This window comes from Phalacrocorax carbo, chromosome 2 (assembly GCF_963921805.1).
Source record: "Phalacrocorax carbo chromosome 2, bPhaCar2.1, whole genome shotgun sequence".
Classification (NCBI taxonomy): domain Eukaryota; kingdom Metazoa; phylum Chordata; class Aves; order Suliformes; family Phalacrocoracidae; genus Phalacrocorax; species Phalacrocorax carbo.
The window spans coordinates 17,690,494-18,843,926 of NC_087514.1; the positions used below are offsets into that span (position 1 = coordinate 17,690,494).

Here is a 1,153,433-nt window from a genome sequence, read left to right on the forward strand (position 1 = left end):
CTATAATGAGAAGCTCTTAATAGCATACTGCATTATAATTAGCTGTTTATAACTGAACCTGAAGAAAAAAAAAAAAAAGGAAAAATTCATTTCACAGGTTTAAATGAAACTAAACTGATCTGTAAATTAATTAGAAATCATTGAGAAGTTTAAATAGCCATAACCAGAAATTGTTTTCCATAAATTATGTGAATAGTTTGTTTAAAAAATTTCATAGCTATCACCCTTCAAACAATTACTTCCCATTGTCCAAAAATTTTAGCTGTTTTTTATCTTGATTTTTTTGACTGCAATGTTTTTAGTTAAAATGTAAACTCATATTTACAAATGTAAAATATCAACCTATGTGAAAACTCATAATCTTTAATCTTTAATGATATTTCTTTTATTTTGTTTCCATAATTCATTAATTATATCACACATTCCCATGGTAGCTTTGGCTATGATGAATCAGCATCTTTACAAAACTTTTGGAAATTCTTAACCAACCTTTACTCAGTAGCACCATTCAAATTTAATGACAACTCATATTAAATCACAGTAGGTAAGGTAATAAGCACATTATGTCATCAGCTAATACATTTAATTTCAAATAGCTTCAGTTTATGATGCGTCAATTGAGGCTTTACGTGGTTTCTCTGTGGAACAGGGGTTTGACAGTGAGTAATGCCTTTACGTTGTGTAGTAATGTAAAATGTTCAGAGTATTTGTATCCATTTTAGGCAACTACCCATGATATATCAATTGACACTGGTGTTCTAATACAGCTCATTCCTGTCAGACTCTTAATCCTACCTGTCTGGAATGAAAAAAACATTTAAGAAAAAATATTCATCATTATGCTGGCTCATGCTACAGTTAATATTAGAGTGAGGAATCGTAACCATGTGCTGCAGCCTGAGCATTATGTGTTAGTCATCATCCTTGATCAATGTTTTGAAGCTTTACTGCTGATGGAAGGGATGGAAAGCAATTACTTAGCATTACCATTGAGGTGTTATTCAAAGTCCATCTTGTTTCTCATTCTATTTCTTCTTTTGATCTAGAAAAGAACAAGTTTTATTACATCTGATATCCTTTTACGTTGTGAAAATCACTGTTTTTTCATTTACTCAAAAGCTGATAATAAAAGTGCCTTTGTTACTCAGTGCATTGTGTGAGTTATAGGTATAACAAAGAGAAGACTGTATGTTGATTTTAGGTATATGTTTGAAAACAGTGAAGACACTTTTACCTCTTTATATTAAGCAAAAGAAAAAAACAAACTAAACCCACTTTTTATCATCCTGTCATAAAGATCTTGCTGAACCTCAGTAAGAGAATATAAAGGACAGTAGCAGAATCAGTTCAGAAAGCCCTTTCAGGTTTTCATCTGAATTATAACGAACTATTTCAATAAAAGTGTTTTCCTTTAATAGTTGTTTCTACTGTTCCCTGCCATTGAGACACTTTCATCCTTGACATAACAGGTCCTTACCTTTACAGAAAATTAGTTATACCTACTGTGTATAAATTTCCTCCTCCATAAAATTAGGTGTGTTGACATTCAGTGGTATTCAATATCAATATTGGTTGGGTTTTTTACCTCCCCACAGCTCATATAGATTGAAATTACCAGCACACATTTGATCGTTCTTCATTGTTCTGCTGTTTTGAGATGTAGCTATCTTTTCATTACTGCTTTGGCTACTGTTTTGTGTCACATGCTTTGATCATGTTTTTGGGTTTTTTTAGTTCATTTTCACTCTATTCTGCAATTCTACATTATTTCAAACACCCTTTTCCCTCTAAAATTTCCATTTTTGTGACTTCTAGAAAAATGTTGACATTCACACCCTGGAGAGTCTGTCATGCATTGTGAGATTTGGTGCAGTGAAATCCTTCCCTCCCACCCCACTCCCATACACAAAAGCGAGGGAAAAGAAAGGCAGCATGGCTTCTGTGATGAACTTCACTTTGTCAAGAACAGAAGGAAAAATTATGAAAGGACCATAAAGGAGACACATTATTGGTAGGTGTCTAAGGCCAAAAGTGACCATTACAGAGGACTCAACTGTCAGCACTGTTAAAAAGTCATTCCTGTTCTGAGCACCATATCTTCCTGCCCATATCAAAGCCAAAATTATTCCTCAGACAGTATGATAAATCTCTTCAGCTCTGTCAACAGTGAGTGCATATTTCTAAGAGCCTTGAGATTTTGCTTCTGCTCAGAGTTAGATGCGGGACCTTTTCTAGCAATCTAAAGCCTCCAGATTTCCTCTGTGCTGTGTCCCTTAGAGCTGAGATAATTCTCATGAGAGAGAATCATAATGAGAGTTTAGGAGAAATTACTATTTCCAATATTCAGGCAGTCTTCATAACTCAAATGTACTCATTTTTTGTGTCTTCCTTTCTGTCCCCTAAGGTGGAAGGAAGGTGAATCTAAATCTGTCTGATTTAGTGACTATTTTTCCTAGGGTTTTTTGAGTACACTGGTTGATATAACAAAGTAACATGAATCCTTTTTGAAGAAATTTCAAAAGCTATTTTTGAAACTAGTAAGAAATCTGAGCCTGGTAGTTCTATGAGATAATGATAAGACTTAAAAAAAAAGTTTTCAAGAATATAGCACATGTATCTGAGGCCTATGACTAGAAGAGAATAACCTTTAGTAGACTGTCACAACTTGTTCTGCAAAATTAAGAAACTTGATAATTTGCCTACAGATTAACCAGACAAGAGTAAAACATTTCCTGTCACTCTCTTCAATCAGTATTTGCCTTCACAGATACCACAGAACTACTTTCCTAAAAATCCTTGTTTGTCCGTATGTCCAAAACTGCAGCAGGCAAACACATCAGTCCATGATGGAAGGATGGCAGAAAGCAACAACAACAACAAGTCAGTTAAAAACTTACTAAGATTTTATCTTTAAAATATTTTCAATACATTCAGCTGTGAAAAGAGAATAATGTAGAGATGGACACTGTCCTGTTCTGTTGTCTCCATATTCTAGGAAGCCTGAGAAAGCTGAGATTTCCTTTGTTCCAGCTTACACATTTTGCATCCCTTTCCCTATTTAATTTTCATTACTTTTGAACAGGAGAAGGGCAGGAATGTCATGGAATTGGCTTTAAAGACATGCAGATTATTACTCCAGTATCCCACTGTAATCAACAGATAATTGTCTAGAGGTAGGTGGCAGTGCCACGGTTCTTGATGAATGAGACTAAATTAAGTCCCTACCTTTAGATGAGTATTCCAGGATCTAGATCCCAAGCAGAGAAATAGGTGGTTAAGATCCATGAGTGGGGAATTCCAGAAAGACACCTTTGCTTAATATTTCACCTTGATTAACTTAGTGTTATTTGTAATTAAATGTACAATATAGTCCTTTCAAAGCATGTTGTCCTCACCATTTATTAGGTTTTATTTATTTATTAGTTAAGGATTTTTTAAGTCTGTCTGTCTGTCACCTAAATTAGACTTCTGACCTTAAATTCTCTTTACTACAGATTTGTCAGCTGTCTCACTGGATGGACAAAATAATTAAAGTGCAGTCCTTTCTACGATGTTTTTCAAGATTAGTTTGATAGGTGATATTATTTCAACATGCTTTTTCATGGCATACCTTTTTTTTCTGAAAATATTTTGACATGTCAAGCTCTCTTTTTCTGTGAGCATACTTAGGTTATTTCATGAACGTTAAGGGACCTTTTACTCAGCTGAGAAAGTCAGAGGAGCAGAGGGTTATAAACATTATTTTTCAAGCTAGAAGAGCTGAGTCTCACTGATGCTAAAAACACACTCAATCACTTTCCTACTCTGAGGTACTTCATGTCTTTGGAAAAAAATATGTAAGATGGATCATATTTAAAGTTCCGTACAACCTCAGATGAAAAAGTTTTACTTGCACATACTATTCTAAGAACCTTATTTGCAAAACTGTATAAAACCATATTGTACTTCTCAATGAGCTACAAAGCTCAAAGCTCATACATTAGAACCTATATGCTGTAGTTTCTTTGAAAACGTTAATGTGATTTACAAATATACATCACCTGAGTTCCACATTTTCTTTATAAAGGAATATATTCAGATGCAAGATTTAAAAGAAATTATTTCTTTCCTCAGAAAGTCTCAAAAATGAGATTTCTATTATAAAAATTAAGCCACTCAAAACGGGAAACCATCATTTGCATAATTTCTTCCATATTCCTGAAGCTGAAAAGACTAACAGTGAGGAGCTTCATCCTTGTTTAAAAGATACTAAGTTACTGACAGGATTCAAATACAAAAATGCAGGAATGTACAGACCATGGAAATGTTGTAACAGAAAAATGAAAAAGACAAGAAAAGTAGTCCTTTAAAAAGTTTGTGTCAAGGAGTTAAGACTGTTTTTTAAAGAGAAAGTTAAACAATAAGTAATCATGAGAAAAAGATCAGGTGGAATATCCTTTTAAATTGTAAAAATCTACTGTTCACATGTGCTGTGTTAAAAACAGTGACAGTAATGAAACCAAACAAGAAAAATACAATTAGAACTAACAATATAGTGATATATTGGAACTATTATATAGTTATACAAAAAACAGGGTATAGATTTAAAAAAAAAGAGGATACATTTATTTCTGAAATGTAATTAATATTACTGAAAATACCAAAAAAAAAAGCAGTAAGTGTGTGTGTTTAAAAGAATACAGCTTAATTTTAAATATGCAGTTTAGGCATGGACATTCAGCAGAGGATGATTGGAAGTGGTTAAAAAATATGAATGACAGTTCTAAAGTTTATGTGGGTTAACATACAATGTAATTGTAAGAAAAGTTTCATTACCATTTTTAAAGGTTTTCTAATATATACAAAACCCCTATACCAGTTATGATTATGCACAAATTTTAGATGAGACACCAAATAAGCTTAATAAATTTGTGCAAGAATACTTGTTAGACTCCTATTTTAAAAATCCATGCTAGGGAGTTAAACCTTGAGTGTTTTCTAGTTTTATTTTGACTGTTTGTTGTCTGGGTCAGCTTTACATAATCCTTGCTCTTCTAGTCATGGAGACTAGGTGGCAGGCAAAATAGTTTTCAAAATGATAAGAGAAAGGTCCATAAATTTGTTTATTAACTCTATAAATGTTTCAAAAAGAAACAGTAAAGTAAAAGCAAAAAATTCCTAAAAATAAATTGACCATGGTAAAACAAAGGCAAAAATACCTAGAAATAAATTTACCAATTGTCATATTATGCAGATGATTGAGTTAGCTTTAAGCAAGCCAGTTTGGATCATGGAAGCAAAATACTCTACCCTGGGCTCCACACTGCTTTAGCAAGCCTACTATAAATGTGTTAGCTAGTTCTGGTATTTCTGACTTAATTTTAAGATGTTCATTCTCAATCTGGATATATTCCTTGTGCCAGTCTACCCTTGGGCAGGTTATCACCTGCCCATCATCCCATGCCATGTCCTGGCCCTATCCCAGTTACCTCTCTCACTGCTCTCACATTAGTTTCATATCTGAAGAAAAAAGTGAGAAGGACAGATTAGAGGCAGTTTAATTCATTTATTCAATAATTATATATATAACAAAAAGCCAAATATTCATTAACTGGAAAGTAATAAATACTGTTACCTCCCAGACTGATGGAACATTTATGAAGGAAAATAACAACAGTACCAAAACATATGGAACTGAAGTTGTGTCTTACAGGAAAATGAGGCACACATTTCAATCACTGTTTTACTGAATGCCATTTCTGCTTGCGTCTAAGGGGTGGTTATATCTCTGAAAACAACACTGTTCACCCTCAGTGAGAAATAAATCACTTTCCCTGAATGGAAGTCTGATCCTTTCAAGTGTGGGACATATTTTCAGTGAGAACAAGATAAATTTCAGCAAAACTGATTATCTTATGAAATTCCCTTGTTGGGCCAAGAATATAATGAGATGTCATCTTTTATCTAAGTAGCAACATTAAGAGCTGATTCATGAGTTCTAATTTACAGCTAATTGCATTTCTGATCCAAATACTGTCTCTAGTTATACACTTGAAAACATGCTGAATAAGACTGTCATTAACTAAAGATGATATATGTTGATGTTCAAATACATTGACAGAATCTGAGTTGTAATACTTCAGTTAAACTTTATTAGGTTAGAAAACCAAGTTTTTAATATATTTTCAAAGTGACAATTTACTTTTATCACTGTCTTATAAACATGGAGTATGACTAGATAGCCCTACAAAAATGTAAGTTTTATACGCCTTCATTAATGCCTTAGATGTTGGTTAACTTTAAACATCAATTTAAATTATATTTCATTATTGGTACAACAAATAATGACTTTCCATTTAAAATGAATTGTTAACATGTCTCTCTACCTTTCCAGTCCTACTTTCTGAAAACTATCATACTTTTTCTAAATCTATGTGAGTTAAAATATCATAATTTTAAATTATTTTGTTCAAATGAAGAAAGGTAACCAGTAACTGCTGTGTGAAATATCAATTACAATCTATCTATTTATTTCAAAGTATGATAATGTTAAATAACAATATCTACATAGAGTAAGTTGGAATAAACATCTTCATTAAAACAAAAAGGGTAAGGTTTTCCATGTGTGAAGTGTCACTTATTTTTAATCTGTGAAGCTTAAAAACCTTTTTTTTTTTTTAAACTCATGTCTTTTTAATACTTGTGCCAGAATGACTATGCAAGTTAAGAACAAGAGAGCAAACGCTTGGAAAAAAGGCACCTGGATGATGCTCAGAGAGGAATGTCAAATGACAGCAAATGTGTCCAAGTTCCACCAGCTGCTGCTGCAGCATTGCTGGAGTGCTGCTGTCCTAGGGAAGAGGTGTTGCCAACCACATCTGGAAAAGGCTGAGAGAGTAAAGAATACCCTGCCTAACAATATTTTGCAGTAAATCTCTGTTCCCAACCAATATGTCCTATTTCTATAACTTCTATATTTTTAATGCAAATAATAAAATAAATAAATCTGTCATCTACGTATGCCAAGACCATACATCAGTGAAAACATCCATTTGCTTTACAATATAGTTGAGAAAGCGTTGTCATACAAGAACAGCTACATAGTCTCTTAAAAGTAAGTTCCAGTCAAAATATGGCTGAGAACTATTGTGGGTGATAAATTGCAGTCAACCCCATAAAGCAAAATGCAATTCTGATTCTATGGATAAATATCCAACTTCTCAAGTTTATTGATCTCACACTGCACACAGGAACAAGCGAGACAACACTAGCAACCCATTTTTAACAGAAAGGTTTCAGAGGAATGAAATTACTTTCTATGGGGAAACAATGTAGCAGAAATCTACTAATTTCTTACTTCATCTCTTTTGCTTGTTGAGTCTAAGACTCAATATTCCACAACTGTTGGTAGAATTATAAGCATACTGGTACTCTAGACAAATCAGAGAATTAATGAAGGGAGAGGTCCTATGAAAAAATAGTTTAATTTCATATTTTTTTCTAAAAACTACTTTTAGACTCCAAAGGATTCTACCAGCTCCTGCAGATTATACAGTGAATTTATTAATAGGACTGGATATGCATAAGTTTTCATATTGGATGTACTGTACGGGGGTGCTGTTTTGCAGTTTCATTTGGGCCAACAAGTCTTTAGTCAAAAATGTTGTCTTTCTTTTAATAATTTACATTTCTGTGGTTTGAATGGTATTCAAAAAGGATGTTAAGCTACTTTAACGCATCCTTAGGAGGGCAACCAAGCTAGTGACTGTGCTGGAAGGAATGTCCTATGAGGAGCAGCCAAGGACTTTTGGCTTATGTAGTTTGGAGAGGAGGCTGAGGGGTGACTTCATTGCTCTTTACAGTTTCCTGAGCAGGAAGGGTGTTGTTCTCTTCTCTCTGGTATCCAGTGATAGGATGCATGGGAATGGTTCAAAGCTGTGCCAGGGAAGGTTCAGGCTTGACATGAGGAAACATTTCTTTACCAAGAGGGTGGTCAAACACTGGAACAAGCTTTCTAGAGAGGTGGTTGATGCCTCATGCTTGCCAGTGTTTAAGAGGCATTTGGCCAATGTCCTTAACAACATGCTTAACCTTTGGTCAGCCCTGAATTGGTCAGGCAGTTGGACCAGATGATCTTTGTATGTCCCTTCTAACTGGAACGATTCTATTCTATTCTATTCTATTCTATTCTATTCTATTCTATTCTATTCTATTCTATTCTATTCTATTTTTTGAGATAGATATGCCATTCTCTTAGCTTCAGAAAAGGTCTTAAATGATTAATCACACATAAGCTCTAAGGTCCAAAACTAGAAATCATAAAAAAGAACTGTTATCATTCATTCATTCATTCTTTCATCATTATTTTTAAGGTTTTTTTCATAAATTTAGAGGCTTGACTCATGACGTTCTAAATTTTGGCCTTGGAAATAGTTTTAAACTGTCTTTCAGAACACTAGACTCATGTTCTTTTCCTGAATTTTAGTTGAAAATTCCTAATTTTGGGCTAATTTTGACCCAAGTGTTTGATATGCCTTAATTCATCCAGATATTCAGCCAAATACCCTGCAAACACTTGTCCAGTGTTGCTCTCTGGAATTCTATGGATCAAGGTTTCTCAGATCACAATGGCCTTCCCTCCTGGGCGCTTGATCACTGGGCTGCATCACAGTGACTGTGTTCCTTAATAGTTCCTCCAAACAGCATTGTTTGCATTTTCTAAGGTGTTAGGAAATTCTTCTTAGTGATGATCCTTTGTTCTCTATACAACTGTTGCAGTAGGAATTACCTAAAGTAGATTAGTCTGTTAATAAAATTTTCTACTATCCTACAAACAAGTACAACAATTTAGTTTTCTTCTTTTTATTAAAGACAAAACTCTTAAAGATTTAGAGAAAGTACTTTAGTGAATACTCTTGTATAATCTAGTTTTATACATAGCTACTCTGAGCCAAGTTTTTAAACAAAAGGCATTATTTTGTTGATGATCTGTTTATTGCTTTTGTTTGTTTTTTACTGTCACCCTATCTGTTCCTGCAGAATTATCCTCTTGATCTACAGCTTGTTTGCCTTGATTAAGTCTTTTTAATATGCTAGGATGTGTGGCCCTACAGCTTAGATACTTTTTTTTCAGTAGTGTAAGTTGCCAGCTGAAATTCTGTCTTTAAATGCTTTCTTCTGGGAAGTGCTTGGATGCTTTTAAGCAAACTTCATCACATAAAAGAAATCTGTAGTAAAAAGAGTGACTTCTCTCAGCAGGAAATGCAATTTCCAAAGACATAAAGCATAGGAGATGCCTACATTCAACTATGTATTATGACAAAGAATTTGGTTTCAAGCAGCAGGAGTATCTCTGAGCTATAAGCAATCACAAGGTTCTTTGAAACTGGAGAATATGCAATCTGTCTTTTGCTGGAGATATATTTAAGAAGTGATTAGGCTTCTTTGTAAAAAAGGATAGATGAAACAATGGCTGCAACCACATAAAAAGTGAACACAGTGCAAATCCAGTCAAAAAGTATATGGAAGAAAAAAGTTCAAGTAGAATGTTGTATTAAAAATAATGGAGTTGGATATGTCTGGATGTGGGGGCAATGAAAAAACATCAAGAGAAGTACAGAGGCAAGTAGAGAAGAAAAATAAGATGAGAAAGTCCACAGTGTTCTGGGGGAAATTAAAAGATAGATCTGGTTCTCAATCCAGGAAGATTATTTTGGTTTCCATTATGCTACATGGTCTGAAGAACTGAATTTTGTAGTTTTTATGTGTATAACAAGGACTGTGTCAAACATATTTCATCATTAATTTCTTCCTTGATTCAAAGAGTGTTTCAAGCAGACATTTATACTAATGAAATAAACAGAACCAAGTGCTGTACTAGCTCAAAAACTGGTGAACTGCCACTCTTATGGTTTAATTGTTAGGGCTCTCACTCACATGATTTAGCCCATGCCAAATGCCAATCTCCTGGACAATGCCTGAGCATGGCTCAGGATAATAATGGGCCAAAGGATAGGCAGCATGAATGAAGATACTTTGTTTTACCATGGAAGAGAATATTACCATTTGGAGGTGAATTAGGCTGGATCGCTTGCTTTCTTACTAACAAACAGGGCCTAGCCCCTTTATTTACTGGAGGAGATGTAGTCTATGAGCCTTCATAGCAGTTAGCTGAAACTGGGCATTATGTTACTTATAAATATCTAAAGGGTGGGTGTCAGGGTGATGGGACTAGGCTCTTTTCAATAGTGCCCAACGACAAGGCCAAGGGGCAATGGGCACAAGTTGGAACACAGGAAGTTCCAGTTAAACAGGAGGAAAAACTCCTTTCCTGTGCGGGTGCCAGAGCAGTGGAACAGGCTGCCCAGGGAGGTTGTGGAGTCTCCTTCCCTGGAGACATTCAAAACCCACCTGGATGCGTTCCTGTGCCCCCTGCTCTGGGTGTCCCTGCTCAAGCAGGGGCGTTGGACAGGATGATCTCCAGAGGTCCCTTCCAACTTCTACCATCCTATGACTCTGTGATTCTGTTACATAAAAGGCTGATGTTGCACAGCACCAACCATTTATAGCTTAAACAGTGAAACAGTCTTCTCCCAAACTGTTGATACTGCATATTTACTGGATGGAAACAACCCTCAAGGTTTCAAATACTAATTAGCTGATTAAGTCAACTTTTAAATGCACACCTCTGACAACTGTGTAATTCATGTACTATTCTGCTAGTTCTATTAGAACAGCATTTAATTTCAAGACTTACACAAGTTTTAAAGGAATGATTGGATACTGTAATAAATGTAGTTCCACAGATTAAAAAAGGAGAGAAAAAAATCCCAAACAAATGTTTTTTCCTGTGAGTTCAGTTGTTCTCAACATATTCTTTCTTACACTTGAGTTTAAGGCTGTTTTACGCTGTTTTATTCCCAAAAGAAATCAAATCAATGTTACTTTATAGCAAACAATACATTTGACTTAAAACTATATGCAGAATACAGCACATTTTGTTCCAAAGAGATGCCAGATAAATGAGTGTCATTGTTATGATTGTGGACTTGTCATGCAAGAAGTTCTTAGTCCTACCTTAGAGTATTAAGTCAATCACCTTTTTAGTTTTCCCCTGACATGACAGTCTAATGACCACTCTCACATTTTATTGTAATCCATCATTACTAATATTTCTCATGTCACAAATATTAAATATTTTGCACCCAAAACATTTTTGACTGGCAATTTTTGAGTCAAAAAAATGCATAGGTCCTCTCCTGAAGAATGTAGGGAAAAGAATGATATCACAGAAGAGCAAGCTGAAAAATGCAGTAAGCTCTTGCCTAACTAGATAAATGCTTTTCCTAAATTTAAGTTCTTGAAATGTCCCTTTTTACATTCATCACTCTGCTATATAGAGCTGCCTTGCAATTAGATTTTCTTAGTCGCATGACCAGAAGAGATCAGCTGTCCCCAGTAAAGCTTTATATATCAGAAATTCTGGTGATGACTTCAGTAAAACTTGGAAATCCTGTTGATATTTTTTGCATATATTGTGCTGTGAAAACCAAAGTTCTTACAAACAAGCAGTTATTGTCTGGCATCACAGTAAGTCCATTTTTTCCCAGAAATGCTCAATGGAAATTCTATAGATGCATTGTCCAGAATTTTGTGTAAAGAGTTAAATATGACTCTTCCCAGAAACATCAGATCTACCGATCACATGGAGAACAAGTGTAAAGTGCATTCACAAATATCCCCACCAGAAGTAGGAGAGGCCTAGTCATATCAGCCTCTTGTCCAGTTATCCTCATTTCCAGTTCCCTTTTATATACATCTCTCAATATTATATCCTTCTAGTCTTTTTTGATGAGTTAAATAAATAGTAAGTTAGATCTATAAAGTTGGTCTAGTTGACAAAAACACTTAGCAAATGTCTAGAAGGCAAATAGATAGTAGAGGTACTAATTTTTTAGTCACATTCTTCATTAGATTACTAGGTAGCGTCTAATCACAAAGAAAGCACAGAACTGTTACGAAGTTCCATGCAAGCTTTAAAATGTCTGGCATGTATAACAGTGAATGTCTCTTTCTCTCTTTGTTTTTTCTTTTTGACAAAGCACAGACAGTTTAAATGACATGCTTCTGACTCTATAGGAATTCAGGAGTTCAGGGAGGCAACTGAAGGCAACCTATGCCCTTAGCAAGATGAACTCTTTAGACAGTAAAGCAGCATCTCTCTTAAACTGGAAGGCAGTACTGTTTCTTTTAAGCATATTCCTAGTTTGCCCAGATGTCCTATAAATAATTGAAAAAGAACCCTTAAATTTGTATAATAAGGGACTGCGTACAAGCAGGATGTACTGTGCTGGAAATTAATAGAAAATGTCATGCAGTTCAGCATCTTATGCAGTACAAGTTCTGACAAGCTGAAAATTCTTGCAGCCTGGCACACAAGTCAGGCAATAAGCACAGATTTCAAGTCATAACACTTATTTGATATCAAATAAGACATCAGTTTGTGTTTCTTGTTTGACAGTTGAGGTTCTGAGCGTCTGGTTAAGGCCTCTGAAACAGGTCCATGGAATATATGCAGTTAGATCCCTGGAAAAGAGAATTCCAACTTTACATTAATGTGTTAGCCAGGGAGAGGTCTATAATTCAGTCAGCATTAGCATTTCAGGGCAGCAAGGGTTGTAGGCACCTAAGGTTGGGGTTTTTTACAGGTATTTTTTTTTAAATGAAGAGAGGCATTAAACATTTAGGTGTTTCAGTTCTGCTGTTACCTTCAGACAAAGATTAAAGAAGATTTCAAAGTCCCAAGAGAGTTATGATATGAACTGAACACACTTAAAATATATTGAATTGAAAAAAAAAAGCACATTAAGTATGGTTTCTTTCATTAACATTACAGGCTAGAAAAACACTACTGTCTATGTGAACATAAAGCACCACATAAAGTGGGAGACTGGACTTTAGCTTTCACCCCTTTCTTTAGGTGTCTCAAGCTATCGTGGTTCAGCCCCAGTCAGCAACTAAACACCACACAGCCGCTCGCTTCCCCCCTCCACCCTTGTGGGATGGGGAAGAGAATCGGAAGAGCAAAAGCAAAAAAACAAAATTTTGGGTTGAGATAAGAACAGTTTAATGATTAAAACAAAATAATAATGCTAATAATAATGATTATGATAATAGTAAAAATAATGATAATATGATAAAAAGGAAAAGGGAAAAAGGTAAAAAACCAAAAACACAAATGATACAACCGCTCACTACCCACAAACCAACGCTGCTGGTCCCCAAGTCACGATTGCTGCCTCCCTCCCCCGGCCAGCCCCTCCCAGTTAACATACTGGGCATGTCGTTACATGATATGGAATATCCCTTTGGCCAGTTTGAATCCACTTTCTTAGCTGTGCCCCCTCCCCTCCCCTCCCGGCTTCTTGTGCACCCAGCAGAGCATGGGAAGCTGGAAAAGTCCTTGACCAGTACAAGCACTGCCCAGCAACAACCAAAACATCGGTGTGTTATCAACATTGTTTTCATACCAAGTCCAAAGCACAGCACTATCCCAGCTGCAGTGAAGAAAAATAACACTATCCCAGCTAAAACCATAACACAAGCCCATAGTTTTCACTTCTTACATCAGTCTCCTAACTATATACTCCTTCCTATTCCTTCTGGGCAAGGAACAATGAAGAAATAAGCAAAAGACTAGCTCTTTAGCTCAATGACTATCCTGCAGTTCCTTTTGGTGTGGCTTAGTATGTAATTGGTTTTGGTTCTGATCCTTTACTGACTCAAATGTATGCTCAGTTCTGGGTTCAGGACCAGAATGTAAATATAACTGCTAGAAGAGAGCCATAAATATTATTATATATCCCTGGGTTGCTACTTCTTTGCTATTCTGTTAGGCTCATTGCCTCATTGGTATCAACTATCCTAGGCAAATCCCAGCAGAGTTTTTTGTTCTTATTATTCTTTCCTTTGCCACAGCCTGGTGGAAAAGGCATTTGTTTTGGCAAGAGTTTCAGGTAGAGTGAGAAATCAAGCTTGCAACTAACATTTCTGATGAGTAACTAGTGCAAGTTCACTGATCAGACTGCTAGAACACTGAATCACCTTTCCAGGATACCTCTCTCTATCCTTTGACTGCTTTTATAATCTAAACAGCTAGCATAGACACTCTAAATCACTCAGTCATGGGTAAATATTTGCATTTTAGGACTTCCTAAATTGGTGATCCTTATGTAGCAATAGGATTGACAGTAATAGATTCATTTCAGAAGCATAGTCACAACCAAATATATAAATAAGATTGTATGAATATAGCTGAACATAACAGCTATAAGCCAGATAGTATCAAAGATCAAGACAGTATGAAAATCAGAATTGGTATTTGAAGGCTAGACAGAAACATGTCAGATAAAGCTGTGACAGGGACCTCTAAAAGACCTTGCTTAGATATGAATTCTGACTACTTAGCATTTGGAAGAAGTTCCTGAACTGTTCCTGATAGAATGAATAGAACAAGAAAAAAACATATAGAGTGGGAGGAGATTACAGAGAAATAATATAGAGATATGATAGTGTGAAGGAAACACACAAAGAAGTAGGTGGAAAGATGTACACACACACACGCGCACACACAATATTATGTGCTTGTTAATCCCTGTGAAGTGTTAATGTAACGTCAAATGGAATTAATGTCATACATGCAGTATGAAAGAATTACCAGGCTCAGTTTTCAAGCACAGATTCCTAAATATAACTTCTTAACTGTACTTAGGCATAAATCTACCATAAGTGTTGGTTATAAATTAGCATTGACTAACTAAAATATGCATTTGGATACCTAAAATAAAAAAAGGTTGAAGTAATATTTTAAATTCAGTCATAGAGAATTATAGGCATTTGATTCCACATGCAATGTCAATGGAGTATGATCTGTATTTTGAATAAATTTTACTTAAAATAAAATACAGCTATTTGGAGCTTACATTAGAAGGTGTCAGTAAAAGCATTGACTAAGAATATCTCACCCATCCTCATTCATTCTAATTATCTTCAGTTCCTTAAAAAAAAAAGAAAATAAAGAAGATGAACATGAAGGATCACTATAAATTGTAGACACTAATAGAGTTTCTTATGCTACAACTAATTGCAAATAATTATTATAAAGTTACAATGTCACAATGAAGGTTTATGAAAAAGAAACCTTAGGGTAAAACCAAGCATGACTGCAATGGCCCTATGACTTCTGATGTTGTCAGAATGGTGCTCTGCATTGGCTTTAATTTTATTTTTTTCAAAGTCAAAGAAAACATATTAAACATCTGTATTGTCTCATCTGAATTACCAAGGAACTTCACTTAGCTGAGAAATTTTTTTTTCCAGTGCAAAGGTTTCATCTTTGCACCTCAGTGAAAACCTTTGAATTTATCTACTGTGTAATCAATATGAGAGGAAACAAAAGACTGCTGTTTCTAAACTGAAACTACTGCATGCTATTGCATTAAAAATTAGTCTAATTCTCATCTGAAAGTGGTGCAGTTATCCATTTACAGTATATTTGATGCTATAAATGTTATAGATATGCTCTAAATGTATGTTTTGTATGTTAACGTTCTATATATTACTGCCACTGAAGCAGAATTGTAAGCACCTAGAACGCTGTGTGAGCAAGGGACTTGTGCGCAATGTGTTTGAAAAAATAGTACATGACACATCCTGGCTCAGTTACAACAATACCAATACCACTTGAAAGATCTTGAAGTGGTGGGGAATTCGCAACATCTCATCGCAGCCCTAAGGGCACAGCCCTAAGGGCCTTAACAGCCTCACCTGGGTCCCTCACCTACCTCTGCACATAGACCTAGGTCCTCATTTCATCTCAGCTCCAGGACCATCAGTCCCTGCCCCAAAAATACAGTAGAAATGCCAGTTTGCAGGCCCATCCCTGTCCCCTGGATATACCACTCAGCCCTATGATTTGGCCTCCTCCATCTGTCCCTAATCCTTTCTCCTTATGCTCCCAGGTGAGGTCTTAGAGGGACTCTGGACCTAGTTCTTCGCTTCTATTGTTGATGGACCCTCTTACCTGTCTTCAGCTCTTGCCCCGATGTTTAGTCCTTGCAAGACTGTTCCCTATTAGCAAGGGCACAGCCTGCACAGGGACAGCCTTGGCTCCTGGATCGCCATTCCTTTGGATCCTCACTGCTCCCTGGCATTCCACTACTAAAAATGTTTACCTTATATGTAGTCTGAATTCCTCTAGCTTCAGATTTTTGATACCAGCTTTCGCTATGCTGTAGTCAGCTAAACTATCTTCTTTTCTATTATAAGCAGCTACAGATCATGATCCAGTCACTGTTTAAACTTCTTTTGGATAAAATATTAGCAGGGTTCCTGGAACTTTAATTACTTTTCTAGCAGTTTCCTGAAGCCTATTTATTACCCTGACATCATTTTATATAAACATACTGTAAAGTAATAGATTTTTTGTATTTGTATTTTTCTACTTATAAATTAACCTCTTTTTTTTTGTTTATGTTTACAATTCCAGATTGCTTAGAGTGTAAGCAAGCCCTAAATGTAGGTTAAATAGACATAGGCATCTTTCAGAAACATAGGTTATGGCCATTGCACTCTTGACGAACAGTATCCCTAAGCACCATGAGCAGTACATACAGTACGGTTCCCCTCTCTGCTTTTCATAGGACCATCTCATGGATACCCAGCAAATTTCACAAACACAGCATTGCTCTCATAGGTGAGGCCTCCTCTGATCAGGGACTTCTGTCCTTTACCTGGTGTTAACAGTCTGAACCAAAAAAGAGAGAAATTAATTCTCTGTTTCTCTTCTCTACCTATAAAATATAACACATATTTATGCAGTATGATGCTCATAAAAATAATAGACACAGTCTTAAAGGTCCGTAACCTAAAATAGAGAAAGAAGAAAAGGAATATAAAGGTGATCAAGGAAAATGTGTTAGGATGCAAGCATATGGTTATTTCATATAGAAATACCAATAGCAAACAAGAAGACAGGGGAAGGGTGCACAAAGGTTATATTATCTCAAACATTGCATTGATAATCTGGCAAAAGCACATTTCAGACCACTTCACCAGCTTGCTTAACAAATGAATTACCAGTCATACACTCTTAACAAAATTGTCAAGGTGGGAAGAGAGCTTTGGAGATTGTCTAGTCCGTTCCCATGCTCAGAGCAGGTAGGATCAGCTAAGGTGGGTTGCCTAGGGCTGTGTTGCTGGGTTTTGAATAACTCCAAGGATGGAGACTCCACAACCACTCTGGGCAACCTGCTGCAGTGTTTGTTTTTACTGTTTCCTTTAAGTAATAAAGCAGAAGTCGATAAATAGAAGTAGATTTTATTTTGTCTCTTATGGGTTTATTTTAATTGAAAAACCACTCATTGCTACAGTTTTTTTGGTACCACCTGACACAAAATGTTAAGGTTCTTGCTAAGGTTTGAATTTTGCTTATGGCTATAGATGTGTGAGCACGATTGTTGGAGGACTTTGCCAGAAAAAAACTCTGAAAACCTTTTCCAATGACATTGTAAGAATGAAAAACACTGTTGTTTCTCCTGCAACTACAGACACAGGGTGCTGGTGATGCATTGACTGTTACTAATATTTTAGAATCTGTACTAAGCTAGCAACCAAAGTATGATGCTAGAGGGCACACTTGCTAAAAACATCATATTTCACATGAGGCATAAAACATTAAACCTATGATTGTAAATGTCTCAGATTTGTGCTGACATTAAGAGCATTTAAAAAAAAATTTTGCAAAATGCTTTAACTTATTCTATTGAAAATTTTCCTTTCCATCTTTTTGCTAGGTTTCTGAAATCCTAGAGTATTTAGATGACACCTTTATTAACTGAAATTCTAATCTTATTTAAGATCATTAAGATTGCCTTACAAGTAGCACTGGTAGTACTCTGTTATAATCCAGAATAAAGCATATATGCTCAGTTCAGAGAAAAGGAATCTCTCATAGTTGACCAATGCAGGTGCAAAGGTTGTCCTGTGCATTCATACTGAATGTTTTCTCTGAAGTGCATCAATACAAGCATGCTCCTCACTCATGTGAGAACCTTAGCCCTTATGTGGTTCTTTTATTTAATCAAATTATGTAAATTATAAATCTTTTCTGTAGAAAAGATTCTCTCCCACTGAACACACGAGGAACTGTGGGGAGTCACTACAGACCAAGGCACTGAAGGACTTGGCAGTGCCTAGCAGGCATGATACTACACCTGGCAGAAGTAGCACTTTGCAGCGGGGGTGGAGAGTGAGATGGACCAATTTGTCATACTGTAAATCATCAGCTTAGGTGACAAATTTAAGAGGAGAGGAGGGACACATTAGGAACAGCTGTGAAGGAGTTCTGTCTGCAGCTCAAAGAGCACAGAAGTGGTAATAGGATAAAGAAAAAAGCTGATGAGAAGTAATAGTTTCACATAAAAATAAAAAATGGAAAGAAATAATATCAGTGGGCTTCACTGTGATTAACTGTAACTAAGAATTCTGTTATATATAATTGTTACCATCATCATCATCATTACTGAAAAAAGGCAGGAGAAAGGGAACAGTGAACTGATAGCAGCAAGATGATGTAAAGGTATGCTAACAAATGTAATGTTCACCACTGTGGTGTTGGGGGTCTTTGTGAGCCTTGACCTTTCTGATAATTTATATGGTGTTATCAGTTTAATTTGAAAGAATTTGTGGAAATAATTTTATTAAATAATTTCTAAAAACTTGTCTAAATATGTCCAGTAAGGGCAGAGCTCTTCTCTGTTTGTAACTACTAATGGCAGGAATAGAAATTACTCTATTCATTTTAACCAGAAACATTGGTCAGATCCACAACTCTGTAAAGTCAATAGAAAGTCTCATTAATTTTAATAAGAATTGGACAAAAACTATGAGCTGTCAGCATTTGTTTGTTAAAAGACAAAAAATTACATGTGATGTTATTTGGCATACTTCCCCTGAAATCATCTGGCTTAGTTGCCTAGAAGTTGCCAAGCATGCCCTCCTTGGTATTATTTGTTACTCTGAAAAATTCTCCATAACCTGATAAAGATACAGAAAATTTATCCCTTTCTTCCCTTCCTAACATCCCCCTTTACATTCTAAGTGCCAGTCCCCTTTTCCTTTATATTATCTAATTCATTAATATAATTATTATGTGATTTTTGTCTTGAAGTTTCTTCTTCTGGACTTTAGAGAATATGAAAGGTTTGTTTGCTCAATCTTTTTTTTCTCCCCCCTTCCACCGATTTACATTATTTATGTAAAAGCTATTACCTTCTTCTACACACTCTGTCTCACTTTTACCCATAGACCTTCATGGCTTTTACAAAAGCAGTATCGAAAATTAGAACACTGGTTATATGACTACCTGCTGCAGATCAGGTGAAAAAACAAAGGGTATATTTGTCAGTGACCATTAGTACTACCCTGCTGATCAAATCATCACACATTTTTGCCTGGTTTTACTCCTCATGCATCTACAGTGTATGTCTTTAAGATAATAATAATAATTACAGAAATAAAATTTTACAAATTTTGAATTTTTGATATGGTTTCACTTTGCTAGTTATTTCCATGGAGAAAGAAAATATTTAAAGTTGGGGAAATCTAATCACCAAAATATATGTCAGAAATCCATTCTCCAATACATTCCTTTCATTATTTCTGGAGAAATAATGTAACAATTCTTGATTTATTGCTGATATTGTGGATGTTACACATTCTCTGTAAACAGTGTAATGATAAGTGAGAACTAATTTGATCTACTAATATGGCTTAATCTTTTTTTCTTTTATTTTATTAGGGTCATAATTTGACTGTAATTATAAAAAAAACCAAGATGAACCAAAGTTAGTGTAAACAAATAGGCAAATTTATTTAAAGATTCAGACAGGTGAAATACAAAATACTGACTAAATGCAGTAAAATTTCATGTATTGCAAAGGAGAAAATAAATAATTAAATACCCTACATTTTACCAAACCTTTGTAAAGGAATATCACACTAACATTGTGGATTTTTCCATTAAACGGAGTACAAAGATTTTTATTTCAAATGTAAAATGCAATGTCACTTATAAAAGAGGAATATCATCCTTTATTACCCTCAACACTAAGTGGACCTGACAAGAAATTAGTTACTTCATTTAAGAGAAGTAATGAGTGGTCAGCCAGCGTAGTTCTGATAAGTTGTATCATAGCATACAGTTTTTTGAGGATGAGGCTTCATATATAAAGATGTTTATCCATGGGGAAAGTGAGATTAGGATACAGATGTCTCCTGTCTGTCTCCGTATTTTAAGATGGAAAATAAATTCCTGAGCTGGATCCTCATGCTGTCATTCTACTCTCAATTACAGTTTTTACTGTGGAATTCCCTTTCCTTCCCTTCTTAAATAAAAACCTTCTCTCTCTTTTTTTTTTTTTTTTTTTTTTTTTGAGTGTAAAAGCCATAAAAACACTACCTACTTCAATGAAAACTGAAGCCAAGGTTTATGTTCTGGGAGATCAAACAGACCCCTCAGAGACCAATGCTTTGAACCCTGATATCACAATTTACATCTTGGTTTTGGCTTTGGTTTTAAGGGTCTTGACATTTCTGACATTCAACACATCTGCACTGAATTATGACAGAAACTGATCCATAACCAAAACTAAAAGCACATGACAATCATTTATTGTCTTTTTTCCCAGTCCATCTTTACATGGACTTCAACAATAAAAGCAGCAGCATTTGTTGCATATGGCCATAGATACATGTACCACTTATTAAAAAAGGCTATTTGTGGGCAGTAAAACATGACAGTGACATTTGAAAATCCTCAGTAAAGGCAATTTGGTTTATGCCATATCTATATGTGGTATAGCCTTTGATTATGCTTTGATTAAAGTGAAATAAACACCCTTTATCTTCATGGCTTTTGATCAGTTTTAGTACTAGTATAGAGATAAAAATCTTATATTCTTTTGTGTGAGGAAAACTTGAATTTATGTGAGTGCTATGTATCTATGTGCCATATGAAGTCACTCTGTTGTAGTTTTTGTTTTTTATGATGGCAGATTTTACCAGCATTTTATAGATTCAATGAGAAAGGCGTCTTACTTAGGGAAGTCCCATGAATTTTTCAAAATGGAATCTACAAAGCTCAATAGAATGATGCAGCTATCATATTAAAGGCAAGAACAGTGCCATTGTAAGCCAGGAAAATGGTGGTAAAACATGCCTGTAATTTGCATGTTTTAATAGAATCATAAAATGGTTCCTGTTGGAAGGGACCTTTAAAGATTATCTAGTCCAACCCTCCCTCCTGTGGGTAGGGACATCTTTCATTCAATCAGGTTGCTCAAAGCCCCATCCAACCTGACTTCGCACATTTCCAATAATGGGGCATCCACAATTTCTCTGGGCAATTTTTTCCAGTGTCTCACCACCCTCACCATAAAAAATTTCTTCCTTTCGTCCAATTCAAACCTACACTCTTTCAGTTTAAACTCATTGCTCCTTATCCTGTCACTGGAGGCCCTGGTAAAAGGTCCCTCTCCATCTTTCTCATACCTCCCTTTTTATATTGAACTCCCCTTTATTTAGAGAGCTGCAACATAAACATAAATGCAAAACAGGTTTTGCTGATTAGTCTAACAACTAGTGCAGTTCACAGTCGATAATAAATCCACAGCATAGTTTTGCAGAGATATGATTCCAGGCTTATGTTTATGATTCTACTATCCTCCAATGTCCACCACTTCCACACAAAGCACAGAAGGTTTACACCTCAGAAATTAATAGGTAAATCACTGCTGTTAAAGAGAAAATGTGAATCAGATAAAAACAAGAAAGTCAGTCTTTAAGTTTTATTTCAAGAATGTTTGGTTCAGAGTTCTCCACAATGGACAGAATGTGGGTGTCTGAAGAATTCAATTAAAAAGAAAAAAAAAAAAAGAACTGAAATTTACTTTTTTCTTTTTTTTCCCCCAGAAGAAAAGAAGAGAAAGAACAAAAAAACCCCATAATGTAACAGAAAAATATCCTTAGACTGCAAGTCACATCAACTATCTGTTTTACACAAAGAGCACAGAATGTCTTCATACTCACATTTTGTTTTAAGCTGATGGAATTTATGGCTGATTAACTGTTTTCCCAAGGAAAAGGTTTGTAGAAGTACTCTATAATGTGAATCTCAAGAAGTCTATTGACCCTATTTGTTCTACTCTAATAGGGCAATCTTAGTCATAATATCCAAGAATCTATCAATTTAGAATATAATTTTTACCTCATATTAACTAGCAAAGACTAAGATAAACTTTGTGTATTATTAGAAAAGTAATGCTAAATGGTATAGAACAGTAATTACTAGAAGAATAACACTAGAAGACAACTTATTAATAAACATACCAAGTTGGATGCATTAATAAAAGAACTATGCATCTATTTATTTATTTACTTATTTACTTATTTGTATATTAATATCAGATTATACATATATATAAAATATGTTAATATCAGATTTTGTAGTTTAGAATTGTTTCTAGGAAACTATTCTTCAAATTTATTCTTTGCTAAAATTGAAATAGTCTCAAAAAAATTGATGAAGTCTAGCAAATCAGAAAAATAAAGTTACATCCCTTATAAACTCTCTAAATTGAAGGTATTCAGTTTAGGATTTCTAAGGTGCTGACCTCCAAAAGAAGTGTTTCATATCTGTCAATAACAATGTTTGTAATAGAAATACAACATTCTGAAAAAAGTGTATATTAAAAACTTAATTATTTAATGAAAGACTTTTAACATTGGAAAAAGAAGAGATTAACGTCTAGTTCAGCTATCTTTAATCCGGATGGGTACCTAATCAGTAAGCCTAGTATTATTTTTTAGTAATCCTGAACATATTGAAGATTACTTGCCAGATTATGCAAAAAATATAAAAGCAGAAACTATTTGAATTTATTAAAAGATTTACTCTGGCATTATACCAGTTTACCAGAAGATAAATTAGCAAATTTTTCTGTTCTTTCCCTAAATCATACTGGTTTTCAGCTCTCTTTCAGTCTTTTGGAGGTTTCATTAATTCTGATTAAGTTGCACCTGAATTTGGCATTTACTGTATATACTTTGCATACTATGTACAGTGTGGCTGCTGTGATCCTGAATGTACTTAGGCCAATAGGCATAACTGTCATGCTACTGAGGACACGAGTGGCACCAGGGACACAGACAGCACAGAGGTGAACAGGTCTCCAATCTGCAAGGGGCAGCCCATGCCTCAGACTGTGTCTCTGCTGCACCATAATCTACTGTATTAGGGACAACGTGCAGCACACAGTAGTTGCTGCTACTCTATATAGTACGGCTGAAATGTGGACCCTCGTCGTAACTTTGTTGGTGGTAGGTGCAAGAGAAGTTCAGGATGGGCTCCCTGCGAAGTATTGTCAGGACCCCTTCTTACACTCACTAATTCTTTACTCAGCCAAGGCAGCAAAAATAACCTTGTGCTGGTTTTGATTGTTCAACTGAACAACAGAAGTAGTGGTAGTGCTCTTCAGTTGATATGGATGTGGCTGATTAATCTTCACGTCTTGTCAGAAAATTACAAAAATGTAGATGTACATTACTTTTGATAGACTTCTCACTTGGAATTTTTTTAAAATTTTATGGAGTTGGAATAAGCAGTGTTACATACACTAGAACTAATGACAGAGTTCTTGAAAGTGCCTGTATTTGGGCCTTGAAACATTAAGTAATATTTTAGGTTTGGGGGGGGGGGGGGTTGGTGTTTTGTGGTTTTTGGTTTTTTTTTTATCTGTGCTTAGTTGTTCTCACTTTAGTGCATTTATCAGTTTCTGTTCATGCTGAACCAGATTTATGTGTATAAATTTTGAAGAAACAAGTCTTAGAATAAGCTTTCACACTGAATAATTGGATTTAAAATACAAAATAAAGAATCCAGACTGTTTAATTTATCCAAGATAAATTTTTTTTAAAAAAAAAAGTACTAACAATTTACACCCTGTTTTAGGAGACACAAATGAAGTCGATTTGTAGGTGCTAACTACTGAAAAAATATTGAACATCAGAGGAAAAAAATCAATCAAAAAAAAGAATTATCTTCAATATTTCTCATTCTAAACATTATATGAATTATTATTTTGAACACTGCTGATTTAACATTCATTCTGTTTTCAAATTTGTGTACTTTATTAGTACAATATTGAAACTAAGTAGTTCATATTCTTTGGTATGTAGCTACTGCTTTTCATTTGACTTATGACTAAACATTTCCAACTGGCAGAGGCAAGAATATCTGTGCCTTGAAATACTTGAATAGCATTTTTGTCTTCTATGTTACCTTTGTGACATTAGTTTCTCATAATCAGTTGAACACTCTACTGAGTTTAATTAACTCCTGATGTTCAGGCTCTTTGAGAAGTAGATTCCCACAGTTTTTTTGAAATATTTAAAGAGAATAGGTTACCAACACAAGTTAGCTATAATATATACGAGTCATATTTATTCTTGCAGAATAACTTGAAAGGGACTTTGCTTATGTCAAAATTGCCAGAAAACAGCTAGAGTCTGCAGAAGAATCATGCCCTAGAATTGTTAGTTACAATTCCTCTTTACTATATTTATATCATATTTTTCAAAAAAACCTATTTTTTTTAATACAAGAAGAAGTGAAACAATTTCTTGCATTTTTGAATGTATGGTCCGCCTACTGCCTTTTTCTTAACAAAGAAATGACAGAGGAGCACTGAAAACCATATGAAAAGTATTCTAAATTAACTGATAAGTCCTTATAAAACAAAATTATAAATACAGATTTATAAGAAGCTCTGCAAAGTTACATCTGCATCTTGAATACAAAGTTATTTGCATATTAAATTTTAGGCAGAAGAAATTATCAGTAGCCAAGATATCAAACCCCAAAGAAATAGCCTATAAAGGAAATTCAGGAAGAATTGTAACTATGAAAGCACTAATGCTATGGCTGGAATAAATTAATTAGAAATAATATCTCCGTTATTTCTCCAGTTATGTTATAAAGCTATTAATATCTTCACTGCCCACATCCCTCCATTTTTGACTGATTACAATTTAAATGTCTGAGCTAGATATTATTGTACTTAAAATTTTTGTAAAGATTGAGTAGACTGACAAGTGTTAAGTAGTAGCAATAAGCATTTCAGAGATGCAGGGGAAGCATTGTGTTCAATAGCCAGATACCAAAACTGCAGTCTACAGAATTGACCTAATTAATCTTTTTAGACTGGCTAAACCCCACTGTTACTTCAGTCTTTTTAGTGCAATGATTAATGCATCTGCTTCTTAACACAAGCATCTAAATAATGATACAAACCTATAAACAAGATACTATGAGGAAAGCTAGAGTAAGCCTTAAAGATGTCCTTTACTTCATATTGATCTGTCTGTTAGAAAACACATAAACAGAGGACAGTTTACTCCTAAACAGAAGTGAGTGTGAGTTTACAAATAATAATGTATATATCTGAGATACATATATATAAAATGAATGTGTGTGTAAATACGTGTGTTTGTGTACTTATTGACTCAGCTCAGAAGATGTGTCCGTATCACCATATTCTTCTAAATTAACATGGATTTTCTTAAAGTGTTCTATGCTACTGTGTAATGCAAGTATGACTGTACAGTGATAAGAAAAAAGTAATTTGCATGTAGAAGGACAGTGAATTGATATTTGGTAGTAAAGACTCACAATTTAAACTGACTTGCTCCAGTCATGCAACGAGGCAGCTGGTACTTTTCTTCCTTTTGTTTACCCATAAAATGTTTTCATCTATGGTTCATTACTTTTATACTCACAAGCTAGGTTACATTAATTAATTTAAATGTCATTTTTAGAGGATTTACTCTCATAGTTCTAGGGATAGTTTATTTATGGTGGTTTTCCTTTTGGTTTTGGAATAGACATTGTGCTATCTCATCATTTAAAAATCCATTGATTAATATCAAATTCAGCATCTAGGGTGACAGATGTAAATAATAAGTAGGGATATTCAAATTATAAAAAATAGTTTGCTTATTAGAACTTATCTCAGTGAAAATGAAAAATATTTCACTTAAAACATTTTGTAAATACATATACATGTCCTCATACATCTGTAAATGTTATCAAATATTTGTATGTATTCTGACTAATAAATGGAGCACTATACTGTATATAATTTTTTTAATACATTTATATATTTTGCAGTTGTTATCAGTCCAACAAAGGAATAGTAATCTGTAGGGAAAAAAAAGTCACCCAAAACAAACAAAAGCATCAGGAATGCTTCCCACATGCTGGGTACATTAAATTCTTAGCTTCTGAAAGCAGGGTTACTTCAAAAATGCTAGAAAATATGGAATAAAAACAAGCTCATTGCAACTGATGATCATAGAATCAAATAACAGTTTGGGTGGGAAGGGACCTTTAAAGTTTATCTACTCCAACCCCCCTGCAGTGAGCAGGAACATCTTCAACTAGATCAGGTTGCTCAGAGCCCTGTCCAACCTGACCGTGACTGTTTCCAGGGATGGGGCATCTACCACCTCTCTGAGAAACCTGTTCCAGTGTTTCACCACCCTTGTTGTAAAGAATTTTTTCCTTATATCTAGTCTCAATCTACCCTCTTTTATTTCAAAACCATTACCCCTTGTCCTGTCACTACAGGCCCTATAAGAAGTCTGCCCCCACCTTTAAATATTGAAAGTGCACAATAAGTTCTCCCTGCAGCTTCCTCTTCTCCAGGCTGGACAACCCCAGCTCCCTCAGCCTTTTCTCATAGGAGATGTGTTCCGTGCCTCTGATCATTCTCATGGCCTCCTCTGGACCTGCTCTACTAGGCTCATGTCTTCCTTGCACTGGAGACCCCACAGCTGGATGCAGCAGCCCAGGTCGTGTCTCACCTGAGCAGAAAGCAGGAGCAGAATCAATTCCCCCAACCTGCTGGCCATGCTTCTTTTGACACAGCCTATGATATGATTGGCTTTCTGGGTTGTGAGTGCACATTGCTGGCTCATGTCTAATTCTTCATCCAGCAATACCTCCACAGGGCTGTTCTCAATCCATTCATCCCCAAGTCTGTATTGATACTGGAGATTGTCCTGTCCCAGGTGTAGGACCTTGCACTTGACCTTGTTAAGCTTCATGAGGTTCACATGAAACCGCTTCTCAAGCTTGTCCAGGTCCCTCTGGATGGCATCCTGTCCCTCAGTTGAATCAACCACACTACTCGGTGTCATCTGCAAAATTCCTGAAGGTGTACTCAATCCTATTATGTCATTAATATAGATATTGAACAGTATTCATCCCAGTATGAACCCCTGAGGGACACCACCTGTTACTCGTATTTATTTGAACATTTTGCTGTTGACTTTAACTCTTTGGATGCAGCTATCCAGCCAATTCCTTATCCACTGAATAGTACACCCATCAAATCCCTATGCCTCCAGTTTAGCAACAAGGATATTGTGTGGGACTGTGTCTAAGGCCTTACAAAAGTCAAGACAGATGACATCAGTTACTTTTCCCTTACCCACCAATGCAGTCACTCCATGGTAGAAGGCCACCAGATTAGTCAGGCCTATCATTTTATGATAACAAATGGTGAGTCCTTCTGCAGCTATTGGTCATCTTGGCTAGAAGACAGTCATGTAAACATCCTTCACCTACTCTTTTCTACTCAGTGGAGTAAAAGTCCACTTCATATGTCAGGATCAATCACCAAAATGGGTCTGCAAAGTATGTCATAGAGACGTCTTGGCTGGAAAGAGTGCTATTCAGTTGGATAATTAGATAACATGTAGAGAATTCATTTTTTGTTAGGTGTTATTCCCACTGTTCTGCCATTTTTCCTGTGTATTGTGTGATAGAGCTATATGTGTATTTCCAGTTTTTCACTGAGTATAGTGGTTTGCTACACAGCTTACCCACGGTTCTGCAAGCGTAACCCTGTATCTCATGCTTGACCTGCCTGCTATTGTAAACTGAGTCACATAGATTTTTGTAGTGCCTCCATCCTCTGATATATTTTGTTCTGTACTCTATCATATTGTATTCAGCTGATGCAATACACTTAGGGCATGGATACATAAGTAAAGGGTTACAAAAATATTCAATATCCATGAGTTAGATCACACTAGATTGTATTTACTCAATTCTACCAGATTGTGTTGATGATGTTTCAAGCAAACTTACCTTTATATTTCCAAAACTACTTAAAAATGAACAGACAGAGAAATGGAACAGAGGGGAAAAAAAAGATTAAATGTATGCTGAAAATTAAAGAAAGGCTTTAGTATTATTTCTGTGATTTTAAATCTAACTCCTGTGTGGTTCCAATGCCCTCCATTATTATATTTTTAATATATTTATCAACATCTATATGCTCCTTTGGAAGCACCCTGCCAACAAATTAAGAAGACTTCTATAACAAAACTTACCTATGAGCAAGTTGACACTATCATAGTCAAAAAAGGTTGGGTGTAGTTTCTTTTGGACAAAAATCCCAGACATCATTTATTCTCAAAGGTATATTTACCATTTTATATGAAATATTAAGCTTTCATAACATCTGGTGATAACACTACAACAGAACCTGACTGCATAATTTATATCCGTTAACTGTACTGATTTTCACTATATTTTCTCACCTTTATCCTCATTATGCTTCCTTCTCTCATCTTTCATCCTGAAATAGTTGACTTGGGTTTTATGGTATCTGGGAAAGGCTTTAATCCTTTTCTTTCCTCCCACCCTTTTCTTTCTCACCTTTATTTTTTTACCTTCCAACTTTTACCTCCCACCTTTCTGTTCATGATATGTGTGCCATTTATCAATTGCAAAATAATAACAAATCTATTCTTGTGTTAGTATAAACATTTGTGTCTCTGGCTTGCTATTGCACAGGTTTATGTTTCAAGTTCTAGCACAAAATAATGTTTCTGAAGATTTATATAGTTTATGCATCACGAGAGAAGTCTGAATTGGCTGGCTGGTGATGTCAAGCTCAATTACTGATATCCTCTCACACAGATTGCTCTTCATAGACATTATACATGTCTAATGATGTCTACACTGTCATGAATAATATGCCTAATCTCAGTTTAAAGGATGCTTGACCTCAGCTTTGCCCTAATAATATTACTTTTCATTTTACTCATTTATATAACACTTCTCATACCAAGCATTGAGAAACGGTTTAATTTTCAGGGGCTGCCCTTCCAGCATCAAGCTACAATACTTCCTACCTTGCCAATGGCTAGGAATCGCTTGATTAGTGATACTTTCTAACTGAGCTATGACATTTTATCTTCAATTATTAAATATGCTATCATGAACCCTCCTCTAGGACCACAGGTATAAATGACTTTCATAAACTTATGTATGGAAATATATGAATGCTTATGTATAAATATAAATATTTAATGTTGTATGGTGGAATTCTGTTAGCAAGTGGTTGCATATATGGACAGGCTTGGAAATAGGCTGGGGTTCAATATAGAAAGAAATAAGGGAACAAATACTATTATCTCTGACTGTGAAAGACTGTTTACTTGTGTACTGTGTAACAATTTTTCCTGGGTATTTAGTCAGACTCCAGGCTACTTTGGACAGGGATATTTTTTTACTCTCCATTTGTACACTGATTATCATGATGCCTCTTTCCTATGGCACTGTACTCCCAGTAAATCATAGAAACAACAACAGATTCTTAAAAACGTTCTCATTCCCTCAAATGCAAATTATTATAATGAAGTTGATTACTTCTTAAAAAAAAAAAAAGTAATCACAATAGTATAAATAATTTATTTCCCTATTACTAGAAATAGTTCCACTCATCTGTTTTATAACCAAGAATATAGACTATGATAATAAGACCAGATTGTGTGATTGGACAACATGAGGTGTCTGAAATATTTCCTGATTTACTCTGTAAGGATTCTGACAGAACTTTATCATAGTTTTGGAGTTATGTCCTCAGAATTGGATAGGAGTACAAACAGAAGTATTCAGCAAGAAATTATATGTGGAATAGGCAAGACAACAAAGAGAGAGAAATATGGGCAGACAAAAAGGAAAAGTTAAGTGAAATTATAATATTCTAAGAAAAAAAAAGCAATAGAAGTCATGAGTCAGACCCATACAACTTGGAAACAGTCACAGGAAAAAGGACAGGATTGTAGTATTCCTTTTGTAATACAGCAGTATTTGGTTTTCTGAGAAGAAGTAAAGAATACAAAAGATGGTAAAATACTGAGATATAAGAAAAAGGAATGGAAAAATTAGAATCCAACAGGAAATAATATGGAAGTTACTATAAAAGTAAAGTTAATAATCCAAGGAATTATTACAATCTAACAGTAGATTTTACTATTTTGCTTATGTTCCTGCAATTCTCTACAGTATATAGACAAGGGAAGAGAACTTGGGCATGAGGCCTGAGAAGAAACCATGGGACTCTGGCAGATCCTGAAAGACTGGTCTCCTGGATGAAGATTCCCTGGAAGGGAATCTGACGCTGTCTATTATAAGACAGAATTTGAGGCTACAATTGCAGCTCTTTTTTCTTTTCCTTTCCATACTGTTGACATTTATAGCATATTCTATTCAGTTTACCTTTTAAATAAATTTGGATTAGGAAGATATTTCCTGCAAAAATACTCTTTATTAATATAGTTCACTATAATATCAACAGAACTAAGCCGTATTTTAAGGCATAGCTTTATCTATTTTGTAGTACAGTAGGAGAAATATAAATCATAAATTTGCTGACTCCAGAAGAATTAAAATTTATGGAAAAAGATATTCTTTCCTACTTACATAATAATTGTCTTATTGAATCATACAAAAAAAACACAACTGGTATGAGAAAAGGGAACAAAACTTGTAAAAAAAAGCTTATTATAAGAGCTAGACAACAATATGTTGCATAAAAGGGAAAAAGACTACCTTGCAAAACTAATAAAAACTAGCTTCTCTTTTGAAATTGAGCAGCTCAGTATTAATTATTCTTTAAATTAATTTATGTAATTTTTCTCTGTCTCTTGATAACTCCAGATAAGATCTTCTCAACTATTAATATGTTGGAGGCAAACAGAACTCCTGACTAATTTTCACTAAGTCCTCAAGTAAAATTGCACTCAGTGACTAAGTATCCTCCACAAACCATTATTCTCTTTCTTTCCTGAAAGCTATTGGAAAAATAATAACAGTATTTTCCTTCCTTGATCTGTCAGGGAAATGCTCATGGTAACTGAAATTCTGTTTTGACTAAAATAATACTACTGTTGTCATAATTTGTACATAAAGCTCACATAAGAAATAGTATATAAGTCAATATTTTATCATTACAAATTTAAAGATGGGAAACAGAGTTAGAGAAATTGAAAACTGAGTCACAATATAATGAAATCGGACACACTAACCAAAGACATATAAGTCAAAATTAGAAAGGGGATTAAAATACAGTAAAACCTTGTTTTCCAAACAATAATATTGTGTGGATTATTATATACAGATTTAACCACTCTGTTTACATGGATAATATAATGTGCATGTCATTATTTGCATAACTGACATATTGCAAATTTAGTTTTATTTAAATATTCTCAAACACACTTTGAAAATCTGACAATGTACAGAACAGGCAAGTCCCAGTTCTATTACAACAGGGACACACTATGATCTTTCTATGTTCAGATAAATCTTAAATTCAGTGTAAGAAGAATTGCCCATCGACTCTCTTGCAAGTGTTCATTCATTTCTAAATAGAGTCTGTTCTGAAGACTTCTGAAATGTTTATTTGAACAATATAGTTCACTGACTGTCTAGTCTTGTACACAAAAAATCTGATTTAATTCTGAAAGCAACCTGGATTGTTTGATTATTAGACTAAACTAACAATATGATCTTGAATTCACGTGGCCTTGTAATGACCATTGCAGCTACTAACGTTTAGTCACCATAAAACTTATTTTAATTCCCACCATCCTTGTTATTTTATGTTGAGGACTAGTGAAAAACCTAAGAATAAAATTTACAAGAAACAGTATGCTAAATAAGAAGCCACAGGCACCAGTAGCTACAGCTTCAATGTTTATATATATAAGAAAGTAGTTATGCATCTCATTCCTCAGCACTTCAATATGACTTAAGCACCCCCACTTCATCTAGTCATTAGCCATTTCTTATCTACATATCTCCTCTGTGGTACCTTTGTGTTACACCCACATGAGTATGTGAACAGCTTCACAAAAATGAACTGGGACAGTGAGTTGACTTGACAAATAGCACAGCAAAATACAATTAGTCTCCATAGAATTTTTCCTGCTTTTTGGTTTGTGCAATTTATAGCCAGTTCCATGCTATAAAGCCTGAGAAATCCCAAAATACCATATAGTATGGGCATTAGAGAAGGTTTATGTGTAACATGAGCCCATGTTTCTTCAGACAAATAAAGGATATGAGTTTTTATTCTCCATGTTCCAGCCAAGTACTCTTTTATTCCATAGAGTGGGAGATGACAGGTATGAATTCCTCTCAGAAGCTCCTTTCTAAATTGTTTTTCTCCATTTGCTTTGGGTTTTTCAGTAAACCCCTGACTCTTAGAAGGAGGTTCTCTACCTCCTTATCACTTTAGGCCAACCCCAAAATAACCTCTTTTCCTACTGACATAGCAACAACAGCATTCTCAATCCATTTGCCTCTCTCAAAAGGAAACAGGTTTTTTTGTTTGGTTGGTTGGTTTTGGTAATTGCTACGTATAATATGTAGCCATATTGAAGCAAAATTATTGTTATCTGGCCACCCAGAATTGCCATCTTTGACAAATGTAAAGATGTGTTGTACTTATTCAAACAGTAATATTTACTGTTTAATGATTCTAAGTGTTATAGGGTTTAACAAGGAAAAAGACTGATTGCTGAAAATCTATACTCCTGTTACGAGACCACAGTGAAAACTAAAACTTCTTACATTCAAATATTTATTCTGCTGAAGTACTGTCTGTATAAAGTAAGCAAGTTTTGATCCCCACATTATTTTAAATAGTTTTATCTCCATAGTAAGATAAGCCAGTCCCATCAGCTATAAATAAATTATTTTGTCTCCAAGTGAACAAAATTAACAAGTAGGCAAAAAAGTAAACAGGAAGAAAAAGAGAAAGCTCAACATTTAAGTCATTCCTCAAGAACAAGATGCACATTCACCTCTGCTTCATATGAGGTTCACCTGCAGTAGAAGGATACCTTTTTTCTTACCAGTATTATGCACAGAATCAACCTGAAGATTCACATATCCCATGTTAGAAGTTGTTGGACTGGGTAGTCTGATAGAGAGGCTGCTGTGGCTTCTTATTCCCAGAATCCAGCCAGTAACAAGGGTGAGCATGTGCCCCCCAACAGGAACACACACACACCCTGGTACGCACACACAGCCTGCCACACATACACACACCTTGCATGCACGCAACTGGCTGCACAGATAACACAGAGTAAACAGTGTTTTACCAGCATTCTCATTAACATGAGAAGCACAGACTCCTGGTCTCCACAGGAACAGGGTTCAGGAAAGTCTGCCAGTAGGATATATGAGTACCTGCACTATGGATCCCTATCACAGCCTTTTGGTCTTGGTCAGACAATTGGTCTCTGCTCCATTTCATATGCATCACTTGAATCTTTGTCTGATAGTCAGGTCAAACTGGGGCCTTTTATAAACATTCATGTTTTGTTTCCAAGCAATGTCTCCTTTGAACTAACATTTGAGAGTTTCTATCTCTGCTTGAAAACCTTCCAGAGTAGTAAGAAATGCTCCCTAACATACAACCTCAAGTGCATGTATACCAATGCATGTAGTCTGGGCAACAAACAGGAGGAACTGGAGCTCCGTGCCCAGTCTAAAAGTTATGTCATAAGAATCACAGAAACTTGGTGGGAAAACTTACATGACCGGAAGACCACAATGGATGGCTACAAACTCTTTCGGAAAGATAGGAATGGGAAGAAGAGGAGGTGGAGTTGCACTTTATGTAAAAGAGAAATATGAGTGTATGGAGGTAAGCTATGGAGACCACAAAAGTTCTATCAAATGCCTTTAGATCAAGATTAGAGGGCTTGTCACCTACCTGTTACTGACCTCCCAATCAGGATAACAAAGCTGACAAAACCGTACATTGGCTGCTCAAGGAAGTCTTGGGACAACAGAACCTGGTCCTCATGGGTAACTTCAATAACCCAGACATCTGTTGAGAAAACAACACAGTGATGCATGTTGTCCATCAGGTTCCTGGAATGCATTGAGGACTGTGTCCTGCTACAGATGCTAGACATGCTGACTAGGAAAAGTGCATTATTAGATTTGCTTTTCACAAACTGAGAAGGCTTACTTGACAACATAACTACCAATGGTACCCTTGGATACAGTGCTCAAAACATTATGGAGTTTAAGACCCTGCTGAGCACTAAAGAACAGTAGCAGGAGAAAGACCCTGCATTTTAGAAGAACCAACTTCAAAATACTCAGAACTCAACAGTGAGGGATTCCATGGCAAACATCCAAGGAAGGCAAAGGAGCATGTGAGTAGTGGGAGTTATTCAAGAACAGCCTCCTGGAAGCACAAAAACAGTCCATCCCCTACAAAGAAAAAGGAAGAAGGCAGAACAGGAGATCACCCCAGCTTAGTAATGAACTTTTTGGCGTACTTAAAAGGAAAAAGTAAGCATTCTGGCTGTGGGAAGGCAGCCAAATACCTAATGAGGCCTACAAGAACCTTACTGGCTAGGGCATGCAAAGTTGCAGTCAGGAAGGTAAATGCTCAGCTAGAACTGAAAGTGAGTAAAGCTGTCAAGAAAACAAGGAATGGATCTTCAGATATATGAGCAGTAAGCTGAAGCACAGAGAAGGCATAGGACCATTGCTAAACAGGGCAGGGAAAATAGTAATACTGCTGACAAGGCAGAAATTCTCATTACCTTCTTTGTCTGTCTTTACCGGTGTAGCTGGACCCCAGATCACAGACTCCAGTAGCTCCAACAATGCTTTTTTAAATCCACCAGTAGTGGAAGAAGGGCTGGTCTACTGCCTCTTGCAAGGACTCAACCCACATATAAATCTGTAGGCCTGGAAAGAATCCATCCCAGGGTGTTAAGAGAAGTAGCTGACGTTGTTGCAAGGCCACTGTTTACAATATTTGAAAAGTCATGGTGATCAGGGGATATCCCTGATGACTGGAAGAGGGCAAATGTCATACTCATCTACAAGAAAGGCCCAAAAAAGGACCCAGGAATCTACAGGCCCATTAGTCTTATTTCAATCCCTGCAGAAGTAATGGAACAAGTCCTCCTAGAAACTTGTACAGGCTTAGTGAAGCAGGTGATTTGGAAAAGGCAGCACAGATTTACCAATGGCAAACCATGCCAGCCTGATTGTCATCTACAACAAAAAAAAATTTCTCTCAACACGAGGAGTGCAGTGGATGCTGTTTACCTGGACTTCAGTAGAGCATTCAACACCATTTTCCACAGCCGCCTTCTGGGCAAACTGCAAGATACAGCTTGGATGGGTGGTCTGTGAGATGTGTAGGGAATTGGCTAGCAGGCCACGCTCAGAGGGTCGTGATCAATGGTTTTTAGTCAGGCTGGCAGCCTGTCACAAGTGGGGTTCCCCAGGGATCAATACAGGGCCCCACACTGTTCAACTTCTTCATAAATGATCTGGATGATGGGATTGAAAGCACCCTCACCGAGTTTGTTGATGACACTAAAGTGGGTGTTGAAGGGGGCATGTCAGAAAGGAGAGCTGTCTTACAGAGACCTGGACAGGCTGGAAGAATGGGCTAGCTAGAACTGTATGAAGTTTAAGACAAGTGCAAGGTCCTGCACATGAGAAGGAATAACCAAAGACCCCAGTACTGGCTAAGCTCCGCATGGCTGGGTAGCAGTCTTGCTGAAACAGACATACTAGCAGAGATGAAGATGTGAACATGCCACTTTAGTCAGAAATTGTCAGGCTGCACCTGAAGTACTGTGTCCATTTCTGGTCCCCACAATTCAAAAAAGATGCAGACAGACTGGGGAATCCACCCTATGAGGAACAACAGAAGGTATTAGGTCTTTTCTCCTTGGAGAGGAGAAGGCTTAGGGGGGTCTTCATAACACTGATCTTGTATGTAAAGAATGGTTACAAAGAGGAGTCTCTCTCTTCACAAGAAGCCACATAGAGAAGACTGGGGGCAATGGGTACAAGTTGTACCAGGAGAGGTTTAATCTTGATATACGGAAGAAACTTCTCACAGTGAGAACAATCAATGACTGAAACCACCTTCCCATGGACATGGTAGAGTCCCCATCGCTGGAGGTTTTCAAGACACTTTTGTCAGGATGCCAGATAATCTCATCTAGGCTCCCTTTCCCACAAAAGGTTGGACCAGGTGATCTTTTGACATCCCTTCCAGCCTGGGCTGTTCTATGATTCTATGATGTTGAATTAATTGATAAAACTTTGATTTCTGCTAAAATAATTTAGTATATTAAAATTGTATATCTATATTTATAAAGACTGATTTTTTTATTTATATGAAGATAAATTTGGGATCATCACAAATCAAAATTATACTGTGATTCTTAATGAAGGCTTGTTAAATATAGTCTTTAGGAAAAAAAAAATATTCTGCTATGCTTTGTCAAAACAAAGATTCAGTCTTAGTACAATTATCCTGCACACACCAGGTATATTAATTTTTCACATAAGCTACCAAAACCTTATTGTCTTCATCTTTAAAAATAATAAAATCTGCCCGCATAATCCAATGGTTAGCCTCTACTCTAGGACAGATCTGCTGATGATATGAATCAGCTCTAGTCAACACTTATGCATTTTGCTTTCTTTATTCACAGAAATTTATGTTTAAAACTTCAGAAACATCAGTTATAGACCATAATGCATGTATTGCATACCCCACTACATGAGCTATAAGGCATAATACTGGGGCAGGAAAGAATACTGGATTTTGATCCAATGTCTACAAGTTTGATTACATATTTTGGCAAAAACTTATTAAAAGTAGCAAGAATATTGAGATTATTTGAAGACCACATTTTATTTTTGAAAGATAGTTTTTTTGCATTGTTCTCCACAACCCTTAATCAATTTCTCAAAATTTTTGCTGAATTGTCATTTGTTAAAGATAATTTAATTTAAAAATTTAATAAGAAAATTTCAGATAATATTCCTAAAACTTTGACTAAGAATGTCTTGAAAAGCAATAGTAAAAAAGTGTAAGAAACAGAAAATATTTGCAGTATTAACATATTTGTGTAAAAATATATCTTGAAAAAATTATTTGTATTATGTATTTGATTTACATTATTCCTCATCATATCTGAATTTTAATTATCTTTATTCATCAACATATATCACATCATGTTAGATTATATTTGAATCTTTTTTCAGTTATCATTCTGATTTTAATTTACTCATAGCGGAAAAAATGTTATATATTAAAACTACATTTCTGAAGAAAAGAGTTGCTTACAAATTAGCCTATAAACATGTCTCCTCTAACCAGTTTGAATGGTACTGTATTTTGATGTGAAATAAATACCGTATTGACTTCTTACTGAAATCTCTGAGTTCACTCAAGATTCATGAGTCATAGCTTTACAAAACAACTTTCTGAGAACTAACAAAAGCAACTTAATAATAATGTACTGTAAAAACATGGAAATCTTCCAGACCAGTTTTCCAAGCTGTCAAAGGCTTAATTTGTTGCAAATAAAAATTGAGGTGAATGACAAATACAATGTTTTCCCATCTTTATAAAGTACTTTCAGTGATATTAAAACTCAAACAGAACTGAGTGCTTGATATCCTGATACATTTATTTTCCTCAATGTTTTAGCCCAGTGGATTTTTAGGACATGAACAGATCAGGAAATGTATTTAATATATGGAAAAATATACAAAGTATTCAATAAACAGAAGTATCTATTATATGATTAGCTGACTAGTTTAAGCCTAGATCTATAGGCACGGGAAAGAGCTGGGAACATAGAGAGGGCAGCTTATTATAGCTATCCAGCTGTGCCTCGCTTTTATTAAATAGTGTTCCATTAGCACCTCATCATTAGCACCCTGGTCATGCCAGGGTCAGTCTGGGTTGCCCTTCCCATGAAAATGTAAAAATGTATATCTGTGTTATGTGCACAGTAAAGGAATCAGTACATCCCCTAAGGGGGGTGTTAGGGAACCAACACAGCCAGGCACGTTGGATAGTGCCATGGTCTGTGTCAACTCAGCTTTAGATATCCATTCAAGGAAAAAACAGTTATCTCCCCAGTGGGTCTCTCTCCATCAGTCATAGGCATATGGTTTCATTAGATATATAACTTTTAGATAATCTAAGTTTTAGGTGAGCTGAATATTACTTTTAAGCTAACTGACTCCAAAACATTTTAAGATAAGCTTTCTTAAGAAAATGGGCTTTATGCAGATACATTATTGAGATGTTAGGAGTCCTCTGCAGTTGTTTGTCCCATGTTTCTCGGTCTGCAGAGATCCATCAATATTGTATCATACTGGTGATATTGATCAAAAGATTAAGAGGCTCTGAGGAAATAAATTAACATGTTTTACAATGCTAACAGCTATTGCATATGTATAATGTAGTATATGACTATTCTGGATTAATATACAATATTGCAGAAAACTCAGCTACCCAGTGAGAAGTAGTAACAACAGATGCGGAGAATGAATTTAGTCACTGAACTGCAGAACATGGGAATTTTAATCCAGCTTCAGCTGAAACATCTCAAAAACCTTAAGGACCTATTAACTATGGATTTAATACTTATGCCTACATAATACATTTTTCTAAGTAGGACATTTTTTTCTCTGTATAAAGCATAACTTGATCCTGATGGAACACTGTGGCTTTACTCAACATATGAAATTTTAATGACAAAAACACGATTCACAAATTAGACATCTATGCAGATCTACATGATTTATGCATTGAATTATTTCTGTGTAACACAGAAAGGACAAGTAGGTCCTTTTGACCTAAATTTGACTATGATTTGGCTGTTTTAGCCATGACCTAATTTAGAGCTGTCTCAGGCATGTTTATAAAATACTCAGCATTTAGACCATATGGTGTAGTTAGAGGCACAAAGCATCATTTGAACCTTCCCTAGAATTAGACTTCAAACTCTTTGTAGTGTTAAAATTAAAACCTAACTTTTGAATTTAGTAAATACTATGTAACATACGTGTAATCCTAAAAGCTCCTCACAATGCAATCCAGCATTAAAGCTTTAAATTATCTGTAAAAAAGTCCATCTATTTCTGATCTCTATAAATAACGTTGTTCATGGAAGCAGTAGACTGTTGCTTCTTTATTTATGTCTGAGTAATTAACTGTCCGTATAACCCTGGAAGTCAAAAAATGACCACATATCCTCACATAAATTTGCATGCACAAAGGAACAAAGAATCACAGGCCTGATGGGAATCTGAGGAGATTATCCAATCTTTTCTACTGCCTCCGGCAGGACAATCTATTATGTCATACATAGACTATATAGATTTAGAACTTTTGACACACTTTTTAATCCGCTCTCAGAGATCCAGTGAGAAGTATCCAACTCATGTCTAAGTAGGATTTTAGTTCTTTGTGCTTACAGATCCCTGCAAAACCCCATCATTTTGGCAGTGAATTAAGCACTTCAACATAGGCACAATTTCCATGCCAGATTTGCTAGGATTGCATCTTTAGGCTTTTCCATTAAAATATTTTTCTCGGCTTTCTTAGTACTATCATGATGCACAATGTCAAAAGGTTTTAAAAGTCAAGTTAAATGGGTCTACTACTTCTCTCTACAAGACTTATTATCCTACTGCAGAAGAAAATGAGGTTGTTCTGAGGTGATCAATGGAGCACAGTCTGGATGGAGGCCTGTCACTAGTGCTGTTCTCCAGGGGTCTCTGCTGGGTCCAGTCCTGTTCAACATATTAATCAATGACCTGGATGATGGGATATAATCATAGAATCATAGAATCATTAAGGTTGGAAAAGACCCTTACGATCATTGAGTCCAGCCACTAACCTATCACTGTCAAGTCCACCACTAAACCATATCCTCAAGCACCACGTCTACCCTTCTTTTAAATACCTCCAGAGATGGAGACTCCACCACCTCCCTGGGCAGCCTGTTCCAGTGCCTGACAACCCTTTCGGTGAAGAAGCTTTTCCTAATATCCAATCTAAACTTCCCCAGGCACAGCTTGAGGCCATCTCCTCTCATCCTATCGCTTGTTACTACGGAGAAGAGTCAGACCCCCGCCTCACTATAACCTCCTTTCAGGTAGTGGTAGAGAGCAATAGGGTCTCCCCTCAGCCTCCTCTTCTCCAGATTAAACAACCCCAGCTCCCTCAGCAGATCCTCATAAGACTTGTTCTCTAGACCCTTCACCAATTTCGTTGCCTTTCTTTGGGCACGCTCCAGCACCTTGATCTCCTTCTTGTAGTGAGGGGCCCAAAACTGCACACAGTACTCGAGGGGCGGCCTCACCAGTGCTGAGTACAGGGGCACGATCACCTCCCTGCTCCTGCTGGCCACACTGCTCCTGATACAAGCCAGGATGCTGTTGGCCTTCTTGGCCACCTGAGCACACTGCTGGCTCATGTTCAGGCATCTGTCAACCAACACCTCCAGGTCCTTCTCCGCCAGGCATCTCTCCAGCCACTCGTCCCCAAGCTTGTAGTGTTGCATGGGGTTCTTGTGACCCAAGTGCAGGACCCAGTACTTGGCCTTGTTGAATCTCATACTGTTGGCTCTGGCCCAACAGGTCCAGGTCCAGGTCCAGGCCCAGCCTGTCCAGGTCCCTCTGTAGAGCCTTTCTACCCTCGAGCAGATCAACACTTCCACCCAGCTTGGTGTCATCTGCAAACTTACTGAGGGTGCACTCAATCCCCTCATCCAGATCATCAAGGAAGATATTGAACAGGACTGACCCTAACACTGAGCCCTGGGGAACACCTCTCGTGACTGGCCACCAATTGGATTTGACTCCATTCACCACCAACCTCTGGGCTCGGCCGTCCAGCTGGTTTTTAACCCAGCACAGAATGCACTTGTCCAAGCCGTGAGCAGCCAGCTTCTCCAGGAGAATGCTGTGGGAGACAGTGTCAAAGGCCTTACTAAAGTCCAGGTGGACAACATCCTCTTCCCTTCCTCCACTAAGCGGGTCACCTTATGATAGAAGACAACCAGGTTAGTGAGGCAGGACCTCCCTTTCATAAATCCATGCTGGCTGAGCCCGATCCTCTGGGTGTCCCACAAGTGCTGTGTAATGGCATTCAAGATGATCTGCTCCATGACCTTTCCCAGCACCGAGGTCAGGCTGACAGGCCTGTAGTTCCCCAGATCCTCCTTCCGACCCTTCTTGTAGAGGGACATCACATTCACTCTTTTCCAGTCATCTGGGTTCTCCCTGGTTGACCAGGACTGCTGGTAAATGATGGACAGTGGCTTGGCGAGCTCCTCTGCCAGCTCCCTCAGTATCCTCAGGTGGATCCCATCTGGCCCCATGGACTTGTGAACATCCAGGTGAAGGAGCAGGTCGGTGACTGCCACCTCTTCAACAACTGGGACTTCATTCTGCATACTATCTCCATCTCCCAGCACAGGGGCCTGACAGCCCTGAGGATGACCAGTCTGACTATTAAAGACTGAGGCAAAGAAAGCATTAAGTACTTCAGCCTTCTGCTTATCTTTCGTGGCAAGGTTACCTTCCACATCCAACAAAGGAGGGAGATTCTCCCTGGCCCTCCTTTTGTCACTGATGTATTTATAAATACATTTTTTGTTATCTTCAATGGTGGCGGCCAGTTTAAGTTCCAGCTGGGCCTTCACCTTCCTCATCTTTCCCCTGCATAACCTCACAACATCCTTGTAGTCCTCCTGAGTCACCTGCTCCTTCTTCCAAAGGCAGTAAGCTCTTTTTTTCTTGAGTTCCAGACAAATCTCCCTATTCAGGCAAGCTGTTCTTCTCCCCCACCTGCACATGGGGACAGCCTGCTCCTGCACCTTTGAGACTTCCTTCTTTAATAACATCCAGACTTCCTGGACTCCTTTCCCCTTCAGGACTGCTTCCTGAGGGAATCTGTTAACCAGACTTCTTAACAATCCAGAGTCTGCCCTTCTGAAGTTCAGGGTAGTGGTTTTGCTGACCCTCTTCCTTATTTCTCCAAGAATCAAAAACTCTATCATGTCGTGGTCACTGAGCCCAAGACAGCCTCCAGCCACCACATCACCCACCAAGCCTTCTCTGTTCGTAAACAGCAGGTCCAGGGGGGAACCTTCCCGGTCGGCTCACTTACCAGCTGCATCAGGAAGTTATCTCCCACACACTCCAGGAACCTCTGAGACTGCTTTCTCTCTGTTGTGTTGTATTTCCAGCAGATATCTGGTAAGTTGAAGTCTCCCATGAGAACAAGGGCTAGAGATTGAGCGACTTCAGCCAACTGCTTGTAGAGTACTTCATCTGTCTCCTCATCCTGGTTGGGTGGTCTATAACAGACTCCCACCAGGATGCCTGCCTTACTGGCCTGCCCCCTGATCCTTACCCATAAGCACTCAGCCTTATCATTACCATCGTTGAGTTCTAGACAGTCAAATCACTCTCTAACATACAAGGCTACCCCTCCACCTCTCCTTCCTTGCCTGTCCCTTCCTCAGCAAGTTCGCTGATGACACCAAGCTGGGAGGAGTGGCTGATACACCAGCAGGCTGTGCTGCCATCCAACAAGACTCGGACAGGCTGGAGAGCTGGGCTGAGGGGAACCTCATGAAATTCAACAAGAGCAAGTGCAAGGTCCTGCACCTGGGGAGGAACAACCCCATGCACCAGTACAGGCTGGGGGCTGAACTACTGGAAAGCAGCTCCCCTGAGAAGGACCTGGGAGTGCTGGTGGACAGCAAGCTGGACCTGAGTCAGCAATGTGCCCTTGTGGCCAAGAAGGCCCACAATATCCTGGGATGCATTAAAAGGAGTGTGGCCAGCAGGTCGAAGGAGGTTATCCACCCCCTCTACTCTGCCCTTGTGAGACCACATGTGGAGTATTGTGTCCAGTTTTGGGCCCCCCAGTTTAAGAAGGATGTGGAACTGCTTGGGCAAGTCCGTCGGAGATTGATAAATTCTCAAAATAACTACTATTTGTGCTCTGATTTCTCCAGTCAATTCTTTAACTACACAGAATGAAAAACATCCATCTTACAATATGAAAACACCTAACTTAAATAAGTAGCCTCTAGCCTGTTCTTGATTTGTTCAAGGCTGAAATATTCTTTTGCTGTTGGTTTTAACTACATTTACTTCTACATTGCAGCTGGTATTTTAGTCAAGAATTATAGAAAAAGATTACTATGGATGCTGACCTTTTTAGTATCATCTGCCAGTGTTTTTCTACTCTGATAATAGTGGAGCCATTATTAGTAAACCAACTTTTTCACTCTCTGTATGCCTTCTTTTTTTTGCAGTCAGTTAAAAGTCAGCCCAGTGATCTGTTACTGTATTTTGGGAGGCATTAATGCATTTGAACACATGTAAGTGTCTATTATGACTATGCTGTACAGTAAATGTAATAAAATAAATAATCCTAGAATGCAGTTCAGCACATCCTAAACCTCAGCAGACAGTACCAGTTTCCTTCTACTTCTAAGGAGAGCACTTAGAATTACCAGATCACAGGCAATGGTCTCTATAGCTAATGAGGTTGCTCACAAAAAGCCTGATTCATATGATCTTCCAGGTTTACTGGTCTATGTGGACTCCTATAATGTTAATGACCCTTATCCTTTTGCCCTTGAATCATTACCCAGAACCTTTCAGAAAGCTCCATTTACAGTCTCAGTGTCAGAATTCGTTCTTTATATTAGAAGGCCGAGCTAGTCCCTCTTCAGTTGCCTTGCTTTTCTAGCAAACTATCCCCCATTATATTTGTATTCTGGTCAGGTGAATTATTTTAAACAGTCTGAGACATTCCAGTTTAATAATGAAATGCATATTAATCAACTATACTTACTCTAAGTTGCATCGGATTGTACCAATCCTGCACAGGACTACAAAATATGGCCACACTGCCATGTCCAGGGACAAGACATCCAGCTGCCTGAACACACTTTTGTACGAAATTTTGAAGGGATAAACCCCCCCCATGCTTGTTTTGGCTGGAATGGAGCTAATTTTCTTCATAGAAACTAGTATGAGGCTATGTGTTGGATGTTGTATAAGAATAATGTTGATAACACACTGTTTTAGGTGTTGCTAAGTAGCACTTACACAGAGTTAAGGTCTTTTCAGCTTCTCGTCCTTTACCAACAGAGAAGGCTGGAGATACACAAGATGCTAGGAGGGGACACAGCCTGTGAGTTTACTCACTTTACCCTTCTGATTCTCTCCCCCACCCCACCAGTGGGGGGTGAGCGAGCAGCTATGTTGGGCTTGGTTGCTGGTTGGGGTTAAACCATGACAAAGAATGAGACCTGTAGGTATAAGGGACCTGCACTAAATGTGAAGTGAATAGTCTCCTCAGGAAGCTCCCTGAGAGCTGGAGAGACTGCAGTTCATAAAATAATTTTAACTGTTGCTAAATAGTTGCTTACACAGGGTCAAGGACTTTTTCAGCTCCCCATGCTTAGCTGGGTGCACAAGAAGCTGGGAGGGGCAGGGCCATGGCTGGGGCGGCTGACCCCAACTGGCCCATGGCAGGTTCATTCCATACCACGTGACACCATGACCAGTATATGAAGGGGGGGCAGTTGCAGCTCGGGGGCGGCGGCGGGGCGGTGGGCGGTGAGCAGCTGCGTCGCAGGCGGTTTGTTTTGGCGGTTCATCCCCCCTCCCCTCCCTTCCCTTCCCCCCTCCCCCGGGGCTTTGCGCCTCTCGTTCTCCTTTCCATTGCATTTCTGTTGTTGTTTCTTTTAATTTTAATTATTAAACTGTTCTTATCCCAACCCACGAGCGTTACCCTTCTGATTCTCTCCCCCATCTACCGGTGGGGGAGTGAGCGAGCGGCTGTGTGGGGCTGAGCTGCCGCTAAACCACGACACTATTAAACTGTCTTTGTCTCAGTCCATGAGTTTTCTCACTTTTACCCTTTTGATACTTTCACCCACCCACCAGGGGAGGACTGAGTGAGCAGCTGCGTGGTGCTTAGATGGCATATGGGGCTAAACAAGGACAATCCCATACTGGTGGTTTTTCAGCAATAGCTCAGTGGCCGACAAAAAGTGTCTCAGATGGAAAATCATTGAACAACACATCAATGAATGACATTGCTTCAAAGCCATCATGTTTGTATGATGTTATGATGGTAAGAATCTGGAAACCATAGTTCTCCAAAGACATTTTAATATTCTTAATTATAGCAGTTGTAATTTATTGTTCAATGTATCAGTTTCATCTCATTTGAGTTTTCCTACAAACCACTCAGAAAGTTTAATTTATTTGGCTTTTTTCTATGCAAATTGATATGCAAAAATGTAATAGAAGATTTGTAAATGTCCTACTCCAAGCATTATTTTGACTTCTTTGTCATTCCAAATGTCTCTAAATTGTGTGGTGTCAGCTGATTATATGTAAACCATCACAATCCTCTAATGGCTTTTACTTTCTTTGTCTAGGCTGCCCTTTATATTATTTCCCCACGTAATTTATGTAAGAAAAAAGATGGTCTTCCACCTTCCAATCGCAGAAGACCATATAAATTCTTTTTCCTTACTGGAAGGAAAAATCAAGAAGACTGGGACAGAGATGGACTTGAATGCAATTACCTCCCCACTTTGCAGGTTTGACTTATTTCTGTTTGGTTCCAGTACTGACACCATAGAATATTGGTTGTGTTATTCCTGATCCTAATATGGTTTGACACCTCTGATCTACAGATTGCCAAATCTTTCTTAAGCATGAGCCTTATGACGTCTTGCATTTGTTTGTGGTTTTTTTCTTTAAAATTCAGCTGGGGGGAAAATTATTATAGAATCTCAATATGCATTTAAATTAATAGTAAAGTATACTTCACGATTGCACAGGAAAAGATGGAGATGATGAAATCTAAACACTCATAAGAAGAGTCAAACAGAAAGAGCTTCATTGCATGATCACTAAGTGAATGCCATGACTGTTCCAGTTCTGAAATATTCAGGTTTGACTCCAATCTGTTGTCTCTATTTGTATTCCCAGAAAATATGTATGAAATAAAAAATAAATAATGCCTAGGAAGCATGACAAACTTATTGATATTTTTTAAGAAAAGAAAAATCAATCCCCCCCACAACAACAAAACAAACAAAACCCCAAACAATTTAAAAGCAACTTATGAAATTAATTCCACACAGCATGCTACTGTTAAATTTAGAATAGACAGATTAAATAGAATATTTTATCTGAATAAATCAAATACAAGCAAAAGTTAAAAACATTTTCTCAAAGAGAATGTGGTTTTGGAGAAGTAATCTGGGTATTCATAGATTAATTGTTTCTACAAACACCAATCACAACTGAACCTAAGGCTCCCTTGGCTTCATTGGTGAGTGATCTCTGGTGTGAGGACCCTCTTTCATTTCAGTTTGATTATTCCAGTGTATAAGCACTGCACAATAACCCCTACTGTTTCTATCTGAATAATATTTTTGAAATAAAGATTGCACTTGCAACCAGAAATTAACACCCTCAGCTTCCTGTAATATATTGCCTTGTAAAAATTTTGTCAGGGTCACTTGCAGAATTAAAAGTATGGTTTAAGTATCAGGTTCCTCTTAAAGTTAGCTAATAATGATCACCAGCTCCAGATACAAGCCAGAGTGTGTTTTAAAACTAAGAACAACCTATGGAAAAAGAGAAAATGGAAGGAGGGAAAAAATGAATACAAAATTAATAAAAAAAACCAACCCCAACCCCAATAACAACATTAACTCAACTGTATATTGATATTCCTATCAATAAGTAAGCAGTAAGTCAGCAGTAAGCAAATGTTCTACAGCATACTGGTGATTTTTTTACCTTAAACTCTCCACTGACACTATAAATATTTTCTAAACAAGTATCCCTTACTCATCTTATTGTGCCCTACCATTTGCCCTCTGATACTTCTCATTCATGACTAGTGAATGGTTACTGAATGGTTAGTGTCATAAAATGGTTGTCAGTGGCTAGTTGTCATAGAAATGAGGAATATTTTTATGCAGATTCATCCTCAGGCTCTATTGAAAATGGAGCCAGGAAAAAGAAAACCACCTTATTTTTTAACTTCTTACAAAACCAATATTTCTAATTATTTTTCAGTGTCTTCACAAAATCTTAGTCATTTTATTCCTCAAGCTGCTTGGAAAAACAGGTTTTTAAAAAATATATTCATATCTGTTTCTGTCACTTGTGACTTTGGTGAAAAGCTTCTATAATACCTAATTTGGATAATGGATGCAAACAATAAATTCCTTTGTTCCACTGAAAAACAAATACAAATGGAGTCCCTGAGAAAAGTCTTGGTACAAATTAGTCTGTAGTCCCAAGAAAGTAAGAGCTCTAAATTTCTCCCAGTAGCCCATATACTTGCTTTCATATGCATTCAAGTAGCAAAGGGCACATGACTGAAGTTTTGGTTATAATGAATTTATTATCCATGGTACATTAAGTACGACATTTCTTTTTATTCAAATTACACAGATAATTTTATATGTTCTACACCTAATACCTATGAATTATAACTAGCACAAATAAAGTTTGCACTGGCACAAGTGTGTGCTTTATTTGCACAAAGGTTTCTTCCCCTCACAATCATACCGGAGTTAAATAAGTGAAATAATAGTCTAAAGTTAAACAAAATAGCTGTGATGACATGCCTGGAAAGTAATTGGACATAGAGTTCAAAATTCTGTGAAATAAAAGAAAAGTCCTATTAATTTTGTTGTTGCTTTATCCTGAATCCTCTTTAAAATTAAAAAAGCACTTGCAGGCATAGCTTTTCCTTTTGAAACGTTCTATTGCTAACAACTCCCAAGGAAAATCTTGATTGTATACCTGGTTCAATCAGTGTCAGATACATGAATACATACATTTCTCTCTTTTGTGCATTGTGTTTGATATACTGTGTTGGATTTCTGTAGGGAGATAAATGTTCATGACTCACTTCCAAATATGTTTTAGCAAACTGTTTGGGACATCTGCTAGTAATATAAACCTAATAGGGCTCCAGAGATCACTGCTGAAAAGTTACTCACATTTCAACCTAAAATGATCATTACGCACACGTTTTTTGTATTTATACAAGAAACTTATACAAGAACATTTGTACAAAGACCTTACACAAGAATGTTTCAACTTTTGCAGCAGATTATTTTTTCTGATGGGAGCCAAGATTTTTCACAACATTTGATAACATTTTTGTATTATTTCAACATCTCTTCAGTAGAAATGTGTCGTGTGAGCCAAAGTAGCTAAGCATCTTGATGTGCTGCATATGTCACTGCTTGTGAAATTCGTTTGATAAATCTATTCTTCTCTGGTGTGTGGAACAGGTCTCTATATACAGAAAGCAGAGAGTATAAAAAGATTTATTATATGCTGCAAAATTACCTAGACATTCACATTTTCTAATGCTGAAAATTTCTAATTCACCCTGGTAACTGAAAATAATGATGGGGAGAGATTACCAAAAAGACCCTCTCATTTTCTCATCTTCCTTAGGAAAATGTGGTATGTGTGATGGTATTACATTTCCAGTGGAAGAGCAGTAAAAACTGAACCAAATGAAAGAAATAACTTTTCTTTTCTTGGAGAGCAACCAAACAAGAGTCCTGAGTATAATAATATGGGCAGAGTGATAGCCGTGGAAGATGATATAAATAACGCTTCCTCTCCTCCCTCATTTGTCTTATCTTTGCCATCTTCTCCTGCAAAGGAAAGGGCAGAAGTAAACCTGTTATAAAGTTGTGGTGAACCTTTGCATTCATATTTAACAGCCAGTCCTTAAAGGCAAGTAAGCTGGCTATATAAACACAATCAAAAAACCTGTAGATCAAATGCTAAGTACAGTTCCCTTTAATGGCAATGCTTACACAGACAACAGTTCAGTATGAGACATGAGAGGAAATGACCTCAAGTTGTGCCAGGGTAGGTTTAGATTGGATATTATGAAAAATTTCTTCACCCAAGGGATTATCAAGCATTGGAACAGGCTTCCCAGGGAAGTGGTGGAGTCTCCATCCCTGGAGGTATTTAAAAGACATGTAGAAGCGGTGCTTAGGGATATGGTTTAGTGGTGGACTTGGCAGTGCTAGGTTTACCGTTGGTCTCAATGATCTTAAAGGTCTCTTCCAACCTGACTGATTCTATGATGCTATGAGTGATCAATCTGCAAATGAGTTTCTCAGGTATGTTGCTAATCACTCATCTATTTTCTGTTGGAGTCTCTTGTAGTCTTCTATAGAATTTACAGACAGCTCTGCCTATACTGTCATGTATAGGTTCTTTCATTAGGGTGTGACACAACTCTCTATATAACAAGTCATTTCCAAGAACAGCCTTAGAGCCTCCTGAACTTTCAACATCTCTGCTAATACTTTTAGGGTGGGAGAAGTCCAAGCAACGTCAGATGTGACTGCTACAGTCTTGTGATAATTTAGTCACATACATTCTTATTCCAAATCTATCGATAATTGTCTCTGCACAATAGAGCTCAGAAACATCTGTGTGTGTATATATATATATGTATGTTTAACATATATGGTATAGGACCATAATATAGTACGATAGTACAATATGTGTATAGCAATTTTATAACTGTAATATTGACATGCATTTAATTTATAACCATGTATTTACATGAGTTGCAACTTAGTCCTTTTCCAGATGTAAGTGTTGCATGTACATTGCCAAAACAAATCCTTATTCCACTAAAACTTAGTGGTAGTACCAGACACCGGTTTCAAAAAAAAATGCATTGTACATGGCTACAGTGTCATACATTGTTACTAGAGGCACAGTGGAAAATAATTTTGCATTATTTATTTACTGGTAGTCTTGAACAGTGAGGTAAGCATCCTCAGAGGAAAAAAAAACAAGATAGTTCTATTTCCTTGGTACAAAAACATTCTTCTTGTTCTTGCAAGACTAGAGGATAGCTTCCCAAGGAAAATGTCTAACCTTCTTGAAATGACATATATATTCAGGAACTTTCTACATCAATCATAAATGCTTACTCTACTTAGGGACTGGTAGACGCCTCCTGAAGTGTCTACCCAGGAACAAAAAGTACAGAGTGCTTTTCTTCCATATTTTTCAAACTGATTAAAGTCAAAGACTAAAGCAAACATAAATATGCTAATGCAGCCACTAGTTCTGCAATTAATTTTAGGCACCATCTTGCTACACTTATTTCATTATCCCAAATGACATTTTATTCACTTAGTCACAATTATACTGCAGGAAAATTGTAACTGCTGATAACATAACTTAGAATGGAAAGACATAGAGCATCACACATTTCCACCTATCAACAATCAACTATTGTTGAGGCTTTTTCCACAACATTAAATGCAAAATCTTTAGTTCCTAAATTGTATAATATGCTTAGTCTTTGCAACATGGCACATTTGCATATTGAAATGGATGGAAAATAAGAATAATGAACCTTGCTGGGAAATCTGAATACAAAGAATAAGGAAAAAAAAAGTTTAAACTCCTTTATTCTGTTAGTCCTTTCAGGATGTAGCTTATGGATAAAATCTTTTGCTCGTGACAAGCTAGTTAACTGCATGGGTTTCAGTAGACATTTAGACATGTCTAGATTAGTGTCCAAAAATTTCCGTTACAATGCTAAGCCTCCATTCACCCTCTGTGTTTTGTTGGCAATTTTGGACAGGGATTTCCATTTAGCCCTTTTCCAGCTGTTTCAAGGGTCCATTTCTGCATAGGCTCCAATATAATTTTCAGCTTTTAAGGTCTAATTTTTTCTGCATACCACTACCTATTTTTATTCCAGAATGGTCTTTAGAGGCAACAGAGTACTCTTTGTCTCCTCATGATCCAAAACTACAAACAACATAAGCATAATGCTAGAAAGAAGAAAAAAAACCCAAACCAAACCAACAAACAAATAAAAACCCCCAACTTGAAGAGGGGTTCTATTCAGCTAAAATATCCAGTCAATTCAGCCCTCTTTATTTAATTTGCCAACACCTAAACATTCTGGTAATTTGAAAGTATGTCAGCCGTTGCACATTTTCTGTGCAAATCTTTAAATGAACTACTCACAATCTATAAAGTTATGGTGACTCTTAAGAATGTAGACTCCTTTCTCCACCTCCTCGCATTAGATATCTACTTCTTAGTACAAAACTGCATTTTCAACACTTCAGTAAATGACCTGGTTGCTGGGCTCCCACAGCTCTTACTGAAGCCAAGGTTAGTTACGTTTTACATTGTCCTATTTCTTTCTCCAGTACATTTACATGGCAATGCTACAACTTTATGATCGTTAATAACAGTTACAACTATGCAAGCTTACATAATTACAATAAAATCGTATGCTTCAGGACATAAATTGATAATCCATGGGAGTCAGGAAAGGACTTTTCTTCTCTCATTATGGCATTAAACAATGGACAGGTGCTTTATGGTGGTTTTTGGTGTTATTTGAAGCATCAAGTACAGGTAGCTGCTTATGGAAGCAGAATGCCAGAGTAGGTTTAATAAAGACAATAATCCAACATTGCCTCTTTTATATTCTCATAAAATCTCACCCATTATGTCTTTTATTGTGACAAATATTGATATTATGATGAACACATAGGTCATTTTTATTTTGTAGTTCTTTTGCAAAAAGCATACTCCATGGTGTTTCCACTAGTCATTTGGCAATATATTTTTGTTGTTATAAGTAAAAGCCCTGTGATTAATTCTGGAAGCAAAACTTAAAATGAAATATGATAAGTTGCTGGGAAATAATGAAAGTAAAAGTATTAACTAAATGCACATGATTTCAAACTGGCCCCCAAAAACATGTTCCAAAGACATGTTTTCCTATATTCCATTTCCCTTAGTTCAGAGGAAGCGAAGAAGCAGGAAACAAAAGAAAATAATCCAATAAAAATAATGCAAAAATGACTACAAAAACCATGACAAAATGAGAGACCAATAAAATAAACACACCTTAGATGAAGTTCACCAGTTCCATTTATGATCTGTTTCCTGTGAGGACTGGCTATTTATTAATTCTTCTTATTCTAAAAAAAAATAAATTCTAAACTGTTGATACTGTGGAAGACAAAACAAAACACTTTTATCAATTTTAAATTAATAAACTTATTGATTTGTATTGTTTCTAAATTAATTATCCTACAATATTACTCCACGGTTTTGCCAGATGGTCAGTGAAATCAAGATCTAAGTTCAAATAGGTAGATTTTCCTCTAAGAACTAACATTATTTACTTAAATCTCCAGCCACAAGCTTTCAAATCACTAACTACATTCTCCTAATATCCTTAGTATTTAACCCTCCCCACCTCTCTCCCTTGGGATAAATGCCTAATTGTCTCCACCAATTACAGAGGAATCTGAGGCTACACTTACCCTTTGGGAATATCTTCTTAGATTCTTAACTTTGTTATAAAGCCAGGTGGGGTGAATTCTGATTCTGTATATGAAACAAGGAAAACTTCATTAAAGAATGAAACACATCATTATTGCATATAGATCCATAATACATAAAACTTTTGTGTCTTGGAAAGGGAGAAGATGAGGAAACTGTGACCCTGGTTCCCTAGGAGCTGGCATGAATATCCGGTAGATAAACAGTCCAGTACCAGACCATTTACCTCTCTCCCATTCAGAACATTGTTCTCATATCACAGTTTGGTATTCAGTTCTCAAATGGGGAAAGTATTCATCCTAACAGTCTCAGGTCTCTTGGGAAATGTTACCTAGTGCCATCATCATTCTCTGTCTTCAACGTGTTATAATTTCAATTTCATGTAATGCTTGAAATATAAAGGTATAATGAGAGTTTGCTTAATTTCACTGACCTATCCAAGCACCCAGATCCCAAATTTCTCTGATACATTAGCTGTATCATTGTTACCAAGGTTATCTCTAACAGCCCTTTCCACTCCTTTTTTTTTTTTTTTTTTGTTTCACCTCAGGCCACCTACACTGGAAAATCTGAGTTTGCAAAAAGTAATAGTGCTTTGGAAAATTAGAGGAATTCCTGGTCAAAAACATGTGCAAATGAAGTTCAGTTCATAGCTCTATTTTATGTTCCTCTCACATAAACAGAGGACAGGGGTTTCTTTCTCTCTGAAGCTCTGTCCATCTGTGTTCTTTGCTAAATTAATTAGGCAAACAAAACTGTCTGGGCCATTGTTCCAGTGGACTTACGGATGGGAATAATCTTCCTTGTTCTTTAAAACTTGAGAACATAGATACGGTTAATTGACAAACCTGTACACTCAAATATCCATAGCAGAAATAGTAAAATCAAGATAAAGCTATAGTGCCATGAGACCTCGATAATTAGTCATACACAGTCCACAGAACCTGAGTCTGAAATGTTACATATTCATAAAGCCCAGTTTGCAATAATTCTATGAAGATAAAATCAACCTTTTTTCAGACAGGCTTGAGAACTTCACACTGCACTCACTAGTACTGAACATAGGAAAAAGGATTAATTTCTCAACAAAAATTAAAAAATTACTAAATTCTGGCCAGGGTGAAGACATTTCGTTTTGACAGGGTCTCATGTGGATACTTTTAGGCTGTATTCTACATGAAGGGGGTGTGTATGCATGTACAAAAGAGTAGCATTCAGATTAAATTGGGGATGTAGATTTTCACTGGATCTAAATCTGTTCACTTGGTCTTAAATTACTCTGCTTGAAGTTGGAGCAGGATCCTGATTCAGTTTTCACAACTAAACTGCAAACATAAATCTGAACACACTCTAAATGCAGGAACAGTCTTTGTGGCTTAGGCATATCATTGCTTTAAAAAACAGAAAAATTCATCCTCAGAACACAGAATATAAAAACACAGTATCTGTGAGAGTTGCTCACAGAGAAATCTTTTATATTAAAAAGTCCCTTCAGAATAAAATCTGGAAGACTGAATGGTAGAAAGCATAAGGATTCTCTTTTGCATGTTGTTTAATTACGCATTCCTCAAGCCAGCAAATATCACTATTTTCTTTAGGATGTGATCTGCAATGCAATCTATGCTAATCCAAGAAAGCTACTGGTGCAGCTCTTTAAGGCATGACTACAGAAATATTTTCTGAATTCAGAAAATCTGAGATGGAAATCATACACAGCTGGAACCTCTAGAGGTTTAATGATGAGTTTATTTTGTTAGGAGGTATTGCTACATGCTTTATATTTTCATTTACTATTATTTTTTAAAGTCAAAGACTCGCACGCACTGATGCAAGCCCATCTCAAGAAGACTGTGCAACATCTTCAGCTATCAAATTCATAAAGATGCTTATAGATTTGTCATTACACTCACATATTTTTTACAACATTTATTGCTACATAGATGTCCCATCTGTTTTCAGTCCCTGTGAACACTAATAGCACCTTATGCCTGGAACTCTGACAAATTCAGAGGCCAAATAGTTCCCCAGAAAGGTTCCCCCATTGCAAATAAAAATGAGAAAAGGAATAATGCTGCAAATATCTGAGCTATAGCTCAGCTGGGGGATACAGTCTCCTTTTGGGATTACAAAACATTTTTTTTGCCAAAGACAATAAAAGCTGGAAAACAGTAATTGTTATAGATATGAAGATACATGTTATGCACTGGGGTTTCGATACAAATACTTTAAGAAGAACTAAAACTGACTGAAAGGTAATCAAATCTTTGCAATAACAAATCATTTTAGCAGGAAGTTTCTAACGTACAGTCGTAAAGTCTTGCAATTCAGTGAGAGAAAATATAAATAGAGGGTAAAGAAAGTTTAAAGACTTTTTGGTAAAACCAAAATACTATCACAATCAACTTGGAAAAGTACAAATAAGTATGTATAAATAAAGACTGTTGAGAAGAAAAATTATCCCATCCAGCTGAAGTAAAAAATGGCAAATGTCATTTCCAACATAACATGGCTGCAATTGAATATACGGTAAATATTCTATAGAAAAATATTTTAAATTCAACACAGTTGTTCATTCATGTATTGCAATCTATTGATAATTGAAATAACCTGTGCTGGGAGTTGGTCCAGTGAGTTTCCACACATTAATACACTGTCAACAGTATAATCAAGTAATGAAATGCAGTCTTCTGGACTTACCATAGCAGACTGCGGAACTATGGAGGGACCCAGCTGTCAGTGTAATATTAATCATCAAATATTTTTTGTTTCTTTTTACACTGGTGTATCCTGCAAATTAAAAAAATACTATTTTATAACTATTCCATCTATTTCGTAGGAGTCATGTGGTCACATAATAGGCATCAGGCATAAATTTAATAGGAAACAGGCTAGACTGTTACCCAGTTCTTCTAATTCTACTGCCATTCTTGACCTCTTCTCTGTGTATTGCAGAGGGAAACAGTAGAAGAATAAAGAATTATTCTTGTTCTGTGTAGTATCCTCTAGAATAGAAAGAGATCCCTCAGTGTTACCTCATTGCAAATTATTATTCTTAAACATAAAATTGAGTTGATCTCCGATGTCTTTTGAAATCTGTCTTATGAAAACAAAATATAATGAACATAGGGATTTTTAAGTTCTTTAATAGCCATCATTCAAATGTAATAAAGATAGTTGTATTTAAATGTAATATTTGATAATTCCATTATTTTTGTGATGTCTTAAAGAAAACCACCAAATACACAAACCAGCACTTTTTTTTTACTTTATTTTCCTTGCGTATGATAAACACTGATTTTTTTTTTCTTTATTCAGATACATGTATAACTTCACTAAAGTCTCATTCTTTGTTAACTACAAAAACTACAGAGTTTTATTAAGGAAATCAGTCTTATGGAAAACTGTCCAATATCAACATTATAATTTTTTTATTTTATAGTTTGAGGAAATAAAAAATACAATAATTTTCATACTAAAAAGTGGAATTTTTTCCTACAAAAATCTGCAGAATGTGAAGGCAATAAGAATCTAATATCCTACTGTCTTCAGTTATCAGAGGTGCATTTTAAAATAAAATATTCTGCACTCTAATAGCACTGAAGCATCACCTTTCTGTAAGTGGGTATCTTTAATAGATATATTGAAATAATTTGAAGTCAGTAAAAGGACTCTCATTTTCTTTAGTGACTTAGGATCCAGCTCAAAACCATTTATTTCCGCCATTTCATTTTTTCTCCCATTTTACATATCCAGTGTAACTGCAGAACGTGATTGATTTCAGCAAACAGTAGTCTTTAAAAATGTTAGGTGTTTAGGATGCTTCTAGATTCATTTAAGACATCTGTCTAGGATATATATTGCAGAATGATTGGAGGTGCTTGCCTTTTGCCCCTTAGTACTGATGAAGCCTAGATAGGTATATATTGCTAGATTTGTGACAATAAAATTGTATTAAATTAATCCCAATCTGTCCATTTTAAGGTCTTCAGCATAAAAATTTAGAGACTACATATCAAGATCCCCTAAACATGCATCCCAAATTTTGGATTTCCTATGCTAGCACTGAACTATTGAATGTGTAATCTAGTGTACATGCTAAAAAAGTACCTTAATATTTCTAAGGATGGCCTTTTGATTAACATGCTAGACAGAGACTCAAGCTATCCTTACATTCACAGACAGATCCACTGAACAGGAAGAGTCTACTGTTGGTCTTCTGTTTTTAAAGCAGAATATTTTGAAATTATTTCCCTTCCCTCTTTCAATTTCTTTTAACACAGAGCTCCTTACAAATTCAAATCCTTTGGCTTGCGGCATTTTCATTAGTGCCTATTAAATTAGAACTATTCGCACTTGCTCATATAGTATCATGAATAGCTGTATTGTCATGTCCTCTGCTTTTTCAGATATAATTTTAAAATTATGATAAAATGTCTACATTTATTCATTAAAATTAGGATAAAAGTCTTTCTGTTATTAAAACACATAGCTAATGTACCTCAGTTCTGTAGCAATATGTGTCTTTTTTCCCCCCTTTAGTTTTTTCAAAGCCATAAAGTGTAATGCTTTTTTTTCTGGAATCACAGTAGCAAGTTGCAAATGATGTATGAAATGAAAAAATCCCAGTCCAGTAGGGGAAAAAAAAAGGGGGGGAAGGAAAAAAATACTAGAATAAGCTAGGACACTTAAAAGTACATCCAAAGTCCATTGTAGTCACAGAAAGCACAGAAAGACTCTTATTAACCTCTGCAGACTTTGGATGCAGTGATGCTAGATGGCTTATTTGAAGGAATGTCTTTTTTAGCTCTTCTGTCAGACTTCTTTCCTTGTATCTTTAAAGCTCCTTCCAGTCAAACAGCTGTAATATCGATGTTTCTTCAGACCATATATTTCAAATTCCCTGCATATACTTGAAATATATAAACAACAAACTTTCACAGAAGAACAACAGAATTGTAGAAAAGTCCAGGTTAGAAAGGAATTCTGGGATCACATGTTCACCTTTCTGCTGAAAGGATACATTAAAATAGGTCATCCATGGCTGTGTCAAACAGTTTTGAATACATTGAGTGGGCAATTTTTTTTTTTTTTTGCAATATTAATTATTCCCAGAGGAAAGATTATGTTTCTTACATCCAGATGGAATTTCCCACAAAGAAACTTTGTGTGTTGTCCTTCCATCATGCATTCTTGACAAGGAAGTATCTCTGTTTCTGCAGTAATGGCCTTTGAGGTGCTGGAAGACTGCAGTTAGACACACTTGCCCCCTCTCCATGCTGGTTGAACTTAATTTCTTCAGTATTTCCATGCACCAAGTTACCATGCATCAGAGAGATCAGAGACTGGGCCCTTTCCAATTTTTCAGTCTTTCCCTCACTTAAACTAGAGTAACCACAGCTGGGCATGTTATTCCAGGTGTAGCCCAAGAAGTACTAAGTAAAGTGGACTAATTACGCACCTTTATCTGCTGGATTTGCTCTTACAGATGCAGCCCAAGACTTGATTTACGGTCCTTACCGACCTACTGCACTGCTAACTGATGTTCATCTTCCTGTCCACCAGAACCCCAGAGGTTTCAGCAGGACTATGCCTCGGTCTGTATTGCCACTGGAGATTATTTCATCCCCTATGCAGTACCTTCCACTTATCTTTTTTAAAACCTTATACAACTCTGGCTAGCCCAATCTGCCAGCCCACTGAGGTGTCTCCATATAGTGGCTCTTCTAGTGCCACTAGTATTCTGTAATGTACTTTTATTGGGCTACAAACACATAGAGTAATCCTAAGTAATGATCAGGAAATCTTGATTTTTTCCAGACTGCCTTAGATTCTCTTCCACAAAATACCAATTACTTGCACAGGTAAATGGATTGTAAAACATTTGACATAGAACTGTTGTTGCCCTGTAAATATAGTATTGCTAGCCACAGTGACTAAGTTAACTGTTCAGGGTCTCAGGAATAAAAATTTTCTGGGCTGATATTGGTCTGCCTAGAGCTTTGGTTTAGCTTGTTTTATTGTAACAACTGTCTAACCATCAGTGGAAAACTGCCTAATTCAGCCTAGCTCTAGCTGTATTTTCTGCAATTATTATGCCTCTTGTTGCTCTAGCTGTATTTTCTGCAATTATTATGCCTCTTGTTGCAATAATTTCGATAAATTTCTGTAAGTAATAGATCTTAATAGCAAGATGTTTTTTTAGGACCCTAGAATAAAAATGCAATATAGAAAAGTACAAGTGTAAGATGACAGCATAGGACTTGAAAGCGTGTAGGATAATGTCACAAATGCAGATTTGTGAATATGACCAACTACACCACCAAATTGTCTCATATACAACATTGTATATCCTGCTGACTACACCAAATTGTCTCAAATACATATTTGTGGATCCTGCCAACTACACCAAATTGTCAGGAATATGATTTGTTACATGGCTTTGGTTAGCAATTTAAGATTTACTAATAATTAATATTTGAGATAGATCACAGTAATAGGTTGTATACTTTTTGACAGCATCAGCCAGTTTAAAACAGCAATTTGATGGAATCTGTTTCAGTCAACGTAGTGATTTAGTTAAAGATTCGAGAATGGCAAGGTTCACTCTATTGCTTACATAGAAGAAGTACACAAAGGAAAATTCAGTTATGCTTAAGTTAGAATGATTCACCGAGGGATTGTGGATGCAGGAGATAAGGAGGACCCTCCTACTGAGTCATGAGGTTCAGAATAGACCCCCTTGCTTTCTAAACTGCTTTCAGAGAGAAGTCTAGGTGCAGCTAGGTCCAATCTTGGTTTCAGATGTGGTCAATGGTTTATGTGAATAGGGATAATATATATGTATGTATAGTCAAATTGCACACACACACACACACACACACTGAAATTAACCTGTGATTAAAATTTCCCTTTCCATGAGTTTCACGAATTACTCACTTTTATGCACTATCATTCATCAGCACATGGCTGGTGAACCTCACAAAGTCAGGCCTTTGATTCCTCATGAAACCATCAGCAGACAATGCTTCAATCTTCACAAAATCTACACTGAGAGGTGTCCCAGCCCAGGGGGAGATACAGGGTCACACAGCCTGCTGTGGTCCTGGAGAGCTCAGAAGGCCTCCCTCTTGGTTCGCTATTTATAGGATTGAGATAATAGAATCATAGAATCATAGAATCGTTAAGGTTGGAAAAGACCCTTAAGATCATTGAGTCCAACCACTAACCTATCACTGCCAAGTCCACCACTAAACCATATCCTCAAGCACCACATCTACCCTTCTTTTAAATACCTCCAGGGATGGAGACTCCACCACCTCCCTGGGCAGCCTGTTCCAATGCCTGACAACCCTTTTGGTGAAGAAGTTTTTCCTAATATCCAACTTAAATTTCCCCTGGCACAGCTTGAGGCCATTTCCTCTTGTCCTATTGCTTGTTACTAGATGATTGGTTTTGGTCAATATTTTACATTCTGGCCACAATTCTATCAGGGAGCAGATGGGCCAGGAGTGGACAGAGATTGCCTGGCACCCAAGTCATTGTAACCAAGATAACAGCAAGATAGGGCGTATCCTGGGATCTCAGAGTGGCCGGGGGGGGGGGGGGGCTGCACCACCACAGATAATACCTGAGACTCCAAGAACGAAACATATAAAAAATTATCAAACTCTTTGTCAATAATGGGATACAGTCTTGAGAGCTACATAAAACTAGTTTTATGTATATCAAAGTGAACAAAGGAAAGGTGTCCTTTATTCTACTCTACTTCCACTAAAGATTTGCCCTATTCTTCCTACTTTCTATACACCTACTTCTTGCCTGAAAGTAGAAGTAAATGATCTAGCAAAAGCAAAAAGAAAAAAAAAAAAGAGAGAGGGAAAAAATATCATCTCCTTCATTTATTCATGGGTCAAACTAAGTTTTCTTTCAAATCTTTCCTTATCTTTAATACAAAAGAATGTTTTGTACCAGTTCAGCTATATGACTAACAAGAGCCAGCTGGCTGCGGAATAGGATAGCTGGTCTTTTTATTGCTAAAGAAGCCGAAGAAGAGCCTCTCCTTTGCAGTATTTTTTTTTCAGTTTGAGTTAGTTACTGGGAAGTCCTAGGCAATATTGAAAATAAGAGTGGCAAAGGGACATCCACATTAAAATGCTACAACATTAATGCTGGATCACAGAGCGGATATGTCATTAAGCTGGCTACTTTTTCTTTTGGGTTGAAACACAGTTTAACAGCTTTTATTTTGTAGAACAAACTTGCTTCACAAAGGTACACAATAAACAGAATTCTGGGATTCCAGTTTTCAAAAAGCAATTGCATCAAATGTTATTGATATATGTCGTGACTTGCTATCTTTCAAAATGTGAGATATAATCATCCTCAGATTTCCTTTTCTTTTTTTCTTATTACAATTAGAGCTTGTATGTCCAGACTTCCCTACAAGGTACCATACCTTATCTATCATGGACTTAGACTGTAAAGGAACAAACACATTAAAAAGTTAGAAAAGAGGACTAAAGCAACAAACTATAACCCTAATTTTTAAGACATGAGTCATAATTTTAAAAGATGGCTTATTAAAGTCAGGTTCCTAATTTTATGTTTAAGTCAAATTAATAAGATCTTCTAAAAGTTTTATTTTCAGGAACTCTTATCACCTAAATAGGTGTTAAAAACATGCCTTTATATGGATTTTAAGACTTTCGTTTTAATTTGGTTAAGATGTGCAAAGCAACAATGTGTAAAATGAGTACACATGGATTTTTGTTCCCTGTACATCTTATGTGCAAGGTGTTTCAAATTACAAAGCCAGTGGGTTAATTTAGGTAACTGAGAAGTTTGTTTGTTTGTTTGTTCGTCTGTTTGTTTGTTTATTTGTTTGTTTGTTTATTTGTTTATGACAGCTGCTTTTCCTACCTTGGTTATAGATAAGGCTGTGACCTGACATGGATTTCTTTTGGCCACAGTTCAAGTAGTAAGCAACCTCCGAACCATTCACACAGCCTTCCCTCTGTACCACCAAATGTGCTGGTAGGATTTTTTGAGGGCTCTAGATTTGCCAGGTGAAGGAACTGGTTTCATGAAAATTATTTGGGGAGGAAGGAAAAAGGGAAACAAAAAGTGTTTTTAAATTTAGCTGTTTCCCTAATCTGATCCCCACAGAGAGCTGTATCAGTGGAAATAACTGGGGCGAGAAGTACCCTGGCAGCTGTAGGTGGCAGAAATTGTGCTGGTTAAAGAAATCTGTGTCAAACCATACCCTCATCGTAAAAGGTTCAGGCCTTTGTGGAGGCCAATTGATTGCTTACTTCTCTTGATATTTCAGTCTTCTAACAGAGGACTGTATACTATAACCTTTACTTGGGCTAAGTAGTAGTTATTAACCCAAGCTTTCATACTGAAGTGCCATTGAAGTCAGTGGGAATCTTTACGTCAGTAAATGACACATGAGTGTGTTAAGGATTATGGCACTGGACTCTTCCATTTGTTCATAAGCTGCTCAGTCAGTTGACATTTCTGGCATATAAATGCCTCTGGATCTCAGGGTTTTGCTTTGTTTTCAATTACTAAACACATTCATGTAGATAGATCTAAGACAAACAAAATTAAAAGAAAATGTGAACGAGCCAGTGAGTCATTCACCTTACCCCGTCAGCAGTACTAGAAATAATAAACATTAGTATTAAATGGAAATTGCACTAGGAGTCATCAAGTAGTATAAGACATCTATCTACTTATTTTAAAGAACACATTATCTTTACAGTGGTCCCCTCAAAGGAAAGGGAATACTCAAGAAGGGCTCCTCCGGAATCACACAAGAAGACAGTGTAAGGTTTACTCTGAATGAGACATTTTAAGAATGAGACTTCTTAAGATATGAACAGTAGAATCTTAATGAGTTCAAATGTTTTTTATCATACAATAATGAAACATTTTAAACTTTCCTAGTGCTTTAGATTATTTCACTTCCATGACCAGAAGATAGATTAATTTAAGCAGATGACTAACTTTTATTGACTTAAAACTGGGAAGAAGTGCTGAATGCTTACCTATTGCAGTTACCGGTCATTAAATAGGGATTGATGGAAGATTTCAAGGCACTTTCCATAGCCAATAGCTTAGCCTTACTCAGCTGCCTCATAGACTTGATTCACTTTTTCACTCTATCTTATCACATAAAGATAACAAGAACATTATTTTTTCAAGAATCCTCTGTTCCACTTACGGGGGGGGGGGGGGGGGGGGGGGGCGGAACCACAATAATACTGACCACATCCTTAGAGCTGTCCATTTGAGACTTTTGCTGGATATTGTTGACAATTTATGGTGAATGAACCATTCTTAGAGGTAAATTCCTGATGGTTTAACCTGAATCGTCTTTCCTGAAGTTCTGATCAGTTATTAATCAGATTCATGTAGTCCTGGAAAACAGATCTGGTATGCATCAGAGCCACTAGAAGAGGAGAAGGAGAATGGCAAGAAAGATGCAAGCAAGAAAGGGCAAAGACAAAGAAGATGAAGGGCTGTAATGATGTGGGAAATAAACTCTAGGAGTGAAAAGGTAATGTTTGTATATGAAAAATAGTCTTAGAAATTGAGTATCAAATACAATAATATTTTAATAAATCTATTATTAAGCTTATTATTTAGCCTAGAAATTAAAGACTACTGAAAATATATTAGCAGTGTCTCAGTGACAATGATGTGGTGGAAGAATATAAATGGGAAGGAAGGATGGATGAAAAGGATGCAAAAATTAATTATAAACTTCAGGTTTTCACAAAATAACGTATATGACTAGGTTATCTATCACAGCAGATGAATCAAGGAGCAGGAGATCTTTCCCAGTTAGATACTCTGATGAACTGAGTAGAGAAGAGAACATGAACAAAATATGAACAGAAAGACCAAGGTCCCATAACCAATCTTGAAACAAGCTTATGTGTCTTATTAGGCTGGAAATCTCATTGCACCAGACATTCTGTATCTGTGCAAGAATGAAAATTATTAGATTAGATGAAAGAGAATAATGTTATTTCTTTTCCTACTTTAACATTACTTAAATGACAGGAAAAAAAGCTGAATTACAGTTCAGGTTGTAATTGAGGGCCATATGTGCCTTTGAATAGGTTGTAAATAATTATGGGAATCACAACACCATTCAAAAAGCATAGGAGGAAAAATTACACTGAATTTTATGAGCTTTTTAATAAGATTTTGAAAAATGTTAGATTTTCCAGAACATTTGGAATAAGATTTTGTCACTTTAGTTTTCTACCATCACAGGATCCATAATACTCCTGTAATGTCTGTAGATAGCATGGATGTTTAAATTACTTGCAAAGCCCATACATGTAAGAGATCAAATGTACTTGCTATTTAAAGCCTGAGTTCATGAGTTCGGGGACAAGGATATAACTCTTACACATATTTGTCAGCAAACCCTGTTGCACATTTCCATAGGTCCCTTTTCTTGCATTTCAATTTAAAAACATTTTTCTTTGAAAATTAAATGGATTTTTTTTTTTTTTTGACGGTGGTGAGAAAGAAGTCTCTGGGTTCTTCTGATATACACATAAGTTACATATTTCTCAGAAAAGTATCACCAGTAGAACAGGTTCAACTGCTGTATTTAATCTATTATGAAAATAATACAATTTATTTTGTTTTTTTTTCCTAAGCACCAGATGTCAGGAACAGTTGAGTTTCTAAAGAAGTCTCTCACAGTTTCTATTTGTCCTGGGACATAACAACCAGTCTGATCCTCTAACCCGAGTCTGATCCCGCTCATCCTGAGGACAAGCACACTGTTACAGAATACAGTGGGAGGCAAGAGATGAAACACAGGTATGAGGAAGGCAGAAAAACAAAACCAGGCTAGATCACAGAGGCATTAGTTAATTAAAGAAGTGCTAAGATTTCAGAGAAACCTTGCATTTGAGGCAGAGCAACCTGAGACTCCAGCACAGGAATCCTCCAGGACAGGCAGAAGGGAGCGGGGTTTGCTGCTCTCTAGTCTTGTAGCTTGCGCTGTATTGCCAGTAGTCGTTCATTAAGTCCTCTCAGCAGTCCTCTCCTACTTCATTCTTCACTAAGATGAGGTCTCTATCAGTTCTTCATCACAGGATGCAAAGGATAGTAATCTATAATTCACTTATTTCCCTTTTATCAACTGCAGTTTCTCCGGTTCTCAGGGAGCTCGCTATGGTGCTGAGGAGACCAATCACTCCAATCTATCGCAGGACCCTTATACCTACGGGTCTCAGTCTTTGTCATGGTTTAGCCCCAGTCAGCAACTAAGACCCACGCAGCTGCTCACTCTCGCCCCCCCGGTGGGGTGTGGGAGAGAATCAGAAGGGTAAAAGTGAGAAAACTGGGCTAGGATAAAGACAGTTTAACAGGTAAAGCAAAAGCTGCACACACAAGCAAAACAAAACAAGGAATTCATTCACTCCTTCCCATGGACAGACAGGTGTTTAACCATCTCCAGGAAAGCAGGGCTCCATCACGCATAATGGTTACTTCAGAGGCAAGTGCCATCACTCCAAATGTTGCCCCCCTTCCTTCTTCCCACAGGTGTATGTGCTGAGCATGATGCCATATGCTATGGAATATCCCTTTGGCACAGTTTGGGCTGTGCCCCCTCCCCTCCCAGCTTCTTGTGCACCCAGCTGAGCATAGGAAGCTGAAAAAGTCCTTGACCAGCGTAAGCACTCCTTAGCAACAACTAAAACATTAGTATGTTATCATCATCATTCTCATACTAAATCCAAAACACAGAACCACACCAGCCACTAGGAAGGAAATTAACTTTATCGCAGCCGAAACCACGAGTCTTATTCTGAATGAACACTACTAAAACTAGTAAAATGTTTGTCAGAGTAAAACTTGTTGTATTCAGAAAGAAAGTTAGGATTTGGCTCACTTTTAGCTCTTCAGAAATTAACTCTAAGCAGAATTGAAGAGAGACATGAATTCAGAAAAACAATGAAGATCAATACAGGAGACCTTTCTCACTTTACAGCATCATAGGCAAAAATTGACAGCTGAAATGAAGTCAGTTCTTACCTGCAATCACCAGGGCAATTAAGACAAGGCTTCAGAAATTGAAACAATATGTTTCTAACAACCATAAATACATTTCCTTAGAAGGAGATTAAAATAGAGAATTCCAGCAACTTCAAGAGATATTTTAGTTTGTTTATGGGCAGCAAGTGATAAAATAAGAAAATATGATCACTGTATAACTGAAAAAGACAAGTATGGTGAGACAGATACCCTTTCTGATCTTTAAAGTATTCTCTGTTTGAATACACTGCAGTGAATTTATGGAACCGATAAAATGATCTGGTTTATCCAAATGACTCATGGATTCAGATAATTTTTATTTTGCTTATTAAGATGGAAGTTTTATTAGAATTTAATGATACATTTATTTTGATTAATGTCTATAAATATTGTAGCAAAGACCATACGAATTGGTAAAAAAGTACCATTTTCAGTATAGATTTGCTTAGTGCTTAAGAGCAAGTCATGCTATGTTGGGAATAGGAGATATTAAGTTTCTGGTGAGCTACTATGCAATGATTGATTGTACTTTCATAAAGTGAACCCAATTTACCTGCGGTGCTAAGATTACTTACTTAGTTATTTACTTAGTATCTTTTGTTGATTGAAACTGCTTGCAGTTATTGCTGCCAATATACAAACCTGTTGTTTAAACCTGAAAATCTAAACACTATATTTCTGATAAGAATTTTATCACCAGTTCCTCTATTCTGAGTTTATGTTTGCGTATATTTGTTAGTTTCTTTTTTAAGGAATGAAGCTCGTTTCTGTGTGAAAACTTTAACAGATTCATATTTAGAAAGGATACTTCATTAGATTTCTAAGTGGACCAACAGAGCAAATGAGTAAGATGGATTTTGATCCAGTATTAATCTTGATCTTGATCATATGCAAAAAGAAATGTACAAAAGCATGTGGCTTAAAGTTCTTATTTTGCTACTTGTATATATTAGAAGTAATTAATTACACAGCACAGCACCACCAGCATTTGTATCCTAAAAATATTCAGCGATAATGTAACATGTGAGTGCTAAGTTTTAGAAAGTTATTCGAGTCTTGAAAGCAAAAATAGCTTTATTCAAGACCCACCACTGAGAAGAGACCATATTAAGATAAATTAAGTGAAAATTCATTATATAGAAAATTCCAATCGTCTTCCTATCTATTCATTTTCATCTCCAAATACACAATTCTCCATACTTCATTTCCTTTAGATGCAACTCACTACCAGGTGAGTTTCACTTTCACAGTATACCATGTATCATCACAGCAGTACTATGGAGTTGGCAGTATCATTATATTCAGTTTGCAGACAAAGAGACAGAGAAGGATAAATGATTAACTGCAAGACAGAAGAAAGGTCTATGACAAAAAAGACTTTGAAAGTTGGTGTCCAAAATGCTACACTTCTATTAGGGAAGACTTCATAAACTGAAAGCAAAACTTTTATCCAGTTATCAAAAATTATAGTCTCTTCAATTCAATAGTATGCTCAGAAGCCTAGAAGTTATACCAAAGCTTAATTTGCTTATTAACCTATGAACTAAATGCATCAAAACTAATATTTTTAAATTTAAAGGAAGACCTCTCTCTTTCATTCTTTTTAATAATAATACTTTTAATAATTTTTTCCATGACCAATTGAAGAATATTCACAGGTTGCTTCAGGTATTTGACTGTAAAGATTCCTCAATTTTTCATGCATTAAGAAATATATAAAAACTTCTTTGCTTGAAACTGGAAAATAATCATTGAAACTACACTAAGGAAAAAAAAAAGGAAAAAGAAAAAGAAATGCTGCTGCATGGAATAAGGTGAAATTAAGAAAATATAAACAGTTTAAGCTACAAAACAACCCAGATATCACCTAAGAGAAAGAAGAAAACACTTCAACAAAAATAGAGATGAGAATGTGGATGTTTTAAAAGGATTTCACTTGGTGGAATTTGCCATCATGAAAATCAATATAAGATACAAGCTGAGTTTTATTTGGTTTCATTTAGCATTGAATAACCATTGAAAAGCGGATGTGAAAATACAATCTGAAAGCCAAGCCACCTGCTAAAAATCAAATAACCTGTTGTAGTACCATCATCAAGAACTATAACAGCCCTGCAGATAAAAAGAAAAGAAACATAAGGGTGTTAAGAGATAGAAATGAAAGATAAAGCAGTCTGGATATTTTCATAACAATAAGACACTGCAAAACACACAAAACCAATACACCATTCCAGGACCAAGAGTCAAAGAAAGAAAGGAGTATTTCCAAAATGAAAAAGGGAAAGTTTGTATATGCTACTCTACAACATGCCTTATAAAACACATAGGCAATAGCTATAAATAGTTATATTGCAGATGTCACCAAGTTGGGGGGGAGTGTTGATCTGCTCGAGGGTAGAAAGGCTCTACAGAGGCTTGAACTGATGGGCCTAGGTCAATTTTATAAGGTTTAACAAGCCCAAGTGCCGGGTCCTGCACTTGGGTCACAACAACCCCATGCAACGCTACAGGCTTGGGGAGGAGTGGCTGGAGAGCTGCCCAGCAGAAAAGAACCTGGGGGTGCTGGTTGACAGCCAGCTGAACATGAGCCAGCAGTGTGCCCAGGTGGCCAAGAAGGCCAATGGCATCCTGGCTTGTATCAGGAATAGTGTGGCCAGCAGGAGCAGGGAGGTGATCGTGCCCCTGTACTCGGCACTGGTGAGGCCGCACCTCGAGTACTGTGTTCAGTTTTGGGCCCCTCACTACAAGAAGGATATTGAGGTGCTGGAGCGTGTCTAGAGAAGGGCAATGAAGATGGTGAAGGGTCTGGAGAGCAGGTCCTATGAGGAGTGGCTGAGAGAACTGGGACTGTTTAGTCCGGAGAAGAGGAGGCTGAGGGGGGATGTTATTGCTCTCTACAACTACCTGAAAGGAGGTTATAGCGAGGTGGGGGTCTGACTCTTCTCCCTAGTAGCAAGCAATAAGATAAGAGGAGATGGCCTCAAACTGCGTCACGGGAGGTTTAGATTGGATATTAGGAAAAATTTCTTTACTGAAAGAGTGGTCAGGCATTGGAACAGGCTGCCCAGAGAGGTAGTGGAGTCTCCATCCCTGGAGGTATTTAAAAGATGTAGACGTGGCACTTCAGGGCATGGTTTAGTAAGCATAGTAGTGCTGGGTTGACAGTTGGACTTGATGATTCTAGAGGTATTTTCCAACCTTAATAATACTACGGTTTTATATCAACAAGACTTACTCCAATTCAAGTTTTGAATCTCAATTCCCTTTCTCCTTTTTCCCATAAAGATTATAATTACTTAAAATCCAAGTTCTGAATGCTAGACCATTATAGACAGAGCTTTGCTAAACTCAGATATATAGACAGACCTATCCTAATCAGCATTCAGACCATTGTACATTCTGTAACCATTTTGTAGATAAGTAAACATAGTATATGAGAGCCATTTATCTGGCATTCAGCATGAAAGCTGAACAGAGGAAAAAATCACTAAAAAAGAACACACAGCAAGCAACAACTTCCCCCCACCCTCAATAAACAATTCAGAAAATAAAATCCTGCGCAGTCATAACACCACTTTTTATTCTGTTCCTAGTAAAGCTCTGGGGTTGCATAAATTTTCTATAGCTTTGTCTTAGCTTGATGTTGAACTTTTTTTCTGATTTTGGTATTCCTGACTTTTTGGAGTTTTGACAGCCACCATATTTTAGTCCTAGACTTTAGGGTGCTCCGATTTTCTTACTGGAGTAATTACTTATTTCTTCATTCATAAAAGACATAGACTCTTGAGATGCTTGCACCTTATACAAATATTTTAACTGGACATGTAATTAATTACTCAGTAGTCCTTTTAGATATACTAAATAGTGTAAATTTCATTAATCATATTGCTCATAATTGCCTCTACCAATTAGGACAATCAAACTAGGAGATATACAAATATCAACAAGTAGACACTCCAGGCTTTAAAGACCTCACAGAGTGAATTCGTATATCAGGGACAGGCTAAAAGAGAGGCACCAAATGCACACAGAAAAAAAAAACAACCCTCACTGAATCCGTTGTCATTTGTTCTGCTATGAAATTTTTCCATCTGTGTTGATTGTTTTCTCCACATTAGCCATCCACCAGCTGTCAACTGAGGAGAACAGTTGTTCCCCCACTCAACTTTGGGAGGGAACTTTTAGGACTATTTTACTATTAATTGGGACTTTTTAGTATTAGTTGGGACTTTTCCCAGGTAATCTGCTGATTATATTTCTTCTTAAGAAGGCAAATATGACAAAACCAACTAACAGAAATGACTGGTGTTATTTCTGACTTTCACAGCTTACAGTACAACAGAATTAAGACAATTCAGCTTTAGGCTAGAATAAGGCAGAGCACAAATCTAGAGCTTAATTCAGAGATTAGTCCAGTTCTTTAGATGTTTTAATTCAAAGTATCAAAAACTCAGTCCCAACAACTGTTGTATACTTATTTCATGATTGGAAAGTAGTAAATTAAGACTAAATCTTCCTTATTTTTGTAGATTTTAGAAAGACACTGATAAATCTGTTTGATGTATTAAGCATTGAAAAAAACAGAATAATCACTTAAAAGTTCATGTCAAATAATTGATCAATATTTTCTTTTTCTCATTTGAAAAAAAAATAATGTGTTGCATTCAAAATCTTGTTATGGGCATCAAAAGAACACATTTCATTTGAGAAGCCAATAATTTATTCTTAGTCAATTGAAACAATGCTAACAGTCTAATCAAATCATGACAATTATAAAACCACAACAGAGAATCACAGCAAGTCATCAAAGTCCTAAGCTGTCTGCTGGCAATTTGTCAGTGGAGGTCCTCCAGGTTGGTCTATGTGCCCTGTTGTTCAATGATTCCCATTTATTCAGATTTTCTATCCCCTTTGTTAACTTTAAAAATTATTTTACCTTGAACACCACCAGGTGTGATCTGTGGTTTGTGGTTTCTATTTGCAGACTAGGACTTTTTAGCTTTATAGCCCAGTAAATACATAATTAACATTGTTATTAACAAGCTGTGTACTGACTTTGTGGGGCCTCAGGACTGAGGCTTGCAAAGTTTACTTTGTCCGAATTTGCTTCAACCTGCCTGGAGCTTTGTTTTTATTTTATTTACCTGTAACAGCAACTTTTCTGATGACTGGGACTATGCCAAATTCATTTTACTTACATTTGTATAGTGTAGCTGTAGTTTTTATATAGATATGAGTACAAGCATGGGATGGTGAGACAAAGAACACACGCTCCAGACCTCAGTGCTATAAACAACTCAGAGAAATGCAGACATGAGAGCTGTTTTTAGGTTTTGTCCATAAAGAGAACAAAGCAAAAGTAAACAATACACATAAAATATGTGTAATATGGTTGCAGACCACTGAAGAAAGATCAAACTGCAAAGTGGATTTAACAAAGACCAAAAAATAGCCCTAGGCAAATCCTGGAGAGAGGAAGAGGAAGAAACCATCATAATTAACACCATACTCCTCTAGATGAAGGACTTAGGATGCTGATGATTTGCCATACCCCACTCCAGATTAAAGCCATTTACCTCAGGATACAGAGGAGCAGTAGAAAGATAGGCATAACTCCAGAAAAAAAGCTAGGTACTTGGATGTATGTATAACAGTTTAAACTGTGTTATAACAGAGATTTTTTTTTTCTATAATAGTAGTACACTTAATTTTCTTTTTCTGTAATAACTAAATCTGGGCTAATAAAAATCCTTTGATTAGACTGTTAAGATTTCAGCTGTATGAACGATAATTTTTTGGCTGCATATATAAATTGGCTGCCCATAATAATATTTCAGTACTAGGGAATATCCTCCTGTATCATTCTGTGTCCAGTCATCCATGCCTCTTTTTATTCATAGACCATTTAATCTGCACAGAATAACTACTTGTTATCACTATAAACTAAAGCAAAATTTTTAAAAGTTACCTGAACACTAGACAACTGCTAACATATCTAAGACAAGATAAAATAATTCAGGTCAAGACAAGCACAAACAAGTCCTGAGTCTACAAAACCTGGGACTCTCTACTTGTAATAGCAATAACCATATTTACTGGGCTACAGAAAATGATTGGGTAAAGTGAAAAAAACGCAGAAGGAGAGACGGATTAGTAGAGAAATGGGAGAGCAGGGGTGAAGGGTGTTAGGAATAGGTGTACTGTGAGGGTGAGAAGAAACAGTGAAGAGGCCTGGAAGTAGCTATGACAGGAGACTGGTTTTAGTGCACTAAACACCACGATTACTTCAAAATACAGTTAAAGAAGTCAGTGAAGAAGATGACACCATTTTTCATTCTGAACTTGCAGTCTTCAAGTGAGTGTATCCAAGTTGCTGTCTTCATAACTGTCACCTTTGCCATTTTAGGAAAACTTATCATTTACTAGCCTACTTATCACTGTTTTATATAAAAGATCTATTTGCTGGAATATGAGCTAGTCACAACTAAAGTGAGAGTGAGAGTTTAATTCTTTTTTTCCCCACAGTGTGTAACATGTCCTGGACTGAGGTTTTGATTCAGGTGGATTCCTTGCATCCCTCCAAAGAGAAGCAATTCAAGGTAAGCAAACTGAAATAATAAATGTCAAGGTGACCAATTAATTCTTAGCCATATGAAGAACACTGATTCTCCAAAGGCTGTAGAAATGTCTAGGTTTTTTTCAAATCTGTATGTTAAAAGGATATTTGCATCATAGTAAAATCTACCTAAATGAATGCTGGCTTTCCTGCACTTTTTAAGTGTAGCTCAATATACAAAACAACTCCTAGCTAACACTGGGAGCTGAGCACTCCTTTTCCATTCCAGTGAAGAAACATATAGTTCTTTGAAGTGATAAATCATTTCATATCTACTCGGAAGAACTTCACAACCTGTCCCAACTTAATTTAAAAAAACAATATAAAGAGCCAACTGTAGGTCCAAATACTGAAATTGATGTGTCACCAGAAGAGAAAGTTAATGAAGGCAAGATACCACTAAAAGGATTCCAGATGTTACCAATGAATATTAAAGGCCCAGGCCTGACATCGTTGAGACTTACATCAGCTTTTTATCAGCTGAGGGTCTAACTATGAACTGTAAAGCATCATGGGGCCAGATTCAGCCTACCAATATTATCTGAGATGGAACAACACGTAAAAGTAGTCTCCTAGCTCCAGCAGGATCTCCTAAGTGAGGCAGCCACGCTCCTTCCACATCTGATCAACAAGATCTTTTGGAGAAGTTACTTTTCTCCACTGGCACATATCTCCACCTGCATTTCCAAATGATGTATCAACTAACAAAACCAGGCAACAGAAAACATGAGTTCCACCAAAATACTTTATCAGGAATAGATGCCAAGTACTTTTCTGAGCAGACAGGACCAGTAGTGCAAATTTAAAATTCTTTCACACAGCAACCTAGTAGAAATAGTACCTTAAGTACTTAGCAGAATTGAGACATCAAGTCTTGCCCATCCTGAAAAGTCTTAAACCCATAGCTCTGCATTCTGAGAAAGTGTCTTATTCTGACTCATTCATGAATGTCTCTCAGTTTTCACTTTGTGAACTTCCAAACTTTAGAGCAGCTGGGGGCTGAGCTCCTAGCTTTCCTGATGAAAAGGCGACACTTTTTAGTAACCAAATGCAGCATTACAGAAGTCATACAGAGAATAAGCAAAAAGAAGCCCAATTGCTTTATGACAAGGTATCTGCTGAGATTTAAGATCCTTCTTTTCTGGTCACCATTCCAAATAGCAATCATACATTTTATCCAATTGCCTTTAAATGTTCAGACTCACAGTCCCTCCCACCTCCTCACCCATGTAGTTAAGTGACATTGCAGCTCAATAAGGCATCCATTTTTCGAAGGCAAAAATCAAGTTTCCTGGTCTTAATCAGTTAAATAAGAATTTGCATGGAAATATTAAATCCTAGATATAATAATATAACAAATAGAACAGCACAATCAAGAGCAAATTAATGTTGCCCATTCCAGGATTTATTCCAGCTGACACTGCTCATTGCATTTGTCCCAAATTCACAAATTTCATTGCTTAACCCTATTTTTTTTATATTGAGCATATTGTTTAACCCTTTTTTTGATTGACCATGATAATCATGTACCTAATTACAAATAAAAATGATAAGAATAAAATAAAAATATTGTACGTTTTATTTGGATTATAATTTGTTGTTGGGTTTGAGTGGGTTTTTTTACAATGTTCCCTATAAATTTAAGGACTTATTTTGGCATATGTGAGTATATTTATAAAATGTCACTTACTTTGTATAAAGAAATGTTAGATTAAAGATTAGGCAACAATATGGAAAAGGAATTATCTTTTTTCATTATAATTATCAATTAAAGAGGCTGTAGTATAGCGCTATTTTTCAAAGGGTGACATGCTTATATTCCAATACTCTTAATATAACATTTTGAACAAATTCTATATCATGCACTCAATGAACAATTTAAACTACTCAATCTATATTTGCCTTTTCACATAACTGGAATGTGCACAATCCATTAAATTGTTTTTTTATTTCTTGGAATTCTTTTGTGTTTAAAGACATGAATTTAATTTTCTTGTCTTCCAGCTACTGAAATTACATTGAACATCCCAAACTCAAAGCACAGTTTGGGTGGGGGATTTTGAGTCGGGTTTTGCATTTTAGAGGTGACTTCTTGGTGACCTCAAGGTGATCTAGTTCTGTTCCTATTAGAGCTGGTTGTAATTCTGAATCAGCACTATCCTAAGAAGACACAATCAGTCTGTAACTACGGAGTCATTCACATCCCTGCATTGCCTGGTTAGAATGAGGAACCTTGAACCTCAGCATCTCAAATCAATGTAGGAAACAGCAGGCATATTTTTCAAATACTTGGCCCTATTCAGTTCAATAGTATATACCTAAATCCCATAACCTAGCCATGGGTTTCTCTTCTTCATTTAGTGATTACATTCTACTGAACAGGAAAAAAGACAGATAGCAGGACAAATCAGTATCCAAAGGGTCGAAGCAATCAAAAGGTATTTAATGAATTAATCTTCAAGATTTTGTTAATGTGAGAAGGCAAGATAATAAGACTTGATCTAAATGTTTTCAGTTATTCCAAGGTTTTCTTCAGCTTCATTTTTTCATGAGCCTGATTTTTTTCCTTCTGAAATTAAAAATTTCTCTTAATTTTATTTTACTCAAAATCAGTCTGCTTCTCTGAAGAGCTTTTGTCTTGACAAGCTTGTATTTTCTAAGAGAATATATTTCTTTATTATAATAATATCTACTTATGACACCTATGTCTACTAACTCTAATTCTAAATGCGTGACTGCAATCTTCTGCTTGAAATGCCATCTTCTTTATCAGGATGAAGTTTTTGATCAGGGATCAGGGTCCGGAAGGAACAGAGCTGAAAGAAATAACCACCTTTTAGGGCTTAAAACATCAATAAAGAGTCTCTACACTAAAATATTGATTGTTCAGACAACAGAAGAGACTTTTAATGGAAAAAAGACACATATTAAAACTGAATCTAAAATGTTCTTTTAGAATAACCATGTGACTGTTATTCTTGGAACCATGGCATAATAGTCTTCAGCACTTCAAGGCAATTTTATTAGACTATACGATAGAATTCTGTGTGCAAACAGACTAAAAGCTGATAATCTATCTAACATTAATTCCTCATTCCAATGAAGCAGCTTTCAACACTTTCAAAGAAATTGAAAGATTTACTTATACAAAAACACCAGCAGCAAAAGTTATTCTGATTTCAGCACAAGTTCCATGGATTGAATATTTTAGGATTATGTCCTAAAAGCTAGATTAAATATTCAATAACTTTTACTTACTCCAGTAGCTTTTTTCAGGCTAATGTCTTTATCAAACTATATTTAATGCTGAGCTCAGCATGGTGGTCTGTAAAAACAGATTGTTTCCTCTTCTAATTAGATTTTCATTTGCATCAAAAGAGTATCCTTGATTAGAAGCATTTGCAGCTTAATTTTTATGACAGCGTTCTGTGAAATCATAATCATTTTCCCAGCAATAATTTGTGATATCAGAAACAGAAGATTATTAATTCAAGTAGAGATGATGAGCTGGTAAGATCCTGTCTTCATTCAAGGTTCTTGGCCATATGGAAAATAAGCAAATGGGTTATATAAAACTGCACAGCATCAGTAGATACGGCACTGAGAACTCTGAAGACCGATGTTTATCTCCAGAGCAGGTGTCATTACTTTTAGCTTCTCGCACACAGACATACCAGTAGGTGTTTCGGCCTTGTTTTGGAAGAAGCACATCTGAGAGAGAGTGAGAAGGTTGCTGATATTCTTTGTTCACCAGGAAGGGTTGACACAGAGGCCAGTTATTGTAGGAGAATGACATAGCTTCTTCTGAAAAACATTTGATGAATCACTCTATAGCTTGAGAAAAGAAAAGCTTATATAATTTATTGGGAGAGATATATCAAAACACTTTTATCTAGAAATTCTAATTTGCTGCAGTACAGATGTATCTTAAAACTCTTTAGAGACTGCTTTGTTTATAAACAATAGAACCATTTTATTTAATCTCTTCTTTTAAAAAAACTTTTCATCTTCCTTCACACATTTATCAGCCACCTTAAATGTAAATGGGATCTTTATTTTTTAACAGCTCATCTGTTCAGCCTGAATTTGTAATCATCTGTCTGTGGTAATATAAAATGTTGCTGTAGATTGTAGTTTTGAACTAACTTATACATTTTTCACTGTTAAAATATATTTTCATTGTAGCACCTGGATTCTGGAATTTTGACCCTTTTTTGATAAAAAGTTTTGTTTAATTTTGTTTACCTTTGAGGGCATCTTGTAAGACAAAGGTGTTTCCAGAAGTTCCCAAGGAGTAAATTAATTACGTTAGCAAAGGTCTCAAAGTATATCATACTGCATCAAATGCCTAGCATTATTATAATCCATGAATCATATCACGATTTTCACAAAAACAGATCCTGTAACTAATTAAATCAGGACCTACACTCATTTGTACTTGTTCATTTGTACTCTGATTTTAAAAAGTAGTATTTCCATCAGAATTACAGATCCACCACATTTCATAAAAGTGTGACTACCCAAGGAGGGCCAAGCATAAAATCTTTAAAGTATGGAATATTTCCTGTTCATAAAACCGTACGGGCACACAAGCAAAGGCAATCAATTTATGGCAGCTTTGCAAGTCACTGTTCATCAGGTGAGTTACAACAGACCATACGTGCACACTTAGCTCACCCTAACTTGTGGGGTAAAATGCATTAGTTTAAACCAATTTCATCAGGGTATAAATTTTACCTTACCTTTTGGCACAGTTAAGATGACATGTAGTCCATTGCAGTGATACAGCAGCTGTCTGCTATCTTGTTGGAAGACTATAACTCAGTCTGGATTGATCCAGATAAAGCTTTTAAACTATCAGGTTTGCCTTCTGTAAAAGGTAATTTTTATTGATCTCAGTGATTGAATACGATAAATCTTTCAAAATCTTTCTATCTTTCAAAAACACCCAGCCCTTATTCAGAGAGTCAGAAAGAAGCTTTACTGTTTTTCACTAATTTCATTGATTTAATTGCATTCTCCTTTTATCAAAAATGTGCATTTTATTTCTAATTTCACTAGATTTTAAAATTTCAAACTTATTAATTCTTCTTATACCTTTATCTGTCAGCTAAAAAAGCCCAATAAATCACTGAAATTTTCTGTACATTAAGATACTTATACATCATTTTTAGTTTCTTTGAATACTGCCTTGTGATACGTGTAATTTCTACAATAATATCAGCCTCAGTGAAGGAAATCACTATCAGAAATATCTTGAATTCATCTTTCAGATCTGCATTTGTGTTATACAATCTTCAGCTCTCTTCATCATCGTTAACTATTTTTGATATGTTACTAAATACTGGCTACAAACATCAACCTGCTACAGCATCATTCTAAACACAGCGTCACAGTACAACAGTGAAGACAGACATCTATGCACTGCTTTTCCAATATATTTATAACTTGCAAGCTTTTCCACAAACAAGGAACATGACTACACAGTTTCCTTTTCTTCCTGTCCTCATTTTTTCTGTTTTCCTACTTTTGGAATTAACAGGATCTTGTCATATGCTGTTTCAAAGCAGATTATGAATACAGCTACTAGTGAAATGATATGGAACTATATCTTCTGTTGCTTTTACCTGTTACACCTGGCACACCTAATATGAGCTTTCAGATTCCATAATAATACAAATAACAGCAGATATTAATTATTCTAGGCACACTAATTAACTTGAGATTTTTCACCTTGTCAGATTTCTCTTAAAATATTATAATATACTAGCCTACCCCTATTTTCAGGCCAGGATTTTACAATTAATCAGAATAAGCAGAATTTTATTCCCAAATTACTAATACAAACAAAAGTATCAATATGGACTTGTAAGCAATATTGCATTGTTCCTGAATTCCATGAAATTCTTTCCAAGTTGAATAAAAACAGCTTCATTTCTTTGTGATATTCCATTGCCTAAAACACAAGTTTCCACAGTAAATTGAAGATGGTAAAAATGCACATAGCACATACAAATATGGTTTTTATTATAAACAAATTATGTGTGAGTTCAGAGAACTGCCTGTCTGAGGACTGTAACCAAAGAACAACTGCTGTTCTCTCCTACAGCCAGCTCTTCCAGGCAGTTAAGTGTCTTGTTAATGCTTGCTTAATCTCTGTTTATTGCGACTGTGCCTCCTCCCAGGATGATAGCAATGGACTGACTATGTATAAACACCATGTTACTTTTCTTCCACTGTACAGCATATATTTACATTCAGCTCAATAAATGTTTATATACTTAATAAAATTGTATGTTGGCACATACTTAAGAAAAAGCATGTTATAAGACATGAGAACTCTTCCTACAGCAAAAGAACAAGTGTACAACAGGTAGATAACTTCCATGCTTTGCTGAGATACAGTGAAGTCTAATATCAGTTGCTTCAAGATAAGTTCACTGCTTCACTAATTATTACTTATGTTTTTTCATTGCCCTATACACTGGACAGTAACCAATAAAGAAAACTGTAGCATCAGGGTGTCATTTTACTGACTTGTGAGCTTTCAGAGCATTATTGAATATTTAAAATTTAGACTATTTTATACTTTAGATACTCGATGTATCTGTGAATTGCTTTATTATAAACAAAGTAAATTATTTAGCAGAGTATCTAGAGTTTTGAAAACGTTTTTTGTAACAGCCTTGCCTTACAGTGTCAAGAGACTTATGTAAAGATAAGTGTTACTAGAGAAAGAGTCTGGTACCACCATTATTTTTTAAAAAAATTTAATGTTTTTAGGCATCACACTGAATAAATCAACCAAAAGAAAAATCAATGTTAGTTCTTCCCCTTACAAGTTCCTGTGATATTTTCAGGAACTGTGAGAATATACAAAATTGTGTGATTATATAAAACACCTGGATACCTAAATATTAATGCCATCACATATCTTTGTATTAAATACTAATATAACAGACCTCTAAAGATTCTATAGGGAGACTGATGACCTGCAAGTAGGCATGAGCTATATGATATTACAGGGATTTCTTTTTTTTACAGAAGTTGAGAGTTGTGGGTTGAAATTATTTCTGAAATTGAGCTTGGAAAGTAGTGAACAGTCTATCCCTAATACCATTCAAATCAAATGACATTCATGATATGCACTGGTTTCAGCTGAAAGCTAAGCACATACTTAAGTGTCCTATTGAGTTGAACAAGACTACTCAGTATAACACAAATGACACTTACCACATCACATAATTCATCTTTTTGTAATACAGAGGAGAACTATAATATTGGAGCATTGGCAGTCATTAACTGAAAACAATTTCAAGATACTCTGAGGAATAGGTTATGGAAGTTACATAAGAGATCTTCCTTTAGGATTCTGCAAAACACACATGCCTTAGAAAAAAGATGATTAGGTGTAAGATAAGTAGAATCAATAGTACAATAAGCCTTGCAACAATATCAGGTTTTTTGTTTGAAAGAAATTACTCAGAAAATAAAAATATAAACATCAAAGATAATATTTCTAATTAAAAAAGCACCTCAAACTCAAATATTTTATAAATTTCTGTGTATTTAGAGGTAATTTTTTAGTATTTTGAAATTTTATCAGTTGAGTGGTTCCTAGCAAAGAAAATTTCCTAATACTAATGACCATAAGAACATGGTAATTGGTTCTTTTGCATGAAAACTGTAGACTATATTATTTGTATGAATTGATAACCTTTCTTAAAAGTTTCAGTCAGCCATTCACACAGTCCTTATACACACAGCAAATTCATTAGCCAAACTACCCACAGATGAAGCAATAACAGGGAAAAATTAATCAATGGTGTATGAAGTATCAATTTGTTCATCTGAAATGTTCAGCAAAGAAAGAAAAGATATTCAGTGACATCAGGCTATTTAAGCAAACAATCCACAAACACAGATTACAGATTTTTTTCTCTGCAGATAACAATTCCTCCTGTTTTACTTAACAAACTTTTTCTTATAGGAACTATTAACCTTAAAAAAGAGAAAATCGTAGACAAACTGAAAGGTCTTTATACAGAGACTGTATATTGATTCAATTCACAGAACATGCTGCTAGCAAACAGACACTCCAAAGGTAACTGGTTTCATGCTTATATTTTTAATGTCCTTAGAGCTACTGGAGGTTACCAGCTGTGACCTTTAATTACAGTACTTCTGCCTGGATTTCTGAAAAAAAACCAGTTATTTATTTAAAGGCTGTCCCTACAATTATACTGTCTTGCATCAGACTTATTAGCTGTATGGATCATTTCCTCATGCAGTAGAAGGACTCCTTTTAATTTAAAACTTATTGGCTAGTTTGAAAGTCATTTAAACAAATAATAATTTATTATATTCCTTTTCATGCAGGTTAGTCTATTGATTTCATAAACTACTCCCAAAGACCTGGCTAAGCAGGCCATCAAGAAAGGACTAAGGAGGTATATTTCCACAGAGCCTTTAAGAAAGCTGTTGAATTAAACATGTTCCAGCAGTAAAAGAAGTAGATAATGTAGTGGTTGGACAGAGATCACCGTTCAAGGAGTTTCTTGGTTTTCAAGGAAGAAAACTTAATCTCCCTCTTGACTTTTTATTAAGTGGATGTCTCTTTTTACTAGAACTCATATATGTATATACTTGTGTACAATGTAGTATATCTGATATCAAACAACACTTGACCTATATGAATTACAGATGCAGGAAGAAAAATAAGCAATCAGTTGATTAGTTTCACATGTGTGTGTGCAAAGAAATCAGATGTATCTCAGTTTCATCTAAAGAGTGAAAATACTTTTTTTCAGTGAAATTTGTATCATATTCACTAAGTTTTGAAAAAAAAACATAACAAGGTACTATAAGGTAAACTTCTTCAGTTATACAAACCTTTATAAAAAGAAATATCCCTTTGATAAAAAGTTACCATATTAGTAGTTCTATGATTTATGTCTGGTAGCATTAGAGAATGTAATCTATGCTTTCCTTACAATTATTCTGTTATGCTTCAGCTAACAATATTATGAGCCTGAAGTATAACTTTACTAGGTACCCATGTAGAATTAGTTCCATATAAAACATATCGATCGATCAAAGATGTACTCCTGGAAAACACACAGTTGACTGAGTTGGCCATATTAAGTGTGCTAATTAATATTTTCTTTCCTGTAACCTCGTGAATCTGTGTTTGTACTCCCCAGATAAAGAAAAAAGGTCAGTTAGCATTTGATCTGAGTCAGAAAAAGAAATCAAGTGGATGTCAGAAATATTCAAAAGGCATCTTCAAACTATTTAAAAGGACCATTTTATATTCCAGATTTTTGATGAGTGATTCATATTTTTAAGCTGAACAACAAACATCCATCATCTTTGCAACAGGAAGTCTTTGAGCTCCTAGCTGAAATTTCTCATTGAAGAAATATTTTGCAGTTAAAGAACTTGGGAACTTAGATGTTACTCCTTTTTAAACACTTTCCAGAGGTGAAAATATGGGCTTAGTAGCACCTACTTATGTGAAAAAGTTTTCATGAGAAATTTATCAAATAAAAGAAAATATATCAGCTGCCCAACGAAAATCTTCTAAATCTCCTGCATTTGGCAAGCCACAAGGTGTTACTGAAGATACAGACATTTTACAGAAGAAATACAATTCTTCAGTCTTCAAATAAAACTTGAAAAACTGTAATCGTATTATAATATTATAATAATATTGCTTATTAGCTCAGAACTGCCAATGTACTTACCAGCATAAGGACCTGAAATTAATCCACTTCATGTGCATAACATGGGGTAAATCTATCTTAAAAAGGTAAGGGAATGTGAAGATTTTTCCCTACTAAGCAATGCTTCTTATCTTTCCATTTTCTGCCTTTCTTCATGGCCTTTTCGAAGTTTTCATTCTTCAATTTCACTTTCTTTTGGCTTTATTTTCTTTTGATCCTATTAACTAACCCTAAAGAGTTCTATGACATCTCTACCTCCCTATTGAACTTCAAAAATTTAAACCATTTATCAGCCTACACCTTGATTACTTCTTTTAGTTTCCCGCATCTATTTCTTTGGTTTCTCTTCTCCAATTGCACAGTAAATTTTTAAAGAGAAACAGGATTTTTTCCCCACTGTTCTATGATAAAGAACATTTGCATGATCTTGATGAGGTCTTCAGTTACGAACCTAAGATAAATAACAGAATTCACAATAATATTAAGAATATGAACCTAAATCCCCTTTGTGTAATTTCCTCTGCTTTCAGTTTATGAGCTTCATATACTGTGCCAAGCAAAATTTACAATATATCCTACAGGACAAAGATAATTCTTTTACTTACATGAGTAAGATGAAGGCAAAGTAAACTACTTCAGTCATAGCAGGTAATGAGAAAGCACCTATTGCTCTGCATTTTAGATGGCATGATATGGCATGGTGTACCATGTTGTTCGGGCTTTTTTAAATATCTTGCATTCTTGTTGCAGTGGGCTAAAATGAATTAGGTACAAATAAATAAATAGAACCCTTGGACTTAAATAGTAATTTATTATTAATTATTGAATGGACCTTGAATAAATGTCTTCTCTCAGGGATATATATATCTACAACTAGGTATATATGTACATACATAGAGACCTTCATAGGTTTACATATACCTACACATCTGTTTGGGGTAGCAGCCTTTTTGCTATTCCAGACTCTAAAGTTCTGTAGGCATATTTCAATGAATTTAGGTAATTAGCTTTTAAATCTCATTAAAAAACCCACAGTGGTATTCTGAAGACATCAGAATGGAATTCTGGTTCCATTCTAGCAATAACACTGGTCTCTTTAGTGAGTGATATTTTTAGGAAAGGAGTGAGGATGGTTCTTTCCTCAGGGTATTATTGATGAAATGAGCTCTAAGATGCCTAGTTGTTAGTGTTACTTTAGCATCAGCAGGTAGAATCCATCCCACATAGATAAAAAGAACAAAAAGTATTAATTTACTTATGTGGTTCTCCGGGATGCTCTGAGAGAGCTTTTCAACTATATGCTCCATTTCTGCATAGAAATTCATGCATTTCATTAGACCATTGCTATAACTGCAATCCTATTGAAAATCTCAGCTATTGTGAAGGACAGATATTTTACCTTTAGCTCAGTAATGTTTTACCTTTAGCCCCTGTAATATTTCTTAATTGCTTCACAGTTAGGTCTCAGCAACTAATATGTCTTTATTCTGTTAGTGTTACATTGTTCCCTAGTTTAATCTCATAAAGATAATTTCACAATTCCTCTGATCAGTGGGTATGAGTAGCTTCTGTATTTAGATATTGTTTCTCAAGTGCTGCAAAAGCTTACACTCAGCTGACATTCATTACCTGATATAATATTATGTTAATTTTTAATGACAAATCAATGGAAGCACAAACCGCTATGCAGTCTAGAAACTAGTAGATTTGTCTGAATTCTCAGTCACTACTTCTGTAAAAGGGACATATAAAAAAATTTCTATTCAAGAAACAGAGCAAAGGGCTATCATGAAATCTACATTTAAAGAAAACTCTGTTGAACTCACTTTCCTATCTAACACAAATGTAAATCCTTCTAAAACACATTTGCTCGTGCTAAATTAGCAACGTTTCCCACAGCTACCATTCCTACATAAGATATCATCTGAATCCTGAACTACTGAATTTAGCATTTCAGTAAATTCAATCAGGTTGTGTTATAGCAGATAAATTATTAAAAACAATGGAAAAATAGATTGTAGTAAAAACCCAGCATTCATGGAGAAAAGCAGAAACAGCTAATGTTGTTTTCTGAAAATTTGGGAGTAATTTAAGAATTTAAAATATGCCTTACTAAAAACCTTTATGGGTGTTGTGGTTTAACCCCAGCTGAGAGCTAAGCACCACACATCTGCTCTCTCAGTCCCTGCCAGTGGGATGGGGGAGAGAATCAGAAAGGGTAAAAGTGAGAAAACTAATGGACTGAGACAAAGACAGTTTAATAGGTAAAGCAAAAGCCTCACACACAAGCAGAGCAAACCAAGGAATTCATTCACTACTTCCCACGGGCAGGCAGGTGCTCAGCCGTCCCCAGGACAGCAGGGCTCCATCACACATAACCGTTACTTGGGAACACAAACCCCATCACTCCAAACATATCCCCCCCTTGTTCTTTCCCCAGCTTTTTATTGTTGAGTGTGACATCATACGGTATGGAATATCCCATTGGTCAGTTGGGGTCAGCTGTCCTGGCTGTGACCCCTCCCAGCTTCATGTGCAGCCCCAGCCTAACGACTGGTGGGGTTGTGTGAGAAGCAGAAAAAGCCTTGACACTATGTAAGCCCTGCTCAGCAATGGGTTAAACATCCCTGTGTTATCAACACTCTTTTGTGCAAACTTCAAGTAGCTTTGAGTTATTCCCATGAGTCCTGGCACTGTGTATCAGAGAGAAGAGATCAGCACCTCCCTCTCCACTTCACCTCCTCAGGAAGCTGTAGAGAACAATGAGGTTGCCCTTCAGCCTTCTTATTTCTAAATTAGATAATCACAGAGTCCTCAGCCTCTCCTCATACAAATGCCTTCGATCCTTTTCACCAGCTTTGTTGCCTTCCCCTGGACACATTAAAGTACCTTAATATCCTTGTTCAGCCCTGAAGTGGACTAGATGATCATTGTAGGTCCCCTCCAACCGAAATCCCTCTTCTCTTCTCTTCTCTTCTCTTCTCTCCTCTCCTCTCCTCTCCTCTCCTCTCCTCTCCTCTCCTCTCCTCTCCTCTCCTCTCCTCTCCTCTCCTCTCCTCTCCTCTCCTCTCCTCTCCTCTCCTCTCCTCTCCTCTCCTCTCCTCTCCTCTCCTCTCCTCTCCTCTCCTCTCCTCTCCTCTCCTCTCCTCTCCTCTCCTCTCCTCTCCTCTCCTCTCCTCTCCTCTCCTCTCCTCTCCTCTCCTCTCCTCTCCTCTCCTCTCCTCTCCTCTCCTCTCCTCTCCTCTCCTCTCCTCTCCTCTCCTCTCCTCTCCTCTCCTCTCCTCTCCTCTCCTCTCCTCTCCTCTCCTCTCCTCTCCTCTCCTCTCCTCTCCTCTCCTCTCCTCTCCTCTCCTCTCCTCTCCTCTCCTCTCCTCTCCTCTCCTCTCCTCTCCTCTCCTCTCCTCTCCTCTCCTCTCCTCTCCTCTCCTCTCCTCTCCTCTCCTCTCCTCTCCTCTCCTCTCCTCTCCTCTCCTCTCCTCTCCTCTCCTCTCCTCTCCTCTCCTCTCCTCTCCTCTCCTCTCCTCTCCTCTCCTCTCCTCTCCTCTCCTCTCCTCTCCTCTCCTCTCCTCTCCTCTCCTCTCCTCTCCTCTCCTCTCCTCTCCCCTCCCCTCCCCTCCCCTCCCCTCCCCTCCCCTCCCCTCCCCTCCCCTCCCCTCCCCTCCCCTCCCCTCCCCTCCCCTCCCCTCCCCTCCCCTCCCCTCCCCTCCCCTCCCCTCCCCTCCCCTCCCCTCCCCTCCCCTCCCCTCTCCCTCCCCTCCCCTCCCCTCCCCTCCCCTCCCCTCCCCTCCCCTCCCCTCCCCTCCCCTCCCCTCCCCTCCCCTCCCCTCCCCTCCCCTCTCCTCTCCTCTCCTCTCCTCCCCTCTCCTCTCCTCTCCTCTCCTCTCCTCTCCTCTCCTCTCCTCTCCTCTCCTCTCCTCTCCTCTCCTCTCCTCTCCTCTCCTCTCCTCTCCTCTCCTCTCCTCTCTCCTCAAAGTTAAAGTCACAAATGAGCTGTGAAAGTTTTACCCTGTGGCTGATGTTGTTTTGTATCCTGTATGAAAACAGCCAATTGCTGTGTTTAATAGAGGAGCTGCACAGCTTGGTTTCAGTAGGAAAAGGGGATGTGATGGTAATAGCAGAAATGAGCTATTTTTACAATTTGGAAGTGTCATTGTTTGCCTCATTGGGCTTTTGGCACAGATCCAAATGTTCTAAGTTTGAAAATGACCAACCTTTCCACCACACCAGTGTAACCACTGCTCACTTGTTTTTCAAAGCTTGTGTTACCTCCATGGTGGTCTATTGGCACCATCCATCCCAACCTATGGCTTTGGTTCCACTTTGGCTTTCCTCCAGGCTGCGGCTGCCAAAATCATTCCCATTCACACCTTGGAAAAGAATTTGTGTCCAGCCAGATCAAGCCCCTGATCCTCCTCACTGCATGGCCTCACAGACATTAGCTCTGGCACAGAGAGGGGACCTAATGGTTCTGTTAATATAGAGGTGGTCTCTGGGATGCAGGGTGGGTTTCTGCCATGGTTTGAGAGAAGAGTAACAGCACTAGGTTTGTCCTTGAAGCTAAGTGGCAGAGGATGTGTCAGGGACACCCAGGAGTTGTGCCCAGTGCATGGCCACCATGGGCAGGGACAGCTTGCTGGACCTCCTGGGCACAGGGACTGGCGCAAGGCCAGCATCCCAAAGGCCTTCCTCCAAAGGATGCTGGGCAGAAGCAGCAGGCAGGGCTTCAGTGGGCAGGGCTGCAGAGGACCCATCACCTCCATGTCACAGTGCCACCACCTGCAAAGCAGCAGTCACAGTGCCCCAGGGCAGGATAAAGGGAGCATCCTCCTGTGTCCCACTGTCAGCCTGCAGCCAGCCCATCTTTGCCATCAGGACAGGGCTGGCCCAGGGGCAGCCTGAAGACATCCAAGAGTAACTTCCTGAGGAGCCAGTGGAATTACTTGGAGGGGGCTGAGGGAGGAAGACTGGAGGCAGAACAAGGCCGCTGGAGGTTCTCTGCTGCAAAGCCATCTCCCAAAGGGGCAACATTCAAAGCTCCTCTGATGGACTGAAATCCTCTCAGCCTTTGGGGAACAGATGCCAGCTTCTCAAGAGAGGATAAGAACCACTAACACCTGGAGGTGCCCGAGGCTATCAGGCCTTTTCAGCTAGATAACAGTGGCAAGACTACAGGAATGCCCTCCTGAGGAGCATTTGAGGGGCACTACAGTGCTTACCATCATCCCCTGCAGAGCCAGGAGGAGCAGCCATAAGAAATGGGGTGCAGAGATGTTGCAAGGAGTCCCAGAGCTTTGGAGCACCAACTGATGTGCTGCCAGGCTCAAGAAGGATTCTTGTCCCCAAAGTCAATCTGGCTGGGGGCATTTTGCTGCTCTTGGAATCTCCTTACACAGCTTCAGGTTGAAGGAAAGGAGGGGTTGGGCATCTTCTGGGAGGTGTGACCAGCCTGTGGAACAAGGAGGCAGGTCTTGTTTAGATGCTCAGGGAATAGCTGATTGACAGCTCTGGGGTCAGGAAGGAATTTTCACCTGGGTCAGATTGGCACTGGTCCCTGGGGGTGTTTTCGCCTTCCTCTGCAGCACTGAATACATATGCTTGTTAGGACTCCTCTGGTCCATTTTAGCTAGGTTACTGCCTACTGCTCATGCGTAATGAAGTAGCCTCTCGTGCCCTGTAGCTAGGGTAAGGAAGGCTTTTCCTTCCCCCCATGGTGGGCCAGCAGCAGTCTCCAGGGCTTTTTTGCCTTCCTCTTCCTCACTGAGCACAGCCCTTTGCCAGGGCCTCTCTGGGCCATTTTGGTTGGGTGCTTGCTGCTCATGCTCCACAAAGGTGTCCCTCATGCCCCACATCTGTATCTGGGGGGAGGAAACTTTCTTTGCCCCCAGGGGAGTCTGGCAACAGTCCCATGTTTTTTTTTCTCTTCCTCAGTAGCACTGAGCACAGCACCTTCTCAGGGGTCCTCTGGTCCATTTTGGCTGGGTTCTTGCCTGCTGTTCTTGCACCACTTCTGCTCTGGCTCTCTCTGGCTCTCTTTCCCATTGCAAGTTTGTAGCAGGAGCAAGCACTGGTCTTCCCTCGGCTCCATTTCTGTTCTTGCTTGTGCAAAACATCCCGTGCTTGGACGGACTCCAGGCTTGCTGCACCATCAGGAGCTGCCACTTTTCAGCTCTCTCTCCGCATGCAATACAAGCTCAGGGCAGGCACGAGAGCACTTCTCAGGCATCACTGGCCAAGAAGCACAATAAAGCAGGTTTTTGAAGGCAAAAAATATGATTGTCGTTGATATGTGTCATACTTTCAAAAATACTACACACCTCTTCTTTTGTGTGTGGTCAGTCCTGATCCTTATTCTTCAAGATCTCACTCTTCAGGAAACAGGGACTCTTGGCCTGTATTCTGCTGCTGCTTTCTCTAGCTCTGTGACTTGCCTTTGCCAGACAGCAAGGGATATTTTTTCAAGCTAAACAGAAGAATGCATCAGCCTGCTCCTGGCTACACACGTGCATTGTGTTAATGCTTGTGAATATTGGCTCTGAATCAGATTCAGAAAAATAAATAAAATAAAATAAAATAAAATAAAATAAAATAAAATAAAATAAAATAAAATAAAATAAAATAAAATAAAATAAAATAAAATAAAATAAAATAAAATAAAATAAAATAAAATAAAACAAAACTTTCCACTTGTAACCTTTGTGATACATGTCTTTGAAAGTGTTTTTGGAGCTGAAACACTCCTGGCATTGCAGGCAAACAACTCTCATCATTATTTGGCTCATGGTGAGCAGGGACTAGACTAGAATAGAATAGAGTAGTTTTGCTATGTTATGTCTATAGTTATGCATGACAAGCTATGACCTAGGTCTGAGGGTTCCATCCAGGACAGCAGCTATCTGCAGTGCAGGTCACAGGCCCATCAAGGAGATAGGTCAGAGATGAGAACACCTGCAACATAGCTCACGCAGAGGCTGAAACATCCCTGTATTATCAACACTGTTTTTAGCACAAATCCAAAATTTAGCCCCATACAACCTACTCTGAAGAAAATTAACTGTATCCCAACCAAAACCAGCACAATGAGGAATGAAATGGTTGCTTGTTATTAATATCCCCTTGAAAATATAACTTCTTAATATTATTTTATATTGTACTGAAAGTCTACAGAATACTTTAATTAATTCAGTTTCTGCTAGTGTGAACAGTATTTTTTGTAAGAACTTTATCTGAGAGACAAATTGTATTTCTACTTGTATCTTCCTTCATCAATTTTTTCTTTTGTCAAGCCAATATAGATCATGCTGAAATTCTGTTGTCTGTGGCAGTCTCTGAGGACAAAACTAGTGAGAAACAGACCTCTCATCAACCCGGAGAAACAGCAGGTGAAAACACACTTTTGACCATTTTATTTGAGTTCTAGTTCTGTCTTTGTGTTGTAGAAGGAAAAATGTACATTCACTGTCCCCTCTAGAGCTCAATATATAGAAAACTTAATGAGTCAGCAACAGTTGCTCTTTTTTCTGCACATGCTGAATAGAGGTGTAAGACAGGAGAGTTTTTAAAAATTCACACTCTACAGTGAAACAAACTCTCATCATTCAAAAATGACCATGGCAATGAGAAACTGCAGTATGAAATGAACTCTGTGGCATCCAGTTCAGAGATTAAGAAACTGGTGGGATACACACAGGTTCAAAAGCCAGCCCAGCATGAAAAAGAGCAAAGATCCAAAGCTCAGATCTTTTCTGAGAAAGTTAACAAAACGTAATTATTCGCCACTGGATTTTTTTTTCCTCTGATTTTCATTAGAACTTTCTATGAATTCTTTCCCAAATAAATTTCTGTGAAAAGCTGAATACTATACATACAACTTTAGTTACTGTTTACCATCATTTTCCGTTGAAAATATGTCTCATTCATTCTTCTTCAATTTAAAATGAGAATTGAATGACCTTTTATTACAGATAAGTAAGTCCGTTATATAATATGGATGCACAACTATTTCTTCAGTATACGTGTCTACATAATCATTGCAGAAACCAACTAAGAAAAATGGATTGTCATGATCAAGTTACGTCAGCGTAACATGACAGACAGAAGAGTTTCAATGAATAGTTTCATCTTTCTGATGTGTTGGATATGACATCTTTGAGAACTTCAAATCATTGTACCCTCTGTGGCAAAATGAGTTTGATTGATGTTTTCTTTGGTAACAAGAATAATGCATTAAAAGGTTCAATGAGTTTATAAACCCTTTTAAGGCTGAGATTATAGCAGTAAGGTTGGCAGAGTCCTTCTACATTTTTAATTAGAAGTACATTTAGCCATAACAATATACCTTCTGCTCAAATGCAGTATTTAGGGCTCTAACTAGCATCTATAAATTAATGTTAAAATACAGTAGCACAATCTTGACTGTTGCTGTATGCAAGAATGTGTATATTTATAACAGGGGAAATTAATTTTGTGCTTGTACTTCAGGATTAATTCATTTAGCACATACTATATATTTTCAATTTATTTATTTATACTTTATTACATTTATACTATCATTGGTTAGAATGACAAAGTATGAATTGTTTTTGAAAGTCTTTTAAAATACGTACTAGAGAAAACACTTTTTCAACTTTTTTTTTTAAACTTGATTATATATAATATAGGTCTAGCTTTGACTCTGCTGGGGTCATATTGATTTATATTATTTATCTAGTAAAGTTAAGTATCTTAACTAAATTAGTATGATACCATCTTAATTTAAGGATGTACATTTCTTTGTATGTTTTGAAGCCTTGCAGTAAGTAGTAAACAACAGTTGAATACTGAGAATCCAGATTTTTATACACTCAATATGAGGATGCTACAGGACAAACATATGTACCTATGGTAAAAGAAATCTTATGAATGTCATTTCAGATTGCAAAGTCTGTCAATTAGCAAAGAGAATAAAAAAACCCAGGGCACTAGCACTTTCTATTAGTTATTGAAGAATAACTTTGTAATGAAGAACAGAACAGTGAAATCATTCTTATATAGAATAAGTTAATTCCTGATACAAAAATACTCATCTATGCAATACATATCATAGAAATTCTATGATATGAAAGAAGGTTTGAGCATAACTTAATAGACCTTAGGAAGCATTTTTAATTTTCTGTAGACATTTTGCCCTGTTGAATTTTTTTTATGATGTGTAATACTCCTTCATTCTGATAATTTTTCACAAAAAAGGTCATTTTCCTTTCCTTTTTAGCTGTAACTGAATTACTGTACACAAAAATGTATGAAATTTCACCTGCGTTTTAAGACCCTTGAAGATCATAACTTGATCCAGAAATGCTAGCTGAATTCTGAGTCTGTGTCTGTAATAGATTTGAGTGACCACTACTGTCATGGAAATAATTGTTTATGTGGCTTTTATTTCTTAGACATATGCTCTGGTAAGTTATTCAGTAATATACATCTCATTAAAATCTACACTTAGGAACTGCAAGTAATGGATAATTTGAATTTTATTACATAGAAATGTTTTTAGTATTTTGCTATTTTAGAAAGCTCTCCCTAAATGACCATCAGTCTCACACTTAGCTAAAAAAGACACATACTAAGCTTTACAATGATGGCTTCAGGCATTTAAAGCAGACTTTTCCTTGGGTCCCTTGTAGAAGCCCTTTTCCTTTTTTCCCCTTTTCCTTTAAACCGTTTGAAATGAATTTACCACTGATGAAAAGATGAATTGTGATAGTCATGGAAAGTGAGTTTTGTCTCTGCTTACAGCAAGTATATAAAGACACTAAAAATCATGTAAATTTTAAAGCAAAGAATTTACCCAATTATCTCATTTCATATGTCAGTGTTTAATGACTTCAGTGATGCTCATTTAAAGTTTCCCCTTTCTTCTTGCTTTTTTCCCAAGTATGGAAGTAGAAAGATCCCTTGTTAATTAGACTCCACAGGTCCCACCATTTATGCATCTAATGATATCTACTTCAAATCCACTGAGGAATTTATGGTCCCTTTGAATTTGACATTTCCTTTCAATTTTCTGCTTAACCAACTTGCTAGGTTCATATCAGTAGAACCTTCAGAAATACTGATAATATTTGCAACCAACACAAAACTTGAAAATTTTATGTCTTTGGTTCTTCTTTCCCGTCCTAACTCAAAAGAGCAAATTCTGCATTTTTCCTTGCTGTGGTCTTTCTACTTTTCACTAAGCATCACAGTCAGACACAAAAGGCTTTGTACGGATTCATTAAGGGGCAAAGAGGTGTTCCAGGTCCAAATTGGAGGGCAAGAAAACATTATGGAGGGATACAGTGGGGTGAAATAATCATTCTTCATTCTACAAAGTGATACAAAGCCAGTCCATGATTACTATCTGCTGCCCTAAAGTTGAAACAGAGCATAGATATACCCTAAACTTCATCCGTAACATAACCTCTTCAATCCTGTCCCCATGATCAGGAAAAAAGTTAATTAATTCCTTGCTCAAAGGCAAACAAGGATTAAATCAAATGAAGAAATAATTAACAAACCAAACCCCTCATCTGGAATTAAATGTCACCTTCAGCTTCTCCTGGAAAATAGTACAGGTATCCAGAAGCATATGTGCCCTTCAGTGAGGACTGTAACAAATTATCTCAACTTTTCTGTGATTCAGAACTCCTATTTTCATCACACTAATTTATTAAATACTTTTATTACTTATTTTGTCTGTGTTCTCTCATTCCCTATCCCATGTGTGAGTGCTGCACAGCACATGAGTGGCAGCAACTGGAGAAGAAGCTGCGGGCCAGAAGGCCCATAAGCATATGTCCCAACCACTGAAGATACCAGGTTGTGTTTATCTTTCCCCAGTGAATTTAATCCTGGATGTGCGTGTGTATGTGTCATTCATTAGCAAACCTCAAGCTGTACTAACTGGCAAGCAGGAGACTAGCATGGAGTGGCACAAGGTCTGAGCCAGGGGATGGGTGAGCACCCTACAGTCCAGGAACAGATATTAGGTAGACTTAGGTCTTGTGCTAATATATGAGGGATCTGTGACTCTGTGGGTACAAGATCAGTGTGAGACAAGTGTTCAAGTGCATGCATCAAGCTGGACTAGTTGGCTAATAGGAGGAGACCTGCATACTGGGTAAGGGGCCCAGGGTCTAGTCATAGGTATTAGATGGACTAAGAGTCCACACTGACATTCAAGGGATCTGTGATTTTGCGTATGTTTGTGAATCTACAAAGTGAGGGTGTGTGTGAGTTTTCAATTCAGTCCTGATCATCCAGAGAGGAGGAGCAGGACTGCACTGCTTTGTGTGACTGTTGTTGGTGTTCACGGGGCTGCTGCTAAAGGCAGTGCCCTGTCTGTGGCAGTCTGCGTGGCCAGCCATGTTAGACTCCTCTACCTGTGTGTGTGTGCACATGCATGTCTCTCTAGGACACGGGTTCAGCCTCCCTACCTGCCAAACCTGCAAAGAGACACAAAGGCATCCATGGGAATGGGGTGGAGAGACACGTGGGTCCCCAGGCTGCACCTGACTGGGCTTCAGCAACCACAAAGAAACCCCAGTCCTGGAATCCACAGGCTTCAGCAACTCGTAACTTCCTCAACATGTTCACTTTTACTACCCCTGAATTAGATATGTTAGTTTTGATTTGATTTGCTTTCAACAGCTTTTACACATATCCATTAAAAACACAAAACAACATTATTTTCAGCTGACATATCTTTTTCACAGGAGCCCAGCATCTGATGTACAAGATCAGAGATCCATTTAATCTAATTTTCAAACACTTTGTGCAGTGCTAGGTGCTTCAGTGAGATGCTATGAAAGCTGTCATGTTGAATGGTTCTGTTAAAAAAATCCTTATTTTATAGATTATTTAATTATGGATCTAGGATTTTCTGAGGACTGGTGAAAAAAGAGAACTCAGCATTAAGCGTGGGACAAGAAAGGTGCCCTTCTGAGTAAGAAGCATCCACAAGTTGAACAGCTGCTGCTTCAATGAATGTTACCAGCAAGAAAGAGAGTTTCCACATCTTTCCTGACAGCATGGGGAAGAGGTGATAGCAGCAATGAGGAGTCCACTAGTCTGGATAAGAAAGCAAGAGGCGGAGACACTCTCAGACCTGAAAGGATCCAGACATGGAAGTAATATCTGCAGAAGATTAGGTGTCTGATGGGGCAAAACATAGTGCTCTGCTCATGCTCAGTGTTTAATATCCAGCTTTTAGGTTATTCCAATGGAATATGTGTATATATGTATATGTGCACATATATAATATGTATATGTATGTATCAGTTAATTAAGAGATTGCTGTGATAAAGTGTTTAGAAGACTGACAAATCAGGTCAGTTTTAAGCTTTAAAACCAAACTTTACTAAATTTATTCATTAACAACATATTTTGTGCTAATAATTAGTTCTTGCATGTTACTGATCATCATCACTAGATATACAAAACTGTCAGTCAGTAACACTAATATGCTACATTAGTTATGAGTATACAACACCCTGGAGCTCATGGTGACACCATTGTCTACGATCCTTGGTCATTCTCAGTTGCAGAGGTTAAAGTGATCAAGTCTGAGAGATTTTGATGAGAGAATTTAGAACTGAAGGGGGTTTGTTTTCTTTCTTCTCCATATTTCCACCATGTTTGCTCTTTTTATGCTATTTGGTCCTCCCAAGGGGAACCAGGGATCTCATCTGCTCCCAGTACTGCTTATATTGCTTATATTGCCTTTCTTTTTTTTGTCCTGCAAGTCATGCTTCTGTATATTCCCCAAATTGCCCTGCATGCAACAGAATCACAGAATGGCTGAGGTTGGAAGGTACCTCTGGAGGCCATCTACTCCAACCCCCTTGGTCAATCAGGGCCACCTACTACAAGCTACCCAGGACCGTGTCTAGATGTTTTTTTAATATCTCCAGGGGTGGAGACTTCACAACCTCCCTGGGCAACCTATGCCAGTGCTCGGGCAACCTGTGCCTGAGCTCAGGCACCCTCAGAGTGGAAGTGTTTCCTGATGTTCAGAGGGAACCTCCTGTGTTTCTGTTTGTGCCCGTTGGCTCTGGTCTTGTCACTGGACACCACTGGAAAGAGCCTGGCTCCATTCTTTTTGCACCCTCCTTTCAGGTATTTATACACATTAATATGATCTCCCCTGAGCCTTCTCTTCTCCAGGCTGAATAGTCCCAGCTCTCTCAGCCTTTCTTCACAGGGAAGATGCTCCAGTCCCTTAATCATCCTTGTGGCTCTTCATTGGACTCTCTCTGGTACGCTCATGTCTCTCCTGTACTGGGGAACCCAGAACTGGACATGGTACTCCAGGTGTGGCCTCACCAGCACTGAATACAGGGGAAGGATCACTCCTCAGCCTGCTGGTAACACTCCTAATGTAGTCCAAGATGCCATTCACCTTCTTTGCCACAAGGGTACATTGCTGGCTTCTGTTCAACTTGGTGTCCACCATGACGCCCAGGGCCTTTTCTGCAACACTGCTTTCCAGATGGTCTGCCCTCAGCATATATTGGTGTATGGGGTTGTTCTTCCCCAGGTGCAGGACTTTACACTTTTTGTTGAACTACATGAGTTTTATCCACATCAGCAAGTTGAATCAACTTGCCTTATGATCAGATAAACATGAAAAAATGCACAAGAAAAAAAGACTGAAGCAAGAAATGGAAAAGCACTAAAGGACAGAGGGGAAATAGACCTCACCATTCAATTGTGACAAGTTATTAGTTCAGTTCTGCCATAATGTGAAAGTGTGTTTTGCATCAACATAACAAAAAGGATGGGTGAGGCACAGAAACTGTCCAAAACTGCTTAAACAGTGCTGTCAGATATGCAGCAATGGTTTGAAAAAGTATTTTTGTTTTCAAATTCAAAAAAATCCAGAAAACCTGGACAAGCATAGGAAATTTAGGACCAATTTTGGGGTAGGTTCCTAAAATTTATAGTTCTCCTTCCCAGAAAGCTCAAATTAATCACAAATTATCCTTTCCTTACAGTTGCTCTATACATAATAAAACAGGTAATAAAACACTGACAACATAGGTTGATATGACAACCCTTCCCCAAAGCACAGAACAGCCTACCTCTGCCTCTGCAGTGTGTCCTGAAAGTAATATTCCTCTCTCTTCAAACACCAAGAATAAATACATTGCGTTTCCTGAAATCACTATGCTTGCCGCATAGAGGTTTTTGGCAAAATATGCACATGACATGGAATTCCATTATTCCAGACACAATGCTCTTGATAAGCATGTTAAAGCCACTGCACAGCACAATGTCAACATACTGCACACAAACAGTGATATGAAATCACCTACAAAGAAGAAAGCAACATGTGAAAACCTTGAAAACCTTCCTGAACAAATCTGTAGAGAGAAAAAGGGTAGGCCTAAAGAAAAAGTACACATCAGCTGAAAAAAGGGCAGGTAGTTATTTATGCAGTATTTGTACAGTCCTTTTGCCTTCCACAGTAACTCTAAGCCATGCTAACTCTCCCATTACATATAGGTTTGTAACAAGTTAAGTTTCAGCTTCCCTTTGCTTACGTAAAGACTGCTATATGGTCTTAATATTTGTGCACATCAACAGTTCATTCACCCAGTGTGGTGCTTTGTGATAACCACCACTAAAACCACACTGACGATAGGTCTTATTTTTAGCAATATTCATTTGGAGGCAGTGCAGGTTCTCAAAAAAAAATTAAAATCCTAACACTTCAGAAACAAGCCAGTTATTCTGCATGATGTTGTTACTTTATAATCGTGCTAGATTACCTCAGCAGCATTGCTGAACCACTGAAACACACCCTTTGTTTTCCCTTCCTTTTATAAGAACATTCCCTGTCAAGACATTTGCAGCAATAGTCAGTCTCGCTACTGCTAGTTTTTTAGAACTATCAAAGAAGTAGAGGGACAAATAAAAAGCAAATTTAAAAAGTTTGTTATCAAGCTCAATTATAAATGGAGCTTTAACATAATTTCAGGGTTTTTTTTTAAATTTTTACACAACCATCATTATAATATTTTAGTTCTTAGAAATAACATTAAATGACATTTATAAAGGAAATACATAGAAGGAAATATTACAGACGTTGACACTGATCAAAAGACTTGTGAACCATGACTCAAGACTGGAACAGAGAAATTACACATATTGCAGCTGGGTGTATTAAGTGAAGTTCTTCGTTATTATGGCCCCAATTTGACAATATGTTTATAGCGTACACATCTTCATTAGAACTATTCAGATCCTGGAAATCCAGTGCATATTTGATGCACATCTTTTCACAGAATCACAAAATCACAGGTTGGAAGGGACCTCAGGGATCATCTAGTCCAGCCTTTCTAGGAAGAGCACAGTCTAGACAAGATGGCCCAGCACCCTGTCCAGAAAACTCTTGAAGGTGTCCAACGTGGCCGAGTCAACCACTTCCCTGGGGAGATTATTCCAATGGTTGACTGTCCTCACTGTGAAAAATTTTCCTCTCGTGTCCAATCGGAATCTCCCCAGGAGCAACTTGTGTCCATTCCCCCTTGTCCTCTCCACGGGACTCCTTGTGAAAAGGGAGTCTCCGTCTTCTTTGTAGCTACCCCTGAAGTACTGGTACATGGTGATGAGATCCCCTCTGAGCCTCCTTTCCTCAAGGCTGAACAAACCCAGTTCTCCCAGCCTATTCTCATATGGCAGGCTTCCCAATCCTTTGATCACCTTGGTGGCCCTTCTCTGGACCCTTTCCAGCCTGTCCACATCCTTTTTCGTATAGCGGGGACCAGAACTGTATGCAGTGCTCCAGGTGTGGCCTGACAAGCGCTGAGTAGAGTGGGATAATGACTTCTTTCTCTCTGCTGGTGATGCTCTTCTTGATGCAACCCAGCATCCTGTTGGCCTTCTTGGCCGCAGCAGCACACTGTTAGCTCATGTTGAGCTTCCTGTCCACCAGGACCCCCAGGTCCCTTTCCACAGAACTGCTCTCCAGCCAGGTGGATCCCAGTCTGTGCTGCACTCCCAGATTATGTTTTCCCGGGTGCATGATCTTACACTTCTCATTGTTGAACTTCATAAGGTTCTTGCTGGCCCACTCTGCCAGCCTATCCAGATCTCCCTGCAGAGCAGCTCTCCCTTCTGGAGTGTCCACTTCGCCACTCAATTTGGTGTCATCAGCAAACTTCATCAGGCTACACTTGATGGTGTTATCCAGATCACCTATAGAGATATTGAATAACATTGGGCCCAATATTGATCCCTGGGGGACTCCACTAGTGACAGGTTGCCACTTGGAAAAGGAGCTATTTACCACCACCCTTTGGGTGTGGCCTGTCAGCCAGTTCCCCACCCACTGCACAGACCACTTGTCTAGGCCATAACACATCAATTTCTCCAGGAGGAGGCTGTGGGGGACCATATCAAAAGCCTTGGAGAAGTCCAGGTAGACAATGCCCACTGCCCGCCCCATGTCAATCAGGCAAGTCACTTGGTCATAGAAGGCCACCAGGTTTGTCAAGTACAATCTGCCTTTAGTGAAGCCATGTTGGCTTCTCCCAATCACGTGCTTCATTTGACTTGCGATGGCCCTCAGGAGGATTCATTCCATAACTTTCCCAGGGATTGAAGTAAGGCTGATGGGCCTAGAGTTACCGGGATCCTCCTTCGAGCCCTTCTTGTAGATAGGGGTAACATTTGCCTTCCTCCAGTCCTCTGGGACATCCCCTGTTCCCCACAACTTCTCAGAGATTATGGACAGTGGCCTTGCAATGATGTCAGCCAGCTCTCTCAACACCCTTGGGTGGATGGCGTCAGGGCCCACAAATTTGTAAGGGTTAGGGTCCTGCAGTAATTCATGGACTAACTCTTCCTTCGCTGATGGTGGGTCGGTGTTTCGATCAACTGGGAATTTCGTTCCCAAAGCCTGGGACCCGGCAGCGCTGGTAAAGATAGAGGTGAAGAAAGTGCTGAGGACCTCTTCCTTTTCACCTTCGTTGGTGATTGACTCCTTTTCCATTTAACATCAGGCCTATGTTTTCCTTCTTTTTCTGCTTATGGTTGACATGTCTGAAGAAAACTTTCTTGTTATTTTTGACATCTACAGCCAGTTTCAATTCAAGCTGGGCTTTTGCTTTTCTAACTGCATCTCTGCACTCTCTGGCTGTGCCCTTGTAGCTCTCGACAGATAATCCTCCACTTCTACATTTCTGGTGTGCTTCACTTTTGGATTTGAGTAGACCCAGGAGGTCATGGTTGAGCCATGGGGGCCCCTTGCTCCGCTTACTTCCTTTTCCTTTGTAGGGGATAAATTGGCTTTGTGCTTCCAATAGAGAGTTCTTGAAGAATTCCCACCACTCACTAGCTCCTTTGTCTTCCATGGAAGCTTCCCATCAAATCCCTCCCAAGTGAGCCCTGAGTGAACTGGAGTTTGCTCTTCTAAAACCAAGAACCCTTGTCTTAGAGCTGACCTTCAGCACACTCAGCAGGATCCCGAACAATATTGTGGTCACTGCAGCCAAGGCTATCGCTAACTGAGATATTACAAAGCAGGCTTTCTCAGTTTGTGAATAGCAAGTCCAGCAGCGCCTCCTTCCTGGTTGGCACGTCTATCATTTGTATCAGGAAACAGTCCTCTATACATTCCAGGAACTTCATGGATGACATGTGAGCTGCCATATTGTTCTTCCAGCAGATGTCTGGGTAGTTGAAGTCACCCATCAGGACCAGGTTCTGTTGGCCAGAAGCTTGCTTTAGTGCCCAAAATATTGCTTCGTCGGCTTCATCACCATGGTTAGGAGGTCAATAGCAGATGCCCACTGTGAGGTCCTGCTTGGAGATTTCCTCTTTGACTTTAAACCAGGGGCATTCGATAGAGCAGCTGCAATCACCATTGTTGACTTCGATACATTCAAGGTTTTCCTTAATGTAGAGTGCAACTCCTCCACCTCTTCTACCTTGCCTGCCTTCACGAAAGAGCTTGTAACCATCCATTGCGATCTCCCAGTCATTTGATTTGTCCCACCATGTTTCAGTTACTCCTATGATGTCATACCCTTCTGAGTGGGCACGGAGCTCCAGTTCCTCCTGTTTGTTACCTAGACTGCATGCATTTGTATACATACACTTGAGGTGTTTACTCTTTTGTTTCACCTCTTGGGAGACAGCTAAAGAACCTTTATCACCACACTTCTTGGCCTGACTTACTCGTTGGACGTGCTGGTGTGAGTGTTTTCACAACAGATCCCACCCCCAAGTCCTTCAATTTAAAGCCCGCCTCGCCAAATTAGCCAGCCTACTGCTGAAGATTCCCTTACCCCTTTTAGACAGATGGATTCCATCCCTTCCTAGCATGTTGTCGGCATTGAAGAACACCCCATTGTCATAAAAGCCAAACCCCTCACGGTGGCCCTAACCATGTAGCCAGGAGTTGATGTACATTATGCGCCTGTTTCTGGCTGCTCCCCTCCTTCGAACTGGCAAAATGGAAGAGAAGATCACTTGGGCACCAATGTTTTTCACTTGCTTCCCCAGGGCTCGAAAGTCTTCCTTGATTTTACCCAGGTTGTGGCTCTCGGTGTCGTTTATACCTACATGAAATAGTAAGAGTGTATAGTAGTCTGTTTTCCTGATGAGTTGTGGCACCCTCTCAGCAACGCCTTGGACCTTGGCTCCTGGGAGGCAGCACACCTCTCGTGTCTCCCTGTCAGGTCGGCAGATGGGTGCCTCTCTACCCTTCAGCAGAGAGTCACCCACCACGAGCACTCGTTACTTTTTATGATGTCCACTGTGTGTTGCTGGTACAGTTTCCCCTTGCAGGGGACTTTGCAGACCTTGCTCATGGGTGTCCTCAGTCAATAAGGCTTCATATCTGTTTCTGATTGTGATGGTGGAGGGTGCAGGCTGATGTGGAATCCTGCTCTTGTGAGTCACCAGGGTCCACGGTGCCTCATTCTCGGCGGTGTCTGCCACAGGAACATGATTCTGAAGCCACCTGCCTATCTCTGCCTCAGCTCCTCTAATACTGTGCAGCCCCTTAACCGTTTCCTGCAGTTCAGCCACCTGACATAACAGGTCGTCAACCTGTGCACACCTCGTGCAGGTGCTTACCTTTTCATCAGGAGAGGTGTTTGGGCATTTGCCACAACCCACTGCCTGTACTGATGTGTCCTTTCTTACCAGACCCGTCTGGGTGGATGCGTCCGACATCTCGGGGGCTTTCGCTGAACGAACAGCAGGTTTAGTTCTGAGGCGAGTGCCCACCATTTCGCAGGGACAAGAGCACTTGCCTGAGCTGTGGTGTCCCTCCTGCTTGCCCTGCCTGCGCGAGCTGCAGCACAAACTGCCACGCTGCGCCACGCCCTGTTTGTCCGTCCTCTTCGCGTGCTCCTGGTCACTCGCGCTCCCTGGGGGACGTTTAAATCTCCCGCCGTTGCTTTTGGCAACGGCCCACGCCGCATCAGCTGCGCGTCAGCCTCGCTCGCGAGAGCTGCCGGCTCCTGATGGGTCACTCTGCTCACCCCCGGGCTTCGCAGGTATGAAGAACCGCTTTGCCTGCCCCGATCTAGCGCTGAGCCACGGGACTCGCCCTTGCCATCGCTGAGCTCCTCGCCGACTTGAAACAGCAGCCTGTAACTACATACATCTTTGAGCCTTTGATGACCATGTTACGCACATACTTTGTGAAGTGCTCACGCATTGCGTCTAGTCCTCCCATCACAGCATTACAAAATAAATACGCATTCACGCTGGTTACCTTAATTTAGTACCCTTATATTTGGGTTTAAAGCAAGTTAATACTCATTAGCGCATGTGCAGTTTCTAGTTGGCATATGCCTCTGCTTTGGCTACAAGGTATATGGCACCAAGAGGAGTTATTTAAGCCTTGAGTTTGAAGTCTTAGTTCCAGGCAAAATCCCTAAAGACATTTAGGAATTCACTAATCAGATGGACAACAGCCAGCCCTCTGAGCGCAGCGTTTCCTGAATTAGTAAATACAGAATGACGAAGAAATGTGTCAGGAGCTTACACACCTGATTGTCAGATAAAGGGAAATTATTTTATTATACAAGGATTATCAACCTAGAATTCTCTCCTGGACCTTGGTTCTTAAATCATTTATTTAAGAAACACAGCTGAGTCATTTATTCCAAAGGCTGCCTGGAAGGAATTGTGCTTAGTAAAAATCTCAGGAGCAGACAGCTTGCCAGGATTTGGAAGTCAGACTGGATGCTCAGTAGAGGAGGCATACTACCTGGAAAGTATGGACAATGATCAAAGGAGAAAAACATGCTTCATCCCCTTGAGAAAGGCTTATGAATAAGGATTCAATGATTAATGCATTATCTTAGGAGAATAGAAACATGTGTCTAGTCCTAGTAAGTATGACTTAAAACCCTTGTTAAACAGCCATTACAGAAAGTAAAATTTAGTAAGTTCCAACTTCTTTGCTGTATCCAGAAAAATTTTCTTTTCTCTAATATTTTTTCCACTCTGTATTTACCCTGTTTCCATTAAATTCTATGTATAATAATGTGAGTAGAGATGGACATGAGGGCCATTATAAACAGTTAATGTGAAATGGCATAATTTTATTTATGTCAGTTAAGAAACATCTACATACAGTAGCTGAGGAAAACTTTTAAAAAGGTATATTTTCCTCTATATGTAATAAATTTTGATATTTTCATGTTAAATAAATATGTAGAATAGAATAGAATAGAATAGAATAGAATAGAATAGAATAGAATAGAATAGAATAGAATAGAATAGAATAGAATAGAATAGAATAGAATAGGAACAGACTATTTCAGTTGGAAGGGACCTACAATGATCTAGTACAACTGCCTGACCAGTACAGGGGTTACCAAAAGATAAAGCACATTGTTAGTAAGGGCATTGGCCAAATGACTCTTAAACACTGACAGGTTTGGGCATTGGCTACCTCTCAAGGAAGCTTCTTCCAGTGTTTGTAAATGTTTCCTAATGTCAATCATGAACCTGCCCTGTTGCAGCCTTGAACCATTTCCATGTGTCCTATCACCAGATACCAGGGAGAAGAGGTCAGCACCGTCCCTCTCTGCTTCCCCTCCTCAGGAAGCTGTAGAGAGCAATGAGGCCACTCCTCAGCCTCCTTCTCTCCAAACTAGAGAAACCCATAGGCCTTAGCCACTGACATCCTTCTTAAATTGTGGGGCCCAGAACTGCACACAGCTACACCAACGCTGAATACAGCAGGATAATCACCTCTTTTGACCTGTTGGTTATGCTGTATTTGATTGACCCCAGGATGAGGTTTGCCCTCCTGGCTGCCGGGGCACACTGCTGCCTCATATTGAGCCTGCTGTCGACCATCACCCCCGGATCCCTTTCTGCAGGGCTGCTCTCCAGCCACTCCTCTACCAATTTATACTTCTGCCCAGCACTACTCCATCCCACATGCAGGATCCGGCATTTCAACTTGTTAAATTTCATCCCATTAACTAAGGTCCAGTGCTCCAATTTATCTAGATCCCTCTGCAAGGCCTCTTGTCCCTCAAGAGAGTCAATGGCACCTCCCAGTTTGCTGTCATCAGCAAAGTTGTTAACGGTGTCATCAACTCCTGCATCCACACCACTCATAAATATATTGAACAGAACTGGCCCTAGAACTGAACCGTAAGGAACACTGTTGGTGACTGGTCACCAGCCAGATGTAGCCCCATTCATGACAACCCCTTGAGCCCTGTCATTCAGCCAGTTCTTCACCCAGCGCTCACTCTGTGAACCCACTCATCCCACATCTGGACAGCTTGTCTAGAAGGATGCTGTGAGGGGCAGTGTCAAAAGCCTTACTAAAACCCAGAAAAACCACATCCACCACCTTCCCTTCATCCAGTAGGTCCATGACTTTATCATAGAAGGCTATCAAATTAGTTAGACAGGACTTTCCCTTTGTGAATCCAGGTTGACTCTGCCTGATGATTCCATTGTTCTTTAAATGCCTTTCAGTAGCACCGGTCATAATCTTCTCCATAGTTTGTCCAGGAACTGAGGTTAGACTAACTGGTCTGTAGTTCCATGAGTCTTCCGTCATGCCCTTTTTGTATACTGGAATCACATTGGCTGCCTTCCAGTCAGCAGGGACCTTCCCAGAGTCACAAGGCCTTTGGTAGATGGTTGAGAGAGGTCCTGCTCTAAAATCCACTAGCTCCTTCAGTGCTCTGACATGAAACCCATCAGGCCCCATGGACTCCCAGACATTCAACTGATACAGCCGGTCCCTTACAATTTCAGTGTCCACTGATGGAAAGTCCCTGTTCCTGCAGTCGTGGTCCTCCAACTCAGAGTACCGGGCAGCCCAAGGTCTATCAGTATTATTAAAGACTGAGGCAAAAACCACACTGAATGCTTCTGCTTTTTCTTCATCCTTATTAGTCAGATGACCCCCTTCAACAAGTATCAGTCCAATGTTTTCTTTAAACGTCCTCTTGCTACTAACACACTTTAAAAAGCCCTTCTTGTTATCTGACACCACACTGGCCAGTTTCAACTGTAACTGAGCTTTCGCCTTTCATGTTTTCCCCCTCATATGTGAACCACAGCTCTCTAATCTTCCTGCCAAGCCTGACCTTGCTTCCAGAGGTCATACAATTTCTTTCTCCTCCTGAGCTCAATGAGGAGTTCCCTATTCAGCCAAGTCGGTCTTCTACCCCACCTTCTTGCTTTATTATACTATGCATTAATTATATTGAAAAACTATACAGACTTCACGTAGTAAATATTGTATTTGCTATTTATTTTCCATCTTATTCTAGACATATTCCAACATTTTACTTTGATGAAACCGAATGAATTATTTTCAGGTTCTTTTCAAATATTAACATTATTTCCAACATATTTTCTTGAAATAATTCTGAAATATCTAGAATTATATTGAACTTGCTCCATTTAATGATTGTAGAGCTACTAAAGATTCTTTTAGTCACCTGAGTTCATTGCAATTTTTTCAACATATTCAATATTCAGGGATCTCATTATTTTCTTTACTTGTAGCCATTCAATGTTTCTAGTGCAAATCTTATTTCTCCTTTAGTATGAAATATTTTTATGCCACTTATTGTATCTCTAAAATACTTTTGCCAGAGGCTATTAGGATTGCAGACAAGAAACTGCTGGCTTATAAATGAAACAATTTTCTTAAAAAGACAAATAGACTGAGATGCATACAGTCATGCATTCAGTAAGATACACTACAGTCCATTTTTCTTTGTTTCTATAATAATGACAAACACATATATGGATAGACACTATGCCTGAAATAAAAAATGTAGCTGATTACTGTTTCAGAAATGTAGCTAACATCTTCATAGGAAAGTGGAAATCCTAAAGCAGTAAAAATACATCAGAAGAAAAAATAAGAGCAACTTGATGATAGAAATTGTTTATAAATGATAAATAGGCACAGTATGGAAAATAAAAAATTAGTGTGTCTGGATATTAATACTATACTTTCTATTTTTTGAAGTACTTTATTCTTCATAACTTAAATTGCAGGATGTAAAACAATAGTTCTCGTCCATTAATGAGAATGGGTAATGTTATACATTCTGTATTTTCATGTAAAAAACAATAATCACAGAACAGTTCTAGAATCAAAAGTTGTGTACATACCATGCCAACAAATTTTTCTACCCATCAAAACAATAAATAGCAAGAAGGAGAACATGTGAGAGCATCAAACTAAGTAAATTATAGATGTAGAATGCTGAAAAATCCACCCCGCCATCTGAAATGAAGACAAGGGTACTGACCAGCAAACTGTCAACAGGTGACAGGTCCCAGTTATCTTCATATCTCTCCATTTTTGCACATTTGTTCCTTCCCAAACCACCTTGATCCCTCCATTTCCCCACCTTTGGTTGCTCCCCTAACATCCCATAATAAGCCTTGCAGAATCCCAGAATGCTCTGCCCCTGCATCCCACACTGAACGCCATCCTCCAGGGCAGGGAGCCCCCAGTCTGTGTAGTGTGCTGGAGAACTGCCCCCAGGCACTCACAGTGCTGGGTCTCACTGGATGCTCTCCTCACTGGATGCTCTCCTGGGACAGCCCTGGGGAGGTCGGGGCAGGGGCTCATGTCTCTACACTCGAAAATGAGAATCGGATGAGGGAGAGAATGTTTATATTTTTGGGAGGCTAGGCAGGCGCAGAGCCCCAGTGTTGGTGTGTCTGTGAAAGGGCTGTGTATGTGGGTGAGCTTTTTATCGCATACCTTCATGCAGGTCAGCTCAGATCTACATTTCAAGCTGCACAAAAAAAATTATAGCATTACCACTAATTACTTTTAGTTCATCATTCTCTACGTGATATATGATGCCCCTACAGAAAAAGAAGCAAAGGACAGAGATGGTTGTGAAATGCTATTCAAAATCAGCAGCGATATACTCTTGCTGTAATACTGCACTTCGCTAAACAGAAGAAGGGATTCAAACATTGTGTATCATTTGCGAGTGGAATACAGAGCAACATAGATAGGAAAAGGGTCTAGCTATCTTCATGCATATCAAGTATCTAGCTGAAACAAAACAGTCTGAAACTAGTCCAATAATCTTTTCCACCCGTTTTCTTTAACCCCCTCCAGCTTCTGATTAATGTCTAACATTAAATAACACAAAGAAAAGTCTGAAATATTTTACTAGGCTACCTTGAACACTTTAAGACAAATTAATAATGCAGCCATGAATCAAAATTAAATGTCTCAGCTGTGATATCTGTGTTCATCAGATACATTGAAGTTCCATTTTTGCCGGTCTTTTCTTCAAGATTAAAAACTGCAAACACCAAAATTACCTAACCTATCCATGCTTTAATAACCTCAGCATATGGCATCTAAAAGCCATCATGATACTTTAGTTACATACCCAGAAATAAGTCTCTAAACCAGGTTATCAGTTCTGTCTGCAATGTCAACAGTGTCTATACTTAACAAGATTTTATTAAAGAATATATATCAGACAGATAGAATGCCAGTCTTCTTTAGAGGTATGAATTGCTTATAAATGTTCATTATATAACTTGCAATCTGAAATTAGAGTCAAGGTTACCAGTATTTTACAGGTTTAGTTTTTCTACAGCTCTGTGCACAGAATTCCCGTTCAAGCCAAAGAGAATCCTTCATGCAGAATAACAGCAAAACACAGGCCTTCTAGATTTGTTTTCCTGCAGATGCCAGAGGATTTATATATGTAAGTTCTGTAAGTATCATCAAGAATAATTAATTATTAATTTTATATCTACAGTGCTTATCTTCCCTAACATTCTAAGAACCACATAAAGACATTAAAAACATTAAACATTAAACAATGCAACAGATAATACAGACAAAAAACAGTCACATAAATAATTAAAACAAAATCTGAGATACAGTAGAAACCTTTTTTCTATAAACTGTTCTTTTCACCTCCTGGCTAACAAACAGAAGTTTACTGAGAAAATCTGCACTCACCAGTGAGAATGCGGTTTAGATTTTCTCAATGAAGAATTATAGTACCTACATTGCATCTGATTATCACTGAATAGCAGTTAAATAACTGACATGTTTAATATACATTTACTATGTCTCAATCTAATGCAAACAGGAAAGTGGAATTTGGAACGATGTTTTAATCTCCCCCCACCAGCTCACCCACCTTCCTACCTACACAATCTACTAAAATAACAAAAACTTTTTTATTCTGATTTCAGCACCTCACCACCCTTTGCTGATTGCTTTTCCTTTACATACTACAGTAGTACTATTATGACAGAAGAATAGTATTTGATGCAATTCTAGACATTTCTCTTTTATTTATTACTTCAGTGACAAACAATAGCAACTTCCTGACACACTTCTTTCCCCCAATATTTACCTGTCGCTACCTTTTGTTCCACTGACACTGCATGCAGCCATTCCCTGTTACGGAATTTCCCTTTTTTATGTCCATGGTATACGGAACTCCAGGAGATAATCTGTCTGTAAGTATATACTAAATAATTGTATTTGTTGCAACAATCCCATTCAATATCTTTTCTAAACTTTTGCCATTCAGGCGTCCCTTTGGCAAGCTTTCACTGCACAATGTTGCACTGTATCATATGCATGAGCTTGTTGGGAGCTACTTACATATCTCAACAAAGCACTGCATTTAGCAGAATAAACTATAACATTTTGGTCATGGATCAAAGGTCCTAAACAGCCATATCTAAGGGGTAATACAGCTAGTGTTCAAAGAGCTATTTGAATGTACACCACAATTATTAAAGACAGAGGAATCAAGAACTAAATTCTGCACAAGCTGACTGCCTAGCACATCTTAGTAAGCCTGGCCTCACTGCAGATACCATGTAAAAAGTCATTCTGCCTGTGTAAAGAAGTCAGACACTTCTGATTTTCACACACCCTATAGGATTTCCAAATAATCAAACTCAAAGTCTGCTGACCAGAGATAGGAGAACTTTACAGTGGTGGCAGCTTTTGCTGAGAATGTCAGTTGTCTTAATCCCAGACAAACACAACTACGCACCACGATCATCTTGACTGATCATGACTAATACATTAAAAATAAATTTAGTCACTAAGATATGCAAAATCTGGTAGCAGTAGACCAAAACTAATTCCTTGAATTCCACTTGAAAACTAAGTGTTATATAGTACAATATCTAAATCAGGAAATGTTGCATAAAATAGAATTGCATTCTCTTTCTTGTCTCCAAACAGATTTCAGATGTGGCCTCTAGCAAAATGAAAGGAACATTTAATAGGGAGATAACAAAATCACAACTAATTGTGATAATGAAACATATGATCTCTGTCTCCCTGTGAACAGTGCATCTGAAAGAAGTAGTCCTTTTTTTCTTTATTTGGGGGTGTAAGTGAGGACTTTTGACTGTTGCTGCTGTCTGGTTTTACTGAAAAGATATTTTGTGCTAGAGGCAGCTTAGAACCTGATTTATGAAAACTTAAGTTAAAAAGTAGTCAACAGGAGGTAGGTGTTATGACACCTTTCCCCTCCAGCTATTTCCATCACTGTATTTGCTTTACTGCATCTTTGTTTGGGTTGTATTATACTTGATCTTCATACTACGGCTGTATCCTGTACTGTGACTACATGGCAGTAACATCAGCACATGGTAGCACCCTAACATTTGTGGAGTGATCCCTGCCTCACTCTTTCCCATCCAAACCTTATTATCTGTTTCACACCAGTAAAACTATACTACTCTGAGTAAAGAGAGGTAAGGAGTAAAGTACCACCTACCTGGAGAGGGCACAATAGTGTCTTTCTTTTTGAGACCTCCTCTGAAGGTCCCCAACACATGTTGAAAAGCTTAAGTGAGAAAATGGAAGTTTGGGAGTATATTTGTAACACTCTGCTGTTCTCAAGGTAAGAGAAGAATGTTAGGGCTCACCGACAGATGAGCAGGCAGTTCAGGGTCATGGTTAAGTCTAACATAATCATATTTGAGTTTATAACCAGTTGGACTAAGTTACGGGAATTCAGAAAATTCTGCATTCTGCATTAGGTCAGGATGTTAAAAATAATTATGCGATATGAGTGAATGAGATTTGTATCCTAAGTCAAATACATATTTTTATATCTCACTGCCTATATGCTTTACACATGCCTACATACGCTGTCTGTGGTTGCAAGCATTGTGTATCATATTATTCACAGTGTTATTTGTCACAGAAGACCCCACTGCATTTTTTAAAGCAAAGCAATCAGTCTGTCTACAATTGGAGTGAAGTTACCCGGGGGTGAAATGTAGGAGCTATTTAACAAAATACAGCTACCTTACACAAAAGTATATGACAGCAAATGAAGAATAACAAATGCAGTTGAAAACGTAGGAGGAATTTGTAATGTAATTATCAAAACGTATATTTGATCTGCCTTGGCAAAGTGAACAGGGGACTGAAGGGGAGAAATCGAATACCAATAGTAGTACATTATTCCACAGAACTATTCTGGTATATTCATTTCTTTGAGATTCTGAGGCAAGAATGGAGTGTCCGCTTACAGATACTATAAGGCATCACAGCATAGTTTACCTTATGAAGCACCCAACAATAGTAGCACAAAGGAGCACCATCACTGTCAGGTCTCTGATACACGTTTTCCACTAGCATTGCTGACATTCATGTGCCTGACAGGTCGGTCATTTAAGTACCTGCCCATTTCTGATTTCAACACATTTTAAAATTCTTGGGAGTATTTAATCATAGTGATTGACTTAATGGTCCTTGCCAAGTCACTTTCATCCTTGACTGGTACCCAAATGATCAATAAGCTTGACCATGCCAAAAGAGGGGAAAAAGAGAGAAAGAAGGAGAGAGGAAGAAGATAAAAAACGAGGGCAAGAAAGAGAAAGAATGAGGGAGAGAAAGGAAGAGAAAGAACAAGATTAATGGAGGAGGAAAAAAGTGAGAGAGCAAAATAAAGAAAGAGAGAATGGAAGAGAATGAGGGGAAGACAGAAGGGTAGGGAAGAAGAGAAAGAGAGAAGGAGGGGAGACAGAAAGGGAGAGAAGGAGGGAAGGAAAAGTAAGAGGAGGAGGACAGTATATGAATAGGAAACATATAGCATAATCTACACCTTGAATCCAGAATCATTCGAAAGGTTATGGGATGCTAGTATTTAACAACAAAACAAACACAATAAAAATGCAACATCACAATGTTTGAGGATTGGGGTGGGGCGTGTTCTGTAAAGAAATTCAAATAAATCCCTAGCATTAATACTAACAAATGTGCCTAAAATTTGCCTTAGCACCTGAAGTACTATTTTTAAAATGCGTCCAATTTAGTTGGAAACCTAAGGGTCTTTAAAAATTACTAGGAATTTGGCCACAAAAATTCCTTGGGCATCCCATTTTTAACTGTAAGTATTTCTTCATTCACATTTAACATCTAACTGATGAGACAAAATTTCATTTTCAGAAATAACACAGATAACTCACAGTGTAAATCAAACAGATGTCAAACAGACATGACTTCTAACAGCATCAAAATAAGCCTCCCAAACAAGTTAGGTATTGAAGTACTGAGCAATGCAATGCATGAACTAGAAATAATAAGTCTAGGTCTTCAATATCTATTTCTTGTCCTCTATAAATAATAAAGTATTTACTTGAGGGAGATTTGGGTTCCAGAGCTGGAAAGTGGGGGAATAAGGGCAGAACTTTATTACAAGCACATTAAAAAGCTGAATACTAGAAGTGAGGCCATTCTGAAAGCACAAGTCTCCCTTCAGTTTTGAAATGCTGATTCCAGTTACAGTTATCTGCATACATACATGTATAAATGTACACACATGTATAAAGTAAAGAGAGGTATATTGGGATTCTTTTAACAAATATAGTAGGCAGGTTCTGAACAGAGTGACTTTCACCTATCCCACATTACCTAAAACAGGGACCGCTGAAATTTTGTCAAAAACTTGATCCTAATGTGGCACTGCCCTTAACATCAGCACAGGGCTTGTATGGCTTGTGAGATCACATTCCCGAGCTGCTGCAGAGGTCGCAAACAAGCCCACCAAGTTTCAATTACAACACTCCCTCTCCAAGACTTATGAGTCTGCAAGAGAGGGCTGTAGACAGTACATGAGGCTGTGAAATATATGCCTTTGCTTCTCCCTGGTAAACAAACCTGTATGGATCCGATGGGGCTGGTTACTGTCAGCACTTGCAGCTGAAGATATTCTTTCCTCATGCCAGCTACATGCAGTCTTAAGCTACAGAGACAAGTTCAGCCAGCCATATGCAGGGCCACACTGTGCTAAATGCTGTTGGCCTCACTAAAACAGGGCACAGTTGTAAGTAAAGGTGGAAGGAAAGCACGTACTGCTCACCCCTGCACCCACATGGGAGCAGACTCGTAGCCATGCAAACTTCTTTTGCATTGTGCATGATGAATCATTATCTTTCCAGATTCCTTCAGTACTATTTTATATGATATTGTGGTACTACTGCATACATATACGTATAATTTTTATATATATAAATATATGTTCATACAAATTCACATATGCACCTACACATATATGGAAAGCCTCACATCACATCCACACCTCTGTTGAAAACAGTTCCAGGACACACCTTTCCACAAAAGCACTCCATGCACATACAAAACCCATACACACTGTTCAACATGGGGAGATGCAAAACCCTGTGCAGACATACCTGCAAAGATCCATGCTACGTGACCACCTGCCTGCCAAGATTTCCCAGCTCATACACTCGTGTATGCTGGCACTTCAGATTATACCCGTGCACTCACACACATGCACATGCCCATTTGCACCGTATGCACATCCACATAAAAATGTACATGTGCAAACCGATATGAATGAGCACATAAACACACTTGTGCAAGACAAAAGCATGCGCAAACACAGAGGCACACACACACTGACATATGTAAGGACACGTGCTCACTCACACAAAACACACGTACACGCAGAAATAGATCCATGCACTCTCACATACACACACATTTGCATGCACACGTACATACAGACATGTGCGCACACACACACGCACAGAATCACACAAGCGCACAGATGCACGCACAGGAATACACAGGCACACACTCACAAACACAATAACACACCACACGCACATACATGTGCAGGCACACCTGCACCCGCGTTCCACATGATGGCACGTGGATGCACAAAAACACACCCACGCACTTGCACAGACACATGGACACGTGCAAACACAGGCGCAAACACGCACCCAAACACACACCCACCCACACAAAAACCCCTCAATGCATGCACCAACGCAAGCAGGCCCTCGCGGGCGCACTCGCGCCATGGGGACAGTTAACCACACGCGCATGTACGCGCATACACCCCCTTGCGCACAGAAATGCACCGCCACCCCCCACACCCCTTGAACGAACACCTCCACACACCCACTCACGTGCACGCCCCCGCACGCCCCCGCACCGCAGGCACTGCTTTCCCGCCCCCTCCGCACGCTCCCCCCAGCGGAGGGAACCGCCGCCCCGCGCACCTTGCGCGGTAGTTGCGCCGGGCAGAGGAGGGAAGCCGAACGCGCGGGTCCGGAGCCCCGCAAGGCCCGGTCGCTGCCGGTTCCCGCAGCCCTGCCCGGCACCTCCCTTTCCCCCCCTCAGCCGGGGCTCCCCCCGCGCAGCTCCGCGCAGCGCCCCCCCCCACACCGCCCCCGCCCCACCGCCCCCGCCCCCGCCCCCGCGCAGCGGAGCGGAGCGGCCCCGGCGCGGCCGCTAGGTGGCGCCAGCGCTCTTCCTGGCGGAGCCGCGGGCGCGCCGCCCCCCGCCCCCCGCCCGGCCCGGAGGGAGCTGCGCCCCCCCGCCAGCTGCGCGGGGCTGCGCGGGGCTGCGGGGGCACCTGTGCCCCCCCCACCCCACCCTCCCCCCAGAGCGGCAAAACGCCCCCTCAGCTGCGGGCACGGCTGCGGCTTCGGGGAGCGGGGCTGTGCCCCCCCGCCGCCGCCCCGCTCCCGCGGAGACTGGCCCGTAATTAATGCCTCCGCGCTGAGAAATTAGCCCGCAAATCCCCTCGGAGACGCACATGCTCCCGTGCGTGCGTGTGTGTGTGAGTGTGGCGGTGGTGACGATGGCAGCCCCGAGCACCGCACGTGAATCATTAATACCGAGGCTCTGATTGTTTTTGCGAGCGGCGGCAGGATGGCTGAGCCCCGCCGGGTTAGCGGCCGGAGGCTCCTCCGGGGGGCTGCGGAGACCTCGCCACTGTATTATTTCCCGAGCCGTTTTCCTAGGCAGAACTGATCCTCCTGGGGAAACAGGGGGGCGGGGGGTGGTGGGGGTGGTGGGGGGAATCTCAATTGCAAATACTGTTTGGAGTTTATTCGAGAGAGTGTCTGAGCTTTAAGATGCTCTTCCGTGGCTCCTGGTGGATGGTGTAACGAGCCAGGATTGTGGTGGGTTTCGGCTGTGCAGGGAGTTGGGGTAGCGGGGGGGGGTGGGGGGAAAGAAAAGACAGGATCGAGAGTAGCTGAGACTTTGTGCCCCCGTTGGAGAGATGGTTGAGTCCTCGTCAAGGTTGCTGTGGTATCCCAGAAACACCATTCACTCCGAGCTGTGACCGCGCACCATCAACAGCAACAACTCCGCTGCGCTTGGCCAAGGAATAGGAATTAGGAGCTCTCAAGAATAATATGAAAGGGATCTGCAGAGGGGAAATCCGTGCAAAGGAATCGAAATTAGCAGACTTTTGGGAAAGGGGATGTACTAAATGTGGCCGGCTGGACTTCGTCCTGATGAAGAAAATGGAGATTAAAAGTGGATTTACATTTTGGAACCTCGTCTTTTTATTGATGGTTTCGTGTGTGAAAGGTAGGGTAGTATTTGAGGGATATATTTTTAGGTGTCCGTTTGCTTTCGGTCAGGGCGTTGCAAGCTCTCGCTTTATACCAAGGTGTATTTAAAAATGTATTTATCTCTTATTTTATATTTTTACCCTGGGTACTTTGGAATGGAAAGATATAAATGATTGCTAAAGCGGGGAGGAAAGAAGGAGTTGATTCAGAGCTCTCTTCGGAAATAGAAAATGTATTTGCTTGCCAGGCTTGGCGTTCAATGCAGTGACTGAGCTGGGGCTCAATAAATATTCTTGCAGTATGCTCAAACGGAGACGTGAGTTGGTTCATATAGCCTCTAACTAGTGTATATCCAAGCAAACCCCACCGGGTGACTTTTTTTTAAGGTGATGATGAGGGTAGTGTGGGGGGAATTACCTACATTTCTGGTTTTCGGTCGAGCAACGGGCTCTTTGCGGGAATGCCTGTATCGATGCACTTATTAGTTTAACCCGTTGCGTGGGGAAAGTTACGGAGGAGCCGAGCGTGTGCGTAGCAGTCTCACCGCCGAAATGCGCTTCACGCTCAGCTGTTTGTATGCATGCAGGGCTCCCTGGCTGTCGAAAAGGTACGTTAGCGATTCAGCCTTGAAGGCATGGTCTGTCGCTGGGTGCAAAGATCGACACCTTTTCTCTTCCCTCCTTTGATCCCTTTTCCCTGATGTATGTGAGGTTTTTGGGTTGGGTGGGTTTTTTTTTCCTTCTTTTTTTTTTTTTTTTTGTCTCCTTTTTCGGGGCAGGAGCTATTTTGCTTTCTTCCTGCTTCTGTATTCATGAAATGAGAGCAAAAGGAAGCCTCTAGTTAGCGGCATAAATATCTCCGCTAAGTCTGTGCTTGCAGACAGTTAAAGAAAATGATACACACCGAGAAAAGAAGAAATATGTGGCTTGAATAATGTGCACCTTCTAAATTGCACAGGCATCGCTAAAAGGTGAAGTGCTGATCCCATCACGCGTGCCTTCAGTAAAAGGATCTATTCTGCAACTCCCCACAGTCGGCTGCCTACCCGAAATAATCTCCCCTTGTTTGTGGCCAGTGATTAATTTCTGATTAATCATCCTTTTATCCCCATCCCCATCCCTCCTCCCGCCACACTCATACACTGGCAGAATATTTAGTAGACATTATCGATCCACTCCGAGTTTTTAGACTTGGTTATCGCCTACAGAGGTTGCCTGCACGGGTGGGAAGGAGGTGTGTTGCGGGGTGGGGGGTGGGGGGGGACATTCAAAGGCGTGCCTTCCCAGGCTGGCTCTGCCTTGGATGAAACAGTTTATTGTAGAGCTTTGCAGCTGCTTGTCCCCCCATTTGCATCGCGTGAAAAAGATAATCCGTGTTTCACAGAGGGGATGTCGAGGGCTTCTACCTCATCCCGCGTTATCCCGGCACGGGGGATCCGAGGGGAAGGGGCTCGCCCATGATGTTAGTGCACATTTTAATTACAAGCAGCTTCGCTCTGCGTCTGTCGCCGCGAGCTGCTCCCCGCGCTTTGCCCCGTTCCGGAGAAGGTCTGCCACCAAGACCAGCCCGGGGCTTTCGGGGCATTTCTTTTCCCCGGTTCCGTCCCCTGTCATTAACGCGTCCTCCGCGCCGGGTGCGACCGTCTGCAAGCCAGGGCTCGCAGCCTGCCGGGCGCGCCGCGCAGCGGGCGCGGTGCGGAGGCGCTGGGGCGAACGGGCGGCTCCGGAGCTGCTGCCGAAGCAGCTGCTGCTTTGTGAGCACGAGTCGCGGGGCGGCAGCATCCTACAGAATTAAAGACTCGGGCGGTTCTCCCCGCGTTGCGATGGCCGCGGGAGCCGTGCAAGTTTCCACAGCACCTGTTGAGAGGCCGCTTCGCTTGTCCTTGTGGGGGAGGGAAGGGAAAAACACTGGATACCGAGGGCAAAAGCTGGGATGAAGCACCTAAATCAGCCCAAGAAAAAGAGAAAAAACGGGTTTTGCAAAACGGGCCCTTTCTCTCCCTGCCCACGTACAGTCCCAGAGAAGGGCTGTGAAGCAGTTTCGTCTCTATTGTTAGGGCCTGAGCTTCCCAGGTGCTGACCCTGGCACTTTCTATAGACTTCCGTCGGACTGGGGGTGTCCTCCCAGCAACTGCGAGTCTGGAAGGTCAGGTTTTACATCCTAGATGCGGGCACCCTTAGGCAGCCAAGCTCTATAGAGCTGGCTTAGACTCACTGCAGCACTGCATCTATTCTGGGCATTTATATTTAGTTCTCTCCTCACTCCCTTGAATGAATACATTTTACCTTGATTTACATTCCGATTGTGTCAGCAAAGCTTCTGCTCCCAGAAACTTTGGCAGAGGCAAACAATGAATGAATACCTGCCCATTTAAAACATTCCAGATGTTGGCAACAAGGTGACTCCCCAGATCCTGCATCTGCTCTGCCATTGCCTGGCAAGGCCTTTTCACCACACCCCACCTCTGAAAGCTCTAGCCCACACTATTCCTTGGTTAATCACTTCTACTTAATAGTCCAGCACCACATCATAACATGCAAACTGTTGCCAAGGTTCCTGTCATCCAGACCACTTCCACAACTTTGCTTGATATCTGCCTCAGGCCCTTCCTACTTTTGTCATCATCTTGTTACCATTTCTCCAGTCTTGATCCACAGCTGTTCCACTGTCACAGGTATCAAACTATCCCAGCGTGCCTACAGAGCCATGTTCATATCTGATTAATTATGCTTTCATTGTATATATCCATATAGACAGAAAAAAATATTAATGTTTATCTATAAATTTGTGTCTCTTCGCAACCTTGCAACAATACCCGTGCAGGGTTAGAGAAGGGAGAAGAAAGAAGGGGGAAATGGCAGGAAGGAAATCGTCAGAACTGCTGGGGAAGGGGTGATAGTAAGAGCTGAAGTAAACAGGAAATGTACCTTCTTCCATGAAAACTGCTTACACACAATGGATCAATCTCCAACAAAATCTTCCTTGGACAGACATGGAGTAAAGAAGCAAAGAAATGGCACTACTGGAAAGTGAGAGAAACAAGCAAACAAACAAAACCCAACAAATAACCCCCAACAAATAACCCCCACAACTCAAACCTTAGAAAATGCCAGGCAGGGTCATTCCTGGCCAGCTGTAGGGCTTGATGGATGCTGTGATCTTCCCTTTACACGTGGAAACACCTAGGAAAGCTCTTTCTCCTTCTCTCCCACCCTCTCACGGGACAAATGAGAAGCACTATTTAGGGACGAGAGGTACAAACTAAGCTTAGAGGAGCAGCAAGTGGAAAGCTCCACCGTCCAACTCCCTTACAGAAAGGGGAGGAAACAGGATTCAAGAAAAGATAAATTAAAAGTCAAATCCATGGCAGTTCTTTTATATGCAAAAATGAAACAAGCAGCAGCAGCGAGATTTGCCTCTTGGAATTTTGGAGAGAAATCATTGATACCTGCACCCCTTTGGTTTGGCACCTCGTCCACTAAAAAAAAAATAAATAATGAAAATGCTTGTGGTCTGTTTGTGGAAGCAAACCAGAGAGGAAATCAAGAGAAATGACCAGAGACCACAAGACTCCTCCATCTCTTCTGTTTAGCTGTAGCTCCGAGACAGAGAACATAGAGCACCAAGGTCTGCTCTTTTGTCTGCCTGGCTAAAATGAAGCATTGCCTCTGCTCTTGTTCCTCTGCTCCTCTGTTGCAGTTGTGACAAGCGGAACAAGGGCAGCTTTGAAAAGAAAAGGGAGATGAAGCAGTAAGATTTTAAACGGCCCATTGACAGAAGACGTGATGAGAAAATGGAAAGGATTTCCATTTCCAGTGATGGGTACCTGGCATGTGGGAATATTTAGCAGGGACAAAGCGTGCCCTGCTTCTTTCTGCCACCTCTGCAGCCCCCCTTCTCCCCCATTCCTACCTCAACCCCGCTCCCTTCAGGCTCCGCCAGCCCCTCCCTACGGCTTCGTTCCCAGTCATTTGACTTATGGGGTTACTGGCGGATGGCTTTCCTCGGTGGGGCACGGGTGGGGCGCACCGAGGTGCTCGCTGCGGCCCCGAAACGCAAACGCTTGGGCGAGTAACAGTAGGTTCAGGTTGCCTCATTTCTAGGTGGTCGCTGCCGCTGCTGCACCTTCGTGTGTGTGTGCGGTGTGTGCCCGCACGCAGGGGCGCAGGGGAGCGTTGTCCTTCCTTTTCAACTCCCCCGCACACGCTCAGCTCCTATATGGTGCCGCTTTCCCATAAGCTCCTGTGGATCACACGGAGCTTCTGCTCCGTGGACTGCGCACAGCATCTAAACGATTTTTTCAAGCTACACGGCTCTGCAGGGTTGCAGACAAAGTTACCCTCCCTCACCCCCGCCCTTCTCCTTCGGTTCAGGGCTGAAACAAGGCTCCGCTATGCCCTCCACTTAGCGCACGGCTCCTCCTCCCCCTCTTCTGCAGGGTGGAAATGAAGAAACACACAACCCCTCTCAGCAGCATCAGCAGGGACCGCTTCTCCCTCCCCTGGCCGGCGGCACTAGGGACCCGCAAAGGGCACAGAGGAACGTCGCCTGCAGTCTCCGCTTGCTCACCGAGAGTAGCAGCAGCCGCCCGGCGGAGCCGGCAGGGAGCGACGTAGCCCGCCGGCAGCCTCTGCCCGCACCGCACCGCACCGCACCGCACCGCACCGCACCGCACCGCACCGCACCGGCGGCACCACCGGCACCGGCCTCCGCAGCCCCCCGAGGCGGCCGCGCCGCCACGCAGTCCTTGATACAGTCCTCCTTCGCTAGGCTTTGCTTTCTTTAGCTCGGTGACTCCTGAAAGTCTTTTGTTTGCAAGTCTGCGACAGCATTAGGGTGGTTTGGTTGGTTGGTTTTTAACACGCGGGAATAGTCCCTCACTCACAAAGCCTGAAGAGGGACAGGTTGTATCTTCAGCTCTGTTATCAACATCTCGACTTGGAAGCACCAGCCCATGAGATCTAAAGAACTCTGTGGATGTGCTTTCAAATCCCTCCTTTTCCAAAACTCCTGTACAATAAATATAGTAGAAACTTATAGCTTACTTGGGTTCTGTTTGTTTGTGGTTTGTTGTTTGTTTTTTTTTTAAAGTAGAAACAAGTCAAGTACGATCAATTGCCCATCCAGCTTACTGCTCTTTATCTCCAACCATGACTATTAGCAGCAGTGTAGGGAAAGAGATGAGAAATGCAGCAAGTACAGAGTAACAAGAGTAACAAGCATACCATCCTGGATTTCAGCAGCAGTTTTGGGTCCTCCCAAGCCAGAGAATGCTTTTGGAACATCATATTTAAAGAGGCATGGACATGCCTGGCTCTGCCTATTTGTCTATTCTCTCTCCTCTCCTCTCCTCTCCTCTCCTCTCCTCTCCTCTCCTCTCCTCTCCTCTCCTCTCCTCTCCTCTCCTCTCCTCTCCTCTCCTCTCCTCTCCTCTCCCCTCCCCTCCCCTCCCCTCCCCTCCCCTCCCCTCCCCTCCCCTTCCCTCCCCTTCCCTTCCCTTCCCTCCCCTTCCCTTCCCTTCCCTTCCCTTCCCTTCCCTTCCCTTCCCTTCCCTTCCCTTCCCTTCCCTTCCCTTCCCTTCCCTTCCCTTCCCTTCCCTTCCCTTCCCTTCCCTTCCCTTCCCTTCCCTTCCCTTCCCTTCCCTTCCCTTCCCTTCCCTTCCCTTCCCTTCCCTTCCCTTCCCTTCCCTTCCCTTCCCTTCCCTTCCCTTCCCTTCCCTTCCCTTCCCTTCCCTTCCCTTCCCTTCCCTTCCCTTCCCCCTTCCCTTCTCCCTTCTCTTTCCCAAGTTCCATACCATTGCATTCATATGCATCCTCTGTCCTGCATCTATCTGAAAGTACTGAATAGTATGGAAGCTTGTAATAAAATTAGCTGTATTATACCCAATGTTGTTGATATGCTACATAGGTTAACCCCCAAAATTTGCAATTTGTAACCATCTAGTAAATAGAGAGAAAACCACAAATTTGTTTAGAGAAATTTTAAAATATTTTGCTATATTGTGTGATTTTAACGTCCTTTCAGAGAAAAGATAATGAAGAATAATGTAGCCTTGTATCCCGCCATTTTTAAAAACAGGTGTCTTGGACATTATCTGATTTTCAGAGGTATTGAGCATTTCCAATTCCATGTGGCTCCAGTAGGAGCCTGGGGAACTAGTTAGCACCTGTGAAGCAAGGTCAAGCGAGTCCATCATTATGATGCTGGGACAGAGAGACACTGTAAGTCAAAGGACAACATCTATAAAAAACCATACAATTATATGTAAAATGTTAATTCTATAGAATCTGATAAATTGGAACCAGTAGAAATAAAGGCTTTATGATCTGCTGCAAAAAATTGTTTTCCCTTCTCTACTTAGAAAAAGTTTCAATTCTAATTCAATGGGGTTGTGACATCTCCAACAACTTCTTGGTGATGAGTGCCATTCAGCTTGTATTTCTGGACGTAATGTTTGAGGTTGGAATGATACAACAAAGCCTTTGTGGGAAAGTAGTTTACCAGGTTACTCCAAAGCAATCTCCCAGGAAAGAACAGTCAGAGAACAAACCATTTGGTCTAAGGTGTTGGGTTTTATTTAGATCCCTATAATTTTAAGGGAGATTTTACTGCATGAGATATTTGAAGAAGCAATATTTAAGTAACAAATCAGAGGCATATGATAAAAGTAGTTGTTACAAGGCTATAAAACTTACCTCTCCACTTTGAATAATTTTCATGCTAAAGTTTATTGAAAAATTCCAGAATTCTTATGAGCTTTAAACATGTGCCTTTCAAACAACTTCACAGACAAATATTTCCTTCTTAATGAAATTGTACAATTTCTCTATAAACCAGAGAGAATCTTTGCATTTATCAAAAATTTAAGGGCAATATTTAGCAATTATCTTGGATCTAAATACAAGGGTGCATGCTATGTAACATACGGGATGTCACCTGCCTCTTGAAAAAAAAAGCCTAGTAGTACTAGGAAATGTTGAATATCTGCTTTCCAGTATCCAGCTTTTCTTTTGGAAAATGGAGTGGACAAGGATATCAGACTATGGCAAAGACTTTTAAAAATAAACGTACACACAGAGACACACCATGTTTTTGTAGATGTTTTTGTAGATGTTTATATTTAGTTGTTGACTTTTCCGGGGCAGGTTTGCATTCATGGTCTCACTGCCGTGTTCTTACAGATCATGTAAGATTTACTATGGCTCCGTAATCCTGGCATTACAAGTGCTGAATACCATTGTAAATGTCAAAGAAGGAAATGGTGGAAATCCATCATGTCCTTCCCAGTGTCTGAAATGTTAGAAGGATAAGTTTATAGATTTAGAAACAGTGTTACCCAGAGAGAAAGAGCCTCAAAGTATTGGGGAATGACATACAAGGGATTCCACTGGGACCGGCACTCTCATAGAATGGTATTGTCAAAGACCAAGGTGAGATGTAACCAGCACAGGCGTAGAGAGGGACTGCCCATTTTCCCTCAGATTCTACAAAATGCATCATAGCATCATGTATCATATTCATATTGTATCATGGAAATAAGGTCAATAACAGTAAGTAGCTTAACCACAGACGGATTCATGGGGTGATGAATTCTCACCTCCCAAAGTCTGCAAATAACAGAGATTATATTTGCAATAGGACTAAAGGAATCTGGAGGCAGAAATGACTGAGTAATTATTTCGATTATACAGATGATGAATCACTTCTTCTGACCTTGAATTTTGTTTTATCTGTTTCCCATATCTACAACTCTTATTAGCCTTATATCTTTATGCATTGTAACTTGTTTGATTTCATTCTCATGGAATTGTGTATACACATATGTGTGCATATACTTATATAATATGCACATGCAGAAATTATATCCATATATTTGGTTATGTTATGAAGAAATGCAGCATACTTGAAAAGTATGTATTTCCTAAGTAATTAACTACCTCTTAATTTATTGTGTATTCCCAATCTCAGAAGTTCTACTATAATACATAACTGAATTCACTAACAAAACAAAAGTGTAAGTAGCGATAGCTAGCAACTGTTAGGAGGAAAGCTTGATGAAAAGAAAAAACACTAGTTACTGAAAACACTAATGAAAACCGATCCCAGCACAATAAGAATTAACAGATACAACTATTTATTCCCACTCATTTAGCAAAGTTTTACAAAATATTATTTCTATAAAATGTTTTTTAGCAGAATGAAAACCACTAATCACCTTTCAAATACAGAAAAAATATTTCTGTGCTATTTTCTGTTTTATTTTTACAGTGCTATTATCATTTAAAGAGGCTGACATATCACATCTCAGAGGTGGCTGTATTTCAGTGGCAGTTAAAATGATCCCTCTGTGATTATTATCATCTTATAGAACTCTCTTCAGATCCAGCAAGTGGATATCTGCAAGTGTAGTTTGGAGTCCTTAGCTAAAATGAGCTACATAAATGCCGAGTATGGATATTCTTCTCCTTTCAACATCGCATTGAGGTGGAGATACTTGAATTACAAAGCCTTTCCTCCATTATTTAATCTGATCCAGAAGGAAAACTTCACATTCTACTATAGTTAGCTTTCTTGATTGTTGTGCAATTTTCTTTGGGAACCAAAGCTTAGTCTAATTAAAACTAATCTTTTAAAAGTCTATACTAAAAATCACATTTTTGCTTCTGTATATCAGCTTTGATACAAAGGTGAATGGAAGTTATAAAACCAGATATAAAATGAGCTTCTAAACTGCCTGTTGTTGAGCCCTTTGAAGGTAACAGGACAGTCCAGAATAGGGCCTTTGAGAGTAGATTTACCTCTGCTTCTTTTCATACTGTGTTTTGAATTTCAGTTTTCTGTACATATATTTAATTTGACTTGGAAATATGAATTGTAACAGAAGCCATGTATTTCACAATGCACCAGAAATTTTCAGTAGAAGTGCTCTTTGAAAAACTCACATTGCATTATCAACCTAAAGATTAGAAAAGTAAATTGTTTATGATTCTCTTTAAGGAAAATATATTCTGTATTTGGATACAGTCAGAAAATGCTCTGTCTACATTTTATTGACGATCATGTCAGCACTTCTGGGGATCAGTCCACTAGATTCAATGTAATGGCAGCATGCTAACACAATGTCAGCTGTAGTCCTTAAAACCACAGAGTACTCATGCTTTTTGTCAGGGCATATGCTGAATTACAGCTAATTTACAACCTGGTTTCAAAATTCCTTATTAAATATTTTTCCTCCAGTAAAACATTTTGGAATTTGCAGAAGGCTGGTAATAGCTGCAGAGGAACTGGGAGGAACTGGGGAAATAGATTTCAGTTTAGAATGCTTTCAGATTTAATTATTGAAGTAATTTGGTTTTACTTTTATTGGATTATCATATACTCCAGATATGTAGTTACATCCAAAAATGCTGCATTTGCTAGCAAAACATAAATAGGGAATTTTCCACATTTATTTTATTGTATTTATCTTCTGCTAGCACGTTCTTTGTATTTGCCACAATCTCAGAATCTAAAAACGTAATATACTGAGCCAAAATCACAAGAACTAAATTATACTAGAAAACAAGGGTCTGAAGCCTGACTTTTGGAAAGCCTACCTGATTAACCAAAGGTGGAGAGAAGAAAAGAATAGGTCTTTGGACACCTCACATACTCAAATCAATCAGCTCTGCGGTAAAAAATGCTTTTCTCATGCATCTCCAGGTGCATGTGGGAACACAGACATGCACTCGTATGCAAGCGTGTGTGTGCGTGCCAGCACTTCTGGTAGCAGGCATCTGTAGCTGTGTGCTCGATCAAGAACCTGTGCTTAATTCATGACTATGCTCATCTTGTGTGTTTTGCCTTGAATACGTCTATGCTAACTGACACTTGTGCTTTAATCATATGATCACTGCTACTGACTTTAGCAATGCTTGTTGCACGACATGGCAGTTTTAGTGACCACAAGAGAAGAAATGCGTATAATTCATAATGAAAAGGCAAGTTAATGTCTCAAAAAAGTTTAGAGCAATATAGTGCTCACAAAAGTGCTTATCTGATTAGAAAATTTTCATCAGTCTAATGTATTGAAGTAACGTGATACAAATTGTATTTTATCAAATGAATGTTCTAGCAATACCCATGGCAACAATCCTTCGTTCTTAGGACTATTACTAAAATGGCTAAGATTTTTACAGCATTCACATTATTTGCTAAATATGAAATCCTTTCATATGAAACTACTAAAGTATTTCCTCTTCAATTAGACCATTCAATAAAGGGTCCTGAAACTGACAAAAAAAATCAACATTTTACATATGATGGGCTTGAAAAACATCCTCTTACAGCAGATAGAGGAGAACTGACTGCTCAGTCCTCAGTTTCTTGGTGCGATCTTCAACTTTAAAACAAATAGGAACATCGTTACCTACTCCTTTCCACATTACTATTCAGCATATCTACCACTTTAATTCAGAATTATTCTTTTCAATAGCTGCTCCTTTCTGCAAGCTCGTTTGAAGGGGGGGACAATCATTTCCCTCACACAATTCACATAGTTATTAGCTTCAGAGACTTTGATAATATCACCTCTTTACCCTTTATTTCAATCTTGGCAACTCCTTCCTGGGAAAATAAAATACCTCTGACATTTGGGAGAGTATTTCTTCAGAGGTTTTTATAGATTCTATTTAATGAACTTTAATATATCCTAAATGCAGCCATATTCTCCTTATAGCAATTATAGACATCTTCTAATAATGTGAATGTTATTAGCCTTCTTCAGTGGCCCAATTTTCTGCCCAAGTACTTCAGCATTCTTGAGAAAGTTTAATTTTCAGCCCCTTTCTGTAGAAAGAAAAATAGCATAGACATGAGACTAGCAATAGCATTTCTGTGTTTTTCACAGAGGATACAGTGCCGACAGAACCTCCCTTCTCATGCAAGGATAACAAGTTTCCCCTGACAAATAGGTGAGATTATATATTTTATCGACATTTTCATTGTCAGCAGTGGAAAGTTGCACCAATCAACCATATCAGACACAATGATTTTTGTAAACATGCTGACAAACTTATGCTTCTCAAAGCTATTTATCTGAAATATCAATGAACAACACAATCAATGTTTAATATAGAATGAGTTCAACAGCATTGGTGACTCCTGCATGCCTGCCTCCATAACTTTCCTAAGGATATGCTTCCAAAATTTCTAAATCTCTCTAGTACTACAATTGCAGATCACTGAAATTTGTGAGTTTCTACACTAATTTCAGCTAGTTTTAAATTAAACTACCCATAAAAAAAACCCCACCCCACTCTCCTAAGCTCTATCTATATATTTTTACTACACTTAAATTTTAGCTCATCAGCTAGCTTCTGTTACTCTTCCCAATTTATCCATCCTCCTCTGCACTTCTGGGCTCCTTTCCCAAAATCTCTTCCCACTCCCCAAGTACCACTGGAGAAGTCCCAAAACTGTAAAGCCTGCAGTAAAATATAGAAAGTTCTCTTCAGTGTCTATGTTATTTGTAAAGTCCTTTTGTGGCGCAAAGTAATACCCAAGTAAGGGTAATCTATTAGGAAATAAAATATCCTCCCAGCCTATGGTCATAGATTAGACTTACTAAATTTTTCAGGATGTTCTTTGGATTTTAAATCATCTGGAAGAAGGCAAAATTAGAAGAATGGAGAATTATTATTGCTTGGTAACCAAAATAATAACTCTTCACACCCGACCAAGAAACTTCAAAACACATTATTAAAAAAGGTCAAAACCTAAAAGTTACTTGAAGATAAAAGTCTTACTTGCATAAAAATAAGCACTATAGAATCAGATGCTTAAAATTTGGATACATGGTATATTTTGGAAATCCAAGATGTATCTTCTGTGTTTTTCAAGCTTCAATATATGCAATGAAACCGTAGAATATTGTAGATTAATTTTAAAAAAATAAAAATAGAGAAGGCTAAAAGAAATCACATAGGGTAAAACATGGCTAGATTTATAGGGATTCTGTTACTCACTTGTTCCAACATTGACTTTGAACATTTCAATAAAATCAGGAGAGTTTGCTATGTATCTGACTTGTGAAAGGTACTGTTCCAAATTGCTCCCTTGGGGGCCTCTTGTACTGGTCACCTCTTTGAAATCCACTGACAGCTGAGTTAACACAAATGTCTAATCTAAAGAGCCAGAGTGTGCCACAGATATTAGCTAAGGAGAGAATCTGCTCAGCAGAATGTCTGTAACTATTAAGAAGACATGAATTGTCTGCTAGAATTTAGGGTAAGTCTGAAGTAATTATAAGGAAAATGGATAATTTATTAAAAAATGTAGTACACTATACAATGACCATTGAATCAATGTTAAGAATTTGCAGATAGTTCTGAAGATATAGCTGTACTTTAATGCTGAGATGTTTTCTGAAGAATATTTTCTTTATTCTTAGAAGTGGGTGGGTTGTTTTGTTTTGTTGTTTTGTTTTTTCATTATTAACCCAGTACACAGTGTCCTGTAGGTGAGCATCATCTGGCCAATGTGATTTGGATATATTTAGTTGATCAGTTGTTTTCTTCTCATCTGCATCCTCCATGCTTCATTTGCACAAAGTTTATTTGCACCATATCTTTTGTACCATACCTTTTTGTGCTTTTAATTCACAGACTGCTTGGGGCTAGGTTCCTATTCTTTGTCTGGCACACTTGGATGACTGTGCATTTTTTTGAGAAAATGTATCACTGATTTTTCCTGTGTGCCTCTCTCTTATCAATATTTTAAATATGCCCATTATGTACTAGAATACCCATATTTTACAATCGCAGTGTCTTTTTTTTCTACCTGACTTAATGCTATTTCTCTATCTCATTTCTGTTGACAGCTCAATTAATGTTTCTAACAGTGTTTCTATATCATTTTGCTTGGTGGCTCTAAGTCTTTCCATTCAAAGCTTCTTACTTCTCAAATGAGAACTGTATTGTTGAACAAGAGTGATCATCCATTCAATTATAACCTTACTGAAATATTTACCAGTAGATTATTTTAGAGCTTCTCCCCACTGAAATGAAAAGATTTGTCATTGACTTTTAGCAGAATGGAGCAGATTGTTATAGCGAACAAACTACTCCCTTTCAATACAGAGGAGTTTATTTAGGATGACGCTCTGCAAAAGTGTTCATACCATGCATGGGACTAAACTGATGAAACTGGAAAACTCTAACAGTTGAACTCCATCAGATTGTTTTGGCCAGTACCCTAAAATCGTATTAGAGCTAGTGGGCTAAGTAACTGACACTCTTAAAAACCTTACAGGCTTTGGTCCATTTCTGTTCACTGTCTTACGGTGGTAGTTAAGTGACTCCTATAAAAAATGTTTCAGACTTTAAGGTTAATACCGTGTTTCATTATAGGTTTTGAATCCTACTCTAACTGAACGTTCATTTATAAAGAGGTCAGGAGGAAGACTAAAGTTGCAAGATAAGCAGAAATTCTAAATTCCATTCTAAAGTCTAAAGTAAATAATTTCAAAACTTTAGAAGAAAATGAATCAACAGTTTATTAACCAATCACATTTTTTAAAACTGTGATTTGGTCTAGAAGTTGGCAGAAACACATGAGAAACCCTGAGAGTTTAAAGTTTCTGGCTGATCTCTAAATCAAAAACAGCTGAGTAGATTTAAATATTTTGTGTAAACAAATTTGCATCCAGGCTGCTAATCTGCATGCCAGCTTTCAGTTTGACATTTTCTGGAATGATAGAAAAATGCTAAGCCCTTAATGCTAAATGGAGTTCATAATGGAAATGCTGACAGACCCGTAATTACCTGTATTGTGATTCTGCTGAAAGCTTCTTTATCTGTCTAATCTTTCACAATGGAGTTAAATATATAAATTCTTGAAAGAAAGAAAAAAATTAACTTTATGTTGGAAATGCTGAACTGTAGCAATGCTATACTTTCTTCCAGACATCCACTTATGGAGGCAGCAGTGACAAAAAAGTTATTTGAAGAAAGGCGTAACAATTTTTGTGGAACTGTAATAGCAGTCAGTGATGCTTAAAAGTATAACTTAACCTTAATCTTCTTTAATATCACTCTGCCCTTCTTGACATGTGGCAATCAGGACTCCAGGCAGTGCTTGAGATATGGGTACATCGAGGTTTTCTGTAGGGGGTAAGTTCACTTTGTCTTACTCTCTTTGACTTACTCTTTCTGGTAATACTTAATATTCAGAGAGGAGGGGATTAACTGCCATGGAACACGAAGTTGATGATTTCAGAGGAATGTCAGTGACAACTCTGAGATAAAAACTTTAAGTTCCAAGTTCAGCATCATGGAGGTACCATTTAGGTATATCTTACTATATGCATATAATCTCTGAAACTCACCTACTTATGAATTTGGACACCCATTCATTTTATGAGGACATTCTGGAGTTCCTCAGCATTGGTGCGTTATTTGATTACCCAAAGGATCTTAAAATCATCGTCAGTCTTGCAAATTCTACTGCATACTCCTTACTCCTTTGGGAATGGAGAAGCAGAGGAAAACTGATCCCACCACCAGTCCTAGGGCAACCCCACTTTTGATTCTTCCTCATCTAAGCAAGTGACCATTAAGTCCTACTCTGCTTCTTACCCTTTAACTAGCTTTAAGTTCATAAAAGCAACTTTCTGTCTGTCCTGTGGTAACTTATTTTTTCTACTAACCTTTGGTGAGGAGCCTTGTCAAAGGTTTCTTGTACATTGACAGTGACTAAATTTAAAAAGATTAGTTATTCTGATTAATGGATCTGTACCCAGAATTCCCTTTTCCTGGATAACACCTTTAATCAAAGACATTTAGTGGGAGTAAAGTTGTGCCTGTCTCACACTTCTTTCCATAAGCTTGAATACAAAACTATAGATCCAGAAGAAGACAGTGGACAAGAGCTCTTGCCACTCTGCCGTATGGAAAAGATTAGTTCAACCTCTTCAAGTGTTTGGAAGAGATGTTGAAGACCCAAGCATAAAGGCCCAATACAAATAGTCAGGCTTTTAATCACAGGTTCACAGAGGTACCTAAATGAAATAAAAGTGCAGGCCTATGGACAGAGTTTTAGAGTGAGAGCTCCTTATTGGCAGCCCACAGAAATCCCAGCCCTTAACACATTAGCTGCTGTAAATGCTAGCAGTTAAATTCTCTCATACATGAAGTATTTGGAACATAGTACCTAATCTACATTTCTAAAGCCCAGTCTTGGACCTCCTATCTTATGGTTTAGCCATTGAAAGAAGGGTAAGAATCCATCTCAGCTCTGCAACTTCTGACTTATAAGGACCCAACCTCACTAGATCAAGCCCCAAATCACTGGAGAAGAGGGCTTTCTGTATATGTTACATTCTCAGTTACGCAGAAGAGCCATAAATATTTTGTGGGCTGATCAGAATGCTTTTCATGGTACTTCTGAGGTAGAATGACATTGCTTAGTACTTTAATAACAGACATAAAAAGTATATTTCTGGAGTTGTAGGAAATGGTGGTGATTCTGTTGGAAGCACTTTTCTTTCTAGAATTTGAACTGAACTACTATTCAACAAAGTGTTAGAGACACTGAGCTGTTGCAGCTGCCATGTTTCAGATGAGATGTTGCTGGCATGTCTGGTCCTGAAAGACTGCATGGTATTTTTCACAGAATATTGTTATTAGCCTTCATCTTCTGGCTAAATTCCAGTTTGGATAATTACAGTCTGCTACCTAAATTCTCTAAACACAGCATGTTAAATAACCTTCTATACTTCCTTTCCTAATCTTCTGAGGGGCATTTCTGAGATTTATTAAAACTTAATCTAAAAGGTAACTGCTTCTAAATGTGAGGGGAAAGTGACTGTTTTAGAAGGTGTGTTGAATACTGAATGCTCAGTGATAAATTAGAGTTGCATTGGTGGCGCTTGCCTTATAGGAAGAGTTCCTTAGACTGTACAAAACCAAAAGGAAACAACCTCCTTATCAAGATGGTTGCAATTTAATTTAGAGTTGGTGGAAACATTTTACATAAACAATACAATATGTTCTACACAAGAAGATGAGTATGACCCTGGAGAAATCTACACAGAAGATTTAGAAAATTTAAAAGATTTTGAAAGTTTAAGTAAAGGTTTCTTATTCAAGATGAGGGATAAATACACATAACTGTAGTACACAGGAGAATGTAGAAAAATGTAAAGCTGTGCAAAACCTTGAATTTTGATGAGATATGAAAAGAATCAAAGGGGCAAAAATTGGTCAGTTGGACCAGTCATGAAGCCAAGTCTCAGTTTTGCAATAAATGGATGAAAAGGAAAAATTTCAGATATAGAACATTTTGCTAAGCACATATTAGTTCAGTCCTTTGTTTCAGTGTGAAAAGAGAAGAAGAGTAGAAAAATAATAAGGGAAGGGAAGGGAAGGGAAGGGAAGGGAAGGGAAGGGAAGGGAAGGGAAGGGAAGGAGAAGAGAAGAGAAGGGAAGGAGAAGAGAAGAGAAGAGAAGAGAAGAGAAGAGAAGAGAAGAGAAGAGAAGAGAAGAGAAGAGAAGAGAAGAGAAGAGAAGAGAAGAGAAGAGAAGAGAAGAGAAGAGAAGAGAAGAGAAGAGAAGAGAAGAGAAGAGAAGAGAAGAGAAGAGAAGAGAAGAGAAGAGAAGAGAGAAAGAAAAGAAAAGAAAAGAAAAGAAAAGAAAAGAAAAGAAAAGAAAAAAGAAAAGAAAAGAAAAGAAAAGAAAAGAAAAGAAAAGAAAAGAAAAGAAAAGAAAAGAAAAGAAAAGAAAAGAAAAGAAAAGAAAAGAAAAGAAAAGAAAAGAAAAGAAAAGAAAAGAAAAGAAAAGAAAAGAAAAGAAAAGAAAAGAAAAGAAAAGAAAAGAAAAGAAAAGAAAAAAGAAAAAAAAAGAAATGAAAAAGAATTGAATTTATGTTCATTATTAATCACATTATTATTCAAAGTTTTTTTTGAATACTGATAATTATTGGACTAGTTTAAGGATATTTTATTGAGCTTCAGTGCATCATTCCACCCAAAACTGGTGCTTACTCCTCCCTCTCTGCCCATGGTAGCAACATTCACAAAAGTAAGAAAGAGGTAGGAAGCAAAGGGACTCCACAGAAATGGATTAATCCCCAAAAGCTGCTCTAACGTTCAGTATTTCCAACTTTTCTCTGTGCTTGTTGACACAGCTCTGTTAAATTAGAAATCCTCTCCTCTGTCATGTCTTGCAGTCTTATGTGCTTCCCACGGAATGCCCACTATCAAGTCAGAAGAAGATTTTTGCTATGCGTGAAGAAAGGACAGTAACATTGATATTTTTGTTCATGATTTTTCCACCATGTGTTTTGCAAAGTCTGTACAGGCTCATGGGAAAACTTTATTTTTGTAGGTTTTTACACAGAAGGATCAACATACTTAATGCAAGCTCATAACAATTCCATGGCTGCCTGTACTTTTTGGCATTATTTTAGTTCAAGACAAAAACATAATACTACTCACATACTCACTCCTGTCAGCTTAAACTACATCTAAGCTCAGTCCTACCTGCTTAAAAAGACCACAATACCAAGAGCATTTTACATAATGTTATGTGTATTAGCTGTTCGTAGGGTTGATGCATGTCTGGATTGAATGAAAGCAGGGTTTCTGTTTATAGTCCTATAAGAAATAATTTAAATCTGATTTAAGAAAGCAGTGATGTTACAGTGCAATGTTTGTCTTGATCATAATCTCCAAGCTTGAGGATTTCTATATTTGATGACACAGAAGCAGAGACCTTCTGGCCTGGTTATCATTATGACTTCCTGTTGCCAAAAACTGCATTAACTGCTATTTTGGAGTGTCCTCCATACAGTATTTTCATTAGCTTAGTTTCTTATTTGAATATAAAATTAATAAATATAAGTGTAATAAAATATGCACAGCTCCAAACAAAATAACTGCATTCTTGTAGGTAATGATCAGGAGAAAAACAGAATAAGTTAATTTCTCTGCTAAACAGCTCCATTATTTGTGGGTTAGTAAAACCTCAGGTACTCTGGTTTGCAATTTACTACTAAATTGCAACAAAAAATATCAGGATATACATTGTAGTTCAAAATGTACTTTGAAGTCTTCAGTTCCTTACAGTTGTATAAAAAATTGGCTTCAAGGGAATTCCTACTGTCTTCTGCCAGAGAAAAAAAAAAAAACAAAAATAAAATCTTGAAGTTAGTGGGTCAGTATCATCTCGCAGCCAACCATATCCTGGGCTGCATCAAAAGCAGCGCGGTCAGCAGGGCGAGGGGGGTGATTCTGCCCCTCTGCTCTGCTCTGGTGAGACCCCACCTGCAGGGCTGCGTCCAGCTCTGGAGCCCTCAGCACAGGAGAGACATGGACCTGCTGGAGCGGGTCCAGAGGAGGGCCACAAAACTGATCGGAGGGCTGGAGCACCTCTGCTGTGAGGACAGGCTGAGAGTGTTGGGGTTTTTCAGCCTGGAGAAGAGAAGGCTGCGGGGGGACCTTATTGCAGCCTTCCAGTACTTAAAGGGGGACTATAGGAAGGATGGGGGCAACCTCTTTAGCAAGGCCTGTTGTGACAGGACAAGGGGTAATGATTTTAAGCTAAAGGAGAGTAGATTTAGACTGGATATAAGGAAGAAATTTTTTACAATGAGGGTGGTGAAACACTGGCACAGGTCGCCCAGAGAGGTGGTAGATGCCCCATCCCTAGAAATATTCCAGGTCATGTTGGACGGGGCTCTGAGCAACCTGATCTACTTGAAGATGTCCCTGGTCACTGCAGAGGGGCTGGACTAGGTGACCTTTAAAGGTCCCTTCCAACGCAAACCATTCTATGATTCTATGGTTCTATGATCTGCTTTAATTACTTTAAATAGATGGAATAAATGAAAAATTATTAATTAAAAAACTATTTATATGCCCTTTCTAGGATTATTATTGCCAGATTTTTTTTTTCATTTACATAAACAGCAAAGTAAAAAAGAGCACGTAGTATCATCTCATATCTGCACATTAGGAAACAAAAGTGGGTTTTTTAAATAAGTGTTCTGAGAAACTGGATGGGTCCAAATCCAGTGAAGACAGCACAAAAAAATCTGAAGTTTAAGGTCAAACTGTGTTGAAAGATTTATTCCCAAGCTTCCAAATATTTCTCCTTTTTTATCATTGTGTTTCATTAATACACGCTGTTAAGAAGGGCAACTAAGCTTCTGGGAATTAGATTTTTTACTAGGAGAAAAAAAACTCTTCAGACAAACTCTCCAGTAATGCTTAATTTCTACCACCATCAATGACATTTAAGTGTAGATCTTACTGATTTTTCAGTATTGGGGCTATGAATCTGTTAGTGTACTATTTGGGAATGAGACTGCAATATTTTCAAAATTGCCAGAGTAAGAGTTCTTTCATACCTGGAAGAGATACTTTTTCTGAGAATTATCCCACTGTCACATTTGTATTACTTTTAATTTTGCATTTATATATGGGTTATTTCTGATTTTCAGCTTGGTAATATGCCATGTCTTGCATCTGAAAAAAAACATTTCCCTGCTGTCTAGTGGAGTGAATAATCTTACCTAAAATGCTGAAAGGTAGAAAAAATTAAAACCACAACTGAACAACTGTATCAACATTGCCATTTAGACTTTGCATCTGCTCAGTGTCTCGTACTTACAAGCTTACTGACCATCTGTGTTAGCCTCTGAAACTTTCTCTGTCTCCATGCAGTTCACAGAATATCACAATACATCCAAGTATTGAAGTTACAAGTGTTAAAATAATTTACTTCCTACAATCCATCAGCACATCTCAGCTGAGACACAGCAAGTACTAGAACGGCTGTTACACACTATGAAATAAACACATGAGCATGTGTGTTTCCTCTTTCACCTACTCCCAGCTGTAAACTCAGTCTTTTTGTGTTTTTCTTTTCTTATTTATGTCAGTTCCTAAAAAAGGTTTCACTTTGGGAAAATAGAAGGGAAAAAGGGAATATTACCCTAGGGCTTCTCATGCTACAGATTTCAGACTCATACAAATTTGAGAAAGTACATTCTACATTTGCAAAAATAATAAGAAAAAGTAATCATTACTTGTTTCTGTATTTTGAGAAAAATATACTCTAGGTTACTAAACTGCAACTGAATTAAGGAACCTAGTTTTGGCTTTGAAATATTACTTCTCCTCCCCAGTGCAGTTCAGACACCTGGGTATAGGAACTTCTTATGCAACCTCACCAAAATCAATTTTTGTTACTGTTTCCATCATAATCCTTGTGGTAGGTTTTTGTTTGGTTGGTTCATTGTTTCATTCTTATTTGAGAAGAGAGTTGGGGATTCTTTTGATCTCAGCACAATTCCGAGCTTTCACAAGCAACGGATGACTTTCCCTGTCGGGAGTGAGAAAGGAGGCAACAAGAGCCAAACGATACTTGTGTGTGCATTTAGGGCAACATGTTCTTGCCTGACTCTGGGGACGCTGCTCCACAGAGACAGATAAAGGACAGCTTGAGTATGACTTTGTAATACACTTTGTGATCCTTTGGGTTAAAAGTTGCTACTTCCATGCAAATGTTACTTCAACAGCAAGCCATACGATTCTTTTAGGTATCCTCTTGTTTTCTCCCCTCAGCTGGGAGGTTTATTTGGTGGTGAGCCAGCCTAGCTGCTCACCTGTATAGAGCAAGCGGACCTGCAGGGAACACTGGATGCTCCTTGGCAGAGCACAAAGCAGCCATGCAGAGTGGAGCATCCGCTGTGTTAAGTAGGCCGTTTCCCACTGTATTGTAACAATTTCACACTATGTTATATTGTGAGCCTTAAATGATTGAATGTTCGCTTTGAACATTCAAAGGTTTCCTACTATGCTAGCTCACTGTTATTCCTTTTTACATTGCCTTGTGGCAAATTAGCAGAATATAGTGTAAGAAAAGGAAGATCATCAGCATCTTATTTGCATACAAACATCATATTATTTTCAAATTATCCTCTTTATGCATCTCATTTTCCTAGGATGTTTTTTGCAGCCAGTATGAAGTTTGCCCATTTTATCTGTATTCTCCTAATAACGTTTTGTTGTGTAACAACAGATTTTTTTTTCTTCTCCTTTTATTCCCTCCCTGACTATAAGAGCTAAATTACACAATGGTAAGAACATCAACAATATTTCACTATTAAATTTTACCAATTTATACCAAGCTAGTCAGAAAAGTTAAGACAAAAGTGATACTAACTTTCAACAAAAATGTAACTCTTCACTTTCTCACTGCACAGAAAATGTTTGAGGGTGGCTTCAGCATTTTTATTGTCATCACTTTGCCTAAAATTTATAGCAAATTTCTCAGGCTCATAATGCCTTTGGCAACACCCCCTGTGCTTTCCCCTCCACTAGAGAAGAACAAGAAAATGCAGTTATGATGAAGGCCAGTTTCCCTAGCAGCCGGCTTCCTTACTGTAGTATCTTCATGGGCCTCTTTGGCTCATGGCCGTTACTGTATTGTGCTTGCGTTGTATGAAATCATTTGTACTTTGAGAGACATGTGAATGATAAGGGAATGGGAGGTGATTTTTCTAAGAGGAACATAATGAAAGAAAGCTAAACTATGTACAGTTACAAGTGCCTTCATTATTGACAATGTCTGAACTGCAGACATGCTGAGACATAATGGGGAATCAGAGCTTCAGGGAGCCATCTGTAGATCTCAATGCAGAATCATTCAACCCAGCAAAGTTAAAGCAGAAGGAGGTCTATTTTGAGGTTTTTTTCAGCTGGAAGAAGATTTTCTAAGGAAGTTTACAGCAGAATAAATAGATTTTCATTCTACCTCAGTTCTGCCTTATCTTGAGCAACTTTCTTTAAGCAGTGACCCGTTTTTCATGCAGTATATAGTATTAATATTATACCTCTGACAGAGAAAATGTTAATGTATTTCCTGAAGGACACTTTGATTGCAGCTTTTGAAAATAGGGAAATATGTAATTATGACATTTCTTAACTTATATATTCTTGAGTTTACTACCTGAAAAATATCTCAGGTAGCCTGTGTTATGAGTATTTCTAATGGGAAGTGTTGGAACCTTACTGTGTTAACAGTGAGAAAAAGTTAAAACTATCTTTGAAGCAGAGTATTTGTCCATTGCTTCATACAAGTTCATGTCAGATTAGCAAGGACCTAAAATATGTACAGAAACAAAATGAAATAGTTTTTAATGAAACAATTACCTCACACGTTATACATGACCTAACTACTCTAAGGTGAGTCGTTAAAGAAATTAGTATAACAATCAGATTTAGTTACCATTTGCTCAGCCATTTTAATAGGGAGGAAACAGAGAAAAAAAATAATTAAATAAATAAAAGATCCTATGGCAAGTCTTTAAACCACAGTATCTCACAAAGATTACCATACATACCACACTGTTTCTGGATTACACGGAGTTCCTTGTGCTGCCAAATACTGAAACAAACAGTACTATACTGCAACATTGTACTTAGTATTAATCCAAAGCTCATTGGGCCCATTGTGGACTTCACACGGCTTCGGGTCCATAGCAGTAGCTAAAATTAAGCAAAATAGACTTTACAGATATGAGTAATGAAATAGGTAAATACAGCACTAATTATTTAGAGCTATAAGACACAGAAATATTTCCTTTTCATTGCTAAGAAGAAATTACAATGTATGATATTATAATCACAGTTTGACATTCAAAATAAGCCACAAAGGTTCCTATGTTTGAACAGGTAGAAGGGGATATAGGTGTGTAGGGGAGGTGACACCCAGGCATCTGATCTGTCCAGTGATTTGGTTTGTTTTTATTCTAAAATACAACTCTGTTCTCTTTACCACTGATCAGGGACAGTATGTTTAAAAGCTGCACTTCATACAATGTCAGCTAGTAAATAATGGCACTGTTTTGAGGTAGAACTGTGTTAGTAAAGAAACAGCATCTTTCACATAATACTAGTTTTCTAATAATCTCCAGCACAGCTAACATTTTCTTGGAGGATTTTTGTAATGCTCCTTGGACAGAAAAACCATGATAGTCCTTTCTAGTTAGTAGAAGTTGAAGTACGTTTAAAAAGCTTTCATATTGACTATGAGGATTTTAATTGTCCTTGTCTTTTCAGTCTCTGTCAATATGCTAGCTCTCACGTACATTTATACTATTAGTAGGATGTAAAATGTTTTGTAGTAATTAAGACTCAGGCAGTTTTCTCAGTGGTTTCTCTTAATCATATTTTCTGTTTCAAAGTGATTTATTAGAAACTGGGATTATTTGTTAGATTCACTCTCTTAATAATAGCTGCCTTACCTTATCCCTTTCTTTCCCTTACTTTCAAATACAGACAATGCAATGATACAAAGATGCTGTCATATGAACCCCTTATCCAAAAGTCCACTAAGAGAATATGAAGTGAGAGTAAAATACAAATGTAGTATATATTAAGCAGAACTGGTAAGAAGACAAAAGAAATAAAGAAGTTCCCAGAGCAAATTCTAGAGACAGCTGATCCATATTGATTAGACATAGTCTGTGCTGTTGTGATTCTGAGTATTTATGATTTTTTAACTCTATTATGCATTGCACTTTGAATTATCTTCTAGCACACAATTTATTTCATCAGTATATTAAGTCTATGCAAAATCTTCAGTCTTCAGCAGTACCACACATTAATTTCACACATGTCTTTCAATGCCACTTATAGACACCTTTCGGTCTGCTAGTCCTAGGTGTTTTAAGTAGACTCGGCTGATTTTCGGTTACATGATGGACATTCTGTTTATCAAGCTCTAACCTATCATTTATCAGTATCATACTTAGGACACTTTCTAGTTCTATGAACAGTTATAATATATTTTTACTGTTTTTCAGGCATTTAAAGGGTTGCTTTGATCTGTTCAGTTGCTAGCGAGAAAAGAGGATAGCCAATTCAGGACAAACAAACAAACAAAAAAAGCAGAGACAAAGATGTGCCTTGAAATTAAACACATACAGGTAGTGACTTTTTAATATAAAATACCTTTGTTACTTACAAGATATCTGACAGATACATAATGCACCAGAAATAAATAAGAAAAGGAAAAGGAAAATATTTAGAGCTAAAATATGTTAATCTAATATGTGAATACATGTAAATTGATAAAAAGTACAGGGTATCTAATACAGTGAGTAGACCAGCTCATTTAACATGAGGTCTTGCGCACAAGTTTAGTTTCTTTTTGTTTTTTTTTTTTGTTTGTTTGCTTGCTTTGGGGTTTTGTTTGTTTGTTTGTTTTAGTCTTTGGGATTCTTTCAACTCCTCAAGCCTTTTTGCAATGCATTTAATCCTTTTTGTCACAGTCTTTAAACCACCTTTAATTCTGCATCATCACTTCTGGTACAGGCTGGGCACTGCTGTGTGCAATTTTATAGATAAGACTGCACCATTAATATTATGTAACGGCATTTCTTAATGATCTTTCTTACATATTGATATACCACCCAATGCTTTAGTATCTGGCAGTGCTATAGTCTTTAATGCATGTTTCCTTATACCAATGTCATGACGGAATACTATTACCTATTACCTTGCTTGCAGATGGAAAGTCTTTCTGAAAGTCAGTTATGGGCTAGATTTTTTTAAGGGTACTTAGGTACCTAATGACCCAGGCAAGTTCCTAGCAGAACTGACAGAAGCCTAAATGTCTAAGTCCCATTATTTCAATAGGTATTAGGTACTACATATTTCAAAATCATGATGTGGCCTATCTGGATTTCCAGACCCTAAATAACTTTCAAAAATCCTAAAGAATTTTTAAAATGTTCCAAGTGACTTCACAAAGTTACAGAAGTCTTTGACCAAGCAGAAAGCTGAAGCCATTTCTCCAGATTCCAGGACACTTCTGTTAACATTGGGGCCATGATAAAACCTCTTTATACTCTTTATATGAGTAAATGTAAAATACTAGTCACATTACCTTGCATATCTTACTATATAAAAGGGAATAAACTCCAAGAGGTTTTTCTATGTTATTATAAATTGCTATTTTTTCCTAATAAAATATTAGTTTGCATACCACTTTTCAGTACTTATGTGCCATCAGTCTAAAATAATCAGACTAGTGCAATAAGTCATAAAATGGAAGTGACACAAATCTCTAATTTTGATGTGTTACTTTTTCTGAAAAACTTTAAAATCATCCCCTTTACTATGTTAAAATTTAAATGAAGCTAGTCATCAGTGACATACAGTCAAAACCATCGGAAAAAGATATATACAATGAATGCATATGAGAATTATTTGTATTGACTAAAGTATACAAATAACTGTATTTCCATAACATATGTGCAAGATCTGTAAAATAAGTCTAGTAAAAAGGGAATTCATATCACCTGTTTTAACATGCTCTGTGAATGATCCGTTTTTTAGATGATGCTTTGCTATAATTTCTCCAAACCTGGTACCTGTCAGGCAGCTGGTGAGCTGAGACCTCCACGCATTATGGTGATTAACACCATCTCATTATTTCCTTGTGTTCTCTAGTCTGCATGCACTTGTGCTAGCCTATTTTTGTTCAGACTGAAGTCTTTTCAAATCAAAATCTGTGTCTTTCCTATCTCTATGCAGCATGTAGCACAACATACACCTTGTATATGTCAATATTTCAGTAGTATTATCAGATAATAATGGTGGAAGCTATGCACTTAGTTAATTCAGTGGGTCTAATTACCTACTACTTGGTGCTTTTGAAAAGCACAGTTGCTATAAATGATACCAAATCATAATTTTGCATTTTAAATGTCAATAGAAATTTATGTCAATTTTTCAAAGACATTCATGACAAAAGGAGATTGACAGAGATGAATAATCAAACCTCATCTCTGTGGAGTTCTTGGCTTAGAAACAAACTGGACTTCAAAAGTTTTTAATCTCTTAAGCATGTTTCAATAGACTGGCTAATGATTAATCAAAATGCATGCAACAATAATCTACCTAATTAACGTCAAAGTTGGTTGGGTTTTTGTTGTTTTTTTTATATTAAAGTCTAAAGTGGAAAATCTTTCTCTTGAATGTCAGAAGCAACTTCATAATTTAAATGGAACTTCCTCATGTTTTAATCAATTATCAATCTGTAATGAAGAAAAATTTGACAGTTTCTTAAAGGATTTTTTCCTAGCATGAATTAATGAACAATGAATTCTCACAATATAGACAGGTATTCAGTAAAAATATGCCTACGAATCTGTAAATAATCTGATCTTTTCTCAGTTATGCATTGGCAAGGTCTGTATTTCTGTCCACATTGTATTTAATACAAATGGAACATGTATCTTTGCCAGACATCAATGGTAATTTTGACATCTGCACCCTGAACTTCCTTCCCTGGGCTACAGAAGAATACAACTACCTACACAATACACTGAAATGTGTAGAAATCTCAGAAAAAAATTGGCCAAACTTTTCTTCCTTCTTGGAAACCATTTAAGTCTCTATGTAAAGGGGCCAGTGAAACAGCCAGTATGGAATGATCACTGGTGTAATAAAAAAATAAAGAAATTATTTATTATTGTTTCTCCACTACATTGCTATTGTTTAGTCATGAATAGGTGTGTAAGATACTAATTATTTTTTAGCGCCATCTTTTAAATGTTCTTATAACCATTTTGCAGTGATAAAAGGGCTGCAAGGTTATAGAAAATCAGACCAGATGCACAGTAACAGAGACTGAGGCTCCAGTGTTTGTCTTGAAGTTTCAAAATTCTCAGGTGTATGTAAACATTCTATCCTGATATGTAGCTGTTATAGCCATTACAGGTTCAAACAAACATAAAATTTAAATTATCTTCTTTTTCTGAGGTTTGGAGATTTTAGTCTGTGTTTTCTATTGGCCAACAGCTATCATAAGCCTCAAGGCAGGAAATTCTACTTACAACTTTACAGCCATCTTTTGTTTTGATGTATAACTCAAGAGACACAGAAAGAAAAATTAATGAAGTGATTGTTAGTGCCTGAATCAAGAACATTTTATGGCTTGTATTCTTGATCTTCCCTTCTCTCCCAATGAATATTACTTTCTATTTTTTAATCTTCTCTTTCTAGACAGCAACAGAATGACTACAAATGGAGGACTGGAGAATGTCCAGGAACCATAGTCTAGTATTAGGAAAATCTAGAAGACAACTGAATTCCCTCAGGCAGAATAGAGAATTTCTGAACCAGGAAGAATACTATAATTGCAAGTTTCATTGAAGTGTTTCTGCTTGATTTTTGTTCTCTGGGAGGTTTTTAAAAACAGTAAGAGGAACAGAATGTTAGGTTCACTTGGTGTATTTAGGGTAAAATTGTGACCCTCGTAGTATTTTATAAAAGACCTTGTCTATTAGATATGTTTTGAGAATGCCCACTAGTTGTTCTAAAGATGTGAGCAAAGGGATGGCCTTGATCCTGTTTGGGTCAAGCCCAGGCTAAGTATCAGATAGGTACTCAGCGTCTCAGTCCCACCCATATTGAAGCACAGCAAGGCATGTTCGGAGAGGATTTTAGGCACCCAAGGAACTTTTACATAAAATACTGAGTAACTTGGAGTGTATTTTCTTCCCCAAATAAGACATCAGTGGAAAAGGAGATTCCTGGATCGTAATTTTCATAGATATAAAATTTATGTACCCAAATCCCACTTTATCCATCAGTGAGGAACACACTGGAAGATAGGCAATATCTTACAACATAAATCCAGTGTTTAGTGTGGATGGGTAGCTTAGATGTCCATTCCATCTCTTCCTAATATTGTCCTATCTTGCAGAGTGTTATTTATATGACTTGTTCGGATTTACATAAAAAATTTCACTTGGCAGCTTCAAAAGTATTAAGCAAGAATAACAAAACCAAAGCCAGAGCAGTGTCATGACTGATGCTGATTCACACCAGGTGTTCATCTGCCTCTTTTGGAGCTCCACACAGATCTTTTTTTGAATATCTACTTTTTATTACTCTTGGCTAAAGGAACCCAGGCTTTTTAAGGTCATTTCAGACAAAGTTCTTTTTTATGGTGGTCAAGCAGACTTAGGAGGTTTCACATTTAAGATTCTCAGATCTTTAGAGGTACTTTGACTCCAATTCCAGTTGCTTCAGTGGCTTTACAAGTAATTTATTTAATCTCCAGCTTAGTGTAGCACTTCTGTATTTCCCAATACTTTCTAAAAATAACTGTAAGTGAAAGGAATATCTGGCTAATGTCAATGCTCATCCAATAGACAGAGCACATCATAGACATGTGATTATGCTACATATCTTTATGATCTATCACTGTGTGTTTGGTGGATTGGTAGGTTGGAGGACTGGAAAAACTTTTATTTAATTTTATTTAGTTTTTTACTAAGTCAAAAGAGCAGGTACTGGAGATATGTCTTAATAACAAAGAAAAATGTTTGAATTAAAATACCTTGGCTTAAAATTCTTACATTGGGAATTGTTTGAATAACCAGGATTAAACAAATATTGCTGAATAATATATGGTTTATTCCAGGAATTACATTATGTCTTCTCTCAGTTCACTGGATAGATATTTAAAGAAGTGTGTGGATCTTATTTTCATGTGGGTGTCCACCCCTTCCTTCCCCCTGGCTTTGTAAATTCCCAAAGTATGAATGCATCAGAAGTAATTCACTGGCCGTGCATGAAATGGCTACAGGCAAAAAAACAGTAACTGCTCTGTTTCTCATAGCTGAGTTCAAGCCAATGCAACTCTTTGTGCTTTTAGGGATTAAACCTTCTCTATTTTGTGCTACAACGTCTGCAGAAAAACTTGGCATGCACATGGACTTTCTTTATCATCTATATTGCTGGGAGAGAGAGCTGCTTTCATTTACTGTACACGACTGCTGAAACTAAACCAGCTGGACCTTGTTTTGGTGTGGGTTTGGTTTTGGGGTTGGTGGGTTGTTTTTTTCTGTGGTTTCTTTTTTGTTTTGTTTTGTTTTGTTTCAAAGGAGAAATGCTCACAACAATAATACTAAAATAATATTTCAGTGTTCTAGAAGTGGTGGATACAGTTACTTTGCCTTATTGTTAATGCATTTTGCTAATGGAAAGTCAGCCTCTCACCTCTTCAGTCTATTCCTTTTTGCAGGCTTCTGGCATTTATCCTTCATTTGCTAGTTCACTTCATAAAGTTGACAACTCTAAAAATCTTTTTTTGTAGGTCTAATCTGTATGACATGAATACAACATGTGAATTCTGAATTGCATCAATTTCATCATATATAAAACATTCTTTTTACAAGCTATACATAGCTTTATGCTTATGTAATACTTTTAAAGCATAGTATATTGTAAAATAAATGCTCAAACCTTTATGTAAGATTCAATAATTTATTGCTACAGCTTCACCTTTACTGAAAAAATATTTTGTAAGTAGAGAAAATTCCTTTTCAATCCCTGAAGACATATCATAGAGACCAACTAATATTTGCAAAGGATTCTATGATCCTGAGCTGAAGTTCTAGGAAAAATTATTAAATATCTATACTCTCTGCTACATAATACCTATCTGTATGTTCTTACTTCTATGTCTGATCCTGCACACACAAATTTAATTTCATTTACATTGAAATAATCCTATTAACTCTTTCCTGTTCTTTTCCTGTTGAACGGAATGGCAAAACTCCCACAGGACTTGAAGGGCAAGACAAGTTTCTCAATATACAAATTTAATTGTGTGGCTAGATTCAATTACATGGGTATCACAGAACAAACAACATTTACTTTCTCCCTTACTACTGTTGTCTTCCCCTGCTTCTTTCCAGAGGCCATCTAAAAAAAGCAAATGTTGTAAGCTAGAGCAGAGCTGTTTGACTCTGTCTGTGTGTAGCTTGTGTTTAACTTAGGTAAAAGCTTAGATTGCCTCCAGCACATGTATTTTTTCAACAATTCTGAAGTCATTTCAGCCAGACTTTATAGATTTCACAGAGATCAACTTGCAGCCTGCACATCCACTTTTACAAAGCACTTATTATAAAAAGCAGGAAAAATGTGCATGCGATGAATACATATGTATAGAAGGATTGGTTTTGCCTTCAGAAATTAGCTGACATAGTAGACAAAAGTGCTGATGAAGTAAGCATTGAGTTAGAATAATTTTTGTATATCCATCAATTATATAATAGTACATTTGAGTTGATGTTTTAGTTATTATACCATAGAACACTTCAGTGTTACATGCTATAACACATTTTCCAGAGACTATTTCCTGAATATTTTAGAGCAAATGGAATTCCAAGTGGAGAAAAATATCCAATTTCTTTTCTTGTTATTTTTTTTAGAAGATGATTTTTGAAGCTTATTAGGTACAGTGGAGATATAAAAATCACTTGAAAGTACAAAGAAATGAAAAAAGAGGAGAAAAACAAAGGAAAGCATAGATATTCAGCACAAACAAATATTAACCTTTTATAGGTTATATACCTTGCTCCCAGTTGGTGGCAGAAAGTGTCTTCAATAGCCTTACGCATAAAGCTGAAGTTACGTGAAAATAAATGATAGTTCAGCACACACTTAAAATTAGGCAATTAAATTTAAGCACTTCCTTAACTCACAGGTTTTTTTTTCCTTCTTTTTCCAGAAGTTTCTCAGATATTATCGTATGAAACGTCACTGGGCAACAGATAGCTGTTACTCTGTTTTCTACTCACATGGTAGAAGAAATGTCAAAGAAATTGAATAATTTTGCTATAGATAGGATTTGCATGACAGCTGATGTGAAATCAATCTTTATAATAGACATTCACTTTCTGATTGAACTACTAGGCAAAAGATGTTTTGTGTATTATATTTTTTAATCTGAAGCAAAGAAACTTTTGAATGGTTTTAAATGGGTGTGTGGATTTGAGGTTTGCTTTGGTTTTTGGTTTTTGGTTTGGTTTTTTTTTACATTGCTGGAAAATGAGTGTGCTTTTGCAAGCCTCTGTTGTGTGATTTGGAATCTGTCAGTGATAAGGTTTTCCCACCCTAGTTCCATTGCAATAATTTTAAATATCCAACCTACTATTTTTTTATTGGTAAATTTGCAATGAATGCATCAGGGTTCCCAGCATTTTCTCTAACCTCTCAAAGCTCCACTTATTTCCAAGAAGTGGAAATACAACCTTTTGGTTGTAAACTGCCATTCTATAGGCCATAATGCACTCATTAATTCTCCAACACTGTTTATCACTACTCAGAATTGACCCTTCCAAATTATTTTGAAAACCAGAGTGCATTTTCAGGCATAGTGTATTGGATCTTTTCTCTCTTTCACTCATGACCTGCTCCTGTGTGACTCATACTTTATTTAAATATGCCTTTGGTTTTCATAACATCTCACTGACTTCCATTGTTGGAAATCAAACTGACTCATTAGAGCAAAACCTAACCATTCATTTCACTGAAAACTCAGCCAAAAGGGTGACTGAAAAATGCAGGCTACTTGCTTATGGGAACAAGCTAGGTTATAGACGACAGGGCTGGGTTTTTTCTTTTTTAAAAAAGTTTTAATTGCTTAATAATGGATGCAAAATGAATATGTAGATAGTGTGCTGCTTTTTTAAGGTGTATACGTTTTCACTTGGCAAAATATAGGGCGTGAGATTTTGAAAGCCTTCAGTATTGACCTAATCTAGTGACAGTGGCTGCAAAAGAAGGGATTTAGGGATTTCTGTCAGCCCTGATGTTGAAAGTCCTGCTCCTCCTGTTTAGTAGTACTTATCACTTTTTATTGTTTTATGAATACAAAGTTTCATATAAACATATAAACAACTTAAGGGAAAAAGCCATGACTTTGGAGTAACAATGTTAAACATTTGATTAGTGCCAAGAGTAAGTGACATAAGAAACTACAGTTTCAGACAAACCCTTATAATCCTGAAAGTGCTGCATATCTATTTAAGTTAAATTGCCTATACTGAATGAGGATGAGTAAGTTAACAGGGCTTTGAGGGGGACAAACAGAAAAGGTGCTTGACTGACACAAATGCAGGTTTATTCTGATCATTGTTTTTATAACCAGTAACTTCTGCAGATGTATCTTTTTTAAATAAAACTTTTATGCTGTGATTTCAATGATTTAAATAAAAGGTATAAAACCTTTAAATCACTTATTAAGCAGACCTAGGCCACCATATTTCCCTTATGTATTCTTGTGCTGTGTCATAAAATATGCATTTTAAATGAGATCATTAAAAAGTACGTTATGAAATTTGGATTTGAAAACCCTTTAAACTGATAAAAAAATAACTACCATGCTAATAAGAGCTTGTCTGGATTTATCTCTCCAACTTAACTTTCATACCACTCTCCAGTGGCCTGTCAGTGGGATTTATTTCCCTCTTCGTTCTCTCAGTGAAAGTACTTGAACAGCATGAAAGCCAGGTAACCTAGTCTTTCATAAAAAGACCTTCAGATTATTACAGAAATTTGGGCAGGGAGGAGCTCTAGATTAATTTTCTGTATCCTTTTCAGCATTTTGAAACATTTTAAAATCATGAGCTCCAAACAGAGAGCCTGAAAGTAAGTCTTGGGATTTCAAGTGTTCAGGGAATACTGAGCGTGACAGCGAGCACAGGGAGGGAGCAACAATGGTGAACTGCCTGAGTGTGGTTCTGCTACATTTTCACTGTTTCTGAAAATTGTAAGCAGAATCCTTTATGGAACAGGCCCTTTTAGAATGAATTCCATCTTATCTCTTGTTCTTGTACTTCTTGGTAGTTAATACCTATCCTGTATACACGTTTTTTCCCCATTTGTGGCTTATTTTGGATACTCTAATCAAAACTGGAGAATATCCACTGCACTAAATGCATTAACACACCCAATATTTCTACTGCTGACAGGTCCAGTGTAAGGACGGATGGGCTTGGGAAGTGGCTGCTCCAGGTCACACTAATGTGGATAGGATGGAGAAGTTTGAATAGCTGCTTTTGTGTAGAAAACTAAAATCATGTAGCTTCCAGAAAATTCAATCTCTCTAAAACTGTAGCATTCACTTTAAAAATGTTCCTGTCTTTCTTTAATTATCTCTTTGTATGTGCTGCTTTCTGTCTGTGCTTCTCCTTATCAACTTTTCCCAAAAGGTAGTGAGCGTTTTTCTCACCTTTCTTTCTTAGACAAGTTTCATCCACAGTGGGATGATTTATTTCAGAGTGCTTATACAATTTTGCAAAGGTGAAGATACTTAAGCTTTGGCTTAAATCTGTGTTGTAAAAGTGACCTTGCCAAAGACTGCTGTGGAGCAACTGCAAGCAGAGTTGCCTCTGTGTGTGCCAGGGCAAACTGTCAAGGGAAGAAAGGGAAAGCTGCAGGAAATGGGGAGAGAAGTGTTGGCATTGCCTAAAACAGAGCTTTCAGATTTGTTTTACGTGACAAATGCTTACATCTTCTAATTTAGGTCTGTTATTTATTTATTTATTCTTACATGGAAATTAAATAAAGAATGACTCATAAATGTCATTTGAGTAAAACAATATATAAAAAGATATTCTGGTTATCAATATAAACTTGGAAGTCTAGATAAGAATGAAAATTTATAATAATTTGATTATCTTTCTGACTCTCAGAATAATTTGTAAAATTTTTATTAGATGGAAATCAAAACCAAAAAGAAGTGCAAAATCTGGTCCAGTTATGGTGTGAGAATAAGGAAGGAAGACGCAAGAAGAAGGAAATCAAATATAGTGGGCCCTGCATTAAATTCACGCTTTCCCCTGATAGAACTGGTTATTAATCTTTCTGTCTTGGAAATAAAAAGGTTCTTCACATTCCACTAATCCCCCAGCTCTGCTTTATGAGCCAGATATTTGTCCTACTGGTTTGTCATGTATGCAACGGTGCTGCAAGCAGCACACAAATTACTTGCTAAGGTCAATGACATTGCTAATTTCTTCTTACTTAGGGAACCCATCAGTGACCAGCTTAATTAAGTGCAAGTTGGATTCTACTCTTATGCAAATACTGCTGATAGATTACTTGAACTATAGTAAGAGAAAGAAGAGAAATAGCCCACTAGAAGCTCTATGTGCTATTTTGCTCTCTTTGCCTCTGGTAACAAAGTTGGGTGATACATTTTAGTAAGTAAAGATAGGACTTGTCCCAGGGCACATGAAGCACAACTGTAGTGGCCTGTTTCTTTATTTTAAATACAGATTTTATTTTTTGTTTTCTTCATTAGTATTTTTTTTTTCAGATAAGTGTAGCTAAGACTGAAATTTAAACCAAAGGGATTACCCCTGAAGAAAACTGTGTGCTTAAGATGTGCTTAACACACTGGCCTTGATCTAAGCCTTCAGGGTATATTCAAGTATGCTATATGAAGATAAAATCCATCTGCTAGGCTAAATTCCGTTATTCAAGCCTATGCATTAGGGCTTCCCCAAAGCCAAGCGCATTCTGTACCAGCTTTTTAAGGCAGGTTTTGCTGCCTACTCATAACTACAGTTTCAATCCATACTTATTCTCAATAAATGAGATCTGCGAAAGAGCTGTAAAGGAGGAGGCTCTACCACACCTACAGTAGTGTTCACATTCCTTAATAAGAGTTGAGATGGAGGATAGTCTGTGTCTCAATTTGCCTGCTAGCTGTACAAAAGCACCAGTAGGGAGGTGTGCCAGGTTCCCTGCACTCTCTTATTCAGACAGCAGGGGCTTACATTTGAAGACTGTTTTCTATGAAAACAAGCTCTTAACAGTTGTATTGCTTTCCTCTGTCCCACTCTAATCAGTTTTGCACTTCTTGTACAATTTTAACAAACTACAACATATGGCTGGAGGTTGAAGAGATTTACATATCTGTAGGCTTTGTGAAAATAAGTAAAGAGAAGAAACCCTAAATAGTACTTTTCCATTCTATGCCAGTAGAAAGTTTAAAGATAAATCAGCTAGACTACCGGACAATAGAAAACCCACCCAGATGAGTGAATGAATTGGTTCTGGAGAAAAAACAGTTGCTATCAGGCCTTAGAATTTGCAAGATAATATAACTACAAAATAGTCTTCACAGACCAGACTTCATAAATCTGCTGCTTATGGAATTGTTAGATCTTATTTCATTTTTGACTGCTTAAAATTTTTCTAGTTTTGAAATATGCTTTTTTGCAGTATAGAATTGTATCATTGTTTCCAGCACCCATCTCATTTACACTTAAAAATCAATAACAATCTAAGAATCTCTGAAAATTAGCCATTGATTTAAGCAACTGGTTTTAGCTGTCTCATTTGCATATATTGTCCATGTGGCTACTTTTAAGACCAAAGTTTCAATGGCTTAACTGAGTAAATATTAAAATGTAATTGGTAAAATGGATGTCAAATCATTACATCTATAAAACTTACTGTCACTTATAATGATCTTAAGTAATAATTATTTAACAATAAGTTTTTAAATAGGAACTAAAAAATAACCAGTTCTGTCTAAACTTTGTGGTCTTTTCTGCTACCTATTCACTATGATTTATTTCCCTGATACTTTCTAATATTTTGAAGTCATAAAAGGAAACAAAGGTTCCTTTCACTCTTGGAATGCCTTCATATTCACGCAGGTGGTGTTTGTTTCTGATTGCCAATATACACTCTATCAGCATTAATGTGACCAGGATATATATTTCAGAAGATTGTTACTGTTGCTGCTGCAACTCATTTCACCTCCATTATGGAAACTTATTAATGCCATTAAGAGGCCTTTGTTCTGTATTCAGATAACTCACAGTCTGGATAAAATGTTGCAGCTTTACACATAGCAATATCCTTGACATAGCCGCAGAGCTGATATAAGTTAATGTAATTGTTTGTGTGCAAGACCCTCGGTACTGACCTCAGAGACATCAAATTCTTCCTTTAGTAACATTCATATAAATTAGGAATAGGTCCATTGATTCCAATTACTCAGTATTTACAGTGAGATGAAACTGAGAATATAATTTGGTCTATAGATCTAAATTTAACCTTGACACAAACACACCTAGTCCCTATCTACTTGAATGAAACAGTTAGGGAATTCAGAGATCATACTGGTAAGTGGAGAACAGTGATATCTTGAAAGGGTAAAAGACAGAAAAAGTAGCTGAATAGCCATTTTAAATCAGAGAAATCACAGTTTCTTCCCCCCAACAACAGAAAAAAAAACAAAACCAAACCAAAACAGCCAACCCCAAACCTTCTACTTTCAACGTTCCTCATCTCTTACCAGAAGTAGCTGTATTTAGAGACACCCTTTTGGGTCACTGTGGTGCAGTATGGATTACTCTTAATTTTGTCTTAGTGAAGAACTATTCTAAATGATGTACTTAGGAGTCCAGTTTCAGCTACTTTACTCCATGCAAAGAGAAGAGTTAAGCCTGTAGTCTGTTAGGACAGACTAAAAATTCATTCAAATAGCTGTTATTCTTAACATGGGGTTTTGGTATTTATAGTGAATAGTACTGTAAGCCTGAAAAAATATCTAGAAAAATGGGATTATGAAGAGATGGCTAAAGTGCAGGTTGAGGGATACATGTGACATATAGTGTAGGAAACAAAACTGATGCTGTTTTTCACCCATTTATGTGGACTGAAAATAAATCTTTATCAGATTTTTATATTTAATTAGGCTATAATAACTAGTCTTATAAAATATCAAGCTTTTTCCATGAAAAGAATCCATGTATTTGCTTATGCCTGCAAAGAACCATGTAGTTCACAATGCTCTATAAATAACGATATTGGATGTTTCTTGAGCGTCAACCTTGACTGTTTCAGCTGACTAAAACTGAAAGTTTATTTTAAAGTCTACAGCATTCTCCATAGAAATTATTTTTATGCCTCTTGCTTTCAAAATACATTTTATTCTCTGTTCCATAAATAACAGTTCCTTGTGGTTTGGATATAATGATGTTTGCTAAAATTTCCTGTAGGTGGTAAATATTTTCCCATTTTCTATACCTGTCATTAAACTGTATTCCCTGTCCAGAAAATAACAAAAGATGATAGCACGAAGTACCTATCTGGGTCATCACAATTAAATTGTATAGAAATAGATAAAAGAAAACTTAAAAGAAAATTGGTTCCTTTCCTCTACAGAGACTTGTTCCTCCAGGGTTTCCTAAAGATGGGTATCTTTAATCTTTAAAACCAGACACTGTGGTGAAACTATGTCCTAGAATAAAAATAATTTTGTACAGTAAATACATTTTGGAAAACTGAGTATGCAGCTGTCATATTCTCCATGAAAATCTCAGCATGGAAAGTTATTTCCTTCTCTGATGCTGAGACCACTTCTGCATGCACACCAAGCCTTCTGACTGGGAGATTGAACTTGTGCTGGACAATCTGGGGTGTTTTTTTCCTAATATAAGGATATTACTGATTGATTATTTCATAACCACTGATGCATTTAGCTTTGTAATAATCATCTTTAAAGTAAAAACAGAATAAGTTTTTAAAGATAGAGAGGTGTCAGGTGTGCATCTAGTAATAATTTCAACAGTGGATAAACAATTCAGTTACTGCTTTGTCTGCATCAGCAGATGCCTAGCCCTCAATTCAAAGGTCTACCAAATATGACGTAGACCATAAGAAACAAGTGGTAGAAAATTCACTTTTAATTCTTAGTTTCAGGCTGAATGACCTGTGTTATCCAGGCATCATGATATCAAAATCATTGAGCGCTCTGATTTTTATGTGGTTCTGATAAGCATTTTCACTGGTATTGATGTTGCTAACCCTGTTATATGGATGCAGAAGTACTACCAGTTTTACAGTCAGGTATTTAATCTTGAAGAAATACATTTTGTATATCCTAATGTTGTGACATTTGACCTTACAAAAGCATGTCAAATTCAGATTAATTAAATTTGTGCTTTTATATTTACACAGTCCCTTAGATGTTTAAGGAAATCCCTTTGCCTCCCTCAGATTTTATCATCGCTGTATACCTGTCATAAACAGAATACTGTGAACAGAATTCCTAGCATTTTGCATGGCTTCTTGAATCAGGAGGGGCTGAAAACTTGGAACAAAAAATTGGTACAGGACATCAGAGAACATTAGATTGCTTTCTTATGTTGATGTTGTTTTCAGGGCTGAATGAATATAAAAGGCAAGACTTTCCTAGTTTATAGGTGATATGTTGATAACAAGTAGCTGGGGCCATATACATATATGCACTGCCTTCAACATAATTTAATTTGTAAGTTTTACCAGCTAAACTTGGGGATGAAACATGGGACTGTCTTATAATGCATTGATTTCATTCTCTATGTGAAGTAATCCAATATCAGAACTCTAATGTCAGTCATCTCTCCCAATGCAAATCACCAAGAAAATTAATTCTGGATGTGCTCACTAGTCCTCAAAACTAACTGAATTTTAATGGGACATGAAAATGAGCATATTAGAACAGAGTAGACTTTTGGCCCACCACTGAACCTTGGAAGTAACAAAACCCTGAGAGGAAACCTGAGAAACAATACCGGAGGCATGTATGGATACAGTGGAAAAGATTTCTCTTCAGAGTTGTACAGCAAGGTTATAAACTAAGCATCATTTTCATTATTCATCCACAAGGTCAATGATTAGAGATAAGTAACCTTCACACTACTGCTTAATCTGCAGATACCATTACGAAGAATTTTCCCATGAGTATCTACTAAATATGTGAAGGATAGATCTATTGCACACAAAGTCTTGAAGCAATCTACAACTTAGGCGTTTAATTACTGGGGAGTTAAAATAGAAAAATGTCCGCGGAGAAGGAATACCTTGTTCAAAAAAACCTACATGGCAAGATACTTTTACTTCTCTTTCATAACCACAGAATTTGTTTGTTAAGTTTTTCAGGTGCTATGGCAATTTATGACTCAATGTGATAAGAACTCAGAACAACACTCTACTGCTGAGATATTTCCCTCACTGATTTTAATGACCACCCTCATCAAGCACTTACCATAATCATGTGGAAGGTAGAACTGTTTTATAAACTATGAAAAACAGAGTATCTCTAATATATATAGTCAGGGGCTATGGGATACAGATGTTCCAGTGCTTACAGTGTCCTGACAGCGTGTGTTTGGTATAGGCAAGGAAAATTAATCTTAATTAGACAAGGAATTTAAAAAAATACTATATTCTTATTGACATCAACTTTAATTGGAAATTACATGAGCCATTTAAAAGACAAATTAGGTAAGCAAAATAATATAATATTATGTCATCAGGTATTAATGAAATGAAGGGGTAAATATCTGTGTAGTTCATGTATCTATGAGTCCTCTTGGTCTTTTAACAGTTCTTCCTTGAGCTGGACTCCATTATAATTTTTGTATTTTTCTTGATTGGTTTCAATGAAATAGAGTTTTTCAATATAAAGCAATTCTGTCACCCAAAATAATTTGGACTATTAGAGACAGAAAATCAGAATGAAGATAGCAAAGTAGGAGCAAACTTACACTTCTAAATAAATTCAGTTTATCTTGGGTATACTTAAAATAAATCTTATAAATTCTGCAGTAACTAGCAACAGAAGTGTTTATTAGGGACAGTGATTATAATGATCCATGAAAAGAACTGAAACATTCTGTAAAACAAATGGTTTACACATACAGTGTTCTATTACTATTATACATGATGTATTTTTTTCCTATACCTTCCCTAAGAGATTTGTTTTTCCAACCAACACAGCTTCTTTCTGTTGAGAGATTCTTGAAACTACATTTTCATAGTGTTAAAGGCAGTGAGTTCATACATTGCATCTTTTCTGAATGTCTGTCTTATGTTAAAATCAGATCTTTCCCCTGGTACAAAGTAATTGGAAATAAAATCCATTGAGAACTACTAAACACAAAGGGATATGTCTTAACTTCATAAATTTCCAGAATATACCAAGGAAGTTTTACTGCTCATATTCTTCTCCAAGAATTAAATTTACTAACATAGCATGCAGGAGGTAGACCAATCTAATTTTTACTATGCTTCATTATTAGGACTTTATAGCAATGTGAGGAAAATAACACTTTTTAACAAATGTGTATGATTTCTAAAGAGCAAAATAACATAGGTGTAACATGATTCATGCCCCAGGATTATTTATGATGGTAAGAAAACTTGCATATTTTCCTGTAATAAAAAAAAGGCTGAGATGAGAACCTAAGGTACCACTTCCTAAGAAAATAATTACTGTAGAAACATAAGTTGTTGTAAAGGAGTCCATGCAAGGCCCATTCAAGGAATTAACTCATGTTTGCCCAATGTAAACCTGAGAGGATGAATACACTTATGTGAACTTGTTATGCAGAACTTTTGCTTTTGAACAATGTGTTGTTATTAAATCACTAGCTGCAGAGGGCTCATAAATCTAGGAAGGATAGTTGGTAGCCATTTTGTATTCTGTGCTGAAATTGGTGAACGCCTGATATTCTTCTTTTAGCCCTTAGGTGATTTCCTTCTGTTCTTCAGCAAAGATTCTGATGGTGCAAGCATCTTAATAAAATAAAATTGTGTGGTTTTTTCTATGTTTCTTTGTGAGAAGAGGTGAATGTATGTGAACTGATGTGCAGAGACTTCTTTTGTGTTCTTTGGTACTATAACCTGACAGAGCTAATGAAGACAAATAGTTTAATTCAGCAGCTCTGCATCTGTTGGGTTTTGTTTTTTAACTCATTCACAGCTCTTTGTGGTCTTGTTTTGAATTCGGATGCATATAGAAATACTATGTGCATAGTGTTATTTCCTTCATATTCTTTATTCTATTAGGAAGGTTCCCGCTTCTTACGCTTTTCTCTTCACTGTTTTGGTGGGTTATATAGGAAGCAAGATAGCAAGTAACACTGCTTTCTAATTCTTTAATTTCGTGTTGAGTTTGGTTTGGGATAACATACTGACAAACAGTTTTCAAAAGGTTTTGGCTTTGTTTTGTGACTTTGTGTCATAGTAGGAATTAAAGCATAAGTCAGAAATATGTGAAAATGCATTTTCTCTCTTCTAAAACATTGAGATAGAATAATGATTTCAAGCAACCCTTATGGAGGTACATAGCTTCTTCCACAAACTGTTAGCAAAACCAACTGGTTTTTTAAATTCTAAAAGGCTCAAGAAATTATATAAAGTTCTGTGGAAAGTTTAGGCTACATTATGGTTTACATATATTTATCCTAAGATAAGGAATTGACATCAACTTAGTATGGGCAGAAGAAGGTTAGAGATTAATTACCATTTACAAAACAATTCCCAGCTAAATGTGTAATAAAATTGTCATTTAAAGTGAAAAACAGTAGTAAGGATCATTAGATCTAATTTAAATGATTAAAAGTTGTTGTTAAACCTTAACCAGTCATACAAAGGTCTTTTTACCACCCTATATGGAAAGAAATAGTAGTAGAGGGCAGCCCATACGGTCCTCCTGAGATGTTAATCTGAAGACAAGATGAAGAAGTGTGTAGAGGTGCCCTTTTGCCTCCTTTGTGTATTAACAAAACATAGAATGGCTAACGCAGGCTTAGAAGCACAAATTTTAGATGCCTAAATCAGGTCAGAAAATCCCATCCAGCATAATTAGTGGAAAACACATACTGCCACTTTGTTTAATCTTTCACAGCAGAAATTTCTGGTCCCTTCTGAGGTGCTGTTTTGGGGTTTTTAAAAATATAATCAAGTATGAAAAGAATCTCCTCATAAGAAAACAGGTCTTACAGAGCAAATAGTTTGAAGTCAATGATAATACAGAACTTCAACACTTAGGACACAGACTTAAGTTTCATTTTAGATCTTTTTTAATTATTTGGTTATTCAATGGCCTGTGAGTCAAATAAGATTAACAGTTAAACCACTTCGTAAAATGCATTTGATGGAATGCATATGAACATCCATATAGTTTATGACTGTCATAAATGATTGCTATGACCTGTCATGTAAGTCTTGGCAGGGAGATGGAGGAATTAGCATGGAAGCTGTTGTTTTGCTGGGGATTACTCTGCCTTCCTTACATCCCCTACAGACATTAACATTTATGTTATATTTAAAATCCATGGATCTTATAATCTCTTTGGATTTCGTAATATGGAGAAAACTGGTCTTAAAAATATCATCACACTGCATAGTGGGAACTGTAGCTCAGCTGTTTCATTTGCTTATTCTCCTCCAGAAATGAAGCTTCCTTGCTGGACTGAGGTAGTAAAGTCACTGATCTTACTACCAACATATCTGTAGTAATGACTCAGTAGTGCATTAAAGCACTTAATGCAGAGCTGATATACAGCTGTACTGTGAAAAAAAATTATGCACTTTTATTATATAAACAGCGTTTCTTGTTTTTTTAAAGGAAATATATGACACATACTGTTTGTATGAAATCTCTTATATTTGTGCTGTTGCTCATTAATCATAATAAAGAATATACTTCTGTCATGGTTTAGCCCCAGTCAGCAACCAAGCACCACACAGCCGCTTGCTCACTCCCCCCTGGTGGGATGTGGGAGAGAATCAGAAGTGTAAAAGTGAGGCAACTCATGGGCTGAAATAAAGACAGTTTAACAGGTAAAGCAAAAGCCTCACACACAACCAAAGCAAAACAAGGAATTAATTCACTCCTTCCCATGGGCAGGCAGGTGCTCAGCCATCCCCAGGAAAGCAGGGCTCCATCACACGTAATGGTTACTTGGGAAGAAAAACACCATCACTCCAAATGTCATGTGTCCCCCCCCCTTCCTTCTTCTTCCCCCATCTTTATATACTGAGCATGACGTCATATAGTGTGGGATATCCCTTTGGTCAGTTTGGGTCAGCTGTCCCGGCTGCGTCCCCTCCCAGCTTCTTGTGCACCCGGCAGAGCACGGGGAGCTGGAAAAGTCCTTGACCAGTGTAAGTGCTACTTAGCAACAGTTAAAACATCTCCACATTATCAACACTGTTTTTAGCACAAATCCAAAACATAGCCCAATACTGGCTACTATGAAGAAAATTTAACTCTATCCCAGCCGAAATCAGGACAAATAGTTAGTTAGATGGAAAGGCAAAGAAAAATATTATCCATGGAAAGCAAAGGATCCTAGGTAATAAACACACTTCATTTTAAAAACATTCTGGGCGTGCATATTTGAATTAGATTCTTAAACATCTAGTGAAACAGTACCAAAACGATTTGATGTCTGAAAGCTAGTCGTTCAAACACAGACACCTTTGCTTTAGGAGAAGAAAATGACAGCTTTGTAAGATTTTCTGAAATGTCTCTACACTGCTTAACAAATTAAGCTTACAGAGACCTAGACCTAGCAAAGCTTTTGTCAGTATTTGATAAAGCAATTGTATTTCGTAAACCTTAAATTCATCATGAAGATTAACAATAATTCAACAGAAAAAAACATATGTCTAGTACTAGTGTGGTATTTCAGGATAGGGCAATGTTCTCAATTATTTCTTCTCCCAGAATGGATTGAAAATGGCTTTTAGAGGCTACTTCTCAACCATCTGCTTTAAAGAGAATGAAAAGGAATATAGTCCCCTCTCTTCCACTCAGCTCACAAATGTAGTTACTGGGCTCAAATAGGTGCTCATACTGCCCTGTCTGAAATGCAGTACAGTAAGGGTACATTTAGATAGATTCTTGAACCTAATTAGCACTGGGATAATTAAAAAACAACCCAAAAGTAAATTAAAAAAAAAGATCCAAATAAAAAACCAAACCACCAACCACAAAGCCACATTTTTTTGAAAGCTTCAGCAATGCCAGGAAAAGATGATCTTGAATGAAGTGGTAGAAAAGTTTTGTTTCCTTTAGGACCTCAAAATACTCAAGACTATTGTATTATTATGTTGTGGTTGCTTGCATAAGGGAAAAGATAGATGTTATCTCTATCTCCAGTGTATGACTCTCTGTAGAGGCCATCTGGTCCTTAAGATTCTGGATGTCAGTCTGATGTAGTACATTGTGTATTTATATTTGCACATATGTCCCAGTAAAGTCAGGATAGCAGCATATTCTAAAGCTATGTGAGATAGTGTTCACATCTGACCAGCCCATAGGGCTATCTTATGCTACTGTTAATTTATATTTTAGAGAATTAATCTAAAGATGCAAAAGATAAAACATTTTCTGACAAGTAGCTAATGCTTTCCTTATTTTTGAGAATGGGACAAGGACACTTGTGTCACCTGGACAAATATGGACATTTTTATAGTTTCCAGTTTAGAGTTGCTCCAAAACGGGTTACATGTATTTGAAGATGTAAATCTCATCCTTCAGTTAATCATGATACTGCAACATTATGGAAAACATTGTCATATTAATATTATTTTCTTTTATATTCTGGAAAAGTAAAGTGTAAATGCAGAGTTAAATGCATAACTATTGCACTAAACTGAAAGCAACACTGGATTAATCCAGCTCCATTTGCAAATATAGTGGGAAAAACTTCCTGAACATATTAAAGTACAAATTGCTGCTTGTGTCCATAGCTAGTATTAAACAAACAAGCAATCAAACAAACAAACAAAAAAACCCAAAAAACTTGTTCAATACTTTCACAGACCTTTTTTCTAAGATATACCATCAATATATTTCTTTTATATCTAGAAGTCATTTCAATGTTTTCCTTGAAATTTCTATTTTGATACTTCACTAATTATATGGGTAAAAATGCCTTGATGATATTCTAATATCTTTTTGCACTTCTGCTTCAGTGCTGTAACTCATACTTTGTTAACACATTGTTTGTTTGGCACACCTTTTCAACAGCTGCCAATCTCAACTCCTGCCAAGTCAGCCATGTAATGTAATATGTGATTGCAAATCTATGATCATACAGTAGTTCATTCTGAAAAAAAAAATGTTAAGAAATAAAGTTCTGTTTCAATCACCCTGATCCATACAAAATTTTAGCAAAGTAAGTTACTTAGATAACATATCAGTTGGCAGAAGTTATATGGTCCATACTGTATCATATTTCAAAGAATCACCAAACTACAGAATGGTTGAGGTTGGAGGTGACCTCCAGAAGTCATCTATTCCAACCCCTTACTCAAGCAGGGCCACCTAGAGCAGATTGCCTAGGACTATGTCCAGGTAGCTTTTGAATGTCTCCAAGGATGGAGACTCCATAACCTCCCTGCGTAACCTGTGGCACTGGTCAGTCATGCTTACACTGAAAAAAGTGTTTATTGGTGTTCAGACCGAACCTTCTGTGTTTCCGTTTGTGCCCATTGTCTCTTGTCCTGTCACTGGACACCACTGAAAAGAGTGTGGCTCCATCCTCGTTACATCCTCCTTTCGGGTATTTGTACACATTGATAAGCTCTCTGCTGAGCCTTCTCTTCTCCAGGCTAAACAGGGCCAGCATTCTGAGCCTTTCCTCACAGGAGAGATGCTCCAAGTCCCTTAATCATCTTCATGACCCTTTGTTGGACTCTCTCTGCTTTGTCAATGTCTCTTTTGCACAGAAGAGCCGAGAACTGGAAACAACATTCTAGGTGTGGCTTCACCAGTGCTGAGTAGAGGGGAAAGATCACCTCCCTCAACCTGCTGGCAACACTTCACCTAATACAGCTCAGGGGGCTACTGGCCTTCTTTGCTGCAAGCATACATTACTGGCACATGGTCAGCTTCGTGTTAACCAGGACCTCGGCCAAGCTGCTTTCTGTCAAGCCACTTTCCACCTGGGTGGTCCTTACCATGTACTGGTGGCTTGGGAGTGTTTTTCCAGGGATAGGGCTCTACACTTTCTTTTGTTGAACTTCATGAGGTTCCTGTTGGCTCATTTCTTTGGCCTGACAAGGTTCCTTTGGATGGCAGCACGACCCTTTGGTGTATCAGCTGCTCCTCCCAATTTCGTGTCATCTGCAGACATGTTGAGGGTATGTATACTCTAAGCCATCATCCAGATCATTAATGAAGATGTTAAAGAGGCTAGTACCCAGTATTGACCCCTGGGGTGACTCACTAGTTACAGGCTTCCAACTGGACTTCATGCCACTGATCACCACCCTGTGGGCCCAGCCATTCCGCCAGTTTACAATTCACCTCCCTGTCTGCTCATTTAGCCTGTACTTCACTGTCTTATCTATGAGGATTGTATGGGAAAGAGAAGTATTTCATGAGTACTTTTCAATGAGAAGACTGTACTGTAGAAAATAAACTCACTATATTGTATTTTTTTTCGTAATGCATAAAGAAGAAAATAAATAATTATGGCTCCTACCAACCATCAACTATAAAATAGAATGAAGTTGAAACTATCCTTTATCTCTATTGGAGGTCTGTTTAAGAACTATAATGGGAACTTTGCCTATGCCATTAATTTCCAGATGCATGCTTTTACTAGTGTGGTGATAAAGGTTTCTTAGCTGTCTCCCAAGAGGTGAAACAAAAGAGTAAACACCTCAAGTGTATGTACACAAATGCATGTAGTCTAGGTAACAAACAGGAGGAACTGGAGCTCTGTTCCCACTCAGAAGGGTATGACATCATAGGAGTAACTGAAACATGGTGGGACAAATCAAACGACTGGGGGATCGCAATGGATGGTTACAAGCTCTTTTGTGAAGGCAGGCAAGGTAGAAGAGGTGGAGGAGTTGCACTCTACATTAAGGAAAACCTTGAATGTATCGAAGTCAACAATGGTGACTGCAGCTGCTCTATCGAATGCCCCTGGTTTAAAGTCAAAGAGGAAATCTCCAAGCAGGACCTCACAGTGGGCATCTGCTATCGACCTCCTAACCATGGTGATAAAGCCAACGAAGCAATAGTTTTGGGCACTAAAGCAAGCTTCTGGCCAACAGAACCTGGTCCTGATGGGTGACTTCAACTACCCAGACATCTGCTGGAAGAACAATATGGCAGCTCACATGTCATCCATGAAGTTCCTGGAATGTATAGAGGACTGTTTCCTGATACAAATGATAGACGTGCCAACCAGGAAGGAGGCACTGCTGGACTTGCTATTCACAAACCGAGAAAGCCTGCTTTGTAATATCTCAGTTAGCGATAGCCTTGGCTGCAGCGACCACAATATTGTTCGGGATCCTGCTGAGTGTGCTGAAGGTCAGCTCTAAGACAAGGGTTCTTGGTTTTAGAAGAGCAAACTCCAGTTCACTCAGGGCTCACTTGGGAGGGATTTGATGGGAAGCTTCCATGGAAGACAAAGGAGCTAGTGAGTGGTGGGAATTCTTCAAGAACTCTCTATTGGAAGCACAAAGCCAATTTATCCCCTACAAAGGAAAAGGAAGTAAGCAGAGCAAGGGGCCCCCATGGCTCAGCTCAAATCCAAAAGTGAAACACCAGAAATGTAGAAGTGGAGGTTTATCGGTCAACAGCTACAAGGGCATTGCCAGAACGTGCAGAGATGCAGTTTGAAAAGCAAAAGCCCAGCTTGAATTGAAGCTGGCTGTAGATGTCAAAAATAACAAGAAAGTTTTCTTCAGACATGTCAACCATAAGCAGAAAAAGAAGGAAAACATAGGCCTGATGTTAAATGGAAAAGGAGTCAATCACCAACGAAGGTGAAAAGGAAGAGGTCCTCAGCACTTTCTTCACCTCTGTCTTTACCAGCGCTGCCGGGTCCCAGGCTTTGGGAACGAAATTCCCAGTTGATCGAAACACCGACCCACCATCAGCGAAGGAAGAGTTAGTCCATGAATTACTGCAGGACCCTAACCCTTACAAATTTGTGGGCCCTGACGCCATCCACCCAAGGGTGTTGAGAGAGCTGGCTGACATCATTGCAAGGCCACTGTCCATAATCTCTGAGAAGTTGTGGGGAACAGGGGATGTCCCAGAGGACTGGAGGAAGGCAAATGTTACCCCTATCTACAAGAAGGGCTCGAGGGAGGATCCCGGTAACTCTAGGCCCATCAGCCTTACTTCAATCCCTGGGAAAGTTATGGAATGAATCCTCCTGGGGGCCATCGCAAGTCAAATGAAGCACGTGATTGGGAAAAGCCAACACGGCTTCACTAAAGGCAGATCGTGCTTGACAAACCTGGTGGCCTTCTATGACCAAGTGACTTGCCTGGTTGACATGGGGCGGGCAGTGGGCATTGTCTACCTGGACTTCTCCAAGGCTTTTGATATGGTCCCCCACAGCCTCCTCCTGGAGAAATTGATGTGTTATGGCCTAGACAAGTGGTCTGTGCAGCAGGTGGGGAACTGGCTGACAGGCCACACCCAAAGGGTGGTGGTAAATAGCTCCTTTCCAAGTGGCAACGTGTCACTAGTGGAGTCCCCCAGGGATCAATATTGGGCCCAATGTTATTCAGTATCTTTATAGGTGATCTGGATAACGGCATCAAGTGTAGCCTGATGAAGGTTGCTGATGGCATCAAGTTGAGTGGGGAAGTAGACACTCCAGAAGGGAGAGCTGCTCTGCAGGGAGATCTGGATAGGCTGGCGGAGTGGGCCAGCAAGAACCTTATGAAGCCCAGTGAGGACAAGTGTAAGGTCATGCAACTGGGAAAACATAACCCGGGAGTGCAGCACAGACTGGGATCCACCTGGCTGGAGAGCAGTTCTGTGGAAAGGGACCTGGGGGTCCTGGTGGACAGGAAGCTCACCATGAGCGAACAGTGTGCTGCTGCGGCCAAGAAGGCCAACAGGATGCTGGGTTGCATCAAGAAGGGCATCACCAGCAGAGAGAAAGAAATAATTATCCTGCTCTACTCAGCGCTTGTCAGGCCACACCTGGAGTCCTGTGTACAGTTCTGGTCCCCGCTATATAAAAAGGATGCGGACAGGCTGGATGGGGTCCAGAGAAGGGCCACCAAGATGATCAAAGGACTCGGAAGCCTGCCATGAGTATAGGCTGAGAGAACCAGGTTTGTTCAGCCTTGAGAAAAGGAGGCTCAGAGGGGATCTCATCACTGTGTACCAGTACTTCAGGGGTAGCTACAAAGAAGATGGAGACTCCCTTTTTACATGGAGTCCCATGGAGAGGACAAGGGGGAATGGACACAAATTGCTCTTGGGGAGATTCTGATTGGACACGAGAGGAAAATTTTTCACACTGAGGACAGTCAACCATTGGAATAATCTCCCCAGGGAAGTGGTTGACTCGGCCACATTGAACACCTTTAAGAGTTGTCTGGACAGGGTGCTGGGCCATCTTGTCTAGACTGTGCTCTTCCTAGAAAGGTTGGACTAGATGATCCGTGAGGTCCCTTCCAACCTGTGATTCTGTGATTAATTTCTAGATGCATGCTTTTACTAGTTCCTTCTTGAAAATTCTTGATAACTGTAGTCAAATTGTTTTCCAGTCCTTCAAGAAAGCATTTAGAAAATCAGAATTTACTTTTCAGTGCAGTGAAATCACAAAAAATAATTTATCACCAAAAGATAAAAACGTTAGTGATCATTTCTGTCTGAAAACATTACCCTAGTCAGTTAATGACATCTTGCTTTTTAAGGGAAATGTTTTCAAGATTACTTGTTATTTCTTTGTATATTTATATTTCCTGCTAATGATCCTAGAAGTTGTCAATAAACAGAAAGATAATAGATGGCAGAGGAATTTTAGGGTTTAATAGAAAGATAGTAAACACCTTGTAGTAAATATTAACATCTTCAACAGAATTGTGTGTATCTTTTTGCACTCTATCACAATCCAGGAGTAAAAGCATGTTCCATATCTTTTAGGCTCCCTCTGTTAGTTTTATACTAAGGAGCTAAATACAACAGATGCAAAACAGAGAAAAGATATCCAAGTCTGTGTGAATGCAGTTAAAAATACCCAGACATCTTTAATTTATGGAATCCCAAGCAGATGGTAGAATATGTTTACTGAACTCTTGTCTCTTTTTCTCTAAAGAACTAGAAGCTTTAAATATCACACCACGTTTCAGAATTTGGCAGTGAGGATGTGAGTTTTCTGTGGTTTCTTCTTCTTTTTTTAAAGTCCTAATAAGATGTTCTTAAATTTGGAACACTGTTAAGATTTGTGATAGCTACAAATCTGACTCAAATTACTGATTTGAGATCTCTATGTGAAAAAATTATTTTTAAAAATTATATGACAGAGAAAATTTTTGACTTACTGTTTTCAGTGTCTGTACTAATATTTGATTTAGGAATTATAATTTAACACTGTCAGAATTAAGCTGCTTTGAAGGCCAAAGTTACAATTACATAATGTAATTTGTTTTCTTGTATAATAGGATCATAATACGATGATTTCATTATCTTTGCACATAAGGACAATGTGTTTTTTTGTCTTAAGCATATCTTCCAGATAGACATTCTTTCCTTCATTGAGACAGCAAAAGATAGGACCACACCCTGCAGTCACTGATCATTTATTTCAGTCACTTATTAAAGATCCTCTTAAAAGTTTTCTCTCTTTTTTCTTCAGTTCAGTCAACATGGCTTTAATATTGCTTTATTTTTTGTTGTTATTATTTCTCTACTTATGTAAATTCTTGATCATAAATGAATTTCAGAAATGAAATAACAGAATTTAGGTGATTTAGGAAGAGTCGTAGAAAAAATCAGAGCTACTGTTACCACATATCAGTAAGTGATATGACATATCAGACACTAGATATCAGATGTAGTCTGTACCTGCATGTAGCTTCAAGTTCATGTGGTTATTTTAGTGATATGTTTGGTAATATACCTGTTTGAGGACTATTCAATAGCACTGCTCCACATACCTAGATAACTATTAAAAATTGTGTCATGTTTTCACATCCTCCCATGTAGTCATGCACCTGTTTTGAATTATTCTGAGAACTTATTTGATGTTCAGAAAATCCAAATTACCTAAAATTTTTTATTCTCTCAATCTTCAAGATAATGGAGCATTCACTGTTGGCCTTCTGCATGACGTTGTCAGGTTTTGCGAAGCGTTTAGATGCAATATGTGTTAAAGTCTGTGTGTACAACCTGTGTGAATCTAACTGAAAAGACCAAATTGCACTCTAGATCTTCTGAATACTTCTTTACCAAAGTGTTTGGCTGTAAGAGCTTCCTTAGAAGCCTGACTAAATTAGAGGCGGGCAGAGAGCAAGCAGTGGCTGGGGCAGTGTGCAAGGAGGAAGCAGCAAGCAGTTTCTCATGAGAGCATTCTTCAGAATTGTTTCTCTGAAGAAATTCTTGAAGCACAGTCTCCAGATGAAAGAGGAAAAATAGGGTTTTGGTCTCTACATTTTTATGGGCTTTCTAATGGATTCTGAAGGAACAGGCAAACTACACATGAAACTGCTGTAGTTACCTACGTACCCAAGACTCAAAGTGAAACTCCTGCCTATTTTATGATTCATGTTTCAGAAATTGTGTGGGTATCACTGACTTCAGATTTTTTCTTCCTTGTCTGAATATAGAAAATGTCATGACAGTGAATGATAACAGAAAGGATTCTCATGCAAGCAACTCTATATACTGTGTTCTGAATGACAGCTATAGTAGCGATTCAGGAATGGCTAACCCTCCAAGGTTGAGTAAGGAATGTATGTGCATGTGTATGTGTATATACCCCATTTTATATATAAAAAATGTGGGGAACTGTATGAAAGTTGAATTTGATCTACTAAATCTGCAGTGTTTGCATTCAGGAAGTATAACCTTAATAAAGAGGAAGATTACATTTAAGTATGTAACACCTGACCATCCAATTTGGCAGCAGAGAAGAAAACTGGGTGGTTTGCGGAGGCAGGTTACAAGCATATGTAGAAGTGCAAATCTGCACATTTAGGATAGAGATATATATTTGAATATGTGCTTTCATATATAAGTTATTGTAATCTCTTTAAAGACTTCATTTTTTCTCATACACTCCTAAAATTTGCATTTTTTTATTTCACAAGTGTTTTTTACAATAATTTTTTATTTATTAATCATATTTTATTGATTCTTTAGGAAGTTTTCAGACCTTCTAATTGCCTAGAGTAACATCAAATATGTATAAACATAAATAGTGTTATAAATAATACTTGACATTCTTGACATATATCATTTAATTTCTCCCTTTGAACAATAGCCTCTCAGACACTGACATTCTAAGTTTGTGAAACATTAGTGCTGCTCTGTGGAAAGTCCTAAATAATGGTTTTGAAAAAAGTGAAGGTGTGAAGTGTATATATATATTTAAAAGGAAATGATGAAATGGCTCTCTTGAAAAATCTTAATGTGAGTGTGGTGTTAATTGTCCCCTTGAATGTTCCATTAAGCATAAGGATGAGAATTCACATCTTTTATTTATATTAAGCACTTGTACTACCCTTTTGAGATTGATAGTTATAAACATTTGAACTGCACACACAATTAAATCTTTTTTTTTAAAATTGACTGTTCTGGAACTCCAGTCTTGATTCTCAAAAATGTCTGAATCTAAATGTCAACAATCTGACTAAAAATAAGGTAGGGGAATGAGAATTGTGGTTAAGAAAAGTAGGTTTTCAGCTGTGACCACTTGTGACAAAGACATCTGAAACTTAACCCTTAATTCTCCGTTCCTCCGTTTCATCCAGTGACTTACTAAGAGAAGCATAACTTTTTATTAAGACACTAGCTATACAAAGGAACAAAATCACTTTACAGCCTAGAAGGTATCACTCGGTGATTTTAGGATATGAAAATGTTTTGGTTAAACAACCTGTATCATATTCTTTCTGGAGGAACCAAAACACTTTCCTGTGCTTATAAATTACTTCTTAGAAATGCTTTGTTTTAGAAGAATCAAAGTGGGGAAGTTAGTTGGTCAAGGGCATTTAATTCCTTGTCCCTAGCTTGCGTATTTCTTACACAAGGGTTTTGACCAGAACCGTTGGAATTTGTTTCAGATAAGCTAAAATGACAATAACTTTGTTTAAGAACAGTTTACCTCCACAGGTGGATAAGTTATGGATTCTCTTATTTGCTTTTAAATACATCAGTCTGTAATTCTGACGTATCTGTTATACACACATTGTCTTTCTGGTCCTGAGACCGTAGGAGCTGGAGCTGTAATAGCTATACAAATATATTTTCTAAAGCTTTTTGTTGTTGTTGTACTTTAACCTTGCTCCTTAATGCACAAATCTTCAACAAGACAAGAAAATGGATCTAGTCAACTACTTATCTTCCTTGCTTAATAGTACCAGGTTGTTCCTTAAAATAGTCATACAAGGGGAAAGGAAGGAAGCAACCTCTGCAACCTGATCATCTGGCTGATTACGAAACTTCACATAAGCCTTTTCTGATTTCCACATGAAAGGAAGCACTTTCAAAATGGGAAACAATATTAAAGCAGTTGAAGAAAAAACAAAGTGGAATGCTAAAACTAGAACTCCAACTCTATTGTGAATAGTATGTCTACGTATACGTGTGGATGGTGCTTTGAACTTGTAAACTTGCACACTATGCTTCAAAATCAAGCCAGCAGACTGCCAAACCTCAACTCTGTAGGACAAAGATCCTCCTAAATGCTGACTTTGTCTTTGAAACTGTATTTTCATTTTTCATATCAGTTCCTGAATAATGAAGCTAACTAAACATCCTCTTTTTTTTTCTCTGAAGATTTTAAGAAAAAACCATTGCAAACCTACCATGTAATTAAGCGAATTGAACATTTTTATACTAGGATTTACACTATGTTAGAAGAATTGTAATTGGTTGGTTTCTAATTTTTTTTTTTTAATTGTGATTACATCAAAGTCTGCAATAAGGAGTGTTTTCTTGCTGTGGGACATTATATATATACTTATATTTAAATATATGAGGATATAGCCATAGCCTAACATGCAGATATAGTTCTGACAGCAAGGAATGTAACATCAAATAAAAAAATATTTTCTATGAGACTAAAGTAAATTCAGCAACTATATACCAAATTTTGGATTTAAATGGTCTGGAAAACATTTGAGGAGAAGGTGGAAAAAGGAGGTGGTCAGGACTGCTAGCAGTCAACCCAAGGTAATTTGAAAGAGGCAAAAAACACTGTGGAGGTCAGCAGAGAATTTGAGGTGTGATTACTAGGGGTAAATCACACCTGACCAATCTAACTGTCTTCTATGATAAAATGATGGGTCTGCAGAAGAGACAGCAGTGGATGTGATTTATCTTGACTTTAACAAGACTTGTGACACTATTATCCACAGTTAAACATTATAATCTGAATGGGTGGAAAACCATATGGGTGAAAACTGCTTGGATGATTGGGCTCAGAAAACAGTGGTTAATGGGTTGGACTCTGTCTGGAGGCCGATAACAAGTGGAGGGTCCAGGACCTGTCTTATTTAAGATATTTATCAATAACTGGGAGAAGGCTGTGGAGTTCGCTCTCACCAACTTTCTCGGTGACACAAATAAATGTAAAAATTAATACTTATTAAAACCTCCTTTAAAATGCTGTACCTCACTACACAAACTAAATGACTTAGGAAAGATATATGGGAAAGAAGAGAAAGAATTAACCTGAATGTCAGGTTAATTCAGTAATCTATTATAAAATACAGCAAAATAAGTGTTCAGAAAGATATAGTGTCTGCAAAAAGATTAGCACAGTACAGCTATATCTCATAGGTCATTCTTTGTTTAATTTAATGGGAACGTAGGAGGAATATATCTCTAGAATTCAATTTCAAATGATCAAGTTTTGGAAATGTGAATAAGACCTAAATAAAATTGTCTTCTAAATAACTAGTTAACCATCTGAATATATGACTTAATTTTCCAAGTTGGGAACACTCAGAATTTCACACTGAATGTGCAGATAAACTTCAAAAAGTGTCTGATCTTTCTCTATGTGTTTTTAAAAATTCAGTAGGAGCTGCCCAATATTTCTTATTCTGTAAATTAACTATGTACAGAGGAAATCAGACCAGTCACTTGGGGATAAATACCGTATGAAAATGGTACCTTTAATTCCATTCAGGGATGATGAACGCCTTTCCTTCAACTTCCATTTTCTTAGTTATTTATCATATGAAATCCACGTCTGTTTCACTCATCTATCAGCACATCTGTTTATACAGTCCTTGATTTAAGAGCCTTATGAACTTTTATGAACCAAAACCTGCTTCTGACTGGACTCAGTGCGTAGTTTTTCAGTGGAAAATTTCAGTACGAAAGTGTTTTTAATGGAGGAGAAAACCAAAGCAAGGTGTGTTGGCAGATATCACAAAAGTAGTGATTAGAAAGGCTGCTAGTTTTGAGGTTTAATCTACTATGCTGTCGTAAGTAGGGCAACACAGAATTAAATGACTTTTTTTTTTTAATACCAATGTAATTTTTTTGGTAAGTTTCATGCATTTAACTAGGACAAAATAAAACCAGATCTCTCCACTATCATCTGATTTATTATGCCAGAAAGCACCGAGGTTTAACTATACATGGATTTACTAACTTGGGTGTCAGTTCTTGATAAAATTAGATGGTATCATATAATTTCCTAGTAATAATTGCCAAGTAGGTTACAGAAGCATTTAGGTTGGAAAAGACCTTTAAGATCATCGAGTTATATTACACTCAAGCACTTATTTCATTATTATGAATGCACGTGAACTGAAGGAGTTTAGAAACTGCATATATTACTGTAATGTTAAGCTGCTTGTAAAATTGTCTGTAAAAACACCAAAAGAAGCAGGAGCAAAGGTTAGCACTGCAAGTAGACTAGCCCAAACCTAATAGAAAGTAAAATACTTTCAGTTCATAATTCAGCAAATTCTTTTTAATGGAGAAATTATGTTTCATTTCTACTTTAGTTAGGAATGTAACAGTCAATAAAATGGAGATCAGGGTGCAGGAGATCCAAGTAAAAGTTCCTGTTTTCCTTTTTCTTGTCTTATTCTTGTCCTTATGTTCCTATTTTCAGCTCAAGCTTGTTCTCTTCCAAATGGAAATATTGTTAGAAATGTAGATTTTACAGGATGTTCAGAAAAATTATTCCTGCCCAGGTCTTGTAACAAGTCAAAAAAAAAAAAAAAAGCACTGAGGATTCAGGATTACTCTGAACAAAATATTATTTATCTATTCATATAAGTTATTTATATAGACAACTTTTTAAGATCATGTTGCCCATTGTTAAATTTTCTTTCAGTCTTCATCTTCAGTTATTCTAGATCTTTCTAGACAACTTCTCTTGACTAAATAGTAAGCTGAAAATATGGCTAGAACCCCCAAAGCTGACAGCTCTTCTCCCCATTTTGTGCACAAAGTGTAGGACAGAGACATTTGAGCTCGTGGGATGCCACAGAAGTTGCATAGCAACGGGTGCGAGAAGCATCTCATCTCTGCTGACTGTCAGACTCCCAGGACAGCAGAGGAAGTGTTTCAGAGGTTGCAGCTCCAGATCTCTTAGACTCTTTAACCTTTCCTGTTTAAAAGAAGAATTTATTTTTAAACAACACTGGATAAGCATGCATGGCTTTTCAGGTTCCACTGAGACAAGGAGAGTCAAACAAGAGTATTAATGCAACTTTTCATTAAAAGCTTTTTCTTCTTCCTTGAACTATCATAGAATCAAGATAAGTATGGGAGAAAATATATGAAAGAAACTATAATATTATACTGCCCATTAACAGCATTGTGCTACAATTAATTTTTGTCAGTGATAGGCAAACATCATTCTTTGTATTTTCGTGCATCAGTGTATCCTTTGTTATGCAATGAGGGCAGTAAGAGATGCATGATACACAGAGAATAAAGAAAGTCAGGAGGATTGGCAGTAAAAGGTGACCATGAAAAAAGTTGCAGTTAGGCTAGATAACACTGGTCAGTAAGTGGGTGGTACTTCCCTTTATTAAAAATTCTAATATTTTAATTTCAGGATTTTCATACTTTATAAAGTAGAAGTGGGACTTTACAAAGGATTTTAATTTCTTTACAAAGAAAACGTGAGTCCCAATAACATTTCACACTTCTATTACTGTTCCTTTAGAAGATTATAAAGCCCTTTAACAACACTAAGCAACAAAGCTTTGTGACAAATTGCTCCCGCATATAAACAAAAAACAAGTATGGCTCCGCAGAGAAGTAATTAGGACAAACTGGCACACTACTTAGATTGGAAATCATCATAGAATAAGACTGCCTTTTTAAGCCTCTAAAGAGCTTGAAGTGATAAATTAATTTGTCAATGAAAAGTAGACACCTTCTGCATTAAGCTGAGTGAGGATTTTCAGGATCAGAAGTTTGGATTTAGATGCCTAAAATCCACATACATTCTCTGTGATCCAGAGTCCTTAACGATGCTACATAAGTGGCTTAAAACAAACTTTCAAGGCAGTCAACAGTTGTGTGTTTGTCAGTAACTGATCCAAGGTCCCAGAGTCTGAGTTTTAAAGAGAACTAAGATTTACCGTTCCAGTGGAGGCCAGCAGTAATGCGCTTATGAACTTACAAAAGATTGTACAGTGCAAAGTAGTGTAAAAAATTTGATGTGTCTAAATACAAACTTTGTAATGACTTTTGGATTTGAAGACTATGTGCTTAAATTTTCCTCCTGTAAACTATATTACCTAATCTAGCATGGATATTTTTTGGTGAAGGCATGTAATCATTTTTGGTTACTGGAAACTTGCAGAGCAGTTAGTCTACCTGAGGCACATACACTTTATGGCAATGCCGAAATCATCTCTGCCATTTCACATGCAGGCTTTGTTTTTGTTATTTTTATATTGTTTTACCATAGTATAAAATAAAATACTAATTCTGAATGTTCATGTCTGACCTTTGCTTAGGAAGAATGACACGTAATTCAAGAGGTAGTCAATTTGTTATGATCCCTGTAGAACAAAGGCTACCCAACTGAGAATGGTGTCTTAGCAGTTGGAAATTACTGGTTTTGAACTTCTGCTGAGCAGACACAATTAGGATCCTCATATCCCAAGATGAGAAAATTAATTTCCATGCCTGTAAGCAAAAATAGTGCCAAGTGCTAGAAGTACCCCAAAGCACAAAGACTCCAAGGCATGCTTACACAGATATACAAAGCCAGGGATGCATTACATTAACTGCATGAAAGTAGTCTGTTAAATACATGGAGTGCAATACATTAGCAACATTCTTGCCCATATAATGTTGTTATATGCTTTAAAGACCTATATTAAATACAATACATAAAAAGCTAATTAAGAGAGAGACATTCTGCTAAATATATTAGCATTGACATTCAGAAATTGTTTTGGAGTAAATACTGTGATTTTAGAACCTGCTTCCATTTTGGGAAGGAACACAAATTTGGAAGATCCAGTTTTCATAAAATCCATTGAATAAACTCAAATACATTATTAAATTATTTCCTTTTTTTTTTTTAATTTTAAAGTACAGTCCATATTCACCTATGGCATGGAATATAAAAGTAGCTATACTATTATAAATATAAAAATGTTCCGTAAAGTTGATCAATTGATCTTTGTTGAAACATTTTTATTGCCAACATGTTTTACCACATCACAGGAAATATAAAAGAAGAATAAAATTCAGTTCTATAGCAAGGAACTTCCCATATGTAACTATAGATTGTCCCAAAGGGCCTGCTGTATACTACCTTTACTAATGTCTAATGAAAGGAATCTCTTCAGACTATTAAAAAAATCTCACAATATGTATCTGGCAGTAAATAAATTCACACCTTTGTTCCTATTAAATAAAAGTTTAGATTTCTTAATATTTTAATGTCAAGCTTGAAGCTTATTGAATTTTCAATATAAAAGTTGGGCCCACAGAAATTTATCCATAAAAATTAAGTTACATACATGTTTATGGACTTAGATTTTTAAAAGTTTCCAGTATTACCTTTCCTAGCCTAAGATAATTTAGCAGCAGTGATCTTTAATATTTGGCGGTGGTACTTCTTTTCCAAATAGTAGCAGGAAAAGAAAGACAAGAAAAAATACTTAGCCTGTGCTTTGTGGAACTAACAATTTAAATATGTAAGACTGAAAGAAAAATTATTATGATGCTATTTCTGTACATAGGATACTGAGTCACAAAAATGTAATTAAGATCATAAGATTGCATAAAAAGTGATGGAATAAGAACTGAAAGTAAACCTTAAAGAATTCTCTGTGATTCCCATATTACTAAATCCTTCCATTCATAATATTTTCTCCTGTGCTTAGTCCTCTACCTTTCTTATCCTTGCTTCTAGTCATAGCACTTACTTTATTCTTATCTTTCTTAACTTGTTTTCATATTTGTTGTCCTTTTGTCCACTTCTGTAGCTGCTGACAATTCTGTAATTGCACCCACACACAGTATGTACTTGGCATGTAATAAGTATACATGTAGTATGTAGTGTATGACTAACTGCTCACATTTCCTAGCATTTAATGACTAGAATAATTCTAAAAATAATGTAGCGCATTTGAGCCAGCCAGAATTAATATTTTAGGGTAAAATAAAGGAGTAAAATACACTTTTTTTGTTTTCCTTTTGATTTTTTGTCATAATTTAGATCTTAAACATACATAAGAAATATTAATTATTCTTAAAAACCCTTGCAATCTTTACAATCTGTCCATGTAAAGTCAAAGCTGCCGTGATTTCAGTGGAACCACTCAATATGATTAGGAATAAAAGAGTCTGAGGTCCATACTGAAACCCCTTTTCATAAAATCCTTGTTTATTACATTCTAGCACTTGCTGTATATAGATAAATAAGTATGACAGCTTAGTTTATATTATTTAAATATATCTAAGTTTGCAAGTTAAAGAACCTATAGTACCAGAACAATTTCTAAAAGTCTGTATGCATTTACCGATCAGTTTTGGTTTTCAGTTAAAAAAAAAGATTAGAGAAAATAATATGCAGTACAGAATACCTGCACACAATTTTCATATACTGTTTATCAGTAAACATTGGAATTAAGCTTTGTCTTCAAAGGAAAATCAGAAGAAAAGCACTAATTTGTTTGATATTTTGAACTACTGAGATTCAAACTCATTATAGGGTTCTAGCTGAAATTACACAGTCATGTTTCTCAGAAACTTTCTTTTACACTGAATCAAGAGTGCAGTATAGCTAACGATATTTGCAAGTGTGCAGTAACAGCGTCCTTCTCTGGTACTTACGTGCCCTTTCCCTCTTGTCCCTTGCTATGTGACGAGAGAATTTGTCCTCTGCACTTGCCTAGACCTCAAAACTAGATTCTACACATGGAGACTTATGTCTGGAAATATTCTGACCTTTGATGTTAACCTGCTTGGCTGACCAATGCAGCTCCTTATTGCTACCAAAATGATTTTTTCCAGAGCTGGGTATGATGTAATTCAATAATATTAATTCTTCTTAGCAGATGTAACAGAGAAGGAATGACATGAGGGCCTTAATCGGTAGAAGTCTCCAAGGAACAGATCTGTTCTCAAACCTTGTGTATTACACAGTGAGTGTTGTTGTAGTTTTAAAGCCATAAGAATTTATTAAGTCCCAGTCAGGAAAGAGACTGTGATAGGAGCAGGAGAGAAAATAATTCTGGTGTTTTGAACCCTTCTAACTTTTTCAGACATCTGAGTAAGATTTGTGACATTTCCATATTTCTGTAACCCATAAGTCTGTAATATTTTAACTTTGGGAATGCTTACAGATTAGTCAATTTAGAATGGCTAATTACAAATTATTTGGCTAATATGTGATCATGTGGATGATAGAAGTTATTGATGTCATCTCAGAGAGTGTGCCTATGAGCTGTGAAAAATATTACTGTTGCTACTGCTCAGTTTATGCTGGCTGAGGCAAATGTGAGAATACTTCACTGAGAATTAATACGACACTGCATTTTTGCCATGCATCTGAAAGCCAGCAGATGGAGTGTTTCAGTTATGCTGATGAATATAGTTATTCTCAATTTCATCAGAACAGCTGATACCTAACCCTTGCATCGCAGCAGTTACATTTTGCCTTTTAAGCAACCAAATACTTAAAAGCTTTGAGATGCAAAGCAATTGTAAAGCAAACCATCTTACATTTACAAATATTATTTCTGTGTTGTTATTATTATTAACTGTGAATGCAGTTCTGTATCAAGTATACTTTCTACACATTGACAAGATTTAAGCTGGTTTATGTAAATGTGATGCAGACAATCTTGTCCCTTGCAAAAATGTTTCTTTCTAATTCTACAGCATCCTTTCTGGAATGGACTATCTTGTTTGCTTCTCATATGATTTTTTTTTCAATTCACATCATATTCAGTGTGCTCTATTCATAGCCTTTTGTACTCTTGATTATTTTAGGATAGATCATCCATGTGTTACCCAACAGAAAATATTATTTATTTAATTTCTAGAGACTAAAATATGCTTTACCTTAAAGTATAGAATATAGTAAAATTTAGTAATGCAGTATAACAATACAATGGGCAAAATTTAATCTTTGTCCTTCTATTTGTCCCACCTGCAATTCAAAAAATAATTTGTACATTAGAAATGAATCACACTATGGATCCTTTCAGTAACTAGGCTTAGACACTCAGACATCCCCCGCAGCTGACACTGCACACGCTCTGGTCTGTCCAGTCACTGTCCTCACAGACACATGGATGTCTCACCCCTGGTCCACCCCAGCTGCAGCATTCAGACCCCAAACACAGACATGCATGAGGTATAGAGAGTCTCACCCAGGAAAGAGTTAGAGATGGAATTTAATGAAAAGACAGGACAGATGGCACTGACCAGGCACAGGGCATGGCCAGACCAGCATATGACCAGCAAAATGCTTACAGGCGACTAGTTCCCTTTATCTTCTTATGTCTCCAGTTTTACACATTTGTTCCTTCCCACACCATCTTGGTCCTTCCTTTCCACGCCTTTGATTCCTCTTTGATTCAATAACAAGTGTTGCACAATCCCAGAATGTTTTCCTAGGGCGATTCAGGGCAGGGACTCAAGTATCTGACTGGGGTACTGAGATTTCTGCTCCTTTGTGTGTGTGGAGACAAGACAGTTATATAAGCTAACACTATGCTTAGAAAATCAGCACAGGGGTAAGCAAATCTGGCCACAAAATACTTATTTTTTCCAGGAAGATGTAAGATTTTGAAATGGCATTTTGTTCTTAATTGGAACATTATGAACATTTCCTTTTAAAGCAAGAAAACCTAGAAAGGCTGATTAATAACCAATGAGATCATAATAGCCATAACTCGGAAATTACTTCCCTGTTAGGAATGGGACACATTTTAAAGGCAAATTCAGTCCTTTCTGGAGGGTGTTCAAAATAAGAATGGAGTTGGACTAACATTTTAATTTTGCATTTCTGCTAGATTTTTCAGTAAAACTGAGAATAACAGCAAAAGTCCTAAATATCCCATAAAGTGTTTTATAAAGTTCAGAATGGCTAAACAATAGCAGAGAAGCTACATGGGAAACCAACAGAGCCACATGAGATAGTTGTGTGTTTCCAAAGCAGATATTTGATTTAATGAATTATTGCTAAAGTGGAAAGGAACATGGAATGGTATTTTTAAAGAAACATCATATGAGCGGAAATTTTCTTTATGGATATAGTACAATAGTTAAAAATGAGTCTTGCCCAGACTGAAGTCACACTTGCAAACTTGTGTAAATTACATTTTTAGAACTACTGAAGAGAGAAAAATGTTTTTCAGAACTAATAGAAAATGTTCAAGACTTTGTATATCATAGTATGCAAAAAATTCCTAAATTTGGAAAATGCAGGATTATTTCCATCAGCTGTTAAGATATCTCTTCTATGAGAAATTAAAATGGAAATCTCTGTTATTTCCATAATTCCTTTCATTCATAATTAATGAGGCATTACCATCATAAGCAAAAAGATTTTGGGAGCGAGATCAATGAATTCTAAATGTTCAAAGATGACTCTGCTATTTTCTTTAAGGAATATTTAAATGTTTTAAATAATTTGCATATTTAGGAAAAAAAAGTCTATCAGCATCAAGGAATTGATACTTTAAAAATCCTTTTGTATTCTTTAGATGAGACTGCTAATGCAGTCTAAATGGTGCGGAATGGTGAGAAAGCTTGGCTTTAGTAAGTAGTTGACATTTGATTAATGTTTAAAATCTTCAGATTTTGTTCATTGTACCTCTTACGGAATAAAACTTCCTGTGTGGAAAATTATATCTCTAACTTGCAGGTCATAAACTCATAAAAATAAAGTACTGATGCTACTCTGTCATGATATGTGCCTGAATTTTTATGAAGAAAAACCAATAATAAATATTGTAGGAAACAATTCCTTCAGAAATGCAAAAGCTACCTATTACCTTAAAATTGAAAGTAAGCTTGAAAACTTAACCATGAAAGAGTGCTTTTTTTTGTTGTTGTTTGGGAGAAAGGGGGTTTTGTGTGTGTTTTTTTTCATCTGGGAGGAAAATGTAGGTTCTTCCAAATTAAAAACATAGGGCTGTCTTTTTTTTAAGCTCCTGGGCCTGTTTAAACTTTTGAACTTATCAGAAAAAAATGCAAGTGCTTGGTGGCATTAATCCCTCATTGCCCCACAAAAAACTCCACCTTCCAAACAAATAAAGACTGGATCTTTTTAGAGGAGTTAGTGTATAAAGGCAAAAAGTCCCTTCCAACCTTAGTTATTAATGAGAGAAAGAATTAAGTTAATGAATAATTTTCCTTATCTGAGTAACAGTAATTTTATTTGAAGGAACAATTCTGTCAATAAATATTGTATGCAACACTGAGCAGAAATATTTTTGCAACACAATTTCTAACATGTCAGATTTTTTTTCTCTGATTTTCTACTGATATTTTTTTGTATAATTTATTGTATTTACTGCATTCACAATGTAATCCATAAAAACAAAACTCTGCTGTTCCATCTCAATAAACATTTTGAAAATTAATATTGATGACACAATATTGTAAGTGACATATCAAGCCTAACACTACTGAGCTTACTGAAAAGATTTTCACATTCAGTTTTGAATTGAAGTGCTGCACCTGGTCTTGAGTTAAAATAAGTAAATATACTAATAGTGTAAGAAAAAGCATGATGAATAACAATGTTGATGTCCATTGTTTTTTTGTTTGAAAATCTGAGCTGGCTATCTTTATCATGGTTCATTGGTGGAGTTACTTGGAGAAAAAGAAAAAAAAAGAAATGTATTTCTATTCTACAGGAGCTTCAAGTCAATTGTTTTTTCCTCTCTCTTTCAAACCAGAGGAGTTGTGGAAAGATAATACTGACAGCAGGTTCACAATCCAGTTCAAAGTTATTCATACCGAAAAGGTCAAATCTTACCCATTTTGAAAATAAGTGCTTTTGAAAAAAGCATGTTAGACCTCATCAAGATTTTACAGGAAGGGAAAATATTGTTATAGCATAACATTTTATTTTCTCACATACGTTTATGAGAATCTTGATGCAGTCAGAGGTACAAGTTTTCCTATTATTTCACCAATGGCAGAAGTTCTTTCCCCTATTCTTTATTTCCTTCCTGCATGAGATGCCATCAGTGAAAATCTATACTGTTTCATCGGGAGGCACTATATGCATTGGTAAGGAAAGAGAAGGCACCTGTGTGTTTATACAGGAAAGTAATCTAGAAAAATATAGATCAATGTATTTGGTTAAAAAAAAGAAATCACAACCCAAAAAACCAACACAACATTTGCTAAGAAAAAATAAATCTGAAAGAAATGAATGCTGCAGATCTTAAAATGACAGTGACAGCCATCAAAGTGAGTCTGTATTCTGGTATGGTGGTGTGTTATCCTTTTAATATAGAGCAGAAATATAGGATAAATATAGGAGAAATGTATATAAACTGGTAGTTTATTCCATCATTTTCCTCTGAGTTGATTAGCAAGAAAATATACAGTGATTCAGATATTTTTTATGTAGTCACAATAGGTATGTTCCATTTATTATTTGGACTGTATAATTTCATACTTTCATACTCGTTATCATTGTGTAGTTGGGAAAGGAAAGAATAAAACAAGGAAAGGTCGTCTTTGGAGCACTTTGTGATGGAGCTAAATTCTTCCTGTTCCAAAAGGCTTTTGTAGGATGCTGTAGGTTTAAGAAAGGAAGATATTTCTGAAGAAAGGGCTTTAGCATCCTTTTTAATCTTAGAAATGATAGAACTAGGGAAATTATACCAGGAGACAAAATTCAGTGGCTGTAATTTCATAATCACATAATGTAGTTGTAGGTATTAACATCTGGAACATGACTGCTTGTATGGCTATGTAATGTAGTTGTGGAAATTACTTTCTTTTCTTTAAGATATATTATCTTGCATTTTTACTAAATTCAAGTACTAAGTATTTTCTTGTGGGAACAACTTTGGAACACACTGGTTAAGTTCAATGTGCTTTCGGACCTTTAAAATGTATAATTATCTTTTCTTAATATTGCAGAATTAGGCAAAATAATAATTCCAGAGCATCTTATCTGAATTGTCTGACCTATCATTTAATCACTCCTTCATTTTATATATCCCATTTTATTTATCACTCTTAAATTACCTTCTTTCATTCAGTCTCACATAGTCTCTACACTTTTTTTTTCTGGGTTGGTTTTTTTTTTTACTGTATTCTTTCTGTTTATGAATGCAGTTGAACAGTTATCAGCTGTCATACTATTGTAACTTGTTCGGCTTAATTGGATTTATTCCAATCCATGCCAGAGGAGGGTGTGATTTAGTACTACAGAGGAAGAAATTTCAGGTAAATTAATTCAAAATAACAGCATTACATAAATTTTGTAGGATCACCCATTTTTAAAATTTTTAAAATTTTAGATCATTGGTTCAGTATAGTTGGGATTTTACTGAGATAAACAAAAAGATGTCCAGGTTGTCTTCTGGGTTTTTTCCATTAAATTTAAACCTGTTACTTTTCATTTAGAAGTGTGTTCAATGAAATGGAGCTATGTTCCTTTTCACCCACTGTCTTTTTCTCAAATGCTTTCTTATAGTCCGTATGAACGTCCTCCTGGACTTTTCTGTCTTTGAATCTCTCAAATGATTTCATCACTGCAAAATTCTGGTACTTCTTCCTTTACCCTCTTCTGAAATCATTAACCATTTAAAATAAATTAAAAAAAAATATAAAAGAGTTGGAGTACAGAGTGTTCTTTCTCTCCATTCTTAATACTCCACAACTCACAGTCTAAAGGCAGGCAAACTTTCTAAGGTATTCGGTGTTCATAGGTTTTGGCTTGTTCATAGATGCTGCCATAATAAACATGATTCGTAATGTACTTCTACTAACCTCCTTAATCCCATCTATACCAACATATTATCTTTCACCCTGATTTGCTGTTCAATTTACTGTCTTTAAAATGTTTTTGTGAAAGACTTTGTCCAAAGCTTTTTAGGCATTTAGATAAGTTATACCTAGGGTTTCTCCTCTGTGACACTATTTTAATGACTCTGTAGTCTTCAGACAAAATTTGGTTTTGTTTTTCTTATAGTCCAGGTTGTGTTAACTTGCTTCATTGACACTATCTGCATAGTGCTGTTCTGAATACCATGAGTTTCATGATTGTTTTCATCAGTTTTCCAAAAACTGAAGTAGGAACAGCCCTTTAGTTATCAGTTTTACTTAGCAGTCTTGCCAGAATGATAATGCTATCTAATTCACTGCATCTTAACTGTCAGTTTAATTTGAAAATTAAAAATAACAGAGGCTCTTATACCAATCGGTCTGCAAAACAAACAAACTGAATAATATATGACTATTTTTGTTTGCTTTCTGTTTCTGAAAGTGAAGGTGTGGGGTGAGGGGCATGGAAGTTATCCAGTGAGCCTGTTTTGAATGGAGGTCTTCCAAATCTAGTGGGTGTTCCAAATGCTATTAAAGTCCTTACATCCAAACCCTGTAAAACTGCAACACAAGGCCTCCTCCTTGTCCCGTCTCATTCTAAATATATTTTAATTGCAAGAATGAAACAAATATTTTACAGTGCATTTTGTACTGCAGTAAAAGAGAACAAAAATATTAGAGGGAGAAAAGAAAAATACATTTCATTCAGAAGCTTTCTGTTGCTTTTGCAGTTAGGACTTTTCTGCCCTTTATCTTGGAAATTATTTTTTTTTTAAAATGAGATACAGATGTTTGAAGGGCAATGCACTTTATAGATACCACTGTGTAGAGCTGTAGTGGCTTTCATTCTCTTTTTTTTTTTTTTCTAAGTCTAGATCTTCAGGCAGTATGGTTGTCTTAGCTTAAAGTCAATGTAGCTGTGTCATTCTGTAATCCTTTAGGTCTGATCCTCATGAATTAATGGTATGATATATGAACTCCTTCTTCTAACTTTTTAGATAAATGTTTTGCCATAATGAATCCCCCAAAACATTAAGTTAGAGAAAATTAAAGAGAAAAGTGGCCAGGGATGTCATAATTTGTGAACTCAGTAACAGCTCAGTGTAAATCTGTAAGTGTTCTTTCATCTTTCTTGAGCTCATTAGCTCTAATAATCTTCCTCATTCTGGGTCACTCATTGAAGTGTAAAACTTACAGGGATATGATTATATTTACCTGTTGTCAAGACTTCATTTTTTTTTTTTGACATCTAGGGACTGATGAGAAGGGTAACTGTAGCTAGTGTTTCTGCACTATTCCTTAGGTATTTTGCAATTCTTGTAACTTAGCCAGACAGAATATTCCAGCATGCTTCTCTACAATATCTCAATGTCATCTTCCCCTGTAGCAGATAATGCAAGCCACAGAATGGTTACTAGCTTAAGTAGGCAATAAATTCCCATAACATGAAGTTTAAAAGACAGAACAAGAGATGTTTTCTCTGATTATATGTTTTAAAAGCAATTACTGTTGACAATCAATTAATATTTTCTTTTCTCTTATTCCTAAAACTACTTATCTCCACTTCTTTCATTTTACACAGTAATCTGAAGAAAAGTTAAAGAACTAGTGTTTAAACAAATTGTCAAAAAAATGCAGAAAAAAACTTGAAGCAGAAAAAAAAGCAGTATACAGTTTATTACAATGAAGACTTGAGTAAGAAAAGAATGCACGCAGAAGCTAGAAGCAACTACTGAAAAAAACCCAAAAACGGAGTAACTGAATGAAGCAAATATTTAATGAAACAAAATAAAGTAGCAAAAATCAAAACAGATAAGCTTAACAAGACATTAATATAGTGTCCATCATACAATGATAAAAATATAGTAGTGTTTACAATTTTACCCTTACGTGGGAATTTTAGTATTTGGCATCCTAAATAAAATCAGTTATGAAAAGTAAGGATATAGTGAGGCTTTCAATTACTTTTATAATTTAATTTTAATTTTTCTTGTATTGCTACTTAGTACATTAATATAACTAAAAGAGACTATTTGTGAAACAATACTTGTGAAAGGAATGCATTTTAATGATGGCACAAATTGGTTGCTGTGTTATTTGAAAACCTGAGATGTATTTAGTTTTAAGTACAGTCGTTCACACTCAGAAGGAAATCTGTTAAGCAGGCTGGAGTTACCTGATATTTTTTCCAAAGTATGGGTTTATAATACTGGGGCCTTCAATGTTTATGGATTTTAAATGAAAACAAAATCTATACCTTATATCTTTATGAAAACAGAAGCTTTAATTTTTTGTGAATTGTAAGAAACAAGTTGTTTTGATTTACTCCTGCTTACAGGAAAAAATCAGTTCATATTTCATAGAGGCATGAATAACTCTTTAAACAGATTATTTCAATTATTCTTGCAGTTTATGACTTTGCATGGGGCCATTAACCCTATGAACATTTAGGATTACAGATTTACATAAGCAAAATATTAATCAAATCTACACACAAAGCAGGACAGAATATCTCATGTTGAGAATACGCTTAACTGTTTTGCTGAATAGGACCATCTAGGAAGAGGCTACCCACAATTAATGATTGGTCTTTTGTGACAAAATATAGTAAAAAAGAAAAAATAAAAAAATTTTATGAAGTGTTGATAGGGAATGAAGAGCAAAAAAAAGGAAGAAAGCTAAATCTACTCATTTTCCCTATTTTGACTGTAATTTTGAAATATACCTCAATGTTATTAAATTATACATTTCATTAGATGGATAGGGTTGGGTTTTTTAATTTTATTTTTACAATTTCTGCTGGACTCTCACAGAGTTGTTGTGAAGTTGTTTTGTGAATAGAATCCAAAAGTGAAAAAAGGAAATATGATCAAAGAGTGTCTCTCACATTTTCTAAATGAGATCTAAAATATATTGATTATTCATGTAAATAACACTTGGATTCTTATTAGGAGCTGACTTATTCTCAGCATTTCTGAATATTAGAACACATCCTTAGGTATCTAATCTCCTATTTCAAAGTATAGCTAATGGATGGGTTTAATGTGGTGTTTGATACGTTAAGTCCAGTGTCACTTAAATAAAATTAAATCACAATTAAAATTAATTCTATTGCCTCGTTAAGTTCTTATAAACATTTTTCAAACAATTACAAATGCAGTGTACTGAAGCATGATTCTTTCCAAAGGTACCCTCTTGGTGTGGTGCCCATGATTTGTTTTGTTTTTGAAGTACTGAGAAGTCCTCTCAGAATTTTCTTATTGCACATATGCTGAACTTGCAGAGAGCTTTAACAAACTTCTAAGCTTTGAAAACAGTCACAGAATCCAGGCATAGAGATATTCAGCTTCTTTAAATTGAGATCTGCTATCTTGAAGCTTTCTGATGAGTTCTAAGAGTTACACTATTAATCAACCCAAATCATTATAACCACGTTTAGCCTTGATATACCACTTCATATTACATATTCAAAGAGCCCTTCCAATATAACAATTACACTGTCTTAGTAGCATACAATTATAGCCTAGCAATTTGGATTTTTGAATGCACTGAGCAGCGGTTATATTCCACCCCCCCCCACATAAATCGTATGTAGTTTGTCGCAGTAATTCAACAAAGTCAACACATCCTTTACATCCAAGAAATAACTGCTATTTTTTAAAAGTTATTAGGTTCACTGGGCATTGATTTCAGCTTATTACACTACATTAATAACCTAGTCACATCCCTCAAATTACAAAAAAACTAAATTACTTTTTGTTTGAAAATTCTGTAATTTCCATGCAGACTGGGTGAATTATTTGTACTGGGTGTGGATTCCATTTTCATTTCACTGCACTAATAACATAATCATCTTAATTATAGAGATAGTAAATAAGAGAGAAAAGAATATACCACTCCTCACTCCTGTAGAAACTTCTATTGGCACACTAAGCACTAATTAAGTTTCATTATTGCATCACATTTTGCACATATACAGAAGTTTTGTAACAAGAAGAAGATATTTTGTGTGGAGAAGAGGAAGACAGAGGGTTACTGTTAAGATGTTTTTTCACTGCATACTATTCTTGCTTTCTAGCCCTTGTTCAAATGCTCATGGTTGTTCCCTTAAAGCTGTTGCTGTTGCTCACTGATGTAATATGAGCTCGGGCACTCTGGAAAGAAACCCAGTATTCGTTTGCACCAACTGCAGAGCTGATAAAATTTTCATTGTGTTTCTCTTGAAGAGCTGGTTAAGCAGTGTTGCTGTTACACACTGTTATCTCCCTCTTCGCTGTCCTCTCTCCATCACCTCCACCCTGTGCACATAAGTCTGACTTTATCATTTGAGACTCTGTCCTGGGATTACCTGCATTTGCCTCTCCTACAGCGGGAGAGAGCAGGTGAGCAGCCTACTTACCTTCTGCACCCCTTGGGTCTGGGAGGAACTGTTACAGGGAGAAGGAGATGAAAAAACCAGCGTGATGCTCCTGCTGTTACCAACAAGGTGTGATGGCTTCAGTTAGCACTGATGGAAAATGCTGACAGATTTCTCCTTGCAATGCTGGCCATCTTGCATTCCTCTGTTCATACTATAGTGATGGCAGCAATGATGGCAACTCTGTTGTAATGTGCACGTAGGAAATGGAGGCTGGATGTTAAGTGAGGTGCCCTGCTTAGGCCCTCATCTACTTCAGTAAAGGCAGAGGAAAAGAAAGTACTGTGAACCTTACAAGTGTAATTGCAAGTAAATACTGAGGATTCTAAGCAATTGCCCACTTTTGCCTGATTTTACTTCTGTCCTTGACTTGCTTGGGAAGAAAATAGGCTTTAACATAATAATTAGAAAAGACTAAATGGCAGGTGTGTCTTAGGCAGGATTCCTTCACTTGACATTAGGCACCTGCAGAGCAGGTGTCTAACCTAATCTAGGTATTTAAATCTGTTATAGCCAACAGAGACTATATGGAGTCAGTTTATTTGATTGCAGTCTGATGTACATGACTAAACACCACCAAATCTATTGTCCGGCACTCCACTGATAATAACAGGAGCCTTGCTGTTAGGACATTGTAAACACCCACATTTAATCGGATTCTGCTCTTTGTATCCCATTTGTAAGCAGACGAAAGAAGAATAAATGTCAGTACTGGAACATAAAGATGACTTAAAACTTTGGACTGCATTTAGCAGTCAGAAGACTCTGAACTCACTGGCAGAGGAGTCACTGGATATACAGTTAAGGCTGGAAAACAAATCTGTGTTTCCAGAAAAATATTACAGAGGTTCGCAAATTTGGCTTTGATCTTAAGTAACAACTTAAATGACAATATGAAGCCGACTTGCAAGTAACCTATGCCCAGAACTCTGCATGAGACACAAACTGGGAGAACACAGAGAATGAGGACCTGAAACTGAGTTTTGTATAACCCAGTAATTACTGTGAACAGCTAGCTATTATATGGGATGTCACGTTTAGTTAGACCAGAAGTTCATGTTGGCATTAAGAAACCTTAATAAAAATCTATTTTTATACACTTTCAAAGAAAATTTGATTTAACAGATTTTTATTATATGGCAAAAACAAAAATTAGGAGTTATACCCAAACATTCCAATTGATTCTGCTTCCAACTGAACAGTCAACAATCTCTAAACAGTGTCACACAAAGCGCTCACATCTGAGACAGACTTTTTGATATGATTAAAGCTTTTTGCTTCTGATGCATTCTTTTACCATGCCTCACTTCTCGTACTTTTTTTTTTTACCAAAACTCAATCCAAATTCCATGTTCTTGCCTCAGAATGAGCATGATGAAACAATATACTAACCATTTGTAGTATGATTCTTTTTGTCAGCTAGAGGGATCAAACGATGTTGTTTCTCTTGTAACCTAGGGACTAAAGACAGATCTTAACATATAGTCCCCTGGTAGCAAACAAAATTGCCACGTGTCCTTAAGGTTTCTACCAGTATTGTGACCGGTGTGCTCAGTACACCGAGATTTTCCTCAAAACTGTTGTGACAAAATGTTCATAACCTTTGAAGGAAGTGTCTCCAGGTTCTTCTGGAAGGACTTGTATTGCAGTCCTTTTTAGATTCTCTGATTCCCATTTTCTGCAAGAGGTAAATATTTTAATCTTGATATATAACAACACAAAGCCACTCTCTGACTTCCTAAACTACTAGAAAAGTCTTCCTTCTTATGAAGAACTCCTAAACCTTATGTTTATGAGACTGAGCATTTCTTTATCGCAGTGATCAGCTTGGAGTATTAGAAAGAATATTCTGGTTTCCTAGACAAGTATTATACATATGTGCTTTGCCTGTCTTAGTATCTATCTATCAGTCTATCTGTCTTGATACATTTACACACATGCGTATATACTGAAATCAAATGTTTTCATAATGCTTCCCATGAAAGAGGCTGTCTCAGTATTAGTCTTTGCTCTGTTATCAGCAGACATTTTCAATTACTCCAAAGAAACAGGGAATCAGTAACCAACAACACAGTAACATGTCTTTGGTTTAGGAAAAAGAAGATTTATAAAAGCAAGCTCCTTAATATTTATACTAAGGTGCCAAGAGGATCAAATGCTTATTTTTTTTTAACGCTAAAATAAAAATCAAAGTACACAGTATTAAAAGACTTACAAAGAAGTACCTCCCATCTGAAAACTTTGTTAGGTAAGACATTGCTATTAACTAACATTTAATAAACAGAATACAACTGATTCAACATAAAAAAGTCACAAAGGTCTCTCTTCTTGTTTGGAATTGAACAATCTTTAATACTCTACTGAGATTCTTTACTACTGAGAATGTTTCAATGCAATAGAATTTGTTTCAAAGTAATAGCTTTCCTGTTAGAGCTAGTTTATCATGTCAGAAGGGATGATTATTCATGATAAGCCAGCGGCACTATTACCAGCAATTTTTTAGAAATGGCGGATACTGATTAATTTCAGAAATATTAGCTACTGAAAGGAGACATCAGTACTGCAGAATGGATGAGACACGTGGAGGAACAGTTGCCAAAAGGTGAAATAAGCTAAAACCAGGGAGCACATCAATTAAAGATGTAAAGTCACACAATTTAATAGAAAATTATGTGTTTTGCTTACTTGATAAGAAGAGACATAGGTCTCTGCTGAGTATTAATGTCTAGGAGGGAGACACTGAATGTGCAAACCTGTGCCTTGGGCTACTATGTAACAAATCATCATTAAGTCTCAAGAGATAATTAGTCAATTTTTTTTTTGTGCTGATATAAGATGAAACCCAAGAAAAAAGACTCAGACCACACATCTATGTTTTCCCACACATAATGTGTTTGCATGGGAATAGTAATAGTGTATGCAAGTGTCATTTATGAATACTTAATACCTAGTACATTAACTAGAGTCTGTCCTAATTCCAATCAGTAGATACTGCAAAAAGCAAGTGATACTCCAAATTCCCTTGTCCCATGCAAATGAACATGAAGACATCTATCCAACAACAAAATCTCAGTATTTGCTAGAATAATTTATTAAAATAAAATAACTGTCCTTTCAAACAGTTTTACATGCCAAGTTAAACTACACCATCCAAGTCAGCACTGTTTACTTAAATATTTTTGCTTCCCATTTCTATAGCTTCAGTGCTGTACTGTTTGTCTTTATTGGTTTTCTTTCTATCATTGAACATTATTATATATTCCTTTTCTACACAAATTCTTCAGTCTGGCTTTTCACATAACCTTTTCACCTAACCTTGTTCTGCACCCCAAGTTCAGGTGATCCAGAATTTTTGGTTAGAAGATGTTGACTGGAATATGGAAAAAGGTAACCAGTCAGTTCTTGAGAACAAATGGTTTTTACTTTGATGCTGGGAAGAGTAGCTGGGTTTTTGTTTGTTTCTCTGTTATTTTCAAGGGAGGAGGTAAAAGAAGACACCAGTGATACCATAAATATTTATTCCTCTTTCCCCTTTCTGCAAATGGCCACAATATAGCTCCAGGTTTTAACTAGCCAGGCAGAGAGAAAATTCCACTTTTCTTGATGGTGATGACTCTGTGTGGTGATTTTTATCTCATTTGGTAGACTGGCAAAATCAGCTGGGGTGGATGAATCAGTTAATATGCTCTCCCTTGCCCTTCGTTCTGTAATTCACTGTCATAGTAAGGACAGCTGCCCAGGGAAACCGCTCATCAGCTGAAATTTAAAACCTAGTTATTCACATAAGCTCCCAAAGTTGTACCATAATACTCTGGGCTCCTCCTTGACAGCCTGGGGTATGCAGTTCATCTGGCTGCCTCTACAATGAAGCAGGTTGGCTCTGGAAAGGACCAGAATAAATATATAGAGTAATAACAATATCTTGAATGGTCTTGAGAATATTGGGGCCAAAATAAAATCTGAAATAGCACTTGATTATATTGCTTGGCTCTATAACTATTTAGCATCATTATGTCTATTAGACATTCAAAAAAATTAGAGCAGTTCAAGAAGCTATCAGTGCCAGAGGGTTGAACACATTTGTACACATTTGTTGTATTATTATCAGCAGTTTTAACACTTTTCCTAGGAAATTTTTCATGACTTTGCAGTGTTTTCCAGTGTACAGAAAAGTAAATCTTCTGTTTTTCTTTTTAGTCAATTATTTTATTTGTTAAATACTACATATTTTAGAGTCATACCCTCCAGTGGTGATGTTTTCTTTTTAAATGGAAATAATTAGTGGAAATTATTGTAATATAAACAATATTGATAATACTAAAGTTATTGGGTTTGTGATATCAATAAATGAGTTCTCCTTAAAAAAATCTTACAGGTTGAGATATCTCAGTGACTAAAGATGCTCTTCTTTTTAACTTATTTTTGATCTTGTTCCAGTGTATAGTGCCTCAACTTACTACTGAAATTTATATTCCGGTTTAAGTTAACAAAAATACATTTATGAAACTTAGAACAAAATACATGGCAAATACTGCAAATTCAGAAAGATACAATTGGAATCCATTCAAAATTAAAAAGTAAGCAGAACTGAAAATATCTGAAAAATTACCTTTGCATTCAGACACAAGAAAGCATTGAAAAAATCATAACAGTCTCTAGATTTAAAGATAAGGATTTTTTTTTAGAGTGAAGTGCTGCTTCAATCAAAAATTATTTTTTTTTAGAAAGTTTATGAGTAATTGAAGAGAGAATTAATTTCTGTTTTTTTTTTTTAAAAAGACCTATACTAGTTCTTGAGGAAATCCTATTACAACATACAATATTTTAAGAAGTGGACATAAAACTTTCTTCTTCAAAAGTTTTTACTGACTAAACTTTCTGATTGGTCTAGTGTTCTTTATGTCTGGAGGTTTTGGTGTGTTTCATTTTAGAAAAATCCTGGATACCTCAGTACAGACACTTCAGTTTCATAATGCACCATTAATATCACAAACATATTTACCACAAATAAAAGTTAAAAAAAAAATAAAATCTGAGATTCTTAACTCATAAAATTGGTCTTCAAACAGAAAAATCTGTAGAAATATAATGCTTTAATATCTACCATTGACAATCTTTAGTTTCCAAGATGTTTAAACTGTTCTCCCTTTATTTTTAAAACTGTGTCCGAAACTGTCCCACAGTGTCAAACCTTTTATGAGTTCTCTTGACCTCTCTGCATTCACTTGACACTTCTATAGTCTGTGGCTCTTTGATTTTTACCCACCTTCAGAAAAGCTGTATTTGCTAATACATTTACTAAAGGGGTTGAGATCCCACCTATTTAATTCAAAACTGTCTTCTATTTAACGCAAAGGGTTTTGTCATTGTTTGGAATACATCAAAGACTATAGTTGGTTTTTCCAACTGCTGCTTCCTTTAATTCTGAACACATATTTAATTTTTCTGCCCTCAGGTAGTTTAGGCTGGTGTAGAGTGCATTTGGTACAACAGTCCAAACACCATAGTAATGGTCTCACAGGTAGCTATTGACATCAGGTTTTATAAATGTTTCACTCAGAAGCATGAAACATTAGTCAGATAATTTTTTTCTTCCCAAGTTTGTAGCAGTTTCAAAAGTCTGAATTTCCGTGTGGTCTAAAGCAAGAAGATTTTGTGTTGTGTTTTAAAAATGACATCTCTTCTGAAGGTAATCCCTGTGAGTGAATGAAAATACTTTCTAGGTTGTTTACATCTGAAGCAATCTAAGCTGCCATAGAAGGTTGTTATTTTTTGAAAGAAGGGAACAGAATATAGGAAGACGGTCTGCTGTAGTATACAGTAAATACTGAGCTGTTCCTCTGTTCAGTTTCTATTGGCAGAAAGTTAAAACAGAGCCTTAATTCTGTCCTGATTTTCCAAGCACTGAGTCTTCAAAGTCTTTTCTAATCTTGTTGAATCCACTTCAAACAAACATCATATTTATTTGATAATGTTTATTTCCTATCTGAATGCTTACTGGAACTTCTTTCATTATTCCGGGTTTCCTTCCCCCTTCTCCCCCCATCCTTTTTTGAGGTTGACTAAATCTATGATGTTTTAGAAGGATTATGGAAACTGTTTTTTTCTTTCTCTAAAGCTATATACTAATTTAACAAGTTACTTAGATTTGCAATAGCCTGTTCTCTGTCACTTATCTGAAAGTGCTGCAAGATTTCAAACTACCAGATGTAATATACTGTAATTGTGGTTTTCTTTACTTTTTTTCCCCCACTACATTAAGTCCCTGTGTAAATCTCATTAGAGAGGTCCATAACCCAAGTCCTAGATTCTAATGAACCAGCTATATAATGACAGATGCTTAGTGTGTATGCCAATGGGCTTTAAATTTAAGGAATTCAAGTCAGCATTATATTGACTATTCTGCTATTACACTACAATTAGTGTGAAAACTGTAATTAAGGTTTATGGACATTTGAACTTTAATTTAAAAGTGTAGTACTAAATGTATCTTAATTTATTCAGAAGGTAATTTTGTTTTAACCTTTTTTTTTTTTCCAGAGGATATTTATTTGCTTATATTCCACTAGTGCCAAGAGCGAAGACTCTTGAAACACCTATTGCATGACTGTTTCCCTTATTTAGAGAATTCTGATACTTACCAATTCACAGTGTAGTTAATTAATTATTCCACTGTGGACAACTTAATTTACTTTTTTTCCCTCCAAATATAACTTTTTCAAACCTTATTATCTATTTAGATGCTAGAGACATAGAGACCTGTACTTTGCAGCAAAATCTTTTCTCCATCAACATTTAGAATATAATAAGAAATAAATACAACAGTAACAAAGTTTTAGAAGCAATATATTGCATGGATTCAACTAAATGATAAACTGCTTCCGAAGTTTTAGTTTGACCTGCTACTGCAGTGGTTGTATCTTGCCACTGTCTTCCATGCTGTTCACATGGTAAGGGCTGACTACTTATGACCATATTTTAATGAAAAGCAAATTTTGCTCTAAGGAGTGCTATTTGAAAATCAATTAAGAGGTCTATGCAAATTAAGACTTGTTATTTCTAAAAGAACAGAAATGCTTCAAAATGCTGTTGGCAGTTCGTAGTATTCTGGGTGTGGTCTTCTGTGTCATTTTGACCTGTTAAGAGATGGCTCTAAGCTAAATTAAAAAATATGCCAATTTAATTATGAAATTAAGAGTGTCTCAGATCGCACACTATACCAAAAAGACAACAAATGAAGTACAGTACAAAACCTTTGGACATGTGGTTGGCTTTGCAGAAAAGGGAACAGTGAAGAGGAAATGTAAAAGAAATATAACTCTTTCAACTGATCTTTACAGTGGAATCTCTGTTCATATATTTTCTGCAGAGTAAATTTCCCATGTAATCAAACACAAAATCTGCATCAATTCATTTCAGCCATGCCTTTGATATGATGTTCACTTAAGGGTTGCCAGGAAGATTCTGGATCAATTTCTGGTTGTACGCTGGTTTCTTTCCACTTTGCAAGTGGAAGAGAAAGAAAAGCAAAGAAAAATACTGCAGGAAGGGTAGGTAGAAGAAGAAAAAAGAGTGCAGGCTTAGAATGTTAATGATGGCACTTTTCACAATTAGTTCACCTAAAATGAGGAAGTTGTAGCTCAGAATGTTTATTCTTAAACACAGGAGAGAGAAGCAGAGTGGACAAATGCAACTGAGACCAGAAATTCTATTGAAATGCAAATACTCTTTAAAAACCCCAAACACCTTTAATATCTATCTACAATGTCCCCAAACATAAGAAATCTGATTCCCCTGCAAGCCTGGCAGTGCTAGCATGTGTGAGGAGTATCAAATATGGCAGGCTTTCAATCCCAGAGAAGATTTTTAATTTGTTCTGTGATGAGATTCTAAATGTCCTCTCTTGTTTTTATGTCTAGTTCAATTGCCCAGATGTTTGTCACATCTGAGAGATTACCCTTCTCTGGCTGCATGAGCAAGGAGGCGGTTATTTTGGAACAGATGATCCCTTGTCTATAAGGCATTTGAGATATTACATGAGGAATAGGAGAGAAGTATGGAAACACTTTAGAAGGAAAGTTAATTACATATTGGGGATAAAGACTTCAGTGTATTTCAGCTGACTTTGTTGAAACCAGACTTTCATCCGTGGCTGTCGTAGCAATGCATTTAAAATAGAAGCAGAAGGCTATTCCCTGTCAAAGAGCTATGTATAAACCAAAGTAATTAAGTGCCTAAGGGTAAGGGAAAAAACCCTGAAATATTCCAGTGAAAGTGATAATATTCTTCTGTTGAATGACTTACACGGTGGTAGATTACATCCTTTTTAAAGTTCCTCAAAGACTGGCAACACTACTGAAGTTGAAGCCTTTCCATTTTCAGATATAGGAAATGACTTAACAGTTGTTTTGCTGTAGAACAAGAAATACACAAAAAGACAATAAATATTTATTTCAATATCTGTAAAATTTTTATGGGTAATTTTGTTAAATGAGATCCAGTTTTTTATTTTACCGCCTTGTCATTTTAAGCCTTCTGCTCCTCAGGATGTATTCTATGTGAACATGAGCATTCCTGCTGTTTTTCAGACCTTATATTTCTTAAAAGAAGAAATATGCTCAATGCTGGCATGAGGGGGCAGAATCTCTTGTCCCTCTACCAGTTTTCACAGCTGAGACAACCAGAAGAAAACACTAAATTATTTTGGAACCTCTTTCAGAAAAGGTGGCTGAAACAGACATAAGAAATTACTCTTTGGAGGAAAAACAGTACTTCCATACAATTCTTCAAGTGCAGTGATAAATCCTTTAGAGCGATAGCTTCTTTTTTTGACTGGTATTCTGCACCAGTTCCACTGAACTTACTATAGTGTTTCCAGCCAGCCCTACCAAATGATTGGAAAAGTAATTTTGGCACCTTTTTATAGTTTATGCAAGGGCAAGATAATCTATCTTACCCAATTATTTGCAAAGAAGTATAACTATCTTTTCCCATAAACTTAAAATAATCCAAATAATCAATAGAGTCTTAAAACAATCTTCTTTTGAACAATTAATAATGTCTCATTATTGGCACAATTTCCAGTAGGCTGTGCAGAGAATAAGCATTCAAATATCTTGTTTGTGAAAGCAAATATTTTTAAGGACAGTTCAGTTAAAAAAATCCTAAAATTCTTGGAACCCATAAGATCTGATTTTCATAGAGGCACTACAATGGTGTTCTTACATTGTGTACTTCACAAACAAGATTTTTGTGTTTTTTACAAGGCTTTATTAGGCATGTCTGGAACTTCTCTAGACTAAAGAAAACATTGCAAAACTGAGGAAATAAGCATTATATGTAAAAAAAAGAACGACTGACAAAATAGAAAGCTAAAAAACCCATATACACAGAGATAGACAAAACCACAACAGAAGAAGTTATCATTACTTTGGGAACTTAGAAAAGAAGGAAATGACATAACTAACCCGTGGGGGGTTTTTTGTTTGGTTGGTTTGCTTTTTTTGTTGATGTTGTTTTGGTTTTTTTTTTAATGGTCAGCTGAAATACTAAATGTAGATTTTGCTCAGTGGGTAGAATGCTCATTGTAAAAGCTGCTGCTGGAGCTGAGATGGAAGTGAGAAGAATTCTTTGAGTATTGGGTTAAATGGTAATGGAGGTTTATTTGAATACAAGACAGGCAATTCTGAAACAGCAACAGCTCTAAAGCCTTGTAGCTGGTATGGATTCCTACCCTTCTGTGAGCTGCTACACAGGTGCAGCATACTTCTGTGCTGGTGCGCTGTGGTGCAGGGTTGCCGCTGGTGTGTGCGTGCCGAGCACAGGAGGAAAATGAGACTAAGAACCAGGGGTTTATAATGTTGTGGTGGGAAGGGACACCAGGGAGTGCCCTTAGTGTAAAAGTCACTAGTCACACCTGTTGTGAAAGCACAGTAGAGAAAGAAAGAAGTATGCAAGTTGTTGGACATTTGAGGAAGGAGGTGAAAAAGGTGGAGAGTGGGAAGGAACTAAATCCACTGCATTAAAGGAGGAAATGGAAAAGCATAAATGGAAGAGACCTAAGACATGATGAGACGAGATGAGATAAAAAGGTAAATTTCAAAGACAGTCCAAAGTAAAATACAGTCGTTACACCTTATGAGGTCTTCCCCTTCTCCATTTTGTAAATGTGCTCAAATCTTGGTGTAAGGCATGTCAGAACAATTAAAATGACAGCAAATCTGAGATGGTTAGAAAGAAAGACTATATATTTTCCAAAACCTGGAACAATTGATAGGAGGAAGGACAGGGTTCACAAAATAGGGAAGGGATCAAATCACTATGAAATCTATCACTGTAGCATTCCAATAGGTTACATGAAGTGCTAAAACCAGATGTGAGAGTATAACATGAAACTACAAAAGCAAGAGGTTTCACAAACAGGACTATAGAGGAGAGTAAGAAAAGAAGAAGGATGAACACACAGGCACCATAAAACCTAAGGTTATGATAACTCAAGTCAACAGAAAGAGAATCTAGCACAACAGAAGAGAATTAGGAGAACAATTATTCTTGATTTATGGTCATCATTAAAATTAACTGGTCCTTGCTGAAAAGACAGTCAGATGATCAAAGATCACAAATAGAAAAAGGTGTTGCAGAAACATGCAAAGAGCAGGAGAGACAAGTGAGTAAAGTTGATGTATTCTGAATGGAAAAGGACCGCCATCTAGGGGGAAAAGAACCATTTGTCAAATAGGTAGATGGAACAAAAAAAAGGAAATGTACATGGATGACTTGGCTAAGTGTCATGGTTTAACCCCAGCCAGCAACTAAGCACCGCACAGCCACTTGCTCCCTTCCCCGCAGTGGAATGGGGGAGAAAATTGGAAGAGTAAAACTGAAAAAACTCATGGGTTGAGATAAGAACAGTTTAAGAACTGAAATAAAATAAAGTCAAATAGTAGTAGTAGAAGTAGTAGCAATAATAATAACAACAACAACAATACCACACAAAGCAAGTGATGGACGATGCAATTTCTTACCGCCCACTGACTGATGCCCAGCCCAGCCCCAAACAGCAGACACTGGCCCCTGGCCAACTTCCCCCATCTTTTATACTGAGCATGACGTCACATGATATGGAATAACCCTTTGGCCATTTTGGATCAGCTGTCCTGGCTGTGCCCCCTCCCCTTCTGGCTTCTTGTGCCCCTGGCAGAACATGGGAAGCTGGAAAGTCCTTGACGTAGAGTAAGCACTACTTAGCAACAACTAAAACGTCGGTGTGTTATCAACATTATTCTCATACTAAATCCAAACTAGAGTACTATACCAGCTACTAGGAAGAAAATTGACTCTATCCCAGCCAAAACCAGGACACTAAGAAGTACTTTAAGGTAAAATTTACTGTGCTTTAAGATGGGTGCAAGTGAAAGTGATGAAAGAAGATTGTGATGTAAGAAAAAATACAGAAGAAAAAAGCACCATGCAAACAACTCATCTTCCATTTTCTCAGTTTTCTCTTAAGTAAATGACAGCAATTATTAAATACCTCTTTAAAAGGAAATACACAAGCAACTTAGAAATGTGTGAGTGTGTTAATCAATGCACAGTATAATTATGGTGATGACTGCTGTTAAAGAATACATTAAACAAAGGAGATTAAAGAAAAGGTGCGGAGTACTTGAAAGGTGAGAGGTGTGGGAATATGTTAATAAACAGTATGATTGAATGGTCAGGAGGAAAAGAAAAAGCAAAAGACAATCTTGTAGTGTACTGAGTAAGTATAGTTGTGGGACATCCAAGGGCAAGGGGTATGGATATGGCATTAAGTATTACTTGCTTTGTTAAAAGCCAATGAAAGTTGAATAAATAGATTAAGTAAGGATAGGTGTTAATGATGCTTACTGTAATCCCACAATGAATCAGAGGATGACTGAAATCAGGAAGAGAGGTAGTGGTTTATGATTTCAAGACATATATATCCATGTAAAATTGATGAGAAATAAACATCTGAATTTTAAAATCTGGTAGAAAACAATACAATGGAAACTTTGACTCATACTATTAAGAGAATATCACCAGTCATGGTGTTCATCTTCACACTTACTTGAACAAGTATTTTTCTTTTCTAGTCTAACTTCAAGCTTTTCAAAATTCTCTATCTCTTGTTTTGAATCAAACCTCTAATGAAGAACAGTTTGCAAGTAAATTCTGTTTTGCATGCAAGTTCTGAAATCTAGATGAAAAAGATAACAGTATGTTTTACTAGTTTTTTCAGCATGAATTTGCCTCGTGAAAATAAATGTCTTGTCTTCAACATTTGATCAGACCAGTCAGTTAAAGCATGTTGTCTATTTTGAATGTAACCATGTTGGTCTGCCAAGGTGAAAAGCATTACAGAATGGATTAACATATGAAAGTAGAGATTAAAGTGCATGTTGTATGGATTCTGTTGCCATGATATTTTTTTATTTTACAGACTAAAAGAGTAAACCTATCAAAATCAAACTTAATTGTTTACTTTTTCTATTCTTGGAATTAAAAATGTATCTTCTGGCACATGCATAGCTGTCTTATATTTTGCTAGTCATTGTTGAAAAGTACCCAAGTTATATCATCTTGCAGCATATGAATAATTCTCTTTTGTTACAGTTTGAATATTGAGTAAAAGGAGTAAGTGGAACTTTTATGTGTCATGGAAGTTTATATTTCATATATATTTGTATGGATAGGAACAATTATTGGATCCAATATGAAACATTATGTTCCTTAATAAGTACTGTATCATCTCCTAAGGCACTTTCTAATTTTTTTGGCTGGGTTCTTTTTGTTTTGGAAAAGTATAATTTTATTTTGGTCACAGAAGACCTATTATTTGAGTTTTTCTCTATAGCTTGCATTGAATTAACAGAATAGTACATATGTAATTAATAGCTATCCCAACTCAGATACAGCAGCCGTGACACAGGTTCTGAATTATGAAGCTCTATTATGACACTGAGCCAAAGTTCACACTCTGTTTTCCACACTTGGTCTGGAGAGATGCATAGAAATTAACAGTACATCCTATTTAATTTTCAAGTCTCTCTAAGTTTTTTCTCTAATTCAGTTGAAGTAGGCATCAGCAAGAGATTTATAGGAAAAACTAAATCGATAAATATATGCACACTTTGCTATTTTAAAATTCTTATTCCAGTGACTGTATTTGGCGGGAAGTGCTAGTTTTCTAGGATGAAGATCTTATGAGGAGTAAATAGTTTAGTTTTATAAAGTGGCTTGCACAGAAACTGTATTCCAAATGATTTTTAAAGTGCTAAATAAAACAGCTAAGCTTAGATAATAAATAATAACACATAAAGGAGATTTTAAAATAGTTTGAGTATGCAGAGATGCAGAAAGAAATAAAACAGACCTCTAGCAATGAAAGTTGATAACAAATGAAAATATGTAGGCACTGATATGAAAATAAATTCTCTAATGTCAGATGAGGCAAGCAAAGTCCTAATTACTTTCCAGGAGGATCTTCCATTCCCTCTCCGTCCTAAACATCTATGATATGCTATTTGTAGTAAAGAGTAATCACACTTCATAAGAGGCATCTTTTCTCATCATTGGAGATAAATATGAAAAAGCCAAGATAAAAATATTGGATGCTTCCCTCTTCTGTTGTCAAGAAAAGTTACTTTACAGTGTAGCAATACAAAGTGTAAAATCTTAAGAGAGTTCTGTGTGGTACATCAGAGAAAGGGGTTTCTGCACATTTAAATGCTCAACATGAAGACAAGCTTGTGAATGTGCCGCAAAGATGATTTAATGAGCTCAAATATATACATATGTGCATAATTAAAGAGTCAGCATCTGGTTGGTTTGTCTGTAGTTTGTTATGAAATGTGTATCGTGTTTCTCTGAAAGAGCATGCTGAGCATTTTATGCTTTCTCTCTCAGTTGATGAAATGTGCCTGCTAGGGCTTGCTCTGAGCACACTTGAGGAAAAGAATTTTCAGGGGTGCAAAAGACAAAGCAGGAAAACCGATCTAATATTTAAGGATCACAGAATCACAGGATGGTAGGGGTTGGAAGGGATCTCTGGAGATTGTCTTGTCCAACCCCCCTGCTTGAGCAGGCACACCCAGAGCAGGGGGCACAGGAACGCGTCCAAGTGGGGTTTGAATGTCTCCAGGGAAGGAGACTCCACAGCCTCCCTGGGCAGCCTGTTCCACTGCTCTGGCACCCTCACAGGAAAGATTATTTTTCTCATATTGATGTGGAACTTCCTGTGTTCCAACTTGTGCCCATTGCCCCTTGTCCTGTCATTGGGCACTATTGAAAAGAGTCTAGACCCATTGTTCTGACACCCACCCTTTAGATATTTAAAGGTATTTATTAAATGCCCCCTCAGTCTTCTCTTCTGCAGGCTGAACAAACCCAAGTGTCTCAGCCTTAATAAGAGAAGAAAGCCTGGAGATAGGTTGTAGTGGAGAACTACAGTCAGACTGCAAAGCTGGTAGAAAGGAAAAATATATCCTAAGGACCTAAAGGAGGTAGGAACAGCTGTAACTGAGCATTAGAACTGAAAGCAAGAGTATAGAAAAGGACCTGCCCTGCCAGGACACAGTGACTCGGGGGTGATCTTTTTATAATTATTCTTTTTTTCTACTTTTTTTCTCAGAAAATATATTTTCTATATAAAAAGTAAATTGACCTCCTCTGTTATTCATGCTGCCCCTCCCAGCAAATATGTTGGGGATGGGCAAGAGGCTAGGAGGGGACACAGCCCAGACAGCTGACCCCAACCGACAAAAGGGATATTCCATACCATATGATATCATGCTCAATGATAAAAGCTGAGGGAGAGAAGGAGGAAGGGGGATGTTCAGAGTTATGGCGTTTGCCTTCCCAAGTAACTGTTACATGTGAAGGAGCCCTGTTTTCCTGGAAATGACTGAACACTTGCCTGCTAAAGTAGCCAATGAATTTTTTATTCTGCTTTGTTTATGTGTTCAGCTTTTGCTTAACCTATTAAACTGCCTTTACCTCAACCAACGAATTTTCTCTCAACCTTCCCAATTCTCTCCCCATCCCACTGAGGGAGAGTGAGCGAGTGGCTGTATGGGAGGGGACAGCTTAGCTGACTGCTGGGGTTAAACCACAACACCCACTTAGGGACAGTCAAAACACGTAAACTGTTAATCTTAATATTTTATTTAGATATAGAAAATCTTACTAAGTTCTATCTGGTTACAAATACACAATGCAGTTATATACATCAGATAATATAATGATGCAACAGATGGCTATTTCACATTGAGTCTTTAAGTACACAGCTTTCATAAACCAAAATTATTGATTGGAAAAAATTTGCTCATAATAAATAGCCTTTCAGCCTCTATCAATCCCAAAATCTGGTGAGGAGCAGCAGAAGTTAATAGATATAATCTGTATCACACCTGTACCAAAAGAAGATTCATTTATTTTGGTCTGGCTGCTTCTCTTCCTTTTTACAAAAAAAGGGAATTGATGTACACACTTTGCCTCATAGCTGACCAAATTTAACCATAAATGTTGTTTATACATATTTATTTTCAAAGAAGCTACCATATGTCTTTACATAAACAGTATGGAAAACACATTTGTTAGGTGGGTGGGGTTGTTTTGCATTAAGCAGCCAGGATTTGTATTAAAACATGGTCTTTACCTTTCTAAAGACAGAACTTGTAAAGAAGTATTTTGATAATCTTTTAGAAATCATTAATTCCAATGATGTATTTTATTGACGGTTGATATAAAAATGGATTGCTAACTTTTGTTTCCTTGGGTTTTTTTTAGGATTTATTTATACCTGTGGTGGAACTTTAAAAGGACTTAACGGCACTATAGAAAGCCCTGGTTTCCCGTATGGATATCCAAATGGTGCAAACTGTACATGGGTTATAATAGCAGAAGAAAGAAACAGAATACAGATCGTCTTTCAGTCTTTTGCTCTAGAAGAAGAATATGATTATTTGTCATTATATGATGGGCATCCTCATCCTGCAAACTTTAGGACAAGGTAAAGAATAAACATTATTAAAAAGTAACTTGTTTACATATCTTAGAAATACCCGAGAAAATAGTTAAATCTAATGTTTTTAACTTATGGATTCTTTCTTATTTAGACTTTAAGGTGCACTTTCCTTAATTAATCATAAATATCTTAAAATTAAAAAAAAAAAATTCTGTGCTTTAATTCTAAAATAAGTGCTAAAATTAATCTAGCCTTCATATAAAACTTGTCTCAAAAAATATAATTAATTAAGAAGCATATGAGCATAGATAAATGAAGGTAAAGTGAATATGAGATTGTGGAGGTCTCAGTTTGCATGATCTAGTAGAGGTGGAACTTTTGTAATCTTTGCCAATCTTTCAAGAGAGATCAGAAGAAGGTAATGTATTTAAGACAGAAAGAATAGGTATTTTTTCTGCATTTGTATATAAATATCTTTTAACACAAAGGGATAACAAGAGTGAAAAAAAACAGTTTGAAAAATCAAGAGCGTGAAGGGTCACAGAACATTTTTTATCAGTGTCTACTTCAGAGTTCTGGAAGGTTGAAGCTTGAGGGATACATGATAATTCTGCAATAGCAACGAATATGTGGTTCATACATTTGTTAGTTATATTTATCATCTATCTTGACTTCTGTAAACCAAGTTGTCATCTAACCAGACTTTTGTAAGACCTTTGACATGGACCCACACAACATCATTGTTGCTAAATAGGAGAGGTATGGCTTTGATGGGTGGACTATTGGATGAATAAGGAATTGGCTGGATGGCCACAACCAAAGAGTTGCAGTCAGTGGCTTAATGTCCAAATGGAGATCAGTAACAAGCAGTGTCCCTCAGGGATCCATACTGGGACCAATACTATTCAATATCTTTGTTAATGACATGGACAGTGGGATTGAGTGCACCCTCAGCAAGTTTGCAGAAGACACCAAGCTGAGTGGTGCTGTTGATTCACTTGAGGGAAGGGTTGCCATCCAGAAGGATATTGACAGGCTTGAGGAGTGGGCCTGTGAGAATCTCATGAGGTTTAATGAGGTCAAGTGCAAGGACATGCACCTGGGTCAGGGCAATCCCCAGCATCAGTATAGATTGGGGGATGAATGGATTGAGAGCAGCCCAGTGGAGAAGGACTTGGGGATGTCTGTGGATGAAAAACTGGAAATGAGCCAGCAGTGTGAACTTGCAGCCCAGAAAGACAATCGTATCCTGGGCTGCATCAAAAGAAACATGGTGAGCAGGTTGCAGGACATGACTTTTCCCCTCTGCTTTGTTCTTGTGAGAACCCATCTGGAGTACTGTGTCCAATTCTGGGGTCCTCAGCACAAGAAAGACATGGACCTGTCAAAATGGGTCTAGAGGAGGACCATGAAAATTATCAGAGGGCTGAAATGCCTCTTCTATGAAGAAAGACTGAGAGAGTTGGGGCTCTTCAGCCTGGAGAAGGCTCTGGGGAGACCTTATTGTGGCCTTTCAATATTTAAAGGTGCTCATAAGAAAGATGGAGAGAGACTTTTTACCCAGGCCTGGTAAAGCCCCTGACCAAGGGGCAACATTTTCAATATGAAAGAGGGTAGATTTACATTAGATATGAGGAAGAAATTTTTTACAATGAGGGTGGTGAAACACTGGCACAGTTTACCCAGAGAAGCTGTGAATGTTCTGTCACTGGAAGTGTTCAAGGTCAGGTGGGATGGGGCCCTGAGTAACCTGACTTAGTGAAAGGTATCCCTGCCCATGATAGAGGGATTGGAACTAGATGACCTTTAAAGGTCCCTTCCAACCCAAACCATTCTATGAGTCTATGCTTCTATGATACTGTGAAGAAGAATGTAATGTATATTCCTAATCAGGGAACATCCAGTTTAATTTTATTTTGCATGGGGCTGGTCCAATAAAGGGAAGAGTTTTCATAATATTATATGGCAAGTGTTGATTCCCTTTAATAATATTTATTTTATTTAGCTATTGTGTAACAATTCAGCATCTGTCCACTATAAAGAAACTGTAACATGTTACTAGAAGGAAATTAGAACAGTAAAATTCTTCATCTCGTATCTGTGCAGGATGTGAATTCTGTTTGTCAAATGAGTAATACGGTAGGTTGACCCTGGCTGGAATGCAGGTGTACACCAAAGCTGCTCTATCACTCCTCCTCAGCTAGACAGGGGAGAGAAAATATAATGAAAGGCTTATGGGACAAGATAAGAACAGGGAGATCACTCAGCAATTACTGTTACGGGCAAAACAGACTCAACTTGGGGAAATTTAATTTAATTTATTATTAATCAAATCGGACTAGGTAATAAGAAAATAAAAACTTAAGCTTAAAGTGCCTTCCCACCAACCCTACTTTCTTCCCAGACTTAACTTTACTTGTGAATTCTTTACCTCCTTCCCCCAAAGAGGCGCAGGAGGAGAGGGAATGGGGGTTGTGGTCAGTTCATCACACGCCGCTTCTGCTGCTCCTTCCTCCTCAGGGGGAGGACTCCTCACACTCTTCCCCTGCTCCAGCGTGGGGTCCCTCCCATGGGAGACAGTTCTCCATGAACTTCTCCAATGTGAGTCCTTCCCACAGGCTGCAGTTCTTCATGAACAGCTCCAGCATGGGTGCCTCCCACAGGGTCACAGGTCCTGCCAGAAAACCTGCTCCAGCATGGTTTCCTCTCTCCATGGGTCTGCAAGTTCTGCCAGGAGCCTGATCCAGCATGGGCTTCCCATGGGGTCATGGCTTCCTTCAGGCACATCCACCTGCTCTGGTGTGGGGTCCTCCATGAGCTGCTGGTGGATATCTGCTCCACTGTTAACCTCCATGGGCTGCAGAGGGACAGCCTGCCTCACCATGGTCTTCACCACAGGCTGCAGGGGAATCTCTGCTCTGGTGCCTGGAGCACCTCCTCCCTGTTCTTCTTCACTGACCTTGGTGTCTGCAGGGTTGTTCCTTTCACATATTTTCACTCCTCTCTCTGCTGCTGTTGGTGTTGCCCAGCAGATATGGAGAAAAGAATCTCTAATTAAATTGTTTTTCTTTGTATTTCTGTGTTTACATTTGTATTTCCAGGTTCATGAATGTTTGTGTGCTATTCTGATAGCAGCTACAGGAAAGAGGGGCCCCATACATAAAAGATTTGTGGGTTGTCTTTTACAAGAAAAAACAACATGTATTTTTTCTTCTTTTTTGCCGTTACCTTAAAAGACAAAATTTATGCAGAGGAGTCCAAAAAGGCCCTCACTGTCAGTCAAGAATTCTCTTGGTGAATCCACTTTAAATCATAATCTCAAAGAGTATGTGAACCATGTGCTGCACAAGTGCAAAAGAAATAAACAATTATTACGCTTAGGAACTTATGGTTCTTACCAACTTACAGTTTTAATAAGCATCAGAGAAAACAGGTGAAGGAAGCTAGGAAGATAGAAGAGGAAAATAATATCTTGCAAAGGCAGAATTTTTTTCTTTGTATGTCATGATCAAGCTACTGAGAAGGTTTATATATATTTGTGTGCATGTGTATGTTCATATCTATGTATATCTACCTGTACACATAATATATATAGATATCTATCTACATACATAGATACATGCATGCAGGATTCTTTTTGTATTAAACTCAGCTTTCAAAGTTGGAGCTTTGGGTTACATTTTTTTAAAATGTCAGTATATTGAGAAGAAAGTCAAGGAAGTCTGGCATGCTCAAAAATTTTGCCATTGTGATTTTAGGATGCTACTACATTCTGGTGAGGAAAAGGATAAGGAGTTGTGTAGAAGAGAATAGAATAAGTTGGCATTTAAAAAGGAAAGGTGATTAAGCCTCAATATCGGTGTTGAAATAGACTACTTTTGCAAGAATTACAAGGTCTTGCTGGGCCAGCGTGTGGATTCAGTAGAAATATTATACACATTTGTGTGCACGGAGAATTGGCTTTTAAATTATGAAAGTGTGATAGTGAAATTATGAAAGCTTTACTAAATCTTTCATGGTGACGTTTATTTTCTCAGATTGCTGTAGCAAGTATTAAGGTGATGCTTCCTAGAGTCTTCTTTTTGCAAAAGATTTTACTTAAATAAGTAAAGTTTTACAGTTGCTTGTGGAAACTTTCTCTCTAGGATGACAGTGGATTTTATCAATTTACTTTGTGACATTAATGAAAGTGTAACGAGATTACACAAGTCACCCTCCCCTTAATTTTGTAACAGACAAAAATGTTTTCAGGGGACTACACAGGTGTATTTATAAAATATATAACTGAACAGCTAAAAAATTGTCTCAGACAAGGTCACTCTAATTCTTTTTCTACTTCAATATTTTGATTGAAAGAGGTTTCTGTATGGCTGAAAAAGATTTTGCATTTGGGCTATTAGTGAAGCTCATGACCTCTGATTCCATCGTTATCCAGTTTTGTACTTCCTTGTTTAATTGTTCTCAAAATTGAATCTTGTTGAAATTTGCGGTCATTGACTGTCTTCAGTGAACGCCTAACAGCCTTAACTGGTTTAGATGCCTTAAATAACAGCTAAAAAGTAACAAATGGAAAAGAAGCCGTTCAGATATGGCCATTACAGAAAGCGTACAGTCATTATTACAGTTTCAACTTGTGTTACTGTGTATGCTTGATTTAGCATACTTAATATGCTAGATCTTTGCCTCAAACTATGAATAGAGAAAATATAGAATAGCTTAAAGCTGTGAACTAAATGCAAAAAAAATTACTAACTTTCCATAAATCATATTTGTAATCACCTACAAAAAGATCTTTTTGCAGAAAGATAGTATTACTTAAAGTATTTGAGCCAGGTTTTCAGCAAAATTTTGTACTTGGGAGTCTTTCTGGGTCATGTCATAGAAACTGCCTATTTTTAGGACTTTCTTGTTGCCCTCCCTGTTCATCTTCATGACTTTTGTGTAGCCTTTCTTTCACACTTACACATCTAGCTCCCTCAAAAAAAAAGAGAAACCCAAAAAAACCCCACCAAACCACAACAGGGTTTGGTTTTCTATAATTACTTTTGAATTGCAACTTTGAATACACCTTATTTTGGAAAGTAGCTAATACTTCTGACTGCTTTTCTAAGTTTTGTATTTTCACATAGAACGCCTGTTCCATTTTTTAAAAATTTCTGCTTTTCATATAATTTTTGTGTGTTGCTAGATGAATCGTTTCAGCCAAGCTTTTTGAAGATGCATATCAATAATATGTTTTCAATATTCTGGGTGCCCAGCTTGAGAAACAAGAGTTTTGTTCGCATTAGTGATAAGAATTGTTACTTTTAAATTAAGTTAATGGGAGGTATGATTTAAACTGATAAAACATCACATAAATCAGCTGCTTTGCAAAAGCCAGTTGGAATCATCTGATGATACCTCTTACATGTTATGAAAATATTTTTAGTATAACTTGTAAATAACTCCCTGTAGTAGCTTAGTACTACTGCCATATATTAGGGAGTGGCAGGAGCAGGGCTGGTCCATGAGGGCCACAAGTCAGGAGCCAAGGGTGACCCTGCTCACACTGTGTTCTCATTGACAGGCAGAATCCTGCAGGGGCTGCACATGGAGGACAGAGCCAGGGACTGCTAACAGGGTCCATCAACAGCACCCTACACAGCAAGTGATGAACCAGGTCCAAAGAGGGCAGCTGTGAGGAAAAATAAACATGGACAGCTAAGCTCCCCACAGAGTAGGGCGAAGAGGCTCATACTGCAGGCAGGGACAAGAACAGAACTGTAGTAAGGTCTGGATGCCTCAGGGTGCACTGAAATGGAGTCCCAGGACCCATGGGCAGTGGTGGGCAGGAGTCCCAGCTGAGGCTGCTCAGGGCCAGGAAGGTCTATTGGTTTCCTCAGAGTCCTGACAATGCATAGAAAAAATCTGTGAGAAATTTATTTAATGCTTACCTTTAAAGCAAGATTTAGATTATAATTCAAAACAAAGTATGGGACTAACTATATGAATTATTCATTGGGTACTCTTCACGTCACTTCTTGAATAGTCATATGGAAACCACAATTAATTTTAAACAGCACTATTATTGGCAGTGGTACGGTGCCTATGTAGGTGAGTGAGAGAATGGCAACCTCAATTCTGACATTTCCTTGCAAGTATTTTACTTTACAACTTGGATAATATTTTGTTTTCCACTTTTTAATAAGAAATTTCATAGGATAACGCATAATATACTATCAGTAAATACCAAAGAGTATGTTTGGTTTGTTGTTCTTTTTTTTAGAGTAAGGTGCTTAGAATTGAAGACTGCTTTTAAAAGAGATTTCATACTCAACAGTTTTCTAAAATATATTTTTTTGCTCTAAATAGTTACTCCAACTTGCAGTGTGATATTAGAAATAGCTTCAAATAAATGAATAATAACTTGTGATTATATACCCAAGCTCTGTTCACAGTTCCAACGGAATATATTTTCCAAAATTACCAGTACCTAACTAGTTAATTGACTTGACATTTAAATATTCATCACAAAATTAACATTGCATCAAAATCAATGAAACCAATTCAGATCTGTTTTAAATACAGGAAAAAAATGCATACCTGCTGCACTTGTACTGGCATAAACTGAATAATTCAATCCAGTATATTTCTGTCTCCTTGTGTTGACTAAAAGAACCTTTCATATATTTATGTTCAGGAAGCAATTTTGTAGTAGCCGAAACTATATATTTTCTAATGTTAAAAATAAAATTATTTAGAAAATTACAAGTCTACCAGAATGTTCTGGTAAAAAAACACCAGAAAATTTCACTATGTGTGGTCTTCAAAAGGACAGACATGGAAAGACTCACTGTCAGCAAAAAGGTGTAATCATTTTCTGCCAGGTGTTCATTTGTTTGCATGACTGAAAAGAATTATGAATGTGTTTGTCTAAAAATCATGAGAAGTGGAGGTGTGACAAACTGTCACAAACTGGAATTTCTGAACACTTAATAAATATATATTTTGCATGTGTTTGAGAGCTTGCAAGACCAGCATGTATCTGCAGAGATATTTTTAAATGTTGATACGGTCACTGCATGCAAAGATTTAATTGAATGAATTAACAGCTTTTCTCTACCTACTCATGGTTACTTTCCTCTCAGGAAATTTGAATGGAAGGAAGCTTTAACATTCTCAGTGTTTAAATGGTGAGCTAATACTCATCTGTTCTGATCTCTTGCCTTTAAGCAAAGTGAATCATCCTTTCATCTTCATTCCCTGCTGAGGCTAACAAGAATCAAATGTACAGGTTACCTGATTAGTGCTTCTGAGCTGCATAGGAGAAATTCGCTGCAATTTTGGGACACATCCACTGCTCCTTCTCTATCAATGAATTGCTTTCTCCTATAACATCTGATTCCCTGAGTAGGCCTCAATTTTTAACATTTACTCCCCAACCACTTAAAGGGAAAAGAAGTTTTCAAAAGATTAATAAGTAGATCTTTAAGATTTCAGGACATTCCTAGTGTTGAATGTAATTGGGTATGCTCACCTTAGTACTTCCAAAAGTTTGAATTTGGTACAAAACAAACAAAGTCATACTTTGATAATCGTACTGCAAACTACTCAAAAAAGAAATAGTTATCACATAACAGAGGAATAAGTTCAAAACTAAACTTAGATAAAACTAAAATGCTTTATTTTTTTTATTCCATATCATAAGGAATAACAGATATTGCTGCACTTAGAATGGCTGGTACTGTCTATCCAACTGATGAACAGCAGACAAAATAGTTGGGAGTAGAAATACATAAAATTACAACAAATCCTTAATATCAATTAATATTAAATATCATTAGAGTTGCAGGCAGGTGAGATGGCTGCTTACTTGCCTTGAGACTGAAGTTATGTTAACCGAAAAGGGCATGGAGCACTCGGACATGCCAGGACAAGAAGGCAAACTGGCTGCTCTGACCATGCCATAGGAGTTGGACTTGCTTTGGTGGTCAAGAGGACCACAGTAGGAGCAGGCTGAATGCTTTCCCCAGCTGGTAAGGGAACACCCACATAGATGAGTTGAGCACCTTGCTGTCACCCCATCAGTGCCTGCTCCTGGCCTGATAGCATTGTCAGATAACAGTCTCTCCTTCATAAATGTGCCAGGTATTACTGACAACATAATCAAACATTGTGTTTTAGCTCAAAACCAGTCAAAAATTTAAGGTATACTTTCTCTGAATAATTTATTTTGATTTTACAGTGTCAAAATGCTAGCATCATCCATTTTTTTTCTACATCTAAAATTTTATGTAAAAACATTCAGGGCATGGGATAAATTAAAACAAAACAAATCAAACAACAAAAAACCCCAGAGTAAAATCAACAACACTTTACTCATTTTATTATTTTTTTTTTTGTACATAAAATTAAATAGCACTAAGTAAATTACTAACAATTACCAATTTAAAAAAAAATTTATTTCTGGAAGACTAGATTTTGCCTATAAAACTTTCTATTTTTATAGTGGAATAATTATAATTTAGATCTTACATGTGCTAAATTGTCAAAATTATCTTACAGACATTTTATGAGGAAGGAAGGCTAGCAAAAGAATTAATGTTGGCAATAACAGATCTTCCAGCGTCCTCATTCAATAGATCTGCTATTTTTTCCATTTCTTATTCTAACTATGCTGAATATGTGTTTTTCCTTTTAACAGAGAGAAGTCTGGGTCAAACAGGCAGCAATTAGGCTATGCTGCTAGCATTAGTGCAACCTCCAGCTTGTTACATGTCACCTAATGTCACCCTGGTAGCTACAGTAATCTTTTCTTCTGACTCAGACTCTTTCCTTCTTCTGGTCCTTAAAACTTTAACCTTAATTCTTTTTGAAGGTTTATATCTATGTTACATCCATTACTATCTCCCAGCCAGACTTGTTACCTTATTTTTTTCGGGAAACTATTATGCTATTATTTGTTAGCCAGTGCTCCAATCTTTCTCGTATGAACTCATCAAAACCAGAAGACAAACAAAGCCCCACATTTTTATCTTGCTTTTGTCTCCTTCTTCCTCCACTTCTGCTACGTCAGGGTTTCCACTTACTGAATTTCCCAACTTTAAGACTTGTTTTACTTGCTTTTTCCTTTCCCACTTTCTATGTCTTTAGGTGATCTACAGTACTACAAGATGTAGTACAGGGTGCCCAGAGCTAGTGCAGATGTCTTGTCTGGTCAAAATGCCACAATGGTGTGTTGATTCTCCTTGTTGAATCCAAGCTTTGTTGTATGTAGCTTCATTTTACTTCATGCATGTGTACCGTTTTGTTCTTTGTACGTTCTTATATGAACAGTGCCTTGTTTACTTACACCATATAAAGACCCTTCTGAGTATTGTTATAATTTGGCTTATATTATTGCCATTACAAATCCTGTTATTAGTTACCCTCCAAGTTAGTTTTGTACCTTTCTTCTACTGTCATAACCATACTCAAAGTAGCAGACTCAGTACTAATAAAATAAAGAAAAACTGGCAACTCTGTGAAGTTCTATATTAAATCTGATGGAACAAAGTCTCTGACTATTTGGTTATTAAGCCTTTAAGACATGTCAGAGTGGAACATCTGCAGTCATTCAGGTCTTCATTCGCAACTAACGTTGACAACTGAAAATGTACAAAGCTTCCTTTTTCACTTTCCTGTTTAAGTGGTTTTTGAATATTGATGGAGACCAAGAGTTGTTGGTATGGAGACAATGGACCATTTACTGAACCTCAAAAAGTTTCCATTATCATCAGAGGTAACTGTAGCTCTTTGAGGTTTTTTTCTTTGCTCAGACTGTTTATTATGCCCTAAGTACATGTAGTTTTCTTCTCTTGTCACTGTTCACTTTCTGTCCAAATTGGCAACCAGAGCAGAAACTGTGAGCTAATTAGGATCAAATTAAGGATTCAGCACTTTGGAAACACCTTCAAACCGCTGATCACTGAGCCATTGATTTTTCTTTCAGCTGATTCACTGTTCTCTAGCTTTCTTCACTGTTTGCATGAAAAGAGAAGAAAGAAAGGAATTTCACTTGAGAATTTAGGGACCAATGAACAAAACCAAATGAAATGACACTCTTCCCTTCAAAGAAAGAGAAAATAAAAAGGTATAAGTCCTAGTCAAAGAGCAATTAAGAGATAAGGAACTAGAAGGAAAAAAAAAAAAACACCAAACATCAATGCAGACTGAAGGAGGGAAAAAATGGCAAGTAAAAAAAAGAAGATGACAGCAAACCAACAATCAAAGTGGAAAATGATGAGATACACAACAGAACTGAATGAATCTAAACAATAAAATTTTCAGTGAATGAACAACAAAAATAAATACAGCAAAGGTGTAAACAGAAGATATGTAAAATGATGAAAATGTACTGAACATGGGTAGGGACACACAGCAATAAATACAGCAAAGCTTGTAGAGAAGAGAAACAAAGACAATTGAAAAAACTGTACCAGAATTTAATGTTAAATAGCTATTCAGCTCTGAGAGATGTGTTCTGAGCAGGCAAGACATTTAAACTGAAATTTCTTTTTTTTTTTAATCTGAAAAGCTTGCTTTATGAAGAAAATACATTGAAGCAATAAAATGCTTGGCACTGTGACTAAAAACACAAAGCTGAAAGAACGCTATCTCACATCAATCATGCTATACACTTGGGAATATTCTGATAATGACGTTAAATTTCTAGATACACATGGAGACTGAAAGGTAGAAAATTAAAACTGATAAAAGAAAGTGTTTGTCAAGACCAGGTGCAACCAATCTCTTGAACTTATGCTCACATTATTGTGAAGAAGTCAAGATTTTAAGAGGTTAGGAAAAAATGGTTAGACATTCATTTAGCTAGCAAGGAAGTTAAGTTAAATGGTTAGGATTTAAAACCCAAACCAAAACCAGCAAACAAACAAAAAAATTAATAATTATTTGAAGGTGGAAGTGACCTTCTTCTAACTGAGCTTAGGAAGAGACTTTCCCATTATAAGCCTCCCATGGGATATCTTTCTCTAAGTAACTGGGATGGCCTGTTTGGCTACTTTGAAATAGCTGATGGATATTGGACTAGCTTTTTTACTGGACTTCTTATGTCATACAAGAAAGACTTCTTTTACAGCTGCTAAGAATTATTATCTTCTTTGGTAAAGCTGGTAGCTAGCATTATACAGATGAAGACTGCATATACCAGTTTTATGGGGAGATGAGTGTGGTCATCTCTGAGAACCAGGTCTGCTAAATATTAGTTATTCATTTTTCATTGCATTGCTAAATTGTTTTATGAGATTTGAAACAGTCTAGAAAACAAAGTTGATTTTTGTTGTGGAGACCGCTTATATACGACACACATATATGACATTATACTACAACATGCCAGCACAGACTGTAGCCATTAGTCTTCCACCTATGTTTCAGCTTTAAAAGCAGGAAGAATGATAGTTCACAATAATAATCTTGTCCCAGAAAGTTATAGTCTATGGGAAGGACTCATTCTATTACAGGAGTGTCTGACTGTTAGACTTGCTTACATGGCAGAAAGGTAACTCTTAAACTGGTTGTTAAATTCACCTTTTATTGTTGCAATTGACAATATCAATAAATATACCTCATGAGGTTGATAATTGAATCAGAACATATCTAGAACAGCCATATACTATTACTAAACTAAACTCCAAATGTCTAGTTCCTACATGAATAGGCTTTTTCTATTGTTTTTGAAGAATGGCATGATCATTTTATTTTAAATGTTATGTCTGCAGACAGCCAAAATGAATAGATGAGTATTTCTGCAAATATATATGTATGTTTGTGTGCACATTAACATCATTTCTCTCTGTCTCTCTAATATTTGTCTTAAACTGTGAATGTGATAGCTTATTACTGAAAAGTCGCTCCTACGGGTTACATTTCATTGCACAGCTTGAAGTGAATATTTTATTATTCAAATTATTTATGCTAACATAAAATATGTTATATTTTATTTTACCTAAGTACAAGTTAATGTCAACAGAATATTAGAAAATCCTGAATCTGTTGAGATGGAAGAGTGGCTTTTCCTAAAAAAATAAATAAAATTTAAAAAACACCAAAAAAAGCCAAAAAAACCCAAACAAAAAACCACCCAAAACCCCAGAGAGTCTTTTTTTGTTAGTAGTATCAAAAAAATTATGTCCAAATCTGCTCTCAGTTCCTCTGTAGTCAGTGCAAGTCTTCTGGACTTAAATGTAGTGACATAAATAGTTATGCATAAATGTGTTTTTCATTAGAATTTACACATTTAGTCATGAATGTTTGTAATTTTCTGATATGGTATTGACCAAATTACATTACTTCAATGTGCTTCCATTTTTGCATTGTAAAACACATACACTACATATCTGCTTTTCAATATGTACAGGAAACTTAGCTTGATAACACACATAAAAAAAGACAGAAGTAATTTTGTTAATTAAATATTGCTTCCTTATAATATGAAATGAACTGTGCATAGAGAGAAATGTGTATTTTATCCCGTTTTAAACAATATTAGAAGTTCTAAGATAAAACATATTTGCTTTTCTTGCTCACACTTTAAAGTCACTTTCTGTACATCTGCCATACTAAAACTATATAAGTAGTCTAAGTTTTAACTGAGTCTTGCTAGCAGAGAATCCTTATCTCCTTCAGATCTTTTCTAATACTATAAAAAAGGAATATTTTCTTGGACAAATGCTATTCATTCTTATCTATGGCCTGCAAGAAACCAATAAAGACATCTATTGCTAAAGTCTGCAGATCACCTTTCTCAAATAGTCTTTTGCAAGGTGATTACAGTTGTTGATGAGAACACCTCCTTATAGTAACAAGCATCTATGTAAAAAGAATGGAGTTTTTATTTTTGGGTGGAATATTGGGTGTTGGAAAAAGTGAAATGAAAAGGGCTTGGTGTGATGACTAATAAACACTAAGTATGAAAATGAGGAATGTTGTGAGGAGGTAGCATATAGCTAGCTAGCGAGACAGACAGACAAAAAGCATCTTTGATATATGTTTTTTATTACACCATTTTTTGAAAAAAAAAGAGAAACTTTAATAAGCAACGAGTAAGATATGATAGGAATGAGAAGAGATAGATGCTATAAAGGGTATAGCAGACCTATGCAAACTCCCAAATGGAACTCTACATACACAAAAGTGGCAAAGCCCTGAGTGAAAACAGCTGTACTTCTAGGGTATTTCTGTTCTGTAAATGTTCATATACTCATATACTGCAGTATTTCAGTTGTCATTTAGAAAGTAGCTGTTCATAAATTGCAAAAATACTTGTACAGTTTGAAGGCAACAGTAAATATTAAAGAACACAATTTTCAAATTGTAACCAGTGACAGAATATTTCTCCTATGGCAAAGTCTAGAATTAAGTGAAAGTATAGGTTTTTGAAACTTTAAACTAAGTAATTTCTTAGGTTACTGTCTTCATAGGAAGCATGTAGTATGGTACTTGATAATCCAGCTCTATAAATATAACCTGGATGAAAAAGGTTGTCACAGTGACATGCTAATCAAGGTAATTACCTCTCATAGGCGTTTGATTATTAATAATTGCAAAAATATTCTTTGCCTAGTCCCAGTGTCATTGTAAATATGTTATAGAGGACCATGTGAAAATGAATCATGGCTGTAAGAGTTTCTGTTAATTATTTTTATTTCTTCTGTGATTTCAAGTGGTTATAGGGAATATAAATATATTTAAATATAGAATTGGAAAAATATTTAAAGTAAAAAATCATCACAAAATGCTCCATGCCAAGCAAAAAATTAGGAAAATCAAGTAAAACTCTTGACTGGCCAAAGTACGGAACTCAGAGGTATGAAAAATAATATTAGTCACTATGTAAGCAACTTAAAGTAGATTTTTTTCTGCAATAAAATACTATTAAAATTATTATAAGAAAGGCACTGTTTTTCCACATATAAATACTATATACTTTTCTCATTCTCTGGGTGTGTATTATAAATTCTGTAATTATGGTTACAGATAGGGCAAAAATTTAAAATGGAGATATTGCTCTTCTTTACAGTTAAAATGGAAAACAATGGATTTGACTAGGCTCTCCTATGAAAAATAAGCTCTGAATGTATTTGTACCTTCATCTTTTCACAATATTGCTTTCACTGTCAAATTATTGTCTATAATTTATGTCTCATTCCATTCCATTCCACATTCCTTAGTAAAATTATTTTATCGGTCTCTGTCCTACCTTTCTAAGCCCACTCTAACTATCCTCCCATAGTTTTGTCTTTTACTTTACCATTTGCTATTTATAGCTTCTATCTGTGAAATTACCACTTTTGAAAATCATTTTTTTAAGATCTCACTTGTGCATTTATTGTTGTCATGGGTAAGTTGCATTTCACCTCTACACTGATGTCTTCTGGAATACCTATATATGCTTATTATACCTATTGGGGAAAAAATACCCCTAAAACTGAAGAGCTCTGTACTTTTACATGCGAACAAGTCTGCTTCAGATAGGGGCTGTTTTCCAGAGGTCCTTTGTGCGGTCCTTGTGTGAAATGCAAGTAAAAGCTTGGTTTTCAATTACTTAACAAATGTAGATCCTGTTTATTTCAATAGGAATGTTTGGATATGGTTTGTAGAGGAACTAAAGGTGTGACTCAAAGCCCATGGAAACTGGTGGGAAGATGCTGATTGGTTACAATGGGTTTTGTATGAAATCCACTGACAATCTGTGGTGTAAGGGTGATAAAGGTATATAAAAAGTCATGATGGGAATGATACATGTATTTTTCAAAATTTATTTTACATCTTTGTTTGCTAATTTTGGAAAGATTTCTCCTTTGTTAAATCAGTTAAGGGAAGATTTCCAAAACATACCTGACACACTTCTGTTACATCATACTGGATTTTAAATGTTTCACTGTCTTTCATGTAACAAAAAATCCTTTCATAATTACTATTTTTTCTTTTCATTTCATATGATAGGAGGTGTTTGAAGAGAGCAGTAAACTATTTTGAAAAATTACACTTAATTACTGAAATAATTTTTTTAAAAATGTGGAACTTAATATATGTGGAGAGTTTTCTTCTTCCTAGAAAGGCTCCTTTTTGTTTTTCTGGGGATGGAAAGGGGAAAAAAAACTACACATGAATTGATTGTCTGTAGGGGAAGGAGAAAAATTGTAAAGGAAAATCTATATTTTCCAAGTCCAAATTTTTAATTTAGATGTTTCTCCCTTGGAAGAAGGACCTTATTTTCTATTTTAAAATCAAATATGGTTTTCGTAAAAATGCTTTTTACTTTCCTGCTAGAAATTTTGCTACAGCACTTTAGTTATAATGTTCAATTTGGAATTAAATACTTAACTGCTATGAGACTGAAAATGACATGTTTATATTCTTTCTGCTTACGTAGCATACACATTCTGCTAATGTAATAGGTACATTAATTTACAACCCTTTCCTGGTTTTGTAAAGATTGCTATAGGGTCTCATTTATGGCTTGATGGAATAAATAGTGTCTCCAGTGTCACAACATTTCCTCCAGAACTGCCTGTCTCAGAATTTCAGATCTGTAGTTGAAAAATATTTTCCATTATATCCTGGCTTTCTTCTCCTCCACTTTGTGTTTTATTTGGTTGTCTCTGTTGCCCTATGTTTTAATTTTTTTTTCCTATGTTCTGAATCCCTTTCTTTCCCATGTAACTATGAAGTTTTACTGCTTCTCTACACATCCCATCAAGGGCATTTTAGAATGGATATGGGAAACTGAGAGATTAATTTCTCACTGCAGTGGTCAAAAATAAAACCTTTACACATAACTCTTTCTCCACTGCAGTGGATTCAGGCTTTGCCTTGAACCACCATGTGCTCCAGGTGTCTCCACAGAAAGATAGCAATACTCAATGTTGGAGGAGAGACACCTTCTTCTAGCATCCTTCATTTGATCTCTGCTGCATACTCAGTTTATATTTTCTCCTTTAAAGTAAACAGAGGTCTGTGAGAAAAGTAGGTTGCTTTTGACTGTAGTAGAAGTTTTCTGGAAGAGAAGGAATGAAATAAAGTTAATGGATTTTTATATTTTATAGCAATTGCTGTCTGTTTTCCAGCTAGTTTAGCTGATTCATTTAAAAGATTCATTCTATTTGTTGCTGTTATTCAATGATGACTTTAAAAGTTAAGGCAGTGAGTTTTTGTATTAAAAGCATAGATTCTGAAATATATTCAGATAGCTTTTCCTCCTTCACATGTTCTGCTACTACAACTTTATCTCTGTACCAGAACAGAAATATCATGTGTGGTGATAATGTCACAAGCATTTTGCTCATGGTTGAATTCCAAAACTCCACAGAATATTCAGTATAAGTTGAAGCTGTTCTGGAACTTCCTGGCACCTACAACAGTGATAAGCAAAATATGGCATCTCTCCTTTCCATATTGTGCTATTTTCACACATTAAGGCAAAGTTACTAAAGAGAGTTGAGCTCATCTAAAAGCTTGTTGTCACTTACAGAAGCAAATCCAGCTCCCATATTCCTCTGACTTTGGCTGTGTGATCCTTCTCTTCACTTCCATTCGCCCCGGCACTTGTCAGGCATATCCCTTTGTGGATATGCTTCCCTTTGCTAACTGAATTGACTTAGGTTTATTTTTAACGGATTAGCTCTTCATCAGGGTGGTTAAATGAACGAATTTACAGAGAAGTGTGCAAATCACTAGAACCAGTGTGAACTCAGTGTCAGAACTGTGTGAAAACTGGAAGGAGCTGGCTCCCCTCCTTTGGTGTTTACAGAGCTCTAAGATCTGCTAAAATGTACTGTACATCTTTACCCAGCTTTAAGAAGATGAGGAGAATAAACTTTGTTGTCATAATGTTCTAGCTGCTAGAGGCTTAAAATATGTACTGCTTGCTTCATTGTTTTATTAATTCTTGTTACTTTAAGGACTAGAATGTTTTCAATTGCTCTAAAAGCAACTGTTTTGATAAGTTTTGTTGTGATCAGTTTTTCTATCCAAGAAGCAGGCAAATCCTCACCCTAGAGATTTTTAAAGACTATTTGATTTGTATGGTAGTCTGGTTCTTCTTACTTACCATTTGAAGTTGTTCTTGCTATTTTTTATGTATTAAAATAAATTGAATGTTATAAGAAAGATAGATAATTATTTATAAAATTTGCTTTATTTCTGATGCTAAAAAAAAGTGGAGAGTTGTATAATAAGTGTTTCACACTAGTAATGGATGGTGGCAGTTTTTAGAAACATGCTTTGTAAAGAATATAATGATTGTGCCAGAACCTGATGAGTAATTTATTGTTTAGTTCAAAGCAGCTGTTCAATTAAAAATGTTCAGCCTTAACCTATGATCATTATTTTAAAATAATAGATCGTGTGAGCAGTTTTGCATTTTGATAGGGAAAAATTATCATTTGACAAAAATAAATTAGTTCATAAATCATATGTTGATCTGTTAATGAATAAAGTATAAGATATTTTTATTAACATTTTCAGTGGGAGCAAAAATTGAACCCAGTCAGTCACTTCTGCTCAATCTTTTGCTTTGTTTTACAGGCTATTAAGGCAAAATCTATTTACTTATTTTAAACTGATTGAATAGACATATAAAAAGTGTAAGAGTTACACCTATTCATATTCAAAATGGAATTCTTTTAAAGAAGCTTTTACATTCCTTACTTTCTTCCTAATTCAATGGGTAAGTAACTGCTTCCTTGGCAGGAAAATTGGAAGATCAAACATCAGTTGAATTTTACCACAACGCTGCAGATCAAGCTTGCTATACTCTCAGCTGCAATTCAACTCCCTTAGTAAATTTTCAACATGTACATGTGCATAAGCACATGCACACCAAAAATTTAAACATTAATTGAGTTCAGACTTTATTGTCTATTACTCAGTAGGGAAGTATTCTCCCTTTCCAATACACTTTTGACATTTCAAAAATGTTTGTTCTGAACTGGTGTGTAAAACAGAACATTAAAGGTTGTGGCAGGTTGACCTTGGCTGGCTACCAGATGCCTACCCAGCCACCCCATCACTGTCCCTCAACAACAGGACAGCAAGAGAAAATAAGATAAAAAACCTCCTGGGTCAAGATAAAAATGGGGAGAGATTACTTACCAATTACTGTCACCAGCAAAACAGACTCACCCTGGGGAAAACTAATTTAATTAACTGCCAGTTAAGAAGAGGGTTGCATGGTGAGAAACAAAGACAAAAACTAAAACACCTACCCCCCATCCCCACCCTCTTCTTCCCAGGCTCAACTTCACTCCATTATTATCTCTTCTACCTTACCCCTCCCTGAGCAGCACTGGGGAGATGGGGAATGTGGGCTTGTGCTTGGTCAATAACAGTTCCTCTCTGCTGCTCCTTTCTCCTCACGCTTTCCCTTGCTCCAACCCAAGTCCTCCATGGTTTTCTCCAGTGGGGGTCCTCTCCATGGGCTGCAATTACTTTAGGGAATAACCACCTGCTCTTTTGTGTGGTCCTCCATGGGCTACAGTGTGGAGAAGTGCTCTAGCATGGTCCTCCATGGGCTGCAGGAGAATCTCTGCTATATTTCCTGAAGCAGCACCATCACCACCATCACCACCACCACCACCACCACCTCTACCTCCTCCTTCTCTTTCTCCTTCACCTCCTCCTCCTCCTCCTCCTCCTTCTTCTTCTTCTTCTTCTCCTCCTCCTCCTCCTCCTCCTTCTCCTCTTCCAACATTAGTGTTCTTCACATTTTTTACCCTCACTCCTCACACATGTGCAGCATTTTGCCCCTTCTTAAATATGTTTTCACAGAGGTTCCTCCACTCTTGGTTTAATAAAAGAACCAGTTCAACAAGGTAATTGAACTTCATCCTATCAGTTTTAATTTGTCATTTTTAAATTTCATAGAATCATTTCTGTTAATATGAAAGAATTAATAGCTTTTCTTTAAATTAGTTGTTTTTCATTTAAAGTCTAGCAGAACACTAGCAAAAAGAGCATGATGCTTGAATATTTGAGGACTATCGGAGAATATATACTGGGTCAATGGAAAAATTTTAAGGAGGAATGATTAAAAAGAAATCTGTTGCAATTTTAATTATGCTGGACTATTTTACTTTCTAATATAATGCTGGAAAAGTAGTTAGAACATATCTGTAAAAAGACAGAAATGCAAAGTGTAAGTAATTATTTTTCCCTCCAAAATTTATTAATAAGTGAGTAGTGCCTTGATTTTCATCACCAGCGATTGTGCAATTGAATTAATCAGAAATGGAGCATATTTGATCCTCTCTTGGATTAGCTACTATTGCTTCTAGACTTTTTAGCCTTTGACATTCTTGGAACTTGCTGTTCAGACATGGTCTGTTCTGCTACTGTTGTGGTTTAACTCCAGCTGGCAACTAAGCACTACACAGTCACTCACTCACTCCCCTCTGGTGGGATGGGGGAGAGAATCAGAAGAGTAGAAGTGAGAAAACTCGTGGGTTGAGATAAAGACAGTTTAATAAGTAAAGCTAAAGCCATGTGTGCAAGCAAAACAAGTAATTTATTTACTACTTCCACTACAAAATCACTACAACTCACTACAGACATTCAAAGTCATGTTGGACGGGGCTCTGAGCAACCTGATCTAGTTGAAGATGTCCCTGCTCACTGCAGAGGGGTTGGACTAGATGACCTCTAAAGGTCCCTTCCAACCTAAACCATCTTGTGTTTCTATGATTTTATTTATATTAAGGCCTGTGAGAAAGAACTGTCTCTCTACAGAGATCAGGACTTTTAAAACAAGTCTGATTCCTGGTTTCTTGTTCTTTAGACCTGTTCCTTCACTGGGAGAACAGCACTTTTCAACTTTGGGTTGTTTTGTGAGAATAAGCACGTTAGAATTACAAGGTTCTGTCTCCTGTGGTATTTGTGGTCACTTAGGCACATTACTTAGATGAAGTGAAAGAGGTTATTATCACATAGAATAATTTGAATCTGACATAGTGTGTCTCATGGACAATTAAGGATTAGATCTGAGTGCCCAGGAGGCTGGACCATTCTCCAACCCTGTAGATTTTCAGGACTTAGCTATATAAAGACCCGAGCAACCCAGTCTGACCTCAAACCTGACCCTGCTTTTAGCAAGAGTCTGTGTCGTGGTTCAGCCTCAGCTGGCACCTGAACACCACGCAGCCGCTCGCTCACCCCCCCCCCCACCCCTGTGGGATGGGGAAGAGAATCGGACGAGCAAAAGAACTTGTGGGTTGAGATAAGCACAGTTTAATAACTACAATAGAATAATGATGATAAATGATTATGATAATAATGACAGTAAGGTTAATATAATAAAAGGGAAAAGGGAGGAAAGGGAAAACAGGGAACAAAAACGCAGAAACACGAACGATACAACCGCTCACCACCCGCCGACCGACGCTGCCCGTCCCCGAGCCGCGATTGCTCCCTCCCTCCCCCGGCCAGCCCCTCCCAGGTAGCATACTGGGCATGACGTTACATGATATGGAATATCCCTTTGGTCAGTTTGAATCCACTCTCTTAGCTGTGCCCCCTCCCCTCCCGGCTTCTTGTGCACCCAGCAGAGCATGGGAAGCTAGACATGTCCTTGACTAGTATCAGCGCTGCCCAGCAACAGCCTAAACATCTGTGTGTTATCTCAACAGGTTTTTTTCCATGCTAATTTCAAAGCACAGCACTATACCAGCTAGAGTGAAGAAAATTAACTCTATTGCAGCTGAAACCATGACAGTATCCACCCCTTATTCCATATCATTGACATCATGCTCAGGTCCCATACTATTCAGTACAACTTCAATAATCCTTATCCATCTTCTTACCCTTTAACAATATATATATACAGATTTTCATTTATCATTCCACTAGTTTATGGAACACCCCTGTAGAATGCCTGTAAAATGTCCATTGAGTTCATTTAGTCCATGACTTTGGATTTCATCTCTTGTAAGGGTCCTTCGGTGCGGCGGTGTGCGTGGGGTCAGGTTGTTGCATGTCAGTCCTTGTTCCATCACCGCTGCACTGGTAGTTCGTGTTCTCTCACTGCTGCACTTTGCTCGGTTCCATTGAAAGTTCATTTGCTATTATCATTAATTGGGAGATTCCCACCATGATAACAGTCCACTGATGCAACCATAGTAGTGATGACATACAACATCATATTACAATTAACAGCATATTATTCAGTTCATTGGCTGTTTTCACCCAGAATTAAATCCCCCTGGGGTACACACCGAACTCCTCCATCCTCCCGCATCACCCACCAAGTGCACCCAGGTCCTCGAGCAAACGCAATCCCACGAGTGGGTTTGCCTCTGCTGGAAGCAGGAATAACCCAGACTGTCTTGCCCAGCATATTTTTTATGTGCACTACAGGGACTCTATCCCCTTCCACAGTACGTAAGGATTCTGATTGGGCCGGGCCAGCTCGCCTGGCAGATCCCCTTGTGTTGACTAACCAGGTGGCTTTTGCTAAATGTGTATCCCAGTGTTTAAATGTTCCACCCCCCATTGCTCTCAGTGTCATCTTTAATAGTCCATTGTATCTTTCGATTTTCCCAGAGGCTGGTGCGTGATAGGGGATGTGATACACCCACTCAATGCCGTGCTCTTTGGCCCAGGTGTCTATAAGGTTGTTTCGGAAATGAGTCCCATTATCTGACTCAATTCTCTCTGGGGTGCCATGTCGCCACAGGACTTGTTTTTCGAGACCCAGGATAGTGTTCCGGGCAGTGGCGTGGGGGACAGGATATGTTTCCAGCCAGCCGGTGGTTGCTTCTACCATGGTGAGAACATGGCGCTTGCCTTGGCGGGTCTGTGGGAGTGTGATATAGTCAATTTGCCAGGCCTCCCCATATTTATATTTCAGCCATCGTCCCCCATACCACAGAGGCTTTACCCGCTTCGCTTGCTTGATTGCAGCACATGTTTCACATTCGTGGATAACCTGCGCAATAACGTCCATGGTCAAGTCCACCCCTCGATCACGAGCCCACCTGTATGTTGCATCTCTCCCTTGATGGCCTGAGGTGTCATGGGCCCACCGAGCTAGAAATAGTTCACCCTTATGCTGCCAGTCCAGATCCACCTCAGCCACTTCAATCTTGGCCGCCTGATCCACCTGCTGGTTGTTTCGATGTTCTTCAGTGGCCCGACTCTTGGGGACGTGAGCATCCACATGCCGTACCTTTACAACCAGGTTCTCTACCCGGGCAGCAATATCTTGCCACAGTGCGGCAGCCCAGATGGGTTTGCCTCTGCGCTGCCAGTTGCTTTGCTTCCACTGCTGTAGCCAGCCCCACAGGGCATTTGCCACCATCCAGGAATCAGTATAGAGATAGAGCACTGGCCACTTTTCCCGTTCAGCGATGTCTAAGGCCAGCTGGATGGCCTTTACTTCTGCAAACTGGCTCGATTCACCTTCTCCTTCAGCAGTTTCTGCTACTTGTCGTGTAGGACTCCATACAGCAGCCTTCCATCTCCGGTGCTTTCCCACAAGGCGACAGGACCCATCAGTAAACAGGGCATATTGCTTCTCATCTTCTGGCAGTGTGTTATACAGTGGGGCTTCTTCAGCACGTGCCACCTCCTCCTCTGGTGATATTCCAAAATCTTTGCCTTCTGGCCAGTCCATAATCACTTCCAAGATTCCTGGGCGACTGGGGTTTCCTACTCGAGCCCGCTGGGTGATCAGTGCAACCCATTTACTCCACGTAGCATCAGTTGCATGGTGTGTAGAGGGGACATTTCCTTTGAACATCCAGCCCAGCACTGGCAGTCGGGGTGCCAGGAGCAACTGTGCTTCAGTACCAACCACTTCTGAAGCAGCTCGAACCCCTTCATATGCTGCCAATATCTCTTTTTCAGTTGGAGTATAGCGGGCTTCGGACCCTCTGTATCCCCGACTCCAAAACCCTAGGGGTCGACCTCGGGTCTCCCCTGGTGCTTTCTGCCAGAGGCTCCAGGTAGGGCCATTCTCCCCGGCTGCGGTGTAGAGCACATTTTTAATATCTTGTCCTGCCCGGACTGGCCCAAGAGCTACTGCATGAACTATTTCCCGTTTAATCTGTTCAAAGGCTTGTTGTTGTTCAGGGCCCCATTTGAAATCATTCTTTTTCCGGGTCACTTGATGGAGGGGGCTTACGATCAGGCTGTAGTGTGGAATATGCATTCTCCAAAAACCCACAACGCCCAAGAAAGCTTGTGTTTCCTTTTTGCTGGTTGGTGGAGACATGGCTGTTATTTTGTTGATCACATCCATGGGGATCTGACGACGACCATCTTGCCATTTGATTCCTAAGAACTGGATTTCTCGTGCAGGTCCCTTAACTTTACTTTGTTTTATGGCGAAACCAGCTTTCAGGAGGATTTGAACTATTTCCTTCCCTTTCTCAAAAACTTCTTCTGCTGTATTGCCCCACACGATGATGTCATCAATGTATTGTAGGTGTTCGGGAGCTCCACCTTGTTCCAAAGCATTATGGATCAGTCCATGGCAAATGGTAGGGCTGTGTTTCCACCCCTGGGGCAGTCGATTCCAGGTGTACTGGACCCCCCTCCAAGTAAAAGCAAACTGTGGCCTGCACTCTGCTGCCAGAGGGATTGAGAAGAATGCATTAGCGATATCGATTGTGGCATACCACTTGGCTGCCTTGGACTCCAGTTCATATTGAAGTTCTAGCATGTCTGGCACAGCAGCACTCAACGGTGGAGTGACTTCATTCAGGCCACGATAGTCTACCGTTAGCCTCCACTCTCCATTAGACTTCCGGACTGGCCATATGGGACTGTTAAAGGGTGAGTGGGTTTTACTGATGACTCCCTGGCTCTCCAGTCGACGAATGAGCCCGTGGATAGGGATCAGAGAGTCTCTGTTGGTGCGATATTGCCGTCGGTGCACTGTTGTGGTGGCGATCGGCACCTGTTGTTCTTTGACCTTCAGCAACCCCACCACAGAAGGGTCCTTCGAGAGGCCAGGCAAAGTAGACAGCTGTTTAATTTCCGCCGTCTCCAAGGCAGCTACACCAAAAGCCCACTTGTAACCTTTTGGGTCCTTGAAATACCCTCTCCTGAGATAGTCTATGCCAAGGATGCACGGAGCCTCGGGGCCAGTCACAATGGGGTGCTTCTGCCACTCATTGCCAGTTAGGCTCACTTCGGCCTCCAATACAGTTAGCTCTTGGGATCCCCCTGTCACTCCAGCAATGCTGATGGGTTCCGCCCCTATATAGTTTGATGGCATTAAGGTACACTGTGCACCGGTGTCCACTAAAGCTCTATATTCCTGTGGGTCAGATGTGCCAGGCCATCGGATCCACACAGTCCAGTAAACCCGGTTATCCCTTTCCTCCACCTGGCTGGAGGCAGGGCCCCCCTAGTCCTGATCATAGTATTCATCACTCACTTCCGGTAGATATGAATCACGGGTGTCTCTGTTAAGATCAGTCAGGCCATCAGCACTTCTGCTCCTCTGCCTAGAGAATTGCTTACGGGAAACTGGGGCAGCAGCTCTCCTGGAGAAACTTCCCTGAGTAATTGTTCTCCCTTGCAGCTCACGTACCCGTGCCTCTAAGGCTGAGGTAGGTTTTCCATCCCACTTCTTCATGTCCTCTCCGTGATCACGCAGGTAAAACCATAGGGTGCCCCGTCGTGTGTATCCCTTCTCTTGAGCCAAGGGACGATTACTCCTAATGGCTGAGATACTGGTCCGTACTGGTGGGGAGTAGGACATATCTTCTTTGAGTTGCTGGAACTCTCGGGACAGTTTCTCAACAGCAGAGACGAGCGAGGAAGAGAGATTCGCTTCATATTCCCGGAGTCTATCAATCAACTCAGCCACCGTTGGTGTCTCGTCATCTTTCCAGGACATCACTGCCAATGAGTTTGCATACGAGGATGGTGCGCTCCGTACAAACTTCCGCCACATGGGTCGTGTGCACTCGGCTTCATCTGGATCTTTGGAGGACCGTTGATCGTCCAGGTCACCATAAACCACCTCAAGCACGGCTAATTCCCTTAGATGCTGAACGCCTTTCTCCATGGTCGTCCATTTTCCTAGGCGAAATACAATATCTTCTTTGAAGGGATACCTCTCTCTCACCGCGGCCAGGAGCCGCCTCCAGAGGCTGAGGGCTTGTGTTCCTTTTCCAATTGCTTTATCAATGCCCCCTTCCCTAGAGAGGGATCCCAGTTGTTTGGCTTCCTTCCCCTCTAATTCCAAACTACTGGCCCCATTATCCCAGCATCGGAGCAGCCAGGTGATAACGTGCTCACCTGAATGACGCCCGAAATCTTTCCGTATATCCCGCAACTCACTCAAGGATAGAGATCGGGTAGTTTCCGTTTCTTGTACACATGGTTCCTCCTCCTCCTCCTCTTCTCGTGATGGCCCTGGTTCATCGTAATCTCTTTCTAAACGAGTTGACTTTCTCTTCCATGATTTCTTCTTGCGTATAGGGGCGACTGATACTGGCACAGGTTGGTCCTCTGGTTCAGCTGCAACGCTTGGCACTGGGGTTTGAGTAGCTGCAGTGCCTGTCGTGGGGGTTTGAGTGGCCGCCGTGCTCATCACCGGGGTTGGAGCAGCTGCAGTATCTGTTGCAATGGGTTGGGTGGCCGCCGTGCTCATCACCGGGGTTGGAGCAGCTGCAGTATCTGTCGCAACGGGTTGGGTGGCCGCCGTGCTCGTCACCGGGGTTGGAGTAACTGCATTCTCTGTTGCGGCGGGTTGGGTGGCCGCCGTGCTCATCACCGGGGTTGGAGTAGCTGCAGTCTCTGTCGCGGCAGGTTGGGTGGCCACAGTGCTCATCACCGGGGTTGGAGTAACTGCAGTCTCTGTCACGGCGGTTTGGGTGGCCGCAGTGCTTGTCGCTGGGGTTGGAGTAGCTGCAGTGTCTGTCGTGAGGGTTTGGGTGGCCGCAGTACTTGTCACGGGGGTCGGAGTAGTTCCTTTCTCTTTCCCTTGGGGGTACTGAATAGTGTTAAATAGGGCTCGATAGGCATAAGCCAGACCCCAGCACATGGCAGTGATCTGTATGTCTCTGGAATTGCCAGGGTGACAACATATTTCCTCCAAATGTTCTACTAATTTTTCAGGATTCTGCACTTGTTCAGGGGTGAAGTCCCACACCATGGGGGGTGCCCACCGTCTTAGGCATTTGCCCATACTTTCCCACATACCCTGCCACGCATAGCTATCAAGCCTTGGGACAGATCTCTGGATTATATTCTTAACTTGCTTACTAACCTTAGACAGATCTGATACCACTTGCCAAAGCAATATCAACAGATGTATCTTAACTACACAAGGATGTTCAAGATACTGAAAAGTTGTTGTAAGGAGGGAGGAGACATTACATAAGATATTAGCTACGGTGCCATTCTGTATTTCCTCCATAAAAAACTCCTCAGAGGAGGAGGTATAATTGCTAATTGCCTCCATGAGGTGGTAGCTGTAGTACAGTAACGGCTTCCATGCAAAACCTAAATAACTGATAACAGTCAAGGCCAGTGTTTTAATAACAAGTCTCCTAGGCAAAATATCTCTAATCACTGCAGAGCACAGCCAGCTGACAGAACCAACAGCAAGTTTTAACATGTACTTTACAATCAGCATGGTAAAGACTGGACAAGCTAATACTGCGAGCAGATTAATCAATGCTGTGACCAGCAACTGTTATTATCTCAAACCCTTCTCGCCCCACGTTGGGCGCCAAAAATAGACTGTCGTGGTTCAGCCTCAGCTGGCACCTGAACACCACGCAGCCGCTCGCTCACCCCCCCCCCCCACCCCTGTGGGATGGGGAAGAGAATCGGACGAGCAAAAGAACTTGTGGGTTGAGATAAGCACAGTTTAATAACTACAATAGAATAATGATGATAAATGATTATGATAATAATGACAGTAAGGTTAATATAATAAAAGGGAAAAGGGAGGAAAGGGAAAACAGGGAACAAAAACGCAGAAACACGAACGATACAACCGCTCACCACCCGCCGACCGACGCTGCCCGTCCCCGAGCCGCGATTGCTCCCTCCCTCCCCCGGCCAGCCCCTCCCAGGTAGCATACTGGGCATGACGTTACATGATATGGAATATCCCTTTGGTCAGTTTGAATCCACTCTCTTAGCTGTGCCCCCTCCCCTCCCGGCTTCTTGTGCACCCAGCAGAGCATGGGAAGCTAGACATGTCCTTGACTAGTATCAGCGCTGCCCAGCAACAGCCTAAACATCTGTGTGTTATCTCAACAGGTTTTTTTCCATGCTAATTTCAAAGCACAGCACTATACCAGCTAGAGTGAAGAAAATTAACTCTATTGCAGCTGAAACCATGACAGTCTGGAATAGAAACCTCCTGAGGTCCCTTCCAACCTGAATTATCCTGTTAACTTGTGTCGTGGAATGAGTATTTTGGGATATCCAGGCAACCTTTTTACAGTAACTTTGCCATGTAGTTTTCATATTTTCAATAGGACAAGTTTTTCTGTTCATTTATTTGGTAAAATTCATGGGAAAGTCAAAACAAGGGTGAAAAAAAAAATCTCCTTTCTCTTGTGGCATTCATCTTTCTAGTTCACAGTGGACACTGTGAGAGTAAAAGATGCTAAAATGATTAGAGCTGAATCTCAAGCATTAGGCTGTGGAATTTTATACAGAAGTCTGATAGCATGAGATATACTTCAGACTGAATGATCTATATGACTTGTGTATGGAATATGGACTATTCAATTTCAGGGAAGGAGGAGAAGTATTGGGTTAGTATGTTCTGGGCGGCTTTATAGGTGCATGGTCTTATTCCAAAGCAAATATATATACAGATAGATAGATAGATAACAGTTGTAGGTAATTTTATTTTTTAAAGTAATTTAATTTCTTAACTACTGCATAAACATAAAAGCACCACTGATGTTTAAATAATGTATTTAATGTCAATGATGTAATCAAAGATCTTAGTAGTGAAATGCATACTTCAATTTTAAAAAGCATATTACCTTGTCTTTCCTAGCTTTTCTGTTGACTGCCCCTAATGACTGACAGCTACTGCTAGTTAACTAGTTTTCAGTGATTTTGGAACTTTCTACTTGTAGATGCTTAGTCTGCTGTTCAGAGATCAGAGGTGCTTACATGACTGATGGATTATTATGGAAGAGACACAAGAAAAAAGAAGACCACAAAACAGACTGAAAGGGAAACAGATGAGAGATTTTGCATTGTCATGAAACAGGGCAACCAGAAGTATGCTAACAGGGAGATATGCAATTTCAACGTGGCTGGCAGAATCTGGGATGTTAAATTGGACACACTGAACATTTAAAATTCATGCTTTATTAAGTTATCATGTTTTCTCTTTGATATCTCACTACTCACTACCCAAAATAAGAAAATGCACGTGACATGTACAAGTAAGGGGGTAGGGCCCTCAGAAACAAATATTTGATGAGTATTAGAAGACCAAACAAAAAAACTGTTTCCAGAAAAAACACTGAAGGAACCTTTTATTTCAGTCAACCAGATACTGAACACAAAAAATGCAGTAGCAAATTGGGTGAGAAGAGCATGCTTTTATTTTATAAAACAGCCCTTTACATTACTGAAAAAAAGTATAAGGATGGGGTCATAGAACTTCTCCACATATGACACAGATTCCTTCAAAACTGGTCTCTCAGCTGGAAACAGAGATCCTTTAGTCACTTCATTTGTATATTGGGAAACTTTCTGCACTTGCATCCTGAGTGCTTAGAGACATCTGAGGACTCAAATAAAATCTGTCTTATTTTGACAAGAAATTTTAACAAATAAAAATACAACAATGAATATAATGGTTGTTATTACTAATCCACTTACTATACTACTAACACTCATACGTCAAGTAACTAATTATTACAGAAAAATTTTATTGATAATACAGTTAAAATTGTACAGAAACTTCCCAGAACCTACCTCTTTTCTCTGGTGGTGTTCTTAACTTTCTGATGTCCCTCTGGATCCTCAACAGCTTTGGGTTTCCTCAGGAGGATGAAGATGGCACCAGGGGGTAGTTATGGCAAGCAACCAGCACAATGAATTCTTTGCCAGAGAGTGTAATGTTGATGATGGAGATTTTCTTGTCCTCAGTCTTGGGTCTACTTGGGGTTATTTATACACACATCTTTAATCATATCTCATTTGCCCTTTTCTCTGGCTCCCAGTTACCAAGTGTTTCTGTTCTCCATTCTTATACATTGAGGTGATTACAAAAACATTGTCAGATTCACATGTTACTAAAACTACTTTACAAAGCATCATAATTTTGCATGTAAATAATATGTAAATTCTAAATACATATTAAGTCTCCACATGATGTATCATCGTTAATTTCCTCATATTTACTACCAGACTTCCAGAATTTCTGTTGACAAGAAGCTTTTTCAGGAAGAACGTCTGATCTGCCTAATGTAGAAGAGCTGAATGAATAAAAATATCTGTCTGCCTTTTCCTACACTCCCAGAATTATCTGTAGTCTTTGGGTATCCACCCAGCTAATTCCATACTTCACATTCACAACTTAAAAGCCTCCTAAGTGGACACATAGTGTGTCCATTTCCTGTGGGTGTAAGGAACCTGACAAGCTTGCTAAAACACCAGCAAGAAGAAAGCAAACAAAAGCATTAACATGCAGTGTATTAATTTACAAATTCGTATCACTGTTGTATGACGGATAGCACTCTGTAGCTGAACTGCAGCATCTCAATCAAATATTCCAGCAGAACATTACAATTCAAAATTTCATTTTTTTAAAAGCTGAGACAGACAGAAATGTATTTCCTTCTCAGACTTCTGTAGACATTGTCTTTTAGTTCCCATGGTTTCGCACCACAGGAGCCAGTATCAGCTGCTTATGGGATCTCTTTATGTACTTCAGGGAACACTAAATGAGCCAATTCCAAAATCAAAAAGGGAAAGAGGATAAGGACTGAGTGAATGAAAATCCCACTAAGAAAAACAAAAAACCCACCTGTCCTAGTATAAATTTCTTCTGCCAAAGTGGTAGATTATGAAGGGGTGATTGAAGTGCCTAACATAACATGTAGCCACATCTAGAATCCCTAAAGGATCCTGTCTGGCCTCCAGCTCTCCAGGGTCTCATGTTGGGCCAATGTCATACCTACCAGCCCTGCGCTGATGTCTCAAGTACCTCACGGTGTCTAAAACAGCACTAGAGAGACACCTGAATCACTCCATTAGGTATTTTAAATCTGAAAAAAAGTTAGTGCAAATGGAATGAACTATGCAAATGGAATGTAAGAGAGAAAATTACTGTAGATAAAAAAACCTCAGCTACTACAGGAAATTTGAATTTTAAATGCGCTTAATATGCAGATGATACCAGTTTCAGGAGATGGCTGGTTGTTTTACATAAGTGTCCCACCTATAAGTTTTGCTTTTATTTTGGTACTCTCTTTAAGTTGGCCATTTAGTTGTGACTGGTCTGAATAAGTGACAATCAGACCTATGCACATATATTATATTACAGGTATTTTGCTGCTTACCTGATATCTCTCTCCTGCAGTAATTATGTAATTGCTATGTTTCATTTTAAATGGCAAAGGAAGCTATTCTAGCTAACATTTACGACTTTTTGTAGTGTGTTACATACAAATGAGACTTAAGCTTTGAGGTCAATGTACTGTAGTACCCAGCTGTTCATGGTTTAACCACAGCTGGCAACTAAGCATCATACAGCCACTCGCTCGCTCACCCCTGGTGGGATGGGGGAGAGAATCAGAAGTGTAAAAGTAAGAAAACTCATTGGTTGAGATAAAGACAGTTTAGTAAGTAAAGCAAAAGCTGCGCACACAAGCAAAGCAAACAAGGAATTAATTCACCCCTTCCCATGGGCAGGCAGGTGCTCAGCCACCTCCAGGAAAGCAGGGCTCCATCACGTATAACAGTACTTGGGAACATAAAAAGACATAACTTTAAACATCCCCATCCTTCCTACTTCTTCCCCCAGCTTTATATGCTGAGCATGACATCATATGCTGTGTGATATTCCTTTGGTCAGTTGGGGTCAGCTGTCCTAGCTGCGTCGCCTCCCGAATTCTTGTGCCCTCCCAGGCTTCTCGCTGGTGGGGTGAGAAGCAGAAAAGGCCTTGACTCTGTGTAAGCCCTACTCAGCTATAACTAAAATACTCCTGTATTTTCAACACTGTTTTCAGCACAAATCCAAATCATAGCCCCATACTAGCTACCATGAAGAAAATTAACTCAAAACTGGCATGCCAATGAATAATACTCAAGTATTAGGTTACTTCAAATATGTGACCAAATTATATTATATTCCCTTTTGAAAAACTCAGATATTTTACCAAGTGATATTCACATGTTGTAATGGTATTACTTATTAAAAATTATAATTAATTTTTCATCCACTAAGCCACAAATAAAACCTCTGTGCATTTTCATATAAATTTAAGTGTAGCCACCAAATTAAAGAAATAAGCTGAATCTTTCTGAGTAAATTCAGGATAAAGATGGTGATAAAAGGCACACCTCTGAAAGCTAAATGGTATCAAATGGCTTTAATAATGATCTGGTTTGCATGAGGAGCTGTAATGCTTGCCACATTAGTAACTTATATGCTCATTTTAAAAATCTCATACCCACCTAAGCTGTGCATATGTATCACTCATAAAATTAAATAATTTGGGATAAATGTGTATTTCTTCTCTGCTGGATAAGTGTTTATACCCACAATTCCCTCAAATCATTGAGTAGCTAAATAGATACCAGCTAGGCCTGCTGTGTGCTGCAAATTAAAGTTTTATTCAAATTATTGGCTTGCTTTTATGTTAAGTCAGCTTACTTTCAAGTGGTGATACTTATTAATGAATGAATGTATTTATTGGTTTATGAATAAGCTAATGGGAAAATTGCACTGATATTGACTTTTCAAAGGATTATGCATATGCCTATTTGGGAGAGGAAAGCATTTTATTAATTTGTTTTATTGCTAGAAAAAATTATATTCCCCTAATAAAATAAAAAATGCATTTCTGAAATCCTAAATATTCTGTAAATATTTTTCCCTCTTTGCATATTAGTATGAATTCTTTAATCTAGTCTAGCTGTAATGGCATTATTCATGAAGATGTCAATGACAAAACAAAGAATAAGCTTCTTGATACACACATTAATGACTGCATATACATAGATCTGTGTATACACCCTTTTAAGTGTCATTGCTACTTTTGTTCACTTTTTTAAATTTTCTGGTCATAATGCTGTGAGTAATATTATCTTATCATCTGGCTTTCATACCTGTCATGACTGTAGCCAATAGCATACATTGGCTATTGCAGTGTCTTAAAAATGGTTTAAGTAAGGGCATAGGGTAATGAATGAATATTCCCTGGAAAAAAAGAGACAAGCTGGTGTGGGTTATTTTTTGCCAAGGATGCTTAAGAAAAAAACAACAATATAACACCGATTAATTCAGAGTATCTGTTAAGAACACCAAGTAGACAGTCATCTGAAAGAAATATAAAACTTTTTAGGATCGCCACAGCAAATAAGTCTCATGATAAATCACTGGTACACTACATAAAACTCATCTAAAGGTATCTTAACATTAACAATAAAGAAAACATTAAAATAAATGCTAATATTGCAATTAAAATATTTTTTCAGAAAATCATTTCCTGACCTTTTGATTTCTGGGCTTCTCATCACTCTCTGTCCTTCCTTCTGATGAGACTAGAAATACTCATAATGGCAGGACATTTCAGTTCATCTGGGAACAAGACTGAGGCTGAATTTCAGTAAAAGGAATGGGAAAGCTATTAAAGCAACATTAAACACCATTGGTACTTGCAGTACTTATATCAAGCAAAATTAAAAATATATAGGTTGGATATTAGTAAAAGGTTCTTCACCCAGAGGGTGGTGGAGCCCTGGAACAGGCTCCCCAGGGAGGCAGCCACGGCACCAAGCCTGACGATATTCAAGAAGCACTTGGACAACACTCCCAGAGATATGGTGTGAATTTGGGTTTGTCCTGTGCAGGGACAGGGGTTGGACTTGATGATCCTTGTGGGTCCCTTCCAGCTCAGGGCATTCTATGATTTTACCTTTTCTTCCATTAAACAATATCAGAGTTTACATCCTTTTTTTTTTTAAGTGTCCCTAAGACCAATCTACGGATTAGGTTTTCTCGAATCCTATAAAGATGTATTGCAAATCAAATACCTCTGTGAATCTTATCTAATATACAGGTGTTTTACTGTGGGTGTTTAATGAAGTACCAGAGAGTTTTGGAAGTTGTTTGTGCATGTGTACACTAAATTTTGTATTTCACATGTAACAGTAAATCAAAACATGATCGTGAATGTAAATATGAAAAAAAAAAAATTTATTCTGAGAATGGAAAGGGAAAAGGTAAATCTTGAGCAACCTGGACCAACTCTCATGTTAAGCCTACTTTGAGTAGGAGGTTGGACTATCTGACGTCCACAGGTCACTTCTGACCTAAATTTTTCTATAAATCTAAATGGAAAGTAATATGTAAAAATAGGGCTCAGCTACAAACATATGAAAACAATTTAATGTTAATCAGTAATAAAATAAATCATCTTAATCTACTACACAATTTGCTACACATGGCTAACTGGGTCCTAAATGTATGTCTAGTATAGTGGTATACATAGCTAAACTATGCAGCTTGTTCTTTACATATTTTTGACAGGTAGATACTATGGGTTTTGTTGTTCTGGTATGAACCTTGATGAGGTTACTCTCCTAGAACAGCAAAATTAAGTGTTACTATATGCATGTCAAATGAAAAGAATGTGTAGATCTGAGTATCGGTAGAACATATCAACAGTGCTATGGGTATACAAAAATTGTCCTTTCATCTGTCTCAAACATAGCAGTTTTAATAAAACAAAACAAAGCCAACCAACAAAACAAAACAAAACAAACCCTAGCAACCCTGTAACTCCTTGTGGAGAGCTATCTTTATGGATGTATGATTTCACAATCATGCTTTTTGGGTTTCCTGTTTGAGCTGAAAGCCGAAATTTCTTCTCTGAGGCTAAAGTACATAGTGAAAATAATCTTAAATTCTCTCATTAAAGTGAATCATGGTCCCCCTTCTTTCATCATAGTGCTGCATAAAATTAATCCACTACAAATTTTAACAGAAGTCTGTGTAAAATATATAACGCAATAGATGTTTGAATGTAACCCTAAATAGGGTAAATTGGCTGGTGGTTCATGTTTTTCTTTTTTACCTATTGATAATCTAGACCATTTTTAAAGGCCAGTTTCTATAGCTTACTATCATCTCTACTAAGTACAGCTTTCTCAAACCAATGTACCTTACCTGGTTTGGTGTCCATGAAAGCCACTAAAATTTTATATTGATTCTTTAAACTATCATATAAAAATCACTTTATCAAGTCATATAAACTATATACTTTTAAGTCAGTTGCCCTCTCCATGATGAAATACTTTTTGGAACATCAACCTGTCACACAGTTTTATTCTTCATAAATTAACCATGAGTTGTTCTTTCTGGTGTCTTAGGTTAACAGGATTTCATCTTCCTCCACCTGTGACAAGTACAAAATCTGTATTTTCGCTGCGCTTGACAAGTGACTTTGCAGTTAGTGCTCACGGATTTAAAGTTTACTATGAAGGTAAGACATTCTTAACAAAAGATTCAGGATTTTTTCTCTGATCTCTACATAGTAAAACTAAATGTCCCACAAAAATGTATACAAATACACATCTAAGATATGCTTATTCAAATTACTGCCAAAACGTTGCTAATTACTCTTGATTTTCACTAGGTAGTTGAGTTTATATCTGCAAGTTTTATGCATGTGTTCCTTCTCATACTTTTGATAGGAGAAATGCTGACTCAGTTCTCTGAAGTGACATAAAACTACTTCCCCATTGCAGTTTTCACAACTGTCTACAGTTTTCTCACAGATACTGAAGTAAATGAGCTGGCACATGTATTCCTGAAGACATAATAATGTATGTATGTTCCAGGAAGAATCTGGTTTATGATCAAGATCACTTTAGTAATTTTTGAAGAGTTGGCATATATTATCCATCCATTTTTAAAAATGAATTTCTTGGCATTGGGACTATGAACTCTTACATGTAGTTATAGGATATAAAGTAGGAACTTTTCTTTTTCTCCTTTTCTCCCCCCCCCCCCCCCCCCTTTTTTTTAAATTGATGTAGAGACACTTGATCTTTCTGCTTCCATTAAGTACCTCTGTCAGCAAGCCAGGAGCTGTAGTAAACGGCCTGGAGAAGCTCTGAGGCCATCGTTGTACCCTGCTCAGTTCCACCTACAACAGAAACTAATCTTGGAGAAAGTAACTAGCTGAGTAACCCCTTGATAGCTAGGAAAAGATCTGAAAACTGGTAACGCAATGAAGGGCTGCCATAGAAATACAGTCCAGGATCACTCTGCGGTTAAATGTATTCAGCCATTGGTATAGTTTACCTTCAGGTACAATGCATTAGAATGATACTTCATATAAAAATTCCCTCCTATATGTACTTATGTAAAGATATTAAACGAAAAATGCAAGAGAATTTTCAGCCCTTTCCTGTCCCTTGAGTTATTATAGAAAATAAATTAGGCAATTACACACACCCTTTTTTCTGTCTTGCGCACAATCGAGGTAATTTACAAAATAGAAATTCAAGCTATGTGTAACTGGGTTTGGCTGGATTATAGCTTTTAACAGCTGTAGCCTGTTAATTCAAGCTAAGTGTAACAATTGTTGGTTACATTATAGCTACTCTGTAGTCTGTTAATTTTTCAAGACTTCAGTAACTTTGTTCAGCAGCAGTGTTACAACAAAAATGTATATAGAAAGGTACTATGCAATTCCCATGGATTTTTAACTATGCAAAATATAGTATATACTTCTCATATGCATATAAGGAAGATATGTAGCATTTTGTGTCATTAATTCAGTGCCATAAACTGGAAAATTCAAATTCACTATATATGGTATCAGCTTCTGTCCTTAAATATTTTTTGCTAAGAGGTTTTGCACTACTCATGCTAACAGATGGTGTACAATGCATTTTAGCTATAATAGAGAATGATTAAACCTGAAATGGAAGAACACCAGTAGAGCTCAGTTTGCACATACGACTGATTCCTCACATAGTTCCTTTCTAGGCTAAAATAACATGCTGGTTAATAGAACTCAAGCTCCTAAATCACTGACAAGTGTTTTACCTTCAAACACAGAAATCAGCATTTTAGAACAAAACATAAACCTGTTACCTTGAACTCGATACTAATCTGTTTTGAACCTGAGGCTTTATTTCGTGAATTCAGGAATATTGAAAGAAGTTAGGGTAGACCCTGGAGTTTTAGTTGACTGGAGTCTCCCTTCCCACAGCCAGATCTATTTTTTAAGAGCTGCATCAAGGCAGCTTCATTCAGTGAGAATTTTTCTTTCAGTTTCCATTTTTCTGACTGCCTATGAAGCTACCTGTCTTTATACCCAGCTAGCAAAGAAATGAAAACTTGTTACATTACATTCATTTCATGCATCATTCCTTGATGTGAGAGAATAGACATATTTAAATGATAATCACATCAGGGAAATCTCCATTTCTGTTCTTGCAATCTTTGTGAATGTGTATAACCCTGCAATCAACATTTTCAGATCTGGTTCTACCTAGTATCCAATTTTCAAAAATTTTGATTGCCCAGTAGCTCCTTTTTAGCTTCCTGATGAAACATCTGCATACTTAGCACCCCCAAATATCAGACCACATACTTAAGTGCTTCATTATGGATTTGTAATTTGAAACCTAAGATAGAAATCATTAGCAACCTATCATTGCAATAAAGAAAAATGATAGAGATAGCATGAGAGGGCAGGATAAGCAGCAGAGATATGTATCTGAAAGGATTAGATCCAGGTGTGATTTGAAAAAAAAAAAAGGAACATACCTTTCATAATCACTGATCATTTAAAATAGTTTTCTTTGAAATATTTGGAAATAGAGGGGGAAAAAAAACAACAACATGAAAAACAAGAAAAAAAAAAAAAACGAAATGCCCAAGTAAACAAAGCCCACCAACATCCTTTATTCTGACCTCCCATCCTCCTTGACATATTTGCAGTTGAGCTGAAAGTTGAGAAGAAACTCCAGTGTGTCTGGCAGAATCTGTAGGAATTATGAATCTACTGTGGACTTTCTTGATCATAACATAGAGGAACATATTAATTTCCTGGTCTCCTGAGAATAAAAACGTGTATGAAGAGATATAAAATTATATCATCAGTAGAACTACTATGCTGGGCCATCATATGTAAGCCCCTGCAATTACATCCAGTCCAACTAAGTATCAACAAGCAACAGAAGTACCCACTCTGGTCTCCTACCATCAATATCATAAGCCTTAGTCTGTACCCTCCATCCCTCCATCCTTCTCTTGTTCTCTCCTTCTTTCTCTCCTCACCTTTCTTTCCTCAGTATCAAGTGGCCTGTTTGGGTTAGCGTCGGTACCATTGTGCACATACTTCTTTATATTCAGTTTCTCTATTATTTGGGAAAGACCACATCTGAGAATTAGACCTACTTACATGGCACAATACCCCTGCATAAAAAGGATTTCATGAGAGAAAACTGAAACAGATGACTCAAAAGAAAAAGACTTCATTTACAGTGACAACAGAAAATAGGGAGATGAACTGAAAATTAAGGAGAGATTTTAAGAAAAAAATCTTGAGCTACAATAATGACCAGCAGTCATTTTATCACTGTCTAGCAACACAGCTTTGCTGACTGGAGTGAGAAACGGTGGAGTTACAAGTCTGCTGATTCCATGCCTGTATTTTTCTGGAGAGGTTTCTGGAATCTTTTCTTTTTTTTTTTTAGAAGCTTTCAAGGTCTGTTTAACATGTATAAGTATTAACATTTGGAGGAGAAATGCTATAGTTAATCCCATATTTGACAATTTAGACCAAGTCACGGTGTAGCTGTGTCCTTTTTATTTTATTTCTGATAAGATTATTTTGGTTTTGGAATAGAAGAATTTGATGCACTTTCCCATTTCCTGTTGTCCTGAGATACATAAACAGCTTTATTCATTAAGAGCACAGGAGGGGAAATACAGCTGCTGAGAAAAAAAGCAACATAGCAGCTTGGCCAATACAGCAAGGGGCTTCAGTAAACCTAATCCTGCTTTGAACAGTGCTTCCTTTTGTTCTTACTGGGTTATTTTACAGCTATTAAACAGGTAGCTGACTTTGTTAAAATCGTTGACTTCATTAACAAAATTACTGCTAGAATTTACAGCAATCTTTATTCAAGGTAAATATGACAGACATTTTTGTGCTATCTTATTGATCATGGGGAAGGAAAAAAGAACATAATAAACAGATTATTCTGATAGTGAAAACTCAGAATGCCCTGCAGATGAATCAGAAATATTTATAGTAGTGTTCTGAAATATAATTTTATCTGTTTTGTACTGCTACACATCTTTTAAAGCTGAATTCTAAAACTGAATTATTAGACACTATAAATAATGAAATGGTCTTCATGTTTGTACTGGAGTGGTGCTACAGGAATTCAGCAATTCTGTTGAAATGCTTTTGAGAGGAGTTTGAGAACAATGTTAAAAATTTCAAGACTGATCTCATCTTTATGGATAATGGGGGAGCAGGAAAGAAGGGAGCAGATGGTGTTTATTAACAGAATAGGATTTCCATCTAGTGACTTCTAGGGACCTATCATGCATTTCTTTCAGCAATATTAAGAAAAATTCATAGCTGATGTACAGGAGCATGTAGATCAGAAATACTAGTAGGACTCTGCCAGGATACGGATACTAAACATAATTTTGGCAGTTGGTATAAAGCTGGAGAATGTGAACAAATAAAATAATCTATTTTTATCACTCCTGCATTTCAGAATTAAGAAATGTGGTTACACATCATCTAAATCTTGGACTTAGGTAAGGTTCATGAAGTACTAGCTATATTAAGCTAATAATATCACTACTAACTTAATATAAAAAATTAAAGGAGTACTAACGAATTATTTTTTGATGTTAGAGTGGTCTCTCTAAAAGGTCCATTCAGAAAGTGATTGCCAGGTTGGACTTGTAAAAAACACAGACTTTAAGCCGTAAAATTGTCACCCGGCTTGCCACCTGACAGTTACTACAGGCTTTTTATATTTTTTTTATTTTCAGATTTTGCCACAGTTATTTTGGGTATGGTTTCTCTCTGTCATAAGATTGCTTCAGCAGGCCCTTAATAAAAATTGTATTAAATTGAGTTTGCCTAGTGTTTCTGATAGAAAAGTCCACAAAGAAAAGAGGAGAATAATTAAATGAGAATGCTTAAATTATCTAAATAAATGTGTTCATGATGGAAACTCCTATTTTTAAACTCAAACATACTAAAACTAACAAGGAAACATACTAAAAATAAGAAAGCAATCTAAATTCTGAAATTTTATTTCCATTCATCCTGTTGAATAACAATTAAAAAAAATGTGCTGGAGTTTCTTTCTTTTGGCTGAATGTATGAGTATCTGCCAGGTTGTCTAGGATGTCATATAAAATTATCTAGCATACCCTTCTGGTCTTAGAATGCTAACTTTGGACAGAAAACACCCCAACAATACTTGTTCATAGACTTGTATCTACTATCCACAGCACGCGATGCAGAAATAAAATGGGTGTATATTCAGGGAAATAGAAAACATGAATGATGCTTATCAGGCTTTGACTTAATTGTACCATTCTTCAAGATAGTCATTAATGCGGTAGGTAGTTCTGAACTCCCTTGGTATAGAGAAGGCACAGGGAAAGTTATTATTTGCAATATTTTAAAATTAATTTAGTAAATTAAGGGGAATTATCAAATCATGAGCAAATCATGAGAAAGAATAAATAAACATGTAAGCTATAAGATATTGTGCTAGGTCATGTTGTGAAGTGATTTTTTATATTGATGTGCTGGCAGTGTAACTCCACTAAGAGAAGTAAAGTTACATAAATTTTACACTGTGATTAACAATAGCAGAATATTATCCTGCTTTTGATCATATTGTTGATACTTCAGCATCAATCCAGACAAGCAAAGAAAAAGAAGAAATCCACCCTATTAAAAGTTTCAAAGTACCTCAGATATTTTATCTGGTAAAACTATAAATTAATATTCCTTCCCATGTATCACACAGATTTATTGTCACATGACATCTTCCTAGCCAATGCCTTTTACAATCATAAAAAAATTTCCAAAATGCGCTCTGTCAGTTAATACTTAACATTGCCACTAAATAAAATAATTATTGGCTGGGAAAATACTTTTTTTCTTCCAGTTGACCCAGTGTATCCTGTGTGTCACAATACATCGTTGCCTCAGAACTAACACGCTAATCCTAATGCCAGAAGTACTTGTAATGCTGTCGCACAGAAGGGAATCGCTCTATGAAATCAATACCAGGTTGCCTTGATGCTTATTAATTTTAAATATTGTACCTATATGTTACATTGTTCCCACCATTCCTGTATAGATCCAGAGACAGTACAGAAAAATAGGCCTGTGGATTTAATATGTTTAATTTTTGTTACGTTTCACACAATTTTCTTGATACTGCAATCACTAGTTCAGCTTTGGCTAAAGAATAACTTCTGGAAACAAAATCAGTTGTTGAAGACATCAAGATTTGAGAAAGCTATCACTTTCTATGATTCCACTGATCACTCTGCCTCACTTAGAAGTAAGACTTTTTAACTCTGATGTTTAAACTTCCAGTCACTTGCTCTCGTTCTGCTTTTATGTGCAATATTACAGAGCCCTTAGTATTAACATCTGTTAGTTCTTATGCTAGGCTCTTAAGTACTGCAGTAAAATCACACACTTCAGAGTATTCTTTCTCTTTAATACAGGCTTTTAAAGTCTTAACATAATGTATATTTTTCCAAATCACAATCATTTTTTGGTACTATTCTTCTGCATTTTCATCATTTTGTGTGTTGTGATGTCTGTGTGAAAAATGGGTCTGGTCAGTATGCTCGTCTGGCTGAGCCCACCACCTACCTGATCACCACAGTCTGTCCTATATTGTCACTAAATCATGTTTTAACTCTCAATGCAATCTCACTGTCTACCTTGTGAGGGCTTCAAGGACTGAGTGCCAGCCACTGGAGTCAAACTGGGAGTCTAGGTGCCCCTGGCCTGTGGTATTAGCTACTGGAGAGAGAGGGGTCTCAATGCCACATACTGGAGTGGGTGCAGGGTCTCAACTGCCACTCACTGGGGTGGGAACAGTGTCTGTCCCTAAAACCAGCTACAGGGAGGAACTGGCTTGAGTGAAGCAAGTGAGGGGCTCAACGCCAGTGGCTGTAGCAAGTCACGTGCCTGCTGCTGGCAGGTTGTGGAGGGAAGATGTCTGTATCTTCTCCAAACTGGGTGTACATGTGTCATTCACCAGCACACTTCCAGCTGGACTGCCCAGCAGGTAGGATGTTCTGGATCTGGGATGAGGTATCAGGTGGGTGCAGGGTCCATGCTGGACAAGTGTGTGAGTGCTGTGTGCTTGCTAGTGAGCATCAAGCTGGACCAGCCAGCAAGTAGGGGACCCATGGGACAGGTAAGAAGGCCTGGGATCTGGGCAGGTGTGCAGGGTGGACAGAGGGGTCATGCTAGTACTTGAAGGATCCGTGAATGTACACGTGCTTGTGAACCCAGATAGTCTTGTGTATATGCCTGCAAGAGTAACCTCCTGTGTCTGCCAGACAAGGAGGGGATTTGGCTGCTGGTGCTTGTGTTTTATGTGAGTCCTGTAGGTAGGTGCTGTTGAAAGCAGCACCTTGTCTGTGGCAGTCTGTAGCCAGTCATGTTGGTCTCCTGTATGTGACTGTGTGTTTCTCTGGGATACATGCTCAGCTGCACAACTGGTTAAACCTGCAAATGGGAAAGCATCAGAAAGGCCCATTGGCCGAAGTCAGACACCACCAGGTCTCGAGGTGTCCCAGGCTGGCCTTCTATGGCTGGGCAAGAGAAACCTCCAGACTCCCGATCTGCTGGAAGCAGTGGCCACTTAATCCCTTCACATCCTTAAATGTTATTTGGGTTTATCAAGCATAATTTGCCCTTGGTAAGTCTGTGTTGATTACTCTCAACTACCTTCATCCTTCAGGTGCTGGAAAATGGATTACAAAAGTGTGATGGCTCCTTCCGGGAAATGAGGGAAGGGCTACTAGTTTATAGTACTTGTGGTGGTCCTTTTTGCTTTTATTAGGACAAGTGTACCACTAGTCTGTCTAGGCATGAGGAACTACAACTGACTGCTATAATTTTTCATGGATTACAGACAGCAGCTTTTTAGTCATGGTGGGACCCTTGGGTGAATCTATGAATGTGACTGTAGTTCTTTACATAACCCCTCACTTACTGCACACCTAGAGCTGACTGCCTCTCTCCTTCCCAACTGTACTGATACATAAAGAGGTTTCTTCTTATGAAGAATGTTCACAAAGTGCGTTGAGTTCTTTGGTCTTTTCCATGTTGTCCATTGTTGTCTTCTCCACTAACCCATGTATCTGCATTTTTCCCTGTCCTTCTTTTTGCTACTAGCATACTTGTAGAATCCCTTTTTATAACCCATAACACCCTTCACTAGTGTTAATGCCCCTTGGACTTTAGCCTTCTTCATTTTGTCCCTAAGTACTGAAGCAACACTTCTGCACTCCTTTCATTGTCTATCATTTTTCCAGTTTGGGTTGGTTGTTTTTTTTTTTTTTTTTTTTGTCTGTACTTCTCTGCATTTTAGTCCATTAAGAAGCTCCCCAGTTAGCTTCATGAATAATTTGCCAAAGTTTGCTTCCTCTTAAAAAAGTTGGTTGTCTTTTAAAAAAAATCAGCTGTCTCTCTGGCCGCCCTTCCTTCTCATAATTGCTTCCCAGGAGATTCTGACTAACAAATAAATCTAAATGTGATGTCTTAAAGACTAATGTCCCAATTTTACTATTTACTTCCCAGCCTTCCTTCTAATCCTGGTCTCAATTTTCTTCTCTTCTACTCTGTAGTTAAGTCCCTGCCCCCCAAATAAGACTATTTTTAAAGGCCCTCCTTCTGAAGGTAAGCAAGTCAGCTTGAGGTTATGTTCTTCTTGGCCTTCATCAGGTGGGTTAATTTCTTCTCAGCAGTCCTAAATCATCTTCAGATGAGGTACCATGATTGAGGAGGCGAAACCCTTGAAGAAAACACCAATTTTTCATCTAGATATTGGTCTGCTGGATGCGCTTGCTCAGAACCAGAGCTTTTCTCCTAACCAGGAGGACTGAGAGGGATACCAACACCATCTGGGATCATATTCCCCTCACTCTTCCCCTCAGAATCCCATACCAATCCTTGATCTGCATAAGGTTTCCCTAGGCCATGTTATTACCACTCACATGGGTCAATAGCATGAAGTAGCAGCTGTGAAGCTGAACAAACAGCAATTGCTCTGTGAAACTATGGGTCTGGGCTCCAGGCACCAAACACACTGTCCAAAACTATAGATCTGGCTTGCAGGCAGGGGACTGTGCCACGCAGGAGAGAGTATCTAACCAATAGTGCATCGCAAAGGCTCAGTGTGGGTGGCTGTGTCACTTTATTACCAGTAAGCAAAAATGCAGTTAAAGTCTGTTCCTGCTGCCAAGAATTTGCCATCCTATTTTAGAAAGAATATGTGATAAATCATTCTAGATAGACTTCTCTTCCTTGTTCTTTCATTTGCAAAATAACATATCATTTGTAGGAAAAAAGCTCATGTGCATGTGCTTGATTATAGACCTAGTGTTTTATTCTACCGTAACTACCAGTTGGACTTTAGTTGTTTTCTGTTGGGTGCTAAATTTCCTTTGATAAATCTTAAAAAATAATTAGAGATTGATTGATTAGAAAGCCACAGAACCATGAATAATTTTGTTCCAGGCAAAATGAATGGAAATATATTCATTTGTTTTAACACCTGTAAAAAAGTAATTATTTGAAAGTTAAAAAAAACAACAACATATCATTTCTTTTGCCTTAAGAAATATTTAATTATTGGAAGAAAAAATATCTCTCCCTTAGTCTTGAAAAAAATCTAGTTACTATTTAAATGTTCTGTTTAATTTATTTCTTTCACAATAATGCTGTTAAATAAGCTATATTTGTCAACCTATGGTACTGTAATTTATCATTTTGATACATGCCTCATATTGAATTTTAACTAAGACAGTGATTAATTTGAGATCTTAATTATATGCCAGCCTTACTTTAATTTTTTTTCTTACATTTTCAATGTAATTTTCCATGAAAAAAAATTAATATACACTGCAAGGCTTGAAAGAAATTTCCCAAGAGATTCTAAGGTTTTCTTTGTGAACTTATATTCTTCAGCTGCTGGACTGTCATATTATTAAAATAAGTACAATACCCTGACAAAAGCAAATCTTAAGGCAATCTAATTTAGGATTAACATTTTGATCTCATGTCTAGAGAAGCAGTGATAACTGGAATCCAATGGAGTTGGAAGAGTATTTTCTAGGAACTAATATACTCCTCATTAAAGTATCAAATTAAAAGCAGCTCCATGTTTATAAGCAGTTGCTTCCTTCATGTTTTTCCTAAGTTACAGCTCAATGAAATTTTGAAGCTATAATACACAATAGCAGACTTTGAAATATCCATAAAGTTAATAAAAATAGAGCTACTGATAGGCCACACTTATACCTCTAGAACTATATGGCTGAATCTTGGATTTGATTTGTGTTAACTTTGATATAACTTCTGTATCAATAATACCAAAATACACAGATCTCCAAGAACAGGTTTAGTATGCTCAGCATGCAATCTTCAAAACTCTTCAAAAGTCAGTAGGAAACTCTACAAGTGGAGAGGTCATGATGACAACATGCCTTTCAATAATAGAGAACTTTAGCCTAAGAGCAGACTCATTTTGTCATCTGAACAGATTTTCAAAGTTTGCCAGTTTTTCGTGAGTTATAGTTCATATATGGACACTTAGATCCATAATAAAATATTCATACTGTTAAGCATTCAGTAGCTCCCACTAAGCTCAATACACATTATGTGACACATGAAATACTTGGGAATAGGAGAACATTTTTTAGGTTTGTAAATTAAGCATCCAGTTATGTCAGTATCCAGAACAAAACTACTGCAACCATGTAGCCACTATTCTAATGACTGTTTTATTTTAACAGGAAGAGAGGAGTAATTGCTTACTCAGCACTGGAATCTTCTGCCTTTTAAAATCAAATAAAATTTGTTTTATTTTGGAAGATATTTGCTTTTTTATCAATTCTTAGCAGACAATTTCTCATTAGCCAATGAGGTCACTCAAGAAAACCTCAGTGTAATTTTAGGCAGCTTTGAGAATGGGTGGGTAATGCCGTGAACTAGATGGTTAGTCGCAAGCCTTACAAATTGGGGAAAAAAAAAAAAAAAAAAAAAAAAAAAGGTAAAATAATTGGAAAACAATTGTATCTACAAGTAAATATTAGTCTTCTGGCTGGAGAAGCCATTGTCCTTTGGTAATTCTGTTCTTCTAAAGATGAATCCCTACATGAACAACATAAAGGAAAAAAAAACATTCCTTTGTTAGATGGTTGGCAGCAGGCCACTAAAATCCCACAGACCATAAGTTGCATGTTACAGCTAAAAATTAATTAGCTATGCTGCTTATCTAAGTTCTACACTATAGAGGTAGTTGCAAAAGTTGTCCCAAAATATTGACACAACTTTAGACCTTCTTTTTTTAAATGCAGCTCTATGTTAGAAATGCTTTAAAACTCCAAAGCTAGCCTATTTCTTTTAAAACAAGAGGTTTATCCTAAGGGAAAATAATAATGATTTTTTTAAATAAATTTTTTGATCTAAAAGTCTAGAAGTTTACATACATGAAAAATATCAGTTCCTTATATTTGGGACATTTTAAAAAATTTCTGAAATAATGACAATGGAATCATTAAAAAGTTCATAAAAATATCAGCTCAAGTTTTGGTGCAGAATTCTTATACCTCCTTTTCTATTGGTTTTCATCTTACATTCTGTAGTTTCCCTGCAGCATCTGAGGTGGGTATGGAGAAAGTGAACAGACCTAATATCAGAAAGCAATCCTACTGCTTCCATATGAAAAAATAGAGGACTAAGAGACTTCCTTACATATTTATTGTATGATTAAAGAAGAAATTAAAGCATTAGGATCCCAAAGACTTATTTATTTATTTTATTTAGCATGTGTGTTGCTTTTTCCTTACTGTTCTTTCGGTGTGCCTCTAAGGAATAAGTGATCTTAGTTTTTTCCGGATCAGATATCATTGCCACTTATAGCATTCAATTCCTAGCCTCTCTAAAGAGATAGTCAGCACTGATGCACTTAGTGGCAGTTGTAAAGCTGACTTTGTGACGAAGATATGCATCATCTGGTAAATTATCTGAAACCACAGGCTAAGAAAATGCTATTAAACCATGTCTTCTCAACATGACCGTCCATGTCTGGGTCTGAATTGATGATGTAGAAATGAAAGGCTGTGCTGTACACTTGTTCCTTTCAGCACCCTGTCTCTCTACTTTACTACTTATTAGTAAGTAGACATATGACAAGAATAAGATGTTTGTAGACAAGTAGTGTAAAATAACAACATGCTATGTCATCTTTAATTACACTGTATCATTGCTCAATTCTGTACTTGTCACAAAAGCCCTTATTGCAAGCAATAAGAATGTGTTATTCTGGATATGAAGCAATTTCATATGGAAAAATTTTCTACTTCCATCCACAATTCTGCTATTGTCACATCTACAATACATTCAAACTTCATATGTTTCTGAGGTGTAATGAAATACAGACTCCTTTTATCTCAGCCTTTTCCAAGGCTCTGCAGTCACTTGAATGGGTATTTTCCTAAAGCCTTCTTTATCAATTAAATTTATTTATTTACTATTCATAGAATATCTTTTAAAGTACAGTATTAAATAATTTTCAATAAACCCAGGAAAAGTTGCTCAAAACCACGGAGTTAATTGGACAAAAGAAATCAGAAGAAGAAATGTTTGGAAGATGATAATAGAAAAGGAAACAGAAGCTAAGCATTGATAAAGCAGATTTGGTTGTAACTGCGAAACGGTACAAAGACTCATATAGCACAGGAGTTACTCACATTGGTGTTGGTGGGCAATGTATTTCAATTCTGACCAATGGACAAAGACAAATAAGCACAGTATTAGAGAAGTTTTCAGAGGGGTAACCATCAGCTTGGTGATATTAACCCAGAACTAGAGTGCAGGCAAAGGAATTGAAACAGGAGTGATTACTTGAATTTTAGTATTAAATGTCATTATTACTTTTGAGGTACTACAGACTTGGTCCCCAGCCTCATGTTCGTTTCTCCCTTCCTGTTTGCTCACTGTAGCGCTCACAAAGCTATGTAAGGAACCAGATCAGGGAATTAGTATGGATGAAAACATATAATTTTGTTGCTTTGTATTGTTCCCTCATCTTTTTCTCTGGTCCAGCCTGCTGCATGGCTCACAAATGCTAACAGCAACCCCAGGCATGAATGAGATACCTACAGCTGATGGTGTGAAAAAACATTGCTCCTTTGACAACAACTCATTTACCTTAATTTAAAACATTAATCAAACTGCATCATCATGCAACACATGTAATGCAGACTGACAATAGGAGAGCATAACAGTCTTACAGTTGTAAATTCTCTCATCACTTGTCTGCGTTTCTATTTCGTAAAGCCTGCCAGCAGATTTACTGAGTACACAAAACTGATTCTTGCTGCTTGAAGAAAATACATCACAGTATCTTGGATTCCCAAGATTGTTCTGAGTTGCAAATGCTCCAAGGAGCAAATTTGTCATATTTGGATTTAGGTTTTGCATGAAGGTATTATGCAGTGTGCCGGTTATAGTCATTTGAATCCAGTTTGACCACTATACAGACTTGAAATGATAAATTAAAAAAAGAAAAAAAAAATCCCCAAATTAAATATGTATTACAGATTGAAAATAGTTAGAAAAGAGAAACTTAATTTAAGAAATTACAATCTTAACATACACATAGCCCTAATTTTTTTCTTAGGCTGCTTTAATTACCCCTGAGATTTAGGTCTTCTTTTTCCAACCTCTCCCCTGAACCTCTTTGATTCTCACGTTGGTTTTCCCATGTGAGGTATTTCAGACTATACTTTCACTGTTCCCTTCTAAGTGATGAAGTTCTTTTCTCTTCATCTGTCTCCACATTTTAGAACTCCATTTGAGTTCATTTATTTGATAGACAACATGTCCTGAATTTATGATGATCATGATATGCATCAGTCTTCACCTCCAGTACTACATGTGGCATAAATGCTAATGAAAGAAAAAGGATACTGCCCTATTTTCTGGGACTGGTTTCCTTTCTTGGGAGATTTTTAAATTTTCCTTTTAATTTCTATTACATTCTTCCCTTAGTTTATTCCTTTAAGCCAAGCACATTATCTTGTAGGTAACATTTTAAAGACTGCTAAATCAGTTTATAAATCCTATCACATGTGAGGGATTAGGTGGTTGAGATTTTCCAACACATATTACAGTACTGATGTCAATATCCTGTATTGACATTGCAGACTTCCTGTATAATAGAGGGCAGAAAGAAACAATTTCAGAGTGCCATCATCATCACATTTCTTTTCCCACTACTGGCTATAAAGAAAGCATAAAAGTCTAGTACACATAGGTGTATAGATAAGACATACCTAGCCAAAGCTGTTACATACAGGTGGTTTTTTTTTTCTCCTTTGACAGAATATATGACATACTACTATGGAAATGACAATATTAGCATTTTTCACCCTGTCACCTAGAAATTTCCATCCATTTACAGGCCCCTATTGTCACATGAGTGGCGATGACATAGTAGAAAACATAAATACTTGCGGCACTATTGCTGTTCCTGCCTTCAGGTCACATCTAATGTCTTACAAGCCAATGAACATCACATTGACTCCATAAGGCACCTGGGACATTCCACTGGTGGGACTGCTGAAGGGTCACAGCAGTATTTCAATTGTATTTACCTTTTCCTCATCAGAGCACTAGGATGAGTCAAAGACTCTTCCATACTGCTACTCACAACCAATTTATCTGATCATTTCACATGTTATTTGCCTGTGGATTTTTCATGTGATTTTAGCCTGTTTGCAATGAAGGCAAGACTAGATTTTAGCATATTTTTGAATTTGTCCACTGTTTGAAAATCTGAAGATAGGAAATTTGTTATTCATAGAATTTGCTTGGGTTTGCCCTAGATTTAATGATATGGCCTATAGATCTGACCTGAGTCTCCATTCCTGATCAAAATTAAGACTTCACCACAGTTCATCTGATTCGTTGCCTCCTTTTTTGACTTAGAGTGTAACTGAATTAATTTAAAAATATATAAATTAGTTTTGTTCATAGATCTTTTGCAAACAGAAAAAAAAAAAAGGAAAAATTCAGTAAGCTGGTGATTAATTTTTCCCTATACTATTTAAGAATCATAGAATCATGGAATATCTCAAGTTGGAAGGGACCTATAAAGATCATCGACTCCAACTCCCTGCTTCTTGCGGGACTAACTAAAATTAAACCATATGACTAAGGGTGTTGTCCAGATGCTTCTTGAACTCTGACAGGCTTGGTGTTGTGACAGGTTCCCTGGGGAGCCTGTTCCAGTGACCAACCACCTTCCCAGTGAAGAACCTTTTCTTAATGTCCAACCTGAACTCCCCCTGATGTGGCTTCATTCCATTGCCTTGAGTCTTATCGCTGGTCACCAGAGAGAGGAGATCAGCACCTCCCTTTCATCTGCCCCCCTTCTCTTCTCTGAGATGAACAAACCAAGTGACCTCAGCTGCTCCTTGTTAAACTTGCCCTTGAGACCTTTCACCACCTTTGTCGCCCTCCTCTGGACACACTCTAATAGTTTTATGTCCTTCTTATACTGCACACAGTGCTTGAGGTGGGGCCACACCAGTGCAGTGTAGGTTGAGACAATCCCCTCCCTCAATCGGCTAGCTAGGCTGTGTCTGGTGCACCCCAGGACATGGTTCGCCCTTTTGGCTGCTAGGGCACACTGTTGACTCATATTCAACCTGACATCGACCCAAATTTACAGTTCTCTTTCCATGGTGCAAAATGCAAAGTGCAAAGCCAAAGTGACTCCAGTTTACTTCCTTTTTTTTTTTGTGTGTGTGTAATATATATTGTTAATTGTGCTTACACAATTTTAAGAATAAAAATTTAAGATTAACATTGCTTTGCATTTCATACAGAAATTACACAGAATTCTAAGGATGGTTATCAACTGATTTTAATCTCAAATTAAATAATACAGAAGGAATAGGTTTCATTCCTTCTTTTTCACAGAAACAAGGAAATTCAACACAGGAAAAATATTATCTTTAGGATCAATCTAAAGTGACTAATTAAATGCAACATACTGGACATCTACTCAAAGTCACTTGGTTTTTATTCTGCAGCAATAATTCAGTCTGTTTGTTATTCTTTGCTGCTACATACAGATGATCAAACAGTAGATTTGTTAAAGGGCAATACCATTAGAGTTTTGAAGCAAATCAAATATTTTATTTCAAGGCCTGGGCTACAGACCCTTCTTGTCTTTCCATTAAATATCATAAGATACTTGTAGTGTTGATTTTCACATCACAGAGAAGGTCACCTTCAGGGAAAAGTAAACCAACAGTTTTCTATGATTCCAGTCAAACTCCTTTGAATATTTTTCTTTTTTTTAAACTGTCATAGATGTGCTATGCTGTCTGTTAAAAGAAAATGATGTATCAGTAACTCTTGTTCATTTCATGTCGTTCCTTTCGGCCTAAAATCATCTTTTCTGTTATTGGGTTATTTTGAGAAAACACCAATTCTGTTCTTGTAATAGAATAAAGGTAAAAGTCTCAACTACTTGTACATGAGTCAACAGTGCACCCTGGAAGCAATGGTAGCTAATAGCATGCTGGGCTGCATCAACAGAAGTGTAGTCAGTAAATTGAGGGAAGCAATTATTTCACTTTCCTCAGCTCTTAAATCTGGAATACTGCATCCAATACTGGATCCTTAGTACAAGAAAGAGGCTGATTGATAAATTGTAGCAAGTTCAGGGAAGGGCCATCATGGAGCACTTGCCCTGTTGAGGAAAGGCTAAGGAAGATGCGATTCTTTGGCCTGGAGAAGAGATGGCTGGGGACAGGAAGGTGTCAGAGCATTCTTCAAATACTTATAAGAGGCCTAGTGAGAAGGGTCTGCATTGAGGTGAATGGCAAGACAGACATCCTAACCAAAACAAAAAGATTGCCCAGAGTAGCTGTGGATGCTCCCTTCTGAGGTCTGATCTCCTACTTGACCCTGCTTTGAGCAGGCGGTTGGACTACAACCCTCCTGAGGTCCCTCCAATCTGAATTATTTTATGATTCTATACTAAGTAACTCAAGAAAGTAACCAAAAGTAATAATTTATGTTTCCTAGTTTAATGTGAAAATTGTATGTGTATTCCTGAAGGGTTTATTTCCCTGTAAATACAGACAGATTTTGGAATGATCTTGAGGTACATCCAATTAAATATAATTTTATTGTCAGAGAACAGCAAGGGCTGGAAGACAAGGAACAAGAGACTGAGGGTCACTACACAGAGACTGTGCCCTCTTCAATATGGGAGGCAGAGCCGGGGGCTGGTAACAAGGTCCGTTGATAGCCATGGCCACCTGGCAAACAATGGACCAGGGCCAGGGTGCATCCAGGGAGCAAAAAATAAATGAGGCCAGGGCCAGGCTGAAGACAGTGTGCAATCATAGGGCTGAGAGTCCTTGCAAAGCTAAGCTCCCTACAGCGTAGGGACAAGGGGTCCATCCAGCAGACAGCTGGAGACCAGTATTCCTACAGTGGTGCTGTGGCAGGGGACTGACAGCCCCAGGCTGAGCTGAAATGGGACTCCTAGGACCACGGGCAGGGATGAGGGTCCCAGGTGAGGCTGGTCAGAGCTAGTAAGGTCTATTGCTATTTTCAGGGCCTTGATATTTATTCTGCCTCATGTTATTCAAAGATATTTGTACTTAGTGTACATATGCTGAGTCCTTTTTTGAACTGTGATAGGATAGCTGCAACAGTGAGCAGACCCTGCAGTTTCACTAGTTATCTTGTTCATGAAATCTATAAGTAAGCACACATGCTCTGTTGATCTTCACTACATCATTCATTCTTTGTATTCCTGAACTGATAGGTCAGAAATACTCCCATGTGAAGTTCCACAGGACTGTAATTTTAATATTTGTAACCAGGTGGCCTCTACCTTCAAAATACCTCATAAAGCATCATGAAGGAGTGTTTATACAACTAGATTAAGGCATGTAGTTTAGCTTAGAACATTTAAGTTGACCTCAAAATTGCCCTCTGAAAATGAACTATTTTTTTCCCACTGGTTTCATGGAAAATATTATCTCTTAACTTTGAGAACTAAAATAGGAATCTGATTGTGGACGCCTCAATTATGTTGTTGTTTCAGTAGAAAACTTGTCAAAAGAGATCAGTGAATATTGTTGCTGTAAGAGTGATCCTCAGAAAACCAATCAAAAAAACCCTTTATTTGGACATGCTCAGCTCTGAGACTTAAAAGTTTATGAAACTGTTTAGTTTGCTTCTTCATTGCATGGCATAATATTAAGCATAGAAAAGTATACATAGATACTATGTAGCATTTCAGTCAGAGTATTATTGCAGTATGGTAAGTTTCTGGTTATTAAGGCATCTTCTAAATTTGATGCAATAGATATTGAGTGCAAGCAAAACTCATCATATTGTTATTGACAGTGACTTTCATATTCTTTTTACAAATGTACCGCTTTGTCATCTGGTGAAATAAAATTAAGTGAATTATATTTCAGATATTTTAAAATTGTCATCAAATTATATGTCATTCTTCAAAGATGCGTAAACCACATTTCCCACTCCTGAAAGGTTTGCAAGTTGAACATGCTTCAGACCATACACAAGACAAAGGGATGAGAGACTGTATTTCTCCTTCAACTTCATTAACCTAGATTAAATGCCTAAGTTACATTGCCACTACAGAATACCTTCCTGAATGTTCATTCCTTCTGGAGCAGCATAAGTAATTAAATTTGTTAAATTCCATTAATTAAAGCTGCATAAATTCAATACAGAGAACTATTTGCATATTGTTTGCTAATTTTTCTGGCCAACTACCAGCTCTGAAAAACATAAATGTGGTTTAAGTGGTTACTACTTGTAATAATTACTTATTATTGCAATAAAGGACTTGTGCCTTATTCTGTTTAAACACTATTATCTTTATCCTGTGGCGTGTTAGTTCCTTAAATAGATGGCTCATTCTTTTAACTTTTCTGGTAAGTGTTCATCTGTTTATTGCAACAAATTATTGAGAGCTTATTGGCAGAACTTATTCATCTGTGACCTGTTGTTTGCTAAACAGAAGAGTTTTAAAAAGAAAAAGAAAAAAAAATTAGTATATAGTATAACGTAACCCTCAGTTTAGAGATTGGATTTAGTTTTTAACCTTAACTTTTCCTTTTCCTTTTTTAAAAAATTTTATTTATTTATTAATGGTCAACCATTCTGTGATTTACCTGGAGCCAAACTTATGTTATATTATCACTGATATGTTTCAAGTGAGAAAGTCTCTGAAACTCATAGTACTGTTACTAGAAAATCTACTTAAATATTATAGAGACCTAATTTTTAAGAGCATGACTTCACAATCTGAACCATGAAAGTAAAGAGGTTGTCAGAAAGATTGAAAGATGACAAAAGGGAACAATATCTGGTCTTATAAAAAAACCTCAGCTAGTGAGAGAGTTGTCATTGAACTGAGACTTCATGAAAAACTGAGCAGTTCAGAAAGATAATTGGATTATTGTGAACTTGAAAGAGTGCTGAAAAGGTAATAGGAATAAAAGAGGTCTATAGATTGTAGAAAAAAAGAACTCTTCAGTTGATTTGTTTAAATTTTAAAATAGAAAAGGGGAATTTAGATCTTAGATGAGTAACTCACCTTCTAAATGAGGCTAAACATATGGAAGAGTAAAAATAATCTCTCATATTACCAGAGGCAGTAGCTGAATAGATTTGCAGTCTATAAAAGGTACCTGTCAGCAGGTTGGGAATTCCTTGTATTGATTAGAAAACTCCTTCTTAAAGAGAAGACCTAAATTTAAATTGCCACCCTACATGGAAACTTAGCTAAATTCAAACTGCGCACTTATTCAAGGTCTAGACTATGTGAACCTGTTAATTAACTTGCTACCAGATACTCTGTAGTGGGTATCTTTCAATCTAGATTGTTGCAGCTGTTCCACTTGTATGGACAATTAGGTATTTATTTCACCAGGGATTTCAGTCTCTCCTATTCCAGGTGATTATTCAAAGAATCTATAAAGTTCACATCCTTTCCCAGCAAATTTGTAGCACCCAGTTAGGTGCTATTCTTCTTTTTTTTTTTTCAGCTTTACTTTAAAATGCAGAAAATTATTTTCTTATTCACAATTTTGATATTAAGAATATTATTTTTCCAGCAATATGGTTTTTGAGTCTGTTCTGAGTTTCTTGTAATGAATTTTAAAAATATGCTGTTAAAAGTCCGTGACAGAAAAGCATTAATTCATAGGATCTGAGTAACATTACAAATGAATAATTAAATCCTTTCTATATTTCAATAATTCAGCTTATCTTAGTAAGAAAACACAACATACTTATTGTGTTACACAAAAACCTTTTTTATAGAGCAGTAAAAATAATTGGCTGTATTGTAAATAAATCTTTTTGCCCTCCTTTAATTTAATTCCTTAAATGTATTTTTAAAATTTATTTATTTAAATTCCTTAAAACAGCAAAATTTAACAATGCAGACCTACTGGGGGATCAAATCAACAGATAAAAATAAAAATAGTAAGTGCAACATGATAAATCATAGTAAGAGAAAGGTGAAGATAATATAACTAAATATTTGCATTTATAATTTCATTCTGTTGCATACTGTTATGATCTATTGATGATAGGTTCACTCTACTGAAATACAAGTTTCATACTAGTATATATTTATGTTCATGTATTTTTCCTTCATCCAAAGAAACCAAGTACCACCTAAAATACCCTGGCTTCTCATATCAGGAGCAAAGGCAAGATTCAGAATTTGTATGGAGTCCCAGGCCTTATAAAAGTATATCTGGGTACTACACTGGGTCTTATCTCCCACACAGCATTGCTGGTATGATTTTTGAGAAGGAGGAGCCCTGGTAGTGATTTCCATTAAAGCTTGCTCCTGTTGTATCAAACAGCAGCAAAACAGTAGCTAACTTGGAGGTTGTTCTCAACCCCAGAACTCTGCCAGCACATTGCTGAGGAAGAACTCTTAGCCAATACTAACAGCTCCTGATGGTTTTTTTTTCTGAAATGACCCTTTCAAATAAAGCATCTTCACAGAATTTTATTGGAAAGTAAAAGAGGAAAATAAAAGGCACAGTCCAATTAGCCATCATATTTGTTGCATTTTGGAAGCAATGTTAAACTAAAACAACCTTAGTCATTGATGTCTCCTTCCACAGTTTCACTCCATTTTTTCAGACCTGTATGTTACTGGTGATTGCAATTTTACAGCAGCTTGACATGGATTAGATCAGTACTTTTTACTGCTCAGTATTTAACTTTTTCCTGAGACTGCTAAACTGTTACAAGCATGGTGACAACTGCCAGCTCTCTTACCTTATGCACTGTAACTTATTTCCCTACTTTGTCATTAACATAATGCTGGTGTGGTGTCCTGAGACAGCAAATGGGAAAAAAACTAAATGCTACTATATCATATTATTTTAAGAACATAAAAACTTATTTCATTTTAATTCTGTTATAAATGCAGTATTTAAATATTTTAATAAGCAACACAACATTCTAATGAATTAATCAATATACCCATATTCAGATATGTTTTCTTTTAAATAAAGCACTCATTTTTAATCTAGACAATTTCTCTGTTGTGATAGAATTTGCTCTTTTATTTTCTTTGTAGATATTTAATTAAGTTTTGAGAATATTGAAGCTAATTTCTTATCAGCTAAGGAAAGTGAATTTTAAAAAAGTAACTTTTGCAAAAGAAATGTTCACTACATTCATTAAATTCTCACTGAATTCTGTTAATGCTTCATATGTTCTCTTTAAAGTAGATCTATTTTAGTCTAGTATTTCCTCTCCTGGAGTTTTATGAATAAATAGGAAAGGCAAAAGTGAACAAGTGGTATTTGGCTACACTGACAGATAAAAACTTAAAAATGATAAAATGAAATAGTCATTAAAACCTTCATGGCTTTTTCTTTTCAGATATTCTTTTCAAAATTCTTTTCTGAATTCCAGCTTCAAAAGCCAATAGAGCCTGAGAGAAACCCACTGTTGAGGCTAAAAAATTAGCAAGATTAGAAAAAAAAACACCCATATGTCTACACAGACATCCCCACCTCCATCTCAAGTCTGTATAGACCAGGTGGGTCCAAGGACACTGTAGTATTTCATTTCAGAAACAGTGATATTTTAAAAATAATCTCTACAGGGTCTGTAACTGCCAGCTTGGCTGCCACAGAAAATCTAGAGGATTCTAGGTCACTTCTCTGCTGTGAACTGTTGAACAGAAACTTTGAATTAAAAATGTTTCTTGTCAGCATTTCTGCTGCCTTCAACATAATAACAGCAGTGAAACTGATAAGACAGTTTTTAAATTGTAAAGGAGGAACTGTGCAGGCCCTTTCAGTTTCCAAGTGCCAAGAGTCCCAGGCCTTTGGCTCAAGGCCAGACTGGAAGCTTGTATTTTTATTTTCTATAATCTGCTCGTGTGGATGGCAGAGGACCTGTGATATCTGGGAGCATTTACTCAAGCTGACAAACTCCAATAGAAGTGGACTTGTGAAAGTGATAGTGAGCTACGAGTAGTCTTTAAAATCTTTGCCCAACCTCTACTTTTGTGAAAAGCAGGCTTTGAGCTAGTATGCCCTTCCTATCCTTTCCACTAGTACAGTGTGGTTTGGATTGCATGGAGAACTTGGGGTAGTAATTAGGATGCATCAAATAAAGCTTTCTAATACAGTAGCAAGGTAGAAATATAAATATAGTCGGTGTGCAAAGCAAGTTCCTTTTCAGGATAAGAATTCATTTAGGATAGGCGTGGCTGGAATAGCCTCTTTGGAAAGGTGGCTAGAAAGGAATTCTACATATTTACTTGATGTATTGAATCATACATTACATATATATTTATATAAACAATATATATAAAAATGTAATTTACTTATTAGTCAATACAGTGATGGACACTTTGATAGGATGTTATTAGTACAATGAATTTTAAGCAAGCTGGGGGAGTGGTATGTCATATTTTAGCAGAAAAATATGCCAGATAAAGCTGAAACAAAAATACAGAAAATGAAGAGTAAATAAACTTATATGCTGCATGTATTCTATATTCTGTTTGCCCTGCTTCTGGTTTACAGGATTTTTCTTTTTTGCTATGTCTGGACACCAATCAAACTCTGCCGGTAGGTTATGGCATAGCTGCCTGAAAACTGCAAGTGAGGGCAAGGGTAAAATCTTCACTCTAACTTGGAATGACTGACCACAAGTTAGGATGACCAAATGATACCTTTTGTTTGGATGGAAAAAGTATGTCAGAATATTCAGCAGTCAGTATCATGGAAACAAAACTTTGTTTTTATACCTCAAATTATCCGTCCTTTCACAGAATACCAAAAGCAAGGAAATATCCCTCAATGCAAAGTGGCAGCTTCACAGAGCAGCCTTCCAAAGGGTCACAGAACTTCTTGCCCTTGATGTATTTGTGCAGCTCCCAATTACATTAACAGTGATTCCCAGAGTCTCCTACATGGAATCCTCTCTCAAAGAATGCCTTTCTTCCATCCACACCACATCTTCTTGCAACTGCGCCAAAATTAAACATAAAACAGTAATCCCAGCTTGAGCTTTGTGAGAATAGTTCCAGGGTTTTTAATTAACAAGGATCCTGATTAGAACAGATGGGAAGTCATTTGTGCAATACTCACTGAATCACTTCAGATGTGTATATACTAGTAAACCAAATATGTCTATAGAATGGGTGCAAACCCTAGCAGATGATGATCTCTGCCATTTAATTGTCAGAATATTTATTCCCCAGCAGGTTTTCTGCTTGTATCAATTAGTGCCTTGACACAATTCCCAGGTATGATGTGGGGGATTACATGTATGGATGAGGCCATCATGGTTTGGGAAAAATATTAGGACACAAGGATTTTAGCTATTCCTTGCCACTGGCTCTCAGGGGCAGAGAATGGTTGCTGAGCTATGTCGTTACTACCATATATGTAGCCTCAACCGCCCAGGTGACATATGGATAAAAAGAACACTTTGTGCATAATTTTACCAGCTAGCTAGTTCTGTATGTTCCCATGCTCAACAACCATATCTATGAACTATTTTTCCTTGGCACTCAGCTTTTCCATTGTATAATATGTAGAGATAAGATATGGATTGTAAATTTTCAGAATTTACCTTGGAAGATGGGTATTAAGAATTTAGATAAGGCAGCACAGGATTTGGCAACTTTTTGACTCTTAGATCATAATTGGATTTTTCCTCAAAAACATTCCAGAGACAACTAGTTCATTTCAAAATGATGGCAGGAAAAAGGAAAAATCTTTTTTACTATGGTTTGGTAGTACTGGAAAAAACAATCATTTCAAGGCACAGAGTGTTGGACAGGAGCTAAAGTATCATTTATCTTACGATGAAGGGCTTTCAAGAATTAGTTTCATGATTCAGGAACAGTCCTTAAGCAGTTAGGAAAGGTGCATCTTTATTCTGGGAAAAGTGAGGCGGTACATGGCCAGCTGAGAAAAAGAGCCCTTTTAAAGAGAAAGATTTTTAAGCATGTGGTACTTTGGTATATTTGAAAGTGCTTTCTGATTCATAAAGTTAATTAATATGTTTCTATGTCATTAGAAAGCTTTGCTTTGTCTGTTAAGTTTCACATGATATCCATTAAAAATAGAAGAATAAACAATTGCTGTTGTAGTGTCACAAATCTGTTGAATGCTGCTTAATAATCTTCATTTAATGAAATCATCGCTACTAGTGAATGAATAATGCTTTGAGATAACCATAATTGTTTAATAAATAATCCCTTTAATTTCAAAATTTGTGTTGTTATGTATAAAGCTACCAGATGGCATCTTAAAATACATCTAACTCTGTTGATCCGAGGTTTAAAAAAAACAGGTTTTAAGATTTTTGTGGCATGTCACTCTAACCTTAGACTGATTTCTCAAGTCATTTAAAAGATTACTGTTCTGGTGGATACATAAAAAGAAGGAAAGTAAAAACCGAAAGAGGGAATGAATGGGATGAGGATTAATTAGATGCTAACTGCCGAGAAATAACTGAATATTATATTAAGATACTACCTCATTTTAATCTATAAAATATATCAGGCAAAATTTGGCTTAATTAGAAATTGATATAAATGCAAAATATTCCACCAGTCAGTGATGCTGTTGATATTAAATTAACCTATGCCTGGGAGCAATCGCCCCAATTTGAAATCAAAAGATCTACATTATTTCAAATTTACTGCAGCATTGACGAGATCTTCATTTTACTGTTTAACATTATGAATAATATTAATATTATGCAGCATATTGCAATCAGTGCTTTGAAATATATAAAGATCTGCATGATCACTAATATTGCAAATCTCTGACATTGCAGAAAATGAAGGAAAAATTAAAGAAAGAGTAAGTTTGCACATTAGCACACCATGGTACCATCATTTCTCCCGCCACCAAAATTACTTTTCGTCATGAAAACATCACAAAATACCAGCAAATATAACCCACTTATCCTTCCTCTGCTTCTTGCAGGAAAGAAGACATTATTACTTCTTTCAGTCCTGCATTTAGAGAAAGTAGATCCTGACTGCCTCTTTCATGCCTCTGAGTGTAATTTAGGAACTTTCTGCGTAGTAGAAATAACTGCTAATTAAAAAAAAAAGGACTAACCCTAATTAACATCAAAGAAAAAGACAGAAATGCAGACTATAGTAGTATACTGAAGAGATTCAGTTCTGTTGCTCCCACATCCAGGCCTTCTTCTGCTGTCATCCTATTTTATGTCCTATTAAATATGCTTAGAACCTGGAAACATTTGCATGCAAGTGTAGAAATAGCCCATGCACCAATAAAAATACACTGTGTCCTCAAAATCTCATTCTGTTGCTTGTAGAAACCTTCATGTCTGTGGCAGCAGGATGGATAGCAAGCTGCAGTGAATGAAGCGGGCCGATGATAGTGAGAGAACTATCATCAAGCTTTTGTATGTCTCAATTTATATGCAAAACCTCTGTAGTCTCCCAGATTGCTGCTAGAAGACATTTTTGCAGTAATTCTCCTTAGTAGTAATTTTTCTTTAGAGATAGCACTAAATTACGGTATTGCTAAATTATTGTTATAATCTAGCAATGACAAACTTTTATAAGAAAAATAGAAGTGGAAAACAGATTCCAAGGAAATCTTTAAAAATTTCACAACACCATCACACCAATGCCAATATTAAATCCAATATCCTGTCCAATTACAGTATGAGTGATTTATTCTGCTGACCTATTTTGAAATAAAATATATTCATTTCCTAACCCAAGACACAATGCCCTGGTAATGTACTTCATTTTAAATACTATGTTTTATCACTGATTTCAGGACATTACCCCAAGTTAAAACATTTGGGAAACAGACAATACATATATATCAGCTTAATGAAAAACTGTTTAATTAATTACTTAATCCAAAACTGTATATAAGTAGTGCACCATACAGTATAAAGTGTTTTCAAAGGAACAATTAAATAATATTTCCAGGATGACAAAGCACTAGATTTTGACCAAAAAAAATGTTTTTGAAAGCAAGACTATTGAAAGCCAAAATGCAGAGGAAAGCTAAACCCCAGGTAAACTCTGAATTGAGTAAAAAGTACCTCTGAATTCCAGGAAGATGTAATTACCAATACAAACACCAAAAAGCCTTTAACAAACTAAAAGCTACTTAATTTCACCAGGTAAATATTCTTCAAAAGAAAATCAAGTTAAAATAATTTGATTTTAATCAAAATAGTATTCTCTTTATGAAATTGGCAAAGTCATAGATAAGAAATATTTTATGTAATTAAAAATTTGAGATAATCATACATCAGTGCATGGAGCATATATTGATAAAGGTAATTAATAGTGCAGGCTCTTATCTGAATATATTTCATGCAGGTGTTATATTTAAATGATTAATTGAATCTACTTGCCATAGTGTGTCTGATTACTTCCAAACAGTTCGCTTTGTGGAATGCTTCTTCAGTTGCAGGTGATTTTTTAAAAAGAATTTGTTCAGGTTATTTGTAGTTTTTGTATTTACCTTGAGGAATAGCTTTCCTCCAAAATATTGCACAGTGGGCTACTTAGCATTATTTAGATGTATTTAATAAAGGTGCCTGTTATTTTCTGTTGTTTATGATGTTAAACAGTTTAAACTGAATTTTTTCCATTTTCCAATTTTTTAAATTTTGTGAGAAAAGTTTTTCTTCCTGTCTGAACACTTTGAAATATTTTACTTGCTTTATACACTTTCAAAGAAAATCTTTAAAATTTGACAAGGTAATGTTTGTGCCTTTTACTACCTTGTCTAACTATGGCTATCATACTGAAAAATTGTAGATAGCTCAAGGTTAGTGAGACTGCCTAGGAAACAGGCAAAAGCTTTAATCTCTCATAGACTGTGGTTATGAAAAGGCCCATGTCACCTCCAGATCTCCTACTGTTGCCAGACAAGTACTGCGCCTTTTCAAACTATTGAAATAAAATGTCTATGTTTTTATTATGAAGGCTTTTCACTGCTCCTCCCAGCTGAGTTACACCTAACACTGGAACTGAGATGAGGGGACCTGTGTCTCCTCTGGTCCCAAGGATTCTGCTACTGGCACCAGGTGAAGGACACATTTCTCCAGAGCAGCCATGACACAGTGCAAGGACTACACCTGTTCTGACTGTGAGGTAGCACTTCTGGAGTAAAGGAGGATGCTGTTGCAGAAACTCATTCTTCTCACTTACAGAAGCTGGAAGATGATTCATAAAATGAGAAGGAATGGAATAATAAGCTTATTTTGACAGATTTTCTGAAAATTATATTTTTTCCCTGCCATTCGCAACGTCTTCGTGTTTCATGTAGCTTAAAAATAATTTCTTTTTTCATAATTCTATTGTTTTATTGAAAATTATTAAATTAATGCCTAATGTGCAAAACTTATAATTAAATAAAAATTTTACTTTTCCTTCAGTAATTTTTGTTGCCACCTATAAAATCATTAGATACTAAAATATCTGCCACATTTTCAAAGGCAGGTGGGTAACACCTGTCACCTACTTATTGTACAATTATCACTATAGATCTTAACCAGTCATTAAATAATCAGCATCCTCCTTGATAAATTAAGATATCAAAGGTCTTTTAGGAAAAATCCACTATGTGAACACTCCAGACATGCTTATAATTGTGTCACCATCCTCTATTGTATATCTTGGAAACTGTGTCTCAGATAATTTAAAAACATCTAAAATGACCTGAAGCTAGTGTGGTTTTCATAGTGGAAAATAGAGAACAAAAAAAAAAAAAAAAAGAAGGAGCTGATATGAACATATATGGATGCATGGTTTTGTTTCATAAATCAGATTTTTTGTAATTGTTCTTTTTACAGATGATACCTTCTTGGAAAAAGTTCTAGATGGTTAACGATGAAAAGGAAATCTTGTGTTGTGAAGCATGTCTGTTATATACTCCATATACTATGTACGCATATTCCAGTTGTTAAGGGTAGGGCAATGAAGACAGTCTTAAACTGGAAGAAGTCAGGATCCCATGAATTAAAGAATTTTAATTTGTAGAAATACGAAAAAGATATTAATTACTTTGTTAAATGAAGACGATGTAATTACCAACAGGTCTTTCAAAAGGGTTAGGTATTAACCAGGACTAAAATTTATAGAACGGATCCATTAATGATCAGGAGTGAGTGATCTTTAGGAAAAGTTTTTACTAGGAAATGAAGTGATGTAGTTTGATTTCTTGAACATGTTATGAGGATTGCTATGTATCTGAGGTTGCCTTGACATCCATTTCTACCCCCTTGTTAAAAACTTGCCCTTTAGTCCAATTCTGAGGTGAAAAAGACCACTTCAGTGTCATCTGATACTCTGACATTTACAAATTGAAAATAGTTGTAGTTATAAACAATAACTGGAATTTCTGGGCACTGCTGATAGTCGGAATTCAAGTTCTGGCTATGAGCCAGAGAACTTTAATGCTGAAAACAGCACTGACTTTTGAAGAGCAAGCAGATTGTCATGCAGTTGATCAATTGTTGATGCAGGGATCCATCTTAGGGCCAGTACTCTTTAATCTCTTTGTGAATGACTTGGATGCAGGACTGGAAGGAATAGTAATTAAGTCTGCTGATGACACAAAATTGGGAGGAACTGTTGACACTCTCGAGGGAAGAGGGGCCCTGCAGCAAGATCTGGACAGACTGGAGAGCTGGGCAATCACCAAGTGTATGAAGTTTAACAAGGGCAAGCTCTGGATTTTGCACCTGGGGCACGGCAACCCTGGATGTACACACAGACTGGGGAAGGAGAGGCTGGAGAGCAGCTCTGCAGAGAGGGACCTGGGGGTTCTGGTCGATGACAAGTTGAACATGAGCCAACGGTGTGCCCTGGCAGCCAAGAGGGCCAACCATGCCCTGGGGTGCATCAGGCCCTGCGCTGCAGCCGGGCGAGGGAGGGGATTGTCCCGCTCTGCTCTGCGCTGGTGCGGCCTCACCTCGAGTGCTGTGTGCAGTGTTGGGCGCCACAGGACATTACGGATATAAAGCTACTAGAGAGTGTCCAGAGGAGGGTCACGAAGTTTGTGAAGGGTTTAGAGGAGCAACCATATAAGGAGCAGCTAAAGTCACTTGGTTTGTTCAGCCGAAAGAAGAGGAGGCAGAGGGCAGCTCATGGTCTGCAGCTTCCTCACAAGGGCAGGAGGAGGGGCAGGCGCTGATCTTTTGTCTCTGGTGACCAACAATAGGACCTGAGGGAATGGCAGGAAGATGTGCCAGGGGAGGGTTAGGTTGGATATTAGGAAAAGGTTCTTAAAGTTTCTTCACCCAGAGGGTGGTGGAGCCCTGGAACAGGCTCCCCAGGGAGGTAGTCATGGCACCAAGCCTGAAGCCCTTGGACAACCCCCTCAGAGATATGATACGAATTTTGGAGTTGTGCAGGGACAGCAGTCGCACTTGGTCCTTGCAGGTATCTTTCAACTCTGGGCATTCTATGATTCTGTGATGATGAGAAATTCTTGAGGGAATCTGTATATTGTTTTCCATTTTTATCACCATCACCAGACTGATCTTAGTATAGACTGAAGTAGAAAGCAGTGCAGAGAAATTAATATACTTTTCCAAGACAAACGATTATAACAAAATTTGGCTCTGCATAACCGAAAGCACATTTGACTTGTCTATTTCCAGAAAACGAACTATGCCTAAGATATTTTCTCTTATCTTTAAGTTCAAAATAAGTATCTAAATACAATCTCTGTAAACAAATACATAGAAATACAAGAAATAATAATAGTAATAAGAAGAGGAACAACAACAGCAACAACAACAATAGTTTTATTTCTTCATTCAGTCATAAAACTCTTCATCACCAAGAACAGTAATTGCTTAGTCATCTGTAGCGTGAATATCTATTCACATAGTTAAGGTTTTGTTCAAACACAGCTAAATAACTCAGAAGTTTTACTAACTAAGTAATCCCATGAATTGTAATATTGTAGGAGAGGCCTTTGCAATGTAACAATGCAAATAATATCACCCTTCATGAAACAGCTGCTAAGGAGAGTTGTAACTCCTGATTTTAGTAAATCATTATGTTTTTCGAAATCTCTTTTGTTTCACAAAGCAAGTGAAAAAATTGTAAACAAGAAAGTATTTTTATTCCCTACTCTCAATCTAATTTTCAGTGTGTTACAGAATGAAAGTACGACAGTTAGCCCTGAAGCTTTCTCAATTGTACTGAAAAATGTTTTTTAAAACTTTAAATGAGGTGATCACAATATAAATTTGACATGCTAATCTCCAGTTTATCTCTAGTTCATAGAACTTTGTAGAGAGAATTTAAGCTTTACTATCTTTTTATGGTATTCAATTCTATCATAACTGTAAATTTTATACTTAAATTCTCTTGTAAAACTAACATAGGAAACTAGAAATACACATACTGATTCCAGTTAAGAGATATACTTTTTTTCTTATGATGTCCCAGCATATTCCCAGAATCTGTGTGCAAAGGTTGCTAATATGAGAGAAGGCAGAGCATTACAGGACTTATTTAAGTGAGAGATTTAAAATGGACCAACTTGCTGCAGAAACAGAGAGACATAAAAGTATACCCAAAAGTTTCAGCTTATATAAACACACTAATATAACTAAGAGTTAATAACTCAGTTTTCATTTTTCTTAATATAACAAGTATGTAGAGGAAAGAAAACATGCTGTAATGAAGACTTGCCTGGTTTTCCTTGAAACAAGGTAGGCACTGTAGAAATCACATCAACACTATAGTCCTGTCAAGGTAGTGTCATATGTCTGTTAATAAATATTTGATTTGGCATAATTGATAAAGAAGAACAGTTTTCAGGATATCCAGATGCTCATATAATAATATGTATTAGTTGAGCCATCATTAACATCCAGAGAGTTCACTGCCAAAATTATCACAACTGAATGCTGGGTTGAGCATTCAGTGTGCTGACACCCAAACTAAGAAGTCTGGACATCCATAAATTTCCTTGCCCCCCACTCCACCTTTTTGTTCCCTTACAGCTTTCTATTTACATTTAGCCAGCACATTAATACAGTAAACATCTGATGACCAAGTTAACATTAATTGCAAAAGTGCTCCAATTGGCACAAACGTGTGATGAAAATAGACTTTTTAACTGAATGAAAACACATATATCAAAACTTGTTGAGAAACAAATTTTTAAAAAATGTATCTTTCTCCTCATTTTTCTTGTCCACCTCTGTTTTGTAGGGGAAAAAGTAGAGGAAATAAAACTGAAATGCTCATCAGTTCATTAATGTCTTTCCACCAAAAATGGAAAATTAATGCCAAAACCATTTTTTGTCCATCAATTGACATTTATAAATTTTTTTCTCCTTATACATTAAAGTAGAATTCTATATCACATGATTGAACATGTCAGATATAGACCTGAGGATACATTTCTGCATATTGCTTATCATTTCACACTGTGCTAACAGCCTACTTGTATAACATATATTTCTTTGACACTTTAGCTCTTCTAACATACCAATCTGTCACTCTTTAAAGAAGTTTTGTGAAGATCTCTATAAGATATATGATCTTTCAGTGAGTTAGAAACACAATGAACATTTCATAAGCTATGTTAAACAGTGATTTGTGCAGGACTGCAGCAGGATATTAAACTTATCTTTTCTTAGAACATTTTTCTCTTTCTCAGTAAAAGCAGAGAATATTGAAAGTATTTAAAAGTAGAAGCTGTAGGGGTGTTGTTCAAGTAGTTCCCAATATATAAACACCAGTAAGTTCAAAGACATGGATGGCATGACTCTTTCAGTATTAACCTGTCTTATAGAGATGGCCAGAGAAACAGTGGCCTCCACAGATGTTTAAAGAGAAGTTAATTTAAATCTTGAGTTATTTTAATAATAAACCTTTCTCTAACCTCAAATTATGACCACTTCTACTCATTCCAATAACAGAGCAGCAAAGAAAGGAATGACCTACCGAAGGTAACCTGAACTGATTGCGATAAAAGTAGCTGTTATTCTGGCTTCTAACATAATTTGAGGGAAGACAGACTATATGAGTTCAAGATTTTATTGGTTAAAAAGGAGACTTTGAAGGAAGAAAATTAATATGCCTATGTTACATGAATTACTTTGCAGACGCTTTCCATCACTGTACCTATAAAATAAGATTAAATGCCTTTTACTGCTTATGTCTCAAACATAGTTATTTTGACGCAGGAATAACAAAGGCAACTGTTCTCTGCTCCTTCAGGACTCAGACAAGAAATTGCAAATAGCTCTTTCTGATTTTAAAAACTCGGAAAAAAAGGATACCCTAATAGTCCATAGACCAGAGTCAATAGTGTACTGAATCATGTGCATTACTATATTAATTACTCTTTCACTATTAGAAAGAAAAAATATATAATTAAGCACTTTTCACCAAGCCCCACAAAGGACAGCTTATATAAAGCAGTTCCCCCTATGCCAAGCGATAGCTTGCTTATAGAAGAACATTGGTACACATTCAACTTGAAAGCTCTTTCTTTATTCAGATATTTTAAATCATTCCTGCATAAGGAAATCATATGTCTCATCAGAAAATACACTACTTTGATTCTTCCATGCTTGAGAATTCTGAAAATATTTTCCCAAATGTGCCAGGGAACTTGCCTCCAGCATAAGGCAAAGCACATAAATTTTGAGGCTTGAGAAATGCACAAGCCCATGCAATGAAGGTGATAATAGAATGCTGAATCCCAACACTAATGTTAATTCTTGCAAAAGGAAAATGATAGCATAATGGTGAAATAAAATAACAATTGCAGATAGCTGCTTCTAAAGTGAAGGACATCCAGGAATACTTACTCAAGTGAAACAGAAAGGTGGAATAGATGGGAAAAGCAGACTTAATGCTTTTGTGTTTGGACTAAAATGTGCTTTTCCTTCCATGTGGAAAACTGACTGATTTAAAAGGTACAATATTGTGGGTGCACAGCTCAGCACTGAGTTATAAACCAAAGTTTTATGGAGTATAAGTTATTCAAAGGTCTTGTGCTTGCTCTTGATGAATGGCCTATTGCAGATGTTTATTTATTCACATTATTATCCATTAATTTGATCACATTGTCTTTCCTGGTTAATGAATCATCATGTAAGTAGTTTGGACAAGACCAGTAATGTTGTATCAGTTCACCTTAGGCAGCAGAGTCATTAGGCCATAATGCAATTCAGCACTGTGAAATTACGAGGGTAAGTACCATTAAAAGCAGAATCATACATATATCTTTGATCCAGTATTTTTAAATATTTTTAAGTCTGGACATTTTTTATTTAACATTTGTATTATATCGGAGATTAATATTAACCAAAGAGACCTTTTCTAATAAAAAGGACTTAATTAGGTAGCCATCTACTTCAGACCTTAAAAGTATGATTGTGGTTGGAAAAAATGACTCTGAGAATAACAATTTATTATGCAAGATCTGCACTTCTGATATATTTTGAGTCATGTCATAAACACTTAGAAAAGTGAGTAAAATAATACAGTTTTTTTACTATTAGTTGTACACTTTTAATTATAAACTTTATCTTGCTTAATATATCAACAGTGTTTCAGTTACATTGTGGATGCAGGATCCTCGAGTACAATTTGATGTACTTTTGAAGGGATTACACTTCCATCCTGATATGGAGTGGCGATTTTGTTTCAGCATTTTGATAAAAATATTTTGATTCACAATAAGACATGTTGTATTTGTGAATGTAATATTTTTACTTTCCATTAATCTATAAATTTACACTCTTGTGAGTATGAATATATATTAATGACAGCAATGCGATATAACTGAATAAGCTGTATCATATCCTAGGTAGTCTGAGAGACGTGCTGGTGCATCATGAAACATTAATGAAAATACTTTAAAAGGAAGCTTATTTTAAGGATTTTGAATTTCACCTGATGTGCTGAGACCTTGAGACACATAAAAGGATACAGTTTGTGTTTTCTAAAGATGTTCTGTTAAAAGGATATAAGAACATTCAGAAAGTAATTACAGCAATCTAGTCTTGACTAAACAAAGGCACTAACTACTACATATCCTACCTATTGAGCAGTCGTGTCAACCTGACAGTTGAGATGCAGTACAAAATATAAAAAAGAAAAAACCTCTGAAGATTCTGGTAATGTCCTTATGAAATCCCAGAAGGTGGATTATGACCCTTTGCCATCAAATATATCAAAGGGACCTTAATACTATCGAGAAATGGTGGTACTGGAAAAAGAATTGTGATATAGATTTTGGAGGGGGAAATTTCCTTTTCTAAAGGAAAATTCTAAACCATAAAACTTTCTAAATTAAACTAAATTAATGAATTAAGTCCCACCTTCCTTCTGTCAAAATGGTTAAATGAAAAACACTTAGAAAACAAATACAGGGATATAACTCTAACTTTGTAAACATGTTTTCTGTAAACAATGTTCTAAAGGAATCCTTCATGCCATCAATAACAGTGAAAACCAGACTGAAATTTCACTGTAAGAGACAGCATGTCCTTTGAGAAACAGAAGCAGGTAGTCAATGAAGTGATCCAGTTGCATCAAACATTTTTACTGGTAACAGGGCATTACAATGTCTCTTAATAGCAATTCTATATATAAACATAAACATACCAACACATACTCTGCCAGGTCATACAACAGTTCTGAATGTTTCAAGTGCCACCTAGTGCCCAGTTCTCATGTGTCAAAGTCCTTTTCGCAAGGAGAAAACAGATTTTCTTTGTGCCCTTTTATGCCACTATTTAATGATATGTCCACGACACATCCCGTATGCACATCTTATCATTTAAATCCAGTTTTAAACCCTGTAATCCACTGTAGCAGAAATAATTATTCTTTTTAAAAAAAAAAAAAAAATAGAAGTTCTCTGCCTTCAGTATTAAGACACAATTTGTGAAGAAGGCCTGTGGTGAGGAAACCTTGGTCAGTAAGTCAGACATGAGACATGGTTGATTAGCCATGGACATGTGCCTGTATCCTCAGACTATATACTAGTCAGTTCGGATGACCTTTGCCTACAGGAAGCTGGAAGAGATGTTGCATAATTTCTTTTTAAGACTAGCCAGTCTCTAGTTCATAATCATTTAAACCATAAATCTTTCAGATTAACCTTTATAACAGTTTAAGAGTCAATTCACTAATTTGCAATGCCTATCAGTGCTAAGTCTCCTTAAGAAGTTCCAGTACTCTTCCATAAAATGTGTTTTATTTCATTCTGTGCTCTGCTTTCAGTATTCTTATCATCTTGAATATAAAGCCTATACATCTTCCTAATATTTGTGTTATGTCTTGCAAAATGGAACCCCAATTTCAGTGGGAACCTAGATGTGACAGTATATGAAACAAATAAAATTAATGACATTTATTTCAACTATGTATCTATTCTTGTCTGTGAAATTTGTGTGGAGACACTCTCTATATGACACCACACAACTTGTTTGTGCTATGACATCCTCCTTCAGTGGGTAAACTGCCTTCTTCTAAATTCATTTAGCTTTCTATATCTTTGGTTACTGTAAATTCTCCAGGTAAGGACAGCCACTGAGGAAAAATGTAACATTTATAAAGTACCTATCGAAGGCAAAATAAAGTGAGGCATTTAGGCAACAGTGGAATAAAAAGAAACAATTCTATGAATATTCCTTACCATAACATATCCTGACCTCCATCAAAAGCAGCACGGCCAGCAGGGTGAGGGAGGTGATTTTGCCCTCTACTCCACCCTGGTGAGACCCCACCTGCAGGGCTGCGCCCAGCTCTGGAGCCCTCAGCACAGGAGAGACATGGACCTGTTGGAGCGGGTCCAGAGGAGGGCCACAGAAATGATCCGAGGGCTGGAGCACCTCTGCTGTGAGGACAGGCTGAGAGAGTTGGGGTTGTTCAGCCTGGAGAAGGCTGTGGGGAGACCTTATTGCAGCCTTTCAGTACTTAAAGGGGGACTATAGGAAAGACGAGGGCAATCTCTTTGTCAAGGCATGCTGTGACAGGACAAGGGATAATAATTTTAAACTAAAGAAGGGTAGATTTAGACTGGATACAAGGAGAAAAAATTTTACAGTGAGGGTGGTGAAACACTGGCCCAGGCTGCCCAGAGAGGCTGTGGAGGCCCCATCCCTAGAAATGTTCCGGGTCATGTTGGACGGGGCTCTGAGCAACCTGATCTAGTTGAAGATGTCCCTGCTCACTGCGGGGGGGTTGGACTAGGTGACCTCTAAATTTTCCTTTCAGCCCAAACTGTTCTATGATTCTATGATAACAATTCAGAAAATGAAAAAAAATATCTTTTGTATAAAAGTTATAGTAAGAAATACATATTGCAGAAAGAATAACAATATGGTATCGGTTTTAGGATTATTTTTTATTTTAGCTTGTCCTAAAATAATCTTTGCTCTGTAATTGCAACAGCCTCTTCTGAGCTGGCTACAGAATACAGCTGTGCCAAAAAAAATGCTCTGCAGTCTAAATGGAACAATCCTGTTATGACTCATATAAGAATATATCTGCCCAGGTATTGCATGACAGACAGGGTGCATCTGTCTGGGCTTCATCCACCTTGGAAGCTGAACAACCACATGTGGCAGATACAGTACCTCAGACTTTGGACTATACTGATAGGGTTGAATACTTTCAGAACAATGTGGATGGAGTAACCTCTGTCACACTAGCAACTCTACACCCATTCCAAAACTTCATGTAGTCTCCAATGTTCTTTCTCAGTCCATGCAATATGTGAATCTACCTTCCAGCCATACTTGGGTTTAACTGGTGCCCTCACCATCTGTACAGGAATTTACTGCAGGTAAAACTTTAACCAAAGTCAAGTGGAATTCGGTAAAGTCGAACAAGGGTGGCTAGTGCTGTTAACTGTACAGCTCTCCTAGTTAATTATTCAGTCTTTACATTTTTGTCATTCCCTTCAGGTAACACTTCAGAAGTGTGCCTGATGGGGAAATGTCAGATTTAACCATATCTACTGAAGTTATAGTCGTCTTTCTGTTGATTTCACTTGGTGCTGTATTATGTTGTCATATGATAAAATTAGTGACTGCCATTGTCTGTTTGTATGGTCTTTCAGCTCTCTAGTCCTGTTCTGTGTTTTTGACTGATTTAAACTGATATTCCAAATAGCGTATTGCATGTGAAGGGAAGGTATTGCAAACCCTGGACCATTTCTTGTACTACATTTGTCATGCTTGCTGTATCAATGTTTCTACAGTACTACAGTTATCACATGGTTCCTTCACATATCCTGAGGGTTTTTTGCTGTACTTCTTGTTGTTGTTATAAATAGAAACATTCTTGTATTACTTGCAAAGAAGGTAAATGCAATGATTCTTTCAATGTACTTAGAACCAAAATCAAACTCAGTATAAATATCTACATTTAAAGTTCCCTCAAGACACAGTTTTAAAAAACACCCTTATACTATTCAGTTGCTTTACTTCAGATAATCAAGTTCCTCCGTCATTGTTTGGCATGGAAATCATTTCAAAGGGAAGATAAAAGGAAAATTATGTAATTCATTAAAAAATAGGTAAGAAACTCTACAATATAATTAGCTGTATTATCATTAGTGAACAGTAGAGACCCTCAGTGAAGTTACTATTACAGAGATATTTGTCAATCAGGAAAGAGCAATTAAGAACAGGAGAAGAAAAAACATGCTTTACCGTGTTTTCCTTTAGGAAAAAAATAATTATTTCTCACACTTCCTCTTGCCTACCTATTTATAAATAGATACCAGAATATGACAGTCTCTTCTGATTCACCCACATAAAATGCAGAAAGCAAAAGAAAAACTTCAGAGAAGTTTTGGTTGTTAGACAAAATTATTTCTATTACTGCTGTAAACAAATGTGAATTTCAGAAGAGTGATTCTTCATTCTGCACTCATATCTTGAGGTCAGACATCTATTGGAATCAAGGAATAACCACATTTATTGATTAATTGCTATAAAGGACAGACCGGGATTTTGGGGGAGCAGATTTTAAAATTTAATTTCTGTTTTAATAAATCTGTATTGTTCATGATAGATCCTTGAAAACATTAATTTATAGTTTATTTCTTTGCTTTCTGAACCATACATATCTGTGTAGTTAAATTGCCACTTTAGATATTAAGTTTTTCATTTTTTCTTTCACTTCACTGATACTGCCTACTCCAAATTTTTGTTGTGGTTTCCCTCACATAGTAAACTCAAATGGGACAGGTATGTATATGGGCATTTCAATACATGTGTAGGAAGACAATGGTATTTCAATACTAATCAGTTAATTCTTCTTTTAGATCTAAATCTAGATCATGCTTACTCATATATGCAATGTAAATGAGGACAGAATGGAAAATAAAGTAAGCAAAATATACATTTTGGAAAGAAAGCAAAATATTCTGGGGTAGAAACTATGTAAGTAACTAACTACCTAAGTTACTTTTTTAGTTTATAAAACCTTTGGAAAAATATGTGCAACTAGAATAAACCATTATAAGATTTGATATAGGTGAATTTTGGACAACTGAATTTCAGGCTATTTCATATTGTTACAAATGTATCATCTTTCCTATTATTTTGGGACCCTTGGAATGTATAGCGCTTTTTATATCCACACACATACTACATGCAGCACTTCTGAAATCAGTCTTGAGCTGTCAATACCAAAGCATTCTTGCCTGTCAATAAGGCAAACTACATAAGCATTGTTCTTCCAAGGGATATTAGTGTACAGCCATATTCTAGTATTTCCAGTTACACCAAGTCCTGCTCCAAAAGACAACTGGAGTGGTCCTTAGAACAGTGTATTCCCTGGAACATACTCAGGTTTGTCTGGCAAAGGAGTTGTTGTAGACGTGAGTGAACAAGCAGTCTAGGACTAGTGCCATGCATGAATACAAGGAGATACCCACACTGACAGTGTAGGGATACGAGTAATGTTCAATTTCAAAAGTAATAAATGAAATAGATGTTAGCCTCTATTGGGATATTTCATAGGTTTTTCAATGACTGAGTACTCATGAAGATATATGTTTAATATTGACAGTTTCTCACTTTAGATTACAAAAAATGGGATCATAATGATTTGTAATAACTGTGAACAAAAACTGTGATAAAGTTATAACCCTTAAAAAAAAAAAAAAATTATTTATGTTCCTGAAGTGCTAATATCAGATTTAGTGTGTGAAGAACATTAATCTTCAGCAGAGAAAATATAAATAGCTTCCACTGATCTAAATGCAATGCAATGATGCAATAAATGATTTTTTTTTAAACTGGAATAATTGCAAATATTTGTTCTGGATATTTGGACATCAAATGATAAATTTCATGCTTAAACAGTTTAGGGAGTACAGGAGCTACCCTTGATTTTATAAATAACATAAAAGAAAAATTCTTGACTTAAAACGGGGAAAAAAAGAAAGTAAACTTGAAATTTTTATATCTGGTTAAGATTGGTTTCTCCTTGAGTGAATGCTGAGAAAGAGTCTCAATTTCTGCAAGCCTTGTTTCTGAAAGTAGTGTCACAAAGAAATTATATTTAATGTTATTTAATTTGAATAGCTTATTAATTAGTATTTATAAGTGGTTGAATTTCTGCTAATTAAACTCTTCAAAGGAGTGTGTCCATTCCTGCTACGCAGAACTCTCTGAGGCATATTTTACCCACAGCCTTTGAACATAATTTCCATTGACATTAATACAAATTAATGAAATAGAAACTTATTGAAAAGCATTGAAGAGTATTTTAATCTTGGTGGTTTACTATCTTGTACAAAAAAAGAGGACAAATAAGTTCATATGTACCTCGCTTGCAGGTAGAATATTGACTTTAAAAAGCATTTTGGTTTTGCACAAGAAAACAATGCACATGATTTCAGAGATAACTGACAATTAAATCTAGGACAAAAAACCTCTTACCTGGAGAGAGAGTGAAACAATTAGGAAAGCCTGCTTTAAAAAGGAGATTAACAACAATACACAATAAAAATGTAAAAAAGTAGGATGGTGTAAAAAATACAATTATGCTTATTTTCAGAGTACATGAACAAGGAAAAGTTCAACCAAATTACAACATGGTTAATTTAAAAGGAAATACTTTTTCATGCTTCATATCATTACTGACTATCAGAATGTCACTGAAGACAAGAATCTGCACAGAGCTGAACAAAAATTACAATCTTGTTTGGCAACTGCTGTGTTCCCTGACAGATGACAATCTCAAGGTAACAATCTGTAGCTTTAAATGGCAGGGAGTTGGTAGTACAGTGTCAGAATCAGTTTGAAAATAGATGCTAGACACTGAAGAAGACTAATGCAGTTACTTGGTGAATTTCACATCCACCCCCACCCCCCCACCCCCCCAAAAAAAAGCACCTGTATATGTTCAAAATGAAAATACTCACAGAAGAAACTAACTCATTTTAAATTGCACAATTTATTTTCTACTTTATTATCTAGAATCAGGAACAAAATGACTTGAAGGGTTAGAAGTAGTAACATACTCACTAGCAACTTTCATAAAAATAAAAAGCTCATGGAAAATGCCAAATAGTCTTTTTAGACAAGTCATGTAGTATTGCAACTGGAAAATGAGTTCTAGTTTAGAAGGAGGGTGATTTTTAATTAGTACTTTAAAATATAATTTCATAAGAATATATTGCCTCTGTGTGTAATTCTTGATGAGACAGCAGTAAGGGTAAAGCAAGCAATTTTAGGCAGTGACTGTTAAAGGCATCACTAATCTTTATATTCTTCATTTCAAAGGGCAGAGAAACTTTTTGTGACCTTTTTACAGAGCACTAAGAAATACAGGCCTTTGAAAGATTTAATCTTCTTGGAGAAGCCAAATATAAAAACACTGTGTACAGGCAGACTTTTCAAGTTAGTATGATTCATAAGATAACCAAAATACACGGGATAATACTCTTACCTTTCTTTTGCCATGCTATGATGATACACGATAACTGGGGTGGCCTTGAAAAACTTTTAAGTGGAATCCCTTTGAACAAATATGCAGGAGTCAACTGCAGCATTACTTTCTTTTGTAAAGCTTGCAAGAAGATTTGAGGACGGGAGTTTTGTTGGAGGACAGAACACTTAGCTTGATAAAGAAATAGTAAGAATATCAACCATCTAGGTGAGCTTTGAAGTGACCAAGATGAGACTTGCTACCTTCTTACTTCTGTGCTGCATCCTTGTGCAAGGCAATGAAAGTCAAATCCAGTTCCACAGGGTTTATTATGTAAGAGAAAGAAAGCAATATCAGCAATGACATAAGAAACTAATCTGCATATTTAACATATTCATATCAACACATGACAGGTACAGCAAGTCTTGCAGATGAACACATTTTTAGAATATATTTTACATATATCATGTATATGTATAGAAAGGTATAGCATATATAGCATATATATATGAGTACCAGATTCTTCCTTTTAATAACTGCTACATAGGTTTTTTTTCATGACTGGTATCAGAAATCTAGTAATATATCCTAGTTCCTCGTACTTCTTGGCATGGAAGTTTGACAATGTAGTGTACCTCATAAATCATATTGCTTATTTTGATAACGATCTATACCTTATTTCTTTAATTGAAACTTACTATAACAGTTCAAATTATTTTTCCATGCTATATTTAAATACGTTTTAGAGCAAACAAAAGAGAATCAAAGAACAATCAAAAGGGACTTCAGGGCACTGGGGGGATTGACTGAAGGATCAGGAGCACAAGCAGTGTTTTCCTCAATCCCATCAATGGTAGGGAAGAATAATACTGAAAGGAATAGGAAAATTCATCTGATTAACACATGGCTCAGAGGCTGGTGCCATCAGTGGCATTTTGTTTTTTTTTTATCATGGGGAGGTTTACATGACAACGGGCCTGCTGGCAACAGTTCACCCATCTCAAAAGGGGAAAAGGATTCTTGCAAATGAGTTGGTGGGGCTATTGAGAGGATTTTAAACTTGGTTGAAAGGGGAAGGAGATGTAGCCAGGCCCACCAGAAAGGAGCCTAGGGGTGGCATGCCAGGCTTAGGGGTGAAACTAATAGCCCAGCTCAAGTGCATCTACGCCATTGCAAGCAGCAAGGGCTACAAACAGGAGGAGCTGGAAGCCATTGTGCAGTGGGATAGCTATGACTTAGCTGCCATCACAGAGACATGGTGCTCTTCAGAAGTGGACATCTTGGGCTTAGCGACCATGATATGATTGAGTTCTCAATTCTTGGCGAAGTAACAAGAGTGGTCAGCGAAACCACTATGATAGACTTCCGGAGGGACAACTTTGGCCTGTTCAGGGAACTGGTTGGGAGAGTCCCTCGGCAAGACGTCCTGAAGGGCAAAGGAGCCCAGGAAGGCTGAACATTCTTGAAGAAGGAAGTCCTGCAGGTGCAGGAGCAGGCTGTCCCCAAGTGCCGCAAGACAAACCGGCAGGGAAGATGAGCAGCCTGGCTGAACAGGAAGTTTTTGCTGGCACTCAGGAAAAAAAGGAGAGTCTACTGTTTTTGGAAGAATGGGCAGGCAACACAAGAAGAGTGCAGAGACCTCATTAGGCAAGGAAAAGCCCAGCTAAAACTCAACCTGGCCACTGTTGTAACGCATAACATAAAACAGGTTTGCAAATACTTTAGCAACAAAAAGAGAACCAAAGAGAATCTCCATCCTCTATTGGACGTGGAGGGGAATATTGTCACTGAGGATGAGGAAAAGGATGAGGTACTAAACGACTTCTTTGCCTCTCTCTTTAATAGTCAGACCAGTTATCCCCAAGGTATTTAGCCCCCTGAGCTGGAAGAAGGGACGGATAGCAAAATAAATCCCCCCTAATCCAGGAGGAAGCAGTTTCCAACCTGCTGCTCCACCTGGACACTTACAAGTCTATGGGGCTGGATGGGATCCACCCAAGAGTACTGAGGGAGCTGGCAGAAGAGCTTGCCAAGGTACTCTCCATCATTTACCAGCAGTCCTCTTTAACAGGAGAGGTCCCAGAAAACTGGAGGCTTGCTGATGTGACACCCATCTACAAAAAGGGCCAGAAGGAGGATGTGGTGAACTACAAGCCTGTCAGCTTGACCTTGGTACCCTGGAAGATTATGGAGTGATATGTCTTGAGTGAGCTCACCAAGCATGCGCAGGACAACCAGGCAATCAGGCCCAGGCACCATGGGTTCATGAAAGGCAGGTCCTGCCTGACCAACCTGATCTCCTTCTATGAGCAGGTGACCTGCCTAGTGGATGAGGGAAAGGCTGTGGATGTTGTCTACCTGGACTTTAGTAAAGCCTTTGACACTGTCTCCCACAGCATCCTCCTAGAGAAGCTGGTGGCAAATGTCTTGGACTGGTGTACTCTCTGCTGGATGAAAAACTGGCTGGAATGTGAGCCCAGAGAGTTGTGGTCAATAGAGCTAAATCCAGTTGGCAGCTGGTCATGAGCAGGGTTCTCCAGATCTCAGTGTTGGGGACAGTTCTGTTTAATATCTTTATCAGTGATCTGGATCAGGGGTTTGAGTACACCTTCAGTAGGTTTGCAGATGACACGAAGTCAGGCAGGAGTGTTGATCTGCTTGAGGGTAGGAAGGCTCTGCAGAGGGACCTGGACAGGCTTGATCAATGACCGAGGCCAACTGCATGATGTTAAACATGGCCAAGAGTCAGGTCCTGCACTTTGGTCATAACTACCCCATACAATGCTACAGGCTTGGGGAGGAGTGGCTGGAGAGCTGCCTGGTGTAAAAGGACCTGGGGGTGTTGGCTGACAGCCAGCTGAACATGAGCCAGCAGTGTGCCCAGGCGGCCAAGAAGGCTAACAGCATCCTGGCTTGTATCAGGAATAGTATGGCCAGCAGGAGCAGGGAGGTGATTGTGCCTCTGTACTTGGCACTGGAGAGGTGACACCTCGAATACTGTGTTCAGTCTTGTGCCCCTCACTACAAGAAGGACACTGAGTTGCGGAAGCATTTCCAGAGAAAGGCAGTGAAGCTGGTGAAGGGTTGGGAGAACAAGTCTTATGAGAAGAGGTTGAGAGAACTGGGACTGTTTAGCCTGGAGAAGAGGAACCTGAGGGGAGACCTTATTGCTCTCTACAACTACCTGAAAGGAGGTTGTAGCGAGGTGGGTTTTGGTCTCTTCTCCCAAGTTACTAGCTATAGGATGAGAGGAAACCACCTCAAGCCGCATCAGGGGAGGTTTAGACTAGATATTAGAAAAAATTCTTCACTGAAAGAGTGGTGAGGCATTGGAAGAGGCTGCCCATAGAGGTGGTGGAGTTCAAAAAATATGTAGACGTGGCATTTCAGGGCATAGTTTAGGAGGCATGGTGGTGTTGGGTTGACTGTTGGACTTGATGATCCTAGGGATCTTTTCCAACCTTAATGATTCTATGATTCTATGTTTATATATATATGTATATATATATTTGCGTGTGCCTCTGTACACACTGTCATGCGCACGTCAGGGATGCAGAAGAATAATTTAGTTATATGGAACTCAGGAAAAGCAATTAAGACAGTACCTGTATACCCTTCTGTTCTTCAATCTTGTTTTTTTACCTTGTAGATTAGGGAAATTTGCTAGGAATCTAAATACAGGTTTACTTTATTTGCCTCTTCCGTATTAACATTGGTCTGGTAAGTACACTTGGTACAAGCTTTGAAGAGCTCAGGATGAGTTTGTGAAACCTTTTTTGCTCACACTTGTACAAAATGTTTCTTTTTATGTCTATTAACTGAAATACTTCAGCAGTTAATAATTGGAAATGTTTTAATGAAGATATTTATGATGCTGAAACATCAGTCAAAAGGGTACACAGTTGGGGTGTGAGTACCACCTAGTAAAACTGAACTCTAATTAATGTCCTCAGAGATCAAACTAACAGCAGAACCATGACTTATTTTGGATTCTCAGTGGTTTAAAGCTCTTCATCAGGGTAGAAATCATCCAGATCTATGGTATTCCATATGGGTAAATTAACCAATCCTTTTCTCAGAAATCAGTTACCCACAGTATCTCATCCTTTTGCCTCATTATCTAAAATCTATTAAATTAATTCAACAGCTTCCTGGTCATGCTCAGGCTTGTATTTCTTAAAACCTTCTCCTAGTGTTCTCTCTTCAGTACTTTTATTTATTCTTTCAAATTTTGGTTGATTCAAATCTAATGTCTATTATGTCTGTATTACAGTTTTGTTTGTTTTGCATTTGTATAACTGAAGAGTCAGAAATATACCAAGTTCCTTTGTTTCCTCTTCCTATGTGATGGGTTCTTTGCTATCAATTAAGAAAAATACATGAATATAGGAAAAATCTATAGCTGAAGTTTAAGGAAACTTTGTGTTCATTTTCATATGATGTTCTACCTTTGGATATGTGAGTACATAAGCAAATACTTAATAGGCTAAGTCAGTAATGGATTTTCAGTGCGAAGAGTTGTACAATATCCATGAAAACATACTCCGTCTAAAGTTGCAATAATTTGTGTTCCATATTCTTCAGCAAAATGCAATATTGATTCATAAAAACATTATAAGTAGTAATAGATATGTCTTCTCCAGAATTACAGAGTAGTTCCTGTGGCAATCCAGGAGTTCCACCAAAGGGTATCTTATATGGTACAAGATTTGATGTTGGTGACAAAATCCGATACAGCTGTGTAACTGGATATATTTTGGATGGCCACCCTCAGCTTACTTGCATAGCTAACTCTGTGAATACGGCATCGTGGGACTTCCCTGTTCCTATCTGTAGAGGTAAGAGAGATGCTACAATAATGTTCTTGACTATATACCTTATATTAGTATGAACAACTTTAAACCTCTGCTTTAACTATTAACTTTTAGTCTATGAATAAAGAAAGAAAAGCCTTTTTAAATATTTTGGTGTCTTGCTCACATATATGTTTTATCAGCCTATGCACCTACTAATTTTTAAGTCAATATCCTCTTAAAATTATATTTCTGATTATTTTAAAACATATGTAGTGAAATAAGAGCTAAAAACCTAGTAAGAAGTAGGATATAATATCTGTGTTCAACAGGTTTGCAACTATGGGAATGTAATTTTGGGATCCATTAATACTTCCAAAGGACTGACCTTTGGTCAAGTATTAATATGGAGCAAACAGAAGTTTGAAACTACCAAAACAATTGAGTTTGAGGGACTTCCCCTCATTCTCAGTCAGATTTGATATCTTAAGGTTTCTGTTTAGGATATCCCTTGTATTCTAACAAATATTGTAAGTAAAATACTTTTCCCTTGCTCACATTAGAAATATAGCAGTAGGAGAAAATCCTGTTTTATGGGTAAATCTTATTTTCTGAGACTACTAGAAAGAAATTATGTTTGCAAAGTAATGAAAGGAGCTAAGCTCATAAAATGGAGAAACTATCACTGCTATACACAAACAAATACAATAAAGATAGTATTTTGATGAAACACTGTTATATCAGGCAAGCTTGAGATCCTTTTCTGGATTCACAGGTTAACTTTACAGAATATAACATTTATATTTATTTTTAAAAAATTATGCAGTCTTGGAGGGGCTACAAAAAACGTTCTAAATAAAATTAGCATTCTGATAAATTTCTGATTAAAAAAAGAAAAAAACACAAAAATTCAGTTGGGTTAAAACCTTGTTAACCAATACCACAAAAAGGTCGTGGGAAATCTGTATCTTTGGAAATACCATTCTATTGTTTCCTATTCTTGGCTTAGAGATATTTAATATGTTTATCCATGATTTTGATGAAAATACAAAGTTATTAGTAATAATTCTATTTTATAGTAAAATTATTTATACCTCCTAAATCTTCCTCTCCTACTTTCCAGAAAAATGCGAGCTGATAATTAAGTAGATACACAATCAAGGCATAAATCCAAATTTTGTTTATGGATATGATCATGAAAAAGATTGGATTAAAATGTGTTAACTTGCATAAAACTTACATTTGTAACAAAGTAGAAGGTTAATGGACTTCACTGTAGACCATTGTTCAAATTCTTGATCTGCCAATTTTGAAATGAAATGGCATAAAAAATTGTACTCTTGAATTACGAAGACGAGAGACTTGAACCTGATGTTTCCACTTGCCAGTCAGTCATCACAGTCATGGTGTTACACATGCTTTCTTTTGATACATTTTTCAGTAGAACTTTGGATAGATTTTGATTTAATTCCAAGGGTATGTGAAAATACACAGTGTAAATTTAAATTTGAATGATAACTTCCCAAAGTAGTCCTGTGGTTAAATATGAATCTAGTGTGTAAGCAGAAGACTATCACATAAGAATATGAAAAACATATTTCTTTTTATTCATTATTAGAGAGGTCATTATCTGAATAGTGTCACTTTAGGGCAGAATACAGTTGACAAATTGGAAAGGATTCAGAAAAAGAGGAAACAAGTTCTGTTAGGTCTCAAAATTGTCATTTTGTTTGGAGACTGAAGGAACTAAAACTTTTCAGTGTACATGAAAGAGGATGAAGAGGTGACTTAACTTACTGAAGAAACTCATGCAGAAAGGAAACATTTCTTGGAGAAGACAGTGCTCTAATCAATAGCGGGGAAGAATCTAAGGGGTAAAAGTTTGACAGATAAAAAAAAAAATAATCCCAAAGTACACATTTTAATAGTAGTGGCTATGAATTACTGAAATATAACCTAAGAATGTGACAAATTATTGATTTTAGTTTTAACATCAGGCATAATGGCTTAAAGGCTTAATACACTAAATTACTGTTAAGGTGGTTTTGGTCTATGTTTGATAAAAAATTTAACTAATTATTTTCAATAGTTCCTTCTATGAGTCTGTGTTTAATATCAAAACCATCTAACTTTACATTTAATACAGAGACCTTTGTGGTTCCATTCTAATGAATTTGTCCTAATTTTGTCTAATGCAATTATCCAACACAGAATTCTGCAGAAGGTTGCTAAAGGTGATTACCCACTAATGAGCTTCTTATCTCTTTCTCCCTGTTTGCCATGGAGACTCTCTTTGATTAAACACTCATCTTTAAAGAGTTCCTCTGATAAATGTCTTACTGTTCCCTACCAATGGTCATTACATCTAAAACAGAATCCTGAGACAAACAAGCGAAGTGGTGTGTAATTTTGAGACTACATGTGTAAGAATTAATTTTTCTCAACACTAAACATCTTGACCTCTGGTTTCTGGTAGATGGCCAGGTCTCTTACAGGCATGCATATACTAGCTGTTCATTTTAATCTAATTAGTATGATTGGGAAAATACAGAGTATTTCAATGCCATGACCTAGGAAATGTCATTGTCTTATTTGTTAGAAAAGAGCCCCCAAACCAGCATAAAAGTATACTTTATTGAATACTATTTGGGTTTGTTTGTTTGTTTGTTTTTACCTGTAGAAAATAAACTGAAAAAACCCTCTGAACTTACATCATGCTTAGATGTCAGTGGAGTTAAGCTCACAGTTGTCTTTAGATCATCTTCATGTAAATGTCATTGTCATCTGCCTCTTGTAATTCAGAACAAGTAAATTTGGAGAGGTTTTTCTTAGATGATTCCTTCTACATTGCCTTCACTTTGAAGACATCAGAAGGAGGCCATGCTTGTGTTTTAGCAATGTAATTCTTATGGGCTGATGTCTCAATGAGGAAAATTTCACTGGAATCAACAGTGTTTCATATTGCCTCAAGCATCCACACATGAGACCCTTTTACACGACTGTGATTTAAATTTGGTGCATAACACTGATATTTGTATTTTTTTAAGTTACATATTTTTTGGCCAGATTTCATTCCTGAAGAAGAGTTATTCCTCAGATGGCTTCCTTTTTCTTTACTAGTCTCCATAGGATTGTATTGCAACATCAGTGAACATACCTAACAATTGCTTTATTTCGTACCCTGCTTCTCAGTGAACATAGTTCAAATGCACAAAGTTTTTCGCTTGTCTTTTACATGTTCTGATATTCATTAAAATACTGTGGTTTTTATTACATTTACTAGAAGTACAAAAATACCTTAATTAAAACTAAATTGGATTTATTGTGTTGTGGTCAATTACGTTGTGCACAACCCATGACTAGTTTTTCAATAAAGTCTTCTTCCCTGGCAAATTAATTTTGACAAGGTAGTTTTCAACAGTGAAACATGACAGCAGCTTTATCATTGTTGTGGTTTAATCCCAGCTGGCAACAAAGCGCCGTGCAGCTGCTCACTCACTCCCCACCTAGTGGGATAGGGGAGAGAATCAGAAGAATAAAAGTGAGGCAAATCTTGGGTTGAAATAAAGGCAGTTTAATAGGTAAAACAAATGCCACGCATGCAAACAAAGCAAAACAAGGAATTCATTCACCACTTCCCATGGTCAAGCAGTTGTTCAGCCATCTCCAGGAAAGCAGGGCTCCATCACATGTAACTGTTACTTGGGAAAATAAATGCCATCACTCTGAATGTCCCCCCCCTTCCTTCTCCTTACCCCAGCTTTATATTCTGAGCATGGTCATGATATGACCATGTGTCATGGTTTTAGCTGGGATAGTGCTGTGTTTTTGACTTAGTATGAAAACAGTGTTGATAACACACAGATGTTTTGGTTGTTGCTGGGCAGTGCTTGTACTGGTCAAGGACTTTTCCAGCTTGTCATGCTCTGCCGGGTGCACAAGAAGCTGGGAGGGGAGGGGGCACAGCCAAGAGAGTGGATTCAGACTGGCTAAAGGGATATTCCGTATCATATGACATCATGCCCAGAATGTTAACTGGGGGGAGCTGGCCGGCAAGGGAGGCAGCGGTTACGGCTTGGGGACTGGCAACATCGGTTGGCGGTTGATGAGTGGTTTTATTGCTTGTGTGGTATTTTCTTTTTATTATATTATACTTATTGTTATTGTTATAATAATTATTGTTATCATTACTATTTTATTTTAATTATTAAACTGTTATTATCTCAACCCAAGAGTTTTTTTGCTTTTGCCCTTCTGAGTCTCTCCCCCATCCCACAGGGATGGGGGGAGTGACCAAGCAGCTGCGTGGTGTTTAGTTGCCAACTGGGGCTAAACCATGAAACCATGTCATATGGTGTGGAATATCCCTTCGGTCACTTGGGGTCAGCTGTCCTGGCTGTGTCCCCTCCCAACTTCTTGTGCACCCCCAGCCCACTCGCTGCTCAGGGAGTGTGAGAAGCAGAAAAGGCCTTGATTCTCCATAAGCACCGCTCAGCAATAACAAAATCATCTCTGCATTATCAACACTGTTTCCAGCACAAATCCAAACCATAGCCCCATACAAGCTACTCTGAAGAAAATTAACTCTATCCCAGCCAAAGCCAGCACAATCATATCACCTATTCATGAGATAATGTTGCAGCTTGTAATTTCTTCATACTGCAACAAGCCAGGAATAATTTATTGAGGTTAATAAATAAGGTTATATTTATAGTTAATATTGCCATCTATAAAAATTATAAAAATTAGACACTTTCAAAATCAAGGAATTATTCTGCCTTCTATATTTTTAAAGCTTTTCCTATTCCAGGGTAAAATGGCTGTTGTAAGAACCTTCATTCTAAAACTCTTTTTTTTTTTTTTAGAATCAGAAATTTCAAAAAGAGAGTATAGTTTTATTTGTATTCCTAGAACTTCTATTAAAATATTTTCACTATTGCCTGTACAGATAGCTACAAAGTATTTGCCACTATAAAACTTCTGTTTATATTTTTAAAAAGAGGCTTTGTTTTTCCACTTGTTTGAATTGAAATGCGTTTTGGTCAGATAAGTGCACAACGCACTGACTGTAGGTACTTTTTTTACATGGAAAAATGCATTTCTGCTTTTTTGATTATTTGTCTGGGAGGATATTGAGTTATTTTTCCATATTTTGTCATGACATGTAAAAGACTGAAGAGGTTGTTACAAAATTCCATGTCTGGGAATCCTGCTATTCCCCTGCAACTTATATATAAGTACATGTAAATATATGTGTATTTCTACCTATCTGTATAGAGGTACACTTAACTTCTTTTTCTTTAGTGGATTTATTCTAAATGAACTGGATTGAGATATTTATAAGCTCATATTTTAAAAAGTGATCTACCAAATGTCAAACTGAGCATTAGAATATTCAGCTCCACACTCAAGTATTTTGCTGTTTCCTGTGTGCAGAAATCACTGGAGAGGAAAATTTGTTAATTGCAAGTCACTGGTATAATTCTGTAACTACATAGATAGTCTATCTATGACTATCATATTTCAACAACATGAGGTAAGATTTAGGTCAGATAAAACAGAGAGTTAAAGTACTGCACTTGATGCCATGCAATGCATTAACTAGTGGAACTGACAATATATGCAGAGGAAAACAAAGTGCACTTACTTAAAAGCAGGAATAAATTACATCTAATGGGGAATGAGCAATTTTTTGTCTGAAGCCAGTTCTTATATACAAACAGTTATCACTGATTATTTTTGGGAAAAGTCCCAGTATAGCTGTGCAAAACCGGATTAAAAACATGTTGAATTATTTAAAATGAAAAAGAAAACCAACAAAAATATTGTGTAGAATGATGTATTTTTATATAAGATATGAGGATGATCTTGACACTAGTGAATGAACAATTTTTCAGATATTTTTCCACAGATCCTTTCAGTACATTATAAATTAATGGTTTAGAATGGTGTAGTGGTTTAGCCGGCAGCTCAGCCCCACACAGCCGCTCGCTCACTCCCCCACCGGTAGATGGGGGAGAGAATCAGAAGGGTAACGCTCGTGGGCTGGGATAAGAACAGTTTAATAATTAAAATTAAAAGAAACAACAACAGAAATGCGATGTAAAGGAGAACAACAAGAGGCGCAAAGCCCCAGGCGAGGGGGGAAGGGAAGGGAGGGGAGAGGGGGAACGAAACACCGAAACGAACCGCCCACAACGCAGCCGCTCGCCACCCGCCGACCCGACGCAGCCCCCGAGCCGCAACTGCCCCCCCTTCATATACTGGTCATGGTGTCACACGGTATGGGATGAACCTGCCATGGGCCAGTCGGGGTCAGCCACCCCCGCCATGGCCCCGCCCCTCCCAGCCCCCATCCCCCCCACCACGCGGCAGAGCGCGGGAAGCTGGAAAGGTAGCCGACCCCCACAGTGAGGAGAATTAACTCCTTCTCAGTCAAAACCAGCACAAATGGCCAACATTTTTATCGTTGGTACATTATAAAACATAAATGGTCTACAAACGGTAATCATGCTCCCCTGAAATCAGAGAAGTCAAGATTTGGGGGAGGGGGGGAGAAATGATGAAAAATGTCTACTGTTTTATTGAAATAGTGTAATATAAATGTTGTGTGTTTTCAGGTAGAATACTGTGTGCTTTCAAGCAGGGCCCTGAAGCTCGGCAAAATAATACCCTGAATGACATTTTCTTCTGATAAAAATTTACCTTTTGTTGCTTTGAATTTTTGCAATAAAAGGACTTTATGAGTTCTTTATTTTAGTTATCTTTAAAATGTGCAATTTTTAAGACCAGTAGAATAAAACTTTTACCTCTACAAAAAGCATTGAAATTGCTCTCTAGTATACCCTCTCATACTATCTTTTCACATTACATTAGTGCTATTCTCAGGGTAAGATCTTTTTCTCATTATCAGGGTGAATATTCTCATTATCACATAGACAGTGTTCTTAAGTGGACAAATATATCTGAGCCTGAAGAATAGGAAATCCCAACATGAATTTTGGCATGTGATCAAACCCATGGATTTCTTATTATGCAAAGCAGTGGTGAAACTTTACTGAATTATTTGAAGTTACTCTAAGTCATTATTGATGTGTTGTGAACCAGGAAATTGGTACAGGAATGTAAATGTTTATTATATTAGAATTATCTTATATTCCTAACATTAATACTAAAATATACTAGTTTTACTGTGCTCATAATAACAATATTAGTATTATTAATATATATAATGTCTGTTAAATGGAACTCACTGAAAATATGCAAGCAATAATAACAATATAACATAGTACACATTCCTTAGAAAACATTATTCGTGAGAGTTCTGACTGGTTTTAATACATTAGATTCTTGTCCAAAATCCATGTATTATGATATTATGGTAATTTACGATAACGTTGGCCACATAACTAAGTATTTACATTGGGTGGAAAACTGGAAGCACCCATTGTGCTCGCCTGTGAAAACTTACTGTGTGCAATGATGTGTTACTGTAGTAGTGTGACACTTTAAAAAAAATTACTGAATTTTAGAAAACAAGCTCAGTATGGAAACTTTTTTAACAAAAAAGAAGATAATTTTATTAGCTTTTTGTGTTGTTTTTTTTTTTTTTAATCAGGATTTAAATGTTCAAAGGGTGATTAAGAGATATGCAAAAGATCAGGATAGAGTTAACAGCTTATGAAGCAATTCAAAATATCTTAAAATGTTTTCCTTACTTGTCCTTTCATTAGAAATGTATATATCCAAGTCAGAATATTCATCAGACCATCAGAATCACACTTTAATTTGGTTTACATAGTTTGGCTTTGCACATCCCCAGGGTATTACAGTAGTTCCTATCAGTAGTGAGAAGACCCGTCCTAAAATCCATTAGAAATTAACATTAGTGGTGGGCAAGCCCTCCACTGGTGTGTTATAGTCCAGAATAAAAAGGTATTTGGATCAAAGCAATTAGCATTCCTCAGCGCAGTAACCATCATAATTTGGAAAACAGGCCTCTCAAATTACATCTCCAGACTGTATATAGAGAACTAGGGAAAGCAGCAGAACTGAACTGTTTCTAAGTAAATTAAATTATATTTATAAGAAGAAAGAAAGTTTATGTAATTATTGCAGAAAGGGAAAAGTAAAATACTGGTTTAGGCTGATAATTGACAACAATTTGAATAGTTTGATTTGGTAATACGTACAGTGCGGTCATCAAAGCACAATCCTAGAGAGGTGTTAATTCCAGCAAAGCCCCAGTCTTTCACATGTGATTTAAAACTAATTTCTGATCAAGGTTATTTGTTAGAAACCCCTAAAGACTATTTTAAGAGGAGAGGTGTTAAATGTGTACCTCTAGCTTGATGCCAATTTAGGCTAGTATATTCTGCTTATGGCAGGTAATAGTTTCCCTATAATATCTGACATTCTTCTTAGGATCATTTTCGATGTGCCATTCCTGGATAAATCATTTATAGTGATAAATTAACATAAATATCATTTGGAAAATAATTTTAGTTACTTTGAAAGTAAGTACTGGTAAATCCCACGTTCATCAACTCAATTTACAAAGTTGCTTAATCCAAAAAGTTTTTGCTACCATGGGTTTTTAAATAGACGAGCATATTTTCCTCAGATTATTGAAATTATGGATTGATTAAAATTTTTTGATCTCTCAATTTCTGCCTGAAATTAGAACTTACCTGGGTATAAATGGAAATTGTGAAATTATTATTCAGGATTTAAGTAACACTTTGCAAATTTTGGTTGATAACTCAGGTGTAACTACATCCGGAAAGCAGAAGTTATAACAAATTATTTTTCTGAGAAGTCTTTAAAGCCCTTCAAATATTACTCCAAGGGAACAGCTGATTACCAGTAGTGTTTTTTGCAGGCGAGAGATTTCATTGCTAAAATTCTAGCATGACTTTTTAACATTCTTCAAGACTGCATCTTTATTAACCTAAAGAATGATTATTGATTTGCCTATAGAACATGAATCTTGCTCTTCAGCATTAATTAATCTTCTTGTTCTCATCATTGGCAGGAGTGTTGCTGGTTTATTTAAATATTGAGAGAGCATTGACATTAAGACAACATTGTCTCCATCTTGTGAGATGGATTTCAGATCTGTAGCCTGTTTTTAGAAATAATATTTTAAATTGTCCACTGACGGAGTCTGGAGATAGTTCAGTTGTGTTACAAAAATAAATTTAGAATTTCAGAAAATTTAGTGTTCTTTTTATTCAGCTCTGCAAAGTCAGAAGTTAAAAACAATCTGCTCTGAATAGTGTTGATGCTGGAAGGGTGCTTAAATGTAACAGAAGCCGTAGCAGGGTTTCGCTACATGTATATGAAAGCTTCCATTGTATTTCAGGTGGCCAAGAAAGGCCCAACAGCACAGACTTAATCTCTTACAGAACTGACTGTATAGGGGTAGGGGTGTGTGTGTCTGTATATATATATATATATATATATATATATATATGTATGAAGTCTGCTTTGTTAACTCATTCATCTTTTATGATAACCTTCTGAGTTTTGTTCAGGAGGAAACCTTTGATAGTAGATCTATACAAATTCAGCACATAACATTCATTTCACATTTCAGTCAATTAGTGGAGCTGACCTTATCTCATCAGAACAGAGCAGTTTATGGGCAAAATTTCTCTTTGCTGCTCTGCATCATAAAGTTGAATCTGGTTTCTTCTAAGACTGGTAAGGCATAAAAAATTTTAACTGTGAGAACTTAGAATCACTAGTTTCTTATCTATTTAAACTTCCTAATCCCAATACTCTTAACATGAGCTGGTATTTTACACTTCAGAGAAAGAAACTTTTTGCTGTGAAATTAATTCTTTGCATGTCACAGTTCCATCTTTTCTTTCATTTTGAATGTTTGGTGCTATGTCCCAACATTATATACATTGTATATTTTCTGTAAATTTTTTCCCATATCATTGTATGTATGTATATTTCAATTTTTGTATATATGTCTAAGAATGTTAAAAAACTCTTTGAAGTATAATTTTAAAAATTATAGTCTTTGTTTTTGAGGCTGCTAGTTTCTAGTTTTCTTGAGTAAACCATGAGGAAAAGAGAAACCTTGTTCAATATCGATACTTCATACAAAGTAATCAAGTTGAAAAGTAAACAGTTTTCAACTAGGAGCCATGGGAAACAGGTATTTTACCCACACTTAAGTCAGGTAGCAGTGGACAGTGGTCAAAAACAAAGAGTGCAGAATGATGGGAATATGGGAGACTTCAGGAATGATAAAGCAGGGTGAAGGGACGTCCCGACATCTGCTTCAAGTCAGCCTGGGACACAAGCAGGAGGAACTGGAGTTCTACATGCGGTCACAGAACAGTGATGGTCTTGGAGGGAGACATGGTGGGACTGCTCACATGGCTGGTGTGGTAAAGGATGAATACTAACTCCTCAGGACAGTCAGGCAGAGAAGATGGTATGGTAGCCTCTGTGTGAAGGAGCAGCCTGGATGTATGGATTTGCGGTTGGGGATGCAAAATCATTGAGAGCTGGTAGATCAGGATGAGAGAACAACACAGCAATGAGAGAACTCGCACTAAGATTCTGTTACACACCACTGGATAAGGCTGAGGAAACGTGTGAATTGTTCTTTAACCAGCTCGAGGAATTCTCTAATTCACAGACTGTGGTTCTTATGAGACTTTATCCTTCCTGATATTTGTTGAAACGGTAATATGGCAGGATGCAAACAGTAAAGATTTCAGAATATCTTAAAGAATCCATAACCATGTTCCACAGCAAGATTTATTTCCAGTGGGTATTTGATAGTCCTTTAAAACTAAAAATGTTCCCATTTTCCAAAGGCAGTGGTTTTACATATTTTACTTTTAATATCATTATAAAGATTTTTTATCTTTTATTCCACATAAATTTTTCTTCCTAAAATTTAAGCATGCTATCTTTTTTCCTGTATACATCTTTGTACCTGTGCACATTAGAAACCAATTATTTTCTTCTTTGCAACTTCCTTTTACTTGGTTAGTTTTGGTCTTTTCTTCTTTAACTATAGTAATGCTAATGCACTCTTACTTCACAACTTCTTAGACCATTAGCAATTTTTGTTCATTTCCTCTAGATTGTTTTTAATTTATCCATGTTTTCCTTTAAAGTGTTGGACCCCAATTAGCAAAAAGTGCATAAGAATTTTTGTGATTCATTGATCACAGCTCACAGTTACAGCATACTCTATGCTACTCTCTCAGGTGCTGGTGTGTCCAGTTATTCAACTAGTTAGTCTATAGCGGTTATTTTAATTCTTGTTCCACCTTTAAAATATTGTTCTTGGGCTTAAATAACATTTTTAATAAAGAATGTTTCCTTTATTAGCTTTGGTTTTGGTTTTGGTTTTGTCTTTTGGTGTTTTTCTGGTTGGTGTATTTTGGGTTTGTAGTTGGTGGTGGTTTTTTGGTTGTTTTTTCTTTAGGTTTGTTTTTTTTTTTGTGGCTTTTGTGTTTTGTTCTTTTTTTTTTTTTGTCAGAATGGATTCATTGTTGAAGTCCAGGTAGATGGGCAAAGCTTTTGTCTTTCTGTATTGCCCATTGAACAAAGCACTTGTGGTAAGGCACAAATAAAAGGTCTCCAGAAGCTCTAGACAAATCTGGCCAATGTCCCAGAATAGATTATGTTTATTTACGGCAATCTATAGATCTCAAGGCTGGCCAAAAATACAGTGCCAGATTCCAGTTTTCTAACTCTATGAAGAAAAAAAAAAGTGCACCCATGTATGGGAATAATGTTGTAGTTTACCTCTTCATTTACTACTATTTAATGCAAACACTGAAAAAGAAATATTTGGAGACTTAGTCCTTTTGCAGCTTTGGACATTAAGTAAAACTGCTGAGGCACTGTTTACCTGATTTCAGACTGAAAGTATAATGAAAATTACTTTCTATATATATCTGTTCATCTGAACAGGATTAGAAAAAGCAGAGATTTATGAATAACAATAATGGTCATAACTTCAAAAACAGACTATTTTGGGAATTTTGCTCTCATTGGGGATGAAAGTTCAAAGGGCTTCTGTCACTTATCCAGGTCATGGGGACATCATCCATACACCAAGGATTTTATAAAGTGTTCAGTTTCTATCATATCTAGGAACATCAAAGATTAAAGTCAAATTTTATAATCATTAACGAACACTAGCACTCTAGGAACCTGGAAGGATCAAATTAAGATGTCTGATAGTCACTGAGCTAAGGTTTATCACTCATAAATGGTACAGCAAATAGATTAACAGTACTGCTTCACTAAAGAGAGAAAGCAAAAGAATGAACAGCAGAATAATCAATAACTGGCTGCTATGGATGCTCAAAGTACAAAAATGACAGTTCTCTTTTCTCATCCCCTGATGATGCAATTGCTAGGACAGTCAGTTCTTTTCATGCAACATGCAGTTATGTGTCACCTATACTATAGGATTAATAATTCCAGGATGCTGCCATCTTCCTTGTTTAATTGCAAAGCCTCATTGAAGGTGCAGCTAAGTCAGCAAAGTAACTTGTCAACCTTTGCTCTTTCTACCTGTTCCAGGCAGCCACGCTTGCTCTAGAGTTATTCTGGTATTTCTAGGCATATGGTTGCTCCATTATCCACCTTTCTGGTCACTGCAGGTCTTTAAGTAAGCTTGAATTGTGTAAGAAAAACAAGTATATATAACAGCTATATGTGTATATGTAGAAAAATCCCTACTATTAAAAAAGACCTCTTAAAAGGGACCTTGATCCCTCACCTTGCAAATTTATGACTTGTTTTCTGAGTCTGTAAACTCTTGCCTTAAATTAAGATCAGCCACTGCATGCCTCACACTCAGGCATAGTCTGATGGCTCTTCTGGGTACTATTTTTCATGTTATTACTGGTACAACATTTTCTTTATTACAGCCTTGGGGTTTTTATTTTTTAATATAAATGTACTCAACTATAATCAAAAAGCAAAATATAAATTCAACATATGGTAGACCTATTCATGGTCCCTTTCATTTAGACTTCCTTCTGTCAACCATATATCAAGAGAGGAAGATCCTCCCCTTTTGATCCTGTTTCATCTGGAGCTGCCTGGAAGAGTGGCTGAATATTTCAGTCATATAGAGTTAACTTTTTTAAAAAAAAAAAAAACCAGCAAGTTGTGTTTCTTTTCTCTTGCAAATGGCCTTATGATCATCAGATGAAAGATACTATGTTACATGTTTTTGTGAAATATGAGGGACACAACCACTTTAATATCATTCTGTTCTTTTTAATTCTGTAGGTACCAATTAAATGGCATTTCCTTCTCTGTGCTAAGGATAATTCTCCTAAATTAAAACAAAAAAGAAGTTCCCCTCCAAACTTCCTTAATGGTGTAGCTGTTTGTATGCAATATTGCACTTTGTTCATTAGCAAAAAAAGGAAAACAAAACAACCACCCCAGTGATTTTTAATTTTTTTCTTTATTTCAGTCCCAATAATGATACATTTTTCTATTCATCAAAAAAAACCACAACTTGATAATCCAGGCATTCCTTTTACATACATGTAATAATTTCCCACTATTATTTAAAAATTGTAGTTATCAAGGCAGCCAGAGTGTACTTCATGCTTCTTGGGTTGTATTTCAGATGTTTCAGGATGACAATTTAACTCATTCGTTTTATTTAAGAGTACAGAAACAGCAAGTAAGACCAAGCTTTTCTAGGCTTTGGAAAGTTTAGGATAGTTTTCGAACAACTTGCTGTGGTGAGTCCATCCATTCAAAACTTCACAGAAGCACAGGTGTTCATGAACTTTGCAAGCAGACTATTTCTATTCTTGAGTACGATTTTTCCTCTACATCCCTAGGCACTTCTATTTGAAAATAATACCACCATATTACAGGTAAGCAATGTAGTGTGTATGAGTTTAAATTCCTGTAAAATTTAACTAAGTAGTTTCCTCAGACAGGCCTTGATTTTTATATCTATTTTTACAGTGTTAAAGAACTAAAAAGAGACTAAGGAAATGGATTTCAAATATCTCAGAATCTAAGAAATGTAACTGTAATGCATTTTAACCAAACCCTTTCTACATTTTCAGGCTTTCTTTTTCTTTTTAAGGAAGGTAATATTAAAAACCTGGGACACTGAATGGACTTTTTTCTTAGTTCATAGACCAGAAAATAATATTTGAACTCATTGGATTAGTACTGTGTAATGGATTTGCATTGGAAAAATGTATCTATGACTTTTTAGAATGTAATTTCCATATTTTGGATCATCTGTTGAAGCACGTGACGTTGTTCTTGGAGGTTTTTTGTTTTCAGTAGGAGTCAGGCTAGCCAATAACTATGTTGCTTAGCAACATACTGGTTCTTTCAGTTTCCTGTAATTATTAAGAACAGTGGTACCATATGCCTAACATGGTATCTGATTTTTCCTCTGAATTGTGATTCCTCTTAGAGCATGCATGTAACTACATAAGGGAATATTTATGTTTGTGAACAAGCTTTCTGCTGATTGTTTTTTAGTTTTGGCTGCTGACACTTTCTGTATGATTGCTTATCAAACACATTTTGAATAGAACACAAGCCATTAGTAGAATAGCTACTAGCTATAAAAATGTAAAATCCTGCAGCATACATATCAGTTAAAGGCAGCTTAAGGTGAAATGCCTGTATAACACAGATATGTTGAGATGGGAAGGAGACATAACTCAGGAGAATTTCTTTGCCTCAGTGCTTTGGAGCAGAGATTTATCCTTCTGATTTATCCTGCAAGAAACTTTTTGTGATAGTGCATAAGTACTGTAAAGCCTTGCTGTCTGTGCTCAATTGTGACCTCAGGCTGTCCTCCAGGCAAGGCAAATTCATCTGAAGGTGCTGGTGAAGCTGAAGGTGGGTAGGTGGTTGGGGAGAAAGTCAACTTCTATTGAGCAAATGGGTTGATTTGAATTAGAATTTGTTGTGGACCAAATAAGGAACTAAGGAAGCTACATGGTGGCTTGTCTTGCACAGTAATGCCTTTTGAAAGGCTGTACAGAAACCTTATTCAAGAATAAGGACAGGGAATAGAGTGATGTGGATGAAAAAAACTTTAATAATGTTAGATCAAAAGAAAAGAGATTAATATAAAATGCATATAACTGATGGCAATACTTATAAAACTGCAAAGGATATACGAAGTAAAAAAAGACAGGGAACTTGGATGTCGAAAGATAATATAATGCACTGCTGAATGAGAGTTCTTCCAGTGAACTTAATCGTGATGGTAAAAGGCAAAAAAATACAGAACAGCAGGAGCAGGCAGGACTAAAGATGTGAAGGATGATGCTGTGACAGAGGTACTGTACTAGAAGAAGGAAATAAGAAGAGCGTAAGAATTTTGGAAAGTGAAGATTTTATCTAGGAAATTCACTATCTGACTTCCAATTTAGTATAAATCTGAGTTAATTTTATATGTTGGATCCATATTCCCTTTTTCCCCTCCTAGCTTTTACAGAATCCCTAAGATGAAAAGCAAATGTAAATCCTGGATGCTGTGCATCTGCACATAAATCTGTCTTTCAGAACTGTAGTTTTTGGACATTTGTTCTATCAAATTTTCTGCCTCTCATAACTCTGGAGGTATCCACAAGAAATGCAAAACCATTGCTTTAAGTCTCATAAGCTAATGTCAATTTACAAAAGGTATTTCTTCAACAGCACAAGCTAATTCTTAGATTCCAGATATGATTTCTGGGTTTTATCAGTGACTGAAATTATTTTTCAGTTTTTCCAATCCCTCTTTACTGTAAAAACTACAGGTTAACCTGGTTTTGTAGTATCTTCTTCAGTCCATGAAAGCACATTGGTGTTTACGTGGCTTGTTTCTCCATTATGAATACTAACTTCTGCTGACTACCTAGAATCTTGGATATATTGCTCAGCCAAAGATTCATATATGCCTAGAAGAACCAGCAAAAAGGGTCATATATCCTGAAGTGCTAAGCATTACACTGCACATTAATTCTGTTTGTTTTTTGCTATTGCATATAGACTTGCAACCATCCTAATTCCAGTTATTTTTGGATTAAATTTGTTTGTGTCTCATGTCTACCATGCTATTTGCAAGACTATCTGCCATTTTGAACAAGGATGCTATAATGATCTTGCTATTAGCCAAATAATTTTCTCTCAGACATAAATTCCAGTACTGCATATTATCTGCTTTGTGCCAGCACTATGGAGATGGTTTACAGACATTAGTGATTCTGTAGCCCTCTAGTCCCAGAATAAATTAATGTATAATCTGAACATTGTCAGCTCAGGAGCTGGCAGGCTTGGTAGACTCTGCTGCATTTCAGCTGTTTCCTGGCTAGGCTAGCACATGGAAAGTCCAATTGAGAGATTTTCTAAATATGCACAAATAATTACAATAAAAGCTCCCTTTTCTGTCATTCCCAGTATTTCACTCTTCCAATCTTTCTAAAGAACAATCTTTCTTCTTAATCGTTGTACCATCATTTGCATAACAGTCTGAAAGATCTATGACCCACATCAAGAAGTTGCTAGTAAAGAGCTTTGCCATCAATAGGTAGATACATTATGAGCAATAGCTTGAAATCTATCAGCAACTCCTGGAATGTAAACTGAACAGGTGTATTTCTCAACAGTGTTCAGTTACCTCTGGTAGAAAAGAGCTTTCAGTTAGTGGATCAGTATTACACACGCTTACAGAAAAATATTTAAAAACTGAAGGTATAAATATAAGCATTAAAAACTAACAAACGAACAAGCAAACTTCCTTAAGTTAATGACGCCTGTCATATAACTTGTAAAGTCAGGAAAGAAAATTAAATTCTGGAAAAAAAAGACATTCTTCTTTTGAGTTGTGGTGTGTCCCCTTGAGTGCTCTATTTATTTAGGGACTTCCAAAGACAAACTGTTCATGTCTAAGTAAAACATTTGTCATAGATACCCCCAAAGATTTCATGCTGTTAAACTACCATTTCAGCTTCATATGAAAATCTAAAGCAAACCAAAATAGCAAATGAAGGTAAATGAACTGATTAAATCACAGACAGTTTAACAGGTAGGTGAACAGTCAACACATAATTTTGAAGGTCTTGTAGCAGCCCCCCCAGAGGCTGCAAATCTTGGTGCAGTTTCTTTTGTAACACTATAGATGATTAAAAATTCAGAAAACAACTGACTATTTCTGTGTTGAGAAGGACCTGGGAGTGCTGGTGGACAACAAGCTGACCATGAGCCAGCAATGTGCCCTTGTGGCCAAGAAGGCCCACAATATCCTGGGCTGCCTTAAAAGGATTGTGGCCAGCAGGTCGAGAGAGGTTGTCCTCCCCCTCTACTCTGCCCTAGTGAGGCCACAGCTGGAATACTGTGTCCAGTTTTGGACCCTCCAGTTTAATAAGGATGTGGAACTGCTTGAGCAAGTCCAGTGGAGAGCTACCAAGATGATCAGGGGACTGGAGCATCTCCCTTATGAGGAAAGGCTGAGACATTTGGGTTTGTTCAGCCTGGAGGAGAGAAGACTGAGGGGCGATTTCATCAATACCTATAAATATCTAAAGGGTGGGTATCAAGAGGATGAGGCTGGACTCTTTCCAGTGGTGCCCAGTGACAGGACAAGGGGCAATGGGCACAAGTTGGAACACAGGAAGTTCCACCTCAATATGAGAAAAAACTCCTTCCCTGTGCGGGTGCCAGAGCAGTGGCACAGGCTGCCCAGGGAGGCTGTGGAGTCTCCTTCCCTGGAGACATTCAAACCCTGCCTGGATGCAGCCCTGTGCCCCCTGCTCTGGGTGTGCCTGCTCAAGCAGGGGGGTTGGACAAGATGATCTCCTGAGGTCCCTTCCAACCCCTACCATCCTGTGACTTAATGTGAACAAATATTTGACAAGGAAAGCAGAACTGTGCAAGTTGAAGCCTTTTGTAGAATCTGGAAATGAGGAGCACATAAAGACTGTTTTCTAGAGCTAGCTAATGAGGACAAGTATGAAAGTCCATCTAAGAATCAGACTGAAGTACAGGCTGCCCCAAATAAAGCAAGAAACTCAGGACAATCCTGTCTTAAGATATAGGCATCAGGCAATTATTTGCAAGTGCCTGAAGAGCCGCTATGTGCTGTGTTTCAGGACCCAGCTCCACTGACAGCAGTTCTAGGTTCAGGGTATGAGGGGTTTTTTTCATATATGAAGCAAGTGTAACATTTTGTACATGCGTATGTGCTTTTTTCTTCTACTAAATATGCATATAAATGCATAAACATAAACGCATTCTCACTAAGCTTCTGTACAGAAAGAAATGCTGCTTTGTTTGTGTTAAATGGCTGGGTTAAATTCAGCTTGAGTAGATTTAGGAGGCTTTTTACAAGGTCATTTAGAATATTGTGTACTATATTGCTTCTTAAAATTTGGATTGTTTTCTATGTATATTATTAAATTTATTATTGTACTGTGTACTACTCTGGCAATATAAGTGCGGTATTAAGTGAAGAGTTATACTTAAAAACATAAAAAACAAGTTATTGCTAGGCAGTTAGGAAGTCTTGCATTATTTGATCAGCAGTTCCCTAGGGGATTCTATCCAACACACTGGAGTATTTCCGAGGAAACAACAACCCTATAAAAGCCTCCAAGAAGTCCTGTCTTTCTCCAGGTTCTCCCCCTTTCCCCCTCTTTTCTAGCTAGTTTGTATTGTATGTTTCATTTCAAATGGTTCAATAAATGGAAGAATTTCATCCCCTTATTACATGGAAAATATTGCCTTCCATAATAAGGTCTGAAATTCTGTGGACCAAATGTTCTATCCTTGTGTTGCTCTCCTAATTTTAGGCAGTTTTACTTTCGTGGGAATATGGCTATTCATTCATAAGTTAGCCACACTATTTGTGAGCTAAGAAGATTTAAGCTATCTATGGGGGACACCTTCTCAAATTATGTGAACAATTAAACAGCAAATAGATTCCTTAGGAAGGCTAAGGAATCTCCATTATTTGGGGGGGGGGGGTGTATTAGTCTTTCTTCAGAAATATGCGAATTAGTGGGGGTTTGTATAATTTGCAACCGCTTAAAATTTTCTAATGGAGGCAACTACCCTTTTTTAGGACACAGACTTACTTTTCTTAGTTAATGTCTTAAGAAGTGGAGTCATTGTTCCATGATCAAAGCTCAAAACCCACTCATGATTAATTTCTCATTATTATTCTTTAAAACATAGTTGTCATCTTCTTTGTTTTGAAGGGTTTATTTGTTTGTCTGTCTGGTTTTAGTAAGCCAATGCCTTTTTAAAAAGTTCACATTCATGGTTCCCAGGTATAAGTTCACTCTGGACAGACGATCTATATAGCTATTAAACATTTTCTGCTCTGTTTCAGCCCTGTTCAGTACATTTCCAAAATTACACTTAGAACTGTATTTGTAAATGCTGAGTCAGTTTAGGAATTAAGATCATAATGAGATACAAAGTTTAGAATACTTTCAATAAGTTTTTTTTTTTTTAATTTTCCAGTTTGTGTCAAATGAACTTCACTGTGGGTAGATGTGAAAGTAGTTATTTCAAAGTCCTCATTGTCACCAAGCTCACTAGCCTTGGCAGATCCAGAATTTGTGAATAAATTCTTGCAAATTGAGAGAATGGAGCCAGATTCATACAAGATATAAACACAAGTAAAAGGTTTATAAGTACCAAAATGTGAAAAAAAAATTGTTTGCGCATTATTTCTTGATGGCGTAGTATTATTGCTATTAAAGACAGTGGGAACGAGTGAAAGAAAAATTAAGCAGCGTGAAAACCAAAGACTGAAGGTGAAGGAGGAAAAGTGACCAAGACTGCTATTTTTCTGTCATACTTCTTTTTCTAGTGGCTCTAAAAATCAAACAAGAAAACAAAACACACAAAGAAAACAAACAAACAAAAACCACACCACCAACAACAAAAAACCCCAAACCAAACAGAATCAAACCAACCAACCCAATTTCACTACCATGGCATGTGACTTGCATCAGATTACTAACTTCTTTATTCTCTCTGAATTTCCGTAGTTCTTAAAGAGTACTAACAGTCAGAGTGTGGTGTTTTTGTCTTGGACTGAAATGTTCGCATTTAAACATTTCTGCTGGGCTCTGAACGATGTGTGTGCAATTGGGATGTTTGCTGGCAACTGCAGAGAAATCACACTTGCAAAGAATATTGTTTAGCTGAGAAAATATTTTAATGAAAGATTCATTCAACAGGATAGAAGTAAATACATTGTTAAGTCTACCTTTGTAATGGAAATACAGCTGTGTTATCTTAGGAATAGAAGTATCATATTCTGTTACAGGATTTATGAAAAATAAGAGTTTAAGGAAGTCTGCTTGTTTTGCATGGCTTTTTGCATTTCTCAAATGTGCCTTTCTTCTAATGACAATTCATTCTCATATTAATTAATTCACATAACCACTGCTTAATATTTTTAATTCATTTTATGAGACTTCTTGAAATGTTTAGAAGTTAGGAAGTTAGGAAGTTAAGAAGGCTTCCTTCTACCACCTTCATTATAGAATTCTACATGTCTATTAGTTGTCTGGGCTACATTTAAGGCCACAAAGGAGAACAAAGCAGTTATGGTCTTTCAAATATTCACTGCTAAAATAAATCATAGAATCATGACATCACATAGTTTGGAAGGGGCCTTTGAAGATCTCTAGTCCAAACTTCTGCTCAAAGCAAGCTCAACTACAAGAAGTTGTTTGGGGTCATGTCTAGTTGAGCTTTGAATATACCCAAGGTGGAGACTCTGGACTCGCTGGACCTCTGTTCCAGTGTCTGACCTCACTCATGGAAAATTTCTTCCTCTTTATATTGAATCAGAATTTCCCACATTCCAGCTTGTCTTCATTCTCTCTTGTCCTTTCAGTATGCACTAGTTAGAAGGAATTGGCTCCATTTTCTCTGTACCTTCCCATTAGGTAGTTGAAGACAACAGTAAATCTCCCCCAAATATTCTCTTCTCCAACCTGAACAGATCCAGTTCTTTCAACTTCTCATGCCATGGACTCCAGACCCCAAATCACCTTGGCAGCCCTCAGCTTGGCTCAGTCCAATATGCTTATGCCTTATCTGTAAGGGACTTTTAAATCAGATATGGTGCACCTTAAAAATGCCTGTTTCTCATAAATGATGATGAAAAGAGATGAGTAGCTCAAATATAGAAGTCTACTATGTGTGTATATCAAAAGTTAGGTGAGATGTCCAGTTCTGTATGTTAAGTGGATTCTGCAAATGCAAAGAGAAAGAAACTGCTGGAAAAATCTATTCCAAAGTACCAGACTAAGAAGAAGGAGAAGCATGGGAGAAGAAAAGAGGTAGTAGGCTAGAAGAATCTGAGAAATGGAATAGACAATTCTGGCACTGTTAATGGGAAAAAACCCCATGACTGAAAGATGGGACAGAAGATAAAAGAATATCTAAAAATTTACAGTGACTGTAGGGTATTGATAAAAGGACCAAAAGAGAAGGTCAAAGCTGACATACTGATGAGGGAATGGAGAAGGTGTGTAAAAGGACACAAATATATACAACTGGAAACAATCTGAAATTTTTCTAGAGCAATGGCTACTTGTATTTTATCTTGCATGTATAGGAATCTGCTTTGAAAAAAACCCAAACTTTTGAATATAAACTGTATATGTCTACACTTTCTTTTTTCTTTTTTCCCTGTCAAACAACACATGACCATACTGGGATGCTTCTGTGTTTCATTTGCTATAACCATTGGTGTGTGTTCTGCCAAAAATGGTACATTCCCCTTTGCTAAATTCAGTTAAAGATTTTCAGTGCGGCAAGAGGCAAAATATGAAAATTATCTTGTCCACAAACCAACAGTCTGATGGCAAGCAATCTAATTGTATCAGAGAGGCTTGTAAGCATTTGTTGATTATAGAATAGTATGTTCATAAAAAGAAAGTAAAAATATCCAGCAAGATAAACTTCATAAATCTGTTTCATTTTTAATGAACAAATATTATATATTTGATAGAGAATTCTGACAATAGTCATATATTTTTCATCTGTGTCCTTCAAATAATATTCATAAAGATAAAACAAAAGTACTGAGTATATTATTTATATATCACACTATATAAGTATAGATAATATTGATTTATAAAAACTTCTATATTAATATAAAAACTATTTATGACTTTATTTATGTATCCATGATCTTGTGATATTATTTCTGAGGTAAATTAATTCATTCATATTTTTGAAGTGGCATGCCAAAGGTTGAGAATTGCACTTTTGATTTTTCACAAGTTCTAATATTTTAAAAGCTTAACTTCTTAATCTTAATTTTTAATAATTTCTGCAGAAGTGTATGAAATTCTGAATCAGAGAATGGGGTAGGAAAAAAGTAGAACATGGTTCCAAAATAGTAGTCACCCTCATTTAGCTGAGGTTATTGTAGAATGACAGAAATATAACCACTTATAGAAACAACTTAGGTTTAGACTATGAGAAAAATTAATTAACAGAGTTGAGAATATCAAGGATTTTTCAACATTTAAAATATAAAGTAAGAAAATTTCTTAGTTCTATTCAGCCACAGCTGTGGTGGTAGCTAGCTGTAACACAAAAAATGTAATAAAAATATCGAGCAACAGAACTTACAAATCTAGGCTCTTTGGTGCTTCCCCTTCTGTGGATTTTTACTGCCTAATAGTATGATTGTATTCACACTCCAGTATTTTCTGCAATGGGAGCAGTAATTTATCTCTATCCAGCTGCCTATTTTCATGAAAATCTTAGCAATGTTTTTCAAAATGTGTCTTTACTGCAAATTTGATTAAAGTTAGGCTATAGATCCAAAAGCTGCTGAGGTGGGAAGAAGCCAAGCTGAAATTCTTAGTGTTTGTATAATCAATTCAGCACTGAGTTCCAACAACACAGTCTTGGGATTCTCTTACATCTTGCTATACAAGTAATCATATGTGCCATGTTCTCCTAAGCATAATGTTTAACTCATATGACAAAAATTTATACTGTTGTTAAATTATTTAACTTTCAGGTAGTCTGTGTTGTAATGTAAGGAATGTGTTTTTCTTTGATTCTAATTGTTACACTGTCATCATGATGAAATGCATGCATTTTATTACTGTGTAATTACATTGTGTGAGTTGAGAATTGTCACTTAATACAAATATTCTGGCTGCCAATGGGTTGTATGCCTGTTCTCAGTCAATTTTTTTTTTCTTGTTGATTTTCTTTGCTGTTTCTGCACTGAAGATGCCCAGAAACATAACTGGAATTTACATTGTATCATCATTGATATTAAAACCCAATTCATTATAGAATTAACCTTTTAAAATTCTTTTGATATCAAATTTAGCATGCTAACCTAGGGTGCTTTTTCCTCATGTACCTCTAAATACCTTTACTGAATAAAAATCTTGCTTCAGTAAATCCTGTGTAATGCCAAGTCCAGACGGAGTTGCAAAATCTATCCATCAGTACACATACCATCATCTTCATAAATAATATGATCTAGCAAGTATTGAATAAGCATTGTTGCAACTAAATATATAATTCTGTCCTCAGGTATATATCAGGGAGTTGCAGTTTGTTGTAATGGAGTATTTAGAAAACTGACAAACCAGTTCTGGACTTTAAAACTGAGTTTTACTAAATCCAAATATTAATAGCACACTTTGTGCAAACAGTGTTCAATATTAGTCTTGAAAACATATCCTTGCCAGTCAGTCTTATGGAACGGTCAGGACATTGGTTTGTAGTTACTTGTGCTTATCTTATCTTGCAACTTTTTTTTACTTGGAATCCTCCTATGTACATCTTCAAACGTCTTTGCCCCTTTGGTGATCATGCTGCTCACATACTTCTCAAAAATGCTTATGTATTGTGTCTCGCTATAGCATCACAACGTCACAAAAATACATATGTACTACTGGTTATGCTGTTATATTGGTTACACTGTTTCAATGCACTTGTATTGGTGTTCAAGGTAAGTGAATATTTATTATATCCTGATTAATGTACTTTTAATTTACACATATCATAGACCTCTGCTCTAGCTCCAGGAGTCAGAGGGAAAAAAAATGAAAAAAGGTATTCTAGCTCTCTCACTGACTTCTCGTCTTGTTTTTCCTTTGTTTGTTGAGTTTTTTTCTTCCCTTTCCTCCTGCCACCTTCACTTATTAAACTGTCTTTTGAACCACAAGCTTTCTCACTTTTGCCCTTCCAATCCTCTCCCCTATCCTTCTATGGGTGAGTGAGTGAGAGAGCAACGGGGTGAGGGCTGACCTGCCAGCTGGGATCAACCCACCACTCCTGGTTAGGTCAGTGAAAGTTTGGAATCTGATGGTTTTATTGATGTAATCTGTAAAGCTCATTTGGTTTTAATGGGTGCAAAATAAAACCTGAGATGTATATGGCCATCAATGCCAAAAGAACATGTATCAGCAGCATGTGTAGCACATATCCTGTTCAAGGATGAATAGGGGAATAAAGGATGAATACGGCAATAAAAAGAAGCTTTTTCAGAATTCAGAGTGTTTTTCTGTGTTCTCTCAGAAAGGTGATTTACTACAAGGTCTGTCACCAGGGACTTTGGAATTTTAACTCTGAGATTGATACCGCTCTAGATGCTTGCTCTTCAGCTCAGCTCTATTCCAGTCTGGGAAGTACCTGTAGCAACTGCAGTCATGCAGTTACATATAGAGTGCTGTGACCCTTAATATCAATAAGAGTATTGCAACGTCCTCATTTAAAGACACCATTGGAAAGATGCATGTTATTTTTTATTTTTTATTAGCTCAGTTCTGCTGTCATTGCATTTTTACAAGGTCATTATTCCATGTTTTGGCATATATTTAGGTCCTGGTAACTGAAATTTTGTAATTTTTTAGTAACTGGTGACAAGCTGCTGAAAAAAAAAAAGATAAACACTTGGACTATGATCCAACCACTTTCTATGTTTGAAGTAAAGTAGTAATATGGACACCAAGTTGGGTTTTTAGGTTGACTATTACACATGGACTGTAATATTCCATGAAAAATTCTATAATGATTTTGGGCACATATCTTTAATGCTTTGGATTCCTATCATAAACCAGAATAGCTCTGAAGATGCCATTACTACCTGTTGAGTAAATTATGTGTGAAATAAGAAGGATGTATAATGTAGACCTGAATGGCTCTTAAAAAGAACTTTTTCGATTGTGATGAAGGAACAAAATGCACAGATATAAAGAACACGTCTGTATGTGTATGTGTGTGCATCTACTGTGCAATTTGGCATGGAGGGAAAGGAACACCAAAAAGTATAACTTGCCAGAGCTCAATGTTTTAAGCAGAACAACTCATGGACGGATGTGTTAGGGTAAAGCTTCTATCTTACTCATGTAGACTTGCACCATGATCACCACTCCAGAGAGAACATCAGTTAAGCCCAGGGAAGGTAATGCTTGCTCCAGCCAGTCTCAGTACTGATGCTCATGCACAATGGCTCAGCTTCAACACAGACAGTTCCACTGCAGGGACTTTGCTTCTATGTGATTTCAGACGTCTGTGTTCAAATGTTTCCATCAGATCTCTACAGACAAGGGTCTTTGTGGTTAGTCCGATCAGTTCACAATGACCCATGCTATACACCTTTCCAACAGTTTCTAGTATTGTTCTCCTGACAGCTGTTGATTTGTGGCCCATGACAAAGCTTGTTACATTTAATTCTTATTTACACTATCCTGTTTGCCATGGCTGACCACAGTTTGCACTGGACTCAGTTCTCTACCTAGGCGAGGTGTTATGGTTTTAGCTGGGATAGAGTTTTCTTCACTGTAGCTAGCCTTGTGCTGTGCTTTGGACATAGTATGAAAACAATGTTGATAACACACAGATGTTTTAATTGTTGATGGGCAGTGCTTGTACTAGTCAAGGACATTTCCAGCTTCCCAGGCTCTGCCAGGTGCACAAGGAGCCGGGGGGAAGGGTGCACAGCTAAGAGAGCAGATTCAAACTGGCCAAAGGGATATTCCATATCATGTAACGTCATGCCCAGTGTGTTACCTGGGAGGGGCTGGCTGGGGGGGGAGCAATTGCAGCTCAGAGAGCAACAGTGTCAGCCGGCCGGTGGTGAGTGGTTTCATCACTTGTTTGGATTTTTGTTTTGTCTTCCTCCCGAGGGTTAATCTTTTTTGTCTCTCTCTCATTATTTTCTTTTTTTATTATATTACTATTATTATTATTATTACTGTTTTAATTATTAAACTGTCTTATCTCAACCCAAGAGTTTTCTTACTTTGGCCCTTCCAATTCTTTCCACCATCCCACAGAGGTGGGGGGAGTGAGCAGCTGTGTGGTATTTAGTTGCTGACTGGGGCTAAACCACAACATGAGAGCATAATATTTCCACGTCACAGAATCACAGAAACAGACAGTGGCTGATGCTGGAAGCCACCTCTGGATATAACCTAGTCCAAGGCCTCTGCTCAAAGCAAGGCCACCTGGAGTGGGGTGCTCAGGACCATGTCCAGCTGGGTTTTTAGTATGTGTAAGGACAGAGACCCCACAACCTCCCTGGTCAACCTGTTCAATCAGCTGACAGTGGAAAAAAGATATTATGTTTAAAGTGTATTTCTTCTATTTCAGCTTGTGCCAAATTATCTCTTATTCTTTCACTTGATACCACTGAAAAGAGCCTGGCTCCATCTTCTTAAATCTCCCATCAAGTATCTATGCACATTGATAAGATCCCTCTTGAACCTTCTCTATGCCAGGTTGAACACTCCCAGCTCTCTCAGATTCTCCCCATATGTCAGGTACTCCAGTCCCTTAATCATCTTTGTGGATCTTTGCTGGATTCTATCTGATATACCCATATCTCTCATACTGAGGGGCACAGCACTGGACACCGTACTCCAGATGTGAGGTGGCATGCCTCTAGCTGGACTTTATGCCACATCATACACTTCACAAGCCTCTGAGCCCAGCTTTTCAGTCAGTTTTCTATACACCTCACTGACTCTTTATCTACCCCATACTTTGTCACTTTTTCTATGAGGTTGTTATGGAAGACAATGTTAAAAGATTTGCTAAAGTGAACATAATATTTGTGTGTCATGGTTTAATCCCAAACAGCAACTAAGCACCACACAGCTGCTCTCTCAGTCCCCCTGCAGTGGAATGGGAGAGAGAATTGGAAGAGTAAAAGTGAAAAAAACTCATGGGTTGAGATAAAGACAGTTTAATAAGTAAAGCAAAAGCCAAGCACACAAACAAAGCAAAATAAGCAATTCATTCACTACTTCCCATCTGGAGACAGGCATGTGTTCAGCCATCGCCAGGAAAGCAGGGCTCCATCACGCATAATGGTTACTTGGGAAGACAGATGCCATAAATCCAAATGTCCCCCTCTTCTTTTTTCTTCCCCCAGCTTTATAAGCTGAGCATGACATCATATGGTATGGAATATCCCTTTGGTCAGTTAGGGTCAGCTGTCCTGGCTGTGTCCCATCACAACTTCTTGCCTAGTCACTGGTGGGGTGGTGTGAGAAGCAGAAAAGGCCTTGACTCTCTTTAGGCACTGCTCAGCAATAATCAAAACATCCATGTATTATGGACAGTGTTTTCAGCACAAATCCAAAGCATAGTCCCATAATAGCTACTATGAAGAAAATTAGTTCTATCCCAGCCAAAAGCAGCACACCATGGCTCTTCCCTCATCTATCATGTCAGTAAAATCATTGTAGACGTTTATCTAATTGACTCAGTATTTCTCCTTACCTTAACAAATCAATGCTGACTTCTTCCAATTACCTTTTTGTCCTTCATATATTTCAAAATTATTTTCAGAAGGGTTGGTTCTGTTACCTTCCCACTGTTCAAGGTGGGGATGAACAGCGTGTAGCTCCTTGAGTACCCTCTCTTGCCCTTCTTGATGATAGGAGTGTCTTACACTTTCTTCCAGTTGTCAAGAACCTACCCACATTCACCACAACCTTTCAGTGATAATTGACAGTGGCATCACAGTAACATTGGCCAGCTCGTGGGTGCATCCCACCAGATCCTGTAGACATACGTACGCCCTGTTTGTTTAAATGTTCCCTAGATTGATCATCTAGCACAAGGGTAATTACTGCTTGCTCCAGACTTTTCCACTTGTCTGGAATCCCTGAAGGCAAGGGTTACTGAGGCAAAAAAGGCATTGAGTACTTTGGCCTCTACCATGCCCTTTGTCACAAAGACCCCCTGCCCCATTAGCAGAAAGCTCCCATTTTCCCTAGTCCTCCTTTCGCTGCTGATACACTGTAGAAGATATAACACACCTGTGTTTGGAATTTGTCATCAGTGAACTGCATCAAACTTGTGGATTACCTGTGATCTCTGTGTTGTCTGTCCAGCAGATCTCAGGGTGGTGCAAGTCCCTAAGTGGACCAGGGCCTGAAAATGCGAAGCTTCTTCCAGTTGTTTGAAGAAGGCCTCATCTACTACTGCCCCCATCATCTACCCAGTCATTCCTACTTTAAAGCTGTCCTCACCAGCTTGACCAGCCTGTTGGCAAAGACACTTTTGCCTCACCTCTTGGATCCCATCTGTTCCAAGCAGTTCTCAGTCTTCAGAGATGGTCCCATTGCTATAAAAGTTGAATGCCCATTGCCTGCACCTGCTGTTTTTGACTAGTTGTGTGACACACTTGTTGACCAACTTGTGTTGGGGACACTTGCTGTGTGACACACTCCTTGACCAACAGGATTCATTCACCCCCCTCACACACTTTACCCTTACTGGCAGGACTGACGATTAAACCACCTGAGCCCCCATGCCCTTGACTCTCACCCCAGGGTTGTACAGCTATGCTTGATATTTTCCAGGTCTCCCCTTGTAGTATTAGGGCCTGCATGGAAGACCCTCAGCAGTGTCTGAGATCTGACAAGCATCAAACCTCCCTAGATGACAGGTCAGCAGGCAGAGGCTTCCATCCCCTACAACAGGGAGTCTCCTTCTACTGTCTTTTGCCACTTACTCCTGGTTCTGCTGCAGAGCTCAGGCTCAGCTGTCTCAAGTGCTTTGTTGGACACAGTTCCCAGCACTCATCTGCTACCAGGGCACTGACCTGCTCTGTAGCTGCAGGAGGAACAGGAGCTGCCCTCCTGGTCTCCAGCCTTCATCATCATGGAGTCTTCATTTCTTGTGGTACTAAAAAGTTAATGGAAGCAGCAAAGTTAATGAGTTTTCTCTGCATTCATTAGGTGATTTAGACTACTATCTACCATTAAATCACTAATCAGATGAAAAATAATTTATTGTCTGCATATACACTGTGTGCTTCTTTTCTCCCACAAGACTTTAAGTGTAACAATAAAACCATCCAGTGGTAGGATAAGATATGAGTGGCAGAGGCTTTTGGATACAGGAAGGAGATATATTCAACTTCTACTTGAAAAACTTCTTTATACATCCCTCAAGCAGAACACTGAAACTCTCATTTCTAAATGCTTCTGTGGTGTAAAAATCTTTTCCTTCAAGTTCTGATTTTAGTTTGCCAAATTTGAATGTGTCTGTGAACTTTTCAAATGCAAGCAGACTTAAGTTTGATAAATTTTGGCAAACAAGATAACAGAGCTGCCAAAGCAGTCATGTAAATTGGCTGAGAAAATGTCTTCAGAAGAGGTTAAGTCCTGTTTCTCTCTTCTGGTGATGCAGTAGGCAAAGATCACATTCAGAAGTTCTGAATTTTAAGGTCTGTACATAATTAAGCAACTACAGAAATCTTGACTCCAGAATCTTGAAAACATTTATTATCCTCAGCCATTTTATGGTGGGATAAAAGGCAGATTCTTTTAGATATAGAACATTACATGAGTATAGAGAGCACAAATGTGCCACAGAAATTTTGCTTCCTGGTTTCCATGGTCCTCAGTAAGAATACACCTTGTTGTTTAGCTGTTTTATAAACCTAAATATACAGAATTGTACATTTTAGAAAGATATTTTGATTAACATTTGCATTTTTCTTCAGATCATAAAAGTAAATTATTTTAAGATGCACACTTTTTGTAATGCAGCTGTCATGAGGCCAGAAGGATCAAAGGACTAGACAATGAAAATTATGAGAGACACTTATTCCACTAAGGTCTTACACTGAATGTGATGTAGAAAATTAATAAGAGTAGATTGCATGGTGGTTTACATAAAAAGATATTCAAGTGTTCTCATTCCACAATTTTTATATCAAAGATAAAAATGATGGAAGATGTATATACTGCAATCCTTTCTCCATTGGATGGTATAAAACTTAAAGTCGATGCATTTGTTCTGAGGAAAAAACACAAGTTTTAAATATCAGGGCAGAAGAGTTGAAAATAAAGACAAGGTTTTGTTTTGGTTTTGGTTTTGGTTTTGGTTTTTTTTGTTGTTGTTGTTGTTGTTGTTTTTGGTTTTTTGTTTTTTTTGTTTTTTTTTCCTGATTGTGCTCTGGATATTCTACTAGATTATGTTCAAAGAAGTTTAAAAAATAGTAAGTTCATTCAGACAATACACATTCCTTTTTTTTTTTTTTTTTGTTTCCTATCTCTAAGCTAGCATAGTAAGGATAGGAGAACTTATATTGGGACCCAAGGAGGTCATCAAATCCAACACACCTATCAAATCTGACTTTAAAGGAAGATACATTTGCTTAGGGTTTTGTTCAGCTCACTTTTGCAAATCTCCAAGGATGGAAGTTCCACAACCTTTCCAGGTAACCTGATATCACAATCAAACTCTCAAATAGCATTTTTTATTATTATTCCTGATGTCTAAATGGTATATCCTAATTTAGAGTTTGTGACCATTATCTCTTGTCTTTTTGCTGTGCACCCTGGAAAAAAGTCACACTCCATCTTTTCCATAGCCTCCTTTTAGGTAGTAAAAGATTAGATTTCTATCCAAATAAGTCAAAATTACTGAAAACTTTAAAACTATATTTTCCTTAGTGTATATTTAAATATATTTTTCTCTCTGAATCTGCTTCCCAAATAGTATAAATCTTATGAATGATATTTAAAATAAAGAAGTTTTTTTTTTGCAAACATAATAAACGTCCTTTACAGCAGTATCTCATAAGTATAAATACTTATTTAAAGACACATTGTTACACTTACATCATTATGGGTGAAAAGGTGGCATACCTTGTATATAACTAAAGCCAAGAATTTATTGCTAGTATAATGTAAATCTTAACAGTTTAATTATTATTAGTCTGGACCTAATTATTTCAGAAAATGAAAGAATAATAATGCACTTGGAATTGGTATACAATGGCTTGAGAATGTTACGACAGTGCCCACAGTGAAATAAGCCTGCAAATAAACCTTCCAACTCACAAATTTCAGTGCCATGGCATCAGCTAAGGATTTGGTCCCATCTTATGGATTTGGTTGCAGGCTAGACAAAAAAATCATACTGTACCTATTGTTCAGGTTTTAACACATCCATATTTGTCCCATAACTCTTATGTGTGTTAGGACACTTAAGTCAGAATGTTTAAAAAGAAGACACGTTTTACTGTTTGTTCAGAGTCTTAGACTCTTTTCACCAAGATGTACACAGGTATGAATGAAGCTGCCTAAAGTAGCAGTATGGCTGTACTAGGTGTCCTCTACAGATGACTACAGAAAAGGAGATACTTCCTGTGGACAAACCTCATACTGATTATAGGGAGAGATTTCAGGTTTCATTCTTATCTCTAAATTCAAAGGAAGTATAAAGTGATTGTTCTTAGCTTAAGTGTCTCTGTTCAGTAAAGGCATGTTCTGTACCCAAGATAGTAAGGATTTATGAAGGTGTGTGTATTTCTTTGATTAAGTCTTATCTTTTTGCTTATGCATATCTCTAATGTATGAATTATTGATGGTTTGAGATGCTTTGATGTCTGTTTTTGAGGTAAGTCACAAAAGACCAACTCATAAGATTTAAGTGTTGCCAGATGACAGTGGTTAAAAAGTGTCCATAAAAGAGTTTTGTCAAATATTCCTGTCTTATTCTATATTCAGGGATTTCTGAGAAATAATAAAACTTTCTAACAGGTACCTGTAATCTTAACCATAAATTGATTTTTAGGCAACATTACAAATTCTACAATATTCTAATCAGGTATTATTAATAAATGAATTTAAAATTAGAAAATCGGTAGCATGATGTATCTGATAAGAAAACAGACATTAGTAATTTTTTTTCTTTCCTTTGCCTGAAAAATTAACTAAATTAATTTCTGCTTTCCTCTGTATTTCATTTTTAATGAATTAACTCTTAAGCCCTCTGTGCCTCAGCTACTCAAACAGTAAACATCAGACTTGAGAACGATGAAATCTGAATCAATATCTTCATTTAACACTGTAGAACTGTTAAGCTTTATTGTTTCACAAAGCAGTTTGAAACTTTGATCAGCAAGAAATCTTTTCCTTTTAATTTTTTTCTGTTATGTTCCTTTAAGGAAGGCCTGTCCAAATATTTTAAATTGCCTTGGTTTTTTGTAAGCAGTAAAAGCACCAACCCATGCCCAACATTCATTTTTATGTGAGAAAAAAATATATTTAATTCTCTTGCTGGAAAACAGCAGTAAAGAAACAGTTGGCTGATGTACAGACTAGTAGGATATCTTGCTTTGTTAAACACACTGTGAGTTAATCCATCAAATTTCAAGTCTTAGTCTGGAATAACAGAAATTTTTTTTAAAATGAACACCTATGTACATTTTTAACCAAACACCTTCTAATATTTTCCAAAAATATAGGTAAGAGTTCAGCAGACTGCACACCTTTCATGTTTTTTTTGTAAAAAAACCCAACTATTGCCCTTATGTGCCAAGGTTTTTCCAGCATTAACATTTTTCCTTCCTTCTCTATAGATAAAATAATAAATGAGATCACTGTGCAGTGTTAACTAGAAAACAGTTACTTTTCCTATCAATAACCCTTCAGAAGAGTTCAGCTGAGCTAAAACACACCCAAAAAAAAATGCTTCCTGAGGATCTCACTGAACTTTAATTTATTGCGAGTGAACACAAACATTTCTCTACTGATTCAGGATTTGCAAAACAAAAGAATACAAAAACTTAAAGAAACACTTAGGGAAAAGGCCTTTGCTCCCCCTTTGCCTGCCTCAACTTTGCTCTGGATCCCTCCTCGCCTCGCTGCACCGTGCCCTTGGCCATGCCAGCAAGGTGCAGCAGGGGGTGACATGTGTGGGGACTGCGCCTGATAGTTTCCTTCTTCCCTCATCCTAGGCTCCCACATTTATCCTTTGTTCAGGTGTGGGTTCCTCCACAGCCCACACTCCTTTCAGGACCCCCGTTCTGTACAGTCTTCGCCATGTCCTCACATGCACCTTCATGTTTCCTCCTGTGCTTCCCTTTGCGTCCCCCTCATGTGGCCTCCTGCCCTTTCCATGACTCCCATTTTGTCCTGCAGTGGGTCAGTGCCTTGGTTGTAGATCCAGCTGGAACCAGCTGTGACCAGCATGGGCCAGTTCACCGCCTCCTCCCACACAGCTCACCCCTGCTGTTCCCCTGCCAATTCTGCCTCGTATAAGGCTCCAAGTAGACACCTGTGTTTTGGTACTCTTTTCTCCATAGCATAGCTCAATTTTGTGGTTCTATCTCAAAAGAATCAGGTTTGGAGGCAATTTATTCCATTTATCTTCTGCTAGAGCACCATTTAAGCTCCAGAGCTTCCTCACCTTTTTAGCTACAGATGCTACTATTTAATATTTTTTGCTGGCTGTCAAATCTGCATAAATTTTACAGCTATACTGAGCATGCAAGTGCAAAGTGAGGGATTTGAAGATGTGAATCATGTCAATTTATGATCATCCTTGGGTTTATTTGGAATTTAAAATCTGAGTTTTACAAAGTGCAATACAAAGTCATAGAAAGTAGGACTTCCATATATCCTTAAGAGATGTTTTATGTCCCTCTCCTCAAAGGCAGGATGAATTTTATGTGAGCCATTAATGACAAATCTTGTGCAAAGCTGTCCTTAAAGATTTTAAGTCAATGGATGGTTTGCAATAATTTCATTTAATTTCTGAGATCTGTAAGGTTATTTGTGGATAAATTACGAGGAAAGGCTGACATTTTTTATTATTGCAGGTTTTTAGAAAAAGCCAACATATAAATGTTTCTCGGAAATTATATATGAATATATCTTTAATTATATTTGGACTTTTTAGAATGCATCAGGATATTAAACAAAAATAAATATAGTACGCATTATATGTATACACTGTTCTCTATACTTTAAAGACTCATTCATTTGTTCTCTGACTCTGAGCATTAGATTATAGAGATTAGGTTAAACTAGTTGGATAACTCGTTTTTATTCAGTGGGGCATGAGCACCATTGCCAAGAGTCTTGCTAACTTAGTGAGGAGGTCTTTAAACTAGGTTAGTGACCTAGTTGCAGGTTTACTGAGGAGCAGGGGATGGTGTGGGGGAAGCACGCATGGGGCAGGGCAATGACGGATTTTCTTGCACTCTTTTTGAGGAAGTGGAGTGACCAGAGACACATTTCAAGTGCCTGTACACAAACATGCATAGCATGAGAAACGTAGGAGCTGTAAACTCATATGCTATCACAGGTCAATGACTTTATTAAAACCACAGAGTCATAGGAGAACATCTGGCGCCACTGGAGTCCTGCAATAGATGTATACAGACTCTCCAAGAAAGGTGGGTAAGGAACAAAAGGAGTAAGGCTTGTAGTTTGTGCAAAGGAGACAGCAGAGGGAACTCCGCTAGAAAATGTCATTGCCTATGGAACTTAAAGATATTTTTGTGACTGTCTATGTAATCTATTACTGTGCTCATTTGCAAACTTCATAATCAGATTATTATACTAGACTTTAAAACTGAGCTTAACTTTTTAAGGAACTTTCCACTTCAGCATTATAGATTCCCTTCTGCTCCTTTGTCTGTAGCACAGCCAATGAAGAAACTTAATAAAAAACACATTCTAAGCTGTTTTTTTTTATGAAGGTAGTATAGGAAGTTCAGAAAATTGCAAAGCTGGAGCGTATATAAGAGCATTGGATTAAACGCTGGCCAAGTGTGACACTGGAAATTTGTGAAAGTTGCTGATGGATAAACCAGCAAATTCAGACTTGTGGAAAATTAAGTTCAAAATGTGTTATGAAGCTGCTTCTCAATGCTGTGGTCTGTAAAAACAATCAGCATATAAACACACAGATCTATAAAGGGGGAAATGCTAAGCATAAAATGATTATTATTAATATTCAGGTGAAAATAATTCTGAGCTTCATAAAAAAATCAGTAAATGACTCTATATAATTGTTATAGACATATTTTAAAATATTCATAAGGAGTGCCTGTTGAAAACAAAAAACCTCCCTAAACACTGATCAGTGCTGCTATCTAGGCGAGAATTTTTATTTATTTTTTATTTAGAGCTAACCTCTGACAAACTTTCAGAAGTAACAAAAGAGATAAGGACCGTGGGAAAGAAACTACATTCTGATTCAGAAATGTTTGTATAACTTAAGGTATAGCTAAGATAGTGTGCTGCCTTTTTATTTGCCTTCTCATGCTAAGTTATTGCTTAGATAATACAATATCATTTTCTTACCCTTTACTTTGAACGTGAAGGTAATTGATTAAAAATTTTTATTGAGAAAACACTAGTAAAATTTAATAACAAAACATTTTTTTTCTGTCAGAATTGAGATTACAGCTGCAGGGTTGTGGTTTTGGAAAAATATCAAGTATTGTCTGCATAATTAATTTCCATTCCTGTTCTACTTTATTGCATCAAATAACCATGAGATGTTTCAGAAGGACATAAAAAGCAATACCTTTCATTTAGAAACATAAGAAAATACTTAGAATTATGCTTCACTTCCTGCATAATTATTTTATGCATGTAAGTGGTGAATTTAATCTATGATAAATATGGGTTCATAGAGAATTACATTTTTCAGGGTCCCTGCTTTCTTCAGTTGCCCATCAGAAATCTTAACAGTTAGACACCAATATTTAAAGCAGCAGTTGAGCCTCAAATAAAATTCTGTAGGTGGTTAGAGTTTGTGTAGACTCACACATGTTCATGTGTTTGCTATGCAGAAACAGGTAAATATTTTCACTACGCTAATGGAAGCAGTAGTTAGTGTTATGTGTTTGCCTATATTAAATTCTTTTGAAGAGCACTGGATTTTCTCAAAGAATGGAGTGCTTTCTAATGTAAAGATCTTTCATGACCTTCAGATGAAAGAATGTGTACATTGAGAGCAATAATTAATATCACTATAAAATGCTTAAAAGGGAGTGATAGAGTGATGACTCTTTTAGATTGCTCAGCTAATTTGTCTGAAATAAGACTGACTAAAATTTGAAAGAGCAGGCAACAGTATGTCTGGGGTTGTACCTGAACTACTCTATGAATAGTATGCCATGAATTTCATAGAGTCTGTGTAGCTGAAATCAAGGTACAGAGGGATTACTGCAGGCCATCTCAGCTTTTCTTGATGGGTTTATTCAAAAGTGGCTCAGCTTGCTTAGAACTTTTATTGACTATTGTAAAGATCATTGTTTAAACTTGGGAAGTTGCTATACTCTTCATTTTCTCACATTATTTTCAAGAATGGATAACATGTTTATTACTCTGTGATGAGTTATGAACTTAAGTTTAACTGGTTGGTACATTATAAATATCTAGATAGGTAAGATGATGTGATACATTGTGTGCAAAATTAAAGTTTCATCCATGAATTTGTATTATTTATAAATCACTGATAACATTGCCTGTCTTTGACCACCTATCTTCTAGAAAATTATAGCTCAGTATTTATGTAACATTATTGTGAATATCACTGAAACCTACAAGGAAAAACAAAAAATTAATTTTAAATAAGACTAACTAGAGAAATATATTATCAAAATTTATTATGAAAAAGGAACAGTGAATACCAAACGAGGAAGACGGGTAGAAAATAAACTATAATATTTTATTAAATTAATTTTCACCATAAATTATTTAAATGTATACTCATTTCACATTATTTTTTAATGGGTATTTAGCATTAATTAAAAATAAAAAAAAGAAAAAAGCCACATGTATCTATGTATATAAATATAAACCAGTGAATGTCCACAAAAAGCAAAACAAAGCCTCAAACCCTCAAAACCTTTGTACACTTACAATCATCATTCACATCACAATATCAGTGATAATCCCTCTGCATAAGAGCCCTTATGCATATTCAAATATAGATCTTAATTTGAATTCATATTACCTTGAAAAGCTTTTCTAAGCCAAGTCCCCACTTGCATATCACTTTTAAAAAATTTTCCCCTTTCAGCATATGGTTAAGATCAAAGAAGTATGTTTGGAAAAATGACATCTCAGCAGCACGCATATTCTTTGCATTTATGCCTTCGTATCACATTTGCAAGTTTTTAGGTTAGATAAATTTTCCCAGTACCTGACAAAATAAATTTAATTTGAAAATATGGGGCAGGAATTTTAAAAGTAGATTTTTTTTTTAAATGTCTTCAATGTTAGATATGTATTTGTAATGGAATAATGTCAGAATCCGTCAAGTCTTAACCAAAGTATTCTCTTCTCACCGTTCCTGTGAATGTTTCTCTCCACATTAATTAAAAGAACAGGGATGGATACACAATTCTTCCAAGGCATTTAGGTGCTTAAGTGCTGTTTAGGTATTACATTTTGATTGCAGTGATCATAGTGTTAGGTATTTCAGTATCTTTGAGGATTCCTATCTCAGTGGTTTGACAGAGGTAATTCAGAAAGTTGTAGAAAGGAAGTGAAACAGAAAATTCTCTTCCCCTTTCTTAAATATGTTATCCCAGAGGTGCTACCACTGTCACTGATGGGCTCTGCCTTGGCCAGCGGTGAGTCAGTTTTGGTGCTGGCTGGCATTGCCTCTGTCAGACATAGGGGAAGCTTCCAGCAGGTTCTCACATTACCAAAACCTTGCCACATAAACCCCATAGACCGCTAAAAGTGGACTACACAGAAACAAATATTACTTTTTCTTTTATTCATCAGGGTCTTATGCACTATGAAGCCAGTGGTAGAACTCAGTGTTTGCCAATTTACTTGAACATCAACTCTTTTTTCCAGTGGCTTCACAACTTAAGGCATTAAACATTTTCATGGGGATTAATGTTTGTTTGCCTTCTCCCAGATGTGAGCTTTTACTTATGAGGAACTGACTGCAAGACTGGAACCAAATAAATCACAAGTAAATGGTATTGTAGATGGAGGAATATAGGAACACGGCACAGTAATTCTGTTATTTATTTGGCTAATGCTTGCATTACAGATGCTAAGATGATACCTTGTGTGTGGTTATATTTACAGCACTTATATATAGTTAGTATTAATTTTATTTATAGGAAATTTGCTAATTGAATCAGAACAAAAATTATAATGATTATTTGTCTAGGCCATTTTGCTGATGGTAGCAAAAATTACATTTTGGCAAAAATCTCTAAACAGATCTGGCTCAGAAATAGCAGACATGCTCATTGACACAGCTTGTGTTCTTGAACATAGTCACTCTATTCTTTTAAGTATTGATGCAGTATAGCAACATTTTTAGTGAATAGGGTTTTATATTGCTAGGAAGTAGGGTAGGTTTCTCTATAATTCATTTGTGAAAAGCAAAAAACTGAGTTCTGTAGTACAGTATTTTTCAAAAGCTCTTCTATTTCTGAGTCTGAGAGGAAGCTTTTCCTAAGTCTCTATTCTTGCATGATACTCCTAGTTTTCTGCTTTTAACTTGTTACATGAGCTGAAAAGCTATTTCACATGCTAATATTTGTCTTTCCAGTTTGCATAAGCTTCAGTAATTTAGCTATGAAAATTTACCTGTAAGGACTTTTCAAATCAGTACTTGAAAAAATATATTTCAATCAATAATTAAAAATCTATATACAGATCCTTCAAAATCATTGAACCAGTATGTTACCCATTGTTTTAATGGACATTTTACTTCTGTGAAGTAACAATTAAAAATTATTCTCCTGATTGTCCTTAATGCATGAAAGCAAAACTTCATTATTACCTTTATTTTATTTTTTTATTCCTTTCACAGTAAAGGATCTGAACCTGTGATGTGATGAGGTTCCTCAGTTTTGTTGTATATAGTGGGTGCTAAATGCACTGACTAATTAGTAAGGTTAAACCCAAGATAGAAAAACTAAAGTAAAAACCTATCTGGTCATTTAATAATTTAGCAGAGTTTTAAAGAGACAAACCCTGGCATTTTAAACTTCTAAACTACTGTAATTAAGAGGTTTCTTACAGTCATTAAAATTTTTCTTTCTGTTAGAGGTGAGTCATTATGTGTGTCAGAATCCTTTAAATCCTCTGTTCTATGATGCTATACTCCAAAAAAATTTTTGTCTTTGTCATTAATTTTTCAGTAATATTGACTGGTTTTTCAGGCTTTAGGGTAAGTTTTATTCATGTTAGCTCTTTAATTAAGCAGAAACAAGAATTGCCGTTCAGGTATGCTTCAAACATTTGGATAATAAACTGAATAAGTAATGCAATATGGTATTTCCATCTAGTAAAATGATATTTCTGTATAAGTTATTTGAAAGATATTTCCATTTCTGAAAGTAATAGCGCTACATTCACAATCAATTTTTTTAGCTCACAGAAGAAATTTTGACATCAGAGCCTCAGAAACAATTTTTGAGTTATTAGGCATACATGCACTGTTACGATAGAAGATACACAACATCAGTCACATTCTCTTACCTTACCAAATGAAATCTGTGAACCACTATTTCAGAAGTTTTCTCATAGAAATGGTACTGTTGGTGTTAGAACTGATATTGTAGATCTCCAATATTTATCTAGTTTATTCAGCATAAGTTTGTATGTTAGAAAATAGAACATTATTGTGTCAAAGTCAAATACTGACCAGGTTCTTTCAGATATGACGCATATGGAGGATGTAATGTTTCATATCAGATTTACTTATTTAAAGATAGTTGATGTTACAGAGGACTTCTAATTTAGCAGAGTGATACAAAATACAAAGTTTTATCACAATACCAGTATGATTCCCATTACAGCTATCTATATTGTGCTCACCATCACAACACTGGGCATCCTGCATCTCTAGAAGGAATATGTGGATTGAAGCCAGTTCAAGCCCATTACTCTCTTTGAGCTTTTGTTAGTTGTCTAGTTTTTATACTCTGTGTTGGGCTGAGCCAAATATTCACTCCCCCAGTGCCTGTCCTGCTAACTCAGGGGGGACATTCATGCTCTTAATGAACTCAGGGGGAAATATTTCTGCCACCAGCTAATCCACTCAATTGTTGATAGATGTTTATCCAAAACAAAGGCCACCCTCTAGTCCTCTTTGTGTTGAGATGAAAGTCAGATTCTTTGCAACAGCTGTGCTCAGTCACACCCTGCATTATTCCCTGAATTTTAGGGGCACATCACCCTTGTCCATCTCCTCTGAACCTTCTTCCATTTTAGGGACTTACTGGTGTATTCACAACCAATGAATGACTGGTTGTGATAATTTAATGATTATTCATATTTCATGAAAAATTAATTCCTATGGTCATGTTTGAAATACTTGATCTGTTAAAGCTTGCACCCATTAAAATGACTCTGATGTAAACATCTTAATTGTGAAAGTGTCTTGCATCTGGCATTTGGGAGATAACCCTTGAATGGCTTTGGTTTAAAAACTGATCAGCTGTTTGAAAATTGGAAGAAGATTATTGGAGAACAAACTTGAATATCATTAGATGTTCTCTAAAATAAAATATAATAATACAATTAGCATAAGATGGATAGTATTCTCATGCTTTTTTTCTCAGCATAATCTGACAGGTGCACATCATGCGTCAGACTGCACATGGTAGGGATTAAACTCAGCTTTCTTTATGAAAATATTTTTGGTTAAAGCAAAGAGGAATTAATGGCATTTTTGCATGCTATTACAAAGTGAGTGAAACAATGCTAATCAAAATAATAAATAGAATGTAAAAATAAGTGCTGGTACTAATATAGTATTTCATAAATAATTGAAATCTGAATCAATTACTTGTTAACACCTTAAGTTTGTAGCAGCATTCCAAGTCTAACATGTTAAAAAACTTTAAACAACTGTTCACCTAAAAGTTAATAAAATTCTATTCTCAGCAAGAAAGTATACATTTCTAAGGTGTGATTTTAATGACATTTACTTTTTTTTTTTTTTTTTAACAGCTGAGGATGCATGTGGAGGAACTATGAGAGGATCCAGTGGTATCATCTCAAGCCCCAACTTTCCTAATGAATATCATAATAATGCAGATTGCACATGGACAATTGTGGCAGAGCCTGGGGATACTATCTCGCTTATATTTACAGATTTCCAAATGGAAGAAAAATATGATTATTTGGAAGTAGAAGGCTCTGAACCACCTACAATATGGTAAGTCAACTATTGCAATTTTAATGAGATAAAAAAAAAAAGATTATGAGATATGCAAAAATAACTTTTCTTACTTTTGTGAATAGTCTTGCTGAAAACAAGACAAAACAAACCAGTAATGGTTGTTACTGTGGCATAAATGTTGATATTCTAATTGCAGCTATAAAATAATTTCCAAATATATTCTAAGGAGGTACCATTGAGATTGAAAGGCACTGTAGGCCCATTCACCTCATTGTCTGTAGGTCTAACCATTCTTACCATTATTGTATTTAAAATTTTTACATTTAGAAATACAAAGGAATGAACTGCTGTACTGATAAGGATTAGTGGATGCTTCAGGGAGTTTTATAATGTCAGAAAGTGAATGGCATGGAGTCCTTTCAGCACAGAGCTGGGGGAAGTGGCATTGGTCACACCTTTTGGTCACAGATTCTTTCTGGAAGAATTTCTGTACAGTGAACCATATACATAGTCTCAGTATATGATGTGCTGGGGGTATGGCTGGTGTTACACTCACCTAGAAATTTCCATCCTGATCTGTGAGATACAATGCCCTAAGATGAGTAACCACAGAACTTTTTGTTTCGTGTTTGGGTTGGTTTGTGGGTTTTTTTTGGGGGGGAGGGGGGTGTTTGTTCTTTTTTTTTTTTCCCAAATACACTACTTTTAGAGAGGATTTCTGTCTGTTTGTTTGTTTGTTGACTCAGCAGTAGTCACAATGTTTTTGGTAGGCTGGCTTCTGCAATTCTTGATCTCAGTGTAGATGCATTGTGTAAAACAAGTAGAAGAAATAAAACAGTAAACAACCTCTTTCAAGATCAGGTTCAGCTAAGTAGAAAAAATAAATTGTACACTGTGTTTTTCTGGCCTGGTAGTTTTATGGTAACATAGCATCACACTACTCAAGAAACCTGTGAATATGACAAAGCCTTGTGTTTGTTATATTGGTTTAAATGTACTATTAGTTCACAAAAAAGAGGATGCATAAAAAACCATAAATAACAGTGATGGTCTCCAATAAAATCTTAAGCTCTTAACTGGTTCATAAAGTATTATGAGGGTTCTGCACAACAGACAGAGGCATTTGAACAACAGGTGATACAACAGGTGGTTGATAGCCACACTGAAGTCAGGAGGGTCTTTTTTTATTATTATCAATACAAAAAAACCACAAAATACAGCATAGACCAAATAAACGACATTATTTTTAATTTTATAATAAGAAAATATAAAAAATTAGATCATTACATAGTATTGAAAACACCAGTATCAGTTTCTACATGTGATGATTGTAAATAATATTCTTTACTACTTCAGGGTATAGTTGAAACCTATACACTAAGTATCAGCTTTAGCAAATAGTTTTTCATAATTTGAGCTAATTCATACTGCCACCTACATAGTTAATTACTAATATTAGAATATTACTTAATTGCCATTGAGTTTTTCAAGCTGCTAAACTGAAATCTTTTGAACTAGCTGTCAGCTAAATAATTTTTAAATAATAATTTATAATTATTAGTGAGGTAATGCTGATGACATACAGACAATATGAATCACCTGAATAGCTAAATGTGCATTCGGTTACTCTTGAATGTGTTTTATGTATTCAGTCATGAGCTCCAAACAATGATTTAATTTTTTTTTTGTGCAAAAGGCTTTGGCTATATTTAAATGATATAATAATATTACTTTCTATATGGAAATTCTCATATTATCTGTTTACAAAACATAAAAATTACAGTGCTAATTTAATCATTTCTTATGTAGAGAAGCAGATTGAGAGGATGTTCTTTTTTTAGCTTGTCCCTAAATTAGACTGATACATTCAATTATGCAAAAGTATCCTCCCCCATATATTAGGAAAAATAGATTTGGAAAGCTTAATTAACAACAATTCGTTAATTAGATTTACAGTGGTATACTATGTATCCCCTTAGACTATAGCTTGAGGTTTATTTCAAGATATCTTAGTTCATAAAATCTACATAGAAGTATACTGCTAAAGTTAAAACCAGTCTCTTGATCTTTCATTCTGGAAAACATAGTACATAATTTGTAAATTTACTAAAAACATATCAGTTGATCTGGATAGCAAGTGGTATTATAAAATACTTTCTTAGGCATTTTGTTTCTTTATGTGACTATTACACCTATTGATTTAGAAAAACCTCAACCTTTTCTTCTGCACATCTGTGGTGTTACAAAAAATCCTTACTTTTTCATTCGAAGTAAAACAATGAGATAGAATATACATCAAGTAGATAGTCTGGGGTTATCCACAAGACAAAACTTGGAATTCTTCATGAAGTACTAACTTTCTGTAGCCTTCCAGTCAGTAATTATAATATTTCAGTTATGCCAAGTCTTTTCTTGAAAAAAATCTCAGTAGACAAATTTCATTCAAGTAGTGGAAAAAATTGCATAGATGACCTTCAGTGTTTTTGTTGTCTGATGTCAAGGGCTGATTCTGATGTTTGGTGACTTTAATTGAATGGAGGTGTTTTCTTCATTTTGGAAGTCAAACTGAGAGAAAATTATTAGTTTGAGGAAACTATTTTCCCAAAAACAAAAAATGAAAATAAATGAGTTATGCTGAAATGCTCCTTTTTGCCAAAGTGAAAAATCAATGTTTGAGACATTCATTGGTGAAAGAAGTAGCAATGTCATTGTGGGATAATTTATCCAGCATATAGAAGTTTTCAGTGAAATATTCTGTGAGTATCTGAACACGTAAAAGTTTTCTAATTCTTTCCCCGAGGATACATTGGTTGTAATGTTTCAGTCTCTTATTTTGCTGCTGGTCACTTTTAATGGACTGAACAGAAAACTGGCAAGATTCTTTAGCATTGACATGGGTGTCCTGGATTCCAGCACGTATGCTAGGCTAAATTGTTAAGAAAATTTTTAAGGTTCTAGTTAAATTGTATAGACAAAGTGTAGAACCCCCTTCCCAGAATACTTTTGAAAGATGTGGTTAAAGTAGTCTCCTGATGAAAGCGGGTGAGGATGGAAAGTATATATTTCACACTGTCCTAGGCAGAGACGTTAAATCTGTGTCTTCTAGTCCAGATTACCATCTTATTTTAGCTCTTGTTGAAAAACAGGTTTTCCTCCTACATGTTTGGAGAACTTGAATGTTACAAAAAAAAAAAAAATCAGCAAAGTTGTTACACTACTTGAACTTAAAATGATGACTAGTTTTGAATTAACCGATACATTTTTGGTGGATAGACTGGAAGGTGATAGAAAATAATGGTTGTGATATAGTACGTGCTTAGAACTCCCAATTCGGAGAAGTACTGCTGAAGTCTGAATAAGGATCACCATTTCATTTCAACTAACACATAATTATGCAAATTTTTTATTATTTTTAACATGAGGGTGTGCATTAGTGTGAAGGTGTTTGAGAGTGTAGCAGTGTCTCAAATGTTGTAGGGAAAATTTACTTCTCTTCTACCATGACAAAAAAAAAAACAAACCACAAAGTTTTCAGCTCTGTTCTCTCTGGGTAAGAGTGTATTTCTGTGCTGGTTTTGGCTGGGATAGAGTTAATATTCTTCAGAGTAGCTATTATGGGACTACGCTTTGGAAAACACTGTCCATAATACATGGATGTTTTAATTATTGCTGAGCAGGGCTCACAGAGAGTCAAGGCCTTTTCTGCTTCTCACCCCACCCCACCAGCAAGGAGGCCGGGGTGTACAAGAAGCTGGGAGGGGACACAACTGGGACAGCTGACCCCAACTGACCAAAGGGATATTCCATACCATATGACGTCATGCTCAGCTTATAAAGCTGGGGGAAGAAGAAAGAACAGGGGGACATTTGGATTTATGCCATTTGTCTTCCCAAGTAATTATGCGTGATGGAGCCCTGCTTTCCTGGCGATGGCTGAACACCTGCCTGCCGAAAGGAAGCAGAAAATTAATTCCTTGTTTTGCTTTGCTTGCATGTATGGCTTTTGCTTTACTTATTAAACTGTCTTTATCTCAACACACAAGTTTTTTCACTTTTACCGTTCTGATTCTGTCCCCCATCCCACTGGCAGGGAGTGAGCGAGTGACTGTATGGTACTTGGTTGCCAGCTGGGGTTAAACCGTGGCAACTTCTAAGAAAATCTTTGTGTAGTGTTGCAACATTTGACCTACCACTGGCACATTCATACAAAATAGTAGGACACTTAAGTACTCTCTTATCAAATATAAATTTGAAATATGATGTGATTGAAATAAGATGTAATTGCCCCTTTTAAAACAAAATAACTCACCTTACTTCTCTCTTACTGATGTCTTCCAGGGTATTTCAAAATGTTTTGTATTTAGTTTTCCTAAAATGTAAAAGAGGCTTTGAATTTTCTATAATAACTGAAGTACTGTATTGTCTAGACCATCACTTTGTTTCTGTTTTTAGCCAAATTATATTTTTTTCCTGTAAAAAGCTAGATACAAAGTAAAATGACACATACTGAATGAAATTTACATTGGTGAAACCTTATATTTCTGTTCTGAAATATATTTAAATACGTTATTGTTTGATATTGAGTATTTTGTGCATCATATCAGTCATGATAAAATAGACAGCTGTTAGAAAATAATGCCTAACAAAATGAATTTCTCCCTTGCAACAGTGATTTTGCACATTTTTTCCCAACAGAAAGACTCTTTTCGCAATCATTTTAAATATTCTTCAGAGAATGACATGACATTTTCTGAAAAAATCTTTCCCTTAAATAAGATAGAATCAAAAACCACCCAGTATTGAAAGGTTTTCTGAAGTTACTTAAAACTGTTTTGATCTTTATAATAAACAACTTCAAAATAGCCTGTTAGATTGAGACTCCCTTGCAGACAGTATGGATGAGAAAGAATAGGAATACAAACATGTGGGTCTTCGGATTGCTAGTCAGATTTTATTCCAAGTAAGTAGTTATTTGTTTCTCATCAATTTGGGTGTTTCCTTGACCTAAGAACATTACTGATGGACTTTTCAGTGGTTATCATGTGTTTCCATTCATTTTTTTATGTTATGACCTTGTTTATACTTCTGTATAGCACAACTAAGGACGATGTAATGACTACATTTTTTCATTACAACTTTATGGGAATCATAATATCCCTGTAAGAGTTTTGTGAAGCCATTTAATAACATAGAATCATAGAATCATTAAGGCTGAAAAAGATCTCTAGGATCATCAAGTCCTACAGTCAACCCAACACCACCATGCCTCCTAAACCATGCCCTGAAGTGCCACGTCTACATATTTTTTGAACACCTCCAGGCATGGGGACTCTACCACCTCTATGGGCAGCCTCTTACAACGTCTGACCACTCTGTCAGTAAAGAAATTTTTCCTAATAGCCAATCTAAACCTCCCCTGATGCAGCTTAAGGCCATTTCCTTTCATTCTATCACTGGTAACTTGGGAGAAGAGACCAACACCCACCTCGCTACGACCTCCTTTCAGGTAGATGTAGAGAGTAATAATGTCTCCCCTGAGCCTCCTCTTCTCCAGGCCAAACAGTCCCAGTTCTCTCAACCTCTCCTCATAAGACCTGCTCTCCAGACCCTTCACCAGCTTCACTGCCCTTCTCTGGAAATGCTCCAGCACCTCACTGTCCTTCTTGTAGTGAGGGGCACAAAACTGAACACAGTATTCGAAGTGTGGCCTCACCAGTGCCGAGTACAGGGGCACAATCACCTCCCTGCGCCTGCTGGCCACACTATTCCTGATACAAGCCAGGATGCCGTTGGCCTTCTTGGCCACCTGGGCACACTGCTGGATCATGTTCAGTGAGCTGCTGACCAGCACCCCCAGACCCTCCTCTAGTGAGCAGCTTTCCAGCCACTCTTCCCCAAGCCTGTAGCGTTGTATGGGGCTGCTGTGATGCTAACGCAGGACCCAGCACTTGGCCTTCTTAACCACATAAACTTGATCAAGGCCCATCAATCCAATCTGTCCAGAACCCTCTGCAAAGCCTTCCTACCCTCAAGCAGATCAACACTCCTGCCTGACTTCATGTCATCTGTAAACTTGCTGAGGGTGCACTTGATCCACTCACCCAGATCATTGATAAAGATGTTAAAAAAGACAGGCCCCAGTACTGAGCCATGATGAACACCACTCGCAACAGGCCTCCAGCTGGATTTAGCTCTTTCCACCACAACTCTCTGGGCTTTGCCATCCAGCCAGTTTTTTGCCCAGCAAAGAGTACGCCTGTCTAAGCCATGAGCCGCCAGCTTCTCTACGAGGACGCTGTGGGAGACAGTGTCAAAGGCTTTACTGAAGTCCAGGTAGACAACATCCACAGCCTTTCCCTCATCCACTAGGCAGGTCACCTGCTCATAGAAGGAGATCAGGTTGGTCAGGCAGGACCTGCCTTTCATGAACCCATGGTGCCTGGGCCTGATTGCCTGGTTGTCCTGCGCATGCTTGGTGAGCTCACTCAAGATGCATCACTCCATAATCTTCCAGGATACCAAGGTCAAGCTGACAGGCCTGTAGTTCAGCACATCCTCCTTCTGGCCCTTCTTGCAGATGGGTGTCACATCAGCAAGCTTCCAGTCATCTGGGACCTACCGTGTTAAAGAGGACTGCTGGTAAATGATGGAGAGTGCCTTGGCAAGCTCCTCTGCCAGCTCCCTCAGTACTCTTGGGTGGACCCCATCTGGCCCCATAGACTTGTAAGTGTCCAGGTGGAGCAGCAGGTTGGAAACTGCTTCCTCCTGGATTAGGGGGAATTTATTATGATCCCTGTCCCTGCCTTCCATCTCCAGGGGCTGAATACCCTGAGGATAACTGGTCTGACTATTAAAGCATGAGGCAAAGTAGTCATTTAGTACCTCATCCTTTTCCTTATCCTCAGTGGCAATGTTCCCCTCCACGTCCAATAGAGGATGGAGATTCTCTTTGGTTCTCTTTTTGTTGCTAAAGTATTTGCAAAACCATTTTGTGTTATGTGTTACAACAGTGGCCAGGTTGAGTTTTAGCTGGGCTTTTACTTGCCTAATTTCCTCTCTGCAAGACCTAATGAGGTCTCTGCACTCTTCTTGTGTTGCCTGCCCATTCTTCCAAAAGCAGTAGACTCTCCTTTTTTTCTTAAGTGCCAGCAAAAACTTCCTGTTCAGCCAGGCTGCTCATCTTCCCTGCCGGTTTGTCTTGCAGCACTTGGGGACAGCCTGCTCCTGCACCTGCAGGACTTCCTTCTTCAAGAATGCTCAGCCTCCCTGGGCTCCTTTGCCCTTCAGGACTCCCTCCCGAACGAGTCTCCCAAACAGTTCCCTGAACAGGCCAAAGTTGTCCCTCCGGAAGTCCATTGTAGTAGTTCTGCTGACCACTCTTGTTACTTCACCAAGAACTGAGAACTCAATCATATCGTGGTTGCTAAGCCCAAGATGGCCTCCGGCAGCCACCTGTTCCACCAGTCATTCTCGGTTAGTGAACAGCAGGTCAACCGAGGCACCTCTCCTCGTAGGTTCACTCACCAGCTGCACCAGGAAGTTATCTTCCACACACTCCAGGAACCTTCTAGACTGTTTCTTTGCTCTGTTGTATTTTCAGCAGACATCTGGTAAATTGACACCCCCCACTAGAACAAGGGCAACCAGTTGTGATACTGCCACCAGCGGCATCTATGACAATTCATCTACCTCTTCATCCTGGTTGGGTGTTCTGTAACAGACCCCCCAGCAGGATATCTGCCTTTTGGGTCTTCCCCCTCATCCTCACCCACAAGGACTTGACCTTATCATCCTAATAGCTAAGCTCTATGCAGTCGAAGTACTCCCTGACATATAGAGCCATGCCACCGCCTCTCCTTCCTTGCCGAACCCTTCTGAAGAGCTGATAGCCACCCACTGCAGCACTCCAGTCGCAAGAGTCATCCCACCACGTCTCTGTGATGGCAGCTAAGTCATAACTATTCCGCTGCACAATGGCTTCCAGCTCCTCCTGTTTGTTGCCCATGCTGCGTGCATTGGTGTAGATGCACTTGAGCTGTGCTATTGATGTCACCCCTAACCCTGGCACGCCACCCCTAGGCTCCTCTCTGGTGGGCCTGCTACATCCTCTTCCCCCTTCAACTGAGTTTATGGTCCTCTCAATTTCTCATTTATAAAAAAAGGTTTATGATTCATGAAAGCTTGAAACTACAATAAAATAATGAGAAAATATCTAGTCCTAAATAATATCTTTGTACTGATTGGCAGTAGCTTTAAACACAGTGTTCTTGAATTTCACAGTAGATTATAGTTTGTAAGACGATAATTACAATTCAACTCCAAGTATTTTTGTAATATTGTACTTGCTGGCTTTTTTCTGAATCCAAGCTTGCAAAATCTGTTAATGAAGTTTTAAAGTATTAGTAGTTTGGTTAGAAAGTGTTTTATAGAGAATAAATATGCTTAAATAAATATTAATGGAGAAGAAACTTTATGTTAAATGAACTAATTTTAGTTTACCACTAAGCTAAATAAATTTCACAGAAGAAAAACTAATTTTATAATGTTTTGGTGATGACGTAGCATGGTATTGTAGTAGCATCTGAACATTTTTAAGAGTGTCCAGTTTGGATCTGTAATTGTTCATATTTGGAGTTCATTGTCTGACAGTGTTAACAGCTTTCGCTTAGGAAAAGAGTAGAAGACACCAGGGTGATTTGGTGTGCTCTTCCCCCTCGTGTAGGCTCCCAGCTTCTGTAGTTAGTGATTTAGCAACTTCTTGAACCAACATTTGCCTTAAAATCATGTGTTAAATAGCTGTTAATAGATCTTTCTTTCGTTAATTAATCATCCTTCAGGGGTCTGTCTTCAAGATCCTTTTGAAAGTACCAAATTAACTTTTTAAAAAAAATCCAAGCAGGCTGTATCAATGAGTTCCTTCTTATCAACACAATCACGTAGTCTTTAAAAATAACCTTAACTGATGTGTCAATTATAACTTTCCTCTACAGGATCTGTATCATCCCTTTCCTTGCATTTATCCCCGTATATACAAATTCTCTTCCTTTATACCATTTTAATCAATTCTCTAAAGTAATGAAGCATATCAGCCTGTGGCTTTCTCTTCACTTTGAAATAACTTAGCTCCTTGCTTACCTCCCAAATCACGTATACCAGCTGATCAAAGTTTTGTAAGGATCTCTTTTCCTCAAGATTCCTCTCTCCCTGAGACTGAATCAGATAAAGTTGTGGGATCAATGTGCTAGGTTCCACTTTGGTTGATAGTATGAACAAGAATAAGTTAGGCTCGTTTTCATTATTCACAGTGTTGGATGGCACTATGCATTTTGATCGCATCACACATTTTCACACACTTGTAGCCTTTATACCGTGCTGTAAAAACTTCACCCTGAAGGTTTACAATAAACATGACAACAGCACATTACCTTAGACATTTTGAGCAGTGAGAACAGAAAAAACCATAATTAGAAAAATGGAGAAGGGCCCAGAGGAAAATTTGTCCAAGTGCCCAACCTCAATGTTGCCCATTGACTCTAGAGGATTCTTAGGTAGTGTCACTCTGCATTTGTGGCCTGATGCCCTGAGGTCATCCCCTGGGACAACTGGTTTTAACACTAGAGGCCTCCTGTAATATCTAGAATACAAAGTCTCTCACTCTCATATTCCTCAATGATACTTTTTCTAGAATATATGTGGCATTTTATTTGCCATTTTCCATGCCCTTGCTGCCGTTTGCAATTTAATGATGGTGGAAATTAGTGTTTCCTGACTCTTAATCCCATTTTACTACTGTTATGAAAGAACAAAATTATAAACTTTCAGTGCTTTGCAGAACCTTGTAAGCAATATTAGTGAAGAATACATCAACCAGTGTTAATTAAAAGCAAAGTGAGGATGAGTAGACTGATGACAGTTATTATCGAAAAGGGTTTTATTTAGTGGGGGGAAGATGCAGTTAATTCATGTTAGACATCTACATGGTAATTTTTAATTTTCAGTTCAGTTACAACAGAAATTGGCCTTCAGGAGACATTTAAAAATTAAGTATACAGTTGTTGATGATTAACCTACAACAGGCGCATGCATTAACACAAGTTCTCAATCCTATCTTTATAACAAAACAGTTATTTGATTTATGCAGCCATCCAGTGTCTGAATAGGTTAGATATATTTTCACTCAACATACTTGATTAGATGATGCTCATATGTAAGGTTACAGAGGAAAACCTTTGCCTGACATAAATGTGGCAGCACAGGGTTATACAATCACACCTCAGTAGTACAAGTACCAATGAAAATAACAAAGTGTTGGAGGAAAAACAAAACAGACAAGAAGTAGAGGTACACATAAGTAGAGATTAAAATGGAGGGAAAAAACCCACCTCAGGCCTGGTGATTGTTTTCTTGAGAAATCACTTCAAATTAGTAACAAATATAATTGTTTCTTTTTTTATTAATGGAGGTTCTTGACACTGACTTAGATATTACTATTCTTTTCTCACTGGTTATTATATAAAGGTTTTAAATCTGTGCTTAATGCTCAGAGGAAGGACTCAGGAAAGTAATGTTTAGGAGTAATATGATCCTAATAAGGATGTTAAATGCCTCAGATGATAGAAGGCTTGTACTCTGGTACAGGTGAGTATAAATTTAAAGAATAGTGGCAAAACTGATACTCCTTAATACAGGAAATATGCCTTCGGAAGAATGTTGCAGTTGTAGTCAAAGAAATAGAAGATATCAATCAATTAGTATGGCAAACAAAGTGCAGTCATAAAAACCTGCTGAAAAGTGATTAGCATAACATTTCTTTACTGATAGTAGGTTTAATTAATTTTTTATATGATTTAACTGCAAAAAAAAAAAAGATGTAACTGCAAAAAGCAACCAAGTTTTGGGGTCCTTAATTTTTTCTCCCCTTCTAAAACCTGGAGCAGAAGATAAGAGTGCTTAATTTTAGATCAGGGTAAGCAGAAAGTCAGGAATAGGAGGAATACTAATGGTAAAAATTTTGTTGTGTTGAGTCTTTGATAATCCTCTTTTACTGAAGGACTGAGAACAGAAATGAAGTGGTTTGCTTTCTTGGAAACAAAAGCTTTCTATAGAAACCAGGTATTTCTTCCCTTTACTGTTTTCCTCTGTGGTTTGATTTTATACATGGCAGTCCAACATTTCACCTGTGGCATTTCCACGAGGTCATTCAGAGCAGTCCAAAAAGCACAGTGCATTCTGTAATACATAGGGTCAGGCCCAATGGTAGTGTTAGGAGAGGAATATGTTACAGTGATTGTGGAGGTTAATGGCACGGTTTTGTTATTCTGTTGTGTGATTCCATTTAGTAACGGTCATTTGAAAAGGACTTTGAAACTGACTTTACATCTAGTACTCTCAAAATACTTACTGATGTATGATAAAGATTTGAATCTAACACAGGAAAAATATATCAAATCACATGTTTAACAGTAGAGGTAGAGGCTTCTCTGTGTTATTTTGTACTAATTGCTTTTGTGTGTTTCTGAAGAAATAGACAGCCATTCCATGGCACCCTGTTCTAGTGATTTTTTCTGTGTTCATTTCTCAGGTTGTACTTCAAAATGTAGTACACACATGTCTCAAACTTTTCATGCAGAACAGAGACATGTAGCCATGAGATACATGATGAAAATCTTCATTCTGTAACTTAAAAGTAAATGCCTTGAAGTCTATGCTTTTTTTAAAAAAGAGACATATTTAGTTACTCTGTCACATTTACAAAAAAAAAAAAAATAGACTCAGTCCTTAGTAAAGGGAGAATAGGATTTTGAGAAACTGTCATATCTATGGAAATACAAATCAACTGAAGGTGTAAATCAGGATTTTAATCCTGGAATTCAATATGTTATGTACGTGTCTGCTTAACAAGGCTGTAAGGGAGCACAAGAAAGAATGATAGAATCTTATAACCAGGATAATTCAGCATGGAAGGGAACTCAGGAACTGTCTAGTCCAACCTACTGCTGAAAGCAGGCTCAGCTCTGAGGTGAGACAAGGTCACTTAGGGCTTTATCCAGGCTGGTCTTGAAAACCTCTGAAGATGGAGACTGCACAACCTGTGTGGGCAACCCTCTTCAGTGCCTGTCTGTCCTCATGTAGGAAAAAGCTTTTCCTTTTTTTCCTTATTTGGAAATCATTGGTTACACTCAGAATCAATGCACAAGGTTTTATTATCTCAAAACATCTCTTTAAGGTCCAACCATCTCTTCTGGTGTCTTTCTTCTTAATGGATAGGCAGTGGTATGACCTTTGCTCTAGGCAGGTTGCCTGATCTGGCCAGTCCTAGCTCATGAGTTGAAGACACATGGGATCATGTTGGAGTGCTTCCTTCCCCTGGCTCATGTTGTCCCATTCATATTATAGGGCAATGTACATGACCAGAGTCATGAATCATCCTGTCTTCCTCTAGACTACAATAAGCTAAAGCTTATCTGGTACAGGTGAGTTATTACTATATAATAAAGTCAAGTTTATGTGAGACAACTATTTGTTAAATTACAGTGTGTACTTGCATCAGGCACGGAGTCAAACATAGTCACAGAATCACCTTGGGACATTATGGTACAATTTAATACTTTACATGGCCACAAAGTGATACTGCTTTTGAAAAAATATTTTTCCACTCTTATTTCCAGCTCATGCCCTGCCTTGTGTTGGCTCAGGCATCTAAATAGTCACAAAGGAACTGGACCAGGAAGTGATGCAGATAAAAACTAACTTTTTTTTCTTCCTGTGTTAGTCAGTAGGCAGCACAAGAATTGAAGAGAACAGTGAGGCACACAGGGAGTGGAAGACTGGTTCCTGAAGGAGTAGGACCACTTTATTGTCAAACTAAACCATGAACTGTTTTCTTTTCAGGTACTGTAGACTGGATGACAGCATCCATGCAAGGATTTAAATTTTTTTTTTACCCTATGTGCAGAGAATTCACAGAGTTAGTTGATTTCCTTTTTACTTTTCTACTGTATCCTTAGTTTATTGTATTCCTGTGAAGGTATAAAATATTTTATTTTGATTAAGGTACACAATCTTAGGAAGGCAGTATTTCATTGTTGTTGAAAAAATTAATATATCCTCGTGGTTAAATGCACTTCTCTTGAAGAAACATTTTTGAAGCTGTTCCTATTTTCTTACTTTTCCTATGTTCATGAGTACTTGTGCTGGTTTTGGCTGAGAAAGGGTTAATTCTCTTCACTGTAGTGCCTGTGGTGGTCAGGGACCTTTCCAGCTTCCCATGCTTTGCCACGTGGGCAGGAGGCCGGGAGGGGCGGGGCCACAGCCAGGTCAGCTGACCCCAACTGGCCAATGGGATGTTCATTCCATACCATGTGACACCATGACCAGTACATTAACGGGGGCAGCTGGCACACAGGTTGTTGCAGCTTGGGGACTGGCAATGTCGGGTTGGTGGGTGGCGAGCGGCTGTGTCATGTGCTGTTCGTTTTGGTGGTTCATTTGCCATTCCCCCCCGCCCCGGGTTTCATGCCTCTCACTGTTTTCCTTTCCATTGCATTTTTGTTGTTGTATTTTAATTATTAAACTGTTCTTATCTCAACCCATGAGCATTACCCTTCTGATTCTCTCCCCTGTCCCTCTGGTGGGGGAGTGAGCGAGCAGCTGTGTGGGGCTGAGCTGCTGGCTAAACCACAACATTTGTAAGCCTTATCTGAACATATGTTTTCATTATTCTGATGGTACTTTGTAGAATGTATGAAGTTATTCTCATTTGGAGTCAAACAGATAGCAGTTTTCAAATGAGTTATACATTGGATTGGCTTTTTACCTACATTCATCTTAGCAGAGATAGGGTTATATTATGTTATTTCCCAAAGTCTTAACACTGTTCAGAAACAAATTGAAAAATAATTCTGATGAATCCTTACACGGTAGAAGAGTACTCAGGTTTTCCCCCCATCCCTCTTGGACAAAGATTTACTGACTACTGTGTTTGTGCTTCCATGGCCCCCTTTAACCCTCTTTGGATGGAGCAGCCCAGAGTACTTCCAGTGTTGCTTATTTATAATTCTGCTTTGTAGAAACCAGATAAATAATAGTCTAGACCTAGGGCATTTAACTAATGAATACTTAAAAGATAAGATCAGTAATAAAAACAAACAAACACACAAAAAAGAATCTGGAGTTTCTGACTCAGCAGTTTCTGGAAAAAATACAGATAGGAAGATGGCTTGATAATTTAACAGGGAACACTCACTGTGCTTACTCCAGCAGAATACTGCACTTGTTTTGGTGCGGTCATTTACGACTGTCTCAGGATGGCAATTGCTAGAGTAGTGAGGGAGACTGATTGCTCTTGTCTTGACTGAAATATCAGTTACTGAACTGGCAAATATCACAAGTAAGGCTGAAACAGCTGTATTTTATGCTGCATGAGTTGTATGGTGGGGGAAATGGTATTACACATAAAGTAGAGGATAACGTAAATCTCAAAACAAGGCAGGGAAAAAAAACCTACAACCAACCCACAAGCCAAAAAAACAACCTAAAACCAAACCATATAATTGTTTCATTTGTCATTCCAGGGTAATTAAAACTCCACACTTCCTTGTAATGTGTTCTGAGTCCCTGCCATGATCTCTGTGTATTTTATTCAGCAAAGTGACAGGTTGTGGGAGAACAGTAATTCCTTAAGAGGTAATTCCAAATCACTCTTGTTTCTACATTCTGGATGAAAATTATTAGTAAGTTTTGTACATTGAGTAAACTATATCCATTCATAATTCCATCTTTTATGTCTCAGGCCACAACAGCCAAAAGTATAATATTTTGAATACATGAATGAAACCCTTTGCGTTCATGAATGAGTCCTGACAACAAGATAAAACATTGTTTATATGGACCCTACAGACTACTCAAAACTTCAGATGCTGCTGCTTCCTTTTGTCATTGTCCATCTGTTTTGCCTGTGAAAATAACTTTAGGTGATTTAGGGTGCAAATTCCCTTGTAAAATTAACCAGTAACTAAAACAAACCATTAAGCACCCTATGCTAAAGCAATTTATTTGTATTAAGGATCAACACAAAGTCAAACCAGTGTCGGAGCAATTTTTAATAATTACATACCATCCCATATGCAGGTGACTGGTCAGAATCCACAGCTTCCTGGTCATGACATAATGGTCAGTAAGAAAGAAAATAAGGCATTCATGTATGTTTACTGAATGTTTTTCTTCTGCATACAGTGAGTCATGCAAGTGAAAAAAATACCAAAATGCAGCAACTTAGAGCTTTGAAAATGAGCCTTGAACAAATGCCATATGCTCAAAAAAAACCCCAGCCTGAAGTTAAAAAACCTATTCAAATAATTGTGTCAATTTTAATACTTTTATCCCATAAAGTTTTAAACTGTTTTTAAGGTTAGCAGTATTAGGAGTTTCCAAATGAAATAGAATGAGTTTTCATTTTTTTAATCTCTGAGGGTAAATTCATCTAAGTATTTTTTTAAAATTTAAACAGGTGAAAGTTAAATGTAATTTCCCTGTGACCAAATTCCTGAACCATGTTAATATTCTTATACCTTATGTCAAGATAGGTATAATAACATGAGAAACAGGACAGAAGAGGGAAAAAATATTGAAACAGACAGAAAAGCATCTATAGGAAGAGGAATAAAATAGGCTAAACCTTTTAAATCTTGAAAAGAAATAAGTAAGAAAGGATATGAAGGTTTCATAAAATTACTAATACTGTACACCAGGTAAATAAGGAACATTAATTCCTCATTTCTTACACTAAAGTAGGGATGCTAAATGTTTTATCAGGCAGAAGATTTAAAACAAAAGGTAGAACTTTTCTGTAGCATACATAATTAAGTTTTGGAAGTCATTGGCATGTGATGCTATAGATAGAAAAATTATAAATAGATTGATAATGGATCAGGAATCCATAACAGGAAAATTTATCAAAGAGTATTAAACATAAAGGCCTGCTTGAAGGGCTCCATTCAAGAAGCCTGCAGTCCATAAAATTGATGGAGATTGTGATGATGTATGAAGGGATGAAACTCTTTCTATATAATCACAATTACTGCCAATCCTGGTGAGTTATCTGTTACTGCTTATTGTCAGAAATAAAATATTAGTCTCAGTGTATTTCTGATCTAACACATCAGTGCATACTTTCTTAGCTACTATCAAGGGTATTATGGGTGTTATACAGGGTATTACAATTCCTGTCATGCCACTAAGATTTTTGCATTATTTATATAAACCAAAGAAATTCTCATAACAGAGATGTATCAGGAGTAATAGTTTTGTATTTGTAAAACATTTTTGGGGCTGAAGTTCAGAACTTTTTAGTTTGTTATAAAAATATTCTGCCTTCATTTGAATTGTGATAAGAAAACCTAAAGGTGCCAAGTCATTATTTAAGGCTTCAGCAAATATAGAATCTAATATTTTACCTGGTATTATCTAATGTTTAATCATAACCAATGTTAAGATGTGAGCAATAATTTCAGTGTAATTTTTGTCTGGTTTCATTTTTCAGCCAATCAGAAATTCTAATTAGACTTTTCTTCTCTCTCCTAAAAAGCTTTTTAATGAAGATGTTTATATATCTTGACTAAGCAAACTCCTAGTCTTCCTTCTTGGCTGAGTAGACTTTTTGGATCTTTCTGTGTAAGATCCAATAAGTAAGTTGACGGAGCCTTCGAATCTCTTGATCAGCCTTTTCTGTACCCAGACTTGCAGCATTGGACTGTTAGATTTGAATCAGCAGAAAAACTACCTACCCCTTTGTACATATTCTCTCATCCTCGAAGCATATAATACAGGTTCTGACAGCTTTCATGTAGATATATTGCACTGCCACATAGCTTCTTTTCCTGATTATTTTTTACGTCAGAGGATAAACTTTTACCATCTTCTGTTTGCTGAGTAAGAACATACTGGCCTGCATGTCCTAAGTGAAGTTAAGGGTAAGGTGAAGAGCTGTTGCAATGAGGTTTAATTTCTGTTTAGTAGCTGACACCATGTCTTTCAAAAAAAAACCTAACCAGCCTTGAACTGAAGATCCTGACTTTTTAACAAAACTTTCCAATTCTATATAACTTACAGAATTTGAGATTCAATCCCAAAATTCAGGTATCTTTGTTTGTTTGTGTTCTAGGTTTTTTGGGGGTATGTGTTTTGGTTGGTTGTTTTTTTTTCAAAAAAAATTTAATTATAATAAAGGGGAATTTCCTTAAAAATATGGAATTAAGGAAGTGCTACAGTGTTAACTGCAATTAAAAGCAGAGTTCTGCTCCTGTGGGAGAGACATGAGAGATGATTATGACAGAAGCAAAGGCTAACGGTCCTTAGAGAATTATTTTTTCATTCAGTTTTGAATTACAAATGAATCTGCTAGCAAGACCTTGCACAAACCTGTTAATGGATTTAAACTAGCTAACTAGAAGGTATATTTATACTGAAAATTTTGCTAAACATGAAACTACAGCTTTTCTAAATGTTCTGGAGATTATTTTTGTCACCATAGTCTATTCATTAGGCATTTATAGCCTAATACAAATTCCAATACATTGGAATGCTTCCATTCCATTTGGTTTTAGTGGCTTTGGACAGAGTCCCCAAAACTGTGAAGTAGATCAGCATACTGTACTATTCTGTTCCAGAAAGATTCATTACACAGAAATAAAGCTTAAAACCCCAAACTTGTGGTTTCAGTGAAGTGTTGCTGTTTAAAAACTAATACAAGTCAAAATTGAATTAAAGCTTGATCTATTTAGCATGACTATTCCTCTCACCTTTTGCGAAGCTTGTTACTGACACAGAAAAAAGGTGAAAATGAACCTGGTGGTTGCAACTGCCTAGTTTGGCTTACACGATGGGGTCCATATTACTTCGCAATGTGTCCTGTATTTCTGGTCTCTAATTTTCCTTTATCTGCACCCTGAATCATGGGACATAGGCTTAAATTTTAGCGGCTCATAATTCAAGACAGAAGTATCTGTCATGGTGTTCAGACTGAAATCCAGTTGATGAAAACCAGCTGGGTCATTCAGGAGAACATGTATAAGTATTTTTTATTAAAAAAGATCTAGGAACATACACTCTCAATTCTATGACTAACCCTAAAAGAAATCCAAGTTAGGAGTAGTATATTATTGGTATCTGCCAATAGGAAGACTAATATGGCAGACAGCTAAAAAACTGTTATTTTTTAGGGTATTCCATCAAAAAGACAAAAAAAAAAAGGGGAGGGGGAGTGTTGTAGGCTCTTTAGAGGATAGAAGTGTAATTCAAAATGAAGCTGATGATAAATTAAAGTGAGCATGCATATGTCATCAATGTGAAATTTACTTCAGGCAAGTGCAAAATGCTGTAGGCTAGATGAAGAAGACAGAGGTGTAAACATAAAATAAGGAGTAAATACCTAGGGAGAGGAATAATACCCAGTAAGTACATCAGGAAAACACAAAAAGTAAAAGGTCATAACCAATGTTAGTGAACAATATGCCCTTGTGTGCACTATTCACGTAATTGTGTGTGTGCACGTGCATGCAAAACTAAATTCTTACTATAGAATTTGGCCTGCATTTATGCAGGCCCACAGCCTTCGTAAGTTGCAGACAGGGTTAATGAGGATGCTGAAAAGTGTTGAATTCTTAAGTAGCTGAAAAAAATTGTAAATTGAAGTTCATTCGCAAATGAAATTTATATTTGATATTTATACAGCCTTTAAAACTGCATTAACAGTTACACAAATATTTTCATCTTTCCTATCAGGTATTTCCCAGTATATCTTGCTAAAAAAAAAGGAAAAAATTGAAACAATTTTATATCATCAGGCAGTGTTGTAGCTCAGTAAACATAGCATTTGTTGTCTGTGTCATGCTAGGATGGGTAGGAAAGGTTAGGACTAAAGTATGCTAACACAGCTGTGGAGCCTAAGCTTTCTTTCAGCTGCCCATGCTTACACATAGTCTGCTCTGGTTATCTTCCTAATTATTATGTTCTTATGAGTGCAATACTTTAAAGGTCAGTCTTACTTTATAACAAATTAATTAGTGATCCGTTATCTTTTATCAGTTATTATAACTGAATATTTGTAAACTTTCCAACTCAGATATATCAGAATAGCAAAGGCTCTCAGAGTGCTCAGATAACAATACCATCATTACCACTGGTATCAGTAAATGGCATCATATAAGAAGTTAATAGATACGAATTCTGATGCAAGTTATTTTAAAGCTAATATAGTTGGCTTTTTACTGCATAATTTATATTATATCACTTTCCAGCCAAATGTCATGCACAGAGATAAATTTATTTTGGGGAAATGGAACTGAAATTTTGGCAGTAATAATTGATTTATATGGTAACGTAAATAAAAATTATAATTCTAAGGAATGTTTACTTACAATCTGCTCTAGTCTGGAAAATCTATATGATGAGCTGGCCTTTTAAATGAGGTACCACTTTTCCTGAAGTGTAAGATATTTCATTTTAACAACACAGAATATGAGTAAATCTAAACTTTATTTTTGCTCTCTAGCAAAGCTTTTGTACATATTAGTCAACATATTAAACACTTATATGAATTTTATTAAAAATAAATAAATTAATAATTTTATTTATGTCCTGCATAGAAGGCAGCATTCTTTAGGAGGCATACTTTGCTCACAGTTTTTTGGGGAGAGGTGGAGGCAAAGAGGTGAGAATTAAGAACAAAAAATATTAGCTTATATCAGAATGAAAATATTACATTTACATTTTGAGACATAAACATTCATTTTAAATATGTATGTTTTTAACAGCTCTAAGTTGAAGAGTTTTGAATCCAAGGAGTCTTATAAATAGACAGACTGATCTACTAAAATCAATTTGAAATATTCCTGATTACTAATCATATTTTGGGTTTTTTATAGTATTAATTATCCACAATTAAATATGCTATGAGATCTTATAGTACTCAGGAGAATCTTATACTCTTTTCTTAGTTCATGATTTCTTGTTGTAATGGTGTTTTAGACATTTATTGCTCTTTAAGTCTTCAGTATGGCCTCTACTAACAGGAAGTGTGATGTCTTCTGTTGAAAAAATTAAACAACAAATGTTCAGCTCATAGGCAAGGTTCCAAAGCATAGATAGGTTAAAATTCTGTGACACAGATCACTATTTCACAGACTGATTTACTGGAAAGAGCAGGTGGCTAGCAGTCAGACCCATGCAGTGGTGTCCCTGAAGTGCATACTAATCTCTGAGAGCAGCACGTAGTTTTTAAAAGAAAATAATGATATAAATTGTGATTTTACACACATCTGTGTACGAGGAAAAGTCATCAATAACATATTTTTTACATGTATACATACTGACACTTCAAATTAAGAAACAAAAATCCCTATTGTCACATTTCTCAAGATTTGCCACAAACATTGTATTTTTAAATTGTTTTAAATTTTTTTTTTCTTAAAATTATAAATCACACTGAAAAAATATATCTGTGTTATTCTGGATATCTTAGCATATATAAATTCAATAATCAATACTATATCAAGAGTTTATTTTGGTGTATCCTTTTTAACATGATATCATGAAAGTCTACTGATTTTCATACTGAGTTTGGCGCAGACTCTTGCTGTACACGCACATCACTTCATGTGTATCTACAAGGCTTGGCTCAGTGCCATACCAACCTCAGTCAAGAACCAGAAGCAATACAGCTGCATCAATGGGAATCCTTCCTCAGGGCAATTATTTCATGTTTCTATGTGCATGAATATCTCTGTACGTTGTTTCACTTTGAAACACAGGAATGTGTTAGCTCCAGGAGGATATGTGGCGCAAAGCAGGAGGGCTGTGGTGCCCTGTGGTGCAAGTCTCTTTCATTCAGTATCTGATAACCACACTGTGTGTTTTCCAGTGGTTCAGAGTGTGCAAGCAAAGGTGTGATGTTCAGACCTCAGATATAATGAGGTGCTTGCGCTAGCTCGAATATCTCAGATATATTGCTCTTGGTTGTCTAGGTATGCCAGTTGCCCAGAGAATCTACACAGAACTAAAAAGACCATTGGTTCTCAGTAAAGAATAGAAGAGAGAATTTCAGACGCTTTTAAAAGCTAGTCTCTGGAGTCAGTAATAATGGCAAATGTTTTGGATGAGAAAAGCAATTCCTGTAATTTTTTAAGATTCAATATGCATTTCATAGATATGGGGTTTAGTGCCAGAAATAGTGGATAATCTAGTGCCCTCTCCTGTAAATGACAAACTTAATTTCCTTTTTCTTTTTTTCTGTGCTAATTTCAAAAATTAACCAGTCTTCTACAGTTTTCACTTAAAAGTGCTAAGTGATAAAAACTCCAATTATATTTTCTTTTTATAATTTGTTCTAATATTCACCATTGTTTGCAAAAAAGGGGACAAAATATTACACTTTGAATATGTCTGCGATTGACTTTGGCTTTTTTCATGTCTTTTCCAGGTTAGAGAAAAAGGTCTTCAGTGGTTTTTACATTCCTTTTCTTCTCAATTGAAACATTTAGAAAAGTTGGACCTCATTTTTTGAGTGAGGCATTTTTTGAAGACATAAAACTTTCCTTTCAGTTTCTGAGTAATTTCTTATATTGTAAAAAAAAAAAAAATCAACAACAAAATAAGGCTCTCTGCAATATTCCAGTAATTACTGCATGCCTACCAGCATTTAGCTATATTAAAGGAATAAGAAAAGTGCTTAGCTAAGAAAGTCACTTAGGACACCCACTATGATGGCCATATTCTTTCCATTACCTTATTGTCAGTCCATGAGTATGGTGCATGGACCTTGGCTAAAGGCCAAGTGCCCACCAAAGCTGCTCTGTTACTCCCTATCCTCAGCTGGACAGGGGAGAGAAAATATAATGAATGGCTCATAGGTCAAAATAAGGCAATTACCGTCATGGGCAAAACAGACTCGACTTGGGGAAATTTAATTTAATTTATTGCCAATCAAATCGGAGTAGGATGATGAGAAATAAAGCCAAATCTTAAAAGACTTTCCCACAACCCCTCCCTTCTTCCCAGGCTCAATTTCACTCCCCATTTTCTCTATGTCCTCCCCTTGAGTGGCGCAGGGGGACAGGGAATGGGGGTTAAACACACATTGTCTGTGCCACTCCTTCCTCCTCAGGGGGAGGACTCCTCACACTTTTCCCCTGCTCCGGCATGAGGTCCTTCCCACAGAGTGCAGTCCTCCATGAACTTTTCCAGCAAGGGTCCTTCCCATGGGGTGCAGTCCTTCAGGAACAGACTGCTCCAGCATGGGTCCCCCTCGAGTCCACAGGTCCTGCCAGGAGCCTGATCCAGCACAAGCTTCCCACAGGGTCACAGCCTCCTTCAGGTATATCCACCTGCTCCGGTATGAGGTCCTCCATGGGCTGCAGGTGGATATCTGCTCCACCATTAACCTCCATGGGCTGCAGGGGCACAGCCTGCCTCACCATGGTCTCTGCTCTGGTGCCTGGAGCACCTCCTCCCCCTTCTTCTTCACTGACCTTGGTGTCTGCAGAGTTGTTCCTCTCATATATTCTCACTCTTCTCTTTGTCTGTTTTTCTTCCCCCTTCTTAAATATCCCAGAGGTGCTACCACTGTCACTGGTGGGCTTGGCCTTGGCCAGCAGTGGGTCCATCTTGGAGCTGGCTGGCATTGTCCCTATCAGACATAGAGAAAGCTTCTAGCAACTCCTCACAGAAGCAATACCTGTAGCCCCATCGCTACCAAAACCTTGACACATAAACCGAACACAATGAATCAACTGTACATTGAATCAACTGTGGGTTTATATTAACTTCCATAATATAGAGAGTACCGTGTTTTTTTTCTGCTGGTAAAACTCCACCTGAAGTCTGTTCTAACCAATGTGGTGAATTCTGTCCTTTGTAGATATTCTTTCTTTTGCTAGGACCTAATTGTCACAACGTTACTTATATTTTGAAATTTCTGTGATATTCCATCATTACAAAAAATATGAGAGAAACAGAGGTTTAGTGAGCAAGCCCTTTTAGGATCTTCAGTTCCAAATAATTTGTATCTGCTGATTTAAATGCTTGTCCTCTGTACGTGTTGTTAAACATGTTCCTTCAGGTAGAAAGTACTCCATCATATGCTTATGTCATTAAAAAAAATCACTCAGTTTCTTTCTAAATAAGGTCTTATTTATTGAATTAATACATCATATTACATCATTAGTTATTTTCATTTTTTTATCTGGTATACCTCTGTTTCATGTCTTATTTTATTCCTCATGTAGATTCCTCTCCCACCCCAAAAAAAAAAAATAAATAGTTTCTTACAGAAGGAGTGTAGACTTGCTGTCTAATCTTACAGGGACAGTGATAGGAAGGCCAAGGCCCACCTGGAGTTGAATCTGGCCAGAGATGTGAAGCGCAGCGAGAAGGTGTTCTACAAGTACATAATCAGCAAAATTAAGACTGGGAAAAACATGAGCCCGCTGCTGAATGAGGCAGGGGATCTGGTGACAAATAATGTAGAAATGGAAGAAGTACTCAATGTTGTCTTTGCCATTAAGAACAGCTATCAGGAATCCCAGGCCCCTGAGGTCAGTGAGAGAGTCTGTAGCAAGGAGGACTTACCCTCAGTGGAGGAGGACCAGGTTAGGGAGCACTTAAACAAAGTGGACACACATAAATCCGTGCACCCACATATGCTAAGGAAGCTAGCTGATACTGTGATACCATCCTCTATTATCTTTGAAAGGTCATAGTGACCCTTCCGTACCTGAAGTCTAGAAGTGAGAAAATGTCACTCCTATCTTCAAGAAGCGCAAGAGGGAAGATCCAGGGACTACAGGCCAGTTAGTGTCAATTTAGTCCTTCCCAGGCAAGGTGATGGAGAAAATCATCCTGGAAATCATTTCCAGGCACATAAAGGATAAGAAAGGGAATCAGAATAGTCATCATGGATTTACAGACTGGAAATCATTGCCTTCTACAATGAAGTGACTGGGAGCAGTTCATGTTGTTTAGCTCAACTCTAGTAAAACTTTTGACACCATCTCCCATAACATCCTCATAGAGAAGCTGACAATGTATGGGTTAGATAAGCAGAAAGTGGGTCCAGAGGGTTGTAACCAGTGGTCAAAGACCAGGTGGAAGCAAGTTACTGGTGATGTACTGCAGGGGTTGATACCAGGGCCAGTACTGTTTTACATATTAATTAATGACCTGGATGCTGGGACAGAATGCACCCTCAGCATGGTCACAGTGGTAGAAAACTGGAAGGAGTGTCTGATACACACAGATGACTGTGGTAACATTTATAGGGTCCTCAGCAGGCTGGAGAAATGGGCTGAGAGGAATCTCATTAAACTGATCAAGGGAAAACGCAAAGTCCTGCACCTGGGAGAAATAATCCCAGGCCACAGTACACTCTAGGAAGTGGCTTTGCCAAGAAAGGTCTGGGAGTCCTGGTAAACAACAAGCTGGCCATGAGCATAGCACTGATACTACTTGTCCTATCTCCCTTTTTAATAGGGCTACCCCTTATTACTCACAAATCATTTCAAAGATTTAGTCCTTGATTTTAAAGACTTCCTGTTGGTTATATTTCTATGGAGTAGCAATGATGGAGTTATATGATATCCACATCTTAATTTTATTATAACATCTTAAAAATCCTCCCTACAAAAGATACAAGAAAGATTTACTTAATTGCAGTTGGAGAACATCTGAATATGAATGTTACAGATAGGGTAAAAGAAGTATGGTCAAGTATACAGAACAAGAGCAGCAAATTCTTAATGGTGTTTAAATGAGACAATTTGTCATAGAAAAAATAGTGCAGTTTAGTGATTAGAGCACTTTAATTGGGAGATTGGAGCTCTATGTCTGGGAGTAGCAGGAGCAAGGAGGGGACAACTGGGAGCCAAGAGTGACCCCACACATGCCATGTGTTCACCAGTGATGTGCAGTCCTGCAGTGGCTGAACATAGAGGTCAAAGCCAGGGACTTAGGTAACAGAGTCAGTTGACAGCCCCCAATGTGGTAAGTGATGGACCAGGTCCAGGGTCCCTCCGGGACCCCAGTCAAAAGGAGGCAGCCAAGGAGAAAAGTTAGGGCTGGCTTAGGCTGAGCTGGAAGGGGGTTTCTAGGCACAAGTGCATGGTCCCGAGGCAGGGCTAGTCAGGGCTAGGAGGGTGCCCTTAGGGCCCTGCTATCTTCCAGTTTTGTGTTAGATTATTGTAGTGGAAAACAACATGTTATCTCTTTATGGTTTGGATTTTTTTGTGTGTGTGTGAGGTAAAGGATGATACAGTTTCTTGATATTTGTCAAGCACTCTGAGATGAATGTTCTGAAAGTTATTAAGAAATGTATTAGCTTACAGATATGTCGCAGAAGAGGGGAAGGTCATTACATGTAAATGTCTTATGTCATAAATTCAGTAGAATTAGAAGGAGACTAGATGTTTGAGATACAGAAGAAAGTTTTTGCACAAAATGTAACTGAGCAAAACCCTAATTGACAAAAATATAAGGTGGAAACTAACTGAGGTAAATGGTTCTGTGAGTAATCTGCATGGATTCCTTGACAGCAATAATCTTTAAATTATGCAATAAGAGTAGCCTTTTATGTCAGATTTCATAATCTACCTTGATACATTTTCAGAAGCAGAAAATAAGAATTAGGAAGGAATGAACTCTCAGAAAAATTTTACATGTAATTTGAGTTGAGCAGCTTAATTTTTATCCTCTTACTTTGTATCGATGAGTTGTTCTTTAAAGGTGTTTCAGGGCTTGCACTGTCTTATCATCACCTTTAAAAAAGATGTAATAACATAACTGACTCAGGTCTAACATGACAGAATTCTGAATTTTTATCTAATATTAAGGAACAGCTCTTTTAAGATACATTTGCATTTGGATTTCATATCTAACTATGAGTAACTAGAGTGGCAGATACTCAGGAAAACTTTCAGTTTCTAAAAGTACTTTTTCTAATAAGACCCATGGGGTCCCTAATTTTGCTGCAGAGTGGGAGTCGTTTGACTTATATTTTAAACTTTATCTCCAGCCAAAGTTACATGCCAATTTTCCTTTTTGCTCTACAGAAAATATATTTAGAGTCTTTTACCAGTTTGAATATTGGATACCTATATGTGCTTTTCATTTTAACTACTGTAGTTACATGAAGTACTAAGGATTAGGGAGACAAGCTAAATGAAAACTAGCTGCAGGAAGAGGTACACAGCTTGTGTGGTAGAAAGGCCCATATGTTAACCATCATGCGCAGCCCAGGTGAAGTTAGTATGTATGTATATTGATTCTATTGATTCTATGATCTGCTTGGGAAAATTGAGTTGTAAGCATGAGATCACTTTGTATATGAGGTATTTGCATCACATTTATGAAAAACAAGTCCTTCTAAGCCCTGTGAAATCTGTATGAAAATTAGCAACTTACAATACTAGTCCTTCAGGCAATCGGGACAGCAACACAGTGTTATGTTCATTACTTGTGTCACAAACAATACATTACTTATATCATAGACTAACATTTCAAAGTATGTTGGTTGGAAGTTTCCTTTTACCTTTCTTATACACCATTATTCTGCCAAGTCATCAGATTATTTGGAAAACCTTTGACATACGTACATCTGGCGTCACAAGTTGCAATCTACCTCTGAAGTTAAAATGTATTTCTTAATCTTGGCACTTTTCCACATTTCATACCCACAGTACTACAGATTTTCATTAATCATCAGTCAGACCTTTATTCAGACCTTAATGATCATGCAGTGGTTTCTCATAGACTTGCTTTATATGACAGTAACTTGACTTCAAAACCGAACTTTTTCCAACATTGCAAAGGCGTGACAGGGCTCTCATATATTTCAACACTGACATTTTTAAAACAAAGACTTTTTTTATTAGTCTTCCAGACATCATAATGAACTTGACAAAAAGAGTCATAGAGTGAATTATTTTTATCTCTTTAGCTGAATAATTCTAAAATTAATCAATAGATTGTTAAAGTACTGCACAGAACAAGTATTCTTTTCAAGGTGACATAATGTAGAACTTTTTTTTTTCCTTCTTCCCAAACATTGGCTTATTTAAGTTTTCATTTGTTTGGATTATAAATCAGAAATAAGTGATTACAGTGGAGTTTCTGCCTAAAACCCTAGTTTAGTTCTAAATAGCTCATTAGGTTTAATCTGAAGAGTGATAATTTACTGTTCTAAAAATAAAAAGAGCTTTTTGTCAGTCATTTGGCTGCAGTTCTGAGATATGGAACAACAATCAAGACTATATCTAGCTTCAAACTTGTCAATGTCCTGATTCTCAGTTAAATAAAATATTTAGTCCTACAATTTTACAGGACAATTTTCCAGGAACTGACCTTAGGAACTAGGTTTTTCACTAACTTGTACTTTTGAAGCCTCTTAAAACTTGGGTGATATATTACCCTGAAATTGCTAATAGAACATTATTTTTTAGACACTTTTGGACACTTCTCCTTTACTTTTCTGCTGCATATTTAACTTTGAGAAAGAGCTGGTTTTAGGGAGAGAAGTCTTTGTCTTCTTTCATCCTTCAAGACTGAATTAGTACTGTTTACTTGCTCCTCTAAAAGATGTTTTCTGTTGTTCCTTATGACTGGACATTGAACTACGGCAATGCAGATTAAATCAATACCCTTCTCCTTTTCTTTTCGTTATTTATATGCTTGCTGTATTTCCAAGCTAATCTTTCTCTTACCATGTTGTTTCTTGGTTTTATCATTTGAAGACTCAGTCAGGAATATTTGCATATTTTGGTCTATTTTATCAAACCAGTCTGTTATCTCACTAGATGGTCAACTCCTGGATCATCCAGGGAATTGATGACTCCAGTGTACTGGATGCACACACAAGATCAGCCCTGATACCCACGTACAGCTTGAGTTTCACACAAACAATTACATGAAAAATTCCACTTACATTACAGTTCTATAGCTTCTGTCACAGAGATGTCTCATTAAGTCTTTTTCTGTAATACAGATATACCAATATTACATATGTTAATGCTGCATGTAAGCTGAAATTAAAGTTTTAGGAAATCCACAGCTCTGAAAATACTTTCATGTTACTTTAATATTTATATTGGAAGTACATTCACAAAAGAACAATTTACAGACAATTATCCATCTTGATGACCTATCTTGTTATCCAAAAATAATGGAAAATATCTATTATCCTATAGCATTTATTTGCTATCTTCAACAAAATTTGAATCTTTAGTTCTCAGTTTAGACAGCAATAGATTTTGTAAGAGATAGAAGAGGGTCTTTTTTTCTGTTTGACAATATATGTCACAGTGTCCTTGCTCTGAAATGATTTAATATAATTTGGATAGAACATTTCCAGGAAAAAAATAGTGAGGGAATAAAAGGCCACGACCCAAAGCTGTCATGCAATAGACATTCACATTTATAATGACTGCCATTAAGACCCATTAATCTCATCACCAGAATTGGAAACATAAAGGGTATTAATAAGCCTGGTCATACACAAACTTACCTGTTAGGTTAGTGTCTGAACCCCAATGTAAACGTCTTACTAACTGGGTTGATGGAACTAGAGGGATACGATAACTTAATCATTAAATCCTTCAGGACCTTTCAAATCAAGCAATGTGTTAAATATTCAGTTAGTTTCAGCTTTGCTTCTTTAGTGAGAATCTGGTTCTTTCTAAACAGACCTAGATTTATTAAATCAGAGACCTGAGTTTTAGTCCTGTATCCACAAATGAGTGTCCTTGCACCTACATTGTGGGGAGGATCTTTTTATAAAATACGTTCATTATGAAGCTTGTTACAAGAGTTGTTGTTTTATGGGATCAAGGCAATCACGGAGAACAAAGGGGATGCTGGAAATCTTTGCTAGTGAGTATATGTTGTATACAAGTACAGTAAACACAATAAGCTGTCAGTTGTTGACATTTCAAATTTAATACACTTGCTCTCTAATTTAATCAAAATTTAACCAAACTGGACAAGTAACTGTTCAGGTGCTGCTCTATTGGGTAGGTCTTTCCTCTCCTTTCAAGGGGGCAGGAGGCTACCACCTTTTGTAGTGTTCCTATTATGCTATGTAAGTATTAAGCCCCACTAGTACGTACATGGATAATGCACACTAGGTCTTATCAAAATATGTAATACTTTGTCCTTTTTTTAATCAAAGCTTTATATATAGCAGTTTTATTTAAACAAATAAATAATAAGTAAATAATGCCAATGAGAAAGATGCCACACAGCTGCAATTAGCACTAAAACAAACACGTAAGATTTCGTAGTGCATATGTATGAGTGATAAGATATGTACCTAGTCATACATACAATGTAAATCTGTGTTAGCCTAAGGCTTTGGTAGTGTTAGAATGGGTTTCAGCAGTGCTAATAGATGGGGTATCAACCCCAAATTTCATTTTTGATCAACTTAATTTCTGTGAATCTCATGGCTTGCAAGAAAGTGTAAGAACTATATGCTTCATGAAAAAGTTCTGTGTGAAAAACTCCACTGTATACTTTCCTGACAAAAATACTTTTTCTATTTTGAATATTTTTGGACATGTTTAATGCCTAAACTAAGGGTTTTATTATCAGGGCTTGCATGCTTGTTACATTATAATAATCTTTCTTCAAAATTAAAATGCACGTTTTGCAGATAAATCAATTTCACTAAAAGAATATCTGATTTGGTGTCACTGATTTCTGCTCCAAACAAATAAGTAACACACAGAGCTTAAAATCTGCAACCATTCCATACATATTCAAACAGAATAGAACAGAACTGGCAGTGAAATAGAGTGAGGACTGTCTATTTGAGTCTTTTTTTAATCTGCTACCCCTTATCATAGAATCATAGAATCATAGAATGTCCTGAGCTGGAAGGGACCCACAAAGATCATCAAAGCCAACTCCTGTCCCTGCACAGGACAACCCCAGATTCAAACCATGTCTCTGAGGGTGTTGTCCAAATGCTTCTTGAATATCATCAGGCCTGGTGCCGTGACTGCCTCCCTTGGGGATGCTGTTCCAGCGCCCCATCACCCTCTGAGTGAAGAACCTTTTCCTAATATCCAGCCTAACCCTCCCTGGCACATCTTCCTGCCATTCCCTCGGGTCCTGTCATCGGTCACCAGAGAGGAGAGATCAGCGCCTGCCCCTCCTCCCCCCCCCTTGGGAGGAAGCTGCGGACGGCGATGAGGTCTGCCCTCAGCCTCCTCTTCTCCAGGCTGAACAAACCAAGTGACTTGAGCCGCTCCTTCTTGTATGCGTATTTTGTAGTGTCTGTATCTTTCATTGAAGTTTTTACACATTTGTTCACTGATCTCACTTTGAGCTTTGAATGGACCTTTTCAATCTGGGCACTTTTTGTCTCTCTTCATACCCATGTCATGTCTAAATTACTTCTTATGTTTGTATATTACACACTGTATCTTATCTGACTAATCCAGATTAATCTTCTGAGACACTTCTTAACAAGATGACAAAGACAACCATTGCAGATAAGTAATGTATGAAAAAGAAAACAACAGTATGAATGAAAGTAGATGTTAAATAGTTTGACCATCATTTTTGTAAGAACGAGGAATACCGTATCTGTGAAATTTGTACAAAATAAAGCATTTCTGTCTTCTACTAACCCTCATTTATTTGTCACCTGGCTTTAAAGAAAAAGTTCACTGTGTTTTAATTTCTGTTTTTAAGAACTGTAGTTTTAGAAGATTTTCAGTAATTAAAGCAAGTTTGGTACATAAACAAGACAGGGATTTTTAAACGATTTGTCAGTTATAGCTAGTTGGCAGCGTGCATTTCAAATGTTAAAGTAAGTGTATAGTATTTTGTGATATGTTAGTATGTCTCTGGAGGAAATGGAAGATGTGCACTATGCTTTTAAAAACCCAAACAAACCAACCCTGAATTCCACTTTGCAGAATAAGGTGGGAATTATGTGCTAGATTTTTGAGGGAGAACAAAATACTAATTGACTTCACTGGATCAGAGTTAATTTTGAAAATTACCTCCTAAATAATGCAGAAAAGAAGAGGATGGAGGCATGATGTTGTAATGAAATGCAAGAGGAATAAAATTTTGATTCTTAAAAGCTTTAGTCTCTTATTTCTTCTGTAAACTGTGCTTTACCCACAGTCTCAAACCAGGTAAGATGCGAAGATGGGAACTTCACTGACACATCTACATGCATAGTTTTACACTTTTACTAATCCTTTGACTAACAGCAAAGGTGTATTATTTCAGTAAGCACTTCCTCCACCCCCCCATATGTTTTACATTAGATAACAACCTATCTAATGTAAATGTTGACTACATATAGTGGTGAGATACCTTAAGTCTCTGGTTCACAACTGGTCATTTGAAGATTTCTAATTGTTTATGAATGACAACTGCAGGAGGGAAGCTTACTGTCTGTTGACTTAAATTTGCTATGCAGGATTCTGTGCAGTTTGGGGGGAGCTACGTCTTTTGAACTACAAAGAAGAAGAGACCATTTCCCTTACCATTTACTTAGTGGTAGATATGGTGTTTTTCTTTGAATTTTAGGCAAATATTGTACATGATCAGTGTAGCTATTCTTGGAATAGTAGCTGGCACAGAAGTCGGTTGGACTGCCAATGTATTATAGTAATGGTGAACAGCTTTATAATTTGCTGAAAAGATAAAGTGGTGTGAGAAAAAGGGCAGTTATATGAGCAGAATAAGCAATTATTTTTTGCCAGTTGCCAGTATAAATTCTGTCACCTTGCAAATCTACTTTCTGGGAACAATTCCATAGAAATCATGAACTATAAAGATAGGATATTAGGAACTGTGGATTTAGTTAGAACTCAGCTGATATCAGCATGTGCTTAGTTAAAATTGTCTTAAGGTAAACTTAACTAGACATTAGCTATTTAAAAAATAAAACTAGTATTTTACCATTACCATATTTAAGTGTGTAAGGAGAAGTTTTCTCATGCCTTGGACAATAAACTAGTAGTTTATTTTTCACATGTTTTTGTGATTATTAAAGAGAAACATCATTATAGAAAATATTGTAGTCAAAATAGGTGTTAGGAAATGTGTTTTACAGGCTTTTTTTTTTTTCAATTGTTCAGTAAGAACTCTTTCAGTAATAGGTTTATTCTCAAATATGTAAGCAGCAGAACATTGCTGCCTCTATATTGCTTAAGAATTAGTTACAGGTTGAGAATTTAAATAAAACTGATATTTTGTCTCTTTGTAATAGTATTATACAAATAGCTGCACCAAAAAGCACAGCTAATGAAACCTCTACCATCTAAAAATCAAGTATCAAACTAAAGTATACTTCTTGCATATGTAACAAGATATTTGTAACAACTTAAGTCACTTTATGGCTACTAGAAAGTGTGTTTCATGCTGAAATTCACAGTGACAATGCAGAAAGATTTCATGTTTTCTAATCAAATGGTGTAGGCTTCTGCTTCTTACATTGAATACATATTATTCATCCTGGTACTTATGGGTGATTTCAACTACCCAGACATCTGCTGGAAGGACAATACAGCAGCTTGCATGTCATCCACCAAGTTCCTGGAATGTATAGAGGACTGTTTCCTGATACAAATGTCAGTTGTGTCAACCAGGAATGAGGCACTGATGGACTTGCTGTTTGCAAACCGAGAAAACCTGCATTGTAATATCTCGGTTAGTGATATCCTTGGCTGCAGTGATGATAATATTGTGGACTTCAGGATCCTGCTGAGTGTGCTGAAGGTCAGCTCTAAGCCAAGGATTCTGGATTTTAGAAGAGTAAACTTCAGCTTGCTCAGAACTCAGTTGAGAGGGATCCCGTGGGAGGCTTCCATGGAAGACAAAGGAGCTAGTGAGTGGTGGGAATTCTTCAAGAACTCTCTATTGGAAGCACAAAACCGGTTTATGCCCTATAAAGGAAAGGGAAGTAAGTGGAGCAAGAGGCCCCCTTGGCTCACCCATGACCTCCTGGGTCTACTCAAATCCAAAAGAGAAACATACCAGAGATAGACAAGTGGAAGATTATCAGTTGAGAGCTACAAGGTCATTGCCAGAGCATGCAGAGATGCAGTTAGAAAAGCAAAAGCCTGGCTTGAATTGAAACTGGCCGTAGATGTCAAAAATAACAAGAAAGGTTTCTTCAGGTATGTCAACCACAAGCAGAAACACAAGGAAAACATAGGCCCACTGTCAAACAGAATAGGAGAGTCAGTCACCAAGGATGCTGAAAAGGCAGGGGTCCTCAACACCTTCTTCACCTCTGTCTTTACCAACACCGGTGGGTCCCAGGCTTTGGAAATGAAATTGCCAGCTGAACCAAACACCAACCCACCATCAGCAAAGAGTTAGTACATGAACTACTACAGGAGCTTGACCCCTACAAATCAATGGGCCCTGACACCATCCACCCAAGGGTGTTGAGAGAGATGGCTGACATCATTGCAAGGCCACTCTCCATAATGTTTGAGAAGTCATGGAGAACAGAGGATGTCCCAGAGGACTGGAGGAAAGCAAATGTTACCCCTATCTACAAGAAGGGCTCGAGGGAGGATCCCGGTAACTCTAAGCCCATCAGCCTTGCTTCAGTCCCTGGGAAAGTTATGGAACGAATCCTCCTGGGGGCCATCACAAGTCAAATGAAGCACGTGATTGGGAAAAGCCAACATGGCTTCACTAAAGGCAGATCGTGCTTGACAAACCTGGTGGCCTTCTATGACAAAGTGACTTGATTGGTTGACATGGGGCAGGCAGTGGACATTTTCTACCTGGACTTCTCCAAGGCTTTTGATATGGTCCCCCACAGTCTCCTCCTGGAGAAATTGATGCGTTACTAGACAAGTGGTCTGTGCAGCAGGTGGGGAACTGGCTGACAGGCCGCACCCAAAGGGTGGTGGTAAATAGCTCCTTTTCCAAGTGACAACCTGTCACTAGTGGAGTCCCCCAAGGATCAATATTGGGCCCAATGTTATCCAGTATCTTTATAAGTGATCTGGATAATGGCATCAAGTGTAGCCTGATGAAATTTGCTGATGACACCAAATTGAGTGGGGAAGTAGACACTCCAGAAGGGAGAACTGCTCTGCAGGGAGATCTGGATAGGCTGGAAGAGTAGGCCAGTGAGAACCTTATGAAGTTCAACAACGAGAAGTGTAAGATCATGCACCTGGGAAAACATAATCCAGGAGTGCAGCACAGACTGGGATCCACCTGGCTGGAGAGCAGCTCTGTGGAAGGGACCTGGGGGTCCTGGTGGACAGAAAGCTCAACATGAGCGAACAGTGTGCTGCTGCGGCCAAGAAGGCCAACAGGATGCTGGGTTGCATCAAAAAGGGCATCACCAGCAGAGAGAAAGAAATAATTATCCTGCTCTACTCAGCGCTTGTCAGGCCACACCTGGAGTACTGTGTACAGTTCTGGTCCCCGCTATATAAAAAGGATGTGGACAGGCTGGATGGGGTCCAGAGAAGGGCCACCAAGATGATCCAAGGACTGGGAAGCTGCCATACGAGGATAGGCTGGGAGAACTGGGTTTGTTCAGCCTTGAGAAAAGGAGGCTCACAGGGATCTCATCACCATGTACCAGTACTTAAGGGGTAGCTACAAAGAAGATGGAGACTCCCTTTTTACACGGAGTCCCATGGAGAGGACAAGGGGGAATGGACACAAGTTTCTCTTGGGGAGATTCCGATTGGACACAAGAGGAAAATTTTTCACAGTGAGGACAGTCAACCATTCGAATAATCTCCCCAAGGAAGTGGTTGACTCGGCCACATTGGATACCTTTAATAGTTGTCTGGACAGGGTGCTGGGTCATCTTGTCTAGACTGTGCTCTTCCTAGAAAGGTTGGACTAGATGATCCCTGAGGTCCCTTCCAACCTGTGATTCTGTGATTCTGTGGTTCTGTGATTCTGGAGTAATGTCCTGACATTAAAAAACAAGCACAAAACCAACAAAAAATCCAGATAATATTGCATACTGGGTCTAGTGCCTTGGAGTTAATTTTATTCATAGAAGCCCATGAGGTGCTGTGGTTTGGATTTGTGACTAAACCAGAGTTGATAACACACCAATATTTCGGCTGTTGCTGAGCAGTACGTAATTACAGCACCAAGGCTTTCTTTTTCTCCCCCACTCTGTCCTCATAAGGAGCAGGCCAGGGATAGACAAGATGCTGGGAAAGGACAAAACTCAAACAGCTAACCCAAACTGACCAAAAGGGTATTCCATACAACAAAATTTCATGGTCAGCAATAAAAATATGAGGATAGAGCTGGGGGGCAGTTAGCCATTGCTTGGAGACTGGCTTAATTGATCTAATTGTGGAACATGATGAATGAATGCCTTTGTATCGCTTGTGTTTGCTGTGCTTTTTCTCCCCTCTTTAATCATTAATCTGACCTCTCAGAGTCTTTATTCTTACCTAAGAGTTTTCTTGCTTTTGGTCTTCCTAATCTCTCCCCTGTCCTGCTGTTGGGGGCAGGGAGGGGAGTGAGTGAGCAGCTGTGTGGTCCTTAGCTGCTAGCTGGGGCCAATCCTCCACAATTCCCTACTTTTCTTGTACTTTTAACAAATAATTTTCAGATTCACTGAAATGATGTAGTATTTCTTATTTTTTTGTACCCTGAGTTTAGGAAAATACTTAGTCTTGAAGAATAGGTGTTTATTTTATGGTTTTACATGGTGGCCTGCATCACATAAGATGTCTGGTTCCATATCTTAACCATCAAAGTCACAGGGCACAGTCCTTTTCCTGGTGCCCAGACCACTGTTCTGCCTAACCTGTTATCTGACATGGATAGACACAAACTCTTTCTAGCCTGAGTGTCATGTGCTTACATCATGATAGTGCTATGCCTGACGAATAATATGACTGTGTGGTTTCTGGATTAGCACTGACCCATCACTTGGTCATGCAGAGTGGACAATCTTGTCTCTTCTTGCTTGTCATAGCATACTATTCATTGTGAAGTAAAAAGTCCCACAGAGAACATGTCGATGAATGTGTGTTTGAAAAAAAATTGTTTTCCATACAAGATCTTTATCATATCTTTATGAAAATCATAAAGCCCTGATAATTTTAAAATCTTTTAATAATAATTTTTATTTGTTGATTTTAATTCAGGCTCTCTGGAATGAATATACCTCCTCCAGTTATCAGCAACAAAAACTGGCTCAGACTACATTTTGTTACAGACAGCAATCACAGATACCGTGGATTCAGTGCTCACTACCAAGGTACATTTAAAGAAATAAATTTTTTGTTCTGGTTGTTTTTGTTAAGAAAAAAAAATGCCTGAAGCTGTTCAGGAAATGAGAAGGGCCATTTTAAAAAAATCCTCATAAAGGTGTAGTTTGTATTTGCATAAATGATAAATTCACCTGTGCTACCTGTTACACCAAATTACAGTACGTTAGAGTATGGGTAGTGTATTATCTACTGTATCTAAACACAGTTGTAAAAAAAAAAATTGCAGCAGATATCTACTTCACTTTACCCTGTGCAACTACTTAGCTTTTAAAATGGTCCTAATATTCTGAAAGATATGTGTATCAGATACAGAAGTAATGTTTTTATCCTTAAAATATGTATTCACCTCTATGGTTGTAGAAGTCATGTTTGTAAAACAGTGAGTAAGTTTCTATTTGCTAATGTAGCATTTAATCATTATTATCTCTTACTACCTATTTCTGAATGCCTTGTGCTGTTAAGTGCTTAATTAACCTGTAAGATTCTTATCCACTGTTTTTATGAACAAGCATTATTTTGACTAAGATTGAAAGCGTCTGAAGCGTTAACTTGGGAATACCACCATTTGGAACATGGTCATTATAATGATGAAGAGCTAATAAAAATTGAGCTTCATTAGTATATACTAATGCTGTCTGCTTTTTCACAAGCGTTACTGTAAATAATATTTTTCAGTATCTACGGTGTATCAATGGATCTTCAGGGAACAGTAGCCCTTTTAGTGCTTTTGTACTTTTCCATTTATCTGCTGAAAAAAACCCCACAACATTCAAAATGAGATTTAGTTCAGAAATTTCTTTTATAGTTCTCTACAGGAAATTTAGCATAGGGAGAGATTAGCTGCATAAATGTTTGTAGAATCTGATAAACTTAATCAACCAGTGTAAAAATTGTAACTAACAAAAGACTAGGACTGATTTTTTATGTAATTGAACTTCTATAATAGAAAACTTTATAGATCACTGTGTGATTGCCTCAGATAACATATTCTATAAAAGAATAGAGGAAATTTGAGTACTATTTCAGCAAACATTAGACTTCCTAAGTTCATAGATGTTCTAGAATGTGTATTCTAAGTGAATATAGGTAAAAGGAGCCTTCCCACTATAGCTCCAGGGCTTCTCTAACTGTGTACAAAAGGCACTGACTCATTTTTTGCATGGTATTCTTCATACCAAATACGATATACCACACTCTTTACTCAGAAATCACTAGCTTATGGGACTATTAAAAGATACAAAGTAGGAACTTTCCCCATTTGATCCTACCCTTCAATTGAGAAACCATATGTTCATGATTTTGATGGTTTCTATGACATAATTTGGGGTGTTGAGATGTTAATTTTTGAACTACTGAGAAAAGGAAAACAAACTATGTGTCAGGTGACATACATACTTGAATTCCTGCTGAAAGTGTGAGGTAATAGGTGATTAAAGAGAATAGACTTTTTTGTGGTTTCAAAATGTTTTTTCTGCATGTTGTACAAAAAATGTGAGTTGGCAGATGTGGGAGATTTGAATATGCTGTGTATCTTCTATTCTTTTTTACCACCTTAGTTTTAGTGATACGTTATGGGGGTTTTACTATTATTTTGGTTTGCTCATTTAATTTTTAACGGTATATTGTTGAATGTATGTTAAAGCGTACTCTGTACTAAGTTGTGAAATGCTGCAGTAGTCCACCATGCTTAAAATGAAGAAAATACCCTTTACAACTCTTTGAAAATAAATCACAGAATCTGTAGAGAGAAAATAATTTCAGCATGTAAAATCATTAAATGTGCATACTCAAGCAGATATGGTCATTAAACATTAACCTTGATAGTAGAAAATGGAAAAATGCATGGTCAGGTACTAGGGAGGAGCGGTTTCTGGGTTGATGGCAGGTTAAAGGAGAGAGTGTAAGGACATTAAATAAAAATATTAAAAATCTTTCAAATGTTTAGAAAACAGATAAAATGTATACCACAAAATATTTTAGTTTGTTAATAACAGAAACCTTTATTTTTTCAGTTAGAGACAAGTTCAAGCCCTTTTGTAAAGCCCATTTCCAAACCATAATTTCACTGGTGTGCTGACATGAGTTGTCACAAAAGCAGATAACTGATAAAAATCAAAAAAATAAGTGTTCCAAAGAGTCATGTAGTACAGATACACGTGCCTGTTTTTCTTTTCAGGAGTTTATTTCTGCATCACTTTTGAGAGGGTACCTGTTAATCCTTTCAATAGCCTGTACTATTACTGTACTACACTGTAATAACTGTTGTAAAAACCTGCTCCTTCCCCTACTTAATTAATGTAGCTATTACTGTAACTTCTTTCTGACTTCCTGAAACTTCATCTTTCCTATGTAGTACCACTGTAACGAGAATTAGTAATTTCTTACTACTTCATTGACCTTAGCTTTCTTTATTCTATTTCGTCTTTTGAAGGAGCCAGATTCCAAATTCTGAACTTCAGAACACTGCATAATTATTACTCAGTCACTGATTTGCACTTCAGTACTTTTTTTAGCTAATCTCTCCTTTGGCTTGCTGGTTTTGTTTCCAAAATTACACATTTTGTGCTAGTGTATTTGGGTGGTGGTTTGACCCTGAGTAGCAGTGAAGCACTCCAACAGCTACTTGCTTACTCCATCCCCATGGTGGAACAGGGCAGAAAATAAGAACAAGAGTGAGAAGACTTGTGGGTTGAAATGAAGACAGGGAAGATCATTCATCAACTGCTGCCCTGAGCAAAATAGTCTTAATTAAAAATACTTAATTACTGATTTGGGTTTTGAGAAACAAAGACAAGTATTTCAACAATTAAAGAAGACACCTTTCTTCTCCCCTTTTGAAGGCTTAACTTCATTCCAGCAACCTCTCCTTCCCCTTCCTCTATCTACACTACCACAAATTATACTTTGTCTCTTCAGTGATGTGGCAGGCAGTGCAGGAGGTTCAGGTCAAGGTGTAGAAGTTTGTTTCTGCTACTCCTTGTTTCTCAGTCTTGTCTTCTGCTGTTCCTTACTTCTTACTCATTTCCTCTGCTCTGATGTGTGTTGACCATGGGCCACAGACTCTTAGGGGGAGAACCTACTCCAGTGTGGGTTATCCACGGGTTCCAGTCCCTTTGAGGATGTTACTAGCTCCAGAATGGGAGCACTTCTGCCCTGGCTTTGTTCATCTCTCTCAGTGTTTACTGCCTTTTCTTAAATACATTTTCACAGAGATGCTACAAATTCTGCTGATGGTCTCAGTTGTGTCCTGTGGTGGGTCCATTGTGGAGCCAGATGGAACCAGCTGTGACCAGCATGGGGCAGTCCTGACCTCTCACCACAGAAGTCACATGTGTGACCCACCCCCACCCCCGCTACAAAACCCCTGACATTTATACCAATTACAATTTGAAAAAAAGAAGTATTGGTTGTTTTATTCAAACCAAAGAAAATAAAAAGTTTTATGACCAATTTTTAAGTAGGATATGAAAAAAATAAATTTTATTCCCTTCTGTTCTCTTAAATTTATGAAAATTGCTTTTTTAAGATTCTTTATCACAAGACAGCCTCATGTGTCCTAGCTTCACTCTAATATCTAAAGGTACTATGACCTAGACATTTGGAAAGAAGACTAAAAATGATGCACTGCAAATTTTTAAAATCTAGCTGCATATGAAAAAAAAACCAAACCAAAACCCCCCAAAAAACAGCATAAAAGCTAGGGTATTACATAATCTTTTATAAACATCCTTTTAATTTAATTAATTATCATATTTTACCTAGTTTTCTGTTTAAGGTTTCAGTCCTGCAAACACATGTGAAAATGTTTAAATTGGCTTATACAAACTAAATGAAATTTACTGACCTACATGAAACTCTGGGAAACTCTCAGCTTCACATAAGTACATTGTCATGCAGGTTATGTGTATGAATTTCTTTTAACAGGCATTTTAATTCACAAAAGATATTGAATTATACAATATTTAAAATATGTTTTTAAATTATAATCAAAGTGATGTATGTCAATTAGAAGAGAATCAAAATGCTTCCCTACCCAGGTTGTGATGTCATAACCAAGACACGCTTATTCTTCCTTGTCTGATCACCCTTCTTTCAGCACTTCTTTCTATTCACTGGGAGTTCTCTGTCTTGATGGTTTCTGTCCTTAATGGTCTGTTAAAACAACTTTTGAGTTAGAAACTGTTGGATGAAGTAGAACCAAAGCTTCAGGAACTTCCATCGCTTACATATGAACCCACATTATTATCTAAGTGGGCAGAAGGTATTAAGTTAGCTTCACAGATTCCAGGCTTACAGGCTGATGTACACAAACCCCAGTATTCTTCATGTCAAGCATACCTGAACTCTGAAAGGGCATTTGGAAGAGAATTCTTTGTTTTCTGATTGTTAAGCATTGCTTGAAGAATCTGTGACTTTGCTATATTTTGAGATCCAGCATTCTTTCTCTCTCTCTCTCCCCCTCTTTCCTCCTTTGTAACTCTGGAAGGTTTCAGTAGTAGTCCTATACTTGCTGTCTATTTTACTTCTGGAATCCATTTCTTAACTACTTTTGTTTCCTTCCCCCTTTCCTTTACTTCTGTTTAAGCCATGTACAAAGTAATGCTTCTACTATGATCAAAATATTATTAAATATGTTGATTACTACACAGTCACATCTGTCTTCCATTAAGAATGTTTGCTTATAGGAAAATACAGATGAAGAGATTAAATATATCCATGAGCTTTTCAGAATAGGGTAAAATTTAGCTGTCATGCTCATGTTGAAAAGCATGTAAATGGTTACTCTATTTAATATTTGACAGCCAACTATGTAGAGCTGAAGTTGGATAAATGCCAACACTTTCAATATGTGATGAAATATGGAGAAAACTGACTTTGAAAAGTTTTCTCTTCTCTGCTTGATTTTCCATTGGTAATTTCCTTTATTTGTATATTTATATATACTTTATTTGTATATTTGTATATATGTATATTTATTTTGTATATGAATAGGAATGTATCTTCATTCAGAAATTACTTAAAGAGTTATAGACTTTTCTAAGATAATTTTTGGTTGGTTTTGTTTTGAGAGAGAATTTGAAGCAATTGGCAATCATGTAGAAAACAAAAGTAAGTAGTACTAAGCTCCCTCAGAACATCATGGCTGGGGCTGCCAGAAGGGGAAAACTATCTTTTTCACTTTTTTCAGAACATCTAACAATTTTAACAGAATTTGACATTCATTCCTCATGTCAAAAACTGTTGCTACTACCAGAAGACTCAACAGTCGTAACAAAGTCTTAGGTGAGATTCATCCCCAAGACACCAAAATGTAGATGTCACTGTATTGTGACCTATTGATTTAGAAACCCATAGGTATCTAAATACCCATTAAACCTGGGGAGCCGTGGGGTACAGTTCAGCTGTACATGAATTTATGTGCACTGATATATGAAATCACCTAGGGTATCCCAGTTATTATTATGGCAGTGGCAGAAGTGCAGGCAAACTAAGGTGTTACAAAGCAGTATGTTATGAAGCATCAAAATTGCACCAACCCACACTATGTATGGGCAGCTGAATCTTCCCCACACCTAGCTAGTCCTAGCAGGTTACAGAGTAATTCAACTGACCACACAGTAGGGGTTGGGTAGAGGTTCTCTAGAGTAAATGACACATCTCCATGGTGTTGGCAAATTAGAATTTACAGGACACCATGCCATTCTGTCACAGAAACTAGAAGACAGGGAAGAACACTTAAAATGACAACAAACATCATATAGGTAGCTGTTTTGCCCTGCCCGAGGTGTGTACTTTAAGATGAATTAAAACACTACATTCCACTGACTTCACTGACTAGATTTCTATTTATTATAGTAATTTATACACATGGTGCAACTATAGAAACACAGATGTGGGTATCTTAATCTCAGGCCGAATCTCACATAATATGACTACTCACTTACTGAAATGGATTTTTACTACCAATGTGCTCACAGGATCTTGAGATTCCCTGGGAGAAATTAAGGTGCTGCTTAACTTGTCCCACATCTGTAGAACTTAGCTACTTAAGTAAGCGCTGTGCCTGCTTCTGCTTAGGGCAGTATAAATAAGTTGCTGGTGGCATTGGTAATTTATTCGATAAATGACAGATTATTTTTTTCAGACAGATGTTTAGTTCTCGGTATTATAACTGTGGCTTTCAGACCTGTACTCCTATTGTCAAAACAGCCCAGATGGCTACCTGATTTTGCAATGGATGGAGGAAAAAGGAATCATCATTTAACAGAATGAAAGGAAATTGCCAGATTTTTTCTTTTTTTTTTTTTTGCCTAAAATGATCTTAAACAGCATATGTTGTCTCAAAAGTAAATGTTTTTAGCAGATATTCAAACTCATAGGTCTTTTAGTTCTGTCTCATCTTATACTGAGCTATACTTTCTGAACAGGTGGTTTTTCCCCTTTGCACTCTTGAGATGTCTTTTAGTTACAACTCTACACCCACACAATGACAGTGCACAGAATGACACTGATTTTGCTGTAGTGAAGTCAGAGAGGAGAAAAATTCCAGATTTTGTTGACTCTCACCCATTCTAAAGTACTTATTTTAAGAAGTCTCCCAATTACAGGTTTTAATAATACCAATGTTTATGGTTAATTAAGTTAGTTTTGATACTGTTTACAGATCCAGAAAGATCTGTTTCTAAAATTTTATTTTACCTTTTTCTACTTCAAGAAATATCACCAATCATTAAAAAAAGTCAACAGAACTAATGTTGAATATGAAAACAATGTATTCTGTGCTGATGTTTGAATTGATGCATTGCAGTTTACTACTGAAATACGTTAAGAGATGCAGTAAAGAGTCCTTCCCATTTTTTAATGATTTAACAGATGTGTCTTATTAATTTCATAGAATCATAAAACAATAGAATCATAGAATCATTAAGGCTGAAAAAGATCTCTAGGATCACCAAGTCCAACAGTCAACCCAACACCACCATGCCTCCTAAACCATGCCCTGAAGTGCCACGTCTACATATTTTTTGAACACCTCCAGGCATGGGGACTCTACCACCTCTATGGGCAGCCTCTTACGACGTCTGACCACTCTGTCAGTAAAGAAATTTTTCCTAATAGCCAATCTAAACCTCCCCTGATGCAGCTTAAGGCCATTTCCTTTCATTCTATCACTGGTAACTTGGGAGAAGAGACCAACACCCACCTCGCTACGACCTCCTTTCAGGTAGATGTAGAGAGTAATAATGTCTCCCCTGAGCCTCCTCTTCTCCAGGCCAAACAGTCCCAGTTCTCTCAACCTCTCCTCATAAGACCTGCTCTCCAGACCCTTCACCAGCTTCACTGCCCTTCTCTGGAAATGCTCCAGCACCTCACTGTCCTTCTTGTAGTGAGGGGCACAAAACTGAACACAGTATTCGAAGTGTGGCCTCACCAGTGCCGAGTACAGGGGCACAATCACCTCCCTGCGCCTGCTGGCCACACTATTCCTGATACAAGCCAGGATGCCGTTGGCCTTCTTGGCCACCTGGGCACACTGCTGGATCATGTTCAGTGAGCTGCTGACCAGCACCCCCAGACCCTCCTCTAGTGAGCAGCTTTCCAGCCACTCTTCCCCAAGCCTGTAGCATTGTATGGGGCTGCTGTGATGCTAACGCAGGACCCAGCACTTGGCCTTCTTAACCACATAAACTTGATCAAGGCCCATCAATCCAATCTGTCCAGAACCCTCTGCAAAGCCTTCCTACCCTCAAGCAGATCAACACTCCTGCCTGACTTCATGTCATCTGTAAACTTGCTGAGGGTGCACTTGATCCACTCACCCAGATCATTGATAAAGATGTTAAAAAAGACAGGCCCCAGTACTGAGCCATGATGAACACCACTCGCAACAGGCCTCCAGCTGGATTTAGCTCTTTCCACCACAACTCTCTGGGCTTTGCCATCCAGCCAGTTTTTTGCCCAGCAAAGAGTACGCCTGTCTAAGCCATGAGCCGCCAGCTTCTCTACGAGGACGCTGTGGGAGACAGTGTCAAAGGCTTTACTAAAGTCCAGGTAGACAACATCCACAGCCTTTCCCTCATCCACTAGGCAGGTCACCTGCTCATAGAAGGAGATCAGGTTGGTCAGGCAGGACCTGCCTTTCATGAACCCATGGTGCCTGGGCCTGATTGCCTGGTTGTCCTGCGCATGCTTGGTGAGCTCACTCAAGATGCATCACTCCATAATCTTCCAGGGTACCAAGGTCAAGCTGACAGGCCTGTAGTTCAGCACATCCTCCTTCTGGCCCTTCTTGCAGATGGGTGTCACATCGGCAAGCTTCCAGTCATCTGGGACCTACCGTGTTAAAGAGGACTGCTGGTAAATGATGGAGAGTGCCTTGGCAAGCTCCTCTGCCAGCTCCCTCAGTACTCTTGGGTGGACCCCATCTGGCCCCATAGACTTGTAAGTGTCCAGGTGGAGCAGCAGGTTGGAAACTGCTTCCTCCTGGATTAGGGGGAATTTATTATGATCCCTGTCCCTGCCTTCCATCTCCAGGGGCTGAATACCCTGAGGATAACTGGTCTGACTATTAAAGCAAAGTAGTCATTTAGTACCTCATCCTTTTCCTTATCCTCAGTGGCAATGTTCCCCTCCACGTCCAATAGAGGATGGAGATTCTCTTTGGTTCTCTTTTTGTTGCTAAAGTATTTGCAAAATCATTTTGTGTTATGTGTTACAACAGTGGCCAGGTTGAGTTTTAGCTGGGCTTTTCCTTGCCTAATTTCCTCTCTGCAAGACCTAATGAGGTCTCTGCACTCTTCTTGTGTTGCCCTGGTTTAGCCCCAGTTAGCAACCAAGCACCACGCAGCCACTCACTCACTCCCCCTTCGTGGGACGGGGGAGAGAATCGGAAGAGTAAAAGTGAGGTAACTCATGGGTTGAGATAAAGACAGTTTAATAGATAAAGCAGAAACTGTGCACAGAAGCAAAGCAAAACAAGGAATTCATTCACTCCTTCCCATGGGCAGGCAGGTGCTCGGCCGTCTCCAGGAAAGCAGGGCTCCATCACGCGTAACGGTTACTTGGGAAGACAAACACCATCACTCCAAACGTCCCCCCCCTTCCTTCTTCTTCCCCAGCTTTATATACTGAGCATGACATCATATGGTGTAGAATATCCTGTTGGTCAGTTTGGGTCAGCTGTCCCAGCTGTGTCCCCTCCCAGCTTCTTGTGCACCCGGCAGAGTACGGGGAGCTAAAAAAGTCCTTGACCAGTGTAAGTGCTACTTAGCAACAACTAAAACATCTCCACATTATCACCGCTGTTTCCAGCAAAAATCCAAAACATAGTCCCATACCAGCTACTACAAACAAATTTAACTCTATCCCAGCTGAAACCAGGACACTGCCCATTCTTCCAAAAGCAGTAGACTCTCCTTTTTTTCTTAAGTGCCAGCAAAAACTTCCTGTTCAGCCAGGCTGCTCATCTTCCCTGCCGGTTTGTCTTGCAGCACTTGGGGACAGCCTGCTCCTGCACCTGCAGGACTTCCTTCTTCAAGAATGCTCAGCCTCCCTGGGCTCCTTTGCCCTTCAGGACTCCCTCCCAAACGAGTCTCCCAAACAGTTCCCTGAACAGGCCAAAGTTGTCCCTCCGGAAGTCCATTGTAGTAGTTCTGCTGACCACTCTTGTTACTTCACCAAGAACTGAGAACTCAATCATATCGTGGTTGCTAAGCCCAAGATGGCCTCCGGCAGCCACCTGTTCCACCAGTCGTTCTCAGTTAGTGAACAGCAGGTCAACCGAGGCACCTCTCCTCGTAGGTTCACTCACCAGCTGCACCAGGAAGTTATCTTCCACACACTCCAGGAACCTTCTAGACTGTTTCTTTGCTCTGTTGTATTTTCAGCAGACATCTGGTAAATTGACGCCCCCCACTAGAACAAGGGCAACCAGTTGTGATACTGCCACCAGCGGCATCTATGACAATTCATCTACCTCTTCATCCTGGTTGGGTGTTCTGTAACAGACCCCCAGCAGGATATCTGCCTTTTGGGCCTTCCCCCTCATCCTCACCCGCAAGGACTTGACCTTATCATCCTAATAGCTAAGCTCTATGCAGTCGAAGTACTCCCTGACATATAGAGCCATGCCACCGCCTCTCCTTCCTTGCCAAACCCTTCTGAAGAGCTGATAGCCACTCACTGCAGCACTCCAGTCACAAGAGTCATCCCACCACGTCTCTGTGATGGCAGCTAAGTCATAACTATTCCGCTGCACAATGGCTTCCAGCTCCTCCTGTTTGTTGCCCATGCTGCGTGCATTGGTGTAGATGCACTTGAGCTGTGCTATTGATGTCACCCTTAACCCTGGCACGCCACCCCTAGGCTCCTCTCTGGTGGGCCTGCTACATCCCCTTCCCCCTTCAAACCTAGTTTAAAGCCATCTCAATGAGCCCCACCAACTCATGAACAAGAATTCTTTTCCCTCTTTGAGACAGGTGAACTCCATCTGCTGCTAGCAGACTTCATGCTGTGTTAACCTCCGCATGATAAAAAAACCCAAAATTCCACCAATGGCACCAGCCACATGTTAACCAGATGAGTTTTCCTGTTCCCTTCAGTATTGTTCTTCCATGCCACTGAATGGATTGAGGAAAACACTACTTGTGCTCCTGATCCTTCAGTCAATGCCCCCAGTGCCCTGAAGTCCTTTTTAAGTACTTCTAGACTTCTCTGCACAGCCTCATCACTGCCAATTTCATGCTTATCCTAAGGAAAAAACCTCTTATTTTTTAGGTACATTCAAACATTTTGATATGTTTCTATTTCATTAAATATTTTATGCACTTCATTTTTTCACAAAAGAGCAAATGACACTGTTTTATGTACTGCCAACGCTAAGTAATTCTGTCTATTCTGTAGAAAAGAAAAAAATATACTGAATTACTCTTTATTTCAATTTAGGTAATACTTCAAATGAAATTATTTTCCTTACTTAGGTGATTTTTTTTGGAAGTTCAGTTATTTATAAACTGAAATTAAAAGTAACATATCAAAGAATAATAAAAAAAAAAAGGAAAAATGGGATAGTCAGTCTATAAAATACATAAGTAATATGAAGGGTCCAGGTTAATGGAAAGGAAAAAATTGTATGTAAAAATCAGTGTAATGTTTATATATTATATATATATGTGCTAGTTTTGGCTGAGAAGGGGTTAATTTTCTTCACTGTCGTTCCTGTGGTGGTCTGGGACCTTTCCAGCTTCCCGCACTCTGCCGCATAGGTGGGACGCTGGGATGGGCAGGGCCAGGACTAGGGCAGCTGACCCCGACTGGCCAATGGGGTGTTCATTCCGTACCATGTGACGCCATGACCAGTACATTAACGGGGGCAGTTGGCACACAGGGGGCAGTTGTGGCTCAGGGGTTGGTGGTGTCAGGTCGGTGGGCAGCTGTGTCACGTGCGGTTTGTTCTGGTGGTTCTCCTCCCCCCCGCCCTGGGTTTTTGCACCTCTCATTGTTTTCCTTTCCATTGCATTTTTGTTGTTGTTTTATTTTAATTATTAAACTGTTCTTATCTCAACCTACGAGCTTTACCCTTCTGATTCTCTCCCCCGTCCCACTGGTGGGGGAGTGAGTAAGCAGCTGTGTGGGGCTGAGTTGCCGGCTAAACCACAACAATATATAATGGTTATATATGGTTCTATATATATGAATATAAAATATTTTCAAATATATATCTATATATAGCCTCTATATAATTTTATATGTATATACACATTTTTATATATATATGTAATTATATATATATAAAAAAAGAATCCTCCAAAGAAACAAACTAAAATTCAAGAAAACTATTAAAATAAATATTCTCTGGCAGTGGAACTATTCTGGTAATAGTACATAAACTGCAGGGTTTATTGGACTTTCAGAATACTTAATTTTGATAAGGTCAAAACATTTATGCATTAACCTCTATAGCTGTATGCTTCATAACCATCAAACAGTGTAATATATTGCACTGATGATCTGTTCATGTCAAGATGATAAAACAACTGAGGGGAAAGCCTGGGATAAAACATTTGTTTACATTCAGAATATTTAGTGGTATTGAGATAAAGCGTTGGAACACTTTGTTTCCTCTTTGAAAAATGTTGACATTCAAATGTTCCCATAATATGCTTGGGCTCTTTTATTAAGTGACTTATTTTTTCTGCAGCAAAAATTATTTCACCATAATTGAAAGTGATAAGCTATTCCAGCTAGTTTTTGAATAGTCTTGACCACTACAAAATTTACCTGGACACCAAAGGAAACAAATCAGAAGTGGCTAACTTTGGAGACAGATTTTAAATATTAAAATGTATTCTGCCAGTGACATCAGATGTATTAGAATTATGTCTGCTGGATGTTTTACTCCTATTTCCTTCCCGCCCTCTTCCCCCACTGAGCATTTTTGACTTTCTAAATTATAGGTGGTCATTCTTCATTTTGGAGTAGTTTGTGGGTTTTTTTTCACACCATTGGGGGATACCCACACAATGAAAGGGATCATATTGTTAAGAAAACAACACTGAAATGTAGAGAACTACATCATGAAGTAACTGAATGTAGGATTTTTTGTGTGTCTTGCCTCATACTCTAGTTTCCTGTGTACTTTCTAATCAGACTGCATACATGATTATGAAGAATTATCTCTTCTCCTTGTCTCTATTTCTAATCTTTGGCCTACAGACAGAGATGTTTGTTTATTGTTTAGTTGCTTGAGAAGACTTGTACTTTCGATAGAAATCGTATCCTCATGTCCTTGAGGATAAAGGTAGAGTAGTTATTTAGTTTTAAATTTAATTGTATGAACTGGGTAGGTACGTGCTGAGGCATAAAATATGTGAAATACAGACGGTTTGCTCCTTTCAATGTTTCTCCTTCCTTTGCTGTTTTTGAAGACCCTAATCATACCATATGTGTGAAGACTGACATATACTGAATAGTCTCCTCCCCGAAGATGGGAAGATTATTTTTCCAGTAGAAAATTTAGAAATTTTTCTACTGAAAAAAGAATAGAACAGAATTCTGTTCTGTACTATGAATATGGAAGTGACCCATGCAATGTATTGTGTCACAAGTTATTTCTTAGTATTAAAGAAGATACTATTTTTTTACTAATTGCTAGTATAGGTAAGGTTGAGGACACTTGGCTTTACTCTTCAGAACTAAGTCAAAGATTATCTAATTCCAGAAGTAAAAGTACCTTTTGCAAAGTATCCCCCAAAGTCTTAAGGAGCCAAATCTATTCGATGAAAAGTTAATGTTTTAATTCCTGACTCCAAGTGAGGAATGAAAGAAGTTCTGAACTACCTTTTCAGTTTCCAGCTATACTTTCTCTACCTTGGTTCTAGTCAATGGATCTTTTTATTTTCCTGAATGTCACCTATTTTTACCTAATTTAGAAAGATTGTCCATGAGCAGTGAGAAGACGATTAAGTGTGAACTGATGTATGGAAGTTAAGAATCAAGATTAGGAGAGAAAAAAAGGAAGGGTAAAAACAAATATTTGTATCAGGAACCCCAAAAGTGTTAGCTGACAGTTCTTAATGGAAGGAAATACATAGGAGAAAGGCAGAGAGCCAAGTAAAGTGATTAGAGTGGATAGTGAGGGATTGTGAGGAAAAGATTCAGGTGAGAGAGTAATAAGGAGATTGAACCTGAAGGGATTTTGCTGAATAGTTATGACTTTCTGGATAAGAAAATGTCTTGTATAATGGATAGCCTAGTTGGAATGTAGTCTGGGCTAGTTGAGAAAAATTGGTGGTTTGAACAAGTAGGCAGGACAAACCATGGAAGGTATAAGATGGTGTGCATGGTGAGAAGTGTTCAAAATGATTCTGTGCATGTCCTCAAATTTCACTTCACAACTTTGGATATGTTCTTTCCTGCCATGAAATATCTGAAACCTACCAGAAAAGTTTGAGTCAACAAGGTGCTTTTTGCACAGTATAGATGAGGATCTGTTAAAAAATAGCATCATGCAGAGTTGGCTATAATTCCTTTCTATTATCATTTTGAAGAAGTTAAAAGGTGATTTGTGAATTACATACAAAATTTAAGTTACCCTAAGAAGTAGCTTAGGTATCGTAAGATCATAAGATAATTCAGATTGGAAAGGAACTTCCTACTCAAAAGAAGGTGGTCACTGAGGTAAAGCCAGGTTGCTCTGGGGTTCATCCAGTTCTATCTTGAAAAGTCCAAGGGTGGAGGCTGCATAATGTCTCCAGGCAATCTGTTCACAGCTTGACTATCCTCATGGGGTAAAAGTTTCTCCTTATATCTGCTTGGCACTTCTCTTGTTTCAACTTATACCCTTTCTTCTTGTCCCCCCACCTCATATATACTGAAAGTCTCCCTTTAGGCCCTGCTGAAGCTCTCTTCTCTGGGCTGTACAAGTCCAGCTTCCTCAGCATCTCCTCGGAAGGCAAGTGCTCCAGTTCCAACCATCCTGAGGACCAACTGTGAAATTCACTCCAGTTTATCAGTTTCTTTCCAGGGTCACTTCCTTTTGGTGAGTCTCAAACTGGACACAGAACTAACAGGTGCTAAATAGAAGTGGGGAGAATGCCTTCCACCAGTGTATCAGCCATGCTTTTGTTAATACAGTTCAGAATGCTGTAGGCCAGGGCACACTGCTGGCTTGCTTTGACCTTGCTGTTCCCCAGGACCCACAGGGCCTTTCCAGCATAGCTGCTCCCCAACCCAGCCTTTCCTGTTGCCAAGGGTTCAATTTGCCCTTGTTTAGTTTCATAAGTTTCCTGTTGGCTCATTCCTCCAGCTTGTCTTATGTCCCTTATGTCCCTTTGGATTGCAAGCCTGCTTTCAATATTTTCAAATATTGCCTATTCCCCCCAGTTTGGTGTTACCTGCAAACCTAATGAGAGTCCATCCACAATCTCCTGGTTGTTGATGAAGGTATTAAACAAGACAGGTCACAGGACAAAGGCCTGCAGTGCTCCACTTGTTACAATCCTCCAAGAAGAGTATGACCCACTTACCACAAACCTGTGACCCTTATTGTCTAATCAGAATCTGTGCTCTGCTACTTGCCTTCCTCACTCCCCTCAGGATCTTGAATTCATTTCATGGTAACTGCAGCCATGGCTACCATTGATTACCACATCTCCAAACAGCAGGTCCAGCTGTGCATTACCCCTGGTTGGCCCATCCAGTATGTCTATGAAGAAGATGTCCCTGGCATCTTCCAAAAACCTGCCACCACACTGCAGCCAGGTGAGCTGTCCCACCACATCTCAGTTACTCCAATTATGTCACCATCCTGCGATGGCATGTAGAGCTCTTGTTCCTCCCCCTTCTGTCCCAGGCTGACTGCGTGTGTGTGTAAACTTGAGACAGGGGTCTCTTCAGCCTATTTTGTGATTCCTGGAGTCTCTCATATTCCTGTAAATCTTTCATTTCCTTTCTACTTTTTCCACCACTATGTCACTTAAATGTGTCTCATTATATCCCTCTCCATCATTCTTAGTATAAAACTCCCATCAGCATCTTGGCCATTGTTGGCAAAGATGCTTTAGTTCCACGTTGTCAGGGGCACCTTTATTACTATGAGTAACAGCAGACTATAGTCACTCTGTTTAGGCAGAGATTTATTTTAACAGCACATGAGATACAAGTTTCTCTTGGGAAGATTCGAATTGGACATGAGAGAGAAATTTTTCACAGCGAGGACAGTCAACCATTGGAATGATCTCTCCAGGGAAGTGGTTGACTTGGCCACATTGAACACCTTTAAGAGTCACCGGGACAGGGTGCTGGGCCATCTTGTCTAGACTGTGCTCTTCCTAGAAAGGTTGGACTAGATGATCCCTGAGGTCCCTTCCAACCTGTGATTCTGTGATTCTGTGATTTATACCACTGCCTCCTAAACTATTGCTGCATCAGTCAATTTATCTTTAAGTAACAGGTGCCTCAGCATTATGGTCATGTAGTCTTCCTGTTGCACTAGTGGGGAATTCAAAGACTTGTGTTGCTTTTTTTGTAACTCTCTTTGCATACCAAACATGGCAAAATGATCTCCATTTGTGAATAAAAATTATGGAATCTGTTGATCATTACTATTGTCAGTAACATCAGCAAGCTCGTATGTTCTAAGGTAGTCAGTGTCGGTAAGAGCACTACATAGTCCTTAGGTCTATACTTAGGGTGCTTAAAAAAACACTGCTTAGTGCTTTTTAAACTGAATATTAGGAAAAGAGAAGGGGACAAAACAGAAAACCTGCTGCTGTATAAATTGACCTGCACCTTGACTCCTGTTATCACTCTGGCCTCTCTGCATTTTAGAAGTATATAGCGAAGCTGAAGAAAGTTCAGAGAAAGATAACAAAAATCATCAAACACGTGGATGAGTTTTTGACTGAAAAGTGATTGACTAGTGTAGGACGCCGCAGCTCGGAAGATAAATAAAGCTGTGGAAGGACGGGAGAAACAGAAACTGGAAAGTAATGAATTACAGGGGTAGTACTGGAAACAGTTATTATGTCTGTTTTGGATGCCAAAACTGAGGTGCATACCAATGAAGTGACTTGCTCAAAGTAACCCAGACAGTTACTGGTGGAGTAGGGCACTGGGTATTTTGAGCCTCAATCCAGGGCAGGTGAAAACTAGACAACACTAACCCTTCCACTTTTCACAAAGCTGGCAGAATTTCTTTGGTAATGCTGTCTTAGTTCATAGTACTGCCTTGGTGCACTACAATATGTACAAAATCTTGTAAAAAAGAATCCTTGACTTGAAAGATGAATTCAAATTAAATAAAGCTGAAACAAATAGAAAAGCAAACAGGAATCTTGACTCTCTGAACGTAAAATAAACTGCTGCTTTTTCTACTCTCCTTCACCTGTCACTGCTTTCCCTTCTCTTTTCACTTAATAGTAAATTTGAGATTAAGGGCAATGCCTTTTAATTCCTAATATATATGTCTAGTGTATAGGTGTAACAAATAGGCAAACAGTATATGTAGGTTTATAACTGAAGATATAAGAAGAAAGGATGTATTTTCATTTATATGCAGCTTGGTGCTGCGTAGTGTCTTTTAATGAAAGAGATATAAACGCCACGTGTTTAAATCATAGTTTCCCCTCAAAAGTTCCAAAACTTATATGTGTTAAATTAATCATAAAAAGTTATAATTATGGTCTTGAAGGAAATGTCATATTTTAAGAAATTGATCTGCTTTTTTTTTTTTAAACCATATGAGCACACTGTTTTGACACTTAGAGCAAACCAATCGGTAGTAGTTAAGCTAAGAATCATTCAGTGACCCTAATGGGAATTCATGAATATTAATCAACCAGAAATAAATTAGTCCTTTTACCTCTTGTGGAGGCTATCAAAATGTTGTTTTTGAGGGTTTAATTGACATTTAAGTATCCCATGGTCTTTGTAGAGAGGCAAAGTGTTAGAATTAATGTGGTGTTTTTTTTGTTTGTGGGTTTGTTGTTTTTTTAATTATTATTTTTTAATTATTTCCTCCAGAAACAAACTTATTTAACACTTGCTGAAAATTCTCAATCACTGCTATCCAAAAACTTTTTCTTACACGTGAATGAAGTTACTTTTGAATTCCATAGAATCTTTCAGAAGCTCTTGCCTCTGCAAAGATGATCATAGTGCCATTTAATTTATGTAAAAGTCTAGCACTTTTGACAGAAGTTTTGACAGAAGCCAAATCCTAAGTAGAAATAACCAGAATCTAAGGAGAGACACAGACAACATGATATGCTATAAACATCAAATAGAACTTAATTTTAAAAGACGATCATTTCAGTATTTTTCAAGACCCATTCAGAAGGTTTCTAATATCCTTCATAGTTACATTTCTGAGAAGAGGAAGATTTGCAATTGAATTTTTGTCCCCCAAAATGACCCAACAAAACTTTCTGCCAGTCAGAAATGCTCACATGATTCCAGGAAAGACATGTTTAATACAAATTGGTTTCCATCAAGAGAAGTTTACATCAATCATTCTCAAGACATAGCACTATGTGAGTTAGTTTGTACAGGAGAATATATGAAACATGTTTTAGATATGCCTTTTATAAATTTTTCTGGTACTAATACCAGTAATATTTAAGTTAGAGTTATTTCAACTTGTCAAACACTAAAGACCTTAACTTCTAAAGAAATATATATACTGCAAAGAATGTTACATTCCTGTGCACACAGAGAAACTGTCCTTTTTTATATTTAGGATTTTATTTTTCCTCAGGGATATTAACAGTGGAACATTACTCATTTAAAAGTTATAAAAATAAATTAATGGAAATAAATAAAAATACAAACAGGAAGAAAAAATCAGTGACAATCATAGCATCCCCAATAAAATTCTACACCTCAGAAACCCATAAATTATTGAATAATACATTTATGTGAAATTGAGAATTACTGCCTTTCACACAAGAGAAGGTTTATAGAGTAATCATATTATAATATTTATGATGGCACAAAGAGGATCCAAAACTTGTATAGTACTTCCTCCTTTCCCTTTTTTCTTATTGTGTTGGTGGTGGACCTTAGAATATGATAAATTTAGTCTATTGACTTTGGTTTCAAGTTTTTTCTTAGATTGTCTTTTTCCCATCTCAGTAATCTCGGTGGGATTCAGAGAGGAAAGCACATGGAACTACCTCATGCTGGCTACAGTACCTTTTTGTTGAGTCTCTGATCCTGACATTAATATCAGTATGCTGGAAATAAGGGAACATTCCATTTTAATCCTGAAGTATCTTCATTTGAAAAGTATCATGACTCTGGTAGAATTAAAAAAAAAAAACAAAATCTTTTATTCTTTATATACAGTATTCTTACATAATATTTCTCTTTAAAGAAAATAAAAAGACATTCAGAAGCCTCCTAAATCCAGTCCGGCTTCAGCCTTTAATTCATAGTTTTATAGGAAAATGGAAATGAATATATATGACCAATTTTGCACAATGTCTTTAAGTCTTTTTCTGCTCTTACTGTTTGAAGTATCTGTTATATAGAAAGCATTCTGCAATGTGGTATGATACATTGAGGTCAATATCTAAGGTAGAGAGCTTGCACTAGTTTCCGCATTTCAGCCCCCTCATTCTGCAGGCTGATATTTGTGCTTTTTTCCAAGTAACCTACTGTAATATTAGTCCCAACTCCTGGCTTTTGTTCCATTTGTTGTCTGAAACCTGAATTCTAGTTCTGCTTACTAGTACCTCTTCGGCTGTCATCATGGTCTAGTGATATGAATGCATCTTCTAATGTAGTTAGTTAGCTTCTTTTAAAAAGGTAAAGAAATTGCTGAAAGCGGGCTACCACAAAGCAAAAAAAAAAAAAAAAAAGCCAGAAAGTCGTGCTTTCTGGCATGCCTCTAGAAAATTGCCAAATTCTGTGAAAAAATACTGCATTTCCGTTTTTGCATGGAAGAACAGATTTTTTGATTGAGTTCAGGAATCTGTATGTCCTTGATTTGTATAAAGGGGACATTTCAGACAACTTGAGGAATCTGAATGGCTTGAAGGATATTTCACTCTCTCAACAAACTAAAAAAATATCAATAACATACTTTTATTTTTGAGAGAATTCTCTAGAGTGAAAACGACACATGATCTTCTCAGAGATAATTTTTTCTAGTGTCAGCTTAGAGTTTGTCTGGAAAATTAAATACTTTTCTGACCTACAGAACTTATATCCAAGAATATGATTGTCACAAGAGACAGACTTGGGAGTGGGGTATTTTTATAAGAAAAAGAAAAAAGTGGAAAGAGTATAAAACATATATTATGCTAAATTTCTAGTTCAAATACACACTTTCAAAAATATGTTATTCCAATTTAAAGAATATCAGGTTTTAAGACACCTCAAAGGATCAATATTTTAAAAAATAAACAGGGATGTTGGTGTATATGTGTATAAATATATAATGAGAGGGAGTAACAAAGATGGAGCCAGACTATTATCAGTGGTGCGCAATGAAAGGATAAATAGTAGTGGACAAATATTGAAATATGGGAAATTCCATTTTAACAGAAGAAATCTTTTTACTGTAAATGTGGTTGAAAAATGGAACAAGTTTCCCAGGGAGGCAGAGACTGGGCATGACTGGACACTATTCTGAGCAAACTCCTTTAGCTGACCCAGCTTTTAGCAGGTGGGGGTGGACTAGACAATCTCCAGAGGTGCCTTCCAACCTCAACCTTCTGTGAAAGTCTGAAGTGTTCAGATACTCTGAGCAACCAGTCATCTCAAAATCTGACCTCCTTAATTTAATCAGTTAAACAATGTAAGAAGTATCCAACCTGGACAGGCTGGAGAGCTCTGCGGAGGGGAACTTGATGAAATTCAACAAGAGCAAGTGCAAGGTCCTTCACCTGGGGAGGAACAAACCCATGTACCAGTACAGTTTGGGGGCTGAACTACTGGAGAGCAGCTCTGCTGAGAAGGATCTGGGAGTGCTGGTGGACAACAAGCTGACCATGAGTCAGCACTGTGCCCTTGTGGCCAAGAAAGCCAATGGTATCCTGGGGTGCAATAAATGGAGTGTGGCCAGCAGGTCAAGAGAGGCTATCCTCTACTCTGCCCTTATGAGACCACATTTGCAGTACTGCATGCAGTTCTGGGCCCCTCAGTTTAAGAAGGACAGGAAACTGCTTGAGCAAGTCCAGTGGAGAGCTACCAAGATGATCAGGGGACTGGAACATCTCCCTTATGAGGAAAGGCTGAGAGACTTGGGTTTCTTCAGCCTGGAGAAGAGAAGACTGGGGGGGGATCTCATCAATACCTATAAATATCTAAAGGGTGGGTGTCAGGCGGATGGGACTAGGCTGTTTTCAATAGTGCCCAGTGACAGGACAAGGGGCAATGGGCACAAGTTGGAACAGAGGACATTCCACCTCAATATGAGAAAAAACTCCTTTCCTGTGAGGGTGCCAGAGCAGTGGCACAGGCTGCCCAGGGAGGCTGTGGAGTCTCCTTCCCTGGAGACATTCAAAACCCACCTGGACGCATTCCTGTGCCCCCTGCTCTGGGTGTCCCTGCTCAAGCAGTGGGTTTGGACAAGATGATCTCCAGGGTTCCCTTCCTACCCCTACCATTCTGTGATTCTGTGAAAACCAGCTGCCATTTCTTAAACTCAGATTGTCATATTTTTAGACACGCCAATATATTTTTATTCTCTGTACGATGCCTCTTTTGTGAGCATTTCTCTGTACAACATAATGCATTGATGAGGAAAGATACTTGCAGTAACTGAGCTAGCTATTTTGAATATTAGTAACCATTTTAGCTATTGAAAGAGAAGTCACCCATTACTTTCATTGTATGATGGTGTAAAATCAGCTGAAATGCTCATTAAGGCAATACATATGTATCTCTTTTAAGAATATATTTGTAATTTATTTCAATGTGTAAACATTTATCTTAAGACATCTTAAACTTTTTGGCTAATGGATCACTGGGAGCATCTCCCAGGGAAGCTTTTCCTGAGGTAGAGCTCTTGTTTTGCACTGGATACCCACTTCATAGCTCAAAAATTCCCTTACTGCCCACTTGATGCTGGCAGCTCATAATGTTCCGCAGGAATAGCTTTATCTCTGTAAAGTCTTAAATGGATTCTGAACCAGTGTCTATACTGAAGGAACTGTCTTTGCTAAAGAATTGTTTTCATCTTACTTAGGACTCGATCTTTCTTAAAACATATTATTTTTTAGCCTGTTCTGACCTTTTAAATGAAACAACAACAAAAAAAATGACACAGTTTAATTTATAATTCATTCAACTTTGCATTGCTTTATAATTAACATTTACTCTGTTTAGAGACTAATTTCATTTATTTATTCTGAGTGAGAAATAAGAGAAGAATAATACTTCTTGTTAAATGTAATGCTTTGTTTTGTTCATAGGCATTGTATTTTTCACAGTGATTAAGAGATAGTCGTTGTCAGGGTGCAGCAAAGGCTGATGGCTCCCTGAGGGCTGGCGAGCTGGGGACCACAGGGGAATCTGTGTGTGGGGCAGCAGTGCAGGGCATCACAGCTAGTGCTGGTCCCACTGCCCCCAGCCAGGGAGCAGGGCAGGCTGGGGGGCAGCTGGAGGCAGACCCAGCCGTGGGCATTGGACCCCTCCATGGGAATGGGGACAGGCCAAGGCCAGGCAGAGACATTAGCCCCATGGCTGGGCAGGGCTGTGGGGAGCTGGGAACCAGCAGTGCTGTGGCATCACTGGGGCAGACACTGATGCCTCCAGGCTCAGGGTCCTGGACCCCTAAGCATGAGTACAGGAAGGCCCAGGGGAGCCTGGGCAGTGCTGTTTAGGCCCATTAGAGCCCTCAGAGTCCTGAGAGTCATTGAACAGTACTTCAGTGGTATAAGATACATAGAAGCATAACTCATGTTTGGTGTACAAAACTTCGGAACTAAAGTTAGTTGGATTGTAATGCACTTACATAGTATAGTATTAGACACAGAATCTTGTTATGGCCAAAGGGAATGCAATTTATGTGGAGTTAACAATTTCTTGTTATGCCAGTTAAAGCTTTAACGGTCTAGTAGTCTAAATTATCTAATATAAAAAATCCTCAATAATAATTCTAAAACACTTGTAAAAGTTAAGAACTGCCTTCCTACTCTCCACTATTTTTCTTGTGTCTTATTTTCACTCTTTCAGCTGTGTCCTTGGCATGGGGATTACAACGAATTGATAGCACCCAAGGGTCTGTGTTGGGATGAGTTTGATATTCGTGGTGGTAATGGGGTGGGGGTGGGTCATTATGTTCAGTCCTGGAGTTCAATTGTTTCTTTTTATATATTTTCTTAACACAGGCTGGTTCTTTCTCATTGTTCTTTGCTAAAATTTGAAAGTTACCCATTAGGATCCCTCAGCCTCAATAAGTATAAAGGGATGTTGCTTATTATGCAGTGATTATGAGGCTTTTCTGTATGCAGTATTCTCAGAGCACAACATTCCCAAATATATATAGGAAATATTCACTAGACCACTACAAATTATCAAAACTTGTGAAAATCACCTCAGGCCAAGGCAAGCCTGCATGGGGTCAACACAAATCCTGTGGCCTTGTATTACTAATGGCAAAATTATACTTATTAGGCTACAGCCTTCGGTATTTCTGTATCATTATCTGTTAATTTTGCTAGACACAGGTAGAGTAAACAATGAAAAAGATGTGCTTAAGTATTAAGATTTGTACTTTTTCCTCTGCAATGAACATATACGGACTGATATTAAGGTAAACTGGCAAGATACCTTTTCTGCAAGCTTGCCTTTGCTATTTGTCTACAAAATGAACAGCCTTTCTAAGAACTTCACATTATTTCTAACAAGTACTAATCTGTTTAAAAACAAAGAAAAAAGTTATTAGCTCTAAAAATTATCTTCCCTGTAATGAAGATTAATACACTGGATACATTTTTGGAGTCTTAAATTACTTTAGTAATCTTTAGTAACAAGTTTGTGTCAAATAACTCTTTGATGCCTGACATTTGACTTAGACCAGAAAATTTGAGCATTTATTCTGCTTAGGGAAAAGATTAGATACCTGACCTAGGTACCTGAGAGCAATGATACAAAGAGTTTCTGATATTGAGTAAATGAAAGATGATTATTGATGGTTTTATCATTCATTATTTTTCCATGCATCTGAATTTTATCAAAAGAATTAAAAGTAGGAGTGTCAAAGTCATATCAAAATATAGTTCGGGCTTTGGCAAGTATCATTCTGTCTGGTAGTGTATATTTGATTTATGCATGCTGGTTTACTTGCTTATAGTGCTGAGCAGATATTAAGCAATTAATATTAATATCCCTCTGGCAATAAAAAGAAAGTGTGACTTTATTTTGTTGACAGGAAATGAGACTCATACAACATAATGGCATGTCCAAGGTGACACAAGAAACAGAATTAGAAATCAGAACCTTTAAATTTTAACTCACAGAAACCTCTGATTAAATGTCCATGATACATGTTCACATCAAAGTATTCTTTGAAAAGGTATATACAAGATTTTACAATAACTTTTCACTTGTTTTAAACCCTTTTTGTTTTCTTTAAAAAGGTAAGTTATATCAAACATACCAGCAATATATTAAAGTTGTAATATTTCTCGTGTTATTTCTTGATCCTTCTGCTTAAAATCTTAGAAGAAGATGCTTTCCAAAACTGTCCAAAATCCAGTCATTAAAATCCCATTCATGAAGGAGTGGAGCAGCAGGTTCTGCTCTGGTGTATGGTCTAAGCTATGCACAGTGGGTGATATTTTGCACTGCAGAATGTATAAAGTGCATTCCGTTTCCTTTTGTCCTAAGTAGTTCCTGGGACAGAAAGAAACTTATCTTTTTTTTAACATCACCACTATATACTTTGCTATGTACGTAGTCTGTATGGTAATCCTTCTTGAAGATTTGCCTATTTGATGCTATCCTATCCTTAAAAATGGTAAATAAGTCTTCTGTTGCACTATCATCTTCAGGCTTAGCCAGCATGGGTTTATGAAAGGGAGGTCCTGCCTCACTAACCTGGTCTCCTTCTATGATAAGGTGACCTGCTTAGTGGAGGGGGGGAAGGCTGTGGACATTGTCTACCTGGACTTTAGTAAGGCCTTTGACACTGTCTCCCACAGCATTCTCCTGGAGAAGCTGGATGCTTAAGCCATGGACAAGTGCACTCTGCACTGGGTTAAAAACTGGCTGGACGGCCGAGCCCAGGGAGTGGTGGTGAATGGAATCAAATCCAGTTGGCAACCAGTCACGAGAGGTGTTCCCCAGGGCTCAGTGTTGGGGCTGGTCCTGTTCAATATCTTCCTTGATGATCTGGATGAGGGGATTGATTGCACCCTCAGTAAGTTTACAGATGACACCAAGCTGGGTGGAAGTGTTGATCTGCTGGAGGGCAGGAAGGCCCTGCAGAGGGATCTGGACAGGCTGGATATTTGGGCCGGAGCCAAAGGTATGAGATTCAACAAGGCCAAGTGTCAGGTCCTGCACTTGGGTCACAACAACCCCATGCAACACTACAGGCTTGGGGAGGAGTGGCTGGAGAGCTGCCTGGAGGAAAAGGACCTGGGGGTGTTGGTTGACAGCTGGTTGAACATGAGCAGGCAGTGTGTTCAGGTGACCAAGAAGGCCAACGGCATCCTGGCTTCTATCAGGAATAGTGTGGCCAGCAGGAGCAGGGAGGTGATCATGCCCCTGTACTCGGCACTGGTGAGGCCACACCTCGAGTACTGTGTTCAGTTTTGGGCCCCTCACTACAAGAAGGACATCGACGTGCTGGAGAGTGTCCAGAGAAGGGCAACGAAGTTGGTGAAGGGTCTGGAGAGCAGGTCTTATGAGGAGAGGTTGAGAGAACTGGGACTGTTTAGCCTGGAGAAGAGGAGACCTTATTGCTCTCTACATCTACCTGAAAGGAGGTTGTAGCGAGGTGGGTGTTGGTCTGACTCTTCTCCCTAGTAACAAGCGATAGGATGAGAGGAAATGGCCTCAAGCTGCACCAGGGGAAATTTAGAGTGGACATTAGGAACAACTTCTTCACTGAAAGGGTTGTCAGGCATTGGAAGAGGCTGCCCAGGGAAGTGTTTGAGTCTCCATCCCTGGAGGTATTTAAAAGAAGGGTAGATGTGGAGCTTGAGGATATGGTTTAGTGGTGGACTTGGCAGTGATAGGTTAGTGGTTGGACTCGATGATCTTAAGGGTCTTTTCCAACCTTAATGATTCTATGAATCTATGACTCTTATTCTATGATTCACAAGATCAACTTACAAAGAAAATAAATATATGAGACAGTATTCACAAGGCTTTTTAGATGACATATACAATAAATGTACTTTTTTGTAAGATGACTACTAGTAAATAAAGCTAACAGATGTGAGTACTTTCCATTCACAGCATTTTCTAATTAATTTCATAGAGTCCTATAATATTGTTGCAAGAGTCTTGAGAATTTACTACATTTTTTTTGTATAATTATAGTGGATTCCACAGATTTATCTTGCATTGGTGTACACATCTTTTGAGAAGAAAGCAAAGTATGACAATATCTATGCAACAAATGAGCATATGAAAACAATTCTTTTGTATTTCAACTCATTACTTTATCATTTAAAAACATTTATTTGTGTTAAAGTTTTGTTTTGTTTTTGTATATCTGTATAAGTAATAGGCCTTTCAAAAAGTGTTTTCTCACTGAAGTTAAACCATCTAAAAGAACAGGATCCATATGTGTGCCTATGTTGGTCATTTTCCTATTTTTTCTATGAAACAAACATATCTTACTGGAATAAAATCTATTATTTGAATAGATATATATAAAAGAAAAAAAAAGTTGTAGTTCTCTCTATGTCCTGAGTTTAGTGGAGGGGAGATAAATCAAGTTAAGGTGTTTGGAATTTCTGTATTATCAAAAACTGGAAGGTTGATTTTGCCTGGATAGAAATTAAAATTTTCAAATGTAATTAGTTTGATAAAATCAAGATACAAAAATTTACCATATTTTCAGTATCTACTTTAAAAAATCGCAGGTGATCCTAAGTTTACTGAGACAAGCGTCTGGAAATTCAGAGACACATGCATTTATATATACTGAAGGATGACAAATGTCTTTACCTCCTGCAGCCCTGAAAATTTCTGGTCGATTCTTAATTGTTACTTTTAGACTGTTTTGGTATATATCTTATTGCAGCAGTTGATTTACATTTAAAATTAATATAAAAGATGGAGAGAAAGAAGAAAGAAATAAAAATAGAGAGGTTGAAAAAGAGAGAGGAAAAAATCAAGCTAAAAAATCATAAGAGAATGCAGCAATGCAAAGAAGTGACTTCTGGTGAAATTAAAAATTAAATTCTGAATCAATTCACACAAATTGTGGGCAGCATGAAAGCAAAAGGAAGCAAAAATTACATATATTAATCTTGTGTATACACAGCTTTTTAAGCTTTTTCTATTTGGATTAACTGAGGGATCTTTGCCTGTTTGAACTAAAATCTAGAAACTTGTTTTGAACTGTATTTTTTCAGTCATATATTTCTTTAGATCCACAGTTTTATTTCCTTGCTAAATAGCTGGGAACTGAAAATTGATTTCATCAGAAGAATGTTTTATCTCAGCCGTTTATATCAATTTTATATTTTTAATTGTTTATTTGTGGTTTTGATTTCTTTCTTTTCTATTACTTATAAATCAACACAAGCAAAACTGTAATTTGAACTTGAAAGCAGATAAAAATACTAGAAATATATGAAGACTATAAAAAGAGATTTGTGAAAATAAAAATACTGGAATGATAACTAAAATTATGGTAAGAGAGTCTAATAAGCTCTAATATCTACACTAACTTGAAAATTCCTTTAACAGATCCAGAATACATTCTTCTAATTAGGTTTGTAACTTCATTGGAAGGTCTTGCAGGCAGTAGATATTTAATGACAGAGAACATCAAAGAGAAAAGTTAATTAAGATATTTTATTAGGAAAAAAATCCCCCTTCTTAATGGGATGCACTGGTCACTACAAAGTTATTTAACTATGGGAAGGTTTTAAGTAAGGATACTAAATAAGTCTTGACTGAAAGTCCTTGAATATCTGAAGGAAGAATGAAGATGCAATATAGTTATTACTCTTTTGAAATTCTCTATATAATTGTAACCACTTCTTTTTTCCTTTAACGAAATATGTATTGTTTTTTTGCTAAAGACTGCCAACACTTTGTCAATTACCCATTACAAAGGATAGGATAGCTTACTTCTTGCTATTAAGATACACAGGAAAAATCCCAGGCTGACCTCACTAACAGTTTTACTATAGTAAGTCCCATTAAAAGTCATCTGCATTAAGGACCTTTAGCTTTGTTTGGGAAGTCTGTGGTTGGATCATATGTGTCATGAGGACTAATCAAGTCCTACACCTTCAATTCATCCTGAATAAACAAAATAGTGAGTATCCCTATTTGCTCTCACATTTTTAACTCAATCTCATACCTAGGAATTAACTGGCAAAACTAATTCTAATGAATTAGAATAGCTACTGAACAGTAGCCTGAGATCCCATTTATTTGGTCTTATGAACAATTCAACAGTTTACATCTGTTCTTTCACTGCTGAAGTTAAAAACATGTACATTTAGAGGATAGCCATAAATGGGCCATACTCCACCTAGAGTCCAGTAACAAGTGGAGTTCTGCAGGGGTCTGAATGCAGGTGCATCAAGTTTTGGACCCCATAATAGGAAAGATGAGTAAGTTCAGTGGAGGTCTACCAAGATTGTTGGGAGCTTGAGAATTTGCCCTGTGAGGAGAGGCTGAGGGAGTTGGGCTTTTTCAGCCTGGAGAAGAGGGGAAAGCTAATAGCAGCTTCCAAATGTCTGCAAGGAGGTTACTGAAAAGACAGAGCCAAGTTTTTCATGATGGAGCATGGTGTGAGGATGAGAGAAAACTGACAAAATTTGAAACAAGATCTTCAAGCTAGATACAAAGAGAAACTTTTATTCTGTGAGGAAATTAATGCATTTGAGCAAATTGTTCAGGGAGATTGTGCAGTCTCCGTCCTAGGAGGTTTCCTCCAGACCTGACTGGATAAAGCCCTGAGCAACTGGTCTGACCTCATGGCTGACCCTGCTTTACGTTGTCATGACAACAAGAGACCTCCTGAGGTCTATGTTGCCCTGAGTTATTGTATGATCCTGTGGAAAAAAACCTGTTTTAATCCCAGTGTTACATGAACCAAAATCACAATACAGAATGTTCCCTCACTTTTGATCAGTTTGACTCATAATCAGCATGGTATTACTAACCCGTGGACAAATAAATAGTATTAGAACATTTGTTTGTTCCTCAGTTTCCTCTGAAATAAAAGCAAATTTGTCAAATCTTTAAAAAATTTCCTGAATACTTCTTAACAAATCAACTTCTTTAGTTGCATTTCAGACATTTAATGGTGGGTTTCAACTTAGACAAGTTTTACTGGCTGTGCTTTCGGTCTGTGCAATTATAATATTTGGCTTCTAATAACAGAAGTTACAGTAACATACTTCATGTCAAAGCTTTATTTAGAAATGACATTGCCCTGGAAATAGTTTTTTTCAGTTCAGTTGATGGTTAATATCTGAAAGCATGGTAATTTTGTAATTTCACACTGTCAGTTTAGTGAATTAATTAATTTTCTCTAAAATCCTATCTGTTTGAATCTTGCTAAAACATAATTCTCAGTCATATCTTGTAAGAAAGAATGGCAATTAAATACTGGTAGTTAATTATGTTGATTTTATGAAAAAAAACCCAATCTTAAATCACGTGTTAATGCATGTTGACTAATTACTGATACTTTACCTTGTGGAAGCTTGTGGAACTGGAAGAGAAAAACATTTCTGGTTTAGTAGGAGACAACAGGCACAGCTGCAATCTACATCTTATTCTGGGACTGAACACAACATGTGAACATAGCATGGAGCTCAAGCTTCTAAAATGAACATAAAACTCAGTTTGTCTTGTATGAAATTAATTTATTTTGGTTAAGAAAACAGGTTGTTTCTAAAGTGTATAGAGATTCAAACTAAGATCTGTAACAAGAATTGCATTTGTTTGACTCTGCTTTCCAACACATATGAACTACTCTGACTACTTTTATTCAGGCCTACACTTTCTATAAGTTGTTAAATTTTAATTTAGTATTGGCGCATTTCTTACAATTTACAGGAATATATTTTAAATAACTGTATGGATTAGAAAGGGAAGATACATTGTTCTAGCATTCCCCATTTTAAACAGAAGATTTCCCAAGTCATAGTCTTCTAAAATGGAAGAAAAAAATCTTTTTCAATAAAAGCATTTTCAGTGTGTTACATACCATTTTCTGCCTTAAGTTTTTGCTGGTGGTTGCTTCTGCAGAGTGGGCAAAAGTATTCATTATCTCCCTAGATTATTTTCTTCCCTCCGGGATTACTTGTGAAAAATTAGTCCATTAGATTAATTTAAATGAGAACTGCCACTATGAGTTTATCTGGGGTGTATTTCCTTTGCTATCATGTTTACAATAGGAACCCTGTGTATACTGGTAGCATATTGCATATGCAAGGTGTGAGTATCTAGCACATATTCATAATCTATTTTCGGAGCTTTGTTTCGGGCAAATGTCAAAGGCTCTTGCCTCTTTACTAAAAATGGTCCCGGAATCAGGAGCAACCTCCACTCTATATAAATAGAAAGGCTTATGGGTCTTCCATATGTTTGCATTACCCAAAGTTTTAGCAGCTACAACACTTTTGAAGTAATGGTTTATTCAGACTAGTTTTCTGAACTGAATTGCTCTGTAGATCATCAGCTTGATCTCCTTCCAATTCTATATAGTTGCAAATTTTTATGTGCAAATACCACTTCAAATCTTTCCTCACCTAAGCAGTCTAATTTGACACATGAAAGGTCCTCAGTTTTACTGATTTTAATCTGTTCTCCATCCACAGGAACTCACTTAGAGAAACGTTTGTCCAATCCAGTAGGTCTTAGACTGCTTTAGTCTGGGCTGGTCAGTTTTCCTTTCTTTGTGAACCCATGTTCAAAGCAACAGTTACTCTTTCTTGCATCCACATCCTTATTGCTTCCTCCCATGGTGCAGCCTGGCAGTTCCTCAAGCCTCAGATTTTCTCATTTGCCGATTGTGCATTCAAAGTGATGGCCTACCTCTGAGTTTACTTCAGCTGACTGAAAATTGTCGATTTAAACTTTATCTAAAAAAAAGAAATCAGTCTTCCTTTCTTCCATTTTTATTGTGAGTTTGCTTTTTTTAAAAAAAAAACAACCAGAATATTAAGGGAAAATCATATGTGTGTGTGGGTTGTATCATAGAGAAAACTGGAATTTTTAAAATAAACTCTTTGCCAAACTTCAACGTCAGATTTGGCTGCAGATGACTGGAGTGGAGACTGTGTTACATTGCCCATGCATCATAGGTGTTTCAATTGGTCTAAACTTCTTTTCATAGACTATTAAGACATTAAAGTTCATGCTTTTATAGATTACAAATTATATTTAGGCAAACATGAATGCATCTGTTCTATCTAGTAGCTTATATAGTTTATATATATCATTAACTTTTCTTAAAATCTTCCATGTAAATGACACCACGCTGTTTACCTTTTACCGATCTTCTATATGAGTTCTTCTCTGCAACATAAGTGGATGTGGAACCCTAACAAGTTAGGAGTTTTCCTTGAAAGATGCCTTTGTATCAAAGTACAGTACTTTTCAATGTATAAGCTTTGAAGCTTTAAGTAATCATAATTTTTCTTGCTTTTTTCTTTTGACATGAACTTTCTCAACTTTGTTTCATTTAAAATGTTGTACCTCTTTAAAGCACTAGGACATAACTTGCCATTTGACTAAGATTCTGAATAAAATTTTGCTTTGAGTTTGATATTGGAGCAGGGGACTGCCTGTTCTTGTACATTTGCTTGCATGATAAAGATGCGTCCACATAGATTTTGCTTTAATAGTAGTGGTTATGTAACATGCAATAAGTTTTCTTTGTTTTAATCAACATTATCCATTCCAAAATATCTCTTGACCATACACTTGTTTTTTTCTGTGTTTTAATCTTGATACCAGTCTGTCAAAATTTATTGTATCCTGAATCATAACTAGACTAGTCTTTTGATATTACTGATTGCTGTGACACTTACCTTCTTTTATTCTGAAATAAAGAATAAAACATGTCTAGGTCTATTTTAGTTACTTATGACTGCCATCACAGGACAGTGAGTAGTTTTTTATTCCATCTATGACACATAAATCTGGAGTCTTACCTGGTGCTTTCAAGATTGTTTAGTTTTGCAGGGGGAACCGCCACTGTATGATTTAGAAGTACTGTACTGCAGAACATATATTAAGATATGAAATGTAAGATAGCAAAAATAACATGTACCCCCAGCAGCCTTATTAGTTGTCTGTGTAATGCTTAAGTATTCTGTTACAGTAATATTTTTTAATAGTATAGCAAAAGAAAATATTTTCAACCTAAAAGAGAGTTTACTAGCAAGACTGATTATTTTTGACATTAGGATCTGTTCCTTTCATTTATACAGCATATTCGATAATTCTGTCAAGAGATTTCCTGTACCTTGTGCATGAAAGGTGCTATATACTGCTCATTTCCTCTGGGAGTTTTATTTGCATTTTCTAGCATTTAAGTTCTTCTAACAGTGCAAAAACTCTGGTTTGTTTCCATCCTGCCATCACCCACTACACTTAAAAGCCAATTCTCAAAGTTTATGTGAGTGGACAACTCAGAAATAAAAAGAGGTGTGGAATATTATTGTTTGAATGACCGTTCAAGAGCACGTTAATCATTATTATGGAATAAAAAAGCCATGTTTTAAAGATACTATTATAACATAGTATAGTTCATGCTACATTAACTTTGTTTATGTTAATTTATTATTATGAATTTTTTTACACATTGCTCAGTCATTTATTTGTTTCATTTAAGATGGAGTTGCTACTGTGTTAGATGTTCTAAATGCTCACAGGTGAGAGATTTGGCTTCCAAATATTTGCAGCCAAATTGGGGGAATGGGGAAAGAGTAAAAGGTTAATAAAATATTTAAAATTCCCACATGAGTTATGTGTTCTATCTATTAGATGTTAGAATTGTTAACACTATTTTCACATGTAGTGCACAGACAATTTTTAAACTCATCACATCTTGTGGGTGGGTTTTTTTAAATAAAATGGTCTGGCCTGTTACAGGGATCAGAAAGCAAAACGAGAATTACAGGTGCAGCCTTTGTCCAATATCAGGTATAGGTAATTATGTTTAGATGTTTTGTTTAAATGTGTACCTTTTACCTATCCATCTACCCTTGGCCTTGTATCAAGTCTAAATGAGCTTTGGAAGCTGTCAAGCTTTGATGAAAAGAATCAAATGTGTGACTGTGTTTGGCAGCCTTATTAGCATTTGAAGTATGGAAGCTTTGCCTGCTACCTAGGTTACTATCCTGCTGTTTCAGTCCGCAATAGGGCAGTTACCACTTTTCTATATGTGGGGTCCCTTTTAATGATACGGCTGTATATATTGCTCTAACCGTGCTGATTTCAGGACTGAATTTGCAGGGGTGGAAATTATGTTCTGTGATTCTGACTGGTTCAAAAGTTTATACTATAAGTTTTTGAGAATATTTAAAACCAAACGTGTAATATCGTTAAAATTACAAAATGTTTACTAGCATTAAAAATGTTCTGATTGCTTCAAATTTTTAAATAAAGCATATTGATGTTCCTCTTTTCATGTCAGTTGTCTTTACTATGTTATACAGAGGGAAATTTAATCTCTTAGGTTGATCAGAAAAACACAATTCAAAAGAAAAAGTTAGCATCCAGTGCTACTGTGTGTCCCACAGGTTCTTCCACTTTGATCAAAACTGCCTCCACTGGTGAGTTAGAGGAGCGTATTGCGGCCACTACTGGTGCTATTACTGTTGCTAGCACATCTGCTGATGTTGCTGTATCCAGTGCAGTGACCACCTATAGACAACCTTCTGAAGAGCAACAAGTGCAAGCTATGAATATAAGAAAATCAATTCTGGAGTCGGCCACTTCCAAGGAAGCACTCTCCCTTCATCAAGCAAATTTACAAAGCACAAGAAGACGACCAAGAAATGCTGAGCAGATAGAAAGAACTAAAGAACTTGCAGTTGTTACTCATAGAGGTATTGGACATTATTTTACTTGTGCCCATGTGGTTACGGAAAACTATTTTGTAAAAATTGAAAGTGAATGGTCAGGCAACCATTCAGGAAGCATAATTGAACCAAATGAGAAAGGCATTAAATCTGCTTAAAATTGAGTTCTAGTGGGGCAGGCAGATGGAAAAATGAAATTAAAAATAATATTGTCATAGTAATTTAAATTAATTTGTTCCATAAAAAGGAAAAAGGGAAAGATACAGAATTTTCTTTTGATGCCACTTATATTATATTTCACTATCAAGCCTAGTGTAAGTGAGATCTGATGGAAGTTTAGAGAATTGAAATTAAAATATTAGTTCTGCATATGTGTTTAGACATAATCAACTATAGTTTAAAAATGTACTTTATAAATAGCTGCTTTCTTCTAACCTAATCAGTGTTACAGTTGTAATCATCTTCCTTCTGCTTAAATCTTCAGCAAAATTTTGGCTTTGAAAAACATCTGTACATTTTTATTCTATCAGACATGAAATCAATAAATGCAGCAAAGTTTAGAACACTAGGGAATTCAGTTACAAGTATTAAAGTAGTAAATCTAAAGATTTGATGTGTTCCTATATTCAAAAGATGTAATCCACATGCTAAAGTACTAATAATGAACAACATTTGGAGTATAAAGAAAGAATTATTTATTGTGTTAAAAGGTAAATGATTATATCTGAAACATGAGGCTGAGAAACAGTAATGCCGGAATATCTTAATTTAACCAGCATAGATATTCAGAAACAAATTGCATGTGGTATGATTTTACACATACACAAGTTCAGGGAAAGAGCAGCATAAATTTGCAGGTTAACGTTGTTAAATACTATTTATTATATATTTTTTATTTTTATTGTGTGTTAATCCATTGTTTCATGTTAATCTGTTGTGCATGAAGAATTTATAAACACAAATAGATGGAGGAGAAACATCTTTTATAACACAAGCAATTTGTAGAAGTCTCATTATATGGCTGATATTTTGTAAAGACAACTTTAGATTGGAATCTGTTGTCCTATTGGTTCCAATAATCACCTAGTATAAGTTGTTGCAGCTTCATTTACTAGCATCTATTGAAACAGCAGACCAAAGTTCTGCAAATTTTAAAATGTAATTGAAGTACGATAACTGACAAATAAGCACTGTATTTTGTTTGCATATAAACCAGAAAGAATTTATGTTTCATTTGTATTAATTTCAGTACAAAACTGAAGTACTTTCATGGTTATCAGCTAGTATAAATTAATGAGTAGAGTTTGGTTTGTTCTGGTTTTGTGGCTATGTGTCACTTCAGAACATCTTTGATCAACTGGAAAAAGCAGGCTTATTTTCAGTTATAAGAGAGTATCTCAGTGCCTGTAATAATCTCTTCTAATTTAAAGATGTGAAAGAGTACTAATCTGACAGTTCAATTTGGCAGTAACGGTGATATAAATACAGTCTCTTCCTTCTCTTGTTTGTAATCATTGCACTACAATGCCCTCTCCACTGTTTTCTCACTGTTCTTTTCTTATCTGACCTATCCTTTAATATAAGATATAGGTCAGGCACGTACTTCTGAATTACTCTGTCATATTAAAGTGCTAAACTGTACAATATAGAAAAAAAAAGATAAATTAGAGACCAAGATACTGCTAAAATAATGTTATGGTTCTTATTTGTCACATATTAAAGTAGTACCATAGGTACTAAAAGGTACCACAGCCCTCATACAGGGGAAGTCAGTCTTGTATAGACCCTACTGGAGAAGAAAGCCCGTACCTAGTTCTGTGTGCAGTTTATTCCCACATGCCACATTTAAAGTCTTGATTTTGCTAGCATTCTTTATACAACATCTTTTAAATATTTTTTATTGTGTCATACCCACAGAACAGTATACATGGGTATGCTGTTAAGAGTGGGGATTCATATAGTGAGTGAAAAATTACCATTTTTGATTGGCAAACACCAATATTTGATAGTATACTTTTAATAGCCATGAAAGCATATCAAATTAACCCTTATTAAATAACCTGTAATTGTCTTCCATAAAGTATTCCTCATTACAAAGACATGGACTTATTTTGAAGGAGTGTTTGTGAATGTGAGACTATTGTTAACTGACTTGAAGAAATTTCCACTCTGGGGAGTTATTCCACAGGTGTTTCTATGGATTTTCCTGTAGGTTTCTACTGAAGTATTTTAGCCCCAATTTGACAATGAAATATGCACATAAGTATAAAAACTACTTGTCTTGCCTTGTTTATTAAATTATTATGCAACTATATAGAAGAGCTACTTAAGAAGCTTACGTAAATTCCTTTTCTATTTCTTTCTCTAATAAATATTAAAAATTATTTTTTACTTTGGAAATATATATTTATCCTGTGCTCTTTATTATAATTTAAGAATGATGCTCCTAAATATATGCAAATTAATACCTGCAAAGATAAAATTTAATATAGTAAATACAATTTACCAAAACTTACTATAACATATATGTATATATTTAAAATGGTAAAAATGTACTGTACCTGTAGCCTTCACTGTAGGATTTTTTGATAATGTTGCTAGTGAGATCAGAATAGTGCTAGTTTATGACACATTAGCATTGATGCAAGATGATAACTGTAGAATAAGGTTTGTAGTATTGGCTTCTATACGATTGTTCTGTAAATAAGATCTTTTGGAGTGAGTAATCAATAATGATACTATTTTGTTTCCTAAATGGATATTTTTTTAAGGGTATGTATAGAGAAAACTAGAGGTCTCTATCTACGTAAAATTAAGCTGCTAGGTGTAAATTAGTCTACCACACTTACTATCTGAACTTCAACAATAATAATTGTAGGTTGCGTCAAAGACTGGCTGAATAATTTTTTCTCTAAGCTTATTAGTTGGAAATCACAGAAGGGTAGAAGACTTTGTGTTCTGACTATTCAAGAGAGGAAAAAAGAACCCTAGATACATTTGGTGAAATACTTCCATTAGGGGTAGGGAAGTACAAGTATCATTTTATAAGGGAGCAGTGAGATCTCATGAGGAATACTGTGCAAGATTATAGGTCCTCAAAAAGAATTCAGGCTGAATCAGAGGAATAAAAAAACTATAAGGATGTTACATTGTTCTGATCATCCCACCTTACAAAAGGAAATGTAAGACAGGATAAAAGGATAAATGTTTCAGGACATAAATGCCTGTATGTGGAGAACTTAAATAAGGACAAATGAGTCTATAATATATAGATTAGGGAGAAGTGTGAGAAGAGTTTTTGTTATTGGAACAATGAAGTCTTCTGGTAGAAGGAGGGAGTAGATGAAGGGTGAAAAGCTTATTTTCAAGATAGAGCTTGATAGGCTATTGAAAAATATATTTAGATAGGATAGCTGGAAAAGAAACATATCATCTTTTGGGTTCTGAGTTCTAATGAAACCAAGCGCCCAAACTCAGGAAAGAGTATCTCTTCCTCTACACAGAAGTAGGGGGGGACAAAGGAGGTCCCTAGCCACTTTCATTCAGTTAAATCTGGAAGCTTCGAATTATGAGCATTCAGTGGCAATTCATGTGGATATTACAACCACAGTTTCTAGTATTATTGTCTTCTTCAGATGTGAAACCAGGAAGGAAATTAAATGTGATTTTTTTTTCCCCCTTGTTTCTATTCTGTTTAAGTATTTAAGTACTGTTAACTTGATCATAACTACATTAGTAGAGGATAATCTGGCATTTTTGTTCTTTTTTTACTGTCTGTATTCCATACACAAAGAATTCAGAGTTTAGTTAAGCTGTTAGTGCTATTGAGTTGTTTTATAATTCATATCAACTACATCTTTTCTTTCTTAACGCTGTTGAATTTTTATTTTAGTATATGAAAACATCATGAGAGATATTTTAGAACTTTTTCTTGTAAGTGTTTTTATAGCATACTGTTTAAAGATATGCTAAGAGTACATGTCCAAATGCTAATAACAATGCCCTTAATAATATGCATTAACTTTTGGTCAGCCCTGAAGAAGTTGGGCAGTTGGACTAGATAATTGTTGTAGGTCCCTTCCAACTGAAAATATTCTATTCTATTCTATTCTATTCTATTCTATTCTATTCTATTCTATTCTATTCTATTCTATTCTATTCTATTCTATTCTATTCTATTCTATTCTATTCTATTCATGTTAATTTTAATATGACAGTGCACATGCATCCTATTTAAATACCCCTGCGAATAATGGGAATCTTACTTCTGGTGTCAGTGGCAATAGAGAACAAGTAGCACAAGGATTTCTAAATAAATCATAAGAAAGAATAAAATAAACATGAAAGATGATGAAGTTGATACAGCAGAGATTTCTATTCTCTTGTGTAATTGGGAAGAATCCTTGATCTATCAGTGCTAAACATATTCAAGTCTGATTGTCACTTTTGCTGACATGATATTACACTACTGGAGGAAGGACCACAAAGTGAGTTTAAATTATTTTACAAAGTGAGTGTAAAATATTTTTAAAGACTCCTTAATTCTGCTGAAGGAGTACAAAGTGGATTGATAATGAAGTACCTCTGATCAAGTCACTGGAACTTTGATCTTCATTGAGATGAACCTGGACCTCTGCTCCAGAAATAAATAAGAACTCCTGTCATATAAGACAAACTGAGTATAAACAATTTATAGTAGCCATCTTTTCTTTCTTTTTCAAGGAAGAACTATAAAGTTTGGCTAGATCTTTATATTCAGGAATCATGATCAGTGAAGGCAACTGAACAGTGCTTTAATTTCTTATACTGAAAGATGAGGAAATAATGTGCTTTTTTTCCAATGAACTGAATATTTACAAAGGATATTTAGAGTGTTGGCAGGTATATAACTATATGTACCAAGAAAGTCACAAAGAGGAAAAAACTATATACACCAAGAGAGTAACAAAGAGGAAAAGATTGAAATTCTTTTTAAGATTTAATTGATTTTAGTATACCATTAAGAAGTCCTGTATTCTAAGACAATATCTGTCCCAAAGGAATTTCTAATATAAGACATCTGTACTCTAGACACAAATGAGTACAAGGTGCAAGCAATGTAACAAGACCACTGGTACAATTCATAATTCATAAATGAAATATAGAAAAAAAAATTCTGAAACAGAGATATAAAGGTTGGAGAAAAAAATTCCTTATTGAACTAAAACTCAAATAGTACCAGGAAATCTTAATGGATGACACTAGTCATCTGTAGCCATTCAAAAATTGACTCAATTCTTTTCTTAGGATCTTAAATCTCATTTATTTTCAAGAGAACTTTAGATTACAACACATTCCACTACTCTGAACTTCTACTCTCTGCCTAAACAGCAGAAATATCACCAAGCATTTGCAAAATGTTAACCATATCTACTCAGTTCCAAAAAATATTTATTAGGATAACATAGATGTAATTTAGCACTCAAGCATTTAATCACTTTTGGAAATAACTGTTTAATATGTGGAACAAGTCACATAGGTATGTTCTGTTTGGTGGATGAACTCTGTAATCCATGGTTTGTTAATTTAAAGATTTTTATTAGAGAAAAGCTGATAATAATGATGTAAGTTTGTTGACATCCTCCCACTTCAGAAAAGTCATAGGAAAGGAGGTCAGTTTTCATCCAGTAAAGTCCAGTGTGACTAGAAGAAAGAAAGGGAAAATCAGTCATGCTGATTTTAAAAGATTTGTTTAATGTTTTAATTGAATTATTACTCCTTATACTTGCCTGTCAATTTTATTCTCCTAACTTGTGTCTTCTATTTATTTTTCTTGCAGTTCCTGCAGTTGTGTTCTTCATTATCTTACACGTTTTCTTCTATAACTGATATTTGTCTTCTGACGTGTTGTGTCATTATTTTCCCTCACTAGTTCAAGGTTTCTTATTTTGACCTCAATATATTTGTATAAATCAAATATATTGTAGTTAGAGTATAAAAAACAATTTATCCTTAGTGCAATTATACACTGCTTTAAAAATTAGCTGAGTGGTAGCGAACATAATGTAAGAAAGGTTCAGTAGAGGGGAGGGACTGTTTCAGTGTCTGAACCACTTTGAGCTAGACCCAAGGAAAGAGTATATAAGTTAGAAGAGGCCCAAGTATGTATGGTTAATATTCTGTATAGCTGTAGCAATGCAACCTGAGTGCCTGTTTTGCCTAGAGTGGTGGTGTTAGTTGTCAGCAGTTTCAATGTACTTTATACTTGGTTTAAAAGTTTACAAAACATAGACGATACAAGCTGGACAGTTTATTTACCTAAATGCTGCTGCATAACTAAAGACATGAATTTGTGAGTTGCCAGTGTTTTAAACAGATATCCTTCACATGGCTATATACCCTGATGCTTCCTTATTGTACAAACAAGTTTTCCATCCTGAAATTTATGTCTTGTGTCGCTTTCAGGATGCTAAAACTCTTTTAGTACAATTATCATTTTCCCCACTGGTTTCCACATTGACATGTGCAAAATAATGCCTAGCTTACTAAGTATTAAAGAATGTATTTATTATGTTTTGGGTATGGGATTTTTTGGTGATGGTGGAGTTGGTTTTATGTATGAACATGCATATGCAGCCTGACACATAGTTCAGTGATGGCATGTTTGGACCAAGTACATTTCTATTACTACTCCTTCACAGTGTATTCAGAAAGTGTTGTTCAATAAGTCATCATACAAAACACAGTTAAAAGTAAAATTCTTCTCTTGTAAAGATGTTTCAGAGATCTCAAGTTGCTTTCTTTCCTAGTAGTATTTAATAGCCTTCCGAGAATGATGCAAATAGTTATAAGAATCTCTAATTGTTCTAAATAATGTGCTTATCAAGACACTCTAGTAACTGTTTTTGGTTCCACCTTAGATCTTGTGAACTCTGTTTCTTGTGTACATAAACTATGGATGTGCCATTCAGGTGTTTGAGAATGAGTAGAAACAAAAAAAAAAACTAACCAAATCTTCCTTCATTCTTTAATGTGTTGTTATGATGATTTCCGAAAATAATGGACAAACATCTTCCTAATGCAAGTATTTAAATCCATCCCAGAAGCTGAGATCATGTATTCAAGCCTACTCCCATTTTATATATGTGTTGGAAGTATGGCTAGGCCTATCTTCTGATTCATGAGGAGTTATTTTACAGTGATACTCAGAGAAGGCCAAAGGAAGCTTACAGCTATACTCCTACATTCATATTTATGTAGAAATAGCATCTTGGAAATCTCACACAATGAGAGAACGTAACTGTTATTCCATTATGACTCTACTGTGTGAAGGTAGAGTTCTTGTGTCAATGACTTCCACTGAGGACAGAATTGCTTATGGACTCCAATTAATTTGCAGGGGAAACTTCTGGTATTAAGGATTTAAAAAAAAAACATTAAAAGATATATCATTTTTTTGCAATGGATACATTATGCTCCTGCAAATAACATATTTCCCAGAACTACTAAAAATGTTTATAGCTTACCTTATGATGATACACAAGAAAATCTACATTTTACCTCTTGAGATATAAGCCTCTATGGTATGGTCTCTTCCATCAGAAGTGTAAAAATATTTATCATCATGTCCCATACCTATCCTATAAATTGTCTTTCTTAGTGGTATGCAATTTTCTCCTGAATCTTGTTCTGCTCTTGTGCGTGGTAATCGTAACTTTCATTTAATAACAATAGAATTTTGCTACTTTGCTATTTATGCCTCATGTAAGGGTTTCTTTGACAATTCATTGATTTTGTATAAGAAGTTAACAGGTGCTGAAAAATTCTTTGATGATATACTGTTTATCTTCTTGGTTTAGCTTCTCTTAGACCTAGGTCCTTTATTCTCTGCTGTCTTCATCAGCAGTATTTGCTTGTAGCCAACATACAATATCTATTTCCACAGTTTTAAAATATTTCTATATAATATACTAGTAGCTATCTATAATAGTAGTAATATCTACTATTATCTATATATAAAGTCACTTGAGTATAATGTACCTAAAATTAAGTCCGTTTTTATGTATGGTTCACTGTTCACTGGTAGTGTATTGGAGAAAAGAGGCACTTAGTTTAATGGCTAAAGAAAAAAGTACTTGTGCTATTTTTTTCTTTATTCTCTCTTGCTTTTTGATATCTATTAAGTTTTTGTTTTACTCTCCTTTTATTAGTTATTTTGTTTCAGAGGTATGTTGAGGCCATATGGTTTGCCTGGATTAGCTGACTTTATCACAAAGCCAGCCCAAAATAAGGGTTTTTACAGTAGTGTGTTTAGGGTGAGGTGGGACCCAACTGTGTTCCACGTCACACTTTTTACAGATAACAGTTTTCAAGCTAGAAAGATAACTAGATGCAGAACTAACAGCAGAACAGTAGTAGACTGTGTTTCATATTTTTTTTGTATCCAAATCTCTGTAGCTAAAACAGAAAAGTAGCCTGGTACGCTTAATTTAATAATGCCATGGTTTATCTATCATCAAAATATTCTGTTTTTTCTGTGTAATCTTAACAAAGATAATAAAATCTCAGTATTTCCTGAATAAAAATTATTCTTCCATACTAAAGCTAGGAACATAGCTAAGGTAGATTTTGAAAACAACTAGTGGAGATACTTTCAGAACTGAGAGGTAATCTCAGTGCCTATAGATCTTGAGAACGTATTCCGATGTGTTACTTTTACAAGGGCATTTTGTCTCCTAAAACATTGTAATTTTTTAGCTGTTGCCTCTGTTTTGTCTTTTTCCCAAATGTAGTACTGACTTCTAACGTAAATTTTAAAATCTGAAGTAACAGGCAAAATATGTTGACAAAAAATATTGGCATTTCTACTGATGATTAAAACTGTTCAGAATATACATGGATTAATATATGTCCTGTATTGCTTGGATGCCTGTGGAATTCAGATCTGAGCATATATATTGGATTTCAGTGAGCTTTCAGCAGCATGACATGGATGACTCTCTTTTTCCTTTTAAATTCTCTATCACTGGGAAGAATAATTGAATTAAAATTTCACACAAAAAAATCAGATGTTTAAAGAATTACATAGGATTTTTTTAAAAAGGTTGCTGACTTTTCAGCTGGCAGATGTGATAGTATTCTGTATTATTTTCTCTTTCTTTTTCCTTTTTTTTTTTAAATGGAGGGAGCGGGGGATAAGGATTACCGTTCTACTGTTTCTTAATACAGAAGAAACACCAGATAAGATTCAACTGTTCAACTCTTTTAGAGAAAACATACCTATCATTCCTTTAATTTTCCAGGTTCCATAAATGTGTGACAATGTTTTACACAACTATATGGTGCATGGAAATAAACACTTTCGATCATAATTTTTCTTCTTGGTTATACAGGTAAAAAAATAAAATTACAAATCTTACTTCTTTATTTTGTCAGGTGCAAAAATTGGTCTCAGTACTTGTTTTTGTAAATTGTTTTCCACCAAAGGTACACAATATGAGCTTGTTAGGTAGCTGGTACTCTAATTTGCGTATACTTCCATTATAAAATTTGTCAAATGAAATGAAATATTTTTAGACTGTATTGCCTGATACATGTTTTGTTTTTTTTTTTTTAACTAGTGAAAAAGGCCATAGATTTTAAATCTAGAGGATTTAAATTGTTTCCAGGGAAAGACAACAGCAACAAGTTTTCTATCTGTGAGTGTACTCCTTCTTTGTTACTTTTTTCTAGTACAAGAGTGAAGTTTGTGCTGTCTGTGTTGTTTGTGTGTTTTCAAAATTGTTTATGTATTTCTGATAGTATAACTGATTTATATCTGATTCTCCAGTCTGCATGGTGAATTTTTAAATATGGTTCTACTCTGAATGCAGGCTTTCTATAAATCTGGCATTGTAGAATGACATGTTATTTTGTCAGTAATTTTGCAATAAATTTGCAGTATTAACAAAGAAACAAATATTCAGCCTCCTAGGTGTCAGCTGAAAACTTAGTTGTGAACAGGAGAAATTATTTTGATTGAAAATTAGTCCTAGCAGCAAAAGGCTATACAAACCAAAGCCTATCCTCATTTACAGATGTGCAACCACATATTTTTTTCAAGTGACACACATGAGGTAACTTTCTGAATTTTTTTCTCTTCATTAACATTGACCTTCTGAACTGATTAACTAACTGTGGTTTTAAAAATTCTGGAGATGTTTAGTGCCTTCAATTTCAATTACAGAAAACAGAAACTGAAAGTGCTCAGCATCTTACAGGACCAAGTCCTGCTTAACTCATAAGGAGGAGTCAGGCAACTTTCTAACAGAAATTAAACAGGTATATTAAAGAGGATATATTTTGCAAAGAATGTGCCATTTTTATAGAATTCCATTTTGGACTAGAACTTCATTTTAAATATTTAGAAGTAATTTGTTAAAACAAAGATGGACTAACTTCTTAGCCTATGTCTGTTTATATATTTAATTGTTCTTCACAGGAGTGAAAGGACTTGCTTTCAAAGCTCCTTAGGTTGGACATATCTGCACTAATTTTTTGTTTAAAATGTCAGTGATAGATTCAGTTTCCAGGATTTAGCAGGGCACACTGGCATAACTTTTAATGCATTTTTCAGTTTTAGATTTTAAACTGTCAACATATTAGATGCAACTTTTTTATAAAAAGGTGTCTTCAAGCAGCAAGACCCTTTAATGTTTACCAAGTAAGAAAAATAAAACAAAACACGCTTCTGTTCAGTTTTTTTTAATGTAACATATTGCCATATTCAACTTTGAAAACTGCATCACCTAAATAGTTCTGTAAGGAATTTCTGGTTTTTTTGAAAACTTTATATCAAGAAATTTAAAAACAAGTAGTCTTTTTATGCGTATTGGGTGACTAGAAAGTAGAGTGGTTATACAAGAAGAAATAACAGTAAGATAATTACAATAGTGTTTATAAGGTGCATCACTGAGTTCTGTCTGATGGTCCATCTGTGCTTTTATAATTACAAATGAGAATGGTTTATACAAATTTATTTTGCACAAATCATTAAGTATTCCACTATGTAAACATTAATAGGAATTGCATATTGATAGTGACTACCAGACACTTGTGATAGGTAACAGTTACAAGTTTAATGATGAAATGTATCAATATATTTTTGAAAGTCTTTATATAATTTCATATGTTAAGACATTCTATGTAATGCTGAAAACTTCTGTATCTTTTTGTATTGGTTATGCAGAGTAGATTACCTATATAAGTCAATAATAAGTGAAAGTGAAAACCTTGATGATTTATACCTTTAGTGATCATAATCTTGTCATAAATAGATAACTAAGCTTTTACATTGTAACCCAGCATTTGGTTAGCTAGTCACTTTGGTAGCTGAGCAAACTGAAGACACAGTAGTTCATGAGAAGCCTGTGTATTTAGCTGTTGACTTTAGATAAAATTCCTAGTGTGGCCTCAGCTGGATCTGTGCTTGCATTGCAATGACAGATAGGGTCCTTTAAATGAAAAGGATGACCATCATTCAAATAAGATAAGGATAAGTGAATACCTATTTTACTTTATGCCTTGTATTAACAATGTATTTAGAAATTATCATCTAGCATTTGTAATATGTATGTCTTTTCCCTATTCTTTTAATGTATCCGGTACATAATATTCATACTAATGCTTAGGTTATTTGCACATAGTAAAGACAGAATGATAATATTTGATATGATGATACACTTTGGAACAAGTATGCATCAACTTCATTTTGCAAGTGTTGCGATTAAAAAAAAATTCATTGGGGGACCTAGTTCAATATGGATTAGCACTCTGGACTTTCTTGCTCCCAGTTTCATGACTAGACCAAGAATGAAAGCTTTCCCCAGAGGAACCTTTAATTTACTACAGGAAACCCTTTCATTGCTTATTCTCATATGACTATCTGGGGTGTGAAACAAACAGATGAACACATCCAGATAGATAGATAGATAGATAGATAGACAGACCGACCGACAGATATCTGAGGAACTACATAGAGCTGTATTTCATCAGACTGAAAATAAGGCATTATGCCTGGAGCACCAGTACAAAAATAATAAAATGTGTATTTATTTTTCACAAAGTACTTAACAGAAATCAGAATGGATTTAAATTTGTGCTTAAATGCATTTCTGATTTCCATTTAAATCTGAAATCAGTTTAATGATTTCTACTTATAACTTTTTCTTTTGAATTTTTACTGTGGTATTTGTCTTACTATAATTTGGTAACTGTAATAGTTTCATTGAATTTCTTTAACATAAGCCTTTATATTTTTATGTCTGAATATTGACAAATCAATAAATTATCATTTAAAATCAATTTCATAGATAATTTCAAGAATGGAACTTTATACAGATGTCAGAAAAACCAATCAAGTTTTCAAGAGTCCATTTTTTGTAAAAGTTGAAGTATGTAACAGTTCTTGTGCTTTGAAATGAAGCAGAATAGTCTTTATCATATAACTATTCATGTATGGGGAAATGTAGTGTACCAAAATAAAATAATTATTTGAAATATTAAAATATTAATTACAATAAATAGAGTTCTGTTTAAGTAGTATTTTTAATTCATTATTTTAATAGAAAAAAATTTCTTCTGTGTAAGTAAATATATGATGCAGCCCTAAAATGACACCATTTCATTTTAATTTCTTTAATATTATTATTGGGCATCATAAATAAGTTTCTAGTTATAGTCTTAACACACACTTAATGTCAGAAAAGTCACAAAAATTAGAAGGTGTCTTTTTCCTTACTCATTCTCAAGTATATTTTCGCTTCCTGAAATGCTCAGTGAAATCTGTCTACCCATAGTTTTAAGGTCTATTCTATATATGTGGGCTATTTATGTTGATCCTGAATTTCTCATGTCTTGGTATAGGCTTTGGAACTATATAAAAAGCACCCAGATATTTCAAAGAGAGAGTTCATTCTAAATGCTCATCCAAGAGGTTCCTACTAGATGGCCTTGTGAAATTCAGTTTATGGAATTGCAATTGTCAGAGACATATATTCCAACACTAGCAGGAACCTGGGTTTCTATAGCTAATACGCTTTCATGACACCTACAAGTATTGGGGGAGGAAAAGACTGAAACCCGGTAATACAGATTACTTCTTACTTTTCTAAGGAAGAGCCCTCCTGGTCCCAAAGTCCTCTGAGCATAGAGATGCAGATGAACAGAGATTGCCTTTGCTACCAGAACAACCTTTGACATGGTACAGATCTTTTGGGGCAGAGGAGGATAAATACTGTGGTTCCATTTGACACGGGCTGAGCTTGATAGGTTTTATGAGCAGCATGCTAACCTGAGACGTTTTCCTTTTAACCCTCTGCAATGTTTTTGTCTGGCCTTTGATTTCCTCAGAGGTACCAAACCAATTCTTTCCTTCCTGGGTGGATAAGAAGACAAATTTCAAGGAAGGGAAACCCCCTAAATATGCTGAATGTTATTGTCCTTCATTAAATGCTGAAATTTAAGGAACACCCTTTAGAAGTGTAGTTAGAAACTACATATTTTTACTTGGGTACATTAAATTTACAACATAATGTGATTAGCCTAATTATATGCAAAGTTTTTCATTAAAGGAAAGTTAAAATCTAATACTGCAAATCCATTGGTATAATACCTCAGGAAAGAATAAAGGTGAATATCTCTTTCTGCTTAGTATAAATATCTTGGTTTCATGTGAACTTTTATTTAAAAAAAAAAATTTCTTCTATTGGGCCATGAACCTGCCAAGTAATAGCAGATCAAGCTCTTTTGCTAATTTTTTTTTCTTTTTCTTTTTTTTTTTTTTGGGGGGGGGACTGCTACCTCCTAGTTCAATGAACTTCAAAAATGAAATGCAAAATTAATAGAACTATTTTGGCCTAAAATTATTTTTGTAAGAAAGACACAGTTTTTCAAGCTGTAAAAATTAGGAGCAGGTATATAATGCATTTAAAAGAAAACGAGCTGGATCACTACATATATGTTTCTGGAAAAACACACCGAAATGTTCACAGGAAGTTTCTCTCTGCTCTGAAGATACATTTTAGTTTATTGTAAGATAAACGTATGCAAATAAAACTGGCATTTTGAGTTTACCTTCAGATCACCGTATTTTGAGGATATCTGCATTTTCAATACTGATTAAGGACAATTCTCTCAGCATGAGCCTATGCATTGAAGTTTTATTATAATTCAAGGAGAAAAGGTCAGCTCTTAGTGGAGATGACATTTATTAAATTATGTTCAGAGTAAAATCTTACAGCCCTAAACTTGATGAACACTCCTTTGAATGTTAATGTTTGTAAAAGAATAATAATAATATTTCCATATGGGGTCAATAATGTTACAGGCACAGAAAATAGCTGATAAGTACAACTTATAAAAGAAGTGTGGGTTTTTTTTTTTAGTGGGGGGATGGGGGATGGGGGTGGGAGATGGGGGACATGGGACACAACACCAAAACAAACCCAAAGCACCCAAACCATAAAATAAATGCTTTGCTTATTATAGGGAGAAGAAATTTATGTACTGAAACTGGAGATATGGGTGAACATATTCTGTAGAAAATCTGTTTTAAAGGACCTAAAATGCAGAAAATGTACTTTTTAATATTTGACAATTATTTAACTTTGTATTTCCTAAAAACTCTGTATTTCCTAAAACCTGTATTATCTTTTTTTTTTTTTTCCAGTAAATGAGGGAGGTATTAAACAGGCATCCAATTTGTGTCCAGATCCTGGAGAACCAGAAAATGGAAAACGGATAGGCTCAGATTTTAGGTAAAATATAAACCCTACCATTGTATCATTTCCCTAATACTGAACTTGGAAAATGTATATGTTAAAAAAGTATTGCTGTTGTTGAGCTACTCTTTCAAAACTAAAAATGAAATGAAATTCTGTATAAAATTATGTAGAGCAATGTAGCCTGTACTTAGTATGCAAAGAAGATAAAATACCAAGTTGGGAAAGAAGAAAAGAACATATATCTCTCTTAATCTGACAAAAATTGGACTGAAGGTAAGTTAAAATAATATTCTTATGTAAATACTGTATTAGAGTTATAAACATCGAGCATATATGTGGTTCTGGAGGTTTTTGTGAAGGACAAAGCAAAACTGAACGCAACACAAAAAGAATGATACAACATCACAGAAGAGGTTTCAGATACTGTTATAGAAATATCCATTGGAATCTAATAAAGAATATGGTATTGTTCAGTATGTTTTTCAGGAACCCAGAATTTTGATACATGCAGGTGTATTTCCCTAGCAGTCCAGGAGTGGTTTAGCCCTCTTAATGCAGACTTTTTTAAAAATAAATTTTGATATATAACACATTGGTACTACCTGGTATATATATTTAAAAAAAAAAAAATCAGAACCAGAAAGTTGTACATCATTTCTAGCAATTTCTTACATTTCTTATATTTCATTCCTTGCTGGTTTTTTTGACTCAAAAAAACCCCAAAGAATTATACGCTTCCAGTGATCTATTCCATCTTTTTTTTTTAACCTCGACTCAAATATTAGCCTACTTTTGTCCTCCATTCTCATCTCTCTTTCAAACTCCTTATCTTGTAACAAAAAAACAGTTCACAATAGTGTCTCAAAACATTTTATGTTTTTTTCACAGTGAACATTTGACTCCTATTGTCAGTAACAGTAGTGGTTGATGCATTGTATGAGTAAAGACACATATACAATAACTTATTGAAAATGTTTTGAATTAATCTTAAACTCTTATCTATCTGAGTTTCTAAACTGTTTCTTTTTTAGTTGTTGAACATTAATGTCATTACATACTAAAAAGATTAAACGTACATGTTATATATTTGATATATAGGCATAATTTAGACTCTTAAAAGAATAAATCTAAAGCTATGTTCTTGTTTTATGCCATATGCTTATTTCACATGATCATCATGTTTACAAATCCCTTGAAAACACCTAAGTGAAAAAAGAGAAAAGGAAGAAATAAGTAGGAGGGAGACTGATTTTTTTAAAATTAATTTGGTTTATTGTATTCCGTTTTGATCAAAAGATGTATTTTACATATCACACAGCACACTTCCTAACATTTGAAGATAGTAAGTGTTAGAGTAACCTGGGACATGAGCAAAGATTTTACAAAATTATGTTACTTCATTATTTTACATAACTTCTTGTATTTTGTTTTGCTTTTTCTCCCTGTAATCGAGCATAACATAGAATTGCCAATGACATCCCAAGTAAATGTGCTAGCTGGCAGCCAGTTATTATAATTTCTCACTTAGTTATTTTAGTCTCTCTGTTTTTCTAGTTTTGAAAAAAGAATAGTTCAGTGTGCATCAGAGAAAGCTTTATAACTAATTTTATATGAAATGTCATTTCTGACACTGCCTGACAAAAAAAAAAGTTTTCTTGATATTTTCAGAGAAATAAAAACAAATGAACTGCATTTCTTAATCCTCCTGCTTTCTAGAAACGTTACTTAGACCAGTATTTCATATTCTAACCTCAGAAATATGGCTTGCTAGCAAAAGCCTTTGACAGAGGCTCTACAAACCTTTGTGTAGTGTTGTTTCTGCAAGTGACCACTGAAAGACCTACCTGCAAGATCATTCTAGTTAAACTATGTGAGGGGCATTACCTCAAAGGAGATATGATTATGATCATGACCTTGTCTTTCTTTTTAGGCCAAACTATTAGAATATACTTTAACATGATGTGACTGTCAAGCTTTCCTGTTTCAAATAAATTTATGAGAAAATGAAAGGAGAAGGTATTCAAATTACTGAACAATAGAATAGAAGGTATAAAAACCAATATTTTTAAAGTGGAGTTTTTTTCCCTTAATTTCTCACTAAACTCAGTGATTTTTTTTTCTTTCTGAAAAAAATCCCCAAATTATCTGTGAAGGAAGACCAGCTTTTCTATCAACTCCCATGAATGTGCTATTTAATGTTACATGTAAAATGTAATGACAAATCCAATCCCATCATAATGGAAAAGAATAAATAACTAGGGCATTTCAAATGTATATAAGTGAAAGAACATGGTTTGCACATACGATATCCACTGAAAGTGAAAAAAGGAAAGTGAAAAGGTGTGTTCTGTTTAATGACATTTTTGTGAACAAAAAAGTTTAGTAAGATTTTGTTCAAAACAAAATAAACAGAAGATGTAACAGATACATTAGTATGCTCTCGGTCTTATGGATTGCAATTTTGGGAGGCAGGGATGTTTATTTTGATGAGGAAGTATTTTTCACCTTCCACCAAATAAAGTGCTTTCAGAACAAACTTAACTCTTTTTTATTTGTATTGATCCTTATTTTGGTCACTTCTTGATATTAGTATGGTACCAACCTTTTTACAAAGTAAGAAAAAAATGAAAAAAAAAACACAAAACCCCAACAAACTGGTACTTAACCAATCCTCTTTCTGTTGGAAGCAGATTCTAGGAACTGTCTAAAATCCTGCTGATTTTAAGGGCAGCCTACTTGCTTACTGATGTCTCTAAGAGGTTATGTTGCAGAGTAGTAATAGTTTCTGAAAGCACAGTCTTCTTAATGACTTCATTGCCACCTCAAATTCATGCTCGAAAGCTGTTCTCAAACTAATTCCTTTCCACTAAATATTTGAATTTTCATGGTTCTGTTTCTTTCAAGATAAAAACAATCTGGTCTGGAAAATATTATCTAAATAAATCCCATCTAGTGCAACATCTCCTTAATAGGCAGTTCTATTCTGAGTGTAGCTCTCAGAAACAACCCAGAAAGGACTAGTTTCCTTTCAAAAGATTGAGTGTCTCCAGTTTTGTGTTAGCTTCTCTTTAGAATGAAAAACATTGTATTTGGAAATAGTAGGAGGACATATATACACACACATGAAAAATTTCTTGTATTGAATGTTAGAAATATATACGTCATTATTCAAGCTGAACACTTGATATATTAAAAAGAGGTCTTACAAGGAACAAAAGAAAACTAAAAATTTTCAGCAGACTGAATAAAATTCCTTTTAAAATTAACTTGATTTCAATTCTTGCCATTTTCATAATGGGTGATCAATTGCTTCATAAACTTCCAAAGTAAGGGTGCTACTAATTCTTTAAAATAAATAAATAAGGCATCGAAAGAGAAGTCTTATGTTCAGTTAAAAAAATATGGTACTATGCAAAATCTTTTCCAGGTCGTCTTGTACCTGACAGAGAGAAAAACAGCACACTTTTCCTTTCCCTTTCTTGAGGTCACTCTCTCTATAATATAGGAAACAGCTTTACCTTGAGCTTGTCTTTTTTCCCTCCTCTGATAAGGAAGTGAAAACACAAATTACAATACCTTTGTTTTAAAATACAGTATTCTGAAGGAGGGTTTAGATCAATCTTTACCAATATCAATCAAAAGCTGACTTCAGTACAATATAATCTATTTTAGAGAAAGGCATTATCTTGTAATTTCTCTTTAGCTTTGTTCAAATGTGAAGGTATAGGTTTAGAAGCATTTCATTGGATTCCACTCCTGATTATAAACACTACCTGCTCTCTCAGCAGATTCATATGTTCTTACATGGTTCTTACACAGACTTAGAAAACCTGTAATGCAAGCTCTAAGACAAGCTGCATCATTTCATGACATTCTTTGGGACCTGACACTCCATGTTCACCTTTTTGGATATTTTTTCTAATGTGAAAATTCCCCATGGCTATATTTTTACTTATTAAATGCTTTGTTTCTGATGTTAGATGCCTATTGGAGCATAACAGGCCTTTGCAGGTTGAAATAAAGTCGAGAAGACTTACTAATAACTGCCAGCTTTACCTGTACTGAAAAAGATACCTCAGAAAGAAAACTTCCATTCCCTCGAAGTTTCTTAAAATTTTAGATGTACTATTGTTCATTCTGCTGGAATTTCCAACAGCCTATTTTGTGTTACCTGTCACACAGTAAAATATACATCTTTTCCATGAGTGTCCAATTTTAGAATCAACACCATTATGGAAAATATAAGAAAGACATAACAGATGAAAGGAAAAGTTTTCATATGATCTCATTCCTTTTTTTATTTGTTGGGTTTTGGAGGCTTTTCTTCTTTGATGGGTTATAGTGGAATAAACATAACCAAACAATTATACTTGGACAAGTATTTTATTATGAAGACCACCATCTGGCTTCATGAAATGAATGAATGAGCCTATCTCTATCCCTCTTCCCCTGTAGTGTAGTCCAACTAGGTATTTAAAGATGAGACTCAGATCAAAGTCGGATCACAACAAAGTAGTGAATGCTGTTGGACAGCCACAAAGTTCCTAGTGTGGTCTTAAAAATATAGATTCTATTGAGAGAAGAAAACATATGAAGTTTATATTGAAGGTAATTTATTATATCAATGACTTGTGTTACAGTATACCTAACAATAATTTATTCTTTCATTTTATATTATAAATTAATTTATAGTTATTTATTTGGAAAAAAGACTTTGAAAAGTAACCACATTGATTGACTGGAAGTTTCACACTTAATTTTCCTTAAACCACCTCTGAATCACATACCCTTCTCTGCAGAGAGGCAAGGTGAGCTTTTAGACTCTGACACTTCAAGCCAGACATCCCGAAAATTGAGCAAAACTCAGATGATTTGCATCCTGAGATGTGAGGCTAGTTTAAAGGGTAGTATTATGTTTCATTTATCAGCAGTTAATTGGTTCCTTCGTCAAGCAGAAGCCTCTGACAGTACAAGCCTTGTGGGAAAAGGTGACACCTTAAGAACTGTTTAAGCAGAATTACCAATCATCTCCAGATTGTTGGGAATAAATCTGCAACTGAAATTCAGTCATCACTTTAGTTTTGTCAGCACATGGTAAGGATTTTTCTTGACCAGAAGTTTTGAAGATTTAGATATTCTAACTTTATATTTTGAGGCCCTAACATCTTGCAGTAATATTTCCAAGTACTGTATTAACTGATCTACAAAAATGTTCCTATGTGTGCTCATAACTTGGGACAGATACTGTGGCTTAGCTCAACTCTCCTACTGTGGCTCAAAGAGACTACGGTTGATTCTATCTGTAGCTTGCACATAAAAAATTATGGATCAGTGTTGTGTAGAAAGTTGCTAGGTTATAAAGATCTGATTCCCTGTGCATAGTCTTGAAAGCATACATCTAGCTTTAGTTTCTTTTACGGCAGATGGAGAATATATCATGTGCTGCAATACTGATTATTTATTTAGACTAGCTTTAAGATGTATCCTAGTATTAATTTAATTTTTAGACACAGACAGACTTTAAGAGCTGATATTTAGATGTTTATCAGTGTGGTTTTGTGTTTTCTTTTTTTTTCCCTATGGCAAAAACTTTATCAGTTGGTGATGTGGATAGAATAGGTTAATATGACAGAAAGATGTGAATCTTGGAGATTACTTTTTAATATGCTTTAATGTATACATGACTTTTCAGTTAATTCCACAGAAACAAGAATGGTATTGCAGTGTACAAATTCAGATGTCTTTCCTGCACATAAGTGCAAAAATCCAAACTGCATTATCTCCTTCTTCTAGTCTGTCTACCTATCCACCACAAAATTTACAAGAGAAATGTTAATTCAAAATGCAGAATAATATAATTTATTGTTACAGCTGAGCTTGACATCTTGATTTCTTGCATAATAGATTCTTGTTCAATAATGACTTAAAGAATATATCAAACAATGGAGGAAAAGGTTCTAAAATGACTTTGTTACATGTAAGCCAAGTGCTAAAGCAATACTATTCAGTATAAACTTCATATGAAGTTCAACATTTTAAACCTGCTCTTTCGCATCCTTTAGAGATTCTATAGCTTCCTTTAGGCTCCTTCTTATTGATTTTAGTTTCTTTTCTTTAAAGAGGGATCCCAAATTAGGGGCAGATGATAGAGACTTCAAAAAGAGATAGGAGATTAAAGTGTTTTCTCAAATTTGTATAATTATCTTACTCACACATTTTTTCTAATGAAAATACATCCAAAGTTTGAGTTATTTTCCTGAAAATGCAAACCTAATGGCAATCACCTTTTGTCCTACTAAAAATAGAAATTGGCAGATAAAGTTACTGAGAGACACAGGTCAAGCATGCATTTTTGAAACTATGAACTGCTTTAGCACAGTATGTTGTAGATGCAAAAGCTTTATATGAGTTCAAAATAAATTTAACAGCTTGAGTGAATCATAGAAATATTGATTGGAAGGGTCCTTGAGAGGGCATCAACTCCAACCTCCTGCCTGAAGCAGGACTAATGCCAACACTAAATCAGATCAGCTGTGGTTTTGTGTAGCAAATCCTGAAAACTCCTAAGAATGGAGATTTTACAACAGGCTGCCTATGCTGTTCCAGTTCTCCCCTGCCTTTCATGGAAGAAGTTTCTTGTAATGTAAAACCTGAATCTCCTAAACTGCCCCTTGTATATAGTCTGTCACATTAAGAACATTTTGGCTTCATTACCTTTGTAATGGTTCTTGAAGTAGTTATGGTCTGCTATTAGTACCTTAGCTTCCTCTTTGTCAGACTAATTAAGCCTAGCTGCCTCAACTTTTTACTGTAGGTCAGGTGCTTTAAGCCTCTAACCTCCAAATGCTCTAGAGTTTTTATCAGTAGCTCCCTTGAAGTGGGACACCAAACACTGGGCTTAATATTGCAGATACAGCCTCACCAGCTGAGTAAAAATTTCACTTGATTTGCTGCCACAACTTCTAATGTAGTTGACTATACAGTTTCTTTTATTCAGAATGAGAACACATTATGATCAATAGTGCAGAAATTTGTACCTCTACTTGTTGAGTTTCATGAGATTTATGTTGGCCCAGTACTCAACTTTGTCAACTGGCTGGATTGAAACTCTGCTATTCAGTGTGTCAGCTACTTTTCCTAGTTTAGTATGACCTATAAATTTGCCAGGAGACCATTCTGTCTCACCATCAATGTTGAGGATGAAAATATTAAACAGCATAAGGCCACATATTGACTTCCTCGTACTCAGCTTGTTACTGGCCACCTGCTGAATATTAAGCCATTGATTCCTACCCTTTGAACATGGCTGCCAGGCCAAGTTTGAACCTATACACTGAGTGCATATCTTGTCAGCTCCTAAAAGACACTCCTGCAAGAGATGGTATCAAAATCCTTGCTGATGTTGAGCACTGTTACATGGAGCACTATTTTTTGAATATAATAATGAACAACTTCATAGCTATATCATGCTTCGGTTCTCTTGAGATTTACAAAAGAGCTATAGTCTACACAAACTTTTAAGGGGTTTCATCTGGTAAGAAGTTTGGATAAAATGTAAGTCAGGCAACCAAACTGCCTTTAATTGTCTACACTATTTTTCTGTCAATATTTCCCACACTTTGTTTTGGACTACTCTGCCAGCTTTCTCTAAAATAATACTGGCCCACGATTCAGAGGTAGATTACTCCAGGGACAAGTCCCCCCAAAACAGCTTCCATGATCTGCTTTTCTCTCTCCACAGTCTGTACTTCTAACATACCAGCAGGCTTTGATCAGACCTCCCATACGTCCTCAGTTCCTCTGGACATGCAATAGGTATCAACTTCATCCTACCAAGAATCCCCCTTTGGCCTGTAACACAGTCCTCAAATTATCTGATATTCTGTCAACAACAATATCTTCCTCTATTTTTTCATGGAATCTACAGTCCAAGAAAGACAGGGCTCATTGTTTACAAGCCAAACCCTGCAGAATATACCTTGTGGGATCAAACCCAGATTTGAAGATCCCAGCCAAATCAATAGTGATATCCTATCACTATTGAGTGATACCCTCACACCTCTTCCAATCTCTGCAAAAGTGCCAGTTTTAAAGAGTTATAAAGGAGTCTTAAATAATTTATTTAGATAAATGAAGAACTGTGCCAGTACAGAGGCTTTGTTTAGAGAGATATATAAACTAATTTTTTAAAAAATAGGTAACATAGCAAAAGCTAGAAAATGGGATAGAGATCTATGGCATCTGTCTGAGGAGGGTCAGATAACAATAACATAGTTTCTATGACATGGACTTTTGGTGAGCTACTCCATGTTTAATCTTAAAATATCCAGAAGACTGCATACACAGGATGAACAAAGTATTGTAAGCCATGTGTATGTAAAAAGTAATTTTTCAAGGCACAGGCGGTTACGAAAACCTCTGAGATCCTCTGAGAGGTTATACATTAAGAAAAATTTTAAACAAAGATCTGATGCTAAAATCTGGTAGCTAATATTCGATACAAAAAGCATGTTATGAAACAAAAGTCACCCTGTATCTTAACTAAAATACAAAAGCACTTACAGTGAGCATTATCCCAGAAAAAGAGTTAATTCAGGTCCTGTTTGAATGTAAATGTAAATCAAGGCAGAAATCTTTGAAATCAATGAGTTTATGAGCTGATATTTTGATAGGTTTGAGTTAGAATGAAATGCCCTGCCACTCTTCAGTATTGATAGTATAGTAATTTACCAGTCACCAAATTAAGAGGAAATATTTTCAAGGAAATGTACCAAAATAGAAAAAGAAAAAACCCAAATGATTCCTTTTGTACACAGGTAATTAATTAAAGAATCACAGAATTACAGAATGACAAAATCACAGAATGGTGGGGGTTGGAAGGGACCTCTGGAGATCATCTTGTCCACCCAGAGCAGGGGGCACAGGGCTGCATCCAGGTGGGTTTTGAATGTCTCCAGGGAAGGAGACTCCACAGCCTCCCTGGGCAGCCTGTGCCACTGCTCTGGCACCCGCACAGGAAAGGAGTTTTTTCTCATATTGAGGTCGAACTTCCTGTGTTCCAACTTGTGCCCATTGCCCCTTGTCCTGTCACTGGGCACTATTGAAAACAGCCTAGTCCCATCCGCCTGACACCCACTCTTTAGATATTTTTAAGTGTTGATGGAATCCCCCCCCAGTCTTCTCTTCTGCAGGCTGAAGAAACCCAGGTCTCTCAGCCTTTCCTCATAAGGGAGATGTTCCAGTCCCCTGGTCATCTTGGTAGCTCTGTGCTGGACTTGCTCAATGAGTTCCCTGTCCTTCTTAAACTGTCCAGAAATGGACACAGTACTCCACATGTGGCTTCACAAGGGCAGAATAGAGAGGGAGGATAACCTCTCTGGCTCTGCTGCCACACTACTTTTTATGCACCCCAGGATACCATTGGCCTTCTTGGCCACAAGGGCACAGTCCTGGCTCATGGTCAACTTCTTGTCCACCATCACTCCAAGTTCCTTCTCAACAGAGCCACTTTCCAGTAGGTCAGCCCTCAACATGTACTGGTGCATGGGGTTGTTCCTCCCCAGGTGCAGGAACTTGCACTTGCTTTTGTTGAATTTCATGAGGTTCCCCTCAGCTCAGCTCTCCAGCCTGTCCAGGTCTCATTGGATGGCAGCACAGCCTGCTGGTGTATCAGCCACTCCTCCTAGCTTGGTATCATCAGCAAACTTGCTGAGGTTACACTCTGTCCCATCCTCCAGGTCATTGAAGGCTATCAGGTTGGTCAAGTATGATCTTCCTTTGGTGAATCCATGTTGATTATTTCTGAGAACCTTCTTTTCTTCTGCATGCCTGTAGATGACTTCCAGAGCAAACTCTTCCATTACCTTTCCAGGGATGGAGGTGAGGCTGACTGGCCTATAGTTCCCCAGGTCCTCCTTCTTGCCCTTTTTGAAGGTTGGAGTGACATTTGCTGTCCTCCGGTCCTTGGGCACCTCTCCTGTCCTCCATGACCTTTCAAAGACGATGGAGAGTGTCTCAGCAAGAACACCCATCAGCTCCCTCAGCACTCACAGGTGAATTGCATCGGGGTCCACGGATTTGCGAGGATCCAGTTTGCATAGGTGATCTCTGAACCAATCCTTCTCAACTGATGGTAAGTCTTCCTTTCCTCAGGTTTGTCCTCCTTTCTCTAAGGGCTACGATGCCTGAAGGCCAGTCTTAACAGTAAAGACTGAGGTAAAGAAGGCATTCAGTAACTCTGCCTTCTCTGCATCTTGTGTTACCAGGGCCCCTTTCTTGTACAGCAGTGGGCCCACTGTATCCCCAGTCTTCCTTTTACTGCTGATGTATTTGAATAAGCCCTTCTTGTTATCTTTGACATGCCTTGCCAGATTTAGATCCAAGTGGGCCTTGGCCTTCCTTGTCACATCTCTGCATACCCTGACAACATTCCTGTCTTCCTGCCAAGTGGCCAGTCCCTTTTCCCATATACTGTGAACCTCCTTCTTCCACTTGAGTTTCTCCAGAAGCTCTTTGCTCATCCATGCAGGTCTCCTGGCTCCTCTGCCTGAATTCTTCCCCATAGGGATGCACCGATCTTGGGCTCGGAGGAAGTGGTCCTTGAATACTGTCCAGCCCTCTTGGACCCCTCTGCCTTCCAGAGCCCTAGCCCATGGGATTCCTCCTAGCAGGTCTTTGAAGAGGCCAAAGTTGGCCCTCTTGAAGTCCAAGGTTGTAACCTGACTCATTGCCCTGCTTCTACCTCGCAGTATCCTAAACTTAATCATTTCATGGTCACTGCAGCCAAGGCTACCCCCAACTCTCACATCCTCAACCAGACCTTCCTTGTTTTAGGATAAGGCTGAGCAGCACATCTCTCCTCATTGGGTCCTCCACCACTTGCATCAAAAAGTTGTCCTCGATGCTCTGTTGGAGCCTTCTGGATCATGCATGGCTCGTCATGTTGCTTTTCCAGCAAATATCAGGCTGGTTGAAGTCCCCCATGAGGACCAGGGCCTGCAATTGTGAGGCTACTTCCAGCTGTCTGTAGAAGGCTTCATCAACTTCCTCTTCTTGATCAGGTGTCCTGTAGCAAACGCCCACAACAGTGTCACCCATATTTGGCTGTCCCTTAATTTTTACCCACAAGCTCTCAACTTGTTCTCCTTCCACTCCAATGCAGAGATCGATGAATTCCAGTTGCTCCCTCACATAAAGAACAACTCCCCCACCTCGCCTTGCTGGTCTGTCTTTCCTGAAAAGCCTGTAGCCATGCATGACCACATTCCATTCATGCGAGCTATCCCACCATGTCTCTGTGATTGCAGTGAGATCATGGCCCTGTGACTACACACAGATCTCTAGTTCCTCCTGTTTATTCCCCATGCTGCGTGCATTGGAGTACAGGCATTTAAAAAAGGTGCTTGAGCACACAGGTTTCCCTGGAGTGGTGTACAAGGACCCACTGTAGCCATGCAAACCCTTGAGGTGGTTGGTTTCCTGGTTGCCATTGCATGAGGCTGCTACAGTATGTTTATCACTGCTCAGGTTGTCCTGTCTTATTCCCCCATTGTGTGTGATGGCATTAGCATTGCCATTTTGTCCCCCTCCCCCAGAGTTCCTCAGTTTAAAGCCCTCCTCACCAAGTTTGACAGCCTGCTGCCAAAGATTCCCTTGCCCCTTCCTTACAGGTGGACTCCATCCCTCCCTAGCAGCCTAAGGTTGCTGAAGAACATCCCGTTGTCATAAAAGTCAAAACCCTCACATCAACACCAGCCGTGTAACCAGGAGTTGATTTGTATTATTTGCCTATTTCTAGGTGCCCATTTTCTCCAACAGCTAATATGGAGGAAGAGATAACTTGGGCACCAATATTTTTCACGTGCTTTCCCAGAGCTTTATAGTCTTGCTTAGTTCTGGCCCAACCCTGGCTTGCAGCATCATTTGTGCCCACATGGAAGAGTAGCAGAGGGTAGTAATCAGTGCTTTTGACAAGTTGTGGCACCCTCCCAGTGATGTCTTGGATCTTAGCTCTCGGGAGGGAGCAAACCTCTTGTGACTCCCTGTCAGGTTGGCAGATGGGTGCCTCACTGCCTTTTAACAGAGTCACCCACTACGAGTGCTCTTCTCTTGTTTTTGTGGTATCCACTCTGTGCTGCTGGTACAGTTGCACCTTGTGGACCTTGCTTGTGGGTGTCTGCAGCTGCTAAAGCTACAAATCTGTTGCTGGTGGTGATACTGGGAGGTAGGGGCTGAGGCAGAGCCCTTCTTTTGCGGGTCACCAGGGTCCAAGGTGCCTCCTCCTCCTCAGTGGTGTCTGCTATGGAAGCATGGTTCTGGGGCCGCCTATCTGTCTCTGCCTCAGTTCTACTAATACTATGCAGACTTTTAACTATCTCCTGCAACTCAGCCACCTGGCACAGCAGATCATCAACCTGTGCACGCCTTGTGCAGGTACTTACTTTAACACCAGAAGAAGGGGCAGGGCACTTGTTGCAACCTACCACCTGTACCGAAGCCTCCTTCCTTACCAGTTCCATCTGGGTGGATGCATCAGACCTCTCTGGGGCTTTCACCATGGGAACACTTGTTTTAGCTCTGCAGCAAGTGTCTACCTTCCTGGCAGAGACCTAGAGTCCTTCCCTGAGCTGTAGGCTGTAAGCTGTAGGTGGCATACAGCACCCTCCATGCTCGCCCTGCCTATGCAAACTGCTGCACAAACTGCTGCGCCATGCCCTGGCTGCCCATCCTGGTCACTCGCCCTCCTGGGCTGTTTAAATCTCCCGCGGTTGCTCGTGGCAAAGCCCAGGCTGCATCAGCCTCCCTCGCGAGAGCTGCTGGGACCTGGTGGGCCGCTCTGTGATTCCTCAGGCTTCCCTGGCTCCAGAAGAGAAAGGTGTCTTCTTCTGGTCAGTTATAGAACAATTAGCAGAGAATATCAAACCTTATGGAGTTTTGAGGTATTCAGATTTCTAAACTGATTTTTAAAAGCCTCATATACAGATATATATGTACAGATATGTATAGACAAAATAATTGGGAAATTGTAACAAAAGTACAATGACAAATGTCATTAAAAATAATTTACCATGCTGTTTGCTTTTATGTCAGCGTTTCCCTTATTCCCCCATGAATAAGCACTGCTCTTCTGTTTTCACAGAATATCATCAACCTCATACTTAGATTATGAATGGGTCTTTGTGCCCTAGTGCTTTACATTCACTAACGTGCATAGTATTAGCTGTGCCTAGAATAGGGAATACCATTGTTCATGTAATTTGTGTTAGCTATTACATATAAAGGAAATACTTGTTAATATTAGGCTATATGAAAATAAGGATAATGAAGGAAAGGAATTTGTGCTTTTCCACTTTTATGACGTTTTCCTTTTGGAAGCCTTTTCAAAATACTCTGTTTTGTTGTATTTTTTTTATTGTAAGATGCTAGTGCATGCAAATATCTTTACACGATCATTGTGGAGTTTGGTAAATAATTCTGTATGAGTTTTTTCTGCAAGGTTTCATCACATGTTTTTTAATATTGAAACATAAAGTTTTATCAGTACCCACTATAAGGGTGATAAAAGCAATGATACTCCTCCAAATTCCACTTACAAAATATCCTTCATCACATGTTTTTAATACCAAAACATAAAGTTTTATCAGTACCCACTATAAGGGTGATAAAAGTGATGATATTCCTCTAAATTCCACTTACAAAATACACTTCACTAAAAAATGCAGTGTCAACATACATGAGATTTTCAAACATTAATTTTTAGTTTACCTGACTCTTGCCAGAATTTCTTCAATAACATCTCTGCTTTAGTTTTTTGTTTTATTCCTTCTTAATTAGAGGGGAAAAGAAGGCTATTTCCCAAATGCCATTCATTTTTGGCACAAGCATGAGGTAACACACTAAATCACAGATTTATGATTCTTTCTCATCTGTCTTATATAACGACTAGGATAAATAATAACACCACCTTTTAATTAAAAACCAAAATGGCAATCATTTAGCAACTGATAAAGTAAAAAGTGCTCTCTGAAGGTCTTTATGATACTATAGGTTGTCCACAGTTTATAGAAATATTTTACAACTGTGACAGACAAGCCTTTAAAACCAGCAAGCTGAAATTATGACATGTAAGAATCTGATGTCAGAGAAAGGCCTGATAAGTTGACTATTTTCAACTGTAATCAAGATTTGAAACAGAAATTATATTAAAGGAGAAGAACATTTATCTCATAATGCCCATTTAAGTACTGATTTTTAAAATTCTTCCAAACTGAAGAAAAACCCCAAACTTCCCCTCAGAAAAACATAAAATAACCAACCAAACCAAACAAACAAAACAAGCTTTTTCTGGGCTTATTTCCTGTTTTGTTCTGTGCCAAGTTTGCAACACCAAATGTCAGCTCCATATGGAAAAGTACAAAATCTTTTGAAGTCAGCATTATCAATTCATAAACAATCACAGCTAAATACCTAGAAGGATGCTTTTAGAATTCTTTTATATTCTTCCATTAATTTGAGAAACATACACCAGTTAAAGGAGCAAATGTTCATATTCACCTTTTAACTTTCATTGTCTAGTAGCTGTACATTCAGAATCTTGTTACTGACAAGAGAAAACACACCACTTACATGGAGCCAAGACTTTACTGCTACCCTAATTAAAATGTTAATCTACTAATCAAAACATAAAGAACAACTATTACTAAGTCCAAATTAATACAGGAAAGTCTTAATAATAATATATCATTTTTTAAATACAAGGATCTTATTAATATCTAATCCTTTCCTCTGATATTGTGCTCCCCCTTCCAATGCCCCTCTGGTTCTAAAGTCAAAAGGACCAGACTTCCTCAACAAGAATCAGGGTTGGGGCACATTTACAGCAAGTCATCTGTATCCTGAGATTTTCACTGGGAGGAATACAGCATTTATAGTGGGGATTTCTTCCTCAGTCTTGCAGCTGACATTTGGCTCCTCTTCTAGGTGATTTCCTTGTACCTCTTTCTCATTGTTTCATAGCTTCAGTTAACATAAACAGCTACTATGTGTTACACAGTGCCCAGGTTTGTCAAACCTTTACTATATCGAAGTCAGAAGTAAGGTCAGAAAATAGTCACTTCACCTCCAGATGACTGTTAAAAGGAGGTAAACCAGCTCTGGCCAAAGCAAGCCCAGAGAGGACTGAATGTTGTGCAATGTCAGGTTAGTACATAGCCTGCAGCCTTTTACTACTAAGAGCAAAAAGTCATATTTACTGGATTACAAGTTTGTATTGCTTGTCAGGACCATCATACCTAAAAGAATGGAAAAATTGACTGATACCTATTTGTAAAAAAATGCTTCTTCTTTTTATGTCATTGTTTGATTTTAGCTTGGGAGCAACGGTACACTTCTCCTGCGATGAAGATTATGTGCTACAAGGTTCAAAAAGTATCACCTGTCAGAGGATAGCTGAAGTTTTTGCTGCATGGAGTGATCATAGACCTGTATGTAAAGGTAAAGAGGAAATTTTACTCTTATAGTGATTTGTTCATTTTACATCTATCTATTTTTTGATAGCCAATCCTATTAATATTTTGTAAGTACCTCAAGTTTTAGTCCTTGTGTCCCCAATTTATTAGTAAAAATGGTCTCATCTATACCCTTGTTTAATATGAACTTTGTCTGTATTTCAGTATGCTTTAGTTTACTTGGGAACTTACATTATGAAGTTCACTTCATAATGATCTGATGAAAAACTATCACATGTTAAATATTAAGATGCACCAGGATGGATTTAAAAATTGCATTGATTCAATATACAATCAGTAGTTTATGAAGCATCTTCATTACATTTTTGCTAAGCAGATGAGAAAGACTTGAATGCAGTTTTGGTAAGGACTGGAGAAGTAAGTCTATACATGGGTTCAACCTTGACCAAATGGATAAATGACAAAAAAATACAGAAAAATAGAAGAAAAGCACAAAGTCATTCTCTTAATATATTTGATGTCCAAATAGTATGGCAAGAAGTATGATGAATACCTGAATCAAGGAACGGAATTATTAGTGTGTGTATATATACTTTATATATATATATATATATGTAAGTAATTATAATGAAAATATTAGTGTGTGCATATACATGTAAATTGGCATAAAATCAAAGCCTAATATCAAAGAGTACAGTTTGTTCACAGAGAACACTTGTGTATGGGAAACAGAAGGAACATTTATCTTGTAATTCAAGGCTATGGATACTTTTACTAGTGTCCAGAAAAAAACTGTGAGATGTTTCTGAACAGTGAAAGGGGGGAAAAAATCTTAGGGTGGTGTCCAGATGATGTATAGTAGAAACCCACAAAAGCTGGAAAATTACATTGATTTTTTTTTTTTTTTTTTTTGCCTAATACCAGGACAGTCTAAATGGTACTCACTATGGATAAGAATGAAGTGCCAGATGTAGGTAGCTAGCCAAATCTGAGATGAAGAAAACCATAATAGGTGTTACTGCTGCAGAAATAAGTTTACGATGGATCACGACAGTATATGCGTCAATAACAGCATATCACAGAAGCAAGTAAAAAGTTTAGGTTTATATGTATAAATATACATAACAACAACATTTTATATCCTACTACTGTGTACTATATGTATGTATAATTACTAGAAATTGCTGAAGGGATACACACACAGAGATACACATGAATAGCAGAATAAATCATGTAATGCACATAAATGAAGCTTTATTTATAGTTAAACTGGTAAGGCTTTATCTACTAGAGTTTTTCAGTGTATTCACATATCCTAAATTAGGTGTGACAGCATCTATTAGTCTTGTCTGTGGGTCACTCACTGGGGGAGGTTGTCAGACACAGCTGATTAAATAGAATCATAGAATCATTAAGGTTGGAAAAGACCCTTAAGATCATCGAGTCCAACCACTAACCTATCACTGCCAAGTCCACCACTAAACCATATCCTCAAGCACCACATCTACCCTTCTTTTAAACACCTCCAGGGATGGAGACTCAAACACTTCCCTGGGCAGCCTGTTCCAATGCCTGACAACCCTTTCAGTGAAGAAGTTGTTCCTAATGTCCACTCTAAATTTCCCCTGGTGCAGCTTAAGGCCATTTCCTCTCATCCTATCTCTTGTTACTAGGGAGAAGAGACCAACACCCACCTCGCTACAACCTCCTTTCAGGTAGATGTAGAGAGCAATAAGGTCTCCCCTCATCCTCCTCTTCTCCAGGCTAAACAACCCCAGCTCCCTCAACCTCTCCTCATAAGACTTGTTCTCCAGACCCTTCACCAACTTCGTTGCCCTTTTCTGGACACTCTCCAGCACCTCGATGTCCTTCTTGTAGTGAGGGGCCCAAAACTGCACACAGTACTCGAGGTGCGGCCTCACCAGTGCCCATCTCCCACCTTAGGTGCCTAAAGCTATGCAGTGTGAGTACCCCTGATTTTCTCCACTATGGAAATGATGTTTCAAGACAGGAGTGGACCACTGAAAATAGGACAGAAGAAAATATTAAACATGATCGAAATTGTCTAAAATACAACTTACTGTAAACAAGTGGGTAAGAGCTGGGCTGGTTTGATCTGGAGAAAGAATAATCTGGAGAAAGAAGAGGGAAAGCATAAAATGTAGTGGGCTACAATTGTCAAAGGAAGGTTTATGGTGGGACACTAGCAAAACTTTCTGAAGTAAAGAATATTTAGGTATGTGAGTAGAAGTTTTCAGGAACATGTTAGATATACATATATACAGAACCATTTAAATACATGTAATCTCATCTTGAGCTGGGGTAATGGACTAAATATCTTTCCACAGTTTTTCCAATTCCTGTTTCCTGTGCTGTATAAATGAAGGTGCACCCCGATTTCAAAACTGATCAATGAAAAAGAAAATCATTAAGATTACATACAAGTGTGGCTGCATGACAGGATTAATGTATTTCTTGTATGATAACCATAATAAAATTACATTCTAAAGATTCTTGGCTCTCATAACCCACATAAATTTTAAAATAAATGGTAACTGTACTTGCTATCCTCTGCGTATTATGTATTTGGTAATACAATTTAGTAATCTGTCATTGAAAAGGCAGTTTAAAAGGAAAGCATACCACAATTAGCATTTCATTTATCAATACCAAAATACAGTTGCATACTGTCAGGCTTTTTTTAATTTTAAATTTTAATAACAAAATGTTATCAGCAGTACTGTCATAAGACTGAGATGTATGCATAGCTACCTGAAGTTTAGAAATGCAGCTCAGTAGCTTTTGGGGACTATGGCCTTCAAGCATAAATGGTTGTTAAATATATTGCTTTTCACTTTTGTATAACTTTTGAATTCTGAATAGCAGCAGGTATCAAAATACTTATGCATAAAAGGGTAACCACATTCTTCAGTACATTTTTTTTCTTTTTTTTTCCCACTATGGCTATATTTAGAACTAACACTGTATAACAATTTACAAATCACGTTTGTAAACATGTGTCAAATGATAAAATAAGCATTAATACTAAACCAGAAAGAAAAAGAAAGTGTAAATCCAATGGAAGCTAACAGTTCTGGCAAACTTCTATCTAAGTGTGAAACTGCAGAATATGTATTAACTAAATATCCAAACCCACCATAGGTAGAACATGTAATTCACAACCAACAGGTCTGTTTCACCTCTTTACAGTCACCAACGTCATAGACCTAGCTAATTCCACCTTAAAAAAAAGAGGACCGATATTAAGAAAGTTATTAGGAATTTATATAATGCCAAATGGTGAAAAAACAGACAGATGGTATAGATATTATAGTTTGTCAAATATGGAATGCTTTAGGGTGTCACTAGTTGCATTAAAATTACTGATTTAAGTATCTTCGGTGTGCTATAAATTTGGTTCTTTTGACAAACAAGATGTTTCAGTTAGGCTCTTAGATGTACTAAAACTGGAATATAAACATTTCTTCTGGATTAATAATTATGTCTCCTCTAAGTTTCATGCACAGAACATACAATAAACACTTTGAAAGAATTTTGCATAAGTAACATAAATATTGTGTAGTAACATGAAGAAAGTATCTGTAAAAATATGTGTGCATTTCCTTGTTGAACTTGCATGTTTGAGTGCAGACCATGTGGGCAAACACATGATGCAATCATGCATAAATGTTATTTTATGCAAAAAAATTAATATTTTCCTGTGAACTGATGCAGCTTTGCAGATAACAAGAACACATGTGGTATATTAGTTACTTCAACTGTTATTCTATGAAATGTTACTTAAAGTGCTGCTGTCTATCATGTGGTGTTTCCTATTTGAACAGTACAGCTTGCAACTGTTTTCCTTCACTTATAGAAATTATATTGCGCACACACCAAAAATCCCACAGTAATGATACATTTTTCAAAAATGGCATGTGAATATCAATAATTAGGTACATTAGTATACCATAATTGGGCAGGAACTTCCCAATTCTGCTAGATGCATTTGATTTGACATCATAAATCCTCAGAACTTATTCTCATAGGGCATATGAGTGGCTGAGTATAATGGCCTGCCAAAAGTGACAGATTAACTCTCCTTAGGAGTTATCATGTAACACCAGCTGGAACTGGCATAAGATCGTATTCATGAAAATGAATTTGGAATAAGTTTGAAGTATTTCCACAGGAGAAATATAATAGGACTTTGGGAAGGAAAACCGATATATCACTTCCAAAATATAAGCAAATATTTTAGATGATCAATATCTTTTAGACCTTTAGACTAGTTTCCAGGAAAATACTACTCTGGAGGTTTGGCTGATATCTGACCCTTTCGAATTCTACAAGACACTATAAGAAAATTGTAAAGTTACATTAGATATCCTGAATAGATTTAATTGCAGTTGGATTATCTTATGATTTGCCAACAATTATCCTTTCTTTTCATCTTTATTTTTATTTTTTAAAGATTTCTTATAATTTATATCTCCCATCACCCTAGCAAAATAGCAGTTTCTCAGGTAGATGGACCTGCTGAAGAAATATGGCAAAAAATCAAGGCATTTGCGCCATTGTGATTTAAGGACAAGGTATATTGAAAAGAAGTTAGAATTTGGAGCTATGAGGAAAGTATGGCTTTATGTTGTAGGCAGCCAGACGCATTAACATAAGCAGTGGCTGAAAATTAACTGCTCGATCTCTACATTCCATTAAAATTTTAAAGTGGATTCATCCTCTCAGACACTTTTTTTTAGCTGGATTTTTTTTTTTTTTTGAGATCAATATATCATGAAAGCTTAAAACTGGGGATTTTAAAATTTGTTCCAATTTAATTTGCCTCACTCAGATCTTGTAGCATACCATTGTTACAGGACAATAGAATAAACAATGTCTTCCCCTCCTTCCTGAGAAAGAAAAAATAATGTTCAAAAGATGACATGAGAATCTGTACCCAGGCATTTACTGTACATTGAATTACAGTTGAAGTCCGTTATTTGAAAGATAAACATTTCTGCAGTTGTTATTTTTTATCCCAAGAAATGCTTAATACATGTGGCTGTAATAACATGACTTCTTACATTTTCTCTGTGACTTAATACAAGAGAGAAAGTTTAAACACTTCAAGATTGAGACCCTACTATTTATCTGCCATGGGATTCGGTATTCCCCTACAGGGTAATGCCATTATTGCAAAGCCAGCTTGCTTGAGCAGAGACAATTATCTACTTTATGAAACTATTTGCCAGTTGATAAATCTCTTCCTTTCATTTACGTTTCAGGAAACGAAACAGATAGATCTATTCACAGTTGGTCGATTAGCCTTTTTATTTTCATGCCTGCCGCTCCTGTTTTCTGCTTGCTTTTTTCTCAGAGCCTGTGAAACATTTATGAATGCTGCCTTTTATAAGTCTGCTGGCAAGTCAGCAACAAGTTCTGCAACAAGTACAGTATTTTGGAAACGCTCATCTAATCTGTAGAAAGAAAAGTGGTTTTGAAATAATTCTTTATATCTGAGAAAACTAAAGGAGAGACACGATTTATAGTTTAAATCATGATCATCCAAGTAATAGGCAGGCAACAAAGTAATCTGGATTATTAGCAGAAAAAGGAACAAATTATATTAAGTATTTTAATTGGGTTCTGACAAATTTATAATACAGCTTTTTTGCTTCATATTGCTATTTTGGTCGGTTCATTTCACTGACTAAAGTGATTTTTAAAACAACAGTGAATTCACAAACCCAGTATATTTCATTTGATAGATTGTAAACATCAGTTTGATTAACATGGATATGCAAACAGAATGTACATCATTAATTTTAGACCTTGCCTTTATAAATGCTACTTACCTATAGCAAATTTTCAAAAAATCCACCCTTGTCTCACTTCTCTCCAAAATGCAGACATGTACTTGACCTCTTAAATGTGATGCTAACAATGTATGTGTATATGTATACAAACACCCACATATAGAGGTAAAGCATCATAGATAAATTGTGCTGAAAGTGATCCTAACAGGTCAGCACTACTTTACTCTTGTTGTATTTATTCCCGGGAGATGTTTGTCTAACATAATTTGTTTCCAAGGAAAGTGTTCTTAGATCCTACCCAAGCATTCCAGTTCTTCATTAGCCTTGTAAGTAGAAGAATTTTTCTAATTCAAATGTGAACCTTTGTTGCTGTACTTAAACAACTTATTTCAAGAGGTGCTTCTACTTATATAGCAGGTTATTTAATTCACCTTTTCAATGGCTTATTGTGTACGTCAAGAATACCTGCTCTTCTTTAGACTAACCAAAAGCAGTTCAGTCGGTCCTTCCTCACAGGTCATATTTATAGACCTCCAGGCTTTTTCATAATTTTCCCAGCGGGTCTGTGTCTTTCTTAAAATATAGTTTCTAAAAATGAGCTTAGTATTTTAGAAGGGGCTTTCCCACTGCTCAGTGGAGAGGAGGATAATTTTTTTGCATTTCCACACATTTTTCTACCTATAATTATGTACATATCTTCCAGTTTGATTGTCTTTTCATAACAGTAGGATAATTTTTCCTCGGGTTATATTTCTGAGCTACTGTAACCCCTGAAGACTGGCTGCCGAATGACTTGCTTTTTATACTGTACTTGTGAATTGATTATTCCTGCTTTTATGCTTTGTCCTGTACTTGTCTCTACTGAACTGCATCCTATTTTAATGTCATTTCTTCAATTCTGATTTTCATTCTAATTATGTTTGCGAATATATTCACAGTCCTTCCCAGCTCCTTGTTAAATGCAGATTTAATAAGTATGCACGTCATTCTGCTGTCCAAGGTGTTAAAGAAAATACTGAATAATCCTGACCCAGGACAAACCTCTGTGAAAACCCATTCAGTTGTTCTTTCCTTTGATACTGAGACACTGATCAAGAAACAGAGAAGTCTTGGCTGGAAAGGACATCAGGAAACCCTCTAATTTCCTGTTGCAAGCAGGGCCTTAGATTAGGTATTCCATGGCTGTCTCAAGACAAGTCCTCACTACTTCCATTGGGATTGATTCTACCACTTCCCTCAGCAACCTGTTGTAACGTTTAATATTTCTGACAAGAGAGAATTTTTTTCTTATAACCAGATGGAATTTCTCCTGAAGAAACTTGTGCCTGTTACTTTTTATTCTGTCTCCATGCATCTCTGTGAAGAGAGTATCTCTCTGTTTTGTATCACTACCTTTTGGATAGCAAAGGACTGTGATTAGATTCCTTCTTGAGGGTTTGATCTCTAGGTTGAACAAACCCTGTTCATTCAATCTTTTTTAATCTGCCAAGTTCTCCAGTCTTCCCGGTGGTCTTCCACTGGACCCTTTACAATCTCTTGTTGTCTCTCTTAACCTGGAGGAACCACAAATTGACAGCATTCCATACATGGCCTAACAAATAATGCATAGGGCTGAATAATCACACCCCTTCATCTGCTGGCTCTGTTATTAGTGATATAGCCCAGGAGAGTTTGCCTGCTTTGCTGCCAAGGCACATTGCTGAGTTCTGTTCAGCTTCCTGTCCACCAAGATAACCCCAGGTGACTTCCAGCAGAACTGCTCCCCAGACAGTCAGCCTTCATCTGCACTGCTTCTGGGGCTTATTTTATCCCATGTGTAGGACTTCACAATTATCTTTGCCAAAACACATATCATTCTTATTGGCCCAGCCTTCCAGCCCACTGAGGTCTCTCTCTATAGGGTCTCTTTCTTCTGGTACAATTACCTCTCCTCCCTCTGCAAACTTGGTGAGTGTGCATTCAACCCCAACATTCAAATCAGTTTTAAAGATAGTGAATATTATCAGACCCATTACTGACCCATGAGGAACTCCACACATAACTGTTTGCCATTTTGACTTTGAGCCTTTGACCACCATCCTTTGGACTCTGCGGTATAGCTAGTTTTCCAAACATCTTGTGGTCTGTCTATTCACCCCAAACATGCTTTAAGCGTTTGTGAAGAAGGTGTTGAAGGTCACTGTCAGACATCTTCCTAAATTCAAGGTAAATTATGTCTATATCTCTCCTCTCATCCACTGACTGTGGTTTTTTTCATCATAGGAGGCAACCAGGTTGGTTCAGTTGTACTGGACTTCTGAAGTCCAGTCTTTATTCTGCTACTTGTCTTTCTTATGTCCTTTAGGATTTGAAACTCTATGATGCTATGGTCATTGCAGCGAAGCCCCACATTGAGGGTCATGACTCCAAACAAATCTTTCTTATTTTTGAACAGTAGGTCTAAAAAGGCAGCACTCCTATTTGACATATTCTGCAACTGTATTGGCAAGTTGTCCAAAGTTCACTACAGAAATCTCCCAGATTGCTTTTGCACCACAGTGCATTTCCTAGCAAACATCAGGGTAGCTGAAGACCCCTGGGAGAACTAGGGCCTGCAGACCAAGGCTTCTCTGAGTTATTTGCAGAAGGCTTGGTCCTGAGCAGGTGTTCTGTAGCAGACACCTACAATTAGATCTCCTCTGATGGATATCTTGCTAATTTTGAAACAAAGGCTCTCTACAGAACCATCCTTTCGTTGTTGACACAGTCCATTCACTCAACATTCTCTTTTACATAAAGACACACGACTTCTACCCTCTGCATCTCCTGAATAGCTTGTAACTATCCATTGCAGTACTCCAGCCAAGTGTCACACTGCATTTCTACAATTCCAATGAGACCATAACTCTTTGACTATGCATGGAGTCCTGGTCTTGCTTGTTTTTCAGACTGCATGCATCTATGGTTTTTTTATATTCTGTATACAAGAACTGTGAAAAATATTGTTACTAAGTTCATTATTTTATCTTCTTCCAGTTGACTGGTTTTCATTTTTTCCTATTTAGACTTTTGAGTGAGTGGCCTTGCTAATAGCTTTCTGAAAATCCAATTAAATTCTGACTTTATCATTTAATTTAGAAGATTTTCCATGGAATTCTAACAAGCTGAACTTTCTTGCTTTACCTGTAGAGCTGAGCCTTTTATACGCACTCAGACATTGATTATATATTTTTAATAGACTGCGTATCTTTAATCAGCTTCCCCATACTGAAAATGTCCCTTGTATAGCTTTGTTGTCAGGATAATGCATTGCTTCTTATGCTTTCACAGTTTTGGTGATGACGGTAGATTTTTTTGATGGAGGTTTATATATATTTATACAACAAGCAAACACTGTTTATTTGAGTTTTAGCTGTACCACCTTTGGTATTAAGGGACTGCAAAAAGAAAATTATCTTCTTTAATTTTTTCTCTATTTTGACTTTTATATGTGATTATAGCTAATTGTTTTCACTAAACTTTGTTCTCCTTTAGAGTTTATATGACATACTTCCATATGCATAATTGTCATTCATAGTTTCTCCATGTAGGTTCACATTAATTTTGTGGTTTTCACATTTTCTTTGGCAGTTAGAAAGCACACATATTATATGGTAGGATAAGTTTCTATCTTTCAGAAAGTGTTTCGTAATTACGAGGGAAATAGAGAACTAGACGCCTCAGAAAGTTAGACATTTTAAGTGTGTGAAGCAACAATATATATTTTACAAAGGAAAAACCTTTACTGACACCAGAGACATTTTAATTTAAAAAATTATACTTCTTTTTAAACTGACATATCAGATTTTTGTTTCCTATGGATCTGTAAAGCTACATTAACTGCCATGGTTCTCTATTTATTTTAAATAAACTAATATATATAGACAAGTTAAATTTCAGCCATTCAAAATATACTATATAAGTCAGAAAAGAAACCATACTCCATAAGAATATCTCTTCCCACTTCTGATCATACTAGTTTTCCGATACTCACCAGTTAGGACTACAGAGTTGCTATCCTACACATTTTTGTGCAAGATTCATAATTGCATCTCTGTATGTATCATTTTTGCTTAACTAAATTATTTGCCATACTGATCATGTTTTTTGTTTCTTCATACTAATCTAAAATATAAAATTCATTTAAATCTCTGAATTTAATAGCAAAACTCATCTGAAAAGCAGTTTGGCATATTGGAATGGCAAAAGCTTTCCACCATTTTACTGATTTCTGTCTCTCACCAAAAGCTGATTCCATACTTTAATAAAATTTAAATTTTCTCTTCAAATAAAGGTAACGACTTAGACATATAAAAACCTTATTAACACTAAATGGTAAATCAGACATATTGGTGTGTTGGAGTTTGCTTCCAGAGAGGTGTAGTAAATTCCCTATTTTATGAAAAAATGTTAAGGGTCAAATTTTGTTGGTCTCGTGTTTGTATTTTACTGAACTGTTACTACTGTCACTAAGTAAAGTAATTAAGTGGGTTCAATATACAGCTGTGACCATAAGTTAGTATAAATGTAATTTTTGTTTTAGAAGGTATTAGACAACTGTGTCTCTATGCTTATATATTTCCAAATACTGTACAAAATATTCAGAAGTGCAATCTGAACTAATCTTCAAACTGCATAGGAATTATCTGCATAGGAATAGTAATCTAAGTCATGCCTTTAGATTAGTTCCAAAAAAGAAAACAATTTCTTGCTGAAGAATAACGAACCAAAACCAGGACGGAAACCTCTGAACACACAAAAGTAAGATAGAAAGGAACTGATCTGATTCTAAAAGATGATAATGATTAATTTCATGTTATTCACACTTCTAACATTTCAATGTCTTCAAAACACAGCAGCTGGGAGTTCAACTAGCGATTTGATGCTAGCTTGTATTGCCACAATCTTGACTTGAAATAGTAACCGATGTATTTTTACAGACTTAGGCGTCAAATATGTCTATATTCAAAGAGGCTTCTTATGTTAGAAGGATCTGTTAATGGTGAATTAATCTGAGTGATCTGTATCCCTGTGGAACTTCTCTTCTTTGTTGTATTTTAGAAACAGGTAGCCGATCACCCATGCAAGTGACAACTAACCAATATCAAGATTGTATGGCAGGGTTCTCAAATCCTTAAAATAAGTAGGGACACATTCAAGAGATCCAGGAAAATGTGGTATATGTTATTAATTTACCACTATATATTTCTTTACAATTCCACAACTTTCAGCTTATGTGTAAATTATTCTCATATTAAATAGACTTACTCATGAGAAACTGTGTAAATCAGTTCTCTGAGGCAGTACTTCCAAAATCCAGTGGAAACAATTTTTTTCATCTGCTTTAGTTAGTCTTCCCAGTGTTCTACGAATCAGCACAGAGCCATGAGAGGCAGTGCATACTTAGGTGAACTGCCTTGTGAGCAACTACTTTAATTCAGAAAGCTTGTCAAAGAACGTATAAAAAGATATAGGAGGTGTATAATTTTCAATAAATATAGAATAAATGTTATGCAGACCACTTGTTATGTCTCTGAGAGATTTTTCTAATAATCAGTAAAAGCTAAATAAAAAATTGTCTTATTTTTACAAGTATATACTACACTACCTGTAACCTGCAGCACTTTAAAGGTTGCAGTGATTGAGAACAAATCTTCATGTGATTCACACAAAATCAGAAGCAGAGGCAAGGAACCTGTGCTGCTTATTGAGATCAAGACAACAGGTAATGGGATAAAAGCAAAGATGGGTATATTGAAGGAGCTACAAGTACAGTATTGAGGCTCAGAGGCAGATATAAATTACTGAGTAAAGAAATCACGTAAGAATTTTTTTGATTATGTTTTATTGGCAAACTGTGGATTATAGACTTGAACATAAAGTGTTAGCATATTAGAATATTATATTGTCATATTAGTGTAGAACATTGCTTTCACTACAGTTATTGCTGAACAGAAAGTACTTTGATATCCACCAAAAAACACAGAAGTGTTTTGCACATCAGCCACTTGACAAATGCAACGAGGTCAATCATGTATAGGCATTAAAAGCCTAAAGGTGCACATTTTTCTCCCTTTATCTCCAAAGAAATGCAGTATCAACCCATAAAATTTCAGTATTTTATGCGGCTGATTCAGAAGCCTTCCTAAACTGTACATAAGTATAGCTAATAGCTTCATCTTTGCAGCTTCTTACATCTGTATTTTCAAATGAATGAAGATTCATGTATTAATCACTCCTTTTTTCCTCCTTAGCCAGACTTTAGAAAACCAAGTGATTGGTTTAATTTGTGGTTTGCTTTTTTTTTCCTTCTGGATTTCAGGCTATGGTACTGAAAGCAAATGCCTGTTAGGAATATTTCCAATGAGTATGAATAATAGAAATTAGGAGTCAAAGACTTAGCTTTTATAATTATAGAATGACATGGCTTTCCTTTGAGACCTTAACTACGATGCTACCCTGAAAAAAAACAGCAAACACAACTCATAACTCTACCACAGCATACATGCGAAGGAGATGTGCTTTACATCTCAGCTCTGCCCCAAAGGATGGACTCACATGTTCAGACGGAGCAGCAGATTGTGTCTAGAACACTCACTGATTTTCCCCTCCTGGCTTTCTTCCCACAAATGAGCCGCAAGAGTCATACAGTTTTTAATTAAAATAATAGATTAAAAGCTGTGCTCGGTGTTAGTTTCAATCATGACCTCAATGGCTTCTGTTACTGATCATGTATGAGAAGCCTTCCTCTCGTCTCCCTCCTCTTTCCTTGTTTTCAGTCTTCTGGTGTGGCTTTGAACAGACTCTTCACCACAGTATTGCTTCTCTGAGGGGTAAAGTGGTGCAGGATGGATAGAAATAGTGACATTCTTTCTAGATGCTAAAGGGACAGAAGGAACAAGTCTTCGTGCACCAGCAGCTAATTCTCCTGTTTTCAGTATTGATCAAATAAGTATGCTTTGTAAAAGTGCAACACAAATGTATGGTAATTTCACATACCTTAATGTGAAGTTTTTTATTCAATTAAGCAAGATGGTCTGCCAGAATACAGAAGAAGCAATGATTTTTTAGCTTCTGCAATTTATTTATGGTGTCATTAATAATCACCAAAGAAATATAGTAAGCTCATGTTTAGCTGAGGTTGCTTATCAGTTCTGCAGCTTCATATAGGAGAAGGTAACCAACTGTGCATTCAGCAAAGATCTGAATATCAAGGAACCAACAATAAAACTTCTATTGACTTCAGCAGACTATGAATTTAATGCCTTAAAAATGTCATTCTCAAGCAGGAAGGACACAGTTTATGTTCCTTGTATTATTTGTGATGTGAGATGCAACCTACAGTAAAAAAGGATATCAGTTTATTTAAGATATGCTACTGTAAATAACCCTATAGACTGATTTGTAAATAAATGCCCTTTGTAGTCTTTAAAAATAGCTAACACTATGTTATGTAAGTCTAACTTTTACAAGTTTCCTTTAAAGTTTTCAGTGCTTCAGCCATTCGTTCAATGGGTTGGACAGTGATTACAGCAGAAAAAATGCTACCTTGCCATACACCAATACATATGCACAAAAAATGCACAGTGCTGAAAGTGATCTTTGTGTTCTATTATATAAACCCTTGTCTCTTGAGACATTAGTGAAGGTAACAAGATAAGTCACTTCTTGAAGTGTTCTCTCAAAAATAGAGCAGTTTCCCTTAGCGTAGTTGCCATTTTTACTCCAAATATTTATTTTTTTTTTTTAATTATGTTTGGACACAAAATAAAGTTTATTTTACTTTGTCAGAATAACTAAATAGGAATATTCCATTATCTTGTATGAGGTCGTTCTGTTTTTGGTCAATGGTATTTTAATCCTGCACATCTTGATTAATATAAGTTAGAACTTGTTTTATGAATCTGCTACATGTATTTTGTATGTAAGTTAAAAGATAAACCTTCTTTTTACAGTCAAGACTTGTGGATCCAATCTTCAGGGACCTGGAGGCACTTTCACATCACCCAATTTTCCATTCCAGTATGACAGCAATGCTCAATGTGTGTGGGTCATCACAGCTATCAATACTAATAAGGTAAGTTTAAAATCCTGGCTTTGCTTTTTAAAAAAAAAATAATAAATCCAAAGCATATGTAGGCCCATGACATTTTTCACTAATATGATTGCTCTCTACAGTCCAGCTGCTGTACTTGGTGCATTGCAGGCATTTCTAAGAAATGGCTGATATTAGATGGGTATGGGCAGATGCTGTTTCCTCTAAGAGTGTTTTGGGTTTTGTATGCCAAGTAGATGCCATCATGTTTTTATGTGATTCTCTTAGACTATGTGAGAAATCACTGAGGTTCATTCATTAACTTTCACTTCCTGAAGGACTGTTCTGAAGTTGTGTAATTTATTTCATTGTCTGAACCACCGTATTAAAATCCCAAATGCTTTATACCTACACTTTAAACCAAAAGTACTGGGAGTTCCGATAATGCCAGATGAGTCAAAGTAGAGTAATAAAGCTAAGTTATGACACCACTTGTCTTCAAATTCACGAGCTAGGCACCTGGTAGCAATGGCTATATTCTATTTCTAGGTTTACTATTTTATCTGAATTGAGTGTTATGGAGTTGTTTAGATGTAATAAAACAAAAATTAACTGTATAGCTCAGGAATGTTTTATAAAGGACTACCAACATCTGTGTTTGCTGCTGCAGGGTACAGGTACATTCTACCTCCTAATTTCTGTCTCATATTGCCACCTGTATCACACTCCATTAATTGATCAGAGATGCTGAGAAAAAACATGTGAGTTTTTTAAGCAGAAAGACAGAGGACTCAGTGAAAATCTGATTACATTTCAAAAACCATTTAGCTACACTGGTGCATTTCTCTGTCTAATCTTACAAAGTCCTGTGGAAGTCATCCTTACGTTCCACTTTGGAAGAAGAAAAAAAGGATATTTAATCAAGTGATTAGAGTATTTCTAATGAAGACAGTAGATGTATTTGGGGGGGAAGGGTTGTTTGTTTCTTTTATCCTTGTTCCAAGGACTGCTAATCCATTGTATCCAATTTATAGATCATGAAAATTGTTTCAAGAATCCTTGAAAGGAGATGTTGTCTCTGTCCCACAGATGGGCACAAAGTTCAAAAGTAATAGTAAAGAGCCATTTCTCTGGCCTAAAGAAGCTGTATATTTTTATTTCTTTAATCAAAAACTATTAGTGAGCATGATGAAATCTGTGCACATCCAGAATTTCTGAGAGAAAGTTCTGTCAAATGTGGCAGTAGATGGAATTTATTACCATATTGTTTGAGGAAATTAAACACAGCTCTTACACTTTGAACAAATGCTTTAAATGGTTTGAAAACCATGACTGAGCTTTTGTATAGAATGCATTTAAGACCTTTTTGGCCATATTTTGCATAAAATGGTTTCCTTTCTTAAATGTAGCAAGGGCATGTCTACACAACAAAAAAACCAAATAAGATTTTCTACATTCTTCCAATGGTAGAAGCAAAACTTTAAGCTCACAAATTCATATGTATGTACTGGAAAATCATAGGGGTTTAGTTACTAATGACTTGAAGAGTGTTAAGGATTACACTCAGGTGGAGGTATTCATGTCTAAATGCTGTCTTCCTCCTCCCTCCCTGCCAATTCACAACATGGCAATGGAGTGTTATCTTCAAAACCTCAGAACTTCATTTTGACCAAAGGTATTTTTCACTGAGGCATTCAGAAACATTATTTCTCAGTATTGTTTTCCTTACAAGTTTACAGTTTCTGTTTTCAAGGAACTTTGGATTTAAAGCTGAGTGCTGAAAATTAAGAAGTGAACAAATGGTTTGTCCCTGTCAGTGTGGTTCACAGAGTTACAGAATGACTGAGATTGGAATTGACTTGTGGATATCATTTAGTTGAACTCCCCTGCTCAAGCAGGGCCACCTAAAGGAAGTTGCCCAGACAGTCTTTAAGTATCTCCAAGGATGGTGACTCTACAACCTCTCTGGGCAACCAATGCTAGTGGTCAGTTACCCTCACAGTGAAAAATTGTTTCCTGATGTTCAGATGGAACCTCCTGTGTTTCTTTTTGTGCCCACTGCCTCTGGTCCTGTCACTGGGCACCATTTTTAAGGGTTTGGTTTAATCTTCTTTACATCCTCCCTTCAAGTGTTTATACACATTAAGATCCACCTGAGCGTCCTCTTCTCTAGGCTAAGCAAGCTCAGCTCTCTCAACCCTTCCTTATATGAGAGATGTTCCAGTCCCTTAATCATCGTAGTGTCCTTTTGCTGTAGACTCTTTCTAGTAGCTGCTTAATTCTCTTGTACTAGGGAGGTGCAGTTGTTAGGCTTGTTTTCCTTTCTCGCAAAGCACTTAGGAGATCAAGTTATTCTATGTGTATAAATTCCAGTTCAAATGAAAACAAAATAAACCCGCTCTTTTAGTCAGAGGTTAAAATAAATAGTTAAAATAAAAGGTTTTCTTAAAAAGGTTTAAAAAAGTTAATTTATATTGGATTTTTTTTTTCTGAAACTGTATATACTACAAAATAGCATATTAGCATAGCATGAAAAATGTCCCAGGCCCTGACTGATAAGAATATATAAGCACACACCCAGTTTTAATAGTCGGGGATGAGCAAGAAATCATAGGTTGAATATCTGCTGGTTCAGTAATGTATTTCAGTGCATGCAAGATTCAGTTTGATTTGATTAGTACTTATGTATTGCATTATCATGATAAGGTTTTAGTAGTAGGGGGCTGCAAGTGTGACTTCTGTGAGAACTGGTCAGGAGCTGCTCCCATGTTGGCAGAGCCAGTTCTAGTTGGCTCCAAAACAGGCTCATTGCAGGACACAGGTGAGGAAATCAGGCAAGCTGGTGGCACTTCTGTATTAATATATTTGGGAAAGTGTAAAAAATGCTGTGCAACGGCAGCTGAAGGTGAGTGAGAATATGTGGGAGAAACAACCCTGCAGACACTAACGTCAGTGAAGAAGGAGGGGAAGGAGGTGCTCCAGGCACCAGAGCAGAGATTCCCCTGCAGCCCACGGAGGTCCACAGTGGAGCAGATATCCACCTGCAGCCCATGGAGGATCCCACGCTGCAGCAGGTGGATGTGCCCTGAAGGAGGCTGTGACCCCATGGGAAGCCCGTGCTGGAGCAGGCTTCTGGCAGGACCTGTGGCCCATGGAAAGAAGAGCACACTGGAGAAGGTTTACTGGCAGGACCTGTGACCCCATGGCAGGCCCATGCTGGAGCAGTCTATTCCTGAAAGACTGCACCCCATGGAAAGGACCCATGCTGGAGCAGTTCATGAAGAACTGTAGCCCATGGGAAGGACCCATGCTGGAGAAGTTCATGGAGTATAGCTATAAAGGACCATCTCTCATGGGAGGGGTCCCACGCTGGAGCAGAGGAGGAGCGTGAGGAGGAAGGAGCAGCAGAGACAGTTTCTTACCTCACTGTACATTCATCTACCCATACTTCGTCAGTTTGCTTATAAGAATGTTATGGAAGACATTGTTGAAAACCTTACTGAAGTTCAAGATCATCATCCACTGCTCTTCACTCATCCACCAAGACGATCATCTCATTGTAGAAGGTTTTCAGGTTGATCAGGCATGATTGCCCCTTCATAAATCCACGCTTGCTACTTTCAGGCATCCTTCTTTCCTTAATATGTTTCAAAATGGTGTCCAGGAGTATTTGCTCCATCACCTCCCCACAAATCAAGGTGAGGCTAACTGGCCTGTAGTTCCCCAGATACCCTTTCTTGCCATTGCTGAAGATAGGTGTGAAGCTTTCATTCTTCCAGTCCTCAGGAATCACTTCCTGATCACCATGACGTTTCACAGATGATCAAGAGTGGCTCCACAATGACATTGGCCAGCTCCCTCAGCACCCATGTGTACAATGGACCTTTGTATACCCATTTTGTTTAAATGTTCCCTAACCTGATCCTCCTCCAGCTATAAACAGTCTTCCTTGCAGCAGAATTCCCCTAATCTCAGGAGCCTGGGATTCCTGAATGCAAGTCTTATCAGTAAGGACAGAAGTGAAGAGGGTATTCTGTACATTGCTCTTTTCTGTGTCCTTTGTCACCATGCAACCTGCCCCATTCAGTGGACAGCCCCTGTTTTCTGTCATCTACCTTTTGCTGCTGACATACTGTAGAAGCTCTTCATGTTCCATTCAAGTCCCTTGCCAAACTTAACCCCAGATAGCCTTTGGTTTTCCTAGAAATATCCCTGCATGCTCAAAGGTGTGTCTCTCTGCTCCTGGGTGTCCTGACCCTGATTTCATCTCTCTTGCGCTTCTATGTTTGAGTTTAGTCAGGAGCTCCTTGTTCGTTCATGCAGGCTTACTTGTACCTTTGCTTAGTTTTTTATTCATTGGGATGAACATTTATTGAGTTTGGAGGTAGTGATCTATGAATATCAACCAGGTCTCTGGACAGTTCTTCTCTCCAGAACCATCTGCATGGGATTCTTTGGAACAGAACCCTGAACAAAGTCTGTTCTCCTGTCAGGGTTGTGTTCCTCCTGCCTTTTGCCTTGCCTCCCTCCTTTCAGGATCCTGAACTCCACCAATCCAGTCACTGCAGCCCAGTCGGCCCCAGTATTTACGTTGCCAACCAGCTCTTCCTTGGTTGTAAGCATGAGGTCCAACAGAGCAAGTCCCCTTGTCAACTCTCAATCACCTGTGTTAGGAAGTTGTGATTAGCACACTCCCTAAACATCCTTGATAGCTTGTCCCCTGCTTTGTTGCCCTCCTAGGTGATATTGGGGTGGTTGAAATTCCTATGAGGATCAGTACCTGCACGTGAGGCTTCTCCAACAGTGTACGATGGAGGAAATTCGTGGTCTGTTTTCCTACTTCTAGATTGTCTTAACATGGTTTCCACCTATTTTCTTACATACATCAAGCAAGTGATTTTTGCCACTCTGGCAAAAATTTTTGCCACTCTGGCAAATCCATGGCCACTCTGGAATCAACTAAAACTTTATTGATCAAAAATAGCAAAACTATAGTTCCAGCGATCTGCCTGAAAGTATGCAAAGAAAATCAGGCCTCTCTGTGGTATGCTAACGGTGCAACAGAATTTTAAGTTCTCTGTTTTGGCCTGAACTGTGATTCTCATATTATTAACCCCTTGGGTTCATAGGAAACATTCTTGTGAATAACTGCACAGAAATGAGAATAAGGGTTTCTCGGTTTGAACTCCACTTCATTATATCTCTCACATCCAGTAAGATACTTGAACATCTCATGGGTTGTTGTACAAACTCAGCAGCTAGGTTTTGGAAAATGCTATGAATTGCTGGTAATTGATTATGACATTGCGTAACGGGATCTTGTAATGTTATGCTTACATTTTGAATATACTAATAATCTTTGTATTTTTGTGGTTTAATTCCCTTCCCCTCCCCAGAAGCAGTGTATTTTTTTCTATTGCTTTCCTCCTAAAAATGTAAAACTTGTTTTCCTTTAATTGTTACCATATCAGATCACATGCCTGAACAGTATTTCTTACCAAGAAACAGCTGGAAATATTGTTTATAACTTTTTATGGTATCACATTTGGTTTATTCTGTCTCAGGTATGAACTGTACGCACAGAAAACAGGTTGCAGGCTGAATTTTACAGTTACTTGCATTGTGCTTCAGACCAGTCTTTTTCCAGGTCCTATTATGACCCATTTTCATGGGACAAGTAACATAGAGTTGGTTTATCCATAGACTAGCAGCCTTTCTTAAAGGGAGATAGCAACTTCTGAGGTGGAAAAGAGAAGCCCAGAGAAAAGACTTATTTTATTTAGAGATTTGTGTAGGAAAACCATAGGTAGAAGAAGCTAATGATTTCTGATAGGCTTAAGAGTTGTTGAGATATATATAGATATAGATATAAATACTTTTTTATATAATACATATATAGATATATATTAAGCAACAGAAAAAAAAAACTTTTTTTCACACTGGAAGACTGATTCAGTTAATATTAACTAGATAGAGAATAGAGAAAGACATTTTCTGTGAAAGCTGCTTCAACACAAACCATGATAACTTTATCTACTTGTTGTTTTTATTTTTTTAAATAATGTGTCTTTAAATTTCCCTGAACTAAATACCTACAATGTCTCATCTTACCAGAATAAACACTGGGTAGATTGGTTTAACATTTTTTTGCTAAAACTGGCAACCATCACAATCTGATGGTCTAATACATTAAATGTCATTTCTTGAACTTGAAGTATTATCATCATGAAAACATTTTCATATTGTTATAAACATAGCAAGATTTTCTGTATTTTATTGTTTGAGTGACAAAACCTCATTTTGTATGTTTTATTCCTTCCATAACTCAAATATATACTGCTGCTTGTAGTGACACAAATTCTGCATCTGTTCCTTGACCTTTTTCAGAAAATCTTTGTTGTTAATTTTAAAACACTGAATGAGTGATACACATGATAAAATTCCAGACAGTGAGGGAAAGAAAGCTGTTATCTGCTATTAATATGCATATCACAGAAAAAAAAAACCCACCACAAATAAAAAGAAAAGCATATGTAGATTTTTAGATTATAAGTCTGCAAATTACCTATTTGACAGATGGAGTGAAATCATATGGCAATTCTTCATTATAAGCATTCTTAAATTATGGTGCTTCAAATGCTCTAGATATTTTGCCAATATAAGAATGTTGAATTTAATTATTTCATTCTTAGCTAATACATAAAAATATACAATTTTTCTGCATTGTATACAATAATATTAGTTTGCTATAGCCCTCTGCTTTAGCTTAACAAAATAAATTGGCCTTATTGCTATCAACTGTTTCCAGCACTGTATCAAGGCACAATGTTTTTTTGTATCTTCACCTGCTTTTAATTACAAGGTAAAGTTTGAAAGTTGCACAATTTCCTCAGCTTCACTTAACATAAAGGGCTGTTGTTTGTTAGACAGTGAATGCCCTGGTTGGTTAGGGTTTTTTGCCATATAAAGTATTCACAGAACTAAACCAGACCTGTTAGGCAGTAATTGCTAGATAATTGTTATCATAGTGTAAGCATGCTAAAACCAGTTTAGATCAAGAGAAAGCCAAATAATGCTGAGATGCTTATTGTCAGGTCAGTACAAATCCTGTGTGTTTTTACTAGTAACAGCAAAAATGTTATCTGCTGGGCTACATTAAAACCTAGTTCCTGTTGTTTGCTTAAACAGCATGTGGAATAAGAAAAATTGCAATTGTGACTCTTGATTTTGCCATTCAAAAGGATGGGCAACAAAATGATCAGTTTAGATTTAACAACAGGCTAAGATATCAGTGGAATCTGAATTATGGTTAAAATTAACCAGAGTTCAAGTCTTATGAATTATACTTGCTGATTTTTTTTCTAATCCACAGTGACAGAAACACTGTGGAAAACATCAGTGCTAGAATGACAGCCTTTCTGACAGATCTCAGCCATATTCACACCACGTATCTTTCACCACCATGCATTAAGAAGGAGAAAAATAAGCAAAAGGGTTCCTTTAAAAAGAAACCAAGCTGTTTTCCAAAATTTTAAGCAGAATATAAAAATATAAGCTCATTGTTAAATTTAGATGGATCAGAAAACTAGGTCCTGCTTCTGGTAATTTTACATAGCAGAATTTTTTTTTTTTTTTAAAGAGAAATTTTACAGGATTACATGTTAGTTTTTGTTTGTCACCACCATATTCTAAATGTTACATTCAGTGTATTTCAGGCATAAGAGTATTCTTACTGTCTGCATAACTGTATTCATTAGAATGTATTATTTAGAACATCAGTTTCAAAAGTTTGCCCATGTTCACATTCTTATCTTTTTATCCACTGAATTTTGAAATAATTTTGAAATCAATAATGATTTATGTCTGAAAGTAGGCATTTTTGTGGATATCAAATATCTGTTAGGAAATCTATAATTTGAAAATTGTCATAATGGCAGAGCCTATGAAAATTTATGACAACTATTTCCAACTTCTGTAGACCTTTACTTTCTGAGAAACTATTGAAAAAGTTCAAAATATCATAGAATCATAGAATGTCCTGAGTTGGAAGGGACCCACAAGGATCGAGTCCAGCTCCTGACCCTGCACAGGACTACCCCGAATTCACACCATATCTCTGAGGGCATTGTCCAAGTGCCTCCTGAATATCATCAGGCTTGGTGCCGTGTCTGCCTCCCTGGAGAGCCTGTTCCAGGGCTCCACCCCCCTCTGGGGGAAGAACCTTCTCCTAATACCCAACCTAACCCTCCCCGGCACATCTTCCTGCCATTCCCTCGGGTCCTGTCATCGGTCACCAGAGAGGAGAGATCAGCGCCTGGGAAACTCCTCACATGATATTTTCTGCAAGTCTGAAGAAGTTTACTGAGGGAATAACTTGTAGCTGTTACTGAATTCATATTAAACATGGTTCTCATTCAATCCCTCTATACTAAGGTGTTCTTTTTTTTTTCCATATACTTACGTTGTATTCTTCCCTTCCTCCTTCCTTATGTCATGATGTTGCTGTTTTCCTCCTGCAAAAATTTCCTCTTTCCATTTCTGAGTTTTTGTGCTTTTTAGGGCAAGCCAAAAATAAGCAAAACAAAATTCAGCAAAAAGCTGAGTGTTTACATTTAATTTACCACAGCTGTGTTATTTCATTAACCATGTCAAAACTGTCAGCAGAACATTTCCTAAGCTTGCTTTCAAGCCTAAACCCAGTAGCCATCCATATTTATTCATGTTGACAATATAAATCTCAAGCTGGCTGGGTGCTTTTGCATGGACTCAAGCACTCATTTCATCAAGTCTATTCTGGTCAGGACTGTTGGAACAAACTACGCTGCAGCTCTTTTTACAAGGAAATGTCTCAAATTTGGCTTTTCCTAAGCCTATCATGAAGATGTATTGCAGTTGTTACAATCAGTAAAATTATTAGAAAACATGAGCATACTTAAGCTCACTCTTAACTATATATTTTAACCATAATCCTATTTTTCATTCATGCAGGTTAAAAAAGGTGGTACTGTATTTAGGAGATAACATACTTTTATTCTATATGAAGCTAGAAAGTGTAAAAATATTTCAGTTCTGTTCAGAACACCTTCAATTTCTTTACAGAGTTAGCTACACTAGTCTTCAATATTGTTCATGAACACTTTGATCCAGTTAAAAAAATCCAAGTGACGTATATACTGCTGTTTAAAGGACTCTTAGAAATATATGTGGAGGGAGGGAAGATTGTCTCAGCAGAGCAAAAGCACAGAAGGGAATCCAGCTATTTCTAGGATGAAGTTAGCAGGTTCAACATTCATCAATTGTTGAATGAGAGTATCTGGAGTCAGGAGGTATGTGCTTTTGGTTAAGTATTGGAGAAAAATAGTAAAATCAAAGATATGTGAAGAAAAAAAAGTAATGTAATTGCAGATGGATGAATGACTTGTCCTCCCATCCTGCAATTTTACTATAACTCCACTTTCAATATGAAAGGAGAGGTACATTTTCTTAATTATTGTAGATTTTATATCACGAAATATTTTTCTACCATTTCTGTGACTACAGGAGTGGTGGTTTACACTCTGAAAATATGATCTACCCATAGAGAATGGGCGAGAGATTGTGCCTACTGCAAAAACTTGGAGAGGAGAAATTTATTCTATTGCACCCATCAGCAATTTTAGATTCTAGCCATAAGCTGAATTTCAGGTATTAACTCCACCTTTGATTAAAACTTTATATAGAATTAAAGGCCAAACCTGAGTTTTAGTTCTGTTACTCTTTCAATAAGTTCCTAAAATTAGTCTAAGTTATGTCTCTAATACACTTTGCAAATATATTTTCTTATTTGTACTTATGATGAATATGCACATCCAGGCTAGAACTTTTAAAAAGACATATGCATGATCCAGAGACTTTGATAAGAAGTTTCCAGTGCTTGCACTGTGAGCAATTAATACATTTCAGTCTTTTTTGTTTGGTGAATTTTTGGCACAGAGACTTGTCACTTTCCTCCACAGTTGAGTTCACTTGGTTGCTCTTATGAGTGGTCTTTATAGTAAATTGTTCTGCTTGATACATATGGTTTTCTGCTCAATACATATGGTTTTCTGCTCAATACATATGGTTTTTCTGATATTTGACTGGGAAATTGAGCTGCTAGTAGTTTGTTTGTATGTTTGTTTTCCATGAAGTGACTCCTTTATAGGAGTTTGTGGTACCATTCTGTAGTGGATTAACCTTGGCTGTCTGCCAGGTGCCCACTGGGCTTCTCTCGCTTTCCCTCCTCAACAGGACAGGGGGAGAAAATACTATGAAGAGTCTCATGGGGTCAAGAGAAAGACAGGAAGATCACTCACTAGTTATCGTCATTTACAAAAGAGACTTGACTCGAGGAAATTAAATTAATTTGTTGGCAATCAAATTAAGAGTAGGATAATGAGAAATAAGAGCAAATTTAAACCAACACCTTCCCTTCCCTCACCCCTCCCTTCTTCCCAGGCTCAACTTTGCACCCAACTTCTCCGTGTCCTCCCACCAAGTAACACAGGGAAGACAGGGAATGGGGGTTGCAGTCAGCCCATTACACTTTGTCTCTGCTACTCCTTCCCCCTCACACTCTCCCCCTGCTCCTATGTGGAGTGCCCCCCATGGGAAACAGTCCGCCATTAACTTATCCAAACTGGGTCATTCCATGGGGTGCTGCACTTCCAGAGCAGACTGCTCCAGCGGGGGCCCCCACAGTCACCAGATGCTGTCAAAAGCCTGCTCCAGCACAAGCTTCCCACAGGGTCACAGCTTCCTTCAGGCACACCCACCTGCTCCAGCATGGGGTCCTCCACAGGCTGCAGGTGGATATCTGCTCCACCATTAACCCCCATGGGCTGCAGGGGTACAGCCTGCCTCACCATGGTCTTCACCACAGGCTGCAGGGGAATCTCTGCTCTGGTGCCTGAAGCACCTCCTCCTCCTCCTTCCTCACTGACCTTGGTGCCTGCACAGTTGTTTCTCCCAGTTATTGTTACTACTCCCCCTTCAGCTGCTGTTGCACAGCATTTTTTACCCTTTCTTAAATATGTTATACAGAGGCACTACCAAGGTCACTAGTTTGCCCAGCTTTGGCCAGTGGTGGGTCTGTCTTGGAGCCATCTGGTTCTGTCTGACATGGAGGGGCAGCTCCTGATCAGTTCTCACAGAAGCCACCCCTACAGTTCCTTCCTGCTACCAAAACCTTGCCACGTAAACCCAATACGCGTTCACAATGCAAACTGAAGGTGATGTTTGCAGGAACATCCACTGAAACTTAAGTCACTAATATCACTCCTGTGGTTTCTGCCTCCTTCAGGATGTGTAGCGGCTCATCAGAATAGGCTGACATCAGTTAGTGACCTCTGTTTTCTTTTGGAGCAGACGGCTTACTTTCAGTGAGATGAAAAAAGGCAGACTTCTGTGCTGCATGCAAGGATATCCCATTTGACTAACTACTGAATGGAAGAACAGAAGCAGGGGCAAGTTAATTAGAAGTCCTCAGTCCCTTCCTATGATTGCAGTCAGCTTGCTACTTAAGAACAATGATTTTTTTTTTTTTTAACTCTGACAGTGAGATTAGTTTTATGAGGGAAGGATGTTAATGATTTTTTTCATGATCATGATTTTTTTCATTGTTGTTTTATAGATTGTTTGATATTTTTTCGCTGCATATACTGCGTGCTATCTGTTTATAATGGTCTTAGCAAGCCTTACTTTTTTAAGCTATCATCTGGAGCATTGTTTCCCTGCCTGTGGAAGTAAAAAAAAGAATGTCTTTAGGGCAAGAGTCCACAAAAAGTTCCAGGGTTTTCCTAATACATCTGCTTGGAAAGTAGTAAAATGGACTGATGGGTTTTACAACAAAAATAGCTTTTGAAAGAGTAGAAAAGGGGACTAATGGAAAATTATGTATTTAAAGTTAATTTAAATAAAATGTTTTAAGATTACTTTTGTTTTCTTTAGAAATACTCTTAGATTTGAGTCTTACTCTAATATGCTTTTGCTGCTAACTCTGCTGTATGGTCTTTTAGTCTCAGCTCATTTTATTTATTATCTACTGAAATGATGTTATTAATGAAATGTATTTCACCTTCTTCATTACACCAGAAGCTTGACTAAATTGCTATAAAAACCTTTTGACCTTAAGATCGATGTTCTCAAAGAGACATAGCATTAAGTGCTGAAATACCACTAAAAATCAGTAAGGAAATTAATTGCAAATATAACAAATCTTCTCGAAAAACCCCTCCCTGTTAATAGAAAGTACAAATCCCTCTATTAGGAGAAAGCAAAAGACTAGAAAGTTTGTAGCTCTTACTACCATTCAAACTATGCTTATCTGGGAGAACATCCATAATTTTCTCAAAGTAACGTTGGAGAATGTTTTTGTAAGACATATGAAACATATTCAAAAGGCTAGATTAGACAGGAGGAACCCGAGTTGAGAGTCTAGAATATTAACGGTTGTCTGATCAGCTGAATGGGCAGGTACTGTGCATTGCCACTGTAAAAAGGATGTTACTGGGTAAAAGAATTCCAAATGTTCTCATTTATTACCTCATACCTTATAGCCTTGGTACATCTGGTGAATATACAGGTCAAAACCAGAACTATGTTGTGAGTTTAAATGCCTTACAGGTTCAGTGGTGTCTACTTATGATTTTATAGATCACAGATTCAAAGTTGGGAAATCCATTTATATTGTGGTTTTGAACTAGTCTTAAACTTCATCAGTCATTTACTTCCTTTTGTGAGGAAGCCCACACATGTCAATGGACACCTATTAGAGTGGGTCCAGAGGAGGGCCACAAAAATGGTCAGATGACTGGAACACCTGTGATGTAATAGAGGCTGAGAGAGTTGGGGCAGTTCAGCCTGGAGAAAAGAAGGCTCCAGGGAGACTTTATTGGGACATTTCATCATATAAAGGGGGATTACAAGAAAGATGTAGAAAGGGTTTTTGTCAGGGCCGCAGGACAAGGGGTAATGGTTTTAAACTGAAAGAGGGTAGATTTAGATTGGATATAAGGAAGAAATTTTTTATGATGAGGGTAGTAAGGACAAGCTGCCCGGAGAAGTTGTGGATGCCCCATCACTGGAAATGTTCAAGGTCTGGTTGGATGGAGCTTTGAAAACCTCATCTAGTGAAAGACATCCCTGTGCATGGAAGGGAGGGTTTGACTAGATAATATTCAAAAGTCCCTTTCAACCCTGACAATTCTGTGATTAGTATTTCAATTTATAAAGTACTTATGTATATATATTTTAAGGATTTTATGTTTAATTCAATATTTATGCATGTCTTTTGAAAAAAAAAATCAACACAAACCAAACCTGCTTTCTTGGCTTTTGTAAACTTAGTTTATTAGCATTTTGATCTCTGGTATACAACTTTTTGTTGAATATTAATGTTTAGAGGTCTTTCAAAACTGTTTTCTCCTCTTTTTTTACAGCTGGCCTTGTTGCCATTCTGGATTTTGACAGCCTAAGAAAACAAAAGTGATCTTAGTTTATGTATGTCTAATTTCCTAATATGGATTTTATTTCTTCTTAAGCACATAGCCACATGTTTCTGTAGCCCATAAGTTGTAATCAATTGCATCTCCTCCCACCTTTCTCTAAAGTCTACCATTCCTTTCATTTATTCCTCATGCTACTATATCAAATGCTGTCCAGGGAGGGAGTGTGTTTAGCTGGATGTAATGGGAAATAATTAGAATGTTATTTTTAATAGTCATCTCTGTCTTTTTCACAACTGCAATAAAGATATGGAGGAACAATTTTAGGAAGAGAGAAGTTTTATGTAGACTACTGTCATCTAAGTTTAGTCAACAGGTTAATTGCCATAGTTGGTGGACTTTTTATTTTATACTCTCCCTCCAGTTAATGAACAGATATTAGTTTCACTAGAGATACAAACCCTAAAGTACTGTTTAATTATTTATCCTAAGAGGAATGTCCAAAACAGGCAAGATTAATTATCTCCAAATAATTTATCTGTAGAAAAGCAGTAGCTGCAAAGGTTGTACGTGATAAGTTTTGAGCAGATGCGTGATTTTCAGTTGATTCAGTTTTCACAGAACCACAGAATGGTTGAGGTTGGAAGGGACCTCTTGCCCAACCCCCACGCTCAAGCAGAGCCACCTAGAGACAGTTTCCCAGGACCACGTCCAGTTGGCTTTTTAATATCTCTGAGGAGGGAGACTCCACAACTGCTCTGGGGAACCTGTGCCAGTGCTTGATCACCCTAGCAGTAAAAAACTGTTTCCTGATGTTCAGACAGAGCCTTTTATGTTTCAGTTTGTGCCCATTGCCTCTGGTACTGTCCCATCAGTGAAAAGAGCCTGGATCCATCCTCTTTGCACCCTCCCTTCAGGTATTTATATACCTTGATGAGATCCTCTCTGAGCATTCTTTTCTCTAGGCTGAACAGTTCTGGCTCTCTCAGTCTTTCCTCATAGGAGAGATGCTTGAGCCCCTTAATCATTTTCACGGCTCTTCATTGGACTCTTTCCAGTATGTCCAAGTCTCTCTTGTACTGGAAAGTACTGGACATTGCATCCAGTTGTGTCTTACCATGGCTGAGCAGAGGGTAAGGATCACCTCCCTCAACCTGATGGCCATAATTTTTTTAATGCAGCTGAGGATACCATTCACCTTCTTTGCAGCAAGGGCACATTGTTGGCTCATGGTCAACCTGGTGGCCACCAGGACCCCCAGGTACACTTCTGCAAAGGTTCTTCCCAGCTGGGTGGCCTCCAACATATACTGGTGCATGGGCCTGTTCCTGCCCAGGGGCTGGACTTTGCAGTTCCCCTTGCTGAACTTCATGAGGTTCCTGTTGTTCTATTTCTCCAGCCTGCTGAGGTTTCTCTGGGTGGCAGCATGACCCTCTGGCATATCAGCTGCTGCTTCTGGTTTGGTGTTGTGGCAAACTTGCAGAGGGTGCTCTCTGCCCCATCATCCAGATCACCAATGGAGGTGTTAAACAGGATTGGCCCCAGTATTGACCCCTGGGATACACCACCAGTTCCACCAACTAGGCTTTGTACTGCTGATCACAACCCTCTGGGCCCAGACTTTCATCTAGTTGTCAATCCATGTGTCTGTTCAGCCAGCACGTACATTAACAGCTTGTCTATGAATATCTTATGGGAGACAATGTCAAAGGCCTGCGGGAAGCCCAAGTAGACAATATCCACTGCTCTCCTGTCATCTACCAGGCTAGTCATTTCATCAGAGAAGTTTATCAAAGTTGGTCAAGCATGACTTCCCCTTGGTGAAGCCATGCTGACTACTCCTGATGATTTTCTTGTCCCTCGTGTTCCTGGAAATGGTTTCCAGGATTAACTGCTCCATGGTAGTATTAATGTTAAATAAAATTATACCTCAATATAAATAATTTAAATAAAATTATACCTCAGTCTTGTAATAAATGATGGATTCAATATACTTCCCTACTGAAACTGTTCTTCTATAATCGAGTATATAATAACACAATTATTTTGATGGAGGTACCTGTGATTATATGGAAAATTATGGAGCTAAAGCCTATCAATCAGACAGAAGCATTTCATTAGGTTATACCATCAGATATAAATGCACATAATTTGCTTACTGGGAAGCAGTCAGACATCCTCAGCACAAAAGCAATTAACAATCCTGAGGGCGTATGAGGACACACAGATATAAACAGGACTTATTTTCTTCTCCCTGCCTAGTTTCACTTCTACCAGTGAAGAAGGCAACCAGAGAATTCCTTTTGACTGATAAGCATAGAGTGGGCATGACATTATCAGCAGTCTATAGGTGGTTCTTTTTCTTTTCTAGAGTTAACAGTGAAAACTGATGAAAATAGATATCTTGTGGATATGCTTCAGTGAGATGGATTTCTTGCTGTTGTTAGTATGTTTGGAGCATTCATACTGTCTGTTTCTTGCAAGATAAGGTTTACAGAAATAGATTTCATTGTGGATCAATAATAGATGTTCTGGCACTAGAAAGGTGGCCAGAATTTCCAAGTCCAACCTTCTCTCTGTTATCTTCTATGAACAAATGCCATTCCCATACCATGTTAAAGTTAGTAAACAGTCATCTCCTTCAGTGTCTAGATTTAAAAAATTATCTTCTTTTCTAGTAGCTTAATAAAAATGAGTGAAATTAACTTAATTTTATCTACAACTGCTACTAATTTTTAAAGGTATAATGAGACATTTGCAAAGGTTAAGATAGTTGATGTGAGAAAATATGGCAAAATCAAATCTGAAATAATTGCTTAGAGGTATACAAACCCCAAACCCACAACACAGTATTCTGTTTCATAAGACAAAAGTTATATAATTTTGTGTTATTGGGAACATGATAAACACAATGACCTAAGTAAAAGCCAATGTCTTTGCTTAATGATTTATTTCCACGCCTTTATTTCCCTTTGTGGATGCTATATTGATAGTTGAATTTAATTGTTTAGTTTTTATTTATATTTGTTTCTTTGTAGAAGGCCTTATTTAGAGGATAATTTCTTTTTTTGCAGAATACTTCTTTTTAGGGAGGCTGCATAGGTTGATTAAATGTTGAGACTGTATTCCTCTGATTAATCAATCTCAGAAACCCTTCTTGTAAATGCAAGCCAACACAGTACAGGTCATACTTGTATGCAAACAGAAACAATAACATGAAAAATAAAAATATAATCTCTTCATGTTGTTACTTTAATGTGTTATCCTTCCATTTTAAGACTTTCCATTAGTATTTACTTTCAGGATAGAAAAGGACTATACATTTTTTTTCAGTTATCATGGTCCCAAAGTAAATAAATCTAAACAACCTTTATAAATAACTGATTGCAGGATTAGCCTCTATGGAAAATCAACATTTACCATTAGTATTGCATTTTTTAAAAGTCAAACAAGAACAAAACAGAAACCCCTTTTAAAGAACTGCCAAAAAATTACATTATGTGTTTACCAATAACTCTGTAAAGCAGAATTCACCTGCTATCTGTAGGACTGAGATTCCTGGTGACCATTGACATAAAATACTTGGGATTAACCCCAGCTGGTCTTCAGCTGCCTTCCCAAAAGAGCACAGTTCTCTTGAAGATCCCGTATTTGCCAGGTTTGTACGGATCTTTTGGCAGCTTTACAGCATCTCAGATGGTACTACTGAAAAATATTTATGTGAGCGAATCCCATTTTAGATGTCCACAGTGTAGGCATCCATATACAAATGCTTAGTCTCACTTTATAGTCAAGGAAGAGAAAGAAGTACATCTAAACTGTGGTTGATCTAGTGTGTGTTATCTACTTTTTGATGAAATAGACTATACTGTAGATGTTTTTCACTGGTTATGAAGAAGCCTATATCAAATATAGAGCTTGCACTGTAGATGTCTACAGTTAAGTATGTTGAATCCTATTGCCAACAAATGGGCTTAACAATATAGAAAGAACTTTCCAGTTAGCTAGTGAGTATTAATATCCTGGAATTGTCTTTCAGCTTTGTGTGTCACCTGCATTTTTCTGTGATGTTCTATAAATCTCCAAGTTTCCTCTTTCCTTTTCTTCCTCCCTCCCCCTTCTCATCCCCTCTGATACTCAAAGATTAAATTAAATCTGAAAGGACAGAAGTGCTTAATATTTAGGCTGTTTCGTTTTGGGTTGTGTTTTGTTCATGTAATACGTGACTACTAAAGAGCCAGTTAAACTATTGTTATGCTACACAGCTGCTAGCAGTTCTTGGATATTTTGAATCATTGAATTATATGCAATGTGCAGAAAAACAGTATGTAATAATAGTGTGCTGTTGGCAGGATGTTTTCATTCAAATTTTTTCCTTAATATTATCTAAGAAATCGCTCATTTAAACTATATCTTGTCTTAATTCTTAGGTACTTTTCTTAGGAAAAAAGATTCTTAACATCTTTAGAAACTTCATCATTATTTTACTGGTAAAATGTCAAATTTTATGGAGTGAAAATGTTTCTATACATCCAAAAATATTTTTAGAGTTACATTTGCATTGGAAGCTTTACGATAACAGATGCACATATGGAAATACATACAACTTCAAATCTTTACACTTCTTTCTAAAGTAGTTCTAAAGCACACACACTTGCTTCTGTTACACACCATTCTGCTTTGTGTGTTGCGAAATTTTAAAAAGTTGAGTACTTCACCTGGAATGCTACTTTCCTTGAAAAATCTTTTGGGAGATAGTTCTATCAAGAACTAGACACATAGTCATATCGACAGTTGTCTGGGAAGACTGCTGTCTGGAACACATCCTCCTAAGAGTGTTATCTCTCTGAAGAGTTGTAGGAAAATCTCAGCTTAGCCATTAAATTTTAAATCAAGTCTTCTCCTGTGTTACTTCTGAGCTGGATAATAGACTTGGTTTTGCCCAAGGAGTGCATTCCAAAGGATATATTCCAAGGCACAGAAAGGAGGTACATCTACTGAAATTTGTTAGGAATTAGATCTCTGCTCCCATTTCTTCCTTTGCAAAAGTGCTTGCAAAATTATTAGAGACCAAAGAACACCATTTTAGTTTTCAGAAAGTTATTTTTCAAATAGGGCCTTTTTTTTCTGTATAGCTTGGATAATAATCATTAGTATTACTGTCTTTTAGTAGCATAATTTAACGCAGCAATTATAAGTTGTTTATTGCTTCTGGATTTATAAACAGCAAAAGCAGACCAGGATGTAGGACTATTGCCTTCTTTTAGCTACCTTTGTATTTATTTCAGTGAATGACTGCACAGCTCAGCATATTTTAATTTAAATAAATTTTGTTGCTTATATATATGTGTGTGTATATGGAGGAAGAGGAAAGAAGAGATTACTTTTTCCTGACAGTAGTGTCTAGGGCCATGTTTAATAATATACTCTGAAACAAAGTTCAAAATATGATTAGTCTGTGTCAGGATACTCATAGTAGTCTGCTACCTTCTTGATACATCACAAAAGACACTACAAAGGTACAAAATTTCAGAGACTACTTCATAGGTCTTTCTGGAAAAGAAGAGAATAGTAGTTGTTATAGTGCTTAATTTTAAGTAAAAATACGATTAACAGTTCTGAAGCCATACAGATACATATCTGATATCATTAGTTGACTTACAATATGTGAAATGATAGATCATGACTGTAGTGGTAAACTGCCGCAGCTGGAATTCTGCATCTCTTGGATTTCCCTCTTGTGCCTACCTTCCAGAACCCACTTCTGATAGTAACATCCTCCTATCCAGAATCTTGTAGTTCAGGCAAATCATTAGTGAAATATTTTTGTTCATGTTATTGTTCCCTAAAAGTATACCTAACCATCTGAAAATATTTATGGTCCCTCCACACCTTTCTTTTTTTTTTTTTTTTTTTTTTTCCAGTTTTAAATGAAATTGTGGGATGGAGCATAAATACAATAAATCCATAAATACATTTTAAACATGATTACTGTTTATATGGATCAATAAAAACAATGGATCATATCTCATTTATATTAATGGTGCTCTGGGAATTATTTTGCTCTGGGAAACTGGAAAGAAGACGTTGCTTGAATTTATGGATCAAGAATACATGTCCCCACATTTCTGATTACTGTGCATCTACTAACCAGATCAATAGCACAATTTAGTAATGCTAATCTGGTTTAAAAATATGTAGAATATAGTAATAAATCAGCATAGATTTCCCTGAAGTGTTTATTCCCCCAAGCAATAACAAACTAAAATGTAGAATTACCTTGAGGTTTTACTCTAATGTTAAACTGATTCAAGGATGCCACCTACCTTTGGTATGCCATTTACAGCTTTTGCTTTTTCAGGAAAAAAAAAAAAGTTAGATGATTAGTAAAAGCACAATTTCTGGCAAGTTTACTACAAAATTTCAAGTTATTTACTCATCTTTCCTAAATCTGATTTTATTTTTAAAGGTTTCAGCACATTCAACTTTAAATGCTGATATCATCAAAGCATCTTTTCAATATTCTAAAGGGGATAATCAACATGAGCACTGCCAAGTCCAGCTATCTTTGGGTCTGATCAAACTAAATCTGACACTGCAAAACAAGGACTCTGAAAATATAGCTAAGAGTACTTACTTCCTTGCCACTCAGGCATATTTGCAAAGATTTCAAGTACATTTTGTATTGTACATTGTGTACTTTGCACATCAAAAATAAACAGAATAATATTAATTTCTAAAAAATATGGAGAGTTGTTTTTCAGTTATAACACATAAATGGTTGTGTACTATATATATAGTAAATGAGTTTACTGCTTCTTGCATGTTGGATATCGACAGCTCTGCTGTTGCTATATGTTACTCTTGCTCCTTTTGTGCAAATTCCCTTGAAATTAAATGTCTTCAAGTTTCGGTTGACAAGCATATTTGCCAAATAAATGACAAGTTTACTTCACCAGATCTGAAGTTTGTGCTGTAAACTAACTCAAGTGTGGTATGTTAAACTTAAGTTGAAATGAACTGTTCACTAGTAGGTTACATACAGTTCCTTGCTTACCCTTTAATGATCTGGTATTATGAAATATTTTATTTGTACTATAATGTTTCTGGAGTAGTTATTGGTAGCTGTTTCTAACCCTCTTCCAGCAGAGGTATGCATGGTGCGGAAAATGATTTACTGTCTCAAGCAATAATATTTTACTTTTCCTGTACATAAAATATGATCCTATTTGGTGGTTACTGTTTCTGGTTTGGTTTTGTTAGTGGTAGTTTTGTACAAAATTGCAGCATTTTCTAATTTTCTGTTGATCCAGAAACTTTTAAGAAGAAATTATGGTAATAACAACTGCAATAATAAGATTATTGCATTAACATTCCAAATTTAGCCAGTTCCTATATTATAATATTTTAAATTTTAATATATTCATAAATTATAAAAGTTATTAATTACTTCATTGCTACTTCTTGTCTTAAAAATGTGACTGTTGCACAGAATGTGATACTAGACAGATGTAGGCTAACCTACGCATCTGTGGCTTTAAACAAACACAATTTTCAAAGTCATACCTTCCCTGTTATCATAGTTTTAGGTGAGTTACAGAGTGGGCCAGAAATTTTTTGCATGTACATCTATTTTAATTAAAAACAAAAAAGTATTTTTATCTCAGAAGAGAATTTCAGATTGCACAAGAATGATTACATCAGAGTAGCCAATAACCTCAGAGGTCACAACAGAATAATCAATAATTTGGGGATTCATCAGAGACTAGTGGAAAGATTAAAGCTGAAGCCTATATTTTGACAAAAAAAATCTAATTTAGTTATTTTTTTCATGTTCCATAGTATTCCCTAATAAGTCAGGTTTTTTTAATGGTGTTCTCTTACATTTTTATTTGTGACCATTGTTAAAAAATAATGAAAAATATCTTATATTTCTCCAGTGAAAATAAGAAAATATTTTTAACATTAATAATATGGGTAAGAGTATATTTTTTCTTTCTAGTCAGCCCTAATTAAAAAAATTGTATCTTGAAACACTTGTAAGGGAACTTATATTTTTCTTAACCTCTATCCTCTCCTTCTCAATGAAATGCACATAGCGTGTGATATTGTTGACTGTGTTAAGGAAAAGTTGTTTTAGTGTTCTGGCACTGCTTATAAAGACAAATACTTCAACTACAAAAAGACAGATGTTTTGTTTCAATATGGAAGTACTTAATACAAAATATCTAGAGGGATATGAACTTTTAAAAAATGATTACTGTTGCACTTACCAAGAAATATATGATAATAAGATTAGATTTCTTCTTGTGTTTAATGGAAAACAGGATTAGGTTTTAGGTGGATGAACTAATTATGCAATTTATCTTAAAATCTTGGATTTCCTGTTATTATGAATATAAATTTAATTTTTTGTGCTGCAGTATTATTGCAAAATGTATTTTATTGTTAATAGGTGAACACACTTTCAACTTGAATTCAATACTAATATTATTTTCCCAGAAACTCCCATGTTTTATTGTGGAGCCTTTGCCCTGTTCTGATGTAACTGCATATCTAATTGCACATAATTTAAACATGGACCAAAAATGAGGATGCTTTTTTAAAAAAAAAAATAAAATGAATGAAATATGTGTCAGCCTTAAATCTAGTTATGGATTTCCATTTAAATTCTTATGTCTAGGCTTACAAATTCTGTGTCTAGAACAACACAAACTATCCAGAGTATTTTTTTTACACTAAGAAGATTACGAAGATTTATGTGTGGTTTTGTCTGCTTTACTCAGATAATTAGAGCAAATCAGCTGCTTGCCTACACAATTCTCCATGTTCTCTTCATCTAGGCCCTCTTAACACTCTGTACTTGATTGTGTTCCCTGGGGTATAATGCCCACATACATGCACACGCACACACACATATGTTTGTATCTTTGAATGTGCCAAAATGGCTGTTCCTCAATGTACTTATGTTCTCATTTACACATATAAAAAAAAGTGTTTCTCCTCCCTTCGGAAAAATTACAATCCTTGGAACATACATAAGTTTCTCCAACCTGCCTGTACTGGCTTTTGCTCATAGAAACATGCCCTTCTTCAAACTGTTACTAGAACCCCAGTGTAACAAAGTAATATGAGCTTTCAGGGACGTGATATTAATCCATCAGAATGGTATCCACAGCTTTAAACACTCTCAGGTCTCAAATATAACAATAATTAAAGACCATTTATTACAGATATAAATATTAAAGATTCCTATGTATAAGTATTCTGTCATTTTTATTTATATGAAAATTTGAGGAACTTTTATTATTTTCATAAAGAGTTAGCATGATTAATATACGGGTGGAAACAATATGCTGTATTTTCTTTTCTAATAATACAGTTGAATTTTGCTGTAAGTGAAAAATTCATTGTAATCTTAAAATGGAGCCAAAATTTCTATGCTTCAGCATTAAATATATATACTGTGATTTAAATTACAGGACATAAAAAATTCCCATGTTTCTGGTTGTTGCATTTTACTCAGGGTCACGAATGAAGAAAATGACTTTTACCTTTGATCCAGCTTTATCCTACTTGAGTCAGATTACAGATGTCAGGAGTAAATTATATTCTTCACCTTCGCTGCATTTACTCAGTGAAGTACAATTATTCAGTTGTTATCTGAAGACAACTGTGTTGCACAAAGTCCAATTAGTTATGTTGCCCTTTGCGTGTGTCTTAATCAAAATGTAATGCAGTTATTCAGAACTGAGTTGTAACAACTACACAAATAAGTGAAATGACGGTGATTTGATGAGGTTAGCAGAGTGATGATAGCTAAATGTTATTATAATTAATATTTCATAAGATTAACCTGTTGGGTTAATTACAATAATTTATTGTAAAATATGCTAAAGTAACATGTAATTATTAATTGGAAAATATCTTTATTTACATTGCTGAAGATCTTATTTACACACTAATCTCTGAGGTACATTTCTTAATTTCTAAAATACATTTACTTGTTTTATTTTCTAGGTTATTCAGATAAATTTTGAAGAATTTGATCTGGAGATTGGCTATGATACGTTGACAATTGGTGATGGAGGAGAAGTGGGTGATCCTAAAACTGTGCTTCAAGTGTAAGTCTTTTGCCTTTACAATTTGTATGCATTACAAAATATCATTAATATGTTTTTTGATGAGAATAGTGATTAGTAAGGTAAATCTCAACAAAAACTAATCTTACTGGACTTCTAAAATTACTGAATATGACAGTTTAAATACATTGTTATGTTTACTGTTCTGAAGTCAGAAAAAGATGAGTTAGCAGAAAAGAAAAAATAAACTACAATCAGAGATTTTAAAAGGCAGTCTGTACAATCATGTGTAGACATGTAAATTTTTAGGGCTATTGTGCTCCCTTTATAAGTGAGTTCTCAAATTAGAAGTATGTAAAAATGTAATTGAAAATAGATAAATGTATGACTTACACATAAACTTTTATAATCTCCTAGAAAGCTTAGGATGACAAAAGACGTCAAGGATCTTGACCTTTAAGTGCTTATTTACCATTGTAGATAACTCAAAAAATGAGTTAGTATATTGAAGAAAATTATTACAGAGAAAATCTTAAGATATTATGTAAACCACATATGATTACAAATCAGACAGCACTGAGTATTAAATAACATTTTTATCATCCATTAGCATTCTCCTGGAATGTGTGAGCCTGGATAGATAGATAGGTAGATAGGTAGGTAGGTAGATAGATAGATAGATAGATAGATAGATAGATAGATAGATAGATAGATAGATAGATAGATAGATAGATAGATAGGTAGGTAGGTAGGTAGGTAGGTAGGTAGGTAGGTAGGTAGGTAGGTAGGTAGGTAGGTAGGTAGATAGATAGATTTAACAAACATTGATTAAATTCAGAATCCATATTTCCCAGACACTTAACTTGTGATGATAACTGGTCTTATAATAATAAAATAACAGCAGTCTCAAGAAGACAAATTCAGTCTTATTCCTTAATTTGTAAAATTTTGAAGACAGCAGTAAAATCCAATGATTCTGTTTATTCCCCAGTCTTTTGAAAATATGTAGAACACTGTAATTAGTTATTACTTGTAATCATTCATTTTATGTAGCTCCAGTTCCATTCTGAGTAAATAATTAATTGTTTCACAGGAGAAATGAAGGACCCTTAAAATACACTGTATTTCTTTTTCTCAAATCTGACTAAAATTTTTAAAAATAACAAAAATGTTGTTTATTGCTTAGAAGCCATATTTTACCCATAAGGGTCTGCTATGTAGAAAAAATTATTTGAAAAGACCAAATAATATTTAACTGTTATTTTTAAATAAACTGGCCCCTCAGTAAGTACTTTATGTTATCATTAGTTCAAATGAGTTACAAATTTAAAACATGGGCCAGATCTGAAACAGATATGATAACTGTTTAGTACAAAATGTTTTCAGTAAAAACACAGAAGAATAGCAAAATCAGGAGTCCTTAGAATGATAGTCCCTGCATTATATTTAAAGGAAAGATATTCATACTATTTTTACATATTGTAGATTTCCATTATTCATCATAAGAAAGATATCAAGAACATGTTTGGTTTGAATACTCTAAAACCAATGTTTACTTTTTTTTTATTTCCTAATTTCATCTCATTAATATTGTTGATTTCAAAACTCTGAGCAGAAAATACAGTTGTTTCAAGATCTGCAAATTGTCATCATTAATCCCTCCTTAGATTTATTCTTCAGAGGAGAGACAATCTAACCCTCTTCAATTGTTTTTGTAATCATTCCATCCCTTCTTATCAATGAGGAGACCAGGATTTGATCAGTTATTTCAGGTGCAATTACTGTAGGACAATGCAGAGTTTCTCCAATGGATTGTAAATATGCTAATTGTTTCTAATTGTTTTGAGAAGAGGGAAGTACTGTTATTTCTATTTTGTAAACAGTAACAGTACCAAGCTTTCAGAATATATTTCTGATAATGCTGGAATTCAATTTCAGATATTCTTAGATTCCTAAACAGTATTGACTATCCTTTCATGTGGAAAGAACTTTTATTAATTACCAATTCACTAGGTGTTATTAACATTAAAGTATTGTTTTTCATGGGTACATTAATTACAGTAGCACATTGAGTAACAGTGTGATGATATTTAAAATTTTGAGTAACGTCATAAAGCACCCTGTCCAGAATTTATTACATTAAAGATGTTGGTATATTATAAAACTATGTCTGATGATGAGACCTATGTTGGGGAGAAATGATCAAATTACAGGATTAAGCTTGTCATGGATATAAAGTAATTCTGAGTCATTTTCTTTAACAAAAGAGTTAATTAAAATTGTCAAGTGTTAATATATGATAAGAGAATCTGTTCTGTAAATAACTGGGGAAATTATTTTAAAGAATTATTACTGTGAGGATCTTGGAAAGGCAAAATATCCCCCAATTAATTTGTGGGGTTTTAATATGAAATAACATTGTACAATCAGTCATACCTATATTATTTTTGCTTACCAGTGTAATGATCATTGATTATTCTGTGATCAGAAGTGTCAATATCGAAGTTACTAGGATTAAAATGTTTTAAAAAAAATACAGGGAAAGTGGAGTATAATATAATTAGAATATAATTGAGTATTGTAAAATACTTGTAAATCTTTTCTCCTGTGATCCATGTTGACTTTGTCCGAGATATGATGCATAGCAAATAAATCAGCTATTTTGTGATTTAATTTTGGATTTTAAGTTTTAAAATAATTATCTTCTCTCCAGCAAATTACTGAAGAACATTGATTTTATTATGTCTGGTTTGCATGTAAATGATGTGAAAATATTTATCTTCCAATTTTCAAAATTAATCAGGAAACCCATCCACATGTTTAATCCACTAGTTTTACTGGCAATTCTAGATAGTAAGGTTCAGGATCAAAACTGAATTTAAGTGACATTTTGATAGAATTATTCTTCCTAAAAGGAGAATTAGAGTCCTGATAATTCCCGCTTTGCTGGTGCTAATTACAGAAGCAGCTAAACTCCAATGACATTTCAGTACTTGCCGTTAAGTTTCCCTGGGTGCCTACAAGCCTGTGCCCATATACCTGTACCCAGCAACATGACAGATCGCTCCAGGCTAGTGAGCCTAGCACCTAAGTGAACTTAAATCTGAATGGAGTACATTTTCTGTGTGTTTGACAAGATGGCTAATATGAAGGCATTCTTAGTGTTTTCCTACGGTACTAAGATCTTTGCAAGATGGAGCAGCATTAAGTTTTATTACCAAGGGATAGAAGGGAAGAAGGAAAAGAAACGGTAGGTCCTCCTCCATACATGGGCCACAGCACTTTTTCCGGAAGTTTGGAAGTCTGTTTTCAGCAGCTTGATCTGACAGTTGCTGCAGGTGGCTCAGTGTAATAAGCATCTGGGCACTGGTTTCTGTAACACGCATTTGGAAAATCGAGTGCACAAGTCATGAGACTTACTCTTACACTTTTAGTATGCTTGCTGTGTTGGATATACGTGTATCCAATCTCCCATATTACAGATCACCTTCAGGAGATGGAGAATGTGGCAATATTCTAAATATCCTCTAACCTAGCCTTCAGTGTATTCTCTTGGGGAACATATGTCACTAGTATGTGGGAGGGGTAGTTCTACAGTCCTAGAGAAAGAGGTGGAAAACACCCTGCTGAGTGTTGTAACTGTTAAGCTGTTTAATAAAAAGGGAGCCATCATAATCACATCTATTCATTTCTGCTGTTGACAGTGTTCACTGCTAAGCTTTTGAAAGAGAAGGTATAAGAACCTACATCCAGGAGAAGAATCTAGGTAATGAATCCAGGGTAGAGGAAGTTGCATAAACCCCAGGAGGAAAGAAAGGATAATTCATAACTGCAGAATTTCATTATTATCTTAAATAGCTCCTTTCACATAATGCTGGTTTTTTTCTGGCTCTTACTGCTCTGTGGCCCCAAAGTCTTCCCAAATATTGTACAGAGATCCCTAAGCTCTTGAAAAAGAGCAACAAGTGATTTCTGTGTTCTGTTGATTGATTCTTATTTTCAAAAATACATTTTCAAGTTATATTTTTTCCCCTGTAGTATTTAATTGAAAAAAATATTGTTTTTGAAAACTATGCATTTTTAAAAAATTATTTATAATTGACTTCACAAAATAGAAATTATAAAAATTTTGATGGCTGTTTATCATAGGAATTATTTTTTCTGGCACAACAGAAAGATTAGTATTCCCAATGGCCTTAATATTCCCAAGATGTACTGTCAGTCAGCAGCGCCAATTACAAAACTGTTAGCCATTACATCAGTGTTGTTTCTGAGAAACATCCTGTTAATCTATTAATTTGGCAAAGACTGAACTCACTGAGGACACTTTCCCTTAGTGCGGGAATGAGCAGTTAGTACATTATTTTGGCCAGGCATTTACTTGTTCAATTCTGGCAAGGGTCTTTGTAGTAGCTCCATCTGTGAATACAGATACAGGAAATAGACATGATTTTCTCCCACAGCAGAGTATTTCATACAGAAACAAGCTAAAAAAGACCAGACGGGAGAACTAAAATTAACTGCAAATATATTTAAAATAGTCCATTTTAAGTTTCAGCTAGCTTTAAAGAATGGTTAGAACTGCAAAAAAACAGTTTTCACTCTTAAACAGCCTTATGCTTGTTATCCATTTTACAAGAATGGAAAATGTTTTGGAACTTTCCACCATTCTGTTTTAGCTGATAAACTCTTACCAAATCTGAGATGAAGTTTTTGGAAAAAATGCAATATAACATAAAACTGCAGTTGTCACATTTCCTTTTTGCTATCACACTATCTCATTCAGCAAACAGAACGAACATTTAGGATTGCATTGACTTTCAAATTTTTGCAAACAATATGAAAAGTGAAAAAAAAAAAAGAAATAAAGAAATACCAAGTTTAGTTCTTTCTAATTAATCAACGTCCTGTAACATTAGAAGGTTTTAAAGTTCTGACATCTGGTATTTTTGGTAATAAAGGAATGAACGTTGGCTAAGTCTGTCAGGCACATTCTTCCACTGTTGTGCTAATGGTGATGAGGGGACTTGAAAGAGTGCAGGGAACACATGGACCTTCATAATAGTATCGTTATTTAAGAATAACAATTGAGCTGAACACAAAACAATGAGCTGAATACAATGAGTTTAAAAACAACAACCATTAAAAAATACTTAATAGTTCTTTGGATTCCTTACAACAAGGGGAAAAAATCAGAAAAAAACAAACCACAAACTCCACAATCATCTAGTTCCTTAACACTTAATGGCTTTACAGTTTCTTTTTTCTATCTATAGGTTAACTGGGAGCTTTGTACCAGACTTAATTGTGAGCATGAGTAATCAGATGTGGTTGCACCTTCAGACGGATGAAAGTGTGGGCTCAATTGGTTTCAAGGTTAACTACAAAGGTAAAAATGCATTATTGGAAGTTAATTTAATGTTGTACCAAGACCTAAGCCAGTATTATGAAATGTTTTTCTTTCATATTAGGAGATGCATTCTATTTCCAGTTCTGTCAGTTTTAAAAATGAGAAAATGCGAGCTGAGTTTTAAAAAAATTTATAAATTTTTCTCTTTAAAGGTCTTATGTCACATGAAACTGCACGTTTTTTATTTGGTGTGTTCGTTCAGCAATTGATTTGGGGCATATAGTTTTACATTTATTTTCTGTTATTTTGTGTTGAAAAATATTAAAATGAAAAAATTCTTGAGTATTTAAAGCTAAATGTGTAAAGGAATTTAATATGTCCTACATTGTTTTGAAAATTTACCATGCCTACCATAACATTAAAAAAAACACTGCAAGCAAAGAATTTGAATCATGAGTTTCAGGGCCAAGACAAACTTTCCTAATAACATTGTTCTTTATGGTCTTAAAATGTGATGGATCTATAATGCATAACATAAAACAGCTGTTGCTATTTGATGCCTCTGGGAGAATATAAAATTTTCATACAGCATGAACAACAGAATCAACAGAAAACTTAAGAACAACATGTAACTATATGCAATTCCATATTATTACAGAACTATATTTATTATTTTCATATTAACTTTAACATAGCTGCATCTATTTCTTGCAACAAATTTTTCTTCCTACCACCAAACCCAGATCACAGAAAGTATGGTTATTCATCAAAACTATTCATCAAAAGGGGAGACAGGAAAGGCAAAATTTAAACCAACAACCATGTGTATTAGAAATTGAGCTGGGAGTAAACCTGCACAACATGACTTGTTTTTTTTCTGTCCATAACTTTCCTTTGGTTGTTCATGTGTATTAAGCTCTATAGTGCTATGGCACGAGTTCTCTTGTGCGCTCTTGATATTCAGATCTAGTGAACTAAGATGTTGCTATTTTGCTGTATGATAGTTATTAAGACCCAGGATTTCCATACTGCAGCTGATGAAAGGGGCAAGGCAAATGATTAGTATAAACAAGTTTAAGAATTTGTTCATGTAGCAAACCTTGAACCATAGCTGAGTGGAAAAGGAAGCTTTTTAGATCTGAACTTGAAATGTTTTGCAGAACTCAGAATAATTTGCACAACTCAAGTAGTTGTTTCCTTTATATACAGGATTATTTTCTAGTAAAATTAATTTTACATGCAACAATTTTAGTTTGCAGAAGGTGGAGGATTATTGTCTAGTGTCTTACAATGTACCACTATGTCTTGTTTTGTTCATGAATTACATTTATTCCTAGAAGCTATAGTTCTGTAAGAATAAAATTAATTGAATATGAATAGGTAGAAGGGGACAGAAAGGGTGAACATTCACAGTCTTATCTCCACATAATCAGCTTTGTAATTGTATACATAGATATTGAGGCTGTATTTCTCTCTTGCCCTACATTGGTACTTTACATTAACTCACTAAATAGCATTTGAATGAATCAAGCATTCAACGGATAGGCACTGTGTGGCATGGGGGCTTTTTGTTTGTTTTATTTTGGTTTTCTTTTCCCCATCCAGAGCATGGAATAAAGTTTTTATATCAGTTGCCTTGGCTTTGATCCCTGAGAAGATGTATTCGTTAAAGATGCCAGAAACCAGGCAATGTTTCCTTAAATAAAATGGGAACTGGGGTTGGAGGCAGGTTGGGGCGGGGTTGTTATTTTTGTTGTTGTTTTTTCTGTGTTTAAGTCCTTTCTTTTAATGATGGTAGGCTCTGAAAAGACATGTCTAAACAGGTAGTATTTTGGAAAAGCAGCTGTTATGGAATAAAAGTTTTGAAACATGAATTGGAAATTCAGAGAAAGCCTAACGAGGTAAACTAAGCGACTGAGTGTGTTCAGGGCTATGATATATCACTGACTTCTTTAGTAGAATCAAAAAAATTGAAAAGACTTTTCTCTCTAAATTATTCATAATTACTTAAGAGAATTCTGATTTCTGGGAGTCGGGGTCAGAGGACATTTCAGTTTAAGTGACTACGTGAATTATTAAGAATATATGCCCAACATGCTTGTATTTCTCTTCAATGGACTAGATCAAATTCTGTTCCTATAACTTGTCCCCTTCCACCTCACATTTCCACTATCCACACAGACACCTAACTACATCTGATACTGTATCTATTTATATATATTATATATTTAGAACTTGTAAGTTTCTGCTTACATAAAAGATGCAACTAGATTAGCATTTTAGCATTCCCACTCCCCTTGCTTTAGGTTTCATCACAGAGCAGTCTTGAAATACACAAATTACATTCCTTTGAGTTAATTCATAAGGTGCACTTGAATAGCATCAGGAATAACATTACCCATGTGCTCCAGCTCCTAATGGGAATTTGTCAGGACCTCATAAAGCTTGTCCAAAGTAAAACCACTAAAACACAAGCAAGTTCTTATAGATAGTATGGATACTGTATCTTCTACTGTTTCATTCTACAGAACTGCTTGTGTTGGAGTTAATTAACTGATAACGCACTTGATAACAGTACTTGCTAGTAGCAAAGGAATAAAATAATTTCCTACTAAAATGTTTTGATGCCTAAATAACTGCTTCTTCCTGAGACTCAGCTAAGTGCAGAGGTAGTAGAGATGTGTGTGCCTCATCCCATCAAAATTCATAAAGACATTCTTCTGTCTGGTTGACATTGAGGTCTGAGTCTAGCAGGCATTTTGAAGAATATAGACTGCTCCAAGTCCTATGTGGGAAAAGATGGGAGGAACAGAAGGTTGTGGGATGTCATTACCCAGTACTTTTTTACCCATTGTCCCCCAAAATGGTATACTTGCTCAAGATGCAAGATAGAAGGCCACATCCTTTCTGCTCAGAATAGAATCGAATATGTCGTATCATTTGTAATGATAGAAATAGACAAATGAATTTTGATGTACCTCTGCATTCTCTAATTTCATAGGTTTTCAGCTGAAGAATTATTTTAAATTTATGTTATTACAGGAACTAACAGTTTATTCTTTTGTATATGTCTGCCATTTGAAAGAATCTAGTAAGGCTTTGTGAAATAATAAAAATTTTTGTCTTCTTCTAGATTAAGATATTCAATATGGAGTTATTTTATGGTTTTAATATCTAGATCCCATTATAATTATTTAACGATAAAATAGAGATTTAAACACTTCAGAGAGTATTTTGAAGTAAATAAGTTTTGTTGCTCTTTTGAAATTCCTTTTCTGGTATCCCATATAATAAAACTACTTAGGAAGGTAAAACAATAAATATCAGGAATGGGCAGTACAGAAATACAAGCACTGCCTAACTAAAGACATGATTTACCTGTTATGCCACTATTGTGTAAACTGTTTTCTTTCCCTGCTTCATGTATGTGTAGATTTTTTAACATGAAAACATGGAATATTTAGCAATCTGAAATTGTAAATATATTTCCAAGTCATAATTTTGAAGATTATTTGAAAACCATAGTCCTTCCTTTAGATATGAGGTCAAACTGTGGTGCTTGTATAATTACCAAACAAAACAAATAAATAATGGATTCTTTTTAGGCTTCCCAAATTAGTGCTATGAAAGGAAACTACATATTAGTAGTTATAACTGATGACAAGTTGCATGAATACTTTGCACCATTCAGTATTTCAGGAAATGGCGCCATATTGTTACAGTAGCATGTCTATTCCTAAAGCCATGGTGAAGAGGAAAGAAGTCTCTACCTAAACCATAGCGGAAAAAAACCCTGTCCAACATATTTAAACACTGGAACTGAATGGCCTTCATCTATAATTGAAGAAAAAACAGCTGCACAAAATTCAAGGCAAACTTATAAAACCGCGGCATAGCCTTCAAAGATTAGAAAACCATTTTTGTGAGACCATAAGATTTTGAAGAATTTTGACTTTATTTTATTTTGCTGAAACTGGTTGAGAATCTAGCAATGGAATATTATAGTTCTTGGAAAATTATACATGAGAACCCTAACTCCAACAGCTTTCATATGCAATAGCTTCCTTTTGTAACTTTGGACATATGTGAAAGAATAAAATAAATAAAGAGTATGCCATATACATTTTTTCAAAATTAAGTTTTTATCACAGAATTTGTGGGATTAAAGAATAAAGTAAATAATCATGAGGTAAATTCACAGGAAAAAATATTTTAAGGAATGACTTTGGTACTATAAACACGTAGTACAAACCATTGTCTATTAGCATAGTATGGGCAAGCTGAACTTCTGTTTACATCAGATTTGAATCCTCTGCATCAGAGGAAACTATCCTCAAGGCAGTCTAGTTCTGTCAGGTCCTGATGTCACAACCTCAGTTTCTGAGCAGTGGCCACTTCTGAGGGATTTTATTTTTCTTTTGGTGTGTCTTTGTTTTATTTTTCTCCAAATAACTGGCTATACACTAAAGAAAAGTCTTAAATCAGTAGGTTTTCCTGATAGCTCTGCTTCCTATGAGGACAAAATCTGTGTGACTTTGTTTTTAACAATAATAATACATCAGACATACCCTCATTTTAATTACATAAGAAAATAAAGTTGAAGAAAGTTACTTTGACTGGAGTGTCAAAGCCTCCTTTGGAAGAGGCTTGTCTAAGATGCCAAGCTAGATAGAAGTGTAGGTAAAAAGTTAATTTCAAGCATAGATTTCCTTATTCAATTTTCTGCATTGATAACCTAATTTTAGAATATGGGGCTTACACTCTGACACCAAATATTTCAAAATATTTCTTTTTGCTTAAAGCATAATTTTCATCTTGCTTCAACCAGTGTAACTCATGTTCCTGAGTGTCTGAGGTACTTCTGCAGCCTGAGGTAGCCTTCTGGAGTTTATGATCCACATTTCATCCTATCTTCCTAGCAGAAAGCACTGAGTTGCAGACCTATCTGAGGGTTTTTGTCACAGATGGCACAAAGGTGCTTTCCATGACTAACTGCTCAACAGCACTTGCTTTTCTGTTCATGGCAGAACCCTGAATGACCAGAATTAGGTAGGCAGTTTAATGTAGTGTTAGTCTTCTAACTACATCTGGAAATGTGTATTTCAGTAGTATGTGCAAAGTAGACATAGTACAAGTTTTAGGAAGGTCTCATCTCAACAAGTTATGACAGTAGCTTATCTATGAAACATATATCTTCATGTCCATTCTACAAAGAAAAATATAGCTTTAATTCTTGGTGTTCACATTATAGACTAATTTGTTAAAAACTGTTACTGAACTCAGTGAGATCACTGACAGTTTCATTCTGTAATTGTGGTTTTCATGAGACAGATGATTTTTGTTTTCTTTTTTTTTTTTGTTAAATACTACCTAGTCCTTCTTTTATGAGGAAGGGGAAAGTGAAACTTTTGTACTTTCTGTGCTTCAAAATCAGGAATTAAGTCTCTGTCACACTTCTCCTTTCTGAACTGTTCAGTCTTATCCTTTTCAGTTGTCGTGGTTTAGCCCCAGTCAGCAACTAAGCGCCTCAGAGCTGCTCACTCACTCCCCTCTGGTTGGATGGGGAAAGAGAGTCGGAAAGGCAAAAGTAAGAAAACTCGTGGGTTGAGATAAGAACAGTTTAATAGGTAAAGCAAAAGAGTAATAGTAATACTAACAATAATAATACAATGAAAAGGAAAAGCAAAAGCTGTGCACACAAGCAAAGCAAAACAAGGAATTCATTCACCCCTTCCCATGGGCAGGCAGGTGCTCGGCCATCTCCAGGAAAGCAGGGCTCCATCACACGTAACAGTTACTTGGGAAGACAAACGCCATCACTCCAAATATCCCCCCCCTTCCTCCTTCTTCCCCCAGCTTTATATGCTGAGCATGACATCAAGTGGTATGGGATAGCCCTTTGGTCAGTCAGGAACAGCTGTCCCGGCTGTGTCCCCTCCTCTCTCACCTTCTTGTGCCCCTGGCAGAGCATGGGAATCTGGAAAAGTCCTTGATTAGTATAAGCACTACTTAGCGACTTCTAGCACCTACTTAAGAACAACTAAATCATTGGTGTGCCATCAACACTATTCTCATACCAAATCTGAAACACAGCACTATACCAGCTACAGTGAAGAAAATTAACTCTATTCCAGCCAAAACCAGGACATCAGTTTATATTTTTTGTGGTATTTTCACTCTTCTGATGATTTCTGTTTCCTTTGTAGCCACTCTCCTGTGTGTTTCTCATCATGTGTTTGTTTTGTTTGTGTGTTTTATCATAAAGTAACTAGATGGGATCATGCCAATGATTTGTTTAATTGGATTCTAATACCCTAAATTCTATTCCTTGTGCATCCTAACTTCATTTTGCTGAAAGAATGATAAACAGAGATTCACTTTAATGGAAAAAATCCCCATGCTAAATCAATGCAAATGATTTTAAACCTTCTAAGTCTCATGATTTGTTCACATTCTCAAATACAAATGCTGCTTTGTATTTATAAAAATAAACCAAACAAACAAAAAACAAAAACACACACACACAAAAAAAACCAAACCAAAAAAAACCCAAATCAAATAAGACTCTTCTTTTGGTGGAACCCTGTGCCTGATTCCATTTCTGCTGAAAGTGTGTTATTGAGAAGTCCTGTAATTCAAGCTCATTCCTATTTCAGATCTCTCTTGAACGTATTAAGCAAAAGGGCATCCACTGCAGAAATCTGTGGCACCTTCCTTATTACCTTACTGCCAAGATGAAAATTGGTGCTGTATTTTTCTCTCTGTTCCTCCTGCTTTGTTGGCCACAACTCATTCTAAGCTCTTCTGGTAATAGACCCTACCCTGTCAGTATTATCCAAATGTTTTACTAATATTTTTATCTAATTCTCCAACAATGTATTTGACATAAGGTATAAGAGTTCCTGTTTGTAATCCCTAGATTCTAAGAATATAAGAACAGCTGTTCAGAGTCATACTAAATATCCATTTAACTGAGTATCACATAAGGAAAAGAGTAAGGAACAATATAGTGGTACTTCTTCAGAATGCTTTCCTCCACTCTAACAGTTTGCGACACAGAGGCTTCCTACATCCAGTCTATTTATAGTAAGTAACTCCTGAAAAATTTTTTCATCCATGACTATTTGTCTATTTTTCCTCTTAAGCCCATGTACACTTTTAGTATTCTGAATATTTTATGGCAAGGACATTCCCATGAAGAAGTATTTTCTTCTGTTCACTTTAGTTTTACTAAAGTTAAACTAAATTTTAGTTTTACTTTGTCTGATGCCTTTTCATTCTTTTCATAGCAAATACAGTGTATTTAATCTAACATTTTCTTCCTTACTCAGTTTTGTGGGACCTTTCTTTGTTTCTTCACAGGCAGTTGTTCTCATTGCTGCTCTGTGTAAGACAGTATCATCAGCAAGCTTTGTCATCTCACTGCTTGTCTTCTTTTCCAGCATATCTACAAATATATTGTCAAGCAGGCTAATACCAAAGAAGTCCTTTAATGACTTCTGTCTTCTGGAAGAGCTGACCATTTACTTTTACCATCACTTAACTATATTTTAAGCAAACATATGTCAAAAGCCTGTCTTTTTTATGACAGCCATCCTACAACCCTCCATAAGACACTTCCTCAAATGCCCTTTGGAAGTGCAAATACTCTAGGTAAACTGGATTCCTCTCACCTTTTGACCAGCTAACCTCTCTGGAAAGCATTAGTAGGGTTTTAATGCAGGACCTCTTTTTTGAAAAGCCATGCTGCTTTGTGGATGTCATTTTTATCCATGTGTCAGCTGAACCTATTCTTTATTATAATTTCTACTCTTGTTACCTCTCAGGTTTACACCTCTGTACTTTTCAGATGCTCCTTGGAACTCTTTCTGAAAACAGACATCAGATTTGTCCTACAGTACTAAGATCTCCTTAAGCAAGATTTCAGACATTCCTTAAGCTTTTCTACACATAGTTGAAATCTTATGTCTAAGTAGGCCCCAAACCAAGCTCTTTTCCCGTGACCACAGGTCTGAAAAATTACTTAGGTTTTCTGCTGTTGCTGTACAGCACCCACAGAAACAGTTTGGTAACTGAGAAATTTCTGTTCTTCTCTCTGATGGGTTACCTTTTTTTTAAAAATTATTAGTTGTTGGTAGGTTTTTTGTTTGTTGAGGGTGGGTGGAGTTTACAAATGATTATGTGTCATTGCTAGGAAGTTATTTCAAAACTTTGATCCATACCATCAGGATAGGTTTTGTGTGTGTTGGTTCGTTGGTTGGTTTGTTTGTTTCTTTTAATTACTAATTTGTTCCAGTAGGTCTTTTGACATCTCAGGCTTTGATAATTCATCATCATTATTAGAAAAGTTTATGTTCATTGTACTGCTGAGATTAGAAATTTCCTATCTGTATTGAGATAGATATTTTTTGCATTTGAGTAAAATTCAAAATTTTACTCAAATTTTGAATTTGATTAAAATGCAAAAAATTTTACTCAAAATTGAGTAAAAAGACTAATGCTGTTCTGCCGACCCATTTTCTACTCTTAGTCAAGACTGCATACAGCAATTTGACTATGTTCACGTGTATTTAAACACATACGTGTATACTTATAATCCAAGCAAAAGTAAAATTCTAGTACATCATTTGTAACTTATAAATGTTCAAAACAATATATTTAATTCATATATTTTGTAAAGAGAAATCTAGATTATTGTTGCATCAGATTTGATCTTTCATAGCTCCTTAAATAGTATTTCTGAGTACTTAAAAGACTGTGCAGGTTACATTTTAATGAAGGTCTTAAAAATTTCACATAGTAGGAGGTAAAAAAACTATGAAATTGTATGCAGCTACTATTGTATGCAGTTATTACCAGAATTGCTTGTAACTATGTAATCTTTCAATACAAATATACTGGTCTTAGATCGTATAAGAACTAATAATAAACTGTGCCTTGAAAAGCTGTTGCATCAGAATGCATTTGGGTGTGGGATTTTTTGTTGTCTTTTAAATTAATTTCTGGAGGGAGTATATTTTTGGTATTGATAAACTTGCATGTTTCTGTTAACTTTACTAAACTGGTGAAACTAAGTCTTCAGCGTAAAAGCATGTTCTTAGAATATTAAATTGTGCATTTTATCTCTATTTCACCTGTTTCCCCAAAATTTTTATTCACTGGTGCTTGCTGCTTCTTTTTTATTATTGATTTCAGTTCTGATTTATCTGTATGTTAGTATTGTTTAATATTATATTCTCAAAGTTGATTTACAAAATGAGGTTATTTGTCTTCAGCAGGTCTTAATTTAATATTCATATTTCTGCTTAATGGTTTTGTTTGGTTAAAAGGAAGGTAATTATTTCCATGAGACCCAGTTTATGATCCTTCTTCTACAACTCCCCTCTTGTCAGTAGTAGCTGGTCAGACAAATTGTTATTTGAAGGTCACTCCCACGACTTTTTAATTTTGTTCTATAAAACTGTAGGTCATCCTTTCTGCTTTGCAATATTTAATTAAAAGCTTTTAGTAATCAAAACTTTTCTGATAGTATTATCTGTAAAGAAGAGCAGAAATTTTCTTTGGTCTGACATTAGTCTGTGGAGCAACATGAATACATTACATGCAGAAATGTCATTTTTGTTATGTCCTTAAGTATTAGGTACTGCTTGAACTAGGACACTGTTAGTCTGACTCATCCTCCTCAGCATTTCGGTGTGTATTTAACTGCATTCAGTTCCATTGTCTTATGTATTAAGCATATATCTTTCAAGAGAATAACTATTTACTTCTGATTTGAGGGTAAAAATATACCCTAAATTGCTTGTTTATTTGTGGGAGTTAAGTGAAAACTTTCTTATGAACATTTCTGGACCTTATCTCTATAACTGAAAGCAAGAACATGTAGACAATTCATGCTTTTGGAAAGATCCTCCTGGGCAAAGGGTAGAATTTGAAACCCAAACATGACTGAATAGCAGTTAGAATGCCTTGAGCTGAGAGCTCTAAGAATTTCCATGAGTTCTGTGTCAGTATTTAATACGTCCTATTTATCACTGAATGCATTTACCTTAGTATTTACAACAAATATTTTTTGTGTTCTCCACCAACTAGCCATGATCTCTTAGTTCAGTTTGGCTCTTTTGTCCTCATATTTTACAACACTGAGAATTCGGTATGCCTGATTAGTCTCCTTTTACCACACTTTTTTGAGTTGATAGAGTCCCCTTTGTGGCTGCATTGCATTAAGTTTCTTGAAGTGGTGAAGAACTATGTGTGGCAGCCTCTGGAGATGTCTTCTTTCAAAACATTAAGATGAATTTTCTGCTATTCCAGCCTGTGAAAAGATGACAGAAGCAAGATTTCCACCTGTTTGTCTGCTGAAGTAACATCATGGCATAATAGTTGCTAAATTTCTTTAGCTGTTGAAATTTCAGGGAAAGAAGGCTACAAATTTATTTTACTTGGTTGGACAAAGAGTGAAGTTACTTGTTTAATTTTTTTTTTGTACTTCAGCATGTAAGATAGTTATGAGCACATAGGCACTATATTTAAAATACAGTCAGAACTTAAATTTAAAATATGTGCACATATAGAGGTTTTTCAAAATGTTTCCAGCTAAAACACTCAGAAGAATCAGCAGAACCAGTTGAGATTTTGCACTACTCTTACTTGGACTTCTGAGTTTTCCATATTGCCAAGCATTATGAAATTAGAATGTTCTTTTTAATTTTCCTTTTTTCCCCCAAGTCAATAATTAATTTCTGTAAGTGCTATTATACTAGAAAACAACTGCATCAGCAGTGCCTTTTCATCATGTATTTTCATGTTCTGAGAAACCTTTATTAATTAATCACATTGTATTAGAATAGACTGTATCTTACATTTATTGATGGCTTTTTGTTTCAGTTTGCTGTTGGTTGGCATTTCCTGTAACATATTTCCAGAGAAAATGCCTATGAGCTATTAAGCTTTAGATTTGCCCAGCTGTTGTGGTTTAACCCCAGCAGGCAGCTAAGCTCCACACAGCCGTCTGCTCACACCCCGCATAGCAGGATGGAGGGGAGAATGAGAAGGGTAAAAGTGTGAAAAATCATGGACTGAGATAAAAAGAGTGTAATAGGTAAAGCAAAAGCTGCATGCACAAGTAAAGCAAATTAAGGAATTCATTCACTGCTTCCCTTCAGCAGGCAGGTGTTCAGCTATTTCTAGGAATGCAGGGCTCCTTCACGTGTGATGGTTATGTGGAAAGACAAATGCCATGGATCTGAAAGTCCCCCTGTTCCTTCTTCTTCCCCCAGCTTTATATGCTGAGCATGACATCCTATGGTGTGGAATATCTCTGTGGTCAGTCAGGAACAGCTGTCCCAGCTTGTAGATAGAGTGTGCGCTTGAGAGCCTGTTCCTGGAACCGTACCTGCATGAAGATACAACTGCATGAAGTTGCGGATTCTATGGTGAATGCTTTATTAATGCTGATGGACAGGTGACGGAGACAGTTAATGAGAGAATGCCACAGCTGACTTCTCAGCTAGGCTCAGTTCGGAGAAACGGTTTTGAACTATTTATAACTGGGACACAGGAGAGACACATTTGAGATTACTGTGTCTTGGAAATTTTAAATTGTTTCAAAAAAATGCAGTGTTACAGAAATGCAACTAAGTTCATTGTTTTCTTTTCTGAAAATTATACTTTTTTTTTTTTTAAATGGAACTGGAGAGACATTAGATAGTAGGTTTTTGTTCTGTTGTTTTTTTTTTTTTTAAATGATCAACAAAAATGGAAAAATGTCTTAAGAAATCATAGGGTAGAATATCAATTTAGTCTGCAATTTAAATGACTTGGTAAAATATAGATATGTGAGGTCATGCTTGCAAACTAACTAATCTTGATTATTGTTTTTGTTAGTCACTTAATTTTCAGTTGAACTGTTAGGAGTGTTAAAGAGATCAATTAGAGAAGAAAATGAACTTTATTAAATAGATAGCATAACCAATAACTTTATTAAATTATAATTAAAGACAGACTATGACATCTTTTTCTGAGTATTAATATAAATTACTGAACAAATACAGAAGTTAACCTGATGGAATTAATTAGATTACATTAAAAAAATGAGGTCACAAGCCAAATAGAATAAAACCTAGAAAGTGAACTTTAGTAGGCATTTAGTAATGTAAATTAGTAGGAGATCTATTGGTGACATTATTTAAAACTGAACTGAATTCTTGGAAATAGTCAGGGATACAAACTGAGTTTATTCTAAATTTGAAGTAGGAACTTTGAATATTTATACTTGGTGAAATTTTGAACACCAGATCCTAAAAATCTTCTTCAAATCCAGAAAGTGGGATTTGAAATTCTTTCTCGCTGAGGAGGCATTTCAGAGAGGTGGTCTAAAGAAACTAGGATGATGAGTGCTGTGCCATCCAAATATAGCCAGAGGAGTACAAGAGTAACTCGCACTTCAGTGGAACCTATTATTACATTCAGTCTAGTTACAAGCAAAAGGGAACACAGTATAAAAAGAACTAAGAATTTCCTTTTTGTCCAATTCATAATTTAAGTCTAACATTCAGATTATCTAATTAGATAAAACTTATTGTTAATAAGAGAAACCTTATTAACAATATAGATAAGGTTGTACATAACCTTCCTGCTGAAAAGGAGTATCTGCTCCTTTTCCTTGGAGTTCTGCTCAGCTTTCCAGCATCTCTTTGTGTCCTAACATTAACACCTGCCTTCCTCATGCTGAGCGAAGCAGCGAGGAATGGACAGTTTATCAGCATCCTGAGGTCAATGCTTGGAGGACTATGATAGGTATAGTGGGGTTTTCTTCTCTTTTGGGTCTTCTTACGCAATTACTCTTACATACTTCTTCAAACAGCAAGGTTTTATTCTTGTTGATTCCAGTTACAGTTTTGAATTTGCAGAATAGCTTCCCCCATTCCCATGGACACCAAGGGCTGTTGAATGTTACACGGTTTCTACCTGGGTTAGTCAGAGCTTCAGTACATATGATTGTCACAAAATTTAAGCTTAGACAGGGTTAATAACAGTCACTCCATTACCAAACAATTGCTGTTTTGGCTCAAACCAGCTAAAAGCAGCTCTGGCCAGGGCAAACCCAACCAAACACTGAGTCGTGCCATGGCAGGTCAATGCCTGTGACCCTTTAATGTCAGTGGGATAGAAACCATATTTACTGGGCTACATAAGATACCTAAACCAAGACTTTAAATATTTTCATAAATTTGGGATCCAGAACCCAGAATTATGTCCAGGCTATTCCTTAGGTGATGCCGATAAATAGACTATATATATATATTAAAAAAATATAAATATGTGTATAATATATATGTATATTAAAAATAGTGTAATGTCTAATTGCCTGAATTAATTACACGGAAAACAAATTTTGTTAAACACACTCTTTCTTCACTCCAAAGGGATAAAAAAAAATATATTTCACATTGTGAGTTAGGAATAAGGAAAAAAAACCAGACAATTAGGTCATTATAATTAAAGAAAGAAATTACTGCTTTTATAGACTAGACTTACAGTAAATGATACTGAAAAGGGAAGCATGAACAGTGAGGAATTTCAAAAGGGGGAAAATTGTACTTGACTATCTGAAAAACAGTGCAATATGTAAAAAGTTAAACTTTTTTGATAGTAGCATTGTCAGTAGTAATGATGAAAAAAATTTGAAAGGTATCTGAGGAAATTAAGTTTAAAATTTTGGTAATTGGGAAAAAAGTTCATACTGTTGAATGCAGTCCTTTTTATGTTGGTAAGTCCTAGTGGTTATTACCAATTTATTATTTATTACCTGCATTATTTTTAGACATTTACCTTGCCGTTACTTAAAATAGATATAAATGTAATAGCTGAAATAATAAATATTATAATAAGTCTAACTATAAAAAGTATGAAAAAAACCTGTAGCATAAATGTTATGGCTGATTTCTACATGACATTTGTAGATCATATTTAAATTACAAAATACTTTCATATATAAAAACCATTGAACACTATGGCTATCTAAAGATAATGTATTGCAACTTATTTATTAAAACTTACTTTTCTGAAATTTTGCTTCAAATTTCTTGTTTTCCACCCACACTCCAAATCCCCATATGCTTAACCATGTAAATGTATAGGAAGAAACAGAGAAATGAGATGGTAAATAATCCTGAAAATGTACATTGTCTTAGTGTATCTATAAGCTGGGAAAATGTCTTATAGTTGGATGGTAAGGAGTTGTTATATATTCTGTTGAAATGGCCATCTCTACTGTTAACTTTTTATATCAGCTTAAAGGACATCTGAAATTTGACAGTTCAGCTGCAGGCTTCATAAAATGAAAGCATGGACACAGTGTAATAAATAACAAATAACATTTGGCATAGCAGTATGGTGCATTGTTTCCTACTTTAGCACTGCTTTAAAAAAGACTAAAAGCTGCACATGGGAGAATTTAAGCCCTAGGCACAGTTTTTGTCAAAATAAAAAATGTCTCTAAAATACAACCACCAAGAAACAGGAGTAATATGAAAGCTTCAAGGCACCTTTTCTACAACTTTGTAGAAACCAAATCACTTCATGTAGTGGGAGATATGTACTGTAATATATAGTGTGCCAAGTCAATTAAATCACTAATTTTCTGTTTTTGAGAAAAACAGGTGGTGGGTCAAATTTTATCGACTTTCAACAATTTTAGGCCTCACACCTATTGGTGATACATTGCCCAGTGGGGAGTTTAAGAAAGATTGCCAATGTCTTTTTCAAACTGTTTACTTTTCTTCCCCTAGCCTCTTACCCCTTGTTTTTAGGAACATTTAAAACTGTGGTGTTTTGGGTTTATTTTGTGGGTTTTTTTCTACGTGTATATTATTTTTCTGCTTACTTACCAAAAATGCTATTCTAGGTTAGAAATAATCTACAAACATGTACAGTAGAGATTGGAAATTTGCTAGTTTTGATCTCTTCAGCAAACTATTAAGGGTTATAATATTAATTGGTTTTATTACTCATCTGACTAATGCCTGGAATTTTTTTCCTATGATTTCTACAGGTTTTTTTAGTTCTTTTCAGTGTCTTTTGCAATAATCTAAAAATGGCTATATCTAGGACACTCTGGTTGGACATGTGAACCATCATTAAAATCAGTAAAATTATGGCATGTTCAAAGTTTTTGAGAGATTTGTTCTTTCTGCTCTCTAAACCCCTAAGTTTTTTCCATTTAAACATGTTATGAAAAATGTTTTAGATTGACACATTTGTTTTCAAATATGGTGGTTTAGGCAAGTTTTATAATTCAGCAACTGGGAAAAAAAATCCAAACTTGGCCAATACCTTGGAGGAAATAAAAAAGTTGTAGTTTGCACAAATTGGGCCCTTCCTAAGACCTTTGGAGAGATATGGCTTAATGTCACTTAGGAAAATACTTTTGTGTGAGTTTAATTCTGGTTGGATTTTTCCCTATGAAAGATTTGGCCATAAATTCAGCATTGCTGTCTTGGTTTTCAGTCTTTAATGCAGCCAAGATAAATGCACTTAGACCTACTACTTCTGTGCTAAGTAATTCCATCTTATCATCTATAATGTGACTCAGATAATCTATTTACTAAGAAGCATTCGTTTTTCAACTTTTGTATTAGTTATGATACCTCTGAAAAGCCTTGTTCATTGTAAATATGGATGGTTTCTTGTTGTTTGCCAAAGCATTTAGTAGGGTTTTTTTATTAATTTATTTTTCTGGAATGTTTCAATAAGTGATCATTGCCAGACATAAATATTCCTTCTTTTTATAAAATTGTCATAATTCTAGGGTATGGCAGAGTTCAACCCTAGACTGATTCACTGGGGGAGCTAAACAAGATTATAAGGATTTTGGTAGTATGTTGTGACCCAAGCTGAAAGTGAAGATGAATCATAGGAATATAGGGTGATCTAGGCCCAGTGAAGCTGAAATTTCCCATTACTCCAGTTTCTCTGACACCATTACTGAACTAGTAGCAATATACTTGATGTACTTCAGAAATTAATGCGGTTCAATAATGATAGATTTTGTTGCCACAGAAACCTCTTTTAATGAATGGATTGCTTAGTGCAGAATTTTGCTTTGTATTCAAGTTTCTTTTGTTCAGTGAAATACATACAGTTTCAGAATGGAATAAGTTCTTAGAGCTTCAGCCACTTGACTAAAGGAGAAAATGAGGTAACTGGTTTGCTGGGGTTTTTAGCTGCTTTTCAGCTTTTTATGGCAACTTAGTTGTCTAAAGAATTTTTCTGTGAAAGGAAATGCCTAGTGGCAGATATAAAATTTTCTAGAAATTATGAACATTTGACTTAAGATCTCACTTCAAGTTACTGTAATTTCATTAAGACGATTGGTAGCAAGTGAGAGGCAGTGTAAAGTCAAGTCAAACTCCTCCTAAAGTAAAGGAGTTGGTGTGAACAACCAAATTTAGACATTGAGCATTTTCATAGGACTGGCATCTTCAGAAGCACGGATGGCATCCCATGCTGAAGCACACCTTCTCCAAATCATATTGTAGTCGTGGAATGGAAAATGTTAGAGACAAGAATTATCTTTGAAAGGCAGATCATGAACCATGTTATACAGATAACTGCTTCATGTCCACCTATCTTGCGAACTTAAATAATTTACTGAGTGTCTAGTGAAATAAATTAATCGTGGGTAATGTCCCATGAGGTTTCATCTGCAATGATCCAAGAATAAATATGACTTTTCAGACTTCTCATTTCTTGTGCTTTCTACTGTTATCTCATTTTTATTACTTTTCTACTTTTAAGCAACACTTACACCACTATTTTCAGTAGTGGTAGTGAGCGGATTATTGAAGAAGTGAATCGTTACTTTCCTTGCTAAGTTGTTCCAGATCTTGTTGGGCATTTCACTGTCATTTGCATTACGCAGACATTTAAGGTTAAAGTTGAGGTTTTTCAATACTGCCATTGTGAGTTTGCATTTAACATATTTATAAATTTAAACGAGTATGTAGGAATATTCTTTTGTCAACAACATTTGCTGAACACACTTTTGAGCAACTGGCATTTGCTAGAATTTATCTGATTTTTACTTTTTCTCTAATACCTATCATTCTTCACATAGACAAAACAGTTTCCAGCTGTAGAGCTCAGACTCTCAACTTTGATTATTCTCTATCTACAGAGGTTCCTCTCAACAAAGGACATTCCTTTTGCCAACTCAGTTAAAATCCAAGTCTTGTTAAGCATGTTTCTTTCTGTCTTCACATAGGGAGTGGAATTATGTCTGGGCAGAATTTGTAAGTGACATTGAGGACCAATCTATGATAATATTATGTCTTTCCTCCCATCAGTCTTTCATTTTTTATTTCTTTATTCAGTTTCAGGCTTTCTTTAGATGATAGCAGACATACACATGGTATCTTTTTACTCTCAACCCATAGTGAGCACAATTTAAATTCAGCCTCTTGAATCAGTGAATTTAATTCAGTAAGACGTAGGAATCCCAGTTTATCTTGTATACCTAGAAACTGTAGGGAGCTGTCACTAAATGAAATTCATTACAATAGAATGTTATGAAGCATAACATAAAGCGAAACACTTTTATTTAGCACTTGCATGTTTTCTGTCTGGTTTTAAATCTGTTATTTTGGTTTAGACTGTTGCTGTGCATGTGTTTGCATCCATTAGAAACTGTAAAATTATTTAAAGTAGTCCCATGGAATGCAAGGAAGTCTAACTTATCTGAATTTAAATATCTCTCTTGGTGGTCATGAGGGGAGTAGTTTTGTTTGGAAGGTGAAGAGGAAGACATGTTATTTGTTGGAATTAGTTGTTTCATATGCTTTTCCCTACTTTATTTTTGAGGCAGTTCTCTGCTTTTATTTTCTTTGCCATGACTGTGGTAAATGTAACAGTCAGACCCTGAAATTGCAGGAATGATGTAAAGCTAATTATGATTTTTTTTTAATGAACCCTGCTATAGTTCCAACTGATTTTTCTGTTATATGGTATCTCCTCTTTCAAAAATTAGGCATATGGTTTTGATTTAGGTTTTGTTTTGAAAAATGCATGATCCATGATTATGCAGTTTTTCTAGCAAATGAAGATTTGCAGGCTGCATAATTTCTGGAGTACCTCACATGTTCTTCTTAAAAAGTGATCAGTTAATCTACTTAGCTTCCATGGAAACAAGGAAAAATTAAAGAATGTGGTGGCTCTTTGATAGATGTTAGGCATGGCAGTAGTCTTGCCTGCCTACCTGTTTGGCAAAATTGGGATGCTCTGAATAGAATGAATAACTGATTTCTGCTTATGATTGAAAAGCAAGTAACTTTATTTTTAATCAGCTTGCATTCAAAAGGTACTCCATGAAGGAAGATCCTGTCCTGTCATAGGAAAATTTTTATACATGATTGAAGAAACTGCATATACCACATTATGCACATCAATAAATATCACATTCATTTAAAAAATCTCAACAGCACAAGTTAAAATTGCAATAAATATTCTGGCAGTAGCTTTGATATCTACTTTCTTGCCATAAACCATTAAAAAGAGTAATGTCTTAATTGCTAATAGCCTGCCACATAACAAAATTCTATGAAATCTAAGAGGACCTTATCTGATAACTGCTTAGCTTTCTCTCAGATCTTTATAATCTTTAGTATTTAGTTTGGATAAAAATATCGGATAAAGTCAGGACCATAAAAAAGCGTATAAAAACCCCAAAGACTGATTTTTATCTGATGCCATTCCTTTGCAGCTTTTATTAGATGGCAGTTTAATACCTGTTATGCTAACATAAGCAGACACAAACCTCACTGAAGAACAGTGTTTTGAAAGCAAGGCAATTTCTTCATTAAATAACTGTCCTAAAGAAAACATCTACTTTTAAATGCAAGTGAGAATGGCTGTGTGCTCATTCTCTTAAAATTCAGATGTTTCTAAATTAAAAGTGAGTATCTCTCTCATGATTAAAAGAAAATATTTCTGTCTAGAAAATTTTGCTCAAATGTAATTAATATTTTAAATTCTGAGTCCATAATTGCAGCTTTGAGGTATTCAAAGTGACCTCTTCATTTTAGTGAAGAGCTAGCTCCTATGCTCAGTAATATTTTAAAAGTCAGAATTGTTTATGTAGAAAGGAAAACATGAATCAGAAACCTGTTTAGTCTCCCAAGACCTGTATATTATTTTGGCATCTGAATGAATGGTGTTTCAGAGAAGCACTAGCATAGGTCCCAGCGGCCCTTTTCCGCCATGCTGGAACAAGATTTTCTCCAGAAGCTGTTTAACATTAGATCTAAGGTTCAGTCTGTACTGCAGTAGTTCATGTTCAAAAACTACTAGTGAAACGTAGTAGGATGGAGGTGAAAAATTTATCTAAATAATACGTTGTATTTTTGCCTTTTGCTTAAGCTAGGCATGGAGTGGAATGAATTCAAGAACTATGGGGTGGGTTTTGGTTTTGTTTTGGTTTTTTTTTTTTGGTTTTTTTTGAGGGTAGTCTTTTTGCAAAGTCAACTGTTCAAAAATTTGGAAGTGTCAGACTGTAAGTTACCCGTGAAAGCATAATCGGCCTCTGTGTGCACGTTCATTGTCGTACAGTCTTTAATTACACAGTCACACAGCATTTCCCTTAGGTTCCCTGCCTTGTTCATTGCATTGGATGAATGGTGCCCGGGAAATGTAGCAGTTGTTTAATATTTTTAACCTCATCATTCAAGTGTTGGCCTCTGCCTTATTGACTGCACACTCTTTAAAGCCTGCAATAAATAAATACACAATTATTCTATCTTGGTTTTAGCACATATATGTACTTATTTTCTAAACATAACTAAGATCGTAATGCTTTTTTCTCCACTTCAAGATAAAAAAAAAATCATTATCACCCTAGTGTTATATGTGGAGAAAATGTGATAAGAATAAGCCAGAACCTATTCATGAATTAGTAGCAAAACTACTGTTGGAACTTCTTACTTCATGATACACAGGCTTTACTGCTGCTAACCAGACTGTGATTTTAGGTGATTGTTGGGCTGGTGTATTGCATGTCTCATTTACTTTTCTAATGTTTCTGATTGCTCACATTTATTACTTACTGGATATCAAGATCTCAACCTAGACACTACAGAAATTAAACTCACATGGCAAGTCGTCAGATGTTAAAATTGTGGGTACTGCAACTTCTTAGATTCTTTTCATCACATTTTTATCTACAACAGCATGCTCTTGATTCAGGTAGCTCAGCTGACATTTTACTCATGTTACTTCTCTTCTGTGTTGACAGTATCTCAAAAATTGACATCTCAAGCTGATTTATAAACATAGTCCAACTTTCTGAACTAGAGTAACTGATATAAATAAAAATCAGTTCACCATAAAATCAGTATTTGAGCAACTGCTATTAACGGATTTACTCCATAAACATTTTTCCCTATAATAACCTGTTGCTGTACACTTCTGCGGGAGAACTTATCTTGGGCCGCATACCTCCGGGACACAGGGCTCTACCCACCCTGGGGACAGTGATGCACAGACATCAATATGATGGATACAAAATGTCCATTTATTTAGCTGCGTCACACGCTTATATAGCTCTTGCGGTTCCTCTTCCTGCCACTCCTATGGGGAGGAGTCTATCTTTCCGTCACATCCCGTAATCTTCCGGTCGCCGATCCCTGTCTATTCCCCTACAATAACCCTTTCTGATTTATTTTTTTTTTAACAGATTTACACCTAGTTGTTAATATACTGGTCCCCCTACCTAGAGGTATCCCTTAGGGCAAAAGGAATTCTGCTTTCTGCATTTATGTATATTGCAGATATCTGTCTGTTTACCTTTATGCTTATGTCTCAGACTGAGATTATAGCTACATAAAAAAGGAGTAACATATCATCCTAACCTTATTAACACTAACTTTTAACAGCATGTTGATTGGACACTTTAGATTAGGGTGGGGGTTAGGGGGTGGGTGGAATAGAAGAGGGGAAAAATGCTTTTCAAATTATATAAATTTTATCAGGAAACAAAAAGCCTCTATGAAGAAAAACTTATTCAGCATTTTGGACTACATATTTTCATTAATATCTGAGTCTTCCCTAAGCTGTCTGTACTTGAAGTTAATGCTACTGAGTTTACCTCTTCAGAGTAAGACAGGCCCATATAAATTTCATTACCACTATTATACCATCTCAGGATTAATAAGCCTTATAGCTGTACCACTGGAAGCTGTTAAAGATTATTCTTTTTGGTTTTTTTTTCCCCAAACTCTTTCAGTTCCTTTTCCAAACCTTGCTTTGTCCATGGACTTTGACCATCAAAATACAGGGCCATTACAATAAGGTTGATTAAGACCTTAAGTCTTCTGGGTTTTTTTTTATGGCTTTATTATCTGTTAGGTTTACCTGTGAGCATGAACAACTGTATGTCAAACCTTTATTTCTCACATTATGCTTTGTTTCTCATTGGAAAAAATAATTCTCTTGCAATGTCTGAGATTACTGACCACTATAGATATGGAGTTTTATGAAAGCTAGTCACTTTTTAAGAGCCATCTTTTAAGACCACAAGAGCAAGAAATTCCAAACTGTCAGAAGTCAGCCAAGCGGGGCAGAAGGGTGGCTTGGATAAGCAAGGATCTTCTAGAACGTAGGTGGAAAAGGAAAGTATATGGACATTGGAAGCAAGAACAGGTGACACAGGAAGACTACAGAGATGTTCACCACAGCAGGGTGAAAATTCTTTCAGCCAAAGCTTGACTAGAGTTCAAGCTGGCCAGCACTGTGAAGGACAACAAAAAGGGGTTTTTAAAATATGTTAACAGCAAAAGGAGGGTCAGAGATAACATTAATCCATTACTTGATGAGGTTGGTCACCTCCCAGATAGGGACACAGACAAAGCAGAGACTTTTAGTGCATTCTTTCCTTCTGTCTTTAACACCAACGATGGGCCCTGGGACCCCCAGAGTCCTGTATTGCAAGACTGTGACTAGGGGGATATGATAAACTCCCAGCCAACTCTGAACTTGTGCGAGACTTGCTGCTCCAGGTGGATGCACATAAGTCTGTGGGGCCTGATGGGATTCATCCCAGGGTACTGAAAGAGTAGGCTGATGTTATTGCTGGACCTCTCTCCATTTCTGTTTTTCAACAGTCTTGGGAGTCTGAAAAGGTCCCAGTCAACTGGAAGCCGGCAAATATTGTCTCAATTTTCAATAAGAGTAAGAAGGAAGACCCTGGTAATTGCAGGCCTGTAAGTCTTACTTCAGTGCCTGGTAAAATTATGGAGCAGATTATTTGTGGACTTATTGAAAAACATTTGAGAGACAATGCAGTCATTCATCATAGCCAGCACGGGCTCATGAGGCAAATGTCCCGCTTAACCAACTTAATTTCCTTTTATGACAAGCTCACCCATCTAGTTGACCAAAAGAAGCCAGTAGATGTGGGTTTTTGTTTTAGCAAAGCTTTTGACACTGTTTCTCACAGTATTCCTCTGGACAAAATGTCCAGCATACACCTAGACAAGTACATAGTAAGTTGGGTGAAAAATTGGCTGACAGGTCAGGCTCAAAGAATTGTCGTAAATGGGGTTACATCAAACTGGTGGCCAGCTACCTGTTAAGCATATGGATTTTATTATGTAGCGATAAATTACTGCAACGTTCAGTCTTAAAGAAATCTCATTACTCAGTGTTATTTTTAATCTTTATTTGCTTCCCTATACTTCAAGGGGCAGCATAATCACTTAGCACCTCTTTCTACTTAATAATTATTTATAAAGTAGTTGTCCTGGGCTGTTAGCTGCCTTACCTCTAAAAATTACCATTTTTTTTTTAGATTAAAAGCCCTTCCCTCCCAAATATTTAATGTCGAAAATGTGCATTAAATCCTGTTCTCCTCAGTACACTGTAAACACACAGCATCATGAGTTGTTTCGAATCCTTAAGCACGTTAATGAGCTTTATATCCACAAAGTTTTGTCTTACTGCTTATTTTACAGAATGATACTCTTCTGCCAGGCCTTTTACTGGAGGAAGTTTTCAGTAGAGTAATATCTATGAAACAGTAATATAGGTCTCTAAGGAACTTGCTAGTTCTTAGATTTGTATACCAGGAGATTTCTGGGTGGTGATTACATTTTTAGTTATTTTTTCCGTGAGAAAAAATAACTGATTTTGTGGTTTTTTTGTTTGTTTTGTTGGTTGGGGTTTTTTTTCTAAATAAATTAGTGAGGTTTGCTTATATTTCAATTAATTTTTAAGTGTATGTTCTAAGAAAGTATTGACCATTTATTTCCCTTAGTAACTGGCTAAGTAGTTTTTCACTGTCTTTTACTAGTTAAGTGTGAGCAGGAACTGTTTCACTTATGACTTTTCATAGCTGATTTTTCAATAGGTGTGACAAAACTCAGGTAGGGTGATGGAAGAAATTATACAAGTCATATACAGAAATCAGGGACTGACCTTTATTTCACAGTCATTCTTTATGTTTCGGTGATTTTTTTATTATATAGAAATAAGACAACATATTTTCTGGACATTAGTAGTAACTGCAGCAGAAAATTGTAAAAAAATGTGTAGTAATTTGATTTTTGTTGTTGTTAAATCATAATTAGAGCAGTAGATATGATGATCTAACATGATATGTTAGTCTTGTGGAACAGCAGAAGCTTCCACGTGGCTATGAGAATATTTTTACATTGTTTATGAGGATGAGTTGATAAGACATTTCTGAGATGGACTGTTCCATCACTTGGGTTTCTGATGAGATCCTTGTAAGGCTACTGTGATTTTGATGATACTGTTCAGGTAGATATGATGTACATGTGAAAAAAACATCACTGGAATACCATTTAATGAAAAAATTGTGAACAGTTATTTTGATAACATCAGAGGAAAAGAAGCATTAGAAGAAACAATAAAAAAAGTTTATATTTTAAAAATGGTGTTAGTATTTCACAAGGTGACGCCTTTATCTTTTACTAGCTATGTTGTTCTAAGAAGTCCACAAAGATTTGAAAGCCAGAAAAACTGCTTTAAAAAGTTCCTTTTGATGTATTTTCATGTTTAATTTTGCCTCCTCTTTCTGGTGTAGTAAACTGGCAATTAAAAAAAAAGTCAGAATCATGAATCATCAAACCAAGTGTTAATAGAATCCATGTGTTTCAGGATGTTCTCAGTGTTTGGATTGGATTGTTGGGTTTGGTGTAACGATGTTTTAATTTTCTTCTTAAGTTCTTGTATTTATGGGAATTCCTGCATTGTTTTTACTTAAGTAATAATAAGCAAAACATTTTTTTTCTCCCTTTTTTTTTCTCTCCTCCTTCTAAAACTGATGTACTTTTGCAGTTTTAGGGGAAACTAGCTTTAGCTGCTTATTGCACTTTTGAGAAAAAGGAGAGAACAACTAAATGAGGTGATGAGGAAATCAGAAGAATTTTAAGTGGATGGTATTTTCGATAGCCAGTACCAAGTGAGTCCATTATTTCTCTTGCAATGGACAGAGACTAGCTGGAAAAATCTCATAATTCATTTGTTGCTCATGGGATCAAAACCCACTTAATTTTGATTGTTCCAGATTAATAATACCAAATTGTTGTACCACAGAACATACTACAAACTCTTTTAGAGGTGGACAGATAACCAGTCTGGTTTTTTTAGTACTCCTAAACTGTTCATTCTCTGTTATTTTGCAGAGCTGAGAGATGGGCAGGTGACAGTCACAGAAAGTGATAGCTTGCAGAACAAAAAAAGTATGGTAAATCTTTTATCTGCCTACAAAGGGGTGAATGAGAGAGTGTCATGGGTTTGGCTGGGATAGAGTTAATTTTCTTCATTATAGCTGGTATAGTGTGTTTTGGATTTGGTATGAGAATAGTGCTAATGGTACATTGATGTTTTAGTTGTTCTTAAGTAGGTGCTAAGTGTCACTAAGGAGTGGTTACACTAGTCAAGCTTGTCCAGTTCCCCAGGCTCTGCCAGGGACACAAGAAGGTGGGAGGGGAGGGGGCACAACCAATGCAGCTGATCCAAACTGACCAAAGGGATATTCCATATCATATGACGTCATGCCCGGTATATTATCTGGGGGGAGTTGGCCGGGGGAAGCAGCGATCGCATCGCAGCTCGGGGACTGGCAGCATTGTTGGTGAGCAGTTGCATCACTTGTGGTTTTGTTGGTTTTTTTATCCCACTCCCCCCTCTGGTTTCCTTCCACACACACACACACCTTTTTGCTTTCCATTACATTGTAATTATTATTATTATTATTACTATTATGGTTTTATTTTAATTATTAAACCATTCTTATCTCAACCTATGAGTTTTCTTACTTTTGCTCTTCCCATTCTCTCCCCCATCCCACTGGGGTGGGGGGAGTGGTGCTTAGTTGTTAACGAGGGCTAAACCATGACAGAGAGATAGAGACAAAGAGAAGAGGAAAAACAAAAAGGTGAAAACAAAGTAATAGTTTCTCCTAAGAGTGTATGAGACTTAGAAGTAGCAGATTTGAGAGGCAGTAATGTGGTCCATGCCCTTGTGGTGAGAAGGGACACTTGAAGGAAAGGTGTGGGAAGAATTACATGAATGTCTAGACATGGTTTTCTTCCAGTTACACCCTTTCACATAACAAGAAGAAAATATGCTTTTATCCCATATCAAACTATCAAGGAAGCAATCTGTTCAACACAGATATGGTGCCATATAAGGGAGAAATAACCTACAATATAACATGACATAAAGAAGATGGGCTGATATATGAGATAAAGGAAAAGACAAGTATCAAATATTTCTGTCTTTTTTCCATGTATTCCTTTTACTAAGATCGTGTTACCAATTTGATTATCAGTTTATTGTATATTTAAACTATTTGGCCTGTGGGATCTCAGGACTACTGACTCCTACTGTTCTTTGGATATCATGCCCTGATGAACATAAAAAAGGACACTTTATCAAAGTGATCCATAATGACTTTATGGTGTTATTTTCTCCTGTCATATTGATACATATGGGCGGGCACAGTTTGGCAATATTAATTGCAAAGATTTGTCCACCCACCTCATTGTAGTTATTATAAAGAATTACAGATGGCAAAAAAAACCATGGCACGGTTGCATGAGTTATGCTTATAGGTGTTTATTCTTTAGACCTGGTCAGTTGCATAGTTTTCTTGTTTTATTTCTTCTTTATTTTTAGCTCCTGATTTTGAATCAGAGGCCTTATGTTTAAATAAGATTGGGTTTTGTATTTTGAATTGAGAAATATGTTATTTTTTAAATACAGAGATAGGAACGCTGGGTTTCTTAATAATTTCTTTATAAAAACCAATGTAATCTAATAACATAAAATAGCTAATTTTTTTTTTTTAATAAAACTCTTATTCCAATGACTGGATGCAGTTTAAAAACATCTTACTGTATTCTTGAGTAACTTCTAGAAGTATGTTATAATTTAAATTATTTCTGTTGAGTTGGACTAGTTTACAATGTTCACATGTGATAAAGGATGTATTCAAACTGAACATGATCTACATTTTCTTGTTTCTCTGCAGTCTTTTTTTTTTGCAACTTTGGACAGTGCTTTCTATCCATAATACATGCCGACTTTTACCGTAACTCAGTTAAAAAAATTGGTGATGACAAGTATCTCTGTCCTGAACCTTGCTGGAGTGAGGCTCTGGACTTGAGTCTAGGATAAAAATACAGCTCTAACACTGAAAGGAGACATCCTTTATTACTAACTGCTTAATGCAGTCGTGCACACGTATTTCTTTCTGCAGCATATGCTTGTGTTTCTACTCTGTATTCACAAAGCATCATAATAAGTTTATTAACAGTATATACTTCATCATACTTAAGCATTCTGGCCAGGGTGAAACACTGAATAAGGTTGGGAACACTGGCACTGAAATATGTTAATCATAAACAAAAGTTTTCCCTGTGGTTTTCAGATGAAACCCGATAATCGATGTCTAGAATTAGACTGAAGCCCAAGAATATTTTAAGTCCAGGAACTTTTATGTGAAAATGTGATTACTTAAGGACTTTTAGTAAAATTCTTTAAAATCAAATAACAATTTATTGCAAAATCATAATTTGTATATCATAGAATTTTTCTGAATGTGCATAAGATGACAAGCAAAACATTAGCCCTGGAACTACTATATGATTTATGATGTATTACATACTTTATAACTGACTATGCAAATAGTCACTTACCAGCATTACCAAGGATGTTTAATATATCTTTAGAATATCTGAAGCCAAAGGTTTGTGTAGAAATAGAGAGACCTCTTTGAAACAGCAGTGGAATGGAAAAAGTTTACCACTTAGATAAGTGAGATACATGAGTAATACCCTGTATAAAGAATATGTGATGAATAAATAATTTTGGCATGGGTAGTAATAGTAATACACCATATTATAATAGCATTTGTCATAACAAAGTGTAGCAGTGGTTAGGGTGAATAACATAGGTCACAGACTGGAGGATTTTGCAGGTACAGATCCCCAGCAGACAGATATTTTGCAGTAGTGTGCTTACTCTCTGAAAATGTCAACAGGCAACAGACAGATGCAGCTAAAATGAAAGCTGATATTGAGGAACATATTTCACTGTAGGTGACAATTGTCAGTCTCTTGCTTCATAATTCATATTGTTTAATTCTAGTTGAGAAGCTCAGGCTGTTCCATTGTTTCCCATAGCTACTTTTTTCAGTGCTGTGTAGGTATTTGTTTTTACCATTCATGTTATTACTCCTGTGTGAGTGGATCAACACACAGGTGCAGCATGTTTTGTCTGGTTTTTTAAATAGGAATTGGTAATTGTTTCTCTACAAACTTTCTTTTCTTCTTTGTTCTCTGACCTTCAGCGTAGCTGGGTGCTTCATCCTAAATGTGACACCTTCATAATAATTTAGTTAACAGTCTCTTTTTCATCCTCTTATTGGCACTGATCTGACCAGATCTAAGGGAAATTTTAGTGTGTCCTTAAAATTCTTGTGCAATGTTCAAATATTCCTTAGACAAAAGCAAACTGGAGCTAATAGTCTTACATCCCAGCTAGATGTTCGGTTCAGCAAAATTAGAAAGTTTTAATGATGATAAGGTTACTACCAAATTAAAACTTTGGTGGTGTTGTATAGCCACACATATATTCAGAATGTGGTGCAGATAACCATCATGCAATCACTCAAGGCATTGGAGGACAAGAATTATCAATTGCCATTAAAGAAGAGTTGCAGAGCTGGTGCAGGTTAAAAACATTGCCTGCCTTGATATTGTCAGTAAGAGTAACAACAGATTTGAAAAGATCTACAGATGATATATTACCTGCAAATAAATTTGCAGTTGTCAACAGATAAACTCTGGATGTGTCAAGAGATAAATTATGGATGATAACTTCAGTAGTCTTGAGTTTGGACTTCTATCTGCACACATTTACCATATAAGAAGAAAAAGGACAGCACTATTCAGAACAGAAGGGTCAATAGTGTATGTATAGGTCTGCTTGACTCCCATAATGCCAGAAAAAAATCCCCTGAAATAGTTCATTTTAATTTTTATGATCTTCAAAAGCATACTGACAAATGGAGTTGAAGCTACTGAATCCATTGAAACATTTTTTTTTCCCGAAGACTTTCTAAAGATGAGTGAAATACCTTAGTCAAATTAGTAATGACACAAATGAGTTTCCTGCTGCTGCTGCTGTTAGTAAAGTAGTATATTGCATGTTTTCATCATAAGTTAGAATATTTGTATACATTAAAGGACCACATTCTCTACAGATTCAACCTCTTTATGGTGATTAACAATATGCTTACATTTTTCTCACTGAAATAAAATTATTTAATCTGTGGAAGAAAACCATTCTTATTTTAATATGGAAAAAGACCCATCCATTTAAATAAAAAGGATTCAAACACAGAAATTGTAGAATTTATGTTATTGCTAATAAATGGATTTTAAGCTTAATGCTACCTTAAAAATTATTTCAGAGTTTTTTGCATATGGTGACTATTTCCAAGTATACAGATTGTAAATGCAGGTACAGCTCTTGCTTCCAGTCACTCTCTTTTTCTAAAAAAGAACTTCAAAGTCAAGAATTACAAAGATATATTCAGAAGGCACTATGCAATTTTTGATAATATCTTTATTCTTGGATTATTTCTGTGTTTTTAGCAATTAACTTCCAAATATTTTATTAATTAAAAACACTTGTTCAGCTTCCATTCACATTGTTATTTCTTTTTGACAGGCCAAGCAGTAACCAGTGGTCTAAGTGATTTTCTTTGTACTCTCATTGGAACAGTTCATGTAGAGGATCACAGAGTTAGATAAGATTCCTTGCTATTATTGTTCCATTTATTCTTTCTTGCTAGCGCATAGTTTCTATAGTTCTATAAGGAAAGTTAACAGTGTAGTTTTCTGCCATTAAAAGTTATATTAAGGGAGAGCTGCTGAAATTGATAGATGTTTTATCACTTTAACAAAACTACTTTATTTTTTTGAGGTGCAGCTATAACACTCCAGAATGTAGAATTGTATTTCAACCTTCAAAATAAAAATGCTGATGGTTTTATAAAACTTCCTTCAAATTATGCAGTGATCCATCTTTAGTCCAGCTAAAGTCAGGTACATTCAGTAAAAGCTGCCAGAAATTAGTTAACCACACCCAAATACAGTTCCTCCAGGCTGAAGTACCTTTGTTAATGAGAGGTATAAAGAGCTTGAAAACAATACATGTTGAATAGCTAAAATGTGTTTGACGGGCTATGTTTTGTAAGGTAACAGATAGAGTGGATGTGTGTCATCTTGGGGGTTTCCTGAATATTAAACTATTTTTTCTCATTAGTTCAGGCAGCAAATCTGACAATGTTTTTGTTTTGGGTGGTACTTAAAATTTGCTTCAGCCCCAAAGCATGTACTCAAAGATAAAACATTCTTACATGCTCCTGTAATTTAGGACTCAAAATTATTAACAGGGTGAGCTATTGTTCTATGGGTTCTAAATACTGCTAAGCAAGCTGGTAAACCTCGGTATACAGACTATTATTTCTGTTTATGCTTTTGGCTGAAATTAGACTTAATGCCCTAGCTGTTTAATTCCATGGACTTTTGAACATTTTAAATAGCTTTTAAACAAAATGAATAATGGGAGATGCCAACAAGGTAATACCTGGTAGAATGTTACAGAAAAGACAGTTAAAACTCAGTAAATAATGTTGTGCTACCAGAATTTTTGAATTATCCTAAAGACTGGTGTCTGTAAATTTTAATATGTATTTTAAAGGGTTGTGGAAAAAATATCAGCCTGAATTACATTCTAAAGACCATTCCCTGAAAAGAAGAAAGATACAACCTATAGTTGAGGATATTTGAGCATTTTCATATATTTTTGGACCAATGCTGTGTTATTTCAATTTATATGTTCCACTATCTTCTCCTTTTTCTCCAAAATATATTTACTTGAACCCCAGCTTTTGTGAACATTTATACAAATAAGAAGTCCCATGGTACTATTAAACAGTTTGTGTGGATAGAATTCTACAGAGCAGTTAATTTTCTAAACCTAAATTAAAAGAGTAACTTATTTTATTGGAGGTGTAGCTATTATGTAGAGCTCCACAGGGCTCATTCATTAGCTAGGCCAGCTTATTGCTAGCTGACTAGTAAATAACTCAGATTTAAAGGACAGAAAACGTGGCACTGAATAGAAAAAGAAGGAAGTATGTATATTCATAAAGTCTATAAGTACCTACAATACATAATTGAACATACTGAAGTATTTCATACTTATAGTAAAAAAACAGATAAATTATACAATAAAAATCATGCAGCTATAACTGCTGTCCCACTGAAAAAAAAGAATTGTTGTCTTGGAGAATGGCTGTATCTAGTTATTCCTTATACTAGAACTTCTGGGCACTTGTGATATACATGAAATGTTAGTTTCAGTGCTGGCTGCCATTGTTTTCCCACTGCATTCTCAGAGGAGCCTCATCTGACTTTCCAATAAGTGACCTTAGCCCCGTTACCCTCCCTCAATTAATTATGCCTTTTTTTCTTTGTGAAATGCTCAAATTCTGTCTCATCACTTTACATGATCAGACAATGAGAAGTACCTTGGTAACTGGCACAACTCAGCAAAGGTGCAGAAGGTTACCACCACCTACATAGCAGGGAAAAAACCAGCTGCTGCTTTTATATATGTGTTGGGATTTTTTTTTTTTTTTCCTTCCCATAGAATTTAACTGACTCTATACCCTTGGACAGGTGTTCTGTATAACATGTTATACACCAAACATATTGTGAGTTGATACAGGGAAAAACCTGAGGGCATAAATCATCCTCCTCTTCTCCTTTTGTGCCTTTGCATACCTGTTTCTTCTGTAAGGGAACCGAGGAGCACAAAGAAGGTGCTGTAACACACTCTGATGGGTCTACCGCCTGAGGCAGTTGGGCACAGCTGGAGGTCCTGTGGAAAGCACCTTCTCATGTTTTTGATACAGACACTGTTCCAGCCCATTTGTGTTTGAACGAGATGCAAAATTCATTCCCTATGCTCAAGCATGCTATTTGCTAAAAAATGGCCACAACACCCATAACAGCAGGTCTTTCTTTACTATATTTTTTTAGGAAAGCAAGCCAACAAACATAAAACCAAAACAAACATAAAACCTACTGTGGTCAGAACTGAGGTTAAATAAATCACATCAGTTGTTCTGGGTAAGAACAGTGGTTAAGGTGGAAATTCTTTTCTATATCAGGAATTCCCAAGACATGGAATCTGTAGATAAAAATCTGATAGTTAGAATGACACAAAGGTATCGGTAACCTTTAAAATAGAACTGAAAATCATGGGATACTGGGCTCTTTGTTCTTTTGAAAATGACCTTTCATCCTATGTTTATAAAAATACTGATGCTTTAACAGTAACAGTTAAGAGACACAATTATTTTCTTTATTTGAAGATACATATAAACATAGTAATATTTAGGAGAAAGTATTATCTGTTAGGTCATTCAAATTGCTTTCTGTCTTGTTTACTGGTCACAGCAATACCTAAACCTTATTACATGTAAATGTGATCAAACCTCCAATCTTTTCCCATGTAAGCTGGTAAGCACTGTCTAAGATCTTGGTGAAATTGGTCCATAACTGTTTGTCTGTTATGTATCTTTAAGATTCTTTTTCTTGGATATACATACCATTAGGATATATGGCACAGTTTACAGTTTACCAGTTGTTCATATTGTTTGTCAACCTAACTGACACTAAGAAATACATGTTCTTGATTAATAAGTTATTCATTTTTATTTTTCTGCTTGCTGCTTTTTGAGTGCTTTTTCTCCTTGTGATTTAAGTTCTAATGTTGAAGACAAGATAGATGACTATACTAGTGCTGGTTGCTTGTGCTTTGCAAGCAAAAGTTGTACAAATATGTAATGGTATCTTTTCCTAACTCTTTGAATAGGCAAGTCCTGCAGTGAGAACAGTGGCACATCAATTTCACAACCAAATTAGAGATGTAATATGTATTCAGTAATGTACATATAAATTGTACATACTCTTCTGTTTCAAAGTGGGATTATATAGATTTTTTTTCCCCCCTTATCTTGCAAAATGTCAGTGCATCAATATATGACGCCAAATGATTGTAGCTTTTGACACAGCAAATTCAAATATTGAACAGCCAGCTTTGTTCTTTTTGAATTACATACTAAAACTGTTTCTTTTCACATACTAGTATTTAGTTAAACCGGTATGCTTTGTTGCAACAAACAGCAAGCACTGAATGCAAATGCAATTCTACTAATGACAAAGCAAATCTAGTTGTCTGTCATGTTTCTATTGATATGGTCAGTGAAACAAAAAGCAGTCATTATTCTAAAATGTGGTTAAAGAGAGATTGGTCTTTGCCTGGTATTCCCCTGACAGTATAGATTTTGATTCTCTGCTGAAGTGATAGCAAATCTTCAGTATTGTGCTTTTTCACCACGCACCAGTGATCACTTTTCTTTCAAAATTGTTTTCACTTATAAAAATCACATTCTTATCCTTTATTTTCCCTCAAGTTACAAGAGGGAAATATAGACAAGTTACCTCTTCAAACCCTAACTTCAGTGTGACTCTGTCAAAACGCATTTATGTAGTAAGTAACCATTTATTTTCCCCAAGGCCCATTTAGTCACCTCCAGAATGTGCCTGTCCTTCACAAAGACAGAGAATAAGATAAAAAGAACATTCCTATCTTGGTATCCCTATACTGGTAGCTACTGTTGCTTTGGGCTCTCCTTTCAGCGTATCAGTGAAGGGACATCTACAGAACCCATCAGTGAGATGCCCAAAATTAATAATGCCAAAATTAATAAAGGATAATATTAAACAAAATGAAATTGTTACCTTAATTTTTGTTCTGTTTTACTTTTATTTTTCCCTTATTTTGATAGGTTTTCTAGGTTTTATTGTTAAAAAACATGTTGGCAATTATAAGCTCCATTCAGTGCACTGTGACTACAAATTTATCAATTTTGTATGATGAAGTCTCCAAAACAATGAGTATCCTAAACATTCTCAACAGGAGTTAGTCTTTTTAAAAAGTTATATCTCTGACATCAAGAGAAATCCTGCCTCCTTTTACTGTTAATGTCCTTCTATGTGAAATAATTTCTTTAAAAAAAATGTTTTTTTTCCCTCTCAAAAGTTTTAAACATCTCAAAAGATCATGCCTCATTCATTATTATCACATTTAACAAACTGTATTTATGCTTAGAGGTGCTTCTCTTTTCTTATAAGACTACAAAGAAAGAAAGGACTATCTAACAGAAATAATATTAGCATAAGTGTTTGTTGTATTTTTTTTTCCTTAGACACAAATAGCAATAGTTGTCTTTTGGATCACAGATCTATAAGTCAGTAGTAATGACCACAGGAAAGGAGAAATCCATCCTAGTTATCTGTTACTGTAGCCAACACAAACTGTGAATCTCAAAAAGCAGGACAAATCATAAAAGAGAACACAAATCAACATTTTAAAATCCAAAGTAACCAAAATATAAAATAAAATTACAAAAATGTGATTAAGCAGTAAAATTACTTTTGACTTTTCAAAGGTAGTCATTATATGTAATAAACTTATTCCAAAAGCTTATGTTATGCAATATCCTGTAGAAATAGTGTTTCCACTAAAATACACCCTATAACAACTTCTGCTGTGAACTGCAGCTTTGGTATACCTGTGCATTATATGAAAGAACGTATTATAATTAGTGATATTTTTAGTCCAACTAAAACATTAAAGCAGTGGACTCTTAAGTGTAGCTTTCTTGGTAGGAATTCAAGCTATGTTCCAAGACCATAGCCCATAATACCTTTTATTTCTCTTCACTATTTGGTGACTCATACCAAAGTTTCTAATTTTGTATTTTTAAGTTTTAACTATGGCATTACTAACTGACCTGTTTGGAAACTCACTGTTTCTTCTGCTGATCTTAAACAACCATAAATAATTTCTGTTTATCATAAATGAATTATTTACAATGAGGGACTAGTGTGAGTTTATCCTTAAATGAGACTTTGTCAGGCTCTGAACCTAACTTTGTAGGAATTGTTGAAACAAATAAGCAATACAGGGAAGCTGAAACAAGAGTAGTAGAGATAGCAGTAAAAATGTAAATATGAATGTAATTTGCCCCCTTAGTGACTTCAAACAAAGATGAAATAGTGGTCTTTCCTAAATTCATGTTATTTAAAATATGATTATCTGACAAAAGCCCAGTAAGCCGTATTTTTTTTCTGTCAGTTTCAAAGAAAGTTTGTTGACATTCTCTAAACAAATCTAAAAGCTATTTGCACTTCAATCAAAAAAACCCCAAAAAACCAAACAACAAAAAACCAAACCTAACTGTAACATTTCTTCTCCTAAGGACAACTAAGTAACGACACAAAAATATTCCATTTCGAATTCAGGAATGAACTGATACTAACATGAAGTTTACAGAGTACAAAAGTGGTGTAAGCAAAGCGTGCAAAAAAGGTTAAAGTAATAAAGGAAGGATTTCTACAAATGTAGACAGATATGAATGGGGTTTAGGGATGATTTATTTCATGTAAAACTGTCATTGAAATAACTTGTTGTTCAACTTAGTTCCACTTATGAAAGCAAAAGAAATGTAAGCCTATGGATGTAATCTCTCAAAAGAGCAATCACATAGGATAAAGGAAAATAGTAAATTTTTTTCCAGCTAACTCCTGTAAATAATTATACTCCGCCTAAGGATTTTTTGAATGCAAATCAGTTCCTTTAAGTCTTCCTAACAGGGACGTCTGATAGAAAACAAGATGAGCAAGCTCACTGTATCAGCTTTTCTCAGCTATATATCAGTTTAAATTTGACAAAAATGTGGAAACTCTTGTTATTTAGGATAAAATAATAATTAGAGAAAGCCATTGGCCCAGCTACAAAGGAGAATAAATATAAGTAGGTATAAAGCCATTTACTGTCTAGCATACATTCTATGAGAAAACTACATTAAGTTACTTGATGTAATCACTTCTGGGAGAACTAGTTTACAGAACACATTTGTTTTCCCAAATTAAATACAAGGTGACTTAGGCATTCAGAATAATATTACCCTACCAGCACAGTCTAGGAAAACTCTGTATTTCTTAGGTAGTTAAAACTGAGTAGTTCTGTAGGTTTGACATTAACAGTCTCATCAACTATGAAGATAGGAGGAGTGAGTTTGTGTCTTCTTTGGGATATCTTACGGTATTTTTTTCAGGACAGCTATAACTTTTATTGGGGGTCTGTCTTCTGGGGAGAGTTTGAACCTGTTTTTTCTCTGTTTGAAATTATGAATGATATTATTCTTTTCCTAGATGTGTTTGAAAAATACAGCAATAAGAAACAATGATTTTTGTTTTGCTTTTTTGTTAGATGGTTTTGTTTTGTTGTTGTTTTTTTTTAAAATCAAAGAGAATAATAAAGCCTTTCAAATTTCCATGAAGTCTTTTTTAAAATAATCTTCAACTCTTTTTCATTTCCTTGTTGAAATGGAATGCTCGCTATTTCCATTTGCCACATTTCAGTTCTATTCAGAGAATTAATAGCTGAAGGTTTGAGAAATTACATGCATGTTGCTGACAATATGACCCTAGAAAATTTTTTTGAGGTCAAATCAAAACACGGAAATGCAGAATTGTATAGGTTGAATAAGACCTTTAAGATTACCAAGTCCAACCATCAACCTAGGACTGCCAGGTCCACCACTAAACTATGTCCCTAAATGCCACACCTACACATCTTTTAAATACCTCCAGGGATGGCGACTCAACCACTTCCCTGGGCAGCCTGTTCCAATACTTGACAAACGTTTTGGTGAAGTAATATTTCCTAATATCCAATCTAAACCTCCCCTGGCATAGCCTGAGGCAATCTCCTCTTGTTACTTGGGAGAAGAGACCAACACCCACCTCACCACAACCTCCTTTCAGGCAGTTGCAGAGAGTGATACGGTCTCCCCGCAGCCTCCTTTTCACCAGACTAAACAACCCCAGTTCCATCATCTACTCTTCATAAGGCTTGCTCGTCAGACCCTTCACCAGCTTCATTGCTTTTCTCTGGACCCACTCCAGCACCTCAATGTCTTTCTTTTAGTGAGGGGCACAAAATTGAACCAGTATTTGAGATGCAGACTTACCAGTGTCAAGTACAGGGGCACAATCACCTCCTTAGTCATGCTGGCCACACTATTCCTGACACAAGCCAGAAGGCTATTGGTCTTCTTGGCCACCTGGGCACACTGCTGGCTCATGTTCAACCAGCTGTTGACCTATACTCCCAGGTCCTTCTCTGCCGGGCAGCTTTCCAGCTGCTCTTCCCCAAGTCTGTGAAGCTGCATGGGGTGGTTGTGACCGAAGCGCAGGACTCGGCACTTGGCCTTGTTGAACCCTATACAGCTGGCCTCAGATGATTGATCCAACCTGTCCAGATCCCTCTGAAGAACCTTCCTACCCTCCAGCAGATCAATACTCCTGCACAACATGATGTCACCTGCAAACTTTCTGAGGGTGCGCTCGATCCCCTCATCCAGTTCATTGATAAAGACATTAAAAAAGACTGGCCCCAAAACTGAGCCCTGGAGACCGCTGCTTGTGACTAGCTGCCAACTGGATTTAACTCCATTTACCACAACTCTCTAGGCTCTGCTATCCAGCCATTTTTTTACCCATTGAAGTGTACACCTCTCTTAAGCCATGAGCAGCCAGCTTTTCCAGGAGAATGCTGTGGGAAGTGGTGTCAAAAGCTTTGTTAACGTCCAGGTAGACAACATCCACAGCCTTTCCCTCATCCAAAAGTGGGTTATCTTGTCATAGAAGGAGATCAGGTTAGTTAAGCATGACCTGCCTTTCCTAAATCCATGCTAACTGGGTCTGATCACTTGGTTATCCTGTATGTGCCATGTGATGGCAGCCGAGATGATCTACTCAATTACCTTCCCTGGCACTGACATCAGGTTGACAGGCCTGTAGTTCCCCAGATTCTGCTTCCGGCCTTTCTTGAGGATGGGTTTCACTTTTTCTTATCTCCAGTCAGCTGGGACCTCCCTAGTTAGCCAGGAGTGCTGATAAGTGATGGAAAGCGGCTTGGTGAGCATTTCTGCCGGTTCCTTCAGTACTCTTGGGTGGATCCAATCCAGCCCCATAGACGTGTATGTGTACATCCATGTATGTGTACGACCGTGGTGTACCAGGTCATTAACCATTTCCCCTTGCATTATGGGGGGACCATTCTGCTCCCCATCCTTCTCTCCCAGCTCAGGTGGCTGTGTACCCAGACAACAACTGGTCTTACTATTAAAGACTGAGGCAAAGAACTCATTAAGTACATCAGCCTTTGCCTCATCCTTTGAATCACACTTGCTGGTTGGTATTTTTTTTTCTTATAGTGAAACTACCAAATATGGAAACATAAAAAAAGTGGTAGCAAGACCTTTAAAGAGAAATTTTAGAACTATGGTTCAGGGGTATTTGATGCTATTATTGTTATATGTGAAAAATTAATTTTGTTTCAATTTTTCTGTCCTTTTTATATTTAACTTCTCTCACGAAAGACGTTTCTGAAAAAAACATTTTGTACTGAATTTTCATTACCTATGTACTATATTTCCTCTGTTTGTAGATGATGAATGCATTCCTAAGTTTCATATCTTGAGCACAGCATTTTCTTTACAATACATAACAAGACATTTTCTTTATAAGAACTAACCGACTGCATCCAAGCGTGCTGAAAGATCTGGTGAATCTCCTTGCAAGGCCACTTTTTATCATCTTTGACAGTTTCTCGAACTTAGAAGGGATCTCCAAAAACTGGAAAAAAAAGTTGCATGATCTTCAACAAAAACCAAAAGCTTGACCTGTGCAACTGCAGGCTGACCATTATTTCAATTCCTGGGGAAAACACAGATCACATCCTCCTGGAAGCCATTTCCTGGCAGGAGAAGAAAGTGATTGGGAAGAGCTAGAATGAATATATCAAGGGTAAATCACACCTGAGAAGGCTGATTGTTCTTTTATAATAAATCACTAGGTTGCTGGACAAGGGGAGAGCAGTGGATGCTGCCCACCTCAACGTTATCAAGGCTTTTCTCTCTGTCCACTCATCCGGAGTCGTATATGTGAATATTATGTCCTGAACTGGATGCAAGAATACTGTAGGAGATAACTGGATGGGTGACAAAAAAACCCAAAACAAACAAAATCCAGCCCAAAGCCAAACCAAACAAACACCCCCCCCGCAAAAATACCTCAAAAAACAAACAAACAAAAAACCACCAAAAACCCAAACAGGCTGTGTGATAGGATAGAGGATAGTGGTTAAGGGGTCATACTGAACTGGAGGCCAGGAGCAAGAAAAGTACCACAGGAGTCTACTTTTGGATATTCCATTTTGTCATTCACTGTGGGGAGGCTATTAAGTGCATTATCATCAGGTTTGAGGATGACATCTAATTGGGAGAAACAGTTGAACTTGCTCAAGATCAGTGCTGCTATCCAGAGGGACTTATACAGTCCAGAGGAAGGGGCCTACAGGAGCTCTATGAAATTTAACAGGGGCAAGTGCTGAGTCTTGCACCTGGGAATGAATAACTCTTGCATGCAGTAAAGGCTGGGGAGTGGCTCTCCAGAAAGAGCCTTGATGCGCTGGTGGACAGCAGACTGACTGTAAACCAGCAGCAAGCCTTGGCAGCAGAGAAGGTCAAAATCATCCTGGGCTCGATTAACAGGTGCACAAATTGATGGAAGTTATTACTCTCCTTTACTTTGCCCTCTTTACGCTCCATCTAGAAAAGACTATCCAGTTTTGAGAGACTGATTAACAGAAGTGAGCTCAGTGGAAGCCCGCCAAGGTGATCAGGGGCTGGAGCACTTATGAGGACTCCTGGAGCACTAGAGGTGCTGGAGCACCTGAGGGAGCTGGGCTTGTTCAGCCTGTAGAAGTAGGGTCTAATATCAGCCTGCCAGTAGCTGTGAGAAGGTTACTGAGACAGGCAGTCTCTTTACACTGGTACGTGATGGGGGGACAGTGAGCATATGCTAGAACCAGAGAAGTTTAGGCTGGATATAAGGAAAAACTTTTCCCCATGTGTACAGTCAAGCAGTAGAACAGGTTGCCCAGAACAGTCGCCATCCTGGGAGGTTTTCAAGAGCCAAATGCATAAAGCCCCAAGAAACCTGGTCTGACCTCAGAGCTGAGCTTCCTTTGAGCAGAAGCCTGGCCTGGAGACCTCCTGAAGTCCCTTCCACGGGACCTCAGGGAGGGGATTAGGAAAGCCAAGGCATAGCTGGAGCTGAATTTGGCTAGAGACATGAAAAGTAACAAGAAGGGTTTCTTCAAGTACATAGAACAGCAAAATAAGATGAAGGAAACTGTACTCACCCTGATGAGTGAAATGGGAGACCTGGCTACAACTGATGTGGAGAAGGCTGAGGTAGTCAACAACATTTTTGCCTCAGTCTTCACCAGCAGGTGCTCTAGCCACACTGCCCAACACACAGAATCCAAAGGCAGGGACTAGGAGAATGAAGTACTACCCCACTGTAGGAGAAGATAAGGTTTGAGATCATCTAAGGAACCTGAATGTGCACAAGTCCATGGGACCTGATGAGATGTATCCAAGGGTCCTGAGGGAACTGTTAGATGAAGTTGCTAAGCCACTATTCATCACCTTTGAAAACTCATGGCAGACTGGTGAAGTTCCCAGTGCCTGGAAAGGGAAACATGACATCCATTTCTAAAAAAGGAAAAAGGAAGACCTAGGGAATTACAGGCCAGTCAGTCTCACCTCTGTGACTAGCAAGTTCATGGAGCTCCTGGAAATTACACTAAAGCACATGAAGAATAAGGAGGTGGTTGGTGACAGCCAACATAGACTCACTAAAGGCAAATCATGCCTGACAAATTTGGTGGCCTTCTACAATGGGGTTACAGCATTGGTGGATAAGGGAAGAGCAACTGGCATAATCTGCCTTGACTTGTGCAAAGAATTTGATACTGTCCCACACAACAATCTTGTCTCTAAAATGGAGAGACATGGATTTAATGGGTGGACTACTTGGTGGATAAGGAATTGCTGGATGGTCACACTCAAAGTGTTGCGGTCAGTGGTTCAATGTACAAGTGGACACCAGTGATGGCTGGTGTCTCAGGGGTCTGTACTGGGACCAGTATCATCATTGTCGGTGACGTGGACAGTGGGAATGAGTGCACCCTCAGTGAGTTTGTGCATGACATCAACCTGAGTGGTGTGGCTGATACTCTAGAGGGAAGAGATGCCATCCAGAGGGACCTTGACAGGCTAGTGAGGTGGGCCCATGTGAACCTCATGAGGTTCAACAAGGCTAAGTGCAAGGTCCTGCATCTGGCTTGGGGCAATCCCAAACACAGATATAGACTGGGCAAAGAGTGGCTTGAGAGCAGCACTGAGGAAAAGAACTTGGGAGTATTGGGGGATGAAAAACTGAATATGAGCTGTCAGGGTGCACTCACAGCCCAGAAAGCCAATCACATCCTGGGCTGCATCAAAAGAAGCACAGCCAGCAGGGAGAAGGAGGTGATTCTCCCCTCTATTCCTCTGAGATCCCACCTGGAGTAGTGTGTCCAGCTCTGAAGGCCCCAGCACAAGACAGAATTGGACTTGGAGCAGGTCCAGAGGAGGGCCACAGTGATGATTAGGGGGTGGGAACACCTGCCCTGTGAGGACAGGCTGAGATAGTTGGGGTTGTTCAGCCTAAAGAAGAGCAGGCTTCAGGGACACCTTACAGCAACCTTCTGGTACCTGAAGGGGGCATACAGAAAAGATGGGGAGAGACTCTTTATAAAGGAGTGTAGTGATAAGATGAAGGGTAACAGTTTTAAACTGAGAGTAGATTTTTATTAGATATTAGGAAAAAATTCTTTACTGGTGGTGAGACACTGGACCAGGTTGCCCAGAGAAGATGGGGATGCTCCCTCCCTGGGAATGTTCAAGGCCAGGTTGGATGAGGCTTTGAGCAACCTGATCTAGTGGAATGTGTCCCTCTCATGGCAGGGGAGTTGGAACTAGATGATTGTTAAAGTTCCTTCCAACCAAAACGGTTCTATGATTCCAGATTGAATTGCCCTATGAGATTGTGAAATGCATATGGGTGAGAAATGCTTTTTAGAAGATCCCTGCATGCTTGTAACTACCAGCAAAAGTTCAGGACAGTAAGTAATTCGAGAGAACATCATAGCTGTAACAACTGTAGAAATAGGAGAGAACTATTCAGATACCTTGTAGTTAAGCCCACTGAGGTAAAATGTAATTTGAGTATAGAGAAGTTATTTTTGCACGTGCATACATAATACATGTGTATATAAGTGTGTACATATGTGCATATATACTTATATATTTATGTATAGCCTCCTTTTGACTTTGGGCAATTCTTTCTGTGTCACTAATCCCTTTTTTTGCCATGTCATTGGTTCATCAGTTTAAGCTGAATTGGAAAATAGAAAGTGTTTACACAGCGGGTCTCTGTTGCTAGTTTTAAGCGCTCAGGTACTACAAATGGTATTTTACTTATTATTGCCTAAAATTTTACAAAATAAAATAAAGCAGTAAGAATTTTCCTCATTTCCTTTTAATTTCAAGTACTCTATTAACACAAAGAGCTCTGATTTTCCTAAGATACTTACACAGAATTTCCTCCTTAAAAAGCTGGAGTACAGAAACAGACTCGGTGGTGCGTTTCAGCAACAGTTGTTATGCATCTGATTTTCATTTACTTATAATAATGTATAGTTATTTTCTAGATGTGTGAATATACCCACAGGGAGTTTGTTTTATTCTTCTAGAAATAAATTCCTTATTTATTTCAACAGAAATCGAAAAGGAAAGCTGTGGGGATCCTGGAACACCGTTGTATGGTATCAGAGAAGGGGATGGATTTTCTAACCGTGATGTTTTAAGGTTTGAGTGTCAGTTTGGATTTGAATTAATTGGAGAGAAATCTATCATTTGCCAAGAAAACAACCAGTGGTCTGCAAACATACCAATCTGTATCTGTATGTACTGAATCTTTTTTTTATTATTGTTTTTATTATTGTTTTTAATATGTAATATTATATTTTTTATCTTATAAGTAATAATTTGTGTGACTGATTGCAGAGTTAGCAAATGCCGTTAATTCCACTGACAGGATGAATTTACTTCTGTTCAATGGTGGGTTTACCTAATGATTATGCTCAAGATGGGTTCTAGAACTACTAAAATATATTTTTCTTTTACTAGCAACCATTACAGCAGTTGTGTTTATGTTATTTGGTATAATATTTTATTATTGGCTTTCTTGTAGGATTCTGTAGATTTTATATGTATGACACACTTTTTACAGCAACTCTTATAAATTAATATATTTCCTTAGATTAGAAGTTGCTGAATCGTAATCAAGGGTTTAAATTATTTACATTTTTCCCCCTATGTATTATATATTAATATATTTTAGCACTTAAATGATCATAGATGTTTATAGCTCTTTTCCAGTTATATTATACAGCATTAGTAAAACCAACGTTGGGATACATATTTGTGGCAACACCTTTCTTAACATTTCCTCTAGAATAGTATAGATCAAATATATTCAGAGTGTAATCAGTTGCTTTCATCCCTGCAACCCAATTTAATATGGCTTAACTGCAATGGTTGAATATAAAATGTTATCCTGATAACAACAAAACAACTCTGTTGTCTCTCTGAGGCTAGTTAATTTCTTGTGCTTCTGTGTAAACAACAAATGATAACGGTGCTATCGATTTTCTGCCTCTTTAATGTGCTTAGTGAGAGGTCTGTTCATCTATACAGTACCCTAAAGGAGAAAATAAGTGGTGCCAACTGATTAAGGATTGTTGAACATGGGTAAATTGTAAGGACTGTTGTGGGCTTCCAATGCAACAAAGATGTTCTTTATTACCTCGGGGCTCTGCTTGGGAGGTAGTTCTATTGAGGGGAAGGGAATAAGAAGGAAAATAAAAGAACTTTCTGACTTCACAGAACATAACTAATATGGAATTATTCATCTGAGGTAATCAACAAGTTTAGGGATCTCTTACAAATTCTTACTAATAAAATAAACCCCTATTGAAATGTTTTATTCTATTATCTTATTTTTTCCTCTCTTTTTTGGCAGTTCCTTGCCTTTCCAATTTCACTGCACCAATGGGAACAGTTCTTTCACCTGATTATCCAGAGGGATATGGGAATAATTTAAACTGTATCTGGACGATAATTTCAGACCCTGGGAGCAGAATCCATCTCTCTTTTAATGACTTTGACTTGGAATCTCAGTTTGACTTCCTTGCAGTTAAAGATGGAGACTCTCCAGATTCCCCAATAATAGGAACATTTACTGGTGCTGAAGTTCCTTCCCATCTTACCAGTAATGGTCATATTTTGCGTCTGGAATTTCAAGCTGACCATTCAATGTCAGGGCGTGGATTTAACATCACTTATAACAGTGAGTAATAGTATTTTTTAATGTATACGTGTGTTTTGTTTTCAACATACAGTTCAGGAGCTATGCATAATTAAGTAAAAATGACATTATGTTAACACTCCTTTAAACAAATCCTATATACCTACAACTACCTAATTTAGGTGTTTAGATTGTCTTTCAAATACAGTGTTAGGGCTGAAAATACATGTATATTTATCATTTATGGCATTAGAGATCATTGTGATGGGAGTGTTTAGAAGACTGACAAATCAGGTCAGTTTCAAATTGTAAAGCAGAACTTTATTAAATTGCTAAGAGCACACTTTCTGCTGCTGGTTAAATCCTATGTAATGTTAATCACCATTACTAAATGTACAAAACTGTTACTCTGGAATACTTGTATCCTAGTTTAGCTGTGAATGTATATAATACCCTGGAGCTGATGGCTGCAGTCCATGCTAGCTCCTAGTCACCGTGGTTAAGGTGGGCAGCCGTAGGAGCTCTTTGATAAGAGAAGTCAAACCACAATAGGCTTGTCATCTTTTTCTCTGTTTTACCTTCCTCATGGCTGATGATTTTAAACTATTATTCCCATTCCCAGAAAAGAAGGTCTTCTGTTTTCCTGGTACTACTTACCTTGTCCATTTTTAGTCTTGCTAGTCAGCCGTGTGCATTCAGGAGGAAGCCTGGCCTATTTGCAGAATTTTGTGCTTATCTTATCTTTTGTTCAGCAGTTTTTTTCTACCTGGATGCTTTCAGTGTGCAACTACTCCATCTATCTTTGCCCTTTTGGTGATCAAATTGCTCACATGCCTATGTAAAATGCTTATATGTTGTGCCTGGCTGCACCATTACAATGTTAAGAAGAATACTGACATACTGTCATTACTTACTCTGGTTATTCTGGTTATGCTCACATATAGCCTGGAAGTAAATTCATATTAATTGTATCCTGAATAATACACTTTTAATAGGCAGCTGTAACAGCCACAGGGAGAGAAATTTTTAGACTGCTATTCAGAGCAACTGCAGTAAAAAGTAGTTGGGCTTCTGTCTTGAGCGCTCTGAATCGTACCTACCTATATGTAGCTTTTGCAAGGGAAATCAGCATCTTCTGTCACCTTTTTTATTTAGTTTATCTATTACATAGAAACAGAGAGTTACTATTAAAATGGAGTTCTGCGTACTTCACTTGCTTCTGTCCTAAGGAAGTGAAAAAGTTAAAACTAACCAAAACCATACATAGCTCCACACTTACTACTTGGCACTACATTTCCTGACAGCATAATAACTGAAGGTGACATTAAATATCTTCTCCAGTACTAAATACAATTAGCACTTATTCACCTTACTTTTTGCTGGCAAAATAATTACATTTCTTCTGAAGAACATATGAAGAACTGCCTATGGTACGTTGCTATCAAATTATTTGGCATTTATCCCACACCAAAGTCCAGGCAGGACATGTTCCCAGGTAGGGCGGGCATGATGATACAAAATGTAAGCCCAAAACATGAATGAAACTGCAAAACATAGCATGAAACTTTCCTGGGATGATATGCAAAATTAGATTTTGCCACCCCAGCAGTGAAGTGAGAGGACTGGGTTTAGCTAGGTTGGGTTTTTTGGGGAGTTTGAAAAAAAATCGGAAGGAGAGAAAATGCCTACAGCATAAGGCTTGCTATTATGTGTAGAGGGTGGTAAGAATAAGAGAGAGGCTATTGGGTGGATCATCATATCCTCCAGCCAGAGCAGCCCTACCTCACACATTTGTATTTTCTTTGCTTTTTTTTTTTTCTTCTTTCTGATAGTAGAGGTAACAGAGTAGTTTTCCATTCCAACAGGCAAAAAAATAAGCAAAAGACGATGGATATTTTGATATTCCCAAAACTCTGATGTCATAAGTAACTGGTCCCGTTCCTGTCTTTCTCCTGACACCTAAGAATATGATAATTCCAGAGGCTTACTTGGAATGGAAGTGAATCTTCAACTGCATGATTTGCAGGAGAGCTTCCCAGAAGAATGTGTTACATGCTTGGTTATACAAAAAAACCCATAGTCCTTACTGTTGAAGATGCTTACTCTGAATAAAATAGAAAGGATCCATTAAACCTAAGAGGAAATGAGGTTATGTGACCTTGGTAATTGAGAGACTCCACATTTTTCTCTAAGGAATGTTAATATTTTTAAAGTATTACAAGGACTAAATTCCGCTGTGGCTCTCTACTTCCCTTGCATAGTAGCTCACCTCTTGATCTTTTTTTTTTCTCTCTCTTTTGTTTTGGTTTGGTTTAGGTTGTCAGTCTTTCAAATAAGTATTTTGTAAGAATTGCCTTGAACAATGCTGTCTGACTAGGAAGGAGATAAACTGACACCAGATTACTGTGTAAACATTCCTTTTCTGATATTGTCTTATATTTCAGCTCCCAGCCCTTTATCTTATCTGCTTCATCCCCAGGTCATTTCTCACAAATATAAAATGTAAGCATGAAGAAAATATGGTGTCTTCTTACTGGTTTCTTTAGCTACCAGTCATCACTGCAAACTAAACTTTGAGCTGTAGCTAGGTGTCTTAGTACCATAACTAAATATTGGAATGACTGGGTTTATTAAGTACTATTGAAAAATAAAATTAGTTATAATGAAAATGAGATATTGAATCCATGTTTCTTAACAGAAGGTTTAACATTTGCTCTATGCTTTCTTCTGTTTTATGTCCTTTTAACATTTATAAGTGTTCTGTGCACTTTAAGTTTTCACTGTAGTGTGCTCAATGATGTCAAGCCTAAATCTAGTGAAGAGAACCAAAAAGAAATATTGGAGAATCTAAGGCAGTCTTCCTGGATAAAAATTAGGCCTATGTATAAATGGATATTCTCACGTCATCCCATTTTACAGAACTAGAACTAAATATAGGTCTGTTAAAGTTGGATTTACAGTAAAAATGAAAGATTCAGATGATTAGCGTGGAATAATCCTTATTCTTTTTTTTTATTTGGAACACAATTCATCAAACACTGTCAAGACTTCAGGTTTAATATTTCGATGTCATATCAATACACTTATCAGAAGAAATTCTTGTCCTTTAAAAAATTTGCAGACTTCCTTGGGCATGTGGTAGTCTGATTATGGTATCTCTCAATTAACATCAGTTAAAGTACACACTGACAGTACTAAATGGTACAATTTTAATTCTTACAAAGAAGTAACAATGCAGTATTAGCTTTTATCAGTAGTATAATGAAACCCACTCACTCTGAAAAGAATAATTTTAAATAAGTTTTTTCTACTTTTGAGCAGTTTAACACATTTATATTTTTATTTCTTTATATGGATGTGATTAATCTAGAATGGAGGTATGCGTTTGTTAAACTCTGTAGTTAAAATCTACTTACAAAAGCAAAAATAACTCCAGAAAATGTGTCTAATCTTTCTTCAGTAAAGACAGCTGCAATCTGATAAATTACAGAAGTAATCTTTCCATAATACATAGTTTAAGGCCAAGAGAGAGGATAAAAAAGGAATTAATATCATTTTCACTCTGTCTTGGCATGCGTAAATCCAAAGTTAATTAAAAATATCCATTTTCTGCTAACACTCCAGCTTGTATATTTCAAAGCTGTCAGTCTCTTTTTGCCCCCTTCAAAGTAGAAACTATGTCACAGAAAAAGTACAACATGATCAGTTTTTTCTAAAAAGAATGTAGGCTACTAACATAAATAACTTCATTAATGTTTTTGAGGTATAGGATGGAGAAGAATAAAACTGAGTTACTACCACATAATCTGATTTTTAAATAGTATTTCTCAGAAACTATTTTTATCCCATATTTATTTTTATTACCGGAACATATGAGATCTCAGATAATTAGTCTTATTCCAGTAAAACTAAGCATAAATTCAACTTTTGTTGGAAGTAAACAAAAATTAGATTTCAAATGTCTCATATTTGAGTTACTTCAAGTCTGAAAAAAATTTCTAATGAGGTAAATTTTGGGACAAGCCCACAGAAATATGTGACCTAAAAATGGACAATGCAGAGAATGTTCCAAAACCCAAAGGAATGGGAACTCAAAAGGCTGTGAGTTAGTCACATCTTTGTATTGGTTTACTTATATCTAGCTATGCACTACTGTTGATGCAAAAGGGGGAGTGAGGCAAGAGAGTGCTTTACTGGGTACACCAGAACACAGGAACATAGCAACCTGAAATTACAATGGTTTTAGTTGCTATCGAACTGCATACTCAAACCTGGCTCCTTGCTTCCAGTTTATATCCTAAACCCAAGAGCCCTTAATGACATTTCTGGTCTCTGTGAAGGTATTTATAAACTCTGTCATCCTTTGATCTTCCCTCTAATAAGCTATATGCATTGAACTTCTCAATTTAAGGGAAAGTCTGAGTCTTTTATCATATGTGTGACTCCTTTATGAATGATTCCCACTTTATCTACATCTTTGTTGAATTATGAAGATCAGAACTACACACACACAATATCTGAATATAGTCACATAAATTACAAGAAATGAGGTTATATTGTCACTCTGGTTCAGTCTGGATTTCCTAGTTTAGGTCAGGACAGACAAAATGCACACATTAATTGCTATGCAGCAATTGGAGCCATGTGAAAGAGAATGGATATTTATTGCATGTGACAAAGGAGTTAATGTAAAGAAGACTACAAAGTCATGACTGATTATCACTAGCTCCCCTTTCCTCACTGGTAGAAGCAGAGATTGTCAGTGGTTGGGAGGAACCGCGTCAGCTCTGGCTGGGAAAGTTTGGTCCCAGGTGTCCTTGTTGGTCCTCCATGGGTAGGCATTCCAGAAGCCACAGTCACGCCAACCTCCCTTCAGGCTGAGGTGGATGAATTTTTTGAGGTGGGGAGCATCTTCCAGATTGTTGGACTGCTTTGAGCTGTTGCTTATTTGTGCAATGCAAGGGTGTTGGAGGTGGTGGGTAAATATTTTTGTATAAGTTTAGATCTGCTGTTTCTGCCTGTTATGCAGAATTTTTTTTGTTGCTGTTTTCATCACAACTGTTTAATTGTGCTTTATCTAGCAAAAGTTACAACCCTATGAACTACATAGCAACCTGCTGAAGGTCAAACTGTGGGCCTCTGACATCAGTGTAATTACTTGAGTGATTTCAGCTCAGTAGGCCAAGACATTGACAATCCCAGATGCTTTTATATCCAAAGATTGCTTTAGTCTGTTTTATTGCTATGAGAGGGTACATCCATCATGGCACATTTTTGCTGGCACTCCCTCCTGCTAGACTTTTTCAGTCTCAATAATTCCCAAGAAAATTCTTCAGACTGTTATATACTACACAGAAGTATGAGTTTACGTGTGATGCTACTGAATAACCTACTATTTGTTTACGGATCTTTTAACAACCTTTCACAATTTCTTCTTATGAAGTACCTCTTTATGATTTTATATTCTCTTAATTTCTGTTTCTTCTTTATATTTTCCTCTGAAAGGGTTAAATTTACTTCAAAGCCATTCCTAGCTTTACCAGCTAAACTCTTTGTAGGGCAATCTACCAAAACAATTAATCGCACCAGTGGACAACTCCTTTCTGGCCCTATTGCCAAAGACCTTTCAGAGCAGACCAGATGAGTTATGGTTAGCTTCGTTTTTCCTACCTGTCTCTTGATATCTCTGCAGTTCCTCCCCTTCACGTTTTTGATGAAAAATGCAGGTTTTTAACACCCTTCTCAGTTAATATCAGAACTGAAAGTACTTCACTCTCACCCTGTGCATGATTATGCTGCCTGGCTTTTTTCCAAATACTACTTAAAATACAAGTACAATCACGATAGCTGATGAGTATAAATGCCAGGAAAACTGGATCTCCTCTTTACATGTAATATTGCATAAGGAATTTTTCCATGGTTTCTTGATCTGTTGTTGATGGGTAAAACATTAATACTAAGGATATACCCCTATGGGCTTTTTCTTTTTGGTTTAAGGCTTGTATATAATATTACAGCTTCACCATGAAGCTTTTCAGAGGTATAGGCAGACTGAATTTTACTCAGCAAGTAAGGTAACTGCAGCCAGGCTAGGCTAAGAGAGTGACTCCTGTTGTTGGGAAGGATTGTCTTTCATTCTCTCGCCTCCCATAGCCATCCTCTACAGTACAATCTCTTCCATAGGAGCAGTGGTAGCAGCCACAACTCTCAGTTCGTGAGCTGAAATACAGAGCAATCCACTGATTTTGCAGGCTTAATAAATTGGTGCCATACACAAGCAAGCTATATGTGGAGTCAACGTTTATCTACATTTACAGATAACGATATTGAAAATCTATCTCTGTGTTGTCTGAAGCTAGTAAGAAAAACAGGCAATCAATCCTCTCCCTAAAACTGACAACTGTGCATAAAAGTATTGAAAAAGTTTTTGTGAACCCTATTCATGCTGCTATACTAGTTTACATTTTCAACTGTTGGTACTGTTTCCTAATTTAAATAGTTTGTTCTTAGTAGCAGAATAAAATCCTAAAAATGTCATCTTACTTGTAAGAGTTATCACACTATACCTCCCCCTCCCCCCCTTTTTTTTTTTTTTTTGTTTGAAAAGCTTTTGGACATAACGAGTGCCCTGATCCTGGAGTACCAATCAACGCTCGGCGTTTTGGCGACAATTTTCAGCTGGGGAGCTCAATTTCTGTTATATGTGAGGAAGGATTTATTAAAACACAAGGAACTGAAACAATTACTTGCATGCTAATGGATGGAAAAGTAATGTGGAGTGGACCTATTCCTAAGTGTGGAGGTATGTATAATATTTCTTTCTGATTCAGGAGAACTTGATATAATGCCTTTTGTCACCAAATGAAGGTCAGATTTTTGCAAATGGATAGCACAAAGCTCCTCTAAAACCTAGTCCTTAATAAAGGAGTCTAATAAGGCATGAGCTTTTATTATAAGCCCGTCTGCAGGAGTGAATTTTTCTTGTAACAGTTATAAGTACAGAAGAAAAACACAGAAACAATTGGCATAAACATCAGCGATGTGAGCACTGTATATAACCTCTGTAACAATGAAGGATCACCTAATGAAGTCCAATGAAGGACTGGAATAGGAATAGTTTACGCTGTCCATACTTTCAGGTAGCTCTCATTTGGCACTGGTGGAACTGCAATTTCTCAAAGACATTTTGTGCTTGAAAGGATCACTCCTGCCTTTTTTTTTCTTCTTTTTAAAGCTTGTATTTGTCCAGTTTGAGATACTGTTTAAAGCAATGAGCTTCAGTGCTAGCAATACACAAATATTAATATCTGCTTTTTTGCATTCCAGCCCAGTCAATATCATGATTGGTCTTGTTAATGCCTAGGAGAAAAAGATAGCAGGGGAGAATAAAATAAGAAAATCCTTCTGTTTCCACTGAACCTTATTTTAGTATATTGAAGGCTTCTGTTCTTCAGCTTTGTTATTTAAATATTTTGTTCAACTTGTCACTCAGTTCTTAAGCAGTCAGGAGTCTGGGGTTTTCTGGGTCTTATTTTATTTCTGAATTATTTTCACACAGTTTCATACAGAAGGTTTTCTTCAAAATTCAGCTCTTGACTTCCTACTTCAGACAGATGAACAATTTAAAATAATTTGAGTGCTCAGTGATGTTTGCTGATACAAAATTGATAATAAAGATTTATTTTCAAAACGTTGGCTATGGTATTTAAAAACACTAGAGAAGTTTTAGCTATTCATTGCAGTGACTATGTTTCTTTTATCCACCATGACACCTAGGCGGGGGAAGATTCTCTTAGCAATTGATCTTCCTATTTGTAGATATTAAATACTTCCATACATCACAGCCTCTAAAACATAGTGTTATGGATATTTCCTTGGACTTGTTTATACTAATATATATAAAAATATAACCTTTGTTTCATTGTCTATATTTTAACATGTCTTCACCTAAAGGGAAAAAAAAATGAATTAAGTTACTTGCAATTATATTTTAAAATACTTGATTTACAGAGTCACAGAATGACAAAATGATAAGGATTGGAAGGGACCTCTGGAGATCATCTTGTCCAAACCCCCTGCTGGAGCAGGGACACCCAGAGCAGGGGGCACAGGAACGTGTCCAGGAGGGGTTTGAATGTCTCCAGGGAAGGAGACTCCACAACCTCCCTGGGCAGCCTGTTCCACTGCTCTGGCACCCGCACAGGAAAGGAGTTTTTTCTCATGTTTAGCTGGAACTTCCTGTGTTCCAACTTGTGCCCATTGCCCCTTGTCCTGTCACTGGGCACTATTGAAAAGAGACTAGTCCCATCATCCTGACACCCACTCTTCAGATATTTATAGGTATTTATGAAATTTCCCCTCAGTCTTCTCTTCTCCAGGCTGAAGAAACCCAGGTCTCTCAGCCTTTCCTCATAAGGGAGATGTTCCAGTCCCCTGATCATCTTGGTAGCTCTCTGCTGGACTTGCTCAAGCAGTTCCCTGTCCTTCTTAAACTGGGGGGGCCCAGAAATGGGCACAGTACTGTAGATGTGGCCTCACTAGGGCAGAATAGAAGGGGAGGATAACCTCTCTGTCTCTGCTGGCCACACTCCTTTTTATGCTCTCCCTTCATTGACCCAGCCAGTCACACCATCCTAGAAGGCTATCAGGTTGGTCAAGCATGATCTCCCCTTGGTGAATCCATGTTGACTATTTCTGAGAACCTTCTTTTCTTCTGCATGTCTGTAGATGACTTCCAGAACAAACTCTTCCATTACCTTTCCAGGGATGGAGGTGAGGTTGACTGGCCTGTAGTTCCCCAGGTCCTCCTTCTTGCCCTTTTTGAAGGTTGGAGTGACCATTTGCTGTCCTCCAGTCCTTGGGCACCTCTCCTGTCCTCCACGACCTTTCAAAGATGGTGGAGAGTGGCTCAGCAAGAACATCCGCCAGCTCCCTCAGCACTCACAGGTGCATTGCATTGGGGTCCACGGATTTGCGAGGATCCAGTTTGCATAGGTGATCTCTGAACCAATCCTTCTCAACTAAGGGGAAGCCTCCTTTCTCTAGATTTGTCCTCACTTCTCTGGGGGTGAGATGCCTGAGGGCCAGCCTTAGCAGTAAAGACTGAGGCAAAGAAGGCATTTAGTAACTTTGGTTTCTCTGCATCCTGCGTCACCAGGGCCCCTTCCTTGTTCAGCAGCAGGCCCAGTTTCCCCAGTCTTCCTTTTACTGCTCATCTACTTAAAGAAGCCCTTCTTGTTATCCTTGACATGCCTTGCCAGATTTAATTCCAAGTGGGCGTTGGCCTTCCTCGTCACATCTCTGCATACCCTGACAACATTCCTAGATTCCTGCCAAGTGGCCAGTCCTTTTTTTCACATACTGTGAACCTCCCTCTTGCATTTGGGTTTCTCTAGAAGCTCTTATTGATTTAATCAATAATATAATCTCTGATTTATAGTTTGTTACTTTGTATTGTAAACAAAATCTTAGCTCTTATTTGCACTATGTACTGCCTTCCTAACGAAATTATCTTAATTTTAATACATGAATGTGACTTCCTATAATACACTTTGCATCCACTTTACCTTCTATGGTAATATATTATTGTTTTATTGATATAAGGTATGTCAGCTTCCCTAGACAAGATTAGTATAGGCTATAATGCTTTTGGTTAATTATAAGATTCATGGAGCTGTACAAAACTGCTAATAAAATATAAGGTTGCATTCTCAATGTTACTTTAAAAACTTAATGGGAATATTTATAAATGTCAGTCAATACACAAGATAATCTGATCCATAAGTGGTCTGAGACTATAATGGAACTTATACTGGAATCCTATAGGTTGGGATACTGGTATATTTGAATTAGACTTATTTATCAACTACAGAATTAGACATATTTTAAAAATTTAAGATAAAAATTGAAGAAAAATTAAAATGATAAATTAATTTGATCAGTTGGGATGTTCAGTATTTTGATTCAATGTGTACACATTTGCCTGTAACATGTAGTAATTTCATATAAAGTGATGTTTTCTTGCCCTACACACACCTGAAAATTTCATTTTCATATCTATCAAGTCAAAGGCACGAACTCCGCATGCTAACTAGGAGACACTGAATGTGACTGCTGTGCAGTTTTACTTCCACTGCAGAAATGTTGATTATTACAATATATAGGAGAGAACCATTTAATAAAATATGTGGTGCAGATAGATAGGGTCAGCACACTCATTTTTCAAGGAAATCCTGACCATCCTCTGCTGGGACTTTCTCCCTGCCGTGACCATGGCCCAGGATCCCATGTCAGCTCAGCCTGGTTGCCTGTCCCTGCCCAGAAACATCACAAGGATGCTGAGCTCCAGCCCTGTTCTCTGCTGAACTCAACATGCTCATGGGACTTCCTGGCTTGACCTCAGACCTAAACCATCAAAATGCACTCATCTGATTGCCACTTGGCTGTCACCGACTCTTTTTCTGTCACCAATCCACTTCTGTTCAACTTGCTTAGGTGTAGTTGGGTGATGCTCTCTCGGTGAGGGAACTAACTCTGCCTCTGTGTGTATGTGATCATTCTTGGCTCCTGGCTTCTCTTCTGTAGTGGAGCAGCTCTGTTTTTGCTGTTCCCTGATGCTTTTGAATTTAGGATTCCTATCCTTTTGCCTTTCATCCTTCCTGTGTGAGTGTTATATGGAGGATTTTCCCATAATCTCTTGTAATAATATGTAGTTGTACCTATGCTGCAGCTCTAACCTGGTCTTCCTGCATAATTCCTGTAATGCTTAATATCCTGCTGTTCTGTAGCATGGGTGATAAGCTCTTGAAAAAATGGTCTAAAATTACAACTCTACAAGATGTTCAGTGATCAGCCTGTCATATTCAAAGTTTTCTTCATACTCACACACAGAAATTTCCTGCTTCAAACCCTGCACCTTACTATAAAAAAAAAAAATAAATGAAATTACTTTGTGAGAATTCTTAGACCAGGGTAAGACTGGTTTTCAATTTTTGGCACAGACCTGTGTTTGACAAAGAGATTTGGGTTGATCACAACCTGTAGTTATTTTATATTTCTAGTGTTTTGTTTTTAACACACTGATAGTGGGTATGAATTTGCCAGGCAACCATCAAATAGAACTGGGAGAAAGAACAGGGGCTGAAAATCAGTGTAGAAAAGGTCAGGGAAACAATCCTTTGGCAAAATGACTAGAGAGATTTATTTTCTAAAACAAGGCTCTGTAAGATAAGTCCAGTAACCCAGCTATTCTGAAGGGAGGGACTCCTGTGTCTAGGAAACCAGCATGTGATGGTGAAAGTCAAATAAAAGATTGTATTAAATCTTGCACTGAATTTATCAGGAAGAACCATAATCAGGGGAAGGGTAAGAAAGATTTTCTTTAAAAAAAATGCCAACAATAAAACACTATTATTGTCTATTGACTACTCCTGTCAGATCCCAAATACAAAGAGAAATTACTTTGAATTTAGGCAATCTTATAATGGCCATTATTTTTAATGTGGTATTCATAGGAGTATATTTGTAAGAGAGTTACTTTTTTGTATTCCAAAGATAATCTTTAACAGTTTCATGTAAATTTTGTGAAGAAATGGAGCTTTGTATGATTTTAGCAATACTGTATTCCAACTATGGTAGTATATTGGCTCAGAATAACACCATCTGGTATTTCTATTCTTGTTGATATATTTTGTAGTTTATAGGCTCCATATGTATTATGAATATGTATAAGTGGTTATATACAATAAAATGTAAGGATGACAAATGCTGTAGACTTAACCTTCTGGTTGCTGAGGTGAATATGAGTTTAAATACTTTATTGTTTGATGGGAACTGTTTGCTGAAGGCAGTATGACAAAAGGACTTTAAAATAAAAGGTGAGAAACTATTTTAACACCAGCAGTGAGAAAAAAAAAAAGACTAAATCTGCATATTTAGAAATGTTCACAACATATTGAATTCTGAACTTTATATAGGTTTAGTAACCCCTTTTTTCCCCACAGTATGAGAAAGACAAGCTATTATGTCCTTAAAAATATAAAATACATCTTTACAACAGTTCATCATTGTAATATAGGAGCTTGGTAATCTCATGAGAAAAATGAAGATCTGACAAACATATGATAATCCATGATCCTCAATTTGAAGGTGTGTCAAAGAGAGCAAAATTAATCTATTTTTTGTAATTTAAAGGTGCAGAATAATATAGACAATGTTATGTATGTGCTGCTATGTCAAAATGAGCAGCCAAATGCTTTGCAGACTATATTAGGTGAAAAAAAATACAGAAAATTAAGAAATAACCATGTGTTTGGGGGAAAATATTGTATATTTCACACTATTGTTAGTAGAGACACACCTGTCAACGGTACAATAAGGTCTTTCCAAATTCTTTGTGATATACAGTGTAACTCATTTATGTTTACTGTGTAGCCCAGTATGTATAATGTCCACTGGAACAGTGACATTATGAAAGATTATAGTGCAGCTTTCTCTTCCTGCAAAGCAAGATGTCTAAATGGATACTTACATGATACTAGTAATCAAAAAAACTGAGTGTTTTATAATAATTAAATACATAAATATAAAAATAGTTATATTGGTGATGGGGCAGAGTGTTTCCTCAGGAAGTTTTCCACAACACCAAACCAGGAGAAGTGGCTGGTAGGCCAGAGGGTTGTGCTGCCATCCAGCGGGACCTCAACAGGCTGGAGAAATGGGCTAATAGGAACCTCATGAAGTTTAACAAAGGTCAGTGCAAAGTCCTGCAGCTGGGGAGAAACAACCCCATGCACCAGTACATGCTATGGGCTGCCCAGCTGTAAAGCAGCTTTGCAGAAGTGTACCTGGGGTCCTGGTGGACACCAAATTAAACATGTGCTCTTGCAACAAAGAGCAGCAAAGAAGGCTGATGTTATCCTGGAATGCATAAGGCAAAGTATTGACAGTAGGTTGAGGGTGGTGATATTTCCCCTCTACCCTGGGTACTGGTGAGGCCGCATCTGAGTTTCTGTCCAGTCTCGGGCTCCTCAGTACAAGAGATACATGGACATACAGGAGGGAGTCCAACAAAGGGCTGCCAAAATAATTAAGGGATTGGAACATCTCTCATATGAGGAAAAGCTGAGAGAAATGGCAGTGTTTAGTCTAGAGAAGAGAAGGCTTGGGGCATCTTACCAATGTATGTTAATACCTCAAGGGAGGGTGCAAATAGGACAGAGCCATACTGAGACTTTTTTCAGTGGTGTCCAGTGACAGGACCAGAGGCAATGGGAACAAACTGAAACACAGGAGGTTCCATCTGAACGTGCGGAAATGAGTTTTTACTGTGAGGGTGACCAAGCACTGTCATAGTTTGTCCAGGGAGGTTGTGGAGTCTCCTTCCTTGAAGATGTTCAAAAGCTGTCTGGTCATGGTCCAGATCATATGCATGTTTAGGTAAATACATAAATAATTACTGGAGCAGAATTATTTTCCTATTTTTTTTACCCCCAGTAAACAAAATCCCTGACCAATTCATTATGAAATCAGTTTAAGGCTGTTTAAGGCTGTCCCTTGTTTTCACTAGCAACTGGATTAAGTCTGTATTAATTCTACATGCAGTAGTAATTTACATGACTCCATCTTTGCAGCAGTAATATTATGTCCTCATAGAATCATAAAATGGTTTGTGTTGCAGGGGACCTTTAAAGATTATCTAGTCCAATCCTGCTTCCATGGGCAGGGACATCTTCCACTAAATCAGGTTCCTCAAAGCCCAGTCCAACCTGAATTTGAACACTTCCAATGATGAGACATCCACAACCTCTCTAGGCCACCTGTTCCGGTGTCTCACCAACCTCATAATAAAAAATATCTTCCTTATACCCAATGTAAATCTATGCTCTTTCAGTTTAAAAGTGTTACCCTTGTCCTATCACTACAGGCCTTGTCTTTCTTGTCTTTCTTGTAAACCCCTTTAAATATTGAAAGGCCATTATAAGGTGTCCCCAGAGTTTGCTTTTCTCCAGGCTGAACAACCCCAACTCTCTCAGTCTTTCTTCATAGCAAAGGTGTTCCATCCCTCTGATCATTTTTGTGTCCCTCCTCTGGACCTGCTCCAACAGGTCCTTGGCTGGATGCAGTACTCCAGGTACTCCAGAGCAGAGCAGAGCAGAGGGGAAAACCCACCTTCCTTGAACTGCTGGCCATGCTTCTTTTTGAGCAGCACATTGCTGGCTCATGTCCCATTTTTCATCTACCAATATCCCAAGTCATTCCCTGCAGGACTGCTTTCAATACATTCATCTCTCATCATCTTCAGAAGGTCTCCTGACAGATCTCATTTACTTTGGAAGTGAATATTGAAGTGTTTTGGTAACAGGCCAAAAGTTTTTGTTCATGTTTAGAAATAAATGACAAGTAATTGTTGCATTCACATAGTTACAAAATCTGTACACATAGTGGATAACTCACTTTCAGTGCTTTACTAAGATGCTTTATTCAACAATAACAGAAAACCTTAAGAAAAATAAAAGTCTTTATCTACATATATATGCCTATGATGTAAACAAATATGTGTATCTGTCTAGTGAGACTGGCAAAGAAACAAAGAAAGCACATCCTTCAACTTACAATACAAAATTCAGGGCAAAATTTCCAGCTTGATTATGTCAGCTGTGTATGAACTTTGTGGCTTGGTGAAATCCAAGTTCGTTTGGTGAATTTGTTTAGAAAGGTGCTATAAAACTAAAAGCAAACAAATATGTTAAAAAAAAAAAAAAAGGGAAAAAAAATCCTGTAAGATTTTCCTTTAGAAATCTTGTTTAGTCCCTGAGGGTTCAGATCCTGAGAAGCTCCCCAAATATAATTTGGGCTTGATCAAATCCTTAGCAATTAAGTAAAGAAGCTCATGATGATAATGATTCTGTCATGCATTTATCGTTCTATAGGCTAATGTATTTACACCAATATTAATCAGAACCAACAAAAAATTTAAGCATACTTCTAACTGAAGAAATTGTATTTTCCTAGTGTCTATAAGTTACCATGTGGCCTACTTGATTATTATGTATAATAAAGTTTGATTATTATGTTTAATAGTTTTTTATATACACACACACACAGAGAGACTGGTTTATGTTCTTTAACTGTTTATACAGATGAACAAATTCCTCTCTTGGCACATATCCGTGCCATGAGGAAGAGAGAGGATTAAGGTGAAAAAGAACCTTATTTTAATCCTGGTATCTCTTCATTCAACTCCAAAACACCCCATCCTAACACTTTCTACTGCAGTTTGCAGTTTAGAATCTGCTCATTAATACCTTTTACATGTCAGTATTTTTAAGAAGTTCTACTCTCCAGAATACAGTGCCCTCACTCTGAGAGTGGTATTGGTATGGCCAGAGCTTTTTGTGGAAATAGACCTTTAAAAGAATAAATAATTATTTTGAGTCCCCTGAAAACCATCTACTCCTCAAAGAAGATTTATAAGACTATTGCTTGATAACCTTCTTAAGCTGAACCTGGAGAATCCACTTATGCAGTTAGTTCAATTCTTATTTATATAACAAAAAAAAAAAGTAGTTTTATTGGGACTTTGTCAAGAGTAAGGGATATCCAGCGTTTGATACTTTGTTGCTGAGGATTCTTTGAGAAATAAGTTGTTCTTCCCCAGGTTGCATCAGTGCACATCTGTACCACACAACAGATGGTAATGGAAAAGAGAGTGATGTAAATGGTTCAATTTGACTGTCTGTTTTGTATGATATAGCACTGTACACAAAAGGTGCTACCTACTTCTTCATGGCTGACATTTTGGGGAAGCAACGAATTTTGCTTTTGCCTGCTTATGTCAGGCACTGAAATGTATGTTGCCTGTTTTCTCCATTGCCTTACATACAGGACATATCAATAGGTCCGTCCAAAAAGATTTATGGCAGGAAAATGAGTTTTAATGTGAAGTTTGAATTGAATAGCTAGTACATTCTGCAGATTTAATTTTCCATAAAACAGTCAGCAACTCCTGAAAATAAATAAATTATAGACTGTTCACCATTTGAGACTGTGTTCACCAGTTTAAGAGCATGCTCTATGTAATGCTTTCCTCTTTTAAATGCTGCTTTGTTGACCATCATGAAAAACATATTTGCTGCAGAAAATAAATAATGTATAGCTTAAATTTCACAGGTTCTAATTTATAATCCGGTAAGATAAATAGGACTTCAAGTGTTTATGCTGTTGTGGTAGTCTAGTGAAAATCAACTCTTATACTATTATATTTTTCTTAACTTTGTTTTTCCTTATGATAGGGCTTAACACCTTATCAGGTCCTTATCACCTTGTATTTTCATCAAAGAAAGCTTGATTAGTTCTCTTCATAAGGTCCAAGTAATATTCACGTAAGTCAGAGCAACTGTGAAAAGATTTTTTTATACTATTACTCCTAACTCCCTCTTCTATACTTAAAATTCTAGGTAGTCTGTAGTAGTAGTAGTAGTCGTCATCCCTGTCGTCGTCATCATATTAATAATAATACAAAAACTGAAGTTACTACATGTCCTTACTTGCAACAGTTTTTACCAAAGTAGCTGGATTCACTAACAAACAGCAATTTGCAAGCACTTCATGAGTGAAAAAGTTTAGTTTTGAATGAAGAATTTTATAGATTATTTTGTCCCAGGAACAAGCAATTGAAATTAGTTATTTGATATGTAACATTGTAACTCAGGGGAAATATATTCAGAAATCAGTTGCTTTTCTGTCTTGTCTCCTGTGGATCAAGGAGACTTTGGTATATTTGTCTATGTAAGTACATTTAGCATATTCATATATATGCATAATACACATACAGAAAGATACATAGATATGGTCTTTTGCAGATGTTTACACTTGTGCTGAACAATATATGTTCAATTTACCATGCTGAATATGCACTGCATTCATAAGATGTCCTAGGTATTTTAAATTGCTAGAAAAACATTATGATTTGTTACATATTTTAAAAATGTTAATACTTCTAGTGATGGAATTACTGGATCTCTTAGATGTCTAGAATTCAAGATAATTATGTGAATTAATGTTTCTATTTGGGGAATATCAATCTCCTACTGAAAACAAATAAAAACATGTCAAGCACTCCCATGGTCTTTTTCTCACCTGTCCATACCACTGAGGAGAATATGATCTCACAGAGGTCTGATTACTCATGCACATGACTTTAAATACACATGTAGATCCATCAGATATAATGGGTTTGCATTCATGCATGAAATTAAAAACCTGCACAGAGCTTCTCAAGACTTAAACCCAAAAAATCTGTCCTTTAACAGTATTGGTCTTATGGTCCTTACTCTCCCCACCTGTGAGACAGTACCATCTTTGAGATACACTAGAACATTCTATAGCCAAATCAGCATCACTCAAACATGATTATTAATTCTGAGAGTCTCTCTTCTACCCTGTGACTAACTGTCTTGACACTGATCAGCTAATGGAGACTTCCCTCATTCTGTACCAGTTTCTCTTAAAATATTTAGAGAAAAATTGTTAGAAATGAAATGCTCTTCAACTTTGTAATAGCTACAGCCATTAAGACTATTCATGTAACTAATGTGTTATTAAGCCACTGAAAAACTTTGAATATAATTACCAACAGCTTTGGTTTCAATTATGTTTTAATACAGTTTTCTTAGCTTATATTTGCTCACTATCTCTGAGATACATATAGAAAGGTGATGGAGCAGTTCATGCTGGAAGTCATCTCCAGGCATGCAGAAGAAAAGAAGGTTCTCAGAAATAGTCAACATGGATTCACCAAGGGGAGATCATGCTTGACCAACCTGATAGCCTTCTAGGATGGTGTGACTGGCTGGGTCAACGAAGGGAGAGCATAAAAAGGAGTGTGGCCAGCAGAGACAGAGAGGTTATCCTCCCCTTCTATTCTGCCCTAGTGAAGCTACATCTACAGTACTGTGCCCATTTCTGGGCCCCCCCAGTTTAAGAAGGACAGGGAACTGCTTGAGCAAGTCCAGCAGAGAGCTACCAAGATGATCAGGGGACTGGAACATCTCCCTTATGAGGAAAGGCTGAGAGACCTGGGTTTCTTCAGCCTGGAGAAGAGAAGACTGAGGGGAAATTTCATAAATACCTATAAATATCTGAAGAGTGGGTGTCAGGATGATGGGACTAGTCTCTTTTCAATAGTGCCCAGTGACAGGACAAGGGGCAATGGGCACAAGTTGGAACACAGGAAGTTCCAGCTAAACATGAGAAAAAACTCCTTTCCTGTGCGGGTGCCAGAGCAGTGGAACAGGCTGCCCAGGGAGGCTGTGGATCTCCTTCCCTGGGGACATTCAAACCCCTCCTGGACGCGTTCCTGTGCCCCCTGCTCTGGGTGTGCCTGCTCCAGCAGGGGGTTTGGACAAGATGATCTCCAGAGGTACCTTCCTACCCCTACCATTCTGTGATTCTGTGTAAACGACATGTTATTTCTAGTAATTTTGCTTGCGGATGTATATATTGCAGTATTTAATAAATATTTGTCTAATGCTTCAAAAATATAAAGTAATCTTGTAAGAATGGTAAGTATGTCTTTATCATGAATGAGGACCCAACATGACAAGCAAAATGTGTGTGTTATGACAGCAGATTAATTTCAAAGCTAAAATAATAATTTAATAGTTTCTAGCTCAATACTCAACTGGAAATTCTGCAAGTTTTTCAAATCTCTCTGCTCACAATTAAAAGCAGAAGTAATGACACCTTTTAAACACTATATTTTGTTGTGTGTCCTTTATTACATGGAAATAGATTATACCTGTAAGAACACAGCACAAAAAGCTTTGTCAGAACTTATTGAACAGTTTATCAGTTTAAGGTTTTAATCCAGTTGTCACCATCTAATTCTGAATCCCACAGAGTCTGTCATCTTTGAAGTCATGTTGCATCTTCCTGCAACTGGATTTTTAAAATTTGTTTGGTATAGATGTCCTGTATTGAAAGTGATAATTGTGATTTACATATAAGAAGTCTGTGTTGTTATACCTTTCTCTTTGTTTCATTTTTAGCTCCATGTGGTGGGCATTTTTCATCTCCCAGTGGAGTAATCCTCTCTCCAGGCTGGCCAGGGTATTATAAAGATTCCTTGAATTGTGAGTGGGTGATAGAAGCTGAACCAGGACACTCTATCAAAATTACATTTGAAAGGTCTTTGCTAATATTTTTCTTATTTAATATTTTCCAGTTTTTACCCAGAAGCAGAGATTTATTAGCTCTGTCATAACATTAATTTCTATTATGTCTAAAATCAAGCAATTGTATTATCAGGTAGGATTTTCCAAAACATCTTGGTGCCTTCAGAGCATAAATTTTATCTTTAGTGCAATTTCTACTTTGATGCACTAGAAAGCTTTTGAAATTCCTACTCTCTTGCATATATTTAAGCCTGTCTGACCCATTTAAAAATTCTGTCTGCTTTTAAAGATTAGCATGTTTCGTTTGCTCATAACTGTGTTGCTATGATGAATTGTACTTATGAAGCAATTATTTTTCTCAAACCTGTGAAATCTTAAACTCTGAAAATCTGAATCAAGTGTGAAAATGGAATTAAATGTATTAATAATTTTATCTACTGTGAATATTTAATCATCATATCAGCTGATCTATTTTTGTGAAAGGACTGTGTGCTCTTAGGGTGGAATTCCAGTTTCCCCAAATTACTGCAACATTCCCCTTTTCCTGCATTTATTCCCATTACTTAGGTCTCTTCCTGATTCCAAGGATTGAAATGTGCTGAGGACCTTAAATTTCTCATGGTGGCAAGACATGGACTTTTCATTTAAGCTCTTCATGAGAAAGCAAAACAGAAAATATTATTTAAAAAGTTCTATACGTTCTACATATATTGAAGGGTGTTTTAAATTCTTCTAAATTGTAATTATTAATAAAGTTAGATGATGATCCATGAAAAAAAGGGCCTTTGATGATCAAAGTTATAGTGCACAAATATTATGCAAGTGCTTGAAAATTGCTATGTATGCAGTATGTTTTGACTACTCCTGGTCCCACTCAACTGAAAAGAGAAGATATCACTTTATTTTAATACAGTTCAAAAGTTATTTTTAGCAGGGTATGAAAATTACCATCTTCTCTTAGCCAAATATCTCATTGCAGTAAGATTGTTCAAAATGTTTTTCTAGTACTATAGTTTACACTATAACAAAGTGTTCACACAACATTATATACAGAGGACAGGTAAAACGGACACTTCAAAGGTATTTCCCATCCTTAATATCAAAAGAAAGATAGTCTTCCAAAATCACTGGTGCTGTACATCAGCTTAAATGAAGTTTACCAAAATTTTGTTAATTAAAATACAAAAGAAAAGTTAATAACTCCATCTTGTAGAAATTAATCAAACTCATATTAGTTCAAAAATAAAAGAAAATTATTAGTTTTCTTCATTGTCTTGTAAATTGAAATGAAGTATAAAAATTTTATTAACTCAAATTTTGAAAACCTAAAAGTAAACAAAAGAAAAATATAATTTCAAATGATTTATAATTCAGGGTTTCATTTTCAACTAAATATTTGATGTGGATAGTCATTCCAAAGTGAAAAACATTTGCGTGTTTATTTGCAAAATTCTATGTCAGCTGGATTTTCTTCCTTTGTACCTGAGTTTCATTAAATCTGACAGTTTCTTGTGTACACTTTTGGTTTGTAATGCATTAACGCCTTGTCATAAAATTGCACAGCCTCTATTACTCTTGTAGGTAAGAGCAATAAGAACAAGATGTGGTCTCTTCAGATCACAAAGAGAGCTCCTATCCTCTTTATATCCTAATCTCATTATGACATTATGACACTTCTTTTTCCATTGCCGCTCATTCTTGACACTCTTGTCGCTTGCCATAAATTGGACTGATATGTGTATTGCTCATATGCAGCAAGGTGAGTCCAGAGAGGCCATACTTACTTACATATAGGTGTGTGTTTGCTTATGTGTTTCTGTGCAGGAATACATGTGAAAATACATCTACATATGTTCACTCAAATGCACTTAGATACATAATTGCACATTTGGATGTAAATAAAAAGTTATTATATAAACCAAATAACGAAATAAATCTTCATAGTGTACTGAAAGAAAATATTCTGTAGAATATTGTTAGGTTTTGTACTTAGACTTTTTTTTTCCACATAATTTAAATTTACATTCTGAGACATTCATACAATATCTTAAAGACTTATTCTAGTCTGACTGTCCTTGTTCTGCTCCTTCTGCTTGCAAATCTTCAGTTGGACCTTCTTAAGGCAGGTTAATTTTGTTGAAATATACACGTTTAAAACTTCAGCCAAATTATTAAAAGCAATAAACTCATATTTTGAACAGTTCTTTACATTTCACCTTTGTCCTGAAAAGCAAAGAGAAATACTTTTTATAACCTTTCTTGGTGCAAATACTAAGGCTTCCACAATATGTGTAGTTATTTGAAAGATATTTTTTTTTAGTTTCTCAGGCTAAAACATTTATAGTACATGTCTAGAATTTTTACTTCCTTTCTTTTTAGATTTTCTAACAGGAAGGGAACAGTTCTTACTAATACACATTTTCTGTAGAGTGACATCTTAACATTGCATCAGTTTATCACTCGCACAGTAGTATATTTCCTTTTAATCACCCATTTTCCTACCTTCCTATGGCTACTCTCTTATGGCATTGCATACGTGTGAGGTAATGCATTCTATGACTGTATGTGAAAGTGTTCCTGTGCAATGGAGCCAGATACATGGCAGAAAAGAAAGAGATAGGCAATGTGAATAATAATAACAACTATTAATTTTTACACTTTCAGTGGTTTTTAAGGTTGTGCATGTATACTCCTGTTGTACAAGCATATCTCTGATAGATAATCTGTTGGATTTTTGTTATAAATTAGTAGCTTTTTAGGCTGAATTGAAAGGATGCAAGTGAGAAATGCAAGTGCCATTCTTCATTGTAATGAAGTGTTTATCAGGAAGCCTAATTATGAGTATTTAAATACTAGGGATGTTAATCAGCAAACTACTGATTGAGTACTAGTCACGTTTGACTAATGAGCGTACACTATGCAGCCGGATATTCTACTCATATCCTGGCACTGCACTGATTTGATAGGATGTCTCTTAGAAACAAAGATGTATGTTTTAAATATTAAAACAGCTTTATCTATTCAAAGAAGATAAAAAAGTGAGTGTGTGTCACCTCCTGTGTTAAAATTTGTTTCACTCCTACCTGCTTGAATGAATTTTTGTGACTCCTCTATAAGAACAGACTTCACACAGTAATGAAACCATCCTGATTAATTTAAGAATAGTGACTAGTTTTATCACAGCAGGGAATAGCCACGTGATATGTAAATATATCAGCTGATCATCAAGAGGAAAGGTATGCAATGAAAAAACTATATAAGCATCATCCTTATAAATTAAATTTAAATTGATGACTATTCTGAACCAAATGACCAAGTAAAGGCATTGTACATAATCCTCTCTTGAAGTTTCTTTTAGATGATCTCACTAAAAAACTGTCCTCACTTTTTTTTCTTACTCATGGGTGCTTACTCATTTTTTCATCTCATCATTTTTCTGCTGTTTGTGGTGGTGTATGTACTCTTTGAACAACAAGTACTTATGAGAAGATTTCTGTTTTGTCTTCAGAGACTCAACTATTTCGTTATGTCCTGACTAGCCTGATAGTTGCTTTGCATTTATGAGCTCAATGCCATTTTACACTTTCTGTCTTAAGAATGCTTTTGATAAAGGAACTAAGAAAGCAGAGCAAGACCAAATTATATATTTCCAAGATTGCTTCTCTTTTGTACAGATTAGTAGGAAGGACAAGTACTGGAAAAAGCAAGATATTGCCTAGTAGCTTTCTAGCAACATATCATTGTGAGTTCATGTGGGAACTAGGAAAAAAAAGAAATTTTCAGTTCTCCTGCTTCTACGCTTATCCTGCTTCATTTCCATAACTCCTTGTTACTTTATTTCTGTGCTCTTTTCTGTGTTATTTTGTAGGAGCAGGACATACCTAAAAGAAAACACATGTTTTGAAGGTTTTATTTGGCTCCTCATCTTTCACCAGACTCCTTTAGATCTTGAGGCTCAGACCCATGGGACATAAATACTGAAATACAGAGTTCTTCAGTATGTTGGCATTAGCCATGCAGTTCCTCGAATGGATTTCACAAAGCCAAATTAGGCATCAAAGTGAATCAGAGAAAGAATTAGGAATATCTGAAAGGCCTTTGTAGGATCCTGTTGTTAATTTTTTTTTTTTTAATTCTGAAAGGGTTTTTCAATAATCCGTCTGAGTCCATTAAAACACTACGATTGATGTAAGGCCTGTGATAGCATGAAAGAGAGAAACCACTGTCAAAATACCAAGCGGGTGTTTGGGATTGCTGATACCATCTAAAACAGGACAAGCAGAGAGAGATCTAGCAGCACTGTCACACTCAGCTTTTCCTTGACAGAGACAGCACACATGCTGTCTCTAAACAGGCATTTTGCTTTATAGCGCTTTCTAAATAGGATTTTCAAAATTTTTTTGCCATAACTTCTGCCACTGCTTTGGACTGAGCCTCAGCTGGCACAAAGCCACTGGAATCTCTGATCAAACTTAAGTAATTCTATCCCTCGTAGCGATGATTTAAGGGTAGACGCTGAGAGTGTAATTCTCTGATAATATAAAACACTTTGATGACATTTGTGCCAAATGGAATGGATATAATAAAAGAGTGCATCAAAATATCCTCTATATAATTTACTTAATTTTTCAAAACAAAGTAATTTTGTGCTATAAAATAGTATATGCAAGTATTATTTATCTTTGCTGACAAAGTGTGTTTGTGGTTATTGTTCCTTGCAATACAAACCAGCTCAAGGACTTTAAAATTATTTCTCATCTTACTAAGGCATTTACCTGAAATTTGATTACTGTATTACTTTTATAGGCTAATTAATACTATTATATTGATATTGTAAAATAGGTATGTGGAGAAATAAATAAAATAATATGATCAGGAAAGGAGCATAATTTTAAAATACGGTTTACTTTGTATGGCGTTATTTAATTTTTTTTAACTGCTTCTTATATTTGTGCCTGTGTATGTTTCCTCAATTCTAGATTTCAGACAGAACTCAATTATGATGTTTTGGAAGTTCATGATGGACCAAATTTATTATCTCCACTTCTGGGATCTTACAATGGTACACAGGTCCCACAATTCCTGTTTAGCAGTAGTAATTTCATTTATCTTCTCTTTACAACTGACAACAGTCGGTCTAACAATGGATTCAAGATTCACTATGAAAGTAAGTAATTTTGAATTGTATTATTTGATTTCCCCATCAGTGTTTATCCTAGTCATAAATATATAAATGTGCACAGGTGTTGTCTTTGGCAAATTCCTGTTATTTCTCAAACTGAGAAAGATTTAGTGATGTTGAACTGCAAAAGGGATGAACAGTGATACCACTTCTTATATTTTAATCTTATTGCTGTACTGCTCCATGGTTTAAGAATCAGAAGATGAGAATAGGAAGCAAATGCCTTTCTTCTGGATGTTGATTTTATGTCTTGTTATTCTTATCTTTTATACAATGCATTTTTGTGTGTTTTAAATGCAATGCTACAGGTTTGGGGAAAAGCACCTGGAAAGCTGCCTGGTGGAAAGGGATCTGGGAGTGTTGATTGACAGCTGGCTGAATATGAGCCAGTAGTGTGCCCAAGCGGCCAAGAAGGCCAACAGCATCCTGGCTTCTATAAGAAACATTGTGGCCAGCATGACTAAGGAAGTGATTCCCCCTGGACTCAGCAATAGTGAGGCCATGCCTCAAATACTGGTTCAGTTTTGGGCCCCTCAGTACAAAAAAGACATTGAGGAGCTGGAGCATGTCCAGGGAAGAGGAATGAAGCTGGTGAAGGGTCCAGAGCACTAGTCTTATGAGGAGTAGCTGAGGGCATTGGGCTTGTTTAGTCTGGAGAAAAGGAAGCTGAAGGGAGACCTCATTGGTCTCTACAACTACCTGAAAGGAGGTTGTAGAGAGGTGTCAGTCACTTTTCCCAAGTAACAAGCAATCAGACGAGAAGAAATGGCCTGAAGTTGTGCCTGGGGAGGTTTAGATTGGATATTAGGAAAAAATTCTTCACCAAAAGGTTTGTCAAGCATTGGAACAGGCTGCCCAGGGAAGTGGTTGAGTTGCCATCCCTGGAGGTATTTGAAAGACATGTAGGTGTGGTCCTTAGGGACATGGTTTAGTGGTGAACTTGGCAGTGCTAGGTTGATGGTTGGCCCTGATGATCTTAAAGGTCTTTTCCAACCTAAATGATTTCATGATTCTGTGATTTTATGAATCTAAAACTGCATGAGATCAGAAAGATTATGCAAATCTAGGAAAATACATGAATTACTGTCCTGATTGATGTACCTGCAACTCTAACTGAAGGTAATGGGAAATGCAGTTTACATTAATGAGCTGAAAATCAAGCTATGGAATTGCTTGATTATGGATTTTTAGGGATCTAAAAACTTGCATATGTGATTTGTTCTGACATATAGAAGTATTCTTTTTCCCTTATTATAGTCATATAAACTACACTGCAGAAATAATCTGTAAGTTTTCATACTTAATGAATTATTAAAATTCAAATAAATTGATATGTTATAATGTCTAATTTTGTGTTTCTAAATATACCTTTTGTTGTAATAAGTCATATTTTCATGTGAAATAATGTTTTTCTGTAATCACTGTATAATTTGCTTAGTAAAGGTCATGAGCACATTATTATCTATCCATTTCTGTTTGATACTCCTGAATTACCACCAAATAATTTTGTGATTTTCTTATTTTTTTACATTATTTTTGGCCACTTTCACTATTCACTAATGATATGGATATTAAATACAATATATGTGGAGGTGACTTTGACAGATAAAGTTTGGTCTGATTTGAACTCCAGTGAATATCAATTTCTAGTGGCTTATCAAAAAAAACCCTACTATTTTTCCAAAATTTTTATTGTCCTAACCTTCACCCACATAATTCCATTTATAGCATCTTCTACATTGTAAAGAAGTGATGATTCTGTTAAGTTCTTATCCATTCTGAAGTTTGAAGGATGGCTAACCTTATATAGCAGGAAAACTATATTAATATTGCCAGAAGAGACCACTAAATTATTAAAACTATTGGCCAAATGAATAATATTAAATGGTAGAAATTATACTTTGAGGGTGTGAACAACAAAAGGAGGAAAGCTGCACTTATTACAAATGTCCTTACATCAAACTGTTTCAATTAAATAAAGTTGGAAAGGAAATCTGACATTTCATTCTAATGGAATTCTTCCATTTCATTATAAAAACCCTTTTTTCAAAAATTGATCCCCACACCACGGTTCTTTTTACACTAGTGAAGAATGAAGGTTAAATTTATAATATCAGAGGACATTGAAAAAATATATACCTTTACCATTTTTACACAAGCTAGAATCATAGAATCATTAAGGTTGGAAAAGACTTCTAGGATCATAAAGTCCAACTGTCAACCCAACACTACTATGCCTACTAAACCGTGCCCTGAAGGGCCATGTCTACTTGTTTTTGAACACCTCCAGGGATGGTGACTCCACCACCTCCATGGGCAGCCTCTTCCAATGCCTGACCACTCTTTCAGTGAAGAAATTTTTTCCTAATATCCAATCTAAACCTCCCCTGGCACAGCTTGAGACCATTTTCCCTCATTCTGTCACTAGTAACTTGGGAGAAGAGACCAACGCCCACCTCGCTACAACCTCCTGTCAGGCAGTTTTAGAGAGCAATAAGGTCTCCCCACAGCCTCCTCTTCTCCAGACTCAACCAGTTCCCTCAACCTCTCCTCATAAGACCCACTCTCTAGACCCTTTACCAGCTTTGTTGCCCTTCTCTGGACACGCTCCAGCAACTCGATGTCCTTCTTGTAGTGATGGGCCCAAAACTGAACACACTTTCAAGTTGTGGCCTCACCAGTGCCAAATACAGGGGCACAATCACTCCCCTACTCTTGCTGGACACATGATTCCTGACGCAAGGCAGGGAACAAACCATTTTCAGTTTAACATCCTTTGTTTGTATACACACATTTAGTATTAATTTTATTTTTGTTTAATTCTTACTGGTTTATTGTCTTATATTATCCAGTACAACCCAATTCTGATTATCTTTTCTGGATAATAATGATTAATGGTCCTTCATTCAGCATTTCTCTCTTCAAATATCCTATTGATAGCTGAATTCTTTTATATGTTCCTATTGTCTATGCTCATAATTTCTTTCCACACTAGATTTCTTGTAAGAAAGGGTATTTTCTGGCTTTTGTGTAGGAATAAAAGGAATAACACCCGTAAAAAAATTTTTCACTGAATACTTCTTCTAATTTGCTAACTTCAGTAACATTCCTAGAATTCTCTTTTTTTTCACCCTGATTGTTTAATAATGAAATTAAACTTCTCACTGGGAAATAATCTGAAGGGTTGAATTCTTTTGCACACATTAAAGTTATCTTTATCAAGTTAACTTCTCTTTACTCCTTTTTCTTTTATTCTTAATCTTCTCAATATCCCACCATTATAACTTAATGTTATTTAATATAACATAATATAATGATAAGTAAAATAATTATTTATGTAAATAATTGACCTGTTTGCATATTTCAAGGATAAATTTTAAAAAACACCCAGCATTTTATCTAGGATAACAAAGTATGATTAAGAAAAAATAAGAGCTGGAAGTCAGAATTTTGAGTGATCATCAAAGCTTTTCAACATCAGCTTTAGTGACAAAAACATTTAATGATACTGTGACAAGATCAAACTAAATATCCTGTAAATTATGGGATGTTTTCCTCTGCGACAGTGGCAGGATGAAATTCATTATCCATTATCCATAACATCTTATAACAGTAACACAGAGAAACATAGTGCAAGGATTTTTCACTGAAAATGTGGGATAATGAAGCTTTCACCCTACTCACAGCGCAGTGAATGACTTTAAAAAAAATATGTATAGGTTGCTTATTTAACTGTCCCTTTTTTTTTTCCTTTTTTTTTTTTTTTTTTTTGTTGTTGTTAATCTAGGTGTAACTGTTAATACTTACTCTTGTTTGGATCCTGGCATACCAGTGCATGGACGCCGTTATGGACATGACTTCTCTATAGGTTCCACTGTCTCATTTAGTTGTGATCCAGGTTATAGGCTGAGTCATGAGGAGCCTTTGCTATGTGAAAAAAATCACTGGTGGAGTCACCCACTCCCAACCTGTGATGGTAAGGATGAATGGTTAAAGTACAGAGTACCTTAAAATATACACATTTTGCCAAACTATTATTAGTCAAAATGAGTTAAATGTTGGAGCTTGTAAAACTTTTATTTTAAGGAAAAACAAGGATAGAGGAAATAAATGCTAAATAGCTCTGTGTGATGAGATATTTAGTAATAAAATCAGATAATAATATAGAATTCTTTAAATCGGCAGATTATTGAATATCTGTCTATCTGAATATATGTAACTGTGAGCTGTTTGCCAATTAGCTCAAGGCATGCAAGGTTAATATGTGTCTGCTTGTAAAGCACTTACTACAAGCTACAAATATCTGTGTTTGGGTATCCATTTATGGACTCAGGTGTGCTGATGTTGTCTGAAAGGCGGATTCATTGCCTGGTGTGTAATGAGTCAATTATTGTACTTTCAGGAGAGACACTGCTTATTTATTTCAGGGTTGTTCAGGTCTGGGTGCTTGGTGGTTTCCCACAAATCAAGCACACCAGGTCAAAATCTCAGCAGGTATTTATACTGTTAAGTATGTTAGTAACATGTAACATTCATGCCCACCAGCTAGTCATTGGCTAGTTTTTTTCTCATTTCATCTTAAAGGTACAGCTCCTTTTAAATTTACTACGTATGCTCAGAGAGTAAGGAGCTTATTTGAGTAGAGGGATTTCTGACCTATGGGTGTGATTTTTAGTATTATAATGAGGATAGTTCAACCAAAGAACGCTTAGTTCTTACCAAGTTGGCAAAAATGTAAAACTTGCTGATGAATTGTTCTTCTTAAGGTCTAATTGCCCCTGGATGTCCTTGGTTAAAGGATACTGACTTCATACTTTATCACCCAGTTGAGGCAGGAGTGTTGCCTTTTATCGGTCTCTCAGTCCTTATCCAAGAGTACTGAAAGTTTGTTCTTCTAATTAAAGATAGTTTAGTGCCTGTTAGTTTTAACATATACAAAGAACATCTTGACCTAATACAATATTAGCTGTTTCTTAAACACTGACATACGAAACATAAGATGCAGTTTATTTATACCTGACTCAAAAACTGCATTTTCTCCCATTTCTGTTGATCACAGTGTTCCTAGCTTGCTAACAGAACTTGACACCCTTCAATCACCATAAGAATTGATTAGTGCCACATTCTAACTGATGATTAAGTGTATGATTGTTAAACCAGACAAAAATGGTATTGAGTAACATGTCTACTGAACTTGTATGAACTACGTAATGCACATGATAGTATATTTTTCTAAAACAATCCTTAGAAAGAAAAAGCTGAATTTGAATGAAGACTAACGAAAAAACTCATTGAATCCTGTGTAATTTGCCATATGGAAATATATTAATTTTCACTTCAAGTGAAAATATTAATTTCTTTCTTTATATTAATATCTTTCATTAAAAAATGGTAGATGTTTTCTTGGCCTTCAGCTTAGTTAGAAAATCCTTTGGTTTTTATATTTCAGTAGGTTAAACATGTTAGTATATGATGCTACTCAAAATTTCTTGTGGTAGAAAAGGGTGTGAACAATCACTTTCCTGAAAATGGCACTCTAGGTCAACAAGCCCGTTTCCTAAAGGATTCTGCTTTTCAGTCAGGTTCTTGGAATGAAGAATTGCAAGGTTCCCACAGATTACAGTCAAGGGGACCAAATTTTGCTGAATAGGCTATAAATTTAAGATAGACACTGGATGGTAAACATCTAAAACAAACAGTATTAACACACTCCCTAAGAATACTGTGTTCTGCTGTGAAATAAACTTACACATTGTGATAAATTTGTTCCTCAAGATGCTGAACTAGTATGCAATTAATTAAGGAAATGAGATTTTTTTTTTTCTCCAGAGCACATTGCTAAATGGCAATTGTCCATTGAATAAATATGCTCTAAAGGCAGGATTGAGTACATTTATTCTAGTAAATTTAATGAATTCATGGTTGAACTAATTTTAATTTCATTGCTGAATTTTTTCTCTGGTGAAGTGTTTTTAAATAGAACCCAGAGGCCTTGCACCCCCAGGGAAAAAAAACCATTTACTAAATGGGCTGTTCTTTGCATAAACTGTGAGTATGGGTTTGTATCAATTGTGCCACTAATAAACACATTGGTCACTTTTCCTGTTCATTCAATATATTACTTTGACAGTTTCTGAGTTGCAGAGTTCTTTCTTGATTGGTCATTTTGGTAATTGCATCTCTTTTTTATAATTACACCATGAAGTGATATGCAGACAGACCATGATAATTGTGCAGACAGATTATGACAACTCATGAGTGACAGTGTTTTGGAGGAGGAGAAGGATGCAGAAAAGGAAAAGAATCAGACTTCTTAGAACCAGTTCTTTCTCAAAGTAGATCATGTTGACTGCAATTCTATTCTCTGAAGAAGTATTAACTAATTTTTTTATGAGGTGTTTGGATGTTACATAGATAAGCATCACAAAAATCTTATCAAGGATGTCATGCTTCATTATCTATGGGAACATTAGACAATACTGAGAATGATGGTTTAAAAATGAACAAGGAAACTGTTTCCTTCCCTAAAGATTGTCCTGAGGGGGTGATTACGACAGTCTGTATAATTCACTCATATTTGAATAATTGCTATTTATGAAGGCTTTAATAAGTAATTTCCTTGGGTTTCATTTTTATGTATATCTGTATAGATAAGATGTGCACACTATTCCTCAGTGCACATATATATTCTCTGTGCGTGTGTGTATGCATACATACCCAAGCATAAATTTATATATATAGACAAGTATAGCAGAACATTTCTGAAAACAAACAAACAAAAAATTAAAGCTCTCTGACCTTTGAGGATAGTAGAATCTATTTCTGCTCTTTAAAGATAAATGTTTAAGGAAAATATTTTCAGAATTATAGAACAGTTATAACTGAAAGGGACCTCATAATGTCATCTAGTCCAAACCCATACGCCAGAAAAGCAGGTCCAATCTGGATGTTAGATCAGGTTGCTCAGGATCCTACACAACTGAGTTTTATCTCTAAGAGGGGAGATTACATTTCTTCCCTGAGCAACCTGTGCCATTGTTTGATCACACAATAGATATCCTTCACATCTACTGAGAGCTTCCCCTCTTCCAGTTACATCCATTACCTCTCATCCTTTCACTGTGGTGAAAGCTACTTGAATTTATGCAGTACTTGAATTGCTTTACAGTTTTCAAAACAGCAACTCCACTATGTTAAAGTAAGTTATACAACCACAAGATTAAGGCTTCTTCAAAGAATGAAAAATAAAACCTATGATCTTCATCAAATCATCAGTCTCTTTTCAAGAAATTAATTAGTCTGTAGACTGTTACAAAGATACTGTTAATTTTTAACTTTAGTGTTGTTAAGTATGACCATTTTCTGGATAGCTGTCTTGGTAAAATATTTTTTTATTTATTTTCAAAATGCAGCGGCACTGATCAAGGCCTAGACTTTTGCCATCGTGTTTTCTTCTTTGACTCGTGGGCAAACAGCTTTTAATCTACACAGACCAGAGAAAAACTATTGATATTACTGTGCACTTTTATTTTTTGTTTAAATAGTTCATCTGAAGATGCAATTTATTCTATATACCATAAACGTGGGACACATTACCTAGGAAAATTAACATACAAATAAATAACTACCATTTTTTTTAAAATAAGAATATGTACAGGCCTTCAGAAAATAGCCAAGAGAGCGAAAATAGATGGTTTTGAGCTTTGCTTTAGAAAATATTACTTGTATTACATTTACACGATTCCTATTTAACATCTACATCTACATCTACACTGGGTACGTATCTATATGGACACCCCTGAATTGCTTGACTGTAATCTCCTCCCAGTGCTTAAGAAATAAGACAAGCCTTATCATGTCCCTTCTATATGAAAATTATAATAGAGTTTTGCTTTTAAGCTTTGAATATATGTGAGAAAACCTGTTCTACCCAATATATGAAGTGTTGAATTAATCTCATTAAAAATGACCGGAAAATTAATGTAAAATTTAGATACCTAATTAGGAGTGAAATATGCTTTTTATTCCCTTCATCATAACATGAAATTGAATACTAATACATAATAATCCTTATTCATTATTTGAATTAAGAATAGATGTTGTCATTCCACTTGACCTTCATTTACTTAAGAAAATAGATAGCAAGAAAAATGTTCAACCAAGATGGAAAAGATTTAATGTTTATGTTGAAAACAGCTAGATGTCCAAAGGAATTAGCAAATATGACTTGTGCAGTACCATGAGGGTTATATCCAGGATATATGGCAGTGGTGTTATGTTATTTTCTGTTAAGACATCTCTAAGGTAAGAACAATGCTTTTATAAAATGCAACTGCTAAAATACTTACTACAAATATTCAGTGTTGTAGGTGCCAGAATTGGAAATGGATAGCATGTCTTTGTGTGGTTTAGATTTAAATAAGAAGGTGAAAATACAACATTTTATGTTGTGAGTAATGCTGGCTACACTAGTTTCTATTAGGTTAGCCTTGTGTAATATAACTCAAGTCCAAGGTTTCTTTCTGGAAGTTGATTATAATAATTTGATGTTCATATTGTTATTTACTTGTTACCTCTTGACTGCATCCCATTTTAAGACACATTACATCCTCTGTAATTAGGGAAGACAGATGCTGAATTTTCTTGATCTATGAAGCACAGTATATAAGATTCATATTCTAATTCAATGTTTCAATAATTTTAAACTATATTTGTATTTCCCTTTTATTATCAAATTACACAGTAAATGAAAATCATATCAGAGTTAGATTTTTAGCTGGAAGTTAGAGTTAATTAAGCAAATTAATGTAATGGGGCCTCTGTATATATGTGCAGCACATACAAATATATACTTGCATTTAGATTTATATATACACAAGCACATCTATGTATAAATAGGTTTATCCTCTTTTCACTCTGTGGTTCTTTCTGAACTAGCATGTGTTATTAGTTTTTCTTGATGATGCTTGAAACTATTTGTAAAACTAATCGTTATTACCAATCAATTATACAGGCACATTTTCATTTCCCATCAACTTTGAAAACAGTTTTCAGTTATTTGTGCTTGCAGCAAGCTGTCCTTACTAAGAAAAGTAATTTTTTTTCTGAAAGCTTCTGTTCTTATGTGTATTTTCTCTTTTTCGAGAAAATTGAGATACATCATTGTATTTTAGTTTCTGAATAGTGTTTGGTGACCTACGGCTAGTCCTGAAAAATCTTTATATATTAAAATGGTAGGTGATATAATTTGAAAATATGGAAATGTTGTTAATTTCCCAGATACCACCATCTTCAGTCAGGCTGAAAAGGAACAAAGATGTGGCTTTGTATTGCATTGCTAGTTAGAAATACATGAATTTATATATATGTGCATTATTTTCCCTTGCCTTACTAAAACAGCAAATACATTTTTATTGTTTTCTGTCCTTCTTTGATATCATGACTTCCTTCTTCTCACATCCAGTTTTCTGGATAGCTACATATTATTGCTATACCCTTCATTACTCTGAGATTGACTTGTGTTACATTAAAATAAATCAGTTTTCAATAGGTAGTAAACCTTATTCAAAGACCTTGGATGACTGAGGACATAATTTGTGGTTGTTGAGTTTTATTTCATGGAATAAAATGCAAAAATTAAGAGATAAGAATTTTTTCTGTGAACAAGTGTTAAACTAGCTATAAAGGCTGACCTCTGCAGGAAGATATTATACAGACTCACTTCTGCAATAAAATATAAATATGTTAAAAATAGAAGAGAGGATGTGAAAAAAAAAATAGGAAAAAACATCCATGAACAAATATGTCACCTTCCTTGCTTATTAGCTGCTGCCACAATCTAATGTGAGGTGTCCTAGCAATATGTGTAGCGCAGCTGCTGTGACAAGACAGACAGGTAAGTACTTACAGTTGGTAATGCAGTGGTTATAGAGATGGAAAATGTATCTTACAAAAGTAGATTAAGAAAACCTCTGTCATTTAAGTGATCCAAAGTCAGAGTTACTAATGAGCTTTGCCAGCCTTCCAAAGTGAACCTCCAAGAGGTAAAAGAACATGATGAGAGTTAAATAGAAGAACAAATTGGTAAAAATGGACCATGAATAAATTTAAGCTAGAAATTATGAGACTATTTCTAGTATTAGAAGATTGATATTCTATAACAGTTTTATAGTAGCATGAATCATGGCCTGAAATGGAACTTGATAATTTATGAATGACATCCATCAAGTGTTTTCATTACAACTATTTAGGTATTTCAGGGATGAAGCATGGCCTTTGTGTCTCCAACTGAGACACAAGTAGCCTGAATAAAGGTTCTGAAATTGTTTGGGCCAAAATTATTTTCAAACTATATAGGGCCATTTTTTAAGCTAGGCTTACTTGATGTCACTCTTCCTTATGACTGATCCTGTTACTGAGCAAAACCAATGCATTTATGATGCTTTACAGCAAAAGAAAATGTAAGTAATCAACCCAACAGTGTAAGAATTTATTTCACCTAAACAACTGGCCTAGCCACTGAACTCCAGTGTTAAATTTTATTCTTCATTCACAGCTATCCAAAACTTGCTTCTTAAGTTGTCACATCATTTCTGATCACTGCAGTGCTGTAGAAGTACTTTATGCTATTCATCCAGGCACCTATCTATATTTCATGCAGCCACTTCTATATTTCGTTTTCTTTATTTTTTATTCTCTTTAGTTTTTATTCTCTTTAGTTTTTATTAATTTATTTCTCACTATTCTGAAAAAAAAAGAGTAATGGAGGAAAAAAAAAGGTATGTCTTGATTCAGCTTCTCTGCTTGCACAACAAAGACATTATTAATTAGTGTGTTAGCAACACAATATTCCATTTTAGACATTAGTACACAAGCTAGTGCTTCAGTTATTTGCTTATGTATTCATTCTACTTTTAGTGTGTCCTAGCTTCCAACTCTGTCTAATCAGATAAAGTGAAAGAAAGGTCCCTTGTAGAATCTGGAAAAATTGGTGAGGTTTATATTTTGTTGTTCATGTGCTTCTGTTTTCCTTTGCAATCTGTAAAAGATTCAGATACTAGTGCTGATATTATATGTTTGGGCTGTTTGCCATCTTATCAGGACCAGTGCACATTTTATATTTCAGATCTGTCATCTTGGCTTTGTTTTGTAAAATGCTGCTCCCTTGGTGATATTTTTTTCCATCTGCTAACCTTCATAGAGTTACACTGAATGCCTGATGGCATGCCATAGATGTTTTGTCACTATTTGTATTCCTGAAAAGTTTTCCAAACATGGACTGTCAAATACATTACTTGTTTGGGCTGTTTCCCATGATTATAAAAACTGATTGCATTTTCTTATTTAGTAGAGCTGACCTATGTTATGGACAAAGTAGGTAGTTAGCATCAGAAGCTCCAATAACATGCTGCGATAGCCCTGATTCTGTTTTACTAATGTCTAAATATAACAAGATCTTGTGATAAGTGGACAGTGGTTACCTTCATTGTCTCTTCATCAGAGAAGTGAGGAGGAAAATTAGTGTGCTGGGAGTTTATTCCCCTGGGGCAACAATTATGAGATTGGACACTTGTGGTCCTAGAACATCCTATTTCAGCCTATGGCACTGGATCTGTAAATTTCCAGCTTACAACAAGGCCAAAAAGGCTAGAAAGTTGGCAAGAGAAATAGCACGGTCAAAGAAATCATGAGGCTACTCAGACAAAGATACATATTTAAAACAGAAATGTGGTTAGTTAGAACAATCAAACAAATTTAGCTTGGCAAAGTAGGGTGATCTTCATCCTAAGATGTAGGATGAAGTTCCATTCTGCGTTATAAGAATACTGTAATTAAATGTATACTACTTTTATTCAGTGCCCTAAATATAGTGATGGTATGCTATGCAGTAACCTCATTATGAAAATTATTTACCTTTATGAAAACATTCCACAGTGCTGCTTAAATGTCTAAAAAATGCATGTATTTCCTTGAGAAAAATGTCTGCTTAGGTACAGGGTAAGACAGAAGGTACGTTCTGGATATTCCCTCAATTCATTGTATGGCTTTTCCTCAAATCAGTTTTGAATGTACTTCTACAAGCAGCAAATCATGACTGGTCAACATATTCATTCTCAAGTAAATAGCATTAATAGCAAAAGCAAAGATGGGTATAGCTTTCATGATTTACCCCATCAATGTGTAGCAGGAATTGTCATAAGTAGAAAAAATAGCAAGATACAGTAGTATAAATGGGTGATGTAACAAATTAGTCACAACACCTTTCTCCTCAAGAAGTAGGAAGATGTTTGAGCACTGTTCATATATTGAAGTTTAGACTTCTCTCACCTTTACAATCCATACTGTTGAGTGCTACATTGGTAGCTGCTGATGATGTTACAGGAGGAGTAGGAGCAGGTTAAACCAGCTGGTGCAGGTGGGGCAGCCTCCCTCAGAAAGAAGTATTTCTCCTCCAGCCTGTGACAAGCTCCTTCCCTCACCCTTGTTGGTGTGGCAGCAGGCTGGGAAGCACAGACATGAGCAATAGGTGGGAAATGGCTTATACAACAAGTGGAAGAGGAATGATAGCTGTTTCTACTGGAATTGCAGGCAAGAAACTGCCATTTACCTATCCCCCAAACTGCCTTTCAACAGCTTTAGCATCTGCTAAACAGAAAAACTTACTGTTAAAAATGGGAGTGCTGAATACTGTCTTAGGTCAAGGTGCGGGCTCTGAGAAACTATGGTTGACACCAACAAAAATTCTGAAAGGACACTAGTTGAGAGCTTGACTACTTAAGGCTTTAAAAGGCAGTTTGTGTTAATTAATTTGGAAGAGCTGCTCATATTAAGAACTGCAATCACCTTTCCTTAAAACAGTCTATATTATTTGGCTTAAATCTGGTGTCAGTAACATAGTAAAGTAACATCAGTTGACCAACTATTTTTAAGTTGTTTTAAAGTCAGAAATTTTTTAAAAATTGTTTTATTTTATTTTATTTTATTTAATCTGTAAATTTTATATTAATTCTTTCATTATTCTTTTCTTTGTTATTTCTAGCATTATGTGGTGGAGATGTTAGAGGACCTAGTGGAACAATTTTATCCCCTGGTTATCCTGATCTGTATCCAAACTCGCTGAATTGTACATGGACAGTGGATGTTACACATGGAAAAGGTAAATAAATCCTTTTCTCTTTTTCTATCTAATTTTTTTTTAAATGCTTAAGTCCCATATTCTGTGCTACACATGTAGATATAGGTTAGCAGCAATGAACTAGGAACTGCATTGCTGGTTTTTGGTTTTGTTTATTTTTATTGTAATAATTCCTACAGTTCTGGGTGTGGACTAGGCCCTAATGCTTTCCACCAAACAGAAAGTCCCTTAACGCTTATAGTCCAAGCAACAGATAGTTGAATATGTGCACATTAATTCGTACAGGTGAAAGAGGATGAATACTTTTTCTATGCTTCCTTAAAATAGTGTGTCCTACTTGCTTTCAGGTGAAAGGTTTTGGGACTAGATGAGAAGACATGGGTCAAACTTTTAGATTTTTGTTGGTAGTTTATTCTAAATATGGGAGTGACTGCATAGTACTCTGAGTGGAAAGAGCTAGAGACACATAGGAATTTAATGTTAAGGGAAGGAAAGAATCAGAGATAGGCACCACAATAAATTGAATATAAAGAGGGTGAGGTGGTAAGAACACAAAAAGGAGAATTGCATCTGTAACACTGGAAAAAATAGAGAAAAAGGAATGAAAAGGAGAAGAAGGTAGGCCAGTTCAGTTCTCAATTTTATTGATTTTCTCTGTGAGCACATGAAAAATGTGGCAAAGTACACTGATGTATTCCTCTAAGAAAGAGTTATTGAGAACATAAAAATAAGACTTCCTTCACAGAGAATTGTGCTGATCTGTGATCCCCTTGTTCTATTTTGTACAAATAGTGTGATAGTTCCTCATCTAGATGTTAAATCATTCTGACTGGATGTCCCATTTAAAACTCCTTTAAGCGTTAAAGTGGCAAAGTGTATCTTTCAAAATTATTGCTCCAGCTATTGCACAATCTCTTTTTACTACCAAATGATGCCATCGTGTCAACTGAATTTGCTTGTAAGTGTCCACAGAGAAAAAGTGTTCTGAAATTACTAAGCCTACATCTGATGCTACATTTGCCCTTGTTACCTGTAAGTATGGCTTTTACAGTTGCAGGAAAATATGGTACTATGAATCTTTTGCAAAGGAGAAAGGATGTGGGAAGAATGTAAATGTTCTTCTAGATAAGCAAGGTAGACTGATAGAAAGTGTAAGAAAGAAAACTGTTAGCCCTGTAGTCATTTTGTGTGCACCCTATCTGAAAGCCATTGGATAACCAGCCCAAGCTTCATAATCTGGCACTGAAGAGAAATAGGACAGATGAATAAGGACTTGTCTTCATGAACTAATACATGACTGAAAATTATGTGAATGCTACAGTAAATATGGTCCCAGATTAAGCCATATTTTTGAGGATTCTTAAAAGACATTAACACTTCAATTTTTCTTAATTTAAAAATGGGTTTATGGAGGAAAGTACTTGGAAAAGTGTGTTGTGTTTTTTTTAGAAATTAAGTAGGTATTTTTTTGTGATTTACCTTTTTTCTTGAACCCTCAGCTAGAGGAGAAGTACTTAAGGGTTGGGATAAATAAAAGTTGAAATTCTCAATATAATTACATTTTATGGGAGGCTATTGAAAAAAACACTTTATATGATGAGACTCCTGAGAAAACAAATATGCAAAAATAATATGTAAAGGGAAATAGAGCAACTGTCTAAACATACGCACATATACACTGGTACTTTTATATACACACATATATCAATATAAACACATTCTTGTTTGTGTCAATAAATTTTATTTCATGGAAATGTTATTAAGGAAAATCATATTATTAAATATAAATACTATGTTGTAGTTCGACTTGGGCATTTTGATTCATGTTGCTCAAAGATCTGTTGGAAGCAGTTGAAGAGTGAGGATTTGCTGTGAGTAGGAAATAGAAAATATTGTATGAACTTCTCTTATTTTGTTCTTGTTGGCAAAAAACTTATTAATACTTTAAGCTCTTCCTGTAGTACTGTATGAGGAAGATAGCTCTTCTTTCCTGACAGTAAGTCACAGGCTTACTTAATTTAGCTTTAAACTTCTAATGGTAAAGTTCCATGTCTGAGTAAGCTAGTCCATTAGGCAACTTCTGTATTTAATGGAGAAATGAATATTTCTTCAGGATATGAGTCATCTCACCCTGAAAAGGTAGCTAAAGTAGATAGAATGAACCATCCTCTGAAAGTGCCTCTTTATCATCTAATGTCCAGTGGGTTTATATAGTCCCCAGAAGAATTGTCCAAGGGGAGGCTGACTGACTAGGTTTTAGATAGTTACCATTTGGGAAAATTAATCCTATGCAGATAAATTGGTTATTTTAAAGTGAGAGAGAAAAACTTTGTTCTGGAAATCTCATTTTCTGCTCTATTTCATGTCTAATATAATTCCAACTTCAGAATCTCAAGGATTATCTTCTACTGGCCATTAACTGGTGATATGATTTTAAAAAATTATTTAAAATTTTATTGACTTTTTTTTTTTTTAACAAAACTTATTAGTTTGATGTCAGACTGCCAAGAAAATGTATGTAACTTGTAGCTCCAGAATACTGTGGGGTACTTTTTTAAACACACGTCTTTACGTTGAAACTTCATGATGTTATTATGTAATAGCAGGCAATTAAATGCATATGTTTAGTTAAGAATTGTATTTTACACCTGGATATCTTGTATTGCTAAGAAATAAAATTTCTGTGTTTGTATATACTGTCTTAAATAACATAATCTGTGTCATTGTTTTAGCTGGGATAGAGTTAATTTTCTTCACTGCAGCTGGCCTAATGCTGTGTTTCTGACTTAGTATGAAAATAATGTTGATAACACACCGATGTTTTAGTTGTTGCTGGGTAGTGCTTGTACTAGTCAAGGACTTTTCCAGCTTCCCAGGCTCTGCCAGGTGCACAAGAAGCCAGGAGGGGAGGGGGCACCCCCTTTCTTGCTTTTGGTCTTCCCATTCTCTCCCCCATCCCACTGGGGTTGGAGGGGGTGGTAGGCGAGCAGCTGTGTGGTGCTTAGCTGCTGACTGGGGCTAAAACACAACAACCTACAATATAAATATTTCACAGAATCACAGATTCACAGGTTGGAAGGGACCTCAGGGATCATCTAGTCCAACCTTTCTAGGAAGAGCACAGTCTAGACAAGATGGCCCAGCACCCTGTCCAGACGACTATTAAATGTGTCCAACGTGGCCGAGTCAACCACTTCCCTGGGGAGATTATTCCAATGGTTGACTGTCCTCACTGTGAAAAACTTTCCTCTTGTGTCCAATCAGAATCTCCTCAAGAGCAACTTGTATCCATTCCCCCTTGTCCTCTCCATGGGACTCCATGTAAAAAGGGAGTCTCCATCTTCTTTGCAGCTACCCCTTAAGTCCTGGTACATGGTGATGAGATCCCCTCTGAGCCTCCTTTCCTCAAGGCTGAACAAACCCAGTTCTCCCAGCCTAGCCTCGCATGGCAGCTTCCCAGTCCTTTGATCATCTTGGTGGCCCTTCTCTGGATCCCTTCCAGCCTGTCCACATCCTTTTTGTATAGCAGGGACAAGAACTGTACACAGTACTCCAGGTGAGGCCTGACAAGCACTGAGTAGAGCGGGATAATGACTTCCTTATCTCTGCTGGTGATGCCCTTCTTGATGTAACCCAGCATCCTGTTGGCTTTTTTGGCTGCAGCAGCACACTGTTCACTCATGTTGAGCTTCCTGTCCACCAGGACCCCCAGGTCCCTTTTGACAGTGCTGCTTTCCAGCCAGGTGGATCCCAGTCTGTGCTGCACTCCCACGTTATGTTTTCACGGGTGCGTGATCTTACACTTCTCCTTGTTGAACTTCATAAGGTTCTCACTGGCCCACTCTTCCAGCCTATCCAGATCTCCCTGCAGAGCAGCTCTCCCTTCTGGAGTGTCTACTTCTCCACTCAATTTGGTGTCATCTGCAAATTTCATCAGGCTACACTTGATCCCATTATCCAGATCACTTATAAAGATATTGAATAACATTGGGCCCAATATCAATCCCTGGGGGACTCCACTATTCACAGGTTGCCACTTGGAAAAGGAGCTATTTACCACCACCCTTTGGGTGCGGCCTGTCAGCCAGTTCCCCACCTGCTGCACAGACCACTTGTCTAGGCCATAATGCATTAATTTCTCCAGGAGGAGACTGTGGAGGACCCTATCAAAGGCCTTGGAGAAGTCCAGGTAGACAATGTCCACTGCCCGCCCCATGTCAACCAGGCAAGTCACTTTGTCATAGAAGGCCACCAGGTTTGTCAAGCACGATCTGCCTTTAGTGAAGCCGTGTTGGCTTCTCCCAATCATGTGCTTCAATTGACTTGTGATGGCCCCCAGGAGGATTCGTTCTATAACTTTCCCAGGGATTGAAGTAAGGCTGATGGGCCTATAGTTACCTGGATCCTCCCTTGAGCCTTTCTTGTAGATAGGGGTAACATTTGCCTTCCTCCAGTCCTCTGGGACATCCCCCGTTCTCCATGACTTCTCAAAGATTATGGAGAGCGGCTTTGCAATGACATCAGCCATCTCTCTCAACACCCTCGGGTGGATGGTGTCAGGGCGCATTGATTTGTAGGGGTCAAGTTCCTGCAGTAATTCATGTACTAACTCTTCTTTCACTGATGGTGGGTTGGTGTTTCGATCAACTGGGAATTTCGTTCCCAAAGCCTAGGACCCTGCAGTGCTGGTAAAGACAGAGGTGAAGAAGGTGTTGAGGAACTCTGCCTTTTCAGCATCTTTGTTGATTAACTTTCCTTTTCCATTTAACAGTGGGCCTAAGCTTTCCTTCTTTTTCTGCTTATGGTTGACATGTCTGAGGAACCCTTTCTTGTTATCTTTGACATCTACAGCCAGTTTCAATTCAAGCCAGGCTTTTGCTTTTCTAACTGCATCTCTGCACGCTCTGGCTATGCCCTTGTAGTTCTCAGCGGGTAATCCTCCATTTCTCCCTCTCTGGTATGCTTCTCTTTTGGATTTGAGTAGGCCCAGGATGTCATGGTTGAGCCATGGGGGCCTCTTATTCCGCTTACTTCCCTTTCCTTTGTAGAGAATAAATTGGCTTTGTGCTTCCAATAGAGAGTTCTTGAAGAACTCCCAGCACTCACTAGCTCCTTTGTCTTCCATGGAAGCTTCCCATCAAATCCCTCCCAATTGAGCCCTGAGTGCACTGAATTTTGCTCTTCTAAAATCCAGAATCCTTGTCTTAGAGGATTTATACTTTAATTTGACTATTCAAGAGTATCTAAACTTCTGGAATTCTGGAATGATTTTCATTTGCACTCATGTAGACCAGCGTTACAATTCTTGAATGTCCATTAAAATTTGATATACTTTTATTTTAATTTTAAAAATTTATTAACTAGGGAATGGAACATGCACTTTAAATATAGTTAATATGTCTAGTACTTGGTGTTATTTATGAAGAGGAAAGGAAATATCTATCATGACGACAATTATTGTATTTTGTCTGTTGTTAGCATGGAATTCAATATATGGTGGAGTGAAACTTGTGGAGTATCAATGGTATATTTTAAACCATTTACTAGCAGAACAGTAAATTTTCCCATCCCCCAACAGTCTGGATTTTAATACTGAGAAATTACATTAGAGCTTTATGTCTTCCTGTCTTCACTTCAGATTTTAAATATTCCCCCTATACAGAAGGGGACATGTGAGGCAGAATGAGAAGGAAGCTAGCTGAACATATCTTTTAAAATTCTTCTCTGGAGAAGACATAATCTGTCACACAGCATATATTAATGTGATCAGCATATTTTCTGAAGAAAACTAAGTTGTACAGTTACTGCTGGGATATATCTTGGGGTTTTGCTTAGAAATGTCATGGCAATCTGGAAAATTGATTGAAACAATCCCTTGAGTTAAACCTTGGGTTTGGTGTTTAAACAATACTCAGTGAAGCTCAGCTGTTATTCAAAGGAATTCCATTATTTTTGGTTACTACCATAAAATTTTCTTTGGCATTTCTGATTTTTTGTTGCAGTATTCATGCATGCATAAAAAGGGCCAAAGTGAATCTGCAGAGTAGTAAATACAACAAATATGGCCTGAATTTCAGCCTTATTCTGTATATATCGCAGCTCTTAAGAGCTTTCTTTTCATGTCAGATCAACACTGTCTCCTATCTAAAACTATGATAAAAAAATTAAACTATTTAAGAGTTTATCTATCCCAAAGGTAAATTTATATGCATTAGCTGAAAAGATAATATAAACTAACTTTGCTCCCAAAATTCAGTCTGTGATTTTTGTCAGTTTATTGTCCCACAGTCTAGGAGAATAAATATGCCGCTCAAAGCAGATGAATGGCTTTGCTCGTATAATTATTAAATTAATAATTTTTAAAATATGTAATAGATTCCTTGGGTTATCTGTTTTTTTCCTATGCATAACACACAGCCTTATCCTGTAATTTCTATATCAGTGCTACTAAGTAAGAGTGTGTTTAACTGGATCTGCAAGTTACAACAAGTCAAGGGCGTGGGGTGTGTGGAGCTATAAGAAGAGAAGATATCTACTTGAGAAGGCTGAATAGTTCTCCTGTCTCTTTAAAGGGAAGCACAATACAGAGTTCTGTAAGATCCAAGAGATTTCTCTTGTTGCTCCGATTCATATGTCCAGCTGACAGCAAGATTAAGCATGTGTTCCAAAGGTGCCAATATGTACATACACATACAGCTGGTCACACAGACTAACATGGACACAGACAAGTGTCTTTACTGGCACACACAGAAACACCAACAGCACTGAAATGAACATGACATCACAGGCAGCCAAATCCTATTTCTCTGGTTGGGCTGATGGGAACAGGAGTTTGCTAGGAGTGACACACACACACACAAGCACGTGGTCCCACAACCTTCCAAGTCCTAGCCCAGGAGCTGGTCCCCAGATCCCACTCCCTCCAGGTGCCACCCCTCTGTGACTGATGGCCCTTTTTCCAGTTGTTGGGCTCTGACATCATCCTGCTCACCAGGCAGTCCATGCTAATGTTCACTAGTGGTCACACATGCGCTCACACTCTGGACAGAGGACATGCACACTAAAAAGTCAGGAACAGAGCTTAAATAGAATAGAGGACAGGTTGTGGTGGTTGGGTGCAGGGATTAGTAAGAGAGGCTTAACGCTCTCCATTTACCAACACTTTTTTTCTCCCTTATCCACCATGATCCCTCCCTTTACTTGGCTTTGGCCCTGAACATCCCACAAAAAGTTTTGCAGTCTCAAAATACCATTTAAAAATCTTATACTAAGTTTTACATAATCTCACAAATTCCCTCAAATACTCCACAGTAAATTTCTAATTTCCACTGTCTCAACTAAATCCTGCTCATTAAAGCTTGTGTATGAGTGTATATAATCCATTACTTCTGTCATTTCTTGTCTTTGCTTCCTATACTGAAAGGTCCTTGACTAGATATCCTCATAAACCAAGTGTCCTTACATTCCAGATACCCTTGCAAGCTGTATTTAGTAGGTATGATTGAGTTGCATTAACATAAATGTCTAATGTCATTTGAGGCAACCTCAGGGATCCAATGTATTGTAGAAAAAACTACAGGAAAATTATACTGTGAGCTTCTAAAGCTGCACATGAAGTCTAGAAAAGATAGATTTAGTCTTGGATTTTGTTACCCTGTTTGGGAAGTCGGGGGGGGGGGGGAGTGGGGAAGTATTTGTTTGCTTTTTGATTATTTCTATTATTAAAAATCTGTTGTCCATAAAAGCACCCAAAGATCATTAATCTTCATATACTACATTAATCTTCAATCACATGAATGGATCTTCCTAAGCATTACATTACTAGAAATATTTTACAGAGCCTGAATCATTGGTTTATATCTTTTATAAAACTGAAAATGCTATTACACTAGAGGTCCCAATAATCACTTAAGCTAGCTAATGTTTTCTCCTGTTTCTTTTTCTTGACTTTTGTGTGCATTCTACGCAAAGATCATGGTCTAACTTAGTTACAGAAATGCAGAAAAAGTAATTTAATTGTTTGTCTTGACCTTTAAATCTTTTTATTGCTATTGTGTTCCAGGATATATCTTCTTTTCTAGGTATGTCATTTGTATCTGATGTTTTGCAAAAAACTTGCTGTTGACATATGCCACATCTTGTCAAGAGACCTCCCTTTTTTTTGGGAGAAAATGCTGCTGTTCCTGTATGTGCCATGAGAATATAATTTCATGTTTCTTATAGCCTTTCCTTTGACTGCTCCTATACAAGGATACTAGTGACTGTAAGAAACAAGGTTTACCTTTCCCATTCTGCCATAAACAGTTTGTAATTTTGAACAGACATAGTATGTTCAAAAATGCAAGCATATATCTTTGAATTCTCTGAATCAAACATCCGTATTTTACAGCTAAAGGCAAAATGAAAGATAGTGTCAAAACCAAAAGACCTGCTGCAAAGATATTTTCATATTAAAATCAGGAAAGATACTAAGTTTTAAAAAAATCGGATTATCATAATTTTCTGAACCACGATTCATAATGAAATGCATAAATTTAATCCTTGGCTTAATTACATTGATAGTACATAGTGTGATATGTAAATCTATTTCTACTTTTTCTGATAGGAGTGCAGTTCACCTTCTACACCTTTCATTTGGAGGATCATCATGACTACTTACTAATAACAGAGAATGGCAGCTTCACACAGCCATTAGCACGTCTGACTGGCTCAGAGCTTCCTTCACCTATCAATGCTGGCCTCTATGGAAATTTCAGGGCTCAGTTGCGCTTTATTTCAGACTTTTCAATATCATATGAAGGTTTTAATATCTCTTTCTCTGGTAAGGAAATGCTTGTAATATCTGGCTCCTGAAAAATATTTTTTTCAGTATTTTACCTAATGAAAAAAAAAAGTTATATAGGTTGTTTCCTAAACACAACAGTTTCAAAGCAAGCAAACCTCTGTGCCTCTGTAGAGACATTTCTACTACATGATAAATGAGATGGCAGTTAAATGTAAGACACATTCTCAAGTGAGAGGAGGAAACAAAACTAGTTTAATTTCAGTTAGTGAAATTCCAGATGAGCCCAAGTGTCAATTATTTAGGCTTTTATGCTGTGTCATTGTTTTAATTTGTTTTTTGTACCTGGGACATTTATGGCTCTTACAAGAGTGATAAAGCATGTTGTGTTATGCATCTTAAAATCATTGTGAATATATTTATTAGTCTTATGTTTTAATGTAGCATAATTGCCAATGTAACATTCCCGCATTCATTTTGTTTTTAAATGTGAAATCTGTATTGATAGTCAGGGAAAATATACAGAAATTATGAGACTACAATATTAAAAATATGACTGATAGAAAATGTTGTCCTCTCTTAGAAGCTGACTCACTCTCTTGTTTTCAGAGTATAATCTTGAACCCTGTGAAGATCCTGGGATCCCACAATTTGGTAACAGAATAGGATTTAATTTTGGAGTGGGAGATATTCTGACATTCTCCTGTTCACCTGGATATCGTTTAGAAGGAGCTTCAGAGATTATTTGTCTTGGTGGTGGCCGACGAGTATGGAGTGCACCTCTGCCAAGGTGTGTGGGTACGTGGTCAGCTGCTTTCATTTGCTTGTATGTGTAGTCATTGTCCATGGATTTGCAGATTTACAGCATGGAAAAGCATGGTAATACACCTCTTACTTTTTAAGGTACTCACATATTCTCCATTTCTCTTTAGTCAAATTTATTTAATGTTTCCTTAATGCATTTAATATTAGATCTATCAGTGGACTTCATAGTCTATACCTGAAATATTTCAAATTGAGGGCACAATGCTTACTCTGCTTCTTTTGATAAATAAGTTAGGAAAACTGCGTATAAATTTAAATCAGCATTTACAGGTTCAGATGCCTAATAACTGGCTCTTTTTTTTGCCAATGCAAGCTTCCAAGTGATACCTGTATTACAAAATTATGTAAATGTAGTTAGAGCTCTTAAACCAGAGTTATTTCATAAAACTATGTCCATGTGTAAGAGTGTAAAGTGGGCTTCCTTTGTAAGTTAGAGTACAGAACCTTGTCCCCAAAATATCCTCAGAATATCCTCAGAACAGTTCTGGTTTTAAAATGATAGCTAAGATAACTGAGAAGAAACACTTTCTGATGGTTCCTCACACTCTCCATTCACTGTTGAGGTAGCCTACATATGTAGCTTTGACTAGAAACTCAACTTTTAATAGCTAATGTTGTCTGAGCTGAATTCTTCCTAAATGTCTTGATTTTCAGTTCTGTTGAGAACTGTTAAAACAGCAACAACAAAATCTCTAGAAAGTAGGATAGTTATTTAGGTGTCTATTTTTTATTATTTATTTAAGACTATATACTATATGGAAAGGTTTATATATGAAAATATCTGTATCAATGTGCATTTGAAATCTTTTATGTTTTCATATTGAATTGTATAATGGTAAAACATAAGTTTATTTCAAAATCTGATTGTATAATAACGATTGATTATGTGCTTGCTCTTACCTAGTGTTAGTTACCCTATCATAATATTCATGTCCAAACTACTCCTATGCTTACCTTGATATAACAGAAGTTTTGAATGTGGCATATGCATAAGCAACATTTATGTGTGTATCTACGGAAGAGATGGTTTAGAAGCTGAGTTAGAATAGTGCATGAATAAAGTTACTTTTGTATTGGGGTTAATGCATTTTTAACGATAATAATAATAATGAATGCATGCACAGTTGTGAAGACAGGTTAAATTTTAGTAATAAATTTCTGGAAGTGTTAGTATGCTGAAAATGAATTAGTAAATTACCAGTAAAGAGGAACTTGTGCAGAAGCATAAATGAAAACAAATGCTATTTAGCTTTCATGACATAGAAAATAATGTTTACATTTGTGTGTTTTGGGGGGGAGGCCAGAGAAAAGCTGGAACACAAGGAGTAAATATTTTTCCAGTCAACGTATTTTCTCCTTATCTTTGAAAATGAAAGATAGTCTCCACTAGAATTACTTAATCAGCCATTTCACCCCCATAGATATTAAGCCTTTGTCAATTTTGTGCTTAATTTATATTCATAATAATGAAATTAAAAAAACCTGGAGAGTAGAAATTCCTTTTGACTACTTTTATTAGACTCAGGAATTTACATATTGTTACTGTTGCTCATGTTTGGCATTTTCTGCTAAAGTGATTCAAGAACTTTAATGCTTCTGGTATCATATATACTTTCACAAACACCCAACCTCAACTGGGAACCAAACAGCACTCATAGCATTTGTATTCAGCTTGTCAATACAAGAATATGATACAAGAAAGACACAGGTAAACTGGAAGAAATTTGGTGGCAGGCCATCAAGGTGGTTCAAAGCTGGAGCACTGATGCAGTGGTGAGAAGTGAGAGAAATGTCTCTTTTTGGCCTGAAGAAGAGAGAGCTTTGCGAGAACCTAATAGCAGTCCTCTATAGCTGTGAGGAGATGATTAAGAAGATGAAGCAAGGTTCTTCACAGTGGTTTATGACACAAAGATAAAAGGAAAAGTCATATATTGAAATAAGAGAGTTTTAGACTGGAAGTAAGTGAAACCTTTTTACAAAGAAAATGTTGAATAGTAGAATTTATTGCCCAAAATAGTTGTGCAGATACCATCCTTGGAGGTTTTCAAGATCCAAGTGATTAAAACCTTGAGCAATCTGGTCTGACATCAGGGTTGAGTTTTCTTTGAGAAGGAGGCTGGACTAGGGACCTCCTAAGGCTCTTGCCAACTTCAATTTGCCTGTATTCTTCTTCCTATATCCTCTTGATAGGTATAGTTGAGTCCTACGGGTCATGATATTTCTTCTGTTGTCTTAGTAAATGTTCATAACTAATTTCTGTGCATTGTTACATGTCTTAGCTCTCTACTTTCACCTCTGTCTTGGTCCTTTGACCAAGCCAAGTGTCACAATTTTTAACACATTTTGTGGTCTCTTCATATATGAACCATTTTCTTTTCCTTAAAACAAAACTTGGTGGATATAAGGATTGTTCACTACAGAATACCCTTCCAGCAGGCAATATGGGTAAGACTGTACTAGTCTTGGTCCCATTTGCCAGCGGAGACCTCCTAACACTGTTTTTGTTGAGATGGCTAATCAAACCCTGTTTTGTACCCTGAAACGGTTCAACCATCATGACAATATTTATGTTATATTGCACAGAGGTTAGGAAAAATAAGAATGATTTTTTCTGGTGGTTTTCATATTTCATTCATTGGCTGCAAATGGTACCTTTACAGTAGGTTAGGCTGCTAGTAATCCTGAACTTGACTAAATTCAAAATTTGAAAAATCAATGGAATCATAAATATCTTGTGAACATTCCTTAAAGAGGAAGAAACCAAATTTAATAGGTTAACTATATTTTACCCTGATTTTGTTTCCAATGCTTAAAATTCAGTGTGATTTGGGTTATCAGATCCCTTATATTGCTTGAAATTTGCCATGCAGATAAATAAAACAACCCTTATTTTGGTAATTCATGTTTATAGCTTTATGTATTAATTCTCTATTTTGGTTATACATATCTGTTAGTTTCTTTTTGTCAGAATTTGGCAAGATTCATAGATAATTGATTTCATTTAGGTTTAAACTGAACAGATTTTACCAGAAGTTTAATGCAAAGGTGACTTAAATGTGTTGGAACATTTAATTTACAGACAGAAAATAAACAAAAATATGGTAGTTATGGCAATATACCTAGTCTATGAACTAGTCATTTCAGATTCTCAGTGAGTCTTCACAGGATCATCTTCTACTATCTTTGCTGTATTTATGGTGGCACATACTGAATCAAAAGAACAAGACCAGCAACAGAAAGCATGTACGCTAAGCATGAGATAGGTCTGCTTGACACGGTGCAAAGATTTTTGGAAATGCATACCTACACTAGATTTCCAGTAGAGTGAGAATATTTAAGAGTTAGTAGTTATTCTTTCTGTAATATCTTCAAGTACGGACAAAACCAAATAATACACTATATTTCTGAAACTATCTTTTATACCTATTTCATCATTATGCTGTGCATATAATAATGGCCAACTAAAGGTCTAAACTACTAACCATATTGTTAACATTTGAAAATACTGTTTGTATTATTACTCTCTGACTTATTCCCACTATAGTTTTATGTCCTTTGCAAACTGAGGAAATAACAGATTGTGCCCTTCTGTATATTCATCTGTATATTAGGAAAACATCCCATGTATATAGCTAAGACATTTTTTTAACTGGCCAAATCTCTAGGTAAAGTATCACTCTTCTTATCTCCCTCTTTTACCCATGGCAGACACAACAAAGGGTTAGCCCATAAGTTAAAATCTCCTTTATGGGTCAGAATTTCATGTCAGCATTCACCCAACAATCTAGGTCCTGTAAAGAGAAATAATAATTCAGAGTTTTCATGAAAATGACAAAGAATTAATGAAAAAAGATCTCTTAACTTTTTTTCAATAAAGTTGAGACTTATGTTTCTTCATGGGATATTCTATGAATTTGTCATTAGTTAAAAAAAAATCTATAAGAAGAAAAAGTTTGTTAGCAAAGGGAAGAATGTGCACACTTTTAATGGTTTTAGGTGAGATAGAGTTAATTTTCTTCACTGCAGCTGGTATAGTGCTGTGCTTTGGACTTAGTATGAAAACAATGTTGATAACAGTTGTTGCTGGGTAGTGCTTGTACTGGTCAAGGACTTTTCCAGCTTCCCATGCTCTGCCGGGTGCACAAGAATCCGGGAGGGGAGGGGGCACAGCTAAGAGCGTGGATTCAAACTGGCCAAAGGGATATTCCATATCATGTAACGACATGCCCAGTATGTTAACTGGGAGGGGCTGGCCGGGGGAGGGAGGCAGCAGTCACGGCTAGGGGACGGGCAGCATCAGTCGGCAGGTAGTGAGCAGCTGTATCGCTTGTGTTTCTGGTTTTTTTTCCCTTTTTTCCCTTTTCCTTTTCATAATATTCTCATTATTCTTATTATTATCATAATGAATATTATTATCATTATTATTTTATTCTAATTATTAAACTGTTTTTCTCTCAACCCACAAGATTTCTTATTGTTTGCTTTTGCTCTTCCGATTCTCTCCCCCATCCCACAAGGGCAGGGGGAGTGAGCGAGCAGCTTCGTGATGTTTAGTTACTGAATGGGGCTGAACAACAACAACACTACTAATTGATCATATAATTAAATTAATGTTTCAAATTTTGTATTTCTGTCTTGCTTCAGTACATTCATTACTGATCTGAAAGTGGTCTATGCTAGCTGTTGATTAGAATAGTTACAACCAGAAGAAAGAAAACTTTGAAGAACCTGAGAGACATAACAGGCTATATTAATGAACAGATAAACCATATGGTAAAATAAATATAAGGCTGATAAATACCATGAGGGTTAAAAAACCCCCAAACAAACAGTAGGCTCCTCCTTGCAGTTATACTTCTAGGGAATTCTAAATTAATGGCATTAACATAAGAATTTGAATTAAGAATCACAGGCTCCCCAGGGAGGCAGTCACGGCACCAAGCCTGATGCTAATCAAGAAGCACTTGGACAAAGCCATTAGAGACAGGGTGTAAACTTGGGGCTGTCCTGTGCACAGACAGGAGTTGGACTTGATGATCCTTGTGGGTCCCTTCAAACTCAGGACATTCTATGATTTTATGATCACTGAAAAAAAAATAAATATGATACGGTAATTCATACAGAAGACTGGGGACAGAGTGTGCTTGCAGAAACTTGCAGTTTCAACAGAAATATTTCCAAATCTCTCTCCATAAAAATACTGCAGAGCTGCTAGGAGTTCAGGAAGGGCTAGGAAGTAAGAAAACGAGCTTGTACACATTTCAATACAAAAAGAGAGATGATGGGAGTGTTTTCCTATAATAAATGGCAAATGTAAATTAGCTTAAGAGATTAAATTCTTTTTTCCACTAATGCAAGAAAAAGGGCCATTCAACTGAAAATAATACTTTTAAAAAGTAAAACTGTTAGAAATAATTTTTTCCTTCAACATTAATTAAATTGAAGAAATAATTCTGGTCAATGATATAAAGAAATTAAAAAAGCAATTGGAGATTGGAGGTGGATAACAAGATTATTCAGAATTCTTCCCAGAACATTTATCAAGCATGTGTTTCTGGATACACAGAAGACTAATGTGCTGAGTCCTGAAACAGAGTAGCCAATCATATTAAATATTAAACTAAATATTTACCAGTGAATACGAAGCTGACTTTCCTCTTCTGTCTCAGAAGATGGATAAATAAATGGTATATATTAATTAATATTATTATTCATTTTAGGAACATTTTTTCAAAATTTAATTTGAAATTAAAACTTAATAAATGAAATTTTATAATTAAGAATTAATAAATGAAAAGATAATGTTCAAATAGCAAACAAATATTTGTTACTGAATTTTTAAAGCTGAACTGCTCAAATGGTGGCATTATCTGAATTCCATAGGGCTTGATGTTGTGCTGCCAAAACAAGTCTTTTACATAAATGCAGAAATATTTTCTATATTTCTGCTTATTTAGCTGGTCCTGTTAAAGGACTAATAGCTTCAAAGCGCATAAACTGTTACGGAATGAATACTACTATTTGAAAATCCTGATGAACAAGATAATTAGAAATATCCACATTCACTAATTACATGGTTGGTTTGGATTAATACAAATACATGTGTATGTCTTGTTTATACATTTGTACGTCATTCCTAATAACCTAAAGTTACCTTTGTAGTAAATGTATGCATTCTCAATATAGTATAGCTCATTTTGGGGTAGATGTCTGTAATCACTCGTGAATTTTATCACTTTTGTTTCCAACATATGTAGGTAGTCTTAGTTAACTAACAAATAATGTTAACATAGTGTCATTATTTTGTTTTTATTTGGTTTGGTTTTTGTTGGCTGGGTGGTTTGGGTTTTTTTTGGTATCTAAATAAACATTCCTTTTCAGTACATCTGAGCTCTGGACAATCCTGAGTAGTCAAAATTTTCAGCACTATATTAGGGGCATATCTCCAGCCTGTCATACAGAGCACAGGTATCATCTTAAGTTTGTGAATGTGCAGTTCAGTTGCTTTCATAGGGTTGTAGTGTCTCTGAACTGGTTATGATGCATTTAGAATTCAGATGTCTCTGCCTAATGCTCTTTATAATTTTCAATGCCATATTTAGCTTAGAAGAAGCCAGTTTGATTTTCCCTGTAATTGTGTTATAGACAAGAACAAACAAGAACAATTACTGTTGCTTTAAAGGAAAAATAATGAAATAGATAAAATTAAACTTTTCTGATAATCAATAGTGGAATGAATATGATTAAAGATCTGTAAGAATACCATCAGTCCTTAGTTTCATGCTTTCTTTTAATGTTTTATTCAAATGATAATGAAGTGCAATAGTCATATTCAGCATACACACCACTTATTGGAAATACCTCTATTTCTAGTAAAATTTAGAAAGTCGTCTCCTTTATGCCAGGATTTCTCATGTCTTTGTTTCTCTCCTCTGCCCTCTTCCATTTTCTTTTTTCATTCTTTTCTTTTTTCTTCCTTCCCTTATAAGGCTCCCAATAGCCATAGTGCATTACCTTTCATTATAGACGTCACATCAAAATTTATAACCGATAATTGTTTCTACATCTATGTAAAGAAGATCTGATAGCTTCTTCATAGATCCTGAACTGTGTAGAGCTTTTTCCTTTGGGTTTCTCAGGGCCATACAATTTCTTTGTAGTCTGCTAAACCTTAGCTGGAAGACACTGACTTTAAAATCTTGTTTACTTGTGCTTATATGCTACTTCCACTCATATTTCTCCTTATGACATTTTTTGTCCATTTTTCTCAGTAGACATACTGAGAAACAGCTGAGGTGAGAGTCTCTGATGTTCTGGTCATACAGATTTCCAAGGAACTATACCCCTTACAATTATGAAAAGCAGACAAGCAAACATAAAAAGTCTACAGGCAAATCCATTAATTTATGTCATGTTTATTGCATACTTTTCAGATGATACTGTATATGGATTTTTGCTGATAAAGATTTTTGCAAAGTTGATAGGTTTTTTTCCTGTTTACCAATGTAGCTTCTTTGCCAGGCTTGAATCAAGGTGCTTTTCAGGGAATACCTGCAGAGTGAAAAACAGAAATGTCTGAAAGGTTATATTTTATGAGAGGAACAATAAATTCAATGTTGAACTGAAGCACAGTTATGTAACAAACGAAGTGAAGATTTTACTGCAGGTACATCTGCAGTAATTGTAAGGTCCCTTAATTAGCGCGACAGCCATTAGCTGCCCTCTGCACATCTTATTCCATATTGCCATGAGAGTCTTGCTGCATAGCTTATCCATTTCGGTGCATAAATAAAATTTAAGGCAAAGGTTGTTTTTTATATTTTGCATTTGAAAAGGTGTACCTTTGCTAGTTTTAATATGTGGAGTATTTTGGCAGCATGAGTGCTCAGTTTAAGGACTGTAATATTCACTTGTAAATGTGTCATTGATTCCTCTCAGAATAAATTAATCCTAATCTTTCTTTTGTTTGTCAGAAGTATATTAATTCATTTAAGTATTTCTCCTGTCATTTTTGAATAAGTTTTATTTCTGTTATTTTCTTGCAGGATATGATATCCTAAACAAAGTGAAATACAGTCATAGAGGGCTCACCATCTGTTAGTATAACTGCATTATAATGTGATAAGCACTTTCTTAATCTTGTTTATGTATTCTAATATTTTACATAAAGTTTTAATGGTTCCTGTTCATGGTGTGGACATTTTCACTAAGTTCCAACAGTTCTGGGGTTATTTTTTGTTTTGTTTTGTTTTTGGTTTTTTTTGTTTGTTTGTTTGTTTTGTTAGTTATTTGTTAGTTTTTTTGTTGTTATTTTTTATATGAGAAGGTTATGAGAAGTTTGAAGGCAAATTGTGCATATTGGTTTTTTAGATTCCCCTAGTATAAAATCTGTATTTGTTAAGACATTTTACCTTATTACTACTAATGCAGAAGCTCATTTGTCATGCTATTTCTCCATCCTCCTTTGGTCAGTTGTGGTACAGAAGCATATTGTTTAAAGTATATGGGATGACTCCTCATTCTTGTCAGCTGGAGCTATTAATTATGAAAAATAATAATAAAAATGTAAATATTGTTTCCAACAATTATATCTTATTTGGCCATTTTAGTAGAAACATCAACCTGCTGTAAGATTATATGTAGGTCCTAAATACAGGACCTTCACAAATATGACATTAGTGGATTCCAAAATATTATAATATTATAATTGCAATTATTCATTTTTGGCTCTAGGAAAGGAAATCAGATCTTTTGGAACAATAGAAAATAAAAGTAAAAAACACTGTTCTTACTGATTGAAGAAGACAATGTTCCTCTCATTTTCTTTATCAGCATAGGGTTATTAACTGTGGTACTTAACTCTGCCAGGATAGCAAAAGCTCCTGGAAAACTTCTGATGACCTCATAACTGAGATGATTATTCAAAAAAAAGAATGCTTCAGTCACAACTTAATCCTTTCATCATTGACTTGTTTTGTTGACAAGAGTCTATTTTTTTCTGAAATATGCTATCAGTGGAAGAGGTAGAACTTCTGAAGATTAACAGTTTTCTGAGAAACAGTTTGTTGAGCACTGAATTCAGATACACTTGCTGAAGTAGTTGTTGATTTGCAGTCTACTACCACTGTTGGTTAAAGATAAAATCCTTTTTAGAATGCTTCTACTTAATTGCCCAGTCAAGCTTTTGCAATGTGCTTAGTCTCCTAACCAAGAGACAACATCTTTTCAAGATACAGAACTGCTATTTGTAGCTCTTATCGTTTGATTCCAAAGGATTGTCTTGAAGAAAACAATGGCTGAATTTCAATTTCCAGCAGCATGTGACATTTATTTGTTTGATAATTCATCATCAGCTGAATTGTGAGAAACCTTGCAAAATTCTCCTGATAGAGCATGTTTTAAAATAAAAAGCCATTCATTGAAAAGTTGTTTTCAAATGGTTAAATTACCCAAACAGATGCATTCCATTCCTTGGTTAGAAAGACAATGGCATTTTATATTATTACAGCATTTAAATACACTAATAAACAGTGGTTTAAACTCATCTGTTTTATTATAGAAATGTGCAATGAACACACATTCATAACCAAAAGCATAACAGTAATTTCTTATAAATAGCTCATTATATCAGTATTTTCCTTTCATTATTTTTCATTGAGTTTTTTTTCTTTTCCTTTCTAATACTGAAATGACTCTATATTTCTGGTAAAGTTGCAAAACACTGATTTACTTTAATCTTAGTGTTATATCCTTGTACTTAATATAAGGCTGAATCAAAGTCTTTGTAGAAACATAGCTGGATTTTGGAAGATTCTCCCTATATCTCTTTTTTTTTCCTTCCCTACAAGCAAATTGTGTAGGGTAGGTCCTAGGTTTCAGCTGCAATAAGTGGTTTTTTTAAAAAAAAAAAAACAACCCAAACCTTATCTGTCATTAAAACAAACTGAATTTAATCTCTGTGGAATAAGGAATGTTACTAAAATGAAACATTAAGAAAGTGCAGGAATGTGTGTAATTTCTGATAACAGCTCTAAGAATGTTTCTAAAGGATGATCGCAGACTTTCTGTTCCTTTGTGAATTTTCTTTGCATCTGAAATAGTGTTTTGTCCCTTTTTTCGTCTCTTCTATATTTCCTTCTTTACACATTTTCCCTTGATTTTATCCAGTTTGCACCTTCAGTCTCTTTTTCTGTCACTCACTATAATGTCTATTAAATTTTTTTTCCAAATGGTTTAAACAAATTACACATGCTTAATATATGTATTTCTTTTAAACTTAAGAACTCAGTTAGTTAACATTTTTCTTCCTTTTCACTCAGCACTTAACTGAACATAGAAGCATTATGGTCTTTTTTGATTTATGCTGTAGAATTGATATCAAAGAATAGAAGGGAACCAACCTGGAGTTCCATGTAATCTTAAACAACATAGCTGTCTGTTCATGTTTGCAAATAGAAGTGGAGATTGGCAGATGGAACTATTTATGGTATAGTTCGGAAAGTCATATAATATTGTGTATCTTTCCTGTTGATTCTGCACTTATTCAGAATTATACTGCTGTTTTGTGTGTGTTTGGAGTTTGGTTTTTTTGTGTTTTTTTTTTAAAAGTCATAATTTGCACTGAGAGGATGCAAGTAGAGAAACAAGGGACTAACTGTTGATTTTGTGTGAATCCCTCTGAAAAGTGTATAAAACAAGTTACTCTTGTAGGCTACAGTGTGTGCTTCTGTGGAACTGTAATGATAGAACTGAATGAGATGGGCAAAATTCTTTTATACTTTGGTTTTCAAGGTTACTTTTACTAAACTTGCTTTCTTGTTTGCTGACACAAGTGTTGAGATCATACATAGAATCACAGATGGTTTTGTTTGGAAGGAACCTTTGAAGATCATCTAGTCCACCCCTCTGCCATGGGGCAGGGACATCTTTCACTGGATCAGATTGCTCAAAGCTCCATCCAACCTGACCTTGAACAGTTCCAATGATGGGGCATCCACAACTTGGAATACAACTTTCTCCCTCTATATTAAGAAAAGTAAAATCAGATTGACAAATAGCATGGCATGAAAGATTCCCTTATTTTTAACAGGAAACATAACATGGTTCTGAAATATTCGTTAAATATGCCCTAACAGTTGGCTCACTGCTGTGTTCAGATTTAAAAATATTGTTCTGAAATACATTTCTGATAAAAACAGAGTGGTTGGATCAACTTAATTCCATAAATACTTTGTGCCTTTTGACTTTTCGCTCTCTCTGGAATGGGAAAGGATATCCCACAGATCTGAAATTACAGTCACCTTACTCCTATATGGTGTAATTCAAACTGACCTATGCATCTGCAGAGTAGCAAATACCCATTTATTTGAGAATAAAATAAAAGCCTAGACATGATCATGTGGACTAGAAGGTTTTCCGCTTCTGCCTAGCTGTGTCTCCAACTGTTCTAAGACGAAGTGATGACACCTGAATTATTTGTTTACTTGTTCTGTATTGCGATTGAATTAAATGTACTCATCAAGTATTTCTTCTGCTTTGATTTGTGCCTGATTTGGTTTTCTGCACATTATTCGTTTTAGCTACTTACAGAAAAAATAATTAATCAATGTCTTTTTGTCATTTAAAGTATAAATTTCGTATACAAAATATATATTTTGATCTCCTGGATTTCACTCAAACAAGTCTAGTGAGGAAATTATAATGATGTTAATAAACAATAATAGCTCTTAAAATAGATATCATAGATTGTTTAAATATCTTTTCAAACAATTAAAAGTACAACATAGTTTTGCACAATACAATTTCTTATTCTGTGTAATTATAAGCCAATTAATTTCCAAAGTTAGAATAACAGGGGTGCATTCTCATGATACTGGGTAAAACAAATGCAAAAATATTGAGTTGACCCTGAAAGCAAACAGAAACCCAGAAAATTTAATGTCACACACAGCTAAATTTAAAATTAATGTAAATCTGTTAAAAAGAGAGGAAAGGCTGCTTTTCTTGCACTATAATGATGACATATCAAGACTAAATAAAAAGGGAAGGAAAGAATTGTAATAGTTTGTCAGTGTTAATTTAAAATGAGTGGTAACTCAATGCTAAAAATGTCTTAATGAAAATTATGTAAGTACTCTAAAAAGTTAATTATTAATGCCTAATGTAGCATTGCCATAAGTTTTTATGTTTGGGGTTTTTTTTGTGATTAAACTTAATTACCAGAGTCCTCAATTACAAGGTTTCTTTTTTGGAATAATAAAAGTATTACTTGGAAACTCTCTCTTATTTTTACTTTTAACTCTTAATCTTAAACACATTTCATTCCTTTTTCTTTCCTTTCTTTTTTTCACCCCGGGGAGTTACTATTTTTCAACTTGTTTATTAATGAAATTATTTTTTTCTCTTACTTAGCTGGTAGATGCAGCATAACTCTTTTTCTACTTTAATTTATACCATTTACTATGTTGTTTATTTTTTTAAATTAATATTAGACAAAAATTATCTTTTTTCATTAGTCTGTATGAAAATATGTGCACCTGCATGTATGTATATTTATACACGTGTATGTATATAGAAACATATATACATATATAATTCTAAAGTACTGTTACTTTAATTTAATTCACAATTCTTTATGAAATTTCTGTAGTGGAGAACTAAAAGCAAGTATATTTCCTCTGAAACAAAATTAAAGATTCTTTAGAGTGTTATAATTACAGAATGTGCCATTAATATAATTATACCTCTCCATATTATTTAATATACTTTTATTAAAGTATTGCAGCAGTTTAGAAATATTCTTGTAGCCTTCAATCACTGTCATGAACATATATTTAGACCTAGATTTTAGATATCAGTAAAGAATAATAATGTTGAATCAGGTTGCATTAAAATACCCATTATCACCATTACTAAAAATATTTATGTTTTCCATTAAAATATACCTTAACATTGTCTTTTCATTGCAGCTGAATGTGGAGCCTCCACAACCAGTAATGAAGGAATCTTATTGTCCCCCAATTATCCTCTTAACTATGAAAACAACCATGAATGTATTTATAGCATTCAGGTACAAGCAGGGAAAGGAATCAACATTTCTGCCAGAACGTTTCACTTAGCCCAAGGAGATGTTCTTAAGGTATGTAATCATATAACTTATATGTTATTTCTAAACTTGTAGTTCTTCACATCATTGAAGTTTATCTCTCTGTGTTAGTACAGTGTCAGGTAAATTTATATTAAGCATCTCTTAGAAAATATGTATCTAAACCAGTTCCATTTATAAAAAGTTAAAAACTAGGCAACCCAAGGTGTTTCTATAATCCATTTCTTAAAACATAAATTTTTCTCGCCACGTATAATTAAGAAAGAGAATGAAACTGTAAACCAAATATTGACTTAATGTGTATTTGTATTCTATACTTAAAGTTAAATATTCATCAATTACATATTTTGTAAATTCTGTTTTCTTCCTCAGTATCTTCTTAACTTGAGCTGTTATCTGAATATAATAAACATTACACCCAGAAGCTTAATTTAACACATTGTCTACATACTATGTTTTGTATATGAGGTTTACAATTTGAATGACTCTAATGTTGCCTGGTATGTAACATCTCCTGCAAAATTATAGTCACAGCAATTATATGTGAAGAACAAAGAAACAACAAAGGGAAAAATAGGATACTAAAATCTTCTAGAGCTTCTAGAGCATTTTTACCGTATAAATTCAGTAGCATTTACTTTGAGTTGTTTGTAGATTTTATTACTGTATTCCTCAAAATATACATTTCCAGATGCATATATTGCTCAGCCAACTACATATTTAAAGCTGACAATTATCAGGGTGAGTGTCTTTTAGCACATACCATCTAAATTTAATAAGATACCCATAAAAGTTTAAGATGTAAAAGTTTTCTGTTTTTTCAGAATACTCAATGAATCTTGCCTTTCAGAAATCAAAGGAACAAGAGGTACCATCCCAATCATGATTAACTAAAAAAAAAAAAGGGGGGTTTACCATGTTATACCATGTAGTTATTAAAATAAAACGGATTATGGAGAGATGTATTTCTAAGAAACAACTGTGATTCAGACTGGAGTTTATCTCATCTAACTTCAGCCATCTGAGAATTAGGTTAGGTTTTCTGTCATTAATTGTCATACATAGGCAATTCCAAAAAGGGGTTAATTATACCTAAGGCATAAGTGGGCCTAAAGAACCAACGTAACATGAAATCAAGCAGCAAGAAGAAAAGAGAGTGTTTTTAAATAAAAGTAAGTTATATGTTCTTCTTAAAACAAAACACAAGCTAAACAAAATAAACCATCTACCAGATACACAGCATGCACAGGTATGTTTATTTCATTTTGGCATCGCTGCTTACTTCATAACCAAGTAGGTATATTTTAATTTTTCCATTAATAAATAGAGAAAGAATTAATTTGAAAGATGCTTAGTATTTTTTAACATATAAACAGCATAAAAAAAAGAAAAAGAATCACAGTTATTCCAGTTACCATTAGAACATCCAGATGATGTATGAGTATATGTCATTTTAACAGTTTTAGAATTTCCTAATGAAATAGAAAAATAAGTGAAGTTATGATAAGATCTTTAAATAAACCAACATTAGCATAAGACTTGAAGTCAGGTCTTACATTTGAACTTGAATAATTATCGACCTAAATCACTATCTTAATACTTCTGTCCACATTTTTTTATGCCCATCCAATAAAAGTATATGGCTGCTTTTTCCTCAAGACTTTTTAGGCTGAAACAATTCAACTCTATTATCTTAGTGTAAAAGCCATAGCTCTGTAGAGAGGTAGCTACATCATAAACAGCTATATAAACTTTTGTATAAATATAAATTAATATTAATATAAAGCAGTTAAAGCTTTTTTCTTTTTCTTCCTTAATCATTTAATGCACATACAATTTTGACAAAATCTATGCACTTAAGATTTCTGAAGTGCCGTTCCAACCATGTGCACTACAGATGTTTAAGCTTAACTAGAATATGTTAACTCAGAGGCTTATAAAATAAAAATCTACTTTAATACTGCTACTCAGTTAATGTGAACCTAAGAGCAATGACGAATTAATTATAAATGCAGCAAGGCCACCACTCAGCTGTAAATGTAAGTGGCAGAAATATTTGCTGTGTTTTGTGGGTGTGTGTTAGGTGAAAGAAATATCCAGTAATTAGAGTGTTTGTTTTTCAAGTCAGGAGCCTTGAATTATAATGATGAGCTGAAGTTCCTCCCAATCTATTATAAAAACCTACAAGGATTCTTTATTATGCTTATCACTTTTTTTCCAGCCTATCTCACCTTGTAGCAAGACAGAGGCACTCAGTGCTTAATACGGTGGGAAGGAATATCTGTGGAATCCATCATGACTATTTTTGCTCATCTCTCAGATGATGCTCTTACAAATTGCCTTAATCCTATCGGACTCTTTTTTTCATGTGTTTATTTGATAAAGGAGTCTTGTTTCAGGAAATACAAAGCAGCAGTCACGGACATCCCAAAACTTTTCTCATGGAAACAGTTCTAAAGTTGTCTGCTGATCTCTATTATTGTTTACTCCTTATCTCCAGCCGCTGAAAAAGATTTGGTGCCTGACTGACTTGGGAATATGCCTTGTATTTATCAATAATATCTTCAAGATCAGGAAAACAGTCTTGGTTAACCACAGTTTTTTCCTGTAATCTCTTAGACTGATTTATGTTAATCCCACTAAAACGTCTTTGAAGATAACTTTGCAGGAACTTCCTTTTATTTTTTTTAAAACTGGCAACTAAAATGAAAAAAAGGGAATATAGTGCCTGATTTGCCTACTTTGTTGACTGTGGAGAATACACTTTTGGCTACAGGAGTAGGGCGTTGGGTTTATACTTTAGTTTTAAGTGAATCAATAATAGTCAAAGGAATTCACCATTTGGAAACCAATGTATTTAAACAATAGCTTCCAGACAGGGTTTCCTTTCTTGAAACACAAATGAAGAAACCTCATAATAATGCATAGTTAAACCTCAGTCTTTTAGCTACAGACTTTGGTTAAGAAATGGATAAGATATCTCTGTTCTTCAGAAATGATAAATGAAGATGTTGACAAAGGAGTTGATCATATACTCTACATTACTTTTTCTATCAGTAAATATTTTAGATTATTGCAGCTATGCAGGTAAAATTCCATTCAAAGTCTGAATAGACTGAATATTCTACTAAACTTTTGATATGCTGTTTAATCAAGTCATGGGGTCAGCTGTTTACCACATGAATTAACTGACCAGGGATTAAATTTATACCTGACAAGCACTGAGATTGAAACAACGAAACAGCTGGACTGGGAATACATTAGAGGGAATCAGCATATTTAACACCAAAAAAATCACCACCTTTACTGTTACTCTCCAGGCAGAGAAGAAGGATTTCCCATTTATCAATTCAGAACTGGCATAGAACAGTGTTTCAGAACATATAACTTGTTTTTATTTGCTTCATTTAATATGTAATTCTCTTTTCTCGTATTGATGTAAGTGCTACTTATATTAATGCTGTAGGTAGGTGGTTTTTTATTTGAAACTATAAGAAATATAAGTCTCTCTACCTTTTTTTTTTTGTGTAGGGCTATAACCAGCTCTTGATAGTGCCACGTCTTGTTTTAATATTCATGAAAGTTTCATGAAGGCGTATAAAGAATTTAAGATCTTTATAGTCACTATATGTCGATCCTTTTGATATTAATCTCTGTTAAACTATATAGCAGTTGTTTCCTTCTTTGTAATTGTACTGATAACTAAGTTTGTGCACTGTTTCCAGAATTCAAAATTTTTAGAGTAAAATGCATATGAGAAAGGCAGGGCAAAAGAATGCATGGTTTCTAAAGTATGAGAACATTTCTCCCTGCTTTTTCCCCCACTTTTATCTCCATCTGCCAGTTTTGCTTGTAAACTCTGTATTCTCTAATAGCTATAAGCAAACCCTTTATACTGTCATGGAAAGGAACAGAGCTGCCATCCTCCTACTTGCCTGAATAGTCTATTGTTAGTGGTGAACACTTTGTGTTGAAATCGGCTGAATGTAGAAAGTATTCTTTTATGTCAAAGATCTTCTAATATACTTTTCTAATTTACTGGGGGGAAAGACATCTTTTATTAAAATGGAAGCTTGAACAAAGATAATATGATTGTTTTATTTTCAGTAGATTTCAACAACAACAAAAATGTACCTATGCATAGTACTAATTAATTAGTAGGTTTTTTGCTAATATTAAAAAACCAAAGCCCCACCCCAAAAAATCTGTAGGTAGATCCATAAATGAACCTAAAACAAAAGAGAAAGAACAACCAGGTATGAAAGGGGCAGAGATGGAAAGAGAACATCAGCTGTGTGTGGTGATTTTTTTTTTTTCTTCCGTAGTAGGTAATGTTCTTGGCAGTATGTAGAGTGAGAGTTGATGTGCCAGGTGAGATTGCACCTATGTGGAAAAAAATGGCTTTAAGAATTATTTTTGATACTGTAATGAAGCATTTTTTATTCTTCCTTCTATTAAAACACTCAGTGCAGCAATAAGCAGGTAACAATGTGTCAGTAAACCAAACAGAAAAACTGACATTAAGGATCACCTCCCCCTGTGCTTGGCTCAGCACTCTTTGTGCTCCTGCAGATATGGAGGATTCAGTTTTACTGAGTTTGTTTGCTGTCTCACCTGTGGGCCAGCTTTGAAATGTGCACACATGGTTCAGTTTTTGAGGGTTTTTGTGCAAAGCCTTCAAAGGGAGGGAATGTTTGGGGCTTTTTGCTAATTTGTTTCTTAAGAATCTTCACACTTGCTAACATAATCCTTTTAGCAATATCATCCTGAAAATGAGTGAGAGATAGGTAATAAATGTAGGGGACCAAAAAAAACCCCTACATATGGGCCTTTTTCTCTCTTTATATTAGTGCTTCTATTTGCATGTGATATAAATGATACATTTGACAGGGTGTTGACAGCCTCAGCTCTGAGCTGCTGATTTTATGTTGTTTCTTCCCTTTATAAAGGCACAGATCTTCATATCCATATGCCTTTTATGTTTCAATAGCAAATCTCAAAAATCATTTGATTAAAATGCACAAATTTTATACATTCTCTTTATACTATTCCCTTGCTAAAATGTTATGTACTTAAATAATGGCCTTTTTTCTGCTATCTTAATTTCAGTTTAAAATTTGTTGATAATGGAGCCCCTCAGAAGCTTAGGAAGCTTTATTTATTCGCTAACTGTAAATGCAAACATAACTCCCATCTCCAGATTAAGCATTACATCTATCAGTTCAAATCATATTTATGTAAACAATGTTCACTATTAGCATCCTTCCCTATAACATGTCAAAATATGAAGAGCATTAATGCAATTTTCTGCACCTTTGCTCCTTTTTATGAATTAATTATTTAACAGATCAGGGCTTTAAATAGCTCATAAAGATGGACCTCAGTTTTCTGAATGGCTTGTCACTGGCATATTCAGGCATTATACAGTCATGCATCAATTATCTTTGCATTAATGCCACAGGTTGACTTTAAGGAAAATGCATCCAAGTGAAGAATATTTTCATAATGATTATTCTTGGCCATACATTTAACACTCAAAAGAATATTCCTATGTTAAAAATAAGATAATGATGTTACCTTAATTCACATATAATCTCATCTTCTGGATCAAATTTTGAAGCTGAATTACTAAGTCATTAAAAATCTTCAGCAAAACTCCCACATATTTTAGGAAGGTTAGAAAGAAAATGCTGGTTCTGCAGATCTCGTAAGAGAATTCAGGCTGTTACCACTTTCTTTGCAACTTAAATACATTTAAAAATATATAGATTTGGAATAGCTGTATCATTTAAATGACATGTAGAAATTTCTATTTAGTGCCCGTTAACTTGAATGAAGCACAAAAAACCGAAAATGTGACTTAAATTTAGAATTATACTACAAAATATGCATCCATTGTCCTAAGGGAGACCTCACTATCTCAAGAAGAGACATATGTGTTACTTTGAATATTTGAAAGTCAGCAACCAGAAGAAAAAAAAAATCAATTTCATGTTGAAATGAATCATATCCCTCCCTCATCCAAATGCAGTTCTCCTACTCAAAGAATCACAGAGTTTCAAAAGTGTTAGGGTACTTTAAATTTTGTTCCCTATAGAAATGATATAGGCTTAAAAGTATTATACAGTGGGGCAGCTAGTTAGCCCATAAAGTAGATTTAGTGTCACCTCTGGAGAGACGTCAGTGTGCCAGTGTGAAATGTTTAACGTGGTAGCCCAGTTAACAAAATTGGCAATAAAGTATGTCTGGGGAAAGTCTAACATGAAGAAAATTTTTATAATGAAGTGGCTTATGGGAAGTTATGTCAAGACGTTGAGAAGAATTGATATAACTTATTAATAGCTGCCTTTGGTTAATTATTAGTGATACGCACATAACAGGAAATGGATTACTCTTGTATAATGTTTAAATACAAAATAAATCCTGAATCCTTGGGTGTTGTTAGTTATAAGTAGCTTGGAGAGATTAGGAGAAAGAGCATCAAGTTCAAGCTGGGTTTTCTTTAAATCTCTCATGATGTAAATATCTCCGTAGGATAGCAATAATTCTCCTGGAACAGACATTTTTCTCTCAGTTACTGAAACAAAACTAAGCCCATTTCAGAACTAATTTTCAGTTGGTTTTTCTTCTGTTCTGATCTCAGTATGGTTTTAAATAAGTTTTAAATAAAATTAAGACATTTGTTTTAAAATTATGTATATTTTAAAATTATTTTTTTGTTTTGCTTTACTTTCTCATTTTTACTCTGTTTAAGGACATTGGCATTTAAATGTGAAGTTTGCTTGGAATTTAATTGTTTCAGTTAGAAACCAAGGAATGATACTGAGTCATTTCACTGGGTTTCTTAAACTGCTGTACAATTATTTAGAAATGGCTTATTTGTTTTATTTCAGCATATCATTAAATGTAAAGTCTTTGTTATCAGAGACAAGATTATTTCTGTAAAATAGGATTTACGTGTATGTCATTCTAACAGATGGGGAGCAGGCATCATAAAATTTCACTTTGTTGCCTTACTAATATTGCTGATGTATTTTTTAAGTTCATTGTGTATAGATTCCTGTTTACAAATGTCGGCTTTCATTGCATTTCAAATTAATAGAGTTAGACCTTGTTTAGAACTGGAGACAATTTCCTATTTTTTTTATTAGAGCTTTAGAATTTCCCTGTGTTACAATGTGAAAATTATTCAGAGGTCATTTTACTGGTTTGCAAGTGAAATTTTTCTTTAAACCCATTTATCAAAGTTATAGTTGTTACAGAAGTCACTAAATAAATCCTAATGGACATAGTGGTTGGCTTAGCTACTATTGTTAAGTTATATTTTAACTATTTTTTGGAATGATAGGAATGCAGCAACCTGTAATATTTTAAAGCAACCAAGCTTGTAAGGAAATTGGCTGAGAATTATTAAAATATTGGTTTATATATTTATTAGTCTGATAGAAATTACTGTTTCAAATATGGAAAATAACAACTCTTGAAGAAAAATAAATAATAAAATTGCTGTATTCCAATTTACATATAGATTACATTACTTTTTCAACTCACAGAAGCAGTTTGATTTATTTTATTTCCTAGTCTCCTTTTACTTTATAGTAATATTTGAACCTCTTTTTACACAGAAAAAAAATCATGGGTTTATTTAAAAAGCCAGATTTGGGGAGATGTGAGCTTTCTTGTTATGCCAATAACATGGTGAGTCAAGTCACCTCAGCGACTCGAGGCAGACACAGCTACACAGAATCGATGTTTGCTGATAGTTTGTGACCGGAATTACAATACTGGCAGAGAAAGAGAAAACACAGGTGTTTGAAAACATTAAGCTGATATGGCACCTCTGCCCACTTCTATTATTATGCAAAAACGTAACTGACATATTTTAAATTGTGCATTTGAAAAATCACCATGATTAAGTCAACTTAAGAGAGGCAAACAGCATACCCAAATAGTACTCCAGGTTGACTGGCAATAGATCTTCCTTGGCAGAGCTGTCCTCCTTCCTAATGGACATGTACAGAATTATTTTGTAAATCAAATACCTCATATTTTTTTCTTCATAACTGTAAAACTCACATTTGTTTTACAGATCTACGATGGCAAAGACAATACTGCTCACCTGCTGGGTGCATATACTGGCGCATCATTAAGAGGCCTGACACTAAGTAGTACTTCAAATCATTTGTGGTTGGAATTTAACTCAGACATGGAAGGCACTGATGAAGGTTTTCAGCTTGTGTATACCAGTAAGTATTTGACAAAACAGAAGTATTAGAGTTATGATTTTCAAGGAATGAAAATTTGTTGCTCAGAAGATGAAAATGGGTCAAAAGACAAATAATGATAAAATCAGCAGCAAATCACTCATTACTTGCTGACGCGGAAGTCACAGACACAGCACACGACCAATATGTTCAAGCAAATGCCAGTTTATTACAGACACAGCACGGTTAACATAGCTCTGTAATCACCTTATTACACACAAGCCTATTGTTAATTGGTCAGTATAGCCTTTGGCTTCATCATAAGGATAGCCACTAGCAGCATCAGCAACTCCCGAATGTGGATTCCCCTGGTTTTGCTACGCTGTAACGAGACACTCCCGCCGGTGATATGGGATGCGGCCCCTGTTGACAGAGTAGCGCCTGTGGCCAACCTTGGAATTTGCAACTTATTAGGAAGACGTGATGCCATCCTGCACGTCCCCACAGTAAGTTTGTACAATGCCACTTTGTAAGTCTTGGAAAATACAAAATCACATTTGTTAGTAACAGCTACATACATTGGTTTTAACTTGCGACATCCTTGAGGCCTCCTTGATCACAGGCAGATTAAGTCCACACAGTCTGAGCCTGGGTTGTTCACTACGTGTCCTTGGCTTTCCAGATATCCCACAAATCCCCCTTTTTGTTTTTGAACAATCCAGACTCCAGTCATCATGCGCTCTACTGCTTTCATGAAACACTTAAAGACACATCCTAATATCAGCACAATTAATAATAATCCCAATAATAACACAAGCCCATGGGTAATTAAATCTCTTACCCATACTGAGATACCTAACCCAGTCAACCATGAATCAAGGCCTAGAGAGCTAGTTTTTAACTCATTGGTTAGTTTCTTAAGTTGATCTAGTTGCTGCTAAATTCAATTGGAGTTATCTGTAAGGTTCATACAACACATACCTTCTAACTCCTCACACCCATGACCTTGGGCTAATAACAAGAAATCTAAGGCTGCACGATTTTGTAAAGTCACATGCCGTACCGAATCTACCTCAGTTAAAGCCCACTAAGCGCTAATGTTGTGGCATTGTTCTGTTTCGCTAGCCAGCATCCTAGTTTGTTAAGCGTGGCAAGGCTCTGCTCCTATTAGCATCTGAGCCTGTACACCAAACAGAGGATCACCCTGCTGTCGAGGTATCGAGGCTGCCCTATCGCAGGCAGTCTGCCAATGTTGGAAAAATTGTAGCTGCTGCGAGGGTGGCAACAGCATCCGGACAATCATCCTAGAGTCATAAGGAGTTAATAACTGTGAGGAAAAATGTGCTGTAACACCGACTGAGTATACGGTGATTTTAACCCATATTGAGCAACAGCATTTTTGGCCTCCTTCAACATTTTCCAATCCAACGCTTCCCACACCCCTCTCCCCTTATTATCTGCTACAACTGGAAATGCCTGTGGCAAAAACTGCCCTTCTATCATGGCATCTCGAATCACCCCTTTCCATCACATGGATGGGTCTCCCACCCCCCCGCCAACAACCCTTGCCCAAATACCACCGACACTGGTGGCACTGGCATTGGTACAAGAGCACTGGTCCCACCCGGTGTTTTATTTGGGACGAACGGGTTAGACCCCGATGGTCCGGGGCATGGCACAGACAGAGGAGCTGGTAACTCTTCCGGCGGCACCCCTAGGTGAGCCTCTAAAGTTTCCAGCCTTTTTACCAATTCCCGCAATTGTGCATCCCCCAAACCATTTGCTCTCCCCTCCTCCTCTTCGCAACATGACGGTGGAGAAGAAGGTGGCAAGAGAGGGTAAAGTGAAGTGGTCTGCGCTGGTGAAGAGGGTCGGGGTGGTGGATTGGCATCGTCACAAATCCAAGGACTGTCTGACTGTGTTAGAGGGTATACAGGAAACAGTGATATACATCTATTTTATCACATCACAACTTCTGAAAATGTATGTGATTGTTACATGTGTGTATTGACATGTAAGGTATATAACTTCTTTAGTGTATAATTATTTTTTCATAACGGAATTATTATATAAAACTGAAATTTTAGCAAGCAGACCAGTATTATAAGGTAATTCTGCAATGCAGCTGCCAACAACCTTTTTTCTCCCCATGCTTAAAATATTCATATTCACCTCTTCAAAATGTTCTTGTGTTTCAGAAACTCTCCATTGTGTTTTTAAAACAAATATAAATCTAGCAGAATGAAAGGAAAATCTTTCAAGATACTACAATAGTATGCAATTATTTTTTCAGGTTGAAGTTGCATAATTATACCACCTAATAGCCTGTGATAGCATAGCACAGTACCCTATGATTTAAGATAGGCCTTCCATATCCTGTTAAGACGTGCAGTCTCATAGAATACAACAGTTATTAGCCTGAACAGTGCTGAATCTTCTTTTGTAGGTATTTGTAGAACTGGAAGAGAAAAGTTGAGGAAAAACCCATAGGTCAAAATAAAGACAGGGAGGAAAGAGAAAAAGAAAAAACAAGTGATGCAAAGGCACTCATCACCTCCCACAAGCAGACCAGTGCTCACCCAGTCTCTGAGCAATAGCAGCTTTAGAAAGACTGTCCCCCAGTTTTGTTGCTCAGCATTACATTATATGTCATGGAATACGTGTCTTTGTTCAGTTGGGGTCAGCTCTTCCAGCTGTGTTCCATCCTGCAGGGGCAGAGTAAGAAACAGAGAAGGACTTGATGCTGTGCAATTACTACTCAGTGACAGAAGAAACATCGGTGTGTTATCGACACTGGTTTAGTCAATCTAAAGCACAGCACCATATAGGCTGCTATGAAGATAATTACCTCTATCCCAGCCAGACTCAGTATGTTCCATCTCCTTTACACTCTCCCTTCAGCTATATATGCTTGGATAAGATCCCCCCTGAGCCTTTTTCTTTTCCAGGCTGAACAGCCCCATGTCTCTCAGCCTTTATCAATAGGAGAGATTCTCCCATCCCTTAATCATCTTAGTGGCCATTCACTGGACTCTCTTCATTAGCTCCACATCTCTCTTGTACTGGGGAGCCAGAACTGGACACCATACTCCAGATGTGGTCTCAACAGTGCTTAGAGTAGAGGCGAAGGTTCACCCCTGTCAACCTGCTGCCAATGTGCCTCCTAACACAGCCCAGGATACCATTAGCCTTCTTGGCCACAAGGGAACATTGCTGACTTGTGTTCAGTCTGACATCCACCAGGACTCCCAGGTCCTTTTCTGCCAAGCTGCTTTTCAGCTGGGTGGCCCCTAGCATATCTTGCTGCACGAGTTTGCTCCTTCCCAGATGCAGGACTTTGCACTTCTTGCTGAACTTCCTGAGGTTCATGTCAGCCCATTTCTCCAGCCTGTCAAGGTTGCTCTGGCTGGCAGAATGATCCTCTGGCATACCAGCTACTCCTCCCACTTTGGTGCTATCAGCAAAGTAGCTGAGAGTACACTTTGCCTGATCATTCAGATCATTAATGATGATGTTGAACAAGATAGGACCCAGTACTGACCACTAGGGCAGACTGCCATTTACTGGTCTCCAACTAGACTTTGTGCCACTGATTATCACCCATTGGCCATTTCCCATTTTGGGAAAGATAGCTAATATTTGTTTTGCATAGATGTAGACAATGAAACCTTCCAAAAGTACCATGGACTTACCCTGATGCTTTTAAGCAGTAAATAATATCCCCATGAGCTATAATAAAACACTTTGTGTCTTCAAGGGTACATTGTGGCATTCATGTTCCTTCAGCTGCTTAAAAGAACCAACTATTGCCAGTCTATATCCCTTTCACTATGCCCCTAGCTACCAGGTGCTTCTCCAAAAGGATACAGATTTCCCTTTGGTCCTGTTGCCACAAATGCCAGAAATGTCTGGATAGCTGAAATATACTTAGGGCAGCAAAAATGCTGCTAGTACCTACGCTTAGGCAACGGAGTTACACTTTCACCCTCAAGAAGGAAGTGGTCAGTTAAAAAGACTACTTTGGTGCTGTGTCTATAAGCAGACTGTCCAGAGACAAGGTTGTCTGAGGGATAAGGGCACATGTTAACTTCTTATCACACGGTATGATCAACAATTTTCTTAGAGGACAGGAAATTCTAAGTGGTCAGTAAGCATCCAGAATGGCAATATCAAAGAAAGGTCTTCATTTGGGACTCATGTTAGCCTCTTTTAGAGCTTCTGCAGTGCTAGGGACGAGAAAAGGTCATCTCAGAGGTGGTGGAGGATCTTCAGAAGGCAAACCATTTTCAGTGAGACATTAAATGAGCTGAATGAATAACTGGGAAGGTACAGTATTTGACACATTTTTTTCCTTATGTGAGCAAACAGCCTTATCCAACCTGAAACATTATGTCTGTGAAATAAAATAATGAATGTTTTTTCAATCAGTCAATAGTAATGATTCAGCACCTGAGGATAGTTTGTGAAAGACTTCCAACTGGTGACCAGATGGACAAGTGTTTTGTAAGACCACTTAACAATGCAGACATGAAAAATCCTTCATGTCACCTTCCCATTTTACCTACATATAGGAATACCAATCTGACACAAAGTGCCTTTTTTACCTACAAACATTTTGACCTGCATGATATTGATAAAATACATTTGATTTTGAACAAAGTGAGGTTTCGAGCTGCTTCTCGGTTAATAAAAGAAAACCTTACTTTGCATAGAAAATTTTTCTCCCAGATTATAGTTTGTTTCCCCAAATGTTAATATGCTTCTCTGTTTCTGTACAATTCAAGCCATTTTGTTTCCTCCTTGCTCCACATCTAATTCTCAGAAATGTCCAAATTGTTTGGCTTGAATTCTTTATGTCATGGTTATCATTGCTTCCTATTGCAGTTCCATTGTAACTATCATGTAGTTCTTAAATTAACAAACTACTGAATGCAGGATTAGGGTAGGGATTAATGAATATAACAGAATTTCTTTGGTGCCATAGGTACTATTGTGCCATTGGTGTTACTGTGCACAGTAACAACAAACAAATTGGTTGTGCAATTTTGTTTATGAGCCTTTAAATATCTATTCACAAACTAGACTGTCATCAAAATAAATGAACCGTCACTTTAACTGCCATTTTATAATTTATCATACCATTTTAGAAGTGATTGATAATAATAATGAGCTTTCTTCTCAGTCTTTAATTGGACTTTTAGGAAATGATGTTATGACACAGTTTGGTTTGCATACTCTAAGTGAGGGGTATAGACAATTATCCTACTTAGACTGTTTAAAAACAGAGAAGAACCCTTAAATATGTTGTTACTTTAAGTCTGAAAACGTTTGATTTCCATAGGAAAACAGAAAGTTTTAATTTCATTAATGTATTTATCTGGTTGATTTTGTAACTACAATGTTTTATTCCCACCACAGGTTTTGAGCTTTCACATTGTGAGGACCCTGGTGTGCCACAGTTTGGGTATAAAATCAGTGACCAAGGCCATTTTGCTGGAAGCACTATAATTTATGGATGCAATCCAGGTTATACACTCCATGGAAGTAGCCTTCTAAAGTGTATGACTGGGGAAAGAAGGGCATGGGACTATCCTCTGCCATCCTGTATTGGTATTAGACTCTTATTTTTTTTATTTACTTAAAGTATTATCTGAAAATAAGAAAGAAAATATTGTAAGGATTGTTGGATCTATGTGAAATCTGATCTGTATGTATACATATCTACTTACACATAGATTTGCAGATCTGTCTGCATAAATCTCATCTAAGACTATGTGAGTGGTGTTGCCTTCTTTAGGTTTAAAACAAATAGTAATTATTAAACATTTGTGCATACTGAAATTCCTAATATGTGAAAATCTAGTTATAGTCAGCAAATAGTCAACATAAAAAGGCAGTTCGATCAGAAAGTCAGGACTACGTAAGTTTTATGAGGTGTTATAAAACTAATATATTTTTTCTAATTTTATATAAATAACATTAAGCTAGAAAACTTTTCATATATTTTCAGATAAATACTATAAAATAAATTAAAATAAAAACTTAAAATTATGAAGTGATATAGAATTATATGGTATTTTTGTCACTTGGCTTCTGTTATGTTGCTGTGATGAATAACACAATATGTTACACTTTATTATAGTCTTACAATCACTTTATAATTTGTGCAGTTATCTACAAGCTCCATTTCTTCCATAGGAGAGAAAAAAGAAGACAAGACTTAATCATTCTACTAATTTTTTTCTGTTTTCATCTCCCTTTATAGGAAATTGGGACTGAGTGAGTAGGGGAAGCAACAGGTGAAATGCACTTTGTGCCTAGATTTAGGTTTGACAGAAAACAGTGTACTTTAGCTTATCTTTATCAAGACACAAAGACCATTTAGGAAAAATATGCAGCAAATAAGAACTGAACAGCTCTCTAAGAGTAATAATTAGAGATAAATGCTTAAATCCCAGATTTGTGATGAGACTTAACTAATTTCTACATCATTTAGGATATGTAAAACCAAAGAACTAGGTGGAAGGCATGGTAATGGAATGTGCAAGTAGCAAATAAGAAGTGTACAAAGAACCTACAATGGAAATTGACATAAAAAGATCAAACAAAATTTGAAGGTGCTAGAAAGTTGAAATTAAAAGTTTGAACAACAAATTGCATTTTATGTTCCATTATAAGGATTAAAAATTGTGGGATGTATCACCATAGTACCACTCAGAGGGATATATATATAGATATAGATATGGAGATATATATATATATATACACGAGTTACTTCTTGCTTAGTTTTAAAACAAACTGAGGTAAATATGTCTCAAGTTATTCCTTCCTTTCTTTTTATTGATTATCTAGATTATGTACTGTGCACTGTTTACACTAACTGTGGGAGATTCAACTTTCTCATGTTCTAAGCAAATATTCAAAACCTCGTACAGTGCAAATCTAAAAGGTCTAGTGCAAGGGGCTCACTAGAATAGGCCACAGATGGGAGAGAAACACTGCTGCTGTTTGCCTCCTATATGATAGAGGCTGTTTGGAGGAAGGTCCCTGGATTTAGGTTATTCAGTAGTCTGTCTCCAAAATAGATGCATACAGCTCAAAAGATACAAGTTGGTCACCTTGGATTAGGAAGTGAGCCAGATTCAGAGTTGATATAAGCTAACAAAAAATGTCAACAAACTGAAATCCAAAGCTGAATCTGGATGTCACTTAAAAGTGATTATATGCTGCATATACTCAAGGTTTTATATTCTTTTTTGTTGCAGTGCTGGTAAACCATCCAACTCAAATCACTATCTTTCAAAAAAAATTACTCAAATTAAGCACTCTATTAAGACTCTATAGAAACTACATTATAATTATTCCAAAACCTTCTGCATAGGTGAACCTATTTACAATGTGAATCAATATGTAGTATAAATTTCTTGAGTTTTAACTTAATCTTATTCAAAAAATATCTATTAGTTTGCTATTTACAGGGAGGTTACTTAACCATACAGTTCAGAATATCATGTATTTGCATGTATTGCTCTTCTTTATGCAAACAAAAGTACATAGATGTAATAATTTAAATGAACTTAGGAATTATTTATATAGATTTTGTTTATTTCAGTTAGGTATTTTATCATAGCCAAGTAGTAAAACATGTTACTTGCATCCAGAGAATTAAACAGTTGTAAAGCTGCTGTCTGTATCAGCAGTAGTATTCATCCCAACCTCAGGATTTCATAGATTTGTCTAAATAAATTTTAAAATCATTCTAATTTTTAAAAGTGAGTTTTTTGTAGAGACAAGCTTAAGAAATCAAAAAAGGTTCTGAATACCAAATGTTAATAATGACCTTAAATTCCACATACCTTCTACATCACTGCAGATGCTTTTAAATACTCTTGAAGAGATACAGTATGAATCCTATAAAAGGTCATAGATATTAGTTGATGTCTTCTTGGGCTGAAAAATATATATTAAAAGATTAATGATGTCTTAGTAACGATATAACATGAGGTAATAAACTAGAAGAGAACTGGGAAGCAGAACGGCAGTTAAGAAATGTGCAAGAAGATCAGTAAGAAAAAACATGATCAAATTAGATATGTTCCCCAAAGAAAACAATAAAATTGCATCTCAATGGTTTTTGTACAGGCCTGAGACCTCTTTTAGATACCTCTTTAATATGTCCAAACAACAGCCTGAGTCTGAACATCTATTACTCATCCATGATCAAAACTGTTTTTGAGACTTTAAATTCAGTGATGGATTAAACAGCATGAGATGAAGAAGAATCAGCAGTTAAACTGTTTTAACATTTCTTGTTTATACGAATCTTTCCTTCAACATTCACTTTGAGTTAAAATCAGATTAAAACAAAGCTTCTTTGCTATGAAAGGAAATGGAAAAAAGAAAAATATTGGTTTTTTGCAGCATTGATGCCCTTTATTTTTGAAGTACTTTTTTGAGTCAGGTAGCTGTATGCACTCAAGTTTCATGCTTACAAGAACTTGGTCCCAGCCCACCGCAAGATTTTTTTTAGGGTCTACAGGTTGTTCAAACCCCAAGAATCTGTGAAAACAGTGATGCTTTGCATGAAATATTTTAGGTTGGCATGTACAAATAAAATTATTTCCTGGATATTTATGACCAATGTAAGTCAAGAGACAATTTAGTTTGCTGCTACTATCAGAAATTGGCTCAAAAATGTTACTGTTCTTGTTTTAGTATCACTTTATTGAAGAATGCGATATTGACAAGACTAACAAAACTGTTTTCAAGCAGTTATAGTAATCGTAAATCTTAAACGTAGTAAATGTTACTAGACAACATACATGGAATTTGCAGGAAGAAATGTAGTATAATATATATTTCCTTTAAAATCCATATCAGAATCTTTAGCATTGACACTTGAAGGTAAAATTAAGATTTTTTTAATCACAATTGTCTTCATAGAAAGCAATCTGGAGAAGTAAGATAAAAAGGGTTTTGCTCTGTTACTTCTGATTGCAACAGGATGCTGCTTTCTGAGGAGTCACCTCTTGCACAGCTGATTCAGCAACAATCAAAACTGGGGAGATGGAACCTTGCTGGAGAGGCAGAAATAAACCACTGGGGAGAGGAAATCTTCAAAACTCACAATTAAAAACCAAACCGATTATCCTCTGTGAAAATTGGAAATTATAATTTAGTAGTTGTTCAGTGGTCCTGGATGATATTTAGTTAATTTAAAATTTAATTCAGTTTGTCAGTGAGTAATTTTTTCTTTATAGTGTACTCTATATTCTTACTCTACTAGAAGAATAACAGACTACGCTATCCTCTGAGCTGAATAGTTACAAAATGTTTCTAGGAGTATTTAGGAATTAACAGATTGCCAAAGTAGTTTAAAAAGATATGAAAGGCCACCTGCCTCTGCAAATTTGCTTTTATTATGTCAGAAAAATCCATCAAGAGTAGCATTTCAATTATACTTTATCACGGAACTTACAGATCATAAGGTTATAAATCTCTCAACTAAATAGTTTAAGTGACGTTAAATCAAAATAAAACTGCATTTTAGCTCTACCAAGAGATCTAATCGATGCATTATTTTGGCTTTGCACTTCACAAGAGAGAAAGCATTAGAGGGACTTTAAAATGAAGGACAGCAACATAGGAACACTGTAAAGGTCTCAGGGGTCTACATGGGGAAAAAAAAATCCCAAACAGATTTTCTCAAAGATTAAGATTATTAAATACTCAGTTTTGCCTAGTGACTGGTTGAGGCCATCTAAGAGGGAGCTACTTGCCATCTGTTATCCTCCAAGAAATATTGTGGCTTCACTGTGAGGACAAATTTTGAGTAAGAAGTTTTACAACTTTTTTTTCTAGGCTGCAATGCTGATTTTCTCTCTGAATAACCTGCTTTTATTTAGTATGTTTCCTCTCTTAAAAAAAAAACAACAAACCCAACATATTTTATTTTGGTTTTACTAATTTATTTTGTTTCCTTAATTTAATTTTACTTTTTTAGTGTATCATGGTGTTCTTGGTTTGTGGGGTTTCTTTAAATAAAAGTCTATGTTCATTATATAATGGTATGTTTTCTAATTATTATGTCGTGTTCAAAATTATTAGAAAAACAGAAATATTCAAATAAAACCAAATTTACAGGTTCCTTTCCTAAGGCACTTCAAGTCCTTATATGTTGTTTTATAATCTTAGGGCATACAGTCAGTTTAGTTTTATCACTTATTCAGCAAGAGTGCAGATATATAAATTGATTGCTGGAAGACCATCTGTAATGAATTAAAAGTAACACACTGCGTAATGTTGTTTTTTATTAGCTGAATGTGGGGGCCGTTTTAAAGGAGAATCATCGGGAAGAATCTTATCTCCTGGCTATCCTTTTCCATATGACAACAATCTGCGTTGCATGTGGGTGATTGAAGTAGACCCAGGAAATATTGTCAGGTACTGAAAAAGAATCTTATAATTACAACAGACTTTTTGATTATATAATAATCAAATCTTGCCTGTACAGTGGAGAAAAAAAGTGACCTAGGATTTAAAATTTAAGATGTATCTCAAGGCCAGAATTTTTGGCATTGTAAGTTTGAATATGTAGGTTTGTGTTGAAACTGTCTTTTTCAATAATCATTTTGTGAAACGCTGAATTTTAAACCAATTCATATATGTATATTTGCAAATATATAAACAATCTATAACAGGTAAATGGAAATCTGATTAAAAATATTTAATACAAATGCTATTTTAATGCCAAAGTTATAAGACTGAATACGTAAAAAGTGCTGCAGTCATCAGAACCATTTAGTACAAGAGTCTACATTTTTTAAAAAAAACCTTGTATTTCAATAGTTCATATCAGTTAGATGTTTATTCACACTATATCATTAATTGCATGAGTTTGCAGTTCTATTTAATTTGTTTTTATGAGAATGTGATACATAATATTGTTTTAAGAAAAGCAAAACTTTTCTGAAAGGATTATGTGGATACTTAGAGATTATTTGAATGGCTAAAGTAATATTTTATTTCATGGTAGACAAATATTGTTAGTATTTTTCTTTCAAATACATTTCTATATTGGGCTTTTATGCATCCAAACGTAAAGGTGTGAACCATCATGGAAAACAGCCCTTGGAAATCAAAGTTTATTTGCTTTTTTGGTTTAGTTTTGTTGCTAAAGACATGTTGCATAAAATGAAAGCTGACAATAAAATCATGGTATTCTTACAGCCTCCAATTTCTTGCTTTTGATACTGAGGCATCCCATGACATTCTACGAGTTTGGGATGGTCCGCCTGAGAATGAGATGTTACTAAAAGAAATTAGTGGATCCCTTGTTCCTGAAGGCATTCACAGTACACTCAACATAGTAACTATCCAGTTTGACACAGATTTTTATATCAGCAAATCTGGATTTGCCATACAGTTTTCAAGTAAGTTGATTAATTTAATTTTTATTTTTTTTATAAGGTAGTTCACTCACGGATAACTGTAGTGCTGGGAACAACCTAAATAGTTACAGTATTTCTGACTTTGTTAGGGAAAGAATTGGCCTAGACTTACAGATTTGTTGTGAAGTTAGATTTTTATATTAAAACAAAACAAAACAAAACAAAACAGCCAACAACCCACACGTCTGTTTCTAGTTTGGCTTCGTTTCAAGGGCAGCTGGGGCAGTGCCAGAATGCTCATAGTTATGACTAGTGTCTTTCACAAAGGATGTATGTAATGTAGGCATGTTAAAGGCGCTATCATTTTCTAACCTGTTTCTGCTTTCAGAGACATCTGTGCAGAGTTTTCATTCCTGCTGTGCTTGTATAGGATGAAACGGGAAGTAACACTGCAGGGACAGCAGTGCCCTTCTCCTTTTTGCATTCTAGCACTATTTCATCTTATTACAGGCAGGATGATGACAAATCTAAACAGTTACTGTTATTAAACCCCTTTAGACAGTTTTAGTACTGAAACAGAACACCTCATTGAATGAGGTCCATTATGACCTTTTATTTCTGGTTAGTGAAATTTATATATATTTTTTCAAGATTAGCAGGATCTGTTCTAATATAATTTTGTCTAGCAGTAGCAATGTTTCTGACATGGGTTGAAACAGACTCTCGATGACATTATTTACCTTGTTGTGCTTCCTGTGCTTGGTAGCTTTATTAGCCCCTGTTTTCCCCTACTCTTACTCTTTCTATGTGTATGAGAAATACATGTGTGAACACAGTAATTTGAAGGAAGAATGATGTATGTGAATGACAGGGCAAAGTAAAAGATATTTAATTTGTAGTGAAAGAGCACCTCTGCTCCGGCTGGTTTTTGAAGCCATGAATAGAGTTTTTAATTCCTTGGCTCCAAAATATTTTTGCGATTTTACTACCTTACCCCCTTCCAAAGCCTGTTTGGGAGTCTCACATATCTGCTTTCCATCCTCAGACATGCTCCTTTTTCTAATGTTGAGGCCAAAAAGGTGGAGGGGAGAACATTATGCACTATTCAGGCAGTCATTTAGGCTGAGTGGAAAAAGAGGTTGATGCAGACTAAGAATGGAGTTGCAAGAAAAAATGGATGGGACATGGGAGTAAAGCCATAAAGCAGCTACTGATGTACTTCCAGTGCTTTACCTGAAAAGTGGTTTTAGAGTTTCATCTGAAAGGAGAAGTATTTTATTTAATTCTCCATGCTCTTGCAGTCTGTTGAGATCTAATTATGACAGTTTAAAGGATCCATGAAGTGTTACCGCCTCAGCATTTCTCTTACTCTTCAGTCCAGGTTCACAAAATCGAAGTCATCCTTCTCAAATACTTGATGTTGCACAGTCTGGGTATATATTCCCTATTGGAATCAGAGAGTTGTTTTGTTGTGGTTTTTTTTTCTAAGTTAAGATTTTAAAAATAATGTATAAATCGTTACACAACCTGAATTACACTACTGCTGTATGGACATATTATTTTACTAACCTGGAAAGAAATGTATTTGAGGAGATGGAATAAAGAGAAAGATAATTCTGTGCAACTTTGTTTCAAGCTTTCATATACTTTCTTTGAGTATATAATGTTGTCTGAGTGAAACAGACGGTGTCTGCATACTTTACCTACAGTGTAATTAACAAACAGGAAGCTCACACAGAGGAGGTATCTGCTTTTACTTTCCTCTTGGCATTTCATGAAACTAGGTATGAGTATTTAACTGGCTTTTTGGCCTTTTTACCTCATGAGGAATGTTATTCAATGACAACAGATATTTTATGTTCAACCCTTTTTAAGACCTTGAATGTTTTTCTTAATATGTTATTTTCTAAATCTTTACACTAAAAATCTGTTTCCAAAAAGTGGATTAACCTTCTTACCCATTCCGTACATTTTTTTATCTCATTTTAACAACTGTTCATACACATTTCTGCATCTGTCATTTATTTAATGAATGAAAATATTCACCATTGATAAAGTGGTATAATTTGTATTTGACTCCTTTACAAATCATCAAATATATATATATAATTAATTTGTATCTGGTAAGATAAATTACAAGTGAGATAACATCCTTCATCAAATTACGAGGGGGGGGGGGGGGCATAGGGAAATCCTAGAGAATCCGAAATGTTATGTAGATAGTAGAAAGAAAATTGTAATTTAATTAGTCTTATGTATTACAGCTGGTACTATTAGAATTGTCTCTATCTAGGGCTGCCCAACACAATCCTTACAAGGAACAAAGCTTTTAATCTTTTAAAATTTAGGGTATAGGAAGGAGAAGTGAGTCAAAATGAGATTTTCTTGCCCATTACCTCGATCATTCTGTTTTGTTTGTTTCTTTTTGTTCTCTTGCCTTTTGGGGGAGAAAAAAACCTGAGATTTTGTTATCTGAAATAGTAGAACTATTTCCATGATTTTAACATTCATAATCTCTTTTCATAATTAGTTAACATGAAGGAAACTATTTATTTTATGCTGAACTTCTAAGGAATACTGCAGAATTTTTTATGGCTGACAAGGATAAATTTTCTAAGTTAGTAAAATTGTGCATTACTCTAGAGGGAGAAGGCAGTGATGGGTCTGTGATAAAATAAGGAAGCTCAGCCTGCGCATGCTGCTGTACTTTCCACCACCATCAAGTATTTAGGACTACTGAAAGTACAGCTTGTTTTATACATCTAATGTAAACAAAGAAATAAATGCCACTGCTCATTACTTCACTTCTCATCACTAGGCAGAGCAGATCTTTGGTCTAGTCCTGTCTTTGATGTGTAGTGTATAATTTTCTTGTTGGACATCTGCAAACCATGACTATGGAATCTCGTAATATAAACTTTAAAATCTTTCAGTTTCTGTGGTCTCCTTTGAGATGACAGTGAAGGAACACAATAGAAAGCAGAGCCCACGAATCCTGAATCACAGAGTACACAATGATGTGTAATAAAGCAGAATATTTAAAAAACTTTGTATGTATGTGTAGAAGAAAAATAAGGACTTCTGGGGGTTTAACAGTAACATTGCAGGATAAGGATTTTGGTACATGTCGAAATGGGATGAACAGATTGAATCATGTAGCCAGAGAACAGGTGCCAGAGGTCTTCCCTTAAATAAGAAGAGTGAAAGGTTGAAAATAGTTCACAAGCCGTATGCAAACAGGAAGCTGTATGTTACAGCATATCTTCTCTGAACTGTTAGAGACAAAGAGTGAAGACCCCAATAGATACTGGAAAAACGCCAATGAAATCAGCAGTAACTTCATTAGGTCAGTAAATTCTGGACAAAACAGAAAATTAGACCTTCAAGAAAAGTGAAGGAGAAAGAGAAGTGAACAAGTATGTATTTGCCAGAGACACACACTGTATATTTAAGGGTCAGACAGAAGCATTAAGCACAGTGAAACATTTTCTTCAGCAGACATTGCCTCATGTCACCAAGCCGAAAGAAGTAGCTGAGAGAGGAAAAGACAGAAAAGGAAAACTGAAGAAAAGTTGAGTGAGAACATTAAAGTGCAAATAATTGTGTGTGCTTAAAATAATCTTTTTAGTCCCTTTAATATGCATGTGTAATATCAGATCTGATCCTACTGAGGTTGATGAGATTGCTTCCATAGATTCCAAGAGCCTTTGAATCTGGTATTACAGGAAATTTTCCTGTCTGCTAGCTTTAACAATTCAGGTGCCATTTATCATATATGAAGAATGGAAGGATCTGTATTCATCTTTCACAGGCCATCATTTCTCCGTTAATAGTTGCACTACTGAGTCACTCAGCATTACAGACTGAATTCTGCTCAGGCCTAAGTGTGTAGTCACATTTCTGACTAATTAAACAGCACACAATATAGAGCATTTCTGGAGCATTTTAAGGCAGCTAGGCAATGGTTTGAGTATTTGGGAGCTTTTTTTGTAAATAGATGCTCTAGCAGTACTTTATATCATACAACAGCAATTTCTGTATAACAGGATATGCCTTAAAATGCTTGGATTTACTCTACTGTCACACTACAGCTGTCCCTCCTCATTTTAAGACTGGGTGAATAGCTGTTTGGAGTTGTCTGTGTAGACTACAGAAAAAAACCTAGAAAACTTGTGTCAGATACCTACCTGGGTAGCTTAAGTTTGGAAATATTAATTTCCAGTCTATAATAATAACACATGATACTATTTTGATTACATGTAATGATTAAATGCTTACAAGTCAGCTTTCTATATTTAGTTTGTTTAGTGCTGATTTATGGCCACAATGTCTTCTAAATGTCTTGTGTTGGTTTTTTTTTCAGTTGGTTGGTTGTTTACATTGTTGGGTGGGTTTTTTAGTTTGGTTTGGTTTTTTTTGTTGGATCTTTTTTTGTTCAAAGAAAGATGTATTCACCACAGTCTCATTTAGGAAGATTTTTTGATGTTGAACACACCCTTTTGGGTTTTTTTTTCTTTATTTTCTCTGGTTTTACAGTAATAGAGATCTCTACTTCTGCCATGTTTAACTTGAAGGTGATCTGAGAATGGATTTGGCGAATTTAACTGTTTTCTTTCTCAGAGTGCTGTTTACTAGCACTGCTGGTATAGGGCTCACTTCCTAACCGCTTCACTTTTCTGGAGGCAGTAAGATAGTATTTATTCTTCCTCATGTCTATTCCATAGCAGAAACAGCTGTTCATCTAAAATGTTTTCATACTCTGGTTTGCTAATTTATTTCAACTTTGAGAGGATTCCTTTAGATTTAGAGATTTCAGGATGACTATTTTCCTATCAGAAATAGCTGTGAATGTTCATACTTCACAGCCCAGTGTTTTTGTTTTGCTGGGGGTGGTGTTGGTGTGCATTTTCTTGGGGTTTTTTGTTTGTGGTTTTTTTTTGTTTGTTTTGTTTTGCATTTTTTTGGGGGGGGGGGGGCTTGGTTTCATTTTGTTTTGGTTTGTGTTTAGCATCAAGAGGCTTAAAAGGAGAAGCCATTGAATAAATTTGTTTCCTTTAATCAGCTGTTGCCTTTCTTCTAAGTAGCAGGTATTAGTAAAAGGAAAAATTACTTACAGGTTTTTGATGGCAAAAATGTCATTCCTGTCACAGGAATGTAAATGACATTAACTGCTCCGTAGCTGTTATCTCTTAGTTCAATATACAGGATATGTGTATTTTATGGAGACAAATACTACGAGTTAGTGCTTCCCTGTAAAATGCCCTGATAATGGCTGGAGTTATGGTATGGATAGATGAAAGCAGAAAGGAAGTATTGAAAGAAACAGAATAATTTATAAGTACTTTTAAAATTATAAATAAATAAATAAACCTCTTTGCCATGTCACCATAAAAATAACTTATTTTAATTATATTGAACATTGAACATCCTCAATTTAAACACCATACAACATAGTTTGGCCAAACACTTGTGACTTACATCAATACAAAGCCTACTCACTCACCCTAAATTTACAGACACAGAGTGTAAAATAGACTTTGTCTGACTTGTGACATGGCATTTTAGAGAGCTCAAGCTGATTTGGTTCCCAACTGGGAATGTCATGTGTCTCAGATTGTTTTATGTTTGTCTTTCAGTTTAATGTATGTGAAATCTATTCTCTGCTGCTGAAAAATCTGCTGGTATGTTTTCTATTAAAGCAGTACAAAATTGAACACTGTACCTTAGGTTTCTCAGATAAAATCTGTCATTATGGTGGGTCACTTTACTTGAAAACAAAATCCATTACAGATTTTTATAATTGTCTATAAAACAAAATAAACTTGGAAGTGCAAAATTATCTTCATGTGGAATCATAATGTTATGAATGAAACTACTTTTCTGTTTCAGAAAAGATTCTCTTTAAGTTCCTCATCAACTTTTTCTCTTTGGTTAATCCAGTCTCTTTCATTAAATTCTTTAAAGTTAACTATTGATCAAAATTGTGCACAAGACAGTCAAATGTTTCTATGCTAGTACATTTGTATAAATCTTTTAAATTATTCCAGATAAGATATGCTGAGGATTTAATTAATAACACATATTTTATTTTCCATTTTGTATTAGATAGTAAAAAATATAGTCTAAAGTATATGGGTTAAGCTATTTTGTGTAACAGTTGTCTTCCTAACAGATAGCTGCGACATGAATAGAAGGGTTCTACAATTTGGTCTGTATCCACATAAGCAGTTGTATGATTTTAGTCACAGTAGCAATTCAGAGAATGAGGGAATAAGGAAGCCTCATCATCAAATAGTAGCCTACGCATAATAAAATAGTTTGCTTCTTTAGGCTCCTTTGGGACCAAAATGGTGCCATGATGGACTGGATAAGAAGTATAATCTCACTGCTGCTTTCCCTTCCTTGCATTTCCATTACTACCAATAAGTGAGCAAAACTGCATGAGACCAGGCCTTGATACTTTTTGTCTTCTATGTACAAAGAAGCATCTCCCAAAATACTTGTCTTGTGGAGATTTCACCCTGAAAATTAGTCTTTGCATCCATACACTACACTGACTATTCAACAGCCCTTTTTTTTTGCAAACTTACATAGAAATACAAGCAAACTGCAGTGTGACTGGCAAATTCATTAGCTGAAGTTTACAGGAATTATTCTGATGAAACCATGTAAAGGTGACATTTTGCATCTTTAAATGTATATGAAGTTCATCCTGCCACATTGAAATATCTTTTTACAGTATGTTTTACATGTAAGAGACTAGTATTGAGCTTGTTTTGCAGTATTCTCCAAAAAGGTATCACCTTGTTCAGTATTTGGTACAAAACACGGATGATAACAGTATGGAGCTGACATTCAATCATATGACTAGGGAAACCATTTTCCAATGGTAAATAATTGAGATGCCATATTTATTTTGTTCTCTGTTTTCACTGACAATTTCTGGTATTATGTTAATGTTATTTTGGAGAGGCATTTTCTGTTCAACATTTTCCATATCAGTAGTTTCCTTTATTTAAGATCTGTGTGCCATCCTTTATAAATATACACAGGCACACATATGCATGCATGCATGCACACACGTGCGCAAGTGAGTGAGCACACATACATGTGATGGGCTTTTTCCTGCAAGTACAGATACATCTTCAGGACTGTTATCGTTTTTCTGCACTCAGATTAGAGTAGAATGCATAAATGTACAGGAAGGACAGCTATTGTGAGAATTACCTTCTTTTTCTCCAAGGTCTTTTCCTCCTCTCACTTACGTATCTCTCATTTTCAGTCAATGAGTGCAACCAAAATGTATTTTCTATTGTATGTAATCCATACCATAAGAAGGAAAGGTGTTTTGGAAGTTTTGTTGCTAGCTTGTAATGGAATGAATGTATCACAAAAATGTATCTAGAGAGAAGTGATATTTTGTGAGAATGGCCAAAATATACTTATGTAAGTGAAATTCCTTGAAGGCATCTCAAACTAGATTTACAGTTGATCAGTGAAACTTTGTCATGCTCTGTAACTACTCTTGCTGCCTTTTGAAAAGCTTTCACTAGAGGAATCCAGAGCCTCCTTTTCTAGCTGTAATTCTTTCAAATTCTATATGTGGATTTTTATATTCCATATACACCTTCTTCTTAAGATTTGAGAATAGTTCTTTAAATGGAGGTTACTTCAAGTTTGTCAGTTCACTGTATTTTCCTACTTTCCCTGATACCCCATTCCTGGTTAGGGCTGGGTGTTTTGTAACATAGTTAAAGGGAGATTTTGCTGCTATTTTATTGCCATAGAAACATTTTGGTTTTCTTAAAATCATTCCAGTAAGCTGCCTGACCTCCTAAAGGACAGATCTGGAAAAGATATTTGACTGAAGGAATGCTTATCTTTCAGTCTTCTATATATGACTGTGGGAAAAATTATTTGTGGACTGGTAACTTCAGTTATTGGCTGAACATATTCAGACATGCCGTCTGAGATATAATTCATTTACATAGACAAATTTTAAAACCTTGCAAAAGAAAATAAAAATAAGAATCAGATCTTTATTCTTCTTTGTATTCCCATTGTTGTTCTGCGAAGGTGTTATCTGTATATGAGACTAAAGAAAACAGAAGCTGTTTTCTGGCAATGTTCTGCAACTTTTTGTGAGTGAAAGGAAGTAGTATAATAGTATAGTAGTATTTAGGAAAACATAGTATAATGCTTTCCTAAATAAAAAATTTTAGTTATCATAACAAAGATCAGAGTCATGACATTCAAGTGTATGGACAAAAGGTTACCAAATGAGGTCAATTCTGTACCATTGCCAAACTGTTTAATTATTATACAAAATAAAAATTAAAGCAATAAGTCAATAAAAGCTGTATACAACAACAAAAACTGAGCAATCTGCCCCCTCTCTTCAGAGGATTTCAGTTCACCTTGAGTGCAAAATCAAGAACAAGGCAAACTAGCACTGCTGTTTTCTGTTGAAAAACGGTTGCAACAGAACAGGTTGCACACTATTCTGTAAAGAATCAAATTAAACAGATGTATTTTCACTCAGATAATCTTAATGATCCTTTCAGTAGAAAAGGTATTAAAAAATGGGTGATCATCGGTCAGATTATTTAATGCATGAGTAGCCCTTTTGTGTGGTCCAAGATCCTGGTTGGTGATTGTGTCTTTCTGAGAAGCTATTTCTGTCTCCCTGTATTCATATACATGCATAAAGAAATATGCCATCTGAAATAGGGATAGATCTGGTATAAAAAGCTTAAACCCCTATAGTTCAAAAAAACCCCCTAAATGCTAAAACATGCCATCTAAATGAAATTAAGATTTTCAAAACACTTCTCCCCAGCTGGAATTCATTGCCAGCATGATTACACATTGTCACAGTATCCATTTTCTGCTAAGTTCCAGCAATTATCTGAAACCATATGTCAATTAATTTTGGGGGGGATGGGTTTCATACTCAGTGCCAAAGCTATGAGCAAATGCTTAAGGGATAATAGATGTTCAGAACTGAAGAGTTCATATTTATGGAAAAAGATCTACTTATGAGCTGGGAGAAAATAGCTCATAAGGTTGTCCAATAACACATGGTAAGAGCTGTGTACTATTTCAGATAGTTTTAACAAAAAGCATTTTAACAACTAACGTGAATTGACAACAAAAACTATAAGAAAAAAATAAAACTAGATTATCTCATTAAACCTGTGTCTGTTATCTCCCTAAGAACTAAAATGTATCTGACAGTGAAATCAGATAAAGTCCCTTAGGAAAGAATTTGATCTCTACTGTTCCCCTGACAAGAAGAAGATGTGAGACTATACCAGATTACAGTGTAAACAACACTTTTAAAACAAGTTCAACTGACAATTGATACTAAATACTTTTGACTGATAATCAGTAGAATGCATAAAATAATCTGGATACAAATTCTGAATATAATAGCAAAGAAATAATGTTTACATGTGCAGTTGGCCAAGTAGACTGTGTTTTCCAAATTGAGTTGTCAGGTAAGCGTTCTAAAACTTATCATTATTGGTCATACAAACCATTGCTGTTGGAAACACAGAAGTATACATCTCCAGGTTTCATAAAGATATATAATATATTTAATAACATGGGACTTGGCATCTATGGTAACCGTAAATTTGTGATGTCTTTCAGAACTACTTCTATTTTTGAGTCTTCCTGAAAAATCTAACAGGTGAATCTATACTGATTAAACTATGTATGGAGTGAATTTCTAAATGAGCTCCAATATACACCAAATATATATAAGAGTTTAACTAAAAAAGTATAAATATGTGGCAGGAGAAAGATGCAAATACAAATCAGGAAGATGTTTCTTTTTCTTTTTTTCAAGGCCTGGCCAAATTTACTTTATGTTGGTTTGTGTGTTTGTTTTTTTTAAAAAGACTAATAACTGTCATATATGTCAAATAAAATTATTAAAATAGTGTTTCAATAGCTAAGAATAAGATCCTTGAAGATAACTCTACGCACAGAAATTTAAGTAATTTTTTAAGTCTTTCTATGAGCAACAAATTCAGTTAAACTTTTTTTTACAACTCAGCTTTTTCCACCTTTTGAAAACTTAAATTATTTTTGCTTTCTTTCAAAGTTTCTTAAAGAAAATAATCTTTCCCTGTGTCAGGGTTCTGTGTGCACTAAACAGGTTTTCCAGCCCTAAGCATCCTCAGCTGGGAACCCCCCTGCCCAGGAACCCAATTTCAGCTCAGCACAAGGCTCCTGTACAGATCCTTCGTCCCTGTGCTGTAGGGAGCTTGGCTCCTGGATGGAGTGCAAGCCAGTCATATCCCTGGACTAATCACCTGATTTAGTAGTAATTTTCAAAGGGTAGATGCTTTTCCCCAAAATCCCCTTTTCCTATTTGTCAAATGTATATTTAAAGCATAATATATTATAGGGATTACCAGGCATGGCTTTACTTTCTATAACTGTCTTCAAAAGATTGCTAGTCAGGTTCACCTCTAATGCTTTTTTCCAGGTTGGAAAAAACTTTTTAATTGGTTTATGTGTGGTTGTGGATGCATGAGGCTTGTGCATGTGCCCACATATATATAATGCAAAAGCAGTTTAAAAGAACAGTACCACACTGTACCACACTGGTTATTTATTATCAGGATAATATTACCAAAATGGGAATATTATTTGGCATACACTGGGAAACAGCGAAAGAAAAATAAAAGAAAAACCACAAACAAACCAATGGCCATTACCTTGCAGAGGACCTTGCAGCGGTCTCCAGCATGCATCTTTTCACATGACTTTATGTGTTGTGACTTGCCTGTTTTTGTAAGTCTGGGGAAAGCCAGTGAAATCTCTGCTGAGGGATTACACAAGTACACAAATTAACAAGAAACCTCTAACTTGCTTGGTGAACTTGTTTGTCAGGAGAGAACAATCTACTTGACTTAACCCTTTTTTTGACAATAGCATGCGCACAACCTGTTTGACAATTACGTGTTTGCGAAGGCAAATACACAAGTACAGAGGACAGCTGGGGTGTCAGGACCTTCAAACTTTGTGTTGTACACCCCTTTTTGTGCTGTGGCCAAGTTGCAGTCCCTGTGAGTTCAGAGGCAGCCAGGTAAATCCCCATGGATGGCTACAGGGAGGGAGTGTTATCCTTCCTGTTCCAATGTATAACCCTTCTTTAGTTATCGGTTTCCTGTTCTGGTGTGTGGTGCCAGGCTTGGTGCTAGGATGCATTTGGTAAATGCTTAGTGTAAGAGGGAAATAAGACTCAGAGAGGTTCACTGAGAGTTATAGAAATATGGTGGAGATGGGCCTCGCTATCTGGAAGCAAGTACTATTCCTATAGCTTTGGACAGCAAAATAACCTGCTGGCTATGCCAGAGCCTTGGACTGTCAAGGCGGTTGCTGCTGCTGCTCTGAGAATGTGTAGAGTGTGTGACCTTGAAAGCTACTACTGTCAACCCACAGCACCTATTGCTCCACCACCTCTCACAGTTCATACAGCAACAAGAGAAGCAAGCCAATCTGCTGCCCCGGCTCTAGACATTCAACATGGGACTTCTTTTCTTCCAGAAATTCATTCAAGATTTTCATCTGTTGTCTGATCTTCTTGGAAGATGTGCAATGGAAACTTAAACTGAAGATCTAGCTATTTTCTTTCCAAGTCTTTATTTCATTTAGAATACTTATGGTTATTTGAAACAGGACCTGAATCTAGGCATATGTGTTGCATTCTCTGAGCTATTGACTCTTGAACTAGTCAGAAAGTTCTGAGAAGTAACATCAATATGCATTCTATCTTCTGCTTCAAATTAAACAGAAGAGATTTGAACTGTGATCTACACCAGTTTACTAATTGCTGTGGTTTGGAGTTTTTTGTTTTGGGGTTTTTGTTTTGTTTGGGTTTTTTCCCATGCAAAATAAACCTGACCTATCTTACACCTCCTAAATGACTTACTGTTGCAGAATCTGAGAGGAATGAAACCCAAAGTTAAGAGCCTAAGATGATGTAGCTAAGAGTTAGGTAAAGAGAGAACTTGCCTAGACAACCTAGAAAACCTTGACTGTGGAAAAGGTTAAACTTTTTGTGGAGAGGTGCATTGTCCCAAATGAAATTCTGATTCTGTGATTTATTCTTAATATTTTCCCATATTAATCTTCAAAAAATAACTGACAAACTTAGAATCTATGAAGCCATGCAAAATCAACAAACTGAGTCTATGGTTAGAATTTACTTAAGAATGATAATGGCTATGCTCCTAAATCTCTGTTAGATCTACAGCAGAAACAGAAATTAAAAATAGACAAAAAAAAAAAAGAGTGTATCTATCTCAGCAGTGCTCCAGTTGGTAGAAGACTGAATAAAAACACTGTGGCTATTTTATTCTTTCTTCTTCAGGAAAAGTTGTATGGAAGGTTCGATTTGAGATAGCAAATACCAGGCTGACCTGATTCTCAGACAGTATTAGAGATGCAGGGAGACTGCAGTGTCCATATAGGTAAAGGTATTACATGGAGTCTGGGACAGATTGAATTTTGAAGGTGCAGTCTGTCAGGATAGGTTCAGGATGATGGAAGTTTGAAACACCAACATTTGTAGAAAGCCTTTATCTAAAGTGATAGGAGTTTAGAAGAACATGTTCATTTAAATAAGCTAATAATTTTTTTTACAAACTGTGTGTTATGAAGAGCTTGAAATTTGGAAGAATTAGAACTTATGCTCTGACTCTGTGCTCTGGGGAAAAAAAAAAGAACAAAAAAAGGGAAAATATATTTTAAAAGTTTGTGGATTTTTCCTTAATTCTCAAATGAACAGATAGAATTGCCCTTTCTTTTCTCTCCAGAAGACATGCACAAATTAATCAAAATGAAGAAGTAATTTTGCCCCAGGGTTGGGATTCAGACTCTTTACTGATATTAGACTTGGCATGCATTAGAAAACTAAATTTAGAAATCACTTTTAACAGCAAGAAATCCCAAGACATTTATTATATTGATCCCAGCATCAGTGGAGTCTATTATTGCCTTGTCACAGTTTTAATGCCATGTTTCAAAGTATCTTTCCTGCATGAAAATGAAGCTGTCATCTTAGGACATTACAGTCACATATCAAATTACCTGGGCTGAATATACTTTACTGCGTAAATAAAAAGGTATAGATACTTCAGAAAGAGACAGAAAAAAAATGGGCCAAAGGTAGATAATGAAAAGAAATATTAAAAAATAAACAGAATAAAGACGCAAACAGAACTGAGAATGCAGTACAGAACACACCCCATCCAGACAATTATAATAGAGATCTCTGAAATCAAACACAGGTTTTAACAGTAGTAATGATGGGCTAGAGTCAGGCACATGAAACAAATAAAGAGTAGAGCAGACATCACAGAAAACTGTGGTTAAGAAATTCCATTTGAATCTGCCTTTTGCATTCCAGCACTATAATGCAAAATTAGTCTTAAAGCAGTCTTTTTATTTTTATATAAAAATAATATGAATTTGCAAAGTTAATTCATATTTAATATGAATCTGCAAAGTTGATAAAAGAGTTATAGAATAGTTTAGGTTGGAAAGGACCTCTGGAGACCTCTAGTCCAACTCCCTGGTCACAGAACAGTCAAACAGATAGGGCTGCTTAGGGCTTCGAATATCTCCTAGGTTGGAGATAACACAAATCCTCTGGGAAAAAAATTCTGGAAAAAAGGAGCAAGTAGGTTGAACAGACATGCCGGTATGCAAGAAGGCTACTCTACATGGCAAATAAGGAAAAGATTATCAGTTTGGCATATATATCTCATATCATATAATTTGTATTATAATTTGTATAATTATTACTAAGTGATTAAAAAAACCAAACAGCTTGTAACAGGAATTCCAAATAGAGCTGTGTGGCCCTTTAGCTTCTTTTCCAGCCATATACAATTCTTTTGCAGAATGATACAATCTAGTAAGAACAATATGATGTATAGCTAATAACAAATTTTGTAGCAACAACTTTCTCTCTTGAGCACTTCAAGACTGATTGCAAATTCTGTGTGACTATCAGCCCTCTTTCTTCTAGAATTTATTTCAGTATGTTTTTAATAAAACACAGGAGTGTTACTCTATGGCAGGATTTGAAGCAGATAATATTTAAGTGGGCAGAACACAGTTTGTCTCTAATATGGCATGATCTGATTGGCCAACACTACACAGAAGATGTAGTTTGTTCTGTGTTCTCAGCAGGGACTAATACAGATTAATATAAGACTGGTTTTACTACTTGCTTAAGTCTAAGTTTACTGTAAGGATTTATTTTTTCTTCTGATCTGCATTGTTATCAACCTTTTCATAGCTGATGAAATTTCACTCCTGTGTGATCTAGCTCCAGTATCTTACTCTCCTGCATACAACATTTGCAAGATCTGCTAGTATAGTGCAGTGAAATTTAGTAATTCCACATTTTAGTAATATTTTTTCTAAATTAAAAACCAGCAGCTTATTTAAAGGAGCCCTGATCATTGTCTAAAGCAGAAATTTTAAAAAGTTACATGATTATATATTTTAAAAATCATTATATTTCATTTATTATGCAGTAGTTAATATTTTAAAGAAGTATTTAATCTTTGAGGAATAAGGAGGAAAAATTTCCCAACCTTCTGGTCATAGCTGATTTTTGTGGGGGTTTATTGTGTTTTTTTCCCCCAGTTCTCAGGACATCTTATGTGGAAGAACAACCCCTTGGAAAGCTCCATAACTTTATAGAGCGAATTCTTTTATTTTTTATTAAGTATGTATTGGAAAGCAAGGTACTTGTGGTTTTTTTAGGGAAATAACCTATCTAGACCAAGATTTCTTCTTCAAAAAAAGTAAATATATAAACGACTTGCATTTCAGATCAATACATTGCTGTGTGTTGGTATTAGCTCCCCAGGAAGAGGGAGTCTGAATTACATCTTAGTACAGCCAATTTGCATTTATGTTACACAGATTGCTGAGCTGAGTGGGACCAGTTCCACAGGCAACTCTGATATTTGTTATTTATCTGTACTACATATAAAGCACTGCAGTTCTATAATGTAAGTAGGAAATAATATTTACTTAAATAAGCATTGATGTGCTTACTTTTCACATAGGCTTACATATTTTGGTGAATAATATATTAAATAATATGTTGATCATAGTATGTTAAATCTATGGAAAATACCTATAAATCTCATACTTCTCTTGTAGTCATTGTGGTTATGAGTGTGGTCCTAGTAATAATCTGTACTTATGCATTATCTGTAGCTGTATAGTCTCTCAGACAATGTCCCTGTGTATTTTTTGTGTAGGTAATTTCTTTAATATTATTTTAAAAGCCTATCATGACAGACACCTCATGTGCAAGGGTATAGATATGAGTGATCAAAGAAAAGCACTTCCAAATTCACTACTAAATGTTACACCATACTATGGAATTGTGGAGAACTGAATATGTGTACAAGCATAGCTTATGGGACAACCTGAGGTTCTTAATCCATTCTTTCCATGATTCATATCAAAAATCCCTCTAAGTTAGAAGTGCTAAGTGCCCAGGGTACTAGGAAATCTGCCACTTTCCTTTTTACATATTGCAATGCTCCACAGAATGTTTTCCAAAAAAAAAAAAAAAAAAAAGAAAAATTAGACACTTTAAATAATTAAAGCAGGTGGCAAAACATAATACTAGTACAAAACCAGTAGGTTGTTGGATGATTTCTCCAAATTTTTGAAGTGAGTAGGAAAATTTTGGATTTACAGAGCTTCCTGATTAGAAAAATAAAATGGGACAAAAATTGATTAAAAAGCTGACTTTTTCAAAGTTTCATTTTATTTTTTCCCTTCTCTGCTAGGTTCTGTAGCTACTGCCTGCCGTGATCCTGGTGTGCCCATGAATGGAACTAGAAATGGGGATGGAAGAGAACCTGGAGACACTGTCATTTTTCAGTGTGACCCTGGTTATGAACTGCAAGGAGATGAGAGAATAACTTGCATTCAAGTAGAAAATCGGTACTTCTGGCAGCCCAACCCACCAGTTTGTATAGGTATGCAGAAAAAAAATCAAATAATGCATTCCTAAATTTTGAAATTCTGGTGTAATGAATCACACTGCTCTAGGAACTTTCTCTGAAGAACAAATGCATACAAGTACTGGACATTTGATAAATTATTCTGTATAAAGCTCCAACAGACATTACCAAAACTTGTCCTCTGTAGTTGTCAGTATAACAGTTCTCATTCTTTCCCTCTCAAGTCCATATCATTTATAATCTGATGACCTATGACAGAGAAAGGAAGAAAGTCAATGTCAATGACACTACTAGCTTTGCCTTAAAACTTGAAAAATGGTGATGAGTGTGGAAGATTTGGTTAAAGTTCATGTGCCCATATGTACAAAATATCAGTCAGGTGACCTAGTAAATTTATAGATCAGGTAAAATTATGCAAGGGCTAAAGTAGGATGCAACAGGAAAGAATGAGAAGATGGTAGCCTAAATTCTCTATCAGTCTTCATTATTTTAAAAAGAACAATATTTTCATTAGTAAAAAATATAATGTACCACTTATTTCTGGAAATATTCCTCAGTTTCTAATGCTATTCTGATTAACGCAGCTTGTATTAAATAGATTTTGAAAGCACTTAACTCAGTTAAATATATCATGATGAAAAGTAATAAGAAATTACAAAATTATCTAGCAGATAGTAGCCTTCCAGTAATCTTTTCTGAGGCTATCCTAATCATTATTGTTAACAATCTAGAAAACATGTAAACCACCACTTCTAAAACCTGATGTAGAGTGATAAATAATCATGGGGTTACCCATCTGGCTAGTTTGGAAAGTAATAAAATTATGCTTATTTCCATTTCTTTAATGCAGTTGAATATGATATCATGATGTAGAATGATAGAGGATTTTGTCTCAGAGGACAGCAGCTGCTGACCTGAAATTCCCCACATACAGTAGCTAAAAAGCTTATCATGAAGATTTATTGGCCAAATATCAGGCATGAAGTTATTTTATATTGATTTCCTATAAAGATACATTTTTGGTGAATATTAGCTGCTAGAAGATTGAAGTAGGGTGTGCAAACCTTGGCTTGGATCCCAAAGAGTTCAAAATTGTCTGTTATAGTTCAGTACACTCTAAAGTTCATAAATATTTTTCCAAACTTGTTATATATTCACTTACTTTTTTTCCATGCTTGTACATCAGAACTGTACAAGGCTTAGTCTACACATAACTTCAACACCATCATGGTTTATCAAAGACTTAGAAAAAATAAACTCAATTTTGATGGATAAACAAGATAATTCCGGAGGTGTATTCTGTAGCATGTTCTACATTTACCTTATTATTTCTTTACACTCCAAAGTGTCTTCTTGAGCCTCCTAATTATTAATGCTCAACACTAGGTGAAAGTATTTGTTAATTGTTCTTACCTGTGGGACTGCCTTGGTTGTTTAGATTCCTTCAGTCTTGCCTATAACACAGTTTTAAGAACATCTTAATTTCAAAGGTAATATAAATGGAAAATTACAAACAGCTAAATATTGATACAACTATTTGAATGAGTAATGATAATTAGAGATTATTCTACACTGAAGATATTCTGACAAACTATACATTTGGCAATAGGTCTCTGCCAAAAGACAGCCCTTTGGCTTATGCCTGTGGTGCCCAAAATAGCTAGGTGTTTTCCAATCCAATGAATTTAAGAATCTAATCTTTCTGGACCAGAATCTTAAATTATTGTATTTGTTTACTTTACTCAGGCAAAGCATTAAAAATACTGACATGCAAATGTCATTTTAGGATTCAAGTTTACTATACATTTAGATGAAGTAAAGACTGTCTCCCAGATGCTTCAGAATTTCTTCAGAAATTCATAGGTCAAACTCTGAATTTTTTTTTTAATTGCAGTGTGGTTTGGTTTGGTTTTGTTTGAAGCAAGGTTTTGGTTTCTGTTTTTATATCTATGGAAAAGTTCTTTGTAAACAGTGAATTCCAGTGGTGCTTTCCTCAAAATGGGATCTATATGACACTGATGCAAAGGGAAAATTCAGCAGTTATTTAATATTTAATTATGATTATTTAAATATATCTTCAAACTAGATATAAGGAAGAAAGTTTTTTTTATGCTAAGAATGGTGAAGCACTTGAACAGGTTTCCCAGAGAGGTTGTAGATGTCCCATCCCTGGAAACATTCAGGTTGAACAGGGCTCTGGGAAACCTGATCTAGTTGAAGATGTTCCTGCTCATTGCAGGGAGGTTGGACTAGATGACCTTCAGAGGTCCCTTCCAACACAATCCAGTCTGCGATTCTATGATTCTATGATTCTATATTTAATATCTCTTGTTTTAAAAAACAACTAATGAAACCATACATTCTGTTTCTTTTGTTAATAGGTATTTCAGTGAATAAATAAATAAATAAATAAATAAATAAATGTCAGAAATTTTTCGAACAGTACTTTGTTACCTTCCAGAAAAATTAAATAGGTTTTAGATAAAAAACAACCCAACCTGTACTTCTTCCCATAGAAACAATGAATGCTAAGATCACCATACAGACTGTCTGGCACAGTCTGCGATTATCACTTTGCTACACAGGCATTTATAAAGACAGGTTGACATAACCTACATCTAGTTTTCACTGTGTACTACATTAAAATACATTTTTCATAGTGTGTTGACATTTGCCTTTTTTTTCTAGATAGGCTATTACATTTGTTTAGTCTTAGGTCTTATTTCTAATATCATAAAAGATAGGTGTCCTTTAAACTTTGTTTTCAGAGCTGGTCTGCCCTCAGCTGAAAACAGTTATGACACTTAATAATAACATTGCACACATTAAATTTAGAAAATGATGACTTCTGAAACACACAAGAATTTAATTCAAGCACACAGGGAAAGCCTTTAACCATCTTCAGAGAAGACAGTAAACTGGAAAACGCAACATCATCTAATAATATTTTTCATTACATGACGTTGACTTTCTCAATTTACTATCTAATGAATTAAAAAATAAAATAATCTAAAACTTCTGTATCTGAAGAAAATTCTACCAGGGAGATCTTTCAGAAAGTTGAAGATTAATGGGAGGTTTTATTGCTGTTAATGGTATAGCTTGAAATAAAATACATTTTGACTGTCCAACTTTGTGTACTTTCCATTTATTCACTGGAGAGTCTTTGATTATCAGCTAGACCTTTGGAAGGATTACATGAAAGAACCAGTGTCACTGTAGACAGAAAGAGTAACAGTTAATGTGTGTAAATGAAAGAATAATTAGATAAGAAAGGAGCTACTAATTTGCAAATATTCTGTCAATGAACTTAACAGATAACTAAACTAAATCAAGACCACAACAGGAAAGTATCATGAATGCCTACACTGGCAGAAAGTAGTCTGGAACAAGGACGTAACGTTTTGCGTTATCATCTTTGTATCATCATATATAAGTTCAGGGTGTCTCAGAAAATATCATCAGACTGATACAGTTTAGGGGTTACAGTTCATGTCCTCTTTGGTACTCTTACATTTTTGTTCTTGAGATACGCAGGTAGTGTAGCCTGAACCATTAAAGTACTTCAAGAGCGTGAATGTACAAAGTTATACTGAAGAACACTGGTTCTGGGTCATGGGCACCCTTTACATTCCACATAGCCTCACAGTTCAAGACTTTAGCTAAAACTTTTAGTTCAGCAAGATAGAAGGTTACAATGACCTCTTTTACAGTTAAAAGAAGCATAAATTTTTATAATAATTTCATTTTATTTTGTTTCAGAATTTTAACAAAAGAACATTAAATATAAGATGTTCCTTATTAGAAACAATACCAATTTTAGTCTTGTGAAGACAGAGAAATTGTCATTATTAACCTTTTGTAAAATTAAGTAAATATTTTGTACTAAATGAAACTTCTCCAGCCTGTTCCCTTGTAGCTAATGGAACTTTCTTTAGCAACTGAAAATCTCTGAGAAAATGCTATCATGATAAAATCTGAATTTGGCGATTGTTAAGAGAAACAAACAAACAAAAAAGTGCTAGGTCTGTAAAAGTTATTATATTAATTTGCTAGTTTCATCGCTTTATAATATTAATGTGTTTCTAGCACAAGGTGATGTTTCAGTTTCTAACTGCCTTTAGAGAAAATTGGTGATTTTGGAATTCATTACCATGTATTTTACCAAAATATAATGGAAGATTCTAATTTTATTTTGCTTTTTGAGGTACTTTAGCCATCCATTGCTCCCTTTTAATATAAGAAAAACATGTAAAATGTAGAAAGATAATACTCATATGTATTGTAACTATGGATACATTAATCTACTTGCATTACTTGAATTCTTAAAAGACTAGTGATTTATTTCTCCTGACATTAGAAAACACTGTGTATATTTCCCACTCAGATGATTTATATCTGTACATATAATCTTGATCTGCACAGATCATCCTGTGTGCCATCATATGGCAAGTACAAGACAACCAAGAGATCAGGCCCTGTCAGCATGGATTTACGAAAGGCAGGTCCATCTTGACTAACCTGACTCCCTTCTGTGACGATATGACCCACTTAGTGGATGAGGAAAAGGCTGTGGATGTTGTTTACCTGGACTTCAGTGCAGCCCTTAACACCGTTTCCCACAGCATTCTCCTGGAGAAACTGGCTGCTCATGGCTTAGACAGGTGTACTCTTTGTTTGGTAAAAAATTGACTGGATGGCTGAGTCCAAACAGCTGCGGTGAACAGAGTTAAATCCAGTTGGCAGCCAGTCAGAAGTGGTGTTTCCCAGGGCTCAGTGTTGGGGCCAGTCTTGTTTAATATCTTTACCAATGATCTGGATGAGGGGGTTGAGTGCACCCTCAGTAAGTTTGCAGATGACATCAAACTGGGTGGGAGTGTTGATCTGCTGGAGGGTAGGAAGGCTCTACAGAGGGACCTGGACAGGCTGGATTGATGGACAGAGGTCAACTCTATGAGGTTCAACAGGATCAGTGCTGGGTCCTGCACCTGGGACGCAACAACCCCATGCAATGCTATAGGCTTGGGGAAGAGTGGCTGGAAAGCTGCCTGGTGGAAAAGGACCAGGGGATGTTGGTTGACAGCTGGCTATACATGAGCCAGCAGTGTGCCCAGGTAGCCAAGAAGGCCAACAGCATCCTGGCTTGTATAAGGAATAGTGTGGCCAGCAGGACTAATTGATTGTCCCCTTGTACTCAGCATTGGTGAGGCTGAATTTCAAATACTGTGTTCAGTTTTGGGCCCCTCACTACAAGAAGGACATTGAGATGCTAGAGAGTGTCCAGAAAAGGGAAACAAAGCTGGTGAAAGGTCTAGAGAACAAGTCCTGTGAGGAGTGGCTGAGGGAACTGGGGTTGTTTAGTCTGGAGAAGAGGAGGCTGAGGGGAGACCTTGTTGCTCCCTACAACTACCTGAAAGGAGGTCGTAGTGAGGTGGGTGTTGGTCTCTTCTCCCAGGTAACAAGTGATAGGATGAGAAGGAATGGCCTGAGGTTGTGCCAGGGGAGGTTTAGTTTGGATATTAGGAAAAATTTCTTCTCCAGAAGGCTTCTCAATCATTGTACCAGGCTGCCCAGGGAAGTGGTGGCATCCCCATCCCTGGAGGTGTTTAAAAGATGTGCAGATGTGGTGCTTAGGGACATGGTTTAGTGGTACTCTTGGCAGCGTTAAGTGAATGGTTGGTCCTGATGATCTTAAAGGTCTTTTCCAACCCTAATTATTCTGATTCGATAAGTGATTTAAGCAACCTTTGATTTCACAGAATCTCTGCTGCAGAAAACCTGAGTGATCCACTCTTCTCCCTTTTACTTTTCTGTAAAATTATATGACTTTATAAATCTTATCTATAATATTTTTGAATAAAATTTTACAAGTTCTTACAAAAAAGAACTTCAGAAACCTTGTTTGTTCTCTTTTTTTATATATGAAATCTCTGTTAAAGATGCTGAAGTACAGAAGTTCATGAGGTTAATTATAGTTTCATTCTTTTATGAAGTATTTATGTATTCTGGACCACAAACACACAACGTTTAGGAACCCCGAGATTGCACAGAAAAATGTATTTGTTCTGTTCTGCATCTGCTTGGAAGATATTTTATTTACCTCTGAGTCTGAAAACTTCAATTACTAGAACGTTTTTGTTGAATTTCTTTAATATTATATCAGTCTTGATCTAAATTACTAATCAGTACTGTCCAATGAAAATGCAGTTAGTTGCTTTATGAGTGCAAGTAGATCATATTTCATAACGTAAGAGGATTCTTTTAGAAGGCTTTTAGAAGAAGTAGAAAGTGGAAAGCTTACTCAGTCAAATTTTTTTATGTCTGCAGCCAGAGCATTTTTTGAATTCACAGTATTTTCAGAAAAACCTTGACATAATGTTATGCAGGCAAATAAAAGGACACAGTGTTCAAAAACAAGTGCTTCACTTAGTAGTATTAGTATTTGTCTAAGGAGATATGTGAATATATATTTTGTTTCTATTAAAGCTTTGTAAATATTTCACTTGTTTCTTGTTTAACTTTTGGAGGACATTAAATGTCAGTGAACAGATTGCTGGTACTTGCTTCTTTTTGTCTTACCTTCTTTCCTCAATTCCAGTTTATTTTTATTCACAGCTCCCTGTGGAGGAAACTTAACTGGCTCATCAGGTTTTATACTTTCACCAAACTTCCCTCATCCTTATCCCCATAGCAGAGATTGTGACTGGACTATCACTGTTAATAATGATTACGTTATATCATTAGCATTTATCAGGTAAACTGCTACTTGCTTATAATTTTTGAAGTCATGTTTGTAACTTTATTACTGGTAGTTGTTCAAAGTTTGCAGGGCAACATATGTATACTTAATGTAACTACCAAAGTGATTAGCATTTGATATCTTTGTTAGCAGTCATATCAAATACATTAGAGTATTCAATACACATAGAGACAGAGCTTGGGAGCTCATTTCTTCTGTTCAGTTAAAAGCACTCTCAGTTTACACTGACTAATGTGGATGTGGGTGGTGGTCAATTTACCATGATTCTCTTCCTGAGAAGGCAGCACAGAGTAACTCACTGAATTGTCCCTGGTCCAGGAGAATGGTCTTTAATGATGAAGCCTATTGCTTTATATTTTGTACTCATCTGCTATTTAAGCAAAATTTCAAAAGTAATATTTAATTTAGTTTTATTAGTCCGTACCATTTCAGGACACTTGAGCAGGATACTTCCTATTGTTCTGGTTATTAAATCAAATTGTTTTAGCGTTTTATTTTATCACAATTCAAGATTAAATTGAGCTCAGTAGAATCCACAGAGCAACTTTGCTGCCTGCGTTATATGTATTCTATAAAGTAAATTAATATACATATTATGTGTGGAAAATATGCATCCAAACTGTGATTATCTGGTTGACATTTGTATTTGATTGACACAGCTGTTGACATTTGTGATTGATTTGCAAAAATGCAAATCAACTATGATGAGTTCACAGAAAAGTTAAAAATCATACTTGTAATGTCCTATCAAATTTCAGTCCTTCTTATGCTGGATGTTCTATAATAGTGGTTTTATTGTTCTAATCAGTGAAAATGTGATGGCTTCTTTAATGATGTAGGTCATAAAGTTGTCTGTTCTCAGTGCTCAGTGATATAGTACATGTTTTGAAGAAATCCTTCCAAGCAAATTAATCACTTAATTATATTTACCTAATTAACAATTTAACTATTTTGTTGTTGGTTTCAGAATGCTGTAAGTTGCCAGGCAACTTTCTACGGTGCAGTAGCATTTATTTTTTTTTGGTTCGGTGAAATATCCTGGGCTCAAACTATTTAAGAATATTCTGTTCTTTATATTGTACATTTATAAGAACTTCTTGTAAGAGGTTCTCAATCTTAGAATAAAAACAATATTTTACAGAGTGACTCAGTATAATATGTGAACAGTTTATAGATCCCAAATATTGCCAAGTTGTTCTTAAAGCTGGACAATTGTTATGATTCTTGACAGAAGCTGACAAGCTTAGTTTTGGTCAAAGTACTTACTGAGTCTTGCCTCACTTATGACACACAGACTGTTCCAGAGTGAGAAGAAACCCCTTCCTGTATAAACCAAACCCTGGATACTCCACTGAGTACTGTTAAATATGCTGTTGAGTGGGACTTACTCAAGCCAACCCTTTAAAATTAAAAAAACCCAAAACTATGGCAATTTAAAAATTGAAGCTGTTGACATTTGACTTTTGTATTTCTTTTGTAAGGAAATATTTTTGAAATAATCCAAAAGTTAAAATTATTTTCTCTGAAGAAGCTGTGTCTGGTCTTCAGTGTCTACATTTACTTTAATCAGGAGATAGTGTCAAGTAGAGACAAACTTTTCATTCTTTTACTGACAACCTTTTCTTAAACGTTTTTGTACAGGGATAATCTTATAAGTAAATTTGGTTAACTCTCTGCCTTTAAGTAAAATTAAGTTCAAAATTAACTAATTAAGTTAATTAACTGTAGTTACATAATCAACTAAACTAATTAATTTCTCAAAATTAGCTAAAATTAAGTTAAAAAAAGAGATGAGGTTTCAATACTACACCTTTTCATTTAAGCTGATTATAGGCAAAATGTTTCTTGCTTTTAGGGTTACTGGTAGATCATCTCCCCGCTGTGTGAAACTGTTCAGTCTGACTGGAACCTGTGTATGCTCTACTCTGCAGCTGACTGCATTATATCATAAAGCATTTCTGCCAAGAGTTCTGCCAATAGATCTATGTTATTTATTTCTCTAAAGCTTTAGAAATATCGTTATTAATTTTTTTCTATTTAAAAAAATATTTTTTTTCTGGCTATCAGCAAAATATTATTTCTAAGCAGAGAACCAATAAACATAGTCTTTCTGTTGTTTTCTGATAAAACACTTCTACAAACTATTGTTCTGACAGTGGAGGTTTTTTTCCTTTTATAACAACAGTGATAACAAACTTTTATTTAAGCTAATAAGAATGAAAATATTTGGCAAAGCATATTCTGTCTAATATTTCTCTTTTTTTGTCCTACAGTTTCAGTATAGAACCAAATTATGATTTTCTTTATATCTATGATGGGCCAGATGGTAATAGCCCACTGATAGGGAGCTTTCAAGATAGCAAGCTGCCAGAGAGGATAGAAAGCAGTTCAAATACCATGCATCTGGCTTTTCGGAGTGATGGATCTGTTAGTTTTACTGGATTCCACCTAGAGTACAAAGGTAAATAAAATTATTTTTCTTTTCTATTAAAAAAGTTCAATTCATGAGTGTAAATTTTAATCTGCCTTAATTTCTCATAGCTTTCTGCCTGATAATGTTTTGGTTTTGCTTAAGAGTACGATAATGTGCATTATCTATCTATATAAAATATAATGTTTTAAGGGTACTAATTTAGGATAAAGATTTTACTATGATTTCATTTAGCTGATACATGATAATGTTAAATGCATGGTTCCAAAGAAAAAGAATTCAGACAGATGTTTGTATGTTTCAGAAATAGTGCTGCAGTGTCAAAACTTAACAGCATATATACGTGTTTTTTCCAGAATATAATTTATTTTTATTTTTCCTTTACATAGCAGGGCATGTTGGCATACATTCATTTAAGATACTGTAAATGAAACAATGTTCTACGATCTAGGAGACCAATGTTGCAAATGAAAAAGTATTTTGGCTAGACCTTTTTATGATATGCCGTGGTTGAGCTGTCTACCTGTCTTAGACAGATCTGTCTGAGGTCATAACAAAGTAAACAACAAAATACAGGCTTGTAAAATTCGTAATCAATTGGAGCTTTCATAATTGCCTCTGTGTGGCTCAAGAAAAAAATATTTGTTATTAAGTGAATATGAAAATATCCAATAATCTATAAAGACAATGAGGGAGAAAACATGGATGTTGCTGGTATAAAGGCAATACATCCTAACCTCCTTGGACTTATTTTCTTCTCCATTTATTCTCGAAGCAACTAGTAAATGCATAGGTATACAAGGGAAAGACTGATGCATTTGTTGCTTTGGCAAACCGCTCTCCTTTTACTTTCCTAAAGTCATTGGATTCTACAGATGTAAAGGAAGTTGTCTCCACAGTATGAGCTAGTCCTAAGAAATTAAAAGTAGGTCTCAAGCATGTTGATGATGAGCCCATATGCACATACTGTATCATATCACTTTAAAATATTCCTTCTTCCTTTTCAATTAAATTGAAGAATGATAAATGTAGATGAAGTGCTATAGAAAGCAGATCAGGGACACAGAACTCCTAAAGAACAAGAAAGTATACGAGGTTTTCAAAGGGCCCAATCTTCTTGTGCCATTTTGTTGAATACAGTCTTGTCTCCTAGAATGAAAAGGTTTCTCCCATCCACTAATCCCAGTATGAAGTATACTTATTAGGGACACAGTCTCTTTTCATTCTTAATCTAGGTTTAAATAAAGAATTGAACCTCTACACTCAGGAATCAAAACAGAATACTATTTCTAACATTACTGCTGGCCTGTGTGTGCCACTTAGATCTCTTATTTCTTTCTGTACTTCCAGGAGTCACGACACCAAAGAAATGAGGGAGATTTTAATCACATTTGTAAAGGGACTGGAAGTCTAATGGCAGGGTGTAGGCATTAGATTCTGTGTTTGTGTGTGTACATGTAAATGAGGGGACGTTTGAGAAAGGAATCAACCCGATCCCCATTTTCCCTGTTTACCTGATACGGTCATATTTCCTGCTTTTCTCAGAATATCTAGAGTATGCATTTCAACATCTGCTTTAGAACAATGAGATAAACAAAAGGAAATATCTTAATCCCCATTAAAAATTTTCAAGGATTATTAAATTTGGACAGCTTAAAATCTCTTCAGCACAGGATGAGCTTGCTAAGTGAATTATATTTTTACTGTGACTATCTGCTAAATGTGACACTGCACTGCTTAACTTATTTTAGGAGTATCATAAGAACACTTACTGTGAGGCAGCACCTCAAATACTGTGTTCAGTTTTGGGCCCCTCACTACAAGAAGGACATTGAGATGCTAGAGAGTGTCCAGAAAAGGGAAACAAAGCTGGTGAAAGGTCTAGAGAACAAGTCCTGTGAGGAGTGGCTGAGGGAACTGGGGTTGTTTAGTCTGGAGAAGAGGAGGCTGAGGGGAGACCTTTTTGCTCCCTACAACTACCTGAAAGGAGGTCGTAGTGAGGTGGGTGTTGGTCTCTTCTCCCAGGTAACAAGTGATAGGATGAGAAGGAATGGCCTGAGGTTGTGCCAGGGGAGGTTTAGTTTGGATATTAGGAAAAATTTCTTCTCCAGAAGGCTTCTCAATCATTGTACCAGGCTGCCCAGGGAAGTGGTGGCATCCCCATCCCTGGAGGTGTTTAAAAGATGTGCAGATGTGGTGCTTAGGGACATGGTTTAGCGGTACTCTTGGCAGTGTTAAGTGAATGGTTGGTCCTGATGATCTTAAAGGTCTTTCCAACCTAAATTATTCTATGTCTTAAATTTGAAAGTGATACAACTATTATTAGTTGCCAAAATAGCAGTTGTAAAGGTTCTTAATGAATTTTTGTTAGTTTCTTACATAGTGGATTGCAAGTATCAGAATACTGTAAGCATAATACCTGCAATAGAAGACTGACATGCATTTAATTTAACCAAAAAGAATAATTGTGATACAGAGGAGTAAATCTTAATAGAACGTTTTATCAACCAAGTGCCTTTTTTTTACTTATAATGTGTGATTGGGCAGAGAATGTACTAACTTCAAGGAGGAATTATTAATGGTGTGTTACATAAGTAGGAATGAAAAGGCAAATGAAGGTAAAGAATGGTTTTAAGGTGTACGCCTAAGAAGTTCTAAACTACTTTGAATAAGAGCTGCCATTCCGTGAAGGATTAACATTTTCAAGAGCAGAGAATGGTTAGATTAGTTGAGGAAACAAACTACAGATGATATTGTTGTAGGTGCCTGACACAGGCCAAGAGAACATAGATCATACCCAGAAGAATCATAGCCTTGGTACTCACAGGGAATTTTTACCACTCCCATAGCTGCTGCAAGGATAATGTGGCATAGCACAAGCAGTCCAATGGATCCCTTGACTATGTTCATGACAATTTTTTGATGCAAGTTATCCCTAGCTGACTAGGCAATTGAGCTGCTGTAATGGTTACTCACCACTGGGGCTGAGAACCCAATGAAAAGAAAATGGAAAAGGTTGTGGCACTTAATACCTTTTTACCTAGTTTTTTTACTGGTATGTTTTGCCCCAAGTCCTCCCTGAACCTGCTAGTAGGGTTTGTGGGAGTTCAGCATTATCCACAGTGGAGGAAGAAAATCAGGAAGCACTTAAGCCAGCTGGTTGTACATATCTCTATTGAAATAGATGAGATGCACCCAAGTTGAGGAAGCTGGCTGATGCCACTGGAAAGCTGCTTTCTATCATCTCTGATAGGTCATGGCAGTCAGTGTGGTTACTAGTGAATGGAAAAGATCAATTTCACAAGTACCTTGAAGAAGAGCAAGAAGACAACCTGGGGAAGTACAGGGCTGCTCATTTTAAACTAGAAAGATTATGGAGCAAATCTTCCTGGAAACTATTTCCAAAACAAAGGACAAATAGCTTTTTGGGAATAGTCTGTGTGGTTTTATGATGGAGTATCATGCCCAACGAACACATCGCTGTCTATGAGGTGATGAAAGGCTATGTGGACACGGGGAGAGTAGTGGATATTGAATACTCTGACTTCAGAAAGGCCTTTGAAACACTCTCTCCCAGTATTCTGAGAGACCAATTTGATGAGATATAGACTTGATAAGTGGATGATAACATGGGTGGAAAATTGACTTAATTGCTGAACTCCGACTCTTCCCTAGTATTAATTGTGATTAATGGTGTGGGCAGTATTCTGTTTATTGATGACCTGTATGATGGGCAAGTTTGTGGAAAACACCAATTTAGGGGGAAATATCAGTACTCTGGAAGGTGGCATCACTACTCAAAGGGATCTTATGAGGCAGGAGAATCAGGTTGATAGGAGCCTTTGATAAAGGCAAATGCAAAGTCCCGCATCTTCAGTGGAATAACCCCATGCAACAGTAAAGGCTTGGGGCTGACTGGATAGGGTAAAGCTCTGCAGAAAAGGATCTGGAGAGCTTTGTGTACAAACTGGCCATGAGCCAGCAGTGTGTCCTTGTGGTAAAGAAGTCCAGCAATCTTCTGGTCTAAGAGTGAAAGACTGGAAGCAAGAGTGGAATCAGCAGATCCATGCAAAACATTCTTCCCTCTGGGTCTTCTGAGATCACACCTGGAGTACATTTAAGGGCTCACTAGTACTGGGACGATTTTGACAAACAAAAGTAAGTCCAGTCCAATGGAAAGTCACCAAGATGATCAGGAAGTTGGAGCATATAACATACAAAAAGAGGCTGAGGGAACTGGGTTTGCTTCAACTACCTAATGAGGGTGCATAGAAAAGACAGAGCCAGAATCTTCTCAGGGGCACATAGTGATAAGACGGGAGATAATGGGCACAAGTTGCAACAAGATACATGTCTATTAGATATTAAAGAAAAAAAAAATCACTCTGAGGGTAGCCAAACATTGGAACTGGTTGCCCTGAGATCATGTCATCTGAATCCTTTGAAATTGTAACTGGACTGGACAAAGGCCTGAGCAACCTAATTGAATTGGCCTTGCTTTGTGTGTGGGTTGTGCTACATCTCTTTTAATCTAAATTGTTCTGATTCAACGAACTTAACTTTATCACACAAATTGTAGCAGCTGCAGTTGTGTCCTATATGTACTCTAATCCTATTTGAAGTGGCAGTAGTACTGAAGTTGTACTTCATTGACAGACCATATTTTTCAGATACAAATCTCACACCTGACCTACGTCTCAAGTCTGGTCTGTAATTATGTTTCTGACTGGGTTTTGTTCTTCCCTTCCTTCCTCCCTTCATTTCTATTTTATAATGAAGAAGCAGCTTATTAGTTCTAATAAGTGCTCTGGAGAATAATTATGGAATGTTTGCTATAGTTCAGTACATCTGTAATATTCTCTCTAAGAAGCTTATTATGGCTTTGTTCTGTTTGAGACTTAGGGATAGAGTAGTAAATCAAGTTCTGGACAAAGCACCTGCTTCTCCTGGCTTTCAACGTTGTTTTCCATGCACTGAGATACTAGTTTTCTAGTGGGTTTTGGCACCATTACCATATGTTAACCAACAGAGACTTCCTTGTTGAACCTGAGACTGCAGCAACACATATTGTTACCTGTGTTCAGCCTGTATTTCAGAAGCTTTAACTGATCCAGTGACATGCCAAAGTTATCAAAGAAGTAACTGCTGTTTTTCTTGAAGCTTGTTGCAAAATTTTATTATGGGCAAAAGGAATTTGCACCAGGTATGCACAACCAAGAATATAATGTTACTGTAACCCAAATCTTAACTGTCTAATGAAACAATTATTTTTAGTCCATACCTAATTATTATAGAAAATAATTTAAAAATATTACTACGGAAAAAGTCCTAATAATAATACAGCTAAAACCATAACACATTCTCTCCAGCATTTTTTCTGATGTTCTGCTAAACCTGCCACTGCCTTTCTGTGTTTTCAGCTTAATGATAGTAGTATTCTTGGAAAAGAAAGGGGAAGGGCTACAGGGGTCATCAATATCTTGAGTTCGTCAATTGGACCAATATGACATTGATGGTGAAGGACTTCTCCTCCTGTCTCCTGGGAGCACTTCTATTTTATCTTTATAAATTTACTAATAGAGTCTTCTTACTTCCTCAGTTTTTCACTGTTTCTCAGATAGTCCTGATGAATCCTTTTGCCACATTTGACTTTCTTCATATATTGTAGTGTAGTATACTGACTTTCTTTACAAGTTCACTTAGCAGCTACTTCAGATTTTCCAAAGTAGTTTGAAGGTGCTAAGTATTTCAGGCTTTATTGTTCAGAAGAGTTATTATGAAACTATTTCTAGAGTGACATTATTACTGTTTAGTCAGCAACTTCAGGAGTCTGTCACAACTGTGCCTTTGGGGAAAAGAAAATTACAGGGCTGTAATTTTTCCCCAGAGAAAATTTGTGCTGTGTCAGATCATGTCTTTCCTTAGTTTCCCATTAATACACCAGACAGTAGATTAATTTAGCTTCTTCTCTCTTTAATTTCTTATGTAGTACTAATTTCTACTTTATCCAAAGATCTGCTAGAATTATGAAACATGGATTTCTTATCATAAACACAGGAATGGTGATCTCACAATTTCAGTTGCGTATCAATACAAATATATCAATATCAGTTCAGTAAAAAGAAAAAAATAATGTTTTCTTGCCATTGTCAAAATGTTACAATCCTAAATTAAATGATCCTTTTTAAAAAAAAATATTTGCAAATTTGAACTTGAAAGAATTCTCAGTTTGCCCTAAGGTCTGCCAGACTACTCAAGTGACAGTGTGGTTGGTTTACATAAAAATTATTAATATTTATGTGATATCTTACAGACTTTCTATTAAATTGTATCTTTTAAGTTTTGATTGTCCACCCAAAGTTTTGAATGTGAATGTTACAAATGTTTTACCCTTTCTTTTTTAATGTCATACTGTATTTTGAAACCTCACCATTCAGAATAGGAGACAGATGTCACAGGCACCACAGTACAGCTACCTAAATGAATCAATGTGGATATCAAATACCTGATCTTAATAACTAACTATGTGATGTAACTATTACTTCTTGTTGCACTATTTTTCATATCAGAAGCATGCTCTGTAGATTAGATATGCAAATCCTAATAAACTGTCAACCACATTAGGAGATCTTCATGTTCTTTTGGAAGATGTGAAATTGAAATTTCAAAAGAATTATTCTGTGTTTCCATCTTCAAACGTAACAATACTTTTATAGTTTTGCAATATAATTCTTCTTGTCCTGTCAGAAATACTACAACATAAAAATGGCCTTAGGGGATCAAACCAACCGTCTGTTTTGTTCATTAGCTTGTCTCTAGCTGAAATGTGGCTAAATTATATAAATGTCAAATATATAATAATTTCTCCGTATTATCTGTAAGTTTTCAGAAACCTCAGCTTAAGTACTGGCAGAATCAGATAAATTCTCTTTGTATTTAATGCTTTTAAATAGCTTTCCAGGGATTTTAAAGCTCATATAGTTTTTTGGCAACTGTACCTACCTCTATCAGAAAGTTCCACAGCTGAAAGATGCCTGGTAAAAACCCACCTCTTCTGATGTATTAGAAAGTTGGCACTGATTTTGCAGAAAGTAAATAAGTGTTCCCTATTGATATTCTCCACAACACCCTTAAATAGTAAATAAACAAATCTGAATTTCTATTTTCTGCTTGATAAAATCAATTACTGCAAACTCCATCCTGCATAGCATGAAATAATCTCCTTCATTCCAGATTCTAGCATTTCCTACTACATTTCCTACATTCCTTCATCTCATAAGTTTACTGCTTTTTCCTTAATGGAAAAATATTTCAAATTTTTCCAAAATGTTTACCTTTTCTCCCCTTCTATATAGTAATGGTGTTAATTAGAATTGCCGAGCAGTTATTTTAGTGCAGTTTGTTATGTCTGGGATATTAAATACACTGGTATTCGTGTTATAGAAGAAAGAGGGAAGCAAAGGTAAGAGCATATGCGTATGTTTGGATTTATTTCAATATTTTGAAACAAATAGAGATATATATAACAAAAAAGGAGATAATTTAAAGAATATTTTCATGCTTTGTCCACTGTGAGGAAAAAATAGCAATTTGAAAATGTATCCATATATCATACGCCCAGATATATTCATTTGGGATTTACTAATTTTGAAAAAATTCTTGTTTGCATACTTTTATTTTGTAACAAACTGCTTATATTGGTTTACTCCAATTACCAGTTTTCAGACCACAGATCTTAAAACTAGAATGTGTCTAATCTTCTGGAACAACATCCATGTGTCTATCTTCATCTAACTATGTAACTACATCATTGGTAATAGTGAAATCTGTAAGAATAGTTCTTGTAATGAAGCGCTGTAAGAATTATCTAGGAAAAATATAGGACACATGGTTTTGGTCATTATATAGCAATTTGTACAGTCTTTAGAATGAAGCAGAGCGAACATCTGATGTAGAATGGAAAGGTTCTTAAAAAAAAAAAAAAAAGGAACCTTATGTTTCTACAGGGTCCTCAAAGAAGACATTGAGAAAACTCCAGAAAATATTTATATTTTTCTGCATTATATTTAGAATTATGTTTGCATATTTTTTCCTCTATAGCAAAACTTCGTGAGTCTTGCTTTGATCCTGGAAATATAATGAATGGAACAAGACTTGGAATGGATTATAAACTGGGGTCAACTGTCACGTATTACTGCGATGCAGGTTATGTTCTTCAAGGATATTCTACACTAACATGTATCATGGGAGATGATGGAAGACCTGGATGGAACAGAGCCCTGCCCAGTTGTCATGGTAAGAGCAATTTTTCATTTGTTATAGTTGCTGTTGTTACTATTCTTGCTTTGTCATATAGAAGAAATAGATACAAAATTAGAAGAAGCAATTTTAATAAATTTCTCTTTTAGGACAAAGCCCTTTCAATGATATATTTAATAAAAATGATGATATATTTAGTAAAAATAACATATTTAATAAGTCAGGATAAACATCTTTTTCAAGTTTTTATTAACATTTGATAAATAGTGCTACAAGTTATTATTGTGAATAGAGGTTAAAAGTAATGTCATCCTCAATGCCAGCCTGTATTCCTGAATTAGTAAAATTATACCATAGTATGGAGATATCTAACACATATATATTTAAATAGAGCATTAACTATACTCTGGATGTCACAATATATGTTTGTTTCTTTTCATTTTTACTAGTTTTTAAACCACATAGATTAAATAATTTGTATATACATGTATAATGTACATACATTACATCATTTATCTTGTTGGCTATGTGGTGTCTAGAAAAATTCAGCCTTAAAATGCACCAAAGATGCAATCATTCAAACTTTTATGGTTATGAAGAACTCTGCTCTTTTCAGGAATCTCCTGACTTTAGTTATATTACCACTGACTATACCAACTGTAAGCATATTCAGATTTTATCTATAAGAAAAGACTCAATTTTTATTTTACTGATTTGGTGTTAATTCTTACCAGAAATTGATAGCCACTTCAGAAAAAAACCCCCAATATTCTTCTTCCATATGTTGTAAGATTAAGCACAAAACCTCTCCCAAGTATCCAGATATTAATAAACAACACAAAAATGCCAAATTATAAAATTAAAATTTGTGCTATAAGTTAAACTAAAATCTCCTCTTTATCAAGTTCATTTCAATTCCTTTTCATAATCTGAAGACAAAAAAGCTGTTAATTATATTTCCAATTTGACTATATTTATTTTAACTAGAATATGGATTTTATTTATTATGTAAATTTCTATTGCAAAGTGGATAGTGGAGTACCAGCAAAACAAACAAACAAAAATTGTTGACTATAAAGAATAACCAATATAAACATTTTGAGAACTTTAGTATTTTCATTATTCATCAAAATTATCAGAGCATGGAACACCAAACTTCAGAGGCATCAGATTGGAAAACTGGCCCTAGCAATGTGTTGGAAATGTGTTCACACTTGTAGACTGTGTGCAATGGAAGTCAAAAGTTTCTTCCTCATTGTAAAATGATATTTGAATGTTGCTTTCTAGAGATGAGTCTGTGAGGAAGGTTGTTGTGTGTAAGAGGAGAAAGGTTTCTGTTTTTTGGAAGGTCTCTTTCATGGGTAATGAGAGATAAAGAATTTCTTTATCAATAATGCAATAAATGTATCTGTTCATGCCACTTATAATCTACCTAGCAGTCTTCCAGTGGTTTGTTGTTTGGGTTGTTTTTCCCCACTATTTTAACATTGACTAAAAGGAGACTGTTATCCTTGGAAGGAAGTCATTTTAATAAAGGAAAAAAAAATCTTATAATAAAAGGGGTAGTGGATATCTGTCACTGATTCTAACTGGACCATTTTCTTTCCTGGATGAACAAGGCCTTATTTCAAAGATGACAAACCCCACGCTTCTTTAGGATATGATGTAACAGAGTAGGCTCCATAAAAAAAACCTTAGCATTGCAATTTTCTCTCATTTTTCTTATGTTGCTTTTTCCTCCAGTTTAGAGTCAATGAAGGCTTGTAGATATGTCACTGTGATATATTACAGTATATTTCTACCATGTAATAAACGCTTTACACTTTTTGGGGATTTAGCTCAAGAAAAACAGAACATTTTTATAGTTGTAAGAAAGATAATACCAGTTGATTAGCTTTCAGTTATGTGCAGGTGGCAGAAACAGTTTGAGAGCAGAATTTTGCCTCCTGACCACCAGTCTCACCTATGTAAAAAATTTGCTTAGTAGAGAAATTAGATTCCTCCATTCTGCCAGTTGTATTTTTGAAACTAATTTGAAATTGATAGTGTATCATGAAATGTGGTATATAATGCACTTTGATATATATGTATTCTTTCATTTTCTTATTTATTTTTAAGAAAAAAGAATGAGAACCTGAACCCCCTTTATACCTGTAATATTTTGATCTAATGCTTTAGCTTTGAAGTAGAAAAAAGATTTGTAAATGTTAAAAGGGTTCAATTTTTAATATCAGTTTAGAATCCAGGTTCTTCTGTTAAACTCCTGTGAGCTGTATTCAACCATATACATTTATAGGGGGAGTGAGGCGTCTCAGAATACGGAAGAGAGAAATATTACAAATTATTATTCTCATTTTGCTCATGTTTGGCACTAAGTAGGTCAGAGGAAGGAAGGAATAACTTTCAACGCTTTAGATGTCTGTCTGGGCTCAAGGGATGTGCTTTATGAATTGATGAATTTATGAACAATATATAGAATTTGTCTTTTAAAGAGTATAATTCAAAGACCATAGAAAAGCCTTTTCTATTCTAAGAGAATTTGTGCCAGTAATATTTGATCATTTCCATGAAGAAAATCATTAAATAAAATAACATGGATAGTATGAAGGTGAAACAGATACAGGGGTCCAAAGTCAGACCTTATAAGTAAAAATGCTTCTTATTGCTGTTAATATAGATATTTTCACAAGGTGGATAGAGTAACATGTCTATATCTTGACATAACTTAAGACATACTCCTGAGAGATGGTGGGTGAATGGTGTGCATAGAGAAAGGACTTATGGACCTGACTTGCTCTGAAGTCTAGCCTTTTAGATAAGATGTAGGCAAAAATATATTATCGATTCAGAATTAAAAAGAAAATTAAGTCCATGGCTCTATTATATTGGAAGGACAACCATTTGGGATGGCTTTAATCATTCTCTGAAAATGTCTGGTACATCAAGCCCCACAGGAAATCTTTGTTGAGGAACACTGATGTTCTGGGTCTGGTTGGTCTTCAGCATGAACTGGCTGATGAACGGCTCAGTCTGCCAAAACTTGCTTTCCTGGGAATGTGCAAAACTAGAAAATATGAGTGTCTACAGACCCTGAAAGTCAATTACTGATGATTTTGGACTTAGATTAAAGCTAAACAGAGGCTGTCAGGATCATAGAGGACTAATTTTCAAAAATCTACTGAGTACATAAAGCTGATATTTTTGTAATTGTACCTTTATGCACCAAATCTTTTTATGACCTAGTCCTATGTGCATTAGGCATGACTTGCATTTGGTTGAAATCATTATTTAAAATGACCTTGAGCCTCTGTAATAAGTGTGGGAAGTGAACCAAATCATTGGCTTCATTTTTTTATGAACACATGCAAAGATTATCCAGGCTAATAATATGCTAAGCTATTTGGCATTTCATGGTGGATGTTAAGAACAGGATGTAATTAACACATGCAGTTGCAATATTACTATGACAGAGTTGATGATTAATGATTTCTCTTAACTTCACCAACTATAGTTAATTTTAAATTTTTGGTAGCAAACAACAATTGTTTACAAAATAACAAAAAGCCCTGTAGTGGGTAATCACTTTTATGGCTGAGTGTAAAATCCTTATTCCTGCTATAAGAAATCATTTATTGATCACTAAAAAAATATTACTATTTTCATTGTAATCTGTTGTTTAATCCTAGGAAATATTTGAATCCAGGCTTCAAAGTATCTCTGTCTGAAAGATATATCTAACAATCTCAAATATTGTTATGAACTGCCAATGATTTATTAGCATTTGTTTTTGGTAATGAGACATCAGTATTCAGAATATTCATAGTACTGTTTATCTTCTCTTTAAAAGAAACCAAAAAGTCCTGGGGTTGCTCACAGACCAATTCCATACCATGATATTTAAAAGAAACAGAAACATTTTAAATTATGATTGCAACAAGAAATTTTAATTCCCAGTCTCACATACACAACTACATACTATAGCCATGCTGTTTTAGTGACTAAAGATGCTACTAAAGCCCAGATGCATATGCATTATGAGGAAGGAGAGAGGACCATGAACTACCTGTCCACTCCTCTGTCATATGACCTGGTGGATAATTCACATTATTAGGAGCTGGGAAAAGGGCCGTCTGCAGCCTCATTTACTATTGAAAATTGCCAGAAATAAAAATGAAAATAATAGTCTCCACCATTATTGACAATATTATAAAGAATTGAGAATGCACTTGTCATATGCAAACATATAAGTCTAGAAGATGTAAGACTAAGGCACATTAGGCTAAAATACTTTCTTAGGTGATTTTTGTTTAGGATAGGTAGGCAAAAACACAGTTGAATTTCTAGGTAATCTAATTTACATTTATTAAAAATGCTCAAGTCTGTTAAAAGAACAATCAGATAGATCTGGCATGTGATGGTCTATTTTATATACAGAAAAATCAAGACTTTTTTGTGTTTATAATATCTTGGTTTAAAGATCTTGATTAAAGCAGCTGGAACTTTCATTAACATTTTTGTTCCATTCTGCATTTTCAAATACAAATGTAGAATGCTTGGTTACATTCCCAAATCCTCAGTTATCATATATAAGCAATTAAAAAGATTTTGAAAGGCACAAAACAGTTGTCAGAAGCCTAACATTAATTAACTTCCATCTGTCGTATTTAACATTTTCATCTTTGTTAAAAAAACAACCAAACAAAATACATTTCTAGAAAAAAACTCTTTGTTTTTAATAGACACAACAGGTCACATGCATATCTAAAATGTAACTAAGATCAGGATCAGATGTTTTTACAGGGGTACTGTAGGAAGATAGTAATTGTATTTTAGGCTTCCTACAGTTACTGTTAATTGATTAATTTTTGCTAAAAGCACTTAAATTTAAGTCCTTTTATTTCTTTCATTAAATATGCCAGGCTGATATTTGCTTTTGCACTTCTCTGCAAGAGGCTTGTTCCTCAACCTGACTAGTTTGCTTTAAAATAATGTCTCTGTGGCAGAGAACTAAGTCTGCAGTAAACATATTGTCTTCATACTTTGAGGTGGTAGAGGACTGAATGAGGTAATAGAAGAGAAATGGAGATACAGTGAGGATGCAAAGCCAGGATGGCTTATAATCACTAAAGAGAAATTCTTGCAAAATATGAAATTAATTCTCAGAAGCCCAATGTCTGTCTTTCTCATGCCATGAAAGGGCCTCAGCCAGAAACTTTGAGGATGACATGAGTTTAAATGAGTGGGACAAAGGTGTTGAGACAGTTACTGTGCATTGGAGTGCAATGACCAACCTTAGTCAACATCCCATCAAGGTAGTAGAAGTACTGAAGGCATTATAACACATGGAAGAGATGGCATCGGTGATGCTGAAATTGTAGTTATCCATTTTCCTTCTCTTGAAGAATGACACTTTCATTTAAAAGAAATTTATCCCTACTAAATTTACATTTGAATTATGACTAGCTAAATGGTATTACAGAGTGAAATTCATTAATTGCCATGGGCATGTGAACAAGTTGTGCCACCTCCTCTTGGATTTTCATTATTGAGGGTCGGTCTGACTAGATTTCTTCACTATCTACTTCAGAAACCTTTCTTAAATGAGCATTCATACAAGGTATAACTATTATTTTTCTCATACTGTGCACTTCTGTTGTGCATTTTTGTCATGCACTGTCATGCTTGCACAACATCTTTGAAGAGGTAAAGAATCTGAATTCATGACATTTACACCATAAAACAAGAACACAAAATTGATGCTTTTATTTTAAAAATACTCAATAGATCCCTTAAACCTTTATAAATAAAATCTGTAAAACCACTAGTTGGAAAAAAAAAAAGCCATAACCTCTTGGAGTGGCCGTGTTTATGATACTCTGCAATGTCACCAATTATTCTGTTAACTGCATAACTTTGTGTTTAAAGTTGTGGAGAATGAAGTGACACATGATGAGAAGCAAGACGAAGTGTGTAGAGAGGGAAAATTTGTCCTTTAAAATAATAAAAATTACATTTATTATTAGAGAGTGTAGTATAGTGTATATAAAATTATTAAACCATTATTAATAATTAATTTATAAGTAATAAACTGATCTGTATTTATTTTAAAAAAATAAATTTAAGGCTGAAAAATCTAACATTGAAAACTTAGTCAATGACAGAATTAAGACTGTCATGCAGGTGAGGGTGTGTTTGGAACATCTTTAATAGTGATCTTACATATTACTTTGCTTGGGAGAGGGCATCAGTTGTTTTGTGTTGATCCAGTGATGATAAAGAGTTGCTTATGTTTGAAGTCACTGTATGAACAGCCACTATTTAATCTATTTCAAAGTTTGAAAGTGTGTAAGGAATGAGTCAGGCAATTGCAGAAGGCATAGAGTATTCTTGCAGTTAATGAAGCTGAATGTTGCTGTGAATAAGACTCTGTGTTTGTGTTTTTTAGTTTCAAAGTAATGTTAAATGTAACCACTTAAACATCATGCTTTACTTAAAATTGTTATATGTTGGCTACTTATGAAGCATTTATCATTTTCTTTTTGCCCAGAATAGCACATCTGTTTTATAGAATCACAGAAATCATGACCTGAGTACTTAGAAGAATAGAAATCAATCAGGGTTATGTTTTGAATATGTAAAATGCTACTCAAATGCTGCGTACTCTGAAAAGTTAGTTATTAATAGTCAGTCTTGAAAAGGCAGTTGAAGGACTTTTGAAAAAAATACAGAGGATTTTATTTTATTGTGACTGAAATATCTTCTGAATACTTAATTTTTGTTCCCAAGCTTCCACTGCCCATTTTTTACAAATATAAGCCCATTGCTTTACCATTCCAAGCTTTCCTCCCAATATAGTCAGTGGAGAGAGACAGGTTTCTTAAAAGGTCACGAAACGGGATTCAAAGAGCTTGTTAGGACGGTATATTTTTCCATTTACATTTGGAGAGCATGAACGGGATTTACTGTGCTTGCGTGCTAAGCAGGGTGTGACTTAGAGAAGCAACATAGGAAATACTAGATATACTGAAATACCTGAATACACTGTGTGGAAGCAACACTGCCTGAGATTAAAGCATACAACACTATTTTGGAGGGATCGTAGGGTTACTTTTTTGTGTGTAGGTGTAAAAATGTAGCACTTAGAAGATTTCTGAGAAAGTAAAAGAGTAGGCATCTATGTCTGAGTATTAACCTATAAACCTCACACTACAGTCAATTTTCTATGTGAACACACTCATTACTCCTCCTCTATCGAAAGGAGACCATTGTACACTAAGAATTATCATGTCAAAAATCCAAAAAGAGAAAAGCTAACTTCCACCTGGTGGATCTGGCAGTAATTAAGTAGAGATTTGGTTATCAGCATACGCTTCTTGGAGTTAGTGGGCTTGTTTTTCCTATGACAAGCCACTGACTGTTTACTGTAAAATACACAAATGATTTTGGGAATAGGGAACAAAAATAAGATCCTTCTATACAGCTATGCAGATGGTATTTTGCCAAAAACCCCACAGTTTTTTGAAAAGGTAATTAAGTTAAAATCTCAGCTTTTCTTAAAGCTGATCTCTTCATAATAGAGAAAGTCTGAAAATGTTACTGGAATGATCTATAAAGATTAATAACTCTAGAAAGCTCAGAAAACAATTAAAAATAAATGCAGGCACATATATATACCTGCACCAAGCATTACTTTGACTGTCTGACCTTTTGCATATGTATTTGGAATTCATAATATGGCTTTACAATATACATTGAATAAGAAATGCTGTGTGTAATTATTCCAAGCCTTCCTTTATGAAGTAGTAATATAAAGAAATGGTAAATAAAACATAAGAAATGAAGAATAGTAGAATACAACGATCTCATTAAAATCAGCTGCCAGAGAATCCTAATTTCCAAGGTATTTAAGGGATTAGTTAAATAGAGTGCACCATAAAACCCAGTACTTCATCTGTTGAACTAAATCTGCTGCCAATTTTTAGAAGCATAGCTTAATGAAGGAAATATTAGAAAGAAGAATAATTTAAGCTATGTTAAGCCTTAATTTTTTTATATTCTTTGCTATAAAAATATATCTGAAATCAAGCGTGTAAATCCAAGACATAATTTTAAATAGGTTTGCTTAGATGCAGCTGTTAGTTTGAATAAGCATCATGAATAAGCAAGGAAAATGTAACAGGGAACTTTAACATTATTGAGAATAGCATGTAAATGATAAAATATGTAAATTAACTGACATAGTTTCTAATTTATTTGGCAATAAAAGCATATAGAAAGCATAGATGAAAATGCAGAATAAAGTATGTGATGGTTTTTCGATTTGTAATATTAAAAACTGGCATTTAGGGTTTTTTTGCTTTTAAAATGTAAATTTTCCAGTAGAAGATTGAAAAACGTTATTCCTTAAAAAAAAAAAGGTTATTCCATCATGTGTTCTTAGGTGGAGAGTAAAATCACTTTTAGCACTAGTTTAAGTAAATCTATGCTTGTTTCCGCATTAAGTGTTAACACCGTAGGTGCATATTTTCCTTTGAAGACTTTTTAGAACAGACAAGGTGGCTAGAGGGTATTCTGTTCTTAGAAGGAAAAAACATCCATGCCATTTATTCACACAGATAAGCAAATATTTATTTTCCAAAGACCGCAAGACACTGAAGTATGATAGGATTATGTAGTATCAGTCAGTAATTAAGGTAAGTCAATTAATTAATATCTAGAATTCAAGAAACTGATCTAGCCATCTGTACTGGCTATACCTGCTGAATATGCATGTTCCTAACTTAACCTATGGTAGCAGTCTGAAGGTCCTCATTCTTGTCTAATAAGACCTCAGTAACCCATTCAACTAGAAGAAGATTTATTAGGTGGGATATGTTGGTGGTTACATGTATAAGACTCATATTTCTTTCTTTGCATAAGTTTTGTCATCTTCACATTGACTCATAATGGGGACTAGGGAGGGGTTCTGTGGAGTAGACAAACCTGCATTTAAGAGACTGCATTGTTTTAAAATGGAATTAATTTTTCTTTTCATTCTTGACTGGGCTACATGTAGCAGTTAGTCAACCTATTATAGGAAAGGTAAGCAAGATCATCATTCAGCTTAAAGAGGATAGCTGCCTCTTTTCAGATCTCGTGTTTCTTGATGTTACACTCACACTCTCTTGAAGGAACAATATCTACCACAACAAAACTTTACTTCTATATCATTGAGCATGTGCCCAATGTTGATAATCAGTTACTAAGTTGGTAGTTTAAAGCTTTATTAATGTAGCAAGCCAAGAAATACCCTGGTTTAGTTCATGGGTGAACTTTTAATAAAAGATATATCTGGACATTAAGTAAGCTATATTTAGAGTTGCACTTGAGAGCACATGTAAGTAATTGAAGGTCAGAGAACATTACAGTGGCATTTTAATTATCCTCAGTTCAAATATTAGTGATTCAGTTAACATCTTTTTATTTCAGCATTAAGATAAAAGTATCAGATGAATAAAAAACCAGCTGACCTAAAGCAGAGCAGATTTTCTCAATAAGAGTAAATGTGACAATAATGTGTTCAGAATGTATCCAAAGTGTCCATAATGCACTCAAATTGGACACCCTGGGAAGAAGGGAAGAGAAAAAAATTAAAAGTAATTTTTATACTCTGTATAGGGAGCTATATCAAACTGAGGAAGCTCATTGAAATGAATTTGAAGACAACAGCAAAAAGGTAATCATTTAGTGGTGACCTGGAAATCATGTAGGAATACCATCCAAGTCTCACCAATCAGAGACAAAATCTAAAAGACTCACTAAAAGAGGTGGTGAAATAACACAGACAAGGAATCCAATAGAAGTTAAAATACATATTCCAGGTAAAGGAATTCATGTTCAAAAGAAGGTAGTAGAAAGTGTGGCCACCAGGGTTTTGAGAAACAACTTTAAATATGTGAACCTAATCTGATCACTAATACACCTTTTCAAAGAAGAGAAAAGTAAGAAACTTATTAAAATGTCAACAGAATTTCAAGGCCAAAAATACATTCAAGGGCAATGTTACTGCAGAAAGGCTAAGTAAATTATGTTATGTAATGTTATGTTATCACACATCACAGAATGATAGGTGTTGGAAGGGACCTCTGGAGATTGTCTTGTCCAACCCCCCTGCTTGAGCAGGGACACCCAGAGCAGGGGGCACAGGAACGTGTCCAGGCTGGTTTTGAATGTCTCCAGGGAAGGGACTCCACAGCCTCCCTGGGCAGCCTGTTCCACTGCTCTGGCACCCTCACAGGAAAGATGATTTTCCTCATATTGAGGTGGAACTTCCTATGTTCCAACCTGAGACCATTGCTCCTTGTCCTGTCATTGGGCACCACTGAAAAGAGTCCAGTCCCACCCTCTTGACACCCACCCTTCAGATATTTATAAGTATTGATGAGATCCCCCCTCAGCCTTCTCCAGGCTGAACAAACCCAGATCTCTCAGCCTTTCCTCATAAGGGAGATGCTCCAGTCCCCTGATCATCTTGGTAGCTCTCTGCTGGACTCTTTTCAGTACTTCCCTGGCTTTCTTGAACTGAGGAGCCCAGATATGTTATATGTTTGTTATATTACATTACTGAGGTAACCAGAGAGGCCCTGCATTAGAACCATTCCTTTGGCTTTAAGGAAGTGTAACAAAATGAAAATAGTTATAGAAGAGATGTTAAAGAAAATCAGTAAAAACAACTATGGCAAGTTGCTAGGACGAGACAATCGTTTCTGTGTAGTTCTGAAAAAGCCTAGGTATGAAGTGTTTGAAGTACAAATGTTGACCTTAAAGTTAAGTTAGCCTTTCTATCAAAGCAGTGGAAGGTGGTGAACATGTAAAAAATGTTCCATTGAGAGCAACTGGCTCATTTCCACAGGTAGGAAACTGGTAGAGATTATAAAAAAGAACAGAACTAGGAGATCTATGTTTAAATATGTTGAAGAAAGATCAATATAACTTTTAAAGAGGAATGTGCAGTTTAACAGGAAGTCTGGGAGCTCAACAAGCATACAAATTTAATTAATAACAGTTGATAGAATACCATTGAATTTTAAAAAGATTTTGACAGAGTTCCATGAAGAAAGGTTATTTTTTAAGGGAAGTGTAATACAATGTGTTAGGATTAATATTTCATTACAAGGTAAGAATTGATAGTTGTTCGTGTGGGTTTTATGTTAATTAAAAAAACAACAGCAAGAACAACAAAAAACATTAAAGGAAGGTTACTGCAAAGATCCTATACGTATTTGTGTCAGGAATTGTGCCATCCAATACAACGTCACATAAAATTGACATTATAAAGTTCACAGATATCACAGAATTGTATAATGTAATTAAATCTAGAGTTAAATGCAGAAAGATTAATCCTCAATACTGTGTGACTAGGGAGTAAGATATGCATCAATTTCACTTTTGTTAAGTGCAGGAAAAATGGTCATAGAAGAAATAACCTTAAGTATAAGCATAAGATGAAAGACAATTAACTTTTCATAGTTCAGTAAATTACCTTGAAATCATTATGACTAGTCCTTTGCAGATTACTAAGATTCTAGCTGAATTATAAAGATTTTTTTTTTTCTTCATAGACCATCCTAGCCCATGAGACATATTCTGATGAGTCAGTGTTAACACTCGAAGAACAAATAAATATAACATGAAAGTAGTGTGTGCTTCTTGCCTTCAGATATGAGGAGAGGTTGAGGGAACTGGGGCTGTTTATTCTGGAGAAGTGGAGGCTGAGGGGAGACCTTATTGTTCTCTACAACTATCTGAAAGGAGGTTGTAGTGGGGTGGGTGTTGGTCTCTTCTCTCAGGTTACTAGCGATAGAATGAGAGGAAATGGCTTTAAGCTGGATCAGGGGAGGTTTAGATTGGATATTAGGAAAAATGTCTTTACTGAAAGAGTGGTCAGGCATTGGAACAGACTGCCCAGGGAAGAAGTGCCAGAGTCACCATCCCTGGAGGTATTTAAAAGATGTGTGGATGTGGCACTTAAGGACATGGTTTAGGAGACATGGTAGTGTTGGGTTGATGGTTGGACTAGATGATCCTAGAGGTCTTTTCCAACCTTCATGATTCTGTGATTCTATGATATAGAAGAGTTTATTTCTTGGAGCTTAGAGTTCAAGGAAAAATAAAACTGAAATTCTCAAATGTAATCTCTATTATAAGGAAATAAAACATTCTTAGATTGCTGAGAAATGCAATTAAAATACTTTCAAACAGCTGAATCAAAGTGCCTTAAATCTATGTTTCTGATACTGAGAAATAGATCTGTACTTTATGTCTCTTCAGCTAAGTGATTTGAAATGCATCAGATAAGATTCTCTGAGTTGCTGATCACTAGAGATCAGCAGGTGAAGAATATGTGAAGGTCTTCCAAACACATAAAAACCAGCAACCTTGCTTTGTTTTTGTCTTATGGCATCCTTAGGGATTGAAACCTTCCTCAATTAACATAATTCAAAGACTATTAAAAATCTTAGCAAAAAATAGCTGGTATGATTTCTCTTCTTCTGAGAATAAATACTTGTTTTTTGTGTATCAGTTCAATACTTGATTTTAACAGAAATATCAGAGATACTTGTAATTAAAAAATTAACTGTGGACAGTTTAACTTCCATAGACTAGTCCTGGGCATGTTCAGAAGTGAAGGCTGTTAACTAAAGATGAGCACAAACTATTAAGTTTCTTCAATTTACTCTGGATGCAGGATAGTGATTTTCTAACTTTTGCTTTGTGTGGGTAGCATATATATTCCCTTGCATTTCAGTCTCTCAACTCAACCGAATTTAGAATGAAGTTGCAGTTATGCAGCTGAAAGCTACAGTTAATTATCATGACAAAAATAATATTATCTTTAATGGCTGTTTTTCTTAAACTAATATAAAATACCAAATATTAGATTTAAGAGAAAATAGTTCCTTTCTAAATTTTTAAACCATTTATGACCAGTACAGTTCATTGAAAATCTATTCACATGTAACTCACTGAATTAATTTTATTTTCCTTCCTTCAAAAGGAAGGTTAAGGAAATCAAAAGGAAAGGTAAGTAAAAGAAGATTTTAGGTACCCCAGAAATTATTTCAAGATGGACTCAAAATTTTATTAAAAATCTTTATGGACATATCAGACATAGACAGGATATTTATCTAAATGTGTGTTCACACAAGATCACATTACTGCTGTTGACAAAATCAGCTCTGAAAGAAAGGTGTTCTCTGGAGTCTTATGAAAACTGTGAAGTTGAGGTCTTTCCAAGCTTTATTGTCATTTCTGTGTACACTTGGAATAGAAACTATCAGGACTGTGTAATTTAAAACCATGACCTCCCTCTTTCTTTTTCTCCCTCTCCTTCCTAGTCTATCTGCTGTCCTAGACATTTGCTTTCCTTATGTGCACCCAAAGCTTGACTTGCAGTGGATGTACACAGACCACTAGAAATTAGAAATGTAATTTGTAATCTTGCTGTAAATATAATAAATCATTCAAGAATTAGCAAGAGATACAGTATAATGGGAAAATAGCTACACATAAAAGAGATAAACAATATGCATAGGTATTCTTTAGCTCAGCCAAGAAATAAGAGTTTGAGATTTTAACACTGGTGTAATTCTGTGCTTTGTTTTATGCAAGAGGCAATGTTGATAAAAATGGTCATTCTTAGTCTTACATTATATAAATTCATAACCAGTGGATGAAGTGTCTTAGTATGTGCTGACAAGCCACACTTATTCAAAATCAAGTAGAGACATTACTGGTAATGTCAGAGTAACGTAACTGGTTTTTACAGAAACACTATTTCATTTGCATGTAGAACCACTTCCAGTCTAGATTAGATCAATGAGTTTTATGAGTATTTTTATTTCTGGTTTCTGTCTGTTTGCTTCTTTTAAAGGCCAATTTTTTATTTGTTTTGTTATTTTCTTTTATATTTTTAATTGGTAGTAGTGCTCATCTCTTCACTCCATAGACCAGCTATTTTGACTATTGGTTATTATACTATGAAGAGTTGTTTCTTACCCTGTTTTTCTTTCCTGTGTTTCAGGAGTTGAGTCCTTGTTCCTCACTTTCTGGGATGAATTAATTATTTTTGTTTGCTTCTAATGTGGATGTTATTGTACTTACGAACTGTGTATGGGTTTGTGGTTTTCTCTGCTCTCTCAAGCGCTTTCTTTAGTCTGATAATTCTTCAACATCTTGGTTAGTAGCTAGAGTTAGTAGAACTAGAGTTCTTCAGAGCGGAAATAATATAATGTATTATTCCCTCTGCTGGTCATAGAGACTGCCTAGATGACTAGACAGCTGTGTATTAGAAAGCTAGAATTAAGAAACATGAATCTATGACCTCACCTACAATAATCTTAAAAGACATTTCTCTTGCCATTTGAGAGAGACAGGCAATGGCACCTGTCTATTCTGAATACTATAGGGTGAGATGAATCAGTCTCTGGAGAAATCTATTGCTTTTTAGCTTTATTCCTTTACACATGTGTCTAAAAGCAGCAATACTTTGCTGATGTTTGCTTGGATTATTTGTTTTTCAGTATATTTCTTTTTCTCTCAGTTGTATTACTGAATTGTCATATGTAATTTGCTACTGCTTTGAGAATGACCCTATGTAAACCTTAAATTAAGTCAGGTATTTAAATTGTTGAATTGAGATGGCTGTTTGTATTTTAATGTATTTTTCCCTTTTAATCACAGAACTGTGTTTATTAGAGTTAATATCGTTTTGGGTATACCATGGCATTTTACTTTCTAGGAAACTTACTAATTTGATTTTTTTCTGGCTTTTTCTTTTAAGAAGAGGTTGTTATAGCAAACTGGTATTTTCCTTCTAATATGAATTTTTAGTATAAATTTCATTACCCACATGTCCAGTTGAAATTGAAAGGAGGAATCATTTAAGGAAGGGAGTTTGAAAAGCAGGGACTTCTATTTTCTTAAAATTAATTTAAAAGTCTGTGTTGCAAACATAGAGAGCAATGATGGCAAGAAAGCTGAGATTGAGCAGATTACAGTGACTTCAGTTAATTTATAATTAGTTGTCATATCTCAAATTTAAAATTAAATTCATTAACCGTTACTGTAGTTTCCCTTCAAACTGCTGATGAATGCACACACTCAAAATATCAGAAAACACTTGGAAACCAAGTCATCATCAATCATTTGGAAACCTAAGGAATTAATTGTAAGGTTTCATTCTAATATTGTAATAATATTATCAGAGAATTCAAGAAAAAGCCTGTTCTTCATAAGAGCTGTGATTTACTGCTAGTGCTAGAAAACTTATTTGGGCAAAGGGCCATTCTAGAGACATGCAAACAGGCAGCATACAACAACATTAAGCACTTTTGGATGTGTAATACTCATTACAGCCTCCCCAACCCTAAAATAGTTAGTCTTATTATCAAAAGAAGATTCAGGAGATGATATCACTTACCAGATCTCTACTAATAAGTACAATCTTGGTCTATGCAGTTCTAAATGAACTTGTAAAGATAGTGAGATCTAAGAAAGCTCATAATTTTAACTTTAATCCTCACATTTTGTAGATTTCTTCTGCATAATGAAAAGATGTTTTAACTATGTCCTTGCCCACTAAGGTTATGGAACAAAAAAATATTCTCAGTAAGACCTCAATTGCATTGTCTATAAAATAACTTAGAAGCACTCATCAAACTCTATATCCCATAGTAGGTATGACTCTTTCTTAAAACAAATCAGTAATTAAATATCATTTAGATATAAAAAGGACACAGGTGAATAAACAAATATTATGGAAGTTATATGGCCTCCAGGAAAAAAAAATTTCCTGTTGGGAGGGATGATTATTTCTTGTGAAGAGACCTGTAAATCATTACACATCTTTCATTCATACTTTCTCATGACTCAGTTACTCAATTTTACTTTTATAGCTAAAAATGTGTTAAGTTTTGGTAATCTCTGTCTTATTTTTACTTCCACGCATCTGTCATGTAATGCTCTTTTCCTCTTGCTATCTAAATAGGCTTGAAAGACACTGAAACGTTCTCCCCCAGAAGACTCTATTATGTCAATTTTCTTTTATCATAATTTTTTATTCATTTATTATGTTAGTAAATAAATTGTTTTAAAATGATTGTTTTCCTCCAGAAGTTCCTTAAATATCATGTCAAAGGTTTGTGGCAGACAGTTGATTTGAAGAGCATGTAAAAATTTTTATTTAGTTTCTTTTTTCAGCTGTGGAAGCTGTACCTTTGGTGTGCTCTTTTAGAGGAATGAACCTGTGCTGAGGCATGGACTGACTGCAAAGACCTATTCCACCTCCATTTGTTATGAGCAGAGACTGTTTCACTGCAAAGACTGTCATTCTAGCAAAAAATCTGTTAGGCAACATTTTCTTTTGTTAGATGTATCCATTCTCAGAGCCTGCTACTTTAACTCCATTTTATTGGCAAAGAGAAAATGAAACGTTACTTAAATGATGGAACCACAACCTTATTTAATGAGTGTTTCTGAAATGAGCCAGACACCTTGAAATGTATCTCACGGAGTTCTAGTGCATTTATCAACTGGAGCCAGAGATCTCTCATGCAGTGAGAAACCTGAAGGAGTGGAGGCACCTCACCATCCTCCAGCTTGCCTGGGAATACTAAACTAGAGAGATCTCAGATCCCTTCCCTTGTTCCAGGGGCAAACAACATTAAAAAAAATCTTTGCCTACTGCAGAAAGGAAATGTGATCACTCAGTGAGGTCTTCATAAGCTGCACATATGGTTCCTTCAAAAGTTAAGCAGAAATAAATCAGTACATTAAGCATCACTTAAGGGTCTAGAAAAGTATACTTCACTGGAAATTAATTTACACGACTGCTACCTGTTGAATTATTTTCTTAAAGAAAGCTATTGCACTCTTAGTAGAGAAATGAAAAATTAAGATTAATAATTGCCTGCAATTTAGCTATTATAGATTCCAAGTTTACTAGTGTGTCTGTTAAACAGGGATTTAACAAGATACTTAATATCAGCCTAATTTCAATCATGTTAAATTTTTAGTTTTATGAGTAAATTATTAATACATTAAGAATTTTTATTTAATATCTAATTATGCTTAACTACTAGATATTTTGACATCTACATAAAAAATTCCTAATGTGCAGCTCTACCCTGTTATTTAGAAATGGAAATATTATATAGAATAATACTTGGGTTATAAAAAATGGAAGTTTCACTTTACAAGTTTTCTTTAACTTTCTCTCTAGTATTTTGACAATTTAAGTAAGAGCACAGGATTTTGGTACTGTGTTTCTACAGTAGCCCTTCTAAAACAGACATGGATTAACTCAGCCATGACAGAAAGAAAAAGGTGTCTAATATTCAGCTAACTGCCTTTGTTCAGAAAAATAAAGGAAAAAAGAAACACGGAAGCAATAATTTTGCAAATAGATGATATTTTGGATCTTTGGATAACAGTCAATATTATGAAGGAGCCATCAGCTGTGATCACATTCTACAGCAGAAATATACTTAGTCCATTATGACAGTTATTTATATATATTGTTCTTCCAGGAATCACACAAAAAAAAAATCAATAACTTCCCAAAAGTAGTTATGAGAGTATCTAAAATTACTTGATTTTACTGAAATTTTTGGCAGTTATTTCTTGTCTTATCATTTATGGTTGAAGGGAAAAATTCATTTCTCTAATCTTTATCACAATCTGCCACATCTTCAGAAAGTGGCCAATCTGCCCATGGTCTCATGTCTCATTCTTCTCTAATAGAGACTAAACAAAACCAATTATTTCAAAATTTTCTGCTAGATCATAAGTTTTTCTTTCTTCCTTTCTTCCTTTCTTCCTTTCTTCCTTTCTTCCTTTCCTCCTTTCCTTCCTTTTCTTTCTTTCTTTCTTTCTTTCTTTCTTTCTTTCTTTCTTTCTTTCTTTCTTTCTTTCTTTCTTTCTTTCTTTCTTTCTTTCTTTCTTTCTTTCTTTCTTTCTTTCTTTCTTTCTTTCTTTCTTTCTTTCTTTCTTTCTTTCTTTCTTTCTTTCTTTCTTTCTTTCTTTCTTTCTTTCTTTCTTTCTTTCTTTCTTTCTTTCTTTCTTTCTTTCTTTCTTTCTTTCTTTCTTTCTTTCTTTCTTTCTTTCTTTCTTTCTTTCTTTCTTTCTTTCTTTCTTTCTTTCTTTCTTTCTTTCTTTCTTTCTTTCTTTCTTTCTTTCTTTCTTTCTTTCTTTCTTTCTTTCTTTCTTTCTTTCTTTCTTTCTTTCTTTCCTCTTCTTTCTTTCTTTCCTTTCTTTCTTTCCTTTCTTTCTTTCTTTCCTTTCTTCCTTTCCTTCCTTTCTTTCCTTTCTTCCTTTCCTTCCTTTCTTTCCTTTCTTTCTTTCCTTTCTTTCTTTCCTTTCTTCCTTTCTTTCACTAATGATCAAGATGGGTGATCTTCCAGACAAAAAAGCTTACCAATTTAGGATACAGAGTGGGTGATACTTCGTTCTTGTTATGATAAGGCTTTTTGAAGGTCTGGAGGGATAGCTATTTTACAAAAAAAAAAAAAAAAAAAAAAGATACCATTATAGTAAATTCAGCACATGCAGAAAAGGAACGTTTTGCCATTAATGCTTAATAACGTTTCAAGGAAACAGTGAGCAATGCATCAACACACTGAGTCTTATCACATTCTTACCTTTCTCCCCTGTTAGTGTTCCATTTCTGATCCTGGAAAGGAGGACCAGAACAGCATACTGAGTATGATTTTTATATGTCAGAGAATAAACTAAAGCAGAAATAAATACAGAGAGCTATACAGTATTTCAGAGTCTAAGGAAGCATTAAAAATACTGGAATACTATTGGAGAATTACATTAGACAACATCATTTGCCTTTTGAGCTTTTTTATTTTTTGTCAGTTAGTTTTTTGGTTTATTTTATTCTGCAGGATTTTTTCCATTCCCAGGGAAATGGTGCTCAGCATTTGTCGGTTTCTTTGTGTTAAATAACACAGTTTACATTTGTAGGTGTGATGGGTCTGTTAGAATTTTTATACTGCAGGTAAATGCACAGCATAATAATTAGACATGTTGATTTCCACAACCTTTCAGTTTTTAGCTTTGTAGTTACTAAGAAATGAAATAAATCACTACACTGTAAATCTGATGCAAAGGCAATGAGAGCTACATAGCTGAAATAAGCATAAGTGAAATTCAATGGGTAGCATTATGGTAATGGATATATCCAACCAAACAACTCAATACCAGATATTTTCCACAGGCAAAAATACATTTTAATTTTGTATCAAGTTAATGTTTTTAATTCACTGTAGCTATGGTTACATGTCCCAGGATCCATCTTTGATTTCTGATTAGCAATGTTTAGTGATGGTCAGGATAGAATCTCCTATTCCTGAAACTTCTGGCATTTTAAAGTAGGTTTTCGCAAAAGGTAATGAAGGAAATATGATCTCAGTGGGTTTACTAAAACATCAAATAAACGTCTTCCTCCTTCCCGATACATTCAGAAAGGTCTTAGATGACAGTCTTGCTTCTATAAATACTAAATTATTTACCACCGAATGATTTATAAAGTTAAACATTTTCTCAGACTGCAAAGGTCAACTGTATGCTTACATCTTGATTCAGCTTTCCTTTGTACTACTTTTTTTGTTGTGGGTTGTTTTTGTTTTGTTTTTTTTTTTTGAGATCCAGGAATGTGAATTCTTGTGAGGATAAAGAGTTGTTACAGCAGCAGTTGGAAAGCAATGGGAGAGACCATAAGGGAAATGGCAGAGTGAAAAAGTCCAGAATGAGAACACCAAGTGAAATAAATTAGTATGAAATACTCAATGCAAGTATTTTGTTGTTGCTGCAAATTAAACTTCACATAAATCAGAGTGACAAATAGTTCATCTCTAAGGCTAATCTGTACTGAGCACATTGCAGCATAGGCTGCAGGCAACTCTGTCGAGAGACTTTGTGCCTGAAGGAGCCTTGCTGGAAATCTTGCTTCCTGCCTTGTACTGTGTCTCTTGCCCTGTTATGTGATCAGATATATGCCCACTACATAACCAGTGCAGGTGTATATTGCTTTCATGGGATTCAGTGTGTGGGAAAATCGTTTAGATATTTCAGACAATGTGTCACATAAACATTCTAATTAATATCAGTGATAAAAAGAAAGTGGCATTATCTTCACCCTTTAGAGATATTACAGTTGTTTTAATCAGACTCTAGAATTAATGAGAACTCCGAGGTTTTTGAAGGTATTAAATTGTATTTTGTATTTATTTTTTCAATTTGGAAAAATTGCTGGCTTTATTCACTTTTAGAAACCTATGTGCATTAGTCAATAAAATTATTTTGTGTGAATATTTTTATACCAGCTGTGATAATACTACCTTTCAAATATTGTGAAATATTTTGGCTAGACATATACATAATTTAATAATAATCCTACCTCAGAGAATAAAGAACACTTTGAAACGGTACTAGCTTTCTTAAATTCTTGTGTATGGCATGAACATAGTTTCTCTGTTTTCCTAGCTATAACTAGATATAACTCAAAAGACACTGCTGATTTTTGACACACAACTATTAATATTAATATTTTGTAGTCTAAGGCATTGCACTAAAGTGAATAAAAAGTTGTAAAATTTGCAGTAAATTTGATTTTTCTTTGTTTGAAAAATGCACAATAAGTTAAATGAATTTATGGAAAAATGTATATTTATTTAAAATAAACTGTTGGGTTTTTAAAATTTTGTTCTGTTTTAAGCATACTAGTAGGTGTTTTTTTAAATCACAAATACCTTGTTTAACTGCATAACTTGTAGGAATAAAAAAATAGAGGTATAAAAAATCTGGACTGTGTAAGTAATGGTCCACTATATGCTGAGTACTAAATATGTAGCTATTAACTTTAATGTAATTAACTATTAATTTTAAATATTGGTATTGAGTGCTATTACTTCAAGTTTTATTAAAAATTAAGGGTGAAATTCTGTCTCTTTGGTGTCAATGGTATTGACTTCAGTGGAATCATAATTTTACCCTGAATTAGCACATTATTGTATACCTGCTGATTAGGGAAGTATAACAATCATATGACTGCTGGAGTGGGACAGTATTATTGGTCTTTGTTGTAATAGTTCACTTATTCAACTCACAAACAGTAAAGAAGGAAATGGGGCTAGGGACAAGCAATAAGCTTTTTGGTAATCTTACTTCTCTAGTTTTAGTGCTTTTGTTGCTTATATTCTTCCATATTCTCTTCTGTTTCATCCAAAATCTGGAATAGAAAATCTTGGGTACTTACAAGCTGGAAAGCAAATCTGTTTTCGTAAAAAATATTTACCACATTCTGCTAGTGAAGAGTTTTTAGTCTGTGTTTTTCAAATAACTCAAGGCAAATAAGTCCCTGGGTGTGAGGCTCAGCCAAGACTATTGTTTCTTGGCAAAAACTAGCTATAATTCTATTATCTAAATATGTTTTCACAAGAAAACATGAATTTCTGATATTTCACATGATGGTGGATTGAGGGAAGCCACTGAGATTATTCTTTTAGCCTTAGAGAACAATATTCCATGTACGTATGTTAATCTTAGTGCTTATGCCATACCTCAGAGTGGGTGCCTATTAGTAAAGCTGTACTGAGTATCCTCAAGACTATGGTCCTGACTGATTTGCTAACCTCTAATATATGTGCCACATCTACCGCATGAACACACACATGGCACAAGCAAAAGTCAAGATTCTTCTGTTGACCTATTTAAAATACCATGACTTTCACACTAGCCCATTAAATCATTCACAAATTGTGTGTGCAGACTGGAGCAATAGGTGCCATCTGCTCCAGTTTCAGGCACACAGTCTGTCAAACTCTGCAGCTACACTGTACCGAAAGGAACCCATGCTAATTCAAACTACAGGAATCCATGCTCAAAGTGACAGGGCCTTAAGTTGCTATCATTAAAAGGTGTGTTCTTTTCGTGCTATACTCTACCGTACATTTTGTCTGAATTAACTAAAAGTACTCTTAAAATGTGTGATTTGTAGCTACCGTAATAAATGGCTTGTATTTAGTATGACAAGTAGAGATCAACCTTCTGAAGTAGTAGTAAGAGAACAATCTTCTCCTTATTTAATATAATGCAGAAGATATTAATATTTTGAAAGTATACCACAAACTCCAGATTTTTTGGTGTTTAGCAAATGAAACATTGAGTACTACTTATCTCAGAAAGTGACTTGCATCTTAACAGGAAACAAATCTTTTAAATACATATGTTAACATTAAACTAATTAAAAAATGTTTTATAGTCCAAAGTGGTTAGAATAAAAATTCAAAATAGACGCCATAATCTTGACAATATATTAAACTACTAAATTGCAAAGTGTGTATGAGAAGCAGGTAACAGGCATAGGAAAATACTAGCACTTAAAACTGTTTCATATAAATTCTCCTGAACATCTGATGAAGAAAAAGAAGAAAAAGCACTGTTTCTTATTTGACAGTTTTGGATAATGTCAAATGCTAACTTCTACTGTTAACCTTAGAAAAATATACTGTTGTGGTATATAGCATTGTTATTTATCTGCCATTTTATCAAGTATTATAGCTATAGCTATTAATGGTAGAATAAACATGACGTTTGTGTGATAAAGAAAAGTGTTTTCTCATAACTTTATATATATAGTGTTATAAGTAATTGAGATATAAATAAGTGGTACATCATGTTCAGTCAAGGAATCCTGACTTTCTTATTTCAGTAGTTCTATACATTATTTTGAATTATGAGTCTATTGACATGAGTAAGAATCTACTACTGTGCAGAAGGGCTGCATAATATGTGTTTTTATCAGAGTATAAAGCATCATACAACTGAATAATAGTTTTGTATGCTGTGAATAATAGCATACTGTATATAAAGCACATCATTATTTTGTTATGATGGTTGATAAATGGTAAAAAAACAATAATTGATCTGGAAAACTGCAGAGTGCTGTCAATTCTCTTTTGATGTATGAGAAGGTTGCACATACTCAGTACTTCACAGGATATACAAATTTAATCCAGTGTAGAAGTGTAATAAAATTTACAGTAATAGCATATACAAACATACAACAAACTACTTTAAAATGATTTTTTTATGATATTATATTATTCAAAACTGACTGTCTTCACTTTCTAGCACCCTGTGGAAGCCGGTCAACAGGCTCTGAAGGCACTGTATTATCACCAAACTACCCCAAGAACTATAGTGTTGGGCACAACTGTGTTTACTCTATCACTGTTCCTAAGGAATTTGGTGAGTAGACCTGGTCTCATTCATATCTTTTTTTGTTGCTTGGTTACTTTCAACAAGTCAGGATGATATGTATGATTGTTTTTATATTAAAGATATAAATGTGAAAAAGCTGTTTTAAACTGATATTTCTGTTTATACTTTTTATCATTTTTATAGTGCACTATTTTCTCAAAATGCTTATATTTACCATTATCTTTTGGAATTTCTGTTGTTCATTTGTTTTTTTCTCACTGTGACAACCAACATGTAACTTAAAATAGTGCTGTGGTGCTAGCCAAATGTATTAGTGGTACCAGGTTTTTTTCACCCAAGATCATGTGCAAGGCTCTAGAAAGTGTAACGTAGCTACATAAATCCACGTAAGCAGAGGAAGAAATTTTTGTCTTAAATATATGGTAATATTGCTTCTATAATTGTTGGCTTCTCTGCATCATGTGGCAATGCATAATCTTTCTTGAGGAATGAAATTAGAGCAAATACATCTGTCTGGTTTCTGTAGATTCCCAGATCCTCCATCAAAACTTAACTCGCATCTTAATATTTTTTCTGATGAATAGATGAATCTTTTAAAGATGTCTTCTGTTCCACACAAAGACAGGCTTTTACAGCACTGCTTTATCTCTCTGGATTTATGAATTATTTTATCTCACTTTATTATTAAACAATGCCTATGATGACAGCTGATAATTTGTTGTTCAATTTGATTCCTTGGTAAGCAGTATGCCACATACTGAATATCATTTATTCTTTAAATATGAATGCCTCAGATTTATGCTTGGATAAGTAGGACTTTATTCTGACCCACTACTCACAGTTCAGATCGTCAAATAACAGGTGCCTGGGTATGGGTATAGGTATTTATTAATCTTCTTTAATGTTGATTCTGCAAACATTTTATCCACATGAAACACAATGCTTGAACTACTGTGTATCCATCTGCCATACTCATGACTGAACTTCCTTAATATCTTATTTATTTGTTTTTACATATAGCATAGAGCTGCATAGGCTAATACAAAATAAACAGTTTTTTTAAAGTATTGTCTCTTAAGCCATGGGAATCTCTACTTATTCCTCTAGAACATTCAGGAAAAAATTGGACACATTTGCACAGTTCTCAATTTATTTCTACCTGTTACCAGCATATGCTTTTGACATAGCTAATTTGTTTTAGATAAACTGGAAAGATTATGTCCTCCCATTTCCATCAAATCCAATAATTTCTTAGTTTATGACTGTCGTGGTTCAGCCTCAGCTGGCAACTAAACACCACGCAGCTGGTCACTCACTCCCCCCCACCCCTGTGGGATAGGGAAGAGAATCAGACGAGCAAAAGAACTTGTGGGTTGAGATAAGCACGGTTTAATAATAATTACAATAAAATAATAATTATAATAATGATTATGATAATAATGACAATAATGTTAATATAATAAAATGGAAAAGGAAGGCAAAGAGAAAAAAAAAGGAGAAAAAAACCCACAGAAACACAAACGATACAACCGCTCACCACCCGCCAACCGATGCTGCCCGTCCCCGAGCCGCGATTGCTGCCTCCCTCCCCTGGCCAGCCCCTCCCAGGTAACACACTGGGCATGACGTTACATGATATGGAATATCCCTTTGGCCAGTCTGAATCCGCTCTCTTAGCTGTGCCCCCTCCCCTCCCAGCTCCTTGTGCACCCGGCAGAGCCTGGGAAGCTGGAAATGTCCTTGACTAGTACAAGCACTGCCCAGCAACAACCAAAACATCGGTGTGTTATCTCAACATTTTTCTCATGCTAGGTTCAAAGCACAGCACTATACCAGCTAGAGTGAAGAAAATTAACTCTATCCCAGCTAAAACCATGACAATGACACAGATGTCAACACGTAAAGAGTTAAAATTACTACAGTAAAAGATTTAAAATATTAATGCTCTGTACTTTATATCTTTGACATTCTGAATGGAAATATAATTTTTTGATTTCTGGAAATAAAGACAGAATTCCCAGAACAAGACATGGAAATGGGGAACAATCCCACTCTTCTGCATATATCTTGGAATAATTTGGCTAATACTCATTTTCTTTACACGGTAAATGCCTTAAGATCAGTATTAAGGAATTATCTTTGACCCTTTCACAGTGCTTATACAAACAAACAAATTAAAAAAAAAAAGAAGAATGCTGGCAGAAAGAAGGAAAATCATGGTTTAGAGCCAATTAAGCCTGCCATACAAGGATTCAGTGATGTATTTGGGATATGATTATGATATAATATCTGTCCTACCTCAAGATAGATCTTTACTCTTTCGTGTTTAAACACCGTATTTTGACAGTTAGGCCAGGTACATGTAGATTATATCATGGAAGTATTTAATCCAGTTTTGTGAACACAGAAAAAAAAAGAATGCTTGTGTGTTGAAAGAGAAAGGTAAAAAACATACCTGGCAGTAGCCGTTCAAAAATGAGGATGAGATAATATATTGAATAGGCCAAAACAAGTATTTCCATTTTAGATGCTTTTTTTCAGTGATGCTCCTACAGTAATAGGGAGCAGAATTCCTTGCACCCAAAAGCTCAAGTTTTAAAATATGAATCTTTGTTTGAACTAAACAGTGGTGTATTCTTTTTTGTAAGTTACTAATATGGGTTTTATTCTGTTTTGTGTGTGGGTTATTTTTTTAAAGTAATTTTCTTAAAGAAAACAGCAAAATCTCTTCTTCCATAATCTTCCCTATGGCTCCAACTTTAAATGTGAAATATAGTATTCAAATATTTGCTGAATGGAACGTCTTCAAGAAATATTTTGGCATCCAATACCGTATATGGGGTCTTATAATAGAGCACAGTTAAAAAGCTAAACCCAGGTCAATATAGAAAATAATACAAACAGTGGAATAGCATATTCATTGTAGAGAAGTGAACTCATTGGCCTGGATTCATTTTTGATGGAGTGGAAAGACAAGCTATTTCATGTGCAGTTTTTCAGGTTCTCAAGCCCAAAATTCTGTGGAAAAGTCATTGCATTGTGGAATTTTTTTCAATGTTTCATTATTCTGTCATGCAGAATCACAGTTGCAATATTTCATACCATGACAGGTTTAAGCTAGAAGATAAATGATTCACAAAAGCACACAGTATGCCACAGGCAAAATCTTTTGTAAACATGGAAGACTCATCCTCTTTGACACTCTCCCACTGATATTTGAAAAGGGTGCAATCATTTTTAATTGTTCAACACAGAAATCCAGCACTGGTTACAATTAAAATGCAGATGTTTAAGTTTTTATTTTGTTTTCCTGATGCATATGAATTAATTTGTATGCTCTGCTCTGCATAATGGTGTCCTCTATACTTCTATTTAAATTAATATTTTTAACAGTAAAATAAATTTTATATCACCTTCCCTCAGCAAATGGCTTTCCTTTCTATTAGAACAAAAAGATAGTTTGATCATACACCATAAAGTATGTAAGTGTGGTTTATGAGATATGCTATCAGAAAATTGAGTACTGACTCTCAGTGGCCATCAAAAATATGAAATTTAAATCAGAGCTCTTTTTTTCCTACAAAGAAGCTAAAAACCATGTATACAGTTGGGAAAATGTCTAGTTTCTATGGAAACTGTATATTTGCTTTATATTTACAGGAAGAGATAAAATTTTTAAAATGACAAGCACTTTATTGATAAGCAAGACATTTTAGGACAAGATTTCTTAGCATTTTGGCAATTAAGGTAGAGCCAGTTTACTTACTACAAAGAGGGAAGTTAAAATCCACTATTCTCTTCAGTTCCTGAATAACTGGCTTGTAGTTACAGACAACTTTCTATCATACAGTTAGAGCTTTTTTAGCTTTTCCTTGTGTCTTTTTTGAATGTCTATGTTATGAGATAGCCCTGAATTATTGTAAATAAGCAACAGAGAGAAGAAACAAATAGAACCAAACAGCAGGGGTTTGGGGTTATTATTATTACTTTTATTTATTAGGCCCTTTAAAGAGTGATTTTTTGCAAATACTGGAAGGTACACGTACAACATTTATTCTGCCAGTGAAGACATTGAGCAAACAATGTTGTCAACATTTGTTTTCTGTTAGACCACTCACTGCATCTAGAATTGTTAGGCATCTTAAAAGCCATGTCACACTAGTTATTTCAGTACTGTTTGATTTGATCTCAAACTCAGTTTACATTTGGAAAGGAAAAAAGGATAGATCATACGTAGCAGAATGTCCCAAATTACAACCTCACGTCAAGTGGGAATAAGAACCAAATGGTACTTATGATAATACTTAGCTGCGCTAAAGTAAAACATTTACTTTTAACAACTTGAATCCATCATCATTGCTGTGTACATCTTTCATTTAAGAAATGTGGCAGACATATATGTACCGACATTTTAAAATAGATAGGATTTAACTCTCCATCTTAAATTAAAATGGATGGAAATGTCTGACAATATCTAGCTTTAATATTTTTAACCATGAGCTAAGCAATTATTGAATTAAGCAATATTTTTGCCTGAATGGGAGGTAGGGATGATAGAGGATAATCTGAAATATCAAAATGCTACCATAGGCAGGAATCTTATGCTGTTTCCTACCCTCTTTTTGTACAAATACTCACTTCAAAGTCAGTGGGACTGCGTTGTCCAAACAATGATCACTTATCAGCAAATTGGAGAGAAACTTCAAATACTGCTCAAAATGATTGTATGACCAACTATATAAAGGCTCAAGACAGTAATTTCAGGGGAAAGGGACAATGATCCAGCTTGCACCGTGTACTTTATAAAAAGTAAGTCAGCCCACCTTTCCTTCCCAAAAAGGACTTCAAAACCACATGAGTCCGAGAAAAGTTATCAATATTTATTTGCACATTTTGAAAAATATTTTTTTCCAACTATACTATTTAAGACAAAATATTCTACTTCTTGCATATGTGTTTAGAAGAATTTAGAATTTAAACAGAAAAGCTGACTGTACCACAGGATACTTCATTTAAAAACTAAAAATTGTTTGAAAAGATGAGTCACAGAATCAACAGAACCACAGTATGGTAGGGGTTGGAAGGGACCTCTGGAGATCATCTTATCCAATCCCTCCACTTGAGCAGGGACACCTAGAACAGGGGTCACAGGAATGCGTCCAGGCTGGTTTTGAATGCCTCCAGAGAAGGAGACTCCACAGCCTCCCTGGGCAGCCTGTTCCACTGCTCTGGCACCCTCACAGGAAAGAATTCTTTTCACATATCGAGGTGGAACTTCCTGTGTTCCAGCTTGTGCCCATTGCCCCTTGTCCTGTCATTGGGCACCACTGAAAAGAGTCCAGTCCCACCCTCTTGACACCCAACCTTCAGATATTTACGAGCATTTATAAGATCCCCCCTCAGTCTTCTCTTCTCCAGGCTGAACAAACCCAAGTGTCTCAGCCTTTCCTCATAAGGGAGATGTTCCAGTTCCCTGGTCATCTTTGTAGCTTTCCGCTGGACTTGCTCAAACAGTTCCCTATCCTTCTTAAACTGGGGGGCCCAAAACTGGATACAGTACTGCAGATGTGGCCTCACGAGGGATAACCTCTCTCGACCTGCTGGCCACACTCCTTTTAATGCATCCCAGGATACCGTTGGCCTTCTTGGCCACAAGGGCACAGTGCTGGCTCAGGGTCAGCTTGCTGTCCACCAGCACTCCCAGGTCCTTGTCAACAGAGCTGCTTTCCAGTAGTTCAGCCCCCAGCCTGTACTGGTGCATGGGGTTGTTCCTCCCCAGGTGCAGGACCTTGCACTGGCTCTTGTTGAATTTCATGAGGTTCCCCTCGGCCCAGCTCTCCAGCCTGTCCAGGTCTCGCTGGATGGCAGCACAGCCTTCTGGTGTGTCAGCCGCATCACAATCATTTGATCCAAAAATGTAATGAAATTCAGTTTAGTTGAGCATGACAACTAGTTAGATTAGGAGTATGGCACTTAATTTTTCTGATTCATTTTCTCAGTTTTCTGAAGTATAGCGTGAACGTCATGCAATACTGGGGATATACATACAAATATTTATTATTGACAGTAGGAAGAACAATTTGCTGTATGAGTAAAACCAATAGATGATAGAAAGTTCACAACACTTTTCCTTTTTTCTTGGCATTCTTTCAACTCTGTTGCCCTAATTTATCTTTTTAACACCATTCTGTTAATGGAAGATTTTAAAAGGATCTTGTACTAGCATCAGAGAACTTTAGAATGTTTAGTAAATTCTTATAAATAAGCTTCAAGAGCTCAACATTAAAAAGTGTACGGAAATCCTTTTCTGCAATTTTCTCCAGTCAGTTATCTAAGCTTCATTCAGAAGTACATAAACAGCAGCATTATCTGTGCTAGAATTTAGAAACTCTAGCCAGAACTGAGGTGTCATTGTGCAAAGGTTATAGGCAGACACAGAAGTGGTTTTCATCCCAGAGGTGCTAAGCCTAATTAAGGTAATATGTAGTCAGACATACAATTGGCAAAGTATTCTTTCTTTTTTTATTTTTTCTTTTTTTTATTTTTTCTTTTTTATTTTTTTATTTTTTTATTTTTCCTTTTTTCTTTTTCTTTTTTTCTTTTTCTTTTTTTTTCCTTTTTTCTTTTTTTTTTTTAATTTTGTATTATCTGTAGGGATAGGAAACATTTACAACACTGGTGTAAATGCTGCTATATGTTAATTTAGTTCATTGTCAGATTATTATTTTGATTTGAAAATTGTCTGAGTGGATTTAACTCTGGCAGGTACATGTCTTTTCATTTGACTGTTTTGTCAAGTTAATTTTGAGCTCATGAAGAACACTGAAGGGGGATAAGAACAGAGTCAGGTTGCCTAGAGCCAGAAAAATACGTAGGTTGTGTACATTGTGGTAGAAACAAATGAAACACCACACACACATACAATGGAAATTGCATATTCCCAACGAGCATTCAACGTGCGCTGAAGCGCTGAGTATGAATTTATTTTCCATTATTATTTTTATTAGATATAAAAGTAACATTTGAAATGTACAATGCATTTTTAAGTCATTGTTCATTTCTTCCTCATAGAAAGAAGATTATATAGCTTTATAACAAATACCGTAAAAATGGGTAGAATCTGGCTTATTGTATTGTGTGCATTTTAGCAAGATAAGAATGTAAAGGTGATGAACCAGAAACATAAGAAAACTTAAAAGTCTATCTTCTGTACAAGAAATGGATATAAAAATACTAATGGAAAAAATCTTCATCCATAAGTGTAAGATCTGGACCTTTGGAGTCACATGCAGTGATATCATCTGTGTTTCAATATGTGTAATCCAAGTGGGTGGCTCTACACCTGTAAATGTATCTTGTCTTGAAAAGCTTCCCTTAACATTGCTAATTTATGTGCATATGTTTTAGGTTTTCATGGAAAGCAAATAGGTATGTAATACATGTAATTTAACCCTCTGGAGGGATACTTTTCCTCTCGGTTTAGTTAGGTACCTAACTATGGAAGTTAGACATCTAGTCTAAGCTGTTCAGATGCTTGCTCTAATCAACAGATAAATATATTCCTGTGGCAAGATTCATCACATCTAAAACATCTGTCTGCAATTTTTGGAGAGAGAGAAATTCTTTGTAATGTAACAGAAACAGCACCACCTCATTTTGTCATATTTGTTCTGGCAGCTACTGCGGGTTAAATGAATTAGAGAACATTGCTGCTACTGTAATCTACATCCATCCAGAGTCACGCTGTACACAAATAGCTTCGTGATTTTATCTTGCCAGTATATGGTAAGGCTGGCAATTTCAGACACGTTTCAGTTAGCAGCCATTTAGGGGCTTGAGCTTGCATGATTCAAATTCAAGCTTTACTTAATGATTCCTCATCCTCAGATCTTTTAGACCTAACACAGGAGGCAAACAAAATCTGTGCCTTATTATTAAGCATATATTAGACATTCCTTCTCACCTAAATGTTGTTAGACCACATACCTTAACAGAATTTCAGGTGATGGACTGCATTATGTTAGATATTCTACAAGAACAGGAAGCCATGGCCTATAGTCTGTCTACACAATAAATACATAATGGACTTATGTTCCCATTTGGAAAAAGCAAATGAAAGGCAGAATTAGTTACAGCTGGAAATATTTTTTGTTGTGTGAGTATATTTTTAGCAAGTATAAAGTAATTTCTTCTCCAGAATATATAATAAATGTACCTTAAAGTGCCACTTAAAATATAAATATTCTCAGAATTTGGTATAAAGTGAATTATAACACAAGAATTTAGCTTACATATGCAAATTAGGAAGTAATTTTCCCATTGATAAAAACATTTATTTCTTTGATGAATATTTTGCAAATCTTAACAAGGCTGTGCCAAAGATTTTTATTTTTCATTGTATTTCGATCACAGAGCAATAATAGTAACTACTTAATTCACATAGGAATAGGCTAGTAGCAATATATTGTAAATTGAAGATGCCTGATAGAGAATGAATATATTTTTTTATCATATTGTTAAGTGCACATGAATTATTGTGCTACTTGCTCTCCATAAAATAGCTGGAGATTGCAGTCTAAGATTCTGGGAGAATAGAGGTGAGCATTAGTTGTATAACTATTAACTTCTGGTTTGCTGTTCTAATTCAAGGCCAAGTTTGTGTCATCCAGATGCTGACTACATAATTTAAAGAACTGCCAGAAGGTCATTTCACATCACTTTCCACTTATCTATGAATCTCCTAGGTTTATGAGAGGAAGGACTGGTAGGTTTTATATGCGCAAACTCACAGCTGGGGACTATTTCATTCATTGGTTCAGTGCTTAACATGCTTGCCAAGTGAGCAGATGCCAATAAAAAAGTCACCATAGGGTGACTTTTAAAGGAGATCAAACTATTCAATGTATTTTTTAAATAAAATTTGAAGACATTTACTATTTTAGTTGCTCAGTATGACTTGAAGTCACTTTTTAAATGCTGCTTTTAGATTTTTTCAATAAAATTGTTAGTTTTGACTCAAATATTAATGATGTTTTTGAGTAAAACGGCCAATTTAATACAGACCACTAACTAGCTTAAGCTATTGAGTTTGACTATAAAAATATGGCAACAGTATAGCTGTGTTTTTAATAGCCTAATAACAAAGTGGAATGATGACAAGACTACATCTGTGGTCTTCAAAGAAATTCATGGCTTTAGAATAAGTAAAATAATTTTACTATAATACCAATGAATCGATGAAAGATTTCTAAAGACTTTTTTGCCTTTTTTCTGAGCAGTGTGACTCCAGCTGCTCTAAATATTTAATTAACAAACCTTGTTCACAGAAAAGGCTGCTATTAATGGAGCTGAAATTAGCCTGGGTTCCCGATTCCAAATGACAGAGGACAGACGGTATTACATTTGTCACTTACATGCTTTCCAAAACATGTTACTACCCCGAGTTGGAGACTGAGTGGTGGCAGATTTTCTAAACATTCTGGTTTTTAGTTAGGTTCACTTCTGAGGACAGGATTGAAGTACTTTAGCAGCACAATCCCAAAAGCTTGCATCACCGTTGATTAGGTCCTTTTAACATAAAGTTATACTAACAATGAAGGTGTCATTTTTACTCTTAATCTCTGCATGAGTGAAAAAACTGCTTTCTCAAGCCTGGCCAGCATAGGGTTGATTAGGTGGTGCAAAATTCCTTACTTCTGACCAGCAGACTTATGAGATTCAGGAGCATCCTACCCTCCTGCCAGCAAATGTCTACACTAGATGGCAGCCTTCCTCATTCTTCCTGTTGGAACAAGGCTACAGACTACCTCATAATTCACCTAGCTGCATATGAAGCCAGGCAGAGAGCATGTAAACTTTCTCTGGAGAGCCTGACTCTTCAACGATTAGCTAGGCTGTGGAAATTTGTACTTCTACTCTTCATTAGTAGGAAATACAGATAACAAAATAATCAAGAGAAAGTGGTTACATCAGTTTAAAGCTTGTGAATTTTCTGAAAACATTAATTTTGTATATATGGCATATGTTCCAGTCCAGAAACTGGAAAGGATAAAAGTGCTTCTGCTTAGAACAAGATATAGTTTGTCTGGTAGGGTATACTTCTCAGATGATAGAGATGAATGAGGTTTCAATTTCCCTTAGGCTAACAAAAGTCTAAAACTATTCACCTACTCAACTAGTTTTTTAACTAATGGGCTACACAAAATTATGGAAAATGAAAATCATACTAACCCCACAAACCAGTCTAGACTTCATCTAAGCAAATGATGTTCTAATAGGGGGATTGGTAGATTTGGCCTTATAACTCAGATACTAAGTTCTGGAAATAACTCTTCCTGGCTTCATAAAAGGAGTGACTAGTCATAATCACTTAGCTGTTCATAAATATAATTTGCTTATATTTAAATTACCTGAAAATTTTTGAAGCTAACTGTATTTTCAGTAATCAGTAGATATTGGCCATTAGACTGGGCTTTTCTTCCTCTTGGGTTTTTTGGGTGTTTTTTGTTTTATTTTCATTTTCCCACATTTGTAGCTGCAAAAATCAATAGAAAAGTCATCTTAACAGAACAACTGAGGAATCTCCAGGTGTCTACTCCCTGATACAGAAATTTCACTGGTTGGCAATAAAAGACAGAGAAACCTGGCCAGGGAATCTGTGAAGGGTCATTGTGACCATTGACAAGTTTCCATCTTGAAGTATTCCATTATATGTATGGGAAGGAGTTCATTAGGATCAGGCTAGGACCAAGGAACTGCAAAAAATCCTTTTACAGAAGTCTTCTACTTATAAAACTTCTCAGTATTAGGCCCTGCTCTTATAATCCATACTTCTCACCTTTACTCTTCATTATATTCCTTTGGATATAAACCATTCCACTCTCAAGTAAGCTTATCTGTATTGACTCAGATGTTTGTGTTCACCACTGTGTACACAGACACAGTCTTCAGAGATTCAGGATTTCTCTCAGTGATTTCCCTGTGCTTACCTTTCTTTAGAAAACAAATAAAAAGCTGTTTGCAATCCTCACTAAACTTTGTTTTGTGTTTCTTCTAATTGCAGTCCACATTCTTAAAACAGAATCTCTGAGCACTCTATTCTACTGAAGAAAGGCTGGGGTTTTTTGCTATTTGTTGCTTATATCCAATTATTTATTTATAGTCATTTAAAAATAAATATTCGAGTTAAACTTGGAGAGACCTGAATTGCATCTAGCCTGTTAGCATCAGTAAAAACAAACAAACAAACCCCACAAACAAACAAACAAAAAACTTGGAAGACAGTCTCTTACACACATGTTGTGGCCAAAAAACCCCTTTTTATAAGAGTTCAGAATTCAAGATGTATTTTGAGAAGTCATTAAAAGACTGTCAAAATACAGCTATTTGGTGAGAGGAAATTGCTTTGAGTTGCTACAGATGTTGAATATCTGTTTTGGGAGCAGGAGTGCAAAGCCAGATGATTAGGCTATTGTTCCTCATAGGTCCACCTGGGTGATGTCAATTAGTCAGGAGAATGGAAGAAGACCATAACATTCAGAGATTGCAAGGGATAAATAGCAGAAGAAGTGACGGGAAGAATATGAAAAATAGTTTATATACGTATGTATGGATATATATAACTATGCCTGTATGCTCCCTGAAAGCAACACACAACTAATGAGACATGCCCAGCTCTAACTGATCATAGGAGTGTTGCATGCACTGGGAAGAAAAAGACAAACACAAACTTTGTTATTGTCATGGGGTGAGACATACCCAAGAACACTGCTCAGATAAAAGACACATGTACCACATCTATCCAGGTCTAACAGATAAAATTATTCCCATATGCACAGAAAAGAAGATAAAAAACCCATAGATGAACCTTGTGAAAGAGTTACCCTAAAGTGGAAATGGTATGTACAGGCATCCAGATGCCAGGCAAGACTCAGACATGTCAAGCATTTGATGCAAGTATTCTGTTTCCCTGCATGTATGTTACTGGTCACAGCTTGACCAGAGGATGTGGTGTCTTGGCTGGTGTGAGTGTGAAGTTATATATATGTCACAGAACAGAAAACAGCCTATCACTACCTACTTCTATCCACTACATTATTGACCCTGCTTTGTAAATATATTTGGGATTATATGTCATTGAGTGGTGTGGTTCTCGTTGTGACTATCATGTAGCAAATTCCACTCCAACAGTGTATGTCTTATATGTAGCATTAGATGGACCTCTCTGCTTTTTGCTTTAATATTTGAGGCCTGCACAGACCTGTCATTTTTAAATACATATATATGTGATGGGAAACATCCGCTTGCACTGTTTAGAAGTTATCATAGACAATCAGAAGTAGGTTTTGACAAAAAAACTTTTTTTGTGAGGTTTCTTTTCATGACTGAATCACCCAGTCAAACTGTTATTTCCCCAAGCCATCTGTTCCTGCTGCTCTCTTTCTCCTTTTCCCCTTTCCTGGTCTCTATAAAGGACTGTGGGTCCTTTAGCAAACTAGTTTTGCTGTATCTTCTTGTCTATACTTTCGATGGTGTAACCAAGATGATAGTGAAAATCCTCAGAATATTAACAAATACTATTAAGATATTACAAATGTTCACATTTCATATTGTATTCTGTAGAGAGGGTAAACAGTAATAATATGAATCTGATGATTATTTGATATAAGAATTGACCAATGTCTGGCAATTTACTGGAAACGCTATTTCAAGAAAAAGTTCATGGCTTCATCTTCTATGTCATGTCCAATTAAATATTTTTAATATTAAGTTTTGATATAAAAGTACACAGTTAAAACTTTTAATTAGTTTAATATACCACCAAGATATGCATGTTTGTTTTCATTCATAATCTTGCACGACTGATCGACCTTCCTCTTCTTTTTCATAAAATCCCAGAATCCCAGAAAATAGAAATATTTAGGTGGGAAAAGACCCTTAAGATCATCAAGTTCTACCATTAACCTAACACTGCCAAGTCCACAACTAAACCATGTCCCTAAGAACAACATCAAATACCTCCAGGGACTCAACCACTTCCCTGGGCAGCCTCTTCCAATGATTGACAACCCTTTTGGTACAGGCACTTTTCCTAATATCCAGCCTAAGCCTCTCCTGGCACAACTTCAGGCCATTTTCTCTTACCCTATTGCTTGTTACTTGGAAAAGGGACCAGCACCCACCTTGTAACAACCACCTTTCAGGTAGTTGTAGAGAGCAATAAGGTCTCCCTTCAGCCTCCTCTTCTCCAGACTAAACAACCCCAGTTCCCTCAAACTGTCCTCATAAGATTTGTGCTCTAGACCCTTCATCAGTTTTGTTGCCCTTTTCTGGACACTCTCTAGCACCTCAATGTCCTTCTTGTAGTGAGGGGCCCAAAACTGAACACACTATTCAAGGTGTGGCCTCACCGGTGCTGACTACAATCACTTCCTTAGTCCTGCTGGCCACACTATTCCTCATACAAGCCAGGATACTGTTGGTCATCTTGGCCACCTGAGCACACTGCTGGCTCATGTGTAGCCAGCTGTTGACCAACATCCCCTGGTCCTTTTCCACCAGGCAGCTTTCCAGCCACTCTTCCCCAAGCCTGTAGCGTTGCATGGGGTTGTTGTGTCCCAGGTGCAGGACCCAGCACTGATCCTTGTTGAACCTCATAGAGTTGACCTCTGTCCATCAATCCAGCCTGTCCAGGTCCCTCTGTAGAGCCTTCCTACCCTCAAGCAGATCAACACTCCCACCCAGTTTGATGTCATCTGCAAACTTACTGAGGGTGCACTCAATCCCCTCATCCAGATCATTGGTAAAGATATTAAACAAGACTGGCCCCAACACTGTGCCCTGGGGAACACCACTTCTGACTGGCTGCCAACTGGATTTAACTCTGTTCACCGCAACTGTTTGGACTCAGCCATCCAGTCAATTTTTTACCAAACAAAGAGTGCACCTGTCTAAGCCATGAGCAGCCAGTTTCTCCAGGAGAATGCTGTGGGAAACAGTGTCAGAGGATTTGCTAAAGTCCAGGTAGATAACATCCACAGCCTTTCCCTCATCTACTAGGTGGGTCACCTTGTCACAGAAGAGGTTCAGGTTAGTCAGGCAGGTTCTGCCTTTCATAAATCCATGCTGACAGGGCCTGATCTCTTGGTTGTCCTGTATATGCCATGCAATGGCAGTCAAGACGATCTACTTGTTTACCTACCTGGCACCAAGGTCAGACTGACAGGCCTGTAGTTCCCTGGATCCTCCTTCTGGCCCTTCATGTAGATTGATGTCACATTTGCTAACCTCCAGTCAATTCAGACCTCCCTACTTAGCCAGGACTGCTGATAAATGATTGAAAGTGGCTTGGTGAACACTTCCACCAGCTCCCTCAGTGCCCTTGGGTGGATCCCGTCCAGCCCCATACACTTATGTGTGTCTAAGTGGTGTAGCAGGTCACTAACCATTTCCCCTTGGGTTATGGGGGCTTCATTCTGCTCCCCATCCCTGTCTTCCAGCTCAGTGGGATGGGTACCCTAAGAACAATTGGTCTTACTATTAAATGCTAATGTATTTATAGACACATTTTTTATTGTTTTTTTATGGCAGTAGCCAGCTTAAGTTCTAGTTGGGCTTTGACCCTTCTAATTTTCTCCCTGCATAGACTCATGACGTGCTTGTAGTCTTCCTGAGTTGCCTGCTCCTTCTTCCAAAGGTCATCAACTCTCCTTTTTTTCCTGACTTCCAGCCAAAGTTCTCTGTTCAGCCAGGCCTGTCTTCTTCCCCACTGGCTTGCCTTTCAGCACATGGGGACAGCCTACTCCTGTGCCTTTAAGATTTCCTTCTTGAAGAATATCCAGCCTTACTGGCCCTTCAGGACAGTCTCCCAAGGGATTCTGTTAACCAGGCTCCAAAACAGGCCAAAATCTGCCCTCCAGAAGCCCAAGACAGCAGTTCTGCTGACCTCCCTCTGTACTTCCTCAAAAAATCTATCATTTTGTGATCGCTGTGCCCAAGACAGCCTGCAAGCATCACACCTCCCACAAGTCCTTGTCTGCTCACAAACAACAGGTACAGTGGGGCACCTTCCCTCATTGACTCACTCACCAGCTGCATCAGGAAGTTATCTGCCACACACTCCAGGAACCTCCTAGACTCTTTCCTCTCTGCCGTATTGTATTTCCAGCAGATATCTGGTAAATTGAAGTCCCCCACAAGAACAAGGGCTAGCGATTGTGAGACTCCCCCCAGCTCCTTATAGAATGTTTCACCTGCCTTTTCATCCTGGTTGGGTGGTCTATAACAGACTCCCACCATGATACCTGCCTTGTTCACCTTCCTCTTGATTTTTACCCATATAAGGTCAACCCTACCGTCACCATCGTCAATCTCTAGACAGTCAAAACTGTCCCGAACATACAGGGCTACCCCACCACCTTTCCTACCTTGCCTATCTGTTCTGATGAGTTTATAGCCATACATTGCAGCGCTCTAGTTTTGCGAGTCATTGTACCGTGTTTCCATGATGGGAATATGTTCACACTGCATGGTGTGAATACATATCCACATTGCAGTTATTTGACATTAAACTGTTCACAGCTAGCTTCAGTGGAACTTCTGTTGAAGTTAGTCGCTGGCATATCCTGTCATCTTGTACTCTGTCGCATGATGTAACATATTAAATAGTATGAACTCTCTTAAGCAACATGATTTCTGCCCCTGAAGCTGTAGGCTTTTATCAGCAATTTCTATTTGTTATTCGTTGTCCCATTCATGGAGCAAATGGATCAATATGTCCCAGAGATGGATGACTCTTTGTGATACTTCTTTTGACTTTTTTGGATTTTAAAACTGAATCTTGGACAAGATTCCCAGCTATAGCTATACAGCTCCCCTGAAATAGGGAAAATATTTCTAATACCTGTTAACCTTGGATGTGCTTTTCATTATACTTCAGATGTTCTGTTGTTGAAACAGAAAGAAAAATCAATTTTTCTAAAGCCTTTTTTTTCATTTTTGTTATGCTGTTTTTGTATACATAATTTACATGGGCAACGGTTTTGAACTAAAAGAAGGTAGATTTAGACTGGATGTAAGGAATAAATTTTTTACAGTGAGGGTGGTGAGACACTGGATCAGGTTGCTCAGAGAAGCTGTGGATGCTCCATCCCTGGAAGTGTTCAAGGTCTGGTTGGACGGGGCTTTGAGCAACCTTATCTAGTGAAAGATGTCCCTGCCCCTGTTGGGGGAGTGGACTAAATGATCTTTAAAGTCCCTTCCCACTCAAACCATTCCATGATTCTATGAGAAGTGAGAGGATTATTTATAAATATAAATGCATTTATGGACTCAGCAGTAGTGATGGAATGGGACAAACACATACAACAAAAAACCCAGTATGGTTTTACCAGCTATCTTGAAGAATCTTCTACCATCCAATAGTAACCAGTACATCAAATGACTTTTAACAAAAATATTCTTTCATAAAGATTATATTTGCTAACATTAATGTTGTAAAGATTTTTAATTAATATTATTATATTTGTTTCTGATACTTAGTTTTAATGATTCAAGGGGATTTCATAATAACATGGTTGAGGAAAAGTGTGGTAGATTCTGTTTCTTTGCCTTCTTTATCAGGAAGATATGAAGGTTTCTTATTTGTTTCTGGTGAGTTAAATTCTGGAGGAACAAACTACACTGGGTGAAAAATTTACCACTTTGAATAAAGTCCAGGAAACATTATTCTAACACTTAGGTGGCCTTATTTTGAAAAGTAAACAGAGAATTTGATTTAATGAGATTAGTGTAGAACAAGTCCTCAAGTCTGTTTTTGGTTTTTTGTTTTTGTTTTTTCTAAAAAGAAATATAATCACTTTTGGAGGAATAGTGACCACAAAATAACTAGAAAATAAATTATAAACATGAATTATTGTTAAATTTTAAAACCAAAACGATACAGAGCTCCATTTAGTTTTGTTTTGTTTTGTTTTGTTTTGTTTTAAAATATTAGAAGCCCTATTTAAACATGAGTAAAGTTTTATCTCCCTCTTATTGAGGTTAATTTCTAATTTTATGGATGGAACTACAAAATACTATTCATAACTGCAGAAATCAAGAAAAAGAAAAGTACTGATGATTGGAAATAAGCTATAATAAAATTTCAGTATCTGATTTCAGAAATAAGGATAGATAGAACATCTTTAAAGATAAAGAGGTTGAATATACCCTTGTTTCCAAGGTCATCCTCCCACAAAAATCTGTTTTCTGAAACTTGAAGCATTTATACCTATGTGATCATTTATATGATTACCACCCATATTGTGATCACCCAACTCTAATTCCCAACAGTCTAATTGCATTCTGAGTCAACAGAAAATTAAAAAAAAAAAAAAAAAAAAAAAACAAACAAATAAAAAAGCACCCAGATGGTTTTTCTATTTATCATCATAATTGTTCAAAAAATAGTGGTAGCAAGAAAGTCAATGACAAAATGCATTTTAAGTCTCACTGAAGCTGGTATTCATTCTATTTATTTTCAGATTCTTAATCAATATCTCTAAATTAAGAAACTATTAATACTAGGTAACTGATTCAGCCTTAAACTGAAAGAGTTGCCTATCTTTGTACAGTAGTTTTAGAAATACTTTATTGCAATTTGCTTTTAATTTTTCAGTAAAGTTATTAAAAGTGTATGGGTGGAATTCTAATATAAGTACCCAGCCACAGAAATCACCAGAAAACTCTTGCCCTGTACAGGCCTGCCAGAATATAGGTATTTAATTGAGGCATTAGTCTTTGTAAATTTAATTTATTTCAAGTATTAGAGACACTTCCTGATTTTTTGCTTTAGTTTAAGATAAAATATGCATTAATGTTTCTAAGCCATTATTAAGAATATTCGCAATGAGAACAAGAATAAGCAGATGTGAGTCAGTTATTGAAGATAATGAAGGGAAGGGAAACAGTTTCGTTTCTTAGTACCCAGGTATTAACAAGTTCTTATCATTGGATTTTCACTTTATTGCTCCTTTTCTCAATAATCCCAGATCACCTTGAGGATCATGGGTTTTGAGGCATAATATGTAGAATCTAACACTCCTGTTTATTTAAAGTAGGCTCCTTTCTGCCTTTATCCAAAAGATTTTCTTCAAATCCTAAATTTAAAATGTACTTATTTCCTTCTCTCCAGGCTCTCATGTAAATAAGAGACAATTTTTTGTCATTATGATGTGCAAGTAGGCAGGATACCCTGAAAGGGAAAAGACAATTATGTAGCACACTTCTCTCTTAGGCCCAGTAATTGTAGCCTATAGCTGAAACATTTTTTATAGTGCCATGCAGTTGGTGTGTGAATAGGATGGAGGAAACAAAATCCGAGACCATACAGCCAACAACTATTAACATTTATTTTATTCTGAAAAAGCTGCTACTCAGGATAATAATACTGAGAGACCAGTTGTGTGCATTGCATGCTCTGTGGTCACTTCTTCTGTTCCTTTTATGAACAATAATTAGTGGAAGAAGTTAGAAACAGCACAGCATAGGAGGCAATTGCCCTGCTACTACAAAAGTATTCTGAACTGTGTCTGCATCTTGGAAATGTGAAGATCTTGCTAATCTTGAGCACGGGCAGAATTTTCTAGTCCTGCCTCATTGCTTTCTTACACTATTACTTATTTGCTTTTAGAAAACAAATCTGAATCACACTTTCATAACATCTGACTGTCTCAGCAAGGTTTTATGGAAAGAAAGAGGAGTACACTGGTAAAAGGAAAACATCTGAATTTTGTTTATTGCTTATTTTTATATTACAGTGTCTGGACTGAAGAAGAAATAAAACATGCCTGCAACTTTTTGTTGTTTTCCTGTAGATTTTAAGTGTGTCCTATATATAACAGAAAGAATTTAGCTAGAGATGACAGATTAAGAAAAAATATTTTTATTGATGGTTCTTGGGACTGTAGTCCCAAATCCATTCATAAAACGGTTATTTCCTAAGACACAAACAGCATGAAGTTCAGCTTAGTTGTACTCTACAAAACTCTTCACTACAGTTCTGGCAAGAACCAATTTTTCAATGTAAGAAAATTATAGCCAAAAAAAAGAGTACATAAAATAAAAAGAGAACATAAAATTGGCTAATGGGGTATTTAAATGAGGTGCCTACATTTGAAGACTGGTCTCCCCTAATAGTTTGTGGATAAACCTCTCTCTCTAATGCTTATGTAGGAACCACAGGGGCACTAACCTCTTAAGTAATACACACAATAGAAGGAATAAACAGCTTTAACTCTGGAACAACAACAAAACAACAATATTAATAATCCAATGTCTTTTTATTTGAGGTACAATTAAGAATAAAATCTTATTAAGATACCAGGTTAAATTCAAGCCATCTTATTAAGTAATAAAGGTTCTAGATTTAATGGAAAAGTCACTTTCAAAAAGCTGTTTGGTTCTTCAATCACCTCTCAGCTAATTTAGTGCTACTAATTAAAAGTGCGACAGCTTTCTGAGTATAATAATTATCTTTTATTTTCCTACTAGTAAATGTTATTGTTTAGATCAGATGATTCATCAGTTCATTCATCTGAAACAAATTATCACTTCAGCTTACTGAATGGTGTGGATGAAATTAATACTTGAATAATTATTTTTTCTTTTCATTAGTAGGAAAAACCAAAAGAAATCCCAGTGGAAAATAAAATCAGGAAACATTGAAAAAATTCTTCATATCAGTTATTAAAAGGTATATAAAGAAAACTAGTGTAAGAAAAAGATGAAAATATTTCAGCCATTCAATAGCTGTAATTAGGAGATACAGGACTTCATCAATATGAACCCGAAAGTAGTTGTAACCATTTATCAGAGTTTCCAGTCTGGCACCGGATGTGATGCCACTCTGACCAAGTCTATAACTGAAATGTGAACTCAGAACTTAGGGAATATTTCTAAGTGATATGTTTCAAGTGCTAAATGAGAAACTTTTTTGGTTGTGGAGAAAGCAAATCTTCCATAACTCAGCTTGTTATTTTATTTTTAGCAGAACATCAGCATAGAACTGATAGAGAATGCATTCTAAATATGATGAGAATGTTATTACTGAGGTTTTTATTTTCTTACTCAAATTACCATATTTCTATTATTTTAATTAACAAATAGTATAATAATTAATTGTAACAATATTATGAAGTTTTAGAAATTCATCACTCTCTTAATTCACGTAGGTTGCTCTGAATTTATCAAAGTGGTATGAGTGAATCTGCTTTATAATCCTGAGTGACTATTGGAAATGGTCTTAATCTACCATCAACACATTAGAAGACCTTGCCTTTCCTTTCAGCTGAGGATTTTACCACACATTTCAGTAATATACCAATTATTTGAATTTACAATAGTAAAAGCTTCAACTGTGAACAAAACTAGATGACTTATTTTTCTGAGGTTCAGTATTACCATCACACTACTCCTTTGGTCTGTATTTTCTGGTGCAATTCCTATTTCATTTCAGAGTCTGATCTTTTATACTACTATCAAAACCATCAAATGCTAAAATTCACACATTTCCTTCACTGATGATGTGAAAAGAAAATTTATTCTCTTTCCATGCAACATAAAGATGTTAAATCTTAGCATGAACTGAGACTTCTAAGTGTTGCTTTTAGACAGTATGACAGGAAATGAAACCACCAGGGGAATCAGATTTAAAATCTCATTGATATTATGACACAACTTTAGGCCATAATTACACCAAAGATTATACACACGCGTGCGCACACACACACAAACTGAAATAAAAAAAACCAAACCAACAACACAACAAACCCAAACAAACCCAAAAGATCACAAAAGGAGTATTTTGAGCTTTCAAAAGTGCAAATGGAAGCATCCAAACCATCTAATAAGCTTAGTGATGCACTTGTAGAGGATATTCATGGTCCAGTGATAGACGCTATAGAAATCTTTGAGCACAGCCATTAAAATCACAGGAAAATTGAAAATTGTGTTACAGTACAGATTGAGTCTCTTTTGAAACACAAAGAATATTTGTATTTTAGTACTAATTAAATTAATAAATAAGCCCAAACCAAAATGATAAATACCTGTAAAGTTCATAACTGACTATTGTTGAGAAAGATCTTTGCCCAGTGAAGGGAAAGACCATTCCCCCAAAAGAAAAAAAGGAAAGAGGAACAAAGAAATGAAGAGACCTTCTTGCTCTCTACAGCTACCTGAAAGGGGGTTGTTACAAGGTGGGTGCTGGTCCCTTTTCCCAGTAACAAGCAATAGGGTAAGAGGAAATGGCCTGAAGTTGTGCCAGGAGAGGCTTAGGCTGGATATTAGGAAAAGTGCCTGTACCAAAAGGATTGTCAATCATTGGAAGAGGCTGCCCAGGGAAGTGGTTGAGTCCCTATCCCTGGAGGCATTTGAGAGATGTATAGATGTTGTTCTTAGGGACATGGTTTAGTTGTGGACTTGGCAGTGTTAGGTTAATGGTAGAACTTGATGATCTTAAGGGTCTTCTCCCACCTAAATGACTCTATGTATCTATGGTTCTTTCCTATGTTATGCTCAAGGGCTGAAGAAATTGAAGAAATATTCTTTTATAGGAGGAGTTGTCAAAGATAGATAGTTACACAGATAATGACTTCGGCAGAGTCTAGACTATTTTTTTTTGAACAGTTTTTTTTTTTCTTTTTAAAGTGAATAGCCGAGTACTCCTGGTCCCCTTAGACAAAATTTTCCTTAGTGATAAGGAAACAGCCCTGCTGTGAGATGCTTGGCTCTGTGTATCTTTTTAGTGGGTTTTGGCCATTATGGCTAATCAGAGGATTTGGGAATTTAAACCAAGACACTTCCTTTTCCTTTTTTTACCTTTTTTTTTTTTTTTTTTAAATAAATACCTCTTGTCATGTAAGAGGAACAATGGAGAGAAGGAACTAGAAACTATTCTGTAAAATATGGTTATAAAAATAGCTAGGGAGAATAAATATTTGCCCGTGTATATTATTTGGGAAAGCACTTAACCTCTCTGTATCTGTTTATTCATCTTTAAGCAGAATAATAACATTAACCTCAAAGAAATCCTATGAAAATTAATCAGAATAAGACTTAAACAGTTAAATAAAAAAGGTGCTGTGTAAAGCTGAAGTGAAATACAAGTCCTATGTTTTATGTTACACCAAGAAAACACATGAAATCTGGAAGTAAGCAATGAATTGTTTTTTTATAGTCTCACGTATTCCCTTTGAAATCCTACCATTTTCTTGTAACTGACGTAACGTTTAGTTGTTACTCATGATTAATCACAACGTGATACAAGCTTTTCATGCTAAAATACCTGAATATTTAAATTTTAAAAAAAATAGTGTTTGGGAGTGGACAGTATCTACACTTTTTTGTTATTTGGTAAAATTTAATGCAATTTACTAAGGTAGAAAAATTGTATTGATCTTTAAAAACTTATAGGTAGTTTGAGTAATAAAAATTATATCAATTAAACTTTTCAAAGATTTATTTTCTCACCAACTGTATTGAGTTTGCTCACTGATGGACTTTCAGAGAAGTGAACACATACTTTTATTCCCTTGCTCTTCCCTTCAAGGTAGACTGGAAGCTAGAATTTTAAATAGAAAGCTGTAAAATTTGAGGGCCAAAAGCTGAAAACTGGCTTCTAAGAAATAGTGATATTTTCTCTGGGACACAGAAGAAAAGAGTTAATTTAAAATTAGCAGCTAATAACAGTTTTTATTTCTTTATAAAGTTTCACAGTTCAAATAGCTTGTCGACTAATTGTTCTGAAAGGTATATAATCATCTAATCTTCCAGCAGTGAAGGTTCATTTCTTAAGAAATTTCACTTTTCAGAGAAAAATGGTTCAAGGAGAGTCAACCTTCTGGTTGAGAAAACAGTTAAAATTGTTCTATGTAATATATTTTACTGTATTTGAGCAGTCTCCATTTTTAATATTTGTAAATTGCCAGTTACTGAGATCAAAGCCTTCTAGTTTTTTAATACTCTTTGAGAAAATTAAGACTGTCAGTAGTGTAGTCACATATGGAATGATGTTACGCTACCTACAACATATGTGATTGTAATGTACATGCATAACTAGTTAATATAAAGTGGATTATAAACATCTCTGTTGCTGTCTGTTTTGTTTGAGTACATACTCCTTTCTGCATAAAGCAGAAAATATCCTATGCTATGTATGACAGACTTGAAATAATTTAAGATTTTGGAAATCGGTACCTTTATGAAAAAAAATTCTTAAAAAAATATGCTTATGCTTACCGACAATAGAAATCACTATTTTAAAGTATTATCACAGCTGAAGTCTGAGTATATCTGTATTCATGTTAAAATAATGAAGAAATAGTTTGTCAGTCTCCATTAATCTGTGACTGAAGGAGCTGTTGATCTATACGTAGTACCTTTGGTTTTAGTAGCTACTCATGGGTTCTTCCATTAATTTAGATCTAACATTTATGGCATCCTGTAGCAAGCACTTCCACTCATTAAGCATGTATTGTGTAAAGAAACTTTCCCAATTTTAAACACGTCACTGTCTTTTTTCACTTGATGCTCTCTAATTTTTATACTTGGAAGAACTGTAAAAGTGACCCCTTGTTCAATTTATCCATACATCTCATTATGTTATTGATTCCTACCATATTTGCCCCTTAATAACTTTTTTTCAGAATGCAGAATCTTTTCAGAATGAAGAATTCAAATCTGCTCATGATGCAAGAGACCATTACATAATTGCCATTATCCTGCTCATCTTTCTCTATATTTTCTAATTTCGCTCTTGGCTTTTGCAGAGGTCAGACCAAAATGTCTATCCCCTGTGCCCTGGGTTTACACATTTGTGTTATAATTGCTTGTTGTTCTCCGTTCTTTTCTTGATAACTGCTAATATTTTATTCCCTTTCTGTCACTGCTGAGCACTAAACTGATGTTTCACAGGAACTACCTGTTGTAACCTCAGGATCTCAGTCCAGTGTGGTTAATAGCTAATTCAAAGTCCATCATTGTGAATATGAAGTATATGTGTATACTCATGTGCAGTACTTTACAATATTTTTTTTTCTGGTATTTCATCACTAGTCATTCATTACCATAATGTCTTTTTGTAACTTTTTAGTTAGTTCTTGCTTTTACTTCTTTGATAACTTAATGCCATCAATGTATTTTGTAATTGTTACTTGCATCTTTTTAAATAATTTAAGAACATATTGAAAATCACTATTCCTGACACGTATCCCTGCACAGCTCTGTGCATGAAGAAAACTATTTATGCCTACTGTTGTTTTCCTAAATTTCTTAAACCATGTAAATTTTTTTCTTTTAAACAACATTTGCTGAAAACTTGACTGTTTATTGGAAATTGTGTAATGAGATTCTTTTTGTAGTTAAACATAGGCATTATTTCCTTAAGATAAAATATCTAACTTGTATCCTAAATGATTGCATAGAAATATCATGTAATGTAATGCCATGGAAATAACAGATAAAAGTTTTTTAATTGACAACATATCATACTGATTTTGGCCAATTTATTGTAAAGGTAAACCTATGCTAGGTAAGGACCTGATTAGTCATCTTGCAGGATCACTTAGCATAAGTAGCAATAATTTATCCAGTGTCAGAGACCTTTAGGCTCTCAAGCTTTGCCTCTTTGCTTGGTAAGACAACCCTGGAAAACACAGCATGTGTAAAGTGGAAATGAAACACATTTCTCTCGTTATTCTGGTTTTAGATAGGACTGTAGCATTAATCACTAATGGATCTCGGAGGCATTATCATACATTTAAGATGTATTGTGTTAGATACCAGAAAAATACCTAATTAAAACCCATTACTAGTCACCAACGACCTACATTAGTTGTTAAGAAAGACTACATATAAGACTGAAATAATATAGGAAAATGTCTGCACATCTAATGATAAAAGCGTTTCAGTAGGATATTTTGAAACTATGGTGTACTTTTACATCATACAATACAGTACCTAAGTTATCAATAGGCGTTTTCATCCAACTTTGCTTCTAACTAACTAAATCAATTTTAAACTTCTTATTCTCCCTTTAGTCAGTGCTCTCAGTCTCAGTATCTTAAATGAAATATGTTTAGTGCTTTATAGACGTCTAACTATTTTTTGACAAAACTGTTCTGCTTGGACTGTATTATCATTTCAACCTCCTTTCCCTAGTTTAGAAATATCATTGGCAATATTTGAGAGGAAAAGGTCTATTTTTCACTCAAAACTCTGAGACTGACATTCCTCAGAAAAAAAGAAAAAGTAAGTCTTAAGCAAATGTCATAGGAAGAGGCCTTTCTCTTTTTAAATGTACTGTTTTGATCTAAATGGAAAAAAGATAACCCATAAAGAATTCATATGCCTTCTAGCATGTCAGAGTTGTTAGAAAAAAATGTCACCTTCATCATATATAGATTAGTGCTGCTTTTCCTGTTTAGTGTATATGCTTGTATCTTGGTTTATAATTTCTTTTTCTTCCATATATCTATTTTTCTTCTGTACTTTTTGCTAGCATTCACAAGTGCTTTGTTTTCCATCTTTTGCCCACATTATTACTATTCTCTCTGTTTCTCTAAGTGTTCTTCTGTACCCTTATTTTATAGGTACTAAACGAAACAAAATGAAAGAACACGCAAGTTGGCGTTGAACAGTCCAATCTGTGATGTTTGATTGTTTTTGAACATAGTGGGTTTGTGTGGCAAGGGGGGGAGGGGCTACAGGGACAGCTTCTGTGAGAAGCTGCTAGAAGCTTCCCCTATGCCCGATAGTGCCAGACAGCTCCAAGGCGGACCCACCACTGGCCAAAGCCAAGCCCATCAGCGATGGAGGTAGCGCCCCTGGGATAACATATTTAAGAAGGGGGAAAAAAACCCTGTGCAACAGCAACTGCAGCCGGAGAGAGAGGAGTGAGAATATGTGAGAGGAACAGCCCTGCAGACACCAAGGTCAGTGAGGAAGGAGAGGGAGGAGGTGCTCCAGGTGCCAGAGCAGAGATTCCCCTGCAGCCTGTGGTGAAGACCATGGTGAGGCAGGGTGTGTGCCCCTGCAGCCCATTGAGGTTAATGGTGGAGCAGATATCCACCTGCAGCCTGTGGAGGACCCCATACAAGAGGCGGTGGATGCCCAATGGAGGTTGTGACCCTGTGGGAAGCTCACGCTGGAGCAGGCTCCTGGTACGATCTGTGGACCCATGGGGGACCCACACTGGAGCAGTCTGTTCCTGAAGGACTGCACACTGTGGAAAGGACCCACGCTGGAGCAGTTCATGAAGAACTGCAGCCCATGGGAAGGACCCATGTTGGAGAAATTCATGGAGGACTGCCTCCCAAGGGAAGGGCCCCTCTCTGGAGCAGGGGAAGTGTGTGAGGAGGAAGGAGCAACAGAGACAAGGTGTGATGAAGTGACCACAACCCCTATTCCCCATCCCCCTGTGCTGCTCAGGGGCTGGAGCTAGAGAAAATCAAGAGTGAAGTTAAGCCCAGGAAGAAGGGAGTGGTGAGGGAAAGTGTTTTAAGATCTGGGTTTTTTTTTCTCATTACCCTACTCTGATTTGATTGGCAAGAAATTAAATTAATTTCCCCAAGTGGATTCTGTTTTGCCTGTGGCAGTAATTGGTGAGTGATCTCTCCCTGTCCTTATCTTGTCGCACGAGACTTTCGTTACATTTTCTCTCCACTGTCTGACTGAGGAGGGGGAGTGACAGAACAGCTTTGATGGGCACCTGGCATCCAGCCAGGGTCAACCCACCCCACTGATATTGAGCAAATCACTTACCATTTCTGATTCACCATAAACAGAGTCAGTTTTCTAACTGGAAGTATAGTCAATATTCTCCATAGTGAACAGAATGGCAAAATGGATAATATTTGTGAAGGGTGTTTTCATTAACTGTTACTATTTTACATATTGTATGCTATAAGATTAGATAAAATTATATCCAACAACTTTTCCTTAAAGTGGCAGCTGAATGGTATCTGTATGTAATAAGAACATACATCAACAGAACAGTAACACACAAGTAAGCAAGCGTTAGTAAACTATTTGTGAAGTTCTTTGCAAGTTAGGGCATGCCAATTAATGCACTAGAAGCTTGTAGCACCAGTAGCTTGTCATAGTTTAATGCTTCTTGTCTTACTGATATATCAACTTATTTTGTATTGAATATTTACTGTTCATTAGAATGGCTGAATCTCATTAATTGAAAGAAAACCCAGTGCAAATTATTAGTATTTGAATGGGTCATTGATTTTATATATTTTAAAGTAAATTTTGGAGAAGTCTTATTCTTCCACTTTCAAAAGTAATTACATATAAACACACAAGAGAAAATACGGCATAATAAATAAGTGTCATTAAAGGCAAATTCTCTGTCAGTATACAATTGAATAGTTTGATATTGATGTTGGATGAAAAAACAACATACCCTCGTCTAGACCTCTGCCCTTGTCCTTTTCAGGACATCTATTCTTATTTAATTCTTTAAAAAAACCCAAACAGTATACTCTGGAGAAATTAATCTTTTCTATTGCTAGACACATGACAGGTTATAACATGTCAGCTTGTGCATAGATAAAAATGCATTTGTTTATTTAACACTTTTGTTTATTTTTTTATTTATTGGGGTTTAATTTCAGGTCTTCCATTTATAGTCAAGTTTTTAAAAGACTGCTTTGTAAGACAACAAGAAAATTATGTCTATAAGGTCAAAACATTATGGATGAGGTTCATCTCAGCCTTCTTCAGCCATCTAAAAACCTAATATATAGTTTACACTAGTTGCCCAGGTTCCCACTCTAGTTAATGGAGAAAGATAGGCCTCTCCAGTGCATGATTCATTCTACTCAGGAAAAAATTCAAGAAATAAGCCCCCAAAAACTATCTAACTTTTAGGTAGCTTAAGGGAAAAAAAAGATAAACTCAACATTTTAGGTATACAGTTAATCTTAATTGCTTTAAAGGTAGTCAAAATGGTAAGATACAGTTTTTGTCTGTAGGGGTAAATAAACCAATGTAACCTGTTGAAACTAGTAACAGTAATAATAGTTTGAATTTCAGTTTAACCAATATAGAGAAAAGAAGGTGTTATAGTGTGCTTTTTCATTCAGGGTTCTGTATTACATCTTATTTGCAATATATTAGTATTATTTATTGTTATTGCAAATAAGATATAATACAATTAATAATATAACATACTATAATTAATATAAAATCATATGGTATACATAGTATTTAAAATAAAGTGTACTGGTTTTACATTTTTTCCTCTACTGTTGTGTTGTTGCAGATCCAGAAGGGATTGAACAGGTATTTATAATGAGTCAGGCCAGGAAAGAGGATGTGAGCTGCAGAAAGAGAGAAGCAGAAAGGGAGACTGAGGTTTGAAGCCTGGAGGAGAATGATAATTTATATACTGTAATCAATGTTCCTGATTTTAGGAGGAAGCAAAAAATGTGTTAATAAAAATTTATTCCTGTTCCAGCTCCAGGAGAAGTCCTGAGTCTCTCTTTTCTCCCATTTTTTATGGGATTATGCCCATTTCTAGGGAAATACACATGTAGCTTTTTCTGTGCAATTTCACTTGAATTCCTCATTCTGTCTTCTAGTGTTTCTAACTGCCCCATCTTCTGTCGCCAAACACATTCTTATTGTCTTTTCATATATTCAGATAAACAGCTTATTTTCTCAACCATGAGAAGATGTAGCATTTCCCGTCTTCTTCCCTTCCGAGTCTGGGAATGCAGGAATACAGTAAAGAAAGAGGACAGATCAGCATGTTTTCAGTCAACACTTTCTTTACAGAAGAAAAACGAAGGAAGAATAGCAGCCTCTGGTTTACAGCTCAGACATAAATCTGTGCACTCCTGCTTTTTTGTGTCTCTGAGACAGGTATTTTCTTTCCCTTCATGTGGAGTAGGAAAACAGCACCTGAGAGCTTTAAGAACCAGAACTCTTTCTGCCCTTCCTTACCTGTCCCTTGTTTGCAGAGACAATCCTTTATTTCTTATTCTCCCTAATCTGGCTGTTCTGCCAGGAAACAGAGTACTCCATCTGAGAGAACAATAGCTGAGACTACCAATGGAACACTGATAGCTTGTGATGAAAGGCAAATAGTTCAGTAAAGGCTTTTTCCACAGACTAAGAGATTAAGAACTAGACAGTGGTACATGTCACATGTCACATACATTGTGAAGAACTAGTATAAATTCACATTAACCTGCCCTATCCAAGGACAGTTAGCTGGCATACCTATGTGTGGTTTGGAAAATCTCCATGACATTTATGTTGACCACTGATATTAAATGTAAACTTATTCAAGTATATTTAATTTGCTAATAACAACAAACTTGTGCTATGCATATGATGATAGTGGAGTACAATTCCATTTATATTTGAGGGTTTCAGTAAGTTTGTTTTCTATAATCATACCTTTATATATTGGGAAACTTGTGTAAGGACAATCTATAGTTTCAGGAGATATAGAAAATATGTATAATTATATGTGTGTATATTAATTTCTTTTGTCATTTTTAGCATCTTTTAATTTTCAGTTATTTTGTGTTTTATCTTTGTTTTTATATCTGATTATTTTTGGTAATATTATTATATTAACTCTATTCAGTTTCAGTTGCTCAGTCACTCTTGTTAATAATTATCTGTTGAGGATAAGCAGTTCTCAACCCTTACTCACGTCAGTAAGAATACCTCTTCCAGTGGTTTGCACATAAACCCACCACTAGCCTTATTTTGACGTCTATTCTGCAGTGGACCCAAAAGGCTTATACTGTTAAAATTAATTTTTACTACTTCCAGGTTCAGGAACACTAGCCATCTCTCTTATTCTGGTATTTGCTTTGAAATGGATTGAGATTTTCCCAACAGGATACTGCTAGTAGGGACTCTACTTTTTATTCACAAACAATTAATATTTTTCATGTTATGGCATATGTTAAATAGTGTAAACCATTACAGAGAAATCTAAAAGATATCACTAAATATTACTGCTACAGATACAGAGTAGACTGAATGTATTAACAGTAACTGGCAGACAACCAAATGTCTAGAAATGTAAGAAAAGGAACATTAAAAAAAAAAGACCCCTCTACTGCTAATTTAACTTAAAAACTAAATAATGATAGTAACACTGCTAACTCAGAGATACTCAGTTATTGTTATGTCAAACTGAAGTGTTCCACTGAACAGTACAAAATTAGACCTTCCATTTTGTTTATGTAAGCAGGTTAAAATTGATTTAAGTTTCCCTACTGAAAGCAATATTCCTATACACATTAATTCTGTAAGATCATCTCTTTAGAATGTCATCTTCCAGTCTTTCCCTTCAAAACCCTTCTCAGTGATTACTGAAAAATTTCTCTTCAAAAAGCCCAATGTATATTCAGCTTATCTTGCAGTTTTACTGGACATCTTTCTCAGGCAGAAGGGGGTGAATACAGTTTGTCTGTGTCTATATGAGTATAATTTAATTTAAAAATATTGAGTCAGTCCATCATTACAGTGTATTGCTAGTTCATCGTAAATACAAAGCAAAACTTCATATATTTTTTTTAATCTGTTGCTTGTTCTGAAGCTTAAAGCAAAGGAATTACTCACAGAGGAATGATGTGTTCTTCAGGAGGAGGCATATGTAAGTTGCAACTGTAGGTAGCCTCTGACTTTTTTTAACAATATAGTAAGAGCATTTTTTCTTCTTTCATCGTAAGTTAAGACAGCAATAGATCATAATAAAGCTTTCTACCTTTAGTATCTGTGAGTTTATTAACCATACTTTCTATGATTAATCTATTTTATGTAAAACACTTAACCTGCAGTACATGAATGTTAAGTTCCTTCCTATGAATAAATAATGGACCTTCACTTCAAAATCCTCCAAGATGCAGACATTCTGCTGGTCATTCATGCATTTGATCTTTTTGAAAGCTACTTCATGGCTAGTTCTAGGTGTTTTGAAGGTGACATCCAAAGGAAATGGTAGAAGAACAGAAAAATTTAAATAACATCCTGTTTCTCACAAAAAAGGAAATATTTTTCTTCCCCTCCTTTTCCTAAAAATAAAAAAAAATTTGAAACTTCTGCGATGAAAGCTAGACTGATTGTCATCATACTAGTGTAGTTAGATCTTAATGCAGTTCTCTGAGCTTGTGAAGAATTCCTGTCTCCTATGTGAATGGGCAGAAGATTTTCTCCTATCCAATGATTATTTGATTGATCACCCTTATCTGATCAGTTGTAAATCTTTGCTGACTCTTTCTCACAGAAAAAGAATCTCACACAATAGTTTCCTGCTTTCTGCTTCCTGTAGATATGCCTGAATCCTGCTTATTTAAAGCCTGGCTTTTCTCCATTGTAGTCCATGACTGGCCATGATCCACCACGCAGCACAGAGAATGGGGTCTGCAGACTTGGGAGTTAAGATGCATGAGGGGTTTGCATTTTTTGTTTCTTAGTGTGTACTTGGTACTTGTTATCTTTAATAACCATAGAGACCATTTCCCTAATTAGAGATTTCTTTCCCTGACTTTTAAAGAAGGTTAAAACTCCTGGACAATTTTACTTGCTTTTTTTTTTCTTTTTTTCTCAAACAAAAAAATTTTCAAATATGATATTATAAATCCTTTATAAGACCTGATAGGAAAAACATCACAGCTGAATCATGAGCAAAGAGAGGATATCATCAGTGAAGCAGATGAAGAATCTGATTTTTTTTTCACTGTGAAATAAAATTTTCATGCTGTTGTGAGCAAAACTCACTTCTGGAAAGATTATTTTTACAGTTTTTCCAGGATAATATTTAGTTATGTGTTAAGTTTGTTAAGTTATACCTCAAGACTTGCCTGAATTTTCCATACATATTTTGCAATGTAATATGAAATGGGAAATGGCAGTGGAAGTCACAAAGGGCTTTACTTAGCTCAATGCCAAAATGAAACTCACCGAGTATGAAAATAAGATTTGATAAAAGTACAAACATGATAGAAACAATTAGCTGGCTTAAGTTTCTTAATTATCTTTAGCAATACCAAAGAGAAGACTTGGATGGAGGTAAATATTTAAAAAATCATCAGAGCTTGTAAAAACATCAGTGTTTAATTTCTGGAGATAGATTGGAGGAAAAATGATGGAGATAATCTAGCATCTCACTCATGATTCCTCCTGAAAATGGACAAAAATCTTCAGAAGCATCCCATGCACACTTTAAAAATTACTTTTGTTTGAATATTTTATAAATATAATGTCCAGTCTTTCTCTTCAGAAGAAGGTTTTCTTTCAAAAAACTCACTTATTTTCTTCTTGAAAAGAGGGTGTGATAGGATCCTGAGTTGGCAAGGTGGAACTGCCTTTTTTAAAAAAAAATCAGTCAAAACAAACAAACAAAAAACCCAAAGCCAACAATTTGAAGACTTCGCTTTTCTAATATATGGTCTTTAAAGCTCTAAGGTGTATAAATTGGAAGAATTGCTTCATCTACCAGGTAAGATATTATAGAACATATTGTAAACAAATATAATCCAGTAGCAACACATTGGAGTATTTATCCCAAAATGCCTAACCTGGATAATGAGCGAGAACTGGTTTTGTTTCTCTTTATAGGTGTTCCACTACCTACAAATATCTAACTACTTCCACCTTTTTACCTTTATACACCTCAAACCATTTTCCCCTCCGTTGCTAGTAATAGTGATAAAATTACAACGTAAATGTTTTATAGGTACTAGAGTCAGAATTAGTCCAAACAATTATTTTTTCTTTTCACTTTTTATTATATTGACAGTGCAAATACCTGTGATGTGAATGTGCTGCACAGAACTTTGATTTTAAGTGCAAAAATAGCATTCTTGAATTGACTTTTCTGTTAGCATGGCTTTAAAAAGTAATATTTTTGTGATTCAGTATATGTATTCTGAAAAGAGTTTGTTGCTTTGAGTCAGTTGCTCATTTATTTCACAAAGGTAAAGGTGCACTGACTGCTAATGTTCTAAAGAAAAATGAAACATTCCAAGGTAAGTAAAACTTACAGAGGCTTGTCAATAAAATTTATTAATAAACTACAATATATAGCAATATGCCTAGAATTAAAAAGGAGGATATTGCACTGAGAGTTTAGATGTGTGTTGGGTGGGGGAGAACAGAGAATTTGAAAGTATATTCAACAGCAGAACAACAGTTTTCTTCCCTTATTACTGGAATCTTTTAATGAGTGTATATATATATCTTGTGTACCTTCATTGCCTCTTTTACATATATAGAATTACATTTTTATCCATTGACTGCTGTAATGGTATGAAAAAAAATTTAAACACCATGACAGCTAATTAAGTGGTCAGAAAATACAATCAATAAATAATTAAATATTTTTTTAAAATATATTAATCTATATTTTGTTCTCGTCTTTGTCTTTTGTTTTTCCTTTCTCATTCTGTCCTTCTTTTTTTTTTTCTTTTTGTCATTGGTGCCTCTTGCTTTTTCTCCTTCCTGCTTGGTCAGTGGTTTTTGGCCAGTTTGTGTTTTTCCAGACATCACTCCATGATGTAGTTGAAGTATATGATGGCCCAACTCTTCAGTCATCTTTGTTATCCTCTCTCTCAGGATCTCATTCAGGTATCATTTAACAGAACTGTCATTAAACTGTTATTTATTTTTTATGAACCTAGAAAGATAGTGCACTCACAAAAAAAAAAAAAATTATTGTCATATTTTCTTAGATACAGTTCAGGCAAATATATGAGATCAGGATTTTGAACTCAAAGTCTAATCACTCAAAACTTCACATTAATGAATAAAAAGAAGTAAAATTGAATCTATTTTCTTTAGATTTTTTTTTCTTCTGGTATTTAGCTATTATAGTGTTTTTGGCTTCTTACTCTATGTTTTTATGACTTATCTAGTAAGCAATCTGAAATGGGTGTTATATATTTAAAATGGAAAGAGGCATACATTTTAGCGAGTAAAATTGTGCAGATTATGTGCATATTGACTCAATTAAAAAAGGTATGGGGTTTGGGTTGTTTTGTTTGCTATTTTTTTAGTACACAAAAAAGCAAACAAATAACCTAATAACCAAAATGAGTTTTAGTCCCCCTTCTCTGGAACAACATAATACTACCAACATAAAATACTGAAAATGCATGTATCTTGTGAAGTTTACTGAAGCAGACTAGGGTTTTGGGAGGGTTATTTCTAGCTGCAAAGATGTTGACAGGTATTTTGAATGTTTCTTTATTAAAACTTGGTTATGATAGCTTTGTATTTGCTTTGTTTGAGTAGGTGAATCCCTCCCATTGAGCTCAGGTAACCAGATCACGGTTAGATTTACTTCAGTTGGACCAATAACAGCTAAAGGATTTCATTTTGTTTATCAAGGTGAGACAACCTGGAAAAATGTGTATATTTACTCTTTTCATCACAAATTGTAAATCATCAGAGAGGAACAGACCGAGAATGTAGAGGAAAATAATAGCCTGTTAACAATATAACAAGTTTCACTATTTCTGCATGGTTTGAAAAATATTTAGGCCCACTCTTTTACCTCTATTTTAAAGCTTAAACCAAATATTTAAGAAGCATAAAAGAGCTTCCAGATTTAAGAAGACAGTTATACAAAGCAGCTGTTTGTGTTTGTTAATCTGTCTGACCAATGTTAGACCCATCTAGCTGCTCAAACTGGTTTATCTCTCAATTTAAATATGAATAACTGTAAGTGTTATTACCTGTGGGTGAATCAGTGATCTTGCTGTTATTAAGATACTTCTCTTGCTTTTCATTATTTGCCTTTTTATGAATCAAACATAGAAATGGTTATACATCAATACTTGCAACCGCAATTCTTTCCTTCATTAAATTTAAATCCTGTTCTGACAGTCAAAATATACATTTAGAAATCCACAGGAATAATTGTAAATATCTATCTGACACAGAAATGTTATTTTGAAACCATGTATTAGCTGAGTATTTCCTAGTATTATTTATTTTCGGTGCCATTTTAGAGAGGTGTCAGTGTGGATTTTATGCATTGCTTTTAATCTTTGCAAGGATATCAGTGCTATGCTCCTCTACATAGTAACTCAGACATCAACAGTGTGCAATCTGTATTGTGAAGATCCATTTGGGGATTATGAAAATGTTTTTAACTGGTAAATAACTGAAGGTTACTTCCAATCATTTTGAATATTTGGGGTTCAAAATCTGTATTCCTCTACGAAATCTAAGAACCCACAATTGTTTGTGTGCTTGCAGCTGTTCCAAGAACAAGTGCAACACAGTGTAGCTCTGTGCCTGAACCGAGATTTGGAAAAAGGATTGGAAATGAATTTGCAGTTGGGTCATTGGTTCTTTTTGAGTGCAATCCAGGCTATATCCTCCATGGCTCAACAGCAATTAGATGTGATACAGTACCAAATGCATTGGCACAGTGGAATGATTCACTCCCTACATGTGTTGGTGAGTTCTTAATATTTTTTAATGGAACTAATTACACTTTAGGCAAAGTGCAGACAATTCTCTCTAGCTGAATGTATTCTTTCTTTGCCATCTGTACAGTATTTTATACTTCCCTTTCTATTCTAACCTTGCTGCAACATTTCACAAGTTTCACAGACATACGCTGGTGCTATAAATTATGTTAGATTCTTTTACATTAACATCAGTGTCAGCCCCTGGCTCTCCCTTAATCTTAGCTCTCTATATTAGGGAGTGTTTTGATTGTGTAGAGCTTAGGAATTGTGATCATAAAACCGAGTACTTATAGGTAAAGATGAGGAGAAAGGACAATATTGCAACTAAGGATGAGGAAAAAGCTGACGTATTAAATGCCTTCTTTGCCTCACTCTTTAATAGTCAGGGCAGTTATCCCCGGGTCATTCAGAACCCTGAGCTGGAAGGCAGGGGTGAGGAGTGGAATAAACCCCCCATAATGCAGGAGGAAGCAGTTTATGACCTCCTGAGCCACCTGGACACTCTAAAGTCTATGGGGCTGGATGGGATCCACCCAAGAGTACTGAAGGAACTGGCAGAGGAACTCGCTAAGGCACTCTCCGTCATTTATCAGCAGTCCTGGTTAACAGGAGAGGTCCCAGATGACCAGAGGCTGGCCAATGTGATGCCCACCTACAAGAAGGGCTGGAAGGAGGATCTGGTGAACTAAGGCCTGTCAGCCTGACCTCAGTACCGGGGAAGATTATGGAGCAATACATCTTGAGTGAGCTCACCAGTCACATGCAGGACAACCTGGGGATCATGCCCAGGCAGCATGGGTTCGTGAAAGGCAGCTCCTGCCTAACCAACCTGATCTCCTTCTATGAGCAGGTGACCTGCCTAGTGGATGAGGGAAAGGCTGCGGATGTTGTCTACCTGGACTTTAGCAAAGCCTTTGACACTGTTTCCCACAGCATCCTCCTAGAGAACCTGGCAGCTCATGGCTTAGACAGGTGTACGCTTTGCTGGCTAAAAGCCTGGCTGGAATGCTGAGCCCAGAGAGTTGTGGTGAACAGAGTTAAATCCAGCTGGAGGCCTGTTACAAGTGGTGTTCATCATGGATGAGTTTTGGGGACAGTTTTGTTTAATAGATTTATTAATGAGCTGGATGAGGGGATCGAGTGCACCCTCAGTAAGTTTGCAGGTGACACCACGTTGGGCAGGAGTGTTGATCTGCTTGAGGGTAGGAAGGCTCTACAGAGGGACCTGGACAGGCTGGACTGATGGACAGAGGTCAACTCTATGAGGTTCAACAAGGATCAGTGCTGGGTCCTGCACCTGGGACACAACAACCCCATGCAACGCTACAGGCTTGGGGAAGAGTGGCTGGAAAGCTGCCTGGTGGAAAAGGACCAGGGGATGTTGGTCAACAGCTGGCTACACATGAGGCAGCAGTGTGCTCAGGTGGCCAAGATGACCAACAGCATCCTTGGTTGTACTAGGAATAGTGTAGCCAGCGGGACTAAGGAAGTGATTGTCCCCCTGTGCTCAGCACTGGTGAGGACACACCTTGAATAGTGTGTTCAGTTTTGGGCCCCTCAATACAAGAAGGACATTGAGGTGCGGGAGCATGTACAGAGAAGAGCAACAAAGCTGGTGAGGGGTCTGGAGAACAAATCTTATGAGGAGAGTTTGAGGGAACTGGGGTTGTTTAGTCTGGAGAAGAGGAGGCTGAAGGGAGACCTTATTGCTCTCTACAACTACCTGAAAAGAGGTTGTGGAGAAGTGGGTGTTGGGCTCTTCTCCCAAGTAACTAGTGTTAGGATGAGAGGAAATGACCTGAATTTGCATCACACGTAGTTTAGATTTGATATTAGGAAAAATTATTTACTGAAAAAGTGGTCAGGCATTGGAAGAGGCTGCCCGGAGAGGTGGCGGAGTCACAGTCACTGGGGGAGTTTAAAGGACACGTAGATGCTGCACTTCAGGACATGGTGTAGGAGGCATGTGGTGTTGGGGTGATGGTTGCACCTGATGATATTAGAGGGCTTTTCCAATTTTACTGATTCTATTATTCTATGATTCTATGATTGATCAAAACTCAGAAATATCAGCTTATGCCTAGACTGCTTGTAAAACTTAGATTTTCTCATGTTCCAGATCTCAGATAAGATATTGCAAGCTATTAGAAAGGATACTATTATATTAAAGATATAGAAATAGTTACACGAATATTTAATTTATTGTCATAAAAACTCCAGTAATTTTTCAGATCAGAAAATATACTTTGTCTGGTTCTACTCATACAAGATTGTATTCTCAAAATTAAATTCTTACATTAATACGCATCCATTGATATATATAAAGCTGATTTGCATGAAGTGCACAGTAAAGAGATAAAATTCTAATGGTACATTTGTCCATAGGTTTATGTCAAGGGTAAATATGGTACATTTACATGTTAAGTTTTATTCCAGTATGGCTTCATTCTTTACATGGAAAAAAAGCAGGATTTTATAAATTAATTACAATTGGTCAACATTTCCACAGATGTTTTTACAATGCCATCAAACTTTTCCACCTGTAACATCTGTTGCAGTACTAACTGCATTACATATTAATTTTGTGCAAATAGATACACTGAAAGTTATTTATTTTGAGGATGAAGACATCTGAAGAACTCCATTCCCAACCAAAACAGTAAATATATGTATAAGTTAAAGCTACTTTACTTTTCGTGACAGAGAACAGATTTTATAAAAATTATCCTAACCCACTGCAAAACCCACATTATGATACTAACTCCAACGTTAAGGAGTACATAAGCAGAGTTTTACATGAGCAGCGGAAAATAAAATAAAGAACATTTTTTCATTAGGTTGATTTGAATCTTCTGTTAATCAGCTGATGGTGCATGATAGAGTGGTTTTCAGTAACATAGAAGTTTTTCTCCAACATACTAAAATCTTGATAGATATCAAGACTACGTACCAATCTGGTAATATTAATAAAATATTATTAACCATCTATTATAAACAAATATTTATTTTGACTCTTTCAGGCATAGAAATAGAACTACAATTTAATATATATATTATATATATACAATATAATAAGAAGAAGCTGAAGTATATAGCTATATTTCATTTATTCTTTATGATTAAAGTTTAGTCAGTAGAGTTATACTATTTACCCCCTTGAAATGTATTCCCTCTGTTTTTCACATATAACAACTCAACAAAATGTTGAAATAATTATTTTGGCCATTGATCACAATATATTATTGATATTTTAATACAATATTTAGTCTGTGGAAGATAAAGCTATCTATCTCTAGGCAAGTTGAACTGAGAAAGGGTTACAGGCCACCTTATGTGTGAAAATCACCATACCAATAAAGGTGATAAAATATATATGAGGTGAAAATTGCATTGAACTAAATCAGTTTAATAATTAAAGTGGTAGACATGACCATATTAAATTGCCTTAACTCAAGTGAATGCTTGAATATTTCCTTACAGATAATAGACATCAATCATTCTGTCTGTTTATCCCTTTGTGAGTAAATATTTAAACACTTTAACTGACACCAACCTTTAGTTTATCCATGTAGTTCCCAAAAGATTCTGTCAATTATATGCCACACAAAATGTAGCTACAGTATTACTTTTTAAGATAAGTTTCATTCTCTTATTTTTCTAAATCCTCATATATGTATCTGATGAAATCTGTTCAGAACTTAGGAATGTTGCATAGAAGTGATACATTAGCTTCTAATGGTTTTGATAAATGATCATATCAATCTTTTCCTTCAACTTCTTAAATGCCAACATATCTTTATCTAGATTAAGCTGCAATATTCTTTGTCCCTGTTAGAGCATCTAATGATCTAGACAGGATATATTCAAGTTGAACATTCAGAATAGAAACTTGATAGTAGTAGATGCCTCTGTCCTACTTCTTGCACAACACTTTTATTAATCCATAGACATGGGTATGATTAGTGGAGTCCTGCAATTCAGCAATTTCTTTACTAATGTGATAGATACATAGTCCATAATGAGACAACTCACACAAGAAAAGAGAACAGTCAAGGAGTTGAGACTGGTGCTATTAATTATTCAGGCAACACCAAAGTAGCAATATCAAGAAAGAATGTATCTTTTTTATAACTTTTTTTATATATATTTTATACTAATACAATACATAACAGTTCAAACCTCATTCTTAACCCCTAAAAATAATGCTTTATTTTTGTAAGATTACTAGGAGACAATGGAATGGATTTCATTTTGCTAAAGGTCAAATAAATAAGGGGAATATGAGCATAATTCTGTCAGGTAGCAAATTGACATAATTCTAGTTTTCCTTTATTCTTTTGTGGTCATTTAAAAGAAGGTTTTTGAGATACAAGAGTCTATTTTCCTAAGGTGAATAGAATTTTTTAATGTACCATAAATTTACAAAAGTTTTCAGCCATGATATGCTGAACATTGTGTAAGCTTTTATAATAACTTTTTTTTGCTTCTGAAGCTTCATACTTCTTTTCTTGCCTGGTGCATTTCCTTTCAGTGCCCTGTGGTGGAATTTTAACAAAGCGCAAAGGGACCATTTTGTCTCCTGGTTACCCCGAGCCTTATGACAACAATCTGAATTGTGTGTGGAAGATCACAGTACCAGAGGGAGCTGGGATTCAAGTAAGTATACTTGGTATTTGCTTGTTATCATGTTTAAAACAGTTTTTCCTCATGCAAGAGCAGGAAAAGGTAATTTATTCATACATTTTTGAGTCTCAGTAATGATTCTCAAAATGGAATTTATTGCACTTTTTTTATTCACACAGTTTTTAAGTTATAAGGTTTACAAAAATCGCAGAAGATACACTTGTAACTTTTTACTTTGAAAAAAATCACCAATAATTTAAAATGTGCTATTTCAACAGGTCAGTGGCTCCTTGCAAGCCAGAGGCTTTCCTGTGATTTATTTTTTCTCTCCCAAAATGGATAAATCTCCTCTAACAGAGTGAAATTAAGTGGGTTGCTTCCATGGACAAGTTATATATGTTTTTCTAACTCTGTTATTTACTCTATAGTTATGGAAGTTCATTGTACTAGAAAGACACTTCAGTATGTTTGAACATAAGATGGGAATTGGTCCTTTAAAATATTGTCAGAATTCTCATTTACTAAAATTTGGATTAAGAAGTTAAAAAAACACATAGCAGTATCCATTAAGTCGAGTCATGTATTTCTCACTCTTTAGAGTTCACTAAAGAAACTGACAGAAATCTGGTTGTTGGAAAGGCAGTTGATCTTAATAAATTAGGACTTTTAAACATAATCTGATTAAATTCCTAGCAAAATACATATCAAGGAACCATGGCAGCAATTTTTTTATGTCTATTCTTGGTTAAAAATATAACTACTGTAGAAAATTAATAAATAAAGAGCTCAGTTTGTGCAGGTAAATATGTAATAATCAAAATCAGGAAAACCATGTGGACAGTGTATTAAAGCTTTTTAATAAATTACATCACAGAGCTTTTAAGGTATTCTACTAAGTCAAGAAAAGTTTTAAAAATAGTGTGAGTTTATACATTGCTACTTTATAAGCATTCAGAAAAATCTGTTCTTGATTCAGTTAACTAAAAATACCTAAGAAAAAACATAAAATGTTTATGCACGAACACATAAATCATCAGAAATACATCCTAAGTCTGTACATGATAACATTTATGAGTTCAATTTTCAAAGCCACCAATACCATTAACAATATTATTTAATAACCTAAATAAGTTTTGAGATAGATTTTGAGGAACACTACTTGATTTAAACAGTTGATTAGGAGTACTTTGTTCTGTGTATTTCTTATACAGGCAGTAATGTGATTTAAACACTAGGAGGGTAGTTCAGAGGATTTAAATTAGGCATTAATCGGCAGCCTGACTTACGCAGTCACTGCTGCTTTTTGGAAGTGTTTCTCTCTTACAACAGACCGCAGTAAGTGATTAAACTAACTTTGATTTCAAGTTAAGTGTCTAATCTGCATGATATTCTTTTGCTCTACAGTCATAATAAAAAGATATATTAACTGTTTGCGTTTTTTCTAGTTCTCCCAAGTTTTTTTGCTAAGCTAGCGAATACCATCCTTCCTTTCTATTATCAGTTACTGAATGAGTTATTCATTTATACTTGTATAAATGTAATGACAACAGGGCAGTTTCTTGAGCATGATTATAATTAGATTTGTAAAATGTTTAATATCATCACTGAAGCAGGACAGTCATCAAGTGTGATATTCATGCTTGATCCTTTGAGTCCTGTCTGATTTTCAGGGCTAGATCTGAGGAAGACTAAGTCCTTGATAGGGTAAACTGAAGACAGTTGATACAGGATCAGTAAGACAGGGTATATATCAGAAATCATCATACCATTTTTTACTGCATTATTTTCCACAACTGTGCTTAGATTTATATCTACTAATGACATAAAAAATGGCTTCAAAATTGTTTTGGTTTTGTTTATTTCACTTCATAAGAAAGAAAAAACTCAATATATATCTATAAAAATTGAATTATTACTGTGAAAATCAGCTACTTGAGACAACATTTGAAAACTTGGGTGACTGATTTTGTCCAGCCTGAGAATGCATGCCAATGCTGATATTCAAGATACTGTGAGAGCTGTTGTTTTTATGCTTATGAAAATGAATAAAATATCTTGACAATTTTTCCTGATCAATATTTATTCCCTCAAAGAAACAAAGGGACTTTCCTGGCTTTAAAGGAGATAAAAAATAATATATCACCAATGCATATTCCTCTGCGAAATGTGTAGATGGAATTTTAAACTATTTAGGTATAACATCTAGCGATGAGTATGATTACATTGTTGAATTTGTTGAAACAGGGTGATCAGATGTAAATACTGAGCTTTCTCATATAAAATAAAAAAGCAGAGATTTAAAAGTAGATTTAAGTAAATATGAAGAGAGTGCACTAAAAGCTTGCTTTCACACGCCTAACTTAAATACCTTATGTCAGAAAATTAATTGAACATGGTTCCTTATAAAGCTAGGGCAGAAAAGCACCTCGAGTAGATAACTCAAAACATCTAACATAAACTCTTGCTCTGAATCACTGCCTGAAGGTACGTCTGAGGAGGGCAGGACAACTAGCATCAGTGGCACTAAAATAGATGTCTTAAATTAGGTGTTTTATGACAAATATAAAACCTGTAGTCAGAAGCAATCTAGCCCTGAAAACACATAAAAAAACCATTAGATAATTTTAAATCTGTTCTGAAGGTTTTGTAGGTGCCTGCACTTCTAATTCTGTATGTCTTCAGAAATATTCGTGACAGAGACAACGCCCATAAATTTCACCCAAATCCCTGGTGAACCAAAAAATAAAAAGATGGTCTTAAATTTTTTCTGAGAGACCAGATCCAGTGGACCTCCTGCAAATATCTGAAACACACTAACAGTCAGGGCCTTTGACTTTGTTTCACTTTTTAAAAAGAAAGAAGTACCCATTGTCTGCAGTATCTGACAAATTTTTACAAACAGTACAGTGTCTAAGACCCCCATCCAAGAAACAGGTAGCCAAACTGAACATTCCTTTTGCCTATAAGAAGGTCCAAGTCATATATTTCACAAAAAAAAAAAAAAAAAAAAAATCTTCATTACCTATTTGTACTGAAACCAGTGCTTACTTCTGTTGAAGTTATTCCATTTTGGAGAAAATAAAAGGAGGAATAAGTGAGGCAGAAGAACAGTAAAAGAAACATAATTCTCTAGTGCCTAAGGTACCCCCATTTGAGAGTAGATGGGGTTTCATCTGTGTTTAGTGCTGGATAAACTAGAGAGAATCACAAAGAAACTGCAATAATTGACAGTACCATGTTTTGTCTTCCCCTCAAAGTCTTGCCAACAAGGGAATCATATGCGATAGCTGGACGTTTTTCATGGTTCTGTGACTCATCAGAGGTAATACGTGGTTGTCACTAAGGGTCACAGGATTTAGAAGTCTGAACTAGCAATTAAATTCAAAAAGGTTGTAGTACAATTTTATTCACTTAATGATGAGTTTCCATTCTCTTTGACAAGGAGAGCAAGACACAACTTTTCATGACTGAAAACAACAGAGGCTACAACTGACAGTTGTCTTCATGCTTGAATACAGCGGGGAAAAATTTATGTTCTTTGCCTCATCTTTTCTTCACAGGTGCAAGTAGTGAGTTTTGCCACAGAACACAACTGGGATTCCTTAGACTTTTACGATGGTGCTGACAACAATGCTCCAAGGCTTGGAAGTTATTCAGGTGACTAAGAAGATTTTACAATAAGTGTTTCACGGATTCAAACCTTTATTGTAAACACACAGACCTTTTTATGTCTTTTGTGTGTTTGTGTGTGCGTGCATGTGGATTTTTTTCCTATAATCAACAAAAAATAGTATTCTTTCTGTTTTAATCAGTCATGTCTTAGCAGACTTTCATAAAGCTGAATATTTGAAAGCGTTAGAAAAGAAATAACATTCAGAGGCTCCAAAATTTTACATCTATTTTTCTCATTTTTTACCCACACTTAGAGAAGGGTCCGGAAATAGAGATGTCTAAAAGATGCATCTTGATATTGTACATAATTAAAGGAAGCTTTCTTTATCTTTATTTTAGATAAATGAGACAGTTGTTCTTACTTACTTATTCTTATTTGGTTATGTCTTCCTTTAACCTACATCATTCATGTGTACAGAATGAGATCACAGACATTGATTGTTGTCTTCTCTTCTGCTGAAACACAAATAAATTATCAATCACATATCTAAGAATAGTTCTACAAAATAAGTTCAGAACTGCTTGATATATTTGGCTGTTACATTTAAAATTATTCCAATTACAGGATTTTTTCTTTCTTTTATGAAAACCCTAGTGAATATTTCTCCTTTTGTGGGAAAAAGTGTGTACAATTCGGGCATATGCTATGCTGGGTAAAAAACTGGCCGGATGTCTAGGTGAAGAGAGTTGTGGTGAATGGCGATAAATCCAGTTGGCAGCCAGTCAGAAGTGGTGTTCCCCAGGGCACAGTGTTGGGGCCAGTCTTGTTTAATATCTTTACCAATGATCTGGATGAGGGGATTGAGTGCACCCTCAGTAAGTTTGCAGATGACATCAAACTGGGTGGGAGTGTTGATCTGCTTGAGGGTAGGAAGGCTCTACAGAGGGACCTGGACAGGCTGGATTGATGGACAGAGGTCAACTCTATGAGGTTCAACAAGGATCAGTGCTGGGTCCTGCACCTGGGACACAACAACCCCATGCAACGCTACAGGCTTGGGGAAGAGTGGCTGGAAAGCTGCCTGGTGGAAAAGGACCAGGGGATGTTGGTCAACAGCTGGCTACACATGAGCCAGCAGTGTGCTCAGGTGCCTCCTGATTTGTACTAGGAATAGTGTAGCCAGCAGGACTAAGGAAGCGATTGTCCCCCTGTACTCAGCACTGGTGGGGCTATGAATACTGCATACTCTGTTCAGTTTTGGGCCCCTCAGAACAAGAAGGACACTGAGGTTTTGGAATGTATCCAAAGAAGAGCAACAAAGCTGGTGAAGGGTCTGGAGATCAAGTCTTATGAAGAGTAGATGGTGGAACAAGAGCAAGTGCAAGGTCCTGCACCTGGAAGGAGCAACCCTATACACCAGTACAAGTTAGTGGCAGAACTAATAGAAAGCGGCTCTGTTGAGAAGGACCTGGAAGTGCTGGTGGACAACAAGTTTACCATGAGCCAACAATGTGCCTTTGTGGCCAAGAGGCCAATGGTGTCCTGGGGTGCATAAAAAGCAGTGTGGCCAGCAGATCGAGTTTGTCCTCCCCATCTACTCTGGCCTGGTGAGACCACATCTGGAGTACTGTATCCAGTTTTGGGCCCCCCAGTTTAAGAAGGAAAGGAAACTGTTTGAGCAAGTCCAGCAGAAAGCTACGAAGATGATCAGGGAACTGGAACATCTCCCTTATGAGGAAAGGCTGAGACACTTGGGTTTGTTCAGCCTGGAGAAGACGACTGAGGGGGGATCTTATAAATGCTCGTAAATATCTGAAGGGTGGGTGTCAAGAGGATGAGGCTGGACTCTTTTCAGTGGTTCCCAATGACAGGACAAGGGGCAATGGGCACAAGTTGGATCACAGGAAGTTCCAGCTAAACATGAGAAAAAACTCCTTTCCTGTGAGGGTGCCAGAGCAGTGGAACAGGCTGCCCAGGGAGGCTGTGGAGTCTCCTTCCCTGGAGACATTCAAAACCCATCTGGATGTGTTCCTGTGCCCCCTGCTCTGGGTGTGCCTGCTCAAGCAGGGGGGTTTGACAAGACGATCTCCAGAAGTACCTTGCAACCCTTCCATTCTGTGATTCTGTGAACTGGGGTTGTTTAGTTTGGAGAAATGGAGGCTGAGGGGAGACATTCTCGCTCTCTGTAACTATCTGAAATGAGGTTGTGGCAAGGTGGGTGTTGGTATCTTCTCCCAAGTAACAAGTGATAGGATGAGAGGAAATGGCCTGAAGTTTTGCCAGTGGAGGTTTAGTTTGGATGTTAGGAAAAATTTCTCCTCCAGAAGGCTTGACAATCATTGTACCAGGCTGCCCAGGCAAGTGGTGGAGTCCCCATCCCTGGAGGTATTTAAAAGACGTGTAGATGTGGTGCTTAGAGACATGGTTTAGTGGTGGACTTGACAGTTTTAGGTTAATTGTTGGACTCAGTGATCTTAAAGGTCCTTTCCAAGGTAAACAGTTCTATGATTCCATGAAAATATAACTTTATATTAGACCCTGCTTCCCTGAGGGCTTAGACTTCATGTCTCTGATATTGTGGTGCACTGAAAATGTAAAAAAACTTTCACTGGTATAGATATTTGATAACACTCATGATGACAAAATATGGTTGAATTTGGTATGTGACACCTCTCTCCCCCCCTCCCATCCTCTTTCCCCTCTTCCTCCTTTTTTTTATCATTTTCTCTTTTTATACACATACACACACACATTTATGTATTTAGTTCATTTTCTGTGCATTTCAATAATATTTTGATTTCTTTTTTTCAGGAACAACCATACCTCCACTTCTCAATAGCACATCAAATAATCTGTACCTAAACTTTCAGTCTGATATCAGTGTTTCAGCTGCTGGATTTCATCTTGAATATACAGGTAATGCAGAAATGGTCAATTAATTAAGAGTGCTTGCTGGTTCTAGACATCAAGTGTACCTAAACTATATGAAAGAGGAATATTCAGTTCTATTGCACATAATGAGCTACATATCATTACTTCAGTCGTTGGTAAAATCCTCATTTGAGTCCAGGGGAGCAAGATCAGGCTGAAACCTGTACTGTAAGAACTGGGAAGTTTAGTTTGTCCTGTTTTCACCTTTAATTTTTTCTTGCTCTCTGGAAAGCTTTTCTGAACATACAGTAGTGAGGACTAAATGCAGATATGCTTATGTGACAAGCCTAATACCAAGATATAACATATTTGTATAACTGTTGCAGGCAAAACCAGCATACTGATTTGGGTGATTTCTCTTCTCTGCCAGTTAACAATTAATTACCAATTCTGGTATTGAACAAAAATAATAACAAACAAACCTTTAGGAAACCCTGCCTGCTTCCTTCTGGACACCTTCCCCCCCCCCACCCCCCCCACCCCCTTTTTTTTTTTTTGTTCTGCTGTGCCCTTGCCACACACTACACTCTGTCCCTTTGGTGAGGCGAGGGCAGTGCAGCAGACTGACCACCTGCTTCGGCTGCAACCTCTGCTTGGTCATGCTCTTCTCTCTGTTCTTCTCCAGTGAGGTCTCCTCTCTCCTCCTGCTCTGGCCTTGTTCCTTTTCTTGGTGCTGGCCACCTTTTCTTAAATACGTTTTCACAGAGGCACATCTGAGTGGTTCAGTGGCACCACGAACTCCTCTGGTGGGTGCAGCTGTGTCCTGTGGTGGGTCCACTGGACACAGCTGGAGTCAGCTGGAACTGTCTGTGTCTGGCAGAGTCCCTGGTCTCTTCCCACAGATGCCAGGCCTGCAGCCCCACACCCCACCACTCCCCACCAAAATCTGTCAATTTTGTCCAATACAATAATATATGAACTATATATTATGTATTTTTTATATATGTGTAGGACATGAAAATTAATCACCCTCAGAGAAAATGAGAGAATGAATAAACTGAAAATAGCATCTGTGCTTCTTAACTAACTGACAAATGCTCACAGGTTGGTAAGAACACAACAGAGTTATTTCAAATATTTTTATTATTGCTCAGTACCTCACGAGCACAAAAGGTTATAATTAAAGTATAAACGCACTGTCTGTCTGAATGACATTGCCTTAGCTGACTGACAGGAATTCTGGCAATCACTGATATTTTGTTGAAGATTTTTTTTTTCTTCCCAGCTCTGCAGTTCCCCTTGCTTGTGTTGATTCTGATGTCTGATCTGCATAACAGTGTCATGGTTATTCCTTGTCAGTTTTACAGTATGCAAATCCCATGCTGTGGTTGTCTGATTAGCCAGTCAGAGAACATGGCCTTGCAAAACTGCTGCCTGATCATTTGTCTATAACTAAATATTAATTATAGGTTAGAATTATCCTGCCATTTCCCTGAAATGCAGATACTCTCTCAGCTGCTTACAACTTCAGAGGGTAAAAGGCTGCAGGAAGTTATGAAAACAAAGTAAAATGAGACTGAAGCCAGTGAAAGTGAAAATGCACCTGTGCATTCCTATGTGTCCAAATAACTGAAATGTGTAGTGTATTGCCAGTATACAACTTTCACCTCTAAATAAAGAAAGAATTCACGGTATATCCTTTAAAGTATTGGTCTGTGTAAAGAAAAATAGGTATATTATTTGTGTATGGATTTATACATGTGTGCATGTGTGAATCTGCATATACATAATATGTTTTCTGTTTGAGTGTGTAAACCTGAAGTATATGCTGAAAATTTGTGATTCAGGAGAGAATACTGATGTCCCTCAGTAGATACCAAATTAACTAGTAGCACATTGAAACATGCTATTTTAGAAGACTAATGATTAACTAACTTCTTATGTGCAGGTGATAGAAATATGTGATTAAAACATCATACAATTTTTGGGATGGTGTGAGGAAATTGTAAAATAATGTCTAAAACTGTAATCTTTATTGAAAACAAATGTAAACCTCAAGGTCAAAAATTCTGTAGCAAGTAAAAAATTGTGGTTGGAGAATAAATTATGATTACTTCTGAATTAGGATTTTCTGTTATGTGATATATTTTATAAAGATATGCTCTAAAATAAATTATTGTTCATGTGTGGGAATTATTGGAGTAAAATCTATGGTATTTAATGTACAGAATAACATTAAGTGACCATGATAACTCCATGAAACCTGTGGAATACACAATCTAATCTTATTTAAACAATTATAAATAAGGAAAAAAAAATACAAAATATTGTCAAGATTATTTTGAAGTTTAAAACAGAGGCACATTGTAACTGAATTCCTGTACTTCAAATTGCAAACTAATGAAATTATTTTGTAGAATAAATGCAGAAAAATGTAAAGCAGTAGGTATCTCTGTTTACCGCATTCTGTCTCACACCACAGAAGTAAAGCACAGTTTCCAGTGCAAGCAATCTGGATTCCTGTCATGTAAAAATAAGTAGGAGCGTGTACTTCAACATCTCAGCTAATGCCTTCAGCCACTAGCGGACTATCAGCATATAGGCCCACACTAACTAAAGCTAGCAATAATAAAACTCTTTAGTTTAGCACTTAGTGTGGATCTTGAGTCCTAGGCACCAGCTGTTTCAGTCCATAGATCCATGACTATTACTCCTCACTACTTGCTAGGAAAGACATAGTGTTTACTACTTGTGGGTTGGAGGAAAGGGTTATCATTTTTTATTTTTTTCATCTGTAGCTTAAATTTTTTTCAAGAGGGACTATGGAAAATTCTGCATTGGGTTGAATCATGAATGTGATACTGGAGATTAAGCTCAGGGACAATACTTTCTCATCATTGCTGGAAGGAAGACAGCAGAAACTGTATCCTGTGTATCTTCTGGATTTTTGTCTCTCTCATCTTTCTGCAACAGAGAGACAAGAATTTTTGTCAGGATTCTAGAACTCACAATATTGCTGTATTTCTACTGAAATTTCTCCAGAAATGCATTGATCAGAATAGAGCTCACTCTCCTCAGTTGTGCTGGTCATCTCTGACTCTCAGACAACACTTCCTGCTCTAAAAGTTGTGATTATGTTTTTAGAGACAGTAAATAGAAAGTAATGTCCACATTTTAATGCCAGTGTTTCATACATTTACTGCATTTCACTAGAGCGTATACTGACAGAGATCATCAGAGGAGTCAGCTAAATTAAAGTCTTACTCTTTGAAGTATCAGTGCACAGTTGTCATTGAAAATCACATCATAGGTAAATATTTATATTAAGCAATTTTCAAGTCAGTTAGCCATAAACATTTTTTTTTTTCAATATATAGTGCATTTTCCAAGTCTATTTCATGTGTTCTGGGAGACACAAGTCTGAGGGGAAGTGCACCTTTCTTGCCAAAATGATTATTTTTTCATCTCAGCAACAGTTTTCTGTAAGAAGGTTTCATTCTGTTTCATTTCCAATATCTCTTTTCATCCTTTATTAATACATTTTTTACGCTGTCCAGTCTGGCTCATCTTTTGAACTGCTACAAGATCCAAATGCACTTTTTTATATAAAAATAAAACAAAACAAAAGGAACTTTATTTGTTGAAGAAATATTTTAAGACTGAGTAAATGATATTTTGACATAAGTAATTAAGTATTCATATTCCAAAACTGAATAGTGATCTTATCAATAATCTTTTTTCTAGCATCTTTTTACTTCTTTGTTGAATCCTTAAATTCTTATTATACTCATAACGTGCAGTTTATGTATTCCAACGGATACCTTAAATATGAAAATATATTGCATCAGTTGAAGTATGTCAACAAAGCACCACAGAATGGTTTGTTAAACACATACATAATTTTTATGTTTTATGCTACTATAGATCTTAATGTAGTCCTTATTTTCTCTAACTAAAGTTTTGCTAATTATGTAGTCGATTATGCTGTAAAAATAGAAGTGATATACTTTGAGATTAGTTGAGTTTGTCAGATTGCTTAAATAACTTCTATAATACCCAATATCTGTTTAAATAAGTAAAAATTATAACATGTTAATTTTCATTGTAAAATATAATCCCTAGAAATCTATGTATTTAAACTGTATAATGTATAATTCTAACATCATAAATACTAAAATATTTCCATAAAATACAGTAATAATTTTAAAAAATAAAAAATATTATTACTTTAAGACTTGTGTAGTCCCAGAGTGCATTATCCAAAATTTCACTGGTAGCTTTTTATATTTAGAGCCATAAAAGCTGTTGGAGAAGGGTGAAACAGTATCAAATAGCTTCTTTATATACAATTCTTCATATCTAAAAATTAGAAGATACTGAAAGTATGTTTTCAGTGAATGGCTATGTTAAAATCTCTTTTCTTTCAAATGCCATTGCTCATGAAAGTTTAAAAATCTAACACATTATACTGAGACAGTAGTATAATGTGGTTCAAGGAACTAGTCATGCACCATGAATGAGTCAGTAAAGGACAGAGTGCAGTTTATGAACACATTTATGATTTCACCTGAATAACTGTCATGACACTCTAAAGACAAATTCTCTGAACTGGATCTCAGCTGGAAGGAGTAGGCATTCAAACAGTATTTTTTTTCCAAGCGTTATTTTATTAATTGAAGTGAGAGCACAATATGATGAATACCTGTGATCTGTTTTATGCTGAGAAAGGCATTTAAATGAACTCATTTCACTTTGCATGGCCTAAGTATTCACATACTAAGATTTTGCATTTCAGCTGAAGGTTCAGTAATTGGAATCTGAAAACTACTAACTCCTGCCTTAACTGTTCAAAACAGATTATAAGCACTTACCTGTGTAAGCTAAGTACTGCACTTCTTTTGCATTTGTACTTTACACATTAGCTGGATCACCATCTGGATCTCTGAAATGTTAAAAGTGGGTCTAAGGCCATCACCAATTTTCAAAATAGATTCTTTGATGTTCATTTTGTTTGCAGTTTGAGAGGACAAAAATTTGAAAGATAAAAATAATCTGTTATGTTGAAATAGCTTGCAAAATACTCACATCATTTTGACCATGACAAGTATGGGATCATTATGGGATCAGTAAGTGTGTGATCAGTATGTACAAAAGTATTATGTCCTAGAGAAAGGAACATTGCATCCTCTTCTGTGAACCTGCAGAAGAGACCCCTAAAATAAATAATACCTTTTTCAAAGTAGCAACATTGCTTTCCACACAAAATGATGCAAGCCCGTTTTTATGGAGAACATCTTGTTGTTTATTTGTATTCATTCCTTAACACCAAAATATAACATTTAAAGAAAAAAAAAACATATTTAAGAGTGACCAAAAGTAATGAGTACAACGGCTCAGTTTGTGGACCTGTATCAGTTATTTCTGATTCTCACTAACAGATATTTGCAGTAAAATATATGTTTTTACCTCTCATTACTGTCCTCAGCAGAGAAAATAAGGACTGCAAAAGCATCAAAGATTTTTTTCCAGTTTAGGATTTAATTACGTCTTATAGCAGGAAGTGTATATTGTCATGGTCCTGAGTTTTACTTGTATGAACAGACTGTTGATTCCAATGATTTTAGTTCAAACATGGTTGGTTTGTTGTTTTTTTTTTTAATATAGTTTTATATAAATTTTCAGATGCCCAATACATTTTTAAGAACAGGAATTACAAACTAGATTATCAGTTTAATATTGACTTTCTAAATGCCAGACATTCAATTTTTTTTTTTTTTTGCATTTTTACAATACAATGTTACTGTAAAATTAGTAGTATTAGTTAAAATTAGTAGTGAAAACTATTATTAATGCACAAAAATGCTTATAGACAAAAAATATTGTGTGATTTATAAATTCCTTAGAGTTTGTGTTAGCTTATAGCTTTCATATAGTATAAAAATACATCATTGTAAGTCTTCAAAGAGTACTTTTTATGTTATGAGTTTCTTACATGAGGTGATCAGTTTTTAAACATGCAGAGGTTGATTATGTCTTGAAGTAGTGTTATTGTGGAATCCCACAACATTTCCCTATTACTGTATCTACTCATGTTTAGTTGCTTAAGAGTCCTGGCTTCACAACCAGTCAGGGTGTAATTCTTACAGTAGGCAAAGAGAGTAATTGAGCTGCATATACTTAATGTTACACATATTCCTGGATCTTACTGGGCAGATGCAATGAAGAAGGATTGGTTTATTTATCTTTTTGATGGCCAAGAAAAAAAGCATACAGTCTCTTTGGAAGCTAGCTTCTATTGCAGTAGAAGAGATACTTAGATACTTCATTAAAAACAGCAGACTAGGTGAAACTTGATGTAAATGTTTACTCTGTGTGTGTGTGTTCACAAATGAAAGAGTAGTTTCACTACATGGATGTTTTCCTTCTTATATAATTATTGTTAAAAAATAATATTCCACTTGCTTGTTCACAGACAAACTGCTCGTACACAAAAGCTTCCTAAAATATATTAATACAGAGTGCCTATGTAAAGTGTACATGGAAGTTCTATGTGAATCTAAAAACAGATTTTATCTTCCTTAGAATGTCTAAACTTCTCAATTTTTCACAGCTATAGGTCTAGACTCTTGTCCTGAACCACAGACCCCAAGCAATGGGATCAAAATTGGAGACAGATACATGGTTGGAGACGTGGTGTCTTTCCAGTGCGATCAGGGTTATTCTCTTCAGGTGAGCCGAGTTTCCAATTTCAAAAGGTGCCTTTTAGTTCTTTAACGTAGTTATGCTTGAGCCTGTCAGTATGAAATAACCACTGAGCTCTTCAGGAGTTGTGAACATGTGATAAGCTTGCAGGACTGGTAAGCTTTTCTGCCAAATATTAAGTTAGAAGCTGCCCAAATATTCTATCAGAAGTGTATGGCTCTGTGCTTCCTCTGCATTAGTGATTGTCGTGGTTTAGCGGCAGCTCAGCCCCACACAGCCGCTCGCTCACTCCCCCACTGGTAGATGGGGGAGAGAATCAGAAGGGTAACGCTCGTGGGCTGGGATAAGAACAGTTTAATAATTAAAATTAAAAAACAGACAAACAACAACAACAACAAAAACGCAATGGAAAGGAGAACAACGAGAGGCGCAAAACCCGGGGGGGGTGGGGGGGAAGGGGTGGGGGGAGAAGGGGTGGGGAGGAACGAACCGCTGAAACAAATCGCACACGATGCAGCCGCTCACTGCCCGCCGACCTGACGCTGCGTCTTTTTTTTTTTCCCGAGCCTCAAACTGGCCCCCTTAAATATCCTGGTCATGGTGTCACACGGTATGGCATGAACCTGCCATTGACCAGTCGGGGTCAGCCGCCCCCGCCATGGCCCCGCCCCTCCCAGCCTCCCACCGAAGCAGCAGAGTGTGGGAAGCTGGAAAGGTTCCCGACCCCCCATGGTGAAGAGAATTAACTGCTTCTGAGCCAAAAGCAGCGCGGTGATTATAGGTTGTTATCTATTACTGATGGCATCTTTGGTATTCTTAGCTGAACGATGCAGTATTGGCAAATTAAGTTAAATCACTTGATAATCAATTATCAATAGTTCTCTATGTAAAGGAGGAAAAAGAAAGTAAGTGAAGAGGGAGAATAAGAACAAAGGGAGAAGAAAAAAATGGTTTTCTTAGTAAATCAGATAGGGTCAGTTATTTTCTTACAGTTATTTCTTGGTGTTTTTCATCCAAAAAAGATTTTCAAATATGGGTATATTTTTGCCAAGCAAATCTGCTATACGCTTGCATAAGCAAAAGGTATGACTAGGGGCAATGCAGTAATTGTAAACTGTGACTAAGTTGCGGTTTTGAGTTACTTAGCATATATAACCTATATAACCAGTAGAAATCTGTCTGCCTACCGGAAAGATTTTGAAAATATTTTCAAAAAGTTGTACAGTTACACCGTACAATCAAATCCAAAATATTGTTTCTACTTGAGACACTCCCCAAAAGGACTAAAGTTCCAATTGATAGGTTACTATTTTCAAAAACTTTTTTTCATTTGTGACTTTGCAGACTCTGCAGTCTCCACTTTATCTAGCTTTGAGAACATAAAAAGAGAGAAAACATTCACATTACCTATGCCTAGTAAAAAGAAAAATCTTAAAGGGAGAAAATGTTTTGTATATAACAGCACATGATCAAATGCTAATGGAGTTATTGATGCTTTTGGAGTAAAATAGCAAAAATATAACTTACCTGCCTTTCTTTCTTCATTAACATCAGTCTGGCCTGCAGCACATGTTGTGTGTCAGACTAACTAGCTGAAATGACATTTTAAAAACTCTAATAATTTCAAATATTTACTTCACATAACTCTGTGAAGACCTAAATACTGAGGTCATATGTACTGCATCAAAAATAGAAGATGAAGAATTACTTTTTTGGACTAAAAAATACTTTTTTTAGAAAGCTGCAGTTTATGTATTATAATAGAAACTAAATAAAATTGTCAGCTTCCAGATCTCAACTGCTATTTGTCTTGAAGGAGAAACTGGGATACAGGTCCCAAATCCAGAGTTCCTATACATGTGTGAAGCTTTCTGGCATTTCAGGAATAACTGAAATGTTCTGTGATTGCAGCTCTGACAATGACTATTGAAGTTTACCTCTTATGTTGCCCGATTATAACTGGTTATTCTTGGGAACAACTTTTCAATTATTTTTTTCTTCTTTGCTTTCATTTCATTCTTAAATATAAACGTGTGAGCAGACAAGCCACAGTAAATGGCTGAAGTGAAGATGATACAAAGAACATTGGAGCATAGATTGTGCAAACGCACATGTAAAACCTCTCCCCTCCATATCGTTTCTCTGGCTTATACAGTATGACTTTGCCACTTCATTATTTTTTTTTCTTTCTTATAGCTATGAGCAGATATGCCTACTTCCACTGTGGAGAAAGTGTGTTTATTTTTCTTCCAGGAGAGAAAAAGAATGGTTTGCAGATTGATGAATAAACTATTCACAGTTACCCTGGATGCATTAGAGATACTTGGTTCCCTCAAATGCTACAAGCTGTGAATTGATAAGGAGATTTAACATGAAAAACTAACTTTTCATGAGAGTTGAACAAACATGCTAAAAGCTACTGAATTTTTTCTACTAGGTCGTCTTAAAGTGTATACTATACAGTCTTGCAAGATATCCCAAGTACAGTTTTCTCTTATTATTTTTGATTTTCATTTGTTGTCTCTGGAAGACAATTACAATTACAGGAGACTGATGAACAACACAGAGGGTCACTCTGGTGGGTCTTTGAACTTATCTGTAACAGATTGCCTTGAAATCATAGGACCTCATCTGCTATAAAGGGACACATGTTGTAAAGTGATTCCTTAAATATCTCAGCTTTTGGCAACTTCAGCCAACTGTTTCCAGGGTGAGGGTAAGGACTGCATTTAGAACAGGTATTGTGAATTTAAGATGTAAAGTCAGTAGTGTATAATGTATATAGTTTGTATCTTTTTATCATCTTCCACAAATGATGCAATCAATACTATGTAAATATTGCTTCCATTAGACCTTTAGTTTCTAGACCCTTGGTTTGTACTAAGCTGATATAGAATTCAGCTGGCTACTGTTATACTATTAGAAATAATTTTAATGGCATAAACACAGTTATTTAGTAGCCTAACAGTCACATAGTTAATATTACAGTCTTCTCTGTTATACTGAAGGTATGATACAATTCACAGTATACAATGTAAATATTATACCTTATTGTTTTTCATATTTTGATGATGTTTTAAATTATAAATTATTTTTGTTGAGATACTAATGATGTGCCATATATTGTATACTTTTTATTACATGAATTAGCAAATATTGTGTCATTTTAGGGACATTCACATATCACCTGTATGCCTGGACCAGTAAGAAGATGGAATTATCCGATTCCAATATGTTTAGGTATGTTCAGCATACATAAACTTTCTTAAACATGCCAGAATGAAAAAGTCAGAGAACTCAAAAATAAGAGTTTTTACAGGAGTAAAAATAGGGAGAACTGTAAAAACTTAACTAAAAGTGAAAATGGTCAAATTAAGCTGAAGATTTTCAAAGTATACTTCACACTTATTTTGGCAAAGCTTTCCTGAAATGTCCAATCAGAAGAAAAAAAGAATGAAATATGTTCTAGTCAGAATCTAACATCAATTCACTATCAGTGATGAGACCTCTAGAAACCCTTGCAAAAATAGGTAATTTATTTATGAATCATTTCCATAACAGAGTGAGGACTATTATAGAAAAAACTAAAATAGAAATAGTGTTATGTTTTCATCTCTAATAACTTCAAGACAAGGTATGTCTGCCCAATTTAAGAAGATACACTATTTTACAAACTAAACTATATACATGATCATATTAATATTATTGGAGTAAGCACTGCCAGAAGCCCAAATAAAAAAATCTGAAGTGGATTTAAACATACTGTCTTTGTGTGATGAATAGATGTGAGGGATGTAAAACTTTTTCTACTTGCATTCTCTTTCACTGAATAGAAATGCTTTTTTGTTTGGGTTCCCTAACAGTAAACATTATCTGTATTTGTAATCTTGAATGTATGGAAAGTAGGATGTTGCCAATATCATTAAAGGTTTTATGCTTTGCTTTTCTTCAGGGCAGATTATATATCCTCTTGAGCTACCTCACATAATCCTGTTCTTAATCCTGTGAAGTTTAAAAAAACTACTATGAGGCACTGAGATCCCTCAGCTTAGAATTTATAGATACTCAACAAGATTCAGATATTTCTAAGAATTTTTTCAGGAGTTAGTCTTCATTTTCCATCATTATGCATTAACATATGTCTAGGAAGTCCGATATGAAAATTGCACTGCTCCACAGCAAATTCTGAAAACAAAGATGCTGTGCTGAAATTCTAGGAAAATGTATTTTCCTTTTCTTTCCTTCTTTTTTTGCAAGTAATTATTTTAATAGAATCACAGAATCATTAAGGTAGTAAAAGACCTCTAGGATCATCAAGTCCAACTGTCAACCCAACACTACCATGTCTACTAAACCATGCCCTGAAGAGCCACAACTACACGTCTTTTAAATATCTCCAGGGATGGTGACTCCATCACCTCTCCGGGCAGCCTCTTCCAATGCCTGACCAGTTTTTCAGTAAATAATTTTTTCTAATATCCAATCTAAACCTCCCCTGATGCAGCTTGAAGCCATTTCCTCTCATTATAATGCTGGTAAGTTGGGAGAAAGACGAACACCCACCTCACTAAAACCTCCTTCCAGGTGGTTGTAGAGAGCAATAAATTCTCCCTTCAGCCTCCCCTTCTCCAGACTAAACAACCCCAGTTCCCTCAAACTCTCCTCATAAGATTTGTTCTCCAGACCCTTCACCAGCTTTGTTGCTCTTCTCTGTACATGCTCCCGCACCTCAATGTCCTTCTTGTAGTGAGGGGCCCAAAACTGAACACACTATTCAAGGTGTGGCCTCACCAGTGCTGAGCACAGGGGGACAATCACTTCCTTAGTCCCGCTGGCTACACTATTCCTAGTACAACCAAGGATGCTGTTGGCCTTCTTGGCCACCAGAGCACACTGCTGGATCATGTGTAGCCAGCTGTTGACCAACATCCCCTGGTCCTTTTCCACCAGGCAGCTTTCCAGCCACTCTTCCCCAAGCCTGTAGCGTTGCATGGGGTTGTTGTGTCCCAGGTGCAGGACCCAGCACTGATCCTTGTTGAACCTCATAGAGTTGACCTCTGTCCATCAGTCCAGCCTGTCCAGGTCCCTCTGTAGAGCCTTCCTACCCTCAAGCAGATCAACACTCCTGCCCAACGTGGTGTCACCTGCAAACTTACTGAGGGTGCACTCGATCCCCTCATCCAGCTCATTAATAAATCTATTAAACAAAACTGTCCCCAAAACTCATCCATGATGAACACCACTTGTAACAGGCCTCCAGCTGGATTTAACTCTGTTCACCACAACTCTCTGGGCTCAGCATTCCAGCCAGGCTTTTAGCCAGCAAAGCGTACACCTGTCTAAGCCATGAGCTGCCAGGTTCTCTAGGAGGATGCTGTGGGAAACAGTGTCAAAGGCTTTGCTAAAGTCCAGGTAGACAACATCCGCAGCCTTTCCCTCATCCACTAGGCAGGTCACCTGCTCATAGAAGGAGATCAGGTTGGTTAGGCAGGAGCTGCCTTTCACGAACCCATGCTGCCTGGGCATGATCCCCAGGTTGTCCTGCATGTGACTGGTGAGCTCACTCAAGATGTATTGCTCCATAATCTTCCCCGGTACTGAGGTCAGGCTGACAGGCCTTAGTTCACCAGATCCTCCTTCCAGCCCTTCTTGTAGGTGGGCATCACATTGGCCAGCCTCTGGTCATCTGGGACCTCTCCTGTTAACCAGGACTGCTGATAAATGACGGAGAGTGCCTTAGCGAGTTCCTCTGCCAGTTCCTTCAGTACTCTTGGGTGGATCCCATCCAGCCCCATAGACTTTAGAGTGTCCAGGTGGCTCAGGAGGTCATAAACTGCTTCCTCCTGCATTATGGGGGGTTTATTCCACTCCTCACCCCTGCCTTCCAGCTCAGGGTTCTGAATGACCCGGGGATAACTGCCCTGACTATTAAAGAGTGAGGCAAAGGAGGCATTTAATACGTCAGCCTTTTCCTCATCCTTAGTTGCAATGTTGTCCTCTGCAACCAATAGAGGATTGAGATTCTCTTTGGTTCTCTTTTTGTTGCTAATGTATTGGTATAAACATTTTTGTTAACACTTACAACAGTGGCCAGGTTGATTCCTAGCTTGGCTTTTGCCTGTCTTACTCTCTCTCTGCACGACCTAATGATATCTCTGTACTCTTTTTGAGTTGCCTGCCCCTTCTTCCAAAAGCGGTAATCTCTCCTTTTTCTTTCTGAGTTCCAGGAAAAGCTCCCTGTTCAGCCAGGCCAGTCTTCTTCCCCAGTGGTTTGTCTTGCAGCACTTGGGGACAGCCTGCTTCTGTGCCAGCAAGACTTCTTTCTTGAAGATTGCCCAGCCTTCCTGGGCTCCTTTGCCCTTCAGGACTCATTCCCAATGACTCTTCCAACCAGTGCCTTGAACAGGCCAAAGTTTACCCTCTGGGAGTCCATGGCAGTGGTTTTGCTGACCTCTTTTAATTCTTCACCAAGAATTGAGAACTCAGTCATTTCTTGGTCGCTGAGTCCAAGATGGCTCAACACATCTCCCACCAGTCCTTCTCTGTTTGTGAACAGGAGGTTAGCGAGGCACATCCCTTGGTAGGTTTACTTACCAGCTGTGTGAGGAAGTTATCTTACACACACGCCAGGAACTTCCTAGACTGTTTCCTCTCTGCTGTGTTGTATTTCCAGCAGATGTCCAGTAAATTGAAGCCTCCCACTAGAACAAGGGCAACCAATTTTGATTCTTCCACCAGCTGCTTGTAGAACACTTCATCTACCTCTTCATCCTGGTTGGGTGTTTTATAACAGACCTCCAGGAGGATATCTGCCTTGTTGCCCTTCCCCCTCATCCTCACCCGTAAGGACTCGACCTTATCATCCTAATCGCTGAGCTCTATGTAATCAAAATGCTCCCTGACACACAGAGCCACTCCATCACCTCTCCTTCCTTGCCTAACCCTTCTGAAGAGCTTATAGTCATCCATTGCAGCAGTCCAGTCATAAGAGCCATCCCATGAATTTAGATTAATTTCTGGAAATATGTGTGTGTGTACTTTTTCTAAGTTTGTTTATTTGATCTTGTTGTAGAGCAGCAGGACACAAATGCAGTTTTTAAAATCCCTCTTGAATTGCTTTGAGTACAGAATCTTTTAAAAATCATTATTATTTTATATTATTCAGATGTTCCTTTACAAACTAATGAGGAATTTTGTCAATGTTGCTATGAGCTGATATGTGCCACTTGCCTGATCACAAGAATGGTTCATGCAGGCAGAGTGCAGAGTAAACTTTTATTCCCTTTTCAGGTGCACATGTTTCCGAAATTAAAACCTAGTCAAATCAGAGTAGATATATATGTTTAATGCACTTCCTTGTAAATGGCTTTGGTACAGATATTTAGTGGTAAAGGAATGTTTGTCTATTTTTTGAAAGATAAACCTAGTTATTATTATATTATTAGTGTTGGAAGGATTTAGAATCATAGAATCATTTAGGTAGGAAAAGACCTTTAAGATCATAGGTTCCAACTGTACTTAATGTGGGGCAACAGTGGCTAGGATGAGAAAAGAGATGTGCAGCACAGACGATGGCACAGAGCAGGTTTAGACTTTGCTTAGATACTGTGGGGGTGTTATGAATACGACAAATGGATGAAACCAAGCAGCAGGAAAATCACTAGCTACACCTATGTGGCCAGGACTAAGTGCCACAGCAGCTGGTCTGGAGGATATGCTGTAACCTGCAGCTCCCATGGATGATGCTGCACTAATTTTACATCCTTCAATGTACTGGATTATTTTTTAGCTTGTTCTACTCCTTTGAAAAATGTCTTGGTTTTTTTTTTTTTTTTCAGCTCAATGCGGTGGTGGCATGTCAGACTTCAGCGGAGTTATCCTCAGCCCTGGGTTTCCTGGCAACTATCCTAGCAGTTTGGATTGCACATGGACAATAAAGCTGCCTATTGGTTTTGGTATGTGTTCTTTCATGGATTATATTTATCAGGGGTTGTATGGATTCAAAACACTGCTGAACACAGATTTTAAAATATTGTAAATATTTATCCGGGTAAAAAAAAAAAGAATTATAATTCATTAAAGAAGATATCAAGGCCTTGAAATAAAGATATAGAATAGAAAAGCTACAAGGTGCTTGTCTTTTCATTTAACTTATACTACGATTTTCTGATAAAGACAAAGTTGTTTAATTAGAATTCAGCACAATTTTATAATTTAACAGGCTTGATTTCTCTTTGTGAGGTCAGAAACCCAACAAAAATAAATAAATGTCATTAATATTTCAAACCAAGTCAGTATCAGTTTAAAATAAGTTGAAGCTACATTTGAGTTCATTATTTTATCTTTATTCTTCTTTACATATCCTAGATTAATATTGCAGCATCATAGATGTGTTTTTGGGAGGGATTTCTAGAAGCCTCCTACTCAAAGTTGTCAAGCTTCCCACTCAAAGTGATATTGCCAGTAACACTAGATCAAGTCTACTACGATTGGCAGATCCTTCTCAGCAGGGCTGCTACTCACCTAATCAATTCCCAGCCTGTACCAACAGATAAGGAAGTTGTGGTCTAGATGCAGAACTTTGCACTTCTTGTGCAAACCTTTAAAAAGGGTTTGTTTACTAAGCCATCAGTTTATTCAGTGTTTCTCTGGACTGAAGTTATGCCATTTTGTATATCATCCATGTCCCCTAGTTTAGTATCTTCCACAAATTTGTTGAGGATGTATTCTCATTACCCAGGTCTCTCATTAAGATATTGAATAGTGTAAGCTCCCATATCAACCCATAGAATATTGTACTTGTTACTGCTACCAAGTGAACATCGAATGACTGATTATCACTCTTGGAGCCTTGAAGTTCCATTGATATTTAACCTACTTCCTCTCCATTCATCAAGTTCATATATGTTCAGCTTCCAGATTAGAATGCTAAAGAAGACTGAGTCAAAAGTCATAGCAGAGTGAGAGTATAATATATCCACCATTCTCCCTTTGTCAGTTTAATCATAGAAGGAATTAATGGTTGATCGACTGTGATTTTCTGTTAGTAAAGCCATGTTGACTGCTCCTGAGTCCCTTGTCTTTTATGTGTTTGGAAATGGCCCCAGTTAGACAAGTCCTATAATCTCTCCATGACTTCTGTGAACTGACGGTTGCCATTGCCCAGATCCTCTTTCTTGTCTTAAAGATGGATATATCTTCAGACTTTTTCTGGTCACCAGAACTACTCTCATTCACCATGATTTTGAATAATATCAGCATTTTAGTTAAACTGGCTAACCCCTTGAGAAACTTTGGGTGGATCTATCAGTGCAAAATCTTTATCCAAAGCTAGCCAATACAATTGTCCCATCCAATTTTTTATACTTGTGGCACTTTTGTAGGAGTATATTGTTGTGGTTTAACCCAGCAGGCAGCTAACCACAGCGCTTCTTGCTCACCACCCCCCTGCAACAGAGAATCAGAAGGGCAAAAGTAAGAAAACTCATGGGTTGAGATAAGAACAGCTTAATAATAATAATGGCAACAACAACAACAAAAGGAAAACACCATGAGAAACAAAACCCAGGAAAAACAAGTGATGCAACCACTCACCACCCGCTGACTGATATCCAGCCGGCCCCTGAGCAGTGATCACTGTCCCCCCCCAGCTATCTCCCTACAGTTTATATACTGAGTATGACCTATGGTATGGAAGAGCCCTTTGGCCAGTTTTGGATCAGCTGTCTTGGCTGTACCCCCTCCCAACTTCTTGTGCACCTGGCAGAGCATGGGAAGCTGAAAAGTCCTTGAATAATGTAAGCGCTACTTAGCAACAACTAAAATGACAGTGTGTTATCTACATGATTCTTATACTAAATCCAAAACAAAACACTGTACCAGCTACTAGGAAGAAAATTAACTCTATCCCTGCTGAAACCAGGACATACAGGCGCTTGGATTTTTTCTTTATATGCTAGTTGAATGGCATGCTCTTTTTTCAGACATGCCTCACTGTTTTCTATTTTATACTTGCTATCTTCTGTTGTCTTCTTTACTTGACAGTACAGAATTTCTGGGTCTTCCACAGTAACAGAGTGTGACAGCCCAAATAGTTTTCCCTTTTGCATCTGTTCAGATTCTTTCTCTCTTCTTTTTAACATCACTTCTGTGATCTTTTTTATTATAAGTCCCATGAGCCTGGTTCACTTATCCTTTAGATGAAAGCCAATTGTTGTGCAGTTTGTTAAAACTGAAAAATACTAAACGTTCAGTAACATTGACTTAATAGAATCTATCCATGGAAAATACATTATGTCAGGATAGGGATTTCCATATAGAACCCAATTGTTATGTTTACATTTTGTTCAAAAGACACAATATTCAAGTCAACAATTTCTTTTGTATTAGCATTTTATAGAAATAGCATCGATATTTTAATTCTACCATTACCTGAATTTTAGACAGCTTGATATGACAGCTTCTAGTGTTTCATCATTACTCATAATGCTGTCTAGAACCTTCAGATCCTGTGAAGATCCCTGCTAGTTTTCCAGAAAAACTGTTTCCTTTTTCCAGAAGAAAACTGAAACTGCACAGATTGAAATGTGCTTGATATTTTTGACCATTTCTAAATAGTATATTATTAAAACTGAATTGAAAAATAAAATTAAAGTTCATTGTACAAATTAAAAAAAGGTTGAAAAAGTGATGGTTAAGACTGGTTTTAGTGATGCTGTGGTTCTAGTCCAGTGGAAACACATACATCTAACTCTTCTGAGTAGTAAATAGAAAAATTCAAAAACACCATAATGGGAATCTTCTATAGGCTTTCCTTGTTTAAGTGTTTCTAACAAGATTTATTCTCTAATGGTGTAATCTAAACCAATGACAGTATGTTGATTTCAATCAACTTACAAGGTTACTTTATTCAATTTGTTGGTATTATTTGAGTTTTATGGTTAGTTTTTATATATAAATATATTAAATACTTATTCAACGGTGGTGTCCAAACTGCAAAAAGCCATAGAAAAAAACAGTCCAACAAGCAGAAGTCTGAGACAGAGGCAGGTGTTGCAGGCTAAGCAAAGGGTTAATACTTTGGAAGACTGATATGGTTCAGGAACTTCAAGTGAAAGACAGTAGAGTACAGAGAGAAGAATGATGGGCAAAAATATATTAGAACTGGTTTTGTATCATACAAAGTAGATGGAAGAGAAAAAAATGACAGTAAGATAGCATGAGTTAGCAGTTATTATTAAAGACAGCTTAAACTTTGGACAAGTGTTTGGTTCACAGGATCAAATAAAAGGCCAAGCCTACAAATATCATCGAAAGAGAGAGAGCAAAGTTTGGATATAACTAGTTTCTCTGTGTAGGAAATATTTGGAAAGCTGGCAAAGTCAAATGACACTTATAAGCAGAAGCTTTCTTATCACATATAAACTATCTTCAGATAAAGAAAGACAGAAATGATCACGGTAACACTAATTTAATTACATGCCAACCTTTTTTCCTGTAGCATATAAAATGCTACATGCTTCAGAAAACCATTCATAAACTTTACGTGGTACCTGGAGATAAAGCTCTAAAAGACAGTGACAAACACTATTTAGCTATTACAGTTTAAGAGTTACAAAATTATTCATGATTCTTCAATAATTAATCTGACATTATATCTTTTCCTTTCAATTTTATATGAAATAATGTTGATTGTCTTTGCCAGAAACACCAGTGGGACCCAATCATCTTCTTAATGAAAATACTCCATTATCATTCCATAGTTGCACTAACTCCAGACAAAATACAAATTCTACTTTGTTGTAACTTACATAGAAATATGTATAAACAGGAAAATGTTTGAAGAACCCTATAACTACTCAGCTGCTGAGCATTTTCTTCTTGTCCTGCAACATAATCATTGTAATCCTCACCTGTTTAGGAGACATAACTTGCTAATGGATAGTAAGCCAGCTTCCTGTCCCTTACTGAATCAAATAATCAGAAATTTCTGTCGGCAAAATCATCATATGACACAGCCATTAAATAACTGAACTGAATGTTTAGTGGGAGAGGTACCGATGAATGATGCTTAGATAATATAATTTACATTCTTTGTGACTCGAGAATAATATATATGTGTTAAGTAATGTAAGGAGTGTAATTAAACAGTTAAGTACATTGCATTAAGTAATGTACGGCTCCTCCAGCCACTCGAGGACAGGACCCTCTTGCCCGGCCACTGGAGCCCAGCCTGGTGCCCCGGGATGTAAGGTCTCTGCCCAGGGTGAGGAACATGGCTGAACCTTTCCTGTTTACAGATTCAAACAGTAACAAAGCTGAGCACAGACATACAGACACAGAGGATACTGACATGGCTGGTCACAGACCGCCACAGAGGAGTTTCTGCCTTCAGTAGCACCTACATACAGGACTCATAAAACAGAAGCCCCAGCAGCCAAGTCCCCTCTTCCTCTTGGGCTGGCAAAGACAGAAGGTCACTAGTGTAGGCACACACACAACACACTCTAGGGTCACAAACACACATTTGCAGATGCCTTGAAAGTCTACCTGGCACACCCCTGTATGGATCTCAGGCCGCCTTACCTGCTCCACAGGTCCCATACTAGCTGGCCGTTCCAGCTTGATACTTGCTGCAAACACAGCGTGTTCACACACTTGTCCCTCATGCACTTCACATTTGCAGGTCCCCCTGGGTGTATCAGCATGGACTTTCTACTTGCCTGTTATCCTGGCCTGGACCCAAGGCCTTCCTACTCACTGGCTATCCCAGTTTGAAGTTGGTTAGCAGATGGCTCATGTGCAATCCCCCACACACAGTGGTTGGGGAAGATATAGACACTTGCCTTCCCAACAGACAACACCAGGCATATGGCCCGTTCCAGCCACCACCGCTAAACTCTGTGCTTACCTCTCTCACACAGGTCTCCCTGGTAATTGGTTTTGAGAACAAACACTGTTTCTCCCCAAGTGCCTGGAAGTTAAAGACCCTTGCACTCACTTCAGGCCAGGGGCACCAACATCCCTGCTCCGACTCCTGTCGCTGGCACCCAGTCCACTCACACTGCTCCCTCTATCTGGCATTCTGGGTACAAGGTCTGTAGAATCGTATAATCATAGAATAGTTTGGGTTGGAAGGGACCTTTAAAGGTCATCTAGTCCAACCCCCTGAAGTGAGCAGGGACATCTTCAGTTACATCCGGTTGCTCAGAGCCCCTGTAGGACCCTGCCTAGATCTAGGGAGCTATGGCATCTCACTCCAGTAGCTGACACCACAGGCTAGAAGGTGCCCAAACCCCTGGTCTGACACCAGCAGCTGGCACAAATTTGCATCTTCCCCCCGCCACACAAGGTCTCACCAGTAACTGGCACTGAGACCCACACACTCACTGCAGTAGCTAGCACCACAGGCCAGGGGCATCCACATCCCTGGTCTGACTCCAGCAGAGGGCACCAAATTCCACTCACAGATAGGGGTCTCACCAGTTGCTGGCACTTAGTCCTTGCAGCAGAAATACACACAGGATAGAGAGTGAGATTACATTGAGAGACACTTAAAACAAGACTTAATAAGAAGATATGAGATGATAGAGCAGACTGATAAGACAAAGTACCTTTGTACTAATGCACTAAACATTTTCACACTCTCACCTGACCTCATCAATTAGTGTGTTTGGCCAGGTTCAGTTCTCATCACTGCCTCCCTCAGGTTTGTGTCCCTGTATGTTCTTTTCTTCTTTTCTTGTTTTCTCTTTCTTCACTGAAAAATGTCCTTGACCAGATACCCTTAAGTGAGCAGACGCTCTCCCTCCGCATACCTTTACAACATATATAACCATATTATATGCATAATTTTTACTGTGCCTCATTGTTTATATATAGACATATATTTTAAAATATATATAAGCTGGGAAGATCAGTTTACGTACAACTGAAATGCAGCTACCTCTGGGGTAGAATTCTGTCATTGTATTTTTTCCAGGTGTGACACAAAAAAACATTTTTTTCTTTTAATAGAACTGAAGACTATTTCATATAATTGAAAACAGGAAAGATTTAACTAAATTGAATTTATTCAATGTTCAGAACATTTGGCATACGTTCAACATTTGCCAAAAAGTGACATATAAATAACTTAGAGTTCAATGTCTTAGATCATGTTAATATCTCAGTGTTAGTGTTTCTTACCTTGCCAGCCTCTCAGAATTAGCCTGAGGAGAAAGAATACTTCAAACTGAATTCCATGGACTGCACCTAGGAGCATAACACATACATTTCCACTGGTTACATTATTTTCTGAAATTATCAGTGTAAAATGTACATACTTTATTTTCACTCCTGGTATTGATACTGGTGGGTTTTATTTACTGATAATATTTTTCAGGTGTCCATTTGCAATTTGTGAATTTCTCGACGGAGACCATACATGATTACTTAGAAGTTAGGAGTGGATCTACAGAAACTAGCACTGTCATTGGGAGACTAAGTGGCCCTCAGCTACCAGCCTCTCTGTTCAGCACAACTCATGAAACCAGCTTATACTTTCACAGTGATTACTCACAGAACAAACAAGGATTTCATATTGTATATCAAGGTGAGATTTTGATAATCTTATGCAATAACAAGGTGGCTGTTGAAGGTTATTTCTTCTTTTGGCACTCCTAAAAGATAAATATGAAGTAAAAGATTTTGTGTGTTTCAAGCCAAAGTGTTATGCATCAAGATCAAACAGAAGAATGCAGAAAATTAAGATGAAAAAGGAAAAATAATTGCATATTATCTTTAAAGATTATTTCAAATGTACACAAACAGATAATTTCCTGTATGTGGATTTTTCATATTAATTTACATTGCATGGCTTCACAAAGTAAGCATATCTATTTTTCAATCTTAATATGCATATGAGAATCTCAATTTTGTGTCTTGGTTCTGGAAGCGGAAGATCTAAAACAATATTTATTGTTTTAGAGTACTGAATCCACATAGGCTAGTACAGAATAATTCCAACTCAGAAATCTCCAAATCCATTTTATTTCCTGGTCGGAAATATCTCTGGAAGGTTTTTGTTCTGTTGTACCCAAATAGGTCATGCAGAGCTGGTGAAGACTGCAGGATCATAATTCTATTTATATAATGGCAGATTTATTTAAATGGGATTAGAAGACTGCTCACAAAAAGGTCAAATGCGTATTTTAAAATATACCTGTTTTCATGATCTGGATAATGTGAAAGGATGATTTAAAGAGTTTTTACTTTAAAGCAGCCTCATATTCCTCTTTCAGTAGTAACAAGTCCAAATTGACTTGAACTCCATGTAATATTTTGGAAGCGACACACTGTAAAAAGTGTTAGCTTTTAAAGAAAAAGTCAGTTTATGACTCAAATTGCCCAGCAAGATTTTATTCACTTCTTATTTGGAATATCATACAATTTGTAGGAGTAAGTGAACTTTAAAACCTACTGCTAAGAGGGCAGTAAAAGACTTAAGAGCATATACTATCACTGCTATTAATAGTAACAGTAATAATTTTGGAGATACTGTTATTTGTAAAAGAATGTTTTTTTAAAAAAAGTTCCTGTTTGTGTTTTTAACCGCATAAGAGAGACCGTTTCTTTCAAACATATACAACCTGTCATCTTCTGATTTTGCAGGTTTTGCATAGCATATTTGTTCTCAGTTCTGTAATGAGGTCAATGTTTTAAATATTCCTGGAAAAGATCACCAAGATATGTGAGGGAGGCTTATTTTCAAATCTTACTTTTTGCTATAGAATCTTTGGTATTCACAGTTCATTATAGAGTCTTTTAATTCTTCTGAGAAAAATGAGTAAAATTATAGACCAGTTTATTTCTCTTCTTCCTTAAACATAAGAACGTAAAACCAGAAGACTCTTACTGGATCAGAAAAAAGCTCCATCTATCTCAGTATGGTATTTCCAAATGGCAAAAAAAAAAAAAAAAAAAAGTACTACTTAGCAGCACAAGAAACTTAGATAGTTTCTTTTGTACTCTTCCAGCATCCACAACTGTCAGACTCGTAATTCTATTACTGTGCGATTTGATGGCATTTTCACATTGAGCCTTTCCACTCTCTTCACAATTTTTGTGAACTTCAGATATATAGCCCCCAGTCTTTTTCCCAAGAAACCATGTTTAGGCATGTGCTCAGTAATGTTATTCATTTTTATAGGCTGTATCATACTACCAGGTATAGAAACCAGACTTACTGATCTGCAGTTTCAAGGATCACCTCTAAAGATAGATGTGATTTACACCAGGAAAGCCATCTGCTCCTGGCCCTTCGCCTTACCTATTTAGTGTAGTACTTTTGTACTTACTTCAAACTGATCTAGTGCATTAAACCTGTGTAATACAAGCCCTGTATCTTCTCTGGAAATCTCTACACCATCTTCAGCAGTAAAGACGGATACAAAGAGTTTATTTTTTCTCTCTACGGCACCCTAATCCATAAAAGCCCCTTTTTTTCTCGTTTGTCATGAATTGTCCCACCAATTGACTTCCTGCTTCTGATGTTGTCAAGTAAATTTTTTATGACCAGCTGAGACTGATAATAAGAATAATAATAAAGTTTCAAATTATTTTTGCTCTCTTTATGTTCTATTTAAATGTGACCTGCTATGTTTTATGACTTTTTGGAAAGACAGCCAACATTTTCGCTATTGTAGCTTCTTTAACTTTCCTACTGATTCATTCAGGCATTTTTCTGAACCACTTTAGTGGGTTTTTATTCTGAATTGTAGAACATGATTTACCTGGTCTTTAAAGTAGTGTCAATTAGCAAATTCCAATCTGCATTACCTCATTTTTATATAATTTCCTTTTAAGAAAATTGAATATCCCTGTGCTGGGTTTATTTGACTTCCTCCCTCCCAGTACAATCAAACCACATTATGACTGCTAATATGGAGCAGTTCTCCCATGAATATTTCTCAGACTAAAGCTTGAGTACCAAGCTGGTTGAAATCTAAAATAACATCTTGTCTTGTGGGCTTTCAAACTGCTTGTTCTAGAGAACAATTATTTCTTCAAGAATCCTGGTGACATAGATATTTGAGTACTCCATTACAACTACTTGTCATATTTTTGCAGCTTCACTAGTTTTACTTAACATTTCCTGTTCACTATAATTTTCCGATTTAGATGTTTGTAGAAGCAGCTCAGTACTACATATACATCTGGAGTTTTAATTTCCACATATTAATATTCTAGAGTGCTTCTTTTTTCTGGTAATATTTTTCTTCTATGACACAACATATTTTCTAAACAACAATGTTGCTCTCCCACATGGAACTCTCTGCCCTCTCAGTCTTGGAAAGGTGGCTGCCGAGCAGCACTGCATCCTGCTGCTCTATGCCATGCCTGTCACTTCAGGGCTTTTGGTTGGTTCAAGAATTCTAGATCCTACCTCCTGTGTTTTAGTCTCCTATAGTGGTGTGAAAGGGTGTCTCAGTTTTGTCCTCATTCTATTCCTTAATACCGGACACATCACGCAACATGCAGCGTAGGCTGCTTGATTGCTTTTCCTATTTATTGTAATCCTGCTGTTTGTTGTTCTCCTGCACTTTTTTTTAGAAATGCATTGGCTATTAGCCTCCTCCCTGTCATAGCATCACATCAGTCTTCTGTACCTGTTAGTTTTTCCCATGTTTCTGGTTTAGCTACTCTTCTACAGCCTTTTTAATTTTCACTGTCAGCAGGATCCATTTTGATTAGGGTGTAGATATGGGTGCACTTGGAAGCAATCTGTAGTCTTAAAGAGCCAGTCAGTGGCCTACCTTTTTGAAGATCTAAGTGGAGAAAACACAAAGTCAAAATTTTTTTCTGCCCTCTTCTTCCCTAGTGCAGTACTCTTGCCCTTACTCAAATTAAAACATAAAATTAAGAGGCTAGTCTCATTTTTGCCTTCATGGACTCTGTTCCAAAACACTTAGGGTAGGGTGTTGAGTACTTGTTTGTTTAGACACACACACACAATCAAAGCATAAAGAACATATCATTTAAGCTTGGGTTGTAGTATTATGTTTTCCTTATGAGGTTTGGAATAGGAAATTATTTTTTATGCGTATTTCCAGAATTGCTGTGGGAATGTTTCACTGTGCTTCTCCTGGTGTAGGACCAAAGATTTTGTTTGTCACTGTGGTGGAACTTAAAACATATGAGATGTCCATGATCTTTTAATTTTATTCTAATGAAAAGCTTTTATTTTTGAAGGAATAAGAATTTGCATTTTACTTTTTCCCCTGCATTATCATTATTTAATTATTTCAGCATATCAGCTACAAAGCTGTCCTGACCCTCGACCATTTCGTAATGGTTTTGTTATTGGGAATGACTTTACTGTGGGACAAACTATTTCATTTGAGTGTTTTCCTGGCTACACATTAATTGGAAATTCAGCTCTGACTTGTCTTCATGGCATCAGCCGTAACTGGAATCATCCTCTCCCGAGATGTGAAGGTATGTTCTGGGTGACCTATTAACCCTTCATTATTTGTAAGTTCTCCTAAGGACTGTAAAGTGAAATAATTTCAGCTTTTCAATTTATAGAGATGTGTATTTCTATATTATGGTCTTTGCAGAGGAAGTATTCAATTTTGCACATGAAATTTTTATACAGAAGCTGAAATGTTTCATAGAAATATGAAATCTCTGACAACTTGTCTGAGATAAGTTTATTTTTGGAAGGTTAGGCTTAAGGTCTGGAGTGTGGAGACCTGTGCTGCTTTTTAATCTAGGTGGTGCTACAGAGTGAAAGCTCAGAATCAATCACAGAATGGGAGGGGTTGTAGGGACCTCTGGAGATCATCTTGTCCAACCCCACTGCTTGAGCAGGAGGGTTCATTCTTGATTCTTGATTTGGCTCTGCACTGAACCAAGGAAAAAAGGATTCAAAAATTGAATTTCCCAAATCTGGCCACTTATGTTCTGTCTTATCCTTTAGAAAGAAATGTCAAAGGTAGCATAAAGTGCAGTTGTCCTTCAGTCAATGCTGTGTGAAGCTCTTTCTACATATATTTTTTGTGAATGGGAATTTTTTAAAAATTTTTTAACAGTTTAAATTTTTTTTACACCAATATGCTTGCAACAGGTAAGCAGGTTCAAGGAACTGTGGCTTGCACATAGCTGAAATTTTAAGGAGACAGGGTGAACATACACGATGATTCTGTAGAGGTGTTTATCTTATCCCTAGCTATGGTGAAAGGAAGCTGTACCAAAGCAGCAGGCCAAAGAAGGTCAGTCATCAGACTCTGAAACAGACAAGGATGGATGTTTCATATCTTAACTGCTAAACAGCTTAGCTTTTCCCTTTTACTTAGTTCTAGCTGTATTTTCTGTGCCTCAGAATCAAGACAAATAATTTACTGAATGGAGTGATCCTGTTTCTTTGAATTACCTTACTGGAACCAATTCTAAGATGCCCAAAGTATGATGCAATTCTGAGTAACACTTTTGATGAATTTCCTGAAGAGTGGTTGGAAGTACTTTGTTTCTACTTACTGTCGTATGAAAAGACGCGGATAAAAAGATCAAACCTAACAGATAATGAGGACCTCACGTGTGCTGTGCTGCATGATTGCAGACTGCCAACATTACTCAGCTGCCAGAGAAATTTCTTGAATTACATGGGGTTTTGTGCAAATATTTACTGTGGTATTTTTAGTAAAGCATTTTGATATTTTTATATAATATGTATTTTTTGCATTTTGGGTTTTTTTCTTTACTTTTGAAGGAAAAAGATCATTAAGTATCTTCTAGTTGTACTTGGTTTGATTTGAGATAAAGGGCTTTTGTTCAAAAGCATTAAAATGAAGTGGGCGGTTTTGTATATGCCTAGCGCCAGAAGTGTACAATCTGTTTTAAATATGTGTTTGCTTTAATGTCTTTATTGTAAGGCAGCATATACTAAGGCTTGCTTGATGCCTCAGACTTCTTGAAGCAGACAATCTGAATCAAATATCACTAAACGTGGTTCCTGTTTTAAACAATTTTGTTCTCTTCTCCCTGCCTCTTCATGCACCTAAAACCCATCTAACCTGTTCTCACCACAATCTAACACCCTCTGACCCTTCTTAACTCAGCTACCTCACTCTTGTCCTTTTGGAATCTGTTTCCTCTCCTTTTCCAAGAAATCTTATTGCCTGAGAGTCCCCAGCCCAAGTTTTCACTCCCCTAAGACCCTGCTGCAATATCAGTTCTGTCTGCACGCTCAAAAACCCTTGACACTGTCAAGCTAACGCTGAACAAAAATCAGTTGAGTCTGAATGGATGAGGTGTGACTACGAAAAGTCCCTTTAGCCTACAGTTCAGCACCAAAGTATAGATATGTAAACAATAACACATGCTTTACCTAAATACAAACTGTATGTCAAACCTATATATCCAACAACCTGTTCTCTGGTTAGACGTTCTTAAGCATATTTTAGGGTATCTGCATTGCCATTCCATGCCCGTTTGGGGGGCAGTGGGGAGGAATATATGCAAAATAAAGCAGATTATACCATTTTAGGCTTTGCTTACTTTTCCAGATAGCATTTATGACAGGACAGTTTTGGTTTTTTTAGATTTGACCAAAATGTCAAAATAGGCTTCTGAGTCTTTGCAAAAAGCTCGGTAAAATCTGTTTTCTATATGCAGCAATGGCTTTACATAATTAGATGTAAGAAAAATCTAATATTTTTTAAAAAACAAATGTATTTTTTTATAGCCCTCTGTGGAGGAAACATAACTGCAATGAATGGCACCATATACTCTCCAGGATACCCTGATGAGTATCCAAACTTTCAAGACTGCTTCTGGCTTGTAAGAGTACCACCTGGGAATGGAATCTACATTAATTTCACAGTTCTCCAAACAGAGCCAATATATGATTTCATAACCGTCTGGTAAGAAAACACTTTTGGCATTTATTTAATCTTCATGTAATACTGTGAAACAAAGTATGAATTAAAAAAGAGTATATTTCTTATTTCTCTCTTGACACTGACATTCTGTCTAGGGGAAGTGAGTGATTTTCAGTAATCCACGCTTTCCAGTATACCATTCTCTCTAGATTGCACTTGACATGAAGCTTCATAGTCCTTGTCTTAAGAATTCAAAAACAATAGTAGTGTGCCTCAGTTTCTCGATAAAGAAATGCACTCAGAAGTATGCTATGACAGCTTATAAACAACCAAGAGAAGTACTACTTAAGAAAAGAACGATAATAAGCTCTTGCAGCTGTGTGTATTACAATGTTTTAGGGTGTTAATGCAAGAAACTACAGCAACACTTTCTTAATTTCTTCCAGGTTGGCTTCTTTTAAACTGTTAAGAGTACATAAAAGGAGAGACTCTATATGTATTTGGCTATGACAAAAGGAGTTGAGCTAACGTTAACTGTAAACAACTTATATTCTCTGTATACCTGAATCCATGTCTGTTATGAATCTTTTCAGATAATGAAGCCCCCATTTTTCTTGGTTGCAGAGTTGGTAAAGGCAGGAAGCTGTAGCAAAGTGTAATAGCTCATGTAGTAATCTTGAAACAATTACCAGTGAGTCTCCGAGATATTTCAACAGTGGCTAAGACCTTTTGGAAGTTTGCCTAAAACAATAATCCACTAATAATTGAATCTGCAGAATGAAAATCCACAGGTTGAGAGAGTAGTCTTGTTGTCTGAGTAGTGCAAAATGAGAGCAATTTGGAATATTAATTACTCATTTTATGTTTCTGTTGCACAGAAATCTAATTTGGATTCATGTAAATTCATATAACTTGGGATTTCATTCCCACTTTTCTAAACATGAAACAGTGCTCTATATATTTTTGTGATCATTTCTGTAGGTTCTGGTTTTTGTTCCATCTTGTGTACTACAAACTGCCTTGTCCTGCATCCCAGATACTCCAATGCTTTACCTTAAGGTCTAACTAAAATTTGATCAGACTATGTACCCAGGCTATTGCTGTGATAAAACTCAGACAATTTCGAATCCCTTTAACTCTTCATCACTTCTTGTGTGTATCAAATTTAGGCTGACATTGAGAATCTTTCCTGAATTAAATTATACTTCTGTATGTATACAGCCATCTTTATTTCATGCCACAGAAACTAGAACACTACTGTTCACTTTTAGTGCTTCTTTTATTTGGCTCTTCCTTTCTACCAAGTGATTTCATGTGCTTTCAGTTGTACTCCTGGCTGAGTTACAAGCTTAGTTCTTACAGTAAAAGTAATTGTATATACAATGACAAAGGTAAAACAGCAGTTTTATTTCATGATGTGTCTTTTTCTGATTTTCAGATGTTTTGTATCCTATTTAGATTACCTACACTTTTAGGAGAAAGTTCTGAAGTCATGTGTGTAGTTACTGATGTATGATTTATATATCTGTATAAGCTGTATTATATACATGATGGTTATATAATTAAATAACTTATGCCACTTCTGGGATATTATTTGTTTACAGGACTGCTCAGAAATTTTGATAGCTGTTTCCAATGGAAAAAATACATTTTTTTTCACAATTCAAATGCTTCTTCAAAACACACTATTTCCCTGATAAAAGAGAAGCAGAAGGGGTAACGAACAAGAATTTGGAGAAATGTATTACTGCAAAATTTTCAAAACAAAAAATTACCCATAATTTTGAAATTATTTTCAGTTAAAATATCTTATGCCAATAATAATTAAAAATTCAAAACTTTTAATGTACATCAATTCTGATCTAGAAGTGAGTATGAAAATTTAATGCCCTTGCTTTGACATTTTATCCGCTGTACAGTTCCACTCTTGTTTAGTACTAACTTTGATTTAATTTTTCTATTAAGAAGAGTATTTCATTCTTCCACAAGGTAGCAGTGATCTTACCAGCAGTACATGTGTTGTCTAAATAATAATAAATAGTACAAAATAATATTGATCAATGTATATGAACAAGGATTTAAGAAGTTAGTCAGCTGCATGTCATACTTAGTTTTGGTTAAAACTACCAACATTTACAGTAATGTTTACCTGAGACAGACACAACTATTTATATAAAATGCATGGCACATCTCTCTCAGCAAGAAATTGATTCATAAAACTCTAAACTAGTCATAAAAACAAACTTTAAATTAATGCTTATGTGTCCATATGTATTATAAATTATAAATGATGGCATTATAACATTTAATTGTGCAGGGGAAAAAAGTTGCTTTAAAAATTCTGACATTAGAAAATTTCTAAAAGTAACATCCTTAAAATAATAATTTTAAATAAAATCTGCATTTATAAATGCCAACGTGAAGATTTCACATAGAATCCTTTATTCAGGAGAGTATAAGCATTCGGTTTTTATTTTTAGTGAAATCAATATTCACTCATTATGTTTTAAAACTTAAATAGTATTAATCTCTTACTTTTCCTAGAAATTTTCAAATTGGAAAGACAGGGGAAGATGATCAGTCTTAGATTCATTTATTTTCTAATGGCCACATTTGAAAGCATAGGTAAATAAACATGAGCAGAGTTTGTGGCAGGAAGATGAAATACGAGCACAAATTCAATAATTCTGAGCTTGCTACAATTTTTATTTAAAAATAAGAATATTACTTCCAAAAGGTGGTTGACTAGAATATCTTGTTTTCTAGTATATTTTGATGGTCCTCTGAGCTACTATCTGCCATACTCCAATCACATATATGCTTTCAGCCTTTAATATCTGTTTTATCTGATTTTAGATGACTTATGCCTTTTTAGAGTAATCTAAAGAAATTTTACTTATCATATTAAAATTTGGAGAAACTGAATTATTTGTTGGGGAAAAAAAAATTCTTTTTTGTCTGTTTTTCTTAGGGATGGACCAGACCAAACTTCTCCTCAAATTGGACAATTTAGTGGCAACACTGCATTGGAATCAGTCTATAGCACTTCAAATCAGATTTTGATCAAGTTCCACAGTGACTTTACTACTAGTGGCTTCTTTGTACTTAGTTACCATGGTAAGTGTGACAAGCTGCACTTTTTCATCACCTGTACTGATTAGTGCAGGAAGAAAACTCAGGAAAAAAAATTACTTTAATTACGTTTTCTAAGAAGAGTTGCTATTATTGATATGACTGACCATCACTAAGGTAATGCAAACATGAAAGACTAATATGAATTATGAAAACAAACTATTTTCTTGACCAGATATTAAATAAGTAGTCAAGCAAATAAGATAGTTAATAAGATATTAAGTAGTCATGCAAAGAAAGAGTGCACTGTGAAGAGACATGAGTAAAGAAGGTAGCATCAAGACCCTTCAGCCCAAGGTGCTCATCTTCTCACTGCTTACAATGTTTCTAAAATTCCTTTGTATTCTAAATGTTTGTGGGAGTAATTAAATTCCTCGTACATATCTGAATATTTTGAAGAAAGTACTTTTGTTCTAGAGATTTCATTGATAGTGAACAACTATATTGTATAGTTAGTATTAAACTGCCCTTGAATTAAACACTGACTGAATGAAAATGCGTAAGTATTAATGCACCAAATTCTACCTCTTTTTGTAATCATTCAGACCTTCTGTGGCCAAGTGTTCTCTTGCATTCCTGTCATTACAAGGAAACAGATTCAGATGCACGGGTGTTTTTAGGTGCTCTGTGGATGCCTGTTGGATTGACTATTGCAGGGAATGTGGACAGACTACGGTCTGTTTTCTGGACCCTGATCAGATTTTGGGACTAGAAAGCTTTCTTTTTGACTTAGTAAAGACCAAGGTGAATACAGATAGTCAGAACGGGGGCGGGGGGGGGGGGGATTAAAGGAACTTTAATCTAAACAAAATGAAGTCAAACAAAAAAGACCTAAATCCCCCAATTGAAAAAAACAGCAGCAACAGCACTTGAATTTATTATGGAGTATAGACTCCATTAAGAGTAGGCACGGGGGGTCAGAATTTTCATTCCAAATCTGGGCATCTCAGTTGCATGTAGCAGTTCGTGAAGGAAAAGCTGACCCTTTGTGCTCATCAATATGTGAATTGATATGTATTGATATATATGAATATACCAATATATGACCAAACACATATAGAAATGCTCATACCTAATAATAAAGTGTCTCTAAATAACTTGATCTCCTTGTACTAATTTCTTTTGTTATTGTGGAAATTGTCATTCCACAAGTGTGGGCTCTAATGCGTAACAAAGATGCAAACTTAGCAGCACAAAGGATTATTCATGAAGAAACTTAAAACACTTTTTGGATTGATGTTGTCAAGATAAATAAATCTCTCACTATCCATGAATTGGTGACCCTTCATATCAGTTACATACAACCTATAGCAATAAAGGCAAGCCAGTGAGAGGAGTCAAATTTATTTAAAATAGATAATTCTGGGATTAAAATGAATAATACCCCTAAATGAGATACATTTGGGATAAATTATATGAATTGTTTATTTAATCCATTTTTAAAATTATGTTGGTGATTTATTCCTTTTTTTTTTTTTTTTAATGCAATAGCACAGCTTTCCGCATTTTCTTGGTGTGTTTTGTTTTAAATTACTTTATCCTAAGGCAGGATGTTAGCTTTCTGACTCACTGGTTTAATTGGCTCTTCACTATACAATCGACAAAAAGAAGTGGAATAGGAAAATATTAAATATGGGTGACTTGATATCAACAAAAGATCTTACCTGGATAAAATATAAATTTGGTGATTGACAAAAGTTTGACCAATTTGATTACTAAAGGATGAAAGCACTGGAAGTAACAAAGATGTGTATAACTGAAGCTGAATCGTCATCTGCCATAAGTAGATGATGTTTTCCTGCTAATGAGAGGTGCTATAAAACAATGCCATACACAAATGTAATATCAGTGAAAAGCAGGCATACTTGAGTCATTGATCAACCTGAGTGTACACCTTAAAATGCAGAAGACTACGCTGTCAGTATAAATATTTCATTGTGATTTCTTCAGCTGGATTTCTGTCCTGATTGCACTCAGATTGAAGGGAATTTCATCTCTGTCCAAACACAGATATATCCTCATAGGTTCTCTGTTAAAAAAATAAGGCTATATAGCTTCTGCGTACTCTTCCTACTTATCTATAATTTGTTTCACTAAATTATGTTGCATACATGTGTTAAAATTCAGAAAATTATTTCATGTGAGGCTTCAGATTAGAAGTTTGAAAGCAGAATTATTCTCTGACCCTATCTGCAGGTGACATGTTCCACAACTATTCATTTACTGGGAAATTTCATATTCAAAATACTTCTGTCCATCAGTTACGCAGCCTCTGGGTAGAATCTTTTAGATTCTAAAACTTGTCTTTATTACAAAATTTCAAAAGTGGAAGAGTTCAGCAGTAAGAATATATTGTTAAAAAAAAAAAAAGATTGCACAATACAAAAAGTATTTTCTTTTCGGATGAGATCACTTAAGTGAGAAAAATTGTCATCCACTTCTAAGTTTCTTAGGTTATTTATGAAGAGGGTTTTGCCACTGAAATTAAATAACTAATGAAGAACAAAGGCACAGCTTCCAATTTCTCATTAATTCTGAAATTTGTGTTTCCTTTCTTTTGATTCTCTTGAAAGTTTCAAAGTAAAAGATTACAATTTTTTTTTTTTTATCCTGTTAATGTGGGTATTAACTCAGTTATGTTTGCATAGGTATGCTGACTGTCTAAGCATGGGAATGTCAACTGTGTTTTTTTCCTGTTCATAGCCTATCAGCTCCGGGTCTGCCAGCCTCCGACAAATATAGCAAATGCTGAAATTCTAACTGAAGATGACGAATTTGAAATAGGTAACATAAAAGAAAATAAAAGCAACATTTGTTTCAAAAATAAGGACTGCTATGCACAGAAATGTCATGCTTTTAAGGGTCCAAATCATGCCTCTAATATATTAGATTTATAGTTGAAAATAAAATTTTTAAGAAGACATTCCCTTTCCCTATACTTCCTGGGTCACGTGTAACCTAGTAACTCCTTCCTACTTAACTTCATTTTAAAATACATTTTTCATAATGTTTAATATAAAACATTGTCTTATATTGAAACAAACAAAACCAGCAAAAAAACCATGTAGCAATGGTATATTCTGTACCAGAATTAAGGTTTTGTAACCTGAAGAGTAAAATCAAGTACGTAAAAATTAGGAGGATCTGAAGAGAGGATGACATTCTGACCTTCTAAGAGATGTTAATAATATTACTTAGCCATCAATTGTTCAAAACAATATGACTTACATGATCAGATGTCAGATGTCTGACCAGCTAGTTCTTCTCACGTTATGGCAAAGAAAAATAAATTTATTTTTAATGTATACCAATGTTTGATTAGTCATATTGGTAAAGAAGAGAAAAGACTTTTTTTCCCCCGTCTTCTGCTCTGTAATCTTGACCAAAGAGAACTGCTGGGATGTAAAAATTTTTACTCTTTTTTTAATACATAACACTATATGATTTTTTAACTTCTTAATTAAAAATGATAATTTCTTATTCTCACCATGCCAAATTTAGATATCATCAATTAAATCCAGTTCTTATTTAATTGTTATTATTTATTATTTAATTATTTCCCCTCAGGATTATATGGGTTACTGACTTGATCTTATCTCTTTATGTAGTTCCATAATGGTTATCTAATAAATTATTTTGCTTAAAGCTTGTGGACACATGGTTCACACAACATCAGTCAAACCCAGACAAATTAGCAAACCATCCAGCAAATAATGTCGTGGAAAACAGTGATAGATGCAGCATAGTGTGAAACACCATGCTCATTTACTACATTTCTTAGACTAATCAAAGTTGTTTATGCCAGAGGTCATTTAGCCCATATATATGGTTGCAAGAAGCTTCATTAATCAATACTGTTTTCAAAGCTAAAAGTCCCAGTTAATTGCTGTTTAATGTTTATTTTGTTTGTGTTTTGTCTTGTTTTGTTTTTCCAAACAGGAGACATAATAAGATACCAGTGTCAACCAGGCTTTACATTGGTTGGTAATGAGATTCTGACATGCCGACTTGGTGAAAGGCTTCAGATGGATGGAGCACCACCTACATGTCAAGGTTTTTTATTGTTTTTCTTTTTCTTCTGGCAGGCCAGCTGAATGGTGATTCCTTAAATACCCTCCACTATCTCTTTACATAAGCAGGCACACTGATAATATTTCAGACTTTTTGATGTTATTCCCAATAGTATTACTGTTCGTTATGATGAATGTGTGTCAAATATTAATTGAAAATAATTAGCAATGTTTTAATTAATTTGATGAGTTTAAAGGCCTGCTGCTCTACTTTGTAAAAATAATTTCACAATTCTTTTTTTTGAGGGAGTCTAAATTTAATAAATAATGACATTAATTTATCTAGAACATAATAGTATGAAAATTTATATTGAAATTTTTAAAAATGCTAAATTAACATAGGATGGATTTGGGTAAACAGGATCACATAATTTTTCAGTGCAGCTTCAAGTGCTTCCATTTTTATTCAGTGTATTCTAAAGAACAGGCTTTCTGTATATGTGTGTGTGTGCTTCTGTGTGTTCATGTTTTCCTTCTTTTATTGAAAACTGAATAGAGAGATATAACACTATCTCATCATTAAGGTAAAAACAAGATTACAATCCTGCCAACCACTAACATCGCAGTTTAAAACAGTCTTTATTAAGGTGACAATTGATGTGTAATGCTAGAGTAGAATTTTTACATCATTTTTGAAGAAAACGTGAGAGTTCTCTTTCACATTGAACTGATTAGGGAGCTAATGGAGATAAACCTTGCATAGGATTTGGTGTTTCTTTTTTAAAAATCTCTTTAAAGTTTCAGAGATGGGCACAAGTTTATGTTTTCTTACTAATCTTCCATTTATTTCCAGAAAGATAAATGAAGACATACAGTTATAAACATGTATGATAAAATATTTCGAGGGGGGGGGAAAAACCATAAACTCACAGCCTTATAAAAGTATGATTTATGTAAACAAAAGCCATTTTGAATCCTGCTAGCTGTCATGATATTCCTTCATGATCCATCTACTCCTGAGCTTAATATGCTAACACCTACTGCAAGATTAAAATACTTTCCCAAATCAGTCGTAATAAATGCAGTTGATTTACATTTCTTTTAAGTCAAAAATGCTGCCATCCGAGTTTTCTTCCAATCAGATGGTTTTTGGCTCCTCACCCACAACTTTAATTAGCATATCTATAAAATACTCATGATGAAAGATTTATTTGGAAATAGTGAATAACTAATAAATTTACTACTTTTACAATTAAAGCTTTAATATTTGACTGTTTCTTAGTAATTTCTGAAGTTTCAGACTGGTGCACAGTTTAGTTGTTATGAATTTAAACATCAGTATATTAATTTTTAGAACTTAATTTTGACTACAATGTTCAAACTCTGTTTTCAGCTGAGAGTTGAAAAATTACTCTTTTATAAATATAACCTTTTCCTACATTCCTGAAAAACTGGAAGGGTCAACTACTACTGCTGAATAAACTCTTTTCCCCTAGTGTTATGCACAGAACTATGCAAAAGCCAAAATCATTCATAGCAGTAAGTCTAGCTCTTAAAAATGCAAAGTGATCCTGAATTGTGAGTTTTATAAGAACTTTAACACTGATATTTTCTGAAAATCCGTGCTTTTATTTAGGCACAATTTTGTCTAGGAATAGTTTCCAATACCCCAATTTAAATTAAAATCCTAAATTATCAGTCTTATAGCATTTAGTGGGTGAAAAACCATAGTAACCTCCAAATACTGCTTTAAAAGTTAAAATTAAGTAAGAATAGATAGGACAGACATATGTACTAATCCTGAGGCATTCTCTCAGCATGTGTTGCTGAAGCCATATTTATATTCATTGCAAGACCCAAGACAAAAACTCAGGAATTATGACTTCAGTTGCCATAGTTAATCTTTTCTCTGTCACATATGAATGCTAAAAATTGGATCAAATACTAAATATTAAATCAGTGCTCTTATCATTTCAGTCTAGAGCTGAAAGAAATTAACATAATCTTCAGAGTCACTAGACTCTGCAAATTTTTTTTTAAAAAAGGATTTAAAACATTTAAAATGACCATTCAAACTGGCCACCTAGAATAAGCAGCAACACAACTCTGACTTATATTTATTTATATAATATGTAAGTTTGAAGACAGCAATATGTAAGCTGAATTTCAACAGTGAAACCCAGATCAATAGAGAGTTCTGTGGTATCTAGAGGCAGCAAAATTATACGGCTAAAATTTGTGTCTTTCATGATTTATGTATAAGGTTCCATACTTTAATTGTGCAGGCTGTAACACATTACGTAAGAGTCACTCTGAAGGAATAAATTCAGCTCTTCTGTTGGTTCATAGCTGTATTAGTTTACTAATTCTTTTCACCAGGCAGAGCATATGTTTATTGTTAGACTTCAGAGTTTTAACTTCTGTTGCCTTAACTTTGTGCATGTGTTAGACACTTTAGCCAGCAGTAAGTAAGTTCCGGTTGAATTTTGCTTCATTTTTAAACTTGAAATAATTTAATACCCACATTCAACATTCATTTATTTATTGAATCTGATGAGTGCTGCTTCACAGATTTTAAAAGACAATATATTAGTTTTGAATCTAATGTACTGCAGCAAAGATAGAGTAGTCAATAATGAGGTTTCCCTAGGATAAAATATTGAAGCAAAATATATTAAGGTTTTATTTGGTGGTTTTAATTGTTACAGGTTAGTTTATAACACATTTAGTACTATTTAAAACTGTCACCTTTCCTTCTGTTTTTCTCTAATGTGTATCAGCTGGACGAGTATTTCTTAAAATTCTTGAAGATTTCTTTTTTTAGATCAGAAAATAATCACTAACTTCCACAAGCTTATGCCAATGCTTATCATCATCTTTTGTTAAAAGAGAGTATTTCCCATGTAGCATGTTACTTTCCCCTTAGTTTTTCTTGAAATTTGCTTCTACTTTCAGGATAAAATGAAAGCTTTTTGCATCATAACTAGAGGACCTTGAGAATATTCCTGAATGATGACTCTCAGCTATATCTCAGCTACATTAGCTCAGATTAATAAAAAAGTATTAGCTACCCAATTCCCAAGTGAATCCATTGTAGAGAAATAAGTATTTAAGCTTTTTATAAAATTCCTGAGGGATGTTTTCCTCAAGATCCTGAAATTGGGGATAGTTTGCAAAGCAGAACCATATGGAGACAGCAAAATTATCTGTAAATAAACTAGTGCAGACAGATGACTATGATTCTCTTCCTGCCTTTCTGCCACACCTCCTTGTGTGTTTACATATGTATGTAAGCAAAAAGGTTGAGAGGATCAGTTCTTTAATTTGCTTGAGACAAAGTCTGTATCACAACTGTCCCAGCACTGTAATTTGAGAACCATATTCTAGCCTTACAAGTTTTCTCATGCGGAGTGGAGGTGTTATATTCAATCTCTTCCTGACTAATTGAGACAAACACAGGACATGAAAAAAAGACTATTTAAATTTAGCAATAAAATGCTAATTTTGAAAGTGAGACATGAATATTTTAAAATATATGGACAGATTCCTTTCTCATTTTCAACATCTGGATGGATGGGGTTTTGAGGAACCTACTCTAGCAAAAGATGGCCCTCCCCATGGCAGGGGGTCAGACCAGATGATCTTCAAAGGTCCCTTCCAACTCAAACCATTCTGATTGTATGATTCTTATGAGTTATGTTTACAAAGCTGATTATTCTTGTTCTGTCTCTCTGCTTTTCTGTGTTCTCTCTCTTCATAGACCAATGACTTTTTTCCCCCATAAAAATATGTTTTTTGTATTTAATAAGTAAATATTTTCAGTGTTCTTGAGAAATCCAAGATCCAGTTATTTTCTTGTTTAACTTGTAATGGCTCAGTACTAACTTGCTTTCATGTAAGTTTTAGTTGTGAATATAAAAACCAGATTTAAAGGTTCCTGATTAGCAGTGTTCAGTTCCAAATAAACTGCAGACATTTGTTCATATATCACAAAGTAAAACCAGTTCTTGAAATAAGTTCCAGTAACATGGTAATATCAAATATTTTTATTTAATGAGATTGTTATTCTGTGTAGACCTAATTAATCTTGATAAATTCAAAGTCAAGCCTCTTCACCATACCTTTACACACCATTTTGCTCAACTTCAGCAGCTGCTTTAAAATAATGATGATAAACTACTTACAAAGTAGCATTTATCCTGCTAGTATCCTCTATCCCTCCTGAAACTATGACAATTAATAGCCAGAGTTGCTATGTATTTTCTGGCACAGCTAGAGTGGAAGGTTAATAACTTCAGATTGTGACATGGAATATAAGAAAAAATAATTCTTCAGAGTAAGGAGAAGGTATGGTAGTCAATACTTACTGTAGAAGTCAGCAGAGATAGAGCAGGTGTCTTCTTTTATCCTTGCAGAAAACATTCTCACATTTTGGAGGTCTAGCTTCCCCCAGCAGCATTTCAGAGAAAAAAGTAAAGCATGTTCCTTTTCTTATTTCCTATAGTTAAATTTTGGGAAAAGGCTGTTGGCAATTAAGAACTTCAGGTTTTTATAACTTCTTCTTCAGCTGGCTCATATTTACTCATCAGGGAGATAGTATCTCTCTATTAGAAGGAGGAAAGTATTTGGTTGTCTGAACTTGAAAGTTTACTAGAAATGTGAACGTATAACCAAAAATCTTTCATACATGGGGTTATTAAAAAGGAAGTGGTTTGTAGTTATAGATTCAATATGCACATAAAATATGACATATTCACAGACCTGTAATACCAAAGTACTGAAGGATGATGAGGAATATGGAGTTAAAATATATCTATACATATATCTCAAGGTGATATTTGGATTTTTATTTTTAAGTGGGGAAGAATTTGCCTATTATTTTTGCCTCTTAATTTGATCTTTATTTCCTCAGAAAGTGTTTGTCACATGGTGAACTGTTGTACCTGTTTTTAAAAGGACAAGCAATTAGATGAATTGCCCAAAATCAGCTTGAGATTTGCTAACTCTTTCAGGATTATAACATCAATATCTTAACTGCTAGTCATACACTTTGATTTTAAGAGCTCTTCTTTGCTGTTACTTTCTGTAAGAGATAGAAAAGAAATGGGACTGTATTAGGTGTGGTGAATGAAAAATAGAATTTCAAGTGTTTTTATTACATGTAAAGGCATTAATCTAGCATTTTCTGAGATTTCTATGAATCTGAAAACTAGGCTGCTAGATTAGCACAAATCATCTTGTCTAATTAGTCCTGCTGAGTCCTGCTGAGCAACAAAATGTCAGCCTGAAGTATGTCTTTATTTTCTAGACCAAAGGCATCTTGTCTGAATAGTGCTTACATTGTATGTAGGTATGTCAATGTTTTTGGAGTTAGACTGAGAATCTCAAAATTTAGGTGCTGCTTTATACAGACTGTAGGAGTGCTTTATTACTCTTTAGAATCTGATAACCAAAAATTACAGTGTCTTCAAGTTTTGCTTTCAGTGCAAGATTTTTACCTGGAATTACTGCTGACAGGAATAGTAATCGGGTGGGGGTGGGGGTGGTGTGTGTGTGTGTTTGAACAATGCAACAGCTTAGTACTTACACAGAGCCTGCAAGATTTTCTTATCTTCTAGAAAATGAAAGAAGAAAAATGTAATTAATTGATAACTTCTGAGGGTATTTATTTTCAAGACAGACATTACTTCAGATTTTATTTCTACTGATTTTGTTTCTAAAATGTTGTCACTCTGTATTTATGGAAATAAGCTGATCTTTAAAGGAAATAAGACAGATCTTTTAAACTCAGGAAAATCTTGTCAGTCACATGAAAAGAAACAGTTGGTTCTAGATTTTTTTACCAATCTCTTTGTTTCACAGTGCTCTGTCCAGCCAATGAAATGCGTCTGGATTCAACAGGAGTAATACTGAGCCCTGGATATCCTGACAGCTACCCAAATCTCCAGATGTGTGCATGGACCATTACTGTGGAAAAGGGTTATAATATCAGCATGTTCTTTGAATTCTTCCAGACAGAAAAGGAATTTGATATACTAGAGGTGTTTGATGGTAACTATAGGATGCACAACTTTGGATGATACTTTTTCCATATATATATATATATATATTTTTACATTGCATCTGTGTAATTACTATTGTTTATGCATACCAGAATTTGTCAGTATAAAAATCTTAAATAATCAATTATTTGGATTTGTTGTGCTAAAAATAACTGTTGGATTACTGTGTTTCAAAGTTGTACTGCATTGACTATGTTTAGAAATTATTTTGTTGCTGAACAAATACGTACTCTCTAGTAATTTCATGTAATTTCACTTCCATTTTTAATTCAGATTAATTTACCATTTGCTTGGTAGATGTTTTCTATATATATTAATTCTATGCATATAATTAATTGTATGTTATTTGAAACTTTGTAACTTCTATGTTTTGTTTTCGTTTTTCTTTTTTTCCTGTGTCAAGGACCAAACAGTCATAGCCCATTGCTCATTTCTCTCAGTGGAGACTATTCATCTTCTCTAAATATAACCAGCAATGGCCATGAAGTATTTCTCCGGTGGTCAGCAGATCATGGCACCAATAAAAAGGGTTTCAGGATAAGATATATAGGTACGTAAACCAGTCTTTCTTTATTGTGTATAAAATTTCAAATTTCAATATGGAACATATTTATTTATGTGAAAAGGGTAATGTAAGCTTGGTTTTGTAACATTAATTGCCCAGACTGAAATAAAATCCAATCTGTTTTATATATGAACTTGATGATACTGATCTTGTGAGGAAAAAAACCCCACAGATCCTGAGTAGGATATGTGAAACACATGTGCTCCATAAGCTAATGTTTCACTCACAGGACTTTAAAATGGCATAAGCCAGTACTAAAGACGAAAGAAGCAGCTTCTCCCTCCCATCTTTTATGTGCACTCATGTGCCTCTGTTCTTCATACTGGACCTTTATGCAATCCATCATTAACACTTTTGGTGGGACAGAGTAAGAGGTGTCAACAAGATAGGAGTGAGCAGCTACAAGGTGGAAAAATATGAGTCTGTAAATGTTTGAACTCTAATTTATGGTTCAACAGAAGCAGCAAAACGCACTAGAAGAGATCAATTAGTATGTCAAAAAAGCCAACATTTTGTGTGTTATTAATTCAAACAATTTATGAATAGTGCATGAGGATGATACTTAACAAAGACTGAATTTTGTATAATTGTTTTTATGGAATTATTATATAATATCAATTTTTAGAGCATAATAATATTCATTAATCAAGCTGAAGTAGATCTGTTGCAATTTACAGCAATTACACAAAATCTGTATTTGATTTTTTTTATCATGACCAAAGACTTGGAATACACAGAATAAGGGGTACTGGGGATAGTATCTGCAAACACTGGAGAAGTTATTGGTATAAACCAATTTCACTTTACAAAGTGGAGAAAGCAATAGAAAATAAATATAAAATTCTTCTTTCTGATTCCCCCCCCCCCCCCCCCCCATTCAATTATTGGCTAATTCACTATGGCAGAAAAATAATTAGGCTCATGATAGTCTGTAAAATAATATTAGTGTCATCTTTCACTTAGGAGAGGATAGTTGTCTCAGAGGTAAAATGTTTATTGTATAGCTAGATAAAATTCACTGTTGGCTAAACACAGAATATTATATTATAACAATTTTCATTGTCTGTAGTACCTGTTGGATACGTTAAAAGTAAAAGAAGAGAAAGTTCTTAAAACTCTTTCCCTACTGACAGCAAGAGAACTACTGAGAGGTAGCCAGGAAATATTTACTAGCTATCTGTAACATTCAGAAAATACCAGTATATTTTCTTATACACCAAAGAATTAGAGGTGTCTGTATCTTTGGTTCTTCCAAGGGCATAAGTCAGGAGCAATTTAATGTGAGGAAGAAAATATTCTCGTAGTATGCACTCTGAAAGATATGGCAGTTCTTCTTATTCTTCTGCTTGCTTTAATAAAGAGTAAACAAACAGCCATGTGACTCCTTCCTGATCAGAGGAAGCCTTTGCCTGAGAAAACTATTGACCCAAAGTAAGTCACGGGACATGGAAATGCTTAAAGAACAAGTGAAGCGGCACTTTTATATTTGCCTTGAGAAAATGGATATCAATAGTTACCAACATTTCTTCAAAGCATGAAGGAAGCACTTGGAAACAAACTTCCAACTTAATTTTCTTTCCTACAAAATTGGAAAAATGGCTATCTTGACTCAATAGTCTTGGCTCATCCTTGAACCAAATCAATGAGAGACCAAGTTAAATTCTTAAACAGACAACATTTGTCTTAACATGGCTACCAGGTTATAAGTCCCTTCTGGTCCACTCCTTTGGCAAGGAAGCCAAAACCAAGCGACTTTGTGCTCATGGACTTGATGAACAAAGGAGTTAAAAGAAATATAAGCATAATGATATATAATAATAAACAATCTTTAATGTCAGAGACACTTAAAGTACATAAATCCTTTCATAGTATAACAACTATATCTCTTGAAGATCTTTTTGCTCTCATAAAGATTTCTGGGTTTTTTTTCATAGTATCTAAATAAGAAGACTTCTGTAGGACTTTCTGTATTCTAAAAAAGTATATTTGCTTTTGCCATGGAATTATGGTGACACAAATATGATAAAAATCTATTTTGGATTTGCTGGTTCACTTCAATTCATCATATCACAGAACTTGAATGAAATAAATTATTAGGACCAGAAGGAAAAGATTAGTTGAAAATAATTATGTGCAGTATGCTCTTGATATTTTCTTTTAAAAAAAGATTGTATACTACTGAAATTTATACAATTGCAATAAATTTCATAATGAACTAAAATTCTGTAGCTTACTTTATTTAAAAAAGAAGATGGTGAAAAGAGAACTAGTTATAGAAGTGATCTATCACTACATTTCCTTTGAGGCTACAAAAACCTGAAGCCCTTATAAATCCCTATTCTTTTATCTTTACACTTAGTGAATTTGCTTGATGCATGCATGATCAGGATACAAAAGACAACAACTTTTAGTGACATTTTCTCAGCTTGTTATCAGACGTGCACTGAATTCAACAAGAATCTTTCAAGAATTGTCATCTGGATTCTAAACGCATCTTTTATTTATTCAATATTTATGTTTAAAGCTCTCTACTGCAGTACTCCAGAGTCACCTCCACATGGTTTCATTGTCAGTCAGACAGGTGGACAGCTCAACAGTATGGTTCGCTGGGCTTGCGATCGAGGTTTTCGGCTCATTGGGAAAAGTACTGCTGTATGCAGGAAGTCTCCGTACGGTTATTACTCATGGGATGTTCCAGTCCCAGCTTGTCAAGGTAAATTCTTTAATTATAAAACAATATAACCTAAGGAACTTTCTTTTTCCTTTTCAAATGTAAGCAATCAGTCTACTGACTTAAAATGAATAGAAGGTAATCATTTAATGGACATGCCTCTGTACCAAAATTTTTCTATGTATTAAAACATACAAAAATATTTTTAAGAAACAATATTTCAATAGAATTTGCTAAGACTTGCAGATACTAAAAACGAGCTACATCTCTGTGAGGGGAAAAAAACCCACAAATTTTAAATGTGAAATTATTCAAAAAGATCATTTAAAGCTGAGTAGTTAGTGAAGTTCATTTCTCATGAACGAAGAAGTATATAAAAAAAACCAGAAAGACCTGAAACTTGCTACATTTCCAAGAACAGGGAAAAGGACCAAAAAAGCATTGCCCATGATGCTATTTTACTCTTTCATGTTTTAAATTCAAATTTAAAAGATAATTCACCGAGTTAACTGTATATTTAGTTTCTTTTGCCTTGTAAAAGCAAATGATGTTCTACTTAACAGTGAAAAGGAACTGGTTATTTAATACCCATCACAATGGTATTCTAATTCTTCCTTTCCTGAAAAGAATGTTATTGTTCTGATAACTTACGTATGTCACTCTTTGGTGAACTATGATAATGATTTTTTTTCCATTAAAATTTGCAGGTGTGTTTATTCAAAACATGTACATTTTGTTCCTGTTGACCAGTAGAGCTGAATGCTATAGGAAAGTTCCATGTTAATTTCCCATTAGGTTTTTTTGACAAAACTCCTTGAACTGTATGTTTCTAAAGGAAAACTACCTAACCTTTGTCAAAGGTGAAACAACTTCACTTTCAAAGTTTTTTGATAAATTTCTATTAATAAACAGTGTGACAGTTTTTTTAAAAACTGAAAGCCCTCAAAAACAAAAAAAAGGTACAGGCAATGCATTTGCTACATATCATTCTTTAGCTCTTTTCTTCTCATCAGTTTTCTAAGGACTGCCTTCATGACAGTTATTTGTATAAATTGATCAGACTGTTAATTAGATTTATCAAATAACATGTAATTAAAAAAAAACCAAACAAACCAAACAACTTACCAAATTCAAATAGCTCATACAGAGTAGAGTACAGTAATGGAAATAGTTGCAATACACAGATAATACTTTAGGAACAAGTGGACTTAAATTCTTAGTAATCTCATGGTGTCTGATCAAGTACAAAGACTCTTGGTACCAACTGTTAGCATATGGAATATTATTTAATGTATATATTAGGTGAATAGTTAATTATAATTATGCATTTAATGAGGGCTAGTTTTGATACATGATATGAACTTTAGTCAATTCTTCCTGCAAGTCCTTTTGCATGGAAGGTGGTTTGTGGCCATGATATGTAGTTGCAACTCACAACAGCAAACTTCAGATTCAACCTAAAGACACATTATTACTGCAAAAACTCTAAGAAATAAGCAGCTTCCATACATCAGTCATACATCTAAGCTTACTGTTGTTTTATTGAGGTGAAAATTATTCCCCATACCCAGATGATACAGAATATTTATGATATGATCTCTTGTATCAAAAGGTTGAGAGCACCATCAGTAAATATCCTCCATGTTCTTTCACAGAGGATATTTGCAAGACACAAGGGCTTTGCCATTTCGAGTACTGTTGAGCAGTACAGCTTCAGCACAAAGTACCTCTAACTCTTTTAAATATGGGCCAATGGCTTTTAGAACTTGATGATATAGAGGATGAATATTGCTTTAACAACTATTATAATTGTGAGTCAGATTTTACCAACTCTTTTGCCAGGTGATATCAGATGATAATGTCACAGTCTTACCTTCTACTTTACATGCATTAACATTTATAGCATACCTAGCAAAGCCATTTTAATCAATTCTTTTACAGATCTGAATGTAGGATTGCCACAAATGATCATTTAACACAGAAAAAGATTAGGCCTTTTTTTTTTACATAGCAGTGCATGAAAAAAAAAAAAATCTGTAATTTCTTTAAAAACAATCCATCTCATTTTAGTCTATTTGTTTTCTGTCTCCTAAATGATTACCAGCCAAATTACAGTAATAGTTACTGGCATCATCCTGTAGGAAATGAGAAATCTACGGCCTCATAATTTATGAATTCTTTAGTGATGCCTCTGCAGTCAGCACAGGTAGTGGTTTGTGGTTGTTTGGGGTTTTTTTTAGCAATACTAAGTCCATTTCCTGGCAAATGTTTTTTACTGCCTTCAGAATATTTCATGACTGTATGTAAACTAATGCTTTCTCTTTACATTTTTCATTTTGTATCTGTACCATTATTATAATTTCTAAATCCTCTCCGATAACTAATGAATGCCAGTAGCCTTTTCCACTACAGCTTTTTTTTTTCCAAGTTCATGAGTAACATCTGAGCAATTTTTAATGTTCTCATTCTTATACCTATATGAATAAAATCTTGATCTCTGAACCTCTAAATAGATAATACCAGCCATTCTTCAAATTTTGTACTACAGGACTGACAGAACCTGAAAAATCCAGATACACACTTTAACCTTGGATGGAAGATTTTTTACATTATTTATAGAACTAAACATATCTCAGTAGAAGAGACTCAATGCAGTAGTAAGTAGTCAAAAAGAAATGCCTCAAGCCAGACTACAGCAATTACTTGAAACCTGTTTCACAGTTAATACAAAAGCACCCTTCCTCTGTCATGAAAAGATGTAAAAGGAAACTGCTTCAAAATCTAATATTGTAGTAGTATAATGGTAACAATAATACAAATTAATTACAAACTTTTACTGTTCTAAATTTTAGATATTAACTATTCTGTTTAAGAGAAATGCATTAAATGAATCATACTGTGAAGGTGGTGTCATCCATGTGTCCATCTTAGTTTTAATGATATTAAGCCTCTGACCACAAGTCAATAAAAGATTCCTATGATTAACTAAATTATGAAGCCTGGTAACAATAAACTTTTGAAAGAACAAATAGGTTTGCAATGAACTACCTGAATACAAGAATTAACATGAATTCATATGAATGGTTGAATATTTACAATTGAACATAGATCTTAGACGATTCAAAGTGTTTTAAAACATTAGTTTTTCTCCCAGCTATTTTTATGTATTTTTATCCCAGCATTACATGATCCTTGGGTTTAATCATGAGATATTTCTCTTGCAAATAAACATTGCCTCACACAGACCTCATCAGAAATCGGTATTAATATTTTATAATATCATATATGAGTAACAGGCAAATGTTTTTACAGGAATTCTAGGTAGAGCTGTTAAGTAAGTAAAAGTTAAAATGTAACACTGTATCCAGAAGAATTATATTATACTAAAGCATTAAAAAAAAAAAAAAAAAGGAAAAGGAAAAGAATACCAAGAATACCTGCTTAGGTATGATGCTTCATGAGTTACAATTTTCTCAGAAATTAAGCTAAAGTACATATATAGTGGTCTGGAACAAATCTCTGATGTGTAAAGCATAAAGCATAATACCTTCTACCTTTACATTTTTTTAGACATGGCTATATGTTTGAGATAGTCATATTCATATACATTGGAACAATTAATATAGCTATGTGTAAGATAAGTCAGTCTTGTATTTATTCAAAATATGATTCTGTTTATTTCCAAATGCATGGCTGTACTGGGACATGTGTGAAAACTCAATTAATAACTTATTAAATGCCAAATAAATAGTTGGCATCCTTTAAAGTGATTTGTAAGTCAATATACAGGAAATATAACTTTAATAAAATTCCTTAATACTTTAGAAGTTGCATGTCCATGTAGTAAAGTTCAGAGGAGTATGTCATGGAATAGTTTTCTGTGACACTGAAGTAGTCTTGCCTATATTTGTAGTGCTCCTGATAAATGTTATCAGCTCTAGACTGATGTCTGCCGTGATACTACTTTTTTATTTTACCCTATCCCTGAGACGTAAGAGGCAGCTACATCTGCTAAGTGTTGTTCTTAAGTGAGGCTGAGCAAATCCAAGGATTGGAGGTCCTTAATAGGGTGAAGAGTCTGATTTCTGTTTGGGAAATTGTCATCACAGAAACTTTCAGTAGCACCTTAACATTTAGTGAAGGGTATTTAAGAACTTCATCCTGGTCTAATAATAGCTTCTGAAATTTCAGATAAGTCTTTAAAATGTGCTGGTGGGCCCTGAGAGCTAATAAAGTTAAGGTGTTCAAAGGGCTGTATAAATATATCTTTAGAATTGGAACTGTGTCCTGAAGTTTGTGAACAAAGAATAGATTTTAATGTTCCAGTTACGATTATAGTTATAGTGTTGATTTGCAATACTGTTCAAGCTGACATATAATGACCAAACATTTCTGTGATAGACCTGATATTTGCCATTTTTTCCCTGTCAAGTTGTCAGATGTGGCAATAACTTGTCTTGATCTTTTGTAATTTTTTTCCCTTAACTAAAAGCTATATTTCTGTGCAAGTTTCCACATACGTAAAATTCAGCTCATAACTGAATATAACTGCTGTAAACAAAAAATGTCATTGAGTGATTCCTTGGGAGCTCTGTTGTTTATATAAAAGGCTCTTATCAAGCATTTGGTGTGCTGGGATGAAACTTGTTCCTTAAAATTTAAAATTAAGGGAAAGAGATATTTTTCTTGTGCCACAAGATTAATTCTGTTAACATCGATAATATGACTCAAAATTTATCAAGTCACTAATAGAGATTTTTGCATACTGAAGGAGTAATTAGTCTCAATGGTAGATATAAGGCATCTCAGGTTGTATCTACAAAATATGTGATATATATTTTGCTGATTGCTAAAAGAAACAATTTGCAGTATGTGAACAAGCAGTGCTGTAGTATTTGTTGGTGCTCAGGATTGTAAGCAACAGTTGTTAACGTGTTACAAGTCTTTTGGGGGTAGATATTAGATTTTATACCCTTCTGAATGCTGTCCCTGATGTAACTGGAAATGGATTTGGTTCTGCAACTCCATTATTGTCTGAAACTTCTTTTTATCATTAATGTGGTTTTGAAGGAAGAGGTTAGCTTGGCCAGATATGTGATAAAGAGCGTTATTTGATTATGCCTTGGTTACACCAGCTTTTGGTTATCCTCCTCTTTGCACAGACAGATCTACTTAATATTTCCTGCTGCAGTCCAAGCTATTGATGAATTTCATATATAATAAACACCAACATGATCCTATGGTTTCATTTTAGTGTCATGGAGGCTCAGTTTTTATCTTCAGTGATATCAGGTGGAATAGCTGATAGGTGAACAGCTTTGTCAGATGTTTAGTAAGTGGAAGATGGACCTCCTGTTTTAGTTAACTTGTTGCTTTTTATCCATCTGGGATCATGTCCTCATACCCTCTGGAAGATGGAATTCAATGTCTCTCTTCGGGCCTTCAGTGTCTCCTAATTACTGTTTTATTATTTTTTTCTAAAAGTGTGTTTGTCTCTAGTTGCCAGAAGATAGATGTTTTTATAGGTGCCCAGATGAGATGTGAGCAAATTAATAATAGTTTTCTGTGATCTTTTCAGTATAGTGTGTCCCTTTTTTATAAAATTTAAATGTGATATGCAGTTTCTTTTTATAGCAATTCAAACATATTTTAACATTGATCCTGTCACCTCTATTCTGCAAGTTGTGATATTACTAGTGCTTTCCCTGTGTTTAAGCCGTGACTATTAGCTTTGGTACAGTGCCAAACTGTTCATATATTGCTTATGAAACAGATCTGTCTTATGTCAGATCGGCTCACAATAAGTGCAAAAATAGATTAATCTTTTTTATCAAGTATTTATACACAGTCTGAGAGGCTTAACTTTTCATATCTCTATGTTGGCAGGATGGGTGGTCTCTTAGGGTTCAATATTCCACTTCAAAGTAAAGTACTTAAGTGCCTAAGCTCTACATTTTTTTGGATCTGGCCTTCAATAGATGTATGTTTGTAAAATGTGGAAAAGATTTAGAGAATCACAGAATGGTAGGGGTTGGAAGGGACCTCTGGAGATTGTCTTGTCCAACCCCCCTGCTGGAGCAGGCACACCCAGAGCAGGGGGCACAGGACCGTGTCCAGGCAGGGTTTGAATGTCCCCAGGGAAGGAGACTCCACACCCTCCCTGGGCAGCCTGTTCCACTGCTCTGGCACCCTCACAGGAAAGAAGATTTTCCTCATATTGAGGTGGAACTTCCTGTGTTCCAACCTGAGACCATTGCCCCTTGTCCTGTCATTGGGCACCACTGAAAAGAGTCCAGTCCCACCCTCTTGACACCCACCCTTCAGATATTTATAGGTATTGATGAGATCTCCCCTCAGCCTTCTCCAGGCTGAACAAATCCAAGTGTCTCAGCCTTTCCTCATAAGAGAGATGCTCCAGTCCCCTTAGATTTGAATTTATTCCCAAAACAGACAGAGCCAGATCTTCTCTTGGCACTTTCTTTCTGCTTAGTCTTTCATTTTCTTTCTGCTTTTAGGAGGAAAAATAAAATGTTGCATGTTAATTTTAGTGCTTTTCCATAGGTCACAGAGTACCCCCAGTGGAAGAAACCTGAAGTACAAACCAGATTCCTAATGTCTCAGACTGGTACTTTATTCATTCAACCCTGCTGATCATATTTTTTTCCAGATATACGCTATTGCCTCTTCTTTGATTATCTTCTGCATTTCAAATGGATAGCTGCAGAGTTATGAACCATTGTTCTTATTCTTATCCTTCTCCATCAAAATACAAAAACTTTCTGAGATTTAATTCCCTAAAATTTTAAGGGACTTTATTTGTAGGCTTAAAACAGACATTAATGAGTTAAAAATACATTCTTTAAGAATTTAAGACTGTTGATGTTACAATTCATAAGCCCTTTGAGATGAGTGGAAGCTCATAGTGAAGAATATATAAAATAACTATGTCTTTCTCTTTACTCAGCAATATCTTGTGGAATTCCTAAAGCTCCATTAAATGGCGGGATTTTAACCACAGATTACTTAGTTGGCACTCGTGTTACTTATTTTTGTAATGATGGATACAGACTATCAGCCAAGGAACTTACTACTGCAGTCTGCCAGCCGGATGGTACCTGGAGCAATCATAACAAAACACCTCGCTGTGTAGGTAAGTAACATGTAAAAGCTCTCCAGTGAGTAAGCACCTGGCTGTACATTTTGATTTTTTATCCAAGGTGCAAATCTTCACATTATCTAAACTTTTAGCTTCAGGTTACTTTAATCTATGAATAATTGCTGGTATTAAATTATTGTGAAATGTATATTTGAAATGTATATAGCTGAGATATATATTGAAACATTCTCTTGCAGCAGCAGAAATAGACTAGAGATTATAGAATACATTCAAACTGATAATTAATTTGCAGCTAAACTAAATTTAATTGTTGCAGAGGTTTATGCAAGTCCCATGTCTTCAGTGAGACCTGCCTTGTTCATATACTGTTAACAAACCCTATTTCCTATCCAGTATTGCAAAGTCTCTGGTACTGTGGGATACTTGTTTGAAACTGCTGCTTATTATTTATATTCAGCCCATCATTATGATTCTATACTATCTAAACTCGGGGGAACATCACTGAAGAGAAAAAGCATGTTCAGTCCCAAAGAGAGGTGGATACCATCAGAGTTATAAATGGGGTATGAAAACCCAGGTGATCATAAGACTGATACAGAAACGTCATTGCCTAATGGACATTAAGATTTGGGTTATCTCACCCAATTAATTCTGAAAAGGAAAGAAAACATACCCTAGAATAATTTTCAAGGATTTCCCCTTTTTTTTTGTAGTTTTTTTTCTTTATTTTCTTCTTGTAAATTGCATTCCCTCCTGACTTGTCCTCTATCTAAAGAAACAATCCAGATGAAGAGAAAGTAAGTAGTATCCAGCAAAAAAATTTCCTCTGTGCCTTTTGATCATGGAAAAAAATAGTTATATTATAGTTATATATCTTGGATATAGATATTATTTTATCTTTCACCAATGTGCAGCCTCTCTAAATGAGTCTTTAAGACCTTTTAGAATTTACCTGGGTAGAAAAATAATTCCTATATTGAAATGTAGCTAACATTTTGGTAAAGATTCTGAGGCCTGATGCAAAGTGTTGCAGGAGTTCCATGACTATCAACCTACATTTAATTCAGCCATGGTGTAGGTTCTATCTACACCAATTGCATAGCTTTGCATACACAGTTACTGCTCTGTCTGGGCCATTGATAATTATTAATTAAAAGGATAGAACTCATACCCAGCTGCCCACACAGGCAATTTCAGATACAGCCTTACTTTTCACACATTATGTCACTGTGTTCAAAATATATTTCTGAATTAGTAATGGTATAGATTTCCCTAAATTGCCTGTACTAAGCCACAAATAACTCTGTGTTTTTGTTATTCTGGAAGTTGTTACATGTCCAAGCATCAATTCCTTTACACTGGAACATGGAAGATGGAGAATAGTGAATGGGTCACATTATGAGTATAAAACAAAAGTAGTTTTCAGCTGCGATCCAGGGTATTATGGTTTGGGACCAGCATCTATCGAGTGTCTTGCTAATGGCACCTGGAGTTGGAGAAATGAGCGGCCTTACTGCCAAAGTGAGTACATGTCCTATCTGCATCTGCTGTACAGACTTCAGATAAAAATATTTTATTTGGCTGAATTAGAAATTAACTAATTAAATATTGGAATCAGTGAATTAGGAAAATATTACCTGGCTGGAATTCATGGGTATCCTAAAAGCTATTATTTATAAATACATGTTTAGTGACAAGGAAATATCTGTAAACATACTTCAGGATTTTAAAGGTCCCTAAATCTATAAAGGTACAAATAAGTAATATTATTCTAGGTCAAGAATGCTGTATAGTCTAAAAAAAATGCAAAAACTTTGTATGCTGTCTGCACACTTGATGTATAAAATAATCTCTCCTTTCAGCTGGTTACCATATAGTGTGCAAGTCCACATCATACCACCTGGTATCCTGATAACCTGCAAGAGCTACTTTAAAAAAATAAAAAAAAGTAATGAATATTTAGATACTTTAAAGAAGCTAAATGTGTGGCTACAGTTATGCTACTCTCCCCCACCCCTCTGAAAAGCAGGTTTCTTTATGTATTTAAATTTAGACATCTGTTTTCGAACAGGTGGGCAGTTTGGGGTATAATTTGAAGCCCCAAAATTCTTCCTCTTTGTGAATCACCATATGGTGTACACCCTGATAGAATTGGGTATGACTGTGGTTTTGGTGCATGTAGCTAAACTGTGCGTAGCTGCATGTATGTGTATAAATCCACACATATCTAAAATGCAGGGGAAAAAAAGTGTAGATAAACCAGATAACTGTGGTTTAGAATATTTTTAGAATTTATTCACAATTTATTTGAAAATAATATAAGAGGGAGCTGAAAAATACAATTCCAAGGACAGATTAATTGTATTAGAAATTAACCTTAAGTCTGAGTTCTTTATAACCGACTGGATATTTCATTTATAATTTAGAGGCTTTTTAATAGTTAATTGCAGTATTTCACTTCTTCTAGTGTTAGAGATATTGTGTATATGTCTGTATCTATATACCTCTCTGTGTATATAGATATTTTACATACCATATAGCTATTTGTAACCATTTTAATGTAAAAGACAAACATTTTTTACTGTTTGGGGAAGGTTTTTTTGCAATATTACCACCTACCTTTTTTTTTTTTTAGCATGAAGTTTACTAGCTGCTTTCAACCTTTGATAATCCACCACCTTGTTTACTAATAGTAAAGTTCTTTTTACTAATTCTTTAAAGCAAAAATATTATTTTGAATCAAAAGATGTTTTGAATTGTAAATAAAAAGCAAGGAATTCCATGCACATTGTTCATTCATTATAACAACATGATGTGTGAATGATAGGGCAGCATTTCATTATGAACTGGAAGATAAAAATGACATCTTTCCAAAGAAACACAAAAATAATTTTTTAAAAGGCAACAATTGTGATATTCCAATATTAAGAAAAAGTCATTGGTAAAACCAAAGTAATTAAATAGCAATTAATTTTCTGTTTGGTGGGTTTTTTTAACTTTACAGGGACAATTTCAATTGGTGTGTGTCCCTCTCTTTCTTAAGGATTATTTCTGGGGAAGTAATACTCTTTGTATGCAGAGTTTTAAATCTATTTTTTCTACAGAGTGAAATACTTCAAGTTCTTAAATGTATTTTTCTGTTTGACTGATTGATAAGTATTACTGGTTGATAAGTATTATTGTATGTGTGTATGTGATACTCAGCTGTACATTTTTGTTTTGTTTTGGTTGTGCCGTAAAGTTATTTCTTGTGGAGAACTTCCAACACCTCCAAATGGGAATAAGATTGGAACTCAAGTCACATATGGATCTACAGCTATATTTACTTGTGACTCAGGATACATGCTAGTAGGCTCTGCCGTGAGGGAATGTCTGTCTTCTGGACTCTGGAGTGGAATTGAGACCAGATGTTTAGGTATGGATACTACTGTCATGGCTTATCTATTTTCTTTCTCTCTAGCAGTCAAAAGTAAGCAAAGTGAATCAGCTTGTCTCTTCCTGTTAGCACAGACATTGAAGAGAGTTCTGCGTTTTAAAAATGTGTGTGGCTGGATTGTTTTTCTCATCAAATTATAACTATGATTACCTTTCCACAGATTGAATCTCTTTTTCAATATCTTCCCAACATACAAAACCTGTGTCACTGGACTGCTGCATATATCTCTAAAGTACATAAACAGCAAGGCTGACTGATTCCAGATGTGTCAGCTTTAGTACATATCCTCAGTAAAATATCTGCATAATAGGCCTGAATTCAGTGGTTACCTTATAGAATTAATCTGCACACTTGCAAATGATACAGGAAAAAAAAATGTTTGTGGAAACTTTGACAGGAACATTGCAGACATTCTGAGAGAAAATCACTATCCAGACACTACAGAACTTGACACACTTTAATTGTACATATTCAGGCATCTTCACTTATTTAAAATAATCAGGCACCAGTCCCTGAATCTTTTTTGAATAAAATGAACATGTGATCTCAGTGAAACAATTTCAGAGCTTCTTTTTAATTTCTTATTATCACATGTACCTTGATCTGAGTTATTGTGTTAACTGTAGAGACATAGATTTTAACTCTATATGCAATTAGCATTTTAGTTTCAGTTGAAATCCAAGCTATAATTATGTTCTGGTTTTATAATGCAATATGAAAGCCATATTTTACCTTGTCATTTGTGGGGGCATGAGAATATAAAATAATATCCATAAACCGAGACTTTCAGAAGAAGCTGAACTACTATATTCATTAAATATAGGGGTTTGTGGAAATACCTCTTTATGCAGATTGTCATTTAAGTTTTTAGGCTACTCTCCATCCCAAATAATTTTCCTTCTGTAATACAACATTATTTGATGCCAATCTTCACTTAAGCTTAATTTGAATGACTTATAAATGAGCAAAACTGTTGTTTATCAGTCTACAGGTCTGAAGCTGGACCGTTTCCTGACATATAGCTGAGGGGAACAGGGAGGCCTTCTTCATGTTGTACTTTTACAATGAAAACCATTTAACGGCGGGGGAAAAAAAAGACCTTCATGTTTGATTTTCTTTTTTTCTCTAAGGTTACAGCTGTTGAAGTTTGGAGAAATGTGAAAATATTCATCAGAGAAATATTAATCTAAACCCAATCAAATTGTCTGCTATTTGTGAATAGCACCTTGGAAAAATACTTACATTTAAGAAGTTTGTCAAAATAACTTTATTACAAGTTAAGATCAACACAGAATGAATTGAACTTCTACATTTTCCTATAGAAATAAAATATAAGCTTAATAACTGTAATAGGTTCCACAATCTTTACTTGAACCTTAAAGGAAGACCACGAAGTAATCAATTTTCAGAAGAAACAAAACTTTTTTCCTTATCAGAAGAGATTCATTATTGTTAAGATAGTATACTATAATGTCCACTAACAATAAAGTTAATATGTTAAAAGAACTATATGACTACAGGGAAAAACAGTAATCTAAAGGATACTTTTTGTGTTAGATGAGTAGGGCTACAGTAAATCTTCAAACATGCCTTCAAAGATTTAATGATGGCAAATTGTTGAAGAGAGAATGAATAAAATTTTTACTTACAGATGTAGAATGTAGTATACATCATATATAGCATATAAAAAAGCATGTATAGCTTGTTTAAAAAAAAAAAAAAAGCTAGTGACAGGGCAAATTTATAGAAGGGAGAGAGTAATGGTTATCATAATTGCTCTTGCAGCAACACTGCCTGCTGTGCTACACCACTGTGCAGGAATGAGCTTTCTAGAAAGACTCAGACTAACTCAGTTCAGTTCTTGTCTCTTCAACAAGTAAGTTGAGACTTAAAATAGAGGGATAGGTTCTACTAGTGACAAACGGGAAGTCAGAAATTTGTTTAAGAAGGTTGATTGTGAAAATGTCAGAAGGTGGAGGAAATAAAAGAAATGAGAGAGTGTGGGAGAAAGGAGATAAAGAAGCAGGAAGATCTACAGAGCTGATATAGTAATGATCTGAGAAATACATTTTTGTGCAACTTATGAATAAATTCTGATATTTATTTTTAATCACTGAAAAATAGTAAGAAAAAAAAATAAATTTCACTTTCTACTTCTAAAGAACCTAAAGTGTATTTTAATTTTAAGCATTGAAGATGTCCTTAAGATTACACTTAGGTAACATTAATTAAATCCTACAGGATAAAATAATATCCTTTTCCAAGTACTTTGTTTAAAAATACAAGTTATTATTTCAAAAGTGCTACTTAAATAATTTAATTTAATAATAGTGTTAATCAATTTAATTTTCATTCCTGTTATGTTTAATTTGAAAAAAATTAAGATGGAATAAATAAGAATATAAGTATCAGCAACAGAACCTAGAAATAGTTTGTGTTGAACCTAATTAGATATAGAAGAGAACTCGAAATGTAAGTAAGCTTTAAATCAACAAAAATATTTACTAAAAACCAAATTTTATTACAACACAAATAAAATTCCATTACATTGTAGACATTAGTGCATTATTTTAATGACAGCTGTAATACTGTCAGAATACGTTGGTAGTTTTCACCCCCTTTTTTTGTCTTTCTTTTTCCCTTCCTCCCTCATTAATTTTATTTTTATTACATTATATTACATATTTATTTATTTTATTTTATTATTATATTAGTTTTTATTACAAAGAGAAAGTACTTTATGGCTATTGAATCTTAGGAGACAGTAGATGGCAAAGAGAATTGGAACATTTAACACAATTGGCGTCCTTTCTGAACCTCACTATTTTTTTGTTTCCAGAATACCTATATAACAATGTAGTACTGTGTGAGTAATCATATTAATGTAATGAACTTGGTTGAATCTTTCACAGAATGCAGTGGGAAATTGAGTTCTGGATCAGTAGTCTTGTTCTCCATAGCGGGTGAACAGAAACAATGTTCAAATGGAAAAAAAATAAAGAAAGAAAAAAACCAACATATCGCACCTGAAGTAATTCTGTTGTGGAAGTCTTAAAAACAAATAACTGTTTCACAATATTTTATGGTGAAAACATAAGAAAAATGTCACTTTAGTCTTTTAAAATAAAGCAACAGTCCAAGAAAAAGAACATGACTGCTGTGTCTCCAAGATTTCAGACTGCCTTTCACAATTTATTGTGCTTGATCTCTTTTTGCACTGAAAACATTAATTCAGTTTTTGGAGGAAATTCTGTGTAATAATTACTGGAGAAACATTCAGAAACATAGAATAGATTTCTACCGAATATCCTATTCATAAAAAGAGACTGATAAGTCTGTGTATTTTGTTATACGCTTCCCTTAGGGAAAAATATTTAAATATTTGATGAAGAAATTAATTGTTCTCTTTCTCTTTATATGAAAAATTACCGTATGTACATATTTATTTATGGAATTATTTTTATTTGCTTTAATTTACTGACATGAATAGAATTATCATTAAAACATATATTTTCATAACTATAAAAAAGTTTTGAGGTTTTTTATTTAATGATTTTAATGCCTATAATCAGCTTTATTAAACTGAGCATTTCCCAGAGCAGAAATATATAGGGTTTACTTGGTTAATTCCACAGTTCTTTCAGATTTTTTAACTAATATGTGAATGATGAATACAATTTCCCAACATTTCCTAGGGTTTCTTCCCTTTCTTCACTAGCACTATTTTCTGATTTTCTGACTTTTTATTGACTCGAATGAGAAGCACTATCAGAAGACCATTACATTTACAACGTCATGATTTGAGGATCAAGATGACTTTTTGGTTTTTTTTCCTTTGGCTAATGTGGCTTGGCAGGAGCACATACACATTTCCTGAAAGCAGCACAATTTTTAAAGTGACTGGATAGAAGTTGATATGGTGAAGATCAGTACATGCTTAAATAAGTTTTCTTGAGGTCATTTAATGTCTTTTTACTTGTTTCCTGTATTATTTTTGTTACCATTTCAGAAAACCTAGTTTAAAAAACCCAACAAAGAAAAGCTAAGAAACAAAAATACAGGAAGCTTTGAAAGGCTATTGGATCCAATTCTTAAAAGCAGCAGCTGTTTTCTTAGATTATTCCAAAGCATTCTCATTTCTTTCTAGGACCTTGCTCATTCTTAATGTAATGTACAAAGTTCTATGCTTTTCTTCGGTGTGTATTTAATTTTACTGAGTTTCTCTCAGTTGTGTTAGCTGCATGATTGAAAGGAATTTTAGAAGATGCTTAGACATCATATCAATGAAAATCATGGAAAACTTGGAAAAAAGATAATTTTCGACCAATTGTCAAACTCCTTAGAGAAAAGATATCTTATGCATGCTTTTCTTTTTTGTTGATTGGTAATCTTACTCCAGCTCTTCACATTTCTTTAAGTTCTGAATCCATTCTCAACTCAGCTGGACTACACTTAACCTTCATTTCTTAATTCCTTCTTTCTCAATTCCTTCTGGCATCTAAATATATTGATAAAACAGATCTGTTATATCCTCTCCCTTATTTACCAAAATTCATTGCTTCCTTTCCTACATATGTCCTAGGAAGAATCAGCAATTGCTGGAATGATAGATGTGTTCAGTTCTGCAACTTAGTATTACATCTGAAATAAAGATAAAAAATGAAATATGATTAAAGTTTGTAAGTCTGTAAAATCTCATATTTTGTTGTTAATCTTAATGTTATTAAATGACATTATATTTAGTACACTGGGAGAACGAAACACACCTTTATAAAATGCTAACTATCCATACGAATCGAAATGCGAAAATGAAGAATGTAGTTTACTTGATCAGTAAGACACATGGAGGTGTGTTTCCAATACGTGACTAATGCTAAATGAGTTTTCAGTAGACAGACAGGTAGTAGAAAAAAGCTAATTGGCTCAAAGTGAGCATTAAATGTCAGCATTTGTTCATACTCACCATACAATAGTATCAGTAATACCTTTCATCTCCTCTCCTAAGAGAAACAGTAAACCTCATGTACTGTGTCTTCGTCTGCATTAACAAATAATCCAGCAGAAAGGAGCAGATCATGAGACAATAATTGGTTCTGAATTCTCTAAATCTGTTTTACATATAGTTCATCAAATTTTCCTTGGGCATTATCTGGCCTAGTCTAGGGCTAAATGTCATCATTACTCATATGGTTCTAAGTTGTCAAAAGGACCTGTCAATAATTTTGACGCCTTTGCCTCTAAAAGGAGATAGGCCACTTGTTTTGTGTGCCTAGAGTTGAGCTGCTAGATGTGCTTCCTCTGAAAGGAAGCTAATTTGTTCATAGCAAAACCACCCAGCACAAAGAGTTACAAAGAGGATCTGAGACAAAATGCTAATGTAGACCCAACCTGTGACTTGGTAGCTGAGGAATTTTTACCCCATTTTCACTCAACTCTCTCTCCCTTTTTTCATACAAAAATACTAATTCCAAAGACTAACGAGTCATGGGTGACAGCCTGCTACTCACAAAGAAAATATGAAGTATGAGAAAAGAGTTTTCCAATAGTTCTGTACAGAGCAATGGTGTCAATGGGATAAAAAGAGTACTAGACATGCCTGCTGGGGCAGAGCACCTGTGTAAGCTGACAATTAAGAATATGCAGCTCATGAATCAATCAGTGCTGTGGAGAGTTGTGTGGGACTGGTAAGGATCTGCCATTTAGCACCTCTGGTTGATTCATAGCTGAAAGATAACATGATAAAGGCTGAAAAGGTTTTTTTTTTTTTCATAAAACCAGTTTATAAGATGTGTGTACATTAGTGCACGAAAGAACCATTCAGGTGTGGAGGTTAGATAATCAAATTAGAAGATATGAAGATATGTTAAATTTATGTATGTTTTGGTTCAATTAAATCAGGAATTGAAATACATACATCGTTATGTTATTTGCAATTTCTGATTTGGAAGAGCACGGTAGAACAGTAGAGCTGGAAAGTTATTTTTCAAATTTTTTTTTTGAGTGGAAGGTGTGCATACTCAGGAGTGAATGTACTTTTAAATTTCTGTCAGGTAATGACAAAGGAACCATAGTATTTATATTTTCCCAATCAGTTTTCAGTCACTGAAAGGTTTCTATGGCGATGTATCCTCTGAAGTGTAGCCTTTCTGCCACTATTTTCATTGTTAAAACTTTTGGAAGAACATGCAAGCAACTAACTTCATCGTCTTCACTGTTTTTAAACACCTTTTTCTAAACTCATGGTATTCCAAATAAAAGGGAATCTGTATCTCCAGTGATACTGAATTAATATATCTAGAATTAGCCATATGCTTCTCTTTGTTCTTCAATACCACTGCATAATAATAACAACTAGACTTTCTAAGGAGGTGTATGATGTTCATCTTTAAAGAATTATTCAGCTATTTCAAGGAATTCAGCTGAGAACTTCCCTCTGTGGGCCATGGATTAAAAAGATTTAAAAGAATCTCACTATTCATCCTGAACCGTTTTAGTACAGCTTGAACAGCTGGCAAGGTGAGCACATTCTAAAACTAGCAGGAGAAAGAACCTAAACCTTATTTTGTCCAGGTCTGTGCCAGAGTCATTTCAGTAGTGTGATTTGCTACAGAAGATACCATTGGTGAACAGAAGGATGTAAAAAAAGTAATAATCTTTATATAAAATGGAAGCCCTGTAGAGAAGAAAGAAATTCCAGTAAATAATTATTCCCTCCTCAGCTGAGGTCATCTTGACAGGTTAATTAACTTTGTTGAATAATAACCTAAATCTCTTTTTTCAATAATTTATTTATATGTAGATTTCTTTCACTACTATGCTCATGTTTGACATGACTGACAGCTAAAATAAGGATAGGGACATTTTTGCCATTTAATGTAAAGAGCGTCTATTCATTTATTCCTACACTTACATCTCAGAGAGTAACCTGCAGAAAAGAAACCTCATTTGCAGCTGAGGTTTCAGAGGTTCTGACATTAAGTAGTTATGCTCATTCTTTGTTGCTAGAGCTGGATTTCATGTCAAGTTAGGTAATATATTTGGTGCTCACACGTTATTAATATCCTCCATTCCTGATTTTTAACTAATTTTGTTTCTTAATAATAGTTCATGTAGTTATTCTTCTCAAGCTTTGCTAGACAGGAAATTGGGAATGTTATAGTGCTTATTTCCCCCCTCAAATCTAGTCATGAAAACCTTCACATTTAATCTATTTCTCTACAGCATTATAAATTACAGATTACATTAAGACCTAGGGGCCTCAACTGTATTCGTAGAACCGCTGTAGAGGTCTTTTATGTCCAAATCATAGAATAGATGGAACTACACCCAGTGTTATGATACAGAACTAAAATAAAGACATTGACAATGAACAAGGCTATTCTGAAAACAGTCTGGTTTAAAATAGTCTAAGATCCTAACTTCATGTGAAGTCAGCTATTTACTACTAGGGTGTTAGAATAATTTTTCCCCCAGTGATAGCAATTATGATAATCTAATTGTTGAAAATTATTGAATGGAGATTTTGCTTAACATATGCTAATTTTATTTCAGCTTTTCTTCTATCCATAACCCAGTTCTTAATGCAGTGCAGTAAATGTTCTATTTGTTATGTGTTTGTATTTGGCAGTGTACCATGCAAGGGTGTATATTCTTTTTCTCTCACTCATTCATTCTGGTAAACACAGACCAGACGTACAATATTATTCTTACTGCTTGAACTATTTCCTCTGTCCCATATATCCCACAAATCTTGCATGATTTTCAATTTTTTTTCAATTGCCTTTCAAGGTGACTACAACAGTTTTATATTTGCTTGTAATTGGTCTTAAAATCAGAATATTACTTTGGGGATAAAAAAGTGCTGTTCTGTTAGATAATAACAACACTGTTAAGTGTTTTATCCATGGTAAGTAAATATTCAATGACTACTGGCTGTTTAAACAGGAGTGTAAATTGATAATAGAATCAGTATTTCTTAAATGTTTTCTCAACTATTTTCAAAATAAATTTCTTGGCAAACAAGAAAAATAGAAGAAACAGGAGACAATGTGTTGCTCAGTATTTGAACCTTTGTCTCCCAGCAGTACTTTTATTTTTTTCTCAGCAGTCCTTTGCTTTCTACTTCATTATCTTTTTGCATCTGTTTTCAGTTTTCTGCCATGTTTTTTCTGGCAGGTTTTGTTTGTATTTACAGAGAGGTCTCTTAATGTGATACCCACTTTGCAGTATTTGCATTCAGTCCCTAGTGAAAACATTCCACCTGCAGAGCTTAGCTCCTGAGCAGTTTTGTATCTGGATTGCATTCAGGAGGAATAATTTAGTGATCTCATTGCAAAAGGCAGTCAACCACACCTTATGGTTATATTGAATGAAGGCTAGTTATTACAGCAGTCAGTTTTATCATTTTATTCAGTTTCATTATACCAAATTTCACAGCAAAACTGTTCCTCTTAAATAATGATTCGATTGGGATAAGTATGACATTTCTCAGATGAGAACAGATTTAAAATTATGACCCTTTGTGGCTTTGCATTCTTTTTTGTTTATACCAGTGTGACAAAACTGACATCAATTACATGTAGATTTTATATATATATATATATATATATAAATACAAGTAAAGGAGTGGGAAAAGTTTTCAGGGATACAACCATGAGATAAAGTGAGGAATAGGGTTGAACTTTGATGCCATTACACAATTAGTGTGTCTCATTCAGAAACAAAGGCAGTTTCTCAGAAAACTACACATGTGCAGTATTTGTTTTTCTCAGACTACCAAAGAATCAGCAGTAATCTGGAGGCTTTGAAAAATTTGCACCATCAAAAAAACCCCTTCTCACTTCTTTTATATCTATATATATATGTGTATATATATATATATGCAAACACATAATATACAAAGAAAAGCACCAAAGGCTACTGAATGGCACTTCAAAGGCTCATTTCAGGATGTTAATAAAAGGAAATAAATATCTTTGTCACAAATCCCTTAAAATAATTTAAAATTTAAATCCTGGAAAACTATTAACAGCAGAATTGATCATAAAAACTACTGTGATATGCAGTAATCAATGTGATCATATCCTTAATGTATAACAAACATTTTGGAATTCTTTTCTTCACAGGTATCTTAAGAGAAAAATGACAAAAGGGAAGACTTCTACTAATAGTCATGAGAAAAATAAATAAACACTTTGTGTTTAAAAGAAATACAACAAAACCAGAATAGAATGGAAGAGGAAATAAGAAATAATTACCCTTCCAGATACAGATGTGGATGTAGGGGAGGGTGTTGGTTTGAGGGTTTTTTCTTTTTCTCTTAGTTTTCTTTTTTTCTTGGTATTAGAGAAGTAGCGGTAGCAACTATTATAAGTGAAAGGTCTTTATTTCCTCTGAGGGAGACCAGTTCTGTGGATGTGTGAAACAGAGTGGGAAAATAAAGCAAACAAAGAAAAAGAGTTCTGGAAAATGAGTCTCTGACTTTATTGCAGCTTAGGAAATTTATTCAGCTGCATAAATTAGTGAAAATGTCAGTAATGTTCTCAAAGGTTTTCTTAACAGGAACTATGTATACCATTACATACACTTGCAGTAGCAAACATACTGAACTGTTTACCACATGCATCTACATGACAGATGGTATTTTGAAAATGAAACAAATAGGGATGAACCTACCATTTTGTGTTTGGTTTTTTTTTGGGGGGGGTATGTGTTTTGAATTTTTTTTATGTCTCTCAGTCAGAAAAAACTTTATGAGGAAAGTAGAGTGAAAACTGGAGACAAATCCTGCAAATCCTGTGAAATCCCAAAAGGTTTTTATTTGTTTTTAAAATTGAGATGAAAAATCTGTCATAAGTCTGGCATATCCTGGTTTTAAATTATATTTAGTTCCTTAACATTGTCACAATAAGTTGATTTAAAATTCTGTTATGATAGAACTACAGTTTTATAATATTCTTCATACACTCAGATTTATTTATTTCTCAGTTTAGAAGCCATATACAGGGTTAGGATTAGGCTCTACTATTTAAAAAATACACAATTCTTTACTAATAATGTTAGTTCACAGTTAGGCATGCAATATAGTTAGTGCTCCAAAGATGTAACTTATACAGAGTGGAAGCAAACAATCAAGGCAGAGAGATTTGAAGTAACAGAATCAAGGAACAGCCCAAGTTGGAAGGGACCTCTAAAGTTCATCTGGTCCAACCCTCCATGGGAAAGGGAGCTGAGATGGGATTATCTAGCACCCTGTCCAGTCACATCTTGAAAACTTCCAGTGATGGGGAGTCCATGACATCCCTGAGGAGGTTTTTCCAGTGAATGTTTGTTCTTACTGTAAAAAAATTTTTCTTATGTCAAGATAAAACCTCTCCTAGTCTAACTTGTACCCATTGCTCCTTGTCCTCTCATGTGACACCTTGTAAACAGACAGCCTCTGTTCTCTTCGTAGCCACCCTTTAAGTACTGGAATACTGTGACGAGGTCCCCCTGAGTCTTCTCTTTTTCAGGGACTAACACCTCCAGCCTTTCCTCATAGGACAGGTTCTCCAGCCCTTTGATTATCTTCATGGGCCTCCTTTGGACCCTCTCCAGTCTGTCCACATCCTTCTTCAGTGGTGGGGACAAGAATGAACACAGTACTCCAGGCGCAGCCTGACAAGTGCTGAGTAGAGTGGGATGATCGCATCTCTATCTCTGCTAATAACACCCCTGCACATGCAGCACAGGATCCGATTTGCCTTTGTGGCTGCAGCAGCACACTGCTGGCTCACGATCAGCTCATCGTCCACCAGGACCCTCAGGTGCCTTTCAGCAAAGCTGCTCCCCAGACACACAGAACCTAGCCCGTACTGGGCTCTTTGGTTATTTCTTCCCAAGTGCAGGACCTTGCACGTGTCTTTGTTAAACTTCATACATTTCTTACTAGCCAATCTTCCAAGCTGTCCAGGTCTCTCTGTAAGAGGATTCTCCCTTCTGACATGTTCACCTCACCACCCAGTCTGGTGACATCAGCAAACTTGTGAGGGTGCATTCAATCGCATTGGCCAGATAGTTTATGAAGGTGTTGAAAAATGTGGGGCCTTGTATTGATCCCTGGGGGATCCCACTTGTGACAGGCTGCCAGACTGACTGAAAACCATTGATCACCACCCTCTGAAGGTAGCCTGTTAGCCAGTTCCCTACCCATCTTGCAGACCACCCAGCCAATCTGTACCTCATCAGTTTGTCCAGGACAAGGCTGTGGAAAACAATATCAGATGCTTTACTGAAGTCCAAGTAAACAATATGCTCTGCTTTCCCCTGTCAACAGAAGATGCCCAAGAAAGTCAAAAGAAAAGAAGAAAAAAAGAAAAGTCAAAAGAAATCAAAACTAAGGTCTGAGATGATTATGACAATGAGAAGTAGGCTGGGAGATCAGGAATTTTAAGTGTTTTAAAATTTCCTTAGGCTAAACAGAGACATTAATGCAAGACTTACAGGTGATTTACAATTCATTTTTCTCCTGTTGCCGTTGTGTGATTTTTGTGATGTCCATGCACAGCTGCAGAAAATGCATTATGATCTTAGTCACCTGATATGTTATATTACTTCAGTTTTATTCCCTCCGCAGAGGAAACAGAGCTTGACCTTTCTGGTGATGTATTCTGCTTCCACTCTACTGACATAAAGCAACACTAAAATCTTAATTAAGAACCAGGCCAAATATTATAATTAAATGCAATTAGAAAATTATTTCCTTGAACATGGTCTGAATCACTGCAAACTGTTTGCACTTCTGATAGAAACTGATCTTTTCAAGCTCAGTTTTTACTCCTCGTCCGGTTAATTCTGTTTATGATCACAAATGTGATAGGACAGGGAAATTGGGCCCTTTCTGGCATGTTCAGGAAAGTCTACTATGTACTGAATGGATTATGACTTTCCTGGAGAATCAAGTACTCTGACAAAAATGTTGTTAACATATATTATGCCATCTTATCCCAGGAAACATAAAACAAATTTCAAGTATGCCTGGTCCTTATGTAACACTGAGGGAAATGGGGAGGGGACAAAGAGGGGGGAACATACCAGATTTGGACTTCGGTTCCTTACACAGAAGTCAAATTGCAACTCAGCAATTAAATCTCTGTGAATGTTCATGCACTATCTGTATTGTAAATTCTGGTAGTTTTAACATGATTCATATGATTAAATACTCTATGAGGCTTAAGACGACAGATGCAAGTAATAAGAAAATCTCATATTTGCAATTTTTTTTTAATAGGAAGTTTTGAGCCCTGAAAGAATAAGGCAAAATTCTGAAAATTATGTCAGAGTATTATAAACATTTAAAAGTTCAAAGGAAAAAACAATCCAAACTATACTACTTCTAAATGTCTTTTCTTATTAGCAACCCCATGTTTTGGGGGTTTGTTTGTTGGTGGTTTTTCTGAGGACAAGTAGAGGAGAAAAGGAGAGCAGAGGAGTTTGGGTGGCTGGTAATATTTTTTTTCATGACAGTACTAGATGAAATACTGTTCGTTTTTCTTGCTTGCCTTACTAGTTTTTGCAGTAAGTTCTCTGCCATGTGTCAGTCTCCATGAAGTCAACAATTCTCAAAGGATTTTCCATTACCACATTATTTGCTGAATCACAGTGACCATTTTCCAGAGTTCATTAAGAAAAATAGCAACAAATGACACATGGTTCATTCTTTTTCCCAGCCTCTCTCTAGATTAAATATTGGTTTGTGACTTTCATAGTGTAAATAAAATATTTATCATATTTTGAGAATACAGGGTAGAAGATTATGCCAAGACATAGAAAGATTTTTGGTTGCAGGACATTTGGATGTAGTTGCACTGGCTGCCTTTAGCCCAAACATGTTAATCTCTTTGGGCTTCCTCTGGGATGAATAGGAGAAAAAGAATGGAAGGCAATCCAGAGAGTCAGATTTCAGCAATAAATGGTCCAAGTTAATTTGTTTCCATTGTAAGAAGGTTATGTTTATAACATCCACATGGATTGATATTTCTAGTATTTTATTTTTATTTTTATATGGATTTTTAATATTTATTTACATGTATAATGGTGTAATGTTAAAGTTGAATCTTAACAAAAATAAAACTAAGGGAGATAACATAGAGTTTTACAAGTTTTAAGAAAAAGGAGTTACTCTTTTTTTTTAAAGAAATTTGATAACATATATGACATTTAATATCTTTGCTAGTCTGGCTTTTTGTAATTTTTAATACATGTACAGTCCTACCTATATAAATCCAATACTTCAGTTTTACCCAAGTAAATAAAAATAAACCTTGGAATGAAGTCAAGTAAAAAAAATTTAAATATGTTCAGGTAAATTTAAAATTTCTTCTCATATTTACTGATAATATTGTTTGTTTGTTTGTTTGTTTGTTTGTTTGTTTGTTTGTTTGTTTTTTATTTACTTTGAATAATCTAGCTGGTCACTGTGGTATCCCAGATCTTATAGTCAATGGTCAAGTAATTGGAGAAAATTATGGATACAGAGATACAGTTGTATACCAGTGCAGTCCTGGTTTTCGGTTGATTGGTTCTTCTGTACGAATATGTCAACAGGATCACAACTGGTCTGGTCAGCTTCCATCCTGTGTGCGTAAGTAAGCATGGCAACACATACTGATTAATGTTACAGGAACATCTATGTTACACAAGATGAAGAGTGATTTTGCTACTTAGTATTTATCTAAAAAGAAGATTTAGGACAGATCAGAAGTATGTGGCCACCTAAAATCTGTGATTCCTGTATCAGGTGAAGTTTAATGTTGTTACTTAAAGTTTCCATTGCATCTTTTGGCTACTAAATACCTGTCATTTATATATGAAACTTCAAAAAGTGATGGGACTTAAGCACCCAGGTACTCAAATTTGAAAAAGTCTTTATGCCCCTTAGTGGCTTTTTGAAATATTTAATGCACATTTACTTTGACTGTGGTAGTTAGATAAATAGATACTCTTGAATTACACTGTCAGCACCAATGATTAAAATGTTTGCTCTAACAAACTTATGCTTTTATTTTTCTTCTTGCAGATGTTCTGTTATTTCCTAGTTTGGGTTTTGGCTTTTTTGGCATGAATTTTGTATTTCGTTAATGAGGCTCCTCTTGTGTGATAAGTGTGTCAATATATCAAATGAAATACATTTAAGTAGTAACAGAAAATACTGTATTTCATTTAGGAAAATTTGAGAGTTCTCAAAGGGTTCTCAAGCACATTACAACTGTGTTTCAATAATTTAAGTTTAGTAATACCAGTATATTGAAAGTCTATTAGTCCACCTCGAAATATTCTATTTTTATAGCTACATTTTTTGTAGCAAAACCTGTTTGAATGATGAATCTTAACACACACTGTGAATTCATTACCCTTCCTGGTCACTTTTTACTTTGTTTTACATAGAACTAGAGATACATAACACTATTTTAATAATTGCATTTCCAAAATTTTTGCCACTTTACGGCAAAATTAAACTTCTTTATATTAATTTTCAGACCAATACACTTTATAGGTAATTGTTAAGGAAATAAAATTAGACATCGTTAATCAAGAATTTCTAAATTATAATGTTAATATAAACGTTAGAACTGAAAAAAAATGTTTTGGATGTGCTAACAGCAGAGAAAATGGATGTATTTTCTTCCTCTAATCAAATGGAAGCTGCTTGTTTGAATACAGGAGGATGTGCAATACAGCACTTCAGAAAAGGACACAAGACTTGGGAAAAAGCTTAGACTTGCAAAAGGCTGCTATAAACAGCAGCTGCCTCTAACTGTGATAGATATTTAGGAACAGCTCCACTTCAGATTGAAGGTTCAAATGAAGTGTAGTAAAGTAATCTCACCTTTCTTTACTTATTGAACTTCAGATGTTTTAATAGAATTTTTGAGATTATGTGTTGAAATTTAGCAGTTCTGACCTTTTCACTTTTAAATTCACCATTCTTCTTGCTTTTGTAGTGGGCAGATGTGTTATTAAGGTTGCATATTGCATGGATATTATTCAAATTTTATGCAAATTTCATATATCTGTTTTCACAAGAATATTTTTTATTGTTATTACATGTACATTAAAAAACATCTCTGTGGGATAAATACATAACTTTGCCTGACAGGTTTACAAATGATGCTAATTTAGTGTATGATTCCAATTACTTTTCTGGGAAAAAAAATACAATTTCTTATATAAAAATTCTGACATTAGTAACATAAAGAGAATTAATTAAAATAACTTAGTAATATTAATAGAACATACAGAATTCAATTTAACTTTCATTCATAGAAGGTACTGTGACTTGTCTGTATGCTATACTAGTTCTTAGGATAATTTTCACTTTTTTGATGTTAAAAGTTTTATTTAATTTAGATTATATGAATGGGTTTCTTTTGGAGTTATCATGACAAATTTATTCCACATGGAGAAAAGAATCTATATTAGTCAGGCAAAACAAAATTAATTTAGAAAACTAATGAAGTTTCTAAAGTGATAATAATTAATAATTTATTCTGTGATTTTTTTCACTTTAAATTGTTAATGAAATTTTATTTATCAACAACTGGAGTTTGTTAGAACATAAAAGAATATATTTATACTTCTTTAATTATTTTGAGAAAATTAATTTGTGTTTTATTTTCCTTGCTATTTTTACATCTGGTCTTTGCAGGCACAGAAAAAGGACTTTAATTTCTTCAGTAAAGAAAGTAATAAATGATAAATACCTAAGTAATAAATAAATAAAACTTTCACAGTGCCCATAATGTTTCATATATCCAGTCATAAATTTGTAACTTCACTAAGTACTTAGACCTCAAAGATAAAACAGAGTGAGTCAATACTAAGACACATTTGTAAGAAATAATACCTGAGGAACTAATGCACTGAAATATTTCCTTTCCATTTCAGACTATATGTAATGAAAATGAAGTGCTTGCTTTTCTCCTGGTTCTTCAGCAAAATTTTTTCATTTACTTTGATTGCTGCGTGGCAAATTTTGTTCAGTTTATTTAAATATTTAAAGACATGATTGAACTTTTACTAAAATATCTCTTAGTTCTTATTCAGTTCAGAGAAATGTGAATCTTTCATGGAAAGTATTCAGCGTCTAATAATATCAAAGCTTTAAAATATTATTCTATAATGATTAAAATTATTATCTATTATCATATATAATGAAAAGTGATAACAGTGTGCTTGGTTTGTTTTTTGTTTCTTTGTTTTGTGCTATGCTAGCTGTTAGCTGTGGTCACCCTGGTAGTCCTATTTATGGAAGAACAAGTGGAAATGGTTTCAACTTCAATGATGTTGTGACATTCTCATGTAATACTGGGTATGTTATGCAAGGACCAACAAAAGCACAGTGTCAGGCTAATAGACAGTGGAGCCACCCACCCCCGATATGCAAAGGTAAGAATGCAAGCATTTACATATTTAAAACTTAGTTGGAAATTAAGGATGAAAAATAAACTGAAGGTAAAGGGGCACTATCAAGACAAAATTATGCCTTTCTTGCTAAGGGACATCAAATTATTAAAGAAGATATTTCATGATTCTATGATTCTCTGATTTTTCAGTTCTGTTCTACATTCAAGTTGCCAGGTTAAGAGTTGCAGAGAAACATGCTTATGTGTTTGTAGTTTGTATTGCTTTTCTTAAATGGTTTCTACAAGTTCTTCAAGAAAAATTATGCAGAAATCATTAAAAGCTTAAACCCTGAAATAATGGTCTCTGCATTTTTAGCCAACATAGTTCTAATAGGTTCATAAGAAAACATACCTTTTTTGCCTTTTTCATTTCCATCGATTGGACCGCTCATCTTGACTTTTTACATTTTTATTCTGATTTTTTAGCAAATTCATTTAGGTTGGTTCCAACACTTCTGGATATTATGTCTAAAATTCTTTCACTGAAAATGAAATAATTTTATGAAGTTAGTTCAGTCTGAGTTTTCATAAGCACTTTTAGAAAGGTTTTATCAGCATTGTACTTTTTAAGACTGTTGTTATGTGCTTTTTAAATGTTTCAATTTTTACTTTTTAGAAAAATTTACATTTTGCTGTAACCTGCTTGCACATGTGCAGAAATTGTATTGATTTTTTTTTCAGCATCTTCCCAGCATCTTCTATGGATTTTTATCTGTACACAGCCTAAGTCATGTTATGTATTTATAGTAATTTTATTTACTCTGTTTTCCTTCCAATAGGGATCCTCCACTTTTCTTTGATCACTTTGCCTTAAGCAATACTGCCAAGAAGTTTACAGAACTTAAATCTCCAAGGACCTTTTTGTTGATGAAAAGTTATTATTTTTAAAAAATTCACAATAATAAACATGTCCTGTGTATTAAGGGTACCTAATAAATCTCATTTTTAGTCCAGCTGCTATAAATCACCTTGGTGTTCTGGTATTGCTGGGTAATGTGCCAAACTGATACATCATTGACCTGCAGGGATCAGTAAATAAATTGATCAGGTTATTCTTTGAAATTTTACACAGTCCTGAAATCTTCTATTGGTTTTAGAACAGACTTTAAAAATAAAAGGAATCAACTTTGTGTAGAACATTTTTAGTGGTGTCTGTAATGTACAGTTAAATAAATTCTAATTAATATGATTTTGTTCTGTTTGCATTGAAGTTAAAAAAAAAGATATTACCTTGCATATTTGTAAGGTCTGTCTAAAGTGCAATATTATAGAAAAGGCTGCACTCCTTTGTGAAGATTGAATTTGCAATCATCATGTAAATTCAGCAGTGCACTTGCTGTTATACTGTCTACAACTTTGCTAAATAGCTAGTTTTCTAGCCAACTGTAATAATACTATAAAACTATTTAAATGGTCAAAGTTCATTGTATTTTGTTTCAAGTATTCACTACTCCAGATTTATTAGTAAATAATTTCCAATATTTAAGGCACAAGCTTAATAACATGAAGAGGAATATCCCATTGTCATAAAACACCTGCTTACAAAAATGAAAATGGATAGAAATATAGCTCAAATTTTCCTCCAGGAAAAAATAGCATATTTTCAACGCTGTCCATCAATATAACTAAAAAAAATGATCTATCATTTAATGATAAAAAAGTCAAATCCAACCAGAAAGTTATTTCTATGCTTCAGAAATGGATGTGTTCTAGTCTTGCAGTACCAATACTTGTGAACTGCTAGGAGAACACAAGCAGAATCCAATATTTAAGATAGTGACAAGAGAGAAGCAAGTGAGCCATAAAACAACTACATGGATTGATGTAGGTAGAAAAAATTATCTTAAATTACATCTGGAAATAGCTTTTTCCTTTTTAGATTACTGAGATTTTTAGCATATTTTGATACTTTCATGTACACATATCCATGCACATACATACCCAGATATATTATACATATATTTGCACAAAGGTACATACACATGTATACACATTTACATGCAATTGTTTATAAGGATACATGGATAATAATTTTTACATGAACTGTAGTTATCTGGAGTAACTTTGAGTAGGTGATGATGTGTTTACTTGACCAGAGGAGTCTATTGCATGGCAACTGTTAAAATCTCCATGACCCCCAAAATAAGTATTATACTCCCCTCACCAGACAGCTGTATGTCTCAAAAAAAAAAAAAAAAAATCAGTCTTCAGTGATTTTCAAACATATGAATCCTAAAGTAGTTGAGGACTCAAACAACCCATCAGTATTCTTAACCATCGAAGTACACCCCTATTTTTAAAAGCACATACCCATTTACTGGGATATTTCCCCATTCTAGCAGAATCATAACAGTCTTACCTAGCTGACCATGTGCCCTTTAGCTCAAAATATCTGCCTTAAAGGTGCTCCATTATCAAATTGTTAGTATAGGAATATAAGTATATTTGCACAGCTGTGTGTGTAAGACCAAAGGCAGGTCTTGCCCCATAACTTGTTTCCGGCTGTGGGCAATAGTTTATGACAAAGCAAGAGTATAAATTTAATATATCGGTATGTCCAGTCACTATTAATGACAAATACTTTTACAGCATCATCAGAGTCTGTGAAGAAACATTTCCTTTTATTTGCTCTGAGTTTAGCGTCTCCTTGTTTTAGCATATCCTGATTTCATATCATCTTCCTAATTCAGTATCATTATATATAAAGTCACAGTATATAAAATCAGGGTAGAAACACATGGGACGTTTCTCATACAAAGGATAGGAGACCATGTAAAGACATTTTAGTGAACTGTATAGTGAACTGTATAGTGAACTCAAGTCTGTGCTTTTTTTCTTTTTAGTGGTAAATTGCTCTGATCCCGGAATTCCTGCAAATTCTATAAGAGAAAGTAAAATTGAACATGGAAATTTCACATATGGCACAGTGGTATTTTATGACTGTAATCCTGGATATTTTTTATTTGGTTCTTCAGTTTTAATTTGTCAACCAAATGGCCACTGGGACAAACCTCTACCTGAATGCATTAGTAAGTAGATAATGTGTATGCTTCTATAAGGAACGTGGACTAGACTAGGTATTATTTTACACATTTCCATCAGTCTCATGACAGCAATTAGAATAATATTTATATACATTTGTGTGTGTGCAGTAATGATGGAGGGTCTCAGCAGCAGCTGAAGTAGCACAGTACATAGCAAATAACATAGAAACCTTGGGAAATGCAGTAACCAAAACAATCATTTCTGAATGCTTCAGCAGAATGATCCCTGATAGCAGGGATGGAAGGTCAAAACATATTCAATGAATTTGCCTCCATTGGCCACAAAGCTATAATCACATTGAAACTTAAAAGCTATAATACCCAGTTATCGATTTATGTCACTATAGAACATTCTGGACTTCTCTTGGGACAACAGCAAGATCAGACTATCTATGAAGACTGTAAGCAAATAATAATGGCACTGTAAAGCACCAAAAGTGTCCTCTGGATCATGTCCTCAGAGTACCACACTACCAGGTGTAACTGAACATCATAGTCATATACAACGTATCCACTGAAGCAAGTGGATCAACACAAGGAGGTTGCTTTTCTGCCTTGTCATGAACTACATTTTAACTGTGACATTTCTTAGGGTTTTAATTGGCTAGGAGAGACGGTTTACACAGTCCTCTACAAGTCTATGAAAAAGCTTTTGGTTTAGAATCAAAATTTCTCTCTGAGAAAGGCTGAAATTTTATTTTCTAGACATTTAAGAGAAAACAGGCTAAGGGTTCCTTATTCAGGAATCATGGACCAATATTTGCAATACTGTAGATATTGTAGAGGTTTCTCCAGTTCTGCTATTCCACCTCTGGGGGAAAAAAAAACCAAAACAAACCAAACACAAAAAACCCCAAACCTCTGAAACTTTATTTCTTATTACTGTTAAAACCTTTAGTCTTGGAAGTTGTCCCTTTCTTTGGTGGGATAAACAGCTTGATTGTAAGCCACAGTTAAACTTATAACAAAGAGTCTAACAGTTTGACATTAGAATTTAAAGTAACATTACCATTTCAGAAAGATAAATACTACTTAATAGTAACATATCTCCAAAGAGAAAGAAATTCTAAAGGTAAAGGTGCAAAGATTTCTTCTTTCTATTTTGGCATTTTTATCTCTTAGTCTTCTTTCATAATTGTCACAAGTAATTTAATAATACAGGTTTCACTCTTGTTTTAAGCTGACCTTTGGGACTGAGTGCGATATGTACTTTTGTATAGGCATCCTCAGCTTTATTTATGTACTTTATATAGAGGGGTCAAAGAATTCTAACCTAAGCACTATCCATGATATTCTGTAATCATAAAGCTACCCAAACTTATACTGATGCAGCTTCTGAATATTTTTTGTAAGAGCCTTCCAACTTCTGGAGGAGTTTGCAAATTGTTCCCCATTTGGATATACACAGGCAGTCATTTAGTAGTCTGTACGTTTTTCCACTGTAAGAGCAATGGAAAAGAAGTGGAAAGCTTGCTGGATGTTTTTCTTTGAGCCAGGTTGTATTATTTCTTTGACCTAGCTGGATTTCAATCTCTCTCTAACTAGTCTCAGAGATCACACCTTTTTTTGAAATATTGCTAGACTAATGGAGAAGACACAAAGGTAACAAAGAAAAAGCTGTTCACCTGTAAAGTGACTCAATTCATTTGAAGCGTGTTGTAGCTAGAGGACTTCTAGCTACTATAAATCCTGTAAGAAGCAGAATTCTGCATTGGCCTGAACCATAATGCTCTTTGCATTCTCCCTTTGAATTAAGGACTTTCAGGGGCATATGCTACTTAGGGACACGTTGCTAGTAAAATATTTTAAATTTGAAATGTACTCAAATGAAAGACATGTTTGGAAAATATACCTCAAAGAATTCCAGTGAACGTATCAGGTTTTTGTTTTGTGCTGCAAACTATTCTTAACTTAGTTCTGATAGGCACGCTCTGATTTGTTATTTTTAAGCTACTGAGATGTGAGTACACACAGTCCACACCTTAATAATAAGAAGTCTTCTACAGGTATGTCAGCCAGAAAAGGAAGGTCAAAGAAAGTGTAACCCCCAATAAACAAGACTAGCAAACTGGTAACAACAGATGAGAAGGCTGAGGTACTCAACATTTTGCCTCAGACTTCATTGGCAGCCTCTCTTCCCACACATCTCAAGTAGATGGACTACAATACAGGGGCTGGGGGAGCAAAGTCCATCCCACTGTAAGAGAAGATCAGGTTCATAACCACCTGAGGAACCTGAATATACATAAGTCTATGGGACCTGATGAGATGCATCCCAGAGTCCGGAGGATCGGCTGATGTAGTTGCCAAGCCACTCTCCATGATATTTGAAAATTCATGGCACTCAGGTAAAGTCCATGGGGACTGGAAAAAAGGAAATATTACACCCATTTTTAGAATATGTAGAAAGGAGGACTCTAGGAACTATTATCCTGTCAGCCTCACCTCTGTGCCAGGGAAGGTCATAGAACAGATCCTCCTAGAAGCTATGCTAAGGCACATGGAGGAGAGGGAGGTGTTTCAAGATGGCTTTACCAAGGGCAAGTCCTGCCTGACCAACCTAGTGGCCTTCTATGATGGAGTGACAACATCAATGAACAAGGGAAAAGCTATGGATGTCATCCCTCTGGACTTCTGTAAGGTCTTTCACACTGCCCCCACAACATTCTTCTCTCTAAATTGGGGCAATATGGATTTGGTGGGTGGACTGTTCAGTGGATGATGAATTGGCTGGATGGTCCCATCCAGAGGGTAGTGTTGATTTGTCGATGTCCAGATGGAGATAAGTGACAAGTGGTGTCTCTCAGGACAAATACTGTTTAAAAGTACTGGGACCAGTACTGTTTAATATCTTTATCGGTGACATAGACAGTGGGATTGAGTGCACTCTCAGCAAATTTGCAGATGACACCAAGCTGAGTGGTGCAACTGATTCGCTAGACAGAGGGACCTTAACAGGCTTGAGAATTTTACCCATGTGAACCTCATGAGGTTCAACAAGGCCAAGTGCAATGTCCTGCAACTGGTTTGGGGCAATCCCAAACATGGATACAGGCTGGAGGATAAATGGATTGAAAGCAGCCCTGTGGGGAAGGACTTGGGGATACTGCTGGATGAAAAGCTGGACATGAGGTAGCAATATGCTCTTGCATCCCAGGAAGTCAACTGTACAGTGCACTGCATATAAAGAACTGCAACCAGCAAGTCAAGGGAGGTGGTTCTCCTCCTCTACTCTGCTCTCATGATACCCCTCCTGGAGTACTGCATCCAGCTCTGGAGTCCTCAGCACAAGAAGGACATGGACGTGTTGAAGTGGATCCATAGGAGGGCCACAAAAAAGATAAGAGTGCTGGAGCACCTCTACTATGAGGACAGGGTGAGAGAGTTGGGGTTATTCAGCCTGGAGAAGAGAAGGCTGCAGGGAGACCTTATTGAAGTCTTTCAGTACTTACAGGGGGCTTATAAGAAAGATGGGGACAGACATTTTAGTAGGGCCTGCCGTGACAGGACAAGGAGTGATAGTTTTAAACAAAAAGAAGGTAGATTCAGAGTAGATGAAAGGAAGAAATATTTTATGATGAGGGTGGTAAAACACTGGAACATGTTTCCCAGAGAGGTGGTAGACGCCCCAACCCTGGAAACATTCAAGGTCAGGCTCTGAGCAACTTGATCTAGTTGAAGATGTCCCTGTTCATTGCAGTGGGGGGTTGGACTAGATGACCTCTAAAGGTCCCTTCCAATCCAAACTATTCCATGATTTTATGATTCTATAACAGAGAGGCAGAAAGGAAGAAATAGATGGAAATAAAATGGAGCATGAATTAGCATTAAAAGAAAAAAAGAATATGATCAACCCTTCACATGAAATCACCACCTGAGAATATGAATATCAAATTAAATTTTGTAGAATTAATAATCAAGCTAATGTTAATGATACATTACAGGGTGGTATAATTTTCTAAATCAATTATTGGAATCCAGGACTTTTAGACATAAGTGTAAACATAAAAGAGATGTATGTATAGGAAAGCCCAAAACTGAATGCTGTAAGATACTAGTATGATATCAACTTTTCCTTTATGACAACATCTGAAAAGGGCAAAAGAATCAATCAAGAAAAATACAGACAATAAATACACTCTGAAAAATTGTGAATGTTTTTCACAAGAAGAAATAGTTTCATTTCATTGAAGCCTGCAGGACAAGTATGACTTTTTATTAACAATACTCTAAGCTTTTCTTCTCTACAATCATACATAATAGTAGATTTTATTTATAAGTAATTGATTAACAAATAACATGTTAACAGCGAATGTCCAGTTTGTAAAGTTGGCCATTCTGACCATTTTACTCAAAGTCCTGCAAGCCTATAAAATGGTCACTGGGGTCGGTGGCACTAGGTAGGAATCAAAGTCAATAAATCACATTCCACATTCCTAAATCCTTTGTGGCATTGTCAGGATGGTTCTGCACCTTGCAAGTTGGACCCCTAAGAGAACAGGTGTCATGGATCAGTATATGTATAAATGTAAAGCTCTTATGACTAAGAATAATCATCAGAGGAAGATGAATGATCACACATGACTTCGGTCATAGGTTGTATCGTACAACCATTGCACTGTTGTATACATCTGAAGTGCTAGGGAATTGAATATATCCTCAACTCTGACCAGGCTTCTGACCTGGCTTTTTTTGATTAAAAAAAACTGCTGAAAATCTTATGGTACCAAAGATGAGGAAAATAATTGATAAAAACTACATACATATGGTGGGGGCTGTTTTAGTACCCTAGTATTTGCAGCTATAATTTGTAGTATTCATGATGCATAAATACAAGTATCTTTGGCCAACATAAGCCATGGACAGTTGTAAGATAAAAAGAAATCAAACATGCAAGGATAGATTCTTTCTGTGAACAGAGGGAATTTAGTTTATTAATTTTGACTGTGCATTTCATGAACTTGGCATGTTTAGCTTGCTTTTAAATTAACTGCTTCCTCTGAATTCTTAAAAGTTCTCACTATTAATTCCACATGTGTTGGGGTTTGTTTTGTACATTTTTTATATGTGGTCTTAATCTTAAAAGACAGACTAGCTATTTCTTTTCAATGCACACCTTTTTTTTTCATTACATACACTCTCAGTGTAGATAATGTTCTCCATAATGATGCGTAAGATCTTTTGTCATTTTACTTTAGTCTTCTGGAGTAGCTAGCTTCCTGTTGATCTAGCTATGGTAGCTTCAATGTTATTTTATATAAGTTTCCAGTAGATAGGAGGCTGCTGGAATTATTTCAGTGGTGGTATCCTGTTTTTAGATCAGGTTTCTATCATTTAGCCTGTTTTTTATTCCTAAAAAGATTTACTGGTTTGACCATTTCTAGCAAGAGACATTTATCATAATTTTCTGTATAAGAGGCAACTAAAGGAAAAAAAATATCATTCTAAATTTTACCATTTTCTTTCTTGAGTTTTCATACTTCATGACATTTGAGCCAGTTAGTAAAATTAGGTGTGTGTAAACTAACTGTTGGATACCCTTATGTGCAATCTGTAAGTGGAAATCACAAAAATGTCAAGATTAAGGGTAATAAAAATTAATCAGAGTATGGAAATAACTAGCAATTATTGATCAAAGTTTACTCAGTAAACAACTGGTAAGGGGTTTATCCCTGACGATTTCTAAGATTGGGATCCTATAAAAATTCTATCCAATCTCTGTGTAATTAACATCAATGGATGATGCCTAGGAATATGTTAAAATATGTAAACAAATATTTTATTTATGCAACACAATATTTTAAGTAAGCAAAACCATGAATACGAAAATAGTATATAATCATTAAGGTTCAAAGCAAATTTTAGCAAAGAATTATCTTGTGTATAAACCTACTAGTCTTTATGACCAATGATTTGGGACTAGTGGATAAGAGATTAAGGTCTTCATATCCTCTAGCTCAGCAGTGACTTTGGCAGATACTGTCTTCCTGTATTCTTTCTCTGAAGAGTGTGTGTGTATGTGTTCATGCCATAAACATCAAGTTAGTGAATGAGTGTCTTTGGACATCAATATCTATATCTAAAATACCCTTTTGACATCTCCAAACATTTGTTTCACAGTTTTTTGGTCTGTAATATATTTTGCATTTCTAATCACTTAATATGCCCCCCCTTCCCCAACCCTAAAAAGGTCAGCCTCTTCACAAAGTTTATGTATGGAGTTATGAAAATGATAACTACAAACTGTTTGATCAGTGATAATAACGTTTTTTTATCTCCAATAATTATGCATTGTAGTGATTGACTGTGGCCATCCTGGCATTCCTCCTAACGCGGTCCTGTCTGGAGATAAATATACGTTTGGGTCTACTGTTCATTATACCTGCACAGGTAGACGATCGCTGTTAGGGCAATCATCTCGTACGTGTCAGTTAAATGGACACTGGAGTGGATCCCTTCCTCATTGCTCAGGTAATATTTTTTATTTAATGAGTGCTCCCTGAAGTTGTTTTGAATTTATTTTGATTTTATCAGAAGGGCATTTTAAAATCTGGAAATTCATGTATAAATCTGAAGTTCTATCTCAGTAGAAGTAAAAAAAGCAAAATGAAGATGAATAAAAACTGTTAGCAAGAAAATAATTTGGGAGAAGTAAGCTTTCTCTGTGACATTTAATATGAATAGGAAATTGCACATTCAATAGGATGTTAAAAGAACCGGTTTGATTTGAAAATATTTTCCATGTGACTTCTGGGAGGAGTATTAGTTTCTCTTCAAGATTATTTTTCTTTTTTTTTTTTTTAACTTGCAAAATATCTACTGATTTGATGACACCTCATGTATATCATTAATGCATCTTTATAGTAAGGCCAAGTGGGCTTCATATAATTTCAAACTAGGATGCTCAGTTTATGAGGGAACATATCTAATCCTTGTATTATATTAGCCACCACTGAAGTTGTGATGTGTTTTCTGAACAACTTAATGCTTAGGAATGTTCTATTTCACAACTTTAGTTTGATTCACTTTAACAGCAGTGATCAAGTAAAAAACAGAAATACAAGTCACACACTAATTTGGGATATGGCTAAATCCCATTTCTCATCTTAAAGTATGTAAACACAGATTGTGATAAAGGTTAATCATGGTGTCTGTTTTAATTCTCAAAAAATATTGGGGGGAGGTTCTTCCTTGTCATCCTCTTGTTTCCATTACATAGTTTAAAGAAAATAGTGGGGTTTTGGACTTTATTCAGAACTCTGTAATTCAGAGTACATAGGTATATTCAAAGGCAGAAAATAGGAAGAAAATAAGTGACACATTTTTTCCTTGGGTTACAGCTATGCCAAAACAAGAGGTGAAAAATAACTGATAAGCAAATCTGACAGTACTGCTATACCGGTTTAACACTAAAAATCCGAGGTTCTTTACAGCCTCAGTAAATCATAGCGTCAAAGAATTGTTTGGGTCAGAAGGGGCCTTTAAAAATCGTCTAGTCCAACAGCCATGGGCAGGGACTAGAATCACAGAATCATAGAATGTTTTGGGTTGGAAGGAACTTCCAAAGATCATCTAGTCCAACCCCCCTGCAGTGAGCAGGGACATCTTCAACTAGATCAGGTTGCTCAGAGCCCCGTCCAACCTGACATTGAACACTTCCAGGTATGGGGCATCCACAAGTCTGGGCAACCTGTTCCAGCATCTCACCACACCAATCATAAAAAATGTATTCCTTATATCCAATCTAAACCTACCCTCCTTCAGTTTAAAACTGTTGCCCCTCGTCCTGTCACTACAGGCCTTGATAAAAAGTCTCTCCATCTTTTTTATATATTTTATATATTGAAAGGCTGCAATAAGGTCTCCGAGGAGCCTTCCCTTCTCCAGGCCGAACAGCCCCAAGTCTCTCAGCCTTTTTGCATAGGAGAGGTATTCCAGCCCTCTGATAATTTTTGTGACTTTCCTGTGGACCTGCCCTAACAGGTCCATGTCCTTCTTGCACTGGGGATCCCAGAACTGGATAAAGTACTCCACGTGGGGTCTCACATATTCCAATCCGGTTTTTATCCCTCTTACCTTCATCTCTTTAGTGTATTCAGGTATAAACCAATAATGTCAGCTACAGTTTCAGAATATGCGTGTTTTTACAGCCCATGGCACAGAAATAATTAAAAATTAATAACAAATATTAAAATAGTGCTTCTTGGTTAAAATTCCAAAGGGTTTGAAGACTTTTTCAGTATCTGAACTTTCCACTGCAAACTTTTAGGAAGTGGCTGCAGACAAGGACAATCTAAATGTTATTATCTTGCTCTATGAGTCCCTTTTCTTTCAATAATCTCCAATTACAACCTAAATTGTGACAGAAACTAGAAAATGTGAACACCTAATTTAATCCCTTAACTTTCTACCGATAAAATCAGAGGGAAATTTGCCACAGTGGGAACAAAGGTCAAGTTCTTATGCCCTGTGATATTTAGAGCAATGCACCAGAAATCAAAGCTTAATGTAAAATAATATTAATTAATAAAGAATGATATATTTATGTGAATTGCAAATTCAAACTAGATTAATAAAAAATGTTTTAACAGCTTGTTTTGGGAAAAAAAATCCTCTTTAGATAAACTCTAAGGCTACTTATTGTAGTTTTCCATAGTATTCATAAGGAAAAAAAAAGTAAAACTAATTTGTGAAATAAAAAATTATATTAGAGATACAAAAAATACAAGTAATATAAATAGTAAGCCTGAAAATGTACATGGAAATATCAAAGAAGCCTTAATGAAGAGTATTCTATAATTGTCCTGCTATTAAATTAAATAAGTGTTCACGTATCTTGGAATAACATTTATTAAGTGAGATACATGAATATCCTTTTTATTCTAATGATAATTTTTGTAGCCACAGGTAAGAAACTTTAATCAGATGTAATGAATTTTTCTCAGTACATGAAGAAACATTTATTTGACATAGATTTAAATGTTAATCATAACAAATCGAATTGTGACAGAATAAAAACTGTTATTTCCTGTAGCTGTACTGTACCAAGCTATAATTCTAGCTTAGAACAACGTTGAGAATTTGTTTTCAAATTGTATTGAGAGTTTATTTTCAAGCTGTATATCTGAAATGCTTTCTCATTTTAAAATAATTTGCAGTTTACCGTACAGAATTTCCATATTTTTTCTTTAAAAAATGTGAAATCATTAGCTTTCACTATCAGCCTTGATAACTGGATTTCTTCATTTTAATGCATGTTAAAGCCTTAACCTTTTTACTTTTTTGTTGATGATATTAGTAAAAAATAACATAGAATGTTCGACTGAAAAAGGATACAGTATGCTTCTGTATCGAAGAGAATTAAAACAGAAAATGCTACATCAGCGAACCTAAAGCAAACAAATTTTACCACAGCATTCCTAAGACAGTTTCCTTTTTGTCACATGACACTTTACATTTCACATCCTAGAGCTAGAAGGAATTGTCATGTCCCATCGGCATCTATTGGCATACAGAAACACAGCTTTCAGTCATCACATGAATATCACCTGGAGTCAGAAACCTGCAACAACTTAGAATTCCTCATAAGTGTAGCAATGGTTGTGTAGTTAACTTAAGTGGTCTGAATGGCCTCCTTTTTACTAAGATTAAATACCAGTTGAGAATTTGTTACACATGTGGGTGAAGGATGGCTCATAACTGACTGTGATTTTCACTTTGTTGAATATCTGCATGAGGTAATAAAAATATGTTCTGTTATGATATCATTGATTATATCACCATCACTTCCTGATGTGATTAGTAATTTAGAAAAATTATTTCTGTAACTTTCAGTCAAAAGAGCTGGTGGTTAACTTCCCTAAGATTAAAAAAGTAATATTTCAAGGTAATAATTAGGCATAAGGAAAGAACACATGATTTCATTTACAAGAGGAATATGTAATTTATACTTGGCCTAGCAAAAAGCCTACTCTCATTTCTGTACCATAAAATTATTTTAGGAATAATGCAAAGTAACTTGCAGAAAACAGAGCTGTTACTGTAGAGACTTTACAAGTATGGAATAATTAATAGGCCCTGTCCCAAACTCTTCATAGTCTAAATAAATAATACTGGAAAATGTAAGATATATATTCCTAAAATCACAAAAACAGTCTTCATCTAGGACATCTTTATGTTATTGTAAAAATATGTAGAAGACTATTTTCAAACTACAGGGTTGTTAAGTCATCTAAACAGCTTCGACATTAAGTATTTTAAAAACTTATAAAATTATTTTACTTACTATAATTTAGACCTATTTACAATTTCTTTTTAAACAGAGCTGGCAGGCTCCTTTACTGATCTGTGTCACATAATGAAATGGATAAACAGAGAAGAGCCTAAACTTCTCAGTCTGTGATTTTGAACCAGTCAGCTAGCTCTTATACTTACTTGAGCTAATTCATTATTTCTGAAAATGTTTAAATACATAGGACCATGTACTTTTTTCTCATACATGCTTTAAAAGTTCACAATGTGATAGGCATGACTACATTAGCTTGTTTGGTTATTGTCAAACAAAAAGTGTCAGTCTAAGCTTGGTTAACTTAAGTAATGATAAAATTGGCTCCTAAATTAGTGAGAGTGGTTCATAATTAGCCAGTTTGTCAGCTGCTTCAGCAAGGTGTTGGATAGGTAGTATGAGCTGCCAGGTTTGTTCTCTTTTGCATTTCCAAGTGAAGTTCTGCCCTTTTCTCTAACTCTCCAGATGTGCCTTCAGTCTGAGGCTTCATAACTGCATTATCTCTTTCCACAAGCCTATAGGAGTTGTGCAGATCAGCTCTGTGAGGTGCTCAGTTATATTATTTTTCAATTAATTTGTGGGGAAAGAAGGAGTCATGGCTTATATGAAAGGAAATAGCTTCATAATTGATCAAACTATAGTCAGCTTCTTGGACATGTCAGACTCAAGTATTTGTTCATACACCATAATTCTCAAAGCAAAGTAAGCTAGTTATACTCTTCTTCCTTTCACTCTTCAGTTCTGTACATGCTTTTCTTAGTAAAGAGATGCGTCCAACCAGTCACTCTGACAGTATAGTTTACACACATGCAGTACCAACCAAGGCAAGGGAAGCTCTCTTTTTCTCTGCATCTACAGCTCCAGGGTCCTAACTTCCCATAGAACCCTATTATTATTGAGCTTAAATGGCAGTAATAAGATAATTTCTTACATAGAAGTAGTAAACAAAGGTGTCTGCTCCAAGTATCCAGAAGACCAAAAGTGACAAATTCACTATTTGCTTGTTAGGGGCAAACAAGAATATTATCCTTAAGATCAGGACCTTGGTTTTCCTCAGAAGTCCTTATTTTAAATGAAAAATGGCCACAGTATTTCTGTTCTGTACTTATATAAAACGAAATTATTTGAGAATCAAGTCGTTTTGTACTTGCAGGGACTCAAATCCACCAAGATATATGGGTATTTTGTCTAAAAAGTTATTTATAAATACATAGGAACATATTTTAAATGCAGTATCATAATAATATTTCACATTTGTTTTAATGTTTGCGCTGTAAATTCTAGGTGATACAGCTGGTTCTTGTGGTGATCCAGGTATCCCAGGTCATGGGTCTAGGGAAGAAAACAATTTTAAAATTAAAAGCACGGTACATTTCAGCTGTGATGTTGGATATATCCTCCATGGCTCAGAAGAAAGGACATGTACAGCAAATGGAAGTTGGACAGGAAGACAACCTGAATGCAAAGGTAAATCAAAGAAGATCCACTCTACATTTAAAGTGTTTTGTTAAAAATGCTAAACAGAAAACCAATTTTACATTGCCAGTTTTATGTTGTGAATGGTATACAGTTGATTTTGGACTGACCATTAAATTTTTTGAATAATTTTTTACACCATAGCAATGACTTGGCATCAGATGACAAATCTGAAATAAGTCCCTGGCACCCATGAAATGCATGTTTTCAAAGTTTTGAGAAAAAAATATACTGAACTGTTTATTTCTTCTCAATCTTTTGTCAGCATCAACTATATGTGTTATCCAGTACAAAAAACTAAACAGAAAAGGAAATAGGTAAGGCCTCTAGGGCTCAGTTTTTGCTGAAAGATTTTATCCATTAAAAATCTTGCCATCACCTGATCTTTAATTGCAACCATTATATATCTGAATTTCAGAGGAAAGAGCTGAGTTTTAGGATTTCATTAGATACATATATGTCATAAATGATTGGCTTAATAATTTTATTTACTAATACTGATGACATTATTATTTCTCAATAGAAAATGAAATGCTAAAACAAGTTTGTTTGGAAAAAAATATTCTTGAAATTTCAAGCTAGCTGTATTGTCTTAAAAGAAAGCTCTAACAGGATATTTATGGAGAATCACTTATTACCTTGTTTATCTTGATTCAAAAATAGGAAATAATTCCCAACAGATTCTTCTTCAAAGAAAAGCTTGCTGAAAAGCAGAAAATAATTTGAGAATCTGTACTCTTATTTTCCATTTTATCACTGTTAAGTCCGTTATCTATATGAAAGTCATGTCATTTTAAAAACTAATTTCACAAGCTGGTTTTATAATATCCTTTCTACTGAATGATTGCCATCCTGAAACAACATAAATATATATATGTATTTCTATGTTGTTATCTGAAGGGATATTCTTAGCCCAACTCAGCTTTCTGCCATTCTTCTTTGATCTTATCTGTTACAGAAATTAATTACCCCTTTTTATATTTTAAGACACTTTCAGTGTTATTTTTCCCCCTAAAAATCTCTTTCAATGATGAGTCTTATCCACTGATATATATATATGTGTGTGTAATGCACACACAGGTATATTGTTCTAGTTTAGGTCATATAGGTTAGATGTGTATACGTAATCACATAAGAAAGACACATTAAAATTCCAAAGTTGAACACTGAAGAACTGGGAAACATCAGGATTACACCGGCCTGTGAAATAATAGTTTCACTCTATCACGTGCTTTGACTTACGTAGGAAACATACTTTGGTGATGCTATAAATGCATACGTACTATAGATTCAAATTAAATCTACAATCATAATTGTAGATCAGGCATTTTCTTATCATTGTGAGTCTGTCTTTGCAGCTACACTAGCTTTCCTTCAATGCAGATTTTAAAGCTAAATTAGTAGTCTGTGTTTCCCTACCTACAAAAGGATAAAATAAATAATTTATGCAAACAGCTATTTACTGCACAACATGCCTTGTCAATAGGTGGTAAAACATTTTTCAGGATAACAGCATGGATTTCTACCACATAACACTACTGCCAGCAGGATTGTCCTTAGACTTTACTATTTCAAAAATAATATTTACTACATTTTAAAAATATTTAACATCTTGCTTTATAGCTGTGCAGTGTGGTAATCCAGGAACAACTGCCAATGGAAAAGTATTTCGAATTGATGGAACTACGTTCTCTAATTCAGTAATTTATTCATGCATGGAAGGATACATACTTTCTGGATCATCTGTAAGACAATGTACTGCCAATGGAACATGGTCTGGATCCTTGCCAAATTGCACAAGTAAGACATATCTGTAGTGAATAGTCTTTGGTTTTGCCTCCGCTGAAAGATAATAATGTGAAGTATTGAAGATGGATGCAAATAAATTAAGTCCTCAGCTTTTTCTTGCACTACTTCATACATAATTTTGTACATGAAACACTGAAAAAATATAGCACTATGAGATGAAATGTATATTTTTTTAAAGTCAGACTTAGAACAGTAAAAGACGTAGACTGCTGTTACAGTTTAGAGGAATTGTATGGTTACATGATCTACCTATTTTAATTCTTTCCTAGTATATATTTTTAATCTTTTTTATGTTTTGTGATATGTCATATTCAGACATTATTCATTTAATTGCTTTTCTTCATCATGGAAACTTAGCAGTATAATAGTCTGGTCTTCCAGAGGGCAGAAAATAAAAACCTTGAAATGAATGCTTAAGAATTCTATTTGTAGTGACTCTAAGGTCAAAACTGTTGTCCCCCTCTCACATAACATCTTCTGTTTGGCCTTTTCATTAACCTTATGCTTGATTTGGTTCCTCAGCTAACAGAAACTATTTCAGCTTCTCTCACATTCACTGTAAACATTTTGCAACACTTTATTTTCAAGCCCATCTGTTCCTGCTTTATTACATTTCCTAGTTTGTCTTCTAGTAACAATTATGAAAATTTTACCTTTATGTGACACATGAGACTGCTTATTGTTTTGAGGAAACATATCCTCATCAGAGGTATAGCAAACTGTTGCTTAAATTCTGAACTAATACCCTAGTTTTTGTAGAGTTCGCTACTTTACACATTTATAGCACCCAAATAGAGGCCAAAAGTAAAATGATATAGAAAACTTCTCTTTCTGGTGAAAGCACCCAGTGTTTTTGTTTATTTATCATTTTCCAAGTTCTAATGAGAACCAGATGTATTGTACCAAGGATAAAGGTGTTTTGTGATGGTAATTGCATCTATATTTTTTTCTTGTATTTTAGAATGATATTTAGCTGAAGTACATGCTAGAACAACCTTCTGAAAAAAAACTGCTCAGGTAGAAACTTGGCATTTTTCCTTAAAACCTAGAAAAATGTCTTAACAGAGACAGTATCCTAATAAAACAAAGAGAGTCATTGTGAAGATTGTATGTAATAGAAAAAATATTGCTATGATCAATATATAAATATTTTAACTTTGTTATACAATACATCTATTGACATCCCTAATACACAGTTCTCTCTGTTATGATTACACATCTAAAAATTATATCCCCTTATATGTTCATTCCAGCGATTATGGTATTTAGGGGTTTTTAGTTTGATGCATATTCCCTGGAATGGTCAGAATATGAAAAGAACAATTGAATGAAAATCTTACCAAAAAAAGGTATGAACTCAGAATCTCAGCCTGATTCCTTTCTACCTTTTTGATCATTCCTGACCATTAACTAATTCCTGAAGGGGTGCAGAAGTGCTACTAGGTGCTACAACTTGTATCTAAACTGATACAGGTACTAGCAGCAGCTCTAAAAAATCTAGAAATTGAGAGGAATTTTGCCGCACTGCAGAATGGCTGAGGTTGGCAGTGACCTCTGGAGATTATCTCATCCAACCCCTCTGCTCATAGCAGGATTAGATAGAGCAGGTTGCTGTGTCCAGTCTGTGTCCCTTTCTACAGACCTTTGATTCTACAGTTCCCTAGCACATCTAAATATAAATTTAAAAATACATTAAACTTCATCACACTTATCTTGCTATGTTCTCTGTCTCTCAATTTAGAATTTAAACTGATAAGTAACAAGACTTAATGGACAATATTAGCTAAATAGCTAGTTAGCAGATCATGAGTTAAAAATCTCCTCTCTTTCTCCTGACAGTTTTATCTCTAGGTCTATAAAACATGCCTGAAGAAGATTATCTATAGTAAGGGAACAATTTTATCATAATGATTACAAAGTGTATACAAAGCAGTAGAACTGGCAGTGCCAAAAGACTTTGTTGAAAGGGCAGGTTTTATTTAATTTTTTGTACCTGTCCCTACCTTGCTTTTGTGGTTTAACGCCAGTAAGCAGCTAAGCACCACACATCCGCTTGCGCACTTACTCCCCCACAGTGGGTTGGGGAAGAGAATTGGAAGGGTACAAGTGCAAAAACTTGTGGGTTGAGTTAAAGGCAATCTAATAGGTGAAACAAAAGCTGTGCAGAGAAGCAAAGCAAAACAAGGAATTCATTTACTACTTCCCATTGTCAGGCAGGTACTTGGCCATCTCCAGGAAAGTGGGTCTCCATCATGCATACCGGTTCCTTGGGAAGACAAACACCATAACTCCGAATGTCCCCGCTTCTGCAGCTTTTATTGCTGAGCACAATGACATAAGGTGTGGAATATCCCTTTGGTCAGTTTGAGTCAACTGTCCCATCTGTGTCCCCTCCCAACATCTGTAGCACCCCCACCCTACTTGCTTGCAGGACAGCATGAGAAACAGAGAAGGCCTTGGTGCTGTGCAAGCACCATTCAGCTATGACTGAAATATTGCTATGTTACCAGCACTTTCATCACAAATCCACAACACCATACAAGCTACTATGAAGAAAATTAACTCTATCCCAGCCAAAACCAATACACATGTTCTCCATTTTTTACTATGACAAGATTTCCCAAAATTTGCTTACTGCCTGTTCAAGTCGTGGACCCTCATGGAATCATTGTTGGTTTCCAGAACAGCTTAGGTAAACACCTGTCCCGAGTGGCTGTCATGGGTGACACAAAGTAAACAGCAGTCCACAGTGGATCTGGATGCTGGTGTACATTTAAGAACCACACAGTTTAGAGATTTTACTTGCCTTATTATCTCACACTTCCTTGCTCCCTCTCAGGGTTACATTAGGGGAGTTGTCTGCTGTCCTGGGAAAGGTGGGTTCAAAGTCCCATATGTTTGTACTATGCCTCTGCTCATATGAAACTCAGGTGTTATCAGCCAGGGTCGTCCCCTAATATTTGTCGCCACACATCTCCTTTTCTAGGATCTTCCACAATTCCAGGTTCTTTTCTCCAGACAAGATCTTGACCTACTTTCGGGCCCACAACACTACTCTAAGCAACACATAGCACATATCAGTGTCCTAATTGGTTGTTCTGTCTCATGTCCCTTTTAATAGGAAGATTCAGGATATGCCACTTTTGTTTACTCCAGGTGTTGTCAAAATTTACAGCCAGCCCATACTTATTACAGCTACTAAGTAATGGGCTACTTCTTGTGTATCATTGAAAATCCTATTTTTCAGAGCTAGCACTATAAGAAGAGGATAGTACAGATATTCTTATGCCCCTTTATATGCTGGGAGCCCTGGGAAGTGTAGCGTCGAACAAGCCTCTGACCCACTTGCAGCATGCCATTCAGACCTTGTCCATAGCAAAGATTCTCCCCTTTCAGTTGTTCAAACTATTATACAATTTTCTTACAAGGAAAATCTCTATCATTTCTACAGCCAGAAACAATGTTCTCATGAGAACTTCTTGCTAGATAAAAAGCAAGAACATGCAGCTGGCGAAATCGTTGATACCGAGTGGGAGCTGCCTCCAGCTGCTCTGTTGAAATGAGCTGGCTGAGATTGTGCCCTGGCCAAGGGATCTGGGTGGCACAGCACAGGTCTGAATGCTATGCTGGATGTGCAACATAGTGCAGCACAGGCCTGGGGCTTCTCAGGTTAACCCACTTCTATGAACTGTTCTAATGTTACAACACAGTAATATGAAGAATGACTTCCCCCCCTCCCCCCCCAAGTCTCCTCTTTCATGCAACTCTCTTTGCTATAGTAAGATAAAGACTAGTAAGTACAGAAGGGCAAAAACACATGAAAGAAAATCAGGTCTGGGTTTGTTTGGTTTGGTTGTTTGTTTTGGTTTTGTGGTTTTGTTTTGTTTTGTGTTTTTTTTTTTTAAATATGGCTTAAAATGTTAATGATAGGAAGGTAGGGATTTTGAGAAGGTAGAACAATCTAGAGATCTGCTAAAGCCATGGTGGCTTTTGCTGTATAATGGATCGATGTGAAAGAGTCAGAAGCAGGAAAAGGTACAATCATTACAGTAACTGTAACAGTGGAAGAAGCAAAAAGTTTGTATTGATGACCAGAAGAAAGAAATGGAGATTGCAAAGAAAGTGAATGAAAACGCTGAGAACAAGGTTTTAGTTGGATTTAAATAAACAATGAAAATAGTTTTCAATGGTATAAAATAAATGGATTGTTTGTGGAGCTGTCTGATCATATATGGTTTATGGTGTTTGCATGTTCTTAAATTCATAAGGCAATGATTTGAAATATTCTTCATGCAAGAAAATCTAAAAAGATGAAACAAAGATTAGGGAAAAATGATAAAAGCATAAGTGTCAAAACAATAGTATACTTGGAAAAATATCAAGGATTATTTTAGTTGAATTTGCAACATTAAGGATAGTAAATGGAAAATGTCAAATAAAGAAAGAACATGTACAGTATATGAATATACTTCTGTACCTAAAAGAAACAGTTCTGTCCTTCACAGCTCTATGTTTTTTGAAGAATGACAGAGAAAAATCTATGACTTTTAAATTAAAAAAAAAATTAAAATTACTGCTTTACTAGGTAAAATAAAATGCAGTGATCTCCAATTTTATTTATCACTGCATTAACTGCCTTTAGACTAAACCAGATAACCCTGTGGTATATTTCATAGTCTCTTCTGTATCCACAGAGAGTGATTGTGTGGGACTTTTTTTTTTTTTAAGATTTGATACAAGCAGTTTAATCAGTATCTGCTCCTCAGACTGTGATAAACTGTAGAGCAGGCATACTATACACCATGAATTCTCAATTCCCCAATTATTTAGATCAAGGGACCTGGACAGAATACACTACAAACATGTAGTCATGGGTTTTCTGATTTTGGAGACAGGGATACAGAAAGGGGGCCATTCACATTGGTCATGCTTTGGCATTGAGTTGGAAGTGGCCAGGATGTGTTTTATTCCCAGGAAACTGCCTCCCACAGTTTTCCAGAAGAGATAAAAATAGTGTAGGGGGATTCTCAAGTTACAGTAAGATAAACTAAAACACACGGGTGCTGTATTTTGTATGAACTATAATTTTTCCCCAGAGTTCGGGTTGGTTTGTGGGGTTGGTGGTATTGTTGTTGTTGTTTTGTGGGGTTTTTTGTTTGGTTTGTTGGTTGGTTTGTTGTTTTTTTTTCCTGAAAGCAACAGCTTTTGATCATTGTCACTAGGGTTCTCAAGATTTCTTACCCTGAAAATTATTCCAGAAATTGATAGATCCAATTGACCAGATCTGAGAGAAACTAACCTATTTTGCCATTATTCTCGGATTATAATGATATAACTCTTTACTAACTCCTTATGAATAGTTAATCTCATTAGGATATTAAATTATGTCCTGAGGCTAGAAGTGACAAGAGGCTTTACAACCACTCCCACTAATTGAAGTAATATAGGCCTAATTTTGGCATAAGCCATGGCCCATGTTTGGGGGTTGCCTGAACATTCTCATCTGTTTATGTACATAGTAACCATCTGAGCATTTACAAAGTGGGAGCTTTTTGTAGTCATGTATTTTAAATTTCCCAGACTATGTTTCCTTTCAGGATGTACCCGTGGAAAAGTAAACTTAGCAGTAGATATCTACTTCTTTAATAAAGAAACTGGTTTAAAAATGAACTGATAGGAAAATCGGAGGGTATCAAAGGGTGGTAGTGACATATGGATTATTTCTTGCTTTTTTTCATTTTATAATCTTGAAATTTTACTGATCAAAATTGTAGATTTCATTACTTCTACTGTTGAACAGATGTATTGATGTTCTCTAAATATAACTGCTGTATAGCTCCACTTGTTTTTGGCAGCTAATTCAGATTACATATATGTTTATATTCTCTTTATGGAGATAAGATTTATGATACCTTTTCTTCTCCTTTTTTCCTCAATAAACTCCTAGTTTTGCCCTATGTTTGCCCCCTCATATATAAATAAATCACATTTAGGTTTTAAAATCTGTTCCTCAAATATTTACTTGCAGTTATCAGTTGTGGAGATCCAGGAGTCCCAGCCAATGGCATGAGATATGGTGATGATTATGTTGTTGGACAAAATGTTACTTATATGTGCCAACCTGGTTATATAATGGAATCAAATAACTCTTTAATTCGCACTTGTACTAGCAATGGCACGTGGAGTGGAGTAATCCCAACATGCAAAGGTACAGCGTTTATTTTCATTGTCAGCTATTTCTTCTATGACATTTATATCCACTGTTTATTGTAATGAGTCAGCCAAATATTTCCACTGAAATTAAAACTTACTGTTAGTATGAATGCACTGAACTAATTTTTTGGCTGCAGGAGAGGTGACTTCATCCTTTGCTTCTTTTCCTTTTTATGTTTCATATCAGCACAGTATGTTGAACTGTTTTTTGTAGCTTTATAGACATTTTATTACTTTGCTGCTAAACTGAATTAGCCAACATAAAATGATGGTTTAGATTTGTTTGTTAAGTTTAGCATGTCATACCATAAAAAGACCTTATACATGTTCCTGTCTTTTATAAAAAGACCATTTAAGCACAATAGACACCTTTGGGAAAGGTCTGCATATATACAACTGAACTTTGGCAAAGGCAAATTGTTTTGGGTTACCCTGTCCATAATACTAAGATCTTTCTCTGATCCCTCCTTCATTAGACATGCATCTTTGAACATCACTGTGCTGTACTGACACACTCAGCAAAAAGACTAAATCCTTCTGGCAAATTTCCTCATAAAATTTTTCTGCTTCCTGTTATTTTGTCTACTTTGAAAACAAAAAGGGTTAATCCCAAGATCTTTCTTTTCTCTCTTTTACTAATTGAATTCCTGATTTTTCTGTTTTATTGGAATTTTGCAATTTTTCATCAAAACAGATCAAATAAATTTCAGTTCTCCACCCCATCTACAATTAATTTCCTTGCTGAGTACAATTCTCCTGATATCTTACCAAGTCCATTTTAATGTTAATTCATCTTTGATAATGTCAATTTTTAAAGTTATTTTCCCAACACATTCTTAAGAATGTCAGACTTTGAGATCTTCTTAATAATTAACTTTTTAAAATATTCATATTGTGTTCTTACCCAGCCTCAGCTTCAGTTACAAAATTGTTTTTAAGAACAGAATGGCCATACCAGTCCTATTCACCAAGAGTCTGTCTGTCTACAATTGTGGCTATAAGTGAACAGCTAAAAATCATAAGACAGAACAAGTATTTATTATGTAGTTTCCAAGCCTCAAATTCTTAAGGACTACAGGGCACCTGACTGGGAGCAGGAGATCTAGCTCTGAATTGATTACAACAGAACCATACAAAGAAGGAGACTGTCAATTTTGGCTTTGAGTTTTTGAGTCATTCTGCATTTAGGTCATACATATTTATGGCTTGTATGAATACTAAATAATAATCAAACACAGAATCTATAGTATTCTTAAAATGTCGTTCTACTCCACACAGATTTGTGTGAGTGCACTAGGTAAGTTAATAAACCCCATTTCTTTGACTGTGTAATTAAAATAATAAACATGCAGTACTATGTTTGAAATGTATAACAATTAGTTTTTACTGTCAGGAGGAAGTGCCAGGGTCGTCTGGTACCATTTAGTTAAAATAATTGGAAAATGAACTGAGCAGAAAATGGATGCATAATTGTCACCATGCCATTGAAATAGAAGATATAAATAATCCTCTGGCTTTGCCTGGTTGGAAGAGGATGCATGTTCATCTGCAACTAAATATTCAACTATTCAAGCATTGTCTTTCTGCAGACTTGCATTTGTAATATGCTTTCAGCTCTTAAACTGAGAAATGTTGCTGTACCTATTTATGGTTAAATCTCCAACCAAAACATTTAGAGAGGCATTTTGCCTTGTTGCTGGACGTTGGTTTGGTTTGTTTTTTTTTCACACCAAAATTCTGATATTACACCAATTTTCATGTTACTCCTTATGTCTCCTTTCCTAATTATTGATTGGTATTTCTTCCTCTATTATTCAGCTCAGAATTTAAAACATACAGATCTTTTTAAAAGGACTAGTCATGAAGCTCTCAGAGAATGCGGACAGACTTTTGCTGCTCAGTGTATTTATTTTAAATTACTTTTATTAAAGCATCATGAAAGTGTGGCAAAAACTGTCATGTCCTTTTCTGGGTTGGTTGCTTGGTTGTTTTTTTTTTTAAGCTATGAACCAGAGCAAGGGAAATAGAAACTATAAAAAATAGGGCCTTCAAATTTAGAGATGGTTTACTCGTTGGGAAAGGATTATTTCAGAATTGTACTACTTTCTCCCAGCATTCTCAGACAGCCATGAATGATGCTGCAGAGCATCTTTGTGGTGTAAATAGTCCAGGTTGTCTCACTGAAGATTATAATAAGAATGGGGAGATGGTACATAGTGAGCCATATGCAGATCACAATCAAATACACAGTACTTCTGATCTAGTGCCTCTGACTTCTTTCGAGCCTGCAAGATGATAGCTGTCTAAACATAAATTTAAAGGTTATTACGGAATCACAGAATGGCAGGGGCTGGAAGGGACCTCTGGAGATCATCTCATCCAACCCCGCTGCTGGAGCAGGCACACCCAGAGCAGGGGGCACAGGAACGCATCCAGGCAGGTTTTGAATGTCGCCAGGGAAGGAGACTCCACAGCCTCCCTGGGCAGCCTGTTCCACTGCTCTGGCACCCTTGTGATGAATGCAGCATTTAATTTCCTCCATTCTTGTGACCTATGTGTTCTCTGTTTTATTTTTAGTCACCACCTTTTCTCTTTTACCCTAACTGTCTCCACTGCTTTCTTTCTCTTTTGCTAGCATGGTTTCGCCCAACTTTTCTCTTTTTTACGCCTTTTCTTTTCTCATTCATTCTAGTGACTTTGGCCTAAATTTCCCCCTTTCTCTTTTTGATTTTGATTTTTTCTTATTTGACTTCTTTTATACCCTCTTTCCTTCCGCTCTTAATTAACAATTTTCTGTTACTACCCCATTATCCAGTGAATAACACTTTCATATTCATCACCACAGTTATGTTTGTTTATTTCTACTGTCGTCTGTGGTGTTTTTCAGTCCTCTTTCCTACAACTGAGTAGAAGATGTTTCTGTTTTTACTTGGGCGACCTGGAAATGAGAAACTATGCTGAAATACTTCTTGCTGACCACCTTAGATATAACAACACCAACAGTTTCAAGAGGTTGCAAATCCTTACATTTTCTTGCTCTAGCTAGAAGCTAGACAATTTTTGGTGAGGAGCTGTTCATGAAACAAATACTAACCAAACTGTGGAACTCATAATCTGGAACGATCACCCTGGAATTTCATCCCTGGGCATTAATATCTAGCAAATGTCTAAGGAGGTTAACTTGACTATTATCACAGTAACTAAAGATAATTGTACTCTATGTTGTCTAAACAAACAAAATACTACCAGACATATCTTAAATGTTGTACACTTCATAGTCTCCGTACTGATTTTTAGGTAGTCTTCCTATTGGTTTGATACAGCATCCGGTTTTATTTAAGACACTTCATCAGTCAGCCACTGTCTCCTAAATGGAGGAAACCAGAAATACTAGCTTCAGGAAATGTGGCAAGAATACAGTGAGGAAGATAGCATGTCCTGACTGTATTGTCCTCTGAAAAAGGTGAAATTAGCACATATGGTTCTTCTGGTAATTGTGTACACTGGGGATATTTACAGCAGCTGGGCCTAATTATTTTGAATATTATTGCAGCTGTTACCTGCCCAACTCCTCCGCAGATCTCTAATGGAAGGTTGGAAGGAACAAACTTGGACTGGGGATTTAGCGTTAGCTATGTCTGCTCTCCAGGATATGAACTCTCTTTTCCTGCTGTTTTGACTTGTGTTGGGAATGGAACATGGAGTGGTGAAGTACCTCAGTGTTTGCGTATGTATTTACTTTATAATCCTGTATTTCTTTATTCAACGATAGTGCTTTTTTTGTCTTTAAAGTTTCCCCTTTTTTTTTTTTTTTTTATTTTTTTCTCCCTAGCAGTGGCTGAGTTCATTTCAAACCTGGGACAAAGACAATCCTTCTACATTTTCCAAAACTGTAACATAATTTGTAGATTGAGGAAGACATAGGAATATCTGTAAATCCTTTGTGAGTGTATAAGAAACCTTAAACACAGGCACAAAAAAAAAAATAAAAAAAATTACAGGCAATGCATACCAAATGATCCAAGGCAAAACAAGATTAAGAGGTGCTGTGGTGTTTTCAGATCCAGCTACATATAGAATAGAGGGAATTCCATTATAATCTCTTTTATTTGTTCGTTGCTCATCCTAAACTTTCTCTGATGTCACAGAGAGTTTTTTCTGTTGGTAATGTTGTCTAGGCCCCAGGGTGATCCCTTGACAATTGTCCATTTTTCCTCTTACACTAAATTAAGTTATAAGTTTCATGCAGTAAATTTTGTTAACCTGAAAGTTATAAAATTGATGGATTTTTATATTGCTACAAATTTCATTACAATAGCAAATGTGGCTTTTTCTTTAGGTTGGTGTTGTTCCACTCATTATTGAAAAAGTTTTTTTAAAGAAGTGATTGTGATGCTTCTGAGAGATATCCAATTGATTGCACTGAAGAAGGAGGTTTTGTAGTTATTTGTAGAATAGCTATACCACTGAAACTCTGTAATGGCCTAGAGCAAGCAGTCTCACTGGAAAAGCACAATTTCATCTTTGTGGCTTTACAGTTTCTGAAGTTAAATTCGAACTTGCCAAATAGCTGAACTTGCCAGGTAGCTTGCTAAATGTTGCAAAATGCAGTTCTCCATTCTTTTACTATTTTTTATGTTCTTCATCTCTCCCTTTCAAAACTGTTCTCTGTTTTGGCTATATGCTACTACTGTGAAAGCATATCATAGAGATGATCTTTTCTTTTCCTTTTTTTTTCCTGATGATATTCTCATATCATCAACAACATTTGCTTAGTGCTGCTGAAACACTACGTGCCAGAGCTGGAACATTGTGAACTGCATTGTTTCAGGAAGGAAAAAATTCCACCATTTGTTGTTTAAGTTCTCTAGATGGAGCTCTTCTACAGTCCACTATATTATCAACACCAAAGACCATGAAAAATTCTTTTCGTCATATGTTTTTTATTAAAATATTGTGTCCTTACATTCAATTTTTGATGCCATAAGCTCTTTGTCTTCTTTGAGGTTGGAATACTCAATATGCCCTGAAAAAAGGGCTCCACCTTTAAACTTTTTAAAAGGTATAGTTAGCACAGAATGAAACTGCCTGGGAATTAAAGGCTGTTTCATGCAGACATTACATTAACTGAATGTTGTTGATGTGCAATGGTTACCCATTGGCTTGCAAGCGACGTCAATTGGCAGCCAGTGCTTGCCAAGGAGCGTAAACTAGGAGCCATCTGGCAGAAATGAGAAGGAGCTGGTGAAAGTCATTCTCGATGAGCAATCTTTAAGCAGTTCTTGACATGAGAAATTTAGTTCACAGCGTGGTTTCATAGAGCCTATAGCTGAAGATATGCAAGGTATAGTTATAACATGGAATAATTATTCAGAATGGAATATGGTCATGTCTTTGGTTGAGTATTTGTCATATATGACCTAGTAAATTTGTCTGCTTAATTATTCATATAGTAATTTGAGTAAAGGACTGCTGTTTTTACAAGATTAGCAATAGATGGCAAGAAAAAATATAGACCTATGCCTGAAAATTCCTAACTGCAGATAAACCTTTCTGTTAATCTATTAAATGTCTTTGAAGACTGAGTCTAGCCTCACAGTTTCAGTGCCAGGGCTCCACAGCCCTGTCTCTGTTAAAGGCTCTCAGAGTCCTTAGGAAAATATTTCCATTGGGATTGGTAGGGCTCACAGAGCTTCCAGTTTGCTGCAACTTTAGTTTGTCCTATTCAAATATCAGAGGAAAACTGTCGTGTTTTACCATGGTGCCTGGTTTCCATTGTTACCTATATAGAAGGCAGATGATATTCAGTAACTATTCAATGATCGGGTAAAGCTTACCATCAACGAAGGGTTGGAGTTTACTTAGTTTTATTAAAAAAAAGTAATAAACTTTAAAAAAAACCACAATTTTTTAATGTGAAGGTTTTATTTTCCTTGAGAGTGGTTGCTACTTCGTTGGTACAAAGAACAGTTCAGGAGATAATTTCAAGCGTCTGCGTTAAAAATCACAGAATCACAGAATGGTAGGGGCTAGAATGGACCTCTGGAGAACATCTTGTCCAACCCCCCTGCTTAAGCAGGTACACCCAGAGCAGGGGGTACGCATAGAGCAATCTCTAAGTGTTTCATGTATTCACAAATTAAGATTTCCACAGTATATTCTAATAAAAGCATAAATTACAGTCCCGTTCAACTTAAATCCATGGAATTATATAAATTTCTAGTATGTTATAGATTAAGCCCTTTTTCTTCAAAAATGTGTGTGCATGGACTTCCCATACAGTCAGAGTTTTCAGTAAGAGGTAGAGGGCAGGAGCATTTCACATGAGCAGGTCCTTTGGACAGCTTAAGGCACAGGTGACAAAAATAGGTGTATTAAAAATGTATTTTGAAGGTGGTTGTTTAAGAGATGTAATTTAAATTTTGTTTGTAGAAGAGAAAAATGGAGTAGAAATTCCACTGTCTGTAGAGCATGACTTTTTAGAAATATGTCGTTGCACAAACCTGGGTTAGTGTTTTATTTTTTCATGCATATTACAGCATTTTCTGTTTGATATGAAATTAGACTCTACAATATTGGAATTCACAGTGTGTCAGGAAATAATATAGTCTGATGGCACAGGGTTTGCCATAGCTGATTGCATTTCCTGAATCAATTATTCAAAATCCAGCTTCTGACAATAATCAGTACTTCATACTGCAGAAGGCGGACAGTAAATTTGCCAGCAGTGCATTTACTTAGTTATGCTATACTATAGACATAAGGAATCTTTAGGTGATATGTATAAAGTGAAAAGATTAATTTAAGGATATGTTATCAGTCAAATTTATCCTGCCTAGTAACAGCTTATTAGTGTTTGACTTTCAGACTGCAGCTGAAATTTATTATGATTTTTTTTTTTTGTTAGCTATACTAACTTTCAAATGTTGTATTTCCATACATACCAAATCTTATCTTTCAGGGAAGGATGAGGAAGTAAGAATTCACAATTCCTAAAATCTTTGTGACAAATCCTTTAATCATACAAAAATGTTGAGCATGGGGTAGGTGGCAGAAAGCAGGAGAGGATGGGAGATTGACATGAAGGTTTGGTATACTCTCTGATTGCTCTCTGTAGGAAGATTTGCAGATTGATTTGGTTTGGGGCAGAGGTGAATTGTCGATATTTGGGCCTTAATAAAATAAGTTGTGTAACCCTGAGTGTCAACCTCAAGTTAATGACCAAAACCATAATGCAGGCACTGCTGCAAACTGAAGCAGACTAAAGATTGGCTATCTAGTCTCTCTTTGGATTCCTATTAAATGTTTCTGTATTTGACCTGTGTTTAATAAAATAAATACAAAATTTGGAGTAACTGCTTGACTGAGTTTATATAAGTGTCATTTTTTTCTATTTTAATAAATGACATATTCCATTTCTATGATGTCTTTTATCACAGCAAAGTTTTGTGGTGACCCTGGAGTACCTGCTCAAGGGAGAAGAGAAGGCAAAAGCTTTATTTATCAATCAGAAGTCTCCTTCAGCTGCAATCCTCCTTTTATTTTGGTTGGCTCCAACACCAGGATTTGCCAGGCAGATGGCACATGGAGTGGTTCTTCTCCTCGATGTATAGGTAAGGCTACACCCATATTATTGAAGTTTCTTGAAATGCTTATTATTCCTTTTCCTGCTAAGTCAATCTAGGAGCTTTCAGCTATGTTGAATAATCCTGGTGTTATTTTATACTCTCTAAGAATCAAGTCACTTTATTTTTATTTCTCTCATTGGCTTATTGCATGTTGTTGAACAAGCTTAATTTCGTGACACATTAATGTATTTCATTAAAATACTGTAATTTGTTTTGTCTTTAATTTATTGTATTTTTTTTTTTAAGAACCTACTCGCACAGCATGTGAAAATCCAGGAGTCCCAAGGCATGGGTCACAAAACAACACATTTGGTTATCAGGTAGAGTGTACTATTTTTTATTAACTTGCATATAAAAATATTTTTATATTACCTCAAAGTCTAGAAACTTCTGATTACAGCTCCAGAAACTGGTCATGCCTTGTAAAAGCTGGTTGCTGGAGTGTTGCTGTGTTTCCTTATTTCTACAGGTTCGATTATATTGACCTTGTGTCCCTACTAGCAATATGCTATGTGAAATCCTGGTGATGAAGTTCTGCTTGGTTTCACCTTGAAGGAGTTCAGTAGTATCTCTCTACCAATATATAAGTGCTCCCTATTGTTTATCAAGTAGGCTTTTTCTTCTTAAAAGTGTTTATACTCTGTGCCAAACTGCTAATGTAGGCATACTCTAAGAAACAGTGGATTTTTTTTTTTTTCCAGAAAGCAATTCCATTGTTACATTTGGAAATTATGTGACCACAAATGAATAGGAGTCACAGAGGCTGGCAGGCAACTCTGAAGAGCTTCTAGGCCAACTGCTCTTCTCAAAGCAGGGTCAGCTAGAGCAGGTTCATGAGGGCTGTGTCCACATTGTTTTAAATAGTTCCAGGGATGGAGACTACACAGTCTCTCTGTTCCAAGTTGATCACCCTCACAGTGAAAATGCTTTTTCTTATTTATAAACAGAATTTCTTACATTTCAATTAGGCTTTTTTCCTCTTGTCTTGTCACTGGGCACCACTGAGGAAAAGTCTGTGTCTCTCACCTTTCCTGTTCCCAGTAAGTTTTAATACACACTAATAAGATTCCCCTTCAGCCTTTATGTTACATGAATGGTAGAAGTCTGAGGAGTGGCTAGGGAGAGACCCTACCATTGAGTCACGAGGTTCAGACAGGACCCCCTTGCTTTCTAAACTCCTTCTCAGAGAGGAGTCTAGGTGCAGCTAAGTCCAGTCTTAGTCTCAGACTTGGTCAACGGTTTGTTTTCTAAGGGTTGTAGAAGTAACCACACATCAGGGTATTTGTTGTTCCTAAGTAATTTGGCAGATGTCCCGGCCGGTCGCACTCAATGAGAATAATCACGGCTAGATTAATGAATAGTGCAATTTATTAAAGCAACAGACACACAGGTGCTTTGGATTACTGGTGATAAGATTGCTGGTTACAAGACACACACAAATACCAAGAATATGAGTACACTGCTAGGCTACAAGTATGCTAAATGAATATGAAGAGACTCTAATATGAAGCAAAGTAACTCTAATACATTAGAGATTTAAAGTGACTCTATAGAGGTTTCCAGTCTTACCCAAAGGTGTCCCAGTGGGGGGGAAGAGGGGCTCAGCCCCTTGACTGGTCCCAGAAGTCAGTGTCGTACATGATGGTATCTTCGCTAACACCTTCTTTCTTTTCGCATATTTTATACTATTTTTTATCTTTCAGGTGGAGTCTGAGTGACTCTAGTCATACATACCTTTATTATGATTGGTATACAATTTCCTCGCTTTACTTTTAAAAGTGTAGACTAGTAGAAATTCATAACACATGCCCAGTGAGGAGTGGTCGCACCTTAGAGGCAGGTAACTTTTGGGTTGGAGATGTGCTCTGGTAATTTCTAAGTCACCTCCAGCAATTATTTCACACTTTCCTTTTGATGACTGGACAATCCCAGCTCTTTCAGCTACTCCTTGTATGCCAGATGCCTTAGTTATCTTTGTGACCCATCACTTTACTCAATGCAGGATGTCCCTGTCTCTCTTGCACTGGTGAGCACAGCACTGGACCCAGCACCCACTTGTGTCTCACCAGTGCTGACCAGAGGGGAAGAGTTACCTCCCTCAAACTGCTGGCAATGCTCTGCCTTATGCAGCTCAGGAGGATGTTGGCTGCCTTTTCTACAAGGGTATGTTGTGGCAAATGATGTTTGCATATGCTTCTGTTGGAAATAGAATTATGAAATTGAAAATGCTTCTGAATTTCTGATTTTCTGAATCACACAAGAGAGTTACATCAGTGAGACATTTTCATGGGTGAATCGTGTACATATGCAAAAATGTGTCATATAATATACTAGGAATCTGATAAGGCAGCTGCAAAAAAACTAAAGAGAGAGTCTAAACTATCTGCTAAGTAAGCTAGAAGCTCCCCAGTTGTATGTGGTGCCTGTCTAGTAGCAGGGGCTAAATAAAAACTGCAGATTGACAGAATAGCAAGAAAGGGCTGATTGAAATTTGAACAGATTTAAAAAATGAAATAAGTTTTTAAAAGCAAAGGCTGTAGATAGAGACTTTTCAAAGTTTCCTGGCCAAAAATTTCTTTGGTTTGTTATTTTGGTTGCCATTACACAGTACTCCTGCTTAGTGCTTGTTTTAGTAATCCTTGGTTTTCAGATTGCGCTAGATCACAATCATATGCAAGTGGTAATATAATCATCTCAGTCTTCTTCAGGGAATAGAGTATTAGTTCATAGGGCCATAGAATCATAGAATCACTAAGGTTGGAAAAGTCCTCTAGGATCATCAACTACAACTGTCAACCCAGCAATACCATGTCTCTTAAACCATGCCCTGAAGTGCCAAGTCTATACCTTTTTTAGACACCTCCAGGTGTGCGGACTCCACCACCTCTCTGGGCAGCCTCTTAAAATATCTGACCACTCTTTCAGTAAAGAAATTCTTCCTAATATCTAAACCTCCCCTGATGCAGCTGAGGTAATTTCATCTCATTCTATCACTGGTAACCTGGGAGAACAGACCAACACACACCTCACTACAAACTCAGGTAGTTGTAAAGAGCAATAAGGTCTCCCCTCAGCCTTCTCTTCTCCAGACTAAACAACCCCAGTTCCCTCAACCTCTTCTCATGAGACCTGCTCTCCAAACCCTGCATGAGCTTCATTGCCCTTCTCTGGAAATGGTCCAGCAACTCAGTGTTTTTCTTGTACCAAGGGGCCCAAAACTCAACACAATATTCAAGGTGTGGCCTCACCAGTGGCAAGTACAGGGGCCTTGATCACTTCCTGAGTTCTGCTGGCTGCACTGTTCCTGATACAAGCCAGGATGTTGTTGGTCTCCTTCGCCACTGGGGCACACTGCTGGCTCGTGTTCATCTGGCTATCAACCAACATCTCCAGGTCATTTTCCGCTGAGCAGCTTTCCAGCCACTCTTCCCCAAGCTTGTAATATTGCATGGGGTTGTTGTGGCAGAAGTGCAGGATGTGGCATTTGTTGAGCCACATAGAGCTGACCTCGAACCATTGATCCAGCCTGTCCAGATGCCTTTGTAGAGCCTTCCTACCCTCAAGCAGATCAACACTCCCACCCAGATTGGTGTCATCTGCAGACTTACTGAGGGTGCACGCAATCCCCTCATCCAGATCATTGATAAAGCTATTAAACAAGACTGGACCCAAAACTGAGCTCTGGGGAACACCGCTCGTGACCAGCTGCCAAGTGGATTTAGCTCCACTCACCACAACTCTCTGGGCTTGGCCATCCAGCCAGTTTTTAACCCAGCAAAGAGTATACCTGTTTAAGCCTTGAGCCACCAGCTTCTCTAGGAAGATGCTGTGGGAGACAGTCTCAAAGGCTTTACTAAAGTCCAGGTAGACAACATCCACAGCCTTTCCCTCATCCACTAGGTGCATCACCTGGTTATAGAAGGAGATCAGGTTGGTCAGGCAGGAGTTGCCTTTCATGAACCCATGCTGCCTGGGCATGATCCCCAGATCGTCCTGCTCAGTATCCTGAGCCTGGTGAGCTCACTCAAAGTGTATTGCTTCATAATCTTCCCTGGTACTGAGATCAGGTTGGCTGGCCTGTACTTCCCCAGATCCTCCTTCTGGCCCTTCTTGTCGATGGGTGTCACATTGGCCAGCCTTGGACCTCCCCTGTTAACCAGGACTGCTGGTTTGCAACAAGATAGAATATGCAGGGGCAGTGCTTGGGGTAACTAACTTTGGGTATAATTAATATTATGCTAAAGGTCAACTCTTTATTCAACTGTGTAAGAAAAGAATCATTGGAATGGCCATTTTCTACAATTTTATTGTCAGTTTCTCTGGCATATTAATGAGCTTTCTATCATTGAAGAAGCTGGTGCAGACTTTCTCATTTGTTATGTAGTAGTTGTAGTTGTGAATGAAAGCATCACTCACAGCTAGCATGGAACTGTCAAAATACCAGGCAAAATGTCAACTTATAAATAATTTCTAAAGGAAGTGTAGCTGCTGGCACAATTTACAACCTTGATCCCACATTTGTAAGGTTAGTGCCTAGCAGATTTAAACTGTATGAGATAGTCTCCTTACCTAGCCAGCAACTTATCCTCATATTCATGTAGCGAATTTGGTTTTATATAGTAACTAAATGTCTGCATGCAATTTCTGATTACTCTAAATATGATTGCTTTGTTACTACAGAACAGGGTGGGAGTGTAATTCGTACAGATGAAGCTGAGTTTAGCTCTTTATTGGATGGAAATGAGAGTGAAAATAGTTGGTTCTAGACAAGTTATTGTCTGTAGATCCTGGAAAGATATATTACATTACCATATATTCAATAATGTTATGACTCATTTAACCCACAAAAATATTATAAATGAATTTATATTATGCTATAATAAACTTCCTGTATGAACGAGATAATAATGATTTTTGCTTCCATCCATAGCAGAAAGGTAAAGAATAATTCTAAATTATACCCAAATACTGAAGACAGAAGGCTTTGATTTTCTTTTGTCTGATAGATCTGTTGTCTACCATTTTATAAAATAGACTAAAAAAGCTTACGCAAAATTAAGCAAAATGTTTTGCAGTTGGCGAACACATAACAAGGAGTTGTTACTGTTGAATATATAAGATGCTTTTTTTTACTCTAAGCCCCAGTGATTTTTTTTCTTTGTTTTGGTTTTTTTGGGGGGGGATTTGGGGCTTTTTTGTTTGGTTGTGGGTTTTTTTGTTTTGTTTTCTTTTGTTTTGTTTTTAAAATGTCTTAAAAATTTCACATTTAAACTAATAATAATAGGGTCACTTAAATGACTTAATTGTTTTAAATTCATGTGTCTGTCTCATTAAAAAAATCAAGCTGTAGCCTGACAGTAGAATTCAAGTGTTCATATGTGGAGTCCTGTTTTTAGTGCTTTTCAACAAATGACAATACCTCCTCTTTTACCTGACTGTATCACTGAGTGCCACTTGCATTTCACAATACTAATATCAAGTCACGAACTTCCACAGGACTTTTTTTTGTTCTTGTTGCTTCCCCTACTCCTGATTATCTGTTTTCATATCTCATTAATTACATTGAAAGTTCAGGCATATACGACATAATTCCAAGTTGACTGAAAGGTGTATCAAAACCCGACCTCCTGGAACCTAGACTAACAAAAGCAACAGAAGTACAGATACCACCACCTTACATTTGAGTGGTGTTTCAACTGTTAAATAGGAGCTTTGTAACAAAGAGGTAACAGAATTTTAGGTGGATTTTATTGTTCGGTATTAAATTCAGCAGGCAGAAGCAGATCAGTTTCTTGTGTGTTCAAATAACATCAAAATACCAGTTTAGTACTACTTGGGTATCAGGCATGGCATGTAAATGAATAGCACCACCTGCTTTAATCTAGGATGTTTACCTTTCATCTGAGTATTTTTGATTTGACATATCTACCTTAACAGTGTGTTACAATGAAGACAAAATATCTTTAGAACTTAGTGGATACTGACTTCATCTGTACTCTGGAAAATAAATTGCTCCTTGGAAAGAAATTGTCGGTTTGAAATATTTCTTCAGATATATTGCTAGTAACATAGGAAATTGCTGATAGCGCTTTCACCATAAGCTGTTGTAACACAAGATATTACTGAATTGAAGAAAGAGTTTAGAACTGCTTAGACAAGTCAGTCACATATGTGAGATTTATTACTTCTCATACTTTTCCAACATATGTTTTTGTAGAAATTCAGCTATTTTCCCCTACATTAAAGCCTGAAGGGAACCAAGGGGCAGTCTGAATTTAGAAAGGAAACAGCCACATTAGAGTATTGGTAGCCCTGTGTTAGCTCTTGGGTTCTATTTTATGAAATGCTGTATGAAACTTGATCTGCAGCTGTGGAGCAACCTTGCAAAAAATCTCCTTCTGTGAGTGTAATGCTTACAAAAACAGTGTTGATTGAATTGTAAGATGAAATTCCAAGAGTACTAGCACAGTATAGCTGTCTCCATCAGCACAGCTGACATTATCACTGCATCAATGAAAATGTAATTTAAGCCTTATCAGACACCACGTAATTTTCCTGATCCTTCTGCTGCTCAGGATCCTGATGTTGAGGTTGGTGGCTTCCGCCTGGTATCAGTAGGAGATGTTAGTGTCAGAATGTCAGAATCTGGAGTGCTTCACTGGCAGGAATGTGATTTTGAATTTTTTTCCTTTGGGTGGTGGTTTTTTTTTGTTTTGGTTCCCCCCCGCCCCCCGCCTGTCATTCTTGATTTACCTGGGGTTGCTTATTGAACATATATAAAATCATACATACCCTTTTTCTGGGTTAAGTATAGGTGGCCCGTCCACCTTGTTAAAGATCATTGACTATTGTCTTTGGTGGGATAGGTGACATGTCAAGATTCTGACCCCAGTTCATCCCTACATACTATCACCCTCTTATCTAAGCTTTTGTCACCCTCCACTTTTCCAGGGGGTTCTGGCTCCTGCCTTACAGATAGAAGGAAAAGGCCAGTTTATTTACAAATCATTAGATAACACATTTACAACACATTAAAACATTAAGATCTTAATATAGTTCTTACTTGACTAATAAACATATGCATAATGTCCGCTGAACAGAACAAGCACTCGATTTGATAAATGATGTGCTACCGTTTCATTTAGGAACTGAAAAGTCCTAGTTCTTTCAACAATTCATAGTTGCCTTGTTACCATTTTCTGTGTGCACCTAATGGAAATCCCATAAATTTAATAATATTGGAATTTGTCAGTTCTGGCACTTGGTCATTTAGGTGTTGGTACTTCTTAACTTCTTCCACTGCTGCATCCACCAAAGATGTTGATTTACTCTTGTATCTGACCATGATGCAACAGCAAGGACTTGGCCTCCTTTCATGAATACCAGGTCCAGTTTATATAATTCATTTTGGTCATCTCTCAGCAGTGACTTTTGGAATATTACCCTGTCCTTTTCTTTAGCCTCTTCTATCAACAATTCCCAGAAATGATTGTGCCTTTTAATTCTAGTATCCTGTACTGCTGTGCAGTATCCAATAGTGTGTGCACAGGACTCAATCTCCACCTGACAATATCAATAAGCCTTAAGTTGACTTTTCTGTCTAGCCCTTGCTAGAAATTCTCTCGTAGAGTAGACATTGGCTCTTAGCTATAATGGGGTGATGAGATTTCTGTAGGGAATTCCCCTGTAAAACTCAAACCAGTTGTTGCTGATCTTATCTCTCTCAAAGCTGAAAATTATTTATAATGTTTCTAACACACTTTTACACCACTCATGCTGCAGCTCCACATTCTATTTCAATCTACTCTATAAGGCATATTTCACCTTGTTAGATACTTGTTCTTTTTTACATCTGAAACCTGATTCTGTCCAGGTCTTCTTTAAGTGATCATGGGTGAGTGTTCACAGCAATCGGTATCTCCACTACCAAGCCTGTGTCACACCACTTATTGTATCCACACCTGTAGTCTTCTTCAAAGTACCCTGTGTCTCCATTTCTCACGGCCTTTTCTATCATTCCAGTGTTAGGCCTGTTTTTCTTTGCACTGCATCACATTAGTGGTAGATAGCTCATTATGCATATAGTAGCTTCTTGTTACTATTATGGATATAAAACTGTGATTATATCATAAAAACATAAAGGAAGGCAAAATAATTAGTCATAGCCACCTGATCACAAGAACATTTGATGTTACAGGTAAACCAAGTTGAAAACAAAACATAACCAAACAAAACTTCAGGCAGCTCAAGACACTTTCAGACAAAGCAAACCTGGGCAGCCTCTGCCCAAAGGTCTTGCAAACTCAATAACCTGTTACTAGAAGCAGCAATACTGTATTACTGGGCTACCAAACTAGAGGTACAGCAAAGACTTAATGAGTTGTGTTTTCTTTTACTTAAAATATGGTGCTAAAAGGTAAATAACTGACATTCCTGTAGCCTTTTGCTCCTTTAACAGGAATTGCTAGGGATGAGAAGCTTATAGAATCATAGAAACATAGTATGTCCTGAGTTGGAAGGGACCCACAGGATCATCAAGTCCAACTCCTGTCCCTGCACAGGAAAACCCTGAAATTTACACCATGTCTCTGATGGCTTTGTCCAAGTGCTTCTTGAATATCGTCAGGCTTGGTGCCGTGACTGCCTCCCTGGGGAGCCTGTTCCAGGGCTCCACCACCCTCTGGGGGAAGAACCTAAACCCCCTGGGCACAGCTTCCTGCCATTGCCTCGGGTCCTGTCATCGGTCACCGGAGAGAAGAGGCAGCGCCTGCCCCTCCTCCTCCCTGCGTGAGGAAGCTGTAAACCGCAAGGAGGTTTCCCTTCAGCCTCCTCTTCTGCAGGCTGAACAAACCAAGGGACTTTAGCTGCTCCTTGTATGTTTTCTCCTCTAAACCCTTCACCAACTTCATGACTCTCCTCTGGACACTCTCTAGTAGCTTTATATCCTGAATATACTTTGGCGCCCAAAACTGCCCACAGCACCCGAGGTGAGGCCGCACCAGCACAGAGCAGAGCGGGACAATCCCCTCCCTCGGCCAGCTGCAATGCAGGGCTTGATGCACCCCAGGGCACGGTTGGCCCTGTTGGTTGCCAGGGCACACTGTTGGCCCAATTTCAACTTGCCACCGACCAGAACCCCCAGGTCCCTCTCTGCAGAGCTGCTCTCCAGCCTCTCCTTCCCCAGTCTGTGTGCACATCCAGGGTTGCTGAGCCCCAGGTGCAAAATCCAGCACTTGCCCTTGTTAAACTTCATACGGTTGGTGATTGCCCAGCTCTCCAGTCTGTCCAGATCTCTTTGTAGGGCCTTTCTGCCCTTGAGAGTGTCAACAGCTCCTCCCGATTTAGTGTCATCAGCAAAAGTAATTACTATTCCTTCAAGTCCTGCATCCAAGTCATTTACAAAGAGATTAAAGAGTACTGGCCCTAAGATGGATCCCTGTGGAGCCCCGCTACTGACTGGCCGCCAGGCCGATGTAACCCCTTGTTAGACTATCTTCATGTTCTTTGGTAAACTTAAGTCGAAGAAAAAAATTATTGTAGAGTAACCCATGAAATTTTGATATATCTTCTTTTCTTATGAGGAATATAAGAAGCATAATAATTTTTTATTATTTTTTCAAAAATTATTATACATTATTTTAATGTTATTTTGTTGAAAAAAAAGTACCTAAAGTACTATCCTATTCTTTATAAATTGATGGACATTGATATTTATGTATTTTCTTCTCTGATTGCTATTTCTCCTGTTAAATAATAGCAAATATATGGTCTTTTGTCTTTAGCAAAAGGAAAAGTTAATGATGTTGATTTTGGGAATATCCAAACCATACCTGACATTATTTAAAAAGCAGTTATGGAACAGAGATGATCAAGCAAAGTACAAGGAAAACTTTTTTTTTTTTTTTCCCCAGGATTGGAAACAGTGTTGCACATAGAGCAGTTCTTCACTAAAACCAGGGATTATAGTGAACAAAGATGTTTCAGATGCTTTCCCAGCTCTCCCCACTGGTGCTTCTATTCAAGCTGTATAACAAAATATTTTGAACAAATCAGAACATTTCAAGACTGTGAATTTTTTAAGACCATAGAAGACTATATTGTAGCACCACCTGGTGCCTCTGGCACAAGAATATTGCAAAATAGATTTCCCAAAAAGTAATTTTAAATTACTTTTTAATATCTTCTTTTTAACAACTACATATTTCTCTAAGATTTTTTTTAGGAGCAGGGAGCCTCATTGCTTTATTTATTTATTCATTATCTTGAATAGCATGGTAGTACTTCTAAAATCATCTTCATCACTTGAGCAACTGTTGTATTTTTGATGCCACTTTTGGGCTTACATAGCTAAAAGTTGTGTTTCCCTAAGAAGGAAAATAGAGGTGACATCCATTTTTTCTGAGGAAATAAGAAAAATCATTTAACCAGTAGCTGCTGTTTTAGATAGAAAAGTTGGTATTGCAACAACAGTTTGCAACATCAACAATGGCTTGTTTTGAGTTTTGTTTGTTTACTGTGGGCTTTGTTTGTTTGTTTGTTTGCTTTACATTGTGGAATGTTAGCAACTCAGCCATCCCACTTACTTGGCCACTTGACCCATTTCCTTACCTCACTGATATATTTTGAGTACTAAAGAAATAGTTTGATGTTTAGGCAAGCAAGCTTTAGTGAAATCATAAGGTAGGCAGAGCTGCAGTGAAAATGGGCAGACAGTGAAAAAAACTTCCATGCATCTCTTGGTTCTGCTCATCAAGTGAACAGTTCTCCTTCAGTATATCTGTCCAGCAGATGACTCGGTTCATAAAGAACTAACACAAAGTCATGAATAGGCACCTAAAGAAGAAAAAGAAGTTACAGAAAATTGAAAAATCACGCCTCCTTAATTTTTTGTAACCCATTGAGTCCTGTAGGTCTAGAAACTTTACAGACAAGATTTTTCAGCCCTTTCAATTCACAAAGTATGACCTTTCTGTTCAGGCCTTTCTTGATGAGTAGAATTACAATATACTGAGTTTTACTGAATATGCTGAATTATTTTTTTTTAATCTATTGACTTTTTAGTCCTTCAGAAATATTCTATACAATAACAAATTTATTTTAGGTAATATCCTAAAAAAGAAAGTGGATATTTCAATATTACAGTTATCTGATTAATTCAGTATTGCCCATATTTAAGTAATGTTGAACTAATGTATCAAAGATAATCACATCATGAGAACTGTTGAACTCTGAAAAGAAGATACTTTTTATTCTAGAAAGAGAATGTAGCATATAAAATGTTAATTGAAAATACTGAGGTTGAGTAACTAAGCAGTTATAGCCATACAGTAGCTACTTTGGCGTTGCTATTGACAACTAGAGTTTAACTTTCTAACTGAGTTACAGTTTACAGTTAGATATCTGAGTATAAGTAGGCAATTAACCTCTTTACCTCATTGACTTCCATGACGTCCAGCTACCCCACATCACAAAACAATTATATTTTTCTTAAATATTTTATATTCATGAAGATCATAGAGTCAATTTTGAAAGAATAAAGTAGAAAAAAAAATAAGTTCCTGTTCAGATATATTTTTAGAAACTACACGTAACTGTTAAGTTGAGGTTTAATTTTGGTTGGAATTTTTTCAGTGTGACATGCGTGAAAGGGTCCTGGTTTTAAAGATAGCATTGCAGTATTGTCTTCCTTGGTAGCTAAAGACTAACTAATCAGGTTTCTTTCCATAGTTGTGAATGGAGATTGCTTCAATAGAGACAGATTACTGAAATGAACAAATCTTTAATAAAACTAGTACTCATTGTACTGCAATATATTGGTGGTAGTTGTTTTAACTAAGCTCTTTACCACACAAAAAAGTGTTTCCATTTCTATTTTGTGCAACTTCTAAAACTTTTAGTGCTTTCCTACTTTTGGTTAATCATGAAAGTGATTGAGTGTATTTTCTTCAAAACTTTTTAAAAGTGATTACATAGTCTAGTGAGCAGAGTAAAAAGAAAAAAAAAAAAGGGAGATGAATTTTAAATCACATACCGTGCTGATGAGGTACTATCTGTAGTACATGGGTTATTATTAAATTTCATTCTAACGAGAAGCTTGAGCTGAAATGGAATAGTACTATAAAGTTTAAAATAACTACTTGTAGCAGTGAAATGTTGTTTCCCAGGACTAAATTATTGTGAAATAGTCCACTTTTTACCTTTGAGCATCAATTTGAGTCAAGTGTTATACATTTAAACATAATAATGAAACACACACACACACCCCCCCCCAAAAAAAAAAAAAAAAAAAAAAAAAAGAAAAACAGCAGTATAAATACATTAATACAGGTCACTGCAGAACAGTAGCTGTGGTGTATGCCCCTTAATATTTGAGTTAACTACTCACAGCATGTAATAAACTACTCTCTGAATGACATACTTGTAATCTAATTATCCTGCTTTTAATGGAAACTGAGAATTATTTGCATTTTCATCAATGTCACTATGTCTGGACGTGATGAACAAGTTATTCTATGTTATGTTTGTGCAGAAACTCTTATTGATTAAAGAATTTTCCTTTTTACGCAACAGATACCCATAATAAGAATAATAATTAAAAACTAATCTCAGATGAATTGCTGTTGTTAATTGTAATGTACTTGTGTTTTGGTTTCTATTATCTGCATGGTATAAAGAACCTTTCTTTTTCACCTCTTGTCATCAAAAAACAAAATTAAAATATTATAGGAACATTATAGTTTCTGAAGCATAAAACAGTGTTGTCGACCAGGCCTTGTGTGTTCTAATGAAATGTTTGTTGTTATAATTTGTGAATTCATCCAGGATTCCACAAAGGGGCTCTATTTCAGTAAAGGTCCAGCAGAATCTCTTACCCATTTCAGCACTGTGACTTCCCTGGTTTTCTGCAAGATTCCCTAACTGGCTCATCCTTGGTCCAGAGCTAGGAAGCCACAGAAACCTTGGTTTCCAAACTGACAGTGCTTCAACTGTTTCAGGCCAAAAGCAATATACCAGAGAGACCACAGAAGACAAGGTTTCAAATTTCAGTTTATGGGGAGAATAATTTCATTGAGAATGAAGCAAATTTTTATGTCATATCAAAATGTTCTGTGAAATTAATTTACTTTCTACAGAAAGAACATCACAATTTATCAAGCCTGTATTATGTGAAGGAGTTTGCTATCAAAATTAGGAAAAAAAAAAAAGCGCCTCAACTGATATACCCTTATAACAATGTTACTGTGTTTTCTACTTTTCAATAGGTGGGAAACATTGTTCAATTTCAGTGTAAAAAAGGACACCTTCTCCATGGCTCAACAACACGAACTTGCCTTCCGGATCTCACATGGAGTGGAATCCAGCCGGAATGTATACGTAAGAAAATGACAGATTTTTGATCTATCATTTTTTTTTTTATCTAGGCTATTCATTAAAGTAACATTGTTATAAAGTTAACTTAATTTTTATAGTTTTATTAACTTAATACAAATATGTGTTACTAGCTTACAGCAGCTAGAAATGTTATTTTAATTTAAAAACCTCCAACAACATATAATAACAGACGGCTCTTCATCCAGAGAGATGCTGAAAATAAGTTTCTAAGTGGGCGCAATCTTTCCAGTAAAGAAAGTGAAAGGGTTGGGAGAAGGTGGTGAGAACAGAACATGTCGGAAAGCCCTGCAGAACCCTAACATGTACTGGAGCAGATAGTTACAATCAGTTCTAGTAAAGAATTGGAGCTGTTTCCCAACTAAGGAGTAGGGGTATTTTAAGAAGGGGGGGGAAATTTTGTAATTGGAAATCTTTGAATCTGAATCTTCTTACTTGGTGCCAGGAAGGAGCAATTAGTTTCTTAGATCTTTTATGCTTCATTAAATAGTGCAAATTTACTGAAGGTGTAACATCATGGTTAATCTTTCTAGTTTTTCAGCTAGCCAGCTGTATTTTTCTGGAAATAGCTGCACCTTTTAAGGTCTGACCTTATAGAAACACTTCAGTGTATGGATTGCATATCCACAGAAGAAACCAGCATTAGTGTTTCAATTGGTGCTAGCATTCCCCCTAAGCAAACAGCAAATCAGTAGCTCAGTGTGTTGAAAGGTGAGCTCTGCTCTTAGAGGTATGCTGTTTTTGAGATAACACGGGACTCTCAGAGTCTGGTGGCTCTTAAAGATATAAAACAGTTTGCATGAGATCAGGAATGTTAATTCATTTTTTCTGCCTGCTATTTAAAACTTGCCTCACCTACAATTTCTCCTTGACCTTTCATAGTGTTTTCCAAATGGCCCATTTATTTACTATTATTCAATGTTACACAGATATCATAAGTCATGTAAGTCACAAGCCATGATTGCTTTTTACTGTGGTTAAGATGTGCACTGTTTGTGTTTGCATATGCAGACAATTAATTGTGGTCATGTGAGTGCATTTAAGTTCATTCTTGGTCCCTTGAAATTGAAAAGTCTGTTTTCAAGAGTGTATTTACAGGCTTAGGACAGTAATTTATAGACAATATAGTAATTTTTAATGTGAATTAAAGATATATTGATATGTTATATTTATTGATGCTTTTTTCTTCATTAGTTACCTGTCAGAATGGTTATAGATTCTTTTTTTCAGAAATATTTCACTGTTTTGACTGAAGAATATTTTATCTTTTCTTTGTAGCTCACAGCTGTAAACAACCAGAAACACCAACTCATGCTAATGTTGCAGGAATGGATCTTCCCTCACTTGGTTATACATTGATTTATACTTGTCAGCCAGGCTTCTTCCTCGTAGGAGGATCAGAGCATAGAGCCTGTAGGTCTGATGGCACATGGACTGGGAAAGTTCCAGTTTGTGAAGGTAAACTCTTCTGTTTCCCACTGCATCTCTCATCTATCACATCTCAGTGATTTTCTTTACTTGCAGTCTAATAAGGCAAGGAGAACTAGGAGGGAGAACATCTAAGAGGGTAACTCTAATCTTTTGTCAATTGTGTTTAACAGAACATATGCTTTCATGTACTTGTCTTTCATTTGCATGCTCAGAGGTATCAATTTCAGGTATAATTCTGGAAGCCAAATACTTGGGTAACAGCTGCTTTCAGAATTCTGAGAGAGTTGGGTGTGGCCTACATCCTGTTAAGCTCAGTGGAGTAAGAATCTCAATGATTTTGCACATTCCTACGAAACTTATAGCAGGCTAATTTATTTAAAGAGATTGTGTCATCTGAAAGACAGCTATGACAGTTGCAATACTACTATGATATAATTGCCATCATGGAAACATGGTGGCATGACTTGCACAGATGGAGTGCTGCAATATATGGCTATAAACTCTTCAGAACAGATAGGCAAGGAAGGAAAGGTGATAGCGTAGCCCTGCATGTTAAGGAGTGTTTTGACTGTCTAGAGATTGATGATGGTGACAGTAGGGTTGAGCTTATATGGGTAAAAATCAAGAGGAAGGTGAACAAGGCAGGTATCATGGTGGGAGTCTGTTATAGACCACCCAACCAGGATAAGAGGCAGGTGAAACATTCTATAAGGAGCTGGGGGGAGTCTCACAATCGCTAGCCCTTGTTCTTGTGGGGGACTTCAATTTACCAGATATCTGCTGGAAATACAATATGGCAGAGAGGAAAGAGTCTAGGAGGTTCCTGGAGTGTGTGGCAGATAACTTCCTGATGCAGCTGGTGAGTGAGTCAATGAGGGAAGGTGCCCCACTGTACCTGTTGTTTGTGAGCAGACAAGGACTTGTGGGAGGTGTGATGCTTGGAGGCTGTCTTGGGCATAGCGATCACAAAATGATAGATTTTTTGAGGAAGTACAGAGGGAGGTCAGCAGAACTGCTGTCTTGGGCTTCTGGAGGGCAGATTTTGGCCTGTTTTGGAGCCTGGTTAACAGAATCCCTTGGGAGACTGTCCTGAAGGGCCAGTAAGGCTGGATATTCTTCAAGAAGGAAATCTTAAAGGCACAGGAGTAGGCTGTCCCCATGTGCTGAAAGGCAAGCCAGTGGGGAAGAAGACAGGCCTGGCTGAACAGAGAACTTTGGCTGGAAGTCAGGAAAAAAAGGAGAGTTGATGACCTTTGGAAGAAGGGGCAGGCAACTCAGGAAGACTACAAGCACGTCATGAGTCTCTGCAGGGAGAAAATTAGAAAGGCCAAAGCCCAAATAGAACGTAAGTTAGCTACCGCCATAAAAGACAATAATTTCTTTTCCTATAAATAACTAGCAACAAAAGGAGGCCTAAGAAGAATTGCCATGCTTTATTGGATGTGGGGGGAAACAGAGACAAAGGGTGAGGAAGGTACTTAATTCCTTCTTTGCCTCAGAATTTAATAGTAATACTAATTGTTCTCAGGGTACCCATCCCACTGAGCTGGAAGACAGGGATGGGGAGCAGAATGAAGCCCCCATAACCCAAGGGGAAATGGTTAGTGACCTGCTACACCACTTAGACACACATAAGTGTATGGGGCTGGACGGGATCCACCCAAGGGCACTGAGGGAGCTGGTGGAAGTGTTCACCAAGCCACTTTCAATCATTTATCAGCAGTCCTGGCTAAGTAGGGAGGTCCGAATTGACTAGAGGTTAGCAAATGTGACGTCAATCTACATGAAGGGCCAGAAGGAGGAGCCGGGGAACTAGAGGCCGGTCAGTGTCACCTTAGTTCTGGGGAAGGTTATGGAACAGATCATCCTGAGTGCCATCACACAGCACATGCAGGACAACCAGGCAATCAGGCCCAGTCAGGATGGCTTCACGAAAGGCAGGTTGTGCTTAATTAACCTGATCTCCTTCTATGACAAATTGACCAGCTTAGTGGATGAGGGAAAGGTGGTGGATGATGTCTGCCTGGACTTTAGCAAAGCCCTTGTCACCTTTTCCCAGAGTATTCTCATGGAGAAACTGGCTTCTCATGGATTTGATGGGCATACTCTTCTCTGGGTAAAAAACTGGCTGGAGGTCCGGCTCCAAAGACTTGTGGTGAATGGAGTTAAATCCAGTTGGCGGCCAGACACAAGTGGTGTTCCTCAGGGCTCAGTGTTAGGGCCAGTTCTGTTTAATATCTGAAAAGGGGATCGAGAGCACCCCCAGTAAGTTTGCAAATGACACCAAGTTGGGCAAGAGTGTTGATCTCCTTGAGGGTAGGAGGGCTCTAGAGGGATCTGGGAGGGCTGTATTGATGGGCCTAGGCTCATTTTATGAGATGCAGCAAGGCTAAGTGCCAGGTCCTTCACTCGGGTCACAACAACCCCATGCAATGCTACAGACTTGAGGAAGATGGTGACAGGGAGGACTATAGGGATGCTGTTCACCACGGCAAGGAGGAAATGCATGTGACCAAAGCTCATTTAGAGTTGAAGCTGGCCAGTACTGTGAAGGAAAATAAGAAGTGCTTTTTTAAACGCATTAATGGCAAAAGGCAGGCTAGAAATAACATTGGCCCATTTTCTGATGAGAATAGTCACCTCACAAGCAGGGACATATAGGGCAGAGATGTTTCATGCTTTCTTCGCCTTGGTCTTCAACAACGATGGTGGGCTCAGGGAACCCAAGAGCCCTGGGCTAGTGAACCATGACTGTGGGAATGATAAACTCCTAATAAACCCTGACCTTGTGCAGGACTTGCTGCTCCAGCAAGATCCCTATAGGTCAATGGGGCGTGATTGGATTAATCCAAGGGTACTTAAAGAGCTGGCTGATGTCATAGCAAGACCTCTCTCAATGATTTTTCAGTACTATTGGGATTCTGAAGAGGAACCAGTCGACTGAAAGCTGGCAAATGTTGTTCCAATCTTCAAGAAGGGCAACAGGAATGACCCAGTAATTTTAGGCCCATCAATCTCACTTCTGTGCATGGTAAAATTATGGAGAAGATTATTCTGGGAGTTATTGAAAAACACCTGAAAGACAACGCAGTCATTGGTCCTAGCCAGCATGGGTTCACGAGGGGAAAGTCCTGCCTAAAAAATTAGATCTCCTTATATGCAAGGTCACCCACCTCGTTGACCAAGGAAAGCCAGTTGATGTGATATTTTTGGAATTCAGTCAATCTTTCGATACTGTCTCTCGCAGTATCCTCCTGGAAAAAATGTCCAGCATGCAGCTGGATAAATATGTAATGCAGAGGGTGTGCAATTGCCTGATGGGTCAGATCAAAGGCTCATAGTAAATAATGGGGTTACACTGGGCTAGCGGCCAGTCAGTAGCGGGGCTCCACAGGGATCCATCTTAGGGCCAGTACTCTTTAATCTCTTTGTAAATGACTTGGATGCAGGACTTGAAGGAATAGTAATTACTTTTGCTGATGACACTAAATCGGGAGGAGCTGTTGACACTCTCAAGGGCAGAAAGGCCCTACAAAGAGATCTGGACAGACTGGAGAGCTGGGCAATCACCAACCGTATGAAGTTTAACAAGGGCAAGTGCTGGATTTTGCACCTGGGGCTCAGCAACCCTGGATGTGCACACAGACTGGGGAAGGAGAGGCTGGAGAGCAGCTCTGCAGAGAGGGACCTGGGGGTTCTGGTCGATGGCAAGTTGAAATTGGGCCAACAGTGTGCCCTGGCAACCAACAGGGCCAACCGTGCCCTGGGGTGCATCAAGCCCTGCATTGCAGCTGGCCGAGGGAGGGGATTGTCCCGCTCTGCTCTGTGCTGGTGCGGCCTCACCTCGGGTGCTGTGGGCAGTTTTGGGCGCCAAAGTATATTCAGGGTATAAAGCTACTAGAGAGTGTCCAGAGGAGAGTCATGAAGTTGGTGAAGGGTTTAGAGGAGAAAACATACAAGGAGCAGCTGAAGTCCCTTGGTTTGTTCAGCCTGCAGAAGAGGAGGCTGAAGGGAAACCTCCTTGCGGTTTACAGCTTCCTCACGCAGGGAGGAGGAGGGGCAGGCGCTGCCTCTTCTCTCCGGTGACCGATGACAGGACCCGAGGCAATGGCAGGAAGCTGTGCCCAGGGGGTTTAGGTTCTTCCCCCAGAGGGTGGTGGAGCCCTGGAACAGGCTCCCCAGGGAGGCAGTCACGGCACCAAGCCTGACGATATTCAAGAAGCACTTGGACAAAGCCATCAGAGACATGGTGTAAATTTCAGGGTTTTCCTGTGCAGGGACAGGAGTTGGACTTGATCCTTGTGGGTCCCTTCCAACTCAGGACATAATATGTTTCTAAGAGAGGCTGGAAAGCTGACTGGCAGAAAACGACCTGGGGTGTTGGTCTGAAGCCAGCTGAGTATGAGACAGCAGTACGCCCAGGTGTTCAGAAAGGCCAGTAACCTTCTGGGTGCCATCAGGAATAGTGTGGCCAGCAGGAGTAGGGAAGTGATCGTGCCCCTGTACTCGGCACTGGTGAGGCCACACCTCGAATACTGTGTTCAGTTTTGGGCCTCTCAGTACAAGAAAGACATTGAGTTGCTGGAGCGTGTCCAAAGAAGGGCAATGAAGCTGGTGGAGGGTCTAGAGCAGAAGTTCTATGTGGAGCAGCTGAGGCAACTAGGACTGCTTAGTCTGGAGAAGAGGAGGCTGAGGGGAGACCTTATCGCTCTCTACAACTACCTGAAAGGAGGTTGTAGTGAGGTGGGTGTCAGTCACTTTGCCTAAGTAACAAGCAATAACACAAAAGAAAATCACCTGAAGTTGTGCCAAGGGGTGGGTTAGAGTCGATATTAGGAAAATGCCTTCACCAAAGGTTTGTCAAGCATCAGAAGAGGCTGCCCAGGGAAGTGGTTGAGTCTCTGTCCCTGGAAGCATTTAAAAGATGTGTAGATGTGTCACTTAGGGGCATGGTTTAGTTGTGGACTTGGCAGTGTTAGGTTAGTGGTTAGACTCAATGATATCAAAGGTCTTTTCCAACTTAAATGATTCTGCCATTTTATGATTCTATTCTAATATTGGAGTAGGATGCCTAAATTCCAAGTAGATGTCTGAAACACTACATGGAATTAATCCATAGGGTTTATTAATATTTTACAGTTGTATGTAAGCAGCAATATACTACCTGCATTGAAGTCAGCCTCACCTCTGTTCCAGGGAAGATCATGGAACAGATCCTCCTAGAAGTTATGTTAAGGCACATGTGGAGGACAGGGAGGTGATCTGAGGCAGCCAGCATGGTTTCACCAAGGGCACGTCCTGCCTGACCAATCTAGTGGCCTTTTGTGATGGAGTGACTACATCAGTGGACAGGGGAAGAGCTGGAGATGTCATCCCTCTGGATTTCTGAAGGCCTTTGACACAGTCCCACACAGCATCCTTCTGTCTAAACTGCAAAGCTACTGATTTGATGGGTGGACTGTTTGGTGGATAAGGAACTGGCTGGATGGTTGCATCCAGAGGGTAACTGTCAATGGCTCAATGTCCAGATGGAGACTGGTGAATAGTGGTGTCCCTCAGGGGTGCAGTCTGGGACTGGTACTATTTAATATCTTCATCAATGACATAGTGGGATCAAGTGCACCCTCAGCAAGTTTGCAGATGACACCAAGCTGAGTGGTGCAGTTGACACACCTGAGAGATAGGATGTCATCCAAAGAGACCTAGAAAAGCTGGAGAGGTGGTCCTGTGAGAACCTCATGAGGTTCAATAAGGCCAAGTGCAAGGTCCTGCACCTGGGTCAGAGCAGCGCCCAATATCAATACAGGATGGCGGGTGAAGGGATTGAGAGCAGCCCTGTGGGGAGGACCTGGGGGTACTGGTGGATGAAAAGCTGGATATGAGCCAACAATGTGTACTCGCAGCCCAGAAGGCCAACCGTACCCTGGGCCGCATCAAAAGAAGCGTGGCCAGCAGGTCAAGGGAGGTGATTTTGCCCTTTCACTCCACTCTGGAGAGACCCCTCCTGGAGTACTGTGTCCAGCTCTGGAGCTCTCAGCACAGGAAAGACATGGAACTGTTGGAGCGGGTCCAGAGGAGGGCCACAAAAATGATCCGAGGACTGGAGCACCTCTCCTATGAAGACAGGCTGAGAGAGTTGGGTTTGTTCAGCCTGGAGAAGAGAAGGCTGCAGGGAGACCTTATTGCAGCCTTTCAGTACTTACAGGGGGACTATAGGAAGGATGGGGGCAACCTCTTTAGCAAGGCCTGTTGTGACAGGACAAAGGGTAATGATTTTAAACTAAAGGAGGGTGGATTTAGCTGGATATGAGGGAAAAACTTTTTACAATGAGGGTGGTGAAACACTGGAACAGGTTTCCCAGAGAGGTGGTAGATGCCCCATCCCTGGAAACATTCAAGGTCATGTTGGACGGGGCTCTGAGCAACCTGATCTAGTTGAAGATGTCCCTGCTCACTGCAGGGGGGTTGGACTAGATGATCTCTAAAGGTCCTTTCCAACCTAAATCATTCTATGATTCTGTGATTCTAAAATGTATTTACTTTGTCCTTGATGTTCCAACATTTTTGTTTCTAATTTTTATTACATACTCTTGTTATGGCAGGGCATGAAAAATCTCAAGGGAAAATCGTGGTGAGAATGCTGTTTTTCATGTGAGATAGGAAACATCCTCAAGTATAACAACTCTTTGGAATTCCATTTTCTGTATAATTAAAGTCCTTTTCAGATTACTGCTACCTAATGTTTCAGATGTGGTTATCCCCAGGGCTCTTACAGAGGCATTCAAAGGCTATATAGCCAAACATTGGTACTTGGAAGGCAAATTGGAAACGAGTATTTTGTATTACTAAAAAACAGGTGTCCTGGCGCTACGTGCCAGGCGAGTGCTGGGGAAAAGAGAGCAGAGATTTGGGAAAGTGTTAGAAAGCAAACTGTCAGGAAGCTTATGACATTTTCAGTACTCGGGAACTGTTATGGCTAGCTAAATGTGTTTCACGGGTTGTATTTTGGTCCAAGAATTTTCTGCTGATGATATTGAAACAGGCAGTATCAGTTGTCTCATGTGACAGTAAGGAACCCTTATAATAAATATTCAGTTTTACCTATTACAAAGGAGTGAAACATGTCTCTCCTATGGAAGGGAGAGAAGCACTAGGTCAGGTCGTTCACCTGTGACCATGAACTTCACAAAAATAACTTTGAAATAGATGAAAAGGAATAAAACATTTGAAGTTGAGAGCTCTAAAAGTATCGCTAGGGGAATTAAGTCACAATTTGGCCCTTTAAATAAAAAACTGCAATCTTGAAAGTCCTACACAGCAAATATCTGGACCTAGAAGCCTAAATGCCATAGGTAACTTGATTTAGGTTTGGGTTTGTATTTACAATTTGTATTTAAATTTTATTTTATACATAAAATTTCAGTTCTGAACTTGACTAGAAATGTATCCACCTTGACAAGGCTGATAGACTCAGCAGCGTTTTATACTAAAGCCCTTTGGAAGGTATGATCCAGATATTTCTAACCTGAGCTTGATGTAGTAAAAAAGTATATACTGTTGAAGCATGCCCTCCAGGTCAGCCATGTTCAGTGAAGTTCAGTATGTTTCTTGCAAAACAGAGAGAAAATAGAGATTAATCAATCAGTAGTAACAGGTCATGAGAACTTTAGTTTGAATTCCAACCCCTGCCCTTGTTTTTTTCCAGTTTTGATCTATACACCAAAATCAACCCTTCTGTAATAAGCTTAAACTTATTCTCAGGAAAAATATTCTCAGTTGTTCTTGCTAAAGTTTCCTTTTTATGCAGAAAAATATTCCACTCAGGGAGAAGGAAGTTGCTTTTCTTGTCTATTTTTTTGAGTATTGATCAGAGAGAAAAGGCCTGGGTTCAAAGCCAAGATCCAAAATAAAAAATATTGAAATAACCACTGGAGCAGGGAATGGAGCCTAGTACTGCATGAGAGTATTCTACATTAGGAGACAGAATTACGTGTCTTCTTTATAGCCCAGTGAATCCAAATTATTTTCTGCAAAATCAAATAGCTTCAGCTGCAAGAAATGACACTCTCCCATTGCATTTAGTTCATCATCTTCAGTGGTGGGAGAGTTCCTGCTCTAAGCAGAGAAAAAATTAAATTCTTCAACTTCCAGTGCCTAGATCACCTGAGCAGTTGGAGATACTGTGTACAGCCTCATTTGTTTCTTTCTTTCTGTTGCTGTTCTTTAAAGAAACAGTGACCTTCTCCTCCATTGTTAAGAGATTAAGCTTCTTTGGGTTTTCAGTCTTGAACAGAAGATGGCTTACTCAGTACTGTTGACAATAATTAAGTCCTGGAGAGGAACATGATTCAAAACACCCTTATTATATATCTTTTCACTGTTTGGTGTTACATTGCTTCCAGTCAAAGCACTATACACAAAGCTATTTTGTGTGGTTTTAAATGACATAACTTGCCTTAGATGACATATTAGAAGACATCTCACATGTTAGGTGCATATTCCAGGACTGTGAATTCTGAAATGTGGATTCTGAAGTGAAAGCCTACACTGTTTTGGTATTGCAAATGACTTGGTAGCATCCAGTTGACTGACTTAGGAGAAAATGTCGCAGCAGAAGAAATCAGTGGGCATGTGTTCCTGTGTTACTAAGGCTTGATATTGACTAAACTCTCATTTGTATTTGAGTTTGAAACATCATCTTATATCCCTTGTAACAAATAAATTCCACTATGGAAATAATTTTCCTAGTTTCTGAGTAACATATTTGCTACTGATTTGTCTTTTTGTCATTCACTCTTTCTAACAGCTGGTTCCAAAATATTAGTAAAGGACCCCAGACCAGCTTTGGGAACACCAAGTCCCAAACTAAGTGGTAAGTCCTTTGAGGTATTTATGGTTTTAAACAATATCTATAGAAAAGACAATAAGAATCGATTTAGTGAGACTGCACTGAATGGCTTAGAATGAAGAAAGGGTATTAGATTAGGCATTACATTAACAGAACAAAACCATCATTAATTAAATTATTCCTCAATGTTTAAGTCTATCTAGACTCTAAGGTATTATTTATAGCCATATACAATTTCTGTTATGTCATGAAAGTTTTAGTGGTTTCACTGAAATCAGTGTTCTGTGTAAAAGCCTATGCAATTTACTCGTTCAGAAACAATAGTACTCCCCCAGAAATAATTTAAAGACATGTTGTTTCACAGTCTTTTTCACAGTCTTGCGCTTCTTTTACATATTGATAGTTTAAATTGCTTTACCTAAATACTTCAGAATTAGCCTTCAACTTAGCCTTCAAAAAAGCTTATTTTAGCCTAGAGAAGGTAGTCTCTGGCTAAAGTCAGCTCCAGTTTAACTGACTTGCTAAAGATGACTGTCATTGGATGTCCTGACTAGATCCAAAAGAAACTTTTCTGTGTCTACTGCAAAGACTTTTTGAAGAGAGAGGTCTCCTTAGCTAAAATTAGCCTTTGAATATAACCCTATTAAATGTCTACTAATAATGAATAAAGGGGGCTTTGTGGGGCTTTTTTTTCTTTTCCTAACAGGTTGTCCACTCTAAGTTCAGTGATAGTACTGATTTTGAATAACGATTATTTGTTATAGGGCCGTTTGATACATTTCCTTTGGGAAGTGTAGTAAACCCACCCTAAGACACCTTCAATTTAATTTTTCCAATGGTATCTCATGTTAAGATTTTAAAGTTTTTTTTACCCATACTGTTCCTGGAATAGCATTAATTAAATATTTTATGGTTGGATAATTATAAATATAAAAAGTAAAGGTATAAATCTAGCACATTAATTCTCCCTGCAGTCTATGATCTCTTTTTTATTTTAAATTAGAGGATTTTTTTTCTCCCGATGACGCTCATAATGTTTTTAAGCATTTGAAGGCAGGACAAAATTCTTATATACATTTTTCATTATTAGAAGTGACTAGGTTATAAAAAAGATGCTTATAATCTTTTATTGTCATTTAAATATGCTTATACAAATTTTGATATATAAATCAAAATTAATTTCTGCAAAATTTAAGCCTAGCTCTATGTCCTGCCTATCTGTGCTGTCATAGAAAAGATGCTGCAGTGAAAGGAATCTGGTCTTTTGGTTACAGCTGTTAAATTAGATTTTGTGAAATTGGTTCAATTTTAGGACATGTCCATATCTGAGGAAAGGAGCAAATGAAGCCACAGTTGTGGTTCTGTTCTTCAGTACAAATACATTTCTTTCATAAATGTTTGTGCCAGGTTTCTATGTTTCATATGTGAAGATTATGCCTTAAAAATATGACTTAAATTATCACTTAAAAATAAAGAGGGTAAAGTACAGAAAATGTTAATATTTATCATATATTTTGTTGGATGATTGACTTCATAAGTACTAAATACTGCAAAATGTACTGAAACATGTTTGATGTCTATATAGTTCCTGATGATGTATTTGCCCAAAATTATATATGGAAAGGATCTTACAATTACAAAAGCAAAAAACAGCCCATGACTCTGACAGTCACCGGTTTCAATGCAACTTCAGGAAGAGTGAATGCAACGCTTACAAACAGCAATATGGAATTGCTGTTATCAGGTATGGGATAACAAAAACATTTCCATTCATTTTTTTATGCCTTATATACATTGGTCCCCTGTAACTTTATGCACAACACACAAACTTTTAACCTCTTCTGGAAACTTTCTTAGATTATCAAAGAAATTTTCATTCTGATTCCGTTCCTTTTCAAAGGTAAGGATTTTTCCACCTTTTCCTTCTCTCCCCTTTTTTAATTTCCCAGGATTACATTATATTTGGAGTTCATAATCAATGAGGAGTGAAAGAATCATCCTAATTCTCATGCTTCTTCCCTAAATATTATAAATAAATTTAAATTACCTTTCCTGAGATTTTCTTAATTCTTAATCATACACTTTCCCTACAATAGCCTATTAATGACTAATAAGTAATATACTGAGTTTGGTATGTGTTGACCTAGCAAGGCAGAGATACTTGATGAACATGGAGAGCAAGGAGAGATGACACTTGTTAGACTAGCTGATATAGTTGAAAAAAGTAGCTACCCTTCATGCTATGATTTCAGAAGCCCTTGATTGCAATCTTGGTTTATGATATTCTACAGTCCCTGCCACACAGAACACTGTTGCCATGGTTATGTTGGCAAAATATGCACAGTTCTCTATACTGTGAATCATCAGCAGAAAGTGCAGATATGGCTTGACAAGGAAGAAAACAAAAATACTTTTAAAAATTTTTGGGTTTATAGTTTTTGTTTGTTTTTCAAGCTCTGCCTGCCCCTTGATTTAGACATCTCAGCCGCGCAGACAATGGGCCTGCCATACCACGGAAGTGGCAGGCTAAATCACGGGGGTGTGAATAACCATAAAAGAAACAACTGAAATAAATATTATCACTCAAAAATAAGTTTCTTGAACTTCACCCTCTGTCTACAACACTTCTTGCAAGGACTGAAGAAGCCTGAAAAATCACAGTTATGTATAGGCTGGACGCTGCTGGTTTTAATCTTGTACACCACTTAACGACCCCTTTCTCTGAAGTGGTTTAACATCACTCTTTATCCCAGAGGTGTTAGCAAGGACAGAAGTGACAGAACATTAACATGTTGGAAAAGAAGTGGGGGAAAGTTTGGTCCATAAGTTTCTGGGAGGCTCAGTCTACAGGAAGAATGCAATGGGTCAAAGAATCCATGTCTCTGTTGGGCTGTTAGTTTCTAGTATCTAGAGTGGTGAATTTTTGTTACTAGGTTTGTCTGTTGAAGGTATTTTGTAGGTGTCCTTCGAAGAGTCACACTTGAGAGGCTGTAGAGGGACTGAATGTTTCATAAAATATTTTCTGACTCATACCTGTGTTTGTCTTGACTATCTGTGTGAATTTATTCTATCTTATGATGTCTGTTTAGTTTCAGCCATGTAATTTCTATGAGGGTATTAGGTGCAGAGGATGTAGTATTTAATATTTTTAGGATTAGTAAAAGTAAAAGCTGTGTTATCTCACCCAAACAACCTCCTCCTCCTCCTCCAAATAAAAAAGTTCCCTCCGCAAAGGGATTACAAATACCCATTTTCACTCTACATGCCAACATTCCACACATCACATAATTAATAATATTATTAATATTATTTTTTCCATATTTTGCATAGAAAACTGAGATCCTGTATGTTGAAAGAGTATCTTAGGGCTAGGGAAGTAGAGTGTTGTGGTTTAGCCCCAGTCAGCTATCAAGCACCACACAGCCACTTGTTCACTCCCCCCTGGTGGGATCTGGGAGAAAGTCAGAAGAGTAAAAGTGAAAAAATTCTTGGGTTCAGATAAAGAGGGTTTAATAGGTAAAACAAAAGACACGTATGCAAGCAAAGCAAAACAAGGAATTCATTCACTGCTTCCCATGGGCAGGCAGGTGTTCAGCCATCTCCAGGAAAGCAGGGCTCTATCATGTGTAACAGTTGCTTGGGGAGAAAAATGCCATCACTCTAAATCTCCCCACTTTCCTCCTTCTTCCCTCAGCTTTATATGCTGAGCATGACGTCATGTGGTACAGAATATCCCATTGGTCAGTTGGGGTCAGCTGTCCTGGCTGTGTCCCCTCCCAGCTTCTTGTGCACCTGGAAGAGCACGGGGAGCTGAAAAAGTCCTTGACTAGTGTAAGCGCTACTTAGGAACAACTAAAACATCTCTGCATTATCAATTGTTTTCAGTACAAATCAGTACAAATTCAGTACAAATGCCACCGCTGGCATTGCAGGGGGAAGCTTCTGGCATTTTGTCAAAGAAGCCATCCCTGCAGCCCTACTGCTACCAAACTTTGCCATGCAAACCCAATATAGAGATCCAGTACCTTCTCCTACCTTTCAGTGCTGTCTTCAGCTCTTTTTCACATCACAGAATATGGGTGAACAAAAAATGGAAAAATAACCAAAATTAAGGGTACTGCTATGTTACTGGATTTTTCAGTTAATAAAAAGAGAACTAGTTTAGTTCATGCATAGCTGACACATACTAACTAAATCTAGTCTGAAGTCATCCACATTCATCAGCATAAATTAAAAAAAGAAAAAACAAAGGGGGAGGGATGAAAGCCATTGTTTAAGTCTAATTAATTTACAGTATGAAGTTTGTTCTGTGATATATTAAATCAATAAATCAGTGAATTTTAATCTCAGTTTGGTGGAATGTTCTAGAGATGGAAGTATAATTGTTTGCTTTTTTTATTTTATTGGTTTTCATTTTAGTTTTGTTCCTCTTAAAGTTTTAGCCATCATTAGCTTTTGTTCATGTGAAGTGCAATATAAGCTTGCATGATTCTACATATCGAAGACTTCATACACAACAAATGGTAATTTCAGTGCTCTGCTAGAAAGGAAATTATCATACTGGAAATGTCTTCTATTTAAAATCTGAGGTTTTAAGCCATTAATCGATAATAATGGTTAAAAATGTGGGGGGAAAAATCTTGACTGTGTTTTCACTATTCACTCTTGTCTTTGTAATGGAAGATTGAATCACTAAGCATATTTTTATTTTTGTTCTGCAAATTAGCAAATGAGGTTATCTGGGTTCTAGACATTTCTGCAGGAATGAAAATGAGTCAATTAATTATGCCTACAAAGTAAATAAGGTTATATACAAGTCTTGTCATTGTCTGGAAGAAATTGTCTTGTAATATTGACAGAGAAAGAACATTTTTTTTCAGATATTTTCAGATTTAGAAAATTTTAATATAGCACCAGCTTTTTGAAAGGCGTTTAGATGTGGATGTTCCTACTATCATCTTCTTTACCTGATAATTAAATTACAAATATTGAAATTGGGGATGTGAGGTTGATGTACATTCTGCCTGATTCAGAACAGTATTTTTCATCACAAATCATGTTACTGTCAATGTTTGTTCTGTCTGAAGCTTGTTAACTGTTAAGTAACACCTGTGTGTATAGGGTTTCCCTTCTATCCTCTCTACAGGCTAAGCTAAAACCAGTTTCTACTGAAATCCTATAATAATTGAAATAATTTCACAAGGGATCTGTCTTGCTAAAATAAAATGTTGGTAACAATGCTACCTATTCTTCCTGCTTTTCCTTTTTAAGACAAAAGATTAAATGCTTATTCTAAAGATGAAATTATTTCTCTACTCAACACAAATAAAAATTTTAAAAACTATATTCTACAGGAGTGTATAAAAGCCAGGAAGCTCGGCTAATGCTCCACATATATCTCATTAAAGCACCCTCCCATACATCTGTGAGCAAGTTGAAAGAGGAAAAATGGGCTATGGATGGTTTTGTGAGTATATTTCTGCTACAAAAGAGAGAGAAAGATTTGTTTTGTTTTGTTTGAAATCAAGCTGGTGTTCTACACCCAAAAATTCTGGAGTTATATCAGATGGAATCTTGCTAGCAATGCTATTTCATTAAATGAAATGAAAATTTTATTATAAGATATAGGAGACCAGTCTGAGGGAAAATATGGGAATAGTCACACTGTGTAGGCACAATTATAATGCATGTTAACACAGAAGCCTTTCTCTCACGTCTCTCTGAATTTTATTCCAAAATATTGAGATTTTATCATCATGATAATATAATAACAATTTATAATAATATTATAATACATAATATCAATGTAATAGCAATTTTTATCATTAGGCTAGCAGTCATGTTTTACTTTTTGGTGATATTTTTAGAAATGCCATGAAAAAGCTGAACTGTTACATGTATGGGAAAACAAAACATTGCTCCAATTAAGCATTAAGACCCTTGGAGGTTCTGGGGCTGAGCTTATTCTTTAAAAAGGAGAAGAAAAGAGCACATAAATGAGAGGAGGAGAGGTGAAGGAGAAGGGGAAGAAGAAGAAGAAGAAGAAGATGAAGAAGAAGAAGAAGAAGAAGAAGAAGAAGAAGAAGAAGAAGAAGAAGAAGAAGAAGAAGAAGAAGAAGAAGAAGAAGAAGAAGAAAAAGAATCAACAGCTGAGGTGGCTGGGATGTGTTTATGTCATGAAAAGGAAATCCCTTCAAGGAACAGACAGGAAAAATAAACATTATCCAAGATAGTGCTAAGGCTGGAAAAACTGAGTGTGTTGGGGGCCTGAGACGCTTTATTTGCTAAAGAAAGAAGTAGATTAAAAAAAAAAAAATGGCCCAAAATAATGTGGTTGATGATGAACACTCATACATTCCTATTACATCGACTCATTTTTCAAGGAATTTGTCTGTTTTCTGATGTTTCATCTACTGGTAAAGCACTACAGGGGCACCAATATGGGTGCTCATGTCAAAAGAAGAGAAGAGGTATACATTGAAGTGTCCGCATAAATGTATAGTTGTATAACTTGTGGCACTGCTTCAATACTAATTCAAGAAAAGGTACAAAACCAAAACCATAGCAAAAAACCCTAAACTGCTTGAATGATAAATATACTGGTAAAAGGGCTTAAGTCCCTTGTTTTTTACAAACTTTAGGCTTCATGAGCATGTTCCTGAGGTGAAAATAATATGGTAAAAGCAAGACATTTACCTTCAGACTTCTAAATGTACAAATATATAAAGTACAGTCCCTACATTCCATATGCTATTTACATCCTGTTCTTCTTTGACTTTTTTTTTTTTTTTTTAAATCTTGGAATAGCTCAAACAAGCCACTTTACTCCAAAGTAAGAAATTGATCTGAGAAATGCACCCTTTCTTCAGTGAAAGCATAGCTTCAGGTCATTGCTGAAGGCATACTGTTGACGTGAGAAAGGGAAGCTTAAAGGAAAATCTTAAAGGAAGATGCCTTGGTCCCACTGAATTGAAACCTAATAACCATCCTGGGAAGCAAGTACCTGTAAATTTGAATACAATGTGTTAGTTCATAATATACTTAGGCTAATAAGGGAGATATTAATAGGCTCAAAACTCTTTCCTTCTGCCCCAAATTCTTTTAGTTTATACTAGTGTATTTTGCTTTTGTACCAAAGTTTAATTCAATATTCTCCAGGTCTACATATGTATAATTAATTATTGGAATAAGCACTGAGTAAGAACAAAGGAACTGTCAATTAAATGTGAGGTCTTTTTTATTTACTTTTAAAGCAATTATTAAAACCTCAATACTTGCATCCTTAGGATTATCTACAATATAACTCTTGCAATCTACTTCCTAAACAAATCAGATAATTATGAAGTATGTAAGACACTTCAAAAAATAGTGGCACCTTGAATTGCCAGAAACATTAAGGTTTTTTTGTTTAAAAAATAATACAGTCAAACATAGTATTAAGGTAGTATATGTGGCTATAAACCACCCTGTCTAAGTTGCACCTTTAGCAGTTCTGTCTTTTCTTTTGAACTTTACAGATTTCCTAGAGAAGAGAGGGTGTTTTTAATGGGGAATAACAGCTATCAGTCAAGCATATTGTTACCTCTCTTTCAAATAGATACTTGTAATAAACTTTTCCTCATTTAATTCAGAATACTTTTTGTTTACAGGTTTCTGCTGAACCGGATGGAGCAACATATGTTTTTCAAGGATTCATCCAGGGTAAAGATTATGGGCAATTTGGACTTCAGAGATTAGGTATTTAGCACATGCTAATTTTTTGCAAGTTCATTGTTCCATATTCTGTCTTATTATGTCCAGTAGTATTAGGGCATTATAGAATGCTCTCCTAAACTGATATCTTGCTCATGGTGCTGAAAAAAACATTTCACCTAAAAATTTGCTAGAAGAGTGAAACTGCTAAATATTTGCAAGTAAATGTTTATGTTACTCGTAAGAATAACACAATCTTACTTCCTTGATAAGCATTTATTTCCTAAAAAATGGCTTCTTTGTTCTGTAAATTCCTTTCTTGGAGAAGACAGCTCTGGTAACAGACCTCTGGCAACAACAACCTGTAGTGCTTTTTAAGAAAAAGAATTTAATTCCCTTTACTGTCTTAAGAACTGTGATATTTCTCCTACAACAGGAATCTGAATTTAGTTAATACTGAATTTTGAATGATAAAACACTATTCAGAATATCTTAGAAGATGAATTATTTTCCACTAATGTAACGGCTCCTTAGAGTGCTTATCCTTAGATAAAATTCTTATATGTTGAGGCAAAAGCAGGTTCTTTCAGCTGCAAAGTACTGTGCATCCTTATTTTTTCAGTAAAACCAGGAAATTTGTTAATACTTGAATGTGCTGGGAGGGTTTATTAATGAATATATGAGGTAAAGGTAAATGTTTATTTTTTCACAATTCTAAATCACAGTAAAATGCACTGCTTCTGATCTTGATTTTCACTGTATTTACAAATGCAAATTCAATTAAAAGAATTCTTAGACTTATCTTTGTCAAGAAATATTTCCTTTAAATGAATATAAGAAGGGTTATTTCCCTTTATTAACTTATTCAAAATACTTGAAATCCATCTAACAAAATTTAAAATGCAAGACTTCGTTGGCAAATTGTCTTAGGAAAATTGTATTTTTTCATTCAATTTCCAGAGGGATTTTTCTTTTTTTTTTTTTTTTTTTTGTAATTGGGAGATTCTTTAATATATTGAAGGTGCTTTTTATTGGTTTATATTTTCTATGAATGGAATGGTTCGTTTTTTGGTATAAATTCTAGACAAGAATTAATTGTAGTTAATTTAGTCCATAGTACAGTTACAGAGAGATTTACAATCTTTGAACAAATTTTGTTTAGGGTGTTTATCACTTCATTATTTCATGCACACAAACATAAAAATAGTTTATCTCAAACAAAATGTTTTTATCACTGTTCCCAAACAATTGATTTCTTTTTATGTATTTTTATATATTGATTATCTGTTTGCTTCTTTTGGTTTGTTGTTTTGGATGCTTTTTAAAATTTCTCTATATTGCCTTGTAAGATCAAGAGAGTCAGGAAATATTATGACCTACACAATTCTTAAAAGGTCCAGTTCAAATCTTAAAAATTATCTTTGAAGCTGCATTGGTATTCCTTTCTTCACATTAAAAAGGCATATATCTTCTCTGTGTAGATATTCTAGATAATGTGTTCCTCACTATGCAACAGATCATATTCTTATTTTTTCATCAATACCTGGCTCTAGCTCTTCACAGCTGTTCCTACCTCCTTCTCTCTATGTATCAATAGCAGAGCCTAATGAGATCAACATAATGAATTTTCAGTTTGCCTCTTCAGGTGATTTACCCTCTCCTTGAAATCATGTTTACTTTTTATACATTCTTTCTGAAATATGCAAATATAATCAGTAATACAATCAATCTAACATAAGGGTTATTATAAATTTGACTTATTGTAATGCAGTACATTAATGTGTATGAATAACATCCACAACCTGAATCCCATACAGAATTATTCAGGAAGATATTTACTGTCCTAGAGTATATGTATTGTTCTCCCAACATTTTGCATCCACTTATTAATCAGAATATGGTATACCACACTACAGTTACTTTCCAGGTGGCCTCAGCATACAGCTGTATGTATACAGAAGAACACATTATGATGACCCAATTACAAAGTGTTATTGAATTCTTAAGTTTATGGAGTAGTATGTGCTGGGACTAACAAGACATATATTACTTGGTTTTTTTCTTATTATTCTTTTCAGGTCTTAACATGTCTGAAGGTACAAATTCTTCTAATCAACCACATGGTACAAATAGTAGTTCAGTGGCCATTGCTATCCTTGTGCCTTTCTTTGCTCTTATATTTGCTGGTTTTGGCTTTTATCTTTATAAACAAAGGTAAGTACATATTGTGTATGTAGAATTTCTGTATGATTTGGTATTTTTATTGCCTTCAATCTTTATTACAGTAAATAAAGTTTTCTTTAAAACCAAAAAATGTTTTCAAAGTATGCATTTAGACAGTTCTTCCTACCACCATTAAGGTCTGGCATCATGACTGAGATCAATTTATTGTACTGTGCTATACTTTCATTCCTTCTTATTTAAGGTGTTATAAATTTCTCTCTGACAACAAAACCGATGCTATAAATTATTGGAATATAAGGAATAGTATAATTAATAGATTTGTGTGGGTTTGTAGTAGATTGCCTGTATTAGTTTTTGTCATGTGACAGAATTATGAGTCACATCTTGAGTACTTTATTTTAATGCATGCTCTGTTTATTGGCTTGCAAGTATATGCAAGTGTTATGTTATGGACAGGTTTCATTATGGAACTGTATCTGCCTCTCAGATTATTAGTTCATATGCGATTATGTTACACATGCACCAGCCTTCTCAATTTCATTAGTCTAAACTCAACAGTTTTGTTCATGGTATTGAGATCAGCATTAGTTGTTTGGATTTAGTGTCACATAATATTTTCCTATAGCTTTAAGGCATTAGATAACTACAAAAAATGTAATCACTTTAATGACAAGAAAATTTATTGCCTACTAGCTGTCAAAATGGTGATTTACATCTGGTAGCTTGACAATAATAATTGTAGTATACTCTGCAGGATAACATCGGTTTAAAACACATGCCATCATTTTTAAATGGTACCACTTGTTTTTGAACTGATTCAGAGTATGAAAAAATGTTCATGCAATTTTTTAATACATTTTCTATTAACTATATGGTATAAGAACTTGTCTTTACTTTTTATATTGTTGATTTACAGTCCAGCATACATTTGCATAACAATAGAGATAAAATATTTTCAAGTGATTGAACTTTGGTATTTTGAGTTATTTAGTGAAAAAGAAAGTTCTTCAGCTTAAATTCATTCTTTATAAACTTGAGTCTCCAAAGGGAAAAAGAAAATCTCAGTCATCTGGCCGAGGAATTATTGCATCTTTACAAGATTTTGTTGTACTCTTAAATATTTATCATCTGATCATCCAATTGGAAATACATACCTCTTCTCTGGTTGTTAAATAGGTTTTAAAGTGAACACCTTAAACTTTGATAAAGGGAGTACTAATTCATAGCACAGATACAGTAAAAAATTGAGACGTTATATTTACCTCCTATAATTGGAATTGGGAGCTACATTTTGTTCAGGTTCTTAAACCACATCAAGTCAGGGAGGAAAACTGCAGTTACAAATACTCTGTCTTTTTTTCTACAGGACTGCACCTAAAACACAGTATACAGGATGCTCTGTACATGAAAATAATAATGGACAAGCTGCTTTTGAAAACCCCATGTATGACACAAATGCAAAGTCTGTAGAAGGGAAAGCGGTACGATTTGACCCCAACTTGAACACCGTTTGCACAATGGTATAAAGTGGTAATGATATGTCTTCAAAGTCTGGAAACTGACACATAACAAAGTGCACACACAGTTCACTGACTTAAAAAAAAAAATAAAAAAATTAAAGCACACTTTTCAGGATATACTGGGTCACCTTTTCCTGAGGATGATAGACAAGAATGGGTTGTGGTTATTTTGTTTTGATTTTGTTTTTCATAAACTGGATCAGAAATCGTCTTCGTGTATACCATGGAGAGTTTTAAAAGAATTTGCTGCACTCCATGAGTGCTACTCACATTTTATTTGCTTTTTTTAAAAAGGAGGTTATTCTAAAACATAAAACATATTTGCATATATTGGAGGAGCATCCATTATCAGTACTTCTGTGCTTTATAGAAACTATAATAGAGGGACTGGGTTAAAAAAGAAGACATAGGTAGAAAATAAGAGCTATACTTACAGGAGACAATAGATCACTGACTTCTCTTTAACAGTCATATGCTACATCTTTCTCATGAGTTTGTACCTTTTTTTCATTTATTCAGCCCGTTTAGTATTTTATTTTTCTCAGAACAGTTAATTTTAAAGTCCAGGATGTAGTATTTAGAAATCAGCAAGTACAACTTACTCTTTTCACGTCACAGAATAAAACTTAAAATGTCAGGTCCTTATTTAATTAATTTCTTTCCCTGCTTTACATCTTGCTTCTTTTTCATGTTCCAAGTCAAGCTCCTTTTCACTGTTTACATTAACGATACCCACAAATCACAATGTTTCTACATTTCTTTTGTCAGTCATACAACTAGGCAAATTTTGCAATCAAGAAGCTAGTATGAATTGAGCTTTGTCATGTGGCTATGTTCCTTACTGTTGAAGATCATTCAAAAGAGTGACCATCTTACATTTTTTCAAATGTGAAAACATAATTTATTGATAGTTCAAAGTACAGTTTACAGTAACATTAGTAATCAAATCCATATATTAAAAATTTAAGAGTCCATTTTTCAATACATGCTAGTTAAATTTAGAACGTATCATCTCAGTTTATTCCTTCAACATTTTGACAAAATGCATGCACAAAGCGTGGTGAAATCCCATTGAAGTTGTTGGATTCTAACAGGCTTCAAAGAACTGTGGATCAGACCTACATGGCAAAAGGAAGTTATAATTTGGAAATACTGTGTTTTCACATCTGTTTTATCTATATATTCCGTACTTTATGGAAACAGATCCTTACAGCTAGTGATTTAAAATTTAATATATTATCATAGTGCAATGAAAACAAGAATATTTTTTAAAAAATATACATATATATAAAGCCATGATTTTATTAGGGACAATCCATTCATTTTTGGGATAATTCAGATTCCGCAGCCCTCAGATACAAGTTTTGGACGTTTCAGAATCACTTCTAAGGAAATGCATTTTTCAGTTTTGCAGTTACTTCATATCAGAATTATTCAGTGGCAACTCAGTACTTTATTTGATGTAGGTCATTGTCTTCCATTCATAGCATGATTCACAAATGCTGTGTGTTAGCCAGTGTGAATTATCTGTTATTGTCCCTTTCAGACATAAATAATTCTGTGAAAATCTAAACTTTTTATTACCGTAATAGAGAGTGCCTACCAAAAATCATTGTACCCAGGATTGCTGCTTGGATTTCTATAATGTTTGATGAATTTCTTATAAACCATTTTACAACATATTGTTTTGAATATTCATAAAACTCTGTCAAACTGTATTCTACTAAAAGGATGCTGTTTTATATTTTATACCATTGGTTGTTATTTATTCTTGTTTATTCAAATGACTGCAATAACTATGATTCATTCATTAATGTTAAGGTTAATACATTTGAAATCGTTTAAAACGTTTCTTCTGCAACTGGCTACTCCTCTTATATTAATGCATACACTTTTGTAAAGAAGTATATTTTTATGAAAAAGGATTTGTAAAAGTATGATGTAAATTTTCAGTGCAATGTAAACAAAATAAAAATGGACAATTGCTTTTTTTAACCATGCTTCTTCTTTGTAAGGTGAGCTTTAAACTCATTTCAGTAGTGAAGATGAGAAAATAACCAAATTAATTACTCAAATTTGGTATTTTTGTGGGTCTTAAAAGCATGCTTTTTTTTCTGAATCTTCCTGTGAATTTTAGGGAAGTGGTAAGACTTAGACTACTTTCACATATAACCAATGAGCACAATGTGTAAAATTACCAGTTCACTAAAATAAATTTTCTGTTTGAAGAAGCAGATTTCAAAAAAAACAAAGGCCTATACTTGTCAACCCAGTGAAAAGCACAGAAAACCCTCTTTTATTTTTTTTTTTTCAAAATAAATCAAAAATTAATTAAGAAAAGCTCACTATTCCTTAAGGTTGTAGACAGAGTACTTTGCACATTGATTTTGCTACCTTTCTGCAGAAATGTACAGGATGTACATATTAACAGGTAGTAACAGTGCATGCAGTATTTTCTGTCTTTAAAAATACCCCAATGTTGTCTTTTAATGACATTGAACTGGAGGAGACAATTATTTTACTATAATATCAAAACTGTATTTAAACTACCCTTTTTGCTTGCAAGCATGGAAAATGGATGACAAATCCTGATCTGAATTACAATTCATAGGATAACTGAAGGAAAAAAAGTCCAATATTCTTTTGTGAATTTGGTGCTCTATATAAACCAAAAAGGCCCGTTCAGACCCACATTGAAATCACTGAAGACTCTGTTGTTAAAAACATTGGAAAGGGGAGCAAGGAGTCACTGTAAAACTTATATTGTGAGGATCACGCACTAATGTTTTTTGGTGGGTCTGAAGTAAATTGGTTAATTCTGAAAAGCAAAAAATCCTGTTTCACAGTGGCCAAACTTTCATATGCAGCCTAGAATCTGATGATAAGCTCTTCCTTTTTTGGTTTATGCATTATATGTTTTAACATATAAAAATAAATAAAACTTACATTGAACTTGTTCAACAATTCTGCTAATGCTTAAGCTAGTACCCAGCTTGCTCTTTTAAAGAATGATACCGATTTCACTGTAATAGAGAATGAACTATTCATAATATAATTTTTTTTGTTGTTGTCTGGCTGGGTTTTTTTGTTTTGATTTGGCTTTGGGGGATTTGTTTGTTTGTTTTTTTACTGTAGTTCCTGAGCTGTTTCACTCATAAATTGTTTGTGTGTGAACTGTTCAATTTTCTAGTAGCAGAGTGGTTAATTTTCACTGTGGCATATGGAATTTCAAGTTTTGGTGGCTTGATAGGATTTGGTTAGCACAGTCTACTCAGAGTTTCTTGTTTTTCTCAGGAAGGTAGCTGAAATTAATTAGACTGTTTTGTCCTCCCAGCACTTTGGCTACGTTATTCAAGCAAACACACTACACAGAGACAATGAGCAGGATACAGAGATTGTTACATAACTCTGTGAGTCCTTTCAAGTTTAAGGCAACTTCTGCAATACTGTGGACTTAAATTTAAAACTTCATTTAAGTTCTATCACCAATAGCCACTAAACTGGGTAACTCTGGAGGTACTGAGACTCGCTGTGTCCAAGATTCATTGAACTCTTCTAATTCTGCATTATCTGCATCTCAAGAGACAACCAGTTCACTACATCTCATTAAAGTCGTACTACAATGTGGTTCATTATTGGAATCCAGAAACCACATGGTGTCACCTAAACTCGCCAAAGTGGCAGTTCTAGTAGAACTAATCAGAACAACTAGACCATCATAAAATAGAGCTAAAAATGTCTGATTTCCTGTTGTTTGTGAAAGACCTGGCATTAATATGTAGACATCTTATCCTGGAGGAACTCCTTGACAATAATACAAGGAGCTGTTCTTGTCAAGGAAATAATTTAATAGCTACAAATTTTATTGCTTCTTATAGAGAGCAAATGGGAAGTAAAGTGAGTCTGTAGCCAAGTCACTAAGCTACTAATCTAGGTAAAAGACAGCTTTTCTTTTCTAGGCCATAAAAGCATTTATTATCTCTCAACCTACTAGTATGGTTGCCTGAAGTGTTATGGAGAATTCATAACTTTTTCCAATATTAATGAAATGAGGGAAATATAAAATCTTGGATATCACTGCACAAAAAGGTCAGCAAATCCGTATCTCCATGTGTAGATTCAGTTGTAAGTCCCTAACTCCTACCTAAGTATTACAGTATCTGAATAAAGCATAGATCTTTTATTCAGGAGTATACAAGTTTTTTACTTTGTATACTTCTGTCTATGCTCTTTTTATAAAAGATGATCTATTTCACAATGAGAAAGTCAGTATGTGTTGCAGCGTGTTTCTTTATAGGATGATCAGAGTTGGAGAAAAATATGGCTTGTACTACTTTTTATATTAAACCCCACAACATTCATTAGATTAATTTGTGAAAATATTTTCCCATTTCAGATTGTCAGTAGGGATTGATATAGATGCGTGAACTGTCTGTGACTACAGGAGGACCACACAGCAATAGTAAAGTTAGCAACCAAGTTCCAGACCTCCTCTCAAAAGCACTTTTTTTTAGTAGTATTATTAGCCTTACATGGTACTACTTAGCATCTCTCAGAAACCCAAGGTTTTCTTTTTTTTTTTTTCAGTCTAACATGATGGAGAAAGATGCACTGCATTGGTTTTCTGGTAAAGATGGAATTCAATAAAATCTCTATTACTAGTTAGCAGTTAAATATCATGCTTTACTTCCTTTTCTGCCTTTCTCTATGAAATAATTAAACCTTACAGAAGAGAGTATTTATGTGAAGGGAGCATGATATAACAGCTAGGAATACATTTGGTTAAAATTTCTGCATGGTATATCTATTTATTTTCCAAAATCTTTGTGTGATCCCAGCTGGAACTTTTTAAACAAATGAAAGTTTATAATTTCTGAACTAAGGTGGTTTTATCTTTAGTTCCAGACTAAGCGTCCCACTGTTTGACCATTTTGTTCATCATCTACTTTGTATTGCTGCCCTAAGTGACAACTAGGACAATAGAAAAAATATTCATAATTTGTTTTCCTTATGTAGTAAAGTAAATACAATGAGTAATAGCTCAAGAAAATAATTTTGAATATGATTTTGTAGTGTCAAAGATAAAGCAGGACCAATATTAAATGAACACTTTACATAAAAAAAATATTCCACTGAAGTAACTGTGTTCCCTGTTTATTATCTTCTTGATACTGAAACTATGGCAACATAATACCCTGGCTTGCTCAACCAGGAGTAAGTGTAGTCATAGCTCTGAAAAGTAGGCCTCATCATTTTGTGAAAAATTACAGATGTTGAAGACATATAACGTTCTCTAGCAATTAGGCAAGTATCCAGTGAATATCTGTTAGTGTTCCATACTTTGCTGCATAAAATATAATGCCAAAACAGATAGATTAGGCTGATTAGGTCAAAATACTTTCTTTGTCTGAAGTATATTGAGAAGACACTTGTAGAAAGTGCCCTCGCTATGCAACAGACTGAAGAGATGGTAACTTCCATCAAAGGAGCTGTACATGCATTTTAAAGTAACATCTTAAATCACATTAAATAGCATCCAGAATTTTATGGTCTAGCTGCATGTCCACAATTCTAAGAATATACATAGTATTTATCAGAGTGAACTTTGATCCCAATTACCTAGTACTGATAAAATAATTCATATTCCTAAGATAAAAGGTGTTATGAAGGGGCAAATTAATTATATAGTCATCTTCTTTTCCAATATTTAAATGACAGGAGATTATATCTGAACACTCTAAGTGGTGATTCTGCTTGGTGTTTTATCACATTCTGCAGTGATAAGAGTTTATTCAGTGAAGTGTTAGATTTCAGAAAATGGGAAATAAAAAATAAAAACGACTTATTCAAATTGTGAAGAATAAACTCTTCTCTAAGAGATGCATAAAACAGAAGGATTCTGCTCCTGTATATCAGTTGAGGAATTCATAAATCCATGGGGAATCACTGCATTTATGGTTAGCCTGCCAAAAGAATGCCCGGTAGTGCAATTTGAGTAATGAGACTCTCGGAATATTCCTTTTATTTTCACTCACATGCATTCAGAAATAAGTTGGTGCTTGAAAAGTGGTCAGAAAGTCCTAAACATCCATTAAAAAAAAAAAAAAGTCTTTGAAAGCATAAAGGAATAAGTAGATTTTTGTTCTCTATTAACAAGTTAAATGGTGTTGTATTTGATCAGTGATTCTGAAACCAGATGACTAATATCAGGCTGATGTGACCTTATCTTCCAGGCTCTCATTCCATCTATACCTGGCGAGTTTTTGTTCCTCCACTTCATATCCATTTAGTTGTTTCTTATGTGGTTTGGAAAGCTGTTTGATCCAAAAAAAGTTTTGAAAAGCAACTCTCAGGGACAGGAAATTAGAAAATCATTGTGAACATGGTCCATCTTATTGCAATGACCGGCTAAAAACTATGATTTACATGTTTTTGATAGCATTTCTGGGGTTTATTTCTTATTAAAGTAAAATTAATACATTGTATCTCTTAAACCAACATCAAAGTGTAAAAATATTTTGAGACTTACAAATTTATACTTCTGATTTTATTTGTAAAATACATTTTTAAATGACATACATGAAGTCCTGAAAGTCTGCTGCTGTCAGTGTTATGTAGAATACAATACATATCTCTAAAGTGGTGGACAAAGAGAAAATGAATGAAAACCTCTCACTGCACCTACTACTACTATTTTCACATTGCCTATTAGTAAATCTAAGATTGCCAAAGATGAAGAAGGACCTATATTAGATGTAAGACTGATTGAATAAAAAATACTTCCAGTAAAGTAACTATGTTTTTCACGTTTTATTATCTTCTCTGGATGCCGAAACTCTGTCAACATGATATAGATTGTCTGTAATGAAATCTAAAAAAGGCTAGTTGCACAATATCAGTCATGCCCGTGATTCTAAAATAAGATGATGATGGACTTCGTCATTAGCAAAAAGCAAAAATAATACGTTTGGCATGGAGTACAGAGCTTTCCTGTAAATGAAGAAATTGATACTTACCACATGTTAATGAGCTAAGATTAGCTCATGTTAATGAGCTAAGATTAGCTTATAAGCTCATTAAACTAAAACAGCTAAAGAGCTGTCAGTTGTGCTTTGAGAAGGATATTATATAGCACAAGAAAAATTTAGAACAGGCAACTGTCCTCACCACAGGCATGGGCTCCAGAGAGTAATGCGAAGTGACAAAAGCAATTAAGGAAGCTAAAGAGCTGATAGTTGAGGAACCAGTTAAGGCAGATGTCTCATATCGTTCCTGTGCATGTCCAGAGGTATTGAGGAGTATGTATGTACTATATATATACACACACTGTACCTATGTATATAAGCACTCTGTATATATACACTGTATAATAAATAATAAACTATATATCCATGCACACATCTAATGTAAAATCAAGTCAGTGGTGGTGAAATTTTCCCTAGGTCTTTTAACAGAAAACAAAAATATATACAAAATATACTGTATACTCACTATGTACTATATACATATGCTAACTACTATACTACTATATATAACACAGTATATGTATATAATATGTAGGTTATATACTATATTTTATATAGTATAATAAATATTTTTAATATAATATGTTGAGGTATATATATACACTCACATATTCATTTACATATATGGTTAAGTCAGTCAGTCAAGTAGCTGATCCTCATAAAATATTTATTGCTTCAAATTGCAATATATTTACCACATATTGAGCCATAATTGCAGAAAGACCTTATCTGTAGATAACTGCAAAATGTAAATGCTTACCATAATGGGGGTATTCAATATCCGTAATAACATGCCATATTTAGTGTTAAAAGTTTACAAGTGTGAAGTATGACTTGTAAGTGTCTTTATGTTCATGGAAGATAAGGTGTAGTTGTCTGAAAGTGTGGTGTAATTACACTGAGAAGACTAAATTAGTTTTAAAAATACAGGAATTATAAAGGTCTTCATAAAAATATGGCATGATCTTTTAAACAGAGTATAAAATACAGTAGTAACTTTCCCCCATTATGCTACAGAACTATGGACAAACACAAAATAAGTAACACTTGAAGCTGTCTGAGGTGGAACCATCAATGTTAATGACTGAAAACTAATGCTGTATTCTCATGCAATGTGCAAAGAAATTTTATAAATACACCATAAACAATAAAGAAAGGACTGTATCAAATGCCATAATATTAATAGACACCTACAATGAAGTCATTAGTAGCCTCATATCTTAAAAATCCTTAAAAACTTTTTAAGACCTTTTCAGCCTAGTAGCATAATTTTATGCTTCATGCCTTAAATTTATGTTTTCATTCTAAAAACTAAAATACTTTCATTATACCACAATAAATATAACCAGCTACATGTAACACTGTCCTTTATCGTGGTTCTTGTTACCCCTATGGGTAAGACCTGGATATCTGCCTAGGTGGGATGTCATGACCCTGGCATAGCTAGCTTCATTTTGTCAGCTAACGTTAGAGTTGAGAAAGATGCAAGAGATCTGAACCCTACTGTCATGCAGCACATAAGCATGATGCAACAGCAAGTAATGTGCTACATGCCTTCTTTTATCTTCTTTTATATGTTCTTTTTCATCCTTCAACATACCAGGACTACGTTATCAGGAAAAAAAAAAAAAAAACAAACACGACACAAAAACCCAAACATCACCCCACACAAAATACTTTTCCTTTCTCTGTGCAAAACTGTCAGAATATGGTGCTTAATGACTGCCGCTTCCTTAGTAAGCACAAAAGGTGGAAAACTAAAATAAAAGGGACTTGATGATCTTATGGGTCTTTTCCAACCTAAATGTTTCTATGATTCTATGCTGTTGTGCAACATGAATAAGTTGAAGAATTCTGGGAGGTCTACATAACATTTGTAAGTGACACAGTAATATGGATCCCAAAGGGGAGAAGATTCTGCTTCCTAGTCATAGAAAGGTCCATGAAAATCACTAAACAAGCAATTCCATCCTGTGGAGGGTTTTGGAAGTTCAGAGGCTTGTTCAGTATTTACGAGGAAAGATGTGCCCAGCTAGAATGACATTCTGAGTTTTACTCTCCTGAGAACACTTGCTGTCCAAAAATACCTCCAGCTGTTGACTTCTAGAACCTGGTAGCTGAGACTCTCTAAGCACTAAATAAAGCTAACAGGTTTCTGACAGTATTGTGCTGGAATTTAAGCTGTCATTATGAAATATTTCTATTTTGACAGAGCAACAAATTCTGTGGAAAAAAATGGTTTTGTGAAAATATTTTTATTATCTTTACAAGTCACTTCTCTGTTGAGGGTATAAGGCTATATAACTCATGTTAGACACACAAAAAAATTATAAATTTCAAAACCAAAATATACATATAAAACAGTCTTTCTTTCCCATCCATTTTTTTCAACTTCAAGCTCAGACTCTTCTGGACTGTTCTACAATAAAGGAAAGCTGCAGATGTCATAACCAAGAATATGACAATGGGATGGAAAAAAGTTTCAAACAGACAATTGAAGTAGTTAATTCTCAATCATAGAATCATAGCGTTACATGACCACAGAGTAATTCAGCTTGGAAGGTACCTCTATAGGAGCTCTCTATTCCAGCCTCTTGCTCAAAGCAGGGTCAGCTCTGAGGTCAGCCCAGGCTGCTCAGGTCTTTATCCAACTGGGTCTTAAAAACCTCCAGGAGTGGAAACTGCACAACCTTCCTTGGTAATCTCTTTTACCTGATTGTCCTGTCTTGCCTGATTGTCCTCATGGGGATTATATTCTCTCAGTGTTAAATTGGAGCCACTCCCTTATGAATTTTGCCTATTGTTTCTTGTCTTCCTGTCATGTAATGCTGCAAACATTTTGGCTCTGCCCTCTTGAGACCATCTTCATAGTTAATGGATTAATGGCATTAAGTCTTCCTGTTCAAACTTGTCATTTCTCCCGACAAAATAAACCCAGCTCCCTCAACCATCACAAAACGAGTCATGCAGTCCCCAACCATCTTGGTGGACAAGCCAATTTATCAAGAGCTTTCCTGTCTTGGGGAGTCTGTGGTGGGTTGACCCTGGCTGGATGCCAAGCGCCCACCAAAGCCTCTCTGTCACTCTCCCTCCTCAAATGGACAGGGAAGAGAAAATAGGAAAAAAAAAGGCTTGTGGACTGAGATAAGGAAAGGGGAAGATCACTTACCAATTACTGTCATGGGCAAAACAGACTTGACTTGGGGAAATTAGCTTAATTTATTACCAATCAAATCAGAATAGGGCAATGAGAAATATAACCAAATGTTAAAACACCTTCCCACCATTCCTCCCTTCTTCCTGGGCTTAACTTTACTCCCAATTTTCTCTACCTCCTCCTCTCCAGAGGTGCAATGGGACGGGGAATGGGGGTTGGGGTCAGTTCATCATACATTGTTTCTGCTGCTCCTTCCTCCTCATGGGGGGGACGCCTCACACTCTTCCCCTGCTCCAGTGTGGGGTCCCTCCATGGGAGACAGTCCTCCATGCACTTCTCCAGCATGAGTTCTTCCCACAACTACAGTTCTTCATGAACTGCTCCAGTGTGGGCACAGGGTGCAGTCCTTTCGGGAACATACTACTCCAATGTGGGTTCCTCTTGGGGTCACAAGTCATGCTAGCAAATCTGCTCCGGCATGGGGTCCTCTCTCTCCACAGGCCCACAGGTCCTGCCAGGAGCCTACTCCAATGCAGACTTCCCATGGGGTCATGGCCTCCCTTGGGCATATCCCCCTGCTCTGGCGTGGGGACCTCCACAGGCTGCAGGTGGATATCTGCTCCACTGTTAACCTCCATGGGCTGCAGGGGGACAGTCTGTCTCACCATGGTCTTCATCACGGGCTGGAGGGGAATCTCTAATCTGGCACCTGGAGCACTTCCTCACCCTCCTTCTCCACTGATCTTGGTGTCTGCAGGGTTGCTCCTCTCATATTTTCTCACTCCTCTCTCCAGCTGCAATTGTGGAGGGATTTTTTTGTTCCCTCTTCTTAAATGTTATCCCAGAGACGCTACCATCATAGCTGATGGGCTCAGCCTTGGCCAGCGGCAGGTCCGTCTTGGATCCAGCTGGAATTGGCTCTGTCAGAGAAGGGAAGCTTCTAGCAGCTTCTGACACCCCTGTATCCCCCCATTACCAAAAATGTGCCACACAAATGCAATACAGGGGTCTCTGAAGTGGCTGCAGTATTCTAGGTGCTAACAAGTCTCGAGTAAAAGGGGAATCCCTCAATCTACTGGCTGGATTCCTGTTAACCCTTCCCAGGTTGCCTTTGGCCTTCTGCTTGCTGGGCACACTGATGGCTCATAATCAGCTTGCTGCTTGCTGTAACTCCCAGATATTTCAGCAGAGCTTCCCGCCCTGCAGGCACGGGAACATCTTTGCCAGGTGTAAGATCTCCTCTTTGCTCTTGATGAACTTTATAAGGTTCCTGTAATCCTGTACAGGTCCTTCTGGCTTGCAGCACTACCCTCAGGAGTCCTGCCTGTTCCCTCGCTGACACATTGTCATTTGCAAATTTGCTGAGAATTCACTCTGTCAGCTCCTCTGGGTCATTGGTATGGATATTATACAGAACAGGTTCCTGCATGGGCCTCTGAGGAATACTGTCAGCCTCTCAGTTAGGGTAAACACTACCCTTTGATCCTAATCCCTGAAACAATTTTTTAGCCATGCAGTTGTCCACACATTCAGACCATAATGTCCTAACTTTGATATAGGAATATTCTGGGAGACTGTCAAAGACCTACCAAAGTTCAGCTAAATGACATTAGTACTGTCCCCTCATCTACAAATACAATCAATTTTATTATGAAAGGCAATCGGGTTGTTTTGCCATGATTTTTACTATGAGGGTGATCAAATACTCTAAAAGGATGTCCACAGAGGTTATGGAATTTCCATCCATCTCTGGAAATAATTCACAACTCAACTGGACACAACTGTAAGTAACTTAATCTATCTGGCTGTAGTTTATGTAGCGGTTTAGACTAAGTGACCTCCAGTGGATCCTTCCAGCTATGTTTTTCTATGCTTCTGAATAAGTTGCAAGAAGATGATTGGGCATCCAGGCAAAGAAGATAGGAAATTGTTGAAGAGAGCAGTCACATATTTTGCCTAGTGGAAATGAGGAAACAAAGATTTTATACTGCATTAGATGAGCTCTGTTTGTTCTTTCTCATTCACCCCTTGTATTTTGATGCGACAAGTGAATAGTTGGCTCCCTTGTCATGTCATTCTGACAAGTTGATTCTTCAGCTGTAAGACCCACCTCTGCTTCCAACTTGAAGAAGTGGAACAACATGGCAAGGATAATACTGTATCTTAAGGGCTAGAGGATATAATTTGCTAGTGGCTTAGTTTGGCCTTTTCCTCAGAAGAACTCAAGGAAAGGCAACTCAGGAGGACTACAAAGATGTTGTAATGTTACGGAGGGAGAAAATTAGAAGGGCGAAGCCCAGCTAGAACTAAATCTGGTTACTGCTTACTGCCATAAAAGGCAATAAAAATGTTTCCGTAAATATATCAACAACACAACAAGAGCTAAGAAGAATCTCCATCTTTGTTGGATGCAGGGGGGTGGGGAACATAGAGGCAAAGAATGAGGTACTTAATGCCTTCTTTGCCTAAGACTTTAATTGGTCTTTGCCTAAGACCACTTGTTCTTAGGGTACCCAGCCCACTGAGCCGGAAGACAGGGATGGGGAGCGGAATGAAGCCCTCATAATTCAAGGCAAAATGGTTAATGACCTGCTAGACCTCTTAGACACATAAAAGTCTAAGGGGCTGGATGGGATCCACCCAAGGGTACTAAGGGACCTGGCAGAAGTGCTCACCAAGCCACTTTCAATCATTTATCAGTGTGCTGATTATGGCTGAGCAGTTTTTACAGAGCATCAAGGCCTTTTCTGCTTGTGACACCACCCCACCAGCAAGTAGGCTGGGGGTACACAAGAGGCTGGGAGAGGACACAGCCGAGACAGCTGACCCCAAATGACCAAAGGGGTATTCCATAAAGAGGGATCTGGACAAGCTGGATTGATGGGCCAAGGCTCATTGTATGAGATTCAACAAGGCCAAGTGCCAGGTCCTGTACTTGGGTCACAACAACCCCACGCAATGCTACAGACTTGAGGAAGAGTGGCTTCAAAGCTGCCTGGTGGAAAAGGTCCTGGGGTGTTTGTTGACAGATGGCTGGATATGAGACAGCAGTGTGCCCAGGTGGCCAAGAAGGCCAATAGCCTCCTGGCTTGTATCAGAAATAGCGTGGCCAGCAGGAGTAGGGAAGTGATCGTGCCCCTGTACTCGGCACTGGTGAGGTCACACCTCGAATACTGTGTTCAGTTTTGGACCTATCAGTACAAGAAAGACATTGAGTTGCTGGAGCGTGTCCAAAGAAGGGCAATGAAGCTGGTGGAGGGTCTAGAGCAGAAGTCCTATGTGGAGCAGCTGAGGCAACTAGGACTGCTTAGTCTGGAGAAGAGGAGGCTGAGGGGAGACCTTATCACTCTCTACAACTACCTGAAAGGAGGTTGTAGTGAGGTGGGTGTCAGTCACTTTGCCTAAGTAACAAGCCATAACACAAAAGGAAATCACCTGAAGTTGTGCCAAGGGGTGGGTTAGAGTTGATATTAGGAAAAATGCCTTCACCAAAGGTTTGTCAAGCATCAGAAGAGGCTGCCCAGGGAAGTGGTTGAGTCTCTGTCCCTAGAGGCATTTAATAGATGTGTAGATGTGTCACTTAGGGACATGGTTTAGTTTTGGATTTGGCAGTGTTAGGTTAACAGTTGGACTTGATGATCCCAGAAGTCTTTCCAACCTAAATGATTCTGTGTATTCTGTGATTCTATGGAAGGAAAGCATGTGAGCTACGCCACCCAAATTGTGTTTCTAACTACTTTACATGACTGTGCACAAAGTACTATGAACAAATAAGTTAAAAATATCTTTTAAAACTTGTTACTGATCAGTTAAATTGTCATCCCTTCTGAAAAATTCTTTTTTCTAAGTGATTTTATCCTAAAAAATCTACTCAATTAAAAAGACCTACTTTTAAAAATAATTCTATTGATAATTCCAATGTACTAATAAACAAAACAAGAGAAAACAAACAAAAATTAGAAATAGAAGTGGTAGCTTGCTTACACACATTTTCATAGCCTTATGCATCACTGATAGCTTGGGTAAGACCATCTTTGTGGAACTTCCAGTACCAGGTATGACTTACACACATACATAATGTCATCTGAAGTTTTATTGTTTTGTTTATAGATTTCAGGGAATATATTGACTCCCTGATAAAAATGCAAATAGTGTTAAATATGTCATTAAGATAATTTGAATCAGTAAAGAGAATACTGTCAGTATTGACATCAGCCTTGAAGCTGATAAAATATGTTGCAATTCTCTTGACTTGTAATGTTGACTGACAATGCACAGAGTTACTTTGTGCAAAGAACAATTAAAAATTTATTCAATAAGATATTTTGGAGTGGGAAAGGTGGAAACTTAGAAAGAAAGGAGGAATATCCTATAGAAAGTGACTCTTCCTCAGTCTCTATGTCTGAGCTTCAGCAGCACTTGATTCCTCCTATGTTCCCACCTTGTTATTCCAAACTGTCACAAGTGAATATACTTGGAAATAAAAAAAAATTGTGAGTTATTTTTTTCAGCCTAGCGAAATAACCTTCACTCTTATGTCATCTAGGCAGCTTACTTGTCTGTTTATTTAAGGCATGAAACATTAAGCCTTAGGGGAATCTATTCAAAAGTAGACAAGAGAGAAAGATTATAAAAACAGCTCAGGTAAAAAAGAAGAAAACCACCCACAAACAAGCCATGAACTGACATTTTTTTTCCATCCTTTTACTGTTGTGACTATAGTGCAAATCTGTCTATTCCCATCGCCCATCCTGCTCTTTAGTTGGTAGCATGTGAAAGCTATATAATATTAAGTCCTAGAGAGAGAGGTTTTCACACTGTATATATGGAATGTTTTACTAAAAAATTAAGAGCATTTGCTTTTTGGAAAACTGGGAACTTAAAATCCTTTAAAATTAATTAAATAAATTGTTAGACAAACATCAGTTATTAAACAAAATATGGCAGAGTAGGGAGCCAAATTCACTACTGTATTGCAAGACTTTTTATCAGTTTCTGAAGGTTGCCCTTAAGTGTTCAAGATGGGATGAACTATTCATGTGAGATAATGCACTTCTATCACTAATCTGTAATATATTGACCAATATATGAATAAAGCCTTCTGTACAGTGAAAAGGCAGGAAAAACCCCACCTCTAGTCAGCCTTGTACAGGGATTGTGAGAACTAAGATGGGTGAAGAGATGTATTTTTCCTGTTTCTTTAAGCTGTTGACCATTGAGACTTAGTCTTCTAGTGTCAACAGAGAGGCACACAGCATGAAAAATGTGTCAATTATACAGAATGGGCCTGAAGTCCTTTAAAAGGAGGTTTTTGACTCCAAAAGAAATGGGAATTTGATTAATTTTCTGTTTACATAACATTATTCATTCTGTACACACTGTAATGCCTAGCTGAGGGAGGTCTGAAATCTCAAGAACATGAGTTATTATGAGTAGTTCATAAAAACCAAGGGTCCCATTGTCTAAGACAGGAAGTATTAAGGTTCATCTGACACACTAAAATCAAACAGTCTAAAGAAGATGCTCTCATCTGATTTGACTTTGGCATTCATTATATGTAGGGCAACACAGCATTGTATATCTTTGGTGTTAGCGCAGGCTGAACATAGATTTGCTTGCTGTTGTCACCAGGAACATAAACCAACTACAGGAATAATAAAGCAACTTTAGTTTTCACGTTACTACTTTTTAGAGTGTATAAATTAGGAAAGAATTTTGAGGAAATGTATTTAAACTGTATGATTTTTACCAGAATTATTTAGAAACAAAATAGATGCCATTAAACTGTCTCACAAAGGACCCATTTACAGGTCTAAAAGAGTCAAATGCCACATATTACTCACTTGAGTTGTTGCTTTTTCTCGTTTTGTTGAGTTCCTTATGCCTCTGGAAAAAAGCTGACATTTCACTAATTGCTCTGACTAGCAGCCTACATATACACTACTGAGGTGCATAATGTATATCAACTCCTGGCTACGTGGCTGGTGCCACCATGAGGGCTTTTACGACAACAGGGTGTTCTTCAATGACTACAACATGCTGGGGAGGGATGGAATCCACCTGTCCAAAAAGGATAAGTGAATCTTCAGCAGCAGGCTGGCTAATTTGGTGAGGCAGGCTTTAAACTGAAAGACTTGAGGGCAGGATCCATTGTGGAAATGCTCACACCTCCATGTCCAACAGGGGAGTAAGTCAGGTCAACTAGTGTGGTGACAAATGTTCCTTAGCTGTCTCCCAAGATGTGAAACAGAAGAGTAATCACCTCAAGTGTATGTATACAAACACACTCAGTCTAGGAAACAAACAGGAGGAACTGGAGCTCTGTGCCCACTCAGAAGGCTGTGACGTCATAGGAGTAACTGAAACATGGTGGGACAACTCAAATGACTGGGGGATCACGATGGATGGTTATAGGCTCTTTCATAAAGACAGGCAGGATAGAACAGGTAGAGGTGTCGCACTCTACATTAAGGAAAACTCAAATGTATTGAAGTCAACTATGGTGATTGCGATTGCTCTATCGAATGCCTCTGGGTTAAAGTCAAAGAGGTCATCTCCAGGCAGGACCTCAGAGTGGGCATCTGCTATCGACCTCCTAACCACAATGACAATGCTGATGAAGAGATACTTGGGGCACTAAGCTGACGTCCACCAAGTTCCTGGAATGCATAGAGGACTGTTTCCTGATACAAATGTTAGATATGCCAACCCAGAATGAGGCACTGCTGGACTTGCTATTCACAAACCGAGAAAGCCTGCTTTGTAATATCTCGGTTAGTGATAGCCTTGGCTGCAGTGATTGTAATACTGTGGAGTTCGGGATCCTGCTGAGTGTGCTGAAGGTCTGTTCTAAGACAAGGATTCTGGATTTTAGAAGAGTAAACTTCAGTTCAGTCAGGGCTCAGTTGGGAGGCATTCGATGGGAGGCTTCCATGGAAGATAAAGGAGGTAGTGAGTGCTGGGAATTCTTCAAGAACTCTCTGTGGAAGCACAAAACCAGTTTATCCCCTACAAAGGAAAAGGAAGTAAGTGGAGCAAGAGGCCCCCATGGCTCAACCATGACATCCTGGGTCTACTCAAATCCAAAAGTGAAGCACACCAGAAATGGAGAAGTGGAGGATTATCAGTTGAGAGCTACAAGGGCATTGCCAGAGCGTGCAGAGATGCAGTTAGAAAAGCAAAAGCCCAATTTGAATTGAAACTGGCTGTCGATGTCAAAAATAACAAGAAAGGGTTCCTCAGACATGTCAACCACAAGGAGAAAAAGAAGGAAAACATAGGCTGACCGTTAAACAGAATAGGGGAGTCAGTCACCAAAGATGGTGAAAAGACAGAGGTCCTCAACACCTTCTTCACCTCTGTCTTTACCAACACTGCCAGGTCCCAGGCTTTGGGAACAAAATTATCCATTGAACCAAACACCGACCCACCATCGGTGAAGGAAGAGTTAGTACATGAATTATTACAGGAGCTTGACCCCTACAAATCAATGGGCCCTGACGCCATCCACCCGAGGGTGTTGAGAGAGCTGGCTGACATCATCGCAAGGCTGCTCTCCACAATCTTTGAGAAGTCATGGAGAACGGGGGATGTCCCAGAGGACTGGAGGAAGGCAAATGTTACCCCTATCTACAAGAAGGGCTCGAGGGAGGATTGGGGTAACTACAGGCCCATCAGCCTTACTTCAATCCCTGGGAAAGTTATGGAAATATTCCTCCTGAGGGCCATCAAAAGTCAAATGAAGTACATGATTGGGAAAAGCCAACATGGCTTCACTAAGGGCAGATTGTGCTTGGCAAACCTGGTGGCCTTCTATGACAAAGTGACTTGCCTGGTTGACATGGGGCAGGCGGTGGACATTGTCTACCTGGACTTCTCCAAGGCCTTTGATATGGTCCCCCACAGCCTCCTCCTGGAGAAATTAATGTGTTATGGCCTAGACAAGTGGTCTGTGCAGTGGGTGGGGAACTGGCTGAGAGGCCGCACCCAAGGCATGGTGGTATTTGAAACTTACTATTTTCTAGTCACACATATGAATGGATCAACTAATAAGAGCTCTATTGCTTACTAAAGACCTAACTTGAAACGCATATTTGTAAGTCAAACAATATATTAGCTACTAAATAAGGCAAAGTACTTCTAAAAGAATTTTGCTAAAAGAATAGCAAAATAGCTAACTAAGTTTAGCATAAAATGATGACCTAAGTAAGTGAAATGAGGAAAAAAAACAACAAAAAAACCTCCAGATGGATGTAAATCTGAAAAACATTTAGGTAAATTTTATCCAATTATTACAATAAAATCTAAATGCCCACTTATTTTTCTAAGAAACAGGAACACAGTCATTCTGGAAAGTACTTATGCTGTTATATAGCTAGAATTAAATAGAGCTTTTTAAAGCATAAGATTCTCATCAACTTTTGGAGAGGGTTAATGAGGAATTAACATGAAGACTGTATAGATTATATTATGATATATAGCAACCACAAGAACTGTAATCCAGATGCATTCAAAACTTTCATTCAATAAACTCTGAAAATTCTTTATTCAGACCTGTCATTTATTCATTTGAATAACCCAAATTACCTTTTGATGAAGCTTTTCCACAGAGTATTTGTAGAACCAAGATTTTTCATCCTGTGGTAGATTTTGTAATCCAAAAGTCCAACGGTCCTTATAAATTTCTGACAAAGGTCTGATAAATTTCTCAGGGTGTCACTCTTCTACTACATGCTGCCAAACTGACTTTCCATTAGTTAATCTTTATTTTATACACAGGACAACCTAATTCTGATTATAAATACCTCTTGATTAAAATAGGTGTAATTGTCTTGACTTCAGTTATTTCTGTGGGGATCTATACTGCTGTGTAGAAGAGGTGACCTTGTCCCTAAAAATAATCAGACAGCTTGACTCATTGTTGATATACACAGAAAAGTGCAGGATGTTAAAAGTTTCCATTAAGAACTTTATTACAGTTTTTGATTTACTGCTTTATTTCATTTTAGAGAACTCCTGTAAGATTCTAATTACAGAAGGAAAAACTAAAACACTCTGTCCATGAGGATAAACAATAACAGCCTTCAGATCCTTACACTATGCAAATATTCTCTAAGCATCAGACAGTATTCAAAGGTCTGAACATAAACACAATAAAATCTTTTTTGTAATGAAAATACCTCCGTGGGAAATTCCACAAACATACCAATTTAGTATTTACCAAGGTCTTTAAGAAAGTACACTATAATTGCAAACTTACAAGAGACACAAATGAAAAAATAAAACTTGTCATGACTATTGCAAATTAGTATACGCTGTATTTCTGTCAATATGAAGAAAAAATTTTAAAGGTGGCATTTTAATACAGACTTCCTGTTGTGTGGCTGAGATATTAATAGTTTGCACAGAAAATTATACAAACACTTATAAATTCAACACAGTATTTCTCATGATTTTCAATAGACATTTGATAAGGCTATTGTAGATCAGAAAGATGAAGCCTGTAAAAAAAGTAATTTAACACGTTCTCCTAACTCACTTTATGGAAAAGGAATTAACTCCAAGTAAGTTAAATGTTTTAACCAAAGTTCATACACAATGTTAAAAAAAAATGGCTTTAAATTCAGATTTTACTGTCTTCATTTGCAGCCACTCAGGTGTGTTTATTTGCAGCAGAACTTGTAGGAAACCTGTAAGGTTATGTGGAATAAATGAGCATCTGTTTCATTAAGTTATCTGGTTAAGGACTATTCAGTATTAAAGGAATAACAAATAAGAAAAAACAGAATAATTAAGCACACAAAAGCATGCAGATATTTCAGACCAGATGGCCATGGAGACAACAGAGAAGACCAGAAGCCATCAGTCACTGAGGGATGGTCTCTTAGAGGAGCAGCTCAGGCACTGATTTTGTCACTGATACAAAGGGAGAAACTAGACTGACATGAGTATTTTGGGATATTTGAGGGGACTTGTGTGACTGTGAAAAACTTATTATGGTATGTTCAGGGCAAGGGCCAACGGGAGGAAAAGGAATGAAACAGGTGGATCAGGGAGGAAGAAGGATGGGAAAATGGAGGTGAGTGGATAAAATGGGTCCATCGCATGCAAGCAGGTCACTGTGCTTGTCTGACCCCTGCATAAGGTCCATGCAGTCTAGCCTATCCTCTTATTAAATCCTTAACCTTTTTTTGATGTATAACCTCACTATCCTGTGTAAGTGCTGCAATATGTAAGTGTCAGCATATGGAAAAAAAGCTGGGGGTCACAGGGCATATAGCTCTGTGTACCAGCAACTGGAGAGACCTGGCTGTATTTATCTTTCCTGAATGAATTCAGTTGTGAATGTGTGTGGCCATGTGTCATTCATTAACAAACATCAAGCTAGACTAGCCAGCAAGCAGGAGACTGGTGTCTGAAAAGGCAAAGGGTCTGAGCCAGGGCCTGGCCATGGATTTTAGGTGGATTTAGGTTTTGTGCTAATGTTTGAGAGATCTGTGACTGTGTTGGCACAACATCGGTGCGAAGCAAGCATGCAAGTGCATGCATCTGTTTGCTAATGAACATAAAGCTTGATGAGCTGGTGAGCAGCAGGAGACCTGCATGCCAGTAAGGGGCCCAGGGTCCAGCCATGGGCATTAGATGGACGGAGAGAGTGTGTGTGGATATTTGAGAGATCCATGATCTCTAGAAAGGTTGGAGTAGATGATCCCTGAGGTCCCTTCCAACCTGTGATTCTGTGATGATTCTGTGTGTGAATCTACACAGTGAGTGTGTGTGACTTTTCACTTTAGTACTGATCAGTCAGAAAGAAGAAACAGGACCGTGCTGCTTTATATGAATGCTCTTGATGTTCATGGGGATTGCTGCTAAAGGCAGTGCCCTCTCTGTGCTAGTCTGTGTGTCCAGCCATGTGTGCTGGTTTTCACTGAGAAGGGATTAATTCAGAGATTAATTCAGAGATTAATACAGACTAGGATCCACCTGGCTGGAGAGCAGCTCTGTGGAAAGGGACCTGGGAGTCCTGGTGGACAGGAAGCTCACCATGAGCGAACAGTGTGCTGCTGCAGCCAAGAAGGCCAACAGGATGCTGGGTTGCATCAAAAAGGGCATCACCAGCAGAGAGAAAGAAGTCATTATCCCACTCTACTCAGTGCTTGCCAGGCCACCCCTGGAGTACTGTGTACAGTTCTGGTCCCCACTCTACAAAAAGGATGTGGACAGGCTGGAAGGGGTCCAGAGAAGGGCCACCAAGGTGATCAAAGGACTGGGAAGCTGCCATACAAGGCTAGGCTGGGAGAACTGGGTTTGTTCAGCCTTGAGGAAAGGAGGCTCAGAGGGGAGCTCATTACCAGGTGCCAGTACTTAAGGGGTAGCTACAAAGAAGATGGACAATTCCCTTTTTGCAAGAAGTCCCATGGAGAGGACAAGGGGGAATGGACACAAGTTGCTCTTGTGGAGATTCCTATTGGACATGAGAGGAAAATTTTTCACAGTGAGGACAGTCAACCATTGGAATAACCTCCCCAGAGAAGTGCTTGAGTTGGCCACGTTGGACTCTTTCACGAGTCGTCTGGACAGGGTGCTGGGCCATCTTGTATAGAGTGTGCTCTTCCTAGAAAGGTTGGACTAGATGATCCCTGAGGTTCCTTCCAACCCGTGACTCTGTGATTCGGTGAAAGTTTGCTGATGATACCAAGCCGGGAGGAGTGGCTGATACACCAGAAGACTGTGCTGCCATCCAGTGAGATATGGACAGGCTGGAGAGCTGGGCCGAGGGGAACCTCATGAAATTCATCAAGAGCAAGTGCAAGGTGCTGCACCTGGGGAGGAACAACCCCATGCACCAGTACAGGCTGGGGGCTGACCTACTGGAAAGCAGCTCTGATGAGAAGGACCTGTGAGTGCTGGTGGACAACAAAATGGCCCTGAGGCAGCAATGTGCCCTTGTGGCCAAGAAGGCCCACAATATCCTGGGATGCATTAAGAGGAGTGTGGCCAGCAGGTCGAGAGAGGTTATCCTCCTCCTCTGCTCTGCCTTAGTGACACCACATTTATTGTACTGTGTCCAGTTCTGGGCCCTCCAATTCAAGAAGGGTGTGGAACTCCTTGAGCAAGTCCAGTGGAGAGCTACCAAGACGCTCAGGGGACTGGAGCATCTCCCTTATGAGGAAAGGCTGAGAGACTTGGGTTTGTTCAGCCTGGAGGAGAGAAGACTGAGGGGGGAATCTTATCAATACTTACAGATATCTAAAGGGTGGATGTTGAGAGGATGGGGCCAGTCTCATTTCAGTACTGCTCAATGACAGGACAGGGCAATGGGCACAAGTTGGATCACAGGAAGTTCCACCTCACTATGAGAAAAAACTTTCCTGTGCGGGTGCCAGAGCAGTGGCACCGGCTGCCCAGGGAGGTTGTGGAGTCCCTTCCCTGGAGACATTCAAACCCCGCCTGGACGCGTTCCTGTGCCCCCTGCTCTGGGTGTGCCTGCTCCAGCAGGGGTGTTGGACAAGATGATCTCCAGAGGTCCCTTCCAACCCCTACCATTCCTAATTCAAAAGTCACTGTGTTACATTTTCCTATGGAGGAGCAAATTGTCTGATATGTAACAACTGTTTACCTCACAGAAGCACTGGATGGCTATAGAATTTATTCTCAAATATGCTACTATCTTTTATGTTCATCACATCTGCCTTTCACCTTCTTTCACACATTTCAAGTGTACTGTCAAAGCATCATTGAGGAAGTTCCTGAAGATTTTTCTGGTTAATGTTATGTCTAAATCTTTTAATGTTATCTTTCATAGAAAACTGAGTATGTGCTATCCTCCTGCCAGACAACTTTATTGAATCTAAATGAATCTGAAGACAAAATCAGTGCTATCTAATGCTGAACAGAATTAAGTAGAGGAAATGAAATTTTTTCTATAAGATATTATTACTGGCTTGTAGTAATGTGCTTTCTTCTGTATCTATATATCAGAGAAGAATGAGACCATCTGAGAAATATTTGTTACAACCCACCCCCCATTTCCAATTTATCCCATTTTTGGAACTTTCAGTTCAATTACATATTTGGCTACTATTGGATTCAACATAATAGTATAACAGATATGCTTCTACTGCATAACTTTTCAGTCATATTTGCTGGGTGATTAACTTCCAACAACAAAAATCAAGATGTTATTGTGTTTCCATCATTCATACAGAGCGTCTATTTTGTAATAAATATTCTTGATACATTTTTATTATTGTGAACAGGGTTTACCTCCTTGAGAAAATAAAAAGCTATACAACAGTTATGACACTGCAGTTGATATTTCTGGCAATCAAGCTTAATTTAGTTGCCAAACTGAATAGATCCAAACCTGGATATATTCCTTAAATGTCAGACTCACATCACTGTGAATATGACCCATCATTTCCCCCAAGAACTGTACCTTACTTTAGATTGTGTTCTTTGAGCAGAAAGTCTTGAAGAGGCGCTTGACCAAAAATTTCCATGCAGTCTGTCACAACTCTTTAAGTAGGAAAAAAACCTAAACAAATCTTACATTGACTAGTACTAGAAGGAGAGTTTATCTACATAGCCTTTTTTCCATTAATGTGTTGCTACAAACCTGCAACATACACAGCCACATCAACTTCTGTTAATAGGCAGTTTTGTGATCACTAAGAACATTTACTGATAGTTTTCTAGAAGGTTTGAAATTACTAAACTAGAAATAAAACAAAGCTGTTCTTTCCTGAGCTGATATTTTTTAATTATTTTATGAAAATGCATGCCTAATATTACAGAACACATAATAACCTTGCTCTCTAGACCTCATTGCTTTAAAATATGACTAGGAGGACTTTTTCCCCACGTCTTTTTAAGAGTCTGCTGGAGAACATAGTTAAAATTATCAGAGGTACAGTGGAGAATGTGAATAAAAGGATCAAAGACTACAAATTTTAGTTTGACAATAACATCAAGGTAGAGAAATTTTCCTCTGAAATATATGCATAGTTTTGTTTTTATTTTATTTTCCTTTATTAAGTGAGGTTACTTGTGTGAGTATTTGATTGGGTTCCTATGCAGATCAGTGAGAAATCAGAGATAATATTTATAAAATATGCTATTCAGGAATGTTTAGTTAAGAATACATTGACTGACAGAAATAAGAACTGCTTTCTCAAGCACATGGGAAATTCCAAAAGATCACCAACATATACCTTTATAATACATCTTTAATTGTGTCTCTTAGAAGAAATTCCTGATATAACTTTTATAACTGATATAACTGATATAACTTTTATAACTTAATAAATGTTCTTTTTTAAAAGAACATTTATTAATATTTTAAAATACAAAATACAGGGTAAAATGAAATACTTGATCTTACAATTGTACCAGAATCTTTGATGTTAGAGTTTGAAAGTTACATGTAAACTCTACAAAATGTGGCCAATTGACAATGTTATCTTCTTTGAAAGTAAACTTTCCAGACTAGAGTTTGGAAAGTAATTTACACTATTTGACCCTGAATTTAAATGTAATATGTTCAACATTCTGTCCAAGTAAGTCTTTTTCAAGGGCTATTTGAAAAGCTACTTAGTGAAATAAGTGGTTTTTTTTTTTCCATTGGCAAACAGATGTGCATCCTTTAAATTTCCAGTAGGAAGTTAGTACTTAATTTTTCTGGAATATGTAATTATATTGTGATTTGACACACCATGAAATACCACCTAGTAAAAATGTAAAATGATACGGAATGATTTCCAATGGGAAAGTTAAAACCATTATTAGTTTAACACAGCAGATGTTCTGACAGAACCGTGTATTTGAAATTGCTGCTGACTGCTAGCACATAATCCCCCCCGGTGCAGATATCAAATGCAAATATATACAGTAACAGATCAGCCCACCTTTCCTTGTCCCTGGCTCTTCTTTTTTATGATTGCACATTCAGTCATATGTATACTAAAACAATATTTTATAAGCAAGAGTAATATACTCAAAGTAGTATGATTTTGTTGCTCTCAAATTTATTATAAAAGACAATAAACTTTTCAAAACTTACAAGAAAAAAATGAACAACAAACTATTATAGTATTGAAAACAGAAAGAAAGTAATTTTCACTTCAGTCACTCAAAAGGAGAAACATTTCCATTATGTTTTTTTCACTGCCTTGGCTTCATTGTGTCGTAATTTCCTGAGGTATTTATTGTTCTCCCTTTTCTTTGCTCCAGCCTGAAGACTATTCTGCTGATCAAACTTAGCAGATATACTGCCTCTTTGCTTTTACACCCTCACCCCACAGTGGCCCATACTACATGTCCTGCTATGGAAGAAAGCTCAGCAGCAGAAGCTAAGGCACTTTACCCAGAGGGTGGTGGAGCACTGGAAGAGGCTCCCCAGGGAAGCAGTCATGTCACCAAACCTGATGCTATTTGAGAAGGACTTGGACAACGCCCTCAGAGATATGGTAAAAATTCAGGGTTGTCCTGTGCAGGGACAGAGGTTGGACTTGATGATCCTTGTGGGTCCCTTCCAACTCTGGGCATTCTATGATTATATGATTTACTTGGTAACCAAAGTCAACAGCATTTAGATAGGCCAGTCTAAATGTAGGTAGATCATGTAACTAGGACTAAGGAACCACGGATGGAGAGCCAGAATGTGCAGTATCTTGATGTTACAGAGTGTGTCATGGTTTTAGCTGGGATAGAGTTAATTTTCTTCACTGCAGCTGGGATAGTGCTGTGCTTTGGACGTAGTATGAAAACAATGTTGATAACACACCAAAGTTTTAGTTGTTGCTGGGCAGTGCTTGTACTAGTCAAGGACTTTTCTAGCTTCCCAGGCTCTGCTGAGTGCACAAGGAGCTGGGATGGGAGGGGCACAGCTAAGAGAGAAGATTCAAACTGGCCAAAGTGATATTCCATATCATATGACGTCATGCCCAGTGTATTAATTGGGAGGAGCTGGCCGGGGGTGGGCAGCGATCACAGCTTGGTGACTAGCAGTGTCAGTCAGCGGGTGGTGAGAGGTTGCATCACCTGTTGTCTGGCGTTTTTCCCTCCTCCTGAGGTTTCATTTTGCTCGCTGTCTCTCCCCCTTTATTTTCTTTCCCATTATATTACTGTTATTATTATAATTATTATTTTATTTTAATTATTAAACTGTTATTATCTCAACCCAAGAGTTTTCTTACTCTGGCCCTTCTGATTCTCTCCCCCATCCCACAGGGGTGGGGGGAGTGAGCGAGTGGCTTTGTGGTATTTAATTGCTGACTGGGGCTAAACCACAACAGTGTGAAAAGTACTGCAGCCTCACAGCCACCACTATAGTTTGAATACAGGTTTGGTTTCACTGAAAGCTATATTTTTATTTTCCTAAAGATTTTCATTCTTCCCTTCCACCAAAAAAAGATTTGGCTTATAAATGTATAATTATGATCTATAGTTTGCTACAGAACATCCATATGGGATTTAAACATCCAATCCAGCTATTGCACACTGGATAATTCAATACTTTTTGAAATAAGTGAGAGTCTCACTACTTATCTCAAAAGACTTTAAATCAGGAACTATAGGAAAAGCAGTAAAACATAGATCCTCAGAGGTATCTAACTCTTTTCTTGTGTGTAACTGACTTTTACAATTTCATTTAAAATTTGGTGTTTCTGAGATGAATAAAAATATTAAATATCAGTTTTAACAGATTTGCAGTCCATGCAGAGCAATTTCAATTATTTTCTCAGATAATTGTCTTAAGAGGTGACATGAAAGAAAAAAAAAAAATGAGCAATTTCTGCTTTAGTTTGTTCTATATATATTTTAAGAGATGTCCTGTGCCAAGTTACACAATAAAAAGGATGGAGAGTATAAAAGTAACCTAAATAATTTGGTTCACTGTTAATACTATCACTCAAGAACTTGAATATTCTAGTCTGAATAACCCTTATTTCAGTGTTTTACTGATGAGTTTATTATGTTCTTTTTGGAATTATTTAAGAAACATTTATCCTACAAAAAGATTTTTCTAAAGATTCTTGTAAATCATATCCTTTGCTTCTTAAAGAACTAAACTTATTGAATTGTGTTACTTTTACACAAAATTGATTTTTTTCCTAAATCAAATTTACCTTAAAGGTTTTCTGTTCTATTTTATAGATTTCAAGTCTTTGTTGAACATCCAGGAATCAGAACCTGTTGCACTATTCCAGCAGTAGTCAGACTAACTCTTTGTGTAGAAAATACCTTCTGTTTCTGTTAAAAACCTACACATTGTGCTAATTCATAAAGCCGTATCACAACAATAGAAAGGAACTCATGTTCATATGGTTTTATAAAGCAAGACCCAAAATTATTTTCAGGATTGCAAGATGTATCTTCTCACCTCTGCAGAATATTTACTCTGTATTTATATTTATTCCACAATGGACATTATATGTAGCAATATAAAAACTAATGTAATAGACATGATTCCAGGTTACTATCTATATTTTCCAAATTATTTGCTGTTTCTCTAATGTATGTGTATTTTCTTCTGGAAAATTGGTAAGATTTACTGAAGATCATTCTCTGACAACAGATCGTTACTGGACCACATGAAAATTTTCTTGTAGTGTCTGACAGGCCTCATAGTGTAAATGTAGATATGAAGGTATGAATTAATAATTTTTAATCCATCCAGCAAGAGTCACACTGATTCTGTGTCACAGCTGTTTTTCTAACCAGACTGTCATTTAAGCATTTTATAGAAACTTTTGCATGTCAAATTTGATACTTTCACCAAGGTTTCATAAAAAAACATCAAAATCTACCCAGAAGACAACAGTTTTTGTAAATTTTACTACTACTATTGTTACTGATGTTACTGTTATTGTTATTGTCATTAAATAGCTTCTCATTTGTTAACCTATGACCAGCAGGTCACTGATCAGTGGGATCACCACACAGTTACCAAGTTAATTCCTTCAACTCCTTTTCATTATCTTCTTCTTCATTTTTCACTCTTCTGGTACTTTCACAAAATTCCATACTTTCTTAAAAATCACTTCTAATTATTAAAAAATATTGCCAGGAAGTTCTTAAAATCCTGCATACAGCTTTTTCAACTCTTCAGATTTTCAATGTTTGTTTTGTATTCATGAAACATACACACTGAAACTAGAAAAGTCTTTCTAAGCCACGTAAACATTATCCTGTTTCTCTCTGAATGTAGAACAGAAATAGTTAATGAACATTTATGTTTTTCAGCAATACATCCGAGCAACCTTATCCCACTTGGTTAGAATCAGAGAAACTGGAAGTTGGTAGTTTTTTCATGATCTCATCCTTATTCATCATAATAGTCTTACACAGTTCTGTGATATGGCCACGATTGTAAATTATGCTTAAATACATTATCCCACAGCACTGACACAGCTTAGTGCACCCCTTTAAAGATAGACATCTTCAAATGACAGCTACTTGGAGGAAGCCCAGGAAGGAGTGACTGAAGTAAAGTAAAACAGCAATTGTTGTTTGTAAAGGCAAAAGCTAGATAGGTCTGCCCTGTGGAAGAACTGAGACTTCCACTGAGAAATGAGCATTAAAAAAAAAGGTGGAGGATCTACCAATGGATTATTTAAACAAAAATAATATATAGCTGTAATTCTACTTTGAGAAATGAGAAGCAATAATGCAAGCTACATCAGAATCAAAATCTGAGAAGCAGTAATTCCAAGAGATTCAGTACATAGCAATTGACAGTGATAATATTGCCGATAAATCAGAATCCTTAAAACTTCAATGCCAAATGATAGACAGGGAAGAAAATAAACAGTAGATAGCTAATTAAAAAAAAAAACTAATTATCCTTCCAGTGACAACTTTTCTCTTGTAGAGCTACACTTCACTTATTAACATAGACAGAAGTAAATTCAAGCCCTCTTAATCCTACATAAATTTGAACTTGGTCATGTACCACCCACCTTGTTCTTCTAAAACACCCCAAGAAATAAAAATCCATGTGGAATCTGTGAAATTTATTGAAAGATTTTTTTATTAATGTAAAATCCACCTAAATTTTGAGCAGATTCCCCCACCCAGATTCCCAGTCTATGGGAATATTTCCATTAACATCCTAAGGAGCTGACTGATGCCCTGAAACTGGGAAGGTAATTACTTTAAAAAGCCTTTGACACCAGGACTCTAGTCATGAAGAGATATTTGCATTCCCTCTTCTTTCCTCATTCCACACATTTTCTCCACAGAGAACAGTCTATTTACATAGAAATTGCAAAAATAAGCTTTTATGAATGTAGCACTTACTGTGTGCTTTATTTGTACCATTCTCCCTCTCAGATCTTATGAAGGATGAATTTACAATAATGCATACATATTCATAGAGCAATATTGTAGGCTAATTCTCACAAGGCTGTTATTATTCACAACTTACAAATGAATTATTAATAGCCACTCAAATCTATAAATAATTATAACATAGTAAGATTTGTTGATCGAATTAAGTCATTTAACTGCAGTACAATGACTAAAGAATATGGTGAATTTAATATCAAGTGTACTTTCTTTTAACACAGGATTAAAAAAAAGGATTTTAACATCAGCCAAAACACATATTTCATGTGGAACCATGTAACAGTATCTTATGCATTGACTTTTGTTCATAAACTCACATCTTACTACCATATTACAATGGACATAGATATTGCTGCAGAGCAGTCAGGGATTCAGCTGACCAAATCCAGAGATCAGTCTTAAAGCTATCATAGCGCACCAGCGTTAGTGTTCATTATGGCCTCAGTAAGAAAGGCATTCATGCTCTGTATTCATCTATAAACCATTTATTGGCACAAACACTATAAAGCAAAATAGGATAGATAATCTTACATGTCTTCAGGTGCTGGAAATCATGAGCTGTGACACTGAATGGACCTCCAGACATGGTATAACATGCTGCATGCCATAGAAAGGTCCACTAGTATTATGGCCTTTAGAACTCTTATAGAATTTTCTTAAATGTTAACAATTGTATTCATTATTTCTATTGTCAAGCAGAAAAACATTTGCATAAGAACGTGCTTCAGTTTTGGATAGGGAAAAGGACTCATCAGTGAGGCAATCACCAGTGCCAAGGGGGAGCAATCTACCCGCCGCTCAATTACAATTAGCCAGCTAAGTTTATCCTGTGGCCAAGATGGGACCACCACAGCTAGGCACCTGGAGTTCCTTAACCCCATGGGAGAGGAATTTTCACTTTTATACAGTGACTCATTTTATTATGAAGTAGAAGTCAGTTTACTTTCTCCAAATAATTAATTATTTCTTTAAAGATAAAGGGAGCCCAGAAGAAAAAATTGGTGTAGATATTCACACTATAGATTTATTAAATTGCTGAGGTAGTTAAAAGAATTACTAGTTATGTACACTACTAGAGATGAGCTTCTGTAACATACCTCATTGTTTCTAACTTCCTCAGTTTCATCAACCTGGGAAGAGTTGGTGACTTTGTTAAACTCCATTCTAAGCTTTATGTTATTAAGGGAAAAATTCAGCTTCTATTTCATATTTTAAAAAAATATTATCTACAGCTTATGATTGAATAATTGCAAGTGTTAAGGGAAAACATGAAAAAGCAATTTAAAATAATCTAGCTATTATCTTCTACACATCATGATTTTGGATACGTGGGATCAAGTTCATTTTTAGAGCTACACCAGTATCAGTAGACTAAGAGGTACTGTGACTTATTCTTGAGTAAAACTCTTCCTACTCAAATCAAGGCAATCTTTTCCATAATATATTCTGGGAATTCCTGAACAGTTTATCACCTAGAGAAAGATCTGGATTTATAAGAGTGCTATCTGACTGTTGCATTAATAGTAGGATTCTGAGGAGTGGCAGGGGACTCCACAATGCCCCTGGGCAGCCTGTGCCACTGCTCTGGCACCCTCACAGGAAAGGAGTTTTTTCTCATAGTGAGGTGGAACTTCCTGTGATCCAACTTGTGCCCATTGCCCTGTCCTGTCATTGAGCAGTACTGAAATGAGACTGGCCCCATCCTCTCAACATCCACCCTTTAGATATCTGTAAGTATTGATAAGATTCCCCCCTCAGTCTTCTCTCCTCCAGGCTGAACAAACCCAAGTCTCTCAGCCTTTCCTCATAAGGGAGATGCTCCAGTCCCCTGAGCGTCTTGGTAGCTCTCCACTGGACTTGCTCAAGGAGTTCCACACCCTTCTTGAATTGGAGGGCCCAGAACTGGACACAGTACAATAAATGTGGTGTCACTAAGGCAGAGCAGAGGAGGAGGATAACCTCTCTCGACCTGCTGGCCACACTCCTTTTAATGCATCCCAGGATATTGTGGGCCTTCTTGGCCACAAGGGCACATTGCTGCCTCAGGGCCATTTTGTTGTCCACCAGCACTCACAGGTCCTTCTCATCAGAGCTGCTTTCCAGTAGGTCAGCCCCCAGCCTGTACTGGTGCATGGGGTTGTTCCTCCTCACATGCAGCACCTTGCACTTGCTCTTGATGAATTTCATGAGGTTCCCCTCGGCCCAGCTCTCCAGCCTGTCCATATCTCACTGGATGGCAGCACAGTCTTCTGGTGTATCAGCCACTCCTCCCGGCTTGGTATCATCAGCAAACTTGCTGAGGGTACACTCTATCCCTTCATCCAGGTCATTGATGAATATGTTGAAGACGACCAGACCCAGCACAGACCCCTGGGGAACACCACTAGTGACAGGCCTCCATCCAGACCCTGCTCCACTGATCACGACCCTCTGAGTTCTGTTGTTGAGCCAGATCTGTATGCACCTCACTGTCCACTCATCCAACCCACACTTCCTTAGCTTGCCTGTGAGGAGGCTATGGCAGACAGTGTCGAATGCCTTACTAAAGTCAAGACAGACAACAGTTACTGCTCTCCCTTCACCGACCCAGCCAGTCACGCCATCTTAGAAGGCTATCAGGTTGGTCAAGCATGATCTCCCCTTGGTAAATCCATGTTGACTACTTCTGATAACCTTCTTTTCCTCTACATGCCTGGAGATGACCTCCAGGATGAACTGCTCCATCAGCTTTCCAGGGATGGAGGTGAGGCTGACTGGCCCATAGTTCCCCAGGTCCTCCCCTTCTTGTCCTTTTTGAAGATTGGAGTGACATCTGCTGTCCTCCAGTCTTCGGGCACCTCTCCTGTCCTCCACGACCTTTGCAAAGATGATGGAGAGTGGCTCAGCAAGAACATCCACCAGCTCCCTCAGCACTCGTGGGTGCATCCCATCAGGGCCCATGGGTTTGCAAGGATCCAGTTTGCATAGGTGATCTCTGACCCAATCCTTCTCAAAGGATGGTAAGTCTTCCTTTGTCTCAATTTGTCCTCTCTGGGAGCTGAGATGCCTGAGGGCCAGCCTTAGCAGTAAAGACCAAGGCAAAGAAGGCATTCAGTAACTCTGCCTTCTCTGCATCCTGCATCACCAGGGCCCCTTCCTTATTCAACAGTGGGCCCACTGTATCCCCAGTCTTCCTTTTACTGCTGATATATTTAAAGAAGCCCTTCTTGTTATCTTTGACATGCCTTGCCAGATTTAATTCCAAGTGGATCTTGGCCTTCCTTGTTGCATCTCTGCATACCCTGACAACATTCCTATCTTCCTGCCAAGCAGCCAATCCCTTTTGCCACATACTGTGAACCTCTCACTTCCATTTGAGTTTCTCCAGAAGCTCTTTGCTCATCCATGTGGGTCTCCTGGCTCCTCTGCCTGACTTCTTCCTCATAGGGATGCACCGATCTTGGGCTCGGAGGAAGTGGTCCTTGAATACTGTCCAGCTCTTTTGGAACCCCATGCTTTCCAGAGCCCTAGCCCATGGGATTCCTCCTAGCAGATCTTTAAGGAGGCCAAAGTTGGCCCTCTTGACGTCCAAGGTTTTAACCTGACTCATTGCCCTGCTTCTACCTCGCAGTATCCTAAACTCGACCATCTCACGGTTGCTGCTGCCAAGGCTGTCCCCAATCCCCACATCCTCAGCCAGACCTTCCTTGTTTGTTAGGATAAGGTCAAGTGGCACATCTCTCCTCGTTGGCTCCTCCACCACTTGCATCAAAAAGCTGTCCTCGATGCTCTGTTGGAACCTTCTGGATTGTGCATGGCTCGCCGTGTTGCTTTTCCAGCAAATATCAGGGTGGTTGAAGTCCCCCATGAGGACCAGGGCCTGCAATTGCGAGGCTACTTCCAGCCTCATCAAATTCCTCTTCTTGATCAGGTGTCCTGTAGCAAACGCCCACAACAATGTCACCCATATTTGGCTGTCCCTTAATTTTTACCCACAAGCTCTCAACCTGTTCTCCTTCCACTCCAAGGCAGAGCTAGATGCATTCCAGTTGCTCCTTCACATAAAGAGCAACTCCCCCACCTCGCCTTGCTGGTCTGTCTTTCCTGAAAAGCCTGTAGCCATCCATGACCACATTCCAGTCATGTGATCTATCCCACCATGTCTCTGTGATTGCAATGAGATCATGGCCCTGCGACCACACACAGACCTCTAGTTCCTCCTATTTATTCCCCATGCTGTGTGCAATCAGAGTATTTGTTGTAACTAATTTGGCAGATGCCCAGGCTGGTCACGTTCAATGAGAATGATCATGGCTAGATTAACGAATCGTGCAATTTATTGAAGCAACAGATACACAGGTTCTTTGGATTACTGGTGATAGAATTGCTGGTTACAAGACACACACAAATACTAAGAAATGAGTAACACTGCTAGGCTACAAGCGCGTTTAGCTAATATGAAGCGACTCTAATGCATTCTAGATTTAAAGTGAAGGCATAGAGAGGTTTCTAAGTTTTCACAGGGAAACACTTGTTATAACCAAGTGCTCAAATCTTACCCAAAGGTGTCCCAGTGGGGGGGAAGAGAGGCTCAGTCCATCGACTGGTCCCAGAAGTCAGGGTGGTACGCGATGGTATCTTCCCTACACCCTCTTTCTCTTCACATATTTTATACTATTTTTTATCTTTCAGGTGGAGCTTGAGTGACTCTAGTCATACATACTTTTATTATGATTGGTGTAAAATTTCCTTGTTTTACTGTTAAAGATGTAGACTAGAAGAAATTCATAACACATGCCCAGTGAGGAGTGGTTGCACCTCAGAGAAGAGTAGCTTTTGGGATGGGTGTTTTGGTATTATAAATATATTATAATAAGCAAAGTTCACCAAAAGGCAGCATTTTGTCAAAGGTATGACAGACTCTTGGCCCAGGGTAGCAAATAAGCAGCACACCAGCTCCATGGTACCTTGAGTTTCCATTTATCACAGAGCCTGGCCGTGATGCCTCCACACTGCTCCACCCTCCGGACAACTCCTCTTAGAGTGAGTACACCAAGTTCTCCTGGCAGTGCCAACATCTGTGGTTACTAGGGAACTTCTGTGGAATGGATTCCTCACGTATCAGCTGCACTTCACCCTGCCAGCTTCTTCAGTGCTGTACCTTTTCTAAATTCATAAGTTTAATTTCTAAGTCACCTCCAGTGATTATTCCATACTGACCTAGGATGAAACTTTAATAGAGATTAAGCAATTAAAGAGTAAGCCTGATCGTACATTTGCTTCTTGATACCATGAAACTTTGTAAATCACACATAGCCTTGAATGCTTTTCTATTGCTGTCTCAGATAATGAGACAAAGGTACATGGGCAAAAAAAGGGAATAGAGACAATTTTTTTTAAAGTAAAGGAAATCAATTCTGAATAGTATTTTGGAGCATGTTTGTTTACCAGTTATTGATGAGAATTTCAGTAAGATACCATGCACTCTGGAAGTTCATAAATAAAACTGCACACCTATGGAAGCTTTTCTGGTGAAGAAAATGCATTATTATAGTCTACACAGTTTTTATCATCTAAGTATTGAAAATGTATTATGAACAGATAGATTGAAGTGCCTAGAAACAGTGTAAAATTCCAGCCTGCTGCCTCACATGTACATACTATTCATAACCATATACATTTTTCTTGAATTCACAGTCAAATCTTTATCAGCAATTTTAATTGCCCTAGAAAATTTTAAGCTCTATGTAATGTAATAAGCTGGGGTTTCAGTAGACTCTAGAGAGTCAGAAGCAAACAGTAATCCACCTCTGTGGATGACTTTGTGTGTATGTCCTTCTCATGATATAAATAGAATCAAACAAAAGGCTTCTTAGATGATGAAGTGACTTGAGTGTCTCTCATATGGCGAAAGGCTGAGAGAGCTGGAACTGTTTAGCCTGGAGATGAGAAGACTCAGGCTGGGTTTTATCAAAGAATATAAATACTGAAGGGAGGGTGCAAAGAAAGTGGAGCCAGGCTCTTTTCTGTGGTGCCAAGTGACAGGACAAGAGGCAATGGGCACAAACTGAAACACAGGAGGTTCCCTCCAAATGTCAGAACACAGTTTTTTACTGTGAGGGTGACTGAGCAGTGGTACATGTTGCCCAGGGAGGTTGTGGAATGTCCCTCCTTGGAGATATTCAAAAGCCTTTTGGATGTGGTCCCGGGAAGCCTGCTTTAGGTGGCCTTGCTTGAGCAGAGAGGTTGGACCAGATGACCTCCTGAGCTGCCTTCCAAGCTCAATCATTGTGTGATTCTATGAAAAAGAGGTATAGGTCTACTGCACACCTCCTGTCAAAAAATGGTGGGACGCTGCCCTACTCTATTTGATGTAAAAGAAAACCTTCATCTTAGTGAGGAACAGGTTACATGTTCTAAGATTACCGTATGTATCTTTGCAGGTTGGTCTTAGGCAGCAATTTATTTGGGCTTACAAGCTCAGTAGAGATGGCTGCATCTGTGACTAGACTCTTGAAATTCTCTTGAGACTATTTTAAATACTTAGGAAGACTTCAAATAAAAATAAGCTACATTCTGGCAAAATAGTGGACTATATTCTCCTTTACGGAATTAGAAACACAGTTACAAACGCTCCTGTCTCTGTCATCCTGAACCTTTTAAAATGAAGGAAACTTCAAATAAGACTAAAAGTAAATTTTTATTTTGTATCTTGTTTACAATTTCTCCAAACATCTGTCAGCTGTGGCAGATAAGGGTCAGCAAACAGTATCTCAGTTATGTATCATCTTCGACACTGAACCTTGCCATGCATCTCCGTTATAATCTGAAATTAATCTGCAAAATAATTCCTTTTGTTTAACTTTCCTCTGGCTAATCATTTTGAGGAAGTGAATTGCTGTGTGGCGTGCCTTCAGGATGTAAGTAAAACACAGCTCAAGCTTATGTAGGGTTGGAATTTACACAGTTACTTTAACTTTGTTGGTTCCCTGTCTAGGAAAATTATTGTCATCTCTTACATCTCATTTTTAAAAACTTTGACTTGTACTATATTTTTCACAGTTCCTAATACCACATTGTCATGGTTTTATCTGGGATAGAGTTAATTTTCTTCACTGCAGCTGGGATAGTGCTGTGCTTTGGACGTAGTATGAAAACAATGTTGATATCACACCAAAGTTTTAGTTGTTGCTGGGCAGTGCTTGTATTAGTCAAGGACTTTTCCAGCTCCCCAGGCTCTGCTGAGTGCACAAGGAGCCAGGAGGGGAGGGGGCACAGCTAAGAGAGAAGATTCAAACTGGCCAAAGGGATATTCCATATCATGTAACATCATGCCCAGCAATTGCAGGTCAGGGACCGGCAGCATCAGTCGGCGGGTGGTGAGCAGTTTTATAGTTTGTGTTTTTGTATTTTCCCCTTTTCACATTTTTCTTTTTATTATATTATCATTATTGTTATTATCATCATAATCATTATTAACAGTTAAAATAAAAAAATAATTATAATAAACTGTTCCTATCTCAACCAACAAGTTGTGGTTTGTTCTTGGGTTTTTGTTTTGGTTTGGTTTGGTTTTGGTTTTGCTCTTCTGATTCCCCCATCCCACAGGGGTGAGGGGAGTGAGCGAGTGGCTGCGTGGTGTTTAGTTGCCGACTGAGGCTGAATCGTGACACACATGTAATCTGAAGCACAAGAAAGACCACACACGACACCATAATAACTAGAATGGGACCAATTTGGACAAAGCTCGTTCCTCAGTTTTTCAAGGTTTTCAAAATTTGGACTTTTACAAGAAATAAGAAGTGACTAAAGAAGGCAAGCAGTAGAGGTATTTACAAATGAAGAATTCAGTGGCATTTGATGTTTTAAATTATATAAGTTTTGTGCTCTATATTTTTGTTCCTTGTATCGCATATGTGAACACCGAAAAGAGAGCAATATAGCTTATGGACTGAGGGCAATTTAATTGAGGATTGAGGTTCAGAAAATTCTTTAAATTTTCAGTGTTTGAACAACCCATATATTATTTCATCCTTTAATGTCATGGTTAAGTGTTACACTTTCTGCTGCTCAGTTTTGTAGACAGCAAAACTTGATGATAGTTACTTTTGTAGTGGGTACAAGGACAGCTACAAACAACTGACCTAGGCATGTCTTTTCCAAAATTTTTACTGTTGCCTACAACATACTACACAATTTCTATGATTCAGGTGGAATGACAGACCAGGTTTTGTCAACAGTTGAAAGACACTGTTACTGACATTGTGGGGTGTAATGCAAATCTAACAACAGGAGACACAACTGCAAAAGTTTCAGACAAATTTGGCAAGCAATTGTTAATGCTGCAACATTCGGCCTAAAGAAGTCTGAATATGTAAAAGAGGACCACATCCTAGAGATGAACATAATGATTATTAAAGGTGCTTGATTGTCTCCTTAAATCATGCAAATTATATGGAATTCACTAGACATACAAGGCAAGGATTCGGTCTGATCACATGCTTGCTAAAATGCACAGTCACTCTGATTCATCACAATCTACAAAATTACCAAGTGTAGCAATGGGCAGGATTTTTTTGAGAGATTAATATTAGCGGAAAAATGTGTATTGAAACTACAGCCAAAATTAGTCTTGAACCAGAAACTTTGAAAAAGGGCTTTTTTTAAAGGACTTTTTTTAAAAGAAGTACGTAGTAGTCAAAAAATTATTAAAAGTAAATAAACACTTGGATTTATCCTGAAAGATTTGTCCTCTGGCAAATTGTAACATCAAAGAACAGGTTAATATCTCTGAAGTCCTGAGAGACTGGAGAAGTAGCAGTAAGGCAGACAGAAAGAGAAGTGAAAAAAAATCTGTATTCTCAAAGAAAATATCAAGTGTTCTTGTCATGCTGAAACACATTTTCAGAAAATGGAAATCCAACTTTATTGAATCCAATATAAAACATCAAAAACATTAGAGGAGAAAATGGATAGTGGATATTAGAAAACAGAAGCAGACATCTGAAGTACAAACATGCTAACAGGAGAAGTAAGTGTCATAAGACGGTTTAAGAATTACGATAATTTGGTGAAGATTCATTTATCACTGTGACTCGGTGCAACGAGATGCATTCCTGACCAACACTCCCTGAGAACAGCTTTATGTAGATAAGTTATAACTCTGATTAATAGTAAGAACTTTGACAATAAATTTTTCATGGGCACAATCTATTTTATTCTTTTTTTTAGGGGGTTGTCAGCAACTGAAGCATAAAAAAAGGAAAAGGTTAAAATCAATAGCAAAATATAAAGATTAAATGTGTCAAAGAAGTCACATAAACATATAAGAACCTGACAAATTAGTTGGCTAAAATACTATCCCAAAACTCTCATGAACATATTTTTGTTGTAAAGGACATGAGGGATACAGTACCTGATTTGAACTAGATCAGAACACAACTAATAGAAATTATTGCTTTAACTACACTGCTGCAATATGCTTATAATGGTGGCTCCTAAGTAGAACTGATATTAGAAATATTTATCACTGATTAGCATGTCAATACACTTAGTAAAATCTGAGAAAATGGTGAAAAGCTTTGCAGAATTTAATAAAGCTTTTGGCATGGGCAGTGCAACGGTAGATAAAATTCCCTGTTGAAAATGGCAAAGCCATTCATAAACTGTGCTAGAACAAAACTTTGTAAAAAAAAAAAGCAGTGTCTATCTGGACAAAATCCACTTGTACGCAAATAATTAGATTTTTTTTTTGCCTTTTTTTTTTTTTTTTAATGAAGGGTTTATTGGGAAATTATTCCAGGAGAAAAATCCATTGCCCAGAAATGGAACAGAGATCAAATTAAGGCCACATTGAATTAGTAGGAATGTCAGTGACTACAGCCTTTGTTTTTCTTCTACCTCATTGTATTAAAAAATGGTGCTGGATTCTGTTAAGTAAAGGAGGCCTAAACAGGTAAACCTTTAATGTGAATTACAGTGAGTCTCCATTCCCATATCTCTACGGTAATCTTTTCCCTACTTTGTACCAATGCTCTGCCTCCCTAATTATCCTTCATTATCTCCTTTCTTCATTGTCAGCCTAGTAAATTGGGAAAGGGAAAATGATAAATACACTTAAAAGACATGATTACATAACACATCTTTTTGGTAGTGCTCTTTCCATTCCCAGTTGCAGTTGACATATTAATTCAAGGGAATAAAATAAAACCAAATACAAGCACTTCCTTCTACCAGTTTTGCAGGATAGCTGGGACATGTATCTGTGAGGCCATATGGTTTTTCTTTTTTTATTAGTTTTAAGCTATGAACTTAAGGACCTTGAAAAACTTGTAAATGTGTCTGAAAAAAAAAATATATATACAGAGATAAAATGGCATGTGGTACCCAAGATATAGCTAAGAGCTGTAAAACTACACAGTAGATAAAAAAGGTACTCAGAAAAGGTAAACATTAATAAAGTCGAAAACAAGACTATGAAATATCACAACAAAAAGTAGAAGAAAGTATTTTGTTAATTTAAGTTCACTTAATAGTTCAGGTTGCTTCCTAGGCAGAAACAGATTGCACTAATACAGTGAACAAAAGTACTATTACTAACCCTGTCACAGACATTCATCATTTTTAACTATCTGCAACCATTTAGCCAGCTGCCTCTACAGGTTCATGGATTTCAAAAATGGAAACACAGTAACATAAACATTTAATGAAGTTGAATATATTGAGGAAATGATATACATTACATGTAGAGTGTCTGTTTGTTTTAGTTTGTTCTTTGTCTTTTTTAAAGATAATTCCTAGAAAACGTACAGTTCAACACCTGGAAAAACATTGTTAGGCCTAACCCCATTACAACAGGAGTGCTTCAGGCTCAGCCTACACTTAGGGTTAGGGTTTGGGTTGAGAGAAAAACAGAGCTACATGTGCTGTAGAGCTGGCAAGGCACTACAAAAGGGAACAGCAGGCTGCAAAGAGCCCTGGCCTGTGTGATATTCTTCCCTGGGGCATGGCTGGGCCTTGTGCGAGGGAAGTATCAGTGTTAGAGTTAGGATGGAAAGAAAGAAAAAACCTTTTTCTCATTGCAAGTTCTCTTGGGTAATGTGGTGACTTCTCCTTATTAATGCTAGCGGCCTAATATCTGCAACTCTACGACCTTTAATTTTACTTATTTAGGTAGTGCTTTCCAGTGTGGCAGCACTTTTGCTTTTGAGTTCTCATACTCAGTCTCAGATTGCTTCTTCTCATTCTCATGCACCCATATACTTATATTTTGTTGGTTTGATGTGTTTGCATGGGAAGTACATATCAGTAGTGTCAGAGTCACCTCTCTTCCTCTGCATGTCTTGTTTGTGAAAATTGGCTTGTATTAAAGAAACTAAAGCATAATTCTCAACTGAGTGGATAATAGTCATTTGACTACTTGACAAACATTATCTGATAATACTGTGAACAGAAATTTAACAGCCAGAGTGCAAATTTACTTCTGATTAACTTCATTCAGTGCTAATAGCATCATAAATGGCCACAACCAATAGGGAATTTATGCTGCTCCTTATGGAAAGCCCATAAAACTAGAGGTAAAGCACAACAACAACAAAAGAACATCATATTCATCATCATTACCATCTCCTGCATTGGTGAGAGCTCCCACTGGCGAATGGTCATCTGGGACCATGTTGCTCCTCTTCCAGACAGGCCACCTGGGGAGAGTTTTCCTTTTCTTTTTTTCTGTCCCTCTGTCTCTCTCCCCTCCCTCTCTGCCTCTCTCCCCCTCTTTCTCACTTCTTTTTTTTTTTATTTTGGAGTAGCCTCCATCCTCAAGTTTATGTATGCTGTCAGCTAGTCTTTACTAAGAGCTCTACTTGCAAGCCTGTTGCTGTCTCCTTTGTGCAGCAGAAGAGAACTGAGCTGCGAGAACATTTTCCTCTGGGCAGTATCTGGGTGTTTTCTAAAGAACAGCAGAAAAGTTAAAGTTAGGGTTGGGAGAAAGAGAAAGAATAAAGTGAGTTGGAAAGGGGGAGAAACTGTGTTTTCAAAAGAAAGGCATCATCCTAAAGCTGTTAGTATTATTTTCTCATGTATAGAGACTTTTGTCTTTTCTACTTTTTCTTTTCTGCTTTCAGCCAGCTCAAAGGCTTAATTTTTTTCCAAGTTCTGTAACATTCTTCATGCTCTGTAGATAACTGGTTTTTATACCCATTGTCTCCTCCAGTGTCTAGAGGAGAAACAGTATTACATTTGCTACAGTGACTCCGAGAACCTATTTTCAGGGATTGTTACTTATTGTCTTCATCGTGAAATGCATATAGAAGAATAGAAATGGAATATTAATAATCTGAATTAAAGAAATTCTATCACAAGTACTGAAATAATCTAAGATATGATTGAGGACAGCCTGCCAGAGTGTATGCTAAGGCAAATATGGGAAACAAATCTTACATGGCCTCAACTGCGCAGAAGTGCAAACTTACTGTCTTGTACAAGCTCCTACCTATTGGCTGCTGTAATTCTTTTGTTTATACCAAATAGCTTGATCTTCTAATCCATTTTCAGAATAATCAGAGTTCCCTGACTTACAAATCTGTTGTGGTTCAGCCCCAGTCCGCAACTAAACACCATGCAGCTGCTCGCTCACTCCCCCCACCCCGTGGGACGAGGGAGAGAATTAGAATAGAAAAAGCAAAACAAAGAACATTGTGGGTTGAGATAAGAACAGTTTAATAATTAAAATAATATTGATAATAAAAATTATTATAATAATAATGATAATAATTATAATAAAATAAAAAGGAAAAGGGAAAAAGGAAAAAAACCCCACAAACTATATAACTGCTCACCACCCACCGACCGACACTGCTGGTCCCCAAGCCGTGATTGCTGCCTCCCTCCCACGGCCAGCTCCCCCCAGTTAACATACTGGGCATGACATTACATGATATGGAATATCCCTTTGGCCAGTTTGAATCTTCTCTCTTAGCTGTGCCCCCTCCCCTCCTGGCTTCTTGTGCACCTGGCAGAGCCTGGGAAGCTGGAAAAGTCCTTGACTAGTACAAGCACTACCCAGCAACAACTAAAACTTTGGTGTGGTATCAACTTTGTTTTCATACTACATCCAAAGCACAGCACTATCCCAGCTGCAGTGAAGAAAATTAACTCTATCCCACCTAAAACCATGACAAAAGCAATTTTTATGTTATCTTTCTCTTATATGGGATTTTAGTCCTCCCATATTTAAGCTTTAAGCTTTTTTTCTTCTGAATAGAAGGCAAGAAATGCTATTACAAAATACAAAAACATAAGCCCATGCCCCAGAAATGCATGCAAATACCGATAGGACACTAACATATTGTTGTGGTTTAGCCAGCAGCTCAGCCCCACACAGCCGCTCGCTCACTCCCCCACCAGTAGATGGGGAAGAGAATCAGAAGGGTAACGCTCGTGGGTTGGGATAAGAACAGTTTAATAATAATAAAATTAAAAGAAAACAAAAACAAATATGCAATGTGGAGAAGAACAACAAGAGGCGCGAAACTGGGGCGGGGAGGGGGAAGGGAGAGGGGAGGGGTATGAACCACCAAAACAAACCGCACACAATGCAGCTGCTCAACGCCCACCGACCCGATGCCACGCTGCCCCCAGGCAACAAACTGCCCCCTCTTAATATACTGGTCACGGTGACACACGGTATGGAATGAACATGCCATTGGCCAGTCTGGGTCAGCCGCCCCCACGTGGTCCTGCCCCTCCCAGCCCCCCCCGCCACGTGGCAGAGCGCGGGAAGCTGGAAAGGTAGCTGACCCCCACAGTGAGGAGAATTAACCCCTTCTCAGCCAAAACCAGCACATTCTCCACCCCTTATTCCATACCATTTACGCCATGCCCAGGTCCCATATGATGCAATACAACCTTACCAAAAACCACCCCTCCCCTTCCCATCCTTTAACATAATACACAGACATCATTCCCTTAGTCTATGGACCTTCCCTGTAAAATGTCCATTAAAATGTCCACTGAGTTCACCCAGTCCATGACTCTGGGCTCCATCTGTCGTATCAGTCTTTCGGGGTCGGAGAGACGGTGTGTGGCGTTGGGTTGCTGCATACCGAGTCAGTCATCGTTCCATCACTGCTGCACTTTGCTTGTTTCACAGTTTATCTTCCATGGGTTGGGAGGCTCGTACTCTGATATCATTGATACAACACAGAGGTGACACACAATATTATATAGCAGTTCACATTATGCCATTCAGTTCATTGACTGTTTTCTCCCAAAATCAAACCCCCTTGAGGCACACATTGCATTTCTCCATCCTCCCGCATCACCCACCAAGTGCACCCAGGTCCTTGAGCAAAAGCAATCCCACAAATGTCTTTGCCTTTGCCTTTGCCTGAACAGGAAGAATCCAGACTGTTTTGCCCAGTGTACTTTTTGTGTGCACTACAGGGACTCTATCCCCTTCCACAGTATGTAGGATTTCTGACTGGGCATGGCCAGCTCAATTGGCTGATCCCCTTGTGCTGTCTAACCACATGGCTTTTGCTAAATGTATATCCCAGTGCTTGAATGTTCCACCCCCCCATTGCTCTCAGTGTAGTTTTTAACAGTCCATTGTACCTTTCAATTTTCCCAGAGGCTGGTGCGTGATAGGGGATGTGATACACCCACTCAATGCCATGCTCTTTGGCCCAGATGTCTATGAGGCTGTTTCAGAAATGAGTCCCATTGTCTGACCCCATTCTCTCTGGGGTGCCATGTCGCCACAGGACTTGTTTCTCAAGACCCAGGATAGTGTTCCGGGCAGTGGCATGGGGGACAGGATATGTTTCCAGCCAGCCAGTCGTTGTTTCTACCATTGTAAGCACATGGTGCTTGCCTTGGCGGGTCTGTGGGAGTGTGATATAGTCAATTTGCCAGGCCTCCCCATATTTATATTTCAGCCATCGTCCCCCATACCACAGAGGCTTTACCCGCTTTGCTTGATTGATTGCAGTGCAAGTTTCACATTCGTGGATAACCTGCGCAGTCGCGTCCATGGTCAAGTCCACCCCTCGATCACGAGCCCACCTGTATGTTGCATCTTTCCCTTGATGGCCTGAAGTGTCATGGGCCCATCGAGCTAGAAATAGTTCACCCTTATGTTGCCAGTCCAGATCCACCTCAGCCACTTCAATCTTGGCAGCCTGATCCACCTGCTGGTTGTTCTGATGGTCTTTAGTGGCCCGACCCTTGGGGACGTGAGCATCCACGTGCCGTACCTTTACAACCAGTTTCTCTACCCGGGCAGCAATATCTTGCCACAATGTGGCAGCCCAGATGGGTTTGCCTCTACACTGCCAGTTGCTTTGCTTCCACTGCTGCAGCCAGCCCCACAGGGTATTTGCCACCATCCAGGAGTCAGTATAGAGATAGAGCACTGGCCACTTTTCCCGTTCAGCGATGTCTAAGGCCAGCTGGATGGCTTTTACCTCTGCAAACTGGTTTGATTCACCTTCTCCTTCAGCAGTTTCTGCTACTTGTCGTGTAGGACTCCATACAGCAGCCTTCCATCTCCAGTGCTTTCCCACAAGGCGACAGGACCCATCAGTGAACAGGGCATACTGCTTCTCATCTTCTGGCAGTTTGTTATACAGTGGGGCTTCTTCAGCACGTGTCACCTCCTCCTTTGGTGATAATCCAAACTCTTTGCCTTCTGGCCAGTCCATAATCACTTCCAAGATTCCTGGGCGACTAGGGTTTCCTACTCGAGCCCGCTGGGTGATCAGTGCAACCCATTTACTCCGCGTAGCATCAGTTGCATGGTGTGTAGAGGGGACGTTTCCTTTGAACATCCAGCCCAGCACTGGCAGTCGGGGTGCCAGGAGCAGCTGTGCCTCAGTACCAACCACTTCTGAAGCAGCTTGAACCCCTTCATATGCTGCCAATGTCTTTTTTTCAGCTTCGGATCCTCTGTATCCCTGACTCCAAAACCCTAGGGGTCAACCTTGTGTCTCCCCATGCGCTTTCTGCCAGAGGCTCCAGGTAGGGCCATTCTCCCTGGCTGTGGTGTAGAGCACATTTTTTACATCTTGTCCTGCCCGGACTGGCCCAAGGCCTACTGCATGAACTATTTCTCGTTTAATCTGTTCAAAGGCTTGTCGTTGCTCAGGGCACCATTTGAAATCATTCTTTTTCCAGGTCACTTGATAGAGAGGGCTTACGATCAGATTGTAATCTGGAATATGCATTCTCCAAAAATCCATAACGCCCAAAAACGCTTGAGTTTCCTTTTTGCTAGTTGGTGGAGACATGGCTGCTATTTTGTTGATCACGTCCATGGGGATCTGGCAACGTCCATCTTGCCATTTGATTCCTAAGAACTGGATCCCTTGTGCGGGTCCCTTCACCTTACTTTGTTTTATGGCAAAACCAGCCTTCAGAAGGATTCGACCATTTTCTTTCCTTTCTCAAAAACTTCTTCTGCTGTATTGCCCCACACGATGATGTCATCAATGTATTGTAGGTGTTCGGGAGCTCCACCTTGTTCCAAAGCATTATGGATCAGTCCATGGCAAATGGTAGGGCTGTGTTTCCACCCCTGGGGCAGTCGATTCCAGGTGTACTGGACACCCCTCCAAGTGAAAGCAAACAGTGGCCTGCACTCTGCTGCCAGAGGGATTGAGAAGAATGCATTAGCAATACCAACTGTGGCATACCACTTGGCTGCCTTTGACTCCAGTTTGTATTGAAGTTCTAGCATGTCTGGCACAGCAGCACTCAACGGTGGAGTGACTTCATTCAGGCCACGATAGTCTACTGTTAGTCTCCACTCTCCGTTAGACTTCCTCACTGGCCATATGGGACTGTTAAAGGGTGAGTGGGTCTTACTGATCACACCTTGGCTCTCCAGTCGACGAATGAGCCCATGGATGGGAATCAAAGAGTCTCGGCTGGTGCGATATTGCCACCAGTACACTGTTGTGGTGGCAATCAGCACCTGTTATTCTTTGACCTTCAGCAACCCCACAACAGAAGGGTCCTTTGAGAGGCCAGGCAAGGTAGACAGCTGTTTAATTTCCTCCGTCTCCAAGGCAGCTACACCAAAATCGCAAGGACCCAAAAGGGTACAGGTGAAATACCCTCTCCTGAGGTAGTCTATGCCGAGGATGCACGGAGCCTCGGGGCCAGTCACAATGGGGTGCTTTTGCCACTCATTCCCGGTAAGGCTCACTTCAGCCTCCAATACAGTTAGCTCCTGGGATCCCCCTGTCACTCCAGCAATACTGATGGGTTCTGCCCCTATATATTTTGATGGCATTAGGGTGCACTGTGCACCGGTGTCCACTAAAGCTTTTTACTGCTGTGCGTCGGACGTGCCAGGCCATCAGATCCACACAGTCCAGTAAGCCCGGTTATCCCTTTCCTCCACCCGGCTGGAGGCAGGGCCCCTCTAGTCTTAATCATGGCAGTCACAACTCACTTCCTGCAAATGTGAATCAAGAGTCTCTCTATTAAGCTCAGGAATAAAATCAGGACTTCTACTCCTCTGTCTGGAGACCTGCTCACTGGAACTTGAACAGCAGCTTTCCTGGAAGAACCTCCCTGAGTGATTGTTCTTTCTTGCAGCTCACGTACTCGTGCCTCTAGGGTCGAGGCAGGCTTGCCATCCCACCTCATCACGGCCTCTCTGTGGTCACGCAGGTAGAACCATAGGGTGGCCTGTGGTGCCTATCCTCTCCTTTGAGCCAAAGGATGCTTATTCCTAACAGCTGAGACACTGCTCTGTAGAGGTGGGGAGCAGGACATACCTTCTTTGAGTTGCTGGACCTCTTGGGATAGTTTCTCCACAGCAGAGACGAGTGAGGAAGAGATATTTGCTTCGTAATCCCGGAGTCTATCAATCACCTCCGCCACCGTTGGTGCCTCATCCTCTCTCCAGGACATTACTGCCAATGACTTTGCATGCAAAGATGGTGCTCTCTATACAAACTTCCGCCACATGGGTCCTGTGCAGTTGGCTTCATCTGGAGCTTTGGATGACCGTTGATCATCCAGGTCACCATAAATCACCTCAAGCACATCTAATTCCCTTAGATACTGGATACCTTTCTCCATGGTTTTCCATTTTCCTGGGCGATATGTAACATCTTCTTTAAAGGGATACCTTTCCTTCACTCCAGACAGGAGTCGCCTCCAGAGGCTGAGGGCTTTTGTTTTTCTCCAATTGCTTTGTCAACGCCCCCTTCCCCAGAAAGGGATCCCAGTTGTTTGGCTTCTTTTCCCTCTAATTCCAGGCTACCGGCCCCATTATCCCAGCATCGGAGCATCCAGGTGACAATGTGCTCACCTGAACTACGGCTGAAATCTTTTCACATATCTCGCAACTCACTCAAGGACAGGGATCGGGTGGTCTTTATTTCATATATGACTTCTTCCTCCTCTCCTCATGATGGCCCTGCTTTTTCATCATCCTGTTCTAAACGAGTTGATGTCCGCTTCCAATATTTAGTCTTGCGTATGGGGGTGACTGATACTGGCACAGGTTGATTCTCTGAGCCAGCTCCAGTGCTTGTCCTGGAGGTTTGAGTGGCCACAGTGCCTGTAACTTTGCCTTTCAATCCAGAGACCTTCTCTTCCCCTTGGGAGCACTGAATACTGTTGAGCAGGGCTCGGTACACATGGGCCAGGCCACAGAACGTTGCAGTGATCTGTGTCTCATTGGCGTTCCCAGGGTAACAACATAGTTTCTCCAAATATTCTACTATTTTTTTCAGGATTCTGCACTTGTTCAAAACACTGGGGGTGCCCACTGCCCTAGGTATTTGCCCATGCTATCCCACATGCCCTGCCACTCGTAACTATCAAGCCTTGGGGCAGATTTCTGGGTAATATTCTTAAGTAGCTTAGTCAAAACCAAAACAACATGCCCAAAAACTAACAATAAGTGCACCTTAACCACCCAAGGATGTTCAAGATACAAAAACGTTGTTGTAACAAAGGCACAGACATCATAGAACAAAGTTGCAAAGGTACTATTCTGTATTTCCTCCATATAAAATCTCTCAGAGGAGGAGGTATAATTGCTAATTGCCTCAACAAGGTGGTATCCAAAGTACAGTAATGGTTTCAGCACAAATCCCAAATACCAGATAAAGCTGAAAACCAGTGTTTGCATAACAATTCTCGGAGGCAAAACATCACTAATCACAGCAGAACACAGCAGACTAAACGAACCAACACCAATATTTAACACCAACTGCAAAAAGGACAACATGGTGCTGTGACCAGCAGCTGTTGTTATCTCCAACCCTTGAGCCCCATGTTGGGCGCCAAAAAGACTGTCGTGGTTTAGCGGCAGCTCAGCCCCACACAGCCGCTCGCTCACTCCCCACCGGTAGATGGGGGAGAGAATCAGAAGGGTAACACTCGTGGGTTGGGATAAGAACAGTTTAATAATTAAAATTAAATAAATAAATAAATAAATAAACCAAGAATGCAATGGAAAGGAAAACAACGAGAGGCACAAAACCTGGGGAGGGGGAAGGGGGGAGGGGAATGAAACACTGAAACAAACCACACACGACGCAGCCACTCACTGCGCGCCGACTCAACGCCGCCAGTCCCCGAACCACAACTGCCCCCCTTAATATACTGGTCGTGGCATCACATGGTATGGAATGAAGATCCCATTGGCCAGTTGGGGTCAGCTGCCCTGGCTGTGGCCCCACCCCTCCCAGCCTCCCGCCACACGGCAGATCGCTGGATGCTGGAAAGGTCCCTGACCACCACAGGCACCACCGTGAAGAAAATTAACCCCTTCTCAGCCAAAACCAGCACACCATTCTATGTGAAGAGAGGAAAAAAAAGTGCTTCTTTTTCCCAATATATTTAACTAAAATCTTTCTTGTAAGAAAATATGAGTAAAAACTTCTGATGCAGAGAAGGGTAAATCAGGGCTTTATACTTATCTGGTTTAATTAGATACAAATATTAGACCTCTAATGTTATTTTTATAATGTATATTTTTGTCAATGTAATGTTATTAACAAGCTAGTAACTGTTGTATCTGAAGAACATACAGTTCTGAGGTTGACAAAATACTGGTCCTGGTTATTTTTAAAGTTCTGCAGAGAGAGACTGTGAAAAGCCACAGACGTGCAGTATCCGATGTTTATTCTCTACTATACATCTACTGTCTATTTAAAACAAATTATAAATTAAAAGGGTGTGGATAAACATGGATATGCACCATTTTTAATATATTGTGTCTGTTATTATTTGTTAGAGTATGTGCTAAAGGCTCATCTCCCTGCACATAGAGGAGTGCAGAGGCAGAGTGCAGCGAGGGAGCCCCAGTACCCCAGTCAGAGACACGAGCCCCTCTCCTGGTCCCCCCCAGGGCTGTCCCAGGACAGCATCATCCCCGTCAGCTGGATGAGACCCGGCACCGTGTGCCCCCGGGGGTGGCTATCTGGGACACTATAAAGACTGGGGTGGGGTTTCTGGTCTGTAGGATGGAACTCTTTATGGATGTGGAGGAAGAGAGTGCTGGGCTTGTGCAAGACTTCTTCTGGGACGCTGAAGGAAGAAACCAAATGCAAGGGGAAGGAAAGATTCAGGAGGTTTGGGGAGGAATAGACATGGCAAAATGCAGGAAGCAGGGGATAAAAAGGGACCAGTTGCCTGTCAACAGTTTGCCGGTCAGCATCCACCTCTGTCTGACCATGCTCTGTGCCAGGTCAGTGCAGCCTGTCCTGTCTTTTCATCAAACTCCATTTCTAACACTTTTTCTGCATGTGGGACTATTCTGTGTGCATGTGTGCATTTGGGGTCTGAGCGCTAGAGATGCAGTCAGTCCATGGCCCATGTGTCCATGCTGCAGCAACTGGAGAGACCAGGGTATATGCATAGTGTGTGGGTATGTATGGCAGCATGTGATCACTAGCTGATATCAAGCCAGACTAGCCCACAAGAACAATATGAGACTTGGGAGCCAGGTGTCTAAACAGCAAGAAGTCTGGGATGGACATGGGTGTGCCTCTGAGTTGGCTATCACAGGTCTGACTGCGGACACCACAAGGTCTGGGCATCAACTAAAAGACCCTTTTGCATGTATTTTTCTGTACGTGAGGCAACCAGAGGTGGAATGTTTCTGGGGCCTGCTACCGGACTGACCAGCTACTGGAGGGATCCATACTGCATATGTGTACATTTATCTGTGTATATATTTCCCACTAACAGCCTTTATCTGGGAAAGGAACCAGGATGAGGCCCTTGGTGCTGTTTGTAATTGCATGGGTGATAGTGATTTTTTTGATGTTGATCTGTGTGTACAGTCATGAATATGCAACATATGTGTATTGTATGCATGTGTATATTTGTGGTTGTGCATGCCTGTTGGTGTTACATTCTCTGCTTTGCTCCTGGCTGGATGTGGGGACATTGAGGTGCAACAGCCTCACCCCCATTGGGCAACTGGATTCAGTAGCACCTAACAATTGCAAATGCTATCCGGACAAAATATTCTAAAAAATAATAATACATACTGACTATACCAAGGAAAGAGTACAAAGGACTGTTTTCTGCTTTCCCACGTAAGCATGGGGGATTTAATTATCGAAATTCCTAACATTATATATATCCCATTGTTCCTAAATTTTACTGCTCTATACAGCTTAGTTTTATTGTTTGTTACAAATAGCAATTTTTTTTTTTGTACCTACAGTTTATTTCTAGTTGCCAGCAACATTTACTGGCTATAAATCTTTATTTGATAATAATATTCTTATTCTGGGTATTCAGGTTGGCAGCCTTTGTTAAGACATCGGCTAAGGTCACATCCACCCTGGAAAATGGCTGTGCAGTTAAAATGTTACATAGCACCTCTACCTTGTGTTAACAGCATTTTATTTCCTCTGTGACTTATTTTAGGCTTTGGATCTTCTGGTTCCAGCTGGAGTGATTAAAGACAAGACTTAGCTTTTCTAGCTGCTTGGCTACTGCTGCATACTGGAAGCTCCCCAATTTTCAGTTCTGCTGGAAGAAAAGAACACACAAGAACTTAATCTACTTTAAGCAAAATAGCCAATTTAGCTTAACATAGCCTTCTAAGTTCCCATGCTTTGAAGGGGTAGGAGGAGACTATCATTGCAACACCTGTTAAAAAAGAATGTCTCTTCTTTCTCTACTGTGTAGTTTATTCTCAAACCTTGCCTAGTTAGTCACATAGGGTAAGGTACAGGAAGTAGGACGGTTTGGAAAATTTAAACACAATAAACTGTTGTCATGCAACTAGTTAATTTAAGAAAGGGATTTTTTTTTCTTTCTAACAGCTTTAAAACTTTATTTTCTTGAGACAAAGATATAAGCAGCCAAAAAATCAGTAAAAGTGTACTTAAGGGTAAGGATCAGCCCTTCTTTAAGGTACTGTGTGACTTGTATGTAACTAAGGCTTGTATGCAAAGCAGAAAAACCAGGCTGAAGTAATGCTTGTGCTTGTGGTCAGGGAGTGAATATGCTGCCCACCCTTGAATTGGATGCCAGTCCTCCCCAGGCAGAAACACTGTAAAGCCAGCTAAATGAGAGTGCTTTGCTGGCTTTAAGTACAGTAGGAAATTTACTTAGCTTTCGTCAGCTAGAAGTCACTGTTCTGTACATCACATGCATTATATTTGACAGCCTTTATTCTCAAATGAGAACTACAATACCAATGATTTTAAATGGTTATTTTTAAATGCACATAATACAATTGTGAAATATGTTCCATATAGCTTTTTAATTTCCTCCTACCAACTGATGTGTCATTAACAGAGAACAACAATTTGTTTTTTTCAGGCTTTTCCAACAGGCATACTCTTCATAGAAGAACCAAAGAGTCCAGAGTGACTTCACATGAATTTTCAGAAAAATACCTTTTTCTGATTAGAGTCCTCTCTACTCCGCTCCAAAAGGATCCACAACCTATCCCACCCTTCTTATTGAGACATTGAGCATGTTCTTATTTGAGACCTTTCTTGATAGTAACATCACTGGTTAAGAGAATGAAATATTTCACCACAGCTCTGAAGCCTAATTTCCTTGATGCTTTTTCTTTTCAGTGTGCAGAAGGACAACCTCTGGACCAGCATAAGGGTGAGGAAACTGTTACTTAGGTTTAAAAGTATTTCAAATTATTTAACATTACAGACATTGGAATATAAAAATAACAATTACTGTGGGTTTTTTTCTTTTGCTTTTGCCATTTTTTTTGTTGAACGGGGCAAAATGACAGTGGAAATAGATTAATTAAGCTAATAAATGCAAATATCATCCCTTGTTTCTCTTCACATATATACCAGGCTGACTATCAGAGCACTCAGTAATTCCTTTCTCACACTAATAAATAGAAGACCCATTTTCCTGAAAACGTGTGGTACTCATCAGTTCTGTTAAAAACCTCATGAACAGAAAAACAGCAAAAATTGAGTGTTTTAAAAAAATCTATGTAAACGGGTGAGCAAATTCTAAATTTATTATCCTCACTCTATTGGACTCTAGGTAGAATCTTCAAATGAATTCTAATTGAAAGCTTAATATTTTGAAGACAGTGTACTCAAAGCCAAGCTCAAATTGTTATCTTTGACACATCCAAGTATGGCAGATGTAGATCATAATCATGCTGTCGCAGGTACAGCACAAACAAGCCTACACAGAGCCTTATACTGTTTTTTTTCCTAGATTCTACCCACTGTGCTCTCCATGTGGGTATTGTATACTGTTGCCTTACTGCCATAAATTTTGGAGTTATTTGTATCACATATTGTCCTATGGTTGTCTTCTAACTGAAATATAAGCAGTTCTATAATCAGAGTATAATATGCTTCAGCTTCATCGATCATCTTTCTATCAGTGTTAGCAGCTGAGTATGATAAATCAAGAAAGATAGTACAGTTTAAACACTGAATTTTTTATTAGATCATTATTCAAGTGTAATGCACATTTGACAGATGATTTTTTAATATGCAAAAGAGTGATCTCATTAATTCTGCCATTTTCTTTGTATACCTGATTGCCAGTGTAATGCAGGTAATTATGAGAAGAAAAGTGAAGGTACCTATCCATATAATATAAAAGCTATTTGAATTAAGCTAAACCTTATCTCTGTTCTGCACTACTTATGAAGCTTCTCTGAATTTGAAGTGAGAGATCTTCATATCCACTGAAGAAGGTAGCAATAACTGTAGAAAACTTGAAATTCTGTTTGGCTACTGCTTCTCTATAGCCCATGGAATTCATGTTAAAAGGCAACATATAAGAAATCTGTACATTTCACCTACAAAATTACTCAGACTGGGACTGAAGGCCCAAGTCTGTGCTTGCACAGGGAGACCCATGTGAGGCTGTTCAGGGCAGTTAATGCCTACTGGTGCACTCCCAGCCCCAAGAGTGCTTTTATGTAGTACTATAAGCAAAGAACTGTTTTTCATTTCTGACAGTAAACTGAGCATTACTTAGAGCATTTTTATGTAATGATTTCTACAGAAATTTATAGAATCATACAATAATTTAGGGTGAGATGGACCACTCGAGGCTCAAAGCAGTGTCAGCCATGCAGTCAGACCTGGTTGCTCAGGGCTTGAGACTGCACAGCCTCTCTGGGCAAGCTATACTAATGCTTGACTGTGCTCCTTACTTAGTTTTTATATCTAGTCTGAACATTTCTTATTTTAACTTATGCCTATTGTCTCTCTCCTACCAGGAACCTCTGCAAAAATCCTTATCCCATCTTGATGACCTCCCCATAGGTGTTAATCAGCTTCTATGAGGTTTCCCCATAGTTCTCCCTTCTCCAGGCTGAACCACACTCTCCTCACAGGGCAAGCGCTCTGAGCAGCATAGTGGTTCTCCACTATACTCTCCCTAGATTATTGATTTCTTTCTGTTTGGGACCAAAAATTAGACACAGTATTCTAGATGCTGTCTAATGAAAGATGACTAAAGAGAAAAATTAATTTCCCTTCATGTGCTTCTGTTAAATCAGCACTTGAGCCTCTTGCCCACTGGCAAGACCCCTGGGGTCTTTTGAGCAGAGATGCTTCCCAAGCCATCAGACCCTACCATGTGTTGCTGCCAGGATTTCTTTCTTGCCAGGTACAGGATCTCCCACGGAGGATCTCCTGTGCCTCCTGTTAATCCATTTGTCCAACCTGTCTAGATCCTCCTCGATGGCAGCTCTGTCCTCAAGCACAGTGACTGGTCCACCTACCAGTTTGGTGACTTCTGCAAACTTGATCAGGGCACACTCTCACTCCTCTCAGTCTTTTGTGAGTTTGTTAAATGGCATTGGTCCCAGGACAGACTTCTGTGGCACTTTGCTTGTTACCAACAGCTAGGTAGAGTACGACCCATTAACCTTTGTTCCCTGAGTCTAAATAGTCCAACTATGTGTTTGGTATTTCTTATCTTTTTTTTTCATTTTTTCCTGTCTGGGTGCCCATGCATCCAAACCACAACATCCCAATCTGGGTACAAGAATGATGTTGGGGCAGAATGTCAATAGCTTTCCTAAAGCTTAAGAAAAGGGCATCCAGTGTTCTACTCTTATCTAGAATCCAGGCATACCATAGAAAGCAATCAAGTCTGTCAGGAATGATTCGTTCTTGATAAACTCATGCTGGTTATTCCCAACCACCTTTTTCTCTTCCAGGTGCCCATAAATTACTTCCTAAAGGATTCATTCCTTGATTTTCGCAGGGACTGAGGTGAGACTGACCAGCCTGCAGTTCTCTAGGTTGTCTTCACAAGCTTTTTAGAAGATGGGTGCAATACTTGCATTCCTCCATTCACTGGATATTTCCCCTGATGTACATAACTATTCAAAATGTTAGAGTTGCCTTGTGGGGACACTGGCCAGGTCTCAGAACCCTTGGGTATAAGCTGTCCATCCCAGGGACTTAGTGACTCAAGTTCTCTGAAGTGATTGTTGACTCACCTTTCATCCACTGCTGGTAGGTCTCTTCCTCGAACCTTGTGTTTTAGCACAGGAACCACAGGCACCTTGTAGGTGGAAGGTTTCCCTATGTCTCCCTTTGCTGAGGCAAAGAACACATTCAGTACTTCAGCCTAATCTGTCTCCGGTTTTAGTCTATTCTTCCAATACAGTCCAGAAAATTCTTCTTTTAACACTGTGAGTTTGCAGCAAAAATAACTATTAAACACTTCACCAATTTTTAAAAAATATATGTCAGTTAATATTATTTTATAATTTTAAAGTGAAAGAATTTTACTCAGTTTTATATATTACCTTACTGGAATACTCATTTAAAAAAAAAAAAAAAAAAAAGTGAGTTAATTATGCAGATGTTATTAAAATGTATAAACTATGGAACTCAGGAAGTTTGCAAAAAAGTGTTGACATTCATAAACTATACTTGAAGTAAAATGTCATTGTGTTTTTGGAAAGCCTACACTTAACAAATTTTTGCTCAGCAGAAAGATTTTCTCCCTGTGTGAAATGAGAGGATAGAGAGTACACATCATACAATTGTCATTTTTTCTTTGGAGAGCAGAGGAAAGGAAAGGGATTGGAAACCATGCTTCTTTTTAAAGGAAATGTCTCTTAAAGAATACAGAAAGCAATTCACCCATTTCATGATGATTAGACCAAATTACTCCACTGTAGACATTTGTCAATTATAATTGTTGTTGGTAAAAAAATATAATGAATATCTTGATTTAATAGGGCCATGTCTACACTGATCAGTTTTCACTTTCTCAGTTCTGCTAAATTTGAAAGCATGTTTACTTGCACACACAGAATGTATATGACTGGATGTGGGTCAAATTTTTCTCTTGGCAAATTTGTCCTGTTATTTTGTAAATATAATCAACTACAAATCTTTGTCTATATATTTGCTAAATGGGTATAGAATTTCTCACATCTGTCTTATGGAAATTAAGACTAGAGAATGATTTCTTGTGCCAGTTGTTATTTATTAACTATGTGGTCATATGATGAAAGGTGATTTCTTTAACACATGCTCGTGAACTATTGCTCACTGGCTCAACACAGTGGTGCTTTAAGATAAAGAAAATTACTTCAGAACAGAAGTGATGTAATTGAGGTAAGGAGTTATTAAGGCTCAGCTGATGCATGATAATCCATTAAACTGTAGTAACTCAATAGCTTTGGCTCATTTGATAATAAAGTATATGTAACCCTTTATTGTGTTCATGCAAATTACAAATCAGTGGATAATTCTTCATGCCTCTGCAAAAATATTCTTCAGTATTATTTTTGTGATATTAAGAAGCAAAGTATTTTTTAAAGAATATATATACTTTAGTATATATACACTATATAAAAGTATATAAAGTATATGGAAGTGTATATATATACACTTTTTAAAAGTATAAAGCAATCTAAATCTTATTGTTAGGAATTAATTGTTAAGAATTGATACAAACTTACTTCATTTTGGTGAAAACTACCCATGTTCATAGCTCTATATTAATTTTGTGGATGTCAAAGGAAATTTTGCCGGTAACTGCTGTGGGTTAATTCTTCTCTTAGGATTACGGTACCATACGCCTGGACAGCTATGTTCCACCACCATTTTTTTCCACTAGTATTAAAGTGAAAATAATATATCTGCAGTACTTTCTCTCTCCATTCTTTCTTTCCTTAGTAAAACAGTAATTGATCTACCTAATGAAATGTCAGTATGTATCCATAGCTAGCAGTAGTAAACTGAATTCAGTGCTACTTGAGGTACATTTGATGCTTTATTAATATGATGTCTCAGGAGGAAAGAATTGAGGATCAAATATTATGTTTTCTAAAACTCGCTTCAAAAAAATCCTTATAAGAAAATCTTATGATTTCAATGTGCTGTCAAAGCTGGAAGAATGTGCAATTTAATATAAATTCTTTAATAAAAGGTCATAGAAGGATAGAATATTTTTGTGTGTTAGTTTTTTATAACTTCAAGAACAATGCATTTAATATATAAACATAGTTACTCCATGCCCTTAATTCCTTTTTCCACTGTTTTCTACAAGGACAAAGACAGCCTACTTTATTAAGTTGTTTATTTACTCCATTATCAATACCTCCCCACCCAGTTATAGTAAAAGTATAGAACACCTTTGAACAACTATTTGGAAAAGAGACTTAGAAAAGAGATATATAAACAGCTAGTAAGAATTTACCATCAGTTTAAAGAATTCATTGAGAAAAATATTAGCTGATATATACTCAGGCAAAGGGATAAGGACAGATAGTAGTTAATAGTATTAGCTGGAATAAAGAATGCAGCATACACATAAAGTTTAAACAAGTATAGAATTTTGCATTTGATTCTTTGCAGCTGGTACAAAGTACTCCAGAAGAAAGCAACACAAACAAGTAAAGTGATGATAGAACAAATTCTAAAAAAAAAACCCAACAATAAAATGTTACATTTAAACAGAAACCTTCCAATTTATTCTATTTTATCTTTAGGTAATATTAGTCTTATTTTATAAAATTACAAGCAGTGTTCTTCATAAAATTCAGCCACAGATTACCTGTGTGTCTACTGTACCTTCTTCTGAAAAAGCAACCATTGCCAATGCTCCTGTAGTTATCTCTAAAACATGCCAGTTCAGTCTCTGTGTGATGTTCTCCATATTAACACCAGGCATTGAACAGAGAGGAAATAAAGGAAGAGTTTGATATACTACCTCTAATAGGCAATCAGTGCCAGAAGTCGTGTAAAAATAATGAGGAAAAGTGGTAGGTTATTACAATGAATTGTGCTTATATACACTTTGTGAGCCCAGTCTTGAAAATTTTAGTTGTTCATCAGAACTATTACTTTCTCTAGGAATTTTGTGTCCCTAGGGATTACAAATTCATGGGCTTCTTTCTAAATTTGTGATAAGGAAGAAGAATATGCTCAGCAATAGTAGAAAAATCAGATTTTAGGATATTAGTAGTGAATAATGTCTACTGTTTACAACATGCAGAAGTAGCAACTTAAACTTAAATAATGCACAAGATCAGTTTTAGTCTAGGTTGGAATAATTTATGAAAAAATATAAGAAATGAAAGGTATAAGAAAGATGGTAGGACTGACAAAGAAACAGGTCTTAGGCTGGTGGTTAAGGAAAGTTTATAAAGAAAGAACCAATCAAACAGTGACAAATAACAAGAGAAGAGAACAAAAGAAATTGTTATGATTTTATTGTGAAGGACCTTTGCTTAATTAACTTATTTAGCTGGTCCAATTAGTTTGATTCATAATAGTATAATCAGCATATTTCAGAAGTAAGTTTAACAATCCATTTCGATTTGCACATATGCACCAAACTCTGCCGTGAAAAAGTCATTTAACACAGTGTACTGTAATACTATATGTTACACAATATCAAGTCATGAACCCTTGACGCGTGTCCTCAAAATATATGTACTTACAAGCAAAAAAAACGTGGCTCTCAAAGCAAATTTATGCATTTCACAATACATATACAGACTGGGCACAAAATAGTAATAAAAATATTTTTAAATTATATTTGTATTGTTTAATAAATAAAAAGCAAAGAAGATCCTGTTTCTTTTCAAGAGTAGATTATGCGACAGTGTTGTATCAATTACACTAAGGTATGTTTTTTTTTAAATTGAAAAAGCTTTCATCTTTGGTTCTTCTTTATTATTTCTTATAGCTAAATATTGTTATTGACCATATCTTCCAAAGTATGATTTTATTCAATTTTTACTTATTTATATTTAGATAGGAATAATAAAAATAATTATGAAAAGTTAATATTTCCCATCCAGCTGAGATTCAAGCATATTCCAGGTTACTCTCGTGAACATCCAAGAGTTTTAATAATTAATGTTGTCAATGAGAAAATACTGATATAACTTTCTTCTAGACAGCAGGTCTCAGACTTGCTTGTGAAGATATGGCAAGACTCTGTTCTGGTAACAGTTACTGAAAAGGCTGAAAAGGTATTCTGGTATTCTTGTTTCACCCATATATACTCCTTGTTGTGAGTCCACAACACCCTCTTCATTTACACTAAAACACCCAACATTAAAGTTACCTACATGGCAGACCATGCTAAGGTAAAGCAAATGAAATTACCATCTGGTAACATTAAAAACCAGAAAAGTCACTGTCAATTTTTACTAAGTAAAAGGTAATTGTCACGATCCATTGTTGGGTTGCACAATGTGGCAGAAGTTGAGCCCCCTTGCTTTCTAACCAACCTCAGATAATTCTGGGTGGCTAGGGGCGGCTGGGCTTAACTTCTGAGTGATGTTCTATTGGATGTGTTATCGTGACCAGGTTTGTTGTATTCTCGGGAACAGAATTAAGACTCAAAATGGAATCAAGTGCCAAGTCACTTTATTTGGCCGCCAACAAGTACGCAAGAGAAAAGGAGAGAAAGAGGAAAAAAAAGGAAAAAGAGAGACAGAGAGTTACAATAGCTATCACCATGGATCTGTGGCGTCCCGTCAGTCCACTGTATCTTCAGTTTGGTGGGGGAACGTTCCAACTGGTCTCTGCTGGTTCCGCCTTTTATAGCATTGTCCTGTTGCATAGTCAATGAGCTGGTTTGCATGGCCACACCTCCCGCTCGGCAGTGGGGCTCATGCGCCGTATCAGCACTAGAAGGTGCTCAACGGTTCCAGAGGGTTCCAGGGGGTCCAAGCCCCCCTCCCATATGTTGTAAGATGACCCTGGGGCCAGGCACATGTGCAGAGGACTGGGCCTATGTGCTCCGAGACAACAAGGTATAGATATATGTGTTCCTGTTGGGTAGAACTTCCTCAGTTGCCGTCGTGGTGAAGCCTTGGCAGTCAAGCCATTCTGCCAACAATGTTGAGACAAGTTTCTAGTCCCTTACAGTAATAGACTAGAAAGAAAATTATGTTTAATCTATTTACAATACCTTCACGCTTTTCTCTCAACAATGTGCTTTGAACTCTACCTGCTTACATAAACTAATTCTCAAGGCCCCAGTCCTAGAGGGAGCCAGCATTTTGAGGTTAATTTTGCCCAGATAGTGCCATCATCCAAGGTCTTGTAAGAATTTATTCTGGATTCAGGGCAGGTGAAGATTGCCTCCAAGTGTCTCCAGTTTCCTCCAAGTCATTGATAGCTACCTAACATAGCGGAGTTTGAGATAAAGCTGTATTTTGATCCTGCACACACAAGAAAATTACCTAAAAGATAACTAAACATGCCATGAAAACTTTTCTTGCCAAGAACAAAAAAGTCCAAAGCCTCTTAAGGTATCTGCCTACATTGTAACATCAGATAGTGGAGCACAGACAATGCTATCTAAGTTTGTCATAGTTTTAGGACAGTGAGGTTGACAGGAAACATTCTTGTAGGATGGCTGAGAGATTGTATCAGAAGTAAAATACAAGGAAAGAAACTGCAGGACCTTAAATAAAAGGCTTAATATGCAGACCATCACATTTACCCAATAGAACAGAGAGAAATATAAAAAAGGAGATTAAAAACTACAGATGTAGCAGTTTGGACCTTCTCTTTAAAGATCCCGGGCTACTTACAGAAAGATGATCCATATAATAACATACTGACTGGTGTAGGGCTACATACCATACAGGTAAATGAGATGCTGAATGTGCTTTTCTTTTTTGTATACCTGTCTTTATATTTTATACTTTTTATGCTTGTTTTTGTACTTTATCATCTATATTGAAGTTTTAAGCTAGAAACTATAAAATGCTGAGCATTTTTGATCTTTTATTGTTTAATTTGGTTTCTTAAACTTAGTTGTTGATTTATGAAATATTCTTGTGTCATCCGGTAAAAGATAGAATTGCCAATGAGTGTTGTGGATGGTATTCAGAAAATGTGTTACACAGCCTTTATTCTAGATGCTATAAATGGTGTGAAATGAGTCCTATTTTCAAACCATTGATGCCTGAGAAAACAAAGAGTTAAAACTATCTGTGTTCCCCCATCTAGGAGGAGTCTACCAGCAATGTGTCTCTCTCTTTCGTTGTGACAGAAAAGGCCAGCTTAATGCAAGGCCCACTATTTGCCATAAGGTTAATATTGCTCATAGCTACTAGATCAAGCTTGGGTGAGCACTTCATCAACAAGTAAGCTGTTTCCTATCACTAACATCCCCTCCTTTTCTCTTTTCCCTGCAGAATTAAAGTCATAAAGATGTGTAATAACATCATACTGAAATATTTTGCTTATTGAAGATTAAATTTCCTCCTATTTTTTAGTTAATGAAGAACTACAAACGTGTTCATTCTTATCTGGATCTAATTAATCCTGACATACTGATTTGCTTTGGGTTTTTTGTTTGTTCACTTGTTTGTTGTTTTGGTTTTTTTTTTTTTCCCCTGCTAGTCTTTCATTGAGATAGTACTCTTGTCAATGAGATATTGTTAATACTTCAGCAAAACATGGAAACATGGATCCTGTTTCACAATTGGAGTTACGCTGGCAGAGGTCCGTGGAATTGTGATGCTTCATACCAAATTTCATTATGAATTATATATGAAGATTTGTCACAAAAGTTATTATAGGTCACAAGAATGATGACAAATTTATTTCTTTGTTACCAATTCTCACGCAAATTTCTTCAAAATTAACAAAATTAAGTATTGCATTATGCATATAGTGAACCTTTCATGGAAAAGTCAAAATAACATGGAAATAAAGGAACAACTGAATATAGTCCATATTTACTTGCTTTCTCACTTAGACTGTTCTTTCTCTAGTAATTCCATTTTTTTCTCTTTTTTTTTTTTTTTTTTTCTCCTGACACTTCCTCTTCCTAAATCAAAGAAAAACCCAGCATGAAGTTTTATTTCCAGATAAATGTTCCAGGAAATTCATCGCTCCTACAACTTCATATGAGGGCCTCTAGTATTTCTGTGCTTTGTTTTAATCTTTATCAAGTAGGAGTTGATGAAGGATCCCATCTGTGTTTTTGAAGGTTTCTGCATTGTAATTTTATTAGACAACACTCAAATGGGCAGATGGGCAGGTAATTTTGCCTTCTTAAACAGTCATGAACACGATGCACACAATATTATCGAATAAAGATGTTCACTTTCCATTTGTTGCCCATCCACACCACGCAGTGTGGTCAAACAGAAAAAGACCAACTGTTTCATTGGCTGCCTGATATGGATCTTGTTCTTGAAAGTCCTGTGGTTTTACAGTTCATCTTTTATATCCTTTTGTATACATTCTTACAAATACGTCTAAATACAGAGGTGCATAACAGGAAAATCCAAATGGGTAATTGCAGTGACACAGATTTTCTAAAAATACTAGAAGACAAAAAATATATGACATTTATACATATAATGAGTTATTTAAATCTCAAAAAATCATTGAAAAGAAATTTTACTGTATTGTTCCCAGCACTGTTAGTTACTAACACCTTAATTAATTCAGAATTCATATACAAAATATCTGTATTTTTGCTTCCTAGATTTTATTACAAAAAAAAAAAATATAAATGAAGCATTTTCCCACAGTTGTAGAGTGAATGAGGGGCATTGTTGAAAGACAAAGCAACATTATGCAACATTATACTCCATTCATATAGACAAGGTATACATGGACTGATTACATTCTTTCAGATTCTGAATATCTTCAGAAAGGAGTTTATGGACTTAATTGTCTCTGGACTAAATTACGGAATTAATTGTCTTTAGACAATCATGGGCGCACCACTGAGTGAAACAGGTCTTTTAGTGAAAGAGACTACAAGAAAGGCTGAGGTATTCACAACTTTTTCTAAGTTTTTGTTAACAAGTTCAACTCCCAGGTTTTCTAGGTCTCTGTGCCCTGTGCCAAGGTTTGGGAGAGAAGGGAGTAGAGGACCCTGACTTGGGACTCCTCAGGTGCGTTGGTCATTTTCAAATTCATGGGACCAGGCTGGATGCATTTGAGAGAGCTGACATCTTCAAGACATAATTGTGAGGCCAGCCTTTATCATATTTGAAAAGTCCTGCTGATCAAGGGAGGTCCCTGAAGACTGGAACACAGTTTCTTACACAATCCTGGTAGTCAAACTGGAGAGATATGGAGTGGATGGGTGTACTGCATGGAAAGTGAAAATCTAATTGGACTATTGGTTTATAGGGTAGTGGTCCAAAGTGAAACTGGTTACTGGTTCTGAGTAGTATTTTTAAGGGGTTTATACTGGGAGCAGATGATGGGAAAGAAAGCACCTCTAGCAAATCCACAGATGACACAGATTAGGCATATTGGGCTACATTACCAAGAGTATAGTCAGTGACTGAGGAAAGCAGTTACTCTTCTATACTTGGCTGTCATGAAGATGCATCTGGCATTTTGTGTCCAGTTTTAGGACTCCCCATTTATAAAGAAATATCAACACAGATGAGAGACTGTAGGCCACTAATATGTCCTTAGGGGTTTGGCATATATGAGACTGAATGAACGAGAAACTTACACTGGAGAGGAAAGCTAACGCAGAGCTAATCACTGTACAGAAAATGTAAAGCTTCTTCTCTTGCACTGCAAATTTTCTCAAGAAATTACAAAATTGTCATGCACACATTGCACTTATATAAGGAAACAAACATATTATATAAAAATGTTCCATGCAGGGAATATATGTGGTTTGGTGTACAATAATAATATTCATATTAGGTTATACTTTATTTGGCCAACAGCAACTGAAGAGTACCATAGGAAAAGTATTTTAGACCTCCTATCTAATAAAAGACACAAGCCTTTAGCTGCATTTAGGATACTGTTCATCAAACACTTCTTTCTGTTGTGAATAATGTGCATAAAGTGAAGTGATATAGTATTCAACACCACAAAACTCTTCTTTTACTAGCCTCTGCATAAGGTAAAAACTGACAATATAACCTTGCTTGAGGAAAGTCAGTCTTACTGAAATCCCACTGCACAAATGATGAAAGTTTCAGATGAGAAGTAAAAACTTTATAATCTAAAGTTTTGAATGTAAATATTTTTTTCAAATAAACTTTCAGATAGGCACAGGTATATCTTTTCTGTCATAAGGAACATGTAAGAGATCGCTGTGTTATGTCAACAAATTGCAGTAAAAATGATTTTAATTTCTCAGTATCTTGAGGCTGTCAGAGGGCACAAGGATAGATTCATTGTCTTGGCTTCATACTTCATGTGTTGAATGGGCAAGAGAATATATGTTGCATAACTTTTTGAAGCAACGTCTAAATCGTCTAGACAGGACCAATAATCAATGATGTAGTGCCCGCAGCAGACTGTTGTAACTGGTGTAGTCAGCTATCTAGAAAGCCTTGCATGTGAGCGGTGGGTGGAGGGTTTGTGGTGGGAGAAAAAGAGTCCTTGATGAGTTTGTACATTTGATTTCTTTGTCTTCATTATGCTTTGAGGCTACCTTTCTTGTCAAGTTAATCTTGGGGGTTTGTTTGTGCTCCCACATCAGTTATGTAGTAGAGATAGTTGAGTATTTGATCACACCTCTGTTTTAATTCTCTTTGTTGTGTTCTTCACAAGAAAGGAAGTGAAAATAATAATTCTTGTCCGGTCAAAAAGGTTTGGCAAATAACAGAGACCTAGATAGACTCTAGGGAGCTAATGTTTATGGAAAGAAAGGAAATAACTCCTGCAACTTGATGTGGATTTTCTAAAAGATCTTTCCTCATCTTCTGAAGATAGTACTGTTTTACACTGTGCAAACAGGTGACCAATCTGAAGGAAATCAGGTTGTTTCAACAGAATTCAAGCAAACTGAAACTTCTTTGCTGAGGAAATTAGTCAATAGTCAGTATCAGTTCCACAAGAAAAACATTTTTTGATTGTCAGTAGAGTAACTGAGGAAGTGGACAGTTTATGATCAATAAAGTAAGGGAAAAAAAATTATTCTTCTATTCTGCATAAGCGCCAGTGAATAACTGTCATGTTTGGGACAATTTGAACAGAATGATACAGAAGGCATACCTAGGATGTTTTGTAGGGTTCATAAACACAAAACAAAGTTGTGTAGGCTCCTACTAAATACTTTGGGTGCAAAAGATGACACTGTTTCAGAGACTACTAGAAAAAAATATGAAGGAGAAATTGGTTAAGAATTGTTAAACACTTAGAAATATTTTTAAATTTTAGAAATTCCTGAGAAACTTAGGAAGTATTTGGGGGAAATACATACATTTGCAGTGTTCTTATACTCTCCCATGGACATCTACCTTTCACTACTTCTAGAGACAAGACACAAAGCTGGATGGATCTTTGATCTAACTCTACAAGGTTGCTCTGATATTCTTACCTATTTCGGCTTCATATTAATCTTTTTTTGTTTTTATTGTTTTTACTTCCTGGTTACTGGCAGTACTACAGTAGTTCATTGCTGTAATCATAATTACCCTTGGTAATAATTATCTTTTTAGTGTAATCTTTTCCTTAAAGTGTAATGCTTTTAAAGAGATAGCTTTCCCGTGACACGTAGTTACATTTTAATTATTTTTTAGAGATTAAAAAATATTGGTGTTTGATAGTAATTAACTTGTATTGACGATCGGATTTGGGGTTGCAGTTTTCAGTAAAAACTATTTTAAAAAATAGTACAGAGGGCAGAAAAGGTGGTGGTGGTGTTTAAATTTTTCTTAATAGTCTCCCAATTTAAAGAATTTATTGAGACTTAAGTAGTTCTAGTGCTGATTCACATAAGAAGCAAACTCGAAACCCTGCAGAAATGTGTAATCACTAATTTTTACCATGAGTGATTCCAAAGATGGTATCCTATGTACAACAATTAGCTAACTAATAAATTAATATATTGAACAAATTATTTAGAACAAAACAGAAAAAAGAAGGTTTTAACAGAAGGGCACAACAGCCCAGACAAACGATCAACATAATGATATGAGAGACCTACAGGCAGTGCAGAAGATGCCAATGCAACTGCCAGAAGAGTCTGCCAATGGACCGGATGCTGCTGCAGGGAAAATATCTTTCTCAGCTGGCATCTGGATAGTGTTTGTCATCTGAAAGAGAAAGCGACTTATGATTATAATGTGGTGGGGTAAATAGCACTATTCCATCACTGTACAGTCATCTTTATTAAGTGTCATTGGAAATCTGTTCTGTATGTGGATTTTACATTTCATATTTCTCTTGTGACAGAAGTACCTCGTCTGAGTAATCAGGAGAAAAATTTTTTATCCTCTCATAGATAAATGGTAGTACAGCTAAAAAATGTTTTCTATTTTATCCATAGAAAGAACTGCACTCTCCCTTTATTATTTGAATTTCAATGCATGCTTTTTTCAGACTGTATGAGAATAATACTTTCTCTCTTGACACTGGACAAAGATCAAGTTAAACCAGTGTCAATGACATTGAGATTCCAAACATTAATTTTCCCAGTAGAAAAATTCTGAAATTATACTTGAAGTTTTTTTTTTTATGTCTCTCTTTATAGATAGATCATATATATCTATACAGAGAGAGATAGATATAAAAATACAGAGCATCCCAAACCCTTTCTTACACTATGTGTAAAACAATAAGACTTCATCTTTCAACCTTTCTCCCACTAAGGACCCTCAAAACAGAATTTCCAATGATCCAGGTGGTGTTTTGCTTCTGACTCTATGACAGGTCTGGAATTCATCAGACTTCAGCAGAGTCTTCCGGATTGGCAAGAGATTAAGGACATAAAAAGGCCAAAAATGTGGCTTAGTGATATATCAAACTGCTATAAGAATTCTTTTTAATCTCAGTACAGATGTTTTTAAGTTGACATTCAGTGCTGTTTCACTGTAAAGAGATCCAGTGATAAATTAAAAGTGAAAAAGACAATAGACAGAGTGAAAAGGCTGGTTTTCCTGTTGGAGTAAGTGTGACAAGCGAATTCAGAGTATACAGTCAAATTTAAAAAATGACACTGTTCTTATGCAGCTAAGAAATTTTAAGAAATTAATTGCATAGTTCAGAATTGAAACCCATTCAGAATGGGTTTCTTTCGGTGTTTGTTTGGAAGAATTTCTCACATCCTCAGCTAGGGTGCATCACCTCTGTGTATGTAGGTTTGTTTGTTTGTTTTACTGTAAGTGATGATGCCTTTTGTACTTCCCTAACAGTGAGTTTTTTTGTGGAGTAAACCAGTAAAGCTAGTGTGTTAGCAAAAAACACCCTAGAGATTTCCAGAGTAGACTGCTTGGAGTAATAGGAAGCCAGAAATAATTTAATTTGTAAATAATTTAAGAATAATAACCAATTGTCTATCCAGAATTTCCAGAAATATAATTCAGTATATTCCCATTAGTTTCCATCAGTAATCCACTGACTTGCCACTAGGCTCTGCTTTAAAAATTCTTTTTAGAAACCTTTTAAATTCAGATTAATGTTTACATTATTCTAAATGAAATATAAATCACTTTCATTAAAATTAATAATGATAAAATGTCCTTGTTTGCATGAAATGGAAATGCATAATCAGAGAAAATTAAAGTCATACAAATTAATTAGTTCACAAAACTGGGAGGTGGTCAGGATGCCAAACAGATGCAAGTAAATAAATGGTTGAATGAATAGTACATTATCAGTTTGTATGGAGGCTGTTCTACAGTAGGCACAACTGTCTCTTTCAGTTCCACAGGGAATAATTGAAAAGTTATATTAAGTAACAAATTGATGTGCTGTTTTTTAAGGGAAAACTAATCTGCAAATGAACCCCACAGAGCATCTGATATGGCAAAATCAAGTTCAGCCATGCCTTTTCAATTTAATTCATTAAAGGCTTGAGAAAATAAATGAAAATGAGAAAATTATTGATCAAACGTAACCAATTTTTGTTTAATAGGTGGTGGTGAAATTTCTAGAATTTGGGGTCTTCTTTACTGTACTCTTAATGTATACGGTAATATACTTACTGTACATGATTACTTCACAGAAAAGTTGTGTTAGTTAAACAGTGAAATGCATGCTGTCTGTGTTTCTATGTATTTTTTTTCTGTTCTCTGATGAGCTGACTTTGTAACTAATGAACTCAGTGGGAAATCTGATTATCATAATCAAAATATATCATTTAAAATTTGCTTTCTGCAAATATAGGGCACAAGAGCTTAAAATCCCCATAAACACTCATTGTAACAATGGCTGCTATACCTAACAAGATGTAATTTGTCACCGGTAGCAATATTTTTTCCACTGCATAACCTCTTTATTGGTTTGTTTTATGTATCTTACTTCCAATTATTCTGAATCATCAAAAAGATTTCTCAAGTCCAAGATTGCCTGTTATTTGCAGAGTGCTCATCAGCTCATACTGGATGAAGGATACTCTTTGTTGCTGCCATATGCAAACAATAATAATCCTAAAATTATATTCAATTGCTAGGAATACTTGAGGCAGATAAATATTTATGTAAGAATAGCTTAGCGGTTGGACTCGGTGATCTTAAGGGTCTTTTCCAACCTTAATGATTCTATGATTCTATAATATCACCGTATTTATTTGTTTGTTTTATTATTTATTTATTATCATGTGATTGAGGTGCAAATGAGAATGGAGCTCAATTTTTCTAGGCACTGCAAATAAATGAAGTCCAGATCAAGTGTGCTGTGGATAGAGCGTGTCCACCTTTCTGTCTGATGAGCAAAAGGAAATGATGTGCCAGGCAATGATAGCAAGTAGAAGCAGGACTGCTAGCCACTCTCTCTAGCCAAGAATGCAATGCAACAGCAAAGGAAAATCTTTGTCAGGCCAGTTACTAGAGTGACTATTTAAAATTGCCTTATGTGAGTTTCTGTGCTACTAGCTACACCAGGTTGCAACTTTTCCACCTCCCCATTACCTATGAAATAATAATTATTCTGAATAAAAGTTCATTGTAATATAAACCAATGAAATCTTAGGGTTATAAGACCTAATTCAAATGGAAATTAAAAAAACAAAACCAGTGTAATGGTTTAAACCCAACAGGCAACTAAGCACCACGCAGCCACTCACTCAGTTCCCCCGAATGGGATGAGAGAGAGAGAACCAGAAGGGAAAGAGTGTAACCAGAAAGCCTTTTGTAGCCTATTTCTTCTAAGCTAATACTTACTAGACTGAGATTTATTAATGAATTTTACTTGCTTAAGCTTGGGTGTTATGATTTGGTGTAAATTTATGGTTTTTCAAAGCAGAGATGATGAGTCACATTGTGCAGATTTAAACGGAATTTCATTTATTTAAATAATATATTTATCATTTATATATAAAACACAAGGAAAATATCTGCATTGTAACTAGAAAATTCTTTACGTTATTATTTTATTATTTGAATCTTTATTCGTAGAGTCTGCTATGGGCAAAAATAGGGAAAATTACTTAAGCTAGATTTTCTGTGTGGGAAGAAAACATTTAACAGTGATCAATAGTAGCCTAATACAGTCAATACAGTCTGATTAAGTATCTGTCTAAGCTGGGAGTGTTTGCTACATACACCATTAAAAAAAAAGAAGAAAAAGAGTGAAGGAGATGTTTATAGCCCTGGCAAGCAAGCAGAATAGCCCCAAGCATGAATAAACATTACAATAATGGAATAATTTATATGAGAAAAAATGTCCTAGAAAATATATTGTATTTACTTAATCCTGTCACCCCAGGCTTACAAATGTAAAGAAAGTGACTTAGTGCTAAGTGATTTGTGTTATTCAAAATGCTGTACTGTATTCAGCTGACTGATACTTTAAGACAGACTTTAAAAGACAGCAGCATTAACCTTGTCCCTTCATCCCAGATCATGCAAGATAATTAGTCTTTCTGCTTCATTAGATGCCTAGATCCACTACTCGGACACCTCTGACATCTTTCAAAATATGTGTTAGTTATCACTAACTCGATAGGTACATGACTGTTTGGTGAATGTGACCAAGCTGTTTAAGGTAACAACATGATAGAAATTTAATCTGAGACCCCTCTGGAGAGAAAATCTCAAGATAAATGTTCCCCAGGTGCTACCCTCAGAAGCGACCCTTTCATCTGCACCTACCTAGTGCTTGCTTTGGCTGTTGACAGGATATTAAAAATATGCAGGTCTGTGTGAGCTGAAGCTGAACGCAGATGTCCAGGGTGACTCTCAGGCTTCTGTCTGTTCTGAGATGTTGCAGCATATGCCTCTGGCAGACATGTTCTGCTCTATAATCAAAGGACCTAGGGAATTTAGGGATGAAAGAAATTGTTCATATCTTTTGCAAAAAGGTTTTGAATCTTGGTCTTTCATATCCCTTTGGGAGGTGGCTATCTCAAGGTAGTGGATATTCAGGGGTAAAGTGTTGGCCTTGTTCTTTCAAAGATATGACATATAGGAATCTAAAAGCTGTGTAGCAATAGTTTTCAAGTAGAGGACAATAGTCATCCTTGCCCTTGTCAGAAGCAATTTCCCAGGCTCAGTTTGACCAGGGTACATTATCAAATAACAGTTTTGTTACACTCAAAATTTTGTTATGGAAATAAAAGGAAATACCTTATAGATAAAACCAGGAATTTATTGCTACTATAATTAAAATCTTAGCAGCTTAATCCAAAAACCATAGTTAGTCCAGATCTAAATATATATTAAAAAAATCAAGAAATTTATACTAATATATATAAATTCTCAATAATAATAATACAGATAAAATTGTTGTGCAAGCAATTTATTTTTTCTGTTCCTTTGCCTAATATTATGGTCACTCTTTCATGTCTCCTCTGGGTCCTAAGGTTCAAGCTAGCATTGGTGGTGTTATGGTGAGTTATCAATATCACAAGTCCTTCCAGGAGGAATCTGATGTTGACGGTTTCCACTTCCTCATTCTAGGAACCACTTGAGGTCTTTTTTATGTTTGCTAACACATTTTTCACCTTACTTTTACACCTTCATTGGTCTGCAGCTCCAAATTAGATCCAAATGTACTGTATATCATAGAATTATCAAATAGTTTGGGTTGGAAAGGGTCTTTAAAGATCACCTAGTCTAACCTCTCCTGCCATTGACAGGGACATCTTTCAATAGATCAGGTTGCCTAAAGCCCCATCCAACTTGACTTTGAACACTATCAATGGTGGGGCATCCACAACTTCCCATGGCAGCCTGTCCTCCCTCATTGTAAAAAGTTTCTTCCTTATATCCAGCCTAAATCTAACCTCTTTCAGTTCAAAAGCTTTGCCCCTTGTCTTGTCTCTACAAGCCTTGGTAAAATTTTCTGTCCATCTTATAAGCCCACTTTATATACCGAAAGGCTGAAATAAGGTCTCCTCAGAGCCTTCTCTTCCCCAGACTGAACAGTCCCAACTTTCTAATCCTTTCTTCATAGGAGACGTTCTCCAGGCCTCTGATCATCTCCATGGCCCTACTCTGTATGATGACTTTACACCATGACTCAAAAATAAATTCATCTTGACAGAGTCAGAAATACTGTATGTAATACTGGTGGCAAATTTTATCTGGAGGTAACAAATATGATGTATTCAGGAGCTTTATTAGAGATAGCATATTGTCCTTCATAAAGGCAATTTCTTCAGGGTGAACAGTGAAGGTCTGGCAAGTTTCTCCTACTTTTAGTAAACCTATAGCACACTCATAGTTCATCCTTTGTCTATCTACACTCCTGTCCATCTTTGCAGTGGCATTGTGCCTGTAACAGATTTTTTTTTTTTTTTTCATTTCAGTGCAAGATGTCTGCCAAAACAACATGCATTTAGATGGTTAGTATGCAGATTAGTTCAAAACCTTCCCCCCTACTCTGCAGAAACTCCCTGCTATGAGACTTCATTGCCTTATTATTTCAAGTGCATCTCTTCTGGACAATATTTGATTTGCATGAGCCAAAAAATTTACCTAAATAGAACAGAGGTAGAGAGATGGATTTTATGTACGCATTGGGCTGCCAGTAAGGCAGAGTATATTCCACTGGGTACATGGGAAACCCATTAAGAACTGTCATGATGTCAAAATACATGCAGCTCAAGAGCGCAGTCAGATATTTCATGTTAGGTTTGCAACAGGCAAACAGCGATATCAATAGAAATTGCCGTATCAGGAACCAGAATAAACATATGCACACATACACTTTTACTTGACACGTGATGTGGGTTTAAACACATAAAAATAGATTATAGTTTCCAAAAGCAACTTTTAGTTTTTGTGAAAGTTGCAGATCTTTAGACTCTAGGAGATAATTTTCATGAATGAATGATCTGGTGTTTGCATTAAGGATGTATAGTTGGCCACTTTTGAATAAGACTGTGTAAAAGAATCAACTGAACCTTCCATCCAAACTAGTTAATTTATATTTAAATTTTAACTAAATTATGAAACAATTATTGGTATTCCATAACCCTACCCACAGACTATTACACTTCCCTGATCCTTCTTCAAATCTCACCCAAAATCTCCATCAGTTTAGCTTGTTCCATTGGGCAGATAAATCTCCACAGATCTTTCCCAGCATAGCCAACTAAATGTGATTTTTATCCCAACCCTAAGAAAAAACCCCAGGCATTGTGCTGACCTGCCCATACTGTGTTGCAGGAACTCTCTGGATTTGTCTTGCCCCGAGCTATTTTAGCCTGTTCCTAAACCCTCATCTTTCTGCTTAAAATATACTGTTGACATAGGATTGAGAAGGACATTAGATAGATGAAAAAGCAGCACCAGAATAAAAGGAATTAAACTATTAGGAATTTTTTTGTTTGTTTGGGGTTATTTGTTTGGGTTTTTTTTTTAATTATTTTTACAGTTTTAACTGTTTTATTGATGAGTTTTCCTGAATTCATTTGAACTAAGAGTGTTGTAACTGCAAATAACCTGCATTAACTTTTGACTTTTAATTTTTAATCAATCAATTAATATTATTAACTACTCTTTTTAGGGTGCTAACACTTGAGGTAGACTAATAATATATTATCTCTACACATAAGCTTTGCCCTCTCTTACTGAGATGAAGTTTGACACTTCTGTTATGCCTTAGCATTGTTTGGTCAAATAATGTACACGAAATTTCCCACCCTTGTTATGGACTGTAAAGAGATATGATAACCTTGGTTTTCATAGCACAAGGACTTCATCCCCATAGACGAGTTGTTTGTAGGAAAGTACTCAAAAATATCCAGTTAGGAATAGACCCTAAAGCATGTTGAGAAGCTTAGTATAACAGCAAGGCAAAATACTGAAGTAACTGATTTTATTGAGACTCCTTTTATCTTCTCCTAGAAATTGATCCAATTGCTGCAACTCAGAGTCCAGTAGAACAGTTGCTGGATATGGCTTCTTGCACAAAATTATCTCCAATTGGGAAACTTGGTTATTAATTCCAGTTTACCAAGTAGAACTATTTAAGATACATCTACCCTTCAAACATACATTCAAGTCAGGCAGATATGAGGCTTCATCCTAAAGCATTATTATAATTATACTTTAGTTATTTATATCTCTCTGGAAACAATATAGTCAATTAGCTCAATGCAGAATGATTCTCAGATCCCATTTCTATAATTCAACATCATTGTGGTTTAGCTGGCAACTCCGCACCACACAGCGGCTCGCTCACTCCCCCACCGGTGGAACAGGGGAGAGAATCAGAAGGGTAATGCTCATGGGTTGAGATAAGGACAGTTTAATAATTAAAATACAACAACATCATCATAGTGGAAAAGAAAACAATGAGAGAGCAGCAAAACCTGGCACAGGGGAAAGAACCACCAAACAAACAGCACATGACACAGCCACTCACCAACCCAACACCACCAGTCCCCAAGTCACAACTTCCCCTGTGTGCCAGCTGCCCCCGTTAATATACTGGTCATGGCATCACATGGTACAGAATGAAGACCCCATTGGCCAGTTGGGGTCAGCTGACCTGGCTGTGGCCCCGCCCCTCCCAGCCTCCCGCCCACGTAGCAGAGCATGGGAAGCTGGAAAGGTCCCTGACTACTACAGGTGCTACAGTGATGAGAATTAATTCTTTCTCAACAAAAATCAGCACAAATATTACTGTGGAGTCTTCACATCCTATTCTGAGCACATTTTCTTTTGCTGTTTATATAATATCAATGCAACTCTGCTAGTTTATCCATAACAGATTAACCACAGGAATCATTATATCACCTTATATTTCCATTTTCAATTGTATAGGACCTGCAGAAATATTCAAAATGGAGCTGAGTCTAGGTCAAATTCAAATAATAACTCTATAAGAAACCAAGTTGATATAAAAATATTCAGAATCATGTTTAATTGTAAAGGTATATTTTCTTATAACAAAGCCTGTCCTACTTTGGTCGCTGAACTGGTCAGTCAGGAAAAACTATGTTAAGCGATAACTTCAGCATCTAAGAATTAGGAGGAAGAATAAATTTGCTGTTCCATTATGCAAGTAGAAATTTCCAGCAGCTACTATTTAAAGTGAAGAAGTGCAAGGTCAAAAGATTTTTCTGAATCATATTTAATCTTCTATTGAAAACTGTGTAGCCTGCATAATTAAAGTCACAGAACTCACTTTTTGCTGATTATGTGCTCAGTAATTCAGTAGACTCAGAGCTTAGCTTTATCTAATTCTTAGGGAATTCTACCTATTTAAGGGTGGCAGTGAATAAATAAAATATTATAGACATCTACATATTCTTAAAATTTAACTAACAGGAAAAAGGAATGGTGTGTTGGATTTTTTGAATATGAAAACAAGTACAAGTAGTACTATATTTTGCAATGGTAAGGGCAGAAGGAATTTACTATTCATTCCTAGAAACTTAAAAGGTAGTTACTGAATTTTTACCCAGACAAACCACCAGAATGTGAAAGATCATCATTCCTTGTCATGGGTCCACATAGGCTATATAACTGGGCATCTAGTTTTGAAGGCAAATTTAGTTTGTAGAAAGTACACTACACGTGCAAATCTCATTTCTCCTAGTATTCCCAGTGCAGTCTCAGAAGAACAAGTAAAACAAGAACTTAGCTCAGGGTGATTTATAGCCTATGTGACAGAAGATGACCCTTTGGCTTAACAACAGAATATGTAAAGCCAAACAAAATGCTGTCAAAATGACATGTCATCAATAGTTGAGAACAACATTGTTAACTTGATTTTGTTTTAATTAATAGTATATTTGCTTTATTTATTTAATTACAGCATTTAATGCTATTAAATTCTTCATTTACATCTGGACTCTACCCTTAAAATCTAGCAGTAAATAAGTAAATAAGTAAATAAGATGAAGTGAAGAAAGCTGCCACAGGGTAGAGGTATGAAGGCAATTAATCTTAAAAACAGTTTTGCCTATTTGAATTTCATAAAGTAAGGATTCTAAACCAAAGTGAGGAATTACTGAAGTAATACGTCAAATGTCAACTTCTATTAAAAAAATAAGGAACTTAATGCAAAATTATGTCTACTCATATACTGAGATATATTTATTCTTGTTGTTACTTTTATTATTAACTGCACAGAAAACTAGTGACGATGTATTTATGGTCACAGAATACCTTTATTACAAAATATTTGTAGGCTTATAGAATTTTGCTGTTTGACTAGAACACTGTCAGGAAACTTTTGCTTCATCCAGTGCCAAAAATTTATTTCTTACGTTTCAAAATGAAATGTTCACTTATGGTATCCTTCCACTCTGGAAAACTTATTTTACAAGTTAGCATTTGTGCTTGATTTTTTCTCTTCTACATCAAATGTGCTCAATCTTAAAGTATTTTATTGCTCCTACCTGGTAGCTTTCTATTTATAAAAATCCATAGTATTAACATTATTACATACAGACTCTAATAACTGAACTGCTCTAGATGGTTTCATCAGCAACTGAGAGCAGTCAGTTGTTGACAAGAGGGCTAGAATGCTGACAGTAACGGTGGTCTTGCACAGGATGTGAAGAGAAGTCCGTTGCTATGAAGTTATTTTTAACATCTGAATATGCAAGCAACATTTCTGGGAGGAGAAGTAATACATGAAGAAATCAGCCCTGGGGAAAAAAACATAAGCAACATGTTTTATATATTTTCAAATATAAACTTTAATCTTACATTATGATATGCATCAGAAGGATGTTGGGTAGTGTAGAAGAGGAAAGCTAGTGGACTTACTGTCAAACAATTTTTGTTTTAAAAGTCATCCTCATTATTCTGTACAATATAAAAATATTAAAATATTTTGTATGTAGGTTATTTCTTTTCTTTCTTGACTGGGAAATTATACTTTGAAAGGCAGCAGGGAACTACTGTTGCATGTTTATAATTGCCCTGAGGTTTGATTCTTTTTTAATACATTCTGAAAAGTCAGAACACTGATCTGTGCTTCAGTAAACTAATCCCATCCAAGCATATGTCTTCTCAAGGGAACAGAGCAACTTCTTTTGCTGCATTCAGTCTTCAACACAGTCTGCAAACTATAGGTTTCTTGGTTTGTGAAGGCTGACTACACAGAAACCTTAAGCAGACTAATACCCATTTGAAAAATACCATAAATAATATTCCAAAGAATGGCTAAAATGATGAGTGTTCGTGAATGTAATTTCTCTCACTAGCTTAAATGTACAAACAGGGATTTCTTGTTGACAACAAAACTCCAGAGATTTCTGTATGCTGGGAAACTAGAGTCAGAACAGATCTTTTTAACCAATGCTAACATTAACTGCTCATTACAATCACATGCTGGTGCCATATTAACAAATAGGTCTGCTCTTATAGAGGAATGTCTCACACCATTCCTGCTTATGTTTGAAGGTAGCTAGATACTGCTTGCTTGTGTTGAGGAGTGCTAAGCAGAAGCACAATGTTCTGCAAGTGAATAGCAGATGGCAAATGCAGTCATTCAAAGGATTCACGTATATCACCCCATGCTGCTATAGCTAACTTGGTAGGAAGATAATTATATGTCCTGATTTTGGCATCTGTTTTCCTCAGCTTTTTCTGTTCGGTCACTCTAATCCAGGTCACAGCATGACCAGGTGTGGGCCATGCCTCAGGCATTAAAAGAAACATTTAGTACTTGTTTAGCAAAGGCTTGTGAAAAAGGAAATCACTTGTCACTAGTTTGGTTGCAGTAGGTGGAATGCATTGCCTTCTACAGTATATATCCTGTTAGGGTCCTGGGTGTGGCCCCTCTGCCCGGAGCTTTGGCTGCTGGACTCAGGGGGAAGCATTTGGCCAGCTGGGTTCAAGGGCAGCTGGTAAGAGCTGCTGCGAAGGAAGAGCCAGAAGAGGCTCCAGTGAGGGCTTGTTCCTCCTTCCCAAGGGGGCTGCTTTTAAGCTGAGACTTTACTATTGGTTCCCCGACAAGCTACAGCTCCTGCCATGTTGCAGCCTGGCCCTGACTATCAGGTCCTGATCCCCACCCACATGCTAACACCCTGGCCTGGTTTCAGCCCACCCCCACAGCTCTGCCCAGTGATTCCAGGGCTGTGTTTGATCCCCATTTCTCTCACAGGGCCTGATCAAGACCCCAGAAGACTGATGTCTCAGACTGTCCTGTCCCTAGAGAGATGCCTGATGCCCATGGCTGCCCCAAGCCTGCCCTGCTTGCTGGCTGGAGTGTTGGGACTGGCTGTGATGCCCTGTTCTGCTGATACCCATGGGAACCCCTGAGCAGTCATACTGCTCAGTCTGGTTTCATTTTTCTTTTCATTCTATGAATCTATCTTTGTACTGGCTGACCAGCAATCTTTGAAAGGTACAAACTATTTATCAAATCACCCTTGCTGGTACACAGATTAAGGACTGTAGTTCTGCTTTCTGACTTGACCAGGCCATGAAGTATAATCCTGTTACCTCTGTACTGGATCCTGCAATAAAAGATTAATGAAAATGTTTTCCTGATGAAAGAATCTTTAAGAACGCATTTGTCTTGTCTGCTAGTGTGTTCTAATGACTAATAGCCTCTTGCATTGAAAATGTATTCCTTATTTCTCACTTGTATTTGACTGGTTTAGTTTAGCTCTCCAATCTATTTCGTGTACTTCTCAGAAGCACATTGGTGGATGCATAACTAATGGCATCCATTTGACCTCTCTTATGGCCGGTGGCTGGACACCATTTAATTAAAGCAAAATTGTATGTAGCAAGTGTGTTTCTCACATGAAATGGTTCAAAAGCATTTTACTACTTCACGTTAAAAAAAAACCCAAATGTTTTTGTCACAGGTCACTATATGTATGGAGAACCAAGAAGAAGATGACAGACAGATTTATGGATCAGGAAGCAAATAAAAGAAGAAGACACAGCCAAACTGAGTCCAGGTGATGCAAAACTTCACCTACCCAAGTACACCACAGACTCTCATGATGCCTACTGAGATTATGTTTCACCACAGAGCTTCACAAAAACTACAGATATTGGATCATGGGCAAAATGAAATCTGGTTATCAGAAAAGCAAGAGCTGTGGAGCTTATCCTTGGTTCCTTTAAAAAAGTGCACCTCTATCATGCTATGAACTCTCCTGTCCAAATTAGTTCTGCTTCCAACATATCAGTTTATGTATATCGGTTGTACCAGAAATGAAAAACATCTTTCTCAAAATAAGGATGCAAAAATTCCCCTGATCTACTTTTGAAAAACTGGTTTATTATAATATGCTAAGTTTTTGTGTTAATAAATACGATATGAAGGATTATGTGGAAATACACAAACGTAAAATACCAGAAAAATCCAGACAAACCTTCCTGAATATTCTGATTTTATTATCTATGCCTGGGAAAAGCTAAAAAGAAATTAAAATTTAGTCTTCAATGTATTCCTTTTTTTTTTTTTTTCAGGACGGCCAAGACAAAATATAGCAGTTTTTAAAGACACACACTTATATTTAAACACAATGATAGAAATAGGAAGACGTTTAATAGAGAATGGCAAGACTTTATGTGAGCTCCAGGCTATCAGGTCGTAGGTTACAGCTGTGTGAGAAGTCAGTTTTCAGACAGCAGTGATTCTACAGTGGTTTTCTTTCAGTCAAAAATTTTTTAAATGTTCTGCACATTTCCAACAAATAACAGCCTGAAGGAATATGTTTTATATTTTTGCTGATCACTTAGTAAAAGTTGGGTTTGTTTGTTGTTTTTTTTTTTACTAATATCTGTTGTATAGGCTGTCCTGGTACATAGATAATTTTAAATTAAAAAAGCAAAAGTAGCATCTTCCATAATGCAGTGAGAAACATGGATCTGAAACAGCCCAACCTGTATTTCTCTTGTGCACAGGGACAACATCATGTTACAATTATGTGTCATATCTGTTTTTTATGAGGAATATGAGATAGCTAACAAAACACCATATCATGTAATTCTGAGGCACAGGATACACAATAGGATTATCATACACATGAAGTAAGTTCTTTTATACAATTCTTCATTTTATAGAAGTGATTCTTTTAAGGGGTTGGGTGGGGTTCCAATCTTGTCAGACATAATCACTGTTTATTTTTGGACTCATCAACATATGTCATCAGGATTTTCCTGCTCCCAAAAGAGTGTATCTAAAAAACCCCACAAAAATTAAAAAACAACAAAGAAACAAAAAAACCAACCTCCAACACCCCCCCCCCCCCAAAAAACAAACGAAAACCACCAGACCCCACAAACAAACAAACCCCTCCCCAAAAACAGAACACTGAACTTCTAAATGATGCAATGTGACAATGAAATTACATGGTTAAGGCCTATGAATCCTATGGCTACATCTGAGCACCTCCTGGGTGATAATGTGTCTTTCCTCATCTTATAATTTAAATAACATGTGACATCTTTACACTTTGCCAAAGGTGCCCATCTACTTATTTCTCTTTGTAGTACACACACATCTTTGGAGGTGCCTTACAGGCCTGGTTATTTCCTGTGTAGGAAGAAATCAAGAGATCTTTTGGATATGTTTTTATGCCCCATTTATCTCTGTGCTATATATCTGTAGCTGGATGGTTTCTCTCTTAGTCACAGTGAAATTACTGCACCAAACACTGATAAAGAGTTCTACCTGGCCCATTACAGTGCAGAAGCATGAACTGAAATTTTCAGAGCACCTGACAGAATCTCTTGTTCTGGAGGCCAAAGACAGATGATACTCCACCAAATTATTTGAAGTCTGTTAGACTCCTTTGGAAATCAGCAAATGAAAAAGGTTTGGCATAAACCTGGCAAACAGACACTTGAGAAACTCATTTAAATTACTAATATTTAAATACAAATGCTAAGAATATGCATAATTCTTAGGCTAAATATAACATACACATAAGGGTGAGAGGGTAGAGAATGCATTAAAATAGTGAAAAAGGATGGCAACTAACTGTTCAAAGTGAGCAGAAAGTCTTTTGATTTGAAAATGTAGCTCAGGCAGTACAAAAAATAATTATAAACATCAGGGGAAAGGTTGCTTGCACTGTAGCAATGAGTAACTGCTAGAATCTATAAAATATGAGAAAACAAAAATTCTTGAGAAAAATATATGTCAAGAAACATAATCAATGAAACACTTTGTGGTATTTAAAGCTTACCAAGAAATATTACTCATGCATAATTGAAAAGTAGTATTGTTTGTAATATTTACCTTGCCAGTCAAAGGCTCAACTTCATTAGACCTGATTTACTGAGCTTTTTGAAGACCAAAGAACCAGCCAGTGCCCAGCCATGCCCTACCACGCGACATTTCAGTTATGCCAACTGTGTTATGCTTAGATAGCCTGATGTTGATTGTTGATTATTGATTATGATATAAAGGCCATTCACAATTTGAGACTGAATTTAGAAAGCACTATAAGATTGCTTATTGTGATACTGATTATTGATGATGTTGCTCTGTCTAAATGCAGGAGCACAGTTCCTTGAATTTGTGTTAAATATGTCCATGAGGTTATATTTTTAATCCAATAATTCAGTGCAGTCTGCTTTTGAACTATATTTTAGCTACAGTTTTTTTGAGTTCTGAACCTCCTTTGCATCCTACAGATTCATTTTCCCTGATCAGTTACTGGGCATAAATTTACCAAAACTGGCCATTTCCTTAGAAGCTTCACAGATCACTTGTGATCTATTAATAACTCAACATTTTTCAGGACAGAGCCCAAGATTAGTTTTCTTTGATATCTCATGACCTTTTCAAAGATCTTTCTTTCTCTCTATCTGCCTTTCTATTCTTTGCTATGAACCAAATACAAACAAATATGAGCAAATACTTGAAACTAGCTACATACTGTAGTTGACTAGCTAGATGAAAATCCGTATTGAGAATATATACATAACACTTCATTTAAGACAAGTGCCTAGACTTTTAAAAGCTATGGAGGTGTTTTTAAACAAAGACAAATTTATTCCAGGCACAAAAACCCTTCAGGCCAAGTGAAGGAGACATGACACAATCAGGTTTTGATTCTGTGCTGCTGCTGCTCTCTCTGAGTCACACTGAGGTGACTGGACTTTGATCTTTACTCTTTCAAAATGTTTTCAGCTTTGTCAGTTGGCTTTGTCTCTAGCAGCAAGAAATATTTTCTTTTTTGGTCAGAAGGAAGGTCCACAAGCATTTGATTTCTAGATTCCATTCACTGTGTCAAGGTAGGGATTTTTTGTTTTGATTTTATTTTCACATACAGAACTGAACAACCAGGATCTTAGTCTGCTTTTTCTGTCTTGGTTTCTCTTCTCCTCATACCTACTTCATATATATACAAAACATATTAAAGAATACATTGCTCATTGTCATGTTTCTCTTTAATGACTGCTTTTCTCCTTGCTCAGTAAATTTGACTGTCTTCCAAAGAGACCAGTGAAAACCAAAGGATAATACTTCTAGAAATGTAGAAAAATCCTAACATAAATGAGTGGAGAATTAATTTTAACATCGAAATTTGGACCTCCAGGAATATAAACTCAGAAGTACTTTCGAGAATAATTTGTAGTTTAATCCATACTTCATAAAACCTGATCAAAGCCAAAAGGTTATCTGTCTAAGATACCGAGACTTTATCCAGTGGTAAAGAAAACTTTCAGAAAATATTAGTCTGCATCTTTTTTTTTTTCTTTCTGTTTCTTAAAGTTTAGATTTTAAATACCTGGGAAAAGCTTTCACTTGAACTTCAGGACCTTGTCTTCTTTTTATGCTTATTGAAGTTATAATAGTAGTAAGAGTAATGTGCTGACTCCTGAGATCTCATATCATAAGATTTTAATGGCAACTTGGTGTATAAATCCTACTGCCAAATATAGCAAATCATAGTAATATCGTAATCAACCATGGTGAAGGACAGTTCTTGTCCATGGTTAATCCAGATTTCTTCTTCCAATATTTTCAAACTGTGACCCATTATGTTGTAACTGAGCATTATTCTTATACTCTTTTAGGGAAAACACATCAGGAAAGTATCTCAGTTAACCAATGAGCTCTGTCAGTGAGAAGCAAAACAAAAAGATGAAATGGAAAGGAAGGCCAGTGGAATCCAGAATGGAAGATGCTGTGTGACAGCTTTCCAATATGGCAGAGAGAGGAAAGTGCTCAGGGAAACAGCCTTTTCCTTACTAAGACAAGGAAAGTTCTGTTCTTGACAATATAGAGCAGTGTTCATATCATTTTTATAGGGAATGAAGCACATGGCACTGAGAGAATGTAAAACTTCTGTTAAAGTCTTACCCTTCTGTTAAAGTCATGTTTTCTGTCTTAACCCATTGGTCAATACAGTACTCTTAAAGGAGCTTCAGACTAGTATCTGTGCTAATACTCCAAAACCACTTGGACCTGTTTTATCTAAACACTGTTTAGCATAATTTTGTTTCATTTGGTATTGCCAGTTCACCAAGTGATGCTCACTTTGATTATTTTAATCTCTTGGTATTATATCCCCCAAAACCAAGAATCAAATCATACCTTGTGGTCTGATTTTAATGGAATTTACCAGGCATGAAACAGCTCCACTATATGTACAAATTTTAGGTCACTCCATGGTCATCTCTATGGTAGTCTGTTTTCTTCTTTCCTTCAGGTCTTGAAGTTCTGGCAATACCATCTTGCTCCTGAGACACTGGAGTTCATTAAAGACATTAATGATGGAATGGAAAATGGAGGTGGGCAGAGCAAGTAAGTCTGTCAGCAAGTCCTAGGTGAAGTTATATTTTCTAGCATCATATTTTTTCTTCTGTTTACTCTAAGTGGAGACTAGAAATTCAAGATTCTAAGACTGTGTAAAATGTAAAACCAAAGCCAGTGAAATGCTGAGAGAAACTGTTTGAATCTTAATTTCTTAATTTCTCCACCACTGTATGAACCCAATTCCTGACTCCTCACTGCCACTGAGTATCTTGGCTTACTGTTTCCAAGGTGAAATTTTTTTTGCTTGGGTTATTTATATTTATTTTTATTTGGTGAGGCTGTTGATTTTTGTTTGGTTTGGTTAGTTTTCATTTTGCTTTCTTTTGCAACCATACACCCACACACACACCACCAAATGGACATACCATTTTTTCTCTATCCCAGTTTTTAACCTTGCTGATGCTTTTTCTATTGGCTCTTTTCTTCTGTGAGATAATCAGTGATTTTCAGTAATAGGCTGTTTACTCCCTCCTTCTGGATCATTATTCTGTAAAGTACAATAGTAGCTATTATTGACCAAAGAATTCTTGCTTCTTATTTCCTTTCCATTCCTTAGTTTTTGATTCTGTGCCATACCAAATAATTACTTGTTTGCAGTGTTCAGGTATTTTTCCTCCAATAACTTCCAGTGTTGTCACAAATATAATTAAAATTTAAACACATTACTTGTAGGCTCTCTCTTATGTTGTTTCTTTTAAAAGCAGTGGAAAAAAGTGTTGGATTTTTAAAAAATATTTTATGTAAATCTATGCTGCATGTTCCTGCTGTATTTAACATTGAAATGTTCTTTTCCCTCTTAATACTTTGTTTTACTAGAGCTGGAATGTACACGATGATGTGCAGACCACTGAGCTTTCATGAGTTCCTGACACCTCAAGTGTGCTTTTTTTTTATTGTACTGAAACATAAGTAGCATATTTGCTTATCTCACGCCAAGAGTTTTCTCAAGATTTCCAGTGTTTTCTTATGAACATGGTTTGTGATTAATTTGTTATCCATGTAAACTGAACTCTTTCACAACTTTTATCCTAGTATTCTTTATAGCACTTTTAGATAAATTGTCATTCTCATTTCTGTTTCTTTTTATTATTTAATATTAAGAAATACTAAAAATAGCATTTCAGAAAAATCAGTAAGTATACACATAATAGTATAATTATATAAAAGTATGATAGAATCATAGGACATCTCAAGTTGTCAAGTTGTCCATAAGGGTCATTGAGTCCAGTTCCCTGCTCCTCACAGGATAATAATAGTTTTTAAAGTAAATTATTGCATACATTTTTCCCCCACCTTTGATATTAAATGTTTCCTGTGTATTTCCCCCAAATCATTTCATTAGTACTGTTTGATTTTTTTTGTTTTGTTTTACTTTCTTTCCTTTCTGTTTATGACTTTAACAAGCAATCTGTGGCAAATTTGATGTTCTGCATAATGATATTTTCATAAAGATTTGTGTCCCTTGAAAACCCACTATAATTTCTTTTTCTCCTTTGGGTGTTTTCCTTTTTATGTTCCTTTTGCAATGTCAGTCTTGTTCTACTACATTCTTTGTGCCTCTGGCATCTTAACTGCATGTGTCTTTTTACCTGTGGTCTTCCATTGATGAATGTTAACACTTTCTTCTATCATACATTCTTTAGCAGGTGCCTGTGGTTCTTACTTAGGCATAATTCCCAGTGAAAGTTAGTGTCATGATTCCTAACATGGTTTCAATGTTCCTGAAATCACTTATTTGTTCCAGAATTATGGCATCAGTGAATCCTTTTGTCAATGAGAAGGCTGAGGCGTGACCTTACTGCAGCCTACAACTTCCTCAAGAGGGGCAGCAGAGCAGGGAGTTGGGTTTGATGATCATTATGTCTCCTTTCCAATGTGAGATATTCTGTGATTCTGTAATTCTATTATAACGTACTCAAATCCTCCCCAGATTAGATGGTGGACTAAAGGAGATACGCATACAAAACCTGTGAGCTACATTTGTCAAAGTAATTACTCAAAATTCAATTTCTGGTGAAGTTATATTTTCAAAACATATTCAAATATGATAATTTCCATAAATCTAATATATAATAATAAGTAAACAGGGAAACATATTTTGGAAAACAGAAGACTACATCTTTTCCTCTTCTCCTTTTTATCTTTTTTTTTCCCCCTCTTTCCTTGCTTAAATTTTAAATAACTTCAGAAATTACTGATAACTGTGGGGGCTGTGTAACCACTGTCTAACTCTAGTTTTATGCCAGTGTAACTCCATTAGTATTCACTGATATACTACTGGAATTAAGCTCGGTAGTCTGGCTAGCCAGAAAGGTGAATGCTGTGAAGTTATCTGGGTGTAGAAGTTAACTGTTAACACCCAAAAATACCTGAAATATCTGATTTTTAAAAGGCCATATACACAAACTAGTCTATGTTTTTTGTCGCATTGAGAGGTGTTAAATTCAGATTTCTCTCTATTCTTGCTGGGCTAAAATGACTGCTTGCAATTCTTTTATTCTGCTTACCTGATAAGTGAAAGGCAGAAGGATAAGAAACTTGTGCAAAAATGAAACAAGTATAAAGTAGGTTGAAACAGAGCATAAGAGTCTGATCCGTGTTTCATAGAGGTATAGCAGGAAATAGTGACACAAAGACAGATGAAAGAAATATAGCCATGCCTGGGAATACTACTTAACTATAATCCATCTAAATATATCTAGCTAACAGAATGCTGGATAGCCAATCACTGAATAACTTAACATTGGATTGGAGAAAATGCTTGAGAATATAGAACCCCCAGTATTTCTTCATTGGTGAGAGAGGGAGTAAATGACCTACCAGAATTTGATTTTTTCCTCATCACGGATTTATGCTGAAGAGTGATCTCTTATTGAAGTTGTTACCAGTGTCATTAACAGAATCAATTTTGTCACCAAATGTGCATGCTAGATAAAAAAAAAATTAAAAAAATCTTTCCATTCACACTAAATAATTGAGATAACCCTACACATAAACAAATCAACCCTAGGTTTTTTGTAACTTTCTGAATGAGAAAACTATTAATAAAAAAACCAACAACAACTCATAATTTAAACATAAAAGAATATTTTAGTGTACCTTACTGCCAAAATATTATTTCATTTCTCACTTTCAATGTAAGTCAAATATATAAAAGTTACAAGGCATAATCAAATCTGCTCTGTATTTTTGCGAAAGTCGAATCACTCAACCTCAAGTCCCTATATAACTTTTATTTTTTTAAAGGAAGATTGTATTTTTTTTTTCTTCCTCTGAGATTCAGAGAGGTAAATACATCAAATAAGTGCAGAGTAAGATAAGATGTACACAGGCTGCACTACACCTGAGGAACTTTCTAGCTATGAGGCGAAGAAAAAAAGGAAAACCAAGGTTGGTTACCTGGACTAATCTGGCACGGAAACAAGAGATTTTAGAGGATCTAAGAAGGGAGTATTAAATATTCTATCAGTTTCCTCCCATCCAAGGATATTCCCAGATTAAAGCTTGATTGGGGGACATTAAAGCCTGGGAAAGGGCTTATTTCTATCAGAGACATTTTTGACATATTATCTGTTACACTACAATATTTTTATTTCCTTGATTGAAACCCTTTGAATTCAGCCTTCCCTTTGAACCTAGCTGAGAAAAATCTTGTTCCTATATCTCTGTTATTTGGCCAAAACACATGAAAATAGTACTTAGAAGGAAATTACAGATGATCAGAAATCAAAGGACCTTTTCCATAATCCTCTGCTCTTGTTTCTGCTGGATGTCCAGCTACCATCCTGCACACATCTGGGAAAGAAGTGATAAGTTGCTATGATACCACAGCAACAATTAGAGGCTGATCCTTTTTTAGGAAAGAGGCATCATTATGCACTTGGGTCTAGAACTACATCTCTCCACATGAAGATAAGATTTAATTTTTAAAAAAGGACAAAAAAAAAAAGGACAATATTAACCAGTGGAAAAAGGTAATATTTTCTAACTACGTGGTGTTAACAAGAGCAATACTTGAGAGTTGGATACAGTTAGGCATTCAGAAACATAGGAGACTACCACAGTCACTGAGTCCAGAATTTTGCAATTCAATGATGTGATGTATAACAGAAATTTAGTCCTGATGAGAAGACAGAATATTACAGTTTGCATACATTCACACAATATAAAACATAAAATATTCCCCAGCCCTCTATCACAATGTGAAGTCCTTTTCTACTTGAGACACAAAAACTGTAAAGCACTGTAGAGAGGGAGCGGGAGAGATCAAAGGCAACATAACAAAAGGGATAAGAAAACCTTTAAAAAGTTTCAGAAAACTGTCTCTAGAGTATTTTGTGATCTAATTTATAGAGTTCCTAATCAGAATTGTGAGGAAATCACTCTACAGTTTTTTGCAAAGATGATTAAGAAGCAACTTGATCACAATCCCATGAGATCCTATTCTATAACTGAGTTATTTAATGTAATAGACAAAAGCATAACAATATCCAATTACTAGGAATTAGAAAATTTCATCCTGACATAAGCTTCAGATTTTTAACATTGTGTTAGTCATGAATAGCTAAAACCAAAAGTCTCCTAGTGTAATCCACACTTCAGTTTATTGTTGAACAAAATAAAACTATACAACAGAGTTAATATAACAGCTCAGGAAGGAGACTGGTATGATTCTTATGACCTTAAATTACCCAAGATAACCACAATGCCTGTGTATAGTGCACAATGACCTAATCACTTCTCTTCAAATGTACCACTGTCGCTACTAGACCTCCAATCCACTTCATGTGCTAATTTGTAAATTCTCTTAATCTGAAATTGTAACTTTAACAGGTCTGCCAGATGTTGGGTTAATTCAAGAGGATAGGTTGCATAACTAAGGGCCTTCATAAGTCTAGTATCAACAAATTGATCTTTACCCAGTGACTCCAATAACACTGAATACCTTTCCTGGCTATGTACATAAACATTTTCTTACTGAAAAATAGCCTATGAAATAATGAGAAAATTAAAGAACATAGGATATATAACAGCTTTGGAGAGAAAAAAGCAACAGTGATAATAATTATTTTTTGAAAAAAAAAAAAAACCCAGAGGATTCACATCAGTTAAATATATGATAAGGAAATAACCATTTAAATCCCATTTCTCACTTGCTTTTAACTGAATATGACATTCACATTTAACCACTAAGGAAGCTGCAGTGCACATAAGCCAAGTTCTTTTCATATCAATGCAAAACATACTTAGTGTGGTGTCTCAGGATGGGGAGAGATCATTCTAGGATGAAGCCATACATATAATACATTACTATTGTCTGCCAGACTCCCAAAGATAGTGAGAGTTATTAACTTGCTAAATTACTGTATTTTAGATATTTTAGTTATTTTAGAATGTTTTAACAGCTTAATGGTATCTCCTGAGATAAAATGTATTTTCAATAAAAACACACAACTAACTAGCCCCATGAATTGCCTGTCTGATAAGGCCAATTCATCAAAATCACTCATAGTCATAACTACTTTGGTCATGCACCTCAGCTGAGCTCAGCCTGGCTGATCTCTGAATTGGCAAAATATGAACTAGCTCTGATCCAAATGCCTTATAGCCTTGTGAACATGACATTGTGTCTAGGTTAACGTTCCCTTTTGAGAACACCATTCTAGGTGCCCATAAACAGTGATGAAAATAACTGACCTGACAACTGGGATATGCCCTAAAATACTCTGTCACATCTTCAGTATTTTCTAACTGCTGTTTTTGGTAACCCTCTCTTCATCTTCTTCGCTCCCCTTTCTTAAACCCCTATCTTTCCAGGATGTCCAAGACATAAATGTTATACTGCAAGTGGAAATATAGCCTTTTTTGTCCAAGGGTAGTTTACAGTAGCCATGTTGATGATATTACCCTTTCCTAACCAAAGCATTCCCGACAGCATTTCTTTAACTGCTACAATTTCAAGATATGTTATTATGTGTATCTGTTGCCCGAATGAAAAAAAAAAAAAAAGTTTGCTTGGAGTTCCATTCTCTTTGAAATATGTCTTGAAAGATACAGGGTACACTACTTCAACTGTTGTCAATGGAAGAACAACTACCTAAAAAATACATTATCCAGAGCCCATTCAAAATATGCCAGATATTTGTGTGATTTTTTTTTTTTAAAGTAGAACTTTAAAAGCCATGTAACTCAGTTCAGTCTTTATGAAAAGATATGTAATGTCTTACAAAACTGTTGTCCTGATGGCTGTTTTTAAATATTAAAAACTTCTAAGAACTGAAGATTTTCACAGGAAGTAAAAAAAGCAAAAGCAAAGACCTGTTGGAAGATACATGTGGTTTTAACATGAGCAGATTACTATGGTCTGCTTTAAAAACATCTGGACATATACTTCAATGGCAGACTAGCAGAGACATGCTAGCCTCATGCTGTAATCCCAGCTCACTACTGGACTATGGGTGGAACTTTTATCCATACCAAGTCAAAGGGAAATGAACTGTGAACATGACAGCTCAGCAGAGTAGTTCAGGATAAAAAGCAGAGATGGCAAGGTTGACAGGGGAATAAAATGAAATAATTTGGAGTAAAGGAATAGACCAGGATAGCGATTAAAAACAGAATGGAGACTCACTGAGCCTTTGTTGTGAATAGTGAGGGAGGAGAGTGATTACCAGAGGGCAGAATAGGCGGTACTAGATGGCAGAATATCTTTTACAGTATATTCAGGAGTACAGCGCTGTTGGCAGGGTAGAAGAATAACACAATGGATTCCCACTGAGTGTGGATGGAATCAGCCTAGGTCATGCATGGCTAGGGAACAGTAGGAATGGGGATAGCCATCGACCCTCAAAAGATTCAAGAAGAAAATGACCTTAAGTTTCAGAGCAGTAGAGACCTGCATAAGATTTTAATATTTAATATCTTGAAGAAAGTTAAAACAAGGAAATTCAAAAGAAGACATGATCTTTGGCTTTGTCAAATTTAAAATATTTCAGGTACCCTACTAAAATACATCAGCAGCCTTGTTATGGCACTTGAGAAGCTCAATGAAAGTTTTGTGTCTGCAAAAATCAAATTCCCAATTAAGTAATTTCTTCCAGAAGAGGAAATAAATCACACGTTTCTCAGAACTTGTAATCTTCTTTTTTTTTTTTTTTTTTAATTTGTCATTTACCTCACAAAGGCTGAATCTTATTAATCTAGCTGGGAAATTCTTAGCAAGGAAAAATATATTAAATCAGTTTTGAAGTGAATTTACATCATGTTATTGATGTGCACTGCTCAGCTCCTTTTTCATTGTCTTCCTTTTGTGTGACTTCTAAATGCAAAGCAGGAAGCTACCCTTAGTCATATATTTCTATAATTAAAAAATAATTAATTAGATGGCATTTCCTGTCCACTGCAGTAACCCTACAAGTGTTTATAAATGGCCCATACAGAAAAAACCTAACTTGTTACAATTTAAATATTCATAGGTCCATCTTTTCCTAGCTGCCAGAATATGTCTATAACTTTCCATTAAGGGCTACATCAAATCTGATTGGGAGATTAGAGTATAAGATTTTTAACTGTTTCTCAACAATAATTTTCCATCGTTCCAATTCTTGAAAAACTAAAACATACAGCTTTGTTAACGAATATCTAGGTCAACACTTAAGAATCTAAATACTTATACTAACGGTCAAAATATTTAAACTGAAGTACAACCATTTAAATAATTTATTCTTCCTCTTAGTGCTACTATCTTTTTTAAAGTAAGCAACATATTCAGTGATACAAAGAAGAAAAATAAAATTGTTTTGAACCAACATGAACCAAAAGTGATGGAAGGACAATGATAGGAATATAATAATTTTATTCTGCTATTTACAAGCTCTCAGTTCTTCCAAAATATACTGTTTCTTCCGCAGGAATAAATACATAATACTACAGAACCAACATCTTTGCACTATTACCAGCAGAAAATGCTAATTTATAGTCTGACTGTATCGCTTTGTTCTGTTAAGTCTGACTTAAAACAGATTATGTGTGTTTACTTTATGTTACTGAAGTGTTATGAGTATAGACCAGCCTAAATTTTTTTGTAGAGTACTTATTCATTGAAAATGCAGTTTTATGTAATGTGATAGTATTCCCATATTAAGGAATAGATGTCACAAATTTTTGCCACCCCTCCCCTCCCAATAAAAAAAAAAGGAAAAAGAAAGAACTTAAAATGTCATAATGGTTTATCTCCACATGTGCTACAACACTTTGTCTTTGGAGTAATAAGGTCCATGGCCTTGTAGGAGCGTGGAGCTCTTGCTTTTCATTCCAGGAAGATGCTTCTTTGAAGTTTAGAGTGAGGCAGGCACTGTGATAATGGAGGTTGATTAGCTATGGTACTGTTTTCCCTGGTGTTTTCTCTTGACTAGTTTAAGCAATCCTCAGTTTACTGGCTGGCTTTTGGATCCATACTCAGCATGTGCTATACAAAATGTCTACTGCTACACTAGTAAAGTAGACAGGGATGCATGTCTCAAACACCATTTCAAAATAGTTCATGCTATTTAATTGCTAGCATGATTCCAGAAATGGTTTTGGCCTTTATCAGCTAGTGCTCTTCCAGATGATGTTCAGGCAGTTTGGGGAACTTTGTACTCCAGGGCTTTTTCCTCTTAGGCAGCATGGGTGACAGATTCCTGGTTGCAGCAGGGTAAGAGTTTAGCCAAATGACTACAAGCCATGCTGCAGCTCCTGCCCTCAAGTTCAGAGAATGATCCAAAGCCTATTTTATTTTCTAGCAGAGACCACGTTACCTGTCTAAGGATTTTGGATTCCAGCATGCTATATGACTAAGCACCATGTACTTTGCCTTTTTCCAGATCTATTCCTTATTTTCAAGATGTTGTGAATATTTTTCAGGCCAAATACATACCAGGAGGAGTACAGAAGAGAAAGCCAGACCTACTCTCATAACATCAGACTTCATATCAGCATCATGTTCTCCTCTATTTTCTTCAAAGCACACTTTTTTCATTAAATAACCTATTTAAATTGTTTCACTTTCAATATACATTAGAAATATTTTTAAAATATTTGCTAAATACATCAGTTGTACATTTCTTTACTGTTTTGACAATATGACCTATTTTTACCCTGACAGCTTAGGAACCAAGAGATAAAACACAAACAAACAAATAACCAAAGCCACGATACTTTAAAAGTTATAAAAAGTTATCTTATGTTCAGTTACTTTCTAATCTCAAGATTTTGATGGGTAGAGTTTTTTAATTCATTATTTTTAGACTTTCAGAATGACAAATGTAATGTTTTTCTTAAAATCACTGTTATTACTGTAAAATTGCTATAAAATTGCTGTAAAATTACTGTTCAATACATTAATTTAATACATAAGATTTAGAGAAAGTTTTTGCTATGATCGAGAGAAAAATTAACGCTAACTACAGATGGAAATTACACATTTATAAAGCATGAGTTCTGTATTTTAACTGTAAAATTGCATAATCGAGCAATTGAATCTACACTTCAGACAATACTAGTAAAGAAGGGACACTGTAGAAGAGATCAGCTGCAGAAGCAGGATTAGAAATTAATTCTCTTGTTTCCCAGTTCAGCATCTTACTAAACCATAGGACCATAAGGCTTTCCTTAAGGCCAAACAGTGATACTGTTTCTGTTATAATCTATTTAATCACTCGTGAGTGATTCTGGTGGCACTAGAAGGAGAGTTTGGCTCTAAGGTTTTATTAAAATTCTAATTCACTTTAGGTCAAAGAACATATGCCTTTCATTCATTTTATAGAAAAACAACAAACAGCCTCATTCAGAGTACTGGTATGCACATTATGTCACAGTACCCTGTATTGGTCTGTTTGTACTGCAGAAGTATTCATTTTAATAGAAGGTCTGTCTGGTGCTGCATTATTTTATTAGTCAGAGTTGAGATTAGCACCAGATGGTGTTTTGCTACTCCTATCAAGCTGTGGAAAAAAGGAAAAAGCCAAAAGTAAACCCCCAAAATACAACCCAAAGCCACAGTGTATTTTGTGGGGGTGTGTGAATATATGTGTGCTTTCCCATTTGAAAGGTAAAGTATCACAGAATCACAGAATCACAGATTGGAAAGAACCTCAGGGATCATCTAGTCCAAACTTTCTAGGAAGAACACAGGATAGACAAGGTGGCCCAGCACCCTGTCCAGCCGACTCTTGACACTGTCAATGTGGCCGACTCAAGCACTTCCCTGGGGAGATTATTCCAATGATTGACTGTCCTCACTGAAAAATTTCCCTCTTGTGTCCAATCGGAATCTCCCCAAGAGCAATTTGTGTCCATTCCCCCTTGTCCTCTCCATGGGACTCTGTGTAAAAAGGGAGTCTCCGTCTTCTCTATAGCCACCCTTTAAATACTGGAACGTGGCTATAAGGCCTCCTCTAAGCCTCCTTTTCTTAAGGCTGAACAAACCCAGTTCTCCCAGCCTATCCTCCTACAGCAGCCTTCCCAGTCCTTTGATCATCTTGGTGGCCCTTCTCTGGACCCCTTCCAGCCTGTCCATATCCTTTTTGTAGAGTGGGGACCAGAACTGTACACAGTACTCCAGGGGTGGCCTGGCAAGCACTGAGTAGAGTGGGATAATGACTTCTTTATCTCAGCTGGTGATGCCCTTTTTGATGCAACCCAGCATCCTGTTGGCCTTCTTGGCCGCAGCAGCACACTGTTCGCTCATGGTGAGCTTCCTGTCCACCAGGACCCCCAGGTCCCTTTCCACAGAGCTGCTCTCCAGCCAGGTGGATCCCAGTCTGTGCTGCACTCCCAGATTATGTTTTCCCAGGTGCAAGACCTTACACTTGTCCTTGTTGAACTTCGTAAGGTTCTTGCTGGCCCACTCTTCCAGCCTATCCAGATCTCCCTGCAAAGTAGCTCTCCCTTCTGGAGTGTCTACTTCCCCACTCAATTTGGTGTCATCAGCAAACTTCATCAGGCTACACTTGATCCCGTTATCTAGATCACTTATGAATATGTTGAATAACATTGGGCCCAGTATCAACCCCTGGGGGACCCCATTTGTGACAAGCTGCCACTTTCAGAAAGAGCTATTTACCATCACCCTTTGGGTATGGCCTGTCAGCCAGTTCCCCACCCACTGCACAGACCACTTGTCTAGGCCATAATGCATTAATTTCTCCAGGAGGAGGCTGTGGGGGACCCTATCAAAGGCCTTGGAGAAGTGCAGGTAGACAATGTCCACCGCCCGCCCCATGTCAACCAGGCAAGTCACTTTGTCATAGAAGGCCACAAGGTTTGCCAAGCACAATCTGCCCTTAGTGAAGCCGTGTTGGCTTTTCCCAATCATGTACTTCATTTGACTTTTGATGGCCCTCAGGAGGATTCGTTCCATAAATTTCCCAGGGATTGAAGTAAGGCTGCTGGGCCTAGAGTTACCCCGATCCTCCCTCGAGCCCTTCTTGTAGATAGGGGTAACATTTGCCTTCCTCTGGGACATCCCCCGTTCTCCATGACTTCTCAAAGATTGTGGAGAGCAGCCTTGCGATGATGTCAGCCAGCTCTCTCAACACCCTCAGGTGGATGGCGTCAGGGCCCATTGATTTGTAGGGGTCAAGCTCCTGTAGTAGTTCATACACTAACTCTTCCTTCACTGATGGTGAGTCTATGTTTGGATCAACTGGGAATTTCACTCCCAAAGCCTGGGACCCTACAGTGCTGGTAAAGACCGAGGTGAAGAAAGTGTTGAGGACCTCTGTCTTTTCACCATCTTTGGTGACTGACTCCCCTATTCTGTTTAACGGTCAGCCTATGTTTTCCTGCTTTTCCTGCTTGTGGTTGACATGTCTGAAGAACCCTTTCTTGTTATTTTTGACATCGACAGCCAGTTTCAATTCAAATTGGGCTTTTGCTTTTCTGACTGCATCTCTGCACTCTCTGGCTATGCCCTTGTAGTTCTCGGTGGACAGCCCCCCACTTCTCCATTTCTGGTGTGCTTCCCTTTTGGATTTGAGTAGACCCAGGATGTCATGGTTGAGCCATGGGGGCCTCTTGCTCCACTTACTTCCTTTTCCTTTGTAGGGGATAAACTGGTTTTGTGTTTCCAATAGGGAGTTCTTGAAGAATTCCCAGCTCTCACTAGCTCCTTTGTGTTCCATGGAAGCCTCCGATTGAATCCCTCCCAGTTGAGCCCTGAGTACACTGGAGTTTGCTCTTCTAAAATCCAGTACCCTTGTCTTAGAGGTGAACTTCAGCACACTCAGCAGGATCCCGAACTCCACAATATTGTGGTCACTGCAGGAGGTCGGTAGCAGATGCCCACTCTGAGGTCCTGCCTGGAGATGACCTCTTTGACTTTAACCCAGAGGCATTTGACAGAGCAATCGCAATCACCATAGTTGACTTCAATACATTTGAGTTTTTCCTTAATGTAGAGTGCGACACCTCTACCTGTTCTATCCTGCCTGTCTTTATGAAAGAGCCTATAACCATCCATCGTGATCCCCCAGTCATTTGAGTTGTCCCACCATGTTTCAGTTACTCCTATGATGTCACAGCCTTCTGAGTGGGCACAGAGCTCCAGTTCCTCCTGTTTGTTTCCTAGACTGAGTGTGTTTGTATACATACACTTGAGGTGATTACTCTTCTGTTTCACATCTTGGGAGACAGCTAAGGAACATTTGTCACCACACTAGTTGACCTGACCTACTCCCCCATAGAAACAGATGATCATACTGACACTGTATGACAGTGACATAACAGTACAGGTATGATTATGTGAAGATTGTGAGAGACACCTGAAACCCTTGGATAATCAGAGGATGTTTGCTGAAGCTTTGCTCATGCACTGCTATCACCTCCTCTTCCAAATACTTCACTTACACATTAAACTCGTCTCATCAGTTTGACATTGAGGATGACAAATCCTTGAGAATGTATCTGATCACTGAGAAATGCAGAGATTCACTTTTGAAACTTTGTTATACTTAAAACCTGCAGTCATTAATATTTCATGTATACACCAAGCAAGACAGTCCATTTAAAAGTATTAAAATAGATGGAAACAGAATAATATTATTATAAAAGTTTTGTGAAGTAGTTGTAGAAGATAAACAGTGTCCAGTGATAAAGTACAAAATTCCATAACACAGTACGTCAAATACTTTGGGCAAATTAAATCAGCCCTTGTAGCTAATAGGAACACTTCTCTCTCACATGATTGGTTTAAAAGATTATTATATATTTTACTATTTTCTTTTGCCTAGAGGTAGAAGATATATAGCTTAGTAAGTGTAGGACATCGTATGGTTCTCATAGTCAGAAACAAATATGCTCTCAGCACTTTCCTCTTTTGTATTTCATAGAAATGTGTCATAAAGTAGTAATTCATATCAGCATAATTATCTTTTTTGAAAACTGGCATTTTAAAGATGTATTTCCAAAGTTTTGGCAGTTCAGTGGATATTCACTAAGTTATGACAGTTATGACAGAGGAAAATCTCTGGAAAGTTCAGGCCCAGGCAATCAACGTATTAAGGCTATTTCTACACTACCTAACTCAAAGGTGCCAGAAAACACCCTATGGAATTGTTCAATTTACAGCTATAGTCTTGCCCTAAATTTTGCCCCAGGTATCCTCAAAATAAGTTGCATTTGATTTTCTCAGAAATACCTGAGTCTTCAAAACTGGTTAACATAAACATTATAGAAAACCTGTAATGACCTTCTTTTTACTCAGACTTGGTAAAAACTTCTGCATACAAAAGCATTTAAACTGCTGGCTGGACTGTTTTAACATTTCCCTGTCAATCCAGTCATGGAGTGATCCTCAGACTGAAACTGAAACAGGATCATAAGGTGTCCTTGGCAGAATTCTGGGGTTTTTGATCACGGGTCTTTCTATACAACACCAGGCCTGCAGGTGATAGACAGGGTACATCTTTCTCAAAGGGGGAAGAGAATTTTTGCACAAGAGGTAGCAGGGCTCTTTGAAAGAGCTTTAAACTAGATTTGAAGGGGCAAAGGGAAAAGTTTATTCTGGGAGTTACTGAAAAACACTTGAGAGACAATGCAGTAGTTCATCTTAGCAAGCACAGGTTCGTGAGGGTAATATTCTTTTTAACTAACTTAATTTCCTTTCAAGACAAGATCACCCATCTAGTTGGTCAAGGGAAGCCAGTAGATGTGGTGGGGTTTGATTTTATCAAAGCTTTTGATACTATCTCTCACAGTATCCTTCAGGACAAAATGTCCAGCATACAGCTAGGCAAGTGCATAATGCATTGTGTGAACAATTGGCCAATGGGTCAGGGTCAAAGAGTTATCGTAAAGGGGGTTACATCAAGCCGGTGACAAGTCACCTGTGGGGACCTCCAGGGCTCAATTTTAAGGCTAGTGCTCTTTAATGTTTTTATAAATTATCTGGATGCAGGAATTGAATGTACATTAAGTTTGCCAATGACACTAAACTAGGATGGAGGCCACACAGAAAGAGATCTGAGGGTTTGGGTTCATGGCAAGTTGAATATGAGTCAATAGTGTGCCCTGACAGCCACAAGGCCTGTGTTCCAGGGTGCATCAAGCACAGCATAACTAGCTGGTCGAGGGAGGTGATTGTCCCACTCTACACTGCCCTGGTGTGGCCCCACCTCGAGTGCTGTGTGCAGTTTTGGGCATCTCAATGTAAGGACAACAAACTACTAAAGCACGTCCAGAGGAGGGCTACAAAGAGTGAAAGGCCTCTAGGACTACAATGGATGCCACATGGAGTGGCTGAGGTCATTAGGTTTGTTCAGCTTGGAGAAAAGAAGGCCAAGGCATGACCTCATCGCAGTCTACAACTTCCTCAAGGTGGGCAGCAGAGCAAGAGGTGTCGATCTCTTTTCTCTGGTGATCAGCAATAGGACACAAGGAAATGGGATGAAGTTGCATCAGGAGAAGTTCAGACTGGACTTTAGAAAAAGGTTCTTCATGGAGAGGGTGGTCAGTCACTGGAACAGGCTTCCCAGGGAAGTGGTTACAGCATCAAGCCTGTAACAGTTCAAGGAGCATCTGGATGATGCTCTTAGACTTAGGTTTAGTTTTAGGTGGTCCTGTGAGGAGCTGGGAGTTGGACTTGATGATCCTTATGCCTCCCTTCCAATATGACATATTCTATGATTCTAACATTAGTTAATGCTTACCAGTTCAACAATTGCATGAAATACACACACATTAAAAAAAAAAAAAAAAAAAAAAAGAGTTCAGCATATTAAACTGGAAGCAGAAGTGAAATATTCTTTTACCAAAAATCACGAAGGAACAATACATTCATTTCCAAGGAGAATGATTTGGGGTGTAAGGATGCTTAAGTATGATGGTTAGGATAAGGAAAGTGGAAAGTCAACGGCCTCTGGGAATACTGGAATGTTTAATGTTAGATTAAATCTCTAATAATGGGCCAGTTTCTCAACAGAGAGCATGTTTTAGCCTTTGCAAAATATAAGAAAATGCTTTTATTCAAGACAAGTAGACAATGCTGTCAGTGGCTACATGGAATATGCTGCAGTTTAGGTTTAAAGGTAAAAACCTTTGCCAAAGATGATGTTTTTATAATACAGATCAGATATTCTGGAGACTTCAAAGAGGTCAAGAGAAGATCTCAACGCAGTTAACACTTTTTGATCAAAATAGTTGTATACCTCAGACACACACCCCTTATTCCATCTGAAGAATAAACTCCATCTCATCTCATGTTTCTTTGTATCACCTCAACTCCAATGTGTACATGTACGCTACAGAAAACTTTACAACGTGAGAGCACAGAACTGAAGTCAGGAGGATTTAGGTGACAGTCATCCTTTCAGGCTGCAGACAGGACATTCATCACCAATTCAATATTTGATAACACAGAGTGTACAGCAATATGACATTCATGTGAGAGTACCAGTTTCCTAAACATTAACATGTCATGTGGACATAATTAGAAACCCTCCCACCTCACAAGCGCACATAAAGATGAGGTGACTGTGAATAAGGGTGCTCTGATTTGGTGACTACTAAATATGAACAAGTACAATTTAGCAACAAAAGCTCAGTGAAAGGATTATAAAATTCAATGTGATAACAAAAAGCAGATTCTCTTGTACTTTGAGAATAGATCATTCTGTTAGAACACCTAAATGCCTAAAAATATTATGCTTCCACAGAATGATCTGTAGACTGACTTTGAAAATGTGTGTTGACAACTAGAACTTTGAGTTTTTCAGGAAAAGATGGATTATTTATTTGGTATTTGTGGATGGAAATTTTAACAGAGTCAATGTCCAAACTCTATTCTAAGAGGTTTAACATAGAAAAAGATGAATCTGCTTTTTGGATGTGACAACTCTCTCACAGAGAGCAATAACACCAGGAATAATCTTTACAAAAAATGTGGAGCATGCCAGAAGTTGAGCAGTTAAAAGGAATACTTTACTGATGAATCTGAAAGGCAGAGAAAAGAGAATTTATAAGATATTAAAATAAAATAAATATAGAACAGATAGAATGTTACCCATGGTTTGTACTGAGGTCATTGGTGCCCAACATGTTGGGTCACTTGATGGTAGCCAATCAGTATGAGAGATAATTTTAATAGGGCCTGCAGTAATAGGACAAGGGGTAATGGTTTTAAATTAAAAGAAGGTAGATTCAGACTAGTTGTAAGGAAGAAATATTTTATGATGAGGGTGGTAAAATACTGGAACAGGTTGCTCAGAGAGGTAGCAGATGCCCCGTCCCTGGAAATATTCAAGGTCAGGTTGGACGGGGCTTTGAGTAACTTGATCTAGATGTGTCTGCTCAATGCAGGGGGGTTAGACTGGATGACCTTTAAAGGTCCCTTCTGTCACAAAATATTCTATGATTCTGAGTCTATAATCAGTCAGATAGATAGATAGATAAAAAGTTTTCAAGATGACCGAGAAGTGCCAAAATTTTTCATTTTACAAGAAGGAAAATATTCAAATTTCCCATAACACTCTTTTTCTGAAATTTTCAGTAAGTCTTTTCAATTTTCTAAGATGGCAAGTTTTAACAATAGTATTATTAGCCATTCAATATACTGCTGTATTTAAAAAACTTCAATGGTCTTTAACAGGTAAAAATATGTTTAACTTGTAATTGAGTAACTCCTATTCTTTTTATTTTTTCACTATTTCAATCAATATTAATTTCAAATGGCTGATGATATTTTAAGAACTCTAGAGGAAATTAAGAAATTAAGTAGTTTTTTTCAGAAATTTTTGTTTTATTTGTTGTATGAATTTCTAAAAAATAATTTAGAAATCCATGTACTATTGCAAACATAAAGAAGATACAGATTTACATTATATTTTCTGGCCCTCTCCAATGGATTATATTAAAATTTTATCTATCTTTACCTCACAAATTATCATTTGCCAGCACACCACTTGAACATCTTGTTCCATCTCATATACTTTAAAGAAAATAAGATAAATATTTAAGGAAGATAGTGTAAATTAACACGCATAATAGAGGAGATATGCTGAGGATGAAACATTACGTATCATGATAATGATGTGGCTTTTAGCCCTATTGTTTATGTATTTTTAATGAAAATGGTGGGGGAAGAGTTAGAAGTAATGGTTTATTACTACATCTTTTTGCTTCTTACTCAGTTGTTCATTACAGCAGATTGCTGAAAGCCAGAGATTTCTTGCTGCATAAAGGAAAATCTCTCAGTCATGGAAAAGATGACACTGACTTCATGCCAGTTAATATGCATTAAAAAGGAAAAGTGCTGAGTATGTACAACTGGAAGGTGATACTGGAATAAGCTGTCCCTTCTGCAGGCTGATCAAGCCCATTAGCCTTTTAACCACAAGACAGGTTCTCCAGCCCCGGCCAACTTGGTGGTCCTTCACTGAACTCACTCTATTTCTTCATGTCTTTTCTATATTGGGAGCCCAAAAATGGATACAGTATTCCAGATGTGGTCTAATAAGTGCTGAGTAATGGGGGATAATCGCTTTCCTCATTCTAAGGGTTATGCTTCAACCTCTAATTCTCTGTGAACCCTGGTTAAGGGCTGATACCAGCCTTTTTGCTTCCAGGGTTTTAATAGTTAACATGTAAAGGAGATATACAATGTAATACTTAAGCAAAGGAAAGCTTGAATTTTCACACTGAATATATATACAGTTCACTGTTGTTATTTCATTTTTCCCTGTAACAACACATGAGGTTTTCCAACACATTACTGATTTGCTGTAATTTTTTAAATTGCTGTGTACGTCCAGCTATTTTCTTTTTCTATTCCTTTTATTTTTCCATCTGGGAATTTCCTGTTCCCTCATTTTATACTACATCTTTAATTTTATTTATCCCCAGACAATGATTTTCTTGGAATATGGGTATTCCCTTCCTGATTATTTGGAAAGAACCTAGTAAACACATTTAAATGAATATTTAATGTAGAATTTATCAGCATTTATTACTTTTTTATGGGAGTGCAGAGATGTAAAAACAAATATTAATTAAAAAAACAACCAAAACAAACAAACCAAACTGGAAAAAAACAAAACCCCAGAAATTAAGATTTTTTTTTAAAAAAAGGGTCATGACTGATAGTCATGTTCTAACACAAATATAACTTAGTAATTTTTAAAAACTTATTTGGAGGGGAAATATTTGGTTTTAAACAGGAGTTGTGCTGGTGGTGGCTGGGATAGGTTCAATTTTCTTCCTAGTAGCTGGCATAGTGCTGTGTTTTAGATTTAGCATGAGATTAATGTGATAACACACTGATGTTTTAATTGTTGCTAAGCAGTGTTTATACTAAGTAAAAGAATTTTCAGTTTTCTATACCCTGCCAGCGAGGAGGTGCACAAGAAGCTGGGAGGGAGCATAGCCAGGTGTCATGGTTTAGCTCCAGTCAGCAACTAAGCACCACCTAGCTGTTCACTTACTCCCCCCACCCCAGTGGGATGGGGGAGAGAATCAGAAGAGCAAAAGTAAGAAAACTCATGCATTGAAGTAAGAACAGTTTAATAATTAAAATTAAACAGTAATAATAAAAACAACAATAGAATAAAAAGGAAAATAATGAAGAGGGTGTGAAACCCAGGGGCAGGGGGAGGTATAGAAAAAAAACAACCAGCCAACCAACCAGCCAACCAGTGATGCAACCACTCACCGCCCACTGACCAATGCTGTTAGTTCCTGAGCCACAATCCCTTCTCTCCCAGCCAATTCCCCCAGTTAATATACCAGGTGTGACATCATACAATATGTAATACCCCTTCAACCAACCCAGATCAGCTGTCCCAGGCATGCCCTCTCCGCTCCCCTCCCCTCCTATCCTCCCATGCCCCCAACAGAGCATGGGAAGCTGGAAAAGTCCTTGTCCAGTATAAGCACCACCTGGCAACACTTAGCACCTACTTAGCGACTACTTCAGCAACAAATAAAATATCAGTGGGCTATCAACCCCATTCCCATACTAAATCCAACACACCACACCAGGTACAGTGAAGAAAACTAACTCCATCCCAGCAAAAGCCATGACACCAGTACAGCTGACGCAAACTCGTCAAAGGGATATCCTATACCATATGATGTCATGCTCAGTGTATCCCCTGGAGAGAGTTGGCCAGGGGCACTGATTGCTGCTTGGGGATTGGCTGGGCATAGGTTGGCGGGTGGTGACCAGTTGTATCACTTGTTTTTCCTGGGCTTTGTTCCTCTCTTTGTCTTTTGTTCTTTTCTTTATTACTATTATTATCATCATATCATTATTTCAGTTATTAAACTGTTCTTATCTCAACCCATAATTTTTCTAACTTTTGCCCTTCTAATTCTCTCCCCATCCCACCAAGGTGGGGAGGGTGAGCGAGTAGCTGTGTGGTGCTTGGTTGGTGACTGGGTTAAACCATGACAAGAGGTTACAAGTAACCTGCAAGCCTTTACATGGGAAATGAAATATAGACAAACTTGTGGGCTTGGAAAAACACAGGAGGGAGGAGAATAAAGCAGACATTTTTCTTGTCAATGTAACAGTGCTCCATTTTCATCCAGTGAAAGGATGCAAGAGGGTCAGTAGATCCTTGACGGAACCATTTTATATCATCCTTATGTCCTTATTCAGCTGGGTATAACACTTAGTGTCAGTGTTATTGGCTTAAAATATGTGGTTATCATAAAAGTATCACTACAGGTGCTCAAATATTGACAATAAAATTGAAACAGATTTCCTAAGCTAGTGAGCCAAAAGCAAGCAAACAGACATTGTGATGCTAATACACAGTATAAGGCATGCTAACAAATGTATATGGTTGCCCCAAAATGGCTGTAACTTGGAATATGAATAGCAGAAATGAAACTGAGTTTTATGATCTGATTGCACAGGTGTATAATGTTAAAATGGATACACACTTTTTGTTTATATCAAATCATATTGTTATGAAGCCAGATTGAAAATATAAGTGAACTGATTTTAGGGGGAACAAGGAGAATAATGAAGTAGTATCTAACATAGTTAAAAGCCACTATATGTAGTAAATTTGGATGCAACGTGGAACTGCAGATCAATGAAGAAAGGGCAAAGCTGTAAAAGTATGCCAGCAAATATACAGAAAAATGACTTACAGTGGATCCTAGAATGAGGAAGAAGAAACCATAAATACGCACACCATGTTCCCCTTGGTGACGAAGGTCTTCAGGAGCTGACAACTCACTCTAACATCCCATCACCACCACCATGATCAGAATGAAACCACTGATCTTAGACCCCAGAGAATGGCAAGGGTGCCAGGAAATAATACCAAGAAAGGGGTAGAAACTAAGTATCTATGTAACAATTTGAACACACTATTATTCCTTCTTTTTCTATAACAATTTTTTTTATGAACTGATAATGATTAGACTCTTAAGATTTCAATTATAACAATTATAACAACCATTTCTTGGCTTTATCTAAACTACTATGCATACACAGATTATCTGTGCATGTGTCTGAGGAATCCTTTGTGTGAGGAATTTGTATAAAAATACTTCAGAGGTATCTACCATAAAATCTTTCAACCCAATTTTTTGTAAAGGTAGTGTCTTAACTGCACCTTTGCTCACCACTTTCCTTCAGCCAGCCAACCTGCATCTCCTGAGAAGCCTCTGCTTCTCTCTGTAAGAAGAAACAAGTCATATCCCTCAAAATAATGTAATGGGCTACTTGTTTTCTTAGCATGCCTAGGTAGGAGTGACATGTATGTGTTTTCTACTACATTTCTGACTTCGGTGGGGTTACAGGAACTCCCACTGTTGCCTTTAGCTCAGCGTCCAACTGCTATATCCAGTCACTGTCTCGATGTCTTGGTACATTCTTAGTGAGACTGGCATTTTTGAAGGTGCTATGCAATGCTGGAATAGTGAACGGCATTTATAGAGCTTTGGGGAACAGAAAAGTTCTGAGAAATGCTTAGAAACTGCAGCAAAACCCTGACACATTCTGCTGAGAGAAAAAATTATATTTTTAAAAGCTTGTGAGTCCCATCAGATGGTGACAGGTTTTCAGGAGAACCTCAAAAGGCATAGTTCAGATCAAGGCCTTTTAAATTTCTATCCCAGCTGCAGCTACTCGAACACAAAAAGAGACAAAGCTTTCTAAAACTACCCAAATCATCAATTTTCCTCAGAAGGAGCAGCAACTGAATTACTTAACATGAGAGTTTAATAAATTTTCAGGCATAGATCCAGAATGAAAAATGTTAGTTTGAATGTTTAGACACAGAGAATAAAATCTTTAAAACAAGGGCAGCTGTATAAAAAATATATCCAATTATCAAAAACAGAGGAAAAATATTTTAGGAGTAGATAATTGCAAATTGCAAAACTATTTCAGTTACATCTAAAATATCTTAATCAACACTGTAATCAGAAACTGGGGGTTTGTGCTTCTCTCTGAAAAGACAAAAGTCACCAGATAAAGCACGTGTATCAAAGCCGACTATACAATGACCTTCTGAATTTTAAGTGCAATGTAAGTTTTAATCCACCCTCCTAACTAACTATAAAGGCACAACTATTTTTAATACTTTTCTACAAGCACTTGAAACATCCTATGAGTTCAGGTTGTCTATTCAACGGATAAGGCTGATGCTTATGAAGGTGTATCTGTGGTAAGATTCAATCACAAGTTTAGTAAAAACACACCCTAGTTGATTAAAAAATCTAGATATATGTCTCCAACAATGACTGTATTCATCTCCAATTTAGCATTGTAGAGTTTCACAAATGGCTGGCATATTCTTTCCTTCATGAACCTCAGAAAACAGACACTATTTAACACCATCTTTTGAAGGATTAGGACAATTAAAAATTCAGTCTGACTTGTCTGCAATAGTTGCCCTTGATCATTTCTGAAACGTTCAGATTTTTTTCTTGTTTTCTAATACCATTTGCATATTGTATACCTTTATTTTGCAATATATGGAATTATGTCATCATTCTTGATAAAAGAGTGTTAAAAATCTGGAACAAGTGTTTATATTAAGGTTGTCTGAACCTCAGTTTATTAAAATAAAGGATTCAAGATATCAGGTGAATGTTTCCTATAAAGTTGTACTACATTTTAGAATTATCTGTTTGCTTATTTTGTCTTACCCAAATATTACCCTATCAAACTACTGCTTTATTTGAATTTCAGATTAGTGGACACACGAAAGCTAGTTATTCAGCTGGCAGATTGGAAGGTGAAAACCTACTTTGCACATGAATAAATGTAATTACCAATTTTCATCAAAATCTAAATTTATTATCTAAATTCTAACCAGCTTTTATATATGTACATTAATTTTTAATTTCCGATATCATTATTATTTCGTGTCTTTTCTTCCCTATCTAAAAATAATCTATAGTCATTTTAAGGATTGGAAATATTCTTTTAGAGTTTCAATACCTATGACTACATTACAATAGTCCAACAGAATAAAAAGAATGTATTATCAATTTGGAATATAATGTTAGTTTAGGTCTGACTATATGTGGGGTATTCAACAGCTCAAAGCAGACAGAATGTAGTTGAACAGAACAGTGAGATTTTTTCTTGTGAATGAGGTACAGGCAATGTCTTCTGCTTTCAGGCCTTCATACTGCTTGATTGATCCGATGTACCCGTGATGCAAATTTTAGAAGGTCAGACAAGTTTATTGGCAGCTGTGTGCCACTGAGAGCTAAAAGCATCTTTACCTTGTCCTTGCCTTCTCTTAGTCCTAGGCCAAGAACAACTTGGCTGCACTGGTGAAAATGACCTATTGCTTCTGTGTGATAAAAATGGATGATCATTTCTAATAAAACATATACACATTTAATTTCCGGTATTTTTTTTTTTCTTTAAGACATTAATGAAGTCACTTCCAGGAACCAACTATATGTTTGTTTTATTTTTTTAAAGAAAATATAATTCTTCTATAACTTAACTGAGAAACCAAGAAAGGAGTAGTATAACTACTTTCGTTTGATTCTAAGACCCTAAATAATACAAGTGATAAATTGGACAATATACATTCATTGTAAGCACCAGGCTGACTCGCAGAATAGATTATTATACCTTGGATAGGTGGTTGCTGTGTGCTAATGATATTTCTATTTCTTTGATGTAAGATAGACTCTGTTTAAGTTGCACTCCAGAACACGCACATCTATCAAGACCCATTTTAATTTTGAAATGGCTTTGCCATCAATATATGAAAAATGAGGACAACATTCAAGCTCTTATGGTACATTATTTGTTGGACTTGTCCTACTCTGGAGCTATTTTTGTCACAAATACATACATGTATCTTCCAAAACTATTTAGTGTTCATTGCTTTTGGAGACCTCATATTTCTGCTTGGAAGTATGGCATAATTACATATTTTCTACCACTCAAACCTAATGTAATTTTGTTATCCTTAATACCTATAGTACTATTGATGTGTTCTTAGGAAAGAAACAGGTAAGCCCAAATGCTCTCAACTGATTGCTATGCACAGAAAATTGCTACGTGAAAAATTTACACTACTTCTTGTTCTACCCAGATGGGTCCTACTCTAGCTACTGGTTCCCAAAAGCCCCTTACTCTGTATTCTACAGCTTCAGAAGATGCTCATAGTTACCAGGGAGCTCTTTCACTATTTTCAGCTCTTTCATATTAGGTAATTTGAATATTGCTGTCCTCAAGATTCTGTAGCAAGGTAATAGGAAGTTATGGAAGTGGGACAATGTAACATAGTAGAAGAGTTGGACTTGCTGTTCCCACTACACTCTGGGATAGGCAGAGGGACAGACACAAATAACATCAGCCTTCCATGACATCAGTGACATCAGCATGTTGGGGAATCTTTATTGTACCCCTTTCAGTGAATTAAACATACGTTTCTGCTTAAATATATATTTAAAAAAAATAACAGTGCATTGGACAGATTCCTACTGCCATAAGCAGTTCTACAAGGAGTCTGCAAAGATGCATCATGAGCCAAATCCTTATAGACACTTGCACCAGCACCAATCCTGTGAACTTTGACATGGGAAACCTCAGCCCACCCTTGAGTCCAAACACCAGCCCAGCTCTGCTGCCCAAAGGTGGCCCCTGAGTGCTCACATTCCAAGACAGCTACAAGACAGATAGTAACCTCATTGTCTAACACCAAGGGAAACTTGACTCCTTTAACAGGAGTTGCTGTAGCTCTGGCATTCCTGTTTGCAGCCAATTTAGCCCCTTATGCAGGTGGGCCTTCTTGCCCTCCATGCCAGATCATTCCTTGGTCACAAATTACCACTGCTGAGCAGTTACAATTTGAATTTCCCCTTCAAGCAGTAGACAATAAACCTGGTTTAGAAAAATAATAATTCAGCAGATTTGTTGTCACAGGGTGTCCTATTGCCAATTTTCTCTCTGCCTAGAGACAAAATGTCAGCCCGTTTAAAGAATAAACTTTGCCAAATTTAAAAGATTAAACTGCTGTTTGTGAAATCTTAAATCCATGAAGCTAACTCTGTTATACCACCATGCTTAGGCTTACATGACAGGAAGTCAGAAAATTAACAGTAGACATGCAATGCATATGCCATATCTGACTAAATGTAAGGGGTTAAGAAGTGATTTCCTGATTACACAATTTAATCATAAAATCATAGAATATCAAGTTGGAAAGGACCTCCAGGATCATCTGGTCCAAACTTTCTTGTCAAAAGCATGGTCTATACAAAATGGCCCAGAATCCTGTCCAGCTGAATCTTAAAAGTGTCCAATTCTGGGGAGTCCACCACTTCCCTGGGGACATTATTCCAATGGTTGATTGTTCTCATTGTGAAAAATTTTCCTCTTATGTCCAACTGGAATCTCCGCAGCAGTAACTTGTACCTCTTTGTCTTTTCCTTGTGACTCCTTGTAAAAAGAGAGTCTCCATCTTCTTTCTAGCCATCCTTTAAATACTGGAACATGGCTATAAGGTCTCCTGTAAGCCTCCTTTTCTCAAGGCTGAACAAACCTTGTTCTCCTAGCCTTTCCTCATATGGCAGTCTCCCCAGTCTTTTGATCATCTTTGTGGTCCTTCTCTGGACTTTCTCCAGCCTGTCCACATCTTTTTTTTATAGCGGGGACCAGAACTGAACACAGTACTCCAGGTGAGGCCTGACAAGCTGTTGTGGTTTAGCCCCAGTCAGCAACCAAGCACCACGCAGCCGCTCGCTCACTCCCCCCTGGTGGAGCAGGGGAGAGAATCAGAAGAATAAAAGTGAGGTAACTCATGGTTTGAGATAAATGAGCAAGAAGAAAAACCATAGAAATCGTAATACTGAGAATCCTGGAGGTCCAGTTCTGAGACAGTTTTTGCTATGTTCTGATTCTTTTAAAACAAATTTTTAAAGTCAAGATCTCACTGCCATGGATATTTAATAGCTTATTGTGCTGGTTTTGGCTGGGATAGAGTTAATTTTCTTCATAGTAGCTAGTACACAGGTATGGTTTGGATTTATGCTGAAAAGAGTGTAGATAATACAGAGATGTTTTTGTTACTGCTGAGCAGGCTTATACAGGGCCAAGGCCTTTTCTGCTTCTCACACCCCTCCACCAGCGAGTCGGCTGGTGGTGCACAAGAAGCTGGGAGGGGACACAGCCGGGACAGCTGACCCCAGCTGACCAAAGGGGTATTCCATACCATATAATATCATGTTCAGTATATAAAGCTGGGGGAAGAAGAAGAAAGGGGGGGGCACATTTAGAGTGATGGCTTTTAATCTTCCCAAGTAACCGTTACGTGTGATGGAGCCTTGTTTTACTGGAGATGTCTGAGGATCTGCCTGCCCATGGGAAGTGGTGAATGAATTATTTGGTTTGCTTTGCTTGCATAGATGGCTTTTGGTTTACCTATTAAACTGCCTTTACCTCAACCCATGAGTTTTTTCACTTTTACTCTTCTGATTCTCTTCCCCATCCCCATAGCTGGGGTTAAACAATGACACTTAAGACAAAAAGAAAACAAATAAATTATGAGATTCACACATATGTCAACAAAATAGTTTGAATTTTTTTCCTTAGAAAATGGAAGAAGTAACGTAAGCTCTTGTTCTGAGCTTCAGCACTGGTGAAGAGTTATCTTTAGTCTTGAGTTTGATTTGATATTCCCTTGGCTTTTTACAGTTGTTCCTTATTTTTTCTGCCCCATCTCTATTCAGACTGATACACACTACACCACTCCTAACTGCTACACTCCTTTCATCGAGATCTCTTGTGATATTATTCCTGCTCTGTAGCCTTGTGTCTCATTCCCTGGCAGCCCACCCAAAGTACAGGTCTTAAAAATTAAAAGTGATTCTTGGTGAAAATAGCAAAAGAACTGTCACATTAAGCACAACATTATCATGCCACTGTCAGTACATAATAATACAATATATAAATGGTAGGCACATAAAATCTCAGTATATTTCAATATTCATTGCTGGTAAAAGAAGGCTATGTCTTTATATTTTTGACAGTGAAAATGAGTAATTTGTCTTTGCAGCAGTGTCAAGTATATATTTTCTGGATTTTCAAGAACTTTTTCTTCCCTTCCTCTGGGAACAAGGTCTTGCATTCCACACTGTAATTTTTTATGTCAGTTTCCCATCATACTTATCATCACATGACTCAGTGGAATGATGGACTTTCTTCTAAAATAAAAAGCAGCCAAAAATATTACACTACAGGAACATATTGTTAGATAATTTCAGTGAATTAAATCCAAAGAGTCAATATACAATGTATAAAGTTCCAGACTTTATGTTTTTCTTCTTCTGCTACTTAGGCATAATTGAGTTTTGCAATTGCCTGTCAAAAATACTAAATAGATTAAAAATTACAGCTTAAAGGTGCTGAATTCCTCGAAACCTTTTTGAAAAATTATGGAAAACAGTCAGTGAAATAAATATATACTTCTGGTGACTCTGAAAAGACTCTATGAAGTTAGCTTTCCACTTCAGGTCTTAAGGAGCTTTTAATTTTTCAGAGGTAATTGCTGTATATCACACAGAACTCATTGCCAAGAGAGACAAGGTGCTTTACGCTGTGGGGGAAAAGAACCAACACAGTCTCTCCGGTGAATGCTTACTGGATCATACGTTAATGATAATAAATAAAGACCTATCTGACATTTTAAACTCCTCCAAATGTCTGGAGTGTCAGATGTTCTGTATAAGTTTATTGTTTTTCACTGATGAGAAAATTCAAAAGGTGACAGAACCATTCAACCTGGTAAATTTAGCTCTTTTATGTCTGAAGTGCTACAGAAGTCTATGTGCAAAAATGTTAGCTCTTATTCATGTAAGGAGGAGCTGATTCTTGAAGGCTCTGTTGTGTGGCATGTCAAATGAGAATTATATAAAATATGTGTACAAAAATCCATAATTATGCTTACATGCAAATGTCAGCACATTTCTACATGTAGCTGTTCAATTTGGGCTTGCAGGTTCAATGACTGACAAGGTGTAGTATTTGAACAGTTCTTCTGATACATTTTAAAATTTTATTTTAATAGAAAAGAACCCAGAGTAATTACTCTTCTCATCCTTTCTTCATATTTTATTCTAGTGTCTGGAAATATTGCTGAAGACAGAAGGTAGACTCGCAAACTGTAGGAAGTGAGAGTACTTTCCGAACTCTCTTCTTCTTTAAACTTCCAGTAAAACAGGACTTGAACAATTTCTTCTTCTGGTATTGTTCTATTGTGTGACTTATTTTGTGTGCTGTAACTCTTCATTCCTCCATGCTTCAGTATTATTTCTAAATATGAATGCAGTTAAAACTGTATTAGTATTCATGGCTATCACATTTTTCACATGATCTTTGGATTGTTAAATATTATTGGAAATCTACTACTGAGAGCAATAGGGCTGCAGTATCTTGAAAGATTGCATCCTAAAAATACACTAATATGCCAAATTTGGTTGTGATAACCATCCTTCTCATGAGGCTGAATTTCCTATGTCATTTGTGCAGTAAACCCAAGGGTAGAAGAAAGTAGTGTACAAACATTTCTGTTCTCCTTTGGCAGAGTTTTAAGAAGCATCAAGCATCCTTCCCTGTATTCTAGCAAGTGCAAAATGTGGCTTTTGCTTACTTTCTGTATCTTCACAAGAGAAATCCAATCTAGTTAGCCATCTAGGAAAATGCACACAAGGGCTTCATAAGGGCATGTCTCTCATCTGAAGGAAGACCGTGTCTGGTCATACAATTCTTGTAGAAGGGCACCCTGTGGACAACACAACACCACAAAGTGTGCATGCCAGGTAATAACAGGGCCTGTCAGAAAACAAAATTCCATTAATAAATATAATATCAGCAGTAACACAGTACTTCTAGCACATAATCCCACACTCTGCTTACTGAAGCAGAATAAAAAACCTCCAAATGCAGGCATCACCAGGGCACAGGAAATGGGAGCTGAGCAAGGCCCATGCACAGAGCTGAAGACTGATAAGTCCATAAAAGGTTGCGATTTAGAGTGTACCAGAAATCAAACTAAAACTTAGTGCTCTTTCCTCAGTCACTTTTGTCAATTCTTTTAGCTTTCCTGAAGCTTAAACTTGCACAACCAGGGTCTGAAAATACATGCAATATGCGATTGACTATACTCACCTGTTCACACAGAGATTAGTTTAGATATTGTAAATGCTTTATTTCAGGGCTAGGCTGACAAATAATGAGGTCAAAGATAATCTCAAATGATGCGCATGTGTAGTGAGACTAAAAAATATCAATGGCTTCCCCATGAATGTGGAAACATGAAAAAAAAATCTCATGGAAAATCTGAGAACATATGCAGCTCTCTGAGAGCTTGATTACTGTATCTGCCACTCCTGCAGCTGGTGTTTTTGCTTTACATTATATAATACCGCTCTACTTTTCATTCAGTGTAGTTTTTGGATTGAGTTCATGATGATAGTATGTCACATCATTTCCACAGTGTGCAACCTGCAAGCATTACAGAAAACTAGAGCCAGACTACTGAGACTAAGTCAACATTTTCAGATTCTCTTTGCAGCGTCTGGCTGCCAGGCTTGCCTCCACAGTGCCCCAAATCTGACTATGCAATTATAGCATAACAAAACTGATGACTAAGCTTGCACCAGGCCAAATTATTGAAACAAAGTCTGAGATGACAAAACTTCCATCCCAAGCTTTAAAGGAAGCTAACAAACATGAAAGCCACATAAGCTTTGTTCTTAAAAGCAACATCATTGAAGTAATGAAAGAAATACCTATCTCATTAGCAAGTTCCAATCCCACGATGAAGCAGCTTTTTCAGGACACCCATAGGAGGAGGAATATTGAGATATGTAGTGCAAGTGCAGAAGTTTGTGAACAGGAGACAATAATATTAATTCAGCTTAGGGACTTTCAAAAGGATTCAAGGCTGAGGACCATAACTGGGAAAGGAGTCACGTACAAGACTATCATGTTTCAAATCTAGACTGCAGCTATTGCTACTTTGATAAAAGAGTCTTCCTAGCTTCATGATATAGAGTAATTTAATGCTTTCTACAGATTGCCAGTAAAGGAGTAAAAGTGTGATTGTATTCATGGTTTTATTGGTGAATTTGGTGAACAGTACTCCCCGGGAACCGGATTATGATGAACCAGCTCACTTTGCGTAGGTCAGGAGACAGCCATCAGTATTAACTTCAGGGTTCTAGTTGGGAAGAGAATACGGGCAATTTTTGGAAGTCCCCACTCACAAAATGAATGTGTCCAATTTGAGACATAGAGCATCTATGCTCTGCTAGTCTCCTGTGGAATTTCTGGTCTTGATTAGCAGATGAGAATTCTGGCAAAAGGGACAGTCAATTCCTTCTCTTGCTACACTAGTCAGATTTGATGCTGGTTTTTGTAATTCTGTGTTTCATTTCTTCTTTTTATTTTATTAGAGGCAACCTTGAGTTTATCGACTGTCAGTTTACATTATTTTGTTTTCTTCATTTTCCTTTAGTTTAAATAATTGCCTCTTCTTTCTATTTGCATCCCTAGTTTAATTATAGAAAAAAACCCTATATTCCTTTCTAACTTCAACTTTCACAGAAGAAACACATCCCAGACTTCTTTTTTCCTTCTTCTAAGAAAACTTTTTTTAAAAATCTGCACCATTTAACAGACTTTTTCTGCATTTATTCCACCTCAAATGCATGTTTCTTGAATATTGGTTAAACATTATTTAAACTACACAGATGAGTTGTAATCAATGCTTTGTACATTGACAGTAATGTCCTCATGTCTATATTGTATTTGCTGTATCCTAGTATTTCATTTGTTTATTTTCATATCCTCAACAAGTTGGTAGTTTACAACTACCTTATTATCAGCTAATATATCCTGATCTTATTTCTCTTCTGCTTCTCTTCTGCAATGAGTCCCCAGTTTCTTGTTAGCATCAAGTAAATGACTAGGCATTGTTCCACTGCATTTCATCTCATTCTTCCTTTGCATCCCTAAAGATTATCCATCCCTTCATGAATAATATTCCAGTTCTCTCATGTCTTGCACATGCCTTCTAGTTTCATGCTATAAATTAAGTACATCAGCATACTTCATGCATTGAGAAGACTAACAAAATTTTTAATATTAATATGGTCTGTCCCAAGGCAGATTCTTTAGGAGTTCACCACATTGTTAATTCTCCACTGTGATAATACCATACCTAAGTCAATAGATTTATTATGATCTCCTGCTAAAAGTCTCAGCAGTTTTGTAATACATTTATTTTAGTGTTATGGGAAGGAGATTAAGCTACACTGTCTGAACTACAGTCAAATGTAGTACAGTTCCATAAGCATACTTCCATTTCCATTAGCCATTCTGCTTTTGCCCTGTGTTCAAAATTATTGTCTTTGTTGTTATCTGAAATAAAGAATTTATTTAGTTTTTAAGCAATACCTAGATTATCTGCAATCTCAGTGCTGTCTCTAGGCATAATGACATACATCTCTCATTACTTTTAAGGTTTAAAAAATCTTATTTCTCTTGCTTTAATTTATTTTTGTAAGATATGTTTTGAAAGAATTTATGAATCTCTCAAATGGTAGTCTCATTTCCTACATGGTTTGATAAAATGTGAAATTGTTCATTTTGGCAAGTAAAGAAATTGGCCCAGATTTGCACCTGAGAATTTTTGTGAAGCTCAAGCTGACAACATTGTGTCCGTTTCCTTGGTTCTTCTTTGTTGCATACATATTAAAGGACTCCTCTATGCCTCCTATGGACACGAATATGAAAAAGGATTCTTTTTCATTAGGCTGTTGAACACAGAAATGTTTTGTCCTCTGTGTGGTTCTAAGACATTTGAAGTGGAAGATGTTAAATTCTATTAGGAACACATTATTTTACTCCATTCAAAGAAGGAAAAGAAAGTGTTTAAAGACTTTAAAAGATCATAAATCACTTTTGTACTTAACTTAAGGAGGACAGGAATACAGTGATCAATATATATTTAAGCACAACTTTTAATCTCTATCAGTTAGACCATCTCTGACTATATATCTCAAAAATAAGTTTAAACCCATAAGAAATAAGCAAAATGAAAAGATCCTTTTGAGAAAAAAACCAAATAAACAAACAAAACCCCAAACTCCCAACATTTCATTAGTTATACAAAGAATAAAAACATGTTCATACATATGCTGTTATTATTACACATTAGCCAATATATTAGGTGTCATGGTACTACATGTAATGATCAAATCATGTTATTTTTTCCACCCTGTTTTCTAATATTTCATTTTAAGGTTATCTGGGTCAGAAAACTGACAGCAAAGAGCTTGTTATTGTCTCCATGTGTGACTGATGGCTCATTTTAAATATGCCAGCAGCACGATTGTATCAGCAGTGGCATAAGATATATCAGAATATTTTAATGTTATACACTCTGGTATTGTTGGTTCTTTGAAAAAAAGTTGATGTTAATTTTATTTTTAACACAGAACAGAGCAGAACAAGGATTCCTAAATTACACCATGTCATGGGTATTTTTAGCTTACCTAAAATATTAGTAAATGGCAACCTATGTAAACAAACAACTGAATCCTATATTTAAACCTGAAATGAGAGAAACTCTTCTTGCAGGTTAAATAAATACAAATGACTGACCAAAATTAAATTTCTCAGGAAAAAGAGAACACCCAGGAATATTTATTTAATCTTGGTTATTTTCTTATAGATTATATTATAATCAAAATTTGAGGAACTGAAAATATTATGGGTTTTTTCTTTTAAAAACATGAAACTCACAGACATCAGAACTATTAAAAAATGATAACTTTTCAGTCCATCTTACTAAAATTTCTATATAATTTATATTATGAATTATCCAGCAACATCACTTTGCAGTCTAGCTGCTGTATTCCTAAACCCTCTCAAATGCTTGATGTGTTAGTGCTTTCTTAAGTATGTGTGGTTTTTTTATGCTTGACTGTAGTATCATTTTGAAATGTCATTTTCGAAACCTTGCACAACATTTGGCTAGGAATTCTAAATTCTTTTAGTTTTTCAGGAAGGTAATCACAGAAACACAGAAGCTAAAGCCTGGTTGTCTACTGAAGACTTTTTAAACAGCTTTGATGTTTCAAGAGGTGATAAAACCCTTTCATAAAGATTTAGATTTCCTTGTCCCCTTTCACTGGCTTCACTACGAGACGGGACTATTTTTTTTGCTTATAATTCCCTCCTTCTTACCTCACTATATATTTCACTACAAAAAATTGCTGTCAGTTCCTACAGATAATAGTTTTCTTCAGTACATAGTTCAAAGTTCAAAGTTATCAAAGTCATGAGTCCTGAATCAGGAAGAGCATGGTGTTCATGGTGAGGCTTTACTCCTCACCAGTCGTGGGCCACTAGGGTCTATTTTTATGATTTCTTAATGGAGTCTGTTTATGTTGCATTTCTTGGCTGCCTAAATACTGAGTTTTTTCCATTGTGTTTGTTACCAATAAAACTGGTTTTGCCTGAGTCACAAAACTGTACTATTGCAGTGACCAGAAATTGACCACAGTGATATGTGGGGCCATCTAATATCTGTAGTATCATCTCATTTCTCTGCTCATAGAATCACAGAATCATTAAGGTTGGAAAAGGCTTCTAGGATCATCAAGACCAACTGTTAACCCAGAACTATTATGCTTCCTAAACCATGCCCTGAAGGGCCACGTCTATGCATTTTTTAACATCTCCAGGGATGGTGACTCCACCACCTCCCTGGGCAGACTCTTCCTTTGCCTGACCACTCTTTCAGTAAAGAATTTTTTTCTATATCCGATCTAAACCTCCCCTGATGCAGCTTGAAGCCATTTCCTCTAGGTCTATCGCTAGTAACTTGGGAGAAGAGACCAACACCCACCTCGCTACCACCTCCTTTTAGGTAGCTGTAGAAAGCAATAAGGTCTCCCCTCAGCCTCCTCTTCTCCAGGCTAAACAACCCAGTTCCTTCAAACTCTCCTCATGAGACCTGCTCTCCAGACCCTTTACCCACTTTGTTGCCCTTCTTTAGACACACTCCAGCAACTCAATGTCTCTCTTGTACTGAGAGGCCCAAAACTGAACCCAGTATTCAAGGTGTGGCCTCACCAGTGCTGAGTACAGGGGCACGATCACCTCCCTGCTCCTGCTGGCCACACTATTCCTGATACAATCCAGGATGCTGTTGGCCTTCTTGGCCACCTGGGCACACTGCTGGCTCATGTTCAGCTGGCTGTCAACCAACAAGCCCAGGTCCTTCTCCATGTAACAGCAAATATCTGCCATTTCTATAAAGTAAACCAAACTGAAAACAATGATGACAGAAGCTTACTGACTGCCATAATGTATTGGGTTTGCATGTCAATATTTTGGTAGGGGGGAGGTTATAGTGATGGCTTCTGTGAGAAGCTGCTAGAAGCTTCCTCTGTGTCCAATAAAGCCAATGCCAGCCGCCTCCAAGATGGACCCACTGCTGGCCAAGGCTGAGTTCATCAGTGGTGGTGGTAGCGCCTCTGTGATAGCATACTTAAGAGAAAGGGAAAAAGTAGGGAAAAAGGTTCTTGTGCAAGAGCAATTACAGCTGGAGAAAGGAGTGACAATATGTGAGAGGAACAACTCTGCAGACACCAAGGTCGGTGCAGAAGGAGGGGGAGGAAGTGCTCCAGGCACCAGAGCAGAGGTTCCCCTGAAGACCATGGTAAAGACCATGGTGAGGCAGGCTGTGCCCCTGCAGCCCATGGAGGTTACTGGTACAGCAGATATCCACCTGTAGCCCACAGAGGACCCCACACCGGAGCAGGTGGATGTGCCTGAAGGAGGCCATGACCCCGTGGGAAGCCTGCACTGGAGTAGGCTCCTGGCAGGACTTGCAGACCTGTGGAGAGAGAGGACCCCATGATGGAGCAGGTTTGCTGGCAGGACATGTAACCCCATGGAAGGGGCCCACGCTGGAGCAGTTCATGAAGAACTGTAGCCTATGGGAAGTACCCACGTTGGAGAAGTTCATAGAGTACTGTCTCCCGTGGGAGGGACCCCACGCTGGAGCAGGGGAAGAGTGTGAGGAGTCCTCCCCCTGAGGAGAAAGGAACAGCAGCAACCATATGTGATGAACTGACTGCAACCTCCATTCCCCGTCCCCCTGCTCTGCTGTGGGGGAAGAAGGTAGAGAATTAGGGAGTAAAGTTAAGCCCAGGAAGAAGCGAGGGGTCCGGGGAAGGTGTTTTAACATTTAGTTTTTATTTCTCATTATCCTACTCTGATTTAATTGGTAATAAATTAAACTAATTTCCCCAAGTCCAGTCTGTTTTGCCTGTGATGGTAATTGTTCAGTGATTGCTCCCTGTCCTTTTCTTGACCTATGAGCTTTTCATTATATTTTCTCTCCCCTGTCCATTTGAGGAGGGAGAGTGATAGAGCAGCTTTGGTGGGCACCTGGCATCCAGCCAGGGTCAACCCACCACACACACAATTTCTATCACAGCTAAAATAAGTCCAGATCAGCTCAGACCATGACAATCTCAGACAAGACCTTTTGCCCTGTCCTGTCAGGTCACTATAGAATCTCTGGCCTTCTATTAGAAAATTACACTAAGCTACAACTGATGGGGTTGTAAGTCAATATGAAAAGTGGAAGATAGCATTGGTTATATTGTATTCATGTCTCAATGAGTTTCTCAGGAGAAATTTTGAAACCTTTTGGTACACCAGATATCTGCCACTTGGATTAATGGAATAAATGATACCAGATTTTCCTCTTTAAGTATAATTATATCAAAAAGTTAATTTTGCATATTTGTTTCACAAATACTCGCTAAAAACAGATGAGTATTGAGGGCCAAGGATTTTGGATGTCAGTTCAAATTTCAGAGTCTCTGGATATTATAGGCTCATCGTTCTTTTCATCAATGGCATACCTAAGTTAATTTACCTTTCCATGACCTCTATTCAACACTCTTTATCAATACCTGATCTCATCATCTTGCATTTCTTTCCTTGCAACTTAAGCCTGTGCAGTGGCAATCCTGCAGGGCACGAGGAAGAACCATAAACATTACCACAGTGACTGTTACTATCTGCTTCTGCCCAAGGGCTTATATGTTTTGGCCTTGGGTAGTTCTTTGTCTATGTCTCTGGAGAGTCATCTTTTCTCATTTGTTGGTCATGGTACCTGTATGCTTCTCTTATACTTTATTATCGTTTAATGATTCACTGCCTAGCATTTGATTTGGCAGATTACTTATTTTACACGAGTTGCATCCTGTAATATGTCCATATTTGGCAGTAATGTACAATTATTGCATTAAGGAAGGGGTTGACAGGATCAAAGATTTCAGTCATAAACTAGTAAATATTGGAATATCAATCTGTGCTGTTCTGGGTCATCTATTTCTTACGAAAGTTGCAGAAAGTCTTCAAAACATCTTCTCAGTTGGCTGGAAATTTCAACTAATTAAAATCTTTACTGGAGATATGTGCCAGGAGAACACCTGGACTTAGACAGACTGAGCTGTATAACCTGCTTTTTCATAAGAATCTTGGCTAAATACACATAAACTGAGTACAAAACATCCCTCAATAAAGACCCAAATGTATGAAACTTTAACAGAAAAACTGCATTGGAACTTCATCCTTTCTGAGTTATTATTTGTCTGATCTTATAACAATATTAATTTAGGGAATTTCTGTTCTCCTGCCCCTGTTGCTCTTCCTCACCTCTCTAGCACAAACTGACTCTGTCCTGCTTTGCCAACACTGTTCTTAACTGAAAAAAACCCACTTTTTCCTCTCCCCCAGGTTTTGTTTTTATGTATATGTGCATATACATGCCTATATACTGATATCATTCATTAATCTAGCTCATGAACAATTGTTCCCAGATTTGAAAAAACAGCTATGTATAGTAAATGATTTCTTAAACAGATATTATTGTCAGAGTCCCCATCCCAAAAACTGCCTCTTATTTACATATATTTTGTATTGCTGCTATCATTAGTTATTTATATTATAGTAATTCACAGCAGTTGTACTCTTGAAATATATATATCTACAAATTCTAATTCATATGATGCAATGAAAGACAAAAGCATATAAAGAAGTATGCCAGCAAGTGAACCAGTGAAGTAAATCATTACTAATTGTCTTCATGTTTCTTATTTGAATTTGTGATTGCTTCTTGAACAACTTAAGAAGACAGCATACCCTTTACCTGGAATTTTAGGAGATATAACTTTGTCTTTCTTTATATGATTGCAAGAGACAGTTAGAAGGCTGAGTAATATTAGTAGAACTGAGGCAGAGATAGGCGGCCCCAGAACCACGCTCCCGTAGCAGACACCACTGAGAAGGAGGAGGCACCTTGGACCCTGGTGACCTGCAAAAGCAGGGCTCTGCCTTAGCCCCTGCCTCCCAGTATCACCACCAGCAACAGATTTGTAGCTTTAGCGGCTGCAGACACCCACAAGCAAGGTCCACAAGGTGCAACTGTACCAGCAGCACAGAGTGGATACTGCAAAAACAAGAGACAAGTGCTCGTAGTGGGTGACTCTGTTAAAAGGCAGTGAAGCACCCATCTGCCAACCTGACAGGGAGTCATGAGAGGTTTGCTCTCTTCCAGGAGCTAAGATCCAAGACAGGGTGCCACAACTTCTTCTACTCTTCTATGTGGGCACAAATGATGCTGCAAGCCAGGGTCAGGCCAGAACTAAGTAAGACTATAAAGCTCTGGGAAAGCACATGAAAAATATTGGTGCCCAAGTTATCTCCTCCTCCATATTACCTTTTGGAGAAAAATGGGCACCTAGAAATAGGCAAATAATACAAATCAACTCCGGGTTACATGGCTGGTGTTGATGTGAGGGTTTTGACTTTTATGACAACGGGATGTTCTTCAGCAACCTTAGGCTGCTAGGGAGGGATGGAATCCACCTGTCAGGAAAGGGCAAGTGAATCTTTGGCAGCAGGCTGGCAAACTTGGTGAGGAGGGCTTTAAACTGAGGAACTCGGGGGGAAGGGGACAAAATGGCAATGCTAATGCCATCACACACAATGGGGGAATAAGACAGGACAACCTGAGCAGTGATAAAGGCACCATAGCAGCCTCATGCAATGGCAACCAGGAGACCAACCACCTCAAGGGCTTGCATGGCTATAGTTGCTTGTCATACATCCCTCCAGGGAAACCTGTGTGCTCAAGCACCTTTCTGAAATGCTTGTACACTTACTCACGCAGCATGGGGAATAAACAGGAGGAACTAGAGGGCCATGATCTCATTGCAATCACAGAGACATGGTGGGATAGATTGCATGACAGGAATGTGGTCATGCATGGCTACAGGCTTTTCAGGAAAGACAGACCAGCAAGGCGAGGTGGGGGAGTTGCTCTTTATGTGAGGGAGCAACTGGAATGCATCGAGCTCTGCCTTGGAGTGGAAGGAGAACAGGTTGAGAACTTGTGGGTAAAAGTTAAGGGACAGCAAAATATGGGTGACATTGTTGTGGGCGTTTGCTACAGGACACCTGATCAAGAAGAGGAATTTGATGAGGCTGGAAGTAGCCTCGCAATTGCAGGCCCTGGTCCTCATGGGGGACTTCAACCACCCTGATATTTGCTGGAAAAGCAACACGGCGAGCCATGCACAATCCAGAAGGTTCCAACAGAGCATCGAGGACAGCTTTTTGATGCAAGTGGTGGAGGAGCCAACGAGGAGAGATGTGCCACTTGACCTTATCCTAACAAACAAGGAAGGTCTGGCTGAGGATGTGGGGATTGGGGACAGCCTTGGCAGCAGCAACCGTGAGATGGTCGAGTTTAGGATACTGCGAGGTAGAAGCAGGGCAATGAGTCGGGTTAAAACCTTGGACTTCAAGAGGGCCAACTTTGGCCTCCTTAAAGATCTGCTAGGAGGAATCCCATGGGCTAGGGCTCTGGAAAGCATGGGGTTCCAAAAGAGCTGGACAGTATTCAAGGACCACTTCCTCCGAGCCCAAGATCGGTGCATCCCTATGAGGAAGAAGTCAGGCAGAGGAGCCAGGAGACCCACATGGATGAGCAAAGAGTTTCTGGAGAAACTCAAATGGAAGTGGGAGGTTCACAGTATGTGGAAAAAGGGACTGGCCTTCGGCAGGAAGATAGGAATGTTGTCAGGGTATGCAGAGATGCGACGACTAAAGCCAAGATCCACTTGGAATTAAATCTGGCAAGGCATGTCAAAGATAGCAAGAAGGGCTTCTTTAAATATATCAGCAGTAAGAGGAAGTTTGGGGATGCAGTGGGCCCACTGTTGAATAAGGAAGGGGCCCTGGTGATGCAGGAAGCTGAGAAGCCCGAGTTACTGAATGCCTTCTTTGCCTAGGTCTTTACTGCTAAGGCTGGCCCTCAGGCATCTCAGCTCCCAGAGAAGAGAGGACAAATTGAGACAAAGGAAGACTTACCATCAGTTGAGAAGGATTGGGTCAGAGATCACCTATGCAAACTGGATCCTTGCAAACCCATGGGCCCTGATGGGATGCACCCACGAGTGCTGAGGGAGCTGGTGGATGTTCTTGCTGAGCCACTCTCCATCATCTTTGAGAGGTCGTGGAGGATAGGAGAGGTGCCCGAAGACTGGAGGACAGCAAATGTCACTCCAATCTTCAAAAAGGACAAGAAGGAGGACCTGGGGAACTACAGGCCAGTCAGCCTCACCTCCATCCCCGGAAAGGAGATGGAGCAGTTCATCCTGGAGGTCATCTCCAGGCACGTAGCAGACAAGAAGGTTATCAGAAGTAGTCAACATGGATTCACCAAGGGGAGATCATGCTTGACCAACCTGATAGCCTTCTACAATGGCGTGACTGACTGGGTCGATAAAGGGAGAGCAGTGACTGTTGTCTGTCTTGACTTCAGTAAGGCATTTGACACTGTCTGCCATAGCCTCCTCACAGGCAAGCTAAGGAAGTGTGGGTTGGATGAGTGGACAGTGAGGTGCATACAGATCTGGCTCAACAACAGAACTCAGAGGGTTGTGATCAATGGAGCAGGGTCTGGATGGAGGCCTGTCACTAGTGGTGTTCCCCAGGGGTCTGTGCTGGGTCTGGTCCTCTTCAACATATTCATCAATGACCTGGATGAAGGGATAGAGTGTACCCTCAGCAAGTTTGCTGATGATACCAAGCCGGGAGGAGTGGCTGATACACCAGAAGACTGTGCTGCCATCCAGTGAGACCTGGACAGGCTGGAGAGCTGGGCCAGAGGGAACCTCATGAAATTCAGCAAGAGCAAGTATAAAGTGCTGCACCTGGGGAGGAACAACCCCATGCACCAGGACATGGGCTGAACTACTGGAAAGCAGCTCTGATGAGAAGGACCTGTGAGTGCTGGTGGACAACAAAATAGCCCTGAGGCAGCAATGTGCCCTTGTGGCCAAGAAGGCCCATAATATCCTGGTATGCATTAAAAGGAGTGTGGCCAGCAGGTCGAGAGAGGTTATCCTCCTCCTCTGCTCTGCCTTAGTGACACCACATTTATTGTACTGTGTCCAGTTCTGGGCCCTCCAATTCAAGAAGGGTGTGGAACTCCTTGAGCAAGTCCAGTGGAGAGCTACCAAGATGCTCAGGGGACTGGAGCATCTCCCTTATGAGGAAAGGCTGAGAGACTTGGGTTTGTTTAGCCTGGAGAAGAGAAGACTGGTGTTGGGTTTCATCAATATCTATAAATATCTAAAGGGTAGGTGTCAGGACGAGTGGAATAGGCTCTTTTCAGTAGTGCCTAATGACAGGACAAAGGGCAATGGACACAAGTTGGTACACAGGAAGTTCCACCTCACTATGAGAAAAAACTCCTTTCCTGTGCGGGTGCCAGAGCAGTGGCACAGGCTGCCCAGGGAGGTTGTGGAGTCCCTTCCCTGGAGACATTCAAACCCCACCTGGACGCGTTCCTGTACCCCCTGCTCTGGGTGTGCCTGCTCAAGCAGTGGGGTTGGAGGAGGTGGTCTCCAGAGGTCCCTTCCAACACCTACCATTATGTGATTCTATGATTCTGTCACTGAAGTAAAGCAAGATGGTTTATACTGACTTCAGGTGAACAGATGCTAGGATCTTTAATAAAAGTATTTTAGATAGTAAAAGCTAAACCTTAGTCTTAGGTAATAAATAAGATACCTTAATATTGTTCTCTTTACTTACAGAACATGTAGCTACCTGAATGTTCAAAGGGATCTAAGTTTTTTAGACCTTTGTAAGAAATATTTTTACTTAGTAGTTAAATGAGGTTATCAAGAAAAACAAGTAACAGTGGTGGCAAATTAACTACAGCAGAATTAATGACGTGAGAAGGAAAGCTGGATTTGGCCCTCTCTGTTATTTTTTTTTATCAAGGCCAGATATATTTGCCTGGACACTGTTTCTTGATTATTTATTGGTTATTTTCATTCTGCTGTGCAGATGATTAAGAATTCATCTTTAGTTCTGCCAGGCAGTATTAATGATTTGGTCTTCTCATCAAAATTTCACTTGCTGCCTTCACTCAATTCTAAATTTTGTTGTGCTGTCACTTCTCTGAGCTTGAAATAATTAAGTAGATAATAGTATTTTCCTGTGATAGATTTACAATCCAAAGTGACTAGAAGTATTTAGAATAAACCATGTATAACAGGAAACATTTTTTCTGTGGCTCATCATATCCAAAACACTGCTTTTAGCTTTTAAATAACTTTGCAGAATATCACCACCATGGTAATAATTTCCAGCTGGCACATACATAGAAAAAAATGGTTCCACTTCTCCCTGGTCTTTGTCTTTCATTTGACTCGAACCTTGTCTAATGTTTTATTAGCAAAGTTCCAAAATTTTTAGTAACACTTAACAGAAAATTTAAAGTTAATAATTTATTCATAGCAGCCATGCCTTTTATATTGGTTAAACAGTGTAAAATACTAAATAAGTAAAGGTTTGAGGATTTGACTGTTTAGTCCTCTTTACCAGTTTTCCAGTGACTCTTTAACCTATACAAGTCTTAGCAAATAGAGTGCTGAATAAGTGTGTTTTGATAGCTCTAACTGCAGAACTGAGATTTCACATAATTTTATTGGGACTGCATTATTAGCCACTTTACCTGCATGACATTGTTTCTGTTGCTTTACACAACCCTTATGGAAATGAATCTCTGAAAACACCACTTGTAATCAGAGACAAAGTAGTGAACTCAAGAGACCTATAGTGTGAGATAAGAAGATCAGAGTATTTAAAATGGGAATTTGCAGTGAGATCGCAGTATTTAGTTTTAAATCTGTTTTATTAAATCATTATATAAAATTTTTATTCCTGGATACTGTTCTGAGGATTACAGCTACCGGCAGAAAATCCTCATTGGAGACTGAAGAAGTAGGTGTTCTGACTCTATACACTTTTGCCAATATACAGTCTTAAAATGTTTCTTGTACTAGCATAAATAACATTTCTTTCATGTCTTCCATTTTTTCAGTAGTCATGACTAATGCTGAGATCTGCATTTCTCATACTTTATCCAAAGTTTAGCAGGCAGATCCTGCCTATGCGGAGGTGATTTAAATGTGTGAGACAGAGAAAAAGAAAATATGGGAAGTACTGTGAAAATGTAAAAGAAAGAGACAGAAAGATGACATTTCGGATAGTGATGAGGAATCAAGGGACTGGACTAGGAGATACTGTATCTTCTTTTACAGAAAAAAAAAAAAAAAGCTTCCAAACAAACTAACGTAAAATTAACAGTGATGTTCAATGGGGTATGAGATAACTTCACTGAGGTGAATTTAGACAATTTACTCTATTTCATGAAGCACTATACACTTTATTGTGATTCCTGATGTGCTGTCTGGGAAATATGGTAAATAGGGGTGTTTTCTACTGTCTTCCACCCATCTGCTGCTGACAGTGGAGACCACTGGGCAAGCAGCTTCTGCAGTCCCCCTACAAGAGTCTTGAAGAAGCCCGTACTAGAGAAGAATTAAATGAGCTATTTAGGAACGGTTAGTCTAGTCCACAAACTTCAGTGAGAGCTTTCGAACATTTCTAACATTCCAATATTTCATGTATAAAACAAACAAACAAATAAATAAATAAATATAAACCTCTCCAAAGACAGAAACAGTGAGTAAAGAAATCACCTAATCACCTGGAGAAATAAAATCAGCATCCAAAACCATTGCAAGTAATGATTTAAAGAACTGAAATCTCTACGTGTTGCCAAAAAAAAAAAAAAAAAAAGAAGAAACTTAAGAGGAGAAAAATAAAACATAAAACAGGCACAAACCTACCCAAGATTGCCTCAGGAGCATCACATCTTGTTGCATAACATACTGAAAAGGGCAAAAAGGCTCATATACTTCTGCAGTGTTAATTTCACCTCAGGCTATAGATACATGCTGAAATCTGTTTGGGCATTCTTTCTCAAAAACAGCAAAAACTCCTCTTCAAATAACACCATAAGGAGTAGAATCTCTGAAATGTCAGGAGATATAAAGGAAAAAATAATTGAATGTATGAAAGGAGCAAAATATATCTCAATGTATTTGCTATATATTGAGATGAAACTGCTGCAGAAATTCAGTTATGACTGTTCAGGAAGGATACTTTTGCAATGTTTATTTCTGAAAAATGGCAACAACAAAACAGGTTAGTCCTAAGAAGATGTTAATTCATTCTTATAAATGAGGGTAGGGTCAGATCTGCCTGTTGCAACTGTTTGTCACAAATTCTTGAGAGTATTTCTCTCACTTGCCATTCTCATCTGATATTTCAGCAGTTTGGCCTCATCTCATTAACATTGTCCTTTTTCATGCAGTTGATTCCTTGCTATTTCATAGCAGTTCAAATACAGCAATTTAAACTATTAAAATGTGGTGCTGTGTATCCTTGTTAAAACCTCAAATTGACTACATAATTTGGACAGATTATAAAAATGTGAAATATCAGCTCAACCTTCTAGAGTTAGTGACAATGCTCCACATCTATACCAGCTCAGTTTTTCTAACTGTGGGAGCAATAGTCTGCTTTGTGGGTCTTACAATGCTGCCATGGTTCTCAACCATGCAATTAAGAAACTATCTGTCCATAAAGATCCCTTAGTCCTGAGGAGCAAGGAGCTTGACTGCAAGGACTAGATATCTGTTTTATTAAAATATTTATAATTTATTTATAAAAGAACAAAACATATGGCCTGAAGGGAAAAAATCAAATTTGAATCTGTTTAAATAAGCATACTACATTGAACAGAATATCTCTGATTTTTGTTTACACAGAACTTAATGTGTGTTCCATGAGTGAAAGCCATGGTAGATTCCTCCCCATGGCAGAGAGCCTCACTGGCTGCGTAGGGAGGTTTGCTGCTTGCCAGGGCTCGAACTGATGATGAGCTAGACTGCTGATTCTTGTCCAGCCCTGAGACTCTTTTCCACTCCTTCTCTTCCATGTAGATGCTGACACCTCCATGGGAAAAGCTGGAGAGTATCAAGTTTGACTATGTGTCTTTGGAGGTGAGAGCAAAGGACATAAGGGCCCAGGTGGTTTTCTCCTTGATCCTGTCAGCAAGGGGAAAAGGCTTGAGGTACGGCTGGATCCTGCAGGTTAACACCTGTTTGCACAGCTGGTGTTGACCAGAGGGTGTAATGATATGTGAAATGTCAGAGCATCTGGTTCTTTAAGTAACCTGGTCAAGGACTATTCAGTACAAAATAAATAACAAATAAGAAGGAATCTGATTAATTAAGTGCACAGACCCACAAACATTAAGGATTTTGTGGCAATGGAGACAACAGAGAAGACCAAAGCCACTGAGGGATGAGCCCTTAGAGGAGAAGCTCAGAGATCACCTTGAAAAGTAGTGGCCTGAATTTGTCGCTGATATAAAGGGGCAAAAAAGAGAGACGCAAGTATTATGGGATACTGGAGGTAGCTTCTGGAACGGTGTGAAACTTAATGTCAGATATTTGAGTGGATTTGTGGGATATTCAGGTGAAGGGTCAAAGGTGGGGAAAGGGGGGACAAGGGGCTTCAAAGGGGCTAGTGGTTGATAAGCTGGAAACCAGTCAATAAACCTGTCTGACCGAACCCTACAACTGATGGTAGCAGTCTGTCCTATCTTATGAACTCTTACTAACTATTTGTTAACTGTTTTTTCTGTGTAATCTCACTCTATCCGATGTGTGAGAGCTGCAAGGAGTGTGAGTGGCAGGAACTGGAAGAGAGACCTCATGTCCTTCCCCTGTCCTATGGGTGTAGTAAAACTCAATGTTTAAAGCACAGACTGGTGACACTAGGTCCACTATCATCCCAAAAAGTTATTATAATTAAAGAAGTAAATTGATAATTTGAAAAGGAACATCTGCTCAAAGCAGATAGGGGATTGTCCTTTCCTGCATTTCTTGTGATGTACATTTCTAGGGCTAAGCCTGAGCAATACTTAAATTGTTTATTAGAACAGGAGTAAATATTTGATGTACACTATTTTTATGCTTAATAGAGCTATCAACACCAAAAGCGCACAACTCTCTCAGGCCACACATGTAACAGCAAGTAGGCCAACTATTTTCAACACAGATATTTATGTTAGAGTATTAGCTAAAAATATTGCCTAAACATAAAGTTACTGAATTCTAAATTAATTACGAGTACTTGAAAGAGTTCAGTTTATTTGTAAGTCCTTGTGTTTGGAATCTGGGTTTCAAAAGAAATCTGGTTTACTAACTGAGACAGTAAAAATAAAACTGTCAGTGTCTCATGTTTTTCCTCAGTTTCTGTTAAGCCTTGTCAACCTTCTCCCTACATCAACATAGAGGTCCTTATATCTGTTTTTAAAAATATACAGTAGAATATATCTTAAGTATTGCTTTTAGAAGACTGGATTTCATAGAAAATTCAAATTTATGCTTTGTAACATCAACTCCACTTAAAATGAGCTATTAGATTTTACATTCTTTAACTAAAAAAATAATTTAAAAGTAGGAATGAAATGGTCATTATATACTTGCTTCATTATATGCTTTCAATGGCAAGATGATTAACACAAATTCTACTGTTGTGGTTCATGCAAAACTTAGGAGTGTAGAACAACTTTTAGATTTTACAGTCTTTTACTTTTAGAATTTTCCATGGCTCCCAATATATTAAAAGCTAGAAGATTTCTGTAGACATTCAGGCGCTCAGAAATAGAGCAATATTGCTTCTAGTGAATAATTTCTTGTTCTTTTTAAAATAGTTTTTAACCATTGCTCACATTGACTGTAAATGGAAAAAGTTTCTATAGCGACTTGAATATACAGTGTGTACTTATTTTTAGTGATGCTACACTAATTTATATATGTCAACAATCTAGCCTGTTAAACATTTAAGGTATTAATTGTAATCTCTCTCAAACATCAGAGCTATTTTTAAAGAATCATTCATGTTAAATCCTTTCATATTCACAGGAGCAACTACTGGGCTATTCTTGACTTTTTAATGAAAATCTTATTCTTATTATCTTCTGAATAAAACTATCTTTGTCCTGACAATAATTACCTGTAATATCAAGTTCCAAAACCATTGATTTGAAAATTTAATCTTTGAAAAAATAAAATACTTGTTCCATCCCTTTCTGCTGCATATATTTAAAACATGCTGTAATTCATCAGATCTTTCTTGTAATTTTTTTCAGTGTTAAGTGGTACTAATTGCAAAGGCTTCAGAAGGCCAATAAGAAAATTAATTCTGAGATCAGAAACTGAATATGCTATTTCATTTCCTTAAAATACAACACAACCTATTGTTACTTAATAAATTGTTACAAACTATTTTTAATATACTGAACATGAGCCGGCAGTGTGCCCAGATGGCCAAGAAGGCCAACGGCATCCTGGCTTGTATCAGGAATAGTGTGGCCAGCAGGAGCAGGGCAGTGATTGTGCCCTTATACTCAGCAATGATAAAGCCACACTGTTGAATACTATGTTCAGTTTTGGGCCCCTCACTACAAGAAAGACATTGAGTTGCTGGAGTGTGTTCAAAGAACAATGAAGCTGGTGAGCCTAGAGCACAAGTCTTATGTGGAGTGACTGAGGGAACTGGGGTTGTTTAGGCTGGAGAAAAGGAGACTTATGGAAGACCTTATCACTTTCTACAACTACCTGAAATGAGGTTGTAGTGAGGGGATGTCTGTCTCTTTTCAGAAATGAGAAGTAATAGGACAAGAGGAAATGATCTCAAGTTGCATCAGGGAAGGTTTGGATATTAGGAAAAATTTCTTCTCCAAAATGATTGTCAAGCATTGGAACAGGCTTCCCAGGGAAGTGGTTGAGTCTCCATTACTATACATATTTAAAAGACATATAGATGTGGTGCTTAGGGACATGGTATAGTGGTGGACATGGCTGTGTTAGGTTAGCAGTTGGACTTGATGATCCTAAGGGTCTTTTCCAACCTAAATGATTCTATGATTCTATTATTTTAGGATCATAGAAAGTTCTTTCTACACATTGTAGCCAGTTTCTCTGTATATCACAGATAACAGTAGGACACAAAATAACCAGTTACACAAATCTTTAAAAATCATGGGATTCATCAAAAAATGCAGACTTGAGGCTCTGTTGAAATTTTTGACCTCTTATACTTTTATTTTTATCTTTTCCCATCAACAGTAATTCTAGTATTTTCTCACCAAATGCTTTGACAAAATTAACTTCTCAGTACAGCCATCTGAAAGAAATAAAGCTCATTAATATATTTTCTGACCTCAAAGACATGCAACAGAATATATTACAAGAAAAATTTAACTCTGATTGATCATTTTTGTCTGACCTTGTTAAACTAACAAAAACCAAAAACATTTAAAAAACCCAAACCATAGTGTAATTTCTTCTCCATTTTCTATATAATGCTACTCTAGTTCTAAGCTTTTATGGCTGTAATGTAAGTGAACAACATGCTTTTATAAACTGACCTAAAACACTTTGAATATGGCAATTGTATCCTACAGAGACTGTAGCACCGAACAGCATGTGAACACGGCGTAGATACAAAGGAATAAATTACATAATTTAACTGGAAATACAAAAGTAGAAGATAAACTTATATGGAAATGTGCTGGTTTTGGCTGAGAACGGGTTAACTCTCCTCCCTGTGGGTGGGGTCGGCTACCTTTCCGGCTTCCAGCACTCTGCCGCGTGGTGGGGCGGGGGCTGGAAGGGGCAGGACCATGGCAGGGGCGGCTGACCTGGACTGGGCAATGGCAGGTTCATCCCATACCATGTGTCACCATGACCAATATATTAAGAGGGGGCAGGCTGCGGCTTGGGGGAGGCGCGGCGTCAGGTCGGCTGGTGGTGAGCGGCTGCATCGCGTGCGGTTTGTTTCAGTGGTTCATTTCCCTCCCCGATCCGTCCCCCTCTCGTTGTTCTCCTTTACATTGCATTTTTGTTGTTGTTTCTTTTAATTTTAATTATTAAACTGTTCTTATCCCAACCCACGAGCGTTACCCTTCTGATTCTCTTCCCCTGTCCCACTGGTGGGGGAGTGAGCGAGTGACTGTGTGGGGCTGAGCTGCCGGCTAAATCACAACAGGAAAATAGGAAACTGTCTTGCAAAAGGCCATGCATTAAGTCTGTAGAATGAAGAAATTCTCTAAGATGTCTTCTAAATGGTAATTCTACAGGCATGCTTTCTTTGTTTCTTTCTAGTCTATGTGTTTTTATTTTCTCTGCATGGCACCAAATGGCTTAGAATCACTCTTTTTTTCTTCCAATTTTCTATATGAATAAAGGATTTCCCAATATTTGTTACTTCTACAATGTCATAATCCTTCCACATTCTGTGGTTTTGTTTTGTTTTGCTTTGTTCTATGTGGTTCTCTTTTGGTTTGGGATTTTTGTTCCTTTCACCCAAAAGAGTTTAATTAGACCAATGTCTTTAATCCTTTTCGTTCTTTTTCATAAAAAAAGCTTTAGTTTTATTTCAAATCCTCCATCTCAGTAATTAAATTCTGTCAATTTTTTTCCTGCCTGCATCTGTAATACTTTCCTTTAAAAAGGAACACATGCTAGCCTCACTCTTTTCTGTAGATGTAATAAACAAAGCTTGAGGTAGCAATCAACTTTGTGCCAGGCTGAGTTGCAAAGAAACTTCTACTTCTCTCTCTTCTTAAATTATTCCATACTTAAACAGCTATCTCTGGAACTTTTCATGAAATTAAGCTATTAATTTTCTTTATTATTTCATGTTTTCAGTTATTTTATGGTTAGTACATTTATTGTAAAATTTGTCCATGTCAAAGAAGGTATGCTAATCTTGCCCTTTATAATGCAGAATCAAGAGCAAAGGTAGGAGACAATGACATTTGCTAACCAGGGAAAAGCTCTCTGAATCTTCAAACCAAGGTGTGTAAAATCAAGTTCCTAAGCGGGAGGTTTAAAACCTAGGTTAATTGCATTATTTTTAAAAATTGAGATATCTGTGTCTCCCACTGCTTTTCTAAGAGCAACTGTAAAAGTATGAGTTGAAATTCTGCCCCCACGTAAAGATGATGACCCAATATAAAGTCAATAGTCCAGTCATTAGGCATTGACTCATCACATCTTTGCCCCAAATAGAAAATTGCCCCCATGATCAGAGCATGTGGTCATTCACATTTACACTGGATCCTGTCTTTTTCTGTTCACATCATAATCGCAGACTATACCTTTTGTTTGTTAAACGGACCTGTCAGATAGGGTGGTTCTGCAGAGACAAGCAATGGACTCTGTACTTTCAAGATGTGGTAAGCAGACCAAATCAATAAATTATCTAAAAATAAGCTTATTGGTATAGCTTACTAAATATGATTTTGCTATTAACAATAGGAAACCAGAAGTGTTGCACTGACCCCTCAGTGCAGGGATTCAAGGCTTGTCTAGGCTTGCCTTGGCCAGGGCTGGTTTTTCCTTCTTTTAAAAAATTCCTAATGGCCAAGTGACTCCTGATTAGCTTGTCTGAGGTTACTCTCTCTGACTATCATATATGGTAAAGTTCTGACAAACCCAGGTACTCACTCCATAACAAGTAATAGACTTTTATGTTAATTGGAGTTGGTGGAGGCTATTGTGCAACAAATTGTACAGTCAAACTATAGCTGGGGATGAATGAAAAGAAAGCAAGCTGTGATAAGAAATCCCATAACAAGAGATCCAAGTGAAGAACTCAAGACACTGAAGACTACCTCTGACACCCAATCACCTCTCTGCTTGCAAGAGACTATTACCAGTGACCATGAAATCCAGAGAAACATTGGAAGGATGAGCACAAATACTAGAGGGAAAGGGTAGCTATTAGGAAGGGTTGTTTTTTTTTTTTCTATAACAGTTTTGGGGCTATTATTATTAATGAGTCTTTTTGTATTAATTTGAACTCTGAGTGTTAGCATTACTGTAACTAGACTAAGAAGAGCTGTTTCTTCTGTTTTGATTCAACCATTATGATTTTAGTTAGTCTAACAATCAATTCCTGGCTTCATGTGTATATGGCTTGTTCCCTTAGCCCTTAACAAGTTTATGAGTGTAACAATGATTACTGGGTGAAAGTTCAGGTTTTGCTAATGAAAGAACTATACATAACATGGAATATACAGAATTTTGCCTAGGGTCAAGCTGATATTTACTTAGAAGAATGCCAGTTGTGATTATTATTTAATTCCTCTTTATTTTTGTGTATATTTACATCTGATAGTACACTGCCATCTAAGACTATCTAAAGTAGTCTCTCACTAAGAAATATGATTTATTTATGTCCTGTTAGTTAGTTTTATCTCTTAGGGATAAGATAGATTTCCAAGTTTTTGATAGTCTGAATGAAATGGAAGTTGTACACACACTATGAACATGCCACAGAACTCACTTAAATCATCTGCATTTCAGTAAACTGGAAATGAAAGAAAACACCAAGATAGAGACCTACTTGCAGAGACAGTAAAAGTCTTGGAGAGAGCATGGAGAATTTGTTTTCTTGTTTTCTGAGGAAGAAAAAAAAAGGAGTTAGAAGAGCTGGGGAAAAATTTGAGGTGATGGAACTAGATAAAAGGGGAATGAGAATGGTAAGGAATAGTTAATATTGCAGATAGAAAGATATGACACAGAAAATAAATAGAATTCTTCATGTGAATAAGGTACAAGAGTGACAGGTGAAGGAAGTGACATATTAGATGGTAATACTTAAGTTCATGGAAAAGTCAACAAATGCCATGTGACTGGAGATGCTGGAGTTACACTGCACGTAGAAAAAATAGTGCTTGACATGAAATATAGCAGAAATGAAGAGGAGAACAGATTAACAATAAAGCCAAACAAGTCAACACAGCATTACCTGATAGATCCTTCATAGCAGGACCAAGTACAGAAATGAAATGCCTTCCGTGGCTAAAAAAACTGAATTTACTAAACTTTCCTGCAGTAGTACAAAAAAGGACACAGAGACCCAGGAGGTTGAACAGCAGAAAGCATGCTGTAAGTTAACTCTGCTGATGAAGAAAAGGAAGAACTGGAAAGTTAAAATCAAGCGTGGCTACAAAATAATGGACAGAACAGTTCAGAATTCACAGTTAGAGTATTAATAAGAAGGAGGCTAGAAGGAACCTGTGAATGGAATGAGCTGCTAGCCAAATTAAATCAGATTGGTAACAGAAAAATCAGAGCATAAACGATGTTGGAGTGGAAGAGATGAGACATTTTCACACAAGAAAATAAGGGCAAAGGAAAATGAGACTAGAGGGACACCTGAGACATCAATATGAATGTGAAAACTACCATCAATGAGGATGGAAGATTAGATTTTTCACACTCATGCTTTCTTTCAAAGTGAAAACCCTTCTACATCCCAGCTTGTTTAGATGAACTAAGTGCTTCTCCTTCCAAAACTTTGGCAAACAAAGCAAGCACCAATTTGTTATATGTAGGACTTTGCATGTGATTAAGAGCCAAATGTCCGCTCAGAGAGAGTGCAAAAATTGAACTGATTTTGGGAAATTAGTTCAAAAGGTGTAAATGCATTTGAGATCTCTAAGGTCAAGGGCAGCAAACAAGCAGGTTAAGGTCCAAATTCCCAATAAAACACACACACATATGACCATATGGGTCAGAGTCTTGTTTTACAGAAAGTAAATTCAGGAACATGGATATACAGGCATATATATGTTGTTACAGGGTTCCTTGAAAATATTTGTTGGTAAAATGGGATTTCAACTGAGAACAAAAAAAACCCTATGCATTTTGTTAGTCCTTTGTAAATTTAGCAGCTCTTAGTTTCATCAAATAGGGCTATAACCCCAAGAAATTCACTGGCAATGGGGCCTGCCACACTCTGGAAGATTATCCAATAACAGCTTAGAGAAATTTACAGCAAAGATGACTGACTAAAGGTAGTACTCTGAAACCATTAGGAAAAGACAAGGAAAAAGTGTGGAAAGAGAGTAAGAGACAGAGAGTGACACTTTCTTATGTGAGTAAAGTGAGGAGAATTATACCTGTCCTTAAGTTTTGTGATGAGTGGAGTAAAGTTCCCTGGTGTCATGTTTGTACCTGCTTGCTTTCCTTCCTTTCTCCTTACCTTCTACATATCTCTCTCCTCCGCCCTGCCCTTTCCTATGTGTCAATCCTGTACTTATATGAAAAAATTCCATTAATTCTTATGGAGCTATTTCAAATTTACCTGTGTTAACCAAAGAATACTCTTAATTTAGAAGCTCTTTTTGGGGTGGTACCAACAGAGAATTAAAAATTGTTGTTAATCCTGGGCTGAGTCACAGCAGTGTTAGATGGCTGCTTCTCCTGGGAACAAAAAAGAGGTTCCAGAGAACCTCTACTTTGGAAATCCTACCCAGACTACGATTATCAGAAGCTAGGACCTCTGTTGTCCACGTAAGGAAACTGTATTATCATGCCTGGACGGAGAATTGCTTGATGATACATACCCATCCTATGTCCATCACAGCTATTGCAATTCCTGAACTGTCATAGGAGAATACTCGATTCAGAAGCATTTGAGATTGACTGCTGATCAAGCCCATTCATTCTTTATTGCTAACCCCTCCCATCCAACTCATCCTTAGGCATGAGTGGAGCAACCTACTGTTTAACCCTTGCAGTTTCAGTTCTGAACTTCTGCTTCAGCCAGCGTCTCTCTGAGTCAGTGGATTGCCTGAGTGCAAGCTGGGAGCTCTGCTTAACAAATTTAAACATGATTCAGTTGTTACAAGTAAAAACTTTTTCCCAGACAAAATTTATAGACTCAGTGTAAGAAAGGATATAGCAGTGGCCTTTGAAAAGAAGATCCATGTTTTACATACCTTTCCTATAATGGACTTTTAATAACATTATATGACGTGTTGATCTGTCCAGTACCAGGCGTTCTTCCCACTCCCAGTTCAAACCCTGAGGTGCAGTCATTATGATGAATACATTAATCAAGCAGGTTTTAAGAATATGTAGAACAGAGAAATTGGAAGTATTCTGAAACACTGCCATCTTGAGATACTTAAAAGAAAAAAAATGAGAAAAGCAGAGATTTTGCTGTCCTACATACTCAAGCAAAGCATGCTAATGTTTTATATTTCTGCCTAATGTATGCCTTTTTATCCTTGTTAAGTTTCTGAATGCTGTTCTCAGCAAAAAGAACGTAATTTTCTTTTAAAGTAGTGTACTATCCTGTTTAATGGCTGGAATAAATTCTGGCATTTCTTGAGAAAAAAAGAAATGAAACAGACACTTTTAGAAGATTCCTCTTTTTTCTTTAAGAATACATTTGTAGAAGCTGTATTTGGTTTTGTCATCCTTTCATTTTGTCCCTTTAAAAAAATTTTTTTTTTCTTTTTACTTTTCTTCTTCTCATCATTTGGAGATAAAGGCAGGCACAATTTTTTATAGTTTTGCTTGTTGCTTTTTTTCATTCATAAAGCCAACAGAAAAGCATTTCTTACTATGAAATGTAGTATGCTTGGCCGTAAATCACAAACTGCAGTATCTCACCTTCAGGGTATTTAGTCCCATTGAGTTGTTAGTTTGAGACAGCACCTGGAAGTACAAAATATGGTCTACCGTCCTACTTAAAATAATGAAAATATCAGTAATATCAACTACAATGAAAATACTGTTTCACTCTCTCTGTTGTAATTCTGATTATAGTCAGTCCTATTAATATTCCTAACATCCAGCTTATATTTGCAGTTGAAGCTGCTGACAAGTTTTCTAATACAAATGCTGCAATGATTTATTTACTACCTTGTTCAAATCATAATGTACAGGTGTACAGGGATTAGTCTTTTCACTTGCTGATATATAACAAATATTGGCTTGGAACTGAGTGTCTATTCTAACCACTCTGACAAGAAAGTAGACTAATTTAGGGACATGAAATGAAGATCTTTACATTTTCATATAAAAGTACGGAGAAAAAGATAATATTATGATGTAATTTATGAAGTTTAAATAGAGGAATATTGTGATCCTCCTTTTGGCCAGGTCTGATCAGAAGTAACCCGAATATGATACAAAACCTTCATCAGTACACTCAAAACAGCCATCCCAAGAAGGAACAAAATTACAACAAAGAAGTCTTCCTTTCCTTTCAAATCAACCTCAGTTAAATTGGCATTTAGAAATTTATGAAATGGGATCTAAATGCCTTGGCTAAAATGAAAAGAAAAAGATTATTTTAGGGGTCAACTCTTGTTTTATCTGACATGTTTTAGATGTCACTAGGAGATGAAGCTATGCATAAATTTAATCTTACAGACAAGACCTCACTGTCATTAGCAGCACACAGGCAGGAACTGCAGAAGCTCACTCTAATCTCTTACTGTCAAATAGTTTTTATTACTTCGATGACCTTTTGCAGTCTTGCAGGTTAATAGTCTTGATTACTTGTACTCTACCAATTCAAAACGGTCTGCACTGTCTCTTTCCATTGCAGGAAATAATCACATACATGTATATTACTCTAGAAGAGCCATGTAAATGTCTGAAGTGGCTATACCACACCTAACATCCAAGCAAATAACAGCTCACTTTAAAAAAAAGGAAGAATAGAGGCAAAACAAATATAGTCAGGTATTGGCATACCGTGAACTTTCCCATACTAACAAAAATGTACTTCAAAAATATTAATGCAGGGATTTTATTTTTTTTCCCCAGACAGTTGGCAACAGTTACAGGAACTTTTATAGAAAATTTGTTTCATCTTCGTGTTGAAAGGAACCTACAGTCATGGTAGTCTGAGTAAGCACAAAGATTAAATTATCTTTTACCCTTCTTTGTCTATTATACCTCCTAACTTAGAGGAAGGTTACTTACATTTTTTATCCATTTAATCACATGGATGCTCACATTTATTTAAAAAAATTAGCTGGGAGAAAAGGGAAAAACAAACCTTTAGTTTTCACATAGCTGAACTACAAATGAAGTTTGATATAGCAATATAAGTCCTACAGCTTTTCATTAGAGAAATCAATGTGTAAGCATTTTCTCAGTGGCATCAGTTTCTCACATGGGAGTCAATCTAGCCAGAAAATCTTCCATTTCTGAATTACAGTATTTCCAAAATGCCTCTGATCTGGAGCAAAACCAGCGCATTCAGCACAAATATTAGACTCCTGTGGAATTTCACTCCCTAAAGCAGATAAATAAAATTTAATGTATTTCAGCATCAATATCATTGCAAACTAGAAGCCATCTAGAAGATTGGCTTAGGAAAAGTTTTTTTCTACTCAGTTCTTTCTGACTGAAACTCCCAAGGTACTGCTAGCAGTTCAATTCCCAAAGTCCTAGTAGGTCCCATGTGAAACATGAGCTCCATTCTATCTCAAAATAGATTTTCCACAAGGCTTCTGCCCTTTTCATATATGACAGAAGGAAAAGTCAAAATTTCAAAGGTGGCAAAAGCCGCAGGTAGCTAGAGACTAAAAAAACACTTGAAAAAGTCAGTGCAATGTCAGTAGCAGTTCTCTGATACCAGATTGTTGGCCTCACCTGAAAGATGGTTTCATAAGCTGCTGCACTGTTTAAGAACTATGCAGAGACCTTCATTTATCATCTCATCTAAAGTGAACAGGGGTTTCCCTCTTTTTTGCTGTTTCTCACCTTGTAAATCATGCATTTAAGCAAGCCTGCTCTCCTCCATGGTTAATCCAAATTTCAGTGGTGGGACATATGACAGAAGCAAATGCATATTGATTGGCTGTTCTTTAGAGAAAAGTCTTACTGTAGTAAATAACATGGATCACTATTGCTAAAACATTTATTACATTACAAAAGAAAACTTTCAACAGAGCTATTTTAAAAGCTTATTATAAGTAAATTCATTTTGGAATTCTTCAAGGTAACAACATATAAAATCTTCTGATACAAGGACTAGTTTGAAGTTTTTAGACCATCTAACCCTGATAAAACATTTTTTGTCCTTTCAACATATTTCTTGCAGTCTTTATAGTTCTTGTAAAGAAGCTTTTATAATTTGAAAACAATTAAAATAATAACAGGAAAGTTCTATTGATTTTATATTATTTTACTTACACAAGCATAAAATCTGTGTTTGGCTTTTCAAGTTAGGCTGTAAAGCTTCTTGCAGAGGTGTGGTTTAGTGAATAAAGTGAACAAGGAAATACAAATCTAGATGGGGGCTAGTAACTTGGGGCATCCCTCAAGGATCCCTACTGCGATCCATAACATCTAACGTCTAATTCTAATTCGGGGAACAACAGGCCTGTCCTGACCTCGGGAAAGGTCATGGAGCAGATCTTCTTGAATACCATTATGCAGCACATGTGGGACACCCAGGGGATCAGGCTCAGCCAGCATGGGTTTATGAAAGGGAGGTCCTGCCTCACTAACCTGGTCTCCTTCTATAATAAGGTGACCCGCTTAGTGGATGAGGGGAAGGCTGTGGACATTGGCTACCTGGACTTTAGTAAGGCCTTTGACACTGTCTCCCACGGCACTCTCCTGGAGAAGCTGGCTGCTCACGGCTTGGACAAGTTCACTCTGCGCTGGATTAAAAACTGGCTGGACGGCCGAGCCCAGAGGGTGGTGGTGAATGGAATCAAATCCAGTTGGCGGCCAGTCACGAGTGGTGTTCCCCAGGGCTCAGTGTTGGTGCCAGTCCTGTTCAATCTTTTCATTGATGATCAGAATGAGGGGATTGAGTGCACCCTCAGTAAGTTTGCAGATGATACCAAGCTGGGTGGAAGTGTTGATCTGCTGGAGGGCAGGAAGGCCCTACAGAGGGACCTGGACAGGCTGGATTGTTGGGCCGGAGTGAAGAGTATGGGATTCAACAAGGCCAAGTGGTGGGTCCTGCACTTGGGTCACAACAACCCCATGCAATGCTACAGGCTTGGGGAAGAGTGGCTGGAGAGCTGCCTGAAGGAAAAGGACCTGGGGTGTTGGTTGACAGCCAGCTGAACATGAGCAGGCAGTGTGCTCAGGCGGCCAAGAAGGCCAACAACATCCTGGATTGTATCAGGAATAGTGTGGCGAGCAGGAGCAGGGCAGTGATTGTGCCCCTGTACTCGGCACTGGTGAGGCCGCACCTTTAATATTGTGCTCAGTTTTGGGCCCCTCACTACAAGAAGGTCATTGAGGTGCTGAAGCGTGTCCAGAGAAGGGCAATTAAGTTGGTGAAGGGTCTAGAGCACAAGTCTTATGAGGAGTGGCTGAGGGAATTGGGGTTGTTTAGGCTGGAGAAGAGGAGGCTGAGGGGAAACCTCGCTCCCTACAACTACCTGAAAGGACGTTGTAGCGAGGTGGGGGTCGGTCTCTTCTCCCAAGTAACAAGCGATAGGACGAGGGAAAATGGCCTCAAGCTGCGCCAAGGGAATATTAGGTTAGACATTAGGAAAAACTTCTTCACCGAAAGGGTTGTCAGGCATTGGAACAGGCTGCCCAGGGAAGTGGTTTGGTCTCCATCCATTTAAAAGAAGGGTAAACATGGTGCTTGAGGATATGGTTTAGTGGTGGACTTGGCAGTGATAGATTAGCAGTTGGACTCGATGATCTTAAGCGTCTTTTCCAACCTTAATGATTCTATGACTCTATGATAATGTTTATTAACCTGGGTGACAGGGTAGAGTGTACTCTCAAAACTTTGTGGAGGACACCAGATTGGGGTAGTGGTCAGTACACAGGAAGGTAGAGATGCCATCACAGGGACCTCAAGAGGCTGGAGAAATAGGACACAGGGACCTCATGAAGCTTAACACACAGAACTGTAAAATCCTGCACCTGGGGAGGAATAACCCTATGCACTGGGGCAGGCTGGAGTCCAAACTGTCGGGAAGCAGCTTTACAGAAAATGCCCTGTGGGTCCTAGTGAAGAAGTTCACCATGAGCCAGCAGTGTGTTCTTGCAACAAGGAAGGCCAACAGTCTTTTGGGCTGCATTAGGCAGATCATTGCCATCAGGTCAAAGTGTATGATCCTCTCCCTCAGCACTGTTGAGACGTATCTGGGTGCTGTGTCCAGTGCTGGGCTTACCAGGCAAAGAGAGACAGGGACTTACTGGAGATAGTCAAGTGAAGGTGGGAAAGATGGCCAGGGGCTGGAGCACAGGATGTGCAAGAAGAGATTGAAAAGCTAGGCCTGTTCAAGTTGGAAAAGAGAGGGCAAAGAGCAGACAATATTGTTGTCTTCAAGTACCTGACCAGAGGGTAGAGAGAATATAAGCTACACCCTTTTTGGAGGTGCACAACAGGGCAGGAGCAACAGGCATGGGTGGAAACATGGGAACTTTCTATTAGGTATTAAGATTTCATACACAGAGAAGTTGTAGACCATCCATCCCTGGAGGTGTTCAGGCCTCAAATTAACTTGTCACTGAAGCAGATGACCTAACTAGTCCTACTTTGAGCAGGGGTTGGACCAGCTGACCACCAGAGGTGCCTCCTGACCCAAATTATTCTGATTCCATGATGCAATTTTTCTTAGGCTCCTAGCTATTCATTTAAATTAAAGGTATAAGGAGTTTGATTTTAATTATTTTTGTGACTTAGCTAGCTGAAATAAGTTGCTTCCAAAAATTTCTTAACAAATATAATGTTGCCAGGTGTTTGAAGAAAAGAGCTTTGCTTTGATTTCTGCCATAAGACTGTTAACTAAATCATTAGGAAGGATAAGCTCAAAAATTTTTCTTGTTGAAATGATTCATGGGCCTGAGTATTTTTATTTGTAACAACAGAAAGCAATAGCCTACTTTAGAGTTTTTAACTTTTAAGGAAAGGGTGATACTTTTCACTTCTCTTTTACTTCCAACCAAAATAACCTTTAAATGAATATTTTTCTTGTTTTAGGATAATAAGGAAATTTCAATTAAATTCTTTTTAAAAAGTCATCCTGAACTGTAGTGATTGCTACCCTACTTCTAGATCAGTTTTTTACAAGAATAGACCTGTATTCATTCATTATATGTAACATATATGTGTATATCCAGCCTCTGACCTGTAGTTTCCTTTCTTTTGTTTGTTCTGAGTCAATATAATTTGTCTTTAGTGCAATGGTACATTTGAAAACTATGTTTCCAATGCATCAATACATAGTCATACACCCAAACACCTGACACACTTCTTATATTTGCTTACTTTTTAATATATTATAGCTTCAGTGCCAGGGAATTAGAAACATACAACAGTAAGGAATATATAAATGATACAGTGACAAAGTAATTTTTTTTTAAGTAATCTGTCTTAGCTATTAGGAAGTCTTGCAGGAAATTTTGGCAAATTTAGTAGGTACCAGAAATACCTCACATATTATTTGTTCAGATATGGTTATAGTCGTACTGATTACAGTTGCATGTATGCACGATCCAGTCATATAACTTGTATTCAGCTGTAATGAAAGGTCATACAGGTGTGGGAAACTGATAAACAATGATGTATCTGATGGTGCTCGTTGAAATTCTGACTGGAGGAAATTGTATTGTAAAGTAAATATATGTATTAGGGAAGTCTGGTACTATATAATGAGAGTTGAAAGATATTAATGAAAGTAAATTCATTTCCATTACAGTTTTTAATGACTTTTCATGACAGGAGAGTGGAGGTTTTTTTCCCCTAATATATTTGGAAAGTGAAAATCTTAGGAAACACTATAGCAATGTAAGAAAATTGAAAGAAACTTGGGTAATGAATATTTACTGGACCACATATGATAGGAGGAATGTATTTGTTTCCTTTGTTAGGCTTAGGAAAGTTTCAATATTCATCCAACAATATAAATAATGGAAATAGTCAAAAGTAAGATAATAACATCAGAAGAGTGAAAGGCAATGCCAGGATGTTAGACAACTCAAAAAATAAGAACACTTTAACTTAGACTAATGAACTCTCAATCAGATTCCCTAGAATGAGTGTTTCCAGTGAATGGCTTTCTAAGATTTTAGGACAATGATTCTACAGACAGACAATATATCCTTTTCTTGTGTAAGTTTTTAAAAAAAGTTTTAGAAAATATAAAATATTTCTTATAAATCTCTTTAAAGGTGGTAATGAATAATGTAAACATATCACAGAATCATAGAATGACAGAATGGTAGGGGTTGGAAGGGACCTCTGGACACCTCCTCCAACCCCACTCCTGAGCAGGGGGCTCAGGAACACATCCAGGTGGGTTTTGAATGTCTCCATGGAAGGAGACTCCACAGCCTCCCTGGGCAGCCTGTGCCACTGCTCTGGCACCCTCGCAGAAAAGAAGTATTTTCTCATATTGAGGTGGAATTTTCTGTGTTCCAACTTGTGTCCATTGCCACTTGTCTTGTCATTGGGAACCGCTGAAAAGAGTCCAGTCCCGTCGTCCTGACGCCCACCCTTTAGATATTTATAGGTATTGCTGAGATACCCCCTCAGTCTTCTCCAGGCTAAACAAACCCATCCTTTCCTCATAAGGGAGATGTTCCAGTCCCCTGAGCATCTTGGTAGCTCTCCACTGGACTTGCTCAAGCAGTTCCACATCCTTCTTAAACTGGAGGGTCCAAAACTGTACACAGTACTCCAAATGTGGTCTCACTAGGGCAGAGTTGTCGAATAAACACTGGAGGTGACTTAGAAATTAAATTTATGTTTTTAGAAAAGGTACAGCACTGAAGAAGCTGTCAGGGTGAAGTGCAGCTGATACGTGAGGAATCCATTCCACAAAAGTTCCCTGGTAACCACAGGCGTCGGCACTGCCAGGAGAACTTGGTGTACTTGCTCTAAGAGGAGTTGTCCGGAGGGTGGAGCAGTGTGGAGGCATCGCGGCCAGGCTCTGTGGTAAATGGGAACTTGAGGTACTATGGAGCTGGTATGCTGCATATTTGCCACCCTGGGCCAAGAGTCCGTCATACCTTTGACAAAATGCTGTCCTTTTGGTGAACTTTGCTCATTATAATGCCATTATGATACCAAAATACACCTCCAACTGAAAAGTTACCCGCCTCTAAGGTGCGACCACCCCTCACTGGGCATGAGTTTTGAATTTTTCTAGTCTATACCTGTAAAAACAAAGATAGGAAATTTTACACCAATCATAATAAATGTATGTATGACTAGAGTCACTGAAGCTCCACCTAAAAGATAAAAAATAGTATAAAATGAGTGAAGAGAAAGACGGTGTTGGGGAAGTTAGCATTGCGTACTACCCTGACTTCTGGGACCAGTTGATAGGTTGAGCCTCTCTTCGCCCCCACTGGGACACCTTTGGGTAAGACTGGAAACCTCTATAGAGTCACTTTAAATCTCTAATGTATTAGAGTTACTTTGCTTCATATTAGAGTCTCTTCATATTCATTTAGCATACTTGTAGCCTAGCAGTGTACTCATATTCTTGGTATTTGTGTGTGTCTTGTAACCAGCAATCTTATCACCGGTAACCCAAAGAACCTGTGTGTCTGTTGCTTTAATAAATCGTACTCTTCATCAATCTAGCTGTGATCGTTCTCAGTGAACGTGATCAACCTGGCCATCTGCCAAATTAGTTATTAACAACAAATACTCTGATGAGTGTTTACTTCTACAACCCTTAGAAATAAACTGTTGACCAAGTCTGAGACTAAGACTGGACTTAGCCACACCTAGAGTCCTCTCTGAGCAGGAGTTTAGAAAGCAAGGGGGTCCTGTCTGAACATCGTGACTTAACGGTAGGTCCCTAGCCACTCCTCAGACTCCTACCATTAATGCAACAAGAGTAGAGGAGGAGAATACCTCTCTCGACCTGCTGGCCACACCCCTTTTAATGCAGCCCAGGATACCATTGACCTTCTTGGCCACAAGGGCCCAGTGCTGGCTCAGGGTCAGCTTACTGTCCACCAGCACTCCCAGGTCCTTCTCAACAGAGCTGCTTTCCATTAGTTCAGCCCCCAGCCTGTACTGGTGCATGGGGTTGTTCCTCCCCAGGTGCAGGACCTTGCACTTGCTCTTGTTGAATTTCATCAGGTTCCCCTCGGCCCAGCTCTCTATTTGTATGATTGCTAGTAAAAATATAGATCACTGCATATTAGCATTGTTTACTGTTAAATAAAGCAGAAAGTTTGTATCTGTGAAAGCAAGTATCATTTTATTTTTGCAAATCAAAATGAGTAATATTTGTTGATTGCTTCATATTTAGACGTGTTGGGTTTCTTTTTTTTCCTTTAAATGAATTTGGAAGTATAAGTTCAATTACATCTGTGATTTGAATGTACTCAATTTGTGAACTGCATAGGAAAATAGAAAAGCAAATTGTAATTATGCTGAATAGATGAGACAATACCAACAGCATTTTTAAAAATTTGAAATGCAATAGATAGATATGCAGTTAGTACAACATTCATAATCCAGGCTGGCTTGAGATAAATGAGCAAAGAATGGAAATGAAAATGAAGACTTCTTTGTGGAGCGGTTGTTAGAAGATAAGGTTTAAATTAAATAAGCAATGTCTCAGGGCAGTACATTCGAGTCTTGAGCTACAACTAGATTTCAGAATTAAAAGAAAGGTGGATGCTTGATCATGCAACAGGAGAGACCTGACATGTGAAGAACAGTCAAAAGCAAAACAAAGAGAAAATAAGATGCAGGGGACTCAGGAAATGCAAAAGACATGCCAGCAGGGAAAATTCACAAGAATAATAAATAGACCTCTGATGGCACTTGAGGGCTATAAGACTACAACTGACTGCAAGAAGATAGCTGCTCTTGTTAATAAAATAGCATCAAGAAGACAATTTAAATTGTCAAAAGGTCTGAAAAAATTTCATGCTTTTATCATAACTTGTTCTCTGTGTTTATTTTCTTTAAAAACAGACCTGTTTTATGAAAAAAAATAAAAACCCAATACTAATACTAATACTAATACTAATACTAATACTAATAATAGGGGGAAACCCTGTTTTTTACAGAAGGCAAAAATTATAATGAGCAGAAAACCTTTAACCTTTTAGCGCTGCACTTGCATCAAAATGGATTGCCAAAAGAAAACCAAAAGGGACCAGGGAGTGAAATATGACCTTACCCACTGCTGTGGACAAACACATCCTGGGGATGTATGAAGCAGAGCTATGGTAAGTTAAAATTAATTGGCCACAAAGGTAATGGAGAGGATGGAAAGAAAAAAAATAAAAGGCAATTTTTATGCTGCCACACGTCAGGTATCATTTAAAGAATCTAAAAACATGGGCTCAGTATTGCAAGGTAAAATAATAAGAAAGGAGAAAATCAGACATGGGCTAATAAAGTCACCACCACCAATGGCAGAAGAAATCGATGTCATAGTTACCACTGTTAAAGACAGTTGCAGCTATATGTGATGGCAACAATAAAAATTCATTACTCAGGTCATCTTCCCTCACCCTTCTACCACAAAGCCCTCCATTCTTTTTTTCTAGCCATTCAGGTTCAACTTCAGTCCTATACTCTCCACTTCTTCTGTCCTTAAAAATTAGAATTCAGTCAGTCTGCTTTATTACCAGATTTATCCCTTTCACACAAAGTCAGAGCATTCATCAGAGGCCCAATTATTTTGGAACATCTGATCCAAAACAACACTCTATTTTATATCGGCCCTGTAGCCCAAAAGAGGAGGGGCTTTAATTCCGAGTTCATCTGGGAAGTTCTTAGGATTTTAGTTATTGGGGTATTGCTTCATATCCAGGCAGGCCATGCATACCTGACCTTTGCTCTTACTGTTCATTCAACATCTGGAGCAGTTGGCCCTTGGTGACAGACTCTTGAAGCCCAAAATGAGACAGCCCAGTTTAACTTCTGGTGTGTGACAAGAAATAAGTATCTTGGAATAACACCCAAAAGAGGCATTATGTGAACCGCCAGCTGCTGACACCTAGCAAATAGAAAATGATTATGAAAAGGATTTGACCAAAATTGCTTTTTCCCTGTGAATGAGAAACTGCAAGAAATACTATTTACATGCGATCTGCAGTCAGAAGCAACAGTTCTGGCAGTCAAAGCTTTTGCCCTGTTTTTCACAATGGCAAATAGGACGTGCTTTAATTTCACAGTAACGATGGCAAACTTTGTTTGTTTGTTTGTTTTCTAGGATAGTTAAAGGCTAGAAATAATTGTTCAAGAAATAGAAGACAACTAATTAATTTATCTTTTACCTGCAAGGACTCAACTCCACATTTTTTTCTTGTAATAAATTAATGAGTACGTGCTCATAGGATGTGGCAGCCAGGTTGTGGCAGCAATACTCAGGCACACCTGCTAAGATTTGCTATAAAGTATTTGAGATTAATTGGCCTTGGAAGAGTGGGAAATGTTAATGCCTTAACGACAATTTCAGGTTTGGGGGAATTTTTAATCACTGGCTTTTTTAAAAAGGCAGTGGATGACTTACCCAGATGTTCTAAGATAAAATGGTAGCTACGATTTCATTTTTCTGGTCTATGAATATATTCCATGAGTCTGAAAAATAAAACTCTCTCCCTTTCTGGTAGTTTGAGAAAAATGCCAACCATCTGGGAATGAAAACAGACCAGTTCAGGACTTGAGTAAATATCAATAAAAGCTTTCACATTGGTCTAGACACCTCTAGGATAAGTGCTGGTGAAAATAAATTTTAAGGTCTGAAGTTTTAAGTTTAAGAGGTCACTGAAGAAGGTAAGTTCTGAATAGCTAGTCTTAAAAAAAATCTTATCCAATGGAATGTACACAGTGAACTTTCTATGGTATAACAGAAGCAAGGGATTTTTCCCTTTTTAATACCTGACCTGTAAAGATCATGGGTTGGTCATTTCATCCTTTGTACATGGATGCTTCTAAGGTAAAACAAAGTCACAGAAATAAAACTTAACATTAAAAATGTATCACTATTAGATAATTATTTTATTGGGTAGTTATATAGGGAAAGCTTTCAAAAGAATATTTATTTTACCTTCCCAGTTAAGGTAGCAACACTAATGTATTTTTTCAGATTTTTTCCTGAGAATCTCAAAATTTCCAATATGTTGTGATATGAATACCAGGAGAAATCTCCAGCAGGAAAAAGAAGTAACCTGAAGAGGTTATTGAAAGAAGAGCAATGCACCATGGTTTCACACATCCAGCACTCAGTGTCAAGAAAATAAAGTCTGATCAAGATACAGAATTCTTATACTTTTGAACTCATAAAAGTCCATTTTCTAGCATTCCCCTTATACTGCTGTGAGAAAAAAAGAGAATAAGGTCCACACTTTTATTGACACTCTTGTATTTTATTCACCATTCAGAGGTGAATTTTACCTTTCTTTTATCTTTTTTTTAAGATGCAATATTGATGTTTTTTTGTTAAGGCCAGCTATGGTTCAAAAATGTTCTGCTTGCACATCCAGTCAGTTTGCATTTGACACGTATTTATGTGATTCAGTTGCTCTATCAACTGGTTTCAAACTATGACAAGCAATCTGAACAACTCATTATCCGCCTAAGCAATGTCTTCTATAGAGGCTAATCATTAATGCAGTAGACAGGTTTTGTATCTATTTTGATGATACATATATAGATGTTTAAGAGTTTAAATGACAGAAAAGTCACGGAACAAACCAGCTTTACTTTGGCAGTTTCTAATCAAATACAAATATCACCAGAGATTCATGCTTAATAATCTCTCACAGCTGATAAAAACTTCCTGTGTGCAAAACAGAAAAAGATGAAAGCAATTTAGAGTAAACGGCTGTGTCTTAGGCCCTATCTTGTGCTTTGGTAAAGTTAATTCCATGGTGTCCCAATTAGAATTGCTGTGATTTTCATTCATCTCTTTACGTACATCAAATATGTAATATTTGTATAAGATTCTAGCTCTATTCAGTTAGGATGACTTTTTACACTTCACATCTAACACAAATATAACATGAAGGGGTTGTAATTCCACATGGTATATAGCTCTCAGGTGGAAAGTAATTTGCATTGTAATGTTTGTCTTTCCAAATATTTAGAAATAGTCATGCTTATGATTTAATATGATTGATATTAATAAATAGATAACTCAGCATTTTAAATGTCAATAACCTTTTTCACACTATGATAGTATTTCCTGCAGCTGTTAACGCAGTCTAATGGATCAACAGAGGATGCTAATGCAAGATTTCCTCTAAGTGCAAATTCCATTCTTATATTATCTGTTACCCTTATTAAAAAGAAAAGCAGTTTGAGAAGATTTGGTAGGTTGTTCAGCTGCATGTTTGTCCTGGTTTTGGCTGGGATAGACTTAATTTTCTTCATAGCACCTAGTATGGGGCTATGTTTTGGATTTGTGCTAAAAACAGTGAAAGATGTTTTTGTTATCAATAAGTAGTGCTTACACTAGTGTCAAGCACTTTTTCAGCTTCCCATGCTCTGCCTGGTGCACAAGAAGCTGGGAGGGGACACAGCCGGGACAGCTGACCCAAACTGACCAATGGGATATTCCATACCGTATGACATCATGCTCAGTATATAAAGCTGGAGGAGGAAGAAGGAAGAGGGGGACATTTGGAGTGATGGCACTTGTCTTCCCAAGTAACCGTTATGTGTGATGGAGCCCTGCTTTCCTGGAGATGTCTGAGCACCTGCCTGCCCATGGGAAGCAGTGAATGAATTCCTTGTTTTGCTTTGCTTGCACACATGGCTTTTGTTTTACCTGTTAAACTGTCTTTATCCCAATCCATGAGTTTTTTCACTTTTACCCTTCTGATTCTCTCCCCCATCCCACTGGGGGGGAACGAGCAAGCAGCTGCATGGTGCTTGGTTGCTGACTGGGGCTAAACCCTGACAGTCTTATATAGGTAAGAAGAACTTAAAACATTAATGTTTTCACAAAGCTTGAGTACCTCAGCAAATTGTGGGTGTTATTTTTCCCTACATATGTATTATAAATCTGCTTGAATATATAAGGAATCTCTCACTGCAACTCTCACATATCTTATATGAGATAAGATTGCCTCACAGTCTGTCCCAAAATCATTTAAATATATTTAACACATATTTACATATTCAACCTTACACATGGAGTTCAGTAGGATTTAAGAATTTTAGTACTTTGTTAGAGATTTTTTTATTTTGTAAATACCTGTAAGTATTTATTGGTATAAAGTATAAATAATAAACAACATATAATAAATAATATTTTTTATTTTTTATTTTATATATATTTATGGTTTTAGAACTTTCTTTATATGTGTATATATATAAAATCAAGCCTTGGACCTCTTCAGACCATTTGATCGATGCATTTATGAATTATTGGTTTCTTCCATAGTATTCTCTCTGGCCAATTCAGAGTGTATATTAAATGCAGAAGTCCTCCCTGGAAGAACCTGTTCTGGTCAATTTTTACCTATTGTAAACAATATCATGGCCACTGCAATCAATATCATGATTTATAAATAAAACTATCAGTGAAGATTTATACCCAGTTTTCCTTCCTATATTTGAGGGTTGGGTTTTTTCACCTATGTATTTGAAACCTATTTTATGAATAACCATGAGTCCGTACAGCAGTTGAAGATATGTGAAAATCCACAGTTCTGAATTGTTAGACGCTGTAAAGCATTACAGTATCACAGGATGGTTGAAGCTGGAAGAAACCTCTGTAAGTCGTCTGGTCCAACCCCCCACAGCAAGTTGCGTAGGGCCATGTCCAACAGCTTTTGAGTATCTCCAAGTGGAGACTCTACAACCTCCCTCGGCAACCTGTACCAGTGCTCAGTCACCCTCACAGTTAAAAAGTGTTTCCTGAAGTTCAGTCAGAACCTCCTATTTTTCATTTTGTGTCCATTGCCTCTGCCAGTGGTCCTGTCACTGGGCACCACTGAAAAGCAGCTCACGTTGTCTTCTTTGCACCCTCCCTTCAGGTATTTATATACAGTGATAAGATCACCCCTGAGCCTTCTCTTCTCAAGGCTGAATAGTCCCATCTCCTTCAACCTTTCCTTATATAAGAGCTGCTCCAGTCCCTTAAGCTTTTTCTTGGCTCTTTGTTGGACTCTCTTCAGTATGTTCATGTGTCTTTTGTATTGAGGAGCCCAGAATTGGATGCTACTCCACGTGTGGCCTCACCAGTGCTGAAGTGAGGGTAAGGATCATGGACCTGCTGGCAACACTCGTCCTAATGTAGCCCAGGGTACCACTAGACTTTTTTGCGGCAAGGGCACATTACTGGCTCATGTTTGACCTAGTGTCCACCAGGATCCCTAGGTCCTTTTCTGCCAAACTGCTTTCCAGTTGGGTAGCCCCCAGCATAAATTGTGTTATGGGGTTGCTCTTCTCCAGGTGCAGGACTTTGCACTTCCCCTTGTGGAACTTCCTGAGGTTACTGTCAGCCCACTTCTCCAGTCTGTCAAGGTCCTTCTGGATGGCAGCACAACCCTCTGGTGTATAAGCCATTCCTCCCTGTTACCTATTGTCTGCAGACTGGCTGAGAGTATACTCTGCCCCATCTTCCAGATCATTAATAAACATGATAAACAGATCTGGACCCAGGACTGATTCCTGGGATACACCACTAGCTGCTGGTTTCCAATTAGACTTTGCATCACTGATCACCATGATCTGGGCTTGGCCATTTCACCAGTTTTACATTCACCTCAGTCTGTTCATCAACAGCTTCCCTGTGAGGATTTTATGGGACACAGTATCAAAGGCCTTACTGAAGTCCAAGTTTACAACATCTACTGCTCTCCCCTCAGGTACCAGGCTAGTCATGCAGGTCACTTCATCACAAAAGTTTAAGTTTGTCAAGCATATTTCTGCTTGGTGAAGCCACACTAACTACTCCTGATAATTTTCTCATTTTTAATGGGCCTGGAACACCAGGGATTAAGGCGAGAGTGACCAGCTTGGAATTCACTGGGTCCTCCTCCTCGCCATTCTTGAAGATAGCATGACATTTTCTTTCCTCCAGTCTTTGAGCACTTCTCTCAGTCACCATGATTGATCAAAGATTACTGAGAGTGACTTCACAATGATATCTGCCAGCTCCCTCAACACTCGTGGGTGCACCCCATCAGGACCCATGGACTTATGTATATCCATTTTGCTTAAGTATTCCCTGTCCTGATCCTCTCCCACCAAGGGTACATCTTCCCTGCTCCAGCCTTTTCCCCCGAGTCTCTGGGACCTGGGTTTCCTGAATGCTGGTATTGCTAGTAAAGACTGAGGCAAAGAAGGTATTCAGTACCTTTTGCAGGTCCCTTTCTTATTGAGCAATGGTCCCACAATTTCCCTAGTCTTTTTTTTTGTCAACTACGTACTTACAGAAGCCCTTCTTGTTTTCTTCAACACCCCTGGCCAGATTCAGTTCCATTTAGACTTTAACTTTCCTAACTTCATCCCTAGATGCTCAGTGTTCCTGCATTCCTCTCAGTTTACTGCGCCCCACTTGTTTCCTAGCCCTGTATGCTTCCTTTTCCTGTTTCAGTTTGGTGAGGAGCTCTTTATTCATCCACACAGACTGCTGGCATTTTTGCCTGACTTCATATTTGTTAGATATATTTGTTAGAATTGTTAAACACTGTTAAGTGTCAGTTGCTATAAGCATCCAAGCTGCAAGTGTGTTTTGGACTTTATTCCTTCTGGACAATGTTTTGTTCGTCTGGAACATTTAAACTTTTTTTTTAAAAAAAAAAAAGATAAAATTTGTGGGGTTCTTTTTTGTTGTTGTTTTTAAATAAGATTTTTCTGGCACAGGTACAAAACTGCTTTCAGCAGTTTTCACTTCCTTCAGGTGGTTAAAATAAGTATGTCCACAGAACTCATGAAAATCCTGTATTGGTAGGCTCTTTAAATTAAGAAACCATGGAGAAATTTAGCAGTATTTTAAAAGCACTCTTTGAATGAGGTAATACAGTTGAGGAAGTCTTTGTACATGATTCATGTGTTTTATTACTAGGTATTATGGAATTAAATGCAGTTTTTGCTAGGTGTACGATGACTCAGAGTCCTGCCTAAATTAGAGTCTACTGTGCTGTGTGTTGTCACAGGGAGAAAAACCAGCAGTGAGCCTGCAGGTGATTTTAAAGGTGCTTGTTCAGCATGAAAGAGCTGGTACAAAATGCAGTGGTTACAGTGCTGCCTGTATATGTTTGTTTTTTGGAAAAGATAGACTGTATCCAATTATAACCTTGCTATGATGTTCATCGTCAGACAAGGCATGCAAATTTATAACCACGGCAGCATCAGTGACAGAGTGAGTAGTTTAACCTTTGTATGTGAAAGTTCTCTTACACCCACATCTTAGAACAATCTGGTGGGTATCAGTTATCTTAACCATCTGCTACTACGTATAAAGAGCAGTCATACTATAGAAGTGATAAGGAAGAGGTTACAGCAGCAGAATCTATGGTAAAAATCTGTCTTTTTAAGGCATAGAGTTACTAGGAGGCTTGGAAGAGACAGCCCCCTCTCTCTTTCTGCTTCATGTACTAATAAGGCCTTATAAAAAAAAAAAAAAAGCTCTCACAATTCAGCAGATGTTTTTCCCCTTTTTCCTCTCTCATACCACAATGTACTCACTTCTCTCCTACATAGAAAAGAAATTATTAAAAATATTTCATTTTTTAAAGAGACTGTTCTACTTCCTGTTAGAATCAACCACATAAAAGAGAATGAAAAGAAACCAAAGAGAATCCCCATCCTTTATTGGATGTGGAAGGGAACATTGCCACCAAGGATAAGGAAAAGGCTGAGGTACCTTCTTTGCCTCAGTCTTAACCATCAGACCAGTTATCCCCAGGGTATTCAGCCCCCTGAGCTGGAACAGAGGGACGAGGAGCAAAATAAAACCCCATAATTCAGGAGGAAGCAGTTCACAACTTGCTGCTCCACCTGGACACTCACAAGTCTATAAGGCCGGATCTACTTGAGAGAACTGAGGGAGCTGGCGGAGAATCTTACCAATCCACTCTCCATCATTTATCAGCAGTCCTGGTTAACAGGGGAAGTCCCAGACGACTGGAAGCTTGCTGATGTGACGCCCTTTTAAATACGTGTGACTATGTATTTAAAAGACACGTAGACATGCCAATTCAGGGCATGGTTTAGGAGACATGGTAGTATTGGGTTGATGGTTGGACTTGTTGATCCTAGAGGTCTTCTCCAACCTTAATAATTCTATGATTCTATGATTATTTGCTTGGAAGTCTTTGACAGTGAAAATGAACAGTTAGAATCAGATTTTAAATGAGTAGACAAAAATATTGTTATATATTATCTTTACCTATATATGCATGACATCGATTTTGATCAGAATCCAAATCTGAAGTAAGTGTCTATGACCTCCTTCCCTTTTAAAATATATGTCATAATGACATATCAGCTATGAGATATAACATAAAATTAGTATTTTTCAGAATAGGTGCTCTTTTCTGGGCTGCACCTTAGACTCAACATCAGCAGTAAAGAATGACATCATCTATACTAATATATATATATATATCTTGACTGGTAGGGTGCTCTCTTGGAAAGTGGAAGAGATTTATTACAATCTCCTCAGACAGCAGATAGAAATCAATGCAAAGCAAAGTCCTTCACAACAAAGTTAAGGTGTTAAAGATAAGTCCCTTTTCTCTCCTTTTTCTTTAGAAAGAATAAAGCCACAACTCCTGTTTTTGAGAAAGAGACATCTCCTAAAATTTGTGTTAGGAAGATTCTAATCACAACTATATGATTTGATGCCTGTGGCTGTTTTCCAATACAGGGAAAGCATTCTGGGAGAAGGAGTTGTCTGTGTAGCCAGTTGCAGGTGTTGGTTTATATCTCTGTTCTAGTCCTGTCAGGAGTGGACTGGTGGCTATTACAGGGCCAGTGGCATTTGAGTTGTTTTTCTGAGACATGCTTTTTATACGTACTTTTTACAGTTCAAAGGACCTAGCATAATGGAAGAGTGATGCCTTTGATCAGAGGACACTAGCAGCATGTGTTGCCTTGGGGCACAGCATGTGGGTATGTTGACATATTGACAGTACAAGTCCTGCTCAGGTAGCGGTAAAGGACTAGGCCAGGTGAAAGAAGTCACGCATGACACATTCATTGTGTGTGTTTGGGACAGACTGCGGAGCAGTTATTCTGTTCAATATAACATGATTTTGTTTTGGAAGAAAATAGCTGGGTCACTCCAGGGGGGATCCAAGGGCAAATGAGCACATATGCACAGGGATGATTAAGGGACCAGGGCCCTAGCGAGGAACAGGGAGCAAGGCAAGCAGACAGTGTGAAAACATAGCCCATATCTATACCACTAAGTTAAACATCTAGCTCTGCGTACAATTACTTCATATTAACAAGTGTCCTGAGAACAAATGCTTTGCTTGTGTAGCTTACTGTACGGAATTCCTCCATAAAAAGTTTTGACCCTTGGATTTCACTAGAACAGTACTGTGTTATATTTTTTCATATCTGAAAACAGTAGTTCACAGGAAATAATATACTGAAGTGCAAAATCAAAAACTAATTTTAAATCTGAACTTTATCATTGTGCTGCATGATGTTTGTATACAAAAGAAATAGGTATCCTTTTGACAGCAAAAAGATTTTTTGTCCTCAGTATGATGGTTATGTAGGTGTTAATAATTTTACCCAGAGCTATGAACTCCTTGCTTTTATTAAAGCTTTATTTCTTACAGGTATTAAAAAAAAACACCAAACCCCAACAAAACACCCTGAATTTAACAAAGTACTAGAATGGTTAAATCCCACTCAATTCAGTGTGTAAATTTGAATGTGTGAATATGTGTTAAATATATTTAAGTGATTTAGGACAGACTGTGAGAAAAGCTTATTTAATTTAAGTAAAAAAAATATAAAACAAAACACCAAAGAACAAACTGAGAACAACAGTAATTTTGCTACCATTCCCACAAAGTAACCCCTCCCCAAATCCTGAAACATTCTCAATAATGAATGGAAAGTAAGTTCAAGAGTTGGCTCGTTATTCAACTATGATGACGAAATGTACTTTGAAGAGGGATCTCATCTAACTACTTTTGAACTTAAATTTTTCTTCTCTACAGGCAAGAAATTACGGTTCCTCTTTGACTGTGGTCATTGTGCATTTTAAGCAAGTGAAATAATCCAATCCATTTTGCCTTTTCTAACAAACTTATTAGTCACAGACCCTGTCCTACATGAACAGATGTACCAGTAGAATTCTTGTTTCCTAAAATAGAGATAGAAAGATAAAGCTAAGAAACTGATTGCAGAGTTTATAATTTAAAAACAATGTCTAAGACAGACAGTGCCAACTATTAGAATTTTTCATTGGTTGAGGGCTGTTTAACAATAAAATCAATTACTATCTGATATTATATGCTAAATTTTCATGTAAGCAAGGGTGACCAAGTTGTAGTAGGAATAAAAATGTTTCACTCTTTACTTCAAAGTACATTATTTTGCAGCTGTCTTTCATAACAGCAAATTATGGACTTTTTCCCAGGCTCTAGTAATCAAGTATAGATAAATAATAAAGTCCGAGTTCCCTTCTTGCTACTGGTCATTTTATCTATATGGTGTAAAGGTCACATAGAACCTGCATAGTATACGTAGCATTGAAAAAAAAAAAAATAAAAAATTGCTCCTTTGTGATTTGAACAATTTACCTATACAGGGATATAAAATTTAATTCATCATGATTCAGAAACTGACCATAGAGGGAAACAGAAAACCAAGACAGCAAATTTTGAAATTTCAAAGGTGTTTGTAGATCATCTGTAAGCTTACTAAATGTAGGCCAAAGAGAAGTCTCTCTGGACTTGGCTGAACTTTGGATGGATTTTTTTGTAGATCTGTCTCTTCTTAGTAAATAAAATTGGAAAATTTTTATCCTATACCATATTTTCATTTTACCTTTTTGCTTAAATTAAACTCTTAGATTAGCAGAATTTAAAAAAGAAGCATAACATAAGTCTTTAAGTTTTGGAGTCATTCTATTTTAAAATAAGAATTTATACTGTCATTTTATATAATTTTTTTACATTTAATACACTACTGAATAGACACTCCTTCACACTTTTATTAATTACTAAACCTAAAGAACATTCCAGCAGAACTGACCTAATCCAAATAGTTAGTCCTTCACCGACCTGTTAAATTCATTAGTGAAAGGTATGATAGACTTTTGCTATCTTTTGCAATAAATTTGGAGGAAACCTGTTATAATTTTTTGGAGAAGATTTTGTTTAATCTCAGTAATAAACTTGTATAGTTTGTGTATGTGCATATTTGTTATAATTGTTTTAGCATCCTTCTAGTCAGTGCATAATTTGGCCAGGCTTTCTGCTTTTTGAGCGAATTTCATTCTCATTAACCACAGTTTACTTTGCTTTCAGAAAAGTCTTCATCCTTCTGTGCATTTCCCTCTTCCATTATTATTACTGAGAATTATATTGTGGAAGAATACGGAACAAACAAAAACTTGTTTTTCCTTCAAATTCTCATTCCAAATTAGGAACATTCCCAGCTCTATCCATCATCGTAATGCACTTTGTCATACCATGATTAAGTGAATTTACATTTCTGTGAAAATGGCTTGGGTTATGAAGGTACCATTCTTCCATCTGGTCCTTTCAAAATCACTTTAATTTTCTGAGTTCTTCTAGTTGCTCTTTTCTGAATACTTTATTAAGCCTTTTTTTACAAACTGCTCTCAATCTATCCTTCCACTCTTTTCCAGTTTTGTAATTATCATTGCTAGATCTGGTCAAACAGTGATATACCTGATGAAGCTCAAAAGTAAGAATTACTGTTTATATAAGGTTATCTGGAATTACTTTGTAAAATTCTATGAATGGAGAATGCATGTGAATGTCTGGATGTAGGAGCACCAGAATGAGTGACAGAAGCCTATAATAAAGTCATATATCGATGCCAAATACACTAACAGGTCAACAAGTTTACGACACATCTATGTGCAGCTTCTCAGGACACACAAGCTGGGAAACAAAGGACAGCAGTTGATGAGGTGGGATGGAAAGACTAAACACTCTCAGGTACTGAAGATTACAAAAAAGATATATCCAAACCCAACACATCGTCAATTTAAGAACCGAGGAGATGTGACGAGAACTTGATAGATGCCATCATCTGTCCTTTGTTCCACTGCAAAGATATCTCTGCACACCACCTGAATACATATGTCTGCCTGAAGGCCAGACAGATCACTTGGCTATATGTACCTTGGAGCATGAATACTGAACAAACTACTTAGGCACATGTTTCTTTGCACATATGAGTATGCAGGTATGGGAGTGTGAGCAACTGAAATAAAATAAATAAATAAAATCTATAATGCTTCAATGTTATTTTCTGAAACTTAAACAGTCTTAACCACTATTAAAACCATAAGCACATACGATGATTCAGGCTGGAAATGACCTCAGAAGGTCTATAGACAACCTCCCTACTCAAGGCAGAATCAGGCATGAGGTCAGACCAGGTTGCTAAGGTTGGCCATCTGAGTCTTAATTGCCTCCAAGGATGGAGTCTGCACAGTGTCTCTGGGCAACTTGTTCCAATGCTTGACTCTCTTCATGGTGAAAAAGTTTCTCCTTATATATGTAGTCTGAACCTCTCCTGTTTCAATTTATGCACACCAGCTTGATCTATTTGTGTGGGTAAGAGGAGCTAGAACCAATACTCTTGGTAACTTGGAGGTAGAATGCACAGGTCCTTATATTAAGACAATAATTTGCTCTCTGACTCTGTGGTCCTTTGAATAGGTTAATTGCTCAGTAAATAACTTTAATATGTTTCATATCTGGACCAATTCATTATTTATCCTAGTGAACTATAGTGTGGACTTGATTTTTTAAAGTCCATGTTCAGACATCACTATATAAACTCAGCATTAAAAAAATATTCTTTGACTTTTCATTAATATGTTGCTTAACAAAAAGTCTGGTCTTTAAATTATCTGTTTTCAAAACACTGTGTTAAGCTAAAGGTGTATTGTAAGTATCAAAATATCTACATACTCCAATTTCATTAGCTACTCTTAAATATGAGTTCTTTAAGGAATTCATTCATCTGTATTATTAAAATGGTTAGATTGGTCAGACTGGTCCATGGCACAGGTTTGGACCATGCTAATATTTGAGAGTTAGCACAGGAGGGAAAAAAAACCAAAACACAAAAACCATTTCCAGTAGGCAGTTTGAGTTTGGCCAACATGTTAGAGGGTGAAAGAGTTACACGGTATGAATATGGGCAATTTTGTGCCATCCATTTCAATATTAGAGGATGGTCCAGGCATGTTTAATTTGCCAGAATGCAGCTTGTGGGTCTAGTAATTTACCATCTACTTTTGCTAAAAAAAGTGTTTCCAAGAACATGCTGAAGTGAAAGACAGACATCATGGGAGAAAACACGTGTCCGTAACCACAGTATATTTTACTTGGATTCAGAAGACACATGGACATTTTGTTTTGCTCTAGATGGAAAGGGGCCAAGAGTCTGATTCTCACTCAAAGACCTCCCTGTGTTGACTTGATTGGTGTAATCTTTCCTTTTTCTGCTGAACCAACCAATAGGACTTCATTACCCATACTTCTGTCAGAGACATCCTTTAGCTTTTGTTTCTTATCTTTCATCTTCCCTTCTACCAAAAATGGAGAGATGTTCATAAAAGTATGAGGACTAAGATACTTATTTGCTTATACATTCATCACCATGTTTCTTTTGCTCATCAGTGGAGTTGTAAGGTATTGCTCTGAACTTTATTAATTTGATGCAATGTAGCATATTTGCATATCTATTAACTTTGAATGTATTTTCTCCTAAATGAGCTTCTAGTTTTGGAAGCTGAAATCAATTTTGATTTATTGTGGACCTCCAGAGAAGCTTTGGATAACAGGAAGAGAAAGGAGAGAGAGAAAGATGGATAAAAATTCCTTGGACCTGTGTAGAAAATGTGCAGTATTACATATTGTTGTCCGGTATTTTCTTTTATTACTTTCATTATAATGTTCTGATTTGCTAAAACCAAAGACATTTTTGCCAACATGCTCTACTTTCATTTCTTGCAGCTTTCTGTCAAAACGACATATTTTTCTCTACCTGTCTGCTTGTCCCACTCCTCAAGTCTCCAGCAGCTCATACTGAAGACTGTGGCACTTAACTGAGAGCCTGAAGGACCTACGCACAAAGTTCTACAGTCCTTGGTTTCTCAGAAGGCTCTTATGTTCCTTTTTGTCTTACTATATCTTGTATGCATGGCATTAGCATAGAACTGGGCAGCAGATACAGAAAAAACAGATGAAGTTTTATTTATGGCTATTTTAAAGAAAATCTGGGATATAAACTGGGGAAAATGCAGTCAAGGATGAACTCCAGGAATTTTCATAGCATTCATCAGCATGTTTTTAAAGCTCTCTTTGATAGCTAAAGTAAGTCATGCTTGGAGAAAAAAAAAGTGGATTTGTGATTTGAATATTTTTAGGAAAGTTATATGGGTATTAGTAGGAACGAGGGAAGAAGTTTGTGACTTACTGTCCTCTCCCTTTAGTTTATATCAGAGCTACTTTCCTTCCATGGTTAGATGCTTAGCAGAGAGGTGTGGGGCCTGAGCATTTCCCTGTGTTTTTCTCAAGTGTGACAAGCTTTGATTAGCCTGACCAGCCAACCATTAAGGAGAGCAAAGTTCAATTATTCCCCATTTTCTCTATGTCCTTTTGCAATGAGATGTCCGTACTTGAGATGCCCATTAACACATGCTGCTCTGGAAGCTGCTGTAACTGCACATTGTGTGTATTAGCAGGGCTGTCTGCAGCTGTCAGTTTAAGACTCTTAAAACAAAACATCAGGTAAATTAAACAAAACAACCAAGACAAAAATGAATAAATTAAAAAAAAATTAAAACAACATTTCCAGCTGCACTGTCCTATTCTTATCAGAGGTACCATCCTTTTAGCTGCTAGAAACAGATTGAGATCAGAAGAGTGGTAACTCCAGGTCTGCTTGGGAGATTCTGCTCTGCCTACAGAAAGCATTAAGGCTTAAAGTGGATCCAGAACCTCTGTGAAGAAGCAGCTTTGTTACTTCAATTATGTTGTGTTTCTTATACTTTTGAAGTTTGCCATCCTTATGATGATATCTGTACACAGTTATGTGATTTCCTGTTTTTAAGTATTTATAAAAATAATAAAAATGAAAAATATGCAAAATATATCCAGGGAAACACTGTATTAGTTGTCATTATAAGAAAACAGCATTAATAAACATCGAGTAAAGTTATCTCTATCTTCTCTCTTTTTTCCCCCTTTACATAAGTGCAGACAGCTTCATGCCCTTGGTTTCTTCAATGTAATAAGTGCTTGTAAGTTTCTGTTAAACTAACCTCTGATTTACAGAAGATTTTGTGCTGAAATTGAAAAGAACATTAATTTTTATTTGCCTTTTCTATTGCTTATTATACTCTGAGCTTATGATTGACCTATCTGTAACCTCTCAGTTCTCCACAGTAGGATCACCCCCATTAATGGTTTGGAAAGAAGGCATCACAGAAGATGTTGAAATAAAATAATAACAGCAGTAACTAACACGATTGTTCTCCTGTATTTTTATTCTGAGTACCAATTAATTTCTTACAGTCCTCCTCATCCCGAAATACCGTTATATCCAAGAAATCATAACAGAAAATGCAAACTAATGTTTTATAAAGGCAAAATTATTCTTTAACTGTGGTGAAAGCATGTCAGTTGGCTGGACCCTTACTTACCTCTTTCCAAGTTACCATTTTTAAAAAATTTTGAAATCTTAACTTTACTTGCAAACGGTAAATACAAAACACCCATTTCCCCCTACTTCCACTCTGCAGAACAATAAAATGCTACCCCTTTCAGACTCTGTAGTGTCTAGAATGAAATGTGAGTATGCAAGTGTGATTCAGCAATACAGGACCCTCTCAGGATTGAGGTGCCACTCATCTAGCATGGGATAATCTTAGGTATTTGTCCCTGTTCCTCAGTTAGAAACCTTATCACTGGAATTTAAGGTTAAATTAACCTTTATAAAACTTTTCCAGTTTCTAGAACTGCTATTTTGCCACTTGCATGAGAATATAAAATCCTCTGTACATTTCAGGTCTTTGAAGCCATATAGATTAAAATTAAAAAAGAAACCAACCAACCAACCAAAAAAAACCACCAAACTACAGCTTTATTTTGCCTGAATCATTTGTATCATCATCTTAATAACTCTCCAGCATGCATAAGAATTTTTTTTAATATTCTGACAGAACATGTACAAAATATAGTACCAAAAATATACTTGAAAAATATTGTTTCATCAGTAACGAAAATAAGTCCTGATTTTCTATTTATGTGTTCTTGTAAGAAACAACTCCCCCTTGGAAAGAAGAGGTATTGTATATGTTTAGTTAGTCTGATTCTAAAGTCCTTTCTTTTTGATTAAGCTTTGTTTGATATTTTAATATTTAACCTAAGCTTAGGGACAGGATGTCTTGGCCATCAGCTCACTCATTTAATCAATGAAAAATGTTCCTTTTAGAAGGAAGACTAAGGTGAGTTGTCAAGAGAAAACAGCTTTAAATAGTTCTTGTGTAACACGTGACCACCTATAAAGATTACCAAAGACATCTGAAGAGATGAAGGCATGCGTGGAAGAATCTGAAGCAGAGCCAAGAAGAATGACTTAATGCTGTTACACAACCTATGTAGAATAGAATGAATATGTATTCGATAGGCAGAATACATATAGACTTATCGTATAAATATAATTAGGTAGCCTGCTTCAGTGTCCTTGTTTTCTGGAAAACCACTGAGCATCCAGGTTTGCGCAATGCTGAAATAAATTAGCAATGTCTCTCCTGAGTGTGTGATTATTGACTCATCGCACACCAGGAAACAAATCCACTTTTTGGACAACATTATCACTCCAATATTAGCAAAATAAGCAAGACGACCTCCTACTTTGAATGTTGTTTATAAGATCTATGGTAGATGTATAGTTGGTGGAAAGCTGAATTTCTCTTGTTACTTCTCTAGCAGAGATTGTTATATGCAAGAAATATACTGGCTCTTGAACAGGTGAAAACTCTGTGATTAGATGTGCCACTCTTTAGCACTGAATTATATAAAAGTATATAATAATGGGGGTGTGTAGACTACTGAATGTTTCCTTGTTGTACTTATTTTTTTTCAGCCAAATCCAATAATAGTAATACACTGGAGGTCCTTCTTAACAGGTTCAAAAGGGGAAAAAATTAGCATGTCAGGATTAATGAAAACCATTAAAATGAAATCAGTTTGAAAAAATAAAGATTTTGGATCCTGTTTATTCAAAAAAAGTATCATACTTTGGCTTTGCTTTTTTTCTAAAAAGCAAAGCCAAAGCAGACTCAACAACTGTAGGCATGAAGAAATATGTACACATAAAATATTCATATCCGGTCTGAAGAAAAACATCTCTGAAAAAGCTATTCAACAAGAGGTAAATCTTGGACTCTTGGGTCAATAAATCCTAATATTCATCTCAGCATATGTCTAAATTATTTTTTTAAATAAAAATCTCAAGGAATTGCTGTTGTTGAAATAAAGTAAACCAGAACATATCTTGCAAGATAAAATTAAAAATGGCAGAACTTGCCCTTTCCTAAAATTGAGCAAAAATAAAAATGAGATTAATTCAGAGTGTAATAACTCTTCTTCAATAACTATAGCAAAGGAATTCCTTGCTAAACTAAACAGAAATTCAGCATTCCCATTCCTTAGTAAGAACAATTTTGCATATGCATAGCAAGACAGGATTATATTTAGAGAAATTGTTAGGGAAAGATCATTGGGACTTCTGAGGTTAAGGAACTGATAGTAGAGCCTTGTCTGCATACTGTGGCCTCATCATGTGACCATAATGTGACCTCGTTTAAACACCAATCCTGTATTTAAATCAGCTGGGAGGACCTTATATCCAGTCAGGATTTCTCTCAGTTTCATAAAACTGCATGTGTCTTTCTGTACAGATTAGATGGCAAGATTAAAGCTAAAGTATATCTCAGAAGATATGTAAAAGTTGCAAAGTACCTCCTCTTGACCTACTTACAGCTACATATACCTTGACAGCTTTTTATTATTAAAAAGGTCCTGCAGAGTCTCATAAGTCTGACTCCATTCATTAAATGGGGAAAAAAATGGTAAATGGCATACCAAATAGTTTCTCAACACTAAATATTAAGTTCTGATATATTTGCCAAACCAAAGGTTTTTTTGTTTGTGGCTGTTCTTAATCTGTCAGTCATGTTACTGAGGTAATATAAGCCAAATCTAATTCATATTAATTTTCATTTTTTTCTCTTTGTTTTCCAAGATCAAAGAATCAGAGAATCATAGAAGCATAGAATGATTTAGGTTGGAAGGGACATTTAGAGGTCATCTAGGACAAGCCCCCTGCAGTGAGCAGGGACATCTTCTACTAGATCGGGCTGCTCAGGGACATATCCCACCTGACCTTGAATGTTTCCAGGGATGGGGCACCTACCACTTCTCTGGGAAACCTGTTCCAGTGTTTCTCCATTCTCATAGTAAAATTTTTTTCCTTATATCTTGTCTAAATCTATCCTCCTTTAGTTTAAAACCATTACCCTTTGTCCTGTCACAGCAGGCCTTGCTAAAGAGGTTGCCCCCATCTTTCCTATAGTCCCCCTTTAAGTACTGGGAGGCTGCAATAAGGTCTCCCTGCAGCCTTCTCTCCTCCAGGCTGAACAAACCCAACTCTCTCAGCCTGTCTTCACAGGAGAAGTGCTCCAGTCCTCAGATCATTTTTGTGGCCCTCCTCTGGACCAGATCCAACAGTTCCATGTCTTTCCTGTGCTGAGAGCTCCAGAGCTGGCCACAGTACTCCAGGTGGGGTCTCACCAGAGTGGAGTAAAAGGGCAAAATCACCTCCCTTGACCTGCTGGCCACGCTTCTTTTGATGCGGCCCAGGGTACGGCTGGCCTTCTGGGCTGCGAGTGCACATTGTTGGCTCATATCCAGCTTTTCATCCACCAGTACCCCCAGGTCCTCCCCACAGGGCTGCTCTCAATCCCTTCACCCGCCATCCTGTATTGATATTGGGCGCTGCTCTGACCCAGGTGCAGGACCTTGCACTTGGCCTTGTTGAACCTCATGAGGTTCTCACAGGACCACCTCTCCAGCTTTTCTAGGTCTCTTTGGATGACATCCCATCTCTCAGGTGTGTCAACTGCACCACTCAGCTTGGTGTCATCTGCAAACTTGCTGAGGGTGTACTTGATCCTACTATCTATGTCATTGATGAAGATATTAAACAGTACTGGCCCCAGTACAGACCCCTGATGGACACCACTCATCAGTGATCTCCATCTGGACATTGAGCCATTGACCACTACCCTCTTGGATGTGACCATCCAGCCAGTTCCTTATCCACCAAACTGTCCACCCATCAAATCCATATCTCCCCAGTTTAGAGAAAGGATGCTGTGTGGGACTGTGTCAAAGGCCTTACAAAAGTCCAGAGGGATGACATCTCCAGCTCTTCCCTTGTCCACTGATGTAGTCACTCCACCATAGAAAGCCACTAGGTTGGTCAGGCAGGACTTGCCCTTGGTGAAGCCATGCTGGCTGCCTCAGATCACCTCCCTGTCTTCCATGTGCCTTAGCATAGTTTCTAGGATGATCAGTTCCATAATCTTCCCAGGCACAGAGGTGAGGCTGACATCAGTAATTCCCTGGGTCTTCCTTTCTACCCTTTTTAAAGATGGGCACAATGTTTCCCTTCTTCCAGTCATCAGGGACTTCACCAGCTGCCATGACTTTCCAAATACGGAGAGCGGCTTAGCAACTGTATCAGCCAATTCCCTCAGAGCTCTCAGGTGCACCTCATCAGGTCCTATAGACTTGTGTATATCCAGGTTCCTCAGGTGGTCACAAACCTAATCTTCCCTTACAGTGGGAGAGGCTTTATCTCTCTGCTCTCTATCCTGCAGTCTATCGACTTGGGAGGGTTGAGGAGAGAGGTTACCAGTGAAGACTGAGGTAAAACAGTTTTTGAGTACCTCAGCCTTCTCCTCGTCTGTTGATACTAGGCCACCATTCTTGTTCATCATGGGGGGTACACTTTCTTTGACTTTCCTTTTCTGTTTGATTTACCTGTAGAAGCTTTTCTTGTTATTCTTTGGATCCCTTGCCATATTCATCTCCAGCCACGCCTTGGGCCTCCTAACCCCATCCCTACACAACCAGGCAGCGTCCCTATAATATTCCCAGAATACCTCTCCCTGCTTCCACTGCCTGTACAGTACCCTCTTGCCCTTTAGTTTGACCAGCATGTCTCAGTTTAGCCATGCTGGTCTCTTCAATTCCTTGCCTGATTTCTTACTCCCAGGAACTGAGAGCTTTTGCACTGTATGGAACGTGTCCTTAAAGATCTGCCAGCTCTATTCTGTTCCCTTGTCCCCGAGGACCATTTCCCAGGGGGTCCTGCTGATTAACTCTTTGAAGAGCTGGAATTCTGTTTTCCTGAAATTTAGGGTCCTGACTATACTCCTTGCTTTTCCTGTATCCCTCAGGGGTGTGAACTCCACGAATTCATGGTCACTAGAGCAAGATTATTGTTAACTACTGACATTTTTTAGTTCCCTAAATAAGAACACAGCAACTTACATACACATATATGTATATTTTAGTTAGGGATTTTAGCTTTGTAAAAATGTATTTCAGAGAACAGCATGTTCCAGTAATTTGTCACTAGTGTAGACAATTATTGTTGTGCAAAGTCAAGCTGAACTTTGGTTGAATAGCTATGCACTCTGAAGGAAAGTATGATATGGAAACAATGAATGTAGCACATGACCCTGACTGAGCCGGAAAGTGAACTTTCCTTTTTCAGGCAAAGATATTGTTGATTGTAATTTGTTTAGCAACAGTTTGCTTACATGAGCATCTTAAGACACATAAAGATCATTACTGAAGAGTACTTTATTCAGACATAACAAGAACAGTCAGTTAACAGTTTGACATAAAGATATACTTGATATAATATTTATCAGTTTAGAAAGAATTAGGTTAACAACCGTCTTAGAAATACTCTGTTAATTAGAAGTAGATTGAACCAATATTAGTAGTTATCAAAGAATTACAGAATAACCACGATCAGAACTGAAAATCCTCACTATAAAGAAGACTTTGACATACGTGGTAGTAGTGTTTAAGAAAAACTATGACATACTTCAGGGATTTGGATTGTTTGTTTATTCTTACATTCCTTCATAATACATATGTATTTGTTATGGAATTATTTTGTGTCCTGGTTTTGGCTGGGATAGACTTAATTTTCTTCATAGCACCTAGTATGGGGCTATGTTTTGGATTTGTGCTAAAAACAGTGAAAGATGTTTTTGTTATCAATAAGTAGTGCTTACACTAGTGTCAAGCACTTTTTCAGCTTCCCATGCTCTGCCTGGTGCACAAGAAGCTGGGAGGGGAAACAGCCGGGACAGCTGACCCAAACTGACCAAAGCGATGTTCCATACCGTATGACATCATGCTCAGTATATAAAGCTGGAGGAGGAAGAAGGAAGAGGGGGACATTTGGAGTGATGGCACTTGTCTTCCCAAGTAACCGTTATGTGTGATGGAGCCCTGCTTTCCTGGAGATGGCTGAGCACCTGCCTGCCCATGGGAAGCAGTGAATGAATTCCTTGTTTTGCTTTGCTTACACACATGGGTTTTGCTGGGGGGGAGTAAGCGAGCAGCTGCATGGTGTTTAGTTGCTGGCTGGGGTTAAATCACAACATTTTCATGACGTCTTTTTTAGTAATTTTCTTTAAAACATATTCTCAGAAATAAAATTTGTATCGGATAGATAGCTTAATACTTTAAATCCCATTTGCTATTTCCATATACTTAAATTCCTCTAAACATTTACATTAAGTACTAATAGATGACCTGGAATGCCCTCCTTTCTTCTGTTTTTGGTTATTTTTGCTCTGTGTAGATTTCTTAACATCTATGGAAAATTATACATGAACAAAAATGTATGAGCTACAGTAAAACAAATAGTATCAGGAAAGGGCTGGGCAGACTAAAGTTCAAGTCTGGAGTGCAGAGAATAAGCATTTATAATGATAACAGGGTTGTCATAACTTTTTGTCTCTACTCATATGTTGCCCTCCATAATAAAAAGGTTGATGTCCGCATCCTGCATCTCTCAACGTCTGATGGGCCAGAAGAGTCATACTAAATGTAAAATACCGTTAAACAGGGACTATTATAATTAATAAACCTTTATAATATTTGAATAAAAAGAGCAGCTCCGTACTTATTTCCTTCCTACTTTTTGCTTTTATATTATCTGATTGCATATCAGAAGACAGGATGAACAGATTAATTCTCAAAATGTGCAGTTTTGTCAGCCTCTGGTCCTTCTTTCATATTGTTTTCTTGTTTCTTTACCTTCTTAGAATTATCGAATCATAGAATAGTTTGGATTGGAAGGGAGCTTTAATGGTCATCTAGTCCATCCCCCTCCGCGCAATGAGCAGGGTTGCTTACTCTTACAGCCCTCTGAACCAGGACCTATATCTTCTGAAGGCAGAATTCAGAATATGTGAGGCTATTTATAGTATGTATTAACTCTTATGTATGTATAAAGATATCTCCAACTCTGAAAGTGTGCAGCACCTGAAAAGTAGTTGGAAGAAAAAAGTGTCTCTTTCCATACACTGTCTATTATATGTTTTAATATTTTGTCTTCTATGTTTTGACAGTTCTTCTTTTGTCAGTTTTAATGTTTTGTGTCAAAAGATGAATCTGGTCTCAGGAACTATCTCTGGAATCTGCAGAGACTCTTCACTTGAAGTAAAACAGAAATTTCTCTCCCTACAGAAAGGGCAGCTTAAATCCCTTGATGGTAGTTTCATATAGACTCAGTTACTTGTCCTAACTAGCACACTGTTCAGCATCTGTGCAAACAGAAGTCTTATAAGAACACTTGGTTTTGTACTCTTCCTAATTTTCATTATGGACAATTGATTTTCATTGCCTTTCCATCTTTCTTTCCACAGACCATTCATTTCATCTACTTTGTTGACTGCTTTCTGGCATGTTTCCATTGCTTTAGATATTGGCCCACAGGTCCATTACTTTAATGGCTGTGATTTGGTGGAATGCTATGAGAGCTCATTTTACCTTTCTAAATTATGTCTGGCATTCTGGAGAACTTGTGTCTTGCAGTCTATTGCTTGTTCTTACTTTTATCCAGCACAAATACAAATTCCAACGAAAACCTTTCTGTAGTTCTGTGGTTCTTCATAGACATTTTTGGTTCAATCTCAGAACTACTATTGCTAATAGCAAGAATAGTAAATCAACATTTTTACTGTAATTTACATTCATAATATAAAGTACAGATGTTAGGCTGTTTTTAACATCCTCCACTCTCTGACAGATAAAGTGGGACAAAAGACAAAGCTAATTAAAATAATTAGAAAAGTTCAAGTATGAGATTTATATTAAATATCACAGAAAATCCCAGTCTGCAGTAGGATGATGATATGTTAATTAGCTTGTACTTTCGCTACAAGGAAATGTTAAATAAGATCTCCACAGACTTTATAAGCAGAACAGCTTGAATAATGCTTATCATTAATCTAATAAATATTTCTATGAAATAATTCTTTGGTCTTTGTTACAGTTTTTACAGTAATATATTCTTCTACAAAAGTATGTAACATTAGTATTAATTTTAATATTTAATTATAAATATTTATTTTTAGTTTTATAAAGATTATTCATCATAGTCCTTTGGCTGAAACAAGGAGGCAGGAATTTGGAAATAATTAAACATGAGTTTGGAAATGTCACACCTTTGTATATTGAATATAAGACACAAATCTAGCTTCAGGGGCTACATTTGACCTGCTGTTTTGAGCTGATCAAGAACTTTAGATATTTGTCTCTCATTTGAGGTGAGAGATACATTTATAATGCAATCAGGGTTTTGATTTTTTTTTTAATTTCCTTTCATTTAAAGATCAATTCAGAATGTCTTGTTTCTGCAGCTTCAGCAGGAGACCGTGCTAATGGCAATGCACCTGGTTCCTCTTCCATTCAGGAAAGAGAGTTCCAAAATTCTCTCAACTTGTTTTAGTTATGTTTCCCATATTTATGTTGTGTCTTTAATGTCTTTGCTTCTGCTTTTGTTCACTTTTAACATAGTCCTCTGGCTCTTTCAGAAATACGTAAATTTCAACAAACAATGCTCAATAAAATGTCTATGACTAATATGGTTTATAAATTAGTTTTGTTTATTAAGTCAAGTTATGTCTGAAGACTTTCTTATGCTGTTACATTCATGTCATACTTTATCATCAACAGCCTCTGTAGAAAGTTGCTGCTACCTGTTATATGAAAAAGTCTAATGTGCTTTTATAATTAATGAAATTAAAGGGTGCTTAATTACTCCAAACCCACACCAGTAGTTATTATGGTTTTATTACAAAATGTGATCTGCATCTTTGAACAGGACCATGTGAATGGAGCCTAATATCTTTGCAAAGCAGTCACCAGTTGGCTGGAAGAAGACAGCCCTTTTACTGTTGCAGCATCTGCTATGCGTGCACCAACCCAGCATGTTCATATCACTGAACACACACTTGTATGCCTTTACCTTATGACTATGCCATTTTGTTGTAGGAAACCACATAATCTATGTCAGAATATCTCCTCTGTGTGTTGGTAGTTGCTAGGCGGTGACAAAACAAAACAACAAAGATTCGAACATCCTTGATTGAGCTCATACTTTCTATGTATAAATAATCCAGTGAGAACTGCAATATCTGTGGACTGATCTAGCTCTGAAGAAAAGCAGCAGCTCCTCTTGATTCTAGGAATAAATATATTTTGAAATATTTCAGTATCACAGTAATTTTTTCTAATGGAAAGCCAGACCAAATTGATCAAGCTCTTTCTTTTAGCATGGCTGTCACCATGTCTTTTTCAGAAGATAGTAACACATTTTCTGTGACTGTGAAGTTCTTCAGGCCTAACAGTTCGATGGCTTACACAAAAAGATGCCTTGAACAGGTCAGTATTCAAAAAAAATGACTGAAGAGAGACAGAATTTCTCTTTTTGTTGTCAATTCAGTGACATAAAATTCCACACCTCTGTCTTTTAAAATAGGCATGATTTTTTCAAGGACCTTCAACTAAAATACCTAAAATACTAACTGAAATGTGTGATTCACTTCAAGGCTGATTGATAGTTTCGCTGAAATGGTACAGGATACTAGATGGTGAAATGGAAGCACCCAAAAGTAAAAGCACAGTATGATAGCAACTTTCTTGAAAGTGCTGGAATGAGACAATAACAGAGGGTCCAGGGTGATAAAGAGTTATGGTCAATTACTGATCACTAAAAGACTACAGCCTTGGAAGATGGACAAATTTATCCTCAGGGATAGCAGCAAGGAACAAATATCCATTGTATATAAAACATCCAGTGGGTAATAAAGCTCAGATACAGCATGGAATTTGTTGAACACTGTTGACAGGGAAGTAAGTAGATGGTGAAACAGACACATAAAAATCCTCTTTATTGAGGTTATGAGCCTGTTCTCAACTATCTTTGGCTGAAATTAGGGAAAGGTGGTTCTACTCATAAATTATTTTTGCTGAAATAAGGTCCCTGTTGACTGCTTTCCAATAAGCTTTGTAGAGTAAGATTCTTCAGAAATGCTCAGACACATGACCTCTCAGTTTGGATATTTTTTTAGAAATTCAGAAATTTCTGAGAGGATTTTCTCTCACACTCATAGGCAGGGGGCTTTTTGCGCAATTTGGCAGAACATCCACATGGTTGATCTTGCTTTTATAAGTCAAGGTGAACCACCAAATTAAAAATGACTGGTTTGGAGGAATCATGATTTGTTTCTTTGGGTGGGCTGGGGGAAAAGGACAGGAATAAAATAACTGTCCATTTCTCTGTCCTTTATGGAACAAGACAGGAATTTGCTCTTTGATCTTACATGCAAGAGGTCCCGCTGGCTTCCAGTTGTTTAGAGATTAGAATAGAAATTCATTATTATCTAAGCAATGCATTATAAGTTGTGGAAACTCTTCGTAACACTATGAACCATTTATCACAATTTTTATACAGCCAAAAAGCTTCAAGATAGATGTCATACAGATCAAAGATCTTAAAAGATGAGTCTTGGAGAGAGTTCACAGTCAAAACAGAACTGTATCCTTCATAAGGTCTTAAATGTCTTTTACAGTTGCTGCGTACACAAATACCAGGTGAATCTGACCTCTGTGGCCTCTGCTGACTGATTTTCTTTTACAGCAGGGCATTCAGATTAGCTGTCCATCAGTGCCCTGCCAGTTCAGCCTGATCTCATAATGTATCCCAACCAGAAGCTGACTTCTTAGTCTTAGCAAGTCTTCTTTTTAGCAGGTTCAGTCACATAGGATGAAACAAAACCGAAATAAATCCAGATAAAAACCCTCTTAGGAATGTAGGAGAATTTGAAACAGTTGCGGCTGTATAATACATCTCCTGCTCTTTTCTCATCTCCCTATAGTGTCTGTAACTATGGATCTGAATGCATTGTTTCCCTTAGTGTTTTTGATTTTTATTCATTAACCCATGTTTCTATTATGATTTTCAGACAAGTCGCTAAAAATTATATTTATTTATACCAATAATTTTACACTAGCATGATTATTAATGCTAGTGAATTACAGTGAAAGTAGTGCTCGTGCTGTAAGCCAGAGAAATAATACCTGAAATCTTAATTTATTATTTGAAAGAGCTACAGTGTAAATAATGCCTCTGAAACATTCCCCAAGGTGCATATGCCTAGTGTCAGAAACATGGGCACTTCATAACATGACTGTTACGGAGTGAAGGGTGTAAAAGCTTTACCTGCTTGTTTGCTGGGGGCAAGATAGTTAAAGCTCTGTATCGTCAGTTCTCATCTGGTTGGAAAAGCTTGTCTGGAATTATTTTCCTCCTTTTCACCAGTGCTAACACTCATCACTGCTGCATATGACAAACATTACTAAATTGAATGCAAAGCCTTATTCCTCAAAAGACTCAAAATTGCCTAAGCTCAGTAACAATGGCATCTGTCATAAATTCCAACTCCAACAAGTGTGGGATCATAAGCAATAGATGGCTTGATTTTCTGACTTAAACAAAGGAGAAGGGAATGCTGGTCTTGGATATTTATGCTGCGTTGTGCCTAAAGTCCAGTTTAAATTTAAGTAAAGGTGGGAGCTTAGTTTTTGAAATATATTCCCCTATAGGAAATACTAGGATTAATGCAGTCATCCTTAAATTCATAATGAAAGTCTTAACCATCACTTCTCTTTTGGATAAATCTTTTTTTTATACTGTTTCAAAGAAAAAAAATATAACTGGAGAAGGGTCAAAACTGAAATTTCTTAACTTGCAAAAAGACATTATGACTTAACACTTCTAACATACTTTAAACCATACATTTTGTACTACAAGATCTGTTAGGTGACCACTTTTCAATTTATTTTTATACATATAGACATATCTACTGAAGCATTTCTTTAAAAATAAAGATTTCCAACTAAACCATACATGCAGAGAGAAAGTAAGGCAGGCAAAAGCCCACCTAGAACTTAATCTAGCCACTGTTCTAAAAGGTAACAAAAAAATGTTTTTAAAAATACATTAACAACAGAAAAAGAACCAAAGAGAAACTCCATCCTCTATTGCATGTGGAGGGGAATATTGCCACCGAGGATGAGGAAAATGCTGAGGTACTAAACGCCTTCTTTGCTTCAGTCTTTAACCATCAGACCAGTTATCTCCAGGGTATTCAGCCCCCAGAGCTGTAACAGAGGGACGAGGAGCAGAATAAATCCCCCATAATCCAAGAGGAAGCAGTTTATAACCTGCTGAGCTACCTGGACACTCACAAGTCTATGGGGCTGGATGGTATCCCCCCGAGAGTATTGAGGGAGCTGGTGGAGGAGCTTGCCAAGACACTCTCCATCATTTATCAGCAGTCCTGTTTATCAAGGGAGGTCCCAGATGACTGGGGGCTTGCTGATGTGACAGCCATCTACAAGAAGGGCCAGAAGGAGGATCTGGTGAACTACAGGCCTGTCAGCCTGACCTCGGTACTGGGGAAGGTTATGGAGTGGTACATCCTGAGTGAGGTCACCAGGCACGTGAAGAACAACTAGGGGATCATGCCCAGCCAGCATGACTTCATGAAAGGCAGTTCCTGCCTGACCAGCCTCATCTCCTTCTATGAGCAGGTGACCTGCCCAGTGGATGAGGGGAAGGCTAACAGGAATTTAGCAAAGCCTTTGACACTGTTTCCCACAGCATCCTCCTAGAGAAGCTGGTGGCTGATGGTTTAGAGAGGTGTACTCTTCGCTGGGTATAAATCAGGCTGGATGGCTGAGCCCAAAGACTTGTGAATAGAGCTAAGTCCAGTTGGTGGCCGGTGAAAAGTGGTGTTCCCCAGGGCTGAGTTTTGGGTCCAGCCTTCTTTAATATCTTTATCAATAATCTGGATGAGGGGATCAAGTGCACCCTCAGTAAGTTTGCACATGACATCAACTTGGGTGGGAGTGCCTTCTGCTCAAGGGTAGGAAGGCTCTGCAGAGGGATGTGGACAGGCTGGAGTGATGGGCCAAGGTCAATTGCAGGAGATTCAACAAGGCCAAGTGTTGAGTCCTGCACTTGAGTCACAACAACCCCATGCAGTACTACAAGCTTGGGGAAGAGTGGCTGGAAAGCTACTCAGCTGAGAAGACCTGGGGAATTTTTGTCGACAGCTTGATGAACATGATCCAGCAGTGTGCTCAGGCAGCCAGGAAGGCCAACAACATCCTGGCTTGCATCAAGAACAGTGTGGCCAGCAGGAGCAGGGAGGTGATCATGCCCCTGTACTCGGCACTGGTGAGGCCTCACCTTGAATACTGTGTTCAGCTTTGGGCCTCTCAGTACAAGAAAGACATTGAGTTGCTGAAGTGTGTCCAGAGAAGGGCAACAAAGCTGGTGAAGGGTCTGGAGAGTAGGTCTTGTAAGGAGAGTTTGAAGGAACTGGGGTTGTTTAGCCTGGAGAAGAGGAGGCTGAGGGGAGACCTTATTGCTCTCTACAATTACCTGAAAGGAGGTTATAGTGAGGCAGGTGATGGTCTCTTCTCCCAAGTTACTAGCGATAGAACTAGAGGAAACAGCTTCAAGCTTCATCAGGGGAGGTTTGGATTGGATATTAGGAAGAATTTCTTTACTGAAAGAGTGGTCAGGCATTGGATGAGGGTGGCCAGAGAGGTGCTGGTGACCCCACCCCTGGAGGTGTTCAAAAAACACGTAGACATGGCACTTCAGGGCATGGTTTAGGAAGAATGTGCTTCAGTACTGGGTTGACAGCTGGTCTTGATGATCATAGAGGTCTTTTCCAACCTTAATAATTCTATGATTTTATGAAATTTCTGGAGGAAGTGAAAAACAATAATTTCAGAGATAGTCAATAGTGTTGTTTTTGAAACACTTCGTATATATCTTTGTCATGATTTTGGCTGGGATAGAGTTAATTTTCTTCACTGTAGCTGGTATAGTGCTGTGTTTTGGATTTAGTATGAGAATAATATTGATTACACACTGATGTTTTAGTTCTTGCTAAGTAGTGCTAATACAAGTCAAGGGCCTTCCCAGATTTTCCTGTGCTCTACCAGGTGCACAAGAAGGTGGGAGGGGAGAGGCGCAGCCAAGACAGCTGATCCAAACTGGCCAAAGGGATATTCCATATCATATGAATTTATATGTATATATAACATATATATCAGTATATTGACTGGGGGGAGTTGGCCGGGGGAAGAAGCAATCACGGCTTGGGGACTAGTGACTTCAGTTGGTGGGTTGTGAGTGGTTGTATCACTTTTTTTTTTTATTATTTCCCTGGATGTTGCCTCTCTCTTGGTATTTTCCTTCTCATGTTATTATTACTGCTACTGTTACTGATACTATTTTATTTTAATTGTTGAACTTAAAATTTAAACTCAACCCACGGGTTTTCTTACTTTGCTCTTCTGATTCTTTCCAGCATCCCACTGTGGTCGGGGGAGTGAGCGAGCAGCTGTCTGGTGCTTAGTTGCTGACTGGGGCTAAACCATGACAGTCTACTTCATGTATATCTACATATATACCTACTGTATATATATGTATGCATCACTACAGACATGCTAGTGAAGACCTTACATAGGTAAAACTACAATCTAATGAGTTAGTTTGAAAGATACATATGAAATGTATTCTTACCATCCAATAACCACAGAAGGCATTAATATTTAATGGAAGTAGTGTAGTTCTGATACATTTCTTTTCATTTTCTTCTAAAGCAAAATGATTGGATTTGATTTTTTTCATTATTATGCATCACTGTGGGAGGAGCCAAAAGATGTGGAGCACTTCTCAGTGCTGGAAGCTATCTTCAGTATGATCCTGTTGACCAACTTTACCCAATTTTCTTTTCTTATATCCGTCTGTCTCATCTATATGGACAGCAGGATACCTGTGACATTCCTTGCCCTTTCTTATGTGTCAATACAAAGCTAACACAGTTGGACTTGAAGAAGACAAACTTGGATAAAATGCTTTAGTTAAAGAAAAAAAAAAAATTAAAAGTTGTCAAAAAGAGTCATTCCTAGAAAGGCAAAGGGGCTTTTTCCTTTTTCCAAGTGCTGCATGGAAGAACATTCTCTTGCTTTGAAAAAGAGAAAAAAGAGATGCAAACAGGTGAGTTTGAGCCTGGGGTATGGTGATACACTGGATCTGGCTAGGATGAAGTTGATTTTCCTCATAGCAGCTTGTATGGTGCTGTACTTTGGATTTGTGACTAAAGCAATGTTGATAAAACACTGGATTTTGGCTGCTATCTTCCTCAGCGGTAAAAGCTTGAGGAAAGGAGGAGGAGAAGGGAACCGTTTGTGGATACTGCCTTTGTCTTCCCAAGTAACAGATAAGAAGACATTCTCAGGTACCCCTAACCTGGAAGTGGCTGGACATCTGCCTGCTCATGCAAAGTAGGGAAGAAACTCATATTTTATTGCTTGCACGCATAGCTTTGCTTCACCTGTTAAATTTTCTTTATCTCAATCCAAGGCTTCTTGGTTTTGCTTGTCTGATTCTCTCCCCCTTCACATTGGGGGGGAGAGGATGACAAAGGAACTGGATGGATGCTTAGTTGTTGGCCAGGGTCAACCCACCACAAGTGGCCAGTGTGTATTTTTATATATATATATATATATATATAATTTTTTAATTATTTAATCAGGTTCTAATTCTATGGGGGCAAGCAGAACATTAATATAAATCAAGGTCCTTTCAATTACATCATTTCTTATCCTTGTTGCTCATAGCCTTACTCACTTCATTTGTTCCCAAATACCTTTTGCCGTCCTGCAAAATACCAATATGTTTTGTGTAAAGAAAAACATAAATACAAACCTCTTTCACAAAAAATCAAGTTCAGTTTTTCAGTTAGACTACTATTCAAGAGTTTCTCTCATCCCTATTAATTTGAAGTAGTCTGTACTAGCATTGATAGGACATCTCAAGATCTGTGTATGAATATTTCTCTTTGAGCCAACAGGTCCTACATGCCACCTTCCTCCTTTAGCATGGCAACACGTACTAATTTGAACCTTAGAGCAGTACTTAAATTGCTCATCAGGAGTCTGCACATTCTTATTTTATAAAGTTCCACAAGCATTAGGGATATTGGCACACCCTGTTTTCTACTTGAAAAGAAAAGTTATAACCATCTACCTTAAGGGGTGGGACTGCAGGCTAGTTTTCTCAGGTGATGTAGAAGTAACTTTCTTTAATACTAAGTTAAGCACTAGATGAAAGAGTTGGGAGATCCCCATTTTTTACCGTCCAGCCCAAGGCTTCCCCAAGCTGAACTTGCCTTTTTTGGTTCATATACCTGTCCCCTGGAACTTTTTGCAAGATGTAGGTGCTGAGACTTAAACCTAAAGAAGGTTAATAGTCCTTTGAGTAATTATTCAATTTTGTTTAAGTTTTTGAGAACTTTCAGGAATGTTTACATTTTGAATTTTCTTTTTCTAATTTTGAAGTTGGAAAATGTTTGCCTGAAGATTTAAAAATAAAGCATTTAAAATATTACTGTCTGAAAGGTTTCTATATTTAAAATATATACATTAAAAAAAAATTCAGGAACGTGAAGAATCCCTTCATAGTCCCTTATGTATTTTTTGTTCTTGTTGGGTATTTGTTGCTTTTATTTTATTTTATTTTATTTTAATTTATTTTATTTTATTTTATTTTATTTTATTTTATTTTATTTTATTTTATTTTATTTTATTTATTTTATTTTATTTTATTTTATTTTGTTTTATCTTTGTTTTATCTTTGTTTTATTTTTCTCTGAAATATGTTTAGATGTCTAATTCTTGTGCCGGATCTGGTCTCCTTTTTATTGTAAAGTTCGGTGAAGCCCAGGACTTTTTGAAAAACAAAATAAATTTCTATATATATCTTTAATGATCACTGAGACACATCTGAATGTGTACTTCTAGCAATCTCTTGTGGGTTTGTTTTTTTCACAAAATAGTTGCTTTTCTGAAAAGTGTTCTATGAATCAAATTATAATAGCCTGCATTGTGACAAATGAAAAGGAAATGTTGTAACAATGGGAGTACCATAGAAATTAAAGCAAAATAAATCATTACTTTTTCATTAAGATAAATTTTATAAAAGAGTAATTTTTCTAGCTTCCAAAGCTCTATTGTGAAAACAAAATCTTTCTTATTTGCATTACACCCAGAAATGCTACTATTTTTAAAAAAGGTTCATTAGTTATTACTGTAACAGTATCAAGAATCTGGTTTGCAGAAGAGAAAAAAACCCTGAACCACACTATGCTATAAACTGCACTTTTGGACCCTTTTTTTTTTTTTTTGGCTTATATTTCTTACTTAACACAGCAACATTTCTTTCTGTTGGTCTTTAAAAACATCTTAATTGCTTTCATTCCATTAAGACAGCAGAAAATTCAGAGGAGTAAACCTGCATACACCCTCACCCCCACCCCTGCCCCCCCGCCGAGATAAGATACTGTTACCTGTCCTTTTAAAAGCTTATATTAATATCTGGTACCTCATCACTGTCAGAAGGCCATCTCCTGGAAATGAATTAATTCTGAAAATATAGAGATAGAAGACAGTCCTGTATTTTCTTAGGATCTTTAGGTCTCCTAATTCTTGCGACCTGTAAAATCTGGCACGTAAGAATAAGCACCACAGAAATTTGTAGACTATGAATAGCTAGCAGTCACATTAATTACTTCTGGAATATTGCAAATAATTTACATTCTTAAGGTATAGAAGTGTTTTCAATTTTATACAAATCCGCACTGGACAACAGTGTTTGAACAGTACTGCATCTGTGGACATCTCAGATGGGGGTCTCAGAAGCATTGGACAAGACATATACTATTGGAACAATTTTGACTTGTCTATTATTCTAATGAAAGTCAGTCCATGCACAATCCAATAAGATTCATGATAGTCCGTGAAAACTTCATAAGACACCTGCTGTGGATGTGGTAACCTAACTGATGTTTCTTTCATGTCACGTTTTTTATCTGAGTGATAGTTAATTTTGCTATTGCTTATAATAAACCAAGTCCTTCAAAGAGTGTCTTCAACTTACATTGACCTCAAGGGAATAATTCAATATCTTTCAGACTGATATGTTTCTTCTAAACATGAAAATGATTACTCTGTCTGCCTGCTCTCTTTTCCAAATACTATGCTGGTTTTATGACCTAGCATCTTCTGCTAGAATTTTGTGAATTTCGTGTCTGGGACTTAATGTCTCTGTCCTTTGTAATAAAACATCCTCTTTTTTTTTTTTTTTTTTTTTCAATTCCCAAAGTGAAGCTGAGACATACTGGAAGGAGAAGAAACTGATATTGATTAATGCATACAAGTAGATGTCCAGAGGCATCATGCTCTCGATCAAACAAGATAATGGTTTCTGCGTGACCCTGGATAGATCACTTCTGTGGACACACAAGTGGCATTGAATTACAAGAAGGACACTGATAAACTGGAAGAAATTTAGATTAAGTGGAGAAAAAACTATTTAAAAGATTTAAAGATTTCTATAGAGCCACAAGTGAAGATGGATTGTTCACTGCTGTTGGAATAGGTGGAAAGTTTTCTATAGTAGAATTAAAAGGAAAAACATCCACTTTAAACTAAACATTAAGTTTTTCATAACAGCCTGTAAAACTAATGGAGGTCTTATGTTGAATTGTTTTAGTAGGACTTGTTAAAAACAGTTCAGAATGTGGTGTAAATAAATGTTTTCTGTCTAGCAAATCTATCAGCTAAGGAGTTAATATGTAGAGAGCTATATTATTATTTTGTAGTTATATGTTTAGAAGAAATTTTGAAATATTTTTTCATGTTGTATTTTTGACACAAAATAATAACAAATAGGTTACTGTTGTCCAGCATTACAACTGAAAAGGAATAGTTGAAAACTTTAGCAAAATATAATTACTTTAAAATCTATGCATGTACAACAGTTGACATGCACTATTGTAATTTTAGAGTGATGGTTTAATAACAAAGATAGCAAATAGCCTTTCCTGCTATAGGCACACAGCCTATGAAAAATTGTAGAAACCTAACTTGACTTCTCAGTCTTATCACAATGAATTCACTTAAGTTCTTTTTATTTTTAAGCTCTTCCATGCTTCCACTTGAATTATAACTTTACATTACTATTACTAATATGGATCTACTAAGCTGCAAACACTTGCTTTAAGCATTTAGATGGCAAGAGGATGATGCTTAGTTTCCTTCAAGGCAGATCAAAGAGTCCAAAAGCTCTCTGGGGCTGTTAGGGCTTCTAATTACAGGATGTGTATAAATTAAGATTTTCACCTTGAACATACCAGCTATCTGAAATATTCAGGTTCAGATTAGTGTCTCCAGCATTGCTTATTTTTAGACCTGGAGTAATACTGGATTAGGGTCTGGAATGAGAGGACTGAGAGTCTTCTGTGGATCTTTTTGTAGACTCCATGGAGGGTGAACAGATTGGTGACTCTGTAGCTCTAGCAGAGGTGTGAAACAACCAGACTTCTCTGAAGGCTTTGTGACATCATTTTAGCAGCACTACGTATTGAACCACAAAGCATAGTGTTGGTTGAAATAAAGGGGAATTCTGTCCTGTGTCCAGAGTGTGTGTGGGAAGGACTTGTTGCTAAAAAATTTGCACTTTTCAGACTCAATTCATTCATCCTATCTGATAAACTCTAAAGATTTTTTCTTAAAGGGAAAAAATATCCTGCAGCATGCATAATAACTTGTAATAGTCCAAGATTTTAATCAGTTTCAAGATACTTTCAGTTGCAGTAACTCTGACGAAGTCATTCTTATTAGTCATAGTAATGTTTTATTGAATGACAGGAACACATTTTGGGGGATTCATGTGATGCCTTTCTATGTGTTACCCTTGAAATTAAGTCAACACAAAACAAAACAAAATTGGGAAAAAAAAAGAGTTAAAGGTAATTGCATGATAAAAATAAAAGTGAAAAAAGAAAAGGGAAAGGTTGTCTAATTCAAATTTCTTGGACATGTTCCACAAAGACTTCTTGATTACTGAGGCTCCCATACTGTGGTAGCATTCAAAGAGAACGTTTATGTATAGTGCATTGGTAAGACTCCAAAGACAACTTACATTTAGAGAAGGATAAAAATATAATATATAACAATGTGCTAATTTTATATCATATAAATTTTATACTTAGCCTAGCATCCTGTTTCCAGCAATGATGATATAAGGGCATTTCTCAGGGAAAGGTTTCAACATAGAATCATAGATTCACGGAATGGTTTGGTTGAAAGGGACCTTAATGATCATCTACTTCGAAGTCCCCTGCCGTGGCCAAGGACACCTTCCACTATACCAGGTTTCTCAAAGCCTCATCCAACCTGGTCTTGAACACTTCCAGGGATGGGGCATCCACAACTTCTCTGGGAAACCTGGTCCAGTGTCTCAACACTGTCACAGTAAAGAATTTCTTCTTAATATTTAATCTAAATCTACCCTCTTTCAGTTTAAAATTTTCACGCCTTGTTCTATCACTACACTCTGTGATAAAAAGTCCCTCCTTATTTTCCTGTAGGCCCCTATTAAGTACTGGAAGGCTCCTATAAGGAGTCCCTGGAGCCTTCTTTTCTCTAGGCTAAGTAATCCCAACTCTTTTAGCCTGTCTTCATAGGGGAGATGCTCCAGCCCTCTGATCATCTTTGTGGCCCTCCTCTGGACCCAATTCAACAGGTCCACATCTTTCTTATGCTGGGGGCCCCAGAGCTGAACAGAGTATTCCAGGCTGGGGTCACAAGAGCCGAGTAGAGGGGCAGAATCACCTCCCTCGACCTGCTGGTCACGCTTCCTTTGATGCAGCCCAGGATATGGTTGGCTTTCTGGGCTGCAAACACACAATGACAGCTCATATTCAGTTTTATATACACCAATACTCCCAAGTCCTTTTCTGCAGTGCTGCTCTCAATCCACTCTTCACCCAGCCTATATCCATGTTTGCAATTGCCCTGAGCCAGATGTAGGACCTTAGAGTTGGCCTTGTTGAACTTCTTGAGATTCACACAAGCCCAACACTCTAGCCTGTCAAGGTCTTTCTGGATGGTATCCCTTTCCTTTAGAGTATCAGCCATACCACTCAGCTTTGTGCCATGTGTAAACTTGCTGAGGGTTCACTCAGTCCCACTGTCCATGGCCCTGACAAAGATGTCAAATAATACTGGTCCCAATAAGGACCCCTGCAGGGCACCACTGATTACTGTTGTTCACCTGGACTTTGAACCTTTGAATATAACTTTTTGAGAGCAACCATCCAACCAATTCCTTATTCACCAAGTGGTCTGTCCATCAGATTCATGTCTCTCCATTTTAAAGACAAGATTGTTGAACAGGACAGTATCAAATGCTTTGCACAAATCTGGGTAGATGACATCTATTAGCCTTCCCTTATCCACCAATGCTGTAATCCCATTGTAGAAGGCCAACAAATTTGTCAGACATGATTTGCCCTTAGTGAAGCCATGCTGGCTACCTCAGATCACCTCCCTGTCCTCCATGTGCCTTAGCATAATTTCCAGGAGGATCTGCTCCATGATCTTCCTAGGCACAGAGGTGAGAGTGACTGGCCTGTAGTTCCTTTTTTTTCCCCTTTTTAGAAATGGATGTTGTGTTTCCCTTTTCCAGGCACTGGGAACTTCACCAGTCTCCCACGACTTTTCACATGTGATGGATGGTGGCTCATCAGCTTCATCTAACAGTTCCTTCAGGACCCTTTGATACTTCTTATCGGGTCCCATTGACTTGTGCAGACTCAGGTTCTTTAAATGGTCTAGAGCCCAATCTTCTACAGTGGGACAGTACTTCATTCTCCCAGTCTCTGCCTTTTGATTCTGTGAATTAGGTGGCATATCTAGAGCACTTGCTGGTGAAGTCCAAGGCTAAAATATTGTTGAGAACCCCAGCCTTCTCCATGTCAGCTGTAGTCAGGTCTCCTGTTTCGCTCATCAGGGGAGGTAGTTTCTTTCATCTTCCTTTGTTGCCCTATGTACCAGAACAAATGCTTCTTATTTTTCATGTCTCTAGTCAAGTTCAGCTCCAGCTGTGCCTTGGCTTTCCATATCCCCTCCCAGCATCTTCAGGCCATATCCCTGTAATCTTCCCAGGATGCGTATCCCTGCGTCCACTGCCTATGCATTTTGGTTTTGTGTTTTAGTTTGGCTAAGAGGTCTTGACTTATCCAAGCTGATCTCCTGCCTCCCCTGCCTGACTTTTGCACATTGGGTTTGGGAGCTTTTGTGTCCTAAGAAAAATGTCTTTGAATATCTCCCAGCTCTTGTTCACTCCTTTGCTTCTGAGGACAGTTTCTTAAGGGATCCCATGTACTAATGCCGTAAAGAGCTGAAAGTTTGCCTTTCTGAGGTTTAGGGTCCTGACTCTACTTTGTATCCATCCTGTACCCCTCAAGACTGAGAATTCCACCAGGGCATGATCACTGCAGCCCAAGCTACTTCCAGTCTTGACCTCTCCAATAAGTTCTTCTGCATTAGTGAGCAACAGGTCCAGCAATGCCTCTCCTCTCATCACACTCTCTATCACTTGTACTAGGAAGTTGTCCTCAATACACTCCAGCAGTTTCCTGGACTGCTTGTAGTTTGTTGTGTCACTTTTCCAGCAGATGTCCAGGTGGTTGAAGTCCCCTATCATGCATCATACTTAGCAATCTCATGCTACCAATTATTTTCTGCTCAAAAGTTCTCCTCAGATTTGGAGGTAAGTGACAAACACCCCATAATTTATTGGTTTTTTCCTGTCCAGGAACCTGAACCCATTTTTATTATGTGATGATTTGTTTAAATTGTTTGTGTGTTAATTTGATTCATAGCTCTGTTTAAGATATGGTACTGTTCTTGACTAGCATAATATGCTTTGTCTTATTTCTATATTTCAATATTACAGTGTTCTGTTTGCTGCCTTTCGTTGTCTTACTAGTATGTTTAATATATCAATATCTTCATGAAGACCCAGATGTATCATTTCACATATAATTTTTTGGAATTCATATTGTAATGTGTACTGGGGTTCTTGTTCCCTTAGGATCCTGTGTAATCGACAGTTTGTTTTCAATTTCTTAGGCAATTATTTCCACCCTCTGAACTATCCTTTGCATGAAGATACTGTTAGGTTATGCAATAAAAGCCCATCTGCACACTTGCAAAGGAGCACAGGGAGACAATGGCAGGAAGGAGACACAAAATAATATCTTGCCCAGCTATTCCCAGGCCCATTACAGGAGACATCAGCCAATCACAGGTCTATCTTCACAAGCACAGAAGAGCACAGGGGCACAATGGCAGGCAGGAACACAAATTAAGAACTCAGAGGAAGAACACAGTGTCCAAGCCCCTAACAGGTCAGTCCCAGGAGAACCTCAGCCCCAGCGCCCAGGCGTGAAACTCATCCAGATGAGTTGTCAGGAGCAGCTCCATGGATCACTTTTCAGTCTAAGGGTGGGGTCACAGTCAGTGGTGGGAGACATGGGATGCAAGGGAAGACCATTTTGGAATCACATAGGTTTTATTATTGGATGTTTACAGGAGGAACCAAAGGTGGGAAAAATTATTTCATTGATTTGAGGAGAGACAAGCATAAGAAAATAGAGGCATAAAGGAATAAAAAGAGTGTATGTGTTGTTGTTGTTGTTTATGTGTTTTTTTCAGCTTTTCTATTAGCTGGACCTGGGGGCACAGTCCTGCAGCACCTATCTCAAGCTGTTGAATCTAACAGATCCTCTAACAGATATAAAACTTAATTTCTTAACCTGTTATAGAAACATAATTCCAAAATATTTGTGCTTCTGTCCTTTCCAGCTTTCTCCTGTTCTGTAGTTGAAATTCCATCTCTTGACCTTCCTGACTGTAAGTGACAGCAGCTTGGTTCCTTTAAGGTTCAAATGAAATCCTTTTCTCCTGTACTGGTACCCTTTATTCCTGTGTTCAGCAGTTCTTGCTGAACCTGCTTCTTACACTGTCATCTCTGCCAACTATTCAAATGGTCTCTTTCCTCCTTTCTCTGTTCCTATGAACATTTCAGAGGATATTACTGAAGAAGTCCTGGTCTTCATCTTCCTATATTTTTGCCTTCAGAACATCTTTTCTACTGTTTCTTCTTTTGATATTTGGTGAGTGTGGAGAAGGCACAAAAATGGAGCTAAAACTTTCACTGCAAGGTATTTTCCTCAGGAGTTAAATCTGCTTGTCTTGTTGTTAATAAAGTATAAGCGGTGATATTGGTGTGCTCTTCCCCCTGAGCTAAGGTTTCCTTTTTTGGAAAATGTTTATATATATGGTTTTTACACTGCTTTTCAAATAAAGCAAGCTTTCAAATATTTAAATTTCTCTTTAGACCCTGAGCAGGTAACTACTTTCATATGATGGAAATACTAGAACTGTAGGCTACTGGAGAAGTAATGTGTATTGATGAATGAGGTTTTGGAAGTTTATGTCTAGACAAAGTTAAACAAAAAATCATGTTTGTTACAGGGTAGGTGATCAAACAAAGAATCATGATTGTTACAGAGTAGGTGATTAACATCATAATAAAACCTGAAGAGAAGTGAAAAGCTGGAGTACTTTCTGAAAGGCTTGTCATAGTATAGCACAAGTTAGTAGGTAATGATTTGATTCAATATCAAAATTCAATAGATATTTGAACTAAAATATACAGCTTACTGCTAAATACTAGTTTCTTTTTTTTTTTTTTTAATCCATGTTGGGGACTTTTCTAAATTACTGTACCTTTTTAGAAGATATAATGTCAATCATGTGATCACCAAAATTCAAACTTAGAATACGTTATCATTTTTCTTATACCTTAATAAGAAACTTTTTCTTAATAAGGAAATGTTTCTTAATGAAAAACTTTTACACATTATGCAACTGCTACATAAGCCAAAATTCTTCTTTCAAATGGAAAACGAGTTAAATCCCATCTACAACGTTATACTCTCCAAATGCCATTACTCAGAGATCCATTAAAGTCAGTGAAAGTTCTGCATGTCATGACTGTGAACTGCTGTTACCAGACAAGTACAACAGTTTTATGGAAAGGATGAATTCTTTAATGATTTATCGGACTTTTGGTTGCTGCTTATCTTGTTTGAACCCAGTGAGTTAAATGGCAACAGTTACCCTGAACTGATACAGACCCTGCATGGTATCAAATCTCACCATAAAATGAAAAATGGGCAAATTTGTCACAAATATCTTGATACTATATAAATATGTCTTGGACACCCAGTATCTAAAGAGACACACTCAGATGTGTGTGCTCTGCCACCAAATACAATGGTATGAAACACTGACCAGCAAAATTCCTGATGAGTACTGACTATGTCAGTTCTGATGTGTACAAGTCATAAAGATAAATACGCAACCACAAAAAACCTATAAGAGGTAAGGAAAGAAGTGCAGTTACTAAAGAAAACAGTTCAAGAATGCTTATTTAATTTCAACTAACTGACTAATTCTTTCAAGCTCTTAAAAACAAACTGGTGGTAATAGAACTTCAAACTGAGGAAAAATATGACATGTATTTCTAAAAGAAAGATTTAAAGTGAAGGATGAAACATTAGAGTGCAACATTAGAGTGATTCATGAAATGAGTGGTGTTGCCAAGTTTGCAACTAAAGATAATTACACATAGACTTGTGCATTCAGCTATGAACTCATTAAAACTGACTCAATTCCCACCCTTCTGTAGCAGTTTTCACCTCAGCTACGCTAGCATAAGATGACACTAATCCCTTTGAGGAACTTGGAAGTCTCAGCAGATAGCATGCTTCCTCCATAAATAGGACAGAATTATTTTATTGACTCTTGGTAAAGGAATTGTTTGGGAAGGTGAGTGGCTTGACTCTGACCTCAGAGCTGTATCTCAATTTTATCCATTTACTCTTACAGATAACAGGCAAACAGTACCTGCCACCACAGTGGCCATGAACTCAAAATGAAGACCGCAAGATTCACTGTGTGAAGATCTGATCCTATCTAGATATGGTAGGTAATTTAGTGAGAGATTATTAAATCAGGGCCTTAAGTGCTGCTGTGCCAAGATTCTGGAGCCTAACTGGATTAGATAGAAGTCAGATACCAAGTGCTTAGACTGGGGAAGTAGTTCACAATGTAGAGGTACAACCGTTGAGGATTTCCAAGTCAAACTGGAAAATGTTTTTAAGGAATATTAGGAATAGGTGAGAGCAATCCTTTCAGTTTTGGTAGTGGTAGTAAGAATACTTTATTGATATACTAATACAGCTTTGAAACCATGGCTCTTCAATGAAAAGTACAAAACGTAGATAGAATGAGGGATGCAACAAAAAGTAGCAATTATGACCAAGTACAAGAATTGTATAGATAATGTATTATCCCCACCTAAACACTCTGAGAATAAAACTAAATATGCAGCTTTTTAGCTGAAATCTGCTACAAGGAAGCAATGACAATTGACAAAATTTTGATGGCAAATAGTAGGCATGATTTTGTAAAATTTGAAAAGTTTAAATTATTACAGTTAATCTCATAAAGTATGTTAATCTGTATAGAGCTGAAGTAGATGCAGCTGTGATGGAGAAAGCCACACAACCCAGTTGTTGCTGTGGTAAACCCATACTTGTAAACTACAAGGCAGAACTGACACCAGAAAATAAGTGAATTGTATGAGTAATTGTTAGGGTATTTGTAAACAGAAAACAGTCAAATCTGGGGGAATTGTGATCTGTGGGGAAATCAGGATGTGAAAATGAAGCCGTGGATGGGGATGTCTACAGATCAATAATATATTGATAGTTATGGTTCAGCTGTTTTGAGGTAGAGGACAAGAAGAGGATTTAATTATTTAACAATGTAGTTTCGTTTCAGAGTGTTGGGGAGGGGGGTATTGTTTCTTTTAACCTGTAACTTAATTTAATTAACTGTTTTTTTCCATCCCATCTGCATCTTTCTATCCCAGTAGTCTTTAACTATGAAAATCATCTTGATCAGGATTTGAAGAAAGATGACATGACAATGGTATGCAATCACAACTGCTGTAGGATGGAAGCTCCTCCCCTTTTGGTGAGGATTCTTTATTGCTTTCTGAATATATATTTAAAAACAGATTTCTTAACTCATTAGTTAAATTCCTTTATGTAAACACTGCATATAGCAGTAGGACACCAATTTCAAAGTGATTACGATTAGTAATTATTTTACAGTTTTAATCTAGTAAAGAGAAGCATGCTGTGATGTAATAAAGACACAGACTCTATGGTTTCAACAATGTTGTTAATGTGTCTTCTAGGGAAAAATTAATAACCTAAAATTACTTCATATTAGCGGAGTTTGGTACTGCAGTGACATGATTATACAATTAATCACTGCTGCATAAGTTTTGGAAATAACTAAAATAAAACTAAACTACTGGCTTGGCATTCATATTTTAAGCTAGTATAAAACAATGCCCACATGGCATTGGATTTGCTTTCTTACGGCAGTTTTTACTTTCATTTTTAGGGAAGCTGTGTTATAAAAAAATTATATAGCAGGATGGTCAACTTTTTATAAATGTAAGTTCTGTTGTGTCCATTACCTTGGTATCTACGCATATATAAAACTAACACAGTATTTTGCACAATATTTTACAACTCACTTCATAAACATATTGTGACGGTTTTGGCTGGGATAGGGTTAATTTTCTTCCTAGTAGCTTGTATGGGGCTATGTTTTGGATTTATGCTGAAATCAGTGTTGATAATACAGGGATGTTTTCGCTACTGCTGAGCAGGGCTTACACAGAGTCAAGGGCTTTTCTGCTTCTCACACCACCCCACCAGCGAGTGGGCTGGGGGTGCACAAGAAGCTGGGAGGGGACACAGCCAAGGCAGCTGACCTCAAACTGGCCAAAGGGATATTCCATACCGTATAACGTCATGCTCAGTATATAAAGTGTGGAGAGTTGGGTGGAAAGCAGCTATCACTGCTCAGGGACTAGCTGGGTGTCAGTTGGTGGGTGGGGAACAGTTGCATCACTTGTTTTTCCTGAGTTTTTTTCCTCTCAGTCTTGTGGATTTGCTTTTCATTACAATATTATATTATGATTATTGTTATTATAAGTACGATCTTAATTTAGACAAGCTTTTCTTGACAAGAACTATGTAGTGAGTCAAAGATTGCTTAATTTTTCTCTAAATGTTACTAGTTGTTATGTCTGTTACAAAAATGGTGGATGGTGCAGGGCCTGATATTTAACAGTCTCCAGAATCACTATGGAGAACACTGGAAAAATTTCAACCAGTACCTGCATTTATTCTAATTAACTGACTGCATGGACAGATAGGTCTTAAGAGAAAAAGTTTCTTGCTATTTCTACTGCTAATCTTTTAGATAATATATCACATGTACAACAGTTCCATGTCTCCAACTTACCCAGACCAAAACAATGTAAGTGAAATCTCTTGGGAGAAGCACAAGCAGGTTACACTAGTACCTGGGTTTCAGTTGCACCATGTAATTACCATCAAACCATATGGTCTGTTAGAGCACTCAAGTTCCTCTGCATTTTACAAGCAGTAATTGAGGTAAGCTACTGAACAGAGTTGAACTGCACACTGTAAATAGACCAGAAATGCTTACTTCTCGGGGAATGGTGTTTTGTTTTGTTTTTAATGTCTGCTGCACAGGATCAGTGAAACATTTCAGAAGATGTGTTTCACAAATTGATCAAACCAGGACAAGCAAAGTGAAAATAATAATTTTAAAATGTTTGACTTCAGCTGCTTTCTACCCACAGTGAGGTTGTTGCTATTGTGGTCATTTTCAGGAACAAATACATCTTTTCATTTCTGATGATGAACTAGTCTTCCTACTAGGATGGCCTTTACAACATCTAACAAGAATCAAAATAATAAAACAGTCAACCTTTTCTGAACGAAGCTTAGTGACACATGAAGTTGGCAACCCCCAGTGCTTAAATGAGTGTTTCACTGGTATTCTAAATGGAAGCAGATGGCAACTTCCTAGAGACTGTGTACGTTCCCCGGGGGAGAGAAGAAACATTACAACACTCCACCATTGCACTGGAGCAGATAATTAGGCAATTATTTCCATTAAAAGCTGACAAAGGGAAAAGTAGAGATGAACCTTCTCCTTAGGCTTCAATAAGTCAGTACTTGTAATAGCCTATATTGAAAGTCACAGTGAACACATGATTTATTAATTTTAAACTGATTTGTTGTCATTTATATATGTAAAAGCATATGCACACCTAACCTTCTAACACTTAACATTTCTTTTTAAGAAGCAGGAAAATGGACTGCCTATAGCCTTTATGTTGATTGAGAATATCATGCTTTGTTTAATCTATATCAGTATCTTCCCTCTTGTTTTGTCTCTTTGCATCACATACCCAAGAAAAGTGGAAATTTCCTTATGTAATTTCTCAGCAAACAAGGAGATCTTTTTCTAAATCACTACCCAGTTTTCTTTACTTTTTAAAAATTATCTCCTTGAGCTCTCTCTGCCTTCTTCTGTGTATCAATGACAGTTTTACATTCTTCAGTAATTTCTGGATAATTTCCAGTTTTTATGACTTATTTTAGAGGCCAAGAATATAAATGGCCTTCCACCACTGCACTGTAATTCTAATGCCCAATATTTTTACATGTTTCAGAGAGATAGTTCACACCTGTGCTCAGACAAATGGGTTTTATACATATGTGGTTGTCATTGGGGCAAGAAACTAGCAAAGACGACTCTCCTTCTTTTCATGCAATGAAAACTGTTCATTGTATTGGCAAATGCTGTCTTTATTGCAGGAAAGCTAATGTCCTTATATTCCCTCAGTGCATCTTTTGAGAGTTTAATTTCTTGCATTCACTATAAAATGAGACTAGGAGATTAACCTTCATTAGATAAAATTAGCATCTTTGTAGTTTCCTTATATAAGTCCTCCGAGAAAAAAAAAAGAAAAAAAATCAAAAAGTTTACACATAATTGGATTTCATACAGATTAACTACGGTTGAAAAAAAGTAGTTCAGGCTACACAATGATTCCCTCTGGCATTAAGTTTAATGAATCTGTGATGTGTTCCTTAAGTATTTCTCCCTTCTACTTAAGCAATATAAATATATTGCATATATATCATGAACAATGGTGAAGGTACAAATGGAGTCAAGAGTCTCTGTTAAAGGCAAGCAGTTATTAAGATGTTGTTTTATTATTAAGACAAAGGTGTTTTCTGAATTTGTACCAAAAAAGTATAAGTTTTTTGTCTGTTATATGGAATACAATCTATAAAACTAAAAAGTCGGCGAGGAGCTCAGCGACGGCAAGGGCGAGTCCCGTGGCTCAGCGCTAGATCGGGGCAGGCAAAGCAATTCCTTGTACCCGAGAAGCCCGGGGGTGAGCAGAGTGACCCATCAGGAGCTGGCAGCTCTCGCGAGCGAGGCTGACCCGCAGCTGACGCGGCCTGGGGCGTTGCCAGAAGCAACGGTGGGAGATTTAAACATCCCCCAGGGAGCGCGAGTGACCAGGAGCATGGCGAAGAGGACGGACAAACAGGGCGTGGTGCATCAGAAGGGTGTGGCACGGCAGTTTGCGCAGGCAGGGCGAGCAGGAGGGATGCCGCAGCCCGCTTGTAGGTCTACAGCTCAGGCAAGTGCTTCGGCCTTGGGCAAAATGGTGGGCACTCGCCTCAGAGCTAAAACCACTGTTCGTTCAGCAAAAGCCCCCAAGATGTCGGACGCATCCACCCAGACGGGTCTGGTAAGAAAGGACACATCAGTACAGGCAGTGGGTTGCGGCAAATGCCCAAACACCCCTCCTGATGAAAAGGTAAGTACCTGCACGAGGTGTGCACAGGTTGACGACCTGTTATGTCAGGTGGCTGAACTGCAGGAAACGGTTAAGGGGCTGCGCAGTATTAGAGGAGCTGAGGCAGAGATAGACAGGTGGCTTCAGAATCATGTTCCTGTGGCAGACCCACCAAGAATGAGGCACCGTGGACCCTGGTGACTCACAAGAGCAGGATTCCACATCAGCCTGCACCCTCCACCATCACAATCAGAAACAGATATGAAGCCTTATTGACTGAGGACACCCATGAGCAAGGTCTGCAAAGTCCCCTGCAAGGGGAAACTGTACCAGCAACACACAGTGGACATCATAAAAAGTAACGAGTGCTCGTGGTGGGTGACTCTCTGCTGAAGGGTAGTGAGGCACCCATCTGCCGACCTGACAGGGAGACACGAGAGGTGTGCTGCCTCCCAGGAGCCAAGGTCCAAGGCGTTGCTGAGAGGGTGCCACAACTCATCAGGAAAACAGACTATCCACTATTACTATTTCATGTAGGCATAAACAACACCGAGAGCCACAACCTGGGTAAAATCAAGGAAGACGTTCGAGCCCTGCGGGAGCAAGTGAAAAACATTGGCGCCCAAGTGATCTTCTCTTCCATTTTGCCAGTTCGAGGGAGGGGAGCAGCCAGAAACAGGCGCATAATATACATCAACGCCTGACTACATGGTTAGTGCCACCGTGAGGGGTTTGGCTTTTATGACAATGGGGTGTTCTTCAATGACGACAACATGCTAGGAAGGGATGGAATCCATCTGTCTAAAAGGGGTAAGGGAACCTTCAGCAGTAGGCTGGCTAATTTGGTGAGGTGGGCTCTAAACTGAAGGATCTGGGGGGTGGGATCCATGGAGAAAATGCTCACACCAGCACATCCAACGAGGGAGTAAGTCAGGCCAAGCAGTGTGGTGATAAAGGTTCCTTAGCTGTCTCCCAGGAGGTGAAACAAAAGAGTAAACACCTCAAGTGTATGTACACGAATGCATGCAGTCTAGGTAACAAACAGGAGGAAAAGGAGCTCCGTGCCCACTCAGAAGCGTATGACATCATAGGAGTAACTGAAACATGGTGGGACAAATCAAATGACTGGGGGATCGCAATGGATGGTTACAAGCTCTTTCGTGAAGGCAGGCAAGGTAGAAGAGGTGGAGGAGTTGCACTCTACATTAAGGAACACCTTGAATGTATCGAAGTCAACTATGGTGATTGCAACTGCTCTATCGAATGCCTCTGGGTTAAAGTCAAAGGGGTCATCTCCAAGCACGACCTCACAGTGGGCATCTGCTATCGACCTCCTAACCACGGTGATGAAGCTGACAAAGCGATATTTGGGGCACTAAAGCAAGTTTCTGGCCAACAGAACCTGGTCCTGATGGGTGACTTCAACTACCCAGACATCTGCTGGAAGAACAACACGGCAGCTCGCATGTCATCCACCAAGTTCCTGGAATGTATAAAGGACTGTTTCCTGATACAAATGATAGACGTGCCAACCAGGAAGGAGGCGCTGCTGGACTTGCTATTCACAAACTGAGAAAGCCTGCTTTGTAATATCTCAGTTAGTGATAGCCTTGGCTGCAGTGACCACAATATTGTTCGGGATCCTGCTGAGTGTGCTGAAGGTCAGCTCTAAGACAAGGGTTCTGGATTTTAGAAGAGCAAACTCCAGTGTACTCAGGGCTCAACTGGGAGGGATTCGATGGGAGGCTTCCATGGAACACAAAGGAGCTAGTGAGAGCTGGGAATTCTTCAAGAACTCCCTGTTGGAAACACAAAACCAGTTTATCCCCTACAAAGGAAAAGGAAGTAAGTGGAGCAAGAGGCCCCCATGGCTCAACCATGACATCCTGGGTCTACTCAAATCCAAAAGGGAAGCACACCAGAAATGTGTGCACAACAGAAAAGTGGAGGGCTGTCCACCGAGAACTACAAGGGCATAGCCAGAGAGTGCAGAGATGCAGTCAGAAAAGCAAAAGCCCAATTTGAATTGAAACTGGCTGTAGACATAAAAAATAACAAGAAAGGGTTCTTCAGACATGTCAACCACAAGCAGGAAAAGAAGGAAAACATAGGCTGACTGTTAAACAGAATAGGGGAGTCACTCACCAAAGATGGTGAAAAGACAGAGGTCCTCAGCACTTTCTTCACCTCGGTCTTTACCAACACTGTAGGGTCCCAGGCTTTGGGAGTGAAATTCCCAGTTGATCCAAACATAGACTCACCATCGGTGAAGGAAGAGTTAGTGTATGAACTACTACAGGAGCTTGACCCCTACAAATCAATGGGCCCTGACGCCATCCACCTGAGGGTGTTGAGAGAGCTGGCTGACGTCATCGCAAGGCCGCTCTCCATAATCTTTGAGAAGTCATGGAGAATGGGGGATGTCCCAGAGGAAGGCAAATGTTACCCCTATCTACAAGAAGGGCTTGAGGGAGGATGCCGGTAACTCTAGGCCCAGCAGCCTTACTTCAATCCCTGGGAAAGTTATGGAAATATTCCTCCTGAGGGCCATCACAAGTCAAATGAAGTACGTGATTGGGAAAAGCCAACATGGCTTCACTAAGGGCAGATCATGCTTGACAAACCTTGTGGCCTTCTATGACAAAGTGACTTGCCTGGTTGACATGGGGCGGGTGGTGGACATTGTCTACCTGGACTTCTCCAAGGCCTTTGATAGGGTTCCCCATAGCCTCCTCCTGGAGAAATTAATGCATTATGGCCTAGACAAGTGGTCTGTGCAGTGGGTGGGGAACTGGCTGACAGGCCGCACTGAAAGGGTGGTGGTAAATAGCTCTTTCTCAAACTGGCAACCTGTCACTAGTGGTGTCCCCCAGGGATTGATATTGGGCCCAATGTTATTCAACATCTTTATAAGTGATCTGGATAACGGCATCAAGTGTAGCCTGATGAAGTTTGCTGATGGCACCAAGTTGAGTGGGGAAGTAGACACTCCAGAAGGGAGAGCTACTTTGCAGGGAGATCTGGATGGGCTGGAGGAGTGGGCCAGCAAGAACCTTACGAAGTTCAACAAGGACAAGTGTAAGGTCATGCACCTGGGAAAACATAATCTGGGAGTGCAGCACAGACTGGGATCCACCTGGCTGGAGAGCAGCTCTGTGGAAAGGGACCTGGGGGTCCTGGTGGACAGGAAGCTCACCATGAGCGAACAGTGTGCTGCTGCGGCCAAGAAGGCCAACAGGATGCTGGGATGCATCAAAAAGGGCATCACCAGCAGAGATAAAGAAGTCATTATCCCACTCTACTCAGTGCTTGCCAGGCCACCCCTGGAGTACTGCGTGCAGTTCTGGTCTCCGCTATACAAAAAGGATGTGGACAGGCTGGAAGGGGTCCAGAGAAGGGCTACCAAGATGATCAAAGGACTGGGAAGCCTGCCGTATGAGGATAGGCTGGGAGAACTGGGTTTGTTCAGCCTTGAGAAAAGGAGGCTCAGAGGGGATCTTATCACCATGTACCAGTACTTCAGGGGTAGCTACAAAGAAGATGGAGACTCCCTTTTTACTCGGAGTCCCATGGAGAGGACAAGGGGGAATGGACACAAGTTGCTCTTGGGGAGATTCTGATTGGACACGAGAGGGAAAATTTTTCACATTGAGGACAGTCAACCATTAGAATAATCTCCCCAGGGAAGTGGTTGACTCGGCCACGTTGGACGCCTTTAAGAGTTGTCTGGACAGGGTGCTGGGCCATCTTGTCTAGACTCTGCTCTTCCTAGAAAGGTTGGACTAGGTGATCCCTGAGGTCCCTTCCAACCTGTGATTCTGTGATTCTGTGATTCTGAGAAACTTTTGGTAAAATCATCATAAATCATATCTGAGACAGTGTAAGAGAAGTAATGGATTTTGAAGCCAAGTGATCAAGGTAAAAAGAATTTTGAGCATGTATAAATGTAATAATGTGGTAGCTAATGTAAACTTTAACTTTAGAATTCTGATTATTTATGGAAAGTTATGCAGTTTTAAGTATTATATTAATATATGTAGTTTAAAATACTATAAACAATGTACTGAAAAATTTTGTATTACGTGTAAATTTAATGTTCTTTGAATCAAGGGAAGGAGAATTTGTGTTATTTTTGTCAGCTGCTACTCAATTTAAAAAGTTACAAAAATTAAATAAACTCATTTAATCAATTTGCTAAACAGACACTACTGTTATATAGAAAATTGTTTCTGAATGGTGTTTACTGCTACTGAAACTTTTTTCTGTCTAATATTTTTACTCAATTCATAGAATTGTTGGTTTGGAAGGAAGGTCAAGAAGATACTTAACTCACTCTATATTTAAACAACTTTAACTAATTTTTGGCAGATGTTCTTTCAATTCTAATTTTAACAGTGATGGTGGAGGCTTCACAGCCCTCCCAGTCTAGTGCAGTATTGTTCTATCCTTACCACCAGATATCTCATCTCTTGAATTTCTTTGCTACAATTATTATTCATGCTACACATGCATACATGGAAAATAGGGAAACCGGAAAACACAATCAGTTTGATTATTAGCTCTAATATTTTCCAGGAACTGATATTACACAGGTATATCTATATTTACGGATTCCTCCATTCTGACTTTCTAGAAATAGGGACCATAGAGATTTTTAAAGTCTTGAAATATTACCTAGTCTCCCAGAGTTCTCAAGAGAGAGCTTTGGCTCTGAGATTTCATTACCCAAGGTCTAAGTATCTTTCTATGAAATCAACCTATAAAATTAAAATGTGCAAATTACCTGAGTACTTTTAAAGTTGTTTCTTGTTTGTTCCTGACTAAGATTTTATCTTTCTCATTGTAATTACTACCTGGTATGTGTTCATCAATTTAGTATGATGTGATTTACTTAATTTTTGTTGGTGTTACTACCAGTTTCATAGTCTCCATATTTCTGTTAACTTTCTTAGAAAATAATTGCTTGTGTATATTCTTTCCTTAGTATATTTAATTTGTGTACTGTCTGATTTTGCTCATGTCAAATTATTTTTAATACCTTGTCCTAGGTTTCTCTTTTTCAATGTATCTTTTTTGTGTTTCACATTAATGAAGAAACATTCTGATTTAGGCAAGTTAATTTTTTAAAACATCCTCAAGCTTTCTTGCAGTAGAATGTTTTGTATGCATATTTTCAATACCATTCATTAAAAATTAACAATATTGTGAGACTTCTTTACCACTTTTGACCTACTTCTTAGGATGTCTTACTCTCAGAATTTAGTATTTCAATCTAATATACTATGATACAATATAAAATATTTCTATTTCTATATTTCTAATAAAATAATATAAATGAAAATATTTAATTCCTTCATACATTGCATTTTGATGTTATTTTTGCTCCTTAACACAAGAATGATGAACATTCATTCTATGACCACTCTGACCTAAATTAATTTCCTTCTTGATATTCTCAGTCTTTCTAGTTTTTGAATGAAATGCAGGACAACCTGTTATAGAGGTGTTACATATCACTATGTACTAAAAAAATTCACTGGGATTTACTTCACAGAACATTACCTCCTTGCCAATAGCTACTACACCTTCACCAGTCACCTAGATTCTCTTTATAGTCACTAGAGAAAGAAAGAGACAATTCTAATGTTGTGAGTGATGTGATCTAAGCTAGGGTTTGATTTCCCCAGAGGTAGTTTAGCTGATAAGCACTCATGTAGCTACCCAGAATTAGGTGAGGCAAAATTCTACCATATATATATATATGTTGTCCTACCTCTCACAGTACCTTACCACGTAGTTAAAATATCTCAAACCCATTAATTCCAACCCTTTAGATGACTCTGCCAGTTTCTCAAAGCAAGCTGTAACTACCTGCTCTTCAAGAACTGTCATTGAACTCTTGCCATACAGTAATTTATTACCTTCTCAAATATCTGTCACTCTTTATTTTAGATTCTGGAAGATGTGCTTTTGGTCTTGACATACAAGGCAAACACTAGTAATTTATGAAGTCATCAAGGTCCTTGTGTGACCCACCAAGGACCTCTTCATTATTTTTGGTGAACTTCTTTCCACTTTACTTCTCCTTAGGCTTTTGTTAACACTATTATATTAATTATAGATGAGAAAAAGTATAATTGTACTCTGTCCTTCCATCATTATTTGATATGAATGATGATCTGTCATTTCCTTCTCCTCTGATTACAAATATGTCTGTCATCACCTCCATGACTTCATTTCTACTGTATTATGCTTCCTCATTCAAGACTCCTTTTCCTCTCACTTTCATGATTTCTTCCTCAGCTTTCTTCTTCTGGCTTGTTTAACTTTCCTAATAGTAAGATGTATAAAATTCTATTGCCTGAATGCTTTGGTATCTGTCTACATCTCTTACTTTATGCGTCATATATTTGCATAAATATATGAAGCACAAAATACAGTATAATATTATATTATGTTATATAATATAATATATAATATAATATTTTTTTGTGTGTGTGTGTGTGTATATTCACATACACACATGCTTTTTGCCTTACATTTACATTTTTCACCATTTCTCCCTGTTTTTCTAAAATATATTGTCATGTTCTTTCTTTCTTTCACATCTTAAAATTTGGCTTTCATGAACAGGCCATTCTAAGTATCTCTTTTAGACACTGAAAATAGTAAGAATCAATTAGAAATTTAGATTACTTTTTCCATAAGCCTGTTTAGTGTTAATTACTCAGTGTGAACAACTAGACTATGAATCATATATTTTCATGCAACTTTGAAATAAAACATAGTCTAATTCAGGAAACTAAACCACAATAATTCAGAAATAAGCCTACATCCTGAGGTAATTCTTCAACTCAGTAAACATTGATGTTGTTTGGTGTAATTCCACTGATGACATTAATGTATGTCATTGTTCAGAAGTCATCAGAGCTGTTAATTTAAATGGAAAAGTCAAAGGGACATGAGAACTTTTCCTGCCTTAAGTATAATTCTTTTGACTTTGAAGTTAAAACTGAAGCTCTTAAAGCTATTTTAAAACTTGATTCCTGACTGAATGCTCTGCCCGCAAGGAGCTTTTGACAAAAGCTTACAAGATATCCTCTAAAAATCTCACTGTATAATCCAAGATTAGACATTTTGAATGCATTTTCACAAATTGGTCACAAAAGAAAACAAGATGAAATGTTGTCTTTTACAAGTATTGATTCATCTATAATGATTTTTTTAAACTAACATCAATATGAAATGGCGATTTTCTGAAAAAGAGGAACTTTCTCAGTTTTTAGGGCAATGATTTTTTTTTCCAGCTAATAGGTTTATATAACTGTCCTTTTCCTAAAGAACAAATGTATTGTGTCAGTAAAGTCTGTGACCTAATTCCTCATCACAGGTAGATTTTTAAAATGTTAGAAATAAAGGAAATGTTAAACAGAATGCAAAAGAGATGCTAGCTTCTGTCATGCCCTGGATTCAGAAAATATGAGGCACATGATAAAAGCTTCATATTAGCATGTCCTGCAAAATGCTCCACTAGCATCTTTACAACAGGTAACACTTCCATCCGTATAGCACGAAAGCGCATAATTTTCCCCAACAAGTCACAGTCCATTAATTGGCTCAATTATCATTTTCTGACCTCATTTAGCAGTTCCTGACATTTAATGTTGAGAATTTTTTGCAGGGGATACTTTATTAAACCAGAATTTGTTTACTGTATACCTTGATATTTGGATTTGTTAATGTAAGTCAATTGTTTATCTGAGTATACAAAAATTTCCCTTGATAAAAATCTAATATACACTTTAATCTGAAACCATTACACCAGGCAAGATATGTCTACAAGGATATTTATATATATGCACATACACCTATGACATTAAACCCCAAAATTCTGTTCTTTAAGTTCTTTACAAATTAAGCCCTCAAAAGTTAGAAAATGATAATATCTTGTATATGATTTTGATTTCATCCATGTATTCTTTAATTCTTTATTCTGTTTACATATATTATTTGCAATACTGATTTATGAGGCCATAAATTTCAGCTTTTCTGCAAGATCTCTGCCCTTTTTCTGTGCAGAAATAGAATTGTTCTGTTTATTCATCTTGATAGTGTAACTCTTATCTGGAAGAACAAAGTGTCCCTTTGTTACTGAATTTTAAAATCAAGCGGTTACAGCCAAGAGATTATAGTATTATAAATGATCGAATATTACCTTTGAACTGTAATTAAGCTTGTATTTGCTGTACAGTTTGCACATAAAGTTATAACAAACTTGACATTTTTGTTTGGTAATATCATGTATAATTTTTTGAAAACCTATTAGAGACAATGCAGCCAAGATATTTGTTGAAATGCTATATTCACAGCTTTCTCTGAAGTGAATCCGAACTGGCTGGAGAACAGCCTAAATTTCTAATAGTATGGTAAATTACATTAGGGATTATTTCCAGATGCTGGAACTTGATTGTCTTTAAGTTGGGAGGATATTTCCAGTTAGAACATGGACTCAAAACTCACACTTTAGCTTTGATTTGGATTCACCAAACCTTTCTCAAACAAATCCCAAGCAAGGCTCAGAGGTTAGTAGTGGCTAGAGATAATTTTGGAAAAGCATTTTAGATGTGATGAAGTGCTATTCAGAGAATCAAGATGAGATAGTTTGGACAATGGATGCTCTTAGTGCCAGGGAATAGTCCAAGGTGTGAGTAGTTTTCTGTTGTAGATACAGCATGTAGAGCCCCTACATTTACTATTTCATTTTATTTTAGAAGGGGTCCAAAGAAGTCTTCAAGCTGAAAGATAAACATTCTTGGCCATGAAAGAAAATTAATGCTTATAGTCACAGAATACTAATTTCTTGATCTAGACTGGACAACACTTTCTTTACATTCTCATGGATATGATAAGAGGACAATAAAATTCTCTAAAGAAAGAGTTCCTAATAAAGACTCTTTTTCTGGTCTAGTCCAGCCACTTGACGGGATATTCATTATCCGTATCAACACTGTTCTGTTTTTCCTTTTTGCCCAAAGGGATTAAGTGCTCATAGAAGAGTTAAGACTACTACATTACTACATTTAGGTTGGATATTAGGAAAAACTTCTTCACCGAGGGGTTATCAGGCATTGGAACAGGCTGCCCAGGGTGGTGGTGGAGTTTCCATCCCTGGAGGTATTTAAAAGAAGGGTAGATGTGGTGCTTGAGGATATGGTTTAGTGGTGGACTTGGCAGTGATGGGTTAGTGGTTGGACTCGATGACCTTAAGGGTTGTTTCCAACCTTAATGATTCTATGATTTTATGATTACAATGGAAAAGATAACCATTCCATAGTAGCCAGCCTCATGGTCAGAAAATAGTGCCAGGTACATTGAATTTGCAAATAAAGGCATAGATACATGCTGCCTATTAATGCAAAACAGTCTTCTCACACCTTGGATCATCAAACCTTCAGATCACAAAATAAAGGATACTTACAGTCTTATTCACTAAACACACAAGTCCAAAAAAGTACTTGTTCAGACCTTAAATAAAACAAAAACTGAGCACACCTGCTCAGCATGTCCAGGACCTGGAATTACCTAAAACTTAGTAAACACATCACAGTTCCCTACTTCTGTCCCTCTGATCTTCTGTAGAGCATATATATCTCAGCAGACGGCTATGTACATCCTGCCTGAGTTACAAGAAAAAATAATGAACAGCTAGGCAGAGGAAAATTGTGTTCTCTCAGGAGCCCAGTTTATTAAGTTATGATTAGATTAAACCTACAGCATGCCAGAAGATTCAGAACATTTCAGTAACGAAGTGATTACTGTATTTGCTTGAAAACGTAGTTCATTGTAAAGGAGGAGAAATAGATACTGTCAACTTTTCATAATGACCCAGCATTTAGAGCCTCTGTTTAAGAAGTAGGAGAGCAGAAAACTCAGTGCCCTTCCTGTCTTCACACCTCTCCAGCTTCTTAAAACATCTTTTTAAACACTTCCCTGAGTATGTTTTGTTTGGTTGTTATATTTCTAAATTTAAAGGCTTTTAATCCAGAGGCAAGGGTAACACAGGGACTGGAAACTCTAAAATTTGACTTCTCTGAACATATGGATTCTCTGACCACTACGACATTAGTCAGTCATGTTGCATTTTGCTTGTTCACTGTTTCACCCCATGAACAATTCTATTTTTATTGTTGTTGTCCTATATAATGGCACAACTTCAGAAAGGTATGGAAGAAGAATCGGGGGTCACTAACAAAAATGGTCTAATATCTAAAGTGCATCTCCTGGGAAGTGTCTGTTTAGCTTTACCTAAGCTAGCAGAAGTTTTAAAACCAATTTATCAAGCATGACTCTTCAGTTCCTAGGTTGTTAGGTGTGGGACAGGAATCATCCATAGCTCCTGCACCTGTGTTATTGTGAAGGCGGCAACAACTGAATATTTGTGTAACACATTAAATGAACCATCTGAAAACCTACTGGGCTGAACCCCAGAGATTACTTAGTTTTCCTTAAGGTTTTGAGAACACCTAGGATTACAAGAAAGGTAGTCCCTGTCTCAACAGAAGCCTAAACTTAGTCAACTCATCTATCTTCTTTTGATTAAGCTTTTGAATGGGATGCTGTTGAAAAGATATAAATGTAAAGACTGTGTCCTGAATTAGAAGAAAAGAAAAAAAAACCAAAACCAATGGCTTGATATCGTCACACATCATATAACATCTCAGTATGAGAAGTTAATGTTCGGAAAAGTAACAATCAACTAAAAATGAGATCTTACAATGGGAAATTTGGGTTTCTGTCAGTATTATGTGATGTTACCAACAGTACTGCCAACGTATGAGATTCTACACAAAATTTGATAGCAAAAAATACACTCATAAATACTGCACTGATGAATACTGCACTGATGAATACTGCACATATACATTGGAATAAAAAACTGAGTAAAAATCTACTCCCTTGCTGAAGGGCACTGGTTATATAATATCTTTTGCATTTGTTTGTAAAATATTTAATCTAAAAAATGAACAATAACTCTAGTATTTCACAACATTTTTTCTGAATTGGTAATCATAATTGAGAATTAAATCTGTTCATTAAAGAACGTAAAACAAGAACATAAGTTATTTTACTATTGCACTATAATTTTGCCAGCTAAACTGCTTAGAGCACTGTTGTTTCAGACTGTACTGAACCAATAAATTATAACTTCATATTTGCATTTTTAGTACCTTGGAGACTTCCCCACAAACACATGTTAATTATTGCGCTGTACAAATGGAAAATCAGAACACGAGTTTTCCTTACAATTTCCTTACAATCCTGGTACGAATAAAGAGACAATATATGAGCCAGAAAGATAGGCTGGGGGAAGAGAAGTTTGGACCCTGAGCTTAGAACAGCAGTGCTGTCAGAGTTGTCAAACTCCTTCTAGGCAATACAGCATAGTAGAGTATTTTTAGGAGAGCAAAAAGAGGAAAAAAGCTCCTTCTCCTATAGCATTCATGACATAGACCAAGAAGAAATCTTTAAAAAATAGATTGCAAGCGAAGCAAAAGGCAAGATGCACTGCCACATCTCTCAAGATTAAGCCCTCTGGATGTTATCAAATCTTCAGAAACCAAGTGTCTGTGATCTGTATACCTTAAAGAGCCAAGGAGTTGCAGAGTCTGTACTGGCTTTTCATAGGTCCAACTACTGTACCTGAGGTTTGTGCTGGTGTCATTAGGCAGTTAGATCCATGAGAAACTCAGCAATGTCAGCTCGGGTAACTCCTAGTCATTTGGTTCTTCACACAGCTGGAGATGTGTGTTATTAAACCATTTCAGTCAGGTCAGGCACAGTAACAGCCACATGATGTAATCTTGACTCTAGGGATCCATGTGAGATATTTGAGAATTTGATATATTCAAAAGCAAATAAAAAGTTATCAGTAAGATAGCCATCAGGATTTAACACAGGTCTAGCATCATATTATTTTTATAACCTCAACCTGACAACTGCTATCTGTGACAAATTCTTTGAAATATCTTGGAAAGCTTGAAATTTTTAAGAGTTAAGACTAGGCTCTAGTACAAAAAACTGCTGAGCAACTGCTTGCTGTGTTGCTTTTGTTATGTCTAACTGGTTTCTGCCTTTCTCCACTCGTGCAGTTCATTTATCTCTTGCTGTGTCTAGCCTTGAATTCACACCTCACAAGTTTATGAATCCCTTTTGTAAGTTACTGGAAGTTTACCTATATGCTGTGCTGAAAGTTTTGTTCAGTGTTGAAGCCTCACTTTCACTGAAGACAGCAGCAACCTTTCCCAGATGCAAATGGTGTGGGTAAAAAAGGAAGTAAGCATTTGAAAGAAATTGGGGGAACTGTGGCTACCTAAAAATAGGTAAAATACACATGCTTTAGCCAAATAGAGACTATTAACAAGCATGTGACCAGGCTAAACTATTACAGAGATTTTATCTCACAGGCACTAAATAAATTCAGTAAAGTTCCAGATAAAGTTTTTTAAAGAAAATTTGTCAGCATCAGTTTCCATACATATATTTTCTGATTACTTTTCTTTTCTAGTTCTCTTTGACAAAGTAATATTCTTTATATAGTTCAAGTAGTGCAGATGACATTAGACTGTCATGAAACTGAATAAGAAAATTTTGAAATTTTATGGCTGAAGAACAGTGTTGTTCATTCAGATCCACAGCAATATTTAACTGACTTCATGTAAGGGAGGGGCTAAAAGATATAGGAAAGAAGTGGCAAACCTTGTACAATATTTATAATGTTTTTGTAGAATGAATAAAGTATTAATAAAATATGTGTAAGGGAAGGATTTCCTTCTTCATTCTGGCAGCTTATCCTATGAAAAAGCTCAGTGGGCTGTGAATCTAAACAAAACCATCCCCTAGATATTATTTCACATTTGCATCTCAACATCCATTAATCCTCTTTGTACTATAATTATGGTTCTCTCCTGTGCTTGATGCCATTATACACTTTTTCTTCTTTTCTGTTAGATCTTTCTCCTCTTGGAGTACTTACTTTATTTAAATTTTATATTGGTTTGACTATATTTTGATAACTACTTCCAAACTTCCATTGCTTTCTCCTAAATGAAGAAAGGTTTTATGAGACTAATCACTGAGGTATCTGAACATTCAACAAGCAGGTCACTGTTTTCAGACCAATATTATTTTCAAATACCATTCTTCCTCCTTCTGTATTTCTGAAATATACCCTTCTGTAAACTTTCAAGATACTTTACTAGATGTCAGGAATTTTCTTAACAGTTGATAGTTCAATCAAAATAATTAATAAAATGGTCAGGTTCTACTTATTCATACCGAATGGTTCATTTTTTAAAGTCACGTAACTAAAAGCCTCTGGCTTTGAAGATTTCTCAGAAATCTGTGAAAGCATATCATACATTCAGGATCATACATCCTTCCAGAGCACTCAATGTCACATTAATTGAAATCCTTAATTATTCATATTTCAAGCCTTGTTATAGGCCTTTCTCACATGCATAAAATACTTCTTACTCTTTCTTTTCAGGAAACCCAGGTTTCCTACAACAGTTACCTTTGCATCCCTTAATCTCAGTACTTCATCTTCTCTCCAGACACAGTTTTGTCTTATGTAGTCACAATGTGTTTATTTGCTCTCATAAACAAAAATTACAAATCCTGTTTTGGTCTTCTTCTCTTTTTAAAATATTCAAGATCAGAATTCTATCATCTGGCTGTTTCTTTTAGTATGCACAGTGCCATGCATATTGTATAAGTAACTCACACAGCTTCTGGAGGTTGAGATGATATTTATAGTAATTTTCAGCGAGGATGAACAAATAGTATAGTAGTGTGTGTGAGATAAGAAGGCAGGTCCTCAGACATATGAGTCAGTTACTAAAACTTAAGCTATCATGCATTGTCTGATTTGCAAAACTGCCTGTCCCTTATTCATAAGAAATAAAATTAAACAAACAAACAAACAACATTTTATCTCGGGTTACACTGGAAAAGTTTTAAGTAATTCTAAGATGGAATAACAGAGAGTATGTGGTGAACCTAGCTAATTCCTAAAGCTGAAATGGCACAAACATTTCTGAGTTCTAAAAAATTATAGACTTGAAGAATTAAATTTGTGAATACCTAATTAATTTTCTTCTCTTGAAATATTTTGTAAGAAATTTTAAACCTCTTCAGTAATCAAAAAATGAGCGTATATGTCTATTATCCAGTTGTTAAAGATATTTACACTTTTAGAACTTGTTTAAATCAATGGTAACTTTTGCTCTTAAATTGCTTTGAAATTATGATTACATCAATCTCATTAAATGGCTTGGGTAGCATTAAGTAGCTTAGTCTCAAGTCTTCATGAACTTTCCTGCCATCCCTGAGATTTAATTACGCCTTTTAAGTCCCAGTGAATTGTGTTCAGCTGCTTTTCTATGTGCAGTCACTGATGTTCACTGATGAATATATATTAGCTTTCTCTATTAGAAATATTTATTATTGTTAGAATTGGATCCAGAGTCAAGCAATGAAAAAACTTCATCTATTTATTTAAACTTCATTTATTTGCAATGTGACAATTTCACTCCATGATAAAGTTAAGCTAAATTTGTCATGAGATATCCATCTTTCAATTCAGATCTTGCTCCTCTATTCACGTTTTAAAGGTTCATTCTCTAGTGTTCCTCCAGTCATAGGTCAAATCTATATACCCAACAACATCAACAGTGGAGATAAACATTTGACCAAGGATGTAATTTCAGATGTCCATTTCAAATCAGTCAGAAAACCTAATGACAGAACTATTAAGCATTGGCCTGACTATTCATTCTCATAGTCTTTCTTTCCCAATTACCTCTCTGGCTTAGCAGGCCTAATAAAATTAGCTTCACTATTGAAAAAGCTGAGAGGATATCCAGTTTCTGAATACTCCTTTAGATCCTCCGGGACACTGACTTCAGCTTGGGGTTTTTAGCAGACTACAAGGTCTTCCTAAATTCTGTATAAGTACTTCAGAAGGATCCTGGCACATAGTGGTGAAATTCCAAAAGGTAGTGGTGAACAGTAGGTAAATTTACACAAATATCAGTCTTGGGCATCTGAGTAGATTTAAAAATATGAGCTTAACAACAAAGTGATCTTTGAAAGCAGATCTTTTAATATTTAATTTAAACAATTTAATACTTCTTCATGTATTAAATAGTTCAAAATTAATCACTGCAAAGCCTACTAGTGCTAATTGTGGATCAGAGATTACAGACCTCTCTGGATATGGGAGGCAAATGTTGAAGGACCATTTACACCTGAAAGCTTGGATTCTGCATTCATGCATCCTTTGTCACTACTTGTTCCATCAGATTACTGGACTTTATGTTGTGGAGATATCTTAGCGTCTCCTGATGAAGTGGTTCAACTTTTTATGTAATGAATACCATTTTCTGGGTTAGAGGAATAATTTAAAGATGATTAAAGAAGGACAAACTATTTTAAATATAATACAGTATGCTTTTTCTTTTTTTTTTAAATTTGTATTGGAGGGTTGTGATCCTGGAAGCTTGTGACCCTGAATAAGTTGTGGCTTCACTTTGTGACACCTTGATACGTCAAGATATATTGACACTAATTATTTTGGCTGTTATCTCGAACTCACTACACCTCAACTTGGGCCTTACTCTTTTTGATCTTTTCCTATTGTCTGGGTTATGTATCTCCATCTTACAGTCTGCTGGATTTCTCACCCACCTACTATTTTCTATGAAGTGGACTCAGCTTCTAATGTTGGATGTTTCAAATGTAGGCACTGCTGTTGTACAGCAAGTTTTGATTAAGTATAAGATTAAATTTCTTTTACATTGCCAAAGAAGTTGGGCTGTATTAGATATCTATTTTTACATTCAACTTTTTTTCAAAGCTATTTCCAGAATCACATGCTAGATCTGCCCATTAAAATTAAACTGAATCTTTATTTTTCTAAGTTATATCTTAAAAAAAAGGCCTTCATATAAAGAGAACCGAAAAATACAAGATTTACTATATATACCATAACATAGTCTTTAGAATTTTTTTTTTTTCAGAATTAAAGTTGTACTTCATTTAAATACTGTCTTCAGAAAGACCAATAATTTACTTCAGAAAGTAAATCTGAGGCTGGTGTAAATATTGTCACTGAGAAATTTGAAATTAGATTAGGTGAATTCAGTTATAGATTTTATACCTTCATTAATATAAACATGCAAGTTATCTTAAGCTATGTCTACAGTACAACTGAAGTTGAGACTATAACATGGAGGTAACCTGCGTTTGTTATTTTGTCCTAAAACTAAGTAGGAGGTGTTCTGAAAAATTATAGATGCTTGGGCTTATTAGGGAAAAGTATAAGTTAAAGACTGACCTGTAATTTCTTTGAGAAAATGCAGTCTCACATCTTAATTTAAAAGGCTGCTTGTACTTTTCAAACCAAAAACATAGAAATGCTTATCCCTCCTGCAATCACAACTTCTCATCACATATATCTTTGATGAACTGTGTGCATTCAGACCAAATTAGGTGTACCTGAAAATGTAATGTAATATGCTACACTCAAGTGTTAGCCACTGAGTAAAGGAGATTTTTATAGCCAAAGATGATGTGTTATATAAAAAGAAAGCAAATATTACACAAATCAGAATTATTGCAGGAACTTTTAAATAATAAACAGATTTTTATAACACTTATTGGCACTTTATTTCATGTGGCTGTATTAACTTCCAGATGATCACCTAGTGGCTTCCAAACTATCACCCGCTTACCCTACATGTTAACTAATTTCCTCCAGGCAGAATCTACCTTCTAGATTTTGTCCATTTTTGTTGCTTAATCATCAAATGTAGGTGCCATTAAGTGACAATGATGACTTACTTTCATGTTGTTTATACAATCCAGAACTTTATTGCAGAGTACAGTCAAGATTCTATAAATTCTTTATATGCTTTTGGAGCATCTTAGTGTAACTACTATGGCAAACATGAGATTTTGTATTTTATATTTTATGTCAGAAATCTTACAGCTACTTCATCAGCCTCAGAAAGCTCACCTTTATAATAGCTCTGTGCTCTTCTTTGCTGCTGTACTGGTTTAACTCATATGTATTCAAACATAAATGTACTGAAACTAATCCTTGAAAGATAAAACAAGGGTATTCTAGGCTCTTTCTTAGGGCTTGTAGAGATAGGCAAACACTGCACAGGCCACCTGAGCCTGGAACAGCCAGGAACTTAGGCCAAAGCTCTGTATCAGTGTATTAACTAGAGACCACAGCTGGAAGTGAGTTTTTATCAGATACATTTGCTACAAAATGCATCTGTTTCATGCTCTTCTTGCCAAATATGGACAAGTTTGAGGTGGAGAAAAGCAAAAGCAAACCCTGTAAAATTGAAAAACTTTCATTTTTGCATTTTGGGTTTTTTTCAAAATAATAATTTGGGACCAGATTTGCTTGAATTTCAGTAAAAACCATAGCCTTTTTAATCTGGGTTTCCTTTTGTTCAATTTGAAATTAGAAGTCACTTTCATATTTATTTTCTTTGAGCAAGTAAGCTGAAAAATAAATTCTTCACAAAAGTCTTTCCCATACAATTTTCCTTCTGTATTACAATACAATTACACAGGTAATAAAGTTCTGAAAGTAAAATTGGGCAGGTTGATAGAACTGGGATATAAAGTGCAATTAGGTCTGCACCAAATCTGAACTGGTCAAACCTGGTGAAGTGTGCAAAGTTCACTACAGTAAGCTTATTCTCATGTGTTTCTTCTGGTATGCATATGTAGAACACATACTCCTGAGCCTTTATTTATAATTTTTCATATATATATCTAGTAACAGAGCTTTTAAAAGTTGGTCCAAATGTGAAGAAATATTGACCATTTTGAATTTTAGCCCTCTTTATTTATTCACTCAGTTACTACCTGCCTGCAGTCATTCCAGCGGTCCTCTGTCACTGGTATTGTACTTGACTGGGAGAATATTAAAAGCAATAGAATATCTGGTTACCAGATATATTTCTTGTAATAAATACATGCATGAATAAGCATAAAAGTCTCATAATTTCCTGTATATATTATTTTTTTCTGTATTTCTTATATTCACTATTAACTAATTTATATTTAGGGGCTTTTCAGTTATTCTTTGACATTTCCACCTCCACAAATGGATTCAATGACTGCATCTATACTACTACCAAACCATGGATTGTCTTCAAGTATTCCACTACTGCCTGTTCTGAACTCTTTTTCCTCCAAAATAAGAGGACTATTTCCAAGCAATGTACTGGTAAGAGTCTCTGAAAGGTGTCCAGATGCATCCTGATACATCCTTTTGCAAACAGAATCCATAGCCTATATCCCTCTTCTTCTCTACAAAGTAAAAGACATAATTCAGAGTAGGGTAAAGAACTGTGAGAGGGAAAAATAATTTAAATTAAAATATTCAGATGTTTTATATCAGGCTACTTATATGAACAACTCTTAAGTAATCATTTATTAGCAAGTCACCTATATCCCATCTGATATTAAAAAATATATGTACAACTGCTTAAATATAAACACTCATAATTTTCACCTTTTCAGAATTTTTTAAGCATATGAGGCTTAGAAATATTTAATTTTATTATGAAAAATTAATTTGAAAAATGCTAGCAAACCACTGTATTTTGCAATGTGTTTTATTGCAAACAGCAGTCAATTAATTTTAAACAAGACAGAAATGAGCATAGGCACAATCAATATAAACGTAACTGGTTACATTATTGTGAGTTTTTCTTACTAGATAAAATTTTGATACTAAAATCTGGAGAAAAGAAATGCTGAGAATATATGATGTATATTAATAGCTTAAGTCACCAAAGAACCTGATTCAAAGATATTAAAAGCCAACAACCAGATTTTCAATGATGTCAGTAGATTTTGAATGCAATCATAAATACGTTTTCTCTTTTTGTTGTGCTTATTCCCTTCTATATTCATGACTGTCAAAAAAATTTGTCCATCCTAATATACATGACTACACACGCATATACTGGAGATCTGTAGAGCAAGGGGGAGTATATTTTCTGAACATAATTCTATGTGCAGAGGGCAGTAGATAGTGTATTTTCTAATCAAGTTACCTACTATGGCCGAAAACTAAATAAGAACCCAGGCACGTAAGGTTAGGCCAATTTACTTGCCTGTACCTGAAACTTTAGGAAAACAAATTTCTTGCTCATCCATATTATGAAAGAAAGGAGCACTTAGAATCCAATATAATCTAAATTTTTATTCATTTAAATTAACTTGGGACATAAATTTGTTTATTGGCAGTTTTAAATGACATGATGCTTTCATAGTAAGTAGGGTGTATTGGAATCAACAAATTAAGTGGTCTTCTGCCCAACCCACCAGAGAACGTTTGAGGTACTGGATGCTGCAGAAGATGTGACTGTGGCTGCTATATGCCTTTGCAATGCACTTACAGTGGATGCAACTGCCTCAGTTTCAAATCTAGTGAAGGAAAACCCCACCTGCCTTAGGACTACTTGAAGCAGATCACAGGCCCTTTCCCATGCTTAAACTCTATTACTGTGCATGAAAGACAAGTTATATAACTTGTATATGTATGTATATATATATATATATATATAACTATATATATAATTTTAACACTACATAGTCATTGTAAAACAACAGAAGACTATGAAGAGTACCTAGAGCAAGCTGGAACCTCTGTCTCCTACTCCCAGGTGTCTCTCTGAACAGCCTGTTGGAATACCAGATATTCTCTGCCTCTTTCTCCCCCTGTCTTTAATTATGACATGGAAATGGAACTGATTCCACAGGAAAGAGATGATAGCAGAGTGTCTTATAACATTATAATGAGTAAAGAATCTATGAGGAGATATGAAAACTGGTTCAAGAGTCCATGCAGAGAAGGAGAGAACAAAATACTTACTGAGGGTCTAACTGCTCTGTAAACCCCATCTAGTAGTACCTTGAAGAAAAAGAGAGTTAGCTGTTTAATTATTTCAAAATGTAGTGTAGTTGTATGTAATTAGGAGAAGGTACTGAAATATGAATATGGAGGTGTATGGCTAGGACTCTGATGTGTTCAACTCTTCCCTCCACATTGTTTAGGTACCTAACCCATGGTTTGAAAGTCCACTAAAGGGTTTGGTTGCTAGAGTAATTATATTTTTAGAATTTCATCTTTATTTTCTTTTACTTTTTAAAACCATGTTCCTAAGACTTGTTTATAGAAAGAAAAAAATTCAAATCACTATGAATGCATTTCTGTGTTTTTATAACACATCTAAGAGGTCCACAGGAACTTAGTCACTATCAAACTATTGAAAATACCAGGTTAATAATTAATTTCTTTCTCCATGAGGCAGAAAGTTTTAGTTGCATTTACTTGCTAACATACTTACAAAGTTGCTTAATTAAGCAGCACAAATGTGTGATGATATGAATGTTAATAATGCTAAGAAATTTTATGAACAATCACATTTGATAGCACGACTTTGTGCAGCTTTTTTCATCATCAAAAAGAGTGAAGCTTTGTTATTAACCTTGCAATTTATAGTATGACCAATTCAGAAACCCAAATGGGTTAGCTGATTTCCACAGTTCTTTTAAATTTACTTTATCTCAGATAATATTTCCTCATGATGCAGCAGGCAGACTGCAAAGAGCAGAGTAGGTGGAAATGGCATCAATTACAAGAACAGATTACAGCAGAGAAACAGATCTCATAACTTAGCTCTTTGTTAGGAATTTTCAACAGCTGCATTTTAGAAGCTGGCATTCTGCAGTTCTTCCAATACATTGTAGCTCTTCTCACTTGCTTTGGGCTGGGGACAGTAATCTTATCTTTCTCTTTTTTTTTTTTTTTTAAACGTTTTTGTGGTCCTTACCTGAGAACAAATGTAGATGATGACAGACAGGTTTTATATTACCTTGTCGATTTGAGAAGCAGTGAGACTACATGATGCCTTCCCAGTAGAAAAATGGAAACCCTTAACCAAAAGTAAATAATGCAAAAAATATTAGTAGCTTATTTTCTTAGGGAACACAGACACAACCAATTAATCACATATCAGCTGCTGACACCCTTCCAAAAAAACACAAAGTATAAGCCAGAGCAGGAACTACAAGCTGCATCTATTAATATATAGCCTTGTCATATAGTATTGTCATTATTAGCAGCCGTCTATGAACTTTATACCAAGACTGCAAGGTTCAGCACTATGGTTTGTCAGGCTTGCTCTGTCTGAATCCACTGGTATTCCCAAGTCCTTCTCCACAGGGCTGCTCTCAACACATTTATCCTGCTGCCTGTATTGATACTAGGGATTCCCTTGACCTTGTACTTGGCCTTGTTGAACTTCATGAGGTTCACATGGGCCCACTCTTCAAGCTTCTCAAGGTCCCTCTGGATGGCATTCCTTCCCTCAAGTGTATTGACAGCACCACTCAGCTTGGTGTTATCTGCAAGCTTGCTAAGAGTGCACTCAGTCCCAACATCTATGTCATTAATGAAGATATTAAACAGTACTAGTCCCAGCTCAGATCCTTGATGGACAATACTCAGTGGTTTCCTTTTGGACACTGAGCCATTGACTGTAACTTTGGATGCTACCATCCAGCCAAATCCTTCTCCATCAACTAGTCCATTCTTCAAACCCGTATCTCTCCAATTTAGAGGTAAGAATGTTGTGGATGACGATTACCAAAGGTCTTAAAGAAGTCAAGATAGATAACATAAGTTGCTCTTCCCTTGCCCACTGATGCAGTCACTCCATTGTAGAAGTGATGTAGGGTTGAAAAATACAGGTACGATATGATAGCAGAGTCCTTGAAAAGTGCAGAAACAGGATGTGGCATAGAGTATAGGAACAGGATGATAAGAGATGGGACATCAGCTTTTCACTAGACATCCCTTGGCTATAAACAACTTACCCATGATCGATTAAAGAAATGCAGACCTGGAGCTGGACAAAACTGATTCTGGGGTAACAAAGAGAACAGAGAACATGTACCTAACAAATACAGAAAACACCATATATAGACAGTTTGGATATAACTTGGAGCTGCAGGGCGCTGAAGAAAAAACATGCTACCAAATATATGAAAATGACTCCAAGTGGACTATAGAGAGAGGAGGAAGAAACTGTCAACATGACCATCATATCTCTCTGTCTTGGCAAAGGACTCTGTTCCTTACAAGACACACAAGTGTAGTATAAAATCTGGGAGTATGAGAATGACTGGATGAGTCAGGAGCACAGGAAAGAATAGATTTGTTTGCAGGAGGAAGAACCAACACACATGCTGTAGAGATATTGGATAGCCATATCAAGGTTTTTCAGGGATAATTTCACATATAACTCTGTGCCAGAAAAGACTCTTAAGCAAATTCACAGCATATATTCAGTGAGTTTCTTTCCTAACTGAGTTTAGCCTTATACCATGTCACTCTAGTGCCTGCACTGGAGTTACTCTTGATTTACACTGTGGTAACTGAGATTATAGTTTGCTCCAGTGCTTAAAGCAAACATTTAAGAGGAGTTGAGCATGCAGGAATAGATTCAAGTGACATCCAAAATATCATCAATGTTATGCAACTGGAAAAAGCAACACTTAACAAGCCCAGTGAAGCAGTAAAAAACTGGGACTTGACATTCCTTCCTTGTCTCCAGGCTGTTGGCTTGTGCAGTACAGAGCACAAACTGTCCATTCACTGAATTTTGTCAGTCTGATTATCTTTTTTCACCTGCAGGGACTATCCAGTGCAACAGGGCCTTAGAAAAAGATCATTGTTCTTTTAACCTTTTAAAGTAATTGAAGAGACAGCTTCTAGATGGTTTAACCTCAGTGCCCTTTTATGAGACAAATATGTAGATGTTAGTCGGTCTCTGGAGTTGTTTGTTGCTCTTTTTTTCTGTAGCCATATTATAACTCAAAGACCCATGCTCCCTGAAAAATAGCTACTTCGTTGTTCTTTTCGCTGACAGTAATTTTAGTGGTTCTATTATTCCTTTCAGTCTCTGTTCCTCTCTTCCTTATTGCACAAGATGGAAAACAAAACACATAACAGCACTCACTTCCCAGTCATCCTAGCATGGAACATGTCTATCCATTAAATTACACTGTGTCTGTACCCTGCAATCATATTCTGAAATCTAGACCATAGACCTGATGATAAATATCTTGACAGACTAAACATTTGCTTATAGGCCTCAGTCAGTGTGGCCTTATCCGTTTCCAACTAACAGTGATTCATCCAGGGTTCCCCAAGTGATAAAGCTTTTGTCTGACTTTGGTCTCAGTGAATATCTAGTTAACAAGTAATATCTTCCTTGCAGATTCTGAAGTAATTTATTTACTTGTATTTTTGTGCCATTGCTTACCAGGTCCTTGGCCTCTTGACTTCCTTGCCTACATCTTGTCCTGTCTTTGTTTTCTGTAGATAACTCTGTTACTGAACCTTGTTTGTTATTAGGTTGTCTTAAAGATTTCAGCAATGCTTTGCTCACCAAGAGGAAATTGAGCAGGTAATAGTTAGTTAATAGATTCACAAAATCATTTAGGTTGGAAAAGACCTTTGAGATCATCAAGTCCAACCATTAATGTTCCTAAGTGCCGCGTCTACATGTCTTCTAAATACCTCCAGGGATGGTGACTCAACCACTTCACTGGGCAGCCTGTTCCAATGCTTGATAAACCTTTTGGTGAATACATTGTTCCTGATATCTAATCTAAACCTCCCCTGGTATAACTTGAGGCCTTTTTCTCTTATCCTGTTGTTTCTTACTTGGAAAAAGGGACTGACCCTCACCTTACTACAACATTCAGGTACAGGAGTGTAGGAGTTTGCTACAAGTCCTTTCAGGTAATTGTAGAGAACAATAAGGTCTCCCCTCAGCCCCCTCTTCTCCAGACTAAACAACCTCAGTTTCCTCAACCTCTCCTCATAAGACTTGTGCTCTCCAGACCCTTCACCAACTTCACTGCATTACTTTGCATGCACTCCAGCACCTCAATGTCTTTCTTGTACTGGGGGGCCCAAAGCTGAACATGGTATTTGACATGCGGCCTCATCATTGCTGAGTACAGGGGGAAAATCACTTCCCTAGTCTTGCTCACCATACTGTTTCTGATACAAGCTAGGATGCTGTTGGCCTTCTTGGCTCCCTGGGAACACTGCTGGCTCATGTTCAGCTGGCTGTCGACCAGCGCCCCCAGGTCCTTCTCTGCCAGGCAGATTTCCAGCCACTCTTCCCCAAGCCTGTAGTGTTGCATGGGGTTCTTGTGACCCAAGTGCAGGACCCAGTACTTGGCCTTGTTGAATCTCATGCAATTGGCCTCAGCCCATCGCTCCAGCCTGTCCAGGTCCCTCTGCAGAGCCTTCCTACCCTCAAGCAGATCAACATTCCTGCCCAAGTTGATGTCATGTGCAAACTTACTGCGGGTGCACTCAATCCCCTCATCCAGATGATTGATAAAGATATTAAACAAGACTGTCCCCAACACTGAGCCCTGGGGAACACCATTCGTGACCAGTCACCGAATGGATTTAACTCCATTCACCGCAAGTCTTTGGAGCTGGCCATCCAGCCAGATTTTACCCAGCGAAGAGTACTCCCATCCAAGCCATGAGCAGCCAGTTTCTCCAGGAGAGTGCTGTAGGAAACAGTGTCAAAGGATTTATTAAAGTTTAGGTAGTCAACATCCTCATGCTTGTGTTATATTTTATACATCTGCTAAACACTGCTATCTGTCCTACAGGTGATTTCTGAATGACTATAAGAGTTCATAAGATAATAGGGCAGTTCAACTTAGAAGGGATATCAGAAAATCTCTAGTCCAACTTCCTGCTCAATCCAGGGTGAACAATAATACTTTTGATGCCATACTTTCAGTTATTTTTGTTAATCTTCCCCTTACTTTCAACAATGCTGCAGAATTTATTAATTCGGAGGTAAGTTGTGGGTTTATAAAAAATGTTATACCTTGTTCTTTTCTAATAACTTATTCTTTGCTCTATTGATTGATACTGAAGACTGAGCTGGTGTTTACATGAAGCTGTCTATTATATCCCCAAGGTTTCCCTTCTGACTATTAATGATCACATCATTTAAACACATGCATTGATTAGCCTACCCATGATCATAGAATGATAGAATCATAGACCGGTTGGGTTGGAAGGGACCTTTCTTATAAGTACCCTTTCTATGTTGAAAGGCCAAAAAAAGGTCTCCCCAGAGCCTTCTCTTTTCCAGGCTAAACAATCCCAATTCTCTCAGCCTTTTTTTCATCGGAGAGGTGTTCCAGCCCAATGACCAGTTCTGTGGCACTCCTCAGGACCTGCTCTAACAGGTCCATACCTTTCTTGTACTGGGCACACAGAGCTGGATGCAGTACTCCAGGTGGGCTCTCATGAAAGCAGAGTAGATGGGGAGAATCACTTCCTTCAGAGGTGATTCTGGCCATGCTTCTTTACGTGCAGCCCAGGATATGATTTGTTTTTAGGGTTGCAAGTGCACATTGCCAGCTCTTATCCAATTTTTCGTCCACCAGTGTCCACCTACCAGAGGAGTGATCAGAGACATTAGTGACCCCTTTAAGTGATAAATCCAATTTACCTTCTCCAGGACTCAGAGTGGTAACTTAGAACTCTTTGGAGCCTGCTAAACATGTGTGAAAGAAGTGTACCACCTCTGTCTTGTTCCCTTCTCCATTGGGACGGCAGTTCATAATCCTTTGCAATCTAAATTGTGTAATTTCTGTATCTTTTTGCAGATAATCCTAGAATCATTTGAATCATACAGTTTCAGGAAAGTGATGTTTAATGCCTTTTGGTATTTTAAGGACAAAAAAGTCCTGCAAAAGTGACTGAGCATACAACAGTGGTATTTCACAGGCACCTTCACTAGGCAAATTGAAATTTTACAGGCAATTTCACTAGGTGAAGGTAGGGACATGTGCCTCCAAGGAGTCACAAGAACCTTGTATCACATATATTTCACAGTAATTGACAAAACAGGAAAACTATGGTCATGGGTTCTGCAGGGTAAGTGTGTCCCAGAAATATATCAAATTCCTTATTTCTTCTATATCCCCCTAGAAACACAAAGATTGACAAGTGCTTTATTAGCAAATCTAAGGCAGGAATACACCCATTTATAATACCTTATTCATCAAACCTAAGATATTCCCAGGTATTTTAGACACTATTTGGATAATCAATGGGATTTAGGTATTTTACAGTGTTGCTGTATGTTCAAGGATCTGAAGAAAACCTTATCTCATAGTCACCATCACAATATACACATTCATTTCTGATTGCCTGAGTCAGTAGTCAGAATAAATTATGTGCCTAAAATTAATTGCTGGGAAAATACCTATTAGTCTCAACACGTTGTATCATTGCACATTGTATCGTTTCACTTTCCCAGTGCCACTGAATGCATGGGACCATGGATAGTCTCTAAGCAGTATTATGATGTTGTACAGGTCATTTGCATTGATATTAGCTTATAATTTGAAGTCAGAAGTTATGATGCAAAACTAGATATTATCTACTATAGAAAAAGAAAATGGCTTTTACATTTTAATATAGACTGTGGAAGACGGTATCTTCTAACACTGAAATGTTGTATTGCCTGCAGCTGTCTTCTCAGCAAGACAAGTAATTATTTTCTAAGACTCAGTATATTGAGCATGATAGCATCCATTTAAAATGCTTCATTGTCTTTAATTTTGAAGTTTCAGTGAAGTTGGATTGAATTCTTAAAGAAGATTAGACTGATATGCTAAATGCAGTAACAGAAGCACGAAAAGCTAAGGATTTTTCCTCCCATTCCTTCCTTTGTGAGTACTGTATGTGCTTTGTAAGTAGTAAGTTTTCCTAGTTCAGATTATACTGCATATTCTTATTCTTGTATTATAAGATATCTTTCTTACACCTATTTTGAAATGTTATAGTAAGTCTTTTTTTCATTGCTACCAAAGGGAGCTGAGCCAGAATTTTTTTTCCACCCTCCTTAAGTTTTTTTTGAGATATAAAAATTTTCTTATTCTGCATCCAGAAAACATAAGAAACAGAAAAAAGAAATAGTCCAGAAGCCATCAGAATATGTCAGTGGTAAGGATGTTTAACAGGAAAAGTGTGACAAGAAAAGCTCTGTTTTGCCTGACTCAAACCAGAGATTTGCATTTCAATGCTAATCATCCTACAGAGGTAAACTAGCTTTGATGTTGAATGTTGTGGAACAGGATGTGACCATTTCCTTTGCATGAGACCAAAGACAGAAACTTGGATTTCCCATTATCTTATGGCTCCCCTAACTGCTGGACTGCTGTGTTGTAATTTTTTGGCTTTCCCAAAGAAACAGATGAGGTTCAGACCCTTTTAAAAGTGTGTGTAACAGCTCCTGTCTAAACTTCAATGTTCCTTCTTCTGGCAATGTCATAAAAAATATAAACCAATCTGTTTTCTCACTAAGAGAATCAGACAATTAAATAACAAGGCTGAACGGATGCACAATGTACAGGCATCAGAAACTTCCCCACAAAAACTATTTCCTGAGCAAATTCATTGTATGATAGACAGTTTTCTCTGTTACTTAATTATTGCCCTTTTGCTTTAAACAGAGTTGGGACACTCCGTTCGTACATTTACTGCTTAGTTGGTAAGAAAACTGACGGAAAGGGATACTGTGGATCATTTAACTGATAGTGAAGAGCAGTGTAAAGTTAAGACATCCATTCTTCCACATCTTTTCCTTCATATCAAAAGTTTCTTTTTATTTTTTTCCTTTATTCAGGACAAATTACCAAATGTAATCTAAAACCTCATAAACTGTGAAGACACTAAGCAAAAATGCAAACAAAAAAAAAAGTTTTTATACATTTTATCACTGTATATTATCAGAAGGCCTGCATAAGTGAGATAATATTTACAGTATTGAAAAAAGACAAGACAAAGATTGTACCATCTCCAGCATTTCTTCTTTTCTTTCTGATCTTTTTCTCTGGGTTTGTCTGAGGTCCAACAGTGGCAAAGCCTGAGCAGAAGTGTTCTTCCGCTATTACTTTCCTCTCTACTTATTTTCAAAGCACTGTTTTTCTCTTCTCAGATTTCTCTGATCACAGAATATATGTTTAGAATCATAAAATGACCTGAGTCTACTACTCTGAATGCCTTTCAATTAAGATTAAAGTGATAGTTTGGGATACTTGGAAATGAAGAGGTCTAGAATCTAGGGAAGGCAGTTTTCTGGTATCTGTATTCCGAGCAAAAAAGAAAAATAACTGAGTAATCTCTTTAGTGTTGGTCAATCCTGGTTAAGAGCCAAGAAATGTAGAACAGTGAATGTATTTAAAAAGACAATTAATGTAATTTTGACAGCTCCAACTTATAAATGTAGTGTAAGAATATGCAAAGCTTAAAAGCAAATTTTAAAAGAAAAATTAATTTCCAACACGCAGGAACAAAAAAAGGGTTTTCTTGAGATAATTACAATATTTTGGGACTTACCTGTCTGAATGTCAGTGAAGTCATCTACTACTGAAATGTGTGCAAAATTATTAATAAAACTAAGGAAGACAAAGATCCATTGATGAAATATGAGATGGCTTAGTAAGTAGTATTAGAGGGTAAAGTATTAGCTTGGAATGAGAATACTGAAAAAATCTACAAGGATTCATCTAATTTTGTGTTAATATTTCAGTTAGTCATCAAGGCACAAAAATTAGTAGTGTAGTGATGAAAACTGCTGATGGCACAAAATTGAGACACTATCAATATAGAAAAGAAACAGGATATCACAGATGAGGAACAACTGGAGAAACAGGATAAAAATCATTTATAAGAAATGCAAATTTACAATCTTAGGGTTTATTAAAATCCTTTAAGCTGTTGTGCTCATTAATTTGAAATAATTGAGAAGGAAAAGGATGTGGGTGTACTTGTTGATGAAAGCAGATCATATAGCCAGAATACTCCAACACAGATACTTTCATTAGGAATTGAGAAGTACTACTTTTTTATAAACAGGACAGCTGAAAATGTGTTTGAAATTCTGTATACAGCTCTGGTTCTCTGTGGTTATGAAGATGAACTGAACTGGAACAAGCGGAAAGAAAGACAGGCAGGATTACTAGGAAAATGGAAAACCTGTCTTATAATTGGATACTAGAGAAAAAAGAGAAGGCTAAGAAGAGATGAAATTTTTGTCTACAAATAGCCATTACCTTAATAATGTAACAATAAATCTTATGACATAAAAACATACTAGAAACCTTAGGGAGTGGCTGGCTAAAATGCTCTTCCATCATCTACCTACAATAATATCTTAGATCCTCTACAGTAATTTATTTTTTCTGTTCTGTACATCTGCCTAAAATTTAATATGTGATAATAATGTCGCTGAAATGTATTATATCTAGATATTTTCTCTGTCTCTTAAGCCCTGTTTACCATCTTGTTTTGAAAAGGAAAAATGGTAAAAATCGGTGAATGCAAGTCTTTGGATATTATTTATGATTTGTTGTAACTGATGGTCAAAGATCAATATTATGAGAAAAAAAAACTTAACTTCAGTAAAAGCTCTCCTTTTCCTATATCTGCCTCAGCATATCAATATTATTCAGGTGCTAATCCTCTACATTTCAAGCATTAAAGTTTTATTGTCCTTTGTTTTAAAGGCGTGAATCTTTTCTAAAGGTACACAGTGTTAAGAATGTCACAATCCAAACCAATGGCAGTCAGTTGTTATGAGTCACTTTCTTCACCAGATATTACCATCTAATTAGTAGTATAGCACTGACACAATTTTTTCACTATCTCCCAAAACTAGTTTTAAATTGGTTTACATTTTCAGGAATGGAAATTCTTATTCCACAAAGATTTTACCTATTTTCTTGCCATTTCACAGAATCAGAGAACGATAGGGATTGGAAGGAACCTCCTGAGATCATCTTGTCCAACCCCCCTGCTTGAGCAGGGACACCGGAACATGTCCAGTCACATTTTGAATGTCTCCAAGGAAGGAGACTCCACAGACTCTCTGGTTTAAATTTAAGAACAAGGATATTTTTTTTCAATGAGTAATATATCAGTACCTATTAATATTGTTAAGGTCGGGCTAAATCTGGGATTCAGGGGAGTTTTTCTTCCCAGTCTGCTTGCTGCTGTTCCTCTTTGGATGTCCAGAAGGCAGCAAGTATGAGCACGTACTCCGAAACTATAGATAAAAATGTATACAATATTCAGAGGTCCAGCTTCAGAGGTTGACACAGACAGAGGACAGTGCTCTTCCTGGCACCCACATAAACCCCAGCCATATTTACAAAGACATGAAAAACACAGCCAAATCCTGTTCGTTTTCTCCAGCTCAGCAGGACAGGAGTTCCACAGATAGCACTCCCCCTGCCACCAACACCCTCTTGATCCACTGACACACAAAATTCTGCAGATCCCTCAAACTCTGACCAGTCTGTCTCAATCACACCTGACCAGAGTCCTTGCCCACACCCTGGGTTCTGCTCATCCAGCCTTCAGTCCTGACCCTGCTGTTTTCCAGACTCTAATCTCCTCTAACTTGCTGGCCAGTCAGCCTGGGTATAAGTAGCAAATCACACAAAAGCATACATGCACGCACACACATACACAGAACAGAGCTGGCTGAACTTCTTCAAGTACGCTGCTGTACACCTTGTTTTCTTCAAAGACCCAGCTGTTAGTGACCTAAGAGCTCAGGTCTTAATTATTTTCTTAGAAATTCATTATGTTTTTTGTATCTGGGTTTTTAATTTATTACTGTCTTGGTTTCTTGTTTTTGACCTTTTTTGTGAGTAAATTATTACCAAGGAATCCTTATAAATCTTTATAAGGATTACCAAGGAATACTTATAAACCATACTTTTACAAATATATCGTTAGATATATATTTTAGCTTGAAAGTGCTCATCATAGCCAGATCAGTTTCAGGATGATTTGAGAGAGTAGTGCTACATAAGATTATCATAGGATTCAGTGACATGCTTTTATCTGTTGAAAAGGGTGAAAATTGAAACTTGGAAGTCAAACGGTTACTAGAGGAGACGGAATCAGGAGCCTGTGTGGTAGAAGCAGGGCAACAAGTAGTATTACAACCCTGGACTTCAGGAGAGATAACTTTGGCATCTTTAAAGCAATCCCATGGGCTAGGGCTCTAGAAGGCAGGGTCTTCCAAGAGAGCTGGTCAATGTTCAAGGACCACTTTTGCCGAGCTCAAGATTGGTACATCCCTATGAGGAAGAAGTCAAGCAAAAGAGCCAGGAAACCCCCATGGATGAGGAAAGAGCTTCTGGAGAAACTCAAACGGAAGCGGGAGGTTTACGGTATGTGGAAAAAGGGACTGGCCACTTGGGAGGAAAATAGGAATATTGTCAGGGTATGCAGAGATGCAACAAGGAAGGCCAAGGCCCACTTGGAACTGAATATGGCAAGGCATGTCAAGGATAACAAGAAGGGCTTCTTCAAATACCTCAGCAGTAAAAGGAAGACTGGGGATACAGTGGGCCCACTGCTGAACAAGTCGGGTGCCCCGGTGTCACAGGATGCAGAGAAGGCAGAGTTATTGAATGCCTTCTTTGCCTCAGTCTTAACTGATAAGGATGGCCCTCAGGCATCCCAGAACCTCTGAAAGAAGAGAGAAAATCTGGAGAAAGGAGGACTTTCCCTTGGTTGAGGAGGATTGGGTTAGAGATAATTTAGGCAAACTGGATCCTCACAAACCCATGGGCCCTGATGGGATGCACCCACATGTGCTGAGGGAGTTGGTGGGTGTTCTTGCTGAGCCACTCTCCATCATCTTTGCAAAGGTTGTGGAGGGCAGGAGAGGTGCCCGAGGACTGGAGGACAGCAAATGTCACTCCAATTTTCAAAAAGGGCAAGAAGGAGGACCTGGGTAACTACAGGCCAGTCAGCCTCACCTCCATCCCTGCAAAGCTGATGGAGCAGTTCATCCTGGAGGTCATCTCCAGGCATGCAGAGGACAAGAAGGTTATCAGAAGTAGTCAACATGGATTCACCAAGGGGAGATCATGCTTGACCAACCTGACAGCCTTCGATGATGGCGTGACTGGCTGGGTCGATAAAGGGAGAGCAGTGGATGTTGTTTACCGCGACTTCAGCAAGTCTTTTGACACTGTCTCCCATAATATCCTCATAGGTAAGTTTAGGAAGTGTGGCTTAGATATTTTATTATTTTTTAAATTATTTTTATTGATATTGTTATCCCTTCCTTTTCTGCCCTATCAAACTGTCTTTATCTCAACCCCTGTATTTTGCCTTTTATTTCCCCTGATTCTCTCTCCGATCCCACTGAGGGGGGAGTAGGTGAAAGGCTGTGTGGTGTTTAGCTGCCTGTTCTCACTAGAATCAGGGGAAAAAAAATCCTCTGATTAAGCTCTCTACTTGTAGACAAGAAGTAATGTTGAAAGCTTTTGAAAACTGTAACTGTTATCAGCCATAGCATCATATTTCCTGGAAATGTTATTACTGAGTCTGTCTGTCTCTCATTAGCACCTTGTTTGGTAACTGAAGTTTGTTCTCTGCCTGTTACAGCAGCCTGTACATCACTTTCAGCTTATTCCATCTCTTTCCTTTTTGCCTTGTTACTCTTTCTTTTGCCTTCCTGATTCTTTTATCTCCTACTATTTTTTTCTTTGCTTCCCTCAATGTCATTTAAGTTTGTCAGGGTTCAAGTTCTGGTTCTCCCCTTCATGCAAACTTTTGAAAATTTGCAAGTAGACTCTCACTAACAACTCTGTAGAATGCAAAATATTTTCTTCTTCTCCTGAAACTGTTGGTATCTTACAGCATTTTTTAAAATGTAAAGTCAATTTTTACTGGCCATCATCAAGCTCATTGGAGAGTTCTATCGTGTTCTAACCATAGGGAAGCTTCTGTTGGTGTTATGTCTCATAAAACTCTAGAGTATAGTTCTCAGTTAGTGTTTCTCTCCCATGTCTATTCATTCGTATTTGTCACTTATGTGGATTCTTCAGTTATGAAAAATATATTTTTTGCTTTAGCTCTAAATAAATAAATTCAAACACTCTCAGTAGACAAATCCATTGAAGCCACATTTGGATAAAGTATTTGCTTTCAAACTATTTATTATTTATTCCACAGAACAAATTGAGATGTCATTATGCAGCCCCTCACTAATCAGCTTCTTCATTAGGAAGTAAGAGTTTGTATAAGCTTACACATTCCAACAACTTTAAATGGAATCGTTGTTGAGTTTATGAGACCTGACTAGTGTCACCAACAGCAAAGTATTTCTATTAGTTGTCGAGATTAGGTAAGTAAATGGCATTATATTAAACACACAGTCAAGAAAAACCATAATTTTGAAGGATTTGACTTATTACTTGAAAGAGTATTACAGATTAATGAAGCAGATTCTCAGTTACTTTAGTACCAGTACTTTCAAAGACTAGACAAGGATGAGGCAACGTAGATGGGACAAGGATGACAAAACTGGAAAACAAGGATGAATAAACTAGATAAATACAGAAAGGGACACATGAGCTTAGGGACTGAGAATTACATGCAGTTTGTGATTGAAACAGTAGGTGGTAGGAGGGGCAGAAGAAAAAGTCAAAGAAAAAGACAGGATAAAAACTAAGATAAGTCTACCAGTATTGATTGGAAATGAGTAGCTGTTTATTTTCTTTTAACTTAGACTATGTTCCAAAGCATTATGCTAATTGACATAAGCTCAGTTGAAACATAAATATAAGGTTCTTTTCAGTCCTGATTCAATGGTCTAAAATCACATCAACATGAAACCTCTGCAACTTTTTAACTTGTGTGGAGAAGTCTTTCAATTCTTCTCTTGCACCTTCACTCTTAGTTGACTCAGTGAATCACAAAGTTGTTTTCATTTATAAGACTGCACAGTGACTGACCAGCTTTAAATTATCAACGGTAGATAGCCAAGAGCCTAGTATATAGTACTGGAGGAAAAGAAAAATAAAAGAATCTCAGATCTGAGGATCATTTTAAAGCAAAGGATGATTCCTAGGTGAAATTCTGTCCCTGATAACATTGAGGAAAAAACCTTGTGAACTGAGTGTCATTACATAAAACAGCTTTACATACATAAGAAAACATTAGCTTGGCTAAATGCCTCCTAGTCTTTTATCAAAACAAGAATTTACAAATCCAGATATTGATACACTGAAGAAAGCAAATCTGTTTTTTTTTTCCTGTTTAGTAACATAACTTCAGGAGGCTAATATAAAAATGGCACGTAAGAGTAAGCACAAGTTACAACGTAAGATGTCAAGCACTTACTGATTTTGCAAGTTATTTAGCAAATTCTTTTATTAGACTAAAGCAGATGTTTCTCTTTGTGCAGTGAATTCAAAGTTTTTCTCTGGGAACTAAATGAGATCAACCTTTTAATAAAACGTTAGCTTACAACGTTCTTCTGTATGACCATCACTATATACAGTCCTTTCTCATTTGTACAATTACTACAAGGACAAGATGTCAAAAATCTGCTGATATTTTAATTATTTTGAAATGTTTTAAACTGGATCTCTAACAACCAGCTGTTTCTTTCTGGCAGAGTTTTATTTTTTATATATTTTTTTAAAAAGAAGTCATGATTTAAACCCATCCTCAGAGATACAGAAAATTATTCACAGAATCAGAATCACAGAATGGTGGGGGTTAGAAGGGACCTCTGGAGATGATCTCATCCAGCTCCCCTACTCGAGCAGGTATACCTAGGGCAGGGTGTACAGGGCCACATCCAGGAGGGTTTTTCTATTTCCAGGGAAGAATACTCCACAGCCACTCTGGGCAGCCTGTTCCACTGCTCTGGCACCCTCACAGGAAAGATGATTTTCCTAATATTGAGGTGGAACTGCCTGTGTTCCAACTTGTGCCCATTGCGCATCACTGAAGAGCCCAGGCCCATCCTCTTGACACCCACCCTTTAGGTACTTATAAGCATTAATAAGATCCCCCCTCAGTCTTCTCTTCTCCAGGCTAAACAAACCCAACTCTCTCAGCCTTTCCTCATAAGAGAGATGATCCAGTCCTCTGATCATCTTCATAGCTCTCAGCTGGACTCTCTCCAGTAGTTCCTTGTCTTTCTTGGACTGGGTGAGCCCAGAGCTGGACACAGTACACTAAATGGGGTCTCATTAGGGCAGAGAAGAGGGGGAGGATAATCCCTCTCGACCTGCTGGCCACACTCCTTTTAATGCATCCCAGGATACCATTGACCTTCTTGGCCACAAGGGCACAGTGCTGGCTCATAGTCAACTTGCTGTCCACCAGCACTCTCAGGTCCTTCTCAACAGAGATGCTTTCCAGTAGGTCAGCCCCCGACCTGTACTGGTGCATGGGGTTGTTCCTCCTCACATGCAGCACCTTGCACTTGATCTTGCTGAATTTCATGGGATTCCCCTCAGCCCAGCTCTCCAGCCTGTCCAAGTCTTGTTGGATGGCAGCACAGCCTTCTGGTGTATCAACCACTCCTCCCAGCTTGGTATCATCAGCAAACTTGCTGAGGTTACACTCTATCCCATCATCCAGGTTACTGATGAATATGTTGAAGAGGACTGGACCCAGCAGTCCCCCTGGGGAACACCACTAGTGACAGGCCTCCATCCAGACTCTGCACCAGTTATCAAGACCCTTTGAACCCTACCATTCAGCCAGTTCTCTATCCACCTCACTGTCTGCTCATATAACCCATACCTCCTAAATTTACCTGTGTGGATGTTATGGGAGACAGTGTCAAAAGCCTTGCTGAAATCAAGGTAAACAGCATCCACTGCTCTCCCTTCATCTGCCCAGTGATTTCATGCCAAAGCATATCCCCTTGAGGTACACATTGGACTTTATCCTCCCACATCACCTACCAAGTGTACTAGGTCCTTGAGCAAAGCAGTTCCACAAATGGGTTTGCCTTTGCCCAAGGCATGAATAACACGGACTGTTTTCCCCAGCATATTTTTTATGTGCACTATGGGGACTATATCCCTCTCTACAGTATGTAAGTGTTCTGATTGGGCAGGGCCAGCTCGATTGGCAGATCCCCTAGTGTTGACTAACCAGGAGACTTTTCCTAAATGTGTATACCAATGTTGGGACATTCTAACACCAATTGCTCTCGGTGTAGTCTTTAACAGTCATTCGATTTTCCCAAAGATTGGTGCATGATAGAGGATGTGATACACCCACTCAATACCATGCTCTTTGGTCCAGTTGTCTGAAGTTGTTTCAGAAATGAGTGCCACTGTTTGACTCAATTCTTTCTGGGGTGCTATGTCACCATAAGACTTGCTTTTCAAGGACCATGATAGTCCTTGAGCACATGGTGTTTGCCTTGGCAGGTTTGTGGGAGTGTGATATAATCAATCTGCCAGTCCTCCCCATATTTATAATTCAGCCATTGTCCTCCATATCATAGAGGCTTTAACTGCTTGGCTTGCTTGATCACAGCACATATTTCACATTCATGGATAACCTATGCAATAGTGTCCATGGTCAAGTCCACTCCTCGATCACAAGCCCATCTGTATGTTGCATCTCTTCCTTGATGATCTGAGATGTTATGGACCCACTGAGAAGAGAATAGATTATCTCTTTGTCTCAAAGGTGTGGATGTTTTCCTGGTTGTGTTAATATTGGATTTTCTCAGACTGCTTTCTCTTTATGCAAAAGTCTTATTCTTGTTATCTGTTTGTACCATACGTAACAGGAAGGATTCTTGCTCCATGACTTCAAGACATATAGCTGCTGCCCAAATACAGTAAATAAAGCAAAACCAATTGACAATAACTCTGAACCAAAGATGAGAGGTCACTTGGGGAGATGACTCCAGTTGTGGATAATTGCTATGATGGCTTTTTAGTTACTTGTCAGGTAGTTTGATTCAAATTACTGCTACCCTAAGAATTTATTCATATAAAGTAATTTAAATCCATCTATTCTTATATGTGTTTTAGCTCCCATGTTGTTAGAATAAATCTCGTCTGGCCTCTCTCTACAGATGCATGCAACTGGGACAAGGTTTAACCTAATTTTTGTTATAATGGCTCTTTTCTCCAAGTTAGTAAACAAAATAAATTCAACTAAACCTCCAAACAGAACTGAAGAAAATAACCTGTTTAACAAAACAACTCAAAGTACTGCTACGATCAAAAAATGTAATGAAAATAGTGTAGAAAATCATGTCATGGAGAGGGGGATATTTCTTTCGCATGGACTGGTAGGCAGTTAATGAAATGATGCATTATTCATTTTCACCTAGATAGGAATCCAGCCAGAGATGCCTACAGAAAAAAGTCCCACAAACACTTAAGAAACTGATCACAGAAAAAGCAGATAGACATCATATCCATCCTCACATATTTCTGATCATGTCTCTAAACACAACATTTCTAGCTAATTTATTATGCCAATTCTAGAACTGCTAATGAAAAAATACACACACAAGGATACTCTGTAATACATCAATATACATCTATTAAAAAAATAAAAACAAAAAACACTTCACATCATCACAAGTTCACAAGTCTATAAATACTTTACACTCTGTTAATTTACCTCAGTGGTAGTGTCTTTTTGCAGTTATTTCTGTGAGGACTCAGTCTTTCATTTGAGTTTACATAGGTATACCTTTTTTGTTTAAAAGAACATAATGAAAGAATCAGAAATTAATGTAAATCGCTTCACCACAACAAAAAAAAGCCTAAAAAATGTAGTGTGTATGCCAGTAATGACGAGAATCCAGTCATTCAAGTCTCAGTATTTTGATACTGTCATGACAGAAGCTGATGAAGCCCTTCTGACCAATCTTTTCATCTTGAAACTGTTGATAGGCTAGTCACCTCTAACAGACCATGTATAAAACCTCTTTTCATCTGCCTTATGCTTCAGTAATCTTTACCAGATTCTTTCAAAAGGAAAGAAACTCTTTCAGTGCTACTTTCCTCTCTTTTTCTGGTACACATAAAGGATGTAAGTTTATACCTACAAGTTTCCAACCACAGAGCTGGATTTTCCCTGTGATATTTTGAGCACAAATGACCATTTCTTCTATATTATTAAATATGAGATCCTGTATCACCAGCAAACCTCTGTTTCAGTTTTCACTTCTAACAGTATGAGCTTCTTATGATTTATATCAACTTATCACTATGAAACCTTAAAGTTAAGGGAGGCTTTAATAAAAAATAGTATTAGAAAATTAAATACGACCAATGAATCCTGGGATTTTAACTCATTTAACTAAGCCTAATGATATTTATGATATAAGAGGTAATTACCTTACAAATGTTTATCTTCTATTGGTTTCAAGTTACAAGTGGTAATTGCATTATTTTAGCACTCACAGTCTGAACATTGAAACTGAAAGCTCAACTAATTGTTAGTAAAATAAATATTTTTTCTCTCTCAATTACTTGCTAAAAATATGGAGAATATTTATATCGGTCAAGTAAAGTAAAGAATGATGAGGTATTAATACCATGCTGCTTATGGAAGGAAAAGAATTAAAGAGATGCAGTTAGGAAATGGAAAATTGAACCTGAGTGTAAAGAAAATTCCAGTTAGGAAGACCAATGTCTGAAAAAATGTCTCAAGACGAGGAGTAAAATCCAGTCAATTAAGGTACCTAAGATTAGAATCTCTAAACAAATCACTCGAACATATGCTGGGGGAAACCTTACTGAAAAAAATATGACAAGGATCTGTTTTACGTGTTTCTGAATTGATTCATATCACTTAAATAATGGTACTGTGCTTTATTGCCAAATTTGGTATGGTAATTAGACAAAGGATCAGCTGCAGTGGCTACATGGTAGATGGCAGAGCTGAGCATATAACCCGTTTCTCTGTTTAGCACATACAGATAATGTGTAAGTAACTCGAATTGCTACTGGTTTTTACCCAAGTCTCAACACATATATTTCATAGTCACAGTCCATTATGTGGATTGAATTAATTTGCAGGTAAAATAGCTTGTCCATTTTTCTCATTCCTTTCTTTTCATTAATTAAAAATATTGCTAGATCAATAGGCTCAGCTCCACTGATTCACTCTCAACAAAGAGCTGCTTCTGTTCCAGCAATCTGGGACCTTTATTACGGGATTCTTTTCATGTGTTATTCATTATGCATCCAGTATAGAACTGCTAAGTTTCATGTTATTTAACTTAAGCCATCTAAAAGCCGAATTTTCAAGGCTCCATTTCAAAGAATCAGAGAATGGCTTGGGTTGGAAGGAACCTTCAAAGATCAACTAGTCCAACCCCCCCCATCACGGGCAGGGACATTTTTCTCTAAATCAAGTTCCTTGTATCCAGTGTATTTAATCTACCCTCTTTCAGTTTAAAACTGTCCTCTTTTCCTGTCAATAGAGGCTTTAGTTAAAAGCCTTTCTTTTTCTTTCTTATAAGCACCCTTTACATACTGAAAGGCTGCAATACGGTCTCCCAGTAACCTTCTCCAGGCTGAATAACCCCAAATCTCTCAGCCTTCCTTCATAGGAGAAGCGTTCCAACCCTATGACCGTTTTTGTGGCCCTCCTCTGGACCCACTGTAACAGGTTCATGTCTTTTTTGTGCTCGGGACACCAGAAATAGATGCAGTACTCCAAGGGGGTTTTCACGAGAGCAGAGTAGAAGGGCAGAACCACCTCCCTTACCCTGCTGGCCACACAGAAAATTAAGTTCTGAACTGAGTTATTAAAAAGTTAACAGGGGAAATATGACACATATTTTAGTCTAAAACTGACACCTTAATTCTACAATAACTGATTCATTTCAGTAAGGAACTGTTGAACATTGTCAGATGATCATGAAACTTGGAAGGAGAAACAATTGATCAGGAATAACTGGAAAGCTTTGGTGAAAAAAAGGGACAGCTGTTGCACTGGCCCATGGAGAGGGACAAATAACTTTGTGGCAAACTTATGTTTACAACAGCTGGAAAATTTAAATAACTGTAGATAAACATTGTTATGTATTTACAAGAATTCAGTCAAGATACATCAACATTTTCTAGGCACCTTCTAAGTATCATTTAAAATCATGAAAATACTAAAATTTACTATGGAAAGTCCTAGTACGATCATATAATCCAGTCTTATGTATAACAACATGGGCCAAAAATTAACACTGAGTAATTTTTTCATCAAATACATTCAGTGAGGACATTCCATAACTTCAGGAAAGTCTTAAAGGCTTGAAGTGACAGAATATACACCAAATTTTCTGAAAAGTTGTCTCAATAGGTAATGACTTACTATTGAAACTTGCAGCACACATCTAATCATAATGCATAGATTATTTTAATTCAAAATAATAAAAAAATGAGCTTTGCCTTTTGGAATTACTGGAGATATCCGGGATTGCTTTAGTTTATGCTCATCTGCTTCAGTTGCCATGACAGAGTTTCTCTTAATATTAATATGAAACTGTGGCTACACTGTTAGAAGCTTCCAGAGCAAAGCACAAGTTTTTTTCCACCTCTGGAATTTAGTGATACTCTCTTGTTCTAAAAGATTATTCTTTCTTTGATGATTTTTCATAGTTTGGTGTTTCTAACATAATGTGAGGGCAGCTAATGGACACTGCACTAAGAATTTTAGTAACGCGACTACAAGGTCAGAACACTGTCCCACTTGGAGATGTTTCAGGACTCGAGATTTATTTTGATAGTGTTAGATGAATGCGTAACATAGACACTGGCATACTTACTCTCATTATATGCATGCTGCCCATAGGTGATGTTAACTTTTTAATAACTCAGATCAGAACTTAATTTTTGTAACGGCATTTTAAGTTATAGGAACAGAGGAGAAGACAATTCCAAGCCATTTTCCCTAGCCCTAATTTTTAATAATAGTCTTGCTTAAAAGTTCTGCTCTCTGACCAACTAATAAACACCCAAATCAGGCACGAGGCCCGATCAGCCCAGCTCTTTCCTAATAGAACACAACAGCAAGAGTCTCTCAGCTTTCCCACTTGTTTAGTTACGTCATTATTCTTAACTCAATTATTAGCACATCTAAAAAATCTAATTGCTAGAATGTCAATAACAACAATAATAAAAATAGTAACAACCATGATGACAATAACAACAGCAATAACAACACATATTTACCAGTATTTTAGTGCAAAAGTAATCTGAGAGTAGTACTTGGTTCAATAAAAGTTGTATAGAAACTAATAAGCACCTTTGGCCTCAAAATTTATTCTTCTAGAATATGGTTATTGCCTTGTAAACAAGAAACACCCTCAAATTTTCATAATCAACTCTGCCACTTACCATGAGTAGAATGGTAAACCACTAGACTAGTTCAAAGTAAAATGAAGCATAAGTTCATTACTTTTGCAGTTTGGCTTGTGCTTTTGGTATTTCTAAAGAGAAAAATCTGTGCACCAAACACCAATTTATTGGAGCATTTCTAATTTGCATATCTAATTTCAAGCTGTACTAATTGCCTTTGAAAATGCCAAGCTTGTTTATTACTCATTTCTTATTTTCCTGAAGGAAGAGTCTATTTACTCAGAAGCATTCTCCATAACTGAAAAATCATTATCCTGGGACCTAAGGACAAAAATAAACCAACATTTAAAATGTATCAAGGCAAGGTACAGCTCTTTTGTCTTAATAATGAAATTTTACAATTAAGTTAGCAGATGCCTCCAGGCATTTTGAACTGGGGTGTTATTTCTATTAAGTTTTTAATCTGCTTTAAGTATAATAACTTTGAATATTTTGAATGCTTTGCAAGCAGTACATAAATTACATAAATATTTTGCTTTCTATATGTTTTTTTTCATGTATGTGTTGCATTTAGTGGTATAGCTCCAGCGAGAAAATGTTATGATGTTTAATTTGTGTGTGCTTGTTTCTTTTGCAAAGACATAGTACAATCAACTAAGATGTCTCAGTCATGAAAATAATTTCCATAACTGCCCTCTGTGGTTAAACAGAATTCCTTTACCTCCTAAAATGCCAAACCAAAATAAAGCGAGTTTTACTATGCCTACAATAGAAATAATTTAAAGTTTAATGTTTAAGGTTTAATTTTATCTGTGATAATATATAAACTGCTAAATTTAAAACTGCTGTTACTATACTAAAGTCTAATATGTAAATAATAAAAACCGTGGGAATAGGGAAGTAAATAATTTAATAGACATTATTCTGTCTAATAGAATTTGAATGAGTACAATAATAATATTTTAGGACAATATACAGGGCTTAATCGTACACCATATTTTTCCATGGAATATTTGAAAATTCACTTCCTAATTGTTATAATATCATAAAATAGAAAATTCTGTCCAGGTATTTAAAACCCTGAACAACAGGAAGTTTTTGTAAAGGGTTTTGGGATTTAGCTTTATAGAAAATTTAGAACAGATACACAAACCCATCCTTACCAGTGCTAAATATTTGGTGCATGATAAGTTAACAACAAATATATTTTTAGGTGGGGGAGGTAGCAACTGGTTTTAGTTGCTTTTTTACTCCTTGTTCTTAAGCAGAATATTCACTCTTTTTCCTTTTCCCATTCACAGTCTTAGAAGAAAAACACAGAAAGAGGGAAGGAAGGAAGGAAGGAAGGAAGGAAGGAAGGAAGGAAGGAAGGAAGGAAGGAAGGAAGGAAGGAAGGAAGGAAGGAAGGAAGGAAGGAAGGAAGGAAGGAAGGAAGGAAGGAAGGAAGGAAGGAAGGAAGGAAGGAAGGAAGGAAGGAAGGAAGGAAGGAAGGAAGGAAGGGAGGAAGGGAGGAAGGGAGGGAGGGAGGAAGGAAGGGAGGAAGGAAGGGAAGGAAGGAAGGAAGGAAGGAAGGAAGGAAGGAAGGAAGGAAGGAAGGAAGGAAGGAAGGAAGGAAGGAAGGAAGGAAGGAAGGAAGGAAGGAAGGAAGGAAGGAAGGAAGGAAGGAAGGAAGGAAGGAAGGAAGGAAGGAAGGAAGGAAGGAAGGAAGGAAGGAAGGAAGGAAGGAAGGAAGGAAGGGAGGAAGGGAGGAAGGGAGGGAGGGAGGAAGGGAGGGAGGAAGGAAGGGAAGGAAGGGAAGGAAGGAAGGAAGGAAGGAAGGAAGGAAGGAAGGAAGGAAGGAAGGAAGGAAGGAAGGAAGGAAGGAAGGAAGGAAGGAAGGAAGGAAGGAAGGAAGGAAGGAAGGAAGGAAGGAAGGAAGGAAGGAAGGAAGGAAGGAAGGAAGGAAGGAAGGAAGGAAGGAAGGAAGGAAGGAAGGAAGGAAGGAAGGAAGGAAGGAAGGAAGGAAGGGAGGGAGGGAGGAAGGAAGGGAGGAAGGAAGGTAAGGAAGGAAGGAAGGAAGGAAGGAAGGAAGGAAGGAAGGAAGGAAGGAAGGAAGGAAGGAAGGAAGGAAGGAAGGAAGGAAGGAAGGAAGGAAGGAAGGAAGGAAGGAAGGAAGGAAGGAAGGAAGGAAGGAAGGAAGGAAGGAAGGAAGGAAGGAAGGGAGGGAGGAAGGAAGGGAGGGAGGAAGGGAGGAAGGGAGGAAGGAAGGAAGGAAGGAAGGAAGGGAGGGAGGAAGGAAGGAAGGAAGGGAGGGAGGGAGGGAGGAAGGAAGGAGGGAGGGAAGGAGGGAGGGAGGGGAACTCGATACCATTTGTTTCTTTTATAACATGGAGGTTACGCAGTTAAGAACTCAAATCCAAAGAACTACAAAAGTTAAGTTTCAGTTAAACAACAGATAGTTGAAGTAAGAAGTACAAAAACAAAGAGTATAGCAGATGCACCTGTGTCCTGGTTTCAGCTGCGATAGAGTTAATTTTCCTCCTAGGTAGGTGGTGTAGTGCTGTGGTTTAGATTCAGCATGAAAACAACCTTGATAACACACTGATGTTTTAGTTGTTGCTAAGTAATGCTTACACTAGTGAAGGATTTTTCAGTTTCCCATGCTCCACCAGGTGCAAGAAGCTGGAAGGGGACACATCCAGGACAGCTGACCCGAACTGGCCAAAGGGCTATTCCATACCATATAATGTCATACTCCGTATATAACCTGTGGGGAGCTGGCCAGGGGGCAGCGATCACTGCTCAGGGACTGGCTATGCATTGCGGCATTGCTTGGCAGGCAGTGAGCAGTTGCATCATTTATTTTCCTAGGCCCTGCCCTGCCCTGCCCTCCTCCCCTCCTCCCCTCCTCCATTAGAAACTATTGTTGTGGTGGTGGTGGTATTATTTAATTATCAAACTGATGAGTTTTCTTACTTTTGCTCTTCTGATTCTCTCCCCCCATCCCACACTGTGTGGTATTTCGCTGCTTACCAATCTAAACCACAACAACCTATTACAAAAGGAAAATTAGATAAATGTCCTTATTTGTGAATGCAAGCAACCTGAATATTTAATTGAAACTTATTCTTTGTTTATACATGACAAATATAAGTGGTAAAATTAAAATTTGATTATTCATTAATCTATTGTGATTGTGGTATCAAAGTCAAGCCCGTGCTTTGTGATAACAACATCACAAGAATTCATGGAGATATGATATGTGAGTTTATGAAAGAAAATCTTTTAATAGGATCCAGTTTGTTTCTTTTTGTGTAAAACCATAAAAATTGTTATATCCTTTTTGTAGCTGTATATATATACACTATAGTTGTACCTATATACCTATATATACATATATATGTTGTCATTTGGCACCTAAACTTTATCACTTGAAACTTCATCTGTGTATGTATGTTTGTACAAGACACTAAAGATTCACAGTTTGCACTTGTCAGGTTTATGCTCCAATGTAATTTTAAGAACTTTATAGTAATAATGCACTCTGAGGAGGAGAATAAGTATATTGGGGAAAAACAAATAAACAAACAAAGAGACAAACAAACATGTCAAGTTAAGATGTAACTGAGTAGCTGTCTGGAAGTAAGTCAGTGCTGTAGCATAGGAAATCTTTGTAGTGAAAATGACCATACATATACCAGAGCCAAGTGAATGTAGTTATGTGCTGTTATCAGAAGCTCAGCTATGATTTTTTGTTTTTCCCAAAAGCTGAGCTGTAAATCTCAGGACAGCAAAGTTTTTTCTAACCTACTATTGCATCACAGCCATTGAAGGTAGTATACATGTGTAATGTCTACTTGTGATGGATTTAGGTTTACAGCAGTCTAGATAAATTAAATGTTTCTGGAATGGCCATATTGCTCAGATTTAATTAATCATGATGGCAATTATAGTAATGGTAACACATCATGACACATCATATTTGTTATAAGAATCTTCTGAACTTTCTTGATAAAAGTTTTCCATTTTGCCATAAAGTCCTTCTCCTTTAGTGCTTGCAAATAAAAATACCATTTATGTATATTTTTTCTCTCTCTCATTTTTTAAAATATCTTGGAAATAATAAGTAAGTTGTAAGGTCTTTTCACTCCTGCAAGAAAAAAGAAATTTAAAGTTATTACTCACATTTTAAGATTAGTCATTTGAACCAGTTAAGAGATTTTCAAGTTTTTTTCAAATTTGTGAAGAAATACACTACTTCTACTTAAAGGGAAATTTTATTTGGAAGTGTGAAATTTCTTATTAACAGTTGACAGGATATCAATATTTAAAAGAAATATTTACCAGTATCCTTGAAGTCTGCAGTTTTCCTTTTTTTTTTCTGAAAAAAAATGGTTTCCCTTTGCAGTCAGTAGCCTACAAAATTCTGCTTAGAATTATTTTCTTTTTTCATAGAATCAGAGAATCATAGCCTCATTTAGGTTGGAAAGGACCTTTAAGATCATTGAGACCAGCTGCCAACTTCACCACTAAACAACGTCCCTAAGTGCCCTGCCTACATAACTTTTAAATACCTCCAGGGAATGTGACTCAACCACTTCCCTGGGCAGCCTCTTCCAATGCTTTACAACCCTTTTGGTGAAGATATTTTTCCTAATATCCAATCTAAACCTCCCCTGGCGTAACCTGAGGCCATTTCCTCTTGTCCTATCTCTTGTTACTTGGGAAAAGGGACCGACACCAACCTTGCTACCACCTCCTTTCAGGTAGTTGTAGGGTCCAATAAGGTCTCCAGGCTAAACAACCCCAGTTTCCTCAGCTCCTCATAAGACTTGTGGTCTAGACCCTTCACCACATTTGTTGGTCTTTTTTTGGAAGCTTTTTAGCACCTGAATGTTTGTCTTGTACTGAGGGGCCCAGAACAGAACACAGTATTTAAGTTGTTTCATTCATTTCAAAACATCTTCGGCATGTTATTGCTTAAGCTAAGCTTTTTTAGCTGATGTTAATTATGCACTAGTGAAGAAATTGCTTAACATCTTACTCAAGAAGTTTGTTGCTTTAATGATTTCATTATATAATATTTTCATCCTTATTGCCTGACTGAATTTAAAGATATTCTAGAAAAGGGTAGTATGGGTGTTATGAGAAAATACTGTTGGTACGGTATTTCAGACTGTTATATTTTTAGCTATACAACAAAAGTTTATAAACTATTTGTAGCAAAAAACTAAGAGAAATGCTGTCTTCTTGCCCAGAAGAGCATGCTGAGTGACTTTATTAAATTCTGGATCTCTTCAGGAAGGCAGCACCTTTTCAACAGTCCTTTTCAAGCTTTAACATGTTTAAAGAGAGACTTTTTGAAGGAAGAGAATGGCACATAGGCACAAAACTCAGGTCAGGTAGATGAAGTATAGTATTAAATGTGTTCGAATTTTATTTTATTTTTTATTTTCATCTATTTAATGTTATTTTTATTCATCACATTTTACAATATTCAGAGTGGGATATATTTTTAAAATATGAAATGTTAAATTCCAATATATAAAAAGTATCTTTACAGAACAAAAAATCTTTAGAGTGCACTGGGAAAGATGGGATACGAATTCGTCTGGAATCTGGAGCTCAACTAGGAGGACTCTGTATGGACTACAAGGCAGAGAATAAAGTTCCAGGAGATAGAGATTTTTTTTAAAAAATGTTATTTCTGAGTTACTTTGCAGATTTAAGCTCTCGTTTTGTTTTTCCTTCTCTCTCTGCTTTTTTATTTTTTTTGTCTGTCACTTCTTGAAATAGGGGCACTTTCTTACTACATGCTAGCATACCAACCATCTGCTGATCAGCACCATGATCCTGTAATGCAAGGTCATGCATGATGTAAGAAACATCCAGCATTATTTCTGTTACCTTCTGACACTGTTTAAGTTCCAAAATATTTGATAATACTTTCTCATTATTTGACTGTGTCAACTGTGGTTTGATGTTTCATAAATAATGGGTTATTATTCTTCCTCCCTTTGAGAACTGCTCAATTATCACATTTGTCTCCTCCTTTTAATAAGATCTGCATATGTGTGTGCCCTGAAAATAGCAACTGTTCTGATGAATCGATGCAAATACGTAAAGTTGGTTTTATCCTGTGGTCAGTAGATTGTCTGACCAACTCATATATGTGCAACAGTATTAGCTGAGTTAGAGAAGCTGTTTCTTTTATCACACTATGTTAGGTATCTGTGTTTCAGGAAACGAAACTCATGAGTACCATTCCAGATGCTACCTAGTGTGGTTGGATGTGTCGTTTCTGTGTATGAAAATGTGCATTATTTTAAATATTTCAAATATTTCAAATTGGGGCATTATCCTTGAGAGTGTAAAGGTTGAGGTAATTTAAATATTTACAAAATTCATCTACTCCACACATTTACTTATTATTATTTTACTGTCTACTATAATAACTTAATAAAAGAGTCTTAAAACTGGAATAATTAGCTTATCCTGAGTGCTTGACAAATTATAATGTTAGCATTCAACAATGGGACACATACACACTAAGAATGTTGCAGACATGGACAATAAAATAAAACTTATACATTGATGGAAACAACTAACAGTCAATGAGGTATAATATGTTTTATATTTTGTTTAATTCCTGCTAAACATAAATATTTTGATGATTAATTTAACTTATATTTTTAGTGAAATTCAGAAAGACCTATTTTTCATGGTAATGTTGTATATTTGATAAAATGCCTTTAGTTACAAATGTGATAATTGCCCTGAACAGGACAGTCTGGTTTTATAATTGCAAACTAAAAATAAAGATATGTGAAAACAGATTGATGTTATTAAAGCCACTTGCTTGATTCTTCATACTGTAGATAGGTAGTAAAAATAGCAAGGTATTTATGTTATAGTTTTTTGACTAAAATCTAACATACTCCTCCAAAAAAAGCCCTTAAGCCTATCATGTCAAATTGCTGTAATATATCAGCTCTGAGACCATACCATGCATACTAAGTGAATCTTATGCATCAGTCTTTTCCCACGTGTCTGCTCAGATTCTTAGACCAACATCCTAGAATAACACGTTAGAATAACTAATAACGTATCAGAATAACTAGGATTCTGGAGTATCCCAATCTATACAAATCCTTCCTGAAACAATTTAACAAGGGGCTAATATTCTGAGAATGACTACTCTATACTTTCTTTATTCATCACTCTTGAGCATCTTGGTCTTTATTTATTTGTCCCCAAGTATTTTTTTTTCTGGATAGCCTGCTTCAAATCTTCCCTTTCTCAAAATGTGGTTAATTAATTAATTCATTAATTAACTGTACATCCTGGCCTCTAAAGCATGACACAAGGTGTTTCATCTCATAAGGCATCTTCTTGTAGGTGTCACCAGAATTAAACCCATGTGCAGAAAGTGTGCTGTTTCCCCAAAATGTTTCATTACTGTGAACACTATATATTGCAGAATGTATATCTATTTTCCAAGTGTATCTTTTAACTTCTGTTGCAAAGTATATTTGAAATTTTTGTTACAATAACTCTAAGTAACCATTTCCCCAATATTTACATATCAAAAATTAAAGGGGAGCAAGGTTTTACATAGGATTTCTCACTCCAAATACCTAAATGTCGCAGAGTACTACGTGCAAAACTTTATTCAATCCTATGTACGTTAATGCAAACCAGATTATATTTAAGAAGGAATAAGGAAAGAATATGGTTTTATTTCTGCATTAAATGTAACGTTTGTGATGGCTAACCTTTTGGTACCACATTACACTAAGGATAAGTTGGACACTGAACTTTTGTACGTAAAACACATTTTATAAAAATAGAAGCTTCTTCCACCACAGTATCTGCAGTATGTTAGAAGGTCACCTGCAAATTTACTAAATTTTCTGCTCTTCAGAAATAATGACTTCAGAAAAAATAATCTGCACACCCACATACTGTCAATTATTTTTAAAAAATGTACAGTGTATAGCATCTCTGTATTAATTAAATATTTATATCCTTATTTGAAAAGAAGGTTTCCAGCCAAATTATTTGTGATGAAACTAAATGAAGCCTACACGGATGGGTGATAGATTTAGCTCTCTCTGTTTGCTGTAACATGAATGCTTAAGAGTGAAAAACATCTCTGTGGATTTCAAATACAAGTTTCTGATGCACTGAAATACTTCAAAACCATAAAGTTATTAACAATATACTGCAGTATAGGAAAATTTATGTACTGACTCTTATTACCTCAAAACTGGAAAAGAAAAAGAAGAGAAACAATTTTTATTTTGATGCTGTTCTCTGTGCTTGTAACATTTTCCAGAAGCTACCAAGAACTTTCAAATGATGGGTTCAAAAATGGTAGCCTGTATTTCCAAAGATTTTTTTTTGGTGGGAAGAGCTTATAAAGTCCTCACATAATTTATTTTTTTTTCTGTCATCTGGTTCACTGGATTTGGATTAGAAATAAGGTAAAGATCCTATCTTTGTATACCTTATGTCAGCTGAAACTAATATGTCCAAGAAAGAAGCCACATGTTTAACATGAGTTGGACTGAAAGCAAATACTTTTTATATGGAAGATACCTCTAGTGTGGGATTTTTCTTGGTATAGGTTTGAATTGAACCTAGTGTTCCAGCAGTTATTTTTTTCTTTAAACTCAGTGTTAGTAATAAAATATTTTCTGTATTTGACACTGCATAAGTTGTTACTAAATGACTATTTCAAATGTCTCCAACAATTTACACAACGTCTAACCCAGTGTAGTTTAATGAGTTGTAAAAAGATCACTTGAGATACCCTCAGTAATTGGTTTCAGAACTGTATATACATTTTAGAAACTTATTAGCAGGAAAGGAAACCCAGGGCAGATGGCTGAAGCAAAATTTTCATGCCTTGTTCAGGGGAAGATACATTCTCCCTCTAATTCAAAGTCACAACAAAAGGTTTGCAATGTTGACAATAATTATCACAGGTAAAAGGTGGTGTTATTATTGGTCACTAACCATTCCCCGCTCCTTTTTTAGGTCTCTCCTTTCCCCCCGCCTCCCCTCCCCCCACCCCTAGAAGTGACTCAGCTTGAAGTGATCAGCTTGAGGTGATGCCTCTGGCTGCGTTACACTTACTTACGCTGTTCAACAGCTGTCAGGGTGCTGTCTGAAATAGATATAAGTGGAAACAATTTTCTTCATTTGTTGTTTAAAGGGAAAAATGCATATTTCTTCCCATTTCTATCAAGGGTTGAATGTTATTTTTCTATACACTTAAAAATACTTTTTTGTACTAAACTAAAATCTTTTTACTTTTAGACTAGAGAAAGTAAATAATGTACATTTTTTTAACTCTCTTTGTATAAATGCACACATTTTATACATATATATATATTTAACTGGTTCTATCCTGGACCACTATCTGGTTATGCTTTTGTTACGTAAAGTCACTTTATGCTATTTAAAATTTTAGTCCCTCTCCAACATCTTGTCTTGATTATATTTTTTAATCGTCATAGTCTAAAATGGCTCACCCAAGTGAGGTAGTACTGTAAAACCAGATTCAGAGTGCCAGAATTAATGTGACATCTCAGTTAAATGGCTTCCAAAATTAGTTTCCTGTTTTTCTTTGTCACAATATTTTACCGTGTTCTATACCATCCAGGATGTTAGGCTAACAGGGGTGTTTTCCTTACCTTTTTTTTTTTTTGTAAATATACACTGAAATTCTGCTTCCTCGGAGAGTGGTTAGTAGGACTTTTAAAAGTTATTTCTTAATGGATAAGATAGGTGGTTTTGCTTTGGTCTCTGAATTAGAAATATTAATACTAGTCAGGATTCTCTTATATCTGCATACCTTATAATAAAAAAGGAGGGGAAAAAAGCCACAATTGCAGCCATTCTTCCAATTTCCCAGCAGAAACTTCAGCTCAAATATCAGGTTACTCATCTGCTTTTTTTTAGTTGGAACAAAGATTTCAGCCTGATTGCCTAGTCCTCTTCAATACCAAAATCTATAATTGTTTCAGCATTAATTACTGAACTGGCATACAGAGACATAAATAGCTAGTTTTACAAATAATGTTTAAAATATGTTAAAAGACAGGATTTTTCAAAACAATCTTAATCTTTCTGGAAAAGCATACCTTTCATTTTTTAATTTATCTAGCAGAGGAACCTTAATCATTGGCCAGGCAAGATTAACTTCCTAATTTTCTATCTAGTCATCAAGCTCTTATTTGCCCCTATTTCCATTAGTAAAATAAACCTTTCTGATTGTATCAAGACTCTAATCCATACTCTTTAAGAGCAGCCACTAAGTTAATATCTGGCAGGTCTAAGTACCTACTTACTTAAATAGATATAACATGGGACCATGTTACCCAGTCCAGCTGATTCTGTTTTTATTATTCGCAGGTATATTTTTGCCCCACCTCATTCCATCACTTATGTTTTGTCATGAAAGCAAAAATCTGCATTTTCTTGCTTCACAGGATATAAGGATTCTTCTTGTGTGAGAATTTCAGTCAAAATATCTAGTAGAAGAGTAAATACTGAAGTGTACTCCGAAGTGAAATAACTTATGGCTGCTGCATTTTACGATTTACCAAGTCCCATTCAAAGAGTGATGTGAGTAATTTTTATGTGTCCAGCCAATTTATCCTGGCACCACATCTACCTCTTTTCTTCATACATACAGTCTGTTACACCATGTCTGTTTTGACAATATATTCCTGGACCACATTCCTAACTCAAACTGTTAAACTCTGCTTTTAATCCGAGTTCACCTTGTCACAAGAAAACATTCAATGCTTGCTTTTTGCATAGCTCTGTGCTAGTTAAAAACACCCACAAACTACAATCAAAAAAACATAGTACTTAGAAACTAAAGTCTTATGACATCTTGCAGTGCCTTGTACATATTACAATTCAAAAATTGCCTCTCAAAGAATTCTAGGTCTATAGAGTAAGACTTTAAGTTAAAAAAAAAAAAAAGAAGAAGGAAAAGAAAAGGAGACAGAAGAGGAAAAGTGAAATGGAATAGGAAATGAGAAGGGAAGGGAAGGGAAGGGAAGGGAAGGGAAGGGAAGGGAAGGGAAGGGAAGGGAAGGGAAGGGAAGGGAAGGGAAGGGAAGGGAAGGAAAGACAAAATTTCTCTAGAAAAAATATTTACAGTAAATGAGTAAAAATTACCAAAACAAAAAAGAATTAAATATCACTACAATAAAATGAAAGTAATTTTATGTCCAGTTTCCTTCTTTCTCATTTTAGATGTACAATTGACACGAGTTTTAATTGTAAGTCTTTCAAAGTTGTGTCCTATAATGTTTAACTATACAGTCCTAAACAGCTTACAGCACATTATAGATTGACAATTTAATGGGTGACTCAGCTACAGGGTAAGAAAATTCAAATATTTCAGAGAAAAAGTTATAGAATAAATGATTTTGCCATATGAATTATAGCTGGTGAGAAATTATTGATATATTCACTCAGCTTTTGGAAGCAATTAATTTCCTCTAACTGTGATCATGTTCATCAAGATCTTGATAACAGGGTTGCTAGAAACAGTGTAAACCCAAAAATGTTAAGTAGGTTTTATTGATGACAACTTAGTCACCAGCTGATACACTAAAATTCATTCTATACCCCCATTTCAGTACCCAATGACAATTAACTTTAAGCATGAAATGCAAATAATTGAAGACATTTAGTGGACACTAATTAAGTATGAACAAATTTGAGAAAATAAGGAGCTTAACATCCAAGTTTAATTTAAGTCAAATAGTTAATATTTGAAATGCTGATGTACAGGTTTTCCATTTATTTAATAATGTTTGGTTTTTAAAAATCCAGAAATCAGAAAGTTTTCATTTTATGCGGTAGTACCTCTGGTCTGAATGGATGTGTTCTTATTGCTTCACAATATATTGCTGGGGTTATGCAAAATAATTAAAGGGAAGATCTTTTAATAAGTAATTATAATTTCTATTGAAGTTAGTAATGTGTATCATGACTAGATGTATATGTACATTTATATATTTATGTAATTATATTTTTGGTTTGCAGAACCTTAATTATTAAATAAGCTTAATACATGATGGTGAGCATGAAATAATGACAAAATCTATATTGAAAATACACAGTAAAAAGTAACACAGACTTTATTTTGCTGTTAGCTGTTTCATACTCTTCCTTAATTTTCTTTTATTTCAAATACTAAAATCTGTTACTTGAAATTATATGATGTATATTTTATATTCAGTATAACTTAAAAGTTCACTTATATGTAAAATATTTTAATGTCTGTTTTAACCTCTTCTACGTTTACATAATATTTGAACATAATACTTAAATACCTATTAGTTGTAAAATTCCCTGAAATCTGTCATATCAGGTATGATCCATATCAACTTCTATATTGTTATATAATGAACTGACTTTGTGGGAAAAATAATGACAATTAAAAAAGAAATATTATCTCTAACTATGTGTGTTGTACAGCCTCTACAATAACTATTCTATATACTAATTAGGGAAATTTATTAACAATGTTAAAGTAATGATTTCTTAATGTAGCTAATTAGAAATGTCTTATGTACACTCACACAAATTCATGCCTTTGCTATTCTTACCGAAACAACACATGGTATGGCTACTTCTTAAGACTAATATAAACAAATTTCTAATTTGCACAGAGCATTATATTAAAAGCAATTATTAATTTTCTAAAGAAAGGAACTGTTTTCATATTTTCATGTGGTGTTGTGATTTAAACCCAGTTAGCAACCAAGCACCACACAGCCGCTCGCTCACTCCCCTCTGGTAGGATGGGGAAGAGAATCACAAGAGTAAAAGTGAAAAAATTCATGGGTTGAGATAAAGACAGTTTAACAGGTAAAGCAAAAGCCTCACACACAAGCAAAGCAAAACAGGGAATTCATTCACTCCTTCCCATGGGCAGGCAGGTGCTCAGCCATCTCCAGGACAGCAGGGCTCCATCACGCGTAACAGTTACTTGGGAAGACAAATGCCATCACTCCGTAGTCCAAACTGATTGATGTTAAACCCAACACTATTACCATTTTCATGAATGCTCACAAAGTAAATATCAATTCATTGTTGATTACATTTGCAGATGACACAAAGATTGACAGAATGATAATTAACAATGAGGAGAGAGTAGTCCCACAGGAAGATTTGTATTGAAACATGAACTAGCCTGATTTTAAAAATAAAATACATACTAGGAAACTAGTAAAGCTTAAGTTTCAGAAAATATTTCATCTTAGTGTGGTGTTATTAGGAAATGGAGGCCTCCGTGCACCACCTCCAATGGCATTTTGTCCAGTATTGTTTCCGTATTAAATCACTCACTTGAAGAACAGGGTGACATCTCTAAAAAGACTGGCTACAGACCTCAGCTTTTAGTTCTTGTTACAACATTCTTTGCTGCTCTGAAGAAACAATTTTGCACTGGAGATTCACTTGATCGTGGAAAGGTTTTTACTACAACATAATAATTTTAATAAATTAAACATAGTAAGCTTATCATAAGGGCATTTTTCTGTTCTTGAACCATTATAGCATCACTTTTATATACTGTCCTCAAATCTTCAGTGTTTTTGTTGGAGATATCAAAACTTTAAACAACAGCTTAATATTGATCTTCACATTTTATAGACCTGCTCACTACTCTTGTATTGGTTCATCCAAGATATGAATCACCCAGTCTCTCATAGCATTAAACTGAAAGCTTATGTTCTATTTATTGTCCATCATGCCACCTAACTCACTTTCAGAGCCTCTGCTCTCCAGTGTAGCGTTCAGCATGCTGTTCAAGAGGTTGTAATCTTCTGATTTATTATTCTAGGCTTTTGTGGTAGGCAGTTTCTGTTGCTGCAAAGACCTCTCTGACCAAAAGTCACTGAGGGATAAAAGAATCAAAACCACAGCTTCTACAGTATCGACTTCAATAGAAGGACCTTCAGAAAAATCAGAATCTTCCTCTACCAGTTTCTTCTGAGTTCTTGGGTACGCTGAAAAACTGTGAGCATGTAAGAGCATATGAATTCAATAATTTTCCCCATAATTCTGGAAAAGCTTACAGTACAAAGGTGTACATTTGAAGTCTACAGCGGTCATTGTTAAAGAAATCATGATTCATTATTTTAATTCATAAATATAATCAGTATAATTACACATCATTGTCAATTATTATCCCAATTCCACAGATGGTAAACAGAAGCAGAGAGATTAACATAAAAATAAACCTTACTGAGGAAAGAGTGAGAAAACTTATTTTTCATGAATTTTTTTTTCATTCAGTTAAAAGAGTACTGTGGAATTTCATCAGGTGCTCAGTTAGTAAGTAAGAGCAATTCATTCAGCTAATTTTCTTTTCTCCTATCTTGGGTAGTTCAGAGTGTGCTGCTTCTGCCTGCCTAGTCTCAAAATTTCTGCCAGTCTTCTACCTTCATCTCCTACCAGTACCCAGCTCAGGCCATCTCAGAAATCCAGTTACCGTACTAGCAGGTTAACAGCACAGAGGAGACAAACTTCCTTCTGTCATTTCTTGTGCAAAGCTTTAATTTTCTGTATCAAATGAAGAAAAGATAACCGCACATATCTAGGCCGGAGGTTGCTTAGTCTGCATAGCGTCATGGGTTAACTTATTTGTGATGTTCTAGCAAAAACTGACTGAAAACAGAAGAAGTTTGACTTTTCACACTCACAATTAGGAACATTTTTATAGGGAGAGCAAACAGGGAGAAATGTCTTCTTTCAAATATCAAGTTGCAACTTTGAAATATGGTATTGTTACAATTTATTAAAAACACACAACACCAATCCCCCCATAAACCACCTAAAAAAATCTATATATTTTCTCCTACCATAATTCATGTAACCATGTTTATATATTGGGCTTGAATTTTCATAAATAAATGTAATTTAGCCCAAGATAGAAGTCTAGTGAAAAAATTAAATCCAAATAAATTTTTAAAGAAAAGGTTATAAAATACAGAAGGAAAATATTAGCTAGCTTTACGTGTTCCTTCCAAAAAAAAAAGAGAAAAGTATCAGGCAAACTCAGCAACGAGCAAAATAAATGGTTCCAAATGACAATAATTCAAGAACTTTGAGAACATAATTGAAAATGTTATGCTGGTATTACAGTATTATTAAATAAATCATAAAATGCCATACAAGTTGGTTTTATGCTGAGACCACTTTTACAGTTATTGACAGGTTAGTATTTCATTTCAGTTATATAGTTGAAAATCTTTAATAATTGCTAGCAATGACAGGAGTGAACTTCAAATAACTAAATAAAATATTAACCTGCAATTATTCAGAAGCATAACAACAGCATATTTTTAAAATTCTCACAGGATTTGTGCTCATTATTATTAAATTTATTGTTAACTAGAAATGTCACTTCTATTAATTCATTATATAAAATCCCTTCTTTAAATGCCTGACAGAATTTTTTAGTTCACATTTCGTCCAGAACCATTGGCCATAACTTTCTAGCATTCATGTAGTTCTAAAATTACATGTTAATATTGAGGATAGTTAAAGGGATCTATAGTTTCATAAAAGAGCATTCAGTTTTGCCAGGTATCAGATAACTAGGTGTACTCCCCCTTCACAGAGTTTAAAATGTTTGGTGTTTTAACTATGAAGATGATGTGGAAAAAAATGTAAGTCTTCTAGTAGAACAATTTTATATATGGTATCAGGTAAATTATTTGGCAGCAGAAGAAAAACAAATAGTAGTATAGTATAGGCTGAGTAATTCAATGAAGAAATAAAATATCAACAGCAATAGTAAGGAAAAAAAGGTAGCAAGAAATTAGGATTAAAATAACCAAGCAGTTTATCATTGCTAGCTATAGGCAGTTCCCTACCCCGGCATGTTCAGATACTGCTAGGAAACTATTATTTGTGACTAGGTCTGGGCTGCCTTCTCTTCAACTCATAGCAATATGTTCTAGTGCTCTTAGCTTGGGCTTGAAGATATTTCAAAATAAAAAACTCAACCTAAATGATAGAAAGGGTTTCACAACAGATAAAGGAAAACAGGTTTAAGCTCTTCTCTGCTTGTCTTTAGCAACAGCCTTGAAGATAATTTTTCCTTGTTTCTGAATGTGTTGAGCACTAGGGTACCGTCTGTGCTGCCACAAGTATCTTCCATTTTGAAATGGGTATTCAAATGGAAAGTTTTTATCAAGTTTAAATTTATAAAAAACTTTACCAAATGCATTTCATTAGAAAGTTGTCTGCAAGTTAAGACAAAGTGCATAGTTTTCTCACAGTGTAAGATGCATATTTTGAATTAATTAATGCCCAAATGACAGCTCAGCTTGGAAACATTCAAAGTAAAGTAAAAAAACCTGCTCCATTGATTTCCACTTCTGTTTTTTGTTCTGTTTTCCATCCAAGTATAAACCACATTCACTGCCTGCAGAAGTAGAGAAGGAAGTTCCCTCATCACGGTTGTCATGAAACTTGCCAGGAAGCTGTGCTTATGTGAATTTCTGTCTTGATCTTCTTACTGCTTTTTTTGTTTTAAGGTTTCAGCCTGAGGGAGAATGCATTCTCTTTTGGGAGCCCCACATAAAACTAACATGCAAGGGCTGTGGTAGAAAGCAATGCTGTAGTCCCCTACTCTCTTCCATCACATCCTCTTTCACACTAGTACTGTTTCCACTGATGCTGTAAGTCAGCAAATGTAAGAACCCTCTAAAACTCAATTTTTAGTTTTAGGAAGCAGACATTCTTTATTGCAGCACTGGGTGCACAGGGGATCTCTCCACCTAGTGCGTGTGCCAAGTTGCTCTACTACAGGGTTTATATGCAATCAAAATATACATATTCATTAAATTTCTAGGAAATAGTTACCACATTGGCACTATTCATGGGGTTCATTAACATATGCAAATGCATTTAACATATTCACATTCATATTCATTAGTGGTCTTCCAGGGTCTTCTTCCAGGGTCATTGATAGTCTTCCTCACCATGTCTGCTGGTTGTACTTAGTCTCTGGGCATGCTCAGTTCATTTTTGGCTTGGTTACACAATACTTACTGATAATAAACTAGTTTTTTCTAGTACATTTCCCTTGTTTATTCTACTCAAGGATACAGTGTCTCCTGACTCCTTATATAGCAGGTTCTAAGACTCTCTTATTTGTAAAGTATTCCAAGTATTAGTTATGTTGCTCCAATCAGAGGAGGTCGTATGTTTTTTTGAAGCTGGTGTCAGGTATCACCACTGCTGTTGGACCAGCTAAAGAAAAATGTATTTAAAAGGGGTGATTTGCTCCAGCTCCAACAATTGTGGATGAAATAGTCTAAGTTTGATAAAAAGAGACACAAATGGGGCCAATATTTCAAAAGGTTGTTTCAATGAAGCACTGTGGAATAATCGCTGGAGGTGGCTTAGAAATTAAACTTATGTTTTTAGAAAAGGTACAGCACTGAAGAAGCTTTCAAGGTAGAGAGCAGATGACAGGTGAAAAATCCATTCCACACAAGTTCCCTAGGCTCATAACCTTAGATATCGGCAATGCCAGGAGAACTTGGCGTACTGACTCTAACAGGAGTTGTCCGGAGAGTGGAGCGGTGTGGAGGCATCGTGGCCAGGCTCTGTGACAAATGGCACTCCATATACTACGGAGCTGGTACGCTGCATATTTGCTACCCTGGACCAACAGTGTGTCACACTTTTGACAAAATGCTGTCTTTTTTATCATTATAATACCAAAACACACCCCCAACCCAAAAGCTACCTGCCTCTAAGGTGCAACCACCCATCACTGGTTATTTTACACCAAGGAAATTTTACACCAATCATAATAAAGGTATGTATGACTAGAGTCACTCAAGCTCCACCTGAAAGGTAAAAAGTGGTATAAAATGTGTGAAGAGAAAAATGGTGTTGGGGAAGATACCATCGCGTACCACCCTGACTTCTGGGACCAGTCAATGGGCTGAGCCTCCTTCACCCCGACTGGGATGCCTTTAGGTAAGATTTTGAGCATTTGGTTATACCGAGTGTTTCCCCAGGAAAACTTAGAAACCTCTTTATAGCTTCACTTTAAACCTCCAGTACATTAGAGTTGCTTCATGTTTGCTTAACGCACTTGTAGCCTAGCAACGTTACTCATATTCCTAGTATTTGTGTGTGTCTTGTAGCCAGCAATCTTATCACCAGTAATCCAAAGAACCTGTGTATCTGTTGCTTTAATTAATTGCACTATTTTTTAATCTAGCCGTGATCATTCTCATTGAACGTGACCGGCCTGGGCATCTGCCAAATTTGTTACTAACCGCAAATACTCTGATGAGTGGTTACTTCTACAACCCTTAGAAATAAACCATTGACCAAGTCTAAGACTAAGACTGTACTTAGCCGCACCTAGACTCCTCTCTGAGAAGGAGTTTAGAAAGCAAGGGGGTCCTGTCTGAACCTTGTGACTCAGTGGTAGAGTCTCTCCCTAGCCACTCCTCAGGCTCCTACTATTAATGCAACAAGCACTTTTGAGGAATTAATAGATATGTCTGTATGCCAGGGAAAGAATTAAGAAAAATGTTGAGTTAGGATGCAAAGCAGCAAAGAATAACAGACAGAGACCAATGAAATGGAAAATCATTAAAATTAATTTGTTAGAAATTGAAATGTTACAAAGGGGTTACAGCTTTCCAAAGGAAAAATCAGTTCATTTCTTATGTATTTTACTTTGTGTCAGTGTTACCATTTCACAGTTTTAACTAGAAGATAATTACTGCATACTATTAATTTCTAAATCAGCACCACAAAATGTATGAGTAGATAGTAATTTAGTATGAGGGAAAATGAGCTGCTTGAATTTCAAATTTCAAGAATAAATATGTGATAAGAGCCATTTAAATTTTAATCTGGGACAGTAAAGCATGTCTTTGTAAAAGGTGCTCCATAGCCCCAGACAATTTGAATGAAGATTTAAAAATGGCTGTAGGCACATATTTTGCTGTGAATATGTATTAACTTATCATAGGATAGTATATTATATTTGTAATCAAAATGTCCAGTGATTCTATTTGTACTAAGTCCTCCATCAGGTAGAGCTAAATTAACATTTGACACTCTCGATAAGCAAGATGACAATTCCAAATCCATTGGTATTTTGTACTGTGTAACTCCATTTTAGGTACTAGATTTTTCCTTAGTGCATAGTCATTTTAAAAAACAAAATCTTGAAGAGTCTAGATCTAGTGTTGCAGACTAGATCTTGCTATTTGCAAGATGTCAAGGAGACAAATATGTGCAGTTCAGGTTAGCTAATAATAATAATAAAAGATCATTAAAATAACCTCATGTTCATTTGACACTTCTACCTCCCAAAAGCAAGCATAGTGAATTGTAGTTAGAGGTGCCACTACACAGAATTCTCCTCCCTCTGTTCCGAGATGAAACAATGTTATGTTTAGCAAGAGTTTAGTGAGAATGACAGGTAGACACAGACCTCTTACTACCTACTGGACTTTAAGTGTCTATATCTCCTGTGTGCAAACTGTTTCAAGCTAATGAATCTAGGTGAGGAGATATCCTATTGATAACGAAACAAAACACTAGCTGTAGACAACAGATGAAAAGTTAAGGCTGCCATGTTTATCTGAAGACTGATGCTAGTCATTACATTGAATAGTGTTTTTACTGACTTTTGTAGATTATTTGAAAAGTCTGAAATATGTTAACTAATATTATCACAGAACCACAGAATCACAGAGTCACAGGTTGGAAGGCACCTCAGGGATCATCTACTCCAGAGAAAATGATGCTGAGCAGGTAAGATACTATAACTAAAAATACAATTTGTTTTTCCACAATAACCTTCCTTTATGTTTGTATATCCTGAAGATGTGAGGAGATATTAGATGATCTCACAGGTCACATGTCTACCACATCTGGGGAACCACAGCCATAAACAGTCATAAGCACAATATTCATAAGGCTACACAGTCATATTTCTTTTCTTCTAGCATAATACATCATAAATCCACTGCTAAGAGGTAAAAGCAATATTCTAAGAAATAAAAAAGTTGTATTTCAATCCTCCAAGCAGAGAGAACATTAATTGCAAATCTCCCACACTCTGGAAATTTTACTATATCTGCCTTTGTTGTATTTTAAGAGTGATATACACTTCTCTTTTTAAGCTTATTTTTATGTGAGGAGAAATAGCTGAAATATCTACCCCTTCACAATGCAGAATCAGTTATATATATCTGAGGAAGAAGGATGTACATATTTCTTTTATTCTCTATTTCCGATTGGTTAGCTCGGGTGGATTCCTGTACAGTGTATAGCTATTGCAACCATCACTGAAATTTCCCCATGCACTTTGTGGAGACCTATTTTCTTTTAGGTTTTTTAGTGGTTATAGACCTTAAAGACCAGTCTAACAAGGTGGTTAAACAGACCCTTAGACTACCTAAACTGCAATTTAGTCATAGTATAGCTTCTTCAGTTTAGGAGAAGAGGTGAGAAAAACCCTGTCTAAAACATAGTGGTCTAAAGCTTCATTAGACACACAAGGTCACAGCCATTGCTGAATAAGTATCTAATTCCTTCTGAAAGCCATTTAGGATCCAGAAAATAGGTATTTCAGGGTTTAAAACCTCTCTTTGTAAAGCCTACTCAGACTCACAGAATAATATAGGGTGAAAGAGGCAGCTGGAAGTAATCTAATCCAACTGCTTTCTCAGACTAAGGTTAGCTTTGAAGTTAGGTAAGGTTGTTCAGGGTCTTGTGTAGCTGAATTTTCAATACCTACAAGGGTAGAGTTTCCACATACTCTGGCCATCCTGTTGCAGTGCTGCCTCTGTGATTTTTTTTCCTTATACTTAGCCAAAATTTTCAGCATTGCAGATTTTTCCTCATATATTGCACATTAAACAAATAACATTCAAATCCTTCTGCCCTGATAAGTAGTACTATTTTCTGCTGACCTTTGGTCTCCATGAAATTTGCAACCTGGTTTTGTAATGACCCAGCATCAGTGGGAAAGGTTGAAAATACTTTTCATTCTGGTTATGAGGTCAGCTTCAAAGCACACATATGGTCGTCAGTTGCATAAAGCAGCGAAGTGCCAGAGGCATGACGAGCAGCAATAACAACCTATTTAGGCCATTATGCAAAACACTCTTTTAGATTAAAATAGCAAACTATGTGCCTAAGTCAGTAACAATATTTGAGATTCAACCATGTTTTCAGAGAAGCACATAGTAAAATAGAGTCCTTTCTCTGTTTTTTCTTACATTTTAGCAGCTGACAGATGCTGGAAATCACAGTCAAAATATCTTTTCTTTGCTGTTATTTTCATGCAGAATCTTATGTTGGCTAACTTTTAGGCACTGGAGAGCTGATAATCAAATTACGTAAATGCATTTGCTAAATCTAATCCTTTTTTATTTAGTTTTGAGAAGGAAGATTAGGACACTTACCTCTGGAGTACGGATGACTATCACAGATATGACACATAAAACCAAATGAACTACTTTATGCCTTTTTTCCAATGGAACATTCCATCTGCATCATTGTGTCTGTTTATTTTGCTTTCTACTTGCTGATGTGCATTACACAGTAAGTTTCTCAGGCCAGGCTTTTTTCTATTTATTTGACAGAATTAACTTCTGTATGTCATAAAATCAAATATTTTATGTAAAGAACACATGTTCCAAGAAAGAAATGTGGAGAAGAAGCAGGAGGAATAGTTTGATTCTCCTATCAACACGGTACTAATTTCCTTTTATTTATCCTGTCCTCACTCAACGAATTTTACCAGCTCGCATTAAAACATTACTGAAACATAGCTCTTGCGTATAGACCTTATTTTTTTTCTAACTCCACTGCAAAGATGGCAATATGGATGGGTCAAACTATGAAATAAATTGTTGAAATAACTTATCTTCTCTGCAAAAAGAATTTAAAAGGCTGAAAGTAGAGAGACTGTTTAGATCCCTGCTGGCAAGGCTGTGTCCGGTGATAAAAGTACGACCTATCACCACCATCTGGGAAATGTTGAGTGTTAATGAAGAACAAGACTTACAGAGTGTATTTATATGTAAAACTTGTTAATCGCCACTTGAACTACAAGGCATAGTTGCGGCTTAGATGTGTTCTTTATTTTATGGTAGGTTTTTTGGTTTTGGGGTTTTTTTGGGGAGTGTGTGGTAATTTTTTTTGGTTGGTTATGTGGGGTTTTTGTTTGTTTTACTTTTTGTTTTGTTTTGTTTTGTTTTGTTTTTTCTCCAAGGCATGACGATAACTTACATGATGCTTAAGAAATATGCATAAGAATCATCAGATTTTTAGTATTCGTATCTTTAAACATTTTAAAAAACAGGAAACAGATTAATTCAAGTTCAGGATTACTCGTGAGTACAGTAATATTAATAACAAAATGTCTTTCTTAACCTAAAGAAGTGGTATTTCGTGTTTCTATCACTGACATCACATACCCTTTCCTTGTACTTCTAGGAACCTCCTTGCCAGACGAAGTGTATGAAAGTAATCCTTAGTTCATGTAGAACATTTTTCATCTGGAGATCTTCAGACATTTTATGAAGGAGATCAGTGTCATTCTTCTGATTTAAAAGTACACCATTCACACGTTTATATTTCTGGGCAGGATGTAAACCCTTTTGACAAAGCACATTACATCACATATATCTTATATCAGACATTTTAGTTTGTAGTTCAATTTACAATGAAATCTTAAGAGGAATGGTGTGACAGACATTAAGACATCCTGGAATATTCAGACTTGTACTAATCTTACAAACACTTTTATAAGCATGTTAGTGATTAGACTCAGCACAACTGACTTTCTCCTGCAGAATTAAAATCAGTTAGAGACAACCAAACTAAAACATCCAATACTTCAATATTGTCAAGTAATATATATTTTTTTTTAGTGTTGCATTCCCTCCCCTTTCCCAAGGAAAGGAGCAAAAACTTACTTTACCTAAATCAAGTATCTGGCTTTACAATTCACCCAAGAACTGATAGGGTGACACTGACCAACACCAATTGTTTCTGGACTAATATGAAATTCCTGAGTACTAAAGATTTCACAAGAAACTAACAAGACCAAATTAGCTAAGTATTGGTACACAGGGCAGGTGTTGAAGCCGTTTACAATTGTAAAGTTATGTTATAGAAGGATCACATGAATTAATAGTATTTTCCATAAGGCTGGCTACTGAGTAATTTTACATCTACTGAGACAAGCAAAGTTTAATTTGGAAATGTAAAGATTAAAAGCTTCAGCCTAGAAGTCGTCGATTACTCAGTTGACCCAACTGAAATTCCCAAGGAAGAAAACAGAGAAATTCTGAAGGCACTTAAGGAAGCTGTCAGAGGTCAGACAGGAATCTTATTTATATATAAATACCTGAAGGGAGGGTGCAAAGAGAATGGACTCAGGGTCTTTTTAGTAGTGTCCAGTGACAGGACAAGAAACAATGGGCACAAACTGAAACAGAGGAGGTTCCCTCTGAACATCAGATAACTGTTGTTATCTCTTTGAGTATCAGTAACAGAACTTAGCCCATACTTCCACATGACGACACCAGTGCCAGACAATGATGAGTTCATCATGTCAATCTTCACTAAATCATTATTATTACTTAATTTTAAGAAGCTATATATGCCACATGGCTTTATAAATTTTATTAACCTTTACTTGCAACCTATTTTAGTCTATTACAGTCATTACCTAGATGATAAATACATCTTTCTAACAGATTTTTAAAAGCCCCACAAAACTAAAAAGCCCCTTCAGTTTCATAATGTTTCTATTTTCATTTTAGTTTTCATTTATTTTGTCTTGAGGAAAATATTGGAGAAAATATGTAAGCATAACAAAGTTAAATTTTATATGGGTTTTATATCTTCTGGTAGCTGACACTAAAAAAATTCAGTTTACCTTGAGTTAAAAGAAAGTTCATGGCTTTTGATGCATCTTTTGTTTATCCCTCCTACCCACATGGGCTTCAGGCAAGATGAGGGATGAGAAATAGAAAGGTCACATACTTTTGTATTTCAGGATACTCTGAGATTCCTTTGGTTCTTTCAGCAGATTACAAAAGATGTGATAAACATTAAGATACAGACAATATTACCATGTATGTCTTCAGTTTTTTCTGCTGTCTTTGCTTGAAGTAGATTACATTTCATTCCTTCATATATGCCCAGTATTGAAGCTACGAGAGATTGATGGAGAAATTCAAGTTTTATTTCTTCAATAGTCTTGTTGTTCTTAGAACATCAGCAGTTGTCAGTTGTACATAGACAATACTGTGTAAATCATGAAGATAGACTTCACAGAGCAGTGGAGTGAGAGTGTCATTAACAATCTGAAAAAAAAAAAGCTGTTAGATAATCCTTTTTATCTGAGTGTATTTACTGTAACATGCTTATAATGAACTGATTTTATGATGAACTTCAAATAGAAATTTTCTGAGACCTACCTAACCTATTTGTAATATGGAAAGTAACAGCTCTTACAATAGGAGTGATGCTGTGTGACCTCATAAATAATTACACACATCAAGGTGTTGAAGTGCAGGTTATTGCAGAAGTACAAATAATCGTTACTGCTGAGTGCAATCCAGTTTATTCACAAGTCTATGCAGATAATGTACACGTGGTATTAAAGAGCTCATCTTCAATAGTTACAATGCAAGAAGTGCACTCTAGTTAGAGTAATTTCTAGTTCCAGGAAAGGTCAAAGCAAGGATGGAGAATTATGGGACATTTCTTTCCATTTTTGTGATGTTTTAGTAAAAAGAAATGTCTGCTACAAACCAGATTCCCTAGGATTCTCGATATGCCTCATACAGCTATGTTGGTGAGGAAGACAAATCTGACAAATATAGGTGGGTTTTTTTCTTCCTTGGAAAGAGGCTTTCGATTTTATCTTTGAATATATTGGTAATTCTTCCAGGCTATGCTATATTAATACAGTAATCTAAATGCTCTTAAACAAACTATTTTCTTCAAGGTTATCATGCCTTTCAGTTTTCCAGGTTTTTCTAGCAGACATTTGACATTATTGCATACAGACAGGCCCTTCATCCATGCAACAACACAGCTGCACTATACAGCTTTGCCTCTCTGGATATAGCAATGGAGCATGGAAATCTGAGGAAGTTATTCTCAGCATGTCATAGTTTCTTGCTAATAATAGCAATATCCCAGAAGATAATTTAATTTTGCCATTTGTTTTACTGTGCTCCCTACCAAATTAAGAAAACATCTTCACTGTGAAACGATTCAGGTTTTTAGATCACTCCCAGGTCTCAGTCTCCTGACTGTCCACATTGCATACCATTGTGGTTTCTTTTTCTGGGAAGACAATCTTCTCCAAAACAAAATGCAATTGCTTGATTCTTGGGATAGTTCAGTCCAGGTACTCCTTCAGTAATGTTTACATGTGAGAAAACACCATGTTTATGTCCCTCTGCTCTACTTAGTGAACTAACACTACTCTGTCTGGTATTGCACTTTTGAGCACCTCTAGAGCTTTTCTGGCAGTCTTTCACACCTTGGTTCTTCTGGTATGTATCATAAGTACCCCACTGGAGCATGACTGATGCTTCATTTTAACTCAGAAACTTAGAACTGCAATGTTACCTGAAATTTTAGTTATGTTTGAGAACCTCCAGACACCATGTAAAACTCCATTTACTCTGAGAGTGGCTTATACTGAGGTGTGTGAACCACAAGCACTTTACAGCCTTGGTCTAGGAGCTGGGGCTTGCTCCTTGTAGTAGAAGCACTTAAAAATGTGGAAGTAGTTGTATAATCTAGTTCAAAATTAACACAGATTTTAAATTCTTTGCACAGTGTCTACTAACCTGGTGTAATGCTTCCCTTTCCCTTATAGATGCAACATACAAGAGCTTTGTTCCCTTAAGGGAATTGCATCACTAGCCAAGGATGAGACTGACATCCAAGTCAACTGGTCTGAAATTCTGAAGGATAAGGACTACGCTTCTGTTTTTAGAACTTAATACTTCAATCAAAATTCATCTCTTTAGGTTTGTCCAGCTACACCTCTCACTAATAGTTTCCTGACATTAGTATTCCCACAGAAAACATTTCTGAGACTGGCTTTAACAGAAGTAAGTGAATCACATGTGTACTCTTCCTCTACTTAAAAGACCAAAGATGGTCAACAAATAAAGAGCAAATGTTGCTACACAAGAAGGAAGAATATTCCCTTAAAGATCAGAGCAAACAAAAACTGCTGATAAGAGCTTGTGGTAGAGAAAATAAAATGGTAAAGACATGACTGAATCAAAAGCTGTTCAGACTCTGAAATTATTTATTAACACAGTTTCCAGACAGTTTAATTCCTGGTCATTTCTAACTCTGAGGTATTTCACAGGTTGTAACATATCCTGAGCAATAACAACCACGCAGAAGCTATCATTTCAGAGAAGTGGAAAAAAAAATACACCTAGCACTTGTATCCACATAAAATAAAGCTCCTAATCAAATAACAGACCATAGCTTTTATTTTCTTGATAGAAAACTTCTTCCTGCCACCATTATTTTGTCTATTGGCACCTATTAAAATGTGCTTTTAAATCCCATTAAATCTGTCTAAAAATACAATTTTGCAAATTAAAAGACACAAACTGTGGCCAAAAGGGCTAGGAAAATAGCAAGGCCTCAATCAAATTTCCTTTGGACAGGACAAAAAAAATCAAAACCAAACAAAACCCTAATCCATACCAAAACCAGTAATTACAAGAGTTGTAGAAGGTAAGTACTATAAAGAAAGATAACAAAAAGGTAAACATTAGTTTTATTATTTGTTTTCTTTACACTGATACTGATTTGAAATTGTACCAGTAAAATATACAGGCTATGACTATTAATTGAATGTTGCAAACAATATTGACTACGAGTCACGACCTAAGCCCACCGAGTAGCTTCTTTTTTGAAGGCTGTCTACTGAATGCTATGCTACTATGACTAGTACACACTGTTTGCAACGTGCTAAATTTTGCTGAAGATTTTAAATACAGTATCACAAGACAGCTATTAAGCACTGTTTTTATTATTAGAACAAGTATCGCAAAATATGAAAGAGGAAGTTTTGTGATGAATGGAAGGAATATATAACAAATAAACAGCTTTGACAACCTTGGTCTTCATAGAACAAAATCCCAAAGAGATATTGTAATTATTCTAAGAATACTTGGTGAGGGGAAAAATCCATATTTCTTCTATGACATATGTGGCAGATAAATACTATTAGCATTGTCAGGTTGCTATCACAATATATAGCAAAATATTTGGTTAAGATAAGTAACATGCAAACATTTTATCTTATCTACAAACAAAGGATATTTGACTTGAGCAAAGAAAAGATATAAATTTGTTTGTCACTTACGACTTCCCCTCAGCAAAATTTATTACAAAAGGAAAACCGCTTATGATATTTAAACGTATGTGACACCAGTATACATTCCTAAGGCAGTCTGTTTGCAAGCAATCTGTGACAGACAAAAGTGCTATGAAATAAACTGGAGTTGACAGAGTCCATAAAACAAGCTGTGCACTTGCCTGAAGGTGTAAAGTACCAGACAAAGGTCTGTAAACACTGAAAGCCTATGTCCCATGGTACTATGTCCCGTGCTTTTAAAGAGGCATAAATACATACAGAAAAAAAATTATAATTTCTGAAGGAACAAAAAGGGACTTTCTCTCCTTGGTCAGAATATAAGGTCAGGAGGAGAAAACAAAAACAAAACAAAAGAAAAGCTCCCAAAGACTATGGAAGGCTTGGGGGAACGGGAGCTTGTTTAGTGAATGCAGGCATTTTGACTCTAAATTAAAGAGCATTACCCTCAGCAATTTGACACTTCTGTAAGAGGTTTACTTTTCAGAATGCTTCCTTAAACACTTCCTGAAAATTAGTCCTTGAAAATATTGTCAATTGAATACATGCATATTGAGTTATTAGAACCACTGCTCACTATTTTCCCTCTCCAGTCTTGACTTTTGTGTAGCTAGAAGAGACCCCAAAGTAACTGTCATTAGTAGCCTAGAGCTTGATCAAAGAGAATATTATTGAGGATAAATACATGGTAATATTTTATGAGCAGGACGGATTATGGTCAGCTTTTAAGAGCTATCTTTCTTTAAACTTCTTTCTGATAATACTCCTGCAGCTGTACATAATTGTAAAACAAACAATGATTTTTGATTTGTTCTTTTCCATTAGGGATAGGAAAGAACCCCATTTTGAGCTCTGTCTTAAAAATATGGAGAGGAATTTGGACTTTAAATCAGCGTATGGCTTTGAATTGATGTGATACTGAAAGCTATGGATAGACTTGATGAACAAAACTATACAGTGTTCAGTCTAACAAGTGTTTCTACTTTTGGTAGCTGCCACGAAGGATGAAGCAAATTCCATGTTTAAACAGATGGTGAAATAGTAAACTGGACACAGAGCAGGAGTCTTGGCACAATCCTACCATATAAGAACACTGCAAGATTCAAAACCAGCCTAACATTTTCAGGATGAAGTATTAAGACAAGGTATACTATAAGCTGAGAAGAGTATATAACTACCGCTGGCATCATAACTTTTTGGTATACATAAGAAGCCCTGTTTATTCCCATAATACTTCATTCAATGTTACTGCTTTTATTGCCCTTCAAGTCTTATGTAATTTAAACATAATTTCTTTATAGCAGGTACATCCTCTTGTAATAAGTGCGAGTAACAAATACACAGTTGCTGGTTTTATATAGTCTGTCAAAGGGAGTTCTGGTGAGTGAATTATGTTGATCAACACATCCTCTTTTACACTGAAACACTTTACTGCAGCATTTAAAATACATTCCATCTGTAAGGGCCATACATGTCCTGTACCTGTAAACAATATGCAATGAGGTTATTAATCTCCCTTACCTACCATTTGTCTTTTCTCTGTCTTGTAATATACTATCACCATGGGTACTAAAAGATAACAGGCTTTTTATTAACTCTGCAAGGCTTCAGAAATAGGATTGGTAAGGTTTCCTTTGTCTGGACTTACACGGACCTTCCTGGATCTTGCTTGTCTATCTGTTACAACAACTGTGCAATGACCAGATAACTACTAACTGTTACAGTTTTGGTTTAGCTTTGGCAAATGTGCAATGTAGCACTTACTGTTCTTATAATTTCGATACATTTCTGTAACTAATTAGAAGTAATAGCTGGGGTTTTATTATGTGTGTTGACACTGAGGAATACAAGCATAGGAGGATAGCAGAGATCTTGAAAAATATGAACACAAATTGAAACCAGAAGCTCTAGCCAAGGAACAAATTATTAGTGGTCAATTACTGGTCGTTGGAAGGAGGCTTTGGGAGCTAGGTAATACCGACTTTAAGGGTAACAAAGGAAATATAGAACAAGCATCCAGTATGTGTAAATTCACATACAGTCAATTTTGTTATCATGGGGAATTGCTGACCAGAGATGAAAGATGAAGGTGTAAAGCATGTTAGAAAAACACATAAACAAAACCTCAAGCAGATTCCAGAGTGAGGAAAAAAGAAATGCTTACCACCAATGTCACAGTCCTTCTGGAAAACAAATTATGATGCATATCATTTACTGTTAAACCTGCCTCCTGCTTTCTTCAGTGAAACAGCCCAAAGTACTTCAGGACACAGAAGGTATAGGAAGGGTGAGCGTAATGCCAAGGGAATGGGGTAGATTCAAGGAAGACTGTATATTGCATTAAACTATAATTTTGTTTTGAACTTCAGATTATAAATATTAACATAATTGTAATGTGAATAGCAATAAATGTTGAATAGACTATTATGAATCTAATGAGACTAACAGTAAATTTCTGGATTGACAGGCAAGGTATGTTTCTTTATCCTATGTAAGTGTTATGGTGTTTTTGGTCTGGCACACCTGAGACTGGGTTCTGATTTGGGTGCAATGACTGCATGACTCTGGCTTTTGTATCAAAGGAGGGTTGTATTTTGTTTGGAAGGATATTCAAGCACCATTATTCCTTACCTCTTCAATCCCTCTTCTGTGACGATATTCACATGATGTCACTCTCTCCCTCCTCCCAACACCAAAAGAAAAGAAAAAAACAGGCAAATGAACAAAAAACCCCACCCAACCATACTCTCAAGGAGTAAAACAAAATTTACTATGGTGAAATGAATTTTATTAAAGAAGGTTTATTTACTTTGTAGGCAACTCTCTCTTACAAAAAACAGGATGGTTTTATAAATAAGTCAGCAGCATTTTATAGCTACAGATTTTATTATGTTTTGATTTCACAAAAAGCTAGCAAAGTTTTCAGGGTTCATTACTTCACAGTCTGTTTTTTATGGGGACCATTTTGTCCACCTCACTGATAGAGTTCTGTTCCTGATCCATTGTTACCTGATATAATTTAGATATTTTCCCTCAATTTTTGTCAGGAGTTCTTTCTTCTCCATTAGCTACTAGCTAGCTTGTTACCACATACACTTACTTCTTGTGGTGGAGCACTGGAACAATACTTGCACAAGACCCTCAGACACATGGTGTGAATTTTGGGGTTGTTCTGTGCAGAGTCAGGAGTTGGACTCAATGATCCTGTCAGTCCCTTCCAACTCAGGACATTCTATGATTCTTCTCCCATTAAAGGGTGCCCATTAGATCATTAGAGGCATGGCTTTCCTATGCTAAATCCTTTTTTCTTCTTTAGTATAAGATCAGCCTTCCAACTGTTTCTCCACTGTCACATTTGTTTTTCCTCAGAGTGCATGTTAGACCAAATAACTATTACAACATTGCCCATGAAAAGCATCAAGGGAAGATGTTGGGCAGCATTTTGGTGACAGCAACTAAATTCATTCTATATACCACACCTCTGCAAACGGCATTCTCTGCTCTGATGTGTAGAATTTAACAAAGCAAATGATAGACTTGATAAGAGTAAGTCACATGGTAAAAAAGGTTGATTTCCCACTCACAAGACTGCAGTATTCTGCTTCATGAGCTGAATGCAAGATTCAGTTCTAAAACCAAACCAACCAACCAAACAAACAAACAAAAAACAAACCACCAAAAAACCAAACAAACAGACAAACAAAAAAAACACAAAAAAACTCAAACAAACCAAAAAACCCTGCAAGAACTCCAATAAAAAAACCCCAACCCTCTATAGAAATACTGCCTGGGGGGGAGTTTTCAGATAAATATTTCAGGGAAGGAACATTACACTCTGGTAAAATTTGTCTGGAGAGGAGTTGATTTTGTTTTCTTAAAGAGGGGTATTAATGGGGTTGGCACAGATGGTAAACGTGACAGACATCTATTTGCTGAGCATGTGTACATATCAGGAACTTGGTTTATGGAATGACATGCTTGAAGACAGATTTACAAACCTCATGATGCTGATATACTTTTTTTAGGTTGTCTTGACATTAGAGGAAATTAGAAATGAGAGACTGTTTCTCCCTTGATTATGAGCTTTGATGCAGATCTACCCTGCAACTGAAAGTTTAGTTAACCAACATTTCCAAAATAATACAAGACTAATGACATGCAGTAGTTCACTGAAAATAAAAATTAACTGAATTAATAGAAAGGGATTTAAAATGCAGTTAAATATATGTAGCCTGCAAAAGGAGAATCAAAGAAACTGTTGCATATCCTACTGACAGGTATATATTATATGCTTCTACTGCTGTCTAATCACAACACTTGGAGATCTGAAGAAAGAGGAAGATGGTATCCCTCAAGGATTTTTCTGGGACTGATTTAGTTTAATATTTTCATTAGTTAGCTGACACAAAGGACATATAATCAATATTGTAAAAAATCAAGAAATAGATTGGATTTAAAAATGGGCTGAATTTGAAACGAGACAAAGGAAATAGAATAAATATATTAAATGCATATCTCTTGTTTTTACAAACTAGCAAGAATTTCTCAGATAAACTGAAATGTCATGTTCTAAAATATAAGAAGGATATAAAATATGTGGACTGTCATGGTTTAACCTCAGTTGACAACCAAGAACCACAGCACTGCTCTCACACTCCCCACCCTGGTGAGACAGGAGAGAGAATAGGAAGGGCAAAAGTAAGAAAACTCTGGGGTTGAGATAAGAACAGTTTAATAATAATGATGATGATGATGATGATGATGAAAACAACAAAAGGAGAGAGGGGAACAAAACCCAGGAGAAACAAGTGATGCAGCTGCTCACCACCTGCCAACCTATGACCAGGCAGCCCCCACGCAGCAATCACCGCCCACCAGACAACTCCCCACAGTTTATATACTGAGCATGTTATCATATTATATGGAAAATACTTTTGGCCAGTTTGGCCTGCTGTCCTGGCTATGCTCCCTCCCAGAGTCTTGCTGGCAGGGTATGGGAAGCTGAAAAGTCCTTGACTTAGTATAAACACTGCTTAGCAACAATTAAAACATCAATGTATTATCACATTAATCTCATGCTAAATCTAAAACACAACACTATGCCACCTACTAGGAAGAAAATTAACTCTATCCCAGCCAACACCAGGACATGAATATATTAGTTGGTTGCAGTATAACCAGGAATTTATATTATTCAGTTATGAAGAGGACAAATTTAAACCTGAAATTAATTCTAGTACATATATGAAAGTACTGATCTCATTATATGATGTTTTCTGAGGCTTCTAATTTTAATACTTTATTTTTAGGAGCAATAACTCCCATCTGGTAGTTTAAGAAGCGGTATGTGAAATGTAACAGCCCCTGCTCAAAACTCCCCTGCTCAGTACTAACTGATGAACAGATTGGTTGTGTGTCATTAAGATCGTTCAATCCTCATAACAAGCTATTTCCTTTAGTTTGGGGTTTTTTTAGTTTACTTTTTTTGCTAGATTAGACACTTCAACTTGAGTTCTTAGCTAATGTGTTATAATTCTTCATTATGCCCTCTACTATATAAGGTGCTGGAGTGTATGTAATACAGTAGGATAAGTCAACACATTTGCTCTGAATCATTTGTATTAAATTTATCCCTCGAGTCAGTTCTTCCCTGAACTTCACCGTGACTGCTTCATGACAGTATTCCGAAAGGCCTTTCAGTGTAGAGAATGGCTGCTTCTGTTATCAACAGTCTGCTTTTCTTTTTCTTTCTATGATAGCACTGTAATTCAGGCAAGAACAAAACTCAGTTCTAGTAGAAATATTTAAAAGGCTGAAGGAGGTCTCCCTTGTCAAAGATCTTTTAGTTCTGTAGTCATCATAGAAAGTACTGGTATTCACAAACACAGGCCAGTCTTTTTATTAAGCTGACATCACATGTGTCAGGACTGGGCTTATTATACTCATTCCCTCTGAACCTGTCTTTCTTATAGGTTTGGTTTAGTTTTTTGTCTGTAACAGCATTTGTCTAATAACCATATAGCTGTTACTGAATTTGGTTTAGCTTTGTTTAACTTGGGGTATTTGAGTAGTTTAACAAGTACTGTTAAAATTTTTGACATAGGCAGGAATAACAAGGAGTTATGCTGTGTGCTGAGAAGTGGCCCTAGGACAAAGGTGCAGCTAAAGGAATGCAGGCATACAATAACAGCTGAAAGTGTGAGCAAAGGATGACACTGGAGACCCCAAGACTATCAAGAAGTCACCAGTGGCCATATATTGATAGTAATGCAAATATTGGAGCTGCACAAAACTAGTTTTAGGTGTACTAAAAATGAAAACCAAGTTATACCTAACACATGTAAAACATGCCAAATGTGAAAAAAAGTGGTTATAACATGTAACACCTCTCCTATGAAGAAAGGCTGAGAGACCTGAGGTTGTTTAGCCTGGAGAAGACAAGGCTCTGGGAAGAGCTTATCTGATCTTTAGGTACGTAAAGGGGGCTTATAAGAAAGATAGGGACAAACTTTTTAGTAAGGCCTGTAGTGACAAGACAAGGGGTAATGGTTTTAAACTAAAGAAGGGTAGATTCAGACTAGATATAAGGGATACATTTTTTATGATGAGGGTGGTGAAACACTGGAACAGGTTGCCCAGAGAGGGGTACATGACCTATCCCTGGAAACGTTCATGGTTGAGTTGGACAGGACTCTGAGCAGCCTGATCTAGTTGAAGAGGTTGCTGCTCATTGCAGCAGTGCAAAGGGGGTTGCACTAGATGACCTTTAAAGGTCTCTTCCAATCCTGATTATTCTATGATTCTATGATGCTAAGAAAAAAAGTGTGAAACATGTAAATCAAACAAATAGAAATAATCCTAAGCAAATCCTAAGGTGGGGAAGGAAAAAAACATTAATATAAACATCTTGCTCCTCCCACGAAAAAGGAAAGAAATGCCTCCTGTAAAAATAATACTTGGGATGCTGAAAATGTCTTGCATTTCTCCCCTTCAGACAGAAACTGCTGACATTAAGACCCAGAGGAGCAGTGGAAAGCTTGGAGCACAATACTGGCAAAATGGGGAAGATATCAGAGGGGATTTTGTATAAGGACTTGCAACGGTAGTATTGTTAATAAGATTTCTTTAGTATTAATAACTAAGATAGTGAGTGTTAGCATCATTGTAACCGGGCTAATACTAATAACTGTTTGTTGTATTTTGGTTATACTAGTAAAAGTTTTAAGTAAACTAATAATAAATTCTTGGCTTCATTTACCAGTGAAGTGTTTTCCTTTTACACATCACTGTCTAAATAGGCAAAGGGAATACATTAAAGATACGATACAGGTAAGCCAAATACACGTCTCAAATGCATCCTAGAAGTTATGTTTAACTGCTTTTAAAATTATCTAAGAGGCATTATATTAGAGATGATGCAGGATTAGCTGGATTAGAAAACTGTAAGAAGGATTAAAAATAATAAGGAAAATACCTAATCAGTCCTGGAGTCAGAACACTGCAACTAAAAATTACCAAAACTGTCTGATGACACATGTATCTAAGGTATCCTACACAAACTGCCTTTTGCATTCACCCTGGCAAACTTCAGTGTCTACTTGATCGTCTCCAAAATTTAATTCTAAACCCATGGGAAGCATATGGCCCCTGCATGGCTAGATTTTACTTACCACAACAGGCTTCCAGTGATAATTCTCGGGTTTGTGCTATGGGAGAGCATAAACACCTTTTATTTACTAGAAATCCACTGAAATAAAATCTATACTGAAATGACATAGCCCTGCAACATTCTAGGGCAAATCAGTGAAGCATTAATACTCCTATTCTTTGTTTCTCTGAAATTGAGAATGCCATCAAATTAATTCCAGTTATCTTGTTCATTTTATCTCTTCATTAATGACTTTGATTAGGAGAGTTCTTACATTTTCCGTGTAACTGATTGACACTATTTCTAGCTCAGTCTTCAATGATTTCTACAGTAATTCCCAGGGTTCACCTGATCTATCCTTTGAAGCCCTGTATCTAGTGTTTTGGAATTTTTTTTCTCAATTTCCGAAGATTTTTAAAAGCTATAAGAACAGAATTTTTTTTTTTTTTTTAAATCTGCAAATGATGGTTTGGTCTCCTCTTCAACTTCAGACCATTGAGTTTATTATTGTTTCTATGTGTCAACTAAGGAGTCCCTCATTTCATTCTGTGTTATTTCTCTTTTTCCATGACTGCTACTAGACAAGAGCTGGTACAGTCATACAGTGCAAGGACATTCACCTTGTTGTGATTGTTGATATTTTTTGTAGTCTTTCAGAGGAAACAATGGGATTAAAAATATAAATAAACAAGCTACCCAATCCTAAAACCCTGTTATTAATGAATAAAATTCCAATACAAGGTAGTGTCAGATCTGACACTTCTTTGATAGCAGTTCAGGCCTTTCCTTTAAGCTTTAGGAAACATCAATATCTTTGAGCTTTACTGGAGTATTAAGGCTGCAGATAGATGTCCAAGATGTTTATTTGGCCCTAGTCTGAGGTTAAGCTAATTGAACTGGATGTGAAAACTATTGTATATGACATGAGAAAACCACTGGATGAAACAGAAGACTGTGAAAAGCTGACAAAAGTTAAAGACAGCTCTGCAAAGGACATCTGGATCTCACAAGTGTGCAAGAGAAATTACATGGGAAAGGGTTAAGCCTCACAGACCCTTGGAGGGGGGGCTGGAGCCCCTCAGGGAGTGCAATTACCCAAGGCCAGCAGCACGAGGGTAACTGTGCCAGTAATGCTGTGCACTGCCAAGGTCACCCACTTAGCAGTATCAGAAATACCAAATCTGGATATAGATGTAACAAAGGTGGGACAAATGGAAAAAAAACCCAAGTAATTAAGATAATTTATTTTGGAGGGGTTGAGAGTGGTAAAAGGGGAAGAACCAGGGGAAAGAAAGGGAGGGAATAAGGAGTATAAGGAGTAGTAAATAATGTGAGCAGTGCTGTTTGATAGTGGATGTCAAGAAGCTCTGCATCTGAATACAGCAGTTTGGAACACAACAGTAAATGCACTGTTCCAGTCTGCATATGCCTGACCTGGTTCCAGTGTATGGAGGGACCTGGCATGGCTTCCCTGGCATGGGTGAATGATTAGGACAAGGACCATGAAGCACTACAGGAGATCAGAAAATCTGCCAATATTGAAAACAAAGTAATGACTGTAGACTGACACTCTACAGGTTTGAGAAATTACACTTCAAGACATGATGAAGATTAAGTGTTTAAAAGCTATCAATCATTGTTTCTTGGAGCAACTACTTGGAAAACTCACATAAGAAAAAAATCTGATTTAATCTTGAAAAGTGCCCAACGCTTAGTTGAAGATGTTAAAATATAAAAGCTACTTCACATTAGAAAAAAGTGTACATAAAACCAGATTTCTAATAACTGGGAAGGCCAAAAATTCTACTTTTGAGTATCAAAGATGAAGACGTGCATTAGAAAGAAATTAAACTGCTCACCTGAAAGAATAAAATGTTTATTCATTGCGTGCTTGCAGAAGGATACAACATTAGAAGCTTGGGCTAAATGTAGATTGTCATACAAAATGGACTTTGAAAAGACCATTTAAAGAAGGGAATAATTCCTCAGCATGATTAGACAGCAGCCTAGAAGAGGCCATTAGTGGATTAAAAAAAAAAACCTTCAAAAGTAGAAACCATATCAAAATGAGTAGAACAGAAAAGAACCTTTTAGAGATCTTGAGAAGAAAATTGCTCAAGGCATTAAAACTAATAATAAAATGTTTCAACTTATAATAAGTGTAGCTGTACGCTTCTACGGGAGAACTTATCTTGGGCCGCATATCTCTGGGACACAGGGCTCTACCCACCCTGGGGACAGTGATGCACAGACACCAATATGATGGATACAAAATGTCCGTCTATTTGGCTGCGTCACACGCTTATATAGCTCTTGCGCTTCCTGTTCCTGCCACTCCTATGGGGAGGAGTCTATCTTTCCGTCACATCCCGTAATCTTCCGGTCGCCGATCCCTGTCTATTCCCCTACAAATAAGCAAACAGCTTTCTACAGGCTAGCACTAACCCCATATATAGTTAGGATGATAAAGTAGCATACATAAGAAAAGCCATACTTGGGGAAGATAATTTCAGTGTTTACTACAGGGAAATTTGAAGAGTTTCTACAGCAAAGAAAAGAGAAGAAATCTGATGAACTGCCTCAGACAGAAATGTCAATAGAAGGGATTCAAAACCACTCATTCTAATAATGGTAACTTGCCACCACTTGATTATATTTACTGAAGAAATACTAGAGGAACATGAACTCACTGAACTACAAAAAATGATGTACAAAGTATCTTTTAAATTAGCTTAAAAATGAGAAGAATGGAATGTACCAAATGAAATGAGAGTTCATAAAGATCTCTTGATATTTCCTGGAGAAATATAGACCAGCAATTTCCATTTGAAACCAACTCATAATCTTAGAAGAAGAAATAGAAGACACGAGAGTAAATATTTTTTGGGGAGAGTCAATGTGACTTTTGAAGAGAGCGGTTGCACCCCACAGAACAATTATTTGAAGCAAGCAATAGGTGTAAAATAGGACTCTACATTGTACTTCAATAATTTCAAAATATTTTAGCAAGACCAGCTGTCAAAAACTCTTAAAAACATCAGGATGTAACAGGAAAATACCAAATGTCCTCTTGTGGGTGAATAGACAGTCAATGATTGAAACCAATGACAGAAGTAAATGGTCAGTTTTTACAAAAAAGGGGGAATAATTTTGGGATCTGTCAAGGATCTGAGTCAGCTTCTCTGTTGTCCAATATATTTAGGAGAATCAGTCACATTAAGGAGGTAAAGTTTGCAGGTAAATGATATAAAAGTTTTCATATCTAAATCTGCCTATAAGAACTTCCAGAAAGATTTCACAATACTGATCCATTAGTAAAATCTCACTGAAATTGAATGTGGATAGTTAAACATGTGAGTAATGGACAGGATGCAGGAGAATCTGATCATACAATTTTGATCCATCCACCAACCTGCATTAGAACTAGTGCCACCAGAAAAGAGCATAAAGTATTAGTAATATAAGATTCCTTACTGAGAGGCACTGAAGCACCCATTTGCCATCCACACAATTTCTCTAGAGAACTTTGCTGCCTACCAGGAGCTTGCGTTCGTGATGACACTGAGAGGCTGCCAAGCCTGGTGAACCCTACAGGTTATCATCCACTCCTACTGTTCCATGTAGGGTCCAATGATAGTGTTGTGAGGCAACTTAGAACCATCAAAAGAGACCATATGTTCCTTGGAGCAATGTTAAAAGGATCTGGAGCTGGAGCGTTGATGATGTTATCCTCTATCCTCCCAGTCAGGGGAGTTAAAAAGAACACAATATATTTAGAAGTGATAACCAACAGCAAGAAGACAAGAAGACAATAAATGAGAAGACAATGATTTTTTCATGCAGCCAAAGAAGGCTAAGGGCAACCTCATTGCTCTCTACAGCAATGCTAGTTTTCTAACATAAAAACTACATCCAACTCCATTACTTTTAACTTTAATGAATTCTAGAGAAAACCGTGAATCCTGAATAACAATATTTTTGCAGGAGTAAAAACTCTGTTCAGTGTTCACATTTAGGGGCTATTTCCTTACTTTGGCGAATGCTCTGTGTAGACAGGCTTGTTGAAGGATAAAAAGACTTCTATAGAGGTGGGTGGGAGTTTGTAAAGTATTTTCATACTACTAAATTACTAATAGCATTCTAAAAACTTAAAAGTCTCCAGTTTGAAGTGGGAATTGAAATGTTTCCTAAAACCATGAACTCAGGATTCTGTGTTAATAACAAAATCTTAATGAAGATAAGTGCCTTTGCTAACAAGCAGTTTTGTCTGTTATTTTAATGCCTTAACATAAGATCTTCCTCATTGCCTAACTACTTTCTTAAAACATTTCACTAGAACTTATGTTAGTGTTAATGTGAAAAAACTGGGCACAACTCATGTATCAGTTTTAGGTACCAGATACAGGAAAACATGAAAAAAGATAAAAACTATTATCCCCTACTAACTCTAATGGGTCTAACATGGACTCTAACTATGTTTATTGTACATAGACTATATACAGGCTACATGTTACTAAGTTTTATAACTATAAGAAGTTATTATGCCCATGGCCTTTCAGAGTTTTCGAAGAAAATAGAAATTCTTACTCTAACTTACACTATTTTATATAAGCTACATTTTACAGGTCCTGGAACAATTTGACTTCATTGACTTAGTAAGAGAACTTCAGTTTACTATATTTTTGTGTATTTGTGTTGGCTAGAACCTACCTAGGATTTCTATTCATCAATTTTTTAAATGCATGACACTGAAAGTATGATATACCACCCTACCATCAAGTGTTCTTACTTCAGACACACTGGAAGAAGCATCCTAAAACATTGTGTCATTTACTTTATGGAAAGGCATTCTCGTGATCTTGCTCTTAGGCACATTAATGGTCCAGCCTGACTTAGTGTGAGATGGAGCTAAGAAATAATATTATTGTATTTCCTTTTTCCTCATGAACATAGCAGTAGTGAATGAATAGCTCTGGGATTCTATGTGGGATTGTGAAGGTTTCTGTTGACCAAACCAGCCTACAACTTGCCTCTTTTGGCTGCTGGGAATGAGCCAAACCATGTCTCTGCAAAACAGCCAACCTCTGCAAGAAACTTTTTTAGATAAATTAAACCTAGGTTTTATCATGTTTCAATAGTAAAATGGAGAAACTGTAAGTGTTTTCATGTTCTACATGCTGATCCAGACAACCAACAGGAAAAGGAAACCAAAGCCATAAGGTTTACATGGCATAGGTTCGCCTAAATATGTCTGGAAGCATAGCCATAATTTGCAAAGCTTAACTGTTTGTTTACTCACAAAAATGGCAAAAATGTTTCTCTAGTCTCACTGTCTTGAGTGGAGTCAGTGTCTGTGTCTATATATGCTGCTACAGATGTGAAAAGATTTGTCAAAAGCCAAAGATCATAAACAACTACATTAGTTAAAAATACACAAGTTTTACAAAATACAATTTGCTGGCTCTGTGACACAAAAGATTTCTTAATGTAGAGAATGCATCTCAAGAACACCTAGAAAATTTTCTGCTAACATATTAGGTAGTCAAGGATCAAGACCAGACCCTTATATTAATTTAAGGTGTTATTGTAATGGGACTAGAAAACTTTGATGTGATACATCTTCTAATGGTTGGAACACTAGAAAGATTCCCTTCCCTTCCCTTCCCTTCCCTTCCCTTCCCTTCCCTTCCCTTCCCTTCCCTTCCCTTCCCTTCCCTTCCCTTCCCTTCCCTTCCCCTTCCCCTTCCCCTTCCCCTTCCCCTTCCCCTTCCCCTTCCCCTTCCCCTTCCCCTTCCCCTTCCCCTTCCCCTTCCCCTTCCCCTTCCCCTTCCCCTTCCCCTTCCCCTTCCCCTTCCCCTTCCCCTTCCCCTTCCCCTTCCCCTTCCCCTTCCCCTTCCCAGCTGCTCCAAGTAGCTGAAGAAAAATCTCTGCAAATCTGTAGAGGACAGGTTTCCTTAGCTACTCTATACATTCTATAGCACATTTTAGCAATCTTAAAGCAGCACCAAAGTACCAGTTGAAAGCACCAGGACAGCAGTGAGAATGGGACAAATAGGCCATTGAGAGATGTATAAAAAACTTTTAACTGAAAGAACTGTAGCTAGGCTTTTAATTTTATTTTACTACTTTAGGCAGCTATGTGTTTTGATCTGGCCCTAGGGACAAACTTAACAAAGATAATTTCACTAGAAAAAGGATAATGTCACTTCCCTGCATCCCTTGGTTAGAAAGTTTTAGAGAAAAATATTGACATCTTCCAAATTTCTTAATCTTAAGTAAGTGGTGAGGATACATTGAGCTTCAATAAGATGCCAAATTTGCAAAGGCTGTATGTAAGAGGGGTTGACTGCTGAGTACAAAAAAGTAAAATTATTTGGTAATAGGAATGTTTCCAAATAACAGCCACAGTAAAGATAGAATACATGTATCTAAATGTGAAAATTAATAGACATTTTGGAAAAGCTGACTGGTAACTGGCAGTAGAATCACAGTATCATAGAATCATTTAAAGGTTTATACCTTTAAAAACATCGAGACCAACAATAAACCTAGCACTGCTAAACACAACACTAAACCATGTCCCTAAGTGCCACATCTACACAACTTTTAAATAGCTCCAGGGATGGAGACTCAACCACTTCCCTGGGCAGCCTTTTCAAATCCTTGAACAACTCTTACAGTGAAGACATTTTTCCTAATATCCAATCTAAACCTCCCCTAGCACAACTTGAGACCTTTTCCTCTTGTCCCATCACTTGTTACTTGGGAAAAGAGACTGACATCCACTTTGCTGTAACCTCCTTTCAGGTAGTAGCAAACAGCGATAAGGTCTCCCCTGAACCTCCTTTTCTCTGGCCTAAACAACCCTAGTTTTCTGAGCTGCTCTTCATAAGACTTGCTCTCTAGACCCTTCAGCAGATTCATTGACTTTCTTTGGGATTTCTGGGATGTGAACACACATGTTCAGCTTTCCATCCACCAGTACCCCTAAGTCCTTTTCCACAAAGCTGCTCAGAATCCCTTCATCCCCCAGCCTGTATTGATATTGAGGGTTGCCCTGACCCAGGTGCAGGATGTTGCACCTGTCCTTGTTGAACCCCATGAGGTTCATATGGGCCCACTTCTCGAGTGGTTTCTTCCAGGGGCCTGTTCAGGTCCCTCTGGATGGGTCCCTCAGGTGTGTCAAATTAATCACTCAGCTTGGTGTATCTGCAAACTTTCTAAGGGTGTACTCGATCCTACTGTCTATGTCATTGATGCAGATACTAAACAGTACTGGCCCCAGTACAGACCCCTGAGAGAGCACCACTGCTCACAGGTCTCCATCTGGACATTGAGCCATTGACCACTACCCTCTGGATGCGACCATCCAACCAATTCCTCATCCACTGAACAGTCCACCCATCAAACTCATATCTCTCCAATTTAGAGAAGGATATTGTGGGGGACTGTGTCAAAGGCCTTACAGAAGTCCACATAGATGACATCCGTAGCTCTTCCCATTTCCACTGATGCAGTCACTCTATCATAGAAGGCCATTTGGTTGGTCAGGCAAGACGTGCCCTGGGTGAAGCCATGCTGTTTGTCTCAAAGGCTTTCAACGGGAACTTAGGAATGATCAGGCATTCCAGGGGAACTTTTATCTTAAGTCTCTTATTTATGTTTTGCCATCTTTGGTACTTCTCTGAGACATAAGTTTTGCACATGTATAAAAACATATTGAAATCTGGAAGCAGCAGCATCTTGCATAACTTTGTCAGTTTGCCCTTGAAATAGATCATTATTTTCAATACATGTGGTTGTCATAGCGGGCCAAAGTATTTCAAATCCTGAGATAAATGACATCTAGAATAGGATTCCAGAATAACTAGTTTATTGGTAAATCAATATATAGGGTTCCATCACCATCAACATCTGCTCTGCTTCCTGACATTACGGTTATCCAAAATACAGTTAATGAAACTTTATGGGCTCATACTGAAGGCTACTCAAGCGCAGTTCTGCTGTATCATTCCAACCTAAAGACTACGCATGATTTAAGCAAATACTTTTCAGTCTTTTTAAAGGTTGGGAATGTTAACATTTCACTTAAGTGACTTCCCCATCACTACTTCAGTCAGGGAAAGGTTTCTTCCTTTCTTATATATCACCAAGATAAATGTTGCGATTTCTTCCATAGGAGCAGGCCCGGAACAGTCTGTAAGATGCATTTGATACATAATTCATCAAGTATTTGTGTTTATCGTCACAGAAACTAATACTTGTGGTTGTCGTAGCAATTAATTGTCAGCATTTATATTCAGAGGTGAACAAGGACTGGCATCTGTGAAACCTCTTCACACCACAATTCTACATCACATTCTTGAGGAACTAATTCTAGGGTTTCCATTTAATTAAAGTCAGTGCAAAGGGTCTTTGTTTTGGTGCCTGCTGTGTCCAATTAATGGCAGGCATCAATTAGTGTCTGTATAAGCTAGATTTTCCATTAGTAATGGATGCAGACTATTTTGTCAGTATACTTCCATTGCCATGAGGGAGAATCAATTTATATTTACTACATTATGTCAGATTTTTATGATTCATACAGTATTACAAGAATTAGATTTTATAGGTATTCTTGTTTTATCCCATTATCAGTGGAATCCAACCTTCCACAATTTTGCTTACTTAGTTTAATAACATGCTCAACTCTTCCCTGAAAGCATTTAAATAAATCTCTATTTTTAAGAATGTGGATGGCTTGGCTTCCTTCAAGACATTTTTGAGCTTGGCAACATTTTACTTAAAATACATAAAATTCCAGACATCGCACAATGATGATTTTACTCCACGGGGGGGGAGGGGGGGGAACAACAAACAGAAAAACCCCAAACAACAAAAAAGCTAGCTACATTTAGATTTCAGTGTCAGTATGCATTTATCTTGCATTGGGGTTTTTTTAATGTATTTTTTACGTATGCCTTGGTATCTGCCAACAAAGAAGACCTCTCAGAGAGTTTAGATATGTGTCTTCTGTCAGATTTAGTTAGACTGAACAGAAATATTGAAGTGTGTTTTTGCATATTTTCTTTTTAAATAGTGTCAAATCTGAAGAATGACATATTTTCTTCTCTAAAAATTGTCTAACTTTCTAAAAACCAGATATGATTATATTCTTTTTGAAACCTTAGGATGCAAGATTTAGTGGTGGCTTCATTGCTTCATGCAGACTTGAACATCAATCAGATGAGATGCATGAAATGGATTTTTTTACTTCAGTCTAGTGCACAGCATTGTCTCAGCTTCTCAGAACAGATACCTATTTGTCACTGTTGTAAACATATTGCATCATCTGTCAAACTGTGTAGTTCCCCCCAAAGTGTCCCATATTTAAAATATTGTGGCGAGATCTTACAGATCATCTTTGACATACATTGGAAAAATGCTGGAACTCATTTTGCTGTTTTTGCTGGTGCTATCATTCATTAGCAAAACACACCATGCTGCAAAACACTGTAAACAAAGGAAATTATGTTGAAGCTAACTGGCAACTACAGGGAGGTTAGCTTTGTGCATTCTGTTTGCCACCACTGTCTACCCACTTGCGAAACAAATTCTTCATAATATACTTTGAAAACCTCAGAAACTAAAAGTGATGTATACAGACCACAAATCATGCACTGTGAAAGAAAAAGATCTCAGCATTTTAGTGTTTAGGGTTTTAGTTTATTAGTTTGGTTTGTGTTTTTTTAAAGTGTTTCTTTAATGCATTCCTGTATAAAGATGGATCAGAAAGCTCACTGGTTGCTACAGCTCTAGAACATAGTTGGTATGTATTTGTTGTCTATATCTCTGGACTAATACAACTGACATTCAGTGAAGCCAAATGAACAAGTGAAGTTAGTGGACATGAAACAAATTATTTTATTATGAGAAAAATGCCTATTTCAGAATGAGACATTCAGAAGTAGATTTTCTTCATACCATCCTTTTGTAGCTAATGGATTGACGTAAAGGTGTAAATAGCACTTCAGTGCAGCTTTTAGTTCCATTTCAGGTGAAATAGCTCCTGAAAGGCTTTGGTCAGTGCTTTTTATTTGTTTGTTTATGGGAAAATTTTGAGGTGTGTTTAGGACTCTTAGAATGGAGTTTCCCATTTTCATTTACAATGAACAGACAAAAACTTTTTTATGTAATGAAGTAGACAAGAATGGTTTCCTTCTTTCTAAAAGCAGCCATTAGCCTATGTTCAAAACAAACATGTATAAGCGGTCTTGTTGTCCATTGTTTTCCACCAGTTTGTGAGGCTATGGACAAGCAGCAGCAGGCAAGAAGGAAACATTCAGGACAAATGTTTCTGAATAGAGGGTGGAAGGTAAATTCTCTGAAATTAGTTCACAGTAGTTTACAGCAGAAGTAGTTACTCGGTTCTTCACATTTGGGGTATTTTATATTAATCAGTATTATATGAAAAAAAATAGTTTCATCAATATTTTCTCCTTCCAAAAATTATTATTTTTTAGCAAGTTAATGACAGCAATGGTATTTTAAATTGCTGGCACAGAGTGGGTACCTATACCTTCTGTAATTCTAAAGGTATCACTGAAGACTGAAAAACAGGAAGTGAGGTAGAAATACCTTCTGGGGAAATGGTAAGAAATTAATGCTTAGGATTGATGTTTTGTAGCACCATTACAGTGATTACTTAAAACAAACAAGGCTGTTCAAGAGTTTCTCTAAAAACAAACTAGTGTCCCTTCAGAAGCAGAATATCAGAAGCATTAGTTTTGCTCATCTGTATTTTGTTTCTAATTTCCTGAGGTCTTTATGTATAAGAGATGGACAATATCAATACTGAAAATTTTAACACATATCTGTTTATGAGAGATTCTGGAGGAAATGTGTATGAAACAGCTTTGTGGATGACTCAGTGACATCTTACAGTTTATATGTATTAAACAGATCTGTGAAATCTGGAAGTATCAGTGAAGAATGGAAACGAGACCTGCAGCTAAACTACAGGTCTTTTAACAGATAAATGAAAATCCACTCTCAGAGAAGTGGTAAGGCCTAAAGCCAAATCATAGTCTGAATGGATAAATGTGGCTTAATTTTATCAGTTAGGGACAGCCCAGTGCTGGAACAGCACAAAATACTCTCTCATGTAAAAAGTCATTCCATAAGTAGTTGAGAAATAGCAGGGAAATTTCACCGGGTTATTGCTTAGCATCAAGTCCATGTTTCCTGGTGACTAAAGTTCTAAGACCTGAGGAAGTAATTTTTTTTCTAATTCTAGGCAGCAGGAATACTTTGTATATAAATAAACATGACTGGGCATGGAGGTAAGGAACTGTATATACCTGTTAATTTTTCTGGGCATTGGTGTGGTTTCTGATCCTGCTCTGCTGTCAGTTTCTTTCTGGGTATGATTAGGGGAATTCTTATATGAGTATTTGAGTAGTTCTGTAGCTAGCAGTAGGTAGCAGAACTTAAAATCTCTTGAAGAAGAGATTTAGTAAAATTGGAAAAAACCCATTGCTGGTACAAGCAATTCACTGCTTTGTGACACTGGCTTAGACTATCCTTCCTTTAAAAAAAAATGCTTTCATATCTGTCATTCCTCTATTGCTGTAGAAGATATGGGAATAAGGCAATGAATATCAAAAGTCATTTAACATTTGCTTAATGAGTAATTATATCATTTTCTTTTCCTTTATGGCATATTAGTTGAAGAAGAGCTGATACCAACATCCTGAACTGATGAATTAATACAAATTCATTCCAGACAAGCACATTTTCCCAATAATTAGTATATGCCTGCCTTAAATATTCAGAGTTCTTTTCAACACTCTGAAACCAGCAATTGGATCAATTACAAGGAAAGAGAAGAAAAAGGTAATTTTGTTTTCATTCAGAATGATTCACCAGTACCTATTATCTAGAGGCACAGTGCTGTCCCAAGATAAAAGCATCTAACAGGACAAGACTCAGGAATGCCTTGGCTCTGCTTGAAATCTGGAGAACACGTGTACCCATTGACTGCATTTTCTTCACTAGCTGCCAAGTCAGCCTAGCTGGTGGAATACAACCCTCCCTCTGTTGTCATATTCTTGATCATTTGCTCTTCCATAGTGTGGGGGCATGGAGGAGAAGAAAGAGTTGAAAGGATTCCTAGAAAAAAGGCAATATATTCTAGTATTGAAGTCAAACTTTCTTAGATCATTTGCCAAAAAAAAAAAGCCATAGTAACATTAAACCTTGCTTATGAGATTAGTGTCTTCAATAACAAGTGATGAAACAGCTCATTAAGTGTACTGTATGGTGCAATAGTAATGCACTATGGTAGTAGAAATGGAAAACAATGTGACTTTATATATCTAATCAAGATAATTTCAATATGTTTCTACATTTAGACTGAAAATACATTCTGTAAAATTTACTAATAGCTATACAAGTTATTCAGCTTTTTACTTGGCCATCTTACTAATTTTCATTTGAATAATTATTTTTGTTGGAAAAGACCTTTAAAAACATTGAGTCCAACCATAAACCTAGCACTGCTAAACATAACACTAAGCCATGTCCCTAAGTGCCACATCTACACAACTTTTAAATAGCTCCAGGGATGGAGACTCAACCACTTCCCTGGGCAGCCTTTTCAAATCCTTGAACAACTCTTACAGTGAAGACATTTTTCCTAATATCCAATCTAAACCTCCCCTAGCACAACTTGAGGCCTTTTCCTCTTGTCCCATCACTTGTTACTTGGGAAAAGAGACTGACATCCACTTTGCTGTAACCTCCTTTCAGGTAGTAGCAAACAGAGATAAGGTCTCCCCTGAACTTCCTTTTCTCTGGCCTAAACAACCCTAGTTTTCTGAGCTGCTCTTCATAAGACTTGCTCTCTAGACCCTTCAGCAGATTCATTGCCCTTCTTTGGACATGGTCCAGCACCTCCATGTCTTTCTTGTAGTGAAGGGCCCGAACGTGAACATGGTATTTGATATGTGGTCTCACCAGTGCTGAGTACAGGGGAACACTCACTTCCCTACTCCTGCTGGCCACACTGTTTCTGATACAAGCCAGGAGGCTATTGGCCTTCTTGGCCACCTGGGCACACTGTCAAGTCATAACAAGTGTTGCATGGGGTTTTTGACCCAAGTGCAGGAGCCAGCACTTAGCCTTTTTGAATCTCATGCTACTGGGCGTGGCCCATTGATCCAGCCTGTCCAGATCCCTCTGTAGAGCCTGCCTTCCCTCAACCAGATCAACACTCCCACAGAACTTGGTGTTGTCTACAAACTTTCTGATGGCACACTCAATCCCCTTGTCCAAATCATTGGTAAAGATATTAAACAGAACTGTGCCCAACACTGAGTCCTGGGGAACACCACTTGTGACCTGCCGCCAGCTGGATTTAAGTCCATTCATGACAATTCTCTGGGCTCAGCCATCCAGCCAGTTTTTTACCCAGCAACAAGTAAGCCCATCCAAGCCATGAGCAGCCAATTTCTCCAGGAGACTGCTGTGGGAAGTGGTGTCAAAGGTTTTACTAAAGTCCAGGTAGACAACATCTATAACCTTTTCCTCATCCACTAGAGTGGGTTACCTTCTCATAGAAGGAGATCAGGTCAGTCAAGCAGGACCTAGCTTTCATAAACTCAGGCTGACTGGGCGTGAACACCTGGTTGTCCTCACTGCCCCTTAATAAAAATATAAGTTAATCCTTTCTCATATACTTGTGTTTTTCCAATCCAGAAATCTTTTATTATTTATTCAAATTCTATTTATTGATTTATTGATCAATCAAAACAATCAATTCCCTAACTGGTGTGTGGTATATAACAGAAATTACAAGTACTTAAGCTAATAACAATACCTAAGCAGTATTACTGTATTTGCACAGAAAGAATACATGAGGATGTACCTTATGTTCAAATTAGTCTTACTCTCAGAAAACACTGGTTAAATAATTTTGAGGTTGAGTGGTTTTTGTTCCTGCTCTAGGCTTACTGCTTGACCTTGAGTGTATCACTTAACATCTCTTTTTCTTCATCTGCAGTCTGTAAAGTGACCAGTATTTCTTTTCCCATTCTAAACTTTCTAGTGCAAGGACATTATTTCACTGTTATTTTTCTACATCTGAGAGTGTGGAGGTTCCTGGTCTTAGCTACATATTCTGAATGCTGACATATGGCAGCAATGATACATGAAACCTTTCATTCTGACTTGAAACAGATCTGAGGATGACTCATGAAATCAGACCTTTATTTATTTATCCCCCCAAATCACTAAATTATTACCAGTAAGTGTTATATTTTTTCATGGAAACAGAAATTACATTTTAGTTCAGTTTGTGCTGGCTGTATTGCATAAATCTTGCATTTGTATGAAAATTCTATTAAACCACTGAAAAGAGTTGGAGACTCAAGCCAGTAACACTTTTTCTTGAATCCTGCAATGTATGAGACTAGCTGCATTTATTCTTCTAATGGGAATCCTCTTTAATAAATGCAGGATTACTAGGATGTAATTTGTGATTGTATTAACCTGATTACACCACTCAGAATCCCAGTGGAGCCTCTAGAAATATTATTAGGGATGTCAGTAGACAGGAGTGTATGGATTAAAAGGTTCTAAACTAATCATGCAGTTATTAGTTACGGCCAAATTCCTGCAAACTCCCAGATGAGGGAGAAGACAAACCAAAAATAATTACTACAGTTGTGCACACAGGGGAAGGTGTCTGTACTAAAGAAAACCAGCACGAACTAGCATTCATACCTATAATTACTTTTTCCATTATGTCATTTTGAACTATTGCATAAAAAAAAAATTAGTAGAATAGTAATATTAGGTGCTGATAGGCTACGGCAATACAAAAAATAGTATCAAGACATCAGCTGAGAATATGCTACCTTGTAAAATAATACTTTCAGTTAGTAGAAATAGATTTATTGAATCCATTTAGCAGTAGAGATAGGCATAACTCTGACTTGAAAATAAGCAGATTTTGCATCACTAATAGTCTGACGTTATTAGAGTTCTACCTTTATACTTAAAAATGTTGGAATAGCAAAGATTTTTCTTTCAGAATATGAAAAATATTTATCACAGAAATAAATATTACAGGGAAAAGACTTTTTTTCAGAGACTATGCTGATAATTTTCTATATGGCAATGCAGCTTTCAATATCTACATAGAATTTTTAAACCAGACTTAAGACTAGTCTTAAAACTTAGACCTGTCTAAAGGAAATTGCTTTTTCTTTTCTTCTGTGCTGTGTATGTTTGATGTTAGATAATTATCTAATTCTAAAGCTCAAGAAATTTCTGAAATGAAGCTGCCCAATAACTTTTCCCTTCATCTCTATTATGAAATTATTGTAAAAAACGAGGAACTTCACAGAGTATCCAGACCAGTTCTGTCCAGAACATCTTATGGTGTGGTTGTTAATATCCTGCTTCAAGAAATGTGGACCCCAGAAGCGTCACTGCAGAGCTGCATCTCATTTCTTTATTTCAGGCACTCTCTGTGATCTGAGGTCTGAATTATTTCATCAGAAGGTGAATGACTTTTTGAGATGTCTCAAAAAAGAATGATAGCTGAAAAGTTCAATCAGTTAGGCATACAGTGCAACGCTTTCATTCCTCCTGCTTATTTGCCCCTAGCATCACATTTTCTGCTGATAAGATTCCTTCTATTTCCAGACTGCCCACAGTCTCCAAGTGTGGAAACAGAGCTTTTAAAGCCTTACTAGAATAAAAACATCAGATGTTCCTCTGCCTTTCTCACCTCCAGCAATCAACCTCTTATGTAACCTTATGTCCCTGATGAACAGGAAAAATATCTTTCAGAGAGGATGGTAGCAGTGATCTTTTACCCAGTACTTGGTGATTAGAGTGTTTATTCTGAATACCACCACTTTGGTTTCAGTTCCATCCTTTGGATTTCATTCAACCTGAACTGAGTCCTCATCTGCTGATTTCGGTTGAAAACTAGTATGTACTCACTCAACAGAATTGACTAGGGTTTAAACCTAAGTCTAATACCACCAATGACTCTGAAATAGATTGATCTTAGCATTTAAAGTGCTCCTGCCCACACTTACTGAATCAAAAACTGCAGGAATTGAAGCCGCAAATGCTTATAACAAACATAAATCATTAATTAGAAAACATAGACTTCTCTTCTGTAAAGCCTACTGATTTGAACATTTTCACAGAACTTAAAATACCTGAGCTGAAGCTCCCGCAAACCTCATGATAACTACAACTTTCTCTTTCAAATTCCAAGAATTTCTTTTACCCATCAATCTATAAATTGGCATATGAGGCAAAGGAAAGGGTGCACCCAAGAAAGCAGAATTTGTATATATGGAAGCACAAGTTTGAAAGTGTATGGCTCTGTACACTGTTATAGTAATACAGTTCATAGGTTGCTCATGGCTCAAAAAATCAACACAGCTCAAATTACATGCTCATTTATAGATGTTTTATGATAAAGGTTGTTTTGAGGGTAGATCACTAGAACTGCACTACAACAGATTTAATACATCAGATTTCAAAATTTTCTATATGATTGTAAGAAATGCATTCAATGTTTTAAAAACTGCTGTTGTTCTGTCTTTTTAGAAACTCATTATAACATGTTCCAACTTTAAAACCTGCAAATAACTTGGAATAAAATCTCTGCTTGCTCCAATGATGCTCAGTAGGGTATGTGTTAGAATTTCTCTTTTGGTAATATAACCAAGACCTGACATTATTTTAGCTAATTAGATTATTTTAGCTAATTAGTTCTGTCTACATCTTATTTTGGGTTTGGTGCTGCCACAGGCAGTCTTTTGAAGTTTCTCATTAAAATAAGAACCCATTCACATGAAACTCTCTGTCTAAGCTCCATCAAAATTCAATGCTGAAATTTAGACAATTAACTAAAGAATAAGTGTGTAAAAATAATTTAAAAATATACTTTCTTTCTTGCATACCATGAGCTGGATTAATTTTAAGCAAATATTTCTAAATGTCAGTGAAGAAAGTTCAAGCATGGATTGTGTAACTTGGAAACAGCAGAAATAACTTTAAAAAGAAGGAAACAATAGAAAAAATAATTCTTTATATAAAAATTAAAAATCCCACACTTTACCTGAAAGATTTTTTAGTGTTCTGTTTAGTTATTTTATTTCTGATAATGAAATACACATTATAAATATTAATACAGAAAATAATACCTCTTCTTACTTTTTGTTGGATGTTTAAAATTGATCCTGTTTTTCAATTAATGTGCAGAAAAATAGATACTTCTTTTGGCATATATAAACACTGGAATAAAGACTGGTACATTAATCGATATCATACTGAAAGCAAGACAACAGCGTAACTCTATTTCCAGAGTACACTGATCTCTACTGTCAATTTTAGTTTCTGCCTTTGGGTTTATCTTCATCCTTTACACTTTGTTCCCTAACCTTTCCAAATCCTTGCTTAAAAAAAAGAAAATATACAAAAGTATTAAAACCAAAACAACAACAATTAAAAAAAAAGAATCATTGTTTACATTTCCAGATAAGTTACTATTTTCAGGACAGGACTATTATGGGAGAACTCAGTCAAATGTTTGTCTTGTGTATATCATCTCTGTAAAGGGAGAAGACCTAGTCTGTGTTAACAAGCACTATACATGGCAACATGCAAACAATCCTCTGCAGTATTCTTCAACATTATCTTATTTTTTTATTGACCTGCTTTAAAAGAAATAGCCATCAACTTAGAAAATGAATGACTTACCAGTAGAGTTATTTAAAGGTTTTTTTTCCCCATCACACATTGAAAAAATAAATTAAAAGAACACTTAAAATGTATCAAACAGCTTTATCCAATATATTTATTATGCTTAAAGATACATGCTGTGTTAGGTTACCATACGTAGCATGGCAGAATAGCTGCGATAAGAAATTTTTGAGAACAAGCTGCAAAATAAACCTAAAGCAACAGCTGAAGCAATAGCTGGAAGTGGTATTAAATGGAAATGTTCTAACCCATGATGTACTATCACATACTGATCGCCTAAAGCTTTTCCAGTTGAGAACAATATGTTGAACATGTATCTGACAGAGGCCCACATTGGTACAATATTACTTCACAGTTAGGTGACCACAAGCTGCCAAGTAATTTGTAGAGATAGCCTGGGAGCAGAAGAGAGACATGATCTTGCCCTAAGGCTTATCAGAAAGGCAGAAGACTGATACAGACAAAACAACGCACATTAATACCAAACAGCATTTTCAATATTTTAGTTGCTCAATACTCAGAAACTCTCCTGTTGCCCAGTGATTTAAAGCCAAATACACTGTAATGGTGAAAAGGAGCAGGGAAACAAGTGGCACTTAGTTATTCTTCAACGTAGAGTTTTTTTGCTTTTGTTTCTGATCTTTTGGGTGAAGGAAATGCATAGCTTGCTTAGTTTTTAAGATCAGTCAGCATACTGATACCTGCCCAAAACTATCACACACAGCCAAATGCATATAGGTTCAAAAAAGATAGAAGACATCTCTGTGTTCATAGGGCAGAGTTGGTTGGGTCCATTGGTTAGCAAAACAATGAGAAAAGCAAGCAAGAATTATAAACCAAGATACATAGATTAGATGTGATTAGTGAACCCAATATGTTACAAAGTACATTAAAGGGCAGAACTATCCCTTATACTAAAAAAGAAATACATATATGAATAATTGAAAGTGTATATGATGTATATGTATTTGTATATGAAGAAGTTCTGAAAATATTCTCAAACCATTAGTTTTAAATGTAATATTTTTTCATTCTTTCAAAGGGATCCAAACATTAAAATTGCCACTAATATGTTTCTTTTCAAAATTTGTTTATGAATTTGTTTCTGAAATATATTTAATTATTTGTATTATTTTCACAGCTAGTAAACCTACTATCAATATCCTATGAAGAAGGAAAAAGATTTTTAAAAAGTCAGAGCTCCTTTCTTATATTCTACTATATATATTGGTTTTTACAGAAATAATAAGCCAAAATAGGCAGCTGAATTTCAAATTAAATGCAATGTCAAACCCAAGTAAAATCTAGTTTTATTTGCAGCAGAGAAGTCATATGCCTCCACTCCCTCTTAAAGTAGATGTAAATTGTTAGAGCCAACACCAAGGTCTGAAATAACATTACCCTGATCCATTCTTTGCCATGATGACCTATGAAATTTTGCAGCAAGAAAGAAATAGTGTAGCTATTTTAATGATAATAATATTCCAACTAAAATAAGTATTGCTAAACACTCCAAGGTTTTATCTTACTGGAACTCTTAAGTTACACTTAGAAAAATAAGTAGTATGCCCCCCCCCCCAAAAAAAAACCAAAACAACACAACAAAAAATAACTCCAACCTTAGTGGTATATGAGGATTAGTTAAAGTAGAGGGATGCAATATTTTGGGGGAAAAAAACCCAAATGCATGTGTAAATATTTAACTGAATGAAAGGCATGGAGTCCCAGCTTCAAAAGGGGAGTCTTCTTTTTTTCTCTTTCTTTTTTATTTGCTTGTTTCTAGGGTGTTTAAGACATTTAATGCTTCCAGTCTGTCTTCCTTGATTTCTGGATGTGCAGCTAAAAGCATAAAGTGTTCCTGAAACACTCCTGCATATTTTGACCCTTGTCTAACCTAGGAAATCAATTTTCAGTATTAGTGTTCCTCTGGCTCTTTTGGTTGAGTATCTCTGCAAGATGTGATAGGGCTCTGTGTGTCAGTGCTCTCGATGGTAACTAACTGTACCATTTTCTTGAGGTAGAAGTAAATATATTTAAAAAATCGAAATTATTTTACATCTTTTATCAGAGGTTTTTAATTAAACTATACACTAGATAAAAATTACTTTTAAACAGAGACACTGAAAGAGAAATATGCCTAGTAGCCAGATAAAGCATTCAGGTAAAACAATTAAAAAGAAAAAAAACCCTTGAAAATAAATTTTACCTGTTCCTTTTCCTGATGGGTCCTTCTTTCAAGATTTTTATTCAGATCAGCAACTTTCAGTTCTAACTAGCAATATATTGTATAGATGTACTGGTTTTGCTGGGATAAACTTAATTTTTTTCATAATAGCTTGTATGGTGCTGTGGTTTTGATTTGGGATTAAAACAGTGTTGATGATACACTGCTGTTTTATTTATTGCTGAACAGTGCTTACAGGGCATCAAGGCCTTTTCTGCTTCTTACACCACCCCAGCAGCTAGTAGGCTGGGGGTGCACAAGAAGCTGATAAGGGACACAGCCGGGACAGCTGACCCCAACTGACCCAAGGGATATCCCACACCATATGACGTCATGCTCAACATATAAAGCTGGGGGAAGAAGGAGGAAGAGGGAGATGTTTGGAGTTATGGTGTTTGAATGAATTCTTTGTCTTGCTTTGTTTGCACATGCAGCTTTTGCTTTACCTATTAAACTGCCTTTATCTCAACCCATGAGTTTTCTCACTTTTACCCTTCTGATTGTCTCCCCCATTCCACTGTGGAGGGAGAGAATGAGCGATTGTGTGGGGCTAAGCTGCCCACAGGGGTTAAACCACAACCATAGAATGCCTTCCATATCCCTAGGAAAATTCTTTCTTTTAGATTCCCGATTCGACAGTGATGCTCCCCAACACTGACATGCCCCATGACCTTGGTCTTACTACAGCACCAGGAGGTGCTGACTCCATACCAAGTCCAGAGGCTTTTCCCAGCCAAGCATACATAAATCTCTCAGGATAGAAGTAATGTCATCCTCATCCACTAGACTCCTGTAGCCGCCTTTTCTACTGCTCAGCTCAATATTTTATTGAAAAAAGTTTAATATAAACCCATATACAACAGATAGAGAAGAAATAGGTCCTATTAGTCTCAGGTGCCTAGAACACTCCCTGGCCTGACAGGTAGGAGAAACTGAGGCTAACTTGTGCCTATGCTGATTGACTAAAAAGTTAAGACACTTTCCTCTGGTTCTCCTAATGCACTCAATCTCATAGCACACCTACTGCACCTGATGGAACATGTAGGAGATGAATTTGCAAGTAACTTAGCACTGTTTGACACGTCCTTGAGCTGAAACAGCGTGGCAGTAAAAAACAGAGACAGGTGTGCGGGAATGTCAAGAAAGAATTAAGTAAGCTAAAACAAATGAGGTAGCATGAATAGAACAGCCTATTAGAACGTAGCATAAGGCGCGTGCTTAGAGCTAGCTGACGAAAAACAGAAACTGTTTGCGCATGGCCGCGTGGAGAACGTGTCAAAAAGATATATAAGCAGTGAGAAGCTGGCAATAAAGGTCTTCTGCGGAACATCTGTCAGGAGTCCGTGACATTCATCCCTGCAGGAACATAGTTACTAGACACATCACACTGCCAGTCTGTACTTTCTTTCCCAGTCAAGCCTAGTTATTCAATTAATCTGGAATGAGGGCATCCAGCCAAAGGGCTCACAAACCTGTATCTCCCACATACCAGTATGTCCAAAAATCCTGCATTCAGTGTTTCCTATTCCTGGCTCTTTGTAACTTTTTGCTTAGAGAATCTCAGAATCACAGAATGGTTGAGGTTGGAAGGGACCTCTGGAGGTTATCTGGTCCAACTCTTTAATCAAGCAGGGTCATCTAGAGCAGGTTGGCCAGGACTGTGTCCAGATGGCTTTTGAATGTCTCCAGTGATGGACATGCCACAGATTCTCTGGGTAATCTGTTCCAACAATATCGGTCGTCTTCTACTCTGTTCTTAAAAGTGATATATACGTAACATAAAATTGAGATTCTGTGCTGAGTGTTACTATTTAAAAGCTATGTATGGCAGTGCATACCGTTTAACAGTCCTCTAAAAGCTTTATTTCTTAAGGGTTTTTTTTAGGATTTTGATAATAAAATTAAGGGATCCTAAATCAAGATCCTCAAAATTATATAGGCACTTCAATGTTACTTTGGGTCTATATTATTTAGGTACCATAATTCCCTATTTAGAGGCTTAATGCTACAAGAATGAGTCATATGAGGAGAAGAGTCAAAATTATCTTTGAAAACTGGACTTATGACCCCTTTTTTAAGTACCTCTGGAAACATGTCTTGGACAGCTTTACAGAATTTTCTGATTAGTGTGTAGCCTACTTTCCTTGTGTCAGTCACATGGCTCCTGAAATGTAAGCAAACAGCCTCAGTTATGCAATTTTGTACATGACCCTGTTATTTAGAAAGTGTATTTTGTGTTTGATTGTTAATAATGGGTAGAACTTACAAAGGAAACCACAAAGAAAAGGGAAGTAAGTGGAGCAAGAGGCCGCCATGGCTCAACCATGACCTCCTGGGTCTACTCAAATCCAAAAGAGAAGCACACCAGAAATGGAGAAGTGGAGGATTATCTGCCGAGAAATACAAGGGCACAGCCAGAGAGTGCAGAGACGCAGTTAGAAAAACAAAAGCCTGGCTTGAATTGAAACTGGCTGTAGATGTAAAAAATAACAAGTAAGGGTTCTTCAGGTAAGTCCATTGTAAGGAGAAAAAGAAGGAAAACATAGGCCCACTGTTAAAAGGAAAAGGAGAATCAATCACCAATGATGCAGAAAAGGCAGAGGTCCTCAACACCTTCTTCACCTCTGTCTTTACCAACACTGTAGGGTCCCAGGCTTTGGGAAAAAATTGCCAATTGAACCAAACACTGACCCACCATCGGTGAAGGAAGAGTTAGTACATGAATTATTACAGGAGCTTGACCCCTACAAATCAATGGGTCCTGATGCCATCCACCCGAGGGTGTTGAGAGAGATGGCTGACATCATCGCAAGGCCACTCTCCACAATCTTTGAGAAGTCATGGAGAATGGGGGATGTCCCAGAGGACTGGAGGAAGGCAAATGTTACCCCTATCTACAAGAAGGGCTCGAGGGAGGATGCCGGTAACTCTAGGCCCATCAGCCTTACTTCAATCCCTGGGAACGTTATGGAACGATTCCTCCTGGGGGCCATCACCAGTCAGTTGAAGCACATGATTGGGAGAAGCCAACATGGCTTCACTAAAGGCAGATCGTGCTTGATAAACCTGGTGGCCTTCTATGACAAAGTGACTTGCCTGGTTGACATGGGGTGGGCGGTGGACTTTGTCTACCTGCACTTCTCAAAGGCCTTTGATAGGGTCCCCCACAGCCTCCTCCCGGAGAAATTAATGCATTATGGCCTAGACAAGTGGTCTGTGCAGTGGGTGGGGAACTGGCTGACAGGCCGCACCCAAAGGGTGGTAGTATATAGCTCTTTCTCAAACTGGCAACCTGTCACTAGTGCGGTCCCCCAGGGATCGATATTGGGCCCAATGTTATTCAATATCTTTATAAGTGATCTGGATAACGGCATCAAGTGTAGCCTGATGAAGTTTGCAGATGACACCAAATTGAGTGGGGAAGTAGACACTCCAGAAGGGAGAGCTGCTCTGCAGGGAGATCTGGATAGGCTGGAAGAGTGGGCCAGCAAGAACCTTATGAAGTTCAACAAGGAGAAGTGTAAGGTCATGCACCTGGGAAAACACAATCTGGGAGTGCAGCACAGACTGGGATCCACCTGGCTGGAGAGCAGTTCTGTGGAAAGGGACCTGGGGGTCCTGGTGGACAGAAAGCTCAACATGAGCGAACAGTGTGCTGCTGCGGCCAAGAAGGCCAACAGGATGCTGGGTTGCATCAAAAAGGGCATCACCGGCAGAGATAAAGAAGTTGTCATCCCACTCTACTCAGCGCTTGTCAGGCCTCACCTGGAGTACTGTGTGCAGTTCTGGTCCCCTCTGTACAAAAAGGATGTGGACAGGCTGGAAGGGGTCCAGAGAAGGGCTACCAAGATGATCCAAGGACTGGGAAGCTGCCATACAAGGATAGGCTGGGAGAACTGGGTTTGTTCAGCCTTGAGAAAAGGAGGCTCAGAGGTGATCTCATCACCATGTACCAGTACTTCAGGGGTAGCTACAAAGAAGATGGAGACTCCCTTTTTACACGGAGTCCCATGGAGAGGACAAGGGGGAATGGACACAAGTTGCTCTTGGGGAGATTCCTATTGGACATGAGAGGGAAAATTTTTCACATTGAGGACAGTCAACCATTGGAATAATCTCCCCAGGGAAGTGGTTGACTTGGCCACGTTGGACACCTTCAAGAGTTGTCTGGACAGGGTGCTGGGCCATCTTGTTTAGACTGTGCTCTTCCCAGACAGGTTGGACTAGGCGATCCCTGAGGTCCCTTCCAACCTGAGATTCTGTTATTCTGAGAACTTATTTTAATTTTCTCTGTGCTGCTTTCCCTTCCCATGCAACCTGGAACAAAAGTCATGCCTGCTTCTTGTGACAATAGCAGTTACCAAATTCATATGCAGAACGAACAGTGCATATCAGCCCTCTTCATCCCTAGAATGCTAAATAATTTAATACCTAATCCATAACTGCTGAATCCTACAAACTATCACTTACAATACTGATTTGTCCTATCTGCTACTTCTAGTAGTGTCTATCCCTTATTAAAGACTGCAGACTTCTACTTGTATTATAGTTCATACTTTGAATGAGGCAAACAGAAAGGGTACTGGTTATTAATCCTGATCTGTTTGATCTAGAACTTCCTTTTCATTCTTACCTTTTTTTTTTTTTTTAATGTGATCCTCCTTTTCAAGAATCATTTGGTAAAAAAGAAGCATTTTCTATCCCTCCCTTTCTTCTTCTAATCAATAAAAATGGATGATTAATAAAAAATAAGTTTTTATGTCTGATTTTCCTTCGCATACAACTTGAAACTAAATATAATTACCTGTCAGGTTATCAGAATTTATCTCTAAGTCTCCAAACACTTTCCAAGGTGAATGCAAATTCAACTAAAATCAGAAAACATCCAAAAGGTGAATTTAAGCAATACTTAACACTTGCCATTGTCCATCCACAGAGATAGAAGATGAAAAACAAGCATATTCCTACAAAGTCTAAATTTACCTGTTGTACCTAGTAGTACCTCTAATTATTACAGACAACCTTAAAATAAGTTTACTTTTGATGTCTTTGATTAATACATTTATCCATAAGATTACAAAGGAAAATATTTCTTGAATAAATATATATAATATCTAGTTCCTGAAGACTACTTACAAAACAAATTTCCACTGAAATCTGTGGCTGCACCAGAAATCTTATAAAAGTCTGTTGTGATTTAAGTCTAGCCAGCAACTAAGCACCACACCACTGCTCGCTTACTTGCTGCTGGTGGGATGGGGAGAGAATTGAAAGAGTGAAAGTGAGAAAACTTGTTGGTTGAGATAAGAACAGTTTAATAGTTGAAGCAGTAGTAATAATAATAACAATAATATACAAAGCAAATGATGTACGGTACAATTGCTCACCATTCACTGACCAATGTCCATCCCATCCCCAAACAACAATCACTGCCCCCCAGCCAGCTCCCCTCAGCATATACACTGAGCATGACATCACATGTGGGATATCCCCTGACCCAGTTTGGGTCAGCTGTCCCAGATATGCTCCCTCTGAGCTTCTTGTGCACCTCCTCGCTGGCAAAGCATGGGAAGATGAAAAGTGCTTGACTAGTGTAAGCACAACTTAGCAACAACTAAAAATCAGTGTATTGTCAACATTATTCTCATACTAAACCCAAAACACAGCACTATACCAGCTACTAGGATGAAAATTAACTTTATTCCATCTGAAACCAGTTCATATAGTCTCTGGCATCAAAGGACTTTTTGCTTAAATGTAAACAGATGTCAGTACATATTTCTGAGTTTGCTCCTTTGAGAGTTATACGATTGGTCTTAATTCAACATGTATTTGTTCATCCTAAAAACTTTTAAAAAATGTTTTTCCCTGGAATGGATTAAATGCACACTTATAACAGAATGTGACGATTTGGAATATGATTAACTCAGAAAGCATAGTGTAAGACACAAGACCAGCTGTTTGGGAAAGCTCAGCTCTTGAGATTTAATTTAATAAAGTCATTTAGTTAAATTCTTTCACATAATGCCTTATTTTCTAACCACCTTTCACTATCTGAGTTTCCTGTAGCATTAAGGCTGCAAAACATTAAATACTGGGAGCTTTTGTAGAACAAATTAGTTTGTTGAGGCAGTCTGAGGGACAGTTTAAAATTTCAAAAAATTGCACTTCTATAGAAAACAAGCCGTTAAGCAAGAATGAACTAATTGTTCCATCTGAACAGAAAACTGCAAGAGAGGCATCATGTCAGACTTAAATTCCCAAATTCAACCACTTGTTTCTTCAATTTCTTTTAATCAGGCCAATAGGGGATCTGCTGAGTTACAAAGTGCAAAACACTGAAGTATTGGAAAATTATCTGTTTTCTTCCTAACCTTGCTGGCCTTCAAGTTATATGAAGAATAAGATGACCTTATTTCTGACCCATCCCTCCGTTAGAATGGAGGAAATAAAATCTATTACCTTATTCACATTGAGTACTGGTATTTTGGAATAACCATATTTCTAGGTGCTGAGGTTAGAAAGCAATATATAGAAGGACCAATAAAGACCTGTGCAGGCAGGAATTCTGGGAATGTTGGTTAAGCTTCTTTTCTGAGTCTCCATGTAAACAGCTTTCCCACCTCCACTGACTCTCACAATTAAAAAAGACTGCCCTCTTTTTTTTAGAGACTTTAGATGCCTAACTGTATTTATTCTATCCCTTTACCACTGTTGCCCAAGGAATAAACAGATACAGGTTACTCTTACTAAAGTAAGAGTAGCCTACTAAAAAAGAGGTGAAAAAAAGTGCAGAATTCATTGGGACAATGCACTCAGAGACAGACACAGTCACGCTTGCACTGACCCTCAGCAAGGAGCAGGCTAGGACAAAGGGTCCACAGATAGTTGGGGTTCCTTGACCACACAGGCAGATCTCACAGCTGTGCCTGGCCTTGGACTATTATATCCTCTAGACTGCCTGGCCAGGAGCCTGCTGGAAGCTAGGGGCTGCCAGGTGGAGACATGTGGTGGGTGGCTGCACTCGAACATCCCCACCAGACACCAGCTGTCCTGCCTGTGCTGGGCAGTATCCTCCAAGCAGTGTACTCAAAATCCTCTGCCTCTGCTCCCTACTGACTCCCCCAGTGGCAGCCAAGGCTCTTGGTCCTACTTGGTTACACTTTGTCAACCTTCCCAGCAGCTTCAGCGTTCTTCAGTCATATGAAATTACTTAATTTTCAAGGGCAGAAACACCAAGGACCCTTAATGAAAAGTGGGCATAGAGAGAAAGACTTGTCCATGAGCTTGATCCAGCTGCTGCTGAAGTGAAACATTCAGGAACATTCCCTGTTGATTAAAAAAGGAGCGAGGTATTCTCCTTGGCCAGTAAAGTTTGAACATTACATTTAATCCCAATAATAGAGAGGAAATCTACTGTAAATATGATTACTAAACCCAAGAAAAACACATAATTAAAAAGGAAGGGGCATTTAAATCAGCCTGTCTAATTAGATGGAGATGTTGAAGGAAACATTTTACTCATTCCTGCATACAAGTCAGGGGAAGCACATTTCCAACAAATCCTGTGACTCTAAGGCATTTTTCTACCAGAAGAAAACAAATAGATTTTCAGTTTCTTCTGGACTTAGTGATAATGTATGCCAGCTCCTAAGAGAGATTTTGCTCCACCTCTAGTGAATTAATACATTCACTAGAATTATTTTTTGCCTCCTGAAACATTTTTCATCTCTATGATGACAGATAATGTAGCTATGGTATACTCCACTTTTTAAGGTTCCCTTAATATTGATTTAGAATTAGCCTGGTAATGTTCAATAGCTAGGCAACCCTCTCTAAGAGGTGAATATCACTTCACAGTTTTTGTATCAGAAATTGTACTTCAACTAGAGACAAATGGAGATTATAACTTTAATCTTTGGCCTTGAACCTGTATCATATGATTGAGTGCTGAAAGAACATAATATCGCAGCTTCCATTAGGAAAGTCTGAGCCTTATGGATGTTGTACTATATTCCAAAATGGGGTACTCCCTTTTCAGTATATATCAATATACTAATTCACTTTTTCCTTGTCTGCCACTTAAACTTTGTATGCAAGATTTAATGTTCATACATTCTTCAAAGATTTAAACACAGAAACAGATAAAATTTAATGTAGGTAATGAAAACTTTTAAGCACCAGTACATTCTTAATGCACATAAATACTCATGCTACAATGACAGGCGAATGATGTTCTTAAATTCATGTCGTTAGAAAGATATTAATCTTTCTGTTCTTATTCTTGCATGATTATCCAGTGCAGTATCTATCTCCAAATGATTTTAAGAATACAGAAACTGTCATATGGTTAAGAAAATAGTAATGCTTATTTCCAAACAATGTTCATAAAATTATTTTTACATCTGATTCTGATTAACCTTCAGTACTTTTTCTATTTTCAATACTATTCTTAATTTTTAAAATTAGTGCAGTTCTATGTTATTTTACATTTTGGATTATTTTGTATAGTTCCATAGTTCCAAGGCTGAACAGAAATATAAAGTAAAGTCAAGCAGATTTTTTGGCCAAAACCCTTATGTTCAAACAGAGTAAGTACACAAAGCCATGTGCTTTTTGCAGGCACAACTGTGAACTCCGTTTACATATGCTTTATCTGTAATTATCTATGCAGATTGGGTAAACTGCTCTTGCATATAAATAGACATTTAAGCCTACAGTTACCTGATTGGCATGTGCAATCAGGGTAACTAATCTTGCAGAGTAGGTATGCAACTGCATGTCTAATATATCTAAAATGCAGGTCCATAAAATCCAGTTAATTCTCAATAATCTTTTGATGTTAGAAGCAATCTGCCCCTTTGCTCAATTAGCATGCTGCCAAAAATAAGTAGAATAGCTGGCCTGTATTTTCTGCACAGTCTTGTAAGGTTATGTTAAGAATTCTGCCCTTCAGCTACAGAAACAAAAGGATGAAATTAGGGTTATCTTAAGATCAATAGCAAAACACCAGTAAAATCAAGAATTTACTTCTGCCTAAACTACTTTACCTGAGAAACAATTCGTTTAGCCACTCTTTCAACCTTTTCAACTGAACTATATGGTGGCAAAATACACACACGAAAGAGGCACTTTTATATTTTCCTCTTCACATCTTATTTCAGAGTAAATGAAGTTTTAAATAAACATGTTCTAAACCTGCAAAATATTCTTACTATTGTTAGCATTGATTTAAAAATTGTGAGCACATCACTTTCAGTGTGTTAACCATAGCTAAGATTTTCTTGATTCTTCACTAATAAAGACACACCATCAATTCACACTCTCAAATCGTTCATGGTATATGTAGTTCACACAAAATAACATTTGCTGTTTTCAATATTGAGTTACAGAAGAGCAAAAGAGAGAAACAGTAAGACAAGAGTTACAGAAGAGTTTGTAGAAGAAATTTCAGGGTAATAAGCATTTAATTAAAAAAAATTATAACATTTTAAAAGATTTTTATGTCCTTGAGAAAGGAAGAGTAACTGCAGTCTGATCGTGCTTCTCCACAAAAGCACATTTTCTATAAATACTGTGCTCTTTGAATGGTATGTGCTAGTGGCTTGTCAGATCACTGGGGGCAAGTCAGAAGGAATGTGAAAATGTGACTTTTAGCTAACCTTTGCATTGTCTACTGCCCTGAACAGGCCATTTCTCTGCTCTCTTTAAGTAACCTAAGGGCTCTTCCTTTTACTGCTAGGCTGCAGAGGCCACTAGAGAGCATAAACATTGTTCGGGAACAGCATAGGCTAAATGCAAACGTATGCTCCTCTTTCTCGATCTGAAACGCTGAGAGAGTGAGTCAGACGAGAGCCCTGTGCCATCTCTATGCTACTACATGATATGAAAAAATGATAAATTTGGGGCAGTTAAGCACACATGAATTTGAAGAAAGTAAGGAATAACCAGTATAATTTCTAATATTGGTCATATACATCTAAGTTTTCCCACATGTCCTCTCTTCCATAAAAAAATGTAACTGTACATATCGACCTAGTGAAATTTTGTATATTTTTTAAGAGCCACGTTGGACCTTTGGTTGATCGTTCAAATATTTGGGAAACACAGCTGAACTGTCCCTAGAATATATTCACTCTGGTCATGTCTAGACCATTCCTACATGATCAGAGTTATTGGACATTTTACTGTATTACAGAAGTGAGAAAGGAAGTCTAATGTATCTGGGAAATGAGTCTGTACACACGGGAAGAATGGCACAGTGCATGTTTTCCTGTTAAGGGAATTCTAAACAGAAATATATTACATCTAGTCAGTGAATTAACACAAAAAATATTGCCAAAGTTGTGATGTTGCTGAACCACTTAGTGTTTTCTTATACATTTCAAACTTTGGTGGGAGTCACAGCATAATGGTCCAGAGAGTCTTAATGTTTGTTGGCTGAATCATATGACACCTTCTGTAAAATATAATTCCTTTTCTCTAACTTTGCAAAGAGTCATTCAGAAAGCCCACTTTCAAAACACTCTATATCTCAATAATGGATTAAAATACTGTTCTAAGATGTGAAAAGGAAGAACATAAAGATGGTTATCCACATTCAAGTTCAACTCAGTACTGCACCGTTGAATATAACAAGAAATTCTTGCTATTGTTCCCTACCACCACCGCAAGAAAAGTCTAATTCAACTTGATGTCTTCTGGGCAAAATGTAAAAGTCAAGCAGAGACAAGTTTTCCCTGCTCCTTGTTTGTCCTTTCCAACAGGTGGATATAAATTTTCCCATCACAGCCATCTTCTTCCAAAAGTGCTGTTTTCTAGGGACCTTCTCTAATGATATGCTATATCAGGTTTCCTAATGTCTAAAGAGTTCAAAGTACCCAACTGGGCTGTAAATTCAGCTAGACAGTAAAATGTCAAGTAAACAGATACTTCACTATTTTAATTGTCTTTCATGAATTACTATTACAACTGGGGGATAATATCTGACCCCACTTAACTCATGCAGAGACAAGCCTTATATTTGTCTAGAATTAATATGTCTGTAATGAGCTGGATGATCTTATATTAATAATCAATTAAAAAAGCAGATATATCAGACAAAACGTTGAGCAGAAAGAAACAAATATACTGTCGGTGGTGAAAGAAGCTGAATATTGCTAATTAAAAGGCAAGCATCCTGGCAATAGGCAGGGGGGAGGGGCGATACTTTTACCTCTGATGTGGAGTCAGTCATGGATCATCATTATATGCTGATCTTTCACAACTTTTACATGTTAAATAAAAACCTGAAAAGGAAATGTATTTGTACACAAAAACCAATTCATTTATTTTATTTTATAGAGTATTTCTCTTTGTTTTCAGCTAATTAAATTCTGTCACTGAACCAAATATGATTGATTGTTACCTACAGCTGTTCCCTGTAAATCTGTCTACAAATAGCTGCTTCAGGATAGTAAGCATTCTGACACTCTCTAAAACACAGTCAGCAACAGGAACAGACAACCGTTGAAAAATTAATTTTAACAAGACTTCTACTGAACTCATGGGTATACAATTTTTAATTAGAAAGAGAATGCCAGACTTGGAGTAGCTTGCTTACCAAAGTTCAGTAAGTAACATCTGATTAAAAGACAAAAGGTGGACAGCTTTATTTTCCCCCTAGGAAAGCCAATAGCTTTAAAAATTATTATTTCCTTCATAAGATACTGTCAGTCATCAAAATGACAAGCTTGTCAGACCATGTAGGCATGTGGCAGATTACCCTATATATTTTTAAATATTTTTAGGTTTATTTCCTAGTGATGTGACAAGAAAGAGAACACATTGCCAGCCAGCGCATGAACCACATCAAAATTTATCCACAGAGCTGAGAAACTGATGTGCACCATTTGTGTGTATGATGGTGTGATGGGACAGAACACACCCTCAGAAGGGCTGCAATGATACAAAACTAGGAAGAGTGATTCGCCAGTGGTGGTGTTGCCATTCGGAGGGACCTTGACAGGCTGTGGAAATGGGCTGAGTGGAACGTCATAAAGTGCAACAAGGGCTACTGTAAAGTCCTGTACCTGGAGGGGAATAATTTCCTGCAGCAGTACAGGCAGGGGCCAACCCTCTGGGAAGCAGCTTTGCAGAAAAGGTCCCAGGGGCCCTGGTGGACAGCAAGTTGAGCATAAGCCAGCAATATGCCCTTGTGGCAGAAAAGGCAAACAGCCTCCGGGGCTGCACTGTGCAGAGTGCTGCAAATGGGTTGAGTGAGGTGATCCTTCAGCGCTGGTGAGATATTTCTGTGTGTGGTGTCCAGTTCCGGGCTCCCCACTACCAGAGAGACATGACCATACCACACTGAATATAGAGAATGGCCACAAAGATGATAAAGGCACTGACGCATCTTCCATGTGACAGGCTAAGAGACCTGGGACTGCTTAGCCTAGAGACCAGAAGGCTCACAGGATTCTTACCCATGTGTATAAAAACCTCATGGGGGTGGGGGATAAAGAAGACAGAAGCAGGATTTTTTTCAGTGGTGCCTAGTGATAGGACAAGGGACAGTGGGCCAACATTGAAAGGTAGGAAATGCTACTTAAACATACAGAAAAAAATTCTGCTGCAAGGGTGGTTGAGAACTGGAGCAGGTTGCACAGAGAGGCTATAGGTGCTCCATCTTTGGGGATATTCAAAGCCCAAACTGCACATGCTCCTGAGCAACCTGCATTAGCTGACTCTGAGTTGAGATGCAAGGATTTGTCTAGATGACCTTCCAGCCTCATCTTATTTTTGATTCTGTGCTTATGTATTTCTGGGGGAAGAAAAGAAAAAAAGTGTCTTGTATGGTTTGGGGTATTTTTCCTTCTTTTCAGTAATTTGAAGTTAATTTAAAGGTAAAACAATAATAACAGATCTTGTTCTGGATAGCTGCCATACTGAAACTAAGTCATACTATTTACTACTTTAATAAGAATATTCAGGCTTCAACATCCTCCTGGAGACACCACATAGAAACTTCTTTGGAATATTCTTTTGAGTTTTAACATTCAAAATTAGGAGGAAGAAAACAAACAGGCAGTAGCACTCTATGTTAATGTGATCTCTTTTTTTTTCTACTGCACATTTGTCTGTATTTCTCTTTAACGGACAATGCAGATGCTGGTAATTGTATATACTTCTCTAAAAGTAATAAAGAGCATTGTTCAATATGCACTGAGGTCTCAAGAATTGTGTGATAGATCCATATGAAAAGAAAACATGAGAAAGTGGAGTCAAACAGCCTCCATTTAGTATTTTCTTCAGGCAGGCTGTACAAAGGAAAATGTAAGCAAGAAGAAGAAATATGTGTTTCAGTAAAGGACTGAAGATTAACAGAATTCAGGAATCTGATACTGCAATAAAAGGAAATGCTGGAAGCATGCATCTTGTACTGGGATCCCAAAATAGAAAGCTGATTGTATTGTTCTATGTATTGTTGTGACAATATGAAAGGACTACCACCAGTTACAAGGACTACTGCTGTGGTTCAAAATAAAGCAATTTCTGAAAATTATTTTATGTAGACTTGTTAATTTTTAGGTATTAGGAAGCAGATAACTGATAAAAGTAATGATGCTTAAATTCACAGTGTAAAATTGAGTTCCAATGTATTTTATTCCAGCATTTGTGAATTATGTACTCTCCTTTTTCTAGATAAGGGTATTGCCTATAGTGAATTGAGGCATTCTAGGTTTGAAATAAATATTTTTTTTACACAGTACCCTGGAAAATGTGAGCTCACAAGAGTAAAACCTGTACAATTAAAATGGGTACAAAAATGGGATGATCTCAGAAATTCCATAATAAGACTACAGATAAATGGGGAACTGTAGAAATGTAGAAAAAATATTAAACATCAGAAGTTTCTAAATAAGTGTAGAAAGTATGCTTAGTTGAAAAATTTTTGCATGTTCAAGAACAATCCTATTTAGCCATTAAATATCTGTGTGAAAACGCTGAGATCTGAGATCCAAAAGAAAGTGTGAAAAACAAGGACATATTAAGGAATACTTCTATATTGCTTTCTATCATATCTGAAGATCATTTAAATACAATTCAGTTTATCAGCAAACAGTACTGAACAAACTCAATTCCCTTTTTTTCCTACCTATTACTTTTTTCAGAATATTTTTTATGCAATAATTATAAAATTTGTGAATATCTTTAAGAAACATTCATACAAGTGAAATCCTCAGCTACTGAAAATAGTTTCTTCAATATGGAGTACAATCTTGGTCCTGTGTGTACTCCATTTCTACCAAATATTTAATAATATATGTTGTTTTAGCTGTCTTCCATGATAATAATTCCATTTCCCAAAACTGAACCTTATGATCCAAAAATTAGATACAGAGTGACTAAACATTTTACTAGACTGTGCATTCCAGAATAGGAATAAATTTGGAGAGATAATAACCTTTACAAGTTAGACTGAAATAGGGCTTAAATAAAGCTCATTTACTCAGCTGGAGTCAATAATTTGTAATAGCTAAGGATCTTAGCTATACTAGGTAAGGATCAGGCACAGATATGGTTTAATGGCAGTATACCTCAGAGGAGATGAGTAACTGGTAGTCTTGTCTCCAGGCTACCAGTAATTTGAGTTTATTTTCTCTGGCACAAATGAAAAAATGCACAAGCAGATATCTCTAACTAATCTCTGTATTTTCTAATCCTCCCTAGTACCCCTCCTAATAAGGATGGGAGTTGTCTGTGTGGATTCCTACTAAACCACTTGAATTATGGAAGACACAGAAGTTGATCATGCTATTCATAGGTTACATATTGCACCATAACATGGTTTAGTCTCTGCAAACTCTGGACAACCTCTTACTGCTATGATAGCCTCTGTGAAACTAGTGAATTTTGGGTTGGGGAAGGACCAGAAAGATGATAAAATATACAGAAAATGCGGGTTTTTTAAAAATAATTTCTGATGAGGCCTCTAATCCTTGATTCCAGTGATCTACTTGATTTGAACAGCATTAATTGTTCACAATACTTCATGGGAGCTGACTGACAACATCAGTGTTGGTTGACAGCCGGCTTAACATGAGCCAGCAGTATGCCCAGGTGGCCAAGAAGGCCAACAGCATCCTGGCTTGTTTCAAGAACAGTGTGGCCAGAGGAGTAGGGAAGTGATCAAGGCCCCTGTACTCAGCACTGGTGAGGCTGCACCTTGAATATTGGTTCAGTTTTGGGCCTTTCAGTACAAGAAGGACATTGAGTTGCTGGAGCGTGTCCAGAGAAGGGCAACAAAGTTGGTGAAGGGTGTAGAGAACAAGTCTTATGAGGAGCATCTGAGGGAACTGGGGTTGTTTAGCCGGGAAAAGAGGAGGCTGAGGGGAGACCTTATCGCTCTCTACAGTTACCTGAAAGGAAGTTGTAGTGAGGCAGGTGTTGGTCTCTTCTCCCAGGTTACTAGCGATAGATGAGAGGAAATGGCCTCAAGCTGCATCAGGGGAGGTTTAGATTGGATATTAGGAAGAATTTCTTTTCTGAAAGAGTGGTCAGGCATTGGAAGAGGGTGGCCAGAGAGGTGGTGGAGTCTCCATCCCTGAAGGTATTTAAAAGACATATAGATGTGGCCCTTCAAGGCATGGTTTAGGAGACATGGCAGTGTTGGTTTGACGGTTGGACTTGGTGATCCTAGGAGTTTTTTCCAACCTTAATGATTCTATGATTCTGTGATCTTTAATATGGAAAGGTGGAGATTTCAAAAGATTCCCTCTTACTGTAAATACAGAGCAGTGTGATCTCTGCTCCATTTATTCTGGTAAACTTAATTTCTTGGTTCGTATATTATGAGCAATATATGGACACTGCCTCTAGGTACCAGAAAATAACAATAATAATAATGACATGTTAATGCTGGCATTTGTCCACTTCAATATCTAAATGAACTGGAAATGGAAATCAAACATAGACCACAATTTTCTCTCAAAATGAAGACTTATTCAATTTTTCACTAGGTAGCTATATTCATTCTTGGCTATTTCTTTTTCGTATTGAATGACTCTTTAGACTATATGGGGTAGCTTTTACTGGAAAAAAATAGGTAACTTTATGCAAGAAAAATCTCAAAGCTCTTATTGACTTAAAAGCTGGCTACATCCTTATCTGTCCAGTACTTACTTGTCCAGAGGCAGTTCAGACCTGAAGCTTACTCATATTAAATTGTATTTTATTCCCAAGATAATTTCCAGTGTTTAGAAGATGTATTTCCAGAAGTAAATTATCACTTCATAAGTGAAAGGAATGAAGACTTGGGCCCTCTGTTAATTTGAATGCTTGTTTTACTGAAAATTATTTTGCTTGTCAAGGTAATTGGCATTTATATTTTAAAAAACAATTGTCTGCTTTCACTGAAGCAGATGAATTCTTTGATGCAGAGTTGTGTGTGCGCTGTCTCCATGTGTGCAAGTGTATACACATCTCTATATTTTACTGTCTTTTATAAAGTGTGGAGAAAATGTAGATTTCAGCTCTGTGGAAGTTCACTTTCATCAGTTTTCTCTATAAAGCCTTTAAAACCATGGACTGCATTAAAAGAAATGAAAAATAAGAACTAATTAAAGTGCTTATTTGAAGAAAACAAACAAACAAAAACAAAACCCACCAACCAAACCTGATATTTGTGTTTAAACTGTTACTTAACTAATACTGAACATTGTTGATCTATTAAACTGTTAAGACAGATTCTGACGATTTATGGAAACCTTCTGTGGCTTATCCAGTCGTTTTGATCTGTGTAATTTAGAATGGCTTCCATAAGTGATACAAATTCCAGGTAAGATGAATATGCTCACAGGTCTGTAAGCATGTTCACTCTAAGAAGGAGAATAACTAAAAGTCTTTCTTAGGTGCAATAACATGTGGACTTATGAGGCTGAAAGTACTTTCAGGGTGTTCCTGTGGCAGTGTGCAAAGACAGCAAACTAAAATATGGCACAGATTGTAGGAACACTGGTAAATTATTTCCAGGCTGCCTGGTTCCTAGGAATGCATTACCCTGCTTACTTCATCCTCTACTCTGTTCAGTTCACAATCATGTATAAGTAGCAATTTTTAAACAAGAAGTGAAGAGGTAAGAAGCAGCCTCTAGACAATTAAGTAAATCAGCAGGACACCAGCAGTTTCAAGACTGCTTAACTGCATGGAGAATTGAAACTGGAGTACTCCTTCCTAAAATGGATACTTGGCCTCACTTTCAGTTCTCTTATTTGCTCTTACAATTACATTTTTAACTTACCTTTTGCATTTTTCTGTTTCACGTAACTTGAAGTTGAGTTTGGAAGCTCTCAAAGAGAAACCTATGACCTTTCATAACCATCTACCCTTCTGCAGACATCTCCACATTCAAGAGCTGAAAGAGGGACTCCATCATCCCTGCAATCATAGTGCAAATGCACAGTTTACTCAAGACTAGAGAGGTCCTGGTCTAGATTTAAATCCCTCTCAGCAAAGCCCAAAGATTCTACACAGTAACTTCTCCATTCAGCCCACCAAATTTTTGGATAAAAACTACTTATTTTGCAGCTCTTAGAAATGTTTCCTTCCCTGAAGATTCTGGTTGTAGGTCTTTTGATTTGTTTTGTTCTATCCACCCCTCAACACTTTTACTAAAAATACAGATTACAGGAGACAGGTTATGGATCTGGACTTTCAGAAATGTCCTTCTACTGATTGCAATAAATAACCCTTGCAAATGTATTTTTACTTTATTTCAAAGTCTCTGCATTTTTGCTCTCTTCAATTAACTTACTGCCTTGTTCTTAGAATCATAGAATCCCTTCACTAGTGAAAATAATTCAGAAGTACAGAAAAGGTGTTAATCTACAGTGCATTTTCTGTAATCTTCTACAATTCTATTACATCAACAAATAAGTGTCATGTAATTTTTCATATGTTTTAGGTTATGGTTCAGTTCTACCATGGCTCACAGTTTTGAATTTAGCGTTTCTACCCCAAAGTAACAATTTCAGTAATTCTTTTGTTGTTGTTTTAAGCTTTGGGAATTTCAAAGCCGAAGATGACTCATTTGTCTTTTCTGAATATTAATGGAGTCTGAAAACTAAATTAGGCTGGAAACTAATTTCTTATTTTCATGATACTTGCACTATAGCCATCATGATAAGCCACTTAATCCTCAGTGTTATCTCTTCAGTTTACTCACTGTCCTATTTTAGGTTACCAGGATATATTAGTGGGATACACAAACTTAAAAGAATTTGACACAGAGACAGGAGCAGCACAGGAACCACAAAGTCTTGCCCCTATTCTACTGTGAGTTTATTCATCTCAGTTTTAGTTATGCCTGTGAATGAAGTAAACAGACCTATAACCCTGAATCTTGAAGGAGTTGAGCAGCACCTCCTGTGAATGGAGAATACTCTCAGGAATCATTGGGGCTTTTTCAACAGTAACTGGAAAATAGGAGAGAAATTGTTCTCCTGTGATCCTTTTGCCCTTTTATTTTCAAAGTTCTGAGCCATAGATGTTTAATTTGACCATATAGCAATTTATGCCTAATATTCTGATTCTCGTGCACTAGTATTTTATTTGATAGAATTAACATTCATAACGGTAACATAAAATAAACCCTGAGGAAATATAATAAGATATGAAGCCCTGCTAACTAACTGCTTTTCAGAAAGAGTTACAGGTATTGTATATTAAGTAGGAATAGTTCAAATACTGATTTTTTTTTTTCATACATCTTGTTTATACCTATAGAATCTTTAACTTTTAACCATCAGGTATTAATAAGAAATACTACTATGGAAAGGTTGTTTTACATATGCTTACCAGTTTTGTCTTTAGAGGATTTCCAAATACAGCAAAGTTAACTTCCAAGTATAAGAGAAACATTTGTTCAGAAATGTTATGAAAGATCATTTTATGCAAGCTGAAGTATTTTCTTCACTTTCATTTTCTGCTTTCATGCAGCAATTTTGCTGATGTGAACTTAAGCATTGCTTTTTCTTGTATTTCACACTAAACATACGATTTTTGATAGCTAGAACCTGCATATATAATAGATGAATTGTTCTATAATGAGGAGTGATAATGGAAGACAGAATTTAGAAGCTAGGGACAAGGTTTTACTGCAGAGATAGTTAAGCTGAAATACAGATAATGAGAATGGAATAAGTACTGTAATTATAATACAGAAAATTATACATAGACAATATCACAGATGATTTAAATAATTTAACGGACACTTCTGTGTACACTTCTCACTGCTAAGTGAAGGAATGTTCTGAGTTTAAATAGTCCAGTGTCTTTCTCTGAGTAGATATTAATGCCATTCAGAGGGAAAGGGATAAGTACTAATGACCTATTTTCCTTTAAAAATGCTCAGGATCAGAGGCTGAAGTGTTTGTCTCAAGGACTGTGCTGGTTTTGGCTGAGAAGGGGTTAATTCTCCTCACTGTGGGGGTCGGCTACCTTTCCAGCTTCCCGCGCTCTGCCGCGTGGCGGGGGGGGCTGGGAGGGGCGGGGCCATGGCAGGAGCGGCTGACCCCGACTGGCCAATGGCAGGTTCATCCCATACCGTGTGACACCGTGACCACTATTTGAAGGGCGGGCAGTTGCGGCTCGGGGGCGGCGTCGGGTTGGCGGGTGGCGAGCGGCTGCGGCGTGTGCGGTTTGTTTCGGCGGTTCATCCCCCCTCCCTTCCCCCCCTCCCCCGGGGCTTTGCGCCTCTCGTTGTTCTCCTTTCCATTGCATTTCTGTTGTTGTTTCTTTTAACTTTAATTATTAAACTGTTCTTATCCCAACCCATGAGCATTACCCTTCTGATTCTCTCCCCCATCTACCGGTGGGGGAGTGAGCGAGCGGCTGTGTGGGGCTGAGCTGCCGGCTAAACCACAACAAGGACATATATTACATTTTTAAGGCATTAGAATGTGACCCAATACTCATTAAAGTGTCTAGGAGGAAAGTGAAAATAAAACAAAGACATAGTTTCACACCGCACTGCTAGAGTCTTCCACAAATCATGTCAATTTATGTGACGATTTAAGCACTGACACTGTAAATTATGAGCTGTAGATGTTTGATTTTGTGATTCAGCCCAATATGGTATGTAACTCCTCTAATATCCCTTCATAAGTATTGCCACCGAGGGCACCCTGTATGTTGCAGAAACATTCAGCGTACCACATGACCATGAGTTCATGCAGCTATGACTGGACCTCTAGAGGTCTGTCCTATTATAAAATATACTCCAGTCTAGTTATTATCTATATTAGAGTTCAGCCTGGAATCCCAAATAAAATTAAGACCCCATTACGCATGTATCTGGTTAGAGTTTTATAGTCTGAAAACAAAAGTCAAAAAGAGAATAGACGGGAAACAGAAGTAGAGAGCTGTGAAATGATTTCTTTGAGATCACGCAGCAAGTCAGGGATGAAATTAAATCATTAGAACCTCATAAATTTAGTGATTGTAGTAATCTGTACACTAGATAGCACTGCATTTCCTTTTAAGCTCTAGAATATGTTTTACAATGATGGTTTTGTTGTGGATGGTCCTAGGGAAAGAATTCTTTCCTCTACAGTGTCCCTTCCCAAGGGGATGTTAAAATATACCTTTTCCCCTAAGTTCCTTCTAGATAAAACGGGGGAAAATACCTAAAAAGTCTCTGAAGAGACTGTTCTTACGTGCTAAAATGCACACACAAGACTAAGGTAAGGGAAATGTCTGGGAAATAGAGATGGATTAAAGCTAAAATACAATTTTGGTACATAAAACAGATACAACGTAAGCTGCAAATCAGAAAAAAAAAAATCCTTATAAAATTTGGAGAACAGAGATGTAAAGCAATTATATTTGTGTGGTGGGTTGACCCTGGTTGGATGCCAGGTGTCCACCAAAGCCAGTCTATCACTCCCCCTCCTCAAATGGACAGGGGAGAAAAAAATTGAATGAAAGGCTCGTGGACTGAGATAAGGACAGGGAAAGAATTTTCGCCAAATACTGTCATAGGCAAAACAGACTCAACTTGGGAAAATTAATTTAATTTATTACCAATCAAATCAGAGAAAGGTAATGAGAAAATAGAAACTAAATCGGGGAATGGGGGTTGTGGTCAGTTTATCACAAGTAATCTCTGCCAATCCTTCCTTCTCAAGGGGAAGACTCCTCACACTCTTCCCCTGCTCCAGCGTGGGGTCCCTCCCATGGGAGACAGTCCTCCATGAACTTCTCCAATATGGGTCCTTCCCACAGGCTTCAATTCTTCACACACTGCTTCAGTCTGGGTCCCTTCCATGGCATGCAGTCCTTCAGGAATGGACTGCTCCAGCATGAGTTGTCTGGACAGGGTGCTGGGCCATCTTGTTTAGACTCTGCTCTTCCTAGAAAGGTTGGACCAGGTGATCCCTGAGGTCCCTTCCAACCCGTGAGTCTGTGAGTCCCCCTTGGGGTTGCAAGTCCTGCCAGCAAACCTGCTCTAACATGGGGTCGTCTCTCTAAATGGGTCCACAGGTTCTGCCAGGATCCTGCTCCAGTACAGGCTTCCCACAGGGTCACAGCCTTCTTTGGGCATCCTCCACAGGCTGCAGGGGGAGACTCTGACCAGACATGAGAGGAAAATTTTTCACATTGAGGACAGTCAACCATTGGAATAATCTCCCCAGGGAAGTGGTTGAGTCGGCCACGTTGGACACCTTCAAGAGTCGTCTGGACAGGGTGCTGGGCCATCTTGTCTAGACTGCACTCTTGCTAGAAAGTTTGGACTAGATGAGGCCCGAGGTCCCTTCCAACCTGTGATTCTGTCATTCTGTGATCTGCTCCACTGTGGACCTCAGTGAGCTGAAGGGGGACAGCCAGCCTCACCATGGTCTTCACCAGGGCTGCAGGGGAATCTCTGCTTTGGTGCCTGGAGCACCTCCTCCCCCTCTTTCTTCACAGACCTTGGTGGCTGCAGAGTTGTTCCTCTCACATATCGTCCTCTCCCTGGCTGGTTTTCTTCCACCTTCTTAAATATATTATCGTAGAGGCACCACCACCATCGCTGAAGGGCTCAGCCTTGGCTAGTTGTGGGTCCACCTTGGAGCTGTCTGGCACTGACTCTATTGGGCATAGGGGAAGCTTCTAGCAGCTTCTCACAGAAAGCCACTCCTGTAGGCTCCATGCTACCAAGACCTTGCCACACAAACCCAATACAATTTCTCAGGTTAGTTCTTAGCATATCATGTAAAACCATGGCCATCTCATTAGGCACTGTCTGAAATAAGCATGTAGTGCTAGCCCTAGAGAACTAAATGAAGAATAACAACAAAAAAAAGAATAAATTGGTGGCATTCTTAAAATGACTGGGAAATTAGCGTATTGCAGGAATCATCACTTTCCTACATCAGTGAAGATCTGTTTTACAGCATAGTTATACCAGCTTCTGTGTGTTCTTTGTGACAGTGAAGTAGTACACAAGGCGGCACAGAGATCTCTGAATATGTCTTAGCAACTACATTGCCTAACTGGATGTCTTCTGCCTGTTCGCTTTGCCTCCCTCTTTTTTTCCTGATTTATAAACCTCTCATTTTATCTGTATATTGCAAGATCTGTCTTATTCTTTACACTAGGAGACAGAATTAAATCTCACTTGTTTTCTAATTTACCTTTGTATGGGGATAATTACTCATATGGTTTGTTTCAATGTATGTTCCCTCTGTGACCTTATTTTTATTCTTAATGAGAATTAATTTATGATGATCTGAATATCTGCATATGCATGTGCAGACTTTCAGTTAACATCATGGTTTTAACATTAAGTAGTTTCTAGCATAATCATGTTGTTCGTTGTTCATTTTTTGGTATTCTTTCTTTATCTTGCATCCTGTATCATGTTATTTCACACAGTTTCCTGTCCTTTGTTTCAGTTTACATGAAATAGTGCTGATGTTGCCCTAATTCTCTTTGGCACCTCATAATTATGCATTAAGTACAGGAAGCTTATATCTATCACAAAACTGGGAACCATAAAGAGAAGAATCAGGCATTAGGCTCTATAAATTTATATTTTATTTATTCATTAATAATATAACCTTTTATTTTGATTCCCTGTAATTAAGTGCAACACTTAACAGTTTATAAGCAGTTTGTAACTGTGAACCATGTTTACAGTATGGCACTGTATAGTACTACTATATTATATCCTGTGAATGAGGAAAAGCTGTAGCTACAATAAAAAATAAATAATAAGAGAGACATAATAAATCAAAATTCCATAATACCTGCCTTATACATATAACCAAAATACTTCTCCTTTTACTGTTATCATTTTCAAAATTCATGTTAAGACATTTTCCACAAAAATTTCATATTGAAGAAGTAAAATTATTTTGACTTACCCATTTCAATAGAACTGATGTGTTTCTTCCTAATAAAGTAGAAACATAGAGTTTAACATCTCAATCTTTTTACATTTATAACTGATTAGATCTTGGTTTTCAGGCCATGCAATATGTTGAATTAATATTGTGTTATGTTTTTAACATTTAATATAATATTTTGACATAAAAATAAGAGTTCAACATTACTGAAATATGCAGTATAGATAGTCTCTCCCCTGTTTCAGCAGAATTTATGTAGTGTGGAAGAGTGGCTTTTTAATGTCATTTAGTAGCACTCAACACAAAAGCAAAACTAGAATTTTCACCTGGGAAAAATATTACATTTCTACATGCCAACCCTATGATATTATTAAAATGTTATAAAACTGAATTTTTCTTAGGTTACTAACTTACTTCTATGTTCCTAACTGCATTACTGAAACTCTTAAAAAGTCCTGACTAACTTCATTGAACTTTTTCACATTACACGTCTACAGCTGCCTAGAGATTTATCACTGTGCAAGTCACATCTGTCCCAGTTATGTCATTAAACTGTCACTGGATAAAATAAAGAAAGAGTTTGAGAGCAGAAGCTTGAACCCTAGTTTCCTTAACCTCCCTGCAACTGTGTCCTACTTTCTAGCCAGCCTGCTCCATTTTGTTCTCTCTGCAACATTTCCGTCATCCTTTCTCCAAATCTGACTTCAGTTTCTTTTTTTGAACTAGATTTATTTTCTTCATAATGGCAAAGCTTCCTCTGGAGAGATGGATAGTGCTTCTTTATATGAATCAGACTAGCATATATCTAAAGGGAATGGCATCTTACAGGGGGAGAAGAGTACTGGTGCAATCTCCTTCAACTGCTTTCCTGAGGCTGAACTTCTTTAAGAAAAATGTGGGTGTTATTCTGGTTACACTTTAAAAATAGAAGTTCATTAAAAGAATGATCACCTTTCTTCAGTAAGTGTTGCAGAAGAAAGATAGGGCACTGCTGAGGCGGAAGTCACGGACACTGCACACGACCAATATGATCAACCAAATGCCAGTTTATTACAGACACAGCACGGTTAATATAGCTCTGTAATCACCTTATTACACACAAGCCTGTTGTTTATTATACACAAGCCTATTGTTAATTGGTCAGTACGGCCTTGGGCTTCATCATAAGGATAGCCACTAGCAGCGCCAGCAACTCCCGAATGTGGATTCCCCTGGTTTTGCTACGCTGTAACGAGACACTCCCGCCGGTGATATGGGATGTGGCCCCTGTTGACAGAGTAGCGCCTGTGGCCAACCTTGGAGTCTGCAACTTATTAGGAAGACGTAATGCCATCCTGCGCGTCCCCACAGTGAGTTTGTACAATGCCACTTTGTAAGTCTTGGTAAATACAAAATCACATTTGTTAGCAATAGCTACATACATTGGTTTTAACTTGTGACATCCTTGAGGCCTTCTTGTTCACAGGCAGATTAAGTCCGCACAGCCTGAGCCTGGGTTGTTCACTAGATTGTCCTGGATTGAGCCTGGATGTTCACTGGATTGTCATTGGCTTTCCAGATATCCCACAGCGCACACCCAAGATATGTGGGATGAATTGTCTTTAAAAGCATTCTAATTACCTATAAGAGAAATATAGGTGACCTACTCGGATTAGACCCTGAAAAAAACTGAATGACAGCACTGGATTCTGTAATTAAGGTTAGGCATTTGCAATGAGCCATGCAGAGTTCAAAGAATCCCAAAACTCAGCTCATCAGTGGGATGATTTGATACACATCTGAAACAAAATGTCTGCATACTGATATCAAAGAAAAAGGGGGGGGGGGGGGGGGAAGGAATAATATATAATAAATTGCATTTGTTTTCGTCTATTTATTTTACAAGAAGACAGCAGATAAGTTGTAATAAAGAATAAATCTCCCTCTAAAAAAGTTTCAGATCCTGACAAATATTTCCACAATATATATGTATATATATTTTTTGTAGAAAAAGATGAAATAAAAAATATATCTGTATTGCTGAAAATATGTATGGCAGAAAAATCCAGCAAAAGTTAGTCATTTATGTGAGTGCCAAGAAGGCAATGATAAATGAACTTGTAAATGACATAAACCTGAAAAGAAAATTCTGCCTTGTTGATGTCTAACACTAGTAAGTAAAAATATCTCGAAATTCAATACTTATAGCCTTTTTGTTGAAAAGACAGTGCAGACATCATAATTATGTTACTAGACTATAGAAAAAAAGCATAATGATGATCATGCTTAGAATTTATCTAGCACCTTTCATCCGAGGATCTAATGTGCTTTGTAAACATTAACTAATTAAATATGATTATAATTTCCTTTCTACTGCAGACAACAAAAATAGTTATCCTTCTGGATAAATGCCTTTCCTTTAATGTTGTAGGGTGATGGGTGGGAAGTGGAAAATTTCTTCTAATTAATGTTACTTCAGGAAATCTATCTTTCATGCTTTGTCATTTTAGGAGGCTATGCAACAACTGCTTTTATGCGTATAGCACATCACATACAAAAGTATCTCTAAGAGTTCCACTGCCTTTTGTGGAAAGCTGTTTTGCCTCTGCTTAGACATGTATTAAGTTTCTGTACTAAACGCCCTGATCAGAGTAGGTTGAAACATCATCTATTCCTTGACCTGTATCATACACTTCATGTACATTATGCTTTCTGCCTGATACCTCCTTTCACAACAGTGGAACATCAGAGAAAACCTTCATTAGATCATCTGTGATGGCACCCTCGTAAAAATCTAAAAAACCAAATTACATCTTTCATGCAATACAAGACTTCTGAGTATTCTGGATTACTTTTTAAACTTATTACACTAAAAGGGCTCTCTTTACACTAGAAAGCACAAAAGATGCACAGAAGATCCTGACAATATAAGAAATTCATACCATGTCCTCGCCTCAGATTTCTCACCATTCTACAGCTGGGCAGGATTGAACATGTTCAGAATATTTTCACCAGGAGAAGTTCACTTCAGCCTCATCAAAGAATGAAAATAGTGCTAATGACTCCACACATGTATGCTGTCCCAATTTGGAATCAATTATCCACATGACATTCCAGACAGATGTTTCTCCTTATAATTATTACAATTAATTAATTCTCAATTATTTTTCTGTTAAATACATTCATTCATTTCATAATAATTTGTTATTTTATGTTAGGAATTTTGGGGGGAAGGCTGGTTTCAATTAATGTGCAATCAAAAGACATTTTCGTCTGATTATAAATCTAGCAAATACAACATGGGAAGAAGCATTTGAGGAAACATGTAAAGGCATGGGAAACAGAAGCAAGTGTATGCAACCTTATAAAGAATTTATCTCTACAGATCTCTATAGTATGTTTATATGTCTGTGTCTACATATGTATATAAACACACATAAATATATATATGCAGTTATAGATATGCATTTATAAATGTATACAAAAATGCATTTTAAAAAAAAGTTAAAGAGCAAGAGAAGGAAAGATATTCAAGTCTCAGAAGTTCATGGGGTTTCCTTCACTGTCACGTCTATCTTTCAGGGAGTTTTCTGCCTACACACTAGAGTAGATGGCTCACATTTTGTTCTGTTTTTTAAATGGAATCTTCATTCCAAACTTGAAAGACATTTCAACAGAAGTTCTCCCAAAATAGGTGCATTTCTGTATGAAGTATTAGTTTCAAGAAACTGATAATTTATTTTCAGCAAAGTTCATTACAAACTCTCTTTCTAACTCTACTGATTCCATTGCATAATAACTCTCCTCACTATGTTACCCACATGAGAACAGAAGACAGAAAAAATTGCTTCTCAAGGACACTGCTTTAGTAGGGCAGACTAAATCACAAAACAAACAAATATAAGAACAAAACTAATGCCAGAATTAATATGACCTTAAAACTATACTGGAGAAGTTAAATATGTTTCAACTATGAAACAGGGGTGTATATTTATTTGTTTATGTAATACAAAAGAGAAAAAAAGTGGATAGCACTATTTCTCATAATGTTTCTGCCTCAGACAGAAAGACATAGTTAGTGGTAAAGATTAGTCTTGATCATAAAGTCATAAAGAACCTAGACAAACACTGAGCAGGTCTTTGCATTTCAAGGAATAGCAACAGATTCATGTAAAAAGGGTGTCTTTACTCAAGATAGGATGCAAGGACATGATTGACTTACATGTAATGACATAAAATGTAAACATAGATCTTGAAATTATTTTCCTCTGATAGTAAGTTTTTGGGTAAATTGAGCTCTGAAATAAACTCTGCACTTAGGTAACTCAAGACTGTTATTACTCTGTGTTCCTTAGCTATGTATCCTGCAAGTGTGTGGTGGGAAAGAAAATTCTAGAGAAAAGTGTTGTGCAGCATATGGGGAGGTGAAGGAGAGATAAAATGGAAGGAAGATAAAGGACCGTTGGGAAAGATGAAGTGGGATTTGATCAAGCAAGAACCACTAGAAATGGGGATCCACTATGGTAAAATGATTTCTGTGCTATACAAATATGCATGTTATCTGTAGTGCTATTGAACTACAAGTGTGGGGTTTTTAACAGAACTTTTCTGAACTGTGTGTATGACAATCATGCTCTAGAATTAGGCTGAATAAGAATAGTTTTAATATACACCTTTGCCTAGAATAATCTTACAGGTCTTTCTCATTTTCAGTAGCTACTATTTTGTTAATTTGGGGAAGAAACCCCAAAATATTTCAGTTTACATTTCAAAGTGTTAAAACACCAAAGTTTTGCATAAGAGCATAAATTAATAATTTTAAAATAACAAGGGCATATTATTAAAATTGTTCTGCCAAAATGAAATCCAAATTTCTGTAAGCTAGTAATGTATTTTAATATTCATATAATTCAGGCTGAAGGAAAGAAAGGCTTCTTTTTTTCCCTACCAAATTCAGATTCCTAAAGCATGATATGGTGATATAAAAGAAGCTTATGTTATGAGGAGGTTTATGTTCTTTTAAAAGCTCACATCAATTCTTCTAAGATACCTGTCTGCACCATTTTTTTGGTTTGGGACCCATCTTTGTAAATGTTGTGGCTATATTCTGTGAATATTTAATACAATTGTTTTCTTGTAGAAAAGATGAATCATCTAGATTTTGACTTAGGAGCTGGAAGCTACCTCAAATATGCAACTATTTTCTTCAAGTCTTTCCTGTAGGCAATAAGGGGCACATCTGTTCCCTAGTAACTGGAAAAGATTCAATAAACAAAACTTCATAAAGTTATGCTTCTTTTTTTTTTTTCAGGATTTGTATGAGATTTGCTTGCAAATGAATATTAGAAATTGCTGGAAGTTGTTTCTAAAAAATGTCCATCATTACAAAATAATTCAAAATGATCAATCAAAGAATGTATGCTTAAAATGCATCAACATATTTGTTTTCCTTCTATTATTGATGTTTGTTTTGGGTTTGGGTTTTTTTCTTTTGTGGGAAATAAACAAAATGAAAATATTTCTATTGAACTTTCGGTGTTAAACAAAACTGAAATCCACAAGACTTGCACATATTTAATGAGAAAGCTGAAGAACAGTTTGGAAGAAATGCAATAACCAAAGATCAGAATGATCCAAAATATGAAATTTATAGTGGTACGTTTGTGGCTCAGCTGGGCAGTGAAAAGCCTACCCAGGAACCAGTTAAAAATTGGGTGACTTGTAGGCAGTGTTCTTGCTGCAATTCTTAATATACTGCTTTTCTCATAATAACCATTATCAGAGGCAAGAAACAAAGTAATTAAGATTTGCATAAAATAATAATAATGATTGCAGTCTAACTCTGATAGATGTCACCCAGCTTTATAACTGGATAAGACAATAAAAAACGGTTGTAAAGCATGATATTTTGAGAACTGTTCTGATCCAAAACATACCTTAATAATAATAAGAAACATTTCAGAGGCAGAATTCAGATCAGAGACAAAATAAATGCCACCCTGCCAGATGTTGTTAGTAGCAACAAAATCATTACTGAAGTGCATGCAGACTCTAGACTAAATTGGGAGCCATCAGGATAAGTGTTGTGAATATACATAGTACAAACCGGTATTTGGATGCCAGAGTTCAATCTGAATTGTCAGGACAGGTGGAGGTAAGAAACAAGAGCACAGACGGGACCAATGACTGACTGCTTCCTCACAGGTTGGTGTGAAAGCAGAAGAGGTGGGTCCTGAGCCAGCCAGCCAGCAACAAACCAGTCCCTGTCCAGAAGCCATGTAACTATATTCCTGTTGGGAGTCACATACTGTAGCTGATTGTACAGATGCATCTCAAAAAGTCTCTGTGAATTCTAAACTGTAGTTGGCTCACATTGAGTTTCTGTGGAACATGGACCAGGTAAGCTTCTCTCTTCGTGGTCCACAAATTCCTGTCTTCTCCTGAGCTTCAAAGAAGCCATCATAATGGCCAAAACCACAGTAACCTATCTCCTAAGTGAACGCACAACTGACTGACTTCAAATAATGTGGATGGCCTAAACATTAGAGTTATAGGCTTCAGCAAATGATCAAAATGGAAATATTTTTTTTGTGAAATAAACACAAAATAATCCCTTTTTCTTATCATAAAATCACAGAATCATAGAATTGTTAAGGTTGGGAAAGACCCTTAAGATCATCAAGACCAACCATTAACCTAACACTGCCAAGTCCACAACTAAACCATGTCCCTGACACATCTACACATCTTTTAAATACCTCCAGGGATGGGGACTCAACCACTTCCCTGGGCAGCCTCTTCCAATGCTTGACAACTCTTACAGTGAAGACATTTTTCTTAATATCCAATCTAAACCTCCCCTAGCACAACTTGAGGCCATTTCCTCTTGTCCTATTGTTTGTTGCTTGGGAAAAGAGACTGACACCCACCTTGCTACAACCTTCTTTCAGGTAGCTGTAGAGAGCAATAAGGTCTCCCCTGAACCTCCTTTTCTCTGGCCTAAACAACCCTAGTTTCCTGAGCTGCTCTTCATAAGGCCTGCTCTCCAGACCCTTCAGCAACTTCATTGCAGTTCTTTGGACATGGTCCAGCACCTCCATGTCTTTCATATACTGAGGGGCCCAAACCTGAACACAGTAATCGAGGTGCGGCCTCACCAGTGCCGAGCATACTCACATTCCTGCTCCTCTGGCCACACTGTTCTTGAAACAAGCCAGGATGCTGTTGGCCTTCTTGGCCACCTGGGCACACTGCTGGCTCATGTTCAGCTGGCTGTCAACACTCCCAGGTCCTTTTCTGCTGGGCAGCTTTCCGGCCACTCTTCCTGAAGCCTGTAGTGTTGCATGGGGTTCTTCCTGAATCTCATGCGCTTGGCCTTGGCCCATCGATCCAGCCTGTTCAGATCCCTTTGTAAAGCCTGCCTTCCCTCAACCAGCTCAACACTCCCACAGAACTTGGTGTCCTCTGCAAACTTAATCTCCTCATTCAGATATTAAAGATATTAAAGGTAAAGATATTAAACAGGACTGGCCCCAATAGTTAAATTCATTCAGGTTAATTGCTCTTAATTGTAAGTATTTTACCATTTTCTTATTCTCAGAATTTTGATCTCCAGCAAGTATAGTCCAAAAAGTTTAAGTTACAAAGTGATTGGATGCCAGCGATTTAAGACAGCTCTGCTATCTTCCTGAATACATTAGATGGCAAAGTAGTTAATACGCACAAGTTTTAGTCTTAAGAAAATAGACATACAGAAAGAAACTGAGTATTTCTTCTTTGTTCACTTGTTTGTGGTTTAGTCTAATGAAACAAAGTTGAAGTCACAGAATTGCTAATTTGTGTTACATGCTAAAGCGGTGAACTACTAAACTTCCAAACATGTTAACACTGAGCATAACAGCAAAATATCCAAAAAGGTTAATCTATTGATTTAGAATGAGAAATAATAAAATATGGTCTGTTTTATATTGAGAAAAGTTAAGATACAGTCTTAAATTTTCATAAGATAAAAGTGTATTAGATTATTATATGAAGAGCTAATATAAAATACTTCAAAATATGTGTTAAAGAATTGCCCACTTCTCAAGAAAAATAAGGTGTAATGAAAAGCTATGCTTGCTGGTTTTCAGTATTTATTATCTTTATTAATAAGCAAAAATGTGATGTCTGTTCCAGAAATACAGCTTTTTCAACATTCTAGATGAGTGTGTATATCCATTATACACATGTACTGATTATAAGTATTATAAACAGTGTTAAGGGAATTAAAAGTGATATGCAAATCTATTATTATTATCATAAATTTTAACAAAATATCATTGGCTAAAACAAATTCACTGAAAAATATAGCTCCACATTAACATGCATTCAAATTATGTAATATCTTTACAATCACATGAAGAATTACACTGATGATTATTCTGTTTACCCAGGAGCTCCTTAGGCATGTGGTTTGGAAACTTTCCTGTTAGCATCTTCAAATTCATGCTAGTAAGAAAACTAATTTATTTTCCTATTTTGATTTTAGCAGGTATGGAAAGACCTTAAATCCTCTCAACAGTATTACTGTTGTCAAAGATACTGTGCAAAATTGTAAATATGTATAAAATAATTTCCAAATTTTACTTCAGAAAATTCTTGTTATTCAGTGCTGCCACTACAATTTTCCTCTTTGTCTTACTCTCTGTGGAATCCATAATTACTGGCTGAAGGTCAAGTGAGGCATGTAATTTGATTCTGCTTTTGTAATGGACCACAATTTTGCTCACTTCACTGTATGGGTTATGTACTGTGAATAGGACACTGGAGATAACCAACAACATAATATTTAAAATGCTATTTCAAAGTACTTTTAAATTTTATGTATTTTTATTTAAACTTTTCTACTTGTGAGCAATCTTTAAGAAAGTAATTCCCAGAATTACCCATTTCTCTAGCAAGGGTCATAGCTGAATTCTCAGGCTAAGAAATGGAAGCAGAGTTATTGAAAACAACACTTGAAGCTTACTGTAAAGGACCCTTTTAAATGAGATCTTTAATATTTTCTTTCAAGCAAACAGACAGTGGGGTAATATTTACTAGGAGTTGTATAAAAAAAAGTTTCTCTTTGAAATCAAATAATATGTTCAAATTTCCTTTAAACCTAATTATAAATTATTTTAATTTAAACTTTGATAGTATTCAGCAAATGATTTATTATAGTACTACAGAACATTTTTCTCCATAGTATAACAATTTTCCACTTCATTGCTGCCATTTGAAAATGACATCAGAATTTGGTTCACTTATGATTTCTTCTTGTTAATGATTTATTGTCATGGTTGCAAAGAGTTTCAGCTGGCTACTACAGTTTTATCTTTCATCGGTGAAGTTAAAAAACACCTTGCTGTTTTCTCAGTATATTTAAAATAACTATTCTTTTTCTTTTTAAGTTACAATTGCTATGGATTGCCTAGACAGTAATGGAAGAGTCAACATTGATGTCTTTGATGGAATTTCAATATGCAAAACTAATTTTCCCTTAATCTTTAGATACAGTTGTTGACTAAATTACAAGTTCCAATCCTAGTTAATGTCAAAAACCAAACAGAATAACAGAAAACAGAACAAGAATTTGTAAGGATTGTTCACACTATGACCTTTCAGTCACAGTGGAGCCTCAGTTCTTAAATTCCAGTGCAAGTATTAACAATATCTGATTTTTGCAGATATGAATGCAGCATTAGTTCATTCATCACAAACCTGATTTATTTCATTCTTAAATTTAAATTTATTTTTATATATATATATATGTGATTGTGCTGGTTTTGGCTGGGATCGAGTTAATTCTCTTCACTGTAGCTGGTAAAGCTGCTTTAGTTGTTGTTAAGTAGCAGCTCAATGTTGCTAAGTAGCGCCTACAGTACTTGGGGACCTTTCCAGCTTCCCACGCTCTGCCACGTGGGCAGGAGGATGGGGGGAGGGCGGGGCCAGGGCTAGGGCAGCTGACCCCGACTGGCCAATGGGGTGTTCATTCCGTACCATGTGATGCCATGACCAGTACATTAACTGGGGGAGTTGGTGTGCATGGGAGGTGGTTGTGGCATGGGGGCTAGTGGTGTCAGGTCCTGAGCAGCTGCATCACATGCTGTTTGTTTTGGTTGTTCATTCCCCCTTCCCCAACCTGGGTTTCACCTCTCTCTCATTATTTTACTTTTCATTGCATTATTTTGTTGTTGTTATTATTATTGTTTTATTTTAATTATTAAACTGTTCTTATCTCAACCTGTGAGCTGTCTCACTTTTACCCTTCTGATTCTCTTCCCCCTTCCTGCCAGTGGGGGAGTGAGCAAGTGGCTGTGTGGGGCGGAGTTGCCAGCTAAACCACAACAATAATTTAACTTTATTACTTTTAGTACAAAACCCAGAACCTACCCAAGTACTAACAATAACCTCCACTGATGCAGGCAGCAGAGGCAATCTAATCTAATGCTCAGTTGTC

General features: G+C 36.8%; 1 protein-coding gene and 1 long non-coding RNA gene across 2 annotated transcripts; both read left to right on the plus strand.

Annotated features, from left to right (window-relative positions):
• The first annotated feature begins 161,875 nt into the window (after positions 1 to 161,875).
• CSMD3 (CUB and Sushi multiple domains 3) lies at positions 161,876 to 831,755 on the plus strand. Its single transcript, XM_064441769.1, has 73 exons — positions 161,876 to 162,239; positions 162,671 to 162,835; positions 188,327 to 188,380; positions 200,804 to 201,026; positions 235,557 to 235,669; positions 281,612 to 281,806; positions 323,008 to 323,215; positions 359,344 to 359,456; positions 392,880 to 393,188; positions 402,761 to 402,838; positions 407,848 to 407,935; positions 423,270 to 423,394; positions 437,159 to 437,280; positions 460,722 to 460,825; positions 466,060 to 466,172; positions 508,542 to 508,724; positions 509,846 to 510,172; positions 516,738 to 516,932; positions 529,180 to 529,318; positions 534,285 to 534,472; positions 538,275 to 538,463; positions 547,527 to 547,643; positions 556,228 to 556,443; positions 557,014 to 557,202; positions 570,198 to 570,367; positions 578,424 to 578,580; positions 583,957 to 584,148; positions 588,855 to 588,981; positions 589,768 to 589,970; positions 605,771 to 605,962; positions 612,563 to 612,701; positions 614,981 to 615,168; positions 623,239 to 623,433; positions 646,576 to 646,692; positions 680,191 to 680,304; positions 680,971 to 681,066; positions 681,940 to 682,143; positions 686,689 to 686,813; positions 690,341 to 690,437; positions 693,205 to 693,309; positions 699,875 to 699,993; positions 703,137 to 703,206; positions 707,805 to 707,921; positions 714,350 to 714,559; positions 718,255 to 718,443; positions 720,692 to 720,869; positions 723,799 to 723,944; positions 726,663 to 726,743; positions 727,899 to 728,012; positions 733,832 to 734,020; positions 734,435 to 734,581; positions 737,121 to 737,309; positions 744,232 to 744,417; positions 745,711 to 745,905; positions 747,626 to 747,799; positions 761,268 to 761,441; positions 764,072 to 764,245; positions 767,106 to 767,291; positions 773,604 to 773,777; positions 778,876 to 779,058; positions 780,691 to 780,867; positions 786,905 to 787,084; positions 790,643 to 790,816; positions 794,529 to 794,702; positions 794,964 to 795,037; positions 807,980 to 808,091; positions 809,385 to 809,564; positions 818,344 to 818,409; positions 819,971 to 820,129; positions 823,740 to 823,852; positions 826,035 to 826,122; positions 828,156 to 828,291; positions 829,628 to 831,755. Exons 1-73 carry the CDS (start codon positions 161,876 to 161,878, stop codon positions 829,785 to 829,787), a joined length of 11,526 nt encoding a protein of 3,841 aa, XP_064297839.1. The 3' UTR covers positions 829,788 to 831,755.
• Positions 831,756 to 911,674: 79,919 nt separating this feature from the next.
• Positions 911,675 to 923,802, plus strand: LOC135312287 (uncharacterized). The gene is made up of 3 exons (XR_010371852.1): positions 911,675 to 911,784; positions 913,206 to 913,300; positions 922,217 to 923,802. It is a non-coding gene; the product is annotated as an uncharacterized LOC135312287 (long non-coding RNA).
• Positions 923,803 to 1,153,433: the final 229,631 nt, after the last annotated feature.

Coding starts and splice junctions, on each gene's coding strand:
- CSMD3 (XM_064441769.1), top strand. CDS start 161,876: ATGGAAAAGGAGTCAATCACCAACGAAGGTGAAAAGGAAGAGGTCCTC. Junction 547,644..556,227: donor GGATGTTACACATGGAAAAG/GTAAATAAATCC, acceptor TTTTTCTGATAG/GAGTGCAGTTCACCTTCTAC. Junction 681,067..681,939: donor ATTTCATTTTGTTTATCAAG/GTGAGACAACCT, acceptor GTGTGCTTGCAG/CTGTTCCAAGAACAAGTGCA.